General features: G+C 39.8%; 3 protein-coding genes across 9 annotated transcripts; all 3 read left to right on the top strand.

Annotated features, from left to right (window-relative positions):
- Positions 1–158761: 158761 nt before the first annotated feature.
- On the top strand, positions 158762–785974 carry PTPRF (protein tyrosine phosphatase receptor type F). 4 transcript variants are annotated; one of them, XM_032217661.1, is made up of 34 exons: positions 158762–158818; positions 269902–269985; positions 413895–414032; positions 486738–486883; positions 488238–488379; positions 658024–658212; positions 671494–671604; positions 695533–695802; positions 696680–697261; positions 697849–697982; positions 699522–699666; positions 708355–708660; positions 710717–710910; positions 716484–716510; positions 722085–722202; positions 725304–725882; positions 726578–726675; positions 730318–730571; positions 731249–731339; positions 734190–734402; positions 738749–738900; positions 741813–741928; positions 746853–746950; positions 760927–761050; positions 764917–765092; positions 770132–770251; positions 771642–771796; positions 773023–773308; positions 775295–775473; positions 777339–777465; positions 780645–780770; positions 781022–781176; positions 781825–781960; positions 784405–785974. In XM_032217661.1, the coding sequence occupies exons 3-34, from the start codon at positions 413951–413953 to the stop codon at positions 784471–784473; spliced, it is 5700 nt and encodes a 1899-aa protein (XP_032073552.1). In that variant the 5' UTR covers positions 158762–158818; positions 269902–269985; positions 413895–413950; the 3' UTR covers positions 784474–785974. The 4 variants fall into 4 exon arrangements, with proteins under 4 accessions (XP_032073552.1, XP_032073551.1, XP_032073554.1 ...); XM_032217660.1 differs by lacking the exon at positions 158762–158818 and adding an exon at positions 158827–159117; XM_032217663.1 differs by lacking the exons at positions 158762–158818; positions 716484–716510 and adding an exon at positions 158827–159117.
- Positions 785975–815241: 29267 nt separating this feature from the next.
- KDM4A (lysine demethylase 4A) lies at positions 815242–841802 on the top strand. 2 transcript variants are annotated; one of them, XM_032218091.1, is made up of 22 exons: positions 815242–815328; positions 816985–817174; positions 818194–818369; positions 819069–819183; positions 819477–819670; positions 819930–819979; positions 820846–820949; positions 821648–821785; positions 824779–825026; positions 825881–826071; positions 826906–827291; positions 827893–828013; positions 828956–829134; positions 830108–830306; positions 832339–832415; positions 833493–833548; positions 834116–834224; positions 835479–835667; positions 836153–836323; positions 836889–837008; positions 837950–838042; positions 838498–841802. In XM_032218091.1, exons 2-22 carry the CDS (start codon positions 817037–817039, stop codon positions 838636–838638), a joined length of 3195 nt encoding a protein of 1064 aa, XP_032073982.1. In that variant the 5' UTR covers positions 815242–815328; positions 816985–817036; the 3' UTR covers positions 838639–841802. The 2 variants fall into 2 exon arrangements, with proteins under 2 accessions (XP_032073982.1, XP_032073981.1); XM_032218090.1 differs by having other exon boundaries at positions 815248–815349.
- Positions 841803–868960: 27158 nt separating this feature from the next.
- ST3GAL3 (ST3 beta-galactoside alpha-2,3-sialyltransferase 3) lies at positions 868961–1118899 on the top strand. Of its 3 annotated transcripts, XM_032218672.1 has the most exons (12): positions 868961–869193; positions 879220–879363; positions 919112–919159; positions 952617–952659; positions 961735–961827; positions 1017473–1017567; positions 1035578–1035641; positions 1040222–1040317; positions 1048591–1048777; positions 1068995–1069141; positions 1086748–1086894; positions 1115088–1118899. In XM_032218672.1, the coding sequence occupies exons 2-12, from the start codon at positions 879243–879245 to the stop codon at positions 1115175–1115177; spliced, it is 1131 nt and encodes a 376-aa protein (XP_032074563.1). In that variant the 5' UTR covers positions 868961–869193; positions 879220–879242; the 3' UTR covers positions 1115178–1118899. The 3 variants fall into 3 exon arrangements, with proteins under 3 accessions (XP_032074563.1, XP_032074564.1, XP_032074565.1); XM_032218673.1 differs by lacking the exon at positions 919112–919159; XM_032218674.1 differs by lacking the exons at positions 1068995–1069141; positions 1086748–1086894; positions 1115088–1118899 and adding an exon at positions 1045338–1045420 and having other exon boundaries at positions 1048591–1048671.
- The last annotated feature ends 208 nt before the right edge of the window (positions 1118900–1119107 follow it).

Below are 1119107 nucleotides of genomic sequence, written 5' to 3'. Positions count from 1 at the left end.
TTTCTTGTCCTTTTAATTCCTCTTTGCTCCTCTGTCCCTTTATTTTCCATCTATTTTTTCTCTTTCAATTTCCAAATTCTTGGTAATTAAGAATAAAACAACGTGAAGGGAAGTGCGTTGGTCATAGGAAAAGATCCCAAGCCCTATTGGGCCAATGTTTTTATTAAGTCAACTCAAAAGCTGAAAAAATATGGAAACTTTTACAATTCCCTCATCGGAAAGGTGTTGCAGAAAGAATGGGGAAAAGGAGGGTGATTACACTGAAATCATAACGTCTGTAATGTGTGAGTTTTGTATACCCCAGACAAATAATTCAGCCCTCCCATCTCTATAACACCATTTGTGAGGTAAGAGGCTACAGTTTTCAGTGCCATTTCTGCTCCAACCCATCTAGCAGTTTTCAATCCTATCTTCGGGCAACAGGGATGAACATCTAAACATCTGTGTTGAAGAAGTCGCTGCAGTGGTCCTACTTTGTCAAGGTCTGTTTAGGATTGAGCCTCAGTTGTAGAAGCAGGCTAAAGTAAGGAGTTTATGTGTCATGTACAAGTTAGCCGATCATGTAACTGTGTGGAGTTAGTTTAAGATCAGTCTTGTTGGGGGGGGGCAAATTAATTCCACCCAGGGTTAAGGGAGTGGTCGATTGACTCCCTTCAGAATTCACAGTGAACAACCACTTCCAGAAGTTTGGGAGCTTTCTTTCTTCTGCAACATATCTCCGCAATTTTTATTTATTTTAGAACCCTAGTTCCATTCCTATGCACTTTCTATAACTGTAGTCCTTATCCAATGGAGATTTGAACTATGGAATTTGCTTCCTGCAGATGTGCTGACAGGCACCAAATTGATTGATTAATTACATGCCATCAAGTGATTCTCAATACCTAGGGACTGCAAAACTAGGTTTCCCCCTAACCTGGTTTTTTAGGTCTTCCAACAGTATACTCATTGCTACTTTAACTGAGTCCATTTCCCTTGTCCTCTTCTCCTTCCTTCCACCTTTCCCAGCATTAGAGTTTTCTCCAGAGAGCTAATTCTTTCTATAATGTGTCCAAAGGAGGGCATCAAATTACATGGTTTTCATTCATGGAGTGTCACACTATCAATTAGTTTTGGTGGCTGTGTAGTTCTGCTGATTTAGTATTGCTAGACATGTCTACTTTGCTAGACATGCCTACACTGTGCCAGCATTAAATGGATAAGAAAAATCAGTTTTGCTGAGGTTGTAGCATTAGGTGGCAAATGTTTAATTTTTAAGTGCATGATTTGAGCCAAAACTAATATCCTACAGGAACTGACTTATTGGCACTATGTTAGAGAATTAACAAAAGGAGGAACAGAAAAATGTCTCTTGGCAGGAGGTTAACTAGCAATATTTAACCTATCAAAGAATCATTTCCAAATTGCATAGGAAAAAAAATAAGGCAGACAGGTAATCCCAGAAACTCGGGAAGAAGATTGACCAGCAGAAAGGCAATTCTAGCCAAGGAGAAGAGTGGAAACTGAAATTGAATATATTGAACGAGAAAACAATAATTCTGCATCTGATCCAAGCCCAAACTAGGTTTATAGAAGATTCTCCTTTCTGCTTCCTTTAACACTGTGTATTGTGGTAGATTCCGGGCCTTCCCACCGGCTGTAATGTTTAATTAAATGAACACTCCAATTGCTCCCCGTCACTAAACCCAACAAGCATTTGACAGAAAGTAGGATTTCTGAGCCCTGAGCTCTTTGAAAGTATGGACTTATTATCAGAGCCAAAAAGAAATGATGGCCAAATATCAACATTTTCTTCTTCTTCTTCTTTACCAAAGCCTTTGATTTCCTTTGTTGCCTTTTCTGAGAATTAAATATGATAGCAGCTGGCTATGTAAAATTGTGTTCAGCTGAGGCCAAAGACTGTAGGGCAGAAATTGCAGCCAAAATATTGGAGCTTTTTTTTTCAGAAAAAAAAAGGAAATGAAACTATTCATCTTGGCAATACAGGGATCCAGTCTCAGAACTGGTCTTAATGCGAAGGACTATTCCCCCTCCCCCCCTTTCCTACCATCTGGCTATGGGAATGGATCCCACCTTGCCATGAATAATTCACAATGCCATCAATCTCTGTGTCCAAATATCAATGTTAAAGGGAGTCAAAGACCACTTACAACTAAAAGCTTTGCTAAAAGGCTTGGCCAGGCTGGGATGAAAATGAACTTGCCCCACAGTGCAAGAAAAAGTATATGAATGATAGTGATCTTACAATGAGCAGATCAACATTTCAGTAATATATCCCAGATGAACAATTCTGAAACCAAGATTTGGAACAGCTGTAAACCATGCATGGACACATGTTCATACACACACAATCCCACACACAAAAAGAAGAGGAGGAAGAAAGGGGGAAAATATTTCTGGGGTGACATATTAGAAATACTGTCAGAAACTTCACAAGGCCCAGGCAGCTTCCACGGAGAAGAAGCATTGGTTTCAAGTCTCAACCCAGATATAATTCCAGAAAGAACTACTTTCCTTGCAATTTTACCCCAGTCCTCTCCTATAAGAAAAATTGGAGGGAATGTGGGAAAATTTGATATCAATCACCCTTGGAAAGTAAGAAATCCATCTTGAGTCAGACATCAAAAGGAAGAGGAATCCAGCGGACAGAGTCTGCCAGCATTATGCAGCCTGTATCATATCTCTCCACCAGAGGCTCCATCCTAGCTAGTGCCACTGTGAACAACACTGACTGCTGAAAACCAGGACTGTATTATGCATGATATGTTCTCACATCAGTATTGCTCCTGATTGGCCTCTACAAAGAACTTGGTAATGGAGCTTCAGATAAAGGCTTTTCCTGACAGTAATCCCCATGCCGTAGGGAGCACATTAATTTACTTTATATATCAGTTACTTTGCTAACTAGATCTCAGCTATTTAAACCTCAGCCAGTCCACCTATCTCCCCAGGGCATAGTTCCTGCAATATTGTTACACTCTGGTATTAAGTGGGGTAAAAAAAATACTCACCCAGGGGTTTAGATATAGGCCAGGGATTGCTGACCCCATCTGGAACTACCAGATGCCATATCTCATCCACACGGATAAGGAAAAGCTCATACTTCCCACTCATGACTTATTTCCAGAAGATGGTGCAGTAAATATGGCAGAACTACAGACCACGATGCTATTACCTCTTACTCAAGCCAGGCTGCCTCACGAGAACAGTGTTTCTCTATCTTGACAACTTGAAGATGTGTGGACTTCAACTCCCATAATTCTGTAGGCAGTGTGGCAGGGGATTTCTGGGAGCTGAAGTCCACACACCTTCAAGTTGTCAAGATAGAGAAACACTGCACTAGAGGGTGCTATGGAGGTACACAAGCAGTGGAAACATGTCCAGTAATTTAGAAAATTGTTGAATGCAGGAAAACAGGACAATCTGGCCCATCTTTGGACTGGAGAGTAGAATAAAAAGCCCAGCGGGTCAGATTTCATGTGAACAGTGGTGGGTTGCAGACGGTATGCCCGGTATGGGCGTACTGGAGCCAGCCCAGAGCACCGGATACTATTCGGAGAGCCCATCCACCTGCCCGAACTCCTTACCTGTGTTTTAAGGCTTCTGTGCTTCCATGCACAGCACATACAGCACCTGCGCGATGCTCCGCAGAGCAGCTGAAGCGTCGTGGAGGTGCTAAGATGCATGTGTGCATTGCATGCATGTGTGTGCGTGCTATGCGCATCCATGAGGACGACGCCGGGCCCGTTTCAACCGTACTGGTTGGAATAGGATTTGAAACCAACCACTGCATGTGAATGGCTTGAGACAGACAGAGAACAGATCTTGAGACAAATGGAGGAATTCCTGTTCTGAAAATGTTGCCTAAGCTTAAACCTCTGCAATCTTCATTATGCCCATTGTACTATTCCGGTACCAATACTATACTAATAACTAAGACTAATGCACTCTTGACAAAGTCTGAGCATTGCTGTTCTTGATGGTTTAATGACTTGACTTATGTAAATTCTATTCAGCAAAAGTATTAAATAAAAGAATTTCAGGAAAAGAAGTCTTTGCCAGAAAAGGGGGCGGGGGAAAGTGGGTAGCACATATGAAAGAGAGAACTCAAAATAAAAACAGCAACTTATTTATGAAGCTTGTATGCAAAATTAAAAATAGCAATGCTCTTAAATTTTTTCCATTTATAACATTCCCATACAGAGAAGACATGGTCAGACACATGCTATTGGCCAAATAAAGATGGGAAAAGATCTATGGATAGAAGCTCTGGTCAAGAGTAGGACAGATGAGTACTATTCATGGACAGTTCAACATTCCACAGGATGGCATCTTCCAGATTTGGTGAATTACAATCCTGTCACTCCCCAGCTAACCATCTTGGTTATAATTGTGGAGTTTTAATCAGATACAGCTAGAGGGCACCAGGTTGCAAAGAGCTGAAATAGTTTTGGTTGTTCTACAAGAAAATATGCTGACATTAATACCTTATCTAAATAAACAGAGAAACTGGAAAATCAGGTTTATGACATCACTCAGTCAAGAAAAACAAGCTAGTGGGCTTGTCTGTATTTGCCCAGTTTAGCTTTCAGTTTTGAATACTACTTTGGTTGGAACATAACTTTTCATTATCATATATACTGTGATTGTATTGAGAGGCTCTGTCTGGACTGCAACTTACTCAAACACTGGATTGTGCTGAACTGTTGATTGCACATTAAATGGACACTATTACAACTTAGTGCAATACTTTATTCTTCAGGGCAGCCCAAGTAACAGTTTCTTTATTTTATTTTATTTTACTACCATCACACAATTCAGCGTATCTTCACCTAATGTCCTTCAGGCACATTTGGATATTAATATCTATAATTCACATCAGTCTTAACCAGCAAGCTTCAGAAAAAGGAAAGGCAGTTGGAAATTCACAAGCAGAGTGAGCAAATGGTACCCTCTGAAAATGCATAGGGATTTTGCAAGATAATTTAGCTGGGGAAGGAACACACCCAAACACTAGGAATCAGGGTAAATTTAGCTATTGGCAGGAATGTAGAAAATTACGTATGCATGGAATGGAAAAAGTGGACAAAAAGAAGGCTTCCCTTTCAAATAGTAGGAGTAGGAACCATCTAATAAACTTGATGGGACAATGTAAACATATAAAGCATTTATTTACAGAATGTATAATAAACTTGTAGAATTCATCAGAAGAAACTAGGGTCACTCATGTGGAAGGCTCTAAAAGAATAGGTAGAGGGCATTTATTTATTTATTTATAACCTGCCTATTAATTTTTAAATATTAATTTATTATTATCAATAACTCAAGGTGGCAACCACACATGATATTCTTTCCTCCTCTTATTTTTCCCTACAACAACAACCCTGTGAGGTGAGTTGGCCTGAGACAGACTCAGAGTCACCTGATTGGCTGAGGAGGGACTAGAACTCCCAATGTTCTGGCTTCTAGCCTTGTGCCTTAACCACTAGACGAAACTGGCATGCCTATCAAAGCTTACTGTTACCTTTGATTGGGTTGTCTTCCAATACTAATTGCAGGGGAACAATAAGGGAGAAAGACATGCTTCCCTCTTATTCTTGCAAGCATTCTAGAGACATTTTTGGATCACTGTAAGAAAAGAAATGATGGATTATGATGGACCTTGGCTTGATCCAACACAATTGTTCATTACATCCACAGTCAGCATAGGCAATGCTAATTGAGGATTATAGGAGCTAAAGTTCACCACATCTAGAAGACATATTGGGAAGACTGACAACATATCAGAGGCTATATCAGTTAGAACTGATCCCCAAAATGCAGATGCCCAGAATTTTCCTGTAATTGAAGCTCAGTTAAACTAACACTTTAAGAAACACTTTAATTTCTCTGTATCTATCAACACAGTTTTCTTCCAAGCTATCAGTGCTGACATTCCTATATAACTACTACTGAATGTTTTGCAGCTCTGAAATCAACCTTGCCTAAAATACTGACAGATGAGAGTGAAATAATGGCTTACTAGTAGCCATTAAAACTTTCTGTGTAGGTTGCAAGTATGAGAAGCTGTGATTAAGAAATCCAGTTTATATAAAGCTGCAATGTCAGTGTGCTTTTATTGATAAGCTGCACTCTGTATGTGTATCTTAATCCTTGATCCCACTTCTTGCTACATCAGAATTGATATTTCCAGCACTGTGTGCATATATTCTGGGAGAGAGCATTTAATGGAAGATGTAACACCCCATTGTACAGAACTGCTCTTCTTGCCTGCTATGAATTTCATGACTGTTAAATGTATGTGGCACATATGTCTGTACTAGATTTTAGACAGTAATGTATTGAGATGTGAATTTATGCAAGTAGAATGCAAATTATTCTCACTCTGCTGAGTATATACTTAGCTGTGTAATTTTTTTCAAATGCAAATATATATAAACATCATATTCCCAGCCTTTTATAGAGCAAAGTTGGGGGGGGGAGAACCCTCCAATTCCAGAGGATTCAGTTTTAAGTAACTGTAATACTGAAAATGAGTTCAGGAGTTAGGTTTGCCTACTATTGATGACACGTAAGAGCTGATAGATTGTGCAGAGAGGTATTTTCTGACCTATATCAGGAGACTAGACGCTTGGAAGGAAAAACTCCAGAAACAATAAGAATGTTATTCCATAGTGATTGCACTGGCATGGAAAAGAGTTCACAGCCCAACAAAGCTCTGCTTGAACTTTTGATGCCAGATCAATGCATGGATTGATGCTCCAACCTTGTTATGTTAGCAGTTAGTACATCAGATCTAATGGAGTTATAACACAGTTCTGATCCTGCCATTGCCAATAATCATGTAAAAGTCTCTCCCTTTCTAGGACAAAGGAAGTTACCTACAGGAGCAAAGCTGTAGTCCAAATAGTTACAATAAATTGAAAATGGAAAACAGAGGCACAAGAATAGAAATTGGCCTTCCCTTCACACCCAGATAAAATGTTCTTAGTGTGATCTTAGAGAATGGATGGGATAGAGGTTAATATGCTGGACTGCCACTAGGGAGTTGTAGATTGCTTCTAGCCTTAGATGTATCCTAGGCAGTGGTGAAATTCAATTTTTTTTACTGCTGGTTCTGTGGGTGTGGCTTAGTGGGCATATGTGGCTTGGTAGGTGTAGCTTGGTGGGTGTGGCAGGGAAAAGATACTGCAAAATCTCCATTCCCTCCCCACTCTGGGGGCAGCTAGAGGTGGCATTTGCCGGTTCTCCGAACTACTCAAAGTTTCTGCTCCCGGTTCTCCTGAACTTGTCAGAACCTGCTGGATTTCACCCCTGATCCTAGGTCTTCTTTCTCAATGACCTCACAGATATGTTTTAGGGAAAAATAGGAGAAAGATGGGAGCACTATAAATGCCATCTTGAGCACCTCTATAAAAGGCAAGATATAAATATAGCACATATTTTTATATTTGTTCCATCTATCCGATTCATTTATGCTCTGGACAATAGGCTTGAGATATCCCCTTTACACAGCCATGTGTGCCAATACTTCAACTATATTACAAATATTTCTCTCCCCCCCCCCCCCCCCCGTCTTACATTTCACAAATGATTTCACATTCTTCTATTATAGTAACTCAGGACCAATTTCTGGGTGGTTTTGGGCCACCAAGAATGTGAAACTCTGGTTTTGACCCTGAGGCCCATGAGATCAGTCTATGGATTCTACACAGACTAGAATTAATAAGGCTTCATGCAGAGCTGGAGCTCTGTGTTTTGCATATAAGAAGTTATAAAAAAAGAAGTTGAGTCTCTGGAAAGAGTGCAGAAAAGAGTAACAAAGATTATTAGAGGGCTGGAGGCTAAAACATATGAAGAACTGTTGCAGGAATTGGGTGTTTCTATTGAAAAGAAGGACTAGGGGAGACATGAAAGTAGTGTTCCAATATTTGAGGGGCTGTCACAAAGAAAAGAAGGTCAACCTATTTTCCAAAGCACCAGAAGGCAAGACAAGAAACAACAGACGGTGGGGGGTGGAGCCTGCATGCCGTGACGGGACGACGTGCGATCTCAAAGCTCTGAGATTGCACTCGATATCTTTATTGCTGGGGGGTTCTAACGAACCTAAATCATCTGGAAGAGATGGTGAATAGGAAGATTGCATCTTGCTGATCTCGGAGGTATCGCAAGTCTCTGAGAAAAGCAGGTTTAAAGTCTTCATCTGGTAGTAAAAATTCCAGTCTTTTAAGACTGCCAAAGTGAGGGCGACTTGAAAAGAAAGTGTTTCCAGCTGGTAAGAACATTTTATTGTTTAAAGAAAAACGGACTGCCTAAAAATTCTAAAACTAATTTTAATTAAAGAATAGAAGAACCTAGCAGCGATTTTGATCTTTTTAATGGTTTTGGACAGTGGTTATCTTACTCCTTAAATGTTATTCACATGGATTGATTCTAAGTAAAACCTTTTCAAATGGATAGATTACTCCAACATTTCTTCTGATTCTCTGCAAGCGGGCTGTAAACTAATTCACTACAATTTGACTGTTTACATCTTGACACTTTTATTGCTTGGTTGTCTTGGCTTAAGATCTGATAAGATTGTACAGCTTCCAGTCTGCCTTCACTTGCAAATACTGCAGAGCTCTTAAGAAAAAATACAACATGGCGTCTTTTCAAACCTCTCTTCAAGCGATACTCTCAGCTCTGAAGACGCTGTCTGATACAGAGGACAGAATTCAGAGAAAATTGGATTATTTGGTGTTTTTGGCAACAAATTATGAGGAAGAAATTGAGGATGTTTTCCAAATACAAAATAAGAATGAAAACGGAGATAAAGAATTTGAACTTGTTGACATTCATGACAATTGGTTTACTTCTGAGGGAGGAAAGAATGGAATATTTGAAGAGGAGTTAAATGGAGAGAAAATTTACTTCAAAAGACAGGGCACAGGAGGAGAAGAAAATATAAAAGAATTTATGGTTTATGAAATACTATTTGCAAAACATTTGATACCACTGCTGAGAACTAAAGACAAGCTGATAAAGGAAACAAAACGAGGGTGTCAACATCATATGAGAGACACCACAGACAAGAAGGTGCAAAGATTTCTTCGTATGGACTTGTTCATAAAGATGTTTGGAGAATTGGACCCACAAATGGCAGCAGATATAAGATTGTTCTGTTATTGGAGAGATACAGGTTGATAGATCGAAGAGTATAATTCAAAATTAGCTAAACTTAGTTAAATCCATTGGTAATAGGTATAGTTAAATAAAAATTGATAATGATAGTAATGTATACAATGTTGAGTTGATATGATAAGTAATAATTGGATATGAGAAGGGAAGGTTAGAAATATTTTGGACTATATTATTAAGATTATTAATAACAATAATAATTATCATAAAAAACAAAACAAAACTATATACAGTTAAATTTTAACTAATAGGGGGGAAATGCTATGATATAGGATATAATTAAATAAATAAAGAATAATGATAATAAATTATATACATGGAGGACTAGAAATCTTTGGTATTAAATATTATGAATGTTTAGCTAAAACAGGATATGAGGACTTAATGTTAATGGAGTATTTTATAAATAAGTAAATGAAATGCCAGCATATGGTTATGGATTGAATCTTGGTATATTTAAGGATGAAGGATGCTTAAATAACTGTAGTCAAATAAAAGTGGAGGTATGATGATGTTAATATAGTAAATATTTGAGTTAAGACATTTGAATTAATATGAATTATATTTGATGACGGTGGAAAAGATGCACAAAAGCTTTTTGTAACCAGCTGATATACTTTTTACAACATGTTTGTTTTGGAAATAAATAAATAAATTTAAAAAAATTATTTAAAAAAAGAAAATAAAATATTATATATATATACACACACACACAATACACACACACACACAATAGAGAGATATAAACGAGGGGGGGAAATATGGTTAGGATAGATTAGCGAAGGTAAGGGAACAAGAAATGATACTAATTATATTTGGGTTTGCTGAAATACAGTCCCATCAAACATAAACTGAGACTTGAAAGAGACACCTATAATAATAGAAAAGAAAGAGAGAGAGGAGGGAGAATGGAAGGAAGATGGGGGAAAGAAGAAAGAGGTAAGGAGAGGAGGATGGAAGGGAGAGGAAGAGAAAGAGAGAGGGTAGGTAGGGTAGGTAGGGGGAGAGGAAGGGTAGGAGTAGGAGAAAGGTAAGGGAAGAAGGGGAAGGAGACGAGGAAGGAGGGAAGGAGAGGAGGAAGGGAGGGAAAAAGGAAAGGGAAAGGAGAGGATGGTGGAAGGGAGAGAAAGAGAAGGAGAGAGGGTGGGAAGAGGAACAGTAGGAGTAGGGGAGAGGTAAGGGAAGAAGGAAGTGGAAGGAGAGGAGGAAGGAGGAAAGTAAAGGAGGGAGGGAGAGAGAAAAGAAAGGGAAAAGAAAGGGAAAATAAGGTGGTGTTACAACAGAGGAAGGGATGGTAAACAAAGCTGTATATGTATATTATAACCTATAAAATGGAATAACAAATGTATAAGAATGATAAATGTAAAGAAGAAAAATAATTATGTGAATGTATACTTAAAATGGTATGTAAGAGAATAAAAAATAAAAATTTAATTTTTTTTTTAAAAAAGAAACAACAGACGGAAGCTAATCAAGGAGAGAAGCAACCTAGAATTAAGGAGAAATTTCCTGACTGTGAGAACGATTAACTAATAAAACGGCTTGCCTTCGGAAGTTGTGGGAACTTCATCTCTGGAGGCTTTCAAGGAGAAATTGGACTGCCATTTGTCTGGAATGGTATAGGGTCTCCTGCTTGAGCAGGGGGTTGGACTACACGACCTCCAAGGTTCATCCCAACTTTGTTATTCTGTTAAAAAGAAAGGAGAGAGAATAGGGTACAAATTCCTATTTGAATAAAGTACAGTATGGTATCAGTTGGCATAAATAATCCAAAGGCCAATGGCTTCATCTTGCCAGGCTCCAGTCAGCCCAAAATTGTTAGTCATTTTGCCCTTCCATTCCTTTCAAGCAGCTATTCTCATCCAATGTGCATTTGCCTGCTTATCTGGAGGTACCAGTTATTTCCCAGAAGACAATATCATGATTTCCTCTCTGTCTTTAAGCCCAGCAGCAGTATCCAGAATCAGGAAAGACAATGAGCTGTTGGGACCTGGCAAAACAATAACCAAATGGCAGATTCTTAGCTTTGGATGAGTATTGTAGCAGAGAATACTTGTCTCCTCTCCAATTTTATGTCCTATTATGAGACAGAGGAAAAAAGAAGTAAATAACTAGCAGAGCAACTTCTCGGTCGACTGTCTTAAGAACAGAGGTGGTTTTTTTTTTTATGGAACAGCATCCATTCTGGCAGCTTTGCAAAGCGCTGGGTTGTCAGCCTTTGTATTTTGGCAGGATCCCTATGCCTTTGAAAGCTGCAGTTCAATTGTATCAGAACTAAGGAGAGCAGCAAGAATGAAATCAATTTGAAGATGACACTTGAAAACTAGAACATATTAAAGTTTCTGCCAAGTGTAGCAACAGAATACAGCTAGACTATAATCTGCTTTGTTTGTTTTAGTTTAGCATGATGTGCAAATGCACCCATTATAGTTTAGAATTATGTGTGGACCCTGGGTGTTTAGTTTATTTAGTTTTATTATTATTTATAGGCCCCCCTTTTCCCTGAGGGGACTCAGGGCGGCTTACAAAATATAGGGAGGGGGGTACAAAACAGTAAACATAAAACAATACGTAAGTAAAAATAGTACACAACATTCATTCATCATTCGGGTGGGGACAGATTACGATCTTTATCCCCAGGCCTGACGGGATAGCCAGGTCTTGAGGGCTGTGCGGAAGGTCTGGACGGTGGTGAGGGTACGAATCTCCATGGGGAGATCGTTCCAAAGGGTCGGAGCTACTACTGAAAAGGCTCTCCTCCGTGTGGTTGCCAGTCGACACTGACTGGCGGATTGAACTCGGAGGAGGCCTAATCTATGCGATCTAATAGGTCGCAAGGAGGTAATTGGCAGGAGGCGGTCTCTCAAGTGTGTCAGAATTGTTAGCAAATAGATCATCTAGCAGCTCCATTTTAAACTATGTTGGGTGACCTGCTATCCTCTGGCTGGGCAAGAAGGAAGGATATGAATGTTCCTTGGCTATTCTCTAGATTGTCTTGTCCCACCACATCAGTACAGAGTTTTGTGCTGGTACAATCATAGCTTCTGGGTTGGATGCTCAATCTCTTCCTCATTTCCCTAATTAAGAGGCTTCAGGGCTTATTTTCTGATGCTGATTTAATCAATACAAGCTGTAGACACAAGAATAATAATAAGGCATATCAACAACAAGCAATAGATTAAGCAATACCAAATAGTAAATCACTAGTTGGCCATGGTTTCTTTTATTCGCCAACCAAAACCTTTTCTATTCACTGAAACCAGTGCCATAGGAACTTCCTAGCAGTTTAGCTGAGTCCCATTTCATGTTATTATAAATCAGGCACACAATAAACTAGATAAGTGGACACTTCATATTTGATGTCACCATCTTTAATATAAAATGAAATAGTGTTCTGTGACAAGATTGATCAAATAAAGAGCTGCGGTGTAAGTAAAACAAAAAAAAATCTCTTTTCTTATTACTAATTGTTGCATATGGGTTGTGGTTACATATCTTATGAAATTGTAGTTAGTTTTAATCTGGGTTTATTGAAGAATCCAGAAGCAGTTACTAAAGAGCAAAGTACAGTAATCATGGCTTCTTGCTCAATTCTGGTTTATTTTCTCTTATTGTTAGATCAAACCCAACATACCATATTCTGGATTACCTCTATGTGTGAATCTGACCATAATGTTCTATAGCACCAACAGTACCAGAAATCCTTAGTAAAATAAATTTTGAATATTTACCCGAAACAATAATGCAGGTGTCACAATAGCCTCCAAATTTTACAAGAGACTTTAGATTTTCTGTTGTACAACAAGAACATTCTCTTAAATGTAATAGAAATACTCGACTATTTAGGGGGTACTACAGCACAATGGGGTATATGAAAACCACATAGTTAAAACCAAAAATTATTCTTCTTCAACAACAGGTGTAATTGGAAGGAATCCCTCAGCTGCTCATTCCAGCTTTATAAACATGTCATCATGTAGATAGTGAGTCTTTCTGGATAAAGGAAATAGAAACTCATCTGTCTGAGACCAATTGCAAATTGCATTATGGGACTTAAGTCCAGATCTTTATCAAGCAAATCATTCCCCAACTCAGTTAGACACTGTCACATAGATATGCCCCAATGGTCTCCAAAGTGAAGGCTTCAGCAGTTGGAGCATGCCACTGATTAATCTGCATGGAAAAGGAACAGAAGAGTAGAGTCCCCAGCTCTGCAAGCCAAAGGATTGGAGGGCTCTAGAATTGTCAGATCACACTTCTAATTACCCAGGTTGGTTTGGGACCTGGGAAACATACACAACACTTGTTGCAAACAGGTCAGGTTACAGAAATAATTACTGGTGCACAGCAAATACTGTCAGTATCAAGAGATGATTGGTATGATCTGATGTATGAAATTAATATAGAAAATTGAAATGGAATTTCCATAACTCAAAGACACATAGTCATGTCTCACATCATAGAATCCTCAGAAGGAGTCTCTGAAGCAAAAGAAAAAAAAGTGTGGAGTAGAATATTAATCTAAATATGTTTACGGTACAATTGTGTCTAAAACAGAGACTATCTAACATTCTTAACATTATGCTCACTGATCAGTTCAGAGCTTGATGACCAAATGTCCTACAAACCAAGGAGAACAGAAAGTATACTGGCATCTTGAATTATTTTCAATGAAACAATATAACTGTGCTGACAGTAAATTGAGCTGCTGAGCCTTTGAGACCTGAAAAACACTGAACACAAGGGGGAAATGAGCACTCTGATGTTGGGAAGGAATGAAATTTGGTAAGCTAGCTATGTTTTCATTGCCTTCTGAAATCATGTGGCCCCCTTCAATAGGCATATTGGAACATGGTGCCCATCATTACCAAACCAATATATTAGGAGCTGGTTAAAGAAGGCAGTGTGAAATTAACAAAAACATCTATCTTCTTATTACTCTGTCTATCCTGGAAAATCATAGGAAAATCCTAATGGCCATTCCATGTGGAACATGCTATGCTATAGGATAAAGTCCTTACTAATTTTAACTTTTTCTTACTAAGTTAATCAGAATACAACAGCAGGACAATAAACATTCTCACAAGAAAATAAGTCTTATCTCATAGAATATAAGGCAAGATATTATTTTATCTTTATATTATTTTATCTTTTATTTTTTATTTTAACATTTTCCAGCTATCCTCAATTATCACACTATTATAGAAGTCTTCTCAGTTTCTAGAAGATGGGAAAAAATGTAATAGTTTAACATTTGTTCAGTCAACCAGTAGTAGCTGTGTGTCCTCCCGCACTTCCAGGACTGAGAATATGAGGATACACTTCACATTAAGAAGCAGTCTGTGATCTCCCAACCCAAGTGATTTCCAAAGTAATCAGAGGCATCATAGTCTCTCTTCTCCTAATATTTAACCAGTATTCCTTCTTTTTCTTCATAATCTGCTAACCTCAAGAGAGAATATGCAATACACATTACAGATGCATTGACTAAACACAGAGAATCTTAAAAGGCTGGATTTCATTTGGATTAACTATTTAGCAGAGGTCAGTGGTGGGATTCAAAGATTTTTACTACTGGTTCTGTGGGCGTGGTGTGGCTTGGTGGGTGCGGCTTGGTGGGTGTAGCACGGGAAAGATACTTAAAATCTTCATTCTCTCCACACTCCAGGGGAAAGATACTGCAAAATCCCCATTTCCTCCCAATCAGCTGCGACTTGGAAGGTAGAGAATAGATTGGGACAGGGGCAGTCAGAAGTGGTATTTACCCATTCTCTGAACTACTCAAAATTTCCACTACCGGTTCTCCAGAGCTGGTCAGAACCTGCTGAATACCACCTCTGGTACAGGTGCTCCACAGTATCTAAATCTGGACCAGACATTTAACAAATGATGGATTCTCCCTTCCAATTTACAAATCTAGAACTAGGCAATAGGATCAGTTTTAAATCAAAGCACCATTGGCCATAGCATTTACACCACTTTTCTTCAAACTTGGCAACTATATGATGTGTGGAAGTCACATGTAGACATTAATTTAGTTCTTTCTCATCCCCTTCAAATTGAACCTTTACTAAAGTGGGTCTTGATAAAGGCTAAGAGATGGATTAGCTCTTCCATATCATTCTCTAAGCCTGCTTATTGAGCTTTTGCTTACAATAGTGTAAACAAAGGAATGCCAATTAGCCACCAGTTAGCTAGGATACCAGTCTAGGAAGAAAGTAAAATGCGAACTGTTGCCAGGTTGCTTGACGCATGCATTGGCTATGCAAATATACACAATAACAAAGGTCCGTGCCCTCACAGTCCTAATAAAATTCTTGCCATTACAAAGCCAGCAAGATCCAGCACTAGACATGCTGCTTTGATCACAGTCAGGAACTCTTACTGGTGAATTCGTTGTCACCTGTGTCTATCTGTCACCGTTTTTTACCTCAGTGCAGGGTGTCAATCATTTAAATAGTGTATTCATTTATTAAATGTACATCCTGGTTTTCCTCCACAAATTCAAAGTGGCATTATTCCCACAACAGCAATCCCATGAGCAGAGGTGGTATGCTGCCGGTTTACACCGGTTCAGGCCAACCGCTAGTGGTGGCAGCACGAGGCTCCGCCCACCCAACCTGACTTCATCAAGGACTTCTGGGCATGCCCAGACGTGCTGCATATGAGCGCAGCAAGAGGTACGGATATGCACGCTCCCGTTACCGAGCCAGTAGTGAAGAAAATAGAATACCATCTTGCCCGTGAGGTATGTTGGGCTCAGAGAGAATGACTGACCCAAAGTATCAATGTATGGAGACAAGGATTACATCATGGCCCAGATTTAGGACTCAGATTATGAACCTGAATCTGACCCTGAAAAAGATGCTTTAGCTGAGCCTGTGGAATGTCAGCCTCAGGAAGGACAGAAATAGGGATCACATGTGGTTGATTAAACACAGAGACCACCTGAGTTGCTGGAAAAGTCAGGTGAGGGTGACCTAAGGCCTCCCAGTGCTCATGCCAGACAAATAAAGAACAGAGCAGAACAGTGAAGATCTATTAAACTTCTCACTATTCAAAGGAGTAAATCTTGTGATTGTTGGCAATCAATCATTGCCTTATTTTAAGAAACAGCTCTGATCAGGCTCTTTTTTGTGGGGAAACAACAGCAATAGCACTTACACTCACGTACCACCCCATAATGCTTTACAGCACTCTCTGGGCAGTTTACAGCCTCAGCTTGTTTCCCTCAACAATCTGCTCCTCATTTTACTGACCTCAGAAGGACAGAGGGGGGAGTCAACCTTGATCAAATTCCAGACTGTGGACGGAGTTAGCCTGCAATACTGCATTCTAACCACAATGTTTGACCTGCTGATTTCTGGCTTGTGTGTGACACTTAGATATGGATTCTAGTCTTCAACTTCTGACCTTTGGACTAGCTGACAACCTTGATCTGGCTTGGTCTGACTTTAGACAATTCTTCTGTGATGTGCTCCTATTTCAAACAAACTTTGCAGGGAAGCCATTGCTTCATTTACATTCCTTTGCTTCACTGTTCACTCTCCAGCCTTGAAGTAAAACTGATAATCTCCCGAGAAACCATCTGTCCACGGGTGGCTGAAACCTGAAGCAGGACAGATTCACTGTTGTAGTTGCCTTTGAGGGGACGTTTTGGCACAGTATCCTAATACCTCCTATGTCTACCGTACAAAGTTAGGTGTGCAACTTGGCTTATATTATGAAGCAAAATTTGATGGTTATACTGATAGTGATTTTCTTCAAGCATCAAGAAGTTTGAAGTTTGGTTAATTTAAGATAAATTCTGAGCATTTGGTCATACTCTCAAAAATTGCAACAGGACTAGGACAACATTCATTGCATCCATTTTCTCCAAAGCCTGAAACCTGTCAAACATTTATTCTGCAAATTCTGTTCTGCAATCCCTTCTTTGTGTTTTGTAATAGTATTCATTTATTTATTCAATTCCTAAAGCTAAATGACTGGACAGCATACATTTTTTTAAAAAAAATACAGTTAAAATACTAAAAGCATTTTAAAATATAAAATGAGAAAACTTTATTATTTTACTACAGTCATTGATCATCTCTTTGTGTCCTGTAGACTCAGTAAGTGAATACGTGAGAGAGATAAGACTTAAAATATCCTCCAACTCAAATTAAAATGGATACAGAGAAAGATCATTAAGGCTCTGAGGTTTCTATCTCAGGTGTGTATTAGGAGCTGCTGAGATTTGCATTTCCTCACTTGGAAATGTGAAATTCAGCAACATCACTAATGTCTTCTTTAGGGGAGCTTTTAATATCATAGCAACTCTTGCCATCTGTGTGAAGTTGATGCTTTCCCAGAAGGCTCATGAAGGCTCATGTTTACTTTGTAGTCAGATTGTCACAATGCAACAAGAACCATTTTTGGTGTTTAACCCTAGTCTGAAGCTATCCTGGTTGGAAATTTTTACCTAGACAACTTTACCTAGACAACCCTAGGGACAACTATGCAGTGCAATAGACACATTCGGCACTCTAATGGAGACTATTAAGGACTTCAGAGAATTAAATTTAAAATAAAGGTTCCTGACCTCCTGTTGGAAATGGATGCTAAACAAACCTTAATGAAGTGCTTCATCCTTTGCCAGCAGTAGAGATATAACCAGACATGTTACATGAGATACGGGATAAAGATCTTTCAGCATGCAGTAAAATCAGATCAAAATGTACTGAGGAAATAGGGTGAGTGAATCATTTTTTCTTACACCAACTCCCCATGTAATCTTACAGGATTGGTATAAATTACGTTTTGAACTCTGGCAGTGACCTGACATTGAGGGAAAACAATGGGAAAAGGAAAAATAGGGATGAAGGCCATAGTTGTTCAGACAGATTGAAATTCCTAATACCTTGGCTGGGACTGACGAGAAATGGTATACAATAATATGTGGAGGTCTCTAGGTCCCAAAGGTGCTTTCTTTCACTCCAGTTACCTTTTGAAATAAGCACCTTTGGGACAACCATGACCTGGATGACTGAGAATCTCCATGGAGGTCTCTAGCAGGGGTCAGCTGCTGGGGGTTCGCAGGGGTTCAGGAGAACCTCTAGCTAAGATTCTGTGGCTGACCTGGCCCACCCCTTCCAGGAGTCCCCACGCGGCATGGAGAGGGTGAAAAACAGGACTACCGGAAGTTCAGGAAGGCCAGAAATGGGCCCATTTCCGGCCTCCAGAGGGCCTCTGGAGCCTGGGGAGGCCATTTTCGCCCTCCCGGAGGCTTAATGAACACCTCCAGAACCCGGGCAGGGCACACACCCCTGCTAGGAGGTTGTCTAGGCCATCACCACACCCATGCAGTAACCTGGCAGAGAATCCCTTGCTAAAATTTTTGAAGCCCATCCCTGGTCTCTGTTACAGGTTACGTTACAGGTCTCTAGGCTTACTATTTCCTGTTATAAAACTTCTTGATTATCTAATGATCAAGTGTATGCTAAGACCTGGTCATCAGCCTTGGCCTGCTTAGATTTGCTGTGGTTTGAATTCTAATTTTTAATTTGGGCTGCTAGAATTTAGATCAAAATTCAAGTGGCCACAGCACACACCCCAATTATAGATTTGACATTTTATTACAAATTGCAAAACCTCACATGATAAACTATATAAAACATGGTTTTCATTCTGAATATTTGGAGCTGTTTTGAGGCTGCTGTGTCCCACACCCAAAGAGATTTACTTTCAACAGTGGGTACAACAAACCAATCCCTATACTTAACGTCATTGTCATTGTTTGATGGCTTCTGAAGCTTGCCAAGCATGCCAAAGAAATGAATAGAGAGTGATAATAGAAATGTGACAGTTTCCTGATCCCTACAATAAAATATTCACTAATAATTGGAACAATCAAAACACAATACGTCTTGAGCCTGCAGCATATGCAAGGATGAGTCACTCACTTGCGTTCATCCACTTCAGTACAGGAGGAAGGCGTGATTTGATAGCCATAAATGACAGAGAGAAAGCTGTTAGTACAGATTTTCTTAATGGTCTTGAAAAATCATCTTGACCACAGCAATGGATAGTACATAAGCAACCCAAAGTCGGTATCTTCAACTGAAGAAATGAACTTCTAGTCTCAATATGGGCTAGAAAAAAAAGAAAAGGATTGTTCCCTTCAGTTTTTTCTGGGATTCTCAGGCACAATCCAGTGGCGAGGTAGGAAAACTTTTATTATCTTTCTTTCTGGGGGATTACAAAAATAGTAATAGCTTCTTTTCAGGTAAGAAATTATTGAAACTGTAAAACAGAAAAGCACGGAGAACTTTTTTTGCTCTCCTCTCTTCCACTTTTATTTCTTATTTTCTTTCTTGCAGGTCATATAATATACTCTTTGGAAGCAATGAATATATAGGTTCAAGTATATATATACTTGAAACCTGGGCCAACCTTCCTATTAGGTGAAATGCGACTATCAGATGATGGAGAGAAGATCAGTGTACCATGTGGTGGCTCAGCTACCCTCCCTGAAAACAGGGATTAAAACTCTATTAATTCAAAGCTGCATATATTGTTTTTTTTTCACAGCAAAGCCTGATGACTGGATTCTTGGTCTACATAAGATAATGAGCATATAGACCTGCAAGTATTGTGATACATGTTCTCTCCTCACTCCCAGCTTGGATACAGGTAATCCTCAACTTAACAACATTCTGAAGTTACGAGAGACCCTGAAAAAGCTACTTATGACCCAGATTCAATCTTCTAATGGTGCCCTTGCCCCTCCGTGGTCACATGACTACATTTGGCCACTTGGCAACCAGCCTGCATGTATGGCCATTTGTAACATCTCAGGATCACATAACTATGATTTACGATGTTTTTACCAGAAGCCAGATTTGCTTCCAGTTTCTGGCAAAAAACATCCCATAAGCAAACAATGGGTTCCCTTAATGATTGCCACAAAAAAGGTCCTAAAAGCAGGTAGGCCACATAGTAACCCAGTTTACAACCATCACAACTTACAGCTGAAAATGTGGGCTCAGTTACCCTAGTATAAGGAATCGGTCTGTCTGGAGAATGGTTTGTTTGTTGTTTGTTTATTGGATTTATATGCTGCTCTTCTCCCAAAGGACTCAGGGCAGCGTACAACATTAAAAAAAACACATATTACAAAAGTTAAAAAAGAAAATTAGATAGAGTATCCAAAAACAAACCCAAATGGTGAGTCATACCCTTATTTTTTCTCTTCCTATTGCTTGCCTTCCAACTGCCTCTTTTTAACTAGAGCTACCATATTTCTCATGGTCTTTTCCTCATGAAAATAATATTTTTAAATGTGTTTTTTATGAAGATTGGTATCCAGCACATCACAAGGTGCTTTATACTATTAGACTACTATATGCTAGGTATGGCAATGACAATTAGAATTGAAGTCGCCTGCCGCCCAAATGTTCCATTGAAGCATTTTCCATAACAAAACTTATGGAAATGGTGAGTACAGCCCTATAGTTTTGACAATTCCCTGATTATAATGGGACAAATATATCTTTAATAAACATAGATACGGCCATTATAACTTATGTGATCTGAGGTAAGGGAAAAATATATTAAAATATCTGTATCCAGGCATCCTGGGGTCAATGTGTTTTTGATGCATTTGTGAGGGACCCTGTTGTATTTGTACAGTTTATTGTTAGAATTGTTTTAATCCAGGCTGCCCATTCATGTGTGTTTATTTTTTATTGTTTTCTGGATTTTTGTAAGGCACTCAGAATCTAATGGAGTGAGCAGCTATAACGAATGTAATAAATTAATTTCTGAATTTTCTTTAGAAAAGGCTCTGTTCTTATACAAATCCACTAGCCTCCAGATGTTTGAATTCCATCATTAATAGACCATGTGAACCCTGTAATTAGCCAAGCATTGTGGAGACTATAGTCCAAATAGCCAGAAGATGCCCGGTAGCTGCCCATCCTTATGCTATTACTTATTAACTAGCATATTTCTTTTCCCAGCAACCAAGTTAGTAAATAAAAAAGGGACAAGGAAGTAGTATGATAAAGCATATTGATAAACCTTAATGTCAAATATTAGAAAACAAAAAAGTACTTCCTGAGTGGGTGGTGAAGAAGTAAAACGACTGAGAAACTGACAGTAATGAGAGAAAGGGGGAGAAAGAGGGGAGCATACAATTTCTATGGAAGAGAGGAATTGTGAGCTGGTTCAACTTTTACAATGAAAATCTTGAGCGAACATGTCTGAGCATCCAGTATGTTGGTAGGCTGGAAATGTTAGTTCTGAGGAATTTTCTTCCCCTCTTCCAGGCCTCTACACTGGTTCAGACAATCCTAAGGCCCTTGTGAGATTCTGACATTCTTATTATTTCATATACTTCAAAGCTGTGAAATGCCAATGAAAGACTCTGTGAATGGGACTGAGTCCTGATCTACATTCACCCTGGGGCAGGAAGATAGCACCATTTCTTTGATATTTTCTTAAAAGCATCTCTGTACACTGCCTTTCCAAAGTATGTGTCTGTATGTGTGTGTAAATTAAAGCACATCTATTGGAGAGTCTTCCTTTAAAAGACCAGTTGGCAAGACCAAAGGCCAAGGAAAAAAAAGACACATCTCATACACGCCCCTTGCGAGCCAGCAAGAAGAACTGTGATATTCTGGTTGGGAGATGATTTCAGAGCCTGAGGGCAACTGCTGCCAAGGCCTCCTTTCATCCAAAAGAGTGTCTTCCTCTGTCCCTCCCCCCCATTGCCACTCTCACTCCCAGATAGTTATGAATACAAAGATTGTCACTGTTGTCATGGGGGGCTGCTGTAGGGAAAGGCAAGTTCTGAGATAGACAGAGCACAGGCTGCTTGAACTGGACTTTTAAGCACCCTGGGAAACAACACAATTGATACAACTTGAGCAGCACAGATGTACTTAATGAAGCGCTTTCTTGCTGCAATAAAGAAATCATGTCGAAGACTTTTCCAACTTGATATATGGCTGACCTGGTAGGACACCTGCTCCCAATTCTCAGATCTGACCTCGATGACTGGGAAGGATAGGAGTTGACCTAGCAGCTATGTTTCATTTTTGAGACTCAGGAGGTGATCTTATTTTACAAAACAGTTACAAAGGGGTGCTTTGCTTTAAGCCTTGTGAAAGCAAAGATGGCTCTAAGCTTTATACAACCCCAAGGTTTGAGGTTATTTACAACACCTATCCTGTCCCATCAAAAAGGAAGCTTGACATGCAGAAAACTAAAGGGAGTAAAATAAGCCTTTGCTGCCCTATCCCCAGTTTTTCTAACACTTAGAGAGGACTTGTGGAAGGGAGAAGGGATGGGATGTTTTATTTACCTTCCCGTCAGGCTTTGAAGGAGAGAAGAAGTACTGTACAGCTCAGTTCAGCTTATTCCTTTTCCCCAGTGCCTTGGGACAGCTTTGTGCTTCCTGGATAACAAGTGTGAGAGAGACCCTCTCTTGAATTTGCAGTACATGGAGAATGGAGAAACACTTAAAACAGAGAAGCTGTTGCCCTTGGCAATCTGGTCAACTGCAAGGTGGAGCCCTTCTTCTTTGGCAGGGCTAATGTCTTCTCTCCAATGCCTTTCGTGCACGGATGAAATTCAGCAGGTTCTGAAAGATTCTAGAGAACTGGTAGCAGAAATTTTGAGTAGTTTGGAGAACCAGCAAATACCACCTCTGGCTGGCCCCAGGGTGGGGAAGGAATAGAGATTTTACAATATCCTTCCCCTGCCATGCCCACCAAGCTACGCCCACAGAACTAGTAGTAAAAAAAAAATGAATTTCACCACTGATCTTGTGCCACTTTTACAGGACATGTAATAGCAATGAGGAATATCCTCTTATCAGACCATACTTGGTTGCCATTACATCCGTTAACTGCAGATTTGGGGACCCAATCTTTTTACATGTATAGTAAAATTGCATACCTACATGTATTCATTGCTTTCCATTCCCAAATTTCTCCTGCTTTCTGCCCAGATGCTGATAAAGTCACTGCCTCTGAAGCAGCAGCAACAGCAGGAGAATCCAGGACCAAGCCATTGAACAGATTGGGATCCTCACTTGAACCCCCTGCAATGAGCCCCAGGTTTATCCCAATGTGCACACGGTCACTGCTCTGCTTTGAGGAGAATCACTGTCTCTCCAACACTCTCAGGCACCCCGAACAAATGATACAGTCATTGCTGTAGTGTACTCAATCAATCATGACAATGCCCAAATCACGCCAGATGCCCCTATGCCCTATTACAGGGAAAGGACATCGTTTCCTGGCAGCTGAAGCTGCAGGAAAATGTGCACGCTGAACAATGGTTTCATGTAAAAGACAGTACAAAGTTTTGGTGCCTCTGAGAACAGATGAATGAAAAGGAGAGAGCTGCATGGTTGAATAAGCAGTGGAGAAAGGGAAGGAAAAAAATGACAAGAACAAGAAGAGATGTGAGCAAATATAGAGGGGATCTGCATTTAGATTTCATTTATTTCAGGATGAGGATGGGAAGGGTTCATTCTTTGGAAATCACAGCACAAAGGAGCTTAAAAGAGAAATCTTTTAATTTAGGGTCAAAAGGACTAAATTAGGACAGGATGAGGATATGCACTTGACCATGGAATGGCCTGCTGAAGCTTCACTCCAAAAGGTGGGGCCATAACAAAATCTAAATTTAATTTTGTTTAAAATGAATTAGAATAAAATAAGGCTGATGTGATTATTTTTGGTCAGAAGTTTAATATAAATAGTCCTTGACTTACGACCACAATTGAGTCCAAAACATGAGCCTTCACCTCCTAGACATAAATTGTTTGAACTCCTACCTTCAAAACAATGCTATAGAGGGAGGCGGGGCTGACATCGCTAAAACAAGACATGCAATCTTGGGGCTCCAGGATTGCTGTCAATATCTCTGTTGCTGGATGGTCCTTTTTGGACCTAAACCATCCTGCAGAGATGGTAATAGAGAAGGGCACATCCTGCTGATCTCAGGGGCATTGCAAGGCCCCTGATCGATCCAGGAGAAGCTCTTTTTTCCGGCTGCAAGAGAAGCAGCCATTGAAGCTGCACAATATTGGGACAGACCCCTGAAATGGAAGCAGAGCAGGAGAGAGTATGTCAAAATTGGTGAGATAAATTTTACTATTAGAGAAGAGAACACCCAGAAAAACTTAGAGCAAAATTAAAATTGAAGACAGAAGAGAGTAAGCGGCAGATTAAGTCTGTATTGAAAATGTTATCTTTCTTTCCTTAACTTTGTTTTCTTTTTTTTGGATGGAATTCCTACAAATGCCTCTTACTTTTTAAATTGACTGGTCTTTTTTCCCCTTCTTCTTCTATTTTCCTCACTTTTTGTATTTGTGGAGCAAGAATCTCTTTCTTTTTGCAACGTTCAGGTGGATTTTACCTTTAAAAAATTTTTCTCTCAAATTCGGAACAAAGAAAGGGCTAAAAGTAGAAGAAAAAGAAGTAACACTGCCACCTAGAGGCTGGAGGCTTGGAAACACTAATTCCTATGAACATTTGATTTATATTTTATATCTCAAAGTCCTTGACTTTGTTTACTGAAAGGAACAGTGGGAAGAACATGATTTGTTTATACAGGTGCTCTTTTGGAGTATTATCAGTAGCTGGACTGGAGTAAAGAGAAAGCCTGGACTTGAAAGATTATAGTGAATTTGTTTGAAATTTAGCAATAAGTCTTGGATGGTTTAGTGGCAGTGCTTACAACCTGGAAAAAATTGTGCAACATGAAGAAGAAAAGGAATTAACATTGCAAATAATTATGTTAGAAATTCAAAAAGTTCTAATAAGCACAGAGAGAATTGATAAGAAATTTGAGATTATAGAACAAAACATAGAAAGAATGGAGGGAAGAGTTGAGAATATTTACAAAACAATGAAGTTTGAGGACAGAGTTCAAAAAACTGCAGAGAAATATGAACAAAGTGATAAGAAAATTGTTGACATTGACAGCAAACTGAGAGTGGAGGGGAATATGTATGAATTACTGAAAGGAGAGATCGACGAACTCGAACTCTATCCCAGACCTCGAAATATAGATGAAGAAAGGGGAGAAAATTTGGCAGAAACAATGAGAGTAACTTTGGCAGAAGCACTAATGATAACCAAAGGCAAGATGATGGAAGGAACAGATGGAGGGTTTCGACTCTTTATAAGATATGGAATGAACAACAAGTTGCTAAAGAGAAGTTCACATAAGTCTTATCAAGAAAACACTTAGAATACAGATTCTACAAATGGCAAGAGATATTGGACTGCACTACTACTGGAAGGATACAGGATGATGAAATGAAATGTTACAATAAAATCAAATTAAACTTAGTGAAACTTTGAGTATTATGTATAAGACAAAGTAATAATAGTTAGTCAAATAAATGATTAACAATGATAATAATGCATTTATATATACTAGATTGATAAGATGAAATTTTATATAAAATTGCAAGTGGGACTATGGGGATGAGGTTGAAAAGCTTTTTAATAAAAGATAAACAATTTTATTTAGAATAGAATATAAAGATGTAATATCATTGGATGATTTTAAGATGATGTAATGAAATGCCATAATGTAAATTTACTTTAAATTTAGTTATGCTGCACATAAAAAGAATGTAATAATAGCTATAGTCAATGAATGTTTAATAACCATAATATTGTATACATATATATTAAATTGATGATATTAATAATGGAAGAAACATGGAATTGGAAATTATTACAGAATGTTACCAATACTAAAATAATAGAATGACTTAGAATAGGATATAAAAAATAAATTATTTTTTATAAATATATTGAAGATGATACAATGAATTATTATAATATAAATGAATTTATATTTAGAATACATTGTTTAAAATGAAGAAATAATAGTGATAATCAAACATATGAAGTACTATAATAATAATGTATACAAATATATTTGATTGATAATATGTGACTTTAGATAAAAGTTTAAGTGATGACTATGGAAAGGAGGCACAAAAACCTTGTAACCAACCGACACACTGTACGTAATTGAAGATGTTTGTTACGTTATATGTCTTGTTTGTTTATGTTTGTTTAAAAATAAAAAAATTATTTAAAAAAAAACGATGCTATAGAGCACTGCACACCAGAACAGCTAGACACAAGAGCATTTTTCCCCGAACACCATCATTCTGCTAAACCATTAATCCCCTCAACACTGTCAAACTATTGACTAAGTCTGCATTACTATTACTATTAATCTTCTCATCGTTCCTATCACCCATTCCCTCCCACTTATGACTGTATGACTGTAATTTTGTTGTTTGTATCCTTACGATTTATATTGATTTTTTCCTAGTATGATTTGATTGCTTATTTGTACCCTATGACTATCATTAAGTATTGTACCTTATGATTCATAACGAATGTATCTTTTATTTTATGAACACAGAGCAATGTACTAAAGACAAATTCCTTGTGTGTCCAATCACACTCGGCCAATAAAGAATTCTATTCTATCCTATTCTATTATGTTGCTAAGTAAGACAGTTGTTAAGTAAGTTTTGATCACGTGACCAGGGGGATGTTGCAAGAGTCATAAGTGTGAATAATGGCCATAAGTTACTTTTTGGTCAGTGATGGTGTCATTTCGAACGGTCACTAAATGAACTGTGGTACGTTGAGAACTGCCTGTAATTTTCCTTGTAGTCACATTAAAGAGAATATGGCAACAGCTTTCTGGGGCTGTATCCTTGGAGACTGTGGAAAAATAGAAGTGTGAAACTGCCCTCCTTGTGTAGCAATATTCTCCCTTCCTTTCACTGTAACATACATGCCCATTCAAAGCTGATCCTCTGCTAATTGCTGTGCCAACCACCAGTTTTCAAATTCCGAAGTAAACGGAAGGAAAGGGGTGTTTCTCTGCTTTAAAAAAGGAAGATCCACTTAGCAAGGAGACCACCTCACACCACAAGAGCATTACTAATTTCATTATTAGAGAAAGGAGAGAAAGTGCTCCCAGGCGGAGGTACTATGCACTATACAAGATTTGGCAAGAATTTATTCCAAAACCAATAAGTTTTCCAGGGATAAAATTAATAACAGAAGCCCTAATTTAAATTTATACAAGGCCATCAATTACCACAGCAGCATCTGTGAACTTGGCTAGCAGTATCAAATTGCCAGTCATGAAAGTTTTAGTTGGATTTCATATATCTGGCTTATTTGCAGACAGGAAATTTCCTTACCTTAATTAAAACATTTTAACAAGCCAACACAATTAATCATGTTGCTCTCTTTTCAGCCCCCAGTGGTGTCCTGCTCCTGCTTACAAGACATCTCAGCAGCTCTGAACATTAGTAGCTTTCAACATTAGGAAACAGCATGCAATGAAGAGGGGGGGGCAGCAAAAACCCATTTACTATCTTTGCCTCTGACCTCATGCATTCATTATTCCTTTGCAAACAAAGCCTAGCCATTTTGCAGAATCCCTGAGTGCATGTACAGAGCTTGTGCACACACAACTTGTAAGCTCATAGACTCAGTTCACAAAGAAATAATGGATGAGAACAAGTTTTATCTGGAGATAGCATCCATGGTCCTAATCCCTCTTCACTCATTAATTGTATACTATTTGAAACACCAAAAGATACCATCATCTCTTGTGGCATTAACTTGAGTTTCAAGGCTACTCATAATTGACAGGGTTAAAATTCTGTTTCTAACCTATAGTGGGATAGTCCCAGGTTCTCCAGCACAGCTCATTGAAAGCTAAGCCTCATTGTGTTTTACTCACACACAGAAACATCTACCCTCTCATATGGTTTCCAAAACAGCTTGTTAAAGAAGCTGGATTATAAACCAAGGGACCTTAAATTGTCTTAAGCATGATGCCAGATGTGTGACTGGGCCAGCCACTCTCTCTGAGCCCTAGCAAGGGGGAAGCAGGAGCAAACTCCTTCTATAATAATAGCAAGAAATCTGCTTGGACCTGTCTATGTAATCGCGGGGAGTCAGGATTGACTCATAGGACCATAACAACAACAGCAATAACATGGCCTTCATGAATGTAAGCAATATAGAATGAAAAACTGAGATTGCAAGTTGAAAACAACACTTCCATGTTAATAGAAAACTAACTTGTCACACTGGTGACAGAATTAAATTTCTTTTCCCTGACATATTAATTTTCTACTAGTAAGAAAGGTTTTACCCAAGAAAGAAATATTTTAAAAAACAAATTAAAATGCACATTTTTTTGAGAAAATATATATCGATTCTTATAGGTTCAGTTTCTCTTAAGTCATTTTCTTCATGAGTTAGAGACAAAACCTTCCATAAATGTCCTAAATGTATTATATTTGCATTTGTGTTCTCACCGTGTGACTCTAAAATTTGATAAATGCAGTGTGTTGTTGGCTGTAGTAGGCTGTTTAATGGATATGATTCTCATGTCTCCAGCTTTTTTCTATGTTAAATGTTGTTGAAAGAAATGTCCTTCTGGGTTCACTCCACGTGGGGAAGAAGACACTGGAGACATGGAGGTTGCTTGGAAAGATGGTTTATTGTTGGACAGGGCCACATGGCTTGAGCCCTATACAGAAAAGGAGATCACATGTTTCAGTGTTGATGGAGAAGAAGAGAAGGGGTGAGGAAGGGGCTTGCTAGGCTTTTTATACCCTGTTTAGTCCCACCTCTCTGTTTCCTGTTCCTGTGTAAGAAATGTATTCTGATTGGTTGTCAGACTCCCATGGTGCCATGCAGGGGGCTATTCTCTAGGCTGTGATGAGTTCTCAGATGCCTTGTTGTCAGTTGAGTATATTATCATGCCTTTCTGTAGCTGCTGGTGAAGTCTTTATTATGTAAAGTGGGCTAGCCTGGCTAGTCTTAATAGCTCATTAACGGGGGATGGGCAGAAAGCTACAGGCAACTATTCTGTCTTTTAAAACATGTTTCTTTTCACATCCAGAGAAATATTCTGCCTTTTCAATATTTCCTAGGATATTTCATTTTTCTGGGAGAGGGCTGAATGATAACTTCCCACAATGTAACAGCCTGTCAATTCAGAATTGGAAAACTATAGTATTGGAAAGCATTTCAAAGGCTATTGGGAGCAATTTCCTATAATAAAGAGTCTCACTTTACATGCAAAAAGTCCCTGCTGGATCTTTGACCAACTTTACCTTGAAATTCTCTGAGGAGATTCTAAAGAGTCTGTTCTTTTATAATATTTTGCCCCCAATGTCTATATTAAATCTGCAATCTATGTTAAATTTTATGTCCTGCCTTTAAATGGATTTAACTTAGATTCTTCGCCCTTAGTGAGTATGGTGAATTACATATCCTCTTTCTGAGATATCTTTAAATAGCTGAAAATTGCTCCCCCTCTCTTTTTTTGTTTGGGTTGAATATATCCTGGTTACTTCAATCTTTTCTCACATGACAACCTCCTAGAGTGAACCTTGTATCACCCACAGCGTTTCTTCTGTATCTTTTCCAGTTTGTTGACAGCCTCTCTATGTAATTAATCTGCAGACTTGGTTATGGATGCTGCTATATAAAAAGGCCAATCATTCTCTCATATTTTATTGCTGTGAATCAAGCAAGATGCTGTAATATGTGGTGAGACCCTCATTACATCAAATTGCCAAGCTGTGGAACAATGATGGGCTCTTGCCAAGACACCCGGAAGTTATATGGCAGGAACTGAATGTGTCAGAGGTATGTATACCTAACTGGTTTAGCCATCAGAACACGGAGAAACAAGCAAGGGTTAAGAGCTTCTTCATTTTAATGTGACTGAAATGGATTCACCCAGATTTGAAATTATTAGGAGGAAATACATGGCATTAATAAGAGGGATAACCTTGGACAAAATCACTTGGTTGCTCTTATTCCAATGCCTGGGCCAGATGGGATCTTAGGGACAGCAGGAAGAATCTTCCCTGGAGCTCCTTCAGCCTACAGATTTATCTAACAGATACCAAATAAAGCAATTCTTCCCTGACATGACTAGCTAAGCCACTTCAGGAGAAGAAAAAACGAGGCAGCTGTTCTATATCAGCTTTGGATCCAGCTGCTTTTCCCAAAGGAGATCTCTGGATTTCCATATGCATCCTGCAAGAAGACTAAGGACAAAAACATGAGTAATGCCATCATCAGTTGATGAGGATGTTGGCATGCAGCAGCTAAGGGACAGTACATCTTGTTTTAGTTCTGTAGAGATACTATACAAAGCTAGTCTATGAAATCTATGAAATATTATTTTTTCAAAAGAAAAAATAACACGCAGAATGCAACTTGGGATCTAAATGCTCTATGGCAGTGGTTCTCAACCTGTGGGTCGAGACCCCTTTGGGGGTCAAACAACCCTTTCACAGGGTTCGCCTAAGACCATCGGAAAACACATATATTTGGGGAAAATATGGAAAACATAAAATAATTTTATGATTGGGGGTCACCACAACATGAGTAACTGTATTAAAGGCATTAGGAAGGTTGAGACCCACTGCTATGGCATGGGTGTCAAGCTCAAGGCCCATGGGCTGGATCAGGCCCACGGGGCACTTAGATCTGGCTTGTGGAGCTGACCTAGAAATAGCGAAGGACCGGCCCATGGTGCTTCTACCAGTGAAAACGGAACATGGGAGGGTCACATATAGCCCTCCCAAGCTCAGTTTTTGCTGGCAGAGTGTGACAGAAGGTCACTGCAGCCAAAAACAGAGCTCAGGGGCCCATTTTCGCCCCTGACATGAGTGACATTGAGCTAACCATGCCCACCCTGGCTATGCCCAACCCCCTTCTCCCGGTCAAACACAATCCTGATTCAGCTCTCAATGAAATCAAGTTTGACACTCCTGCTTTATAGCACGACTAAAATACCTACCGTATAAGATTTATAAGATGTACCTTTTTTCCTCAAAAAAGAGGGTGAAAATCTGGGTGCGTCTTATACACTGAATACAGCATTTTTTGCCTCCCAAAGCCCCTCCCCTTCACCAAAATGGCCATGCATACCCTTATGGAGGCTTTCAGAGAGCTCCTGGGGGCTGGGGAGGGCAGAAATGAGCAAAAAATGGGCCGTTGTTGCCCCCCCCAGCAGCGCTCTATAAGCCTCCATAATGCTATGCATGCAATTTTTTTGACAAAAAATGGGCCAGTTTTCGTGAAAAAATGGGCCATTTTTGCCCCCCTCAGGAGCATTCTGCAAGCCCCCCAAGACTATTCATGCCTATTTTTTAAAAAACGGGCCCATTTTCATGAAAAACGGACTGTTATGGGGATTTTTGCAGAGTGTAAAATCTTTTTTCCCCCCTTTCGGAAAGCTCTGTAACTGATTGATGAGAATTACATTGATCAAGTGCTCTGCCAGCAGAAACAAAGTCTTAGGTGCTGTAGATTGTCAGAGATTTCCTTCTCCAGCACATGGATAAATACACCTGGAAACATCTACCTACCTACCTACTCTCTCTCCCTACCTAACTACTGTATTTCTCTATCTCTATTTCTCTCTCTTTCTCCTTTTATCTACCTACCTACCTACCTACCTACCTACTTAACTACTCTCTCTCTCCCTACCTACCTACTGTATTTCTCTCTCTTTCTCACCATCTCTATCTCTCTACCTACCTACCTACTTTTTAAAAAAAATGGCTCTTCAAAACCTTGATGCATCTTATACTCTGATGCATCTTATACTCTGAAAAATACGGTATATCAATGCAACTCTTATTTGGGAGCATTTTTCAGGGCAGCTTGATGGTCACTTCCCTCCATAGCATCTGATTTCAGCTCCATGCTATAAAACAGTGACTAATAAAATACAGGTAGTCCTCGACTTATGACCACAATTGAGTGCAAAATTTCTATTTCTAAGTGAGACATTTGGTAAGCGAGCTTTGTCCCATTTTACAACCTTTCTTGCCATCTTTGTTAATTGAATCACTGCAGTTGTTAAGTTAGTCACACGATTGTTAAGTGAATCTGGCTTCCCCATTGGCTTTGCTTGTTGGAAGGTGGCAAAAGGTGATCACATGACCCTGGGACACAGCAACCATCATAAATATGAACCAGTGGCCAAGCATCTGAATTTTGATCATATGACCATGTGGCCATAAGTCACTTTTTTCAGTACCATTGTAACTTTGAATGATCACTATAAATGAACAAATAAGTTGAAGGCTACCTGTAGCTATGGAACCTGGTCTGAAAAGGGCCAAGTATTTTTCATTAGCTTTTAATGAAACATTAAACTGTGTCTATTGGAAATTAAGATAAAAAGTTTCTGATCTCTTCGAACATGCAAAGCAAAGGCAAGGAGATTAGGGTGATGGTGTATCCCTGAGACTTACCACAGCTTGAATTCATCCTCAAGGATCCAATGAGCTGAACAATAAGATAGATGCCTTAACATAACTATAGAGATTTGTCATAGCAATAGATGGGATATTGGCATTAAAAGGATTTGTAAGCACTAAGTAGCAGAAATAGCTAAAGGTTTAACAAGGTTCTCATGGGTGTTGATTGGCTAAGGAAGTGGCATCTTCTCTCCTTCAGTATGTTGTAATTAAAATAACAGAAAGGACACATTTTATGTTTTGTAGATTGGGTGAAGGAACGCAGGAGCCATGGATGTGAGCAACAAGATCTTTATTAAAGCATAGATGACAGCGATTCAAAATAGCCGAGATCGCGCCAAGGTATTTATAGCAATAGCAGTAGACTTATATACCGCTTCATAGGGCTTTCAGCCCTCTCTAAGCGGTTTACAGAGAGTCAGCATATTGCCCCCAACAATCTGGGTCCTCATTTTACCCACCTCGGAAGGATGGAAGGCTGAGTCAACCCTGAGCCAGTGAGATTTGAACCGCTGAACTGCTGATCTAGCAGTAGCCTGCAGTGCTGCATTTAACCACTGCGCCACCTTGGCTCTTATACTAGCAATATAACTTGATTAAACCAATCAGGGGCCGAGTACTGTACAGCAACTGCTGACGCAGTACCTCGGCCAATCAGGAAACAGTAGCTGGTTAGCAACAGTCTATGCTGCGTCCCAGCCAATCAGGGCGCAGCATAGACTGTTGCTGGCCCTTTAGGATAGTTTACAATATTCAGGATATTTAACATTATGCACCAATGTTGCTATGCCAGCCTACCTGCTGTGGAGGGACATCCCTACCTCAATTGCTTGATTCTGCTCTGGATCTGTAGTGGAGTTCCCAAGGCTTGCAATCCTTTAAGCATCCCTTGAGTGGTACTGAGGCTGGGACAGCTCAGGAGTTCATCTTCACCATGGCATGAATTGAGAACCTGGAGGTCTCATATACATCTGATTTTTACTTTGGGCCTGTTGAGACATGATATGGATGTGGAGAACATTACCATCAAAACCATTGCCCTGGATAGATCCCTGCGTGATTACTTTTCAGCTTATTAGTGCTGGTCCCAGGGGGAGGTCAACGTATTAGTCAGTCAGTCTGCTCAAGACTACCTGGACCATGTTGAGTCTTGGGGATTTTCCTGAGGCTCCAATAGATAGTTGGGTTGAGGTTCTCAAAAGCACTGAGCCACATTAGCAATACCACATAGAGTTATATACCGCTTCACAGTGCTTTAAAGCCCTTCTGTAAGTGGTTTACAGAGTCAGCATATTGCCCCCAATCATTTTGGTCCTCATTTTACCGACCTCAAAAGGATGTTAGGCTGAGTCAATCTTGAACCACTCAGAATCGAACTCCTGGAGTGAGCAATGAGTTAGCCTGCAGTACTGCATTCTAGCCACTGCGCCACCATGCCTCTGTATATTGCTCATATACAGCCTCTGGCAACTCACAGGAAGACAAAAATACTGTACAAACTAAAGTAAGAGCCCATTCTGTGGACTACATCATAGCATTAAAAAGCCAAAACATTTTTTTCTATTCTTATGGTTATCTACAAATATCACTTTTATAAAAGTGACTCCTAGGCTGCTGGGAAAGTTTCAATCACAGGATTATCTGCAGGACTCCTGTGAGGAATATTCTAGGCATCTGGTGGATAAGGTCACTTGAATGCACTCAGAGTTGGATTGTAGCTGGGTAAACCCTATCAAGAAGGCAGAAGTATGTTCCTGTGTGGTTAGCTGGGAAGAAATTGAGCTATACTTTTTGTGGTGGCGGATAGCATCTTTGATTTGCCTATTTATTATATCTGTGTCCCTCATGGTGGGTGAAGGATGTCCAGGACATTAGGTGTGATTAGATCTATGGAGGTTTTCAAAATAGACTGGACAACCATTTGACTGGCATGGTATAAGGCCCCTGCCTTGATCAGGGGGTTGGACTAGAAGACCTCTGAGGTTCCTCCTGGCCCTATGATTTTATGTAATATGCACTTCATTGACCTTCTCAAGAGACTTCACTAGTTTCCAACCTCCACTTTTAAGGAAAGATTTGCCTACATTGTTTATTTGGGGTTTTAAAATTATTATTTCTGTAAGGGAAGATTGTTAAGAAGGTGGTTGTGCTATGGCTTCAGAGGGCTATGAAGAAAACTGATTATCTAGATCCCTTTCAGCCATAACATAGCACTGAGACAGCATAGGTAGTGCTTGTTGATAACCTGTGGATGAGCTGGGATAGGAGTAGTGCAATCCTCCTGATTCTATTCTATTAGCAGCTTTCAGTACTATTGACTATGCTTTTCTTCTGGTTCATTTTGCAAGGGCTAAAATTGAGCTTGTGGGACTGCGACGATTCTCCTCCTTTTTCTGTGATTATGTTCTATTGATGCTTATAGGACCGTATGGACCAAATCCAAGATGCTATCAAGGCCTTGACTCCAATCTTTGGGGGCGTGGATGAGGTTCAAATTCAGTCCTGTCCAAACAAATGGATGTGAATCTTTTGACCCTTTGGGAATAGGGGTGCAATAGGGGGCTTTTCCTGGACTTTGGGCTCCTGCTTAAAGACCAGAAAGCCTTTGTACAAATCCACCTTGTGTTACCCAGTCTGGGGACAGGAACAAGGCTTCAGTCGCTCATAATTTGTTCACCTCACATGACAAAAATATTGCAATGCATTCCTTGAAAACTATTTGGAAACTGCATTTGATTCAGAATTCAGCTGTACATGTAATTATGAGTATCATGTCTTGCAAAATCTTTAATCTATGAGCTAGACCTACCGTTGGTTACCAATAGGCTTTATGGTGACTTACAAGGTGGATGTTATTACCTAGAAAGCCCTTTATTATCCAGAGCCTGGCTATATAAAGGACCATCTTCTATAATTCCTGTCCTGAACAATTGGCATGTTCCAGGTTTACTCCATTAATCAATGCACTGATGGGACCTAGAAAGTGTGCCTTTTCTGTCACAGCATTTGCCTCTTGGAACAAAATTCGTTCTGAGATCTATCTGGCGATTCCTTTCCATCTTTAAAGGAGTCTGGAAAATTTGGCTCTTGGCATAGACTAAGTAGAGGGTCCTGGTTGCTTTCTTATTTTTGGACATTAGAGGTTTTTACTTGCATTTTCTTTTAGCAAACACATTATTGTACACTGCAAGAGTTGTTGTGAAGTTGGGTGGCCTTATAAATTTAAATAAATAAATGCGCACTTGAAAATTCCTGATCCCTATCCTAACATCTTTTGGGAATGGGAAAATGTATTGTTAATCTGTCACAACCACAAAACAAAAGAATGAGTCAATGGGTCTGGAATGCATTAGCTGATTTAAGAGAAAGTGTCCCTATTGTTGTTTACAGAGCACTGTTAGTGCAGAAATAACTTCAATTCATCTTCTTTCACACAAAAAGGCCAAACCAGGAATTAACAGTGATCCTTTAACATGCTCCTGCAAACTTTACGCAAACACAGTCTGTGATGAATGAAGTGCCTCAGGGTCTGCCTACACCTCTTTGGAAAAGATAAGAAAAAAACAATGCTGCCTCTTCACTACAATTTCTCATTCTTCCCTAAAAAAAACAGAGTAAGTAAAAAACAGAGTAGAGATCAAGAGCTCCTCCTTTCACAGCAATGACATACAAAATTGAAATTAGTTACTATAGGATTACCCAGATATGATGAGTACGGTAAGTCTGTGTGTTGAAATGTAGTTGTTCTGCATACTGAAGCTTAAAAATAAAACAAGAGTTGCCATGTTGATCCATGAAAGGAAAAAAAGAATATTAAATCTTTAGCTGAGTAGGACCTTTCTCCATAAGTGCACATTTGAGTTCATTAGAAATCTTCATTGGATGAACTAATACCAAAAAAGGGAAGTAGGAAGAAATTCCAAGTCCAAAAATTGAAACAAGGTATTGTGAACATTAGGTTTGTGACCTAAACACGGCAAATGATGGAGAGTTACTGAAATAGTGAAAATTCTCCCTCAGAAAGTTCATTTAATATCCATGTTATTTTTGGCACAGGAGCAAAAATGTATGAGTGTTACATTTCAAGCTCAGAAATCCAGACAAAAGTAAACAAATAAAATTTGATCCATGATTTTCTAATTCTTTCAATTCTCTTCTAGAAAAATGTGAGGCTATAATCCATATTTGATTTTTGTCAGCACAAATACTACATCACTAACCAGTAAGATGGTCTTATACCCATAGTTCCATCATTGTCTTTTGTTGTTCAAATTCATCTAATACTTCCCTCAAAAGAAAATTTATTTCTGACACTGGTTCAATTAAAAACAAAACTAACTAGCAAAATTTCAGGGTTCATCTTGAAACAACACAAAAAGATATCAGACCAAATCACAAATCTATGAAACTGGTTAAAGCCTTCAAGTGGATACCAAACAAGATGTGTTATGGATACAATAATCATGTCAAATGGTTATACAGTACCAACCATCCCTTCTAGTTAAATACCAACTCCATAGGAGGAGAAATACAGATGGGCTGATTAAAAAAAGAACTGGGAAGAAAGAAAAAGAAAGAGGAAAAAGGCATTCTTGGAGAAAATTAGAATTGGAGACAATGTAAAGGATCAGATCTCTGTTGGATCAGGGGCAGAAAATATCACTGGAAAATCATATTTGTGCAAAGATAAGACTAAAGAGTCACCATGTTCAAATGAGTATGCTTCATGGTAGAGATGCAACTATCAACAGAGACTATCTATGCAACCCTTTTTTCCTTTGTTAGGAGCATGTTATTACTCACCACTGGATTTTTTGTGATGATGCTTTGGAACTTGCACTCATACAAAAGCTTTCAGTAAAAGCTAGTGAGAAAAAGTGAGTGGAATATTAGGAGAAGTGAATAGACTGAATGTAATGAATTTGGTTTTGAGAAACGATCAGTGAGACATATTATAGTAGCAGAGAAAGAAGGAACTGGTGCAAATAATGAAGAAGGATGGAGAAGAAATTGAAGCAGAGTGATAAAAGAAGGGGACAATCCAGCCTCCAAAATCAGAGCCTGGAGGGTGGAACAGCCTGAGATCACATGACTATTGTGACCTCTGATGCCTGAATAGCTGTCATCTAGCTGCCCTTTGATTATATTTGATTTCAAAAGCAAAGGTTTTTTATGAAGAGGATTTCATAATGCACAACAAAATAAGGATTGCTAACTGGGTCTTGGAAAGGGAAGGAAAAAGAGGAAAGAAAAGAGAAAGCAAGGAAGTGGATTTCAAGAATTAACTTTCTGGAAGCTAGTAGAGTAGGATAGAAAATAATGTCAGATTTATGTGAGAAGTGGAAAGGATTGGAGAAATGTAGCTGGATCATACACTAGATAAAAATTCTTGCACAAAATCAGGAGACAACCACATAGGTGGCTGGAAAGCATTGTGTTGGTTGGCTGGTTTATCATGAGCATGGTTTTTATAGTACAGGTTGTCCTTGACTTGGTGCTGGAGAAGACTCCTGTGAGTCCCTTGGATTGCAAGGCAATCAAACCAGTCAGTCCTAGAGCAGATCAACCCTGACTGCTCTTTAGAAGACCAAATCCTGAAGATGAAACTCAAATGCTTTAGCCACCTAATGAGAAGGAATGACTCACTGGAGAAGAGCCGAATGCTGGGAAAATTGAGGGCAAAAGAAGAAGGGAACAACAGAGAATGAGGTGGCTGGATGGAGTCACCAGTAGGCATGAGCTTAAATGGACTGCAGAGGATGGTAGAGGACAGGAAGGCCTGGAGGAACGTTGTCCATGGGATTGCAATGGGTCGGACAGAACTTCGCAGCTAACAACAAAGTCCTTATGACTACTATAGGGACAGGAGCTTCTGTAGCTAAGCAATATTGTCATTGAGTTGTGCTCAATTTTATGACCTTTTTGTTACAGTCTTTAAGCAGCAAATGTGGTCGTTAAGCAAATCCAGCATTTCCCATTAACTTTGCTTTTTGGAAGCCCTCTGGGAAGGTCGCAAATGATTGTGTATGCTGTAATCATCATAAATGCATTCATGTTGGCAACTGTTAAGTCCCTTTTTCCCCAGTACCGGTAGGACTTCATTTGGTTGCTAAATGAATGATAGTAAGTTGAGGACTATCTGTGGTTCTTGTTGGGGAATTATTTCTAAAGGGCAGCCCTTTAGAAATATACTGTAGTATATGGACCAGGGGGTGATGGACAGTAAATTAGAATGGATAATTTGTCTCTGGATGAGGATATCCATATATACTATATCAGATGGAAAATGGGAACCCCAGTAGACACTGTAATAAGTTGGAGAGGTGATGATATGTTGAGAAAATTATGATGGGAGGAAAGGGATAGTGACAGCCAGTTATGTGTCATGGTTGAGATACTGGCCTAGAAACCAGCAAACTGCAAGTCGTAGGCCTGCCTTAGGCATAAACTCTGGCTGGGTGACTTTAAGCCAATCATTCTATCAGCCCAACCCACCAATAACATCTCACTTGAGCATTTAAAGTGACAAATACATTATTTCAATCATGGCTTTTATATATATATATATATAACCCAAGACTAAGATTACATCCCTAACAATTACCATATATTCCTACTTCTGGTTTCCTCTCCTCAATGGAGGAGCCAGTTAACCAATTCTTCAGAACGCTTGGATATTATTGCTTTTTTTAATGTTTAAATTTTATTAAAAGTTTTACAAGGAATGTAAAAACTAGTAAAGGAAGGAAGGAAGGAAGGAAGGAAGGAAGGAAGGAAGGGTACAGAAAAAGACAACCAAAAGAGATAGAAAAAGAATAAGCTTTTGATTCTTCTGCAGCAAATACAAGTCATATCCACACACACCTCTAAGTACAATTGTACTTCATCATGATGGGGGTGGAGGTTTGAACAATATAAGTCTATTTTACTGACCAACACAGCTCTAGAGAAAAACCTGGCAACCTATTCCAGTTTACTTTGCCAAAAAACTTGATGGATCGACTAGAAAATGCAAATACAAGTAGAATTACAATATTGGCTCATACTCTAAGATTATAGACCAAAAGCTCACTTTTTTCTTTTATCCAATATTTTGCTAATGATCAAAAACATAAATCATGAATGCATTTTCTTCTGTTTCATGCAAAAAAAGTCTATAAAGGATTTTCAGTCAGCTGTAAATACAAATATTGTTTTTCTACATTCAGTGGTAAATTTAGCCAACTGTGCAAGTCTCATCATCTTCACCAGCCATCCCTTCAGTGCAAGTAATGTTGGACCTTTATATGAGTATATAATACTCTCGCTGCAGCATCATATATAAAAACAAAGTCCCATGATATTTTTTCTAGCTGTCTGTCCATTCATTTCAAGAGCAATGTTTCTGGTTTCAGTTGTACTTGAACCTTTAAAATCTTCTGATTTTAAGATATTTCATAATGTCTGCTCCCTGGATATTATTGCTGAAGATCTGAATACATGATTCAGTCTTGAATGAGAGCTATTCTGGTATGCTTTAATGAAAACTAGATAGATGAAGAGGAAGTTCCTGCATCATTGAGAAGTGCCTAATCTGGGTTTGAAGCTTGGCATCGACCACAAGCCAAGGCAAAGAAGAGGCATTGTAACTATCATACAGGAAATTCTGATAGCATTCATTGTTGACACAAATGAGGCTCTATCGTGTATGTGAAGATGGGCTCTGGGGACAAATTTGGATTGCTCCTGGTGACTCCTGGTTGTTCAATCTCATAGCTGGGTTGATTTATGGGCTCTCCCTGTTCACCAAATCAGAAAAATCTTTGGTTTATTGAATAGTTGAAGCAATTAAGGAGAATTCTAGGACACCACTAGAAAGAGATGAAAAGCTAATCCAAGTAAGATTACATTCAATCCTACATTATGTTGGTAAGAGTAGCAAAACATTATTTTCCCACTCTTATTCTATCCATAAAACAAAGCCAAGAGCCCTTTTTAAAGTGACCTAAAGCCAGTTGCTCACACCTGGCTTCCAGCTGGGGAGGTCTTGCTGAAATGACCAAAGCTATGCTTACAAGACCATCTGGCATGAATTTATTCCTGTGAGTACCAAGGAATTGGAAAGCGTTCTCTCTGACATCAGCTTTAACACCTGTAATTTAGATCTTTCCTCTTCCTGAAAACTTCCAGAGAAGTTTTGGCATTGGTGGCAGGGTCATGACAAGGTTAAATGCTTCCTTGAGAGAAGGATACATACCCTGCTCTGCAAGAAGTGGCGATATGATCACTGCTCAAGAAGCCCTTACTCAGCCCAGAATTGCTGGATAATCATTGACCTGTTTGTAATCTTCTCTTTTTAACAAAGATAGCTACATATATGATGTGACTACAACTAAAAGACTTATGGAGAAAATGGATGATCTGTATCCATTTCAGTCCAGTTTCATTCCTGGGTATAGCATTTATATGTTAACTCTGGGTTAAGAGTGATGACCAATGGTTTGCAATGATTGTTTTTCCTGAACGGACATTGGGTTAGAAGAGATCAAGTCCAGGGTTCCTTCTTTGCAGATTGCCACAAGACTCAATGCTCCATTTCTGTTTAATATCTAGGAGAAACCATTTAATGAATTTGTCAGTTTGGCACAATGTCATGTATCAAGGTCCTGATACTCAATTTTACAACTTGATTCTGAACTGGGCAAATGATATTGTCAAGGCACAGGCACAGTTCTAGTGTCTCAAAGCTATTAGGATCTAGACAGGGAGCAACAGACTTGGAGTTAATCCCATCAAGTATGCTCCCAGTTTGCTCCCAGAAAGGCCTAAAATTCCTGTGGGTTCTGAATAAGGTCGCATTCTTTCATTGGGACCCAGCTCATAATCTGAGAGGTCTTTTTGACTCACAGGTTCTATTTAAATACAAAAAGCTCTTAAATGAATGCTAATGGATGAAGCTACTAGTTCAAGTTATTGTTTTGTTGTGGAGAGCAGTGCCTCACATAGAAAAATATAGTATAATTTTGCAAAAATATAGTAGGCACAATTAATATGATCTTAAGATATAGAGCCTGCGTATCAAACTCGCTGTGTCACGTTGCTGTCACATGATGTATTGCAATGTTTTTTCTCTTCATGGAGCTGGATGGGCATGACCTGCATGTGACGCATCCTCCCTACAGGCCGCCAGTTTGACACCTGTGCTATAGAGTGTGTGCCTTTCCCATGGGCTAGCAGAGAACACAAGTACACCATGCAATGGGTCCAGGTGGAAGAGGAAGTACTTGCTCTCTCTTGCAGGTATCTTAGATAAGACTGCTTTGATTCCAGCAGGGTACTCTATTGCTGCTATGTTCATAGAAGAGATGCTTTCTGATCAGGTTTGACTGAAGACAACAGATGACTTGTATGAGAATAGGTGATCTGCCATACAACGATGTTTCCGGAGGAGTACCAAAAAAAATGCACCCGTTATTATGTGCGTATTCATCTGTTTTGATGCTCAGCTGCACAGAGGATGCTTGTGGAAGAAGTAAGAATATTATGGCATGGAACAGATTCTCAGTTAGTGCCAGATGAGGAATAAACCAGCTACTAATGAAACTGAATTATACTTCAGGCTTGAACAGTGTCTCTGAATTCCCATAATATTATCTGGCTCAGGCCAAATTAGATGTGATTGGGAAAGTTACATATATTTAAGGACGTATCTCCCGATTGCATATAAACAGAAGAGCATTTATGATCTGCATCAGACTTTCTCAACTGGAGCTCTCCAATCTAGTTCGCTGAGTTGATTCTTATACAATCAGAAGTAAACAACCTAATATCAGAATCATTAAACCAAAATGGCAGAGAGGGACATTCATTATGTTTCATAATTTCGATGGGAGAAAGAGAAACAAGAAATTGGACACTGATTTCATTTGCATTTGACACATCATTATCACTGGAATTCTTTTATAATGATTTCTTAGCTTTTTTTAAAAAAAATCAACTACTTTATTAGAAGTTAATCTTGATAAAATATGCTTCTATTCATTGTCTCCAAACTAGTCTGCTTGGAGAAATCCCACAATATTGGACTACAAGTTTCAGAATCTCCCTGCTGTGTAACAATTATGTTACACAGAGAATTGTGTAACTGAGAATTGTAAGAGTTAGCGGTTGGAGAAGATCCTTCATTATTTCTACCCCAGCCCAATTTATTCCAATATCAAGGCTGAATTGAGGAAGAAGAACTCAAAGAAATGGGTGTATTATAGATTCTCACTCATTCTACTGCATATATGAAAGGGGCAGAGATACATGTCTAATCTGCTGAAATATTTCTCTAGATACTCTTGTTCATTTTCACTTTTATTATTTAAACCCTTAGGGAAACATATTAGGGGTTGTACCACAATATTTTTTGTTCTGCCAACATACTGGTACAGGTGGATTTTATTCTGGTAATTATAAGGTGTTTCCAGATATAGAAAAGCCTTTGGCAAGCTTCCGTTCCTTGCAGGTGTCCAGATTTTTTTTTAATCCATTGTAAATACCAATATTGTATGATACTTAACAATAAATTGTAAAATAAAAATACAATATTTTCCCCATGAACAATGATGAATTACAGGCAGTGCGCAACTAAATCCGTTCATTTAACAACAGTTTGAAGTTATGATGGCCTGTGGGTGGGTTAAAACCTATCCTCAAAGTTACAAATGTTGCACGATTCCTGTGGTCACATGATTGCAATGTGGGCGTTTGGCAAATTGCTCGCAAATACAATGGTGGCGGCATCTGGCAATCACATGATTGCGATTTGCAACTTTCCCAGCTGACTTCCAACAAGCAAAGTCAGTTGGGAAATCTGGATTTGCTTAATACAAAGTGATTCATTTAATAACCATTTGATTTGCTCATCAACTGCAATAAAAACAGACATAAAATCAGGTCTGGTCATATGATGACAACTGGGAATTTTATAATGCTTTAAGATGCCCAGAGTCATTGGATACGAGATGGGTGGCAAATAAATTTTATAAATAAATAAATAAATAAATAAATAAATAAATAAATAAATAAATAAATAAATAAATGACTAGCTTAAGTACCACATTGCTTAGCAACCAAAATTCTGGTCCCAGTTGTGGTTGCAAATCAAACCTGTAAAATTCTGTCCTTTGTAGCATATGCCATATCAGTAGCAATGGAAACAAAATTCTGGTTTGGATTTTTACCCATGCTGCTACCCTCATGTTGTATCAACGTTTCAGGATAACATATCTTACTTTTTCCAGATTTTTGTAAAAAGCCTGTAATTTCTGAGGCTCCTAAATAAAGATGGCTGCTGTATTTATAGAGCTCTCACAACCTGGACATAAATTGTTTCAAATCCTACCCTCAAAATGACGTATAGAGCACTGCATACCAGAACAACTACACACAAGAACAGTTTTTCCCTGAATCCCATCACTCTGCTAAACAAATAATTCCCTTAAAACTGTCAACTATTGATAAGTCTGCATTACTATTACTATTAATGTTCTCATTGTTCCTATCACGCATCTCCTCCCACGTATGACTGTATGACTGTAATTTTGTTGCTTGTGTACTTATGATTTATATTGATTGTTTCCTAGTATGATTTGATTGCTTATTTGTACTCTATGATTGTCATTAAGTCTTGTACCTTATGATTCATGACTAATATATCTTTTCTTTTATGTACACTGAGAGTATATGCACCAAAGACAAATTCATTGTGTGTCCAATCACACTTGCCCAATAAAGAATTATATTCTATTCTATTCTAAATCAGCAAATTCCATTGCCTGTTTTTCTAAAAAAAAAAAAAAAAAAAAAGAATGCTATTCCAATGTACTATTCAACAGACATTTGTCCCCTATGGATTACATGAGAATTTTTCATGAGAAAATGTCAAACTGACATAAATAATCAAGAACCAACCATGACTCAGCTGACTTAAAAAACCATAAACCTTGCATGCCAATACATGAAAAAAAATAATTAGATGGTTAGCAGAAATCTTGCTTTTGGAAACTGTCATACAGCAGTATGTTTGAATGATTTATGGTTGAATTGCTCTTATTATGGAGTTCAGAGTCGAGATTGTTTTGGCAGCTTAAAATATGAACTCTTACTTATTATTGTATTTTTATTCCAAATTCCAACAGCAGATGAGATGCTAGCCTGGGGTTTTCAAAAGTAACAATACCCCTTTAAACACTGATCCAAGACATGAAACCTTCAATGGTGCTAAGGGAAAGAACATCAACATGAGGGGAAGGAATTCATTAATGGAAAAGATGCAAAAGTGAGGGGGAAATAATTTTATGAAAAATTACAAATCTAGTAGCATTTTACTCTCCCATAAATATTTAAAAATATTTTGGATCACTGCCATTTTAAAAAAATCAGATTTGTGACCATTTGTGCACAACATCTAAAGAAAATATGAAATGAAGACTAGTTTTCATAGAATTCAAGTCATAATAGATATATTCCTTTATAAAGTGCTGTAAGATACTGAACCTCTAATATGAGGATATGTACATATATTTATATAATCTTAGACCAAAAATATTGAGACATTTGAGACAGAGAATTACTGTGTGAAGGACAGTCGTTCGTAGACTTCCTCCTAAAGGGCTAATATTATAGCACATGCCATTTTCCATGTGGTACCTGGCTATTATTATTTTTTAATTATTAAGTATCAGCAAAGGGTAAACTACAAAAGACAAAAAGGGGGGGTTAGGGAAAAGAAAGGTTAAAGAAAAAGAAAAACTCAGCAAAGGGAAATAAAAAGTAGAAAAATAAAGGGAAAGGGGGAAAATTACTTCCCATTTTCTTTGGTGGAAATACCAAAAATACATTAACCTCTTACTCTAAAACTACCAATAATGCACAGTATTTCTACAATCATAAATACTTGTAAACTTCAAACCCCAAAATTAATCCCCCCCCCAACTTTCTAACAAGAAGTTCCACATTGAAACAGCTTTTCACATTGGTTGCATTTCCAACATATATATATATGAAAACGTCCAGAGAAGTCACGGGTGGCAGGGGCATGACAGCGTTAAATGCTTCCTTGAGAGAAGGATAGATAGCCTGCTATGCAAGAAGTGGTGATATGATCACTGCTCAAGAAGCTGTTACTTAATTTCTTTTTCACTTTCTAACAAGTCCCACATTGAAACAACTTTTCACATTGGTTGCATTTCCAACATATATTTGACACTCTCTTATGCACCTTTGACAATGTATCAGGTATTAAATATCTATGGTACATCATCTTACAAAAAATTCTCTTTCAAGTTACGGTGATGCCTTGATACTTGTCATTAATTGGTTCTAGGAGGCACAAGAAGTATTAAAAATAACAAGTACCAAACAAACCATGGGACTTACCATGTGAGCCTTTGTTTTGGCCAGGAAGGACTTCCTGTCTGTTTGCTCTTCCTATGTCAGCAACTTTCCCAGCACAGCAAATTCCCTGTCTTCCCTCTGCGAGTCCCCCACTTCCTTTGGTAGTGACCTTCCCAGCATGGCTGGTTTCCTGTCCGTTCTGTCCTGTTCCCTCTCTTTCTATCACAGCACATTGCATACCAAACAAATGACAAGTAGTGGGACAGCATTTTTGCATCAAAATGCATTGAGTACCAAATTCAACAAGTTTTGAAGCAGTGGAGTGCCAAAGTACCACTGTACAATTCAAAGTAATTTCCAATCCTTTGTTTTGCACATTTTTTATTGATTGAGCATTGTATTATATCTGATTTTTGCCCATTTAATCATATAATCTTTAACATGTTCATCTTCCATATTCATTTTCAATAAAACTTATACATCTTGGCAATAATTGCACCTCATTAGTACAGAAGTCTAATTCAAAGTCAGTTTTCTTATTTGCAAAAATATAATTGTTCTTATCCAGTTTAAACTCTTCTAACAAATGAACATGAGCAAGTACGAGCTCCCATTCCTAATCATCATTTTATTTCAATTTAGGTTTTCCTTTAAAAAAAAGTCAATAAATTAGCATACGTCAACCAAGTTTGTGTAATTATCATTTCTCTTCTTTAAAAAAAAGCTTCCTAGGATGACAACCATAAAAAAAACTTTGGGAGTCAATATTACTTTATACATTTTCCAAACCCTCAGTATGACACACCTAACAAAATTATTATTAAAATCTGTATTAACTTTATCATAGTATAAATAACTGTGCCACCCACATCTCAAATAGTGTCCTATCAACTCCAGCAACTGTTTCTCAAAGTCAGCTAATCTTTCATCCATACCAGAAAACAAGCAAAAAAATACAGTTTTTAAAGTCAGGTGGTCCTAGCCCATGGCTTTCTTTAATATTTTGCAAAATTTATATTTAATTTTTGGTTTTATTATCTTGCCTTAGAAACTTGGAAATATCTTTTTTGCAACTGGTTAAATGGCACAGTGATATTGTCTGAAATAACAACATTCTAAGCAAAACATTCATCTTAATTACTGAAATTCCAACCAACAGTGACAGTTGTAATTTGTCCCATTTCCATAAGTCTTTTTTTAATACAGATAGTCCTCAGCTTACAACCAATGGCACTGAAAAAAGTGACATGACTGTTTTTCATACTTATGACCATTACAACCTCCCCACAGTCACGTAATCAAAATTAGGACACTTGACAACTGACATGTATTTATGATGTCCCAGGGTCACGTAATCATCTTTTGCAGCCTTCTTATTAGTACTGTCAATGGGGAAGCCAGATTCACTTAACAACTGTGGCAAGAAAGGTCATAAAATGGGGCAAAATTCACTTAACTGTCTTGTTTAGCAATTGAAAGTTTGGGCTCAATTGTTGTAAGTCGAGAATTATCGTTCTACAGTATATCTTAGTACAATTATTCTAAAATAGAATACAATTCATATTAGACCTTAGATATTCAACCTTCTTCTCAATTTTAAAGCCAGACTTTTTTGTCAAGGTGTCTTGATCTTGCATAATCATATATTAGACGATAATGAACATCCCCCCCAATGTATTTGGGGGGATGTTTGTTTATTTTAAAGCCAGCTAATGCATCACCAAAGTCCTTCAAACATTTCATTAAGTGTTTGATCCCATACTGAGCCTCTTGTAAAATCAAAACTAAATCCTCAGCAAAAACCCTCAATTGTAAACCTTTGTACCTGGTTACTATTGAAGCGGGGGAGGGGTACAATTTCATGTCAAGGGAAAATAAGATTTATTTTTTACTTTATTGCAAATGCTTTTATGACTCAATTTTATTGCAAGTGCTTCAATAAAAAAAAAAAACAAATCTAAAACCCAACATTTTAAAAGCTAAAAGTTATTTACAGAGGAGAACATTTAATGGAAGTATGACAAATCCCTAGTTTTGGAATGACACAACAGTACTATCTAAAGCCTCTGATTAACAGTTCCAAGCTGAGAGGTCTGAATAGACAAAATTCATCTTTTGTGTTTCAAAAACAAAAATGCTAAAAGCCTCTACCATTATAAACCTTTTTATGCCGGAAAAACTAGTATCAGTTTTTATTATTCAACCACAGGATCATTAGGAAGAAAAATCTAACTGCTGGGTAATTTTCTGATTTGCTGGGTAGGCCTATGACATCACAGATGGGGCATCTTGCTTGATTGGGCAAAGCAACAATCAGTCCCTTCCAAAAGGGCCAGTCTCATGTACAGTATCTTCCACGTCTTTTAAAAGTATAAAAGTAGTGCTTAACAAAGGAAAATAAAACTAGTTCCTAGTGATATAGGCAAGGATACCTCAGATAGTTTGCTCTGAGTGATAGCAGCCTGTCCTAATTATATTTTCCTGAGAAACCTTTGGAAGAAAGGGCCTTAAAACCAGTGAGGTTTTAAGTTATCCCAATTTGTAACAGGAAAGAAGCCAGCTTCTCTCTTGCAAATACACCTGGCCCCTGTATAAAGTTATAAGGCAAATACAAAATATGGATGCCTCATATTTTCCTAGCAATGTGCAACTCTATTCAATAGCTGTTGCTGAACAATAACTGATGGTCCATGCAAGATAGGGAGTTCTCACTTAAAATCCCATCTTGGCCATTAATTTACCAAACAATCTTAAACAAACTACTATATTATTTCCTTGACTTCCAAGTTCTGTCATCTGTTTCAAATGGGGGACAATTGTAATGAGCTCACAAACATGGCATGATATGTATTCTCCAATACCTGGAGGTATCTTAGGATTCAGCATGTTAATTTGATTCAGACAACATACTAAAGTACTGGCTGGATCCCCCCAAAATATGCTGAATCACAAACTATCAAACCTCTTTAAGTCTAGTCTATAGGATGTTGCACTGCCTGCCTACAAACAGCATTTTATGAACTCATTAAATAAATATTCATATTAATTCCTTTTATTAAAGGCATTGAGTGAACTAGTTTGGTCTAGTACAGTGATGGCAAATCATGTTCTAAATGTGTGCCAAAATGAGTGTGCACATGTGTGCACATGTCCTTACCCATAATGCAATGTGTCCCACCCACCTGTGTGTGCATGCATGACTCCCCCCGCGCATGTGGGCATGACACCCTCCCCCATAGAGGGGGAGTTTTCATCCTCCCCAGGCTGCAGAAGCTTTCCTGAAGCCTGGGGAGAGCAAAAATGTCCTCTCCTGCCCATCTGGAAGGCCAAAAATCAGCTAGTCAGTGCACGCATGCACACTGGAGCTGACAGCTCATGTGCTGGCAGATATGGTTCCACGTGCCACCGGTAGCACACATGCCATAAGTTCGACATCATGGGTCTAGTGGTTAAGGTACTAGGTTAGAAAGAAGACAATGAGTTCTAGTTCTGCTTTAGCTATGAAAGCGAGCTGGCTAGCCTTGGGCCAGGCACTTTCTCTCAGCCCAACTCAGCTCACAGCGTTATTGTTGTAGAGAAAATAGGAGGAGGAAGGTCTATTGGATCGTGGTACGACAAAACCGCGCTACGCAAAATAGCGGAGATTAAATCGCGTCGCTAAAGTCGCGACGTCATCACCGCGCGTCATCACCACGGGGACAACAGCGCGGCGACAGAAGGGCGTTCTACATACTTCGTTCTTTCCCTCCAAAGGTAGCCCTCCTCCTCCAGCTGACAGCGGCAGCGGGCACGGGGCAAAGTGGGCTGCACAGCAGCAGCAGCCTGCGGGAAGGGTCCAGCACAGCCACGGGGGGCAGCAGGAAGCCCGCGGGGGGCCCGAGCAGGGCCGCCGACGCTGGCGGCGGAGGAGGACGCAGCAGCGGCGGCGGCTGAGGCTCTCCTGGGGCCGGCGAAGCGGGCTTGCTCAGCAGAGGCAGGCCGCCCTCTTCTTCCTCAACAACATCTCCTTGGATGGGCGGCCGCCGCCACCGGGCAAGCCCACTTCGCCGGCCCCGGGAGAGCCTCAGCCGCCGCCGCCGCCCGCCCTGCCTCTTCCTCCGGGGGAGGCGCCGGCGGCGGAGGCCGCCCATCCAAGGAGATGTTGTTGAAGAAGAAGAGGGCAGCCTGCCTCCGCCAGGCAAGCCCGCTTCGCCGGCCCGGGAGAGCCTCAGCCGCCGCCGCTGCCACATCCTCCTCCGCTTCCTGCTGCCCCCCGCGGCTGAGCTGGACCCTTCCCATGGGCTGCTGCTGCTGGGCAGCCCGCTTTGCCCCGTGCCCACTGCTGCTGTCAGCTGGAGGAGGAGGGCTACCTTTGGAGGCAAAGAATGAAGCATGTAGAACACCCTTCTGTCACCGTGCTGTTGTCGCGGCGGTAGGGTCGTTTTTTTCTTAGCGCTTCGGATGCTGCGGATTTGCCTCTGCACTTATGTCGGCGCGGATAAGGGCATCGTGGTTTTGTGGTGGAACCTATTGGATACGTTCACTGCCTTGAGTAATTTGAAAAAAAATAAGAAAGGCAGGATATAAATTGAAAAATAAACTCCAAATAGCTACCAGTGTTCTACATTTAGTTCTTTCTTTATTCCTTCCATTCTTCCAAACAGACTCAGGCCTCTTTCTAACTAGCACACAAGAGGGAGATGTGTAACTGAGACACCTTTCATTGGTGCAGATGTGCAGACTATAGCAATCTTTCTATCTTGGTGCTGGGTTGCTTCTCCCATCAGTCACTGTCTTTTCTAATGGGATTTGGAGCTGGAGAAACATCCCCAGGGTAGCCCCTGCTCAAGCCCTCATACCAGCAAGCACAGCTCACTTGGACTCTGCCTAGGAATGGCATGTGGAGGAGGAAGGAGGAGGAAGGGGGAGGAGGAGGAGGGAGGGGCAGAGATAAAGGCAGTGGAATGTAGTCTTGCTGACAAAAGGACCAGCATCTTCAGATCTGAGTAAATTCCTGCAGTGCCTTCTCTGGAGGAATGTTTGCTCTACCCATCAAGAGCACTCAATCAATGAGCAGCCCAAGAGGGAGCTATCTTCTTGATAGTATCATTACACCTCAGCACAAACAAAAGCAAAGAAAGATCGTAATTCTGCCAGAAAGGGGGAGGACAGATACCAAATATCTCAGGATATTTACATCTTGCCCCACTCAGAAACTGCATTCCTAGCTTGGCCATGTCAGCTTCCAATAGCCTGCTTATTACCACACACTATTGCACATATCTGCATTGTGCTGCGTAGCCTCTGCAGCCATCATTAAACTACAACCATCTTCTCTGCACAACATGTGCACAAACAAATACGCATAACTTTTGTATAGCAGCTGTACCCAGGGAGTATTTAATAAAGTACAGGGAGCTAGCTGAGCAAAAGAACCTGCTTTCTAGTATGCTGAACTGACCTGGTATGTATTATTAATTTATCAATATAATTTATTAAAAATTAGAACAGTCAAAGCATTTGACAAAGCAAATATGTACCAGTGTAAGTTTCATTAAGCTGAACAGGGTGTTAAAATGATCACAGTTTAAAAGACACAGAACATTTTCCCAATCCATTTCAATAAAGGCATTAAGAAAATAATGAGCAAAGTATAACTATATACCTAAAATACATCCATAGAATTTTTAATAGCTCTGAACTGGTGAAACCCAAACTAGCAGAATGAATTTACCCATGCTACACCTCAGCATTATGTTGATAGTGGAGAGTCCATCAACCAAAGCCTTGCAGGAGAATAATAATTAGAGGGGAAGGGGAGGAGCATAGAGGTATTTAATATTTTGCCCTTTGCTGTATCCTAATATAAACCTGAATCCTGGAATCTGCCAATTCTATTGTCTGGAATTTAAGACAAACATGATTTTAGGACTAAGAGAAATAGCCCAAAGCTTTTTTTTATTTTGTTTTTATCTGAGTCTCCCACCAGTGAGTTTTCCCATCCTCCCATTTTATCCTCCCATCAAGTTTGCAGGGCAGATTCAACGAATAGACAATTACTGGATGAAATTAATCTATAAACTCCACATCTCCACAGGGTCTGGATCTGATGTCTCCCTGGTCCTGGTTCAACATTTTCACCTTTAACATTTGCAAAGCCTTCCCAAGTCCAATGCTACAGAACTTCTATCATTTCCAGTGCTGCTACCTAACATGGCCAATGTGTAGTTGGAGGGAAGGGCTGCCAAAATGGCATATTTAGAGGAGAAGCTGGGGACAGGTTGAGCAGCAAAAGGAAGCAAATAGAGGAGGTGACGTTTGCTTTCCTCCCCCACATTCCAGTCACTGTCTCTGTGGAGTCCTACTTCTGCAACTGATACAAGATAATTGGTTTTTTTCTTACTATTAGAAGCACTTTATTTCTAAGCACCTGCCAAGCAACTTTCTTAGGTTTTGCCATTTGCAAAAACTATTACATAAAATACTGAATGATTTACAATCCAGATGCAGAAGCCAGGCCCACCATCAGCACTGCAGCAGAAAAAGCCATGCAGGCAATTTGTGTCCAATTGCATGAATGGATTTTGCTTCTGATGTACAGAGTGAGAGTTCATTAAAAGTCAAGTACCATGGTCAAAATAGCACTACTTATGTGTAAAAATAAGACAAAATCACCTGAGTTTAATCAGCTACTCCTACCAATTTCTTTTCAATAATCAGGTTTGGAAATCATCTCTTGGGAATATTACTAAATGCTGTGAGCGCACAATCTGTGTTAAAATCTCACAGAATTTAACTATGGTCAATTCTGCAACTCTCAAAATCCGAAGGAGCTATTTCAAGTAGCAGATTCTTCCACCGACATTTACAAAAATACAATTTTACAGTGTGATATAACAGTAGCTTGAATAAAGACATCAAAAGTTGCATGCCACTGAGTAATGGCCATATAAAAAAAGCAATAAGACATTACCCAGAAACTTCGAATAGGTCTGCTGACCTGGGCAGAGCTGAATTGTTCACTCAGTTGACCAGGCTGTGACCTTATCCAGAAACTAACAATCTACATCAATGCCGGAGAATTCTCGACTCTTCTGATTCTCCTTATACACTTCAAGGAAGGGTAAGGATTTATCTCAGTATGCAGAATGTAACTTTCAGCAACCTGAGGGCTCGGCTCAGTTTTATTGGAATGTCAAGGGCTCTACTCCAAATGTAGATGGGGCTGGGGCCTTGAAGGGTAAAAGGTCTTGACAAGACCATTGTTAAGTTTTTGGTAAAAGATCTTGAAACTTAAGTCTTTGTGTTTTGCCTCTTCAAATTATTATCATCAGCAACATTTTATTCCCATGCTTCCTGGAACTGCAAGAGGGATGCTAATGAACCATACACACACAGTCCTTGAACCAGTCAGTTCAGGAGTTATGTCTGTAACTCCTTTTATAAATGTTGCATCTTAATTCAGGATGTTAAATTAACCTAGACCAATCATCCCTCTTTCAAGAAACCATCTGAAAGGAAGACACACAATATTGAATCAAAGCTGGCCAGCACTGTTTTCTGTTGAGGACTATATTCCTATAGTGGGTAGCATCATACATCAATGGTGTGAAAAGCTGAAGATGTGTCAAAAGTTGATGAGGTTATCTAATCCTTCTTTCTTCAAAACGTTCCTTTCATCTTTTCTTTTTGGAGAGATATTATGGAAAAATTAGATGCTTTGTCTAGAGGTATGAAATGGTCACTTATGAAAATACTGAGTAGTTGGATAGAAAGTCTTATGAAATTAGGCTGAGGGCTGAATGCACCTTGAGATCCAACTGATAACAGAACGTAAGTCTCTATTCTTTGATAAACTAACACTTTTAGTTTATAAGCACAGCAAAGCAAAAAAAACCCTCTAATCTAAGCCTTCAATTTGCCCCTAAATTCTGGCATTCTTCTGTTCCTTTCGTGCCAGTGAGATTTGCAGGGACAAACTCTAGTCCCCAGGACAGAGTGACAGTCAGCACTTTAAACAATAGTTTAGGAATCTGCATGGAATTGCCTGCAGAGTTATTCTGAAATATTCAGGACTTATTTAAAAAGTAAGTAGCCTCTGGGAAACAGCAGAGTTTAGAGTTATTTATTTATTTATTTAGACTTTGTTTGCCACTCATCTCGCCTAGAGGCAACTCTGGGCGGCTTGCAAACATTAAAAGCCAATAAAACATTGAAGCAATAATAACAGTAATAATTTGCAATTAAAAAGATGTGAAGGAAGGGATTGCAAGGATGCATTGCTCAGGAGAAGAGGATTGCTCATTAATGGTCACAGATCACGATAACCAGCTGCATTTGGGCCTGGGCTTGTAGAAAGCCTGTCAAGCACACAGCTCCTGTCTGCAGCATACTCCCTTCCCCATGGGAGTTTTGCTGCGTGTATGGAACAAACATGCCCAACGTTTCACCTGACATCTTTGCAACTGCTATGGCCTCAAGGCATCAGGTGAAATATTTGCATGGCAACTAGGGGTTGAGGAAAACAGTCCCCCTCCTGCCCCCAGTGTTATGGCCCCTTGCAAAGGGAAGGCCCAAGAGTCTTCTATGCCAGCCGTTGCCAGAAAGCTGGACCCAGAGCAAAATACTGCTGCTATTTTGGAAGTACTTTACAACAGGGAAGGGTGAAGAGAGAAGAAGGTGGAAGCCTATTAGCAGGCTCTCAGCTCTCAATCAACTGCTTCTTAAAAGCTGCATTTGCACTCTATTTGGAATCTCTCGTGGCAGCAGGCTCCAGCCCTTTAAAATCAAATGGTGCTTAAAATTAATTCTGTTAACTGATGAAAGAATTTTGATTGATGAATAATATCTTTCAGCTTCTCTAAAATAACATTTGCTGATGGTCTTGCCTGCAATGTTTGCTGCAGTCTTGCTCTGCGACCCTGTCATTCATAGTCTTCAGGGGAACATGCAATGACATGGGGGAAACCAGATAAGGAAACTTCCAAAGGAAGGGGAGCCAAGTTGCAGATTGGAATCTCAAGTGAATAGGGAAATGGACTTCTATTAATAGCTAATGAAGGTAAGAATAAAGCATTCAGAAGTAAAATACTTCTCTTCAAATCACGATAAGCTGAAAACCTAAAATTATCTTAAGTGATTTGAGAATGATAGACAATGATTTCTGATCCCCAATTAATCATCAATACGCTAGCAGCAGTGGCTTTAATGGCAATAAGGCAGATAACAATAGGGACTGAACTCTTGATGCAACTTTTATTACAAGCCACAGCATGAAGTGGGGCAGATGGCAAAAAGGGCACTGAAGTAAAGGAAGCCTCTCCTATTCTTTGCAGCTGAGGCACTGGTCTGATTTTCCACACCCTGTGGCTCCCTTAGTTGCTATGCTCACACCTAAAAGCCCGTGTAATATTCTCCAGCGATGTGTGCCTTTCAGCAATCGGAGCGTTATTTTTTGATGGGGAAGATGTCAATAAATAAACAAGTTGCAAGAATATGCGGGCTCCTATTGTTTCTAACCACGAGCTTGACAGACTGGGATTGAGCTTTTTATAGGGTGGTCTTAAATATTCACTTATTCATTCTCTAAGCCATCCGATTCCATAACAACTCTGGTAGACATACAATCTTAAATAACAGAGTCAAAATAATATCATAAATTAAAAATAATAATCAGCACCTAGGAAGAGATATAAAACACACAACTTGACACACTGAGCAGAGGTGGGTTGCAGTAGAGTACCCCAAGGCTCTGTTTTAGGCCCAGTACTCTTCAACATCTTCATCAATTATTTGGATGAGGGGATAGTTGGGGAACTCATCAAATTTGCAGATGACACCAAGCTGACAGGAATAGCCAACACTCCAGAAGATAGGCTTAAGATACAGAAGGATCTTGACAAACTTGAACATTGGGCACTATCTAATAAAATGAAATTCAATGGTGAAAAGAGTAAGGTTCTACATTTAGGCAACAAAAACGAAATGCACAGGTACAGTATAGGTGCAACCTTGCTCAATAGTAGTAACTGTGAAAGGGATCTTGGAATCCTAGTGGACAACCATTTAAATGTGAGCCAGCAGTGTGCAGCAGCTGCCAAAAAAAGCCAACACAGTTCTAGGCTGCATAAACAGAGGGATAGAATTAAGATCACGTGAAGTGTTAGTACCACTTTATAATGCCTTGGTAAGGCCACACTTGGAATACTGCATTCAGTTTTGATCGCCACGATGTAAAAAAGATGTGGAGACTCTAGAAAGAATACAGAGAAGAGCAACAAAGATGATTAGGGGACTGGAGACTAAAACAGAAGAATGGTTGCAGGAACTGGGTATGTCTAGTTTAATTAAAAGAAGGACTAGGGGAGACATGATAGCAGTGTTCCAATATCTCAGGAGTTGCCACAAAGAAGAAGGAGTCAAACTATTCTCCAAAGCACCTGAGGGCAGAACAAGAAGCAATGGGTGAAAACTAATCAAGAAGAGAAACAACTTAGAACTGAGGAGAAATTTCCTGACAGGTAGAACAATTAATCAGTGGGACAACTTGCCTCCAGAAGTTGTGAATGCTCCAACACTGGAAGTCTTTAAGAAGATGCTGGATAGCCATTTGTCTGAGGTGGTGTAGGGTTTCCTGCCTGGGTGGTGGTGGTGGTGGTGGACTAGAAGACTTCCAAGGTCCCTTCCAACTCTGCTATTGTAATTGTAAAAAAATATATGGAGAAAACATGTTCTTAAAGACAACGCCAGTCTTCCTGCATAGTAAAACAGATATCTGAATCCTTTAGAGATGTACCCATTAAGAAATCCAGGAATCTAGATCAGCCTATTCACAACAAAACACTTTCACCTCCAGCGATTGAATTAAAATTTACATCCTCCACCCAAATTCTAAGAACAGGACATGACATTTAGGACATAATAGGATTAACCATCACCATTAGAATAGCAAAAGACACCAGGATCACTACATTGTACAACCCCTTGCACATCTCAGAACCCTATAAAAATCCATGTATGCATCAAACCAATTTTTCCGCTGTCCCAGAACTACATGCTGTTATTGGTTCTGCTCATCAATAAACAGAGTCCTTCTTTCCAATCAGCCTCCATTTTATTTCCAGCGTCTTTCTCCCAGCTTGGAACCGGAACGGTTTTTCTTCCTACACTACCTTCCCTGTGACAGAGAAGACCCAATTCCAGGATCTCATCAGATTATACTATTTAATCAATGGGACCCAAAACATGACAACTCTGTCCAATCTTCAGGATAGACAGAATCTATAGGAAACAAATAGTCCATTAGACAGCCAAGCTCCAAAGCCACAAAGGCTTCATTAATAATAACCAACACCTTAAATTGCACCTGGAAACTAATTAGTTACTGTTGTAAATCAGCAAAGGTTTCACTGAACCCTTACAGCATTGTGGCACTCTCATCTAGTGTCAGAAATTCAGGCACCTAGAAAAGGAAAATTATTAATTCAATATTTGAAAATTTTAAAAGCTTTAATAAAATATAGATTTATATAGTTCTAGCCCAGTACTGGCAGCGATATTTCTGACCACTAGTCATTCTGTGTGGAAGTCAATCCCAGGGGGCACTGTAAAAGATGGATAGTTGTTTGAATAGTGCCACATTCACAGTAAATATCCTTATCCTCAGGGAGAAACCCCCAATTTCCCATGTAATCTTTAGTTCTAGCCAGACCAGTGCACAGTCTGTTTAAACATCTTCAGACTGTCCATTTCTCCTTTGCACCTCCAGGCAGCTCCTCAAGTGGTTCTAATTAGGAAGATGTTTTACTTAAGATTTCCATCTTTTTAATCGCTGTGTTTGAGGTGTAGTAACAATCTCCTTCATGCAATCTAAAAAACTCCTTCTTGATTTCAATCTTTTTGCAAGGGGCATTTGGCCAAATAATGGTGTGCTAGATCATCTAACACTTTTCCATATTCCACATCTTGTGCCACATTCCTTCTGAAGCCTGGTAGGACTATTTCTGCCATATATATAGTTTATCATGTGGGATGAGGCATAAACATCCAATAATGTATCACTAAGCACCCTGTTCACCTGTATAGAGTATTTTTCCTGCTGAATAACATAATGCAAGGGCAGCCATTCGCAGGGTAGTAGGGTGGTGGGCACTCCAAGTTGTTGCAGGCTACTTTCTAAGGAGATTATTGAGAGTGCAGTTAAATTGCAGTTGTCTTTCCAGGTTAATGTTTGATCCAGTGTAACACCAAGATAATGTGACATCTCACAATGTACCACTCCATCCCAAGTAATATTAAGCCTACATCTGGCCTGCCAATTTTTAAGATGGATTGCACAGACGTTAGATTTTGGTGGATTAGGTTTTAGGCCATTCTCGTTATAATATTCCCACATATTCTTGAGAGCCAGAGTGAGCTTCTCTTCCAACACCTTCAATTGCAATAATCAACACCTTCAATTGTACCTGGAAACTAATTAATTATGGTTGCAATGCAGCAGATGTATTACTGAGTATCTACAGCATCATGATACACTACAAAGGAGTTTAGAGCTGACCTTGCAGAAGGTGTATGGAAGTCCTTGAAAGGAAAAGCAACTGAGCCATTAGGGAGGGATTTGGGGAAGATATTACAGTCCTGAGACAGAAGGGAGTGTGAAAAAGACATTCAAAATAAATCTCCCTTGATTTTGTTTAATATAAGATACTGTAGGAAGTTGATCACATGCTTCAATGTTGGTGGAGAAGAAAAGAGAAGAGAAGAGAAGAGAAGAGAAGAGAAGAGAAGAGAAGAGAAGGGAGGAAGAGAAGCTGAGTCCCTGGTTTTATGCCCTCTCTGGCCTTTGATCTTGAGCTTGTATTCTGAATGGTTGTCAGACTCCCATGGGCCCATGCAGGGGCAACTCTCTAGGCTGCGTTTTGAATCCAAGTTTGGTTGAGTTCTCAGATGCCATATGGTGAGTTGAATAAAGTGCCAATATTATCATGCCTTAATCCCATCCCCTGGAGCTGAAGTGGAGAACTTTTTATTATGTAAAGGGCCTTCTTAATGGCCCATTGACAAAGTGGGGATGGGCAGGAAGCTACAGGGAGCTATTCTGTCTTTTAAAAGTTCAGTGTTTGAGAAACACTGTTGCTGGATATCTAAGGCTTTCCAATTTTCTTCCGGTGGAAATTGGTTTTCCAGTAGAAATAACAAAATTCAGGTGAGTTGTTTTCTTTCTAAATAACTTTTCTGATGAGGAAACATATGATCTTGAGCAACTGGTTATAAATGGCAAACTCAAGGGTTTTAGTAAAAAAAAAAAAAACACCAAGTAGATACCTAGAAATATGAACCTGTTCACCATTGCCATAATTGTTCAGAGCTCCTTTCTTTAATCTTGGAGAACTGCTGTTATCCTTGCTCCCCTCTTCAAGGATTTTTACTACCAAAATTATGCAGGAGACAATACTAGTCATCCCACCTCCACTCCATCACTGCTATATGAGTTGCAGTGAAACCATTTGTGTAGATTTGGATTTTTTTCAAGAGTCCATAATCTACTACTTTTCCTTTGCATATATTGTACTTGTTTATATTGCTATAAAATGAGCAGCTTTTGCCATTTTTTTTTGTGACGTTGCCAAGGTGGGAAATGATCTTCCTAGTTTGACAATATTCAATAAAATTTTTTGCTATGAATCTGATGTAATGGGATTGTTTGAAATAATATATCACTGGGCAAAATTTCCTCATGGATCTCCAACACATACAGTAGGAAGCTAGAATAGTGAGATTGACTGCAAAAGAGGAATGAACACAATTTCTAATGCTTCAATGAGAACTCAGGGCACAAGGGTAAGGCATAATTACGAGAATGGAAATAAGGTTGATTAGCCAAGGTGAAAAGGAAGCAAAAGAGAAATCCAATGGAAAAGTAGACTAACACGGGCTAGCACTAGTATCTAGATCCTTCATGCAAGTACCTGAGTGCCCAATCTTATCATAAAGCCAACAAGTAAAGCTTCACAAAAATTATTCAGTCTTTCTATACTGCATTGCTAAAAGTCCCACACAACAACCAAAGCTGCTAGTAGAACATCCATGTTTGCCACCACGCAGGGTCTAAGCTAGATAAGGCTAGACTGGGGCCCTTTCCAATGAAAGTTAGAACAGAGTTATAGTGTTATAACTGCAGCCTTAACCATTGGCTACACTGGATGAAATTGCTTGGAGTTATAGTTCAAGAACATCTGGAGAATGGTGTTTCCCTAACTCCTGGTCTTGAAGGAAGACTTTGCATAGCTCCTCCACTGGATCCAGGAAAGCTAGCATTATTTTGGAATGGGATGAAGGAAAAACACCAGCCTCTCTGTGCCTAAACCAAAGCTTCAGTCTGCAAGAGAACCAGTCTAGTGCTATGGTACTAACCTGGAAATCAGGAGGGTGTGAGTTCTAGTACCTGCTAGATGATTCTGGGCCATTCACTCTCTCTCAGCCCAACCCAATCACACAAGGTGCTGTGGACAAAATGGGAAGCAAGAGGATTAGGTACACTCCCTGCCTTGAGTTAGAGTTAGAAAAAAGGTGCGATTAAAATTCGATAATAATATATGGCTACAAATGTGGGCTTGGAGAAGGTTGATGGAGACTAGCAGATGCCAGAATAGAACCCTGTGGAAGGCCTGCTAGATTACCCTCATCAGGCTTCCTAAGTAGACTCCCCCATCCTTCTAGGCTGCCTGGCTGAAGTGCAATCCATTGCCCAGGCAGAGAAGAGAGCTGGTTTCTCATATTGAGAAACCTTATTCAGGGGGAGGGAAGGGTCAGAGATTAGTAAGGAGCTGCCTATTTACTCACAGTCAAGGCTAGAGAGCTTGTTGAGATTGCTGGTGTAAGAGCAGGAAAACAAGCCTCAAATGTCTGTTTCCAGACTCATTTACTTCCTTGGTTTGATACTTTTTCTGAGAATTAATTTTGAGTTCTTCCAGTAGCAGATCTCCAAGATTTTTTAAAAGGGGGGGGGGGGGCTCTGAACAGTTATGGCAGTGGTGAACAGCTTCATATTTCTAAGTATCAACTTTTGAGTTTTTGGCTTGGATTGCTGAGACTCCAAAAAGTCTGTTTTTGTTGTCACTCTCTGTCTTTGAGTGCCAAAGAGTCTGGGGACAATAAACTTCAGCAGGTTTTTCACATTTTTGGAGAGACCAGTGTTTGCTCTTTGTTACTTATTAGTCCACTCTTCACCTGTCTACAAGGGTCTCTGCCACAGGGAAGAACAGCAATATGTCCATGTCTGTTTTGTTAAATGTTTTTCTCAAGCCACATAATGTATCTTCAACTGTTTACCATGAAGACCACCCTAAATAGTGTATATTTTCTGAGAGGAAGGGGCTAGGTAGTCCTACAGAATACCTCTCTCATTTTCTTAATAATTAAACTTCACAAAAGCACACATCTAATCTTTTCCTACTCAGAAAAATTTAAACCCTAACCAAGACTGCAGTTTCTGACGAGCTCTATTCAAATCTAGGCGTTAGCTGAAAACCCATCCCCTTGTATTCAGTTTCAGGCAAACATCCTGGTGCTCAGCAACTTTTCTATGCTACATTATCTCTGTCACTTAGGCGTATCGCTCTAGATGTCAGTGTTTTGAGACAAACGGCCCAAATATATCCCCAAGTGCCACATGATGCCTTGGCAATAATCAGAACGATGTTCAGCCATTCACCATTATATTCTGCAGTCTGGTTAATCTAAGTACACAGATGAATTTTACTGCTGTAATAACTTTTATGTAGATCAGGCCTGTCAAACTGGTGGCCCATGGGCTGAATGCGTCACACAGAGGCCACACCCACCCTGGCTCCACAAAGGGAAAAAATGTCACAATACGTCATGTAACGTGATTGAGTTTGACACCCATGATATAGACGTAAAGAAGTCATGATCTCCCAGCAATCATAGTCTAAGTCAAAAATAAAAGAATATGGACTCTCAGAGAAAGGCTAATTAAAAATACACTTGCTAGATTTTCCCACTCTCATAACTAAATGATAAAACAGAGTTAGTTATATCATTTATTAGAACTGGAAGCACAAGTTTCATCAAAAATTTATCCTTAAACTACATTGTCATGTAAAAGAATATGGTCCCTGATCAACTTATATCCCTATTCCTAGAATTGTTGGAAGAACCATCAATTGCTCCAAAGCAGGGGTATCAAACTTAGGGACCATAGGGTGCTTAGATCTGGCCCTCATGGCCGTCCCAGAAACAGCAAAGGACTGGCCTTCAGGGTCTCTGCCAGTGAAAACAGAGCTCAGGAGGCCTGTGTACTCTCAAGCTCCATTTTCTCTGGCAGAGGGTTGTAGGAAGCCGTTGCAGCCGAAAACAGAGCTCAGGAGCCCATATTCACTGGCAGAGTGCTCGGGCCATCACAGGTGCCCTTAACACGAGTGATGTCAAACTGGCCACACCCACCCTGGCCACACCCACCCCAGTCCCCTGCAGTCAAACACAACCCTGATGTGGCCCTCAATGAAATCCAGTTTGATACCCCTGCTCCAAAGCCTTTGTTATATTGTATTAGATAACCCAGTTTTCAAGTTAGAAAGTGCCTCAATGCAGCTTATAATTTTTTTAAAAAACAATGATAAACAATGGGGAAAGCTACAGAACAAAGCAAAGGCATCCAGCAGGAGAGCAAGGCAATGTTCTACTGATAAAATATGAGTGAAATTAAAAGATCTACAATTAAAAATCAAACTAGAGCTGTACAACTCTCTTGGGGAAGGCAATTCCAAAGTCCTGGTATTACTATAGAAAAGGCGCTCTTTGTAGTTACTACTTACTTCACTTCCAATAATAGTAGTTAATAGATCTAAAGAAGCATGATCTTCCTGATTAGCCAGGGTAATACAAGCAGTCCTTGACTTACATTTAGTGACCATTCAAAGTTACAACAATGCTGAAAAAGATGACTTTTGACCATTTTTCACGCTTTCCCCTTGTAGCATCTCCTTGGTCACATGATCAAAATTCGGACACTTGGCAACTGGTTCATATTTATGATGGTCGCAGTGTCCTGGGGGTCATGTGATCAATTTTTGTGAGCTTCTGATGAGGAAAGTCAATGGGATTCACTTAACAATTGTGTTACTAACTTCACAACTGCAATTGTTCACTTAACAACTGTAGCAAGAAAAGTCATAAAATGGGGAAAAACTCACTTAATAAACATTTCACTTAGCAATATAAATTTTGGGCTCAGTTGTGGTCGTAAGTCAAGGACTATCTGTATAGAAGAAATGTCCTTATCATGCTTCTGCTCCATTTAGGACACATAGCTTACTGTGATCAGCACTGTTCCCTCTAAGATGTGCGGCTGCGCGGCCGCGCATGTGGCAAGAAAACCCCGCACAGCAGTTTCTAACTGCTGCGCAGGGGCCTCACAAAATCTAGGGTTAGCTCGGGCGCGGGGATGGCGGCAGGAGCTTACCTGGCACAGCTGGTCTCCTAGGACCTCCTAGGAGCCGACTGCGCCGCTCATTACCATCAGTCGCCCCGTGTTCAGCAAAGCAAATGTGGGGAAGTCCTTTGCAGGCGGCTAGAACTGGCCGCCCACAAAGGACCTCCCCAGACTTGTTTTGATGAGCACGGAGCGACTGACGGTAGTTTGTGCCGGCCGCGGCCGCTCAAACTAGCATCAGTCACCCCCATGTTCAGCAAAGCAAGCCCGGGGAGGTCCTTTGTGGGCGGCCAATCCTAGCCGCTTGTGCCTGGTGCTGTGGCTGAAATAAACCCCCAAAGCCCCTGCCGCCACCGGAATATCTGCTCCCTCATCCTCCTCCTCCAACAGCACTGCCGGATTTGCCGCCTGATGCTGCGGCTGAGGTGAAGCCGCCAAAGCTCCCGCCAGCACCCCTGCCCAGCTGAGGTGTTCTGAGCGGAGGGAGCACCATGGGCAGGGGCGCCAGTGGGAGCTTTGGCGGCTTCACCTCAGCTGCAGCGCTGGGCAGCAAATGTGGTGGTGCTGTTGGAGGAGGAGGAGGAGGCGGCAGCAGTTATTCTAGTGGCAGCGGGGGTTCATTGGCATCTTCAGCGGCAGCCCTGCCCCCAGTGAAAAAACTGAAGATGGAGCAGATCCACAAAGCTGACATTGCCGCAACATGACTGGAGGAGGAATTCTGGGAGTTGAAGTCCACAAGTCTTAAAGCTGTCAGGTTTGAAGTCCCCTGAGGTTTTTTTTTTCCTAAAAGCTTATGGGTGCAAGGATCTTGTAACTTGACAGCTTTAACACTTGCATGCTTCAATGCCAGAGTTTCTGAGCCAACATGACTGGAGGAGGAATTCTGGGAGTTGAAGTCCACAAGTCTTAAAGCTGTCAGGTTTGAAGGCCCCTGGGTTTTTTTTCTAAAGGGTTAGGGGTGCAAGGACAGCTTAACAACAGCTTTAAGATTTGCATGCTTCAAATGCCAGACTTTCTGAGCCAACATTTTGGTTGCTAAGCAGGAGCGTTGTTAAGTGATATTGATATTATATAACACTTTTAATTAAACGGGTACCTTGAATAAGCATAACTTTGAGTTTCAAATAATACTGATTTCATTGTTGTCTTAGATGACATCTGTGAAAAAAATTCAGGTGCTCAGGGATGAAAATGTGCCGCTCAAACACTATACTTTTCTGCTCACACTGAAAAAAAAATTAGAGGGAACATTGGTGATCAGATACTGAACAGGAGTCAATGCAGCTGTATAAATTTGTTCCTCTCTAATTTTAATAAGTAGTTTAAGAGATGTAATTTTGAACAGTCCAAATGGGATGTTACCAGATGTGAATACTGTAGCCAGCTATCAAGGAGGAACTATAATGTTCTTTGCTTCAAATGATAGATGATGCTTTGTGTTTAGTTACTTCAATAAAATTACATCTATTGTCATTCTTAATCAGAAAAGTGAATTTTTCCAGGAAGTGCAATCCCAGTTCAGCCACCAACAATATTAGCTAATATCACGTCGAAATCTGTCCTCGCGTTTACTCAGAAGGATTTCTTTAGAATATCTTTTGGTGACTTTTTCAGATTAGTTTTTAAAAATTGCCTTGTGACAGAGTTTGCTGTTGTTATTCTTTCATTGCATTATTAATTTCTTCATTGCAGCTTCCCTGGCTGCCCACAAATCCTGAGTGAAAGCTCAGTGGAAGGAGTTTCCCTTTCTCTTCTCTTGCACTTTAATTAAAAAGTATGAAGACAGGGAGGTTGTAAACCATTAATTAAATGATTACATACTAAAAGATGAGAAACACACCCTACATTTGCTTAGTAATTAAGGTTTGTACCAGAATCATGCACACCTCACCCATGGGGAAAATGGAAAGCAATTTCTATCAAATTCTATCAAATTTGCTAAAAATTGTGAAGGGGGAAAAATCAAATATTTTAAAGAGTTTGTACCAAGTTATAGTTTATTCATTTTTTTATCCAATCTGTTATTGAGCCATGTGATTGATTCTATATCTTCATGAATTGAATCAAAACAAAGACTAGTTGGGTACACAGGTAGTCCTCAATTTACAACTATTCGCTTAGTGACTGCTCGAAGTTACCGTCACACTGAAAATAGTGACTTATGACCATTCTTCACACCATGGTTACGTGATTTGCATTTGGATATTTGACAAGTGACTCATATTTATGACGGTTGCAGTGTCCCGGGGTCATGTGGTCCCTTTTTGTGACTTTCTGACAAGCAAAGTCAATGGGGAAACCAGATTCACTTAACAACCGTGTTACTAACAACCACACTGAGTCACTTAGCACAAGTGGCAAGAAAAGTAATAAAATGGGGCAAAACTCACTTAACAATTGTCTCACTTAGCAATATAAATTTTGGGCTCAATTGTGATTCTAAGTTGAGGACTAACCTGTAATTATAATGACAACTGGTTGATATCATTCAGAAGATTTATGCAAGTGTTAACCAACATAGGAGATGAGCTAAAGCTTAAATATATCATATAACAAATTCCACTGGGAAGAGCAATAGTTACACAGAACCATCTTCTAGAAATCCATAACAGAACTACTGAAACAATGTCCCTATGATTCCCATCTAGATAACCCACCAAGTATCATGTTGTATTTGGCGGCTTGAAAGCCATCAAGCTGTCAAAGATAATTAATGGAGTAATCCTTTTCTTTACCCTGTCATCCCTTAAGAGGCACAAAAGTATTCCATGCCGAATCTAGCAGTCTAATTTAGACAATCTAAAATAAATCCAGAATATTATTTTACTCCAATCGAGAATTCCTTACCATTTTTCCATACATCAGTTTGGACAACTGGTCTGCAGTGAATCATGTACAAAAATAAACAATTCTGAGTCATTAGGTATTCTTTTTCTGTTGCTTCTTGCTCCAAGCATTCTTGCTCAACTAGCTTGCTTAAAATTGTCATCTCCACCAGACAAAATCAATTGGCATTTTTCCTTAAAAGGAATCTGAATCAAAACGTAAGAGGACTCCTACTGGGTTAGAGGAGAGGTCTCTCTAGCCCAGGATCCTGTTTCCTGCAACATTTAAGTAAATTTATTTAGGAAACCAAATGGTGAGCTTGAAGGAATAGTCCTCAGTAAGTAATATTTAGTATCATGCTGCTGGTGAGTATGGAAGTTCCATGTAACCTGAACAATAATATATCACATTTTATTTAAGTTATTCTTGAATTAGCTTTCAGTCAGCAATGATTCCAGCATTTCCCCTAGAGTAGCTAAAAAGATGCCTACCTTAGCAAGCTACCAACAACAACATCATTCATACAAAGGGTAATATTTCCCTCCTATCCATTGAAATTTAAAACCAATTTCTTTCCCATAATTTTGGTTACCTTTCCTTTTGTTTACTGAGTGCAACTTTAAGCCCAACACAGCAGTGGTGGGATTCAAAAATTTTTACTATCAATTCTGTGGGTGTGGCTTTGTGGGTGTGGCAGGGGAAGGATACTGCAAAATCCCCATTCCCTCCCCACTCCACTAACCTGCTTTCTAGCTCTGTTCTCCTGTTCAGGGAAACAAAAGAAGATCAGCTGGGAGGCAGCAGGGGCCAGCCTATTTGCCGGTTCTCCAAACTACTCAAACTACGGGCTGAATACCATCTCTGCAACACAGTAAATCAATTGTCCTAATGAGCTTCAAAGATTTTATGATTTCTCATTCCCTAACTACCAGCTTGCTCTTTCTTTGCCTCTTTCTCCGAACATCACCATTTTGTCATCCAACCTTCCCAAGTACAGTACTCTTCAGATGTGAGAACTCTGAAAATTTCTAGCCAGATGAATTCTGAGAGTTGCGGATAAACCACAGCTGGAGGATGACAAACTGGGTGTGGAGCAGTTTGTTGTTGCTGCCTAGTCAAGGGTCAAGAATATTTTGCTATGTCCTATCAACATCTCTAATGAAAGAAAGGTTTCCAGTGTTTTTGGTTTATGTCCAGTCTCAACAATGTAGATATATTTGGGGTTTTAGTAGTTGCAAGTGCCCTCTCAATCCACACAAATAGCAAAAGAGATATGAGGATCTTTACTCTGGGGCTGAACACAGCAGGTAACTCCTGTGGCAAATTCTGGGGGAGTGACAATAAGGATTCAGTTAGGGGTCAAATGCTACTGGTTCGGACCAGTTCACCCGATCCAGGAGTAAAAAAAATGCTACTGGTTCAGGTAAACCAGTATTTCTGATGATCAACTGTGACACATGATTTATATTAGCTAGAATCGTCAGATTTCCTACTTTCCCCCCGCTGTTCTGTTTACCTTTGCAGGGATGCTCGGTAGCAGGCTCGTCCTGTTTTGATGCTCTGTGCATGCACGGAAGGTCCTGCACATGCATGGAGGTGGCACTTGCATGCTCATATTCCTACCGAATCGATAGCAAAGGTAAGTTGATTTCATCCCTGGATTCAGGGAAGAGAGATGCATGTTATATAACCCATTCTGGGTTTCCCAGAGCTAATTTGCCACCTTCAAATGTGGAAGGTGATGCTCCTTTACCTGCGTGCAGAAAGATTCAGCACCAGTCCACTGGGCTTTTCAATATGGAATGGGAAAACATGTCATTGTGTTCTTTGCCTCCAGCAATAAAATGTCTTGGGCTGACTCTGAACTTTGCAGTCCAAATACCTGGCTTTATGTAATGATCATACAAGCATCTCAAAGGAGAGATACTATTTTTTATTCCAAGGACAGTGTCTGCACTTAATTGTGAGTCTTATATAAATTTCATTAAAAAATTTAAAAAGAAACATTAAAAACTAACCGAAACTAATACAGAATAAAGAGGGGAGAGGGAAAAGGAGAGGTAGGGAGAGAGAGAAGGGGGGGATGTACAGAAAAAAAGAACCAGCTTCAGATTTTCTTTGCAGTAAATGCAAGGGAAATTGCAATGTGTCACAGTGGTTAGAGTGCAGTACTGCAGGCTACTTCAGCTAACTGCTAGCTGCAGTTCAGCAGTTCAAATCTCACCGGCTCAAGGTTGACTCAGCCTTCCATTCTTCCGAGGTATGTAAAATGAGGACCCAGATTGTTGGGGGCAATATGCTGACTCTGTAAACCTCTTAGAGAGGGCTGTAAAAGTACTATGAAGCGGTATATAAATCTAAGTGCTATTGCTATATAATTACCAAGTTATGTATCTCTTACTCTATGACTACAAAAAATCTCACATTTTTCTATTATCAGATTTTTTTTTCTAATCATCAAAATCGCAAATCATAAATGCATTTTTCCGTTTTATGCAAAATGTCTGTAAGGAGTTTCCAGTCATCCATAAATGTAGATACTGTCATTTCTCTAATCAAAGCAGTTAATTTAGGCATTTCTGCAATTCCACTCATCTTTACCAACCACTCCTCCATTGTGGATCTCCACTTTTGAGCATATAGTCATCTTGCTGTGGTTGTCATATTTAAAAACAAACTTCCATGACTTTCCCAATTGCCTGTCCATTAGAAAGAAAGAAAGAAACCCTCTGGTTTCAATTGTATTTTAGTTTTTAAAATCTTCTGAATTAATGCATTCTAGTTGTATCCAAAGTGTTTTAGATTTTTTTTTTTACAACAAATCATTTTGTAAAAATTCTCTTTAAGATTAGAACAATGTCAATTCCAATCTTTTCAAAGACATATTTTCCCAATATATCCATTTGTATATTGTAGCCAAAATTGAGCCAAATTTTCTTTCACTTGTTCTCCTTCTGTATCATATATATTTCAACATATGTTTGTACATTTTAGCAATGACTTGTTCATCAGTGATACCTGGTTCTATTTCAAACTCAGTCTTGCATAGTGCAAAACGATAAAATATTTCATCCAGTTTAAGTTTTCCTGATAAATTATAGATAAGAAAAACCCTGGCAAGAATATCCTTCTACTTATAAATTTTCAATTTATTTATTATTTTAAATAATGAAAGGTGGCAAACATCCAAAACACCTTCCTCCACCAATTTTCCCTACAACAACCTTGTGAGGTAAGTTGGGCTGAGAGAGAGTGACTGGCCAGTTGGCTTTCATAGCTAAGATCAGACATGAATTCAGTCTCCTTCTCTCTGGCCTGGTGCAAAAACTGGCTCTCAATTATTCTTCTATTATCAAATGTTTTCCTGATTTTATTTTACAATCCCCTTGAGAACATTCTTGTACATCACATTAAGTTAACCATTTTTGGTTGCTTATTATTTCTCATCTACATAATGCTTCTTGGGCTGAAATCTATACAGGTGTTTTCGAGCACAACCTAGATTGATATTTATTCCATACTCTAAGATTGGCCTGAATGACAAGACGGTTTTTGAAATCTACATTAACCTTAGCTTTGTCACACCATAAATATCCATTGCCATCAAATCTCAAATCATCCTTCTATTTCTAATAGCCTTATATTTGCTGGTAACACCCACTCTTTCATCCAAGCTAAACAGCAGGCAGCAAAATAAAATTTCAAATCTGGAAGACCCAATTCTCTTTCTTTTGCATCTTGTAATACCTTATATTTAACTCAGTTTCCCCCCCCCCACGACATCAGATGTTAGTTTGGTAGGCCAACCATGTTATATTCTACCTGCATAATAGTAATTCTGTGCAGCATATTCCCTCTCAAAATGGTAATTGCCCATAAAAATCATTATAGGTTTATCAGCTTATATATTGGAAAATGCTTTTCAGTGTTGAACATCCCCCTAAAATGTGCAAATTGACCAGATGTGACTGTCAAAAATGCAGACAGATCAACAGATGTCTTTGCATTCTGAATTAGGTATAACCAACTGCAATTGTTCACCCAGTTGTAAATGCCGAATTGCCTCATTTCTTATTTTTTATGATTGATAGAAAGTTTGTGATTGACAGAAATGTTCATGCAGCTAACAAGTGGATTCTGCCTCAGACAGGCACTAGTTCATAATGTAAGTAAGAAGCAGAGAGCCACAGGTTATAATATAAAAACTACTGAGACAAAAAAATTCTCTATCTCTTCCCCACCCCCTCCATGTCTCACTGTAATTCCATCAGACAGTAACTGTTGGGAATTGATAACATCCTGATGCTGAGGAGGGGAACATTGCAGCTCATACATCTTACAACTGCCAATATTTCTAAGACAATTGAGGAATTGAAGTTAGCAAGTCAGTCGTAATGCATGAGTACAGAGGACACATACTGTAGGACAGAATAATACATTTTCGCTGGCAATGACTATCAACATGTGGCTGTTGCTTTAAGAGCAACCCAAAATGGGTTATGTACAGAAGTGTAGGGAGTTTAGTGTTTGTCATTTGTCATTAGATGTTGCCTGTACTGAGTGATAATAAAAGACTTTCTTGATATCTAGTGTGTGTGGGTGTTACCTAGAGAAAGACAGCAAGATGTTATAATGCTATCATTAGCTATCATTATTAGCAAGCTATCAAGGCAATCTCAGAAGAGAGTACTGTAGATTTAACCAGAGATATAACTTCCCCTTTTTGGACTTATTCAAAGAATTTTATGGTATGAAATCCAGTTTTGTTGCAGTGCTATCAGGCCATACCTTCTAAGCATGAAGTCAGATCATGCTACTTTTTTGCCATTTTACATAAGGCAAGGACACAATAATAAATAAATGAATATAAGAGGTGATGGTCCATATAAGGAAACAAACTTAAGGAACAATTTAGTGGAGGTAAATCTTAAAACACTTTTAAAATATGCCATTACTGGATCCGAATCTTATCAATTCCATAATCTTCCTGTAATAACAGAAGGGTAGCATCTCGGAGATACTGTACTTTGATACTTGATTCAAACAGCTTTGTTCCATATAAGTAGAAGGGCAGATTGAGATATAGTACTTCACCCTGCCTTGAATGTGTTCCACTTTCTTTGAACACAGATTCATAGTCTGAGTACATTCCAGACTCTTTTTTTAATGCTATCTGAGTGGAGGGAGAGAAGTGGCAGTTAAGAGTGCTATTTTAGAACTGATGTTGGCGTGCTATTTAACCTCAGTCCAAGAACACCTGGTCTCGTCTTCATGGCACACATATTTTTACTTCTCAATTGTATTATACTTGGATCTACCCTTGAAAACTCTTCAAAATTTCTCATTGGTCCTGGATATGCAGCCAGACTGTTGACTGAGGTAAAGTTTTCCCTCTTTTTTGAAGATGGGAACCACACCAGCTCTTTCCCAGTCATCTCATAGTTCTCTGGTGCGCCAGGATTTTTGAAAGATGTGGTTACAGTGGTTCTTAAATGACATCTGCCAGGTCCTTTAGAACTCTGGGATGTAATCTGTCAGGTCACAGTGATTTGTATTAGTCAAGATCAGACAGGTGTTCTCTTAGTATTTTTTTTGCTTGTTTTAACTTTTATTTTTAGTCTGTCTTTTACAGTTACGTTTTTGATAGGTTGGGCTATAGTTTCTTTTTTGCATGAATACTGATGCAAATAATGAGTTAAGCAGCTCTGCTCTCTCTGTGTTACCTGTTACTTCCGTGCCATCTTCTCTCTTTAATGGGCTGTTTCCTTGGTTGTTGTTGTTGTTGTTTTTGTTATTTCTATGTTGGAAGAAACTTTTTTTATTATCTTATTTTGCTATTGGCCTGAAAAATAATTTGTTTCAAAATTAAATCTAGCTTCCAACAGACTCAAATTCTCATAAATATGTGAGATATCAACCTAGTACTGTATCTTGTTTGACATCACATTAATGAATTGACCAAGTACATCACAGATTTTACTTGTTCAGGCCATCTTTTCTTATTTATTTATTTATTTATTTATTTATTTATTTATTTATTTATTTGTATCCTGCCTTTATTATTTTTTCAAATAACTAATAATGGTGAACGTTTCCTCACAACAGCAACCCAGTGAGGTGGTTTCAGTTGAGAGTGAATGACTGATCCAAAGTCATCCAGCTGGATTTCATGGAGAAGGCAGAACTTGAACTCATGGTCTCCTCCTTTCTAGCCTGGTGCCTTAATCACTAAAATAAAGCTATGTAAAATTAGATCAATGTTTTTTAAAATATAAAACATTGTGTCTCATTGTATTGTCTTCCTTTTTTACTGTTTCCCTACCGTGCTTCTTCTTTTTCGAGCTAATTTCAACCTATAGTGACAGCTTATTGTAATTCGTTTTATTAAATCTCTTTTTTGTTTGTTTTTAGTCTGTTAGTACAAAGCACTTTGCTCTGCAGTCACAAATGCCTTATCCCACATGGACTGCCTGAGTTTGGAAATAGAGATATTCTTCACTACTTCCCACTAACTTCTAAAGAATATTTGATGCAGTATCATGAAGAGACTTTCGGTTCCAGTCTCTCTTTTTCTCTCTCTTTCTTTCTTACTTCATAAGAAATGTGAATGCTTTATTATTCAGACAGACAGCTGTTTTTATTTAAATCAGGGGACTGTGTGTTTAGGCATCTCATTCTTGGTTTTTATTATTAAAATTATTACATTTGCTTATAAAACCATGCGTATACAGAACATGTATATATTTGTACTTCAGAAGATAACAAAAGACATATCTGCTTGTTTGGGGTTTTGGTTTTATTGGTGCATCTCCGTGATGGAGAACCTATGGTATGCCTGCCACAGGTGGCATGCAGAGTCCTCTCTGTGGGCACACCATCTGTCGCCCCAGCCCAGGCTACCATGCCTATGCCTGTGCCTCCCGCCGGCCAGCTGGTCTTCTGGTCTCTGCCGTGCATACTCGGGGGTGGGACCTTCCCCAATCTCTGCAGTTTCCCCCCCAGCATGCGCTATCTTTCTCCCCCCAGCACGCACTAGCTTTCTCCTGCATTTCTGCTGCCTGTGCCTTCCCCGCTCTCCGCAGGTTCCACCCTCTGCAGGTGCCTCCCTTGGCAGGATTGCAGGAGGAAGCTAGGACATACCGGGGACAGAAACTGCAAAGATTGGGGGAAGGCACGGAAAGCAGGACTGCAGGGGAAAGCTAGAATGAACTGGGGGGAGAAACTGTGAAGACCGCAAGGGCACCCCATGCCCTATTTTGAGCCTGAAAAGCCTCCTGCACTAACCTGAAAGCCAAAATGGGGGGTGGGGGTGGGGTGCATGCGAGGCGGTGTTTGCATTACATTTTGGGGATTTGGCCATGTGTGCATGTATTCATGTACGCGTTTGAGCACTTTGGATACTTGGCACCAAAAAGGTTAACCATCTCTTCCCAGGTTTCTGGCACAGTCTTAGAACTGTACTCATGCCTTCATAGACATTGCTGCTAAAGGAAGGAAATGGAAGAGCAGATCAAGTAAGAAGAGTCTCTGCAGCAGAACAACCAAGTTCAGCACTGCTCAAAAGACAGAAATAGCTCCCCCCTCCCCAATATCTATTTCTATGATACATTGTCCACCTGGGAGCATGAGAAACTGCTACCCGGATTAGCAGTAATGGCCAAGCAATTACCGTTGTTGGCCTGTCCATCTCATTGTTGAAAGGAACATGAGCAGGAATAACCAGCAAGGCCCATAAAATTTAGCAAGGCTGTGCTTTTTGTCCCCCTCACTAATAGGATTTCATTTTCTGCCACAACAAGTACACTCCATTACAGATAAATATTAGAGAAACCTATGAAACAATATAATCAAGCAGTAGGAAAGATGCCCAGGAAATAGTTACTAATGCTTTGGGTTTTCTTTGCTATTAGAACTGTCAGATAGTGGTAATAAACCATATTGATTGGAGTACTTTAAATATCGCCACTATTGCACATTGCAGCATCTTGGTGAGTGAGTGGGAATCAGAGTTGGAAGGTGCCATTTAGACCATTAGGGCGAACTGCAGGCTCAATGCAGCAATCAGAATGAAATTATTCCTGACAGGCAGCTGTCCAACCTTTATTTGAACTGCTCTTCCTCTTAGAAATGTTCCTACTCTTCAACTTGCCTGCTAATATATGAACTTAAAAATATATTTAGGCACCAGTTAAGCCAATATACTAGTTTTTATAAGGGAGACAGCTCATTTTTAAAGCATAAACAATAAATGCTTAGAACTGGAGCAGCTATTTTACGTTTTAAAAAGTTAGGAAGCAATTGATCAATTCAGAATCATGCATGGAGCAAAGGAATTTTTAGGTTTCATTCCTCTCACATTTACTATTTGCAATGGGATAATTGTTACTCTTGATTTGAATGGGATCTATTTCCTGAAGCAGGAACTTGATGCAAAGGTTTGATATAGCAATTACAAAAAAATGAACCTCCTTCTACTCATACTACAAACCAGTGGTGGATTTCAAATTTTTTTAGAACCTCTTATGTAGGTGTGGCCTGCTTTGTGGGAGTGGCTTGCCAGCCATGTGACTGGGCGGGCGTGGCCAACTTGTAAAATGTGGTGAAACTCATTTAACAACACTCTTGCTTAGCAATCAAAATGTTGGCTCAGAAACTCTGGCATTTGAAGCACGCAAGTCTTAAAGCTGTCCAGTTACAATACCCTTGCACCCCTAACCCTTTAGAAAAAAACCCCCCAGGGGTGTTCAAACTTGACAGCTTTAAGACTTTAAGATGCTCTTTATCTTGATGATGTGCAGATGGGTGGGGGGAGGGAGCTGGAACCGGTTCTAAGCGGCACTATAGATTTGTGGAATCTCTTCTATAGAAGAGATTAGAACTGGCAGGAACCCACCCCTGCTACAAACCTAATCTGAAGCATTTGCCATTGCTGCCAGGTTTGTTAAAAACAATATTAGGCTAAAATATGAATAATCTCATATCTACAGTTGGGCTGAGAATTTTAAAATTTCCTGCTCACTTCTAAAATGCAATAGGCCCATGATGGCAATCATGGCAGACGTGATCAGCTGGTCCTCACAGTCACCAGAGCACTGGAAAACAGCCTGCAAAATGGCCCAAAAAATGCCCCCAAACCAGGCTGTTTTTGGGCCACTTTCCAGGCTGTTTCCAGACCATTTTGGAGCCATTTTCAGGTGGTTTTTCAGGCGGGTTTTGGGCTGTTTTGGGGCCATTTTTCAAACCATTTTCCGGGCCATTTTTGACCCCCAAAACACCTGAAAACACCCCCAAAATGGCCTGAAAACAGCCCCCAAAATGGCCTGAAACGGTCTGAAAATTCCCCCCAAACCATGCCAAAAACAGGCATGTGTGCGTCAACCAGCTGATCTTTGGGTTTCTGGCACTCTAGTGCACGCCCATGCACACACATGCATGCACATTCCAGTTTGGGCACTTGATGCCAAAAAGGTTCACCATCACTGCAATAGGCAATCATGGAGAAGTCTTGCTAACTTAAAGAACTGTTATAAATAAGACATCTATATGGTATTATGTATAAAAATGGCTGTTATAATCACATAATTATGGTTGAAGACAGAAGAATCAACCATATCTGTCATATCTTCATCTTCTGTTCAAGTGTTCCCTTCTATCCTCTTGCATGATGGAAAGTGAGATCAACTCCTGTAGGACAATTCTAGCAACCACATCCTCTTCTTGCTCTGGATGCTGAAAAGGCCCCTAGCCTTTCAGCATTATGAAACTATGGGAAATAACAATAGTGCCTTTCTTTTATCAATAAATAACCATACCAAACTGGACACAAATCCAGCGCACTTAGTTTACACTGGGATTATGTCAAAAAAAATTTACATTTTATTGAACCATCATTGTTTATTGTTTTAATATCTTGTAAACTACATTTAGCCATGAGAGAAAAAGAGGGCACAATTTAAAAAAAACAACAACAACCCACAACTCCTAATATATCTGGGATTAAAGCCAGGGCCTGCCAAATCAAGAAGGATGACTTTAAGGTAAACGTACAAAATTTATGGGGATGAAGTAGGTGGCTTAGAGCAGCATAGCATACAACTACAGCTTTATTAATCAAACTGTGAAACAAGAAAACATGAGTGGCAGGGAGTCTAGGCGAAGAGAGAGACATAGTTTAGCAATGTCTTCCTAGACACGCCTCACACAAAACTACATTTGTCTCCAGTCTGCTGCTTCACTAATATTTGTTAATTTTCTTCACTTATTTTCCTCATTTTCAATGTCAGTAAACAGGATTTTTTTTGCTTTCCCCTCCCCCCATTGCCTATTTGGCACAGCCCCAGAGCTATTTATATGGTAATTGATTTGTCCTGCTAGCAACTGTACCATGGCCACAGGGTCAAGTCACTATTTGCATTATTCCAGTCCCGTTCTCATGACCTCCTGCCTGTATGGTTTTTAGTAATCTGAGCTAGCCTTAGCTGTGCTACCATGAACTATGCTGTTTATGTGAATGCAGACAAGACATGCCAGTCTGGCACAGATTGGCTTTTTATGTGCTATTCTCAACTTACTTTTGGGACCATCCAAGTTAACAAATAGAAAGTCACCTGTATATAATAGAAGCTTAATATAGCAAAAAGTCAGCACAGTTAGGCTGGATTCACACATTGTTAACTCATAAACCATGGTTTACAATTTCTGGGTTCATACAATATACAAAATTAGGACATGAAACTGACATTATGATATGTGAATCCAGCTGATGGCTAACAAGTCGAGCTACAGTTGTATGCCTTAAAATGAGTTAGGACAGGGTGTCAAACTCATGGCGTCACCTTGTCGTCATGTGACCTATTGCAACTTTTTCCTTTACTAAAATAGGGATGGGCATGGCCAGTGCGTGATGCAAGTTTGTGCTTGATCCAGCTAGAGTTCCATTAAAGTTTGCTAACTATGCTGCAGTACCAGGAGGTATTTTAAGCAAGATAAACACAAAATATGACTCAACAATTCAGTTCATTCCAGAAAAGAACTACCGCTTCAATATCTACATGGGTGGTTCATAGTTTACTATATCTGAAAAGGCACCCTTAATCCAATGTTTTTTTCAAATTTGGCAACTTTAAGATGTGTAGACTTCAACTCCCAGAATTCTACTCCACATAATTCAATTCTACATATCTTAAAAGTTGCCAAGATTGAAATAAAAAAACAACCCTGCTTTAGTCCAAATGTTTCTTGCACTTAGCTAGACAATAAGCCTTCCCCTCCAGTCTGCTATCTGCAGTTATGCAGGAAGAGTTTAAGGCAAGAGCAGAAAAGCGGGATGCAGTCATACTTGCAGTCTCTCTGGAAGACTTTAATACTTGCCTCTGGTAAATATTTGAATAAGTTCCCAACAACTTCTTTCTATTGTTCTACAGGCAGAATTAGACTAGGCGAAGGCATCAGTATTCAGTCAAAACCCTGCAGTCACTTTTATTGTGACCCTCAAGGGGGCTAACAGATGCTTTTCTTTGTCAAGGATCCCATTTGTCCTCCCCTCACATCCAAGCAACAATGTCATGTTACCTTGCTTGTGCCCCTTCCCTGTCACTGTAATCTTCTAGTCTTTCCTTCTCCGTTGTTTGAGTCCCACCAGACCAGAGTGAGAAATAATCTCTTAAATAGCATCCGAGAATGCAAAAGCTGCAATGTGTCTGCAGGTACTTAAGGGACAAGGGAGATTTGAAGTTGTGAAAGAATCTGCCAGCAGCTGTTGAAACTCACAACTGCAATAGGTGTAGCAATGGCATGGAGCCAAACCAAGGAATTAGGCATATTAGCACATGCATGCAAACCAGAGGTACAAAGCAATAAAACAAAATATCCATTCAGAAAGGTGAGCTTTAATTTTAATTTTGTTTTAAAGGTAGACAGGCAGAAAGCAATAAAGAGTGACTATGAGCCCAGTTATATTCTTTAGTAAGTCATACTTTTAGAAGCAGGGAATGTGATAATTGATGGGGAAGAAGCATGGGCATTGCTGCCACAGGACACAGATTTCTAATGGTAGGAGAGAAAAAGACTCAGAAATCAGGTTGCCAAAGAAAAGGCAGAGTCCAGAAAAAGGTAGCTAAATGCAGTTCTTCGCTTATACTTTTGCCATGCTTGTTTAAGGAGAAACCTGTGTAATGTGTTTTTAAAATGCTTAATTTATTTTCAGATATTTTATCATTTTTCTAATAAGCTCCTTAAGTATTTTAGCCTGACATGTTACACCTTAATATGATTTGGTTTTAGTTAAGAATATAATTTAAGCTCAGATACTATAGTTGCAAAACCATGGTTTTTAACTTGGCACTGCGATTGGAAAAAAAAATCTAAAAAGGGTTAGATCTCATTAGTTCTTGGAGGAAGGCCCACCAAGAAATCCCAAGGCTGCAAAAGACAATGAAACAAACAAAAACTTGAAAACCTAATGGCAAACTTTCCCCGTATTATTGCACCAGTATTACATGGAAGCTTCCGTATAGTCATCAGCAGTCAAGTTGTTACTGCATTTTTCCAAGTAATGTGAAAAGCAAAAGGCACTTAGAGTTTAGAGGTGAAACAATTGAAGAAAAGTATGCATAACAAAGTAAAATAAGCAACTGTGCTGGCCACGGAAAAGAAAAAAATTGAAGTCTGTTTGATGCTATCAATTTGTTCATGTGAAATAGTGTATCATATTTTAGCAAAGTATGTTGTACAAGTCAGCCCTTGTATAGTAGCTAAGATTCCAGTGAGATGCACTATTCAGAACTTCAGTTTAAGAAGAATATGGATAAGCATGTCCTAGAAACAGGCAGTTCTTTTTCATGATCAATTCAATTTTGAACTTCAATTTTGAAGTTTCTATAACTCATTGAACCTACTGGTGAAAAACAAAGCACACAAAAAATATACCAGGTAAATATGGCTGCTAACCAGTAGTGAAATTCATTTTTTTAACTACCAGTTATGGGGGCATGGCTTGGTGGGCATGGCAGGGGAAGGTTACTGCAAAATCCCCATTCCCTTCCCACTCCGGGAGAAGGTTACTGCAAAATCCCCATTCCCTTCCCACTCCTGGGGCCAGTCGGAGGTGGTATTTGCCGGTTTTCTTAACTACTCAAAATTTCCGCTACCGGTTCTCCAGAACAAGTCAGAAGCTGCTGAATTTCACCCTTGCTGCTAACCATATCGGTGTGATTGAGGTCAAACTTTTAGGAAGCTTTCTCCCATATTTTCTTTCCTTCTCTCTCTTTGATTAATAAGGGCAGGCAATCGCAATGATAAGTCACTACCTGTGTGAGGGCAATCAAATAACAAAGCTTAAGAAAAGCATCCTTTTTTTTCTATTATTACCTTCTCTCCTATTATTCACCTGCCCTGGGAAAAGTTCTTTATTCATTCCCTCTCTCTTCTTCAATTGCTTCAGAAAAGGGAAACAGTTGACTGTTGTTGTTGCTGTGTTGCCACCAAGCAATTTAACCATCACATCTGAATAAATGGCTCCCCACCTGCTGCCCATCAACTGCCTGTACAATTACTTTGTCACAGTGGTCTGCAGATCAGGAGCTCAGCAGGGTGAAAGGGCCAATGTGCTAACAAGCCCAACAAGGCACTAATGAGCTGGCATGGCTAAAGGACCCTGGTGGCCCTAAGACAGTACTAAATAGCCCGAGTTGTGCATTTGCAAGTAGTAAAACCATGGCTGGTTGGGCAGCCAGGCTGAGACCTTCCTACATCCATACAAAAGTGAAGAACTAACAAGCAAGCTATTTGTGCTATCTTAGGGACCTTGTTTCCAGACTCCATGGGGAGAGAGGTTCATATGGCACTTGCACTGCAATATTTTCCTTTGTTCTGCCAGTCGGTTAAGGGATAAAATATCCCCTTTGGGACAACTTATATTTGAGATTATTCAAATTCTTCAACATTTCACATTTAATTTTTTTCTATGGGTATTTTTCCAATATAAATTTGTATTAATGCAAATTTATGCAGTCAGGAAATGAACTGTTGCCTGGAATTAAAACTGTAAAAAGAAATGCTTCCTACTTCTTCCTTTAAGCATCATGAAAGATAAAAGTCAGACAGTACTATTAGTAAAGCAATAACTTTCATAGGGTTGTGTGCAAGTTTAAATGACTCTCAGGTAGGCAATTAAGACTGACATTAACTTGTACATCATCTTGAACTATGTTTGTTGAATAAGCCATAGCTGCCTTGACTTATACATTATGCTAACCCCATGGACCATTATTTACAAACCAGACCTCCCAGGTTCACACAACATACTAAATAATATAATCAAGTACTTAATGGTTTTGTCCAGTATGTGAGCCAGATCTATCCATTTAAAATCAGAAAAAAAAACCACATCAGAGTAATTGAATTCCCATAAGACCCTTAACTTGGTTCTTGAGTTAACGTATTTTGGGAGTAAATAAAAAAAATAGGTTTAGTTAGTACCATATGCTAAGTCACCATCTAACCAGGGTTAACAATTAAGCTTAGCATATTTTGAGATGATTTCTGCAAGCTCTTTATCTAACTAGCCCAGGCACTTTATCTATGTAGCTTGATTTAAGTTCATGCAAACAAGTTATGGTTCAAGGCTTTTCTCAGGGCTGCCATATTGCATCCCAGTGTTGAGTTGGCTTGCCTGCTCCAGGGAGCTCAAGAGGCATGCATATTTGCTTAGGCAATATGCCTCTTAGAAGTTTTGCAGGAAGGCAATGTCTCTGGTCATATTTGCACTTACTGTCCTGCCCTGTTCTCATGCTGGCTTGACTCTAAACCAGCTTTAAGAAAAAAATCTGTCCAGATTGAGATACTTCGACAATAGCTTGCAAGGTAATTCAGTCCAAACACCAGGCAACCATGTCCTTCAATCAGAAAAGCCTCCTGCTGCTTTGTCCTTCTTTCTCTTCAAGGAGAACAGCTGCCAATCATTTTCCTTCCTATGCATAGGACTTCCTAATGTACCCCTTTCTCTCTATTTTCCTTGCACAATTCCATCAGTGCATGATGCAGCAAGGAGTTTCTTCTTCAACCAGTTTGTTGCAAAACCTGACATTTTCTTCTGAGTACATGGTTGAACTGGTTTTAGAATTACATCTTCAAAGCCTTGAAATGTATATATAAACAGGCCTTCTCCTGAACTTCTTAGTTTTTCCCTTAAAGTGCTTTAAAAGAATAAAATGTCCAGCGATGCTCTATTCTGTGGATTTTCCAATTGCCAAAGATAAAAGGGTTTTCCAGTTCACCAATAATCCATTGGTTATTACAATTGTTTGGAAACCTTCTACCTCAGTTGACTATAAAAATAGCAATAGCAATAGCAATAGCAATAGCAGTAGACTTATATACCGCTTCATAGGCCTTTCAGGCCTCTCTAAGCGGTTTACAGAGAGTCAGCATATTGCCCCCAACAATCTGGGTCCTCATTTTACCCACCTCGGAAGGATGGAAGGCTGAGTCAACCCTGAGCCGGTGAGATTTGAACCGCTGACCTGCTGATCTAGCAGTAGCCTGCAGTGCTGCATTTAACCACTGTGCCACCTTGGCTCTTAAATAAAGGATATGGGTTATTTTTAAGTGCAAAGAAAAGGTAGGAAATGCAAAGAAAGAAAATAACAAAAAAGAATGCTTCTGCCAGTTTTCAGGCCAACAGACATATTTTCAGAGCAAGTATTACAACATAATTCATGCTAAAGGATAGCTTTGAAAGGTGTTGGAAAGCATAAGAAGCTGACTCAGTCAAAGGGGTGTTCCTACTTCTGCAATTAGCTTGCAACAAACTGATGAAATGGATAAAACTTCTGCAGCGTTAACTCTAGACTTCTCAGCTTCATCCTGCTCTTCATTACTAGTTAAAGCCTCCCATGAGATTGTAGGAAGTTGGATCTGAGCAGTAATCAATGCCTCCTTGAATGAGGGGGTGTTTCCCTTGCTCCCGAAGGAGGTTTTAAAATGCCCCCTTGTCAAGAAGTCTTTACTCAATCCAACAACTTTTGGACAATTTTAGACATGCCTCCAAACTCCCTTTACTTGGAAAGTTTGTAGAGAAATTGGTGGCCCTATAACTGCAAACAACCCTAGAGGAAGTGGATTGTTTAGACTCATGACAATCAAGGTTCAGCAGGCAACTGCATTGCTCACACTTGTGGGTAACATTTAGATTATACCAAGGAGAAATGCAATCATCCTGGTCCTCTTTAATTTCTTGCTGCTTTTTACCATCAGGTATGGTATCCTCCTGAATCATATTTGAGGGACTATACTGATTCTCTCCTTCTCAAAGAGGGAATCTTGTTGTTGATGATGAGAAAGGTCAACCTAGAGACCTCTGTGGAATGTCCCAAGGATCTCTCCTCTCTATTTCTTTTAAACATCTACATGAAACCACAGGAGGAAGCTATTCCATTAGCGTGGGGTTCAGTATCATTAATATGCTGACAATATTGGCTAAGACGCTGAGCTTATCAATCAGAAAGGTCGGCAGTTCGAATCCCTAGCACCATGTAACAGAGTGAGCTCCCGTTACTTGTCCCAGCTTTGGCCAAACTAGAAGTTTGAAAACACGTAAGAAATCCAATTAGAAAAATAGGAACCACTTTTTGTGGCAAGGTAACAACATTCTGTGCTCCTTCAACATTTAGTCATGTCGGCCACATGATCAGGGAGACGCCTTTGGACAGTGCTGGCTCTTTGGTTTTGAAATGGAGATGAGCACCACCACCCTAGAGTCAGGAATGACTAGCACATATGTGTGAGGAGAACCTTTACCTTAATAATTATATATCTAGACTCTGGGCCAAAGAGGTAATGCAGTAGTAATGCTGACCCAGTTTCTGGAGGTTGTTAGGATCTGAATAAGAATGAATGAACTCCAACTGAATTATTTCAAGACAAAGCAGTTTTGGTTTGGTGGTTCTAACAATTCCAGCCTTTAGAAATTTTCCAGTCAGATTAAATAGAGTTAACTCCTACCACATTCCATCCTTATGGGATTATCTCCTTATGAGTCATTGGAAGTAGATATTTTGAGTAGCCTCCCACTCCCCAACTCTGTTTTGATCTCTTTGGGTTCCAGGAAAGCACTAAATGCCTTCCTTCCATTTTCCATGAGAGGAAGATGTGTTGCAATCTGAAGATAGGGTTGCAAGCCCACAAGCCTTGGGACTTTTTTCTTTTCAAATTGTTTTATATTTATTTTGGATTTTTTTGAGCCATTGTTTTATATTTTGACATTGTAGGGCAGTGGAAGACATATAAGGAAAACAAAATAATATAGTCACTTGTTGCCTGTCTTTCTCTAATTTAGACAAGGGTCAGAACATAATATGTTTGTATCATGCCATTTTTAATTATCTATAGCTAGAGTTTAGTCATACGTTGAGGACTAAAAAGGTTGGAATGACTGTTCCTTCAGAGAAGATCAAAATTAAAAGGCTGTGAGGAAGATGTCCTGTTAACTTACTTGAGTATGGTAGTATTTCATCCATATGCTTAGATGCACCAGCCCTATGCAAGATTCATCAAATGTATGCTCAGAAATTGAAAGAAGTATTAATTCTCACAATGGAGGGATGGATTGAAAAGATGATAGAACTAGCAGAGATGGTGAAATTGACTGCACTAATTAGGAAGGAGAATGTAAATAATTTTGTGGTTACTTGAAAACCGTTTCTGGGCTTTCTGCATGAAAGAGGGGGGGGGGAAAAAACATTTTGACTTGGGTTTTTATGATTAAGTGGGTAATTGCTAAAGAAATGGTTAATGGTTATTAACCATTTTACTTATACTAAGATTTAGTCTAAGTAAAAAGTTTATACTATAACTTAATTAGGTATCTTACTGAACCAGAAAAAGTTGAAACCTACTATTTTGGGGTTTTTTTTAAATTTCTTTTTCCCCTTTCCTTCACTTTATCATCCCTATCCCCGTTCTTTCTCTTTTTTCTGTTCTCTTTATTTCTATTTGTATTTTATATTAAGAAAATCTATTAATAAAAATATATTTTAAAAACTAAAGTAACTTTTCAGAAAGAACAACAAAAATAAGAGGAACAAATTATAAAGGGGTGTATGTGAAGAAAGGACTATGGGAAATAAGACTTGAGTGAACCACTATTTATCACTGTTCACTGCTAAATAGAACAATAGGGAAACTAGTATTGGAAGTTGTATATGTACGACAGCATCTTAAAAAAAAGCAATGATTACAATTTTTTAAACAACCGCAATCCAAACTAATTCAACTTTAGGACTAAACTGCAAAAAACCAGATGATCACTATAGGGCAGAAAAGATATGCAGAAAAATCTAACTCTTTACTGCTACCTCCTGGTCATTTGGATTTTTGCGAACCAATACAATCTCTTATTAAGGAAGAGTCCCCAAGGCAGGAGAGGCTAACAAGTTTTAGAAAGAACTTTGAAAAACGATCTCTTTACTTTGTTAAAAAAGAATGGGAAAGCAGGACTGATAAACAGCAAAGTAGTTGGCCAAACTATTCAGTGTGGTTCTCACTTTTTCCAAAAATATCTCTTTCCTGAACTCTCCATAGATATGGCTGCTGGGCTTAAATCTGTCAGTTGTGCATTTTGAGCATTGCTCATATTTTTCCCACTAGCAGTATTTAAAGTTCTGTTGTTTTGCCTCAGAAAAAGGCAACCAAATTTAGTATTCGTTAAAGTTTTTAAACATGAAACATAAGAATAAAATTTAGCTCTGAGAATGCTATTCCATAACCATTACATCCTTAGAATAAAATGTGTTGTTGATTTCTGTCATTCTACATCTTTTTCAACTGTGATTGTTCTCTCCCTTATTTGATGTGAAATTGCAAACTTTCTTCCTTGGCAAATTCTATTTAAAACTCTGCATGCCAGACTTCCAAAACATGGTAATTTCTAAACATGTTGCATCACAATGGCTAGAATTCCTACTCAATATGCCCAATTCTGGAATAATGGTTGAACGTCTAAAAAGGTTGTCAGGTTGGGGAAAGCTGATACATATCATAGCTGCTAAACTTTGATGTCAGTTTTTTTTAGCTTAATGTGATGTGTGATCCCTACTATCAAGATTTATATACCACAGTATATTGATTAGTGTGTTAAATTAGCTCTGACCATTGTGCTTAGTCCACAATCATGATTAAACAAAACATGGTTTAGCACATGGAATGAGCCATGTATGAATCTACACATAGTTATCATTGTTAAGTATAGTATTGTAAGTAGTGTTTCTACAATATACATTTCAAGCTTTAAAAAATACATAGGATTTTTTCCCATGAATATAACAATATGTTTTTTTTTCCAAAGTTAACATTAATCAGCTCTGTGGTAAATACTTTTGCTTGGTGTTTATCTGGCAATGGTTCTGCATCCAAATTACACAGTAGAAGACAGAGGAATTCCTAGGAATTATAGCCAAGTGTTCTGTGTTTTGTGGACAGGGGAATCCCTAGAAATTGTAACCAAGTGCATTGTATCAGAGTGGTAAACCACCAGAACATGGATAATTATGTGTGCTCTGTATTGATTACTTATAAAGTAATTTTAATAGCAATGTGTGAATGTCCCAACTTTGTCAGATGATAATGGACATTCGTTTAATGAAATCAGCTGCCTTAATAATACTATAAAGATGTTTTCTCTTTTCTTGAGTGGTATTGTAACAAATAATTAAAATTGTACAACAAATCAGGAACCCCCTTTATTAAAACTGGCCTTCATAAACATAAGCCCTAAAACAAACCCCTTTATCTCCAGTCTTTGAATCTGCAGTTTTAGGAGGAAGGTTCCCAATGATAGGGAGGTATCATCAGATAAACAATTATAATGATGGTCCTCATTTATCTTACAAAAAGAGTAGAAACCTCTGACTGTCTAAACACTGTTGAATATCAATCCCATAATCCCTGACAAAAGGCCATAGGAGGTTGGGAGTTTCAAATCAGTACCTTTTAAAGGACTACTTACACAGTACTTCTCTGTACTGTGTTAAGAGTTGCAAAAAAGATAGTTGTTCATTTATTTGCTAATATTCATATACCAATCCATTCCTATAGCCTATCCTTAGAATCTGTTACCTTTATACATATATTATCAGAAGGGTAACATTGGTTATTATTTTGAGGGAAAAAACCCAACTTATTATGCTTCATGCAAATGATTAAATGGATTTTAATCAACATGTTTTGCCATAATGAAAGAAGTGTACTGTTATTATTATGTACTACTGCTACTACCCATGTTATTGGGACATGGACTAAATGGCAGTATGTTCAAGGGAACATCAGTCAGTTTTGTGTGGGAAGCTGAATGAAGGCAGGTTTTAATATCGCCATATTCTCAGATCTATTCTATTCAGAAGGGCCAGGGCACACTGCAGCACCACAGCACTAAGAAAAGCAGACGAGAAACAGCTGCTTGACATCTTTTTCTGTAATGGCTATCCAAAAAAACGTCAAATTCTAGCACCCAGCACCCAAACCACAACACACCACACAGCCAACCACCACTCAAAAACTAACCCTACCATACACAAAAGGGGTGTTGGAAATGACAGTCAGAATTCTCCAACTCCTAGGAATAGGAATAGCCCACAGACCAGTGGTGGGCTGCAGGCGGTACGCTCCGGTACTGGCATACCAGATCCTGCCCAGAGCACCAGGTACCATTCCGTTCTGGTGCTCTGAAGGGCCCGCCTGCTTACCCATGCTACTTACCATGTTTTAAAGCTGTTGGCGCTTCCGCGCACACGCATGGTACATACAGAACCTGCGCAATGCTCCACTGAGCAGCTGGAGCATCATGGAGGCTTGCGGAAGCATCATTTGATGCTACAACGCAAGCACGCGCTGCATGTGTGTGCATGCCATGCACATGCATGAGAGTACCGGGGCTGTTCCAACCGTACTGGTTGGAACAAAATCCGCAACCCACCACTGCCACAGACCCATAGCCACACTCCATCAGGAATTATCCAGAACTAGACAAAATACAGAAGGATGAAAGAAATATAATCTACAAAATCAACTGTAACCATTGCAACCAATTCTATGTGAGACAAACATCGCATCCATTAAAAACCAGGATTCACGAACAGCTGGTTGCCATTTGACTGGTTGGCAGTCAAATGCCACGATCCCAAATCCTTAATCTCTATCGACACCACCAACAAACAGCACCAGTTTGATAGGAGCAACACAAAAATCATTGGTCATGCTACACCCACCATGTTCATGTGTTCATCAAAGCCTGACATTTCACAAACAATTCCATCAACAGACACATTGACCTACCACCAGCTTACGAACCCCTCAGAATCCAAATCAACCACATAGCCAACCAGAAACAGTACCAACCTTCAACCAACCCACACAAGCCCCCATCAACACCACCAGCAGTTCACCTTCCAATGACCCTGACCTGATGTAACCTCCCCATCACAAGACTCACACTAGACACATCACAAGACCCTCACTTGACACACCCACACACGAAGCCCTTATAAACAGACGAACACTGACTAAACTCCACTGAAGATGTCACCTTGTCTGCTAGTGAAACGTTCATAAACCAACCCACAAGCTCAGAGAACGAACCTTCACCCTCATCTCAGATTGTCTTAGCTGGATTGACAATTCAGGAAGGTAAGTCAACCCATTAGCAATAAAGCTCCTGAAGGAGGGAAGCATTCCAATGAGCTCACTGGAAAGCAGATATTGAAAGCAATTTAAATTTTCATAAGATAATAGAAGATGCACTATCTAGCCATTTCTATATAGGCATGGAGGTGATATTAGAGTGAGACAGCAGCAAGGCAGCCAAGGTGGAAAAGTGTATCCTATGCTGATAACTGGGAGATCCATACACTAAATGAAAAGAAATAAATACCGTAGTTCTTCTATCTGAAAAGCAGAGTTGTCTTTGCACCATTCCTCTCTGCTTATGTTGATATAGTATAGGAAGCAAGAATTATACAGACAAGAAATGATGTAATGAACAGTGATTCCTCCCCAAGATTTCCTCTGCAGTCTTTCAAAACCAAGGAAACAGAACGTGCAAATAATTTATCCCAATTTGCAATGCACTTGCAGCTTTCTTCAAACTGGTGCCTTACACATGTCTTGCCCAGAATTTCCAGTACATCAAGAGGGCACCAGACTGTGGAAGACTGAAGGACATAATACAGTACTATTGATGGTGAGAAGTGCCAGTCCTCATGCTAGCTGTATGATTTACCAACACACCCTTCCTGTTTTGAGATGAATAGGAAGATGGACTAATCTGGGAGAAAAAGTAATGTGTTCAACATTTTCAAAGCTGCTTTAAAATTAAATATGTCACAATGCCAGTTCCATAATATATAGCACCATGGAATTGATATACAAATGCATCTTGATGATAGCTGTACCTTCACCAAAATTATACAGGAACTCTGAAAGGATGCACTTTGCATAGCATAACAACAATATCAGTTAGTGATAGCTGAAGCACACAGCGTTAGATTTCTTTTCACAAAGTTCTTAGAGGATATTAATGTTCTCAAAATTATTGAAACCCTTCCCCCACTCCTCAAAGTACTACCTTTGAAATTTACATATTAAGATTTTCTTCTAATGCTTCTTCAGTTTTTAAGGAAAGAAATGGGCTTGTTAGACAGTAAATACAAATTTAGATCTTCCCCTTCCATTCAATTTAGAAGGTGCTTCTGTAGTGGGCATATTGTCTACAGCCATAATTTGGCATTGATTCTATATATTTGTGACAGAGAATGTGATGGCAGAAAAAGACTAAAACATTTCACATACTTACCAGGACTAACTATCATTGAATAAACAAGTTTCTGAGAATATCCTGAAGAGATATAATCTAATGTACTTGTGACATTGCATATCCTTTTTACCAGTATATCACAGATATGGTGACTTGTTAAGCATGTATTTTAGGTTATCTTTTTCCTTTTCATAGTATTTAAACATTTGCCATAAGTCAAAAGCAGAATGTTTTATAAACTCAAAAAAAAATCAATTGCCAGTAAAATTATCCTTTTCTTCTTGATTTGGGAGATTTATGTGATTTCCTTGATAATTATATATTCTTCATCTTTATATTAGTAGTGCTGTTACACATTTTGGATTTAACATATTAGTTTTGTTAATATGTTTGGTTTTTTTTTTAATGTTTTTTTAATTTTAATTTGAAACAGGTACAGCATCTTTCTTTACATCTGTAGAAAATGTATCAATCGATTACAGATAAACTTTGGTACATCTCCACGATCAACAAACATAACTCATATTAACTCAAGCATTATTATATATCAATTTTCATTTGACTGTAATTATTATTTAAAGATATTAATAAAAGTAATAATCTTGAACAATACATGCCCACACCAGTGGGAAAAGAAAAAATCAAAAAGAAAAGGCAAAAAAAAAAGAACAAAAAAAAAGACAAAAACGACAAAGGACAAGGCAGGAAAAAAACAACAACACAGGTATCTATTATAAAAAAGAAGAAGTATATCAACTGGTTGCAACATGCTTTGGTGCTTCTCTTCCATTAACTCATATTAATTCAAATATCTTAACTCAAATGTTTACCATATTAACATCATTATACCTCCATTTTTAATTACCTATAGTTATTTAAACATCCTTCATCCTTAGCTATGCCAAAGAATTAATCCATAACACATGCTGACATTTCATTTACTTACTTGTAAAGTCCTCTATTGACATCAAATCCTCATGTCCTATTTTAGCTGAACATCCATAATATTTAATTATATCATATATCATAACATTTTCCCAGTATTGATTAACATTTGATTGTATGTATTTTATTTAGTTTTTTTAATAGTGATAATTATTGTAATTAATACTCTTTATGTATAATCCAAAAATGTTTTCTCATATCCAATTGTTATTTATCATATCAACTCCACATTGTATACATTACTATCAATATCAATTATTATTCAGCTATATCTGTTACAAAAAAGAGCAATTAGGTTTAGCTAGTTTTCAATTGTATTCTTCAATCTATCAGCCAATTCCACATTATATACATTACTATCCATATCAGTTATTATTCAGCTATATCTATTACAAATTAAAGTAATCAGATTTAGCTAATTTTAAATTGTATTCTTCCATCTGTCAGCCTGTGTCCCTCCAGTAGCAAAATCTTCTCAAACCAATTGCCATCCGTTGGATAAATTTACCAAATGTTTTTATAAGCAAGTCCAGACGAAAATATCTTCGCACCTTTTGGCTCTGAATGTCAGTGATGAAATAATAATGTTGTCCCGGGCTTGTAAAACTTTTCAAATTGACTTTAATTCTCAAGGGTGGAGTTTTCATTTCTCCTGCACTCTGTCTCTTTAAATGAATCTTCTTTATAGCTCCCCCCCTCCTTTCTTCCTCTGAGATAGACCAAACGCCATTTCTCACATTTTCCATTTGTATTTCAGGAACCTTCAAACATTCAACGATCTCAATTTTTCCTTCATATTTTAAAATCAAATGATCCAATTTTCTTTCCAGTCTCTGAAAGGAGTCAAAAAGCTCTCGACATGCGGAGAAAAGAATCTGGAGTGAGACCTTAGAAGTATTTTCAGACGCCATGATGTGTCGTAGTGAAATTGCAAGTAAAAACACGCTGGAAACTGTGCAATCTTATCTGATCGTAAACACAGCCAAGTAATAAAAATGTCAGATCGTGAAGGGCTAATTAGTAGAAAGTAAACTTTACGATCCACTTAAAAAGAGCCAGGGAGGGGGGGTGTCGAAGAGTTCCTTGAAGCGTTTAAGAAATAAAGTAGCCACCAGCCATAAATCCATTAAAAAAAAAACCAATTCGCCGCTAGATTCTTCTATTCTTTGGTTTCAATTAGCTTAAGCTTTTAGTGCGGACAGTCTCTCTTGAATAATAAAATCAGCTTACCAGATGACATCACTTCTGCCATTCTTAGGGGCAACCTGCAGCTTCAGTTAGCACGCAGCTAATCCAGAAAGGAATTGGCAAGAGGGGTTAATACCCCCCCCAGAGACTTTGCGAACGTCTCTGAGGTCACTGGGTCTCCCCTCACCTTTCACTGTCGTCTCCGGGACAGCTAGGGTTCAAAGAACCCGTCCAAAAATCCTTCGGAATAGAGGAATTTCAGGAATAGCCTGAAACTCCATCTTCTCACTGCTAAGCCCCGCCTTCTTCCAATATGTTTGGTTTTTGTTTAAGCCAGCTACTGGAATGAGTAAAAGAGGAAAAGCAGGTCAGTTTTGACCCTGAATGACAGCTGTGCTTTCCAAAGGCTTATGAGCATACCTAGCCGTTAGCCAAAGATGTTGTTGGGAGATGTTGAGACAGCAGTTCCATTGATTCATCTTAGCATAATAGGTGCTGGGGATTAGAACCCTGGAAGGGGACATCCTACCAGTCTAATAAAAAATTGGAGAGAAAGATGAGGAGAGGAGAGAAAAAGTCTGTGGGCTAAGTGAGCAGAGTAGATGGAGAGAAAAGTTGAAGTAAAGAGGGAAGAGCAGTTGTTGACTCCATGTTGGGAAGGGAGAAGAAAGATCCATTTCTTCTTAGTTAAAGAATTTTAACTAAATTATCTGTCAGAATATTTGGATGAATCTCTTAAGAGGAGACAGCCTCTAACAGAATTTAAAACAACCAAAGAAAAGGGACAATTTAGGAAGCAAAGCAGAGGGATAGGTGAGAAGATTGCTTCTATGGAAGAAAGGAAGTGAAGACACAGAGAGATGATATCTCCATTCAAGGCCCAAAAATAGGACAAATAACACACTGGTTGCAGGCAGAGGTTCATATAAGACACAAGAAAGGACAGAGAGGGTACCAGTTGCCAAGTGGTTTCCGGAGAAGGTCTAGATAAAAGACCCTGAGAGAGGTTCTCCCCCACCCCCCAAGTTGACAAGCAATAGAGGTTAGGCTGAGAAGGTCAAACTGTGCTGAGCACAGTAAATTTCTAGCCCATTCCTTTGTTTTCTGTTGCCAAGCTCAGAAATAGAGAAGAGAGACAGGCAAAAAAGGAAAGGAAGCAGGATAGATAGAGGGGGAGTAGTTTCTGAGAGGGGGGCCTTGGAGAAAACCTGACACTGGTACTGTTTGTATATACCTGTTGTAAATACTCATTGTAAATAACATGGCTATATATAGTAAAGAGCATTAAAGCCTCCACTGTCTTGATTTACTATAACAATTGCCAGTCTTGCATAGCAGAATATACCTCCAGTTCAAAATGAATCCCATCACACTGTGACAGTGTGGGCAAATAAGGAAAAAGAGTTCATGAAGAACAAAAATATGTATGTATGTATGTATGTATGTATGTATGTATGTATAATTAGGAGACTAGTTGGGTTCACACATGACATTCTATGGTTGCTAACTAAACTATAATTGGCTCAAGTAACAGAGCACATTAAGCTATTGGCCATGGTTTACAAATCATAATAGCAGGAACTACCTATTATGCTTAGTTGCAAAGATATTCTGGCTTAGTGCAGTGTACAAAGCAAGTCACTTATATGAAGGCCTCTATTTCTTCCAGGTAATCTGAAATTACTGCATTATTATTTTTATGAGATCAAGCATTAAGTAAAAATCAACTGCTATCAAATCTAAATGTAGCAATTTGTATTACAATTGAATCTTGAAATGAATCTCGATTTAGGATGCACATCACTTCAGTGAGTCAAACGACTCATGAGATTAGCCTATGTACCCAAAAGCTGGTGATTAATCATTAATCAGATTAATTTATAAAGGGATATTCATGAAATGCACTCACAGATAAGAAAATTTTGTTGGAAATATATACATAAACGGGAGAAGTGGCTACAGTACCCTCCAACTCTCCAAAAGAGAGTGAAACCGAAAGAAATAGCAGTTTAGATCTTCCCAATACACCTTGGCATTTTAGAGGCATAGAACGTAACTGTATATTTAACTAAAATTATCTATGTCAGAATATTTGGATGAACCTCTTAAGAAGAGAGAACCTCTATCTAACAGAATTTAAAACAATCAAAGAAAAGTGGTCAAGGGACCATTCAGGGAGCAAAGCAGAGGGGTAAGCAAGAAGATTGCTGAAGGATCTAGTTTTATAATTTATCTAAAGAAAAATCACAGGGGACAACTCTCTGTCTAAAAATACCTTCAAGGTAATTGTATAAATGAGTGAAGGGAATTAATTCTCAGGCTTAGGGGGGTATCTGGACAATGAATAATCACCTTGAGTTGAGCGGAGAGTCTCAGGCTAAAGTATTAGAAACTAAATCTGTTTCAAAAAGAGCACATGAGAAGCCCCCATGAATGCTCAGGAGACATGGACGAACGCTGCACAGATGTAAGGCTCTAATTACAGGTCAGAAAATCACCAAAAATTATAGAATGAAAATTACAAATTCGTTCCTCAAATTTTAATCTCCCTCAGAGATTTGGCCCATAGTCTCCACCCGCAAACAGAGAGGCCGCATAGTTACTCAGTACAGCGTGTGGTGGACATACAGAGGAACTTTCTTCTTTTATTATTTCACATGTTCCAGCTGTGCCTGATGAGCAAAGAAGGAGAGAGTGTCCTGATGCTTTTTATACTAGTGTAACAGGAATTTCATCAGAGGTAGCTTTTGAAGATGTGGGAGACCTGTCTTCTTAAGCGGGAGAGATCCTCCTCCAGGGTTAGTTTCAATTACATCCCCAAGGGTAAAACAAAGGCTTATCTAATGCAGCTGTTTGCTTTGAAAAAAAAGCATAGGTTTCTGGGAAATAAGGGCAGGCGAAGGAGGGCTCTGTTGTGAGCTAAGATTTCATAATGTAGGTACAGTCAGCTTTTACATCTCATCGCAGCTTTATTTGTTTTATTTATTGCTTGTGAAATATGCTCTCTTGGCAGACCCCAAGCCCTCTTTGGCAGAAGAGAAGCTGAATAGGCAGTGGCTGTGGTGGTGAGTGGGTGGATGCATGCAAACCTGATAGTGGATCTGCAATAAAAGGGAGGTATAATTTTTGCCTGTGGTCAAATCCTGCCTACTCAGTAAGAAAATAATAAATATATGAGAATGATTTCACTTGGAGAATCGCTGGAGTCTGATGAAAATGCTCTTTGTTTTTGAGAAATATTTCTGTGCTGTGGGTAATGCTAGGGCATTGGCGATTGCCAATGTTCATATGAGAGTCTGAAAAATCAGATCAATCTTTCTTAGCTCTAAGAGACAGAGTTATCTGATGGGAAATGGAGGCGGGGGAGGCTTGAAGAGATGAGTGTGCTGATTCCATTTGCTGCTTGGCCTGTTTTAAAGCCTATTTTCTGCAGCTGTTGGAGATGGATATTATTTAGGATAGGATAATTGTAGGCTTTTTTTCTTTCAAAAAGAAATCCCTACCTTTGTATTCTTGTGGAAACTTTCCTTCCTTCCTTCTTTCCTGTTATAAAATGAAACTCAGTACAAAAGTCCGGAGAGAGCAAGATAGCTTATTGGTCTGTATAACATCTTGTTTTATTGAAGATCTTATTTTTGGAATTGGCAGTTTGGGGAGTGCTATGTCGCCATGACTATGGCCGGGAATATCAGTCAAGTAATTGGCAAGCTCCGATTGGACCAGACGCAGTTGTTCCAGCAATCGGTCTCCATGCCTTCCTTCAGAGCTTAGATTATAGCACTGGTGACGAGGATGGGATTCTGAGGGAAATTATTAGTAATCTCTCAGAATTACCTCGTAATTAAGAAGCTATGGCAGCGGTATCTTTTAATCTAGACCCCAGTGTAACCCCCATCCGTTTGAAGACCAGGCGGGTCCCATTCGCTCTCCAGAGTAAGGTAGATGCTGAGTTAGACAAGCTACTGCAGCTGAGGGTGTTAGAGCCTGTAGATTATGCTAAAAGGGAGACCCCTATAGTTATACCTGTCAAATCAGATGGATTCATTAGGATCTGCACTGATTATAAATCGACTTTAAATAAAGCCCTTCAAGCGCATCCTTATCCTGTTCCCGTGGTGCAACACTTATTGCATTCACTGGGCAGGGGCAGCATATTTGCTAAGCTTGACTTAGCTCAAGCTTACCAGCAATTGACAGTGGATGACGCTACTGCAGACGCTCAAACGATTGTTACACATAGTGGAGCATTCCAGTGCCGCAGACTCCAGTTTGGCCCCGGGCATTTTTCAGAGCATCATGGAGCGGCTGCTCCATGGGCTACCAGGGGTGTTACCCTATTTTGACGATGTGCTGATAGCAGCACAAAGTTGGAAGGCTCTGCTGTCTAAACTCAGTGCCGTATTACAAAAATTACGCAAGGCGGACTCAAATTTTTAAAAAATCCAAGTGTCACATTGGGGTGGAATCCCTGGACTTCCTGGGATTTCACATAGATGCCTAAGGCATCCATCCGACCCCTGTAAAGGTGGAAGCCATTAAAAAGGCTCCAGCCCCCACCAATAACAGAGCTGCAAGCCTTTTGGGGGATTTTAAACTTCTACGCCATGTTTTTACCTCACAAGGCTTCCATTGCGGAACCCTTGCACAGGCTATTGGACTCTTCCACAGTTTGGAGATGGGGCAACCACGACGTGATCACGGGTGGCAGATCTCTCTTGACGTCATCCTCTGTGCTTATGGAGTACTGCGAGTCCCTACCACTCATTTTGGCCACCGACGTTTCCCCGTATGGTGTGGGAGCTGTGTTGAGCCATCGCTGCCCAGATGGCTGTGAGGCTCCAATCACTTATTTTTCCCGCTCTTTTTCCAAAGCTGAAAGAAATTACAGTCAATTGGACAAAGAGGCGTTGGCTGCCATAGCAGGAATCAAGAGATTCCATCACTACTTCTACGGCCGTCCCTTCATGCTGCAAACAGATCACAAGCCACTACTAGGCATCACAGCAGGGGACTGCCCAACTCCCCCTATACTATCCCTAGGATGACATGTTGGACAGAATTCTTAGTGGCATATTGCTACTGCTTAGAATTCTGCCCTGGAAAACACATGGGACACGTGGACGCCTTAAGTCGCTGTTCCTTGCCAATAGAAACTCAAGACCCAGCCCCCATTTCAACTGTCCTTATGATTGATGATCTAGGCTTGCCCTTATTGTCCACCAATGTGGCAGCTCATTCAAAACGAGACCCCATCATCTCCCAAGTTCTGGACTGGGTCCAAAGGGGCTGGCCTAGAGATGTTGCCGAGCAGTTCCTGCCATATTATCGTAGACGGTTGGAACTGTCGGAACTTAAGGGCTGTTTATTATGTGGGCAGAGGGTTGTGGTGCCCCCATCTCTTCTTACTCCCATATTGCACCACGTCCATGAAGGACACCCAGGCATAGCTAGAATGAAGGCTTTAGGTCGCAGCTACGTCTGGTGGCCCAAATTAGATGCAGAAATAGCTACCTGGGTGGCGGAATGTCAACCATGTCAGTTATTCCAACCTAATCCTCCAGCAGCCCCCACCAGGACATGGGAACTGCCCAAGGGGCCATGGGCCCGCTTACATTTAGATTTTGCTGGCCCAGTGAACGGACACAATTTTCTGATAGTGGTAGATGCCTTTTCAAAGTGGGTAGAAATATCTACCATGCATACTACCACATCAGAGGCCACCATAAAGGAATTGCGGCACCTTTTCACCACACACGGCTTACCGGACACCATAGTGTCTGATAATGGGCCGCAATTGACACCTGCAGTTTTCCAGGCTTTCCTGTCCAGTCTGGGTATTAGACATGCATTGATCGCTCCCTATCATCCATCTAGCAATGGGCAGACGGACGGCTGTCCGTCCGCTAAGGAGGCCTACAGTGCATGGGTATTTGCACGAAATTTCACAGCAAACCTGAAGTGGGTTGAGAGACATATCATTCAAGTAACTGGCCAGTGTTCTTATAGGGTCCAGTTACAGGATGGACGACAGTGGTGCCACCACATGGACCAGCTGCGGAACAGCAACATGCAATCCAATCTAGTGGCTCAGCCCGCTATGTAAGTCAAGTAATTGGCAAGCGCTGATTGGTCCAGACGCAACTGCAGTCTGGCGGGAAGATTCCAAGCTTCCCATTGGTTAACTGTTTTGACAGCTCGACTATATAAGAGCTGTCAGGCTAAAGTGTTGTTCGTTCGCTGTTAGTTATTAAATAAAGCAGTTGTTCCAGCAATTGGTCTCCGTGCCTTCCCTCAGAGTTCAGATTATAGCAGGGAGTATAGTTGTAGAAATCAGAACTGGTTATGGAATATGGTAGGACACTAAAATAATAGTATTGAGAGAAATATAGTTCTAAGCATGTCTGAAGGGCAACAAATTCAGGATGTCTGAATTATTATTTGGTTCTGCAGTGGTTGCATATAGACATATCTGCTAAGAGATGTACATTTTATTATTTTATGAGGAATATTGCCAGTGGTGGGATTCAAATTGTTTTACTAGCAGTTTGTGGGCATGGCTTGGTGGATTTGGCACGGGAAGAATACTGTAAAATCTCCATTCTCTCCCTGCTCCAGGGGAAGGTTACTGCAAAATCCCCATACCCTTCCGATCAGCTGGGACTCACGAGGCAGAGAATAGATGGGGATGGGGCCAGTCAGAGGTGGTATTTACTGGTTCTCCGAACTACTCAAAATTTCCACTATCGATTCTCCAGAACTGGTCAGAATCTGCTGAATACCACCTCTGAATATTGCCCACGTTCTTTATGAAGAGGCAATGTTTCGGGTTAATTTCTAATAATATAAGGTTCTTGAGCAATGTAATTGAGCAATCTAGAGAGCTAATTTGGTCTAGTGGTTAAAACAACAGATTAGAAACTAGGAGATTGTGAGTTCTAGTCCCATTTTAGCCATGAAAACTGGCTGGTTCACTTCAGGCCAGTTTCTCTCAATAAAACCCATTGCCCTCACAGGGTTCTTGTTGGGGAGGTGGAGGAATAGGAGGAAGAAGGAATATTTATGTTTGCTGCCTTGATTAACATATACAGTAATAAAGGCAAGGTAACATTTTTAAAAATCTGCAGAAAATTAGCAATGAAGGAAAAGGTGGTGATTATTATGCTATTTACTCTTGGAAAGATAGTGTAGTCTTTCTGAGGGATATATGCAGATTCAGAAGTGCCTTAAATTAGAAATCAAACCCATTTGCACATTGAATCAGGAGAAGATACAATCCTAATTCTGTGTGTGTACATTGTTGTCTCATAATAAGTTCTGTTTTTGAGCCTATCTTTGCATGTTTGTACAAAATCTTCCATCTGCCGGGCTCAACCAATTTAAAGCAGAAGCTACTAGGTGGCTGCTTTCTGAAGCTGAATCTCCCACTCTTTTAATGCTGAAGTCCTTTTATCTTTACCAGAAGCAGCGTTTGCATGCAGTAATGCTTGTCACATCACATCTTTTTGGCATCTGTCCAACTACAGTATGGCTTTTTTAAAATATTCAGGGTAAGGGTAAGTCTGTTCTGACAGTTTGTAAATCGGAGGTTACAAATTAGATCACCATTGGATTTATATTCCAATTTTCATTTAGGAGTTCCAAGTGCCATATATAAGACGTCTTCCTATTTTTACTCCCAACAACATGAAATTTAGGTTGGGCTAAAAGAGAGCAGCCAGCCCACAAAATCACCCAATGAGTTTTGGTTGTGAGAACCAATGAAATATGGCTGAAAGTAAATTAAAACCAGACTTTTCTAGTTGGTACCTAATCCAACAATTTACATTCCTTTCATGAAGGCAGTATTTTTACTTCTAAATTAGTTAGCTTAATTTCATAGCTGAGAAGAGAATGTTAAGAGAATACTAAGATTTTTTGTAAGTGCTACAACATGTAATTTAACTAACATACTTATTAAGTGCTGATAATTAGTAAACTGGGACTGATTTTGTATTGTTCATCAAATATCTGATATATATTTTAGAACAACCACTTGACTCTATGCCCCAAGCAATAGAAATACAATATTTTTAAAGTATTTTACATAACTTTGATACTACTGCACATGATCTGTCAGCCTAATTGTTGCATTAATGGCATTGATAATTGGTTATCAAATAATGTATTAATATCTGTACTACTCTAGATGTGCAATTAGAAGTCATTATAGAATGTATATAGGTTCTTTGAAGTTTTACACTTGTGTTTGCAGATTTAACTATGGAGTGATAAATAGAATGGGCAAGCTAGAAAACTGCATATAACCTAAGGAAAAAACCCTTCGTGTCCATAAGCCCCCTATCACTGTTTAACATGAGATACCTAGTTTAATGGACATCTTCCATTATAGTTATTAATGGCAAAATCCAGATAAAGGAGCAAAGCCATCATTTTAAATGTCAATGTAAGGAGATCCCTTTAAAAACAAAGGACACGGATTTCTGCTTTAGACAGGTCACCTTTTCTCCTGACAGAGGCTTTGTTCCTTTAACTACAGCATGACAGATTAACATTCAAGTAGTTTAGCCTTATGTAAGTATACCTGTTGAATTTCTCCAGGATCTATGTCCACCACTGTTGTGATGGATAACAATCAGAATCGGCTTCAGAACCATATGAAATACTTGAACTGATGGTTTTTTGTTTGGTGGCATGCTTTTCATCTCTGGAGTCCAACAGCACTATTGAATTTCTGTTCTTGCGCTTCTGATACGAGATACAGAATGGACATTTTAGCATAAGCCCACCAAAATGCCCCAAACCATCAAGAAAATCCCTCTGAAAATCAAAACCCTGCTTTTGTAGAAGACTGTAATCTGTTGCCTTACCAATAACTAAGTCTTCAATTTTAATCATCCAATGTTGCCCATTTTTGCATTTTAGCAACCTAATACCTACCACTCCTATTTTGGTCTGCAACTCTTATAATATTTTTGTATTGACTGATATAAATGTTAAAAAAAACCATCTGGAGGATATATCAACACATTGCCTACATTATAGGCAAAAGAAAAGCAATGACACATCCCTTCTGTTTTGAACAACATAGAGAACAAATTGTCAGTCAAATCAAGCTATCATCTTGAAATTTTGAGAGCATGTGTACAGCAGATGAAGAAAGTACCCTATGAGTTAAGGCTGGAGTCAGCTAATTCTCATTCACCTTATTTCTTCTAGCACATTACATAACTGATACGGTTAAAGAGATAATGTCAAGGTTGCAGACTTTGCAGCATTTCCCTAAACTGCTGGTTGATAGATTGAAAGCAATGTTTCTGTTATTTAATGCCATGTTTTGGTATCTTTCTTGGTTTTGTTCTGCTACCAATAACACAGAAGTTGGTACATCCTGGGTGGCTCTTCAACAGAAAATAAATCTAAACAAATGTTCTTGTCTGGAAACAGTACCTAGCCAATAAAAGAAGCTAGAAACTTAATCCCCAGGATATAGCTGCCCCTCCTCTTATCCCTCATGGAACTTCCCCTTTGCTACCAGATTTTTTATTAAGGGATTGGGAAGAATATTATATCTCTCTTCAATATAATGCTACATGAAATATAGCGGGACCTTAATTTAACAGGCCTCTACTGAGCTGGCTTTGGATACAGTGGACCTTATAAACCAGGGGTGTCAAGCTCACGGTCCGTGGGCCAGATGCATCATGCACTGGCGACGCCCATCCCCAGTTTAGCAAAGGGGGAAGCCATGATATGTCACATGATGATGCCGTGACGATGCGAGTTTGACACTCCTGTTATAAACTACAGTAAGTTGAGTTAACCAGCGAGCTAGCCACATTTGTGAATAACATTACTACATTGTTCTATCCAAGCATCTCTCCACTTTTGGTAAAAGCCAAGTGACAATGAAGAACTTCTGAAGGATCCCTTTAAATTAAGTGAATGGCCAAATATAACTCAGCTCAATTGTAAACTGATTGATTGTCAAGGAAAAGTAGCCCTCAAACCTTTACATGCGTACACAATGGAGTCTAAACTGATTGTAATAGGGATAAAGATACTGGAATCAGACACTGGAGATATTGATCCAGTGTGTGTGGCACTTGCAAAAAAGACAAATTCCATTGCTAGAAAATAAAATGCTAATATTCTAATTTTCTAAAAATCTATAGTACCTCTATAGCAGAATATTGTTTACAATTCTGATTATTATACTTGAAAAAGAAAATTAGAGCTGAAAAAGTACAGAACAAGACAACTAGAAGCACATTTATCTTGCCTTTCAATAAAGATTGTATATTTGTGACTCTTTAACTTGGAGGAAAAAAACAACTGTTTCTTTACTACTAATTAATTAGATAAACCAGAACTTGTTTTGCGTTCATTCACGTCCAACAAAGTTATATATCATGATTCATAAACCACAGTGGCATTAAATCACAGAACACAATAAGCTACAAACTAACCAAACAACCATACATAGTCTTACAGCAATATGCAAGTTCAACCAATGATTCTTCGCATTAAAAATATCCAGACTACAAGCTGCAAGTTAACCTGGATATCATTGCATTAGAAACTTTACTTTGAAAACAGATCAAGCTTTAAACCCATTTGATAGTTAAAAGCATTGGGATAGGTTCAATATTTAAAACTTATGAAAGATTTGAAAAGCACCGAAAAAATGTGGAATACTGTAATTTTGTTTCAGGTTTAAAAAAAATCACAACTGTTTTGATGCTTCTTACTCTGAGGGGGCATTTTAGATAAAAGGTGAAGGTAATGAGATAAAGGGAAAAGTAATAAGACCTGATCTGACCTGCATTTCCTAAATCTGGAAAAGTGGTAGATAGTTGAGTTTCCTTATAATGTTAAACCATGGTGCTAGAAAACAATGATAGAACCAATGGTAGCTTATTAAGTAAATTATGATTAAAACAAATACTTTAACAAGAAATGGATCTCAGTTGTGGGATCAATGCTGAAATACCTGAATGTGTGGGGACAGGGAGAGCTATCAGATATTTTATTTCAGGCATTCAGCTTAATCTATGATATAAGAATGGATAATCTGTGGACCTTAACTTCCCTATCTACTATAGCTAATTTCCTACCATTCTGAGGCAAAAAACATACAAACACAAGGATAAGTCTGAAATAGACTTAAGAAAGCATTTAAAAGGCACCTAGGGGAAAATGGCAGTTCTCCCAACTGTGTATAATTACCTGGCCTTTAAAAGGTTGCTGATCTGTGCAGTATAATGAATTTCTAGCTCTGCGTTCACAAAAGTGCAGCTATCACAATAACTCAAAAAATGTCAACATATTCAAATATAAGCCTGCAAAAGATTAGTCTTTGATTATGTATGGTAAGCAATCTAATTGCGCTAAATGGAACTTCTCACAGGCATACAATTAAACAAACTGGTAAGCCAATATGAAGGCTAAATTTATATATTCATTGTATAGTATAGCAGAAAAGCTGAGAGGTCCAGCTCCTGAGATAATATTTCTAGATGCTTTTGTTCTGTATCTTTTAGGATTTTTTAAAATTGGTTATGGAATTTGCTGTTGGTTTTGGTCCCTTGGGTAAACACAAGAGCAAGCAAATTTACAAACAGGTTTGCATGCCAATGTGACTCTATGCGTTTACCTGACAGAAAACATTTTTAATTAGCATGTTTGCAAATAAATTGTGAATGATTGAAGCTGCTGTATAAATATGTGTTTTAAAAAGATGCATAATACATTATTTAGCCATTAGGCCTTTTGTCTGTTAGATTTCTGCTTTTGCACTGACACTATCATATAGCAGTTAGACTTAGATACCACCTCATAGGGCTTTCAGCCCTCTCTAAGTGGTTTACAGAGTCAGCATATTGCCCCCAACAACAATCCGGGTCCTCATTTTACCCACCTCAGAAGGATGGAAGGCTGAGTCAACCCTGAGCTGGTGAGATTTGAACAGCCGAACTACAGAACTGCAGTCAGCTGAAATAGCCTGCAGTGCTGCATTTAACCACTGCGCCACCTCGGCTCTGTGTTCTATGCTATAGAACACAGGAGGCTTTCCTGGACTGGCTGCAATATATATACATGACAAATTCACATTCAACATTTATCTGCAAAAAACCGTTTCTTTTATTGTTGCAAACCAAGCCCATTTCATCTGCTCCTTTGGTGTGTTTGCTTCTTCCATGTAATGGTTTTTTAAACTCTCTGAATGCTAAAATAAATACAAATATATACTTTGTTTGTATTTATGTATTAAAATATTTCATTACATATTTCTCTTATTTTGTTTTACTGTAAAAATAGCGTATACTGTCTTGAGGATTGAGGATCAATTCAAATTTTATTATGAACTAAATACTGTTATGATGCAACCGTCATTTTTTGTTGTGGTAGGTTGGGTTGTTGTTGATGTGCATATGTGTGTGGGGGAGTTTGTCAATAGATTACCAAAAACTAAACTTACACAAAATGTTAAAAAAAATTAAAGACATATAGATCTTTAACCTGCTCTCCTTTGCAGTTGTAGATTCCCCCACACATGCATGCTAGTAATTTCTGGCTCTAACACTGTCTGAAGACTTCTCTGTGGTCATGTGGCTGGCATGACTAAACACCAAAGGCACACGGAGCACTGTTACCTTCTCACCAAAGATGGTCCCTATTTTTCTATTTGCATTTTTTATGTGCTTTCAAACCACTAGGTTGGCAGAAGCTGGGACAAGTAACGGGAGCTCACTTTGTGAGTCTCCAACCTCCCTTTTGTAGGGAAGGTTGTTGAGAAGGTGGTGGCCTTTCAACTCCGACGGACCTTGGATGAAGCAGATTATCTGGATCCCTTTCAGTCCGGTTTCAGGCCTGGTTACTCCACTGAAACAGCTTTGGTCGCGCTGACTGATGATCTCTGGTGGGCCAGGGATAGAGGACATTCCTCTATCCTGGTGCTTCTTGACCTCTCAGCGGCCTTCAATACCATCGACCATGGTATCCTTCCGCGACAACTGGGGGAGGTGGGAATGGGAGGCACCGTTTTATGGTGGTTCTCCTCTTACCTCTCAGACAGGTCGCAGTCGGTGTTGGTTGGAGGACAGAGGTCGACCCCTAGGCCCCTTAAATATGGGGTGCCGCAGGGCTCGGTCCTGTCCCACCTCCTATTTAACATCTACATGAAGCCGCTGGGTGAGATCATTCGCCGGCATGGGATCAAATACCACCAATATGCGGACGATACCCAGTTGTATCTGTCCGCCCTGTGCCAACTCAGCAAAGCGATAGAAGTGATGTGCCAGTGCCTGGAGGCTGTCAGGGTCTGGATGGGAGTAAACAAGCTGGCACTCAATCCAGACAAGACCGAGTGGCTGTTGATGTTGCCCCCCAAGGATAGTCCAGATATTCCATCCCTTAGCCTGGGGGCTGAAAATTTACACCCCTCAGAGAGGGTCTGCAACTTGGGTGTCCTCCTGGATTCATAGCTGACATTAGAACACCATCTGTCGGCTGTGACCGTGGGGCAGGGTTGCCCAGGTTCGCCTGGTGCACCAGTTGCGGCCCTACCTGGACCGGGAGGCACTTTGAACAGTCACTCATGCCCTCGTCACCTCAAGGCTCAATTACTGCAATGCGCTCTACATGGGGCTGCTCCTGAAGAGTGTTCGGAGACTACAGTTGGTCCAGAATGCAGCCGCGCGAGCGATATCAGGTGTACCTAGATACACCCATGTTACACCTATCCTCCGCAATCTGCATTGGCTTCCTATCAGTCTCCGGACGCACTTCAAGGTGCTGGTTATTACCTTTAAAGCCCTACATGGCCTAGGACCTGGCTATCTGTGAGACCGCCTCCTGCCACATATCTCCCAACGGATGATAAGATCTTATAGGCTGGGCCTCCTCCGGGTACCGTCGACCGGGAAATGCCGGCTGGCAACCCCCCCAGGGAAGGGCCTTCTCTGTAGTTGCTCCGGCCCTGTGGAACGATCTACCTGCAGAGATCCGGACCCTTCCCACTCTCTCGGCCTTCCGAAAAGCCACTAAAACCTAGCTGTTCCGGCAGGCCTGGGGCTGTTGACCCCATAAATGAGGTCCAGCCCCATCTAGGTTTGAGTGCATGGTGCGTTGTTTTTAAATCTGTTTTCTTTCTCCTTTCCCTATATTTTAGGTTTTTTTTAATTTTTATTCTTGTATTTGTAAGCCGCCCAGAATCCTACGGGATTGGGCGGCATATAAATTTATTAAATTACAATTACAATTACAATTGTTATGCGGCACTAGGGATTCAAACCACTGAACTGCTGACCTTCTAATCGACAAGCTCAGCATTTTAGCCACTGAGCCACTGCGTCCCTTTTTGCTAACTTAGTCTTCTGCAAATGAAAGGTACATCAGGTACTATAATTCCACTTAGTAAAAGGTTACAGTTTGCTATCTTACAAAGGCACCATATTGGGGAAGAACTGTGTGTAAATCAGAGATTCTGAACTGCATTGAACTGATAGCATGTGTATAACTAAATCAGTCACAGAAGTGGCAAAGAAACCAACATTAGCACTGACCCAACCCCCCCTCCCCAATGTCTTTTTCTAAATCTGAGTTCCTTTTATATCCTAGAAATTGTATAGGTAAAGCTTATGACAATCATGAGCTAATTCAATCTATAGAAGCAGCTTTGGTTGTTAAATATATGGTTAAACTAAAGATCATTTATTTCAGCAGGTTCAGAGTTATCACAGCTAAATCAAGCTGCAAGACTTATTCAACAAACAATGCTTGAATTTATCCAACACAAACCACATTTGCAGTAAGTTCATGAAGCAGGAAATAATATAAGTGTGGTAGGTCGTTCCTTTGTGATTAGGAGATATCTAAAGTCATAAATGATTATACATAATATGATCTGAGAAATCATGTGATGTAATATGTGCTGCATTACAAAGCATCCTTCATATAGACTATCTCAAAGTACAATAGATAGAATAAATCAGGGATCAGAAGGGAAGTACAATTAAAGTTTGAGGGACACATTTTGAAAGATGGAGCAGCTTGAAAAGATTAATATGCAGAACATGCTAAAGAGATCTGCAAAGCAGACAAAGAAAAGCCTTTCCTTGTTCTTTTTTAGAGTAAGAGGCTGAAGAAAAACCTAAATGCTTTGAGTTCTGGGATCAGAGAAGTGGCACCAGCTGCATAGCCTTGAATTTTCTAGCTTGATGCTGGCTTTGCTGTATTACAACTTCTATCATTCTCAGCCAATGTAGCTCTTAGTTGTGTTGTATGGGCATTAATAGTCATTAAGCAGACTAAGCACATGCTTAGGGCACCAGGACCAAGGGGGCACTACAAAATTGAGAAAGAAAAAAATGAAGATTTGTCAGTACTTAGGGCACTAGTGAGCCTTAATGCACCACTGTGTATGGGATAATGTCTTATAGTCCAAGTTCATTATATCTGCATGGTAGCAGGAAAAGAAAATTGTAATTGTCTTCTGCAATCACTGGTTTGCTGGAATCTATTTTTTTGTAAGTATCAAGTGCTATGCGGGATATATTAGTCAGAAATGAATTGGAATTGTTCCATTTCCAGAACAAGAGTTAGCAATGCAATAAGGGGAAGTTCTCAGAATCCATGAGTTAGGCAATTTTGGACATCAGTTCCCATCAGCACAGGCAAAATGACCAATAAAAAAATTGGAGCTTTCTTTGCAAAATTCCTGAAGGGCACAAACTTTTAGCTGGCACCCAACATTGGAATGGTTTCATTTGTGCAGTAATTTACATGGTTTAGAATTATCTCTGATATTTTTATTGCAGTTAGCTCTTAGACAGTCCTGCACTTTCAAAAGTTAATAAACAAGGTTTGATATGAAACCTAACATTACATAAGTCAACTTCTATTTTTTGAAATTGGTGGTATATCTTGGTATATATACATAGAGTTGACAGATTAGATGACTAACATTAAGGCAGAAGGATGATGGCTTCCTGGGTGGGACTTGCTGATGGAAGCAGCTTAATAGAGCTGCTCCCGAGTTCCTGTCGCGTTATCTGATTAGATGATTGTCTATCAGACATCTGACAGGTACCTTATCCTTCAGGCAAGAAGGGAAGGAGAGAGGTCCAGCTGGGCAAAGTGCCCTTTTGATCTTTGCAGCTTTTATGTCTGCGAAGAGAGGGGGGCCAGCCAAAGGCAGAACCGTCTCCGTGCCGGAATCTCCAGCTGTTTTTTACAGCACAAAGTAAGAATCCTCCCACTTAGCACAACATTTAAACTAATTGATTTTAATACAAGCAGAGGTCGTATGCGAGAACCTTATTTGTTTATTTAAATCCTAGCTTCATTTTTACAAGATCTTCCTTCGTTAATTTGGCTATTTAAAAAAGCTTTTAAAATGGCGACGATGAATTCTCCGTAACAATGCTTAACTTCTTAATCTTCTTGTAAAGAATGGCTATAAACCTCAAAGGAAGGGAGTGACTCACCCTGCCTCATAGCCGGCCAGCCGATTTTTACTAATTAGTTTCACTTTAACAAGACTCTCTTCTATCAATCTTGCTAGTATATATTTCTAATACAGAGACGCTTAAAATGGCGATGAATGTGCTGAGCTGTTTCGTTACAATGCTTTTTTTCTGAAACCTTTTGCAAAGTCCTACGGAGTTAATAAAGGGGTGATTTAATACCTCTTCCCATAGCTGCATAGCGGGCCAGTGGAGTTTGATTAATTGCTTGAAGATAAATTTGGAATGGCCTCAAAACTAAATCCTAATAAACCCCCTCCAGCCCCCAGAAACACATCGCCAATACCTGGTACAAAGTCGCAGCCTCCACCCTCTATGCCCCCTACTGGAGACTTTCTAACGAAAGAATTTTTCTTGGAAACTTTTAACAGCTTGACCATTAAAGTCGAAGATAACCTTAAAGACTTTAAAGAGGAGATAAAAGAGGAGATAAAAGAACTTAAGCAGGACTTGTATGATAAAATTGATGCCAGGGTTGCTAAAATTAAAGATGATATGCTGGGGCTTGTAACTGTGCTGACAGAACATGTTTCTGGAATTGAAGATAGTCTAGAGGATCTTAACGAAGCTAATACCAACTTGACATTGAAAACAGAGGTAGTGGAACAAAAAGTTGAAAATGCTGAAAAAGAAATTATTATGATACAGTACAGACAAATGGAGCTGGCATTAAGAGTAAGGGGGCTGCGTGAGGATAAACAGGAGAACCTGAAACAGACAGCAAACCATACAACTACCAGATAAGATGGACCATATCTCCCCCCTAGAAGTGCAAGGTGTCATGGAACAAAGACCTAGTCATATGACTACTAGACGAATGGAAAAACAAGCTAAAAGGCAACAACCTCAACAATTACCGCCCATCGATCAAGGAGTTATAGTAACAAGTCCAGAAGCCATGGGAGGAGCTAGGCCAAAGGTTAAACAGGCCATGCAGGAGGCTCTAAAAAAGCTTCAGGTAACCAAAGATGACAACTAAGATTTTAACATGGAATGTCAATGGACTGAATTCTCCACAGAAGAGAAAGAAAATATTTCACTATCTTAAACAGTTTAAGAACTGTTGTTTGCAAGAAACTCATATTAAATCAACTGATCAAAAATATCTGATCAACCCAAAACTTGGTCAACATTTTGTAACTTCTGCTATGGAAAAGAAAAATGGTATAGTTGTATATCTAAGAAAAGATATAAAAGCTGAATTAATTGAAGCAGATCCCAATGGAAGATATATCACGTTAGATCTAATCCTAGAAGGGAAAAAGACATTGCTTCTGGCAATTTATGCTCCTAATCAACAGCAAGATGGATTCTATAGAAATCTTCATGCTAAATTAGTACAGTGGGATTATAGGTCTTGTATACTACTGGGTGACTGGAATGGCGTTATAGATACCAAGAGAGACAAGAAGATTTCTCGTCCAAACATCAAGATGCGAGCAAAGCTACCCAAATCCTTTTTTGATATGATGGACGACTTTGAACTGAGAGATATCTGGCAAGAAAGAAATGCAGAGGAATATGATTTTACCTTTTTTTCTGATAGGCATCAATCCTTCTCTAGGATTGACTTCATATTAACTACTAATGATTTGCTTTCTAGGGTGAAGAAGACAAAGATTGCGGCTAGAGTCCTTTCGGATCATAACCCAGTCTGGATGGAATTGGGAGGGGTGGTACAGGCAAGAAGGTCTTGGAGATTGAATGAAAATTTATTTAGATATGAAAAGTATATCAATGATTGTAAAAAATTGCTAACTGAATACTTTGTTTTTAACATGAATAAGGATACACCTATGGAATTTGTATGGGATGCAAGCAAAGCGTATATGAGAGGAGTATTGATAAATATAAATAAATCACATAGACATAAACAAGGGGTAAAACGAACAGAACTGGAGGAGGAAATTAAGAGGAAAGAGCTGGAGTTAACAATGAATCCAGGCGATACAAAGGTCAAGGAAGCAATTACCATATTAACATCCCAATTTGATATGTTGATCTCTGACCAGGTAGCCACCACTTTGTTATACGCAAAACACAATACTTTCTGTAATGCAAATAAACCTGGCAGGTGGTTAGCTTATCAGATTAGGGAAAAAAAGAAAATTCGAAATATATCTAAATTGTCCTACAAAGGGAAGGAGGTATTTCAACAGGATGAGATTCAAAAGGCATTTCGGGAATTTTTTACAGAGTTGTACAAGGGGGATAAAATTAATGGTTTAGATATAAACAAATACTTAGATAAAGAAAAAATACCCTTAGTTAAAGAAGAGCACAGGCAAAAACTGAATCAACCAATAACTTCAGGGAAAATTTTACAGGTAATTAAGCAGTTGAAGTCAGGGAAGGCACCAGGCACAGATGGCTTGACAGCAGCTTACTATAAAAACTTACAGTTGGAAATGGTAGAACCTCTTAGAGAATTATTTAATAAGATTCAAATGGAAGATAAGGTACCTCCTTCATGGAAGACAGCTTTTATATCTTTGATACCCAAAGAAGATCAAGATACTACTCAACCAAAAAACTACAGACCTATTTCATTACTTAATGTAGACTACAAAATTTTTACTAAAATACTAGCAAATAGGTTAATGCTGGTTATCCAACAATTGATACATGCTGATCAAACAGGTTTTATACAAGGAAGACAGATGAAAAGTAATGTTAGATTAATTATTAATGCATTAGAATACTTGGGAAAGCACAATCAAATCCCTGCTGCGTTCATATTTCTGGATGCTGAGAAAGCCTTTGATCGAGTTAATTGGCAATTTTTGCTGAAGATATTGCAAAAAATGCAGATAGGAGATAGTTTTTTTACAAGCAATCAAAGCAATATATCAACAGCAAACAGCTCAAATTATAGTCAATGGAAGTTTAACAGAATCCTTTCAAATTGGAAAGGGTACAAGACAGGGCTGTCCTTTGTCCCCACTATTGTTTATTATAACTTTGGAAGTATTATTGAATAAAACGGGGCTTGGAGGGCCTAAAAGGAATTAAGGTTAGGCAGCAAGAATACAGAGTGCGGGCCTTTGCAGATGATTTGGTCATAATATTGGAACATCCGCAGGAATCCAGTATGGTTTTAATGAATACGATTAATCAATATGGTCAAGTGTCAGGTTTTAAAATAAACTTAGGGAAAACGAAAATATTAGCCATAAATATGAACACTAAACAAAAGGAGGAATTAGGAGGAATGTTAGGATGTGTGGTAGTCAAAAAGGTTAAATATCTTGGAGTTAATATTTCAATCTCAAATGGGAAACTATACAAGTATAATTATGAACCACTCTGGCATAATATACAGATAGAGATGAAAAAATGGGAGAAGTTACACTTATCTTTGCTGGGAAAAATCGCGGCAGTGAAAATGAATATCTTACAAAAAAATTTATTTCTTTTCCAAATGTTACCTATACTTAAAAAAGATGCGAATCTTTTAGAATGGCAGAAGGGTATCAATAAATTTGTATGGGCAGGAAAGAAGCTGAGAGTAAAGCTGAAAATAATGCAAGATACAAGCGAGAGGGGAGGCTTGAAACTACCCAATTTAAAACTATATTATGATGCAGTGGTGTTGTCCGTAATTAGTGATTGGATCAATTTAGCTAATGATAGGATACTGAACCTTGAGGGATATGATCGGGTATATGGTTGGCATGCTTACTTGTTATTTAACAAAAAACTGGACAAAAACTTTAAAAGTCATATTTTAAGAAATGCTTTACTGCGGGTTTGGAAAAAATATCAACATAAATTAAATGATAAGATACCTATGTGGGCAATTCCTAGACATGCAATTGAAAATATAAATATAGCACAAAAACAGGATAGAATTACTTATAGACAGCTTCTTATTTTGGAAGGAGGGGCAAATTGGTTTTGTCCAAATTGAGGACAACTTATTTAAACAAATAAGAGATCAAAGTTTAATGCATATAAAGAGAATATATAATGTATTAATACAGATAGATTCGGAAACAGAGTTAGTTAAAGATTGTATGGTAAAGTGGGCTCAAAATATTGAAGAACCAATAATGTTGGATACATGGGAAAAAACTTGGGTAAGAAATGTGAAATTTACACAAGCTCAAAACGTGAGAGAAAATTTTTATAAGATGTTCTATAGATGGCATTTAGATCCTAAAAAGCTGGCTTCTATGTATCCGAATTTACAACCCAAATGTTGGAGATGTGGTTCCCTCGATGCTACCTATTTCCATATATGGTGGACTTGCCAAAAGGTTAAGGCATTTTGGATAAAAATATGGTGGATTATGCAAAATATCTTTAGAAGAAGGATAAAGTTTACTCCTCAGTTATTTTTGCTAGGCATAAGTACTGACTTTACAGTGGTAGAGACTAACTTGATCCTGCACTTAATAACGGCAGCAAGACTGTTGGTGGTGCAATATTGGAAGAAGGAAGACCTGCCTACAACTCAAGAATGGACATTGAAAGTTACAAATTTAGCCAAGATGGCTAAAATATCGGCATATCTTAAAGATCACTCAAATGAGAGATATAAACGAGACTGGAAAAAATGGATTGACTATATACAAAATAAATATGGGACTAAGAAATTCCAGTTAGCCTATGCTTAAGGTCAGGAATGATTGAAATTGTTTAAAGTTAGCTTAGCAAGAAGAAGCTAAGATCAATGTAGAGATGTTATTAATTTTTTTATTTCTTTTTTCTCAATAGATTTTAGACTGTGTTTGTTAAAAATCTATACCGTGTACGGGTTCTGGGAAGTCGGGGGTGGGGAAGGAGGTGGGGGATCGGGGGGGAGGGAGGGAGGGACATATATTAGGTTAGACACGATGTGTTAGATCTCAATGCAATGTGACTTCACATGTATATTGTTTTTCTTTAATTTTTCTTTAGAAATAGATAAGCCAAGTACATCAATATATACTGGAAATACACCAAGGGGAGGAGGAGTAGGAAAGAAGAAGGATGGGTAGAGAGGAATGGGAGAGAGGGTGGGGGGGAAGGTGAAAAGGAAGGGGGGAGCGGATTTGGAGAGAGGAGTGGCAGAGGGGGAGCGGATTTGGAGAGAGGAGTGGCAGAGGGGGAGGGGAAGTAGGGTAGAGGGGGGTGATGGAGGGAAGATAGAAAGTTGGAGGGTGGGGGAAGGAAGAGGTTATGGAGAATGGAAGAGGTATATTGGGCTTTTATTCTCTGGGGCATTGTCGATAAGAGGAAGTGATGCAATTATTGTTTAATACTGTATGGTGTATACATGTGAGTGTATGAAAATGAAAAATTAAAATTAAAAAAAAAGACAGAAGGATCCTCCTTTTTTGGTATTTGACTAAAAAGATTAGGTGCTGCTCAGGCATCTTTCTAAAGAAGCATACCTCACTGTGGCTTTTCCAATAGCAAAGGCAAGCACACTAGCTTCAAGCATCACTTTAGAAAGGATACTAAAAATCAAGACGTAGAACAGTGTATTGCAGAGATCTTTCTTGGGAACTTCTGTCTTCTAGGTTGATGATAAGGGAATTTGGATCCCAAATGAATACTGTGAATAGACAGACTGTGGATGTTGTTATTTATTGTCTCTATTGAGGGGACAGTGGAAAATCACATGTTATAGGTTGGCATCTTCTACAACGTCTCATGCTGACCCCAGACCTTCAGACCTGCATAAGTATTGGTTTGCACATCCAAATTCTCCATGTATCGGGGGGGGGGGGGGGCACAGTGCTTACCCAAGCTTCATTTCTTTGGAATAAGTTACTCTAAGGCTTTAATGTACTTGAGAGACCGCCTTCTGCCAATTACCTCCCTGCGACCAATTAGATCTCATAGATTGGGCCTCCTCCGAATTCCATCGGCCAGCCAGTGCCGGCTGGCAACTACAAGGAGGAGGGCCTTTTCAGTGGTAGCTCCGACCCTTTGGAACGAGCTCCCCGTGGAGATTCGTACCCTCACCACCGTCCAGGCCTTCTGCACAGCCCTTAAGAACTGGCTAGCCCGTCAGGCCTGGGGACAAAGATAGCCGCCCCTCCCGAATGATGAATGAATGTTGCTTATTATTTTTACTTATATGTGTCTACGTCATTGTTTGTATTTCCCCTTCCTGATTTTATGTGAGCCGCCCTGAGTCCCCTCAGGGAAAAGGGCGGCCTATAAATGTTAATAAACATTCTAAACAAACAAACATTCTAATGCTTATTTTTATTTACAGATATAAACATGAACATCGATGGAGGTATACAACTAAACAACCCAACAAATTCTCCCAAATATTTCACAGCTCCAGTTAAACTAAACTCTCTGGCTTTCTGTCTCTGTATGTCTTGATTATAGGCTATTTGCTTTTACAGGCTACTTCCTGAAGAGGCTTTTATCATGAGATGTCCTGTCTCAGATGGGAAATTTTAGAACATAGAACATTCCAATTTCTTGATAGCTGCTTAATTATAGTTGAATAAATTAGGTTGCACTGTAACCCGTTTACATATTGATACAAGAGAGCACAGGCTGCCTAAAGGAGAATTTAAGAGTTTGCATATACTCTTACTAGCAGAAACTGAACTGATTACATAAAGGAAATGCCAGCTTCTCTTGCATTTGGCTTCCTTGCTCAGCCAGAACTGCAACAACATTCCAAACAAATAAAAAGCTTATGAGTTAACAAAAGCCAAAGACTTTTATTAGCAGTACCATTATAAACACAATAGTACTCTGAATACCACACTTGGCATCCTGTGAAGTGAAAAAGCTCCCCAATGCCTTATAATTGGGGAAACACAGATTGCACCCCATGTCTCAAAAACTCTTAAAGCTACAGTGAGATTTGCTGTTGCAGTCTAGTCAAAGCAATCCGCCTCTCTTGTCTTACAATCAGCTAACAAATTCAAGCCACCGCGATGGTATTTAAGAACAGCTGTTACGGAGTTGTCCATAATGCTGGAAACAAAAATGATTGAAAAATGCTATTTTATCTTCTTTCTCAGGCTAACCTATATGGTTTAAAATTACTCTGAGTGGGAAGCTTGCTTTTTGCAAAAGGGTTTTTTAAATTATTATTTTTGATAGCATAATACACAAAAAAGTTTGCTGAAATTCCATTCTCTACAGGCTGGCTGAACTTTGATTATTCTTGAGGTCATATATGCACTGCAGAAGTCATTAGTAATACCATCAAGTCACGACTTTTGGGGTCAGAAGTTTAGAAACCCACTTCGAGCCTAAATTTATCCAATTCATGAAAAAAAACCAAAACGTATCTTCCATCAACCCTTCGTCCCTTAAGTAAGTTGTATGCAATTTGCTGTGTCACTAGAAGCATTGCCATGAAAGACAGTGATGAAGGCATGTGGTATACAAGCTTTTATTTTACAAAGGTCATCTTATATGGATTTATATGAGACAAGAAAGAGATATCTGTTAGCACATACCTTTTCAGATATTTTATTGTACCTCACGAGTATATTTTGTACCCACAAATTCAAGCCAATATTTGTTTGCTCTTATGATGTGATTTTCAAATACCAAGGAACTTGCAACATTACTATAATATTATCATTTCAATATGCAGACTTTCTTCAACCTTTCTTCAGTGTTTGGGGAATGGTGTTGCTGTGGCACTTTTTAAGTGAGGTATGTTATCTTGTCCTGCTCCAGTTCTTTCAATTTCTTTTATATCAATACACATTCTGCACAATCTCATTTTCACCTCACACATCATATACCTCTTTCAAGGGACACCTGACAATATGCATAGAAGGATCTGCATTAGAGGGAGAGTTTCCTGGGGTAATTAGGAAACAGCTGTCAAGGAAAAATACCTCCCCCTTATTTACCATTCAAATGCCCATGCAATAGAATCAGCATATTTTCTTATTACTTGCTGCCCAGTCATTGGCAAAGAACCAATCATAGATAGGGATATGTGTTCTCTTCCCTGCTTGTGTTCAGTCCAGCTCCCTGTATAAGGAATAGGCATGCATTAGGACAACACTGATAGAAGTTATATACAAGACTGAGACATTCTGAGTATATAATTTACTGAAGGATAGGGAGGGAAACTGGTCCTTGCTATTTTTTCAAATATCTGCGGAATTATGGAAAGAGGATGGAGAAGTCAGTAGTCTACTACAGTCTCTTATGACCAAGCATGATATAAATCTTCTCTGGAACCTATCTAGAGAAGAAACAGAGAACATTGTGAGTCATCAGATCAGTTAAACTCTATAGGTAGTCTGCCCCCACCTCAAAGTTGCATTGGGGGATAATTAACCCTTAAAGAAGTTTATTTTTTAAAAAATGTTTCCTATACTTTTTGCCTTGGAACTAATTTTGCAGAGAGACTTCATGAACTTCTTTTTAAAAAGTAGATTTTTGTATTGCTTGCCCATTATAACTATGTACAAACCTTGATTTCCTATTTTTTCTGATTTTTTATTATATTATGTCTGTTACTGCAGCTGTTTTTAAAAACTATATTGGTTGGTTTTAATTAGCATTTATTTTATGTATTATTGTTTTTAGTGTTTTTGATTTCTGTCTTGGACTGTATGAAGAAAGGCAGAACAAACAATACCAGTACTAGGATATCTTTCTCCGACAAGAAACAACACACTGGCCAAAATGCCTTTCTATACTTGTTAATTCATTTAGCCTATCCAAATGTAAAACTGCCAATTTTACTGGATTTGGGCTAAATTGTGGTCGTAACTTGAGGACTACCTGTAGCTGCACACTTATCATATTTTCCTGTGTCATAGCAATATTTATTTAAAGAGTTCAAACTCTATATTAAAAGGCTCTTTCTTATGGAATACAAGTGTTTATTTATTTCAATGTTATTTATTCTACAATTATGAAAACCTGGGCAGCATATGAGCTTTCCCAGGCAAACATCTTCTCACCTCTACACAGGCCAGGTCTTATATGGTATTTAGTTTTTAGAGATGGTATTAATTCAGTATTGTGTCTTCTAACTCAGAGGTTCAATTTAGAGGCAAATCTGGGCACTTCTATAATTTCTAGACTGAAAACAATCCTTTCCCCAATCTTGAATTCTGAAGATTTCCCAGTAGCTTTGAAACTGAAAGCAGTAGAAAACTAGGCCTCCTAAATTTCATAAAACCCCAGCTGCCACTAGTTTCATTTCATGATAGGATATTCTAAGTAGTATCACTTATTGTATTCTGTGCAAGATCCTAACAGATTTGTCTATTTGAACACTGACCTGTTTATTAGATTCCATGTGATTATTAATAATATGTGAGCACTTGAAACAATTGGGGTTCTTTTAAGGTGACCAGACAGTCACCATTTATAACAATTTGTCCCATGTCCCGATTTTAAAAAGTCCCAATTTTCTGTCTTCATATTGAAAGCCCAGTGGATTTCCTTAAGAAATCCTAACCAGGGCAAGACAAAAGACACCCTGTCTAATCCCTCTCTATGTCTCAGTACTTTCATTGAAGATAAAACGTTAAAGCAAGAAAACGGACCCCCACCCCCACCCATTTTACTTACTTTTATAAGAAAAGATGACCCAGTACCATAGAGCTCCAGGAAATACTTGGCTAGAGAATTCGCGAGTGTTCCTTCCTGGATTTTCTGGAGGGGAGGGGCATGGAGGTTGGAGGTCGGCTCGTGTGGAAAAAATGGTAGCAAAGTTTCTTTGAAAAATATTTCCCTGACTAATTTCATCATTTTAATTTGCTCAGTTCTTTGTATTAACATGTACATCATTCTGGATTGACTTGGAGTGTCTGCCTGCTGGTAAGTGAGCTGGGTTTTTTCTTTTATTTTTTTAATGTATTTTAAAATAATATTTTATTTATTGTGCATAGAATTTTTTTAAATAGTTTTATTCTGTGTGGATTCTTTTTAAAAATTGTCTTAGACTATTTAAAAAAAGATTCTATCCAAAATAAATTGAAGTGAAACAATTTTTAAAAATTCTATGCACAATACTTAGTTTTACTTCAATTTATTCTGTGTGGAATAGTTTGAAATGTTTTACTTTAATTTATTTTGTGTGGATTCTTTTTTAAAATTGTCTTAGACTATTTAAAAAAAAAGATTCTATCCAAAATACAAAATACCAGCTGCAGTTATTCACTTAAGAACTGTGGCAAGAAAGGTGGTATAATGGGCTTAGTGACCAAAGTTACAATGGCATTGAAAAAAGTGACTGATGACCATTTTTCACACTTAGCGACCATTTTCACACTTAGCTACCGTTGCAGCATCCTCATGGTCACATGATCAAAATTTTGATGTTTGGCAACAGATTCGTATTTATGAAGGTTTCAGTGTCCTGGGGTCATGTAATCACCTTTTGACAAAGTCAAATGGGGAAACCAGATTCACTTATGTTACTAACTTATCAGCTGCAGTTATTCACTTAAGAACTGTGGCAAGAAAGGTGGTATAGTGACCAAAGTTACAATGGCATTGAAAAAAGTGACTGATGACATTTTTTCACACTTAGCGACAATTTTCACACTTAGCGACCGTTGCAGCATCCTCATGGTCACGTGATCAAAATTTTGATATTTGGCAACAGTTACAATTTATATTTGTAAATTGTAGTTATGTTGAAATAAAAAAATATTACAATACTATTTTTGCGTTGTATGAAAATTTTTGTTGCTCTGTATAAAATTTTTACTCAAGCCCCCCCCCCCCCCCGGTCAAAGGTGTCCCTCTTTACCAATCTGAAAATCTGGTCACCTTATTCTTACTCCATGTTTATCTATTAGTCTTGTGGAGACATTTTTTCTTTTCCATCCAAAGACTGATGGAAAAGGCAGTGTTTAGATATCTGTAAGAGCTAAAAGTGGCAAGGCAGAAAGCTATGATTTTCAGCCCAGGCAAGACTGTGTAAATATGGAATATTCACAAAATTCAAGGAAGACGAAAAAATGTCCAAAAATCCGATGCCTCAAAAAGACAGAAGGAAAAGGCCTAGGATTTAAGCCTTGTTTCTGCCCTAAATGTAAAACTTAAATCTTATGTTCTGTAATATACAATATAACTTATTTCTTGGCAAAAAGCCATTTATTTATCCATTGGAACCTTAACTTGTCTGCTCTTTGCTAGCACAAAATATGAAGTAGAATTTCTGGAAAGCTATGATTTATCGTCCTGATGCTGTTCTAAAATGGTTTTGCATCTGATAATTGCATTGTTTCTTTTCAATAATGATTTTATCATTCAACTATTGTGATTAGCACATACAGTAAAAAAAAAAAAAAAGGCCCTGATGCTGTCCTTGAGTAATTAAAAATGGAAGGACAAACAAAAAGTGTAGAAAGACCAATTTAATTCTGAATATTAATTTCTGCACAGGTATATTCATCTACAATGCATTCATCTGTGTTAAAGAGGTAGCAATAATAGGGTTATATAAGCCATGAAATGAAATTACATATAAATAGGTTCTTAGCCAAGGCTGTATGGAGGAGAGGATAATTATTTGGAAACTCCCAACTGTTGAGAGTTTTATTTTCTTGCTTTTTTGTATGGGCCTTCTCCTTTGAAATTTCCTAGACAAAATATTATGACAGTTGTCTATGAGAAAAGAGAAAGATATCTACTCTTAGTAGTAAATTCTCAAATGCAATTACATATCTGCCCACCTTAAAGAGGAAAATAATCATGTTTCCTAAGAGTAGCTTATTTTATATGAGGTGCAGATTTTTTCAAAATGCTTCTGTGTTTTCATAGCTATGTCCTGGTGAAGCAAAGGGCATGATTTATCTTAAGCATCCAAAGCCATGACTAAAAATACTAATGAAACTAAGGACATATACAATTTATTTAGTGATTGCTCAAAGTTACAGTGGCACTGAAAAATAGTGACTTACAACCATCTTCACATTACAGCATCCCCATCGTCAAGTGATCAAAATTCAGATGCTTGGCAATTGACTCATATTTATGACTGCTGCAGTGTGCTGGGGTCATGGGATCACCTTTTTTCAATCTTCCTCCAAGCAAAGTCAATAGGGAAGCCAGACTCACTTAACAACCATGTTACTAATTTAACCACAGTGATTCATTTAACAACTGGGGAAAATGGGGCAAAACTCACTTAACAAATTGCTTACTTAGCAACTGAAATTTTGTGTTCAATTGTGGTCATAAGTCAAAGACTACCTGTACTATTTTAGTGATTATATGTCCTACAATTTGTAAAAATTGAGAGTTTCAGCATAATAATACTTGGCATTTATACAGTGCGTTTTCTAAGAGCTCCAGCTGCATTATCACATACATTACCTCAGAAATCCTTGGAACAAGCCCATAAGGCAGGAATATCTCCATAACATAAACGGAATAGTTGAGTTAGATAGTAGCTTGTTTGAAACCCAGTTATAGCTTGTGTGGGATATCTGTGATTTTATTTCACTTTTTTTTAAACTTACCTAGCCTCAGCTGTGGACAATGCAAAATTGATCAGAGCTGTAGCACTTGGGGAAGATGTATTTGAAAGAAGTTAAGCAGATACATGTCTAGTTAGTATTTGGATAGGAAAGTACCAGAAACAATCAGGACTGTAGGTTAGACTAAGAAGTCAAATATATTCTTGAAAAAGCAATAGCAAAACATTTGCCAATTAAATTGTATGAATACTGTATGTCCAATGGACATTGTCCATGAAATTGCCAAGTTGAGCTCCGTTTAAACAGATCTTACTATTTTTTTACCTAATCAAATTATGTTTTCCTAGAGAAATTATAAGAGGTATAGCAGAAATATAAGTATCAACCATGAATATAGAGAAAAATATAGGTATCAGTCATCAATAGAAACAAAGGGAGAAACCATATTTATACACCACCCAAAAGAGCTAAGATAAAAAGCTAAGAAGAAAGCAAAAAGACCAGAACACATCCTCTGCAGCAACCAACATCCAGTTAAACAGGGATTACCAAAATACCAGAAAAGCAGAAAACAAATACCCTAATCAAGGTATTAATAAAGAGAAAAGCACACCAACAAATTGTCAAGGCAAACTACTATATTTAAATAGAGAGCAAAACCCCACACTCACTAGCACTGATGATATTACCTAGTCTGGTAATGAAACATCTGTAAGCAAACAACCATGTTTAATACCAAGGACTCTGCAGTTCAACCTTGAACTCCATGTATTCTGTCCTATTGAAATATAAATAGCTTTCATTCCCAAGATTTCAAGGAATAGAGATTTAGATAAGCAAAATTGTATAGCAGAAAAAAAACCCCAAACTCTTCCTACTAATAAACCAAATCTTGAACTACAGGTGATCTAACATGAACATGAAATATGAGATCCATCAATAACTTTTCCACACAGCCTGTACTTTGGTCCCAAGACCAGTGTGAAATATCAGCATTCAAAATCAAAAATGGGATTTCCAGCTCAAAATAAGTTATAACAGCCTTCAAAAATAAGAGCTGCTTTCTATTATAGAAACTGGCTCCCAAAAATGGGAAGTTGTAAAAAAAGAAAAAGAAACGCACAGAATTAATGTCTCTGTGCTTTCAGGAATACTGACCTTCCAAAACTTAGTCAAGAACTAATTAGAGATATAGGACTGAGAGTTCAAATTATGACCTCAGGGTTTAAGAATTCAGAAACTGGGAACTACATGGCCACAAAGATCTCAATTCAGAGAAATAGTCGAAGGAAGGGTGCTTAAGTAGAAGCTGTGTGAAGAAATTATGTGGTTTAATAAACAAATAGTCTTTGATTATCCTGTCATGGCCTTTAATGAGCATGCCATGCATTTTTATTTTGAAGAAAAGCCACCTTAGATACCTTGATATCAACAAGGAAAAAAAATGCCATACTTGGCCGTGTTTCCAGAAAAACCACTCCTATTGGTACAGTTTGCCAATCATGCTCTAACTTGTCCACAATGCATCTTGACAACTCCCTACTTCATATTTATCACTTTCCTTTCTAGTATTGTTGGCTTTATTTCCCATTGCATGACAGAGATGTGCTTTGTGTATCACTATATAAGGTATCACATTGCCCGTTATGCATTGCTGATAAGGCCCTTGACATACAGCATTAGAAGTGTGAGCTCATGCTATGGTGACTGTATTTTCAGTTCTCATTTATTCAGTTATCACCTTGAAATGATAATATGTAAAGTAGATCATTCCTTTAGAAAGGCAGACCTGTGGCAATGGCATTAAAGTGAACCAGTTGTGAATGAAACATTCATATAAGAGCCACTAAAAGATTAGCTGGAACTGATTTAATGAGTCCTTGTATCCATCTCACAAAATAGCAGAAATCAGTCTTTTCCACTTCATTGGGGTTGTTCCCAAAAGTTCCAAAGAAATACTATACTCAGCAAAACCACATGGAAGAAACAAAGAAATATATGGGAGAAAACTCAAGATTGTGGACTGTTGATCAGCCTGCAAATGAGGCTTGTGCAGCATATCAAATGGTTTGGGGCAGTAGTGAGCAAACAGTAACCAGTAACCTTTGACTTAAATCAAACCCCTATTATCTTGTTCATATTACAGGGGGGAAAAGAAGGCCCTAGAAACAAATCTTATGAGGAATTTAAACCTTTTAAGAGTTCTACTTTTAACCTCAGAAAAAGCAGAGTGTAATATTGGTGGGAATCAATGAAATTTTAAAGATTTATATTTGTGAGTTCTTAAATATCACCCCTAAATCCTTAATTGTTACAACATTGCATACATTCTAATATATGCAATAAAACACATCAATTGCTTCTGCAAAATCTGGAAGAGCTATAATAGAAAAACACTGTGATATTTGAATACTTGGGATTTTTTTCTCCCTCTGTTCAGTCGTGTGCAATTTTCAGAGACTGCTCGATGAGCCCCTTCAGCTTCGGGCAATTTTTTTTCAGGGCCAGATTGCCATTGCCTCCTTCTTAGGGCTGAGATAAAGTGACTGACCCAAGGTCACACAGCTGGCTTTGTGACCAAAGTGCAACTAGAACTCACAGTCTCTCAGTTCAGTTCAGTTCAGTTCAGTTTCAGTTTCACTCTACCCTAATGCCTCAACACTACACCAAACTTGCGGTCTCTCACATTAGGATTTTGTCAAAATTTGCCTCGCATAAAGTGCATACAATACAGGTAGAGAGAGAAAAATACCTGAATTGAATCCTATAGGATAAGAAACAGAGATGCCTAGATACAACCTTGGTAGGGAAAAAGATGCTGCCAATAGTTCCCTTGGTGATTGTAAGTAGAATAACCATATTCACATCCTGTCATTTCAAAGCCAGGCCAGTCCTCTTGATTAGCTGTGTCAGTCTTACAGCTTTCACGTTGTTAGGTAATGTATTGATATTTTGTTTTAATGATGGGTTTTTTAAAATTATAAATAATAGTGGAAGAATCTAACAGGTTGCAAAGCCCAGTGAAATTGTCGCCCACCCCTTCTACGTTGGTTGACAAAAGCCAAGAGGATTGAGGATGATCCACTGCTGCTCCTGCTTCCTGGCCTACTTAAGAGTGGTCTAATAACTGGAAAATAGAGAATTTGCTACTTATAGAGAGGAAGGAAATTTTTGGAATAGCTTCCACCAGCTCCATCCCAAAAACCAATTAATTTGGATGAATATGTCAGATGTTCTGCATAGTATCTTTTAAGCCAACATCTAAATTGGAATCAGGAAGTAATTTTTTTCCTTTGACCCCCTTATTCTGCCCCATATATTTACTGTTGTGTGTTTATGTCATTTGCTTATTGGTAATTGCCACCTTTTTATTTTCAATTATAGGAAACAAATTACAAACTTGGGGGTAACAGTCAAGCTTTATTGGCTTAGAGACAGTTTTCTGCTGGATCAGGCTGCTGCTGATATCTTTAGCCCTCTAGTGCAAGAAGACTTGTTTGTTTGTTTGTTTCAGCCATTCAGATTTCTTTCATAGATATTTTTGTTTTTGGAAAGAATGCGTGATCACCATGAAATTGTTAGGCTGATATGAAACCATTTCATTCTGGAGGACAGGTTGTCCTCTATTTCGTTCATCTGCAGCCCTGACCCATGGTTCTCTTGGGGAAAAAAGGGAAAATATTTATTTAAAGTAATAATGGATTCCCTGTTATTTATTTCTGAGATTTATATTCCAGTCAGTTCTCAAAAGGCGCTAAGTAAGTTAGCTAAGCATCTCTGGCTGTGTGTTGTACTACAATACTTTTGATATATTTTAAATTTTAATTAACAAATATATAATTTTAAATATTAAAATATCTTAAAATATATAAAATGCAAAACTAGTGGCTATGAATACTGGAAGAGCACAGTTAAATATCAAATGCCAAGGGAATTCTTTTTTCCAGAAAATATTGATATTGAAGTAAAGGAACAGGTATTATAAACCTCATCAAATATAGTATTCCATGATGTGAATATAACTACACAAAATATCCTTTCTCTTGGTTTGACTCTGAAGAACAGCATTCACCTCCCCCCCCCCCCGGAAATCTGCACAATTCAATAAGGATTCCACAAGTTTTTGAAAACTTGGCTTTGCTCCTAAGTCTGTGTGAGTTTTTTTTTGTCGAGATCTAGGGAATTTTTGTGCCCACACATACATAGCCTTTTCTCTCTCTTCCTCTCCCTCTCATTCCCCCCTTTTAATTATGCAAGCTACCCAGAATCCTTTGGAAGGCGGAAGCCATGGAGCCTTCTGAATCTGAATTAAATAAATGTGCTTCATTATGTGTGGGGCACAGAGAAATTCTCTCTAAGGGAACCTAGACAGCAGGCAGACTATTTAGGAGTGATTGCTCTGTATGTGTTTGGAACCTCTTCTAGGCTTACTTAAAACATTATGAATCATTCCAGTATCACTGAATATCAGATACTTCCTACATTCTAAATGGGGAAGAGGGTGGAATAGTAGGATTGGTTTTTGTTTTACAGTAGTTCTAACACATCAATATTAATTTTATCATGTGATAGAGAACATTCCTCAGGCCTTCATAGGTCAGAGGACTTTTCACAAAACACTACAACATAATGTATTTAGTTCCCTTGCATCTTCCTTAGAGCTACTTTGGATGATGGGTATGAGTTTAGACTCCTGTGACCTTTCTAACTCCAGAATTAAAAGCAGGAGCCATTGTGGGACTCAGGGAGTTATCTGCATATAAGAGATTGGGGAGACGGTTGCTGTGGGAACAGTAACTTAGGTTGTCTTACCTTTGTGTAGTATCAGCAGAAAAATTCAGGGCGCGTTTCTACCAGGAGCAGGGCTTTGTAAATATGTTACTTTGTGTATTCTAAATGTATTGAGTTTTTGAATTTCAGAGTCACATCTTTCCGTTCATCTTAATTACAAAAAGAAGCAGTATTAATTGACAGTTCTGTAAACTAGCTCTAGGATCTTAAAGAAAAGCTAGAGCAATAAATAAAGCGCCACAGCATTATTCTTTCTCAAAAAGATCTATTTGCTTCTACATTTGTCCAAAGGTTGCCCGTTGTTCAAAAAGACACAATAATGACACAAGCAGGCCTGAAATTTAAATCTCTTTACTGACGTGGAAAGGTGGGGGAAAGGGGTAGACTCCTATTAGTGAGTGAAAAACATACAAATTCCGGTTTTGCCAAAGAACACTGCAAAATGGGAGCAGCATAAGTCACAAAAAGATTGAATGAGTGACAAATGCCATTTTGTCAGATTAACTGCATTTCATAGTACCATAACTTTTCTTTAACTGCAGTAATGAATGTTCCATTGTTATATTATAGGTTTCTTGCACATAAAAGGAAACTTTGCCAATGTTTACTGTAAGAGGAAAGTGTAGTTTTAAGAATCCATCCAGGATAAACATGTCAATTCTAATCCTGCACCATTTTAACAGGAAGGTATTTGTCATATCAATGCTATTACATGGCAGATACTAGTATTTTCTATTCAATATGTAAGATTCTTTGAGCCTTTCAGGCTTTTGCATCTGCTGCGGTGCTTGCAATACATTCTCAGTTCCTTTCATTACAGCTGCTTGGTTTAATTCTGTAAAAGTTGCACAGAGACTAGAATATGACTCTTCATTAGCTTAACTGATAATTTGAACTAGTTATTCAAATTATTGGTCTAATCAATTTGTTTTAAAAATCCATAATTTGTTAGATTTAATCTTAGTTTTCCTGGATTATTTTTTAATGAGTTTGGGATTGATGAACATTGATAGTTTGATGGTGGTGGATTATTATTATTATTATTATACAATTGTATCACAGCGGCCAGTTGTTTCGCCGGATTTGGCATTGGTGACTAGTCGGGCCCCACCCAGGGGCCTAAGACGTCGTAACGTATTTTCGTAATATGCGTGCAGATCCAAGCAGTGCGGCTTTTTGCATTTGACTGATGGCGATTTTGTCAATTTTTAACTATTTTAAATGTAATTCCAGTGCTTTTGGTATAGCACCCAGTGTGCCAATTACCACTGGAATTATCACTGCTGGTTTATGCCATAGTCATTGAATTTCGATTTTTAAGTCTTGGTATTTTGCGATTTTTTCATGTTCCTTCTCGGCGACCCTGCTATCACCTGGTATTGCGATGTCTATGATTGTGACCTTATTTTTCTCAACCAGTGTGATGTCTGGTGTATTATGCGCCAGTATTTTGTCGGTTTGTATACGGAAATCCCACAAGATCTTGACCAACTGATTTTCAGTGACTTTTTCAGGCTGATGTTCCCACCAGTTTGTTGCTGTTTTAATATTATAATTTTTGCACAAATTCCAATGGATCATTTGTGCTACTGAATTGTGCCGCAATTTGTAATCAGTCTGCGTGATTTTTTTACAGCAGCTGAGTATGTGATCAACAGTTTCATCAGCTTCTTTGCAAAGTCTGCATTTGGCATCATCAGAGGATTTTTCGATTTTGGCCTTAATGGCATTTGTGCAGATAGCTTGTTCTTGCGCAGCCAGGATTAGTGACTCTGTTTCTTTCTTTAATGTACCTGTTGTTAACCATAACCAAGTTTGTTCATGTCCACTTTATCTTTTTTTCCCCCAGAAATTGGCCATGCAGTGCTTTGTTCTGCCAACTCTCCATTCTTGATTTTATCACATCTTTTCTGTATTCTTGTTTCGTCTGTTGGGCCTTCAGTAGATTTTTGTTCTTTACTTCGATTAATACATGTTCTTGACTTTCTTTTAAATAATCAGCCAGTGCATGTTTTTCTTCTTCAACTGTTTGCTTCACTTGTAATAATCCTCTGCCACCTGATTTTCGGGGCAGATATAGTCTATCAGTATCACCACGTGGATGTAAACTGTAGTGCATTGTCATTAGTTACTCGATTTTTTGGTCCAAAATGTCCAAATCAGCTTGTGTCCAGTTAACTATACTAGCTGTGTATCTTGTAACTGGTATTGCCCAGGTATTTATGGCCTTGATTGTATTTCCACCATTCAATTTAGATTTCAAAATTTTCCTAACTCTGTTGGTGTACTCTCGCCTGACAATAGTTTTTACTTCTCCATGCTTGATGTTATCCAACTGCAGAATGCCTAAGTATTTGTAGGCTTCATTTTCGTTGCATTTAATTAGTTGGCCATTGGGCATTTCAATTCCCACACATGCAGTGATTTTGCCCCTTTTTATGGATACAGTGGCGCATTTTTCCATGCCAAACTGCATTGAAATATCGGTGCTGAATACTCGGACTGTGTTTGTCAATGATTGGATTTCTATTTCTGACTTTCCATAGAGTTTCAAATCATCCATATATAGTAAATGTGAAATTTTTTCAGCTTCTTTGGCTGTTTGGTAGCCTAATTTCATTTTTTTTAAGATTACTGATAGTGGGATCATTGTGATGATGAAGAGAAGAGGTGAAAGTGAATCACCCTGGAAAATTCCTCGCTTGATATTAACCATTCCATAGATCTCATTCCCTACTGCCAACTCAGTTCTCCATTGTTTCATCGCCTTTTCAGTAAAGGATGTAATATTTTTGCTAATGCCAGTTGTTTCTAAGCATTTTATGATCCAACTATGTGGCAGTCAACTCTGCGCATGTGTGGGACTCGGATGGCTGCCTGGCTTCTCGTTCCACAGAAGCCAGTGCTAAATACTAAAGATTTCCAGAGCCTCCGGAGTCCATTTACAATAACAACAAAGCCCCCTGGTAGGGCTTGGTCCCAGGAATTCTGTAAGGGCCAGCATTTCATCAGTAGCTGCCTGTGGCTGTCCCTCTGAGCAGCGGAACTGCGGCGGCTTGGAACGGCGATATGCGGCGTGAGAGAGAAGATGGCGGCGCCGCGCTGTCGATCTCAGCGTTTTGCAACTCTTCGGTGCTCCCTCTCTCCCTGCCGTCTGTGACGGGTTTGAGTGGTGCGGTGAGCTTGGGGGCTCAGTTTTTGTCATCTTGAAAGTGGGGGTTATCAGAAACTCGCTGGAGATCATTGGGAGCGGTGGTTTGGGCGGCTGGCTGTATTTTGCCACCGCCGTAGCCCCCCCCACTGGACCCCCCCTCCCATTCTACTCTGCTCGCCCTGCTGCCAGCTGCCTTGTTTGTCCTGTGGTCCTCCAGGCCCCTTATCTGTTCGGCTGGGGATTGGACGGAGGACGGAGCCCTGAGCAGCTTTATTGTTATTCTGCGCTCTCGATCCGAGGAGAAAAGAGGCCAGGACGCCCCTCCCCCTCCCCATCTTCTGGCCCCCTTATCATCATAGCTGCCTCAGACATTACTCCTTTGTCGCTCCCCCCGGTCATTGGGGAGCTTTTTCTACCATCTCCTTGATTGCTTATTAGGAACAATAGATGATGGCAGCTGTAGGGACAAGGCCTTGGTACCAAGAAAACTGGTGTTCTCTCCCCCTCTGCCTTGAGCAGCTGGGGCCAGCTTCAGACTTTGGCCCACTGGAGTATGGACCTTATATAACTCCAGGAAAGAGACTTCCTTCCACATGGTCTGCTGATCTCCTCTGGGACCTTAAGGGGAACAAGACTGAACAGATTCTGCCTATAAACATCAGGCATTTTTGCCTTGCCCTTTTCCACATGTGACTGCCTTGTACACCATTGACTTCTGGCCTTCCAGCTGTGGACTTTCCTCTGGGACATAGAAGAGGGAGAAGAGCGGAGCAGCTCCCTCCTCATTTCTCACACCATTGTCTGATAGCGCACTATCGCAGTGCTCCGTAATTTTTAACTGGTATGGTGAGTGCATGGGACTGCTAGTGATTGAATGAATGATCCCACTTTTATTATTCCATTTTATTGTATTTTATGTGTTTTAATTACCACGTGGGGACTGTCTGAGTGAATAGATGAGTGTGTTTGATTCGGAGGGCTTGCCGGGGAATGCGGGAGCCATAGGGGTGGTTGTGGGAACCACGGACACAGGAGTGGGCCGGAGCATTACGGTCGTAACAGGGAGGGGCAGATATGGCAGGGACTTTAGGGCTGGCCATTACCAGGGAAGGAGGGTTCGCTACGTCACAGAGATCCCTCCTTCCGGCCCTATGAGTCCCACTCCAAGACCAGATGGTGCGAGTAATCAGGACCCTGGTCTCAGGCTGTTGTCGCTAAATGCCAGGTCTGTAGTTCACAAGGCTCCCCTCGTCCGGGACTTAATTTTAGATGAGAGGGCAGACCTGGCATGTATTACTGAAACCTGGCTGGGCCTGGAGGGAGGAGTCCCCCTCGTAGAGATGTGCCCAGAAGGTTTTCAGGTGCTTCATCAGCCGAGAGCCCAGGGAAGGGGTGGAGGTGTGGCTATTGTTATCCGAGAGTCTTTAGTACCTCGTAGGATCCCTGCTCCGGAGCTTGTCGGGTGTGAGTCCCTACTGGTGAAGTTGGACCTCAAGGGTCAAGGGGGTTTGCTGTTAACGTACCTGCCTCCCAACAGCATTGCAGCAGCCCTCCCCTCGCTCCTCGAGTCGGTAGCCGAGCTGGCAATTGAGTTCCCCAGGCTTATGGTTCTGGGGATTTCAATTTGCCTTCGCTCGGTGAACACTCTGATGGAGCGCAGGAGTTCATGGCTTCCATGACAGCCATGGGCTTGACCCAGGTAATTCGGGGCCCAACCCATTCAGCGGGTCACACGCTCGACCTCGTATTCCTCTCGGAGCAGTGGACTTGTGATCTTGGTCTGAGGGGTAATGAGATCATACCCCTGTCGTGGTCAGACCATTGCCTACTGAGGCTTGACTTTCGGAGGCCAAACCTCCGCTGTAGGGAGGAGGAACCGACCAGATGGTTCCGCCCCAGGCGACTTATGGATCCCTTGAGGTTCCAGATGGAGCTTGGGGCTATTCCTGATACTCTCGCCCACAGTCCGGTGGAGACCCTGGTTGCTGCCTGGAACTCGGCAGCGACGGGGTCCCTTGACCGGATTGCGCCACTACGGCTGCTCCGAGGCTGTGGATCCAGGAGGCCCCCTTGGTTTACCGAGGAACTCCGGGAGAGGAAGCGCCAGAAGAGACGCCTAGAGCACTTGTGGAGATCCAACAAATCCAAATCGAGCCAAGCACTTTTAACATCGTGCACCAAGGATTACATCAGGGCAATTAGGATGGCAAAAAGATCTTATATTGCCACCTTGATTGCCTCCGCCGAGTCACGCCCTGCTGCCCTGTTTAGGATAACCCGTTCCCTCCTAAATAGGAGGGATACAGGGGACCCCTTGCAGGGTAGGGCTGAAGAGTACGTCCAGTTCTTGGTGGATAAAGTTGCTCAGTTTCGGTCGGAGTTGGACTCCGATCCTGCAGATCCAGCCGAGGCACAAGGGGATAATCTGGTAGACCATCGCTGGGTTGAGTTTCAGGATGTTGCCCCTGGGGATGTGGACAAGGCCATGAGAGCTGTGAGTGCCTCCACATGTGTACTGGACCCGTGCCCCTCCTGGCTGGTTGTCAACAGCAGGGAGGTCACACGGGGCTGGATCCAGGTGGTTGTTACCGCCTCCCTTCGGGAGGGGGTCTTTCCCCCCGCACTTTAAGCGGCGGTGGTGAGACCCCTGCTGAAGAAACCATCTTTGGATCCAGCCGTTCTTAACAATTACCGTCCAGTCTCCAACCTCCCCTTTGTGGGGAAGGTTGTTGAGAAGGTGGTGGCCTTTCAGCTCCAGCGGGCCTTGGAGGAAACCAGCTATCTTGACCCATTCCAGTCCGGCTTCAGACCTGGCTACAGCACAGAAACCGCTTTGGTCGCATTGACCGATGACCTCTGGAGAGCCAGGGATCGAGGCCATCCCTCCATCCTGGTTCTCCTTGACCTCTCAGCAGCTTTCAATACCATCAACCATGGTATCCTTCTGCGACGACTGCGAGAAGTGGGGGTGGGAGGCACTGTTCTACAGTGGTTCTCCTTTTACCTCTCGGACAGGTCGCAGTCGGTGTTAGTTGGGGGGCAGAGATCGAACCCTAGGCCCCTAACATATGGGGTGCCGCAGGGTTCGGTCCTGTCTCCCCTACTTTTCAACATCTACATGAAACCGCTGGGCGAGATCATTCGGCGGCACGGGATAAAATACCACCAGTATGCGGACGATACCCAGCTGTATCTGTCCGCCCCGTGCCAACTCAATGAAGCGGTGGACGTGATGAACCAGGGACTTGAAGCCGTTAGGGACTGGATGAGGGCTAACAAACTCGTGCTCAACCCGGATAAGACCGAGTGGCTGTTGTGTTTCCCTCCCGCCAATTTGGCAAATATTCCATCTCTCAGGCTGGGGGGTCAAACATTATACCCCTCAGACAGAGTCCACAACTTGGGAGTCCTCCTGGACCCACAGCTGACTTTTGAACACCATTTGTCAGCTGTGACCAGGGGGGCATTTGCCCAGGTTCGCCTGGTGCACCAGTTGCGCCCCTACCTGAACCGGGAGGCTCTCACAACAGTCACTCGTGCCCTTGTGACCTCTAGGCTGGAGTACTGCAATGTGCTCTACATGGGGCTGCCCTTGAGGAGTATTCGGCGACTTCAGCTAGTCCAGAATGCAGCCGCGCGAGCGATTGTGGGTGTACCTCGCTTCACCCATGTAACACCTATCCTCTGCGAGCTGCGCTGGCTACCTGTCGATCTCCAGATACGCTTCAAGGTGCTACTTGCCACCTTTAAAGCCCTTCATGGTAGTGGATCTGGGTACTTGAGAGACCGCCTACTGCCGATCACCTCCACACGACCCATTAGATCTCATCGTTTAGGCCTCCTCCGAGTTCCATCCGCTGGCCAATGCCAACTGGCCACCACGCGGAGGAGAGCCTTCTCGGTGGTAGCCCCGACCCAATGGAACGATCTCCCCGTGGAGCTTCGTACCCTCACCACCCTCCAGACCTTCCGCACAGCCCTTAGAATCTGGCTATCCCGTCAGGCCTGGGGCTAAAGATTGTGACCCGCCCGAATGGTATGAATGTTGCGTTTTAATTATGTATTGTCTATATGTAAAAGTCTGTTTCCCCCCTTCCTTTTGATTGTGAGCCGCCCTGAGTCCCCCCAGGGAAAAGGGCGGCATACAAATAAACACAAATTCAAATTCAAATTCAAATTTGTAATCAATCCAGACCATATTCAAGTTCGTTTTTCTGTTCTTACAATTTTCTAATATCATTTTATCAATTAGGAGCTGATCTTTTGTGCCCCTGCTCCTTCTTTTGTTGCCTTTTTGCTCTACTGGCAAGATGTTGTTTGTTTCCAAATAATCCATCATGTTATCTGCAATCATGCCTGTGAGTAATTTGAAGGTTGTTGGCAAGCATGTTATTGGTCTGTAGTTTTCAGGTGTTGTTTCTTTAGTTGCATCTTTCTGAATCAAGTATGTTTTTCCAGTTGTCAACCATTCATCAATTTGGCCCTTTTGTAAAATTTCATTCAGTTGCCTGGCCAATATTGCATGTAAACTGGTCAGATATTTGAGCCAGAAACCATGTAATTGGTCCTTTCCAGGTGATGTCCAATTCTTTACATTTTTAACTTGATTTTTGACCATCTCAGTTGTTATTTCTAATACTTGCATTTGTTTGTTGCCAATGCTTTTCTCAAAGTCATGTATCCACTTTGCTTCCTTATTGTAGTCCTTTGCATTTTCCCACAATTCTTTCCAGAATTCAACTGTGGCCGGGTTTTCTGGTTTTTCACTTTTGGTGTCACCATTCACATTAAGACTTTGATAGAAACGCCGTTGGTCTGATCGAAATTGCTGACTTTGTTTATATTGGATGATTCGTGCCTCATATCTTTCAATTTTTCTAGCTGTTGCTATTATCTGCTGTTTTACAATCTCTACAGCTTCATTGATGTTTCTTGTATCCAATCTATATCTTCTGATTAGCCGATCTATGATTTTGTTGTTTTTAAGCTGTTGCTCATGCATGTTCTTTAAGTTACTAGCATCTGCCCTTAATTTTTTGACTTTTTGTTCTAATCGGATTTTCCACTTTGGCTTTGATGCTTTCTCTGTTGTGTGACTAGGTACTTTGATTTTAATGCCTAGTTCATCAGTGACTATTACAGCTGCGCTGTACATTAATTGGTTCGTTTCCAAGATGGATCCCAATTCAATTGTTGAAAACACTGCATTAACCATTTTCATGATAGGGGCCAAAATTTTCTTAGGCACAGTTTTTAGTGATGGTAAACGTTGCCTTTCCTCATTAAGCAGAAAATGCTCCATGATCTTATCCTTCAATTTTTTTTGTTTTTGAGTTAGTTCATCAGTTGGTTCAGTGATAACTGGTTCTAGTGGTGGTGGTGTTATTTCCTCCCCGAGATCTTCTTCTGGGAGTTCTACTATAATGTCTTTAGTTGTGTCTTGAATATCAGTTATTTCCGCTTGTGATATTGTTTTTTTGGTTTTGCAATTTCCCTGAATTTCCTCAAGATCAACTTCATTAAACACTTTATTCTGTATAATAAATCGCCTTTGATCTGCTAGTCGTTGTTCACTAACATTTGAATCTGGATATTGTTGTTTCCATAATTCATACATTCGCTTTAAATAACCTCTTTTTTCTGGCTCTGAGTTGTACTAACAGGCCATTATGGCACGGTTTTCATCTGCACTATATTTTTGTCATTTTGTTGGCTGGTCCACTTGTAGCCCACTTGTCGATGGATGTCCAGGGACCCCAACATCCGCCGTGGCCCCTGTTAACCCGCACGACGACCGATGCGGTATAAAATTTTTATTCGTTTCTTTCACCATATTGTATGGGTTGGTGGGGTTTTTTTATGGGGCCAGGTTGCCAACCTGACCCCAACCCTCCTCCTTTCTCATCCGGGCTTGGGACCGGTAACGGTGGAGTATTATTATTATACAATTGTATCACAGCGGCCAGTTGTTTCGCCGGATTTGGCATTGGTTACTAGTCGGGCCCCACCCAGGGGCCTAGGATGTTGTAACGTATTTTCGTAATATGCGTGCAGATCCAAGCAGTGCGGCTTTTTGCATTTGACTGATGGTGATTTTGTCCATTTTTAACTGTTTTAAATGAAATTCCAGTGCTTTTGGAATAGCACTCAGTGTGCCAATTACCACTGCTGGTTTGTGCCATAGTCGTTGAATTTCGATTTTTAAGTCTTGGTATTTTGCGATTTTTTCATGTTCCTTCTCAGCGACCCTGCTATCACCTGGTATTGCGATGTCTATGATTGTGACCTTATTTTTCTCAACCAGTGTGATGTCTGGTGTATTATGCGCCAGTATTTTGTCGGTTTGTATACGGAAATCCCACAAGATCTTGACCATCTGATTTTCGGTGACTTTTTCAGGCTGATGTTCTCACCAGTTTGTTGCTGTTTTAATATTATAATTTTTGCAATTTATAATCAGTCTGCGTGATTTTTTTACAGCAGCTGAGTATGTGATCAACAATTATTATTATTATTATTATTATTATTATTATTATTATTATTATTATTACTGTTGTTGTTGTACAATTGTATCACAGCGGCCAGTTGTTTCGCCGGATTTGGCATTGGTTACTAGTCGGGCCCCACCCAGGGGCCTAGGACGTCGTAACGTATTTTCGTAATATGCGTGCAGATCCAAGCAGTGCGGCTTTTTGCATTTGACTGATGGTGATTTTGTCAATTTTTAACTGTTTTAAATGTAATTCCAGTGCTTTTGGAATAGCACCCAGTGTGCCAATTACCACTGGAATTACCACTGCTGGTTTGTGCCATAGTCGTTGAATTTCGATTTTTAAGTCCTGGTATCTTGCGATTTTTTCATGTTCCTTCTCGGCGACCCTGCTATCACCTGGTATTGCGATGTCTATGATTGTGACCTTATTTTTCTCAACCAGTGTATTATTATTATTATTATTATTATTATTATTATTATTATTATTATTATTATTATTTTGCTTGCCTCTAGACAAGAGAGTTCATGGGCATCTAGAAATGAGGTAATTATTAATCACAGTCTTGCTTTCTCAAAATATAACTGGGATGGAAATTCTAGTGGCAGGAATGTTTCATGCAGTATGTGTTGATTAATAATTATACATCTTTAACTCTCTCTTAACAATTAACTAGTTCTTGGGGAACAACTATTTACAGAGCTATTCTGTTTTAGCCTGTTTCCCACACAGCGCACGTATGTTCTCAGCTGGCGTGTCCTCCAAATTTTCTCTCAACTGCAACACAGCCTTTCTGTTCTGGCCAGGTTGCTGCAACATTATGTTTGTATAGTTCTTAGACTACACAAACATAATGTCTAAGATTGTGCTGTCAGGAAGAATAAAGCAGTCACCTCAAGTAGCTCCACTTTGAATGTTGTGAAAACAAATTAATTATTTTATTCTATTTCTATTTATTATCTAGGATGGAAATGCATTTTATGGAATGATCTTTCTTGATGTCAAAATAATTTAGTTGCTATTAGGAAAAGAGCATGCATGCAGATGGTCTGGTGCAAGGACATTTACCTAAACACTTTTGTCTAATTGTTCCAGCAGTGAATATTGTTTTTAATATGGGATAATACTCTATGCAAAATTAATTTTGGTATTATCACACATTTATTTATATCTTTTTTCTTATCAAAATAATCTAGTTTACCACAGAAAATGGAGAATTTTAGCTCTCCAAATAATTTCATGGAACTTCACAGTATTATTACAAATAAAACAATTGACTTTTGTTTCCTGATGTAGTATCATAGAGTAACAATTCCATAATACTGTACTTCAATAATAAGTAGAAGAAGCCAGTAAGTGAAAAGTTTATTCAATAATAATTGGATTTGTCCCAAAGCAGGACATACCAGCATAGGGATGGTTACAGTAAACATGAATAATCCAATGTGTACATGTCTTATGGGTTTAATATTCATTTTTGCCTTATATGGCAGGGAGAGGGAGGGAGGGTGGGCAAAGCCGCTTTTCCCCTTATGGTCTTTTAAGCAGTGACTGGTCATTTCCCCATCTTAGAATATCCTAATGTGTAATTACTGTTTTTGGGGGTGGTTGTTGTTTCCTTTTTATATATATAAATGAACTATATTTAATGGAGAAGGGCATTTATTTGTTGCTACTACAGGGAGATGAGGTTGAGAAGTCAAGCTATGTTTTGAGAGCCAGAAAACAAATGAAAATGAAAATAATTCCATAGATACATTTTGGATTTTTATGTTTTATAGAGCTCTTTTGAAAGTTTTAACTCTCAAGTCTGCAAAATAGGCTTCTGAAGCCAATTGAATCTGTGAAACGCAGAGTTTTACATAACTAATAAATTTTGTGAAAAGAAGAATTTGGCAAGAGAAATCAGGAAGCACAACTCTACTATTACCACTGTGTTTCAGGCACAATTGTCACAATCTAATTACATTCACACTGAAAATAATGCAATTTAGCTTTTAAATGACAGCCTTTTATACCTGGATCCCATCCAGATATTCTGAACTAAAACTCACATAATTCCCAATTTGCCAAACTCTGTTGCCTTAAGCAATAGAGTTCATGGTAAGGTTGGTTGGAAGGCAAGTATCTGCCTGGTGTTGATGAATTCAAGAAACTTCTCAAGGGAAGTTGATTGCCTGAGGACATTATCTAAAGCAATTAGTTCAGGAAAGAACCTCTTAATCCTATATTTACTATCATTATGATCAACATAGTGCATAATTTATAGTGCTTTTAATTATATAGAGAATCTGTAAAATCTATGAATAACTGCACTACCTATGGCAAATTATGTACCTTGATTAAATAATTTTAATATCTTTATGATCTGAAAATATTCAGTTTGGTACTGAAATCACCCTGCAGTTTATCATTCTATTTCTCTGCGGTAAAGATGTGATTTACCAATCACTTGCGCTCTTATCTTCTGTTGTATAGTGAATTTGTCTTACTGAACTGTTGAACTAAGAACTGTTTTACAGATTTGTTGATCTACAGACTACTTCTTCAATGTAGCACATACCTAATGTCTGGTGTGTCCTTCAAATAGTACCCTCTGGCAAGTCACGTTCTATACTCCAAGTTCCCATGCTGATCAGTGCAAGTCAGACAGGTCCCCCTAACTCTTTCACAGAAATCATATTTCAAACCAAATCTAATTCTAGCTGCCACTGCCGGAGGAGAGTCATGGAGCAATATCTCTTCCAGAAGCAGTGAACCTCTTTTCTAGTAATAGTAGAATCACAAGACTGGAAGACACTTCATGGATTATTTTTTTCAGCACCTGGTATTCCCAATACCTAAAATATGCTTTAAAAAAAGTCATTTGTCTTTATTTCAGTATATATGCTAATTCATTACTAATTTATATCTTTAGTTTTTATTCCTGTAATGTGCTGCAAACATTAGCGTGATTCACTAGAATTTGGCCCTGTGTCCTTTTCATCTACTAGGTTTTATCTCCTCAGTTCAATGTTGTACATTTAAAGGTAAAGGTTCCCCTCGCACATATGTGCTCTAGGGAGCAGTGCTCATGTCCGTTTCAAAGCCAAAGAGCCAGCGCTGTCTGAAGACATCTCCGGGGTCATGTGGCCGGCATGATCAAGGCACATGGAATGCTGTTATCTTCCCACCAAAGATGGTTCCTATTTTTCTACTTGCATTTTATATGCTTTCGAAATGCTAGATTGGCAGAAGCTAAGATAACGGGAACTCATTATGTGACCACTAGGGATTTGAACCACTGAGCTGCCAACCTTTCTGATCGACAAGCTCAGCATCTTAGCCATTGAGCCACCGTGCCCCATTGTGTACATTTAGTCATGTGTAATAATGTCATTATTTTACTGAATTATATTTTGCTTCTCTTTTCAGCTGATATTTTAATATGATTTAATTATATAGTTTTCTTCAAATTATATGCACTTCAAATTGTTTTGTTTCATCAGCCAATTATATATCTGTTTAATTCTTTATCCAGCTCATTCATTAAAAAGAAACAGGATAACACGAATTGAAGTATAGATTTTCTTTTTAAGGCTAATCTAGGGGAAAGAATCAAAGATAAATCTCTGATGGTGGTCAATAGAGGTTGGATTTTCATATTTAGCGCTAATTTTGCAAACCTACAGCATCTCTGATTCAAGGACAAAGCATTAATTGTGTGAGGCTATTCCATTATACTCAGGAGAAGCAAAGATATTTCTTGAAGACTTAGATTCAGCAGGAGGTGGGATAGTTGCAGGAAAACATTGACAAGGTGCTGGGAAATGCCAAACACAAACATATGGTCTTCAACATGTATTGCAAAGCAAAGCTACAGATGGAAAGATTCCCTTGCATCAGCAGGAATGAATTCAAACATTGGATCAGAAATCTGTGATATGGTCCAGAAAACTGTGCTAATCATCCAAGCAGCATGTGAAAAATTCTAATTGGCGCTGTCTGTTTCTCCCTCTCCCCCCTCTCTTTGTGTGTGCGTGCAAACATACTTTATCTACCATTGGGAGAAAAAGCACATGCATAAATCATATGGTTAGGTTAGGTTAGGTTTAGGTTTATTAGATTTATATGCCGCCCTTCTCCCAAGGACTAAGGGCAGCGTACAACATTAAAAGAAACACATAATACAAAAGTTAAAAAAAATAGAATATCCCAAACCCAATTAAAATTGACAATGTCATTTTTTTTAAAAAAAATCAAATTAAAATTAACAGTAATCAATAATTTATTTTGTTTTGTTCAGGCCAGGCGTGTTCAAAATGTTTTAAATATAGTTGGATGAGTTTGAACCTTCTGTATAAATTTTAGCAATATCCATAATTCTATTTTTAAGTAGCCTTGAAATGCTTAGAATTGTGTCTATGGAAAGTTTGGTTTTTAAAAAAAAATACAGATTTAAATTTGCAGAGTATTAAGTGAATAAATAATAACACAATTTTTTCACTCTCAATCAACAAATGTGATGTCTTGATTATGGATAACTATCTAAACTTCATAATTCACTTCAGAGGCTACTTTGGAGATCCAATAAGAGAAATTATAGAGACCTGCCAAATTCATCAACTTAAACAGAGTAATAGAATAAGGTGGCACATACCCAGGGAATCAGGTGACCGTGGAAGGAAAGGGCTACCCCCTACACTAGGGACACTAGGGCTTCTTTGGAGGGGTAGGGCTTATATTAGGCCCACCCTAAAAAACATCAGACTAGGACTTCTTTTCAGGGTAGGTCCTATTTTTGGGTAAACACAGTATCAGTATTCAGATTGATTACTACTGACATATTAGAATGAGGCAGCCCAGATGGCTCACTTTAGGCAAAGTCTGAATGACCAGATCGCTGCTGAGCTCATCAGACAAGGGGTCCAGAGACTCTAAACTAAGCCTACCAGATCTGCATTATCACTGACTCACGTTTGGAAGAGATTCAAACCCAGTTTGGTCATCAGAGGCAGCCAACATTCAGCCTTGTTTCCTCTGATGTCAATAGGGACTGAGCAGAGAGGAGAGAAATCCCATACAAATAGGAAAGACAAGTTATTCACAGTAGAAAGACAGAGATGCAGAGATTTAGCCTCTGATTTACTGTGGAGAACCTGGACACATGGTGAGAAACTGCCCTCCCAAAATCCCCAGGAGAGGAGAAAAACATGGTGCCAGAGAGCACTACCCTGAATGCCAAAGCCAAAGCAAGGGAAATGGCAACAGCCCTTTTTGCAAGAACTCACATGAGGGGCTATTCAAGCATTTAGCAAGGCTCAACACTATCTACATCAAAGTTTTATGTTGCCTTGTCCTACGCCACAAATGGGAAGAAAATGTTAGTGGATTTGGGGGCAATGACCAACTTTAAAGACTTCACAATGGTTAAGGCATTACACATCCTTATAGTCAGTTTGAGCACTCTGATGCAAGTAAAACAAGTGTATCAGGTCTTTCACCATTCATTGCTAATTAAAGAAAAAAAAAACCTAGAGCCTGGCAGTCCCAGTACCTGCACCCTGCACTACCAGTAATTGTAGAAGGATAAAATGAATACAAAGTGGAAAAAATACTGGACTCTAGGCAAAGGTGCAAAGGTATAGAGCACCTTATCCTTTGGGAATAGCTATCCAGAATCTAAATGCTCTTAGGAGATCGCCAAATATATCCATGACCCTGAAATGATTTGGCAGTTTCACCACTGTTTTCTTGAAAAGCCATGACCAACCAAACTCCTAGTACCCCACCCCGTGCTGCCTGAGGAATCTGTAGCTGAAGTGCTTAACCAGTGGTGGGATCCTGCTGGTTTAACAACTGGTTCAGTGATCACGTGCTTTGCACATGCGTGCACACTCTGCACACATCAGCAGTTTTCACAAAACTTACCTTCCACTTCTGGGGAGTAACACAGCTGAGGTGCAGCAATCGCCTCTGCTCGTGAATCAGCTAAGAGGATATAGGTAAGTAAAGTGCAGGGGCAGTGGGTGGGCCAACCTTATCATTGGAGTGAGCCAGTTGGCTCCTCAACTGATCGTCAGAGCTACCGGTTTGCCCAAACCGGTCTGAACGGCTGAATCCCACCACTGCGCTTCACCCACCTCTGTGTACACATCCAGGGGGAAGGCTGAGTGATTTATGATGCTCAACCATCCATTTCTGGCCTTCATGGCAGAAGAAAGGGGGGAGGAAAATTGGGGTAAAGTGAAAAGGGGGATCAGGCTACAATTCCTATGTACTGTAGGTTCAAAAAAACTTAAGCCCAACCCCCTTTGAGTGTTGTTGACCCTTATCTAACTCTGAATAGGTGCCAAATGCTAGATGAGAAGATTCCTTGGCATAGGCTTTTAGCAATAAATCAGTTTAATTGAACCTTCACATATGGACATAGCCTTTCAGCCTGATAGTCACTGATTTTAAAAGTTTGGTGTTTCTAATCTCAGCGTTTTTTTCACACTTTCTCAACAATTATCTTGCATAAACAATTTATGACAAATTGCTTTGTCATAAAAAATTTGCAAGATAAAATTGATGAAACCAATACATATTTGTTTAACCATTCAGTGTAGGCTTTTGCATTGCAATGCATACATACAGTCAATGTAAAGAAATATTTACTTCATGTAGCAAAACTACCTGAGTCTTATGCCATCTCAGAAACCATAGAATAACATTGTTATTCATACAATAACAATCCATTAGAATAATATTGAAGGGTTACAAACATCATTGTTATTTAAGTAGCTGTTACTCATTCAAATTTATACATTACACTGTAGATCAATGGTGGGTTGCAGGCGGTATGCCCCGGTATGGGCGTACCGGAGCCTGCCAGGAGCACCGAATACCGTTCCGGTACGGTGCTCCAGAGGGCCCGCCCACCCGCCCAAGCTCTTTACCGGTCTTTTAAGTCTTTTCCGCTTCCGTGCACACGGACGGCGTGTACAGCACCTGCACGACGCTCCATTGAGCAGCTGGAGTGTCGCAGAGGCTCATGGAGGCACTAAGACGTATGCGCATGCTGCGTGCAGGTGCATATGCACTGCACACATCCATGTGGATGTCACCAGGCCTTTTCCAACCATATCAGTTGGAACAGGATCCGGAACCCACCACTGCTATAGATGCATACCAGTTCGGACATGTTCGGCCGAACCAGTAGTGGTTTGGCGGCCTGGCTCACTGGAACCGGCAGCAACTGAGGCCTGCCACACCCCTGAACTGGTTCTACAGACAGAGCCTTAGGCAGCGCCTTCTTGTTTTTTGTTTCTGTGCATGTGTAGAATATTTTTATTGCACTGCGCATGAGCGCATGGCACACACATGAGCGAACTGGCATGCATACCCTAGGATTCTGAAATAAAATACCTCCCCATCAAAGTTTAGCTCATGAAGGGCTTTTTCTTCTTTTTCATGAATCAGTGTGTGATGGAGCAAGACAAGTGCGTCTCTTCCTTTGTAAACTTTTGATTTGGTCATATTTTTCCCCAGATTGTATGTTAATAAATATTTCAGGAGAAGACACTTTAACAAAGTGAAAAATATATAGTGACTCATGTCTCACACTATAAACTTTTATCAGCTCCAGCTGAGCTGCCTATTGTGCTATTGTTATCTCCTTCTTGTCTCTTGCTAATCTACTTATACGTTCATAGCATTGGCTGCTCTAACTTTTTTCCCATCTATATACCTGGTAATTATTGCTAGGTATATATTTCTCTTTCTATAAACCACAACTTTCACTCTATCAATCAAATTCACTTGCATGTGGACCATGTGTCTTATGCAACCACCACACACAATCTCATATTCAAATAGCACTGACACTTCTGCTGTAGTGTTAACTTGCAAGACAAACACAACCTTGTGCTTTCTGTTTTTCCTGTCCACTGATGTTAATTACTTCTTTGTGAGCATTTCTTTCAATAATAATAGCAGAAAAGACATGAAACAAAAGTAGATAATCTCATTTCCACACACAAAAAACACCTTTGCTAGAGAGAAGTTCCCTGAAGATGAGCTCCAGCATGAGTCTGAAAGCTCAGAAGACAAAACCTCTGGTTTATATTCACCTTCATTCACAAAAAAACAATGCCGAAAATATAATTTGGATAGGGAGCATGACAGAGAACTAATTCAGTAGATGCTGCAGGAATTACACACCTTTAGCCTTTTTAAAATTGTGCTCCTGCCAGCACTGGAAGGAAAGGGAAATTATTCCAAAAAATGTTAACTAGAACACAAAGCACTGCTGCTGTTTTAGCACATGGAGTGGCTTGACAAAACAAGGGAAGAAGTTGGACTCTATCAGTTTTAAGGCATGAGGCATCTTCTTAATGGCAGGTGTTGGAGTAAGAGGTCATAATACTTGTCTATTCTTCCCAAGTCCCACTTGCTATTCATCCTAAGATTCTCAGTAAATCCTATATGTAAATCCTAATATTTACCTCTTTCTGGTCTGGATTGCCTAAATTAATCACCTACTTGCGTTCTTACAATGATTGGGACAAGTTAGGTTCACTCTGTAGTCTAAGCAAACCTAAGCACTGTGGCTCATTTAGATTGCACAAACTCAAGCAATTCTGATTTATTAAATACATATGGTTAACCAAACCATTACCTCCTAATAATCCTACTAGTTCATCTGGACTGGCAATGTCTATCGCTAATTAATAAAGTTAGTAATTACTTTATTACTATATTCACTGGAATTATCTTAATGAAATGAATATGAGGAAACATGCCAGTGTATCTCCTACTGTGTATATTGCTGAGCTGCCAAGCTTTCACAAGGTCTTATTAAGCATGAATGGTCCTTATGACTGTTGAGGGATCTTAATAAATGCATTGCAATTTTATTATTAAAGCTTGGCCTTTCCTAGGAAATAAACGCTCCTTCCATGTAAATGAGCAAATGGAACATATTATATTACCTAGACTACTTGAAATAAAGTTTGAAGGCTATGTCCTTCCTCTATTCATTGATAGCCAATTCAAATGGAATTGTATAATAGACAAAAGTAGATATGGGAGAGAGGCAGCAAGATCATAGGATCAATGCTTACGTTAAATAGGACATTAAATAGAACATTTGGTTCAAAGCAAGGACTACAGGGTTATAACTAATTGCATAATATCCTTTCAAAAATGAAGCATTCAAGCAAAATGTCTATGTCAGAATTTCCGCAATGTTGAGATGTATCTCCTGTGTATGTTTCCTAAGTGTGAACAACCTTTTAGTTACATCGTTACAATAAATCTATGTTTCCAAAATTTCACCATATTGTTTTCATTGTTTATTTGTGTTTATGTTGATGTTTAAAATTTTAGGGGACTGTGTACATTAAGATTAGACTAAAGGGGAGTAGGATGAGGAAAAAGTATAGGAACCCCTTTCCCATGTAGAATAATCACGCAAGAAACTGTTATGTGAATAAAGAATTCAAAGATTACCAAATTCATGAGAAAGTAGTAAGTTATTTCCATGTTACAAAGAGAGCAATTTTTTGTATTTCTAAGAAAGTCAAACAAATGATTAATGAATGAAATATGACCAGCACTACTGAACATGCACATAACAATTGAAAATTAAGAGGATGACAATAAAAGAATCTAGGAATCAAGAAGTAGTTCCATGATGAAATTCTTTTTTTTGCAGACACTTCATTTATGTCAAAATGCAAAAATGATAATTTCCTTTAATGTTGATATTTATGATGACAATAAATATTACAAAAATTACTGTTGGGTTCTATATGCAAAACCAGTGTTTGCACATTGGCAGTTATACTGTATATAGAAATTCTAGAATTGTATCATTTTAAAATGAAAAATACCATTTTATGGAACACCCACATGAGTGTAGGGAATGCTAAGCCTCTGACCATTGGGGATTGGCTGGGGATTAAAACGGCAACTGTATATGGGCAGGAGGGGGCGGGGGAAGGGTTAATGTATTCTTAATAGGCACCTCGGATTAGTTGTAACCCCTGAGGACCTATCCAATGGGACCAAAGGGGAAGGAAAGGGGTGGCGCGTTAGGGATCGGGTATAAAAACTGTTACTTTTGAATTCAGGAGTGTGTTCTTGGGCCTAGAACTTACAGTTGAAGTCTTGCTCAAGCTCACCGCACTTTGCAAACTGCTTTTTGTTTTCTTTTATTTTTGTTAATAAAATTCTTTTCTTACCGATCCAAGTTTTTGTAAGGATTTATTTCCAACATGAGGAATATTTATTGGATTAACCAGGTGCCTTTAAAGCAGTGTTGGCAGTATAACTCATTATTCTATTTGTAAATATAAGAAATGATTGAGAGGAAAAAAATGAATACTAAGATTTATTTATTAGATTTTTATCCTGTCTTTATTACTTGCTTCAGTAACTCAAGGCAGCAGACATAGCCAATATTCTTCCTCCTCTCATTTTAACCACAACCACCACCTTGTGAGGTGCTTGGGCTGAGAAAAAGGGACTGTCCCAATTTCACCCAGCCAGTGTTTATGCCTAAAGTGGGCTAGAACTCACTGTCTCCTAGTTTCTATACAAGCACTGTCATCATTATACCAAACTGGCTCTTGCTTTAAGAAAACAATTTACTTGTTTTATAAAGTGAAAATTTCTATCTTAAATATTTCATAGTAATCACTTTCCCAATTCTCCAGGAAGATATACTTCAAAAAAGGTTCTTGTTATTTTGAAGCACTACAGTTAGCCAAATGAGTATTTCCATTGACCTTGTATGCAAATTGTATGCCAAACATACCATTCACCTTCCCACTGCACAGCGATGTTGTGTTCTATCTGTTGGGTACTCTCATGGAGGTTCATTTCTTATTTTTCTTTTTTGAAAATTAAATTGTATAGACTATCTGGAGTTTGCTGCCACTATCAAATCCTTTTCTCAATTGGAAATCAATTTCTCTTTCTTTGAGGTAACTTGGCATGGTGGAAGATGGGAAAAAAACACAACAGCACAGAAACTTAAAAATTCTAAATAAGAAATCAAATTAACTTTTATAAACTAATTTAAAATGGGTTAACAGTCTTCCTTATTAATATCATGATTAAGATTAACTTTGTTAGAGTATTCTGTTAACTGGTATTGCAAGATGACTTAATAGTAATTTCTATCCTTTTTTAGCATTTGCAGATAGTTACAGTCCTCATTTAGCAACCAGAGTTAAGACTGGAAACTTGACCATTAAGCAAAGTGGTCACTAATTGAAACTGCAATTGTATTTATGATTTTATTTCAGTTTTCCTTTGTTTTACCAACCAGCAAAGGTCATACATGGGAGAATTGGTCCCAAAGTTACTTATTCATCACTGTTGTAACTGCAAATGATTGTTAAATGAGGCAGCAGTTAAACAAGGACTACCTCTAATGGTTCAAATTTCTGGATTAAAAACAGAGAGACTATGACTTCCAGTCCTGACTTGGGCACAAAATCCACTGGAGAACTTTGAACAATTACTTCTTCTCAGTCATAGGAAGAAGCATCTGGCAACAGCAAATTGCTTCCAAAAATGTTTCAAAAAAAATTCACAGGTGTATCTTTCAGAGCACAAACCCTTGCCTTCCTGGCACTAAATATACATGATATTGTTTTGAGTGATAGTTTTAGTATTATAGTTCCTTTTCCTGACCAACATAACACGTGAAATTTTAGATCTTCTGTATTGTGATATTATTATAAGCCTTATTTATGTAACCTACTTAAAATAAACCCATTTCTAGTTTCTCTGGAACTTGTACATTCAGAATAAAGAAACGTAACTAAGCTAAAATAATAATTCGCTGAAAAGTATGCAACAAATTCAGTACACAAAAGTGATTAGAACTGGTGAAGCAAAGATTGAGAAAGAACATTTCAGCAGTTCAAGAAAAAAACAACATATTGTACATCAAAATGATGGACTCTAATAAATGAAAGATCTGTAGAATTCTGCCTGCTCAGTACGTGTGATAGATATCTAAATAAATAATCTTGACATGGAATAATTTTTCCACTAATACTTAAGCAATAAATTTCAACTGCTTCTAAAAGACTTCTAAATATCTGGACATCAGTTTCCCTGTGCCATTAAATAAACAATAAGAATCAATGTGGTGGTATGGTTGTGGACAAGGGGAACCAAGTCATGGTTCTTGCTAAAGCATGCAAATCTAGTGGATTACTTTGGATAGTCATGCTCTCAGTCCAACCTTGCTCACAAGTTTGTTTTTGTGGAGAAAAACGGGTCCTACACTACTATTGAAAGAAATGTCGTTCTGGATTCAGTTCCAAGTGGGGAAAAAAAAACACTGGAAACATGGAGGCTGCTTGGAAAGATCATTTAATGGTGGACAGGATCACTTGGCTTGAGCTGCTGAACAGAAAAGAGGGATCAGATGTTGGGTGAAGACGAAAAGAGGCCGAGATGCTGAAAGTTCCTGGTTTATCCCCTCTCTGGCCTTTGATCTGATTGGTTGTCAGACTCCCATGGGGCCATGCAGGGGCCACTCTTTAGGCTGTTCTTTGCATCCAAGTTTGGTTGCCTTGCTGGCTGATGTAATTTTCCCAGGTGCCTGTGGTGAGTTTTTGTAGATGGCTAATCCTACTTTTGTTATGTAGACTAGACTAGCTCAAGCTTTTAATGGCCCATTGATAAAGGTGGGGGCTATTAAGAGTGAGTCTGTTTCCTGCCTAAAATGTGTTTCTCCATTTCTTATCCAGGGAAATATAATATTCTGCTTTTTCAATATTTCCCAGAATATTTCATTTTTCTAGGAGAGGGATGGATTTTAACTTCCTACACCACACTTAGATATCACTACATATGAAATAAAAACACTGAAATTCTAAAACTATCCAGCAGAGAAAGGACCTCCTTACAAAGGATGCAACTTCCATGAAGATACTTTTTCACCTTCTAAACTGATTGAAGCCTCGAACAGGTTAGAAGACTTATTCCCCAATTGTGAAAAGGTCAACTACACTGTAGCCCAGTGCTCACTTGAGATTTATTACATAAGCATGGATAAATGTGTTTATACTGATACATATGTACATTCACAATAGCCGTTACATATCATGGCTCAGCTGCAACTTTAGGACAATTGAAGCCAGTGTTGGTATTTGTCTTCTCTTCTAAATATAGTATGAACTTTTGTGAGACTTTCCATCTACTGAGAAGTGTAGAGAAAGAATTTAAGAATTCCACAGTATGTTCGATTTATTTATGTAGATCCCTGTAGCCATCCTCTTCATTTTCATTCTTATGCAATGCATGTAGTGATGTTGCTTATGTCATAACAATTTCATTTTAATTCAGCTTGACAGGATTCTTTTACTATTTGTCCTAAATGAAAGGGGTCCACTTCATTAGACTATTTATCTTTTACATTTTATTGTATCAGTGACATTAAGATATAATACTTCCATCACCATTAAAATGCCAGATTCTTAGATACACTATTTTTCTTCATTTTAATGAGTAGACAGAATCCAGATGGCATTTTCTTGTTTTCTATTTGCTGCTGTGCAAATGTAGGGACTAAACTAATTAGTGGAAATAGGAAGATAAACAGCTGTTAGTGAAGGGCCACTTCACACACACTATTTTTCTGTGTAAATATGATCACTATTTAGGGAGGAAATGTGAAATTTATTTACCATGCAAGAGAATTGTATGGCCATACTATGTTGGTTTATCAAAGCTAATGTCACTGTAACTCAACTAACAGCTAATAAAGACTAACATGTTAGCAAACTTTCACACTGCACTCTTGATAATTCTGATGCTTTTAAAAAATAACAAGTTAGATTGCTGCTACACTATCTTTGCAGCATAGGCACCAATTAATGAGCAATAATGGCACAATGCCTCTTTCATTATGATCAAACATATACCAGATCCTTCACATTGTTGATAAACAAAATAACTGTAAATAGAAAGATCATAATGCCTCTTCTGATAGAGACCAATAAGTGACCCCAAGACAGGGTTCTTTGGATATCACAGCAGCAAAAAGAGTGTGAGATATTGTGCTGAGTCTGAGAGAAAGAGAGAATCTTTAGACACAATCAATCAGCAGATGGGAGAGGTTGCTACTGACTTATCAAAGAAATGGATTTGTAGCCTGTCATGCAAATAGCCTGGGGAAAAAGAAAGTCAAATGCTCCAAGGAGACTCTGCCTAAATGTAGAATGTAGAAATTTATTTGTATGCTGCCCTTTTCCCTGGGGGGACTCAGGGCGGCTCACAACCCAAAAGGGAGGGGGAGACAAACTTTTAACATATAAGACAATACATAATTAAAACACAACATTCATACCATTCGGGCGGGTTACAGTCTTAGCCCCAGGCCTGACGGGATAGCCAGATTCTGAGGGCTGTGCGGAAGGTCTGGAGGGTGGTGAGGGTACGAATCTCCACGGGGAGATCGTTCCATAGGGTCGGAGCTACCACCGAGAAGGCTCTCCTCCGCGTAGTTGCCAGTCGGCATTGACCGGCAGATGGAACTCAGAGGAGGCCTAATCGATGAGATCTAATAGGTCGCGTGGAGGTAATTGGCAGTAGGCGGTCTCTCAAGTACCCAGATCCACTACCATGTAGGGCTTTATGGGTGACAAGTAGCACCTTGAAGCATACCCGGAGATCGACAGGTAGCCAGTGCAGCTCGCGGAGGATAGGTGTTATGTGGGTGAAGCGAGGTGCACCCACAATCGCTCGCGCGGCCGCATTCTGGACTAGCTGAAGTCGCCGAATACTCTTCAAGGGCAGCTCCATGTAGAGCACATTGCAGTACTCCAGCCTAGAGGTCACAAGGGCACGAGTGACTGTTGTGAGAGCCTCCCGGTTCAGGTAGGGGCGCAACTGGTGCACCAGGCGAACCTGGGCAAATGCCCCCCTGGTCACAGCTGACAAATGGTGTTCGAAAGTCAGCTGTGGATCCAGGAGGACTCCCAAGTTGCGGACCCTGTCTGAGGGGTATAATGTTTGACCCCCCAGCCTGAGAGGTGGAATGCTTGCCGAATTGGTGGGAGGGAAACACAACAGCCACTCGGTCTTATCTGGGTTGAGCACGAGTTTGTTAGCCCTCATCCAGTCCCTAACAGCTTCAAGTCCCTGGTTCATCACGTCCACCGCTTCATTGAGTTGGCACGGGGCGGACAGATACAACTGCGTATCATCCGCATACTGGTGGTATTTTATCCCGTGCCGCCGAATGATCTCGCCCAGCGGTTTCATGTAGATGTTAAAAAGTAGGGGGGACAAGACCGAACCCTGCGGCACCCCATATCTTAGGGGCCTAGGGGTAGATCTCTGCCCTCCAACTAACACCGACTGCGACCTGTCCGAGAGGTAAGAGGAGAACCACTGCAAAACAGTGCCTCCCACCCCCACCTCCCGCAGTCGTCGCAGAAGGATACCATGGTCGATGGTATCGAAAGCCGCTGAGAGGTCAAGGAGAACCAGGATGGAGGCAAAGCCTCCGTCCCTGGCTCTCCAGAGGTCATCGGTCAATGCGACCAAAGTAGTTTCTGTGCTGTGCTGTGCTGTAGCCAGGCCTGAAGCCGGATTGGAATGGGTCAAGGTAGCTAGCTTCCTCCAAGGACCGCTGGAGCTGAAAGGCCACCACCTTCTCAACAACCTTCCCCACAAAGGGGAGGTTGGAGACTGGACGGTAATTGTTAAGAACGGCTGGATCCAAGGATGGTTTCTTCAGGAGGGGTCTCACCACCGCCTCTTTAAGTGCGGGGGGAAAGACCCCCTCCTGAAGGGAGGCGGTAACAACCGCCTGGATCCAGCCCCTGCTGTTAGCAAACAGCCAGGAGGGGCACGGGTCCAGTACACATTTGGAGGCACTCACAGCTCTCATGGCCTTGTCCACGTCCCCAGGGGCAACATCCTGAAACTCAACCCAGGGGTGGTCTACCAGATTATCCCCCTGTGCCTCGGCTGGAGCTGCAGAATCAGAGTCCAACTCCGACTGAAACCGAGCAACTTTGTCCGCTAAGAACTGGACGTAGTCCTCAGCCCTACCCTGCAGGGGATCCCCCGTGTCCCTCCTGTTTAGGAGGGAATGGGTTATCCTAAACAGGGCGGCTGGGCACGACTCAGCAGAGGCAATCATGGTGGCAATATAAGCTCTTTTCGCCGTCCTAATTGCCCTGATGTATTCCTTGATGCACGATGTTAAAAGTGCTCGGCTCGATTCCGATTTGTTGGACCTCCATAGGTGCTCTAGGCGTCTCTTCCGGCGCTTCATCTCCCGGAGTTCCTCGGTAAACCAAGGAGGCCTCCTGGATCCACTGCCTCGGAGCGGCCGTAGTGGCGCAATCCGGTCAAGAGACTCCGACGCTGCTGAGTTCCAGGCAGTAACCAGAGTCTCCACCAGACTGTGGGCGAGAGTATCAGGAATAACCCCAAGCTCCGTCTGGAACCTCAAGGGGTCCATAAGTCGCCTGGGGTGGAACCACCTGGTCGGTTCCTCCTCCCTACAGTGGAGGTTTGGTCTCCGAAAGTCAAGCCTCAGTAGGCAGTGGTCTGACCACAACAGGGGTATGATCTCACTACCCCTCAGACCAAGATCACAAGTCCACTGCTCCGAGAGAAATACGAAGTCGAGCGTGTGACCCGCTGAGTGGGTTGGGCCCCGAATTACCTGGGTCAAGCCCATGGCTGTCATGGAAGCCATGAACTCCTGCGCTCCATCAGAGTGTTCACCGAGCGAAGGCAAATTGAAATCCCCAGAACCATAAGCCTGGGGAACTCAATTGCCAGCTTGGCTACCGACTCGAGGAGCGAGGGGAGGGCTGCTGCAACGCTGTTGGGAGGCAGGTACGTTAACAGCAAACCCACTTGACCCTTGAGGTCCAACTTCACCAGCAGGGACTCACACCCGACAAGCTCCGGAGCAGGGATCCTACGAGGTACTAGAGACTCTCGGATAACAATAGCCACACCTCCACCCCTTCCCTGGGCTCTCGGCTGATGGAGCACCTGAAAACCTTCTGGGCACATCTCTACGAGGGGGACTCCTCCCTCCGGGCCCAGCCAGGTTTCAGTAATACATGCCAGGTCTGCCCTCTCATCTAAAATTAAGTCCCGGACGAGGGGAGCCTTGTGAACTACAGACCTGGCATTTAGCGACAACAGCCTGAGACCAGGGTCCTGATTACTCGCGCCATCTGGCCTTGGAGTGGGACTCATAGGGCCGGAAGGAGGGATCTCTGTGACGTAGCGAGCCCTCCTTCCCTGGTAATGGCCAGCCCTAAAGTCCCCGCCATATCTGCCCCTCCCTGTTACGACCGTAATGCTCCGGCCCACTCCCGTGTCCGTGGTTCCCTCAACCACCCCTATGGCTCCCGCATTCCTCAACAGGCCCTCCGAATCAAACACACTCATTTGTTCACTCAGGCAGTCCCCACGTAATAATTAAAACACATAAAATACAACAATATTGGGATAATAAAAGTGGGCTCATTCATTCAATCACAAGCAAATCCCATACACTTACCATACCAGTTAAAAATTGCGCAGTTGTGCGAGTTCGTAAAGGCTTATGTAGAGGTCTTAAAGATCTTGGCCTTCTCCTCTACAAAGTCCAGTGAGGAGTCCAGTAAGAAATATAGGTCCAAAGGTGGTCTGGAGGAGGAGTTCGCCAGGATGAAAAGTCCAGGCAAAAGTCCAGGCAAAGAGTCCAGCCGAGCAAGATGTAACAAATGAATGAATGAAGCCACGCTGAGGGAAAGGCCAAACCAAACGGAGAGGGGGGGGAGGGGGCATCCGGAAGCGGCATGGCGACTGTAACACAGCCAGCCGCACAAATGAACTCAGTAAGGCTGGAGGATTCTCCACAGTTCTCCAGAATCTGTGGTGTAACATCTAATTCCTGGCATTAAGGAAATTCTGTGTGAATCTTTTTTTCCTTGATTGTGTTCTGTAGCTAAGAATCTTGACACACAACTTGCAAACATCCTGGGTTTTATCTGGAGACATACCTGTTAAGGAAGACAATTGGCCAGCAAGGCAACACTTAACATACCACATTGTATGTATAGCTATGTAAAAACTGATCTGTGGGGAATGTTCTACATAATGAAGTTTGTAGTGAAGATGGATTTTTATCTGCTTGGCTAGCACCACCAAAAATACAATGGGATCTTTTTCTAGAAAGGCAATTATTACAAAAATTAATTGTGTGTGTGCATCAATGACCTTTCTGCTGAAACACCTGAGATTTCATGGAGTATCCTTATTTAAGATTTATTTCTTAAATTTGAGATTAAACTGTATGAAATTTTAAATTAAATAGTGATTACATTAAATCTCTCTTCTGTTCTTTTTTTCAATTTTGCTACTTCCAGCAAGGTCAGCGGTTGCACTGTCAACATGCAAATAGTTGTTTCAAAATTTTCTATTATATTTTTAAAAGAGGAAAAAACAAAGTCATCAAAGAGAAAAAAAGAAATAAAAATAAAACCAAGTGAATAAAAAGGAATTTAGAAATATCATTGAATTAGGTTTTAAGTTTTTCAATATTTTATTGTTTGGTTATAAGATTACAGTAAATTATATCCAAGCTACTGAAGATTTACTCTGGTTTAACAGATTTTATAAAACTAGGACATTAAGTTTTTATGTTAAAAGAAACATATTTCATATGAGTAGTCTGATAGTACCTTTTTCAACACATAACTCTTATTAAAGACAAGAACTGCAGTGCACTTTATCATATAAAGTGGCAATATAGGATATGATACAAATCCATATGAACTGTTTTCCTTGTTACCTTCTAAGAGGAGACTTTGTAATATCCAAAGCAGAACATCTAGATTTAGTTACAGTTTTGTTCCATATGGCATCAACCTTGTGAATTCTCCCTCCCTCCCCCCTCTATATAGTATATGTATATGTGTTATGTGTGTTATGTATGCTTAGCTATATAATTTCTTTTGACAGCAGACAACAAAATTTCATTTTTAAAGTGTGTCAGTGCTCACAGTAAAAATAACAATAGATAACATCTATCTATCTATCTATCTATCTATCTATCTATCTATCTATCTATCTATCTATCTATCATCTATCTATCTAAATTGTCTAGTTGTCTAGAAATTACTTCCAAGTTGAATTAAGTTCTCAGATTTATTTTTGAAATATAAAATTATTTTGCATATTGAAACAATTTCCCACAACTTAACAATACTTCTGCAGAAATAAGAAATCCTTTCTAAAAGGAATTCAAGAGTATTCTTGTATACACAATGTCAGTTGAATATATATTTGTGAATACTGAATAGTATATCAAATTCAATAAATATATACATAGTTTTTAAAGTACCTTGGTGGACTAAGATTAGCCCCATTTCTGCCATCTTCTGGAAGTTCCTTAACATGATGGGTGACATAAAAATTTAATAAATAAAAATAAAAATAAAGGTGGCTTGGGGTTCTCAGAGAAATGGGGAACTGATAAGATACATAACTGTACATAATATCGAGATGGTCCCTCGTAGTCTTTGTAATTAATGTTTTTATTATTTTATTATATTTTTTATTGTAGCATAATTTTGTTTCTTATGGTCTGTTTTTATTGCACATTGCCCAGAGTTATATAGTGGTAGCTATATAAATATAATGAATAAATAAATTTCATTCCAATCCTCCATATAAATTGCAAAGATTTAAACTGGTTACTAATGATCCATCCTTGTCTTTTTCTCCAGATAATAAATTATATTATTGTGAGCTGCCCAGAGTTGTTGAGCGTCAGGAAGCATATAAGTATAATAAATTATGGTGATTACCTTCATGATGAATATAGAGCACTTGTAAAAGCAGATATTTTATGTTCATATTCACCAAAATTCTCTGATCTAAACTCAGTTAAACTTTTAGAAATGATGACTTCCAAAGTAGTGTTGTGCACTTCAAAATCTATTTCTAATTAGTTTCTCCAGCATATACATAATCTTGCTACTTTTTATCCAGAGCTACAAATATATTCAACTTTCTACAAAGTGACTGGCCATCACTTAGTACTTTATTTTTTTATGTCTTCCACAAACCTGGTTGTTCACTCAACCCTGAATTGGAAAGTCCCAGTCCCCAAATTTATGCTAGTTTCCTAGTTAAGAATTATCCATTATTTATTCTTCTCAATTTCTTGATTTTTAACAATTCCACGTATGGAAGAAGCCCACATATAATTTACAATATTTTTGTGACTGACTTCAGAGATTACAAAATCTGCATTTTCACAAGTTTAAAATAATTTACAGGTTATTTTTTCATGAAAACGTACAGATTAAACAATGATACTGAACAGATAATACACTGAAACTGATTATGGAAAAAGACATTTTTCGAGAGAATGGCTTTCTGAGGTAAAGTATTTCCAAATATTTGCTTCAGTAAAATAGTTGCAGAGAGAGGAAGACTTACAGCATCCTAAGACCTAATTATCTAAAGTTAACAGCATTGTTTTTCCAGCTAAGATGTGATAAGAAAGCTTCAAGAAAAACTTCATGAAGGCCACTTTAGGCCATTAGATGCAGAATGTGGAAGAATGTCTACTATTCACAACCCATTCAGTGTCTTAAAAACATTTATAGTTGGCTTTGTCAGAAGAATCAATCTTCTCAGTAAAGATGTTATATCAGTATTAAAACAGCATGGAAAAAGACTGGAAATCTTATTTGTGATCTTAAGAGATCATAAGGACTTAATTGTTATTGGGTGGAAACTAATCAAGGAGAGAAGCAACTTAGAACTGAGGAGAAATTTCCTGACGGTTAGAACAATTAATCAGTGGAACAGCTTGCCTCCAGAGGTTGTGAATGCCCCAACACTGGAAGTCTTTAAGATGTTGGATAGCCATTTGTCTGAAATGGTATAGGGTTTCCTGCCTAGTCAGGGGGTTGGACTAGAAGACCTCCAAGGTCCCTTCCAACTCTGCTATTGTATTTTATTGTTATATACTATTTTTCCAGATTTTCAGAGACTGCAAATATGAGCAATTTTACAGAAGTATACTGTCTTTAATTGCTTAAAGACTGTATTATTACAGTGGCCTCATAAATTACTAATTCGTGTTTTGCAATTCACTAAGCAAAACGTTGACCTGTTTGTAAAGAAGCATAATTTCACTCATATATATTATGCCCAGCTTCCTCTATCCACAACCAATGTGGAAGGAGAAAACAAACTACAAATTAAATTCTAATACTTTTTGCAATTAATGGTAATAAAAATATTAACTGTCATAATGTCACTGTAATACTCAAAGTTGTAACCAAAACTGTAATACTTTGTGGTAATTTAGCTTACCTATTAAAGCAAATAAACAAGAAATATATTGGGTTAATATTCATATATTAAATACAAGTATCAGTTATACAGAGAAAAGCCTGGAAAGATAATTTAATTCTGTTAGCTACTTCATACAAGGTTTTGTGTAGAAAGACAGAGTATAAATGCTATACACAATAAACCAAACAAAAATCATGAAAATGTAAAGTTAAAACAAAACAGCATTTTGCTGTTTTAAAACATGTTACAATGAATAAGTATTAAAAATAGCAAATAAAATGTATGTATGTATGTGTGTGTGTATGTATATGTGTGTGTGTGTGTGTATGTGTATATACATATGTATATGTGTACACACACACACACACACACCCCTTTGTACAAATATTCCAGACAATTGAATTTGACATTTAGTTTCATACATAAATAACAATTCTGACATGCTATGTATCTACTTTCTTGAAGTTGAAAGCAATATTTTTATTTTCCATTTATGCAATGATCAGATCTATGAAGCAAGATTATAGGTTACATTACATATCTTCAAACTATAGTCCAGATGATTTATTTTTTACACACAGACACACACACACTTTATCTTAGCTGAAGACACAAGTGGCAATGGTTTTTGCTTCCTTTTGCTCGTTTTCCAACAAATTATGTTCATTTATTGCCTTTAATACTGGACAGACATTAGAGGTTTTTTCCACTGATTTGTCTAATTCTGTTTTAAAGCTATTTAACTTACCAACTATCACTATACTGTTAAGAATTACTTCTTTACCTCGGATCACTCTAATTCTAGTATGAGAGAGGAAATAAGAGTTTCTCCTCCTCCATTTTTCTCTGTAGCATTCATAGCTTCCATTCTTACACATTTTTCTAGTTAAAGAGCCAGAAATGTAATTTTCTCTCATAACAAGTTATGCTTGACCATTTTCTTTAATTTCTCCTGCTCTACAATATTCACTTTGACATGTAGTAATTCAAATTGTATAGTGTATTTTAAATATCATACTCTAGTTCCATATACAGGTTTTTAGATATTAGCAGCTTTATTTCTTTTTCTTGCTAGCAATGCCGAATTTAAGTTCTTTCCCAGAAATTCCACAATACACTGATGTTTTCAACAACCCATCTAAAACAAGGACTGCAAGACTGCATATTTTTTTCTACCTATTATATACTGTGTTGGAACATCATTTCATCAGCACAAACATTATACTAATCACACTATGACAACAGTAGAATATGTCACAGTAGACAATGTCCAATATGGATTATATTTTTCTGTCCTGGTATAACGTATGCATACATTCCATAAGGATGTTATCATTTTTACTCTTGTCAGAGTTTCAATGGATGTGAATCTGTTACAACTCTTTAAGTCTTAGGTATTTTTACAATCTGTAGTGAATCAGTAAGGTTGCTATGGGTGCCGAGACAATAGTTGCCATTGTTGTTTTGTTCTGAGTGGATGTCTCAAAAGCATTCTGCTCTCCTAACTTCAGCAGTGGACAAATACAGAAGACCAGTTATCCTGACATTGTGAATGAATGAAGGGCTTGCCAGTATATTGGAATGAAATGGAATTGCTTCACTTAATTTAGAGATTGTTATTCCTTGTTTCTGTCTATCTCTCCTTTCTTGTTGCATTAGTTTCTTCATTTCAAAGAAGTTAAGTAGCAGCTAAGTGATTGCCTGCAACATCTTTTGGCCCCAAGGCTAGGCAACATGCTCCAACAAGCACATTAACTGAAATAAGTCAGAATTGTAAAGACTTGGTTAAAATGTACAATTTTAGACAATGATAAATAATTAAAAGTATTTATTTGCAGTGTGTTAAGAACTTCACATTCTTGGGCAAGGTAAAATGTACTAAGAGCAAGCTAATCAAAACGGACCATATGTTTGGGTTCCTCAACAAAGAGTGCCTACCTTACCCTACCTGGTTACCTGTCCCAGCTGGAAGAGACTCTGCAGGTGGGGCGTTTGGGCACCAATAAAAACGCAGCCCCACCTCCATCTGTAGTTTGAAAGAGGAGGAGGAGTTATGAGCTCCTCCTTAGAAAACCTGCAGGAGGTAGCTGGGCACTAACCTTTAGCCCTCCGGCCTCAAAGCAAGTTGGCACCTATTGTTGCTGAAAACGACATGCTTCAATGGAAAGGGGAGGGAACCATTTCGAGGGTGGAGAAACGAAGCCCCGCACGTTGCTAGTCACACAAAAGAGTGCAAACAATCTGGCTGTTGTGAGAACCCTGTCCCTTGGCGTGTAAATATCTTCCCTGCAACAGCCACGGGCGAACGAAAAGACCAAGGGTTTTTTTTTTCCAAGGGGCGCCGCGCGTAGTAAGCAGAAAGGTTGAAGCGGGTGGGGGGGGGGTACTGCGGGGATCGCCACAGAAAGCTGCATAGGTTAGGAAACGCGGAAAAGAGGATGAGAGGCACCCAGAACTTGGAAGGAATATGGATTTTAATGGTGGCGAATCCCATGAAAAGACCGTCGGGAAAGGGTGAAGCAGGTTTTGAGGGAGGAACCGAGAAACGGGGAGGAGCAGGAGAGAGGAAAGTGTATCCTGGGGTGTCTGTGCCTCAGTTCAATTCACGGAAGCCCGGATCCCGATGGCATTTTAAGACGCTTTGCCGGGAAATATTTCCCACTCCTTTAAACTGGTCTTACTCCCGAGTAGCGCGTGGTTAGCACTGCGGCGCCAGGGGAACTTCCTCGGGCGCCGTCCCCGAGAGGTGAGCGCTCGGCGGCTACCTGGGGAATTGTCTCGCCCCAGAGGGAGGGGGAGGGGCAGGTGAGAGCCGCACACGGGCGGGCACACAAGCACTCCTCGGCCAGGAAAGGGATCGAAGAAAGCCTGGATGCGGAACGGGAGAGGAAGGAGGAGTGGCACAAACGAACGAAGAGGGCTTTCTGGGGTGCGCGAGGCACGCAGAATGTGACGCCGGGGGTGGGGGTGGGAGCGCGAAGAGCAAGCGGGGCGGCAGCCCACAGGAGAAGAAAGCGGGAGGAGCGGCGCGCGAGAGTAGGAGGGGTCGGCAGGCTGGTGCTCAAGGTAACGCTCGGCGGGCAAGCAGGCTAGTTGGTGTCGGGCGCGCGCAGCGCGGGCCTAATTGAGGCGGCTTAGCTGCGCTGGCAACTCCCCGGGCGGTCGGTGGCGCGCGAGGTGCGTGTTGCCGCGCGCGCACGGGGAGAGAGAGAGAGAGAGTAGCATTGTGAGAACCGATCGTAGGGCTCCGCGGACGGGCCGGCGTCTTATCTTACGTGCGGAGAGACGGTGGCGGGAGGTCGAGACGCCTGCTCGCGACTCGGAGCAAAAGCAGCATGCGGGTGGCGGCGCTCTGGGCGCGCGTGGTGAGTAATGTCTTGCCTCGTTCTCCCTGCTCGCTCGCTGCCTGTTGAGCATAGTACGAAAGGTTGGCTTCTCCCGTGGCTTTAAAAAAAAGCCCCGCTTGCCACGTTCAACTTGTCCCATCGCGTCGTGTAGGGATTTCCCACTGGAGAGTTCTTCTGGTCATTCCGCCGCTTTCCGCAGGCTGCATTCTGCCCCCCACTCCCCGTCCACCGGGGAATCTTCTCAGCGGCGGGAACTCGCCCTGGCTCGGGTGTGTGTGCGTGTGGAGGGGGGGAGTCTTTTGCACCCGAATTACTCGGGGAATGTGGAGTTCTGGGTGGGTGGGGGGTGGAATGTTCCTCGCGACCCGCCCTCCTCTTCTCACCTGCTGCCGGCATTCCGGTCAATTCTTTCTTTTTTATTCCGGAATCAAATTGTGGGTCGTTTCCCGTCTTTCTCTTTTCCACCTGCACCATCTCTGGGCTGCTTTTTATGCGCTGCGCTGTGTATTGTGTTGGCGTGACTGTTTGGGAACTGTTGCGCGAGAGGGTATTTGCATTTTCTCCACTTCTCTCCTTTTCCGTGATTTGTGTGCTCGGGATATATGTTTTAGGATACCCGCCGCCTCCTGTTTTGTCAGACGGTTGCGGATATTTTTTTTTAAAAAAAATCCAGTTTAAAGGTTGAGGAGATTCTTTCCGATTGCGCGTCCATTGTGTGTGTGTGTGTGTTTTAAATAAAGAAGGAATTCCCTAAAACCTGAAGGAATCAAAGGAGATGCATCAAGTGTCTGAATGTTGCCTTGAAATACGGTTGCCTTATTAATGAAAATGGCTTGGTGACCTTTCCGTCCACACGAGATAATATACGAATTGTCAACGAAGTCTGTAAGAAAATCGTTCTCCGGGTATATATCCATCCCCCCCACCCCCAGCCCATGGTGGTTTGAAGAGATCTGCTGACTTCACCTGCGGTACTTAAGACTCTCACCGCCAGGAATGCAGCCTTGCCTGCTTCTCCACCCCGAGACAAACGTTCAAAAACAAAATCTTTGGATTTCTCCGAGGTTCACAATATAGCCTGGAAAAGAGAATAGTAATACCCCTGCAACAGTAGCCCGCAGACCAAATGCTTTCCTAATGCCTTCTTTTTTTCAATCCACAACCCAGGAGCTGAGTTAAATACTTACATATTTATTTATGCTTGTGTGCTTTATTTATTTATGCATGTATGCGCATTGGAAAGGATTGAGATGATGAGTTTTTGGGGCTTTCGGCAGACAGATTTGTGGTTTTGCACTTCCAGACAGCTTTAGAGTAGTGCCTTCTTGCTTCGGAGTTTGCACTTTGTGCTTTTAAGTAAAATGGGTGATTACCAAACTAACTCATAAATGTTCCTGTTCTGACATTTAGCTGTTAGGAGTCATCATTTATTTTTTTCAAAATAAAGGGTGTATAAAAATCGTGGAGAGTTGGGTGCTCTTAGCATTGCATGTTTTGTTTTTGGAATGCTGGCTTTTTAAAATATCTTTTTAGACAAAAATAGTTTTCTGTTCTTCAACAGCATTTAAATAGCTTTTTGTAGTGAATGTTAAATAGGAACTGAAGTTTGTCTGCATTCCAGGGTGTTGTGGACAAAACGGCTTTTGCATTTCACAGAATTTCAATATAGAATTAAACAGTGGAAGGTTTCTTCTTGGAATTAGGTGATAGAGCATTCTGCCACCTTAAATTCTATTTTGTCATTTGTCCTGGGAGAGGGTTATGTTTGTATGCAAGATTTAAACTTTTGCCCCCTGTTGGACTGGCAGAAGTACTTTAGACGAGAAGGAAAGAACCCTTTTAAAATGCAAATGGTGTAGGCACTTTGTCAACCAACTCCCACTCAACTTGTTGGTTTCTTTTTAACTGAAGAATGACTAGTAGATTGTATGAAATCCCAAGAGGACTTCTGAATATCAGGAATGAGAGAACTATAATATTTTCAGTGTTCACTTGTTAATTTTAAATTTTTTCCAATACTAGCTTTACATTTTTGATTTTTTTATTTGATTTTATTGGAAATTTATATGCCGCCCTTTTCCCTGAGGGGACTCAGGGCGGCTTACAACAGTGAAGGGAAGGGAGTGCAAGACAAGACTTAAAAAAAAGGAACCGTGATTAAAAGAAAATTGGTCATAAAAACACAACATTCACTCAACATTCGGGCGGGGTGAGAGTAATCCTATCCCCAGGCCTGACGGGATAGCCAGTTCTTAAGGGCTGTGCGGAAGGCCTGGACTGTGGTGAGGGTACGGATCTCCACGGGGAGGTTGTTCCATAATGTCGGAGCAGCAACTGAGAAGGCTCTCCTCCGCGTAGTCGCCAGTCGGCACTGACTGGCGGATGGGATTCGGAGGAGGCCTACTCTGTGCGATCTGATGGGACGCAGGGAGGTGATTGGCAGGAGGCGGTCTCTCAAATAGTCAGATCCACTACCATGGAGCGCTTTATAGGTGGTAAGTAAGACCTTGAAGTGCACCCGACGATCAACAGGTAGCCAGCGCAGCTCACGGAGGATTGGTGTTATATGGGCGAACCGTGGTGCGCCCATGATCACTCGCGCGGCCGCGTTCTGGACTAGCTGAAGTCGCCGGATGCTCTTCAAGGGCAGCCCCATGTAGAGCACATTGCAGTATTCCAGCCTAGAGATCACAGAATCATTATACACCCAACATAGGTGTATAAAACTTGGATTACAGAATCATTGTCATGATTTTTTACTTCACTATTATGCAGGGTAGTATAATTATAATATTGTTTGAATACATAGATGCATTCTTATTTTTACCATTTCCATAAAATAATTTATCACCATAAAAATGCAGTCTGAATATTGATTTTTGAATTCTTAAACATTTGTGCATGGAACTTTAATACTGGAATTTCCAATGATTTATATCATTTACTACTATACTGAAACATTGACAGAGCATCTTAAATTTGTATATTGTCTTTCAAACTATCCATTTGTCATTTGAATCCGTTGTAGGATCTATGTTATTTCTTTTGGAGTATAGATATCCACTACTCTAGCTAAGTGAAAATCAGGTCAGATGGATGGACACACAAGGAATTGAGGAATCTGTTGCCTCTAAATTCGCATTCAGTCTAGGACTATGTGACGATAATCAGATTTGTAGGACATTTCACTACTATTTTCTCCCTCAGTGTTATTATTGTTAGCTTCAAATTATGGGCCTTTCTTTCCTGCTAATAACCAGAAATTATTCCTAATTTGCACTTATTCAATATGAAATGATTAGGGTTGAGAAATTAGCTGCTTTAGTATTTGCAGGATTTTGAATATGGCTAAGTCATGCTTATAGATAAAAAGTTGAAGAGGTGATTGTTAATCGATGCTCATTCTTTTTGTATTTTTCCATTGCTCTGCTGCCCTCTTACCAAGTAGACTTTCAGAAGACAAAAGAAAATGATATTATAGTTTCCATATGTTGGGCTGTGTCTGTCTTCCTATATCTGGAAGAGAAATAAAGACTTTGCTTCTCTAATATAGCCCTCAGTTAGCATGTCTAAATGAATAATGGCTTTGCCCAGAAGGATGTCAATAACTTTTTAAAAGTTGCCAGATTTCTTGGATGGAATTTTTGCTTATTTCAGGTGAAATTATGAATGCCTACCTAATATACATCTGAGTTAAGGTCATCGTGGTAAAGAAATGAACAAATAATGTCTTATTCAACAGGAATGTTTCCCACTGAAGTCTTATTCAAATAAGAAACTTACTTTTTATGTGAAGCGTCTACAAAAATTGATAACCTTTTGTTTATGTCAATATCACTATATATGCCATCTCCGCAAAGGAGATGTTTACTGGATTGCCAGTGTTGTTGAGTAGTTCTCCTTACTTCCTCTTATCACTGGAATCTTGGAGTGTGACTTCATTATAAAAATCATATGAGGATCTACAAATAACTTACTATCTCCAATCTACAAATAACTTACTATCTCAATACTTACATCACTACAGCCATACTTGTACTTAAAGTAAGTTATAAAATAGTATAGTTACATTTAAATTCTTGCTTGTTTTTAATCCATACATTTTGAGGACACTAAGACTTTTTACTAATTTCCAATTCCACATTTGCATGAAAATTCAAGATAGCTTAATCAGTAAAATGAATTTAAACCTTATATATAACATTGGGCCTGAAATTAATTATAGAACTAATATCCTAAATCTTTGTAATCAGGACATTGTGCCGTTCAAGATAACCTCTAATTTGATACAATAATATCATTTGAAGAGCATGTAATGTAATGCCTGCTAACCCAATATAAAAACTGTGTTTTGGGCTTGTCATGCAGGCCTGCTAATCTGCATTCCTGTTACATTCAGGATTGTGCCAAATTCCCTATGGTATCATACACAGTTGTATACACAGTGTATACACTGTGTATGTAGAAATCTTTGGACTGGGCAAGCTGCAACCCCTTTCTATTAAGAACTATGTCAGTGTGAATGATTTGAGTTATACCAAATTAATTGCGCGGTACTCTACTTTTGGTCTTTCAATTTAATGTTTATATAGGGCTTGTCATGTACTTACTACAAATATAGTTGTTTTTATTATATCAATTTACTGTTTATCATGAAGGGTAGAGTTTTCCAATTAGGGAAGTATGAGTAATACTGTATAGCATTTTTCATTCAAAGGGGAAATGTTGCATGAGTGTCCCATGTAGCATTTACTAGTAACTTCTTAAAACAATCACTTTTCTAGAGATCAATGTCTGTCTCCAGCAGCTGCTGAAGAATAATATCAAGAAAATAAAAGGTTGTTTTTGTTTTAAAATATATAATGTGTATGATATGTTTTAGTTCTATAATTTCAGCTCTCGACATATTAGTGAGGATTGATATATTTTTTTCTGGTTATACTATCCTTTGAATTTTCACACAAGGTAGCCCATGTTATGCCAGAAGCAGCAGTGCTATACTTGGATAGAATAATTAGATTCCCAACAATATATTGGGCAATGATGGACACATATGATTTTTATGATACAAAGCTAATTGGGATAGAACTTTTCAGATCTATAATTTTAATTATAGAATAAACTTGCATTACCTTTTCTTGTGCAAAAGCAGTTATTATATGGAATACTGTTGATGTTTATCTCAAAGGGCAGAATTGCACAAATACAATGTGTCATTGCTTAATTTTAGGTGTAATATTGTATAAGATCTATATTTATATTTTATTGACTGAATTACCTTTTGAATTTTCATATGAATAAGGAAAATAAGTGCTTCGGCCTGACTTAGAGTATTTGGGAAGCCAATTCCTTTCCTGGAAAACTGTTTCAAAGCAAAACATTAAAACAACTTACAGTAATAGCCAAAAAATAACCATGCAATGTCAATCCCACCTCATCCAGACTTCTCTCGTGGAAATACCGTATTTTTTGAAGTATAAGATGCACCTTTTTCCCTCAAAAAAAGAGGCTGCAAATCTGGGTGTGTTTTATACACTGAATACAGAATTTTTTGCCTTCTGTAACCCGCCCCCTTCACCAAAATGGCTGTGCATAGCCTCTAGGAAGCTTTTAGAGAACTCTTGGGGGCTGGGGAGGGCAGAAATGAGCCAAAAACAGTCCCATTTTTGCTCAATGTTAATCCCCCCCACCCCCAGGAGCACTCTATAAGCTTCCTAAAGGCTATCCATGCCCTTTTTTTTCTTCAAAAAATGGGCTCGTTTTTGTGAAAAATGGGCCATTTTTTGCTTGTTTTTTTGGGGGGGGGCACCCCTGCAGAAGCACTCTGCAAGCCCCCTAAAGGCTATTCATGCCTTTTTGGGGAGGGGAAACTGAACCGTTTTTGCGAAAAACAGGCCATTTTTGGGAGGGTTGCAGAATGCAAAAACTTTTTTTATTTGCCTCTTCAAAATCTTGGTGCGTCTTATACTCCGGTGCTTCTTATACTCTGAAAAACATGGTACGTGTAAACGACTGGTATGATCCAAAGGGGATTTTGGGAGGTAAAAGTCCATTACATATTAATTTGGGCCTATTTTATTTAATGATTTTTATAGTAAAGCTTGGTTAAAAATAATACTTTCCACTTTTCTGCTGTTTATGTGTTGCTTATCTCTGATTTCACTGTGACTTTTGGCAGAAACAGTAAAAGAAATAAAAGCAAATTATTTTCCAAATGTTTTGATTAAAAAAAAGAACAGTTCTGGATTGATGCCCTGGATTCTTACTGAGAGGAGACTTGGGTTATTTTGATCCTTATGTGCTTGTTGTAGCTTTTTAGAATGAAAGTTGTTGAATTTTCACCTGCAAAGAAGAAAAGTTGTAACAGAAGAAATACTTGGTCTTTAAGCCATTAATATTGTTTGTTTTATTTCATTTAAAAATATTTAATTGTAACTATAGATTTTAGCAAAATTCATATAAAATTATAGCAATACATATCAGTTCAATACATCCCGTCTAATAATAATATGGTTTGTTTGGTTTTGACTTTTTGTAGCCTAGCTATTTATTGAATGAATCACTGTTAAACAAATCATGGTTTAGAGCAACTAAACCATTATGTTTTCTGTGTTTGCATAATACTGGTTCATTTTATATAAACATAATTGCTTATAGAAAAAGATTAAATTCTTGGCCTTTACAGATCCACATACAATATAGCTTTAAGTTATAAATGCCTTAAAGACCAAGCTTTCCATTGTCTTTGGAATATATATACCTAAATATAGCAAAGAGGGAGGTTACGAATGTAATAAAAAAAACCCTACTGTTCTTAAGATACTATTATTATGGTTATGTATGAGTTATCTACTGTTAGAATGGTGCTGCGGCGGCTCATGTGGTCAGATACTGACCCTGCACTTCGGTGAGGTCGGCAACTCAGCTCGATTCCCGTGAACGAATAAATTGCGTAGGGACAGGAAAGGAGCCTCCCCTGATTGCCTACTGGCATTTAGGCATCCAGCGAGTAAGATAACACCACCTGAAAAAAATTCCTTTCACAGAGGCAGTCAGCCATCTCAGTGATCCCTGGCTAAGACATGCCATACGCTTAAAAAAACCCTGTTAGAATCACAATCTAGCACTGATGGAAAATTAATAAATTAAGTCCTTATCAAAGACTTAAGAATTATAGGTAGTCTTCGAATTACAACAGTTCATTTAGTGTCTCTTTAAAGTTACAATGGCACTGAAAAAAATAACTTATGGCTGTTTTTTTCACATTTCTAACCATCCTCATGGTTATGTAATCAAAATGTGGACACTTGGCAACTGACTCATTTATGACAGTTGCAAAGTCCTGGGGTCATATGATCCCCTTTTGTGATCTTCTGATAAGCAAAGTCAATAGGGAAACCAGATTCACTTTAACAACTTACTAACTTAACTCAGTGATTCACTTAACAAGTGGGGTAAAGCAAGATTGGAAAATGGAGAAAAATCACTTAAATGTTTCACTTAGGAACAAATGTTAGACTCAATTGTGGTCATAAATTGAGAATTACCTATATTAAAGTAGCATCTAAGAATAGAGACAGTTCCAAGTAGGGTAGGGGGTTTTTTTGGTGGTAAAATTAGAGTGTTTCAGTTTGATAAATTTAGTATTTCCGTTTATTACATCAACTTTTCACAACAATATGAAATCATAGCTGCCAATTCTTTAGCTAATATTGGCTTTCATTTGTATCAGGTTCTTCACAAAAACCCTGGGTGTCAAAATATATAGACATAGTTTATGTGCAGATCAAAGCAGTCTGACTTTTTGCAAGTGACAGATGGAAATTTTGTCAATGCTCAGAATTTCGAAGTGTTGTGCATGCCATAATCTCAATTTCAACTTTCAAATCTTGACATTGTGTGATCTTCTTTAATTCTTTGTTTTCTATTCTTCTATCCCCTGGTATTGCCACATAAATTATTCACACTGTCTTCTGTCACAGTTGCATCTAGTACAGTGCACCAAGGCCCTACCAGTTTGTATTTGGAAATCCAACAATTATTAGTCAGTCTCTTTCTCTTTCTCCCTCCCTCCCTCTCTTTCTCTCTCTCTCTCTCCCCCCCACACACTAAGATATATCCTGGTATACATTTTAATTTTAGTGTTATGTTTGTAGGAAATATTTCTAAAAGATTTAATAGAGCTTCTATAAGGAATATATTATTGTTGATCAAAAACCTTATTTGAGTCTTAAATATATTTAAATGTTCTGTGTTCTGCATTAATGTATGGCATTAGCCTTTTAGTGAGGTTAACAAATGCGGTGGTTCCTTGTAGAAATTGACTCCTCTATTGCTCTTGAAAAATATAAAAATAGAAAACTGCCCCAATGTAGTGAAATTAATGTGACTAGTTTTATAGTTTGTGATTGAACTTTTTATTTAGTTTGCATGATTATGAAAAAACTATGTGTGTACTAACATTTCATATCGTTAATTGGATTGTAAACTTATAGACACATCAAGGTTGTTTTGGACTGCTAAATATCATTGTGCAGTGCTGTTTTGTGCTTGTCAAAACATTATAAGAGTAACTTCTTCCATTCCAGTTTTACAGTGGTTTCTAAAGTGCTTTTTAGAACAGGCTGAGTTAAAACTACTCGATTCCCATTATGCACCTAAAGTAGCAATAAAAAACTTAAATCTAAGATAGTTAGGGCAAAATGCTGCTGTATAATACTAATTCAACAGAAAAATAAAGTGTTTCTCGAACAATGCAGAATGAGACAATTACATTGAAAAACAAAATAGTTTGACAATTTAACTTGAAATTGCATGTATTTAAAATTGCATATTGAATAATTTATGCCCAAGTTCTTAGAAGCCTGTATATTTGTACAAGGATTCTCAAGCCTAAATTCTGAACCAAAAATTTAATGGCATGATGATTCTGCTATCAGCTTGAGATTCTTTTTCTTTTTTCTTTTACATGGATGGGAGATTTTTAAAAACATATTCAGAAGACAAAAAGTTAATGCAGACTGTAATATATTTTAAAATTGTTTCAAAGATATTATAAAATTTGCAAGTGTTAAGGAATAAGCTATTGTATTATTTAGCATGCTAATCTGGTTTGTAATCGAAATAAAGAAAAATGTTTTTTGTAGGGCTGGTGTGGGGTGAGTCTTCTTCCATAATAGTAATATATAGTACCTCCATTGTTTATAACTTTGCAATATGTACTCATAGGATTGGAAAATTATTTCATAGGTTGAAATTAATACATGCTGCTGATAATTATTTTAAACCATTTTTACAATATGCCCAATGTTAAGTACATCTCTTGATTCTTCCTACCTGTAAAATTTAGGTCCTGTATAAATGAAATTACACAATTCATATCCAGACTACACAATGTACTGCCTTTAATGTTGCTCTCTAAAAACAGTTGCAGCATGCCCTAAAAATGGTTATATGAGCGGGCATTTATGTTGAGGGTGAATAAGAAAGAGGACTAATGTCATTTAGTATGTTGGATTGAATACCTTTGCTGCAGAACATAGTTTATGTGCAAAATAAACTAGGACAGTGATGGTGAACCTTTTTGGCACTGAGTGCCAAAAAGGGAGCACTTTACGCATCTGGGGCACAGCCAAGAAGAGGAGCTGCCCAGGGGGCATGCGTGCATCGAAAAAGTCTTCTGATTACTGCTGCACATGCGCATGCAGCACACATGCTCACGCCATAAAATGAAAGACCAGCTCTTCCAGTTTCTGGCACTGCTACATACATGAAGGCCAGCTGATGGACGCTTGCTCATGCATGCCAGAAACCCATAAGAGAAATGGGTGCTGCTGCGTATGCCAAGCGACACGGCTCCGCATAACACTTTGGGCACGTGTGCCATAGGTTTGCTATCACAGGACTAAGATATGATTTCTCTTTTCCTTTTACCATTTTGAGGTGTTCTTAGAATCTATTCCAAAGGTATGAGGGATTTATGAATTAGATCAATGTTTCTTAAACTTTTTTCTGTCAGGACTACTTTCAATTTTAAAAAATTGGGAATCCCAAAATAGCTTTTGTTTTATGGATTATATTTACCAATATTTAGCATGTTAAAAATTAAAATTAACTAATTTACTGCCTTTACCATGATTGTTTAATTGGCTGTTTATCAACATAGATTGGCAAATAATTTTGATTTTGTGGACCTCAGAGGATATTGGAGGATGCCCCCCCCCCAATGTGTGGTAAGACCACATTTTAAGAAATCCTGGATTAGATGATTTGAAATGGTGGATAGAGAAGAAATGCAATAGAGAGAGAAATTGAATAGGAAATGCTTTAAGGTTAAATAAATATACGTTTGCATTGATAATACTGGTTACCTCTACTTGTCCTCAAAACAATGTACATTTTTACAACATTTTAAAATAAAATGCCTTCAATGGTTGTGGCTGGTTTGTTTTTTTGATTAGCATCAATAAAGCATTTATAAAATGGTTTACAAATTAGCTAAGATGTCATGTGTATTGCTACTTAGAATATTCTAAAGACTCTTTTGGACAAGAACCTGCTTTATATTACTTGAATCACTGACTGCATCTCAGAGGGAAAAGGGATATAATTGTATTTTAAAGAAAGCATGGGGCATAACTACATTTTAAATCAATGTTTTAAATATCTGAATTATATGATTATATCTTACACTTGGAACTAGCAACAAAATGTTGCAGTATTTAATACCGTATATACTCGAGTATAGGCCGACCCGAATATAAGCCGAGGCACCGAATTTTACCACAAAAAACTGGAAAAGTTATTGACTCGAGTATAAGCCTAGGGTGGGAAATGCAGCAGCTACCGGTAAATTTCAAAAATAAAAATAGATACCAATAATGTTTTTGAATATTTATTTCAAAGAAAAACAGTAAACTAGCGGTGTATTCAATGAAATACTTCACTCACCTCATGATGCTGATGTCCCGCTGTGATGATGATGTCCCGTGCAGCCGCGGGAGCGATGTCCCGCCTCCTATGACACACGGCACAGTGATTCCTATCATTGGATCACTGTACCAGAGGAGGTGGGACATCGCTATGTGGCTGCTTGCCATAACAAGGAGGAGGTGGGACATCGTTGCAGAGCGGCAGGAGGGGGAGGAAGGGGAATCGTAAGACAGCCCTGCATTACATTAGAACGTGAGGAGGGGGGATGGTGCGGTGCGCGCTGCGCGGCAAACTGACACAGAGGGAGGGGAAACTCACAGGGGCACTGGGCCATTCACGAGTGTCACCCAGCGGCATGGCCCCGCCCCTTTTTCTCCTCCATTTCGGGCAAATTTTTCACTGACTCGAGTATAAGCCGAGGCGGCTTTTTTCAGCCCAAAAAGTGGGCTGAAAAACTAGGCTTATACTCGAGTATATACAGTATGCATTTTCAGCTTTCCAACCGAAGTACACCTGGCAACTTCTAGGATAATACTATTTTATTATTTCTTATGAACGTTGCCAGTCTGATGTCCCCAGATATGTTGCAACTTCTGGTCACTTCTGGCTGAGAGTTCTGGAATCCTTGTTTCAACAAATCTGGAGAGAAACTGATTGGGGAATATTGAACATTGAATCCAATAGAATGGCGATAGTGAATTGTTTTATTGAAATTGCTTATGGGGTTTTGTACATTATAGGATTTTTTAAAAATTCTGTGTGACATAGGCATTTTTAGGTATTTGCATGATGAAATTACACTGGTGTAATTCAACCCCACAGAGGTTATTTTTCTTATAATTGCAATTGCTCAGTGGGAAATTGAGCCTGCATCAATGCAACTAAAGCCATTACTTTCATTTTCCTGCATGAACTAGATTATTTTCGATCACCACTATCCCACGTTCTGTAGTGAAGTGAAAAAAAGAGCCATGCCTCAAAGGGTTCCCCTGTTTGGCTGCACCAGAGTATGGCAATACTTCATGTACACCTTGTTTATTTAATAATTTATTTTTTGTTGATGTTGATGAACAACATTTGCATTTCTTTGGTCTTTTCATTGAAGCAATATTATTTAGGAGACTCTCCTTAAATTGCATTTCAGATAAGTTATGATATTTTTATGCCACTGCTGGTACTGATCATATATCCATCTTGTAGTGGCTATATTGCCACTACATTAAAACATTATCCTCTTTTGGTGTTCCTTTGGCCTTGAGAGAAGAAAGAAAAGTAGTTCAAGAAAAAGTGGGACATATATTCCCATAAACAAGCAGATCCAATACTGAGACAAATGTAAAGGTAGTACCGTTTAAAAAAAAGTAGCTAGGGTAGCCAGGAGGAAAGATTAACCTCATTCTAACTACAGATCATGGAGAAAATCTATATGGTCACTAGAGGATGAAAACATCTTGGTGCCACATAACAATGGGCAGCAAAGATTTTGCTTCCTGAACAGCTGTAAGATGTATCTTACAGATATTTGGCTGCTAATCATGAAAATATCCTGACAAATACTGTCAAAAGCAATAGATCATTTGTCAGTCCTTTCAACCACATATTTTCACATGGATCCATGTGTATATTGTAACCAGTGTTTTCCCCATTTTATCATACATTATTTCACATGTTATTTTTCATACTTCAACAAAATTTTATATATTTTAGCAATAACATGTTCCATCATTAGTATGTAGTTCTGTTTCAAACGCACTCTTACATTGTTCAAAACCATAACATCTTTTATCCAGTTTAAATCTTATAATTGTATATAAGAAAGCTATTGACAAGTATATCCTACTGTTTAATATTTTCTTGCTTTTAAGAGAATTACAACGATAGAGTTGGAAGGGACCTTGGAGGTCTTTTAGTCCAATCCCCTGCTCAAGCAGGAAACCCTATAACTTTTCAGAGAAAAAGTTATATAGGTTTTCTATAGGTTGCTTCTATCCATTGCTCTGCCTTCTGGTGCTTTGGAGAATAGGTTGACCCCCTCTTCTTTGTGGCAGCCCCTTAGATATCAGAGTATTGCTATCATGTTACCTGTAGTCCTTCTTTTCATTAAATTAGACATACCCAATTCCTGCAATTGTTTTCATAGGGTTTAGTCTCCAGTCCCCTAATCATCTTTGTTACAGTTTTTTGCACTTTTCCTAGCGGCTCAACATCCTTTTATATCATGAAGACCGAAACTAATATTCCAAGTGTGGTCTTATCAAGGCATTATAAAATGGTACTAACATTTCATGTGATCTTGATTAGTCACTCTGTTAGTGCAGGTTAGGACCACATTGGCCCTCTTGGCAACTGCAGCATACTGCTGGCTCATATTTAAGTGATGTCCACTCGGAAAAATCCTCTTGCAGTTACTAATATGGAGCCAGGTACAACCTGCTCTATACCTGTGCATTTGGTTTTTCTTGCCAATATGTAGAAACTTACTTTTCTCACCTCTGAATTTAATTTTCTTAGATAGGGCCCAGTGTTCCAGGCTGTTGAATCTTTCTGTATATTGAGCCTATCTTCTGGAGTATTGGCTATCAGCCAGTTTACTGTCATCTGCAAATTGATGATTTCCTCTTCTATCATCTAAATCATTGATGAAGATGTTGAAGAGTAGCGGACCTAAGACATAATCTTGGGGTATCCCACTGCATATTTCCCTCCATGTAGACACAGTTCCATTAAGGATTACATGTTGAGTGCAGTTTGTCAGCCAGTTACTAATTCATCTGGTGGTGATGCTGACTAACCCACCCATTTTACAATCCTGTTGTGAAATTCTAGTACATCATGGTATGTTAACGATGTATGCTTACTTATCATTTCTCATCTGTAAAGTGCTTCTTCTGAAGGCCACATAAATATTTTTGTGCACAACCTAAATTTATATTTATTCTGTATTCTTTAAGAATAGCTCATCTGACATAATGGTTTTTGAAATCTACATTAACTTTACCTTTGTCATTCCATAGATACCTATGCCACTCAACTCTCAAACAAGTCCTTCTAACTCCAAAAGCCTTCCATTTCTTAACAATATCCTTTCTTCCATCCACGCTAAACAACAAGCAGCAAAATATAATTTCTGTTTGGTAGACTCAATTGTCCCCTTTCCTAATATTTAACTCATAATATTTTTTATTATGCCATATAAATTTAGATGTATCCTTCTGCTATTGTTTAAATAGTTCCTCAGTTGTCAAAAGAGGTATTGCCTAAAACAAAAATAATGTTTTAGGTAAAACATTAATTTTAATCACAGAAATTCTGACCAACAGTGCTGATTGTACTTTATTCAACCTTGACATTTCTTTAAATTCATCAAATATTTAACATAATTATTTTGAAATAACATACAATTCATATTTAACATAGTTATACTCAAGTGTTTACCATCTTCTCAATCTTAAAATCCATTTTATTCATCAATTTTGTTTGATATTGTACCTTCCCATTTTTGTTAACATCTTTGTTTATTAATCTTGAAACTTGTTAATGCATAAATTCTTCTAATTACTCATTAAGTTCAATTCCTTTTAAAGGGTCTGCCAAAACCAGAACCAATCATCTGCAAAAGTTCTTATATGACTCGAGTAATCTTTGCATCCATGATCCTCCCATGTGATCTTATGTCTCTATTCTGTATTTCAAGAACTAAAATAAATAAAAGAGGGGACAGTGTGTTAGCAATAGCAGTAGCAGTTAGACTTATATACCGCTTCATAGGGCTTTCAGCCCTCTCTAAGCGGTTTACAGAGTCAGCATATTGCCCCCAACAACAATCCGGGTCCTCATTTTACCCACCTTGGAAGGCTGGAAGGCTGAGTCAACCCTGAGCCGGTGAGATTTGAACAACCGAACTGCAGAACTGCAGTCAGCTGAAGTAGCCTGCAGTGCTGCATTTAACCACTGCGCCACCTCGGCTCTTGTTGTTTTTGTATCTCAGGTGATTTGGTTAAATCTCTTATTAACAATTATTAGTAGTGATGTAGATAGCTATGCTGTCATCTATATATCTTATCTACAAATACCTGAATTATCCTATGCCCTGAAATTGAGTCCCTACTACTGTTATCCCAGGGGCTTCCCTGTTTTGGGTTGCTTGCGAATGTGATGATGATTAAGATTAAAAAGTACTCAAGCAGTTGTGTACACACACACACACACACACACACACACACAAAATACATGAGGTGTTGTGACCATTTTCCAGAGGAAGGGAGGGAGTGGTCACGTGTGGGTATTCTCAAAGCCTGATTGGTCCAAAGACTGAGAGCAAATACTGGTGCCTTCCAATCCTGGCCCAGTTTTCCTCTCAGTCTTAGTCCAAGTACTGTTGAGAATTTTCCATAGGTAGGCTTTGTTTTATTGTGATCTGGCTTTCTATTTGGCTTAATTGGGCACTTTTAAATTCTACAAATTCTAAATCCTCATTGCTGCAGCTCCAAGGGTCAGTCCTCTGCCTTGGGCGGTTGGGGAGGGCCCTGTGGGGCATCTAGCCTTCCCCCCGTGAGCCCGGAGCCTCAGTCCTATCCCCGGATTGCGGGGGTGCCAGCTCCAGGTGCAGCTTCAGGGAGGGCAGCTCCGTTTGTGTGATAAGCCCTGCAGTCGGCCCTTGGAGATTTTGGCACCATCGTAGCGCACACCAGCTGACCGCAGGGCCACCGATCGCTCTGGCTGGCTACCGCGTGGCTCCGAATTTACTTTCCGCTATGAGGGGAGTTTGGGAGCGAGGAGTGCATGCCTGTGTGCCGCGGGGCTCCCCCCGTCACTAACTGGAGTGGCGTCGACTGCTGGAAGCTGGGCTCCGCTGTGTTTTTACTATTGTTGCCATCTCGCCTCCGCACGGAGTTCCTGCGGCCATTTTGGCTGCCACCACGTGCGCGAGGCCTTTGCCTTGTTCTGCAAGCCTACAGCGGCCTGTTACTTCTCCTCCTGCATCGGACACGTGAGTGGGGCATGGAGGAGGGGTCAGAAATTGAAAGGCCCGATGGGGGTGTGGGGGATTTAGTGCAGGGGTCCGAGGAGGTGCGCATTCTGAGGCCTGGCGTGGCCCAGCGCACATCTAGGGCATCCACTAGGGAGGAGGCCAGGAGTCACAAGGCCATTGAGAAGACCTTTGCCAGAGCAGAGAGGCAGGCCAAGGCTTCAAGGCCTAGTTCCAGAGACAGGTCCAGGTCTCCAATCAGGTCTTTTTCTGGGCACTCTTCCCCTAGGGGTTTCAGCCCTTCTTTTCCCTCAGCCTCTCCAGATAGGTCCTTCTCCTCTTCTAGGCGGAGGGGGTCCCCCTCTCCATTGTCTCCAAGTTACACGGGGAAGGGCAGTGTAGACCCTTTGGAGGGTACTTCCAGAGTCCCTTGCTCTCTTGCAAGTTGGCTCCCCTGAGGCCTAGCTCTTCTTATGGGGATATGGAAGATTTGGAGCATTTACCAGAAGGTATCAAAAGGTTTATTTCTGCTGCCATTTCGTGGGGCATTGCCCAGCAGGACAAAGGCTCCTTTTCTTCCAGGCATGAGGGCCTGGGCAGGGCCCAGCTTCGTGCTTCCTCTCCTTCCATGGTTAGCAAAGCTTCGGTCATGGGGGAGGAGAACCTCCAGGACATGGGGTTCTTGGATGATGAGAATGCGGGTCACTCAGATGAGCCCTCTTCTGCAGGCCTCTTTGTCCCAGCCATGTTCCAGATTCTATTGAACAAGGCAAGGAAGATCACCAAGTTGGGGACTGGGGACCCTTCGTTGCCCCCACCTAGAGATCCTGACATAGCTATGTTTTCTGCCACGGCCACGAACAAGGAGGAGATTCCGGCTCCTCCCTTGTTTATGGAGACCCTGACCAACCAGTGGGGACGTCCCTCCAATTTCTTGACTCCTGGGAGTAATGACCACTGGCAGTATAACGTGGAGCAGGCTTTTGCTCAGGCCGTTCAGTTGCTGGCCATTGACACCCTGGTGGCCACCCTGGTCTCCTCCTCTCTGGTGGTATTGGGAGACGCAGCAGATAAATTAAAACTGGAGGATAAGCGAGCTGAACTTACCTTAAGAAAGAATTTTAATGCCACTGCATGGGCTATCAAGTCCACGGCCTCGGCTTCTTATTTCAACCGCGCCACGGTCATGTGGCTTAAATAGCTCCAGGAGCGCATTCCCATCCAGGACGAGCGGCTTCGGCGGACGCGTCCTTTGGTCGGAGGGTCTTGCAGAGGGTGGCGGCTGATGCTCTTGGGCCTTAGTGGTTTCTTGTTCTCCCTCCCTGGGACTAGAGCTTGGATATGTCCCACACGTGACCATTCCCTCCCTTCCTCTGGAAAAAGAACGTTGGTCTTACTTGAACATGTCTTTTAAGAGGAAGGGAGGGAGTTGTCACGACCCGCCCTGGGGTGTTCCTTCGGGGCCAAGGGGAGGGCCCGGGTGGTTCTGGAGGGTTGGTTGTTGTTGTTTTTTGTTGTTTGAGTTCTACCATTCGCCTTCGAGGAAACTGGGCCAGGATTGGAAGGCACCAGTATTTAAGAGTTTGCTCTCAGTCTTTGGACCAATCAGGCTTTGAGAATGCCCACACATGACCACTCCCTCCCTCCCTCTTAAAAGACATGTTCAGGAAAGACCAACGTTCTTTATATTGCACCACAAACCAAAATCTTTCCTGCTTCATGATGAGACATATTTCTTGAGTCTGTGTTCTTGGAAAAGAGTGAGGAGTAGAATTAATCTCATGAGTAGGCAATATTTTTTTGCCTACTCATGAAAAGCTTTTGTTAAAAAAAAACCTAACATAAAGAAATATTAATAAGGTACAATGTCTAAATAAAAAAGATTTTAAAGAAAACCCTGGTCAAAGCCTCACATCCTGTTGAGTCATCTGACTAGTGTAAGAATAGTTTTCCATATTGGAAACTAGGAAGACTTCTCACAGGATACGGACTAAAAAGCATATTTCTTTAAAAGGCAGAAGTATTTTCTGTGAGACAAGAAGTGTAGTGTAACAGGTCAGTAGAGTGAGAAAAAGCTGCTTTTTGATAGCTGTAGGCCATCTGTTCCCTTTCCATAGATTTTCATTCCACTGGGCCAAATTATCCCTGAGCCAATAAGAATGCTGTGTTTTTCCCCTTGGTAATTTACATCCTTTGTTGTCTTTTTTGTTGTTAATGTTAGTACAAGTTAAACAGTACTTGAAAAGCAGATAAGCCTTTTTGAGAGTCAAAAGAATTATTGTGGGACAAATAATAGGAATAATGACATTTTCTTAATTTTATAGCCTATCTATTTAAAGGCTTTTGGTGTGGGTTAACAGAGATACAGTTTTTAAATCATTACCCCATCAAAAGTAAAACAAAAAACAAACCCAATTATTGTTTAGTCCAGTTTCTCCACAAGGTACATAAAATTAAATTTGATAATATAGTAACCTGAACTAATCTTAGGAACTATTCAACTATTCCATATACCTTGCAGTCTTGATTTGATGCTTGGATAGTGAACTTAAATAAGGATTTCATATCAGAGCACTATGCACCTCCCATTTAAGTACATTTTTTGACATTTTTGACATTTTATTAAGATTTATAGGCCGCCCTTTTCCCTGAGGGGACTCAGGGCGGCTTACAATCACAGGGGAGGGGGTGCAATATCCGAAGACGAACAGTGTGCAAACAGAAGAAAATAATAAAACACAACTTTCATTCAACAGTCAACACTCGGGCGGGTAAATTGGGAACCTATCCCCAGGCCTGATGGGAGAGCCAGGTCTTGAGGGCTGCGCGGAAGGTCTGGATGGTGGTGAGGGTACGGATCTCGACGGGGAGGTCGTTCCACAGGGTCGGAGCTGCAACAGAAAAGGCCCTCCTCCGTGTAGTCGCCAGTCGACATTGACTGGCGGATGGGATTCAGAGGAGGCCCAGTCTGTGCGATCTAATCGGTCGGAGGGAGGTAATCGGCAGAAGGCGGTCTCTCAAGTACCCAGATCCACTACCATGGAGTGATTTAAAGGTGGTCATCAGTACCCTGAAGCACACCCGGAGATCGACAGGTAGCCAGTGCAGCGCACGGAGGATGGGTGTAACGTGGGCGAACCGCGGTGCGCCCACTATCACTCACGCGGCTGCATTCTGGACTAACTGCAGTCGCCGGATGCACTTCAAGGGCAACCCCATGTAGAGCCCATTGCAGTATTCCAGCCTAGAGATCACAAGGGCTCGAGTGACTGTTGCGAGAGCCTCCCGGTTTAGGTAGGGCCGCAACTGGCGGACCAGGCGAACCTGGGCAAATGCCCCCCTGGTCACAGCTGACAACTGGTGGTCAAAAGTCAGCTGTGGATCCAGGAGGACTCCTAGGTTGCGGACCCTATCTGAGGGGTATAAAATTTGACCCCCCAGCCTAAGTGTTGGAACATTGGCCAAATTGTTGGGAGGGAAACACAACAGCCACTCGGTCTTGTCCGGGTTGAGTACCAGTTTGTTAGCGCTCATCCAGTTCTTAACGGCCTCAAGACCCTGGTTCATCACGTCCACCGCTTCATTGAGTTGGCACGGGGCGGACAGATACAGTTGCGTATCGTCCGCATATTGATGGTATTTTATCCCGTGCCTCCGAATGATCTCGCCCAGCGGTTTCATGTATATGTTAAATAGTAGGGGGGATAAGACCGAACCCTGCGGCACCCCGCATGTTAGGGGCCTCAGGGACGATCTCTGCCCCCCAACCAACACCGACTGCGACCTGTCCGAGAGGTAGGAGGAGAACCACTGCAAAACAGTGCCTCCCACCCCCACCTCCCGCAGTCGTCGCAGAAGGATACCATGGTCAATGGTATCGAAAGCCGCTGAGAGGTCAAGGAGAACCAGGATGGACGCATAGCCTCCATCTCTGGCCCTCCAGAGATCATCGGTCAATGCGACCAAAGCGGTTTCTGTGCTGTAACCAGGTCTGAAGCCGGACTGGAAGGGGTCGAGATAACTAGCTTCCTCCAAGGCCCGTTGAAGCTGGAAGGCCACCACCTTCTCCACAACCTTCCCAATAAAGGGGAGGTTGGAGACAGGACGAAAGTTGTTTAAAATGGCTGGATCCAAGGATGGTTTCTTCAGGAGGGGTCTCACCACCGCCGTTTTAAGTGCGGCGGGGAAGTGCCCCTCCCAAAGGGAGGCGGTCACGACCACCTGGATCCAGCCATGTGTCACCTCACTGCTGTTGAGTCATGCTGTTGGCAACCAGCGAGGAGGGACACGGGTCCAGAATACAGGTGGAGGCACTTACAGCTCGAATGGCCTTGTCCACATCCCCAGAGGCAACATCCTGGAACTCAACCCAGAGATGATTTGCCAAGTAATCCTCCTGTGTCTCGGCTGGGTCTACTGCGGTGGAGTCCAAGTCCGACCGAAACCGAGCCACTTTGTCCGCCAAGAACTGAGCATAGTCCTCAGCCCTACCCTGCAAGGGATCTCCCGCATCCCTCCTATTAAGGAGGGAACGGGTTATCCTAAACAGGGTGGCTGGACATGACTCGGCGGACGCTACCAAGGCGGAGATGTGTGTTCTTTTGGCAGCTCTTAGTGCCCGGACGTAGTCCTTGGTGCAGGTAGTCAGAAGTGCTCAGTTCGCCTCGGACTTATCGGACCTCCACAGGTACTCTAGGCATCCCCTCCGGCGTTTCTTCTCCCGGAGCTCCTCGGTGAACCAAGGAGGTCTCCGGGATCCGCTGACCCGGAGGGGCCGTAGTGGCGCAATCCGATCAAGAGACTCCGACGCCGCCGAGTACCAGGCGGCAACCAGAGTCTCCGCCGAACTGTGGGCGAGAGTGTCAGGAATAACCCCAAGCTCCGTCTGGAACCTCAACGGGTCCATAAGTCGCCTGGGGCGGAACCACCTGGTCGGTTCCTCCTCCCTACGGTGGGGGTTTGGCCTCCGGAAGTCAAGCCTCAGTAGGCAGTGGTCTGACCACGACAGGGGTATGATCTCATTACCCCTCAGACCAAGATCACACATCCACTGCTCCGAGAGGAATACGAGGTCGAGCATGTGACCCGCTGCATGAGTTGGGCCCCGAATTACCTGGGTCAAGCCCATGGCTGTCATGGAAGCCATGAACTCCTGCGCCCCATCAGAGCGTTCACCGAGCGATGGCAAATTAAAGTCCCCCAGAACTATAAGCCTGGGGAACTCAACTGCCAGCTCGGCTACTGACTCGAGGAGCAAGGGGAGGGATGCTGCAACGCAGTTGGGAGGCAGGTACATTAGCAGCAAACCCACTTGACCCTTGAGGTCCAACTTTATCAGCAGGGACTCACACCCGACAAGCTCCGGAGCAGGGACCCTACGAGGTAACAGAGACTCCCGGATAACAATAGCCACACCGCCACCCCTTCCCTGGGCTCTCGGCTGATGAAGCATCTGAAATCCCTCTGGGCACATCTCAAAGTTAAATTAAAACCAACCACGAATTCTGTGAAACTTTGAAACATCAGTTTAGAGAACCGGTACTTGCTGGTTTCAAAGGATTGGAAAAAAAGAAAATAACCTGGCATTGAAGGAATGCCTCCCTCCCTTTCAGAGAAAGGGCATCAGTGCAGAGCGCTGCTGGTGATCCCTGAGAGTGACCTCGAAGGCATTGGCTGACTTGTATTGGAGGAAGAGGTCCTTGAGATATCAGGAACTAGGTCATCTAGATAGCAGGTCAATTCTAGCAGTTTGGGTTGAATCCCAGAGGCATACTGATATCTTAAACCTGCTTGTATATAAGTTATAGTCATAAACTTGTGCTGTTTTCTGACATAAATGCAACTTATGAGATATGCACACATGTAATATAATTCTTTTCCTTCAGTGATTATATTACTTTGCAAACCTGAGTTGATCTACCAAAATCAACCTAAATTACATAAAATATCTGAACGTGTTTTGTGACAAAGTGATTTAAAAAGTATCATCAATAAATAACGTATAGCCCTAGTACGCCAATCATATAGACATCAAAGTAAGTTCATATAAAGGTAGTTGGATTGTCAAGGGCCAAATTGTGGCAATTTTTAAAATACTTCAACTTATGAGTTTAACTTTTTATACTTTTTTGGGTTATTTTACATGAAAATACAACTTATACATTTGCTCATACTACTGTGTAAAACATTCTTTTCCTGATTTTTGTTTTTCCTCTATGTATTAGTTATTAAAATTTATAAAATAACTTACTAAAACCAATATTTTTAGAGCATCTGTTTTTATTTTTAAGTGGGTGGTTAACCTCAATCATATGAATCATCTGTAATCATTTTTTCCTTAGTATTATTTAGTTGCTGAATTAGTTTTTTTCAGATATTGTTCCAGGGAGTTTTGTAGTGCTAGGTATAAAGACGAATTAAGCCAATAGAAACAAGAATTTCAGCAACTGGAAAAGGTTTTCATTCAGTTTATCAATTTTGTTAAAATGAAAATTATAAATTTATGAAAGAGCCCGGTTACCTCGACAACTAAAATCAGATTTTATAATTTATGATAACTGTTTTTATTTATGGCTTTACAAGACTCTATAGCTACTTCCTTAAAGGCAGGGAAAACCATGTCAACAATCCATATTTCAATTTATCCATCTTTACCAACATTAACTGGTTTGTTTTTTAGTCAAGTTATGTGTCAACTCGCGAAACATTCCTGACCTGCTCTCGAGTTGCCATGGGAAAACTGAGTCTCGCAGTTGCATTGAGGAACTTGCATTTCAGTCAAGATAAAAGCACATTCTAGCGGCAATGTCAAAGTCATCTCCAGGGGGACCCACAGTGACTGGAGGGAGTGACTTCTACAACCCGCAAAATTTATTCATTGGGGAATGTGACTGATGATACACCTTGGGGGGAGGGAGAATCAGGGTCAGAGCCAAGGCACAAATTGTGAGGTCAGAGTTGGCTTTCACTTGGATCATGCTGACATTAAGTTCCTAATAAATAACTGAATTTCTTCTGAGGTTTGGCTTGAGTCTCATGATTTAATTAGGGCATCGGTCAGAACTGGGGGCTATTATGAATCAAATTGCTTCCCAGTGATCCGTTAGCTCTAGTTTCATTGATTCAGTCAGATGGGCAGTGTAGGGTTCCCCCAATAGAGACCCATTGACCTGTTCGAATCTGATTGGGTGAGCCAGTCTCTTCACTCTAATTCCCAGTTTCAGTACCATGGCTAGGTTAAACAGATATCTAGTGCAGCCTGAGTCTATTAGGGCTTGAAAAGTGCCCTGGGTCCCTGTTTTGGGGGCTGTGAGGAGGGAGGACAAGTGTCAACTCGTGAATCTGACATTAAATATATCTGACATTATGTTTCAAGGTAATGTGACTACTGTAATCTAAATTTTTTCAAAGTATAGCTATACAGCTTTCAAAATATCTTTGTCAAGTTTTACATTTCTTATTTACAGTAATTGGCTTCCCTCCCTAGATCATAAGATCATGTGTGCATGCCTGGTATATTAAAATTCAGGAAAGGAGGCTAATAACTGACTGTCTTTTTCTGACTTCTTTTCTTAATATTTAGAAGATTTGCTTTATAGTTTTTCTGGCACAATGTGTAAATTGCCAGAACCAATGAATTATTTTAGTATGTTTCTTCAGAGGAACTAGCAATTCTTTGGGGTAGAAGAAATGCAGTGAATATAGTTAAAACTATAGTTTACAGAATTAATAAATGATTACTCTTTTGCTTATATAAGCCCTCAGGGCAGTGTTTCACATATTTCTTAAATGTTAACCCTTCTAATCCATATTATATATGTCACATATCATTTAGTGTATAAGTATACAGAATCTTTGCACAGAGTTGCAAGTGTATATAATAATCCTGAAAAAATGGTTCATTCATATTTGTTTATTATATTTCCTCCTTAGACTCAAGAAAGGAATTGTTTTGTTAAATGATCTTCATGAAATTATTTAGTTCTTTTTCAGATAGGCTTCAGGCCTGGTTATGCTAATTTATCAAATTGCTTGATAAATAGCATAAACTGGAAGGCCATGGAAAATTTTCCAGATCCTCTTAAACATTTTCCAAAGTTATTTATTATGTATAGTCCACTTAATATCTTTCTGAGCTGGAATTTGGGGAAATCATTTGTAGTTCTGGTTTTTAAAATCCAATTCCAGTCTACTGTACAATTCTGTGATAATATACTTTGTACTTGTACCAATAGACAGCTGTGTAATTTACCATATCTTTGTAATAACTTACAGTGTCCTATCCAGGGGTGTCTGCAAGGTGATGATGTCAAATTAAAATGGTGGGTATGATTGGAGTGATAGAAGCCTCTGCTTTTTTTTATATGTGTGTAGCACACATGAACAAACTGGATAGTCTTTGATTGCCCAGTTAATTCTACATTTTGATGTTTTGAAGTCCTGCTATGGACACTCTTGCAAACCACACATCTTTGTTTAATTCAAAACTAAAGTAGTTACATTTTGTCATATTCCAGGGAAAGAGGAAGAAAAGGGTTTGAAGCAGGGGTGGGTTTCAATTTTTTACTACCTATTCTGTGGGTGTGGCCTATTTTGTGGGTGTGGCCTGGCAGTCATGTGACTGGGTAGGCATGGCCAACTTGTAAAATATGAAACTCACTTAACAGTGCTTTTGCTTAGCGACCAAAAGTTTGGGCTCAATTGTGGTCATAACTTCTCTTTCTTTTTCTTTCCTTTCCTTTCCTTTCCTTTCTTTCCTTCTTTCATCTCTCCCACTTTCTTTTTCTTTCTTTCTCTTTCATTCTTTCTCTTTCTTTCTCTCTTTATCTCTTTTTTTCTCCCTCTCTTTCTCTCTCTTTCTCCCCCATCACATATTCGTAGATATATTATATGAACTAAAACCGACGCCCAACAAATCCTATGATCACGGTCATCCGTGTCCTACAAACCAAGTCACAGAGCCCCCAATTTAGCCTCTTCCTGCTCTAGAAGTCAACCGAATATGGTTAGGCATCCTGTTATCTTCTGGCCGTGGTTCCCGCCTTTTTAGCAGAGTGGCAGAAAGGGATATTTTCAAACAGCTTTTTTTCCTTTTGCTGAAGCCTGATTTCTCTGCCACTCAGCGGGTGACCTGGTGGGTGTCTGAAGGTGTTGGGCACGCCACGGAAGGCACGCGCTAGCAGGTGCGGCTGTTCCTGGTGTTGCGGCCAGTGACTGAGGCTCTTCAGTCCGATGCCACTGAGGAGAGGCTCTAGCAATAGATGAGCAGCATGCGCGAGTTGCCCCACCTACGTTTAGACTCACAGACTTTGCCAGCTTGTGGGAGGCACGTGTGAGCAGGTCATGGACCGCCCTGTCTGTCAAAGTGCTGGCAATGGCAGCTTCCCAGCCACCAGCCAGTTTTATTGTGCCAGAGTTGCATGGAGAGATTAGGGAAGATCCTAATCTCCCCTCTGTCAGTGGCAGCAGAGGTGGCTCATTTCACCCACAAGGCTATTTGGAGTTGAGCCCAGGAAATTAGCCTCAATCCATGAGAGCGGCTCCCATCCTGCACTCTCCAGTAGTGCACAGGAGCATGCCGGGTGATGGAAAGGACTTCGTGGTAGGCCGCCTCTTCCCTGCGGGTGGCTGGAATTTCCATTGGGCGATTCCACGCTCACATGACTTCCTCCGTGTTTACGCACCTGGCAGCAACGGTGATGGCGGGAGAGCTTGCCTTGGCTCTCTGCCATCCCATAACTGTGCATCCCTGGGGAGTTCCCTGTGTGGATGCACCTGACAGTTGCAGCGGCGGCGACAGAGCACCTGACAGAGAGCCGAGGTGGCGCAGTGGTTAAATGCAGCACAGCAGGCTACTTTAGCTGACTGCAGTTCTGCAGTTCAAATCTCACCGGCTCAGGGTTGACTCAGCCTTCCATCCTTCCGAGGTGGGTAAAATGAGGACCCGGATTGTTGTTGGGGGCAATATGCTGACTCTGTAAACTGCTTAGAGAGGGCTGAAAGCCCTATGAAGCGGTATATAAGTCTAACTGCTACTGCTACCCTACCTTTGTGGGCTGTTCCCCCAGCCAAATCAACCGCAATGGCACCAACGGATGGCAGGATATTCTTTCTTTCGCCGGTACAGTGGCGTGGCCAGGCTGCCATCGCTACCGGTCCGGTATGCCAGATTTTCACTACCTCTTCTGGCGTACCGTACCCACCTCTGGTTTGAGGGTATGTGTTCCTTGCAAGCCAGTCTACTTTTGCTCACACCAGCCAGGAGGTCCATGCAATGTAATAACACACTTTCAGCATGCTTAGTATTCATAATTGTATGAATGATCATCTTCTGTTGTTAACATATATTGCAGTGTAATAGCTTTGCCTAGAAAGCTCTATATTAGACTAGTTTCATCATTGCCTTTGGAGTTATTTGAGCTACTGGGAGATAGGCTGAGGTTTTTTAACCATACTAGTGTGGTAGCCCAGTTTTCTGAGATGAAAAGTAGGGTGATGAGTTTAATTCATTGTCGACTATTGTGCTCTAAGCTTTCCATTTTACTCAGCTAAATACATAACTCTGTTGTGTATCCATTACATAATGTAATGTAAGAATTTTATGTTGTGGTTGTGAAATGCATATGAATCCTAACTGAATATTCTGTAAATTCTACTTTGAAGATTGCTATGTTCTAAGTTAGCAATAGCAATAGCAGTTAGACTTATATACCGCTTCATAGGGCTTTCAGCCCTCTCTAAATGGTTTACAGAGTCAGCATATTGTCCCCAACAACAATCCGGGTGCTCATTTTACCCACCTCAGAAGGATGGAAGGCTGGAAGGCTGAGTCAACCCTGAGCCGGTGAGATTTGAACAGCCGAACTGCAGAACTGCAGTCAGCTGAAATAGCCTGCAGTGCTGCATTTCACCACTGCCCACCTCGGCTCTTCAGGGCAGTGTTAAAATTACATTACTATGAACTTTCTTTCATTATTATCACGTGCTACTAAAAATTCATGCATTAAGACTAGATTAGAGTAAGAAACAATTTCTAGTTGGACAGTTTTTTTGGCTTAAAGTTGATTGACTTAATATAATGGTAGCAAACAATGTATGAGTTTTCTAAGGAAATCTCAGTATTTTGAAATTAATGGTTTTCTCAGTATCCTAAATGATTTGACAGCCTGTTAGATGTGGTGTTATTGAGTGTAATTAAAATAACAACATAATTCTAATAATTGTTATATTTTCCCTGTGTCTGAAGTTTTAAATTCAGCATTGTCATAGTACAGTTGAAAAGTTTTCATTATTATTTCTATTATTCTGTAGTTTTTGAGTCCAGTGATATTTTTGAAAGTGCACAAAGTATTATTGCACAGTGTCATTCTACTTCTTTTATTATTTAATTGTATATTCTAGTAATAATGTAATCATTGCTTTTAACAAAATCTGCTTGACTTGAGTGCTCAATAATATCAGATTCAGGCAACTACTGATAAGGGAAATAAATGGCAAGTTAGGTGTAGATATGAATACTCAAGTATTAAGTTTAGGAGAATGTGGGCAGCAGTGTTTCATTTCTGTTCAGTGTCTATAATTGAAAACCATAGCACCATTACCACATGTTTTTCTTAATGATGACTCTGCAGAGGTTTTGTTTTTCTGTTTTTTTTAAAAAAATTGTGCTTACAGAAAAATAAATTCAAGGGAAAACATTTTCTGTTTAAAAAAACATTTTATTATTTGTCTTTGTTAGCTATTCCTGAAGGAAGGAGGAAAGGAAGAGAAGGGAAGGAAGGGAGGGAGGGAGAGTGGGAGGGAGGAGAAAGGGAAGAGAGGGAAGGAAGGAAGGACATTAAGAGATAAAACTTTTCCTAGGATTATTTCTTTTTTCCTCTCTTTTGAATGGACTTTCCCTCTGCAACCTGTTTAAATTGCTTTTATGAACAATTGGAACAGCACTCAAAAATTGTCAAAGTTGTACTTCTTGAATTTGCCTCCAAAGTTTTGTTTTTGTTTTGCTATCTAAATGTGAATTCAAGATGACAGAACAGCTGCATATAGCAAAAAAAGTACTGATAACAATCCTACAAATGAAATCTAATGATGCAGAATCAGTTTAGTATAGTAGTCTAGTGGCCTACTACTTAGCCACTACAAATTTGAATTTGGAAAATGTGGAATATCCAAGCTACATGCCTAGCTTTGAATTTCAGTGACAAGCTTTGGGCAGGCTTGAATTTTACAGGCTAATCTGTTTAATTCCTTGGCCAACTCAGTTTCTTGTTGATGCCTGTGGAAGAAACCTGTGACACAAAATACAACAAATCTATTCCTATTTCTCTTCTGTTTTAAAGATCTATCCACAGGACTTAAATCCATGAAAAAAATGTCGTGTTGTCGTCCCCCCGATAAAAATAGATATCTTGATATCCTTATTGGTAGATCATTTTGAATTTCTGAAAAAGTCATGGATTTGTTCTAACACATACTCCACGTGAAGTTCTCCACAAACATTTCTTCCATTTTTTTTAAAACAGTAGAACTGTATCAGTTGATTTATTTTATTATTGTTTTAGTTCAATTTGGCATTTTTAAGTGGATTTGAGCAGAATCTGTGAAGACACAGTCTTTTAACTGTTGAAATTGTCTCTTGTAACCTCAGGTTTAAACATGTCTTTTGGTTTGCTTAGTGTGAACAAAATGTTTGGATAAATTAAAACAGTTATTTAAAAGGAAGTAATTACTAGATATAAATGGCATAGTAAAAAAAAGAGTGAAGAAAGTGTAAAGCAAGGCTTGATGTTTTTCAGGCTTCTAAGCCAAGTTGGTCTTACCTGAACTGCTATTTTCGGGGCAGGTTCAGGAGGCTCCAGTAGATGGTATTAACACGCTCAATTGGCCACGAGACTGAGATGAAGTTGAAGCCACGCCTATGCGCTCTACTCTTGACTTCCAGTTTCATTGAAGCGAGCTCCCCCGAGACCTGAAAACAAGGCACAAAGGAGAACTCCCTCCACCCCAGCTAGACTATCTACCTAGGGCAGGAACTGGAGCCTCATGTCCCAGCCCTAAAAATAGCAGTTCAGGTAAGACCAACTGCCATTTTCCGGAGCGAGGTTCAGGAGGCTTCAGTAGATGGGACCTACCAAAGCTAAGTCCCATGGGTGGGAAACTAACGATCTGCAATGACCTGCTGTAACACCCTGCGCCTGAATGCCGCATCAGCCGATGTGAACGCGTCCAACCTGTAATGTCGAATAAACGGCAATGGTGAAGCCCATGTAGCCGCTCTGCAAATGTCACCTATTGGAGCCTGGGAAGCCCAAGCTGCCGAGGTGGCAGTGCTTCTCGTCAAATGTGCCGTGATACCAGCCGGCACAGGCAACCTCTGGGACTCATATGCCAGGGCAATAGCTAAACGCATCCACCGGCTAATGATGGAAGACCTAATCCTCTTACCCAGCAACGAAGGTTGGAAAGATGAGAATAGCGCCTCCGACCTCCGGAAGGAGGCTGTCCGCTTCAAAAAAATACACAGGGCCCTTCGGACATCCAACTGGTGCAACTACTGTTCACGTTCCCTAACCGGATCCGGACAAAAATCTAGAAGCACAACCTCCTGGGAATGATGGAAAATGGAATTCACCCTTGGCATAAAGACCGGATCTAACCTCAACACAATCCTGTTGCTGTGGAACACGCACAAATTCTCCCTGGAGGAAAGTGCTCCCAACTCTGACACTTGTTTAGCCGACGTGATAAAAAAACATCACCTTAAGGGTTAGGAGTTTCAGGCTAACTGTCCTCAATGGCTCAAAGGGCTCAACCATGAGAGCCCATAACACAGTAGGGAGATTCCATGTGGGGAACCTATAGACCACTGGAGGGCGCAAGTTGGAGACCCCCCATAGAAACCTCTTAATGGGTAATTGGGTGAGGGAAACCGAGCCCTCGCCTGGCAGAACTGTAGCAAAGGCAGCCAGCTGCCTCTGCATGGTGCCCCGGGAGAGCCCCTTATCTAATCTGTCTTGGACAAAGTCCAGGACTTGTGGAACTAAGGCCCTGGTGGGCACCACCTGACACCACCTGACACCAGGCTACGGAGGAAACCCAGGTGGAGTCATAGATCCTTGTAGTAAATTGTCTGCGCGAGGCCTCTAATCACTCTGGTTCTAATCACTCGCAGCGACAAGTGAGCCTCCCTCAGGTGCTCCCACTCAATCTCCACACGGCTAGTTGCAGCCAGTGTGGCTCCGGGTGCAGACAGTCATGAGATCCGCAAACCAGGCCCTCCTCAGCCAGTGAGGTGCCACCAGGATCAGCTCTGCCTGCTTCCTGACTAGCTTCTGAACTACCCCTGGAATCGTGACCCGACAATTGCGCGATTGACAAAATAGCACCGACAAAATAGCGCCGATTACAACGCAATGTCATAATCGTGCCAACAACTTCGCGTTGATAAAATCGCGACAACAAAAGCGCGATGATGACAACCACACACCATTTAAAAGCAGTAGAAATGTATTGTCACTAAATAATTTAAAAACTCAGCAGTAAAAGTTTATTATGTCACTAAATAATTTAAAAACTCAGCAGTAAAAGTTTATTATGTCACTAAATAATTTAAAAACTCAGCAGTAAAAATTTATTATTAAAAATTATGTCAATAAATAATTTGAATTAATTTAGATGTCAATATTATGACATACGGCATGCAGATAGTCCGTACGATCACGCCCTGCATATGTAGGAAGAATTGCAGCAAGACGTCTTGATAGTTGCACATATTTAGACTTGCATGCTGCCTGACTGTTGGTAATTCTGCTCTGTATACGACTGATGGTTTGTTCTGTTACATCTTGTTTACAATGGAAATGACGAACCAATGTGTAAATGGTTGTATGGTGGCATGCTACAGACGACTGGAACGCGTTATGCCAACCCTCGACTGAGTTATTTGTTCGTGGCAAGCCATCAGCAACATGTCCTCGCATATTCCACATGGTGATAGGAAACAATGGCTTAGTTTGTCGCTTGCGTCTCAAACAACCAACGTAATTGTCTTCCCAGTAATCATAAATATTCTGAAGATTATCTGGTTTACTATTGTTCAGTTCGTCGAAGGCGGACCCAACATCTTCTGGAGGAACAAAACTCAGTGCAATTTTTGAGTACAGTTTAATGTTCTTGTCGTCGCGATACAAATTAGATAAGCCTTCGTTTTGTATATGACGCCATAAGGACTGACCAAGGTGAAACAGACAACCAAGTACGGTAGCATGTGGAAATACAGTTGGCAGTGCATTCATAGTTCCTTGTTCAAAATCAATCAGAATGCTGTCAGGCGTGACAGAAGGTCGCAGTTCGATCACTTTGCGGAAAACCCTCTCATAGTCAGCCTGTGTTTTTGTTCTCATGAGCACATATATTAATGAAATTGATTGTCAATTAAAGCATGTATCGTAAATACCTGTAGAAATATTTCAGGAGCTACCTTGAATGTTCCGTCCATAAACCAGTGCGGATATTGCTCCAACAATTGCAAATTTGCTGCAGAACCGAACATGAACATTCTGTTTGTGTCTTGATCACTCGAATCCCACAGAAGAAAATTTTCACAACGTGTTGTTACCTTCATAGTGTCTGGAAGAATAATGTCTTGAACAGAATGTGGCCTAGGATTGTTGACATCAGGCCTCTTCCGTTTCCACTCGACAGTCCGTTGGCTTGCTGAATACGACGGCAAAAGATGGGCTGCTTCCAGCGAGACTCCTGCTGTGCTGTTCACAATAATTTTACAAGGTTTTTGCCATTTTCAGCTCGTTTGCGTATAGTTGCTTTTATTTTTTCACTTTCATTTTTTGCGGTATCTGGAGCGTGCATGTGTTCAGTACTTGTTTGTAACGTCCCATCTGTTCTCTTAAGTCTGCCAGCACACGCTCTTTTAATGCACCTCCACAAAGACAATCCATCTTGGTTTAACTTGTCGTGTCGATATCGATATCCTTCATACAGCAGTTGTTGTTTTCCTTTCTGTGAATTAATAATATCCATGGCTTCAGTGTAACTAAAACGTATTATTCAGTTGGTGAGTGCTGACTGCATTATAACGTACGTTATAACATACTTATACGCGTTCCACCCTGTTAAAGGCCCAGCACGCGATTTTGTCAGTGTGCATCTCTCGGCACACTACTGTTGGAAATTGATTAGCGATTTTGACAGTGCGCATTTGTCTGTTGCGGTTTTGTCGGCGCGAAAAAGTATTGCGCATTTGTCGGTGAACCCCCTGGGATGAGGGGGAGGGGAGGAAAAGTGTACAGTAGCCTGCCTGGCCACCTTGTGCAAAGGGCTTTGACCCCCTCTGTTTCCGAGCTGGGAACCGAGAAAAGAACCGGAGAAGCTGGGCGTTGGCCGGAGTGGCGAAGAGGTCCACCACCGGTTGTTCTGAAACAGCTCCAGGGAAAGGCTCCACTCTCAGTTGTCCACCGTCTCACAACTCAACCAGACTGCCTGATGGTTATCGATCCCCATGATGTGCTGTGCCTGGATCAACCTCAAGTGTCTCTCCACCCAGCTGCCCAGCGACATTGCCTCGGCATGCAGTGCCTTGGAACATGTGCCGTCCTGCCGACTGATGTGGACCTTGGCTGCCACGTTGTCAGTGAGGACCAGGATGTGATGACCCTTGATGGAGGTTCAAAAGTGTTGAAATGCCAGATGGATCGGCCGGAGCTCCAACCAGTTGATATTGTGTTCACTGACCCTGCGCCAACTGAGATCCCAGGGTAGCCCCCCAGCCGAACAGACTGACGTCCGTGGTGAGTACAAGGCGCTCCTGGTCCCTGAACTCACACTCCTTGAGCAAGGCTGGGGACAGCCACCATTTGAGGGAGATCAGTACCTGAGAGGTGGACTTGACTTTGGCCGGTGAGCTGCTGGTCTTGGCCCTCTGGAACAGCAGGAGTCGCCACTGCAGAGTCCTGGTGTGCAACCTTGCCCATGGTACTACCTCAATGCAGGATATGAGCTTTTCCAACAAGCTGGAAGGAAGGGCTATGGGAACATAATGGGCCCTGTGGACCTGCTTAACCATTTTAATCAAACTGGACCTACGGTCCGGAGAGAGGAAAACCTTCCCTGAACAGATATCTATAACAGCCCCCAAATGGAGGATCCTAGTGGACAGGGTGAGATAACTTTTTTCAAAGTTAACAGAAAAACCTAACCATTGTAGGGTACCTATGACCTGCAGAAGGTCCCCCCACATCTGATTTGGGGATGCCCCCTGAACGAGAATGCCATCCAGGTAGCAATTCAATCTAATGGGGAGACCCTCAAGTACGCTGCCACTACCACCAGCACCTTGGTGAATGACCTGGATGCGGATGACAACCCAAAAGGCAGGGCCCTATATTGGTAATGGCACCCCAGATAGGGGAACCCGAGGAAGTGCTTATGCAGTGGGAGAATGGGAATATGGAGATAAGCCTCCGTGAGGTCTATAGATGCTATGTAGTCCCCTTCCCGTATGCCTGCCAATATGGATTTAAGAGAGGCCATCTTGAACTTGCAGTAAACTAGTTATTGGTTCAAAAGCTTCAAGTCGAGAATAGCCCTCCAACCCCCAAAGCTTTCGGCACAAGAAAAAAGTTTGAATAAAACCCCCAACCCACCTGGTCCAAAGGGACCGTTCTATTGCAGCTATGTCAAGCAGATGCTTAATAGCCTGACTCATCTGCCTGCACTTGTCTATGTTTTGAGCTGGGGGAAATGTGCAGAAGTAATTTGTGGGAATGAGAGGAATTCTAGCCGAAGCCCATATGTGGCCATACTGAGCACCCAAGCATCTGAGGAAATCTCCGCCCAGGCCTCGGAGAAGAGAGCCAAGCGACCAATGGGTGGGGTCGAAGATGACCTATTTTCCCCGGTGGTAAGGGTGACCACCTCCCCCTCGAAAGGGGCTCTTATTCTGTTGTTGGAAACGGGGCCTGTCCCTGTTGTAACTTCTCTCGGGCTGCCTCTCTGACATGGGGGAAGTGTACCTGCTTTGTTGAGCCTTCTCCTACGCCTTTTTCGCCAAAGTGGGCATCACCTTCTTATTCTTGTCCTTCACGAGGAGTGGGTCAAGGGCAGCTCCGAAGAGAGAGCTTCCTGTGTAGTTGGCTGACACCAGTTGCCAGTTTGACTTTTTGTCTGCTTGCCAACCTCGGAGCCAAAGAAGGTGACGAGAGGTACCACATGACGCCATTGCCCTGGAGGCGAACTTCATGGCATTCAACATGGCATCAGCCAAGAACTGTACCATCGCCACTAACTTGTTTAGGTCTTGGTGCAGCCACACCTTCCTGGATGCGTTCCTGGATATTCTCCATCCACAGGATAGCCGTATGGTTGAAGAACGAGGCAGACACCGCTGTCTTGATGGCCCAGGCCGCCGACTGGAACATCTTCCTCAGCGTCATCTCCACTTTCCAGTCATCTGCCTTAAGGTTGTCAGCCACATCCTTGGCCACCAGAGAGGTAGGTGATGCTAAGGCGAACACAGGTGAGTCCACGGTGGGTAGCTGCAATGCCTGGGAGAAATCTGGCTCAATATTATAAAAGTGCCTATCATTACTGCCAGGGTTGGGAAAGGCAGTAGGTTTCTCCCATTGTTTCTTTACTACCTCCAGAAAAAGGTGAGGGGCAGGGATCTCCTCCTTAACTGTCTTGGGTTCAGAGAAGACTGGGCCTCTAGGTTTCTTTGCTGCACCCCCCTTCTTTGTCCCCTCTGTAGTTCCGTCCTTAGCTCCTTTCTTAGACCCTTCACCCTCCTCAACCTGTGCAGTGGCACGCGCCTTGTGCAGGAGGGGTTGGAATAAGTTTGGTGGAAAGAGGCCAGTGAAAGGATCTGGCTTGGAATAATCCTCATCCTCAGACAAGTCAGGGTCCCGCTGGGCTTTATCGCCTGACACTGATCCTTCACTAACTAGGGAAGGAGACACACGACGGCTCACAGAAGCAGGGGGAGGCCGTGCCTGAGAGAAGCTGGGCCTGGGGGCCTTGCCCTGGTCTGCTGCTAAGGAATGGGGGGGATTGCTGCTGTAGGCCAGCAGCAATGGCAGAGGAAATCCCCAGCCGGGATTCACTGGATCCTGAGCTGCCTCAGCTTGGGGAGCCAGGGAAGGCCTAGGTAAGGCCTGATTCTCATGCAGGAATCCTCCAAATCCAGGTCCTGGTCCTCCAGGGAAAGAGTTGGTGAAGAGGAAGCCTCCCCCAAAAACCTCCCAAGGGAATCTGGAGAACCGGGGGGGGGGGGAAACTGGCTGTGGGAGACCTGGAAAGACGAGGAGAGGCACTTAGCCTGCCCTGCTGAGCCCTTAACTTTTCTGCCCTGGAAAAGGTTTTAGAAAGGGCCTTGTGCCTCCTAAGCTCATCCCTCTGTGTGGCACATGATGGACGAGAGGCAGCAGCCACCCTCTGAGCTCTAGCCGAGGCTGTGAGGTGCTGCCTGGAAGAGGGGCCCTCCCCAGGGAGGGTGGTAGAGAAGGGGACCTTCGCACCTCCTCTGCCATTAGCCACGTGGCAGTTCTCACGGCCCTCCAAGCGAAGTCTCCTCAGTGCTCCCCCCGCTTCACTCTTCAGCTGCAGCAAGGCAAGAAAAGGGAAAAGTAAAAAGAACACTGTCTTTTTACCTCCCAGGCAGCCCCAATGCCAGCACTGAGTTTGGCGGGTTTCAAGGACTGCTGCCGAGGCTTCCCTTGGCTTGCGACACCCAAGCGCCGTTTCGTCGCTCCAGGGCTCGCCTCGCAGCCTCCGATAGCCTTCGTGCTCTTCCTAGCACCGCAGCGGCTTGATTTCAGCCACCGAAGCCACCGCAAACGAGTTACGAGAGGCCATCACGATCGCTCAGGGACCGCAGCTTCTGCCACATGGCTGGCGCGGCTCCAAATGACTTCTGCAATGGTGCCCGAGCCTTCCCAGCTTTTTGCAAGGCAAATGGTGTCCCTGGACGCCAGAATTAGGATGCCCCAGCCAGGCAACTTACTGGCAGAACGAGAGAGCGCTTTTCAAGGAGGCTGCAAATGCAAGGAGGGTCCAGTAATGGTAAAAATACAGGAGAGAAAAATAATTTGGCCGGACTGAGATGAAACTGGAAGTCAAGGGGGGAGCACAGAGGCGTGGCTTCAGCCAGGTCTCGTGGCCAATTGGGCATGTTAATACCATCTACTGGAGCCTCTTCTCCCTCACCCCGGAAAACATTAGGAATCGGTTTAAACTTCTCATTTAATTAAAACTCAATGCAAGGCCTTCCTTGGATATTATTTATTTAGAAATATGTTTTTGGAAGCTTCAATTACATTGTACAGGTGGATATCAGAAATTATTACGGTTTTTTATTTTTATAAGGAAATTGTGCAGAATTAATATGGATCAAATAGAACAATTTGCTAGCAATGTTGCTTCAAAGACACTTTCAATGCTGTGTTGCAGCTTCTCTCCACCATCCCACTGACTATTCATCATTCTGAAAAGTTTTTTTCCCCAAGAATAAGGGAATATGGATGTTGCTCTCACTCTCTTATTTTTAATAATCCATTTTACTGCTTAACTTCGGTTGTTATGAATCTAGTTATCAAAATACTTATGAAGTCATAGATGTTGCTTATTGATTTGCTTATAATTCTCTGCTTCATACACATTTTATTAAATCAGTTTGTGCAGCTGGATAAACTAATCTCTATTTAAATTAAAGTTTTGGTATGTCTAAGCAGTGGCTGGATAGTTGTTTGTCTGAGATGCTGTAATTTTGATTCCTGCACTGAGCAGAGGGTTAGACTCAATGACCTAGATAGTGTCTTCCAAATCTACGGTTTTGTAACTCATGATAATTTCTGCTATCATACAGATCTGCATACCTTTCAAATCAGGTCAAGTCTCCAATCTTTTTCAATTGGAAAGCATATCTGGAATGTTAATGAGTCCTATCATTAAATGTCAGTGCAGTTAGTAATAATATATTTTCTTCATAGTAAAGTAAGGCACAATAAATAGTACTATAAAACAAGAGAATTGCTCAAAAACATGAATACCAAGCAAGAAGGCCCAAAGCATACATCTGCATCTTGGAATCTAGGTTTTTTGCATCTGTTTTTAACCTTTTTCTTTCTGCTAACCAGAATTCATAACGTAGAATTATTGTTTTTTATTTTGTCTTTTCATTGTCTGCTCTCCTTGATTTTTCCTGCAGCACTGGATCATTTTTAACATTCTCTAGATCATCTCCAGTCCACTTCCAACTCCAGATTTTTCCATTGCAAAGCAGTAGCAAAAAGCTATATTCCTTTGTTCCCATCCAGGGTATTAAGAGTACCAGGGAGCCCTTTAAAATACCTGTTCCACTTTCTTCCTAAAAACATGTTTAAGGTCTACATTTGAGTTCCATTTTTTAAAAATACGTTGGCATTTAATGTATATATTAATGGAAGATGGATTATTTGTACTAAAATAAAATATTTATTTTTTTGAAAAAAAGATTCACTGGATTAACTTGTACTGTGATAAGTCACAAATCATGGTATGACTGGGTATACAGTAGTCATTTAGGCCAAAGCAAACAGGCCACACTATAGTTAAGACAATCTATGAACTCACTTGAGATATCAGTGAATACATAGTAGTATCAATTAATAACTCTGTGATTTGATACTTTGTTCCCTAATTTGCTTGTACTGTATACCTAAAGTAGATGAATGTAGTACAGGTCCTAAATTTACATGAGTTTGTTTAATGACTGTTGGACAGCACTGAAAAAAGTGACTTGTGATTATTTTTCATACTTAACTATTGCAGCATCCTCATGGTCACGTGATCAAAATTCAGAGTATCCCAGGGTCATGCAATCACCTTTTGCAACCTTCTGACAAGCAAAGTCAGTGGAAAAGGCAGATTGACTTAACAACCCTGTTACTAACTTAACAACTGCAGTTATTCACTTAGCTATGACAAGAAAGTTCATAAATGGGGCAAAGCTCACTTAACAAGTGTCTTGCTTAGCAACATAAATTTTGGCCTCAATTGTGGTCATAAATTGAGGACTACTTGTATTTGAACAGGTAGAAGTGAATGATAACCATGCTGTGCTTGATAAAACAGCTGAATTCTGAATTTCCTCCAATTTCAGTTGTTCTTGGGAGGTCTTAATCATGACTGAAAATTTGAATCCTGTATCTTGTGTTGCCTATTTTAATAAAAATAAAAACAGACTCAACTTTAGAATGTTTTATAAATAAAACATAGAAGGAGTTACTAGACTATGAATCACACCATATAAATATGATAACTAACAAATAAAATAAATAAAATAAAGTGCTATTGAGATTTCCATCTGTTAGAACAACTTTGCTAAATTTTAATATTGTGTTTGGAAGGAAGATTTATTTTATCTGAGAATAAAGGAAATATAGTTTATATATTTATCAAAAATATTGTTGAAGGTACTAAGCAAGTAACTTTCTACTTTTCTCTTTAAAACAGAGCACAACAGTGACATGCGGTGAAGCTTCTGCCTGGTGAGGCGAGAAGAAAGAAAGCGGCTTCCCCCCCCCCCCCCCGCAGCAGGCCGCGGTCTCCCAGCCAGCAGCCCCAGGAGGAAAGGGCAAAGAGGGGTGGGGTGGGGTGTTCCAAGAAGCCCCCTCCCCTTTTTGACACTCCGCAAGGCCTGCCGGAGCTCTGGGAGAAAGCAGTGGGAGCGGAATGCTGTCATTCCGCTTCCCGCGAGGGAAGCGAGACTCATGGAGACTCGCTAGCAGCCGGCTTCTCTGGAGCGGAGGGGGGGCGATAGAAGCGGAGCAGATCCTCTTGCCGCTGCGATCCGCTCCGCTTCTATTGCCCCCCCCCTCCGCTCCAGAGAAGCCGGCTGCTAGCGAGTCTCCACGAGTCCCGCTTCCCTCGCCGGACTTTCCGGCAATAGATAACAGCATTCCGCTCCCGCCGCTTTCTGCCAGAGCTCCGGCAGGCCTTGCGGAGTGCCAAAAAGGGGAGGGGGCTTCTTGGAACACCCCCCACCCCTCTTCGCCCTTTCCTCCTGGGGCTGCTGGCTGGGAGACGGAACCAGGGCTGCAAACATCCTCCCCACCCCTCTTCGCCTTTCGCCTCTGTGGTTCCTCCTCGCCCCCCACCTCCTCCATCCCCAAGTCTGTGTCCGCCAGGCGTCTCGCGTTTATGCCCGCCATAAACACGAGACGCCTGGCGGACACAGCGGGGGGGATGGAGGAGGCGGAGGGGGGCGAGGTGGCAGCAGCCAGCGAAGAAAGGGGAGAGGAGGAGGAGGAAAGAAAGAGGGGAGCAGGATGGGGGGGAGAGGGCTGCCCCTCTCTTCTCAAACAAACAAGGCTCCCCTCCCTGCATCTGCTCCTTCCCTCTCTTCTCAAGCAAACTCTCTCTCAAATTGAGAGAGAGTTTGTTTGAGTGAAGTTAAGAAACACACACACACACACACACACACAGACAATAAAAACAAATGACAATTACTTAAATTACAAATAAATTGAATTCCTCCCCCCTCTGACCAACATACCTTCCAGCTACGCCAAAATTCCAGATTTGATCTAGCTAGGCTCCAGGGCCAGGCAGGCTAGGATAGTGGCTCCTAGAGCCACCACATGCCCTCTGCAGGAAGAGGCCCGAGAACTATGGGCCTCATTTGCATACTAATTCTTTTGCTTTTAACCCTTGGTTAACCCTTAAAAGGCAAAAAAATCCTTATTCAAAGGAGGCCCTGAGTTCTCTGGCCTCCTCCTATACTTAAACACTATGTACACTTCAAATCACTGTGAGTTGAAGTCTGGTAGCAACTAGCTTGGCCTTAATTATTTTAGAAAAAATCTTTAAAATTCCTTCCTTTTCCTGAGGAGACTGGTGAGGCCCCGCCTCCCCTGCCTCTAGTGAGTGCACGTCCCTGGAGCACAATGATACAATTTTTGAACCCAGGACCAGTATAGATTCTGCAACACAGTAATAAAATAATTTTTGAGAATTAGATTTTTTTCAGATTGAAAATAGCCCTGTACAAGTAAGTAATTTGAAGATACTTAATGTTATTGTCTTGTTTACTTTTTCACTAATATAATATTTGCTGCTTACAATCATGTAGAATATTTTAAAAGAAAAAAAGAAAATGCTCAATTTGATGAGTTCCCCTTCTATTCATCAGTCACTTGGAAAGATATTGAAGAGTACTGGGCCTAAGACTGAACCCTGTGGTGCTCCACTGCTTACTTCCCTCCATGTAGATGTAGTATCATTAAGGCCAACTCTTTCAGTATGGTTTGTCAGCCACTTTCAAATCTGCCTTGTGATGATGCTGTCTATCTCACATTTTTCTAGCTTACCAAGAAGTACATTGTGGTCTACTTTGTCAAATGCCTTGCTGACGTCTAAGTATATACTATGTCCACAGCATTTCTCTGATCTACTAATTTAGTCACTTTGTCAAAGAATGAAATAAGATTGGATTGGCATGATCTTTTGTTAACAAACCCATGCTGGCTTTTAGTTATAATTTTATTTGTTTCTAAATGTTCGCAGATCTGTTTTTTTATTATCTTTTCCAATATCTTCCCATGTATTGATGTTAGATTGATGGGTCTGTAGTTTCCTGGGTCTATTTCCCCCCTTTTTTTTGAAGATGGGAACCACATTATCTCTTTTCCAATCCTCAAGTAATTCCCCATTATTCCATGATTTTTGAAAGATATATTACATTGGTTCTGAGATCGTTACAATGCACAAGAACACCTATAGAATTGCCTGTAATAAATGTATACAGTAAAAGTATTTTTAAGTCCAGGCAGAAGTAGCAATGTATAGAAATTTACCCACATCCATTTATTGTGCACATACCTCTACAAATTGTTAATATATTAATATTTTATTAATATTTGCAGCATTGTGGCCCCAGCAGTGGGAAAAAGGCTGATTACTGGAAAAAAAAGTAAACAAAAGCAGTAAAAGTTTTCTGCCTGCAAATTATATTTTCCAAGGATTGCTTACAGCATAATTCTCCTAGAAAACAATATTTTGCTGGTCTAGATCATGCTGAGTGGATAAATTGTTTCACTTCGCTATTTCTTCCCTTTCCTTTACATCTCTGTCCTGCTTCTCTATGGCCTGCAAAGGAGATATGGCATAATCTGCTTCATACTGTCAATGCACAAAAGTTGTGATCAGCCAAATACAAGTTTTGGAAAGAAACCGAATTTTGAGAGAAAAATAGAATTAGGAGTATGTGTTGGAGCACTTATACTACGTGTCATGCTAGTAATGCTGGTGTCATTGTGATGGAAGGCCCATGTGGTTACTTAAAGACTACCATGGACAGGTTATTTTGCAAAGCAACTAGAATTAGAAATAGACTGTTTTTCAGTTTCCGGTCTGCATAATTTTTTTCTGGAAGTTACTTCTGAAATCTAAGTAGTCCTCGACTTATTTAGTCATTTAGTGACTGTTGAAAGTTACAACTGCACTGAAAAAAACCTGACTTATGATTGTTTTTCACACTTAAGACTGTTGTAGCATCCCCAGCATCGTGTGATGAAAATTCAGGCGCTTGGCAACTGACTCATATTTATGATGGTTGCTGTGTCCTAGGGGTCCTGTGATCACCTTATATCAGGGGTGTCAAACTGGCATCCTACAGGCTGGATGCATCACACACAGGCCATGGCCACTCGGCTCCACAAAGGCAAACATATGATACCTGTGCCTTACGCGATCTTCTGACAAAGTCAATGGGGAAGCAAGATTCACTTAACAACCTTGCTACTAAATTAACACCTGTGGTGATTCACTTGACAACTGTGGCAAGAAAACTTGTAAAATGGAGCAAAACCCACTTAACAAATGTCTCACTTAGCAACAGAAATTTTGTGCTCAATTGTGGTTGTAAGTTTAGGCTATCTGTATTCTTTCATAACTTCCCCAGTGCTATCCCTAAATTTCTATAAAAGAGACGATTCAAATATCTGCTGCTGCTTTAACCTATTATAACCAGAAGACCAACTAAAAATGGACATTTTACTGTTGCATCCATATTTCAGATAAACTGTTTTGAATTCCAGTCAAGAAAAAGGAAACACTTTGGATAATTCTGTATTAAATTCAGGTTCCCATGCTTTGTGGGTAAATTGGTAGAAGCCTTGTATCATGATCTTATTTGCTCCTTGTTTTAGATAACAGCTCAGGCCACTTACCTCAAAATATATATGTAAGCCTTTTACTGCCCATAATGTAGCTAAATATATAAATTAAATGCTGTTTAAACAATGTTATATCAACATTATTTGGTATAATCCTAATGAATTAATGGAGAGAGAACAATTTCAGTAGGATTGCCACATTAGAACTAACAGATAATTGTAGGAATTTTAACAGGCATATTATAGCTAATACTTCAGGACAGGGGATTAAATAAATTTATTCATATTGAGTCAACAGAATTTTGTATCCTATTGTAAATGAGAGACTGTTCCTGTCATATATATATTTCACTGTTTCCCCAGTTCATCATCTCCCAGATGTGTAGTGGGTTTCAAGACTGGGAAACATGTATATATTTGGGCTTGAATGGAAATGAAAAATATTAAATGCTACCAGAAACCATTTGTCTATTTGGGCATATTGATAGGCAATTTGATGCTAGCACTTCAAGATTAAATGGAGTGTGGTTTAAAAAACTAGTAAACTTTTTGGTTTTTAATAATAAGGTGTTGTTTTTTTTTGCAGAATTGGACTGAGTGTTTGTTTGTATGTGTAACTGAGATTTTATGTGCGATCTCTTGACTTCTATTCTCTCATTGTAAAATATGAGATTTATTGCATAGTATTGTGTTAGAACAAATTAAATAATTGTAAAATGTGCAATATTTTATTTCCAATATTTCTGTTCTGCATTGACAGGTCCATTTATTATATAAAAAGACCAATATAATTGAAAGAACATTTTTAGATAAAAATAACATGTCCTTTACAAAGTTCTACAATTTTATGACTGTCTTTAAAAATTCACAGACATATTATTTTGAGTTACGGAAAAAAAGTCAAATCATCTTCAAGTTGAGATTGACGTTTGGCAGCTACATAGATTTGCTATTGCCTTTTTCTAGGATGTTTAAGATACACAAAATAGCATTTTGACAGAATTTTGTTAGTGAGCATATCTTTAACAATTGTTAAAACATTCCTGATAAATGAATATTTTGTTCACATTTTTTGAAATTTCTATCAGCAAACATACATCAGGGAAATGGTGCAATTTAAACTTAAGCTTGTTTTATATAGCAACTTTATGAAAAAAACAGCTACAGTTATCCAAATACTATAATCTAAAAAGACAGTAATAATTTGGTAATAATGTTGACATTCTGATCACTGTCCAAGGCTTTGAGGATTCTTTGTATAGTTGGCTTTAAATACCTTGATCAGCCCTGGCCAAACAGGAGAGATAAGGGACATAGTATTAAGGAGTATTGAAAGATCACCTTTAAATCTTCATTTGCATAGTCTTGTGCATCATTTGAGTATTCTGACGTATTGTGCAGCATGAAAAGGACTTTAAGAAGAAGCATATTTTTCTCCAGGAAGAACTTCTTTATCATTCATAATGTCCCCATCTAGCAGTGGTGTGCAGCTAGATCTCAAAGCCCTGGTCTCTTTCCTTCCCGATGGGAGTGCGTGGCAGTCTTTGGACCTCTTTCTCTTTTGTGTGGGGTGGCAGTGGGGGTACTTCCTTGTGTGGGGCAGGAGACTGTTGAAATGAGGCAGCCCACCAGGAGCCTACTGACCAGCGAGGCAGCAGCGAGTGATACAGGCCCCATTCAGTAGGACTTGAAACTGGTCCATAGTGGTGATCCCAGCAGAGGGTAGGCAGGCAAAGAAGATAATGAACATCAACTGAGGATGGCAATGGCTTTAGGAGTTGCAGTAGGTAAGACAGTGGTGCAATATAGTGATATCTTCATCTCAGCTGTGAGAGGTGGCCTAAAGGTCAAAGATATGAGAGGTTGATAGACAAATGGGAAGTGTTAATGGAGTTAATGCATGGCAAGAGAAGCATGAAGTTCTGGACTAACAACTATGTCCTTGCCTAATTTGACAATTAGGACTCCATTACAAAGGGGTGTGGTCACATCTTTTGCTTAATGACCATTTTGCTTAGTGATGGAAATGCCAGGCCCAATTAACCTGAGTACCACCTATAATATAATAAGTAGCTAGTTGCTGTCATGTCAGGTTCAATCTTTGATGACCACTTAACATCTTGACGTGCTTCAAGTAACAACTGGTAATGTTTTCAAAATGTATTTTTTAAACTTTACATCCATGTTTGTTGTTATTCCTTTTTATTTCCTTCAACCTTTCCAAGTATAGTAGGGTTTTTTTAGTCCATCATCATCTGTTCTTATTGCATGACTAAAGTAGGTTAGTACCTGCTTGCTGATCATTGCCTCAGGAGAGCAGTTATTCTTTATTTAGTCCAGGATTGATTAATTGGTTGGTTTTCTTGGTAACTCTTTCAAATTCATAATTTGAAGGAAGGCATCTGTCTATTTTTTACTGAATCTTTTACAAAATCTAACTTTCATAGCTATACATTTTCCCTGGAGGGGATGGGGAAACATGGCTTTAGCTATTCTGATCTTTGATATCATAAAATACACTTATTATTCATTATCTTGTCAAGAGTCTATCATTGTTCGCCTTCCTAAAGTTAATCACCTTTTACTTATCCATCTGTATCTGCTCTTAGGTCCAAGAAAACAAAGTTATCTACAACATTTACTTGAGGATCATCAAGTGTTTGGTTCTACCACCTTTTGCTATGAAATGTTTTTTAAATGTTTAAAAATAGTTTATAATAAAATAAAAATTTTAACATATCTTTTAAAAAAATCCTTAATGAAGTTCTCTGTGAGTTAATTTTCACTTTACCTGTGTAAGGTGAAAAATTGTGCCAAACTTTATGCAAAAAATGAATAATGGGTTGAGTTCCCATTTCTTACTGTTGGAATACATGAAATAATGCAGGATGAAAAGTCCAATTTTTTGTTAAATCTAGGTCAATAATGTGAGGCCTGTATTTGTAAGATAAATAAATATGTCATACAAGACCTAAAGACCAATCTAAGTTTAGAATCTGTTATAGAGTTGGTGAGGAATCATATTGATCTTTTTATGATAATAATTTTTATTGAAATTTAAAAACAAGGGTCAAAAACTAATGCAGACTAACTGAAATATATAAAAAAAGAAAAAAATAAAAAGAAGGAAAAGGAAATATATAAAGTAAATATATATACAAAGAAATTGATTTCCCCATCATTTAGCTAAGTACAAATAACTTCAGTGATGTATCACCTCCTTTGACATGTATAGATTACTAAAAATCTTGTTGCCATGACCTTTAACTGCATCATAAGGGAACAGTTTTTGAACCAAGGTAGCTCAAACGGGCAAACTTACAGAATGTATCCAAAATCCAGGACTAGTGTCTCCCAAGAGAATGAAATTTGGGGACGTTACAGCTGCTTCAATTCTACAACTGTTGTGCTGTTGCTGCAGTCATGTGATTTTCATTTTCAGTATTTTGTGAGTTTACCAGCCTATCTGGGAATCCCTCCCACACCTAGTGCAAGTTTCCCATAAGCAAAGTAAGTGGGGAAGATGAAACTTGTGTGATGAAACCTGTCCTCCTGAAGGTTCTCAATATCCAAAAGTCTATTTATAAGCCATTGCCAGAAGTTATTAAGAGTGGAAGTGGAAAAACCCAGTGTCTCTCTGAAGACCGTGAACCTCAACTTGGCAAAAACTGACTTTTCTGGCTCTGAGTGCTCTAAAATTCCCACTACTTTTTATGGTCTTGTTATGGGGAGCATCTGTGTGAGTACCCATATTCTCAGATCCTCCCCTTTATCAAGAGAGGAATTTCAGAGCACTCATCCATTTGTCAACTCCTTGGCTGTTCTCTGCAATCACCTTGAATTTTGGATCGGAGGAAAAATAAGGAAGAATAGATAGCAATTTCCTAATCTTCTTTCTACTTATCTGGAATATAGCCTTCATAGACATCTTCTCTAAGCATAGCAATTATTTTAAAATCTGCCAACCCACCTCATATTACCTAATACCTTATCAATTAATGAAATGTCAAGTGTACAAGAAAACAGATTAAAACCTATCTTCCAACTAATAACATTCTAGGGGCTAGAGTTCATATAACTTTATCAGCTAAAATGTTATGGTTATTGTTATTTTAAAAAGTAAAGCTCGTAACATAGTTATTTTACCTTCATTTTACGCTGAAAATGTATTTATCTTTGCTTTCTATATTACCACACTTTAATAACTGTTATCTTACCCACTATTGAATACTATTGTAATGATTTTTAGATGGATAGCAGTGTTAATGTGTTTCAGCAAAAGCAAGTAGTTTATTATGGCTTAAGGTTTAGTGCGTTGCAGATGAATAAATCAGATGCACGGGTTGCTTTGCTGAATTAAAATTGAATGCATAATTGTGGGGCAGGTGTTTATAAACAGTAACATTAGTACAGACAGCAAGAAGCAACATGTAAGTCACGAATCATAAAACAGTTATTGATATCCAACTTAGTATAAGATAATCAAAAGACATAAGTATGTTAAGTAAACAAAAACACAATTATCTAAAGCGATAGAATGACTATTTGAATATTTGTTCTCATTAGTTTTGGTTTTATTTGTTCAGGAATAATCCCTTTAAAATCAGGGATGGTGTTCTAAAAAGCTAAGTGTTCTCCATAGTGAGGGGGGGAGGAGTATCCAGAATGGGTTTGACCTTATCCTCTCGTGATTGGTTTGAGTCAGATAAGCTCTTTGGGCTCCGCCCCCTGGAGGTGAGCCTGCCCAGTTTTCTGACTCAAAACGATCGTGAGAAGTTGCTCATTCGAGAGCTCCAGGAATTTACTAGGATCTAAAGGAAAATTCATTTGGACCCGTCGAGTTTTGCCTCCCTGCTTCACACACAGCCTCCTCCTGCAGGATTGGGACTGCCACTAGCCCCCCTGGGGCGGCAGGCTGCCCTGGACACTGAGGAGATCCGAAGACTCTCAGTGAGGAGCTTGGCCGGGCAGCAGGAGAAAGGGCAGAAGCCTCTAGCAGGCAGCCCTAACCAGGAGGACGGGCAAAAGCCTCTAGCAGGCAGCCCCAACCGCTGAGGCTTGTAAGTCGCTGGAGCGCTCCGTTGCTCCCCTCAAGGGTTGAGCGACGAACCAGGGCTTTCAAACGCCCTGGAGCGCCCGTGCTGCCTCCACGTGGCCAGAGGATCGTGAGGAAGCCGAAGAAGCTGTTCCTGGCCACAGCGGCATCGGAGGAGAGGCAGGAGGAAGAGAATCCGGCTGGGAGCGCACGTGGCAAGCTCTCAGGAGCTCAAGCCTCGCTTCAGGCACTTTTAAATTTCGCGCCCCTTTGCAAGCCGGTCGGCGCCATTTTGAAGCCGGGAGGACCCACGTGGTCCAAGATGGCGGCGCCCAGCAACTACCAGGAAGGAGAGTCCCAGGCAGTTGCAAGCAGGGACTGCAGCCCCACCGGAGGGGCAGAAGAACAAGCACCCAGGTCAGTGGCTTCCCCAGAGACTGCCCGAGGAGGGGGGGGGAGAGGAAAGGCTAAATGCAAAACCAAGCACCTTTCCCCCAGGGCAGATCCAGAGGAAGGGAGGGGTCACAAGCCTCCCAAGCCCTCTAAATACGAGCGGAGGAGGCATAAGGCTTTAGAGAGGCTTTGCAACCAAGCAGCCAGCCATCAGAACGCCCCAGGCAAAGGGGGGGAAAATCCAGGCACCCCCTTATCCAGCGGAGGCTCAGGGGAGAATCCAGCCCTGCCAACAAGGATCCCTATAGACACCTCGGGGCTTTGGGGCTCCACTCAGGGGTGGCAATCCCCTATCACCCCTACTGTGGGGGCAGCCTTGCCTACTGGCTTTCCCCTTTTGGGCAGCCCCCCCCCTGCTCAGGGGGGCTTCAGCCCCAACCCAGCGCCTCCCACAGGGGCCCCCAACTTCCAAGAATTAATGATGCAGGCTTTTCAGCAATGCATGGCTGCAGCATTCCAGCAGCCACAGCCTCAGGGGGCCCCCCTCCCCCCCACCCCCAGGGCTCCTGAATTCCCAGAGGCCCAGGAGGAAGAGATTCACAGCTCCTCAGATTCATCCCAGGAGGACAGTGACAATGAAAGTGAGGAAGGCGAGCTCAGAGAACTCAAGCTGTCAGAGGATGAAGGCATGCCTCCTCCTAAACCCACATTCACTGGGTTGTTCCAGCCCTCACTGTTTGAGTCCCTGCTCTTCAAGGCCAAGGCAACGGTCAAGCTAGGCAACAGAGCAGCGGAGGCCACACCCCAACGCCAGGGCCTCTCAGCAGAGAACATCTTTGATGAGCAGGCCATCGAGGCAGACACTGTTCCTACGCCCAAGACCTTCCTAGGCTTGATAAGACGCCAATGGGCATCTCCTACAAAGGGCCCCTCACCCTCCTCTTCAGACAGGATGTTCTTTAATGTGGACCAAGAGCTGGCTAAGCTACTTGCACAGCCCACCATAGATGATCCAATCGTGGCTCTTCATACATCCACCAACATGCCTGGGGAGCCAGAGGATGCCTTGAAGGCGGAAGACAAGAAGGCAGATCTCACCTTGCAGAGGGGCCATTTAGCAGCGGCCTGGGCTGTGAAAGCATCCACCACAGCCTCTTTCATCATCAGATCTTCCTTGCTGTGACTGCAGGAGCTACAGCAACGCACCCCCATAGCAGATGCCCGGTCACATCAGGACATCAACAGGCTGGCAGCGGCCATCCAGTTCTCATCGGATGCCACCCTGGCTGCAGCCAGATTTGCTTCCAGGGCGATCGCATCGTCGGTGGCATCACGCAGACTGCTGTGGCTTCGACAGTGGCAGGTGGAGGTTCATCACAAGTGGCGCCTGGCTTCAGCCCCCTTCACAGGGGACTCCCTCTTTGGCTCGGCTCTGGACCGGTTCCTGGTTGAGAACAAGGACAAGAGGAAGGTCCTCGCCACTGCCCAGAAGAAAGGCAGCTTCAGGTCAACTCCATACCCCAGACGCTCCTACTCCCGGGGTCAGGACTCTGGTTCCTTCTTTCGGGGTCAGGACTTCCTTAGGGGGTCAGAGGCAGGTTTCTCAGGAGGCAGGCAGTATCAAGGGGGATTCCCTGCTAGACAGAGGTACCCAGACAGACAGCAAAGAGGCAGGCAACAGAAGCGGCCCTTTCGAGGGGGCGGAGGAGGCGGAGGGGGGCGCTCCTTCCGCAAATATTAAAGCTAGGCCCAGCGTTCTCCCCATTGGGGGGTGCTTAGCGCATTTCGCTGACCGCTGGGACCTCACCTCCTCTGACAGATGGGTGCAGAAGACCATCAGGCATGGCCTTTCACTCGAATTTCTTTCCAGTCCCCCGAGCTTCTTCCGGATATGTCCGGTTTCTAAGAACCCGACCCGGAGGCTGCTGATGCAGGAAGCCATCCAACACCTGTTGGAGATCAGGGCGATCCAGCCAGTGCCTCCAGAGCAACAGGGTCAGGGGCACTATTCCATCCTGTTCGTCATCCCCAAGGCCTCTGGGGGCTGGAGAGCGATCCTTGACTTGAAACGCCTGAACCGTTCCATTCGCTATAGGAGGTTCAAGATGCACTCCCTACACTCTATCTTGGAGGGGGTTAGACAAGGAGACTTTCTCACTTCTATAGACCTCACTGAGGCCTATCTGCACATCCCCATTGCCCAGGATCACCGTAGGTATCTCAGGTTCTGCTACATGGGTCACCACTATCAGTACCGGGCCCTCCCCTTCGGGCTGTCTTCGGCCCCGAGGGTATTCACAAAGGTAATGGCAGCGCTGGCAGCACACCTGAGACAGGTCCCGGTGCGCATCCAATGTTACCTGGATGATCTGCTCCTGCAGTCATCCTCCTTTAGGGGCGCTCTGCGAGACCTAGACATCACCATGACAGTCCTGAGGGACCATGGGTTTACAGTGAACCTAGCCAAGAGTCACCTCCACCCCTCTACTAGTCTGATTCACCTAGGAGCCAGAATAGACACCCAGGCGGGCATGGTCTTCCTGTCACCCGACAGACAGATAGCGCTTAGACAGCTAGCCTCCTCGATAGCCAGGAAGCGCAAGGTGTCCCTAGCCACTCTGTCTAAACTACTAGGCACCATGGTCTCCGCCATTGGCATCGTCCCGTGGGCTCGCCTCCACACCAGAGATCTCCAATGGTTCCTCTTGCCATTCCAGCGAAGGCGCACGAGCTGTTCGCAGACCAAGGTACTTCTCCCGCTAGACGTCTCCCGCTCCCTGGCTTGGTGGACATCCCCAGCGATCACAAAGGGCGAAACCTTCTGGACACCAGACCGCTTGACGGTAACGACGGACGCCAGTCTGAGTGGGTGGGGTGCCCATCTGCTGGCTCAGATGGCGCAAGGAGAGTGGACTCAGGCGGAAGGGACTCACAACATAAACTGGTTGGAGCTCAGGGCGGTCCGCCTGGCTCTGTTACGGTTCCAGAACTCGGTCAGGGGCCAGCACATATTAGTCCTCACAGACAATATTACCACCAAGGCTCACATAAACAGACAGGGGGGGACAAGATCAAGGGCCCTCATGAAAGAGGCCAAACGTCTGGGTCAGTGGGCCGAAAGGAACCTCCGGTCTTTGAGGGCAGAACACATAGCGGGGGTGGACAACACCAGGGCCGACTGGCTCAGCCGGGCCGAGGTGGACAACTCAGAGTGGAGGCTACAGACTGCAATATTCGAGGAGGTGGCCGAGCGCTTCGGGCGCCCGGAAGTCGATCTGTTCGCCACTCCCCTCAACACTCAGCTCCCGAGGTTCTTCTCCAGGTACCGGACACGGGGGGCGGAGGGGACGGACGCTCTGCGGAGCTCATGGCCCAGGGGTCTTTTGTATGCCTTTCCTCCCTTGCCCCTGATTCCCAGGGTCATACGGAAGATCCTTCAGGAGGGGGCGGAAGTGGTTCTGTTGGCTCCTCATTGGCCCCGGAGGCCTTGGTTTGCAGATCTCCAGTCTCTGTCGGTGGAGAGGCCCTGGAGAATTCCCCAGGAGAGGATATCCCTCAGCCAGGGGGTGCTGGAGCACCCGGATCCTCAATGGCTCCAGTTGACCGCTTGGCGGTTGAGCGGAGCATCCTGAGGAAAGACCTCTTCTCCCCCAGGGTGATAAGGACTATCCAGGCCGCCCGCAGGCCCTCCACAGAGCGCATCTATGGCTCCACATGGCGGGCCTTTGACTCTTGGTGCAACTCCCGGGGGTTCACCCCCATCCAGGCTACGGTGCCTCAGGTTCTGGACTTCCTCCAGGCGGGCCTGGATAGAGGGTTAGCGCCTAACACAATTAGGAGACAGGTCTCAGCCATCTCATCAGTTCTCCTGTGTGGCAGAAACCAGAGCCTGACGCACCACCCCATGGTCAGGCAATTCCTTAAGGGGGCCTCCAACCTCAGACCACCTACGGTACACAGGTACCCTTCCTGGGATTTACACAGGGTATTGGACGCTCTAACGGGCGCCCCATTTGAGCCATTACAAACAGTTTCCCTTCTCCTGACCCTGAAGGTGGCTTTCCTGGTGGCCATCACTTCCGCCAGGCGGATATCCGAACTGCAGGCGCTGTCCACCAGGGAGGATCTCTGTGTCTTCCACCAAGATAGGGTGGTGTTACGGCTGGATCCATCCTTTATTCCCAAGGTGTGCTCCTGCTTCCATCGAGCCCAGGAACTGATTTTGCCCAACTTCTGTCCAGACCCTTCTCACCCATTGGAGAGGAAGTGGCACACTCTGGACGTTAGGAGGGCTCTGAGGATTTACCTCAGGAGAACCAGGCCAAACAGGAAATCCGAAGCCCTGTTTGTCTCCTTCCAACCAGGATCCCTGGGTAATAAGGTAACTTCCACCACTATCGGCAGGTGGTTGCGAACCTGCATTGCCACTGCTTACCAATCGCAGGGGTTACAGACACCAAATCATATCACAGCCCACTCCACACGGAGTGCAGCCACTTCCACGGCCTGGGCCACACAAGCATCCCTGGCCGAAATCTGCAGGGCAGCCACGTGGGCTTCCCCCTCTCCCTTTGTTAGGAACTATAAGTTGGACTCCTTTGCCTCGGCAGAGGCCTCGTTCGGCCGCAGGGTGTTGCAGGCGGTTCACAGGGCAGGACCCATGCCTCAACAGGCCTGAGTGGGGGACATATGGCCTCAGGGATCTCCCTCCCTAGGGACGTGCAGGCTTTGGTACGTCCCATTCTGGATACTCCTCCCCCCTCACTATGGAGAAAGGGCGTTGGTACTTACCTGATACGCCTCTTCTCATAGTGGGGGGAGGAGTATCCAGTCCCTCCCTGACTAGGTTTGTACAACTAAGTGTTATGTTCATTGTTTATATTGTTATTTAATTATTGATGTTGAAGACAATAAAAGCAAAAAACTGAATCAAGAGTCTGGAGTGAATGATGCAACGAGTCGGAGAGAGCTCTTCGTCATAAAACTGGGCAGGCTCACCTCCAGGGGGCGGAGCCCAAAGAGCTTATCTGACTCAAACCAATCACAAGAGGATAAGGTCAAACCCATTCTGGATACTCCTCCCCCCACTATGAGAAGAGGCGTATCAGGTAAGTACCAACGCCCTTTCTCTACTGGTCTTTGAATGTTGTAATTTTTGTCATCAGATTTTTGTCTGTTGTTTTGCATATGGATTAGACTATCTGCCAGATGGAAAATGCAGAAGACATTATTGTTAAATGTTGGCATAACATATTGGAATAAATCTTGTCAGAGCAATTAGAAGGAACAAGTTATAATCATAGCATATTAAAAGAGTCAATGAAAGTTCTTGATCTAAGAAAGAGAAAAAGTTTAGACGTAGAGGATTCATTGGCCAGACTTAATTTTGGGAGCCAAGATACAGCATTGGAACTATGATAGAGCTAAGTGCCACAAATACTGACCAAATTCTGACATAGAGGAACAGCCTTGTTGAACAGCCTTCGGTTGGAAATTTGAAACGCCCTGATCCTGCTCATCTTCCAAAAGGCTGTAAAAACCTATCTCCCCCCCCCCCCAAAAAAATAAGGGCTGGAATGTTAGTGGAGGCAGATATTGGTGAATTTGCAATTGAAAATTGTAATTGAGATTCCTCAGCTTTGAATTTTGATTTGGTAAAGTGTGTGTGTGTTTATTGTTTTGTATTCTGAACTGCCCGAAGTTTTTTGCTTAAAAGGGACAGCTTTTTGTGAATGAATGGGTGAATAAAATAGAAATATGAAAGCCCGAGAGGCAAGCTAGATTGGTTTGACGAGTTCTCTAGGAATAATGGTCTCTTGGGAGTAATATACCAAGATAGAAACGGATACGGTTCTGCATCAAATTCCAGCAACCCTGTGTCTATGTCGATTCTGACCAATTGGAATTGATTCCAGGCCTTGCTGTTTTACAGCAGAGTTTCCCAACCTTGGCAACTGTAAGATGTGTGACTTCAACTCCCAGCTAGCCATGCTGTCTGGGGAATTCTGAGAGTTGAAGTCCCCACATCCTACAATTGTCAAGGTTGAGAAACATTTCTTTAGAGAATGCAAAAAGGCTGTCATAAGTTGTATACTTGCTGCATTATCCAAAATCTGAAAAATCCCTTAAATGGAAAACAACAAGAACAATTATCCTTGTGTCCCTATCAATAGGGGAATTCTAGTTCCTGGAAACTTTTGGAGAATTTGTTCTCCCCTTCCCCTTATAATATTAAGTAAAATGACAATCTAGTTGCAAATGTAAAACACATTTTCAAAGAGCCGTTTACATGTACATTCAGCCCTGTTATGGAAAAATTGAAACTGAGCAACTATTGTAGATTGGAGGTGTTAGATAATTTAATTTAAGATGATAAACAGTATTTTACTGTGTAGAAATCACAACTTCGCTGAGTATTAATTAGAGCAGAAAAGGTATTTAATGATAGGGTTAGGCACAAGCTGTGCAGGAATGTGCTCTTCTTTCCCTCCCCCCCCCCCCCCAGTAAAACAAATTTTAAATGGTGAGAAGGAGCTTGAGGTGAAACACTGAAGTTCTTAGTCAAACCTGATTTTACAGCCCTTGGACAAAAAAGTAATATTAACTACGGAGTTCATAGAGTTCATTCTGACACTTCATCAAAGCAAGGTTTCGAGACAGACTTCTTGACTCCCATTGGGTAAACAAGCAAAAAACTTTTGCAAAACATTTCTTTGTGTTTTTTGAAGCTGTTTAACCATCACATATTATCCTTATAATGTTTAGAGGAGGAACAAAACTGAAGTTTTGCTATTACTACTACTTGCCTCCTCTGAGTAGAAAGGGAAATATGCATTCAAATAGTAACAAAATAGCATTCTTCTCTAATAAATAGCATTGCATATTCAGACTTGCAAGATTGATGTCAGTCCTAGAAGGCAGATGAGATGAAGAAACCAATGCTGTGAGGTCAGCATTACTTTTATTGTATTAGCTGTAGTAATATAATCTTGCAAGTCTGAATGTGGTTTCTTTTCCCTCCCTTTATCTTTGTGAATTAGGGAGGGGACTTGTCACAGATATTTTCTCATGTTACTTTCTGACCTTGCTCTGGCCCCTTTTATCTGACTGTTGCCTTGGCAGCGGTTCTTCCTCCTGTCCTTCAAAGCTATTTCCTTTTGGGGTCAGTCACTCTCTTCTAGTCTTAGGAAGAAGCAAGGGGCTTCCAAAAATGTTGGCAAGAAAATTGCATGGATTGTCCATACTTTATGAATCAAGACTAATTCAAAGATACTCCCCCCTCCCCTCCAAAGTGGGAAATGAGTGAATGAATGAAAATAATAGAGTGTGATTAATTTCTTAATCATTCCTGAGATAATGTTTGGAAGAAACCTGATTACCACTTCTCATACCCTTTTAGTGATCAACATTTGGGAAATTCAGTGTTTATTTTATGTTGGACAGAGGGTGTGGAGACAATTTACAAAAATCACTGAGAAACATGAATGTTGGCAAGAAAGGTTTGCCTGTTCTTTATTTATTTATTAAACATATTTCTGGGCCACTGCAATGAAAGCAGACTTTCTGTGGCTTAGGTGGTTTCATTTTATCCTTACAACAGTTTTGGCAGGGATATTAAGACTGTACTGAATCTGTTTTCCCCCCATAGTTTGGTATGGCTTTTTATTAGAAAATGTTCTATAATGGAACTTCTTTAACAATCACCCATTTTTAGCTGGGAAAGAAACTGCTTGAGAATTTGAAAGGAAGAATGAATAGCTTTCTTGACGGATAGATTTAGCACTTACCCATAAGAAATTAAAACATAAACTTCATTGCATGTTTAAAAGCTCTCTTTTTACAATCCTATAATACTTTAATTTGAAATAGAGTCAGGATGACTGGATGGAGATGAGCATTTATGTATGTTTAATAATTAATACATTATTGTTTGAGATTATTTTTATATGTAATTTTATTAAAAGTTTAAGCAAGAAGATAAAAACTAACACAATCTAATAGAAAATAAGAAAGAAAAAAGAAATCTCAGAAAAAGCAAAAGATGTAAGAAAAATAAAAAAGTTACTCAAAAATAGAAAGGAAATAAAAAATGCACAGCTACCCATATTTTTCACAGAAGTTATAAGTACAACTATATCTCTTCTTTTTATAATCCAGCCTGTCTAATCATTAAAATGGGTTTGGGGTTCTTAGAAACAGATGATACCATAGTACATTTTTCAAATGTGCAAAGGGCCACTGCTTTCTTTATGGAGCTACTTTAATTTCAGTTACTGGTGTGAAGTAATGCTAAAACACAGGAAAATGAGGCACTCAGTCTCAGCTTCTCCACTCGAAGTGTTGAAGTGGACAGTTTCACTCTGACAGAAATGTCTTCTATAAATGCACAGAAGACCCTTAAAAGCCAGTAAAGCAGTTTGGTTGGCCTCTCTGCAGTGCCTAGAAACAAGACTTGGCTCTTTAGGCATACATTAGGGAGACACTTTGTGAAAATAAAAACAAAATGCCTCTTTGAAGTTTTCACAGTCCGATTACATATAGCCTGACCTGAAATATTTTTTGTACTTCCTGTTACTGTAGTAGTATATTCTTGAAGCCATAGAAAGCAGGAAAAATGGCTGGTTGGAAAGATTTCATTTAGTCATCTTATCAACCTTTCGTTTCACCCTTGTCCTCCACATCTGCTATATGGCCGCAGGGCAGAAGCAGTGTCTTTAAGCTCTCCCTTGTTCACTGCTCTGTTAGTGTTAATTGGCAGTAATAATCCCAGCCACTATCTTTGTCTTGGCAGTTTAAAGAAGAAAGGAAAGAGTTTCTCTCACTTTTGGAAATTGAAAGTTATTTCATATTTGTCACAATACATGTAATTGTCATAAGTCAGCTTTTTGATATGTGAAATGTGTCACATTTCCAGCAAATTTTCTTCCTCTTTGTTCTGTAATAAGTAATGATTTGTGAGAACTGTGTATTTTCTGGGTGTAAGTGAACTAACTAAGTGAATATTGTACAGACAATATTACAGACACTTTCATGAAGCTGTGCAATTGCTCAGCTTCATGAAAGTGAAGCTGAGCAATTGCACAGCTTTCTAGCAGTAGATTTAGATTTCAAAGCATCTGCCCTCTGACCTTGATTGTGTGTAGATCAACTATGCACAGTGTTGAGAGTTTTTGAATGTCTGCTGCCTTGCTGTGGTTATTAGGGAATTTCATTATTTGTCTAGTAGTTTCTAGCATCTATATCCTCTCCACTGCTTAAATTCTGTATCTGAAAGTGTTTTAAACAAGAAACTAAGATGGAAAGAAATCTTTTGAAGTTGAAAGTGGAACTGCATGATGATGAACTGTTCATTTGTGAAAGAAGTCAAGTGTGAAAGAATAGTATAGTTTCATTAATTGAATCTGATAGTCTGAACAAGACGCTGTGGGGAGGTAGAGACAAAGAAATGTAAAGGTCAGAATTGATCATATGATCTGAAAACAAGCATTGGAAATGCCTGAAAAGAACTGAGTGGAATTGCTTTAGTTTATGTTTTCCTCTTGACAGCCCTTTCATGTTAAAAACCTCTAGAAAGATAATAAATGGATGTGGTAAATCTTATTCTTTCTCTCTCTTTCGTTTAACTCTTCTTTAGTTCCAACTCTTTTGAGATGAATGAGAGAGAGTTCTTTATTACATGCAATACATAATTAGAAACATCATTCTAAGTATTCCTCATTTGACAAATCTTGTGCCCAATTTTTTCCAAATTACTAGTTTAAACTTTTCTAAATATTCTTGTGTTTGTTTTTTAATACTTGAATAAACAACATGATTTGTAGGTGTCACTGCCCCTTCATTTAATAACCAAGAAAGAAACCACTCAAACCACTCAGGATTAAGTGTACTTTTACTGGCTACAAACGAAAAGAAGCAAAGCAAAGCTGAATCTGAATAAAAAGGTGTGAAAGCAATAGATATCAATACAAGTTTCAATCTCCTCCCCTTGGTACGCCAGCCCATAGTCCAATCATATTTCACCCAACTGTTAGGTGGGAGACATCTTCGAAAATCATCATCAGGATGGAATGCTGGACAGTTGGCCTTGGCGGGAAACTCCCTTCCTTCCGCATGCGCAAAGAGATGGTGAGAATAGAGGTCATTGACATTTGGGGTTTCACACCTGGTAGAAAATGGTGCAATTGGTGGGCCTGTGAGGGGGCAACTTATCAGAAGATTTCTCACTGAAAACATCTTTCAGGTCCCAGTATTCCTTTGGGATTCTCTCCTCCCGCTCAATTCTTTCTTGCCCTCTGGCCGCTAGTTTGGGGCCTGCCTTATCTGACTCCGGGTCCTCCACTTTTCCCTCAGGGGTGTAGCCGACCGAATGTGCAACTACCCATTTCTCCAGTTTATATGTGGGTTCCATTTACAGAGCCAGGGGAGTCCTAATGGCTGGTCCATTCCTGGGGCCACAATAAAAGTTATCATTTCTTGATGGGTCCCCATCCACATTTCGATGGGTTCAGTAGCAAAATGAGCAGGACTTCCCCCCGCAATAGAGCCATCTAATTGGCAAAATGCAATTGGGATTTTCAAAGTTTTCAGCTTCAACCCCATTTTCTCAACTATTTCTGGGCTTATAATGCAACGTGAGCAACCAGAGTCTAAAAGAGCAAGAAGTTTCTCTTGCGTGCCAGAAGAGGGCACTCTAAGTTCAACTGGGACAAGCATGGGCCCCGAACGGGAACTTACCCAGCGGTCCGTGTACTCAGAGTCACTGTCATCAGACAAACGGGGGCTTCTGCTCCCTCCTTCGTCCGGGTCGAAGCGTCAAGAAATCTCCTCCCCCGTCAAAACTGGTTTCCTCTTCTTGCTGGGAGGCTTCTCTGGCTTTTTCTCTCTCCGGGGTGGTGGTGGTGGAGTGGTGTGGCTCATCTTGACTCGGCAATTTACAGCACGGTGCCCCTCCTTCTCACAGCAGAAGCAGACGGGAGGCTTGGGTTTGCCTGTAAATCCTCCCCTTCCCCCTTTTTGCATCTAATGGGAGGGGGGATTTGGTGGGAGGTGGGGAATCCTCACTTTCTCCTTCTCCCTTGTAATGAAGTCTGGCTAAATCAATTTCAACATCTGCTGCTGCCTCATACCAAGGTTGCAAACGGCAGGGGGGCCTTCTGTTTACACATTGCTGGTAAATTTCTTTGTTCAAGCCATCCGCGAAATGCTCTAGCAAGGCCTCTTCAGACCATCCTCTCATATAAGCTGACAGTTCCTAGAATTCATGCATATATTCAGCCACAGTTCTTTTGCCCTGTCTAAGGGTTGTAAATTTAATTCTGGCCCTGCACTTGGTGAGAGGATCATCAAAGTCCTTTCTCAAAGCTGCCGTAAACCTGTTAAAAGTATCTTAGGAGAGGGGAATCATTATTATGTAATCCAACCATCCAGTCAGCTGCCGCCTTCTCCAGAGCCAATAACACGATTCTTACTTTAGCTTCATCTGAGTTCAGGTCTGGTCCATACATTTGCATATAATTCCAGACCTGAATTAAAAACAACCCGACTTCCTTGGGGTCCCCGGCGTATTTCACACTTAGAGGAGGGATCTTAGCGATTTGGCGTCGACGAGGCCCCCCCTCCCCTTCTTGGAATGTCTCTAGCTGCCAGAGGTGGGGTCGGCTCTGGGTCATCTTGTGCACATCCCCCTTTGGCTCCCCCAGCCTCCTTAAAACTAGGTGATGTGTACCTTTTTTCCGGTTCTTCCTCCGGTTCTTTGTCACCCCCACTTTCTCGAGTCCGGCATTTTCCCCATACTCCGAGAAGTTTCATGGCTTGGACCATCATGAAATCCTCCTCTTCAGGACCCCGCCATTCAGCTGCTGTTTTTTTGGGTCTCCTCACCATAAATCCAGTTAACGGTTCTTCAGTTTCCTCTTTCTGTCCCACTCCCCAAGTCCACCTGGGTCGAACAGTCGGTTCTTCCACTTGCAGGTCAGCCAATAATTCAGTTAATGTAGGAGCTGCAGCTGCTCCCATATCCTCCTCTTGATCACTGTCGTGGAGGGACATTTTTTCTTTCTTTCTTTGGTTGCACCCCCCTCGGAAGGTTTTCTCTCTGGGATGGATGTGAGATGAGATTCAGCTTAATGTCACTGCCCCTTCATTTAATAACCAAGAAAGAAACCACTCAACTCCATATTTCAGAATTAAGTGTACTTTTACTGGCTACAAACGAAAAGAAGCAAAGCAAAGCTGAATCTGAATAGAAAGGCACAAAAGCAATAGACATCAATACAAGATTCAATCCCCTCCCCTTGGTACCCCAGTCCATAGTCCAATCATATTTCACCCAACTGTCAGGTGGGAGACATCTTCGAAAATCATCATCAGGATGGAATGCTGGACAGTTGGCCTTGGCGGGAAACTCCCTTCCTTCCGCATGCGCAAAGAGATGGTGAGAATAACTCCCTAATTAAACAGTCCACCAGTACAGAATGATTCCCTTCCCAAAGACCATGCCCCCCCTCCCCGTTTCAATGGCAGCCGAAAAGCAGCAGCGAAGCAAAGGCTGACAGTAGGTTTTTAAACTATAGATATGAATTACTCAAAACAGAAGTAAATTGAATTATAAAATGTCTTTTGAGTATTAAGTTTTACCTTGATCGTCAGTTTCTTTACTTAGGGACTTGCATAATCCACTTTTGGTCCATCATTATTATTAGTATGATTGAGAGCAGCTAATGTGAACCCTTCTATCTTGATTGATAATATTTCAATCATGTCACATCTAAAACTTCATACAAGACAATTGGAATTGATGACATGTGTTTGTTATTCCTGTAAGGGGCAAGTAGCAAATATCAAATAACAAAACATTTGGATTTAGATAGAGCTATGTAAACAAGAGGGTGACTGGGTGCACTTTTACATGAACTGCGATTTAAAAACAAAAGTCGTCTTCTAGGCCAATCTATGTTTTTATATTTATAAAATAAAATGTACATTTAATAATTGAGAGATAATCTTACACATGCAGTCTTGTTTAAATAACCCCAGATTAAATAAATTCCATTTTATTTTAGTATTAGCAACTAGCAAGTAATTACATCACAATCTCCTTTTTTCTGTCTATTGGTATGAAAATCTGAGGGAAAAAAATATCAAGGAAGTTACAACTACAGTTTAGCCACTTTTTTGTTGTTATAAGAAAGTAATGCTGCTTTTAGAGAAATATTCCATTCAGATCAACCATGTTGAATATATCTGTGAAAGGATTGTGAAGACGACTATGCAAAAATAATAAAAGATTATCTTATGCAGGTTGTCTTCGGTGAACAAACTTAATTGGGACTGGGAACTCTCTCACTAAGTGATATGGTTGTAAAACATAGCTTCTTGTACACATGGTAACTTACAAGAGCGGTTTCAGCAGTTCAGTTGTGGTCATTAGGTGAATTCTGCACAGTTGTTAAGTGTGATGTCACATGATCACATTTTGCACCTCAATAGCTTTCTGATTCCTGCAGTGAAGGTCACAAAAGGCAATCACATGACTCAGAGACCCTGCAACAGTGAACCATGATCCCATAACTTAAGATTTTTCACTTTTCCTCCAATTATTGTATGTTCTAATACAGATGGAATGAGAACCAGTTTGGTCTAATGGTTAAGGCACCAGATTAGAAACTGGGAGACCGAGTTGTAGTCAGACCTTAGCCATGAAAACTAGTTAGGTGACGAACCAGTCACTCTCTCTCGACCTAACACACCTCACAGAGTTACTGTTGTGGGAAAAATAGGAGAAAGAAGGTATGTTGGATATGTTAGCACCTTGAGTTATTTGTAAAAATAATAAAGGTGGGATATAAACTAATTGAAATGAAATGAAATGAAATAAATCCTAATCTTGAATGGTTGCTGAACGAATGGTTAACCAAAGACTACCTGTATATAAAAGTAGCCTCCTTTAATTTTCCCCCCAAAATTAAACTATATTGCCTTTCCCCAAGTGTATGTAATGTTAGTTATTGTATGTATGTGTGTGTGTGTGTGTGTGTATATGTATGTGTGTGTGTATATATATATATATATATATATATATATATGTATATGTATATGTATATGTATATGTATATGTATGTATGTATGTATATATTAAAGTCACAACCCCTGGTATGCCCAAATATGGGAGGAAGTTCACTGCTTCCATTCTCTGTCCATCGGCTCGTCAAAAGAGACCATCCAGACAGAACCCAATATTTTTACTGTTGGCTTTGTTACATTTGTGTTGTATTTGTGCTGATTTATTTATTTATCAGCACAAATACAACACACACACACACACACACACAGAGACAGACAGACAGACAGACAGACAGACAGACAGACAGACAGACAGATAGATAGATAGATAGATAGATAGATAGATAGATGGATGATAGATAGATTTTACAACCCCCGGTATGCCCAAATATGGGAGGAAGATCACTACTTCCATTCTCTGTCCTTCAGCTCGTCACAAGAGACCATCCAGACAGAACCCAATATTTTTTTTACTGTTGCCTTTTTGTTACATTTGTTATATTTGTGCTGATAAATACATACATACATACATACATACATACATACATACATACACACACACATACACCCACACCCACCCACCCACACCCACACACCCACACACATACACACATATATAGGGTTTTAAGGAACTTTTCAAATACTAAAACATTTTAGAGGACAATTAGACCTGCTTATGAATCGTCTTCATTCATTGCTCTTTGCTTGATCTTTACTTCCTATTCCACAACTTTCTTAAGAAAAAAGAGCAATAATACTTGGAAAGTAGTGCAGTTAAAATCAGCCTACTTTTTTGGGCAGCAAGAAAATGAAAAGTTATGTCCCCTTTTGTGAAATCATTGTTCAGTATTGCACAATACTGCTCATTGTAATTTATAAGCAGCTTGCAGCTGCTGCACTATATACCAGTCTAAGATCTAATCAACCTTATTTTTTCTCCATTGTCCAACTGTTTGGAAATTGTATGTGCTATGTGAGTTTCACAGTACTTTTGGCATCCCCTTTTGTTTCATTTTTCTGAAGAAGTGCAGAAATTGGTATTTTAAAATATAATATATGATTACATGCACAATTATTTTTTTCTGTAATTATTGAGTTCAGATGTAATATATGATTTTGTTCTATATACAAAGTCAGAACCTAACCTTGCAGTTAAATACAGGGCAAGGACCTACCAGACTTGATTTCAAATCCTCATTGAGTAATGAGGTTCATTGAGTGACTCTGAGCTAGTCTCTCTTTTGCATTCTAATGAGCAGGCTTTTTGTGAAGGATAAACAATTACTCTGTCTTCAGCTGCATGGAAGAAAGAAATGGATAAAAATGTAATAAATAGAAGGTCTGGAAATGAAACACATTATTTCATTTTCCATTTGTGATAGGATTTCTGTAGTACACTGGTAATCATTGGTTCCTTTGCTGCTCTATCCAAATTTAGGAACCCATTACTTTAAATTGAAAGATGCTACTATTTGTAACAATATTTTTTCAGCTCACAAGTACTATTTCACTTCTACTTGTCTTCAACTGTTCCTGAACAGCATGGTGCAAATATTGCCCAGGTTTTTCATATTTCTGAAAGCTCCATGTTGCAACTAAGTATAGAAATATTTTTTCTTTCAATTATTGATTGATACTTTAGGTTTTGAGCTATTAGAAGTCTGCATTTATTCTTTTAATACTATACCAGTGAATTGTAAATAACTAACTTCATACTTGATATAATAGTAATGCTTCTGTTATCATACTCTAAAATACTCCCATTATGGTCTGTAAATTTCAGACTTTAAGATTTTTGAAAATCTTCCAACTTCATCTGCCTCATTTAATAAATCAAGAATTTTTTTAAAAAAATGTTTGGGATTCAATTACCATAGTCAGAAGGACAAAAGAATGGGCAAGTCTCTACAGATTTTAATTGCTATGACATGAAATCTCTTTTCCCTGCTATCAAGTTGGAAGATGTCTTATGTTGAGCCAAGGCTACTGTTCCTGAAAACCGGCTTTTGCTATATTGTTGAAGAAAAGAGATTTCTTTAGTCTTATTACATGAAAGCATAGAGGAATTTGTCTGTGAGAGATTAATGACAGTTGCTAATTAGGCACAAGAAAACTTGTGGATCTCTTGAGCATAATCTTCCTTTTTTGCACGCAAGCAGAGTTAGAATGTAGTAGATGCATACTTAACTATGTGGACAGTAGTTGATCTTAAATCCTTTTTTTTTTGTCCTAAAGACAATTTGGACAATGTTGGTAGTTCTTCTGTATTCTGTGACACCTCCCTAGCACTACTTCCATTTTTCATTCTCCATTGATTTGTCCAAATTATTACTACCCTCTAGTCTCCTGGAGACTACCCCTACCTTAGTGAAATAACACTGAGATAAGTAGTTGATTTCACCCTTGATATAAAATCCATTAGAGTAAAAAAGGTATACTTTCTAATAGATGTAAGTTCTCTTGGTTCATGTACCTGTGCTGAGAAAATTTAATGTGACACAGTTGTTTTACACAGATAGCTATAAGTTTTTCGCTGTGACCTGGAACTTTATGATATATCCATAAAGTTTCCTTATGCATTTTGTGCTAGATATGGGATTGTAGAAGGAATTCAAAGGTTATGTTGATGGTTAATAGGCTGTAGAAGAAACCTCTGAAAGTGGTCTTATCTCTGTTTGGCAAATAAATACTGTTAAAAAAATTTCTAAACAAGAAATCTTTATCCTTTTTAATCTTGGAGAAATTACCCATCTATATGTTCCCCAAAGTCTTCTAATACATTGTTTTGCTAATAGTACAGGTTAGTCCTTGATTTATGACAGTTGAGCTCAAAATTTCTGATGCTGAGTGAGACAATTGTTAAGTGAGCCTAGCCTCATTTTATGACCTTTCCTGCCAAGTGAATCACTGCAATTGTTAAGTTAGTAACTCGGTTGTGAAATTTAGCTTCCTTTTTGACTTTGCTTGTCAGAAGGTTGCAAAAGGTGATTGCATGATCATGGGATACTGCAACCCATCATAAATATGATTCAGTTGCCAAGTGTCTAAATTTTGATCACATGACCATAGAGATGCTGCAATGGGCCTAAGTGTGAAAAACAGTCAAGTCACTTTTTCAGTGCTGTTGTAATTTTGAATAGTCACTAAACAAACTGTTGTAAGTTGAACTACCGTGTTTCCCCGAAAATACAACCTGTCCTGGAACTAAAGCCTTGCCACATTTTTCGCATGGCCAAAAATATAAGCCTATCCCCAAAAATAAACCCCCTGGACAACACCCCCCCCCCCCCGCTCACCGACATAGCAGTATCCTGAAGGCACCAAGCCGCAGGAGCTCGGGGGAGAGAAAGGTGCTCACATTGCTTGCTGCTTTCGGGATACCGCTAGGTTGGGGAGTTGCGTTCTGCCTGGCAGGAGGGGGGAGTTGCCAAGCTCTTCCTGCAGCTGCAGCTGCCGCGGCATTCCGAGCATAACATCTCCTGTTCCAAACTCCCAAACTCGGCTGCCGAGTCTTCCAGCAGCGGCCGCTCTAGGAGTGCACTCTATGGTTGTGGGTTGGCTGCTGGAAGACTCTCTGTCTGGAAGACTCTCTTGCAGAGTCTTCCAGCAGCCAGCCCACAACCATAGAGCGCACTCCTAGAGCGGTCGCTGCTGGAAGACTCGGCAGCTGAGTTTGGGAGTTTGGAACCGGAGAAGACGTTATGCTCGAAGCGCGGCGGCGGCTGCAGGGAGAGCTGGGCCCTGACATGTTGAGGCTAGGAGGCATGCCTGCTGGGGGCGGAACAGGCGCTTGCGCAACCCCCTCCTCCAGCTTGGCAGAGCTCCATGCACTGACCTAGGGGTATCCGTAATGTGCCAAGCCACGGGAGCTGAGGAGAAGGCAGAGTACCACGTGGCTTGGTGCCTTAGGAATACCCCCTAGGTCAGTGAATGGTGCTCTGCCCGGCTGGAGAGGAGGTTTGCTGGGTGGTTGCTCATGAGCTTGGTCACCTCATGGCTGCTTCACCCCTGAGGCTGTGCTCGGCTCTTCGGGAGCCATTTCACAAGGGAGCAGCTGCCCGGCAATCCCAAAACAATAAGCACTCCCATATAATAAGCCCAAGGCCATATTTTGTAAGTAAAAAGAAAATAAGACCCTGTCGTATTTTCGGGGAAACACAGTAACACTATTTTTTGGCAAATTTGACTTACTGGGAATTGCATTCAAATATTATTCTTTAACCTTTTAGCAAAATCTTGCTGAATAATTACAATAATTTCCCTCCCCCCCCCTCATTAACAACTTCAAGGTTTTTTCTCAAGAGGAAGCATTGGCCTTGCCCATTTTGGCACATAGATCATTAATTTCTTATGCATCCCATAGAACAAACAGTATTTTATATGGCAAGAGCCATTGGAGAAAAGTTGTGGAAGTCCACGTCTTGAATTCATTGTAGCCTGAATGACAAGCTGAGGTGGGAAAACAAGCTATTAATAACATGCCCTAACTAGTATACTAGAGAGACAAAGACCTTTGCTATTTAGAGTCTAGACTAGAAACGGTTTCATCTTGTTCCTACAACACCAGTAACTGGAAACTGGCCCTGCTGCTTTTTGCAGCTCTTTATTAGAGTTTATTGTAGTGCTTTGACCATTTCTTAGGCTAGACAATATCTTGCTCTTTCTTTCTTATTAATCATTTGAATGACTTATTTTGATTTATTAATATTTATGTATAAATTAATAGCTGTCCTGATCTTTTTTTATTCATAGCTCTAAACCAAAATTAAACCGTATTACTAATGTAACTTAGTTTTTTATTTTCATGCCTTTTTAAAATAAATCTTGTGACTTTAACTGCTACAGAAAAGCAAATATAGGGAACATGATGTATTGATGTAGTAGTAATTTATAGTAATTTGAGAAGATACAGAAATGCATTTTGTAACAAACTGGAATACAAGTAATCCTCGATTTACAATCATTCATTTAGTGATTGTTTGAAGTTATAAGGTGCTGAAAATATTGATTTATGATCATTTTTCACACTTAGACTGTTGCAGTATACCCATGGTCATGTGATCCAAATTTAGATGCTTGGCAACTGGCATATATTTATGACAGTTGCAGTGTCCCAGGGTCATGTACTCACCTTTTACAACCTTCTGACAAGCAAAGTCAATGAGGAAGCCAGATTCACTGAACAACCATGTTATTAACACCACAGGTGCCAGCACAGAGGAGGTGCCATGGGTGGGTTCTAGGGAGCACAGAGGGGCGCTTCTGTGGATGGGGGTACTTTGCTGCTGCTTTGCTGGGGCCATGAGTTCCATGTACTGCGAGCCACTGCCAGCCAGGGAGATCCTCTCATTTCCATGGTGTCTTCTCATAGGTAGCTAGGATGCCTATAAGTAATTCTTGACAATTACTTAGTCGAGATGGCCTGAGAGGAAGCTGGTGGTGAGGGCAGGGGTGCCCTGCCAGGATAGCCAAAAGAGCATCCAGCTGTAGAGTTTGAGATTAGCCAGTCTTCGCAAGTTTGGCATGATTAAAAACAGGAAATCTGAGCAGAGGATTATGAATCCTGAATTGTACATTGACAATGTGGTAGTCACCGAACGTATGTATCAATATGGTTCTATTGTTTCAAATTTTATTTATTTTTGCTTGCAAAAATATTAAATCATTTTATGTTGAGAATCATGCATCCATATATTATATTAAGCAGGTTTGCATCATGTAATCTATTTGTATTTGTAAAGTAGTGTCTGGAATGCCGCCAGGCCTCCACTAAATTAAAATAAAAATTAAAAATATTAGAGGAAGCGAAGTTGTAGTTTTTGTCTGCTTTTTAAAAAAAGTAGCTACTGTCATGTAGAAATCCTTCCCTGCTTCCCTTGTACAGTTCACACATTCATGCACAACTTTACTCAGCATCTAAGCCACCATTGCAGCTGCCTCTGATAATTGAGCCATACCCTGTGTGCTGACATCCAGAAGCAGCCTCATCCCACCCAGGCTCTTAGCTTAGAAAAGCAAATATTTAGACAGAGTGGAAAATGGGTGTATAGGAGGAAAGATGATAAACAAATGGCATTCAGATGGGTGACATGTGGGATTGCAGCTATTCCAAACAGGCAAGAAGACTGTCATTCAATTGCCAGGACCACAAGCTATGGTGAGCAGTGTGGGAGTAGTGTCTGGAGTACTTAGGGCTTTGCCGGGAGCTTGATAGCAACCAAAAAAGGAAACGCAGCTGAATAGCACTTCATCCCAATCAGTGTAAGAACTTTTGGAAAAAGGCAAAGATTGTACTCTGTGCTACCTTACAGACTTTGATACTTTTGTTTGAATTGAGTATAAACCTTTGAGTTATTAAAGACACTTGTACATGGATGCATCACCGTGCAAAGTCTAGAAAGGTGGCCTTGTCCCAGAACACTAAACTTTAAACTTTAATAGAATTTGTATGCCGCCCACTCCCTAGGGACTCTGGGCGGCTGACAGCAAGTAAAAGCATTTAAAACATTTAAAAATACAGAATTAAAACCAACACAACATCCATTCCATCAAATGGGGCTGGAAATTAATCAACAGCCCCAGGCCTGCCGGAACAGCCAGGTCTTGGTCGCTTTATGGAATGCTGGGAGAGTGATAAGGGTCCAGATCTCTGCAGGTAACTCGTTCCACAAGGCCGGTGCAGCTACAGAGAAGGCCCTCCCTCGGGGAGCCGCCAACCGGCATTGTCCGGTCGACGGCACCTGGAGGAGGCCCAACCTGTGTGATCTTATTGGTCGTTGGGAGGTAAATGGCAGGAGGCGGTCTCTCAGGTAGCCAGGTCCAATACTATGTAGGGCTTTAAAAGTAACGACTAGCACCTTGAAGCGGGTCCGGAGACCAATAGGAAGCCAGTGCAGCTCGCGGAGGATAGGTGTAACATGGGTGTACCTCGGTACACCCATTATCGCTCGCACGGCTGCATTCTGGACCAGCTGTAGTCTTTGGACACTCTTCAAGGGCAGCCCCATGTAGAGTGCGTTACAGTAATCCAGTCGAGGTGACGAGGGCGTGGGTGACCATTCAAAGTGCCTCCTGCTCCAGATAGGGCCGCAACTGGTGCACCAGGCGAACCTGGGAAAAGGCCCCCCTGGTCACAGCCGACAAATGGTGTTCTAACATCAGCTATGGGTCGAGGAGGACACGCAGATTGCGAGCCCTCTCCGAGGGGTGAATAATTTCACACACCCCCCCAGGCTAAGAGGTGGAATGTTAGGACCATCCTTGGGAGGCAGCATCAATTAGCCACTCGGTCTTGTCTGGATTGAGTGCAAGCTTGTTCGCTCCCATCCAAACCCTGACAGCCTCCAGGCACTGGCACATCACTTCAACTGCTTCACTGAGTTGGCACAGGATACACAATTGTGTATCGTCCACATATTGATGATATTTAATCTCGTGCCGGCGTATGATCTCACCCAGCGGCTTTATGTAGATATTGAACAGGAGGGGGGACAGGACCGAACCATGCGGCACCCCATATTTGAGGGGCCTAGGGGTCGATCTCTGTCCCCCAGCCAACACCGACTGCGACCTGTCCGAGAGGTAGAAGGAGAACCACCATAGGACGTTGCCTCCCACTCCCACCTCCCGTAACCGTCGCAGAAGGATACCATGGTCGATGGTATCGAAGGCCGCTGAGAGGTCAAGAAGCACTAGGATAGAGGAATGACCTCTATCCCTGGTCCGCCAGAAATCATCGGTCAGCGCGACCAAAGCAGTTTCGGTGCCGTAACCAGGCCTGAACCCCGACTGAAAGGGATCCAGATAATTGGTTTCATCCAAGGTCCGTCGGAGTTGAAAGGCCACCACCTTCTCAACAACCTTCCCCACGAATGGGAGGCTGGAGACTGGGCGATAGTTGTTCAAAATGGCTGGATCCAGGGAAGGTTTCTTGAGGAGGGGTCTCACCACCGCATCCTTTAGGGAGTGCGGGAAGGATCCCTCTCGAAGAGAGGTGTTAATAATCCACTGGAGCCAACCACGCGTCACCTCCCTGCTGAAACCAGCCAGGAGGGACACGGATCCAGTAAACAGGTGGAGGCACTCACCGCTCCCATGGCCTTGACCACTTCCTCAGGAGCGACAAGTTGAAACTCGCTCCATAAAATCCAATCAGGACCTTCCTCCAGCACCTCGGCTGGTACCATCTAAGTGGAGTCAGGTCGTCCGGATCCGAGCGATTTTATCCGACAGAAACTGGGCAAATTCCTCAGCTCTACCCTGTAGAGGTTCGTCTGCATCCCTCCCTTTCAAGAGGGAGCGGGCTATCCTAAACAGGGCGGCTGGGTGCGATTCTGCGGATGCGATAAGAGTGGAAAAATGCGCACATTTTGCCGCCCGTATCGCCACTAGATAAGTCCTAACAAAGGCTCTTAATTGTGTTCAGTCGGATTCAGAGTTACTAGCCCTCCATCATCGCTCTAGGCATCTCTTTTGGCGCTCATCTCCCGGAGTTCCTCGGTGAACCAAGGAGCCCTCCTGGATCCACTGCCGCGGAGAGGCCATAAAGGTGCAATCCGGTTTAGAGCCTCCACCGCCGCTATATTCCAAGCAGTGACCAAGGACTCCGCCGGACTGCGGGCCAGAGAGTCAGATATCTCCCCAAGTGCCATCTGAAATCCTGTAGGGTCCATCAGGCGCCGGGGATGGAACCACCTAATCGGTTCCACCTCCCTACAGTGGGGGATTGGTTTCCGGAAGTCAAGCCTCACCAGGAAGTGATCTGACCATGACAGGGGCAAGATCTTAATGCCCCTCAAACCAAGATCACATCTCCACTGCCCCGAAAGAAACACGAGGTTGAGCGTGTGACCCGCTGTAGGAGTCGGACCCTGAATTACTTGGGTCAAGTCCATGGCTGTCATGGAAGCCATGAACTCCCTTGCTCCGTCAGAGCGTTCGCCGAGCGATGGCAGGCTGAAATCCCTCAGCACTATAAGCCTGGGGAACTCAACCGCCAGTTCGGCTACTGACTCGAGAAACACAGGTAGGGCTGTTGTAATGCAGTTGGGAGGTAAGTACGTTAGTAACAACCCCACTTGACCCCAAGGTCCAACTTCACCAAAAGGGACTCACACCCGACAATCTCCGGAGCAGGGATTGTGCGAGGAGCTAGAGACTCCCGGATGATGACAGCCACTCCCCCACCCCTTCTCTGGTGGAGCACCTGAAAACCTTCTGGGCACATTTCAGTGAGGGGGACTCCTCCCTCATGGCCCAGCCAGGTTTCAGTAATACATGCCAGGTCTGCCCCCTCGTCTAATATTAGGTCCCGGATGAGGGGAGCTTTATGAATCACAGACCTGGCATTTAGCAACAGCAGCCTGAGACCAGGGCCCTGAGAACTCTCGCCATCTGGTCCTGGAGTGGAGCTGGTAGGGCCGGAAGGGGGGATCGCTGTAACGTAGCGAACCCTCCTTCCCCGGTAATGGCTAGCCCTATAGCTCCTGTCAGACCTGCCTCTACCAACAATGACTGGGATGCACCGGCCCATCCCCGCACCCATCGGCCCCACTTCCCCCCCGTAGCTTCCGTTCCCCCCGGCAGGCCATTTAAACCACACATTCTGGGACGAGAGGCAAGTCCAGGCCCCCCTCCACTTCTGCTTCTGCACTCAGTGGAGGGGGCACCAGGTTGCACTCTCAATCCCCTCATACACACCGGCCCACCATTCTCCACATGCATACCCCACTGATAGTAAAATGTTAAAATATACAATAAAAGCAGATAAAAATTTAAAATTTAAGTCTAAAACACGTGGGAACATTCTCTCAGCCATCCATACCAACATTCACTCCTACACTCAACAAACAAAGATGGGCGCCGTTCTTGAGCCATCAGGCAGTTGGCGCAGCTTGGAGATAAATAAGTTAGTAATAGAACAAGAGAGGAAAGTCTTTACGCTCAGAAGCTTCTCCTCCGCTGGGTCAAGTCGAAGGGACAAAGTTCTACAGGTTAAAGTAGATGGGGGGTTAATCCCGGTCGAAGGGGGAGAGGGCAAATTCCCTACCCACATCCTCTTTGTCCTCCGCTTTCCCTTTCTGCAAGGATTGTAAATACAGAATGTCATGCAAGGCTCTCGGCGAGGACGGAGATCGAAGAACTCCATGGCCGAGCAGCAGCAGCCAGAGTGACAAGGGTGAGAGCAGTCGAAAGGTGGAAACAGTTCAGGAAGGCAGTGTCGTCTGAAGAAGGCAAGCCAGGAACAATCACGGATGGTGGCGGCAATGGTAGTGGGAGTCAGAGGCAGAAGTCGGCCACGGTGATCACAAGCCAGAATTACAGCAGCCGATCCGTGGCAGTGATAGTTAGATGATGGTTAAAGTCAAAAGGCCGCGATGGAAGGGGGGGAGGGGAAACATGCTAGGATCAGCAATGGCGACGGCAAGAATGCCAGTCACACGGATCCATAGTGCAGCAATGTTAAACTCACCAACCCCCCAGGGCGGCAGCACGGCCCAGCGGCGAAAGCAGGGCCACAGCGCTCCGAACTCAAGCCAACAAACTGCCACCAGATGGAAAAACCGTCGCCTGCAGGGACGAAAGTGAGGGGGGCCACCCAAAGGTCATTCGTCGGCACCCCCAGAGACCGTCCACAGCCGCCAAAGTAATGCCTCCAGGCAAGGTGTCACTCCCTGGCCAAACGCAGCCAAACGCCATCCCGAATTCAAGTTGGGCTCGTTGCCAGCTGGAGAACCGCCGTTTGTGAGGGGGGCGCCGCCAGAAGGCTACTCGACGCCGTCCGACAATGCCGAAAGATTGCTCAAAGCCGCGGGGCAGCGCTCCCCAAAGTAATCAAACAAAGCGCCATCCCGAATTCAGCCGGGCTCGTTGCCAGCTGGAAAACCGCCGTCCGTGAGGGGGGACGCCGCCCATGGCCACTTGACACTGTCTGATAACGCCAAAGACTGGCCAAAGCTGCCAGGGCAGCGTTTCCCAAAGTAGTCACCCCTCTAAGATCGTCTCGATTTCTCCTCACACAATTCCACTTTGCAAGGGGTCTGGCATTCAGCAGAGGCTCAATTCTGAGCAAATCAACTCTCTTCTAGCCAGAGAGAAAAAGCTCAGGCAGCCATCTTCCCCTGCGCAGGCGCTGAGAGCATCACATGGCTTCTGTTTTGTAGCCTATTGTTGGAGAAGGTGTGTTTTCAATAAAACACTACAGATTTTGTATACTATGATGTGTTCAGTCCTTGAAAAGCAAAGAACCTTCACACACAGGTTATATAACACTGCCAAAATTTATGAGATTTCAGTATTGTTACATTCTCTTTAGTATATTAACATTTATGAAAGTGAGCCTTATTTACAGGAAGGATACAACTGTCATTCAATATCTAATGAGTCTCACAATATCTAATGCGTCTCACAATATGATCCAATGTCTAAAGATTCTCACAATAGATTTGTATCCTGTATGTAAAAGTAAGCAGAAATGCTGATCCATGTTATTATATAACACTTATATTATGACATAACACAGGTCTGCAAAAAAATTTTTTTCGAGAGCTGTTTTGGTTATTCCATGTAATCTTTATGTTTTTTGGTGCGCTGAGTCCGAAAATGACCTCCATTTTGTCATAGGACATCACATTTCCTGACAATTTAGGTAAGTATGTTAAATAAGGCAATACCTCAGAATAAATGAAAATACTAAAATTAGAGTTTTATTACAGTATTTTCATGAAAATCCTTTTTTGAACTGAAATGAGCTCACCTACACACACTAAACTTGATTCTTCTTCCTTGTGAGGCTCCTCTTGGTGCATTTATGCTTGTGAGTAGCATCTGGAATGTCTCTCTGAAGCATCCAACAGTAGTCTGCCATCATTGTAATGCTCCATTTTCCCTGGTATCTCCTTTTCATCTCTTTAATGTCTTGGTGGAATTGTTCACCTTATTCCTCACAGCTCCCAAATTTTCAGGAAAGTAGTCAAGGTGGGACTGGAGGAAATGCACTTTCAAACTCATCAGGCAACCTAAAGCTTGAAATACTTTCAGCATTCTTCCGACGATCTTTTTGTAGTGAGGATCTTTGTTATTGCCTAAAAATTTCTATACGACTTCTTTAAATGCAATCCGCCCTTCTTTTTGAGGATCCGTCATGGTATTTACAAACTCTTGATCAACTATAAGCCTTCTAATGTCTGGTCTGATGAATACACCTTCCTTCAATTTTGCCTCCAACATGGAAACTTGGTGACCAAGTATTTGAAACATTCTCCATCTCTTGGAAGTGATGTTATGAATTGCTTCATCAATCCCAATTTTATGTGGAGAGGTGATAGAAGAACTTTATGGGTCGGAGGACGTTTTTTTCACCAATTGTTAGCACCCTCAGCTGCCAACTCTTCTTGGTCCAATGATTTTGTCAGTCTCAACTGTCCCATAGACACAGAAAACAAGGGTATTTGGTATACCCAGCTTGTTGCCTGACCAGCATGCACAAGACCTTCAAGTCCCCACATACTTTCCACCCATGGTCTTCATATTTAAGTTTACGAAGAACCAATTCCAAGTTCTCGTAGGTTTCTTTCAAGTGTACGGAATGACCTAGAGGTATGGAAGCATAAAAACCGTTGTGGAGTAAAATTGCTTTGAGACTTCTTTTTGAAGAATCTATAAAAAGACGCCATTGCTGTGAAACATATTGGATTTTAAATTGACCCATCAGACCTTCGACATCGATGCAATAAACCAACTTGTCTTCCTGGGCGAAGTAAGGAGCAAACTCCTTTTCACGATGTCCGAACCATGAGATGACACTCCTGGCAACAATAAATTTCTGCTTTTTAGCCTTGATCCGAGTAACTCAGCGGCATCTTTGGGAAGATTCAAGTCTCTTACCAAATCATTCATCTTCTCCTGAGAAAACAATCTTGGTCTTGTATCATCTTCAAAGTCAGAACTTAATTTGTCATCTGGTTCAGGTATGACTTCACCTTCATCGGAGCTAGGTATCTCTTCCAAGGTAGCAGGGGGCTTGGATACTAGTATATCTGTGCCATGGGGGATGGGATGAATTGCTGAGTGAAGATTGGGGTATGAAATGGAATGCTTCCATTTGAAATTAAACCCTTTCACATCGCATGAACAAAAGTAACAGTCATCACTATGGTTCTTTTGCTCTCGCTATACCATAGAAATCCCATAACGGAAAGATTTTTTCTTACCCTTGAACCAGTTTTGGAGGTCCTCAACACACCATTTGCACACTTTATGAGGCATCCAAACTTTATCTTGATCTCCAATTTTTTGTCCAAAGTATGCAAAGTATACTTTTTTCACAAAGTCTGTAATATTCTGCTGTTGCTTCAACATTGTATATTCACCACAGATGAAACAGAAACTGTCTGGCGAATTAATAAACTTTCGCGGAGCCATAACATAACGGTTGAAGAATGCTGAGTTAACATGAATTGCGATGAAAAAGTGTCAACAGCCTAGAACCAAGAACCTGATGATGATTCGTGCACAAGTGTGGCATGCAGGAGAGAGCAGCTCTGTGTCTGTACACGAGACGTCACAGTGCTAGCCACGCCCCCTGCACTGACCGGAGATGCTGCTATCTGCCCTGTGTCTCCCTCCCACTGGATTCTTCAGGAAAGATTAACCCCTTCTACCATTAGAAGCACAGACTTAAAACTTGCTTAGCTTACGTATATATTGCTGACCATCAGATTTACTGTGCTATATTTTTTTTTACATAACTCGGACAAACCCTTTAAGGTTTTTTTGGCATTTTATATCTTAAATGCACTTATGTGAATTAATTAATAGTAATTTGGATTTTAAATTTGGTTAAAAACCCATAATATAAAAAAATACCAAAAATAAAAAATGATGAATTTGAAGACAATTTTGCATGTTGTGGCAAATCATGACGTCTAGGAGTTTTTTTCAATATTTTATTTGTTTTCAACACATCAAAATACATGGAAATTAGATGAAAATAATCAAACAGCTTTTTAGTCACAGATCTGTGATCAACTAATGTGCACAATTTAATAACTTTGTGTCGTAAGTTGTACTAAGCTACTTTTTATTTTGATTTATTATTTTGGCACATATATCAGCCTCTCTCTTTTAACTTGACCCTTAAGAAAATAAATTGCCAAACCGATCCATCCTCCTATTAAAGCACCAGGGTGACTGTAACCTTATGAGCTTGTCATGCTTACAGCCTGTTGTGTATTGGCAAGACTGCCCTGAGCAACTTAGCTACTTTAGCTTTTCCTGCTCCATTCTGTGTTAGGGAAGGAAAATATTGCATACTTTTCTCTCTCCCAGGCACCAGACCTAATTAGCTGGTTGCTACTGGTGACCAGGGTACTGCAGTGTTCCATCCCTGAAGATGGGCTAGGATTAATGGGCTCTTGGCAGGCAAATGGTATTTCTATCAGAATTGGGGAATGTGGGAGTTGAAGGCAGAAAAATGACCAGGGGTGCAAAGGGCAGAACTTTTGCTTACATATCACTAACACCTTTGAGATTCTGAATCTTTATTTGCTTTTACAAAGCTTCCGTGCTGCCATATATGCCATAAATTATCTGTTACCTGAAATCCATCCTCAGATTATAAAGGTTCAATGGAACACTATAGTTTCTGTACTTGAAGCCATTTGAAAAAGTTTTCAGCTAATCACATTATATACATTTATCTCCAACCTCAATCTAATATGAGTTTGTCTTACTCAGCTCCTGTTTATTGCTGAGCTGTTTGCAAAAATATTATTTAGAAACATATACAGACACAGACATCAAAATGTACCCTGTGACTTTAAGAAATCTTCCTATAAATAGTGGTCATAGATACAAAAATGTGGCAATATATTTGTAGTTTTTAAGTACTGCTTTACAATACACTACTTTTGTTTTTCAACATATTCAATTATAGTTGAAACAATTTAGCATTAATTGTTCCAGCAACGTGGAGCAAGATACATTAATGAGATCATGTATGCTAATCCTGATCCATTATTTTTATACAATATTGTAATCACAACTCCAAGGAGCAGATACTTTTGTTAGGGAAATTACAAAAATTTTGCATAATTTTCAATTGTAATTACTGTTCAAAGGCCAATAAATTATTGCTATCTTTATAAATAATTTGTGGCTGTAAGAATTCTACATTTCTTTGGTCTTCTGATTTAAGAGGTGGAAGTCTCTGTGCAGGTCTTAAAGAAACTTGCTTCTGATGCTATCATAGTTTTACTGGTGTTATTCTAAAGTTGTGATGTGTTTTGATCTGTAACTTTTAGTTGTATACTTACATAAAGAACAGTACATAAATAGGCCCTAAAGCAGAAGGATTATTTTAGTAGATGTTACTTTCTGCAGCAAATGGAAAAGTAACATAATAAATATAATTATTCAATTTTCGCTCCACTGTTTTAAAATATAAACGTAAGGTGGCAAATGTACCTAATACGCCTGCTTCGTATTTCCTCTGCAGCAACAACCCTGTGGGTTGGGGTGGGGTAGGTTGAGAGAGAGGGAGAGACTGGTTCAAAGTTATCCAACTGACTTTCATGCCTAAGGGAAGCCTTGAATTTTCAGTTTCCTAGTTTCTAGGCTAGAGTGCCATTATTCTAAACTCTGTATCTAATTGAAATTTCGGAGTAAATCAAACAAGAGAGTGATCTCACAACAACCACAAGGGCAACAACAACATAATTTCCAAATGCAGTGGATAAGGTGATGCTTCTCAAATATAAAAGTTCCAAGAGATATGACAACAGTACCTATTTTGGTCTAGCCAAGCTTTGTTAGAGGGGATATGATATTTTAGGACCATTACATAGAATGAGGTACAATGCATGGTAGATACATTCTCAAATAGCCTTGAGCTGACTAACTATGCATGGAGTGTGATTTGACATTTTTTTGTTCAGGTAGCGAATTAATGTTGTAAACAAGCCTTGGTTCCTACATGCCTTGAGTCTTTGGATAAATAAAAATACCAAATAATACTGGAAGGCTTATAAAGATTCACTTTATGATTTGCCAGGTGACACTGGAGAACTCTGGAACCCAGCGTGATGTTTGTTATTGATCTACCTTTTTTCTGATTCAGTTTTGTGTACTAGTAGTCACTGTCTTTCTGTCCAATAAAAAAGAGTAATATAATTTTACTCTTTAGAGCAAAAAAAAAAAAAAAAAAAAAAAAAAGCTAAACTAACTCCAAACTCTATAACCTTTGACCTTCCCATCCTAAATATAAAAAGGGCATTTTTATATTGCACCAAAGGCTGATTCTAGCCATAACTGCTTTATTTTAAAATAGTTTCCATTATCTGTTAATAGGTGCTTTAAACAATATTCTCAGAATAAATTTTGGATGTAATTCTAATGAGGCCATCTATTGGGTTGTTGCTGAAATGGAAGATAGCAATAGCAATAGCAGTTAGACTTATATACCGCTTCATAGGGCTTTCAGCCCTCTCTAAGCGGTTTACAGAGTCAGCATATTGCCCCCACAATCTGGGTCCTCATTTTACCCACCTCGGAAGTATGGAAGGCTGAGTCAACCTTGAGCCGGTGAGATTTGAACCGCCAAACTGCAGATAGCAGTCAGCTGAAGTGGCCTGCAGTACTGCACTCTAACCACTGCGCCACCTCAGCTCAGATGAGTTTATGAGGCTATTGCTACTTCATCTGTTTTATTTTGAGGCCAGTTCCATTTGGATCTGCCTCTCTCTGAATTGTATTTATACTTCAGCTGTTCATTAGGGGGGAAATGTACCATTGTTGGAGTTTCACTGTTCTTTTCTGCTATCACAAAATGGCTGCATGATCGGTAATAAAATACTCATTCTCTAGAGCAGGGGAGAGTGAGGTCTTGTCTATCATCCTCTCTAGTACATTTTTCAAACTAGTACATTGAGCCAACTTGACAATTTGTGCTTGTTTTCTGAAAATACTTAATGTGGATGCAAAAATTTTTTGGGAAAAAGATTATGTTTAAGGTTACAAGTTTACTTTATAGTGTATATTGACTTTCCATTTTAAAAATTAAACTGAAGCAGCATGCAGCCTGCCTGGGAGCAATTACAGCCACAGTGGTTGGGACTAAGGCAATATAATGTTGTTTGCCTTTCTTAATCTTTACATTTCCATAAATTGTGTCCTAGCAAGCATCCATAAATTATGCCCAGACTGAACAGCAACCTATTTTACCAACCCATGGGACCATGGCAAAAGTGCTTCTGATTACATGCAGGGTTTTACCTTTCTAACATGAGTTAGAGGAATTACCAAAATCACATTGCTCCCTCTAAGCTGGCTATACTGCAGATTTATCTCAGAAAATTAAATATTGCCCTGTTTCTCTGTCACACTCCAATATAGTTCAGAAAGCATCTCTCTATAAAACCAGCCTTAAAATGTGTAAGAGATAGCATAGTTATTTCTCTTTAAAATAAGCTTCTCTTGACATTTTTTCCTCTCTTGTAATTTTCTCCATGCATAATCTTTTAATCAGCTTTCAGAGGACAAAACAAAGGAAATTGGCTTCCAATTTGTCACTTCTTGCTGATGTGGAAATGATAATGGTGTTGCAACAAGCAATAATGCTGAAAGAATAACGTTATGATGTCATCACAGAAATGGTTGCATCTGAACGTCATTATGTGATGAACATCATGTTTTGGCATAATTTGACCACCCATAGACACCCATGAATGCAAGCTAGTTAGAACTGCAGATTGAAGAAAAGTTGCAGAAGTGAAAGAAAGAATAATTCTCCTAGGCACTGCTTGAGGTGTCCAAGCATGGGTTAACTTCAGCTTGCTGCCCAAGGAACTGAGTTTTATAATTGTTGTAGTTCCGCCTCTTGGTTGCTTCAGAGGCCCAGTTTCAAAAAACTCAGTCGCCCTACAGGACGTATTTCTGGGGCTCCAGTCCTTGAGCAGCAAGCTGGACCCCAAATCCTTAGCATAGTGTAGCTCCTTATTGTTTTTTTCTTCTTAGATCTTTAGCCTTTTAAGTTTCCAATAGAGTTTTGCAAGATCTAGCCTTCCCGTTTGCCTCCGCATCGCGCGGACAGGCTCCCTGGAGCGCTGACAGCCCGGACGCTGTTTTGGGCAGGTCTCCAAGTCGGGGCTCTCTGGGCGGCAGCCTGTAAGTACGAGGGGTGCGTTAGATAGCCAGGAATCCCCTCGCGAGGAGCGGTAGGCTCCCCGAAGCCCCAACGACGCTCCAGGCACACGCGCACGAACGGCCGCCATTTTGGTTAGCAAATTTGGTGCGCTTTCGTTCCTTGGCTCCAGCCTTGCCGCTCAGGCCTGTCCACCTCAGCAGATCGCCGCGGGGGGCCGCCATAAGCTCAGGTCCTCGCACTGGGTGGCAGGCAGGCTCTTGCCCTCCTTCTCCTTTCCAGGGGCTGCAGGGAACCTCAGCCTAACCAGCCTTCCTACCTGCCTCAGCGCGGATCTGCGGGCGCTTGGCTGCATCCATAGCCAGTTCCATTCAGTCTTCAGCTAACGCTCCAGGGCCCAGCGCCATTCAGAGGCCCAAGGCGTGGCTCAGGCCCATCCTTCCTCAGGCCTATTCCTTCTGTCTGCTGTCATCATGGAGAAACATCTCAGCCCTCATCATCAGCGAAGAGAAGCAAGGAGGCAACCTGACCGGGCCCACTCCCAGCAAATACAGTAGGCCCAATCCAGCGGCCAAGGGTGCTGGGGTGGGTCCTCCCCCCAAGGGGAATCAGCCAAAATTGGGGATGGCCTCTAAGGCTGAGGAGAAAATGGCTGATGCCAGAAGGCCCTGGAGAAACAATTTCAGAGGGCTCAGGCCACACAACGCAAAAACTCCGTGGGCCCCACTCCAAATGAAAACGGGGGTGGGTCTCCCATGAGTAGTCTCCAGCAAGGAAAGGCCCCCTTAGGCCCAATTAGTGAGGATTTTGGGTTTTTCCCCAATCCCTCCAGGGCATCTCTGGGGTTCCTAGCCCATTCCATGGCTGAAGAATCCCTGGAAGAGTTGGATTCAGGGTCTGAGGAGGAATCCTTGGCTCCTTCTGAGTTAGAGCCTCCCCCCCTCAGGGTCAGGAGGCCCTATTATCCAAGGCCCTGGAGGAGGTTGTGGTTCATGCCATATCACAAGGCATATCTGATGGCATGCAACAGCTGGCAGCTAAGCTGCCTGTTGTGGCGTCCAAACCCATTGCGAGCCATGCAGCATGGCCCAAAGGGCCTGAAGGTAGGGAGGCCTCTCCTACGCCCACGGGTATTAGTGAGGTCTTGGATTTGGAGGAAGCCGAGATAGAGGCCCCGGTTCTCTCGGATGATGAGAACCCCGCCCCTGAGCAGGCCACCAGTTCAGGTCTCTTCAACCCCGTGGTGTTCAGAGCCATTCTCACCAAGGCTCGGGCAGCAGGGCCCCAGACGGGCCTTCCGGCTTCTGTGGCCAAAACCCCATCTGAGCAGGCCACTGGCGTGACCATAGGCCCCTTAGGATCCTGGCGCAGGCTTGTTTAAGGAGGTGCCTCCGCCTCTGGACTTAGTTCTGGCCCCCCAGTTATTCCTGGATATTATACAATGGCAATGGGCCCAGCCAGGGTCCATGGCAAATCCTAGTGGGACAGACAGGAAGCTTTATACTATGGAGGCTCCACTGGAGGAACTGCTGAAGCTCCCCCAAGTGGACGACCCTATCGTGTCCCTCACTTCTCCTTCTTCCCTTCCGGCTGACTTACTGGAAGGGCTTAAGGCGGAGGACAAGAGGGCGGAATCAGCAGCTCACAAGACCCACTTGGCTACCGCCTGGGCAATGCGGGCTTCCTCGTCCTCTTCCTATTTTGGTAGGGCAGCCATGTTCTGGCTTTGTAAGTTGCTGGCAGGGCTTCCGGCAGGAGACTCTAGGACCAGGCAGGACGTCAATAAGATAAGTACTCCCCTGACGCCTCTCTCGCGGCCACTAAGTTTTCATCCAGGGCCCTGGCCTCTAACATCACCTCGAGGCGCCTGTTGTGGCTTCACTACTGGCAGGCTGATGTGAAGGCAAAGTGAAAGGTGGCTTCTGCTCCCTTCAAAGGGGGAAAGGTCATTGGGGAGGCCTTGGACCCGTTCCTGATAAAGTCCAAAGATAAGCGCAAGGTACTTCCCCCAGTCATCAAGAAGCAGGAGCATAAGGGTCAGCCCTTTCATAAGAATGCCTTTCGAAATAACGAGTCCTCTACCTCCGGCGGACCCAGTCGCACCTACATTCCACCTCAGGACCGCTCCCAGGATAGGTCCTCGTTTAGGGACAGGGGTAGGCAGCAAGGGTACCGCAAGCAATTCCGAGGGGGTTACTCTAACAAACCCTTTCCGAAATCTAAGTGACCGTCACAGGGATCCCCCCATAGTTTTGGATGGTGGTTCTGCTTAACCAGTCCGCTGTCATGTTGTCGACGCCGGAGATGTGATCCGCCCATATCGAGTCCAGATGTCTCTCCGCCCAGCAACCCAGAGACTCCGCTTCTGACATCAGAGCCAGGGACCGCATGCTGCCTTGATGGTTGATGTAAGCTTTGGTGGCTATGTTGGTCAAAATCAGTACATCGCGGCCCCTGACCTGATCGAGAAGATGGCGCAAGGCTAGCGTGGCCGCGCGAAGCTCCAGCCAATTGATGTTGTGGGCGAGCTCCGCTTGAGACTATCTGCCCTGGATCACCAAGGTCTGCAGGTGCCCACCCCAGCCGAAGAGGCTGGCATCCGTGGTTATTATCTGGCGCTCCGGCTCCTTGAAGCAACTGCCCCTGAGGAGGGCTTCTTATTCCCACCACCGGAGAGAACGGAGGACTTTCGGGGGGACCCGTATCACCCGTCTGGAGTTGCTGGCCTTGCGTCTCTGGAGAGGGAGCAGGAACCACTGGAGCTCTCGCATATGCAACCGTGCCCAAGGGACCACCGAAATGCACGACACCAGCTTCCCCATCAGTTGAGAGAAGGAAACGACCGATGCTGACCCGGTCGAGCAGATGCTCCTCACCTGATGCTGTCCACTCTCTCCTGTGTGAGGAAGACTTTGCAGGTCTCGGAGTCGATGACCGTTCCGAGATGCTGGATTCTGCAGGTCGGGGTCAGGTGACAAAGGCCTCGCGCCCAACACTCTGTTGGCAGGTGGCCGTCTTGGGCACCATCCTGTCCACAGACTCTCAGTTACCACTTTCTAGACACCCCCAGGTTCTGGGCTTCCTAAAAGGGGCTTCCAACAACTGTCCGCCCACAATCCACAGGTACCCGACCTGGGACTTGACTGTTGTGCTACCGGTGCTTTCCGTGCCCCCTTTTGAGCCATTGTGGACGGTGGGCCTGCGCCACCTGACTAGAGACTGCCTTTCTAGTCGCCATCACCTCGGCATGCAGGATATTGGAGTTGGCCACCTTGTCTGTTAGAGGCGACCTTTGTATCCATTCCGATAGGGTCATCCTGCGGCTGGATCCTGCCTTCATCCCAAAGATCAACACCATCTTTCACAGAGCGCAGGAGGTGATTATTCCAGACTTTTGTCTGCGTCCCAGGCACCCAAGAGAGGTAACGTGGCACAAGTTGGACGTTCGCCGGGCAGTGTGTATTATATGAAGCGGACTGCCCCATTTCGTAAGTAGGAAGCGTTCTTTCTGTCATTCCAACCTGCTTCCATGGGAAAGAAGGTCACGTCCTTCACCATAGGATGTTGGCTGAGAGCGAGTATCAAAATGACTCAGGCCAGGCTGGTTCCTCCTCGCATTACTGCACATTCTACGAGGAGCGCAGCGACTTTGGCTGCTTGGGCTACTCAAGCGCCAATTGAAGAGATCTGCCGTGTCGCCACGTGGTCCAGTCCGTCCCCATTCATATGGAACTATAGACTTGGCATGTTCGCCTCAGCTGAGGCGTCCTTTGGGAGGAGAGTTTTGCAGAGGGTCGTAGCGAGCACCGCGGCCCTGGACACTTCTTCTTCCCTCCCGAGTTTGGCATAGCTTTGGCATGTCCCGTGCTTGGACACTCCAAGCAGCGCCTAGGAGAAAGACCATTGGCTTACCTGAATGGTCGTTCTCTAGGCGCTGTGGGAGTGTCCAACCCCACCCTTAAGTGGGGCCGCGAGGTGTCTTTCACCTTATGTCTTGGATTTGACCTTGGACTGGTTTGAGTTATGGACGATTGGATCTTCTTCGTTTTTCGAAACTGAGCCTCTGAGGCAACCAAGAGGCGGAGCTACAAGAATTTTATAACTCAATTTCTTGGGCAGCAAGCTGAAGTTAACCCGTGCTTGGACATCTCCCCAGTGGTGAAATTTAATTTTTTAACTACCAGTTCTGTGGGCGTGGCTTGGTAGGCCAGGGGAATGATACTGCAAAATCTCCATTCCCATCCTACTCTGGAGCCAGCCAGAGGTGGCATTTGCCAGTTCTCCGAACTACTTGAAGTTTCTTCTACCAGTTCTCTGAAACACTCAAAATTTCTGCTACCAGTTCTCCAGAACATGTCAGAACCTGATGGATTTCACCTGCATGTCCCCCTAACAAAGTTTTCTGTAAGAACTGTTTAGTTTTTGGAAAAAATATGGGAGATATGTAAAAAAAAACACATTTCTGTTCCCATTATTTTTAGGATAGATCACATTTGCTATTCTTAAAAACTCTTTATAATTTAATGTTACAAATGATACTACAATACAGAATGAAAAACTTTGGAAATGAGAAACATAAGAGACATCTTCTTGAATGACAGAAAATCAAAACGGCATCAAAATGGGGAGATGTGTCCAAATGCAAATACTTTTCAAATACTGTGAAAGCTTACTTTTGAAGAGTTGGACATAGTTAGCCCAGATGAAGTGATTGGTTGCAAGTGAAGCAACATGAAGCTTCTATTAAGTCCACTTCATGCCTTGAGAAAGTGATTCTTCATTTCTATTTATAAATCCAGTTTGATAAATCTGCTTATCAGAGAATCACTTAACCAGAACTCCATGGTCATTTTCAGAGAAATCTTGGAGACAATGCATTAAAAACTCTACAGTTTATTATGAAGCTAATAATCATTTTTTGTTTGTGAAAGCCTTGTTACAATAATTAATGTGCAGGGTTATAATCAGGAAGAAATTTGCCTCACCTATAGAAGTTCACCACCTAAGTTTGACCCAGGTGATACCCCTCAGCACAGCCTACTTTACATGGTGATTCTTGTGAAAATAAAATTGGAGGAACATGTGCTGTATTGTCACTATACATGTATGTGTATGTATATATTATTAAATGTATTTTTCACCCATGACTCTGGATATACCATATTTTTTGCTCCATAAGGTACACCGGACCATAAGACGCACCTATGTTTAGAAGAGGAAAACTAGACCAAAAAAATATCAGGCGGAGACTTGAGAGGACCACATGTGCCAGTTCTCCTTATTGATTCCTGCATTGCAGAAAAGAGACAGAAGAGGTGGGCAATGACAAAGACAGAAGAGCACTGCAGCCCAGCTGATATTCACCAAGGGACTGGAACTGTCCACCTTTTTTTGGGGGGGGGAGTGTGTCTTATGGAGCGAAAAATATGGTAAATCTAATATATCAAATGAACATCTTATTCCAACATAGTTTGGAAATTCCTAGCATATCTGCAGGTACAAATGTATTATATTAGATTATACTGAAGAAAGTCCCATTTTTTACAATATCTGAGTAAACATTATTAGAAACATTTTAACAGATTATATCACATTTAAATTCTTCCATCTATAATGTAATATAAAAAATTAGGATAGAACTCACACCTCATATTATGAAGCCCTGGTAGTTTAATTCTAAAAATTTCATTATTTTCTCCTTATTCTGTTAATGAAGTTCTTAAATAACTTTTAGAAGATTATTATGGCACTTTGCTAGTAACATAGGCTGCAGTTTCATTTATTGATTGCACAGTATGACCCCAGCATAGTTTATTTTGAATGAATTTTTGAGTCATTATTTTTATACTTTTGTTAGCACTGTATATTTATTGAATTATTTGTATTTGAAAAATAATTCTTTTTTTACTTACTGTAAACATATTTTATTAAATATGTCATTTGTCATAAGTGAGCACAAATTCCAATTTCTGTTAACAGTTTATTAAGCGGTAGTTTGGAAGTTATTTACTCATTGCAATTAATTAGGAGGCAGATCAGATTTCTATGGGTTTGAAAATTCTAGTGTGTTTTCAGAAATTTAAAATAGAACTGATAGCATATTTACAGTTTGATTAACATAGAGCTATGATAGTTATTTTTTGAAGACCAGGAGAAGGAGGAGTAAATCTGCTCAAGGGATTTTATTTGGTTTTAAGTGATACAGTAAGGATATACACAGTGTAAACTTCAGTATTTATCCTTGGATAGGTTTGCATTGTTATGTAACAGTGTTTCTCAACCTCAGCAATTTTAAGATGTATGGACTGGGTGACATTAAAATTATGAAGGTTGAGAAATGCTATTATATACAGGTAGTCCTTTTTCATTTAGTGAACGTTCAATGTTACACTGGCACTGGAAAAAATGACGTCCATTTTTCACGCTTATGACCATTGTAGCATCCCCATGGTCAAATGATCAAAATTCAGCTGCTTGACAACTGATTTATATTTATGACAATTACAGTGTCTGGCTGATGTGATTAGCTTTTGCGACCTTCGGAAAAGCTAAGTCAATGGGAAAGCCAGATTCATTTAACAACCGCGTCACTAACTTAACAACTGTGATGATTTAATTAACAACTGTGGCAAGGAGGTTCATAAAATAGGACAAAACTCATTTTACAAATGTCTCACTTAGCAACATAAATTTTGGGCTCGTAATATATGTATTCACTGCAGTTGAAAGTTTTGAAGTAAAGTGTCAAACTTCCAATATTATCTTTCTGGATTTGCCTTTGTAGATGAGTTTATAAAATAACTACTGATAATAGTAATAGCAATATCACTTAGACTTGCGGTATTTTTCAGAGTATAAGACACACCTTTTTCCTCTCAAAAAAGAGGCTGAAAATCTGGGTGCTGAATACTGAATACAGCATTTTTGGTATCCTGAAACCCCACCCCTTTACCAAAATGGCCAGAGTGTTCCTGGGAGGGGGGGAGAGGGCAGAAATGAGTTGAAAAACAGGCCATTTTTTGCTCAATTTGGGGGAGGGGCGCCCCCAGGAGCATTCTATAAGCCTCCTAAAAGCTATTCATGCCTTTTTTTAAAAAAACGTTTGGGATGTCTGCAGAGTGCAAAAACTTTTTTAAAATTTTCCTCTTCAAAACCTTGGTGCGTCTTATACTCCGGTGCGTCTTATACTCCGAAAAATACGGCATATACCATTTCATAGCCCTCTCCAAGCAGTTTACAGTATCAGCATATTACCCCCAACAATCTGGGTCCTTGTTTTACCCATCTCAGAAGGATGGAAGGCTGAGTCAATCAATCTTGAACCAGTGAGGATCAAACTCCTATCAGTGAACTGAATTAGCGTAAAATACTGCATTTTAACTACTGCGCCACCCAGGTCATAATGGTTTTATGATAATTTGCATGGGGCTGAGATCCAAAGCATGTTTGAGGAAAGTGAAATAATGGTGTAGTCTTTGCTTAATAAAAAAACATTACAGATTAAGACAGATAAAATGTGAAACTAATAATTCCATTGTGCATAGATGTGGAAGGACATATGGGTATTATATAATGTTTTTCAGTAAAGTTTTTAGTTGTATATTATACAATGAGACATACTGTGTATTTATTTAAACAGTATAATATTGAAAAAGCGTTGACTGTTTAAAATATTTTCTTAGCACAATAGTTTCTTTTTATACACCTCCTGACATCTTTGTGGATATTGCTATCTGTCCCCTTATGAATGAAAACAAAGAAAATCCTGACTATCTGCATAAGCTGCTGAACATCATTTTCTTTATTCCCACTGCTGTTGCCATAGCCACCCTCTAGTTAAGCTTTATACTCTCAACTTTGCAGGAAGAGATGTCATCAAAACTTTGATGCATTTTAAATATAACTGCAAATACCATAAATGTAAAGTCTCCTTTGTAATATTTTACAATGGCAGCAAATGAACCTATTACTAAAAATCTCTTTCCTGTGCAAAGCTCTGTATATTATTTAATTTATTCCGTATAGAGCAATAAATAAATCTATGCTAATTTAATATTTAAACAACTTATTGTATTACAGACATAGAGATGCATGATTAAGTACAATCCTCTGTTAAAAATGATTTGTGATAGAATGGTTTACTGATGAGAATCGTAAGGTATATATGAATATTTTGTAATTATTAATTGTTTTATAAGTAAGAGGATTTCTTATGAGGGAAAACTAGATTATTTGCTTTTCACCAAATTTTACAACAAAATTCTTTACTTATTTTATCACTCTGGTATAAAACAATTTTAATATAAAAGATTCAGTTTATTTTCTTTTTTGATTTATCATGTAGCTCTGTCTAGGTTTTTTATGTACATACAGGTGAAACTCGAAAAATTAGAATATCATGCAAAAGTTCATTTATTTCAGTAATGCAACTTAAAAGGTGAAACTAATATATGAGATAGACTCATTACATGCAAAGCAAGATAGTTCAAGCTGTGATTTGTCATAATTGTGATGGTTATGGCTTGCAGCTCATGAAAACCCCAAATCCACAATTTCAGAAAATTAGAATATTGTGAAAAGGTGCAATATTCTAGGCTCAAAGTGTCCCAATCTAATCAGCTAATTAAGCCATAACACCTGCAAAGGGTTCCTGAGCCTTTAAATGGTTTCTCTGTCTGGTTCAGTAGGAATCACAATCATGGGAAAGACTGCTGACCTGATAGTTGTGCAGAAAACCATCATTGACACCCTCCATAAGGAGGGAAAGCCTCAAAAGGTAATTGCAAAAGAAGTTGGATGTTCCCAAAATGCTGTATCAAAGCACATTAATAGAAAGTTATGTGGAAGGGAAAAGTGTGGAAGAAAAAGATGCACAAGCAGCAGGAATGACCGCATCCTGGAGAGGATTGTCAGGAAAAGGCCATTCAAAAGTGTTGGGGACTTTCACAAGGAGTGGACTGAGGCTGGAGTCAGTGTATCAAGAGCCACCACACACAGACGGATCCTGGACATGGGCTTCAAATGTCGTATTCTTCTTGTTAAGCTGCTCCTGAACAACAAACAATGTCAGAAGCTTCTTACCTGGGGTAAAGAAAAACAGACCTGGTCTGTTGCTCAGTGGTCCAAAGTCCTCTTCTGATGAGAGCAACTTTTGCAGCTCATTTGGAAACCAAGGACCCAGAGTATGAAGGAAGAATGGAGAGGCACACACTGCAAGATGCTTGAAGTCCAGTGTGACGTTTCCACAGTCTGTGTTGATTTGGGGAGCCATGTCATCTGCTGGTGTTGGTCCACTGTGCTTCATTAAGACCAGGGTCAACGCAGCCGTCTACCAGGAGATTTTGGAGCACTTCATGCTTCCTTCCGCACACTAGCTCTATGGGGATTCTGACTTCATTTTCCAGTACCTGCCCACACTGCCAAAAGCACCAAAACCTGGTTCAATAACCGTGGGATTACTGTGTTTGATTGACCAGCAAACTCGCCTGACCTGAACCCCATAGAGAATCTATGGGACATTGCCAAGAGAAAGATGAGAGACATGAGACCGAACAATGCAGAAGAGCTAGACTGCCATTGAAGCATTCTGGTCTTCCATAACACCTCAGCAGTGCCAAAGGCTGATAGCTTCCATGCCACACTGCATTGAGACAGTAATTGCTGCAAAAGCAATTACCAATTACCAAACCAAGTACTGAGTACATATGCATTCTTATACTTTTCAGAGGTCTGATATTGTTCTATGTACAATCCTTGTTTTATTGATTGGATGTAATATTCTAATTTTCTGAGATTGTGGATTTAGGGTTTTCATGAGCTGTAAGCCATAACCATCACAATTATGACAAATTACAGCTTGAACTATCTTGCTTTGCATGTAATGAGTCTATCTCATATATTAGTTTCACCTCTTAAGTTGCAATACTGAAATAAATGAACTTTTGCACGATATTCTAATTTTTCGAGTTTCACCAGTATATTTTTACTCAGCTACACTGACATGTTTGTTTGTACTGTATATTAAACAAGAAGAGTTATTCTGTAGTCAGAATTATTTAGACCATTAAAAAGTGTTGAGCAAAATATATTTAAAAAACTATATAGAAACCGACGATCAAGGTGGCCATATGGGAACATTACAAAAATAAAACAGGACACTAGAATGGCCTTTTCAAATTTGGGAAGTGCAGTAAAAATGCACACACAATAATGTACAAATCCACAACTGAGATGAGCCAACATATGACAACATATAGAAAATTGCCTGTCTCTCTTTGTAATAATTCTTTACTGTAGGATATAGAACTTTCTTATGTTAACTTTTGAAATACTATATCAAAAGTAGCATCATTATCTACTATGGCTTCAAATCCTTTGAAAGGTATGCTTCGGAATGTATGAAAGCATCTGGAAGTACTTTTTGTAATCTTTAAAGCATCTGTGTCATTTTCTTTCTTAATTTTTATTAAAAATTTATAAAGTAAAAATACAAACTTAAAGAAAAAATAAAAGTGATAAATAAATAGAAAGAAAAAAGAAAAATATATAAAGAAGTGACTCAGTATTCTTTACAGCAGTTATAAATGCATTGTATTTTATCTCCCTTTTCTAAAGTTATATTGTAGCATATTGTAGCACCTTTATATTCTACCCTTTCTGATAGTCAAATCTATAAATCACAAGTTCATTTTTTGGTTTTCAGCAAAAACTCCATAAATTGTTTCAGTATCTGGGTCATTTTCCATGAACTTGTGACTGCTTCAGAAGCTACACCTATGCACTCATGCTGAGACAGCTGGGAGCAGTGTACAAAGCACCCTCAGGAGTCTGGAAGAAATTGCAGCTTCTTTACTTATTTGAAAAGAGGTGGATTATACATGCTCTCTCATGTTCCAAAGTCCTTTGAGGACTTTAATGCATTTATGGTTTTTTTATTCTGGTAGCAGTTAAGATTGAATTGAAAGATTTGAACTATGTTTGGATTCCAAGGGTTGCTTTAGCAATAATTCCTCCTGGGAAAACTTGTAGGTTCCAGTTGAGTAGGAGGAGGAAGAGGAAGAGGAGGAGAAGGAAACAACTAGAGAGCATAATTAGTGGGATTCAGATTTGAAGGCAAAATATGCTTTTGGAAAGGTTCTTAACGTCAACTTCTTAAAGGAACTAAACCGAACAAACCGTTTCTAAAGATGAAATTAGTGGTAGCAAAGTATACTAAAGGTAAAAGTTTCCATATGATGTCCGACTCTAGGGTGTGGTCATCTCCATTTCTTGGCCGAGGAATCCAGAATTGTCCAAAGACATTGCCATAACTATGTACCCATCATTACTATATGTCAGAGGCACACAGAATGCTGTTACTTTCCTAATCAAGTGGTACCTATTTATCTACTCACATTTGCTTGCTTTCAAACTACTACTACTTAAAATGGAATTATAGAGTATAGTTAGTGGCATTCAAATTGAAGGCAAAAAGATGTAACTCCAATTGCTTAAATTAACTGAATTGTTCTTTTGAATCACATGTCTGCCTTCTCTAGTTGCTGCTGCATCCCAGGAACAAGTTGAAATTTTAATTTAAGAATTTACCAAATTTACACCCCAGGTTCTCTGAAGTACGGCTTGCCTTCATATCAGGCATTTTCTAGGAGGGTGTATTTGCTTATCAACTATAGGTAAAGGTTCCCCTCGCACATATGTCTAGTCATTCCTGACTCGAGGGGGCGGTGGTCATCTCTTCAAAGTCGAAGAGCCAGCGCTGTCTGAAAATGTCTCCGTGGTCATTTGGCCAGCATGCCTAAATGCCAAAGGCTCATGGAAAGCTGTTACCTTCCCACCAAAAGTGGTTTCTATTTTTTCTACTTGCATTTTTACATGCTTTCTAACTGCTAGGTTGGCAGAAGCTGGGACAAGTAATGGGAGCTCTCACTGTTTGGGGCTAGGGATTCGAACCACCAAACTGCTGACCTTTCTGTTCAACAAGCTCAGCATCTTAGCCACTGAGCTACCACGTCCCTTGTCAACTATATTCTCCAGGGTTACTGCAGGAGGGCCTGGTTCACGATCTGGTTCATCTCTCAGTTTCTCCTCTGTAGAGAATCCCTTGGGAGAAGATCTCACTGTGCTGGGGGGGGGGGGCTCGTTCATCCGGAGCCCCAGTGGCTCCAGCTGATTGCCTGGCACTTGAGAGGAGTCTCTTGAGGGCTGCCCACTTCTCCAATAGAGTGTTTTGATCATTGAAGCCTCTAAGAGGCCTTCGACCACATGAATATATAAAGCAATGTGGTCTATATTTATCTGGTGGTGCGGTGAGGTTACCATTGATCCAACAGGAGTGTCCCTGCCTCAAGTCCTTGAATTTTTACAGGATAGTCTGGATAAGGGCTTATCCTATAATATAATCCGTTGACAGGTGGAGCTCTAGTCATGGTTGTGGGGGGCGATGGATTTATGTCTCTAGCCCACCATCCGATTATTAAACAGTTTTTGAAGGGGGAGTCCAACTTCCGTTCTCCAGTAGTCCACAGGTTCCTTAGCTGGAACCTCCCCACAGTTCTCTGGGTGCTGGGCGGAATACCTTTTGAACCGCTCAGAATGTTTACATTATTACAGTTCCTAAAGCTCAAGGTGGCTTCTTGGTGGCTGCCACCTCAGCCAGACGTATTTTGGAACTAGGGGCCCTGTCTTCTAGGATAGACCTATGCACATTTCACAACAATAGGGTAGTTCTTCGGCTGGATCCAAAATTCCTGCCGAAGGTAAATTCTCTGTTCCATAGGTCACAGGAGGTAGTTCTTCTGGATTTCTGTCTGGGGCCGTCCCATGACAGGGAACACACTGGCACAGGGTGGATCTCTGTAGGACCCTTAAGATGTACCTGAAATGTACGGCCTTCATCAGAAGGACGGAGGTGCTTTTTGTCTCCTTCCAGCCTGCTACTCTGGGGCTAGGGTGTCCCCTGCCATGATTGGGAGATGATTAGGGCAGTGATTACGCAGGCTTATGAAGCCCGCGGACTTCTGGTGCCATCAGGTATCATGGCCCACTCCACTAGGAGCGCCGTCACTTCGGCGCCTGGAGGGCTCCCATAGGCAATATCTGCAGGGCGGCCACTTGGGTGTCACCCTCTCCATTCATAAGGCATTACTGCCTGGATGTGTCTGTGGAGGCATCCTTCGGCCTATCCATCAGGAACTCTGGACCAGGCAGTGCCCCACCCTTAAGACGATAGCTTTGGTACATCCCATTCCTGAACCCTTATGCAGTATCCCTGGAGAAGACATGTTAGTCCTACCTGAACATAGTTTCTTAGGATACTGCAGGAGGGTTCAGGTCCCTCCCGATTAATGTGTCCGTAGTTCCCAGACCTAGGTAGAAGATGGCCTGGTTGTCTTCTTCCTTTCCAAAACTCTCATGAAGTTGCAACCTCATTGAAACTGGGCCAAGGAGGAAGAGAGTCAGAGGAATGGCTTAATAATTATGACTCAGTCTCTGGACCAATCAAGGCATGATAATAACCATTCCTGAACCTTCCTGCAGTATCCTGAGAAAAACGTTCTGGTGGGACCAACGTGTTTTGTCAATTATTTGAGAGGGTGCTATGATAATTAAACTGGAATAAAACCAATATAAATTAGATACCACCATCACACTGATATGATTAGTTTTACCAAATTTTGCTTAAAAATAATGAATCCACTCATACTATAAATGCCCTTATATCTTCTCTACTAAGTCAAGAAAATTAAGGAGGTGGACATTAGTGAATAGTAAATAGTTTTCAATATATTACATATAGAAGCAATTGTCAGGATAAAATTGTGATTCTGCATTGTGATATTTCCAGAAGATCTCTGGTTTTATGTAAAAGAAAGTTGGAACTTCGTGAACTTTGCTCTTTTTTCCACTTTGTGAAAACAGACAGCTGGACTATCACTAAGGTTTATTGGTGTTGTTGCATATATTATGCACAAAAAATATATAATTGAAATATATAAAAGCAAAGACATTTGGGATGTGTGCTCAGCAAACTTCTCCAATGTGCTGAGCAGAAAATCCAAAGCAAAGAATCCAAATCCAAAACTCAGCCTTCTGCTCTAGAGACGGAGTCCTTTTAAATTTCATAACCACGCCTCTCTTGGCTGTATCCCAGTTTCGACTCAGTCTAATTGTGATCTATGATGCAACTTTGATTAATTGAATAACATCTATTCAGAACTGTAGGGATGATATGCCACTTGTTTAATTACTTTTAAAATGTGAATTATAAGGTATGTATATCAATGATGATTTGCTGTTGCTGGTTCTATTTCAATTTATTCTAAATTGATCATTAACAGACTAAGGAAAATTGTAATAAGGTTTCCATCAATAATAATGATAGCTACTGATATTCTTTCATCTATAATTAACTATTGACAATAATTTTGGTTAGAGCAATAGTTAAATTGTGTAGAGTGAACTCCACAAAAATTGTAGGCTTTTAAAGTTGGAAACGTCCTTATTAACCAACCTCTAATTAATATATAATATAATAAAGCAGGAGAATATTGATGATGATACTATGCTTAAAGATCATCAGAAAACCAGCAAGATTTTTAAAGTACATATTTTTAAAATCTTCTGTAAAAGCAGTAAAACAATATTGTCTTTTCAGTTCATGCTTTTGCAAATACCAGCTATTGAAGGGATATTAATAGCAATGGTGACATAGAAATGGTAATCCCATCCCATATACTTTTGGTGATTAATAAGTAGGAATGTTAGTATTTTGTCAATTGTTTTAGATTGTTATTAAATGTACATTCATTAACATAATTAACTATGATAATAGTAATGAAATGATAATCTTAATTAGTAAAAATAACTTGGATATAAATTGTAAACTAGGACTTAGGGAAAAGATCTCTAAATTAAATGAACTTATTAATGGAGCAAATATGGGTGAAAGTGGAAAGAAGGGAAGATGGAAAAGTGAATTTGACAATTTGGAGCTTTATCCCAGATTTCAAGATACAGGAGAAAAAAAAGGGTGATAATGATGGAGTTAAGAAGAGAAACCTTTTCAGAAATAAATGTGACAACCAAAGACAAGCTAATGTTAATAACAATTCAAGGGCAACGAGGCTATTTGAGAGATCTTTTAAGTTATAAAGTGCGGAGAGAAGTTTATAAAATTTTTATAAATGAGCTGAAAAAAAAATTGACACAACAACTGGCAAGAGAGATAAGATTGTTTTGTCACTGGAAAGATACAGGTTGATAATGAAAGTTGATGATAAAAGTTAATTTTTGGTGATTAATAAGTAGGAATTTCAGTATTTTGTAGATTGTTTTAGATTATCATTGAATGTTTATTCGCTAACATATAATTAACTACGACAACAATAATGAAATGATAACCTCAATTAGTATAAGTAACTTGGTTATAAATTGTAAATTGGGACTTGGTGAAAAGACCTATAAATTTTATTAATAAATTTTTGTTTAGATCTTGTTATAAAAGTATAATTCCTTTAGGTCTAAAGAGAGGAGATATGATATAAATAGTAAATAATTTTTGGTTAACCACAATAATAACAAGGAAATGTTAATGGATACTTTTGGTGATTAATAAGTAGGAATGTTAGTATTTTGTCAATTGTTTTAGATTGTTATTAAATGTACATTTGTTAACATATAATTAACTATGATAATAATGAAATTATAATCTTAATTAGTAAAAATAATTTGGATATAAATTGTAAACTAGGACTTAGGGAAAAGACCTATAAATTTTATTAATAAATTCTTGTTTAGATCTTGCTGTAAAGGTATAATCTCTTTTGGGCCTGATGAGAGGAGAGGTGATATAAATAGTAAATAATTTTTAGTTAACTACAATAACAAGGAAATGTTAATGTATAATGTTTAATGATGTGTGTGTGTGTGTGTGTGTTGTATTAGTAAAAGCAAATTGGATATAAGCTTTAAATTGTGGTTGAGGAGGAAAAGGGGGGGATGCTTAGATATCTTATTAACTGATTTTGTTTCAAAATATGTTATAAAGGTGTAATGTCATTGGAGGTTTATTGAAATTGTGAATGAATGCCAGTAGGTGGTTGTGTCTTTAAATAACAAATGATTTCAGATAAAAGCACGTTTAAATAATTGTAATTAAATGAGAATTGTGGTACAGTGATAGTAAAATACATACATTTTTTTGATTTGAAATGTACAATTCAATTTGAATGAAGTATATGTAATGTTTGTGGAAGAAACACACGAAATGTATTTGTAACCAATCGACACGCTTTCTACAAGATGTAACGAAGGATGATTCTTTTGTGTTTTTGTTTAATTAAAATAATAAAACTTTTCAACAACAACAACAAAAAAAGAAATCATAATTGTAAACCCTTATTGATAAATCAAACAAGTCAGGCTTTTGTGACTTACCCCACTGCCTTGGCTATATGAAGAGTGCCCCCCCAGAGTTTTGAAAAGGTGGCATTTTGACATGCATAATTCATCTTAAAGAAATGTGCTATCAAGTTCTCATTTCCTTCTGCATTTGTATTTTACATCTTTATTACTCTGCATCTTTGATAGCTATTTTAAAGGTACAGTCATAGATATAGTTTTAATCTGTGATTGCTATTTCAGATGAATCAGAGCTGTGTTTTTGTTCAGGTCCTTCAGTTTGGTTACAAAATAGAGATAGAATTGTCAGCATATCCACTTCTCTCTACGTGTTAACACGATTTTGCATTACACTTTTAAGTACAGTTTGGAGGAAGGGCATCAAATATATTTAACAAGCAAAACAAAATATTATTATTTTAAACCTTCAAAGTCCAGACCTTTATAATGAGTCAATTTGATTTTGGAATGCTGGATTAATGTGACCTCAGTTTCGAAGTGATTCAAATTATTCTAAAATAGGCTGTCTCGGTTTAGGCTATGGTTGCCTTAACATTTGAACTGCATCTGAATCTATGCTTTATGCCAATGTAAAGAATTGTATGTGTCTATATAGGAGGAATAGGGAGAAATAACTTAGCAGCATACATAACAATCAGTGGAACAGCTTGCCTCCAGAAGTTGTGAATGCCCCAACACTAGAAGTCTTTAAGATGTTGGATAGCCATTTGTCTGAAATGGTATAGGGTTTCCTGCCTAGGCAGGAGGTTGGACTAGAAGACCTCCAAGGTCCCTTCCAACTCTGCTATTGTATTGTATTGTATAACTGTAAAATCAGGCTGATTCACTGAGATGGGAAAAACCGGAACTTTATTTATTATGTATATGCCTCCTTTATTATTTTTACAATTAAATCAAGACTAACATATCCAATGTACCTTGCTCCTTTTCTTTCAATAGCAATCCTACAAGATGAGTAGGTCTTGAGAGAGAGAGTGATCGGCCCAAGGTCACCCAGTTTCCCACTTTTTAGCCAGGTGCTTAACCACTAGGCCATGGGTGTCAAACTTGTGTTGTCACATTGCCATCACGTGATTTATCACAATGTTTTTCCCCTTTGCAGAGCTGGGGTGGGTGTGGCCTGTGTGTGATGCATCCGGCTCTCAGGACTGCCAGTTTGACACCTTTGCACTAAACCAGTGAAAGTGAACTTTTTTCACCTCGGGTGTCAAAAGTGTGTGCCCACCCCATAATTTAATACCCCTGCTCATGCGCCCATAACCCCACTGCTGCTCCATGCATGCACACATGGCTTTCCTGGAGCCTGGGGAGGGTGAAAACATCCTCCCCACTGCCCGGAGGCTCTCCAGAGGCCGAAAACAGCCCATTTTCTGGCTTCCGGTCGGCTCTGATAGGTCCATTTTTCACCCTCGCCAGGCTCCAGAGGCTTTCTAGGAGCCTGGGGAGGGCAAAAAACAGCCCAACACGCAAACCAGAAGTTTGGGAACTGACTTCTGGATTGTCTGTTGGGACGTTTTTCTCCCTCTGGAGGCTTCAGGAGGCTTTGCCTCCAGAAGCCTCCAGAGGACGAAAAACAGCCCAATGTGCAAATTGGAAGTCCGTTCCCGAACTTCCGGTTTGCATGTTGTATGGTTTTTTACCCTCCGGATGCTTCTGGAGGCTTCAGGGAAACCTCCAGAGGGTGAAAAACTGCAGAAAATCAAGGCCGAAAATCAGCTGGCCACCACAAATATATGTGTTGGAGCTGATTGGGCAATGCCTCGCATGCCCTCAGAAATGGCTCCGCGTGCACACATGTGCCATAAGTTCGCCATCATGGCACTAAACCAAACTGGCTATCTTGATGGTTCAGTTAACCCACAGTGCATGAAGCATTGTCTTCTGTTTCTCCATCCAAATCTATTTGTTTTTTGGCTCTTCCTGCACTAACAGAGAATTCAAATGTGAAAAATGACAAAATAAAGTGCCAGTATTGTCAGTTGCAGTTTAGAGCGATACCAAGAATCTATGCTGACTTTTGACCATTTCTTCTAGCGTTTAGTCTTATTTGCAGAGATTAATTTACAAAGAGCAGAAGCAACGGTTAGCAAGATGATGAAAAACTACCTGCTATCTATAGTCTCAGTCTTGGTGTGCCATTGATAACCGATTACAGCTACTGACTTAGTTTCAGAATTATCAATTCTAGAAATGTAGTTTCAGAAATATAAGTTCTAGAAATAGACGCCAGGAAATTTGATGGAAGAACAGTGGCTTCTTCCTGATTCATGTTAGTTATTTATGGCCAATGAGTTTTATTTTGTGCCTCGACATTGGTGATACCACCTGTATTATAATAATAGACTTTGTTTCCTAGAAATTTGTACCATTACAGCCATAGGGATTGTTGATATGCCTTTTCACATTATAGAACTTCAGCAGTGTACCCTCAAGGAAATGTCAAAATTCACTGTCAGTTGCATTGTGCTGCTAGAAAAGTCAGTGCTGCTGAATTGGAGTATATTAATTGAGGTTATAGATATTCTGTAGTAGCTAAATCTAGGGTTGGTATTATCATCAACACATGTGAAAACATATCTGAAAAATATTTCTGTTTAAATTTGTATTAATAATAGTTTTCTGCACCGTTTTTATTATCTAGAAATAAATTTGATGCAGGAATTATATAGTGTGCTTTGCTGTGTCATTCTTTATCTGATTTCAGAGTCTTGTGGGACACAGCTTTTTTTAAAGAATTGTGAAGTATTGATCAGGGCATAGTATCTTCATTCTGGTGCTTGCTGAGAATTTCACTTCACTGTAAAGGGCTTCACTGTGCTAATCCTCCTTACACTGCAGTACTTGTCACCTGCCTGATAGGTGTTAAATACTGCATTGGAAGGGGATTATCACCAGCTCTTTTTGCTCTGGCAGTGTAAGGAAAAAGAAAGCTTTCTCGCTGTTCTCTCAGGGTTGAGTAAGAGATTCCCAATAGCATGATTATGTATGATGTAGTAATAGTTTCCAAAATGCTATATTAAACATGTGTTACCCCTTGTTGGCAAGAAGGATACATCCAAAAAAGTAATGTATTTTTCAAAATGTGAATGTTCCAAATACGCTTTCTATTTGCAGTATGTAAAATGCAAAAGTTCAAAAGAGAGAAGGGAAACTTGCCAGGCATAAGCTTGATTCTCACATTATGAAATTACAGTTTGCAAACAATTACTTCTATAGGCTGTATTAGTGCTCCTTTAAGATCCCCCCCCTAAAGTAGAAATAGAGCACTCTTGGAAGTAGGATCAAAATGTTGAAGAATTTGAGCTCTCTTCATTAAATATTCTTAATGATTCTGTTTTTTGTTGCTAACCAGTTTTTAAACATTTCCATACCTGTTAAATAAATTCAGAGATTAGTCAATTGAAAATAAATATTTATTATTTCTCATTCTTTCTTTTTATTAAGAATGTGCTTGGGATCAAGGAACAAGTATTAGTGGCGTGCAATGTTAACAAAGAATTATTGTAATTTTTGCTGAAACTGGCACTCAAAATTTAACAGCTGTGTGTGTACAAGACGAGTGGGGTGATTTATAAGCCAGTAGGTAGATTTGTTATATGGAAAGAGATCTGTTAAGGTGTGAAGTAGAATGTGCAAGGTACCATAAATGAATAGCTGATATATTAGGCTTCTAGTATTTTAATATTATTTTTCTTCGGTTTTCTAAACAATTCCAGATGGTTTATATTGTTTATTCTCCAAAAGCAGCCCAAGGTATTATATAATTCAGAATATGCAGAATCAAGTACCATTAATACATAATAGGCATGGCATGCCTCAAAAGTGATTCAAAAAAGGTGCTTCAGAAGACATAGGAATACAAGTTCAGAACTACTTAAGAAACCTGAAAAAAGGCTGTTTTAATGAATTGACTCATTTCTCAATCCTCGTATTTAGATGCATTGCTCCATTTTTCTACTTCCGATTGTACCTCTGGAAATTGCTTTTGGAGAGGTATCGCAAATTGAAGACTGCACTGAGAACTGTGGCAGAGAACCAAAGAACTGGTGAATACACTGATTCCTTGGAACCTCTATGGATAAGGAGCGGAGAGGACAGAACATCACATACATATGCTCTGAATGTGCTCTCTGTGAGGAAACTGCACAGAAACAGTTTTCTATGGGTGTGAGTGACAGGAGATGACAAAATTAGCCATCTTACCACCACTAGGGAGGCTTTTAAAGGACACTAAGTTTTCAAAGCTTACCTTCTAATCCCTTTTGGAAATTGCTCATTAGTTACTTCTGAGATATTAGAGACCTTTGGAATGACAAGTTTGAAAATGTTGGGTGAGTCTGCCTTTAATCCTGAACAAAAGAAAACTCTAATTATTAGCTTAAGAATTTAAAGAATTTGAAGTAAACAGCAAAAAAGTTAAATAAGATTTCGATCTTAGAAAGTTATAAATGGAAACTTTCACAATAAAATTTTGAAATTAATTATAAAGTACAAAGAGCTTTAAAGTACAAAGAGCTTTGTATGGGAAATAGATCCTGTTTTAGTTTTTTACAAGAAACAACACAAAGAAATAATTTCATGATTTCAAAAACTGGACACTAGAAAGGACTAAAGATTATAGGTAGAGAGATGATATATAGGCCTGCAAGATGTTTATGACAAAAATACTGAAGGAGATTTCATTTGAAGAATGAAATCAGAAAATAGTAGCCACAATATCAACAAAGTAATGATGTTTGTTTCTATGGATAGTCTATCTCCAAAGAGGTTATTGAAGAATTGTCAGATGTGTAACAAATTTTATCTGACAAGATAAAGATGGCATCGAAATTGGGTTTACAACTGACAGGTCAAAAGAATGATTTAGAAAAGGATATTTCACTGCATGACAAAAGAAATTGGCTAAGGTTTTGAAATGTAAGAAAGAAATACAAATGCATACCAAGGGACAAAGATGAAGTGAAGAGAAATAAAATCCTACAATAATATTTGAGCAAACTAAAGATTAAGATTGTTAGAAGTAACAAATAAAATGAAATATAAGGTTGGTTTATTTGGTCAAGGGTAAAATAAGTGATCCCCCCTTTCTGGACTTTCAGCTGACACCAGGACTGAAAACATGATGTTTTATGGATTTGTTTAGAGATGAGATATGGGATGAAAAGATACATGTTTATAACATTAAGAAGGGGTGAAGAGTTACTAAATTTGTTTATATTTCTGATGAAGGTTGGAAGTATCTTTTTTCTTTATTATATTCTTACTTTCTTCTCATTTTCTTTTTATTTCTTTTTCCCTGCACTGTTTACTCCTTTCTAATTTCTTTTCTTCCTTTAAATTTAGTTTGAATGAGAGAGAGAGAGAGTGAGGGAGGGAGACAGATACTGTACTTGCAGAGAGCTAAGCAGTGCTACTGAATCTTAGAATTGGACAACATCATTTAAGCCCTCATGTTTAACCCCCCCCCCCCCGCTCAATGCAGGAAGCCAATTATAGAATATGAGACTGAGAACTATCTAGTCTCCACTTGAACATATCCCATCTAGGGGAGCCAGGCCAGCATCTCTTGGATAATTGATTCCTCCCCTCTAATATTCATTTGCAATATCCTTTTCTGTAATTTAAATCTATTATGCTGTGTTCAGCATTCTGGAAAGAAAGAAGTGGCTTTGACAGTCTTCTGTGCTATCTAGTTCTGATAAAGAAATATCTGCAGGAAAATCTGTCAAGCTGTATCTTTCAATAAATCTGTAGCTTTACAAAACAAGCAGATACAAATTATGTGTGATATAAAGCTAAACACTATCTGCAAATTATATTGTTTTCATATTTTGAATCTGTAAACAATTATACATAAATAATGACCATGCATTTACATTTATTTGGTACTATGTGGAAGTTGTATTAGCTTTTGTTTAAGCATATGGAGATTCTTAGAAATTTGTTAAGTTTTGGACATTTTTGCATAAATATTACCTAAAATGTGATCTTATCTGCATACAAGGTCTTAATTTAGATAAAGAGAGCCCAATTAAACAAATAAGTCAAAACATTACAACTGTTCATTTATTTATTGGGAAAAATGATTGAAAGCTAAAGAAGCATATGAACCTTTAGGAGTATGAATTCATATAAGCGGGAAATTAGGGCCAGATGTTTCAATAAATGGAATGATAAGTGTGAATGTGGGAGGATTGCCTAAAAAACCAAATTTCTGGGTATAGATGATCAAAGCTTGATCTTCACAACACAGTGCCCACTTGATTGCTAGAATATGATTCTCTTCATTATAAGATTGGGATTCATCCATCATTGATTGGCCTTTCTTAGGTCAGTTATTGTTCATAACAAAGAGACTTATACTCATTAATTTAGAACTTGGTTATAACAATCGGCATATCTGTCTTTTGGCTATAGTTGCTGGTGAACTGTCAATTTTACATGTTAACATCTGTGCTACTGATTTAGTTAGCAAGAACAACAGTAATGCTGGGGCATCCAATGGCTATTATAAATGAACTATCCTTTTTTCCTTAAAATCACTGTTTCTTTTTTTGCAAAAATTTTTATTGAGAATTATAAATGAAAATAATATTAAAACCATTGTTTTCTAGCCAAAAACACAATAGAAAATTTAATTGAAGAAAGTAGAAGAAATTGAAAGGAAATCATAATAAAATGTTGTGGAACTTATTGTGGACATGTCAAGCTCTTAAGCTTTTCTTGACTTGATAGTAATTTATTAGATTATTAAGACTACTACAAGATGAAAACCAATAAACCTATTAGAAGTGATAATAACCAGGTATGGTTAGATTGAGTGATAGACATTCATTGGTGTGGGGTTTCAAGGCTGGTATGTATTGCTGGAATAACTTCTGAACAGCACTGTATGAAACAAGGAGTATAGGCTGATGTTTCATTAGTAGTAGTGACAGTGACAGACATGATGAAACAGTATCTTAAATTTTGAGCCACTGTTGAATGACACAGTTGGTAAGCGAGGACCATCTGTAAAGTAGATACTCAGAATTATTGTGTAGTGTTTGTTAAACATGTTTTATGAAAATATATTTAATGTTAATCTATGATTTGGTATAGTTTTATGGTGTAGTAATAAACCTACATTTCCCTTCATGGTTTGTGAGGGGAGAAAAAAGGAAGCAGATTTCCTGGTTACTGTTCTTAAAAAGAAGTTCTTCCATATGTTCTGTCATTTCTGCAAAATTGCAGTAACTTCATTTGGGAAATATAACTATTGTAGTACTTAGCTCCTGCCTTACTAGGGCAGATGAATTGTCCAGTTCACTTCCTCCAGTGAATTTTCCCATTAGTGATGTAACACAAAGATGGGTTGCCAATTTCTTTACTACTGGTTTGGCGAGCTCCTGTGCTCGCACGCAACACTTCTGTGCATGCGCAGAAGCGTCTGGGCAGATGGGTGGAACCTCCTGCCGCCGCTACTACCGGTTCGGCCGATCCAGGCCAAACCAGCAGCAACCTACCTCTGATGTAACAATATTTTATGAATATGTGGGACTATGATGAATACAATCCACATTGTCAGAATGTTTTTATTAGACCAATTCAAGATCACAGAAAAGCGTAGTAGCTAGCATTCCCCCTCCCTCCAAATGATCAGCCTGAATTGTTTGTCATGGGTAATTACTGGTAGCAGTCAAGACTTTAAAGATTGCTATTATGTCAAAACCACTGTTTTCTAAAATATACTGCTCTGAGAACAAAAAAAGGGTATCCAAAATAATATCTTGTTTCTGTAGCAGAAATATGTGTATTAAAAAAGGGAAATGACCTTCCTCTATCCTTCATTGTTTTGATTATCTTTGGTAACTCTTTCATCTCCTTCAGCAAGATGAAGGGTGTAGATCTTTCAAAATGTTTCCCCATATATAAGCCTCTTTAGGCTTCTAATTGCCCTTGGAACCTTTTGTATTTTTACTGTATCAAAGACAGGGTTTCTCAAAAGCAACTTTTAAAAAGCTCTCATGCTATTTGTATACCTCTGCATCACATCCTATGAGAGCAGATGTCTAGACCTCCATTCTGCTCTTGTTTCTGGCTGGGTTGGTATGAATAACTAAAAGAAAATTAGTTTAATGCAGCAATTGCCAAATGTCAGATAGCTCTGATTGAAAGATTATAGGACAGAGTTAAGAAATACTATGAGTAAGAGGCAGGGGTGAGATAAAATTGCGGTTTGTTAATTGATGCTAAATCAGTAGTTTTAATGAAATGTTGATGGGCTTTTAAATTAAACAAAAAGCTATTACCATCTAGTTAGTATTTTGCAAATGGCTATGAAAGGAATATAGTATCTGTCCTTGAGAGAGCAGGTCAACTTTTGTGCTTTCCTCTCAGAGTTGTCCAGCTTGATAAATTAATATGATTAGCTAGAAGACTCAGAATTAGAAAAACTTAACAGAATTCCACATTCACAACAATTTGGATCACTTGACAGATTTGAGTAGAATGCATTTCCATCCCTTCCTCCCTGCATATTAATTTTAATTTTTAAAATGCCTAGAATACAATAATTTATTTGACACCTGATGAGCAGATGGATGAAAGAATGTTGCTGCTTGACCTTCACTATAAAATTTCCATGATAATTTTTGTCTGAGTTTTTGCTCCCCCCCCCTTTCGACTTAGATTATTCTTATATCAATATATCTGAATAAGGCTTTGGCTAATTTTACCAAATTAGAAATGTATTTAGAATAAATACGGTTCTAGGGCTTGTGGAAAAATGTTAGTGAAAGGAAAATATTTTACACTTTGGGGAAAAAAATGAATTCTTTTTGTATCCTTCTAACATCCCAAAAACTGAGTAGACGTTTATTTGTTTATTATTTAAAGGTTTCAATAACTTCTGCACTTGTATGCACAAACAACAGGACCTTCCGCTGACACCATGGCTGGGCACACGATATATAAAGGGTAGACAATTGGATAACCTTTTTAGTAGCCATGCAAGCCATCCAAAGAACATGGATTCTTTAATACTTAGGAAAAGATGCTTTGCTCATGCTGATATACTATGTTAAGGAATGCTTCTGCAAGGTCTTATATAAGTTCTGATATTTAAAGGAAATACTATCAACAAAAGAAAGGAAAACATGGTCAGTGAAAGACATTAACAAAGATCACAAATAAAGAGGCAGTTTTATTGCTAAATATGCTTCATTGAACGTCTCGACTTTGACTTCAAAACTGGAAAAGTAAAGAGAATGGTGGTTTAGGTTTATTGGTCAAATTTATACCACTGTAATAACTACTTCAGTCCAGCTGAATAATAAAGGAATATTTTTGCCATCATAAATTTCATCTGTAATTTCCAAAAACCCTTGTTTATTTGAATAGCATCTCTGATTTATTATGGTAAATAACTCATAGCCAAAGTGAAATATTTTTAGTTATAATTAAATAAGATATTAAGTGATTATTCCTTGTAAAAAAACAACATGTGATCTGGTATGTCTCTGAAACAATGCCACTAACATGCAGGTATTACTTGGTGTTCCAGTATAGCATATAACCTGCTGTAACCTTATTCTTATATATTTACAGCAATTTTGCTACTTGTTATGCTTGATTAATAGGGGACAGATTTTTGTGTTGTTCTTCATTGAAATTAAATAGTAAGTTTGGCATCCTTAAACTTATAGTATGAAATCTTTATCACCTTTTGGTAAAGATACATAAAGGATCTCTCAACAGTTTGGGGTTGGAGTGGGCTCAGTCAGAAACTAAGAGTCTGAATTTTAGCTGTGATAATGAATTCACTAAGAGAACAAAAGCCAATTCAGAAAACTATTTCCTTTATGTCCTCCCACTGAGATGAACTCTGCTGAATAATCATGCATACGACTGATCAGAAATATATGGTTCTGCTTTTCCCCCCATCTTGCACTCCAAAGGGTTTTGGCATAGAGTGGGATGAAACCACTTACTGCAGTTCTAATAAATATTGAATGGATTATGAAAGTCATTTTTGGAAGGGAAGGATTTCAAGATCTAAAGCAGCAGAGTTACAGCAATGCAGTATTTAATGTATCCTGATGACCCTCCAATATAACAAAGGGGATATTATTTTATAACACTCCAGTGAAAAGTAGATTGTCAGTTCTGCATCCAGTTGATTTCCTTCCTAAAGGAGCATGGGCATGGGATTGAAAGTGATGATGGTTTGATATAGTGCTTAATGGAAGTTGTGACTTTGGACGGATGGATTTTATAATTGCATCTTAGTGCCATCATCGTCATCGTCGTCATCATCATCATGATCATCATCATCAAAGTTGTGGAGATGTCTTAAATTTAATCCATTTATTTAGACTTATTTTTATATATTCTTGGATGTGAGAGACTTCTGTCAGACAGTATTTATTTTTGCATACTTAGGGATGGTTTAGAAACCCTTCAAATGTGTGAAAATGGTTATCACAAATTTTTGAACATTTACTGAAATGATCCATTCATGATAAATGCCATTTCTGTTCTTCTGAAAATCATTTTGCTTTAGTAAATTTTAAAAATGAAGACACATAAAAACTATATAGAGAAATTAATTTAATTATGATGAGTCACCAGCACTACAGTCTGCAAGATCTACAATGTAGAATTGTGAATGCAGAGATAAATGGTCTATGTTGATCTTTAACATTTTGAATGTTTATTTGTTACTGCATTTTATATAGTCACTTTCATAATATTCTATCATTATCATAAATTACTTAGGTAGTATCTATAGATTACATAATTTATGGCTCTGATGCTCTTTTCCATTACATTGCCATTGATTCTGTATTCTTGTTTTTCAGTGTGAATTTTTATGACATACTACTTTAAAAGGGTATAGCAGGGATAATTTATGGAAGCAAGTAAAATATTCTACTAAACTCTGTTTTCATATGACAACACGGTTACATTTATTGCACAGTTTAATTACCTGAAATTGCTATTCAATTTTTGAGTTGGGTTTGTACCAACAATTTTGTAACTATTTTTTTAAAAATCTCAGTCCTCAGTGTGCCAGTATTTTTTATAGTTTTTATAATTTGTTTGGGTAGAGATATTAGAGGCAGGAATGGAAAATACTGTTTCCTTTTTTGTGTTTGGCTTTAAAAAAATCTAAAAGACTAAAAATAAAAGGAGACAGTGGATGCTAACTATGAAATATTTAAGCTTGTAGTTTGATGTATAATCTTAGCATTTTCATTTATGTCCAATTAAGAACTGATTTTAGTCATCTATTAAAATATATTATTATAATGAGAATTGAAGGCTATATTTAGTGTGTCAATATTTTAATGTAAAGCATTTGGCATCTATCAGCATAATATTCTGCCTTTATCACCTCATTGAATTTGCTAGAGGAATGTTGATAGAATTTGCACAGCATCATTTAATCTCCTTTGTCAAATTATGAAGTTGTTATTGATTTCAAACTGTTGGTTAGCTTCACAGAGTTCTTTGCATCTTCACATTTTTCATAGGGATTCTCTTGTTATTTTACTTGTGCTAGAATTGCCAATTAGGAATAGATGTCTTGAAGGGGGGGGGGGGAGTACAACAAATACATTATCTCTGCAGGTCATGATCTACACTTCATTTTAAACAGATATTTTTCTAACCCACAGTTATAATTAAATAGTGCCTAAAATGGGTAACTTAAAGCATAATAACATCTCACAGGTTGTTTGTAGATTTGGGGAAAAGAGTAGGATAGCCTAAAATAATTGATTTCAAGGATGAAATCATGTTTTCTGAGATTCATTCACTTGCATTTAATTTTAATTATCATGTGTAGCTTCCTTGTAATCACAGATACATGCATATGGTTGTTTGTGTTATTGTTTTTAATCTTGCGCACATAGCCACATTACATTTGATAAACCACTTAAGTAGAATAACTGAATGAACCAATATGAAGGCATATTTAAAATGGTCTGCCTTTTAGTTACAATATTTCTTACATGATTGCTTTCATCTTTTGTTGTTGCAGCCCAGAGAACACATATTTACTTATATGCCATAAATAATATTTTGAACTAAAGTTTATCAAGACTATTTTTTCAGATAAAAAAATTAATTACCCATAAAATTGAAGGATACATTATTTTTGTGATCATTCAACCTATAAGAATTGAGAATTGGCCATACATTCCAGGCATCTTTCACCCTTTTCCTTTCTTTCTTTGGTCCCACTTTTCAGGATGAATTGTGATAACATGTCTCTTTGGCAGTGCTCTTAACTTGCATTATTTTGGTCTGCATTATTTTTATTAATAACAGTGAAGTGCAGCTATGATTTCATAAAGCAACAGAATCTTGTTCTTTCATATAGAAACCTTAGTTTCAAAAAGTCATTGGTCATTTATTTGGCTGAAGAATGTGCTGAAATGTTCTCCCTTAAAAAAACACTAGACTTCCTTCAAATTAATCAATAGATAGTAACTGTTTTAACTATATTATTGATGATAGCCATATTAATAGTGAATATCTCTCTTACGCTAAAAAAGTTGCAGTAAAATCAGGAGAGGATTGAGTTTCTTGTACTGATCCAAAAATATTATATCAGCCATAATAAGAGATTTGAGATGTTAATTTTAAACATGGTTTTAGCAGAGCATGGATGAACGTCCTCTTCCCATGCTTTCTTCTTAATTAATTACAAGGAGGATATTAAACGTATTTGTTTCAATTATGCTTTATAGTTGACTTGGGAACCATCGTTATATGTAGCTCATAAATCATTTCTGAGAATTTTATTTTGGTTTAAATTAATAAAATATTAGAATATTTTTGGAGACGGTGGTAATGCATTGAGTTAGACACAGAAAAAGAACATTTTAATGTGATGTTTAAATATAATTTTAATGAATATTTATTATGCAGTATGTAAAGTTAATGCTCATGCATTTTAACAACTTTTAGAGTGAACCTGAAAAATATGGAAGCATGAAACATGTATTGGTTTTATACTAGTTCCTTCTAAAGGAAGTGTTGCTATCAATTCCTAAACCACCATTTTACCAAATAACAAAATAAATGGTTCTCAAGTAACATATAAAGTATATTGTTACTGAAATTTCAGTCTTGTTTTAGACAATTTGTAGAAAAATAGTTTTGACTTTTCTTAAATACTTTAATCATATATATATATACTTTAACCCTGAAAATATAACATCTTTGAACATGAATCATATGGAGAAGAATTGAATAAATCTAGGTAAGATCATAAGTGATTCTTGCTATTAATTCTGGATCTCATTTTCTTCAGAGACAATAAATATAGGAAGTAATTGATTAGAGTCCCTGTCGATGCATACTCAGTACTACAAATCTAGGTAACAGTTCCTTTTGCTGAAATTAATGTACTACGTTATGAAGTTCTACCATAATTCTTGCAAAGATTTCCAAAGGAAATTGTGCTTTGAATTCTCAACAAATGAGAAAAGTACATATTATAAATAAAATATGAATAAAATAATGTTATAAACACTAAAATACTGTGGTGAAAAGAATCTTATTCATTCTGAACCCCAAATTGTAACAAATTATATTTTGAAACTTTAGTTCTAGTCCCCTCCTTGGCTGCTTATGGCAATTAAAGGCTGTGAGTCCCTGTACAACTGTTATAAGACTGCTGTATTAAGTATCTTAATTTGTTGGAAGATATGGAAATTATTGCTATGTGGCAATTGTATTATTGTTGTTTACTATTTTAATGTAGGTTTTGTAGGTATTATTCAAGCTATTTTTTAAAAAAAATATGCTTTAATTGTAAATATAATGAATCTGAATAAAATCTGTGACATACAGCTTGTTAAATAATCAAGTGTTGAATAAAACAGTTATATGCTAATTCTAGTCTAAATTTGATGTTATGTATTAATGTTCCTTGGATTTTTTCTTTGAATACAGTGTGATGAGTAGCATATGAGATACAAGTTGATTAAGTTTCAGTGTTTCTTTTCTGGAGTCTTTTAATTATTGGTTCTAAATAATTATGAGCTGATGCTCATATTATGAGCTGATACTGTATTTTTCAAAGTGTAAGACACATCGGAGTATAAGATGCAACAAGGTTTTGAAGAGGCAATTTTTTTTAAAAAAAGTAGATAGGTAGATAGAGGGATAGAGAGGGAGAGAAAGAGAGAGAAATACAGTAGGTAAGTAGGGAGAGAGAGTAGTTAGTTAGTTAGTTAGTTAGTTAGTTAGTTAGGTAGGTAGATGAGGGAGGGAGGGAGATAAATGCAGTAGGTAGGTGTGTCTTATATTCTGAAAAATACGGTATTTTCTGTTGTTGCACAGATCATCATTTTTCAGTGGGCCCCAAAAGTAAGGTTTATTGCTATTTTTGTTTCTAGTAGTGTTTGTTCAAGTGAGATCCCCATTGGTAAACTACAATTAGACTAGTTTCTAATTTGTGCTTCACTTATTTCTCTTCCCACCTACATCCTATCATTCTGAAAACCTCCAAGAAAGCTTGTAGCGTCTTTTAGCCATAAAAGCAAATTTATGTTTAGTATTCCTTTGGCAAATATGTGCTAATTCTGCATGTGGAGCTGTAACCGACTTAAGTAATGCTCTCCTGCGGATGGGTTGAATATGTAATTTTATGATGGTTTTACATACATATCTTTTTCTCTTTTTTATTTTATAGGGTACCACTTGAATGGGCTGATCAGTGTGAAAGGGACCTAGAACATTTGCTTGCAAAAGGTGCAAGGAGTTTTGCTGCATACAGGTGAGTATTAACTTATGATAGGCAGACAATCATGTTTTGGGGGTTACTAATTAAAGATGTCTTTGTATATAATCTATTTTCAAGTACTCTTAATTTTTTTAAGTAAATGATGTGCAGTTTTCCAGGGCGCTGCTCAGGAGAGTCCAAGCAAGGGTTAAATACAGCCAAACTGCCCAGAGCTGAATTGAAACTTAAGCCACACCTCTGGTGCTGATTATCCCTAGATTTTCAATTCAGCTAGCCCAGTAGCACGCACTTTAAGTTTCTCTGCATTTAGTTTATTTGCTTGGACTTTCTTGAGCATTTACTGTGAGTATTTTCAGTTTAGGGGGTGATCAGGCTGAGTGAGTGTAATTAGATTTCCTTCATTCGTTTCTAACTCGCTCTTCAGTTCTCCGGCGTCCTGCTTAACTCCCAGGCGCCGCGGGGAACGCAGGCAGCTGCTGGACCCTTGCTGGGGAGGGGGAAAGCCCCGCTGAGGCTCCTGCGGTTGGCGTCCGTGCCTTTGGTGGCCGGCGTGCAGGAGCAGTGCCTCAGAACTCTGGATGGTTTGGCGGCAACTTTTAAAGTAATTAGATCTTCCAGTCACCATTTTGGGAGCTATTTGCAGTTTCAGTTTCTGATTTCAACCTCGTGGCAGCTGCCTGCAGCCTGATTCACAGCAGGTGCCTCAAGGAGTCCGGCCTGGCTGGCAATTAGGTATATCCTTTTCACCTGAGCGGCAAGGATTGGGGCCGCTGGTCACAAGCCTCATTCCTGCAGTGCTGGGAGGTGTTAACACTCGCACTTTATTCCACCTGCTGGATATTGCTGCTGCGATCCTTTCACGTCTCTTCAGAGCATCTGTTAGTTTGCAGGACTTTTGCAAGGTGGTGAGTGGAGATAGCCCCTGATTATCTTGGCCCACAGTTACTAATGTCTGAGCAGGCTCCCGAGGATTCTACCCAGGCAGGGGATTCCTCCAGGGTTTTCTCCAGGCAGGCTGGTGTGGCTGCCAGGGAGGCCATCGTGGGCTCCAAACCATACTCCAGGCCAGCCCCTAAGCAGGGATCAGGGCCAGACAAGGATGCATTACACCCTCAAAAGGCCCTTGAAAATCAATTCTCCAAGGCCCAGCACCAAACGCAGTCCTCCCAATCGGTGTCTCCTGAGGAACCCGCCATGGAGGTTCCTCCGGCCTAGCCAAGGCCTGTTTCAGACAGTGAGGATGAGGGCCGGGAGTTTTCCCCCACAGCTTCCATGTCTAGGGCAGTATCTCCAGGGGCCTCGATGGTGGATCAAGCTGATCTTTTCGCTTGCCCTTCGGACCTAGAAGAAGGCCCTGCCCCGGGTCCCTTGGCTCCCCAACTTCCTTCTTCACGGCCCAAACCTGGAGCTCGGCCCATGGAGGATCTTGGGCCTGATCTTTCAGTGGAAATGCAGGAAGTTATCAACAGGGCCATTTCCCAGGGCATCGAAGCGGGCATGTTGCACAAGGGCAAATGCACCCGCAAGACTAAACACCTAGAGCCCCACCCAGTTCCCGTGGTTGCTTCTCCCCCACGTCCCCTGCATTTTCCCCACTCCTCTTCTGGTTCCGAGGCTTCGAACTGGGAGGAAGGGGATGACATTCTGCCTGTTCAGGAGGCTGAATTCTCGGGGGAGGAAGGTGCAGCGGCTCAAAAGCCCTCTTCATTGGGACTATTTAACATTGCAAATTTCAAAACCATTTTGGACAAGGCCAAGCTGGCCACCCATATGGGGTCCACTCCACCTGTTCAAGCTCCTGCTGAACTGGATGACTTATCTGGGGATTTGTTTGAGGAACCGGTCTCAGTCCAGGAGATCATTCCTATTCCCAAGATGTTTCTTAATTTGGTTCAGAAGCAATGAGCCCAGCCTGCTACTATGGCTACCCCCTCTAACAATGATAAGAAGCTGTACACTGTGGATGCCAGCCTGGAGGATTTACTTAAGCTGCCTCCTATCGATCCTCCGGTAGCGGCCCTCACCTCAACATCGGTGCTATCGCCTGATTTGTTAGTGGGTCTTAAGGCTGAGGATAAGAAATCTGAGAATGCCTGTCATAAGATGCACCAGGCGGCTGCATGGGCAATTAAGACGTCTGCCTCAGCTTCCTTTCTTTCTAGGGCCACTCTCCTCTGGTTGAAGCGGTTAATGGAGAGGGTTCCAGTTAAGGATACCAAGTTAAGGCAGGAGATTAATAAAATCATGGCTGCCACCGAGTATACTGCTGATGCCACCCTCAGTGCGGCTAAGTTCGCTTCTCGGGCCCTGGCTTCGAATGTCACCACCAGGCGTCTCTTATGGCTGAGGCATTGGAACGTGGACATGCATTCCAAGTGGAAGTTAGTTTCTGTCCCCTTCAAAGGGGTCAAGCTATTTGGGGAGGTATTGGATCCAGTCCTAGTGGAAAATAAAGAAAAAAAAGAAGGTGATGCCGTCGGTTTTTAAGAAATCCGATAAGAAGGGCTTTTACTCCTACAGGAAGCAGTCCTTTCGGAACTTGGAACCTTCTTCCAATTCTGCTCAGTCGCATCACCCATTCAACCAGCAGGCGGACAGGTCTCAGGACCGTCAGTCCTTCAGGATAGGGGTCGCCAACCGTATTACTCCAGACGCCCCTTTCGGGAGGGATCTGGCTCCAGCCCTTTCAGAAAGTATAAGTGACTCGGGAATCAGCTCCCATAGGGGGGCGGCTCCAATTGTTTCACTCTTATTGGGAGCAGGTCACGTCGGACCAGTGGGTATTACAAACGATCCGACTGGGTCTCACCCTAGAATTCCTCTCTCTTCCTCCCCGTCATTTCATCAGGTGTCCCGTTCCCTCGTGCCCTGACAAAAAATCCCTCATGGAACAGGAAATAAGACATCTCAGGGAGATCAGGGCCATAGAGCCGGTATCTCCAGGTCAGGAGGGGACAGGGTTCTATTCCATCCTGTTTCTGGTCCCCAAAAACTCCGGAGGGTGGAGGGGGATCCTAGGTTTAAAATGGCTAAATTATCATGTCACCTATCGGAGGTTCAAGATGCAGTCCCTCCAGTCGATCCTGGGCTGCATCAGGCCGGGAGACATCTTAACCTCCATAGACCTAAAAGAGGCCTACTCCACGTACCCATCCGCAAAGCTCACCGCAGATACCTGAGGTTCACTTACGCCGGTCAGCACTACCAGTACCAGGCCATGCCGTTCGGCCTGTCATCGCCCCCCAGGACGTTCATCAAGGTCCTCGCAGCAGTGGCGGCATTCCTCAGGTTGTGACCACTAAGGCTGCACTGCTATTTAGACGATGTGCTCATGCAGTCATCACCCCCCAGCAGGCGGTCGAGGATCTGCAGTACACTATGCAGGTTCTCCGGAGTCATGGCTTTTCCATCAACTTGGAAAAGAGCCATCTTTGCCCCACCACCAGGCTTCAGCATCTAGGGGACATCATCGACACCGTTGCCTGCCAGATCTTCCTATCACCGGAGAGGGTGGAGAGCCTCAGGGAGATGGCCATACAGGTATGGCGGTCTCCTCGTGCCAAGATCGTGCTGCTGTCACAGCTCCTGGGCAAGATGATATTGTGCCTATCCATCGTTCCGTGGGCACATCTTCACTCTCGTCCCTCCAGTGGCTCCTGCTGCCCTATCAAAGGATCAACGAGAGCAGCTCATCGAGGCTCATTCCGGTCTCCGTGAAGGTGCGTTGCTCTCTCGGATGGTGGTTGTCTCCTGCCCTGAAGAAGGGGTCTCCGTTCAAGGAGCCGACCCAGCTCACCATTATGACAGATGCCAGTCTGTACGGTTGGGGGCCCCACTTCCACAACCAGATAGCTCAGGGCAGGTGGTCCTCGACCGAGGCATCGCACAGCATCAACTGGTTGGAGCTGAGGGCGGTCCGGTTGGCCCTGCTTTGATTTCAGACGGGCATTCAGGATCATCCTGTGCGGGTGCTGACGGATAACATCACGACGAAGGTGCACATCAACCGCCAGGGGGGCACGCAGTCCAGGTCCTTGATGTCAGAAACCGACAACCTAGGTCAGTGGGCGGAGCTTCATCTGCTGTCCATACAGCGGCCAACTCTCATTTTCCCAGGTTTTTCACCAGGTTCCACGATCCGAGGGGATAAAAGCTCTTCACTGCCCTTGGCTGAAGGAACTGCTCTTCTTGCCTCTTCTTCCCAGAGTCATCAGGAAGATCCTGGCGGAGGCAGTGGAGATCTTTCTGGTAGCCCCCTTTTGACCCAGGATGACCTGGTTTGCCGGTCTGGTGAGTCTGTCTGTCGGAGGATTCATGGCGGATTCCTCCACATGAGACCTCTCTCTGCCAGGGGGCCCTTCTTCATCCAAAGCCCCAGTGGCTACAACTAGCCATTTGGCACTTGAGAGGGATCTCTTAAGCATGGACAACCTTTCTACCAAGGTGATCAGCACCAGTCCTTTCACGACTCAGATTTACGACGCCACCTTTGTTTCTTGGTGTTCCTCCAGGGGTGCTTCAGCTTCTTCAGCTTCGATTCCTGTCATTCTGGACTTTCTGCAAGACGGCCTTTATAAGGGTTTGGCGCCTAACACTCTTCGTCATCAGGTTGCCGCACTCTTCACCATCCTGGCCCCTGAGGGTCACCTTTCTCTCAGCCGTCACTCCACCATTCACAGTTTTCTCAGGGGGGCGACTAACCTGAGTCCCCCGATGGTTCACAGATACCCGAATTGGGACCTTAATGTGGTCTTGCGGGCTCTGGTCAAACCGCCGTTCGAGCCCCTCCATTCGGCCAGCTTGAAACATCTGACCTTTAAGACCGTTTTTCTCATTGCCATCACCTCGGCTAGACATATCTCTGAGCTGGTTGTCTTGTCTGTCCATGAGGATTTGTGCTTGTTTCACCAAGACAGGGTGATCCTTCAGCTGGACTCTTCTTTCGTGCCTAAGATTAATTCCTGGTTCCACTGCGCCCAGGAAATCATCCCCCGTGACTTCTGTCCACGTCCGAGGCATCCTCCCGAGGAGTGCTGGCACAAGCTGGATGTTTTCAGGACGCTACACAGATACATCAAGCGTACGGCCAGTTTTCAACACTCTGAGTCGTTGTTTGTATCCTTCCAGCCATCATCTCAGGGCAAGAAGGTCTCCTCATCTACGATTGGTGGTTGGCTTAGAGCCTGCATAGCTCTCACCCATGTTCTGCAGTCTCGACCGGTACCCAGTCGCATCATGGCACATTCGACCAGAAGTGCTGCCACCACCGCGGCCTGGGCGACGCGGGCTCCTATTGAGGAGATTTGCAGAGCGGCCACATGGACTTCCTTATCTCCGTTTGTGCAGAATTACAAGTTAGACAAGTTTGCTTCAGTAGACGGGGCCTTTGGGAGCCGTGTGCTGCAGGGTATTCATTCCAGCAGAGAGACCCTGACTGCTTCTGCTTCCCGCCCTAGTGACATTTAGCTTGGGTATGTCCCTTGCTTGGGCTCTCCTGAGCAGCGCCCTGGAAAAGGACCATTGACTTACCTGAAGGGTCGTTTTCAGGGCGCTGCGAAGGAGAGTCCACCCCACCCTGAGGTCTGGCTCCGCTGTTATCGCATTTGTTTCCTTGGATGTTCCAGTTGGACTTGTTCCGGTTGTGTTTCCAGTTGATCCAATGTTGGACTTCTCAGTGCGCAACAGTTCCACGTCTTCATTGAAAAATCTGAGGATATTCAGCACCAGAGGCGTGGCTTAAAGTTTCAATTCAGCTCTGGGCAGTTTGGCTGTATTTAACCCTTGTTTGGACTCTCCTTTGCAGCGTCCTGAAAACAACCCTTCAGGTAAGTCAATGGTCCTTCTCAAGAAGGAAAAATCATGGCAGAAAAATAGAGCAAGTATGGAAAAATGGCAACAAAAAACAAATTAACTTCTTCTATTTTGGTTTAATCTTCAATTTAACCATTGAAAATTATAAACTGTGGTTTATAATTTATAATAGCTAGAAGAGGGCACACTTGACTTAGTATAAAATATATATTAAGGAAACACAGAATTAAAAGTTTTGAATTGTACTAAGAATGTTTTCTAGTTAATACAACAAATAAAAACACAGTGAAAGAACATTTATGTCCTGATTTATATTAATGATTGTCCTATTGTTTTATAAGAAGGTTTCTATTGGAAAAGAAATCTCTATACTGGTAGAAGGGAATACTTGGGAGGTTTATTCTATATAGTTGTATTCTAGTCTTAAGAGTGGATAATTTTGTTTGCCAGGTATCTCTTGCTAATTTCTCAATGAATGTAATTTGTGAGCAGGCCAGTTGGGGAATGTATGTATTTGTTTTTAACTGGATTACTTAGGATATCTTAAAAGTATCCTAAGAAAGAAGAAAGGATTATAAATAAGTACATAAGATGTTAAAATGCAGAAGCACACAGAATATTAACAACAAGGAGAAAAAAAGAAATTAGAAAACTTCCAGAAACTCTTTACAGAAAAGATGGTAAAAATAATCCAAGAAAAATGAAGAGTGATAAGAATAAGTAGCTGATATGTAGCTGATACCAGAGGACTGGAAAAGAGCTGATGTGGTTCCCATCTTCAAAAAAGGGAAAAAAACAGATCCAGGAAACTACAGACCTATCAGCCTGACCTCAATACCAGGAAAGATTCTGGAAAAGATAATCAAGCAACGAATTAGCGAACACCTAGGAGCAAACAAAGTAATCACCAAAAGCCAACATGGGTTTGTCAAAAACAGATCATGCCAGACTAATCTTATTGCATTCTTTGATAATGTGACAAAATTAGTGGACCAGAGGAATATCATCGATATAGTTTACTTGAACTTCAGTAAGGCATTTGATAAGGTAGACCATAACCTACTACTAGATAAAGTAGAAGAATGTGGGTTAGACAGCATCACCACCAAATGGATTTGTAACTGGCTGACTGGCACTCAACGTGTAATCCTCAATGGAACTGCATCTTCATGGAGGGAGGTATGCAGTGGAGTACCCCAAGGCTCTGTTTTGGGCCCAGTACTTTTCAACATCTTCATCAATGATTTGGATGAGGGAATAAATGGGGAACTCATCAAATTTGCAGATGACACCAAGCTGACAGGAATAGCCAACTCTCCAGAAGATAGGCTAAAGATACAGAAGGATCTTGACAAACTTGAACATTGGGCACTATCTAATAAAATGAAATTCAATGGTGAAAAGAGTAAGGTTCTACATTTAGGCAACAAAATGTTGCAAATTTAGGCACAGGTACAGTATAGGTGGTACCTTGCTCAACAGTAGTAACTGTGAAAGGGATCTTGGAGTCCTAGTGGACAACCATTTAAATATGAGCCAACAGTGTGCAGCAGCTGCCAAAAAGCCAACACAGTTCTCAATCAGAATCAAGATCACGTGAAGTGTTAATACCACTTTATAATGCCTTGGTAAGGCCACACTTGGAATACTGCATTCAGTTTTGGTCACCACGATATAGAAAAGATGTGGAGACTCTAGAAAGAGTACAGAGAAGAGCAACAAAGATGATTAGTGGACTGGAGACTCAGACATATGAAGAACGGTTGCAGAAACTGGGTATGTCTAGTTTAATAGAAAGAAGGACTAGGCGAGACATGATAGCAGTGTTCCAATATCTCAGGAGTTGCCACAAAGAAGAGGGAGTCAAACTATTTTCCAAGGCACCTGAGGGTAGAACAAGAAGCAATGGGTGGAAACTAATCAAGGAGAGAAGTAACTTAGAACTGAGGAGAAATTTCCTGATAGTTAGAACAATTAATCAGTGGAACAGCTTGCCTCCAGAAGTTGTGAATGCTCCAACACTGGAAGTCTTTAAGAAGATATTGGATAGCCATTTGTCTGAAACGGTATAGGGTTTCCTGCCTAGGCAGGGGGTTGGACCAAGTCAGGGAAGGGGATACAGATAAGGGATAAAAAAGACGAACAAAACAATACACAATTTAAAAGCACACACCAACCATACCATTCGAGGAGGGGGGCAAAAGCTCTTTAGCCCCAGGCCTGTCGGAACAGCCAGGTTTTAAGGGCTTTGCGGAAGGCCTGGAGGGTGGTGAGGGTTCGAATCTCCACGGGGAGCTCGTTCCAGAGGGTCAGAGCAGCCACAGAGAAGGCTCTCCTCCGGGTAGTCGCCAGCCGGCATTGGCTGGCGGATGGAATTCGGAGGAGGCCTAATCTGTGGGATCTAATCGGTCTATTGTAGGTAATTGGCAGCAGGCGGTCTCTCAAGTACCCAGGTCCAATACCATGAAGGGCTTTATAAGCGACGACTAGTGCCTTGAAGCGTATCCGGAGACCAATAGGCAGCCAGTGCAGCTTGCGGAGGATAGGTGTTACGTGGGTGAACCGAGGTGCACCCACAATCGCTCGCGCGGCTGCATTCTGGACAAGCTGAAGTCTCCGAATGCTCTTCAAGGGCTGCCCCATGTAGAGCACGTTGCAGTAGTCCAGTCTAGAGGTCACAAGGGCATGAGTGACTGTTGTGAGGGCCTCCCGGTTCAGGTAGGGACGCAACTGGTGCACCAGGCGAACCTGGGCAAATGCCCCCCTGGTCACAGCCGACAAGTGGTGTTCGAAAGTCAGCTGTGGGTCCAGGAGGACTCCCAAATTGCGGACCCTGTCTGAGGGGCGTACTGTTTGACCCCCCAGCCTGAGAGATGGAAAACTTGGCCAATTAGTAGGAGGGAAACACATCAGCCACTCGGTCTTATCCGGATTGAGTACAAGCTTGTTAACCCCCATCCAGTCCGTAACAGCCTTGAGGCCCTGGCACATCACGTCAACCACTTCACTGAATGACTTCTGGGAGTAGTCATGTGATTGATTACTGAAGATTTGAAATCTTGAATTGCTTTTGTATTGGAGATCTGAGTATGAGGTTTTAGTATTATATCAGCAGCTGACCCCATTGGCTTTGGAGTACTATGGGTATGAATGAGTTGGGTGGGAGGTGTTACGCAGGCAGCCTGCAATAGAACTTAATTTCCTTGCATCTACTGAACTTGTCACTGGCAACCTTCAGTGACCCACCTGCCGCAGCCATCTTGCCACAGAACAGACAATTCCACATGGGATAACTCAACATGATAAATGTTATCCACCACAGTTTCTTCAACGTAATTTCCTTTGACAAAAATGTCCTATGGTTAATTGGCCGCAGTGAGTTGTCCCATTCCAGAGCTGGAATTGAAAATTGAGGGGTTGGAATGCAAAATCAGAATCTAATATTGACCACACCTTCCCCATGCATGGCCAATTCCCATAGCACTAGAAATAACCAGATGTGAGATCTATAGGCACTAAAGAGAAGTTCTGTTTGTTTTTACTGTTATTGATTTCACTGCTGGGCTCAGCAAACTGCGACTCTGGAGCTGCATGTGGCTCTTTCCTCACTCTGCTGTGGCTCTGTCACCGGTCGGCACCACAATTTTGAGAGGAGCTTCCGGTTGGGGGGGGAGAAGCACAGTGTGCCAGGAGAAGACTCTATAGCAAGGGGGGGGGGTTCCCAGTTGTCTCCACAATTGATAGGGCTTTCGGTTATGACAGGTAGAGGAAAAAGTACGCCGCGCTAGGAGGAAACTCTGTGGTGGGGGAACTGAACTTCCGGTCAGCTCCAGAATTGAACAGGGGGCTTCCGGTTAGGAGGGTCCAAATTGCTCTTCGAATGTTTAAGTTTACTCACTCCTGGCATAGGCTATCTCCCTGACTGAGCTGCTTGATTCATTCTCTAAGTTGGAAGCGGAGCATCTGAGTCTCATAGCTTTTGGAGAGTTTAACCTGTCCCCATGCGTGTAGAATGTAGTGTGGCTCAGGATGGTAAACTTGATCCACGTTATTTAGGATCCAGTATGTTTCATGTGGCTTTTGTCTTGGTTCAGATTACCATTAGTCTTTTGTCATAGTCAGATCTCAGAGCAATGATTCACATTTTTATCAGATTTGGAAAGTTATGTTAACAGTAATAGCTTCTTTCAATAAATGTAATAGATTGAATGTTGAAATATTGTTGTGGTCTGTATTCTTGTTTCTTTCTTGCCTTACAAAATATTAAAAGCGTAAAATAAAATTATATCAGTTTTAACTGTACCCCCACACAGAATCAATGCAGAATGGAACAACTTTTCTAAATCTAATAAATACATAAAAAATAAGTAGCATTTATTTTAAAAAAGCTGGAGGCAATTTACAATGTATAAGATTTAGAGTCAGAAGAAACCAAAACAGATAGGATTACCTAGTGTTGAGGAATCATGCACTCTAGAGAAGGCTATTTCAGTGTCCAGGATGGGGTCATGCTGGGGAAAAGCTACATTTGTGGTGTTCCAGATCACAAAAAAATTTCTGTGAGGAAAGAAATATTGATTCAGAGTGTCTGCTTCGTTTTATAAAGTGTGAACTTGAAGAAAAATTAGCCGAGGAAAATAGATAATTCAATCTATTGAATTGTTAGAGAGAATTAAAATTACCGCATGTTTATTAACAGGCTGTCTTTAAAAAAAAACCTGACCTGGTTTATCCTAGCTGTATGAATTATACTGTGTCACCTTTAATATCTGATACTTATCTTCAAGCCTGATTTCCTTAGATAGTGCTTAATTGCAAGTTAGAAAAGTTATTTGTCTTAATCTTAAATCCATTTACTTCTTTAGTTAGCTTTATTCTATTTTATATTCTCCCAATTTGGGAGCTTGCAATTATGTCAGTGGAAGCATTGAAATAAATTTTGTTAATCTGTTTTTATTGTACTGCTGGATTTAAATGACATCATCACAATGATAGTTATACATTCCATTTTTAAACAATTAAAAAAAAACACTCCACTCTGTGAATGAGAGGATCAAGGAGAACTTATGAACATAATGGATAGTCACATCATGTAATCTGTGTATCTGCCCACCTAGAAATCTTGACTCTGGAAGGAAAAGAACATTTGAAAAAGAATGCCTAGGAATTTGTTTTGTTGTAAGTGATAGTGAGGCTAAAGCATAAGCTGTACTGAACATCTCAGGGCTAGGAAGGGAAGGTGTGGTTTTTAAAATATTACAGGGCTTGGAACATCTGTACATTCTTTCTGTATCAAGGAACTATCTACAGCAACTTTCCCATTGCGTCAAAAGGAAATCAGCAAGCGGATCATAGAATTTCAATTTTAATGAACTTACTGATAAATTTAAGGTATTACAAAACCAGCGGTGGGATTCCAAATCTTTTCCTACCGATTCTATCCGAGTGTCCTTCGCATGTGCACTTTGCACATACACGCAGCACTCAAAGACAGCTCTCTATGTCAGTGCTGGTGAGCTGAGCTGTTGTTTAGCTCAGCTGTGGCATGACAATCTATTCTGCCGCGCAAATCAGCTGAGCTAAAAAAACAAGGGAATGTAGGACTGGGAGGGTGGGGCCAACCAGAGGTGGTATTTCTCCGAACTACTCAAAATTCCCACTATTGGTTCTCTAGAACCGGCCAGAACCGGCTGAATACATCTCTGTACAAAAATAGGTTATGAATCTATTATCCAATCACAACAGGGACATTTAAATAAGGACTTTCTAATAAGTGGCAAAAAGGACTCTGATAGAATACTTGGTTTTGTGTAATGAAGGAAAAGGTTTGGGAAGCATTGCTACAAGAAGTTTCCAGGCATTGATAAATGTCGTTTTTGATTTTTCTCTAATCAAACAAATTAATGTTGCCATTTCTACTGGTTCTTTCAACTTTCCCAATCATTCTGCTGTTGTAGGGTCTTTAGTCTTTCCATTTTTGTGCATATAATCTTGCAGCAGTAATTGTATATAGAAATTGTCTTTCATGGCTTTTTTTCCAGAGGAATTTTGCAGGATTAGCCAGGATTGGGTATTGTGATGGCCTCGAGACAGAGTTAATTTGAAGCCACGCCTCTGTGCTCCTTGCTTCTGGTTCCCAGTTTCAACTCTGTCTGGCCGAAGAAAGAAAGGTTGCTTTTGGTTCCTGATTCTTCCAAAAGCAATCCAGTGCCATCCTGCAAATTCCTTCTCCCTGTCTTCTTCACCTTGCCTTCATCTGATACCTGGAAGCATCCCTTTGGTGTGGCTTGCTTCCTGGATGGCCATCCTTTCTACAGTGGCGGCAGTGGCAAGGTCCTGCAGGCCCAGATCGACACCAAGAGGCCTGGAGCCACATGGCTTGCAAGAGGGGCAGAAAAGCTCTACCAGAGGCTGATTTCATTGCGTGGAGGCCGTGAGTGATTGGAGGAAGCTGTTTTTGGTTGCTGCTGTTTCTGGTGGGCTGAGCCTGGTGGCCCTGACCTGGTGCCATGGCAGAGGCAGAGGAGAGGCTGGATTCCTCCCCCCATTGTCCCCTGGGGAGGGGACCTCCAGTGGGGCCTGAGTGAGGCCCACAGCCTCTGTGAGACTGCAAAAAACTGCAGCAGCTGGAAAATCCTCCAAGGCTTTGCAGATGGATGAGGAAAGGAGGTCACAGGGCTCTGGAAAAGCAGGTGCCCAGGGCTGAACAGAGGGGTAGGCCTAGTTCTCCCTTGAGGTCTAGATCGCCCATTAGATCCAGGTCTAGGTCTCCTCACAGGGGGGATTCCCCAGTGTATCTCAGGGACATTTCACCTTCCCCCTCACTCTCCATGGTGGAACAGGACCCTATCTAAGGGATCCTTTTCAGTGCAGGGGGGCAAGGGGGGAATAGTACCATCAGGCCATCATTGGCTCCACAGTCTGAAGGCTGTGCACAAGAGGAGGAGGAAGATTCCTTCGTTAGAGACATGGAGCAGCTTCCAGCAAGCATTCACATGGAATTTCACATGGAATTTCTGCTGGGTTACAGACCCGCAATGGTGGCAAAGGTCCCAGGGGGATGCCACTGCTCAGGCCAGGCCGAGGCCTTCCTCCTTAGAGGTGCGCCGGCCTGTTTCTTCTTCTCTGGCTAGCAAGGGATCCATGGCGGGGGATCAGGTTCAGAGAGAGGTAGATATGTCTGATGATGAGGATCTCTCAAAACCTGAGGCACCACCATTCTCTGGTCTGTTTCCTCCGGATTTGTTCAAGTCACTGTTGCGCAAGGCAAGGGCCACAGCGCAACTGGGTGAGACGGAGGGCGCCAAGTCAGGTTTCAAGGAGGGTGGTCCGGAGAAAAAGCCGGAGGATTGAGTTTACTCAGAGCCTCCTCCAGCGAAGGAAAACATCCCTCCCCCTAAGTTGTTCCTAGAGGTAGTTAAGAAGCAGTGGGAAAAGCCAGGAACATTTCCCAACCCCAGCAGCAGTGATAGGAAGTTTTTTAACATGGAATCTAGTTTCTCTGAGGCGTTGCAGGTGCCCACAGTGGACCCTCCAGTGGTGGCATTGGCGTCCACATCAACGGTGGTGTCCGGTGATGTGGCTGATTACTTGAAGGTTGAGGACAAGAAGGCGGAGCAGACCCTTCGTAAAACATTCCAGTCTTCCGCGTGGGCCATCAAGGCAGCTGCCTCTGCATCGTTCTTCAGCCACACGGCTATCCTTTGGCTACAACAGATGCAGGAAAGGATTCCACCTGAGGAGGTGCGTACTCATCAAGATCTCAACAAGCTGGTTGCTGTTGCTCAATTCTCTGCGGATGCCACTCTGCATGCGATGAAGTATGCTCATGGGCAATGGCAGCCTCGGTGACCTCCCGTCATCTCCTGTGGCTGAGGGGGTGGCAAACAGAGAACAAGGCAAAGTGGCACCTGGCATCATTGCCTTATTCTGGGGGATCCCTTTTCGGTACCCCGTTGGACTCAATCCTTGTTGAGGACAAGAATAAAAGGAAAGTCATGCCTACGCCCGCAAAGAAGTTGGAGCAAAAATCTGTGCCTTACTTTCGGAGGCAGTCCTATCGTCAGTCAGATCAGGAGGCGCAGCACAGCAGGTATTTTCCAAGATCGGATAGGCAGTCGGATAGGCACTACACCAGGGATAGGCCTAGGTTCCAACCCCAGGGGAAGAGGCCCTTTCGGGGGGGAGGTGGCTGTCCCTACCGCTAGGGCAGATAGGTCAATAGCGACCCCACCCATAGATGGCAGACTGCTTCTGAGTGGGCTGAGATTGCCACTGATGCCTGGGTTCTGAATACAATCAGATTTGGCCTGCACCTAGAGTTTCTCTTCATTCCGCCGAACCACTTTCGGATGTTTTGGGTCGCCAAGAGTTAAGATAAATGCTCTCTCATGAGGCAGGCGATCTGACACTACCTAGAGATTAGGGCGGTGGAACCGGTTCCACCGGACCAAGTGGGTTGTCGTTCCGAAGAGTTCAGGGGGATAGAAGGCAATTCTGGATCTTAAACTGCTAAATTTTCACTTCGTCTATAGAAGATTCAAGATGGCATCGCTTAACTCAATCTTGGCAGGGGTCAGGCGCGATGACTTCATGGCCTCCATTGACCTGACAGAGGCTTACCTCCATATCCCCATCTTCCCTGGCCATCGTAAGTATCTCAGGTTCTCCTATTTAGGTAGCCCTACCATTTGGTTTGGCGTCGGTGCCTCGGACCTTCACTAAAGTCCTAGCCGCAGTGGCGACTTACCTCCATGAGCGCTCTGTCAGGGTCCAATGCTATCTCAATGACATCTTAGTCCAAGCAGCATCGTTTGAGTGGGTGAGGGAGGATCTTTCGTTGGTGGTATTCACACAACAGCAGTTAGATTTTTTGGTTAACCTAGATAAGAGTTCCCTCGTTCCCGCCACCAGGATTCCTCTCCTGGGGACCATCATAGACTCTAAGCTGGGGAAGGTGTTCCTGTCCCATGACCATAAAGTTAGTTTGTTAGTCTTAGTTAGACAAGTTAGACATCAACGTTTTGTTCCTGTAGTAGTGCTCTCCAGCTTGCTGGGGAAATTCATTTCTTGCATAGACATGATGCCTTGGGCTCGTCTACACACGAGGCCGCTCCAGTGGCATCTCTTGCTGCATCAGAGGTCAAACTCCAGCAATTCCAAGGAAAAGGTTCCAGTGAAAAGGTTCCACCACAGGTGCAGCTGTCATTGAGGTTGTGGCTCTCCCCAGCGCTACATGAGGGCTACGAGTTCAGGGAGCCGGAGCACCTCATCCGGCGCCAGCTTGTACAGGTGAGGAGCTCTCTCGGAGTCCCGGATGGCGAAGGGGCATTGGACCTGGTTGGACCTCCAACACAATATAAATTGGCTGAAACTGCAAGCAATTCACTTGGCATTGTAGCATTCAAGGACCATGTTCGGGATCAAGACGTCTTGGTGCTGACCGACAACGTGGCGGCGAAGGCCCACGTCAACCGACAGGGTGGCACACACTCCAGGGCTCTTTGAACCGAGGTGATGGCACTCGGTACCTGGGCAGAGAGGAATCTTTGATCACTCAGGGCACAGCACACCACAGGAGTGAACAACCATCAAGCTGACTGGCTCAGTTGGGCCACGGTCGACCACGGGGAGTGGAGCCTTTCTCCAAAACTGTTCCAGGCCATCTGCTCCAGGTTCGGCCATCCGGAGGTGGACCTGTTTGCCACACTGCAGAACGCACAAGTGGATCGGTTCTTCTTTCGGTTCCCGGCTTAGGGGATGGAGGGAATCGACATGCTTCGGATTCCGTGGCCAGAGGGTCTGCTCTACACCTTCCCTCCCCTTCCCCTTCTCCCTGGGGTAGTTCAGAAAGTGATATCAGAGAAGGTGGAGCTCATCTTAGTGGCGCCCCACTGGCCACGCCAGTGGTTGGCAGATCTAATGTGCCCGTCAGTGTCACACCTGTGGAGGATCCCGGGGAGGGATGTGGACCTCAGACAGGGGAACCTGGTACATCCCGAGCCACAGTGGCTGCAGCTAGCCATGTGGAGATTGAGCAGGAGTGCCTAAGGGCCGCCCAGTTTCTCAGAGGGTGATCTCCACAATTGAGGCTTCACCCAAGGTTCCACCATTAGGATTTATGATTCCACCTGGCGGGTCTTTCCAGAGTGGTGCCGGGTCTTGGGAGTGAATCCTCATGAGGCTTTGGTACCGTACGTCTTGGGGTTCCTCCAAGATGGATTGGATAGAAGGCTCTCACATGGCACCCTCAGGAGACAGGTGGTGCCCCTCTCCACAATTATTCGAGGACAGGGACTCCTTCCACTTTACCAGGTCCCATTAAGAGGTTTTTGAAGGGTGCGGGGAATCTCCATCCCCCGGTTGTCCATAGGTTTCTGACATGGAGCCTCACTACGGTTCTCCAAGCAATGACAGGAGCACCATTCGAACCTCTGAGGATGGTTGACCTGAAGTTCATAACACTTAAGGTAGTGTTACTTGTGGCGGTCACCTCAGCCCGTTGTATCTCCGAACTGGGGGTGTTGTCCTCCAGGTCGGATCTTTGTACATTCCACAATAATCGGGTCATCCTGCGACTGGATCCGGCCTTTATTCCCAAAGTTAATTCCCTTTTCCACAGATCACAGGAGGTGGTATTACCAGATTTTTGTCCGGACCCATCTCATGATACGGAGCGCCTTTGGCACTGGCTGGATGTCAGGTGTGCATTGCGCATTTACCTGAGGCACATGGAGGGCCTCAGGAAGTCTGAGGCGCTCTTTGTTTCCTTTTATCCGTCTTCCCTGGGGAAGAGGGTGTCCTCCTCGGCTATAGGGAGGTGGATCAAACTGGCCATTGCATTGACCTATGAGGTTCAGCACCTTCTGAACACTCCACCAGGAGTGCGGCTACCTCGGCGGCCTGGGCCACACAGACGCCTATCGTGGAGATTTGCAGGGCAGCTACGTGGGGGTCCCCATCTCCCTTTATCAGGCACTACAGGTTAGACGCGTTTGCATCGGCTGATGCGGTGTTTGGTCGTAGGGTGTTACAATAGGTGGTAGTGCATGAGGAGCTGTTCTGACCTCCCTCATCCCACACCAACACACACCGAGCCAAAGAATTTTACGGAATTTATTAACAGACTGACAGGTCCTTGGCAGCAAACCGGCACAGATAAGCCTTGGCAGCAATCCAGCCTGCCAAGCTCACAATACTGTTCTCCCACATTAGTTCATGCGTTGACTTCTGCAAAAGTGGTGTGTGCACAAGCATTCCTTTTATAGTCTGGAGAGGAGCCTAATTACCAGCAGCTGAGTGCAATTACCTCCTGTAACTGCGCAACCGTTCCTTACGCCTATCAGCTCTTCGGTGCTGGGCATCCAGGAACAACTCACTGCTGACGTCCGGATCATACTCCCTTGTCTCCTCCCCACTGGTCCAAGGCTCAGGTGCCTCCTGGTGGCCAACCAGCCTCTCTGCGCCCTGCTCGAAGTCGGAACCCTGTCCAGGGTCATCTATATCCTCCAGAGCCAACTCATAGGACCCCTCACTGTCGGAGTCTGGTGGCAGCTCCAATGGCTCATGCTGGGCCACAACAAGGAGCCCAGGATCAATAGTGCCCCCCTGAGGGACGTTAACTTGGGTATGTCCCAATCCTAACTAATCCTGCAAAATTCCTCCGGAAAATGACAGTTGGTCTTACCTGAACTGTTGTTTTAGGAGGCTTTGCAGGATTAGCCAGGTTCCCACCCTAGCGTTGGTCCAGGGGTTGGGGGAGTTGAGGGGGTAGGGTGTGTTCCCTTATGACTTGTTTTCAGGTGTTTTGCAGTGGTCTTAACTCGTTGAAACTGGGAACCAGAAGCAAGGATCACAGAGGCGTGGCTTCAAATTAACTCTGTCTCAGGGCCAATTGGACATCACAATACCCAATCCTGGCTAATCCTGCAAAACCTCCTAAAACAACAGTTCAGGTAAGGCCAACTGTCATTCTAATTGATTGCCACTAATCCCAAAAAGAAAATTTCTGGTTTCATTTGAATGCTGATTTTTAAAATTCTTTGTATTATATTTGAATCCAGAAATTTCTTGTTTGTTACAAATTCATCTGGTATGATCAAATGATTCTTCATGTTGCCCACATTACTGACATAAACTTGAAGTAACTATATATAGACACCTTTTCTGGAATCATATACTAATGGTGCCTCATTTTATAAAAATTCTAATTTAAGATACAACATCAGGTAAATTTAATGAGGTATTTTCCTACTGTTCCATCAGTATATTAGGTCCAAAGTTGTCCTTTTTATTATACAATCCTTTACTATTTATTTTTCGTTTCAAATTTCAGTAAAAGTCTTTCCTTTCTAGCAATTACATGTTTATCATTTATACATAGTTCAATTTCCAATTCTGTCTTCTTTTGCTCAATTCCAAATGTTCTATTATCTGTCTTAAATCTTTCCTACTTTTACTGTGACAGCTAACAGTTCTATTTGTATTACTGAAGTTTTTTTTCATTAGTAATGATAAAGACTTAGATATATTGGGTACTGTAACCTTTGAATCTGTCCTGAGCTGTAAGAAGAAGATGACCTTGTCCTTTTTCAGACAATTTTTGTTAATGGCTTTTCAGATTGCTAGCCAATGATACTAAAATAATTATATGAACAGGAATGCTTAAAGAAACTAGAAGTACTGTGTTAGTTACTCCTCGACTGGTACTGGAACTAACAGTTTCCAAAACAAGGAACAAATGGAAATAGTCCATCCAAAAGAGAGTGGCTTTGTGTCCTTTACATAATATGGCGAAGAAATAAATGCAAGAATTTGAACAATGTTTATAGAATAAATAGAATTCACACTTCATACACAATAGTTGCTGGAATTCTTTTCTAATGGCTTCTTAATTCTACAATCAGAATTTTGAATGCCTGTTACCTGTTCTTATCCAGCTAGTCTCAAGTAGAAGCTTGACAAATTCTGCATATTATCAAGAAAATATAAATAGCTTTATCGTTGGGGCGGGGAGAGATCTTTTCAATTTTATCTAGACATTAATGTATTATTTATTTGTCTGGATTTGAACATCAAGTAGTTGATGTTTTACCTATTGTTACAAATGAAAAAGTAATTTTGAATACTCTCTAAACACGGTATCTTTTGTAGGTTCATTATTTTAAATTCATAGTAAGCATGGTAGATGCAATAAGATCCTCTTAAATACAAAATCCATGTAGCAGATGACAGAACATAATGAAAACATAAAGTGTTACAGAAATAAACCTGTCAAATGCATAACACTATATTGTTATTGAATTTGCATGCTCTTGAGTTTGTTTGCACGTTAGATTAAGATGCTATTTTTGGAGGGGCGGGAGATGTAGTGAATTGCCTGGTGAAATCTGTAGAAATAACAACTTTCAGAAAATGGTTTCTAGGTCAAGAACAGGTGTTTTAATGAGTAATTGTAAAAAATGGCTGAAGCAGATTTATACCATGTTTTATTTGTTTATACTGACTTCATATTTTATTTGGCAAGTTGCAGCTACAGTCTAGGACTCGTGCACCCCACGAGTATTTTTAAAAAGGCAATAAATTCACCGCCACTTTGTAGAAAGATGTGCTGCCAAGCACCTTCCAGTTTTGCTGCCACCACTCTGCTAGCTCTGGAACAGCTAATCAGTGTAGGAGGTATTATTTTGCAGGCTGTACTGATTTTTAATTTATCAATATATCCCTTTTCCCTCTACAGCCTTTGCAGGCCTCCTCTAGAACATTTTATTGAATTGTTTTTATTTTTGCTTTATTGAACAGAGAAGAGTAATATAAGATAAAGATAATAAAAAGGTTGGCCTGGGGAACAAGATGGGGGAGTTCCACACTAGAGATGGCTGCTAGATTGATGGTAGACTCCCCTCCCCCTCCATCTTTTTTGTTTATCATATTGATGTATTTATTCTTCTTGTGTTCCTTTGTTATTGTCTATTTTATTGTTCTATTATTTTGCTTCTGTTTTGCTTACACACCTTTAGTTTTTCTTCCTTTTTATTGTTGTTAGCTGCCTATAGTAGCCTTGCAGAGAAATAGGCAGCAAATAAATTTAATCAATAATAATATAAGTAAATAAAAATAACATTATGTCTATACGTCTTTTACATTTCTAGATAAGTTGACAATAAGAGTACTGATGTTTTGCCCTACAGAATTTACCCTAACCAAACCAAAGGTGCATCATCTGTGACAAACATCTGTGTTATATATTAAATGAAAGCACTTTATTCATTTTGTAGAATATCTAAAATGCATTGCAATATCCTCAGTTACCTGCATAATTCAAACAAGGTAATTTCACTTCAGTGAGGTCACACGGTGTAAAACTTCAAGTAATTTAGATGACTTCTTAATACATGTACGTATTTTGCATAATGCTGAGTTTTCAGGTCACTTACTTTGTGACCTATCATTCTCTTTCCCTAGCAGTTTTGTAATAGTAGGGCATGTTGTACTCTATTTCTAGTATTTTTGTGCAAAGGATTTTCAGCCCGTTTTATTACATCTTTACTGACAAGGCTGTTTCCTTTGTATTTGTACTGTCTTAACAGTTCAATGGTGAGACCATCTAAAATGTTTAAGAGAAATCAAGTTGAAGAGAGCAAATTCAGTGGGTCTGTTGCAAAAGAAAAAAGAAAAAGATTTCCTTGGAAGAATTGCAACATTGATTTTCTTTCCCTCAGGAAAATAAATGTGTGTATAAAATTGCTCATTCTTCCTTTTGAAAAATAATCTTGGTAGAATATGCCTCTGCCTCATTTGAACAACACATACAGTATCTAGTTCTGAATAATTTGAGCCTAGTGCTATTTGAGCAAAGGGAAGAATAAGTGGGAAAACTCCATGAAATAAACAATTTTTATGGGACTATGCAGTGGTTAGTGCTTTCTTGTTTTCAAGATGTGATGGTAGCCTTGATTTCTTAAGATACCATGTTATTTTGAACAGGATGTCCTGTCACAGGCTTTATTTGGGAAATTTATGAAACAAATAAGTGGTAAAGGAAATGTGAGTAAAATGCACATGCACATACAGAAAATAAATCAAGTCCCCCAAAGTCCAGCAAAATTGCCTTGAGAAATTCCAGATCCAAAATAGCAAGCACAAGAGTGGTCAAGTAAAGTCCAAGCCCGAACATCATAAAAGGACCACCAACCAGTTCAAGTCCAGTGTCACAATTAGAAGAATTCTTTTCTTGCAAGGAGCGTCTTTGCTTTGCTTTCCTCTCCACATGGAATGCTCAAGCACTGGGAGACAATGGCAGCTCAGAGTCCTCATTCTCAAGAGACCTGTGTCTCTTGTTTACCAGGCAGCACAGCCTCTTCTGCCTGCATCTTCTCAAGAAGCGATTCACCTGGTAATGCTGAAAAATACCTGTTTACTGTTAAGTTTCCTCATCAAAGTGTGAACCGACCATGACATTGGAAGTAGTTAAGGAAAATGGAGGTTTGAAGAATCATGATTCAAGGACAATGCTCCTCAAACTGATAGCATCATATTCCTGTGATTGGACTGCACAGCTTTTCGCACACTTTTGCATAAGTATGCAAAGACAAATATGCTAGAGACAGTCTCGTGGAACTATGCATTAAAATAGAAATGAAAGCCAAGAGATCTTGCTGTTCTCCATCTGCAGGAATGAGATATAGCATCAAAGGTTGAAGGGAGTGCTATTGGGCATTGACAAAATGGAAAGGATTTGTGCACAGGATAATTTCTTTAGTGTTTTGTTCACTGTGCCATTATTTATTTAGTTATTATTTAATTTTTAGAACTATCCTAAACCTCAAACCATTGACAAGGTCATCAAAAATTTAACCTTAAGATTGGGGATAAAGAAATGCATGGAAAAAAACTATTATACTAAACAATCTTGGTAGGCTTGTTGGAAGCTAGTCTGCAAATTCCTAATAGACCAGAATATCAGAGGTTCCTCAGAGTCATGTATGAAAAGGAGCAATTCCAATTCACATCACTCCTCTTTGGATTGGTCTCAACACCCAAAAGTGTTCGCCAAGTGATATTGGCTGTGGTAGAATTATTTGGCAACATGTTCTTAAGTCTCCCGTTACATGAGTAAGTAGTGAACCTCATTAGCCTTATTCTCAGATGAAATCAATGCATGCAAAAAGGAAGAGAGGTTTCTTCTTCTAAATGGTATGTGCGTAAGCCTGCCTTTTTACTAGAAGAGATGGGATTAACATACCAGATTCAGTCTAGTAATTCTTGCAGGTAGATGGGAGACTAAAGATAAACATTCATTAGTTGTTTTACACTGTATAGAGGACTCTTCTTAAACTTGAGCTCGCTAGATTACTTTGGGTCATTTTTCTCCCACCTCAGCCTACCCCACAGTGACCAATTGTTATTTTGTAGAAAAATAACAATTATTTATGCTACCTTGAGCTCCTGAAAGAAAGTTGAAATATAACTTTTAACTAAGGTGACCAGATTTTCAGATTGGTAAAGAGGGACACCTTTGGGGGGGGGGGGGGGGGCTTGATTAAAAATTTTATACGGAGCAACAAAAATTTTCATACAACGCAAAAATAGTATTGTAATATTTTTTTATTTCAACATAACTACAATTTACAAATATAAACTGTAACTTTTGCCAAACATCAAAATTTTGACCACGTGACCATGAGGATGCTGCAACGGTCGCTAAGTGTGAAAATGGTCATCAGTCACTTTTTTCAATGCCATTGTAACTTTGGTTACTATACCACCTTTCTTGCCACAGTTCTTAACTGAATAACTGCAGCTGATAAGTTAGTAACATATGTGAATCTGGTTTCCCCATTTGACTTTGTCAAAAGGTCACAAAAAGCAATTACATGACCCCAGGACACTGAAACCATCATAAATATGAATCTGTTGCCAAACATCAAAATTTTGATCGCGTGACCATGAGGATGCTGCAACAGTCACTAAGTGTGAAAATGGTCGCTAAGTGTGAAAAATGGTGAACAGTCACTTTTTTCAATGCCATTGTAACTTTGGTCACTAAGCCCATTATACCACCTTTCTTGCCACAGTTCTTAAGTGAATAACTGCAACTGGTATTTTGGATAGAATCTTTTTTTAAATAGTCTAAGACAATTTTAAAAAAGAATCCACACAGAATAAATTGAAGTAAAACATTTCAAACTATTCCACACAGAATAAATTGAAGTAAAACTATTTTTAAAAATTCTATTCACAATATATTTCAAAGTATTGTGCATAGAATTTTTAAAAATTGTTTCACTTCAATTTATTTTGGATAAAATCTTTTTTTAAATAGTCTAAGACAATTTAAAAAAAGAATCCACACAGAATAAAAATATTTTAAAAAATCCTATGCACAATAAATAAAATATTATTTTAAAATACATTAAAAAATAAAAGAAAAAAAACCCGGCTCACTTACCAGCAGGCAGGAACTCCAAATCAATCAAAAATGATATAGATGTTAATCCAAGAAGGAACACTCACGACTTCTCTAGCCAAGTATTTCCTGGAGCTCTATGGTACTGGGTCATCTTTTCTTATAAAAGTAAGTAAAATGCGTGGGTGGGAGGGTCCGTTTTCTTGCTTTAACGTTTTATCTTCAATGAAAGTACTGAGACATAGAGAGGGTTTAGACAGAGTGTCTTTTGTCTTGCCCCAGTTAGGATTTCTTAAGCAAATCCACTGGGCTTTCAACATGAAGCCAGAAAATCGGGACTTTTTAAAAACGCCCCGGGACACGGGACAAATTGTTATAAATTGTGACTGTCCCGCCAAAATCGGGATGTCTGGTCACCTTACTGGTCACCAAGAAACCCACCTTTCTTAGATATATACAATGTTTGGACATTTAAATTTGGAGCTTACCGTATACATCATTCTTAAACTTTTTATAAAAGACTGTATTTGTATGTGTGCATTATAAAGATTGGAAGATAAAACAAGAAGTAGTAAAATATTTTCATTTATCTTGTCTAGATCACAGCCGCTTTATGTACCTTTTTAAAGAAGTGTATATTTTAGAACTTACATCCACCAAGAGAGCAAATTCTAAACAGCCTTTTATTGGGCATTGATAGCCAATTTATATAACAAAAGTCTGCCAAGAAAGAAAGATTTGATTTTTTGAATATTACTAACAATATTCAGTTTTCAAACAATGTTCTGACAATCACATGAGAAATGTTGAAGTTCACTTAACAAATACGCAAAGCAATTTTTAAGTTAATTCTTAGTACTATTAAAAAATCTACATAGCACAAGAGTACACTAAGAATTTTTATTTTGATAAGAAAAATTCACCAACTTGGCAGACTATGTCTAAAGTGGTATGCAGTCTGAATGAAGTTAAATATGTCAAAATCACTATGTTTGGAGGTTATGCTCCAAACAAGATGCTATAGATCCTTGCCCTTGTTTATTTATTATGGTTCCTTGAAATGAAGGTTTCATTTATTGGGCAAGGAATGTTTTACTGTCTTTAATCCTTTTCTTCTCTATTATATATGTTTATTTTAGCCATAGGAAAACCAATGATATTCATGTATTAATACTGGGAGAAAATAATAATATAATACCCTAATTCAAATTTTCAGGCATGAGAACTACTGCTTATAAACCTCCACAGCTTGAAGTTTGTTGAAATATAAAACAACACTTTTCAGAACCAAGAAAAATCAAGTCCAATGAGAATCTTGTAAAATTTTAAGAGTCAGAACTGATGAGTTATTGAATTAATTGTGCAGGTAGGGGAATGTAATGGAATATCTTGGGGTAGGCAACGGTATTTGGTTATGCTAGAAAATTTTGTTGCAGTTTAAAATATTTGTATTTCAAATATATATGAAAAAAGCATCAGTAAGAAACTGCTTCTGAATAGCTGTGGGAGAAGTAAATTACACAGTTTGCTTATGTTTATATGATCATAGCCTCAGAAGAGAGAAATAAGACCTCAAAATAAAAATTGTCCTGTGTTCTTGAAAGCATGAAACAGCTGCAGTGCATTGGAAATTCTTCAGGGGAAAAATCCTTTTACAATTCCTTTTCTTCTCCTTTTGTTTAGTAATTTGTGGATTTTCTTCTTTATTCAAAAAGGAGGGAATAGTTTCTGAAGCATCTCGTAGTAAGAAGATATTTATGAATTATTAAAATCAGTGTCAGTAATCATTTGCAAAGATAATACAAGTATTTTTACCAGTTACAGGAAAATATATGGTGCATATTAATTTTAACAGTGATTTTGTCTTGAAAGTATTCGAAAAGATAATTTAGAGCAAATAAAACACATGAAAGTACATTTACATATATTGATAAAGATGATAGTTTAGGGAGTTAGAAGAAATAGAAATCCGACCATTAAAAGTGTAGCAACTGGGGCTTCGAGGGGAGGAGCTGCCGCCGTCGGGAGCTCAAAAAAGCTCCTGCCAGGACTCTGGTTCGTATATCTTATAAGATCTATAGATATCTCCCCTTTCTGGCAGAAAGGGGCAGAGAGGAGGTCAGTCGTTAGGATCTCTTTGTAATTCATAGCTTTTTTTTTGCTGTGAATGGAGAAGAGATTCAACATTAGCTGAGCCTTTACTCCGGCCAGTTTTCCGCGCTGCCTTTTTTGCAGCCTAGGCAGATTGCCTCCCCCCCCAGGACAAAGCTAAGCTATTTAAAAGCCAATCCGGGCGGGGACCATTCCCGAGGAATTTCTTCTATTACTATTTAAAATACCAGCTTCAATTTCGCAAAAGGCTCCCTTTCTTTTTTAGCTGCGTCACAAGATGGCGATCTCGTAGCTTTTGTGTTTGATCTGACGGAGCTAGTTGACCCTATCCTCCTGAAGGCTTCTCCGTACTAATTGCTAAAAGATTAACTGAGGGGAGCACAGACTCTGATTTTTGGCTCGCTTGATTGCTTGTCTTTTATTTTTATTCTGGAATGGCTCCCAAATCTAAACAGAAGCGCTTCCTTAATAACATATCTCCAAAAACTGCTATGAAGGCGCTACCCTTGTCTCCTACACCCTCCACGGGAGATTTGCTAACACAAGAATTCCTTCTCAAAACGCTTAATGATTTCAGACAGGAGATTAATCAACTGATATCGGATTTATGTGATCAATTTGATGCTAAAATTGCTCAGGCAAAGCAGGATATGATCGGAGTAATGACAGTCATGACAGATTATATTGCTGAAACGGAAGACAAATTGGAACTTTTGGAAGAAACTAATCTTAATCTGATATCAAAAATCCAAACGTTAGAACAGGAAATTGAATCTGCCCAAAAAGAACTTGTCATGATAAATTATAACAAGGCTGCCTTTGCTATACGAGTTAGAGGACTGCGTGAAAACCAACAGGAGAATTTGAAACAGACATTCTTTGAGGCTTTCAGTCGCTTGGTGGGAAGTCCGGGACTTAACTTTGATTGGCAGATTCAAAGAATTTACCGCCAGAATTCCTGGGTAGCAAAACAGCGACAGCTTCCGAGGGACATAATAATATACTTTACTACAAGGGAATCTAGAAATGAGATAATACAGAGGCTTTACGGAAAGAGGTTGATAATTGATGGGGAGGACTTGATTGTTTTCAAAGAGATACCATTTCAAATATTAAGAACAAGAAGACAGTACGCTTTCTTAACCGAAGAACTCAGAAATTCTCAGATTCCATACAAATGGGAAGTCCCAGCTGGTATTACAGTTACATTTGGCAACCAAAAACACCGCATTAACTCCGTCGGTGAAGCCCGAAAATTTTACTACGAGACCCTGAAGGCGGGACTTCCTGATTCATCCGGATCTGGGGAGAGGCAAGGAGAAGGAGAAGACAAACAGCGAGACACGTGGCTACAAGGCGGAGGGTGTTGTTTTTCTCTTCCGGAAGGGCAGAAGACTAAAGAATAAAGACTAAGCGATGTTTTTAAAGTTTTATGATTTCTGTCTGGGATAAAATGGAAAAGCGGCATATCGATGATGAGACATGGAGACTGAAAGAAGCGTTGCTGATTGTGGACATATATTGTACAGAAGTTTTGTCTGAACTCTAACTCAAATTGTGCATGAACTATTTTCTTAGGCGAGGAGAGCGGAAATTGTGATCTTTTTGAGTTGCGGTTTGGGACGAACGGAGTTGGGAGGTGCGTGGGAGAGGGAAGGGCAGCGAAAGTTTAATTAGATTACCTGGGGCTAGAACGCAAGCTGATGTTTGTTTGAGTTGCTATATCAATATAAAGTTAAGAAAGATTGGTCGGAGAATCTTCAGGAAAGTGGAGTAAACATGGGAGGAGCAATGAATGTGGATAAAATATATATGTGGATATGGATAAAGGCAGGGTGGAAGGTAAAAAATTTATATGTGGAGGTGGGTAAGGATAGAAAGGGAGGTGTTGGAAATGAAAAATGAAAGAAGTATTTGAGTTTAATGGTGTTATAGAAAGGTTGGATATTTGGATAAAAAAGAGATAAATTAAAGGTTTGAATAGATAGGCAAAGCAAGGAGACTTTTAGTTGGGGAATTCTAATTGATCAACTTACCTGGCTCTAATACAGTTTGAAACCCTGCAAGTAGCAAAATAATCGAAATTTGGAATGAGTCACATTGTTTAAGATTTACAGATAATGGGAAGCTGTGTTAACGTAGTGGGTTTATTGACCCTTTTTGTTTCTTTCTTCTTTTTGTGTGTGAGTGTGGGTGTTTTTTATTTCTTATTTTCTACTATTTTTCCTTTTTCTTTTTGGCTTTATTTTTATTTTATTTTTTTAGTTTTAAAGTTAGCTGGCCTTATTATACTCAAATGCTTGTTAAAGAATTATGCCGGGCATGGGACCTGCGAAGCCGTAAGGGGGTTAGGGAGGGGGGATTATAGGGGGGAGGGGGGAGGGTGGAATTACAGTTTCAATCCTTAGAACAATAAGAATTCACTTGTGTACTGCGGCTCGTTTTTCTTTTTTTTTTCTCTTATTTTCTTTTTCTACTTTTATTGTAAAAAACAAATTGAATTGTATGGATACACCAAAGTGAGGAGAAGAGGGAAAGAGAAGGGAGAAGTAAAGAGGGAGTGAGAGGGAATGTATGGAGGGTGAAATGGAGGGAGGGGGAGATGTCTGAGGGGGTAGGGAAGTAGAAGAGGGGAATGCTGGAGGGGTGAAAGGAAAGTTGGAGGGGGAGAAGAGAGGGTGTATGGGGGAATGAAGTGTTATGTGGGTTTTTTTTTTTTTTCCTTTTTTCTTTTTTTTTTATGCACAGTATATAAGTGATTGTATAAAATGAAAATGAAAATGAAATAAAAGATATATATGGATGTTAAAAAGTGTAGCAACTAATGCCTTTAAAATGTATAGCTTGAATATAATTATTTTGCTTTTTAGATAGTGAATTGAAATGAAAATGGATTTTTTTCCTTAATTTTTCCATTTTCAGTTGTAGGTGTTTTACATTTTGTGCATTTGCTTCTGAATTTGTAATTAAGAAGTAGCTCCAGTCATCTCTGAAAGTGTCCATATTATACAACAATTAACTGAATTGTTTCGGCCCTAGAAGCATTGTAAGGAAAAAAATTGGAAGAATGATTCAAAGCTGGAAAAGGATAGTTAATAGTAATATAGATTTGATTTAGATTTCAGAATTTGCCAAATAAATTGATGACTTAGTGAAAAAGCAGAACTGGAAAAAGCAGGAGACTAGTACAGCTTATATTGTGCTTCAAACATGTGTTTATATGTTCTGTTTAAACATAGTACTTGCTCAGTTTGAGAATTTGATGAGAAACTTTAACTGACTAACAGAAAAACTATTAATAAACAATAGTGTTTCTAAGAAAACCTAAGTTTAGATATTGCATTTTCTAATTAATTAATACTAGCCATGACACACCTTGAGAAATCTTCCTCTCTTGTAACTAAAGCTGCCCTTTTAATCTTTGTTATTTTAGATCCTGTTTTCTCTAGGTTTTTTTATATAATTATAAGGTATCAATAGAAGAGAAATGGGTAGTTCAATATTGAACTGTGGAGTCATTGGTGCTCTCTGAGCTTGGTTGTTGCTTACTAGGTAGCATCATAAAGCACCAAGAATTCTATATAGGTAAACCCTGAGCTACTATATTCTCTTTTATTAATATGCTATCACTATATACAAAAAGCTAGAGAAACAAGGTTGGATAGCAAAAGAATTAAGATACATGGATACCTTGAACCAATAGTTTCTCATCAAAGTGAAGAGAAGTAAGTAGTAACTTGGGTGCCACAAGGTATGGTTCTGATGCTTCTTTTCAATTTGTTGTAATAACTTCAATGAAGAGGATATGCTAATCATATCTGAAAATCATTAAAAAAATGAATGGGAAAATCCTGAATTCTTGAGTCTTGCTGAACAATAAAACCTTTCACCATAAATGTATTAAACTTAGATTTCACTTACATATTTATGAGCTGGATTCTAAGTAGGAAATATTGAATTTCTTCCTATTCTCCAAATAATGTATATAGCAGCAAATGAGGTAAAGTAAAAATGTTTTGGAAATGTATGTCAATATTATAGGAAACAAAATAGCTATGGTATTATATAAGTCCTTTACTGAATTTCTGATTAATGGGAAAGTATAATTATTCATCCCAAGCTCTATTTATTGGCAGACCAAACCCTTGGATCAGAAATTTCTTTAAGGCTAAATGCAAGAAACCATGGGTGAATCATTGACTTCAAATAAGCAAACACTAACATTTAGCAGAACTTTTATCATTATTACCTCAATGAAGAAAAATGTATCTCTTTCTATTAGCAACAGTAATGTTTAGAGTTGTAATCACATCAGGTATTTCCAGTTTAAATATTAACTTGCTTAATAAAATGGAAAGAAAACACTTTTAGAACTATTTGAAGAAAACCATGGTTTTAAAAAAAGAAATATTGAAACTTCTAGTATGTTCTGACTTAATTAAGTGAAATTAGGTATTTGTGGATTTTAAACTAATTCAGATGCTTAGTTGCTAGCATTTTTCAGTTTAGGTCAGCAGAAAGTTCATTAATCAATTTATCATTAATTAATTAATCAATCAATGAAACTGTTGGGCAAGGAAGAATAAAAACACCCTTGCATGCTTGCAAAGTACCTTGAACAACTATGCTAACCTATACAGATCCCTGTGAGTTTGGACAATTGGTGATATGTACTTGCTGATGTTTACATTCTGTGATATAATTCCTCAGCTATCTGTATTTTTGTGTGGTACAACCAAGCAAAATTATAGCACATATTTAAATCAGTCTGCATCTGGAGTAGTTACTGGCAAAGGATAAAAGCCTATTCAAATAGCCACAGCTACAGAGTTTAATGCTAATGTTTTCACAGGGCACGTAAAGTCATTATATATATTTCATCAGAAGACATAAATCATTAGAGGTTGAGAGCACAGCTGGAGATGGATTGTCAGAAATCCCAATTAAATGTCTGCTCTGAAAGTGGATAATGATGTAATGCATAGCCCACAAGTTATGAGAATATTTGTGGCCTAGAAATAAAACATAGCTAATTTTCAGCAATTAGGAAATGACTTTCATCTTAAGAACAAGATGCAAGATCATAAATAACTGGTAAAGTTTTCCCTGGCTATGCAGGATTAATTCTTCACTGAACAAAGTTGATTGCAAATATTAGGGACAAGTTAATGAGAATTCTCTGCTGATTTTTCTTCTTCATTTTGTTATTTGGTTTAGAGTTTTTAATTAGTTCAGATTAGAGTTCAATTTGTAGACAGGGTTAAGAGTTAATTTGTGTTGATCTGAACAATATGCCATTGTTTCGAATTTTAAAGGGACAGTGATAGGCTTATATTTCTGTTTCTTGCTTTATCAGTTCATAATGCAGCGTGGAAGCTTTTGTGGTTAAATGGTCTCCCTTATTTTATTAAATAGATTTCTTTCTCTTTCTTCTGCCCAATATGCTGGAAATGACAATCTTAATTCTCTCCAGTGAAATTCTTACGGTTGTGCAGTATATGTGAGTGCTTTATTAAAATTGTGCTACTGGCGACTGTCTGTTTCCAGGCACAATTCATTATGATACAATGCATAAACCAGAAGCTACATTGAACCATGTATTATTTTTATTTAATTATATTTCATATTTCTTATCTGCCCATCTCTCTCTGAGTGGGACTCTGGGCGGTAATGTTAATCCAGGTAAGGATGTTATTCCAAAATCTGCTTAGATTTCAGTAACTGTGGGTAAGGTTCTTTTTTTTTTTTTTTTTGGGCAGTTCCACCATCCATGCTTAGACAGAAATGAGAAAGGATATTTTTGTGGGTGCTTTTGAGCTTTAGAACTCCCTGCAAAGACTAACTAATTCTTCCAGTAACAGATACATGTTTTGTATGTTCAGGCAGATTTTCATTATGTGAATGGGTTTGGCTTTTGAGTTGAGTAGCTACTATCTGTTGGGCATGATTTTAAGATATGCAAAATTAAATTTTACTCTCATTACCTGCCAAAATAGAAATGATAATTGCTCTGATAATTTTCAGAAGGTAATAAATGCATTGAAAAATAAAAGGCATATTACATATTACTGGTGATGATGCAAAAAGATGATGTATATATTTGTGAGTTACTACTGTACCCTGTAGAAAATATTCATTTGTTAAATTATAATCGTAAATCTCAAATACCAAATATATTTGGCTGTCATAAGGGCTATAAAACTTCCTTTTTCACATGCGTAAGTAAAGGCAAATTCACTTCTTCAATAAACTGAATATAAGGCAGAGACTGACTCTGACCCTGAGATGATGAAACAAAAAAATTGACAAAAAATCAGAGATATGACCCAGATTTTTTTTACATTTTAGCTGAGCCTACTCCTTTTAGGTTATACTTTTGAAAAACTATGACTCTTTTCATTTATCTTAAATAACCAAAATATTTGTATGAATTTTTGAGATTGAAATAATAATTAGAATCATCTGCGTTAAAAATTCATATAAAATGCACACAGTAACAATTTTACAGAAAAAAATAGCGATCCCTTTTTCAGATATGCAATTCTCAACACCTTTGTTATTTTTACCCCTAATGTTTATTTCCCAATTTTAGTTGAATTTCAGATTATATTTTGCAACTTTAGTTAAAGTAGATTTGCAGTCATCCTTAAAATAAGCTGGTACAAACATGACTCTAAGAAAAGAAGCTTGTGGGAAAAGAAAATGTTGGCGTATAGATATTTAAACCTGTTGGGGCACATCCTTTGGCTTTTGAGGAGATTTGTACAAGATTTTAAATATAAGTACAAGGGTAACAATTTTGAAACATTATATTGTACTTAACTTTGTCTTTCGGCCCAATCCATCTTCCTTAATCCCTAAAAGTTTTGGAAATTGCATGCAAGGCTTCAAAATTGCTATCTGCGCAAACATCAAAATGAATAATTCAAAGAACTGAAATTCTTTATCAAGAATATGTGATAGCCAGGATCAGTAATGGACACAGGAGAATAACAGGTTTTCCTCATCTTCATATTGTATATGCTAATTTTTGTCAGTATGAATGTGCAGAAGGGCTCTGATCCAAAAGATTAATTGCCTTTCTTCTCCATTGATTTCTGTGCTTGATACATGTGTTTTCTTTAATTCATTGCTATAAGATGTCCTGTGTGTATGTGTCTTTTAAAACACAAAATCCAAATTCTCCATTGACTTTGCTTTCAGAAGATTGCTAGAGCTGATCACATGACCCCAGGACACTGTAGCTGTCATAAATATAAACCAGTTGCCAAGCATCTGAATTTTGAACATGTGACCATAGGGATGCTGCAACTGTTGTAAGTGTGAAAAACAGTCATAAGTCACTTTTTTCAGAGCCGTTGTAACTTTGAACGGTCCCTAAATGAACTGTTGTAAGTCAATGACTGCCTGTATATAGGTCTTCTAGAAATGTATGGTTGGCTACAGAATATTCAGGTAGATTTGGCTGGTTCCCAAAACATAATCTTATGTATGAGATGCAGTAAAATAATTCGGAATTATTCAAAATCCAAAGTGGGATTTCTCTGTCAGGAGAATTTCCCCCACAGCACTGTGTTACAGATGGTGTTTATATATAATTTTTATCTTTCTCTTTTCCTGCTTCTGCCACTATAAATTTGTCACTGTTTTCCTAGGTTGCTCATTATTTATTATTTGAAACAAAATGTGTTAATACAAGTGTGCAAATAAATGCCTTTCTCTGTTTTGGGCATATGTTACAGTTTCCAGTAAAAGATAAATAATTAATTTGGAATCATTGATTATTATGATCAGATTCTGTATTATGTTTATTAATTCATTTTTGGTCTCTATAGAATGACAAACAAAAATATTTTAACTTCTTTCTAAAGCAGACCAGAATCCAGTACGTTTATTGAATTTGCTATTCTGGTTTTCATCAAGCCATGGAAGGAGAGGGGAAGTGTTATGATTAGGATTTAACATAACTTTGTCCTTTGTATTTCCCTAATCTACAGTAAGGTCTGATTGTATGGAACAAGCAAAAAAACACGAACACAAAATTGTGCGTCAAATGAACTTAAGATACTAATTTCTACAACCTTCGCTATATGAAATAGTTTTACTATTTTAACTTTTCATACTGCCTATTTCAGATAGCTTATTTTAGGCAAATCAAATGAAAATTTCACTCTTTAGTATTCCACAGCAAATTTGCAAATATTATTAGATAGGTGCTGAACCACATCCCTCCCAAAATGGATTAAGAAATTTAAATATCACATCATATAATAAGATTGACACAGAAAGATTAATGATTTTGAATTACATAGTGTTAAATAAGTAAATAAATATCATTCCTATTTTTAAAATCTCTTTTGCTACTTGAATGCTTTTTATTTTTTTTATAAACATTTGATTTTAATGATACTTTATGAGATTAATCAGTCTTTTAAAGTGGGAGTTGATTTCCTCAGTTACATGCCTAAGAACGACCAGAAGATAATGTTGTAGAACTTCTTCTCTTTTATTAATTTATTTCATCCTTTTATTTGTCAGTCAGGAAAATAGGGTGTGGAGCCTATCTATCTCACATGCCAGCATTCGGAGAGGACCAGAGTTGGTATTCTACTGGTTCAGACTGGTTCATCTGAACCGGTAGTGGAAATAGCGGGTGACCCTGCCCACTTGCCCTGGCTCTATGGCATACCATTTAGGCCCTTTTTTAAGTCAAAAGTGCATGTGCGGAAGGCTTAGCGCATGCGTGCATGCTCACATTTGTGAACCAGTAGGGAAGGTAAGTGAATGCCACCCTTGGAGAGGAATCAGAAAAAGTTACCTTCTGTCCATAGATGGTATTAGCGCTAATTGCCAAGTTGCTACCCTAAGCCAAGTGGCAGAGATAGGGTGTGTAAGCAAGAATCTCTTTTACATTGTGGGCTTATTCTGCCACTGCAACCTCACATTGCAAATTTATCATGTGTATAGAGTTCAAAATTAAGGTTTCATCCCAGTGTAATATTTTTTAACTAGATTGCTAGTGTTTCATAAAGATGTAGAAGGCAAACTGTATACTCAGCAGTAAAATAAAAGACTGAAGATTCATTATTGTTCTTGGACATGTACTACAATATTGTTTTTTTAAAGTAGTGCCTCTTGTTTATACAATATCCTTGCTGCTTCATTTCTTTCTTGTATCTGAAATGACAAAGTATGCTGATGCTGTGGAGATATTTTAAACTTATCATAATAGATCTCATTTAATTAAATTTAGGAAGGGGACAGTTGATTGTGGTCTGGCCTACATTATGTATTTAATAATAATTTGCTAATTTATGCATTCAGTCTAATAGCAATCATATTTATAATGCTCAGCTTAAAATTGGAGACTGTATTATTGAGTTCTCTGTTCAAACATTTAGGCTGGAGTTAGTAAATATATATTTTGTATGAGAAGCAACTAAATGACACAACTAACAAAAGCAAATGACTTGTAAATGTTCTTGTGTTCATTGTTCTACTATAAACATTGTATATACAGGCCAATTATTTGTAGAGGAAACAAAAAAACTGATATCAGTTAACTCCTAAAGACATATTAAATGACTTTAATATGGTCTTAGACCAGTGTATGACATAGAATAGTATTACAATTGAATCACTTGTAACATTTGTTATATAATTCATACTTAATAATTGCAAAGTACTCGCATCCGTCTTTTACAAATTTGATTAAAATTAGACATCTGCTAAGACTAAAATACTACAGCAAATCATGAAAAAGGAGTTAAATGTTAGTCAATATAGGTACTACAGGTAGTCCTCTAATCTACCTGGGCACAGTTGAGCCCAATATTTCTCTTGCTAAGCGACACAGTTGTTAAGTGAGTTTTGTCCTATTTTACAGCCTTTCTTGCCACTGTTGTTAAATGAATCACTGCAATTTGTCAGTTAGTAAAACGGTTGTTCAGTGAATCTGGCTTTCCCATTGACTTTACTTGTCAGAAGGTTGCAAAAGGTGATCACATGCCCCAGGACACTGCAACTGTCATAAATGTGAACCACGTGTTTGAATTTGTTCTGGCCTAGGCTTCACAAGAGCATGAAGCAAACTCCTGGTCCCCGCAAAAAACTTGTTTATTAATTTACTGTGAATTCTGCTCATTCACATCCAGCAAAGTCTTTCAAGGGAGGATTTATAGTCACACACCTTATCTGACTTAGAAAGCTGCCAGGCCGATATCTGCAAAACTTGGCAAGCAGTCTCGGAGAGTCACAAACCAATTAAGGAAACTAATTGTCTCCTGCAAACTCCACTCCCCTTTCACTCTTCTTTTATTTCCTCTGGGAGCAGCCATTCATCATCCACTTGTGGTCTTACTCGCAAATCAACCCCTGTTGTTTAGCTGTTCCCTTCGTCTGGCAACTCTGCCCATGCGCACAGTGGGAACAGGCACCACTCTTCATCTGGCTCACTGATGTCTGACTCTGAAGTCAGCTTATAACTGGCATACGACTCTGGCCCCATCTCTGCCTCCGACACAGAACCCTCATCAGAGCCTTTCCCAGACTCCAGGACTGGCCCATGTTGCTCCCCAAACTCCTCACTGTCCAAATCGACTGCCAGCTCTGCTGGCCACTGGTGGGCCACAACAGAATTTTAATCATATCATCATGTGGATACTGTAATGGTTGTAGATGATTAAAATGGTTATAAGTCACTTTTTTCATTGCTGTTGTAACTTCAAATGGTCACTAAACAGATGGTTCTAAGTCGAGGATTACCTGCGTATATACCTCCAAGTGGTGGGAAGTAGACGACATTAGATATGCTGGTTACTATAGAATAGAGTTATGGTTGTTAAATATGTTCTGAAGACAGACTCACAGGGGCATCACAGCAAATCTCTGAGGGTATATGTATGTATAAGGGTATTGGAGAATATTAAATTTTGCAAACTAAAATTTTAAAATATTTTTTTATCCAGCCTTTATTAGTTTTATAAATTACTCAAGATGGCAAATTCCTTCTTGCTCCTTTTCCCCCACAATGACAACCATTTCTTTCATACTTGAGATGGGACTAAAAGACTATGAATCGAGAAAATTTGGGAATCTCTGGAATAGAGTGAGTATGATTGGAATAAAATTTGGCTTTGACTATGATTGTAATGTACTGGACCAAACTTGCCAAAACTGATTAATATTGTCCTTAACTGTAGCAAAAAATATAAAAAGTGTTATGAGACTTGATAGACCAAATGAAGGTGAATAGTTGTAGGTCTGTCTGGTAACTATCCATGGCATATAGAGAAGTGTGACTTGGAATTTAAGAAGAATAATTAACCTACAGAACAAGTATCTGAAATACTATCCACTTCTACCCCCTCCACTGAAATGGTAGGGAGACCAATATGGTGGACAAGTGGGCAGGAGCTTTTCTAGTCTGTCCTGCTAGATATGTTTTCACAAAAGAAAGAGGGGGATGAAGCGGAGGCAGGAATATCTAGTCACAATAGTCCTTAAGCAGGTGATTTCATTGCTTGATTATCAGATTCCTGGTCCTGATGCACGCCAAGCTTATTGATACAGTCCTATGATACTGATAATAAAGAGGGTATTTTTTTGCTTCCAAAATATTCTTCTACTTGAATTCCTATGTTGCTGGACTGTGGCTGGCATCCAGCCTGCTAGCTTGTTGGCTGGCAGTCAGTAGTACCCGCACAGAAAAGGAGGGCTGGACTAAGACCAAGAGGCAATGTGGAAAAACTGCTCACATTTTTAGTGTGACTGGGAGTTACAGATGAAAAACAGTGTGATTGACCTATGCAGGTCAATGGAAAAGAGGCCGATAAACTTGGCATCCAGCTTCTTTGAGAGTCATATTGAGGAGGGAAGCCTGGCTGAAAGCCAGATGTGAATTCAAACAGCAGTGGGGAAGCCTTCCTAGCAATAATTGTCAGTACTACACTTGTAGGAGATCTTGGCATAATCCAATTGCTCCTTGAGGAGAGGTTGGGTGTGATTGTGATTCTTGGAGAAAATGGAGCCCTCAGGAGTGAAAAATGTTTGGGAAGTGTCAGGGAATGTTTGTAGCCTTAATGTAGCCTGGAAGAGTGACATTTGAGTAGAAAAAATGAATTATTATAAATAAACCTGATCATACATAGGGATAAGCTCAGGCTTGATCATAGAGTGGTACTGCTTCAAGGTATGGTTTATCCTCTCTCCTTTCATTACTGGATTAATTTGCAAAGGAGAAGTGAACTTTTAACATTCAGCAATTGAAAAGGGCTATTCAAAAAAAAAAAAATCCCATGAGCCATGGGCCTCATTCTGAAAAGAGATGATCGTCTCAAATTTGGAAAACTTGTGCAGTAGATAAATGAGCTTTCTTGAATGATTTGATAAAATGAGTTATTTTAGAAAAAAGGTCAAATGCAACCAAAACCAGGTTGTAATACTTAAAAGAATTTGCCTCCAATAATTTTTATAGGGGCGTGTATGCAACAGTCCAGTTGAATTAGCAATGAATAATTTGACCTTGCAAAAGGTGTGAAAAAGTAGGCTGTAACACAAAATTGTTAAGTTTTACATATTCCAAAATCTCCTGCCCAGAGGCTGTCATGGCACAACTACAAGATGTTGTGGTGTAATTATCCCCATTCCCACAAAAAGCAGATGATGGAGATGAAGGTTCTACTTGAAGTTTATCTGTTTAAGACATATTTATGGAAATTCAGTTGAAATTGAGAGAAAATAAATAGAAAGGCATGTTTAGGCACTTTTTCACTTCTCTGGGAGTGAGTAAAGAGTAATTAGAGAAATATGTGATCAGTTTTATTATAATTGCCAATCGGTCTGAGAAAAAATACGGAAATGTAGGCAGGTGTGGTTCATTCTATACTAGAATTAACTGCCACCTGAAACTTTGCTTGGAAGAAGGCAGTGGCAAAACATCAATCAATCAATATAGAGCTGGAGGGGACCTTGGAGGTCTCCTAGTCCAACCTCCTGCTCAATCAGGAGACCATATACCAGGGATGCCAACTGGTGGCTCGTGGGCTGGATGTGTTATGCGCAGGCTGTGCCCACCCCAGCTCCATGAAGGGGGAAAATGTTGTGATATGTCATGTGATAGCAACGTGACAGCACGAGTTTGACACCTGTGCCATATACCATTTCAGACAAATGACTTTCCATTATCTTCTTTAAAATCTCCAATGATGAAGCAACCACAACTTCTGAAGGCAAGCTCTTCCACTGTTAATTGTTTTCAGTGTCAGAAGTTACTCCTTAATTCCAGGTTGCTTTTCTCCTTGATTAGTTTCATATGACTGAGAAATTTCACATTTCATATGGCTGTGAAACACAATATGGATATGGTTTATAAAGTTACTTCATTGTGACTCAAGAGAGACTCCATCGTATTTGTACTTTGCAAATTTGCATATTTGTATTTGAGAAAACCAAATTGTAACAGGAATAGTGCTGAGATACAGGGAAAAATTTATATATTTTCTCTTGGTCCAGAATATATTTTCTTAAAATGCAGAACATCAATTTAAATATATGTATATACATTATTTGGTACAAAGTTGTAAAATATAACCTGATTTTTCAACACTATTGATCATAGTGAGGTATGTTGTTAAAGAGCAATACGATTAAAATATGTTCTATGTCTCTAATATTCAGGATGAGAGATTTATTTCCTAACTGTTTAGTTGCCTAGCTAATCTTATTAAAAAGAATTGTAGTTGCTTTAAACAACGAGTATCTGAAATGTATAATTTCCATGCATTCACAAATTATGTAGTATTCAGAGTCTAAAACAAGGCCATCCACTATCTCCTTGTAATTAGGTGCCTTTGGCAACAGCTGTTTGAAAAAATGGCTCACAAAAAAGCATGACTATGGGAAATGAACAGAAAGCATGCTATTGTAGTTGTATAAAGCTGTAATTTCTTTAAATATTATGTATCTAAAGTCTATAAGGCACTTTAGTGCTTAAAATGAGAACTTCAAATCATTTTATGCATAAAATTAACTACGGTATACATATTGTATATTCATCTGCAGAAATTATGTTGTTCTCTTTTTAAAAATATATCATAGCTCACATTTCAGTATGACATTTTTCCAGTGGAGAAAAAACAAAATAAAACCAGATATAAAGGAAAATATCAATAAATCTCCTGAAATGATAGTAAAATGAGAAAAATAATGAATAAAAGCCCTCTAAAATCTACATTAAAGGTTATTTAATTAAAGCTTTCTTGCATAATTGGCTCTTCTGCTCTACTGCATTTGATTCCCTATGGATAAAATGAAACAATAATTTTCTATAAATAACATTATATACATAAGACATAAATCATAATGCAAAACTTTGAAACAAAGTTTAAATGTGCATAGAAAAGTTTTGTATAACAGTTATATACTGAGTTGTATTTTGTTTTCTTGAGGATTAGATCAAACAGTATTTTTGATGAAATATTTTTTGGGAAATTTAAAAAAAAAGAAATGCAGAATATCTTATACATGTAAATATTTCAGCATCCAAACCATGTTGTATCTGTACACGTCTTAATTGTAATTGTAAGACATGTATAGATACAATTGTAAATTTTTGCCATATATTTTGCAGATGATATAGGGAGCAAAAGGCACTTATACAGGTCAGACTGAGATGAAAAAAGTATGATCTCTTTTTTCCAGAGGAGGGGAGGGAGTGGTCACACGTGGGTTTTCTCTTAGCCTGATTGGTCCAAAGACTGAGAGCAAAGTTTTAAATACTGGTGCCTTCCAATCCTGGCCCAGATTCTCTCAGTCTTTGGTCCCTCTCCGGTCTGTTCATTTAAGGTTCTTGTTGCTGAAAGTGGCCTTCCTGGTGGCGGTTACATCCGTCCGACGTATTTCAGAGCTAGGTGCCCTGTCTTCCAGGGACGACCTTTGTCACTTTCACCAGGACAGGGTGGTGCTTTGCCTTGACCCGGCCTTCGTCCCAAAGGTGAATACCCCCTTTCATAGGGCTCAGAAGATCGTCCTGCCCGACTTTTGCCCAGGTCCGTCCAATGATAGGGAGCGACTCTGGCATCGGTTGGACGTCCACCATGCTCTACGAATCTACCTCCGGCGGACCGAGGGGGTCCGTAGGTCGGAGGCCTTGTTTGTTTCGTTCCAGCCGGGGACGCTGGGTTCAAGGGTGTCTTCGGCTACCATTGGCCGTTGGCTGCGTCAGGCCATTGTGGAGGCTTACGGGGCTTCGGGTCAGCTGGCTCCGTTGGGGATCATGGCCCATTTTACTAGGAGTGCCGCGACCACGGCGGTGTGGGCCACGAGGGCCCCATTTGAGGACATCTGTCGTGTGGCCACTTGGGCTTCTCTGACGTCTTTCATCCGGCATTATCGTCTGGATGCCTTTGTGTCTGCGGACGCGTCCTTTGGTCGGAGAGTCTTGCAGGGCATGGCGGCTGAGGCTCCTCTTGGGTCCTAGTAGTTCTTGTTCTCCCTCCCTGGGACTTTACCTTGGGTATGTCCCACGTGTGACCACTCCCTCCCCTCCTCTGGAAAAAGAACGTTGGTCTTACCTGAACGTGTCTTTTCAGAGAAGGGGAGGGAGTGGTCATGACCCGCTCTGAGTTGTGTTCCATTGGGGCCAAGGGGAGGGCCCGGGTGTTTCCCGGGGTTTGGTTGTGGTTGTTTTTTTGTTGTTTCAGTTGCACCATTCGGCTTCAAGAATCTGGGCCAGGATTGGAAGGCACCAGTATTTAAAGCTTTGCTCTCAGTCTTTGGACCAATCAGGCTAAGAGAAAACCCACGTGTGACCGGTTCACCGACAAAAGGGCGAACGACAAAACTGTGCCCGCCTAAACCGCGGTGACAAAACCACATGTTCTAAAGCGCTCCAACGAATGAGCGCTGAATCGCGCCGACAACAGCGCGGCGAGAGAAGCGCTGTAAAACGAAACCTAAACCTAACCCTAAACGTAACGCTAATCCTAACCCTAAACCTAACCCTAAACGTAATGCTAATCCTAACCGTAAACGTAACGCTAAACCTAACCCTACACCTAACCCTAAACGTAACGCTAACCCTAAACCTAACCCTAAACGTAATGCTAACGCTAACCCTAACCCTAAACGTAACGCTAACCCTAAACCTAAACCTAAACCTAAACCTAACCCTTACCTTAACTTAAATCGCCCCTCTGTCGACTGAAATCGCCCTTCTGTCTCCGCGCTGTTGTCACCGCGTTGTTGTCGGCGCGTTGATGATGGCGTGGTTTTAGCGACGCAATTTAGTCGGCACGGTTTTGTCGTTCGCCCTTTTGTCGGGTCACGCGTGTGAACACTCCCTCCCCTACTCTGAAAAGACATGTTCAGGTAAGACCAACGTTCTTTCTAACTGATTCCTACGAGGGTTAGAGAGAAAAGAAAATGTAAAAGCAATACACCATGAATTGTTAAAATTTTTGCATTTTGACTTTGTTATAAAACATCGTGTACTTAATTTTACAAACAAATATAGATGCTGTACATTGTGAAGTCTACTGTATAATAAACAAAAGTTAATGCTCCAGTTGATTGATATGATTCTAAAGCTAACACAGGATAAAAATAGAATTACTTCTATATAATCACTTGAGATGTGTTAACATAATTTTAACTGTACTATTCTTATTCAGTCAGTATTATATAATTTTAACTACAAACAAATAGTTATTTAGTAATATCAAAACAGTGCTCCTGCTAATATAATATATTCTTTAAATAGAAATGTAGGATTTCAGCCTGAATAATGAATAATTAATGCTTAATCATTATGTTTAGATTTTATGCATCATAGATTAAAATCTCTTTGCAATATTGTCTGGCCAAATTAAACTTATTTCCAAAAGTCCTACTGTAAATCAGTAGTATACATCTGTGAGAGTATAGAGCATCTCAGAGATTGAGGTTCTTTTGTTGCCTAACTTGCTTATAACTAAATGTGGAAAGAGGCCCTTCCTCTGAGCTTGGTTGTTTATTTGCAGATGTTATCCGACTAGGTAACATCATCAGTGCTAGTGAATGTAAGGTTTGCTCTCTGTTTATATATAGTAGCTTGCCCACCACTTTTGGTGAGAACATGGTTTTCTCCTTGGTAATTCTTTGTTGGGCATTGTATCTTCTAGTGTTAATCCCTGCTTGTCTAGGCTGTGGGAAGGGATGTGCTTTGGTTTTCTTCCTAGGTTTTTTATTGTCTGTTTTGAACATCATTAATAGACTACATTTACACACAGAAATAAACAACATTTAAACACAGTTTCTATGTTATTACATTTTATGCTTATTTGAAAATTCAAGTTAAAAATACGATACTCAGAATTCTTTTCTTGTCTGGAGTGGTAGCTCTGTTATATGATTGTATAAATAAATTTGTGTTTATATTTTAAATTAAAAGTGCTGTGAGTGCTCATTCTAAAAATTAATCATGTCTAAATCTGCTTTTGCCTTTCATAGTTTGGGTATTGTTATAACAAATTTGAAATATTGTTTCAAGATACTATTTTGGGAGCTAAGCTAAAGTATAAAGTTAGCATAACCTATCTATAATAGTTTTACTATTCCATGAATAAATAACAAAATCAGATGTCATATGCATGTACTATTGTTCAGTTTTGTGATTAAAATACTAGCTCATACATGATATTCTTGAAATTACTCAATTCTTATCTTCTGTTGTTATTCATTCTTTTGATAGAATATAAAAAAATTATTGACAATTAAAAAACTTTTAAAAATATGTGTATATTTGAAGTCACTTGGATATCTCATCCTCTATATATATTTTCCACTTGTAAGCCTAATTGTCCTTGCCTTCACAAAGTGTTAGTGTATTTTTTACATGTATTTGTTGTTACAAAACATCAACATCTTTCACTGAGTTGCTGAAAAAAAATTACATCCAAGATATTAATATAAGATTTGCCAGCTGGTCTGAAGCATAAAGGTTTTATGATAGAGTAATATAGAATTCTTTCCTCTGATTTGACCTTTACATTTTGAAAAAGGCCTTCTCTGTTTTAAAAATCAATCAGCAGTCTACAAATTGTGGACTACTTTAAAGAAATGTACTGAATGAAAAAGGACATCATTTTCTGTTGGCTTATTTGATAGTTTGGTTCTTAAAGCCAAGAAAACAAATATAGAGACATTCAATGCATGGGTTAAACTTGTTAGGTTAACAAATAACCTAAAACATGAATCCAATTCCCCCCTCCAAGTTTAACAAAAGTTACATTTCCATTCCATTTATTAGACTTGTATGCCGCCCTATTCCCCGGAGGGACTCAGGGCGGCGAACAGACATATGGGAAAGGGGACAATACAAAAAATGAATGAAACAAGACAGGATACAAAGACAAATTAAAACTACACAACAGTCAACAATTCGAGTGGGGCTGGGAACTCATCAGCCCCAGGCCTGCCGGAACAGCCAGGTCTTAACGGCTTTGCAGAAAGCCTGAAGGGTAGTGAGGGTCCGAATCTCCATGGGGAGATCGTTCCAAAGGGCCGGAGCAGCCACAGAAAAGGCCAGTCGACATTGGCTGGCTGATGGTATCCGGAGGAGGCCTAATCTGTGGGATCTGATTGGTCAAAGGGAGGTAATTGGCAGGAGGCGGTCTCTCAAGTACCCAGGTCCTATACCATGTAGGGCTTTAAAAGTAACGACTAGCACCTTGAAATGCGTCCGGAGTCCAATAGGCAGCCAGTGCAGCTCGCGGAGGATAGGTATAACGTGGGTGTACCGAGTTGCACCCACAATCGCTTGCGCAGCTGCATTCTGCACAAGCTAAGTCTCCGAATGCTCTTCAAGGGCTGCCCCATGTAGAGCGCATTACAGTAGTCCAGTCTTGAGGTCACAAGGGCGTGAGTGACGGTTCTGAGGGCCTCCCGGTTCAGGTAGGGACGCAATTGGTGCACCAGGCGAACCTGGGCAAATGTCCCCCTGGTCACAGCCGACAAATGGTGTTCTAAAGTCAGCTGTGGGTCCAGGAGGACTCCCAAATTGCGAACCCTGTCTGAGGGGCGTATAATTTCACCCGCCAGCCTGAGAGATGGAATACAAGGCCAATTTTTGGGAGGGAAAAACACAAGCCACTCGGTCTTGTCGGAATTGAGTGGAAGCTTGTTCACACCCATCCAGACCCTAACAGCCTCCAGGCACTGACACATCACGTCAACTGCTTCATTGAGTTGGCACGGGGCGGACAGATACAACTGTGTATCGTCCGCATATTGGTGGTATTTTATCCCGTGCCACCGAATGATCTCACCCAGTGGCTTCAGGTAGATATTAAACAGGAGGGGGGACAGACCGAACCCTGCGGCACCCCATACTTAAGGGGCCTAGGGGTCGACCTCTGCCCTCCAACCAACGCCGACTGCGACCTGTCCGAGAGGTATGAGGAGAACCACCGAAAAACGGTGCCTCCCACTCCCACCTCCCGCAACCGCCCAGAAGGATACCATGGTCGATGGTATCGAAGGCTGCTGAGAGGTCAAGGAGCACTAGGATGGAGGCATGACCCCCATCCCTGGCTCTCTAGAGATCATCGATCAATGCAACCAAAGCAGTTTCCATGCTGTAGCCAGACCTGAATCCAGACTGGAAGGAATCCAGATAATTGGTTTCATCCAAGGACCGCCGGAGCTGAGAAGCGACCACTTTCTCAACAACCTTCCCAACAAAGGGGAGGTTGGAAACTGGATGGTAGTTGCTTAAAATGGCTGGATCCAAAGATGGCTTCTTCAGGAGGGGTCTCACCACCACCGCCTTTAGGAGGTGCGGGAAGGATCCCTCTCGAAGAGAGGTGGCGATTATCGTCTGGATCCAGCCGCGTGTCACCTCCCTGCTGTTGGCAACCAGCCATGAGGGGCACGGGTCCAGCATGCAAGTGGAGGCACTCACAGCTCCCATGGCCTTGTCCACTTCCTCAGGCGTGACAAGTTGAAAATCAATCCATAAATTCCGCTCAAGACCCTCTCCCTGTACCTCGGCTGGCTCTGAGCAATTGGAGTCCAGGTCTGTCCGAAGCCGAGCAACTTTGTCTGCTAAGAACTGGGCAAATTCCTCAGCTCTACCTTGTAAAGTGTCACCCGTATCCCTCCCTTTCAGGAGGGAGCGGGCTATTCTGAACAAGGCGGCTGGGCGTGATTCAGCGGATGCAATCAGAGCGGCAAGATATGCGCATTTTGATGCCCGTAGTGCCAGAAGGTAAGCTCTGATGCAGGTTTTCAACAGTGCTCAGTCTGACTCGGACTTACTGGCCCTCCAGCGGCGCTCTAGGCGTCTCTTTTGGCGTTTCACCTCCTGGAGTTCCTCAGTAAACCAAGGAGCCCTCCTGGATCCGCTACCTCGGAGAGGCCGTAAAGGCCAATCCAGTTAAGAGCCGCCGCCACCGCTGAGTTCCAAGCAGCGATCAAGGTCTCCACTGGACTGTGGACAAGAGTATCAGGTATAACACCAAGTGCCGTCTGAAAACCCGAAGGGTCCATTAGACGCCTGGGGTGGAACCACCTGGTTCCTCCTCCCTACAGTGGGGGATTGGCCTCCGAAAGTCAAGCCTCAGTAGGAAGTGGTCCGACCATGACAGGGGCAGGATCTCAGTACCCCTCAAACCAAGATCATGACTCCACTGCTCCGAGAGAAATACGAGGTCGAGCGTGTGACCCGCTGAGTGAGTTGGGCCCCGAATTACTTGGGTCAAGTCCATGGCTGTCATGGAAGCCATGAACTCCTGCGCCCCATCAGAGTGCTCGCCGAGCGAAGGCAAATTGAAATCCCCCAGCACCATAAGCCTGGGGAACTCAACCGCCAGCTCGGCTACTGACTCAAGGAGCGAGGGGAGGGCTGTTGTAACGCTGTTGGGAGGCAGGTACGTTAACAACAAGCCCACTTGACCCCCAAGGTCCAACTTTACCAGCAAGGACTCACACCCGATAAGCTCCAGAGCAGGGATCCTACGAGGAACTAGAGACCTTCGGATAATGATAGCCACTCCCCCACCCCTTCCCTGGGGTCGCGGCTGATGAAGCACCTGAAAACCCTCTGGGCACATCTCAGTGAGGGGGACTCCTCCCTCCGGGCCCAGCCAGGTTTCAGTAATACATGCCAGGTCTGCCCCCTCGTCTAAAATTAGGTCCCGGATGAGGGGAGCCTTGTGAACCACAGATCTGGCATTTAGCAACAGCAGCCTGAGACCAGGGCCCTGACTACTCACGCCATCTGGCCTTGGAGTGGAACTAACAGGGCCGGAAGGAGGGATCTCTGAGACGTAGCGAACCCTCCTTCCCTGGTAATGGCTAGCCCTAAAGTCCCCACCATATCTGCCCCTCCCTGTTATGACCGTAATGTTCCGGCCCACTCCCGGGTCCGTGGTCCCCCCATTCTTCCCTCTGGCTACCGCATTCTCCAGCAGGCCCTTTGAATCAAACATCCTAGGCTGGGATTAGGCCTAGGTCCCCCTGACACTTCTGCAAAGCACTCAGTCCAGAGAGAACCCGGTTGTGGTCCCAGCCTACTCAGACATACACAATCACACAATCAACCACTCCCCACAAAACTATTTAAAAACACAAAAACAAGTTACAATGATAATAGGAATTAAAAAAGTGGGCACACACATCAGCAATCACACCATACACACCTCATTCATAAAATGCAGAGAGATTAGATTTGCGCAGTTCTTAGATGGACCAAGAGTGAGGAGAAGGAGGGCGAGGTACTCCGCTCATCTCCCTTCCTATGACAATTAAGTTGGCTAAGATGGTTGAAAACCCAACCGCAGTCCACAGAGAGTTCGCAGGGGAGAGAGTCGTGTTTCCCCCCCTCCGGTAAGGCTGAAAAGGTCCCAAGAGTCTAAGGTGGTTGAGGGGAGCCGAAGGCCTTCCTACGCGCTTTGGGCATCCCCGTTTGTCCAAAAACCAAGGCACTGTGATAGATGGAATTAAATAAGTGCTGTTCAAGATGGTATTGGTATTCCCAGGGCAGTTATAGCTAATAATAGTCAAAGCAGCTAAGATAGCACGTCCAGAAGCCCTGGGGTTATGGTTAGGCAGAACTTGATGTATAGAAGTCCAGCTGGAAAAGGGCCAGATGACCAACGAGGGAGATAGACAAAGGCTCCACAATATCGATGACAGGCAGTAGGATAAGCTCTCCAAGTCTACCAAGGGAAGAAGTCCAAACAGACAGAGCTCAGGAGAGGATGAGGGCAGTGTTAATACAAAGGCTGAGCCACAGGGGGAGGGGAGAGGAGGGCATCTGGAAGGGCTATGGCGGCGGCAGTTGTAGTCAGCCGCCCACTTCGTCCAGTCGCTACAGGCGCCCAGATCGTTTTCTCCCCCTCCGAAGCGATGGTAGTCTAGGAAAGTCTCCAGGGATTCAGCAAGCCGGGCGGGTACAGTCGAAAGATGTTGCAGGCGCCCAGAGATGGAAGGAAACGCCGCCATCATCTGCCCACCGCCTGCAGCAGCAACAGCAAGCAGAGAGGAGCCGCACCAGAGAGAAGGGGGAGGGGAGGAGGCGGCCTGGGGGCGTTAGAATACAGCCGCCTCTTCTTCAGGGCGAGGTGCAAGCTGCCTCACAAGCCCCGAATCCAGGCTCTCACTTGTTGAGAAACAAGACTCCCAAATTAATAGTAGTACACAGTTATGAAAATGCAGACGATGTGCTGGAGAAAGCATTAATTCTAGCATTAGGAAAGTAAACCTGACATGCTGAACACTAAATATAACATTGTTTCGTACAGTTTGAAAAACTGAAAAAAAAATTAACTGTATTTTTTCTACTATTTGATTCTAGGTCTTAACATGATTTTGTGTTGTTTATTTTGTCTTATGAAAAGAGGTGTGCAGTAATGATTTCTGCTAACAGGATAAAGAAGAAGGTAGCACTTGCTTTACTAGGTGATACTGAAAGTAGTATTATTTACATGCCTTTAAAAGATTATATCCAGTGTTTTTCAGTGTAGTACACTAGAGATGAAGTACAGATAAGTTGCCAGATAAGATGCACTTCTGTAACTTAGAGCTGTTGTTTGCAGAATTCCAGTAGAGAGTGAATTGAGAAGCACATGTTCTCTCCTGTGGCTTTCTGATTTTCAATAAAATCACTTTTTCAAGTGTTGATAATCTTCTTGTAATTATTCCTATAACTCATGCATCAGTGTGAAGTTCCATGATTTATAGGGTTTGTGTGTGTCAGAGGTGGATTGCTCCCGGTTCGGCCAAACTGGTAGTGGCGGCAGCTGGAGGCTCCACCCACCCGCCTGAACGCTTCTGTGCATGTGAATGCGCACGCGAGCATGAGCAAACCGGTAGTAAACCAGTTAACACCCCACTACAGGTGTGTGTGTGTGTGTGTGTGTGTGTGTGTGTGTGTGTATGTGTGTGCGCGCGCACGTTGCTGGAAAATAAAGCTTTAACCAACATACAAACATATGAGAGTCAGTTTGGTCTAGTGATTAAGGTACCAGGCTAGAAACCAGGAGACTCTGAGTTTTAGTCCCACCTTAAACATCAAAGCCAGAGGGTGACTTTGAGCCATAGGATTGTTGTTGTGGGGAAAATAGAAGGAAGGAGTATTATTTCTGTTCACTACTTGAGTTATTTATAAAAATAATAAAGGGGGGATATTAAACAAATAAATGAGGTAGTTCTCCAGCATATTTTCCCCTCTGATTTCTTTAGAAGATGTAATATATTGAAATCACTTCAATAAAAATTGTTCCTAATAATGGAAGAATGCCACTATTTTGCACACAAGTAAAATGGCTTGGTGGTTCCAGAGAGTGATTTTGCAATTAAACTAATCTTGTAATGAGTGTATTTTGCTCAGTATTTTGCCAGCAAATAGTATATATTGACTAGTGGAACACTGTAATGAGATGGAAAAACTCCATGCTGGAATACTCAAGTTACTAGCACATCATGGTTAAAACTGGGTATTCAATATGACTGCCAAGTTTTATAGAGGTGCTAGATTAAATTCGATGCATCAGACTTAAAATAATGGTTTTGTACATTTATTTTCAGTGTGTTTGGTGGAAAATTATCAGAGGAATAATTTACTAAAACAGGCACTCTACTCTTAACAATCCTTTAAATTCTAGAATAGGAAAATGATGGTGAATTGTAATATATTTCTACTATAAAACCAATTCCTACTATCTATTCAGAATATATATTGTGCAAAATTTAGATATTGTTTTACTGGTATTCCTTAGTGATGCTGAATTAAAAAGCAGTCTATGTGATATCATGACTATTCTGATAATACCTGGCTAACTAGATTTCATACTTGTAAACATATAATAAGATAGATATCCTGCCTGCCAGCCAATCATTTACAGTATTGGTGTAACTGGCCCTGTATGCTATCAAGAGTAGATAGAAACAGGTACTCCTTGATGTATAACTCTTGGTTTAAGTAGAGCCCTGAATTACAATGGATTTTAATAATATGCTTTATGGCCTGTTGCAAAACATTGCATCCCCACTCCCATTATCACATGGTCATGCTCTAGGTTTGGCAGCCTGTTCACACTTACAACTGCAGTACTCTCTCTCCCCCTCTGAAGAAGCCAAGGGACTCTACTTCCCTGCAGCTTTTTTTCAATTTGCCTCTTCCTTTCTTCACTCTGGGCTACTGGGGCCTATAATTCTACTCCCTAGCACTTTGATTCTATCGTCCTTTTTGGAGATTACATTTCTCAGAAATCCACTGCCTGTTTAGAGTTCAAGGGGCAAAGTGCCAGCCAGCCAGACAAGACAGTTAGTTAAGGAACACTGGCTGACTGGTCTATTGGAGATCAGCTGCTTGCAACTAGTCCCAGAAGTTTTTCCCTATATAGAAATACTGGAAAGCTCAATCAGAAACCAACAGCAGGAGCTGTAAAATCTATTTTGTGAATCTGTGAGATGGGGGAAAAAAATTGCTGATAGAGCAGGGCTACACTATTATTGCCTTCCAGCTAAAGAGAGGATATGTAAATCTAATAGCTTCCAATATAAATTACAGATTTTTCAAATAAACATGAAGTAATAGTGATGTGAGATTTGAATTGTCCCAAAGTGTGTTGGGAGACAAACACTATCAAATATGATCTTGTCAAGAAATTCCTGACATTTATTGCTGATATTTTTCTCCTTCAGTTGATGGAAAAAGAGATCAGCAATTATCAATAATATCTAACAAAGAGGACATTAGTGAAGAAAGTGAAGTAACAGAGCATTGAGGGGAAATGACCATGAAATGCTAGGTTTGATTATAAGGAAAATTAAAACCAAGCGTCAATCCCCAGGACCAGAAGTTTTATCTTCCAAACTTTTGGACTCATGCTGGAGCCCATCTTCAGGGAAGCCAGAAGCTAGAGAAAAGTTCCCTGAAGATAAGCTTCAGCACCAGTCCAAAAGCTCAGGTTTTTTTTTTAAGTCCCAATCCAGGCTTAAAAATTTGGGATTCTTTAGTGATTTCCCATTGAAAGACTAATTATGACCAACTCTGCTTATCTTTTTTGCAAGATCCGCTAAGGTCTTGTTAAATTTCTTGTTAAGAGAAGCTTCCTAACAGCAAGCTTTTGACAGTGTAACTAATTAGTTATGGTTCTCATACTGATGTGTTCAAGCAGAGATGCATAGAGTTACATAGCTAAGGATGCTTCACTTTTCATTACTGCACTGAGCAGAAGGTTGAATTCAGTAGTTAAATGGCTCTTCAATCTCCTATGACTCAAGGTACTTAAAGTGAATAGATAAAGTAGGTGTGTTCACCAACAGAAAGAAAGGCAGTATGAACTGATGTTTAGTATACAGATAGTACTTGTTCAATAATGATTTGTTTGGCAACTGAAGTTACAAGACACTGAATGTGTGCTACTTATGACCAGTCCAGGAAGTTCCAGCTGCCCCAGCATCCCTATTTGATCACCATCCTGGGCACTTGACAACTGGCTTGCACTCACAATGCGATTTCCATTTGCATCCTTAAACAAAGTCAATGGCCAAGGTTGCAAATTGCTCTGATAAGTTGCCTGCACTCACCCCCACCTAGCAGCATTTACCCTTGCCATGGTCGCTTTGCACCTTGCAGGCCACCTGTCCAGCCTTCAATCCACTCATCACCCCACCTCCTCTCGGTGGCAGCCACTTCCGAGCTTTTGTTCTTATGACTCTCCACCACCCACACCGCCTGCTCGGCCTGGTAGCAGCCACTTGCCTGCCTGCCCGACAGCTTACTATCCATCTGAGAGTCACTTAATGACCTGCAATCCTCACTTAATAAGATAACAAGGGCTGCTGGGAATTCCATAACTAAGCAATGCAATCCCAATTACTATTTTAAGCGAAAACTACTTGTAAGGACCAATACTCAAACACCTTCTTTTGCTCATTTTAGGCCATAAGACAGATGAAGAACCAGGTGATTCCCTAGCATCATTCCTGATTGCTCTTGACTCTTAAATCTGGGTTTATAGCCCTTTAATATTTCTGGAGCTGAAGATTTTTGTGTTTAAAAAAAATATAGAAATAATTAGTATTTTAGGTCTTGTATCCTAAAGTCTGCATCCTAAATCCAGGAAATCATAGCAGGCGGTGCTAAAGTCTTCCTTTGAATTAAGATATCTAATTCAGGGGAAACACTTGCTCCTAGTCAAGATCCTAGTGATCTCTTTACACCAACTTTATCTGTTCTCTGATCAGAAAGCTTTCTGATTAGAAGGAAGGTATGTTGGTCACTCATGTCTTCTCTTCTCTCTTTCTATCCTGTTGCCTTTGATATATAGAAAACAGCTAGCAAAATAACATTCTGCCCAAAGAATGCCTTTCAGGTCTAGTTGCTTCATAAAGAATTCTCTTTTCCTTAAGATAGCCATAGGTTCTTTCTCAAACTATTCAAACTAACATGGTATCAGTACAATATGTACATCATATCTCCCATATAAAATATCTTTATTGTAGAAGCATTCTAGTTAAAATAATTGATATGTTTCAATCCTGCTATTAACCAAGCACATAAACTGACACACAGAAACACAAAATTATATCACCTGCCCATTTCTGTTTTCTTTTTTCATTCTACATTCAGTACTGTATTCTATTCAACAAAAGAAATCTTTGAAAAAAACAAACATTTTTAAATCTCCTCACCAATAATCAGAAACCCTGATATGTTAATCTATGAGGTAGTAACTACATGGCTGTAATAAAATAAAGGAGGAAAAAGAACCATGCCTAATCCGTTACCTGAATTTCGAACAAATTCAGGGCAGTGCTTAGAATAATTTAGAGAAGTACCTAACAGAATAGTTGAGCCTTTTGTCCTGAAGCTTCCCCTTGTGAAAGAAAGAAGCAAAGTAATGTCAATATTTTTAAAAGTTTAAAGCCAGTTTTGCTGGAGAAACACATATTAAAAATATGCACGTGCATGAATCACAATATTAAAAAATCGAGAAAGATATAGCAGTGTTCTGCTTTTCTTCTCTTTTTTTTTAAAGGTAGTGTTATTGTCTCCATTTTACATTGCTTGAGCCACGTGAAGAGGAGAGAGAATGGCTGTCCGTGGCCAATTCATGCCTACAACATGTCTGTCTTACAGCAGTGTTGGTAGTAGTTTTCAGGATTACTTTCCAAGCACAGTGCAAAATACTAAAAATCCCTCCTTTGTACAGAAATGGTGACAACTCTAAAAGAATGAATGTGCTGGTGACAATGATTTTTTTTTTACAGAAGTCATGCTAAAAACTACATCCAGTATAGTTAAATATCTGAGCTTTTTTCCTGCCTTTTTCTGGGGGTGGGGTGAGGCAATCCTTTTCTTAATTCGGAAGACTATGACTTAATTTCGGAAGTGCTCAGTCACTACTTCTGGGATCTCTCGCTTAATGGTTCTACTGGCCTGTGTTTGATTTTTTTTTACAATAAATAAATCCTTGAAAAAGCAGTAAACGTTCGCAAAATGAAATGCTTTTATCCTGTTACCTGCAGTTTGTGGAAGCTTTGGGGAAATTAATTCATGCAAGTATGAGGCAGAGTCTCCGTGAACAGCCTGATCCAAGTGTTCTCATTCCCATTTCCTACCTCCTGTGTGTTTCCTCGCTGTTTTTTGAAAATAGAACACTTTTAGTTCCCAAATGACCGCTGGAATAATAAAAAACAAGCCACACAAATTGTCCCTCTGTTTAAATGGTGGTGTCATTTTTATTTTAACTAGAAGCTATAGTACAAAAATGACACAACTAATTAATGCATGGGTTTTTTTCCCGGTAAAATATATAATATGCAAAGCTTTGGTAACATGCACTCGGTGTATTTCATTTACAAGGACAGGATAATTGGAAAGTGAATTTTCTTGTTGTCATGGACAGTAATTGATTCTTTTTTTTAAAAAAGAACAAAATTCTTTAACATTCATTTCATTAGCTTCCTTAACAGTGGAATTAATAGAATTTTGAGAATCAGATGCCTATCCTGGAAATAAATGTTAAAAGAATCTATAGTTAATGAGCATCCAGATGCTATCCCTTTATATTCAGCAAGATTTTTTTTTATTTAACAGATTTATAGATGTTATGGGGATATATATGATGTCATGTTGAAATGTCATATACATAGTATCTTCATCATGCTTGCCATGCTTTGAATAGAAAATCCAAAGAGGAAAAAAACAAAGGAATATATACTTTAGCAGTGCTTATTACTTCACGTGAAGAAAAAAATAATACAATCCATTTCTGCATTTAGTTTTGTAACAGCACATTACAGGTCGTCATGACTTAAAGTAAGCAATATATTGATGTTTAAAATCATTCCAGTATAAAGACGGTATGGTAGTTTTCTAGCAGGTGAGGTCAAGATTGAAATCTTGTTACCGTAAGTCTTGAAATGGCAGTTTGAAGAATTTTAGTGAGAGGTGGTTTTTATGCCCCCTTGTTCAAAGGAGGCACTGCAATTGATCAAAGAAACTTCTTCCTAAGTTATCCCAGTAAAATTGCTCAACTCAGGCTTATTGTTTGATTTTAATAGCTTTGAGACTTCTACCTTTTTCTTATCTCCCCCTCCCCAGATGCTTATCTACTCTTCCCTGATCTTCTTCCACCCTTTCCCAAAATCAATCTATATTTAGATTAATTTTGAAGGGAGAATATACAGTATATATCTAACCTGAGCTATTTTTCTTGGGTATGCAATTGGGAGTGGCTATAGGTGTTCAACAGACAATATAGATCTTCTGTGTTTCATGAGAAATGTGTCAAAACTACAAGCATTGTTCATTTAGCAGACACAAACTTTGCAGCTGCTATAGGTGCTCATTCTGCAAATTTAATATAGCAACTAGCAATCGTTATTAATTGTAGTAAGATAGACTATATTTAGATTAATACATGGCATATACATTAAATTATTATTCTCTGTGCAACCATGGCTACATTTTGGCTAACGCTTGGAAAATTGCCCTTTTATAGATTGTTTTTAAACCTTTGTGAAACAGTAAAATAGTCATCTCTGTTGTTACAATTGGCTAATAAGTTCACAAGTCACACTAAAATAAAAAGCACTCAAATGATCAGGCGTATCAACCTGAAAGATGCATTGACTCATCTGCCAAGAACAATTCCCTTTTGATTTTTATGCAATAAGCAAAATATACAACTTCGTTTTTAATTAGGAATCATTAGCAATCTGAACAAGCAGATGTAATTTTAGCTCGCGCTGACCTGAGTCTAGCGCTAAGGAGTCTCCTGCACAGCGTGGCTCTTCTCCGCAGCGCAGCGGAAGGAGTTGCTGTCCCCACCACCGTGATCCTGGGGTATTTTGCTTGCACGTGCAAGAAAGAGATGAAAGAGGAAAGGAGAGAGAGAGAAAGAGAAATGAAAGAGAGCTGGAAGGAGAGAATGGGAGAGAGGGGAAAAGAGAGGGAAACAAATTAGAGAGAGAAGGGGGAGAGGGAGAGAGAAATGAAAGAGAGCTTAAGGGAGAGAAAGAGAGAGAGAAAAGAGAAATCAGGGGGAAAGAAAGGAAGAGAAAAGAAAGAAAGAAAGAAAGAAAGAAAGAAAGAAAGAAACTTTCTCAGACCTACGACGAAAGCAATGGCAAGCTAGATCTCTTGCCAAGAAAACTGTAGTTTTCCAGAAGGCACAAATTGGAAGCAAGTCTGATTTTTTAAAAAGAAAATAAAGATGGCAAAAATGCATCTGAAAATAAGATTATTTATAATTTTGGATAACGTATTATATTGTCAAACTCAAAAGGTTTTTAATACTTAATTATCATCATCATCATCATCATTTCTCTCTCTCTCTCTCTCTCTCCCTCCCTCTCTCTCTCCTAACCCCCCTTGGAGGGACTGTCATCCCTTGTGGAAAACACAACAAGGAACTCCTCGGCTCCTTGCTCCCCCCAAATCTCTTTTGTTGTTGTTGTTGGCCACTGATGGTCACCCACTACCCCTTCGAAACCCCGCAAGGACGGGACAAAACGGCACGGATCCTTTTATTAAAACCCCCTGTATTACAAAGGCATTTTAATAAAAAGATTGTGATGACGTCAGTGCCTCACCAGTCATAAACCTCACTGCATGTTACTGCAAAAGAGGTACTGCAAAAGATTGGGAGGGGGGGCATTCAGCTTATGTATATAACATACATAAGAGCGAGATGGTCAGCCAGTGTTTCCTTGATAGATCATTTCCCCTTTCCAAGTCTCAGATTTTGATGAGCTAAGTGTGGTTTAGTTTTGCTTGTAAATTCTTCACAATGTTACAGGACAATTGGAATAGAGAAAAGTTGCTGGTATATTGCATCTTCTCGGATCCCTGAGGATTTGGGATCTTCAAGAATGGGTTATTGGTTCCTTTTCACTTCTGCTTCTTGAGTAAATATAATAGTTCTCAATTTAAGACCGACATTGGGGCTGGAATCTTGGTCATTGAACAAAGTGATTGTTAAGCAAGACACCCACATTACTGCTTTGTTCAATCTCAGCACTCTCAATTGGGGTCATTAAGCAATCTCCTAGGTTGCTAGTGGATGGAATGAAAGAGCTGCCTGTCAAGTTCAGCTCTCCTCCGTGTGCAGAAGGGAACTGTTTTGGTGGGATGCACGAATGGAGCTTGGATCTTTGGATCTGAACTCTGTTTCTACTCCCCACCAGAAAACTTCAGCTCTGCTCCAGTGGCCTGCAGAGATCTTCAGGATCTGAGCTCTGTTTCTGCATCCTGATGGAGGAATTCATCTTCCCCTCTGCAGAAGAGAACTGCAGGGTGCAAGAACAGAGCTCCTTCAGCCAGCCCCATAGTCAAGTGGGGGTCCTGTCTCTGCAAATGGAAATCACTTGATCATGGGGCTCTGGCAACTGGTCGTACATGCAAACAGATTGCTAAGCACCCAGAACTTATTTTCAAGATCACGTTGAATATTCCAGTGTGTATATTATCAGCCTTTTTAACTTGGGTAAACAATTACAATAATATGTACTAGATTGTTTGTAATTCTATTTAAAATGTCTTTTTCAACAACAGGCAGATTTATGCTTCTGGAAATGAATCAGTTGTATACTCACATCTCAAACATAGTTAAATATTACTTGTGAATATTTTGATTTATGATCCTGTAAAGGATGTAATTTTTTCAGTTGGGTTAAATGCAATTGTTATTATTTGATCTCTAATATTAAGCAGTTTGACTAAGAAGAAGAAAAAATCATTTCCTACTTCCATTCTTGGTTCCAAGGCTGCCTGTCGCTGTCACCATTAGTCACTTTTGTTTGGTGATCATTTTAAGTATACTGTTCAGAAGTGTTTTAAATTCCAAAAGTGAGCCTTGACCAAGCTGTTTGAAAGTATTTATGGGAGACTTATATGATAAATGATACCATAAGACTTTAGATAAAATATCTCCTTTGTAAGAAAGGTAAATAAGTCAAACCAAAACATAGCTTTCCTAAAAATTGAGTTATAAACAGCAATTTTAACATGCATTTTATTGACATGCTTTAGTACTATCCATTGCCCACATTTGTATCACATATCTTCAGATATTATATGCATCTCTTCATTGAGGCAGTATATAGGTAGTCCTCAATTTACAACAATTTGCTTAATAACTGTTTGAAGTTACGATGGCACTGAAAAAAGTGACTTATGATTTTTCACACTTATGATGATTGCAGCACCCTGTGGTCATGTGATTTGCATTTGGATGCTGGACAATCGTCTTACAATACAATACAATACAATAGCAGAGTTGGAAGGGACCTTGGAGGTCTTCTAGTCCAACCCCCTGCCCAGGTAAGAAACCCTATACCATTCCAGACAAATGGCTATCCAACATCTTCTTAAAGACTTCCAGTCTTACATTTATTATGCTTGCAGTGTCCTGGTATCATGTGATCACTTTTTGCAACCTTCTGACAAGCAAAGTCAAGGGGGAAACCAGATACACTTAACAATCATGTCACTAATTTAACAACTGCAATGATTCACAATAAATGGGTAAGAAAAGTCGTAAATTTTGGGCTCAATTGTAGTTGTAAGTTGAGGACTACCTGTATTGTTATGATTTGCCCAATTTGAAATCTTCGGCCGAAAAATTATTATAATTAAATACCTTTATAATTTAATTTGGGTTTTCTGTTCACCAGTGGATTTATTATTTAAATGCAAATAGTAGCTTTCCTTCTTTATTATTAGTCTTGGCTTGTGTACATCGTTCACTTTTTAATATTCAGGTCAGGCAGTAGAACATGAGCAGTCAAGTTTGAATTAAGAGAATGTATCTTTTAGAGAAAAGTGCTTTTCTAAAAGCTAAAGAAGTTGTTTTCTGACATAAACAATAAACCAGTTGACTTGGCAAAAAATAAGAGAAAAAAGGAGTGGAAAAAAAATAAAAAAAATGAGGGTAGAATGATTACCAATATTATTTTCTGGATGTAGAATTACTTGTCTCTGTTCAGCTTCCAGCCTTTTAGGTGCTATTTTTCAATTCTGTGACAATTCCCTGCAGCCACATTGCCACAGCCAATTCACCACATACAACTTGCCATGAGACCACTTGCCATGGCTAACTCACTGTGGGAGAACTCCCCGTGGGACAAGAGTTAAACGAATATCATAGATGTGAAGGAATAGAATCATTAAGGACAGGATACAAAAAGAGGGACAGAATGAAATGTGAATGACAAAAATTAGAATAATTTTCATTTATTTTAACAATTAAAATGAATTGTTAAATTGTCCTGTGGTGAGTTGTTGCATGGTGAATTGGCCATGATGAGTTGTCCTGAGGTGAGTGCCTCTCCTCTGAACTCCGCTTTGGCTGGCAGAGGGCTGCAGCAGGAGCCCATTTTTACTGACAGAGCACTCGGGTCACCACAGGCGCTCTCGACACGAGTGATGTCAAGCTGGCCATGCCCACCCTGGCCATTCCCATCCCAGTCCCCCCCACTCCCGAAGTCAAACCCTGATGCATCTCTCAATGAAATTGAGTTTGACACTCCTGCTTTAGTGACTGCAGTAAATTGTTTCTTCAACATAGTATCCCTTAGGATTATATTGTAAATTGCAAGTTGATTGGACTTGGGAAGCATACTTTGTTAAAGCTGCTTTATTGTGTCTTCAACAACCTGTCATCTGTGATAAAACCCGGAAAAACAGATAAAGGTCTATTTTGAAGAATTTATATAACTTTTTTCTTCAATGAAGTAACTATGGAGGCCTACCATCTTCATTTAGTTTGCAGGTGTCCTAATTATTTTAATTAATTTTAGTAACTGTTAATTAGCTGTACAGTTTTGAAATATTCTAAAACCTTTTTGTTACACCCAATAAATGGCTTTTATTTTGTTCTTTATCTGATAACCTCTTCCCCTTGCCTTATCTGCATTCAAATTTCTCGATCCATTTCCCATCTTTTCCTTTGCAGTTAACCCTTCCTCTTATACTCATCTCTATTGACTTCAGAACTCATTTTTTAAATTACAGTTTAAATTCATTTCAATTGAATTCCTTCAATTAAGAGCTAATTATGATGGTTTAATATTGATTTAATACTTAGCATCTGACTTAGGTACTGTATCATATTACATTGATATCCCTATTATACTAATAATCCACTCATCATAATGCACTGTTAAGTGCCAAAAATAAACAAACTAAAATGTATTACAGAAGGCAATTGAGTTAATTTGGATCCATGTTTATCCACAAATTCATTTTTTCAGTAATACTAGTGTAAAGTTATGCTAGTAAAATAATGGATATATTAATTTATGATTGGAAATGCTTCAGATAGGTTTCTACATATTGTATAGAATCTTTGTAATCTGAAAAAGTAAATTCATTTAGGATGGCATGCCAAAAACTCAAAAAAGAAATAAGAAATATGAGCAGAGCCAATGACTGAAAGATACAATGTCATCAACAACAGATCAGATAATGTACATTATCATGCATTGCAATCTTTTCAAGAGATTAGTCTCTCATTTTATTGAACATTACATGAAAACATGGCAAGAAATCAACTGAATAGTTGAGTTAAGATACATAACACCCTCACATAAATTTGGCCTAGAAAAAGAAGGCACTTTTGGAATACATGATGTGAAATTTGGTCTTTAAATTTGGTGTCTTTGATTAGATGGAAAGTTTGCTTTGAGTCACCTTGACTCCTGTTAGTTTCATGAACACATCCATATAATTTTCTTGAAACATTGTGCAAGTTTATGGCCTAGAAATATTCTGAAAATAAGCTGCTTTTATACTCTTTCTAGTGTCATCAGTCATTGGTTGACTAAAAGCATAAAGCTAGATTTATACATTGATTTGCTATATCTCTTCTTAGTATCTCTGCATCAATGACATTGTATCATGTGAGAGCCTCAGAAAACAACTCTGAAGTAACGAGATGCTTCTCCTGCTAGGAAATGATTGTTTAAAAAATCCTGTAGTACCAGGTCTCTGGATCACTAATTTTGTAATTATAATTACCAAAAGAAAAGCTAGAACTTCCCTCCAGGTAATTTTGTTCACAATAATCCAGGCCACCTCTCAGGATGAAATAAAAATCTTTATTTATTTGGAAAGATGTGTATCTTTTCTGTATAAAAAAATTACCTATCATTTTCTTCCTGGCCTTTGGCAGATGTGTAGATGTTTTAACTTCTTATTGTAAGCTTGACAATATATTTAATATTTCCAATTATTAATCAGTATTGTAATATGAAGTGAAGGTAGTCCTCGACTTACAAAAGTTCATTTAGTGACCGTTCAAAATTACAACAGCAATGAAAAAATTGACTTACGACCATTTTTCACAGTTATGACTTTTGCAGCATCTCCATGGTGATGTGATCAAAATTCAGATGCCTAGCAGCTGATTCATATTTATGATAGTTGCAGTATCTCTAGTATCATGCAGTATCATGATTCCGTTTTGTGACCTTCTGACAAGCAGTCAATGAGGAAGCAAATTCACTTAACAATCAGGTTACCAACTTATCAACCGCAGTGATTCACTTAACAACTGTGGTACAAAAAGTTGTAAAATGGGGCAAAACTTACTTAACAAAAGTTTCAGTTAACAACAGAAATTTTGGGTCAGTATACTTAAAATGATCACCAATTTTGGTAGTCGAGAACTACCAATGCTACATATTGTTTTGTATTGATAGTTCTTGTTCCTTTCATACAATCTTACTTTGTATGCAAGGATGATTCGAGCCGAAGCTATGATGTACTCCAAGAAGCATACTAACACATTGTTTTTGTTTAAGATAATAAATTGCTGTAAATACAACATTTTATAGGCATATATAGCTAGTGTAAATTTGTAGCTAACTTAGCTTTGCGATAACTGCATCATTCCCTGAACTGTTGTTAAGAGAAATTGCTGCCTGCATGTGTTAAATTAGTTCTGTAATGGATTGCTTCATCCTTGAGAATCTGCAGTGAAGGAAGCCAGGGTTTGATTGCTGAAGCATTTACACTATGTAGTTTTATAGTAAGAAATAAAAGTTATTGGAACTGATTGGCTTTGGACCGTATTACGACATACTGTTTCACATCACTGGACAATACATTTTATCTGTGCTTTGGAGAATGGAGAATGATTAGACCAGTAAAGTATTGAAACTGTTGGTGAGTTCTTTGTTTTTAAAATTTTCATGTCATATATCAATTTACAGTTTCCTGCATTAAAACTCTGTGGATTCTTGTTTAAATATAGACATTTCTCTTACTTGTTAATGAAAATGTATTAAACAATGTTGGTGAGACCATTTCTATGGAAGTGCCTTTGTTTTGAATTAATTGGAATAATTTCCTGACCTTGAGATGGTTCATAGAAATTATCTAAATTCAGATTGCAATGGCAACCAGGAATTCTTTCCATGGAATCTCATACAAGGATGCATTTTTGTGCACAAATTACCACTATTACATCTTAAATATTGCAATGCCATCTACATGGTTTAGTTTTTAAAACATGTGTAAAATCCAACTGGTACAGATAGTGATGTCTTACAAGCTGAATGATCCATTGAGAACACATTATGTAGTTACTTCAGGATTTCATGGAATTCACTTATTCTTTTAAGTACAGTTCAGACTTTTAATTTTGACCTATGAAAACTTGAATATTTTTGCAATGAAGAAGATAATTTTCTGTTCATTAAAAATTAATTCTATGGTTTGTTAGTACCCTTTGTATAAAACAGATGCTGCTACACTAATGTAATTTATTTCTTTAAAACTAGTCTACCTTTTGAACAAAAACAGTTGGTTTGAGATAAATTCATTGATTTTTAATATGTGGATAATACAAAACATGATACATAAATACCTTTTTCCAAGAGCAGTATACAATACTAATTACTTGGTGGTCACATGTTCTTTGTGTGGTGATTCAATATGTAAGTCCTGAAATCTTACTTCTCACTGACTTTTAGTGTATATGTATTTTGATGTTCCATATGTGGTGTTCTCACATTTGTTTTCAATTCTATGTAAAATCAATTTTTTTTAAAGCAGCAGCAGTGTTTTTATGTCCCTCTCAATCTGGGTCAGTCACATTTCAAGAAGAAAAAGCTACACTTGTGATTAATTATATAATAAAGCAATAAATGTACACGCATCATTTCTGGTTTATACAAAAGTCTCAGCTGAAAGTATGTATAATACAATTAAAAACTAGTTAGAGTACTTTTTTAATGGTAGTAATTAACATTTGTAAACAAAGCAAAGTAAATGAAAATATAAACTAAAAACAGAAATAGAGATCTAGCAACTCTTTCCCCCCTTTTAAATAAAACGTATGTGTTAATAATTAGGAAAAAGTAATATACAAAAAATACATTACTACACTTAGACACTGGACAAAATTACTGTGGAAGTTGAACAAAATAAAATGTTACCATGTTCCCCCGAAAATAAGAGAGGGTCTTATTTTCTTTTGACCCCCAAAATAAGTACTTGGCCTTATTTTTGGGGAGGCTTTATTATTTTTGAGGTGCAGGAGGCAGCGAGCATGGTCACCTCATGGCTGCTGCTGTATTGCAATATTTTTGGGGAGGGATTATTTTCAGGGGAGGGATTATTTTAGCTCATGGCTCAAAAGCCCAATTGGTCTTATTATCTGGGGAGGTCTTATTTTCGGGAAAACAGGGTACTTATGAGCACTCAGATTTCCCAATGAGAAAGCAGAGCAAGATGGCAAAAAATTAATTTTGGATTTCAAAAACAGACAGGGAGGATAAGGAAAAGACTGCAGCTGGTAAAGAGAACAAGAGGAATGCAAGGGTAGAAGCAATGTGTGGAAAATTTCTGATAATTTGAAATGTATATTTCAAAATGTATATTTGAATAAAACCCATACTTAGTGTTCAAAAAGAGAAAATCCCTGATTGATTTCAACAAATTAGAAAGTCTATAAGAAGAATTAAGGTAACTTGTCATTCAAACACAGATATATTTGCATGATTACATGCCGGAAGGTAAATGACATCAGCCCCTTCTTGTATAAAGTGAGTCTTTTATAAAATAATTGCATCATATAGATGGATGGACAAAGAGTTGGGGAAGAAATAAAACTCGGGGTGTTATTCCATATTCCATAAATTTTTGTGTCACTTGTGATGAGTAGATGTTTTGAAGCCCTAATAAAACTTGCTTTTTTATTTCTCTTGCTTATTTTTAAACAAGCAATTTTATAACATACTTTAAATTTTATCCGTAACTTGGAATAATTCATAATTGTGAATATATAATGATTTAATTTATTTTGTTTGCAAGTTCACAACTAGTTAGCTGATTAAATTTCATGCAGAGTTCATTTCAAAATGTCATGTCAATACTGTACTAATTTAATTTAATTTCTGAGATGATATTTTAAAGCACAGAGTAATGAGAGTAATAAGACAGAATAACCAAAGATTGCATAGACAGTAGTATCTCATTAATGAAATAGAGAATTCATCATCTTTCTAATCTTTTTGTGCCTATTTTCCATTGGGCAAGATCTGCTGTCAACCAAGATTCACTAATATGTAGTTCTTGATCTGGCATTCAAATAAGAATGGGAAGGTTGCAATTGGGAAAATGTGGGAGGAATAATGTTCTGCTTGAATTCCTAATTTGGTTCTATTGGCATTTCATATTTTATTTATTTATTTATAAGTTAAATTTATGAGACTGCCCTCTCATCAACTCTGGATGACATACAGGGATTAAAACAAATGTTGGTTTGAGCTCCAAGCTGGTTGCAAATGTTTCATCCCCATTCGAGGAGACATATTCAGTGCGCTTTCTGAGTCCTGGTCTGATTTTGGGTTATGTGGTTGGCTGGCTGTAGTTGTTGAGTCATAATCTTTGGTTTTAAGTACTGTCTGTGTGATGTAAATTGGTGTTGTTGTTGTTGCTTCGATGTCTTCTAATGATGTCAAGGTTTAGTTTTGGGTTTATTTGATCGGCTGTGTGTGATGTGGCTTGGAGCTCAAACCAACAACATAACTACTAAACCGAGCTACTTCCAAGACATTTCAATTAAAACAAATAACCAATATATTAAAAACAAGATAAAATACAGGATCCAATCTGGGTCGGTCACTGGTTTTGTCTTCCTAGCAGAGAAAAGTTTCCTGAAGATGGGCTCCAGTACAGTTCCCAAAACTAGGAAGACAAAACCGCTGGTCCTACTAACCCAATGACTGACCCAAATTGGATCCTGCAACATTATCTTGGGACATTCTCCTTCATTCGTATGATAAAGTACAGTTGTACCAGGGGAAACACTCCAACCATTGAACCATAATGATGTCGGCATAGCAGGTGCAGCCCAATCATTGCCTAGAGCCTGGGGGGGGAGGGGAGACATGCTTTCTTGAAGGACTGCAGACACCTTCCCAGAAGGCATGCCTCTCAGAGTCCACAAGATGGCACTGCTTAACAAAAAGGGCCTCGAGTATACCAACCCTGTCAGATTTTAGGGGATAGATAAACAATTGGAGAAAGAGAGGTCCCTCAAATATATGAATTCTATGCTATAAGTGACTTAATAGTGACCAGCAGCAGCTTGATTTGCATCTGAAAGCCTACTAACTGCCCAACAGATCCCCAGAAAAAAATCTCAAATTCACCATGTGAGCCCCCTGCAACATGTGCTGAGGTGGCAATTATAATTGAGGATCATCAACATATTATAATCAGTCATCAGTGTATTGATCCCAAACTGACTAATAATCTCAGTGGTTTCATAAATATATTCAGGTACAATGAGACCCCCCCACACACAAGAACAATACCCTGTAACCCAGCCCTCTCAGATACTCCATACAATGAAGCCACATAAAGCCACATAAAGCCACATAAAGCAGCTCAGGACCCAGCTACTTTGGGAACAATCTTCTCTAGCTCTTGATGAAGAAGTCTTAGCTAGCTTTAGCTCTAGAATTCCAAACATCAATTGGATGCACTGTGGGATTGCTTACTAATCACTGAGAAAATGCTTAAGAAACTCTTTATGAAGTACCGTATTTTTCAGAGTATAAGACACACCTTTTTTCCTCAAAAAAGGAGGCTGAAAATCTGGGTGCGTCTTATACATCGAATACAGCATTTTATGCCTCTGGAAGCCCTGTCCCCTTCACCAAAATGGCCGTAAATAGCCTTATGAACGCTTCCAGAGAGCTCCTGGGGGCTAGGGAGGGCAGAAATGAGCAAAAAATGGGCCGTTTCCCCCTCCCAGCCCCCAGCAGCACTTTATAAGCCTTCATAAGGCTATGCATTACTTTTTTTTGGGACAAAAAACAGGCCCGTTTTCCCAAAAAACCCGCCGTTTTTTGCTCTTTTGCCCCTCCCCCCAGGAGCATTCTGCAAGCCCCCCAAGGTATTCATGCCTTTTATTTGAAAAAAAATGGGCCCATTTTGGCGAAAAACAGGCTGTTTTTCAGAGGTTTGCAGAGTGCAAAAACTTTTTTTTCCTTTTTGAAAGCTCTTTAACTGATGAGAATTACATTGATCAAGTGCTGTGCCAGCAGAAACAAAGTCTTAAGGTTTGCCAGCAATTTCCTTCTCCAGCACATGGATAAACACACCTGGAAAAATCTACCTACCTACTCTCTCCCCCACTACCTACCTACTGTATTTCTCGCTCTCTATCCCTCTATCTACCTACCTACTCTCTCTCTCCCTACCTATCAATTGTATTTCTCTCTATTTCTCTCTCTCTATCTCTTTACCTACCTACCTACACACACTCTCTCTCCCTACCTACTATATTTCTCTCTCTATCCCTCTACCTACCTGCCTACCTACCTAGAGCCGAGGTGGCGCAGTGGGTAGAGTGCAGTACTGCAGGCCACTTCAGCTGACTGCTAGATCAGCAGTTCAGCGGTTCAAATCTCACCGGCTCAGGGTTGACTCAGCCTTCCATCCTTCCGAGGTGGGTAAAATGAGGACCCGGATTGTTGTTGGGGGCAATATGCTGACTCTGTAAACCGCTTAGAGAGGGATGAAAGCCCTATGAAGCGGTATATAAAAATCTGCTATTGCTATTGCTATTGCTACTCTCCCTCCCTCCCTCCCTCCCTATCTACTGTATTTCTCTCTCTGCCCCTCTACCTACCTACTCCCTCCCTCCCTATCTACTATATTTCTCTCTCTTTCTATTTCTATCTATCCCTCTACCTACCTACACACTCTCTCTCCCTACCTATCTACTGTATTTCTCTCTCTCCCTCCCCCCTCTTTCTTTCTATCCCTTTATCTACCTACCTACCTATTCTCTCTACCTACCTACCTACTATATTTCTCTTTCTTTCTCTCCCTCTCTATCTAACTACCTACTTTTTTTTAAAAAAAATGCCTCTTTAAAATCTTGGTGTGTCTTATACTCCGGTGCGTCTTATATTCCAAAAAATATGGTAGTTGTTTTTTTACAAAACTGGGAGCAAGAAAGGCAGAGAGGAATAGAATGGCTGGAACTTGGTAGATCATTTGTAGCTTTCACATATCCTAAACATTTAATGTTATATTGCATTTGGTTGTGATCTTTGTTAGTGGTAGGTATATATTTTTTAATTGCATCATTTCATTGAACATTTCATATGGTTCTGTTTATTGAATTGAAGGTATTTCCATTATCAGATGATTGTTTTGTAGATTTTGTAATTCAAAAATAAGCTTAAAACACTGTGAAATGCGGGAAAAACCTGCTATACAGTATATGAGAAATTGTTTCAACTCCCCCGCCCCCAACACACAGAGAAAGGGAAATTGAATGGATTGTTATTGATATTTGGGTGGGGGACTATTAAGTGATGGTCAGCAGGGATCAGTATTGGATATAGTACTGCTATCTCCCCCCCCCAATTATTTGGGGAAAGAACTAAACAAAATATTGAAAATAAAATTTATATTTATTTTAAATTTAAAATAAAAACTCATGAAAATATTCTTCATGAATGGGGGAACTAGTGAGAAAGGAACAAAATGAAAGTCAATAAAAAATTAAAAGTAAAAACTGTGCCCAGCCCCAAGCTCAAATAATATTCTTCTAGGCACTGCTTGGAGTGTCCAAGCACGGGTTAACTTCAGCTTGCTGCCCAAGGAACTGAGTTTTAAAATTGTTGTAGCTCCTCCTCTTGGTTGACTCAGAGGCTCAGTTTTGAAAAACGAAGAAGATCCAATAGTCCATAACTCGAACAAGTCCAAGTCCAAGACATAAGGTGAAATACACCTCGCTTCAGCAACTCCTCCAGTGGGGCCTCCATAGTATAGAGCTTCCTGTCTGTCCCACTAGGATTTCCTGCAGCGCCTAGAGAACGACCATTCAGGTAAGCCAACGGTCTTTTTCAGCCACGCTCAAGTAATACTTCCAGCTGAACAATTTCTTCAGCAAGTTATGTAAGTAATTGTTCATCAGACAAAATCTATACATTGCATCTATATTATGTGTTTACTTTATCCAGCCTCCGCACAGTGTAAAAATTGAATTATAATACATACGGATAAAAAGAAATATGTGAGGTGTGAGGTAGTCTTTGTTATGGTATTATAGGGAAGAGATCTTCTAGGGAATATAAAGAAGAAAACGTATGTATTTATTTCTGGTCCATCAACTCTCTCCCAAAACTGAAATATATTACAATCCATAGAATACTAAACAATAAAACAGAAAAAATGTACAAAGGATTAAAACAATAATTATCATAACACAAACAGTAGAGACAAGAAAAAAGGGGCAAGAAAAGGCCAGACTTTGTAGTTAAGCTAAATCTGGCCTTCATTTGGTATCAAACTGCTTTCCAGAACTGAATGTTGGGAGGTACAACATCAAGGATGTGCTTTCTCATGTTTTGGGGGTCCCCAAATACTTTTAGTATCTTAAACAGTATTAAATCATTAAAGTCCAGCTGGTACAGTGGTGGGTTCCTACCAGTTAGGACTGGTTCGGTAGTGGTATGGCTGCCTGGGTTGCTGGAACCGGCAGTGACCCCACCATCTTGTTTTTCACTTCTGCTCATGCACAGAACAATTTCTATTGTACTGTGCATGCACACACAGCATGCATCCAGTGTGCGAAGTGCATGCATGAACGAACTGGCAGTAGTGCCGGCCGGAACCCACCTCTGAGCTGGTACTATATATGCCACCATTGTATTTTCTTTAGGACCAGAATTATGTTGCCTCTTAAAGGTATTCCAGAGAGTAGTTTTCTTCTACCAGTAATTTGTGGGTCAACTTCTAGGCCATCATATTCAAGGATCATATCACATTTCTGGTGATCTTAAAATAAAGTGCAACCCAGAATCAGAGATTTTCTACTTCCTGGTCCTGTAAGCCACTAAACCAAAGCATCTTTGTCTTAACAGGAATCAGTTTCTGATCACGTTTTAATACAGCATGTTCAGAATATTTAATTAGTGTTTATGGATTTATTTTGAGTAGTAGGAAATATTCTAAAATTTTACATTGCACATGCCCTATGGTTTTTCTTGTAATCTAAATGTTTAGAAAATTTAGAAGGATTTAAAGTCCAAGCCAGAATTTGAAAGATAAATATGGTGCTGAAGAAAAAACAAATGGCAATATTCCTGTTCCTTACCGTCTGTAGGTAAATTTTTTATTGATACTAGTTAAAGATGTAAAGTGGAACATTTCAAATATTTCTTGAATTTGATATATACTTCATCTATATAGTACAATTTGTATTATGCTCTAAGCTTAAGTGCAATCCTTTTTCTCAAGTAATTACTGAGCTTTATTCCATGAAGTCTTATATGGACACTCTTAAGTTATTTAAAGTTGCAGTCTTCCAAATGCTAGGCTTTTTGATTTAGGCTGTGTAGCATGTTTCAGCTGATATTCAGCCACAAAGATTATCAATATGAAACCTACAATGATAGTATCTGATCACAGGGCCTAGGTGACCAATCTACATAATTCAACAATGTTCTCATTGTTCTCATCTGGTATTACTTTCAGATTACCATTTCTATTTGTACTGATGAATCGCTTTTTACATCTTCTTTTGACATACCTGAAGGCTCCTTGGTGGAAAATAGATTTATATCACTACCTGATAAAGGCAGAGGTCTTCCAGAAATATTTTCAGAATCAGCATTTCTTTTAAGTGGGTAATTGTTTAGTAGAAGGTTTCTGTCTATATGAAACATTTTTCTGTTCTGCTTTCCAGTAGTGACACCAGTTGAGAGCTAAGGAGAGATAGTGGCTTTTGAAATGAAATTACTCTTATTTATTGGGAAGTGATTGAAATATCAACTTGGAAGTCTCAAGAACCATTCACAAATATATAACATTTTTGTGGATGCAAAAGTTGGTGTCTTTTAGCAGAGATGGCTAAATTGACTGCTTTCATTGAAGAAAATACAATTAATTTTGTTTCTGCTTGGAAACCGCTTTTGGACTTTGTGCTTGAGGTGGAAGAAAAATGAAATGTTGATTTTGGGTTTTGCTGATTAAGTAGGTTTAGTATTATAGAAATGACTAATATATACTATTACATAAAAGTAAAAACTTGCAGTTTCATGTTATTATCTTTTACTACACCAAAAAGAGTAGGAAGTCAATACTTTTTTTCTTTCTTTTTCCATCTACCCCACACTTCTCTCTTCCCCTTTTCCGCCATTATTTTACCTTTGCCTTTCTTTATAGTTGTGTATTTTATGCTTTGTTAAAACCAATAAATTTTTGAACAGTGAAAATGTGTAACACTTAATTTTTTACAACTTAATGTGTAAAATTATTCCATTAAAAAGTACTGTTTTACAGATCATATTTGATCTGTAATCAATATCAATAACTCTTGATTCAATATTTTTTTTAAACTAGTTAAGAAAAGATAGTTCTTTCATTTATTTTCAATAATTGCAGTACCTTGGCTCTGGAATAAAATTTGCATTAAGAAAGATTGGTTTGCTGAAGGTATTAGAATTTTTGTTTGAACTACTCTATTGAATCTGCTGATAGGTGTTACTAAATGAGGCATCTTAAGGAGCAGTTATATTACCATAAACTTAACCCTGCAAGATGCATTTGACCAAAGCCCATCACTCCTAGCTATCTGAATAGCACACAGTTGAGACAGGCTTCCCTAATAGTCGGATGTTCAGAATTTACCAGCAGTTCTAGATTATGGCTTTGGAGTGAGCTTCTGGATGTGTGTCTAGGAATAAATACATTTTTAAGGTATAAAATCATACTGTGTTTCAGGTATAAGTGGATGAATATACCTATTAAAAGTGGTTTCCTAACCAGGCACAGTTTTTTTTTAATGCATGCAGTGCTCTTTGCTGAAGGGAATACTTTCACTTATCCATGTTTTTACCGCTACTCTGCGGTTTTACCATTGTATATACAAATGATCACATTTGACATTGTGTTTATTTTCTGTAAAGGAATAATCAGTTGTATGAATGCATACTATTCAAACTATATGATAATTTCCAGAGCCTGCCACCTTGCACTTCATTATTGTGGATAGAGCAGGCAAATGATAAATTGCTTGGAAATCAGAAATTGTCCATCTTCTTGAACGGCTTAGTAGAAGGAAATGATGGGAGGGCAAAGGCTGAATGTGCTTTTTAAAAACATCTGTAGTCTGCAGCATGGTAAAAAGCAATGTTGTGTTCACATTGTTAAAATGATCATGTTAAAAAATACCACCATGAAAATAATGATTAGAACTTCCTTGTCTTCTGTGTAGTATTCTGAAACAAAAGCAACCTAACTAAATTACCATGCTGCTAAATTTCAGTTATTGATATGTTTGAAAGAATATTGTATAACATTTATGGCAATTTTGTGGTTGTATTATATTAGCACTTCTGGAAAATATTTTTAAATCTACTTGAAGCTTATCCATTAAGAAGACAGATTGTGGTAACTTGAATATCTGAATAATATATTTCTCATTCCATTAATAAGGAAATGCAAGGAATATTATCAGAATTTTCTGTCTGGTGTGCAAAAAACACTACATTTTATTGCATTCAACAAAAATAAACTCAATTACTGCTACAGAAAAAGGATTATACTCTGTGTTTGCCTATTATAAATTTGATTTATTTTTTATTGTAATTATAGTAGTTGATTTGGAGTAAGTTGAAAACATTTCTTTCTTCAAACATAATGAGGCTCTTGTGTTTTCTTTGTTACTGCATTGCAACATTTCAAACTGGCTCAGCACACACGACAAAGGGTTTAATTAAAATACTAGGAAGATGAAAAATATGTTTATCTGCATTAACTTCATAAATTTCCATTCTTTAATTCTAATAATAGAAGAAAAATAGTGTTGCTGAGAGAAGAGATTTGTCTTTATTTTAGACGGTGTCCTTGCCTAAGTGCTTATGTAAACAATGGGGTAATTCTGTTGGATGGCTTGGGAATTCTGCTTCTGCTACATAGCAGAAGTAGCTTTTTATCCTTAGATGTAGGCAAATAAATAAGAAAGTAAATAAGTAGGCTTCAGTGGCCAGCATCACAGTAAAACATACTTATGTGAAAGGAATTATCTTTTGATGCAAATATAAATGTGAACAATAACATCTACAGGTACAGTGCTCTCTCTGTTTCCACCTCTAGTGTTCATTTAAGCAGAAAGGCAAGACATAAACCTAAATGCTGCTTCAATCTACTATATTCTAGTTCCAAAATACTAGTATTTTGTTTAAAAAAATAGTTCAGAGAAGTGTACCAAATTATATTAATCTGATTATGTTAGAAATAATTTCAGAACACATTAAATTTTACATAAAAAGCAACAGGAAACCTAAATACTTTGATTATTTTTTTGGGGGGGGCATTTTATTTATTTATTACTTACTGGGTTTATATTCTGCATTTTTTGAGAAGTTGAAAGCATTTGAAATGCTACTTATTTCATTTAATTATTAGATTAATATTCTACCTTTCATCCAAGAGCTCCTGATAGCAAACATAGCATAATCCTCTTCCAATATTTTACCACAGCTTGGAATCCTAGTAAAGGCACCTGTTGAAGCTCAACAAACCTGTCTATAGTTTTCACCTGCTCTTTCAGCAGAAGCTGAAACTTCAGGAAGCCCCCCCCCCCCCCCCCCCCCCGGTTAATGAACAAATCTGGCTGTTGGGATCGATGCTATTGGATTGCCCGCTATTTACTAGCACATCCATCTATGAAAGATCTAATCTGAATGAGTTTTCCCAGTGTAGTACCTTATAATTTATAACTTCCAGACACTGGAATGAGTGTGTGCTATCAACATTTTGATAATGTCTCATTCCAAATCAACCTATCAGTTCCATGTAAATGTTAAATAATAGAGGAGAATGGACAAAGCACTGGAAAGCTCTACCTTGAAGTTCCCAGAGGTTCAAACTTTCTACCACCCACCCACCAATGAATACTGACTGCTCAGGCTGGAATCTGGTCAGAAGTTATCAAACATAGCTGGATCTAGGAAGGATATTTGTAGGAGAAGGCACACTTTTCTCTTTTGGAAAGCAAATGGCACTAACATTGACAGAGTCATAGATTCCATGGCTCTTGTCCTATTGGCTTCCAGACCTCAGTGAATATGATTTGTCTTTACCTACTAAGAAGCTTGCAGTTTCCTCGGCAGAAATTTTATCTCACCCATTCTTTTCTTTAAAAAATTGGTTTATTCTCAGTAGAGTCACAAAACAATCTTTAGATGCAGGAAGCATAGAGGTAATATTAATGCTTCACCATTCCTGTCGCCACTGTTCCACCTGAACTTCTTCAAATTTTCAATTGCATCCAGTTTTAGTTTTATGCCACTATCTTTCCAGTCATTTCATTTCCCTCAGTCCTCAGTAAACTGCGAAGCCTCTCAGGATCAGTGGCTGCAGAACCACGCTGGAACAGTCTCATTCAGTGGTCTGGTCATCTCTGATTTCTACAGATTGATAAGATATAAGGCAGAAGTGCTTGCCAAATTATCAGCATTCTCCCAGGATTCTTCCAGGATTCTTCCAGTTCTCTGGAAATCGTCTAGATCCATGATGGCAAACCTATGGCATGCGGGGTGTTGCCCTGTCAGCTGGGCAATGCACATGCGCATGCTGGCCAGCTGATTTCGGCCCTTTGAGGCCATTTTTTGCCCTCCCTATGGGCAAACCGGAAGTTCAGGAACATACTTCTAGTTTGCTCATAGATTGGTTTTAGCCCTCCGGAGCTTCAGGAGGCTTCCCTAAAGGCTCTGAAGGGCAAAAAACGACCCTACAAGCAAACTGGAAGTCCATTCCTGAACTTCCAGTTTTGCTTGTAGGACCGATGTTTTGTGCTCCGGAGGCTTCAGGGAAGCTCCTGAAGGATCCTGAATGCTCCGGAGGGCTAAAACCGGCCCTACGAGCAACCCGAAGTCACTTCCAGTTTGCTCGTAGGGTCATTTTTTCCCTGTCCGGAACCTTAAGGGAGGCCTCTTGAAGACCCCTGAAGGCTCCGGGGGGCTAAAACCGGCCCTACGAGCAAACCGGAAGTCCATTCCTGAACTTCCCGTTTGCCTGTATAGCTGGTTTTTCACACACTGGAGGCTTCAGGGAAGCTCCTGAAGTCTCTGGAGGGCCTCTGGGGGCAGGGGAGGCTGTTTACACCCTCCCCAGACTCCTATAAACCTCTGGAGCCTGGGGAGGTTGAAAAAAGCACACTAAAAATGGGGAGAGTATTGGTTGTGTGTGCATGCACACTGGGGTTGTGCACAAAGCATTATGGATGTGGCATACCCGCACACGACCCCCATGCGCTCCCCCTGCTTTTGGCACGCAAACCAAAAAAGGTTCGCCATCACTGGTCTAGATCTATTAAGCACCTTGGGCAAATCAACCAATATTGACCCAAGCTTCTGTGCCCCATGGTTTAACAAGGAAGGAGGTGATCTGGCAATGGTAGTGAAATATGTTAATGTGCTCCATTTTCAGATCACACTTCATCTGGACCAGATGTAGCATGTATCTCTCAAAGTGTATTTGGAACAAATTTGTGGGTTGCCGTGGACTCACTAGCCTTCTTTCCCAGAGCTTGAGAATTCAAGCATGCTAAGATTAAAAGCTTATGATCTCCAACACCAGCATTGAGAAAAGATCTAGAAGTTTATGGAGGGCTGCTCAATAGATGAGTAGCAGTCATTCCTTGTCAATGTGACTCTGTTTCTATATCACTTCAGGCAATGCCTATCACTTCAAGTATCACCCAGATAATCCTGACAAGCCTCTCTTCCTCAGCTTTGATGTTTTAACTGCTGCAGGGCCTTGAAATCACATCCTCTAAGCTCTGCATATATGTGGCTGCACAATGAGACATAATTTCTTTACACAGCTGACCCAGAAAATGTGCAAATATAAACAAATGAGGGAAGGTAGTGAGTCAATGAGAAAATGGATACTAATGGAATTTGGTGATCCCTGAAGTGTCAAAGGGTGGTGATGGTTAGATGCATCAGGATGCATCTCCACTTTCTGTGAGAAATGGAATCTAAAAGCACACTGCCTCATATGCAACCAGGCCTTTTGAAGTTTGTCTCTTTGATTTTCCTGGGATTAATTCCCAGTTCATCAGTCCCAGGTCTAGAGGAAGAAACCAATAATCTTCCTTTCCTGTGGCTTTAAAGTTTGGGGACTGAAAAGAAATACTAGAGTTATGTTCTTTATGAATTGCCCCCTCGACCCATGTTTGTCCACATCAGTACGAACGCTGCTCAGAGGACCTCGTGATTTGTCCTTTTGCCTGGCTTAAAGAGAAGCATGCAAAGTGTATGAATGTTGTCTGAAATAAAATGAATGTTGCCTAAAAAGTGTGTAGATTTCTGATTGCACTACATCCCTTGCAGTTCAGCCAGCTGTCATTGGCAACTTCATCCTGATTTTCTGGAAATTTCTAGTGAACAATTGGTGGGGCGAAACTTGGAAATAACTTCTGAGAAACAACTATCAGTCATCAAATACTAGCATCTCAGATTCCTTGACTTGATCACTAAGTCAGATATTCTGAACACCCAAAATAAAATCTAGAAATCTATTAAAACCAAGAGAGAGGCTAAAACAAATTCAGATATAAATGACAATGTGTTCACTCATGTAATTTGAGAAATAAGCTATAATAGGTAATTATTATAAGTTGTGTTACTATGCATCTAGTTTGAATTATAACTTCTTCAAGAAGGAAATACAATCCATAAATAAATGGCAGCATTGTTAACAAACATAGTGCTAAACAGTTTTGCCAATGTGAATATACAGTAGTTTCAGTATACTGGGTCAGACAGTTGCTTTAGCAGTATTATGGTGAGCCTCTCGACTCCTGCCATAAACATATGATTGGAAGCAAAAAGAATGTGCTTGCTTTTAACTTATGTTCAAATTTACGTCTCTTATAAATCTATTCTTACACAATATTTGCATTTTCCATATTTTACTTGGAAGAGACATATTTAATCTATATACTACTAACATGCCCATGTCTGAAGCGTTCAACTGGATGAAATGCTAGAACAATTTTTGAGCCAAGACACCTCATATGAGCTAAATTTCAGGATGCTAGGATTCATTTACTCATGAGAGAATGCAGTTTGGTAAACGTTTGGCTGCTTCAGATCTGCTGAGTCATATGATCCTTATTTTTCAGTGTTCCCTGGTAGCTTCCCAGCCATTTCACAGCAATTCCTTTTACTACTTGCCTGTTTTTTGGGAGAAAGGAAGGAAAGAAGAGAGGGGGAACAGGGAAGCAGAGAGGAAAAGGAAGGGAGGGAGGGAGATTTCTGACATTTACTGCCATCTTCCCACAAGAAAATCCAATGAGAGAGCTGACAGCAAGTTGAAAGTCATTCTGACTCCTATTGATTTTTTGCCTGTCTGTGGTCATTTTTTCTCTCTCATTAGGTAAGGAAATATCTCTTGAGCAGTATTACTCTTGAGGTTCCCCCAGAACTGATACAGAGTTTTAAACAGCAACTTTACCCTGCCAGGGTTCAAATTTAATAAGTTTTCCCCCATCTAGATGGTTCACAGCCTTTAGACACTAGGACAATATTTCCATTACATCTTCATCTAGGTCTAGCTTGTAAACGTATCATTTAGTATTATTAATATAGTAATGATCAACTCAGTCCCAACTTCGGGCTTACTTCTTCCAGCAGCTTCATGTAAATATTAAACAGTATGCTGTATGTGAGAAGGTCAGATCCTATGGTACTGCACCCAGGAGTGGCCACTGGGTTGACCTTTCTTCTCTGTCAGCTGCTGATAGAACTGCTCACAGTAGGAAGAAGTAAAATCTCAGTATGTAAAGTGCTTTGATCATTGGGGTGTGTTGTTTTTGCATTTAGATTTACACAGATCACTCTGCTCATATCCCCTCCACTGTGTTTTCTCAAAATTCCTTTAGAATGTCTGGCTTGTAGCATAAAAACATTGCAAGCTTCTTAATACCAATCAGTAATGACTTGGTCCTCAACAGGTTTTGTAGCTTTTCTACAATTTGTATAATTTGTTGGATTGAAATATCATGTATAAAGTTTTCTGCTTTGTTTTGATTTCTTTCTTCTGTTAGTATATGCTTTGTCACTTTTTATTTTTTCATTGTCAAATCCTAAATTAATTCAGGTATCTGAAGCTTATGTAATAAAATTGAATTTATTATATCTGTTAAATTAACTTTGATACCATCTAAAATTTTGTCAGCTGTTTAATGGTCATGCATTTACATTTTTCATCCATGGTATATTTATGTCAGTTGTGGGATTCGGTGAATATTAAACATAAGATGTTTAAACATCTGTATGGAAAGATGATAGTATAGAAAATCTTGCACTTCTAGGTCGATTCTAAGAATCGTTGGGACTCTTTATGGCAGTTTTCAGGGTAAAAACAAGATTCAAGAATTCACATGCATTCAGTATAATTTGTTCTGCTGCACTTGAACAATTCTGTAGTTCCCGATGAATAATATGAAGAACAAAAGTACAAAATATTTGTAACAAAAATATTTAAATATGTGAAATGTAAAAAATAGGGTTATCTGTAGCATCTCTAAGAATTTGTCAGTGGTTAATTTTGTGTGGCTGTATTTTAATTATTCCAATTGGAACAGTAAAATAGAAAGTGAGATGCTATCATGATTTCCCATGTGCTAGGATCCCATTTCAAACCTGATAATTTGGAGTTGTAAAATAACAGATGTCAGTAAAGATTCCGTCTGAAATTGAAAATAACACCAAGAGCGAAGAAACTGTTGGTCAGAGTAGACGGTTGTAAAAATGATGTTCAAAAGATAAATAAATGGTTTGTATTAAGGTGTTTAAATGTTAAAAATAGGTTTTATTATGTATGAGGACATACTAAAGAATTGTATTGAATTGAACTGCACAAAAAAGATTATTCCTTTTTTATTAATATTTTTTGCAAATTCAAGTGCCAATATTCAAAGAGAGAACAAACTTACTATAGTAATTCTAAGATGTTGTTAGGTGTTTCAGATTTGCTACATCTTCCAAGGTACATGTTTCTTTAAAAAAAATGTTGTGGTATAGTGTTAAAGTATTGGCCTGGACACCTGAAGATTGAGTTCTGTGCCTTAGATATGAAGGGTATTAGGTGACTTTGGACCAACCCATATCACAGGGTTATTAGGAGAAAAATAGGAGGCAGGAGCATTAGTTATGTTTGCCACTTAGAATTCAATATAAAAAGGCAAAATAAAAATGTAAAGGAAACTGTCCAAATGGTAGAGGGACAAAAGATCAGAACCTAAAAGACAAGATTTTGGAAAACTGGAAGAGAAGGAAGACCAACAGCCAAGATATTGCAATGGAGTTTGGACTTAGAGAAATGGCAATCAACTGGGGAATAGCAGTGAAAACTGAAGAAATCAAGATGCTTATAAAAATAACATTAAGACTCTGCATGAGGATGAACACCACAAATACGTTGGGATCCTAAGTTCACAACAACAAGCCGTAAGAACAAAAGCATACAAAGCTAGTATTGAAAATAGAGCAACAGACAGCAAATGCTGTCTCTGCACCTTGGGTGCAATCCCAAAAGAAATGGAGTATCATTTGAACCATCAGCCTTGACAAAATCACTATCAGTCAATTGCAAAATACAACTTTACTTGGAACACCCTACAATCTCCCTTTTTATGATCCTGTAATCCCTTAATTCAGGATAGAATCTGAGCAACTGGATGGAACTGATGCCCTTCCTGACATCACACAGAGTTCACAGCAAACAATTTTCTTCGTTCCCCGAGGAGAAAAACTTCTGCCACTACTTAAGATTGAACTTTTAATGTTAGGTCACTATGCCTCTCCTTTGGAACATCCTACAACAATACCTTTAATATTATTAAACAATTACCTGTTCTAGGTCATGGGAAGGACTCAGTAGGTGGACAAAAATACCAAATCCAGTCTAAACATCTGTCTGTGTGGCTAGCCATAATGATGATGTGATGATGATTGATATGGATAAACGTAATTATGATTACAGAATAGTTTAATAGATTACTGGGCACACAAATCTAATTCATGTGTTATTAGAAAGAAATAGCATTTAAAGATGTGATGCTTTGTTGAAAAATTATAATTTTAGCACAAAAGAACGTAATGTGATAATAGATAATAGCATGATTAAATAAAAATTGAATTAATTTTCTCTGATATTTTTTAAAGTCAGAGACCAATGTGTTCAATTTTTATTATTTTCATTTTATTTTTCCAATATTGAAATATGAATAAGCAGAAATATACAAATGAACTCAATATATGAATTCAATATAATAAAAACATATACTGCTAAAAGTATATAGTACTAAAGACTACCAAAACAAGAGACAATAAACGTTAAATTAGACAGATCAGCTGTCTTTTAGCTGAGCATGTTTTGAAAATGATCTTAATTTTGAACCTCTGAGCAGTATAGTATCTGTTTATTAGAGCAGACTGGCTGCTCCAGATTTCCATGGGTATTATATTTGGAAATAAATACTGCTGCTTTATTTGTAATCTTTGTCTTAAAATTAATCATAATTATTAGATTTTTATCCCATCTTTATTTTACACGTAGATGTATGTTTGAGACTTTTGTTCATGAATCTTTCAAGACATCATTGGCTGTCTGATTGGTGGATAAAAATATTTATACCTTCATTTTCAGCCCCCCCCCCCAAAAAAAAGCAGAGGTGGGGTGGGTCTTAAGCAGATTCTGGTAAAATTAAGTATTTGTCATATTTATATCTGTGAGGGTTTTTTTTTAATGTATAGACTTTCAACAAAGGAACTCTTGTTAATTTCCTTGTGTTTCCAAGGAGGCTTTTGTAATATGCTAGACAACTTGTCCCCTGTTGGGTCATCGTTTCAAAAAGATTTCTTACCAGATTCCTCAATGTCTTCAACAATGACAGAGCTTCTAATGCATTGCTTTCACTGGAAAAAAATGGGATACATTCAGAGATGTATCTGCCTTGAAAATAGTCCATGTTCAACTATACAGCAAAAACATCACTATAGGAAATGTTTTATGACTCTTTGTATTATATCATAACCTGCTTTATGATAATGTATGTTATAAAACATTTTATAAAATTGCCAAATTTCAGTTCTGTGGGAGTCATGGGATTTTTGATGCATTCTTAAATTAGCCCATTTGAGGTACCATAGTTCGAAAACGTTGCTCTTTAGTACATCATCTTGCCAGTTAATGTTTATAGAAACTCAAGAGTTCAGTGAGTGAGTGAGTGAGTGAGTGAGTGATAAATAGATAGATAGATAGATAGATAGATAGATAGATAGATAGATAGATAATAGATAAATAGAGCTGTGTGAAAAAGTCCTGCACGCTTTATGGTTTACGGTTTTGTATTTTGTATTTATTGTACATTTATAGGCCGCCCTTTTCCCTGAGGGGACTCAGGGCGGCTTACAATAAAAGGGGAAGGGGAGTGTAGGACAAATACAAAAAGAAATGTGAACAAGAATAAATTAAACAGTAAAACACAACATTCACTCAACATTCGGGAGGGGCGAAAGTAAAACTTATCCCCAGGCCTGACGGGCTAGCCAGATCTTGAGGGCTGTGCGGAAGGCCTGGACGGTGGTGAGGGTACGGATCTCCACGGGGAGATTATTCCATAGCGTCGGAGCCGCAACAGAGAAGGCTCTCCTCCGAGTAGTCGCCAGTCGGCACTGACTGGCGGATGGAATACGGAGGAGGCCAACTCTATGCGATCTGATGGGACGCAGGGAGGTAATTGGCAGAAGGCGGTCTCTCTTCTGTGTTTATGACATTTTTCGGATAGGCCATTGATTTTATGATATTTTATGCTAATTGCTATGCAAATATTATTATATTTAAATAATTACTGGTGGCTTTTAAGTGAAAAGCATAAGCTTTTTGCAATTTGGTGCTGTTTGTGAATTTTCTTGCATTGTGAATTTTTTTGCATGCTTACAATGCATGCTTACAATGACTATGAAACCAGATTAACTGATGCATATCCAGTGGCATATGTGTTGCAATTACTAAAGCCGATGCTAGTGTTTTGTTAACATTTTTATTGTTTGTGGCCCTGAAAAGGACCGTTTAGGTAACCAAACATGGTTACTAATATGAAATTGGGCAGCCCTTATTGCTTATCACCAGGTGGCATTGCTTCAGCATAGACTGTATAAGCCTTTGTATGTGATCTTTGGTGACAATGTAGTGCCAGGTTGCAATAATTAATTCAATCAGCTCCTGCTTGGTCTTCGGATGCTTCTTGCTTATTTCATAACCAATCTTGGCCCACAAGTTCTCAATTGGGTTCAAATCTGGGCTCTGAGCTGGCCAATCCAGGAGTCAAACACCATGCTTCTTCATCTACTGCTGGACGGACTTGGCTCGATGACAAGGAGCGTTGTCATCCTGGAAGTAAAAGTCCTTCCCTACAAGTTGCTGAGCTGAAGGAAGCATGGTCTCTTCCAGGATGCTGAAAACGTACTGCTTGGAATTCCCTGGATTCCCTGCACGATTTATATCTGACCAATATCAGAAGCAGCAATACAGCCCCAGATCATCACGTGCAATGGATGCTTCACAGATAGATTCAGGCACTACGGCATAAATTCTTCAGCTGGAAATCTTTTGACATACTTATTGCACTGATTCCCAGTCAAGTAGAAATTGCTCTCGTCATTGAAGATGATCTTGGCCCACTGTTAGTTGGTCCACTTGGCATACTTCTTGGCCCATGCATGTTGATGAGAGCAGTGAGCATCTGTGAGCAAAGGTTTACTTTGAGACTTGCAGCTGTTGAGCCCTCTGGCAAGCAGTCTGCGACGCACTGCGCTTGTGCACACTTTTGTATCACATGTTTCACTCCAAATTCTTGTAATTTGAGGTGAGGTGAGCTTCCTGTCAGCCATCAAAATGCGTTGCAGAGCCCGATATTTCCATTTTGTCGACTTTCTTGGTCTTCCAGAATGGAGCCTGACATCAACTGAACCAGTTATTTGGTATTTTTCAACCACTCTACTCACTGTGGTGCGATTGAATTTCAGTCTCTTGGCTATTTCTGTAAAGGAGTAATATCCCTCTTCAGGAAGCACAATGATGCTATGCTGCTGCTCAGTACTGATGAAAGCAAAGGCCTCCATCCTTGCCCGCAGCCAGAGCTAAACTAAATTTCTTGATGCTTTTCATGCCTATTTATAGTCAGAAAGTATGACAACGTTGATTGGCTCATAGATTTGGCCTCTGTGCATTTTGATTGGTCAGCCAAAGCTTGCTGCTGATTGGCTACTTTCGATCTTAACATTCTCGTAAATTCAAGTTGTGTTTGTTTTACACATAAACTCACTCAAAACCTTAAAAAGACTTTGGTTATATTAATAAAAATTATGCATCTCCATCCGATTACAGAAATTTTCATCAAAGTACTAATTTTGCGTGGTTTCTATGAGTGAAAAGTTGATTAAACATGTAAATGCAGCTTAAAACTGAAGGCGTGCAGGAATGTTTCACACAGCTGTAGATATTTAACAAGCTTATTTTACTAACCTCTATTTTAACACTTAACACTAGGTCTATACTGTATTATTTTATACTTACACTAAATTCTGTGTTTGTGTATTTAATTCCTAAACAGTCCTATGAACAATTTTGATCTCCTTTGCTACCTGAGTCTATAATAAAGTCTTTAGCCAGATAAAGGCCAAACAGTACTCCTAGAAATGTAAAATAATCATCTGTCTTCTTCCTCTCCATTCATTAGTCTACGTTGTCAAATGCCCGTCGTCATGGTGGCATCATGTGACATAACACAACGTTCCCCCCCTTTGCTAAACTGGGTATGGGCGTGGCCAGTGTGCTATGCATCTGACCCATTGGCTGCAAGTTTGTCATCCCTAGTCTAAGGTAACACCACATTTTAGGGAGCAGGAGGATGCATCCACGAGCATTACTTCACTTTAATCAAGGAGTTATTCCTAAACCATTTCCTTCGGGTCCTATTCCAGTGAAACTTTCTCCTCTCCTCATCCAAGAATTCATCCAAGGCAGGCCTGATATCCTTTTGTAAAATTAGTTGATTAAATTGCCTAAATAAATAAAATATAGGTAGTCTTCGACTTGCAACAATTCATTTAGAAAACATTAATTGAAATATAATTGGTAAGATGGAGGGCAATGAGGACACACTTTAACACAGGCAACAATTTTTTTTAAGAATTAAAACTGATAAGTAATTTCTCACACGACTGGCTAACAAATATTTTAAGTATTCTTCCTTAAAAATTAAGCAGTTTTTTAAAAAAAACACCGTATGGGGCATCCGTTTTCCAGTGCTTTTTCAAGAATTTGTTTTGTCCTCTTTCTAGGATGAAACAAAATGCTGATTACTAATGGAGATCATTTGTAATTTGGAATAAATATTGATCAGAATAATTTGCTATAAGTATGGAATTCCTTTTTTGAACTATTTTAGTTTGCAATCAATGGCAATAACTGAAAAAAGCAATAATCACAACCGCAAAGTCCTTTAGTACATTACCCAATATACCACCCCATAGTTTTAAAAGTTATTTAGAGTTATGGAAATATTGACTATATCTCCTTTTAGTAATTCAGGATCTTTGGACAATACTGTATTGTGTCTTCTTTTTTTTTGTTCTTATGTGATCTGCGTATGCTATAAGTACTGAAGTGCTAGAATCTTCTGCAATTTGTTTTTGTGCATAGTCTACAATGGGCCATGCAGTAAACATAAGGTTCTATATAAATGGAGCTCAATAAATCTTTCAGTTGAACATATCAGTTGCAAGAGAGTGTATCTAGCCAAAGTAATGGCTTGTAATGGATGCAGTGAAACACAATACATTATGTGTGGTGGTTAAATATTAATATGCATAGGGAATGTTTAAAGCTCAAGAATGAATCTTACAGATGATGAAATTTCAAAGCTCTTTTGAAAGTTTCATAATGAGGATTCTTGATGCAGTAAGTTCTTATTTTCAAAGGCAGTCACTCTTTCATGAACTGTATAAACAATTAAATGAAAATGTGTTTCTTGAAAGGTTTTTTTTTTACTCACAATATTGAAGAATTTAGTGTAAAGGGTCTTCTTGCAATTTTTTTAATTTCCTAAAAATATTAACTCTGCTACTTACCAGGGGACCAATTTGGCCACTGTGAAAGAGCAATTGTGTGCTTCACTCATTTGTCTGGTGCATGAATTAAATCACATAGCTGCCCTTTTTCAGTCAGTTCCATTAAACTAATGAGGGTGTCTGACTGAGAAGAGTGCTTATTTTTAAGATAGCCTATCTTTATAGTTACAAACATTGTAGGAACCAATTTCTAAAGCTAATAATTGAAAAGTGACTTAAAAGACTTACAACTATCTATATAGTCTTGCTTAACGGTAGTTTGTAAATTCCCTTGCCCCAAATACCGTGTATTCCCGAAAATACGACATGTCCTCATAATACAGCCATGCCATATTTTTCTGGTGGGCAAAAATATAAGCCCCCCCTGCATATAAGCACCCTGGACAACTCCCACACCTCCGGCCAGGCAGAGCGCCGCTCACCAACCTAGCAGGATCCCGAAGGTGCCAACCGTGGGAACCTGGAGGGAGGTAAAGATGATTGTTTGGCACCTTCGGGATACCGCTAGGTTGGTGAGCAGCGCTGTGCCCAGCTGAAGAGGGGGGTTGCTGTGCGGCTGCTCTCTTGTGAGCGGGCTCCCAAAGAGCCGGGCACAACCTCATGGGTGAATGGCTGTCACAGCAGTGCAACACAACAGCCAGGAAGTGACCATGCTCACGAGCAGCCACCCGGCAAACCCTCTTTTAGCTGGGCATAGCGCCATTCACTGACCTAGGGGTATTGCCAAGCTGTGTGAGCACCTGTTCACTGCTGCCTGGCTCCTGCGGCTTGGCACCTTCTAAATGCCAGTGAATGGCATTCTGCATGTCTGGAGAGGGGGGTTGCACGAGTGGCTGTTCCGCTCTAGCTCACCCACCTCCCAATGCATGCCCCAGCTCTCATTACAGAGTCAGGGCACCTCCGCCGCTGCCGCCGCCATCCCAGACTGGCTTTTTCCGCAGCTTCCAACCTGAGTATTTTGGCAGTGGCCGCTCTGGGTGGCCGCTCTATGGTTGTACACTCTGCAGGGAGCTGGCCCACAACTATAGAGCGTGTGCCCAGAGCGGCCACTGGCGAAAGACTTGGGTTGGAAGCCATGGAAAAAGCCAGCCTGGGATGGTGGCGGAGATGCCCTGGCTCCGTAATGAGAGCTGGGCCATGCATTGGGAGGTGGGTGAGCGAGAGCGGAACAACCGCTCATGCAACCCCCCTCTCTAGCCGTGCAGAGCGCCATTCACTGGCATTTGGAAGGCGCCAAGCTGTGGGAGCCAGGAGGTGGCTCTCACGTGGCTTGGCGATACCCCATGGTCAGTGAATGGTGCTGTGCCCGGCTGCAAAGGGGGTTTGTCGGGTGGCTGCTCGTGAGCGAGGTCACTTCCTCGCTGTTGTGTTGCGCAACACAGCCATTCGCCCATTAGGCTATGCCCATGAGGCTATGCCCGGCTCTTTGGGAGCCCGCTCGCAAGAGAGCTGGTGCCTGGCAACCCCAAAACAACAAACCCTCCCATAATAAAGCCCAAGCCATATTTTGTAAGTAAAAAGAAAATAAGACCCTGTCATATTTTGGGGAAAACATGGTATATGTCAAATTTATAGATTAGTTCTTGACTTTTTAGTATCAAGCTGGTGCTGAATCTTAACAAAGACCTAGATTGATCTTTTCCAGGATGATCTACCCCCCCCCCCCACTATTCTTTCAGGTCTTCCAGTTGTTGTAATGAAGTCTAAGCAATTGCTGACGATCATTTTTCTCTTTTCTTTAACCTTTTCCAGATTATAAACTTTTCAAGGGAGGTGGGTTTTCACATAACTTCCAAAATGTAATAATTTGAGCCTGGTTGTTTAAGCCTTGAATAAAAACTGTGAATTGATTTATTCTGTGATCGATTTGTTAGTTTTCTTAGGAGTCCATAGTATTTTCCGGAGTCATCTCCAAGACCAGAGCTCAATAGTGTCACCGAAGGTGCACAGAACACTGTTACCTTCCCACCAAAGATGGTCCCTATTTTTCTACTTGCATTTTTTACGTGCTTTTGAACTGCTAGGTTGGCAGAATCTGGGGCAAGTAACGGGAGCTCACTCCGTTACACGACGCTAGGGATTAGAATCACTGAACTGTCAACCTTTCTGATTGACAAGCTCAGCGTCTTAGCCACTGAGCCACCATGTCCAATTTACTGTTACTGTTACTGTCGTAAAAGGCAGAATCTGAATCAATATCTCATTATCCATTCCAAGGTTGATTGCTATATGTGCTATCATTAGTATGTTCTTTTTTACACTTCGTCCCATTTTTTTACTGTGTTCCATGATTTTTATTACTAGATTTCCAGTTTGTTTGCATTTGCAGCTATCAGAATAGTGTTATTAATGGGATATCAATGTTTCCTTTTCCAGTTTTTAAAACTATATTCATCTTCCAATCCGACTCCTTTCAGTTTATATATTAAGTATATTGGTTAAATAAAACTGGAGAAAGTACTGTATCGTTGAGAACCACTGAAATAACCCATTTCATGGCATCCATTCCATTCTGAACCATTGGCAAAACCAGGATATCAAGGCCTTTGTGGAGATAATGTCCCACAGGAAGGGAGAAGCCCTGCTATATGACCTTAGGAGAGGTAACTCATAGCATTAGCTACCGTATTTTTGGGAGTATAAGACACGAGTATAAGATGCAACAAGGTTTTGAAGAGGCAATTTTTTAAAAAAAGTAGGTAGAATGATAGAGAGATAGAGAGGGAGAGAAAGAAGAGAAATACAGTAGGTAGTTAGAGAGTAGTTACATAGGTAGGTAGGTAGGTAAAGGGATAGAGAGAGAGAAATAGAGAGATAGAGAGAGAAATACAGTAGGTAGGTGGGGGAGAGTGTGTGTAGGTAGGTAGGTAGAGGGATAGAAAGAGAGAGAGAAATACAGTAGATAAGTAGGGAGAGAGAGTGTAGGTAGGTAAATAGGTAGTGGGATAGAGAGAGAGAAATAGAGAGAGAGAGAGTAATACAGTAGCTAGGGGAGAGAGAGAGTAGGTAGGTAGGTAGATGTTTCCAGGTGTATTTATCTATGTGCTGGAGAAGGAAATCCCCGACAAACCTTAAAACTTTGTTTCTGCTGGCACAGCACTTGATCAATGTAATTCTCATCAGTTAAAGAGCTTTCCAAAAGGGGGGGAAAAAGTTTTTGCACTCTGCCAACCTCCGAAAAATGGCCCGTTTTTCGCAAAAATGGGCCTTTTTTTCAAATAAAGGCACAAATAGCCTTGGGGGGGGGGGCTTGCAGAGTACTTCTGGGGAAGAGCAAAAAACTGCCTGTTTTTCACAAAAAATGGGCCTGTTTTTGTCAAAAAAATTGCATGCTGGGGGCTGGGGGGGGCAAAAAACAGCCCATTTTTTTGGTCATTTCTGCCCTCCCCGACCCCCAGGAGCTCTCTGGAATCCTTCATAAGGCTATGCCCCACCATTTTAGTGAAGGGGTGGCACTTTGGGAGGCAAAAAATGCTGTATTCGATGTATAAGACACACCCAGATTTTCAGCCTCTTTTTTGAGGAAAAAATGTGCGTCTTATACTCCGAAAAATACGATATATAGTCTTGTCTAAATTATTAACTAACCTGGAGCTATGTTCCATTAGGATTGTGTCCTCCTATGCTGTGTAATATTTTGCATGAGATCAATGAAATGTTCTGGAGTTTTTATTTTCCTATGCTCATTGCACAATCTGACATGGTGAACACAATCAAAGGTTTCCCAGATGCTCAGTTGTCCACTATCTATCAATATCCTTTGTTTATTGGGCTTTTCAAAAGCCAACTTGAACATCTGGCCTCTTCCTTTCCATGTGGTGCTCTCCTGTGGTGGATGATCCTAAGAATTATTTTGATAATAATCCATGATAGTTTGTACACTGGGAACTTCTCTGAAAATAACTAAATATAATGCTATGTATATTAAAGGCAATGCAGCCTATCCAGAAAGAGTGGTAGCATTAATATAAAGCTTCCATTTTCTGGGTCCCTCCAAAATGGCTCAGCCTTCTCTGTAAGTATGACAATTTACCTTTTGGGAAAAAAAGCCATTTCTTACAAAGCCTCTATAAAATATCAGCATATTGTATGTATGTATGTATGTATGTATGTATGTATGTATGTATGTATGTATGTATGTTCGTTCGTTCTAACATACTAATGACAAGGTCATCACAATGAAGTCAAGGACCAATCATATCCCTACACAAAGTGAGGAAGTTTGCTTCGGTAAATGTCTATTTCCTTACAATTTTTTCAGACCATTTTAAGCAAACCTGTAGTTCTCAGGTATATAATCCCCCCCCTCCCCTGGTTCTTGTGTTGAATTAAGGATTAACTGCCTAACTTTAGGATTCTCCTTGTAACATAAGTGGTGAAAGTCATTGTTTCCTTTGCTTCAAGCAGCAAAATGTCTTGTGTTACCCTTAGGGACAACTGATATTAATATAACCATAAAACCTAATCAACATTTTTGTTGACCTAATTTGGAACAGTTTTAAGAAAAAAAGAGATTATTATTATTATTATGGTAAATCACACAGTCGGCTAGATATTTAGATTGAATTTAGCATTTTTATCCACCTATCAAGTCCTTTCCAAGAACTGGGATACACAGATATGGATTTTTGATGGTGCTAAAGGTATCAGAATGTAAGCTGTTGCAAGTAAAGCTGTTATTATTATTATGGTTCATCTCAAAGCAGGCCAGATGTTTAACTAGATTTGTCATTTTCATCCACCTATCAAGTGGGTAAACCTAATGGTTTGGATCTGGCCTGTCACCTAAAATCATCTGTTCCTCAATCCCAAAATGAAATATATCCACATGAGAGAGTGGCTGTCTGCTATTTATCAACTTTTATGCCTCTTGGTGACTAACTCAGCATACAGACTCATTAATAAAAATATGTTTTTTAATTGTAGTGAGAATTTGAGGGAAATTGTAGTCTTGATTTTTGTCTGCTTGTTTTAAGTTTCCCCCCGCCTCTTGTACATAAGACAAGATACAAATAGTATAAACCATGAAAATTTGCTGAGTACATAAAACAATTTTTGTCTTTAAGGAAATGTGGACATATTTACACATTTAATGTACTGTTTAAAATGCTGGGATTGATTGCACAATGTGGCAACAATAGTAATTAAATAATCTGGTAATGGCAGCTGCACTGATTTCCGCCATGGATGGGTGACACTGATTTCCTGAAATAGAAAGCCCCATTATATTAGCACTTATTTTAAATTCAGACCCAAGGGTAAAATATACTATTCATCAATGATGCAGGAGTGGGGTTCTTGCTACTCTGTGAAATGCATTACTAGCTTCCCCCCAGCAGGTATAAATTGGTCAATTAATGAAAAGCTGCTGGGCACAATAAGATATGCTGTCCACCAACCAGGGAACCCAACACCTCTGATACTTTTTTGTCCATTTTTCTCTGTCTAGGGCAGTAAATCTTTACTTATGAATTTAGAGTCGCGAACATTTGGTGCAAATATCAGGGAAGAGCTGCCCTAAACTCTTATATTCGCCTCAAAAATTCAAAGCGCAATGCTTTAGTCACATGAGGCTGAACAGAATTCTGGACCGATTGAAAAGCAATATATGGATTGTCAGAAATAAGCTGAATACAGGTACTCCTCAACTTACAACCATAATTGAGCCCAACATTTCTGTTGTTAAGTGAGACATTTGTTAAGTGAATTTTACACCATTTCATGATCTTTCTTGCACAGTTTATTAAGTGAATCACTGCAGTTGTTAAGTTAGGTACAGGGTTGTTAAATGAATCTAACTTCCCCATTGTCTTTGCTTGTCAGTAGGTCACAAAAGGTGGTCACATGAGCTTGGGACATGGCAACCATCATAAATATGAGTCAGTTGCCAAGTGTCCAAATTTTGATCAAGTGAACATGGTGAGCTGCAGTGGTCTTCAGTTGTGAAACATGTTTATAAGTCACTTTGTGCCATTGTAACTTCAAACAATCACTAAATGAACTGTTGTAAGTCAATGACTACCTGCAGTAGCTATTAATAACATATTTCTTAGGGGCATCTTAACAACATGTGTATAGAATAAATGGGGCCACAGTGGCAACTGTTTCTATTGAATATATAGGCTCTGTCCTGCTTTACTTCACAGATTTGTCACCTCCAGATTGTGGAGTTGATATTGGCTGAGCCTTCTGAAAAGAGTTAAGTTTTTCTATTTATGAAAAGCCTTTTAGTCCAGCAGGTATGGCAAACCAGGCAGAGGTGGTATTCAGCAGGTTCTGACCAATTCTGGAGAACCGTTGGCGGAATTTTTAAGTATTTCAGAAAACCGGTAAATATCACCTCTGACTGGCTCCGCCTCATTTATTCTCTGCCTCCCGAGTCCCAGCTGATCGGGAGGGCATGGGGATTTTACAGTATCCTTCCCCTGCCACGCCCACCAAGCCATGCCCACCAAGCCACACCACGCCCACAGAACGTAAAAAAAAATTAGTAAAAAAATTTGAATCCCACCACTGAAACCAGAGCACATTAGTGAAACAAGAAAGAGTTGATTAAAATTACCTATCCCTTAATGAGCATGCATAGAAAGTTGCAGATCTTGAAATACATTTCATCTAGTTGTCCAGGGAAGAATTATAGAGGTTTGGAAATGCATGCAGAGTTTGCACTTGTGGAACGGTCAGATGGCTTATAAGAATGGAAGTCAACAATTAGTTTGTGAAGCTTGGCAATGTAACTAAATGAGGAAGAATATGTATTGGGGTTCCAATATGTTGAAACCTTCTGAAGGTTTTTATCTCAATTGTAGCAATTGTTTATCAGCAGTATTTTCACTTTTGCTTGCAACAAATGAGCAGGTGCCTTAGGAAAATTACTGTTCTGCTACATAACAGTTTGAGGGCCTAAAAGCAAGCAAGTATGCTAAAGGGGGGAGGGGGAAGCAAAAATGAGTTTGAAAGAAATAACCTAGTATGATGATGCACTATTCAAATGCTGTATTAAGAAAATGGTACATGGTAAAACCAGGCCCTTTTAATGCCAGCAGTTACATTTTATTTTACCAATCAGGTACTATATTCTCCCTTTATTTCAGTTTTCTAATATTGTCTGAGCTAGATTCTGTATTTCAAGGCTGATTCTGGGTAGGAGGTAAGGGTCAAATAGATCCTATTACTGCTATTTTGTAAGCAATGATTGGTTAGCTGTGGAATTCTGGGAGTTGAAGTCCACCCATCTTAAAGGTAACAAGTTTGAAAAACACTGATTTAAATTAAATGATGGTTTTAGAAATCAAAACTAGGTTCCTTTATTAAAGAATGATTCTGAGATACTCAGAAGCAATATATTGCCACTTGAGGGTCTGTAAGAGAGATAACAAGATAGCATTCCTAATTCCTATTCCCATAGCCTGTACGTATATATTTAATAGGATCAGACAAAGGCGATTGGACAGCTGTGGAAAAAAAATACCGTAGGAAACAAACAGTAGCATCATAATTCTCAGTGTGTTTGCTACAGCAATCATTCTCCTTAGAAAATTTGTTTCATGAGCCTCAGGATAGACATCTAAATATTTGTAACCTTACAAAGAACAAATAAATCATTTGTATGTTTAAAAAAATATTGTTTTTTTAAGTATGTGGAAGTGTTGACACATGTATATATTTAATGGAAAAATTTGAATAGTAATTGTTATGTTTTGAGATGTTTGAAGCAGTATTTCCCTGCAAAGACAATATTGAAATATATAGCAGTGATACCTCTTTGTCTATATTTCTGATATATTCTGATATATCATGCACACTTGATACTTTCTTACATTTGTGAGAACCCCTGATTATGTTGCCTAATTTAAGAAGAGATTACAGGAAACAATAGAAGCATATATTGAATATGTTGAAAAAATATTGCTCTCCAGAATAGATAAGTGATGTGTAATCTGAGGGTTACTTTTCTTTAAAAGGGGGGGGAGGGGAGAACCATGCTCTTATATTATTTGTGAAATTTGTAGAGAGACAAGAATGTGTGTAGACAAACAAAAATAAAAGGAGGGAGTTAATTTCTGCAGAAGGAAAGGTGGCAGTATCAGCAGGAAGGGGGGAGGTTAGCAAACTATGAAAGTAGTATAAAATCATGTTTATATGATGGTGTAAAAAATAGGGTCAGAAAGTTTTTCTCCATCCTTTAAAACTAAATGTGGAAAGATTTAGGATTAACAAAAGGAAGCACTTCTTAATACAATATGTAATCAGATTTGAAGAAGTTGGAAATAGACTTTTAAACAGCAACAATCTGTTGTTCCTACCATACGTCTCTGACTTTTTCAAGGAATGGAACCATAGAGAACATAATATGAGCATTTTTAAATTCACACCCTGTACTTCATATATTTTAATGAGTTACAGATATTTCATCCAAGAGGAGAAGGGGCTGAAAATGATAGGTTTAGAATTATGCCCAGAAAAGGGAAATGCAGTTTGTTTCCAAACTTTGTTTTCAGGTTAACACTGTTCTGTGCCTGAACTCATCTCAGCAGGCATGGCTTATTTTGGACTTCTATCCCATCTTGCCTCCAAACTTTAATTATTCTACCCACATTGTCTTCTCCCTTTTTAAGAAGCCATGATGAAATAATGTTTCAAAATAATGTTAAGCCCTTCTATGGAAGCATTCTGTTACCCTTATCACAGAAGCGCCACTCTGATTTTTCTCGTCTTACCCCATCCATTCCATTACAATTGGGTGTACATAAAATTGTAAGAAAATATTTGTATGGGTTATTTTTAGTCTTTTGTCTTTTGCTCATGCAGTTCATTTGATAACTGGTAAACAGCATGTGAGATGAAGTTCACTATTTGCATGTGTTGGCATTAAAGTTTAAATGTTTATAATATAATTACATTCAGTGTTCATTTCTTCTTCTTTGCTATTAAATATTTTATTATGACCTTGCTTCCATTTACGGTATGGCTTTGGACTTTTTATTCAAAGACTAGATAGTCTTCACTCCAACAAAGATTCTGTCCTCTGATTTAGTTTTATATAAAATAGAAGAGGAGGAATACTGCATTTGATTGTTGTAGTATGTTTAATCCTCCTGGTCTATAAAGTGGAAATGGAAAGATGTTGAAATCTGTTTCTGTAAAAAGCAAGTAGTTCACACATTGTTATATAAATGTACAGGAAGTTGAGAGATGCTAGCATTCTTAATGTTGCACTGCTATATTAGTATTAATAATGGACAAGCCAGGTAATAAATGCAATCTTAAATTGAATTGATCAAAACCTAGCACTTGAATTCCTTCTTAGTTTGACTTGCTGCCTTCTCTTATCTCCCCAGGTCTTAGGTGTTCGGATTGTTGCCAAAACATTTCAGCTAATCCTTCTGATACATTTTTCATTTTTCCTACTTACTTTATTCCTTACTTACAATTAAATCTGTTCCATTTCCAAGAAATTCTGTTGTATTTGAACTGACCCTTCATGATGTGTTTTGTAGTCACTTGCAATTTACCACTGCAGTTCTACATTGTTACTATAGTAGAAGACTTGTTAAGTTTGACATGTTTGATCTAATTCAGAGGCCCCATGCCAGACTTGTTAAGTCATATTTGAACAGCCAGGAATAAGAACAACAGAACTGAATATTCTCTTTTTTATCTGTACATGTAAGTCCACAGTCTAGTTATTAAGGTTATTAAGATAAATGTATTTTAGAGTATGCTTAGGCACAGGCATATCACTTCTTGGCCACTCTTTAAACCAAACAAGAATCATAAGGCAGCAGCTGCAGATGGTATCCACATGTTGCTGGGGAAAGATGCAGTAACTTAATGGGGTTTAAATCTCTGTTTTCCTGTGCACTGCTTGGAGAGTCCAAGCAATGGGTTAAAATACTCTGGTTGCCCTAGGACTGAGGAATCTTTTTCCTTGGTCACACCTCCTGGTGCTTCTCAACGCCAGATTTTTTTCCTCAGTCTGGCCAGTTTAGGAACTAATTTGTGAGCTCCAGCTAAAATTGTTTAATCCAGGCTTGGACTCTCCTTTGTTTCAATTTTTATCTTTTTCCTTGTTATTTTAATTTTCTGTTCCTTGCTCAAAGGCATATTTTTCATTAAATTAGCTGTATTTTCCTCCTTCTCCATTCTATCGGCTCTTCTCTTCAACTGAGACTCGGAAGTAGGAGCGAAAGTGGGGGGTGTTCCGCTGTCCGCGCCACTTAAGGATGGCAGTGGTGGACCATTGGAGGCTCGGGGGGCTTACAGCTGGGCGGCGGGGTTGTCGGCAGCTGCTGAAGCCAGGTGACAGATTTTTAAAGACTTTCCGATGTGCAGCCAGCCACAGGAACTGCACGGTCGCTTTTAAACTACGCCCACCATTTTATGAGCTCCTCTACACCCACACACGGTCCAAAGGCAGTGGCCATTTTGGACAGCATTTTCACGCCCTTTTCACAATGGATGAATTACTGGCAGCTGCGCGTCAGCAGATAGCCGCCGAGTGGCCAGCTGATCCTCTCAGGGTTCTGACAGGGTCACTGCCACTTTGAACAGTCGGATTGAGGTGGCGCTGGTGTCTTGGGAGCCTGACTGTCGTACACCACAGAGAGAACTGTTTTTTACATCAGAGCGTCCTCTCTGCCCTATCTACCAGGACTTGCAGCCAGCCCAGTTGCTTTTCCCTTCTCCAGACCTCCTCAGCAGCTCTGTGGCTTCTTCTGTGATTGACTCCTTGCAGCAAGCCCATAGCCTTGCCTTTTCCTTGGTGGTTATTGATTGACTCTTTTTTCCTGAGCCTCATTATCTTACCTGCACATTACCACCAACAGCACTGATCCAGCCACCTGAGTCTCCATTGTTCCCTGCCGTGCAGCAGTTCCTGCTTCCAGTCAGTGGAGGTTCCTAGTCCTGCAGTTATGGAGCAGCCTGGACCTTCCTCACATACTGACGGTAGACCAGGACCCCCTCCCCCCCAGACCCCTAGCCAGGATTCTTCCTTTGGCAAGGGCAAGAGGGTAAGAAAGGGCAGGGTAGCTAGTCAGGGCAGCCATCCCTACCAACCATCATCCACGGCAACGGATAGGGATGCGGCACAGAGGCAGAAGGCTCTCGAAAAGCAGTTCGAGAAAGCCCAGCACCTAGCAGTACGGGTGGCACAGCAGTCTTCCTCTGGGGCCGAGCATGTCCTTCTTCCAGGGAGGATCCTATGAAGATTATTGAGGAGGAAGTGGAGCCGCAGGATTTGTCTCCAGACAGATCCTTGCTGGACCCAGGTTCCCCCGCACCATCTTCGGGCTCCAAGCCAGAATCAGGATTTCCTTCGGGGGAGGCCCCAGTACCATTCTCTGTTTCCCAGGGCCCTTCCTCTTCCAGGGGGAATAGACCTAGTGAAGCTCAGGAGCCCGAACTGGCCCGCTCACATGCAGGTGGTCTTCACCCGAGCTATTTCACAGGGTATAGCCGAGGGTCTGCAGCGGAGAGATCAAATACCGGCCAGGCCAGCCCCTCCAGCACCAGAAAGGAGGTGCCCAGCACCAGCAGCTGGACCCGCCATCCTTCATTGGAGTCCTCAGTTATTAGAGAGGTCTCTGTACTGTAAGACCCAGAATAGAAGGAGCAGGAACTCTCAGAGGATGAGGACCTTCCTCCGGATGCCCCTGCTTTTTCCGGTCTCTTCAAACCTAGATTATTCAAGTCCTCTTACATAAGGCCAAGAACACTACCCAATTGGGCGTCAAGCCCCAAACAGGTCAGGGATCTGCGGACTCACCTGCTCCCAACCTTAACGACAGCATGTTTAAGGTGCAGGCTCCCCAACAGGACCTTATTCTGGTTCCCAGTCTCTTCATGGATGTCGTTCAGTGACAAGGGTCCAACCTGGCTCCCTCGCCACACCCAGTGGTGGGGACAAAAAGCTGTAGTCGGTAGAATCTGCCCTGGAGGATGTTTTGGTCCTTCCTTCGGTAGATCCCCTGATAGGGGCTCTCACCTCAAATTCTGTCCTTCCTGCAGACTTAATGAAAGGCCTCAAGGTAGAGGACAAGAAGGCAGAAAAGGCCAGCCATAAGACCCACCTGGTCACAGCCTGAGCCATTAAGGCATCTCCCTCTGCATCTTTTTTCAATAGAGCCTCTTATCGTATGGTTATAGGAACTACAATCTAAATTTCCAGCGGAAGACACCCGTCTTCGCCAGGACCTAACCAAAATTATAGCAGCGGCACAGTATTCAGCCAATGCTTCCCTTATGCAGCAAAGTTTGCCTCGAAGGTCCTAGCCTACAATGTGACCTCTCGCCGCCTAGTTTGGCTTCGACACTGGCAGGCTGACCAGAAGGCCAAGTGGAAACTTTCTTCCGCTCCTTTTAAGAGGACTAAATTATTTGGAGAGGTCTTAGACCCCTTTTAATCGAATCCAAAGACAAGCGAAAGATCTTCCCCACTCTGACCAAAAAACAGGATCGTAAGTCCACTCCCAATTTCAGGAGAGAGCTAATGACCCAGGAAATTCACCATCTCCTTGAGGTCAATGCAATAGAGTACGTACCACCCCACCAAAAGCGGAGGGGATTCTATTCCATCCTCTTCCTGGTACCCAAGAGCTCAGGGGGGTGGAGGGCAATCTTGGACCTCAAAAACCTCAATCATCACATCGCTTACAGGAGGTTCAAGATGCAATCCCTGCAAACCATCCTCACAGGGATTCGTCAAGAGGACCTCCTAACGTCCATCGACCTCAAGGAGGCATATCTACACATCCCAATTCGGCCACAACACCGAAGGTTCCTGCGGTTCTTCTACACCGGCCGACACTATCAATACAGAGCTGTACCATTCGGCCTTGTGTCGACGCCCAGGACCTTCACAAAAATTTTGCCAGTAGTCGCAGCGCACCTCAGGCACAGGCCCGTAAGACTTCAATGTTACCTGGATGATATTCTCATCCAGTCATCGTTCAGGAAACAGGCCTTGCGGGACCTCTGGATCACCATGAAGTCCCTCCAGTCCCATGGGTTCTCTGTGAACCTGGAAAAAAGTCATCTTTCCCCTTCAACCAAACTTCTCCATCTAGGGGCGATGATAAACACCACCATCTGCAGGGTGTTCCTCTCCCAGGACAGAATAGACAGCTTAGTCTCCCTGGTCCGCAAGGTTCAAGGGTTGAGACAGGTCCCAGTCCTGCTCCTCTCGCAACTGCTAGGGGAGATGATCTCATGCATCTCAGTGGTTCCTTGGGCACGGCTCCATTCCTGGGAGCTGCAGTGGCTTCTCCTACCCCATCAGAGAGCCAACAGAAGCAACTCTCCCATGAAGTTTTGTCTTCCTCTGACCGTGAAGAGATCCCTCAGGTGGTGGGAATCAGCAGCGTTGCGGAAGGGACATCTATTCAAGGAACCTGCGAGAGTAGTTTTCACAACGGACGCCAACCTAGTGGGCTGGGGCGCCCATATAGGACATTACGTGACTCAGGGCAAGTGCTGTCCAGCGGCTTGCAACATCAATTTCCTGGAGCTGCAGGTAGCGAGACTCACCCTATGTCATTTTCAACAGGACATTCTACATCAGCACATGCTCCTGATGATGGACAATTTGGCCACCAAGGCGCACATAAATCACCAGGGCGACACGAGATCCCAGAAACTCATGGCAAAGGCAGATGCCCTAGGCAGGTGGGAGGAGCGTCACGTCAAAACCATCCGCTCAGACCACATCTCGGAGTGGACAACACTCAGGCGGACTGGTTGAGAAGGACCACCATAGACAATGCAGAGTGGCGGTTGAGCCCACTCCTGTTCCGCCAGTTGTCCCGCAGATTTGGCACTCCCGTGATTGACCTGTCTGCCACCCGCATGAACATGCAACTCCGACGGTTCTTCTCTCGCTTCCACTCACTGGGGCAGAGGGGTGGAGGTACTGCTGGTCACACCTCACTGGCCTCGGCAGTCCTTTACGCCGACCTCATCAACTGGTTGTGAATTGGGATGGCTTGTCATTTCAGTATGTGGGAAGGCTGTTATGTGTTGATTAATATTTACTAAATGATAGTGTACATGGCACATGATTCCAGAAAAATAATACTTAAACATCAGAGTTAATCTCTGCATCTTCAGGTTTGTGCTTTTATACATCTATGATTTAGTATCAACACCGTTTTCTTGTTTTTATTTAATAGCACCCAAAGGTGACTAAGTAAACCACATAGGATATTAAGAAACACTCTTGTATGTTGCCTTATTTGAAGTTCTTCTTTATATGATAGGTTTTCAGAACTCAGTTCTCACTTTGATGGTCTCCCAGTCCAAGAACTGTTTAATCCTGTTTAATCCTGAATGCCATATCTATCCTGAATCAGTACTGAATATAAATATGTTGATTGGTGACTTCTTTTGTCTTCTTTTTTGTATGTGTATATGTAATCTTAGTGCAGTATTTGATGGTGATCAGTCAAATTCCCACCTACTTCCTATTTAAATGTCAAGGATAATACTATATTTCTTAGTTCGAGTTTGTATATTACTACAATGGATTGACATTATAGAAAGAATAGAACATTGTAAGCAGAGAAAATAAATCAGATTTCATAGAAATAGGATAGGTTTTTCAATTAGAGTACAATTAATGTCTGCTTTTATACAATTTTCAGATAATTTTACATAAAATATAAATTTTATATAAACCATAAATTTATTATTTGCTTTTGTAATCTTCCTAGCCCATAACCTGTTGCTGTTCATCAGAACTAGATTAAATTTACAATAATACCGGATTCTTATTGAGAAAAAAGCACGGTGGTGCAGTGGTTAGAATGCAGGATTGCAGGGCTAACTGCCCGGTGCCAGGAGTTCGATCCAGCTCAAGGTTGAGTCAGACTTCCATCCTTCCGAGGCTGGTAAAATGAAGACTCAGATTGTTGGGGACAATAAACCCACACTGTAAACTGCTTAGAGAGGGCTGTAAAGTGCTATTGCCATTTCAGGAAAACCTGTGTGGAGGATATCACCTACACTGCTTTAAATTCAGATGTCATAAAACAGTTATATTTTTCTAAGAATGTAGTAAGATTTCCACTGTATATGGATCACACACTGAGTAATATCTGTTGCAAATTTTGGGCAAGGTGCACTGAAACTCATTCTTGACTGTGGAAAGCAGACCATGTGGAGGGTGGGCCAGAGAAGTATAAGGCAATAATTTCCTTAAAAGAAATATAGTCCATAAGCCGGTCTCATGATAGATAAGACTGCTACAGGACTCTTTGTTCTTATTCAGATAGGAGATGGAAAAGAGTGATTGATTGAATGATAGATAGATTGATTAAGATCCATCAAGCTGGTGTCAACTTTTAGGACTCGCAGAATAGCATTCATTGTGCTGTAATCAGATCCATTAATCTTGCTGCTGGCAGTCTTTTTCCTCTTTTTCCTTCCACTATTTAGTTAATATCTTAAATTCTAGTTCACTCTAGTGAAGCCAATACCATTCAGTATTAACAGAGCTTTGTGGTAGAACCCTTCCAATTAGTGGTGGGTTTCAAATTTTTTTAGAACCACTTCTGTAGGTGTGGCCTGCTTGTGGGAGTGGCTTGCCAGCCATGTGACCAGGTGGGAGTGGCTTGCTGGCCATGTGATCGGGTGGGAGTGACTTGCCAGCCATGTGACTGAATGGGAATGGTTTGCCAGCCATGTGACTTGGTGGGCGTGGCCAACTTGTAAAATGTGGTGAAACTCACTTAACAACTCTCTTGCTTAGCAACCAAAATGTTGGCTCAGAAACTCTGGAATTTGAAGCACGCAAGTCTTAAAGCTGTCAAGTTACAAGACCCTTGCACCCCTAACCCTTTAGGGGGAAAAAAAGCAGGGGTGTTCCAACTTGACAGCTTTAAGACTTGTTGACTTCAGCTCCCAGAATTCCTCCTCCAGTCTTGTTGGCTCAGGAACTCTGGCATTGAAGCACGCAAGTCTTAAAAGCTATCAAGTTACAAGACCCTTGCACCCCTAACCCTTTAGGGGGAAAAAACCCAGGGGTGTTCAAACTTGACAGCTTTAAGACTTGTGGACTTCAACTCCCAGAATTCCCCCTCTTGCTCTTCATTTTGATGATGTCCGGACGGGCGGGGGGAGGGACCTGGAACCGGTTCTAAATGGCACTGTAGAATTGTGGAACCTCTTCTACAGAAAAGGTTAGAACTGGCCGGAATCCACCCCTGCTTCCAATGTAACTGCCTGTCATAACCTTTCCAGGGTAAGAGTTTATTTTTGTCTTCTTCCTTGTGTCATCCTCTGGTTTGTGCAGAAATAGATCCCCTATTTGTTGGTCTATCACATCTATTTTGTTGTCATTTTAAAGGCAATTAAGGGCTAATATATAATATATGCTAATATTTTAGTTGGACTGTATGAAGCTGCATTTTATTGAGATAGTAGGGACTTCTTCCTATTAGGCTCAAGTCATAGCAGTCATAGGACAAATTCACATCATTTCCTTTGATGATAATGCAAAAATAGTTTGCCATTGCTGTCTTCTGATGAGTTTTTTCTATATAAATCTACAGTCTTGGGCTTTCCTGTTGATCTTCTGTCCCAGGAATAGCCAGTTCCAATTCTGCATATGTATTTTTTACAGATCAGTCAAGGTTTCCTAGATTCCTGTCTACTGTCGATATCGTATTCTAGGCAGTTGGTTGCCTTTAAAGAGAGTGAAATGAATGGGCAAACCTCGCACGTTTATAGAAGCCAGATAGTATCTGAGTTGAATGCACTTCTTGCAAGGATGCTTGTACTGATGTATTAGGAGTCAGGTAGCACTTTTTCCAGCTAACACATTTCATAAAGAGGCATGACCTTTTGTGAACTACATTATTGTAAAAAGAAGTATTTCATTTTCCTCTATTTTAAAATAATAGATTAGGCTTTTTTGATCCAATTCTCACCAGAGGGGCACTCTTTTCCCTATCCACACACCTCAAAACTTCAAGGGCCAAGAGGAGATGTCACATTCCTTCTCCCTCCCTTCTTTGTAAGGCCATAAGTGTATAGGTTACTATTTTTCTCATGGGCTACTATTAAGGGGAAAGATGCACGGCAAAGTAATCACTCCAAGAAAATAGGCAATGACAGCCAAAACAACTAAGCATAACACCAAAGCAGGAAGGTGAGTCAAGGTGTAGGGGGGAAATAATAGACTTCTGTTGGAGGTTGTTGTGACCACTGCAAAAGGAGAGCATGCCTACAGGGCAGATCCATGTCTCAGAGCAATGTATGATCTTGTCTTTTGCTCTGTTCCTTTCTCTTGCCAAGGGCGAACACTTAATCTAGGTGAGCGTTCAATGTAATATGCTTTTTGAGTACATTGGCAGGAGATACCAGGAATCAATCCTGGGATTTTCTATAGGCAAGTCATTTGTTCTGCAGTGCAGATTTTAAATGTTCTGTTAAGAGTCATTTTGAAAATTGCAATCAAGCATTGTATAACTTACCATTATATAATGATAAAAAGATTACTGTTCTATAGATTTATCACATAGTGTGATTCTGTCTATATCCTTCAAACATTTGAGGCTGTGGAAAAGGTTCCTTCCTGTTCCTCCATCAGTCACTTTGTCTCAAACTATTCCTATAAATGTAGTGTGATAAATATAGCTATAGCCACTGACTGAAAAGTCTGCTAAAAGAATGGAACAGACAGGTCAACATAGTTTTCTAATAACCAGTTAATCTAATACGTACAAGTAGAATGTCTAGCCTTCAATCTTGCAATTCCGATTTGCATGAAAAATAATATGCAGTGCATTTTGAGAGCTCATACACAGCACTGGAATGGTCAGCACTGGCATGAAAATTGATATTTTAGCCTAGTGTTTATATTAGCTTCTGTACTGAGGGAATGAGGCAATTCAGAATATCTGAAAAGCCTAATTTTACTAATCCTATAATCCTAGGGAGACGGTGGCTCAGTGGCTAAGCACTGAGCTTGTCGATCAGAAAGGTCGGCGGTTTGGCGGTTCGAATCCCTAACTCCATGTAACGGAGCGAGCTCCCGTTACTTGTCCCAGCTTCTGCCAACCTAGCAGTTCAAAAGCATGTAAAAATGCAAGTAGAAAAATAGGGACCACTTTTGGTGGGAAAGTAACAGCGTTATGTTCACCTTTGGCATTTAGTCGTGCTGGCCACATGACCACAGAGATGTCTTCAAGACAGCGCTGGCTCTTTGAGATAAGCACTGCCCCTAGAGTCGGGAACAACTAACACATATGTGCGAGGGAACCTTTATCTTATAATCCTGCTGGTTTGTCAGGTGTAGAGACAAAAGTCATTGGAACCATACCTTGCTAAGTAAGCTTTTCTTTTCTGGGAAACATTTACCAGTCCCCACTTTTTTCTCTGAAATTAATTTTTTTTATCGTTCAAAGATTGAAGTGCAAAGTGTTTGATAATTCTCTACAGTTTAATTTGTGGGCAAGGCCAGTGCCAGGATAAAGTCCTTTTCAGGAGGAAGGGAGAGGCCTCTGGCACTGCTGTTTTATGTTACTTTTGGAGTTGTTTGAGGGAAATGAAGGGAAGGAGTCTGGAATTGTCTGCTTTCAGCAGAATCAGTTGTGTTTATGATAGTAATTAGGATTAGGATAGAAGGATATTAATATTATGTGTGGTCCTAGGAATACATAGAACGGGTTCTTACTTCAGTCCATATTTTTTCTGATTTTATTCATTCATTTTATGATGTCCATTTAAATTAGCATTGTAATCATCCAATTGCTTTTTTAAAAAATTAATTTTGAAGACTTGGATTAGCAATGTGATCTTTTGCAATTGAAGTTTAGGGTGGGCAAAGTCCAATTCATTGTTTGTTTTGAAGAAGAAATTGTATCATACTTGCTTTCCTCAGCCATTAGGTAAGCAATTTATCTAAATAGCAGTTTTAATCAAGTTTAATGCTATCTTTATGCATGCAACTGTCAACAAGATATGTAAGTCTAAACTCTAAAGGTCTGTTATAATCAGCTAGGTTATTAAATTTGTTTACGGATCATACCATAGCTTTTCTTGATAACAGTATATGTCTGACATTTATTCCTAGTTAAATATTAATTAGTAAATATATAGTAAAATTGTCTCCATTGCTAACAAGAATGTATTGCACTGTTTGTATAGTGGAATGCATGTATTAAATGCTGACTAGTCATTTGTTATATATTACTCAATTACAAAAATATACATCTCTTATTTGATGAGTGGAGAGAGTGCTTTTAACTGGAGCATGTGACACTAAACATAATATTTGGAAGGATTTCATTTTTAAAAAATATATGCACATAAGGTGGAGAGATATTTTATCTTAGCTTGAAGTCTGATTTTGAAGAGTGGCATACTGGTTGGAAAATAAAATAAAGCACAGACAGATATGTTTAAACTTTCTCTCCCAAGCTGTGCTCTGAACAGCTGTTTCTAACTTTGCAACTCCTTAGAATTTCTTTTCCGAAAGATATTGGTAGCATAGGTACAATTTTAATTGGGATCAATGATAGGAAGGGAAGATTAACCAGCTGTCATGTTATAATTCCAAAGAAATTGTGATGTGATGGGTTTGGGATTAAAAAATTATTTACATGTTTACAAGAGTCATTTTTGGCTTGGCTTTCACAAGGCTGCTTGTGAGTTACTTATAACAATGTAGATATTTCAACTAGGGACTTGTTGATACATAGCTTACTCTTTAATTTTACAGTAACGTCAGTGTGAAAAATTTGAATCTTGCCTAATGACCACAGTTGGGACCAGAATCTTAATTGTTGAGTGAAACCGTTATTAAGCGAAAGTCACGTGATTGCTTTCCTCAATAACAGCAATCGTAGCACTGCAGGGGTTAAGCAATCTTATGGGTTGTTAAGCAGATACTGTCTCGTGTAAGGAGTGCAGAGTGCCCCAGGGGGATGGGAAAGACTTAGGAGGCTTGGCACAGGCCACGTGGGACTCTTCACTCAATCCAAGATTTCTTAGCCCTGATTAGGGAGACACTCCTGTATATGTTGGGCTTCCACGGGCCTCCTCCACTCCTCCTGAGGCACCTTCACTCCTTAAGTTTACAGTACCTCACTGTCTCTCCACTTTTATTGGGTGGAGGCAGCTTCTGACCTTCCCTGCTGGCTTCCCCATTGACTTTCTGAGGAAGGCAACAGGGAATACTTGGAAATGAATGAGGGGCACTTGGCAGCCAGCCATTAGTGCAGACAAGTTGATTGTGGGGCCACTGCACTCTCTGGAGTGACGAATAACGCTTCTCCATCTGGCAATCTGATGGATGAGTCTGGGGTTTGGCGATTGCCAGGAGAACGGTACTTGTCTTTAACTTTAACTTTTTAACTTTTAATAGATTTATATGCCGCCCAATCCCGTAGGACTCCGGGCGGCTTAGAGAAAAGTTAATATAAGGAGATTAAAATAAGAAAACAATTTAAAAAGAAACAATTTAAAAACACGCACCATACACTCAGTCTGGGTGGGACTGGACCTCATTCCTGGAGTCAACAGCCCCAGGCCTGCCAGAACAGCCAGGTTTTAGTGGCTTTTCGGAAGGCCGAGAGAGGTGGGGAGTGTCTGATTGCATTGTGCCAAGTGTAAGTTTGGTGGAGGGGGGATTATGGTGTGGGGTGTTTTTCAGGAGCTGGGCTTGGCCCCTTAGTTCCAGTGAAAGGAACTCTGAATGCTTCAGCATACCAGACATTTTGGACAATTCCATGCTCCCACTTTGTGGGAACAATTGGAGCTGGCCCCTTCTTCTTCCAACATGACTGTCCACCAGTGCCACAAAGCAAGGTCCATAAAGCCATGGATGACAGAGTCTGGTGTGGATGAACTTGACTGGCCTGCACAGAGTCCTGACCTCAACCCGATAGAACACCTTTGGGATGAATTAGAGCGAAGACTGAGAGCCAGGCCTTCTCGTCCAACATCAGTGTGTGACCTCACAAATATGCTTCTAGAAGAATGGTCCAAATTCCCATAAAACACACTCATAAACCTTGTGGACAGCCTTCCCAGAAGAGTTGAAGCTGTTATAGCTGCAAAGGATTGAACAACGTCATATGAATCCTATGGATTGGAATGGGATGTCAATATATATATTGACTGTCTCACCCATGAATCCTAATGAGTTTTTTTGTGGGAAGATTGTACTAAATTAGTCTCAGATCCTTTATTTGGATCTTTCTCAACCTAGCCTTCATAATGCACAGATATGTAGAATATCTAGACGTATTTCTAGGGAATTCATGACAATCTTGACATTAATTAAACATTAATTATTGTATGCAGTCATCACACTACCAGGTACGTTCACAGATGGGATTTAATTAAGGTTTAATAGCATACTGTACTGTGCTGGAAACAATGTAATGACCTCTTTCTGCAGTGCGAAGTAATAATCATTTGAATAATTGCATATTTTCAGATCTGAAACTGTTTTTAAAATAGAAAATCTGCATTTGCTTGTCATTTTTACTGCCTTTCAATCTAAGATTGAAGAATTAAACATAGTTGTTTAGGTATTATATTAAGAAAATAAGAAATTAAATAAGAAAAGTCAAAATAAAGCATTAACAGAAAGATTCTCAGTTCCAAGCACTATAAATGCACTATAAGTTTGGATCCCCAAATACTAAAATAAAATTTGGAACTATATCAAATTAAATTAAATTAAATATATAATTTATTAAGTTTATATGGTGGCTCTGATTTCCAGTTGATTCTGGGAGGCTCTAAATAAAAGATTACAATCAAATCCATAAAACAAAAGAGATAAAGATAAAGATGGAAGTGTGATGAGGGGAGGGGTTTCAGTCTCCTTATCAAAGGCCTGATGAAGACTCAGATCTTCTCGGTTCTTGCAAACAACAGCAGAGTGAGGCCTTCTGGATCTTGGTGGGAAACTCATTCTTGATCCCTTGAGAGAGGGCTGTTCAATTTTAACGTATATGGTCTCTTGACCCATCTTTCAAACCAGTGGTCTTCTCTGTATAGAATGTCATTTTGGTTTTTTTTTAAATCTATTTGTATTATAGTTTTGGTTAAATGATTTGAAAAGGATGTTTGTAACGTTAGCATAAGCAAAACATCTCTAGTATCTAGTATTAAAACAGCCATGTCCTCTCAAAACATTCGTGGTTCCTCTCTCCCTCTCTTTCTCTCCTTCCTTCCTTCCTTCCTTCCTTCCTTCCTTCCTTCCTTCCTTCCTTCCTTCCTTCCTCACACAAATCAGCTACATCTTTAAACTGGGTTTGGCATTTTTAGCCACTTATCAAATCCTTCCCAAGGATTTGGGATAGGAAGAGATGTTGTTTTGATGCGTTAAAGATGTTGTCACAAAATGCTATTCCAAGTAAAGCTGCCTTTTGCATTAACTGGTGGTGATTTGATCAATACCGATGATGTTCATGTGGTGCTCCAGGGTATTTAGAAATTGCACCCAAAGCATCTATTAACATTGGTACCATCTTTGCTTTCTTTTGCCACAGTTGTTTACAACCACAATTAAGACCAGAATTTCTGTTGTAAAGCAAGGTGGTTATTAAGTGAGTTGCATGCAATTGTACAACCTTTGTGCCATGTTGTTAAGCGAATCACTGCAGTTGTTAAGTGAATCATGAGATTGTTAAGCAAATTTGGCTTTCCCCATTGACTTAGCTTTGTGGAAAGGTCACAAATGGCTGTCCCTTGCTGCAGCCACTGTAAATACGTGCTGGTTGCCAAGTACTAAAATTATGACTATGTGTAGATGTTGCTCAATTATGAGTGCAAAGACTGGTAATAAGTCACCTTTTTCAAGCTGTTGTAACTTTTAACGGTCATCCAATGAATGGTTGTAAGTTGAGGACTACTTGCATTTGCAGGTGTTTATATTTGGTTATTTCCTCCAGTTCTTTCTCATCTATTCTTCTGTCTCCGGTACAGAAAAACCTGTCTGGATAGCGGACACTACATGTCCACTATCGAGAAAGGTTTTTCTTTCATATCAAAAATTGTTAAGTCTGGAATGTTGAGTGGCAGGTGCTTGTATATTTCTATTCTAAAGTCCCAGACAATGGGAATAACAGTTGGTCCTTACCTGAACTGTTATTTTAGGAGTTGTTGCAGGATGGCCCAGTGCTGGTATTCTCATGTCCAATTGGCCTCGAGACTGGATATGAAAGCTGAAGCCATGCCTCTGTGCTCCCTCTTCTGCCTCCAGTTTCAATGAAGTAAGCCTCCCGAGACCCTGAAAACAAGTCACAAAGGAGACCCCGCCACCCACAGCTACTAACTAGCTAACCTAGGTGGGAACTGGCCCATCCTGCAACAACTCCTAAAATAAACAGTTCAGGTAAGGACCAACTGTCATTTTCCGGAGTGAGTTGCAGGATGGTCCAGTGCTGGGACATACCCAAGCTATGTCCCATAGGGTGGACCCCTACCTATCCGACAGGACCTGTTGTAAGACCCTGTGTCCAAACGCTGCATCAGCAGATGCAAAAGCATCCAATTTATAATGCCAAACAAACGGCGATGGGGACGCCCAGTCGCTGCCCTAAAATATCACCTATTGGCGCTTGAGTCACCCAGGCCCCGCTCCTCGTGGAATGAGCCATGATGTCCTCCAGCACCGACAATTTCTGAGACTCATAGGCGAGAGCTATGGCTGACCTAATCCAGCGGCTAATGGTGGAAGAATAAAGCTCTTCTCCAGAGATGAAGGTTGGAAAGAGACAAACAAGACCTCAGATCTCCTGAAATCTGCTGTTCGCCTTCAGGTAAAATTTCAAAGCGCAACGTACGTCTAAACGGTGCCACTTGTCCTCCTTCTCCCTAACTGGATCCAGGCAGAAATCCGGAAATACAAGTTCCTGCAACCGGTGAAAAATGGAATTCACCTTGGGCAAGAAACCGGATCCAGGCGGAGCACCACCCTGTTGTTGTGAAAGATGCATAGATCCTCCCTGGATGAGCCCCAGTTTGGACATGTGCCTAGCAGATGTGACCGCCACCAGGAACACCACCTTAAATGTGAGCAACTTATGGCTGATGGTTCTGAAGGGCTTGAAGGGCTCTGCCGTTACTCTACAGGACCATGGAGAGACTCCATGTGGGAAATCGATGGATGATGGGGGGACATAAATTTGTGGCCCCCTTGAGGAATCTCCTAACCACCAGTACCTGGGTTAATGGTACTGAACCCTCACCATGGATTACCATGGCGAGTACCGCTAACTGTTGCTTTATCGTACCCAGGGACAGTCCCTTGTCCAACCCATCCTGGATGAAATCCAGAACCGCTGTACTAAAGCCCTTAGTCGGATCCACCTGGGCAGATTCACATCAGAATGAAAGTGGCCCAGGTTAAGTTGTAAATTCTGGTGGTTGTCTGGGCAAAGCCTCAATCATGTCAATCACCATGCGGGACAAATGGGCCTCTCTTAGGAGCTCCCGCTCAATCTCCACTCGGCTAGCTGAAGCCAGTGTGGCTCCGGGTGTCCGTAGCCTCCCCTGATGTAACTCTAGATACCCCCTCGGATCCTCCACAGCCTCCCCACTGAGAGGTCCATGAGATCCGTGAACCAAGCCCTCCTTGTCCAGTGCGAGTCCACCACGATGACCTCTGTCTGTTCCCTGACTACTTTCTGCACGACCCTGGGAATGAGAGGGAGGGGGAAGCATACAGCAGCCCAACCAGCCATCTTGTGCGAGGGCATCGATCCTCTCTGTTTCCCGAGCTGGGAACTGGGTAAAGAACTGAGAAACCTGTGCGTTGGATGGAGTGGTGAATAGGTTCACCACCAGTCCTCCAGAACCTCTGGCAGATCTCCAGGAACAGCTCTCTGGAGAGGCTCCCCTCTCTGTTGTCAATTGTGTTCTGACTCAGCCAGTTGGCTTGGTGGTTGTCGACGCCGGTGATGTGCTCCGCACGGATGGACCATAAATGCAACTCCGCCCAGCGACCCAGCAACATTGCCTCATTGTGTAGAGCTCTGGAGCGTGTGCCACCCTGACAATTTATGGGGCCTTTGCTGCAACATTGTCAGTTAGGACCAGGACGTGGTGCCCCTTGACCAAGTCCCGGAAATGCCACACGGCTCCAGCCAATTTATATTGTGCCGAAGGTTGCTGCAAGACCACTGACCCAGCTGAGATTCTAGGGTTGCCCCCTAACCGAATAACTGGCGTCTGTCATCAGGATGAGGCGTTCCTGCTACCGGAATTTGCAGCCCCTTAACAAGGCTGTCGACATCCACCTCCATAGTGACATCAGTACCTGGGAGGTGGCCGGAACCTTAGCCATTGAGTTCCTGGTGTTGGACCTCTGGTACGGTAGAGGGGGCCATTGGAGACTCCTGGTGTGCAATCTTGCCCACAGTACCACCTCAATGCAGGAGATTTTTTTTTTTTTAAACCGGTATATAAGTCTACTGCTATTGCTATTTTTCTCTCCACCTTGCTATTTTCCCAGCAAGGTGGAGAGAAAGGCTATGGGAACACAATGATCCCTACGAATCTGCTTAACTAACTTTAACAAACTGGGTCTGTGATCCAGGGAAGGAAAACTCTGCCCAAGCGGGAATCTATAACTGCCCCCAAGTGGAGAATCCCAGTAGATGGTGTCAGAGTACTCTTTTTGAAATTAACGGAAAAACTAAGTTTTGGAGAGTGGTTACTGGAGGTCCACCCCAGTTTGCTGGGGTGACGCCCCCTAGACAAGGTAGCATTGGAGTCTAATGGGTATCTCCGCAAATATGCAGCTACTGCTTCCAGGACCTTGGTGAAAGATCTGGGTGCTGAGGCTAACCCGAAAGGTGTGCCCCTGTATTGATAATGTGCCCCTAGATAGGAGAATCTAAGGAACTGTCTATGTTGCATTAGAATGGGGATGTATAGGTATGCCTCCGTGAGGTCAATAGATGCCATATAGTCACCCTCACGAATACCAGCAAGATGGACTTGAGAGAGGCCATCTTTAACCGGCGATAAACCAGGAACCTGTATAAGAGCTTTAAGTCCAGAATGGCTCTCCATCCCCCCCCAAAGATTCGGCATGAGAAACAAATTTGAATAGAACCCCCAGCCCACCTGGTCTGGGGGAACCGGTTCTATAGCAGTGATGGCAAACAGTGTCTGTTAGCTTGACGCATCGCATGCATTTGTCAACACTCTTTGCTGGGAGGAAAAGTGTGAAACTGGTTTGGGGGAAGGGAGAGAAACTCCAAACAGAGACCAGATGTGACTGTACTCAGGACCCAGGCGTCGGAAGAAATCTCCACCAAGCCTCTGAAAACAGAGCCAGGCGACCGCCGATCAGTGGGGTGGAGGCTGACCAACTTGCACGGCAGTAAGGATGATCACCCCCTCCCCGAAAGGGACGTTTTCCCTGGGGCTGGTAGCGGTGTCTATCCCTGGAATAACCCCTTCAGGCTGCCTATCCGACCGGGTGGGAGGATACCTGCTCTGATTCGACTCCTGCTGCTGCGGGTGATACGATGGCTTGCGGTAATAGGGCATGGCCTTCTGGTCCGCCTTCTTGGCCAAAGTGGGGAGGACCTTCTTTTTGTTCTTGTCCTCGACCAAGATCGGGTCCAGCGAAGCCCCAAACAAGGAACCACCTGCATATGGGGCTGATACCAACTGCCCACTCCGACTTGTTGTCCACTTGCCAGCCCCAGAACCAGAGAAGACGGTGAGAAGGATGGACGAAGCCAGGGCCCTGGAAGCGAACTTCATAGCATGCAAGTTGCTGAAAATTGAACTAACTTGTTCAGATCCTGGTGCAGTCGAACATCTTTTGAAGGGATATGTTCCTGGATCTTCTCCATCCAGAAAATAGCTGTACAGTTGAAGAAGGACACCAAGGCTGCTGCCTTTATGGCCCAAGCTGGCGACTGTAAGGTCCTTCTGAGGGTTTTCGCTGCCTTCTTGTCATCGGCCTTTAGATTGTCTGCACATCTCTGGGAACTAAAGAAGCAGGGGACGCCAGGGCCGCCTCAGGGGGATCCACAGTGGGCATCTGTAGAGCTTGGGAAAAACCTGGCTCAATGTTATAGAACCTTCTGTCGTGGCTGCCAGGATTAGGAAAAACACCCGGATTTTCCCACTGCTTCTTCACTACCTCCAAGAACAATTGGGGAACAGGGATCTCCTCCTTGGCAGCCTGCAGCTCTGAAAGAACCGTGCCCTCGGGCTTCTTAGTTTGGGTCCCCTTCCTTTGTCCTCCCCAAATTGTGCAGTAGCAAGCGCCTTGCGCAGAAGTGATTGGAATAAATTTGGAGGGAATAAAACCATAAAAGCAGGGGGGTCTGGGACAGGGGTGTCTTCATCATCAGACAGATCTGGGTCTCTCTGGGCCTTGTCCTCCAGAACTGATCCCTCACTGGCCAGGAAGGGCTAGATGGATGCCCCTCAGAGGAACTGGGCATGGGATTCTTAGCCCCCTCCTGCAAGGAAGGTCTAGGGGGATGCCATTCGAGATGGCCCTCAATGAGATTTTGGAGATCCACAGGTAGGTCATCCACATCCAAATCATCCCAGCTAGGCCTACCCTGGTCCAAGCCGGCTTGTGTGGCCAAAACGGGCTTGACAAGGTATCCCCACCCCCAGACTGGGCCCTGTGCAGGCTGGGATCTTCATGATCAGAGCACTGATCCTCCACTGAGAGGGGTGGAGAAGGGGAAGCCTCCCCAAACATCTCACCCAACGATCAGGGGAGTCCGGTGGTGGAGGGCCTTTAGATGCACCCCCCAACAGAGATCTGGACCTCGATGGGGAAGAGCTCAATCTGCCCTGGCGGGCCCTCAGCATCTCAGCTCTGGAGAAGGTCTTAGCTCCATCCCTCTCAGTAGCACACGAAAGGCGATTGGCAACTGATGCCTTCTGCCTCCTAGAGGAGGCTATAGGCCACTGCCCATGAAGAAGTACCCTCCCCAGGGACATCGGAGAAGAAGGAGACCTCCCAGCACCATCCGCCATCTTTCCCACATGGTGCATCTTATACTCAGGACCTCCTTGTGCCTGCTCCCTTGACAATCCCCCCTCACCTCCAAGACTTCACTGCAGCAGACCCTCCTGCAAGCCAGTCCGACCCAACTGCCGCAACCGGAGTGCACAGGAACCGCTGCGGAGGCTTGCCGATGCCTCAGAAGGCTTCCTGCCGTTCTGCACCACCCCGCGGCATACCAGAGCACTCCGGGATGCTGCACTCTTCTCCACGCTCATCAACACTCCCCTGACAAAACACTGCAAAGGCGATGCTGCAGGAAGTGGTGTGAGGCTGTCGGGTTGGAAATCCCAAGCCTAGAAGCCCCAAAACCGCGCGATAGAACTCGAAAGGCGACCACGTGGTTGCCCGGGTCAAAATGGCCACCGGAATGGCATCCGAGCCTCCGGAGTCCCCAGGCTCCCAAAAGCAACCCCAGGTGATTGGGACCACAGCCACCGCTAGGGATACTCACAAGCAATGGAGGTAGGGTAGCAGGAAGGGAAAGGCAGGGTGAGGTGAGGAGGGTCCAGGAAAGGAATAAAATATTTAGGAGCTTAAAGAAATGTGTCTCGTCTCAGGCCAGACTGGATTGAAACTGGAGGCAGAAGGAGGAGCACAGAGGCTTCAGTTTCAATTCAGTCTCAAGGCCAATTGGATGTGAGAATACCAGCACCTGGACCATCCTGCAACTCACTCCGGAAAATGCAGAAGCTTCTTCAGTTTGTATTAATTTGTCTCTTTTGTTATCCCACTAGTTCTTGCTCGCAGACAAATCATATTTCTCGCAGACAATGCACCATTTTTGCTACTTGTCCATGCCATTGTTTGTAGTTTTGTGTCAGTGTAATCTTCTTGCAGCAGCTAACTAGCAGTCCACAATTTCTTCAGCTTCTTTGCAGAATTTTTCTATTGGTATCTTTTAAATTCTGACTTTGGATATAAAGGACTGGTCTTGTGCAGCCAGAGTGCAGCTTCTCTGTCTCTTTCTTCAACTTTCCTACTTTTAGCCATTTCCAGGTCTCCTTGTTATCTGATTGCCTCAGTAAGCTTTCATGGTATAATAACTTTAGTACATCATCTTCACTGTGCTTCATATATTCATCCAATGAATGTATCTTCTCTCTTCTTCAGCTGTCTAGTGTACCTTCCTCACCTACCTATTTTTCTTGGTAAAAATGGTCTGTCAGCATCCTTGCATGGTTGAAGGGCATAATTCATTGGTCATTATATTCTGACATTACTATCCAGGGCTTTTAGTTGCTGCTTGAGTCCAGTCCACTATTCCAACTATGTACTAATGACTGGAATGGGCCAGGTATTAATTGCTTTGATGGCTTTTCCTCCACTGAGTTTGGACTTTTAATATCATTTTAGCTTCATGGTATGTTCATTTCAAACTTTTTTTGTGACTTTAGCCTGCTTGATGTTATCATCCTGAAACGTGCCCAGACAATTGTAGCAATAACCTTCATCTAGTTTCTTGATGTTATTTCCATTGGATATCTTGATTAATTTAATTTAAAAAAACAGAGCTTGGAATGTGACATCTTGGCATACATTGGTTATTTGATCAACATAGTTAGAAACAATTTGTTTATTGGTCAGTTTTTTTTTCACAAGAAACAGTATATTGTTTCATGTAACATTAGTCTACTTGACATACTGCAGATACCTTTCTGTATTTTTAAGTTGAGCTTGATTTTGCATATTCATTCATATAGGTCACAATATGCAGTTGAAGTTTCAATTAGCAAATATATGCAATAGTCATGCTCAAGGTGACCTTTGAGAAGTAGATTTTCCAGTGAGTCTGGACTTGAATAAATTATTATTATTTTTTAACATAAAAATATTCAGAGGTCTGCAGATGCATATACTATTAAATTTTAATTTTAGTCATCTTGTATATGTTGCTGTTGTAGTGTTTCTTAAGAATGCAAAAAATAGGACCTTCTCAATTGTGATTCAGTCATGAGCTCTTTCTTCTATAAAATGTGGGTCTAGCTCCCTTACGTTGCTTTTCAAACAGATGGTAATGACTTTAGTATTCAGATCAGCTTCAAATTGCTGGTTGGAGTCAGGAGTTTTAAAATTGTAATGGTTAGTATTGTAATTTTGATAGTTTACATTGAGATTTCTTATGCTGATACGTTTTATATTAGAATGTATAATGTTGATTTAAAATGTATTATTGTCCTGACCATACGGTAGAATGTTTTGTACTTGCTTAGAAAAACAGGAATTAAATGACTGACTGAATGTTATATAGCGCTGTAATACTTTCTACTGATATAATGTATTTCAATTACTTGCCTTATATTCTTAGATTCCACTATATTTCTACAAAATGTACATTGTAAATATTTATTTTCTATTTACTTTATGGCATCTCATACTAGCAATATACAGTATATTAACATTTTCACTAGATTAGTAGAACTGAATAAAATTTAACTGTTAAGATCTATGTTCTTCTATATCAGTGTCTAGAACATGTAACCATTGAAGCGCATTATTGTTTATTAAAAAAAATCAGATACAGGACCAGTATATGCCTTCTTATACAGTAACAGTTGGCAGTCAGACTACCTGTAGACTTTCCTAGCTTTAAAATACATTGCAAATACATTCAATATAAACAATGCCATGTTTGAACCAAAAATAGTTTTCATTTTTTAAATATGGAATTTAAATTCCACTTGGACTATATTTTAGACTACATGTAGTTCTCAAGTTACGACCATAATTGGGACAGGGACTTCCTTCATTAAGCAATGAATTCGTTAGTGAGCCTCACTTGATTTACTTTTTTTTGCCACAGTTGTTAAGTGAACCACATAGCCATAAGTGGATCTAGCTTCCCCCATTGACTTTACTTATCAGAAGCCTTCTCCCCAAAAGATTGCAAATGGAGCCACACATGATTCCAGCAACTATCGTAAATACATGCCAGTTATCAATTGCTTGAATTTTGATCACATGACCCCAGTGATGCTGTAATGGTCATAAGCATGAGGACAAGTCATAAGTCATTTTTTTCAGTAGGGTTGTAACTTTGAATGGCCTTTAAACAAATGTTAGTAAATAAAGGACAACTTTTACTGGATGGTTCTTTCTTGACATGACTTTGCAAATTTTTATACGTAGAATTTTTATGAACTCTCAAGACTCTAAAACATTGTAATAGTTTTTTTATTTAAAACCAAAGACACTAGAACTGTTGTGTTTGCCAAATACAAAGAATAAACTTTTTTGAGGAAAAAAGGCTTTATCTATACCAGTGTAAATTAAGTAAATTAGATGGGTAAATGCTTCTATGTCTCTTTCCTATATTTTTGTGAGACCAGCTAATCAGATTCTTTGTTTTAGAAGGTTAGTTATTTTATTGGCAGGCTGAATTACAGATGCTGAATTGGAGAGATGATTCATATATAGCCTGAATATACCAGTATCATGGGAGTAATAAAAAAACCTGTCTAGTTTAGGGTTTAGCAGAGTTTGATTAATTAGTTGTTGCATATAAGATTCTTCTGTTATAGGATTGAATTGTGATTGTATCTTTTCTGCAGATAATTGTGAGAGTTTTCAGATAAGTAATGAGCTAATTTCTGTAGTTTGGATTCCGGTTTTCTGCTTAGTAGGAGCTGAATAATACAGTTTTGTGATATCTTGTTTTTATTTTTCTCCAAGATGGTATTGGAAATATAAATTATTATCTTTTTTCTGGTGGCTGTTGCAAAAAAGACCGCTACATTGGGTAGCAAAAATGGGAAAGTAATTGTCACAACTAAGATGGCTCTATTGGTGAATCACTGGGCATGGGATTCTGTTCAGTACTGATATGGAAAAGAAGAATTTTCATCACAGATATCCCTAGATGTAAATGGAGAGAGGTCTTGGACTGAAAGTTAGAAATTGATTAAGTCTGACAAGTGGCTGGACATTTGGTAAGGGATGTAGGCAGAAAGAATATTGCATTACAATACTGTCAGTTGAGTCAACATTCTTTCAAAATAAAGTTGAAAGAAAAATTGGTCAAAAAATAAACCCAGAATAAAAGATTCAGATCCAAAGTTATTATATCAATAAAATGGAAAACCTTAGCATTGGAAGAAGAATAGATTCTTGACACATAGAGTTCCTTGCAGTATCCTTGTAGCATCCCTGACCCGTCAAAACCGCATTCCACAAAAGGGCGGTCGACGAAATCGCGTATGTGACGTCATCACAACGCGACGAAAAAGATCGAAAAATTGAAATAAAATTAAATTACAGCAAGCCGATTCACATAAAGGTAAGCGTTAGGTTAAGGGTTAGGGTTAGGGTTAGGTTAAGGGTTAGGTTAGGTTTAGAGCGTTAGCGTTACGTTAGCGTTAGTTAAGGGTTAGCGTTAGGTTTTTCGTTAGGTTAAGGGTTAGGTTTAGGGTTACGTTTAGGGTTAGGTTAAGGGTTAGGTTAGGGTTAGGTTTAGGGTTAGGTTTGGGGGGGTTTAGGGAAGGTTTTAGCTTTATTTTTACATTTTTCGATCTTTTCGTCGCGCTGGTGATGACGTCACATACGGCTTTCGTCGACCGCGATTTTGTCGTCCGCGGTTTTGTGTGGAACCGTAGCATCTGTCTTAGAACAAATAAAGTTCTGGTCTACGAATACTTACACTGGCCTTGTTTGGTAGATCAGTTCTGTAGCATAGCTTCTGTACATAATCCTTATTTGTATTTGTATTTGTATTTATTAGGATTTATAGACCGCCCTTTTCCCTGAGGGACTCAGGGCGGCTTACATCATTAGGGAGGGGGTGCAATTCAAAAATAAACAATATGTGAACAAAGTAAAATAATAAAAACACAACTTGCATTCAACACTCAACACTCGGGTGGGGCAATTAGAAGCTTATCCCCAGGCCTGTTGGGATAGCCAGGTCTTGAGGGCTGTGCGGAAGGCCTGGACAGTGGTGAGGGTGCGTATCTCGACTGGGTAGGTCGTTCCACAGGGTCGGAGCTGCAACAGAAAAGGCTCTCCTCCGTGTAGTCGCCAGTCGACATTGACTGGCGGATGGGATTCGGAGGAGGCCCAGTCTGTGCGATCTTATTGGTCGGAGGGAGGTAATCGGCAGAAGGCGGTCTCTCAAGTACTCAGATCCACTACCATGAAGGGCTTTAAAGGTGGTCAACAACACCATGAAGCGCACCCAGAGATCAACAGGTAGCCAGTGCAGCTCGTGGAGGATGGGTGTATGTGGGCGAACCGTGGTGCGTCCACTATCACTCGCGCGGCCGCATTCTGAACTAACTGCAGTCGCCGGATGCACCTCAAGGGCAGCCCCATGTAGAGCACATTGCAGTATTCCAGCATTCCAAGGGCTCGAGTGACTGTTGCGAGAGCCCCTCCTGTTCAGGTAGGGTCGTAACTGGCGGACCAGGCGAACCTGGGCAAATGCCCCCTGGTCACAGCCGACAAATGATGGTCGAGAGTCAGCTGTGGGTCCAGGAGGACTCCTAAGTTATGAACCCTATCTGAGGGGTATAAAATTTGACCCCCCAGCCTGATAGATGGAACATTGGCCAAATTGTTGGGAGGGAAACACAACAGCCACTCGGTCTTGTCCGGGTTGAGTACCAGTTTGTTAGCACTCATCCAGTTCTTAACGGCCTCAAGACCCCGGTTCATCACGTCCACCGCTTCATTGAGTTGGCACGGGGCGGACAGATACAATTGCGTATCGTCCGCATATTGATGGTATTTATCCCGTGCCTCCGAATGATCTCGCCCAGTGGTTTCATGTATATGTTAAATAGTAGGGGGGATAAGCCCGAACCCTGCGGCACCCCATATTTTAGGGGCCTCAGGGACGATCTCTGCCCCCCCGACCAACACCGACTGCGACCTGTCCGAGAGGTAGGAGGAGAACCACTGCAAAACAGTGCCTCCCACCCCCACCTCCCGCAGTCGTCGCAGAGGATACCATGGTCGATGTATCGAAAGCCGCTGAGAGGTCAAGGAGAACCAGGATGGACGCATGGCCTCCATCTCTGGCCCTCCAGAGATCATCGGTCAATGCGACCAAAGCGGTTTCTGTGCTGTAACCGGGTCTGAAGCCGGACTGGAAGGGGTCAAGGTAACTAGCTTCCTCCAAGGCCCGTTGAAGCTGGAAGGCCACCACCTTCTCAACAACCTTCCCAACAAAGGGAAGGTTGGAGACAGGACGGTAGTTATTTAAAGGCTGGATCCAAGGATGGTTTCTTCAGGAGGGGTCTCACCACCGCCGTTTTAAGTGCGGTGGGGAAGTGCCCCTCCCGAAGGGAGGCGGTTATGACCGCCTGGATCCAGCCACGTGTCACCTCACTGCTCTTGGCAACCAGCCAGGAGGGACACGGGTCCAGAATACAGGTGGAGGCACTCACAGCTCGAATGGCCTTGTCCACATCCCCAGAGGCAACATCCTGAAACTCAACCCAGAGATGGTTTGCCAAGTAATCCTCTTGTGTCCCGGCTGGATCTGCAGCGGTGGAGTCCAAGTCCGACCGAAACCGAGCAACTTTGTCCGCTAAGAACCTGGGCATAGTCCTCAGCCTTACCCTGTAGGGGGTCTGCCACATCCCTCCTATTTAGGTGCAGAATTGTAAAAATGTAAAAATTCTTATGCAGAATTGTAAAATCTATCTATGTAACAGACACTGTTTTTTCTGAAAAAGTCCAGAACTGTTAAGTTGATACTGAATTATACTTCAGTAGGATTTCAGTATCTGAAGTTTCTCAGGTCTTTCTTTTCTATCACTTTAATTCTTCCCTAGTAAGGAAACAGATTGAGAAAAATAGACCAAATATTATTTGATCAATCCTTTCCAGCTCTCTCTACGCCAGCGTTCTAGACCCATCATTTTATTTAGTTGTTAAGAGAGTTCATCAAACATGTTTTAAATCTGACATTTATGTGTATTTAAAATCCCTATTGTGTTGTGTTGGAGTACAGGTAGTCCTCTACTTATGATTACAATTGGAGCTAGAATTTGCAATGTAAGTCATTGCGGCCCCAAATAAGACCCAATTTTATGAATATTTTCCTAAAGTTCATTCATCAAATCACCACAGTTGTTTAGGAAATGCAGTTTATCCAGCTTTTTATTGTTAGTTAATACAAGTTCCCTGGTAAAGCAGAGTGAATATTCTACTACAGATGATTGATTGGGACCATACTTTCTTGACATACCCTTCTCTGAAGATGAGTATAGAACTTTAGCATAGTTGTTTAATTCAATTTCTTATTGTAAGAAATCTTGGGTTTGGCGGGGCGTCTCCCTTTGGTTTAGGTTGGTAATTGTTTTCTTTGGAATCCGTTGGAGATTAATACATTTGTGAGAGTGTGTAATTCAGTTTTCAGGTGGTCTTTCTCGGCTAGGTGTTTGGTTCTGGAGATGGGGGTCTTGGCTACAGAGTTGATCTGTGCAGGGTGGTGATGGGAATGTGAACTGTTTATTTCTTTTGGTTTCCTAGCTTACTGAAGTAATTTATTCAACAAATCAGTAAAGCCCAGTGTTCGGCTGGGGGTCCTGAATACAAACCCAGCTCGCTCAGCCATTAAACTGCCCCTATGTAAATTGTTCTATTTGAAATTAGTAAAGATTGCAAGAGTTTATTTCATCTAAAACTGTGTTTTTTAGATATGGATCTATTTGCATGCAGTGAATTATTTGAAGTGCTGCAATCTTTAGAAGAGGACCATAATCTTGAAAATGAAACCTTTTCTGACCTGCAGTTTACTCTGTGATTTATTCCCTCCAGGGCATCCTTCTTTCTGTTTAGCATTCTGGTACCATACTGAGAACTGGGCCTTGTTTAATCATTTTGGTTCTTGATTGCTTCCTAGTATCCATGGGTTGCATCTTGAATCTAGTATTTTGCATTACAATCTGGTCTCAGGAGATGGGCAGAATATATGGCTCCATCTGCCATGTCTCATTTTAGTTTTTTTTCCAATGTGTTCCCATTAACAGGTGAAATACTCGGCCCGCAGAGAATTTAGCTCATGTGTCTGTACACAACTGAGTAGGAATGCTGTGCAGACAACAGTTGTGCAGCCTGATGATGAGGTGACTGCAATACAAATATTGAAAACTATTAATCTATTACTCATATTGCTGATAATTCAGTGGCATTTCCGTTATAATATTGTGATTTAAATCCTGTATACTGCTTCCCTGTTTTGAAATATAAATTCTAGGGTGCATGTAAGAAAGCTAATTCAACTATCTGATTTTTGAGTCTTTGGAGTTAGCTGGAAATATTATAAAATGAATTTATAGCTAACTATAGTAACACTATGGTAATAATTAACTCTAACGTGTTACTGAGAGTGAGACATGGGTGGGCATTAGGAAAATCTATTCTATTAAAACTAGGGGTAGGATTAGGATTCCTTGAAGCCAGGGCTGAAAGTTAGATTTGGAGAAGCTCTCTAATGAAATAGGTTATAGGTTTCTCTTTGAATTTAGTTTGGACCACAGTAAATGCATTGCAAAATCCTAATCACAGGGAAAATTAAGCTAAGGTTTGGGCTAGTTCCTTGAAGACAGGGCTCTTTAAGGAAAATGAAGGACGGACAACTTTTTGTTTGGGGAGGGGGGAGGATTTCCTAGTTCAGAAATGCGTCTAGCTGTGTTTTAGGGAGAAAGAATCAGTTTCAATTGCCCTCCCATTTCTGATGACTCTTATTAGATTTCAGCAGGATTTTGGATTATATGCTGGTGATGCTCGGTTGTACATTTCCACAGCTCTATGGAAACCTGATATGATTTGAGCCAATTGAACTTTAATTTCAAAGTTTGTTATAAAGGGAAGGTAGGGCAAGAGAAAGGGCACTTCTCCCTTTAGCTGATGCTGCTTAAGGCAGGGATTGGAGCATGCCCTCCCACAGCAACTAGAGATGGACAGCACCACAGATAGCTTGGCATGTAATATGTAGCATTGTATAGGTGATAGCCAGCATCTTCAATTATGCATAAACGCCTACTGGGAACCACTGCAGCTTGCAAATAGTGATGTCATATGGGTATACCAAGGTGTGCCCATTACTATAGTACCTGCACTGATGCAGAGAAGAGCAATAAGATGCTAAGGAGCCTGGAAATTAAATCCTATGAAGGAACTAAGTATATTTAGTTATTAGCTGAAGGAACTAAGAATGTTAGCTTAACAAAGAGAAGACTGATGGGAGACATGATAGCAGTCTTCCAATAGTTAAAGGGCTGCCCCAAGGAAGAGGGCTTTGATTTATTGTCCATAACACCTGAGGGTACAATAAGATGAAACAATGTGAAAGCTCATTGGGAGGAGACCTAATCTAGAAATAAGAAGTAATTTTCTGACAGTAAGAACTATTGAGTAATGGAACAGCTAGCCACCTGGAATTTTAGGTGCTCCATTGCTGGAGGTTTTCAAGAAAAGATTGGACAAACCATTTTTCTAAGACGGTACGAGGACTCCTGCTTTATGCAGGAGGTTGGACTAGAAGATCCTCAAGGTTCCTTTCAGTCCAGTGGTTCTATGATACACGAGAGTAAGCTATTGACACATATTACTAGAAGTATCCTAAATTGATGGTAATCAGTATCATGGAATTGCTCTGATAGGCAAAGGTAGAAACAGAAGAAGTATCTTTTATATTTTAATGTTGCATGCCACTTTATTTTTGTTCCGTGTTGTCATGCCTGATATTTGCAAAATGTTCCTGCTCATTGCTTCAACCAGTCAATAGAAAGTAAATATATTAAATATATAAATATATTCACTATATATATAATAAATATAAAGTAAGTTCAGTAAATATAAATATTGCAAATATAAAGTAAGTACTTATAATTCATTATCTTCTTGTTTGTTCACTTAAAATTATACTTTTATGATAGTCTTTTAAGTTTAATATTTCTCAAAACAGGTAGTCTTACCCAGGCAATTTTTCAAACTTATGGCAAATCCCCCAAAAGCTACTTGTGATCCAAGGGCATGAAGTGAAGCATGGGGTATCTCAGAAGGTGTGGGAAGCCTTGGGAGGTCCAGGGCATATTGACTCTGTATTAAGCTTCCTGAGGTCTACCCCACCATAAGGCGCCCCATCATTTAATCACTGCATCTAGGGGAGCAGGAGGAGTCATTAAGTGAGGCCATCCTATTTAATGGCTGTGACACCACTTGTGATCATAATGGGCAGGCTCCATTATGATTGTAAGGCAAGAATTATCTGTATTATAATATTAAACCCTTATATTGAGTTTATATTGCTAAGGACATTGTCACATAAGGAAAATAGTCTGTATTTTTATTTTTAAAATCTTAAGCAATTAGAGTAAAGCTTAGGACCCACTGAGGCATAATTTCATTTCTTGTGAAAGATTTAATCTAACTCTGGGTGTCGACCAGAGTCTACCTTACAGTGACTCCAGGTTAGATTTTCATGATATCCTATCATTTATTAAAACATTAAAAGATATGTTTCTCAGTTTACTGAGTTATGTCTAAGATTTTGCTCCTCTCGCTCTAGCTGTTCAGTTGTCACATTGCCTTTGAGTGTTAATTATTGGAATTTATTCCTGTGGATATGTTTGGTGATCTGTTTGTAGCTAGAACTAGCTTCACTACAGAAATGCAGCTGTGTGTACCAAAAAGGATGGTTTGGATTGATGAATATTAGTGCATTAGCTGAATGAATGGTATGTCATCCAACTTCTAATTTTGTAAATGATGGGTGTAAAGCTTTAGCTAATGTCTTTTAAATAATTAATTGATGTGTACAGGCACATTTTAAAACCATTTTCATTTTATATGTTACGATGGGGCTTTGATTAATTACTCTTTCTTGCAAAGTTGTAATAGAAGACTCTGTGAAGAAACACTATATTTTTCATTGACCAGATAGTAATGGATCAGTTTAGAAGCCGTTGGCTGTAGTTCAGACGTATTTATTATTGAGTGCAATGGTATGTACATTAATGTTCAGGTAATAGAAGCAGCTGTCTATTTTGATGAACTGCTGCCTCCTGCTCTTCTTACATTATGTACATTCTTAAATTGGACAAGTCCTTTCTTATATATGAATTTGGCACTTACTATTTCACTGGAAATTAAGTACCAGTGTTCCTTATCTACTTGCTCAAGTCTTCAAAAACTGACACTTAACCCCAAGAATCTATCCTGATGCTGTTATCAGATTGAACTGCCCAAACTGCAACCTGTGTCATAGCAAATATGAACACTATGTTTTCAGTTTAATCAGTGTGCCATAGAAGTTTGCAGAGGTTGAACATGGTTCTATGCCAAGCTAAATCCAAAAGCTACTCAACTAGTCAGAAAAGTGTTATTGGGTGACATTGAAAGTATTCAGTAATGGAGAACAACATTTAGTTCTTTGCCTCCATAAGTTACCAATGAGCCTGCTCAGTATTCAGAAGCAATTGTGACAGTTGCTTGAGTCATTTAAACCAAGTATTTAAACCATGATAAGAATAATAGCTTTTAGATCTCTTTCCTCCTCCCCAGTAGGAAAAAGGTACAGATCTGGAGAGTGTCAACGCTGCATGTGTTGGACAAGTAAAAAGCTGGGCTAGACCCATGATTGCCATATTGCAGTATGTTGTGGGGTGAAAATTGTTTAGAATTGCAACTTATGCTGGAATAGATGGTTGTGAATATAGCTCCTCTTGCCAGATATTTTTCTATGCAGACCTCTTTAAAAAGTCTTCAACCGATGCATGAGATTAAAGAGATAGGGTTATAAAAATTTCAGCAATTGAATTATTTCTAATTTAGAACCAATTTATTCCCCAAAACTCTAGGCAGAAACTTTCTTAGGTTCCTTCTTACAACTTGCTTGTGAACTGATGAGAAGGGAGCTCTTTTTTCACTGATAAGAAGGGAAGTTACAGGTGGCTGTTTACGAAACTGTGTCCTTGAATCTTCATTGGTTTGTATACTAACTGTACAAGAGTCAAAGCAACCTCTTTCAGATAGACACCCCAGTCCTTCAAACATTGAAGCAGGAACAACAGAAGAAACCGGAGCAGTGGCTATATTGAAGCTAGAAGAATCACTTTAGCATATCCCCAGCAGCCTTAGAATTAACTCTTTGGAGTCCCCAGAAATGATAAGTAACCCAGCAAAGAACATCTAACAGGAAATTACATTAGATGTTTTCTTTCTTTATTCTACATGGAGTTAAAAATTCTTATTTCTCTACAATTTAAGAGGATTGAGTATGTTCCCCAGCTTTGTATGCCATTCTACTGGCTAGGCTGGAAAGTATTAATTTTGTTTATAAATGTTTGACACTCTGCAAACTAAATTGCATGATCTCCCATGTTATAGGAGAAGGTGGTTATTTGTAGCAGACAAATTCTATTGTGTAGTTTGCTTGAAACATTATATTTGATTTAATAGTTTTAAAGGTAAAGGTAAACGTTCCCCTCTCACATATGTGCTAGTCATTTCTGACTCTAGGGGGCAGTGCTAATCTCCATTTCAAAGCCAAAGAGCAGGCGCTGTCCGAAGATGTCTCTGTAGTCATGTGGCTGACATGACTAAACGCCGAAGGTAACGTGGTTACCTTCCCACCAAAGGTGGTCCCTATTTTTCTACTTGCATTTTTATGTGCTTTCAAACTGCTAGGTTGGCTGAAGCTGGGACAAGTTATGGGAGCTCACTCTGTTACATGGCACTAGGGATTCAAACCACCGACCTGCTGACCTTTCTGATTGACAAGCTCAGCATCTTAGCCACTGAGCCACCAAGTCCTTTTAAGGAGTGCTATATTAAATTTTCTTGATTGTAATTAAAGTTGGATTTTGTATGTATGTTGGAATTGATTTATCTTCCAAGAAGGAAAATAAGCATTGAAACCTTAAGTGACACCCTTATGTCCCACATGGTCAAGAAGTAGCCTTGTGTAAATCATATTCCACCTTTTAAAATTTATTAAACTGGCAGATAAATAGTAGCAGAAGGGACTATTAAGCCACTAATCCAAAGAAGCAAATAACACGAAGATGTGAAAATTAAGAGAGCTTTTGTGGGAGGCAATTTGAAAACTCCGTTCTTCTATTCAGTGGGTTCAGCCATTCAGTTGCAAATACTGTTTCCTTAAGAAGACTTTCTGCCAAAAAATAGAATACTTTCTTCATAAAAGATTCTTCTGTCTTGCTTAAAATCTCCCTTTCTGTATTCCATACTTGTAACATTTTATATTCTTATGTGGGATGGAAGAATAGAAAAATATGATATCTAAAGCATGATAAACCCATAATACAAATATTTATTGTAGCTTTAAAAACATTTTCATAAAACTGCTTTGAAACTGATGCCTGGCCATTCACCCAATGCATTTTATAAGCAAGATACTTGTGCTTTTGGCATGTAATATTTTATTGATCTTAAAGCTCTATAAAATATCAAGTTGTTATATAGCACCAATGAGTTGGCCAGAGAATGGATTTAATTAAACATGATCTCAATTACAGGAAGACTTTGCTTATCACTTTTCTCCTATCATGTGAGCAGAAAAAGCTTTTATGATGACATTCAAGTTGAAGTAAATCCTGCAGAACAATTGTCTAATCCTGGACCTAATTCTGATCTATATATTATTACCACATTATATTCATTTGACTAAAATGCATTTATTCCATATCATGACACCAGTGAACCTTACATCAGCACTTGCAAATGAATAACCTGCTCAATCCTACAGGTAATTTAAGGAATATTGCAGTGTATATTCTAGGTTAATTATCAGTATAGCAGATATTAGAATCAGATCTGTATCTTGTGTCTATCTGCAGAGGCGCATTCAGATATGAAGTACTATAATGGTATTCAGTACCTATTTCATCTATAAGAGTTCCTGGGGGGAAAAGCAATAAAATAATGCAGTAAAAAATGTCCCAGTTGTCCCTACTATAAAATGCTTTTGGGCCTTCTGGCAGAATGTCATGAGCAGCGAATGGGGCTGCCCAGCTGTCAGCAGTCATTTAGTAATGAAATACCACGGATTCATTCAGTATTTCTCTGCCACTCCTTCCTCTGGGTTGGGCTGCTATATTCAGTGAAGATTCCATGAAATCAATTACCTGAGCTACTTGTTTCATGCTGAGTGGAATTACTTGCAATGAAGACTCTGTTTCCTTTGGCATTAAGTGAATTGTGAGACCAATTAGTTGCCTTAAATTCCTAAGTTTTTTTTTTAATGGCCTGCATAATTTGCTACATAGATATCACTTCCTTAGCATTGTATTAGCTGACTGATTTAAAGTTAGCCACTCAAAATTTTATCTGCCCCCAGCTTTCCATAGACTGCTGTTTATCACTATATCTTGCAAACATAATAACTGTTATTTCAAATTTATATGGCCACCTATCTTACCAGAAGTGACTGGGCAGTGTACAAGAAGGATATAAAAATAAATGGGTTTGAAACCATTATCGAGAAATGAAAAAAGCATAACGGCATACCAACTAGATTAGCAAGGGAGCCCCCTCAAAATCTCACCTGTCCCCTGGGACCCCCAAGCCTGATGATAAAGCTAGATCTTGAGGGAATTCTGGAAAACAAGGAGAGATGGTGCTGTCCTCATTTGGATTGGATGGGAGAATGTTCCATAAAATGAGCACCATTGCAGCAAAACGTATATTTAATACTTATTGTTGCTTTTTTATATTGAAGATAGATTGACCAAATAATCTTGTCTAAGACTTAAATTATGATAAATGCAAATTATCATAAATGAATTGTAATTTGTGTGTGTGTGTGTATGTGCACATTTTACATATAAAGATTTAAGACACTTTTTTTCATTCTTGCTGACCAAGTGGTTAACAAAAACAATTCCCATAGTTCAAGATTCTTATAGCTACATGGATAAATCTAGTTTTCTAATAAACAAAAACATAACTGTTTTGCTATATTTTCTGTAGTTTTCTAAAGCTTTCATCTTTCCATAAAAATGAAAGACTCCATCAAAGTAAATTATAGATGGCAGAGGACTTTTTAAAAAATTTCCTATAAAAAACAATCACATATTCAGATCTGCTCTCTTGGCAATTAGTAGCTTAAAGTTTCCCAAAAAGCAGCTTCTACATTGCAGATTCATGCCATAAATGGGGTCATCCCTAGAGGTATCTTGTTGCATTAGTGTTAATTAGAAGTGTTTGAAAATAATAATTGAATAAATATTTCAATATTTTATGACTTAGTTGAAGTTTAACTATTTTCCCCATGAAGCCTATATTTTATTAGGAAAAACAACATAGAATTAGAATGTTTGAAAATTCAGAATCTACATGCTAGCTGCTGAATTAATGTTACAAAACTTTTCAACTTTTTGTTGTCAGAAATTTGGGTGAAATACAACATATCTGTCCCACCTATCCAGCAAACTTTAAAAATGGGCTATAGTTCATCCAAGGCACAAAAATAATGTTTTGATTTCAGAATCTCTTGTACAAAATACAAAAGCATTGTGAGGTGATTGTTGCTATTTGTGAGCAACACTGTAGAAAGAACAAAAGTTGTTAATGAAAAAAATACTTGGATAAACGAGGGAAAGGAATCTCTGGATTATGACACTTACTGTATATACTCGAGTATAAGCCTAGTTTTTCAGCCCACTTTTTGGGCTGAAAAAGCCGCCTCGGCTTATACTCGAGTCAGTGAAAAATTTGCCCGAAATGGAGGAGAAAAAGGGGCGGGGCCATGCCGCTGGGTGACGCTCGTGAATGGCCCAGTGCCCCTGTGAGTTTCCCCTCCCTCTGTGTCAGTTTGCCGCGCAGCGCGCACCGCACCATCCCCCCTCCTCACGTTCTAATGTAATGCAGGGCTGTCTTACGATTCCCCTTCCTCCCCCTCCTGCCGCTCTGCAACGATGTCCCACCTCCTCCTTGTTATGGCAAGCAGCCACATAGCGATGTCCCACCTCCTCTGGTACAGTGATCCAATGATAGGAATCACTGTGCCGTGTGTCATAGGAGGCGGGACATCGCTCCCGCGGCTGCACGGGACATCATCATCACAGCGGGACATCAGCATCATGAGGTGAGTGAAGTATTTCATTGAATACACCGCTAGTTTACTGTTTTTCTTTGAAATAAATATTCAAAAACATTATTGGTATCTATTTTTATTTTTGAAATTTACCGGTAGCTGCTGCATTTCCCACCCTAGGCTTATACTTGAGTCAATAACTTTTCCAGTTTTTTGTGGTAAAATTAGGTGCCTCGGCTTATATTCGGGTCGGCCTATACTCGAGTATATACGGTAGATATTGACCTAACTATTGTTATACTGCCTATAAAATTAAAAAGGTAAAGGTTCCCCTCACACAAATGTGCTAGTCGTTCCCAACTCTAGAGGTTGGTGCTCATCTCCATTTCAAAGCCGAAGAGCCAGCGCTGTCCGAAGATGTCTCCATGGTCATGTTGCCGGCATGACTAAATGCCGAAGGCTCACAAAATGCTGTTACTTTCCCACCAAATGTGGTTCCTATTTTTCTACTTGGATTTTTACATGCTTTCGAACTGCTAGCTGTGCAGAAACTGGACAAGTAACAGGAGCTTACTCCGTTACGCTGCTCTAGGGATTCGAATCTCTGAATTGCTGACCTTTCTGATCGACAAGCTCAGCATCTTAGCCACTGAGCCACCGTGTCCCTCTGCCTATAAAATTAGGCATCACCAATTGTTATATTTTCTCTTTTTAAAAAAAATTTTTTAATGCATTTGTTTCAAGTCTGGCCAGTGACACGTTGTAACAAAAACATTCCTTTCATTAATAAAGTTATAAAAAACAAAATCCATTTATAAGCATGTATACATACACAAGCATTTATCAATTTTCTAGGTTTGGATTTTTTTCATGTTGGAAATTGAACACTTCAATACTATTTTAGAAACTTTTGAGTTAGTCTAGTAAAAGCTTGTATGGATTTCGGATTTATTACTTTGTAATTCCTTCTCATTTTTTAAAATGAATGAAGTAGTAGTTAATCCACTCTAAGACAAAGGACTATTGCAGGGGTTTATGCTGAATTATTACAAGGGAGTAGTAATAAGTTGATTGGTTGTAGCTAATAAGCAATAATTAAATGTAAAATAAAGCTTTGCGGTTGAAATGTTAATTCGCCACATTGTTAAAATATGCCTATAGTAGCTTCTGATTAACGTGCACTATTAAAACCACAGTGACTGAAATGAAAGAGATCTAATGAATAGCTTGACAATAGAAGAAGCTTCGTGATAATTATTACCTTTTCCCTTCTGGAATCTTAATATACTTGTCTGTTCCAGATTATGCATATTACTCTAAACAAACACCAATATTGAGCCTCTGTTTCTTTTTTATTTCTCTTCACATATGCATAGTTGCCTTTGGTGAGTTTAATTGTGAATGGGGGAGTTTAAAGGAAACAGTAAGATTGGAATTTTTAGTTCTTTTAGCTTCTTAAAAAAAATTTTTTCCACATCTTCATCTCCCTCCCTCCCCCCTCCCTCGTACACATATCCCTCTATAAAAGGCAATTTGGAAAAAATAAATTTTCTGTAACACTGTATAGCACATTGAACCTAGACATAGCATCGCCTTTAGCACCCATTGTATGAACAAAAGTGTCATTGAAGGTTGAGTTTGAAAGAACTGTCCAGTGATACTGTTGCGAAATCCAAATTTATAGATGGCACTCTGGTTCCAAACTATGAGGAAATGGTTGAAATGGCAGAAAATTGCTTTATGTTTAATTAATCTTAAACGTTGACAACTGCAAAGTACCATATATGTAAATGTAGTACTATATGCACAAATTGGAGGTGCCCTGGCTCCCTAATGAGAGCTGGGCCATGCATTGGGAGGTGGGTGAGCGAGAGCAGAACAGCCACTCGCTCACCCCCCTCTCCAGCTGTGCAGAGCGCATTCACTGGCATTTGGAAGGCGCCTAGCCATGGGAGCCTGGCGGCGCGTTGAACAAGCGCTCAACGCGGTTTGGCAATACGCCGTGTAATTTTGTGTGTGCTGTGTGTGTGTGTTGAATTTGATCATAATAACTTGGTATGTACATTTCACACATTAACACCTGAATGGAGTCAGGTAGCAGATTAGTAAATATGTTATTTACTGAAGCCTTCTCAAGGGACTGAACATTCTACATTCCCTTGGATAGCTTGCAAGGTCAGTTAAAGACAGCAGTCTGGAAAAAAAGTGAATAACATAAATACTGACATTCCTGGAGAGCAGATGGAAAGCACCCTTTATGAGAGGTCTTTCCATTTACCATCAGCAAAAAATCTTCATTATAAAAGGCTACTTTCTTTGTATGGTACATAACTCGTTGAGGTTGATCTTCTCTTATAATCTGGGTTTATCTCTAATCATTCCTTTAATAGCGAACAATTCCCTTGCTGAAGTAGATATAAAAATAGTGAGCTATAATTGAGATATAAGGGAAACCACTTGTAATTTGTGGCAGCAGGACCTTCAATAACATGCTTTTTAAAAGCTATACTCAGGTTTTGTGTTTTGTACATAGCTTCTCTTTCATCTCAGCACAGATGACTTGGGCGGAAAAAGGAACAGATTATTTTTTAAGTACATCTTATTTCACTTGTAGTACATATGCTGCTATAAGAATGTACTGAATTGGGGCAGGATACACATTATAGGACAAATAATACATAACTGCTTTCAAAATTTGCTTTTTGTATATTTTCTGTATTCTTGTTGCTGATTTTTTTAACTTTTATAATTTAGTTCTCATGGGTTAATTAAAATTCTATAAAACTTCCTTGTGGGAGAAAATCCTTATTTTTGTTGCTGCCTTTTGTTGCTTCTACAAAAGGCGCATCAGAAAGAGGATATTACACACACACACACACACACACACACACACTCCATGATTGGTGACAAGTGGTAGAAGTACCTCCATGAATAATATAGGAAGGGTGAGGAGAAGTTATTTTTCTACTTTATTTCTGGCAGAATCCAAAAGTACACGAGTGAAAAATGCCCAATTTTTCTCATACAAGCATGCATTTAGCAGAAAATGTTAGTATTTGTTTTGTGCTGCTTTTGATTCCCAGAAGAACCAGAGAGAACAGGAAGAAACTAATTTTCCTGAAATGGTATGATTCTTCTGCCTTGCTATGGATCTGCTGCAAACGTCCAGTACAAGGACAAATAGCCCTCTCTTCCCTCCACTCTCTCCTCAGGCCACCAAACTGGGAAAGGAGAGGTAATGGCCACAAGTAATAGCTGACTATTGACTTGAATCAAAATATGCTGGTCCTGGATCTCCATATGTCACAGATGAAATCAGATCATTTGTTACAGGAGATCTTCTATAATAACACACTCTCAAATTATTTAAACACAAAAACTTTAAGGAAAATATGAAATTATGAACCTGTTTCATCCTTTAGGAGTCTTGTGTATTCATTCTAAAATTTCATTATCTGACATTTCTTAAAATCTATGGAGATTTTTTTGTTGATTTCATTTCCCAACTTTTAAATGAAGTACCATCTCTCAGAAGTTCTCTGGTATTGTTGAAAATAATTATGGTTCCTTCTTGACTTTTCTCTCTTAAAAGATTCAGTTTTCAGTTGGAGCATATGCTGATCTTTATTTGTTTCTATGAAAATACAGAAGAAAGATGCAGAAGAAAAAATAATAAGAGACAACAGCTGATAAGGTTCAAGAGAAACTGATATATAACTATCAGGCCAGTTTTCTCCCTCCCAAGGTTTTTGTTCTTTGTTCAACCCAGATTTATAATCATAACCAAGAATATAATAGACTGAAGAATTGCAGGTCAATAAAACGAAATGAACTGCAATTTATGCTTGTCACTGTTATTATATTACCTGTTTGTATAAATCTTTTGTATTGTTATAATGAACTGAGGAATCTGCAGCATAGTTTATGAAGAGGATCTTTGAAGCTGCCCATTCTCTCTTCTGAGTTGGAAATTTTAAAAATTCTACTCAAATAGATTTTGATCATGCATATATGCCAGAAAACTGTAGAAACTTTAAATACAAGTCATTACATGAAAAGTTTGCTTCTTTCTGCTATCCTATAATATTCAGAAAACCATCAAGATGAATGATTCAAGACCTTAATTCTCAGTTAAAATTATTTCCTGAACCATTCTTAAATGATTTTGCATCCCTCCAGGAAGATGGGATAAGTATAGCAGTTGTAATAAAAATTTGCATTGCATAGCTAAACCACTTACTTACTAAATTATTTTTTTCATCATATGTGTATCTTGCAAGAGACAAAGGAGGGAGAACCAACTATAGAGCCATAATGGGCTTATTTACTTTTTATTCTTTGTGAGGTGCAAATTTGCCCACTGTGATTAATAACCATAATTTTTTTCTTATAATATCGTCCAGCATGCAAAGGCAAACACAGCAATCTTGAATTTTCAGCAGTTTGTTTTTCTTGGTGTGAATAGAATCTTGTGAACATAAAAAGATATTAGATAATAAATTCTGGTTTAATTATTTCTAAAGCCTGATTTATTGCTCCCTGAAATTGGTCTGTATTGTTATAATTGATGTTAATTGACTATATGCTGTGACTGATGTAGGAGAATTTTGTACTTCTCCTGTGTGCTGCTCAGGGAATCCAATCATGGGTTAACTTTGTCCATTAGCCTAGAGGCTGAGTATGTAAATTTTTGACCACGCCTCCTCCGACTGGACCGAGTCAGTTTTTTACTCAGTCCAGCCTAACGAGACATCTCTCAATTCTCTCTTGATTAATTGACAAATTTCTCATCATTTTCATTGGATTCAGCAGTCACTCTCAACTTTCAATGGATTTCTAACTCTCGGGGGTGGAGGTGGCTGTTTATTGCCAGCCCAAATCCCTCGCTGTCGGAGCTTTTCCCTGCATCAGGGGTTGGGAGCTCTGCAGGCTCGTCGCGCTGGGTGATTAAGCCGGCGATTCTGAAGCGACTTTGGAAGCCTTTGTTCCTCGCTTGCTTGGGCGCGTTCTGGGCTGGTGCGCCGCCCTGCGCCGTTTCGCGCTGGGTAAGACCCCGCCTGTGCGGTGCGGTCAGTTCCCAGGCATGCTGCCGCGCCATGTGGCTCTTTCTTCTTCTGAGTGGAGCGGCAGCCGAGCAGGGCTGCGAGCTTGCTGGCCATTTGGTTCATTCCTTGCCGTTAGCGGTTGAATTTCGCGCCCTCAGTGCCGGTCACCATTTGAATAGCGACGTTGCTCACGCGCTGGAATCGGCCGGAAGGAGTGGCATGTTATTTCACGGCGTTGGAGCCTGCGCTGTTCCAGCAATCCTCCTTTTCCCTCACTTGTGGTTGCTGACTCAGGGAGGAGGTCGCTTTCGCCTTAGCCTCTGCTTTCACATGGCGACTTGGCGGGTGGTGCGCAATTCATGACTCTCTTTATTGAGCGTGATCGAGCTTTTTCAAATATTTACCCTACCATGGCAGACCAATCGGTAGCTAAAGGTACTGTAGAGCCCATCTGTGAACCTGGCGAGGGGGGGACTAGCCCAAGGCCCAGTAGGGCCGCTACCAGGGCCTCCAGCCATAGGCCTCGGGCCTCATCCACTGCCCGGGACAAGTCTCACAAGCGCAAAGATAAGGCCAAGGTGTCATCTAAGGCTTCTGGGGCTCCCAGTTGCCCACCCCGGCCCTGATTCCACAAAGTGTTTCACCGGTCCGCGTTAATGAGCAGGCTTGGTCTCCTGACATCCAGCTGCCCTGGGCACCACTCCCTGAGGAAGGGTATTGGGACCTCAATCTCCCCCAATTATTTCAGAGTCTAGTGGGGCTTCAATTCCTTCGCCCCCACGTGCTGGGCCTTCTGCCACTTTCACCTCCTACAGCTGCAGGCCTCAGGCCTATGGAGGGCCAGGATTTAGGCCTTCCTTCCGATTTGTACCACATGATATCTGAGGCCATCTCTAGGGGAGTGGATGCAGAGCTGCTTCGTAGAGCACAGGCTCCTAGGCCCAGTGCGGCCCACTCTGGCCCAGTATCCCAGGTAGTGCAAGGAGATTCTTCTATTCTTCAAACAGACCCTCCTTTGCCTCTACCCTCAGTATGTAGTGAGGCTTTAGTGGAGGACGGTGAAGTTATAGATAGGAATTTCTGATGATGAAGGCCTGCCTCTGGACCAGCCTACTGCCCCTGGTCTCTTCTGGCATGCTCTCTTCAAGTCCTTACTGTATAAGGCTAAGACCACCACCCACATGGGGGAGGCAACATCTAAAGAGAGCACAGCTGTAGGCTTAGATGCCACTGAACGCCTCTTTGCTGAACAGGTGGCCTTGCAGGATGTTATTCTCTCTCCCAAGCTTTTTCTTGATTTGATTCAAAAGCAGTGGGATCAACCGACTGCGGTTACCCCACCCAGCAATGGGATACGAAATTGTACACATTTACTCCAGAATTGGAAGGTCTCCAGTTCCCCACCGTAGATGCCCCTATTGCTGCCCTAGCCTTGCCAGCATTAATTCCATCAGAAATTTTGGAGGGTTTGAAGGCAGAGGATCGTAAGGCCGAGACAGTCATTCGTAAGACCCATCAGGCTGCAGCTTGGGCTTTATGCTCGGCTACCCGCGGCCATCCTTCTTCAATAGGACTTCCTTGGTCTGGCATAAGCAGTTACAGAGTAGGCTCGCCCCTGAGGAAAGGCGCCTGCACCAAGATATCACCAAATTGATGGCTGCCTTGGAGTTTTCGGCGGATGCCACTCTTAGTGCAGCAAAATTTGCCTCCCGAGCTGTGGTCTCTAACGTGGCATCTCGGTGTTTGCTATGGCTCCGCCATTGGCAAGCTGATGTCAAGTCCAAGTGGTGCCTTGCTTCCATGCCCTTCAAGGGCGGGGCCTTGTTTGGATCTGTTCTGGATCCCATCCTCATTGAGACCAGGGAATAAACGTAAGGTTCTCCCTTCCACTAGTGGTCGCGCCAATAAGAGACAACAGCCTTACAATAGGCAACAGCCCTTTCGAGCTGGGGACTCTGGATTCGCCCCTGCTCCCTATGTTCCCAACTACAACAGGGGTTTTTCCCAGTCCCAAGATCGCAGCCAGGATCGCGTGGGGGCCAGGGATAGGGGCCGCCAGCAGAACCAGGCGCAGTCTCAGGCTAGGAGGCCATTTCGTGGAGCAGGCAACCGGTCCTTTCAGAGGTACTGGTGACTCGCAGGGGGAAGAACCCATAGGAGGGCGTCTCCTGGCCTTCACTCATCAGTGGCGGAGATCACGTCCGACGCCTGGGCCCTTCAGGTCATGAGGCTGGGCCCCACTCTAGAATTTCTCTCCATCCCCCTGAGACGGTTCATCAAGTGCCCCATACCCAGGTGCCCGACAAAACGGCGCCTCATGGACGCCGAGATACACCATCTTCTCACCATCAGGGCCATATAACAGGTACCAAGGGGACAGGAAGGGCTAGGATTTTACTCCATCTTGTTCCTAGTACCCAAGAAACTCCGGGGGATGGAGGGCCATCCTAGATTTGAAAAGGCTCAATTGGTACATCAAGTACCAAAAATTCAAAATGCAATCTCTCAAAAGCATATTGGCCTCCATCCGCCAAGGCAACATGATGACATCAGTCGACATCAAAGAGGCGTACCTCCATGTGCCCATCCATCCGGTGCATTGGAAATTTCTATGTTTCCAGTTCAATGGCCGCCACTTTCAGTACCGGGCCTTGCCCTTTGGCCTTCTTCGGCTCCGCGCACGTTCACCAAACTTCTGGCAGTGGTAGCGGCTTCCTTCACTCGATCCAGATACATGTCAATTGTTATTTGGACAATATATTGGTTCTATCTCCATCTCGAGGCCAGGCCCTATGGGATCTGCAAGTCACGATGGACTCGCTGCGTAGTCATGGCTTCGTCCTCACCTTCCCAAGAGTTACTTGCAACCAACCACGTCACTACTCCCATCATCAATTCAGTGACGTGCGAAGTTTCCCTGTTCTCCCGAAAGGCGGCAGAGCATCCAACACCTGACAAATCTGGTACTGTCTCAAAGATTTTTGCCGCTGGCAACGCTGTCCAAATTGCTGGGAAAGATGATCTCCTGTATCAACGTGGTTCCCAGGGCCAGGTTCCATGCGCGCCCACTCCAATGGTTCCTGCTTCCCTTCCAGAGGGCGCACACCAGTCACTCCCAGATCAAGGTTCGGCTTCCACACAAGCCTCTCAGATCCCTTCGATGGTGGATGTCCCTCCAGGCTCCTCCAAGGGTGTCCCTTCAAGGATTACTGGAACGCATCCAGGACATAACGGATGCCAGCCTATTTGGATGGGGCGCCCACGCCCTGGACCGAGTGGCTCATGGACGATGGTCGGAACAGGAACTGTCAAACAGCATAAATTGGCTGGAGCTCTGCGCCATCCGCCTAGCTCTCCTGGAGTTTCCGGACATTGTGACACACAACCACGTACTGGTTTTGACCGACAACGTTGCCTCCAAGGCTCACGTCAACCGCCAAGGGGGCACCCCACTCCAGAGCCCTGATGCTGGAGGCGGAGAAGTTACACCATTGGCGGAGGCCAGACTCTTGTCGATTCGGGCGGAGCACATCTCGGGCGTGGCCACACGCAGGCGGATTGGCTGAGCAGAGCCACCGTGGATCAAGGGGAGTGGCAGCTCCACCCCGATCTCTTCCAAGAACTCTCTCGCCGATTCTGCCGTCCCGAAGTAGATCTGTTTGCACAACTGTACAACACACAACTACCATGATTGTACACCAGGTATCAGACTCCCGTAGCGGAGAGGGTGGATGCTCTACGCATAGTCCATGGCTTGCCGGCCTCCTTTACGCCTTCCCTCCTCTTCCGATCCCTCCCGTCAGTCATCCAGAAGATCTTGACGGAACAGGCGGAGGTGCTGCTAGTCGCTTCGATGTGGTCCAGACGACCCTGGTACGCGGACCTTGTCCACCTGTCGGTTTCATGTCCGTGGCGGATTCCGGATGATCAGATCCAGCTCAACCAGGGGGCTCTCATCCACCCGAACCCCCAGCTCCTACACTTAGCCGTGTGGCACATGAGCGGGCTATTCTAACCGCACTTCACTATTCAAGTGAAGTTATTGACACTATACAAGCGGCTCGATGTCCATCCACTACTTGTATATACGAGGCCACCTGCCAGGCATTCTGTAGGTGGTGCCGTCGCACTGGGGCCGACCCCGTCAAGGCTTCGGTGCCTCAGGTCTTAGACTTTTTGCAATCCGGTCTCAATAAAGGTCTGGCGCCCACACGCTTCGTCGACAGGTCACCACCTTGTCCACGGTGATTGGAGGCAGTCAGGGCCATTCCTTGTCCCAACACTCATGGGTCAAGACCTTTCTGAAAGGCACTACTAACTTGCGACCACCGACAGTGCACCGTTATCTCACCTGGGATTTTACTTTGGTCCTCAGAGCTCTCACATCTGCTCCCTTTGAGCCCATTCATTCCATCAGCCTTCGGTTACTGACGCTCAAGACTGTGTTTCTGGTGGCCATTACATCGGCCAGGAGGGTGTCAGAGTGGCTGCGCTTTCTGTTCGTGCGGATCTTTGCAATATTCCATCCGAACAGAGTGGTGCTTCGTTTGGACCCGACCTTCCTCCCTAAGATCGACACATTGTTTCACAGGGCTCAGGAGTTCGTCCTCCCGGACTTCTATCCGCATCCTTCCCGTCCCCAAGAGCGCCAGTGGCATCATTTGGATGTTCCAAGGACCCTCCGGCGTTATGTGAAGCGCACGGCGTTGTTCACGAGGTCGGAGGCATTGTTCGTTTCATTCCAGCCGTCGTCATGGGACAGAAGGTGTCCTCCCACACCATCGGCCGATGGTTGAAGGTGTGTATTGCATTGGCGTACGACTGTCACTCCCGACCGGTTCCCAGGCGTATTACTCATTCCACCAGGAGTGCGGCCACCACAGCGGCCTGGGCTACGCAAGCCTCAGTGGAAGAGATCTGCAGGGCGGCCACTTGGTTGTCGCCTCGCCATTCATTCAACATTACAAGATTGACGTGTATACCTGGCTGAGGCCTCCTATGGGCGGAGAATGTTGCAAAGGGTCCTTTCTTTGGTGGAGGATCCTGACCAGCCTAGCTCCCGCCCTGGGAATTAATTGCTTTGGCATGTCCCATGATTGGATTCCCCGAGCAGCACACAGGAGACTGACCATTGACTTACCTGAACAGTCCTTCTATGGGTGCTGCGAGGGGAATCCAAATCCGCCCGCAGCTGCGGCTGGTCAGGACTCCACCTTGATTTTGACTCTATGACTAACCTTTCCTTTTTTCCCCTGACTGGACTTTCTGGACTGGACTTTCTGGACGTGTTGCCTACGGCATGAGTGACATTGACATACATCTTTCATCGGCTGACTTCGTGCAAAACTGACTCGGTCCAGTCAGAGGAGGCGTGGTCAAAAATTTACATACTCAGTCTCTAGGCTAATGGATAAAGTTAACCCATGATTGGATTCCCCTCGCAGCACCCATAGAAGGACTGTTCAGGTAAGTCAACGGTCAATTTTATAATACCTGTTAAACTTTTTTCAAGCACTTGTTTGTACATTAAGAAATCAGTAAACATATTGTAAAGCATATCCTATACATATATTAAAAAATAATTAAGTGGTCACGGTGTTTATTTCATATAGTTCAGACTTCTTATATCAAATTTTATATCCCCTTGGCCTTCCGTGTCTTATTATACAGAATGTTTGAATAGTTCAATTTTTTTATAGAGAGTCAATTTACAAGGTTCTAAACTCTATCAGTGAGGTACCACCTCATTCTAGGGGACTTCCATTAAATGCTCCTAACTGCATTAGCCTTCAGAGATAAGGTAATAACCATAATGATTCTTTCTTCCTTCCTTCCTTCCTTCCTTCCTTCCTTCCTTCCTTCCTTCCTTCCTTCCTTCCTTCCTTCCTTTCTTTCTTTCTTTCACCATAGTCTGACATGAAACACAGTTCATGGTTCTCCATTGTTTCTAAACTTTAGCATTTTCAAAGATACGAAAGATTCTTTACCCATCAAAAACATAAGAAAGAGTGACAAAGATTTATTGTTGCCTAAATGTTCCTGAATATAAACATCCTATAAAGATTGCACTTTCTACCTCATAGTGTATTGCTACTATTCTTATCAGTGTAACAATTCTAAGTGTATCAATATCAGGAAAAGTATTCTGCTATGGAATGAGAGGAAAAATAGGAATAGCCTAATAAAGTTATAATAGGAAGCATCATTCATTGCTTACATGTGAATTTTTTATTCATCATGTAAGATGATGAGAGGGCGCTCTATGACATTTAAAGAATTGTTCCATAACAAAGCTTCTTCTCTCTGTAAAAATCAATCAACAAGCCCTTATGGGATTTCAGATTACTCCTATAAACACTTTGTGCATTTCAATTAAGGGGGCGTGATATGCAGAACAGTGGATGACAAAGAGAAACCTGTGGGTTTTGTATGTGCGTATGTCCATTGTGCATTGTTGATGATGAGAAGTTTTGGATATACAAAAAAAAAAGAGGCATACTTTTTAGCCCAAGGTTTCAGTTAGACTCTTTCTAATGAACAAACATACCTGCTGAACAAAAGTATTTTTAATAAGACTCTTTCTACAGAGTTTTCATAAATAGTCTTGAAGAAAGCCTTAGTATCACAGATACACATCTTCCTTATAATAATATCTCTACATTATTTGTGATGTATTTTACAGATATATAAATTATGCCTTCTATCCTAAGTGTTGAGTAAAATATCTAGAGATATAGCTTGGAGACTTACTTGAATTACTTTTTGAGAAGCTCTTGATGAATGTTCTGATATATTTAATGTTCATGTCAATGTTTCTGTCTCTAGTAACATCATGCCAGGATTGCTGTATTCCCACTTAAGATGTTGCTGTTATATTGGTTTTCCAGCAACTATGGCCACTGAATATGTGATAAGTTCATTGAAAATGTCTTGTGTAAAGTTTTGGACTAGTTCCTGAGATTTGCAATTTTGATTCTATCATTTTTTGGGGGAAATTACTTATTCTATTATTTATTATGTTATATGTTTCCAAATAAAACAAGAAAAAGGGAGAAAAGATTAATAATGTGTATTTGATATTTGGTGAAGAGAAATTGTCTGATAATAATGGAATGGACATAAAGATACCCAGGCTGGATTTGGGTATCAAATTCAGTTTAATATAGGTAATAAACTCTGCAATGGTTTAAGTAGTTGATACTACTGTGTCATTACTGCCACAATAATTCACTATCTTCCTTTGATTTTACCATCTAAAACAATTCTTATGCTTTCTTTCCTCCCATATTGCTATACTGAACTATCCCATTCATCGACGTGTACAAGATAAGAGCTATGTATTTTAACCTTTCGGCAAATACTTCGTTCCTTCCATTTTTTTCTGATATTTCATTTAGCTTTTCTACCTGTTACTCAGTTGGGTAACCTATTTGCTGGACCATTTAAGGAGATACTTCAAGTCTTCATATTAGAGATAATTTTCAATCTGCTGTTTCTCATAGTTTTGAAATATAACTTCTATCATCCTCAAATTGGATGGATTATCATTTTATAGAAAAATTGAATGACACTAGGTCAGTGATGGCGAACCTTTTTCTTACAGCGTGCCAAAATTGCGTATGCGCACACGACCTCTCCCCAGGCTCCAGAGGCTTTTTTGAAGCCTGAACTTCCAGTTGGCCGTTGGGACTGTTTTTCACCCTCCCCAGCCTCCAGAGCTTTCCTGGGGAAAGTGAAAAATGGCTCCCCAGGATATCCTGAAGCCTGGGGAGGATGAAAAACAGCCCCAACGGCCCAACTGGAAGTTTGGGAACTAATGTCTGGTTGGCACGTTGGGGCTGTTTTTAGCCCTCCCCAACTTTTGGAGGCTTTCCTGAAGCCCGGGGAGGGCGAAAAACGGCCTCCCCTGGCCCTCCAAAAGGGCGAAAAAAATCAGCTGACCAGCATGTAGCACGCGCATCAGAGCTGATGGCTGGCGTGCCACCAATTATGGCTCCGCGTGCTATCTGTAACACATGTGCCAAAGGTTCGCTATCACGATACTAGGTTATAGAAGACTGTTTTAAGAGATTCTCATAAGGTTGATTACAATAATTCATTCAACATTGTGTATGCTGTCACATCTATGTAAATTCAAGGTGTAAATAGTAAATTCTCCTAGGCGCTGCTTGGCGTGTCCAAGCACAGGTTAACTTCAGCTTGCTGCCCAAGGAACTGAGTTTTAAAATTGATTGTAGCTCCGCCTCTTGGTTGCCTCAGAGGCTCAGTTTTAAAAAACTCAGTTGCCCTATAGGAGGTATTTCTGGAGCTCCAATCCTTGAGCAGCAAGCTAGACCCCTAATCCTTAGAGTAGTGTGGTTCCTTAATTTTATTTCTTAGTCTTTTAGGCCTCTTTAGTTTTCCAATAGTGTTTTTTTCTTAATCTAGCCTTCCAATCGCTCCGTTTGCCTCCGCATCGCGTGGACAGGCTCCCTGGAGCGCTGACAGCCCGGACGCTGTTTTGGGCAAGTCCTGGAGTCGGGACTCTCTGGGCGGCAGCCCGTGAGTCCAAGGGGCGCGTTAGGCAGTCAGGAATCCCTTCACGAGGAGCGCTAGGCTCCCCAAAGCCCCGACGACACTCCAGATGCACACGTGCGAACGGCCGCCATTTTGAATAACTTATTTGGTGTGTTTTCCGTTCCTGGGCTCCTGCCTTGCCCCGCAGCCTGTTCCACCCCAGCAGATCGCAGTGGAGGGTCACCATAAGCCTAAGGCCTTGCACTGGGTGGCCAGGCAGGCTCTTGCCCTCCCTTAAAGTTCAGCAGCTTCAGGGAACTTCGGCTTAACCAGCCTCCTACCTGCCTCAAGCGGATCTGCGGGAGCTTGGCTGACTCCACAGCCAGCTCCATTAAGGCCTCATCTAACGCTCCTGGGCCCAGTACCTCTCAAGGCCCCAATGCGAGGCTCAGGCCCATCCTTCATCAGGCCTGTTTAGACGCTACATTGGCTTTTGGGTCCTTCTGAATATTTTTGCCTTAGATCCTGATGAGACTGGCTGCAGAAAGCAATTTACTCCCAGAGTTAGCCTTAGATTTTAGAAAGTATTTATCAAATCTAAATAGCCATTCAGCTCACCAAAGGTGACTCTGGGTGGCACACAACAATGAGATTAAAACTATATAAAAACTATAAATGCAAAGCATAAAAATTCATATTAATAAAGTAGCCACCCGCCATTTCCTGCTGCAGTCTGTTGGGCAGCGAGACTCAGCTAGAGATGAGGCGCTGGAGAATCAGACTGAGATAGATGGGGGAGGGGAGAGAGAGACAACATTTTTACAGAACTATAGATATGTTGAGGCCTTTGAGATGGGAAGCAAGCAGAGGCCAGGTATGACAAGAGAGGGCTAGGAGGGGTGAGGTGGGGCTAGGCAGGGCTGAGGGTCATATGACTGGGTGAGTGAGTGACGTCGAGTTGTTCATGGCCATCCAGATTTTGTGGCTCCTGGTGTTTTCTTTTCTGTGGGAAACAAATCCAAATGGCTCTTTGGGTGTTTAAGGTTGCCAACCCCTGATTTAGCCCAATATTGTTGATGCTGAATGCCAAGGGATCCTTTCTACCTTTGTGAATGCAGTTTTAATTTTTAAAATCTATTAACAAAATGGAAGCTTTTAGCCAACAGTGGAGGAAAAATATATAGTTGGTCTAATGTTCAGAACTTATCATGTGTTAAAAAAACCTTTGCTTGGTTAAGGTAGGATCCTTTAGAAATTATATTAAATTAAATTTACCACAAGGAAGAAAGTGCCAGAATATTTGTGAGGCGTATATGATAGTCTTCAATCTTAGCTCCACTGACTAATTTGTGGAGAGTAAATTTTAATCTGCTATTAAAGCTGTAGTTGATAGATCTAAATTAAATTGAATAAAACACATACTTCTAGAGCTTACATATAAAGCAATAAATGGTGTTTGAGAGAGCAGAACTAGGAAATGACATTTAGGTAACATGCAGTTCATTAGTTGTTTTTAGTAGATGTTATAGCCATCTTGATGCTGAAAGAAAATCACAAATCTGTTTGACTGAAGATCAAAATTGAATTTATTTTGGAGAGTATCATAAATGTGGAAGTATATTTCAGATGTACTGAATAGTTACTGCTGAAGATTCAATTGTCATCTGTGCAAAATTTTGTTATTATTATCTGAAGATAAATATTGCTAGTAGATAGTTAATTGGCCATACCTGCAAAAACCATATTTTACAAAGATATCTATGATCTAGTGATCTGTGATTAAACCCTATTTCATCTTTAAAATAATTAATGGGAGAAATAAAATGACTTTCCAGAGCGCAGTCTCATGGGTAAGACATTGTACTCTTCTATTTCATTGATTTTCAATCCTTTCAAAACTATTGTCGTGTATTAGAAAACTGGATATCCATATACCTTTCACTATGGACAAATGATAGTGAGGAGCAATATATTTAAACAGCATATCATTTGCTTGGTTCAGTATAATTCTTGTCATTTCTTACATATCATTGTTCCTATTGATTTAAAAATTGCAGTTGTTCATCCTCCAGAACTATCTGTAAATACTATATCTCCATTCACTTTGTAGCATGGATACCATTCCTGCTACCTACATGAGAAAACATATCATCTGAAAATATCTGTAACGATTACAAAACCAGTGGTTGTGAGCTGTAGTTCTTACCAAGAAATAAAGAACTATAAAAGATCTATATAAAGCCTAGTAAATAGACAATATTTACAGTTAACATAAGTTCTGTGGAATAAGGCATCTTTCTCATTGAAATGGGAAATGCTTTTTCAAAAATTGAAACTTTGGGGGGTATGATTAATTTGTTTTTTCTTTGATTACAGGAATACATTTGCATGTGTGACACTGGATGTATTGACCACTTTCTCTACTTTGGAATATGAAGCCTAACTTCAGCATCTCAACATTTGTTGTGGTAGCAGCAATTTTGTGCTGCTTGATGTCATCAACAGAGGCAGATAGTAAGTAATTTCCTGATGGAAATATGTTATGGTTAGGATGGTTGTAAGATTGTTTCATAAAAAGTTAGCTTTCAAATGACAATGTAAAGGTAAATCATCAATTTTTAGTTTGTATGATGCTAGCAAACAAATCATAAATTTACCATAAGTATATTGAATTCATTAATTGTCTTTCATTACTAAATTTCACTCAGTATGCATAAATACCAGGACAATTCTTGATTATAAATTTTGTCCAATATCATGTTTTCATTCTTTAATATTAATGTTGTTTCTTTCTTGTAATGTTATAAATTTTCACATGCAAAGGATTCTATATTTTTTATATAGTTTTTGTGCTCCCACTTAGAATTCATTGACTTTGAGAAAGAAAGAAAGGAAAATATATATTTTCATAGTTAACTACAATATAGAAATCTTTACACATTTAGTAACCCTTTTCCTTTTGAATGATAATTATATATTGTATTATCTGTTTAGGAAATTGGTTATAAGCACATTTGGATCACCAATCATGAAAGTAATTGGGTTTATATTATTAAGTACATGTGTTCTTAAAGCCTTTTACTTTCAGCACTGAGTGGCGTATGAATACATACATACTAACTGTATATTTACATATATGTATCTACACATACAATTTTTATATATGGTTAAATTACCATTTAATGTTTGACTAACTATGGAGAATCTGCATGTGCCTCCTAAGATAGGGAAGACTTTGAGATTATTGACAGGATCTGAGAGAGGAGATTGCACTAATTTATAGATGTTTATAATGGCAGAATTTCTTGTGATAACTCAGTCTCAGAAGGTGTTATGGAATTTTAGCCTAGATGTCAGGGTTCCAAGTAAGACCCTCCCCCCAACCAAAGAAGACTCCGAGGCTTGAAGTTCCTCAAAGTTCCATTTTATTAGATTGGCCATGTCAATCACTAAGAATTTATTCATTGTAGTGGTTTAATTGCTCCACTAATATGAATCAGATAATAATATTTTATGATGTTCATCTGCAACAAATATAATGACATGCATCTGATTAGGAAAAATAAAAAGATACAGGATTGGAGAGTTCTGCTTAGTGATAATGCACGTGACATGGATTGAGGAGGACTGACTGATGACTAGATGAACATGGACAGGCAATGCCTTGGAGCAGCTGGAAAGACTAATGCAGTCTTTACTTGTATAACAAAATAACTGCATTTTGATCATGAAAAATAATACTCTGTGCTAGATAGTTTGTACTTGGAATACAATCTATCAGTTCTGGGCATTGCAGTTTAAACAGACATAAGGAACTGTAGAAGACTCAGATAAACATTACCAAGCTAAAAAGGATTGGAAACCAAATCTTATGAAGAACAGTTAATGGAACTGCATACATTCGGCTTGCCAAGCTATCGGGTACAAGAGGAAGCAGAGTTCTTCTTTGCTGAAACTAAGATCAGGATAAGGACCAATGGGATGTAATGAAAGAATTGATATGCAGGCTTAATATAAGAGGTATATTCTCATGATGAGAATTGTTTAGTAGTGGAATGAATCTCTTATCTATTGATCAATCGAACCATTGATCTACCTCAAGATGGAGAACATGTCCAACACCTCTTCCTCCTCCTATTTTCCCAACAACAACCTTGTGAGATCAGTTGGGATAATAGAGAGTGACTTACCCAAAGTCACTTTTATAGCTAAGGCAGGTCTACAATTTATAGTCTCCTGCTTTCGAGTCTGCATTTACTGCATTTGGTGAAAAAAATATGTCAAAAGTTGGATTCAAGGATTGATGCAAATTTTAAAATTCCATTGTAGATAGATGCTTGCTCCTACTGCTGAGTAAATTTATAAAAAATCGAGATTAAATGTTCATTGCCGTATCCAGGGAGATTACAACAGAGAAATCACTATTCACAGAGGGGTTAAGCAGGATTGCATCCTTCACCCTTATGATATAATTTGTACATTAACTCTGTAGTGATTAAGTTAAAGAACCTTGCAAACCATCCTCTAAAGCTAACCAATAACACATTGTGATATTTTGTGTGTGAATGATGCAGCATTGCTACTTGCCAATTGGTTTAAAATGAGCTCCGTGCACTTTATCTGACTATTGTCAAGATGAAACATTAGATAAATTATTCTGAAATTAAGATCCTGGGGTTTGCTAAATGTCCTAAACTGCCTACTTAGCTGAATGGATATAAGATTGAGCAAATTAAAATCTTTAAATATTTGGAAATAGTAATTTTGGAGTCTTTTAGGATTATACTGTTCAAAATGCCCCCAAATTGGCTACTGCCCTTTGATCATTCTGTGGGGCCACTATTTAGAGCACCTGCTATTTTCAGCAGACTTCATAAGTGTTTTATTTGGGCCCATCTGGGACGCTATAACTCTGCTGCCTATTGAGGGAGTACAAGCTAAATTTTTAAGGACTGTTTTTAGTGCAAAATGTCCCTAGTGTAGTCCTTCATTGTGAGGCAAGCATGATTAGCATGGATTTTATATTTACATTTACCTGTGTATATTTTTAGAATGGTTAATCTAAAAATGTGGGTCTGGTACCTTAATTCTTGTGGATAATTTTGAATCAGCTTGGAGACCATCAGTTCCACAATTTATACAATTATGGTCTATTGTAAGATGAATTATAGGTATTGCATTACAAAATTTGGTAGATTTATATTTTTAAAATAGGTGTTGGCTATAGAAACAATTCAACTTTTTCTCTTCCCAGAGATATTTTCTTCAGCGTCTATATCTTTATTTTAGACCAGTAAATTATCTAAATCAGATAACTAATCCCAAATCTAATGGTTATAGTTAGCACATTTTAATTCACTCCCAAAAGCATTACTTGATGAAACGGTTAAGAATGTCCCCTAGTCTTTCAGATTTTGTCCTTGTGATGAAGGGGTTTTAGAAAATATGACACACACAATTCATTGTGAATTGTATAAAGATACACAGTTATATTTTATAATCCCTTTGTTAATTCCAGGTCGTACATACTTATTTTATATATACTTATTGTTAGCTGACAGCATGATTCATTTTATTTGAATGTGGCCGGATTTTGTTTTATTGCCTGCATAATTTGTTTCTATTAATTCCCTTAATATATAGTCATGGTTATTTATATAACTCTTATTATTTATGTTTATCAAATTTTATTTATAATATTTTGTGTTTTAAAATTTGTGTTTTTATCCTTTATGCTTTTCTAAATAGAAGATTGATAATGAACACTGAATGACTGACTGTTTCTTTTTCCAGAAATGTTTCCATGTAGGAAAACACTAGTATCTATTAAGTGGTTTTGACATGTACAGAGGTCATAGAAATGCACAAATCTTTTTGAGTGCTAGAACCCAGAATATCTTGCATACTTGCTTCTAATTGCTACAAATTAATGAATGGCTTTGTCGCACGTGATGGATGGATTTATACTTGAGCAGTGACTCTAAATTTACAGTTTTTTCTTATACCTTCTTCCTGGGACTCATGATAACAAGTGATACTGTTCAGAGCAAATTGGCCAAATAGATCAGCTACAACTGATAGCAGTCCTGAATATCGGCAATTTCATTTTTCCCTGAAGTCAGTGCAACAGGTAGAAATCAAAGTGGTCGAATGTAAAATGCTGATCCTGTATGGGCATGTAAACACCATGTATGTAGTTGTCCCTATTGATTTTGTGGAGAGACTTGAATGCTGATGAATAGCATTAAAATGGTTACTGAAAAAAGTGGAGTCAGGAGAAAGACTTATTGATGACTTCTTTCATTTATATTTTTAAACTGCGTTCAGGTAATTTCCTTGTAGCCGAGAAGTTATCATTATGAACATAACCTGTCTCCTCAGTTTATACACAGCCGCTTCCCCTACTGCTCTGAAGTCACAGAAAAGTACCATAGGAATGTCAGGCCCAATTAAGATCTGCTAAATGTTTTGTATGCCTCTGTTCTAAGGTGATGGTACAGATTAGAGGTATAATTGACCTGGGCTTTGTAAGATAATTATATGTAGAAATGGAGCATAATTAATAATGCAGAGGGATATGTATGGAGCATTTATGCTGCATGTATTCGAAAGCCCAGAGCCTTTGGTTTCTCACTTCAAAATCTGTTTATTGTGGCAATTTTTCTGCAGCTGCTGATGCTCCAGCTTCTGGATAAGTTGTCAGCTGAGCTAGAGTGGAGCTTTTTAGATGAATGAAATGCCATTTAGGTGTTTATACTAAAAATGAGAAAAATAAAGGTTTTCCTCCAGTTAGATTATACAGTATTTGAATGCAGGGAGTGTCCAAATTCCCCTGGTGTAAAAACATTTAAGTCCAACATTTCTGTGAAGATAGCATAGACTTGCTGGTGCTAACAAAATAGGAGTGGTATCTGGCCCTTTTTAAGGCACATGTGTTAATTTAACTAATTTTCCATTTATTATTTGCTGAATTTCTTCTCATTGGTTTTGTAAAGATAACCGTAATGGTATATTATAGCTTCTATTTTTAGAAGTGAATCAGAATGATTGCTGTACATTTTCTCTGTCTGCTTCTTCTTGTTTCTCTTTTATGTGACCTCTGTTTCCTCTTCTATCAGCTTTTGACTGTGCAATGGAAAACAGCTTTCAGATTTCATTTAATGTTAATTTCAGTTGTCAAAGAAAAAAAAATGCTTTTACCAGGTTCCTGGAATCTATTTCTTACTAAAATCCCAAACACTGCAAAAAAAAAAAATTCTGAAAATGGGGGTACTGAAATTAGTTCTTCCCAGGGAGGCTGTTGCATAATATAGTTCCTTTAATAGGCTTTGTGTTTGAGCAAGATTTTCATTAGCCAAGGCTAGGTCTGAATGACCTGCCACAGCTCTGTTTCCATGGCAGGTGAGTTTCAGTTTATCTCAAACACAATTCCCAAGCCTTTGGAAAGAGTTTTGAGAGAGGGGGGAGCTGGCAGGGATCAGAAATCACCTTGTCTGATGGAAGAACAAAAGCAGTAAATGAAGGTGTTAACCAGTAGGAGATATGGTCAATTACCTACACTTGACATATTGACATTGAGAGGAACTATGATTCTTCAGTGAAAGACCAGTGATATGTTTTTCAGTAAGGGGACCTGTCCTGTCGTCTGACACTGATGAATCTGGGGTTTATATGGTTATCCCTGCATGGGTCTTTCAATCAGATAACTAATAGCTTTTCCAACATACGGATATGTGCCTTTAATTAATTCCAGCAAATGAAAACCTGTAATAAATAGCATCATTTCAAAAGATTAGAGCAGCAGCTTTTCTAATCAGGAGGCATTACCATTTCTCTTACAGCTATTGCAGTGTACATGACCTCTTCTTATTGAAAATATTAACTATCAGTATACATACAATGCCAGATGGGCATTTCTTCCTTGAAAAGTGTAAGGTCTTCAATTCACATTGCTGTGATTTTGTACTCCCAGCTGCCGATAAATAAGCTGGTTTGTTTTTTCTTAATACTTTGTCATTTCTGGATTCCCTTTCCTCTGAGCTTCACATCTGGGGTCTTCTTGATAGCCATGTGAAATGTTTTGAGAGTCTCAAGGTTTCTGCCATCCAATTTTGCTGGAGGCCAGCCAGAGTTTTAACTGGCAGAATAAAGTGACCCTTGTAACTTGTCACTTCTAGGATGTTGCAAGCAGCTGTGTTCAGAATCTGCATCTGGAAGAAAAACATAACACATTTTAACTGCAGCTCTAGCTTTCTGTACTGAAACAAATTACTCATTGTATTTCTTTCACTCATTGGTTTTTCCAGTACTTCACTAACAGTGATAGTTTATTTGAAAAGGCTCAGAAATGACCAACACAGGGTAGCTTTTTTTTAAAGAACTCCTTTATCCCATTCTACTTCCTTATACTTTATCTTCCTAAACTGTGTTCAGGCATGCTAACAGTTTTATTAAGATGGATGAGGTTTGCTTATTAACATTTGTGAATTGCAAGTGGTCAAGTGTAGCTAGCAACAATATATTTAAGTAGTTAAAGCTTTTTAAGATAAAAACTGAGGCAACCATGCAGAAGAATACAAACTTGCAAAAAGAGGATGGCTGAAGTCTTTGTGGCTTGATTAGGTAATAAAGATGTATGTCTGCAGACTACTTTATTTAGTATCCACCCTTATATTTCTGTATAAGATTTGCATATTATAACTACTTATTAAAATCACTTTTCAGCCTTTTCTCTCTTGGACTAGTTGCTGTAGCATGGAAACATGTTGATGAATGTGTGTGATCAGACTCCTACATTCTCTTCCACTTTTGGAAACTTGGAAGTTCCAACAGAACAGAATAAATATATGTAACTCAGAGCTGAATTGTGGAATCCTCGTTGCTTCTTGAGTTTGATTATTTGCTTGCAGATGTTTCATTACCTGACCAGATAACATCAGTGTACACCTGGATGTATACAAAGCAAGTTCATTGCATCTTTTCTCTTGGTATGGAAGGCTGAATCCTGCCATCAGAAATAGTCAGCCATTCAGTTATTGCTGTCTGTTCCTCTTGATCACATTTTTGTGAAGAAAGCATGCTAAAATCATTGACATTTATGGACCATGATAGGGTCCATACCACTGCTGAGTCATCCCATAGTGTATCAGACCTGAATTGTTATAGAAAGTCCCTAAACTGTAAATATTTTTCTCCCCTGAGAGTGTTCACTTTCTGCCATTATCCCTTTTCCTGTTTTCCTCTTTCCCCTGAACTTTTTCATCTACTATGATCTCTAACCATTATATACTGTTCAAAATCTTCATCTCTCAAAGTGCTGGGGCTCATTCATAAGCTGGATGTATTTTCTTATTTGTCTTTAAGTTTTGAGATGCTTGCTGAATTAATAGGAAATCCTCTCTTCTTGTCCTCTTTACCTAATTTTCTTTCATCTTTACATTATTCATCTAAACATCTCCCAGTTCTAATTAAAATGATCAAGCATGGCCAAGGATAAATTTGAACACTAACAAGTGGACTTTATTTTTTTGCTTCCCCCTTTTTATTTTAGGTTAAACTCGTAAATTCATTGGACTATTATACTGTGTATGTTCTATTTCCTTATTTATTGTTTTGATTATACTAGGATATCTAATGTATATATGGTTTCTTTTAAACCCATTCTAATTTTAATGGTTTTAAAATAAGATGTTCATTTCCTCCCTTTCAATTCTTAATAAATAACCTGTTAATGCTTTTATCTGACTTCCTGATTCATTGGATATCACGAAGCCCATTTTCCAAGAGCACACAGTGATTTAAAGTTAAAAGTACCTTGTGTTGTTAAAGTTGAATACATAGAATTCATATATACAAATCAAGCAGTACACGGTTCAACACTCTATTGAGTACAATTCCATTAAATGCTACTAAAGTTGATATATCCTTGTGTCAGGTGCTGCTTCATTTAATAATTTATGTATTTTATACACGTGAAACTCAAAAAAATTAGAATATCGTGCAAAAGTTCATTTATTTCAGAAATGCAAGTTAAAAGGTGAAACTAATATATGAGATAAGGACTCATTACTTTTGCCAAAAGCACTAAAGGACCCAGATTGTTGGGGGCAATATGCTGACTCTCTGTAAACCGCTTAGAGAGGCCTGAAAGGCCTATGAAGCGGTATATAAGTCTACTGCTATTGCTATTGCTATTGCTATTGCTAAAACCTGGTTCAATCACCCTGGAATTACTGTGCTTGATTGGCCTCTCCATTCTTCCTCCATACTCTGGGTCCTTGGTTTCCAAATCAGATGCAAAAGTTGCTCTCATCAGAAAAGAGGACTTTGGACCACTGAGCAACAGGACTTTGGATCACTGTGCTTCATTAAGACCAGGGTCAACGCAGCTGTCTACCCGGTGATTTTGGAGCACTTCATGCTTCCTTCTGCAGACGAGCTTTATGGGGATGCTGACTTCATTTTCCAGCTGCCCACACTGCCAAAAGCACCAAAACCTGGTTCAATGACTGTGAGATTACTGTGCTTGATTGGCAAGCAAACTCGCCTGACCTGAACTCCATAGAGAATCTATGGGGCATTGCCAAGAGAAAGATGAGAGACATGAGACCGAACAATGCAGAAGAGTTGAAGGCCACTATTGAAGCATCCTGGTCTTCCACAACACCTCAACAGTGCCACAGGCTGAGAGCTTCCATGCCACGCCACATTGAGGCAGTAATTGCTGCAAAAGAGGCCCAAACCAAGTACTGAGTACATATGCATGCTTATACTTTTCAGAAGTCCGATATTGTTCTATGTGCAATCCTTGTTTTATTGATTGCATGTAATATTCTAATTTTCTGAGATGGTGGATTTGGGGTTTTCATGAGCTGTACGCCATAATCATCACAATTATGATGATTATGCCGAGGTGGCGCAGTGGTTAGGGTGCAGTATTGCCACTTCAGCTGACTGTTATCTGCAGTTCAGCGGTTCTAACCTCACCGGCTCAAGGTTGACTCAGCCTTCCATCCTTCCGAGGTGGGTGAAATGAGGACCCGGATTGTTGTTGGGGGCGATATGCTGACTCTGTAAACTGCTTAGAGAGGGCTGAAAGCCCTATGAAGCGGTATATAAGTCTAACTGCTATTGCTATTGCTATTGCTATGACAAATCACGGCTTGAACTATCTTTCTTTGCATGTAATGAGTCTTATCTCATATATTAGTTTCACTTTTTAAGTTGCATTACTGAAATAAATGAACTTTTGCATGATATTCTAATTTTTTGAGTTTCACCTATATAAGAGATGTAATTTCTTCCACACAAAGGTTGTTTTTAGACTAACATTTCTGCTCTGTGGTTATTGCTGAAGTTTAAGTAAAGGTTTTCCCTTTTCATTTATATTCAAACACAATTACATTTCTGTCCTTTCAAAAGAAAGTCTCTGCAGTTTATTGATGAGTTAATCCCAGATTAAATCAAGATTTGTTTCAACAATAGCTTGCTGAAGAAGCCAGAAAATACATCAGAGCACATTTGTACAATATATAAGGCATATTGTTTAAATTAATATTGTAGTTAGCTTTAAGGTGTCACTTGGGTTTGGTCAGATAGCTACAGAGTGGTACTGTTAAATACAAAAAGAAAACCTTGTTACTGCATTTAGGAAACCCATAGCAAATCATAATTTACTATCCTAAAACATTAGGGTCAACCAACTCACCATGGCCAACTCACCACAACCAACTCGCCACGGGCAACTTACCACAGCCAACACACCATGGTCAACTTGTGCAGCCACTTTGCTGTGGGACAACTTACCATGGCATACTTACCACAAGACAACTTGCTGCAGGACAAGAGTTACACTAATGTTGAAAAGTAATGGAATAGAATTCTAGACCAACCGTATCAGTCTTGAAAATTGCTGAGTAGCTAGGAATGAATGAGAACTTCTGGCCACAAGAATATCTCCTTTGCTGCCTCCTCCTTGGCCGCTGGGTCTTGAAGAGGAGTGTGTACTCTCATTTTGATTTGGCATTCCAGTTACAGATACTTAGCACGTCCACTAGTGGGTAGTATGCATGCCATCAAGCATTTGCTGCTGAATTTCAGGTTTGCATTTAAAAGAAAAATCAAGAAAAGGGTTTTTTTAAAGCTTTATGTAAGTATGATTATGCCATAAGATATTGGTTCTTGTTCATCAAATATAGCCACAGAGGGATAAAAAGTAATAATTAGTACAGGTAGTCCTTGAGTTACGAATATAATGGAGTCTGCCAATTACATTTGTAATACAAGGATTTGTAGGAGTGAATCATGTAACTTGAACGTGATCACTCCCTGCTTTTGTCCATTCATTCACTAATTGAATGTGCAAGTCGTTAAATGCACGAGATATCTCAGGGTGGGGAAGGCCATGGAGGGGGGGAGTAATGTTTTCCCTGACCTACTGAGATATCTCATGCTTACTACCACCATCCTACTGACCAGATCACTTACCTTACGTAGATCAACGGTGCTGTCACCTTTCCAGCCTCCTTTCCAGCCTCTCTGCCGCATTTGTGCCTTAAGCAAAGGCTTACTAAAGCCTATAGGGAAGACATACCGCGTCCCTATAGGCTCCAGTCATTTTTCAAAAAGCCCTTGCTTTGATGAGAACGGAGCCCGGGAGGGGTGTGCTGAAGCAGCACAGTAGACCAGGAAACCAAAGGCTCGCTAGATCTTTGCATGGAGAGTAGCCACAGACCTAGTGCTTGAGGGAGGGGGAATAGGCAGGGCAAATGTTGCAAAGCCTCTGCAGTCGTTCGTGTGAACAACTGCAGTGGTGCTGCAACTTTCATAATTTCTGACTGTGTCGTATAAATACTTGGGGTTATGTCCTAACTTCTAACAGTCACTAAATGAACTGTCGTAACTCAGGAATTTCCTGTATCCATACATTCTTTTTATCCATTCATGTTAATATCTTACTGAGATCCAATTAAAACACTGCAAACTTTACAAGAATGTCTACTAGAGATGCTCTTTAATGCTGCCAAAGCATTAACAGACCTTGCACATGACAATTCATCAATCTTGACTGATAGTTTATTTTTTCTGTTACTACTTTCCTATAGTATTTTGTGATATATGTCATTCGGTGAGCAAAACTTGAGGCCTTAAAATTTAAATATAAAGAACATTCAACATGTAAGTTAATTGAATATAAAAATGAATAAATAAAATTTAACATGTAGCTGTGCATTCTTTTAATCTTATTGTTATCCCCTGTAAACAGGGGGCTTTTAGTCACAACTATTAGCCTGTCTTCAGAGTATGCATAGCTCAAAGGGGGGATTAATATAATGGAATCTAGTAGCAATGCCATTACAATGCATGCAAATGAAATATTGCAATGTAAGAATTCTTGCTCTGCTGCTTTATTATCCAGAGGGAAGGATCATCATGTCATTTTATTTAGCATCACCTAGGATTTATATTTTGGGTGATTCATTCATTATGTTAGCTGGAGCCACATGACTGATTGAGTTATTGATTGCATTTCTGACAAATAATTATTCTTGCATTGCTTAGGGTAGTTTTTGTTCTTGTTTACATTGTGAAATTTCTGTTTTCATGGATAAGCTTGTATTAGGAATTTGCATGTGTTAATCACTGATGTGCTTGAGCATCGCATGTAATTACATAATTAAGCTTCCTATCCTAAAATCCTTCATATTGTAATTAACATTTGTATATTTATTCGTGGTTAATCATTTTAAACAGGAATCTCAAGGAAAAAGAAAAGCAAACTTGTGTAAACTTCAAGCTTCAAAAAGGGTTGGTGTTGAGGTGGGAATTGAAAATGTCTTCTGTAGTTCTTGGTTGTACTTTTAGACACTTGTTTTCTATTGAGGTTCTTATTTATTTATCAATACCATGATAGTCTCAGACCAAAATGTAAGTATTTAGAAGATTTGAGAAAGTCACTGGGGGAAATTCACATGTTACTGAAGTAAGTCTTGCCTACCTATACACCCTCTCCGAGCCCCTCTGCACCTGCACTGATCACACACACACCCTCCCCAATCCTCACACCTCTTGCACACCTCCAACATCTTCATCAACCCATGCACTGCCTCTCATGCACTCCCTTGCACATTCTCACCAACCTATATGATGCATCTTGCCAATCCACACAATGCCTCTTGTGCATCCTTTGTATCCTCACAGACCTTCCTGGACCCATGTGGTGCCTCTCAAACACCCAACCCATGCTGTACCTCTCATATATCCTTGTGCATGCTCCCCACCCTGTGTAGTATCTCTTGAAAACATCCTTTCCTCCCTGTCCACTTACCAGAAGCCACTTCCTGCCTGCACGCCTAGGACTTCCAACTTTGTACTAACTTCCTTGATGACTTTGGTTGTAGGAAGCTGGCAGAAATTGGCCCAACAACAATATTTAGTTAAGGACAACAACAGGGATTGCAGGGATTGCTTTCAATAAGCACTGCTATCATGCTTTATGTGATAACGTTGCTTAATGATGAAAATTCCATTCCCAATTGCTGTCATAAATTAAGGACTATCTGTTGTTGCTGGTTCTTTGGAAATGTATGTGATAAATTATTGCTAATATGCTGGCTAATACCACTGAATATGTAATATAATTTCACAAACTGATCCTTCAAAGTCTTTAATATCATACTTGCTTTTTAAAAATCAATTGTCTATAGTTAATATTCTATCTTTATTTTTCCTAAAATTGAAAACAAATAATGTTGTTTTTGTTTTGTCTTCAGATTTTGTATCACAGTATGGGTTTTCCATACAACATTATGCATACATTCATAGGTATATGAATGCATCAGTGGTGGATTCCTACTGGCGTTCCTACCAGTTCGCTTCACGTGCACTTCGATAGTAGTCTTTAGACTTTAGACTTCAGCTGTTATTTCCATCTCTTTCCGCTGAATGTTTTGCATAAAACTATGGGGTTTGCTGAGAAGGAAGAATGTAGAAATACATGGTCTTAAAAAATAGTTTCCTTCGTTGTCTAAGCTCAGAATTTGAAAATACTTTCAACTGTCAAGGAATATTTATTAGGTGTTTCAAAGAAAGAAGGGTACCTTAAGAAGTGTCATTTAGTCTGAGGATCAAACATATACTGCACATATTTGAAATCATTCAACTTAGAAAATGGAGTGCTGTCTGGTTGTTGTTTTTTTAAACCAGAATATTGATATTTTTTTATCAGGAAGCATAGTTCAGAAAAGATGCAAAGCAGGTAGTGACAGACCTTTATAAAGCTGACAATTTTCAGTTGTTATATCTGGATAGCTCTCTCTCCCATACTTATAAAAATCATACCTAAAATTTGGAAGTCAATCGATTCCTTGGAAGCAGAAACCAGAATTCACCTGAATATTTCCAGGAATGTTCTCCATTGCCAAAAGACAGGATACACTGGTCCATCTTTGTTGTTCGGCATCACATAATTTCTATTTATCATAGTTTGGCAAACTGGCACCTTCTAGAGAGGTACATAGCCTACTTTCTATCACTGAGATGTATAAGAATGAGATCTCATAATGTACTTCATAGCCTGCTGCATAGAAAAAACTCTTGGTACCAAACCTAACTACCATGGTATAAATTAGATAATTTGTTGTAATAGTAGAAATAACAACAATAACTTACTAAACATACAGGAACTAGTTCATCAAATGTACAGAAAGCAACATATTGTAATAATAACAAAGAAACATGAATGTCAAAATAATATAATAAGAATACAAACAATGTGCTGGCAAGGAAAAGCATTGCATGGTCAATTTTCATAGAAGATCAAGGAAAATTGAATAAAGATAACACTCATCAATGGCTTACACCTGGGACATTTAAATATAAACCTTGAAGACTTGATTTTTGCTGTTCAAGCACAAATTATTCAAACCAATGCAATCAAGGCCAGAATTGAAAAAAAAAACAAATAATTCAAAATACATATTGTACTATATCCATCCATCCATCCATCCATCCATCCATCCATCCATCCATATCTTTAAGAAACACTAGATCATATAAATCTCTAGATCATCAGAGTGCCCCTTCAGTCCCTTCATCTAAGTCATTTATGAAGATGTTAAAAGAGCACTTGGCCAGTAATATTGAAAAGCAGTTGGTTAACTCTTAGCAACCATATAGATTGATTGTCTTCATGGTTATCTGCAGCCAGCCTGGTTCTTTAGGTCTTCCTGTGGTGTACCCATCACCACTAATGGAATCAATTTACCCTACTGCTTGGTTGGTCTTCCTTTTCCTTCACCTTTGCCAGCATTATAGAGTTCTCCATAGAGCTGATCATTTGTGTCTTGACTGAATTGTTTGATGATGCATCTATTTATTTAATTGACTTTTCTAGATACGATTTCTAGATATTCTCAGGTACTTCAACATTACCAAAATTCCAAAGAGTCAATATTGTTTTATCTTTCTTCTTCAAAGTCCATTTGCCTCTGATATCGTATTAAAGTCAGCCTTGCTCTAAGAGGGTTAATATGCCATTAGTTTAAAGGATGTGAGTTAAATACCCTTGTTGTAAAGTGTAAGGAGGGACATAATCCAGCAGTTCAAATATATTATTAACTAAGTGTGGACTTCCTTTATTTCAAATAAATTACATTGTTTGAAGGACTACAGTGAACAGATCAAGTAATAATTATTGGGATTGCAAGTGAAGGGCTGGATTAAAGGCAGTTTTTTCTGCAATCATGGTTATCTTGAAAGTGTGAGGTTAATGTCTTTCTTCCAAATAATATTATGCTCCTAATATTGAGAAAAGGCTTTAATTTTGTCTTTCCCCTCGTGATTGTATGATAATCAAGATAATTGTTTCCATGTTGCTAATAGCTGTGGTGAAAAAGCAATCTTTTTAAACATTAAAGAGATTAAATTGGGTCTTCTTCCCAGCCATTCTGAGTGGGAGGGGCAAAAAGTTTTAAATTTCATCTTGACACAGTCCAATTCAGAAAATAGTTGTTATCCACCTCATCTAAAAAAAATCCCCCCAGCAATAGTTTTCCTCTTGGTGATATAACCCCCTTCATTCCTGAAATTGTGTTGACTGCTTTTTTTCCTCATTATCAATCTTTTTAAACACAATTTTATTAAATTTACTGAAATTAGTATTATTAATTTAAAAATTAAGTCATTTAAGAAATAATAAATAATTAAATAAATAAATATGATTTCAACCATTCTACTTGTGTGTTGATATTTTGGTTAATTTACTTGTTTTGGATTTCTAATCAAATTTATTTATATAGGTTTCTTTTTTCTTTACAGCATTAAAGAGATACTGACCTAGAATAGAAGCAAAGATAGTTAGGCATAGTTATAGTTTTATTGATTTGTATGCCGCCCACTCCCGAAGGACTCCGGGCGGCTTACAATAAAACAAGGGAGGGGGGATAATACACAAACAACATATTAAAATATACAACAGTCACAATTTCCGGGGGGCTGGATATTTCGAGAGCCCCCCAGCCTGCTGGAGCAGCCAGGACTTAACAGCTTTGCGGAAGGCCGGGAGGGTAGTAAGGGTCCGGATCTCCACGGGGAGATCATTCCAGAGGGCTGGCGCTGCAACAGAGAAGGCTCTCCCCCGGGGAGTCGCCAGCCGACATTGGCTGGCAGATGGAATCCGGAGGAGACCTCACCTGTGTGATCGAATTGGTCTAGATTCACAAACATTTGTTTTCTAATTGTTATCTGAGTTGGTACAGGTTTGAGAAAGGTGAAAGTATACTGTATATACTCGAGTATAAGCCTAGTTTTTCAGCCCACTTTTTGGGCTGAAAAAAGCCGCCTCGGCTTATACTCGAGTCAGTGAAAAATTTGCCCGAAATGGAGGAGAAAAAGGGGCGGGGCCATGCCGCTGGGTGACGCTCGTGAATGGCCCAGTGCCCCTGTGAGTTTCCCCTCCCTCTGTGTCAGTTTGCCGCGCAGCGCGCACCGCACCATCCCCCCTCCTCACGTTCTAATGTAATGCAGGGCTGTCTTACGATTCCCCTTCCTCCCCCTCCTGCCGCTCTGCAACGATGTCCCACCTCCTCCTTGTTATGGCAAGCAGCCACATAGCGATGTCCCACCTCCTCTGGTACAGTGATCCAATGATAGGAATCACTGTGCCGTGTGTCATAGGAGGCGGGACATCGCTCCCGCGGCTGCACGGGACATCATCATCACAGCGGGACATCAGCATCATGAGGTGAGTGAAGTATTTCATTGAATACACCGCTAGTTTACTGTTTTTCTTTGAAATAAATATTAAAAAACATTATTGGTATCTATTTTTATTTTTGAAATTTACCGGTAGCTGCTGCATTTCCCACCCTAGGCTTATACTTGAGTCAATAACTTTTCCAGTTTTTTGTGGTAAAATTAGGTGCCTCGGCTTATATTCGGGTCGGCCTATACTCGAGTATATATGGTAATTATTGTCAACAACTATACCACATAAGGTACAATTGGACTCATATATTTGTGACTTTGTAAGACAATCTATAAGTAGATGCATCCTATCTCAGAAAGTTAAAGAAATATATCTTCTAAGAAGGAAATGAATTCCAAGAAAAGTTAATGTTACACAGTCATTCTGGGCACTACTAACTATAGTAGTATGAAGAACATATGCAAACTATATTTATACATATCTCGTGACTATTCATTTTTTCTTTAGAGAAAAAATAAGTGTGCCCAACTCACCTCACAAGAATGCTGCAAGGAAAATAGGAGAAGAAGGTGTGTTGGATATGTTTGCTGCCTTGAGTTATTTGATAAAATAATAAAGGCAGATTTTTTTAAAAAAAGTAAATAAAATTATCAGAATTTTCCTGTGCTGCCCTAGTTTGAAATAATTTCTACAGATTTAAAACAAGATGCATTTAATTATGGTCTTAAATATAGAACATCTTTCTGCTGTAATATGTTCAACAATATTTTTGTCTGGGAAGATAACGGTTTTGTTGAGTTTGTAAAAATTATCTATTGATTTTTTTTTTAATTTCAGAGTTCTTTTCTGCAACAATTCTGTTATGTGTTCAGTGAATGTCTTGCAGAATTGGCTTGCTAAACTACCTCTAGAACAGTGGTTCTCAACCTATGGATCAGGACCCCTTTGGGGGTCAAACGTCCCTTTCACAGGGGTCGCCTAAGACCATCGGAAAACACATATTTTCAAAAAAATACGGAAAACATAAAATAATTTTATGGTTGGGGTCACCACATCATGAGGAGCTGTATTAAAGGGTCGCGGCATTAGGAAGGTTGAGACCCACTGCTCTAGAGAGACTGGAGAAGTGTGTGTGTGTGTGTGTGAGAGAGAGAGAGAGAGAGGGAGAGAGAGAGAGAGAGAGAGAATGAGAATGAGAATGGAATCTATGATCTATCAATCTATGACCATTTGTTTAACTACTGCTTGGAGTGACTTACGATTGTTGCAGCTTCCCCGTGGTCACATAATCAAAATTTGAGTGCTTGTCACCTTGTGTGTATTTACAGTGGTTGCAGTATCCCAGAGTAACATTATTGCAACCTTTCCAGGGGACTCCCAACAAGCAAAGTCAACAGGAGAAAAATCCAGATTTGCTGAACCATGTGATTTGCTTAATGACAGCAGTGATTGGCTTATGGGTCTGAGCAAAAAAGATTGTAAAATCAGGTGTGGTTCATTTAATGACCCATCACTTAGCAACAGAGGCTGTGGTCTCATTTGTGATTGCAAGTCAAAGACCGCCTTTATGGTTCTGAGGAATGGGAGTTCCCCATGTTAAGTTTTATTATGGATTGCTATAGGGAGTACAATCAAGTATGGATGTGTTCAGTTTTTCTTTTTCCAATTTCAGCATTCTAATTTAAAAATAACTAAGTACATTTTGTTTCTTTATTTCAGGTATGAATGTATTTAAGGCTGGCCCTTATTTTATCCTTTCATTTTACAAGGTGGAACTTGCTTCTATTCTATTGCTGACTGCTCAATTTTGTGGTTTTTTTTTTTTTTGAATAACACACCAAAAAAATCAGTTTTGTCAAATATTGCAACAGGAAAGCATAATAATGTAATTGTTGCTGCCAGAATAGTGTTGATCTGTATCACTTTGAAATACTTTACTTTCCAGAAGTACTTATTTCTTACAACCAGATTGAGCAGAAATAAGTGATGCCAGTTGAAGATACTGTACATTAAATATATAATAGGTGTAGTTAGCAATCAAGTTTTACTTGATATTTTTCTGTGGAATGTGGAAGAATATATCTTTACAAAAGTAGGAATGAAATATCACAGTCCTGCTATGAATGACAGAATATGATAATACTGCAGCATAAAACAGCTCAGCAGACTTAACAGCACAGCAGTTAAAGAGTTAGGATTTTAAAATATGCCATCAGAGTTAAGAATTTTTTTTCATGGATTATTTCTGTATGAGAAAATTTTCTAGAGAAATGTAATGAAAAACTGTTCTGCATTTTGACCTTTTGTAAATATTCCAAGTTTTGCATCTTCTAGTGATTTGGTGAGATTCTCAAATTAAGACATGCAGAATCTTAATGGTCAAACTGACATTTTGCTAAACTTTGCTGGTTGAGTACCTGAACTTGATTAGTTTTCTAATGGGAGCTTTGCTGAGCCCGAGACACCAGTGATCATTGTAGTTTAGTTTTCTGTGAAGTAAAGTGATTGTTCTGCAAACCTCTTTCCAATTAAAAGGTGATGGTATTCAGGTAATGGAAAGTTGTTTTATTGCTCCCATCCCTTGACATCCATGGAAATAGTAAGTCTTTAAGAAAGTGATATAATTTGCATTTTTACAGCTTTTTATTTTCTATAGCAAATATTAATCTTAAAAATGAAAGTAATCTCTTATGTGTTGCGGTGACTTGGGTGACAGAAAACACTGATCAGCAAAGCATCCAATGCATTATGACAGCCAGAAATGTTTTGCTTCCAAAATAGGACAGAACTATTAAAGATAGCATTGTCCCACAGGTAAAACAATTATTGTTTTTATGCATATCAACTTGTTTTCTAAGTAGAACACCTTAATTGTAGCAAAGATATCATAGCAAATGAAGAAAACTTGCAGATAAAAATAATTGTAAAATACAAAGGGTTCATATCAGATACCTCGATGGGCTATACTTTTTAAAATGTCTAGAATACAATTCTAGATTGTTGAAAGAGCTAAGTAGAAATGTCACAATTGGAGTTTGGGTACTATTTTATATTGACAAGAGGCCGAGGACCTTCCTTGATGATTCTTGATTTCCTGTCGGCATAAATAATCTGAACAGAAGCTGTTCCCCTGATTGTGTCTCCATACTTGGCCAGGGATCCCACATCTGAATTATAGCATTTATTTGGCTTTCAAGCAAACAGAAAATGCATTGCTTAATTATTCATTGCAGATGTATTGTTGCAGGAAATTAAGACATAAAGAAACAAGTAAATTGTTACTGAAGGAAGTCATAAACAAAAATAAAAGTGGAAGGAGCAGAGTGGTGTTTCCAAAATATCAGGGACTCTTCCTCGAGAATATATTTAACACATTCTGAAAATAATTGGTTAATTCGTTCAACCCTTTAAGCTTCTCACTCAACACACATTATGAATACTGTTGTATTAGCTTGTAAGTTAGATTTAATTTGTTACTTAAATTATCACATTGGAAAAATGTGAGAAGTCTCCCTCCATTGTTTATCTTCAGTGAGTTTCTAAATTGAAGGTGGCAAACTCACACTTCATTATTAACATCCCTGATTATTTTGGAGATGTTGAATTTGGTTGGTAAATTCCCACCAGGAGAGTCTTACATCTTTTTAAAGGAGGTAAGGTGGATTTACCTTTCCATCTGCCACTATTGAGCTTTAATCAAGGGGAGAAAAATAATCAGTTATAGGAATTTCCGGCTGTTCCTAATAGCAAAGCCTATTTCAAATAATTGGATTGCACAGTACTTTAAGAAAGATTTGTATTTTAGTCTTATTTTCTGATACTGCAGTTTACAGTCTTGGAATATTTGTTGCCTCTCTCATAATACCACCCTGCATGTGGTTTTGTATTGAAATAGACATGCCTCCCTCTGGAAAAAAAATCTACATGTTTGAAGCAAGCAATATCTTTTGTTTTCTCTGATATGCCATCCATATCAAATATCTGTAATCCCAGAAGGCAAAAGAAACAAAATACAAAGAATACAGAACATATGAGGACAATTCATTGAGGATCACACCAAACTGCTGTAATTCACCCCCTCTAAAGAAGAGCAAAGCAGTATTTTACACAAGAGAAAATATAATTGCAATAAGAAGGCTGATAAAGTGCATAGTCAGTGATATTAAGAACCATTTAATTAAGTTTAGTGGAAATAGTTATGTTTGTAACTGAAATACATTGGTAATATTTTCATATGTAAAATAATAATTGTTTTTATATTGCTGTTTAATCGCTTTTATTGTATACTATCCAGAGTCATGTTTTTGTGAGATGGGGAGCCTTATAAAAGTAAGTAAGTAAATTGGTTGGTTGGTTGGTTGGTTGGTTGGTTGGTTGGTTGGTTGGTTGGTTGGTTGGATGGATGGATGGATGGATGGATGGATGGATGGATGGACGGACGGACGGACGGACGGACGGACGGACAGACAGACAACCCCAAATTTAATTTAGCATATAGTGCTTTATAGCTTTCTGCATACGTCATTTTCTTTTAAATGTAGCATTTGTATAAGGTGGCCTGTGCATGTAGCAAACATTAGTATTTTTGTCCACATTTAGACAGAATAGGAAATCAAGTTACTAAGATTTATGACTAGATGCTCATATACTGAAAAATTGGATTCAACTTTCTATCATCTTCAAGATTTCTTAATTTTCTGGATCTATAAACAAGCCTGATAAACAGTGATGATTTCCAATCAATCAAATATATCACAAGTATGCAAACTGTTTTATTATGTATTTCTAGACTGTTTTCTTGTGCTGAAACATCTCAAAGCCGTTTGCAATAAAAACAGCAGTAAAATGCATAATAATTCATTAAAGTATTATAAAATAATCTACTATTAAAAAACCAAAATATAGTTATTAAAAACAGGTGGGGAAAACGAACATATTCCAACATTCATGTTGGGAAGGCCTGGTTGACAAAGTCAGGTTTCAGTAGGGACGTAAAAAATGTAATTATGGGAATCTCCTAAATTTCAGATGTTGCCTTCTAGAGCAGGGGTCCTCAACATTTCTGGGTTTGTGGCCCAGGGGGAGGCGCCTTTATGTACATGTGTGTGAACAGGACTACGAGGATGTGCATGAACTGGGCCTCAATTGCGTGCATAAGCAAAAGAGCCACCAACACCCGTGGAGTGCTGCGACATTAGCGCGAGTAGGAGTATGTGCACTCACAACATTGGTAGTATGAGTGGGGTATGTGTACACGCATTTGCCAACCAGGTAGCCAGGTAGCGGGCCATGGCCCACAGGCTGAAGACCCCTATTCTAGAGAGTAAGCATAACCTTAGAGAATGTATTGCTATCAAAATGTGCAGCAGGTCCTGCCCTGAAGATCCTGGTGACCAGCCCAGTCCTTGACCTACAACCACGATTAGGACCAGAAATTCTGTTAAATATAAATTATTTTTTTAACGAAGTTTTTTAAATTTTTTGTTACATATTTAAAATTCTTTTGTAAACAGAGTGCTGTCCAGTTTCCCCCCTTTAACATTTTCACATATACATATTAAATTGTATTTCCATTTCTCATTTTAGCCATATTATTTTCTTCCTATATTTTCCAATTTTAAATCTGTCTGTCTGTCTGTCTATCCTTCCATACATACATACACATACACATACATATATAAATACATACTGTGTTTCCCCAAAAATACGACATGTCCTGATAATAAGACCATGCCACATTTTTCTAGTGGGCAAAAATATAAACTCTCCCCACAAATAAGCCCCCTGGAGAACCCCCCACTTCCGGCCAGTCAGAGCATCGCTCACCAGCCTGGCGGTATCCCGAAGGTGCCAAGCTGCGGGAACCCGGGAGGAGGCAAAGATGATCGCATTGCTTGGCGCCTTTGGGATACCGCTGGGTTGGTGAGCAGCGCTGTGCCCAGTTGAAGAGGGGGGTTGCCGGGCGACTGCTCTCTTCTGAGCAGGCTCCCAAAGAGCCAGGCACAGTCTCATGGGCGAATGGCTGTGTTGCGTTGTCACAGCAGCGCTACACAGCAGCAGCCATGAAGCGACCACGCTCACAAGCAACCACCCAGCAAATCCCCTTTCCACAGCGCCATTCACTGACAGGTTACCAAACCTAGTCTTCAGTGGCTTCCAAACCAAGTCTTCCAGCAGTGGCCGCTCTGGGTGTACGCTCAATGGTTGTGGGGCAGCTGCTGGCAGAGCGTGCAGCCATGGAGCGTACGCCCAGAGTGGCTATTGCCGGAAGACTTTGTTTGGAAACCACCAAAAAAGCCATGTGACGGTGGCGGCAGTGGAGGTGCTCTTCCTCTGCAGAGAGAGCTGGGCCAGGGCATCGTGAGGCTGGGAGACCCGTGAGCGAGAGCAGAACAGCCGCTTACGCAACCCCCCTCTCCAGCCGTGCAGAGCGCCATTCACTGGTGTTTTGAATGTGCCAAGCCGCAGGAGCTGGGCGGTGGTGAACAGGCGCTCACGCGGCTTGGCGATACCCCTAGGTCAGTGAATGGTGCTGTGCCAGGCTGGAAAGGTGGTTTGCTGGGTAGCTGCTCATGAGCGTGGTCGTTTCATATCCATGAGGCTGTACCCGACTCTTTGGGAGCCCGCTCGGAAGAGAGCAGCTGCCTGGCAACCCCAAAACAATATACCCTCCCCTCATAATAAGGCCCAAGCCATATTTTGAGTGTAAAAAGGAAATAAGACCCTGTCTTATTTTCGAGGAAACACGGTACATACAGCATGTCATTTTTCTCCTTTTAGAAATTGTCAGACTCTGCTTTGCTACTGCTTCGGCTGCCATTGAAACGGAGGGGGGGCATGGTATTTGGGAGGGGAATCTAGATGCTGAACTGACCTGTGGAGGAGGGGTGTTTTCCTGCCAAGGCCAACGGTCCAGCATTCCATCCTGGTGATGCCTTTTGAAGTTATCTCACACCTGACATTTGGGGAAAATATGATTGGACTGTGCACGGGGATGCCAAGGGGAGGGGAGTGAATTATACATTATATTATTAGCTTTCGCACCTAATTAACCAGATTCAGCTTAGCTTTGCAACTGTTCATTTATAATTAGTAAAAGTACACTTGATTTCAATACAAATGGAGTCCAGTGGTTTTCTTTCCTGATTACTGAATGAAGTGATGCTGACAATAAGCTGAGTCTCATTTTCACCCATCCCGGAGCTAAAACCTACCGAGGGGGGTGCCCTCCCAAGAAGAAAAGAAATGTCTTTGCATGTAAGTGACCAGGAGGAAGAGGAGGGGGCAATGGCGGGACCATCTTTAACCGAAAGACTGGCTGGACTAAGAGTGGAAGAGCCTGCCGTTCATCTCAGATGGACTTTGGGTGTGGGGCAAAAAGAGGAGCCTGAGGAATTGAACGCTGGAGTCACGAGAAGGAGACCAAAGAAAAAATCAGCCGATTGGGGTGACTCTGGGGAAGAGGACTACAAGCTTTCCCACGCCATGAGACTCCTCGAAGAAGCTTGAAGCCATGAGAGAGCAGTGGAAAGGGAGCCGGCTGAAGAACTTGAGCAAAGGTACTCGATGCATAGTTTAAGGGAGGGTGAAGAAGACGAGAGGGGTTGGGCGCAAGAAAACCCAGAATCAGCCTCTCCCCCTCCAGTTAGAGTCACTCAAAGAGCAGGGGGGGGGGGGCAGGCGACGCCGAATGGCAAAAGTCCCTCCCTTAACCGTAAAATATGATGGAGACCCTAAAAGTCTTGGGCTTTTTATAATTCAAGTCTGGAATTATATGGAAATCTGTGGACCTGATTTAGAGACAGATGAAATGAAAGTGAGGATGGTGTTGATGTCCTTAGAGAAGAAGGCAGCTGAATGGATGGTCGGCCTACACAAATGCAATTCCCCTCTCCTGAGGAATTTTAATGACTTTATGGCAGCCATGAGAAGGAGGTTTGATGACCCATTGACCGAGAGATGCGGGCGCCTAAAATTTATGGCTCTGAAGCAGGGAAACAAATCTGTGCCAGATTATGTCCAGGAATTTAAAGAGTTGTCAGCTTATATGAGGGGGTGGTCGGAAGGGGCTTTGCTGGATCAGTTTGCTGAGTGATTGAATGAAAAAATATACCAGTGCATAAACAGACGCCTTCCCCGCCGTGTAACTGCTTGGTATGAACACGCGGCAGACGTTGAGTTGGATTTAGCCAGGCTTCAATGCATGAAGGAAGGAGATGTGGAGAAATCCCCCCCCCCAGCAGCCCCAAATCCCCCCTCCGCCCCAGGAGTGAGGAAAAAGGAGGTTTCACAGGCAAAGCCAAGCCTTTCACTTGTTTCTGCTGTGGGAAGGAAGGCCATCGTGCCGTAAATTGCCGTGTAAAATTGGCTCAGACTGCCCCACCCCCTCCCTGGAGAGAGGGAAGAGCAATGAAGGCCCCGGGCAAGAAGAGGGAAGCTGCGTTCGCCGCTGAAAATGTTCCCCACCATTTCCGGCCGGAGGAGGAGGGAGGCGTCAGCCCCAGCTTGTCTGACGAATCGGATGAGGAGGAGTCTCATCGCTGGGTAAGTTCCAGAAAGGGCCCCATGCTTATCCCAATTGAAATGAGAGTGCCATCTTCTGGCATGACTGAGAAACTTTTAGCTCTCCTTGATTCTGGCTGTTCTCACTGCATAATAAGTCCTGAAATGGTGGAGAAACTTGGCTTAAAATTGAGGACTTTGAAAACTCCTATTGTTTTTTGCCAAATTGATGGTTCTATTGTAGGAGATGGTCCTGCTCATTTTTCTACTGAGCCCATAGAGATGAAAATGGGGACCCATCAGGAGTTAATAACTTTTATTGTGGCACCTGGCATGAACCGGCCCTTTGTTTTGGGACTCCCCTGGCTTCGTAAATGGAACCCTCACATTAACTGGAGAAAGGGTTGGTTACGTATTCGCACAAGCATACCCCCTGAACGGGAGGTTGAGACTCCAGATTCTGCGGCTACTACCCCTACATTGGCAGCCAGGGGGCAGGAGAGAATCGAAGGGGAGGAGAGAATACCAAAGGAGTACTGGGATCTTAGAGGAGTTTTTATTGAAAAATCTTTTGATAAACTACCCTCCCACAGGCCCACTGATTGCACCATTGATATTTTACCTGGGGTGAAGCTTCCAAAGCCCTAAATATATTCAATGTCCCCTAGGGAAATGGAGGAAGTGAGAAAATTCATTGATAAGAATTTGGAGAGGTGAAGAACCGGCAAGACCCAAGGTAGCGGCTCCTGTGTTGTTCAGAGAGAAGAAAGATGACTCCCTTAGAAAAGTTTTTAAGCACCAAAATGAAGTTTTTGCTTCGGCCACTCAGCACCCTGTCCATAACACTGCTTCTGCCCAAACTTATTCTGGATGCCCCAGCTTCAGAGTAGTCATTTGAATATAACCACCACCACCGATCTTTGAAGAGCTTGCTTCCGACCTGTTGAGGAGCTTCCCTCACTCCTCGCAGTCTTCCAAAGTGCCTCTTCTTGTACCCCGTCCCTTCTGGTCCAAAGGAGCTCTTGACAGCGGTTTGCCAGCTGGTTTTCATGTAGCTCTACAGAGCTTGCTATTTCCCTAGCTGTTCTTGCCGTGACACTTCCGGGTTCAAAGTATAAATTCTTAACACCTTAAAGTCATAATATTTTTTTGCCATGGTGGTTAAGTGAATCACACTGTCATTATGTGAATCTAGCTTTTCGCATAGATTTTGCTCATTGGAAGTCAATTGGGAAAGTTGAAAATGGTGATCACATGACCCTGGTATGCTGCAATTGTCATAAATACATGCCAATTGCAAATACCCAAATTTTGATCGTGTGACCATGGGGATTCGTCGACTGTAGTAGGGATGAGGATTGGCCATGTTACTTTTTTCAGTGCCGTTGTAACTTTGAATGGTCATGAAATGAAGAGTTGTAAGTTGAGGATTACCAGCTGATGGAGCTGAATATATGGATCACTATCTAGTGTAACCCTATATGGGGAAGCATTGATGCCCATGTTATTTTTAATCCAGATGCAGTTTCATTATGTAGATAGTTTTCATGGGTATTGATAATGACAGGAAATCATTTCCCTCTGTCCTATTAAGAAGTGATGTCAGGTTTCTGGCTGCTACTTATTTAAACCACAGTGACTACTGGTCACTACCCTTGCTAGAAACAAGGCAGATTTTTGCATCTCTAAATTGTTAGCCAGTAGCTCAACATTCTAAACAATTATTGATCTACAGACACTCTAGAGAAAGAACATTCTAAAAAGTCCTTGCTAGTAGAATTGATTGTAGCCCCATTAAAAAGAATTCATAAATTTATAGTTGTTAAATAGTAATTTCATGAAAAGTTACAGTTGAGAAGGTAAAAAAAAACATTGAAAAGAAAAAGAAAAAAGTGCAGAAATGAAAGAAAAATAGAAAAGAAAGAAAAAATATAGTAAACAAAAAGAAAAGAAATATATACATAGATAACTTCTCCCTTAATCCCAACAAGCATAAACAATTTTAGTAACATAGCCTCTTAAAATACAACAGATGACCTCTTATTTCCACATTTTATCTTTTATCTATAAACAGATCATAAAAGCCTCCATGTTTAGTTTTGATAAGCAGAAGTCCATTAAATATTAGATAACAACTTCTATTTTAACCTTTATCAAATAAACTTACTTTATATTTCTTCGTTTCACTTTTAACAATCTTGATCTTTAGTCCCTTCAAATAATGTCTTAGAATTTGATTTCTTTTCATTTTTACTTTGTGCCGTCTCATAAAATTCTTCAAAGCTTTAACAAGTCTCTTCTATGTAAACCCAATAGAGGAACATTATCCAGGTCATTCTCTTGGTTTGTTATTTGTATATCCCTTTTATTCTTTGAGAGAGAGAGAGAGAGAGACAGATAGACAGACAGTTGCCAAGCACCCAAATTGCAATCATGTGATGACTGGAACTTTGAAGGACCATCATATGTATCACTTATTCAGCAAAATCATAATTTTGAATGATCGCTGCACAAGTGATTGTTAACTGAGGATTCAGAAACCGGTAATTGAGAAACCCTAAGGAGACTATCAACATTTAATTAAGGTATCAACATTTAATCAAGGTGTTCTTAATGAAGATTTCCATTTCCATTGAACACATATTCCAGGTGATATGGAGTGTGTTACAGTGTTGTGTACTCCTTATAGAGGGAAATTCATCCCTGCTTTGGAATTAATATACTGATATTAAAACGAAAGTAACAATTTTTATAAATAAAGTAGTAGAGCCGAGTTTCCTGAACATTTTAAAGATTCTATGAGACAGTTGCTTTAAGATCAACCCTCTGAGCAATACCCAAAGAGAACATTCTTTCTGGTCATAATGCTTCATAATACAGGCAGTGAAACTTCTGTTGTTCCATGATTCCACTGTTAATATTATGATAGCAGAAACAAAAAGAAGAGATAGATCAGAAAAGACTTGAGATCAAAATTCTTCTAATTATACTGATGTGCTCCTAAAGATGTATGTGTACCCCTGGATATATACTCCTACTGGGGAGGGAAAGTATGGAGAATAAACACAGCTGGAAAAGAAAATAATGAGGGAAAAGACCCAGCTTTTTTCTCTGCTAATACAAACCTAGCAGTCTTTAGATTTGGCCATTTCTCGTTGCCTCTATAGCTATTGCTTTGTTTTCAGTTTCTATTTTTTAATTCACTATGATTAATTCAACTGCTAATGAAAGCTTTATATATCCCTGTAAAGGGATTCAACTTGTCATAGGTACTGGTTTTTGAAACGCTATAAAATACAACTATTCTCATCTATAGCAATTGCATAAAGGTATAACTGTAAGCTTCTCACAAACCCAAAGGCTATACTGTTAAGGTGGATTACACTGGTAAAATATTTTGTGAAGCTCTTGCATAAATGCCCTGTATACGTGTGATGCTTTAGAAAGGCTTAGAGTCTATATTTGACATGAAGAGCTCCAGAAAATGCCTAAATACCTCAGCTCCTTAATCTCAGGAATCATGACACAATAGAAATGATTCTTTTAAACAGAACGTAAAGACTATCTTCTAGAATATTTGTATGTGTGTCCTAATAATGTTAGAAAACATATACTGTAATTGTAAGTCCATATTGAAAGTCATATTTTTGGCAATAGATGACTCAATAAGGTTGGGTGGAACAATGATCTCATTATAGTGATCCAATATTTCTCTGTTCTCCTTCTCTCTTTGGAAATAAACACTTACACACATCTGTTTAACTTTGAATCTGTTCTGGCCAGAAGAGAACCATATCACTATTACCATCTCTTTACCCTTGAGTTCTAGGAACAAACAGAAGGCACAGCAGCTACAGAAGATATTTTATCATGGGTTTTTTTTTTCTTGTCACCATTTACATTTCCAAATTTCCCTTAAATTGGAATCCTTGGCATTTTTTCCCCTTCTGTCTCCTTCCCTTAGTGGACTGAGTTTAATATTTCAACAAAATTTCATTTACTTTGAAGAATGAGTTCTGTGATGAATGACTAAAGATACAAATATAAAAATAAATTTTGAAGTAGGAGTTACCTATAAAAGACATTTTTAGAGACTGAAGAGCAAGAAAAAAATGTTGCTCAGCATTGCTGAAGATGCTATGCTGGCAGATTTCCTGAGGCAAATATAATTCATATTTGTATGTGAGTGGCTGTTTTCAGCAGAAGGAACATATACATTTTTTCTTTAATTTGCCTACTTCAGGTTTTGTTTTTATTCTTAGATAATAGTGTTTTTTTACTCAGACAATTTCTTTTACTCAAAATAAACATCCATTGGTTCTAGAATTTTTCATTTTACAGCAATATATACGAGGAGTTAGTTTATTTCTCATGATTATATGCAAAAAATATGTGATTTATACAGAACTATTTAAGAGCCTGGTAGTTTACCCAATACATATTTTTAAAAGTACATTAATCAGTTTGGAAGAATTCAGATTTTTATCTGGAGATAAAAATATACAAATCTTAGTGCTATTAAAAATACTTGGTTTAGTGTCTAAGCTTACAATGACATTGAGTTCTCAAAGCAAAAACAAAAGCCAATTTAAAGTGATACAAGCAAAACAAACTTTGTAAGGCAGCCTCTGTGTTGAAACTGACAGTGTTCTGACACTCCCCCTGTACTTTTCTACACAAGTTCAGCAACTGACAGATGGTTTTAAGAGAAGTAATATCAACAAGCCTTTTTTCAAAAACAAATGTAGCTGTTGAAACTTCAGGTTGAATTTATTAAAAGTCTGTGTAATATTGGCAAAACTTGTTTTTGCAATCAAATTCTTAGGCAACCCAATCAGATAGGTGTTCTCTAGTTTAAAAAAAAGTGGATTTGCCAGCAAATCCCTTGTCCAAGATAAAATTTTGGGAGTTTTATGAATGACAATCTGAAAGCCTAAAATTGACCGTCCGCCATCCTACATGCCATCCAGGAAAATTCACATCTTTATCAGGGCGAGGTACTGTTTGGTCAGGTACTTAGAGAGTTATGCAGGTCTTAGATACTATAGTCTTACCTTCCATTGTAGGGATTAAAAACAGTTTTCTCTTTCCCTCCTTTTGAAATCAAGGAAGAACTTTTGGATTGAGGCTGACTGATTATTGTAGTTGTGGCATTGTTCATAGGAGACTAGCACCATCTTGTGATCTGCCTGGAGCAGTGCATTTATTCATGAAATTCCTCTTTTAAAACTGATATTTTTTGGTAATTTAAGAGCTCTACATTTATCTCCTTTAACAGAAAATGTTAGCATTTTAATATTTGGAGTTATGAAGTTATTATAGTTTTCTCTTTTTTAAAAATAAAAGTTTATCCATGTACAGGTAGCACTTGTTTGTTACTCAAACTTATTTGTAACTCAGACAATATGATTATTTTGACACATCAAGACAAATGCCATTCTTGGTGGGAATCATTTTGTGCCACCTTAAATTTGTCCTCTAATGCAGTGGTCTTCAACCTTGGCAACTTTAAGACTTGTGGACTTCAACTCCCAGAGTTCCTCAGCCAGCAAAGCTGGCTGAGGAACTCTGGGAGTTGAAGTCCACAAGTCTTAAAGTTGCCAAGGTTGAAGACCACTGCTCTAATGCACTAATCCCAATGGACTATGAACAGTTTAGAAAATTGTTCAAGCAAAGTGCCAGAAATATTGATTTGTAAAGAGGCCTCAGTCACGCTCCATCCGACATAATCCCAGGAAGACAACAAATAGAATTGGGCCTGCTCCATACGTGTTCATGACAGTGTTCTAAAACATCAAAAGAGCTTTTACATTGGCTTATTACAGCTGGGCTAGCCCTTATGGTATGGGGGAAATTGAGACATTAGGAAAAGTGATGCTTTGCTGCCTCTTTTAAAGAGATCTCCGGGCTTTATACATCTTTCCATTCATAAAATGATTCCCTGGTAGGATGGAAACTGATTATCTTAATCTCTTTTTAGATGATCAGAAAGTGGAGGTTTCGGGTATTGTGATTAGATTTTGCAGACTAGCTAAGATTCAATATAAACAACTGCTAGAAGTAAGGTGACCTCAAAATTGTCTTAGTTTAGTATAAATCTTCCTTTCATTTTAGCATACTAAATTTTTAGCATAAATTTATTTAGTTCTGATCTACTTTACTATCTTAATGCTTCTCTTTTTTTATTGGTTTGATGTTTTAAACAATTTTTAGGAAGTAGGAAAACTATGAGATCTTTTCCTTAGACTAAGAATCTAATTTAGCCTAATAAATATTATATTGTGTTTTACAGATTTTAGTACTGTGAGTGCACTAAGAATAGCTTCTTAGTGATACCAATTTTTTCACTTGTACTCCAATTACAGATTAATGCATCTTTTTAATTTTTTCTTACTCTTATCTTCACATACTTTATAAATTTAATTCTAAAGATATATTAGGGTAAATATAACTTGTAATTCTGTCTTAGTACTACTCTAAGTTTATTACTGTTTTTAGTATCTTACATTTAGTTTTTTATTGTAATTATAATTTTATTAAGTTAATCCGATCAAAACAAATAAAATACCAAATTTTGAAACCAATCTTTGAGGGAAAAAATAACAATTATATAATTTAATATAAATTTGAGGGCTATATAACTTCAATAATTTAAGAAGTGCCATTTCTGCTCAAATGAGATTTTGTGAAACCTCTCTGTGTCAGTGTGAGCTCCACATAGAACTTCAAAATATTGTGTGTACACAAATTCACACATGCATACAAAAACTTTAGGTTAAATATTGATGTTTTAAATCTTATACCAAATATTCTGTTTCTAAATCCTTACACATTACAGGTAGTCCTCGACTTACAACTATAATTGAGCCCAAAATTTCTATTGCTAAGTGAGACAGTTAAGTGAGTTTTGTCTCATTTTACAATCTTTCTGCAATTGTAGTTAAATGAAGCACTGCTGTTGTTAATTTAGTAACACGATGTAAAGTGAAGCTGGCTTCCCCATTGACTTTGCTATGCAATGATGCTTCTCACACAAATAAACAAACATTGACTTTGCTTGTCAGGAGGTTGCAAAAGATGATCACATGACCCCAGGACACTGCAACTGTCATAAATATGAGTCAAGTGTCTGAATTTTGATTATGTGCCCATGGGGATGCTGTAACAGTCATAAGTGTGAAAAATAGTTATAAATCATTTTTCCAGTGCCGTTGTAACTTTGAACAGTCACTAAATGAATATCTCTCTCTCTCTCACTCTCTGTAAGAGTTGTGTTTTATTCTGCTTTTGTTACTACATTTAGTATAATGTCTTTGGAAGCCCATGAATAATTCCTAACAAAGTATACTGTACATCTAAATGTTTGAGCCAGATCAATATTTCAGATTCATATATCCCAGACATATCACCTCATTATTCCGTGCCCACATTCACCCAGACATTTTTTGTATGTCTCTTCTCTTGTAATATCTCTTGTTCCCAGTCCTTCTTTGTGGTCTGTTCAGCTCTGAATTCCATGCTTGCAAATAATGTAATTCAGGAAGCTTCTAAAGCTGAAAAAGAGTTTTGGCATTCTAAGCACCTTTCCCAATCACACAAAGCTACATGTTTTCAGCATATCCACTCAGTTTTTGATGGCAACAGGGGAAGCATCAGAAACTGTTCTCAAATAATGGAAGAAAGAACAATGGATTTTTCCATGTGCTTTTTCTTTATTAGTTTGTTCTGTTTGGCATGTTCCTCTAATTTATAATTTATTGCTTGATGAATTAGTTTCTTTTTCCTTTATATCTTCGGTGTATTTGGCATTTTTAATCATTCTCAAAGTTCTATATTCCAAAATATACTAGTTGTATGCAAAGGCATTTCTTCTTACGAGAAACAGAAAAATTAATATGCAACAAATTGAATCTTCTGCTTTCCTGGCTTGATCTAATTGACCCCATTAAAACTTGAAGAAGTAAGCCAGAAAGTTGTATCATAAAATGCTGACATTTTAGAACATTCTTCACTTTCTCTCTTATCCTTTCTCTTCTATGTATTATCAGCATGTGCAGGTAATTAATGCTGCTTGAATTCCAGATTATAGTTGATTTTAGCTAACCACAAAAGTTAAGTGGAAAGTTGTTGGAGAAACACTGCCACATAGCCTGTTGAACAACCTCATAATTTGGCTTGGATTGCAACAAAGAGGAAATCAGAAAAATAGGACATTAAACAGTCTTGGCCAAATATGGTGAATTGGGTTGAAAGAGCCAATGAGAGGGAGAAACTGACAAGTGAAGATAATGTTGTACTCTTAAGAAATTTTGAATGTTAAAAGAATGACAGTGCTATAAGGAGGAGGGCATCAGAATTTCCCCCTATCCATGTTTCCTGTTCTTTCCATTTCTTCCTTTTCTTCTCTCTTCCCCCCACCTTTAGATTTGGAAGCTTAACTTTGTAACTTTGTAAATGCTTTTAATCATGTAAAAAGACAAAACAGCCTAAACTGAGTTGGTTCTTGGTTCTCATATTACTCATATCACCTGAAGAATGGGATATAGTTTGAATGTAATGTTCTGACCATTCAGTGGGGAATTAGACTTGAGAAGAGTGGTTGGATAAGTTGTGTTTGATATGTAAGGGCTTGTAGTTGTCCTATGAGTATTCTGGGTTTAATAAAAATAAAGTGTTTTGTATCTTGGAGTTAAACGAAATGTGACTGGGCACTCCAAAAGCCTGATATAGTTGCAACAAAGAGAACACAATCAAATGGCTATAAGAGCCATTATCTTATGTATTTGAGCAAGAACTCTGTGAGAGTCAAGTCCTTATAAGACAATGTTGGAAAGGTCTTGAGGCTGTGATTCTCCTGAAATAAAAAACTCAATGCATTGTTTTAAACTTTCTTCAGTTTATACTTTATATTTTTATACTTTACCATTTCTATTACATTATTGATGGAACAGCTATGAAGAACATAGTGTGAAGCCTTGACATCAATGCTCCCTGTAGAGAAAAGACTTCAAATAAAAACTTGAATTTTTTTGGAGCTGTGGTCTTGTTATATATGTTACAACAGGTTGATGATAGAATCATCTAGAAGATTGTAACAAAACATTTATAGGCTACAATATATTGAATAGAAAGGGCCTATTCTTCTTGAACAACTAATAATATAGATAGTGGTACACAGGGTGACTCCAGTTGAGATTTACATTACAAGGGTAGCTTTCTGTTGACTGACCTTCTGAACAGAAAAAAATATTACTTCCATCTGTTCTGTCATTGGAGAATCCCCTGGAGCTGCCTTTACCACATGCTCCAACAAACAGTGCAACAACTTATATCAAAGCAGATGGGAGTAAGACAAAACTGCTCAGGCCTTATCAGTGGTCAGACTCTTACATACTCTTTTTAAAAGTCATATTCCCTCGGTATCTCAGGGTCTAAAGGTGGAGGAAAATACCCACTAAAAACCTTCATTTGCTAGATTATCTCTGTACAGATGTATGACTGCCTAGACACCAATCAAAGATCAGTAAGAAACTTGTACCGCCCCCAATCCTTTCTCCCTCACCCCCAATTTTGCAGAAACGTCAATTATTGTTTCAAGTCTCCGGTTTTGATCAGTTATTTTCTCTACGGCTTCCCTGATCTCAGGAAATTTTTACCAACATAAATTAATAGATTTGCTAGGTCATATAATTAGTTTTCAGGCACTTTAAACATATATCCGATGTAAAGTAGAGACCTCAGCATGCATTTTTACAAATGTAGTAAAGATTCTGTTAACTAAATGAATACATAATGAAAGTTTTCTTCGTTCTAACCCTCTTAAGTATCATGAATGCTATTTTTACTTTACAGCTGTGGAGTACTGAAATAATCTTAAGTATACAGAGCAAAATCCCTCTAAATGTAGGGTTTGAAGCTAACCATCTAGGCATAAAGGAATATTTTTGGGTTTGCTGGCCTCAAATCTTACACTGTATCAGCTGACAACTTTTAGAATTCATGTAGACCCAACACATTTAATGGGCCACCTAGTTGGGAAAAGATAATCTAAAGAAAGCTCTCACATGTTAGGAACTTCTCTTCTATTTATCCCAACGAGCTCAGTTTCCAAGCTGATTCAGGCTTTAGAAAATGAAAGATAATACAGTATCACTGGAACATAATTTTAAACTCTTGTAATGAAAAATTGTGAGATTAGTTTCCAAGCCCCACCTGCCTCTAAGTGGGGTGGGGATGGAAGTGTATGTTGCCTAATGCATTAAATGTTCTATGAATGCTGTCCAATCCCATATTTGAATTTTGTATTATCCTGAATTGTGTTGCGCCCAATTTTGTGCTTGAGTATTTTGAGTATTTTATTTGGATTTATAGGCCGCCCTTTTCCCTGAGGGGACTCAGGGCGGCTTACAATCATTAGGGAGGGGGTGCAATTCACAACAAACAATATGTGAACAAAGATTGTTGCAATTATAATATTAGAATAATGAACATAGTAGCTACCTTAGCAGGAATTCTGCAGTATTGTTCCTGTTCAGGGAAGAATGCTTTCATGCTTTTCCGCTTGTAAACATTCCAGATGGGAGCATGCAAAACCACAGATTAGTAAAAACACAGCAATAGTTATAAGAATCAGCCTTTATACCTTTTATTACAATTTACTGTTGAATTAAATTGTATTATAATTTAGGTGTCGTGTGTGATTCTTTGGGGCAATAAATCCAAGATCCTTAACATAACTCTTCTTCCCCTGTTCAGCCATTGCTTTGGCATTGTTTCCAACATCAATCCCTTCTAACTCGAGCTGAGGTAAATCTATTTAAAGTAAACAGATTAACACATTTTTCCATGTCTAACATGAGAACTGAGCGGTTGTCATTTCCCTAAAAGCATTGTATGTGACAGGCCCCAGATGCTGAGCTTCTTAGGACAGCTGCCTGATTTACTTGACTGAATTGGATTTACAGTTGGTGTCCGACTGTTCTTTGTTATGTTTATCTCCTGTCTCTGGGGCTAATTAGATTAGGTGATAGCATTATCTTACTATCCAATTTCTCCTGAGCTTAGGGTATGGGGTCTTTACAGCATTTTATGGTTTCTGAAGTGGGACTTTTGCGTGATCTGCAAAGGATAGTAGCTGTCTCTCCTTGCCCTCTGTGCTGCACTCAAAGAGAAAGATTAGTTATCACTTCAGGCTTCTTTAAATATAATGAGCTACTGTTAGTAAGTTGATTCTAATATAAGGCCACACAGCATCTCTTACGGTATAAAGTTTACATGAATAAAGTTTAAGTAGGTAATTGAAGAGTAATTGTCAGTATTAAAGTTCAACTGATTCTTCCTCTGAACACTGTTATAATATGCTTGTTCATATTGATATCTTCCAGTCTTCCAGATGTTGATCTTTCATCAGTCTTTTTAGACATCCCCCCAATACCATTCTTTTAATCGTACATTAATTTTATAATCTTACCTCACCTTCCCCAATTTTGTCATGTATCTTGACAAAGAATGTGTGAAGTAAATATGAGCTGATATTAACATGTTTACAGTTGTGTCTGTAAGTTTTGTGGCTTACAGAAAATAAACTCTAAACTTCACCCCAAATGTCTCACCAATCCTGAGTAGGGAATTGAATTGCAGAAAATGGTTGGCTGGGAACCATACCCATATGTAATAGGAAATCCTTCAATTTCATAACAAGAAACTGAAGTGCAGAGTTCTTAGCTTAGGCAGTAATTCATGAGTATCTACTGTAGTGCTATGAGATAGCAACCTGAGAGATTTCTGTTTGTCTTACCAAATACAGATAATCCTCAACTTACAACCATTCCTGTGATGACCCAGGGTGTGGCACAAAAGCAACACAACCAGAGAACACGTCTAACTCCCTCTATTGCTCCAACTCTGCCCCCAAACATTCCCACATTCACTACAAGTCCTGGAGCAAAGCTCTTACATGCAAGTAGTCCAGTAAGCCAGGTTAACCAAACAACAACCAGGGCCAGCAGTCCGGTAAGCCATGTTAATCAAACAGCAAACAGGGCCAACAGTCCAATAAGCCAGGTTAGCTAAACAGTAACCAGAGCTAGAATTTCAGTGGAGCAGGCAAACTGGCAAGCCCCACAAGACAAGAGTACAGCATTTTCCAGGGCGTTGCTCAGGAGAGTCCAAGCAAATACAGATAATACAGATTCGTTGCCGTCGTCCGTGCCTCCTGCTGGCCGGCGTGTGGTGCGGTTCCTCAGGGCTCCTATTTAAACTTGGCGGCAAGCTTTAAAGCGCCGGGAAGTTCCAGACGCCATTTTTTAGCCACTTGCGGTTTCGATTTCGGATTTAAATACCGCGTGCCGCAGCTACCTACAGCCTGACTCAGCAGGAGCCGCACGGTGCCTTCTTTGTCCGGCCTGGCTGGCAATTTGGCCTGATTCTCTCAGAGTGGCAAGGATTGGGGCCTACCGGTCACAGACCTTCTGTTCCTGCAAGCGCTGGGAGCATTTAACGCTCACACATATTACCAAGTTCTAATCTTTGGTGCCTCGACCTCCTGCGTCTCTCTTGAGCGTGTTAGTGGTCTGCAGAGGGCTTTGCAAGATGGTGAGTGGAGGCAATTCCCTTTCATCACCCACAGAATTCCCTATGGCTGATCAGGTGCTAGAGGACCCTAGCCAAGTAGGGGGTTTATCCAGGGCCTTCCCCGGGCAGGCCGGCTTAGCTGCCCAGGAGGCCATCAGGGGATCAAAGCCATATTCTAGGCCTGGGCCTAAGCAGGGAGCGGGGCCTGACAAGGACGCATTGCGTCACCAGAAGGCCCTTGATAAACAATTCTCCAAGGCCCAGCACCACGCACAGGCCTCCCATTCAGTGTCTCCTGAGGAGCCCTCTATGGAGGTTCCACCAGCTCAGTCAAGGCCTATTTTGAATAGTGAGGAGGAAGGCCGGGAGTTTTCACCCACGGCCTCGATGGCAATGGCAGTTTCTCTTGGGCCTTCAATGGTAGACCAGGCTGACCTTTTTGCTTGTCCTTCGGATCTGGAGGAGGCTCCACCCCCGGAGCCCTTGGCTCCTCAACACCCACCTCCAAGGCCCGACCCCAAGGTTCACCCCAGGGAAGATCTAGGGCCTGACCTATCAGTTGAGATTCAGGAGGTTATTAATAGAGCCATTTCCCGGGGCATTGAGGCGGACATGATGCATACGGGCAAACATACCCGCAAAACTAAACACCTCCAGCCCCAGCCTGTTGCCAGGGCCGCATCTCCTCCACCTATATCTCATTCCCCCCATTCCGCCTTGGGTTCCAAGGATTCAGACTGGGAGGAGGGGGAGGGCATTCTTCTGAGACAGGAGGCTGAGTTCTCTGGGGAGGAAGGTGCCATTACCGAAAAGCCCACTTCATTGGGTCTTTTTAAATTGGCCAATTTCAAAACTATTTTGGATAAGGCTAAATTAGCCACCCGCATGGGATCCAAGCCCCCGGTTCAAGCTGCTGCTGATCCGGAGGATTTATCTGTGGATCTATTTGAGGAGCCTGTTTCGGCTCAAGAAATCGTGCCTGTTCCCAAACTCTTTCTAAATTTGGTTCAGAAGCAGTGGGCTCAACCAGCCACTATGGCTACCCCCAGTAACAATGATAAGAGGCTGTACTCAGTGGATGCTAGTCTGGAGGATTTACTTAAGCTGCCCCCTATCGATCCTCCTGTGGCGGCACTTACTTCGACCTCTGTGCTCCCACCTGACCTTCTGGAGAGTCTCAAGGCTGAGGATAAAAAGTCTGAAAATGCCTGCCACAAGACACATCAGGCAGCTGCATGGGCGATTAAGACATCTGCCTCTGCCTCTTTTCTCTCCAGGGCTGCCCTTGTCTGGCTGAGACAGTTGTTGGCCAGAATTCCAGTTAGAGACACCAAGTTACGACAGGACATTAATAAGATCATGGTGGCCACAGAGTACACCGCGGATGCCACCCTAAGTGCAGCTAAGTTTGCTCTCGGGCCCTGGCTTCTAATGTTACCACCAGGCGTCTCTTGTGGCTGAGGCACTGGAACGTTGACATGCGTTCCAAGTGGAAGTTGGTGTCTGCTCCCTTTAAGGATAACAAGCTTTTGGGGGAGGTCCTGGATCCGGTCCTAGTTGAAAACAAGGACAAAAAGAAAGTGATGCCGTCGGTTACCAAGAAATCCAACAAGAAGGGTTTTTACTCCTATAGGAGGCAGCCCTTTCGGAACACGGAGTCCGCCTCCGGCTCCGCTCTGTCGCAGAGGCCCTTTAACCAGCAGTCAGATAGGTCCCAAGATAGCCAGTCTTTCTGGGACAGGGGTCACCAGCAGCACTATTCCCATCGCCCCTTTCGAGAGGGCTCTGGTTCTCGCCCCTTCAGGAGGTATAAGTGACTGTCAGTCGGCTCCCATTGGGGGATGGATCCAGTTGTTTCATGCCCAGTGGAAGCAGATCACGTTGGATCAGTGGGTCTTACAAATGATCCGGCTGGGTCTCACCTTGGAGTTCCTCTCCCCTCCCCCTTGTCACTTCATCAGGTGCCCCGTTCCCTCATGTCCAGTCAAACGGTCTCTCATGGAACAGGAAGTCAGGCACCTCAGGGATATCAGGGCCATAGAACCAGTTCCTGCAGGACAGGAGGTATCAGGGTTTTACTCCATCCTGTTCCTGGTTCCCAAAAGCTCCGGGGGGTGGAGGGGGATCCTAGAGCTAAATAGCTTGAACCATCACGTCACCTATCGGAGGTTCAAGATGCAGTCCCTCCAATCTATTCTGGGCTGCATCAGGCCGGGAGACATCTTAACCTCCATAGATCTCAAGGAGACCTATCTCCACGTTCCCATCTGCAAAGCCCACCGCAGGTACCTGAGGTTCACCTACGCAGGTCAGCACTACCAATACTGAGCCCTGCATTTCGGCCTGTCATCAGCCCCCAGGACATTCACAAAGATCCTCGCGGCAGTGGCAGCTTTCCTCAGATCCCATCCGGTGCGGCTGCACTGCTACCTGGACGATGTCCTCCTTCAGTCGTCCTCCCACCAGCAGGCGGTGCAAGACCTCCAATACACGATGCAGGTACTTCAAGACCACGGTTTCTCCATCAACTTGGAAAAGAGCCACCTTCATCCGACGACCAGGCTGTAACACCTAGGGGCCATCATCGACACCGTCGCCTGCCAGGTCTTCCTGTCACTGGAGAGGGTGGTGAGCCTCAGGGAGAAGGTCGCACAGGTGCAGCGATCCTCCCAAGCCAAGGTCGTTCAGCTGTCACAGCTCCTAGGCAAGATGATCTCATGCCTGTCCATCATCCCGTGGGCACGACTTCATTCTTGTCTTCTCCAGTAGCTCCTGCTCCCTTACCAAAGGGCCAACGAGAGCAGTTCACCAAGGTTCATCCCAGTTTCCGTGAAGGTATGTCATTTGTTCAGGTGGTGGATGTCTCCAGCCCTAACGAAGGGGTCCCCATTCAAGGAGCCAATCTGGCTCACCATCATGACGGATGCCGGCCTGTACGGTTGTGAGGATGTTGACGGACAACGTCGCGACGAAGGCGCACATCCACCGCCAGGGGGGTATGCCTCCGGGCGGCCAGCATGAAGCATTTGATGTTTAAGACTGTTTTCCTCATCGCCTCACTTCGGCTAGGCGTATTTCTGAACTCGCTGCCTTGTCGGTCCATGAGGACTTGTGCCTAATTCAACAAGAGAGTTATCCTCAGACTGGATCCGTCTTTCATTCCTAAGATTAATTCTTGGTTCCATCGGGCTCAGGAGGTCATTCTTCCTGACTTCTGTCTGCATCCCAGCCATCCCCGTGAGAAGCGCTGGCACAAGTTGGATATCTGCAAGACGCTTCGCAGATACATCAAGCGCATGGCCAGTTTCCGGCGTTCTGAGTCACTGTTCATCTCCTTCCAGCCTTCTTCTCAAGGTCGGAAGGTGTCCTCGTCTACCATTGGTGGATGGCTTAGGGCCTGCATCGCCCTCGCTCATGTTCTGCAGTCTAAACCGGTGCCCAATCACATCACGGCACATTTGACTAGAAGCGCTGCCACCACGGCAGCCTGGGCGACTTGGGCTCCGATTGAGGAAATTTGCAGAGCGGCCACCTGGACTTCCTTGTCTTCGTTTGTGCGGAATTATAAGTTGGACAAATTTGCTTCAGCGGAAGGGGCCTTTGGGAGGCATGTGCTGCAGGGTATTCATTCCAGTGGAGAGACCCTGACTGCTTCTGCTTCCCGCCCGGGTGACATTTAGCTTGGGTATATCCCTTGCTTGGACTCTCCTGAGCAGCGCCCTGGAAAAGGACCATTGGACTTACATGAAGGGTCATTTTCAGGGCACTGCGAAGGAGAGTCCACCCCGCCTGGGGGTCTGGCTCCGCTCTTTTCCTGTTCGGTTTGAAGTTCCAGTTGGACTTGTTTGTTGTGTGATCGTTGGATTATTTGTTGGACTTCTCAGCGCACAACGGTTCTACATCTTCATTTCAAAAATCTGAGGATAATCAGCACCAGAGGCATGGCTTAAAGTTTCAATTCAGTTCTGGGCAGTTTGGCTGTATTTAACCCTTGCTTGGACTCTCCTTCGCAGTGCCCTGAAAATGACTCTTCAGGTAAGTCCAATGGTCCATCTCCAGGCTTTGGCAAGAACACCCAAGGCTCCACAGATTCAATGCTTGTTTCTGACAAATGCCAGATTCAATGGGAAAGCCAGATTCACTTAACAATCATGTTATTCAATTAACAATGCAGTTATTCACTTAACAACTGTGGCAAGAAAGGTCATAAAATGGGGCAAAATTCGCTTAACCATAGAAATGCAGTTGTGACTGTAAGTCAAGGGCTGCCTGTATATTTAATATATTGTATTCATTTTAACAAAAAAGGATGTAATACTGAAATGAAGGACGTTGGAAGAGCATTTTATAAATTATTGAAAAGTATAGGGAAGAGTGAATGCCTTTAATTTTGTCTATAAGGCAGGACTTGTATACCTTCCTGTGCTAAGGAGCAAAGTCTTTCAGTTTTTCCTCTGCCTCATAAAGAGAAGCAATAGCCTTTCTCTTGGCTCTGTCTTGAGAGTAGTGAACCAGAGCAAGGAGGAACAGCAGGGAACCCGTCACTTTAGTTTCCCAGCTCATGAAATGGATTCTGTATTTCTTATCCTCTGCCTATTTGCAATTTTCTTCATGCTCATGCAAAAAAGAAGAAGAAAAAGAGAATGACATACCTAAAGAAACACAAATAGCAGACAGGCAAAGAGGAGATGGTTACCTATTGCAGTACCATTGAAGACAGGGAGAAAAGTAGGACATTTCAAAATTCAAGTTGTAAAGCTAGCCTGCCTTCACAATATTCCAGATGGCAAGCCACAAGGTCAAACATTTGAATTAATACTTTTTTTTCAGGCTCTAGCAGAAGCTCATGAGTTTGGGCACATATGTAACAAGCAGATCTATCCAACCAGCCTTTGCAATAGAGGAAAATGTTTTCTCATTATAAATAAGGTAAAGAAACTGGAAAGAGCAAAATTTAGCATCTCCCCTCTGTCTCATATTAGAACTGGGATTTGTAGGATGCCATTTGTCCAGGTAACAACTTGGTATAGAACTGCTTAGATGCCATGATTATAATGTTGCTAAAGACTATATCTATAGATCTATATCTATAGACTGTATCTATACTGTCTTTGGTGACTGATCATTGAAAGATGTCACCATTAAACAATCTCTGATGTCAGAGCGCAGACTATAAGAAGTCTTTATCTGAAAACTATTCTTTCTGTCAATAGGCCTTGGACACATCATATGACTCCTTCCTTTGCTTCTTCATTAGACATGGCAATTTTCCTTCATAATTTAGCATTATCATGGTAGATCTGGCCCAAACAGTGAAAAATTAGAGATCTCAAACCCTCTGTGTCCCAGAAGCTAGATAATATGGCTCTCCTGGCTCTGTTGATATAACTGTTTGGAAGTTACCACTTTACCATCTATCTTACAGAGCAATGCTTTTATCTATCATATTCATCAATCATCATGTGTGAGAGAGGAGACACACACACCCCACAGCCCATGCTTTTATTGAGTAATAAAGGAATGATAAAAATTATTGAGTGCCATCTCCTGACTCCAGAATGTTGAAGCAAAGGAGATAAAAATATAGACTACACAGAGCTCTGGACAAAACAAGATGGCACTGGCCTATCCTAAGTTAGAAGAGCTATGTGTCCAGGGAAAATCCAAATTAAATGGAAATATGCAGTATGCTGAGTGTGTACAGAGAACCTAAGAATCAGAGGCCACGACAGATTTATTAGCAGACACAGAAAATAATCATAGAACAATTCTTAACTTTTTCCTATTGCTCTAGAGACTAGTCTAAAGGATATGGTAATTCTAAGGTTATAATTGGTTGCTATGTTCAGGTTCCAAGACAGAATATTGTTAGAATACTGTTTTCAGAATTGCACAAAGCTGACAAAACTCTGGAAATTCTCCACACTGGCAGCTTTTTTTTTTTTTTTTGCCTAGCATTGACAAGCCAATATTAGCCAAGGTGGCGCAGTGGTTAAATGCAGCACTGCAGGCTACTGCTAGATCAGCAGGTCAGCGGTTCAAATCTCACCGGCTCAGGGTTGACTCAGCCTTCCATCCTTCCGAGGTGGGTAAAATGAGGACCCAGATTGTTGGGGGCAATATGCTGACTCTCTGTAAACCGCTTAGAGAGGCCTGAAAGGCCTATGAAGCGGTATATAAGTCCACTGCTATTGCTATTGCTATTAGTCCTGATTTGTAAATTGTTTCTCCCAATTTAAGAGAAGTGTTTGCAGATCAAACAGAATGTAGAACAGGTAAACTGTTGGGGCACTTTTACACAGGATGAACAGTGAGCACTATTGCAATCAGCACCATAACGGTACAGCTGAAGTCTATGAAAACAGAGTGGAACTAGGTTGAGACTTCAGATAGAAATCAAATGAGTAAGTAATATTTTAAGAGAGGCATCTATTCTCCATCTTAACACAATACATAAATGTGGGATATCATTGAACACTACTGCTAAGTCAACTGGATTGTGTCAATAAGAATGGATCCTACATTTGGAGATTTCCATCTATTTTTAATGATGATAATAAAATATTAAATTGAAATTTAAAATTTAATAGAAATTTTAACATTACTCAACGATCTTTCTTCTTTAGTAAGCTGGATTTCTGTGAACATTATGCAATTTATAGATTCATTTCTTTTCCAATTGTACTTTTTAAAAATATTCTTTAGTCAAAACATATTTTAGCCAACTGCATCTACTTGCTTTATAAATAGGATGCCTACCCTGTATTACTTTATGGATTGTAGCCATTATATTAATACATTGATTGAAATGGATTAAGGTGTTCTGTTAGATAGCAATTAGCTTATGACTGGTTTGCTTATCAACCATTCAAAGTTATAACAGACTTCCCTAGGATTACCTGCAACTTGGTTCCAATGGTCATATGATTGGATGTCAGATGCTTGGCAACCAGCCCACATTTATGGCTCTTTGCAGCAACCTGCAGTTATGTGACCATGTTTTATGATGTTTTTGTCAAGAACTGCCATTTTATTTTCATCAAAAGCACCCCACAGCAAGCAATGGGTTTGTTGCATGACTATAGCATTTGCTTAATGACTGCTGCAAAATTGGGTCACTCATGACAGTGACCTGCTTGAATAGCCATCATGACATATGTTTCTATTCTGTTTTATATTGTGTCATGCTTGACTGCATGTATTCAGTGTTAGATTCTTTATTTGCAAATAAGACCAGTAAATAATAATCCCATATTAATAGATTCCTTCATTAGACCAGTGAGCACTGAGTGCCAAAACTGGAACACATACACGTGCTGGAGTGCCGGAACCCAGAAGAGATTCTGGGTTGGAGTGCCGGAACCCTTCTGGGTTCTGTCGCATGCATGCATGCTGGCCAGCTGCTCTCTTCTAGTTTCTGGCATGCACTTAGGTCTTCATGTAACCAGCATGCGCACTGGAACACCACACACATGCACACAAAACCAGCTGGCCAACATCCATGTGTGTGACAACCTGGAAGAGCAGCTTGTGACAGCACGCATGTCCACAGAAAGGGCTTTGCGTATCACCTCTGTGTGCCATAGGTTCGCCATCACAGTATTAGACCATTGAGTGGAATTGATAGGCATCAAATAAATAACTATATTTATTTCACTTTCTGCCTAGTCTCTTCTGAAGATTTGTAGCACATTTTGGAAAAAGTGAATGTTCCACTTCCATTTTATTTATTTATTTATTTATTTATTTATATGTTGTTCCAATAATATTTCCATGTACAGCATTTTTAAAAAGATTTTTTTATCCTGCCGTTATAATTTTCAGAAATAACTCAAGGCAGTAAGCATACCTGTTATATATCTTCTTCCTGTGAGGTGAGCCTGGGCTGAAAGAGAGTGACTGACCCAAAGTCATCATGCTGCCTTTCATGCCTGCGGCGGGATTAAATTCAATTTCCTGGTTTCTAGCCCGGTGCCTTAACCATAGCACCAAACTGGCTCTTAGTTTAAACTTCTAGATTATGTAACAACTGTTCTGTTTTCTGTGTTTATCTCTTTTTCCCAATATTTTGCATGCTGCTTTTTCTGATAATAATAAGCTAGCATTGAAATATGGCACAGTATACATTGTAAGAAATGGGGCATGAATGATACTATTAAAGTTATTGGATATCTGTGCATTAAAATTGCTTTAAACATCGATGTCAACAGGTTGAATTATGCCCTGAAAGTGGGGGAGGGGAGACAAATTAATCTGGAACACTGCTAATGTATGCAGGTTATACAAAACTAAAGTCAAGGACAGAAAATAATTAGTCCTACTTTTTTTCTTTGAAATAAAATCTATTCTTCTAGAAGAAAAGCTTCTGTCTAGGATGTTGATTCTTTGGAACCGCTACTTGATAATGCCACTTGCAAATAGCTCCTCTGTAGTTCTATTCATTAGAGTATGAACAGGGTCAAGGATCTTAATTAATTTTTCCTCACCAACTTTGACTTCTTATCTTGACTGAAATATATTTAATATTAGCAATATTTCCTTTGGCAATTGTGTTGAAATGATTCTGTACCTGGAAACAAAGAGAGGTTAACTCTTTGAAATTAATGCTTTTTAAACAGAAATATCTCTGGGTTCATATAGTATCATCCCTGAGATTCAAAAGAAATGAGCTCTTAACTCTTTTGGAAACTTTCCAAGCCGGTGTGTGCAGATGCAGTTAGCTCTACCTTAATGCCAGACATACTTGGAACCAAAAGTAATAAGAAAGCCATCCCCTAGTTCAATGCTAAGAAATTAATTCCTGAAGTACCAGAATAGGTAAGAGGAAATCATGCAGGAGTGAAAGACTGCTTACAAGCTACGTATTCACATGTGTCATTATATGCAGTGAAAATATATGAAACAATTTAGAAAAGTCAAACTAAGGAACAAGAATTTTCATTCATATCCAACTTATCAAGATTTATTTTCCAACTACCTTCCAGATGTTCTGCTGATTTCTGAAAAAAATTAGGTACTGTTCTCCAGAGTGTGAGTTGCATTGGTATAAGTCTACTCATCGATGCATGAGGGAATATTTCTTTCTTACCATTGTTAAATATAATGGCAAATGCAGACTTACACAATTAAATAGGGTGAATTGTAAATAATATTATTTCAAATATTCTAGCATTTGTGAACCATTTTAATTCAATTTTATATATGTATGACATAACTGTATGACAGAACTGATTTATAAACTTGTGAAGGAAAGAAATCATAGCTCTTCAAAAAGGAGCTAATTCTAATAGAATAATTGCATAAGATTTTAACATGAAAAAGTAATAATATGCCAAGAAAAAAATGTTGTTTTTCTGCTTTGGATTGGGAATACTTTCAGTTTATTTTCCTAAATGTGTTTCCTTTAATGTGTTTATTTTTAATTCTTTCAAATGCTCCATGGGGTGCATTAGAGAAATGCAAGTTAAAGCAAGTGTGGGGAAATGAATTGGGCTCAAGGGCTACATTAATTCCCCACTCCTCCCCAGGATAACCCAACAGCTAGGTTAATTAATTGATTAATACGTTAGAAATAAAGCTTTGTGAAGAGGAAATTTCACCTTTTCTCTGTACTCCTGTAATGGTATGTGGAAATGAACTGAGGGGAGGAGAAATTTTAGGGAATGATCAGACAAGAGAGGGGAGCCCACAGCTGTACAAGGGGAGAGAAAGAAACTCAGAAAGGATCCTAACTTGCCAGGATGTAAAAAAGAGATGGTGGGAGATTTGTACTTTCAGATCTGTAAGATTCTTTTACTGTAGCCTTACAATAAAACAGAATTACCTCATACCTGGGAAGGCTGACCAATTCATCCCTGTCTTAGTGTAGCCATCTTTTAGCAATAGCAATAGCAGTTAGACTTATATACCGCTTCATAGGGCTTTCAGCCCTCTCTAAGCGGTTTACAGAGTCAGCATATTGCCCCCAACAACAATCCGGGTCCTCATTTTACCCACCTCGGAAGGATGAAAGACTGAGTCAACCCTGAGCCGGTGAGATTTGAACAGCCGAACTGCAGAACTGCAGTCAGCTGAAGTAGCCTGCAGTGCTGCATTTAACCACTGCGCCACCTCGGCTCTCTTTTCTCCAATCAGGTAGAAGCTCCCAATTTGATTGATAAAACTACCAGAGAATTTAGGAAGATGGCCATGGCAGCAGCCATATGTCCTGTGCTGTTCCTATTCAGTGGAGTTCAGAAGCGCCATCTTCTACCAATGAGATGGGAAGAGAATGATTATTTTTAGAGGCTGCATAGTGTGGGTTGATAATCCTTGTTTAACTTTTTCGCAGCATTCTGTGTCACTTTGTATGCAGTTCCTACGCTTGAACAATTTACAAGGCATAAAGAAGAATATATTAAAAGTGTCTCTCTTCCCCTGTTTTAAGCATGCTTTCTCTCATGTTCCAAATATGCTGAGTGGTTTGTGCTTTGCATAAAGCAGACATTACTGATTTCCTAGAATCAGCTATTTGCACTACCCTGCACTGTCCTTGAAACGGAAGAGAAAGGTCTTAGATATCTTCGATTCTCATTCAGCATGAGGATTTGCTTTTACAATGGAGAAGAAGGTGGAAATTGTCATTCATGCATGCAGACCTTGGCACATTCAAAGGGATTTTTTCAGTTTTAACTTTTGGTTAAAGTATCCTTTGGTTGAGTTGCTTTTCTGAAAATATCTTCTGTTGTAACTGTGTGTGTATGTAGCTATTGGACTCCTAAATCTATATGATAGTACCAGATGCAGGTTAAAATTTTAAGTATCCAGCTATTTTCCTGTTGACATTTATCTGTCAGTGGCTCCATTGCTAGTACCCAACATTAAGCACTGAGAAGTGGTAGCTCAATGCTGCATGACATATGGAAATGTTACTATGGTGGTTCTTTATTACTATCTCTCAGATGTGCTAGATTTCCCTGGAGATCATTACATGCTGCGTAGTCTCCTGCTCCTTTTAAGACCCTAAAGGTACATGCCAGTACTTCCTATAAATCATCAGATAAAAAAGACGTTGCTTGTTTTTCATCAGTATGATGTTCTTTAAAGTGAGAGGAATAAAATATTGTGTTATTGTTGAATTAAATTTTATGGAAAATTGTGGTTTAGATATTTGTCTGTTTGGGGATCAGATTTGGTCTTCATATAAAGTACTTATTAGCAGAAAAGTACATAAATGCATGCAGTGTTTCTTGTTTTCTTTCTAAAGCGAATTCTTGCTTATAGACGTTATTGCTGCAGAGGGACTTACTGGAGTTAGTAAGCTTATGCTTAAGCATGACTGCAAATAAAGAGATAGTTCGTTTCTTTCTTGAATATAAATCAAGACTATGAGCGTAAGTGATTTTACATGAAGTGGGATTCTAAATCTTTATTATTGCTATAACAAAATGAGTGTGTGCATGTGTGTTTATATAAACCAAATTGACTTTGGGATACATGTAAGTATGTTATTATAGGATGAGAAATGATTTTTGCTGTGAATAATTATACTGAAACATTGAAAAATTACCATCACTGCAAATACACATGCTTACAGAATTCATAAAAATATTTACTTCTGTACAGAAAGTGAGACTATGCATAAGCTATATATCTTTTATATTCCTCTAAGGGTTGTTTTTTCCAATAATTTTATTAAAGATTATATTATACAAATAAAACTCTTATAGCTACAGAATATAACAAATACAGTTTATATTTTTACTTTTTTTTTAAAGCAGAGTGCAGAAAATAAAAAAGAGAAATTTCCCCTTCATTCCCAGTTTTTTTTATTTGTTTTGTTTTTTTAAGAAAATTTATATAGCTACCCAACTCACTCTCTGTGGCTTACACAGCTAAAAACCCAATATAAAAACAATGAAAAACAATAGTCTCCCACTCCCATGGTGACAACAGCAGTCATTCATATAAGCCAGTGGTTCTCTTTTCTTCACCCTGGTCCCCTTTAAATACCTTTTGTCGCCACAGACTCTGGCCATGGACCCCCAAGATTTAACTCAAGGTTTAAATCATAACATTTCTTCAAGCTTTTGCAGACCCCCTGTGATGACATTACCATTCCCGCAGGAGTCCACAGACCACTCATTGAGAACCACTGAAATAACCCATTTCATGGGATCCATTCCATTCTGAGTTCCCCTGCACCATTGGCAAAACCAGGACATCAAGGCCTTGCAAAGAAGTGTTGGAGGTGGGGGGGAATCTTATCTTTGTGGAGATAATGTCTCACAGGAAGGGAGAAACCCCGCTATGTGACCTTAGGAGAGGTGACTCATAGCATTAGCTACATCCCCGCTTTGGTGGATCAGGAAAAGACGGTCCTTCAAATAATTTGGTCCCAAGCCATGTAGAGCTATAAAGATGACAACCAACAGCTTGAATTGTATCTGGAAGCAAATTGGCAGCCAATGCAGATCCCACAGGAGAGATGACACAGATGCACATATAGGTCTGCACAAAACCATATGGGCCACTGCATTTGAACCAGTTGAAGTTAGTTTCTGGATACTTTTCAAGGGCAGCCTCATATAGAACTTGTTGCAATAGTCAAGACGGAAGTGACTAGGATATGAGTCATTGGAAGCAGGGATTGTTGGTTCAGGAAATGGTGTAAATGCTGCACAACCCACCTGGCCAAAATTGCCACTTCCATCTCAAGCAGCAGTTGTGAATCCAGCAGTACCCCCAGATTATGCCCTGGGTATGTTTGAGGCAACCAAGACCAGAGGTGGCAATTCTCTATGGACCAAAGAACCAGAACTATTTTAATCTTGTTGCTTCCCATCTAGACTTTAACAACCTCCAAGTATTGGGAGAGGAAGGTCACGTAATCATTTAATTCACCATGGGCCAAAACATATAACTGAATGTCACCAGCATAATGTTAATATCTCAATTCATGGTGGCAGATGATTTCATCCAGTGGCTTCACGTAGATGTGAAAAAGAAGTGGAGAAAATACTAAGCTCTGCGGAACCCTTGAAAGCTAAGGATGAGGGGCAGATCTCTAGCTTTCTATCAACAGCAAGTCAAAGCAACCATAGAGGAAGGAAGTGAACCAGGACAACACAGAGTCATCCCCCCCACTCCCATCCCCCAAAGCTGCTCCAGAAGGATATCATGTTCAATGGTTTCAAAGACCACCAATAGGTCAAGTAGAGCAAAGATGGATGAATTATCTCCATCCTACTTCTTTTCTTCATCCATTCATTCCCAGTTACTAGCTTATCACTGATGCGGCTAAAAATGCATTAACCATGAGCAAAGCGCACATCTTCCAATATTTAAATGCATTTGTATAGATTTCATCAGATTCCATGAAGTAGGTATACAGAGGCATTATTTAGATGCTTGATCATTGCATGTTAGGAAGTAATTTGTCCTATCTCCAGCCCAATAAATTGGAAAAAGTGGTATAGAAACTTTCCCTTAGGATGTGAATTATCTAATTTCTTTTGTTTAAAAAACACACCCTGATATTCTTATGCTTAGTAGAATTTTGAAAACAAGATTTTAACACTAATGTAATAGAAAAACTAACTTTGAAGACAAGTCATTAGCATTTTAAAACTCTGTCATAACTTTGACCAGTCATTAAATGACCAGTCATAACAAGTCTACCTGTAGTTAAGTGAATTAGAGAGGTGCTATCTAAGCTGCTTCAGAATGCTATCTGGATAACCTGGACTTTAAACATGCTTTAGCCCCCGTTGCCTTTACTTAAGATAGTGTATATAATGCTGTTTCCCATTTTCCTCTGTGAGATGGGTTGGGCTAAGAAGAATTGCTTGATTCAAAATCAGGGATCACTAGAACTCATGTTCTCTTATCCAGTGCCTTAACTGGTAGGCCAAACTGGCTAAGGGTTTTTTAAGAATCAATTGAAAGCTGAAGAACCTGAAGATCAATGAAATGGAGCAATATGATAGAGGACAACAACTTGCTCTCCCTGTGATAAAATCAATAGGTAAGGGTTCTCAGGTTCTTATGAACTTGGGAAATTAGATTTACAACTGGGTTAATGGTATAAGCCAGAGGTGTCAAACTGGTAGCCCGTGGGCTGGATGTGTCACATGCAGGCCAGACCTACCTTTGATCCACGAAGGGGGAAATTTCACGAAACATCATGTGACAGAATCGTGTTTGACACCCACAGTACTTTTAATTTAACATGTTATATGAAATTTGACAATAGTTGTTTGTATAGTAAATTATTAAACAAATCCTAATTTAACATGATCATCAAATTCAAGTTTGATACAGTAATGATCTATGAAGGAAAAGCCATATATCACATTATGTAATAGTCCACTTATAAAGGGGTGGTTAATTTTGTTTTGAAAATTAATGTAAATGCATCATAAGTTAGGTTCTGGATAAATTGTTAAATGAAAGTTTGGCATTTTATTGTTAACTCCCAAGCAGCTAATATTTGACTTTCTCCAATAAAGATTCATTTTGTTTTCTTTTGAGTAAATAGCTTTATGTAGAATTTTTAAAATGTCCATGGTTATAGATGTATTCAATAGGCACCTGCATTATATAAATCTGAATTTCCTTGCCACACTAGTAGTACATACAGTTTTTTCACTTTTGTTTATTTTGCATTCTTTCAGCTACTTTTATTTTATTTATTTAAAAATGTATAACTTTCCTGTTCTACAATGTTTAGAATGGCTTTCATATTCTAAAATCTCCTACAATAAAATCTCAAACCTGTCACTATAATTATTAAAAGCAGATTAATGTAAAGTTGAATGTTAGAAAAACTCTATCTCCTATGGTGAAGGAAAGTTCTACCTTTCTTATAAATGTTAGTAACAAACTGTATTTCTGAACTTTATCTGAAAGAATGTTTAACATCCTCTCTAAGGATCTTTTTATCCTACAGCCATTCTTACAACTTTTATTGTCCAAAGAACATAACTTAGGAAATGGGGAAAACATATTCTCTTGAATTTGTGCATGGCAAGACCTCTTCATGTGAAGCAGCTGATTCAAAAGTAATTGGCAGCACACTGTGCTTTCCTACTGACCATGTTTTCCCCTCTGCATGCAGAATTGGTTCTCTGTGTACAGTTGGCCCTTGGCTAAATTATGATGCATTTCATCATCCTTCAGAAGAAATAATATTTGAAAAACATGACTTTCTAATATGAAGCCTTTTTATTTAGCATTACTCAGTTTAGACTCACATGGTGAGGTATGCCGATATACTACAGTATGAATATATAAATAGTACTGCCATGTATTTGCTGTTTGTCTGTTTCAAATACACATTTTCTTCTGCAGTCTCTTCATTATTTTTCTGTGTCTCATTAAAAGATTTTGTGATGTCTAAAATCATGCTTTCTGTTCCTGAGGGGAAATAGCATAGCTATTGAGCAGTGAAATCTTATTTGTGTACTTCCGCACAGATAGGGATATTTCCTAAGTGTAGATATTTCTTAAGCATTGAGCACCTACTTAGACACAACGCAGTCTCTTGATCTATAACTTTTAAAATCAAACCAGCTTGATATTTCCTAGCTTGCTTGAAAGTTTTTAATTGAGTATAATCTATTTGGGATTATAGACTATAAAGTTTCATGGTATACAGAGTAGTAACATTTTTGAGATTGAGAGCATAAATGTGTATAAATAAATATATGTAAATTGTGTAAAAAGTGTATAAATAAATACATGAAAACAATATTGGAAACCAAACCTTATGTTCATTATTATAAGTAAATAATACTGCAGATACATCCTACAAACTAAATTGGATTGAAAATGAGTTGTATAAATAGCAAGCATTCCCAATTAAAGCTCCAAGTGCATCAGAAATAGATTATATAGAGAGGGAAAGATAATGTTGACTCTGAACATGTAATAAAGCAATAATTATGTGTGAAAGCCAAATAATTTGTGGAATATTTTTTTGATGCACAGTTTATTGCAGGGCATAAATAGAAAGTCAATTCTTTTATCATATTAACATGTTACCTTTCTACTTGGAGGTCAGGAAGCAATTATGAACTTCTACCTTTATACAGCTGAATTACAAATTATAGTTATTTTATTAACATGTTTCCTTGTCAGATATAGTGCAAAAATGAGGAGAGTGGATAGAATATTCAAATCTACCTTCAATCATAGAAGTTCACCAAATTACTTTTGACCACCCATTCCTTCTTTGCTGAATTTAACACACAAGGATAAGAGGAAGAAGGGAGAGCTCGATACATTAATTTGACTACCTGAAAAAATGTCAGAATATAAACCTGACAAGCAAATATATAAAAAATATGCATTCCAGCTCACAACTTTATCAGGAAATACATAAAAAGGTTAGAACAGAAGGAATAGAATTGACCATTTTACTGGGCGTTCAGTTCTAACAACCCAAGTAGATATATTACCATTCTAATTCATAATTTTAATAGGCTCTTCATATAATAAGGTCTTTAGGGAGCAGGTATCTTGCATAGCCTTCCTCAGCCATTAATGTGAGTGTTTGATATCTAAAGGAGTTGTCGTGAATTGGTAACAAATCATTTTCTTTTTCATTTTCTTCAGGAGATTTGAGGGTTAAAGGTTATGTAGAGCTAATTCACTATCTACTTTATTACTGTTCTTCCAGAAAAGCAGACAAAATCTTTACCTCTGTAGTATTGGTAACTGACAAAAGACACTATTTCTTAGGGATTCTATTTCAGGTTAATAAGATGGAAAACCAGAATACGAAAAGGGGGGGGGGGGATAAGTCAATTTTTACCTTACTAACATTTCCTATAGACAATAACCTTTTGAATACACCCAATACTTGGTTTCCACTGTTTGCCCCCCAAAAAAGACACTCTGGTACAAGAGAGTAAGAGCAAGGTTGCTGATACTGTCAAATGCTGTCCTGTTGGCCCAAGGGATAGCAAGTCTATATTTCAGTTATTAAATGAGCAACAAAATAGATTGAGATTTTTTAAAATAGTATCATCTTGAACTGAATGTTTGCACTCCCAGTTAAAATCTACTCTATCCTCAACTGCTAAAGGTATTTTTCTGGCTCATAAGTTTATAGACTGCTTATATTCTGCTTAGAGAAGTGTTGCTGTAGCAACAACACTCATTTTGTACAAATATTAAACAATTTTGTTCCCATCCTTTTAGTTTTCAGCTGATATCAGATCTCCAGTATTGTTCATATTGTACCTAAGTTAGAAATCCCTCTCCTATTCTTTTTTTTAACCTTTTATATAAATAAGAAAGAATATGAGTGGGCTTAAATTCATTCTTCATCTTACAGTTTAAATATTTACTTTGTCAAATACTTCCTGTCCAATAAATAATTGCAATCTTTTTTTACAGTGCAATATCTTTTTTTTAAAAGCAAATTTTGAACGGATTTTTTTGTAATCAAATGTTAATTAAAATGATTGTGTTTTATCCAGAATTTTCATGGTTGAAGTCAATCTACGTGTGCATCGGCCTGCTGCTTGGGTGACCTGGTTGAAAATAGGCCATAGCCAGTAGTGGGCCACGGTCATGGGAACCTCTAGATCAGTGTTTTTCAACCACTGTGCCGCGGCACACTAGTGTGCCGTGACATAGTGTAAGGTGTGCCGTGGGAAAATTACTTTATATATAGTCAATATAGGCACAGAGTTAAATTTTTTTAACATTTTCTAATGGTGGTGTGCCTCGTGATTTTTTTCATGAAAAAAGTGTGCCTTTGCACAAAAAGGTTGAAAAACACTGCTCTAGATTAGACAACATAAATTATTTCCAAAATTGTATTCTTACATTCAATGTAAACTTGTACAATTTATTAATTAAATGCTGATATATTTTTTTCTTTGTAGAGTTTGTCTGTCTGTCTGTCTCTCTCTCTCTCTCTCTCTTTTACACCCACACACACACACACACCTCTATCTTGATGAATTCAGTTCATCTGACTTCTCAAAGAAGTCTGTTAAATGTGCTTGCCTGAATGCCAATCCATTGTGTAATGTACTTAAGTATAATGTGGATATACTCGGAAATCATAGTGGATGGATTATATACATAAGAATAGTTCTTATCTTGTGTATGTAATTTATTTCATGAAGTTCACTTATTCGTAGGTAAAGTACCAAATTAGCAAAACAAAAGTGGCTGGTGACATTGTTAATAATCATTACAGAAATCTGCAAGATAGATTCCAGGCTCTGGCTGCTGTGATGCTGTTGAATTCAGAGTGTATTGCAATGGAAGAGTTTACACAGCAGGATTCTAGTGTCTTCCAAATGTTATTCACAATGTGCAAATATAAATAGCTCTTAACTCAGTTTCCTGCTTGTAGTAAAGGGCAGCCTACCATCTTTGTTGCTACCCAGCAGTTCAGTTTCCAAATCAAATACATAACTGTGTTAAAGGTGAAAATAATATAGAATTAACAGTGTCTTGTTGTATTTGTTTTCTATCTCTCTTTTTCTTTGTAACCTGCAAGACAAGAATAAATAATGTAAAAATGTTCTATTGGTGACGACAGATCAAGATCCAGAACAATGCATTGTTCAATGGACAAATTCTGGAAAAGAATTTTTTAAAGAGACAATCACTTTAGCAATAGCAATAGCACTTAGACTAATATACCGCAGTGCTTTACAGCCATCTCTAAGCTGTTAACAGAGTCAGCATATTGCCCCCAACAATCTGGGTCCTCATTTTACCCACCTCAGAAGGATGGAAAGCTGAATCAACCATGAGCCTGATGAGATTCAATCTGCCAAATTGCAGGCAGCCGGCGATCAGCAGAAGTAGCCTGCAGTACTGCAGTCTAACCACTGTGCCACCATGGCTTTAATTTGTGTGTAAGGAAGTCAGGAAGCTAGAGGTGATACTGATTTTAATTTCATCTTTATATTGGTGGGATTTTCTTTCTGGTCATTTAGAGACAGAAGACATGCTCTAGGACTACCTATAATACTTCTCTTTTCATTGACCATATTTTTAACGATGAAAAAATTGTATTTTTCATCAGAAGGAAATAAAAGAGGAGTTTCATTGAATTTCATCCTATAAAAGCATCTCAAAGATTTATTTAGAAATCTGCTTTTTAAGGGTGGCATAATGGTTTTAACAGAACTATTTTTCTCAGAATTGTAGAACTAGCAGCTAGCTGTGGTTTAGTATTATCAGGAGTTCAAGGCTCCCTTATCCTCACATTAAAACAATTTCACTTATTTCAATATATTTTCCTCTATTCTAAATAGATGCCACTTTCTTTCCTATAGTTTTATTACAGTCACTATGTGCAGTAAAACACATGTAAAAGATATAGTATAGGAGCCTGTTCTATTAGTACTTCAAAAAATTACAAATGATAACATACATATCAAGCAAAAATGTTCATTTATAAAGCACTTTTGTACTCTAAAATAGGCTTAACATTAGTTATCTTTGTTAAAGTCAATTTACATGCTAAATAGTGCTATCATAGATATACATAAAGTCTGTTTAGACGCTGTTTTATAGATAACATTTTAAACATTTTTAAAAAAATCAGATTTGACAATCCTTAGCTGTCTCTAGTGCTCTTTGTATGTAATTTACAGGACTAGTAACAAACATTTTATTTAAATTGCCCAATTTTATAGTGCTATGTATATTTTTAGTTATACAGAGTTTCCTAAGAAAAGATATTAAGTTGTGAATCCATATTCCGGCTACTTGAAGTTGATTTCCCAATATAATTGGGATTCCCTCATGGTCTCTTTATATAGGATAAAGTATAATTGTGCATTTTTTTAAAAAATCTCAACAATGCTGACTTGGGGAAATATTGTCACATAAATCTGCCAAAGAAGTATAAACTGTATTCACTATAAGTTCAATTTAATAGTTTTAAATTCTTCTCTATATCTCAAGGAGATTTAAAATTCACGTTGAATAAAATATGCCTTAAACATCTCTGGAGTTTCTTGTATTTATCTGTCACTAACTCTGAAGCTGAAGGGACTTGGCATTAGCAATCAGGGCAGTGCTTGTGGTTTGGACAGTCTTTTCTGTCATTAGGTTCATTACTTGGTTCAGCTGTGTACAGTGTTTACTAGTCTCCTTGGGTCATGTATTGGAGCAATATGTTAGTGACCTCTTCAGAGATCAGTAGCCTGACAAAATAAGCTTGCCTCCTCTGTAGGAGGAATTTACCTGTCAGATTTTTCCCTAGCGAGCTAGACTGCAATAATCTAGCACACAAATAGGACACAAAAATACATGAACTTTTGGTTTATTGTAGAAAACTAAAAAAGCATACACTTTATTTATTTATTTATTTATTTTTATTTATGTATTTAGTTTTGTTAAACATGCACAAGGTAACAGGTATAAGTATAAACATGGACATGAACAAAGGAAATGAATACAAATAAATGGGGACAGTAGGACAGGGACAGAAAGCACGCTGGTGCGCTTATGCAGGCCCCCTTTACGGACCTCTTAGGAATGGGGTGAAGTCCACGGTAGACAGTTTAAGGTTGAAGCTGTGCGGGTTGGAGGATGTAACAACGGAGTCAGGTAGAGCATTCCAGGCGTTGACCATTCTGTTGCTAAAGTTGTATTTTCTGCAATCGAGTTTGGAGCGGTAAACCTTGAGTTTGTATCTATTGTTTGCCCGTGCATTATTGAGGTTGAAGCTGAAGTAGTCATTGACAGATAGGACGTTGTAGTAGACAATTTTGTGTACTTTGAGGAACTGCAGTATATTAAATGTGAGTGCCTTGATCATTATTGTTCAAATTATTGTTCTTCTTTCTCCTACTCACTCCATGTTAACATCTAGAAGTAACTCTCATGGGGGAGGGGGCAGTTTCCATCAGTTCCTTTTTTTGGTAATAGCCACATATGATGGCAACCTATTTATTTTTGAGAATCAGCTCCCAGAGAGAAAAGCATTATTTCTGTGCAAAACACAAAGTGTTGACTATGACCTTTAAAGCTCTATATAGTTTAGATCCAGGCAATTTTGATAACCCCTTTCCCCTTTCTTCACTGAGATCATCTAAAGAGGTTACCTGAGACACTAGCAGCTTGACTTGGGTCGAATAGGGGTAATTGCCCTAGGTCTGTGGAATATGCTGTCTCGTGACCTGGAAAGGTGTTGAGGAGTATGGATATTCTTTGTTGACTTTTAAAAGATATTAGAAAAACATTTTTAAAAATAGGACTGTAAAGTTGATTATTTTAACTTTGATTTCAATATCCCTGGTTTTAAGTCTCCCTTTATTTATTTTTATTGTAAGCAATTGAGAACTTCAGTAGGTAGTACAGCTTAAATAAATAAATTCAATCAAACGTTTAAAATATATGGTTTTATTTTGTTTTATGTGACTTAAATTTTCTCTTTATTTCTGTCTGTATTAAATTAGGTTCTTGATTTGAAAATCTGTTATGACTGGTGAATTTGCAACTCAATAATGTTTCCCACAGGCCAAGTTCTTACTAATACAAGAAATGAGGAATGACTAGGAGAAGATAACTGAAAAAGCATGCAATTTCATCTTCTCCTGTTTTATTCACAGCAGATAGTGACACCCTTCTACCAAAGAAAGGAAAAAAATCAGGCTTTGGATCTGAACTTAAATGAGAATTAATTGAAATTTGAAATACAAAACTATTCTCAGAAAAGTAGACTCCTTCAAATTGAGCTTGACTTCTGGTGATTGCATGCAACATCCATACAAAGTGGGTGAAAGAATATGACAAATTAGAACAATAATAGTAAAGAAAATTAGCTTTTCCAATAGCTTGTAGAAAATAACATTATTAAGTTTGATCTATGAGCCTTCCAAAAGAGATGATTCTAATTAAACCACTGAGGTGCTCTTGAAACTAGGTGATGTTCTGTTTGATCCACATAAAAAGAAGAATATCTTTGAATCTATTAAAATCAGGGGTTGGGAATGGGGCTAACATTGTGCACATGAACAGGTTATAAACTAACTTGCTATTTTCATTCTTCTTGAAAGCTGAGCAATAATTATTCTATGAATGTGTGTTGCAATAATTTTATTTCCTTCCCAAGGAATGAAATTCAATATTTTAGGTACTTATGCGTAATCCTATTTTTCTTTTGCTGATGCTGTGTTCTGGATTCTCTGTATATAAAAATCGAAAGGAATTTTTTTTAAAAAAAATGGTTGATATAATATGAATCGCAGAGTGTGCTCATTACCAATGTGGATGCTGTCCTCACCAGGTCCAGATCCAGTTCAATGAATAATACATATAATCATTAAATGAGCTCTGCTTTTATCTGTATTGCCAATTCAGAAACCAATTGAAATTGTTTGCTGAGCTTGGAAGACAAACCCAAGTATGTGCCTTACATTTATCTATAAAAGAAAGATGAGCTCATCTTAATTCCTTGAAATAGAGGAATGGGATTAGACTGATGAGGCAGATAAAGTTGCTGTACTAGTATGCTGTACCAACTGCTTGCAAAGGGAGCTGAAAAATATAGTCTTTTTTTGGGGGGGGGGATAATCCTATGTATCAAACATGTTTGTTTATGTTTGTATTTTGGAAGCATAAGTATTCATCTCCATTTTCCTTCCAGGCAGTAGATTTTGCACTACTTTTTCTCTTGACCTGTTATGTTTTCAGCTTTTCATATATTTTCTCTGCAATTTGATTATTTTGATTGTTTAAAGACAATTGTAAATTAGAACTCTAGGTTGAAATGTAAGTGCCCTGCAAGAATCCATTAAAATCCAGTTAATGCAATAATAGCCTCACTTTGCAAATAAACTCAAAGTTAGTAGCCTGCAAAACATTTTAATAGCATAGTGCACGCTATAAATTGAGAACACATTTTGAGAAAAACTTGACTAATTGTGCATATTATAGAAAACAATTGCTCTTCCACTCATTTGTTCTGGAATTATAAAGAAGAATCTACAGGGGGAAAGTTTAAATGTTTTCTTTGGCCACTTGAAATTTTAAAGTGTATAAATTTTAACAAAAAACGATGTAACACATTGCTGTCCTTTAATAAGGGTGCCACATTCCCTAGATCTAAAAATCCAAAATTATATATTATATGAACCAGTGACGTGCGGTGAGGGTTACCGTTGGTGAGGCAAGAGCGCAGCAGCGGCGAGAAGCAACATCCCCGCCGCTGTGCCTGACAGGCGTCTCACATTTATGGCAGACACAAACGTGAGATGCCTGCCGGACACAGCGGCGGGGGTGTTGCTTCTCGCTGCTGCCGCGCTCTGCCACCTCGCCCCCCTACCCGCCTCCTCTGACGAACAATCCTGCTGCCCTGGCCTGCAGCCAGCCCAGCACCGAGCGGGGAGGACGAGGAGGAGGACGAGGAGGAGAAGAGTGGTGAGTCTTTGTGCTGGCCGGCCGGCCAGGCGGGGAGCAGGGGGGGGTGGGCTGGCTCCGTCCAAGCTGCTTCTCGCCGCCATCGCGCTCCACCGCCTTGCTCCCCCCGCCTCCTCCGACGAACAATCCTCCGCTTTCTTCAGCTCGGATGGTGCCAGGACACCCAAGTGGGGGCCATCTGAGTGGTCATGATCCCCCCTCCCCAGCCAGCCAGCCCACCCACCCCCCGCCCGACCTGCTCCCCGGCCGGCCGGCCGGCACAAGGACTCACTGCTCTTCTCCTCCTCCTTGTCGTCGTCCTCCCCGCTCAGTGCTGGGCTGGCTGCAGGCCGGGGCAGTGGGAATGTCGGCGCTTGGCGGCTCCTGCGATGCAAAGTGCCCGGTGGGGCACTTTGCATCGCGGGAGCCACCAAGACCCGGGTCTGCAGCAAAGGCGCCAAGCCGCCCAGTAGAAAATGCCGGGCAGACAAGAAATTGCTGCTGAAGAAACAGCGGCTGGCGGCCCAGAGCAACCTCTCCAGAATCACCCTCGATGGAAAGTGCTAGATTGCACAGTCGCTCAAGTGCCCTTGCATAGGCATGATTCGCTGCTCCCAGATCAGGAGGCGGGAGAATCAGTGCCTCCTTTGCATACAATTTTTTTTGCTTTTTAACCCTTTCTTAACTTTTAAAAGGCGAAAAATTTCTTATGCAAAGGAGGCCCAGAGTTCTCTGGCCTCAGTTAACACTGAGCAGACACCAAGCCACTGTGACTTGGAATCTGGTAGCAACTACCCTGGCTTTAATTATTTTTTAAAAATTCTTTAAAATTCTTTCCTTTCCCTCAGGAGACTGGTGAGGCCACGCCTCCCCTGCCTCTAGTGATTGCACATCCCTGATATGAACTATTTTCCAATTAAACAAATATTCTTTTTGCTTAATTCAAAAGGCGGTTGTAGCATTTGTGCTAAAAGTGAAAGAGAATGCAGTCACACAGAGACACATAATAGACAGGAGCATTCATTAATTAGTTATTGGATTCTTTGGCTGAAATGAAAACTACCTGAGTAAAAGAAATGGAAAAGTTTCAGAGAGATCATTATTTTCCTCATCATCATTATTAATTCACTAATACAGGGTTCCTATTATAATTCTTAAAATTCTGTACTCTACATTCTAGTCCTTGACATTTAAATTTACTTAAAGAAAATGTGTGTCAAATTCATTTGGTGGATCATTTTCTGCAGCAAAGAGATTTGATACCAAATTTTGGCTTTTTTTGAACATTGATTGATCTAGAACACTACAGCAGAAATTCTGGAATACAATTACTTGCCTTCAAAACAACATTTTTAAAAGAGTTTTGCTGTTCTAAAAGGACATAATTAGTAACCTAAAGGTTATTCTTTGAAAGAAATGGGCAGTACAGAAATGTGAAAAATAAGTAATAAAATAATAAAATAAAGTAAAATCATGTTGGACTACAGAAGAAGCCTGGGAGGCCAGGCACTTACTTAACACTTTCAGTGAATTTTTGCAAACAATATTTATTTAAATTTATTAGCTGTCTAACTCCAGTGGATTCTGGAGGATTCTTGCTTCCATAAAGGGGAAATAATGTTTTTTCAGTCACATTAAGTTCAGGCAGCCATGGTGGAGAGAAAGTTTATGAATATAGGTCCTGCTCATGTTTTTCAGATCTATCCACGGAATATTAAATCATTGTTTAGAATAATATACAATCTGATTAGAGGTAGTCCTCACTTAACAATGATAATTGGGACCGGAGTTTTGGTCCCGAAATGATGTTGTAACAGGTGACGTCATGTGACCACATTGCTTAGCAACAACAATGCTGGAAGCCCCTGTTACCATTGCTAAGTGTAGATAACATATTGTTAGTCTAACAGCATGTGATCATGACTTGTGACTTCCTGTCACCTCCCAACAAAGAAAGTCAGTGGGAGAAGCCAGTAGGAAGTTGCAGGGCCTAGGTGGCTTGCAAGTTTAGATACAGTAGTTCAATAGTACAATTGCACACTCTTTTTTTCCCTGCTCTCTTTTTTCCTGTATACCTAAACAAGCTTTTAAATTCACTTTAAGAAAATGAATTTTGAGTAGGTTAGTGTGTCTGCATCCTATGCTTTCATCTTATCAGTATTAATTATGGTCAGATATACAAGATAGTCCTTCACCTGCAACCTTTCATTTACTGATTGTTCAAAGTTACAGTGACACTGAAAAAAAGTAACTTAAAACTAGTCTTCACACTTATCACTGCATCTCCACATCATAAATCAGAATTTAGGTGCTTGGCAACCAGCATGCATTTAACAATGGGTGGACTGTCCCAGGGTCATGTGATCACCATTTGCAACCTTCCCAGCCAGCTTCCAACAAAAAGTCAATGGGGCAAGCTGGATTTGTTTAATGACCACATGTTTAACTTAACCACTGCAGTGATTCATTTAATAATTGTGGCAGAAAAGGTCATAAAATTGGGCATGATTCACTTAATAGCCTTCTTGTTTAGCAATGGAAATCCTGGTGTCAATTGTGGTTGTAAGTCAATGATTACTATACTGACAAAGTTGGATACAACATAGGAACAATTTCAGCGTAAATAGTTGATCTAATAAATCACTCTGTAAGATAACTTAATTTTAAGTGGTTTTAAGTGGTTCTAAATGATTTCATTTTGCAACAGAATCTTAAACAATGAATAAGCAGTTTCTGCTATTAAAGGTTATGGATGAGGCAAATGTTTTTGCTTTCTAGATCTTTAACCATTCAATGAAGTGAAAAGGACACCCGTGTTCAGTCATCTCTATATTTATTGTTTAATGTGCAAATATCATTTTTATCACAAAGAATGCCAAGTATGTGAAAAAACAATTTTTCGCAGGACATTTAAAAGGGGGGGGGGAATTGTGTTCATGAGCCAAAGCTCTTTGGCTTTGTATTTTTGTTGATTGTTTATATTTAAATTATCCCTCTACCTCTATGCTCTCCAGACAGCCAGGTACTGTATTTAAGGCATAAAGTGAAACTTATTTTGGTATGAAGGGTTCAGTGATCTTGGGCCAAGAGATCTTTTGACTCAGTAGTTCTCAATCTGAGGTCCACGGACTCCTGGAGATCTGCAATGTCGTCACAGGGGATCTGCAAAGGTTTGAAGAAATGTTACAATTTAAATCTTGACTTGGTGGCCCCTGGCCATGGTCTGTGGCCACGAAAAGTATTTAAAAGGGGGTTTATGGGGGTCAACCAAGAAAAGGTTGCGAACCAATGTTTTAACTCAACAGTCAAGGGGATATTCTGCCATTCAGAAATTGTTGTACACTTTCAGAAGTTAAGCCAGCATAAGTACAAACATAGGCGTAGTCTGGTAGTATCTTTTCTGGCTAACAGATTTTTTTTTAAGTAAGTTTTTGTGAACACCAGCTCACTTTCTCAGAGGCATAGATTGACATAAAGTGAAGTGATCTGCAGCTCATGAAAGCATATGCCTTTCCCTTACTTGGATTGTTTCTGCTTTCTTGATTATTATTATTATTATTATTATTATTATTATTATTATTATTATTATTATTATTATTATACAATTGTATCACAGCGGCCAGTTGTTTCGCCGGATTTGGCATTGGTTACTAGTCGGGCCCCACCCAGGGGCCTAGGACGTCGTAACGTATTTTCGTAATATGCGTGCAGATCCAAGCAGTGCGGCTTTTTGCATTTGACTGATGGTGATTTTGTCAATTTTTAACTGTTTTAAATGTAATTCCAGTGCTTTTGGAATAGCACCCAGTGTGCCAATTACCACTGGAATTATCACTGCTGGTTTGTGCCATAGTCGTTGAATTTCGATTTTTAAGTCCTGGTATCTTGCTATTTTTTCATGTTCCTTCTCGGCGACCCTGCTATCACCTGGTATTGCGATGTCTATGATTGTGACCTTATTTTTCTCAACCAGTGTGATGTCTGGTGTATTATGCGCCAGTATTTTGTCGGTTTGTATACGGAAATCCCACAAGATCTTGACCATCTGATTTTCGGTGACTTTTTCAGGCTGATGTTCCCACCAGTTTGTTGCTGTTTTAATATTATAATTTTTGCACAAATTCCAATGGATCATTTGTGCTACTGAATTGTGCCGCAATTTATAATCAGTCTGCGCGATTTTTTTACAGCAGCTGAGTATGTGATCAACAGTTTCATCAGCTTCTTTGCAAAGTCTGCATTTGGCATCATCAGAGGATTTTTCAATTTTGGCCTTAATGGCATTTGTGCGGATAGCTTGTTCTTGCGCAGCCAGGATTATTATTATTATTATTATTATTATTATTATTATTATTATTATTATTATTATTATTATTTGTCAACATTCACTAACACACTAACAGTCCTCCTTCAGTAGTTAAAAACTGAAATCTTTATCTTAAAATAAGGTCTGGGAGGTTTCTATATTTTAAAGGATTGATATGGAGTTAGGGTTCTGATTCTGTGCTGCTGTCAATTAACTTAATTGACAGAATCATTCTAGAGGAAGAGAGGGCAATATTTAGCAACTGCATCAGTTTGAATAAGAGTCAGATGGCAAAAGGGGAGGTAGTTGCCTGAGGCATTAACCACATCTTGTCATATTTTATGTTATGTGTAATCAGCATTTATTCCAAAACCCATGACAAAACAGAGCTCATTACAATCTCTTAGCTTAGCACAACTATTCTGAACCGGACATTTTCCAGATACCATGATGATGAACTTCAGGAATCCCAGCCAGTGTGACAACACACAATAATCCCAACACATTTTTAAAGGGACACTGAAGAAGATTGATTTAACATTAACTTTTCTAGAGGTGTTCAGTATATTCCTTCTACATTTAAGGATTTCAAAGCAAAAGTAGTGATTGAATTGCTGTACAGTTATCAAGTTTGTGCCCTAAAGGAATTAGGCCTTTGGGTTATTTATTAATGATTCTTCAGAAACTTATTTGCGGATTTTCTCTGTACATCTATCATAGAATTGTGTTTGGAGTCTGGGTTTCAGGCTTGTACTTAAATTAATTTATTTAATGTTTTGGCTTAGGTGATGTGAGTGCATCAACCATACTGCTAAATAGTTTATCTTTGAATTAGCAAACTTTCATATGGGCTGGCTTTAATTTTTGCCCCCAACTGTGCTTGTGGAGTGGGTATTGAAATAAGTTCAATGAACATTTATGCCCTTGTGGATTGTACAAAGAAGCAGAGAGACATTTTCTTTTGTTGAATTTATATTACAGAGATATCCACTGGGTTCTAATCTTTTTTTAATCTAGTAAATATATCAGGCAGGTCTCACAAATTCTATGAATCTTTTTCTATCAGATGAGTTTCTAGCAATTCCTGGAAAAGCGACTGTTTTGTTTCATTGCTTCTGATGGATCAAATCAATCCATGAGAAGCAATGATAATTACTTTTTTTTTAATAATTTTATTTTTTATTACATAGACAACATCACATAACAATAGAAAAAAAACAGAGGGAAAAGGAGAGAGAAAAAAAAGGGAAAAAAAACCCCATCATCACATACAATATGTCATTTGATCACAGGTGCATCCCTACTACGTTTCCCCCCATATACACATCTCTCTGTTGTATATTTAATAGACACCACAATAACCTAGGGTTTAAAAGGGGGGGGGGAGACAAAAAAGACCAAAAAAAAACAACCATCATCACATACAGCATGTCGTTTGGTTCAAGTGTTTTAACATCTGCATCTTCAAATAATATTTACCGTCTCAATTATTTCATCTAATATAACTAAAGACCTGATTTTCATTCTACAATATATATTCAGTTAATGTTAACATTATTTCCCCCCAGAAAGTATACTTCTAGTTATTGTTAACCTTGCATTTCATACCTTCAAACAGAGATCTTATTCCTTCATTTTTCAACAAAGCATCGCTGCCTATATATACTAGTTTTCATTTGTTCCCCTATTAGAATTGCTTATCAGCAGCGAAATATCATTACAATAAGTTCTTAACCTTATACATTATATCCCCAGACCTTATATTAATACTTCATTGTGTCATTATTAGATTATTTCACAGCATAATTATATCATCATTTACTTTCTTCAATTAAGGCATAAATATATCATTTTTCATTTCCAAAGTTTTTTTTTCCCCCTAGCCACCGATAAAACAAATCCCATATCTTATAAAATTGTTCATCCTCTTGCTCTCTAATTTCAAATGTCAATTTACTCATTTCAGCACAGTCCATTATTTTTCGGATAACTTCTTCCTGTTTTGGTATTGTTTCGTTTTTCCAGTTTTTTGCAAATACAATTCTGGCTGCTGTTAACACATTTACAATCAGATATTTTAAGTCTTTGTTGTAGGTTTCTGGTATGATCCCCAATAAAAAGACCTCTGGTTTAAAGTCTATTTGTTTGTGTGTCATTTTCTCCAACCACATGTGGATTTTAGTCCAGTATCTTTTAGCTTCAGTGCAAGTCCACCACATGTGGTAGTATGAGCCAGGTATCTTTTTTTTTTTTTTTAAATATATTTTATTCATTTTCACATCCATTTTGCAATCACTTATATACAGGGTATTTGCTATAAGAAAAGAAAAAAAATGAAATAAAACAAAATACAAAGAAAACACTACTCATCATTCACAACCCCACCTAACACTTCCATCCCCCATACACCCCATCTACCCCCTCCAACTTTCCTTTCTCCCTCTAACACTCCCCTCCTACTTCCCTTTCCCCTCAAACCTTCCTTCTCCCCTTACTCCTTCCTTACTCCTCCCTCTTCTTTCCCTCTACCTCCCTCCTTGGTGTATGCCTTTATTCGAGTGTTGTTTAATCTGATAAAAAGTAAAATAAACCAAGGAGAAAGAAAAAAAAAATAAAGAAAGAAAAGAGAGAGAAAAGAAAAAAAGAAAACAACAACAACAACAACAACAAAAACAACCGTATATAAGTACATTCTTGTTCTTATTGAGACTATATTAACACCCACCCACCCACCCCCCACAAATCCCCATCCCTAATCCTCCCGACTTCCCAGAGCCCACACCTGGCACTACCTTCTGTCTAAAGTATCTTGTGTACGTATGGATTAAAAATAAAAATAATATATTAAAGGAAAGAAAAACAAGAAAAAAGAAAGAAAAGAAAAGAGAAAAGGAAAAAAAAAACCACTCTTTGTGTTGAGCTCAGCCCCCCATCTTTATCTATGCTTAAATAGTATAAGTCATTCTATCTATATTTTATTCTCGTCTCTTACTTCTTTGTTATTTACCCCAACCTTCTGTAGACTCTCCCGTTCCTCTTCCTAAACCTTATATTCAGATAAACATTTATACAGATTTGTGTAGGCATCAATATACAATCTAACCAAAAATAATCCCTTCCGATAAAATTTAAGCAACGTGGTTCATGCCACATATTCAAATATTACTTTACAGAAGAATAATCAAACTTTCCCTTCTAATAAAATTTAAACAGCGTAAATAATCTTTCTTAACCTCATTTTCAAACAATAATTCAAAATAATCTAACCAAGCTTTCCCTTCTTAGTAAAGTTTAAGCAGCGTGGATCAAGTATTACTTTACACAAAAATCAGTTTACATTCTATCTTAAGATAATCCCAACCGACTTTCTCTTCTAATAGGATTTAAACAACGTAAATCATTCCGCATGCATTTTACCCTCATCCCTTGCTTGTCTGATATTTACCACTATCAGATTTATGCAGACATTAGTTTAAGATCTAGCTCAAAGTAATTTCACCCAACTTTCCCTTCTAATAAGAATTAAATAGCATGGATCATTCCACATATTCAAATAATACTTTCAACAAAAGTCAGTTAACCTTCTGTTTTAAGGTAGTCCCTTCTAACAAAATTTAAACAACATAATTCATTCCGCATTCATTTTACATCTATCTTAAGATAATCCCAACCGGCTTTCTCTTCTAATAGGATTTAAACAACGTAAATCATTCCGCATATATTTTACCCTCATCCCTTGCTTGTCTGATATTTACCATGCAGACATCAGTTTAAGATCTAGCTCAAAGTAATTTCACCCAACTTTCCCTTCTAATAAGAATTAATCCGCTTTTTCTACCGGAGAGAGGTCGCAAACCCCCATTCGGTCCACAACTTTGGCAAATATTTTAAAATGTCTAAATCCTCGATCTCCGCTTTTCTGCTTCTCCGAGGGAGGAAAGGCTACCCCCTCCATCTTGCAGCCACGCGGCCTGCCGCTTGCCTTCTCCTTCCGCTTGTCTCTCCTCTTTTCCAAGTGAGTCAGGAAGTCCCGCCTTCAAAGTCCTACAATAGAAATCTCGGGCCTCCGAAACAGAGTTAAGACGAAATCTTTGATTCTCAAATGTGACCGTAATGCCGGCTGGGGCCTCCCATCTGTACCGAATCTGTTGATTTCTAAGTTCTTTAGTTAAAAAGGCATAGTCTCTTCTTGCTCTCAACATCTGGAAAGGGATTTCTTTGAAGACAATCAGGTCCTGGTCATCAACTCGGAGACTGTTATTATGAAGCTTTTGCACGATCGCGTTTCTGGATTCTTTTGTGGAGAAATATATAATTATGTCCCTCGGGAGCTGTCGCTGTTCCGCTACCAACGAGTTCTGGCGATAAATTTTCCGAATCTGCCAATCAAAGTTAAGTCCCGGGCTTCCCACCGCATGGCTAAAGGCTTCAGCAAAGGTCTGTTTCAGATTCTCTTGCTCCTTTTCGCGGAGTCCTCTAACTCTTATTGCAAATGCCTTCCTATTAAAATTTATCATCACGAGCTGTTCTTCGGTGTCTCTAATTTTTTGTTGTAATATTTGAATATTAGTAGTCAAATTAAAATTAGCCTTCTCCAAGCTTTCCAATTTATTCTCTATTTCAGCAGAATAATCTGACAGGGCAGACACGGCTGCGAACGTATTCGCCTTCATTTGGTCAATTTTAGACTTTAAATCATCATATAATTCCAATACAAATTCCTTGATTTCTTGTTTAAAATCATTAAATATTTGAAAGAAAAATTCCTGTGTTAAAAATTCTCCAGTAGAGGGCATAGGAGACAAAGGCTGTGATTCCAGTATAAATTCTTTAGATTCTTTAGGCACATTTGTAGCAAGACGCTTCTTTGACCTGGGTGCCATAATAAATAAGCAAATAAGCAGCGCTTTCGCTCCCCTCTGTTTCCAAAGAAAAAGAATTTATTTTGTTAAGGAGCGATCTGCAGGAAGGTAAAACCGGCTAAGTACATCCCCTATCAATCACCAACGGAGAGAAATCGCCATTTTGAAGTCCGTTTAGACAAAGAAGTCTCTAAGGCAAATGGTGCTGGTATTTAAGATAGTAATAAAAGCATAAATCTCACAGGAGTGGGACCCGCCCGTATTAATCCTGGCTTGAAAAAACTTTGCTTTGTCCTGGGGGGGGGGGGGCTCGCCTGTCTGGGGCTGCCAAAAAAGGCAGCTGAGAAGAACTGGCTGGAGATAAAAGCTCCGCTCCCGCTGGATCTAATCTCTGTCCACAGCCAAAAAAAAAGAGAAAGGCTGTGGATTACGAATAGACCCTAGCATACAGAGCTACTCCCTGCCCCTTTCTTAGCCAAAAAGGGGTGATATCTATGATCTTATTTAGATATACAGACCAGATCTCTGAGAGGAGCTCGGTTGAGCCCTCCTCGGCAACAGGCCACGCCCCCCGGAAGTCGTATGAGCCAGGTATCTGGTGACATTTCCAACATTTTTCTGATTTATTCTTGAACATTGATAATTACTTTGTGCTGTATATCAATTGATATTTGGTGAATAGCTTCCTGATTTTAAGTTGTGCTCTCTTTATTCATTTTTATTGTTGTTTCGTTTTATCACTTACGCTGGCTGAAGCCTATTATAAAATAAAATCATGTCATTGCCCTAGCATAATTTGTGAGACTCTATAAATTTGTCCCTCGCTCAATATTTACTATATTTACTTTGCATCAGATGAATTTATATAAGTTAACAGTTTAGCATTTTAAAATAGTAAAGGTTTGCCTGTATATACTTTAAATTTGACATGTAATGGATTCATACATTCACTCAATTTAAGCTGCTTGTCATGTAATTTTAAAAAATTATATATCCTAGAAAATTAAAAGAAGTCCCACAATATAATTGCTTTTAAGTGTGGTTTGCAGGGCAACAAAGGCTTATGTATTTTTTGTGATAATAGATATTGGTTGCTGCTGTATATGCATAGCTTTTCAGATAGCGTAAACTACATCAAATGTGTTTCCAGATCTGCAGTTGTAGACTTCCTACAAAAATCATTTAATATAATTTATTTTACAGTATACGAATCCTTAAATGTTTCACAACAGGAAAATTGGTTGTTTTAATCTACGGTAATTGATGCTTCAGAAAAGCCATGCTAAAAACTATGAGGTAAAAGCTTTAGTGACTTTTTAATTAAAATTATACTGTTGATAGAAATAATTTCAACAAAACAATATAGCTGCAACAATGTGAAGTACATAAACCTGGTATATGAATTATAATACACCCCACTGTTTTTGAAACAGACCTCTGAGGAAATCTATAGGAAAACTGTTACGGTACAAACGCTATGATTTCTTTGCATCATCTTCTGGAATTGGCACAGAAATAATGCATGTTCTAACTCAGACTATCCAAATAATGTAATAGTCAATGGTACTGAAACTGAAAGATTCAAGAGAACCATTTTCAAAAAACAAATTGCATGCATAAATTCCTGGTAAATTGGAGGTATGGAATGAATGGTAACGTTGGAATGAAATAGTCGGGCTGCATTAGCTCTTCATTCTGAGGTATTGAGCACAGAGAAAGATAGAAAAGGAATTAATTTTTTCTAATCTACTGATTCCTAAATATTTCTCCAAAGACCTTGCAGTGTGATGGTCTCAGTTCTTAATATTAATATTCAATATCCCTTTTTAATTTTAGCATTCAAATTACCTGCTGTTAAATAAAAGTGACTGTATTATTCCATGAACTTTTTAGTTGTATTTTTCTGATCCTTTTTTTCAATGCTCAGCTAAATTTGGGATTATGATCCTGTCACTTTAATACATTGCATCATGTGAAAACATTTTTTAAACAAATGTATTTATATTGAATAAAAAAACTGGCTAGATTGACATTTCCTCCCTTCTCAGTCTGAGAATAGTTTGCAGAGTCAGCAAGTAATCTCTGCTCAACTCTTTACAGAAAAGAGCAATCTCTCTCTTTCTCTCACTCTCCTCTCCCTCTCTCACATACACACACTCCCTGTCTCTTTTTTAATAGTATACAATTATTGGGGATTGGCATCACCAGAAGTTTGATTTTTTTTAAAAAAAGTAGCAAGTCTGTATTAAAGAGTTTTTGTGTTTTACGACAATTACAATACTTAGTTCACTGGAAAGGGTGGTGCCCTTTGTCAGAAGCCACATGGGTAAAAAGCTGGAATATGAAGACAGATAGACTAATTAAGTAATTCCATGACAAATAACCTAATAAGCCAAATGGGGGAGAGGTGGTAAGGTATCTGATTAATCCCCCTGTTTATTTTCATTACAGGACACGGTCTTCTGTTGAGGGAGGGAGGCAGCCTGTCAGGCTTGGAAGCCATCTTTGTATAGGACCTCAAGCCTGCCACATATTCAAACATATTCTACTGTGGGAAACTGGGAGGGTGGATTGTATGGAGCATGGGACATATGTAGCCACAATAACATTCCTTCTCTGAAAGTAAAGGTCACCTTGTCCCTGCACCTGGACGGATGTGGATGGGAGGAATCTTCCTTCATAGCAATGGCTGATTGAGCCATGTGATAGACTTGTGGGTGTTGGGGCAGGGTCTTGAACTTTCAACTGAGTGGGGAAAACCTGGAAGCTTTCAGATTCGGGTTTTCCCAGATGTGGCTTCTCTAAGAAAATTGAGCATTAAGGAATTTCAAGCCTCGAACTCTTAGTTGATGGAGGATGGTATTTGAAACCCTGACACAAAGCAAAATAAGCCGTGGATGGATTGATATAGACAGACATGAGAGCAAGTTTGATATAATTGTTAAGGCATCTGGGTAGAAACTAGGAGAATGTGAGTTCTAGTGTCTCTCGGCATGAAGCTGCTGTGTGACCATGAACCAGTCACTCTCTCTCAGCCCTAACAAATAGGCAGTGGCAAACCACTTCTGAAAACTTTGCCAAGATAACTGTAGGGACCCAGGAGTCAACACTGATTCAAAGTGTGTGTGTGTGTGTAATATGTATGCAAGTTTGTGTGTAATGTTAATAGATTATTTGAGTTAGAAATATTCCAAAAACATTCTCAAATTCCTTCCCAAGTTCTTACTTCCGATACGTTTCTTAGGAAAAATAACATGTTTTTAGAAGTGCACAAGCTTGTCATGAGAAAGTTGTGTAAGGCAGCTTTGTGCTGTTGGAGTTAACTTGGTTGTATTTAAAACTCCTAATTTGAAGTGCTATATATTTTAGGTGCTAAATCTCAACAGTTACTTTTTTTTTTCTTATAGGCAAACCAAACTTTATGAAAACCCCTGAAGATCAGATTGGGATTTCTGGTGGTGTTGCCTCCTTTGTATGTCAAGCAACAGGCGAACCAAAACCACGCATCACTTGGATGAAGAAAGGAAAAAAGGTCAGCTCCCAGCGATTTGAGGTATGTAGAAAATAAAGCCATTTACTACTGTTGGTTAAGTTGGGTGTATAACTGCTTTCAGCTCAGAAGCACTATGCTTCTGGGTATTAATTGTTGGAGAAGGATAAGAGAATGCTATTACAGTTATGTCCTGCTTGTCAAGTTCTCAGTTAACAAGACAATTATTCTTATTTAAGGGAAGCAAATTTCATTTTGGAATAACTTCCATGTATAATCATTGTATCATTCCAGTGATGTGATCATTTCTTTCTGCTTATGATTTGAAATTAGATTACTGTAAAGTTATTTAATCCCTATCTCTACTAATATGGAGCCTTTGGGTAGAATTCAGTAGCAAAGGAGTGGAAAAAAGCATGATTTTCTGCATTGCTTTCCATGGTTTCTTCTTGCTCTCCCAGATGGTTCTAAAGAAATCCCAGCACTACACAGCAGAATGTATGGAGTACCCAGTGACTGCAAGAGATTGATGCTATTGATCCCACCCAGTTTCATTTACAGAAACACTTTCTTCAGCAAATTAAAATAAAATAAAATATTCTACTTTTTTCTATTAAAGATCAATTTATAGGTGGTTTTAGAGTAAAGCAAATGCTTATGTTTTAGGATTGGTAAACACTATTTTAATTACTATGGAGCAGACATATAAAAACCCTATTTAACTATTTCTGCCTCTCAGTAAAATCACAAATGGGTCTCTATACTATACTTTGAATGTTTATGCTACCTTTTCCTTTACTCACCCCTCCTCCAAGTACCCATTCCTATTTTAATTTGAGCAAATGGTGGTTTGTTATACTAGCCAAATTTTAGTGTCATAATTCATTCACTGAATATAAGATTAAAATGTTGGTTTAATTAAATTTGAAGTTAAGTAGTATGGCAAACTTTATTCCAGTTATCTTTGGAGTACCTTAAATACTTCTGGAAATCTATGAACATATTTTATCTTAAATCTTTAATATGAATAAATATTGAGTTGAACATCAGTTGCAACCACCCTTGCTTGCTTGCCTGTCATATTTGGAATTTTATCTATATCTAACATAGTAATTTTGTTTTTTGTTTATCTTGGATAATATCAAATCTATTCATACATCTGCAAACATGATTAATTGTAAGAGTAGGATTTTATATTACCTGAAGCCATAGTCATCTGGTTATGTCTGTGGATTTAAGTTTTAACCACAATGACAGTCAAGGAGATGTGCATAGAGGAATGGATGATTTCCCTAGCACTTCATAATTTCACAATTATAGCTGAAAATTTAATATATTAAGATATGCAGAGGTAGTGGTCTTCTATGGATCAGTTGTACTAATAAATTGATAAAAACTTTTCCCTCTCTTGGAAAAGGTTATTGAATTTGATGATGGATCTGGATCAGTTCTGCGGATTCAACCACTACGTGTCCTTCGGGATGAAGCAATTTATGAGTGCATGGCTACCAGCAGTGTTGGCGAGATAAACACTAGTGCCAAGCTTACAGTATTAGAAGGTAGGTAGAACTTGCTTAATTCCTGTGTTGCATTTAAATACTACATGTGATAGCAAAAGCGGGCAATTACTGCTTGGCAACAATAACTTTGTTTAATATTTTGGTGAGAACAGAGTTTAATACTGTAAAATGGGCTATGTCATATATGTGTGTGAGACCAGTAATTTCTGTTTATTTTTCCTGTGGTTTTAATGGAGATTCATCAATGTATAAATATTGTTCAGCTTGTTTTACATTTATAAATGTACAATATAGTACAGAATCAGGTAGATATCTGTACACATTTCTGTTTTTATTTCTTCCGGTAGAGAGTCAGTGATATTGATCAGATACAGTCTGACCAGGAATATTACACCATCCTATCTGGAATTCTCTGGTGTCTTTTTCCTCTGAAGTATATATTACAAACAAAAAATTGACATTTGGAAAGCAAAAGAAGAAAGAGAGGAGTGGAGTGACAGGATTTTGGCTGTAATTGACTGGTTATGTATCAATTGTTTTTGTGATTGTATTACTCTTGTCACCGTTTTATACAAATAAGTATATTTTCAGGAACTTGAAAGGGTAACTCTATCCTGGTTTGAGCCCTGACTAGGACTGCAGGGCCAGTAATCAATGCTATTTGAGTCCTTGCAAGAGCAAATTCATGAACATTTACTCTTTGATGAAGGACTTTGGTTGGTCCTATATGATTATTTCCCAAATAACTAAGTTCATGTCTGAGGAATTTCTTTGTATGAATAAAATGATAGCAGAGGATATTTTGATTCCTCAGATTTTCTTGTCATTAGAACCTTTATAAATTTAAGCAATTGCGTTGGGATTATAAAATGAGACTGAAGTTCAAGAAAATGATATTTCAAGTCCATTTTATTAATGAAGAACAATTGGCTTGGGACAGCTTCTTAAAAGATTGCTGTGAAAATTTTGACCATCATAGCCAATACTATTAGGTTTGCTGATGTTTTAAAATTCTTTCTGATTGTGGATGCTGGTGGCAACCCTACAAAAATGGCCTCAAGAGTCCTCGGGTTGTTCTTGCTTTCTAAGTAATAATGGAATGTAGAAATGCTCTGTATTTTTTTAAATAATTGTCAAGAAAGTCTTGTGTGTTTTATCATAAATATATGCTACGAAAGTATTAACAGAGGTCCTCTAAGACTATACATTAAAGCAGAACTTCACATTCAGTCAGGATTTATTTAGCTTCATTGGTGTCATTTCAGATAGCTAATACAGGATTTGATTTATATTTTTGCCCTGGATTTTGACATTTGTTTTATTTGGTAACATCCTCAATTTGATACATCATAAAGAGGCAAACTGGAGCCAAGAATCCACACATAAGTGAATTTGTTGCAGTTGCTTCCCTGGCCTATCTTTTTGTCTGCATTTCTGTCTCTCTGGCTCCAGATTCTCTTCATGAACAGAATTGCATACATATAATGTAATTGAAAATTATTATTTTCTGTTGATAGGAGAAGAGGTAGATATGCAAACTTTTTCTTTTCTTTTTCCCTTTAGCAGATGATAAGTTGAATAATGTATGAGTCATATTGAGCATTTCTGTCTTTTTCAATTACAACTTGCAACAGTGAAATACTCTTGCATGCCCAGCAGAAGAAAGGTTTGAGCAAATCAAGCAGGAAAGGAGTAGAATCAATAATATATCTCTCCCTCCCCCTCATATACACACACAATAGAAGCTTTAGGGACAGTTGCTGGGCATTACGTCAAAAATTAATAAATATGTGATTGAGTTGTAAGGCTGGGGATTACAGCTTGCATTACAGAGCATTTTAAACAGCGCCATCACACAGAACATAGAGCGGGAAGAATGTTGCAGTATTTCCTGTACTGCATTGAAATGAGTGACATGTCTTATCTTCCTTTTTAGCAGCTCTTCTGGGCCCGATAGAGGCAAGATCAGATTGGCAGCCACTTCTGTATACGTAATCTGTATTCTTTCTGTGCTCCTCTCCTGAAAAAATGGGATCCAGAAGGAACACTAGAAAGAAGGGGAATCAATCTGCTTTTTTCTTAGGCTTTTGGATTTATGTCTTTATACATTTAATTTCTTGTAACATATTAGTGGTGACAAACAATGGATTTCATGATTGGAGCTTCAATTCAATGTGGATAGATTTTATTCCCACAGTAGCCTTAAGCAATTTATATCACATCAAGGCAGTCTGGAGGCAATAAATATATATGACTTAATTCTTTTGTGTTAAGCTGTTTTAATTAGAGTTAAATTTGTGTCCTCTTTTCCCCCCAATCTAAGTTATTTTTGTAAGGCTTCCTTGAAATGTGGCTCCACAATTATGTATTAGCTGAACAATGGCTCCTCTGTGATTTGTTCATGATTTCTGATTCTGCTCTTTAATGATATCAAAGGTGGCTCTTCAGATGCATTAGATTTTAAGTCAATCCAACTTTGCTAGTTGTCTTTGCTTAGGAAGACAGAGGGAAAATGGAGCAGAGTGTAGAATGTATTTATCATGTTTAACTTGGAATTTAGAGAGGAGATTGTATAAGGATGAAAGAGCATATCTGTGTTTCAAAGTCTTATTGATTACTGAACTGTATCATAAGTTTAATTTCTATCACCATCTGCTGGCTTCATCCCAGTTCCTGGAGTTACCCAATATGAAATGCAGTAAATGATAAATATTTGACAGTTACAAATTATTTGTGCAGAAAGCTACATCTCCCAAGACCTGAGACAATATGTTCTTGTAAAATGCATCTAACACCAACTTCTCTGTTTCTACAGCAAACAGTTGATAACACATCTCATTAGTTACACAAGAATCAGTTTGAAAACAAGGAAGTTTGTTCATATTTGTCTCACTCTCTATTATATGTTCCTGCCAAGAAATGGCTCGTCATTAGAAAATCAGAAAAATTGAAGGAAAGGAGATTACATTTGAATATTGCCTCTTAGCCCAAGCATATAAATGAACATTACAGATCATTTTAAAACAAAGGTTTAGGTTAAAACTTTTGAATCATTCATATTATCAGGTCAGCCAAAAAAACTAGCTATTGTAAGCAATGCTCCCATTTTACTTTTCTTTTGGTTCTGAAACTTTTATTTGACCTTTTCAGCATAAAAACAATCTGACTCACAGGAAATACAATGCATGAAATAATTGTTAATAATGTCGTATTCTGCTTTCCAGTCCTTAAAAGCTTCTAAAGAAGGCTAACATTTTGCTTTCAAATTTTCATCTTTAAGTATTTATACAGAATCTATGATCCTGGCATCTCTATTCTTTAATTCTCTTACTTATGCCAAGGTCCCATATCTATATAACTTAATTTTGATCTGTCTTTTTATGTATTATCAGTACTGGTTTCTATAGGAAACAGATAATTTAAGCAACTTTCTCAACATAGATGGGTCTTTCCTGAAAAGGATAGTGTCAGTGAATGTGTACAATTTCAGTTTCTATGTATTATCACAGTTTAAATAAGTGACCAGTGACATATGAAAATGTAACATTTCCACAATGACTAGTTCCACCAAGAAGATTTTTATACAGTGTTATCAATTGAAGTTCATTTTGCAAGATATTTGAAGCAGGAAATGTCACTTCTGGAAAGTTGTAAAATTAATCTTTAAAAAATTAAAGAGAAGCCCTTATGTGAAAATCCTGAACTAGAGATAGAAGAGGTCGTAATAATTGCTCTCTAAATGTTGATATTACTTTTCACCCAATAATAGCTCCTTCATTTTGTTTCAGATATAGTCTTTGAACTTAAAGTAGTCTTAGGAAAAAACTTACTATATATGTAAGGTGACCAGATTTTCAGATTGGTAAAGAGAGACACCATTGACTGGGGGGGGTGGGGGCTTGATTAAAAATTTTATATTTTGTCAAACATGACCTGAACACTGAAACCATCATAAATACGAATCTGTTGCCAAACATCAAAATTTTGATCACGTGACCATGCGGATGCTGCAACGGTCGCTAAGTGTGAAAATGGTCGCTAAGTGTGAAAATGGTCATCAGACACTTTTTTCAATGCCATTGTAACTTTGGTCACTAAATGAACTGTTTGAAAGTTAAGGCTAGCTTGCATTATAATGCCTTATGCTGGCTTACATTTTCAAGAGAGAGAAGCTAAACTCCTTGTTAGAATTGAAATAGAAATGAATAGAGTAGAGTAGAGTAAAATAGAATAGAATAGTTTATTAGCCAAGTATGATTGGACACACAAGGAATTTGTCTTTGGTGAATATGCTCTCAGTGTACATAAAGAAAAATAAAATAGTAAGATAGTGGGATCCTTGCTGCACCAAGCTCAGAAAGCAACGATCCCACAATCTCCTCCACACCTCCTCTTTCCGAAAGAGGAGGTGGGGTGGGGGATCCTTGCTCACCAAGCTCAGAAACCAGCGATTCCACGATCTCCCACATCTCCTCTTTCTCCCCCTCATTCTCTTTTTGGGGGGAAGGAGGAGAAAGGACAAAAAGGAGAAAGAGGGAGAAATGGCTGCAGGGAGAGCAGCGCCCGAGAGAAGCGGGCAAAAAAAGAAAAGAAAGAAAAACCTTCCAACGGCTGAGCCTCTTGGCCCGGGACCGAGCCTCCTCCTCTCTGCGCTGCCTGTAGAAAAACGGTGTGCGTCAGCGCGCGCGCAGGAGGGGAGGGAGCTGAGCGGAGAGAGGGAAACCACTGCCCTCTAAAGGCCACATCGGGAACAACACTTCAGAGAAATAAAAACTTTTTTTTAATGGCGTCCTTTTTACAATTGTTTTCTTTCTTTTGGAAAATCGGGAGTTTTTGAACACGCTGCGGGACACGGGGCAAATTATTAAAAATAGTGACTGTCCCGTCAAAAGCGGGATGTCTGGTCACCTTATATATATGAATTCAGGATATGGGTGAATCTTCAAATTTAGCATAAGCTTATAAATAAAGCAATGCATTTATTTCAGGAAAGTAGAAATGTTCATTTATGAAAATTTTGAATCAATATTTTGGGTAGGAAGTATCCTCTATCACTACAGATAATAACTACTGGTACCTATTGAGATATTATTCAAGAGCAAGAGAGAGGTCAAGGTTGCTTATTTATTTATTATGAATTTAAAAATTAAGAAAATCAAAATCTTCCTTTTATTTGGTGCTGAACAAATAGATTTCAAATAATAAAAAATACAACAATAAGTACAGTAAGGATGTTTTAATAAGAATGTTTTAATCTTATTCTGTAAGATGCTTAGAGTCATTTCCTGATACAGTTAGCATATAAATTGAAAAATAAATAAATAAGTGAATAACATAAAATCAACATCTCTATACTTCTGCAATAAGGCTAATGGCTGCAGTTGGTAGCTTCCTTCTTGAGCTATTAATCTCACTTTATACCTAGATAGGATCCATTTATCCTTTCCATTTATTCAATTAATTAATTGCATTTATGTTTGCTTGTTATTGCAGCCATGTTTTCAACCTGTGTCGAATGTAAAGGATATACAGAAACAGTGACTCTTTATAACTAGGAAGAATGAGTAATAACAAGACATAGGTCCATGCTGTACATTTTCTGCACAACCCTGCATAAATAATACCTTTGAAAAGAAACGTGAAAGCAGAACAGAACAGAATATTGGCCAAGTGTGATTTTCACACAAGAAAGTTATCTCCAATGCATACGCTCTCAGTGTACATAGAAACAAGGTAATATAATCAGTGTACCAGTGGTGGGTTGCAGGTGGTACGTCCCAGTACGCGCGTACTGGAGTCAGCCCGGAGCACCGGATACCATTCCGGTACAGTGCTCCGGAGGGCCCACCGACCCGCCCAAGCTCCTTACTGGAGTTTAAAGGCTTTTGCACTTCTGCACAGGCGCATGGCATATACAGCGCCTATGTGATGCTCCACGGAGCAGCTGGAGCGTTGCGGAGGCGCTTGAACACATGTGCACGCGCTGCACGCGTTCATGAGGATGCTGCTGGCCCCGCTCCAACCGTACCAGTTGGAACGGGATTTGCAACCCACCACTGCAGTGTACATACAAACAAAATGTACATGCAAACACCAAGTGTACATACAAATAACAATATAATCATAAGATACCAAAAGATGGTAGTAGAAAAGATGAGAAGGATAATAATAATAATTTAGCCATACTACATGGGTAAATATCTTTAGGCATAAGACAGTACTGTGCTAATTAGGGATTCAGCAGAGTGATGGCACAAGGGAAAAAACTGTGTCTAGTTGTTTTGGCCTGGTGCAATGCTCTACAGTGGGATCCTGGCGCAGTGGTTAGAATGTAGTACTGCAGGCTATCTCTGCTGACTGCCGATTGCCAGCAGTTCAATTCTCACCTGCTCAAGGTGGATTCAGGCTTCTATCCTTCCAAGGTGGATAAAATAAGGACCCAGATTGTTAGGGGCAATATGCTGACTAAACCGCTTAAAAGAGGCTGTAAAGCACTGTGGAGTGGTATATAAGTCTAAGTACTATTGATATCCTGAGGGGAGGAGTTGAAACAGTTTATGTCCAGGGTGTGAAAGGTCTGTAGAAATATTATTATTGTGCAGTTCCTCCATGTTATCACAAAATATGAGATATTATGTATATTTTTCCAGGAATCAGTAATGTCTCTTAAATCAGTGTTTAAGGTGTCAGGACAAGATACCAATTTATCTTCATTTTATTAAAGTTTCAAAAAATCAGTACAATTTCAATATTTCATATATTTTCTAGCTACTGTATATACTCAAGTATAAGCCTAGTTTTTCAGCCCACTTTTTGGGCTGAAAAAAGCCGCCTCGGCTTATACTCGAGTCAGTGAAAAATTTGCCCGAAATGGAGGAGAAAAAGGGGCGGGGCCATGCCGCTGGGTGACACTCGTGAATGGCCCGGTGCCCCTGTGAGTTTCCTCTCCCTCTGTGTCAGTTTGCCGCGCAGCGCACACCGCACCATCCCCCCTCCTCACGTTCTAATGTAATGCAGGGCTGTCTTACGATTCCCCTTCCTCCCCCTCCTGCCGCTCTGCAACGATGTCCCACCTCCTCCTTGTTATGGCAAGCAGCCACATAGCGATGTCCCACCTCCTCTGGTACAGTGATCCAATGATAGGAATCACTGTGCTGTGTGTCATAGGAGGCGGGACATCGCTCCCGCGGCTGCATGGGACATCATCATCACAGCGGGACATCAGCATCATGAGGTGAGTGAAGTATTTCATTGAATACACCGCTAGTTTACTGTTTTTCTTTGAAATAAATATTCAAAAACATTATTGGTATCTATTTTTATTTTTGAAATTTACCGGTAGCTGCTGCATTTCCCAACCTAGGCTTATACTCGAGTCAATAACTTTTCCAGTTTTTTTGTGGTAAAATTAGGTGCCTCGGCTTATATTCGGGTCGGCCTATACTCGAGTATATACGGTATATTCTTCATTAATCAAGATAATATTCACAGATTTGATAACCCTCCAAATGTAGGGGCCTTTATCTTATCTTTAAAATCTGTTGATAGAAAAGCCTGATTGTATTTCATTCTATTCCATAAAATCTGCTACGGAAGAGTTTGCCTGTAGTTCAGTCCTAAAAGTATCAGTCTAAAATTTTGAATTTTTCTGTATTCTTTTTTGTTTATGTTTTGGTTATTTTCAAGATAGACAGTCTGGACATATTGCCAAGTCTACTGTTTATTTTTAATAAACATTACTAATAATAATGTTTGAAACTGTTTGTAATTTTCAGTATAAAAAGAGAGCTGAAATCACCATCTTTGTAAAGTTATCAACTTTCCCTTGTTTTTCCTTCCTATATCTTTTTTATGATTCTTTCTCTTTAATAACATCACTTGCTTTTTCTTTGATTTTTATGCACCTAATCACCTTTCACTTTTTTCTTTTAAATATAGGTTCTATATATATACATAATAGAATGGTATTTGCATGCTAAAAAAAGTCTTTACAGAGGTTCTATCTCTATGAACGATACTCATCAAATGTATTAAATATTAAAAATAGAATTTCCAGAATTGTAGAAGTAAAACAAATAATTGTCCCTCTTGTCTTCTTGTGTTTAATCAATTCTGGTTTAGTAACAAATGTAGGAACTCATTAATAATTCTATGCAACAGTTGATTTGTGCCAAAAGTGTAACAAAGTAAAATTTCACCCCAAAGATAGATAGATAGATAGATAGATAGATAGATAGATAGATAGATAGATAGATAGATAGATAAATATAGAAATAAGCAAGTAAATTAGAAACTAGCTTCAAGTAATATAAGAAAATACATGAAAGAGCCTATAACTATTAATCACTTCTCTCTTTACCAGTCCACAATGTTGTATAGTATATTAGTACTCTGATAAAGTATTGATAAAATATCCTTATACAAATAGAAGTAGTTCAGTATGAGAAGACCAATTTTTAATATCTTAGCATTTAATGCAATAAACTCTGGAATTTCTCCCAGAAATTAAAGTATTAATAATAGAGCCTAGACTCCCTTATGCATGTGACAAATCAGAGGTAACAGAGATACAAAGAATAATTATATTACTTCATTTATTTGATTAGACTGCTGGTTTCATAGGGATACTATTTATATGCATTGCCAGGGGGTGAATGTGCACGTAATTTGGATAATTAGGAAGAGTGTATAATCAAAGTTCAAATCTGGTTTTACATTAAGTGTGCTTTTTCAACATTAAGCATATACTCTGTGTAAAAAGCTGAAAACCCAGCACTCTGTTTTTTGAATGTATTAAGTGCATCAGTGAATACAAACTACAGGTAGTTTTCTAGCAAAACACTAAAACTAATGCTAAACATTTATATATATGACTGCCTGGTAATGATTCTGGATATTTCTTATCAATCCAGTTTCTTTTATTAGAGAGCTAGAATTTAATAGTCCTTTGTCTCAGTAAATAAGGTCTATATTAAGAAACATCGGGAGCAGCGTATGATCTTCCTTCCATTCTTCAAGATCTCTATGCCCTTTTTATTGAGTTACCATATATACTCGAGTATAGGCCGACCCGAATATAAGCCGAGGCACCTAATTTTACCACAAAAAACTGGAAAAGTTATTGACTCGAGTATAAGCCTAGGGTGGGAAATGCAGCAGCTACCGGTAAATTTCAAAAATAAAAATAGATACCAATAATGTTTTTGAATATTTATTTCAAAGAAAAACAGTAAACTAGCGGTGTATTCAATGAAATACTTCACTCACCTCATGATGCTGATGTCCCGCTATGATGATGATGTCCCATGCAGCCGCGGGAGCGATGTCCCGCCTCCTATGACACACGGCACAGTGATTCCTATCATTGGATCACTGTACCAGAGGAGGTGGGACATTGCTATGTGGCTGCTTGCCATAACAAGGAGGAGGTGGGACATCGTTGCAGAGCGGCAGGAGGGGGAGGAAGGGGAATCGTAAGACAGCCCTGCATTACATTAGAACGTGAGGAGGGGGGATGGTGCGGTGCGCGCTGCGCGGCAAACTGACACAGAGGGAGGGGAAACTCACAGGGGCACTGGGCCATTCACGAGTGTCACCCAGCGGCATGGCCCCGCCCCTTTTTCTCCTCCATTTCGGGCAAATTTTTCACTGACTCGAGTATAAGCCGAGACGGCTTTTTTCAGCCCAAAAAGTGGGCTGAAAAACTAGGCTTATACTCGAGTATATACAGTATGTTAATTTTCAACATGGAAAACTGCACTGTTTTATTTATCATGCTAATCCTTTCCTCTGTAGCTTCAGTCCATTTATCATTTTAGCCCAGCTGGACTAAAATCTCTCCAAGTTCTCTTACTTATCAAGTTTAAATAAAGAAAAACACCATTTATACGTCAAGTAATAACTGTATTTTCTCTAACTATAGCATGTTTTAGCTGTGGTGTAACCCTATGCATCAGCCTATCAGTGCAGTTTGCAAAAATAAATAAATAATTAAGTAAGTAGTTGCAGGTATAATGGTTGAAATGGTTTCTGTTCTGTGAAAAGTTCCTGAACCATAAGGATAAGTCACTGCATTTCATTGTAAAAGGTCAAAATGTCTGTAATCTATATCCAGTTTCACATGGCCAGGAGAATTTTAGCATCTTTTTATTTGCAGTAAGAAAACCAACGTCATAAATTCTAAAAATAAGCAATGCTTGACAGCTTCAATTGTTTGGTCTGGTTGAATGTTAGAGAATGTCCACTGGGCAAACTTACAAGCCTCAAGCAAACAATTTTTTTCTCCCATCAGCTGAGGCTATTAGAGTTTGAGAATCAACTTTAAACTGCTTCAGTGATGGTGGAAGTCTCACAACAGATGAGCAAATTCCCTTGAATCTCAAGACATACATTATTACACATTTATTTTAAATGAACAAGGTAATTAAATAATTGCATACAAAGTAAATAGTGCAGAAAAATAAACTTTCTATCCAGATGATAGTCTGGTGATGTCTAAATTAACTTCCTTGATCAGAGAAAAAACAATATCTACATTTATGGCTGACTGGAAACCCCTTACAGACTTTTTGCATGAGATAGAAGAAATGCACTTACAACTGATTTTGATGATTAGAAAAAAAATAGATAATAGGAAAAAAGGAGGTTTTTGTAATTATATTTTCTGCAAAAGAAAAAGTAATAGCTTACAGACTTAGCTACACTTCTTTTTACTTACATAATGTGGAAATGTCATTAGGGGAAAGTGGTATTGTAAGATCTCTGAATTAAGAACATTCCCACCCCACTCCAGGAGAAGGATAATGTAAAATCTCAATTTCCTCCTCATCAGGTGGGGGCAGTCAGAGGTGGTATTTACCGGTTCTCCGAACTACTCAAAATTTCTGCTACCAGTTTTCCAGAACTGATCAGAACCTGTTGAATACCATCTCTGGTGCAGAGACTTGGGATTTTCTGATATTCCATCCAAGTATTCATTACCCAAGCCAGCTTTTCAAATTTAGCTACAATTACAAAGAAACACTATATGTTAATTGGAAAAAATTATCAGGGAAGGTTCGAGGATACTGCATGAGGGACTCCAAAATACATGCAGGACAATCATGTTTTTACTGCAGTAATAAAAAGTACACATCCAAGTTCTTTCTGCACAAGAAATGCGTTCACAACCTGTTATAGTGGCTTTTTATACAACCTCAAAAACTTTATACTTAATTTTATAATTCCTTTCTACCCAGCCATCAATTGGGAAAAAATTTCAGGGAGTGTTATAAGAGCAGCAAAGGACTCTTTGGGAAATTTTCTTACATATTTTCAGTTACCCAGTTCTTACATCCACATGAAGCTTGTGTCAAAAGCTTGTGGATTCATAGAGTGACTAAACATATAATTAGTTTCCAAAATTTTAGTACCGTATATACTCGAGTATAAGTCGAGTTTTTCAGCCCACTTTTTGGGCTGAAAAAAGCTGCCTCGGCTTATACTCGAGTCTACAACTGGATCCGGCAGTGCTGTTGCCTGTTGGAGGAGGAGGAGGCGAACCAGCCTGCCATCGCCGGCCACCGCTAGCCCCGCCGCTCTTCCCGACCCCTTCCAAGCCCCACAGTCCAGCGGATGGAGCAGCGAAGCCCCGGGGCTTCGCTGCTGCTCCCCACATTTGCTGCACGGGGATCCCTTGGAGAGGGGATTCCAGCCTGCCATCGCCAGCCACCGCTAGCCCCGCCGCTCTTCCCACCCCCTTCCAAGCCCCACAGTCCAGCGGATGGAGCAGAAGCAGCTCGGGGGCTTCGCTGCTGCTCCCCGCATTTGCTGCACGGGGATCCCTTGGAGAGGGGATTCCAGCCTGCCATCGCCAGCCACCGCTAGCCCCGCCGCTCTTCCCACCCCCTTCCAAGCCCCACAGTCCAGCGGATGGAGCAGAAGCAGCTCGGGGGCTTCGCTGCTGCTCCCCGCATTTGCTGCACGGGGATCCCTTGGAGAGGGGATTCCAGCCTGCCATCGCCAGCCACCGCTAGCCCCGCCGCTCTTCCCACCCCCTTCCAAGCCCCACAGTCCAGCGGATGGAGCAGCTAGCGGTGGCTGGCGATGGCAGGCTGGAATCCCCTCTCCAAGGGATCCCCGTGCAGCAAATGCGGGGAGCAGCAGCGAAGCCCCCGAGCTGCTTCTGCTCCATCCGCTGGACTGTGGGGCTTGGAAGGGGGTGGGAAGAGCGGCGGGGCTAGCGGTGGCTGGCGATGGCAGGCTGGAATCCCCTCTCCAAGGGATCCCCGTGCAGCAAATGCGGGGAGCAGCAGCGAAGCCCCCGAGCTGCTTCTGCTCCATCCGCTGGACTGTGGGGCTTGGAAGGGGGTGGGAAGAGCGGCGGGGCTAGCGGTGGCCGGCGATGGCAGGCTGGTTCGCCTCCTCCTCCAACAGCACTGCCGGATATCCGCCCAACGCTGCGGGGGCGCCAGCGGGAGCTTTGGCGGCTTCACCTCAGCCGCAGCGCTGGGCAGCAAATGTGCTGGTGCTGTTGGAGGAGGAGGAGGCGGCGGCAGCAATAGCACCTGAGGAGTGAGGACAGGACAAGAAGCAATGGAAACTTGTCAGAAGGAGACTCAAGCTGGAAATAACGAGAAATCTGACAGTAAGAACAATTAAAATCCTAGGAAAATGTCCTTTCATGAAAAATTACTTTTTCAGTTAACTCTGCCTGACATTAGTTGGGCGAACAGAAATATTAGTTGGCCAATTCTAAAAGGGAGCACCAGAAAGAACTTAAAATATTTTTTAAGAGAGCTGGGTTTTTCATTTATATTATATGTATGAACAGAATTAACACAAATTGCAGATACCAATCAAACATAAAGAAAAAAAGGATGAAATAATGCTCATTTTTAAAAACTCAGTGAAAATAAAAACAATATACCAAGAAGGTGGCATACTGGTTGTGATTTGATCTCTTCGGGGGATCCCGGGGATCCCCTATACAAGTATTTTAATATTGCAGACTTGCAGTATTATAAGTCATACTGATATTATAGAACACTTTAATTAAGCGGGTCCCTTGAATAAACATAACTTTGAGTTTCAAATAACACTGATTTTTTATTTTTGAAATTTACCGTAGCTGCTGCATTTCCCACCCTAGGCTTATACTCGAGTCAATAACTTTTCCAGCTTTTTGGGGTAAAATTAGGTGCCTCGGCTTATATTCGGGTCAGCTTATACTCGAGTATATACGGTAGTTTATCAAAGTATAATATAAAATACAAAAATACAAAAGAAAATAATAAGAAAATAAGGAACGGGAAAGGGAGGGGGGAATCTGGGAAAGAAGGGGAAAAAAGAAAAAGTGTTGACTTCCAACTCCTTTGGCACAGTAGAATAAGGTAATAGCATAAAACTTCAATATATAATTTATAAATGTCAAAGGAAGGGGAAGAGGAAGAGAGGAGGAGGGGAGAGGTAAGGGAAGAAGGAAAGGAAAAGGGGAAGGAAGGAAGTAGAGAAGGGAGGGAGGGAGAAAAGAAAGGGAGAAGAAGATGGTGTCAAAACAGGCAAGGGATGGTAGCAATCCAAATAAAATGTTATAATTCTGTAAATGGAATGACAAATGTATAAGAACCATGAATGTAAAAAAAGAATAACTATGTGAATGTATACCTGTAAGTGTATATCGATATATTTATATATAATTATATTATATGTGTATATCAATACATATCTAATTCATAAATGTCCACCTCCCCAATATTACAAATGCAGTGGAGGATTCAAAATAAATATGTCTGAAATTCAAACTATAAGCTTAACTTTTCTTTTTAGGGTTTAAAAGTTTTATTTCTTTTAAGACAAACATTTCATCATTCCTCAATCAGTAAGACATCGAAATACAATTTTTTGTGTGTCAAAATAGTTCTAGTTTAGCCTAATGTATACCCCTCCCTCCCTCCCCCCTCCCCCCCAACCCCCCTCCTCCTCCCCCCCGACTTCCCAGAACCCGTACACGGTATAGATTTTTAACAAACACAGTCTAAAATCTATTGAGAAAAAAGAAATAAAGAAATTAATGACATTATACATTGACCTTAGCTTCTTCTTGCTGAGCTAACTTTAAACAATTTAAATCATTTCTGATCTTAAGCATAAGCTAACTGGAATTTCTTGGTCCCGTGTTTATTTTGTATATAGTCAATCTATTTTTTCCAGTCTCGTTTATATCTCTCATTTGAGTGATCTTTAAGATATGCCGATATTTTAGCCATCTCGGCTAAGTTTGTAACTTTCAATGTCCATTCTTGAGTTGTAGGCAAGTCTTCCTTCTTCCAGTATTGTGCCACCAACAGTCTTGCTGCTGTTATTAGGTGCAGAATCAAGTTAGTCTCTATCACTGTAAAGTCAGTACATATACCTAGTAAGAATAGCTGAGGAGTAAACTTTATCCTTCTTTTAAAGATATTTTGCATAATCCACCATATTTTTATCCAGAATGCCTTAACCTTTTGGCAGGTCCACCATATATGATAATATGTAGCATCGAGAGAACCACACCTCCAACATTTAGGCTGTACATTCGGATACATAGAAGCCAGCTTTTTAGGATCTAAATGCCATCTATAGAACATCTTATAAAAATTTTCTCTCAGGTTTTGAGCTTGTGTAAATTTCACATTTGTTACCCATATTCTTTCCCATGTATCCAACATTATTGGTTCTTCAATATTTTGAGCCCACTTTATCATACAATCTTTAACTAATTCTGTTTCCAAATCCATCTGTATTAATACATTATATATCCTCTTTATATGCATTGAGCTTTGATCTCTTATTTGTTTAAACAAATTATCTTCAGCTTGGATAAAACCAATTTTTTGATCTATTTTCCACCTGGCCTGTAATTGGCCATACTGGAACCATGTTTGAACTACCTTCTCCTCTTTTAATACCTCTAAAGATTTTAGTTGTAGTACCCCCCTTTCCAAAATGAGAAGCTGTCTATAGGTAGTTCTATCCTGTTTTTGTGCTATGTTCATATTTTCAATTGTATGTCTAGGAATTGCCCATATGGGTATTTTGTCATTTAATTTATATTGGTATTTTTTCCAGACCCGCAGTAAAGCATTTCTTAAAATATGACTTTTAAACTTCTTATCCAGTTTTTTGTTGAATAACAGGTAAGCATGCCAACCATATACCAGATCGTGTCCCTCGATATTCAGTATTCTATCATTAGTTAAATGAGTCCAATCACTAATTACAGATAGCGCCACTGCATCGTAATATAATTTTAGGTTAGGTAATTTCAAGCCTCCTCTCTCCCGTACATCTTGCATTATTTTCATCTTTACCCTTGGCTTCTTTCCTGCCCATACAAATTTGTTGATACCCTTCTGTCATTCTAAAAGATTCGCATCTTTTTTAAGTATAGGTAACATTTGGAAGAGAAATAAAAATTTTGGTAAAATGTTCATTTTCACTGCGGCTATTCTACCCAGCAAAGATAAGTGCAATTTCTCCCATTTTTTCATCTCTATCTGTATACTATGCCAAAGTGGTTCATAATTATTCTTATATAATTTCCCGTTTGAGGTTAAAATATTGACTCCAAGATATTTGACTTTTTTGATCACCTCACATCCTAACGTCCCTCCTAGTTCTTCCTTTTGTTTAATATTCATATTTATAGCTAATATTTTCTTTTTAAAAAACTATAACATATATTAAAAAGATTAGAAAATAAAACATCACTAATACTAAGAATATTTGTAAGTAACTAAGCTGTATAAATTTGGTAAAATGTACAGGAAATCTTTTACAACCCCAAAACGCCAAACTATCAAATTTTAAAGGGAGACATTCCTTTATATAGAAATCATACCAAATTCAGGAATAGTCATTTGTGTTTTCAGCCTTAAAACTACTAGAAAATGTGATAACATTTTGCCAGGGTCTACGGAAAGGAAGTTCGTTTTTTGAGGTAAAGTTTGTGTATTTATTATTAAGCATACTTTATTTATTTATTTAATTAAATTTATATGAGGTCCATCTTTAAAGGTCTCTGACAATAGAACATAAAATGGTACAGTAATTAAAAGAAAAACTAAACAAGAAATAGCAATGTAGCATATACACAACACAAATATAGTTAGGCAAGGAAAAGTTAAGGAGAACCTTCACAGCAGATTTCACAAGGTTTTTCCAGGACAGTGATGGCAAACCTTTTGTGTTCAGCATGTCAAAAATTAGGAAAATACCTAACTTTACCCTGCTAACATGTCACATACACATCCCCCAAACAAAAGAGAAGCAATTATCTTATCTCCCCTGCCTCCCCATATCTAGGCCATCTTGAATAGAGGCCTGGGTCTCAACTTCCACCCTAATGCCGCTGCTGCCACTCAAAAAGGCTACTTGTGCTATTCTCCAAGGCACAATTGCCCCTATAGCAGCGCTTCCCAGAAACTGTGCAGCCAGAGGCAGTGCTCTTTTTTTCTTTTGACAGGCTTCTGCAGCTTTCCCGAGGTTGCTCCAGATTGTATGAGGCCTTTGTTCTTGAAGTGGCTTTGAAGAATGCTGTTTGCAGCCTCTGGAAGCTCTTCAGAAGCTCCAGAAGTCATGCAAGAGCACAGTCCTCTTGTGTGATTTCAAAGGTCATACAAGAGCACACCCTATTTTGTGCAGCTCTGTAGCCTCTAAAAATCACACAAGAAAAGTGCATGGTTTCAAGATGTCAGTTGAACAATGGTGTGCCACCTAGAACATTGTGGTGAGTTACCTTTGACATGTGTCTCATAGGTTTGCCATCACTGATCTAGGAGGATACAAAGTTTCTTCAGAGGCACATTTTTTTTGCACTTTAATTTAGTCTTCCTTTGCTCTCTAGTTTTAGATTTTGGTATTTCTGTGATATGGTCAGGTCTTAACTTTGGTTTCATTTAGCTAGCAGGAATTTGGTTGCTTCACAGTGTTAATATTGCATAAACTGAAATTATCAGTACATGCTGGGCATTCTTACATTGTAGGCTTGCTCCTCCTCCGTGTTTTCCCAGAAAAATATTTACAGTGCTATACTTACTGTACTATAATTTTGATGGGTGAGAAAGTCTGGGCAGGCTACTTCAGCTGACTGCAGTTCTGCAGTTCGGCTGTTCAAATCTCACCGGCTCAGGGTTGACTCAGTCTTTCATCCTTCCGAGGTGGGTAAAATGAGGACCCGGATTGTTGTTGGGGGCAATATGCTGACTCTGTAAACTGCTTAGAGAGGGCTGAAAGCCCTATGAAGCGGTATATAAGTCTAACTTATAGCCCTACAAATAATGATACCTGTAATTACTATATAGCCCAGCCTATATAATCTACTCCATTAAGCATTTAGCTGATTTAACTCCAATTAATTCTATGTTTCATGAGAGGCCCAATTTTATGAGATGCAAAAATGAAATGTAAAGCCTTGTTAAAAAGGGACTGTATTGTTTTTATTACTATCAAATCCAGAGAGGATTCTTCCATCCTCCATTGAATTCTCATTTATAAAATAGATGATCACTCTGTGTGCAAATTCTTTGAATATTCCAACTGAATAACAATGTGTATCCTTCAGTCTAAAAATATTTTATTATCCAACTATTCTTTGATCTTCTACTATACTATCTGGAATAATACAGCTATATTTGAAAAGATAGCTTTCTTCCCTTCCACAAGAGTCCACTGAACTATTATTGTGTCTACTACATGACTTGAATTCATTTGGTGAGTAGAGAATCTGTTTCTCATGTTGCAAACTCCTACTAGTCTTACTGCTGTAGACGTTGTTATTGATCAAAGAAGCCATGTCAAGATTTGCATGCAGTAAAACTGAACAGCTCCCCCTCTCCACCTTCACCCTCCTCTCTCAAGATGAAGCAAGAGGAGAAAGCAGCAGGAGAAGTCCTGTCTTTGCTAATTAGACTCTAAATATGATGGAAGCTTTTTTAAACCAGCCTCCTGCCTGAGGCATGAATTTACTAACTTTAGTTTGTTGTTAGGTTTGGTTCATTGATCTTGTCACAATTGATGATTCATTAAGTTGTGATCTGTGTAGAAATTACAATGTGCAGATGAATCAGAAGGACATATCTGAGCACTCCCCAAGTGTTATTTAGGAAAGGCTCTTAGTAGCAGGCATGTGCTGCACACCAAGTGCCAATTGTCATTTTAAATTCTCAGTTTATGGACCGTGGGTGGTAATAATGAAGCATTTAAGGACTGGTTGCTTCTAAAATATATCTTCAATTATTGTTAGAGGAGTTTTTTTCTTCCAAAAAAACCTAAGTATTTGGCTGCTCTTATACCTTCTTTCATTGTAGTATTTCTTTTTCAATTAGGAAGGCTTTATAGGTCTATATATCTTTTTATGATTTCATTTTTTTTTCATTTAGATTTTGAACTAAACCACTTTTCAGGACAAATGCTAGGAATTCTTATATGGGGAAGTAAAATATTCCTCACACATATTTGAAAAAAGTGACAAATATGTGCCAATAGTAGATATACCCAAGATGTTTTTTCTTGATTAAATACATAAATACATCCTTACCTCATGCCCTGATGGCTACCCAGACAATTATTTTGTTAAGTAAAATAGAAGGCTTTAGAGCAGGGGTGTCAAACTCAAGACCCGGGGGCTAGATCTGGCCCACAGGGTGCTTAAATCCGGCCCACAATGTCTCTGCCAGGAAAAATGAAGTTTGGGTGGGCCACATGCGACCCTCCCAGGCTTTGTTTTCTCTGGCAGAAGGTTGCAGGAGGCCATCGCAGCTGGAAATGGAGCTCGGGAGGCCACTTTCACTGGCAGTGTGCTCAGTTCACCAAAGGCAACCGTAACACGAGTGACATTGAGCTGGCCACACCCACCCCAGCCATGCCCATTTCTGCCCTCTGAGGGCAAACACACCCCTGATGCGGCCCTCAATGAAATCAAGTTTGACATCCCTGCTTTATAGTTTATGAAAGAGGAAGTTAATCTTAATAACACAGGAGGTGGTTGAAGAAGTTGTTAATTTCTACCACCTATTTCTAATTAAAACATTTTCATTTGGCCATTTTGTATGCATAAAATAATTAATGTAGTTATTTTCTAGGGAGAAAAAAACATATCAGATACGAAGATTGGAATTGAGATGAATATTTCAAATGATTAACATACCTGCTTATAGTATAATTTGTTACATAACTTTATACCTAACCTCCTTTGTCATTGTAACATGGAAGTTAAATTTTTCTCAAATCTTTTCCTTTTTAAAATTGATTTATAACAAAAATCCTTATCAACAAGTTGCCTTAAATTTGAACAACTCTTCCAACTAGCAACTTCTAGATGCTCAAAATCTGAAATTAATTGTTCAGATCAAGCAATAAAAATGGACAGACCTAGATTTTATATATTTGACCAACTTCAATAAGTTATTTAGATTATAAATATTTTAGATATTTATTATGAAACTTATCTAAAAATTTCAAAGTATCAGACTATAGGCACTCAGACACAAAAGACAATGGATATGTACAGGGGGTTGGCATAAAAGGTGCCTGGAAGGAATCTATTGCTTTACACTGCAAAATGTTACTAGACATGTGAACAATTTACCACATTTTATTTGAAAAGCTGTACAAATACTTCACTTAGATTACATCATATTCTGCATAGCAGTTTCTGCTCCACTGATGTTTCTTTTCTTCCTCACAATCTTCCTTGGAACTAATTAATCTCAAGTATACAATTTGTCTGAAGTTTACAGTCACACTTTATGGTCACAGACTTTAGTGATGGAGCATCAGATTCCAGATTGTTTAGAATTCCTCTTGTCTTGTTTCATTTACTCGTAAAAATGATGGCAAAGTTAAATGCGTGCAAACAGTAATATCATTGCACTTGAGATCAATCCATTGATCATTTTTCTGTCTTATCAAGACATGACATTTAGCCAATTCCCTGGAATCAGATATGTACCACAGACATTTAAATAATACATTCAATATACCCACATTTATCTAATGAATGGCTGAAGGGTTTTATAATGTTGGGTTTATTAAATGAAATGATACAAAATTTTGTTTACTATTGAAAATGAAAACATGATAATTTAAGCTAAATTTTCTTTACATATGTTTTCTAAAAAGAATTTAAATTATCCTATATATTTTATATTGGATATACTGTACACCCTAATGGCTAAACCGCTTGATCCATATGGGAGGCCACCCTGCCTTAATGTGTATCGTATGTGCTAGTAGCAGGGACGTGGAGGCAGGGGAGGCGTGGCCTCACCAGTGTCATGAGGAAAAGAAAAGAATTTTTAAAATAATTAAAAAGGCTAAGGTAGTTGCTGCCAGACTCCAGAGTCACAGTGACTCTGAATCTGCTTAGTGCTAACTGTAGGGGGAGGCAAGAGAACTATGGGCCTCCTTTGCATAAGGAATTTTTTGCCTTTTAACGCTTGCTCAGAGTTAAGCAAGAGTTAAAAGGTGAAAAATTCCTTATGCAAAGGAGGCACGTGATTCTCCCGTCTCCTGATCTGGGAGCAGCAAATCATGCCTTGGCAGCCTTGCCTAAGTAAGTTGCTTTTTTATTTAATTTTTTACATTTTCATCATGGCGGGCGGACAAGAGGAGAGTTGAAATCCACAGTTGGAAAAGGTATGTGGATTGGACAGAGGGGGGGATTCAAAATGATAATTTAATTTGTAATTTTTTGTGAGGAATTTGTGTGTGTGTGTGCGTGTGTTTCTTTCGGGGGGGGCGAGGCGGCGGAGTGCGGCAGCAGCAGGGACGTTCTCACCACTGTGTCCAACAGTCCGTCATAAACGTGAGATGCGGCCTATTGGACACAGCGGTGGCGGGGGGAGGAATGGGCTGGGTGGGCTGGCTGGCTGGCTGGGGAGGGGGGAATCATGGCCGCTCAGGCCCCGGCAGCAGGGCTTTAAAGTAGCAGCAGGCACCGGTGACAGGATTTTAAAGTCCCGGCGTGCGTCCGCCATAGAGTGGGACCCAGTCTCGCCGTCCGCCATAGAGCGAGACCGGGTCCCGTTCTATGGCGGACGTGGTGCTGGGACTTTAAAGCCCTGCCGCTGGGGTCCTGCCACGGCAGCAGGGTTTTAAAGTGGTGGCAGGCACTGGCGGCAGGACTTTAAAGTCCCAGCACCACGTCCGCCATAGAGCAGGACCTGGTCTCGCTCTATGGCGGACAGCACCGGGACTTAAAAGCCCTGCCACGGCAGCAGGGCTTTAAAATGGTGGCAGGCACCAGCGGCAGGACTTTAAAGTCCTGGCGCCGCGTCCGCCATAGAGCAAGTCCCGGTCCCGCTCTATGGTGGACGCGGCGCCAAGGCTTTCGCGCTTGCCTCACTGGCCATGAAGCTCACCGCACGTCACTGGTTAGTAGTATGTACTGTTATATAGTATGTACTATCTCTTTTGCAGTATCAGCTAACATAAGTCAGATTTACATAATATTTATATTTGTGTATAGAAATTACACTCACTGAAAAATGTGTCGCTTGTGGTAATTTCAATCATCACATTTTGTAATAAGAACCAACTTGGAGTACAATTTTATATAGCACAGATATATATTTGTGAAGGAAGTGTGGTTATTGTGTATTGAACATAAAGCTTATTGGCAAATAAAATTTACTCCAAGCACTTATTTTTACTCCATTCTAATCTAAATAAAATATTTAAAATTCTCATGATTACTTAATTTCAATTCTTCTTAAAAAGTAATAACGTGAAACGATTTTACTTTTGTCATTTTGAGTTTAATATTTAATATTTAAGTCTTATTGTCATAATGCATGAAGGAACAAGTAGAGCATCTATCTGCCTCCCTACATTGTGTCTGTCTATAATTTTTATTTATCATATACTTTTCAAAAAATTTCTTCTGCAAATAGTTTAATATCTCTTCTCTGGAAGCTGGCAGAAAAAGTTTCTCACTTTTTAAAGACTAAAATAACCTTAATAAGCTTAAAGGGTTATTAAGATAAATTAAAAGGTAAATCAAGTACAAAGAATAGCAAAAACGTACATTATATAACATTTTAAAAAGTCAGTTTGTTCAACATATTTCCCTTTTTTAAAAAGGCAGTAATAGCATCACCACTCTGGAAACTTGATATTTCAAAATTAAAACATTTTCAGGACCAACTCAGTTGTGTGTATAAATAGACTCATTTTTTATTTGCCTAATATTGTAACATTCCCATTTGATTGCCAAAAATCATGATAAAGATAATATGGAATACTTCTATTATGGTATCCAAATCTCTTGACAGGTTCAATCTTATAAAGGTGATTATTTTTGGCAGCCAGTCATTTCATATGAATGATAATGGAATGATAGATGAGTGCAAAAGTTTCTGACTTCTAGCGAGAGGCTGTATGGGTAATTCATGTCATGATTGTATTGTGGCTACATTGAAGATAATGATCTCAAGGCTTGGACCTCTGCATTTGTTTTAACCTGCATGTGGATGAGGAATGATATAGCAATACTTGTTTACAGGTGAAAAGCATTACTGTTTTCTGCTTACTACAATTCAAACCAAGCAATCTACATATAATTTAAAACAAGTATATGACAAACTCACAGAGAGAGACAGGAGGGGGGAATGTAGGTTGAGATGTAACATAATTGTATTTGTGTGCATTTTTGTCATAACTGTGGTCTGAGGCAAATGGCAGTCACTTCTTACATACATTGGAGCTTCTTTTTGCTAGCTATCCCAACAATACCACAATACACTGAGTTTAATATATGCTAGATGAGATCCTTAGGCAAAATGCTTTCTTAAGCTACCATAGTGAACATGTTTGTTTTGTAAGGAATTAGAAAATGCTCATTCTGATTCATAGAGAAAAAAAATCATGCATTGTGTATTTATTTGTCTGTGTTTCATAGAGACAATGTTGTTACGTTATACGTGAGATTTATGTCTCTGTCCTTGCAATTCTGTTATATCAATATCTATAGAAAATTAATTAGAATAATTTTTATTTGTTTACTGTTTGTATATTGTAGGGGGTAACCTAAGGCAATTTCAGCAAAGTAATAGACAACTAAATAATTAAGTGAAAGGGATATTTGACAAAAAGCTTGAAAGAAAAGTTATCTCTCTTTGGACAAACTGGTTGCATAAATCTCTTTGGCATGTGGTGGTTCCCCCAACCTTTTTGGCTCTGCAGACTGGTGAAGGGGAAGGGATGTTTTCACACATGCAACCTACCGTAATCCCGTCCATGTGCAAATACAAAGACTCGGCAGCTGCTTGTATGGCCCAGTTTCCAATCAGCCACAGTCAGGTACCAGTCCCCTATGTTAAAGAATTCTTTAAAAAAAAAAGTCTTAAATGATAAATCCAGGTTCCACATTTGGGAAGCAATATATGTATAAATCATGAATTAATTGTATGAAACCTTTTTTCCTCAGCTGTCATAGGCCTCATTATCAATTGTATAGATTCTTGACAAAATAAAGATATTTTCCTGGAGGTTTATGCACTTCCTTGGAAGATTTAAACAAACAAATGTCTTTATAGGATGCAAAAATCAGCAGTTATTTTGAATTCAGTGGCATGATTACCCTATTATACCCAGACTAATTCAGTTTTTAGGGACATCTGGAAAAACAGTGAAATTAAATGAAGGAATAAATAAAGTTAGTGTACAATTATATCATATACCTTCCTTGTTCAGTTTAAATAGGGTCTGTACTGTAGTATAATTTTTGCATTGTTATTTATTGCTGTAAGCCACCCAAAGTTGTCAAGGATTTCAGGCAGTCTTATAAATGTCACAGATTAAATAAATATATAGCCTACTGGGACTGTAACATTGACAATATAAAAAAGAAGTGCATTTCTCTCAAAGGAAAAAAATACTTAAGATTGAAAACTAGTTTGCTAAGACTAGATGGCTTCTTTTAATTAAGTTACTAACTTTGCTGGTTTTGAGTTTCTATCATTCACTGAAACTTAAAATATGTGCTTTGTCCCTTCCTGCCTTGGGTAAAATAATAGACCCTGTAGAATGAACTGTGTGATTTTAGTGTCTCAGAAGACCTTCTTTCATAGCAGTTCAAGCCACTGGTTTGGGTGCTTTAACTAATTAATTGCCTCCAACTTGTAAAATTTGAATGAATCAGTTACAATTGATTTGGAGTTGGTGTAATATTTGCTGTTCTAAATCGTGGAAATGGTTGTGAAATGTGATACATCATAAATATTTCAATTCTGTCATTAAATGCATTACATGTTTCTGAGATAGCTAGCAAATGAAATAGCATTTCTTTACAGCTATTTTAAGAATCTCCCTCAAGATCTGCTAATAAAAGGTAGAAATGAAAATCAGCTTTTTTGTTATCAGTAGATTTAAGATAGTCAAGCATCAACATAATTATAAAGTCCACCAGTTTTGCTTGAGTGCCCATTGCTTGCAATAGATTGTGCATCTGTTAGCTGTGAGCAGCTGGTTTCCATGGAAACTGCATGTACCATTTACCTGTGAATAATTGAGAATGACAGCTGTAATGAGGGAATTTTGGGCAAATTGTGTAAATATTCGTAACCAGATTACTCTGATAAAATATTTTCACAGCAGATAAAGATACAACTTCCAGGCTTAAGAAGATCAAGCTGAAGGGGAGAAGGAGAGGTCCATCAATGTGAAATTCAGGGGACAAGTGTTTTAACGCCTGTAACAAATTCCTTATATTGGATAGTACAGTAGTGTTTATGAGACTCTGATTCTGTGCACCGGAGTCTCAAGGGCCTGAAATCATTTTAGCTTCATTCCTAGGAGCATGGAATTAGATTGCGTCTGATCTGAATATGTAAGTGTTGTTGGACTGAGAAGGGAAAAGCTGAATAAATTGTAGGTAGAAATTGATAAATTGTCCTTTCTATTTCAGAATGTACATGATGAATAAAGAAGGCATAGAGATATCACAATAAACTAACTTCCTTTTTATCTTCCCTCTGCTTTAAATTAATGAATGGATGCATGTGTTATAAATTTATGTAAATATTTAATTAGCCAGTTTCCTCAGTTTACAGCAATAATGTATTCACTATTCTCATGTATATTGTACACTAGTAAAAACTGACTAAATCTAGCTAGCTCGCTGCATACATCTGAATGAAAGTGCATGTCTATGGGAGGGATATAAGGAGGAGGCAAAAAAGAAGTAGCCAAAATCAGTTGCTTATGATTGGATTCTACCAGATTGTTATTCTAATCTGTTTGCTTTAGTTTATCTCAAATTGAAATGGCATGTCCAATTTTTCATGCTCGTCGGTGAGTTTGTTTACTTATTTATATATATCCCACCTTTATTATGTTTACAAATAACTCAAGGTGGCAATACACCTTTCTCCTCCTATTTTCTCCACAACAACACTGTGAGGTGAGGTGATTTTTTTTCTCTAAAGAAAAAATGAATAGTCATGAGGTATGTATAAATATGGTTTGCATATGTTCTTCATACCACAAAAATTAGTAGTGCCCAAAATGACTCTGTAACATTAACTTTTCTTGGAATTCATTTCCTTCTCAGAAGTTGTATTTTTTAACTTTCTGAGATAGGATGCATCTACTTATAGATTGTCTTACAAAGACACAGATATAGGAAAGTAAAGTAATTTAGCTTGCTGCAACGTACCCCCATTGTACTACTTCCTATATTTATTTATTTATTTTTGTTTAATGACAAATGTCTCCAACCAAAGCAGTGGCAATACCCATCTTCATTCTTTAAAAAATCAGGCTGATATTGGGAGTGATTAGGTGGACACATTTGGTAATATTACTTGTAATCTATTCTAAAGAGAACAATCGCTTTGGTTACTGTACTTAAAAGTTTGTTAGTAGAGATACTGTGTGGTATGATAAATGGAACTTGTCACAAACCTCATCTATACTGATCCTCTTAGTTAATCTGGAGAATAATCCTGCTAAAAAGCATTAATGCCCTTAAGACACTGTGAGTATGTCTGTCCTTGGAAAATGCAATAACATGATTCTGTATGAAAACATTCAATATCCCTAATGGTTGAAAGGAAACATTTCTTAATAGTTCTTTAAAATTTGAAGTTGGGTGTGCATTTATAATTAGTTGGGCTGTGATGTTGGTAGCATGTTGTCAGATTTAAGAGTTATGGGGATTTATGTAGAAATACATATGTCTATTCTGGTCCTGTTGTATTTGGGATGCCAGTGTTGTCAAGATAAAATATAAAATTGAGAATGAATTGCTGACTGATTTCCATCTGCTTTAGAATCTTTCTAAGACAATAAAGAACATTGAACATTGTTTCTTTTTTTTACTTCCAACTGTCCTACCCTGTTTCCCCGAAAATAAGACCACCCCATATAATAAGCTCAATCAGGCTTTTGAGCGCTAAAATAAGCCCTCCCCAAAAAATAAGCTCTCCCCGAAAATATTGGAACACAGCAACAGCCATGAGGTGGCCACACTCGCCATCTCCTGCACCTCAAAAGTAATAAGGCCAAGCGCTTATTTCAGAGGTAAAAAGAAAATAAGGCCATGTCTTATTTTCAGAGAAACACAGTACTAGCCTGGTGTCTATAAAACAAGTAGTAGACTTGTCCTAACTCCTAAGACATCTATAGAGTATAGCTTTTAATTGGGATTTCAGCTATGAGGAATTGGTATACTGTCCTTGAAACTGTTCATTATTCATAAAGCTACGACTTTGGCTATAAGGTTCTCCTACAGATATTTACAGACTCACATATCAAATCATTGGGGGGGGGGGTTGTTATATGGAGTATGAAGTAACTCATCCAATAAATTTTAATTGGTCAAGAAAATCTTTCCAAAGGCTTAGTAGGTTGACCAGTGTGATAGTGAAGGAAAAGGCTTTGAATCAAATCTCCTTTTCTTATGAACTCACTAAGTGTTCTGTAGCCAACGTTCCTGCAGCAACAGTGTGATCCCATTTAATACATTTCCTTCCTTCCTTCCTTCCTTCCTTCCTTCCTTCCTTCCTTCCTAAATCTGTATTATATTTAAAATTGTATAACAGATTATTTTTCTTCCCAAAGTTTATTTAAAAGAGAGATCCTATATCCTAAGGAATGTTGTTACATTTTAAGTTTGGAATATAAAAGAATAACGTAATAACAAAAAGAAGGCAAAGTAAAAATACAGGCTAGAAGGTGTGATTTCTACAGCTAGTGCAGCTTCAGATATAGAAGAATTACGTATTAAACAGCGGGAGATGGGGGAAATGGAAGCTTCTGGCCTACTTCAACTTGATAGCTTTGGGGCCAAACTGAAATCTCCCAGAGTCATCTTCCATTATTGATTTTGGTAAGATGTTTACTTGTATCTCCAATTTCCTTTTGATTGAACCAGTTACAAGGTCCAAACAATTCATACTCCTTCAATCTGTGGATCAAATCATTGGTCAGGCAGAGCAGAAGCTCTTTCAATGCTGAATTTTGGCCTGAACCTAAATTGAACCAAACACAAGCTCTGATAAAGAGATTTATTGTAGAAATAATCATAGCTGTTGTCCCTTACTTCAATGTGTGGATAGGATAGTCTATAACAGGGGTGTCAAACTGGCAGCCTGAGGGCCAGATACATCACACACAGGTCACGCCCACCCCATCTCCGCAAAGGGGAAAACATTGTGAAACGTTACATAATGGCAATGTGACGTGGTGATTTTCACAAACGTGGTCTATATTGTGTGTCATCCATCTTTTTAAAATTAGCAAAAAAACCTCCCATCTTAGCATAACTATTGTATTTAGCAATAACAAATGAAGCTTGTGTATTTAAACAAACAAGTTAGCTCTGTTCTACATGGATAAAATTGTAGGATGCAACTTGCTTTAATTAGAGCTAGGAAAGCTCATCCACACTCCTTCTGTTTGCTATCATAAACACATTACATATGCTTTGCAACACAATGTGAAAGTATTAGAGCGGCAGGTGTTGCTTTCAAAGCAACAAACCAACCTGAAGATGATTGAACAAAGCCAGTTATTTTCAAAACAGATTTTTGATGCAGAAATGAACAGCCTTCTGGCACATATTTCTAAAAATTCCAGAATAATAGAGGGATATGACTATGGTTGCCAGTGCCTAGTGATTAGCAATGCTCCTATAAATTCTTTTATCATTCTTTTTATTTACTCTGATTGTGTTTATCCTAAATAATTCCTTGAAAAAAAATGTAATCTCATTTTGAATAGGCTAGTTGCTTTAACTTTGTAATGCTAGAATGTTTACTTTGCAGGACATTTATCTTTTGTTGAGAGCATTGCAGATTTCCCATTCACTTTGCAAATACCTCCTCTGGGCTGCATTCTCATGTGGAATTTGCTTCCAGTCAATAGATTTAGTTATTTGGCATTATTGCATCACGTGCCTTCCTCCTAATTCATCCTGCCTCATGTTCCTTCTGTGCATATGTAGTTTTATACCTTTGACCTTGATGTGTGTTGGTTTTTAAACAGCCATTTTTGCATTTCCTTAGTTTGTAATGGTGACTCTGGAAATAGCAATAGCAATAGCAGTTCGACTTATATACCGCTTCATAGGGCTTTCAGCCCTCTCTAAGCGGTTTACAAAGTTAGCATATTGCCCCCACAGGCTGGGTCCTCATTTTACCCACCTCGGAAGGATGGAAGGCTGAGTCAACCTTGAGCCGGTGAGATTTGAACCGCCGAACTGCAGCTAACAGTCAGCTGAAGTGGCTGCAGTACTGCACTCTAACCACTGCGCCACCTCGGAAATAATCAATTTTGATTTGGCTTATCTGAAGTCCCTTTTTAAGTTGGTAAGCTTTTTTTCTTCCTCTTGATAAAATGGCAAGGATTTAAGCTGGCAGCTGACAGATCATGTATGCAGTGATCTCTTTGCAGTGCAGTCCTTCCTACTTCCTATCCTACCTTTCTTCTGAGCATTCAGTTAACCAACATATTACTATTTTTCCACACCTATTCAGTTATATATTTTCATTCTTTCTTACTAATCGTTCTTCTTGCATTCTTCTTCTTCTAATATTTTTAAATACACCTGCACAACTTTTTTCAAATTTTCATTAATATCCTTTCTCTTTTATTAAGAGGAATATTTTTTCCCAAGCTACTGTTTCCTTTAACTAGACTTCTCTTGGTTCTCATACACACCAGTAGAGCCCCTCAATAATTATTACCTGCAAAAATTCAAGCAAACTTTCTTAAAGACTTCAAATACAAGAATTAAAGCAGATTGTATATCATAATTACATTTAAGTCATATTTCTCTGATTAAGTTTAGTAAGATCACACATAGCAGGACACTGGGGATATAGTGAGAGCTATAGCAGAAATGTTTGGGCTGGGGTGGGAGAATCTCAGAAAGGAGGAAACCCAGTGCCCTTAACTCTGAGGATGAAGCAAGGCACATGGGAACAGCATACTGATGGAGGTTAAAATGTTCCCTAACCCATATCCCAAAGCTTGTGTATAGATTTTGATTTATTGATTGGTTTTGGAAGCATCTAACATTGTTCATATTCTTTTGCCATTTCTCAGAACTTTCCTCTGAGAAGTGTCTAAATTTTTGAGTTTGACTACCATGATCATTGAGCAGGAACTGCCAGTTTTCAACATAATCCTTTAATGGAGATAGTGGTGTAGAGAGTTGTATTCTGAAATCCACAGGTCAGCCTTCAAATGAATGAACAGAGAAATAGGTTTGCATAAACTTGCTGTTCAAAATTTTGGATATATAGATTTCTCTTTAAAATTGGTAGAATCTGGAAATTATTTATTAAAAATAAATTTAATTAATGTATCAATAAATTTATACACTGCCATCACACTAAGAACTCTGAACAGTTTGCAAGTAAAAAAAATGATACAATCCACATAAAATTCCACACAAAAATAGTAAAGGTAAATGTTCCCCTTGCACATATGTGCTAGTCGTTCCCGACTTTAGGGGGCAGTGCTTTTTTAGGGATGCGGTCATTTCAAAGCCGAAGAGCCAGCGCTATCTGAAGAGGTCTCCATGGACTTGTGGCCAGCCTGACCAGATGCTGAAGACATGCTTTCAAACTACTAGGTTGGCAGAAGCAGGAACAAGTAACGTGAGTTCACTCCATTTCGTGGCGCTAGGGATTCGAACCACCGAACTGCTGACCTTTCTGATCGACAAGCTCAGTATCTTAGCCACTGATCCCCCACATCCCTCAAAAATACAAAATACACAAAAATAAACAAGTTTAAAAGAGTGTAGGACAGTATAATATCATCCGAGATAGTAAACCTCCAGATACAGGAGAGTCCCCCCCCCACACACACACACAGCTGCATACAATTTGTATGTGGGGATAGGACTGAAGTTGTAGAGATGGGTCTGGCAAATCTGATGTAAGATTCATAACCTGGTGTACAATTTCTTATATACAAAACAAAATATAAGTCTGCAGCATTCTTACTTCAAAAGAAAATTAAACATGCTGCTTCTGTTACTGCTGGCTGTCAGGAAACCAAAAATGCATAAATCCTATGCAGTGTTAGAGTACACACATGAGTATTAAAAAGATGATGAGGATAAATGCATTCTCATAACATCCCTGGATTTCAGGCATTCTGCCTTTCATGTTTTTTAATCAGTAGGAGGTTTTAAGTTCATTAAATTGAAAGTGTTTACAATGAATTCCTCTACAGATAATTATACTCAGTGTGGAATAATCCATTATGGTGTGGATATATGAGATTCTTGAGGAAACATTTTATGCACGCATTGTTGCTTCACCATATTCTTGCATGTTGAAATGTTTCCAAATTGGAATCAGTGATTTACTAATTGATAAAATTTAATGGTAGATTCATTTACTATTCTAAGGGGAAATATTTGAAAATATTTTTATAATCATTAAATTTTAAGTCTGTACGCAGACATTTTTTTTAAATAAAACCTTATAACATTATGTTCTGCTAAAATGTTGATAAGTATGTTATAAATACAAGCTAAGTGATAGTTTTGAATTTCAATCTTTATATAATGTTATGTGCGCACACACACACACACACAGACACAGACAAACACGTGTTTCCCAAAAAATAAGACAGGGTCTTATGGCCTTATTTTTGGGGAAGTCTTATTATTTTTGAGGTACAGGAGGTGGCGAGCGTGGTCACTCATGGCTGCTGCTGTACTGCAATATTTTCGGGGAGGGTTTATTTTATCACATGTGCTCAAAAGCCTGATTGGGTTTATTATCCAGGGAGGACTTATTTTCAGGGAAACAGGATGTCTGTGTGTGTAATCTGCCATTAAATTATATCAATTAGTAAATCGCTAATTCCAATTTGAGAACAATATGGTGATTTAACTATATACATACAATAATATAATAAATATTATATTACATTACATTACTATATTATGTTTATTATATTATGTTTTATTATGTTTTATTATGTTTTATTATATTTTGTTATGTTTTACTATGTTATGTTATATTATATTACATTATATTACATTATATTATATTATAATATGTTATATTGCACTGCACTGCACTACCTTGCATTGCATAGCATCACATTACATTACATTACATTACATTACATTACATTACATTACATTACATTACATTATAATATTTGCCATTTATACTACTGCAAATTTTTGGTTTGGTTGCTAATTGAGATTTATAATGAATGTGATGAGATAATTAGAATGTTTATAAAATGAGCCAGAAGAAGATAAGGATCTGTGAATTTATTTTTTCCTGTTTCATTCACTGATAACATAGTATGCTACATGTTCAATGTGTTTTCCATCTTAAAAGTATATCTTTAAAGTCTTTTTTAAGCCCCACTTCTTAGATCCCTTCTCTGATGTCGGCTCATTTCAGCTGACCATTTCTACTTTTTATTATACATTTACCTTGTTGCCTTGACAACCAGTATGGCATAAATTGTTAGGTGCCTTCCTTGTCTTTATTTATATTACCATTAAATGATGGACTAAAACATCAAAATTGTACATTGGGTTTTTCTCTTTTTGTGTTGGGATTTTTTTAAGTCTTTAAGGTATTTTCTATCTCATCTGTATTTAATAATTCTATCTTTAATCTTGCTTTCTACCAAATTATCTGAAAAATGCAATACCAGCTAGTGATCTTTTTCTCTAACTCGGATGTATGCATCTTCCAGATTAAAAAAAATACCATTGGCTCATTACATATTTCATTAAAAATCATCATTTTCACACTTGAGATTGTCCTTAAATTGTTACTTTTCAAATGTAACTATTTCAAGTTTTCATTTACTGGAAAAAAAATATGCCTTAATTTCTATTCCCCTTATTTGTTTCAGTTTTCAGGAGCTATCATAGTGTGTGTGGGAGATTTTTTTGGGGGGATGTATATTCTGCATCTTCCTAAGTGAAGAAACGATCCAAAAAACTGTCACATTCTGTCTCATTTGTTATTTCAGATTCCAGCCATGTTCTCTCATGATCTCTGGTTTCTGATTTGTTTATATAATTTGTAAATTTGATGATTTATTTAAAAGTTTATTGAATTTTAAATTTAAATTGTTTTTATCAAATTTTAGTAATAATTTGTCTCTAGAACTCTGCACTTTGATATGGCCCAAGGCCTAATCAATTACATTGAATCTTTAAAAAAAAAAAAAGACTGGTAAGAGTTTTTATTTAATTCTTCAAGAATCACACTACCTATACAAATCTAAATGAAAATTTCTAGTAGAGCAAAAACTGAATTAGTCTTATTCAAATATCATAATATATATCAGACACACACACACACACACACACACATACACACACACACACACACACACACACACACAGAGTTGGACTTCTTTATTGTCGTCTCTCAGTTGTAATGCTGAGCTTTAACTTCTAGCATGTCGTTGTTTTTGCTGGCTGAGACTGATGAGAGATTCAGCCTCTTTAGAGATTCCCACATTCCAAACTGGAACAATACAAATGATGTTTTGATATATGTTATATTATATATTTGTTCATTCAAAGTAATTTTTGTAGATAATAGGACTTAATAATACTGTTTGAATCAGAAAAATGGAAATATAACCAGAATTGTTGGACCTTGTAAATGGTCCTTGACCTACAACCACAGTTGAGCCCAGAATTTGGGTTGTAAATCATTTCAGTCATAAATTGAGTAACCAAATGACTTGTCTCAATAATCACATGATTATTGTCCAAATCCAGCTTGTTCAACAGTTAGTTTTGGGTCAGAAAATAGCAAAAGAGTAGTAAAACATGATTAAGTGATGCTGCCATTGCCAAGAGCCTAAAATGCCATCACATGACTGCGAGGATGGTGTGGTAGTTGTAACTTTGAGGACAGGTCATAAGTAACTTTTTTCAAGTTCATCATTACTTAAGTCATTAAGCAACCAGTCATAAACCAAGGATTACCAGTATTGTCCATAGTAGACAATATGTACAATACTTCAGAGTTCACTTTAACCAGTAGTGATTACTTGTTAAGTAATTGCTTCCATGAATGACTTGCTGCTGAAATAAATAATAAGAGAATATTATTTTATTCATATGACTTTCTTGCCTAGGTGAGACAGAGTATATAGCATATTTTCCAAACTTCCCTCTACATGCTAAAAGTTAATGAATCATCCTTTCATATATATATTTGTATAATAATAATTGCATGTATATGTTTGAGATAGGGAAGATAATTCAGATTGCATATTTAAAAATTAATCATGTGGCTCACTATTACATTTTTACTTTCTTTATAGTAGAAGCATATGCGGTTGCTTTTCAGACCAAATCCAAGTTCTATAAGAAATCTATCCAATGTTCCTCATATCGCTGATATGAATACAAAATCAGGAATGATAAAGTGAATTAAAATCCTCCTAATATGTAGGAAACAGAATCTTTTTGATTCATTTTAAAGTGGTAGTGGGTTTTATTTTGTAATGCCAAATGTAATAGATATCAAGGCATGGAATAAAATTATGCATTCTTTTCTTTCGGGTTGCACACTTTCCTGTGTTGCTGAAAAATGGCCAAAATAATAGCCTGCCTGAGTTAGTTGTTTTCCACAGTGTAGAGCTCAGGAAATCTAGCTTTTTTTATCCGGTAAAATTCAGAAGTTATTGAAGCAATTTAAGCCAGAAACATGACATATAAAATGGTCTGAGTCAGTTATTTGTCATATGGAAATAATTTGAAGTGTTGCAAAAAGCACAAAGAGGTCTTAAGCTTTTTTTTTTTTACTGTGCATGGTATTTTGATTTAAAATTCACTTCCTGAGAAATGGTAACAGGCTGATATGTGGTTATCAAAATGCATACACTTCGAGTAGTCTACTGTATGGAAACAATTATTAAGACATCAGTAAGCTTTATACCAGAGAATTCTCACACTAAGTTGGTTTATGTTAATTTGATTTGGGAGTATCCAGGAAGAGAAAAAATGATGCACAAAAACTGCTATTACTTCAACATATATTTGTTTGGTCATTTGTTTTAATGTATGTCATGTTTTCATACAAAATTCATGCTGACAAAATTAGGTCAGTTTTTCTGCTGATCTGCATTTCAAAAAAGTCACATTTGAGCAAACAAACACATTGTGTTTGCTTAATATGTGTTTAGTTCTTGTTTTACTGACTCCCCAGAGGGATTTGTGTGAATTACATGGAATTTGGAATACCAACAAAGAAATATGAAATACCATTTTATGTTACACTGCAAATTTACTACAGATGTGGGTATCTTACTTTTGTGTGTATGAAGACACCCTTGCTATTAGAAGCAACTATAATTTAGCTCCCTCCCTTGATGAATAATCTGAAATATAGAAGAATAATTTTCATATTAGGTTAAATAGCCCCACAAGGATTCACTTGGCACTTGATTCTTTATAATATGCCATTTGGCAGAAGAATACTTTAGGGATAATAGTATTCCTAAGATACTAATTTAGATATTATACACAGAAGAGGCTCACCTACTGATCTGTCTTGATTTAGAGCATCAGTTGACATGCCAGTTTCATCCAAGACTGTGAAGAGTAGATGTTCCATTTTTTAAATTTCTACATTGTATCTAAGAAGATTATTAATATATATCATATGTTAATGCTCCCATAAGAATTTGATAACGTTTGATGAGGTATACAGCTCCTTCTGAACAACTAAATCTATGTGATATAAAGAGATTCCCTTTAGTTATTTCTTATTCTACAACTTCTGTCTTTTTCATACACGATACCCATGCACATCCAATTCTCTTACATACAGTGTACCACAAAGAATATGTATAAATGCTAAATGCATAGACAATAATAGTGATATTGGTTGTAGCTGTTTCACCACTGAATGTGTGAATGGGTGGCAGACAAAAAAAATGTTTTGAAGGACACATTGGATTTCCAAAAAGTTTAAAGGCATGAATTAAGGTAAAGATATGCAATATGATAACTTTTTCAAACAAACTGCAGATATCTTCTGTTTTAAAAATGTTAAAGTCTACTCATTACAGAACCTTAAACATTAGCATTTTCCTGTAGAGTCAAGGGAGGGGTTACACATGGGTATAGTCACAGCCTGATTGGTCCATAGACTGAGGGAATTTTCTTAAATATTCCACCATTCCCTATTGGCTCCCAGTTTCCTCTCAGTCTTTTGGTCCAAGCACTGCTTTGGCTCCTAGGTAGAAAATATTATATTGATCAAAATTCTTTAAAATTCATTTAATATTGGATTTGACTGACTGACTACTCTAAATTCTAAATTAATTGGCTGCTGCCCCCAGGGACTGTAGTTTCTGTTCCATGCAAAGTAGGGAGAGCCTACCAGGCATTTCCCTCCTACCTTGCAAGGCGAGGAGCCTGTCCAGTCCCCGGGCCAGCGGGGGTGTCAGGCTCCACTCAGCAAGTGTACAGGAGCGAAGAGGAGTTTTTCAAGCTGATTGAGAGCATGCTGAGAGAAGAAAAGCGAGCCGCACCTTTAAAAAGGCAGATTGCGACTTCGCTGAGCTGGTAGAGCGTTGGAGCTTCCCTTTGAGCTGCAAGCTTTGAAGAACTCAGCCGTGGCTCGCTGCAGCGCTCCTGGTCAGGTTAGAGCCTGGGAATTCACCGGAGAGCTGCAGACGATCGGCGTGAGTTGCAGCTTGAAAAGGCAAGCTGCGAACTTGAAGGACTGTTCGGCAACGCATTCGGAAGTCTCGGCCACCATTTTAACTGGCCACGTGGAGGCAGCCATTTTAGAACACCTCATGAACTAGACCTGGGACCTGCATCCCGGCCGTTAATCGAGGCCGTGATGCAGGTCACTAATTGAAATCTCCTCACCTCCGCTCCCAGGGGAGCCACTAATGGCAATCTCCACTCCAGGGCACATGAGTAGCTGCGATGTCAGCAACTGGATTTAACTCCAACCTTTTTGTGGTCCTGAAGAACTCAGGGGGGCTGGAGGATGATTCTGGATCTCAAGCGCCTGAACTGATTCATAGTTTACAGGCAATTCAAAATATCATCTATCCGTCAGGGGGATTACCTGACCTCCGTGGACCTCACAGAGTCCTACCTTCACATCTCAATTCTGCCTTTCCATCGTGGATACCTACGGTTCTCCCACAGGGATCACCACTACCAATATCGAGCTCTGCCCTTTGGGCTGGCCTCAGCCTCTCGCACATTCACCATGATCCTGGCAGCATTGGTGGCTCACCTGAGGTCTACTCCAGTGAGGCTCCAATGTTATCTTGACGACGTGATTGTACAGGCTCAGTCCCTCCCTCAGGCAGTCCTCAACCTCCAACTCACCATCCATACCCTCCAATCCCTCGGATTCCCTGTAAATTTCCCCAAAAGTCACCTCTCCCCATCCACGCAGATTCTCCATCTGGGGGCAGGGATAGATTCAGTAGTGGGGGTGGTCCACCTTTCCCCAGAGTCTGCTCAGCCTTCAAAAGCTGGGAACCCAGGTACGCAAAAGTCGGTCAGTTTCCATCCTGACCTTGTACCAAATACTTGGTAAGATGGTGTCGTGCATAGGGTTGTGCCCTGGGCCTGTCTCCATGTCCGACGTCTCCAGTGAGTCCTCATCCCATACCAGCGAAAGCGGACAAGCAACTCACTATGATCCATCCTTCTGCCAGCGGAAGTACGGCTGTCCCTCTGTTGGTGGCTCTCTCTGGCCCTGAAGCGAGGCTGCATGTTCTGGGAGTAGGAAAGGGTGACGATAACTACAGATGTGAGTTTGTTTAGTTGGGGGACCTTAATGGGCTCCAAGCTGGCGCAGGGTCGTTAGACAGTCTCAGACCTGAGCCACAACCTAAACTGGATAGAATTGAAGGTGGCCCACCTCACCCTCCAACACTTCAGAGACTCAATCGTAGGGCATCATGTACTTCTCCTGACAGACAATGTTGCCACAAAAGCCCACATAAATCATCAGGGGGGTACCCACTCTCAGAGCCTCTGGCTAGAAGCGTTGAAACTCAGACATTGAGCGGAGAGACACTTAACATCTGTGATATCAGAACACATCTCGGGCAAAGCCAATCATCAGGCCAACTGGTTGAGTCGCAGAACAGTCGACAACGGTGAGTGGCAGTTCCAACCCAAGTTGTTCCAGAAGATTTGCCACTAGTTCCGCAGCCCACTGGTAGACTTGTTCACCATGTCGGCAAACGGCCAATTATTGAGATTCTTCTCCCGATTCTAGCCCAGAGCCGCGGAGGGCATGGACGGTCTCAGGAGCAGATGGCCTCCGGGTCTTTTGTATGCCTTTCCCTCTCTTTCTCATCCCGGGGACCCTGAGGAAGGTAGTAGCAGAGAGGGCACACATCATCATGCTGGCCCCGTATTGGCCCAGGTGGCCTTGGTTTGCGGACCTTGTCCAACTGTCCATCTCTCCCCTGTGAAGAATTCCCCAGGAGGAAGTCTTTTTGGGTCAGGGGATCCTGATCCACTCGGAGCCCCAGTGGCTCCATTTGACTGCCTGGCACTTGAGTGACGCCTCCTGAGGGAGGCCAACCTCTCCTCTTGGGTCATAGCAACCATAGAGGCTTCTAAATTAAAAAAATTTAATTTTTAATTTGAAACAGGTACAACATTTTTCTTTACATGCTATAAAAAGCGTATCAGTCGATCACAAATAAACTTTGGTACATCTCCTCCACAGTCAACAAACATAACTCAGGCATTTTAACTCAGATATTCATATATATCACCCTCATCATATATCCATTTTCATTTGACTGTAATTACTATTTAAAGATATTAATAATAATAATATTCTTAAACAATACATACCCACACCAGTGGGAAAAGACAAAATCAAAAAGGAAAAAAAACACACACAAAAAAGAGAGCAAAAAAAACCCCAAAAAGAACAAAAGACAAGGCAGGGAATAAAAAACAAAAAACAAAAAAACAAAAAAAAAGAGGAAAAAAACCGAACACAGGTATATATCATCAAAAAAAAAAGTATATCAGCTGGTTACAACATGTTTTGGTGCATCTCTTCCATTATTTCATATTAATTCAAATATCTTAACTCAAATGTTTACCATATTAACATCATTATACCTCCACTTTTAGTTGACTATAGTTGTTTAAAAATCCTTCATCCTTAACTATGCCAAAGAATTAATCCATAGAGACATAGAGGCTTCTAGATGACCATCTAGATGACCAAGAATTTACAATTCCACGTGGTCATCGTTCGTCAGATAGTGTGAACCCCTTAGCATCCGGCCAACCGAGGCTTTGGTGGCCCAGATACTCGACTTCCTGCAGAAGGGGCTACACAGGGGACTATCGCATAACACCTTACATCGCCAGGTGGTGGCTTTGTCCTCGGTTCTCAGAAGGGATGGCCATACTCCCCTTTCTCAACTCCGTCTGGTAAAGCAATTTCTGAAGGGGGCAGCAAATCTCAGACCTCCTCCGGTGCGTAGATTCCCCACATGGGATCTCCCTCTCATCCTCAGAGCTTTAACGGGCACCCCATTTGAACCGTTGCGGACAGTGCACCTTAGGTTGCTATCCTTGAAGGTGGCGTTCCTGATCGCCATTACCTTGGCCAGGCGCATCTCCAAATTGGGACCTTGATCCTTCAAAGACGATCTCTGTCAATTCCATCAGGATAAAGTGGTCCTTTGGCTAGACCCTACCTTTCTTCCCAAAGTTAATTCCCCATTTCACAGGGCACAAGAGATCACTTTGCCAAACTTTTGCCCCTCCCTTTCTCAAGACAGGGAACACCTTTGGCACCAGCTTGATGTTCGCCACGCCCTGCGCATCTATCTTAGGCATATGTCAGAGGTGTGCAGATCTAAGGCCCTCTTCATTTCATTTAAGCTCGGCTCCTTGGGAGCCAAGGTGTCTTTGGCCACGATTGGCAGGTGGTTGAGATAGGCAATTATTACCACCTATGGGGCAGCTGGTCAGACTCCTCCTTTGGGGATCACGGAGTGCCGCCACCAGGGCAGCATGAGTCACCAAGGCCCCATTCGAAGACATTTGTAGGGCAGCCACTTGGTCGTCTCCGACCCACTTTAGCCGGCACTATCGGCTGGATGTGTTCGCATCTGCAGAGGCGTCTTTTGGATGCAGGGTCCTACAGCAGGTGGAGACCACTCCTCCCCCGAGGTCTTAGGTTCCCTCCCTGGGACTGAGCTTGGGTACGTCCCACATGTAACCACTCCCTCAACTCTACAGGAAAAAGAAAGTTGGTCCTTACCTGAATGTGTCTTTTCTGTAGAGGAGAGAGAGGGGTTACAATCCGCCCTAGTTAGCTATAGAGTTAGCCAGGGGGAGGCCCAGGAGGTCCTGTCGTCTGCTTGTGTTTTGCAGGTGTCGTCCTTTGACCTCGAGGAAACTGGGAGACAATAGGAAATGGTGGAATATTTAAGAAAATTCCCTCAATCTATGGACCAGTCAGGCCGTGACTATACCCACATGTAACCCCTCCCTCTACAGAAAAGACACATTCTTTTAGCAAAGAAAACTAGTATCTGAACCTTTTGAAGATTCATTAGCATCTTAACAGCTTCTATTATGTGGTTATTCAGATCTTACAATTTCTGTTGCTGGCTTTTAGAGGCATAAGTAGGTGGAAAGAAGTTTAGACAAGATTTTGTTCCATATTGTTTATAATTAGAGAAATTAAGCAAAGATGTTTTTTACATAAATTGTGAATCTGACTAGAAATTGAGTAATTAATAATATCAAGTCTTTTTATTTTTTGGCAATAGTGACATAAATAAATTATATCTGGGAATATATCAAGGTGATGAGGATAGTGAATCATTCTTATTTCACCCTTAATACATGTATCAGCATCCATTAGGTTGATCCATTAAGGACCAGCCATAGGAGCATCTACAAGGCAGCTGTGTGGAATATCCATTCTACTTGGCAGATAAAATCACTCAAATCTTTGGAGTTGAACTTTGATTGGGCAGTTGTAAGTGAGATGCCTGAGACATAGTCTTGTGAGGTTAGCTGGACTGAACAGGGATCTCCAAATTGAGTTCAGCTTTGTTTATTCGATCCAGATCCTTCCTGGATTGGTAAAGCAGCCCATGCCATTGGGTCCATGTGATATTGTTGGCTTCTTTGAAGGAAGTCTCTCTGGCCTTGAAAAAAGCTGTGGTAATTGCCACAAGAGTGGTCAGTCCCACCAGGTGGAGTAGACTAAGAAACAACTGTACAGGAAAATTAAGATTACTTTTTATTAAGAGTACTGTAGCTATTATGACAAAACCTTGCAGGTCTTGATTTCATCATGCCTCTTTCCTTTGTTATAACCATATGAACTAGGGAGATTTTCTGTCTGAACCCCTTATGCTTAGACTTCCTGTTTATTTTGGACTTAATTAATTCTTTATTCTTTTCATTACTTTGGTAGTCAATGTGATGTTTTCTGTCAAGGTCATCTACACTCTTTGTGGCCATCACTGAACCCAACCCAATGATTAGGATGGCAATCATCTTGTCTCAACTTTTTTTCTTGGGAAGTTTGCTGAAAGTATAGTCAGACAAAAATTGCACAGGGTTCTGGAATTAAGACATTATTTGAACCAGATCCAATCAGCCCTCCAGCCAGTAGGAAAACTGCATTGGTCATACTGGTAGTTCAGTGTGCAAAGGATAGTCAATTGTACATCCCTGGGCTGTCCAGGGATGCTGTTAATATCCTGACAAAGGGTTAATTCTGCCAAGACCAAGTGGCTCTGGCCACTAAGCAGGTTCTGACCAGTTCTGGAGAACTGGTAGCGGAAATTATGAGTAGTTTGGAGAACCGCTAAATACCACCTCTGACTGGCCCTGCTCCCATCTATTCTCTGCCTCCCAGGTCCCAGCTGATCGGGAGGAAAGGGGATTTTGCAGTAACCTTCCTCTGAAGTGGGGTGGGAATGGAGATTTAACAGTATACTTCCCCTGCCATGCCCACCAAACCACACCACATCCACCAAGCTACACCCACAGAACAGGCAGTAAACAATTTTGAATCCCACCACTGGCTCTGGCTGTTGAGCGCTTCCTGGATCAGATAACTTTTTTTATCTGATCTCAGATGTGGTGGCACTTACCATTTGAGACAAGTATGCACCTTGTGGATCCTGCTGGATTCACAGATACAACTCAAAAGAGCAGGTGGCAGCTATGGTCAGGAAGGTCTTTGCATAGGTCTCTCTTGTGTATCAGTTGTATCAGTTCCTAAAAAGAAGACCTTTTAGATGGTTGCTTATGCCTAGTCACCTTCTGATTGGATTACTGCAATGTGCTGTACCTGTAGACCTCTGGAAACTACAGGTACAGTAACAATGGTTAGTAATGGGAGTACTCTATCTAATGCAGTTGTGTGACATCACTGATCTGTGAGCTGCACTGGTTGCTGGTTGGCTAGTAGTTCCAATTCAAAATAATGATTGTCACCTATGAAGCCCTTTATGACATTGGGCCTTCTTATTTGAGAGGCTGCTAGTCTTTAGTGGTCTTTGCCTGCCAGTAAGATTAGATAGTATGGGGCACTCCACGTTCCTTAAATTAATCAGTGTAATGTATGGTCTGGAACCTCAACTTCTGTGTTGCCGCACCTGCTGTCTAGAACAGCACCTCCCTGAATGTTGGCATAGCTCTGACCCTACAAGGGTTCTGCAAGTCTTTAAAAACTTCTCTTTGCTCCCAGACCTCATTAGGTTGGCAGATTTTCTTTTGTTATCTGTTCATTGAGTTGTGTACACATCCCTTTCCCTTTATATTATTTTTAATTTTTGATTATTTAAAGCTATTCAAAGTCACTTTAGAGTCAGGCAGCCTTCCAAATTTAAAAAACAAAATTAGGTTTGGATTCAGCTACCCTTTTATTCTTGTTAATTGCCCAGAGTTCTTATGGTAGATGAGCAAGCATAGACATTTGTCAGAGAGAGAGAGAGAATATCATATTTCTGTAATATCCTGTGTAGCAATTTATCTGCAGCTTCATTTAGAGATTATTAGACAAACATTTGGCCTAGTTGCCTCTTGATTGCTAGCCAGTCATACTTCTAGTGTTTGATGAACTCCACAAAAAAATTAGCAACCAAATCATTGGGCCCACTAGATATTCCATCTGTCTAAAACTTTAGACCCAGTCCAAATTCTAATGAGTCAGATCCCAGTCAACAGTGAGGCATAAGGGATGCTCCCTGCTCCTGCAGATTTTTTGTATATAGCAAATGGAAAAAAGAGCCAAATTGAAGAAAGATAATGGAAATAAAGAATGAAACTGAAAAGTGCTGACAACACTTTCCTGAACTGTGAAAATGATGCAACATATTATGCTATTATAGATTAACTTCTCTACTAATTCAGTGGGGAATTAAACTGTTATAGAGAAGACAGTCCAGCTTCCTTCAGAATTTCCGCATCCACGTAGTGTATATATTCAATTTTTGTCCATATTATACCTTCTAGGTTGTCTTAAGACAGTTTGTCAGAATAGTTTATACTAGAAAATCAGAATTTGTAAGTGGCCTTAGACGTTCAAGGCATACCCTAAATGCTGTACTGCCTCTTTTCTCTCCTAGTGATTAGGTAGCAAAGAGAAATAGACAAGCGCCCTGTAGTCATTGAGTGTGTGATATAAACCCAACAGGATAGTTCCATGTGTTTTCTGAATAAAAGGGGTGGAGGTAAAACATGAAAAGAAAATATCCCAGTGACATAAAGCTTAAAAACATGTCAGCATTCTTCTATATAGCATTTTAGGTTGCCAGCTGACTTTGATTCCTTGAAATAACAAGAAACAAAATAAAATGTTACTGTGTGACATTAAAAAATAATGTTGTGTGTGCAAATAAGTGCAATTTTATTATGCTGAATCACAAGTTCCAGAATGTGAATGAATATGGGAAGCAGAATCCTGTGGTCTAAATGAGAGAAATACTGCTATCTTGGAAGAACCTGAAGATAATAATAAATCAAGAGTAGCATAATTCCTGGCTGTTCCTGAGGATTATTTCATTCAGGGCTCCAAGAAAGAAAGCTAAACATGCAGAGTGGCAGACCGGTGGCTTTTCAGAATGTCTTTTTAATTCCTAGGAATCTGCTGACATGGTTACTAATTATGTATAAGAGTAAAATATAAGGGGGTTAAAGTCTTGAAATTTCTATATTTGGGAGAAGGCAACAGGCAGGATTTATGAAAATGGGACAAGGGAGCAATGCTGATTCCTGTTGGATTTTATTTTAAAAATTAGTTTCAACCCCTCCTGCTTAGTTGCACTAATAATGCCTCCAAAGCTTTTAGCTCTAGCAAATAAATCAGCAGATCCCTGCTGTCTATTGCATAAATAAAATATGCACGTTGTTAACTCTGCATTATTACAGGGTATCTGCACTTCAGTTTTTATGAAAGTGTCATCTGTTGTTTTGTGTTAGCCTTGTCACAGTTTCTGTAACAGAGAGAGGGGAAATATTGTCTTTGTGCATGCGTGCAATGTACAGTAGTTCTTCCCAGTGTCTCAGAAGGTATTCCTTGGCCTTTTTTTCCCTCTTCTTTTTCTGTCTGTGTCTATGTGAAAGAGAAGTGATATATTCAGAATCATTTTGCCAGAGAGATAAATGGAATTGCCAGAGGGTTAGTAATATCCTTTTAAAAAGAGAAATAGCCTTTCTCCCTAAAGGAGGTGGGAAAAATTAGAGCAATTACATATGTATTGTGAACTTATAACCCAAAGAAAGGGAGGATTTCCCACTCAGTGCATAATTGGCTGCAATTTACTTAGAAGAAGAACAAGAAGGAGAAAAGGCAGCTACTGTGCTTAGGAGTTTCTGTAAAATATGATTTTCTTTGCATATCAATCAGTGGGTAGGTAGCAAAAAAGTAAGCACACCAGGTATTATGGCCTCAATCGCAGTCGAAGATGAAAATGTGTACACAGATGGATTTTAAATGATCAACATGGATTCCCTATGTTGGTGGACTATCACAATCCCTTAAAAGTCCATCTTAAGTTGAATCAAATAAACTAAACTTTATATTATAACACCTGGCTTTCTTTGACCAACGGCAATCAATTCCTCTCTGTTCAATTTATTCTCCATCTGTAAGACCCCAGAATTAAACACAATTTTTCATTACAACTGCAGAGGATATGAGCACTAAAACATTTGACATAATGAGTTCAACACATTTGCAGACATTGCTGAAGAAAGGCAGGCCAGTGTTGGATAGTGTCAATGTAAGAAATTAATGTTTTAAGTAATTGCATATAGCAAGTTCTACTAAATCAAAGACTGGGCTCCATTTAATTCTAAAAGCTCACCAGCACTTGTCAGATGACCTTTAAATAATCACAAGACATATTGATAGTCTGCATAAATGTTCTTGAAATAAAATATCCTCCCTGGATTTCTACTTCTGGCTCTTGGACCCTCTCTTGGCAGCCACAAAAGATAATAGGCTTATCTGGTAATGTTTTAAAATCTGCTCAGATAAGCATTTGCCTGGGGGCCTCACCTGCCAATCTATTCCCTAGAAAGGCTTTTCGTTTCACTTCTCTTGGGTAGGAGAATCTTCTTACAGATATATTTTTCCACCAGGTTAATAGCATATAAGTGTTTGTTTCTGTTTGATGTTTTGCATTCTTTATGACAATTTGTTTGTTATTGGTTGTACTTTCCGATGCAGCAACAAATATTCTTTGATATAGATAATAACACATACCCTAAGTAAAAACAATAAAATAACTGTATCAATTCATATTGCAGGAAATATAATCACACTCGCTTATATACCCATAAAGATTAAACTTCTATCCAAGTATAATTTAGGCACAATTAAAATAATATTAAACTATCAGAAATACCTAGAAGAAAATAGCCTAGTAAGCTTATGCCAAAAGGGCAACAATGCAAGCAACAGACTGATCATTTTAGTCCGTATTTCATAAATGGAAACCTACAATTGTGAACAATTTTTGCAGCCACCTGTCTAGAATGAGGACATGATGTTTTGGGGGGAAAGCCTCCAAAGATTACAAACGTGCTCAGACAGGTAGTATAAGAGGTGATGTTTTTATATACTTTGGCCTCAAGCCATTCAGAGCTTTACAATTTGACATCAATACTTTAAACTGCCCTTAAAAACTGACTGGAGGCCAGTGTTGCTTGTATTGATCAGTTTAAGTTAATATCATAAAGCTGTTTTTGAGAATAACTAAGGTTTCTAAATTGTCTTTAGAGGTATTGAACATGCAATGTACTGCACCAATGCACCAATGTAATCCAGAAGTTATTATCTCATATATAAGAGATGCTAGACTATCTCTCTAAAGAAGCTTGCATGTGGTGTAAATCTACTGAAACCACTTTTGCTTCCAGTGACACCGATGGATCCATAAGCAAATCATATGGTTCCCCAAAGCTATACATATGACCTTTTAGGGGGAGACATCTCTGATATGGGCAAGAGGTTCAGTCAAAAAAGGTATTGTCCTGTATTGATTGATCTTCAGTTTTTCAGATACGACCTAGTCTTTTATAATGTTCAAATTCTCATTCAGAATATCCACTACCTCTTTGGCTTAGATTAAAAGATGAATACCACCCTCATTTTTGTTTAGATGTTAAATAATGGGGTAGGATAAAATTGAATTCTCCTAGAATTTCCTATATATTAGCTACTAACCGTCTGTGAGCAAAATGGGTGGTTTAAAATATTTGATAAATAATTTAAATAACTAAGAGAACAGACTGCCATATGAAATGGAGAATTCTCCACCACTATAGGTCTTGAAACTGAGCGTGGGTAGCCATCTGTCAGAGGTGAATTTCATTGGATCCTGCATTATGCAGATACCAGATAATGTCTAGTATCATTTCTGAATCTACAGTTCTGTGGTTCTATGAATTCCATTTCAGGATCAGAGTATACAAGCCCTTATCTCCCTAAAATTGTTTATGATGCACAGGAGATAGGAAATAACTTTCTTTATTACTCTCACTGCCATGTAGAATTCACAGTGAATTCTCACTTGTATTCATTGAAATTCGTGGTGGATCTTCATCCATGGTGCTCTAGCTATTGTCTAATTTAATTGCCTTTGAGTTTGAAAAAAAAATAGTTAAGGAGAAGAGGGTACTTGGATGCAACTGTGTCACTCTTCCAGGTGAATTTTATATTCTACAATATGATGAGAGCTTCAGTGGAATGAGGTTTAATATCTGGGGCAGCAATTCTCATAACTTGGCCACATTCTTCTCTGGTAGGGCCTGCATATATCCTCTAGCAGAAGAGAACGAAGGCATCTCTTGATTCTTCCTTGTCTTCTGTGGATGTTCTCTCTGAGAGGCATGGAAAAAAATTCTTTAGAAGGGGTTTTTTAATCAATGAAAAATGTTTATAAAAACCAAAGATATCTTACAATAATTTAAACTCAATGCAGGAAAAATAGCAGGAAAAATTCATTAGAACTTAAAAGCCTAGGAAGATAATTGCCCCAGTAATATTGGAATAAGGCAAATCTCCCTAGAGAGAGACACTATTCTCAAGTACTGTGCTATAATTGAAAAGTCTATCTTATGTCATTCTTAGTAGAAAAAAAGGTATATTATTTTTTGGTGAACCAATATAAAGGTATACAATGCTTCGGATATTTTATATTTTATATTAAAAATAAAGCATTTTGGTTAGTGCTTTAAGGGAAGAATGTTTTTTTCTCCAGCAAATTTTCTCATTAATTGTCTTTTCTTTGTTCAATTTTGCCGTTACCAAAATAATAAAAGCCCATACTTTAACTATACAATTGTCTGTAACAGCTATTATTTGTAGAAGTACATTTTTGCATGTCCTAATTGAACCAGGAAAGTTTTGTAGAACATGTCGCAGGTACAAGAAACAACTAAAACATATGTAATTTCAGGGCATCTGAGAAAAGTAGATTAACCTATGGCTTAATGTATCTCTTGCCCTACTGCCCTGTTCTTTCCAAAGCTAATAGAAGAGAGTAGGATGAATTTACGCCATATATGTTTCCAAATCAACAAAGAAAAACTTTCAGAAATTAAGTAAATTCCTGTTTTCATAACTAGTAGAACGAAAGGGGGAGAAAAATACTTAGGACACAAATAATGCAGATAGTCCTAGCTCATTCAGTGATTCTTGAAAGTCATAGCAATGCTGAAAAGAAATGGACATGCAACCAGTCCTCAAAGTTCCAGCCATCGCAGCATCCCTGCGTCATGTAATCTCCGGAAGCCGACAAGGAAGGTTTCAAGTTGCTTTGATAAGTCGCTTTTGCTGCTTTTTCTCCTGTCCATGGCATACCTATCCTGGCCCGTGCGTGGCTTCTGCCACCTTCCCCAAACACCTGGGACTTCCACCTATTGCCGTGCAATGACCCACACATCCTGAGGTTACAATGGCAACCAGGACTGCTGGAGTATTTTTTGCTAAGCAATGAGGTCACATAACTTCACATTTTATGAAGTTCTTGCTTGGGGATAGCAATCCCAGTCCAATTGCTGTTGTAATGTGAGGATTATCCGTAATTTTTTTGAGTCATGAATGGCATGGTGTTTTGATTATGTCCACACTTTAAAATTTGTGAGATGTTAAAGTACAAAGAAAACTAATCGGAGGGTTTTTAGGGAAAAAGCATTTTTTTAAAATTAAAATATTTCCAATATTCATTTTATACCACCTTTTAATGATTCAGTTTCACTCTGCTATTTTAAGAAGATACAGCAAAATATGTATAACTTGGTTTACAAGTGGCCTTTGGCTTAACAGCTGGTTGCTTAACAACCATTTGTCAATCACACTAGCCTCAGAATGGGTATTTCACAGCCCAAGAATCACTTTCAGCCATCATAAAATGTTGTGCCAGCCCGCTTCCACCTCAAACTCCTCCTCACCTTGAACAATCACTGAGGAGGCAACAATTGTGATCACAAGGCGCTTAATGGGGGGCTGCTGCTGAAAACCCTGGGTGTTTGCAATAGAAGGCTTGGAATGAAGTGATAGCAATGGTTTATGGACTTCATTATTGTACAAAAACACTGCGAGAGGTAATTCTGAGGCCAGTTATTTTGGCTCTAAGTAGAGTAACATCTTAAATATGGTTGCCGTCTGGGATATATCTATTATACTTCCTCTTGCCATCTTTGTGTACAGATAATCATTTTGTGTCTTCATAATATGACTATTTGTATCTTATGGATTGCTTTCCTGTTTTTTGTTCTGTTTTCCTCATAAAGCCTACAGCTGATCAGCTGGTTTACAATGTTTATAGACAAGTGGCAACATTTGCCATACTGCACAATTTATTGTATATATGGGAATCAGTCTTGCTTAAATTTGGTTAAAGTTCTGTTGTAAATATATACTGTTTTGCCTTGTTTCATATTATCCAGGTTATATGACATTGTTTCTATACAATTGTTGTAAACTTGACATTTGTATTAAGATTAAGGTGACCAGACATCCTGCTTTTGGCGGGACAGTCACAATTTTTAATAATTTGTCCCATGTCCCGCAGTGTGTTCAAAAAGTCCCGATTTTCCAAAAGAAAGAAAAGGATGCCGTTAAAAAAAAGTTTTTATTTCTCTGAAGTGTCGTTCCCGATGTGGCCTTTAGAGGGCAGTGGTTTCCCTCTCTCCGCTCGGCTTGCTCACAGCGCCCAACGAGGGGCGAAGCTGCCTCCCCTCCTGTGCGTGCGCGCGCTGACGTGTGCCGTTTTTCTGCAGGGAGAGCAATGGCTTTCTGGCGGCAGCAGCGCGGTGAGGAGGAGGCTTGGTTCCGGGCCAAGCAGCTCAGCCATTGGAAGGGTTTGGTTTTTTTGCCCACTTCTCTCAGGCGCCGCTCTCCCTACAGCCATTTCTCCCTTTTTGTCCTTTCTCCTCCTTCCCCCCCCAAAAGAGAACGAGAGGGAGAAAGAGGAGGTGGGGAAGATAGTGGGATCGCTGCTTTCTAAGCTTGGTGCAGCAAGGATCCCCCACCCCACCTCCTCTTTCAGAAAGAGGAGGTGGGGGAGATAATGGGATCGCTGCTTTCTGAGCTTGGTGCAGCAAGGTTCCCTCACCCCACCTCCTCTTTCAAAAAGAGGAGCTGTGGGGGAGAGTGGCTGCTTTCTGAGCTTGGTGCAGCAAGGATCCCGCTATCCCCCACCCCACCTCCATTTTCAGAAAGAGGAGGTGTGGGGGAGAGTGGGATCGCTGCTTTCTGAGCTTGGTGCAGCAAGGATCCCACTATCCTACTATTTTATTTTTCTTTATGTACACTGAGAGCATATTCACCAAAGACAAATTCCTTGTGTGTCCAATCACACTTAGCTAATAAACTATTCTATTCTACTTTACTGTACTCTACTCTACTCTATTCATTTCTATTTCAATTCTAACAAGGAGTTTAGCTTCTCTCTTTTGAAAATGTAAGCTAGCATAAGGCATTATAATGCAAGCTAGCCTTAACTTTCAAACAGTTCATTTAGTGACCAAAGTTACAATGGCATTGAAAAAAGTGACTGATGACTATTATTCACACTTAGTGACCATTTTCACACTTAGCGACCGTTGCAGCATCCTCATGGTCACGTGATCAAAATTTTGATGTTTGGCAACAGATTCGTATTTATGATGGTTTCAGTGTCCTGGGGTCATGTAATCGCCTTTTGTGACCTTTTGACAAAATATAAAATTTTTAATCACGCCCCCCCCCCCCCCCCGGTCAATGGTGTCCCTCTTTACCAATCTGAAAATCTGGTCACCTTACTTAAGATACTAACAAAATGAAAAACATATCTTCTTATAGATATTTTCATATTGCTAAGTTTTCATAATTAAAACCTATATTGCATTTGATTCCACATCAACACCCAGCTCATCTGGAAGCACCTAAGTACATTAAAGATGATCTCAGAAAATTTTAAATAAGTTTAAACCTGCATCCTGTTGTATAGGAGCAACAAGGAAACCACAGCTGTAGACTAAACTGAAAAGTTGGGGGGCAGGAAACATATAGGAAACATCCTATGGCAAATCTCTTCCATGTAGTTGCCAAAAACACATACAATCAACTTAACGGAGACATTACTATTTTTTTATTATTGCAGCTGATGTTATTTTAGGCACCATGTATTTTTCGTTTTGGTTTTAAACTTCCATGAAAAAAAGCTAGAAAAGCAACATATATTATATTGATATCATTGCTGTGCAGTCTTCTAGATACTTTAGACTGGGAAATAGAAAAACCATCCCAAACTAAGGAAGAGGCAAATTATTTGCATGTTGTTGCCACAAAAATTACACAAACATATTCGTCAAGTCACCAGAAAGTGAACTCAGCTTTAATATGGATTTTAAATGAAAAGACTAACTTAATATGAGAGATTCAGAGATTGAAGGTTTGAAGGTTTTATTCGACTTGTATGCCGCCCTATTCCCGAGGGACTCAGGGCGGCTAACAAAACCAAGGGAGGAGGGGGAGGACAATACAAAAAGGAAAACCACAAAAAAAACAAAACAGTACAAAATAGTCTAAAAGGTCTCAACACGCATACCCATTCGAGTAGGGGATGGGACTCAGCAGCCCCAGGCCTGCTGGAACAGCCAGGTCTTGACGGCTTTACAGAAAGCCTGAAGGGTGGTGAGGGTCCGAATCTCCACGGGGAGATCATTCCAAAGGGCCGGAGCAGCCACAAAGAAGGCCCTCCTCCGGGTGGTTGCCAGCCGACATTGGCCGGCCAATGGAATTCGGAGGAGGCCTAATCTGTGGGATCTAATGGGTCTTTGGGAGGTAATCGGCAGGAGGCGGTCTCTCAAGTATCCAGGTCCAATACCATGTAGGGCTTTATAAGTGACAACTAGCACCTTGAAGCATATCCGGAGACCAATAGGTAACCAGTGAAGCTCACGGAGGATAGGTGTAACGTGGGTGTACCGAGGCACACCCACAATCGCTCTCGCGGCTGCGTTCTGGACCAGCTGAAGTCTCCGAACACTCTTCAAGGGCTGCCCCATGTGGAGCGCATTGCAGTAGTCCAGTCTTGAGGTCACAAGGGCGTGAGTGACTGTTGTGAGAGCCTCCCGGTTCAGGTAGGGACGCAATTGGTGTATCAGGCGAACCTGGGCAAATGCCCCCCTGGTCACAGCCGACAAATGATGATCTAAAGTCAGCTGTGGATCCAGGAGGACTCCCAAATTGCGAAACCTATCTGAGGGGCGTATAATTTCACCCTCCCAGCCTGAGAGTTAGAGAACATAGCTAATTTTTGGGATTAGCAGCTTCATGTAGATGTTAAATAGGAGGGGGGGAACAGGACCGAACCCTGAGGCACCCCATATTTAAGGGGCCTAGGGGTCGACCTCTGCCCTCCAACCAACGCCGACTGTGACCTGTCCGAGAGGTAGGAGGAGAACCACCGAAGAATGGTGCCTCCCACCCCCACCTCTCGTAACCGTTGCACAAGGATACCATGGTCGATGGTATCGAAGGCCGCTGAGAGGTCAAGAAGCAGTAGGACGGAGTCGTGGCCCCCGTCTCTGGCTCTCCAGACATCATCGGTCAGTGCGACCAAAGCAGTTTCTGTGCTGTAGCCAGGGCTGAATCCAGACTGAAAGGAGTCTAGATAATCGGTTTCCTCCAAGGACCGCCGGAGCTGAGAGGCCACCACTTTCTCAACAACCTTCCCAACAAAGGGGAGGTTGGAGACTGGACGATAGTTATTTAAGATGGCTGGATCCAAAGACAGCTTCTTCAAGAGGGGTCTCACCACCGCCGCCTTTAGGGGGGTGGGAAAAACCCATCCCAAAGAGAGGCGGTAACTATCACCTGGATCCAGCTCTGTGACACCTCCCTGCTGTTCGCGACCAGCCAGGAGGGGCACGGGTCCAGTATACACGTGGAGGCACTCACTGCTCCGATGGCCTTGTCCACTTGCTCAGGAGTAACAGACTGAAAGTCAATCCAAAGATGTCGTTCAAGACCTTCCCCCGGTATCTTGGCTGGCTCTGTGCAATTGGAGTCCAGGTTTGTCCGAAGCCGAGCAACCTTATCCGCGAGGAATTGGACGAACTCCTCAGCTCTGCCTTGTAAAGGATTGCCCGTATCCCTCCCTTTCAAGAGGGAGCGGGTTATTCTGAACAAGGCGGCTGGGCGTGACTCAGCGGAAGCAATCAGAGCGGCAATGTAGGTGTTTTTTGCAGTCCGAATTGCCAGAAGGTAGGCTCTGATGCAAGCTTTTAACAGTGCTCGGTCTGACTCGGACTTACTGGACCTCCAGCGGCGCTCCAGGCGTCTCTTCTGGCGCTTCATCTCCCGGAGTTCCTCAGTAAACCAAGGAGCCCTCCTGGATCCGCTGCCTCGGATAGGCCGTAAAGGCGCAATCCGGTTGAGAGCCTCTGCCGCCGCTGAGTTCCAAGCAGCGACCAAGGTCTCAGCTGGACTGTGGACGAGAGTATCAGGTAGAACACCAAGCGCCGTCTGAAAGCCCAAAGGGTCCATAAGGCACCTGGGGTGGAACCACCTAATTGGTTCCTCCTCCCTACAGTGGGGGATTGGCCTCCGAAAGTCAAGCCTCAGTAGGTAGTGGTCTGACCATGACAGGGGCAAGATCTCAATACCCCTCATACCAAGATCACAACTCCATTGCTCCGAGAGAAATACGAGTTCGAGCGTGTGCCCCGCTGAGTGAGTCGAACCCCGAATTACTTGGGTCAAGCCCATGGTTGTCATGGAAGCCATAAACTCCTGCGCTCCGTCAGAGTGTTCGCCGAGCGAAGGTAGGTTGAAATCCCCCAGCACCATAAGCCTGGGGAACTCAACCGCCAGCTCGGCTACTGACTCGAGGAGCGAGGCGAGGGCTGTTGCAACGCTGTTGGGAGGGAGGTACGTTAGCAACAAGCCCACTTGACCTCCAAGGTCCAACTTCACCAATAAGGACTCACACCCGACAAACTCCGGAGCAGGGGTCCTACGAGGAACCAGATACTCTCGGATAACAATCGCCAGTCCCCCACCCCTTCTCTGGGGTCGCGGCTGATGAAGCACCTGAAAACCTCTGGGCACATCTCAGTGAGGGGGACTCCTCCTTCCGGGCCCAGCCAGGTTTCAGTAATACATGCCAGGTCCGGCCCCTCCTCTAAAATTAAGTCCCGGACGAGGGGAGCCTTGTGAACCACAGACCTGGCATTTAGCAACAGCAGCCTTTGACCAGGCCCCTGACTACTCACGCCATCTGGCCTTAGAGTGGGACTGATAGGGTGGGAAGGGGGGATCTCTGTGACATAGCAAACCCTCCTTCCCCGGTATTGGCTCGCCCTAAAGTCCTCGCCATATCTGCCCCTCCCAGTTAGGACTGTAATGCTCTGGCCCACTCCCATGTCTATGGGTCCTCCACCCTCCCCCATAGCCGCCGTATTCCCCAGCAGGCCCTTCGAATCATACATTCTAAGGATGGGAAGTTAAAACCTAGGTCCCCCTAACACTTCTGCTAAGCACTCAGTGTAGGAGGTACCCGGTTATAGTCCCTGCCTTCTCAAACATACACAATCAAACAATCAGCCAGTCCCCACCGAACAATTTAAAAAACAGAAATAGAGCAAGATAAAATAAAAGTGGGTACATCCATTCAACTACAATAATAACCACAAGCACTCACCATACGTTAAAATTTGCGGAGCACTGCGCTAGTGCAATATAAACGATGTTATGGAGATGAAGGGAGAGCTGCTCCGCTCTTCTCCCTTCCTCAATGCCCCGGAACAACATCCACAGCCACAGGTCCAAAAAAGTTGATGATATGCAAGACAATTGTGCGTAGCGGAGGGCAAGGAATAAACAACAGATGTTAACAACAACAGCTCTCCAGTCTTACACCCTCTAAGGTCCAAAAGGAGAGTGACGGACCACGTGCAGGAAAGTGGCTCTTCTCCCTCTCCTGAGGTCATACAAGGTCCAAAGCCTGGAGGGCCACAGTCTGGAACTGGCTTAAGTTGCTCAAGAAGGTGGAGGGGAGAGCACCGATTTTCACAATGCCAAGTCCTCACCCCTATGGCTGCCATCCTCTATTGCTCCTAGCCCCAACCTAATCCCCAACCCTGCTCCTAACCCTAAGCCTTAAACCTAACCTAAAAACTAACCCCCACCCTAACCCTCACCCAATCTTAACCCTACACCAATCCTAATCTTAACTCTAAACCCTAAGGCTAGCCCAACCCTAGTCCCAGCACTAGCTCTACCCCCAGCCCTGACCCCCAACCCCAGCCCTAGCCTCTATCCACCCCCCACAGTCCGAGTGCACCAATAGATGGAACAGTTACAGCCTATCAATATCTATCTACAACCTATAACTACCTATACCTATATCTAACATATATCTATCTCTATCTATCTCTAAACTATCTATTTAGGGGCAGTAAAAGATAGCAGAGGGACGGGGGGAGGGGGGACAGCGGGCAGAGCAGATGGTCACAGGCCAAGGCGGAGGAGAGACAGCGATGGGCAGGGGATGGTAAAGGCTCCCCAGCAGCAAGGGGGGGCAGCGGGGCAGCACCAGAGGAAGGCTGCGATGATAAAGAGACCGACAGATGGAAAAGGAGGGGCGTCCAGGCCTCTCTTCTCTTCAGACTAAGGAATGCAGAAATGATGTTAACGGCACGCCAACTTCCTCTCCACTCCGAGCACAAGGCAGATGAACGGCCAGATCTGATGAATGGGGCTTTATTCCGCACAGAGCCCACAAAGGGCAAAGAGGAGGGGCGGCGGCAAGGCGAGCAAGGCAGCAGCAAGGTAAACAATAGAATTGAGGGGGGGGGCATCCAGGGACGGCGACAGCAAACACAGCCAGCCGCCTGATCCACCGATCCCGAAGATCTCCAACAGCCCCCACCCTTCTCCACCTCTCTAGAAGATAGTAAAAGTCAAGCCCCCAAGCTCACCGCTCAGTCAGAATCAGTCCCCAAGCTCCCCGCTCTGTCGGAGTCTATCAGAGCAGTCAAAAGAGGAGGGGAGCACTGAGACTAGCAAATCGCTGCATTCAGCAGCGCGGCGCCGCCATCTTCTCCTCCGAGCCTCAGTTCTGCAGTTCCAGGCTGCCACGAATCCGCAACTGGAGGGAAGGACCAGAGGCAGCTATACTTCCGATATCGATCCTCGCACAATCCCTGGATCTGGGCCCTTTCAGGGGCTGTGTTTAAAAGATTGGTTGTCATATACACAAATATAACATTGTGAGATACAAAAGATGAAATTTACTTGCTTTTGAAAAGCAATATGACTTGGGGCAAGCAAAATGAGAAGGACCCTTTTTAGAATGTAGATGACAAATATTTCTCATGACAATTAAGTAAACCACACTATTAAAATGTTTCTTGTATTTTTATAGTTTAGGAGTTGAAAAGTCACTTCTTGTCAGAGAAAGAGCTTGAGATTCTTGCATGACAAGTGCAATGGTCACATCCTGAAGAGAAAGGATGTTATGATAGGAAGCTGCTAATGATAAGGACATTGTCAGAAGTAGATTAGTAGAGCAGAAGAATTGCACTGAAGAATTGCTTTCTTTGATAAAGTCTTCAAATCAACTAGTGTACAGTATATGTATTGGTCACTATTTACCATTGGCTTCCTCGGGATTTATAAAATACATGTTAACTTTATACTATAATGTGATAGACGGCAATAATGTTTTGCCTGTGGCATTCATAACACAAGTGGAGATTGGAATTCATGACTTAGTGAACTCTCCAATACTATTGGATATTCTTGAACTGTAACTTAAAGAATCCGCAGCCAATGTAATGAAGTGACACATAGTTCCAACATATTGTAGGGATTGAGATCGGCAGGCAAAAACCCATGGCAAGACAGAAGCAATAAATAAACTCTGAGCAGGTGTCTTTAGGTTTCAAGGCCCTGAAGATTTCAGTTGATTCAAAAAGACAAAAGGGAGTCCTATAATTTAAATTCAGCAGCAGACATATATCAGCCTTCAGTTTTGCATATTGTGGTAGGCATCTCTTCTGTATGCACATGGCTTCTTATTTGCAATAAAGGAAGCTAATCCAAATGGATCTTTGAGCTTCTTGTATAAGAAAGTTAAGATTTATTACCATACCTGACATATGTCTGAGTGGCATCTATTAGGAAAAGCTGTCCTAGAGAATAACCCAGGAGTGTCAAACTCACCCCCACCCCCCACAAAGCTCTGTTTTTGCTGGCAGAGGGTGAGCAAAACAAACTAAAATCAAACCAAACCAAATGGAGAAATGTTTCTCCTTTTGCATTTGAACATCCAAGAGTGGACAGGAAAGGAGAAAGGGAAAGAAGGAAAGAAAAAGAAGGAAAGATGAGAAGAGAGTAAGGAAAGAAAAATAAGGAAAGAGGGGAAGGAGGAAGGAAATTATAATGAGAGGGAGGGGAGGTCTGAGGGAAGTCCTGCCTTAGCATTTGGCCATCACAGGTGCCCCTGACATGAGTAACATTGAGCTGTCCACGGCCACCATGGCCATGCTCCCAGTCATGCCCCTGAGAAGAAACACAACCCTGAGTTTGACACCCCTGGAATAAGCATTAAGGATTATTATATGTTATTTAATAGAACAAAAATACAATTTATCTGACCAATTCAAGATCTTAAAATATATGGCTACAACTCTTACTCAACTGAGGTATCAAACACTAGAATTTCTGTACTTAATTGTATTAATTAGACACACTAATTCCTAATGAAAAGATAGCAATCCACAAAAGTAAGGTTTGGTATTTTTTGAAAGGGATGTTATTCTTTGTGGACTCTGTCCACAGGATGTCAGCATCCTGTTGTTGTTGCCCCAACCTCTGTAATAATGAAGCAATGACATAATAAGCTTTTTGAGAATTTAGTAAGCTCTTGGGATGAAACCACCTGTCAGAAGAAAGAGATGGGAGGTGACAATAACTTAAGTGCAACCATTAAGCTTTATTATGGAGACCTTGGATTTGTTCTCAATAGAAGAAAATTAGCAATGCAAATATTTCTACTTACCAATTATCTTATATATAAATAGAAGGTTGCAGATCTGCACAGTTAATACCAGTCATGTTGAAACCTTTTCTCAGCAGTTCACCAGAAAATGGTACTGTATTTTCTAGTCTATATTTATGGAGTTCAGAGTTCCTAATGAGGGGGATGGAAAGGTGGAAATAGATTTAATGGGCTATGCAGAGTAAATATATCCTTTACTCCTGTAAATAGAATGATTGAAATACATATATTTAAAGTAAATACTACATTTAGTTCAACATCTCCATAAATTAATACAGAATTTATTAATATTATGATACTCTTCTGAGGCGATACCTACATTTTAAACAAAATTAATTAGAACCTTTACCATACTAATGGGAAGGATTTGTACTTAAGAGTGTGGGTCCCTGGACATTCAGAATACATAGAAACACATCTGTATTTATCGATGATGAGTTGAATTTGATTCTGTACACTACTACAGAAGCACAATGCAGTCTTAATCATAATTTACAATAAATAATGTAAAAATGTTTTTTCTTGAAACTATAAATGTTCTTACAACATTAGCAGTGGTAACAGCAAAAATGCTAACCAGCTGTGCTTTTCTTATTCGTACTTAGAAGCTAACGTATGTTGGATCCTCACAGCTTTTTTTTTACATGGCTAGGTCTGAACCTATTGAGGTATTCTTGATTTCAGGAGCATTTTACTCCTCAGGCTGATATAAGCAGTACTGATATTCAAGGAACTTCACACATACCATGTTTCCCTGAAAATAAGACAGGGTCTTTCCAAAATAAGTGCTTGGTCTTATTTTTGGGAGGTCTTATTATTTTTGAGGTGCAGGAGGCAGCATGTGTGGTCACCTCATGCCTGATGCTGTGTTGCAATATTTTCAGGGAGGGCTTATTTTAGCACATGTGCTCAAAAGCCCGATTGGGCTTATTATCTGTGGAGGTCTTATTTTAGGGAAACAGGGTAGTTCAAAAGACCAATAAGCAATAGTGCATGGTTTGTGGTTAATTAACTTATGGTTGTTTCTAGAAATCAGTCAAGGAAAAATATATAGGTTGGTGTGTTTGTTTTTAATTCTTCTAGATGAGGCCAGAGTAGAGAGTTATTGTTGAAGAAGAATCTAGAAAGGCCTTTTTCCTTTGGATATGATGTATATAATTGAATGCCCCAGAAAAATCTTGTTTAGTGTAAAACATGGTTATATAATAGTATACTTTACCTTTGAATTAGTTGCAATCCATGCCAGGATGACAGTGGTACTTGAGTAGAAACATAAATATTGTTTTATTGTACTTTACTTGGTATCTGTATGGAAGGAGTTTGCCAGTGATTTTTTTAAGGGGTTTCCAGTCTTGGATTTCTGGTGATATTCAGATAAGGCTGAATTTCTTCATAGGTTCTCTGGCATTTAAATCGCTGCCATAAAATATGCCAGGTAGTAGTAGGAGAGATTTTGCCACCTAAATGCCAATGCCCAGGAGAATATTGTTTGTTACTTTGAGAAACAACGTGGGGTTCATTATTCTATGGAAAAATGTGTTATTTCGAGGTCCATGATACTTTCTTCCAGAAAAATGGTCTTTCACCATGTTAACAATGAATTCTGCTTCAGGAAAATGCCTTGTTTAAAAATATGAAGTAGGTAAACATTTCTATCCCTTCCTCATACCCTTGAAAGATGACTGAAATGAGTGGTAGTATATACTGGTTTGTTACACGTGTTGATCTGATAATATTTCTCAAGGGGTTAGTTCTTTTTTTTCTAATGTTGTGAATTCTTGTTTCTTTTTCTTTTCCGCTTTAAATGTTTTATTCATTTTCATTTTCAATTTTGTACATTCACTTATATACTGGATATTGAATAATATAATAGTAAGAAAAGAAAAACCCCAACCTAAACACAACTCATAAACCCAACCTATCGCTTTCATACACCCCTTCTTCTCCCCCTCCAACTTTCCTTTCTCCCTCCAACAATCACCCCTCCTACTTCCCTTTCCCCTCCTATCTTCCTTTCTCGCCTCCTTCCCCTCTCATCCTCCTTACATTCCTCTCTTCCTCCCTCCTTACTTCTCCCTCTTCCTTTCCTCTACTTCTCACTATGGTGTATTCTATTCCTTAATCTATTCAGTTACACTAAAAAGAAAAAAGAAAGGAAAAAAGCAAAAAGAAAAAAAAAGAGAAAAATAAAAAGAAAATATAAAAATCAACAGTATACAAGTGTATTCTTCTTGTTCTATATATTGAAACTATATCTTCACCCACCCACCCACCCCCAATGAACCCCCCTCCCTAACCCCCTCCGACTTCCCAGGTCCCACACCCGGCACAGTTCAGTACCCTTCACCTTCAAAATATCTTATTAACAATAATAATGAAAATAAAATAAAAAGAACACTCCGAAAAAGAAAAAAAAAACGAAAAAGTAAGTAAATAAAAAAAACTTAAAAATCTTTTACATTATGCTCAGCCTCCCATCATTCTTAAAGTTTAAACAGTGTGAATCATTCCATTTATATTTTATCATCGTCCCTTACTTCTTAAAAATCTTTTGCATTATGCTCAGCCTCCCATCATTCTTAAAATTTAATCAGTGTGAATCATTCCATTTTTATTTTGTCTTCGTCCCTTACTTCTTTGATATTTACCCCCATCTTCCTGTAAATTCTCCAAAAAAAACCTTTCTTAACCTTATATTCAAATATTAGTTTATACAAAAATCAATTTATCTTCAAATACAGAGCAATCTAGTCATACTTTCGCTACTCATCTTCCTACCCTTCATTTCACATCTCCATTCCACCCAAGCCAAAATTACATATGATTAGGATCTCGCTCTTCACTTTAAAATCCTAAGCTTTTTATGTTATACTTCAAGCATGTAAATCCGTAAAATGTGTACCCAAAATCCATACCAGTTCATTCAATCCCAAGATCCCTTCATCAATATCCCATTCCACCTTCCTTTCTGCCACACTCTTCCCCCCTCCATTCCTCCCAAGCCACAATTCATGCGCAGTTTGGATTAAGATTCAAGTAAATCTTATAAAAGTCCCGTATAATGTCTGTCTGGAATAAGCAATAAGCGATTCCTCATCAGTGCACAGCTTTACCATTTACCAAACAGAAATAATCAGTCCAAAAGCTTAGAAGGTATTTTAAAAACATCGCTCGGTCTATATTCCTTACTCTTCTGCCCTTCGGAAAGAGAAGGCTACCCTCTCCCTTGTAACCACATGTCCCACTGCTTTGAAAATATGACTGAATCCTCAGTTTCCACTCTTCTGTCTCTCCAATAGGGGGAGAACACCTCCCTCCTTCTTGTAACCAAGTAACTTGCTGCTTGTCTTTCCTTCACCTTGTCCTTCCGCGTTTCCGAATGAGTCAGGAAGCCCCGCCTTCAGAGTTTTATAATAAAAATCCCAGGCTTCCGAAACAGAATTAATGCGAAATCTTTGATTTTCAAATGTAACTGTGATTCCAACTGGGGCCTCCCACCTATACTTTATTTGACGATTTCTGAGTTCTTGGGTTAAAAAAGTGTAGCCTTTCCTTGCTTGCAGCATCCGGAGCGGAATTTCTTTAAAGACGAACAAATCATGGCCATCGATTCGAAGCCTGCTATTGTGAAACTTTTGTGAGATCGCATCTCTGGATTCTTTTGTGAAAAAGTATATAATTATGTCTCTTGGAAGCTGTCGTTGCTCTGCTATATGCGAATTTTGGCGATAGATTTTTCGAATATTCCAATCAAAATTGAGTCCCGGACCTCCCACCGCTTGGCTGAAAGCTTCTACAAAAGTCTGTTTCAGGTTTTCTCCTTTCTTTTCAGGCAGTCCTCTGACTCTTATTGCAGACGCCTTTCTGTTATAATTTATCATTGTAAGTTGTGTTTGAGTGTCCATAATCTCTTGTTGTAAGGCTTGAATATTAGAAGTCAATTTAAAATTAGCCCCCTCCAAAGTTTCCAATTTAGTCTCCATTTCTTCAATATAATCTGTCAAAAATAGACGTGGTTTCAAACATATCCGCATTTATTTGGGCAATTTTGGTCTGTATTTTATCGCATAAATCCAGCACAAATTCTTTGATTTCTTTCTTAAAGTCATTAATTATTTGAAAGAAAAGCTCCTGTGTCAAAGAGTCTCCAGTAGGTGGCGTAGGAGACAAAGGCAGCGATTTCCAAGAGCCAAGGTGGCGCAGTGGTTAAATGCAGCACTGCAGGCTACTGCTAGATCAGCAGGTCAGCGGTTCAAATCTCACCGGCTCAGGGTTGACTCAGCCTTCCATCCTTCCGAGGTGGGTAAAATGAGGACCCAGATTGTTGGGGGCAATATGCTGACTCTCTGTAAACCGCTTAGAGAGGCCTGAAAGGCCTATGAAGCGGTATATAAGTCTACTGCTATATATTGCTATATTACTAACAAGTTCTTTAAGCACAATCGGGGAGGATTTTTTTGCCTGTTTAGACCTGGGAGACATTATAGATAAAATCTGAAAATAGACAGATAAACAGTGTCTTCAGCTGGTCAGTTCTCACTAAATTATTTGTAGATTTTGCTTGTTAATGAGTAGCAGTCTCCGGGGAAATAAAGCCAGTTAATTACATCATCAATCACCAACACAGTAAAAACGCCATTTTGTATCCCAATTGCGCAGAGACGTTCAAAGAAAAAACAAGGCTGGTGTTTAGATAGTTATAAAAAAAAAACATCACAGGAGTAAGACCCGCTCGTATTATCTTAAAAACAATTTATCATTGTCCTGAGTGGGGGAGTCGGCTGTCTAGGGCTGCAAAAAGGCAGCTGCGAAGAACTGGCTGGAGATAAGAGCTCAGTTACGCTAGAACTCTTCTTCATTCACAGCCCAAAAAAAAGGAAAAAGGGCTGTGAACTACGAATAAATCCTAACACCTGAGCTTCTGCCTGTCCCTTTCTGCCAGAAAGGGATGATATCTATTGATCTTAATTAGATATACAGACCAGAACTCTAAGAGGGGCTCCGTTGAGCTCCTCGGCGACAGGCTCCTCCCACAGGAAGCTCTTTTTCTTCATAACATATCTAGGATAGAAAAGTATTATATTAGCTTGGACGAGAAACTGAATCTTTCAAATAACTCTGCAAGCACTATTCAGCTACACAAACAGAGCTTCAGGTCCCTCTTCCTTTTTTGGTTCTATCTTCAGAGGATATAGTTGTTTTTATGGCCTTATTGGCATACTACTTCAAGATTAACCATTTTTCTGCCAGCAATAATGTTGCTTCTCCTAATACAGATAGTCGTTGACTTACAACAGTTTGTTTAGTGACCGTTCAAGTAACAATGGCACTGAAAAAAGTGAGTTATGACCATTTTTCACCCTTAACAACCATTACAGCATTCCCATGTGATCAAAATTCTTGGTAACTGGTGCATATTTATGATGGTTATAATGTGCTGGGGTCATTCAATCACTTTTGAGACTTTCTGCCTAGCCATGTTAATGGGGAAGCCAGATTCACTTAACAATTGTGTCACTAATTTAACAATGGCAGTGATTCATTTAACTAACTGTTGCAGCAAAGTCATAAAATGGGGCAAAATTCACTTAACAAATGTCATATTTAATAACAAAAACTTGGGGGTTTATTATGGTTGTAAGTCAAGGACTAATTGTATAATAAGTGTGTGTATCTACCTTGAAAGTAGTTTGCTACTAAATTTCCTGAAGAATTAATCAAGGGCTTTAATTGAAACATAGTTGGCAATGGCTAATACAACCATTATTTCTTCTCTCTTTCTGGATATTTGCACCAAAGAAATAAATTCCATATCATGCCATTCTCCTCTTTCCTCTTCTACTTGTTTGCTAGCCATATTCTTTTCCTTCTCTCCCTGAATCCAATTCTAACATTAATAATTTGTACCGACTTCTTTAAGCTTTCATCCTTGTTCTGAAGATTGTGTGAAAAATCTTACCTGATTCTAATCTTAGTTTGTTTCTAGACTCAAGTAATTAACACAGATGCTGTTTCTATGTACGGCTAATCACATAACAGGATGATGGGCAGAGAGTATCTCAGAAACCACACAACTCTCATCGTATCTCCCTATCCCATTAGATTGGGCAAGAGGGACATGCTTTGGGTCCCAGTGATTAGGGATGAAATGTAGCAAAAACTAGGAAGTGTGTCTTTTCTGTGACTACAACTGCACCTACATAATACTTGGCCTTAGATTGGTCCTCATCTCACTCACCTCTGCAAAATTTTGAAGACTATTTTCCCAGGCATGAAAGTTAGGACAGCAATTGCTTGCATAAGATTTCTTCAGGAACCACTTTATGCCATTGATACCAATTTTTGTACTGAATTTATAAACTTCTGTTAGCCATCCAGAGTCACATTATTGAAATGGACAGCCATATAATACATTTAAAGAAATAAAGAACAAATAATAGCATCTACTTTCTATATTTATGTCATAATAAGTCTTAAGCAGCACTTGAAGTTAATTTAGAAAAGGAGAAACAGTTGTATGCAATTTCATACCATGTTGCTGATTTATTAAGGTTGTTACTGAATAGATTATATTAAGATTTTATTTCTTCGCCTTTTGTTCCCAGGTGAACCGTGTTCAAAGGAACACTCAGTAGATAGAAAAATGGAAGCTGGTTGCACAGCGAATTGGCCTTTTATTCTACAACATGAATATAAATGCAGATGTTTGTAAAATAAATGAGAATGTGGAAGTTACAGAGTTCACCATAGTGAAATGTTTGCCGCATAATTATTCCCAAAATGCAATATATACAGTACTTACAGACTAGTTTTAAGTTGGTTGACTTGCGAAGACAGGGACAGTTGGTTCGTGGTGCAAATCAGAGGTGGGTTCCTACCAGTTCGGCCTGGTTTGGCCGAACCGGTAGTGGTATGCTGGCCTGGGTCACAGAACCGGCAGCAACCCAAGCTGGCCACACCCTCAAACCAGTTCCCTGGTTGCCGCCGTCGCCATCTTTTTTTGGAGTTCTGTGCATGCGCAGAACAATTTCCATTGAACTGTGCATGCACATGCACATGCGAAGCGCGCACACGAGTGAACCGGCAGTAACACCGGCCAGTACCCGCCCCTGGTGCAAATGGATTCTAAGGTAGCATTGATGAGGTTAGAAGTTATATATATTCAAAGTTTTATGTTTATAGTGAGCAGAAATACAAAATGTGGCAAAACTGCCTAAGACATTTCAGTGCAGTAGTAATGTTAGACAAAACTTCACTGAATTTCTAGTGTGCAAGTTTCTCTGTAGGATTCTCACTGTAAAGGGGGGGTTAAAAATGCCTCATGAAAAACTGAAAATTACTGTAAATGCATGTGTTAAGACTTAACGAAAATATTGGTTTAGGAGCTGGCAGGTAACAAAAGACTACCTGAAGCATGATTACAACCTGCCTTCCCAAATTCAGTATTCATAATGTTCCTACATAAACCACACAATTACTAGAGGAGCAGATCAGTGATGCCTTCTCCCTTTTCTTCCCCAGAGAGTCTATAATTTTAGCTGTTATGATTTTGTAATAGAAATTTTGTATCTAGTAAAAGTGAATGCCTCATTCTTAGTAGTCATGTTCATCATACAAACAACCCTGATTCTTACAACACTGTACATGCAACTTTCATTGAAGGTATATGTCTGCATTTACCATGTGCTTTGCTTCTGGTCTAAAGTTGAAATGAAACTTTAGAGTGGGTATGGATGCACATCCCACATTTTTTGTGTTTTTTTTTAAAAAGGTGGATATTTTCCACATAGTAGCTATGCAGTCCCAGCAAAATAACATGTATGAATGAACAAAGCACCCTATTAGCACATGCTTAGCTCATTTAATATTTATTTTCTGGTTTTTTGTGGCTACTGGACAAATCCAGGGTTTAGATTAGATTTAGATTTTTAGATTTTATTGCACTTATATGCCGCCCTATTCCCGGAGGGACTCAGGGCGGCTAACAAATCAAGGGGAGGGAATACAGACAAGAGGGGAAAAAAACAAATAAGCAATTACAAAAAAAAATTAAAAACCATCAACAGCCACACAATTCGAGTGGGGACGGGAACTCGTCAGCCCCAGGCCTGTCGGAACAGCCAGATTTTAAGCGCTTTGCGGAAAGCCTGAAGGGTGGTGAGGGTCCGAATCTCCATGGGGAGCTCATTCCAGAGGGCCGAAGCAGCCACAGAGAAGGCCCTCCTCTGGGTGGTAGACAATCGGCATTGGCTGGCGGATGGAATTCGGAGGAGGCCTTGTCTGTGGGATCTAATCGGTCTGTTGGAGGTAATTGGCAGCAGGCGGTCTCTCAAGTACCCAGGTCCAATACCATGAAGGGCTTTATAAGTGACGACTAGCACCTTGAAGCATATCCGGAGACCAATAGGCAGCCAGTGCAGCTCGCGGAGGATAGGTGTAACGTGGGTATACCGGGGTGCACCCATAATCGCTCGCGCGGCTGCATTCTGGACAAGCTGAAGTCTCCGAATGCTCGTCAGGGGCTGCTCCATGTAGAGCGCATTGCAGTAGTCCAGTCTTGAGGTCACAAGGGCATGAGTGACTGTTGCGAGAGCCTCCCGGTTCAGGTAAGGACGCAATTGGTGCACCAGGCGAACCTGGGCAAATGCCCCCCTGGTCACAGCCGACAAATGGTGTTCTAAAGTCAGCTGTGGGTCCAGGAGGACTCCCAAATTGCAAACCCTGTCTGAGGGGCGTACAATTTCACCCCCCAGCCTGAGAGATGGAATACATGGCCAATTGTTGGGAGGGAAACATACAAGCCACTCGGTCTTGTCAGGATTGAGTGCAAGCTTGTTTACCCCCATCCAGACCCTAACAGCCTCCAGGCACTGACACATCACATCAACCGCTTCACTGAGTTGGCACGGGGCGGACAGATACAGCTGTGTATCGTCCGCATACTGGTGATATTTTATCCCGTACCGCCGAATGATCTCACCCAGCGGCTTCATGTAGATTTTAAACAGGAGGGGGGACAGGACCGAACCCTGCAGCACCCCATACTTAAGGGGCCTATGGGTCGATCTCTGCCCTCCAACCAACACCGACTGCGACCTGTCCGAGAGGTAGGAGGAGAACCACCGAAGAATGGTGCCTCCCACCCCCACCTCACGCAACCATCGCAGAAGGATACCATGGTCGATGGTATCGAAGGCCGCTGAGAGGTCAAGGAGCACTAGGACGGAGGCATGGCCCCCGTCCCTGGCTCTCCAGAGATCATCGGTCAGTGCGACCAAAGCACTTTCCATGCTGTAGCCAGGCCTGAATCCAGACTGAAAGGAGTCTAGATAATCGGTTTCATCCAAGGACCGTCGGAGCTGAGAGGCCACCATTTTCTCAACAACCTTCCCCACGAAGGGGAGGTTGGAGACTGGACGATAGTTATTTAGAGTGGCTGGATCCAAAGATGGCTTCTTCAGGAGGGGTCTCACCACCGCCGCCTTTAATGCGGGGGGAAAGAACCCCTCCCGAAGGGAGGCGGTAACTATCGCCTGGATCCAGCCCCGTGTCACCTCCCTGCTGTTCGCAACCAGCCAGGAGGGGCACGGGTCCAGCACACATGTGGAGGCACTCACAGCTCCCATGGCCTTGTCCACTTCCTCAGGAATAACAAGTTGAAAATCAATCCAAAGATGTCACTCAAGACCCTCCCCCGGTACCTCGGCTGGCTCTGCGCAATTGGAGTCCAGGTCCATCCGAAGCCAAGCAACTTTATCCGCGAGAAATTGGATGGATTCCTCAGCACTACCTCGTAAAGGATTACCCGTATCCCTCCCATTCAGGAGGGAGCGGGTTATCCTGAACAAGGCGGCTGGGCGCAACTCAGCGGATACAATCAGAGCGGCAATATATGTGTTTTTAGCAGTCCGAATTGCCAGGAGGTAAGCTCTGATGCAGGCTTTTAATAGTGCTCGGTCTGACTCGGATTTACTGGACCTCCAGCGTTGCTCTAGGCGGGGTAAAAAATATATGGTTTCTCTAAGGAGGTATTGATAGATGTTGAGCACCTATTCAGCTTCAGATCCAAAGTGCATCCAATTTTGTGGGTACAATAAGCAGTCTGAAATGCAAAGATCTTCTCCTGTGTAGTTGAATCAAGTTGGTTTCCATACAAATTTAGATTATTCAGCATTCAAAATTGCATGAAGGCTTATATATGTACAATTATATGTTCAAAAACGTCCATGGAACATGCATTCGCAGTATGCAAGAAAACATTCACCTTTGAGTGACAACTATATTGAGACTTCTGGGGTTAGAATTGACTGATCACCATTGCTCATATAATGAATTGTATTACTTGTTATTATCTCCAAAGAAAACTTGTCTCTACATCACTACTGTTACACTTAATTTCAACAAATTGTGGAGACGCCTACAACCTTATCTTCCCTCACCTAACCTATTTCATGTCAAGTGGAGAGATGGTGCTCTTTTCTTTTCTTTGGCCCTAACACTTAATGTCATATAGTAAAAGACTAACAACTGCTCATTATTTTCTCAAATGGCCCTCATTCTTTGGAAATTATAATTTCATTTAAAATGGGTAGAGCCTAGCAAAGTTTATTTTGCACACCATTTATGTTTTTATATGTAACATGTTCATAAGTATGTAACTTTTTTATAAAAATAATTTAAAAGCAAGATTCTGGCAAATATTTGACAGAAGGAAGATATTGGAAAATTATGGTAACTCAAGGTTCTGGTACATTTTTAGTTTGAGGTTTCATTTCAAGGAACATCTGAGCACTATTATGAATAATACAGCTGTACCTAGTAAATTATAAAACAAAGAATGTGTTGTCCAGGGGGGACCTCCACCAGCAAGATGGGCGCGCCATAACTCTCTTGAATCCTCAGTGGTCAGTGAAACCTCAGCTATTGAGGATCCTGTCCAGGAGATACATCAATTGACAGAGGATGATGACCTTCCACCTGATGGCCCGTCCTTTTTAAGTTGATCTTGCATAACGTTACGGCAGCCACTGGCATTGGAGTTAAACAAACCCGCTCAGCCCCCATCTGCGGCTGTTCCGCTGAATCCCAATGGTGCCATGCCTAAGGTTCCACCTTCCCAGCAATAACTGGTGCCGACCCTGAGCTGTTCTTAGATTTGGTTCAGCATCAGTGGAACTAACCAGCCACTTCGTCCTCCCCCAGTGGGCGGACAAGAAGTTATATACCAGGGAACCTGCCCTGGAGGACATCCTGTTGCTCCCAGAGGTGGATCCCCCCATTACGGCCCTAACATTCAACAAACCCCTCCCCGCGGACCTCTTGGAGGGTCTCAAAGTGGAGAACAAGAGGGCAGAGAAGGCCTGCCACAAGACGCATGTTGCAGCGGCTTGGGCCATTAAAGCGTCTTCTTCTGCCTCCTTTTTTATTAGGGCTGTAGTGATCTGGCTGCGGGAGCTCCAGAACACGCTCCCAGCGACAGATGAAAGACTTCACCAGGACGTGGCTAAGATAGTGGCAGCTGCCCAGTATGCCGCGGACGCCTCCCTAAATGCCACCAAATTTGTTTCCAGGGCTTTGGCGTCGAATGTTGCATCCCGACACCTCATTTGGCTCCGCCTCTGGCGGGCCGACCAAAAGCGCAAATGGAAGCTGGCATCTGCTCCCTCAAGGGTGCCAAGCTATTCGGGGAGGTCCTGGACTCTTTCCTTATAGAGTCAAAAGACAGAAGGAGGGTCTTGCCTTCTATTTCCAAGAAGCAAGACCGTAAGTCTACTCCTTATCCTAGGAGGCAGTATTTTTGTGCCTCTGAGCCCTCCACGTCCGCTTCCTTCAACCCTTCCGATAGACCCACAGGTCAATTGGGAGACAGGACTCAGACAGGTCCTCCTTTCGAGACAGGAGGAGACACAATATGGGTTTCGCAAGTTCAACCGAGGGGGGGGCTCCAGTAGGCCCTTCCATAAGTCTAAGTGACTGCCTAAAGTCGTCTTCCATCGGGGGTCGACTGCTGTTGTTCGCCTCCCTTTGGGCCCAGAAGGCTGTGGACTCCTGGGTGCTACAGACCATCATAGAGGGCCTCTCCCTGGAGTTTCTGTCTCCTTCCCCCAGGAACTTCATCAGGTGCCCCTCTCCCTCCTGCCCCTTGAGGAGGGGGCGGATGGTCCAGAAGGCCATTCACCTTCTGGAGATAAAGGCATAGAGCAGGTGCCCCCCCGGCCAGGAGAGGAGGTGTTTTCTACTCCATCCTTTTCCTGGTGCCCAAGAACTCGGGGGGGGGAGGGCCATCTTGGACCTCTAAAACCTCAACCAGCACCTTCCCTATCGGAGGTTCAAGATGCAGTCCCTCTAGTCCATCTTGGTGGGGATCCACCAGGGAGACCTTCTGACTTCTATCAAATTAGAGGAGGCATATCTTCATATTCCCATCCGTCCCCAGCACAGGGGGTTCCTGCGCTTTTTCTAGGCTGGCCGACATTTTCAATACAGAGCTCTTCCATTCGGCCTGTCGTCGGCATCCAGGTCCTTCATGAAGGTCCTGGCGGTGGTAGCGGCGCACCTCAGGCGCAGGCCCATGCGATTGCAATGCTGCCTGGACGGCATCATCATCCAGTCGTTTTCCAGGCAGCAAGCTGTGCGGGACCTCCGCATCACCATGCGGACCCTCAGAAATCGTGGTTTTCTCTCAACTTGGCGGAGAGTCACCTTGCTCCCTCCCCAGAATCAGTCACCTGGGGGCAGTGATAGATACCATGTCATGTAGGTTTTCCTGCCCCAGGACAGAGTAAAGGCTTCACGGTCTATGGCTCACATAGTGCTACATGCAAGGCAGGTCTCTGTGATTCTCTTCGCAGTTGCTGGGGAAATGGATTCGTGCTGTCGATCGTCCCCTGGGCCCTACACTCCATGACGCTGCAGTGGCTCCTCCTGCCACACCAGAGGGCCAACAGGAGCGACTCGACCCAGCTGATTCCCATGACCTGATCGTGCAAAGATCCCTCCAATGGTGGACCTCGTCAGCGGTCCTCGAGGGGCACCTCTTCAGGGAGCACGATGGGGTCGTCGTCACCACAGACGCCTGTCTCTCCGGCTGGGGAGCTCACCTGGGTCACCTCGTGATCCAGGGCAAATGGTCCACGTCAGAATCTCGTCACAACATCAATCTTCTGGAACTGAGGGTGGCGAGGTTAGCTCTTCGTCTCTTTTATCTGTCTGTTCGCCACCGTCACGTCCTCCTGATGACGGACAATGTGGCTACCGAGGCGCTCATCGACCACTAGGGTGGTGCCAGATCCAAACTACTGATGGCGGAGGCCCTGGGCCACTGGGCAGAACGTCACCTGAAGTCCATACGCTCCGACCACATCTTGGGAGTAGCCAACACCCAAGCAGATTGGCTCAGCAGGACCACCATAGACCCTGCTGAGCAGCAACTCGGTCCTGCACTCTTCCCTCGCCTTTCCCACGGGTTCGGTCCGCTGCTGATGGGCCTCTTCGCCACCAGGGAGAACACTCAGCTCAGGAGATTCTTCTCCCACTGCCCGTCTCCAAGGGCAGAAGGAACGGACGCTCTGCAGTGCCGCTGGCCCCGGGGACTCCTTTATGCCTTCCCTCCTCTCCCTCTCCTACCGCAAGTCCTTTCCAGGAGCATAGCGGGGGCGGAGGTGCTCCTCGTGGCTCCCTGCTGGCCCGGAGATCGTGGTTTGCCGACCTGGTCAACCTGTCGGTGTCCCCCCCCTGGTGGCGGATCCCCCCACATCAGGTCTCCCTCAGCCGGGGGGGGGGGCTGTTGTCCATCCAGACCCCAGTGGCTCTGGTTGGCCGCCTGGCTCTTGAGGGGGACTTGCTAAGGAACGAAGGCTTGTCGGAGGAGGTGGTGTGAGAACCACTCATTGGTCTGGGCATCCTTTTTCAGGTGCTGTGAGAACCTTCTCATTGATCTGGTCACGGCACTGGTGGACCGCGTGTTTGACTTCTTGCAGGGGGCCTTGAGAAAGGCCTGTTCCCGAACACGCTGCGGCGCCAGGTAGTGGCCTTGTCCACTGTCTGGCCCGGGGATCCATCCTTGTCACTCAGCAGGATTCCCAGGGTATGTTGTTTCCTGAAGGGCGTCTCCAACCTTTGCCCTCCCACAGTGAATCGATATCCTGCCTGGCGGTGCCGCAGGCTCTCACCTCCCCACCTTTCGAGCTGGTGCGCTTGGTCTTCCCCTGACATCTTACACTGAAGACGGCGTTCCTGATGGCCTTCACATCTGCCTGCCGTATTTCCGGGTTGGCGGGCCTGTTGGACCGCCAGGACCTGTGCATCATTCCTCCTGACGGTCATTTTGCACCTTGCCCTTTCTTCATTCCGAAGGTCACCACCTGGTCCCACAGGGCGCAAGAAGTCATCTCGCTACATTTTTGACCACGTCCTTCTCGCGTACAGGAGCATTCCTGGCATAAGATGGATGTGTGATGCACTCTGAAAATCTACCTGCATCAGTCCTCAGACTTCCGTAAGTCTGAGGCCTTGTTTGTATCCTTCCAGACCGCTCCTTAGGCAAGAAGGTCACCTCCTGCACCGTTGGCAGATGGTTGAGGGCGTGCATCGCCTCTGCCTACGAGAGTCAGTCTAGGGCAGTTCCGCGTCACATCACCGCACACTCTACGAGAACCGCAGCCACCACTGGAGCCTGGGCCACCCAAGCTTCCATTGTGGGGATTTGTAGGGCAGCCACGTGGTCGTCGCCATCGCCCTTTGTCAGACACTATGTACTGGACAGTTTTGCCTCGGCTGAGGCGTCCTTCGGCAGGAGGGTACTCCAAGTGGTTGTTCCTGCGACCGAATCCCGGGACGCTTCTTCTACCCGCCCAGATGGACAGCAACTTGGGTATGTCCCATTGCTTGGACTCTACAAGCGGTGCACAGGAGAAAGACCATTGGCTTACCTGAAGGGTCATTCTCTGTGCACCGCGGGAGAGTCCAACCCACCCAGATCCGTCCCAGGATGCGTGCTCTCCGTGTCAACTACATTGGTCATTGGACTCTTCTTGAACCATCCTCTCGGCCAGACTTTTCTATTTTTTCTGGAGAATGGAGCCACGCCAGGAGGCGTGGCCAGGGAAAAGACCCAGTCCAGGGCAAGCAGACTGAAATAACCCATTGCTTGGACTCTCCTGCGGTGCACAGAGAAGAACCCTTCAGGTAAGCTAATGGTCTGTCTCAAAGGACCATGTCATTTACATGTCATCTGTTTTCTGGGAGCTCTTCTCACCCCAAGATCAATCAGAAATGAAGAGAAAGTGCATCTGGCCAGGTTCCCCTGGCTGAAGCTTACGTTACAAGAATAAACTGATACCAGAGAAAGCTTGCCATGGTACATGTTGCTTTTGAAGTCCAGCCAAGATTCATTTGAAAGACTGACCAACTAAATATACTTAATCTAACTAATGACTCCAAACCATCAGCAACGTGACTAATGCTAGGGAAGGAGGCAGCAAGTGCCTTGTTTCCTGTCGGGCAGAACATTAGGAACTAATATTCATAAAATCCTTACCTCTTCTGCAAATAATTTTTGTAAGTTCAAAACTGTGTAAATTCAGATTTACTAATAGTCATAGGGTGATGGTGTTTGGAAGAGTGCAAGAAAATAACATAGAAACAAGAAATAAATCCGATAAATATAATATTTTGTAAATTATTATTATTATTTACAAATTTGTACCTTGAAATTTATTTCTGGATGCTGGTCCTGAATGTTGAAGCTAACAGTGTTATTCATTAAATCCTATGCATAAGATCTGTGAGTTCTGTGTTTCACCCTCCAGTGGAGCTGCTCTTGCCTACTTCCAATAAGGCTTCTCCTTAGAAAACAGCTTGCTTATCTCTGTAGCTCTGCTCAGGATTTGTGTAAAAATAAGACTAACTTATACCTGATCTGAATGTTTCTTTACACTACAGAGGCATCATCTGGATCTGATGATTAAGGCAAAACCTCAGAACTGTTCAAAGCTTTCTAATTTTACACTAAAAACACAGAGCAAAGTAATATTCCCTATTTAAAACTCTCAGGAGCCCAGAATTAAGACAAGGTGATTTAGAGCAATTTCAACTCTCAAAAGAATTCATCATCGAAGCGACAGATGATAATTCATCTGTAGATATGTGCTTAATTCATTGGCTTGGCATCTTCCTATCACTCAATGGAAAGAAGAAAATAAATGAAGGATGTGAAAAGCTGGAGCACAGCAGGGAGAAGTCCTGAATAAACAGAAGAGAAACAGTGCTTGTAAAATAATGCACAAAATATAAATAGTTGTGTTCTCCCACTATATGGAAAAAAGCGGAGTGAGCTCTTATCACTTGCCTCTGCTTTTATCCTCCTAGCAGTTCGAAACCATGTAACAGGCAAATAGATAAATAGGTACCACTTTGGTGGGAAAAGACAGTGCTTCGACAAAGCACTACATAATAGTGCTTTCAGCAGTACAAATTCAGTCGGTGCCAGACTTACCTGAATGCAACACTTGAAATGGAGATGACATTGGTGGTGGGAAAAAACCCAGATAATGCTGCAGAATACCATCAAGCCTTATGAGTGTGGAGCTAATCTTCCTTCTGTGGTGTACTCTGCATAATGCAAGTATGAACACTTTGAACTAGCAATCATTGGCAGGCAAACAACTACTTTGCAATAGCTCTGTAGTCTCCTGGCTAATATAACATCACCATACAATAAATAAATAATAGGAAATAGTCTCACAAAATCTTTCTACTACAAAATTCAGTTCTTGTCAGGTGTAGAATCTGGATTTAAACACTATTGGTGTCTATGATTCTCCCAGCATCTAGTTGTTTGACTTATCTTGCTTTCCTATTTCTGTTTTTAATCTTATCTGATACCTTTTAAATCAGAATTGCTAAAGAGGGATACATATGTGCATATTTATTTTCATCTAATACAAACCATCAGATCCAGAAAAAGAAGCAGAGATATATATTCAATGCCATCAGCATCTGCTCCGATTATGCATCTAGAAAGAAGAATTCAGTGACCCCCTTCACATATTGCAATATAGGTTATATTTAAAATTGAAAAGTATAAGCATCATATAAATAGATTTGTCACAAAACTAAGATTGCTTACTGTTGAGCATAGGTTTGATAGTAAGTCTTTGAATCTTAGATTGTATATGAAATAGCTATGCCCTTTGTAACCATTCATGCTAAAGATATTTATATATTGACACACAGTTTCTGTTTATAAATGTTCTATTTTAAAATAATATGGTACTTTGAGGAAAGAACACATTTTCAAAATGAATGGATGTCGCTAAAGCTTTGGAGATTGATTTTACAATTGGGAGAAAATGAGAGATTTGCCAGGCCTTCAGACTTCACTGACTGCCATTTAAAGATTCCCCCCGTCCCGGGCTGTCTAATTCCAATGCCAGATGCTGTATTGTAACTGGATATCAGATTCAGGTATAATATAGTATATCCATAGTGATGACATTTGGGGCAGTTCATTGTCAGACAGGTGTTACAGAACCTCAGAATAAAAATATGGTGAAGGACATTTGAATCAATTTTGCTACTAAGTTTAGCGCCACTTAATTGTGGCACTAAAGCTAACTGAAATTTATTGGATGAAGGTATACTCTTGTTTGAGGTTTGCCTCCCGGATCTCAGGTCTTCCATAAGCTACCGTGATGGGGGATGGGTGGGAGTGATTATTAGACCGACTTCAGCAACAACCAAATATGCTGATTTTAGAGTTTTATGATATGAGTGTATCTCTACTGGCTGTTGGGGCATACTAGGGTTATTGGTGGTATTATGTCCATTTGTTAATATATTGGCGGGCAACAGCCTTTCCTGGAGTCCTAGATTTTAAGGGTTATGGGTAGAGTTTCCCAGGATTTTAATTATCAACCTTTGTGCTTTGGGTTCTTTTTTAAACCATGCCTAACTGGGTAGACCCACACTCACCACAAATACAAGGACAGACACTGAATGGGTGATTTCCTTATCTTTTCATAAAGAGTTGGGAAGATCTTTTACTTTGTAAAAACAGACATATAAAAATGATATGTGAATGCTTTCTATAATCTACTCTATTGCCATCTCTATATACCATTACTATTACTAAGATTACTATATTCAATACTATTACCTGTTTGCTATTACTGCTGTACTGACACTGGAAAGAAGACTCAAATGGAAGGGAAAGCGAGAAACAGAGGAGCTTGAAATTTTTTCCAAGCAGGCTGATCTTCCATAATGAGGTCCAAACGTAGCCAGGACTTCATGATTTAATAACTATATGCCTAATCCAAATTTCAGTCATGTAAGCCATATGTTGAACCTGGAGTTTACATTGGAGCAAGTGAATGATCTGGATATAAAGGATGTTACTATTGGTCCTTTAGCAGGGTTGGTTCATTTCCTGGTTAAACTGTAGAGTATCACCATTCATCAGTTCTATAAGGGTAGAGAACTGACTAAAGTATCTGGTAGATTAAACATTCCAGATGGTATTTGGGAAATGTCCTAGTGATCTGGCAAGCAATTCCACTTTGGAGTACTGATCTTTCCAATACAAGCATGGGGAGGTGATTGGATTAGATTATTTCTGAGCATTATCACACTCACCTGCCAAGCCAAAGGAACTTCCTTGGTTAACAAGACATTCCATGGAAAGAAGCATCTGAAAAGATGCTTAGAGTGACCATGGTGGAATTCTAAGAGTAAATATCACCAAGCAGAGAGATATGTCCATATCTGATCTTACTGTAATGTAGCAGCCTTACTTCTACACAATTGTTATTTACTAGCAAGAGCTAAAATGATATACTTATTGGGGAATTGAGATCAAATTATTATGCCTTTATACTGCTATGACATGTTTGAAGATTCTCCATGAATAAAGTCATTCATATTTACCTAGTAGGGCACCATTTGCACAATCTCTATTGAGATAACTATTGCAATTTCTTGTAAGGTTACCTCCAATACATTTGAACTGTTTGAGGCCCGGGAAATGAATAGGATTCTCTGTGATAATAACTCAATCATCTATGGGCTGGACCTATATCTACCAGACTACTTAAAGCAGCCAGTGGAAGCATAAGTGACTGGTTATGGGAGACTTCTTTGAGCAGGGGTGTCAAACTGGATTTCTTTGAGGTTTAGATCAACATTGTAGTTCTCCTCTGCGGGCCAGTGGGGGAGAGAGATGGGAAAGATGCCTCCTGCAGCATCCTGCCAGGTAAAGCAGGATACATCTGGTCCCTCTGTGCCCCAGTCTGCATGCATCTCCCCCCTCCCCCCATGCACCATTTTGGCTGCCAGAGGCACTGTGGGACAGTCCTTTGCTATTTCTGCGCTGGCCCCAAGGGCCAGATTTAAGCACCCTGCAGGCCAGATCTGGCCCACAGGCCTTGAGTTTGACACCCCTGTCTTTAAGGAAAGTGGTAAAGAAGTCATCAATATCTGTCCACCCATCTCAATGGTGAAAGGTATTGGAGAAGGGTTTTAGGTACAAATGAAATTATAGATGAACTAAATTATCTAACTATCTTTCATCCAGAATTCAGATCTCTACATAAAACCAAACCTGCATTGGTTGCCTTGATTGATTACCTTCATTAGGGCTTGGTTTTGGAACATATACCCCTTTTTCTTCTATTAAACCTATTTTTATAGCAATCTTCATGCCTTTTAATATTTATATAAAATTGCTGAAGCAAATTATCCATCCCTCTGTGGGCTGAAGTATTATCATCAGTATGCTGATGATGCAGTACTCCTGATTTAACAACAGTATTTGGGATTGGCAACTCCAACATTAAGCAAAATGCTTGTGCCAATTTACAGTTGCAGCAGTTCCAGTTGCCATTGTTAAATGAATCCCATGCAGTCATTAAGTGTAATGTCATGATTGCCATTTGCATCTACCTGCTGCTTTCCCTGTTGCCCTTGCTTGTTGGAAGTTGGAAGTGAAAACTGCAAATGATAATGAGATGAGATACAATTAAAGCCAGTTGCCAATTGTCTGAGTTACGATTGTCTGACTGTTGACATGCTGCAATGAACACAACTTCAAGGGACAGTCATAAGTCTTGTTCAGTACTGTTATAGCTTCAAATGGTTGCTGACCAAGTGGTCATTAAGCAAGGACTACTTATACCAAGTTTTGTATCACTTTCCCAGACTAGACCATATATAGTCTTCATCCAGCACCTGGAGGCTTTCAGGAGAGAGAGAAAAATAAGCTTGAACTGAATTCAAATAAGATGGAATTTGTTGATTATCCTGAAATATCAGGGCCTAAGTTTTAATCATAATTGCACTGATGGGGCAGAGGCATTCCTTATCGTCCATTGGGGTTGTCATGAATTAATGGCTGCTGCAAAAGCAGTAACTAGAGGCCGTGGCTGAACCTTTGCTCTGTTAAGCTGGTACAGAAGTTGTAGTTTTTCTGGATTGACCTTCATATACTTGAAGTTATAGTATAGTAATGCATTCTAGATGGGGCTGACTTTGAAGACTTGAAAACAGAGTCATTACAAAATTGCTCTAAATGATTTTATACCCCTGCTCTTACTATATTAAAGGTCACCCAGAGTCACTTGGACAGTGAGATGGGTAGCATATAAATTTAATAAATGAAAAAATAAAGTACAGAGGCTATTATAATATAATACCTTTTCTGTAGTCATTTGATGGTTATTAATATGAATTTGAATGCAATTCAGACTGCTGATTTTGACCTATAAAGCCTTTTTTGGCCATGCCCTAATGCACCTTTGGAGACTATCTCCTCCAAAGTGATTTTCCCCTGCCTGGCCTGTTTCCAGGAAAGTGAGAAAAATTAAAGGGAAATGGGCTCAGGGACAGTCCTTTTTTATGACCACAAACTTAAATTGCCTTGAGCTTTTCTGGCACCTTCTCTAATGGCTTTTCCCAAGCCTTTCAAGGTTATTTTGTTTGAACTGGCTTTTTCAGTGATTACTTGATTGAACTGTTTTATTTTGAAATTCTATATTTGGCCTTTTGGTTTTACATCAAAACTAGACTGTAATTTTTCTATTTTTCTATTCTGATGCTATCTGTGGTAGTTGGGGACCATGTTGTTGCTATGTGGCTATTTCTGCTGCATTTAGTTGAGTCATGTTGGAATTTCTTGGAAATAATTTATGAAATTTATAAACTGAATTGAGCATTGGTATGTGGCACCATAAAAATATGTATAAAAAAGCACAATGTGATTAAAATTTAACAATTCAGTAAATGTTGAAGGATGTTTGGGAAATACTTTCCAGAACTTTTCCCACACATATCTGTGGTATTCTAAACCATAAACAAGCATACCTGGTTCAACATTTATTTAATGGCCCAGCCTTTGGTAGTGATGGAGATTCATTCCACTTACTGAAAATAATGTTCTTCCTTAGGACACTTTTGATAAATGATATAACCTGACCTGTTCAAGGGCCAACTCTGTTATCTATCCAGCCTTCCCATCTACTTGAAAGTATAAAATACACAGATACTTTCTCTCTTCTTTGGTCAGAGTACAATACAAAAAGACTCTTTCATGACAATAATTTTAGTCTTCAAAGATTTGCTCACAAACAGCATAATTTGCTGTACTGTCGTTAGTAAACAACAATAATTCTTCCAATATGCAACTTAGAACTGAGGAGAAATTTCCTGACAGTTAGAACAATTAATCAGTGGAACAGCTTGCCTCCAGAAGTTGTGAATGCCCCAACACTGGAAGTCTTTAAGAAGATGTTGGATAGCCATTTATCTGAAATGGTATAGGGTTTCCTGCCTAGGCAGGGGGTTGGACTAGAAGACCTCCAAGGTCCCTTCCAACTCTGCTATTGTATTGTATTGTAATAGTTTGTAGTCCCATAAGATTCACAAAACTATAGACTATTACATCTGTGAGTAAATTAAATGCATACTGCTAGCTAAGTGATTTTACAGTAAACCTCTTCATAGAAACTACAGTTTCCACAAGTGACTTAATATACTTATATTCTACATTAGTTTGCCCTGTTATGACATTTTTAGCTGAGATTCTAAAATTCTAGAGTTTCAGACATAATGGCACAATTTTTGTCTATTGTAGTAATTACATATGTGATGCCTACTAGTGATAGAACGCTAAGCAGTCGTATCTGCCATTAACTATTACAGCACACAATCAGTATAGATGGGATATTAATTCTTACTTATATTATTAATTATTATTATAGATATGTTCTAAGGTCACTAATGGATGCAAAACAGCAATGAGAAACAATAGGAAGACAGCTTAAGGAGAAAAATGGACACTTTAGAATTAATTTAAAAAAATTCTGAAGAAATTAGTAGAATGGGAGTTGTTCAAGTATGCAAGCTGCTTGTGATTGCAATTGTATGAAGCTTTGAATAAGTATCAGATTTGTATGTTTTTTGTGGATGGAGACTCATCTATGCACTGGAATAAACCTTTTGCCTATTGCATAAAAAATAAGATTATAGTTGAGGTAACAAGTCTCTACTAAATAGCTTGCTGGTCTCTTTCTTGATCTCATCGACAATTATTAAGTCTATAACTAGAAAGAAGTTTACCTGAAGCATTTTTTAATGTAAATGTAAATTCCATTCTTGTCAAAAAGAGATTTTCAATACTATAAAATTACTTTATGAACTTATTGTAGTCTTACTCTCTCACCAATAATTTATCAATACATAGTCATCCATTGTACATAGTAGTCCTTAATATCCATTCTAGGTAGTCCTATTTGGTGACCTTCAAGTGATAATATAAATAACTTTATTAAGTAGACACAAGATATCTGCTGCTCTTCTCCTTTCTAGCATATTTCCCAAAATTATATCTATCTCCAGAGAGCTAGATCTACATATTTCTACACTAGGATAATTTGAGCCTGGTCATTTGTTCTTGAGTTGGAATTCCACAGTAATTTGCTTGATGATCCATGGTGGTATTTTCAATCCAACACCAGAGTTCAAAGGCATCAATACACTTTCTGTCCTGCTTCTTTAAAATTCAACTTTCACTTCCCTAGAGTGTCAGAAGTGTACCGTTGCATTACCTATTTTGATCTTTTAGTATACTTGTGGTTCTCAACGTATGACACAATTGAGCCCCAAATTTCCATTACTAAGCAAGACTGTCAGGTTTTGGCACCATGACTAGTATTATGAGATAAACCCCAGGAGCATAACACAGTACACAGAGCCTTAATTAATAGTGGTTTATATATACAGAAATATATACAGACAAACACATGGAGATAAATCTCTTACCATTCAGCTATCAACACAAGGAGAGAAAATGAAATACACGAGAGAGAAAAACCGCCCTCTAATAGCCACCTATATATATAGACTTACGTGGACCTCCCATCAGAGTCTTAAAAGGGTTATACCATAACTGCAACGAATCAGCCTCATTGCATCAGCCTTGCCTTACATTGCATCAGCTTACTGATTACAGCTTACAGCCCTTCATCAGCTGGCAGCTATTAAATCCTCAGTACCTTGACTAATGAGTTATCCAACCTTTTTGCCATGGTTGTTAAGCAAATCACTGAAAGTGTGAAGAGAATCATGCCATTGAGTGAATCTGGCTCCTCCCGTTGACTTTGCTTGTCAGAAGGTCTCTAAGAAGATTGCAAATATCAATCCAAGGGTTCCGGAACTTCAAACATTGTAAATCCATGCCAGTTGACAAGCACCCAAAGTTTGATCTTGTGACTGTGGGGATGCTGAAATGGTCATAAATATAAAAGTTGGTCATAAGTCACTTTTTTCAGTGCCATTATAATTTTGATCTGACATTAAATGAATGATTGTAAGTCAAGTCTACCTGTAGACACATCGTTATCAAGGCCTTCAAAGTTGCTCTACAAAGTTCTAATCTGCAGCATGTTTCTTAGCTGCTTGTTCTTTGGCTATTAATGGTTGACTAAAAGGCAGAAACTTTCTGGTACTTCAATTATTCATTTGACAAGTATATTGTCATCATAGTTAATAACATTTAGTTAATTCTGAAGGTACCTGCTGAGTTCTGTTGGAGAAAACACAAATCCTACTTTGGCTGCGTGGTCAGTGATCAGTGACATAATATTACATATACAGAAGGTCCTAGCTTCAATCCCTGAAATCTACATTTAAGCTCAAAAAACTCCTACCTGAAATTGTTGAGAGCTACTACTCAGATTTGACAGTTCAGAACTAGGCAGGACAATAAGATTATTCTCTGTATGAAGGCTTTTTATGTTTAAAATGAAAGATTCCATCAGAGTATGGAGTACATAGAAAAATCCTCTCTTTGTTTAACGGTATTTCATAGTGTAATTTTGTAGCATAATTTACTTTGATCAGGAGGTGTTAAAACTGTTCATTAAATACTGTTTATTGAAAATGATTAGTGCTGCTTAAAGTGAGCAATGACATTATAAATCAACAAAAACTGGTCAGAATTGAAGTTGAAATAACTGTGTAAGTACAGGACATATAATCCATTATTGGAAATAGTTTAAACAGCCATCTTTAGCTAGTTTCCTCTAAAACAAGGCACATTATTATATGAGGATAATGATGATAAACAGCCACAGGGATAGCATGGATCAAATCTGGCATTAGCTTTCAGAATGTATTTATTACAGAGCTTTGCAGTGGGTGGCACATTCCCTGTGTGCTATTGTATTTGACTTTTGATTTATATCAAAGTTATGCTTTGAGTCTTAATAAAGAGTTGCCTTGCTACATGTTTCCCAATACAGAATTTGAAAGAGAATGTGAAAGCTGCTCCCAAGAGATTTCCAGGCAATCTTTCAGTTTACTAACAAGTGTAAACTCAACAGAGTACAGTAATTTACAAGCATCAGTTGCAAACAAAATTCCACACAATTTAAATAATAGGATTAGGCAAAAAATCCATGAATGGAGGCCTTCTGATTATTTGGCAGATATCTGAACTATTTATAGCATAACAATCCTGATATACCACCATCAGCTTAATTGTGTATCAGCCATTGTTGAACCAGAACCTGTTGAGTTATAGTTTGTAGTATTTTCTGCTGTCACGAATGATGTAGGTTAACTTTTAATTGTTGCTTTATCATCCCCATCAATATTAGATTTTCCATTTTCTTGGCAACATTCCCCATTTTTAGGACAGTATTAAAAGTGGAGGAGCCAATTAATTTAGTTTTTGCAGCACCATATTCTTACCTGGATTTTGACCTGAAAGATGGATATTATTAAATTAAATGACTACAATAAGGTAAAGTTGTGGAGGAAAGAAATATGTATCATCGTGATAAGATGGCCTAATAAATGCTTCCCTACTTTACACCTCAAGTACATTTGACTTTCATAGTAAATAGGATTTATTTAAACTCATCCCACTCAGGTGTATGTGATTTAAGCAAGATTTATGCGGGAAGCTTATAATACATACTATAATGTCATCAGTCGTCCTATCTATTACCATTAAATCAGGAAAGCTGCTGAAAGAAGGATTGCACTGAGTGTGAGCAAGAAGCAAATCCCTGAAGGAATGATGTAAGTGAAGGAACAGGGCTGCTGCTTCTGAAAGACAATGGCAGAAAACTATGCATGTTACATAGCCATATTATCGGACACTACAAGGGAGACAAATTCACTTTGCAGACATTGTCTTTGGCTGTACAAAAAGAGTTCTCTGTTGTATTTAATGGAAAGTGTTCTTCTGGTCACAGGATGATAGAACCCCATCAGTGTCTGTTAAATTATCTTAACTTTAATGAACAGATTCCTTAAAACAGGGTCCCCCCCCACTTGCTCATGAAGAAGTGAATCTTGTAATGAACATTTCCTTAAATTCCTTCTTTCATACTAATCACAGAAGGATGATTGACATCCTGAAGCCTGCAGAGTACTGCTGGGGGCTAGGGGAAGGCAAAAACACCTCCATTTTTTTGCAAAAAACAGTCCATGTGGAGGCAGGGCTTCGGGAGGCCAAAAATGGTTGTATTCGGTGTATAAGATGCACCAACATTTCCACACTCTTTTTGGTGGTGGGGGGGGAGATGCATCTTATACTCGGAAAAATATGGTCGTTTTTGTATAATCTCTTTAACTACTGTTGCATAATAAAAATGTTTACTGTTTATCATAATGCTTTTAATAGTAGGCTCCTCAGTTGTTGTTTTTTTGTTTTGTTTTTTTGAGTATCTTTTGTTATCTACTTGCATTCATTTTGTTGCAAATCTCTGATCCTTTTTCACATTTTAGGCAAGGCTTCCATCTTCTGAAGAAAGCCTAAAAACAAACTTTGCAGTGATATTTATAGTTAACTACTTTGATTACCTCTTAAATCTGGAAATACATTTTCTGATTTTTAAGATACATTTCATCTTTATAAATTATGGTAAACTTGAAATTTACTGGAAAAATTTGATCATGACTTAGTTTCATTGTTATTTATTTATTTGTTTGTTTATTTATTTATTTATAAATCACAATAGATAGTATTTGTTACCATTTGCAACCAATTTAAAATCACTCTGTGCATTACAGCAGGTCTGGATATGTTTTAAGAAGAAAGTAAAAAATTAACAACAAATTATATTTTAGAGTATGTAAAATTGTTAACAGTTGAGATATGCAGTGGTCTGGTCTAAGGTGAACCATTCATTGCAATACAATACAATAGTAGAGTTGGAAGGGACCTTGGAGGTCTTCTAGTCCAACCCACTGCCTAGGCAGGAAACCCTATACCATTTCAGACAAATGGCTATCCAACATCTTCTTAAAGACTTCCAGTGTTGGGGCATTCACAACTTCTGAAGGCAAGTTGTTCCACTGATTAATTGTCAGGAAATTTCTCCTCAGTTCTAAGTTGCTTCTCTCCTTGATTAGTTTCAACCCATTGCTTCTTGTTCTGCCCTCAAGTGCTTTGGAGAATAGTTTGACTCCCTCTTCTTTGTGGCAACCCCACAACTTTTTTTCTTTTATTGCACCCCTATTGTTATATTCAGTCTCAAGATTATCCTGAGCATTTTGGCTAGAATGGCAATAAGAAGCTCTCAATTACTTTGGGGCCTGGAACTTTTAGTCATGATAATTCCATTTCTAATTTGACAATTATGGCATCATTGACACTGTCAGCAACACTGTCTCTCTGTATCCTTTCTTGTCATACATATTATCTGTAATTACTTAAATTACTATTAAAATAAAATACAAAATAAGAACTTCCTGAGTATTATTGATATGCTGTTCATGCTGAAAATACCATTTTTTCAGTGATGCTATATCATAAAGAATATGTTATGGTTTTTATTCTGTGCTGTGATTCATTTAAAAATGCATCTCATTTTGTTCTGAAAAGTTGTCAGCAAATAAAATTGTGATTAAGAGCTTAGAGGCAACAAATAATTTCCAGTAATTATTTTTTTTGTGTATAGAATATGCTGTTGGGAAAAAATTATAATTTTGAAATTCAACATTGGATAGATAGAAGGCAGAGAAACAGACTTAGAGTAGCCATTCCCTAGAAGCTCCAACGGTATGTGTGTTACGGTAAAAGTAGTAAAGGTATATATTGTCTAGCAAGATTCTATCTATTTGGTATGAGCAAATAAAGAGTTGAACTTTAGCTGGATTGTCCTATGTTGTTATTGGATTGGGCCTGACAACATTCAACCAGTAGCAAATTAGTCAAGGCTGTGTGGATAATGGCAGACAAGGAAAAGAATGTAAATCCAGAATCTCTAAGAAAGAAAACATGTCTTCAGTTTTCTTTTCACTGACAAATCTGACTTGGCTGTCTGAACCTTGGACTGGATTTACCTTCTCTTCTTCATGTTCTTACTGAAAAGAAAACTACTGAAGGGACGTTTTCTTTCTAGAAAGAACATGCAGAAGAAAAGGTAAATCCAGTCCAAGGTTCAGACAGCCAAGTCAGATTTGTCAGTCAGGCCAAGTTTGATGTTTCAAAAATCACAGACAGAATAACAACAACAACATGGCAAAGCAGATCAGATGGTTGTTTCCAATGGAGAAACATAGATTGGGGCTATTTCTTAAATCAGGCTGCAGCCAGCTATATTTAATTAAGAGGTATTCCCATGGTTGGGATAGAGCTTCATTGAGCATCTTTGTTGTGCTGTCTGCTCTACAGGTTCCAGCTATTCTAATGGTGTCATGTGTTTGATGGTTCACAGGTGAGATTCCTAGCTTAATCAGATGATTCCTGGGGCTAATATTCCACTTCCAGCTGGAGTAGCATCATCAGAATCTGAGTTCTGGGTGATAACAAATTGGACCTGAAAGGAAACTGGCAACCATTGAAGCAGAAATGTTACATTTAGTTCTAGGAACACACATAACTGACCATATTGCTACCTTTTTCATCTGCTGAAGCTTCCAGATACTCTTTAGGGGCAGCCCTGTGTAGAACATATTATAATGATCTAATTGGGAGGTGACGGGCATGACTGGCTGAGAGTAGAGCCTCCTGGTGGGGAAATGGGTACACAACATGAAATTGTACAAAAGCTCTCTTGGTCATGATTGCTACTTGCTCCTTGAGTAGAAGTGGTGAGTCCAGCAGGACCAGGTCTATCTGAGGCAGTTCCATCCATCTAGGACAAAGATGGTAGATCCAAGACCCCAAAACATAAAGCTATTTAGTCTTTTCAGGATTGAGCAAGAATCCATTGTTGCCCATCCAAATCTCTACAGCCTCCAGACACCAAGACAGGATATCAGTAGTATCACCAAGTTTGGCTGGGGCAGAGATGTACAACTGGGTATTATCAGCACTGCTAATACCTCACCCCATGATGATTGATGACTTCAGCAGTGGCTTAATGTAGATGTTAAATAGAAGCGTACTGAACCCTGTGGTGGGATCTCTCACCCTCAGTCAACACCAACTGGAACTGACCTTGGAGGAAGGAAGAAATCCAGTACAATATTGGATGAACTCCCCCCCCCCCTCCAAAAGCATGACCAATGCTGTGAATAACATAAGCATTTCTTGAATAAAATAAGCATTTTATCCAACAGGCCAGATTTGAAAAGGTCAACTGTTCAAGTAAATAGCTAGGATGTGTTATCAAGGTGATAAGGGCCTAATCCAGTGCTATTATATTAGATAACCATATCTGCAAAATATCTCATTATAAATTATGGCTTGAAGCATTGTTGCCCACATTAATTACAGTATTTAGTAACTAAAATATTTTGACATAGCTGTGATTTGAACTGCTAAAAACTGTTTATGTGTATGTGTATGCAATATAATTATTATCCATCCTACATGCAATTAATGTGATTGACTGTAACATATAAAATTAACTTTCTGAAATATTCAAAACAATTTAAATTAGAAATCATGCAGATTTTTGAAAGCCGCATTTTCAAAGAGGCTACGTTCAGAAAATCTATTGAGCCAATCAACTTACTAGGAAATGCCAGAGTAATCAGATTGACACAGCAAAATCCCACCGCTGTTTGTTAAATATATTCACAACAGTATTATAGCACTGGTTCTCTTGGTGCCCTCCTAATTGGATTTGGCTATTACTGCAGAATTCCAGAAATTCCATTCAACCTAGACTTTGGAAAAGAGAATGTAGTTTTATTTTCTTCAGAGCTCCTTACCAAAATTCTTCCCCAAATCTCTTTTATCATAATTCATCTGAAATTGACATGGATTTAATTTTGAGTATCAGTTATGTAAAGTAGGTATTGCCTATAGAAGGAAGATAGAGATAACCGGCCACATACACAGTCTACAATGCTTAGACTCTGCAAGAGGGATTCTTTATAAAGGAATAGATAGCATGAATGATACTGATAGGAATATTAACAATGAAATAAATCTGTGATTAGTCATATGGAGTACCAGTTCCTTATTTGGACATTTTTAACATAGGAGGGCAAGTTGAATTAGAATAATTGCAGAGCCGAGGATAATTCTGTCAAATTCAAATCAGTTTACGCTTAATCATAAATAGCTGCCACCCATATTCTTTACAATTAAGCAAATAATAATGCCCATGTTTCTTGCACTGACATAAAGTCTATTTCCCATATACACATAAGCCACGCTTTAAATCTTCCTCATCCAATAAAAATATCTTTATAATACGCAAAATATAATAAAGAAGCAGATACAATGGCAGGATGGAATAAATCTCAAGGCATAGTCTGAATATTTACCAAGAGATTTATAGTGCATATTCAGATACTTACCATAGTTTATAAAGGAAAATAAAACCATAGTAACTAAGCACTGGCCAAACAGACAGTAGAATGTAAGATCAAGTTAAACTTTATTAAATGCAATTGATAAATTCCATGGATTTTCTACAATCTCAATTCAGGGGAAAAATCAACTTCTGAAGATCTCAAGTGTGATCATAAAGCTCTCTGTTTGGAAATAACATATATTCTTATTCCACATTAACTTTAGGAAACTTGCTCAGATCTTCAGAAGGGCAATTTACAAATCCAAGCAGAGAGGAATTCATCCTGTTTAATTTATCAGCTATATTAATCCACCAGGTTTGATAGAACATCTATATTCCAGATCTCTTCCATAAGTGTTGTCATGGCACAGGACGTAGGCAGTGACCCTCCTCTATGGTAGCCCCTAACCTATTGTACATTCTTCCCCATGACATCCAGCCGGATCCAACCCTCCTAGCTTCTATAATACTCTGAAAAGCTGTTTCTTCTCATAAGTGTAGGGATAACGTAAGGCTGGAACCAAGTAGATTCGAATGTGGAAGTGTGGAGGTGAATTGGTTTTGGGGCAGTAGGAATTTTTGTTGGGCTTTTTATAGTTTTTATACTTTCACTATTTTTCTGTGAAAGGTCGCGGTAGCTCAGTTGCTAAGACACTGAGCTTATCGGTTAGAAAGGTCGGCAGTTCGGTGGTTCAAATCCCTAGTACTGCGTAACAGAGTGAGATCCCGTTATTTGTCCCAGATTCTGCCAACCTAGCAGTTCAAAAGCAAGTTAAAAATGAAAGTAGAAAAATAGGAACCACTTTGGTGGGAAGGTAACAGCAGTCCGTGCGCCTTCGGCATTTAGTCATGACCACGGAGACGTCTTCAGTCAATGTTGACTCTTCAGCTTTGAAACGGAGATGAACACCGCCCCCTAGAGATGAAATGACTAACATATATGTGCAAGGGGAACCTTTACCTTATTGGTCTGTGAAGAGCCCAGGGTTATGGTATGTAAAGATGGGTGGTAACATAAATTAAATAAATTTAAAAAAATAAGCAAGCAAGCCTCACAGCAAAAAAAATTGCTCAGGCATTTAAATATATAAAAGTATTTTAGAACAGCCTTTAATATTAAACAAAGGAATAGATTGGCAAGCCATTGGAAATAGGTGAAATACTACAATTGAAGGTTGTTGATAGTATACCATCACCCTGTTGTGCCTGGAGATGGGTTCTAATTGAAGTGAAGATTAAGCCTTGTATATTAAAATTAATTAAAATTAATATTTATTTCTAAAACATACCATTATTTGTACATTTAATCTAAAAGTCATAAATCTGTTAATGGTTTAATTGAAGAGAAATGTGGAATATGCAAGTGACATCTTCTTAGTCATTACTGTCTTCACAAAGAATACAAGTGAAAATCACATTGTTTGCTTGTTTGTCTAATGCTGTGCATCATTTACTCCACCTCACCTATGTACGTCATTTACCTTTCATCTCACCTATCCATTAATTGTGGTTACAGTGATGTTTGTTTATAAAGTGCAGTTTTTAGTCCACTTCAGCTGCGTGGCAACAGATCTTCTAATTTCTCTCATATAATACAAAAAGTTTCTGATTCAGGGATCAGGGTATTTTTGCAATTCCTTGGAAAAAAGACAGGAAGGCCCTTTCTTGTAATGGAGTGAATCAAGCCAAAAATGAAGGCAGGTGTGAATTTCCACTGAGCTTTGGCAAGGGAGTTGAGGTCCTGGATTTTTACTAATTTCCTCATTTTGCTCCTTCCTCATCGTAATTGGATAGACAAGCTGTAGGAACCCACATCCATTAGCTGTTGTCATCTGAAGCAGAGGAAGTTATTTTTTCCCAAACTAAGCTCTAGTAATAGCTCTTCAAAATGGATTTGTTAGGAAAGGTTGAGGATTTGGATCTCTTAAAATTACAACTGTTTGTTAAAGCCTCAAATCTAAGTTAGTCAGTGAAAGCTTTCATTTTAGAAGTGCTCTGAATGATTCTTTGAGTTATTTTTCTCCATTGGGAAGTGAATAGACTACCTGAGGTTTTGCCCTTGTGGTGAAACCATAGCCCTTTTCCCCAAGAAAAAGCATGATCAGCTTGTAACTTTGCCCAGCCCACCGTGGGTCTCTTTTGCTGTGAACAGAAATTATGTGAAAATTCAAAAAAGAAAAATGTTTTGTGGTTGAGGGAGGAGGTCCGTAACAGACATTGCCAGGAAGCAAAGGGAATTATTCACAGCACTTGAACAAAAAAGATCTACGAAGCTGAGAATTTTTAGACTTACAGCTATTCCAGAGAATTTTGTTTTGAGAATGAAGCAGGTCTTTTGTATGGGATGTAGACATGCAGTATTGCAGATAGCAAGGCCAGGGAGAGCTAGTCAATTATATACTGTAGGAAAGACAGAGAAATAATGTATTTGTCAGCTGGGACATTAGGTTGCTGTTCTATTCTCTCTAAAGCAGGCATAGTATTATGTTTCCCTGAAAATAAGACCTCCTTGGATAATAAGCACAATCAGGCTTTTGAGTGCATGCGCTAAAATAATCCCTCCCCAAAAAATAATCCCTCCCAAAAAATATTGCAACACAGCAGCAGCCATGAGGTGACAATGCTCGCAGCCTCCTGCACCCCAAAAATAATAAGATAATAATAAGGCCAAGCGCTTATTTAAGGGGTCAAAAGAAAATAAGACCCTTATCTTTGGGGAAACATGGTATGAATTTGAGGTTGTTTTGCCACTGCATAATTTATTTTCTACTGTCCATAAATAGGTGTTACTGATTACTATTTGGAGAAATTCCTGCCCTAATATGTACAAAATGTACATTTTGGAAAATCACACCATACACCTTATTTCATTTGAAACAATTGTTCATTGTTTTCTCAAAGCCTTGGATTTTTAAATCTTCCTGGCTAGCAAAATATTTTATAACAATTTAAGGGAGATGATCTTAATAGCTAACAGTAGATTATCCATTTTGGTAAAGTGGAAAATAATCATGGTAATTTAGCTCTAATTCTGGCTTATTTCTTACAGGTTTTTACTGATACAGAAGAAATTTGGATAACATTGCTACCTATTTAAAAAAATAATCCATATGTATTCAAGAAATCTGTTGCTATATTGTGACCTTTTAGGCTAATAAAGATGTATCCTATTATGGTTTTTCAAATAATGCTAGGCAAAGTTTCTCCAGTTTAATTTGGAAGCAGCATAGAATGCTCACTCATTCTTGCAAATCTTTATTTAAAAATATATATTTCTTTTAAAAAACTACTTCATATTCCAACACACAGCACCCACACCACACCACATAGCCAACCACCACGCAAAAACTAATCCTACCATACACAAAAGGTGTGTCAGAAATGACCACCAGAATTGTCCAACTCCTAGGAATAGCAGTAGCCCACAAACCCACAACCACGTTCTTCCAGGAATTATCCAGAATCAAAGACAGAAAGATAGAAGGATGAAAGAAAAAATGTAATCTCCAAAATCAACTGTAATAATTGCGACCAATTCTATGAGGGACAAACATCATGTCAATTAATAACCAGGATCCATGAATACCCGCTTGCAGTCAAACACTACAATCCCAAATTCTTAATCTCTACCCAGACCAACACCAAACAACACCAGTTTGATTGGAGCAACACAAAAATCATCAGCCACATTACCACCCACCACGCTCATGAATTCATCAAAGCCTGGCACTCCACAAACAATTCCATCAACAGACAGAGATTGAGCTACAACCAATCTACAGAATCCCTCAGAATCCAAATCAACCACACAGCCAACCTGAGATAGTACTGATCCTCAACCAACCCACCCTTCACTTCCCAATGACCCTCACCTGATGTAACCAACCCTTCACAAGATTTTCATTGATGACTCACACCTGACCCATCACAGGACCCTCTCTTGACACACTCACACCTGACCATCACAAGACCAACTGACCACACAAAGCCCTTATAAACAGAAAAATGCTGACATCGCCTAAACTGTGCTGAAGATGTTACCTAGTCTGGTAATGAAATGTTCAAAAACCAATCCACAAGTTTGGAGAACAAACCATCACCCCTATATCTTTTTACCTAAAAAGTTCTATTTTCACTCAAAATAACATAGAAGTGTCATGACATACATACCAGACCTTAGGTAGATATTTGTAAATATATCAACATTTTTGTTATTGGACACCCGGGATCTTATTGTTTGTAACCTCTACTTCATGTGTACTCATGATGTAATCTACTCCATTTACCCATTTGTAAAGTAATATTTTTTAACAACTAGGTAAGAGATTGCCAAATTTTCTCAGTTCACAGCATCCCTTTATATCTCAGTAATTTTTTCATGTCACCTTCAGGCCAAAAGACTGCTGAAATTACAGCTTTACAAATGGATGTCACAAACATTAACATATCCCATGGTGCTTTTGTGAGTTTGTTGTGGTGCCCATGGCATTGCAGCACACAGTTTGGGATATACTGGTTTATGTAACAAAGATTTTGATTGACATAGTTTGGGAAACATGAGGTTAAGTTGTCTGTTCAATGTTCTATATTTATTTCTCCTTCCTCAGTCATGATGGTTTCCTTGATCAGCTCTGTCTTTGGAGCCACTCTTTAGATTAAAAGAAAAGAGGCACTGTGCTTGTGTGATTTCTTAGCTATTGAATAAAAAGATCTCTAAATAAATATACATCTACACATGAACACAAAATTATTTTATACTGTGTCCTAAGAAGAACTGGATGTGAACCTCAACTTATGAGTAGACAAATTTGTGTTCTGGAATAAAGAAAAATGACTTTGAAACATAGAAAAAAGAGAGAGAAACCCCCAGCTTTGTTACGATTTCATGAAAATTCCAAGATTATATCTACACAGAGAGGCTATTCTTTCTAACAGGAATGGCTAAAAAGAAAAAAAAAACAGGATTGAGATGGCATAATGGAGATGGAAACCTACCTGCTTTGGAGTGGAAAAGAAATGGAGGTTAGGAAAGAACTGTTTAGGCATTACAAAAAGGATTTAAATTCACTAAGCAAACAGCTAATATTCAGCCTTATCGTCAAACATATGTAATATTGAGATCAGGATGTCTGATTGATTTGCATTTCCACTCATTTGATTGTTTCCAGATGCTTTCTGTTCTTCTCAGAGAATATTCCCTGGAAATTGATGGATTGGGTGTGGAAATTGGTCATCCTGGCAGACTCTATGTTTTACTGTAGAATTACAGAGTTTTCATAGTCTATGAAGTTAAGTCAAATTAAGAATTACCTTGGATTTTATGAGATGGCAATGGAATCTACTGGAGAATGTATATAAAAGTACTTCTTAAAAATCTGTTAAATCTGCACACTTCAACTAGAGTTTTAAAAATCTAAGATCATTAACATTTTCCCATATTTATCTCAACCTGCATCAGTTTATGAAATGATCTTGTCAGACCCATTTTCATTAACACTCTGTTGTGTGTGTGTGTGTGTGTGCGTGTGCAATAATTTAATGGATCTTGATTTAGGGTACATGAGGTGCATCCATACACTGTACATTGTGGCACGTATATAAAATCCTGTTCACCATTCTATGTGTACATAATGCATTAAGCTTGTAAAATACACAAAATTTTATTTAGATTTAATGGGTATTCTGCTTTAACAAACGCCCCTTCCCTCATTAGTCAGTTAATTGGGAGTTTAAATGTATTTAAGCTTTAATGCACTTATTAGTCTGTATTTTTTGTATTTAATTTCTTCCTAACCTCATTTACTTTCTTCTGTAGTCTATGTATATGCAAATACTCTTCTCAAAATATTTTAGGCATGCAGTGAATTAAACTCCTATTTCATGAAATTTTATGTAGTTATCTATTTATCTTTAAAGACCTGCAAGACCATTACTTTGGTGCAACAGATTAATGAGGTTATACTTCTGTAAAAAGATTCTGCTGTTGTACTGTAGCAACACCTCACCCTAAATATTTTATTCTTGCTTTTCAGTTCTGTACATTCATTGTAGCTTTTGTTTTGTAGATCTTGGAGCACTTTTTAAAACATAAAATGAAAGCTTTTTCTCATCCCATCTGAAACTATAAAATATCAGGTTGTTGAGATATCCATGATTATTCAGACTGAAATATTTCTCATACTATATCGCCTATGATTTTAAAGAGTAACTTCTTGCTTCTTAGTATTCTTTGCAAAGAGTTGATCTGTTTACTACCTTGCTGCCTTTTCAAGTAGCCATTTTTAATTTGTTGATTATGTCAGATTAGTTTACTGTGTTCCAAAAGTTTGATGAAATAAATTATTGGCTTTCATCTCAATGTATATTTATCTGGTTCTCCCTGCTGGTGGTCTAGTTCTCATTTTGAAATCATGATTAATAAGAGCCTGACCAATAGATCAAGATCAGACTATGATTAGCAAACAGAAACAGTAATTTGGAAAGTAGTGAGGAGACTTTCCTGTACATTGGGGGAAAATGCTAAAATGAGTGCAAGTGATTGTTTAGGAAAGGAGAAAGTAAAAGATTTGTGTCCAAATCCTTTCAGTATAGCGGGGATTGAGAACTATATAAGTGCATAGAGTTTGTGGATGAAGCCCCAATATGCCCATGTTATTTGCACATGTACAGCTACACATCTGCTTTAACTTTCATACATATTGTCTCTGATAAATGTATGAACATACATCCCCACTTTAACCCACGTGTCCTATTATAGAATCTCACATATAGTCAAATCCAATTTCATTGACCTATACATATTCATGTTGTTCAGTATTCATACATATTTTACACTATTCATTTTCACATTCACTGTTCACTCTTGTTTCATACGTATACAAACACATATTCTATCTTTGACTTTTCAGCTACCATGTTTCCTTTAAGGATCACTAGGAGAAAAGGTGAGGCTTTATTCATCCTGATTTAGAGTAGAGAATATATAAATCATTCCTACATGTCCTCTTTCCCCCAATACAATTCCATGGGATTGGTGGGTTTCCAAGGTTAAAAAAAAAGGAACATTGCTGTGAGGTCAAGATGTAATTCATACATTGCAGGTTGCGTAGATATGAAATAAAACAAAATAAAAAACAACACATTTTAATCCCCAGGGTTGTCCTTTTAGAATGTTATAGACAGAAATAGGGAAAAGGGCAACAGGTAATAGTTAATTCTCGGAGCAATAAAAAGGGTTTTGTGAATTGTAGTGTTGAAATCTATTCCACAATTTGGATTAGCCTTGTATCCATTTATTGTATAATTTGTAATAAGTGGCTTGGGGCTTACTGGAGATTTAATTGCAGAGCTCAATCCGTTTTCTGGGCCTCATATGTCAAACATCTGTTTTTCTGTTTGGTTGGTAACTGTTTCTCAGAGATGGGAATGTGCTAATTACAGATGTGTAATAAGTATTTTGTTAGATATTTTTCTTGTTTAAACAAGACAAAAAAGTGTGAAAAAAATATTGAATGTGGATGGGGGAATTGTAGAGAAGCTATTTTAATAATTTGCATCAACCTTCATAGTGAAAAATCCTGGACCCTATACTCTACACTCAGTCTGAACTAGCAATTTGAAGGAGGGTCAACATAAAGGTGACGCATCAAGTCTAATTAAAGCTCAGTGTCATTAAATATGGGTGAGATTACATACAAGAGTTCCTAAATCAAATTGGAATTTGCTGATTCTCCAGCAAAGCATGTCACTAAAATTGTATTCTGTTCCAGAGGACAGAATAATAGCCAAGTCATTGGCAATTTTAATTAATATTTTATAGGAATAGAGGCAGTTAAAATGTTACCTTATGTAAATTTCTAGAATGTGCTTTAAGTCAAAATGATTATACACATATAGAAATATAATTCTTGCTGAGGGAATAATCAGCATGGCTCCTCCACAAAGAAGTCTTTTTTATTGGTTTTTCATTACACTTTGGTTAGATTTATATAGAGTACAGTTGGTTGATTGATTATGTGCCATCAAGATGTTTCAACTCCTAGACCACACAGTTGCATCTCCATGATGATTTATCCCTAGCTGTTCTTTAAGTCTCCAATGGCCACCGAAACATAGTCCATCTGCCTTTCTGTTGGTTGTCCTTTGCTTCTCTTCTCTTTCATCTTCCCTACCCTAGAACATTTTCCAAAGAACTATATTGCCATGCTTTATTTGGTTCAAATTGTTCTTTATTTCTCAATTCAGACAAGTTCAATGTGATGATAATAGCTATTACTGTCCTGCCTTCCTTACACCATCCAGAGCTGTGCAGAACAAATATAAACAGATATAAACATTTTTTTCTTAAAATTTATTTTAGGCTTCTTGAAAACACCAGTACTCTTCATTTTGCTTAGTAACTGACTTTTCATTTATAATAGAGCGATAGATTCCATGTTGAAGCTCTTATTTGATATATTAATTCACCTCTTCTTTATAGTTACCTTTATCTTTTTCCTGTAGCTATTCTCTTTGTATGTCCATTCTTGTTCTTGATTCTCTTTATGTTCCTACCTTCTTCAGTTGAAAAACAGCTATTTTTGTTTTTCTCTTAAAACTTTAAGGAGCTACTCTGGCATGCCCTTAAGCTCTATGTCCATGTACCACAAGAGAGAGTTATTTGTATCTTCACAGTGACGATAAGAAATTTTTGTACAGCATAGTTCACTTCTGTCCTTATTACCAAACATTTTACATATTTTAACCCTTTAGTGTTCATTATGCATCTCTGATAATGTTATTCCTTCATCACAGATGTTGTCTGTAATCAGTCTGCTTCTGGTGAATGTTTGTAAACTTGTCCTTTCTGAGTTTGAACATTTGTCACATTATAAGCCTTTCTCTTTTTTTCACTAAAGATTTATTGTACTTTAGAAGTTCAACACACAATTGTCCATAGTCTGTGATAAAATGTACCCTTAACAGTTGAGAATATCAGAATTAAAATGTACTTAGCGTCTGAGGTAATAAGTAGACTCTGCGTTCATGCAATGGGTTTATTTTCTACTCAGCAACCAGAACAAGACAAAGTTTGCACTCTGACAGCTCTTTTATACTCCCAGTTATACCAATAACGCGTCAAATCTCCCGCCTGAATGCAACCACAATTAGTCCAATCAGCTAGCACCATGCTTGATTGACAGTAGGGAGCGGGACATGCAGGGACATAACACTCATTCTACCCAGTTAGTGCATACATAGTCCTTCAGGTAGGCGGGTCTACAGTGGTTCCTTCCAGGACGCCTTGGCTCTGCTGCACCCGGAGACAGATGTCGCTCAGACCTCTCTCCGGTGGAAAGTATGGTCTCATCGTGTCCTTCAGAAGGTCCAGCCCTCTCTGAGTGACTGGAACTTGCAGGTGAGCTGACCGGCGATAACGAGGCGGTTGTAAGACGGAAGAATAGTTAGGTCTGGGGTGCATTCAGGACTGTAAGTCTCAGGCATAGCAGGACAGCTAATAGATGGATTCACCGAACTCCTTGGCCCGACAGGAGGATTCAGGTCCATTTCGCGTCACCACAGCTGGTCTCCATGGCACTGCCACTGATGCCCGTCCTCCAACCGGATCCTATAAGAACATGGTCCAGTTACCTGTACAATCTGGCCTGGAACCCATTTAGGACAATACAGTTCCTGGCAAATACCCCTTCCCCCAGTTTAAGGGTTCATGTGCCACTAAGTTGTAGTGGGGTGTCGGATTGGTAGGTAGGATGCAACCGGTCAAGTATTGTGCGTAGACGCCAGCCCATGAGAAGTTCTGCTGGACTTTTTCCTGAAATAGGGCAAGGTGTGGTATGTTGTGAGAACAAGTATGTGTTAACTTTCTGTTCCCATGGTCCTGTTTCCATGCGGCTTAATGCCTCCTTGGCAGAGCGTACAGCTCATTCAGCCCAGCCGTTGCTAGCCGGTTGGTATGGGGCCACTAGTGCATGTCTAATACCCAAACTAGCCAGAAAGGATTAGAAGTTAGCAGAGGTCAGTTGTGGGCCATTATTGGACACTAAAGTGTCTGGTATGCCATGAGTCATGAATAAACGTTGTAACGCTCGGATTGTGGATTCAGATGTAGTGGATTGCATAGAACAGAGTTCAACCCAATGAGAAAAGGCATCAACTACTATTAGAAAAGAGTGGCCTTGGACTGGGCCCGCAAAATCTAAATGGATTCGGGACCACGGACCTCTGGGCATGTCCCAGTCCTTTGGAGGAGCTGCTGGTGGAACAGGCCTAGAGGTTTGGCAAGGAAGGCAAGTCATAACTCATGTTGTTATGTCAGCTTCCAATTTCGGCCACCATACATACCCCCTAGCTAAAGCCTTCATCCTGGCTATGCCTGGGTGACTTAAGTGTAAATGTTGTAATATGTCAGTGCGTAATGCATTTGGGACCACAACTCTTGTCCTCCATAATAAGCAATCTTTAAGTTCCGAAAGTTCCGTCCGCCTTCTAAAGTAAGGCTGACACTCTTCTGGTAATTGGCCATTGGGCCACCCTCGCCGAACCTATTCCAATACCTTTGAAAGAATGGGGTCTGTTTTTAAATGTGCTGTGATATCTGTTGCGGATAAAAGCAACTGTAATTTGTCAGTTAGTAATACGCTGCTCGCAGGAGCGGGGTCTTGGGTCAGAATAGAAAGCGGACAGCGGCTTAACGCGTCCGCATGACCTAATTGTTTTCCAGGCCTGTATTCCACATGGTATGAGTATGCCGCGAGGAATTCAACCCACCACAACATGCGGGGCGAAAGTATATTCGGTGTAGGTTTGTCACCGGCCAAAATCTCCAAAAGGGGTTTGTGGTCTATTTGCAGGAAGAAGTGATGGCCATAATAGTGGTGAAATCATTTGATTCCTGCCACGGCTACCAAAGTCTCCTTGTCCAATTGGCTGTAGTTTCTTTCTGCTTTGGACAAGGAGTGGGAAAAATAAGCAATGGGAGCCTTGCTGCCATTAGGGCATCTATGGCTCAACACTGCCCCTATTCCATAAGGAGAGGCATCGGAGGCTAAGATGAGTAGCAGGGATTCATTGTATTGCATTAGAGCGGCAGAAGATGTCAAAAGAGATTTGACAGCTGCAAACGCATGCGCCTCGCGGCTGTTCCACCTCCATGACGCAGAGCTGTCAAGCAGTCTATGCAAAGGTTCTGCGACAGAAGCCTTATGGGGTAGAAATATAGCATAGAAATTGAGCAAGCCCAGAAAGGCTTGTAATTCAGCTCTGTTAGTGGGAGCCAGGACATTTTTTTATTTGGCCTGAGAAGGATGGATGCCATGAGCATCGATGTGGAACCCTAGGAACTCTATGGAGGCTACTCCGAAATGACACTTGGATTTTTTTTACCTTAACCCCTTCTCCTTAAAACACTGAAGAACGGCTCTTAACTTTTGAAGCAGTTTTTTCTTGGTATTAGCAGCTATAAGTACGTCATCAAACAAGGGTAAACCCCGGGAATCCCATGCAGGGTCCTTTTCATAATACTCTGAAAAATGCCAGGTGTTACACAGACTCCAAATTGGAGCCTGCGGCAACGGAACACTCCACAATGAGTGATGATCGTTTGAGCGTGCCAAATCTCCCGCCTGAATGCAACCACAATTAGTCCAATCAGCTAGCACCATGCTTGATTGACAGTAGGGGGCAGGACACATAGGGACGTAACAAGAATGTTCATTAATATATACCTAAAAACTCTTTAATGTTTATTGATTTAGAACTCTAATCAGGCTCAGAAAAATATCTAAATGATTAATTTGAGATTATACAATTGTCAGTTCTTGTCTTATCCTTATACAGCATACTGTAAATCTCTTTCTATATATGCTAATCTGTGAATTACAAATTAAACTCTCCTGATCTCATTTATTATTTGTCTTCAGAATTTAAGGAAAAGGGAAATTATGAGGGAAACAGCCTGGTAAAGTACTACTATTATAAAGACAATGTTATAAAGACTATTCAGACTTAATGATGAAAAAGGTATAACTTGGCTCAATGATAGAGCAATTTCTTACATATAAAGATTCCAGATGTGATTCTTAATACCTTCTGAAACTATGGAAAATTGATGCACCCCATCTGTGCCATGGTGACAGATGTTAGAATACAGTATTTCAGGCTAATTCTGCCAACTGTCAGCAATTTGATTCTCACCGGTTCAAGATTGACTCAGCCTTCCATTCTTCTGAGATCAGTAAAATTGAGGACCCAGATTGTTGGGGGCTATATGCTGACTCTGTAAACTGTTTAGAGCAGCTTTCCTCAACCTTTCTGGATTGGTAGTCCGGGGGGGAGGGGAGAGTAGGGGGAATGTTTTTGTGTGAGAGGCAGGTGTGCGTGCACGTGTACAGCCTCATTTGTGTAAGCGGCAGGCATGCATCACTTACTGCTCATATGAGTGGGGCTGCGACCACCGCCACTTGCCCACCACTCATGCGGCCCAGTTACAAATAGACTGCGGCCCATTAGTGGGCCACAATCCACAGGTTGGAGACCCCTGGTTTAGAGATGGCTGTGAAGCACTATGAAGCGGTATATAAGTGCTATTGCTATCTTCAATTAAGTGAAGCAATGGTCAGAATTGATTTAGAGCAGCTTTTGATGTCCATACTCTTCCCTCTCTTTGCTCCACAACATGGCTGCCAAACATAGCAGAGACCCGTTTAGTCTAAAATGGGAGAAAGATAAATGGTACTAAACAAGAAAGATGCAAAAAACAATTCCATAAAGCCCTGATAGGTACCTGTGTTAGAATCTGGCCCTCTCTAATTTTTCCTTTCAGCACAGTAATGCCAGTAGCATTTGCTCTTTTATTTAGGCATCCTAATGGGTATTAATAGATCTCTTTTAAAATAATTTCCCATCATCAGTTCACATTATAGCACCAAATCCAAGCTTTGAAATTCCTTTTTATATACCTGTTTCTTATTCAGTGACACTAATGTAATAGGTTCATGCAAGAGGAGCATTAAAGTAGCCTGAATTTGTTAGGATTTGCATTTACATTTCAGAAAGAAATGTATTTAAAAACTTTAGCATATTCCCAAAGAAACCCACACAAGCATTTGGACTAATCTCAAAAAGCATTAGAAGGCATTGTGGATACATATTTTCAAAAGTATTAAGAAATATTTTCATAAAAACCACTAGTCTTTTGCAAAAAAGAAAGGGCCTGTTATCCATTGTTGATCTTTCATAGGAAAAGTTTAACCAGATTCATCATGCTGTAAATATTCCGAATGATAGCTCAGCTAGAAGGATGATTGTTATACGGTGAATAGTTGGATTTGGTTTTCATTTCTCAATAAATTAGTATACCTGTTCCAGTTCCTATCACATCAGCTGCAGTGGCCAATGGGAAAGTCTGGAAACTAATTAATGTTTAAGATGCTAAAGATTTTTTTCATCTCTTCTACCGTACTTCTATTTCAAGTATCTCACCTACTGAATATAAAATGGTTGCATATAAATCCTCCTCTGAATGCATCCTCTATATGCATTCAAGAAACAATGCATGCTTATCTCAACTGTCTGTCATAGGAAGCTAAGCAATATCAGATCTAGTTATTGTTTGCATGGGAGAAGTCCAGGAATACCAGAATTGAGAGGTGGAAAGGAATATCCTAAAAGAAGGCAATTGCAATCATAAATTTAGGACTGCAAATAAAGCTTAATGGACTTATCCATAAAATTATCAGGAAGCAAGTTTAATTTGAAGGTGAGTTTAAATCATTTCTCTTGGAGAAGGCTCTAATGCTGGGAAAAAGACAAGAATGTCCAATAGCAAAGTAGATGGCTACAATGATACCACTCAGTTACAATGGTAATGAGTATACCATTGGAAGACTTGAATGATCAGGTTAAGGATAGATAAACATGGAGAAAATCTGTCTGTGGTGACCAGGAGTTGACAATAATTTGATAGCAATTAATAATTACACCATATATATTCAATGCCTGCTTGTTAATATTCTAAATAGGCAAAGCATAATTAGTTGATAACAGAATAAAATAAGCTTTATTGCCAATTTACCAATAGTGATCAAAAATGTTTTCTGACAATGACATGTGTGACAACAGAGTAATCAGAGTGTAGAAGTTGGTGGACAGCTAGTGGCATTCCTGCCTGTACAATATGGAATTTAAAAAGTTAGAGTTCTCAAAAAGGTTAAGTTGAAAAAATGCAGTGATAAGATGCAGTTTATAATACCTTAGTAAGTGCTACAGGTAGAGAAAATGCAGCAGAGACACCATAATGTATATTTTGAAACCCATGATCGGAATGGAAAAAAACATTCGTCTAAAAGCCAATTTGAAATAGCACTGAGATTAAAAAAACAAAATAAGCTTTTAAAATGCCAAGTTTGATGTAACCATGGTGGAGAATAAGTGGTGCTAGTTTTCAGCTGAAGAAATCAAAGATAATCATTTTATTTTTTTAAAAAAGCAGGTTAATTCTTTCAAATCTACAGGCAATGCATTCAAAACTAGCACCTTTCTTAGGATAGACACTGTTCTTTAAACTCCTTTTAAAAATCTATCCAACAATAGGAGTCTATTTGTCTATATTATAAGGGCTTTTTAGCTTTTTAGAGTATGTTAAGCTGCAATTTCCTTCTTCAGGTATTCCTCTGAGGTCACTACCAGTAAATCACATCAACTTTGTTCAGGCATTTTACATGGAGCAGTAACTTTCTTTTAACTTCTTATTCAAACACAAGACATGAGTGAGTGAATGAACAAATGAATGAATACAGCTTTAGATGAAGTCTCATATATGAGAAGGTCCAATTTTAGTGGACATTCTAAATTTCTAGTATAGTGCAAATATTTCATTCTAATATAAAAGAGATTCAACATACTTCAGCAGAAGATTGAATTCCTCAACAGCTGGGAAAGCAGCCTGGAACATATACTATCATTTTAGGCTTCATACTATTTGAAGGATAATTATTGGGCTATAAGTAATAATTAAGGCATCATAATGGTCTGTTTGGGGTCTTAAGGTCTGTTCTCTGGTCTCTGTCATCATCCAGGTCAACAAGTTTTCTTTATTTTGGTTATTTTGTGGTCATGTCCTGTATTAACCATGTGATAACTAGTTTTGATCATCATGTTGTTTAGCTGATACTATCCAAATCTTCTTCCCCCAAAAGGATAAAGGCTTTCTAGTTGGCTTTCAAAGTGTATTTGCTTATGATTATCTAACCACTGTTAGTCATTTTGACTGGAAGTCAGAATTACAATCCAATATATCTGGCAAAGGCCTAGTTGGGGAAAGGCCTATATAGACTTAGGAAGACTTTTTGCATTATTTTAATAGGTATCTTTGATGGAAGAATGAAAACCAACATTCTTGTTCACAGGTTCTCCTTTGAGAAATTTTCAAAGTATTCAGCTAATATACGTAAAATCAGAATGGATTTCTTTTTCTGCTCTCACAGTCAGTTCAATATCCTCTATGCAGAGCTAATGAGTAATTGGAAATGTAAGCTGTAATTGTTTCAATAAAGTTCATAGATGTGGCTATATGCACACAGAGAATAAAATTGCTAAATAAACCACGGTTATCGTGTAGTAACTTTTCTTCCCTTTGCTGTTCTGTAAAAGGATTATTTACAGCTCTTTATGAAAAATTAAATGTGTTTACTGAATATTCTGTTAGGTAGAGGTGAGAAAACAAAAGATGCCACTGTAATAGTTCTTTTGTAGCTTCTGTTTCACATCAGAATATCAGACATAAACACTTAAAAGAGTGCTTGCAGATTTGGAGAAAAAGAGAACCAAGCCCTTATACAATAGGGAGCAAAGATGAGTTAGCAGAGACAGGAGAAAGGAAAGTGAATCAAGAATTCTCTTTGCATTGAAGACCAAAAAAAAAAAGGAAAACTGCCTTGAAAGTTAATGAAGAGAATGTCAATTTTAAGCAATAAAAGTGAGAGAATTTGTAAATATTTTGTGATATAAAACAGCAAAAGGAGGAAAATAAAGTACAATAGAATCAGACAGGGAAGAGAGAGAGACCCTAGATCACCCTGATAAGAGGAAAGGAAGTTCTGTTTAGAATACAAGGTTTAAATATTGTTCCCTAATATTTATTACAACAAGTTTTTGGGGGGGGAGGAATAACACAAAATAAGCACTCAAAGTGACCCATTATTAGAGTTCCAGATTTATGGCAGATCTTTACTGTTTCTGACAAATGCACAACTGAATATATTTATTTTTTCTGACCAACTTTAAAATGTGTAATCATGTAAAACATACCCGTTGACAGCAGAATTTTAATTCTTGCCAGCCTTTGGCAGAAAAGCAGTACAGCAGGAATAAATTGCAGATTGTACTGACTGTAGCTTAACAAATTCACTGTTAATGCCATTACTTTAATTACTTGATTTCTAAAGTAATTAAACTCTTAAACAGTATTAAACTCTTATCATCTGCTTCATTGCCAATTCCTGCTGTTGTCATTGGAATAAGTTGCATCATTCAGTTACTGTGTTTAGACAATGACTGACTGGATTTACCCATTGTACCAGTGATGTGCGGTGAGGTTTATGGCTGGCGAGGCAACCGGGCAAAAGCCGCCCTTTCGCCCTGGCGCTTTGTCCAACATAGATGCGGGACACCATGTCCGACATAGAGGCATCCCGCATCTATGTCAGACATAGCGCCGGGGCAGCAGGGCGGCTTTTGCCCGCTTTCAAGAGGCAAAAGCCGCCCTGCCACTAACTTTACTCCAGTCATGTAATGCGTTGATTGTGGTAAAACATTCAATTGCTGTTATTTTTACAATGGGTTAATGTTAACAGAAGTATCATCAGCTAAATAAGAAATGTGAGCTATATGTAGAAGAATCTATTCCAAAACACTTGAAGGAACTTCAACTGTTTGCGTAAACAAATTAACAAAAAATCATGTCTTCTTCGTGGGATATTGGAAAGATTCCTGACAGCAAGTTAATGTGTCTTAAAATTTCATGGCGACTTCCTCTTTTCCATATATCAAGTAGTGAAATAATCTTTCATTTGCCTAAAGCTGAATAAGATGTAAGAACATGTACTAAGGCAAAGGGGCTTCATTTTGTTATAAAGTATAAATCAAGGGACATATTGGTTTGGCTCAATCAACTAATCTATGATTTGTTTTTGGCTTAACCTATTGTATGAACACAGCAATTGTGATCTATAAATCCATAGTTTAGAACTGATCATGATTTGTAAACAAGATGCGTTACATTAGTATATTAGGCTAAGTAACTTCACATATTTTTTCCATTTTTTTTATTCAAGGGATAAAATACAAACCCACAGAAAATAACCAAGAACAGAACAAAACTAAACAGGACAAAATTGTTTGCGGGAGGAGGCATGATTTTGTTCCTTGGTTTGGCAGATATGCCATTTTAGCAAAACGTTTCAGAATCCAATCCTTAAACCTAAATCATAGTTTGCCGGTTGCCTGAAGAAATATAATCTGTTACTGAGATGGATTAGAACTAGTTAAATGCCAAGCCTGCCTTGAAAGGTAGGGAAACCAAGTTTCTTAAGCGTTTTGAAGCAAATATCATTTAAAGGTCTTACTTAACTCCAAGTGATCTTTTGCATATTGGGGAGGTAAGTAGGCTAAAAACAATTCAGCCTTATATTTCCTATCAATTCTGGCACATGGCGATGGTTTAAACCCCCCCACCAATGTTCCCTTTAATTTTTTTTCAGTGTGTGCGGAAAAGTATAGTGTTAGAGCGGCACATTTTCATGTCTGAGCACCTGAATTTTTTTCACAGATTTTTCACAGAGCAATTGATTTATAGGATCTGAATTGGAATGGAGAAAAATGGTTTGAGTGTGAGTGTGTGTGTGTGTGAGTGAGTGAGCGAGGGATCCGGTAAGGGAACTGTGCCTATTTAGAAAAGAAGGCAAATTATTGCAAACATGATCAGTCAAAGATAAGTATGGGGACAGGTTGGGCGGTAGAGAGAAAGTGATAAAAGAGTAGGAGAGAGGAAGAGAGGAAGAAAAAAGAGGGAAGAGAGACAGAAAGAGACAGAGAAGGAGAGAGAAAGTGACAGAAGAGTGGGAAAGAAAGAGAGAGAAAGAGAGACAAAGAGAAAGAATGAGACAGAAAGAGACAAAGAGGAGAGAGAAGGGAGAAGGAGAGAGAAAGTGACAGAAGAATGGAAAAGAAAGAGAGAAAGAGAAGAGAGACAAAGAGAAAGAGGATGGGAGAGACAGAGAGAGAAAAGAGGAAGAGGAAGAGAGAACATCTCATTTCAACCCTGAGGTGCAAATATTCTCTTTGATTGGTAATTTTATTTGTCCATTTACTATCCAATACTCTCATTCCTCCTTAAGTTCATCAAGAATTTCTTTCTTTTTATTGAATTTATCACAATACCTTGAGAACAACTTTTTCAGCATAGCTTTACAGCTATTTAAAATATATAGAAATTTAGGTCACGTTTTCAGAACATTAGTCTACTATTTATAAGTCACTAAGTCAAAGAAACAGAATTCAGAAAGTTGGCTTCCCTTTTTGTAATTGCCTATTGCCTGCTTAACTTTTTACCTACATTTTTGATAACTGATATTCACTGTTGACCCAAGAAGCCCATCGTAGAAAGAAACCCTCCATATGAACTTTGTTTGGTTTCCATGGAATGTAGTTTGGTCTTTTTCTCAACCATACAGTAGCATATTCTTTCTAAGGAGGATATAATCAAGATAGTCCATAATTGCCTACAATCTAACAGTATGGCAATAGACAATCTCTTTATATTTCAACTCTTAACTCTTTCAGTCTTAAAGGTTTGGTGAGGAGAAATCTAAAAAATTTTTTAAAGAGGAAAAAAAATGCTTGCACAATTGCACCCATGGAGATATGTATATATGCACAACACACAGAGAAACAAACTTAACAAAGTGCTAAGTCTGCCCACCAACTAACGAGAGAGAGAGAGAGAGAGAGAGAGAGAGGGAGGGAGGGAGAGAGAGGGAGAGAGTATCCCTCCTCCCTTCAGCCCAACACACTCTCTGGCATCCAGGCCAGACGAGAGGGACTGCAGAAGGTCTCCTAGAGTCTAGGGTGAGTCAATCGATGGGAAACTTGCCTCTTGGAAGGAATGACCCGGATTGGCTTCCACTTTCGATCTACCGCCCAAAGACTGAATGGAGAAGCAAAGAGGCAGGAGAGATGAAGCAGGAGAGATGAAGCGGGAGCCAATCCGGGTCATTCCTTCCAAGAGGCAACTTTCCCATCGAATGACTCGTTGCCCTAGACTCGAGAAGACCCTCTGCAGTCCCTCTCATCTGGCTGGGATGCCAGCGAGAGTGTTGGGCTGATTCATTCTCTCTCTCTCTCTCTCTCTCTCTCTCTCTCTCTCTCCCTCCCTCCCTCCCTCCCTCCCTCCCTCCCTCCCTCCCTCTCCCTCTCTCTCTCTCTCTCTCTCTCTCCCCCTCCCTCCCTCCCTCCCTCTCCCTCTCTCCCTCTCTCTCTCTCTCTCTCTCTCTCCCCCTCCCTCGCTCTCTGGCAAATCTGAGCAGCCACTGCTGGGAGCCCGTCCCATGCCTTCTCCCAACCCCCACAACCCTTCTCTGAGCTACTTACTTTCTGCCTTGTGGACCTAGAACTGATTGCTGTCTTCAGGCTGGCTCTCCTCTCCTATTATGGTGGAAGGCGTCTCACAAAAACCACTGCGCGGTTTTGTTGCCACGTGCGCAGCCGCGCAGCTTAGAGGGAACATTGCCCCCCCCCCACATACACACACAGACCAATAGCGCGGAGGCTGAGGAAAATGAGAGCGGAGAATTGAGTTGCTCATTTTTCTGTAACCTGATGGGGCAGAGGAAACGAGGCGAGGCAGCCTCAGGTGAAAGCGCTTTGAAGGTGTTACTTCTCGGGCCGAGCCCAGGTGCCTATGTAACAAAGCCCGTGGTAACATGGTTGCCACTGCAGCGCCGGCTGCCTGGTAACCGGGTCCTGCCCTTTTAAGCCACCAGAGGGCAGGATGGAGGCGAAGAAATCCTTTCCACCCCAACCTCTGGCCAGTTCCTCCGGCACTCCGGCAGGTCGCTGGGTCCCAGAGCCGTCGCCCTTTCCTTTTCCTCCTTTCGCGTGCTCACTCCCCATCCCATGCGGGCGGCGGAGGGGAAGGAGTCTCTGGTGGCTGCAGCAGCAGAAGCAGCAGGTGGCGGCAGCTGGAGTGCAAACCCGTGCAGCCGGCTCTGGCTCTCCCTTCCCCGAGCATGTCCTGTTGCTGCTGGTGCTGCTTTTTGTGAATCCGGCTGGGCGGCAGGGCTCTTGCCATCGCTGCTGCTGCTGTTGCTGCCACCGGCACCACAACCACCGGAAAGCTCGCCATTCTGAGTCGCGCTCATGAGTACCCACACTATGTCCGACATAAGCCGTGCGCCGGAGCAGCCAAAAGTCTCTTTCTTGACAGCGGGCAAAGAAAGAGGCTTTTGACCCCTCTGGCGCTGTATCCGCCATAGACGCAAAATGCGGGGAGTAGGTCAGGCAGGGGGTGGGTGGGCTGGCTGGCTGGGGCAGCCGGGGAAGAAAGGGGAGAGGAGGAGGAGGAAAGGGGGAGGGGAGCAGGACGGGGCTCCCAGTGGGGAGAGAGGAGAAAGCGAAGGGGGGCACAGCGGGCAAAAGAAAGAAAGCGCCAGCCTGCCAGCAGAAGTGGGTAAAAGACCCACCTCTGCTGGCGGGCTGCCCCTCTCTTCTCAAACAAGCTGCCCTCCCTGCCTCTCCCCCTTTCCACTCTTCTCAAACAACTCTCTCTCAAATTGAGAGTTTGTTTGAGTGAAGTAAAGGAACAAACACACACACACACACACAAATTACTTACAATAAAAAATTACTTACAAATTACAATAATTTTGAATTCCTTCCCCCTCCCTCCGACCCACATAACTTTTCCAGCTGTGTCACAGAGGATTTCAACTCTGCTCTTGTTTGCCATGATGAAAATGTGAAAATGTAAAAAGAAAAAAGCAAGAGCTGCTGAAGCCAGGCTGCGCTAGTTGCTGCTAGAGTCACCATGTGGATGACTCTGCTTAACTGTTTAAAAAAAGCCTCTAAAAAAGTGCCCTCTGCAGGAGGAGGTGAGAAAACCACGTGCCTCCTTTGCATAAGGAATTTTTCGCCTTTTAACCCTTGCTTAACTCTGCTCAAGTGATCATAAAGATAGACTAAAGGAGGCACGTGGTTCTCTCGCCTCCTCCTGCAGTTAAGCACTAAGCAGAGTCATCCACTGTGACTCTGGCAGCAACTACCTCAGCCTTTTTCCTTTTAATTTTTTTTCTTTTCGTGATGACAGTGGTGAGGCCCTTCTCCCCTGCCTCTCCTGACTGCATGTCCCTGCATTGTACAGAACCAAAATTTGGGTTTGTTCAATTTTGGTTTAGCAAATTGTATGAATTCAGCCATTGTAGTTTGTAAGCAGTTTTTTTTATATTTTCCTGCACTATGTAAACCCAGTCAGTTTGCTTGTTTATCAAATTTATATGGCTACCCATCTCACAAAAACTAGTGAGACTGAGTAACATGCAAGAAAACTTAAAAAGAGTCAATAGATACCCAAAAGAACAACTATTGTTGTTGTTCTTATTATAAACTTATTTATTATTAACATTATTATTATACAATTGTATCACAGCGGCCAGTTGTTTCGCCGGATTTGGCATTGGTTACTAGTTGGGTCCCACCCAGGGGCCTAGGACGTTGTAACGTATTTTCGTAATATGCATGCAGATCCAAGGAGTGCGGCTTTTTGCATTTGACTGATGGTGATTTTGTCAATTTTTAACTGTTTTAAATGTAATTCCAGTGCTTTTGGAATAGCACCCAGTGTGCCAATGACCACTGGAATTACCACTGCTGGTTTCTGCCACAGTCGTTGAATTTCAAATTATTATTATTATTATTATACAATTGTATCACAGCGGCCAGTTGTTTCGCTGGATTTGGCATTGGTTACTAGTCGGGCCCCACCCAGGGGCCTAGGACGTCGTAACGTATTTTCGTAATATGCATGCAGATCCAAGCAGTGCGGCTTTTTGCATTTGACTGATGGTGATTTTGTCAATTTTTAACTGTTTTAAATGTAATTCCAGTGCTTTTAGAATAGCACCCAGTGTGCCGATTACCACTGGAATTACCACTGCTGGTTTGTGCCATAGTCGTTGAATTTCAATTTTTAAGTCCTGGTATTTTGCGATTTTTTCATGTTCCTTCTCGGCGACCCTGCTATCCCCTGGTATTGCGATGTCTATGATTGTGACCTTATTTTTCTCAACCAGTGTGATGTCTGGTGTATTATGCGCCAGTATTTTGTCTGTTTGTATACGGAAATCCCACAAGATCTTGACCATCTGATTTTCGGTGACTTTTTCAGGCTGATGTTATCCAACTGCAGAATGCCTAAGTATTTGTAGGCTTCATTTTCGTTGCATTTAATTAGTTGGCCATTGGGCATTTCAATTCCCTCATATGCAGTGATTTTGCCCCTTTTTATGGATACAGTGGCACATTTTTCCATGCCAAACTGCATTAAAATATCTGTGCTGAATACCCGGACTGTGTTTGTCAATGATTGGATTTCTTATTTGTTTCTTTCACCATATTGTATGGGTTGGCGGGTTTTTTTTATAGGACCAGATGCCAACCTGACCCCAACCCTCCTCCTTTCTCATCCGGGCTTGGGACTGGCAACGGCGGAGTTGTTGTTGTTGTTATTATTATTATTATTATTGTACAATTGTATCACAGCGGCCAGTTGTTTCGCCGGATTTGGCATTGGTTACTAGTCGGGCCCCACCCAGGGGCCTAGGACGTCGTAACGTATTTTCGTAATATGCGTGCAGATCCAAGCAGTGCGGCTTTTTGCATTTGACTGATGGTGATTTTGTCAATTTTTAACTGTTTTAAATGTAATTCCAGTGCTTTTGGAATAGCACCCAGTGTGCCAATTACCACTGGAATTACCACTGCTGGTTTGTGCCATAGTCGTTGAATTTCGATTTTTAAGTCCTGGTATCTTGCGATTTTTTCATGTTCCTTCTCGGCGACCCTGCTATCCCCTGGTATTGCGATGTCTATGATTGTGACCTTATTTTTCTCAACCAGTGTGATGTCTGGTGTATTATGCGCCAGTATTTTGTCGGTTTGTATACGGAAATCCCACAAGATCTTGACCATCTGATTTTCGGTGACTTTTTCAGGCTGATGTTCCCACCAGTTTGTTGCTGTTTTAATATTATAATTTTTGCACAAATTCCAATGGATCATTTGTGCTACTGAATTGTGCCGCAATTTATAATCAGTCTGCGTGATTTTTTTACAGCAGCTGAGTATGTGATCAACAGTTTCATCAGCTTCTTTGCAAAGTCTGCATTTGGCATCATCAGAGGATTTTTCGATTTTGGCCTTAATGGCATTTGTGCGGATAGCTTGTTCTTGCGCAGCCAGGATTAGTGACTCTGTTTCTTTCTTTAATGTACCTGTTTTTAACCATAACCAAGTTTGTTCACTGTCCACTTTATCTTTTATTTTTTCCAGAAATTGACCATGCAGTGCTTTGTTCTGCCAACTCTCCATTCTTGATTTTATCACATCTTTTCTGTATTCTTGTTTTGTCTGTTGGGCCTTCAGTAGATTTTTGTTCTTTACTTCGATTAATAGATGTTCTTGAGTGTCTTTTAAATAATCAGCCAGTGCATGTTTTTCTTCTTCAACTGTTTGCTTCACTTGTAATAATCCTCTGCCACCTGATTTTCGGGGCAGATATAGTCTATCAGTATCACCACGTGGATGTAAACTGTAGTGTATTGTCATTAGTTTCCTGGTTTTTCGGTCCAAAAGGTCCAAATCAGCTTGTGTCCAGTTAACTATGCCAGCTGTGTATCTTATAACTGGTATTGCCCAGGTATTTATGGCCTTGATTGTATTTCCACCATTCAATTTAGATTTTAAAATTTTCCTAACTCTGTTGGTGTACTCTCGCCTGACAATAGTTTTTACTTCTCCATGCTTGATGTTATCCAACTGCAGAATGCCTAAGTATTTGTAGGCTTCATTTTCGCTGCATTTAATTAGTTGGCCATTGGGCATTTCAATTCCCTCAGATGCAGTGATTTTGCCCCTTTTTATGGATACAGTGGCGCATTTTTCCATGCCAAACTGCATTGAAATATCGGTGCTGAATACTCGGACTGTGTTTGTCAATGATTGGATTTCTATTTCTGACTTTCCATAGAGTTTCAAATCATCCATATATAGTAAATGCGAAATTTTTTCAGCTTTTTTGGCTGTTTGGTAGCCTAATTTCATTTTTTTTAAGATTACTGATAGTGGGATCATTGCGATGATGAAGAGAAGTGGTGAAAGTGAATCACCCTGGAAAATTCCTCGCTTGATATTAACCATTCCGTAGCTCTCATTCCCTACTGCCAACTCAGTTCTCCATTGTTTCATTGCCTTTTCAGTAAAGGATGTAATATTTTTGCTAATGCCAGTTGTTTCTAAGCATTTTATGATCCAACTATGTGGCAGTGAGTCAAATGCCTTTTTGTAATCAATCCAGACCATATTCAAGTTCGTTTTTCTGTTCTTACAATTTTCTAATATCATTTTATCAATTAGAAGCTGATCTTTTGTGCCCCTGCTCCTTCTTTTGTTGCCTTTTTGCTCTACTGGCAAGATGTTGTTTGTTTCCAAATAATCCATCATGTTATCTGCAATAATGCCTGTGAGTAATTTGAAGGTTGTTGGCAAGCATGTTATTGGTCTATAGTTTTCAGGTGTTGTTCCTTTAGTTGGATCTTTCTGAATCAAGTATGTTTTTCCAGTTGTCAACCATTCATCAATTTGGCCCTTTTGTAAAATTTCATTCAGTTGCCTGGCCAATATTGCATGTAAACTGGTCAGATATTTGAGCCAGAAACCATGTAATTGGTCCTTTCCAGGTGATGTCCAATTCTTTACCTTTTTAACTCGATTTTGATCATCTCAGTTGTTATTTCTAATACTTGCATTTGTTTGTTGCCAATGCTTTTCTCAAAGTCATGTATCCACTTTGCTTCCTTGTTGTAGTCCTTTGCATTTTCCCACAATTCTTTCCAGAATTCAACTGTGGCCTGCTTTTCTGGTTTTTCACTTTTGGTGTCACCATTCACATTAAGACTTTGATAAAAACGCCGTTGGTCTGATCGAAATTGCTGATTTTGTTTATATTGGATGATTCGTGCCTCATATCTTTCAATTTTTCTAGCTGTTGCTGTTATCTGCTGTTTTACAATCTCTACAGCTTCATTGATGTTTCTTGTATCCAATCTATATCTTCTGATTAGCCGATCTATGATTTTGTTGTTTTTAAGCCGTTGCTCATGCATGTTCTTTAAGTTACTAGCATCTGCCCTTAATTTTTTGATTTTTGTTCTAGACGGATTTTCCACTTTGGCTTTGATGCTTTTTCTGTTGTGTGACTAGGTACTTTAATTTTAATGCCTAGTTCGTTAGTGACTATTACAGCTGCGCTGTACATTAACTGGTTTGTTTCCAAGATGGATCCCGGTTCAATTGTTGAAAACACTGCATTAACCATTTTCATGATAGGGGCCAAAATTTTCTTAGGCACAGTTTTTAGTGATGGTAAACGTTGCCTTTCCTCATTAAGCAGAAAATGCTCCATGATCTTATCCTTCAATTCTTTTTGTTTTTGAGTTAGTTCATCAGTTGGTTCAGTGATAACTGGTTCTAGTGGTGGTGATGTTATTTCCTCCCTGAGAGCTTCTTCTGGGAGTTCTACTATAGTGTCTTTAGTTGTGTCTTGAATATCAGTTATTTCCGCTTGTGATATTGTTTTTTGGGTTTTGCAATTTGCCTGAATTTCCTCATGTTCAACTTCACTAAACACTTTATTCCGTATAATAAATCGCCTTTGATCTGCTAGTCGTTGTTCACTAACATTTGAATCTGGATATTGTTGTTTCCATAATTCATACATTCGCTTTAAATATCCTCTTTTTTCTGGCTCTGAGTTGTAGTAACAGGCCATTACGGCACGGTTTTCATCTGCACTATATTTTTGTCGTTTTGTTGGCTGGTCCACTTGTAGCCCACTTGTCGACGGATGTCCAGGGACCCCAACATCCGCCGCGGCCCTTGTTAACCCGCGCGACGACCGATGCGGTATGGAATTCTTATTCGTTTTTTTCACCATATTGTATGGGTTGGCGGGGTTTTTTTTACGGGACCAGATGCCAACCTGATCCCAACCTTCCTCCTTTCTCATCCGGGCTTGGGACCGGCAACGGCGGAGTTGTTGTTGTTGTTGTTGTTGTTGTTATTATTATTATTATTATTATTATTATTATTATTATACAATTGTATCACAGCGGCCAGTTGTTTCACCGGATTTGGCATTGGTTACTAGTCGGGCCCCACCCAGGGGCCTAGGACGTTGTAACGTATTTTCGTAATATGCGTGCAGATCCAAGCAGTGCAGCATTTTGCATTTGACTGGTGGTGATTTTGTCAATTTTTAATTGTTTTAAATGTAATTCCAGTGCTTTTGGTATAGCACCCAGTGTGCCAATTACCACTGGAATTATCACTGCTGGTTTGTGCCATAGTCGTTGAATTTTGATTTTTAAGTCCTGGAATCTTGCGATTTTTTCATGTTCCTTCTCGGCGACCCTGCTATCACCTGGTATTGCGATGTCTATGATTGTGACCTTATTTTTCTCAACCAGTGTAATGTCTGGTGTATTATGTGCCAGTATTTTGTCTGTTTGTATACGGAAATCCCACAAGATCTTGACCATCTGATTTTCGGTGACTTTTTCAGGCTGATGTTCCCACCAGTTTGTTGCTGTTTTAATATTATAATTTTTGCACAAATTCCAATGGATCATTTGTGCTACTGAATTGTGCCGCAATTTATAATCAGTTTATTATTATTATTATTATTATTATTATTATTATTATTATTATTATTATTATGGTTTGTCACACAGTCAACTAGGTGTTTAGACTGAATTTGGCATTTTTATCCACCTATTGAGTCCTTCCCAAGGATCTGGGATAGGTAGATCTGATATTGTCACAAGATGTAAGCAAGTGGTCCCTACTCTTTGTAGCTTAGCGGCCCAGCTAGGTGGGGAGAGGGGAACTGAGATGCATGAATGACAGGACAGTGTGCATGCACATACAGCCTTTGCACAAGTGGCAGGCCAGCATACGTGCACAGCTCACATTCCAGGCACCTGCTAACATGGCCCAATTCCGAATAGGCTACAGCCCAGTAGTGGGACACAGCCTGGGGATTGAGGACCCCTGATGTAAGATATTCCAAGTAAATCTGCCTTTTGCTACTGACTGGTAGTGATATTTGTCAATCCTGATGATATTCATGTGGTGTTCCATATGTTTTGGGATAGCACCCAAGATCCCTATTATTGTTGGTATTATCTTTCCTTTCTCTTACTGTAGTCATTCTACTTCTATTTTAGACGTCTGATTTTGTGATTTTCTCCAGTGCTTTCTCTTATATTCTGCTTTGCCTGGTACTGCAATATCCATTGTTAAGACTCTCTTGTCTTTCTTATTGACAATAGTTAAGTCTGGGGTGTTGTATGGCAGGTCTGTTTGAATTCTGAAATCCCAGATCACTTTAGCTGCTTCATTTTATATTACCTTATCTATTTTATGATCCCACCAGTTCTTGTTTGCAGGCAAACGGTATTTCTTGCAGCTATTCCACAGCATCTTTTTTGCAACTTGGTCATGCCGCTGCTTGCAGTCAGTGTGTACAATCTTCTCGTAGCAACTAACTAGTGGCCCACTAAATGGGCATTTTCATTCCTTCAGGGTTCACTGATATCCCCCTGTTGATGGTGATGAGGGCACATTTCTCCCATCCCAGCTCAATTGCAATGTCTTGGCCAAATGTAGTTCGCTAGATGACAGAACCCGTAGTATGTCTTCTCTGCTGGATCTGGTAAGATCAGAAAATATAATCAGGGAGCGATCATCCCTCAGAGAATTTAGTCTCATGCCATATATGAGTTTAAAAGTCAAAACTTTCATTTTAAATTGGTCCCAGAAACAAATTGGTAACCAGTGGAGTTTGCAGAGTAGAGATGTAACATACACTATATTGCCAAAAGTATTCGCTCACCCATCCCCATAATCAGACTCAGTTGTGAGCGAATACTTTTGGCAATATAGTGTATGTTCTTCCAGAACATGCCCGTGCCTCTGCATTTTGCACCAGCTAAAGTTTCCAGATATTCTTCAAGGGCAGCCCCATTGTAGAGCTAGTCTGGAGGTGACTAGAGCATCACCAATCATGATTAGGTCTCTCAGTCAAGGAACAGACTTTGCTGGTGCACAATATAAAGTTGTACAGAGACCCTTCTAGCTATGGTTGTCACCCGCTCATCAATCAAAAGTTGTGAATCTAGGAGGACTCCCAGATTGCACACACAGATTTTTGGGGGCAGTGTAATCCATCCAGCACCAAAGGTGGTGTATTCCTAGTACCAGAGGGTCCCAAAATGCCACTAAGTATTGTCTTGGTTTAGTTGAACTTGCTGTTCCTCATCCAGACACCTCATCCAGACAGCCTCCAGACACGGCATTGTCCACGGCATTGCTTAATTTGCCAAGAATTAATGTGAGGAATGATATCTTACCCCATGGTGATAGATGAGCTCATCCAACAGTTTCTTGTAGATGATAAACAGGAGAGGAGACAGCACTGATCCTTGCAGCATCCCACATAGTACCCTGTGGCACCTTACACTGCTCCCCAGTCACTACTGACTAGAATCGATCCTGGAGAAAGAAGGTGAATCAGAACAACACCATTTGCCCCCCCCCCCATTTTCTCAGACCAGAAGGGTCCCATAGTTAATGGTATTGAAATCTGCCAAGAGGTCAAAGATAGACACAGAGCCCACATCCCACCCACACCAGTAAGTGTCCAATGCCATTTCCATCTCATACTCTGGTCTGAATCCTGATTGAAAAGAATGAAAGAACACGCATATCTCTCTCTGAAAATTCCCAGGTCCATCAGTCGCTGGGGCAGACAAATCTCTGCTATCCATGTACAAAAAGACTGAGACCAACTTATAATTTCTTCTACAAGCCACAGTTAGCAAACCTTTACTTATGACAATTAAGACATTATCTATGCCATGCAGTCTCCCTCGGTTATTTAAAGAATGTCAAGCTTAATGCCCTGCAAACAGATTTTTTAAAAAGCTGATTAGCAATAAAAATTGCCCATCCCAACAGTATATAATTAGATTGGTATAGCTCATAACTGATACAATTGAAGTCAATCTAATTAGTTGTTTACTAATTTTTTTTTAAAAAAAAGAGTCCATAGTGGCTAAGTAGGGTCAGAATGCCCCTGGTTTTTTGACAGCTTTCTAATTGCCTTATAAAAGGGCTTTTTTGACAGTTTTCTAATTACCTTATAAAAGGGCTTCTGTGTGTGCCTTCAAATCAGTGTTTACTTTTGGCTACTGCCTAGATAAGTCCCTTCAGTTTTCTTAGCAAGGTTTCAGAATTTGCCATTGTCTGCTTTCTAGGGCAGAGAGTGAGTGACTGGTCCAAGGTCATCCAAGTGCCTAAGGTGAAGCTAGAACTCAGCCTATCAGTTTCTAGCCTTTTGCTTAACCACTACACCAAATTGACTCTCTTCAAAGGGGCAATTTTGGGAGGAAAATATAATCCATGAGAAATGTGTGCTGCTTCTTGTTGCTTTCTATTTTAAGGTTATTATTCAATGCCACTTTTAGTCAAAAATATTTGTGAATTGTACATAAAATACTGAATGTTTTATATGATAAATGTTATTTACATACCGGTAGTTATTTGTATATCTTAATGAACTTCAACAGATAGCATCTCCTAACTCAGTTATGCTGATCTAGAAATCTAAACAGGGATGATCCCTGGCTAATATAGTACTTGGGTGAAGACTGCTGGAGAATTCCATGGCCAGAAACTAGAGTAGGAATTAAAAATAAACAAACAAATCTGATTTGCCTCATATGTGTTGGTATCCTTGAGCTCCACTTAAAAACAATTTTACTTTTGTCTCCTGTGATGGTCAATCAAAAATGCATTTAGCTGGCTGTACTCTACATTGATCTTATACTTGTTTTCACTGATGTTCAAATTAAATAATTCAGAAGAGCTATGAGGGATTGAGATTCAGATACGTCTAATGCAGCATTTATTTTCAGTACTATTTAGCTCATCATACTGTATCTAGCAAGCTCACTAATAGGATATTGAAGCTGCTTCAGTTGTTTATGTCTTTTGGCAAACAATAGGAGAACCTGTATATGCTTTCTGGGGAACAGGCAGAGTTCAGTAATATACTGAAATATCCAATTACATAAAAATAGCTAATTATAACAATGTGGAAATTGTATAAATTTCTACATTGTTATAATTAGATATTTCTTTGAATTATATGCTTAAATCTTCTTTGTTTAAGAACCAAACAGGCTTTTTTTCTCTACAGAAATAAAAACTACTCAAGAAAAAAAATCCAGAAGATTATAGCATTCCAGTTATTGATATATCACCCTGTCAAGAGAACCATGATAAGCAGGAAATGTGCTAATTCTCAACCATTAACTATATTTTAAGTTTTTATTTCATTTTTGAACGTAATGTTGGAGTTTCTTCTTAAAGAAGTGCTAAGTATGAAATGTAAATCATTTGAGCAGATAGCTTAAATTTCCATAAATTACCACTAAAATATGTTGATTATCATTATTTTAAAGGACTCTCTTTAAAAGTTCAGACATATTACAGTACACAGCTAATAAAAGGCCCTATATGAAATGCAATATTATTCAAGTGATACTGTGCCAGCCTAATTGTTAATGTCCATTTAAAAAAATATATATTCAGTCATCTATCAGGTAAAATGATTCTATCAGCAAAGAGTGTAAATGCACTTTGAAGGGTGTGAATACCAACTCTTCTGGCTGAACCCTTTGTGCTCAATATTTTGTCAATATTGTCGTCAGCATTTTAAAGTTATTATTTAAGTTATTTGTTTGTTTGTTTGCATATCTGGATTAATAAAAAAAGTTAACTAAAACAGCTTCCCTAAGATTCAGGTCTGTTCACTGTTATTGTAGCAGTATTCTTGAAGCAGACATGCTGCATTCTACCTTTTCAATGCTTCTTGCTTGCAAAATACTGATTTATAGTGTTGCCATTAGGATTATCCCATTGTTCTGATCATATTATTTATCAGCAGTCCTATATCCTTGTCCCTAGACATGTAGTTGTTCTTTATACACAGCTGTCTTTATGAAGCCCACAAATGCTAGCATGTGTCAGTAAAAGCCAGAGTAAGTCAGTGATATCCTCTTGGGCTACCAGAGGATTGTATTGCCTGCCTGTTTAATTGGCAAGCTACTAAGAGCTGAGCCTTCTCTTTTATTTGTGCCATGTATGGCAATGTGAGCATTTCAGCATTTAATAATCACATCCTCTTTGGAGAATACAAGCCATTTGTAATCCTCGTGAATGGATGAAAAAAGAGGGAGGCTTTCAACAGTAAATACATATTCTGCAACCAAGAGAACTCTGTGCTTCTCTGTGCTTATTCCTTCTCACATTGCAGAAGAGTTTGCACATACCTGAGCACAACTGCTTGTCAGTCTTCATGCTGTCCTGAGAGAATGGCATTTGGAGAAGTACACCTCTCAGGATTCCACTGAAGACTTGTTGCTTCTTTCTCCACTGTATTATTACCTATGGATTCAACCAGACGGTCTTTCCCAGATTACTGATCTGTGCCTGGGAGAACTTCTTCCTACATGAAGAATGTTTGATGGCCACTAATGATAACTAATGATAAACATGATTACTTCTTTCCCTGCTTCTACAAATTGCAATTTAAGATTTAATCATAAAAAAATTAAAAAAGCAATTTTTACAACAAATTTTAAGAACTGAAGAGGGGACTTTCCCACTTTCTGTAACAGAAAGCATAGCAAACATGGCTTTCATAAATAAATGCTTTAATTTACTTTTTCTCTTTTAAAATTTTGACATAGAAATAAGCAGTTCTCTTTAAATTAGTTGAGCCTTCATTGTGAGGAAATTGTCAGGTTGCTAGCTGACTTTCACGTTGACTTACATGTTAAGTATGCTTCTCCAAGCCCCATGTCAAGAACCATAGAATTTAAGACTCAGTGCATCTGACGTATATGTGATCTATCACAATAGGCCAGAAAACGCAAATAAAATGACCAATATTTTTTGTTATAAACTGGGAACAAAGCATCAGGCTCCAAAACTTATGGTAGACTGTTTCAGGTCACAGAAACAAAATGTAGGACAAAACCTGAAAGGATCTATAAAAAGTAAGACAAAAGCTGTACATATTTTCCCTCTGTCTGTTCTTCTAAAGGACCTAGAAGAAAAAAACTTATCAGAATAATATGTTTTGCTTTGGGAAGAGAAGGCTGCTGGAAGACATGATATCTGTCTTCAAATATGTGAAGGGCTGCAATGTAGAAGTCGGGGCAGAAAAACAGAATAAGAACAGATTGAAGCTTCAAGAAAATAGATTTCAATTGAACATCAATAAATTTTCCTAATATTAATTGTGCTGTCCTGGCATAACACCTGCCCTCTGGAACATCATACACAAACACACCCTGAGGTCCTTATGGTTCCACTCTGATGATGTTCTGGAAGTCATCAAAAACATGGTTACATGTTCCCATGCCTTGGGTTAGGGTAGTGGTGAGCACCTGTAGATTATTGTCTTTGGTTTCTCACCCCACCCCCTTTGGACATAATCATCTGTTTCTTCATTTTGTTGTTTCTTGCTCTCAAAGTATAAACCACTCAGAGTCATCTGTGGCTGGATGGTCTTTAAACATATGTGAGTGAATGATATTCATCAATTAAACAAACTGTCTTGAGAAGTGGCAAACTCTCTTTTTTTAAAAACAAAGGCTGGATTGAAGTGTTAATGATGCTATACTAAATGATATGTGCATTCAACAAGGAGTCTGACTGGATAATCTCCAGGTGTCCTCCAACATTTACATGAAGGCTCTACATTTATGGCCTGTACATTAATAGATCCACCTTCTTTTCCCTCTAACACCTTCCCCAACCCCCATGCCTCAGCTCAGCCACTGATATCCCAGTGCAGCATTTACTACTAGCCATCCTGCCCTCTGATCTTTTCAACACTTTCCCTGTGCTCCAGTCTCCCCTCAAGTTACCTGCTAACATACCTGTCCAGGAACTGGTTCCTTACCAGGGAGGGTCTTGGTAGACTTTGCAGAGACCCTATTAAGAGAATGGTCAGATAAGAGGTAGTCCATAACTGGATAGAGGGTGGGGCAAAGAGGCTCAGAAGAGACTCTCCCTAATTTCTTGAACCTCTTAAAGGAGACAGGGTAGTGAAGGATTTTACTTTTGAGATTGGAAGATTAAGCTGGCTTTTTGGTGTAAACCAAATAGAATTCATGCCTAACTTGACTTCACTGTAAAGCTACATTGACAGAATACTGCATGTGGGAACCACGTACCATTGGATTTACTAAATAATTTCAACATGTAGGTATCATGTGTCAGGATGAGATGTGCACAGGTCAATGAAAATTTCCTTGTTTAAACAATAATTTTATGGGGTGGAGAATTATCTCTCAGACAAGCATAGAGAAACAATTTTGGCTGAAGCTTTCTATAACATTTACATTCCTTCTGTTCCTCCTGTCATAAAAATCCAGAAGACATGGGACCATGTGTTCCACCTGTAAGCCAAGCTCTGCTAATTCCCCATATCTGGATAAGGTGACAGCTTTCCTGTGACCAATATGTGTGCAATATTGCTGGCAGGTGAGCAGCCTTAAACATTAAAGTTATTTTAAAAAAATAGAAAGAAATTGACAGTCCTAAAAACAGAAATGAAAGTGATTGATGTAACTGGTGACAAAAAATAGTTGTCACTTTTCAATGGTGGAAAGTTTTCAGTAGTAATGGAGAAGAAACTATAGCACTAAACTCTCAGCACATCTGGAAGAAACTAAAGATAAACATCTGTCCTCCAACTGTCTAGCTACATCTTAGGCAAGAACAGATTTTTAGAAATAGACACATGCCAGATGCTATGAAAGAGTCCATAACTTAGTTACACTGATGTCATTGTCAGTCAAATATCCTTTGGTGAATGACTATATCCTCAATTATAAGAAGCTGGCTGAGGTTTATTTTGTGTAATATGTTTATGTCTCCAAGTACTTCCTGTAGTGACAGTGCAGTTGGTTCAGTATTCACACCAGATTGACCAAAATTAGATTTGCCTGTGGATAAGGCAGAACTGATCTGTGATTCATCTAATCTAAAATCAGTTCACTGTCTATCACACATTCAGCAGAAACTCAATAACTGCAGGGTAAACATATCAAAATAATATAAGAACAGGTGTCCATTGACAGTTGTAGTTTTTGCATATGTTATGCTACCCTTCTCTTCTGCATTATTTTAGACATATTTATTGACTATGTTTAGAAGAAAAATATGAATGCACACTTGTTTGCATAGCTCTACAGATGGTCCTACTTTAAGAAGTTGGCAGTGAATAATAAATTTGTGTTTATAAGAAGTATAGGTCCATGCAAATTGTCCACTACAAATTCGTAAGAACAATTTTTGGGGTGCAATATTAAAAATCAGAAGAAATCTGGTAGTATATTTTCTGACTACCAAATTTTATTAAAAGACATACGTTTTGGTGAGTAAAAGATGTATAGAGGAGCTAAACAGATGTAATTTTAGCTTGGGCTGATGGAGGGAAGTGAGGAGAAAACAAGTGAGTTATAAAGGTGCAGGTTACATGAAAACAGATTACAAGTATCTTATCAATTAACAGCTGTAATACATTAAAAACTTTTCATGTATGTGTGTTCAGCACTCTCACATTCAGTTATGCTGTTGAAGTCTTGTTTTTTTCTAAAATAGATATTTTGAGATCTGCGGTACTATACACTGGCAGGCTGAAATGCTTCAATACTACTTGGTTCTTGTTTTGAGTCTTAGTGTCAAATCTGTGTCCATGAATTCTCTTTCATAAAGTTTGTATGATTTATCCTACTGTATGTAAAAACAAAAGGAGCATTGTTGGCTGATGATGGCACATATCATGTTGGAGGAAAAGCATGTCTCTAATCTTGAATATATATTCAAGTATAGACTGTAACTTATTATTTGAGTGGTTTGAGATGAAGGGGACAACCAGTAGTGGTCTGTTTTGTAGTCTGCCTTTGTCCCTGGGAATAGATCAGGAACTATCAATATGTTCACTAATCTTACTAAGTGACCTGAATCCCTGGTTTAATTCAGAATTTCTGTCAATGGGGTTAGAATAAACACATTTGTAACATAAAGCCTAGTGATAAAGGTTTAATAGTGTGTTCTGGATGGAAGCTGGAAGCATGTCTGTACTAAACTTATGATACACAACTATCCAATAAAGACCTTAAGAAATAAATAGGTTTATGTGTCAATCTGTATGTTTTTCTGCACAACATTGTATAGTTTTACCATCACATTAAGTTAGGAGATTTGTAAATAAAGTTAAACATACATGTCTCAGGATAATGTTGCAAGATCCAATCTGAGTCAGTCACTGGGATCAAAGAATTATTCTTTCAAGCTTTCGGCTTTGGTTGGAGCCCATCATCAGGGAACTTCTCTTTCTCCATAATATATGCACTGGTCTGTTCTATGCCTTGTATTTATATGGTTCCTGGTTGTATGTAGTTTTTAATTGTTAACTAAGGTTAGGAGACTTGTGCAATAAATAGGTCAAGGCTGAGGTTGATAGGGTGGTAAAAAATTGTTAAGTCATGATGTAATTTCATGAGATGCTCATTTTTGTGGGTTCCATTACAATTTAATTATTAATATAACTAATATGTCTCCCCTGCGTTCCCCCCACCTCATCCTATTTTAAATCCTATGTCAGTTTAAAATGCTGTACATCTAATGAAGTCTGTTGCAATTTACAAAAAGCATATGGTTTTTAATAAATTTTATTAGTCAGATTCCTTCAGATTTTTGGCTCATACTCTATGCTCTCCTCCTACAATGTGTAGGGTGTTATGTTTCAGATGCCTCCCATAATACATGTTATTTTATCTACTAAGGCCAGAACAAACATTAATCTTTTCCCATGGATCTCTGGCATTTCTAACTTTTGAAGATGGTTTTAATTAATCCTGCAAGAAATAATGGAAGTAAATGTCCACAACTCCAAATTGTCTTCTCAGTACTTTATTTCACTGTAACTATGTTGATCCGAGAGGTTTATTACCAGCCAGCTATTTATCTGTTTAATCTCACTCATGCTAACCAAAGAAGAGACTTGTCTTTAGCGCAGCTTAATGCTTGGCCCTCACCCCTACTGGAGGAGCAATTTAGTAGTATTTCTGTTGATAAGATTTGGAATATTGTTTAATTAATGAGCATACATTCAAGGATAAACACAATCAGTTGGCCAGATACTGCAGAAAACTGCAAGGATTTGTCCAGGAAATCTGAGTATTAGACACAATTGTACAGGCCTACAAAAAACATACATACAATTGAGGATAAAAGTTTACCGTTGTCAAATTTTATGTTTTGGTGAGCCCCTAATTGAACAGAACTAAACACAGCCTCTAACTGATATGAAGTTAAAGATAGCATATTTCTGCATATTTGAATGCCTACGTTTTATGTGCAGTTGTTTACAGATTAAAAGTGAGAAACCCATGTAGAAGTTTAGATATTTTTAGGTCTTCTGTTAGTCAGGCGTAGCGAATTTCACAGTTATGAAATTGTTGTTCTGTCTTAATTTCAAAAAACATAGGTTTCTTTAAGCAGCTGCCCCAGCATTTGAAAATGAGGACCATTCACTCTTACAAAGCTAAAAGGATTTCTAAAAATAGCTGAAAGGCTTTGAACTAGCAGTGAGAAACATTGGGCAGTGTTGAGCTTTTGAGTTTAATGACAGTGGTCTAGACCAGCGGTCTCCAACCTTGGCAACTTTAAGACTTGTGGACTTCAACTCCCAGAGTTCCTCAGCTAGCTTTCCTCAGCTTGCTGGCTGAGGAATATTGGGAGTTGAAGTCCATACGTCTTAAAGTTGCCAAGATTGGAGACCCCTGGTTTAGACAACAGATCTCCTGATTTTTTTGCTAGCAGCTGCGGCTGGCATCCTGTGAGGCAAGGTAACTGAGCAGGGACTGACTGGGCTCCTGTCTTTAAAACTAGGTGTCTTGAATCCTGATTGGCCCTTAACCTTTATTGAGCAGGTTTCCATTTCAGGCAAGTTGGTTCAGGCTGGTCTCTGATTGGTTCTTTGTGCCCAATCCTGATTGGGTTTTTTTTAATGTTGGTTCCTGATTGATCCTTTGTTCAGGCTGGTTTCAGATCCAGAAATCTAAAAAGAATCTGCTAGAATTATCTGAACACTGGTCAGATTTGCAAAACAGAATCCCCAGATCACTGCAAAATTGTCTTGTTAGAAAATGTTGTTGACACTAGAATAGTTGTTCACAAATGCAAATCCAATATAGCTTATACCACAGTCTTCCAAATGGGAGAGTTGGAGGAGATTCTTTTTTCTTTCCTCATTATAAAACTCATCATCTAAAGTATGCAGAAAAAAAATCTTGATAATCCTTAAATGTTTTGGAATGAAGTGCTTTGGAGTGATCAAATAAAGATTAAACTGTTCAACCAGAACCATACTAGATACAGTTTGAGAAAGAATATGTGAATCATTTGAAGGAAAACACCTTGCCCTTGCCGTCAGTAGAGGAATTGTAAACATGAAATGCATGCAAATAAGAATGTTTCTGAGCTTAGAAAATTCTGAGCTCAGAAAATATTCTGAAACCAAAAGCAAGAGATTCATAGCTGGATGCAGTAAGCTTTTGGAAGCTGTGTATTTTGCCAAGAGATATGTTACAAATGTACTAACTTAAAAAGTGTCCACACTTCTTGCACCTGCCATTTTCTTTTTTAACGTTGAATCTATAAACAGTTGTGCATAAATAGCAATCAGGCAATCAAATTTTCAGAAAGCTATCACATTAACTTTGTACCATGTAGAGATTGTGTGATCTTCTGTTCGCTTGAAAATTCATTAAAACATATAACCAAAGATGCTTAGAATTTTTCATCCCCGTGTAAATATGGTTCTAATCAATCATATGCATGTCAATGGCAAAGCAGCCTTTCAAATTAGAAAAGATTTATTATCAAAAGAGATACTGGAGTAATCTATTTTAAATGTTTCAACATAACTCTGAAGGCAAAATTGCCAAAATGTAGTGCAATATGTACAACGGAGCAACTGTGAACAATAGATTTTAAAGACTCTTCTGATGATTAAAAAGGAAATTGTGCAGGAACTAGCAAGAGAAATGTCCTCCAAGGTGAAATAAATGGAATTGTAAAGCCTGAAGATTATGGTTTCATATAAAGACTTGGTATGCCTCCCTCTACATTATGTATTTTCCAATCCCAAATGATTTCTCTTGCTAGATTTTAGGTATAGGAAAGCCGGGTAATTGCCCTAGTAGAGATCATTGCTTGCAATCAGATGTCATTCCAAAGAACAGTCATAATTAGATGAGAGAGCAATGCATTTAGACTCCAGCTTTCTATAGTGAATGTCCATGATTCAAAGGTTACTTTAAGATAAAAACCACTTGGGTGATGAAACAAGAGCATCTGTTATAGTTGACTGTCACTTCTTTTTCTCCCACTATTTTCACTAGAGTCCAGTTTATATATCACAATGGTGTGAGTGCTTGTAATGAAAAGCAAATGCCAACTATAGCCTAGGGAAGCGCCTGATATATATATGTTCTGAATTGCTAGTGCCACAAATATTCTATTACACGGATACATTTCTGCAATGTCTGCAGTTTCCACCAGGTGCCATGTAAAACAGCTACATTGGCATAATCATAGTAATTGCTATCATTTAATGCTTGCTTAAATATAGCAGAAGAAACTGCACTTTATACAACAGATGGGGACAATAGGCTTTCCATATGCTCTCTGCTGTGGTGAGGGAGACATGAAAATGGAGAAGGAAGCAGGAGATAAGATAGGTTCTGTAAAGAAATATCACACACAAAAATCATGCTTTTTCCTCTGCGACATACCCTTTTTGGATGGGTGGCAAGGAGGGAAGGAAGAAAATTGGTGTCTGTAATTAAATTCGTTTGGAAACTTTCCTATGTTATAGGTACGAGTGCTGGATTTCTTTTGCAATGATATCTCTTCAATTCTGATTTCACACGAAGTTTGGTTTGTATCTGTCTTGGTTACACCTTGGTGGATAGTTTATGTCAGGACTGTCAAACTCACGGGCCAGATGCATCACAAGTTGGCCACGGCCAGTTTAGCAAAGGTGGGAAAAGTCACAATACGTCACGTGATGACACCGGACAACCCTGGCTTATATCATTTTCTGAAAATACCATTAGCATTTTCTTTGTCAGCTTTGTCAGATGGGGGTGAGGACATGGTGCTTTTAATTCCCTCCTGCAACATTGCTTTCAGAAAATCACACTATCTGTTTTCCCATTGCTATTTAAAATATTGAGTGGATTAAACTTCTGTGGCTTGAATCTCAAGTAACAAAAGCTGAAAAAAAGTTACTCTTTCATGTGACATGATTGTATTGGGTAAATTTTCAGGTGGAATTGATAAAGAAATTTTTGTATTTCTATGCACAGGTACCGCCATAATTGCATCACTTTTGTGATAATCTAATTGCAAATCTGATTGCACATTTTCATTGTTTCTTGAATACATGCCAACTAAATGTATCATTTTGGAGCTGCCAAAATTCCATTTGGGTTTTTTACACGGAGTTGAATTGGCTCATTTGCCAGCTTATGTTTTATATTTTTATTAACTGGGTTTATACTTTTGGAAAGTTGAAAAATTTCTGACAGCTGTAGCATCAACATAAAGATTTTCTTATCTGTACAGAATTACTTTTAAAATTGATAACAAAACAGTTTTTTAATATTCGTAATGTATCCTACATAAGACTTACATTTGCCTTTAATTGCTCAGCTGATGCAAATTCTAGGAAAAGAAGACTGTAAAGGAAGCAGCCAGGTTTCATTCAGATATTCACAATTCATACCTAGTGCATTGTAGAGCTTTGTGAATTCTTGTTAACTTAATCCTCCTATTCAAGTTTGTTAGATGCAACCCTACATTTAAAAATATATATTTTCAATAATGTCTTCATGCTCCTTAGAAAACTATATAAAAGACATTAATGCAGCATGTCAGGCTGAGATACATTTATTATGTAAAGTATATAGAGACATTGCCTTTTGTTCAGACATGATCCAGCTTGCAAAATCTTTCTTGTGAACTGTTTAGATTGTTTTTGCTTTAGTCTTAGAATAAAAAGAATAGAAAGACATTAGTTTCTCTACAAGATTGAATTTCACTTGGTTAATTATGCAACTGACATTCAAATAATGCATAGAGAGCTTCAGTTCCCCCTCCTTTATGCTTTCAAAGGAAACTACTAAATTACTTTATGGTCTAATTGATCTACCATACTGAGATTAATTATCTCTTTGCTAGCAATAGTATGGCTTCTGCTAAAATGACAATATAGTTGTTCTTAAATTCCCCAAAAAGTTAATCACAGGCTTTTTGTGAAGCTTAGCTGGCAACCTTTTACAACTAGCAAAACTTAGAATTCTTTCTGCTATCTTTAGTTCCTCTCCCTCTGAATGTATGTGCTGGGTCAACAGATAATTCTCTGTGTCACCCTCTTATTTGGTGATCTTAAATCATCCTGGATCCTGCCTTTCTTAACAACCAGAACCTTTTTGCTAACCAGTTTTATTTTTTTCTTCAGTCCTGAGTCAAACTCTAACACTACTGACTACCTGCCAGCTTCTTACCTCATTGTAAATTCTCTTTACTGTGAGAAACTCTGGGTGTATGAAAAACGTATGTTTCTTTCCTCCGTTCAATCTCAACTTCAGATTATCATTGTTTCTTATGGTACTTGTTATTGTCAGCTGCAACTTCATTTAATAATCAGGAAAGAAACCACTCAACTCCATTTGTTTGAAATCAAGTGTACTTTTACTAATTATAAACGAACAGTAGCAAAGCTAAGCTGATTCTGGTTAATTAGGCGCGAAAAGCAAAAAGCGAATAACAGCGAATTTGATGCGGCAATTCACAGCACGATGCAGGGGGGGCAGGCGACGCCGGATGGCAAAGGTCCCACCCTTAAGCGTAAAATATGATGGAGACCCCAAAAGTCTTGTGCTGTTTATTATTCAGGTCTGGAATTATATGGAAATATATGGACCTGAATTAGAGACAGATGAAACTAAAGTAAGAATGGTGTTATTGGCTTTGGAGAAGAAAGCAGCCGAATGGATGGTTGGGCTAGATAAATTCAACTCCCCTCTCCTGAGGAATTTTGATGAATTTATGGCAGCCATGAGAAGAAGGTTCGATGACCCTTTGACCCAGCGTCGCGCTCGGCTGAAATTTACGGCTTATAAGCAGGGAAAGAAAACTGTGCCGGATTATGTGCAAGAATTTCAGGAATTATCAGCCTATATGAGGGGGTGGTCAGAAGAGGCCTTGCTGGATCAGTTCGCTGATGGCTTAGATAAGGATGTTTACCAGCAATGCATAAACAGACGCCTTTCCCGTCGTTTAGCAATTTGATATGAAAACGCGACAGATGTGGAATTGGATTTGGCCAGGATGCGTTGCATGAGAGAGGGAGATGTTGAGAAATCCCCCCCAAGCAATTCCTAAACCCCCCTCCCACCCCAGAAGTGAGGGTAGGGGAGGTTTTGCAGGCAAAGCCAAGCCTTTCACTTGTTTCCGCTGTGGAAAGGAGGGGCATCGTGCTGTGAATTGCCGCATCAAATTGGCTCAACCCGCTCCACCCCCCCCCGGAGGGAGGGGAAGCCGGAGAAAACTCCAAGCAAGAGAAGGGAAGCTGCGTTCGCTGCTGAGAATGTTTCCCGACGCACCCCAGTGCATAGTCCAATTATAATGCACCCAACTGTCAGGTGGGAGATAACTTCAAAAGTCATCACCAAGATGGAATGCTGGACAGTTAACCTTGGCGGGAAACTCCCTTCCTCCACATGCACAGTAAGATGGTCAGGTCAGCATCTAGAATCTTCCTCCAGCACATCATGATCCCCCTCCCAAATACCATGCCCCCCTCCCCGTTTCAATGGCAGCCGAAGCAGCAGCAAAGCAGAAGCTGGCAGTTAGGAAGATCATGTTATTGGATGAAATGTATTACTTACCATACCTTCTCTTTAAGATCTGCTTTTTTGATCACCTAAATTATATGGCTGTCCAACTCATACATGGTGACTGGGCACATTACAATATTAGAATATTTAAAGCATTAAACCCATATAATCCCACTCCATTGCCCTTGTGGCAGCAACAAATACAATTATTATTTATTAAACAAAAAAGATGGCTACAGAAATCACTCTTGAGATGTTTGGGTATCTTTGTGTACATGCAACATGAAACACACAGTGCAGCTTGTCCAATATGGCTATATTAACTGAGGATGCATTTGAGAAAATTAGTAAAAAATCATGTCTCTTATAGTTATCAGCACAACTTATTCCATCTGGCAGGGTGCTTTCTGAAATCCTTTGATTAAATAATGCCATTTATTGGGAACCTGGAAGTACACCTTCTCTGTAGCAATGCCTGTCTTCTGCAATGAGGTTACCCCTGAGATGTGAATGGCCCCCAACTTCCAAATTGTTCTTTATCCAGATTTTGATAAGGATGATTGGAGTTCCCTTTGTTGCATTGGTTCATTTCTTTTTCATTCTTGTCTGGATTTTTGTCATTCTTACCATCTTCCATTCTTCATTTTTGTTATAATGTATATTTTTCTTGTTTTTAATTTTTTTACTTGTAAACTACCCAGGCAGGGCTATTGGGAGTTGGGTGGTACTTAAATGTGATGATGATGATGAAGAAGAAAAAGGTTAGCATCAAAGATTATAGCCCCTTATTCAGATTGGATCTAGTTTAATGTCCAAATATATTCATTTTTGAATGTTTTAGGTGCATATTCTTTTCCATACCACCTAGAGTCACTGAGATGTGTGGCCATTCAAATTGAATGCATGACTGCATTAATTAATTAACTAATATACATATTCAGACAGTACGCCGTTCATTGGAGTATTTATGGCTTCATTTGATTTGAGCAAAGATCTCGTGATAGTCTAGCTAGAAGAGGGAACCCTGTCTTCATTGAATGGTCACTGCCTGAAACAATTGTTAAATGAGGACTTAGCTCTAAAGTAATTGGTTTTCTCCACTGATTTTTTTAGATTTTTAGAGCAGTTCCCAGACCTGTTCTCCCAAAAATTTTAAAATTTGTTTTTCAAATAAAACCAGGAAATCACCTATCCAAATAATCATTTTATTTTATTGTATCTTCTGTGTACTTTTTCATTTTTTGCCAAGATGGTTTAAAGGTAGTCCTCAATTTAGGACCATAATTGGGACCAGAATCTATGTCATTCAGCAAGGCAATCATTAAATGAGATGTCGTCACATGACTGCTTTGCTCAACTACTGCAACCTCAGCAATCCTCATTGTAGTTTTTAAGCGATCTTGTGGGTTGTTAAGCAATTGAGCCCTAGATAAGACATGTGGGGTGCCTCAAATAGTTGGGAAAGAGACACAGGATTTTTAGCTCCTGAGTGGAGAGACACATCCCCCCCCCCCCGCAAGCAATCTGTCTTTCTTATCTTAACTGTATTGCCTACATGCTCAAAAGCTGAAAATCCTTCCTGCCAAAATTGAAACAAAAATTTCAGTGCCTTTGTAGGAAAACACTTGTGTGTTACCTTCCCTGAACCTCACAGGGCCTCAAACCCCACGAGGTGCTCCATACTCCTTATCTTACTACACTGCCTCTCCTCTTAGAGGTGAAAATCCTCCTTGGATTTTGGTGCCCTTTCATCTCTGGGAACTGGCTGAAAGAGCTCACTGCTGAAGGATTTCAGCTCCTGCCGGCTTGCATGGAGCTGAAATCCTTTGGCAGGAGCTCTTTCAGCCAACACCTAGAGACAAGGAAGAGTTTTTCAGAAGGTGGCAACCGCTTGCAACCTTCCCTCCCAGCTTCCCCACTGACTTTCAAGGGAAGCCAACAGACAAGATTCAAAATGGCAATCACATGATTGCAAGACAGGAAGTCATAAGTGCAAACAGATTGCCAAGAACCCAGATCTTAATCCCATGACCACAGAGGTGGTGTGTGTACATGTGTGACAATTTGCAGTGGTTGGAAGCACTTTATAGTGTGTAAAGCACCAGTCAAAACTGGTACAAACATGAATATTCAACAACTGAAAGAAGCTGTCCTTGACGGGGTAGCACCTTTTCAAGATTGTCATTAATTCAAACTGTCATTAAGCAAACAATCATAAGTCAAAGACTACCTGTACTGTACATTTTTTCTTCCATCAGTCCACTAATAGATAGGTAAATAGACTGTATACACATATACGCACATGCACAGATTCACTTTGGAGTTTTCCCTAGTTTTCTTTTCTTTCCTTAACTTTCTGCCTCTCTTGGATTGGTGCGCTCAATTTGGTATAACAACAGAAGTGAATGTATGATAATAAATGACTGAATACACTGACTGCCCATTCCAGACAGTGTTGGCTGATGGCCAAACTAGAAATGAAATTTAAATAATAAATAACTGTTTCATATTGAGGTTAGCATAGGAAAAGAGGGGTTCCTTTCATATACTCACTCCCTTTCTGGCTGCTGAATAAATATAGTATAAAGGTATGTAATATTTTGAAGCGTTTGTATGAATTGATTTTTTAAACTTGAAATACGACAGTGTTGCTTTCCCAATAGAAGAAAATGTATGTAACTTAGAGTTGATCTGGGGAGTTTTGGTATTCTCTGAGCTTGGTTGTTTGATTACAGATGTTTCATTACAGTGTTCTGATTATGTTACCTGGTTGGATAATGAAACATCCGCAAACAACCAAGCTCAAAGAACACCAAGAACTCCACAGTGTTTTTTTGGTTTTCCCTGTATTACTCTTGCTGGGATTTATAAACATTATGATTTCCCTTTCCTTTTGTCTTTGGATAGAGGTTGCTGCTCAAATCTGCAATACCATACGAATGATTGTAAAACTTCCAAACCATTTTGACCTGGTCTTTAAATGTTTGCTCCTTCATCTGGTTAAAAGTGCTAATGTTTTGGCTAAGTGTTAGCTAAACTGATGTTTTATACTAAATTTAGTAGTATTGCACTGAGGAAGTGCAAGTGTTCAAGTGGTATGGGATCTATCTGGCAGTTTTCAAGCAATAAAGCAGTAACACAAATACACTTTAAGGATAGCCTAATGGTAAAGACTTGATGCAGTTTGAACACTGAATAATTGGATGCTTCTTCAGAAGGATCTTGAATGTTGGTATTGTGTGTGTTTATATGTACATGCACACACTGTGAACTTGAGTTAATGGAACACCTGCTTAGTTTGTTCACTTCCCATGCTGAGCCATGTGCATTTCACACCTTGGAAAAGCAGGAAAAAATTGCTTTTGTTTTCTTTTCTTACTCAGTCATTTTTGTCTGGGTGCTTTAAACTGTGCTTGCTTCACTGTCATGGCCTCATAACAATCAAGGATGTATATATCTCATAAACAAGGAGAGAGCTGGGGAAATGCAGATTGCAGTCCAGGCCACTGATTCTTTCTGATATTAGAGCACTAAAGTATGTTTTGTCATTGTCCTATGAATATTTCAGGAAACATTCTCTTCCATCATTGCTAGACCTTTTGGTTGCCAAGGTTATCTGATATTGACTTTTCACAGTACAGGTAGCTACATGTTGTCTTTCCATACTTACTTGCCCCTGATAGATGAGTCTGAGTTTCTAAGGTATACCGCTCAGGGAACAAATTCACCTGCCCATCTTCTCCCTCGAGTGCTGCATTGTGCCTCTCTTTCCTGGCTTATGAGTATCTTAAGGTAAAGCTAAAGGTCCCCCTCACATATATGTGCTAGTCGTTCCCGATTCTAGGGGACGGTGCTCATCTCCGTTTCAAAGCCGAAGAGCCAAAGCTGTCCGAAGACGTCTCCGTAGTCATGTGGCCAGCATGACTAAACGCCGAAGGCGCATGGAATGCTGTTACCTTCCCACCAAAGGTGGTTCCTATTTTTCTACTTGCATTTTTACGTGCTTTCAAACTGCTAGGTTGGCAGAAGCTGGGAGAAGTAACAGGAGCTCACTCTTTTACGCGGTACTAGGGATTTGAACCACCAAACTGCTGACCTTTCTGATTGACAAGCTCAGCGGCTTAGCCACTGAGCCCCTTTGGAGTATCTTATTTATGTTTATTCTTGGTTTTGCTTGCATCATATTAATGTTGTGTTGCTTGCATAATTTATTATTGTGTAAGTAATTATTCTCACATTTTCCTTTTAACACCAAGTGGGAGAGAGAAAATCTTCAGCAAGTATGTGATGCTGCTTATCAAATTTTAGTATTTTTTTGAATAATTGTTTAATATTAAAAGAAGTTATTTATTTGGGTAGGGCAATGTCTCGTTTATCAAACATGTTCTTCATAAAATAACAACCGCAGAAATAATGGCAAGAAGCAAAGAGCACCGGAAGCCAGTGGCCACATTAGAACGAACAGCAAGCTGAGAACTCTTTTATGGGACTTTTTAAAGTTGGTTTCTCTTGGTCAGATTCTTCTGTTCTTCCATAAATCACCCTTAGGAGGCAGAACTGAAGACCTTAATTCTCAAATTTTATAATACTATGAACTCTTAAAATTATAAATCAATGTGTGTGATTCCCACCCCTCATGAACAAAATTTAATTACTTCATTGGTATTAGGATAGATAAGAAATTAAAATACAACTGATAATCAACTTTTAATTGTACCGTGCAGCCTCCAGATGTCACTGAATTACAACTCTCAGCAATTCTTAAAAAGTCTGGTGAAGGGTTATGGGGTTGCTGGGCTGTGTAGTGCTGACTATCTTAAATTCCCAAGGAAGACACATATAATTCCACTAGGACAAGTACCTCTGGTCAGTTTCTAAGCTATTTGCAACTGGAAGCAAAGGAGGACTACCGTATATACTCGAGTATAGGCCGACCCGAATATAAGCCGAGGCACCTAATTTTACCACAAAAAACTGGAAAAGTTATTGACTCGAGTATAAGCCTAGGGTGGGAAATGCAGCAGCTACCGGTAAATTTCAAAAATAAAAATAGATACCAATAATGTTTTTGAATATTTATTTCAAAGAAAAACAGTAAACTAGCGGTGTATTCAATGAAATACTTCACTCACCTCATGATGCTGATGTCCCGCTGTGATGATGATGTCCCGTGCAGCCGCGGGAGCGATGTCCCGCCTCCTATGACACACGGCACAGTGATTCCTATCATTGGATCACTGTACCAGAGGAGGTGGGACATCGCTATGTGGCTGCTTGCCATAACAAGGAGGAGGTGGGACATCGTTGCAGAGCGGCAGGAGGGGGAGGAAGGGGAATCGTAAGACAGCCCTGCATTACATTAGAACGTGAGGAGGGGGGATGGTGCGGTGCGCGCTGCGCGGCAAACTGACACAGAGGGAGGGGAAACTCACAGGGGCACTGGGCCATTCACGAGTGTCACCCAGCGGCATGGCCCCGCCCCTTTTTCTCCTCCATTTCGGGCAAATTTTTCACTGACTCGAGTATAAGCCGAGGCGGCTTTTTTCAGCCCAAAAAGTGGGCTGAAAAACTAGGCTTATACTCGAGTATATACAGTAAATGTAGGATTCAGCCTCTCACCCAGTTTTTGACAGAAACAACAGTCCGATTGTTGCAGTTTATTCCTTTTGCTCCTTAGTCCCACTGATGGTTCCAGCACTTCTCTTGCAAGAATAGCTTTCTGATCTGACCTTTCCCTCTCTTAGAAACCTTCCAAGCTATGTCAGGGTCCCTTTCATTCAGACTGCCTCCCCTTCTTGCACTGATCCCTGCCTTACCTGTAGACACCCCCCTCCCCACTGAAAACTGTTCATGGAGGTGAAGGTTGCAAATGAAGCACTGGGGGTATGTAATCAAGCATGTGTCAGCTGTTGAAGGCCCAAGTTGATCAAGTGTAGCAAGTGAATTGAGTATAGTTACAGTCCTGTCAGATCACTTGCCCACTGTGCCTGAATAAGCATTTGAGTGTGCATATCGAGAAGGGGGAGGGGAGATATCAGTCCCTCTCAAGTTTGCTTGCAAGCCTCAGGGAGAGTCAGCCTACAATTTCAGAAACTCTTTATACTTTATACTTGTATTTTGCCCAGATTCTACAAAACTTATAAAAGCACTTCAACATAACTGTCCTTCATTCATCAATAGGATCTGGAGAAGGGATCAGCATGTTTTGTAGCAGAAGAAAATATTCTGCTTATTAGAGCATGTTGCAGAGGGTTCCTGGGAAGGCTTCAGAATGCACAAAGTTAATGCAATCCAGCTATTGAGTTACGGATAAAAAGCTACAAAGAATGAATGCACTTGAAAGATCAGAAATGGTTTTCCAGGATTCAGATAATCCTCAACCACAAATGGGACTTGAATCTCAGTTGTTGAGTGGATCAGTTGTTAAGCAACTTGACCATGTGATTGTTTTGTTTAATGATTGCAATCCTGGCATTCCTGGTTGCAGTTATTAAGCAATATTCCAGATTGTTAAGCAGACAGTGAAAGAGCTGCCTGCTGAGTTCCATTCCCCTCAATGCATGGCAGAGAACTTTTCTGGAAAGCTACAGGAGCAGAGCTCAGATCTTCAAGCTCTCAGCTGAGTTTCTGCAGCATACCAGAGGATTCCTCTTCCCTTCAGCTAGTAGCCCTTTTGAGCTCATAGAGCTGTCTTCCAGGAGGGAATCTCAGCTCTATGGTAGATGGCTGCAGCGGCTTGCCACCTTACCTACCGGCTTCCCCATTGACTTTCTGGGGAAGTAACAAAAGAAAATAGCAAAGGGCAGTCGCATGGTCATGGGGCAATTGCTAATCAATCGTAAGTGCAAATAGGTTGTTGCCAAGCACTCAGATCATGATCGTGTAACTGTGGGGGTTGTATGCAATGTTTTGTGGTTATCAGAAGTATTTTGCAACTGGTAAAGCACCATTTCTGTGGCAGTCAAAATTCCACACCATCATTAAATGAATGGTCATAAATTGAGGGTTACCTAACCTTCCCCCCCCCCCGTCTTTTTTTTTTTTTTTTCCTTCAAAAAAGCCATTCCCCTGATTTCCTCTTTCACACCACCTTCTGAAGTGTAGTTTATGTGAAGCAGTTACCGTATTTATCGGCGTATAACACGCAGTTTTAAAACTAAAATTGTAAGCTGAAACCCTGCCTGCGTGTTATACGCCGATACTGCGCGTTATACGCCGGGTCCACTGTTCCCTCTAAGGTGCGCGGCCGCAAGAAACCCCCGCGCAGAGGTTTCTAACTCCCGCGCAGAGGTTTCTTTCAAAGCAAACGTGGGGAAGTCCTTTGCAGGCAGCTAGAACTGGCTGCCTGCAAAGGACCTTCCCAAACTTGTTTCAGCGGCAGCTCTCAGCCTGGCGGCAGCGTCACACAGACTGTGGAAGGAGGGGGAGGAGGAGGGAACTAAAGAGAGCTTTTACCGAGTCTGCGCCCCACAGCCAGGACTGTCCTTGCGCCCCTCAAGCCGCGTTTCTTCCCCGCAAAGCCCTTCGGGCAACCCGAGAGTTCCGCTTGACGCCAGAAGGGCTTTGCAGGAAGAAACGCGGCGTTTCTTCCTGCAAAGCCCTTCTGGCGCCAAAAGGAACTCTCGGGTTGCCCGAAGGGCTTTGCGGGGAAGAAACGCGGCTTGAGGGGCGCCAGGACAGTCCTGGCTGTGGGGCGCAGACTCGGTAAAAGCTCTCTTTAGTTCCCTCCTCCTCCTCCTCCTCCTCCTCCTCCTTCTTTCTGGAGCCCCTTCCTCAAAGATTTGGTACCAAAGCAATGGCGGTGAGGAAGTTGTGTCTTTTGGATTTTGCACTGTTGTCTTTTCAATGGTTCTCAGACTGGTTGAACCTTTAGCAGCTGGGGTGATATTCTTTACTGTTAAGGTTACAATTGGATGTGTTGGACAAATCTTAAAAGATGAAACTTTTATTAAAACGTTTGACTTAACTAAAAACGTCTTCCTTTTTCTTCTTCTTCTTAAATATGATTTATTTATTTATTTTTACTTCAGAAGTTTGATGACCATTGTACAAACTAATCCAACCTAAATGTAGAGGAGGAGAAGAAGGGGGGGGGATTTAAAAAGAGCAGAGGAAAAAGAAAAGAAAGCATGAAGAAAACATAAAGAAAGGGATGGGAGGGAGGGAAGGAAGGAAGGCACTTTATGTTGAAACAGAAAATATTATATAAGGAAGAAAATGGAAATAACTTAGGAAGGAAGGAAGGAAGGAAGGAATTGCACTTAATATTGAAGGAAAAGAGAATGAAGGAAAAAGTATTGGAAGGATTGAAAGAAGGAAGGAGGAACAAAGAATTACACTTAATATTGAAATGGAAAAGAAAATATAATGAATGAAAGAAGAAGTATAGGAAGGGAAGGAAGGAAGAAAGAAAGAAACAAAGACTGTTGAAACAGAAAAGATAATATAAGGAAGAAAATGGAAAGACGTATAGGAAGGAAGGAAGGAAAAAAGGAAGACAATGTTGAAATGGAAAAGAATATAAGGAAGAAAATGGAAAAAAGTATAGGAAGAAAGGAAGAAATGTACTTAATATTGAAACAGACAAGGGAATGAAGGAAAAAATATTGGAAGGATTGAAAGAAGGAAGAAAGAATGGAAGGAACAAAGACAATGTTGAAATGGAAAAGAATATAAGGGAAAAAATGGAAAAATGTTAGGAAGGAAGAATTACACTTAATATTGAAACAATTGAATATAATGAAGGAAAAGGAAACAGGAATAAGGGAGAGACGGAGGACTTCAGCTCCCAGAATTTCCCTGGCTGAAGAATTCTGGGAACTGAAGTCCACCCCTTGTAAAGTGACCAAGGCTGGGAAAAGAATCCACACTAGTAGGGACAATGCAAGCTATGCTTCACCCCGTCAGTCCATCTTAGCGTGCAAGAAAGACATCAGACAACGCCATAGTTGCTATGGTAGCATTTGGCTATGCGCAGCGATGCTCTCCTGGTCTTTATGGGTGGGAGGGGGGCAGTTGAGCTATGATGCTAATCCCCTCGTGGGAACACAGAGGGTGGGAGAAGAGAACCAAAGAACTTCAAACTCCAAGGTTCTGGAGTGGAGAATAAGGGGATCAACTTTGTCTAAATGATATTGACATATAAAGAACGGTTGTAGGAACTGGGTATGTCCAGTTTGATGAAAAGAAGGACTAGGGGAGACATGATAGCAGTCTTCCAATATCTCAGGGCCCAGGGTTGCTCCAAAGAAGAGGGAGTCAAACTATTCTCCAAGGCACCTGAAGGCTGGACAAGAAGCAATGGATGGAAACTAATCAAGGAGAGAAGCAACCTAGAACTAAGGATAAATTTCCTGACAGTGAGAACAATTAACCAATGGACCAACTTGCCTCCAGAAGTTGGGAATGCTCCAACACTGGAAGTTTTAAAGAAGATTTTGGATAACCGTTTGTCTTAAGTAGTGTAGGGTTTCCTGCCTAGGCAGGGGGTTGGACTAGAAGACCTCCAAGGTCCCTTCCAATTCTATTTCTATTGTATTCTCTATATTCTATTCTTTCTCTGTTCTATTCTAATCTCTTCTGAACTAAATGTTTATCTAGAACTCAAATAAATAGCTGCTTTTTGGTTTTATTTTTTTTAATATTTATCAGTCTCTCTTTTATTCCATACTTCTGGTTGAAAGACTATTCTATGTCATGCTAAACAAATGCATATTCTAGTGGCGGCGGGAGCTCGTTGGCATCTTCAGCAGCAGCCCTGCCTCCTGTGAAAAAACCGAAGATGGAGCAGATCCACGCAGATGACGTTGCTGCAACATGACTGGAGGAGGAATTCTGGGAGTTGAAGTCCACAAGGCTTAAAGCTGTCAGGTTTGAAGACCCCTGGGGTTTTTTTCCTAAAGGGTTAGGGGTGCGAGGGTCTTGTAACTTGACAGCTTTAAGACTTGCACGCTTCAATGCCAGAGTTTCTGAGCCAACATTTTGGTTGCTAAGCAGGACCGTTGTTAAGTGATACTGATATTATATAACACTTTTAATTAAGCGGGTACCTTGAATAAACATAACTTTGAGTTTCAAATAATACTGATTTCGTTGTTGTCTTAGGTGACATCTGTGAAAAAAATTCAGGTGCTCAGGCATGAAAATGTGCCGCTCAAACACTATACTTTTCCGCTCACACTGAAAAAAAATTAGAGGGAACATTGGTGGGGAAGTGAAGTGGCAGAGGGGGAAATGAACCGCATGTCTGACGGTAACTTTTATTGTTTAAACAGCCATAGGTAAAATACTGTATATCCCTGATGGAATCAAGACAGAAGCGTTCAGCATATACAGCTGCTTTCAAGTTAAAAGTTGTAGAATATGCCAAGCAACATGGGAATAGGGCTGCAGCAAGGCATTTTGGAGAGCCACCAACAGAATGCACAATACGAGAGTGGCGAAAAAATGTCGAAAAAATCAAGATGTTACCAAAATCAAAATGTGCTTTGCGCAGTGGCATAACGAAATGGCCACAACTAGAAAGTAAAGTGAAGGAATTCGTCCTGAACCAAAGAAAAGCAGGCATTGCTTTATCAACAAAAATGCTGACTTTTGAAGCTGTGAAAATCAGCAAAGAGCTGCAAATCCAGGATTTTAAAGGGACAACGTCATGGTGCCAAAGATTTATGAAGAGGCATGACCTTCGGATGCGAACAAGAACAAGGATTGCCCAGCGTATGCCAGATGATTATGAGGAAAAGATAATACATTTTCATAGATTTATTATCAATGCAAGAAAAAGACAAAATTTTGAAATGGGTCAAATCGGCAACATGGACGAAGTTCCCCTCACTTTCGATGTTCCTTCAAATAAAACTGTGGATTCAAAAGGTACTAAAACAGTAACAATTAAAACTTCAGGGCATGAAAAAAATCGTTACACTCTTGTTCTTGCCTGCACTGCAGATGGAAATAAGCTGCCTCCATTGGTAATTTTTAAAAGAAAAACGTTACCAAAGGAGAGAATTCCTAGTGGCGTACAAGTGCATGTTCATCCAAACGGATGGATAGATGAAGAAGGCATGAAGCTTTGGATTAAACATGTGTGGGGGAAGCGCCCAGGTGCTTTGTTAAAGAAGCCATGCTTATTGGTATTGGACGCATTTAGATCTCATCTTACAGAAAGAACAAAGGCGGAGTTTCAAAAGTTCAAAACTCATATAGCAGTTATTCCAGGCGGACTGACCTCACAATTACAGCCATTAGATGTTTGCATTAACAAGCCCTTCAAAGCTTTTATGCGTGAAGAGTGGAATAAATACATGTGTGATGAAACTCAACATGAATTTACAAATTCTGGGTGAATGAAAAGACCTAGCATTTCAAAAGTGTGTCAGTGGGTGAAAACATCATGGGACGCAGTCAAAGAAGATATTGTTATCAACTCTTTTAAGAAATGTGGCATAAGCAATGCTTTGGATGGGGAAGAAGACGAACTGATCTATGAAGACAGTGAAAGCAGTGAAAGCAGTGCTCAGTTTGATTTTGAGGATACAAGTGAAGATGAGGAAGAGTTTTTTGGTTTTCCAAAAAGCAGTGATTCTGATTAAGTTTTTTTGCTCAAAGAGGTGTTTTTTCATTTCATATTTGCCTTTTAAGAGGAGTTAATGTTATAATTCATGTTCTAATGTTATAAATTTTAATCCAACATTAAGTTCCGAGCTTCCAAGTCATTTATTTTTAATGAAAAAAAATTTTACTCAAATTTTTGTGTTAAAATGGGGGATGCGTGTTATACGCCGGTGCGTGTTATACGCCGATAAATACGGTAGCTAGGACTTGCAAAGGGCAAAATTACTGCTGCAGATTTTTTTTTCATTGCAGAAAGCTAGTGTGTGTAAAGTTGTAACCATGAGTTATTTTTCTGCCAAGCTACAGGGAGCTTTCCCTGTTCCTACTGAACAGGGAAATACGGTTCAGTATTTCAAAGTGATAACTGCCATAAAAGTACATTGATCAGTCAGCTTCTGGAATCAACAGTTTTCTCCATATTGGATTTAAAGCTGCAGGTTCTTTTGGGGGGGAGGGTATGATATGGGCAGTGTCATTTGTTCATATGTTGTACAAAGGCCTAAACTGGGGGAAAAATTTGTTCTACATATCCTACTTCTATTTCAAGAGTTGTAACATTAATCTGGAATTCAGTGGGGGCCTATTTGATATCCTGGTTGATCCAACAGTAGAAAAGCACAAGCAAGCTAGTGGATATGTGTAGGAAGCACTGAATCTGGCATTTGCAATGTGACTAAGAGAAACAGTGAAAGCTGAGTCTCTCAACTGTAATATTAAGAAGAATTGCTTGTGAAATAAGTGCATTTATTTACAAGAGAGATGGGGGCTGTATATAAAGAAGCGAAACAGTCTTTTTTTATGACTTGGAAAAACGTTTACTTTCGTTAGCTGTTGGTGGCTAGCAAATATTTCTTTATGTGGGATGGGAATAGGAGAATTGCTTATGCCCTACAGCATATGATTTCATTATCCTTATTGTTCTTAACTTTTACAGCTACAAATCTTATTAAATATCATAAAATTGTCCAGTCTTTTTTAATCCAGCCACAGTATTTTTCTCAATTTGCCAATTTACAAAGAAAAAATAAGGCTTACCTCAGGAAACGAAAGTACATATCCATCAACATAAATGTTGAAACCTATCTTGAAAATAAATAAAAGTATGCACGTGTGGCTAATTTTAAGGAGAAATAGAACTGGCCAGGTCTTTTTTCTTTAAATCTTATTGATCAAAACCCATTCCTTCATTTAATTTACAGCTCTATTTCTCCAACCATCATTTTGCATTCTTTTCCCTTGGCAAAGTGATTTTATTCTGAATGTATGTTCAATTTGCGTGTGTAATATTGCAAACATTTATAAATTTCCCAAGAGTTACTTTCTTGGTCATTTTCCTTCAAATCTGGGGATATTCCATGTTTGACTTTGGATGGAGTTGCACTTCCCCATTCTAGCGTGGTACAGAATCCGAGGGTCTTCCTGGACTTACAATTTCTGCTCAAACAATTGGCGACAGCAGTGGCTAGGAAGCTTTTTGCAGAATTTCATTGCGGCTACCAGTTTTCACTCATTTCTAGATTGGCGCCCTTCAGATAGTTGCTCATCTAACAACTTGACTACTGCAATACACTCTATATGTGCTCCCCTTGAAAACCAGCTGGAACATCAGTTGATCCAAAAACCAGCAGCTTGAACAGTTATGGGCAAGCCTAAGTATGTTCATGTAAGACATTTGCTTCTCAACCTGTACTGGTTACCAGTTTGTTTCTGAATGCAATTCAAGTTCGGATCGTTACCTATTACCGTAAGTCCTGCAAGGCATAGGGCCGTGATGGCGAACCTATGTCACATGTGCCAGAGGTGGCACGCAGAGCCCTCTCTGTGGGCACGCACACAGTCACCAGCTGCTCTTCTGGTTTCCAGCACACACATCTGTTTTGGGGACATTTTTGGGCCATTTTCTGGGCCATTTTAGGCTGTTGTGTTTTTTTTGGCATGGTTTCAGGCCATTTTTGAATCCAAAATGGACTGAAAAACAGCCTGAAAAAACCCAAACAGGCTGTCTTTCAGGCCATTTTCCAGCTATTTTGGGGCTAAAAATGACCTGAAAACGACTTGAAAAACAGTCAAAAACAGGCATGCACACCAGCCAGCCAGCTGGTTTTCAGATTTCCAGCGATCTGGCCACACAGCCATGCACACACATTCCAGTTTGAGCACTCAGTGCCAAAAAAGTTTGCCATCACTGGCTTAGGGCTTGGTACCTGAGGGAATGCTACCTCACTTCCATAGTATTTTCCTAACCAATCTTAGAGCATTGGTTTGTTCTAGTTCCCTTGATTATACAGTGCCATTTATCAAGACTCTGGAAGCATATCTTTTAACTACCAGTGCCTGCCCTCTAGGTAGAGGTGTCATCCCATTCCCCCAAAGCTCTGAATGGCCTTTGCCCTGGTGTTATTTACAACCTTAAAAACCTGGTTGTTTAGCCAGGTCTTTTGCAAGGATTATAGCACCTTTGCTTAATATACTTGTCTCAATATTGATGACTTTGTGTTTTCTTTGGCTTTTGCTTTTGTAGCTCTGCTGATATGAATTTAAAAAGCAACAAATGTTCTAAGGCAATCAGCTGAGCTCTGTGATACTATTTTTTAAGTTTGAGTTTGAGTTTGAGTTTATTGGGATTTATATGCCGCCCTTTTCCCTGAGGGGACTCAGGGCGGCTTACAACCACAGGGGAGGGGGGTGCAAGGTCAAAAACAAACAATATGTGCACAAAAAAAATAATAATAAAACACAACTTTCATTCAGCAATCAGACACTCGGGCGGGTAATTGGAACCTATCCCCAGGCCTGCTGGGAGAGCCAGATCTTGAGGGCTGCGCGGAAGGTCTGGATAGTGGTGAGGGTACGGATCTCCATGGGGAGCTCGTTCCACAGGGTCGGGGCAGCAACAGAAAAGGCCCTCCTCCGTGTGGTCGCCAGTCGACATTGACTGGCAGATGGGATTCGGAGGAGGCCCAATCTGTGCGATCTAATTGGACGATTTAGGGAGGTAATCGGCAGAAGGCGGTCTCTCAAATACCCAGATCCACTACCATGGAGTGCTTTAAAGATGGTCATCAGTATCCTGAAGCGCACCCGGAGACCAACAGGTAGCCAGTGCAGCTCGCGGAGGACAGGTGTAACGTGGGCGAACCGCGGTGCGCCCACTATCACTCGCGCGGCTGCATTTTGGACTAGCTGTAGTCGCCGGATGCACCTCAGGGGCAACCCCATGTAGAGCCCATTGCAGTATTCCAGTCTAGAGATCACAAGGGCTCGAGTGACTGTTGTGAGAGCCCCCCGGCTGGAATGTATGTTTATCTCTTCCAAAGTAGGAAGTCAGTTTAGGGAGTGAAGTTAATAGAGATGTGTTCATTCCTCACCAGGTCACTGATCCATGCGCCTTTGAGCTATGCTTCTATTTTCTGGATGGATACATTTCTGATTAACATCTAACACTTTTCTATAGTGCTTTTTTTTTTAAAGGGGTTATGGTCAATCTCAGTTTTGTTATTCAGGCTATCTCTGGAGTTTATCAAATACTGTTTCAATGAATGAAAGAAATTCCAAAGCCAGATCAAGGCCATAACTGATTGTAGATTCCAATGAGTGCTTGGGAACTGGATCCTTCCTCTATATCTCTTTATCTCTTCCTCGGTCCTGTCCATTCCATTTTCCTTAGTCTCCTACTTTTTCCTCTATTCAGTCTTTTCCTTTTTAAAAAATTCTTCTCCCTTTCTTAAATAGAAACCAAGTTTTTTTAAATTATAGCTAGCTGTCAAGAACTGAAGTTATGTGGGGTCCTTGGTGCTCTCAGAGCTTGGTTGCCTTCAGTGCATAGTGCAGTTTGACAACAAAAATTCTGCAAGAAAACAACCAAGCTCAGAGAGCACCAAGGATCCCAGAGTTCAGTCTTGAGTTACAAATATTGTCTTCTATCATTGCTGAAGTTATGATTCTCATACAGCAATGTTTCTACTACTGCAACCAATCAGATCAGGTAGAAAAGTACTGTCATAGACCTAAGAGTAACAAATACTACCTAGTCTTCCGGAGCTATTCCAGACATAGTTTTAAAAGATGTGATAGCTGGAGATTTTTATCTTGGTCTCAAGCAGTACATATAGGTGTAACATCAGGATTTGTTTTAATCTAGGTATTTGTGTTTTTTTTTTTTAAATAACGGCTGTGATGGCCTTCTACAACCCTCTGCCAGTGAAAATAGAACTTGAGAGGGCTGCAGGGTTTTCGACTGCAACGGCCTCCTGCTGGCCGAAGCACCGCAGGCTGTTACTTTGCTGGAGTAGGGCAACCACCTGACCTACTTTATAATATAATATAAATGAGACTTGCACAGCATATGGCCCACCAGTTGCATGTGATCCACCAAGCAGCCCATCAGTGTTTGTTTGTTTGTTTGTTTTAAACTTAAATCCTGTCACCAAACATTGCTATATCCAGGAATAATTCAACACCACTTAATTTTTTCATAGCCACTCTCCCTGAAAGACACACTGTCAGGTATTTCCAATACCTTCAAGCCTCACCAATACTGTTAGCTCCAGCACTGCTGCTGCATTGCTAGCCACCAAATGGCAGTTCAACACACCAGCTACTCATTTACAACACACAATTATTTTCAAAGTATCCGTATGGCCCTTTCCCCTCTGTGAGTTGTGCTCGCTTGGCATCGACTATGTTCAATGTGTTACACCATCCCAGAGATTGTAGTTTGTAATGTTTTTCCAGGTATTCTACATTATCTGTTGTTGCTATTTATAAATTTTATTTTATTAGTGCTTAATTTAGTCTTTTTTTTTCCAGGAATAGCTGTTGGCAAATCATCTCCACAAAGCTGTTTCTTTTAAATAGAAGTACAGACGTTCTAAAGTAATTTTCTCATACATTATGATATACCTTTTGTGACAGAGAACATTATTCCCTCTTGCTGTGTTATCACTGGGAAAATCTTTTGAATGTGTGGCTCTTACACATGTCACTGCACTAGTTCAGTAGCAGTTCAAATAGTCTTTTGTATATCAGTACTAACAAACTTCACTCAATGTGCTAATGAAAGCCACCATGATTATCTGTATTCTGCCGCACTCTACATCAAATAAGTATCTGAAATGGAAGATTGGTAGTGATTCATGCCTTTAAATACTAGAGGAAAAAAGGATGTGAGAGAGTCTCCCCTCTAATCTGAGATCTGGAACCAGCTGAGGATCTGATTACTTACTCTACAGGCAGTTTGGTTTTGATTTGGAACTTTCTTATTCACTGTTCTTCATGCACATCAAAGTTTACATTTCACCTAAAATTGTTATGTACATCACAGATTAAGCTGAATAAAGGAAAGAAGTGTTAAGGTATGTAATAATTAGGTTTGGAATATACCATAAATGGCTAAACGCATGAAGGATGAACTTAAGTCACAGACAGAGCAATTAAACTATGAAATAATTGAAAGAGAAAATTAATTATCTTTAGTTTGACATAAATCCCTACTGCTTGGGTAATTAGGAATTATGCACCTACTTATAATTAGCCGGGCCTTAGAATACACTGGTTTCCAGAGAATTTCTGTGTTTCTTGTTTGAATGATGTTGCCAAATATAAAACCACATTTTACCAACCAAAAATCTTAACTGGGTTGTGTGCTTTGGGACCAATATATTGATTACAGTGAATTGATAAGTATCACTTCTGCACAGTATGTAATTGGTGTTACTTGTTTTAAGAGATTGAAGTCCAAAATGGTCAATCACTGTGGACATGATGATAACTGTGACTTGTCTATAGATTCAGTATTGCCAGTATTTGATGGTAGAATTAGTTTTCCAGTTTGCTATTTTAGCTGTGCTGAATGTAAACAGAGTAACTGAGCGAATTGCTTAACCAAAATCTAGTTACTCTAGATATGGCAACACAAGATAATACTAATCCATGTTAAGAGTTCGGATTTCAACTATCAGAAAAGGAAACATCTGTGGTAGGCAGAAGATTCCGCCTCAGCATTGTAAATGTATGTATTAGAAAACGTATTAGCATATTTATTCGTCATAAAATGATGGACAGTTAATTCTGCATAGCAACACCTTGGGCTATTTTCTAGGAAATATTAAGATGAAACAGGAGAAACTGCTACAATGAATCCAAATTTAATAATTTCAATTTAGCAGACTTTGAATGCAAAAATTACCTTTATACTATATATTTCTACACATGTATAAAATTCCATCCTGTTTTATACATACATAAAAGGCATAAAATTGCAAAAATTCATATATGTAATCCTATTTCCATTTTACCTATGCAGAACAGATGCCTATTCTTGATGGTTTATTAAATCGAGTATTTATTGTTACTAGAACATTTTTAAAAAAGAAAGAGGGATGATATTAATATTACAATGTTAATAAGCTGGCCATGAGTCTATGATGCTGAGGCAGAAAACAAGAAAATATCTATAGATAGCCTAATATGTTTTACTTTAATTTATTGAGACCATATGGAAACTATTGGGCAAAATTAACAGACCTAGTATATTTATTTTCACATGTAAACATTATTAAATGTTGCTTACTTTGAACAATTTCATCTGTTGCTGTAGCATTTGGCCACATCAGAAAAATCTTTAGCACGTATGCAGTAGCATTTTTCTGAGCAGTGAAATAGTTGTCTGAGAAATAGATTTATATAGTTAGTATGATATAGTATGTTAAAAGAAATAATATCAGAAATAATATTTCTATTCTTCCCAACCTTCATCTATTTCGCAAGCAAATTATGGAAACAATATGCATGCCTGTGAAACCTTGTTACAGGTAGTCCTTGTCAACTTAAAATCATTCATTTAGTGACCGTCAAAGTTACAACACTGGAAAAAAGTGACTTAAGACTTATCCTTAAACCGTTGCAGTGACCCCCTGGTCACATGATCAAAATTTGGGCACTTGATAAGAGACATGTATTTAGGACAGTTACAGCATTCTGGGATCATGTGATCGCCATCTGCTGGCGTCTGACCAGCAAAGTCCATGGTGGAAGCTTGATTCAATTAATGACCTAATGATTCACTTAACAACTGCAATTATTCATTTAACAACTATGGCAAAATGGTAAAATTGGGTGTAACTCACTTAACAACTGCCTCACTTAACAATGGAAGTTCTAGTCTCAGTTGTGGTCTCAAGGACTACCTATATTCCAAACGCCCTAATAAGTTACATTCATGTTGATTTACTACTAGATTTATTTCTGGAAATTACATATTAAACTGTTGTATTGTAGGGTTAAGGGATCATATTTCTTTCCCCTTTGTGGAGCCAAAGATACATTTGATTATGTACCATCAAATTGCTGTTGTCTCTTAGCAACCACATAGGTAGATTTTTTTTTCTATGATAAATCTGTCCCTAACTGATCCTTCAGATCTGCCAATGGTACTAGAGGTAATCCTTGGCTAATGAGCAATCTCTGTAGCTAAATGACTCCATTGTAAAGCAAGATCTCATAACTTAGCAACAACATTTCCAGCAGCCCTAGTTACCATCATTAAGCAAAGATCACACAGGTCATTAAGCAAGGACCTCTTTTAAACGTGACTTCTGACTTCCTCCCAGCTTCGTTATTGACTTTGCTTATGGGAAGCCAGCAGGGAACATCAGAAATCTCAATCACATGACTGCAGAGAAACTGCAATGGCCAGAAATATGAGGACCCATTATAAATAGTATTTGTTCAGTGCTGTCAGAACTTTGAATGGTTGTTGACAAATAGTCATAACCCAAAGACTATTTGTCTTCATTTTCATTGTCAGTTCTACAGCTGATTCTTTTATCTGTTGTGATTAATTTGATGGTTCTTATGTTTAATTTTAGTCCCAGTTTTTCAGCGCATTCTTTAACTTTTATTACTGGAGCTTGCATATATTTTCCAAGTATACATTCTAAATTGTAAAACTTAGGGGCCATTTTATTAATGAATAATGCCTCAGAAGTCTCTCCAACAACGAAGAAAGCTATATGGGCATTATTATGAAAAGTGTCCAGTGCTTTGCTGATACAAATAATATTGTCATTTGCTGAATATATATGTGTAAGAATTATATCAATATTTTTCTTTTCTTCCATGAATAGTAAGCACGTGCAACATTTGCAAATTTTGCAAATTTTGCATATATACAAAAATGAAATATCTGCAGGTTTACATAGGGATTTATTTATTTTGTTTGTTTGTTTGTTTGTTTTCAATTCTATGGCTGCCCATGTAAGTCAATTACTCTGGGCACCGTACAATTCAAAAAAAATATTACAATTAAAACATTAAAAACCTTTTCACACAATAAAAATATTCAAATTTAATATCCATAGCAGCCAAGAAACTCAGCCAGTTAGCAATGCAGCAAGGAAACAGCTGAATCTTAACACATTCATCACCTCAGTCTCAGCAACAGGTACTTGGCTAATCTACTGTATTTAGTTTATATTGATGCAAACACAGAAAAAGGAATATAAATATTCTGATCCCAAGGCTGTAGTGCAATTTCCTGCTAGTGTGCTTTTATCTGATTTTTTTTTAATTAAGGGTTTTTTTATAAAACTCTGTCAGGCTTGTAATAGTAGTTTTTCCAGAAACTCGATTGCAATTTATTCAAAATTTTACAGCTCATTATGATGATTGAACAGCTCATTCATGGTAAGTAAACTGAATCCTGATTTATTTAAGAAAGCCTAAGTCCAAACAAGGATTTGAAACTTAGTGGATTCAGAAAAGGAGTTGTTAACCCATAGAGAGTCAGATGTGTTTTAGGATAGTATGTGTATCCTGTTAGCTTCTCCTCTTTCTAATCCTTCACTGTTCATTACTTGTAGCTGAATATTTTCTTGTTTCACAAATAGAACTTTTCTCATGGATAAATCTCTAGCGAATATATCTGACAGATACTTCAGCAGACGTTTATAAGTTTAATAACATTTATATGCCACCCAATCCCGTGGGACTCCGGGCGGCTTACAGTACAAAAATAAGCTATTCCTGTTCTCTGAATTTGTTCCGTTGGCTTTTAACAGCCAAGAAAGAAAAGTAGAAAATCAAGGATCACGGCAAGACTTAGGACAGGATTACAGGCTACACTTGGTTTGCCACCAGTTTCTTCAGATTTCCAGTTGTGGAGTTGAGCAGTGGTTCTGTAGAATGCAAAATGTTTCTTTATGAAAATATTTCCAAGGACTGAAACAAGATTTGGATCTATCTTTTTTGCTCAAATAGCCAGCTGAAATATTGGATATGTCAATAAATGTTCTTGCCAGCTCTCAGTTTCTTATGAAGACTATTATATGATTGGTTGGTTGGTTGGTTGGTTTTTTGAGTACTTTAAAGATTTCTATATGAGCCAATGATGGTAATATGTCATTTTTATGCAGCATGGCATATTCAACTATTTCTCATCAAACTACAAAATAAATTTTAAAAAATAAATTAAAATATTCAAAATCATACCAAATACACACCAAATACCACATGTTCAGGTCTTTCCACTTGAAATCTTGAAAGAAAAAGAATTCCTTTCAGAAACTGCCAGTAATTTGTTTGATTGATCGTGTAGTGTGACATTAACTTGCCTTATCATTATTCTATTAATAATATTAATAATAATAATAATAATAATAATAATAATAATAATAATAATAATAATAATAAATTCATCTATTTACTCTATTTTTGCTCTTTATGTAGAACTTATATTTATTCATTTTGTCTTCTCTGTCAAACCACTTCGTTTGGATATGTATATACTATAATATGTAAATGAGTTCTGCATCAGAGCCACCAACATTCTAACTTTTCAATTAAATTGTTCTTATAATATGGATAGGACAGCACACAGCAGAAAGAAAGCACAGAAGTATTATAATGGGAATCATCTTGGAATAAATCATCTAACAAATTGGTTCTTGGGTGCTCCAAAGAATAAGGTGCTAGTCTTGGTACCTTTTCCCTCTTTTTTTAAAGAAAAAAATCCGATAGGCACAGATATTTGAGCCAAGGATCATGTATGTCTCTGAACACTTTGCTTATATTCTGCTATTGTCTGTTGTTTGTATTTTGCTATTTGTTTATTTTCTCCTATTGTCTGTTTCATGTCTCTAGAGAATAGCCTCTTAAAAGCATTCCACTTGGAATGGAGCATTTTGAAAGTGCACTTTCAGTATGTCTCTTCAAAGTGCCACACCACAGTCTGCTGGCAGGGCTGTTATAAACTACTACCTATTTGTGTTGTTTTCTGTTGCTAACACTAATCTGAATCTTTTGCTTTCTTTATCATATATGCCAAATGGCTTTTAAAACCCTTTCTTTGTGTACCGGCACATAGTTTCTGTTGGGATATGCAGGTCATCACTTGTTCTATAGTTATTAGATCACTCTCCACAAATTGTTCAATTTATTTCCTTTTTTGGAAATATATTTTTAAGAATGTGCTTTGTAAATGCACATATACACAGAGACAGTTGCCTATGTATAACTTATATTGGAGTTGTAGTTACACCTAAATGATTTAACATAAACAACAGACTTTTTTTCTGGCTCTTGAATTGCTGTTCCACTTTTGATCATATGGCCTTAATTGAACTCCAGCATCATGTTACTAGATAAAAGATTTATTTGTTTGTTGGTTTATTCAGTTTCTATAGCTGCCCATCTCAATCCAATTTACTCTGGGCGACAAACAATATCACAGTAATTAAAACCATAAAAACACAAAAACAAGTTACAAACATATATTCAGAAAGCACCATCACTGACTTTTGTTATGTGTTGCAATCTCCAGAAATGTAAATATTTCATTAAAAATGCTTCTTCTTACCCAAAATCTGACAGTTTACTTTTAAAATGCAATGTGTTTTCATTTGAAATGTTGAAGGTAGCATGAAATGAATGAAAAAGATGACAAAATATATTGTGAGCTATTTTTTCCTATGAAGATATGTTGAATTCAGAAGCTAAATTGCAATCAGAGTAACAGAGTTGGAAGGGATCTTGGGAGGTCTTCTAGTCCAACCCTCTGATCAAGCAGGAAACCCTATACCGTTTCAAACAAATGGTTGTCCAATCTCTTAAAAATCTCCAGCGTTGCAGTACCCATAACTTCTGGAGGCAATTCGTTCCACTGATTAGTTGTGGAATGGGACAACTTGCTACAGCTAACTCACCATGAGACAACTTGCTGCAGGACAATTTAACAATTCTATTTAATTATTTAATTTTTTTAAAAAAACTAATTTTTGTGATTCACATTTTATTCTGACACTCCTTTTGCATCCTTTCTTTAATGATTCTATTGGACTATTATTTCTTTGATATTAGTGTAACTCTTGTCCCTCAATGAGTTGGCTGTGGCGAGTTGTCCCGCAATGAATTGGCCGCAGCAAGTTGACCATGGTGAGTTGACTGTGGCGAGTGGACCATGGTAAATTGTCATAAACCCAATTAATTGTCCTAACTATCAGGAAATTTCTCCGTAGTTCTAGGTTGCTTCTCTCCTTGATTAGTTTCCACCCATCACTTCTTGTCCTGTTTTCAGGGGCTTTGGAAAATAGGTTGACTTTGTCTTCTTTGTGGAAGCCACTCAGATATTGGAACAATGCTGTCATATCACATCACCTAGTCCTTTTTTCCATTAAACTAGACATACCCAATTCCTGCAGCTGTTCATCGTATGTTTTAGCTTCCAACCCCCTATGCATCTTTGTTGTTCTTACCTGTACTCTTTCTAGAGTGCAGTATTCTTGAAAGGGGCAAAAGACAACGAAAAGAATATTTCAATCAGTTGGTGGTGACAATAATGTTAAAAACAAAATTGAACCACATTTCTTGAACAGCTAAAAATACAGTAATACAGGACATTAATAGGGGAATGAAACCGAAAGGACATGATAGATTTAATGCCTAACATCTGACAAATATGCAGTGTTAATATAAAAAGTTCTCAAGCCTTGGTGTCAACTGTAACTGAAGAGGTAATTTGATGATAAAGTATGCAGCAATAACAAAAGCTGCTGAGACATCCAGAAAAATCAGTAGAACCATACTTTTCTGTGTCTGTTTCCAGTGATAGATCATGCACCGGAACAACTGAAGTCATTTCTGTTCTGAACTGAAACATAAATCCTGACTGGGATTGATCTGGAAAATCCTTGGAACTGAGCTATCAATATTTATTTAGTGAAAAAGAACAAATTTGTTATTTAATTTTAGTGATTAATCGTGCCTCAGGAGTGTTCTAATTATAGCTTCTAAACCTGGAGGGATGGTTCTCTCTCTCTCTTGAAGAAAATACTATCCAGCCCTCATTTAGCAGTGCAAATTCTCAACATGCTTTCCTCAATCCTACAGGTGGCAAGATTTTCTCTCTCCAAATATATGCTCTATGTCAGGCAGCTTGAGCTAATGTTATTGCAGTGATAAAGTACTGAGTGTGTCTGTGTGTTTATATTGTATGGTTTAGGTTGCCATACAATAAATAAATATGTATTTATAGGATTTAAAGTTGAAACTTGTAAAGCAGGGGTTGCCAACCCCCTGGCCACAGACTGGTCCCAATCCATGGCCTATTAGGAACCAGACCATGGGCATTACAGGTAGTCCTCCGCTTACCACAGTTCATTTAGTGACTATTCAAAGTTAAAACAGTACTTTAAAAAGTGACCTATGACCATTTTTCACAGTTATGATCTTTGAAGCACCCTGATGGTCATGTGATCAAAATTCAGATACTTGTCACATAATTCATACTTATGACCATTGCTGTGTCCCAAGGTCATGTGATTCACTTTTGAGATCTTCTCACAAGCAATGGGAAAGCCAGATTCACTTGATAACTGGGTGACCAACTTATCAACTACAGTGATTCACTTAACAATGGAGGCAAGAAAGGTCGTAAAATGGGGCAAAACTTGCTTAACAAATATCTCACTTAGCAACAGAAATGTTGGGCTCAATTGTGGTCGTAAGGCAAGGACTACCTGTATTTTCCAGAAATTATTTCCCCAGAAAAGTTTTCTGTTTTGTATAGTCCATAATTCTGACACTGTGTGACTACAAGTCTGTGACGGTGGCTGTGGCTATTTTCTGGTTTTGATCTATCATCAAATGGGGTTTTTAAAGTCACTAAACTTACAATATGATAACGTTGCAGAAAATAACAGGTTTTAGACTTCTCAGGATGCAGGAAAAGTTTATTTGACAGCCAGGTTCAGAAAGTTAGCGAAATGGTTAACATTGCAAATTCTGAACAACTTTCATCATCAAAGCATGTGTTCTTATATATTTCTCAAAGGCAGCGTGACACAGAAATACTTAACTCATTTCTTATTGGTTACTTTGGGGAAAAGGCCTTATAAGTAGATGAGGGTCTTACTTCTCCTTTTGTTACAGGTATGGACTATGTGTCATTAATGAACTTTATCTAAACCTTGTGGTTTGGACTTTTGACATAGGGACGTTGGCTAGAACATCTTGTGGTTAGAGGCTGATGAGATTTTCTTTAAGCAGGCTTCTAACTGCCCCTTTTATGCCAAGTCTTATATTTTTAATCTATATTTTATTCTACTTGAATAAAAAAAAATCAAGATTAAGCACATTAATATAATAATATATAGTTCATATTGCACACATTTTGTTAGAATAATATCCATGATAGTGTATATTATATGAATGCTAATTCAGAAAATCTTGAGACAGCATGTCTGTGCCATTGCCAGACAAGATGGTTCTTTACTATGATTCAGCATGGTTCTTCTTATGTTTTCGTATTCTTATGGGATCAATAAGATATATAATACAGTATTGAATTAGTCAAGAACTTGGAAGTACCTGAGGGAATATCTTGACAGCTGTGCGCCAGGCAAAAAGAAACAGGGCAGTTCTCCCCACCTCCTCAGCATGGAATGAAAAGGGAAGAAGTGCAACTGTCAAATGCCTGTTGTTCTGTTGTTAAAAGGCTGGAGTGTGTGACAGGAAAAAAAAAGATAGCAATCCTATCTGTGGCCTTCACCATTCTGTTTCTCAAGATCCATATTCTTTTTTTCTACATCTGCCATTTCACAATGGCACTTTCATTTGCTAGCTATCATCTCTTTCCATATTTATCTTTATAGGGTCCTTAAGACCTTCCTTGCCCTTTAGGAATCACTGATAATGAAACTACTAGAATTTACAGTTGCAATCTTTATGGTCCATGTTTGCGATTGGTTGTGAGAGCTACAGTATGGATGTAACATAATGAATAACTGGTCCCTAACCCTCTAGAGCAGTGGTTCCCAATATGGACCCCAGGCCCCAAAGGGAAGCAATTTGATTTTTAATGGGGGCAATGTGAACCTTGTTTAAACCAAGTTAATGGCCTTTTAGGCTTCCTCCACATGAGTAAAGTTCACTTTTTGACTAAAGTAAGAATTATATATCACGGGGGGGGGGGGTGTCAGGATTTTAAAGATGCTTAGGTGAGGCATGGCAAAAAAAAGGTTGGGAACCACTGCTCTAGAGTCAGATATGACTGGACAAAGGAAACAATGACCTTTATCTTTGGATTTTTTTTTATTACCTTGAATATTCTTAATTGTTTATATTTATTCTTGTAAGCAACAATCCTACTTTTGGATCTGTTGGTTACTATATTCATTTCCTTTGTATTTCCCTTATAATATACTTTAAATTTTCTCTCAGATTTTTTTAATATAATAATTTTATGTTCAATTAAACAGTGTATCATCTGATTACAAATATCTTTGTAAAATAATATTTACAACAATGTTTACTACATTACCATTAATTCTATAATATTAAAATGATAATATCAAACATAATCATGATATTTGCTTCTCTCTCTTAACATATCTTCTTTATTTCACAAATCTTTTTCTTTTATTTCCCTGTTTTTAACTTCCCTGTTTATTATCTAACCATTGATAAAAATAAGCCCCATATCAAATAATATTCAGTTGGTTCTTTCTCCTTAATTGCAAGCGTTAATCTATTCATTTCTGCTCATTCTAATATTTTACTGATCACATTCTCATCTGGGAAAATCTCTTCACTTTTCTAATCTCAGATTCCGTAATACCAGAGTAATGGTATAGAATTGCCATCCATTAAATATTTAATGCTTTTTCATTTTGTAATATCTATGTATAGGTTTAAAAATACGGTAAAACATTTTATTTGGGAAAGTAAAAATAACAGTAAAGCCTTTATTGTCATTGTACATCATGTATATAACAAAATTGGTTAATAAAAATAAAATAAAAAGTTAATATTTAGGTAAGAATAAGTTTGTTTTTAGTGTTATTAGTTATGAATGATAAAAATGAATCAGATCCCTTTAGGTTTAGGATTCCCCAGCTGATGGGTATACTTGAAATTATGAGAAATGTAGACAGGTTTCCAAAAGTCCTGCTTGGGGTGCTTAATGTATCTAGAACATCTTCTATGGGAACAAACCCAATTATAAAAAATTGATTTAGCATACGTTACCTTACGCCACCGTCTCCTCCTGAACAATGCTGAGCATTAACAAAGCATTAACCTTTGTGCTTTTGTTTTGTTTTACAACAAATAGGTATCTTTCCAAGTAAGCAACTGGGCTTTAGCCACCATAATGTTTATTATCTTTAACAACATCTGAGGCCCATGTGTATTCAGAAATGTTCTTGGAATGAAATATGATGCTGGAGACTGACACCTTACTTTGAGCAGGCCAGGTTCTTGCTTTTTAAAAATTGCAATATTTCTTTAAAAGTCACAGGACAAAGCCTATACTATACCAAGGGAGATGTCTTTTGGCAAATACATGCCTCTGGAGCCATGTCAGAGACCCAATTCTTACCTTTCATTTCTTATTTCAGGAAAACCTAAAAAAGTATTTTAGAAGTTATTTATTTCAAGAACCTGGTCTAAGTAAGAGCACTACTTATGAAAAGTTGTAAAGAATCTTAGAAGACAGAGTGAAATACTGTCTCCCCTTTTATAGCGGAGTAGTGCTAAATTGTTTACAGTTTCAGCAAATAGAAATGCTTCCATTACATCTGTGCTATTATCATAATAAGATAATTACAAAGATCATTATTATTACATTTTGATACAACAGCTGATAAGGAAGAGCTCAGTGTGATGGGTCTCACTGCATCTCTACTTTCTTACTAACATACTAATGTGAAATATTTTCATGAACAGAAATATTCTAAAATTAATCAATAAACATTTAAAAGATTTATTTTGCATTGTACTTGAATTAAATTGAATACTTCATTTGACCGAATGTGGTTAGACTGCATGAGGAATTTGTCTCCAGTATGGAAGCGCTCAGTATACATTCAAAGTCACATAATAATGATGATGATGATGATATGGTCAGAAATCGAGTAAAAAAAGTAAAGAATTGGACATCACCTGGAAATGACCAATTGCATGGTTTCTGGCTCAAATATCTGACCAGTTTACATGCAATATTGGCCAGACAACTGAATGAAAATTTAAAAAATGGTCAAATTGATGAATGGTTGACAACTGGAAAAACATACTTGATTCAGAAAGATGCAACTAAAGGAACAACACCTGAATACTACAGACCAATTACATGCTTGCCAACAACCTTTAAATTACTCACAGGCATTATTGCAGATAACATTATGGATTATTTGGAAACAAATAACATCTTGCCAGTAGAGCAAAAAGGCAACAAAAGAAGGAGCAGGGGCACAAAAGATCAGCTCCTAATTGATAAAATGATATTAGAAAATTGTAAGAACAGAAAAACAAACTTAAATATGGTCTGGATTGATTACAAAAAGGCATTTGACTCATTGCCACATAGTTGGATCATAAAATGCTTAGAAACAACTGGCATTAGCAAAAATATTACATCCTTTACTGAAAAGGCGATGAAACAATGGAGAACTGAGTTGGCAGTAGGGACTGAGAACTATGGAATGGTTAATATCAAGTGAGGAATTTTCCAGGGTGATTCACTTTCACCTCTTCTCTTCATCATCACGATGATCCCACTATCAGTAATCTTTTAAAAAATGAAATTAGGCTACCAAACAGCCAAAGAAGCTGAAAAAATTTCTCATTTATTATATATGGATGATTTGAAACTCTATGGAAAGTCAAAAATAGAAATCCAATCACTGACAAACACAGTCCGAGTATTCAGCACCGATATTTCAATGCAGTTTTGCATGGAAAAATGTGCCACTGTATCCATAAAAAGGGGCAAAATCACTACATGTGAGGGAATTGAAATGCCCAATGGCCAACTAATTAAATGCAGCGAAAATGAAGCCTACAAATACTTAGCCATTCTGCAGTTGGATAACATCAAGCATGGAGAAGTAAAGACTATTGTCAGGGGAGAGTACACCAACAGAGTTAGGAAAATTTTGAAATCTAAATTGAATGGTGGAAATACAATCAAGGCCATAAATACCTGGGCAATACACAGCTGGTATAGTTAACTGGACACAAGCTGATTTGGACATTCTGGACCGAAAAACCAGGAAACTAATGACAATGCACTACAGTTTACATCCACGTGGTGATACTGATAGATTATACCTGCCCTGAAAATCAGGTGGCAGAGGATTATTACAAGTGAAGCAAACAGTTGAAGAAAAACATGCACTGGCTGATTATTTAAAAGAAAGTCAAGAACATCTATTAATCGAAGTAAAGAACAAAAATCTAGTGAAGGTCCAACAGACGAAACAAGAATACAGAAAAGATGCGATAAAATCAAGAAAGGAGAGTTGGCAGAACAAAGCATTGCATGGCCAATTTCTGGAAAAAATAAAAGATAAAGTGGACAGTGAACAAACTTGGTTATGGTTAACAGCAGGTACATTAAAGAAAGAAACAGAGTCACTAATCCTGGCTGTGCAAGAACAAGCTATCCGCACAAATGCCATTAAGGCCAAAATCGAAAAATCCTCTGATGATGCCAAATGCAGACTTTGCAAAGAAGCTGATGAAACTGTTGATCACATACTCAGCTGCTGTAAAAAAATCGCGCAGACTGATTACAAATTGCGGCACAATTCAGTAGCACAAATGATCCATTGGAATTTGTGCAAAAATTATAATATTAAAACAGCAACAAACTGGTGGGAACATAAGCCTGATAAAGTCATCGAAAATCAGATGGTCAAGATCTTGTGGGATTTTCGCATACAAACGGACAAAATACTGGCGCATAATACACCAGACATCACACTGGTTGAGAAAAATAAGGTTACAATCATAGACCTTGCAATACCAGGTGATAGCAGGGTTGACGAGAAGGAATGTGAAAGAATCGCAAAATACCAGGACTTAAAAATCGAAATTCAACGACTATGGCACAAACCAGCAGTGGTAATTCCAGTGATAATCAGCACACTGGGTGCTATTCCAAAAGCACTGGAATTACATTTTAAACAGTTAAAAATTGACAAAAATCACCATCAGTCAAATGCAAAAAGCCACACTGCTTGGATCTGCACGCATATTACAAAAATACGTTATGACGTCCTAAGCCCCTGGGTGGCGCCCGACTAGTAATCAATGCCAAATCTGGTGAAACAACTGGCCGCTGTGATACAATTCTGTTGTTGCGAATAATAATAATAATAATACCAATAGAAGAGGGAAGTAAAGAAGATAATAAGGAGAAATAATACTACGGCCATACTACATGGGTAAATACATATAGACATTAGGCAGCACTGTGAAAATTAGATGTTCAGCAGAGTGATGGCACAAGGGGAAAAACTGTCCTGTATCTAATTGTTTTGGCATATAATGCCCTACAGCACTGTACTGAGGAAAGGAGTTGAAACAGTTTATGTCTAGGATGCTCCTTCAGACCTGCGCAACATACAGATCTTCTCCTAGGCGCTGCTTGGAGTGTCTAAGCACGGGTTAACTTCAGCTTGCTGCCCAAGGAACTGAGTTTTAAAATTGATTGTAGCTCCACCTCTTGGTTGCCTCAGAGGCTCAGTTTTCAAAAAAACTCAGTCACCCTATAGGACGTTTTTTGCTGAGGCTCCAGTTCTCGAGCATCAAGCTGGACCCAGACCCTTAATTGTGATAGATTGTAGCTCCCTTTGTTTTTTATTTCTAAAGTTCCTTGAGTTATTCCTTTGGTTTTGTTAGCTTTTAGACAGTGTAGGCAGCTTAGTTCCTTCCTATTACCCCCGTTTGCATTTGGGTGCTTGCAAACAGCGAGGACAGGTTGCCTGGAGCGTTCCAGCCAAACCTCGCTCTTGAGTCGTGCTGCAAGTCGGGGATTGCGGGGGCGATCACCCGCGCTGCGAGGGGTGAGTTTCCCCCTCGCAAGGAGCGTTAGGCTCCTTGAAGCCCCGACGTTGTTCCTGGTGCATGCGCACGCGAACGGCCACCATTTTGGACAGTTGGTTTTGGCGCGATTTCTTCCTGAGCCTCCAAATCCACCGCGCAGCCTGTTTCCACTTAGCAGATCGCCATGGAGGGTAGCCCTAAGCGCAGGACCTCACTCTGGGTGACCAGACAGGGACTATCCCTCCTCTCCTTCGCAGCGGCCGCAGGGAACTTTGGCCAGCCAAGCCAACCTACCTGCCCAGCGCAGATTGGCTACCTACACCAACCAGCGCCATCCAGTCTCTCCTCACTAGAGCACAGGGCCCAGTGCCTCGGAGGCCTAGTGCCTGGCCTACATCCATCTTCCACAGGCCTGTATATTAATCCAGATACCATGGAGCAGCAGACAGGCCCTCATGGCAGCAGTGGGGAGAGACAAGAGGAGAATCAGACAGGGCGCACTCCTAGCAAACGCAGTAGGCCTAATCCTGCAGCCAAGGGTAATGGGGTGGGTGCCCCCTCTAAAGGGAAGCAGCCCAAACCTGGGATACCTTCCAAGGCTGAGGAGAAAATGGCTGTGAGATACCAGAAGGCCCTGGAAAAGCAATTCCAGAAGGCCCAGACCGCACAGCACAGAACTTCCGGGGGCTCCAGTTCTAATGAGGCAGGAGGTGAGGTTAGAGCCTCCCCCTCCTCAGGACCAGGAGTCCTTGCTATCCAAGGCCATGGAGGAGGTGGTAGCTCAGGCCATTTCACGTGGCATATCTGATGGCATGCAACAGCTGGCAGCTAAGCTGCCCATTGTGGCGGCCAAGCCTTCTACGAGCCGTGCAGCACGGCCCCAAGTGTCTGAGGCTAGGGCGGTTTCACCAACACCTACGGCTATCAGCGAAGTCTTGGAATTGGAGGAAGCCGAGATAGAGGTTCCAGTTCTCTCTGAGGATGAGAACTCCGCCCCTGAGCAAGCCACCAGTTCAGGCCTCTTCAATCCCACAATGTTCAGGGCCATTCTCACCAAGGCCCGGGCAGCGGGGCCCCAGATGGGTCTTCCGGCTCCTGCGGCCAAGGTCCCTGTGGATCAGCCCGCCAGGGTGACCATAGGTCCCCAAGATCCTGGCGCAGGTTTATTTAAAGAAGTACCTCCGCCCCTGGAATTGGTTCTGGCTCCCCAATTGTTCCTTGACATTATACAGCGGCAATGGGCACAGCCGGGGACCATGGCAAATCCTAGCGGGACAGACCGAAAGCTCTATACCATGGAGGCCCCAATGGAAGAGCTGCTGAAGCTTCCCCAGGTGGATGACCCTATTGTGTCCCTCACCTCCCCCTCTTCCCTTCCAGCTGACTTACTGGAAGGGCTTAAGGCCGAGGACAAGAGGGCAGAATCAGCGGCCCACAAGACCCATTTGGCTACCGCCTGGGCCATGCAGACTTCCTCTTCCTCTTCCTACTTTGGCAGGGCAGCCTTGTTTTGGCTTCATAAATTGCTAGCAGGGCTCCCGGCTGGAGACTCTAGGGCCAGGCAGGACGTCAATAAAATAATTGCCGCCGTGGAGTACTCCGCTGACGCCTCCCTCGCAGCCACCAGGTTTTCATCCAGGGCTCTGGCCACGAACGTCACCTCGAGGCGCCTGCTGTGGCTTCGCCACTGGCAGGCCGATGTGAAGGCGAAATGGAACGTGGCTTCCGCTCCCTTCAAGGGAGGAAAGCTTTTTGGGGATGCCTTGGATCCATTCCTGATAGAGTCCAAGGATAAACGTAAAGTGCTCCCTCCAGTCACTAAGAAGCAGGAGCGTAAGGGCAGTCCTTTCGTAAGGGTTCCTTTCAGAATAACGAGCCCTCTACCTCCTCCAGCAGGCCCAGTCACACCTACGCTCCCCCTCAGGATCGCTCCCAGGATAGGTCCTCGTTTAGGGACAGAGGCAGGCAGCAAGGGGAAGCTGGTGTCGTGCATTTCGGTGGTCCCATGGGCGTGGTTGCATACGCGGGAACTGCAGTGGTTCCTGCTCCCTCTCCAGAGACGAAAGGCCAGCAACTCCAGATGGGTGATACGAATCCCCCCGAAGAATCTCCGCTCCCTCAAGTGGTGGCTGTCAGAGGCCCTCCTCAAGGGACAGTCACTTCAGGGAGCCAGAGCACCTGATAATAACTACAGATGCCAGTCTCTTCGGCTGGGGGGCTCACCTAGGGACTTCAGTGGTCCAGGGAAGCTGGTCGCAGGCGGAGCTTGCCCACACCATCAATTGGCTAGAGCCAGACTAGCCCTGCGCTATTTCCTCGATCGGGTCAGGAGTCGCGATGTACTGATCTTGACCGACAACATAGCCGCCAAAGCTTACATCAACCATCAGGGCGGCGCGCAGTCCCTGGCGCTGATGTCGGAAGTGGAAGCTCTGGGTCGCTGGGCGGAGAGGCATCTGGCCTCGATTCGGGCAGACCACATTTCCGGCATAGACAACCTGACGGCGGACTGGCTAAGCAGAACCACCATCCAGAACTCGGAATGGCGGCTGCACCCGAGACTGTTCTGCCAGCTGTCCTGGAGGTTTGGCTACCCAGTGGTCGACCTGTTCGCCTCACCGACCAACACGCACCTGCCCCAGTTTTTCATCGGGTTCCACTGTCCCCGGGGCAGAGGGCACAGACTCTCTGCGATCTCACTGGCCTCCAAGTCGACTGTATGCCTTCCCTCCTCTTCCTCTGATCCCGCAGGTCATTTGCAAGGTCCTGGAAGAGGGGGCGGAGGTGTTGCTGGTAGCTCCACACTGGCCGAGGAGGACTTGGTTTGCCGACCTGGTCAGCTTGTCAGTATCCTAGCCGTGGCAAATCTCCCTCAGCCAGGGGGCCGTCCAACACCCAGAACTCCAATGGCTGCAGTTGGCCGTCTGGCACTTGAGGGGGACCTCCTGAGGCTTCCCTGTTTTTCTGACAGAGTCATCCAGACTATTCAAGTTTCTAGACGACCTTCCACTGTCAGAATTTACGAAGCGACCTGGTCAGCCTTCTCACGTTGATGCCTCAACCGTCAGATAAGTGCTTCATCCGCGACCATCCCACAAGTCCTGGATTTTCTGCAGGACGGTTTGGACAAGGGCCTCACGCCCAACACTCTCCGCCGACAGGTGGCTGCCTTGGGCACCATCCTGTCCACTGACTCTCAGTTACCACTTTCTAGACACCCACAGGTTCGGGCCTTCCTGAAAGGGGCTTCCAACATCTGTCCGCTTCCCATCCATAGGTACCCCACCTGGGACTTGACTGTTGTACTGCAGGCGCTTGCCGCGCCTCTTTTTGAACCATTGCGGACGGTGGGCCTATGTTACCTGACCCTAAAAACTGCCTTTCTGGTTGCCATCACCTTGGCCTGCAGGATATCGGAGTTGGTCGCCTTGTCAGTTAGAGACAACCTATGCATCTTCCACTCCGATAGAGTCATCTTAGGGCTGGATCCTGATTTCGTCCCAAAGAGTAACACCATTTTCCACAGGGCGCAGGAGGTGATACTTCCGGACTTCTGTCAACGTCCCAGGCACCAGAGAGAGGTAACGTGGCACAAGTTGGACGTTAGGCGGGCGCACCACATTTACATGAAGCGGACCACTCCCTTTCGTAAGTCAGAAGCGTTATTTGTATCATTCCAACCCGCTTCCATGGGAAAGAAGGTCACAACCTCCACCATAGGACGCTGGCTCAGAGCAACCATCAAAATGGCTTATGATACTCAGGCCAGGCCGGTTCCCCCTCGTATTACCGCACATTCTACGAGGAGTGTGGCAACTTCGGCTGCTTGGGCTACTCAAGCACCAATTGAGGAAATTTGTTGTGCTGCTACGTGGTCTGGCCCGTCTCCATTCATTCGAAACTACAAGCTTGACACGTTTGCCTCTACTGAGGCACCATTTGGGAGGAGAGTTTTGCAGAGAGTCGTGGCGACCGCCGCGGCCCCGGACAGTTCTTCTTCTTTCCTCCCGACTTTGACATAGCTTTGGCATGTCCCGTGCTTGGACACTCCAAGCAGCGCCTAGGAGAAAGAGAGTTGGCTTACCTGAATGGTCGTTCTCTAGGCGCTGCGGAGTGTCCAAATCCACCCTTGAGATGGGGCCGCGAGGTGTGTTTCACCTGTGTCTTGGACTTGGACTTAGACTGGTTCGAGTTATGGACTATTGCATCTTCTTCGTTTTTCGAAACTGAGCCTCTGAGGCAACCAAGAGGCGGAGCTACAATCAATTTTAAAACTCAGTTCCTTGGGCAGCAAGCTGAAGTTAACCCGTGCTTGGACACTCCGCAGCGCTTAGAGAACGACCATTCAGGTAAGCCAACGGTCTTTTTGTGGAAGGCAGGTGGGTTGCAAGTGTTCTTTCTGCAGTCAAAACTATTCATTGGAGTTTGTACCTGTCCAGTTTGCTTCCTATTCCAAACAGAGTTATAGAAATACAAATAATAGACTCTATAATTCTTCTGTAAAAGTGTATCAACAGCTCCTACAGCAGTCTGAACTTCCTGATTTGATGCAGGAAAAAACATTTTTGTTGTGTGTTTTTAATGATAGGTCTAATGTTAAGCGTCCATTTCATGTCTTGGGAGATTATAGAACCAAAAACTTTGAAGGACGCTACTGCTGATACTGTGCTGTCAAATATACAGTAGTAAGGATAGAGTCAATCTTGAGCCAGTGAGAATCGAACTGCTTGCAGTTGGCAGCTACAATACTGCATTCTAACTAGTGCACCACCATAGCTCCAGTAGTAATGGTGCAATGTATTGAACTCCATATGAGTTTTCTCTTAGGCTGATGTTATGCTTTGCCAGATTGCTAAAGCACCAATTGGTTGAATGCAGACAGCTAGAGTACTGACTGTGATACTACACCACATAGATAAAATTTGTGCTGAAAAGTGTGCAGTGGTTGACTGGCTGCCATTGAACAAGATTAAATGTTGATTTTAATGTGAAAGTCCTAAATCAGAGTTCCCCAACTTTTCCAACTTTGCAGACTGGCAGGGGGGGGAGAGGGAGGAAGTGGGGATGGTTCCATGCGAGTGGCAGGCAAGTGCACCATCAGTTCCATTTACATGAGTGGCGTCTGCACAAGCATGCCACTCACACAAATGGAGCACACATGCGCTAAATTGCCTGCCACTTCCGCAGCCTAGTTCCAAAAGGCTCACAGCCCAGTAGTGGACTGTGACCCATAGAGTTGGAGACCTATGCCCTAAATAACGCAGAATGACTCCACTTATATCATCCTCCCAGGGATCTGTGATTTTCAGAAGGTATCTGCTCTGCCTTAGAGACTTCAGTTTGACAGGCACTAGCATCTGTCCTCTGGAAAGGCTTTACTTCTGTTTATTCCAGGCCCTATATTTAATTTAGCTTTTCCTACCATTAATTCCACCAGTTCATATACTGGATTGTTTTTATAATGTTTTTATTGAATTTGTAAGCTACTTTGTGGGTTTTTCACTGAGGCACAATATGCAAATATTTCAAATAAATAATTATATATAAATAATAAATACTTATATTGCTTTTTTAAAATTAACAATTGTGTAGATACATTGAGAAACATGAATTGATTGGTTCTTTGCTTAGAATATTATCTCACAAAAACTGAGAAATAATATAGAAGGTTTAGGGATTACATTTGATCACTTGGAGTGTTTGTCTTCCCTGCCTTAACCACCTACTTTATATTGCTAGTGGCAAGGTAAATCAGGCACAGTTGGCTAGTTTGAAGAGAGTTTTTGTTTGTTCCTCTTTGTGTCTTGCCTTGCAAGATAAGCTGTGTCTTGTGATACTTTTGTGTATCCCTGCTTTTGTTAAAATTTGAGGCGTGTGTGTTGTGGTTAAATCAGTGCTGCTGCTGCTTCTTGTCAATGAATGCTAGCTCTGGTGTCTTTCCAGTTAAGCTGTATGTACCTTTTGTCTTTGAAAATAAAGAGAAAGCAATTTAAAGAAGAAGAAAAAACCTTTCATTTTCAGTGGTACCTTTTATACAAAGAGACTTTTTTGTTTGGTGGTAAAGAATAGATTTCTAGGGAGGGTGGAGTGGGAGATTCAAAATGTCTCAAGCTCTTACTAAATTTCAATCTCTTTTTTTTGTATTTTTTTTAAAACCCAAACCCCTTACCTTCTGAACACCAAAGCCAGATTGCAGCCCATTTATGTTGTTTTATGCTATACAATCTAACACTGAAATGGGAAGGCTGTGTCTGGATTTTTGATAGATGTGATGGGAAGGTATTTAGTGTTAAATTTGAATAGCTCAATTTGACACTGCAAGTTCATTTAGAGATTTATAAAATACAAGCCAGGACCAAAACTTTAATTAACTGAAAATATGAAGATTATGTATATACACATTACACGTGGAAGTTAGATGCAAATGAAGTATACTCAGTCAGTCTTGATCTCTGTAATGTAGAATCTTTAAATTTAGGATGCTAAGATCCTTATGGTGTTGGGACTCATAGAGAAGTAAATAATCCATCACTTTCAATTGCAGATGGTACTAGAGAAGTCAGAGTTACCTAAAAGTAGTGGCTGAGCATTTGGCATATCTGTTTGTAAGCACAATTTTTCCCTTATTCAATTAATCAATTACATAAATGAATATTTTGTAATTTTAGAAAACCTAGAAAGGAGCACTGTATTCAAAAGTTGTAATAATCCAAGGCTTTTGCCATAGAAGCAAATATTTGTCTTTATTCAAATTAGCATATCTGCTAAAGGTAAAAAGGAAAACTGTCTTATTTTGCTTAAGCATTTTCTAAGAAAGATTTTGAGGTTTTAGTGTTTTAAAAAGCCCATAAGTTCTGGCTCTTTTCCCATATATTTTGCCTGTCTTGATTGTAATTCATGGTTAGAGGAGAATAGTTTTTTAAAAAAATCTTGGAAGTATGAGCTGATTTTGGCAGTTGTTATCAAAAGCTGCTCTAGAGCGCTTAGGGACTTTTTCTAAGAGAATCCTCATAATACTAGCTATGTTTGTCTGTGAGAATATAATGCAGCCATTATCAACATAATTATTTCTTTCTATTCTTGATTTTTTTTAATGTTCACCAATGTGATACAAGGCAAGGAGATATATTACGCATTTTCAACATATCTCAGGTGTCCTCAACTGTCAGGAAGAGTTTTTGGCAATTTCCTAGTGTGCATCCTAGAAACATAGGTTTAGAAGAGAACTAAGAGAAATCTAACTCCATGCACACTTCTGAATTCACTACACCATCCAAGAGAGATCGCTATCCAAGTTATTTTCGTTTGTTAATGCAGTATTCATTTGGCTATCCAGCCTTGCAGTTACTTTGGTTTGTTAATATTCATTTGTTCTTTGGGTTTTTAAAGAATCAACCTTTACTGGAACATAGCTGGCTGCTGTGCTTCCCTCCCAATAATTGGCCAAGTGTTCCATCTCTCAGGCTGGGGGGTCAAATACTACGCCCCTCAGATAGGGTCCGCAACTTGGGAGTCCTCCTGGACCCACAGCTGACTTTCGAACACCATTTGTCAGCTGTGACCAGGGGGGCATTTGCCCAGGTTCGCCTGGTGCACCAGTTGCGTCCCTACCTGAACCAGGAGGCTCTCACAACAGTCACTCGTGCCCTTGTGACCTCTAGGCTGGAGTACTGCAATGTGCTCTACATGGGGCTGCCCTTGAAGAGTATTCGGCGACTTCAGCTGGTCCAGAATGCAGCCGCGCGAGCGATCGTGGGTGCACCTCGTTTCACCCACGTAACACCTATCCTCCGCGAGCTGCACTGGCTGCCTGTTGATCTCCGGGTGCGCTTCAAGGTGCTTGTTGTCACCTACAAAGCCCTTCATGGTATTGGATCTGGATACTTGAGAGACCGCCTACTGCCAATTACCTCCACTAGGCCAATAAGATCCCATCGATTAGGCCTCCTCCGAATTCCATCAGCCGGTCAATGTACAATGCAACTACCCGGAGGAGAGCCTTCTCGGTGGCTGCTCCGACCCTATGGAACAAACTCCCCGTGGAGATTCGTACCCTCACCACCCTCCAGACCTTCCGCATAGCCCTTAAAACCTGGCTGTCCCGACAAGCCTGGGGCTAAGATTTCAACCCCACCCGAATAGTATGACTGTTGCGTTTCTTTTAACGATGTACTGTTTTATGTGTGTATTTTTGTCTTGTACTCCCCTCCCCCTTGGATTGTGAGCCGCCCTGAGTCCCCCCAGGGAAAAGGGCGGCATATAAATAAAGTAATCCTAATCCTAATCCTAATAGAAGATAAATCAGAAGAATTCAGTACAAGATACTTGCTTGTTTTATCCATGCATGTTGCATAAGGATTAAGCCAGAAACATGCATAGAACATTTGAATTGTTTTATTCTGTATTAACAACTAATTTACTGTTCAGAATCCAAAGTAGAAGAAATGTCTTCTGCCTATTAATCAAACATGGTTGTGTCGAAGTCTTGATTGTCCAATGCTTGGAATATGGAAACTCGCCTCCAGTTTTCCCATCGCTGACTTTTAATTGGATTTCTTTGTTTGTTTTTCTTTCAGAGAATCAACTTCCTCCTGGCTTTCCAACTATAGATATGGGCCCCCAACTCAAGGTAGTAGAGAAGGCCCGCACTGCTACAATGCTATGTGCTGCCAGCGGCAATCCTGACCCCGAAATCTCCTGGTACAAAGATTTCCTTCCGGTGGACATAGCTGCTAGCAATGGCAGAATCAAACAGCTTCGTTCAGGTAAAAAGTTTTTCCTATCCTGAAACCTCTGTTATGTTATGTCTCCCTCCGATTCCATTAATGGATTCTGCTTTCAGGAAAGAAGAACACACATTACTAGCAGCACTGTTTAAAAATTACAGGTTGGGAAAAAAAGGTTGCTCAGTTAGTCCATGGACGGAGGCAATTAAGAGCATCTAGTCAGTTTTCAAATATTTATTGTAATTTTGAAACATGTTTTGGATTCAGAGACTAAGCTTTGTCATTGAAATTTGCAGTTTTAAATTCTGAACAACTATGTCCACTGGCTATAAAATCTTATCCTCAGCACTGAAAATCTTTTTTCAGCTGAAAGACGTTATAAGATTCTGCAAAAATGAGTTGTAAATCACACAGCACCTTAAAATCATACTATGTATATTATTAATAATTTAAATATTTTAGTCTGATTGTAGTAAAAGGAATTAAACATTTCAAGGATGCTATTATCTCCTCCTAAAGCTCTGTCCCTGGTAATGAAAAGCTATATCAGTGATGCCGGGGAGAGAGGGAAGCAAAGGGAAGGTTGCTGCAGCTATAAGTGGAGTTTCTGCTTCAGTCAAGAAATCATGCATACCCATAACAGTGTGATCAATACCTATATCCTAAAGTATATTGCGCAGTTACAAGTTTATATTTAGCTCCTTGCTGACAACTGTTAAGACTATGAGATCTTTTCATATAAAACAGTGAGCAATAATTATGCTGATATATTTACATTTTATGTGATTTCACAGTGACCTTTACCTTCTTCTCAAGATGTGTGTGGTGAAAGGAAATAACACCCTCATTAATTTAATTTGAAAGGTGCTACACAGGCAGCATTTGGAAAGCATGCCATTGGATACTTATTTTCCATGCTTTTAAATATATTTCTGTATCTGGAATTGCAAATGAGTAGGGCAGCACTTGAGCACATGGTAAGCTCTCAGTAACATTCATTTCACGTAATTTCATTGCTGGTAAGCAAGCTTAAGAGGAAAACCTGAGTTTAAAAGCAAAGCACGTTTAACATTGCCATCATGTCCTAAATTTGGACTGGTCTTTTTTCCTTCTATATTGCAAGCATATTTCCAGAGAATTTCATTTGGTATTCACACACTATTCTAATTTTCTCTAGTTATTTAATTTCTGAAAGAGACATTAGCATATTTAAGATAATTTATTCAACTATAAGCTCTAAATCAATATTTACATATAGCCTAATAAATACTACAAAAGAGAGTTTGTGGTCATTGTTTGTAAGGACAGAGAGGAATTCAGATAAGTCCAAATAGTATATTCATAGAGACCATAAGTAGATGCTAAATGAAATTTAAGCTTTTTAGATTTTTATTTTCAGACAAATGTGTGTAAAGTCCATCAAGAAGAAAAAGAGTTCTAAGTCTGAAACTTGTAACATAGGCAGCAATATTGTACCTGCTTAGCTACTGAAAACTTTGGTTTCTTCAGACACAATGGAAAAATATGTGTCTTCTGGCAAAAGTAAGCAAAGATTATACCAAGAGTGATAGGTGCCTTGGATACAATCCCAAAACAACTAGAGCATCACATCAGCATTGACAAATTCACCACCAGTCAGTTGCAAAAGGCAGCTTTTCACCCAACAGTTGAATTCCCGTGATGATACTTCCAACACCGTCAAATATAAACATCTGCCTATACCAGGTCCTTGAGATAGACCTGATAGGTGGATAAAAATGTCAAATCCAGTCGGAAATTCTGGCTGACTGTGCAATGAATCATATAATAATTCCAATCAATGCTGCTGTACAGTTCTCTTAATAATAATTTTCTTACCATTAAATGAATGGTTAAATGACTCATCTACGGGGTAAAGTGGGCACAACTCTCTGGGATTCTGCATTTTATAGACCCGGGATGGCGAACCTACGGTACGTGTGCCACAGGAGACATGAGGAGCCATTTGTCAGGGCACGCATGCACGCGCTGGCCAGTTGAGTTCAACCTTTTAAAGCCATTTTTTGCCCTTCCCAGGCTCCAGAGGCTTTATAGCCTCCCCCGCCTCAGTGGCCCTCTTGTTGTGCAAGAAAAACCAGCCCTATGGGCAAAGTGGACATTCAGGAACGGACTTCTGTTTTGCTTGCAGTTTTTTACACTCCATAGGCTTCAGGGAAGCTCCTGAAGCCTCTGGAGGGCCTCCAGGGTGGCCTCCAGGGTGGGGTGGGAAGTGCCTGTCATGCATGCATATGCGCTGGGGGCGCGCACATTGCATTATGGGTGCAGCACGCCCACACATGCCCCCCCCTGCGCTCCCCCCACTTATGGCAAATCAGCCAGAAAAGGTTCGCCATCGCTGTTATAGAACTATCATTCTGCTGTCCATTGAATTATTTAGTCTAAAATGAGGTAATAAATACAATTTTAGTTAATAGCAATAATGTTCCACTTTAACAGAACTGTTCGGCTTCCCATAATCATATACAAAGATAACATACAGGTAGTTCTCAACTTACATACATAATTGAGCCTAGAATTACAGATGTAAGTCATTGCTATTGTAAGTTGAGGCATCACATGATCATATCTGAGCTTTTGACTTTTTTGTGTCATTCACATTAAGTAAATGTGGTAGTTGTTTAACAAACACCATGTGCGCTAAACCAATGTTCCCCTGATGGCTGTTTTTTGCCAGAAAGAGAAGTAAATGCCAGAAACCAGCAAAAAAAAAGTCACAATATGGTCATGTGACCACAGGATGCTGCAAACAGCCATAAATGTGAAAGAATTGCAAGCATCAAAAATGTGGCTACATAACCAGGAGAGGATGCAGCTGTTCTAACTTTAAGAATAGGTAATAAATAGCCTTAGGAGATTAATTGTAACTTCGAATGTTTGCTAAATGACTGGTCGTAAATCAAGGGCTATCGATATTTCACAAATGTGATTTAAGTGGGAGCATGGTATCACAGTACTTAAAAGTACATTTATATTTTAAATATCATATCAATAAGCTTTTCGTTTTCTTTCATGCATTTACTGCATTTATTCAAACTACTACTGGTTTGGACGAAAACTCCCCTGCAATTTTGTATGGATTACAGAGATTCAAACAGGACAATACTTAAAAACAATGCTACTTTCCAAAATACAATAACTATATATTTTCAGAAATGGTAGGAATGGCAGAACTTGGACATTCAGTTTACATTTGATTATAGATATGTGATTAAATAGCTATTTGGGATGTAAGAGCCAAGGTGGTGCAGTGGTTAAATGCAGCACTGCAGGCTACTGCTAGATCAGCAGGTCAGCGGTTCAAATCTCACCGGCTCAGGGTTGACTCAGCCTTCCATCCTTCCGAGGTGGGTAAAATGAGGACCCAGATTGTTGGGGGCAATATGCTGACTCTCTGTAAACCGCTTAGAGAGGCCTGAAAGGCCTATGAAGCGGTATATAAGTCTACTGCTATTGCTATTGCTATTGGTTTCAAAACGTAGGCCAATTGTGGAAGAATTGCTGTATATGCATAGTTTCCCATTTTATTTCTTGATCTGCAAGCAAAGGAAAATAAAATAGGAAGAGGGATTTTAAAAGACTAGCAATAGTATCCCTCTGCTCCAAATTGATTGGTGGTATAAAGTATAGTACAGCCTTTATTGTCATTGTACATCATGTATACAATGAAATTGGTTAACAAATTGGTTATAAAACTTCAATGATTATAGTTGTATTTTTATCACACGTTTCTATCATTTAGTGTTGACACTATTGTTCGTAATATAATGTTTTGAAGCACCATAAAATCATATAAAACATTTTAATACCAAAGAGAAAATTGTGGCAATAACCATGTCACAGTAATAATATTAATGAACCACCATGATAGTGAACATAGTGAACTTAGCTAAAAAATGAATGTGTCAGGCACAATCAGCCCCATACATGTAGACTTCAAACTAACTACTTTATTGTTCTCTGCCTATATTACAGAAATCTTCCCAGCCTGGCAACTTTCACTTGGAAAAGACTAGGCGAGGTTCAAAGGCATTCACTGGGGCTTAGAACTTGTGCTTACATAGTGAGCCCATGCTAATTCCCTGCCATGTCAAAATAAGAATAGGTGCTGATCCAGAGACAATATATGGGGTAATGCTGCAGATCAAAACCATATACATCATAACCTTATAGCTAAATTAGAATTTAATAAACTGAGATATGAACAACATCTGTACATCAACAATAAATAAGAATAAACAGTATATTTGTATTAATATATTAAGCCATAAACATGTTTTATAAATCATAGTGTTTTAGCTGTGCCTTGTACTAAACTAAAACTAAATAAATAGGACAATATATTGTGTGGATCAGCCAGTAGCCACTAGTAGAGAAAGACAATTGATTAATAAATTAAAAATGGCATATCTTGCTTATTTATATTTATAAATTTAGTTTTAGATTTTTATCCCATCATATATAATACTCCCTTTTCCTCCTATTTTCCCCACAACAACAATCCCATGAGGTGGGTTCCGCTGAGGAAGAGTGACTAGCCCAAGATCACCCAACTAGCTTTCATTAAGAGTCACACATCATCAGTCTGAAAGTAACTAGAACTGTAACAGCAAATGCTAATAATCAAAAATTATAAATAACAGCATATAACAGTGAGTACATAATGTGTATCTGTGAGTTGCATTCAGTTTACTAGGCAGCAAATTGGGCAAGATTTGAATATGAATGCTTTCTTGTCTGCCCCATAATAATAAGTCAAAACTGGTATGATTATTATTGTGGGCAGCACCATTGTACTCTATGCTGTACAAGATGTTTAGCTTTAGTTCCACTATAAATGTGAATTATAATGCCTGGAGTTGCTTTGGAGGTGAGTTGCTTTGGAGGTGACTAATATATTGGTTAAACAAATAAATATTGCTAATGTATTAGGGAAGTACAATAAATACTAAGCACTTATGAAAACCAGGGCAGAAGTGGAATATTATTTTAATAGGATCCAGGAAAGTATGTTTATTGTGTGAGATAATTGATCCATTTAGTTCAGTGTTCCCTACCATAACCCACATCACAGTTCAAACTGGACAGTGACAAATTGGGGCAAGTTCCGAGAAAGGCTTTAAGACAATGAAGTGTAATAGCCTACCCCCAAAAAATGATTGAAGGAAAATATGATAGTAATTTTCAGTTATCTGAAAATTTTTCTCAAAGAAGGAATGGAGATATTCTTTATTACTCCAGCAGGAAGGATCAAATCCAATGGATAAATTATAAGTACGTCCAGGCTAAAAGTCAGGAGGAATTCTCTGATTGGATACAAGCTACCAACCAGGGTGCTACCAAAGTTGTGAGTTCTCCTTCACTTGAAACAGAGACTATTTGTCAGAGAGTTTTTAGTAGATCCTGAATTGGAACCAGGCAACACAAGTGGTTGGTGAGCATGCATGCAGCTCCATTAATGCAAGTGGCAGGCACTCACATGCAAAGCTCCATTTGTGCGAGTAGTATGCAGACACATTCGCACACACATCTGCCACTCACATAGAACCATCCCCTCAAACATACACACCAGGCCGCAAAGGTTGGGGACTGCTGGATTAGACGAGACAACTTCTAAATTATCTTTCAACTCCATGGCTCTATGGTTTCTAAGAAAATGCCCGCGTTTTTGCTTTGGTGGCTTGTGGTTGAGATAGCTCTGTGGCAATCCTGACCATTAAAAAAAACCTGGAGACTTCTGTGGAAATAAGAACACATTTTTAAATTGCTTAACTGTTGTGATCTAGGAACTGGCAAGAAAAATCTAAAAATTCTTCAGACCTGAAGAAAGATGAACCAACTGCACTTTAGGGAATCCCTTTTGAGTGTGTATGGGATTCTTCAGTTTGTGTAGGCAGTTAATTCCAGGTTTTTCGGTGGCTATGTGAGTGTATCCCAAGATCAGCATCACATCCAAGTGAGAGCAACTTAACAGGTGCTGTTTCACTGACTGAAAGACTGATTGCTGCAATCTGTAGTGGAAAGTCTCAATGCCAGTTAACTGCAGGTAGGAAGAAGATAGGGTTTCAAGTGTTTTAATTACAGTAATAATTGGCAGACTGGGGAGAAAAGTGAGCATTCAGCAGTTTTTCTGTTGTGCAAGAATGAAGCAATAAACATCATTTTTCCTGTTGATATGACTTGGAAACCATGCAGGCTTTTGTGATGTGATCTGCTCCTTTGAGGTGAATAGGATAGTAGTTAGAGAAATAGATAAATAGGCAGATTTATTATGTAACAAAATATTCACTTTTACAGCGGGCAATATGGGCTTTCTTTTTTCCACACCTATCCGTGAACCAAAGCACTGGCAAAAACAATCTCACTGTAAAGTGGAGTCAGAATAACATCATCTTGGCTGAGGAGAATGCCAGACAAAACAGCTGGAACTGTTTCCACTGATTAAAAGCAGCAGCTATACTGCCCAGAGGAAAAGGCTCTAGAAAAGAGCAAGGGACGAAAATAATAAGTGTAAATAATTTAACCATTCTTTAAGAAGCAAGTTAAAAGTGCTTAAAATCTGCCTTCTTTGTATTTACAGAAACTCTTTGAGTATCTTTCTTTGTCACCCATTGGGTGATCTGTGCTGTGGATAATGGAATGTGGGGAGCAGTTAATCTCAGATACACAGCATTTCTATGGTTACTGGTATTTATTGATCAATACACGGAACATGATTTGAGGCTTTGTGTCCTGTTTAACCCTCTCTGTCTGTTTAAACTCTCCGGTTTTTTTGCTTTGTTTTGAGCTTTTTGGTAAGTGCTTGGTATTCAGATGTGCAAAATCTGCATTAAACCAACACATACCATAAACTACCTAGAAATTAGATCTGCATGAATTTTCCTGCCCTTACTAACAGACTTCATTTGCACAAAATAAAACCAAGGGGACAAAATCGGGGATCAAAGGGGGTTGCTGTCAGTTTACATATGCAGTTCTCTTTCTGTACCACTAGACAATGCTATTGATAAGGGTCAAGACTGAGCAAACGTTTCTATAAAAACCCCTCTTTGTAAGATATGTTCATAGCATGTGAAACTATTTTGAACTCCCTTTTAAAGAGGGTACCAATTCTCTCCTTGGCCTGCTGCACAACTATGCAAAAACATGCCTCAGCCATTAGTCCAAGTGAAAGCTAAAAGAATGTCCTCTGCATTTATATTTTAAAACTGAATGGTGCAAGGCAACAGTTTATGCTCAGGAGGAACCTACTACAGGAGTTAACCTACATTCATTGATTAGCTTTCCAGTTTCGGTTATGTAATCAGATTTTTGTCCCCAGTGGTCCAGGTAATCTTAAACCAAGAAATGGTCTGCCAACTACTACCATATTTTTTTTCTCTTTACTCACAAACACATGTGTGCATACACATATTCTTATTGTACTTTACTGACACTTATGCTCCCACAGCCCCATCTTCTGGCAGAATAAAAGGGCATGGCTCCCAGTTGCTGCTCCATTTCAGTTGTGTCAATGAATGATAGTGGTTTGCCAACATCCTTTTTTTTGGGGGGGGGGAGAACCAGGGATATGTAAATTGATATCAGACTTTGTGTTCTTGGGGGAGCTTTACTAACCAATCTAGGGCAATGTTACTGCACATTTTTATATATTATTATACCTGTTTCTCTAATACGGATTCTAGCTTTGAAAAACTTTTTCGTTTCGATTTTCTCCCTTTTCTCGTTGTACTAACGCTTCTCTTTAATCTTATTTGCATTCAAATTACCTCACCAGGTGGTACACCAATTAGAGGTAAGAATGCTAAACTGTGCCTCAAATGTTCGTATCACTACATTTCTTTTTGCCATGACACGTTTCAGCAGTATGCCATCTCCAGTTATTCTTTCATTCCAAACTCTGTCGGTACACAAGCTCATCTGCCATTCCTTCCCACACGTGTTTGCTTTTGTTTATTTTTAGTGTCTGGCACCTTGTAGAATCATCCATTGTAGGCCTACATAGGTCAAAGGGGGTTATTCAATGGAACATTTGTGAATTGGAAGGTGCAATTCTGGCTCATGCCGCAGACGGTTCTCTGAGCTTTCCAATTCAGTTACTGTCTGGAGTACTGAGTCTAGGGAGCTTTGAAATGTCCGCTGTGGTTTCTGTCTGAAGGGTGCAGTATTTTCACAAGAGAACAGTAATGTTCTTTCTTCCTTACTACTGCTGACAAAAGCTGAACAACTAAAAATAAAATAATTCTTGAAAGGTCACTTAGGAAGCATGGACTTTCTTTGAGGGTTATAAGTGCATCTGTCCAGCTTGCCAGACCTTTCAATATGAAGGTAGAGGGAAGAGATACAATCCACCCAGCCCCATTCTCTCTGAAACTTAATACAGCCTTATGGCTATGGCTCAAAGATTTGTTGAGAGTAAAGGAATCTGACATATATCTGGTCATCTTAAATATTATGTTGTTCATACCTCCATAGTAGCAGCTATATAATCCCAAGCCTACTAGAGTAAGTTTTGTAATTTGAACACGCAAAGTGGTTTCTGGAAGTAATCCTAAGATTGTAATCAGTACTATGTACAGTGATCCTGACATCTTGTGATTTCAGTAACTGCTGCTATTGACTGATCCCTGAATTCTCTGAAATCTATACCTCTGCTAAATTATATTCACTCAATTGTCCAATGCTACTCTTTTTTTTTCTTCCCTGTCTTTCTTCATTAAATCATTGCTTCAAATTAATAAAGCAGTCTTTGGTTCTGGTTCAGTTTCTGGGTGTTAATGTTTTCAGTTGTGTTAATATTTGTGGAACAAATGTGGATTGTTATTTCAAAAATATTGGAATTTAATTTAGTGGAAAATCTGAGTCATGTGGCCAAATAGCATAGGCCTAATGGTAATCCAATCTTTCAACTGTAATGTCATAAGTTCTTAAGCTATTTATCTAAAACTACAAAAAAAAAATCTTAAAGCAAAACAATAAACGGCATGTTAAGTAGCCAAGCTATGCCTGTTTGTAGCCCCATTTTTACTTATACCAGACTGAGGCTTTTCCTGCATTTAACTGTCATGTGTTTCTTACCAACAAGTGAGAACATTAACAACTTGGCAAAAGAACCGCCATATGTTCGGTATATCCTTTTTGAGAGAATTGACTTACTACTATAATGAGAATCATCCATCTCATAAAACATAAATCTCTCTATCTGAGTTCTAATGAGGTATTTTAAGAGTTTGCCTGACATTATTTAAAACGCATGTGTCCTGTTTGAATGTCAAAGCTGACATTTTTCTAAGTGCCAAGAGCCACCTCTTGGCATCTCATACGGGATTTCTGTCAGACTGACACCTTTTGTTAAACATACAGACTACTGAATCTCTAGCAGGGATAGAGGAAAGCATTTTTATGAAGGGAGGTTATGCTCACATAATGATAATGTTCTGAGGTCTTTCTAAAGGTAAGTTGCTGCATTTCCATGATGTATTAATTTGATCAAAATGAGACTAGACTAATGGATTATCGTGCCTGCAATTGGTTGGATGTTTATTTTCAGATATGCATAGTTGCTCGGTACATTGGATAGGAAAGCCAGGCAATCTCTCTTGTGCGAAGGTGTGAAGGAAATCAGATAAAGTAGCCGGAGAAGCAGGGTGTTCTGTTTTGAAAACTAACCTTTCCGTTGGCCTTGCAGCCATGAGCCCTACTTTTCCTCTGCAGAGATGCTGTCATTTTTCTAAGAGCTCTGTATTTGTGAGGCATGTTGTCACTTTTAACATTCCCCCTTTGCCTTTCAGGTGAGACCCAGGCTGAAAGGTCAGGGTGAGTTTTGATAGATTGTTCAGAGATATATGGCTCTAGTTGCTGATTGGCAGATTAGAGAAGAGGATAGAGGAATGGACATGGGTTTCAGGGATGATCACCAGATTGCAACAAATGAACCTTTAGAAGAGGTGATTTGTTTCTCTTTTATCAAATGCCGCTTCCTCTATTGCCATAAAGTGACAACAAAATAAGCACAATGGAAAATTAGAAAATTCTTCAATTCTCTTGGAGCAGTTAGTGCTGTCATGACAGACTTGGTGCAGGCTACCCATCCTCCTCACCAAAAGCTTCTTTGAAGTCACCAGGCTACTCATTCATTCAATATTTGATAGCACAGTTAGCTTCCAAAATTGTTGATACAGCCAAATGCCACTGTAGTTGTATAGTGACTCAATGATAACATTTCTATGATGCTGTGGAAAACAGATACATGGGAAACAGTTAAAGTAGGTACTTAAGACTTTTCTCTGCCCTAATATGAATCTTATATGTTCAAAGCAAAAGGAGCCAGAATTTAAAATACAAATACCTAAAAACTGACAGAGAAAAGCTGATTAATCTTTCTTCTAATTCTTCTGATATTATACAAATTTAATACTGCTTAACCCTGCTAAGAGACTGCCACCCTTTGGCAGTTTTGCAATTTTGCTTCCTGAAAAGCTTGCAAATCTCCCTTCCTCCCTCCTTTCTAAAGTGAAATAAAGAAGAAAGGGTGTTTGAAGTCTAGATGTATGATATAACTAAAAAAGTAAATTGATGGTAAATTGTATTCCTATATTTGCCTTGTGAACTTCTCAGTTCAAAGATCCTGCAGTGACTGCAGTCCTTGCATAAATCACAGAAACTCAGTTTCAGTCCAGATCTGACATGCCAATCATCAACCTCAGGGAGGAAACAATTAAGCAGGATCATAATGAGCTTCAATAGGAAAATTGCTGAGTTGATTCCCTTTCTTGCCTAATTGCCAATAAATTGGGCTTGGAGATGTTTGGCTGTCATTCTGTGAGGTCCATGTGATTATTAGAAATGCATATTTACAGAGCAACACAGACATGGCTCTCATTTGTGTGTAGCTAAATCCTTCTATAACTCTCTACAGAATTGCTACTTTGAACCACTTTGAAATAAAAATAGCATTTGTCCAGAATTAATACATGCTTTTTGTAATTCTGCACTCTTATGTGAAATGAAGTTGTGCAAAAGATTTTCCAGTTCCTGCTATTCAGACATCTTACTTTCCGAACATTGTGTTAAAATGGAAGCAGATTGAGTAAAAGCCAGGATATTTCTAATTTATAGCCTAGCCCTAAAGGAAAATCCACAATTTTTTCCTCTAACCCTTTTTTATAAAGCCTTCCTCATTGCCACTCAAATGATTTTCATCTGCCATTTACACTCTAAGGTAGAGCACATGTACCTACACTAGACAGAGGACTCAGTATTGTAATTCATGCACTCAGCTACCCACAGCTTGGATATATGGATCTATCCCCAGTCAAGGAACAAATGATCAGGAGTCCCTTTTTCTGGTGCTTCCCTGCAATTGTTATTGGCACACTGTTCAAATAATATATTTGTTTTATGCTCAGAATTTCTAACAATAATTAAAATACAAAAAGTATAAAATATAATTAATATTAAAATTAACTATTATATAAGTTTTGTGGAGGGGGCATAAATTTACAGATTTTCTAAATTTAGAGAAAGTGGAAGCTAAACATGAATCTCATTAAGTCTTCATTGTTCCAACATGCAAAAACAGTTCTTTGGGCCAGATCTTTTGAGTTACAAAATTGTTTCTGCCACACTTCATCCAAATACCTAAACAGCAAGGTATAAACTTTCAAACCGTTTAAAAGTACAAAGCATGAATGCCCCCTAGAAGGTAGCAGGAGCCAGTTTTCTCTGATCAGTTTATTTCTATTTTCCAGATCTGGTACAACAATAGAGAGGGCTCTCTATATCATTTTTATGAAATAGCAGAACAAAATGAACTTCATTAGTTCTCCTCAGATACAGACTTTATACTGCTTCAATTTATTGTTGTAAATGATTTAGGTGACAGTAGTTTATTCACATTATTTTTCCTTCTATTCCAATAATATGAAAACTGAATTTAACCTCCATTGCCTTGGTGTGGGAGGCCAGAAACAGCAATTTCTGTTCATGGTGCTGTTTTCTTTGGCAAACAGAAATGGATTCAGACTCTGACAAGCAGACAGGTTAATGCCTTTTTTCTTGGTTCAAGAGTACATAATTTTTGTGAGTGAAAGCTGCCTTCTACAATCTATGGAATCTCAACTTCTGGAATCACAAATGAAGTATTTATTCCCCAAGAAGTACCAGGTCCCATTCTTGGAATAGCTGCTTAAAATAGTCGTTTATTTATTTATTTATTTATTTATTTATTTATTTATTTATTTATTTTGCCTTTATCATTCTAAACCTACATCTCCCATAATCTGGAAGGCAACAATATAGGATTTAGTTCATTCACAGTGGCAGGATAAGAAGGAAGAGTGATACTGTTTCAGTATATTTATATGTAATGTGAATTTGGCAGAGTTTAGTATTCAGCCTGGTTGCTTGGATTGATATGATTACTATTTGGAAAAGGGAAGAAAGGGAATGGTAGCATGGAAGGGGTCTCACCCAAGATGTATTTTAAAATTTGAAGTAGTTTAAAATTCAAAGCAGCAAAGCCAATGAAATATCAAGAGTTATGTTAGTATTAAGTACATTGAACAAAAAACCAACGGCACAGGATAGAGTGAATAGAAAATGTATGGCCTGCAAAATCTTCAGATAAACTTTCTGTATCTAGGCCTTTCAAAGGTCCTGGCTGTCCTACCTACTGATGTTGTTACTTGTTGATGTTGTTAGTAGAAAGAACAGTATAATTATATGTAAAATACAATAGAAACAAGGAATTTTTCAAGTTGAAAAGTTGTGGTTCTTTCTATTGCTAGGCTTAAGAGTAAATTAATTATACTTTGTTGTGGAATGAAGTGTATTTAATAGATTAAGATAGTTAAAGAAAGGTAATGAACTAAGATTAGATTCCTTTGGATTTATTTATTTACTGTGCGTTTATTGGGGTTGTATTTTGTTTTTGGGTTCATATAACACATAGAACTATTTACAACAATTTAAAATATTGTATAATATCTTGCTATGGAAAAAATATTCAGCATAGTTATCTTAAGTCTGGATTCTTGATAGTTTCTCCATATGGGAGAAATTTATTTGGAACATAAAAAGCAATTGAAAAGGTATCAATAATTTGTTTGACTATGAAGCTATGAAGACTGGGCACAACAGATGCTCTATAGTAACAAGCATGGATATCCTACAAGCAGCAACAGGCATCATCTGTCCTCTTGTGTTCATGTTTGCAATAAGAATACAGAACAATAACATACATCTTGTTATAACCGGTGTTGTTTATGTTTTGTTTCTACATAGGGGCTCTCCAAATTGAAAACAGCGAGGAGTCGGATCAAGGCAAATATGAATGTGTCGCTACAAACAGTGCAGGGACCCGTTACTCTGCTCCAGCAAACCTTTATGTGCGAGGTAAAGTTTGAGAAGGCAAGCTTTCATCCCTTTCCCCCTTCTCTTCCATGGTCATTGCCTCTCAAATCACCCATTCAACATTGCAGCAAGAGAATACTTCAGTGATGCTTTGTGAGTGATGAAACTAAAATCCCTAACCTATGAATTCAAGCCCTGGAAGACCCTTCCTTTCCTTTGGGGGTAATATGAGTGATGATCAGATGAAAACAGTCGATGTGAGAATCTGTCTTTTCGTGGGGGAAGGGGGGGAAGAAAAAGAAAGACATTTGTGGGGCTCTGTAAAATTAGTGGGTTTCTCTTCCTAGGTTTGATCTGTTCTCTGGCAGGTGAACACTATAGTACATTGGCCCAGGAATAGATGTAGCTTTCATGTGTTCTATTGATCAACACCTCCTCTACAACAGGGATAATTGCTGAACCTATTAGAATAGTTGTGATTCCTGCTGTGATCCAGCTGCAGTTTGTTTCATAAAGCCATTTTGCCAGACTATTTTCAAATCTCTGTTTCATTCCTGTGCTCAAAATAGGAAGAGCCTTGATTTCTGTTTGTAGGTCAAAGAATCCAATACTTCATTAAGAACATGCTTTTTTCTGGAGTGTTTTACAAGAAGATAAAATTTTGCATCAGCCAAGAAAAAGTGATGTGAGAGACTCTTCATGGTTAAAGGTCTGACACTTGTCTAAAAGAGGGGGGGGGGGCTGAGTGTAGTAGCCTTTGATGGGCAGATAAAGTGGTATTTTATTTTTACCCAGAGTCTAGATTCTAACAACTGCTTGTTTAAATAGAACTTTTCCTCCCTCCCTCCCTTCCTTTCCATTCTCACTCCCAGCCACCTCTGAACATATATAGGTAAAGGTAAAGGTTCCCCTCACACATATGTGCTAGTCATTCCTGACTCTAGGGGGGCGGTGCTCATCTCCGCTTCAAAGCCGAAGAGCCAGCGCTGTCTGAAGACGTCTCCGTGGTCATGTGGCCAGCATGACTAAACGTCAAAGGCACACAGAGCATTGTTACCTTCCTGCCAAGATGGTCCCTATTTTTCTACTTGCATTTTTACATGCTTTCGAACTGCTAGTGGTTGGCAGAAGCTGGGACAAGTAACAGGAACTCACTCCATTACATGTTGCTAGGGATTCGACCCGCCAAACTGCTGAACTTTCTGATCGACAAACTCAGTGTCTTAACCACTAAGCCACTACGTCCCTTGAACATATATACATAGACCATTTATAACAGAAAGTTGCCTTAACCAAGGCCAGGAATGGTTACTCTAAGAAAAGACCAAAATGACACACTGGAAGTTTGTCACTTTCTCAATTGCTGTCATAGTGTTTAGACCTCATTTTCTACAGCTGCCTTTCCTTTTTACAAAACAATTTTGACAAACTTACAAAAAGCTGAAGTTTAAAATATGCTTAGAGCTCAGTATAAACACCCATTTCACAACTGTAATGTGATCATGCTTGACCTCATACTTTTTGTATTATTATAAAAAAAAATTCAGACCAAATCTAGTAAAACGAATACTCTGTCTCTAGAGAGCAGGAGGGGCAGAAATGTTTATTTGAATGTATGTCACTCTTAACACTGTTGGATAAGCAATTGCACGTTTTCAGCCACATTCTCTTTTAAGTGCTTTTCCCTTTGTCTAGGCTTGCAAACAGACTTGGGAAAGCTAATGTTTCACCTGAATGCCCAGCTTGCCAAGCCAAAGGAACTTCTCAAAACTGGCCCGATTCCCTGTTTGCTGAGTCTTTATTTAGATAGAGAAACTCCCTTTGGATTTTAAGTAGTGCAGTAAAGTGTGGCCTCAAGTCTTGATGTGAAAAGCATGTTGTTCATCTAGCTGACTGGTTGGCTGCGTCTGCAGATAAGGTGACATGAGCCCAGCTTCTGCTACGAAGATTTTTCAGCCCTGCGTGTATGGCTCATTTTCCATTTAACCGTTGTGCTTCTGAAGCACAAATTTTGGAATAAAACTCCATTTTACTGCAAATAATCTCTACAAGGTTGGATTCCAATCTGCAGAATTGTGATAAAGCCCATAGTATATAAAAGCCAGGTTACTACATAAATTGTCTCCTGTGGAAGTTTGCCACCGGTATGGTTAGCCAGGCAATATTTATGCAAGTGCTTTTTTTTTTTTTTTTTGCAAAACAAAATAGATATCCTAACCAGTTGACCAATATTTTTTTTTGCAATTCTCTACCATTTTTATACCTGTTTTATATACAATTAGGAAGTTGTTTTCCTCGGCTTCTTATATCTGAGTAAGCAAAATAAGGGATGTGTAAGATCATTGTGCATATTATTGTAGCCATATAATTATCTTATAATTTAATTGTTTGGGAGCTCATGATATTTCTGTCATGATGGTGGTTTTCTCCTTGGCATCAGTAGGGGTTAAGGGAGGGAGAGGGAAGAATTGCTTTTTTCCCCCTGTGATTGCTACACATATGTATTGTACATACGTTTGTTTTTATGCCTCCTTGGTCCCCAAAAAATAGATCTTTCCCAAAAAGTAAAGATGTCTAAACAATAATCACTTCTTTCTCTTACATGAAATTGTTTGTACAGTGCAATCCTATTCTATGGTCCTGCTATATTCCTTATCAATGAAAAAGGCTGGTCAGAATGAAAGATTAAACTTTTTCTGCAGAATAAATTGATTTAAAAGAATTCTTCTTCAAGGGTGTCTAGATGAGATTTTGGTGGGGAGCAAAACCACTGTTATTCTGACTGAAAGGTCTAGTATTGCACCTTAATTCTGATATTATTTGTTTTTTTGTGGCACATAATTCTTTAATGTTGCCGTAGGAATTTTTTTAGCATTGGAATGTAATATAGAAAATATCTGTCTCCTTTAAAAATTAATTTTGCTAAATTGCCCAACATTTTTAGCCCTTCTTTTAGACTGCAATCCAAAGAGGGATTTTTATATTTTTGTAAAATAAATTTACAATATGGGTAAATTTAATTTCTGGTAATTAGATTGCCTGGTCTTTAATAATGTGCAATGGGAATAGTGCTGTAGCATATCAGTGATAAAGAGCCCAGTTTGATATAATAGTTTAAGGCACCAGACTAGAACCAAGAGATCATTAGGCACAAAGCCAACTGGGTGATCTTGAGCCAACCACTTTCTCAGTCCTAGGAAAGAGGCGATAAATAAGCCATATCTTGACAAGGAAACTTGTCAAGATATGGCTTACTGAATATCTTGACAAGGAAACAGCAGAGACTTGTCTAGGGACTTGCCAGTAGTCAAAACTGACTCAAAGCCCCTCCAAGAAAACAAAAAGACAGTAATCAGTGATAGTCCCAAAGATACTTTTTTTCAAAATACAATTGGAAACTTTTTCCTTGAAGATGTTTTGCTTGTTATCCAAGAAGCTTCTTCAGTTCTGATTAAATGATGAAGGATGGAAGGACTTATATTCCTTGCAGTCATCTGGTCATTAGTACTCTTTCTGAGAGTTGTGGAGGCAAATTGGGGGTTTATCTGTGCCCTCAGGGTCACCTGAAATGAACAACAAATGAAGCAATGTTGTCATTCCATACATTGTAGAAATATCTGAAAAGCTCAGGAGGATTTTTAACCAACACAATATACATACACACTTTAAACCTAAAAATACACTAAGGCAGAAGTTTGTCCACCCCAAGGATAAAACACTCAGACACAAACTGAGCAATATGATATATGCAGTACAATGCAATGAGACCTGTACAGATCTGTACATTGAAGAAACAAAACAACTACTTCACCAACACATGGCACAACTTAGGAGAACAAATCCATCAGGACCAGATTCAGCAGTCCATCTGCATTTGAAAGACAAAGGCCACACTTCTGAAGACAGCGAAATCCACATTCTGGACAGAGAGGACTGCAGGTTTGAAAGAAAGATCAAAGAGGCCATCTACATTATGATTGAATAGCCCTCTCTCAACAGGGGAGGGATAGGACACCACCTATCTCCTGTTTACAACACACAGTCCTTTCAGCAGTTCCAAGAATGTTGCACACCTATTTGCACTATTCAGGTGACCCTGAGGGTATAGATACACCTCCAAGAGGCCTCCACAACTCTCAGAGTGCTAACGACCAGATGACTGCAAGGAATACAGGTAATCCTCAACTTACGATCACAATTGAGCCCCAACATTATGTTGTTAAGTGATAAATTTGTTAAGTGAGTTTTGCCCCATTTTATGACTTTTCCACATTTTTTAAGCAAATCACTGCAGTTGTTAAGTTACAAACACAGTTGTTGAGTGAATATAGCTTCCACACTGTCTCTGCTTGTCGGAAGATTTTAAAAGGGGTTCACATGACCCCAGTTTACAGCAAATCATACACATGAACTAGTTGTCAAGCATCCAAATGTAAATCACATGACCTTGGGGATGCTGCAGTGGTCATAAGTGTGAAAATGGTTATAAGTCGCTTTTTCAGTGCCGTTGTAACTTCAAACGGTCACTAAATGAATGGTTGTAAATCGAGAACTATCTGTATAAATCCTTCCACCATTCAGTCAAAACTGAAGAAGTCCAGTTGCCTTTTGGAAAAAATCACCTCCATGATCTGGATAACTTGAGAATCTCCAGAGACAACCAGTGATAGTGAAGCATTGGACTATCCAAACTGCCCACTACCAGACTGGCCTCATAATGTAACAGGTTCTTTGAGTATAGACTTTATTGGAAGATACACATTTAAGTTAAGACCTGCAAATATTACGTTCAGTAAAATCAAATAGAGGTTGCACAACAATTCAAAAGGTCAATAACTGTTAGTTCTTACTTCAGCCTGTTAACTCTTAACTATGGGCAAACAGTAATTCTAAAAATGCATATCGTCTTTCTAAAATCCAGTTATGCTTGAGTTCCATGGATTTAAGGGGAACTTTAAGCAATGTGTAATTTTTAACTCTGGTGAAAACTGTGTAGGTATTCCTTGACTTACAACCACCATTGGGACCATAATTCCCACCTTTAACTAAGACAATTGTTAAGTGAGTCATGCCTAATTTTACAACCTTTTTTCTATGATTGAATCACTGCAGTTGTTAGGTGAATGGCTTCCCCCATTATCTTTCCTTGTCAAAAGCCTGCTGGGAAGATCACAAATGGTGATCACATGACCACAGGATACTGCAACTGTTGTAATACATGCCAGTTGCCAAGCATCCAAATTTTGATTGCATGACTTTGGGAATGCTGCAACACTCTTTTAAGTGTGAGGACCAATCTTAAGTCATTTTTTTCAGTGCTTGTAGAACTTGGAACAGTTGCTAAACTAAGAGTTGTTAGTTGAGAATACCTATATTTGGAAAGGATTAATTCAAGCCAGTCAGCTTGTTTCTGACACCATAAACAATACAAGGGGAAATCCTTGTATTACTGTGGATGTGATTGTCATAGCACGAAGGACGAATAAAAGTCTGCAGAAAGAAAGAAATGTCGTCCTTCCTTTTTGAAAAGATATAAGAAGCTGCTTGATATGAACCTGTTTCCTAGCACTAAGGTGTCTGCTCTGCCAGGCAGCATCTTGGCCTCTTGGCATTTTTCATGGCACTTGCTACTTGATTGTTCACATGAAGAACTGGCACTCTGTCAGAGTTTTGCTGCAGAGATTCTCGGTGTAAAACTAGTTAAGCTAATTTTACTAGACAGGTCAAGCTTGAGTATGATCCACTCATGCTAATAGTTGAAACTGTTTGGAAAAAAACTGGCCCGAGATGAAAATCATTTGTTGCAAACATACCTCTTCTCAGAATTGCTTGATATGCAGAAATATCGCTAAATTCTTTTAAGTACTTGCCAGAACATTCCTGCAAGGATACATAATTAAGATTGTCTAATAAGGTGTCAAAGAAGACTAAAATAAGTGCATGAGGCATAGCTCTGTTCCGATGATCCAGTCACATATGGATCTCAACACACAAGGACTGGTGAACAGTCCCTCCTCTTACTGTGCCATGCTATGATCTCAGAATAACGGTTTACCCATGGCATAGTGCAGTCAGTTGCTGAAGAAACCCTGGGCTCATGAAAAGGCCCTGTATGAGCTGCCACAGATAAAGGCAGGAAAGGCACTCCCTGCAAGGAGCCATAATCTTGTACCCATGGGGTGGGCGGAGGACTGGTTCCTTGGGTATTGAAATACACATGTAAGCCTATGGTCTGAATGATCAGTATCAAATTTCTTTCTCTAACAGAACTTTGATAAGAAAAATGTATTTAAAGACAGCAATGGCACTTAGACTTATATATTGCTATATTGCTAGGGCTATAAGCGGGTTACAGAATCAGCTTATTGCCGTGATGGTGAACCTTTATCTTTATTTCCTGCCTTTATCTGTGTAAAAGCATGCCAAAATTGTGTGGTCACACCAACAATGCAATGTGCCCCACCCACCTGCTCATGTGCGTGTGACCACCACCACCCCGCCATGCTGGGGGAAGAGTTTTCGCCCTCCCCAGGCTACAGAGGCTTTCCTGAAGCCTGGGAAGGGCAAAAACAGTCTCCCTCGAAGGCCCTCCAAAAACTAGAAATCCAGATTCATTTAAAAATCATATTACTAACTGAACAAATGTAATGATTCAGTTAACTGTGGCAAGAAAAGTCATAAAATGGGACAAAGTCACTTAATAAATGTATCACTTAGCAGCATAAACTTTGGGATCAATTATGGTTGTAACTCAAGGGCTAACTGTAGTACCTAGTGATATGACTTAAGTTTACAAAGAACAGTACAGGTAGTCCTTGAGTTATGACCGTAGTTGAGCCTAGAATTACAGTTGTAATTTGTTGTAAATCGAAGCAATCATATCATTGGATTTGAATTTTTGTGATCTTTTTTGATGGGAGGGGAGATGGTTGTTAACACCACAGTCATCAATTTTCCCCAATGGACATTTTTTGCTGGAAAGTGGAAGTAAGTGCCAGAAACTAGTAAAAAAAGTCAGAACTGTGGTCATACCATCTCAGAAAGCTGCAAATGGTCATAAAGGAGAGCTGATGACCAAGAACCCAAAATGCAATATTGTAACTGTATGGTGTGTGTGCAGCCATCATAGCTCCAAAAATGGGTCAAAAATAACTCTGGGGAGATGTCATAACTTTGAATAGTCTGTACAAACATTTTAAAGCACATAGGCAACATATATTTAGAATTAGAAACTGGCCTTACCTTAAAGTTACATTAGATTTCCATTATTGATAATATGAGATGATATGAAATTAAATCACTTCCTTTCCATTTCATATTATTGGCCAACTCCCTAAAATAGCACATGTGATTAAAAAGTAACTTGTTACTCTATAGAATGCAAGTTCAGGATAAATTGATTTATAATGAAGGCAATCAGAAAGCTAAGATAACCTTGAGGAAGAAACTGTAAGATAAATGAGAGTTGACAATTGCACAAAATAAAGAGGGGAAAGAAAAGGGGAAAAAGAAACTATAATAATTTATGACAAGTCAGAGAGTAATTAAACATGGAGGAATAGATTTATTGGTCAGTCTTCCAAAAGGAAACAATTTATATCATACTCTATCTGCTGAGCTATTGTTGTTAAGTAGCAAAGTTTTAATGATGACCTGGTCCTCTGAGTAAATAGAACACTAACATCCTACCGCAACACACAATGTCTTAGAGCAGTGATGGCGAACCTATGACACGCGTGTCAGTGCTGACACGCGTAGCCATTTGGGGTGACACGCACAGGATTTCATGCGATTCATCCTCGGCTCCTGCACGGCCGCCGAGGATGAAAGAATCTGTGCTGGAGGAACGGGGGGGGGCGGGACGTGTGATCTCCCCCGCCCACACTCACTTACTGTATCGCTGCCGCCCCTTTCTGAGCGCAGGGGCTGCTGGTAAGGCGTGCGTGCCGTGCGCACACACGTCATCAGCACGGCGAGGGAGGACCCGCAGGAGAGGAGCGCGGGAACAGTGCGCGCCTCTCTCCAGTCAGGCCGGCACAGAGAGTCTACTCCTGGGACTGTCGGTTACGACCGCACCACACTTATCTCAGTTCACGGCAGGGCTGTGGAGTCTGCTGCTTCCAGCTCCACGTCCTCATCAACATGCTGCTCCGGCCCGCCCCCGCTATGAATATTCATATTCTTCGCCCTCGCGTCACTAGGAATATTCATAGCAGGGGCGGGCTGGAGCGGCATGTTGATGAGGACGTGGAGCTGGAAGCAGCCGACTCCACAGCCCTGGTTCACGGCACCCCAAACAAGTTCAATAATATCAAGGGCAACATACGAAATCGACTGATGAACAAAGAAGTTACTAAGCAGGTATGTTAAATAATTTGTTTTTGGTTTATTAAATACAATTATATATTGCAATTATACATTTTTGTAGTTTAAACTATAAATTGCGCAAAATTATGTTTTTGTCGAAGTGACACACAACGCGAGTTATGCTAGATTTTTTGCCGATTTTTGACACACCACGCCAAAAAGGTTGCCCATCACTGTCTTAGAGACTATGCAAGTTCAAATCTCAGTGAAATTTAATATTTGGGGGCAGTAGCAGTGAGATCTTAGAAGAATAGTTATTTATCTTCAAAAACAAATTTGGGGAAATAATTGTACTTTATTCAAATAAATTCTGTTTTCCCATAATAATTATGGCTTCTGTTTTTCCTTTAATGCCAAATTTATTATTGGATAGTTAATGAATGAAAGATAAAAATGATAGAAATAAAAAATAAAATAATGTTGAATGGAACATTTTTATATAACTTATAAACAAACATTACTAAATGTACAGTTCAATAGCATAAAATACATTTTGTATAGTGTTATAGATTTATAATGAATAACGAGAACTTTATACACAGTAGGGACATAATCAGTGGAATACTTTAGCACAGACTAGAAACCTAGCCTTATTTATTTGGGGCATAAATGCTATTGGCTTATCTTTCAATACTAACAATAGTTAATAATTCCCCATATTAGAGGGGTGCAGGGGGCTTTGGTGGTGACAATTACCAATGGAGTACAAGTTGGCTCCCAATCTCACTGATTTCTAGATCTTTTATTGCTGCATTTTTTAAACTGCATATTGATTGATTGTCTATTTTGTCTTTGTAAACTCTGAAATCTTCCGGAAGTACAGCAATCTATAAATGTAATTTTTAAAAGCTTCAGTTCTCTTTGTAGTCAAACAACTATTTATTGAAAAGAAAAAATGTAGAACATGAATGTTCTAAATAGAGATGGTTTGGCTTCGGAATCCACCAATGCAGATTCCCTTTAGGGCAGGAGTTATTATTTCCATCACTTCCTAGTTTTGGTAATAGCCAGTCTACTACTGAGTTGTTTACTTTTAATATGGGAAAGGGTACCGCTCCACAAATTGAACCCAGCACCAGATGCACCCCTCAGGGCAAAATGATTGCCTACCTTTCTTCTAAATAAATCAGAGAAATGTAGCTGAGAAGATGATTATGTGAAAGAAAGAAACATCCTTTCAAATAATTGTAATAAACATCCAAGGCCATGTTTTAGGAAGAGAATTTTAAAAATGGAAAGGTTGGCATTTGCTTGCATAGTTCCTAAATTATGAGTTTAATATTCTTGTTGGATTTTACAATAACCATCTATTGTTCTGATTCATCTTCTATTTTGTTGTTTATTTCTACATTGAGAAGAGTGTCATGTTATTGCTTCTCCTTTATAATACTGATGCCATTGGCTCTCATCAACTGAGGCAGACTTAATGACTATTTTTAGTAAATAGTGTCCATAAAAGCCAATTTTGCATCTTGTAGCTGTTAGTAGGACAAAAGCTTATGGTTGCTTTTATTTATTTATATAGTTATTGCATCTTAATGTTGCTCTTCCTACATCCAATGTAATGTACTGCAATTCTTAGTATACCAGGATTCTAAAAAGAGGGGAAAGTGACAGAGATAAGGGGTGAAATGGTAGGCTCAGAAGAGAGAATGTAGTAGGCCGTGGAATATTTACTGATAAAACAGAGACAATTTGAATATTAGACATGAAAAGCTATAGTTTCTCCCATTCTTCAGTCCTTCCAGAGTGGAATCAGCTCTAATGTTTATTCCCTATAGTTCATTAGTATCAACAGAGATTAAGAGATAATCCATCAGTAGTAAATTACAGGCCCGGAGCTTATTCTTGACTGACAGCCCAGCAAGGTAACTATTTATATTAGTGTGTTTCATAAGTACCTCTTCCTTATTGTAATCCAAAGCACTTTGGCCTCCAGGGTGAAGCCAAACAGTTCACTATTGAACGGTATTATCCCACTATAATGTTTTGAGCATCACAGTTTTCTTTTTATATTGCTCACCTCAGGTCCTAGAGGTCCTTTTCATAGAAAGTGAATAATTCTGAACAAAGCAGACCCTTAAGCCCAGTTCTGATAGTAAATTTGTCTGTGGGTGGCACAAAATAAAATGGCTTATTTTATTTCTTGAATAACAATAATGGCATCAGAGAGCACAAAAGCATGCACAAAACCATCACAAAAGCATGCATCTCTAATGTGTTAAACAAGACTAGTTTTAAATATATTTCCATGTCATGTTATATAGCTAACATTATTAATATAGAAGTCAGTTTACTTAATAAAAAAATAGAGTTAAGCATGTAAACTTGTATATGCAGCCCTAATTCCTCAATAGTCCTCCAGCCATAACTTCCAGTGGTAAAATACTACAGAAAGAAAGGTGAGCTGGTATTTTGTAATTCCATTTTTTGTTTAAAATACCCAATAGCATCAATTTATATTATTCTCTTGTTATTAAATGTATCTTAATATAAAATATCTCCCAAATTATATGAAAACTTTTTGAGTTTTCAAAAACAAAACCTCATTTCAACAATGGTTTATTTGGCTGTATATTCAGAGGCTCAACATTTACTCCTTTCACACAGTGCCTTGGAAACAACTGAGATTTTAAAGTGATGTAATCCTATCAAAATGAAAAATATAATCTTAACATATGCACCCCTCCTTCTTACATGCTCAGACATACATTCACATCAGAAAACAAATCAGGCAACTCCGTTCATTCCTAAAGAAAACAGTGGTATTATTTCTACTGTACTTTACTGATATCCCACATTTCAGATCTGAAGCCCAAAAAGTACTTAAGAATAGACATGGGCACACATGTCCCACTGGCCAATGCCTTATTAAACAAACTGTGTCTTTTCCTAGGCTTGCACAGTAACACATCAATCCCAGGAAAGTAAACATTTGAATTAAGAAGCTACCTCTGTCTATCCAAGTCCAATCCAAAGTATCCAATCACACCCTGTTGCCATTTAAACATATATTTTCCTCGAATCACTTGACTTATTTAAGGTGGCAGAAGCAAGTGAGTTATACATGCCCAGGACACATTCTGGAAAACCTTTTTGAGCTCAAATCCAAAGCATAGCACATTCCTAATATCTATTATTAATGATTATTATATTTTTGTTGAATTTCATTGGGTAATTAAGTCTCTGTTCTCTATAAAGAAAAGGCACCTTTCTTTATAATGCCTGTATCTCAGCTCGCACTGTCAACACTGAAGATAAATTCCATGGATTGTTGTACCAAAAGATACAGCCTAACGATGGACCAAATAGTAGAAGCCTAATTCTATTTTATCCTTGGAAATTGTTTATTTATAGTTCCCTCTGCAATATCTCTTGTCCCATGAAGTTTTTTTAAATGGATGGCCTGCTAATAAGCATGTTTTTCCCTCTTCTCTCCAGTTTTAAAATGTGACTCACAAGCAGTTTTTAATCGCCAGGGCAGCCTCTACATTCTTTCAGTAAAGGTTCAGTTTCAGAGCACAACAAATATCTAGTTTCTGTAAGGTCATTCCTGCAGATGAAATGAGATATTTCATGCACTTCCGGAAAACAAAACTAACCTCTTACTGTCTCTCCTGCAGGAACAAAAGCAGGAAATGTACTGGATTGTCCTGCCAATTTGGGGTGGCTGTTATTTTCACTTCTTGCCCTCCTTTTTTATTGTTCTTTTATATATAAAGCTTTTGGTTCGTATTGCACTAATGTTTCTCTGCTGTTTCTAGCTGAGATTGGAAAGAGAGAGCAAGAGGTTCTTCGTGCTCGAAGAATTGCCACTGTTCACCAAGACTCTTACTGCGATGATTGGAGGTGGGAGGGAGTGGGGTGTTCATATTAAAACTATGAATGGGATAGGTGGGATTAAAGTAGCTCTGCTAATATTAGAGCAGTGGTTGACTTTGAGATCCTGAGTTGAATGAAATTTGGTGTGTATGTACCTTTGAATTTGTGCACATCTGCATGTTGAGGGTTATGTGGATCTGGAAAACGAAGAAATGAATCTACTATTTTGAAACAAAAATGGCCAATTTGTGTACCTGTGAGTGGATGTGGGTGGGAGGATGTTTGTATATGAATTTGCAGCATTGGTAGTCCTGGCCGGTCTCAATCATCATGTTTTGTTTCAGTGCTGTGCAGACACATGCAGCTTTGGCCTGTTTTTACTCTCTGTGTTTTTCCTTGTCTTTTTTTATTCCCTTCTCATCTTCATCGCACAATGTCATCAAACAAAACAAACTTTCATCTCTCAGATCAGCGAGAAGGTTGGTCCTTTTCACTTATTATCCACCCTACAGTATGCCACCTCAGATGGGATTTTTCCAGTAGGGGATTGAGAGTCATCCCTGCAGAAGGGGGATCTGATGGCCGCTGGCTCCAAGCCAGGCCCTGCCCTGCAGCCCTGATGGAATCTGCTTCCAACTTGCTATGACCTTGCTGATAGCATTGATCCATGGTTGCATGACTTTTGTTGCTTGATGTTTTATATGCACTGACTCTTGTCTGCATGCAATCCCGTTGCAATTTTCCCCTTGTTTTGGGATGGGGGAGGAAGGAATGAATTGCATGCAATTATACCATTAGGCAGCAGAGAGGGTATTGGCTTCATTAGACTGTCTTGTGGTGTGAGGGGCCAAATAATGCAGTATAAGCATTGGCTAGAATAATTAAAGTAACTTAATTTTGGCAGCATAGCTAAAACACATTTGTCCCACCCCAAAGAATACCATGGCTTCCAGCTTCATTTAATATTCCCCTATCTCTTTCAAATGCTGAATTTATGTACAGTATTACTATAAAACTGTAGGTAATTATGAACGCTCTCATGTTTTCATTTTCTACAATATCTCTGAAAACCAGGGCTGTTAGTCTTTCCCACTCTGCTGTGTGCTAGAGAAAGAAAAATGTGCCCATTTTATTTTTTATCTGTTGCTGGTGGTGCTTTGGGCCATCCATGTATTTTAGAGAGGACAGGAGTAATGTGGATGACAGAAATAAGCAAGTCCCGTATTTTTGCTGTAGTACAATGTCAAGCCAGATAGTTCCAAAATGCTGCTATGCATTGGGATGAGAGAGAAATTGTTTTTGAGTTGCTACTGCCTCAGCAAGCTGTATTGGTAATATAACAGGAATTTTTTTCTTACTCAGAGTATTTCTTTTTGTGAATAAGCAAATTCTTGTTACTTTTTGTGCCTCGGTTATAATGGAAGAAATCATACTAGGAATCTCAGCATGTTTGCACATCAGTTTTGTGGGCAAAGTCATGTACATCTATAGTTCGTCCATCCCAGCGTTTTTCCTATATTGTCCCTTGACTTGTTCCATATAGTTAAAAATGATCTCATGTTTGCAGTTTGCACTAAAATGTTCCTGCTTTCTTCAGTTTCTTGCGCTCCATGTATAGCATAATAGCCCTAAATTGTGTAAAGCTGCTGTTTGTACTTGCTTTAAACTGAGGCCCCTCAAGCCATACTTCATTAAGATTATAATTAGAGTATGTTTAATGAGCTGCTGTTGCAGTTGTCCTGAGGCAGTAGCTTTTGTTCTCAATATTCTTTTTTTAACACACTCCCTTAACCAACAATGGAATAAAAAAGTTTTCTTATTTCTAATCTTAAACTTAAATTTATTGAAGGCAGTATTCCATGACATCTTGGCAGAGATGAAAATTGAGAAATAGGAGGAAGATCATAAAGCTGCATAGATTTGTCATGCCTAGTGCTCTGTTGTGCAAGATCAAATAGCAGTATTTCTTCCATGAGTTCTTCGAAATATATATCAATGCCAACAGCCTTGGCTGCAAGATGGACATTTAAGAACTATTTCATGTTTGAAAGTAGTTCCATGTTCCAGTTTCAGTGGCAGGAACAATGTTTACCTAACAGTAATCAATTTTTCAAGTGCATACCTTTGAAACCATTTGACAGAATAAATCCCATGATTTCAAATGTAAAGTTATTCACAAATGCATATATTTTACTACCCTTGAAGAAAAAATGTTGAATTTGTAACAGCTCTTCAACAAACAAATGGATCTTATTAAGGTCCATCACCCATAAATGTTTTACAGCTCAATTATATAATAGGGTGAAATAGAGAAGGTGTTAAATAATCCTATGGAATGTTTCCTGGCTTTATAATTTGTTTGGCATTGAATGTTTAAATTTGTAAAGTAATTTAGGATTAAAGCAGCTTTCTAAATTTATTTATTTAAATAAATACGTCTTAGACTTGTTTTTGTCCTCTATTTTCAATTATGAAGGATTCATCCATGCATTTAATTATTGTTCTGCAATTGCTACCAGGTTATATATTAAAAAGTTAAATGTTGATAAAGCACTTCATTTTTTCCCTCTCTCTCCATCTTTAATGCTGTGTTATTTTCAAAGTAAATGAATGCAAATTTCAAAACAGCAGTCTGATTTTCTCTTTCTTTGCTATTACCATGTCACCAAACTGTACTGTGATGGGTCCTTGGCATTGTACTGCTGTAATGATAGATGCTCTGTTATATGGGGTTGTCAGTGCAAATAATTAACCTTAAAAGTTATAGCTGAAATATAATCCAACAATGTTTCAGCCCTGGTTTGGAAATTGGAATATAAAATGTCAGCACTCAGGGATGCATTAAAAATATAAATAGTATAGCATTGTTTGAGCAGAAGATATACCTCTAAATGCATTTTTTCTGCTTCCATTTTTCTCTCCTGCTGATAATTCTGTCAATAGTTGGAAAGGCCCCAGGTACCACCATACTGCAACATTTTGTTTTAAAATCATTGTGGTAAGGAGGAGAAAAGGAGTAAAAGAATTACCCAAATAATATTTTGTACTTTCTCCAACTTCCAAAAGCAAAGTAATTGAACAAAATAAGTAAATTCAATGGACATTAGACAATAAAAGAAAATAGCAAATATCGCAGTTCTCTTGATCTAGCCCAGCCTTCTTATAAAGCAAATTCCCTATGTATAAGCTGAAACAAGTAAAAGAGGGAGGGAGGGTTTGTACAAAAATCAAGAATGTTATACCCGTATAACATTTTCAGTGGATGATTTACATAACCATTCCTCCTAAGTGAGGCTCGGTCAGTGAGCTAACCAGTCTTAATTGACCTTAGACACTAAATATGGCCAAATTTTATTACTGTAATAGGAGATAAAGCCTCCTGAGAAATCCATGACTCTTGGGTAGACCTGGAATCTATTTATAAAAAAACCACCAAAGCTAATAGCAAATGTATCAGACAACCAAAATACCGTAGTCACCTGAAAATCAAGCTTGACGTGAAAGCTGCTGTACCATTTTTAACCCTAGATAATGAATGGAGGATTACTTTGCATATTTACCTGTTCTGACCCCCACCTTGCTCGTTCAAAAACGACAGCCAGACAGAACTTCAAAGGAAATATTTTAATAATATATAAAATAAACACAGATAAATTCTCTGGCAAAACGTTAAGCAGCAATTGCAAAAACAAACTCTTACAGCAAACCACTTCTCCAAGTTGGTTTCTCTGAATCATGAACATGAACGGGGAACCTTGATTAGAACAGGAACAGAACGGAACGAATGAACAAACAAACGAACATTGACTTCTGCAACTAGGGCATGGCACCATCAGTCTTTTATCTGCAGGAGGAGATCCTTAACGAGCCACAGCTGCTTGTTATCCTCTCCTGTGAGCATCCTGAAACCACTCACAGGAGATTTCTGTGTCAGAGTCTGATAGCAGCTCCAAAGGCTCCTACCGAGCCACAACACTATCCCTCACCGCAGGGCCCTTCCCTCGGGTCTGATGGTCCGGATGCGGTCGGGCTGGGTTGTCCGTATGATAGGTTCGCAATCATCTCCTGTGTTTCCTCCTTTGTTCCTTACGCTGAGTAACCCTCAGCATGTGTGCCTCCTTATATAACTCCCAAATACCTTCAGGAACATTCCCCTTGATCCAATGCTCCCCCGGTATCCAGTGGCCACCACGTCTCTTCCCACCCTGTGCAGCGTTGACACCCCGTCCAGGGTCCTCCACCTTCTCCAAGGCCGACCCACCAGCCCCCCTACTGTCAGATTCCGGTGGCAGCTCCAACGGCTCCTGCCGGGCCCTAACACCCTGTCCAGGGTTCTCCACCTCCTACAAGGCCAACCCACCAGCCCCTGTACTGTCGGATTCTGGTGGCAGCTCTAACAGCTCCTGCCGGCCCACAACACTATCCCCCACTGCAGGACCCGTCCCCCGGTTCTGACGCACAAAATGCAGCCCGGAAGGGTGGGTGACGGCCTCCATGGAACACAGTCCAAGACACTGGTGCCCTGCCGGGATCCTAGAAACAAAGTCCTGTGCTGCGGGGTCGGCAAGGGCTGTAATCGTGGCGAAGCCCTCCTCGCAGACCTGGCCAATTGGCACTGGACACATGACTCCACGCACTTCTGCACGTCATTTCTTAAGCGGGGCCACCAAAACGTACGTGATACCAAGCGCAATGTCCGGAAAAAAAACCAATGTCTCGCTGCAGAAGCACCCTGAACCTGAGAGAGCACCCATCTACGGAAGTGCCCTGCGGGAACATAGAGCCAACCCCGATACTTGAAAAGATCCCCCTCCAAAGTCCACGGGGAAGCCGGCCCTCCTTCTGCCTTTCGTCGCTCCACCCATTCGTCACCCCACTGCGCATCCTGTATCAGAGACTGTATGCCCATGGGATGATAAACTGCAGCGCAGGATGCGATGGGTAAAATAGTCCAGGGTGGAAGCGAGTCCGCAGGGTCAGAGTTCTCCAATTTCCTAAGCAGGGCATCCGCCCTTGGATTCCACACACCACAAATGCCCGCTACATTGTGCGAGCAGGGTATCAAAGCCGCACAAACGTGCCGGTTGTCTGACATAATAGTTTGTTGCTGAGGGATGGCCGCTGTCCGCACAACCCTTCTATTCTTCTTGGGACAACTCCCCGCCAGGTGTCCAGGATCCCCACAGTAGAAACACAACCCCTCAGTACGTCATCTGTCCATCTCTGTATGTGACACTCGAGGTCTGACAGCACCCAACTCCATGAGCTCCTCCCATTCCACTGCAGTCTCTTGATGAACCGGCACACTAGTGGTCTCCTGGAATGCATGGCGAGGCCTCCGCCTTGCAGCCGGGCGTCTATCCGGAGGCACAAGTGGACCAATGCGTCGAACAACGGCCTGTCCAGCCTTGCCAGTTCATCTTGCAAGGCATCAGACAACCCATCTTGGAAAGTGTCCATCAGAGCTGGTTCATTCCACGCTGAATCCTGGCTACGCAGCCTGAATTCACTTACATAGTCTTGCAATGAACCACTTCCCTGCTGCAGTGACTTCAGATGTCTGGTTGATGTTTCCCCTTTAATGGGATCCTCAAACATACGATTAAAGTATTGGCAAAAACCCTGGAAGTCATCCAACGAAGGGCTCGGCTGAGTTAACAAGGGGGTAGCCCAACGGGCAGTTGTGCCTGAGAGCAAATTAATAATAAATCCCACCTTCATCCAGTCAGTGGGAAAGTCCTCCGCTCTCAAACTCAGGAACAGCTGGCATTGTCCCAGAAACGTGGCAAACATGGCCTGATTCCCATCAAATTTATCTGGCATGGCTACTAGGCACTTCCTCCTTGGCTGGGGGTTTTTTGCAGCTATCTGCAGCTGAGAAATTTGGTCAGGCAATACTGCTATTTGCTTGGCCAGCCTGGCATTCTCAGCGTAAAGCTGCTCCATAATTATATGAATGGAGGTTTGTCTGGGCAGAAGTCAAACTGTTCTGACCCCCACCTTGCTCGTTCAAAAACGACAGCCAGACAGAACTTCAAAGGAAATATTTTTATCAGTCCCAGCTCGGGCTGGCTGCAAGCCCAAAATAAACACAGATAAATTCTCTGGCAAAACGTTAAGCAGCAATTGCAAAAACAAACTCTTACAGCAAACCACTTCTCCAAGTTGGTTTCTCTGAATCATGAACACGAACGGGGAACCTTGACTAGAACAGGAACAGAACAAACGAACGAATGAACGTTGACTTCTGCAACTAGGGTGTGGCACCATCATTCTTTTATCCGCAGGAGGAGATCCTTAACGAGTCACAGCTGCTTGTTATCCTCTCCTGTGAGCATGCTGAAACCACTCACAGGAGGTTTCTGTGTCAGAGTCTGATAGCAGCTCCAAAGGCTCCTACCGAGCCACATTTACCCCTCAAAATTTGGTTATAGTTATAATTCACTAAAAGATAGCTTTGTGAAAGTCAAAGATTTGTTTAAAATTTGCATTTGAAGTCCTGGTGATAACAATTTTGCCATTCTTTCTGGACTATCTAGACTAATCCTGACTTTTTATTTACCACAACTAAGCCTAAGATAATGACTTGAGTTTTAATTTGCAACCCTTATTTCTGACCCAGTAAGTTATGGACTAGGAGACATAGTACCAGTAAATATATTTCCTGCAGAACCAATCTGTATTAATCAAAATTTAAAGCCCATGATATAAGGAAATCTGTGTCTCTGCTGCACTGATATCAACTGCTTTTAAATGATCTTGCAAATAACACAGCAGAGACTGTGCTTTTCTCGTAGCATTAGTAAATACACATTGCAGGAAAATTGTCGGAATTTAACCTTAGCATATATAGGTAGCCTAGCTAATGGCCTTTGCATTCTGTCTAAACCGGCCATCCTGATTGTTCTTTTCTAGAGAGTCCATTTATTTTAGTTTTGTTGTAGCCATTTAATTATTGTTACAACATCCCAGTATTAAGCAGTTGCTTTGTACCTGGAAATTCTCAAAAGGAAGCTGGAAACTGCTGGGAAGAGGACTTTTAATAGAATGACCTCAGTGTTTGATTAAATTTGAGAAGCCACTACTGTGATGCGATCATGCTCATTGGCTCTGGATGCAGGAAAAGTGCACATTATTGCATGCTGAATTATTAATACTCTGTAGTATTGTTTGCTTCATCCCAACCTCTCAAAATGGAAATCTGGTCTCTGCTGAGGTATTTTTCCTACCTACATTGCTTTGTGGTAGGTTGGGATAGACCTTGTCACTTACTCTTAATAATTTGATAAATTATTGCCCACACTACATGTTCAACTCAGTAGGGAATGTCCACCTTTTGCAAGTTATATGTTGTTCCATACCCTGAGAGAGTTGGCAGTGCATTTATTCTCTGAAAATATGCTAAAGAAATCCTGAATATTATTATCCTACAGTAGCATTTCACAAATGGGCTTCTTGCAAAATGTGAAATTGTTATTTGCTTTTTTTTCTTTTCTTTTCTTTTTTTTAAATCCCTAACCTGTCGCAAATCCCAATAGGTCAGGGAAAGGTGTTCTTAAAATATGTTTAAGACCAATTTGATACTGATTTATAAATTGGATGAAGATTTCTGTAATTGGCAAATTGGAATTTCCTTAAGTAACTGACCTTATTGGCATGAAGGGCCAAGAACTAGATCCCGTCAGGAATTATACACATATATGGACATTGTGTAAGTGACTTTCATGAGCTGCACTGTTCTCTGACAAAATGTTGTAAAACTGATTGACGGCTCTGCTTCACTTCCCACACTAGTAGCAGGGAAGAACAAGAGATTAGAGCCTGGAAGAACATCAGCACATGTGGATGGATGTTGCGTAAGTGACATTCCACAACTCTGCTATACACTGCAAGAGAATTACAGAACTAATCAACAGTCATACTTCATGTCCTATTGAACTCAAGGAAGTAAAGTTGCCAGTTGTGCTAGAGTTATATTCCGAGTTTGAGAATTTCAACTAGAATTGACTATAGCATCTCTGATACAATCCATAGCATCACTGGGCCCATTTTTTTTCTCTTTTATAGACTTGAAGACCTCAGTGTGAGGTTTAAGATAAATTTTAAAAATGGAAAAAAGGGTAGCTTTCCCCTGACCCTTATTTAATAAGGAAGAATCTGAGCTTCTATTGATTGTCTTGCCCCTGTTCTTCCCTTGTGCGTGATGAGAACTAAAGTTTGATTTGCTGCACTTTTAATGGTTATTTATAATCAGACTGGGAGGAACAAAACTACTGAGGAGATGCTAAGGAAGGCAACAAAGCTTGACATCTGACATCTTGAATTTTTTACTTAGCAGTTCCTCTCTCTCATTTTCTCCTTTTGGGCAACAGAAGAACCATTCGCCTCTCTGTTAGGATAGATGGAGGCCGGCATATGGATTATTAATGTCATAATGGCAAAAGTTCCTAAAAATTCCTTTAGCCAAAGGCTCAGAACAGAATAGACTACAGAAAAAAAAAACCTAGGACAACCTTATTCCCTTTAATCCCTGTCCCAAATATGAGGTGGCTACCACAAAATCGGGTTACCATAAGAAGAAAGAGATCATCTGCTTAGTGTCAGTATTGGCCTTAGGGAGATGAGTATCTGTTTTCAGTCACGAGGCATTTGGCTGAGTTGTTTGGGGAAATGTGTTTTTTCTGTCCCTAGATCCTATCTTTCGGAAATGAAACTATGAAGTAAAGGCTTGCCTATAGGCTTTTTTTTAAAATCTTTTTTTCTTCTTCATCTTATTATTTTGTTTTGTTTTGTTTGCAGAAATTGAAGGGGGAGTGATTTTCATTGCCATTCATCCTGGGACTAGGCTAGAAGAACCCCATGTCTGATATATTGTCAAATAACCTTTTCTCATTCTTCCACTAGAATAGTAAACAGCAGCTTTCAAAAAGGGCAAAAGGTTTTCTCGATAGCACTTTGCTGAATGAACTTAAGCTCTTATCTGCAGATTCACACGCTGTGTTCTTTCTTCCTAGTGTAGTCCTGACAGGTTCTTTTATGGCAACAAAGGAGATAACCAAGGACTGATATTTGAGGGATAAGTCACGAAATTCTGTTCTGTCAAAACTAACTTAATTTTAACTACTGAGCATGCATGCATATGTTTGAATATGGTTTAAATAACCTGAATGGGAGGTAGGAGTTATCTTGCTTGGTTTTCACAGAAGTAGAGATGTCAAAGGCATGCTACTGATTGTGTTTGATCCTTCTGCATGACTTTCTCCCAGTTTCATTTCTGACTTCAATAATTGCATTTTTGTGCATTTCCACCACTCCCTCTGGGAGGTTTTTTTGTTCAGATTTTATATATTAGTTCCTTTCCCTTTTAGGTCTTTTGTCTGTCTGGTGCATGTCAAGTTAGTGAATAATTGCCATGCACGAGTTTGTAGCATTATTCCTAAAGCTTGTTTTTGTTTGAGACCAGTTTAGTTGGTGAGGGGGTGGGAAGTTGGTTGGTCCACTGTACTGAAATCCTAATATATAAGCCAACTTATCCTCTATTGGCTCAGCCTCATGTTCATTGGGTGGGGGATGGGGAAGAGAAGAGTCCTGCTTCTTGCCGATCAGATCCAGGCTATGTTGGACAACCACCCCATCATGTTGACCCATTGCCATGTCCATCAAATATCTGGATAATTATGTTAGAGCTAATGTGACCCCTTTTCATTTGCTTTAATTTGTGTTTATAAAGTGCTTCCTTTCAGTTGGGTAACAAGTCTCTCACTGGCAACCATGCATGTAACTGTTGATTTGAGATTGATAAAAAAAACCAATCTGTTTTTACACATTTGAAAACATGTACATTATTATTTCTCCAGCTGTTATGAAACTAATGTGTCCCCTTTTTGTCCCAAGATGGTGTGTAGTATTCATATTGCTGAGAGTATTGTTTCATTATCCTCAAATCTTCATTCTGTTGTTCATAGTAATGTGAGGCCTTCAGTGCCAGTTTTCTTTCTGTGAATCCACTGGACCGATGAATCATCAAAAAGAACTCAAGCAAAACTTTATTAGGGATACTGTTAGTCTGTCAACCTGAACCCAAGCCTTGTCAGTACTTCCATTCTACCCCTATGGTAGTAGTTGCAGCTTTCTAACATGATTTTGTGATGCTAGAACCAGCACAGGAAGAAGTCCAGCATAAAACACACCGAGTAGACCAGGGGTGTCAAACTCAAGGCCTGCCGTCCGGATTCTGCCTGCAGGGTGCTTAAATTGGCCTGGAAATATCAAAGGACCAGCCCGCAGTGCCTCTGCCAGCCAAAATGGGCCACAGGGGGTACATGGGGGTACATGCATCCCCCCGCATCCCTTTTTTGGCCTCCATGGCCTCCAGCAATACTCTGCCAGCCAAAAACGGGCCATGCAGAGGCCCTTCACATCCTGTTTTTGGCTGGCAGAGTGCTGCAGAATAATAAAAATACAATAATATAAATAGCTTTCCTGCCTGGAAAAGTAATTTACTATTAAACAATGGGGTATAAATTTAGAAATAGAAAGTTTAATGGAGTATGACAAATAAGTAATAAATGTTTCCCACTAATATCTGGTAGAAGAGGTAGGAAAATGACTATAGTAAAGAACTGTGGAAAGAAAGAAGAGAAGTGGGGGGAATGCATCTTAAGCCTATGTCGAATGCCCACCACGCCCACCCATGCCACACACACACCTGGCCCTCCGCAGTCAAACACAACCCTAATGAAATCAAGTTTGACACCCCTGCAGTTGTCCATAGCCCTTTGAGTAAGCTTTGCTCAGCAATCTCCCAGTGGGTCTTTTCTATAGATTCTCTGCCCTTTAGCTATTTGCTTGACAATCCAGGAGGTATGAATTGGAGTGGCTGTATTATTAAGGAAGAGAGGATTCCACGTATATAAGCACTGACTTCATTTTGGAGATATAGGTTTCCCAGAGGAGATACAACACAAGCCTTTTTAAGTGAAACCTGGAATTAATTTGCCCAGAGGAAACAAAGATTTACTCTGTTCAGTTATGTTTTTTATCCTTATTTAAATTGGCCTGTAACACTGGCGTTAGAGAAGAGCATCATTTATGTACCATTTCCCTAGATGAAGCGGTTCAGCTAATAGCCAGCAAGCTTTAGTACATCTGAAGGCTTGCCACCAAACCAAGTGATGAATACTGCATGAGTGAATACAGGGTATGATTCATCCTTGGAATGCTTTCCAAAGGTGGGGAGGATCCATTTTCCAAGTGCTCTTGTGTCTAGGTGGATCTAAACTCCTTTCCAAAAAAAGAAATGCTAACTAGGCTTGCATATGGCCTAGGCCTCTTTACATTTTTTCTGGGAATGCTGTTTTAGCTAGTTATAATGCACAGAATAATTTTGAAAGAAAATTTGTACCTGCCATTATAACATAGATTTGGCCTGCAGACCACTTTGCAATAATACTACTTAAAATGAACCCATATGGCAGAATTTTACTGTACCTTATGGATTGGAAAATGAACTTATTTTCTAATTAACGGGATGCAGTAGAAATGAAGATTGGTGACATGATGTAACATGCCAGACCTCTTGATGAAAATAATGCCAATGTGACTTAAAAAGGAGGCATGTAGACATGAAATTCAGTAAACATATCTTGCACAGAATTTTCTTTTCCCACTACGGTTTAAAAGGATGAGTGTTGATGTCGCCACTACCCATGAACTTTGAAAGCAAAAATGAACACACAAGTTGAGGCTGTGACCCTACTAGTTCTCTGTTCCTTATTTCAGTGCGGCGAGTATCTCCTCGATTTTCAATCCCTCCAAGCAACCATGAGGTGATGCCTGGAGGGAGTGTGAACCTCACATGTGTAGCAGTGGGGTCTCCAATGCCGTATGTGAAGTGGATTGTTGGAGATGTGGAATTAACAAAAGAAGATGACATGCCAATGGGCAGGAATGTTCTAGAACTGATCAATATTACACAATCAGCCAACTATACATGTGAAGCCATGTCCTCACTGGGAGTAATCCATGCAACAGCACAGATTACTGTCAAAGGTAAGAAATTCCAGATTATTTCCAAAGAAATTAGGACTGATATATACAGTTGCAGCTATCTTTTTCTAGATTTTATTCAGATTTTACATTCTTATTTTTTCCTTAGGGAGACTGGCCAAATAATTATATAAAAATGTGAAATTAGAGCAGATTCTGTCCCAGACATGTAACATGTCTCTTCTTATTTGGTTATCTAATTATTTTTTACTTCATGAAATGGATATCCAAACATCAGAATTGAGTACAAATCTCAAACAAACCTACAGATGTTTTCGATATTAATTGCTCTGATGTAACTCTTCCCTTATTTGTACTTACATATTGATTGATTTATATATAGTCCTGCCATAAAATCAATATGTTAAAAAATCCCAGATCACAATACTGGCCTTAGATTGTCTTATCTAATAGTGCAGAAAGATCTTTTCTGCAAATGCTTGGGGTTATCATGGCCAGGATGCTATACTATCCTATCACGCAAATGAACCTCCTACCGATTTTTGCATCCCATAAGAATGTTCTTCTTGTAATAGTAGTACAATGCAAGTATTATTGTCTTGGTGAATTGGTCCTGAAGGGTATCCAGCTGAAGAATCTTTTTTCCATTTGAAAGCTGACTTGGATTCTTGTCTAAATTATGGTTATTTAACCAACCACCAACAAGTTCTGTGAACACATCTAATAACATGATTGCTATGTTTACCCTTTCATTAAAAGCACTCCAAGTAATATGTGGTAGTGTGTAATGTAAAATGTATGTTTCGGTAAAATTATTTCTGCCTTTAAAGAAGGTGGTTAAGGAAATTTTGAACCTCATTTATATTTTTATGCATTCTATCAATTGTATTAATAGTATAATTTTTTTTCATATTTTTAGCTCTGCCAAAGCCCCCAACAGAACCATTAGTGACTGAGACAACAGCCACCAGTGTTACTCTCACCTGGGACTCTGGGAATGCAGACCCCATCTCCTATTATGTCATCCAATATAAGCCTAAATCTTTGGAGGGAACGTTCCAAGAAGTGGATGGTGTGGCCACCACCCGCTATAGTATTGGTGGCCTAAGCCCCTTCTCAGAATATGAGTTTCGCATTATTGCTGTAAACAACATTGGAAGGAGCCTTCCTAGTGAACTGGTTGAGGCACGGACAGGAGAACAAGCTCCATCAAGCCCACCTCTCAAAGTGCAGGCGCGGATGCTCAGTGCTAGCACTATGCTGGTCCAGTGGGAACAACCTGAAGAGCCTAATGGACTGATTCGAGGCTACCGGGTATACTACACCACTGATCCCCATCTACCACTCAGCATGTGGCAGAAGCACAACACTGATGACAGTCATCTCACCACTGTGGGCAGTTTGATAACTGAGACTACATATAGTATCCGTGTCTTGGCTTTCACCTCAGTAGGCGATGGCCCCCCTTCTGATGTTATTCAAGTCAAGACCCAGCAGGGTGGTAAGTACCAATCTGATAACCCTTCAGGTGTGTTGAGATTGCATGATACATAATTCTGGGAGTTGCAGTTTCAACACTTTCAGGGAGGGAGGGAGGGAGGGAGGGAGGGAGGGAAGGAAGGAAGGAAGGAAGGAAGGAGAGAAAGAAAGAAAGAAAGAAAGAAAGAAAGAAAGAAAGAAAGAAAGAAAGAAGAGAAAGAATGAATGGAAAAAGCAAGAATTAAAATTGTCCCCTCCATGTCTTAGTCTGCTCTCTTTCAGACATCTGAGGCAAAGATCATGATCATGGTATGGTTCACACATGGGGTTTGTTCATTGAGCAGCAAGCTTGTGCTTCTTAATTAAGATTGAGGAAAATATGAAATATGTTATTTTATCACCATTTTATGTTTGTTAAAAATGGACATCTGCTTAGCTAACAAGGTTAAAAAGAAAACTGTTGCACTTGGAACCTAAAAGAAAGGGAAGGTAGTGAACAAAGTTATGAAAATGCTGTAAAGTTTTACATTAGTGATAAGGCAGTGTCTTGGACACTTCCTAAAGCTCCTCAGATCTACCTTCACTGACTCATACTTCATTGGTCCCTAGTTCCAGCCCAACCAGCAGACTTCCAAGCTGAGGCTGAGTCAGACACACGGATCATGTTGTCTTGGCTGCCAGCCTCTCAAGAGCGCATCACCAAGTATGAGCTGATATACTGGGAGGGAACAAATGGGATCCAGGTAAGAAATAATAATAATTGATTGCTATACAGTAGTTTCCTATGGAAGTGAGGCAGGTTTTTCTCTACTGCCAGTTAGATTCTTGTCGAAATATAGGTAGATACAGAAGAGTGTTGTTGAAAACAGCATCTTCAAAACAAGATGTCATGTAGTTATAAGCCTTGGTATGTATTTCTGTGTGAGTGGGAGAATCAAGAATTCCTGCAATCACTTGGATTCCTGTCATAGTTACTGAAAGCATTCCCTTTGTCATGAATGCATAGATGAAGCTTCAAAGGTTGCCCAACTAGTCCTTATGATGTTTAGCCATGATTTTGATATTAGTATGATATTAGACTAAGGCTCTGTGTTCTCTGTGCCTGAAAATTACTGGAATTCTGTAATACTGGATTTTGTGGTATGAATTATACAAATGAAAACAAATCTGTATGTGCCTGTTAGTTTCTGCTGCTGATGGGATAAAGTTCTGAAGCCCAGCTGATATATTCACTAGAAATTCTATTAGGTACCTTTCTGACTGAATTTTCGGTAGGCATAACTCTTTATCTTTCATATCTTTTCTTCGCAATTTTGTACACTAACACTTAGAGGCAATGAAATACTCTGGTTGCTGATTTGTTGGTGACCAACAAATTGTGTTTGTAACTTCTGTGACTTTTCAATAATTATATAGGTAGTCCTCGACTTACGATCACAATTGAATCCCAAATTTCTGCTGCTAAATGAAGCATTTGTTAAGTGAGTTTTGCCCCATTTTATGACCTTCCTTGCCACAGTTGTTAAATGAATCACTGTAGTGTTAACAACACAGTTGTTATGTGTATCTGGCTTCCTCGTTGACTTTGCTTGTCAGAAGGTCATAAAAGCGGATCATATTTATGACATTTGCAGGGCACTGCAAATGTCATAAATATAAATCAGATGCCAAGCATTTAAATTTTCATCAGGTGACCATGGGGATGCTACAATGGTCATAAGTGTGAAAATGGTCATAAGTCACTTTCTTCAATGCCATTGTAATTTTGAATCCTCACTAAATGTACTGTTGTAAGTTTGAGAGCTACCTGTACAAAATTGTGGAATGCACAGTACTATCCAAGACCCCTTCTGGACACTACAGCCAAGAGAGTAGTGTCTCTGTGTATGTGTTTGTATATAAAGTTTCTATATTATTTGCTCAAACTGTGATTTAAAAGCTACTTAACATAACAAAATGCTGGGAGGGAAAATTCATTCTTTTTGCTTTCCTGACATTTTTATACTGACATGTTGCAGAATGCTGTGGTTGCATTTCTGATAGATATTTTGTTTCCGAAGAGCACAAGACTGTGCTTTGTTAGTGTCCTCAATTTGAAGATAATGATTTTCCTACTATTATGCAAATTCAGTAACTTGGATTCGGTCACTTGGGTTGTATTGTTGACTTGATTAATCTGCAAGTATTGATGGGCAAATGGTTTAAGAACAAAAGAAGCATTAAAGGTTGGCTTTCCTTATTTCCCCTCCAAATAAAAAGAAAATGACTCTTATCTTTTCCAGCATAAGGTGGAATTTGACCAGACTTCATCTTATGCAGTTGAAGGGCTCAAGCCAGACACACTCTACAAATTTCAACTAGGAGCCTGGTCTGAGCAGGGACTAGGAGTCCTTACTCCAATTTTGGAAGCTCGGACAGCACAGTCCAGTAAGTGTCTCTATATGGCTATGGGAATGTAAGCAGAGGAGAGGGGGGAAATTCTGTTGCCACTGTGTGAGTTAATAGGGGGTTAGAACCGTTGCCTAGAGAAATAAGGAATGACAAGCCACCTATGGTTCTGAAGCAAGAGCCCATTTGGCCAGGGTAAGTGTTGTTTCTCTTTCAGATCATGCCCTTTTAACAGGTAGACTCACAGACTTACAGGGGAAAGCAAATAGACAGGATGCATTCCCTGTCTCTGTGAGTTTTACTGCATCCTCTCCCACCCTCCATTCAATTGCAAACAAGATACTCAATCTCTGAACCTTGTGCATGAATATCCCTGCTCTGCATGTGCTAATATCCCTTTGAGAAACACCCTTGCTCATATCCTTACATCCCAGGACATCCACCTGTCTATGTGCTATACACATTATGTTATTGCCGTTGCACATTTCTATGAATTCACTTGGAAAAGAGCAGTTCCAATCTCTATAAGAAGAGAAAATCATTAACACATTCTGCAGAGAATGAATGCTGAATTAAGTAGTGCGGTATGCCATGTTGCATACTATATATAATACCAGGCAACAGTAAAATTAATCAGATGAAAAGATGACTGACACTGGATTGCTTTTTATTCTCTTCTCAGCCCATGTGCTGGTGAAGTATAAGCTCAGTTCACTTATTGGCAGCTCAGAATGTAGCACGTAAGCAGATTAAGGCTATCAAAAAGCTCTGAGATAAGGTTGTTTTCACTGGTGATTTGAGGGCTTGCTTTTATGAAAACATTCAGGGTGGAAGTGAGACATTTCTGTTTGTACCATCTGTCAAGACTTTAGTGACTCCATGGGGCAACAAATGAAGGCAATAACAGCAGAGCTTTCTGGTCAGCCAATGCTTTCCCAACTAGAATCAGCTCAGGGTGGAACTGCTCCACTTGTGATTGAAATTACCTTTCATTTTCTTATTAGCAGCATATCACTTATAAGGACTCCAGCAGCCCTGTTTGTGGAATTGTAGTGTCAAACCAAGGAAGTGCCAAACCAATAAATTAGATCAAAGGATACCCACATGTAGATATTATAAATATTAAATATTGGAGAATATATTGGATGGGGATATTTATAGAACTGGTAGCAGCTACTGAAGAAATACATGAATCAGTAGAGAGAAAATGGGTACTTTCCCAATCATTGTACTTAAACAAAAAGGACAGATCTCAGAAACAGAGTAATACAGATGTGAAATATGATAGATGTGAATTGTGATGCAAGGCTGTGTGTAACTGAGCAGTTAGACTGCAATATTTTGGCTTGTTAGGCACATTTGCATTTTGAGAGAGTAGAGTATGATAAGTTCTATCACAAAAATATGTAATGGGGGTAATCCATTCTTTAAATAGCTGCTGTGATTGCTCCAGCTTTATCACATAATTTAAATCAAAATATGCAGCCACTCCTTTGAACCTACAGCTTCCCCAATTTAGGATCTACTTCCCCCCACTCTTTCTGTTAACCCACGATTCTATCACACATACCACTCTTGAACCATTCGTGTGATTCCCTCTCTCATAGAATATCTCCAGATAATTTATACTCTCTGTTACATAACATATGTATTTAAAAACTCACATGGATATTTATAAACAGACCTTCCATACTCTATCTGCACTGTGTTGCCTCCCATTGTCTGTAGACTCCTGACTTTTTCAAACCTATCAAAACACCATTCTTATCCTAGTCCTGGTGATTTCATGAACTCTTCCCTAGTAACTTCAAAGTTCTCTTTTGACTGCCTTACTAGATGGGGCAGAGAGGTTCATTTCTTTCTTCAGGTCCACTAGAGTCGATAGCAGAATGAAGCACTGCCTGTTATTTTGTGTTATATTACCTCCCTAATACTGTTTCTGAGTTGATGTTGGACATAGAAACATTCTAGGGAATAAAAAGTGATTAGGCGTCTCAAGACTCTTTCATTTAAAAACACTTCCATCCACTTGCAAATTAAAATACATCCAGAATTAGCAGCAGAAAGAAATGTGTGTGACTCCCAGAGGAGCTATTTTGCCCACCCTGTAATAAGGGAGGATAATCCTGATAGTGTGTTATAAGCAGTTGCAGATCCCAGTCTGCAGCGAAAGATTGTATGTTAAGTTGGCACTGAAGATAGAAATAGGGAAGAGCTCCCTGAACTTAGTTGATAGGTCTCTGATATTAATTTTTCTGGATGATGCTTATATCTCTGTGCCAAAACAGGATGTAGGCTGGACAAACCGCTGAAAACCTGAAATAAGATATTTCATCATTTTGAGGCAAGAAAAATTTCAGGACTTTTCAGTCATTAAATAGACTTAAAACAGCTTAAAAAGTAAAACAATAAAAATATATATTTACCCCATCCACACCCATTATATGACGTTCTGCATCATTAACTCATCCACAGCACTTCTTGCTCTCCCTTATTTCTAGCCATTAAGGATTTTCCAGTCCTGCTCTATATTGCAAGGCCAAGTGTGTAAGATTTCTGTAATGATTAAATTATAAGGAAATTATTTCAGATATTCTAATCAGTCTACAGGTTCACTTTAATCATGTTTAACATTACTTCAGTGTCTATAGTCATCTACAGCAAACTGGGATTATATTAAAATGACACGTGCAGTAATGTCCTGATGAGGGCTGTTATTTGCACTTGTATCCCAACATCTGGTACAAGAACTTAAGTTGTGTTTTTTGCATAATGGTGCACATTATTTTGCACACATGTTTAAGCCACTGGCCCATCAACCACTGTAAAGCACTCACTATAGAGGGTCCTTTGGAATAGAGAACTGGTAGAGGAAGTAGATGTTTTATTCTTCTTTCAATCCATTGGATTCAAGGTTATAAGTAAAGATTTGAATAATTAAACTATCAAAGATTATACACTTAAAACTAGGTGGCACTTTGAGCAACTGGCATTACAAGCCTGTATACCAACTTCAGATCTAGCCTGGATAAAAAGGAAAGCTAAAAGAAAATATCTAGAACTTAGATGAATGTAAATATTACAAAGAAAACTACTTGCCAAATGTTCTCTTAATTCTGGATGTAGTTATGTTGCCATTGTACAGAGTGATGTTGCTTCCAGCATTATGAGAATGATCTATTCGTTCAATCCTTCAAAAATACATTGGAATTACATTATTAAGGGCCTGGTATTCATCATATCAGCATGAACTGCTGGCCTTTGTACAGAGAAAATTTAATCAAGGCATTGCAAATGTGGTATGTTGTCTGTATGAACATGGTGAATGTTGTGACATTGACTGCATAATTTCTAGATACATGTTGGTATATATATTTTTATATCTCATTCAGGTTTCTTTAGGCTTCCATTGTTTAATTTTATTTTAACCTCTTTATTGTTAATTTGCTGTTTGTGTATTGGCACTCTCACAGATGAGATTCTTACCCAGCCATTAGCTATCAGCAGTCAAAAGTAATTTTGTGCCTCACATGGTTCACTTACTGTACTTCGTTAAACTTGTTTCATTTCTCCTTTGTTTAATTGCCATGAGTTTTGTCAAGTAGCATAAAAAAAAAATTATCTCAATTTCCAAAACGTTTATGCGTCAGGTGTGGAAGGAACTGCTTAGCTGTTTGTACCCAGGGAACCTGCATGTTTACTACCTGTTTCTTGGTACCTCATGTTTCTTTCTCTTTAGCTTTGACTTTTGCGGTCTTGACTTTCTTCCTTTACTAGTCAAATTTCTAGGCAAATTGAGCTTGCAAGCCTGCTTTATCATTTAAAAAAATGTTATTTAACACACATAACAAAAGAAACATCAAAAGGGAAATATCATAACTTGTAATACCAGGACATCAAACATCATACAAATCAGTCTACTGTGGACACAAATAATGAAACAAATGTTTCTCCATCTTACAGTGGAAAATATATATAGCAGAGGGTATCATTTGATCACATTCATGATTATGGAGGATTCTTCTTTTCTTCTTTTTGTATAAACAATAAGTAGTGGAATGTTTCAAAATGATTAGGAGAAAGGGCTTCCAAATTTCACAGGCAAAGCAGCTTTTGGGTATTCCTTATTTGTGTGTATGTATATATGTATGTATATTTTCAATAAATAATAGGTGCACAACTTTATTTAGGATTCCATGTGAGTCTGAATAAAAGATGATATTCCTTTCAGGAGCCCACTCTTTAAAGTTAATATAATTCTTAAAGAAGTGGTACCCTTTTTTAGTTTAAACAGCATCCTTAAAAATCCAGTCCATTTTAATAGAGAGCAGAAAAATGCTATGTATAACCTCCCCAATTGTTTTTGAAGCATTTTTGTACAACTCTGATAGCAATAAATGCATTCCAGAAAGCATATTAGAAGAGAATAGAATAACAGAGTTGGAAAAGACCTTGAAGGTCTTCTAGTCCAACTCCCTGCTTAGGCAGGACACCCTACACCACTTCAGACAAATGGCTATCCAACGTCATCTTAAAAACATCCAGTGTTGGAGCATTCACAACTTCTGGAGGCATGTTGTTCCATTGATTAATATCCTCAATTATTTTCCATCTAATGAAGGAGGATTATCATAGTAGCATAAGTCTGGTGACAGGATCCCATATTTTTTGCAAGGTTTGTTAAAAAAAATTTCTGGCATCCACAGCAAGTAAATAATTAGGAACAATGCACTTCTATTGGAATCAGTGCACAGGCTGAGCTATAAATTCAGCTTGTATTGATGTTCAACAATTGTCTTAAAAGAAAAAAATACTCAATGTTCTTGTTTCCAGAAAGCTTCTACTGCTGGATATTCCTAGCATATCCACATATATGTGCTAGTATCATACCTCACTGGTAGACTGGTGAAGATATATTGTAGATAGCAGCCATTTTGAGAGGACTGGGGTATCAGAAATAAATCAATTTTGATGGAGTTGCACTTTGATGTTTCAAACATTGATTTAAGACATGTCATATTGCTTCCTACAGTTCTATAGTTTTCTATAAATCTCTTTTATACTTCTTAACTCTCAAATATAGTAGTATGTTTTCAAAAAAGCTATGTTACTAGCAATAGCAATAGCAGTTAGACTTATATACCGCTTCATAGGGCTTTCAGCCCTCCTTAAGCGGTTTACAGAGTCAGCATATCGCCCCCACGATCTGGGTCCTCATTTCACCCACCTCGGAAGGATGGAAGGCTGAGTCAACCTTGAGCCGGTGAGATTAGAACTGCTGAACTGCAGATAACAGTCAGCTGAAGTGGCCTACAGTACTGCACCCTAACCACTGCACCACCTCGGCTCTTAATCAGCTTTTGCTTATAATTAATACTAGAAATTCAAAGGAGGTGAGTTTCATTATCTTTTGAGCATCAAAATTAGCATAACCTTCCATGATTTGGGCAATATCCACACTATAAAATGGCATCTAAATCATATGCTATTTGTCTGCTGTGTCATGTCTTTGATACCCACACACTCCTTAACCTTTTAATATGAATACTTTGGACCTTTTTGTGAGATTCCTAAGAGAATTTTGTGATCATTTACTATGTTATTTTAATTACTTTTTTACAGTTACAATAACAATAGTGGACCTAACATAATCAGTTAATAAACAGAAACAATCAATCATAAAAGGTTTCCCATAATCTGATCTGGTTGAGAAGAGAATGATTGGATAGCAACTGTTTTACATCTAACTCCTATTTCACACTTATACATTTACAATTTGGCAACTGAGAAATTATTTCAGATAGTTGACATTTAAATAGGCAACAGTACTTGTAGTAAAAAAATTTAAATGTCTTCATTGTTTTCTTAGTTTGGCTATCTGATGTAGCTTAACCATTTTTTTGTGAGATCCAGTATTTTCTTTTTTTCCAATCGTCTGAGCTTTTCCCCCCATAGAATAGAATTGAAAGGGACTTTAGAGGTCTTCTAGTCCAACCCTCTGCTTAGGCAGGAAACCCTACACCACTTCAGACAAATTGTTATTTAATCTCTTCTTTAAAACTTCCAGTGTTGGAGCATTTACAACTTCTGGAAACAAGTTGTTCCACTGATTAATTGTTCTGTCAGGAAATTTCTCCTCAGTTCTAAGTTGCTTCTCTCCTTGATTAGTTTCAATCCATTACTTCCTCAGGTGCTTTGGAGAATAGTTTGACTCCCTCTTCTTTGTGGCAACCTCTGAAATATCGGAACACTGCTATCATGTCACCCTTAGTTCTTCTTTTCATAAGACTAGACATATCCAGTTCTAGCAACGGTTCTTTATATGTTTTATACTCGAGTCCCCTAATCATCTTTGTTGCTGTTCTCTGCTCTCGTTCTAGAGTCTCATATCTTTTTTACATCATGGCAACCAAAATTGGATGAAGTATTCCAAGTGTGGCCTTACCAAAGCATTATAAAATGGTATTAACACATGATCTTGATTCTATCCCTCTGTTTATGCAGCCTAGAACTGTGTTGGCTTTTTTGGCAGCTTCAGCACACTGCTGGCTCATATTTAAGTGATTGTCCACTAGGACTCCAAGATCCCTCTCAAAATCACCACTATTGAGCAAGGTACCACCTACACTGTACCTGTGCATTTTTTTTTCTTGCCTAAATGTAGAACCTTACTTTTGTCACTATTAAATTTCATTTTGTTGGATAGCACCCAATATTCAAGTCTGTCAAGATCCTTCTGTATCTTAAGCCTATCTTCGGGAGTGTTATTCCTGCTAGCATGGTGTCGTCTGCAAATTTAATGAGTTCCCCATCTATCCCCTCATCTAAATCATTGATCAATATGTTGAAGAGTACTGGGCCTAAAACAGAGCCCTGGGGTACCCCATTGTTTACCTCCCTCCACGTAGATGCAGTTCCATTGAGGACTACACATTGCGTGCAGTTGGTCAGCCAGTTACAAATCCATCTGGTGGTGATACTGTCTAACTGACATTTTTCTATTATATCAAGTAGTGGGTTATGGTCTACTTTGTCAAATGCCTTACTGAAGTCCAAGTAAATTATATCGACAACATTCCTTTAGTCACTTTGTCAAAGAAAGCAATAAGATTAGTGTGGCATGATCTGTTTTTGACAAACCCACGTTGGCTTTTGGTTATTATTTTGTTTGCTTCTAGGTGTTTGCTGATTCGTTGCTTCATTATCTTTTTCAGAATTTTCCTGGTATTGAGGTCAGGCTGATAGGTCTGTAGTTTCCTGGATCTATTTTTTTTTACTTTTAGAAGATGGGAACTATATCAGCTCTTTTCCAGTTCTCTGGCAGTTCTCCGGTGCTCCCAGATCTTTGAAAGATATAGTTCAGTGGTTCTGAGATCTCGTCTGCCAGTTCCTTCAGAATCCTGGGGTGTAATCCATCCAGTCCTGGTGATTTGAACTCATCTAGAGTAGACAGGTGCTCACTTTCTATTTTCTTCCCTATTTCATTTTGTATTCCTAATCTGATTTTTGTGGTGCTGTTTTTGATAGGTTGGACTGTTTTATCCCTTTGTAAAGACAGATGCAAAAAATGAGTTAAGTAGTTTTGCTTTCTCCCTGTTGCTTGTTACCTTCTTGCCACTTTTTCCCAGCAATAGACAAATTGTTTCCTTGACTTCTTTCTTATTTTTAACATGTTGGAAGAAGCTTTTTTCTTTGTTATTTTTTACTTTTGTTGCAAGCCTTTGTTTGTTATGAACCTTAGCTTTCCTCACTTCATCATTGCAGGCTCAGGATATGTTAAGAGTTCGTGTATTGTTCAGTATTGTTTGTTAATGTTGTGACTAGATGAGAAATTTTACACTCAAGTGACTTTATTGTTTGAAAGTATTCTGTTATCAGTTCTTTGAAGAATTGTTTAGATTCTTCTGGCATTTGTTTCACTATTACCTTGCTGGTTTCTATCTCTACCTTTGCTTAGATGCCATTCATATACCTTTAGCATCCTCAGGTAATTAAAGTGTAGGTTTAAGTTTAATTTTCACATAATTCTTATGCTTTTCCTAATAACTGTCTTGATCTTTCCTCCAGTTTAGTAGATGAAACATTCCTGTTCTGATGTTTGCTAACTTATTTTTGTTCTGCTTACCAAATAAAAAAATGATATTTTAAGATTCCTTCACTACTTAGTGATATTTCTATCCTGCAAATCATGTTTTTATCTCTTTAAAAACTTTCTTCGGGGCCTTAATAATTCTTGTTTCAATTCCTACTCAGGAATTTAAAAGCTATGGCGCTATATATCAGATGCAGTAGACCTTGTATTCTAGGATTATGTTCTAAGCAGTTTAAGCAAAAAGTATCCATGAAATTATTGCTCAAATACTACTACTCAGAAAGAATAACACTGAATTATTTAAAGGTGACACATTATTCTTACTTGGTTTTTTATCTTTTTTAGATCTCACATTCTTTCTTGGGACTTCTGCTTTTCTTTTCTAAGTATTTTCTATGATTTCCAATTTTCTTTCCTATATATGACACACTTATCCTATGGTAACCACAACTGGTGATCCTGTGAATGGCACAAATAGACCTAATTCATGTGCATATATATTTTTAAATAAAAAGAAATGCAAACTTTGTTCTGTATTAGGAGAATCTCTTTTGGTTGGGTAAGATCTCACTGTACTTGGTATGTTTTGCCCAACCATTTCCCTACATCTTCCCACTTCATTTATTTATACCTAGCCCCTTCTGCCCCACCCCAAGAGGTCACATGTGTAAGCATCAGCTCTACCACCATCCGGGTAAGTTGGGTACCACCACCGGCTCAGAGCCGCAATGGAGTCATCACGCAATATTCCATCGCGTACCAGGCAGTGGAAGGAGAGGACAACACCAAGCATGTGGTTGAGGGCATTGGACATGAGCACTCCAGCTGGGAGATCAACAACTTGGAGAAGTGGACAGAGTACAAAGTGTGGGTGAGGGCTCACACAGATGTTGGTCCTGGACCAGAGAGCATCCCTGTCTCTGTTCGCACTGATGAAGACGGTAGGTTTTGACACATGGTCAAAGGTAACAGGGACTCTATTGATTATTACAAGTTTGTTTCTTAGGAATGCACCTTGGATCTTACTCTACAATATATAAACAACAATGTCCTCAATTATTTTAGAAATACAGCAGCTTCTTTATAATCATAGTCAGTTAGAATGTGAGTCAGAGTCAATCAATAAGTAATAAGAGTCTTGTTCATGTGAGATTCAGAGATAAGTTCTGTTGTGTAGAATGCTGCTGCCTATATAGATCTGCTTCTTAACTCTCTATCAGGGACACATTGAAGCAAAACGTTGTATAGCATTAGGTAGACAAGTCTGTAGGGTCTCAACTTAAGTTTCCTGTTGGCAGATTGACAGTACTCAGAGTGACTGGCACTTGTTATGTTACATTCTGGCCTGAAAACACTGGAGAGGCCATAAGTAAACATAGGAGAAAGAGAGCCACTCTTAAAATGAGAGCAGGCATTCTTTGGTTTTACTGCCTCTGCTGTATTACTCCTTGCATTGCTGAAATTCTAGGAAGTGATGCATAGCTATGTTCAGGGACTGTTTCCCAGGAAAAGAAACATATCTGCAGGTTCTGCTGCTTGATTTGTTTGCTATAGTTTTCACTTAGGAAAGCCTTAGCTAGAGGGGAGCTACTACCCTAGAAATGTCTTAGCAAACTTGAAACATTAATCTGAGGGCTGCATAGTTGGCTCTCCCAGGTAGGCTTTTTCAGGCGTGATTTTGAAAGCTTCCAATAACACTGAAGTTTCATAAATAGCAGGTAAGGTGAATGAAATCTCTTTTTTCGTATCTTAAAATATATTTGTTAGTTAATACACTCTTCATAATTGGAGTGACATGTACTAACCCAACATAAGTCAATCCCTGAGTAGTTGCCATTAGCATAAGGCTCTGTAGGTAAGATTCATGGAAGCTGGGCCCTGCAGAGCTGTCACAAGTAATATTCAAGGCATAACCAACTCTAATAAGAAAAGGGGTCAATATGTTAAGACACGGCTACATTTACTTTCCACTTGCTTTTTGGAAAGCCTGAAGAACATACATCATTCCCCATTCTGTCCTCCTTTCCTTTGCTAAATCATTATTTCCCTTGATGCTCCTCTTCAAGTAACTATTTACAATTAGGAGTGAGATCTATGGAAAATAATGTGTTGCCTAAAGCTGAGCAACTGTCAGCCAGCCATATCTTTTTTCTGGAATCATTTTTGCAGATTTCACCCACTTCCCAGTCTCCAATTAACCTCCTCTTGTACTGACAATTGAGGCACTGTGTGCTTTTGGATGCCCTGGATTGCTTTTGCAAAAGTTGAATGCTCTTATGGTTTTCCACGCTAAGACTGAATAGCAGTATGGCAAGGAGGGGACTCTAAAATGAATGCATTGCCCCATTCATATGCAGAAGGAGAAGCTTCTTTGAGAGAGCATTCCTCCATCCTTTCCCTCTGTGCTCTTTTTTAATTTGCATTGATATTTTTGTCTCTAGGTGTAAGAACCCAGAATAATAAGAATGCGATTTTGCCAAATAGTAAATAGGTTGTACACTACCTTATGAGAAAGTACGTCCTTGTAAGAAAATTGAAATTTTTCAGGCAACTGCCATTTTTCACTTTTTATTAAAAAGCACTCTATAACCTAGAAGCATAAGCAGGCATCTCAATCTTCAGAACAGCCTTTTGTGGTAGCAGTGGAGCAACTCACCGTAAGCCATTGTTCTAAATGCTTCTTTCCTCTTTAATAAATCTGCTTCCGTTCTCTGCTCTCTCTTTAATGCAAAGAGAGGTGGGGGGGAAATCCTTAGTTTCCTGAGGAAAGCTTTGCATCTTCTTATAATAACAGGATATCTTAAACCAACGAAGATGCTGTACATGTATGCCATACACTGTTAATCTTTGAAATCTGACATGTCTATATATACACACACGTGTGTACAGAAATACTTGTTACTGAGAAAACTATTTGAAGAGTGAAGATTAGAGGAAGCAATCACAATTAAGGTACCATGATTTCTCTCTAATTAAGTTTTCCTATGTACATTGCAGTGCCCAGTGCTCCCCCACGGAAAGTGGAGGTAGAGTCAGTGAACTCAACAGCAATTCGTGTTTCCTGGAAATCACCCATCTCCAACAAACAGCATGGCCAAATTCGAGGTTACCAAGTCACCTATGTAAAAATGGAAAACAATGAACCAGTTGGACCACATGTCATCAAAGATGTCATGGTAGCAGAATCCCAGGTAAATTCTGTGGCTGATAAATATGCATACTTATTTGCAGAATTACCTGCATGTCAGTGATTATTATTATTTTGGTTCAAAATAATGGACTTCTATGAACACAGATGGGAAATCTATTATCCCAAATGGTGTTGAACTGATACCCTTTGAATTAATCCACAGAGTCATTGGTCATGGATAATGGAAGCTACAGTCCAAATGCATCTAGAGGGCCACAGATTCATTATGTTTATTCTAAATAAATAAATAAATTTAGAATTTAAGGCCAACTGCACAGTATGTGGTATACAACACCATGTAACTAGAGATTGCAAGTATAAACTCATATAATGAAATTCAAATAATGAATGAAAAGATAGGATTAATCTAAAGAAATCAATTTGTGGAATAGGTTTAAGGAAAATACAACTAAATGGGCTTTTTGAATAACACATTCAAAAGGTTAAGTGTTATTAAATGTTGCTAATTTCACTAAAAATGGATTAAATGAGTTTCAGAATTGCCTTCTAACGTTAATTAAGACATCCTAAATGGAAAGTCTGGGATTCTTCAGTAGTATGCTGGAAATACATTTATGCTTTATTGATGGCTCTGTATTTTACTACAAGAGTTAATAAGGTTTATTATATTGGATTAATATGATTTGTCAAATCAAAGAACTTTCTGAAATGAAAGCAGTAATGAAAGGGTTGACTAGAATAAAATAGTTTTTGAGAAATCTAAGGTCCTTCTTAATATAATCCAGGGAGCAAGATAATATAAGCATTGCCTATCATCTCTTTGAAGTTGAGTATTTTATGAGGAGTTGCTTTGTGTAACCAAGTAATATACTCATAATGTCACTGAAATAAAGAAGAAACTAAGTCTTATGTTTGAACTATTTTTTGTAGTTTTTCTGCTTACTATTACTTTTTGCATTCAGGAGGGATTGGGGGTGGGATTCATGCTGGAAAAAAATCTGTAGTTCCTGAGGTTTCTACAGTTACAAGCTGGGGGTGATCAGTTGTGAGCTAGATTTTTTAATGGCACCCAGTAGAATTACAAGACAAGTGCACAGACTAATTGATTTTCTTCCTAAGTATAGTTGAATTATTTATCTCTCTCTCAACAGGCAGCAAAGCACAGCAAACAATAAGAAAATAAAATAAATCTCACACACCTTTCATACACTAGAAAATAAAGCCCAGCCTAAGAATGAAGGAGAAATGAAATAAGAACCTATTAGCACGGGATTATATTTCTTGGATTAGATCATCAGAATTTCTATGAATCTTTTCAAAATGTTTGTATCTGGGAAGATACGAAAAAGTGATTTTACATAGTGATTTTGAGAAAGTTGTCCCTTTAGCTGGTAAAATTCATCAGTTTGCTATCTTTCTCAAGGGCTAAAGATTTGCTCTTCAATAAACTATATGGTTAATCTATAAATATAATTTAATTATACTTTAATTAAATAATTTAATTAAATCCATTGAACCACCACATTTTGTATAGGAAAGTAAGAGAGTCTATACAGAAACAGCCACAGAATAACAGATATCTTTTATCTGTTTATACATATATCTGATTATCCTTCATGGATATGGCTTGCCTTTTATTTCTTGAAAGAAAATGGAATCTGTATATACCTATCCTTCAAAAATGGAGGTGCAGTATAATAGTCTAAGACCATGCCTTGCAAAGCTTTCTATTTGTCTTATTTGCCAGATGAGATTTGTATTAATTCTCTGCTAGAAAGAGGCTTCATTCTGACTGTTCACACATATTTGTTGGGATATTTTTCAGTTGGTCTCCAGTCATTGTTTCTTGTAGAAACATAGGCACTAAACTGAGGATACATTTAAACAGCAAGAGATTCCTAGCAAATTAATAAGTCAACTACGTGTGCAGGCTAATTCTAGATCTCATCCAAGGAATCAGTCAGTGTGAATGGGAATTACAATAATCTGTCCTTCCTGAAGGCACTTGCCGTTTTTTTTTTAATATGGGTGGGTGTTTCTGGATGATAACCAGACAGATGGAAAAGCTGCAAGCACAGTCAGGTGAAAGGCTTAAAGGCTAAAGGTGCAGCAATGTATCATATACTTGATCCAGCTGCCTGAGAACTGTCATAAAGCCAGAAAACCATTCAGATAATACCACCCTCTAAAATGTTGGGAACCTTATCATCAGAAATGCAGTCAGCTTTCATATTGACCATTCAGATAATATTGCCTTATAAAATGTTAAAAGATTATCAGAAATTCACTGACCTTTTCACATTGCGTTGATAAATAATACTGTTCTGTCATTTACATCCTCTTTTCCATTCATCTGGTCAAGAATATTTAAAGGGACATTTTGTCATATATAAAATACTGTTCTTCATTCTGTATTTAAAACTAATAGAAGGAAAAATTTAAAAGTATTACATATTCCTTCTTTCATTCAAATTTAGTAACTGATTGCTCCATAAGAGACGCTTAACTAAATTTCTGTGCTATGTCTCTGCCTCCAGCTGAAAAGTAGCTAGCAGGACAGCATCAATCATTGTGTCCTACATGGGCAGAGAAACATTACTTTATCTCAAGAATTTGCCTATACGTATTACTTTAGCAGAGTTCAGGAGACAGTACTCTCCACTGTATAGTTTACCACATAAACATTCTGCTTTTCTAATACAATAATTAAAGGTACTAATATGACAGTAACTTTGGATTCCAAGTATCAGAGAAAATCACACTGCTGTGCACATTTAAATTCTACTCTGGGCTTTGTGTGCCAATATATTTTGTGGTTTTCAGTCATATTCGGATATTTTGATTTGTATTCAAGATTCCAAGACACATAATATTTTGATACTTGACTGTACTGTATTCATTTTAGTTGTCAAGTGAGAAAATCATTTTACTTAGGATAAAATAAGAATATACAGTAGGCGACATTATGCATCTTCCTGATTCTGAATATAACTTCCAGAACTCTTGTGATTAGTCAGATTGACTGAAATTTATGAGAACTGTCAAAAAAATCTGGAGGATATTTAATTGTCTACCTTGTGTCTACACACTGATTGACAACTTATAAGATAAACTCAGAAATTAGATTTTAAAATAGCTGTTGCTCTCTTGAGAAGTGGGTCCTGGGTAGCAACTATTCCTCTAGAAAGAGAGTTATTTAACTATTCAGTTTGGCTTCATTAACAAGATCCACGTGAGATTCACTGCTCTTAAAAAAAGAATTTTATTTTATTTATTAAGTAGATTTGTATGGCTGCCCAACTCACACACAGTAATTCTTTAATCAGACAGCTAAAGTAAAGAATGTGCATTCAGCAATTGTATATGTAGTGCTAGGGCAGGCCTTCTTTGCAACAGTTTGTAAACAAGGCAGAAAATAAATCTCAGACTAGTCCTGGTCAAACTAATCTATTGGGTGCTCTTACTAGAACTGTAGATTTGGTGATATCAACTGCCAACATTAGCTCTACCTGCATTGGTTACCTCTCTCTAAGCAGTAACAGCAGCTGATATGTTTTATCAAGGCCTTTGGTTCCCTTAAAGCCATTTATCTTACTCAGTGACACTAAATACTTAAGAAGCAATTGGGCTGTTTTAGCAGAGAACTGTTTTATCTGGTAGGTAGCAGTTTTATAAATTCAAACATTTAGCTGTAGCTGATTTCATCACAGAGATGCTCCTAAAGCAGAGGATCCTCTGATGAAAGTGAAAGATTATAGTATGTTGAAATTGACAGTGTAACCATTTTAAAAAAAGCAAACTTAAAATTGAATATGCACCACCATTTTTCTGGCCCATATTACATATTTCTACCCTGTTCTTTTAAGAAATAGAGCAATTGTATAATTGTGAGGTGAATATTTTACATATATATATATATATATATATATATATATATATATATATATATATATATATATATATATATATATATATCTTTAACAGTGGTGACGTATATGTCATATTTTAATACATTTATACCATAATGTTCTTTGGGGGAAGATTGTTATTGTTAGCAATGTCATTATCCACTTTTTGGAAATAATCCAAAGCATGTAATAAACTAAAGAATATCTGTTTCTAACTGAAAATAATCGTCATTATATAATACAGCAGCTGAAAACCAGCAGTCCTTACTTCTTTGATTTAGGAATGGAAACGAATAAAGTTGAATATATGTTGCTAGCAAGAAAGAAATAGGAGAAAATAAGAAGTTTGCATATAGACAAGGATTTAATATACATGTGGGCAGGTTCAATCATGAGGGCTTGTCCACTTCCTCAGCCCCAACAGGATCAGACCCCTCCCAGAAAACAAAGCAACACTGTACCCTGGCCCAAGGCTGGTATCTAACTGGAGCAGATCTGAGGGATTTTGTCAGCTAAATGCCTAACAACCTCTGAGCCTGCTCTATTCAAAAGGACTTGGGTCATCCTAAACAAGGCCTCTGAACACATGGGCATGGAAGAGCCATATAGTGATATTTCACCACCCTTACTGTCATGATTTTTTCATGAGTGCCCTCCAGCAGTACTTATGTCAGACTGGTTTTGTATCTCTTCACCAAGAGATTTCGTCCCCACCAATTCCTCGGTAAATAGTGAAAGATTCTGAGATTTGTTTGAAGCATCAAAGGTAGTGTTCTGACTGAGGCTTCCCAAGAGCATGAAGCATACTCCTGGTCCTGACAAAAAACCCTTTTATTAATTTACTGTGAATTCTGCTCATTTACATACAGCAAAGTCTTTCAAGGGAGGATTTACAGTCACAGACCTTATCTGGCTTGGAGAGCTGCCAGGCCAATATCTGGAAAACTTGGCAAGGAGTCTTGGAGAGTCACGAGCCAATTAAGTGAACTAATTGTCTCCTGCAAACTCCACTCCCCTTTTGCTCCTCTTTTATTTCCTCTGGGAAGGGCCGTTCATCATCCACCTGTAGCCTTACTCCCAAGTCGACCCCTGTTCTTTAGCTGTTCCCTTCATCTGGCAACTCTGCATGCACACCCTGTGAGCAGGCTCCAACTATTCGTCTGTCTCACTGATGTCTGACTCTGAAGCCAGCTGGCATATGGCTTTGTCCCCCACTCTGCCTCCGACACAGAGCCCTCATCAGAGCCTTCCCCAGACTCCAGGACTGATCTATGTTCCTCCCCAACCTTCTCACTATCCAAATCTGGTGCCGGTTCCGCTAGCCGCTGGTGGGCCATAACACATAGCTACCCCTGAACTAGATGTAATAATTGCCTTAAGCCACCAGATACATGGCTAGTTTTGTCCTAAGTTCCAGTTTGTTTCGATGGAGCATGCCTAGGTATACTTAGGTTTGCAGTTGTCATTTTGCACAAGTTGAAAAAATAAGCTCTCTTGCTTAGCTTTATGGTGAGAATTAAGACAATTGAAAGCAAGTTAAATATCAGGTTCTAATGCATTTTACGTTTTTAAAGATACGTTTGTGAAGAATGGTATATATTATTGGGATCTTGCTAGTGCCAATTCTCACGTATGAATGTGTTAATCCGCATCACCATTCCCTTATTCTATCTCCATTTTCTTTCCTCCTTCTCGTCTCCGTCAGTTGAGGCTTAAGGACTCTGCTGACCACGTAAGTACCATTTATTAGTGTGTTTGCTTGGATCAAAAGGTTCTGAGGATCATCTTATGAAATCTTTGTCCATAGTGCTGTCAAAACATCCCCATCAATCCTCAGATATTTTGAGGAGCTGCTCTGGAGCTTCAACCAGCTACAAATCCTGAACAAATTGGTATTTAGATTGCAAATAATGCAGAAAAGCAATTGACATTTCTGTCATCTTTATTTCCTGCTTGTTGCAATGCAATTTAAGACAGTTGAAGGGAGAGCAGTCCCTCTTTACTGTCCCTGCCCAACTGGCAAAATCAGTTTTATATAATCTTTAAACTTCATTGTTCCCAAACGTGAAATATACTTTGCTCTCTCAGCGATGAAACACAGGCTACAATACGAAAACAATCACATTCAGTCAAATTCAATTTTTGGAAGTAATTTTGAAATATAAATTTGAAGGAAGAAGTTTGAACATTGCCCTTTTGGACAGTGGAACCAAGAGAGAAAGGGAATGCTTAAACTAGCTGGTATGACTTCCATTCCTTCTTAAAGAGAAGGGCTATGTTTGAAGGGGTTTGCCATGACAGCACTATGCCTACAATCATTGGAATGGTACCTTTCTTTGCTCACAGTCCATGTTTTCTTTCTTTCTTTCCTCCCTCTTCCTGCTTCACTTTCTCCATTAGCATGTAAGAATATCTCTTTTGTGTGCACTGTGGTATTCACTATTTCTTTGGGCGATGTTTATACCCTGTAGTGCTGTATATTTTAGTTTCTCTTTCCATGTTATTTTAATTGACATGATTAATGTATTTTGATTGATTCAGGTCATTCATGCAAACTTCCAGGGAAAGGGGAATCTTTTCCTATTCTAATTCCTGTGTCATTTTGATTGGTGTTTTTTAATTTGGGTTTCCAAATGAAAACAATGAAGAAATGCTAATGATTTTGAGAAATCAAGAAAGTGTCCTACTCTATCCATTATAGTAAAGATTTGGTAAAATGTTGTGCCTGGATACTCAATTGTACAGAGTTCTCATGTACAGAGTTAATATTTTTATATTCTGCTTGAAAACCTTTTGATCCCTTTTATAAACAGTTGCTCCCAATAGAATTATGTGACAGAACTCAGTTTGGTCACAGAATAAATAAATATGTCAGAATGGTTTTGCATAGCATACTAAATCATACAACCTGTTGATTTGCAAATGAATTCTATTTCACACCAGGGACGTGCAGGCAGGGGAGGCAGAGCCCCACCACTGTCATTATTAAAAGGAAAAAAAATGTGAAAGGAAAAAAGCAAGAGCTGAGGTCAGGCTGAGCTAGTTGCTGCCAGAGTCACCATGGATGACTCTGCTTAGTGCTTAACTGTTTTAAAAAGCCTCTTTAAAAAGTGCCCTCTATAGGAGGAGGCAGGAGAACAACGTGCCTCATCTAGTCTGGTGTTTTATGATCACCCGAGCAGAGTTAAGCAAGAGTTAAAAGCCAAAAAATTCCTGACATAGATGAGGCATGTCGTTCTCCTGCCTCCTCCTATAGAGGGCATTTTTTAGAGGCTTTTTTAAACAGTTAAGCAGAGTCATCCACGGTGACTCTGGCAGCAACTAGCTCAGCCTGACCTCAGCTCTTGCCTTTTTCCTTTTACTTTTTTTTTCCTTTTCATGATGGTAGGCAAAGCAGAGTTGAAATCCTCTCTGAAACAGCTGGAAAAGGTACGTGTGGGTCGGAGGGAGGGGGAGGAATTCAAACTTCATCCTCAAGTGTAGATCCCTCCCCAAGTGTAGTTTGATTGCAGGCAGAGCCATGTTGAGTTTTCAAACACACACACACATACACACACACACAGCTGGCTAAAACTATATAAGCCCAGCTTCACTGATTACAAGTTTGAAAAGGCAACGTGGCTTCGCCTGCAATCAAAGGCTCGGATAAGCTCCAGTCCAACTTCTGTGTTTGTGTTTGTTTGAGAGAGAATGAGTGAGAGAGGGAAGGAGATAGTCCAATCCAACTTCTCTGTGTGTGTGTGTCTGTTTGAGAGATGGGGGAGGGCGGGAGGGAGAAGAAAAAGAATGAAGGAAACTTCGCAAAAGAAAAAAACAAATGCTGTTGCTTTAAATCGGAACTGAGCGTGCCTGGCTGTGGAATTCTGGGAGTTGAAGTCCACAAGTCTAAAAAAATTTGAAACCCCTGTGTCAGTGCCTCACCAGCCATAAACCTCACCGCACGTCACTGACCTGCACACAGGTTCAACGAATAGGGTATCTGATGCCTGCTATATGAACACAAAACTTTGGCTTTCTCCATCCAGGGAAAAAATAGGAAAATTTGCTCTGGTTTTTGAATGTCTTCATTTTTGGGATGAATTAAATAAGGGTCTTGCATTCACACGTCAACTGACTTTGATTAATCAAGCTGCAGAGTGCTCATTAACTCATTTATTCAAGGCCAAAACAAGGCTTCTGTTTTAAAAAAGCATATGAACTACCTCAAAAGTAGTTTTCCCTAGCCATAGTCTACAAAACCAATTCCACCCATTCAAATATGATTAGACACTTCTTTAAAACTGTGAGTACATCAATGAAAAAGGAAAACTAGCATCCCATGCCTTTCTTTTCTATGGAGTTTACATCTTCCTTTGGTTGTTGTTTCAACCTATTTTCTTAATTTATGGGATGGGTACTTTATTGAACACCTGGGCATATAACGGCAAATGATTTAACTTGTCAGCCTCACCCACTTATCTTATTGCCCATCCCAATGCTTTCTTTTTTTGGTAAGCTTGTTGTGTATTGCAGAGTTCTGTAGGAAAACTTTCTTGCCAATTAGAACTACTGCTCTGTTTGTAATCACAGTCGTATTAGTTTCCTGCCCTGCCCTGGGGTTTGATGGTGGAGTTGTTTTTTGTTTTTGCCATGTATCTAAGTGATACATTGCAACACAGATTTTTTTTCCTAACACCACATGCATATAACATAGCATGACCTGTTGATTCGAGGAACCTTTCTGTTAAATTTTGACTCAGTTTCTAAAAATAAAATTTGTCTTCCATAAGTGGTTTAAAATTCAATAAACAGTGATGCTGGAAAGCATTTTATATATAAATTTGAGATTTGAGATTTGAGAAGTTTATTTATATGCCGCCCTTTTCCCTGGGGGGACTCAGGGCGGCTTACAACTCGAAAAGGGGGGGGGGAAACAAACATTTAACACGTAGGACAGTACGTCATTAAAAAAAAACAAAAAAAACAACATTCATACCATTCGGGTGGGTTACAGTCTTTAGCCCCAGGCCTGACGGGATGAAAGTAAATGAAAGTAAGAGATAGTAAAAATCAATCTAAACTACAGTTAAGTTGGTCTTCATTCTCTTACAGCTTTCCAGTACCATCTAGTCAATTAGGAACTGATCTTTTGTTCCTTAGCTGTTTGGGCAGTTTCCTTTCTACTAAGGTGGAAAGGGCTTTATTTTCAACTAGATGCTGTTGGGCTGCATCAGCTATCAGACAGTGGTTAGCAATTGGAAAGTTGTTGTTAAGCAGGTGATTGGCGTTTAGTTGATTGATGCAATCCTTTTTGTTGGATCTTTCACTATCAGGGATGTTAACCAATCTTCCATTCCATATTCTTGCAGTATGTTGTTAACTGCTTGGCAATGAGTCATTGTAGACCAATCAGATGTTTCAATCAAAAACCATGCAATTTATCTGGTGCTGACCATTTCTTGTTCTTTTTTGCTGTTTTCTCTTATACTATTTCTGCTATTAGTACAAGTTGTTTCACTTCAGCTTCTTTTTATTCTTATCCACCTCCTTTGTCTAAGGTGCATACAAATTATATTTCTTTGGATTATTCCATAGCTGCTCCTGGAATTGAGCTGGTTTTTTTCTTTGTCAGATGTTGATTGGTTTACTGCAGTCTCCATTGATGGATTGGTAAAAACCTTTCAGATTCAATTGAAATTGAAGATTCTGCAGTGTGCAGTTTGAGCGTATCTGCTGATCATCTTGGCTATAGCTGTTATTTTCTGCTTTATTATTTCCAGTGCTTCCTTAGTTTCCCTTGTTTCTAGCAGTTGTTTCTTGATTAGGTCTTTTTGTTCTTCAGCTTCTTTTCTTTCTTCTATTCTATCTTGCTGATCTTGTTTTCCAGTCTAACCACCAAGACTTACACCATTTGACTTTTTTTCTTCTTTGTTGATTTTTGCATCTCAGGTGTTCAGTTATAATTGCAACCATGCTATACATCAGCTGGTTTATTTCTTGCAGTGAGCTGGTTCTTATGTTTGATATTACAGTATTGGCATCTTTTAATGCCTGTGCAAGCTCCTTTTTTAACAAGCTTCAATCAGGCAAACTTATTCTGATGCTTTTGTGCTATTCTAGATGCTCAGTTCTTCATTTCAGTTCCTCCTGGTTTTTTTTTTTTCCAGTTAGAGGTTTCTTTATTTCTGAGAAGTTAGAGGAGAGAGTGCCTGGTTTGGAAATGAGAATGGTTTAATAGCTAGGCTGGCTTCCTCTACCATCAACTCTCCCTCTATTGTCTCTATTGTCTTAGCTACCTCTGGCAAGGCTTAGGTTTCTTTGGCCTGGACAGACCTTTGCAGGACCTCTTCTAATTCTACTTTTCTGAGCATTTTATTTCATATTATAAATTGATGCTGATCTGCTAGCTGCTATTCTGTTATTTCTGATTCTGATGTTGTTCTTTCCAGAACTGGTGGATCCTTTTTCAGATATCCTCTTTTTATTGGATTTGTAATAGCAAATTTTGTTTTCAGTCTTTTTACATTTGCAATGGGTAGGAAACCTTTCTTCCAGTAGTTCTGCAGCTGCTGGCCCTGGTTGCTCAGTCAACAATCCTGAATCCTGTAGTCCACTTGTCACCAGATGTCCAGGAACTCCAACACCTAGCATGGTCTTATTGACCCAAGTAATAACTAGTCCAATATAGGTTTGTGTAGGTTATTTCTCACCATATTGTTTATGGGAGAGACACTCTTCATCTGCTTCTTCTGATGACATCTGTCCAGGATGGTTGAAGGTGTAGCATAGCTCTCACATTTCTCAGAACATGCTAGCAGCACAACTACGACAAGGCAGTGCCTCACTAAGGGATGATTGATTATTTTTATTAGCTGCTCAACAGCATTTGATTCTTCAGTGGAGACATTCAATTTAGAGATATTATTTTGTTGTTTATTGACTAAATTATTCACTTATCAGACCACAAGTAACTTCTATCATATTGCATTATGATTGTAAAGTTCCACAAACGTCTCCAGATGTTTTCTGCTTTCTGCTCAAATTAGAGGGGAAAAGTTGAATATCTGTGTACCTGATCTGAGAAAAGAGAAGTTTCTTAACCTGTATTTATAATCTTTAAAAAACTTACCTTTCCAATTTGTCATTTTAACTCTGCAGTTTCAGTGAAGATATATATTAGCTGTGAGAACTGAAAGAGCTTGAAAACAAACACACTTTTAAATTGGTTAGAGGAAAACTCCAGAGTATATCTGAGAGTCAGACATGCTCTGCTATTCATTTCCTTTTCAATTTGCTTGATAAATATGATATTTTTTTCTCCCTACAGGAAACCATCATAGGGGGCCTTTTAGCAGAAACGACCTATTCTGTCAGCATAGCAGCCTATACCACTAAAGGGGATGGTGCCCGCAGCAAAGCCAAAGTGATTGCTACAACTGGAGCAGGTCAGGCATTTGTTCTACAATATGTCTTGATGGACAGGCCTACTTTACTATCTTTTTTGAGCTGCTGAATCATTGATGTAATTGGAATCATGGCAGAAATGTACATCTTCAAATAAATTGGGAATATTTGAGCGTTCTACCCCTAGTCTGTAGACTGTTTGCAGGTGGTAGCGAATGGAACTAAACTAAATACAGGTCTCTGTTCCCCAAGGGCCACTTCATCCTTTGTAATCTACAGGTATTAGCAACCCGCAGATATCTCAATCAGAACCGGAATACAATGATACTGTTGTGTTAATTATTGGTATTTGTTACTTTATCCTTCACCTCTTATTAGCTCTCATGGTTAACAGTTTTTTGTAGATTTATTTGCCATGAATTACCTTTTTTCAAAAATCATCTATACTGATGGCCATTACCACATTTCATGGCAAGGATAGGCTCTAAGTTGTCTATCTCAGGCATATAGTCATAAGTTAATGTTGATGGTCCTATGCACTGTTTTGTCTGTTCTGATCCTATCTATAATTCATTGAATTATCTTGACTTTAGTATATGAAACAAAGAGAAGAAATTATATGTCCTTACAAGGTACATGGTGGGAAACATATATTTTCATTTAGATGCCTTTATTTGTGTCTGTCCTTCTTAATCTTTCCTTTATCTGGATAAGGACAACAGCTTTTAATCCACATAATATGACCAAGAATTGACAACATTGTGTTTATTATATACACCATGCAGCACAGATAATTTTTTGCCTGATGCCAAACTTCAAATACCCAAAATTTAAAAAAAATTATCAACTTTTTAAAAATATTGAAATTCCCACATCAAGCATGAATAATAAAATTTTATCAGATTTAGTGACTTCCTGAGACTTTCAATTTTTTAAAAAAATCTTTTGGTACCTGTATCAGTAACTACCCATATTAGACTCTCAATCCACCAGTGATGCCTTAGATTGGAAACTACCGAAGTATACAATTGTAATGAGTTAAATGTTGTGTAGGACTCAATCTTATCTTCTGAGTTGTGTTTCTGAATAAGTACTTAACTCTGTCGACTGTTTGGAAATGATATTTGAAACGAAGATAAAACTACAAAAACAGAAGAGCATTGAAATTTGTTGCAGTACAGAAATTATTATCCTTGATTAAGGAAATGCTGCATTTCTTATGCCTGTTTCTTCTTCCTGCCTATATAAGGACAAACAAACAGATGATGGAAATGGACTTGGGGACACATAGAGGTCCTCAATAGAAAGCACACTAAGATTCAATTGGAACTGCCTGCAGGATTTGTAGTTACAGTCTTATCCAAGTATATCAAATGAGACAATGCAGAGCTTTTTAAAGGACTTTCTGTAATAGTCTCTTGTTTTGGAATGATGCCTGGTTGTTTACAGTATGCTAATTTCTGTTGGCTTCAGATTTTGCTCATTTTTTAAAACTTTAAACTATTTTTTTAAAAGCAATGAATGAAAAGATTATCTACTCCTGTCTTGGTATTTGCCAAATTTCAACAGACATTCTTAAAACACTTTTTCATTGAAGAATATACTCATTCCAGAAATGTTAATGCACTGGTAGAAAGAGAAGCCAGGGATCTGGAGAACAAATGAGATCGGGAATACCTTTGGAGCATTGTTGTCATATAAAAAGTGTGCATCTTCTGATCTAATCTATGCCAGGTAGTCTTGAAAAAATTTTAGATTAGTTCCAAGTTCTACAAAATCATTCCGTAAAAACTTATTTAAATTCCTCCTTGCACCATTCTTAGTGCTGCCATCTCTTAGTTTCTCTGTCATATCAATTCTGTTCACACTACCACCAAAGTATCCAATGAAACAAAAAAAGTTGGCTAAAACATTTTCCATAATCTAAATTCTAAATTTCACAGAGGAGCATCATCATCATAACTTAGCTAAACCTACTCAAACCATATGTGGAATATTACTGTGTTGTTGTAATTTGTCTCTGGGTGCCACAATCCAATACAGGCTAATGCTTATTTTGGCAGTAAACAGGCTCTGAATGGTTCTGCAGCGGTTGGATTTACACATCAATTTCACCTGATGTGGGGGAAAGAGATGTATCTGTTGTGGGTGTAACTGAAATATGAAACCATTCATTTTATACAGCAGGTGTTAAGCTTTGATGGGAGCAGCCCTTAATTTGTACTGCTCATACAAAATTTGGAATCAGGTTGTTGCACAGCCATCACATCAGCATTCCTAGCAGGAACCAGTTCATCAGCTTAAACGCAGTGTATTTTGATTGCAAGCAGCATGCTACACTCTCTCAGGAGCTCACACAGGTGGTGAAATTATAACTGCTACTATGAAATTTCTCTGCATCAAACTAGCAGAGACTCCAAAGCTGAGTCTGGGCATGTCCTCAATAACTTATTCAAGTAACCAAATATCTATGTTATAATTATACTTTTTACCTTGTTCAAACTATCCAAGATTGCATTATCTGACATTTTGAAAAATGTTGGAGTTCAAGGAATGCTTAGATAGATGCACTGAGATTTAAGACAGAGCTGGATAAGGAATCCATAGATACTGTTTTTGGTTGTAATGTTGATAATTGTTAAATTTGGATATATTTATAAAGCTAAAAACCAAACTTGTATTTTCTGCATTTTAAATTATTTGTCTTACAATTTGGTTTCTTCTGCATGTTGCTACATCACTTAATAACATGCTAGATTAATCATTATTCTTTTTTTCTGGAGTTAAAGAGTCCACCATCCCATAAAATAAAGCCTTGGACAAATTATTTATTTTTATTTAAGTATGGGATACAGAGAGTAGTAAAAACTGAGCTACCCATTCAGAATTACAATGAAGAACAGCTCTTCCTAGGCCGAACCACTTCCGGGCACTTTGGAAGTTCACATGTGCCGTCCTGGGTGTGCAAAATGCTTTAAACATTCTAATTCATTTAGATATGGGATCATTTATCTGCAATCTGATGCAGCGTAATCTCAGAAAAATCTGTGTAGATGCAGGATTCCGTTTGTAGCTATTTGAATGCTTCAAGATCTAAATTTTGCTTCCATTCATAGCCTAATACCCTGTTTTTGTTCCACAGTCCCAGGCAAACCTACTATGATGATCAGTACAACATCTATGAACACTGCTCTAATCAATTGGCTCCCGCCCAAAGAGATGGTTGGAGAGCTCTTGGGCTACATGCTGCGATACAAATGTGCCGATGAAGAGAAGATGATAGTAATTCAGTTTGGAAAAGATGACGATCACTACACCGTGACCAAACTTTACAAGGGTGCCACTTACATCTTCAAATTGTCTGCAAAGAATAGGGCAGGTCCTGGGGAGGAGTTTGAGAAGGAAATAAGTACTCCAGAGGAGCCACCAAGTGGCTTCCCTCAGAACCTGGAGGTGGTTGGGCTTACCACCTCCACCACTAAAGTGACCTGGAATCCACCACTGCTGGCTGAGAGGAATGGAAGAATTACCAACTATACAGTTGTATACAGAGACATAAACAGCCAGCAAAACCTGACCAATGTTACTAAGGAACAAAGTATCACTCTGACCAATCTCAAATCTGATACAACTTACGACATCAAAGTTAGAGCCCACACTAGCAAGGGAGCGGGACCTCTGAGCCCCAGCATTCAGTCAAGGACGATGCCAATGGAACAAGGTAGGCGCCTCTTGTTGTGGTCAGAATCCCTATGATAGAAAATGGGTAAAAAATGTCCCATTTGGTCTTATCTTATCTTATTCAATCTTACTATACCTTATAATAGGGGAGGGAAAGAATAGGCATGAACATTGTATCACAATGTAACCAATTTCATTGTATTTAAGTACAATGACAATAAAGATTATACTCACAACCAGTAGTGGGATTCAAAAGTTCTGTGGGCGTGGGGTGGCTTGGCTGGGCATAGCAGGGGATACTGTAAAATCTCCATTCCCTCCCTATCCCACTAACCTGCTTTCCAGCTCCATTCTCCTGTGCAGGGCAACACAAGAAGACCCAACACAATCACCTGGGATTCAGGAGGCAAGAAATACATGGGGGCTGAGCCAGCCAGAGGTGGTATTTGCCGGTTCTCTAAACTACTCAAAATTTCTGCCAACGGTTCTCTAGAAGTGGTCAGAACTGGCTGAATACCACCTCTGGTCACAACCGATGTCATGTAAACTTTAAAAAAGAATTTCTTTAAGGAACCAGTACCCAGTAACTCTTTTGACTTTTGGTGATGAAGAGCCAAAAGAGGAAGTGAAAAATCTGTGTTAGTTTGAATGTAAGATGTGAAAGGGCAAGATTGGATAACAGTTGCCTTTAGTTGTTCCCCTGACAATGCTCAAGAGAAGTCTTTTTAATTGCAGTGTTCGCAAAGAATTTCCGTGTCAGTGCAGTGATGAAAACCTCAGTGCTACTTAGTTGGGAAGTGCCTGATTCTTATAAATCGGCAGTACCATTCAAGGTAAGGATCTATCAGCATCCAAGTTAGAACCCTTATCTAAGTGTAGTAATTACTGTAGAGTCTTCCATGCAGTCCTAAATCTGACTTTGATTTGATAAAAGTGATAAGGGAACAGACTCTTTATCTGAAAACAGTTGTTGTGCTGCCACCAGGTCATTGTTTGTTGAAACCACCTAAGCATGTAAATCTAGACAGACACATCAGGATTTTGGCAGCAGAATGCTTTGTCTTAGCTGCTGCAGAGTTACCTGCACTTTCTCATTCCTATCTCCTTTAAGACTCAGTCACTAAAGTGTAGCAATCAGCCGCTAGGCAGACCCTCCAAATTCCTTGCATATCCTAAATTCTGCTGAATTATTAGACTGTATTAGTAAAGGGCACAGAAACATAAAGTTTGTACCATGGGAGTTTATTCAGAGTAACTCATTTAGCTAAGGTAATATTTAAACATAATATGCCTATTAAAATACTTTTTAAAAAGGAAGATAGTAACCCTAAAGAATTATAAGCAAAAGATCATAATGAGAGAACAAACTGTACCTCAACCTAATAAAAATGTACTTACAAGGCTGATACAGGTAACCCTATCTTCTCACATGCACATGTGTATTTCCATGCTTTCTATCTCTTACTGATACACACAATGAGACCTGGGATGGGAGTTGCCTTTATAACTAGCAGACCCTAGCAGCATCAGCTGCCCGTAGCAAACTATTTAATTTTGTATTGAAAGCCTCCACAGAAAAGATAGAGAGTCAGAATCTTGCATCAGATGTTGTATTTATGTCTCCCACTTCCTTTCCACCCAGATCATTTTGCCATCATCATGCAGACTCCTTGGAGGACAGCCAAGTCAATCTCATGTCTGGATATACTTTCACTGCCTCTAAATTTCCTGCAAGAAATCAGAGCAGAAATATCATATCTGGGCTACAAAAATCTGGACTTTCATTGGATGGCAACAAAGAGATGCCATCTTTATGGATGCCTGGAGTTTTACAACCTAAATATGCTAAACTTACAGGAAGGCAGACATGAACCAATGAAAATGGCAGGCAAAGAGGGAGCCACCAGAGAGAAGACATGGAAAATATTTACAAAATCCCAACTGTCTGGCATAATTCTGAACATCTGACCACTCTAAACAAGTGCCTTAGAGCAAACTAAAGGCATCTTGGTACGAAGTTGTGCCTGCTCACCTTGCTAGCAGTGGGCGGATATACTGTGACAGTTAAGCCAAAAGGTTCTCAAAACAGAGGTACAAATTATGTCAGCAATATTGAGGTTCAGGGCCATGAAATACAGAGCAAAGAATCCATGGAAGCATGGAAAAGACACAAAGAAGCATCAACGGGGTGTAAAGTCCCAGGAGTATAAGAAAGGAACTGTCTCTTCACCGTGACAGACGAGAATCAGCTGGTTAATAAGCCTTCTAGGTTGCAATAAAGATTTGTATTTAGTCACACTACGTTGAATGTACAGAGAACTGCTGCTGTAGATTAAGCTGCAGGAACTAAGGAAGATGACCTTGACAGAGACTTCTGTTGCCTAGCCAAGCCTGTTAAAATCAGGATTTAAAGATTTACTGCTGAGTCCTTGACAGGGAAGCCTGACACATTTATTAATGGTGGATTCTGGGCTGGGATTTCCTTATTTCCAGTTCAACAAATCCAATGTGTTCTCAGTAGAACTAATGAATTTATCAAGATATTACTGTATGTAAAGTTCAGAAGGTCCGTCTGGCTAGGCTAATATAGCTTAGGTTGCTGATGAGGGTTAAGTTAGAGTTGACAGCAATTTCCCCTGCAAGCTGGCCACATGGAGACTTGGGAGCAGATGATGCTATTGGATTGCTAACTGTGGAGTAGCTATGCAATTATAAGAAGTGTAAATGAGCTTCCTTATACCTATTGCTGATTCTAGATGTGCAGGTTATGTGCAGGGTTAGGTACCGAAGGAATAACTGCCCTGGATATGATCTGTGAAACAGGAATGTTCCAAACAAGCCTCCCCATGTGCCTAACTGTTTAATTCGCACATGTAGAATGCCATGCCAAAGCCTAATAATTAATAAGCACTGCTGATAAATCTCCACGGGAACAATTAGCATTATCTTCACTTGATAAACAGTTGCACACTAAATCTACAGCCCAAAGAGTGTCCTCTTTCTCTTTAACAGATTTAATTAAAGCCTATATTGTCCAGATTATAACATGGAGGTGTTCGATAAATCTCACATTTTTTTTCTTTCTTTTAATTGGGGGAGAACTGGGACCTCTGGAAATTCTTTACTGAAAATCAATAGTGAGGTTTTCAGTTTCTTCTAGCAACAATCGTTATTTCATCTGGATCAGGAGATAAATTCCCTTCCCCCCTCCCCCCCAAAAAACCTGGTCTGGTGGAGTGAGTAGTGGCATTATGATAAGATGTCTGTTGCAGTCAGAACCTGATGATATAAGAGTGCTTATTCCCTATTTCTTAAAGGATTGTTAGATGTATGTTTTCTTGTGAAATGTGACTCACTACCCATTTTCATGAGATTGTAAGTACGGTAGAATATTACTGGATATATAGAGTAGGGCCCCCCAATCCTTTGGACATCAGGGACCTGTTTTGTGGAGAAAGGTTTTTTTGCGGACAGAAGGGGGCACAGTTTTGCATCCCGTGGATGGGGCTTTGCTTGCTTTCATGGCCCAGTTATTGGCATGCCGCAGATCGACACTGGTCCACAGATCAGGGGGTTAGGGACCGCTCATATAAACTATTGGCTTACCATCCACAATCTTCATTTTTAGCAAGTATTAGGTGCTTATTTAAGAAACAGAGGAGAAGTTTTTGATTGTTTTTGTTGCTTTGCCACAGCTAGACTGTAGTTAAAGATGGAATCAAAGTTTGGCTGTTAAAGCAGAGACAGCTCACTATATTCCAGATGTCTGGAATTATCTGAGCAAGTCTGCATCAGCCATGAGAGGAAATGAATTTTTATTGTCTCTCTATATCTGTCTTTCTCTTAACAACATAAAAAATCAGTAACAAAACCTTTATATTTAATTTTCTTCTTCTTTTCTTTCTTTTTCTATTTCTTTTCTTATTTAGTCCTTATTTTTTGTTTCTTTTCTAATATTTCTATTGTTTTTAATCTTAAGATTTTCTGCTATAAAAATTATACTTAAAAATCAGTTAAAAAAACCTAGTGAGGCACCATGAATTGCTGTTTCTTCCAAAGACTAGCACAATGAAGATTCTGAGTGCCACCTTCTGAAATCATCCTTTCAAATAGGAATCGTCAGAGTATATTGCACTCTATGGAAACAAAATGTACTTTAAGTTCCAAAGTAATACACAAGGGATCATTTTGGACAACAACATTCCCACAGAATCAAGATAATTTCAATTTAAGAACTAGATCTAGAGTCCAGTTGAAGTGGAATTAGAAAACGAGTGCTATCTGAATATTGAGAAACTCCCAAGATAAATACCTCATTTTAGTATTGATTATGGTTAAAATCAGTTTTCACATATTATCGGAAGATCACAGCAAAGACCCAACTTGGAGATAGAAATTTGGTGACAAAATTCATTTCTTTTCCAGGACAAAATTTCTAAGAGTGAAATCCATTGCTTTATTTATTTTGCTTTCAGATTTTATACAATGGGCAGACAGTGGAGGTAGATGGACATTCTATGAAGAAGCTGATTAATGATTTGCAGCCAGACACAAATTATTCCTTTGCACTTACAAACCGGGGAAGTAGTGCAGGCGCATTGCAACATCGGGTCTTCATCCGGACATCACCTGATGTTTTCCAGACAAAGCCTGGTTCCACATACAAATATATCCATAATGGACAGTTCACCCTCACCCTCCCCAAAGTAAAGACTTCTGTGCCAGTCAGGTATACTCTCTCCACATCTCTGATTCCATTCTGATACTGATCTGCCACTATGTTCTCCAAAAACACAATACAGTAGAATAAGTACTGTATTTTCCTATTCAGATTAGGAAATCCTTGAAGAGTGAATATATTTTTGTATGGGTAGTAAGATGGTATCACTGGGAATCACGTCAGATTTCATAGACTCTGATTAATTATTTAACTACAAAATGCTCTAAAATATATCACAATACTAAGGACAATATACAAGAGATTAGTTTATAGGAATTGAAGTAGCAACCTATTCGGATTCTGATTTTGGACAATTATTTTTCTGTATTGCATATTGCTTCTTTGAGTTATATATTCTTTATGTTAATTAAGGCCATAAAGCTATAATCTCCCTTTCTTTCCTCTTAAAGGACGCAGGATGACCTTATCTGCCCAATTACTTGAGTAATGAATGTAAATCCCTTGCAAAGCTTGTTGAAGTCTCATTTGTGTTTATAGTTCCATAACATACCACTGAAATTGATACTTCGCTATTAAAAAAACTAGGCTTTACAACATTATTTCTTTAATTCATGACAGTCTGAAGAATGCAAAGAAAGTGAAGCAGTGAGGGACCGTTACAGGGATTTTATGGAGAGCATTCCATTATCTCTAGAACCCACTGTTTCTCTCTTCTTCCTTCACAGGTCGTACTACATTGTGGTGGTACCAATAGAGCACACAAGCAGCATGCTTGCCTCCAAACGGAAGAGTCCAGATGAGATGGAACTGGACCAGGTATGAGAAGAAAGAAATATGCTACTGCAGGGGTTCTCAGACTTCTTAGTTGAGAGGTGAATCAGTGATCCCCTAAGTCAGGTGTGTCCAACCCATGGCCCGCTGACCACCCGCAGCCCTGGATAGCTAGTAATGCGGTCCCGTAAGATAATAAGAATGTTTTTTAAAGGAAGTTTGTTATTTAGATACATTAACTGTATTATATATTTATATGTGGCCCAAAACTACTCCTTTTCATTCAGTATGGCTCAGGCAAACCAAAGGATTGGAGAACCGTGCACCTAAACCAAGAATGTCAAACTTGGATGCATCATGCACTGGCCACGCCCATGCCCAGTTTAGTGAAGGGGAGGCAAAATCATGATACATCAAGTGATGCCGCCATGACTCCACACGTTTGACACCCCTGGCCTAAATGATAAATATGTGTGAGTCCCCTCATGAATAAAACAACACAATGATTGAATAACTGCATTAGCTAGGAGTAGGTTTCTGAGTACAATTCAAAATGCTGTTAATACCTTTAAAACCTTAGTGGCATGAGGGTGCCTAAAAAAGCCACTTTTGCCTGGTAGAATCTGCCAATACAACACAGATAATATCTGCTCAGGACATCAAGGATGGGGGCCTACCCTCCATGGTGAGAGTACTCCCTATTCCAGTGGTCTTCTACAAACTTGTAAAGACCCATCTTTTCCAAAGGGCCTTTGGGCACTATATACTAAACTGAGAAAATTATAGCAGTCACCAGTAGTTATATTCACCCTGTGTGCTGGGGATAGTAGTATTGATAGAGAATTTGGCATTTTCTGAAGCTGGATATCCTTGTGTTTGCATGTGTGAGATTATTCCCCTAGGACAGCAGGGTTTATCACCATCTCTTAATGTTCTTAGAAGCACTAACTTCCTCAAATGCCCATTAACTCCAACTAAATCTAAAAATTGCCTGCAATTTTAACTTGAAAGAAGTCATTATGCTAGAATTCCCAGAGGTGTTACTGCATTTATGGATCACACTTCATTTCCTTCTGCATTCTATTTCACAATCTCTCTTCCAAGCAAAAAGGTTGGTGTGTGTGTGTGTGTGTGTGTGTATTTGACCTCAACAGATAGGACTTGAAGACCCAGTGTATGGATGCAAAGGAACAATATCATTCTAGAGACCAAAAGTCATCAACCTCTGTCCATAATACTGTATCAGAGCATGATTTTATATAACGTCTGACTTTTAGGGCATCATATTTGCTCTGCTGCTGTATGTTTGTTTTTACCATTTTGTATGAAATATACATTATGCCTTCCTTCACTTTAAATTAGAATTTCCGTTTCAAACCCTGGCAGCCGTTTGTATTCATTAAAAAAGCACACTTAAATATCTGAGAGCCTCTCCAAGCAATGTAATTAAATTCTTGATATGTTTATATCATTCTTACAAATTTATGGGTGACTATGATCCTCATTTTTTTAATCTGGATCCCCTATGAAATCTGTTAGTACCATATGGGATTTTATAAAAAAACAAAACACCTTTGCTATAAGGCAGACATACAATATGGAAAATATAATTGTCTGACAGTACTCCAGACTGCAAAGTATGCTTGCTGGGTAAGATAAATCCATCTCAAAGCCTGCCAAACTATTATTTTTCTCTGAAAGTTCAAATTCATCGGCTTCCACAATAGATATTTTAGAAGCTATTATCTAGTTTCCAACCTCCTCTTTCTGGTTAAAGTGGTTGGACAAGACTTATAAAGGGTTCTGGACCAATTTCAGTGGGGTTTTAGACCAGGATATAGTACTGTGGTAGCACTGGCTGTGCTTGTCATTGGCCTTTGGCAGATTTGGGGTGGAGGTGCTGCATCCATCCTCATACACCTTAATTTCTTGGCAACTTTCAATATTGTTTACCAGTATCCTTGTGGACTAGTTAGGCAGATGAGAAGTGGGGGTACTGTGCTACAGTAGTTCACCTCCTTCCTCAGTGGTCAGTATCATTTGGTGTTGAAAGGAGGTTCCCTCAAAGCTCAATTCTCTCCTCCCTCCTGTTAAATATTTATATCAAATTGCTGAGTGAGGCACCCTATCAAGACTGAAAAAACAAAGTGGATAGCACCCCAACACTTCCCCATCTCAGATATTTTCATCTTTGGCCTTGGGAGGGGTCATATTTCCCCATTTGAGACTAGTGTGCAGTCTGGAAATCCTCTAGGATTCATAAGTAATGCTCAAACAGTAAATAGTAGTTGTGTCCATCAGAGCCTTTGTACACCTTGTGTTGCACTTGCACCTTTTATTCAATCAGGAAGAAATTCCGATGGTCACTCATATCCTACTCACCTCGCATTTGGACTAGTACAATGTGTTCTGAGTGAGGCTGCCCTTGACATACATAACAGCTCCCATTCTTTAAGTCTCCAAGTCTTCTACAAGTCTTTTTAAAACCTGGTTCTGTTTCCAGGCCATTTTTTTCTGGAAAATATTTATGTAGTTATGCGGTGCAGTGTGTTTCTCTAAATAGTTCTTTTAAATATTGTAAGCCGTCCAGAATCTTCTTTGGAGATGTACGGTCTTGAAATCCAATAAATAAACATTTGCATTGGGTATTGTCAATTGCTTACTCAATTGCTTGTCCTAAGCTCTTTTCACCTATTCTTTTTCCTTTGTCTTAATACAATAAAAGGTTACCTTGTCTTCTATAGGAGGGGAGCCATGTTGGTCTATGGTGATACAAAGTCAGGAGCACCTTTTTCGATTAACAAATATTATTAAAAGCATATGTTTTTGTGAAGTACAGTTCATAAAGGTATTTGGCAGAACTTTTTCTTACATAAGCTTTCTTTGACTCCCCAGTTACTTGAGGCCATAAACCAAGGGGCCACAGAAAGGCGCCAGCGTCGACAAGCAGAATACCTCAAGCCTTATATCGCAGCCCAAGTGGAAGAACTGCCAGAAACATTTGTTTTGGGAGATGAAAAGAATTATAAAGGCTTTTTTAATAAGCCACTTTCAGAAGATTTGAGCTACCGTTGTTTTGTGCTGGCTTCATTGGAGGATGGTGATACGGTAAGAACACTTGAAAGAAAAAAGGACAGTTACAAAGTTAGCATTGTTGAATTATTGGCGAAGTGGAGATTGTGGAAGTTTCTCCTTCCACTTGCCTGTCCATATAAGCATTTGCATTATCTTTTGTTGCACACTGGTGTGGATGAACGAGAGGAAAGGAAGAGTAATAGAGTGCTGCTACTGCGTGAAATGTGTAAGTAATGTCCAACATAATGAAGATATTTGGGTCTTTCTGTTCTGTCCCATGCTGTGGCTCTTACTTTCAGCCTCATTTACTTGTAATGGCTCATTAGAGCTGGTCAAATGCTCCATTAGTCACCCAGTCTGAACACTTCAGTGACGGACATAGCCAATGTGCAACCAAGTTGGAAGGGTGAGGACTCTGAGCAGCCAGCTGAGGACAAGTTGTGTATTACCGTATACAAGAATGAATGTACTAAGGCATTCATGGCTAGCCGAGCGCACTTTCCAGGTATTTGGTATATTTTGAGATACAGCTACATCTATTTCTTATTAATAATCTTATTAATTTTTTTAATTACATAGTAAATAAGATGCATACTAAAAAAGAAAGTAAAAAATAAGAGAATAAAAGATGCAAGAAAACATAAAAGAAATTTAAAAAACAACCTAAGATTGCGGTTTCTCACCTCATCATAATAAGTATAAACAATTTCACTGTTGTTACTCCCTTAATTAACAGGTAATAAAACTCTTAATCCCGTAACTCAACTCTTAAACTGTAAGCAAATCATAATAAGTGATGTCTTCTCCAATCCAGAAATCACCAAAAAGGTCAAACAGATCCCTAAAATAAATATATTGATTAACAAATATAAAATTCATTATTCTATATCTCAACTGTAAGCAAGTCCACATTTAGAAGGCATAAAGTGGTCCTAGTATCCGAATATAAACAAAAGGCTAAAATTTTACATAACAAAAAATGACATTATGTCCTTGAAAGAGAACAAGCTCACAAATATTTTAAATAAAATATTTTATTTTACCAATTAGACACAAACCCAATTGAAATGCTATTCAATTAGGATACAATATACATGTACAGAGATAAAAAGTCTTGAACATAATGTGAGGTAAGCTAAAGGTTTCCCTCGCACATATGTGCTAGTCGTTCCCGACTCTAGGGGGCAGTGCTCATCTCCGTTTCAAAGCTGAAGAGCCAGCGCTGTCCAAAAACGTCTCCGTGATCATGTGCCCAGCATGACTAAATGCCTAAGGCACACGAAACACTGTTACCTTCCCACCACAGGTGGTTCCTATTTTTCTACTTGCATTTTTACATGGTTTCGAACTGCTAGGTTGGCAGAAGCTGGGACAAGTAACGGGAGAGCACTCCATTACGCGGCGCTAGGGGTTTGAACCACCGAACCGCCGATCTTTCTGATTGGCAAATTCAGCGTCTTAGCCACTGAACCACTAAATCCAATGGACAACATTTTTCCAGTCTGGGTGTCAGCAAGTCCAAAAAGACGTGACCCGTCAAAACCACGCTCGACTAAGCCGCGCCCAATTAAAGCACGTCGCTGACATCATCAACAGGGCGACAACAGCGAGCACGGAGAAAGAAGGGCGCTTTAAATAGCGCTTTGAAAGCAAGCCGATTCAACTTAAGGTAAGGGTTAGGTTTAGGGTTAGGTTTAGGGTTAGGTTAAGGGTTAGGGTTAGCTTTAGGGTTAGGTTAAGGGTTAGGTTTAGGGTTAGGTTAAGGGTTAGGTTTAGATTAAGGGTTAGGTTTAGGGTTAGGTTTAGGATTAGGTTTAGGGGGGTTAGGTTTAGGGGTTAATTTTAGGTTTAGCGTTTACAGCGTGCTTCTGTCTCCGCGCTGTTGTCGCCCTGTTGATGACGTCAGCTACGCGGTTTCGTCGAGCGCAGTTTAGTCGAACGCGGTTTTGTGGTGGAACCCAAAAAGAACCACTCAAAGTAACAACCCTGATTCAATAAAGCAACTTTGTTCCTTCAAGGGTAAAACAATCTTGCTCTTTAATCCATTTATACTATTGCTGATCCTCATCTCTAATTTTTTAAAAACTTCAAAAAGCCTCTTTTGAAAGTCCAGCAAGACAAAATTATTCCAATTTCTGAAATTGGCATTCTTATCTTCATCTTAATTTTTAAAACCTTAGGTGATTTTATTTTTTGCATGTCTAATGACAAATTCTTGTTCACATTCTCAGATTTTGTTGCAGTTTTTTTTTTCTCTAACAGTTTCATCTGGGAACATACTGCTCCTAAGAATAGACAACGCTGCTGATACAGTGATTCAGTATCCCAATGCAATTCCTTAAAAATGTCTTGAAAGCCTTTATAAATTGCTTAGCTTGTCATATCTAATTTTGTCTCCAATATCTAGAATATTTTCCCACAAAAATATGTTCTCTAGAATTAATTTCAAAGTCTTAATATTCGAGATCAAATATTCTAATTTTTTCAGACCCTTTAATTCATTTAAAATTTTCTATGCTCAAAACCCTGTGTTGCTTTTTGCTGTTTCGTTTGAATTCCTAAAGCTTTTTAAAGAAAGTTTCAGTTTCTTATATTAAGGATTGAAGGCACTGCCTTTTCATTTTGAAGGTGTCTAATCTCTTTAAAGTAGTTAATAGGCAATTTCTAAAACAGCGATTAGCCCCCAAAAAGTGTGAAATTAGTGTCTTTTACAAGATTCTAACTATAGCTGGAGCAAGTATAACAAGTTTTCTTGGCTCCCAGTTTCCCCCTCTCCTTGTGAGGGGAAATCATATGTGGTGCAACTTAGCCAATCTTGCATCTTCTCCTTGCCCAGAAAAGGTCAAAGGAACCAATCTGTTTGTCAACTCCCTATTCTTAGTACATTATCAGCTCCATATTTTCTGTCCTCCATTCTTCCCTGGAACTGATCCAGCAACAGCTATTCTATAGCTAAGCTCCAGTGCTCTTACAGTTTCTTCATGGCTACTATAAGCTCTGGTACCTTGCTTGCTCCTTCTAATATTGAGCTTGGTTAATCCTACTTGCTATAAACTAAAGCTTCCCTTTTGATTCTCATTATATTAAATAACATGGCCTGAAGAACCGTGCAAACATTATAGGTGATATTATCATTTAGCATATGTTCTTTCTAAAATGAGAATGTGTTCAGGTGTTCAAAATCTCTGGAGCTTCTTTCTTCAATCCCAGAACATTTGGAATTTATTCTCAATAGTATTAAAATGGACTCTTAAGTATTGATTACTATTTCTCAAGTTTTTGCATTAAGGTCAGGAGCCAGAGTTGAAATATGGCTCAGATTAAGCCCTATATATATACAACCTGCTGAGAACCCCAAGAAAGAGACAGATATGTTTTCTGCATCTCTTGCAAAAAAAAATTAAAAATCAAAAAGATTGTTTAAAGTTTCATTCTCCAGCTGCCCAACTTTAGATCAGCAGGAGTCTTCCCTGGCTAAAAAGAGGTCAACGTATGCTGCTTCCTTGGTCATAGCAATTAGTACTATCTATAAAAAGGGGAATCGTGTTTGTTCTTGTGTCTCTCCCTGACTTGTAAGGTCAATCTGAAAAGGCAATGTACAGATGGTTTCTATTTTGACTTGAGAATAGCATACCTAAGTGCTGACCTGTGAACGCACCAGGCAAGGATATTTCTAGCTTTATAGATTATCATTTGAATGCAGACGTATATGTGGGAAACCTTAGGTGAACATGTTCTTTTCAAGGCTTAGATTGTTGCCAATGATTTTTAACATGCAGTAGTTTGCCCAGTGGGTATTCCCTAACATATCAAGCTTGGTGGTCTGTTTATAAAGATAAAAGTTACAGTTGTCCATTCATGTCCAACTCTAGGAGGCGGTGCTCATCTCCATTTCTTAGCCGAGGGATCCAGCATTGTCCGAAGACATGTGCATGGTCATGTAGTCAGCATGACTATACGACAAGGCACACATAATGTCTTGCCACTGAAGTGGTACCTGTTTATCTACTCACATATTCATGCTTTCAAATGGCTAATAAACTAAACTGCTTAGTCGTTACCTATCAGCAACAGTATTCACTTGGTTGCAATACCAAAGACTGTAATTTGACTCTGTGCATTTGAAACTGGCAGCTTGGTCTAAGCTGGACCATTTCATTCGGCAACTGAAATACTTCCTGGCTGTTGTATATCAGAATTTTTGCTTACCAAAAGGGAGACAATTGATTTTGGTCTTAGTATCTGATGATTCCAGGGTTGTTGCTCAAGAAAATTGCAGGTGGACCTCATGGGGTTATTGGGCAGAAGATCACAAAAGAATAATGGAAGAAGTTCTTTACTTTCATTGTCTATGTCTACTCTTCTCTCCCATTCTGTAGAAGAAGTATGCAGCCAGTCCCTACTCAGATGAGATTGTGATGGAGGTATCACCAAAGCAGCAAGATGAACCAGAGATGCTGTGGGTGATGGGGCCTGTCCTTGCGGTCATCTTAATTATCATTATTGTTATTGCTATCCTACTCTTCAAAAGGTAAGCAGCAGCCTATGCATACAGAAGATATGGTGACTATTGTCCCATATTATGGCAGCTTAAAGGGGCTTAAGTTCTTCATAGAGACTAATATAATGTTAATTCTAAGATAAAAGTCAGCCATCTCTAAGATAGTTTGATTTTATCCAAAGCTTTGCTAACTTGTAGGGCAATGGTGGATGGGAGATAACAGTCCATGCATTTCATTTTGGAATGGAATGAATGAACGAACCTGCCAACATTTGATAAACTTTTTGTGTATACAAGTAGTCCTTTAGTAATGACCACAATTAGGACCAGATTTTTGTTGTTAGGCAAGGTGGTTGTTAAATGAGTCATGCCCAATTTTACAAAGTTGTTAAGTGAATCACTGCAGTTGAGTGAATCGGGCAATTCTTAAGTAAATTCAGCTTCCCTCATTGATTATGCTTTGTCAGAAACTTGCGATGACATGATCCTGTTGCGCTACAACCCCTGTAAATATGTACTGGATGCCAAGCACTCAGACTTTGATTTCATGATCATGAGGATGCTGCAGAATTTATAAGTGCAAGACCCAGTCCTAAGTCACTTTTTCAATGCTTTTTTCAATGTTGTAACTTTAAACAGTAGCTAAACAAATGGTTATACATGGTTCCTATCTCTAATAAGACTGAGCAACTTCATATAAGTGCTTGGTTAAATTTTATAGATTACTATTGCTTAAATTATATATCTATCTATGCCCAAGAAGTCTCTCCTCCCCCACACACCCCATAACTTTATTGAAAGGCTTGGTGCTTTAATCCATGAAAATATAGAATTCTGTGTTTGGGCAGAAGGAGGTCCTGTCATGTTAGCTGTGACCACGTTCTTGGCAAGAATGTCCAGTGTCATCTGCCTGTGATGTTAAAGTAGCAACAGTTTATTTATTTGTCTTCCATCTCTTACCCAAACAATCTACCATAACTTTGCTATATACAAATGCATGGTTCCAAGGTGGAGGGAAAGAAAGTGACTTTAGGTTATAGCCTATATGGTTAGTATCTTTGAATAATCCTGGTTTCCTCTTTTATTTCTGCTTCCGTGGATCTAGCAAACAGGAAAGGTAGTTAGCATCTTTCTCTTTTTGTTGTATATGTTGAGATCCAAAATTTCATCTTGCTAAAACCAAAATATGTACTGCTCAAACCAGCCTGGTTTTTGATATTTCTCTGGCTTTCTTGCTACTGTGCCATACTTCTTCATTCTTTACCTACTTCATGTCATTCTTAGAGTAAATAAACAACTTCACAAATAAGATGACCATGTTTTAGAGTTTGTCTGTTTAAGTCTAAGGGACTTGGTGGCTCAGTGGCTAAGATGCTCAGCTTGTCGATCAGAAAGATCAGCGGTTCAAATTCCTAGCTACCCATAATGGAGTGAGTTCCCGTTACTTGTCCCAGCTTCTGCCAACCTAGCAATTCGAAAGTACATAAAAAGTGCAAATAGAAAAATAGGGACATTAGGCATTTAGTCATGCTGGCCACATGACCATGGAGATGTCTTAGTACAGCGCTGGCTCTTCAGCTTTGAAGTGGAGATGAGTACTGCTCCCTAGAGTCGGGAACGACTAGTACATATGTGCAAGGAGAATCTTTACCGGTTTACATATATACATGTCTACAATGAGAAAGTTTGACTAAGAATGTGGCATATTCTATTAATCAGTTCCATAAGCCTTGTTCTGAATGATTCCTTTTTCCTATTATCAACCAGATTTCTTCTAACTTCGTTACATAACTGATCATTGGTAAAACAAAGAAATTCTATTATAGTAGTAACTTTTAACAGAAATTAGAGACCAAAACAAAGTAGTTTGGCATTTTTCTATGTACTTTTGTTCGAGTAATGAATTCAGGTTGATGACATACTTTTTTCTGACATGTAGCTCCTTTATAAATGATCTCCTCCCAATTTATGTTACAAATATATAAAGATATATAATAAATATGTTGAACAGTTTTTACCCCTGTAAGTTCATAGAAAACGATATGAAAAAAATATTAACAGCAGTGCATCTGCTGGAGCAACCTGACTCTCACTAATTCCTATAAGTTGCAAGTAGTTTCCTGTTCTGCAGTTTTGTGGTACTTTTTTCCTTTTAAAAAATGAGCTTTTGTCACAGGAAGCCATTCACTCACCAAAATGTCCTTTGTCTTGTCTAGGAGTGCATCAGAATGCCTTTACCTATATTCAAGAGATTTGAACAGCCAGTTGTATGCACTTGCTTGCATGCATGCACGCTTATGCATGCAAACATACACACATACTGTATGTAACCGTTGGGTTAGGTGAAAAGAAACGTTTTGTAACATGCATTAGGCGAATGCTAAGAAGCAACAGAACCATATGGAGTCATGTGGGTTAATGGTAATCAGTGACCCCACCAATAATATTTCTTTCCATCCCAAAATTTGTTGCAAATCTGTCCCATTTAATTTCTGGACAGGTTCTTCTCTGCTTAGTTAGTGAAATCTACCAGGATAGGGTTGCAGAACTATGGACATAAATATAACACAAAGAGATAACAATGTATTTTATTATGCTATTAACAATGCTGGGGGCAGGGGGGCTTCAGCCATTCAAGACAAGTATTAATGGACCAATAACGTTTACCCAAAAGACCCTCTATCCTTGTACATTACAACTCTTCACATTTTAAAATAATTTTTAATAGAGAGAATCTTCTGTATTCTTCCATAGGAAATAGTCCCTTACAAATAAATATGAAGCGAAAGAGGAATGGCAAGTTTTTGTCATTGCGTTCCTGTCAGATAGAGGGCTTTAATAGTCCTTTTGCTTGCTGCTATATATGTTTCTGAGACTGTTGCCGGGATCTTGTGATTGTTTCCCAAATTTATCTTGTATAACTTTCTCTTTCTTTTCCTTAGGAAAAGGGCCAATTCACCCTCATCCAAGGATGAACATTCCATTGGCCTGAAGGACTCCTTGCTGGCCCACTCCTCTGACCCTGTTGAAATGAGGCGACTTAACTACCAAACCCCAGGTGGGCTATAGTTATATTGTCCAGGGATAGTTACCTCTCATATTACGTGTATCTCTTCACTGGGTGTACCTATCATACCAGGTTCAAATTAATCAGCCAAATGAAAGTCCAATCTGCTGATAGATCAGATATCAGATTGGCAGGTTTAGTAGGCTGGCTCCTGATTTGGTTCCTGAAGAGCTCCCTACCTTCTGGTCCTTATGACATGTTAAATTATTACTTGCTGCTGACCCTCAGCAGTCTCTCTTCATAAGGCAGCATTTTTTAGATTTATTGCTTTTTGGAGGTTATTTTACTCTCATCTGGGAAAGATTTGATTTGTTTTCTCACTCGTTCATGCGAAATAACTTGCCATCCTGCCTTCCTTAGGTGATGGACTTTATAAAGCATGTAAGCCATTTTAGTAATTAAAAAAGGACATATTTGGCTTCTGAGCTCTACACATCAAGTTGGGGCATTTTTCCCCCTAAATGATATGGGGGCGGAGAAGCATTTCAAGGTGAGATCTGCAAGTTTGTTTATGGCCGCATGAAGCCTTTTCTTACTCTACAACTGGACATGATTACTTTGCACAGGTCATCTTAGAAACAGACTAAAGGTTAGGGCTATTCAGATTGCATGTATATATATATAGTGGGAGATGGGCAATTAATTTTCCTAAGAGGCCACATGAAAACTGGGACTGTAGTGGAGGATTGGCCCAAAGCGTAGGCCTACACTCACATACATACATAAATTGAAAATCATAGCCATCGCCTTCAAAATAGAAGTAATGCAGTTGTATTGCATCCATGAAGTATACTTACCTACATTTGATTTCTGATCTCTGATCAACCTCAGGATAGGGACAGCCAAAGGGCCAAATGTGTCTCGGACACCATAAAATGTCCATGTCTGTGTTAAAAGATAATAGCTTGAGGAAGGCAGTTTAGTTTTTACTTTCAGTCTGGAACTTGCTTCTATTCTTTGCACCATTTTATTTTTATTAGTTGATTTTCAAGATGAATACTTTTGTTACCGTCTGAACTATCAGTTTCCTCCTTCTAATCTCACTTTAGGCTGAATTGAATAGATAATCTCTGGAACCAGACAACCACTAAATCACCAGCAGACTGGTAGTTTGTTACCTTTGGTAACAACTCAAATATGAAAGGCCCTGCTTAGTATATAATTAATTAAACTGCTCTAATTCAGAATAAAACTTTCTGCCTTAATAATTTCTACTTCACAAACAGTTCTTACATGAGTTGTCACTTTCTTTATATTCATATTCATTTTCAGCTGAGGCAAGTTTGGTAACGTATTGCTGTTATGTGATTGAATAAATTCTGACTTCACTTTGGTCATAAGATTCCTGTAACAAAGAATGCATGTCTTGAGAAAAGGCCAGATAATTTAAGATTTGAGACAATCCTAACTATTGTTACTAAGATAACATTGGTGATAAAATTACCTGTAAAATAATCCTTGTTGTAACTGATATCGTTTTAATACTGTACCTACTATACTTCAGAGGTGGGTTCCTACTGGTTCGGACCGTTATGCTGAACCAATAGTTGTTTGGCAGCCTGGGTCGCTGGAACCGGCAGCGACCCAGGCCTGCCATTCCCCCAAACTGGTTCTCCCATGGGGCCGCCATCTTGATTTTCAGTTCTGCGCATGCACAGAACAATTGTAATTTCACAAATTTATTTATTTATTCTTTTTTTAACATTTTGTGCATGCGCAGACCTATTTTTGTGCAAATGCACACGCATACCGAACCGGCAGTAATGCCGGGAGCAACCCACCCCTGCTATGCTTCCATATGTGTAACTAATGTCAAGCTAAAATTGTTATCCTCGAACTTGGTTTTGAAGGTGGTGATGAGGACTTTTGTCTTACCTTTTGACCTTCTCTTACTCCTTAACTTTGCCTTCAGCAACAGTAATGGGATTTCTGTTCTTACAGGTGCCAGTGGCCCCAGTTGCCCGAACATATCAAGTTAGTTTTCTTTCCACCTGCTTTGCTTTTTTTCTCACTCCACGCAACTCCTTCTTTCCCATCTCCTTTGTTCAGCATCATGAAGGTCGACCTCACTCACCACAGATTTAGATCACTTTCTAATCATGATCACTTTCTAATAAGCCAGGATGTTTCATCAGAACAAGCTTTTGGTGCTTCTCGTGTAGGATGCTCTGGCTTGCACAGGAAGAAAGAAAAAGAGTCTAAAGGTTCACACTCTTCTAAGCAGTTCCAATCAGAAATCTTGAAGTTCCCAGCTGGGCTGAAACATGAAACTGTAGTCCTTGGATAAGACTATGACGAGCTAATTTGTAATATTTTGTGGAAATGCTCACCACCCAAAATTGGTCCAGTAGGCTTAGACTTAATCATCCTCTGAATTGCACTTCAACTTTTATTCTCTTGGCAATACAGGTAGTCTTCAATTTACAACCACAATTGAGCCCAATATTTATGTTGATAAGTGAGTTTTGCCCCATTTTATGACTCTTGCCACATTTGTTAAATGAATCACTGCAGTTGTTAAATTAGTAACATGATTGTTAAATGAATCTGGTTTCTCCATTAACTTTGCTTGTCAGAAGTTCGCAAAAGGGATCTCATGACTTTTGAAGATTGCAACTGTCATAAATATGAGTAAGTTGTCAAGTATCCAAGTGTAAATCATGTAACCATGGGAACGCTGCAAGGATCATAAGTGTGAAAAATGGTTATGTCACTATTTTCAGTGCCGTTGTAACTTCGAGTGGTCACTAAATGAACTGTTGTAAGTCGAGGACTACCTGTACCTTCCTGAAACATTTTCAGTCTAGGTTTCCTAGCTCTCTTTTTCTTTCTTTCCTTCCTTCCTTCCACCTTACAGAACTTCAAGTAAGACAAGCATTATTTTAGGGATATTATGATGTTTTGCAAGCAAAGAAACATGTGTGAATTGATTGGCCCCACGGGTTATAGAAGTTGGTGTTCATGTTCTAAGAAGGAAGAGGAAATGAATGTTGATGCTTAAAGAATTACCAAAGAACAAAGGCAAAATTAGATGTCGGAGGTGGAAACAAAGCCTAGTGTGCTAGTGAGACCATAGCTTAACAGACTCCTAGTTTGTACATTTCAGATACAGTGGACCAAATTTCTACCCAGGAATTCTCTTCCTTCCCCACCCCTACTCCTGGGTAAAAAAATGCCAAGTGCATTGCACCAAAGTAGTCCAATGAAGCAGCTAAATTTATGTTGATTCTGTGAAGTTCCCAGAAGACGACCTAATTAATTTACAAGCCCCGAGACAAAGTTCAAAAGAAATCCAATCATTTATTAGGATCGGTGTGGACTCCTGTGGAGCCAAAACTGTTTTCGCTTAATTGCATTTGAACTTTACCCCCTGTATCCCCTCCCTTCTGTTCTGCGTCATAATTCATATTATCCAACTAGGTTGTAGACATGAGCTCTGACTCTGGTTGAAGGCATGCTTGGAATTTCCCCTTCCATGCAAGCCTGATAATAATCATGGCAATACTTTAGAAGTTGACAGATTCTACCTTGATCTTACATCTTTTATTATCTAGACCAGCGATGGCGAACCTTTTTTGGCTCTCGTGCCATAAGTGGGGGGAGTGCAGGGGGGGGGGGTCGTGTGCGGGCATGCCACACTGATAATGCAATGTACGACACACCCCCAGTGCGCATGCGTGCACTATAGGTGCGACCCCCCTCATTTTGCATGCTTTTTTGGCCCTGCCCAGGCTCCAGAGGCTTTATAGGAGCCTGGGGAGGACAAAAACAGCCTCCCCTGCCCCCTCGGAAGCCCTCCGTAGGCTTCAGGGACCTTCAGGAGGCTTCCCTGAAACCTCGGGAGCAGTCAAAACGACCCTCCGAGCAAACAGGAAGTCCGTTCCCGAACATCCGGTTTGCCTTTAGGGCCGTTTTTTGTGCTTCCGAGGCTCCAGGAAAGCTCACGAAGCCTCCGGAGGGGGGGGGGAGGCTCTTTTCGCCGTCCCCAGGCTCCTATAAAGCCTCTGGAGCCTGGGGAGGGCAAAACATGGCTTTAGAAAAGGGTGAACTCAGGGTGAAGGGTGAATTTGCCCTGACAAATGGCTCCACGTGCCACCTGTGGCACGTGTGCCATAGGTTCGTCATCACTGATATAGACTGTATGAAAATGACACAAAGGATAGCCTTTATATTAATTTTTATCATTTATGTCCATTTCAATTATTTGCAGGGTGACATCATTACCTAAACGACGTCATTCAGCAAATGACAAAACATGGTGCAAACTGTCCTAGTGAGATATTTTCATATTATAAATAGATAGGATACCATCTCTCTTCAAATGATTTTACTGAATTCTGTAAATTTGTTTTGTTGCGCTGTATACTCTCATCCAGAATGCATACTCAGGAAAGTTAATACACAGTCTTTCTAAATGATAAGGTTTATTGATGCATCTACAGTGGCCGTACAGCATATGACTTGTCTGCCCCAGTCACTTTATGATAAATAAGCTGTTGAGAGAAATTGTTCCTCAAGCAACTGTTCACAATTTCTGTTTCTGCACTGTACTGCATATTGCTGATACGAAATAGATACACAGTCCCATTCTTCAGGAGCTTTATTGCTGTCCCTGAAACCTTAGTTTAGCCTAAGGACATGCAGGAGCATCTCTTCAAGGCTTTTCACCTTTTCTAGGATGTTGTTATATTTGGAAACCACCTGGCTGATTGTTGTCTCATCTAAGCATGAACAGATACTTTCTGCCTTTTTACAGGCACCGCATGCCACATTGACTTCTTCATGTCCCGTTTTCTGTGCTACTGCTATTCATTGCCATCAGCTCCACTATGCACATATGAAAGAAGACCTCTCCCTAGCTAAAGAATTATTCTTCCTGATACCATGTCCCCCTCTGTTTTGTTTCATCTGATAGGCATGCGTGACCATCCTCCCATTCCAGTAACCGACCTTGCTGACAATATTGACAGACTGAAAGCCAATGATGGACTGAAATTCTCCCAGGAATATGAGGTAAGAAGACTGGGGGCGGGGTTGCCGAGAGGGAATAGTTCAATATTTTTTAATTATTATTTATATCACTATTTTTACAAATAACTCAAGGCAGCGACCATGTCCAACACTCCTTCACCCTCCTATTTTCCTCACAACAACTCTGTGAGTTGGGTTGGGCTGAGAGAGAGTGACTGGCCCAAGATCACCCATCTGACTTTCATGGTTAGGGCAAGACAAACTCACGGTCTCTTGCTTTTAGGTTTGGTGCTTTAACCACTAGAACAGACCGGTTCTCCAGAAAAAACCTGGCTATCCTTTATCCTTAAAAAGAGTAACAGTCTGTGTTGTAGTTGACTGTGTAATAACATAATCATATCCATATTCACAGTTTATGAAATTCCACTGTTTGACTACTAAGTATTCCGCTCTCAAGTCTTCTAACATCTACTTATTTACTCTTAGCTCAGTCATGACTCCTGGTGGTTTACATAAAATGGAAGAGTAAAAATGGCACAATGATACAAAACAAAAGCTGAATTGAAAATTAATTTTTTTTATTCTCCCATCGTAACTATTTTACTAAACTCTAAATGCCCACAAAAGAGTTTTTAACATCTTCCCAAAGTGGGGTTCCAGGTAAAACTCTGGGGTCATTGTGTTCCAATGCATGAGAGCCTCCACAGAGAAGAGCTGTCTTCAAGTTTTTGTCCTTCTGAATTGTTGTAGGAATACATTCCCACAAGCAAGCAGTGACTAGGCAGATTTCACTTCAAAGAGGCCATCAGTAATCTATCCTGGAGCAAAGATATGTAGTCTTAAAGGTGAAGAACAGCTAATTGAATTGGAGCTGGGAATCTATTAGCAATCAGTGCTGTAATTAAAGAACAGGTACATATAGTACTAAAAAACAGGAATTGCTTTGAAGTCCTGAACCTCTTTGTTGGAAATCAGAAGCTGTAAAATAAAGTGAAAAAATTTATTAAGGATGAATCTGAAAAGAAACTGCCAAAGATCAAGAAAGAGAAGAAAGCAAAATGGAAGTTACAAGAAACAGCGGAAATTGTCATGAAGAAAAGAGAAGCCAAAGCCAAGAAAGACAAGAAGGAAAGATAGGAAGGAATTTCAGAGACCCTTTAGAAGAGACAAGATGCAGTATTACAACACCTGTAAAGACATAAAAGATAGAAAAACAAGGAAACCTTGAATTGGTATGCTAAAGGACACTAACAGACAGATAATACTTGAATTAAAGGTGACTGAACAAAGATGGAAGGAACATGCAAAAATTCTGTTCAATATAGATGTTAACATCCAAGTTATACTAGAAGATGTTCTGTACTTGCAAAAAGGTCGGGTTCTGAAAAATTAAGCTAGATCAGCATTTCAGTCGTTACCACATTGGAAATCTACAGGAATTGATGGAATATCTACAGGGTTATGGCAAGTAACAAAAGATTCAGGAAAAGTCCTAATTATGTTTTACCAGCAAACCCTAAGAACCAAACTGTAGCCCACAGAAATCAATCTGCCAACTATTTGTGCAATATCCTTAATTCCACAAGTTAGCAAAATAATGCTTAGGCCCATCCAGTGCAAATTAGAGCCCAATATGAAAAAGTAGATGCCAGATATCCAAGCTGGCTTTTTAAAAGGTCAGAAGAATACTTAAAAATGGTGATTCTAGAACATCTCAATTTTCTATAAACCGGTTAGGAAACCACAGTATGGACAGAAATCCTGTACATAGAAAACTTTGGTATGGAAGGAACAGGGCAAAATATTCTAGCTTTAGGTTGGCAATGGAGCGAGCAAAGCAATATGCTCATTCAGCTTCTTTGCAAAATGTATATTGAAGGTAGCTTAGAAGAAGTTGCGTGTAGTTTTAAAACTAGAGAAAGAAAAACCAATAGCCTGTATTGTGCTGATGACACTACCCTGATGGCTGAAAACTGAAATAATCTGCAAGCTCTAGTAATGAAATTCAAGGAGCACAATGAAAACATGTAACTTAAGTATACAGACCAGATTAATGACCACAGGTATAGTAACCAGCCTTAGAATTGACAATGATATCGACCTAGCAGATGGCTTTTTCCTTTTAGGATTGACTACTGAATTAACAGCAAAGGAATCATCAGTCAAGAAATATACTACATATTAGCAAGGGGTTGAATAGCAACGAAGACCTTGGAAAAGCTATTCCAGTGCTGAAATGTGTCTATACCTACAAGGATCAGAATGATACAGACATTGTTTTTCCTGGTACATTCAGTAGAAGCAGAAGATTTATTCTGAAAAAGCAGAACAGAAAGAGTCTGAACTTTGGTGTTAAGAGAAGATTCCTGTGGAATCTTAGATTGCAAACTATCTTCTTTAGGGAATGGGTAATCTCATTCAGAATATAGCTGGGACAAGAAAAATTATGGAGAAGCAGCAATGTTATCTTGCTACGATCTAGTTTGAGCTTTTGCCCAGCCAGAACATCACAGCGTTTACAAATGAGAAGATTTCCATAATGTCTCTGATTCAGCCTAGAGTGGCAGTGTAAAGCTGATAATCATCAGAGTGTTGCTATACAGAATACAAAGGGTGACCTTGACAGAGATAAGTAAGATTCTTTACCTAAGCAATGAGGCAAAAACATGGATTAAATTCAAGACTCTGTTATTATAAACAATCTTAATAAAGATGGTTTAGGCTTCCAGTGGATTTGCTTTCTGGTCTGGAACTAATATCAATCTTGCAAATCTAACTGTTTTGCCTTCTCCCCATCTTTTATTCCTGTAAATTAAGGCATCTGAAACATTTTTTTGGTATCTTCTGTATATCTTAAGCCATATTTTTTCACCTTGTTACTTTGGTATTGGATCTTGCCTGTATCTGTTAGTCCTCCTTTTAATTCTGTAATTGCTGATAATGCATACCAGTCTGACAGATGACCTTTTTCAGCAGCATTACATAAATGTTAAAGAGATGAAGGGAGAGAATCAAAGCTTGTGGTACCCAACAATTTGAATGATGTCACCACTTCTGATTTAAACCAACCACTGAGATAGGGGAGGAACAACTGGAAATCAGTGCTTCCAACTTCAGTTCCCATAGTCCAGAAAGATACCCTGGTTTATGGCATTAAAAATTCTAACAGGATCAATATAGGTACATATTGTCCTCCAGAACTTGGCATAGATCATCCAACCGAGTGACCAATGTTCTTTCTATCCCGTACCAACCCTAAACTTCTAGGGTTGACTGCAATTGATTTGTTGTTGTTAGTTGCGAAGTTGTGTCCAACCTATCACAGTCCCATGGACAACACTGTCCATGGGGTTTTCATGGCAAAGATACTGGAGTGGGTTGCCATTTCCTTCTCCAGTGGATCTCTCTACTATGACCTGTCTGTCTTGGATGGTCCTGCATGGCATAGCTCATATCTTTATTGAGTTCTACTACGCCATGACAAGGCAATAATCCATGCAGTTGAGTTACTTCATATTTAATAAGCTTTCTCCAAGAGGAGAAGTTAAACACAAGATAAGAGTTTCCAAATAAGGATGGTTCAACAGATGGCTTTTTTGAAACAGGGCACATCACTGCCTCTTTCAAGGCGAGCAGCATTATTGCTTCTCTCAAAGTAGCCCTTAACCATCCAGTCACTCATGTCTTCCTTGCTGCCTGAAGGAGTCAAATGGGACAAGGGTCCAAATTACACATTACAGTACAAAGAACCTGATTCACTCTCTTATTTTCTGAAAACATAAATGAATCCCAGGTGACATTGCGAAGTATTACTCTAATCGGAGAAATCCTGGAAAGACATGCTTCAGTTCCTCCTGTGAGAGAAAAAGCAATGAGAAAGACAAAATTGAGCTGCCTCCTTTCCTCTTTTCATTAGTTCACCTGACAGAGAAATCTTCCTGCTCTGATTGGCTGCTTGGTTTTCATTTCCCTAGGCTTTGTCTCTGCCCACAACTTAGATTGACACATCAGATTTAGATCTCTCTTTAACTCTTTCATATTTGAACCCTTTTGAATACAACTTTTCTCCCTTTGCTACAATTTATACCAGAGATTCCACATGGTTTACAACAAATCACAACAATCATAAAGATCAAAACATCTGTCATGCTAAGAAATTCTATAAAATCCCATAACATAAAAACTATATACAGCAGCTTTCTGATGGTGTTCTCTGAAACCAATACATATACTAATCTGATCATTCTCACATTACATTTTCTGTATCTCCTGCAGTTCTGAATAACTATATTTTGAAGGTGAAAATTGGCAGTAGTCACAGTAGTGCTCTTATTGCTGTGATGGAGTCCAAAATAATGATATTAGGAGCCCAGGAATTGTCATGAGTCTTGTTTGCTATCTGGTTTGTCTGTGATTAAGCATTTACTGGGGAAATGATTAATTTGAAAACTAGCTGTGTTGGAGGAAATTCCATTGCAAGATAAATGTTTTCCTGTGCTTGCATCAAACTGTAGGATCTTCTTCAGCTTCAAAAGGTTTAAATCACAAGCAAACATTCATATGTGGAGAGGCAGAAAATAAATGTATATCATATAAATAAATAAATATATATAATAGTTTCTGCTATCTCCTGCTTCTCATCTCCCCCTGCTATAGTATATCTCCATTGATTCAGAAGACACTTTACATGCTGAATTCAAAAGGCAAAAGTTTAGGGACCAAAAGCTCTAGAGAAGCACTAGCTATTTAAAGGTTAGTGATCAAAAGCAGGAGCAAAATCTAGGAATTCTGGGAGAACTGTGATGCCTACATTGCTGATCCACCTTTATTAAGAAAAGGGGTGTCACTTCAAAGGGCTGAATGAAAAACAATCTGGGATTATCTTTTTATATGTCTGCATACAAACCCATTATAATTGGACGCTAAGCCTATTTTACATGGGCACAGTAATACTGCGACAGGGATATGTACGGGGAATGGGGAGGAGTATGACTTGAAAAGATTATAAGTCAGGTTAGCAGCAAGCAGCATTTGGAGTTTTAGTTTCCTGAACTTTTACAAGAGACATTAATGATAGTGTAAAATAATACAGTATCTCTCAAAATTAGCATTTCATATATTTCTGATCTGCAGCTTTCTAGCTCCAGTCTTTCTAATTTGAGCTCAAGCAAATATTGGCTATATTTATTAGAACTGGAAATAAATGATCTTTAAAAATGTCCAACAAATTTATGCCTAAAGAAAATGAATAGACTATTTCTTTGACATCTCCAACAATTTCTAAGGACAGATCTCTTTATTAGCAGTAATAGTAGGATTCACCTTCCCAAAAAGTCCATGGAGAATTATCTCATGGTATCTTGCCACAAGAATTAAGCAAAATATGGAAAGCCAGGGAAACTGTAGACAGTAGAGAGATGATTATTCAGTGAAATACATGACATTTGTCTGCATCCAGTGGCCATCTTCTAATTAACCACATGAATGCACAGAGAATTAAATGGGAACAGGTAGGAAAACAAATGCCGTTTCTCTGCCTTATACTTATATTGTGGTTATTTGTTTGTTTGTTTGTTTGTTTATTTATTGTAATGTACTTTTATTATTTGCTTCAGGATTCTGTTTCCTATAGCAAAATGCAATATAATCAGCCAGAATAATGCAGATTGTGGGGTAAAAACATGAAATTATATTAGTTGCGAATTTATGTTTGACCCATCACGACCCCATGGACAACATTCCTCCAGGCCTTCCTGTCCTCTACCAGGGACAGGAAGGAGTCTATTTAAACTGACGTCTACTCCAGCCACCTCATTCTCTGTCGTTCCTTTCTTCTTTTGCCCTCTATTGTTCCCAGCATTAGGCTCTTCTCCGGTGAGACTTTCCTTCTCATTAGGTGGCCAAAGTATTTGAATTTCATCTTCAGGATCTGGCCTTCTAAAGAGCAATCAGGGTTGATCTCCTCTAAGACTGACCGGTTTGATCATCTTGCGGTCCAAGGGACTTGCAGGAGTCTTCTCCAGCACCATAGTTCAAAGGCCTCAATTCTTTGGCGCTCAGCCTTTCTTATGGTCCAGCTCTCAGAGCCATACATTGCAACTGGAAAACATAGCCTTGACAATTCACACTTTTGTTGGCTATGTTTTGCTTTTTAGTATGCTGTCTAGATTTGCTATATGAAATACTGATATAAAAATATTTGCATTAAGGGGACATGATAGCTCATCAGTTAAAAATGCTGAGATTGTCAGCTCGAAAGGTGACAGCCCAGGTTCGAGACCCGGGCTCCATGTGATGAGATGAGTTCCCGTTACTCCTGCCAACCTAGCAGTTTGAAAGCATGCAAATGCAAGTAGATAAATAGGTTCTGCTTTGACGGGAAAGGTTACCACATTCTGTATTTTCATGCTGGCCACAGAAAAGATGACAGAAACATATCTCAGACAATGCAGGCTCCTTCTGTTAAGAATCAAAAGAGAAGCATTGTCTGGACAGGCAAAAACCTCAAACTTTTTAAATCTTACATGTATCCTAATTAATTTATACAAACTCTGGGTAATTCATATAAGTAAAAATATTTTAAACAATAAATAAAATTCCATCATGAAAAATTAATACACAAGTTAAATTTCTACAATTGTTAGTCCACAAACGTTCACCTGGAAAACATATATGTTATCCATATAAGGAAAGATTCTGTACATTTAAAGGAGATCCTTGAATGCCATGGGAAGAAAGTGTGGAGAACTGAAGCAGAGGATTATAATTTAAGATAAATCTTAGTGGCTTTCGGCACAAACTGTCATGATAGCCCAACAGAAATTTTAAAAAGAGCTTGAAGCAGCAAAAAAAGATGTTTCAACTACTGAAAGCAGACTTTCAGGGTCAAACAAGAAAGAATAAGAAGAAGCACATCAATCAAGAATGTCAGCAAAAAGAATTTTTTAACGAAAGGATAATATTTTTAAGATCAGAAAAATAACAAGAAAATGTATAAGTATAGATTTTAAGAATAAATAACAGAAGAGATCCAATAGAGGCAAGTAAATTAAAGGCAGATGGAAATTTGTATTGAAACCCTTTAGAAATGTGATTGAAAGACTGAACAGAGTATATAGTAAAAAGTCACTTGCTAGAAAGTAAGCAATAGCTTACAGCTATGCAATAGAAAGTACAGAATGCAGACATTGAACAGTGAATTGCAGAAAAGGAAAAAAGTACTATATTGGCAACTATAGGTCAGTAAATGTGGAACAATGTGACAAGACTGAAAGAAAAAAATAGAAAAGATCAGCGCTTTTGCTTACCATATACAATGAAAACGTTGATGTTTACCTTTAAAACCCTAAACAACTTAAAATCTGACTGTCTAGGAACCACTAAGCTTGTCCTGGTAAGAGCAGCAGAAGAATCCTTTCCTGATTATCATAAACACTTTTTTCTTGAATGAGAGAAAAGACTATCTGTGTTGATCCACAGCTACCAAATGCAGCACTGGAATTACATTGCCCCTCCCTTATTTATGTATGAAATCTGTAAAGATGATCTTTGTGGCTAGGCTTTCAACTGTTTGATGATTTTTTTGCAATTATTCAATTTATTCTAATTGAAATTGTTTTAAACCATTTCTATTGTCTTTTAGTTTTAATTTTTGTTAGCCACCTTGAGCACTTGTCAGACACGTAGGGTATAAATTAACTAAATACATTGAAAAGCACACCTCTGTGTTCCACATGCTGTAGAAAAACTTAGGAAATGAGAATGGTGGGCAGCTACAACTGGTTTAGAGAAGGAAATGGATTCTGGGTGTAGGAAGAATAAATAGAGGCTGTAGCAGAAAGCATCTTTCCCAGTTTAATGCCTAGCAATTGGGTGTTTTTATAGTGCCCACAACAGTAGCCCTTTCATAAGAATACTGATATGATCTCAAAATTCCAAATAGCTGCGCTTCCTCCCTATGGAAATAAAGAAAGCTTAGATTTGAATTTTTTCTTTATATGCCCTTACTCTGAGACACTAAATGATATTCATTAAATGCAGGTACATTCTGCTTATAAATATACACAAACACGAGTAATCTCTGTAGTATTATATATTCCTATGTAATGGAATGTGCATACATTGTCATAAGAATTTTTGAACCAAATCCCAGCAGTCTTTTGTCTATCAAAGAGCACTGCTTTCACGGGATGAATTCCTGAAAAATCGCTGCTTCTGTTGCTAGTTCTAATTCCCTGCCACCATGGAGCAGGAGGGAAAATAACTCTTCCCTTTTCTATACCATTAGAGTGGGAGCTCTAATTGTAACTCTCAGTATGCCCTGAGATGCTTCATTCTTTCTGAGATAACACTGTGAAGGCAATAGGAAACCCTACATGTTCCACTTCCCAACCACCTGCTGAGACAATATGTTTATAATTACCCCTTGAATGTTCATATAACACCATCAAATGCTCCTGTGAATCTGCCCTATATTATTTTCTAACCCTTCCCTTGCAACCATCTGCCACAGCATTAGGAGCCCTTCAGAGCTCAGGCAAGGTGAAAATACATGGTTTTGTGGTGACAGCTGTAGACAAGAAAGAGAAATGTGGTCTGTGCCTCACTACAGCTCTCTACCTTCTGCCCAAGCAGCCTCCGACCTCCCCTTCCAGACTTTCCTTAGACCCCATTTGACAGCAGAACAAGATCTCTGGCATTTTTTAGAGCTCCCTCAGATGCTGCTTGTCACTTTAAGAATTCAGCACATCGGAGAGCAGTTCTGTATTACCAGAGTAGAAGTCTGTTATTCCACCCCTTTTCTTTCTGCTTTACGTACAGGACATGCTCTTCAGCCCACAGCAGACAGGCAGGTCTCATTTGGGAAAGTTGATGGGAAAATACACCAGTAGCAACAAGTTTTATGACAAGGAGCATTTGGGGTTGTGAAATCCTCAGGTGTCTGGATTCATCCCTCCAGTGTGTGTACATTTATTCAATTATATACAAATTGCTTTAGTAGAAGCTGTTTCCTTGTGGTTGTAGTAATGATGTCCTGTGATTGACTCCTCATTTGAGTGGCTTCATGGTTGGATATTGTTCGGTGGTTGAGCTGACAAAGAGCTGCTATCATTCAGAGACATGTTGGACTTGTTAAAATCATGGTGATGAGACCTTAAGGAATTGTGTGTTCAAATTTCAAAAAAAAATTGAATATTCCACCAAACAAAAGGTAGTTTGGTGGGTGGGGAGTTACTTGGTGTGGCCCATCTGTAAAAGAAGCATATAATGGTCTACAGGTGCATTCTAAGCACCCCTGCTCTGGCTTATTTACTCATTTGTTTGTGTTAAGGGGAAAACAGGTGCACATTAATTCATCAGAGTTTAAATCATTTCACTACTAAATGAGTCACTCATTTGCAGGCGTATTTAATTAGCACCTCTTCGCAGCCAGGTGGATTCCTTCTCCTGCCTTTCTCACCTGTTTGCCTTCTTATGGGCTTGTTAATGACAGCATAGTCAAGGATTTTACACTTTCTCTACAGCAAAACAATTGTTGTAATGGCATTGCTGGGAATTGGGAATGGATGGTTGATTTGTGCCACCTTTCCCTTTCTTTTTCAACACATTGCAGCAATTTTAGTGTGACTTAATACAGAGGTGAGTTTTGTACTTCTATCTTTTCTGGTTTTGAAAAAGACCTGTGAAATGGCTCTGAAGGATGTTTTCACTTCTTATATACTTGAAAATAATGAAAATTTAGTTATACCAGGTATTTTGAATATAAGAATGTCTATGAGATAGTTACTTTTCTTAAGTGTCTGCAGATGTTGTTTGACATCTAGGAAATGAGATGAAATGACAAAAGTTCTGAATTTGAGCATATTATAGTGTATCACAACTACTGAAATGTAGCTTGAGATATAAGTGTGTTTATTAGTTTATTTTAAACTGTCCATCATTCTTTATAATGTCAGATTTCAGATGGCCTCCATGTTTTGTGATCATTTATAGGTGTGAAATACCTGTCCAAGAGCAAAAGATTTCTATCATAGATTTATTACAAACTGGGAACTTCCTTTTATGAGGAACCCAGATGGATTCCATTTTCCTGGGACAAAGCAAACCTACCTAAGCATAAGATGAACATCCCCAAGTAACTTTGGACTAAGAAGTTTGCTGCTTTCTGTAGTGCTGTCAAACACTGCCATTTTGTTATAATCTAAAAGTTGCATGGGCAAAAAATATGTGCATTCAAGAGGTCTGTACTTTACATAATGTTGATTACCATAAAAAGGAATAGCATGATAGTTGTGCAACTAATATAAATAACTGATTTTTCGTGGTCAGATTCACAATCTCACTATATTAGGGCTAGAGAGATTTCTCCAAAAAATCCATTTTTGCCACAGTTCATCTAACCATATCCTGGCTGTTTATTTTCTCATCATGTTGGCTGAAAAAAATGCATTGTTACTCTACTCCCCACCCCTTGAGGATTAGAAGAGTTAGAAAGAGACAACAGGGAAATATTGGCTGAGTGTAGAAGGATGACCTGGTTGATCCTTCATACACTTCTATGGATGAAATACAGCTTTTTCTATAAAAGTTTTATCTAGAACCATCCTTGGACCTGCCTCTATCAGTTAGGAGGTGTGCTTAATATGACTACAGTCAGCTATAACAATTGGTCTGTCACTTTGCACTGCCTGATTATTATGCTGATAATAGTTTATTTTCCTCTTGCATTTTCCAAACCGTTTATTAGCCACATTATGATGTCCTATCCTTCCTGTTGAAGTTGTGAAAATCCTTTTTATATGTTCAATTGTTGTTCCTTGAAATGGAAATCCTTTACAATTGATGTGGAGATTTTCAGTTTTTCCAGAAAAGCATCTTTAATATCTTGAACTTGGCAATCATTCCTTCTGTTTAGTTTAGTTTAGTTTAATAAATTTATAGGCCGCCCAATCCCGAAGGACTCCGGGCGGCTTACAACAATACATTTAAAGTTAAAAACACAAAAAACATTGATTAAAAATGACCACAACATACACCCAGTCTGATTGGGGCTGGAACTCAGTCATGAGTTCAACAGCCTGTGGCCTGCCAGAATAGCCAGGTCTTAAGAGCCTTACGGAAGGCCATGAGCGTAGGTAGGGTCCGGATCTCTGGGGGCAGTTTATTCCAGAGGGTCGGAGCGGCTACAGAGAAGGCCCTCCCCCGGGTAGTTGCCAGCCGACATTGTCTGGCTGACGACACCGGGAGAAGGCCCTCCCTGTGCGATCTTATCAGTCGTTGGGAAGTATGCGGCAGAAGACGGTCTCGCAGATATCTGGGTCCTAAGCCATATAGGGCTTTAAAGGTGATAACCAGCACCTTGAATTGCGCCCGGAGACCAATGGGAAGCCAGTGCAGCTTGCGGAGGATAGGTGTGATGTGGGTGTACCTTGGTACACCCAATATCGCTTGCGCGGCTGCATTCTGGACTAGTTGTAGTCTCCGAACACTTTTCAGGGGCAGCCCCATGTAGAGCGCGTTACGGTAGTCAAGCCTCGAGGTAACAAGGGCATGAGTGACCGTGTGAAGTGCCTCCCGATCCAGATAGGGCCGCAACTGGTGCACCAGGCGAACCTGGGCAAAGGTCCCCCTGGTCACAGCCAACAGGTGATATTCTAATGTCAGCTGTGGGTCCAGGAGGACTCCCAAGTTGCGGGCCCTCTCTGAGGGGAGTAGGTTTTCACCCCCCAGACGTAAGGATGAACTAATCGAACTGTCCTTGGGAGGCAACATCCATAGCCACTCGGTCTTGTCAGGATTGAGTGCGAGTTTGTTCACCCCCATCCAGACCCTGACAGCTTCCAGGCACTGGGACATGACTTCCACCGCTACACTGAGTTGGCACAGGGCGGACAGGTACAACTGGGTATCGTCCGCATATTGGTGGTATTTGATCCCGTGCTGGCGAATGATCTCACTCAGTGGCTTCATGTAGATGTTAAATAGGAGGGGGGACCCCATATTTAAGGGGCCTAGGGGTCGACCTTTGTCCCCCAACCAACACCGACTGCGACCTCTCTGCGAGGTAAAAGGAGAACCACCGCAAGACGGTGCCTCCCACTCCCACCTCCTCCAGCCATCGCAGAAGGATACCATGGTCGATGGTATCGAAGGCCGCTAAGAGGTCAAGGAGCACAAGGATAAAGGAGTGTCCTCCATCCATGGCCCGCCAGAGATCATTGGTCAGCGCGACCAAAGCAGTTTTGGTGGAGTATCCAGGCCTGAATCCAGACTGAAAGGGATCTAGATAATCTGCTTCATCCAAGCTCCGTCGGAGTTGCAGGGCCACCACCTTCTCAACAACCTTTCCTAAAAAAGGGAGGTTGGAGACCGGCCGGTAGTTGTTAAGAATGGCTGGGTCCAGAGACGGCTTCTTAAGGAGGGGTCTTACCACTGCTTCCTTCAAGGAATGTGGGAAAGATCCCTCCTGCAGAGACGAGTTGGTAATCCTCTGGAGCCAGCCTCATGTTGCCTCCCTGCTGGTCGAAACCAGCCAGGAGGGGCACAGATCCAGCAAACAGGTGGAGGCACTCATCGCTCCCATGGCCTTGTTGATACCGATACGTGCGCTGTTTGTAAATGAAGGTTGGCTTTGGAGGGACTTATAAGCCTTCATGTGTGTATGTTAAGGGAACATCAGGCCTTTAAAGAAGAAGAGATTTACCCCTATTTCTATCTTTAAAGTCTTCAAAATTGGTCAGAGGCTTAGGCTTTGTAAAATGGAAATGGGAGCAGAAATATCACAGAAACCTCCCTTTCTTTCTTTAAGCAAGGGAACCCTAACAATTGCACTGCCACAAAGTAGACACTCTGCCATCAAATTTGGCCGTGCAGTGTTGGAGGACTACAGATGGTGCTGGGGAATTGTACACAACCCACAGACATCCCTCAATATACTGGAAATAACTTAAATGTAGGCTATGGTAGTTGATTTTGTTACTTGGGGTTCTACCTTAGCATTTCTGCTGTCATTTCTTTGCTGTTTAGTTTCCTGTCATATAATCTTCTGGCTTATTGGAAAAATGACTGATACTTCTTTTTTATAGTAGTTGAGGTAAGCAAATGAGGGATTTGGTTCTGGTATAAATGTCGAACAGCAAATATTGATCTAAGGACCTGAATTGCTGTTTCTTTGCTGGCAAGTATTGTGAGAAATGATTTGTGGGGAAAGAATAGCAGTTGGGAGAGATGATTTACCGACTCAATAGTACATTCCAAGATGCTTATTCCAGGATGAATATTGAATATTTGCCATGCCAAGTTAGGTATAGCTATGGGAGAGCTTGAAGGGAGCAGTCCATTTTCCATGTATGCATAAATACATAAACACAAACAATCCATTTTTGTGTCCACTGATCTGTATTCCTAAATTCAATCATCACATCCTCATTTCATTCCTCAGAGATTCTTGGTGTGTTTATCTGTGTGTATGTTTGGCTTGTGTACATACGTGCTTCTACTCTTAACTCTCTCTCTCTTTTTAATTAAAAAAAGATATTTGGAAAATTAGCCTTTAGGCATCAAAAAGTGCTAATTGTACTATATTTTCAGGTATATTGCATATGAAAATTTACTGATATGAGTCAGTATTCAGCAATTCATACCACATCTGTGTTTCAGGGTTAGATGATAGAGAATTCATGTGACAGAAACATTAAATGTTGTATTTAACTGGCAAAGGGCCTGTTTTTAAAATTACTGTTGGGTATTGTCTGTAGCATAAATGGAAGTGGTAACAAGATTGAATGTCCCACCCAGCAAGTAAATTCTCTAATCATCAATCAGATAACTCATATGAAACTGTTTACTCAGTATATTATTCTATATTGTTTCAACATTGAGAAAATGTATAAGAGTTGGAAAAGTAATAAATATGCTGCATGTATATGAGTGTGTGTGAGAGAGACAGAGGGGGAGGAAGGAAGGAGAGAGAGAGGAGAAAGGACACTTATTCTTCTTTTTTATCATTTATCTTGTAGTCCATTGATCCTGGGCAGCAGTTCACCTGGGAGAACTCCAACTTGGAAGTGAATAAACCAAAGAATCGCTATGCAAATGTGATTGCCTATGATCACTCTCGGGTCATCTTGACCTCTATTGATGGTAAGATTATTAACGGCTACTTTCACTAATAAACTGCAGCATCAGACATGAAGTTTTGAAGTTTCTGCAGTGTAGTGTGGAATTAATTATAATCTGCCCAACTTTGACTACAAAATATAAGGCTGCAACACTGCCAAGAATCTAGGTTGATCAACTGAGGCAGCTGAATGAATGGACATAACCCATTCTTTTTGAAGATTACTAATCACATTTCTCAACTTCATACCTGAAAAACTTACATGAGGCTGAAACAAAGTGCATATATACTGTAGAAAGAGTGCTTTTCTCATACATTCTCTAACTCTTGTGTTGTGTTATAGCACAGTGTGTTAATGTATATGTCTTTGTTCCAAAGATTGTTCACTACTGAATTGATCAGTGTATATATGTGGTTTCAATGAACATTACCTTGTCAATCTAAAAAGTTCATTTTTCAGAGTGTGCATTGCTTTCTTAACCACATCTAGTATATGAGAAAAAAAGTTGACAGCCATTCCTATTGCCTTAACTAGAGCCATTCCTTTTTTTTTTTTAATCTATTTTATTCATTTTCACATTCCATTTTACAATCACTTATATACAGGGTATTTGCTATAAAAGAAAAAAAAATAAAAAAATATAAAAAAAAATAAAAAAGAAAACACAACTCATCATTCACAACCCCACCTGACACTTCCATCCTCCATACACCCCATCTACCCCCTCCAACTTTCCTTTCCTCCCTCTAACGCTCCCCTCCTACTTTCCTTTCCCCTCAAACCTTCCTTCTCCCCTTACTCCCAACACGCCCTCCTTGCATTCCCCTTACTCCTTCCTTACTCCTCCCTCTTCTTTCCCTCTACCTCCCTCCTTGGTGTATTCCTTTATTCAAGTGTTGTTTATTATAATCTGATAAAAAGTAAAATAAACCAAGGGGAAAAAAAATATAAAGAAAGAAAAGAGAAAAAAAGGGGAAAAAAAAGAACAACCGTATATAAGTGCATTCTTGTTCTTATTGCGACTATGTTAACACCCACCCACCCACCCACCATAAATCCCCGTCCCTACTCCTCCCGACTTCCCAGGGCCCACACCTGGCACTGCCTTCTATCTAAAGTATCTTATGTTCGTATGGATTAAAAATAAAAGTAATATATTAAAGGGGAAAAAAACCAAAAAAAAAAAAGAAAAAAAAGAAAAGAACAAAGAAAAAAAAAGAAACTCTTTGTGTTAAGCTCAGCCCCCCATCTTTATCTATGCTTAAATAGTATAAGTCATTCTATCTATATTTTATTCTCATCTCTTGCTTCTTTGTTATTTACCCCGACCTCCTGTAGACTCTCCCATTCCTCTTCCTTAACCTTGTATTCAGATAAACATTTATCCAAATTTGTATAGACATCAATATACAATCTAACTCAAACATAATCCCTTCTAGTAAAATTTAAGCAGCGTGGATCATTCCACATATTCAAATATTACTTTACAGAAGAATAATCAAACTTTCCCTTTCTTAACCTTAATTTCAAACAATAATTCAAAATAATCTGACCAAACTTTCCCTTCTTAGTAAAATTTAAGCAGCGTGGATCAAGTATTACTTTACACAAAAATCAGTTTACATTCTATCTTGAAATGATCCGGACCAGCTTTCCCTTCTAATAGGATTTAAACAACGTAAATCATTCAGTATATACATTCAGTATCACCCCACCAATATACGTAAATCATTCCGCATGCATTTTACCCTCATCCCTTGCTTCTCAAATATTTGCCACTATCAAATTTATGCAAACATTAGTTTAAAATCTAGCTCAAAATAATTTCACCAAGCTTTCCCCTCTAATAAAAATTAAATAGCATAGATCATTCCACATATTCAAATAATAGTTTCAGCAAGGATCAGTTTACCTTCTATTTTAAAATAATCTCTTCAAACTTTCCCTTCTAACAAGATTTAAACAGCGTAAATCATTCTGCATGCATTTTACATATATACATTCAATATCACCCCACCAATAAATTCCGCTTTTTCTGCCGGAGAGAGGTCGCAAACCCCCATTCAATCCACAACTTTAGTGAATATTTTAGAATGTCTAAATCCTCAAACTCCGCTTTTCTGCTTCTCCGAGGGAGGGGGAGCTACCCCCTCCATCTTGCAGCCATGTGGTCTGTTGCTTGCCTTCTCCTTCGGCTTGTCTCTCCTCTTTTCCAAGTGAATCAGGAAGTCCCGCCTTCAAAGTCTTGTAATAGAAATCTCGAGCCTCCGAAACAGAATTGAGACGAAGTCTTTGATTCTCAAATGTGACCGTAATGCCGGCTGGGGCCTCCCATTTATATTGAATCTGATGATTTCTAAGCTCTTTAGTTAAAAAGGTATAGTCCCTTCTTGCCTTTAACATCTGGAAAGGTATTTCTTTGAAGACAATCAAGTTCTGGCCATCAACTCTCAAACTATTATTGTAAAATTTTTGCATGATCGCGTTTCTGGATTCTTTTGTGGAGAAATATATAATTATGTCCCTCGGGAGCTGTCGCTGTTCCGCTACCAACGAATTCTGGCGATAACAAAGCCTCTAAGACAAATGGTGCTGGTATTTACGATAGTAATAAAAGCATAAATCTTACAGGGGTGGGACCCGTATTAATCTTAGCTTCAAACAACTTTGCTTTGTCCTGGGGGGGGGGGGGTCGCCTGTCTAGGGCTGCAAAAAAAAGGCAGCTGAGAAGAACTGGCTGGAGATAAAAGCTCCGCTCACGCTGGATCTAATCTCTGTCCACAGCCAAAAAAAAAGAGAAAGGCTGTGAATTACGAATAGACCCTAGCACACAGAGCTACTCCCTGCCCCTTTATGCCAAAAAGGGGTGATATCTATGATCTTATTTAGATATACAGACCAGATCTCTGAGAGGAGCTCGGTTGAGCCCTCCTCGGCGACAGGCTCCTCCCCCCGGATCCCGTCAACTAGAGCCATTCCTATTGCCTTAACTAGAGGTTTTAGATCCAGATGTCTGACTAACATTATAGGTTTTATTTATACTTTTATTTTTTATTGTCCCAAATACTGTAACTCCCTGTTGTCATATTTACACTATCATGAATTTATGTAAGGACAGGTATTAAAATCTTCCAATGTACATTCTTCTATCAAATATATTTCTTAAATTTATACCACTCAAGTCCCAAATCATTCGATTCATTCAATCTGTTGTAATATTGTATTTGGACAAAACAATAACTGGGTTAGGGAAAGGAAAGAGATGTGACTCATTAGAAGTAGAAAGTAACCTAGTAAGTGTCCTTATTATTTTATATTTAAAGCCATTAATTCCAAAATGAATGTCAAATTGCAAAATTATAATCTTCATGGAACATGTATTCTAAAGTCAATTCTGCCTTTATTTGAAAGAGATATTTATTCATTTTTTTGGATGGATTTCTAAAAATATTATTGTTTAAGAGCCTTAGGTTGTACAGTTGTCCTAACATTTAATAACTAATATTTGATTTTATGTTGTTGCATTAACAAGTCACAAAAATAATGGCATAAATCTTTCTTTGGCCATGATTGCCCCCAGAATGATTGAGGATATGTGTCCATACTATTTCCTTCTTATATAATGTTTAAGTGTCCATTAAAATGTATTCCTCATCAATTTGCATTCTATCAACAGATTCTTACTTACTTATTTACTGCATTTATAAATAGCTGCACTCCTATAGGAGTCCTGTAAGATAATATGTTAAAATCAATCAAACATCACACAAAAAAATCAAAATCAAATGTTAGCACCAGCATCCTTACAATCTCTATCCTCTCTCTGAATGGCTCAGGATTCTAGCTGTCCCTTTCCTTACACATTCCTGCCCTTTTCCTTTCATGCAGGGGTCCCTGGAAGTGACTACATCAATGCCAATTACATTGATGGCTACCGCAAACAGAACGCTTACATTGCTACACAGGGGCCCTTGCCTGAGACACTCAGTGACTTCTGGAGAATGGTATGGGAGCAACGTACAGCAACAATCGTCATGATGACACGACTGGAGGAAAAGTCTCGGGTATGGACAAACTTAATCTCTCCCACTGACCATAAGAGCTTCAGGGAGTCCGAGTTGATACTGGGAATGCAGTGCTTCCAAGAATATTAGCAGCTTTATATATTAGGACTCTAATGGCAAATCTTTGGGGAAAATCACAATTTTACAACATTGCAGGAAAAAGGGGGCAATAATTTATGGTACCAACATGTCCATCATAGAATTTCCTTTTCCATCTAATTCCTTTAGTGGATTATTTATAAATTGTTTTATGAGATTAAATTGTCACCTATGCTCTGTCTAATTCATAATCTGAAGGGCCCAGGTAAGATTCTTATTTATGGAATACCATATAAGTGATAAAATCACAATTGGACTAATTGGGGGAATTGGTGGCTTGAGTTCATCTCACTCCTTGTGCAATTCAAAAGCTTTCAAAGGAGAGTACAGTAGCAAATCACACACTTTTGGCATAATTGACCCCATACACTGAGAAGCATATTATCAAAATAGGGTTGTGTATATCAGTTACTGTATATATAATCTATAGATTGAAATTAGAGAAGCAATCTCCATGTATAAACCATTCTGCAGATGTCTTCTGCTGTGTCTGGCACCCCAAAATTATAGCCATATTAAATTCTGACTCCCGTGCAGTTTGAATGTGTAAAAAGGATTTATTTGCCTTAAGGCCTCTGAATGGAAGGCGCCTGTGTTTCAGAATATTCTTGCAAAACATGAAGCTCAATTGGAGATCCTGGGCAGAGGGTTCTTCAGAAGATAGCATCTCTTGTAATGAGCACAGAATACATTACGTTTCCATGCCAACCACAGGATTGTGGTGCACTCATTTCTTTAGTCAAATACATTTGAGTAAGGCAATAGAGATAAGGAATATTCAGGGAACAGCTAAATAAAGATGGGGGATATATGTGGAGGGAGAGCAATGCATGCAACCATATACCCTAAGCTTTACTGAATTAATACTGAAAGGAGAATACCACTTTGTGTCACAAAAATACTACAGAACTGCAAAGAGTACATTGGAAAGAGCCTTTATTTCAATCTCGGATTGAAAAAGTGTTTGCCCTGATGAATAATAAACACTACTCAAAAGTATATACTTTGGGGTGTCATGACTACTGCCCACTTATTGTTCAGTTCTTTCATGTGTTATATACCCTAATTTTAAAAAGAATGTGTACATGTTGCACCACAACATTCTAATGTGGGTATTCTAATAAATTAGCTATGGATTTTTGAAAAAAATGTTTTAAATTGACTTAAGTATATAAATCCATAATTTTCATCTTTAATAGGTAACTTCAAGTTTTTAATGAGTTTTTTTCTAATTGTTCCTGCTTTATTACTCACAGTCTTATAAATCTCTCCCACATAAGTAATCTTTTGTTCCAAGATAAATACCCCCTATTTTTTTAAGCTTTATTCAACTAAAGATAGTCCATATATGCTGTTGTTTTTCTTCTCATCTTTTATCCATGTTCTGCAGTGGTACCCTTCGCTTTTTTAAGGTGGGGCAAGCAGAATGATATGCGGTCATCCAGAACACTACCATGTGTATGGTGAAGATGAAAGGGGTGGGAAGAGAGAAAGCATTGTAATAAGCTTATTCTAGCAAAACAGTGGCAAGAAATAGATTGTCACATCAAGAATCTATTTCTTTATAGATTACAAACATAAGAAATAAGACTCCATTTCTTGATGTGACATCTATGTAGTTCTGCTTTAATCATATCAAAATGCTGATAGCTTTGTGCCTTAAACAGTTTGAAGTATGAAGTAAATGCCCCAAAAGCTTCAGTAATTTAAGCACTTCAGTTGTTGCTGCTGGTAATTGCATTTAAGCAGTAGCCATATTTTCTTGCACTTTATTAATTAGGCTTTATTAGTCTAGAAGAGGGCTTAGAATAATGTTTGCAGATGAGTTAAAAGAGAAATAGTCCCCTCCCCACTTTTGGTGTGTGTCAGAATACGTAAATATCCAAAGTCCAGCTAGTTTTGTTTGGGGGCTGCCCAGCTATTAGAAGATGCCCCACAGAGGGTGTTTCTCCAAGATAACACATTTTGAAAGGTCCTTTGGGCACCTGTCTCTGCTTGCTGCTTGTTGAAATGCACATTATCTTCTGGTAGCACATTTCCCATCCTTCACTCTCCTAATTACTTCCTAGGAGATGGAGGATGCCGTAGCACCCTTGAGGTGATGTACTCCACCAAGTTAGCCTGCCCACCCACTCAGCCAAGTATAGTGGGGGGAGAGTGCTTACCCATTTGTTCCTCTGCACTTAACAAGTTCACACTAGTACTCATTAGAGGCCTGCTTTCCTTTGCTAGCAATTACAGATATAATACTGTTCCTATAGAATAGAAACTCCCACCTAGGGGACCCTGTCTCTGAGGAGTCATAATAGCCTTAGAATGGAATTGGTCAAAGAAGCATTGAAGAGCTAGAAGTAAAGCATGAACTAAAAGCCTCATCCCTGCCCCTGGGAGCTTTCTAATCAGAGGAGGTGCATTTAAACACCCTTTGAGCATCTTTTCAGTGCTCATTCAAGCTTGACCCTTTTCTTATCTCCAAACATGAGGGCTTCTTCCCAGTCCAGGAATTTTGAAAGCTGTTTCAGACAAATGCTAACAGGTGCAGCCATTTTCTCAGTCCTAGTAATGCTTTGTCCTTGAATTGTTGCCTTAAACATTTGACATCTGGGATTTCTGGAGTTCAGTGCTTCAAATACTTTCCAAATCTTGTGAAATAGCAACAGTCTTGGAAAAGGATCTGTGAGCTGCTTGGTATTCATGACTTAGAAATCCTAGCATGATGGTAGGTGCATCATTTTTAGTTATCATGTATACTACATAAGAGCTGCAAAGAGCAGACCACTTTCTACATCCAATGCCTTTGCAGTTGGCAACCAAATCAGCAGTACATGCCATCTCTAAGGCTCTCTTAAATGCAAAATTAATCCAGGCTATCTTTCATCCCTGCCTCTCTTCCAGTTTCTATACCATTTAATAAATATACAAGTCCAAATAAATTAGAGATTTCCCCCTGATTTGCAGACTGCAAGCTTTAGATTGAGTCTAGGTAGAGTTGTGTATCAAATTAGCTCTTCTCCCATTGTTAAAACTCTGTATGGAAGCCTCCTTATTCTCCCAGCAACTGGGAGACCATTGGGCTGCCAGCAATAAATGAATTTCCAGGTTGTGAGCGTTCCTGACATTAATGAGAAGTGAGCAGTGCCAGAAGAAAGGCTCTCTTATCTGGTTTAGTGCCATCCTGCATCAGCTTCAGCATAAAATTTACAGAGCTTGAAAATGGGGCATAAACATTATGGGTAAATTTGGCAGAAAATGTGAGTGACTCTTATCTGGTCATGAATAAATAATTTTCAATTACCAGCTAGGGCTCTCTATTAAACCCTGGGATAGATTACTTCAAAGTTTGTTTTATGCTTGTATATACACAGTAATACAATTTCCCTGGAGAAAGAGTGGAAAAGAAGGCCCTTGCTCAAATTATTGCTAGCCCAACTTTTGCCTTCCTGTGTTAAATCGTTAACACATGTAAAAAAGCTCTTCACCATCCAGGTTGAACACAGAATTCCAGATAACCACAGAAAATAAAGTGCACTTCAGTAGTGTTCTCAGTTCTAGGACACCCTTTCATTTTTCATCCAGGAATGATTACAAGGCTCACCCATTAAAAATGTTGACTATTAAAAAGCAGAACATCATTGATTTCCAATTAGTCTGTTGTTAACTTTCTCCACACGTTCTATATAATTACATTTATTGTTTCTTGGGTAGAGTATTTTATCCTGTTTTAATCAAATATTGATCCATTATGTAAATGGACAAGACAGAGAGAGATGTAGAAGAATAAAGAACCCAGAGGGCAAGATATGTTTGGGAAAATTTTAGCATGCATGAATGTTTTGAAATATGGCGGCTGGATACGGAAAAATATAGTCCATGTTTTGCAACTTCTACCTGACCTGGAATGGGTTGTGCATACAAAAGCCTACTACTGCTAGTTCTTCTCATTAGAAAAGACGGGGATTTAGAAGGGCAAATCCATAGTTGTGTTACGAGCAAAAAATATGCTGCTAGTTCCAGCTTAGTCTTTGGCTTTGACTATCAGTAATTGTAGCCGTGGAGGTAAGAATGAAAAACAGAATAAAATGGGCACTATAGCCTGATTAATTTCATATTTTTGGCCCTTCCCAACTAAGGAGCCTAATGACCTCAGGCAAGAGTAGCCTTTTCAGCTATTCCTTGAAGGAACTTCTCCCTGTGTGCACACAGACCAGACATGCACTGGGCTTGTAGCAAAGGGATGAAACCCATTCTACTCCTGAGCTTGTTGCTCTTACTCAGCTTCTTAAGTTTTCCTCAGCCAAGCTCTCTTGCTGTGAGTCTCTGTTTCGCAACTGCAGTATCCTGCACATGTAAAGCACTGCCCTTCCTCTCACAACTGATACCTAGGAAAAATAAGGCTAGCGACCTTATGCCAAGAACCTGAGCAGAATCCCAAGCAGAGGATTACAGGTTGGAGGCAGGCTTCCCGCATTCACCCTGAGAAGAGAATAAATGAGTATGCTTGTCTACAGATACCAATCTTTCCAAAGAGCAGGGAAAGGACAGAAAATTATATGGAAAGAAATTGCTTTTGAATTGACCATTTCTCTCAGTTTCTTTCTTTTATAGCTATTAGCATCCTTGCTTCTTAGCCCTGCCTCTGAACATCAAGTATCTTTCTTTGCTCCCTGCCTGGTCATTTAGCCATATTGGTCTCATAAAATGAGGGGTAATATACAACAAAAAGTATTCAATTTCTCTGTATGTCTTGGCCAAATGCAATTGGGTGTTTTGTGTTTCTGTATTTTATTCCCAAATAGGTCCTCTTCTGACAACCATTAAATTGTGGTAGATATAGGTAAAATTTGAGAATTACAACAGGAGAAAAGTATCAATCTATGTTGTGGAACCCAATGAAAACTACATTCCAGGGATTATCCATTAATTTGGAGGTTTTATTTCAGGTGAAATGTGATCAGTACTGGCCTGGACGTGGTACAGAGACCTATGGGTTGATCCAAGTTACTTTGCTGGATACGGTTGAACTTGCAACTTATACAGTCCGAACATTTGCCCTGTACAAGGTACTGGAAAAAGGGAGGAAATGAGTTATAATGGATGGATTTTTAAGAAAGAGGAGAAGGAATTAAACATGTTTATAACTAAGTACAGTATAGATTTAAAACAACATGCTACAATCAATTATAGCATCATAAAATAAAATAAATAAAATGGCCCATGACATATAATAAGAACTCATTAATAAAAAGGCTGATAAATGACCAAGCCTCACAGACAGTGTAATCTTCCTTACTTCCCAAAAACATATTCAGTATTTTTGTGTCTAATCAGTTTGAAAAGAATGGAATTGGAAGGCCAATGTCTTGTACATACTGTGTGTCTTATAAATATGTGCATCACATGCTTTAGTGGCGCTTCATGCATTTCAAGTCTGCAGTGCAGGCCAAGTATGTTAACATATATTGTACAGATCTCTTACCCACTTAAATTGAGACCAGCAACTACATCACTAAATGACACAGCCATAAAGTGAAACATCACATGACCATGCTTAACTTATGTCAGTTCCAGCTGCTCATTGTGGTTAAGCATACCATGTGACTGCAACTTCCTGCCAGATACCCCATTGATTTTGCTTGTTGGAAACTGGTTTGAAAGTCTCAAATGGTGATCATGTGACCACAGATTGCTATGACAATGATAAATATGCCAGTTGCTAAACATCCGACTCACAATCAAGAGATTGTGGATATGCTTCAACAGCCAAAAGTGTAAAAACTGGTCATATGTTTCTTTTTTGCAGCATAGAATTAACTGCAAATGGTCACTAAAACATCAATTCGTAAATGAGGACTATCTGTAATTAAATATGTAAATAGCCTGAGGAATATTGTATTTAAATATTTAAAAGCAGTTCTTCAGATATTGTCAGTCCTACTAAGTAGACCAGGAAATCAATTCCACTGGAAGACTGAAACAATTTTAATTAGATCAACTATAATAACAGAATCTTATAACTCTGATACTACTATACTTTGTCCTGTTTATGCTTCAGTGAATTAGGGAGTCATGTACTTGAGTTGCTTCTGAATGTTATGTCTTTGGTCTTGACTTCAAAAATGTTTCAGCCCCTTTTGCCTTAATAACAATTCCTGCACATCTTCGTTAAGATCACCTTCCTTACTGTCTGTACATATTGTATTAGAATTGCATAAGGATTCATATTGTAGACACAAGAAAATTCATTGAACAACAAATCACAGCAAGGATCTATAAGAATATTGCTTAAAAATAGAACTAAATGATACAGTAAATGAGCATGTAGTAAGAGAAGATGTACAATAATCTTGCATGTTGAAAAGACCTTAGTACTCTATGGTACATGAGTTCCAAATCAAGGAATTTATCTGCTGCCCCTTAATTCCAGCTAAAGTATTTCGGCTTTATCTGCAGAATGGCTCCAGTGAAAAACGGGAACTGCGACAGTTTCAGTTTATGGCTTGGCCTGACCATGGTGTGCCAGAATATCCTACTCCTATTTTAGCATTCTTAAGACGAGTGAAAGCATGCAATCCTCCAGATGCTGGACCGGTGGTTGTACATTGCAGGTAAGGCTGATTCCTACACATGTAAATCTGTGATGATGAACTATCAGGATAATATGATAGAGAAAAACTACAAATCTCTGTCTTTTGGGATTGTTGTATATTTGGGGATTTATAGGCAACCTCCTGCTGCAGCAACAATAGCATTGGCATTCTAATTCCTCTGCTAATATATACAGCTTTTTATAGTCAAAAGTTCTTAACCCACTGTTTTCTTTAAGAAACAACCACATTAGAAACATTAATATTGGAACTTTAGAATGAAATTCTACATATGCATCCAATAGCACAACTACACCATCTCACTGAACGTGTGCACATGTGAATCTTCACAAAACATGCCATTATTAGCATCATTGAGTTTCTTCTATTTCTCATTTAAAATTGAAACATGACAACAAATAAAAATCTTACTAAAACAATAATGTGAAATGTCCCAAAAGCGGACAGGTACATGGTGGTAAAATGTTTGTGACAACAGAAAAACATATTGGCATCACTTTGCACATACATAAAAGCACAAAACTGCAGGTATTATCTAAGTATACAGATACACACTATTTGCATGCATAGTGATAAATTCTTATGCTGCACTCTGGAGCTAAAAAAGTGCTTCAGCCATAAACTTTAGTTCACTAGGAATTGGCATCTTATCCAGCCAGTGATTTATCTCTTGCAGCTGAGTGGGAACTATTACTGAATAAACCTCTTCATCATTGCAGCTTCCACAAACTCCTTAGAAACGGTATTTAATGTTCTCTGTTCATGCTCTGGTTCAGATGGGAGTCATGTATAATTAACAGATACTCTCTCCCTATTAAAATCCTGTAAAGAATTGCATATAGGCAGCTGCAAGGAAATGTCCTGCTGCAGAATTCTTTCCTGTCAGATACCATATCTGTTCCTTGTTGATGGGTTGTCAGTTGTTTGTCCCATAAGGACTGCCATCACTAAGTAAGATTGGGTTACATTGGCCGTCCCAAGATAAGAGATGCTTACATAAGATAGGACATAGAGTTGCTCAGCAGTTCAGCATCCTAGCAGGTTATACTTTATTTCCAAGGTCAATCACTTTCCTATAGGAACTTCTAGTAATACTGGTACCTTAAATATAAAGGTAACCTTGAAAATAAGCTATTCTTGCATCATACTAGGAAAATAATCAGAATATCTAGAGCTTTGCCACAGTGCAGAAGCCCAATTTCGTGCTTTATGCCTTGTTTTTACAGTGCTGGTGTAGGCAGAACAGGCTGCTTCATTGTAATTGATGCCATGCTTGAGAGGATGAAGCATGAAAAGACAGTGGACATCTATGGGCATGTGACATGCATGCGCTCACAAAGAAACTATATGGTGCAGACTGAGGATCAATATATCTTCATCCACGAAGCCTTGCTAGAAGCAGCCACTTGTGGAAACACCGAAGTGCCTGCCCGCAATCTCTTTGCCCACATCCAGAAACTAAGTCAGGTACCTCCAGGTGAGAGTGTCACAGCAATGGAACTGGAGTTTAAGGTGAGTAAAAGATTATTTTCAATTTGTACCTGTGCATGCAAAATCTAGAGAGCAATTATAGGATTAGATAAGATGCTTGGTTGTCATTTCTCACTGACAATGTATTCCTGGATTGAAGGAAGATTGTTTTCTAAGTATAATGGTCCTTTGGTATATTTCTACACTGTAGAGAGTATTAAAATACATTTGGATGCAGACTTGTGTGTCTTCAACATATTTGTTCTGTACTGATAAGCTTCTAGAAAAGTATATATCAGGGCTGTTAAACTTGTGGCCCGTGGGCCAGATGTGTCACGCACTGGCCATGCCCATGCCCGGTTTGGCGAAGGGGAAAAAGTTGTGATACATCACATTTGACACCCCTTGTATATAGGAAGGCAGATTAAAATGAAGTTCTCAGCATCACTACCAGCTGGAGCTACAGTATATCCAGAACCCAGTGGAAATTGGGGTGTTCATGATGTCACTAAAAAAAGCTTACCTGAACATACTTTTTACTTTAAGCCCTTGAGAAATCGAGAACTTCCAATGCCTCTTGCCTTCATGGTCACAAGTGCCAGCGCTTGTTAGCATTTATTGCATCTGTAGTAGTTTCATGCCAGTATTTCCTACTGCTTTGATACTGGTTAATAGCTCTGTTAATTCTCTTAATATGTTTATTTGCCCAGAAAAGACGAGGTGGTGGCGGATAAAGTTTTAGATTTAGACATAGTTTTAAAGTCAACCGAATTATCTATTGTGCAAGCAGCAGAAGGCGAAACCAGTGCCAAAGTATGAACATTGTTAACTTGATTCTCCGCACTGTACCTCCATTTACTCACCCCTCTGTTTCTGGGCTTAATCCTCTCTATAGCCAGAGGAAGGAAGGAATGAGTAGCTGTTTTTCCCCCCTATAAATACTATTCCTATGAAAGAGTAGCAGGAGCAAGCGCCATCAGCACTGTTGGGTATCTAATTCTGCTTTAATGAGAGTTAGGAGATGGGTGCAAGATTCAGCAAAGTTTCTTCTTCCTTCCATAACTACCATTACCAGAGAGCAGAAAAGGAGAGAGAGAGAGAGAGAGAATACAAACACTGCTGCTAAGGCAAGAGAGCCACCAATACTCATTTTTATACCATTTTCTGTTATGATAAGAATTGATCTTAATGTTAGTCTACCATTTCTAAGTAACTCCTGCTATTAACAGTTAGCAGTGATAAGAGCAGGAACATAAAGCCAGGGCCAGTAGATTTCAACAACTGCCAGGGATACAATACAAATACCACTCCTACCTCTAAAAGTGACTTGGTCTTAGGCTCAAAAATCACAGAAGGATGGAGGAAAATGCTTCTAAAATCTAATCCAAAAATCTCAGTTTGACTTTGCCCTAGATGAAAAGCAATAGAATTTCTCATGCCTGCTTTCCAGGCATTTCCTTTGTGATGGAGCACATGAGTAGTTTTCTGGCAAATAAAACTTCCACAGAACTCAGAGCAGGAGCAGCCAGGCATGTGGATATTCATAGATCTTCCTGTACCTGTTTAATGTAAGAATTGAGAAACCTGTAAAAATAAGGAGGCGGCTTTGGGCTGTTTGGAGGGCATTGCACAATCAGTATCAGACCATATTGCCGAATAACAATATTGTGCAGTGCTGATAAGTATGTAGATCAAATTGGGGCCTGTTTTCATGAATTTTTAGATGAGCAAGATGTGTTGAGATGCTCATCTAAAAAATATAAAGTGAGAATGCAATGGTTGTGCTTTCCAGTCTTAATGACATAGCGGCTCAGCAACAAATTCTTAGATTCTTTCCAATATGAGCAAGAATATTCTCCCTGCTGGAATGCATGATAGTGACTTCTTACCTAAACAAGTTCTATCATCTCTTCAGGTAATCTTTTTTTCTGTATTAAGTGTGAAAAATTGTACCTGATGTTGAGGGACCTGCTGCTCCTGGAGTGTTGCGTCCGATCTCTCCTGCCAATTTGTCACTTCTCTTTACAGCTCCTTGCCAATTCCAAAGCACATACCTCACGATTCATCAGTGCCAATCTTCCATGCAACAAATTCAAAAACCGCCTAGTGAATATCATGCCCTATGAATTGACACGGGTTTGCCTGCAGCCAATCCGGGGTGTTGAAGGCTCAGATTATATCAATGCTAGCTTTGTAGATGGTTACAGGTAAAGTATGCCATCTTATTCAAAGTCCGACTCTCTTTTATGATGTTCATTCCTGCTTCTTTAATTTGGACACTTTAGTTAAGCAATGCTGAGACGGGAAGAGCATGCGTAATCAGTCAGGTTCACGGCACCTATATTAAGGTATTTTTTCTTAGTGGTTTTCCTCTTCCTACCTTTTCATTTCAAGCTTTATTATCTAGTTAACTGAGAGATACTGGTTTTAGCGTTTTTAGTTTCCCTGCAATCAACCCACTGTAGGCACCTTGCTGTATAATTCATTCGCCAACACATGCACATCTTATTTGTCAGATCTCCTTCCAGCACTGCAGTACAAGCAGACAAGCCCCTTCCTATCACTTGAAAGGTTTGATGCAGAACATGTGGCCCAAGGGGGAAAAAACCAGGCTGCAGAACCGAGGTGGTGCAGTGGTTAAATGTAGCACTGCAGGCTACTTCAGCTGACTGCAGTTCTGCAGTTCGGCTGTTCAAATCTCACCGGCTCAGGGTTGACTCAGCCTTCCATCCTTCTGAGGTGGGTAAAATGAGGACCCGGATTGTTATTGGGGGCAATATGCTGACTCTGTAAACCGCTTAGAGAGGGCTGAAAGCCCTATGAAGCAGTATATAAGTCTAGCTGCTATTGCTATTGCTACCTACAGTAGTGGATTCAGAGATATTTCATGAGATAATCATTTCTGCATGAGGGGAAGCGCTGACCTTTATTTTATTATCTCTCCCCCCCCACTCACCACCACCACCACCGATATGGGCTGCAAAAGCAGAAACGAATTGGCAATATGAAAGATGACTTTAAAAAGGACATAATGGGCAGAGAGCTAGGAACATGAAAGAAGTTTTCATCCCACAAAAGTGAAGAACTTCAGCAAATCTCCGAGCTGTGCTAAAGCTAGAAAAGCAGAAGAGTTACTGATGATGACTCAGCTTCATATCCTGCCATTAACCCTATGAGATGCCATTTTATTTTTTATTTATTTATTAAGTTTATATGCCCCCCTCTCACCAATAAATCAGCTGTAGGTAGTGTGATACACTTTCACGTATATAGTGCTAAAACAGAAATGCTACTATTGAGAGAGGACTATTGAGTGCCTGCCAAACTGGAGGAGATAGCATTTCATGTCTTACCTAAACTGTCCCTGAGGGCTCCCATTTATCTCTTCTCATCCTTCTATTTGAAGTGAGCAATAATTCTCCACCTTATCAAAAGGGATCAACTGGCCCAAGGTGCTACTGAAGCTGCATTTTTATTTGTTCCTCCTCCCCTCACCCACACTGTGCTCTCACCTTTTATGATGTCTTATAAATCCACCATGGAGCAGCTTGCATCTCTGTCCTGCATCATTACAGCTATCCTATACCAGATTCATTAATTTTAGCACCACTGGAGAGATTAAATGAGTGAGGTGCCTAAGGTTATATATACAAGGAACTGTAGTGCCCCATAGTGGTAAAATAAAGGTATCACAGTCTCAGTTATAGATTTGGCTGGATTTGCATTCTTTCTTAATGTCACTATGGAATTTAGATCTCTATCCCTGACTTCACAAGACTTAGATTCCCTATGTATGCAGATGTTCAGTGATTTCTAGTTTTTCTGAACCTAGATTTTGGGGTGTTAGATCTCCAACTATGTGACTAAAATTTTGGCAGCAAGATTTCACCTAATTAGTAGTACAGGTTTCCTGCCGTTTTTAAGCAATGAAAATAATTACAACATATGCCCTAAAATATTTAAGAAACTGTCAAAGACTGTCCAAATCTGACCCATATGTATGTTACGGTCTCCTTCCCATGCCGGAAGTGCCAGAGTTAGTCACTAATCTGAACCCTTTGATATCTTGCAGACAACAGAAGGCTTACATCGCCACACAGGGACCTTTGGCTGAGACTACAGAGGATTTCTGGAGAATGCTGTGGGAACACAACTCCACCATTGTAGTGATGTTGACAAAACTGCGAGAAATGGGGCGGGTTAGTAAGCATCCTATGTTCTAGGCCCGTGATGGCGAACCTGTGGTATGCGTGCCCAAAGTGGCACATGGAGCCATGTTGCCTGGCACGCATGGCACCGCCCGTTCCTCTTCTGGGTTTCTGTCATGCATGTGCGCACAACAATAAGCTGGCCTTTGTGTGTGTGGTAGTGCAGGAAACTAGAAGAGCTGGTCTTCTATTTTCCAGTGTGAGAATGTGTACTGGCCAGCTGATTGTCACGCACGCATGTGCGGCAGTAACCGGAAGACTAGCTGGCCAGTGTGCATGCGCACACTGGAAACCAGAAGTTCATTTTCCGGTGTATGCATGCCCCCTGAGCAGCTCCTCTTCCGGGTTGCGGCCCAGACAAGCATGCACAGACGCGCACTCCCTTTTCGGCACTCGGTGCCAAAAAGGTTCATCATCACTGTTCTAGGGGGAGATTTCTACTGCAAAATCTGATCTTCCATAAAGACATTTATTTACTTATTATTTATTTAACAAATTTTTATGGCTTCCCAACTTACACACAGGGGACTCTGGGTCGCTTGTAACATTAAAAATCCGCAATATAAAACCCAACTCATCCTCCATGGCAGCAGGAACACAAACAAACCACTTGATCGGCTCCATCTCTATTCAGGAGTCTAGTGATAAAACCACATCTTCAGAGGCCTTTTGAAAAAGCAACAAGATGAGGGCCAATCGTACCTCCATTGGAATTATGTTCCATAGGAAAGGGGCCACCACTGAGAAGGCCCTTTTTCATAGTCCCACCAGATATACATCTCTAATAAATGGGACCCACAACATACCCCTGCCTTCCAGTCCTGGTGGACTCATGGACAGATAATTCAGCCGAACATGCTTTCCCTCATTAGAACAGGTGAATCAATAGAAGGTAGAGAATGTAACACAAAGCCTTTGTAGCTGATAGTGTCTTCTGGATTCCCACCCATGTCTTGAGTGGCCAAAAGATCTGTCCCCTGAAATCATCTGAGCAAGCTCTCAGCCTGCATTTGTCAAGTACTAGATCTTGGAGAAGGGAAACCTTACTATTGTGTAAAGTAAATAAAACCAACCAAGTAAATAAAATTGTGCCTATTGTTGAGACATAGTTACTGAAGGAGCATAAACTGGTAGATAAGCGGAGGAGGTGGTGAGAGGAAATAGTAGTAAGCATTAGGAGCTGCTGGGGAAAGAGGAGGTAGGGGAAAGCCTCTAGCACTTATCTAACATTTTCTCCAAGTGCCTGGATTGATTTAACACCACTCTGTGAGGGATCCTCTTGTAGAACTTCTACTTCTCCAAATCCACTTGAAGAAAACAGACAGTCAACTTGATCACAAACAAAAGACAAAATAATACTAGGAACCACTTAGGCCCTTAGGATGATGGTATCTTCTCTTGTCAGCCTCTGCTACCATTCTGTGTATTTGTCTCATTAAATTGAGCATTGCGAGCCTCCAAAGCTGGCAGAGAAAAGTGGCTATATCCTATATCATAAGTGAAAGGCAATAACCCTTTGGGGCAGCATTCAGAAAATGCAAACAAGTAGAGGAGACTTTTATATTTAAGCAGTAAGGAGTTCTTCTCAGACATACAAAGAAGTGAGGCAATGCCTGATCTTCTAGTTAATCAGGATACTCTTGATTTAGCAGCTACTACTCTGTCAGTGCCTCCATCTCAAATAGATATAGCCATGCACATTACTGAAAAAAGTATTAATCAGAGAAAAATGTTAAGTTGCAAACACTGCTTTTTAAGTTGCTCTTCAGTACTCTTACTCCAGGACTGTTGATTCAGTGGTTTGGAGAACTTCCTTGTACTATATGGATCACAATAAGCTCCCAACCACAATGAATTCAGAAGTTTTTCACCTAACACATTATTGGCATGAAATCCCGCATGGATTACAAAGTGGAAAAACCATGGCTTGCATGTTGCTTTTATGGTAAACTCTTCTAAAATTCAAGCTACACTGAGTCGTAGAGAAATAAAGCACTGCAAAAATCTGCCACTTAGGAAGGCACAAAATCATTAATGTCTCATAAGTGGGAAGAGATTGACCAAGATTAAAGGCCACCACAGATGAACAGCACCAAGAGAAGATTGAATCAGTCTCATTCCTGCCAAAACGTTCTGAAAAGGCTTACCATTATTGTAAGAATGTTGGCCAACCCTAGCTTTTGGGTGGTTCTTCAGTATAGCTTGATGTGCCAAAACCTGAAAACTTCCTTAAAACTGTAGATATGACGGTTGAATTTGATGTTGTGGATTAGGAGTATCTAAGAAAAGTCACAACCAAAGAAATATATACATAGCACTATCTTGGAAAACAATTCTAAATAAGGTCATACAGTTACTGGCAGGAAAAGTCAAACCAAAGATTGTGGCAGATTAAAGTCAAGAAAATATTGCTGGTATGCTAGTCAGCACATTGACATCAGCCATATGGAAGAAATGACTTCAGTGGTACATTTTGTAACAACAACAAAAAAAAAACCCATGAACATTTCCCTGCAATTAATGACTATCAGTGTGACATTTATTTAGAATTTATTTGAGCAAGTGGGTATGACAGTCATGTTTCTTGAAAATATAGAATAATAAAAGTATTGCAATAGAGAACGTGAGAATTTAAGGCAAAATACTGGTGTCAACGTGAATAGAAATAACAGGAGGGAGATACAGATTTGAGAGTTAAACTTCAAGCTATTTTGTTCATTGTAGGTCTTATTCATAGAATTTTGTGGTCAGGGATGATCCATTAATACCTGAGGCATATGAGACATCTGAATTTTTAAATGTAAAACTTTTATGTGATTTTTCTCTGTATCAATTATGGCAAGTTTTAAAGCCTAAAAATACCCTTTCTGACACTATTGATGACCACACAATGTGAAGGTTCCGTTGAAGCAATAAAGCCTATCAAATGTTGAACTGGGAAGATAAATGAGAGTACAACCTGATTGCTTATTGGAAAGTGTTGTGGGGATGGAGAAGGAAAGAGCTATTCAAGGTGAAGCTCATCAGTCATTTCCAGCCAGAAGAGAGGCGTCATTTATTAAGAAAAGTCTCATACTATCACTTTTGAATATGATAGCTTTTGTGCAAGTACTACTATATTGTTTGCCAACAGTGAATTTTTTTCTTTTTTTTTCTTTTTTTCTTTTCAGGAAAAATGCCACCAGTACTGGCCAGCAGAACGCTCTGCTCGGTACCAGTATTTTGTAGTGGATCCCATGGCTGAATATAACATGCCTCAATATATCCTTCGTGAGTTTAAAGTCACTGATGCTAGAGTGAGTGTTACACAGCATATTCTGAATTATTCAATGTTGTTTCTATCAGTAACTGCAATTCCCTGGTACAGAAGGGCATTTATCATCAGGCATTGCTTTATTGTCCTAACAGCCAGTGACATTTTGGGATAAAATACTGTAGCTAATATGCTCAGATTTAACTTACTCCCCTTAATCTTCCCAGGAACTAACAAGCAACACTTTAAGATGAAAGCAAGGTACAATGACTTTACTCTCTTTTCCACAACTAGGATGGGCAATCAAGAACTATCCGGCAATTCCAGTTCACTGATTGGCCGGAGCAGGGAGTACCAAAAACAGGTGAAGGCTTTATTGACTTCATTGGCCAAGTACATAAAACTAAGGAGCAGTTTGGCCAGGATGGGCCCATCACAGTACACTGCAGGTGAGTTTGGGCATTGAGCTATTTCTGAAAGCTCATTTAGGGATAGGCTAATGGTGAGGTGAATTAGGTTGCCAGGAAAGCTAGAGAGCTTCTGATGTCACTGTTCTGAAAGGTAAAGGTTCCCCTCACACATATCTGGTAGTCGTTCCTGACTCCAAGGGGCGGTGCTCATCTCCGTTTCAAAGCCGAAGAGCCAGTGCTATCCGAAGACGTCTCCATGGTCATGTGGCTGGCATAACTAAATGCTGAAGGCACACGAAATGCTTTTACTTTCCCACCAGAGGTGGTTCTTATTTTTCTGCTTGCATTTTTATGTGCTTTCGAACTGCGAGGTTGGCAGAAGCTGGGACAAGTAACGGGAGCTCACTCCGTTACACAGCACTGGGGATTCAAATCACCAAACTGCCGACTTTTCTGATCGACCAGCTCAGCATCTTAGCACTGAGCCACCGTGTCCCTTCACTGTTCTGTACACAGAAGCATTTTAAGAATGAAGCCAAGAAAATTATTGTTTTAAGCATAAAAGTGTAGCATGGCAGTTAGAATACAGCAGGTTTTTGTGTGAGGTTGTGAGCTTCTGGAGTGTCAATTGCTTGGATGCAATCCAAGCTGGGATTGTTACTCATTTACTCTTTTCCTTGTACATAGTGCGGGGGTCGGACGTACAGGGGTGTTCATCACATTGAGTATTGTACTGGAGCGTATGCGCTATGAAGGTGTAGTTGATATGTTCCAGACAGTGAAGACCCTGAGAACACAGCGACCAGCCATGGTGCAGACAGAGGTAAAGCTACTTGCCATGCTATTTCCTGCCTTATAATGGAGGAGGGTGAAACTTGAACATTCATTAGATGAAAGTGGAGTGAAGCTCTGCCTTCCAGTATGAGAAAGCTAATTCTGAAAATAGGATAATCTAACTCAGGGGTGTCAAACTCATGTCACAGCAGTGTCACATGACATATCGGGACTTTTTTCCCCTTCATTAAAATGGGCGAGGGCGTGGCCAACACGTGACGCATCCATCCCATGGGCCAGGAGTTTGACAGCTGTAGTTTAACTTATCTTCTAATTGACAACTATTGGTCTTGTTTTTGTTTCCATGATGATATATATAGCGTTATATGAACCATGAGATTTAGAAGGTTAGTAAGGTTAGTTTAAAAAATGTTTCAATAAAACTTTTGTAGTCTATTTTTTAAGCATATAAGAGTTGCAATGAGAGAAAGCAGCTGTTTTGGCCAGTTATTCAGGTGCTGGATAGAAGAAAGTTACTGGAACCCTGTGTGAACTATTACAAAAAACAGAAATAGTCCCCACCATTTTCTGGCTGAAGACCTGCCAACTGATGTTTGAATAATATACTGGAAAATAGGAGAAATATATAATTTGATTTTAGTAATTTCAAATTTAATTGCAATTAATAATGCAGTTATTTTTCAGTCAGGTAAGGAATAGTTCCTATCATTCTAAATCTACAATTATGTAATAGTTAGAGGGCAATATGCTACCCAAAATCCACTAGGGTTGGATTTAAGTTTAAATAAATAAATAAAATGCTCCAGGTTTTCAGGGATCACATGATGCAGGAGCATTATCAGTAACAGTAAGTTTCTTCATATTCTGCACAAGACTGGGAAAAGATGTTGCTGTTGTAAGAGGTTAATCAACAATGAATTCATTCTTTAAAGAATCACCATTCTTTCCAAGTCCTTTTTGAAGCATTCACAAATCCCAAACTGACTTCATAATCTGCAAAAGCTGGAACAAGAGATACAAACAAAAATTTTTAAAAAAAACACTCCAGCAGATATTTACAAGGGATCAACCAGCCCTCTGTAAATTCATCTAGAAAGGCAATGTGAATACCATTGCATTGTGAATAATTTAATGATATCCAATCAGCCTGCCAGACCTAAAGGACAGCTGAAGCCCCAGAAACCACTCAAGTGTTTTGCCTCTTTACATGACAACAGCAATCCAGTATTTAGTCCAGAAAGACTAAACTGTTTTTGTAAGACAGTTTGCTTCTGATCTATATACCTTATTCCCAACTGCTACTCTTGATATTGTCTGTCAAGACAATATTTTCTTTTCAGTGGGTTGGATGGGAGAGAATATATCTTTCAGTCTGTATTTTATACCTATAACAAATGCATACCAAAACAAGTACTATAATTTAGTAGTAAACAAATTTTAATGTGAGGTGGTTAAGTGTAAACGCAGCCCCAAATTCTGCATAATTGAGTTTTCTGTATAATCAAAGCAACCAGTTGTTTGCCATTAACCCTACAGATTCTACTGGGAATTAGCTCCCACCATAGTCTTATTGCTTGGCACTTTGAGGTGTGATATATAAAAAGATGAATCTGATATTTCATTTCATTTGGTATAAGATCTAGCATCAGCTTGGTATTAGTTATCTCCTCTGTTAGTTAGTTAGTTAGTTAGTTAGTTAGTTAGTTAGTTAGTTAGTTAGTTAGTTACAGGCTTATAAGGCCAAATGTCTCATCCAATGACTAGGTGACTTATAGAAATCCATAGAACTTAGTTAAAACATAATTTCCCTCAGGCACAAGACCAAACATTTTTAAGCTCAACCTTCTCATCCTGGCCCAATGTTTGGGTGAAGAGGCAGATCTTTACCATCTTCTGAAGGCTAAAAGATTAGGGGGTCTTTCTCAATCTCCAGTGGGAGGTTGTTCCAAAGGATTAGGGTGGCCCCCAAAGAGGTATGCCTCCAAGCTCCATCAAATAGCAACATTTAAGGAATGAGACATGGAGCACCACCCATCCTAATGTAGTATGGTGGGCAGGTACACTTAGGTAGAAACAATTCTACCTGTGCCATGTAGGGCTTGAAAGATGATAAACAGCATCTTGACTTCTACCCAGAAAGCAACTGGAAACCTGTGCAGCTCACACAACAATGATGTTACTTGAATGAACTACAGAATATCCCAAATTGCACTTCATTCTGGACTAGTTGCAGCTTCTGGGTGGTCTTCAAGACCAGCCCCATGTAAGCACATTGCAGTAATCCAAATGAAAGGTGATCAAGGCATAGGTGACTGTGAGCAAGATCCCCCAGTCCAGAAATGGACACAATTGTATCAGGTTGAAGTGCAGAGCAAGACCTTCTATTCTCAATTTCTGAACTATGATGTAATAGAACAGTTGACAGCTACCTTTACAACTTGGCACTGATTTTTATTTTTCTCCCTTTTCCAGGACCAGTATCAGCTGTGTTATCGGGCTGCTCTGGAGTATCTTGGCAGCTTTGATCACTATGCAACGTAACTAGTGCTTTCGACAAGTTGCAGCAGGAATGTCTAAGTGCAGAGACGGGTTCTTCCCAGCCAGCCGCCCATTTGTTAATCCTTCTGTGCAGATGCTGCTGTTGCAGCAACAGCCTCCCCATGACCAACCAGTTTTGACCACAGTATTTAGGTACATTGCCACCATGCTAAAAATGGGACCATCTTCTCACATTTCCAAGCACCAGATGGATTTACGTTAATACCTACACTCCTTATCCTCCTCCTTATCCTCCCTCCACCACCCCGATAACATTTCATGGTGAGGGTCACTAGGTGGAAGGGACAGAATTTTTTATATATGTAAAATAGTTAACTAGCCTTTTATATCTTTTCTTTTTTAAAAAATTATTTTGCAAATCTTAATGTTTTGCTCAGGCAAAACAGGAGAATAGAGGTGGTGGGGTTTGAATTTTCCTTTGCTTTCCCCCTCTCCCCCCCTTTATGTTGTCTCAACCATAGTGGTGCTGCCCATTTTCGGGCACTCCCAGGTTAATATTAGCACCTGGCTCATAGCTCTGGGATCCTCCAACTCCCTCTTCAGTCCTTTGTAGAATATTCATTTCCACAGAGTTGGAGCCAACCTAATTCCAAAGTCTTTTTTTCCCATAGGCTTGTCTGTCAGATGGGGCTCTAGTAGTCAGATCAGATGCTTGATCCTATTGACATGTGTCCAGTGACCTCATATATTTCAACAGATTCCATGTAAACTTTCTAATGGAAAGAGAGACCCACTGCCCCCAGAGCTTGTCTTGTTGAAATGGGAGGAAATGTGGCATTGTTGCCACACAGTCAAGTTCTAAAAAGGGACCTCACCATAACATCCCTTTATTTAGTCCTTTTTGTGCCAATAGCATCCTAACGTGTGGTTACGTAGAAAATGTGGCCAACAAAGTGTATCAGAGTATTTTCCAAGGTAAAAGAGCACAACTCTGGAAGGCCAGCCTTCCTGCACAAACAGCTCCCGAATGGGGGTGCCTTGGCTATAGGAGGGGGAGAAGGATTGGGGGTTTTCAAGTAAGGAAATCACTTCTTAAGAGGCTGGGTTTGGGTCTAAATCTTGCTATCCTGTAAACATTTAAAAGTCATTAGAATGCTGTTATTTTCAATTATATAAAGATGGTTTAATTAACCAATGTGGCAAGACTACTGGAATTAATTTAATGGTATTATATATTATTCCTCTTTATTAACTTACACTTGCACTAAAGGCAGGAAGATTACAGCCTTCTCCCAGGTGCATAGCTCTAAAAATAAAGGTGGTGGAAAGGTCTCTAACTGTATTATCCAATGTATCCAAACTGCATTGAAATCAACAATCCTGGGTGGTGATGTTGGAGAGAACATTCATTTTTACCTTGTGATAGCATAGTGCTGTAGGGGTCACTGTTGTATACAGTCTGTTTTCTATTTGTTAATAAAGTTCTACAGCATCATTGCATAATTCTTGATGTTAATAAATTTGAATAATCAGGTTTCCTACATATTTGTTACGCTGTCTTTTATTTGGAAATAAGTAAAAAAGATAAAACACTCAGGAAGAAACTCTCAAAAACTCTAGTTGTGGAAGAATTAATTGGACCTGTTCTTACAGTATAAAGAGGACTAGGAACAAAAAAGAAGGGAAGCACTCATTGATTGGGCTGTTCCCAGAAAAAAAAAACCTTTGTCTCCCCTAGGCAAAATCCTTTACATATCTATTAACCTACCACTAGGTTGTTAATCAGTACATATCACTTAAATGCACAGAATCTATGCACAATTGAGGGACATTTTCAATAAAACCCAATCTAAGAGAGCTGAATAAAGAAGAGTTGGGACATTCAAATACTACAAGAATCCACCGATATTGCAAAAATACTGATTTGAAACAGATTTGTTATGCTTGCAAGATTTCTAAAAAAGCTACTTAATGGTTTTGAGACTTGAGTAGTTAAGTACTTAATTTCCTTATTGTTATATTTATGTAGTTGCCCTAGATTTGCTTTAGCAGGCAGATATACTTTAAATACATTTTCTTCTCCATTAGCATTCATAATTACTAGTGCCAACTTCAATCAGAACTCATAATCCTGAAATTTATGAAATAAATTTATATTGTTTAGATACTAAGCATTTACAGAATTTATTTTTCTGATCCTGGTATATCCATGATTAACCCTCTCCCCCTACTCCCCAAATCTAGAATAAAGTTATAAAGATTAGAGGCTCCTGAATCCCAGGGTTAGGTTTAACTTTCAAAATTACAAAACACCTAGGAATCAAATTACCACCGGAAATACCATCTGCTCTGTAAAGGGTGAGCTGCATTCCTCCTTTAGAATTTGCTTCCCAGGGAAGCACTACTGACACTGCTTTTGATCTCTCTTCAAGGCCTCTATCTTTAATATACTAGAATCTACCATTTATCTTGGTTCAAAGACCACACAAGACTTTACACAGCTTGTCAAGTGTCACCTACCAAAAGTGGGTGGGGCTGAAATTGTTGCCTCCACCCACTCAGAAGGACAAAAAGGATGCCTGGTCTAAATGATTTTGATCTGAGTTTGAAGTTTTGTTTTGATTTGCTGTTTTGTAAATAATTCTGAGAAGCTGTATCCTTTAAAACAGCATATATATGAATGGTTTCTTTAAACCAAAGGGAGGAAACTTAATTCTTTTCAGAATTTGATTTTTCAAGCAGCTTTGTGTCCTAAACGTATATCAGCAATATTTCCTAACTTCCTTTCTAGTAAACTACCTTAACAGATCCAGTTCACTGTGATCAGCCTTTTTCAAAAAATAGCCATATTTCTTTCACCATTGTTTTTCTTGTTCAGTTTATATTTTTATTTAGTTGTATCCCGCTTTTATATTTTCCCAGGGTTCTGAGTAAAGTGATTAAAACTAAAAATATTATTTCAACTGGCTTTAATCAGTTATAATGGCAACCAGTCTTCTAGCATCTTGAAGGCTAGCAACATTTTCACAAAACTATTTGTGAATCATAATCCCCTTCATCAGACAAAGTCAGGCACTGCATAAACATAGAGCTAAGGTGGCAGAGCAGAGTGAAAGAGAAATGGAGAATGATGAGGGAAAGATGAGAAAGTTTTCTATTCACAAAATAAGCATCAGATAAACTCCTCTTTAATACATAGTTAATATATATCTTCGTTTGATCTGTGGAGAAATTGCATCAAAACTATTAATTCCGGCTCACTTGTATTAATGGCAAAATTAATCCCCATAATTTTTCAAGAATTGCTATCGAAATTTGAGATAAAGTGGGCTAGGAACTTTTGAAATGTTCTCCCAATAGCTTTGGGCTATTTCCTGATTTGTGTCCCTTCCTTTTGCATAAATATTAAGTAGTGTACAGGGCAAGAGGAGGCAATGTTGGAGAATGAACAAGTATTTATGTCTCTGAAAGTAGCATTATTTAGTCCTACATATTGACAGTATAGAACCAAATGAAGGACTGGCATTTGGTTTAGCCACAAGGTTTGGGTGTCATGCCTGTATACATATAGCATGAGATATTTTCATTTGCTAATAGCTGTTTAGAAGCAAAGACTACTTTGCTTTCTTATACATAAGAAAGGAATATCTAGCAACAACTGTGCAAGTTGTAATCTCTCACAGGACTATACTGCTTGCATCTGATTAAATAGACCATGCCACAAAGTTTATGCAAAAATAAATTGGTTAATTTTGAAGTGTCACAACACATTTGGTTATGCAGGAATACATAAATAAGCTATTTTTCTGAAAACTAATTACAACCATTTTTTTTCTTTACTCTTTTACTATAATTTGCATTGGAGCTTCTTCACTTGAAACACAATGTTTGCATAGGAGGTTTTATTGCATTTTTCAATGGAAAACACCACTTTTCTGTTGGATCAAAGGCTGCCACCAAGATGGAGGCTATGTTTTGAGGGCCTATCCTCAATTATTAGTAAGCAGAATATTTCAGAGCCAGAGCAAGCAGAGTGCGTGTTTAAGCCTTAAGTAATTTTTTTAAAAGATGAATGACTTATTATCTAGTATAATTTTTACAGAGGTCAATATACAAGTACATTGCATACATAATAATAGAAGTATGCTGAAGAAACAAAACACTTTGCAAATCAGTTTTCCATTGTGTACAATGTAAAATAAAATCCCATAGCTATGCAGCACTTTAGGCTTGATTTTTAAAAAATGTTTCAATATCTCAGCCTGTAGTTTAGACTTCTTTGAAGCAGCCACATCTTTTTTCAGAACTGATGATCTCCCTTTTGCACCAATGCAAAAGAAGAGGTGGCTCTGTTAAAGAGTCTGAAGCTACATTGATTTATGCATAAATCAAGGCACACTTTGGCGTAGACCAGGAAATGTTGCATGGCGTTATCAAATGCCAAGCAATATAAGCAGTGAACAATGACTTCACTAGTAGCCAGCAGCATTGTATTTGTTATGCCTGCTGTTTTATTTATAGAACTGGCAGTGACAGAACTGTCAACAATAATGGCATCAGGGTCCTAACATGATTCTTATAGCTTGTAGGTCTGTTGATAAAATATTTGTCTTCATCTAGATACAGAAGTTATTTCGGGGGGGGGAGGGTGTCCTCAAAAGGTAAAAAGCAAATAGCAAAGTGTCACTCATTGTCTATCAGGTCATAGTTCAAGATTTCATAAGGTCAATTGAATTTTACATATTCAGTATTTGTGTTTTTTTATAATTTTAAAGTTTTTAATATTAATATCAGTTTTATATATTGTTTTGAATTTTGTTGTATGATGCTCAAAGTTATCTGATTGTGAGATAGGCAGCTCTATAAATACAACAAATGAATGAATGAATGAATGAATGAATGAATAAATAAATAAATAAATTAAATAAATAAATAAATAAATAAATAAATAAATAAATAGCTGGCTTGTAGAAATGGCACTTTACCACTTCATAGTGCTTTATAGCACACTCCAAGGAGAGCAGTTTCCCATTGTTACAGTGTTCTGCATAGCAGTTAGAACCTGGTTTTTCCAGAAGGCCTTTGCCATCAATCTGATACTTAGATTTATGTATAGATATTGTTTTCTTTTATTATTGTTATTATTTATTTTATAGACTATAAACTATCTAGAACCCAAATGAATTGAGATGATACATACAGTTCACATGTAAAAAATAACACTCAAAAATCATTTGACAGCCAAACTAAAGCAATAGTCACATAGCCAAGGAATAATACATGTGAATGCATAAAATTTCATTTACTTTTATCATAGATGATATCTAAACAGGAAGTGGAGATAAGCAGTTGTGGATCACTAAGCTGCTCAGGGAAGGAAAGGATTTTATTCTTTTGTTCCTGCCCATCTTTTGTGCTAATCTGCACCAAAATTTCCACAGCCTTTGTAACTGGAAGAAAATTTCCCATTTCCATGTGATTATTTCAGTAACAGCCAAAGCCATCACTGTTTCCTTTGTAAAGGCAGCCCTTTAATTTAGAACTACTGCAGCCTCGTCTATTGCTGTTAAATTTTCTACTAGTTCTACCACAATGGTAGGTCTTTTGACCTCTCCTTTTCCCTTTCACTGTAGACTTTTAGTTCACTGGGCCACTTTATTTTCTGCACAACATATAAGAAACATGCCCTTTGTTCTGTGAAATATTTGCAGTAATTTCAGTAGTATGGGGTTTGGGGGAAATGACCTCAAACAGAATGTGGTAATTTTTGTACATCATTAGGATAGAGCGTTATTGTTGTTTAGGCTGTAGAAATGCTGCAGCCCATTAAAGGCACATATTGGCGTCCAAAACAATCAACTAGCTTGTGAATCCAATCAACTCTCCCCCCCCCTTTTTTTTTTTAGAAAAACATAAAAGAGAGATCATTCTAACATGCTAATTAAACACTCAGTGGACTTTGATTTGATTTTTTGATTTTGATTTTTTGATTTTGATTTTATTGGAAATAAAATGCCGCCCTTTTCCCTGAGGGGACTCAGGGCGGCTTACAACAGTGAAGGGAAGGGAGTGCAAGACAAGACTTAAAAAAAGGAACCGTGATTAAAAGACAAATAAAAATGAGGCCAAACAGTGATAGCTAATATGCCAGTCACACATGATTTCCTGGTTGAATACTGAAGCAACCAAGAGCCAAATAAACATCGGAATGCCTACTGTGCTAATATACATACACCCATTAAATGTAGGGTGCCTGTTGGGGGGCAGCAGTGGAACAAGCACTACTCTCATAAAGGACCAAAGAGAAGGAGATGATACATGTTATGCAACTCAATATATTTCATTATATTTAAACATTACTTGTTCTCTCCGCAAGTTTGGCACAACCTTGTATTTTTCAGCAAAGAAGGGTGCCATTCTGAAGACTTGCCAAAGCAAAAGCTGACCTGTGTATACAAAAAAGAAAATGAATGCAATATTCTTCATTTTGCTGTTCTCTGCGTTTTTGCAGTAAGTTCCTACTGATTTCAAGAAGAAAACCTAAATGATAGCATTCACATATAGTAAAAGACCATTCAGCATATTTTTTACATCGTGGTGACCAAAACTGAATGCAGTATTCCAAGTGTGGCCTTACCAAGGCATCATAAAGTCATATCAAAATCATGTGAAGTGTTAATACCACTTTATAATACCTTAGTAAGGCCACTCTTGGAATACTGCATTCAGTTTTGGTCGCCACAATGTAAAAAAAGATGTGGAGACTCTAGAAAGAGTGCAGAGAAGAGCAACAAAAATGATTAGGGGACTGGAGGTTAAAACATGAAGAACGGTTGCAGAAACTGGGTATATCTAGTTTAATGAAGGACATGATAGTGTTCCAATATCTCAGGAGTTGTCATAAAGAAGAGAAAGTCAAACTATTATCCAAAGCACTTGAGGATAGAACAAGAAGCAATGGGTGGAAACTAATCAAGGAGAGAAGCAACTTAGAACTAAGGAGCAATTTTCTGACAGAACAATTAATCAGTGGAACAACGTGTCTCCAGAAGTTGCAAATGCTCCAACACTGGATGTTTTTAAGATGATGTTGGATAACCATTTTTCTGAAGTGGTATAGGGCTTCCTCCCTAGGCAGGGGGTTGGACTAGAAGACCTCCAAGGTCCCTTCCAACTCCATTATTCTATTCTATATTACAAATATAATTAATAAATAGGTAAATATAGTCAAGAATGCTGACTGGTGGTTTTGAGCATACAATTGCAGCCTGAAGGATCTCATTAACAGATGAAGTTTTTGGATTATTTGCAATAACTTAATTATATTCTCATACGAGTAAAATCACTTAACCAGTGCTATGATGATTCCTGGGAAGTAATTCCTGTCCTTTTGAGAAAGAATGGCTTTTGGGTCTGAACTAGATAGTCCTCCTGTTGAAGGAAGGCACCAAATCCAGCTAAAGCTCCCTTTTTGGAGAAATGGGAAGAAAACCCAACCATTGCTAACTCCTTCTCCTGTACCCCTATCTCATTGCTACTCCAGAAAATCTCCCAGGCAGGTTCGTCATAAAGCCAGAAGGCTGCACAGGAAGGATCCCAAACCAACCTCCAGTTCAAGCAAAGCAGTGCTAAATCCTACCCTTCTTCTATTTTAATATCTTGCTAAATGAGAGATACTTGGGGAAAACATCCTAAATTCTTTTACTCGAGTAATTGAACTTGATTGCATGTAGCTGTAATCCCCAATTTTGGTAATCTCTGGAAAGCCAGTTTGGTCTAGTGCCTTGGTCCCCAACCCCCGGTCCGCGGACCGGTGCCGGTCCGCGGAGTACCTGGCACCGGGCCGCGCAGCGGCCGGGGGCCATGATCACTGCAGCTGGGCGCCGTGGCTCTCCTGCTGCGCCAGCCGCTCCTCTTCCAGCCGCTCGCCCAGCGCGCAAAGCTCCCGGCAGCGGCGCCACAGCTCCTCGAGGCGCCGGTGGCTCTCCTGCTGCGCCAGCCGCTCCTCTTCCAGCCGCTCGCCCAGCGCGCAAAGCTCCCGGCAGCGGCGCCACAGCTCCTCGAGGCGCCGGTGGCTCTCCTGCTGCGCCAGCCGCTCCTCTTCCAGCCGCTCGCCCAGCGCGCAAAGCTCCCAGCAGCGGCGCCACAGCTCCTCGAGGCGCCGGCGGCTCTCCTGGTTCTGCGCGAGCAGCTTGCGCAGGTCCTGTTGGCCCAGGCAGCCCCCTTCCAGCTCCTGCAGCGCCCACAACTCGGCCTCGTATCGCTCCAGGCTCTGCGCGCAGCTCCAGCTCAGCACCAGCGCGTAGTCGGAGGCCAGCTGCCGCTTCTCGGAGCGCCCGGCTTGTGCGCTTCCTGCAGCCCTTCGTGCTCGGCCAGGAGCTGCTCCAGCAGCGCCTCCAGAGCGGCGCAATCGGCCCACAGCCCCTCCAGCTGCTGCTGCCGCCGGGCCAGCTCGGGCTCCAGGCGGCGGAGATGTAGCTCTCCAAGTTGCGCGCTCAGCCTCTCCAAGCTCTCCAACTCGTGGCGCAGCGCGTCCCGCTCCAGCTCGCCTTGAGGTGATCTCAAAAAATAAGCTAGGTTGGATATGACTGGGATAAGATTTCCAGATGTTGACTTGGCTCAAGTCCTTTTTCTTGCTGAATGAAAACTCCTGCATCATGGTTGTATGTAGGATGTATTTAGAAAAATTCTAAATAGTAGTAGGCTGGCTTGAATGCACTTACTAAGAAAGGATTCACAGTGAATTCAATGAATAACATTTTTGGGTGATCATCAATCTGATGGGAGCTATATATCTATTGCAGCATTTACCTGCAAATTTAAAGGAAGTCCAGAAAGCGATTGCAATCTATTTGGCATATATTTACAAATACATATTGAAAATAATGCAACATCTAACATTTTCTGATCATGGTGCTGTCATTGGTGTACTATCCTGGTAATTAAAAATGGTGTTAAAATTAAAAACATTTTTTGGGGGAGGAGGGCAAGCTGATGTTTTGCAACAATCAATGTGTCGTCGCGAACAACGCCCCCCCACCCCTGCGCGCACTCAGCGGGCCACGGTAAAATTATCACAGGCTGACTGGTCCGCGGCGATAAAAAGGTTGGGGACCACTGGTCTAGTGACACCGGGCTAGAAAGCAGGCTACTGTGAATTCCAGTCCTACTTTAGACGTGAAAACTGGCAGGGTGACTTTGGGCCAGCCGCTCTCCCTCAACCCAATCCACCTGGCAAGTTTGTTGTGGGGAAAATAGGAGGAAGAAGGAGTATTAGGTATGTTTGCTGCCTTAAGTTATTTATACAAACAATAAAGGAGGAATAAAAATAAGTAAAAATAATAAATCTCATCATAACATAAGGAACTGGGACTGCTCATGTGTGGCAGGTGGGGCACGCAGAGGGCACGTGCATTGCATTATGGGCGTGCATGTGCTTTCGGAACACAATGACAAAAAGGTTAGCCATCACTGGCTTAAAGCAATAGCTATAAAATTAAAGGAATAAATAGAAGAATGTTTTATTTCCCTATCACCCACAGAAAAATTGCTACAATGCTTTTAATTAAATACTCTTAAAATATATGGCTGCATTATTTTTTTTTTTGCAGTAACAAAGACATAATTTATATCTTGGCTTCTCTTAAAAAAAATCCATGAGACTAGCATTAGAATCTCATTTTCTCCTCAAAGCATTATCATAAAATACATGGGACAAGTTACTATCTGTTTAATCCAATTTATTTTATGGTAATTCTGAATGTTACGACTGAGTAGAACTTAGTGTTGGGTTCCTCATCAAAATCTGACAATTACACCATTTTGACATAATGAATATAAAACCATCAAATTTTAGAAAGTTGACAATTTTTAGCGAAAAGAATAATCTGATCACAATCTGAAAGCGTTAATCAATTAATGTCAATTTATTTGACTTTGTATATAATATGGTGTTAAGTGAAACCGACACTGTCATTCTTACATGAACAATAGCAACTTTAATAGTTAATATTTTATTTAAAATTTCATTCATATTTTAAACAATCTGATATTCCTGGTCATCAAAATTTATTGCACTTTAACAGTTACATATACATTTACAGGTAATCCTCAATTCACAACTGGTTGCCTAATAACAATTCTGCTGAAAATCAGATACTTCAGTTTTGGCAAAAATGCATCATAGCGAACAATGGGTTTGCTTAATGGCTGTGGCATTTTCTCAGCATCTACAACAGTTGCACTTCTGACCACCATATTTGCTTGATAACCCCTGCAAAAAACATTGTAAAATTGGCTCTGTCATGGGACCAATCTGTTTTATGACCATTACAACTTACAACTGTAATGGGCAGGGTCCATTATGTTTCTAATTCAGGAATTATCTGCATGGTGCAACTTTACATATTATAAAGGAGAAGAAGTACCTGAAGAAATTTAACAGCTGAATCTAGACTTGGATCTAGCTGTCCACTCTCTTAGTCCACAATTCAAAACTAAATGTACTATGTGTTAAAATTCTAGGTTCTGATTCCAACTGTACTTTCTAAGAAAATCTGCTGATTAATAGAAGTGGGAAATTGCTACAACCCCAGATATGAGTCACTGTTTAACAATTCTATCTGTGTCAGAGTGTTATCAAGACAGTGTACAGAGTATTCCCTTCTTCAGTTCTTTCCAATCAACCAGCCTGTGAGGCTAAAAAGAAACAACGATGTGAGCCTCTATAGTTAAGAATGGTCTCCCTAGAACTGGCCCAACATCTTTACTAGTATAGCACAATGGCATCAACAGTAGAAACTTCTTAATTGCTAATTCAGGAAAGCTGACAACTTATTTCAAGAACTTACATATATTCATTAAAATCTTAAAGCAATGTGGTCAGAATATGAATCATACATTACCGTAAGCTATGATAATGTAAACTATGATTTGCTTATTTAATCTAAAAAGAACTCTTAAGCTTTAAATCATACTTATTTTAACATAGTGGCTGGGTTCACATATCACATTAAGCGACAAATAATTCAATTACATTATGATTTAATACAACATGTAAACATACTTATTGTAAACCATAGCAATTGGTTTAGCATATTATGTAAGTCCAGCCAGCTATGACATAGCAAACCATTTGCTGTATAATGAAACAATAGTGTAACAAACAAACCTTGTTTGCATTAATTAAGTTAGATTTATAAAAGCAACAGGAAACATTAAATTTCTTGAAGCAATCTTAAATCACCCTGGTGTACAGTTATATAGTTTTATAAATACAGGCTTATCAGCATATCTGGGTAACTCATTATTTTCCTTATTAATTGTCATTACTATGAATTCACTTTAAGTGATCTTGAAGAAAACAAATCTTGGCTTTAAACAGCAAAAAAAAAAAAAGCTAATGAAATCTCACACTTTATATGGATAATCTAAAGCTTTATGGAAAATCAAAAATCAAATTCCAATCATTAATAATTATTATAAAAATTTTACCACAAATTTAGCAATAGAATTAGCCTAGAGGAATGTGCTATAGTAGCAATAAATTGGGGTCAAATCCCAGTAATGAAATTGAAATATCAAACAATGAAACCATTAGAAGCTATCACAATCAAGCCTAAAGGTATCTGGCCATTTGATAGTTGGGTAACATCAAGCATTGACAAGTTAAAAATGTGGATTAGTGAATACATCCAAAGAACCAGAAACACCATCAAAATCATTAATATATTGGCCAAACCTCTAGTACATTTTTGGAATTATTACTGGACACATACGGAAGTGGACAGTTTGGACTAAAAACAGTTAAGATAAAATGTGTGTGTGTGTGTGTGTGTGTGTATACGCATGCATGCATGCATGCATGCATGCATGCATGCATACATGTATGTATGTATGTATGTATGTATCTTGTGTTTCCCATAGAAGAGACAATAGAAAGATAAGAGGGGGAAATCAGAACACATACACTACAGCAACCAACACCCAGATAAGGAGATTTTAACATCAGACAATATCCTAATTAAGGAACTATCAAGGAGAAAACCACCTCTCCACCAATACTGGCAGGGCAAGCTACTGTACATAAGTAATACTGTACATAAGTAGCAAACCCCTCACTCACTAGCACTGATGATACTCACTATTTGGGTAATGTAATACATGCAACCAAACAACCACACTCAGAGAGCACCAAAAACACCACATATTGTGGTGTGTGTGTGTGTGTGTGTGTAGATGATAGACATATGATAGATAGATAGATAGATAGATAGATAGATAGATAGATAGATAGATAGATAGATAGATGGATGATAAACAGATAGATAAAGGATGGAATTGATGGAGATGAAGACAGAGACATATGTGTATATAGTATTACATAAACTGTATATCAGAGGTCTCTAACCTCTGATCCACCACCTATTTGGAACCAGGTCGCAGAAACAGCAGTCAAAAGTGTGAAGCTGCATTTGTGCAAGTGCATGCACGTGAAACTGTCTCCTCCCCCGACGGCCGTCGCCACAGTTTCTCAGAGCTAGAAAGGTTGGGGACTGCTGCTGTATATAATGCAGTATGTGTATGTATATGTGTATACATAAATATTACTAAATTACACAGTTAACTTGTAGAAACCAAATAAAGATGCTGAAGGAGTTTGAACCATTCTAAGTGTTCCAAATTAAGAAATTAACATATTCAGTATCAACATATTTGGTATCACCCCTAACGTACTTCCCCTAATATAATTAGAAGAGTTTTAGTAACCCAGACTAAATGAGAAAACGCACACAATTCTAGACTCTGGAAACTCAAGTTATAGTATACTTTATGTTTAAGAAGCCAATAGGCTGGAAATCCTGAAAAGATGCTTTTTATCATATATATACATTAATTCTAAACCTTATCATCCAGAAACCACAAACTGTTGAGGGAATATTTGTGGATATAACCACGGTAAGCAAAACCGTCCATATGCCCAAAACCTGGCATGAAATGCTCTTAGTTTTACTACCGGTTCGGAACTGGGAGCGCACTTGCGGCGCTTCTGCACATGCGCAGAGTGTCCATGATGACGTCTATGAAGGTGGGTGAAGCCTCTCACCGTCGCCACTACCAGTTCACCCGAACTGGGGCAAATCGGCAGAATACCATCTCTGTCCAAAACGGAGCTCAAAACTTCATGTGTCTCATAATTGTATTTAGTGACCATTTTATATTAGAAAGATTTCTGTATATTAAATGGACCAATGATGATGTAATGAACAATTGATACATATATGAATTGAAATAATCACTATATGGATTAATAATTAATAATGGAAAATTATTCTTGGAGCTGTGGATGATTGGTGACATTATGGTGAATTGAAAATATAAATGTATATCATTAATTTAAAAAAAACTTCATCTGTCTAAAAAGTGACAAACTATCTACTACCAGAGATTATTTTTAATGCCATTTTCCTGCAAGTGAGCTATAATTCTCTGCCACATTCATGTGTTCAGATTCGAATTACCTCAATCCCTCCCTCTGCTGGATATAAGAAAAAATGGTCTTTGTTCAAAAAAGAGGGACTGAAAAAAAAATGGAGTGATAAGAGGCTGGATATACTACAGGGTTTCAATGATTCCCAGCAGCCTTTGATCATCATTGAGAATCTCCAAGGAGGTGGAAAAGTCCAGGAAGTTGAAGCAGATGACAATATTCTTCAGGAAGCCTTCTATTTCTCTAGGAATGGGTAAATTCCTACAGAAATACAGAATACCTAGAGCAAGGAACCCGTTTGCTAGGTTTTTAATTTATTTTGACATTGTAATAAGTCTTATTTTCTTCATACGTCTGCACAACTTATAATAATGAGTGTTTAATTTTAGGCTGTGTAATTACATGAAGATGTATTTTTTTCTTAAATCTGACAGGGATCTATAATATTTTTAACTCTCTCCAGTCTCCTTAGAGATTTGGATGTTTTTTTAAATTTGTGTTATTCCAAAATATTGCTTCTTTCTCTTTTAATTTCCAAGCTGTTGTATTTCTGTGTTCTGCGCAGCTTTTTAATCTTTTCCTTTCATGCTAAATAAAACTTTAGAGTGAAAAGACCGTTGGCTTACCTGAACGGTCATTCTCAGGGCACTGCGAAGAGAGTCCAAATGCTGGGTTTACACAGCCTATCTGCCCTTGGACTGAGTGATGTTTTTGTTGACCACGCCTCCCTTTGCCTGCACATGCTCAGTTCGAAAACGAAGGCACCGTCCTGTAATCATTACAGTCAATACAGCCACATCGTTCAAAATACAAACACCCGGGTGGGTTTGGGCTCTCTTCGCAGTGCCCCGAGAACGACCGTTCAGGTAAGCCAACGGTCTTTTCACTCTAAAGTTTTATTTAGCATGAAAGGAAAAGATTAAAAAGCTGCGCAGAACACAGAAATACAACAGCTATTTTATTTTGGGGCTGCTATTTCCCAGTTGAGTTGGCACTGCTCCCAAACCAAAGTTCCTATAAACAGCCCAACATCAGTTGTTATATCTATGAGAAACAACAATCAGGATGGAATGATTTTAATGAAAATGGAACATAAGGACAACTTTTGTTTTAAAAGCCTAGTCGGTGATTTTTTTTCTTTTTGACTGCAAAAATTCATGAAGATTAAGATAAATCCTGAATCTTGCTAGTGTGCATGCATATCAGATTTAAAGAAGAAAATAATCTGTATAAGCTGTGAACTATTCAAGACAGCAGCTTTTACTAAGAGGTGCTATGAAACAGGCTTATTCATATATCCAGCTGATGTTAATTTATAACTTTGCAACAGAACATGCTTCCGTACTCAAAAAGACCGTTGGCTTACCTGAACGGTCGTTCTCGGGGCACTGCGAAGAGAGCCCAAATGCTGGGTTAACACAGCCTATCTGCCCTTGGACTGAGTGATGTTTTTCTTGACCACGCCTCCCTTTGCCTGCACATGCTCAATTCGAAAATGAAGGAACCGTCCTGTAATCAATTACAGTCAATACAGCCACATCGTTCAAAATACAAACACCCGGGTGGGTTTGGGCTCTCTTCGCAGTGCCCTGAGAACGACCGTTCAGGTAAGCCAACGGTCTTTCTCCAGTGCACTGCTCAGAGAGTCCAAATGCTGGGACATGCCCAAGCTATTGAGTCCCAGGGTGGGGAAGCGCCGAAGCCTCTGGCATTTCAGCCACTCTTTGTAATACTCTTCTGCCAAGGAGGCTTCGGCTGAGGCAAAGGTGTCAATCTTATAGTTTCTAATAAAAGCCGTGGGGGAAGCCCAGGTGGCCGCTCTACAAATGTCTAGGATAGAGGCCTGGGTTGCCCAGGCTGCAGACGTTGCAGCGCTCCTGGTGGAGTGAGCGGTGACCCGTCCCGGAGCCGTCTTGCCCTGGTGTTCATATGCCAGTTTGATGCAAGCACGCAGCCAACGTCCCACAGTGTGAGAGGAGACCTTGCGGCCCAGGGACGCAGGGAGGAAGGAGACAAAGAAAGCCTCTGACCGGCGGTAGTCTTTTGTTCTCTTTACATACGTGCGCACGGCCCATCTCACGTCCAGCTTGTGCCACTCACGCTCCTTAGGGTGAGAAGGATGGGGACAGAAGTTGGGCAAAATAAGCTCTTGAGTCCTGTGAAACAGAGAGTTAATTTTCGGAGCAAATGACGGATCAAGTCTCAATATTACTCTGTCCGGGTGAACTACGCACAAATCCTCCCTGACAGAGAGCGCAGCAAGCTCGGAAACCCTGCGAGCGGATGTAATGGCCACCAGGAAAGCGGTCTTGATGGTGAGGTGGCGGAGACTGGTCTTTTTCAAAGGTTCAAATGGGGCTTTGGTCAGGGCCTTAAGCACAAATGGAAGATCCCATGACGGATACGGGTGAACAGCTGGAGGGCTGATGTTCGCTGCTCCCTTGAGAAAACTCTTGATCTGAGGGAGCTGACTCAGCGAGCGAGAGGCGCCCTTTGCCAGGATGGTAGACAACGCTGCAACCTGGCGTCTGAGGGTGCTGACTGCAAGGCCCTTATCCAGACCCTCTTGCAAAAAGTCTAGGGTCTGAGGGATCGAGGCTGAGGAGGCCACTATATTCTTAGTCTTGCACCATTGTGAGAAGGCGGCCCAGGTGGCATCGTAGATTCTAGTTGTAGAGGGCTTCCTGGACGCTTGGATTGTTCGAATGACCTGGTCAGAGAATTTTTGCTTTCTCAGGAGCTCCCCCTCAAGTGCCAATAGCAATATAGCAGTAGACTTATATACCGCTTCATAGGCCTTTCAGGCCTCTCTAAGCGGTTTACAGAGAGTCAGCATATTGCCCCCAACAATCTGGGTCCTCATTTTACCCACCTCGGAAGGATGGAAGGCTGAGTCAACCCTGAGCCGGTGAGATTTGAACCGCTGACCTGCTGATCTAGCAGTAGCCTGCAGTGCTGCATTTAACCACTGCGCCACCTTGGCTAGCTGCAAAACGGCTAGCTGCAGCCACTGGGGCTCCGGATGGGTGATGGCCCCCTGGCTGAGGGCAATCTTGTCCCGGGGGATCCTCCAAGGTCTTTGAACTGAGAGGCTGACCAGGTCTGCGTACCAGGGCCTTCTGGGCCAGAAGGGAGCCACCAGAATGAGGTCTGCCTTTTCGGTCAGGAGTTTGTTCACCACTTGAGGGATGAGCGGAAGTGGAGGGAAGGCATACAGAAGTCCCTGAGGCCACGCTGACCTCAGAGCATTTGTTCCTCCGCCTGGGGCGAGCAGTAGCGACTGAAGAAGCGTGGGAGCTGTGTGTTGTTGTGTGTGGCAAACAGGTCTACCTGTGGCTTGCCGAATCTCCTCACAATCTGCTGGAACAGGTCCGGGTGCAGGCGCCACTCCGAGTGGTCGATGCGTTGGCGGCTCAGCCAGTCTGCTTCCTGGTTGCTTACGCCGGAGATGTGATCTGCACTGAGAGAAGCCAGATGACGTTCCGCCCACCTGCCCAGCGCTTCCGCCTCGAGCATGAGGGCCTTTGACCGAGTGCCCCCTTGCCGGTTTATGTGCGCTTTTGTCACCACATTGTCTGTCATCAACAGTACATGAGCCCCTCTTACTAGAGATGCGAACTTTCTCAGCGCTAGGCGAGCTGCCCTCAGTTCCAGCCAATTGATGCTGTGGGCGGCCTCCCTCTGAGTCCATCGGCCTTGGGCTAGGTGGCCCTGACAGTGGGCGCCCCACCCCAGGAGGCTGGCATCCGTGGTGACAACTAGTCTCTCCGGCTCCTTGAACAAGCAGCCCTTCCTGACTGCCTTGGACCTCCACCATGCCAGAGACCGGATCACCTTTCATGGGAGCCGAACCCGCTTGAGTGAGTTGCTGTTCTTGGCCCTCTGCATTGGCAGCAGAAACCACTGCAGCTCCCTGGCGTGAAGACGAGCCCAGGGAACCACCCCCAGGCACGAGATCATTATCCCCAGGAGCTGGGACAGCTGAATGATGGGTACCGACCTGGCAAGGCTGCAGTGCTTCACTCTGCGTCTCAGGTTGGACAGCCGGTCTGGCGAAAGAAATACCTGGCAGGAGGTCGAGTTGATGACCGCACCCAGGTGCTGTATACAGGTGGATGGTCGGAACTGACTCTTCTCCATGTTGACAGAGAAGCCATGGTACTGCAGGGTCTGCACAGTTAGAGAAACATCGCGGTGTGCCTGCTTGGTGGTGAGAGAGTGAATGATTATGTCGTCTAAATAACATTCCAGACGAACCGGATGGTTGCGGAGATGAGCCGCTAGCACTGCCAGAATTTTGGTGAATGTTCTGGGCGCAGATGATAGCCCGAAGGGAAGAGCCCTGTACTGGAAATGCTCCCCTTCCGCACAGAACCTCAGGAACCGCCTGTGTGCCACATGGATGGGGACATGCAGGTAGGCCTCTTTGAGATCTATTGATGTCAATAGGTCCCCCTCCCTCACACAGTCCAGGATGGAGTGGAGTGACTGCATCTTGAACCTCTTGTAAGCCAGATGCTGATTTAGGCTCTTGAGGTCCAAGATGGCGCTCCACCCCCCTGAACTCTTGGGCACTAGGAAGAGGATCGAATAGAAGCCCCTCCCCTGCTGATCCCTGGGGACTGGCTCTATCGTCTCTATCTCTAGGAGATGGCGGATTTCTGCCCTCATGCGCTCCCTCTTTTCTGAGTTCCTGGGAGTAGGACAGCGGATAAAGTTTCTTTGGGGAAAGGATAGGAAGTCCAGGACAAGGCCCTTGCGAATGGTGTTGAGGACCCACTTGTCCGATGTTATCTCCTCCCACCTGTCGGCATACAGCTGTAGCCGACCCCCGATGGGGGGATCCCTGCGACCGTCACTTTCCTTTACGAAAGGGCCGGGATCCACCACTGTTGTTTCCTCCTCCTCGGAATGGTCTCCGAAAGGAAGACTGGGAATGGTTGGCACGAGCCCCGAAGGATCTGTCTTGGTGCCTATCCCCCACTGCCTGAAAGGGCCTCTGATAGGAGGAAGGGTGAGAAGATTGCCCTGTTTCCTGGCTCCTGTAGGGTCTCTTACGAAAGGATCCCGCCCCTTTCCGGTCACCCCTTTTAAAGGTTGCCGGAAGGATCTTGCGTTTGTCCTTGGTTTCGGTGACAAACTTGTCCAGGGCCTCTCCAAACAGAAAGCCCCCTTTAAATGGGGCCGATGCCAGCTTCCATTTAGCCTTCATTTCGGCCTGCCAATGCCTGAGCCATAGAAGGCGGCGGGAGGTGATATTGGAAGCTAGAGCTCTGGAAGAGAATTTTGCTGCTGTCAAGGTGGCATCCGCCGAATACTCGACAGCGGTAATAATCTTGGTTAGCTCATGGCGCCACCTAGATTTCCTGGGCGGGGGTCTGGACCTGAGTTGGCGCAGCCAGAATAGGGTGGCCCTAATAAAAAAGGAGGCAGAGGTGGATGCCTTGATGGCCCAGGCAGACGCCATGTGTGTCTTCTGACATGCCTTTTCTGACCTCTTATCTTCTGCCTTAAGTCCCTCTAGGAGCTCAGCCGGCAGGTTGGAATTGGAAGTCAGAGACACGACTAGGGCATCTACTTCCGGGAATTTGAGGATTTCCTCCATTTTATCTTCTACTGCATATAGAGTTCTATCCCCCCCCACTGGGGTTGGTCAGGGTGCCCGGCTGTAGCCACTGGCACTGCACCGCGTCCATAAATAGGTCTGGCACAGGAATAACCTCGGGAGTCTCTACCGTCTCTTTGAACAACCCATGCTTAAGATCCTTGGAAGTGGAAGCCTGAGAGGCCTCAGGTCTGGAAGTGGGGCCTAACTCTGTGGCCGTCATGGCTTTGTGTAAGATAGACTTGAATAATGACGGCTGAAACAGGCCAGTGAATTTTGGCTTGTCAGGGGCAGGGTTCTCATCCTCGGAAAGGACGAAGATCTCCCCTTCTTCCTGCTCAGAACTTGAAAGCCCAGAGTGGGAAGGGCTTGAAGATGGGGAGGAGGATGCAGGCTCCTTAGAAGTGGAGGCCCTAGGTTTGCGTTTTTCCTTTGGGGCCTTGCCCTTGCGAGAGCCTTTGCGCTTAATGCCCTCAGCTATCCCTTGGGAGATGGCTAAGGAAATTATCTCCCTCATTTCATCGGAAAGAGCAGGGCTTTTTCCCCTTTTTCTCTTTTGTTTACTGGGCCTGCGCTGGCTAGGCCTGCCTGAGCTGGGTCCACCCCTCCCAAGGGGGGAGTTCTGGACAGAATCTCGTTCCTCTCCAATGGAGGAGCTAGGGGAGTCGGGGTACCCCCAAGATGCTTCAGGAGATGGATCCCTAGATGCATAGTTATTCCCAAACAAGAATTCACTTTCCCCGGGGGATTGGGCCTCACGATCAGGGGAAGCTGACTCCCTGCTGCGACGGTCCGGGCTAGGTTCTGGCTGAAGGGGCCTTGAACCCTCCCTGGGATCCACTGTGGCTCTTGGAGAAGACCTTTCAAGTGAGCCTTTGTGCCCTATGCCTTTATTTGCAGAGGGATCCAGCTTGCTGCGTTTGCTGGAGGGCCCCACCTGTTCCCCTAAGGCCTCCCTGCATTCCTCAGCCATTTCAGGTCCCCACGAGGCCTGGAATATAGCTGGGTTTGGGATGGGCACGCGCTGGCCTTTGCGGTCCAAAAGCGCTGGCAGAATCTCCAGGAGGGAAGGGCCGCCTTGGGGTCGGATTCCTTCCTCCCACCGCCCTCGGTTCCCTGAGACTTAGCTTATTTTCCGGAGGGAGAGACTAGCTGACTCCCCAGTCTAGTCTCCAGCCTCCCCGCGGCGTTCTGCAGTCGTTGAGGGCTCGCTGAGGCTCCGTTGGCTGGCTGGGCTCTTCTTGCTGTCCTCGCTCCTTGCACGCTCCGAGCTTTGCCGCTCTGCACAGTGAGTCAGATCGATCCAAAATGGCGGGGGGTGCGCACGCAGCCGCTTCCCGCTCTTTCCAGCCTCAAAAAGCGCGCGAAGACTCCAGCCATCGCTGCTGATGCCGGGCAAAATGGAGCAGGCGAGGGAATCCTAGCAATCCGGCTCGCCGGCTTTAGAGCCTTCCCAGAGCCTTCGCTGGACCTTTCCTCTCCGTGGGACGCCCCTGCTCCGACAGGGAACTTGGTTTACCCCACCCTTTGCTCCAGTTGCTAGCCAGCCCCCCGCTGTGCAAGCCTTTTCAACCCCCTGCAGTGCTTGCAATTAGCAACAGCAGGGAAACCCGGCAGCCCTTCTCTTAAAGCGACAGAAACCTCAATGGAGGCAAAAGGACAGACCTGATGTAGAAGCGTGATTTCCTTTATCTGAGAAGTTAAACGTGGTCCAAATTGGGAAACTTTTTCCAGCCTTTCTGCTCTTAGACTGGAGCTCTCCCAAAACAGTCCTAGCTCGGGCGGACTGAGTTTTCGAACTGAGCATGTGCAGGCAAAGGGAGGCGTGGTCAACAAAAACATCACTCAGTCCAAGGGCAGATAGGCTGTGTAAACCCAGCATTTGGACTCTCTGAGTGCACTGGAGAAAAGAATGTTTTGTCAAATCGTGCGCGCACCGAACCGGCAGTAATGCCAGCAGAAACCCACCCCTGTAGTAGTTTTGATATAATTACGCATATGCACATCATTTAATTCTTTCTCCCAGTCCCTTAAGTGATCAAGAATCACCTTGTGGTGAGATGGGTGCAATCAATTTAATAAATAAATAAGGCAGCATAGCTTTCTTACATTTCCAGTTCTCCTTGTAAATAGGCTATCCACCTTTTAAGTTTCACTTTCCAAAGAGGATTTTTGGGACCTCCTGTGAACTTTAGAACTTATTGAAAAAAGCTTCCTAATAGAAAATCATTGTTTTACAACCAAGAATTAAGCATAAGGTAACTGAAGTTTAATCTCTTCAAATTTTATTTATTCTGATACTAACTTTCTGTTTCAAAGGAAATAAATTGTTCGTATTAAAGTCATCCACATTTACTCCCCATTCAGGTAAGGCAGCATTTTGCCATCTACAGATTGGTTTTGTGACACCTTCTGATTCCATCAAGATATAGGAGAAACATTAACTCCGTTACTTTCCAGTTCTTTTGTTTTTACATTTAGCATATTCTCACAAATAACACTAATAAATAATTTAATAATGATAGGGGAAATCATGAAGTTCATTGCCTTGTGGCTTAAGATATTTATAAATAACAAACTAAAACTAAAATAAAGTTTTATTTTGGATCCTGAAAGTAGAGTGTTTTCTGTGTCTAATATGCAACTCCAACAATTTCTTCTTTTTAAAGTTGAGTAAATTGTATGATTGCATTTCTTTCAGTGGTTTCTTGATTGATCTAGCCCAGTAGTCTACCTCTTTCTGAAGTACAGTTAATCAACTTGTGGTTTTCCAGATGCCACTTCTAGCTTTCAGCTGCTATATGCTGCAATTCAGCAAAATTCAGAGTCTACATACTTCTCATCCCTGTTCAGGCAGATCAAAAAACTACTTGTGGCCAAAGAAAAACCATTACAACATCACAAAACTACAATCCAAGCTATTCCATTTGGGCTATCCTTATATATGAATAGGAAGAATTGTTTTTTAGTCAGACAGTAATTTTGCTCCAAAACATAAAGCTATTTGGTAGAAGAAAATAACAGGATGCTGAAGAAACTAGCTGGAAGTGGAGTTTCAGTATTATTAAACACAATTCATTAAGGAAGAAGCTTGCTTGAGAAGCATGTTTCATATCATTTTTTCTTCTTATCATTACACAGCTCATAACTATGCTCATAGCTCAGTCTAAAGGGAGAAAATGTGGGGTATATATATTGCTTTCACATTGGTAGCATGAACTATAAACACATATAATGATGTTAATTTTCAAGCTCATTACTGTCATTTAAAATCAAGAAAAATCTAACAGAATTAGGAGGACCATATTCAGAATTCATCTTAGAGTTTTACTTAGAGCAACCACCATCAATAAAAAAAGATTATCCACTTGCAGTCCTTTTCTAACACTAAATATATATTCCTCTACATTCTCTTCATCTACACTGGACAAGACCAAAGCAAAGCCTTTGTGAATTTGTTCTTTGGTAAAGAAATGAGAGAGAAAATGTGATTTTTAAGGAGAGAGGTCAAGAGGGAGAGAAACACTTCCTGAGGCACCAAAAGAGGAGAGGCTGCTAATCTATCCCAAGTACATCTCCAACTCCTATGGTGGCACCATTCAAGTTCTGTTTCGGCCCAAAGGAAGACAGATAAAGGGACTTGGGGAAGAGTAACTGTAGGGAAAGGAAGATTGGGTTGTGGCTCTTAATTGTGGATCATTATGTGGCCAGACAGTGACAAACCAAACAATGAAAATCTGTCATGTAGCATAGAGACTTCATTGCACGAGCTATAGGGGATAAGAGGGGGAAATATCAAACCTGGACATGCCCAAGTCTCAGACATTCTTTTTGTACTGAATAGTTTTTAACATTTCATTCTTATTTAAGCAAGAAAAAATGCCATTACAAAGTTAATCCTATTAATTTAACATTATTGCATATTTATTAAGCTGCACATTCCTCATTATTCACCTTCCACTAAAATATCACCTTCTCTTCTTTTGTAGGGTGTCACCTCTTCCAACAAGTTTTAATGAAACCTTTTCGCAAGTCCATTTAATTTTTGTTTCCCCCAGACAATCGTTAGCGCTAATGTATGTAGGCTTTATTCCTTCTTGTATGAGTTTTATCTCACTTCTTGATTCTCTTAATGTATTTTGTATTTGTCTGTAATTTTTCTTCTGCATTCCCATCTAATGTAATTGCACTTTCAGAATTTCCTGCAACAGGCATCTGTAAAACACAACGAAGGTAAATTACAGATATAAAGCAAGGACCCCAGGGACTTTAAAAGCCTTTGCTATTATACTGAATAGAAATACTCATGAACAAGTAAAATCAGTCCTTTCCTTTCCAAACTAATTTAGCATTCTACTTTGTGGAAAGGGAAGAGCAAAAGTAACTCTGAAATAGATGTTTCTAGAAATTTGAATTTTTCATGGTAATGTAAGAAAACAAAATAATAACTACAGCAATAATAATGTGAACAAAGCACAAAAAATGCTGCAGGCTGTGAAATGGAGAACAGCATAAAAACAACAGAAACAAAGGAAAAATATAAGGAAAAATAGCTGGATGACAGATGGAAAACCAAAATTTTGCATGGACAACACTTGAAAAACATTGAAAGAAAATGTGAGGACAACTTGACATGGAAAGTTTAATACTGACTGCGGTATACTGGCTGTGTGAAATAGTTTATTGGAATAGAAAAAATGTAAATTCAAAGGAGTGCAATTTATTTCCTGAAATCACTTTGAATGTTGAAATCACTTTGAATGTTGTGGCTCCTGGGTCTGTCTTTCAATGGTAGTAGATGGAAGTGCTTCTGTCTGAATCTCAATATTTTGGAGTCTATCAAAGTGAAGATGTTAGTGGGGTCATTTTAAAATGGTTTTTGAAATCTGGAAGTTAAAATGATGGTACTATGAAAAGCTCCCTGAGAGGCTGGGAAAAAATAATACTACAGATTTTGCTTCATTCTAAGGAGAAGTACCACACCCTAGATTAGCACTGTTGGCTAAGCTTCACAGAATTTCAAATAAAACTCATCAGGAGGTGTCTGACTGGAGAAGTCTATTGTATGTTCTATCCTGGAAGTGTCCCAACCTTTTGGGTGCAACTTATATGAATTATGCAAAAAGATCAATACATTTGGTCCTAGTTTTGGAAAGGCTACTCTCATGTTGGATCACTTCTTTCAGACCATATAATACCATATCAAGTTCTTGTTTTTAATATTTCTTCTGATTTTTTATTGCAAAGTAACTAATATCTTTGTAGTATTGCATTACTTTGCAGCGATTCTAAGGAGTGGAATGGACAGAAATAGATGGATACACATCCTCCCCAACCCTTTAAGAGTAAAGATGAATCCTACTTTATAGCTAAATCAGAAAACATGTTTGGCTGTTACCTTTCTCAAGCCTTCTTTCTCATGCATTTTCTGACGGCCCCACTCACCACTTGGAGCCGTTGACTCTTTTCTCATGTAAAACACTTGCATGATTATTATCTTTTTGTAATGCCATTCCTTTCCTTAATCTTGCCTCCCCTCCCTTCTTGAAAGAGAGGCAAGGAACTGATAATAAATGTTCTCATTTGTCACTATCTCCTCTTTCATCAGCTTCTATATCACTTTTCTTCAGCTTCCCTGTATTTCAGAATTTGCCTTTCAGCTTTTCTACCTCCTGGGTCCTCTTTCCATCAAGCTTTTCACTCATCATTTTTTTCTTGTGAAAAACATTTACCTCATCTGGTGAAACCAAAGGCATGGCTGATCATTTCCTTCAGCAGATGGCATATTCACAGCCATGATAAGGCCTATCAGCACAACCAATAGGAACCAAAGATGTTCCTCTAACTATCAAAATTAACACTGAACCTCCCAGCAATTACAAACTAGTTTGTTCAGAGTTAAAATTCAAATGAGGCAAAACTGACATAAAGAGAGAAATAAGAGAGCTACGGCCCATATAATATTGCCTTAAGAAAAAAAAATACTCCAAATATAAACATTTTAAATTTATTTGGTATTGCTGAAGTGTGTGATTATTTCAATCAAGAAAGCATTATTATAAATTTAAACTGCAATCTATTAAGTCTGATCCACATGGGAAGGTTTATAGAGGAAACCAAATCAAAGGAGGGGTGTGTCATATTTTTTTCTTTCACTTATTTTCATTTATGAGTTCCCTAAAGGCAGAGTTTATTTTACTCAGCCCAGTTGTAATACGTTTTGAGTACAGGAATGATTCTGATTCCTTCCAACAACTGTCTACTGCTGTTCTCTCACTGTTTTTTTTTTAATAAGCAGACTCTATATAGCCATGGTAACAATATAAGTGTCACCAACATCACATACTTCCTTTGCGGATTCTAGACTATTTATCACGCTAAAAAATGGTTCATGTCATCTTGCACAATATTAAAATTTGCTCCAGGACTTTGGAAATGAAACAATATGCCTGGTAACCTATGAAGATGGAAACAGCATTTCTCTCCCAGTTAATCCTCAGTCATCAGCTTGCTTTCAATATCACAAAGCGTTTTAGACCATATCTCTAGAAATCCTTGGAGACCAACTCATAATTCTGAGCATGTGCAGAAGTGTTGCGTGCACAAGCAAGCACACCCAAACCAGTAGTAAAAAAATCGGCAACCCACCACTGGTACCACTTTCCTGAGCATTAGGGAATCTTGAAAATAACTTACATTTCTCATCAGTTGCTGAAGAAAAAAAATGAATTTTCTTCTAGATTTGTTCTTTTGCATATGACTGGAAAAAGGAATTTTGCTCAGAATATCCTGCACCTTTGGCCTGGGATACTAGGTATATATCTGCTTATTGGAATATATAGTTACAAACATGCATTTGATTTCTGTACGAAATGACACCAGTAGCTCAGGATAAAAATATTTATGTGTGTACATGAATCCCCATTTTAAAGAGCTTGAAACATACAAGTAGTCTCTATTTAGTAAATTACTTGTTTAGCAACTGTTTGCAGTCAGAATGGTGATAAAAAAATAAATTTGTGATCAGTCCTTATATTTATGAACTTTACAGGTCTGTTAAGCTCTGAAGATCATAAGAACAATGAGTTTTGTTTAGCAATTGTTTTGCTTAATGATCAAGTTGCTGGTCTCAACTGTGGTTGCTAAATAAGGACTACCTATATGTGAATATTCCTGCTGGCAGCCTCTTCAGGATAGTTTAATTTCAGCAATTCACATATTGGGGTAATGAACTATGAACTAACACCTTCTGTAAATAAATACGAATCAATAGATGGCAGCACTTAATTTTCACATCTGAGCTTAGACACTAAGTAGATTTGGGATTAATCGTTGGATGGGAAACCTCTGGGGAATGCCAAGTTTGTATGCTGTAAACCAGGGGTATGACGCTCACAGCCCACGAGCCAGATGCTTCCTGCACTGGCCACACTCACACCAATTTAGTGAAAGGGGGAAAGTCGTGATATGTCATGTGACAACATGCTGCCACGATTTTGACACCACTGCTGTAAACCATTTTCATATTATTGGAATGAAAACATGGTTGGCTCCATGATTTTACAAGGAATGGAACTCAATTAAAGAAAGACACAGCTACTGTTATTACTGTTGTAAATACTGCTTCAAGTCCTTTCTTGATTTGATGACCTACAAATACAATAAATAAATGTGACAATGTAGGAAGCATTGCTTGGTTTTTTTCTTACAACTGGAGGAGCTCAAGTTCAGTGTGAGCCACGTGCTCATCTCCTTCCAAGCATCATTCTAATGTCAAATTATTGTAGGAGTTGAAATACATCTACCCTTATTGAACCAAATATCCAGTTATTTGGAGTACCATGAGAATGTAAGACTTCCACCAGAAAAAAAAATTAATTACATGAATCGGTTTTACAATTATCACAGTTGAAGTGTCTGATAATGGTTACTTGGATACTGCCTTGTTGTTGTTAGTTGTGAAGTCGTGTCTGACCCATCACAACCCCATGGACAACATTCCTCCAGGCCTTCCTGTCCTCTACCATCCTCCAGAGTCCATTTAAGCTCATGCCTACTGCTTCGGTAACTCCATCCAGCTACCTCATTCTCTGCCATTCTCTTCTTCTTTTGCCCTCAATCTTTCTCAGCCTTAGGCTCTTCTCCAGTGAGTCCTTCCTTCTCAGTGGATGGCCAAATTATTTAAGTTTCATCTTTGGGATCTGGCCTTCTAAAGAGCAATCAGGGTCAATGTTCCCTCTAAGCTGTGCACCTGCGCGGCCGTGCACATAACAACAAAACACCATGCAGCAGTTTCCAACTGCCCCGCAGTGGTTTTTGTGAGACGCCTTCCATAATAGGAGAGGAGAGCCAGCCTGGAGACAGCAATCACAAGGCACAAAGTAGCTGAGAGAAGGGATGGGGAGGTTGGGAGAAGGCATGGAACCGAGAACCGAGGGGTGGGTAGATTTCCTTGAAACCAGGGAAGGGATGGAGATGGAGATGGAGGGAGAGTGAGTTAGTTAGTTAGTTGGTGGGCAGACTTAGCACTTTGTTAAGTTTGTTTCTCTGTGTGTTGTGTATATACACATGTCTCCATGGGTGCAATTGTGCAAGCATTTTTTTTCCTCCTTAAAAGGATTTTTGGATTTCTCCTCACCAAACCTTTAAGACTGAAAGAGTTAGAGTTGAAATATAAACAGATTGTCAATCGCCATACTGTTAGATTGATAGGCAATTATGGACTATCTTGATTATATCCTCCTTAGAAAGAATATTCTACTGTATGGTTGAGAAAAAGATCAAACTTCATTCCATGGAAACCTAACAAAGTTCATAGGGAGGGGTTTTTTTCTATGATGGGCTTCTTGGGTCAACAGTGAATATCAGTTATCAAAAATGTAGGTAGAAAATTAAGCAGGCAATAGGCAATTACAAAAAGGGAAGCCAACTTTCTGAATTCTGTTTCTTTGCACTAATGTTCTGAAAACCTGACCTAAATTACTATATATTTTAAATAGCTGTAAAGCTATGCTGAAAAAGTTGCTCTCAAGGTATTGTGATAAATTCAATAAAAAGAAGGGAATTCTTGATGAATTTAAGGAGAAATGAGAGCATTGGATAGTAAATGGACAAATAAAATTACCAATCAAAGAGAATATTTGTACCTCAGGGTTGAAATGAGATGTTCTCTTACTCTTTCCTCTTCTTCTCTTCTCTCTCTGTCTCTCTCATCCTTCCTCTTTGTCTCTCTTCTTTCTCTCTCCTTCTTTTCCATTCTTCCATCACTTTCTCTCCTTCTCCCTTCTCTCTCCTGTCTCTTTCTGTCTCTCTCATCCTCTTTCTCTTTGTCTCTCTTCTTTCTCCTTCTTTTCCATTCTTCTGTCATTTTCTCTCTCCTTTTCCCTTCTCTCTCTTTTGTCTTTCTGTTTCTCTCACCTTCTCTTTGTCTCTCTTTGTCTCTTTCTCTCTCCTTCTTTCCCACTCTTCTGTCACTTTCTCTCTCCTTCTCTGTCTCATTCTGTCTCTCTTCCCTCTTTTTTCTTCCTCTATTCCTCTCTCCCACTCTTTTATCACTTTCTCTCTACCGCCCAACCTGTCCCCATACTTATCTTCAACTGATCATGTTTGCAATAATTTACCTTCTTTTCTAAATAGGCGCAGTTCCCTTACCGGATCCCTCACTCACTCAAACACACACACACACACACACACACACACACACTCATGCATGCATGCACAAAACCATTTTTCTCCATTCCAATTCAGATCCTATAAATCAATTGCTCTGGGAAACATCTGTGAAAAAAATTCAGGTGCTCAGGCATGAAAATGTGCCGCTCAAACACTTTTCCGCACACGCTGAAAAAAAACCTAGAGGGAACATTGATTAGGGTTGATCAGGACTGACCCGTTTGATCGCCTTGCAGTCTAAGTAACTCACGGGAGTCTTCTCAGCAGCCTTTCTTATGGTCCAACTTTCACAGCTATACATTGCAACTGGGAAAACCATAGCCTTGACTATACGCACTTACCATCTACCAGCTTCTAAATTATAAACTTAAATATTGAAGTAATTAAATATAACAATTGAAAACTATCAATTTTGGATTTTTTTCCATATCACATACTAAGACACAGGCAAAAAGCATATTAGTCTTTTGTAGTAATAAATGTAGTGTCCTAGTCAGATTCACAACTGGCATTCAGTTGTTTCTAGTTCTACACCAAACTGTATTTTCCAGGCTGACCAAACTGAACACTACAATCAGGTCAGAAATCCAGAACAAATTTGTGCTGCCAAAGTTATCAGATGCCATGTTAATTTATGATTGAGAATATATATTTGAGACTTCCTTCTAAGTCAACATATACTAAATGTTGCCATGACTGAATCATAAGCACTCTCAAGAGTAGGAGAAATATACAGTATCTGACAAATCCTGTCTCATTACTTGTAAACCAGGATTTATACTGCAGTGTGCTATATTTCAAAGCAATATCTTACATCATATCCCACAGAGGCAGCTGCTTATAGATAAGGCAAAAATAATCTATGAAAAAGTTTGGAGGTATGAGCAATTATGGTATATTATTTTAGGACTGCTAGATGCACCCTTGTTGAGTTTACAGAAGCATGTTGTTTCAACAACTTAATGCCATTCAAATTTTAAAAGTACAGAGGGTCCTCTCAGGATTTCCTATTAATCAGTTTTATGATTTAGTTTATTTTTCAGATGTATATGATCCATATTTTCAACATACTCCATAATAAATTTATCAGAATGGCAATAAAAAATTTAAAAGACAGGGGGGAAGCTTGTAAAAGAATGACAAGGCCAATAAAAGTTATTCTGCACTTTAGAGAATGGCAAAAAAACGCACTGGGTATTTTGCCTCAAGGACCATATATCCAGAGTTGGCGAACCTCGGACAAACCTCCTCTTGATTCAGCTCAGCGTTACTAATCTCAATCTTCTTCTTTGATCGAAGATTTCCAACCATCTTATTTTCACCTGTATGTGATCCGACTTGAGCTTCAAGCTTAGTCCTGAAAAATTAGAAAGTGCTTCAACTGAATATTTATAGGGGGCTTAGTTATCAGCCATTTTCCTCTGCAGGAGAGAGGGAATCTAGTGTCACATTTGTTTAGCATTCAAAATAAAAGCTGGGGTGGGGGGACAACAAGAACAAATGTAACCGTTCTCCTCCCATCCTACGTGAATACTGGCAATGCATTCACAATGGTTAGATAACAGCCTCAACAGCATCAGCAGCTTCTCCTCTCTCGCTTTTTCTACCCGTCCCTTCTAAGTCTAATCAAAACAATATCTGCCTAGTAACACCGATCCTTTCACACTGATTGGTTGGCCAGTTCAGGCACTTCTTACTGACTGGACCTGAGCAATAATTATGCGAAACTTGGAAAACGGAGGGAAAGGGGGAAGCGACGAATTAAAATAAAAGGGCAAAACGCCGAGACACAGAGACCCCTAAGGGACTCCAGCGGAGGGATCCGTCTAACATCGTTTAAAACGCATAGTGGCGTACCGCGTCGCGCTCAATCCGTGCATCGCTACGGAACTACTTTCGCAGCTACGGGAGTCCTCATTCGATCCGCCGTCGCGACGCTTACGAAACGAACGGAAGGGGCGTGATTGGCACTTCCCTTAACCCATGAGACGGTAAAACGGATGCGGAAACTCTTGGGGATTGGATCGTGGCCTAGAAACGTGAAGAACGTGACCGTGGGGGGGCGGGACCCAAGACGGGGTTGGCCCCAAGCTAATATAGAACTCTACTTCGGGCCCTGTCAGAAGTGCAGGTGGGTCCTGTGAGGCCTTCGGTGAGTGAAAATGTGGCAAAGGGGGACCGCGGGGAAGAGTTAAGTCCAGGGGTGTTACGAACAGGGAGGAAGGAAAGCCTCATCCGGGCGGGGCTCCTCGGTCGACCTGGATCGCGCTGTGGAGAACCGAGAACCGAGGGGTGGGTGGATTTCCTTGAAACCGGGGAAGGGATGGACGTGAGGGGTGGATGCTTTTCGTATTTCAGCGCCCTTCCATCCAGTGAAACATTGGGGGCTCGAAAGTTGCTATGTCAACGCCGGGCCTTCTGGGCTCTTCCGGAAGGAGGTCGATCTGGGTCGCTTCCTCCCAGCCAACAAGGGAGCAAAGAGATGCCAGGATCAGCTGTTGCCCGCCGGAGGTGGCTCCCGGCGACCCGTATATAAAAGAGGGCTAGGATCACAATGGGCGGAAGAACTTCGAGGAACGGTTTCGAAATTTTGAGACGAAACAGACTCCCCTCTCCATTTAGCACAAAGACCGTTCTTAGATAACACCTTTTTCTGGTCCAGCACTAGCGCGCGGCAAAGAAAAACGACAAACGGAAGAAAGGAATTAAATGAGGGCCGGTACAGAAGAGAGAAGGTTCGGGAAATAAAATGATTTTTTGGGGGGGGGGAACCTTTAAATGTTGGGGCTCTTAGAGCACTAGGTAAACAAATGCAGCTGCTTTTAACATCATGCAGATGACTTGAGGTATTTAGAATCAGATAAATTGAAAGTTTTAAAAAATGGAAAGAAAAGGATTACAAAGAATTTTGGGGAAACCCTGATAATTTTCCCCCTTATTTCCAGTTTTTTTTTTAAGCGTTGAAAAGAGTTTCCATATTTAAAAAGTAACTCTAAATTCCATTCCCCCTTAGCTCCTCTATTTCAATAAACAAACCCACCACATACATTAATTTTCGTTTTATCTGTCACCTTTCCTTTCTCCATTTTTCCTGAGGGCCTACTAAGCAAGGCAAGAATATTATAGACATTTTGGAGAAGCATTCTTTTGAGAAATAAATACCTGTGGCTTCAGTTGGCTGTGGGAGAAGATTCAGGACCTGGATAAGTCTAAGACAGTGATAGTCATTTAACAGGACAGTTAAATAGATTTCAGAGTAGCAACTTGCTTTTCTCTATGAAAAACAAAGCTGTTCTCTTTAATATGAAGCTAGCCTCCAAGAAGAGGAAAAGTAGTATAGCCTTTATTGTCATTGTACAAAATAAATACAACGAAATTGGTTAGTAATAGTAAGAAACAGAAAGTGATAGTAATACAGAACTTTTTATCAAGAGAAGTTCACATTGGTGGGTTTTGATTTATCAATGGCTATTGAGACTTATTCTGTAACTAGTGTCAAATTATTTCTGTTATTTAAAATTGAAGCTTTTTTTTTAAAAAAAAAAGCAAACAATAGAATTGTTACATGTACTTTACCGGGATTCTTCTGCAAATCTGAGTGTGAAATTAGTATTTAAGAGTATAAAGGTGTAAAATAGTCACAATAAAAATTGAGAAGGGTTGGGTTTGATATAGTTTTAATTAAGAAAGTGGACATATTTTGATGCTATTCCTCATTCTTTATTGTGTGCTCAGTAACTCTGCATTATACTTATTAATTTGCAATCCTTATAATTATTTGTATTAGTGCACTAGTTCTCCTGGTTCACATATGAGAAGAAAGATTGTGAAGAAAAAACATGGGGTCCGAATTGGAGAACCTAAATCCAAGTGCCAGAATAATGACATTCCATCCAACTGTGGAAGAATTTAAAAATTTCAGCCGTTATATTGCCTATATAGAGTCTCAAGGAGCCCATAGAGCTGGATTGGCAAAGGTAAGAAGGGCTGGGAACAGTGATGATAATGTTGCAATTTATTCATTCATATTTAGTATAATTAAATTTGATTCAGAAAAATGTAACATATGATTGATAACAAATGAGCAAGTTGTATTGTGAGATTTTATTAGATCTCATTAATGAGGAAATAGTACTCATTTTTGCTGGGAAAAACCAAACATTTAATGAAAATTCTGAAGTTCTAGATTTTTCTTTTGTCGCACATTATTTTAACTGATTGATTGACATAGGATTTGAAATGAAGCCTACATGTTTCTGGAAGACCCATTAAAAGTTTTATTTTTATGGTAGGCAGTATTATGAGGATTAATTTCTAAACAAACTGATTTATTACTTTGGATATGCAGAATTCTAAAAAGGAAACTGCAGCAATAATAATTGTTCATTAGGTCTGTGCTAATCTGTTGAAAGTTGTGCTTCACAACACAAGGTAGCATATGCCAGGCATCTCTGTTGAATCCATAAAGCAGCTGCATCTTTTTCAGTAAGCATATATATGTGTAGCCAGTAACCAAAGCCTGTCTTGGGTGCTTTATTGTTTCAAAGATATAAGAAAATACATTAACACATTGTAGGACATTGCTTTCAAAGGATTTGCACATACTTATTGTTTGCAATAAAAAGATTATGTACCATTTAAGTAGGCATTTTCCTTTGGATAATTTTGGATTTTCAGTAAACCCGGAGTCATTTTGGCATATATACTTCTAAACTAATCACTGAGCCAAATACATGATAATGATTTGAAACAGATTTCTTGATTATGAATATTAATTTACCCTGTGCTTAATTTTATAAAATGCCAACTTCTAGTCAAGAGCATTAACAGTGTTGTTTGTGGATTATTACGATATGATGCTGAGGCATAATTCTGTTTCTGTGTATAGCTGAAGAGTCTGTCTATTTGAAGTATTATATCATTATATAGTCTTTAAATGTTCTATTCTTGTGTTGAGTTTTCCAATTAATTATTCATATAAAATTACAATTTCTAGATTGTTCCTCCTAAGGAATGGAAACCACGCAAATGGTATGATGATATTGATGAAGTGGTCATCCCTGCTCCCATTCAGCAAGTAGTTACTGGCCAGTCAGGCCTCTTCACTCAGTATAACATCCAGAAGAAAGCTATGACAGTCCGAGAATTCAGGAGGATAGCAAATAGCGACAAGTAAGAAAAGATGATCTAAACATGAAATATTATATATGTATGTATATGTATTTGTATAGGGAATATAAGTTTATAATGGTTTGAATCTAAAAGCATCTTAATTTAACGAAGTCCATGTCAGTATCTGGCATACAGTATCTGTATTCCAAATTGGAATATAATTTCTTGAGAATACTTGTTTTTGTATCTTACGCTTACAGCTCCAAAGAAATTTCTTATGAATGGACTGCACTATTTCAATAGCAAATATTTGAATGGGTCATCTCCGAAAAGCTCCATATGTGTGTGATAGCTTCTAGATCAAAACCTAGTTTTTTAAATGGATTTCTGTAAGATATTGATAACCTGACACTTATTTTTGCTGTCTGCCTTTACTAAAACCAAGAGAATGGAATTATTTTAAAATGATATTGATAAAAGTTACAGCATCTTTATATGCGAACAATTTCAGCCTTTGAGCATGATTTAGTTGAAATCTTAGTTAATTCTATTGCAAATTTTAAATGATAGAGAAGTTGACTCTGGCTCTAACATCTAGGATGTTTGTACATGACTATTGTCTTAAATTCTGATTGCCAGGATGCTTTTCTACAATAATATGTTATTTAAAATTGGCGATAATTCAAAACATTTGTTAGTGAATAAAGAAAGTGATGAATGGACAACTTATATTAAGACAGTGAACCTGTGCTCCCTTAGGTACTGTACTCCTCGGTATACAGATTTTGAAGATCTTGAACGCAAGTACTGGAAGAATCTCACTTTCAATGCTCCCATCTATGGGGCAGATGTTAATGGCACACTCTATGACAAGGTAAACGAGGAGTAATGAGACATAATTAATAGCGTCCCTTTCTGTTAATTGGTGTTAACTTGTTTTTTGCATTGATTCAAGATTCATCTAAGTTTTCAGCATCAGTGTTATTGAATTTCCTAGGTTGACCTCTGAAAATTAAAATATGTATATGTAATGTGTATATGGATGGAGTATCTGAGGCAAAATTCATAAAATAAAATTATTTGAATACCCTCAGTTTTATACAGATATTGGAATATACATTACTAGTGTTTTGCTTTTTTAAAAAAATGTGTTTAATCTATTTTTAGCATATAGAAGAGTGGAATATTGGTCATCTGAATACAATTCTGGATATAGTAGAAAATGAAAGTGGTATTACCATTGAGGGAGTGAATACACCTTATCTCTACTTTGGCATGTGGAAAACATCCTTTGCCTGGCACACGGAAGACATGGACCTGTACAGTATAAATTATCTGCATTTTGGGGAACCCAAGTCCTGGTGAGATATCGTGTGTGTGTGTTTGTGTGTGTGTGTGTGTGTGTGTGTGTGTGTGTGTGTGTGTGTATCTGTATCAAGATGTGCATCCATTTTTAATTGATCATATTTAACAAGAATCTGATTTCCTCAGTATAGGAATGATGTGAAGATGGAAAATGATTAAACTTGCTTATTGTATATCAGCATTGTTATATAACATAAGCTTAAAACAACTTATTTTTTATGATTATATTTGTAATTTGTTTATTTGCAATCCCAGGTACTCTATTCCTCCAGAGCATGGGAAGCGGTTGGAACGTCTTGCTAAAGGTAAACATCCCCCTCCCTCTAAATCAGTCTGTATAGTTTCTAAAGAGCAGTGACAGCTGTTTTTTTAACTTAATTGTAACCCTAATCTGACTTTACTACAAGTAGTCCTGCATTTATAACCATTCATTTAGTAACTGAAGTTACAACGGTACTGAAAAAAAGAGACTTAAGACCAGTTCTTGCTCTTAACGATTGTTAAGGCATACCTGGGGTCGTATAATCAAAATTTGGCCACTTGGCACCAGAATATATTTACAAAGTTGCAGCTTTACATGATTGCCCTTAGAAATTTTTCCAAGAGTCTTCGGATAAGCAAACTCAATGGGGAAAGCCAGATTCTCTTAATAATTGTGTGATTCACTTAACCACCATGCCAAAACAGTCATAAAATTGGGCATAGCTCATTTAACAGCTGTCTTGCATAGCAACTGAAATTCTGGTCTCAATTGTGGTCATAAGTCGAGGACTACTTGTAAAATAACACCAATAATTTTGAAAAATTATGGAATTATGGAACAATTTTGGAAAATTGTTGAACTTTTATATCCAACAATTATATTCAGGACGTAAGAACTTTCTTAAAGCTCTCTGTACATGTGAAAAAATAATAATGAAGACTTTCTTTTTTAAAAATGTCTCTGATGCTTCATTATGTGTTAAGAGGGAATAAGAAAAGTGTACTTCTCTTTTCTCCATTTAGAACTTTTGTCTGAAAGTTCCCTCTAGGTTTTGTGGTTACTTTATCTATCTTTCATGCGTTGTCAACTGTGGAAAAGGCATAGCAAAATATTCAATTCTGCATCCAATGAATGTTGTACAAGCAGTCATTTTCAACAATACTTGCTGAATATCTGTTCCTTAAATAGGGTTCTTTCCTGGAAGTGCTCAGAGTTGTGAAGCTTTTCTCCGTCACAAAATGACCTTGATCTCACCATCAATATTGAAGAAATATGGCATCCCATTTGACAAAGTAAGGAAAAATTGATGGCATTTTACAGAAAACTAGGAAGGCAGATATTCTTATAAGATTACAGGAACTGAAAATAAAAAGGCCAGATTGGAAAACATTCTATATTTTGTTTTCATCTCTTTAACTTTTCAATAAGGTCCCAAACTGTGGCCTACAGGTGGAGCTCTCACTTCACAATCAGGAGGTTGTGAGTTTGATCCTAGGTAGATGTAAGGTTTCCTGCTTGGGCAGGGGGTTGGACTAGATGACCTTCCAATTCTGTTAAATCTGTTAAATAGGTGCACACAGTAGGGTGGTATCAGTTAGAACAACCCCACCTATTTTTACAGATGCTCAAAACACCTTTAGAGAAAGAATCTTGAGTATGGGGAGCACTCTGAAACAGCAATGAGAAGTGAGAATGTGGGATAGAGAAATAGATTTATTTTTTTTTTAAAAAGGGAATTTTGTCATTCTTCTTCATACTGAGAATAGTCCCTGTGTATTCTTTTTTCACATAATTTATAAATAATCTGTAAATTCCAAGGATACAATTTTTTTACTCTGCTGGGATATATTTTCATCAAGTAATTCTTAGAAAAAGCTAGAAATATGGGCTCTTTCCAGTTTGGTAGTACTGAAAATTATAAAATAACTATCAAATAAATTTTAGAGTTTATATAAACTATAGAAATCCATACTGATTGCTTCTCTTTCAGGTGACTCAGGAAGCAGGTGAATTCATGATAACTTTTCCTTATGGATATCATGCTGGTTTTAATCATGGCTTCAACTGCGCTGAATCTACTAATTTTGCCACACTTCGTTGGATTGAGTATGGAAAGCAGTCTATTTTAGTAAGAATTGTTGCTTATTCCTAAATGTTTATCAAATAGAATTATAGATTAACATTTATCAATTTCATATTTTTTGGGTTGATGGAATGCATCCTATTTCTTAAAAACTTTTTGCTGCTAAACATGCGCTATGAAGTAGATCTTGCCATTTTAACTTTGGACATCCATAAAAATGTATTAATTCGTACAAATAAAGCCTCTAAGACAGTTTAAGGAAAAAGGAGTTCAGATGGAGAAATGTAGAACTCTCTGATTAGTTATGTAGAACTACTGTTTTTGATATAGATGTCACGGTGGACATCCATAAATATTTAGTGAAAGATAAAGTATGCCCATTTGCACAATTCTCAAGATACTTTTTTTCCCATTAGATATTTAAACAGTAAGGCTTATGAAATGGAAATAGGATAATACTTGTTTAGTTGTCAAATTTTTCAGATATGTTAGCTTTCCTATACCCTATTTTTAATGACGCCCTAATGTTTTTTCTGTTAACTCATCAGGTTCATGTCTGTTTCAGATATATACCGTATTTTCACGACCAAAAGCCGCACCGGATTGTAAGCCGCAGTATCAATTAACGTTAATTTTTCAAACTTTTTCCATATATAAAGCGCACCGGGTTATAAGCCGCACGTTTCCCGACGCTTCTGGACATCTGTTGCAGTCGCGAGGAGCGGAGAAGAGCGCGAAAGTTCTTGGCGCTCCAGGAAGCCGCGAAAGCAGCTGGGAGATGCGCACGGCTTGGTTTATCCTCCCTGGACGTCGCAGCAGCAGCCCCAAGCGCACCGATCTCTGTGTTTTTTGCATCGGGGCATGCTGCAAGAGAGAGTGAGTGAAGACCTTTCCGGATTGCTGGTGGTGGAGGTGCGGGCCCGTCGCCCTGTGCTCAGCAAAAAAAAGTCCGGGGGAGTCCTTTGCGCTGGCTGGAAAAGGTCTTCACTCTTCACTCATTCCCTCTTGCAGCACACCCCGATGCGAAAAACACTGAGATCGGTGAGTTTGGGGCTGCTACTGCGACATCCAGGGAGGATAAACCAAACCGCACGCCTCTCCCGCTTCCCGGAGCGCCAAGAACCTTCGCGCTCTTCTCCACACTCTCCTCGGCTCCTCACAACTGCAATAGATGTCCAGAAGCGGCAGGGGCTATCGAGCTGGAAATCCAATCCCCATTAGCCCCAAAAACCGCTTCTGGACATCTATTGCAATCCCGAGGACAACGCGGAGAAGAGCGCGAAGGTTAGGGTTACTGGGCAACGTGGGGGTGGGGGAGGCTGGAGCAGTTTCGTTCTGAATGGAGGGAGAGGAAAAAAGTTGGGATTCTCCCTGCTGCAGCCTTTAAATGGCAGAGAGAAGCCGAACTCTTTCCCCTCCATTCACAGAGAAGCTGCGGCTCCCTTTATGCCCCTCTGGCTGGCCCCCTCCCTCCCAGGGGGGGGTCAAAGTACCTGAAAGGGGCATGCAGGCTGCTATAGCTCCACTGAGAAGACATTTCTGAGAAGAGAAAGGGCTCCGGTCAGGCTGCACCCAAGCTGATGGAGTGCTCGCAACCGCCCGCCTATCGCCAGGGAGACAGCCAGTGCAGGTGAGCCGCGCGATTGCTCCGATCGCAAGGGCGCTTCACCAGCTCGGGTGCAGCCAGACCAGAGAACTTTCGGTGGTGCACCGATTCCAGCAGCTGCGTTTTTCCTTGAAATTTGCTGTCCCGGCAACCCGAAGTGGACATTCTCCCAGCGGCGTCTCAGACACTCCCACCCTTAACCAGGACGAAGTGAGGATGGCTGGGCGCAGTTTGGTGCCTCCCGGCTAAGGAGGGAGGGAGAGACCCAAGGGACGTGTGCGTGCCTGCTCGCGGTCATTCGCTTGCGAGTTTCAAGTTTGAGCGTAAAATCAGGAGGGAGAGATTTTCGATCTTTTTCCATATATAAAGTGCACCGGGTTATAAGCCGCACTGCCGGTTTTGGATCAAATTTTAGGATTTTCAGTGCGGCTTATAGTCGTGAAAATACGGTAGTTGCAATCTCAGTTTTCTAGAGACCACTCTATGCACTGTTGTTTTATTTATTAATAATATTTCAAAGTATTCAGTTCAACAACAAATGCTTTGTCAGAAAGAAAGCTCACAATGTGGGTGTGTGTAGATAGATAGATAGATAGATAGATAGATAGATAGATAGATAGATAGATAGATAGATAGATAGATAGATAGATGGTAGATAGATAGATAGATATCAAACATATTAAATACCTGTTTTGTTCTCCTCTCCCTTTTTCTAGGTACCGTATATACTCAAGTATAAGCCGAGTTTTTCAGCCCACTTTTTGGGCTGAAAAAAGCCGCCTCGGCTTATACTCGAGTCAGTGAAAAATTTGCCCGAAATGGAGGAGAAAAAGGGGTGGGGCCATGCCGCTGGGTGACGCTCGTGAATGGCCCGGCGCCCCTGTGAGTTTCCCCTCCCTCTGTGTCAGTTTGCCACGCAGCGCGCACCGCACCATCCCCCCTCCTCACGTTCTAATGTAATGCAGGGCTGTCTTACGATTCCCCTTCCTCCCCCTCCTGCCACTCTGCAACGATGTCCCACCTCCTCCTTGTTATGGCAAGCAGCCACATAGCGATGTCCCACCTCCTCTGGTACAGTGATCCAATGATAGGAATCACTGTGCCGTGTGTCATAGGAGGCAGGACATCGCTCCCGCGGCTGCACGGGACATCATTACCGGTAGCTGCTGCATTTCCCACCCTAGGCTTATACTCGAGTCAATAACTTTTCCAGTTTTTTGTGGTAAAATTAGGTGCCTCGGCTTATATTCGGGTCGGCCTATACTCGAGTATATACGGTACTTACTTTTAGCCTCCAATGTTTGAGGTCACCATTCATTCTTACTAGGAAATGGTATGGTGCTCTCATAAGGAGGAATAGTTGCAGAGTGAAGTTAATACTGAATTGAAATGAAAGCATAAGTGGCCTAAGCTGTTTTGTTATTCCATGCAGTGCTCCTGCCGCAAGGACATGGTCAAAATCTCCATGGATGTCTTTGTGAGGAAATACCAGCCTGATCGTTACAAGCTCTGGAAAGCTGGGAAAGATGTGACAGCCATTGATCATACTCTTCCTACACCAGAAGCATCTGAGTTCTTTAAGGGTGAACTTCTTCAAAAAGTTAAGAATGAGAAGCAGTGCCCTGAAGAAACTGAAACAGAGGAAGAATGTAAAGCAGATGAAGATATGGAGAAAAAAAAGTATGTTTGCTTTTTTCATAAATCATGACTTAGCCAGTGTCACTCACTTATTAATAACTCACTTATTAATCAGCTACATCTATGGAGCTTATTTGATTGTCAATGTTAAGTGGCTGCAAATTATATTGGGACTTGTTTCTTCTTCCTTTCTCCTTGTTTTGTTTAATAACCACATTCAGTAAGTTTTAGAAAATGGATATGTGGTTTTTAGTTGTCTGTAGGCTGTGGAATATGAACAGAAATTAAATTAATGGTTGGAACCAGTCTGTTACTAAAGAATTGGAGAAAGGACTTCAAATAGTTTTTCTGACTTGCCTTAAATTAAATATTATATCTTCTTAGATTCTCTTATAACTGTCTTCTGACCTGTTGTAATTTTATATTACATATATTGTGTTCAAAATATTTATTATCTAATAACAAGTATGTTTTATTTGGATCCTTGGGTTAAATGGGATTTCTTACAACTGATAAGAAACCATTTTCACATATTAATGTGAATAGAAAGCTTGTGTATTCTGACATGTTTTGACAAATTGATGTAAAATATTTTTTCCAACATTTTTTTTATTTTCCTTCCTTGTGGTAAATGTATCTCTTTTTAGTGCTTTCTCAGGTACTTCAGAAAAGTCATAAAACCAATTGATATTTCAGAGAGAGCAATCTGATATTAAAGTTGTGTTGTGTTGTGTTCTGTTTAAAACATGAGTGTCCAACCTTTTGGCTTGACTGGGCTGCACCGAATTTACAATCTTGTAGGGCTGCTTTGCTAGCTGTCTAGGGTTGTATGCGGCCCATAGGCTGCAGGTTGGAAGCTTCTGATTTAAAAGATGACATGTGATTTCTTTTTGCAGTGTCCCAAAGCATCGCATTGGAAGCAAGCGTCACCGAGTCTGCTTAGAAGTTCCTCATGAGGTGAGCCAAAGCGAGTCCTTTCCCAAGGAGGAGGTGGTCCCAATACAGTTTGAGATGGAGGAAGCAGCCCCTCCAGTTGGACCTGCTAGAGAGCCTGTACAGCAAAGGGATGAAGCCCTTGCACCGCCAGGTAACTTCATGGATGCTACTGTTCATGGTGGCCTGTCTCATTGGAACTTTATTATGGCCTAGCCATTATGAAATTTGTTTCGTTTTGGCCTAGTTTGTTGTCTGAATGTTGCTAATCTATGTGAGCTTTAGTGTCATGCATGAAACCAACTTCTGCTTTCAACAGACATAAAATCATTGGAAGCATAGCATCAGGTTGAAAACTTATATAATGCCTTGTTAGGAATATGAATGATATGCTCAAAAAAATGGGGCATCTGCGAAGATCTCAGATGAATTTCTTAGTTATATTCTTTTGACTTTAGCAACATAAAATAAGAAATTAACAGAATTGTGTCAGTGAAACAGAAGAAATTCAAAAATTGAGAAGTAGCTTCCATTATTGGAGACATTTATCCAAAAATTGCTCAAGGACTGTTATGGAAGCCACAAGGCTTTCAGTTATGAAATAAAATATGAAATCATTAGAATATTTTAATTTGTATTTTTTTTAAACTTGAAAAGATTTGGAAATGTGTCTCAGAAAAGGAATACAACACCAAAGAGCAGGATTGGAGCAAATAAGTTAACAAAAATTCTAGAAATGGAGTAAATGCCTGGTTAGTGAGAAATTAAAGGTATGACATTGTGTTATGTGTTAATGAAGTTGTAGAGGAAATTCAAATTACAGGAGTATTTTTTTAAAAAATACATTAAACTTCTAGCTAGACTGGGTCATTTAATATTTCACATCTTGAAGCCCTAATTTCAAATCAATTGTTAGGCTTTAATAAAATAGAGCATTTTATTTGGTGACAGTTACGAAATAGTTTTTCAAATATTGTTTTTGATGCAGAGTATGCAGATTCCTCTGAAGTAAAATTTGAAGAACTGAAAAATGTTAAGCTAGATGAAGAGGAAGAGGAGGAGGAAGAGGAGGAGGAAGAAGAGGAACCAGAAGCAGCTGTTCTAGATCTTTCCATTTCACATTCTGTGTCTTCAGTTTTGACCCAGTCTACCATGAAACCAAGCCCAGTCTCCAGCTTTCAGTCTAGCTCATCTTTTTGTTCTGGCTCTTCAGATTCTGAACCCCCTGATCTTTCCAGGCAGTTGGTTGAGCAAACTGAGGTGCTCACAGTCCATAGTTATGCTAAGGAAGAGGTGAATGTCATGGACATTGAACACCCTTCCAGGAAGAAAACCAGTTCCACAGCTTGTGTCGATGGACAGGAGCTTGCAAAAGTAAGATTACATCAGAGGGTATACTTACAATATATCTTGTATATTATCATAGAATATTGTAATTTCTAATCTTCTATCTGATTTTCACTTTCTGACAACCTTATCAGCTGATGTGCAATTTGCAAAGAATATTTCTAGGACTGTATTTGCTGCATTAGATGCCAAGTATAATCTATTGTCGATGTAGTTCTGCATTCTGAAATACATTATTTTATCCATTATACACGTCTTGCATACCCTGAGTTTAAGCAGTGCAGAAAGTACAAGTAATTTTTCAGTTTTTGAATTCATCCAGTAGTACTATACAGTACTACTATAAAGTTGTGGGTACTGTTTTTATTTATATATTTATTTGTATCCTGTTTTTATTATTTTTACAAATAAAAAAATAACTCAAGGCAGCAAACATACCTAGCATACCATCCTCCTCCTATTTATCACACAACAGCAACCCAGTGCGGTGAGTTGGGCTGAGAAAGATTGACTAGCACAACAACATCTCGCTGGCTTTCATGGCTAAGGTGGGACTTGAACTCATGGTCTCCTGTTGCCTTAACCACTAGACCAAACTGTCTTTTTGATCCTGTCTTGATTTCTGCAGATGGCAAAGGATTACATCAGATCTGTAAAGGATCGTAAGCAATCAAAAGGCCGTCGTCAGCCGTTGACCAAACTCCCACGTCATCACCCACTCTTGGTTAAAGACGGCCTTAGTGATGATGGTAAGTTTAAATTTCTTCCTCTTTTTTTGTAATAGAGGTGTTTGCCCAATAGTGATACTGAATTACAGCTAGTCCTTGACTTACCGCTGAAAACTTCTGTTGCTAAGAAACACAATTGTAAGTTTTGCCCCATTTTATGACCTCTCTTGCCATAGCTGTTAAGTAAATCACTGCAGGTATTAAGTTAGTAACACAGTTGTTAAGTGAATCAGACTTTAATTGTCAGAAGGTGCAAATGATGATCACATAACTCTGTGACACAGCAACCATCATAAATACATGCCCTTGCTAAGCAATTGAATTTTGATCATGTGACTATGGGGAATGCTGCAATGGTTGTAAGTATGAAAACTGGTCACGTCCCTTTTTTCAGTGCTGTTGTAGCTTTCAATGGTCACTAAATGAATGGTTGTAAGTCAAGGACTGCCTGTAGCAATAAGCATCTTTGGATGGTCGAAACTCATCCTTTACATCTTTAAAGCAATCTCTTGTACAACATATACATCAATACATTAATCACAGTCTGATTCACAATTTTTGAAGGCTTTATCCTTGGCAGTTTGAACTTGATATACTTTGATGCTGAATTTTCAGCTACCAAGTTAGAATCCTATAGAGCACTTTGATCTCTAAGGCAAAAGAAAGAGATTACATATTTCAAACATAATTTTATAATTGTGAGGTTGTATATTATTTCCAAATTAATAGTCTCACAAATTGTATGGGCTTAGCAGCCATGTGTGAAGCTGAATATTTGTGTACTGTAAAAGGCAGCATTTTTAAAAGTTGCTAATAGACACATAGAGAGCATTGGCAGGCATAGCTGAAAAGTGTAACATTATTACCTTTCCAATAGTTTAAATCTGTTATTCTTTTGACAGCATTCAGAAAAGGGGAAATGATTTATCTAAATTTTGCTTGATGGTGTGATTCTTATTGCAGAAATGTCAGAGCAATTGACACCTGAAGAAGAAACTGAAGAGATGGAAGCATGGGCCAAGCCTCTCAGCCAACTGTGGCAGAATCGTCCTCCAAACTTTGAAGCGGAAAAGGAGTATAATATTGCCATGGCTCAGCAGGCTCCCTATTGTGCAGTGTGCATGCTCTTCCAAACCTACCAGGTAAGCAGATTATTCTTTTTCCTGGCCTGTATAGTACTGAAGTATCAATAGAATGGGATTTGTGTTTGTATAAGTATTGAAAGCACTTATACAACAATAATGTGATTTCAGTTTTAAGACTGATTATTGTTAGAATGATCCTGCTTCCAATGTTTCCATGGTAAGTAGGACTGATTTTCTACAGCATCTTTCATATTACCCTAACAAATGCATGCTTTCTTAAAAAATAAGTCATACATATTCTAGTGCCTGATTACGGAAGCTAAGCAAGATTAAGCCTGGTTAATATATATATGGGAAGCTGCCTGGTAATAATGGATCCTGTATGCCATAGTGGTTTTCACATTCATCTCATGATGGGAAAGGTCTTTTGAGAGTTTGTATGGCATGGTGGTTAAGGTGTGAATAATTTTTCAAAAAGATTTACTGTTCCATTTTTTCTCACTAAATAACGCAACACAGAAACTGTTTAGTGTGGTATTTTAACCCCTTGTTTAAAACATTTAAGCTATTTATATTTTTTTTTGGTTCTTTAGTAGAACAAAGAAGTATTAAAACAAACCCAAAATATTTTTGATGAATTGTTATTTTAGGAATAACATATTTAAAAATTTAAAAATAAAATCTTAGAGCTGGAGTCATATTTACAGAAATGTGCCTGAGATAAACATAGTATGTAATTTATCTTCGAAGATTTGGACTATTTTACATCAATTTTGTCAATATATTTTCCTTTATTCTGACATGGAACAAGGATCTGTTGATTATTTGTTTGGCGGAAATATTTATCTCTTTGGAAAGAAAAATATAAAACTTACTTTGGAATCATTGTACCTAAAGCATAACATAGTGAAATTATATTTATTTCAATTGTTTCAGTATGCAAACAAAATGGAATGCTTTTCTGATCATATATTTATTTTTATTTAATCAGTGTTGTTCTTTTCTAAAATGTGTAATTTCTCATTGGCAGGCAGATTGTGGAAGTCAGAGCTTACAGGCAATTCCAAATGCTGCTAATGGAAAGATCAGAACTAAGCCCCTCATCCCTGAGATGTGTTTTACTACCACTGGTTGTAGTACAGATGTCAGCCTCTCTACCCCATATCTGGAGGAAGATGGCACCAGTATTCTGATCACATGCAAGCACTGTCAGGTCCGGGTCCATGCCAGTGAGTACTGTGTAACTTAGGTCTGATTGTCCATTGATACCCAAAATAAAATATTATTATTTACCCCTCCATTTTCCCATAGTTTATAAAGAAGCAATGTAAATATGAGCAGCTTATTCCTGCTTATTTTTACCTGTAAGAGCACAGAAAAAAGACAAGGAATTGCACTTTAATGCCCACCAGATTCATATGAACAAAATGATCTGAAAATACCATGGGTGAAGACTACAATTAAGTGTAATAAACACAAAATATATCCTTCCAGATACAGTGGTGCCTCGGTACTCAACATTAATTGATTTCGGGAGGCATGTTGTTGTTAGTTGCAAAGTCGTGTCTGACCCATCGTGACCCCAAGGACAATGTTCCTCCAGGCCTTCCTGTCCTCTACCATCCTCCAGAGTCCATTTAAGCTCACACCTACCGCTTCGGTGATTCCATCCAGCCACCTCATTCTTTGTCGTCCCCTTCTTCTTTTGCCCTCAATCTTTCCCAGCATTAGGCTCTTCTCCAGTGTGTTCTTCCTTCTCATTAGGTGGCCAAAGTATTTGAGTTCATCTTCAGGATCTGGCCTTCTAAAGAGCACTCAGCGTTGATCTCTAGAACTGACCGGTTTGATCGCCTTACAGTCCAAGGGACTTGCAGGAGTCTTCTCCATCACCATAGAGTACCAAATTTTTCCCATAAGGAATAATGTAGTGAGTTACAAGGCGACACAAACAAGTTCTATCTTGTGTGTTGAATACAAATGATGAGTATTGGGAGAACATTTTGTTGAGTACCAAATTCGATGAATTTAAAGAAATTGAATATCAAGGTACCACTGTACTTTTCATGCTATGTGAAGATTAAGATACTGTCTCTGGAAAACTAGCCCACAATATAAGAATTCAGACGGAAAAATCCCAGTTACTAAGCAGGTTGGATGTGTTCCTTTCCTAATGCTTTGGATATCACTAATACTTTAAAGGAATTTAAAAAAATAAAACCTCATAAGGCGCTGTGATAGTTAATGTCTGGAGTTCATTCAAAATTCATTGAATTGACAAGGCCCAGAAATAGATTTGACCCATCATGACCATTTTATGGCTTCAGTAAATAGTAAAGAAACATAGGTTTGAAATTTATATTTCTCCTGTGTGCTGCTTGGGGAATCCAAGCATGGGTTAACTTTGTCCATTAGCCTACAGACTGAGTTATGTAAATGTTGACCACGCCTCCTCTGACTGGATGGGTCAGTTTTTTAACTCAGTCCAGCCAGAAGAGACGTATACCAATTTTCTCCAGACTAATTGACAAAATTCTACTTCATTCTTGGATTCAACAAGTTACTGGAAGCCTTTTTGAAGCATTGTTACAGGTTAAAGGGAGAGGTGGCAGTTCGCTGCCAGGCCAGTAGATCCCTCTACTGGGGATCCTGGCCAGCCTAGCTCTCGCCCTGACTCTTAATTGCTTTGGCATGTCCCATGCTTGGATTCCCCAAGCAGCACACAGGAGAACGACCGTTGACTTACCTGAACGGTCCTTCTATGTGTGCTGCGAGGGGAATCCAAACCCACCCGCAGCTTCAGCTGGCCAGGGCTATCTTAAGTCTCTGACTCGATGACTTTCCTTACCTGATTACTGACTTGACTATACTCTGGATGTGACCTTAAGCTTGTTTGGCTATGGCCATCATTGACATTGCTACACACCTTAACCGGCTGACTTAGTACAAAACTGACCCATCCAGTCAGAGGAGGCGTGGTCAACATTTACATAACTCAGTCTCTAGGCTAATGGACAAAGTTAACCCATGCTTGGATTCCCCTCGCAGCACACATAGAAGGACCATTCAGGTAAGTCAACGGTCGTTTTAAATGAGAGATCAGATTATGGATTTTTTGTTAATGTGTTTCAAGTAGGTCTTCCAAGATTGGTCAAACTTATTTTGTGGATATAAATTCATTATTAATATTTGTTAAAATAAGGAATATGAAACATTGCTGATTTTTATTGCTTAGCCTACAAACCTTCTTCTTTTTTAATGTAGGTTGTTATGGAGTAGCCCCTGAGAAGGCAACTGAAGACTGGAAATGCTCTCGATGCAAAGCCAATGCTTTAGAAGAGGTCTGCCAAAATTATTTTCTGTTCATGAATGAGCCTTAGTTTGGTGGCATTAGAAAGTTTGTAGTTGTGAGATAGTTATTGAAATAGATTTATTTGTATAAAAAAAGATTCATTAAAATGTAAATAAGATTAGTTTCTGATAAGACTTTACTTCATGGAATATTTTAAATGAATAGCTTGGTTGATTCAGTACCATCCATTATTAAATGTATTCATCAGTATTCCAGAATCTAGTCCTGAGTACCAAAACATCCTCTTCAAGCTGGCTTAATTAGCAATCCCTACTAGAGGCAGGTTCCCTGAATCTCTTCTGAATCAAACACAGATATTGAGATTACTTTTAAATTTTTTTAAATGTTTATCATTGTTTTAGAAACTTCGTTTAGGGAATGGAATACTGCTAGGAGATTATGTTTTCCAGGTTTATTTGGCTCTTACGTTGCAGATCTATTGTTGTGCAAAAATGTCATGCTTGTCGGTGAAGTATCACCTTGCCAGATAGGATAGAACAGGCTTTTCAACAATTACCTAAGCATCACACCTAAGCATAGGTGTGGATAATTTTCTGCCATGTGTGTCCCTAACAGGACTTAATAAAATGCATTCTACCTAGCACTAGCCTTTCGTTTCCTATAGAACTAGCTTAGTTTCTTCTGTGAGATCTTCTATAAGACCAAAACAATTAATGCCCAAAATAATTATTTAATTTGTGTGGTTCTCATTGCAGAATATGTATTTCAGAAAAATTGTATAAAATGAAGTGCTATAATAGTACAGTGCTAATTGGTGTGATTTCAACAACATGAAAGCCAGCTTGGTCTAGTGATTAAGGCACCAAGCTAGAAAGAGGAGACCAAGAATTCTAATCCCATTTTAGCCATGAAAGCCATTTGGATCACTTTGGGCCAGTCACTTTCCCTCAGCCCAACTCACCTCACAGGGTAGTTCTTGTTGGGAAAATAAGAGAAGGAAGTGTGTTGAATATGTCTGCTGCCTTGAGTAAAAATACGTAAAAATAATAAAAGCAGGATATAAATAAATAAACAAAAATTAATGTGAGTTTCTTTTGTCCGTTAGGATTGCTGCTTATGCTCACTTCGGGGAGGTGCACTTCAAAAAGCCAATGATAACAAGTGAGTTTTTGTGATAATTAAGTATGGAAGACCCTTGGACTAATAGACATTAACTGTGTTAAGCAATAAATTAGTGATGTTTCCCTGGTCTGATGTAATGCTAGTTGAAGGTATGGTTGTGCAAAGTACTGTATTCATCATTCATTCGTGTTTTGCAAAACCTATTGTTGCAAGTAAAAATCCCCTTCTCAGATACTTAAAGCAACCACATTCTATGAAGTTTTCATAAACTGCTGCAAAGGTTGTCAGTGCATACATAAAGACAGCCACATTGCCAATAGTCTGTTATCTCTTCATGCATACAGTAGAGAGAACCTTGGAAGCAGCGGTGAGCCTTCCAGAGTATGTGGCTGTTATTGTACTGAATGTTTTTGCAAAGCACTTTTGTCAAATACATTATGCAGCTCTCTTGACAGTGGAGAAGATCATATTGTTCCTAAGATTACTATTTTTACACTATGGGCATACATATATGGTGTTTTTTTTAACTTTTGATTATTCATATCCTGCAGCCAATTTTAAACAAACATTTACTAAATACTTAAGTAAACCTCTGATTTTTCTCAGGTGGGTTCATGTTATGTGTGCTGTAGCAGTTCTGGAGGCAAAATTTATAAATATTGCTCAGCGTAGTCCAGTTGATGTCAGCAAAATCCCACTGCAACGCTTCCGACTGGTAAGAAAATAAACAGTAGTTTGAATTGGTTAATACATGCTTATTCTATGCTTTTATGAGAATCTTAAATCAGAACCCTGAAAACGTAGGAAAAAAATCTTGTCAGAACACTTAATTTGTGATAATGCAAGCGGTGGAACTTTGGATGATTGTACATAGTGTTTATCAACTTGTTCCCATTCAAAAATATTGAACAAAACTACTATTATTTTAAGACTGGCCCGGGAGCAGGAGCAAAGATCACGGTAGCCAAAAATTATGGAAGTTGGAGCCCAGCATTTTTGGAAGGTGACAGATTCCGGAAAGTTGTCGTATGCAGTATAATAAAGAGTGTAACGTAGCAATTATTTGTAGAATTGAGTTGTAAATTAATAATGAAGGGCACATAGTTTACATGTGTGCTGTCTGCACAAAAGGCCAGTGTTATCACAATGCATGATTCTATTATGCATGGGAAAAATAGTCATAGAGTGAGACTTCACCCTAAGTAACTTCTTTCATATAGATGTTAAATAACACAAGGGATAGGACAAAGTGTATCCAAAGTGTATATAAAGGAAGATGAAAATGCAAAAACATTCAGGGCCTTGATTTTACCCAATGTTTGCTGTAATATACTATTGTTCTGACCCAGCTCCCCAAACATGACAACCCTCTGACGTGAACTCCAAAGATTCCTTTATTAAGAATGGCGGCAGCCCCAGCACCTATTCATCTCCGCCCCCTGCCTTTTATCCCCAGAGGGTGGGGTCTTGTCAGCAGTGGTGGCTCTTCCTTCCCCAGGATTGGCCCACGATTCTCCCCTTCTCTGCCTTCTGTGTAACCGCATGTATGTACAAAAAGAAGCATACAGAGACTTTTCATCAATAGTCATATATTTTAGCATATAAACAGAGACAAGACAATCCCTACAAAAATCTACAGGGAAATATATATATATATAGATATAGATATACATATATAGTATATTTGTATGATAATTAAATCATGTATTTCTTCTTCATAAGATTGTACAGTAGTATTAATTTTAAAGAAAATGCCTGGCCATTAAAGCAGATTGCAAATGCCATTGAAATACACATGGAATGCAGGTTTGTCTGAAAATAAAAACTCACACTGTAGTTCGTGATTTCAATACCTGATAACAAATCTACATCTGAATTTGATAGGCTCATGTGTGTGTTTTTGGTGTCTAAGCATCTGGTATCTTTGGAACTTCACCTTGATTGAAGTGCTGAATTTGTCTCTTCACAGAAATGTGTCTTCTGCAAGAAGAGGCGAAAGAGAATAGCTGGTTGTTGCGTGCAGTGCTCTCATGGCCGCTGTCCTACATCTTTCCACGTCAGCTGCGCTCAAGCAGCTGGAGTCATGATGCAGCCAGATGACTGGCCGTTTGTGGTCTTCATTACCTGCTTTCGACATAAAATTCCATCTCAAGCAGAGGTAAGTTATAGAGACTTAACATTTGGTTCAGCCTAACTTAACATTAGGCTGACACATTACTTTTGAACATCTTAATCAGTTTGGAAAGACAGTAATAAAAGTGTTCAAGGAGGCCCACACATACACATCATATTATGGAAATGCTTGCTTTGTCCTTCATTTTAAAATGTTTATCTACTCAAAGCAACTGCTAGTTTTGTTGCTATTGTTAATATTACTGAACCTTCTATTTATACCTTCATTAAAAGTTGATGGTATAAATAGTTTGCATCAGCAATAAAAATATAAAGACATAATAAAAATCTTAAATTAAAAAGCTTTTCCAAAGAGATGTAAAAATAAGCTTTCTGTGCTTTCCAGATAATGCATAGGAAACCCTTGTATTTTGTGCAAATTTCCACAACCTTCAAAGTATTTCATGTAGTTAAACCATTGAGTTTTATCTTTTGAATATAACATTGATTATAACTACTTTATTCCTTCAGCGAGCTAAAGCCGGTCTACAGGATCTTGCTGTGGGACAGCCTGTGATAAGCAAGCACAAGAATGGACGTTTCTATCAATGTGAAGTGGTCAATCTGACAAAGGAAACATTTTATGAGGTCAACTTTGATGATGGCTCCTTCAGTGATAATCTATATCCAGAAGATATTGTGGTATGCTTTGCAGTAAAAAAAATATTGCATCAGAAAATATACAGCCCTAAGAAACATAAAGTCTCAAATTACTGAAGTGGGTCAATTCTCTAAAGCATCCGGACAATACTTTTGAGTTACTTAATGTAAAGCTAAATATAGCCTAGATTATTTGACTCCTAAATTAGAAATCTCTTCCTTTCTCCTTCCCTCTCTTAGTACCTTTTAAAATCTTTTGCTAGAGAAAAAAATAATTCCAGACGAAGATTCTATTCTATTATCAGATTTTTACTTGTTTTATGTTCATATAGATATCTGTATAACAAATGAGTAGTTGTAGAACAAGGTTAGTTTTGTACATCTTGTAATCTGTTCATGGCTGGAATATTCTGATTATAAGATTAAGCATATTGCAACTACCTCCTGATGTTAACAGTGTTGTACTTAGACACTTTCCTACTCTCCTAATTGGCATGTATCAGCTCAATTGTCAAGCTTCTCCAGGGTCCATTATTTTAGGCAATGTTACTTCTGTTTGCTATTTAGTAGATGATTATATTTCTCAAACTTTCTCCAACGTGGACAGAGTCGAGATTGCCTCCAGCTTGGTCCTCCACCTCCAGGAGAAGTTGTTCAAGTCAGATGGACTGATGGACAGATTTATGGAGCTACTTTTGTGGCTTCTCATGTCATCCAGATGTACCAGGTGAGTGAGAGGAATGGGACCGATCTTCTCATTTTTTCTCTTTTTTAATTCTCTGCTATTGCTAATTTGGAAGTTCTGAAATCTCTGAAGGTTGTATTCTGGCCTGCCATGAGCAAGATAACATGTAATGGACTTTCCAAAATATACATTGATTGATATATGAACCTTTGTGTGAAGAGGTGTTAATTCTCATGCATTGTAATTGTGGCTATATACTGTAAACTAGTTTCTAGATATTCTCTTTTGTTATTAGCAGCTGGTCTGCCAACTCCTTCATGATGAGTACATGAAATTGTATGCCAGTTGGCTGGGATCCTGCTCCATAAAAACATTCTGTATTGAATTGCATGATACAGAAATAGTAATTGATGCTTACGGTATTTTTTGGAGTATAAGATGCACCAAGGTTTTGAAGAGGCAAATTTAAAAAAAAAAAAAATTTTGCACTCTGCAAACGTCCCCAAAATGGCCTATTTTTTGCAAAAACGGGTCTGTCCCCCCCCCCAAAAGGCATGAATAGCCTTTAGGAGGCTTGCAGAGTGCTCCTGGGGGGTTGGGACTTCCAAAAATGAGCAAAAAATGACCTGTTTTTTTTTGCAAAAACAGGCCCTTTTTTGTCAAAAAATTGCATGCATAGCCTTTAGGAGGCTTATACAGTACTCCTGGGTTGCTGGGGGGGGGGCAAGAATTGAGCAAAAAACAGCCCATTTTTCACTAATTTCTGCCTTCCTAAGCCCCCAGGAGCTCTCTGAATGCCTTCTACAGGCTCTGCACAGCCATTTTGGTGAAAGGGGTGGTTCTTCAGGAGGCCAAAAATGCTGTATTCAGTGTATAAGAAGCACCCAGATTTTCAGCCTCTTTTTTGAGTGGAAAATGTGCGTCTTATACTCCGAAAAATACAGTATGTTCATCTGACAGCTACCTGATTGTTCTGATTCTAGGTGGAGTTTGAAGACGGATCCCAACTGATGGCAAAAAGGGATGATGTCTATACACTTGATGAAGAACTTCCTAAAAGAGTCAAGTCAAGGCTGGTAAGTCAAACAGCGATAGATTTTGATAACGTGAAATTCTTCTCACACAAGAAAGCATCAGTTCCCACATCGGGAACATTTCTTCTGTCACTGGGACACTTCCAGATGCTTCAAGGATATAATAAAATTATTAAGCTAAAGGTTCCAAAGGCCATTTCAAAGGAAAGAAAAAATAGATTTTCAGAATATTGTTTGTTGAGCCCATTATTGAATTCTGCAAATTTGTAGATTAAAGGTAAACAACCACTTGGAGTCTCAAGAGTTGAGGTGAATCTACAGTAAATAGTTTACTCTAAACTGGATTGTTAGATTCCCAAAATCTATTCTCTGTTGTTTTCCGGTAAAATAATATGATTTTTATTATGCAAAAGGAAAATTGTGAAGAATCATTATCACTTATAGTCCAGTTTTCTCCATTGTCCTTTTAACATTTCTTGTCTTTACTTGATTTGCAGTCTGTTGCCTCTGACATGCGCTTTACAGAGATCTTCACAGAGAAAGAAGTCAAACAAGAGAGAAAAAGACAGAGGGTGATCAACTCACGTTATCGTGAGGATTACATCGAGCCTGCACTGTACCGGGCCATTATGGAGTAATAGCTTGCAGCAGGATTGCAGTGACACCCCACAATGGATTCTAGCACTCCAGCACAGCAGAAGCCAAACAGACAGTCTTCATATCCCACTTTTTTTAAAAAAAGAAATGAAATAAGCTTATCTGACTCTCTGTAGCACCTTGAAGGTATGGATTTGGCTTTACTGGTAAACTCCAAGGCTATCATTCAGGAGCACATCTTTGAGTTTGTGAGGCATTTGGTTCATACCAGCTTCGATGTCTTCGCCGTTAGCTGTGAGTTTCTTCATTCAATACAAACTCTTCTTTGGCAGAAGGATAACTTTCCATTACCATCCAAGGAGTAGCCCAGACAGTCACAGTGCTAAAAATGACTTTCTCCTTTTTTCCTGGATTAAATGTCTATTTCTGGGGGAAATTCTGAGCTCATCCTGCCTGCACAAAGCTGGTGATGTTACTGGTGCTTGACAATGAATTCCCTTTTATATTTATAACCCTGTTTTTTGTCATGAGCACGCTTCTTTTTTTTTAAGCATCACCTCTCTGAGAACAGAGCTAAATGAGCTGAAGAATGGAGAGTGAAATTGATTAACTCTCTTTATTCCCAACTTCTTGAACCTTTGAAGCTTTTGTCCCTATTTTATATTCAGAGACTTATTTACTCATATGTTTTAATTGTTATAGTTTGTGCCTATGTAATAGGAAAAGGTTTTGAGCCATTCAGCGCTGTGCATTCCTCAGGCAAGAGAATCCTAGGAAATCCTCGATTTATCCCAGATTAAGGCAATAAGGACTACAAGGATTCCCATTCCTGTTTGGCTTGGAAAGACCACCAATTGGGCCCAGGTTGCAACAAGATTGCCTGGGGAAATTAGCATTCTTTCATCTCACTGGCAGGGACCCCAAATTGTGGGGTATTTGAATCCAGTTTGAATATTCATTAAATTATGTCAGAGGTCAGCATTACTGGTATTTCTGTTTGGAAGCTTTGCACTGTTTTTGCCCAAACCTATACAGGTAAGACTAATGGAAGGGCTCATGTACATTTAGATTTATCTTTTTTGTGGGACAGAGAAAAGGAAGCTGAAGGTACATTTTCAAGAGGTGTCTCATTTCTTTGCTGTGCAGTTATTGGGGACAGTTTTCATCCAGATATATTGCAAGAAAAGAAAAGCTACTTGTCCGGTTATAAATATGCCCTTGTAATCTGTGTCTATAGTACCTGGAACATGCCCATATCATCTAATCTTGGAAGATAAATGTGCTCATGTTTACTACGGTAGAGGTTCCAGGGAAGACTGTAGTAATAACATAATACTGTACTGTATTAATACAGTGTAGTATTCCTTCCCTTTATTTATCTGTTTATCTTGCTGCATAAAGTTCACACAACATATAGGTAGTCCTATATTTACATCCATTCATTTAAAAGTGGTTCAGAGTTATGACAGTCTCAGAAAAAGTGACTTGCAAACTCTCCTCAAAGTTACAACTGTTGCATACCCCCCTCAGGCAGGTGATCACAATTCAGGCGCTTGACAGTTGACTTACATGTGGGATGCAGTTGCAGCATCTTGCAGTCACATGAAGGTTGCGATTTTCCAACAAGCCAAGTCAAATTGAACCAGGTCCACTTAACTGTGATTCATTTAATGACCACATATTTCACTTAATGACCATGGTAAAAATGATTGTAAAATAGGTCCAGTCACACGATTCATTTTATGACTGCACCAACTTACAACAGAAATTCCAGTCCTAATTGTGATTGTAAGTTGAGGACTACCTATAGAAGCAAACTTCTTTTGTTCAGGTGAACAAAATCTCAAAACCTTTTCTGACTCCTCTCCTTCCTTTATTAATTAGGATCCTAAATGCATTTTGGAGGAAATCTAGAAGAAGTGGAGAGATGTTGATCTCCTTTCTGTATTACTTTAGAATTTAAATCTGTATTATTATAAAGATTGGCTCTCTTCATAAGCACAATATATAAATATAAATATGTACAAAGGAACAACTTTTGAAATATTTGCAATTGGACACTGCCTCTCAATTTGGAAGTAAGATTGGCAATTATATAGTACATGAGAATATCTTACTGCTTTCAGTTGCTCCCTTTTAAAAAGTGTCATGTCTCCAGTCTTCTTTTTGGTCATGAATTCGCAAGTATTTATTTAAATGGTTTGTGCTATCTAGCAAGATGGGCAGGCTTTTCTTTTTGCCCCTTGTGTATTAAGCAAAAATCATTCTGGGCAATATATTCTCTATGTCAGTATTCTTTTGATTCCCCAGGAATGTTTTTAGTACAAAGCAGAAAACCCCCCCCCCTCTTTTCTTGCCTGTTAACCTGGAGGTTACTACTGTCCCAGATATAATAGGCTTTTCTGTGTCAATATTAAAACTGAATCATGATGCCAAAGGTTCGTTCAACAGGCATAGGGACTTTACCTTAGGTTTTCTTCTGCTTTTAGATTGAAAATAAACTACAGGTGATATGTATCAATGGATTTTAAAAATATTTTTGAACTGGAGCTTGAACTGTTCAAAATCTTCCGGAATTTTTAAAAATGAATTCACATCATCATCAAATATTTCTGAGTATATCTACAAATTGGTTTAACTCATTTTAAAATCTAGAAGATGATTTTGCAAGATTTTTACAGGATTTTAATATGCCTGCTTATAATTGAGCAGGCAGTAAGAATTCTAAGAGCCCTTTTAATCATTATATCCTATTTTATTCTTATAAATGTGTCTGTTGCTGTCATCCAGTCAAACTGCAATTGTTTTATCTGAAATCATTGTAATGAAATTGTTGATTAATTTTATAAGTTTGACACATAATTGGGATAAACTTCTTCCTATTGATGGTTTAACAAGCTTTTGAAAATATAATCTCCATTTTCTTAGTTTGCCCCTGGCATTAAATATATGCACACACCTCTGCATAAGGTTGCAGCAGACTTTATATGTACAGAAAAGAACAAGATGAAATATGTGATCTAGACATGCTCTATTATGATTCCTTGAAGACAGACTCCCATAATTTCTGACCTATTGGAAGTTGTGCTGGTTTTAGGATGCCAGTGTGAGATGTAAACAAGACAGGCAGCTTTATGTATTGTTTTTCTGATCTAGTAATATAATTTTGGACTAGACTCAACTGATTAAATCTGAAACACTTTAACATGAAAGCCTGTGCGTCTTCAGTTGTACCTCCTGGGTTTCATTCAACAACTCTCCTGAGTTCTTTCTTTTTTTAATATCTATTCAGTCTCAGTAACTGGTACATGACCAGCTACCTACCCCGAGTCAGGAATTATTCTAGATTTTCTTCAGTTATTGATATTTCTAGCTTTTATTTAGTTAGAATAAGTGTTCATATTTGGGTGTGTATTTGGAAGTTCATTAGATTTAGGTTCACAGCTCCTGATCAGGGGAATAAAAATGGAAAGTGGAACTCCTAAGGAGAGAGTATATGGAATAAAGATAAGCAAAATGAGAGAAACAAACCCCTCCCTTTCTTCTTCTGGAATGTAATATGGCAACATAAATTAGTAGAAAAATACAAAATGCAAGAATTCATAGGTCTATTTTTTAAAATATCTAATTTGTACATTATTATTATTTTATTATTACAGTTGTATAGTCCCCTTATTTAAAATTATATCTAAGTTTATATGTAAAAAGATATATCTTGTTTTATAATTCAAATTTGCATAATTCTTCTGCCTCCTATTTTCCCACAACAAAACTGCTGTTATGTGAACTGGACTGAGAGTGACTAGCCCAAAGTCCTCCAACCAGGTTTAGAACTCATAGTCTTCTGGTCTCTAGGCCAGCACCTTAACCACTACACCAAACTGACTTTTAGATATAGCATGATGTATCTATACAGAGTAGTTATCATAGTTTACTTTCATTTAAACAAATACAAAATACATAGCAATTGTTTATGAACAAAATTATAGTCATTTGGATTGTATAGTCAGTCTGATTGTAATATATTTATGATTTTATGTATTTAAATCCCAAAAAATTCTGACAACACAACATATGACATACCTACCATAGTAAGGTGAGCTGCTTTTTACAAATCACCTTTCCCTCTTCAAAATTACTGGTCAGTCCTACAAAACAGTGTAATTTTTTTTAAATCAGGAAATGAAGCGTTTTTGGGAAAAGGAAGATGTGACTTTTTATCTAATATCTACAACAATATCCTTTGCTGAGGTCCAGACTCCTATTAAAACTGCATATTAGTCATTAGAATAACATTGTTTCTCAATAGTTATTTATGCAGTGGCCTAGTCTGCATGTTTGCCAAACTTTATTTAAAAGAAATCAAAAGCTTGACAAATATGCATTGGAGACGGAACCATTTATTTTGCTACAAGGATTGTGTGGACAGTGACTAGACCTTACTAAAAACAGGAGGATTGCAGCCAAGGCTAGAAACTTTAAATATCTTGCCTAGGAACTAGCTAAGATCAGCCATCCCGTGAGAGGCCCAGGCTGGGCTGAAGAAAGATTAGCACAGTAATGCTTTTGTACTTGACTTGTGCTAGAGAAAAGGGAGGAAAGCCAGCAGAAACTGTTATAGAGATGAAGAGGATTTTTGGGCTGGAGAGGACATCATGTTCACTGCAGCTGAGCCGACCTTCCTTTTTTTTTGTTAACTTTTATAACAGGATCTTGTTTCCAGACATTTGGACACACAGCAGGAAGTGGAAAGTGATTTAGTTTCTTAAAGACCCAATTCTTCTAACTATTTTACCAGACATCATCAAGAGTCAGGAACATGCAAAACAATACAGTGCTGGAGTCCCCAACCTTGCCAACTTTAAGGCTGGAGGATTTCAACTCCCAGAATTCCCCAGCCAGCTTTGCTCCACGCTTAAAAGTTGCCCAGGTGGAGACCCCTGATACAGTGCATACCAGTCATCCATACAAGCCCTATTACATTTGCAGAGTACTGCATGTTAATTATTTATAAAGCGAGCCAAACTATCTTTTTCAGTTTTGATGTGGTATGTGGTTTAACCTGTTTTAGTCAAGACTGACAGCAGAGAAAGAGAAAATTCTCAGAAAATAAGAGTGCAACTGGAGCAGAACTGAGATTGGAATGTTAGGCATTTATCATTTTTATAATAGAAAGCCAGCAAATTGGGTGGCTCCAACAGCATTGGAACTGCAATTCCCAACATTTCTGGAATGTAGCAGACTGAAGATAATTTCTCCTATGTTAGAAATTTGAACTGCTGCAGAGTTTCAGCATTAGCTTGTATGATTTTATTTTGTTTTCCATCAGGGAGAATACTCGTTATATGAAGCTCATGCATCTTTTTGTTTTTCAGTTAAGTCCTATATGTTTCTGTTTTTGTTCTCATTTATATAACTTATCATGATTTTCTCCTTGCTTGGATATAAGCATAAAGAATGTTTCCACTTCTAATATTTAGATTCTTCCCTTTCAAAATGTCCACACCTCTCTCCTTTATCTCAGAGGTAATATTGTGAATACAGGACTAACAGATACCTAAGGAGCTTCATGGAGAGGGATTTAGACACAGGTCTTCCATTTTTTATTACTTTTTTAGTACTGACAAAAAATATAAAAATATTTAACATTGTCAAAGAAAAAAAAACCACATAAAAAGTGCTTTTTAAAAAACATCTGGAAAATAGTTTAGAAAAATTTTATGGTCTTCTTAAATTCTTGTGCAGAATTTCTTAAATTTATATACTTGTACAGAAAATGCAGTTTACTAAATAATGAGGGAGGATTTGGTTTTCTGAACTGAGCTATATTTTCATGCTTACCTATTCTGGAAAGCAACAATTTATATTACTTTTTTATTTGGTTGAATGGATAGTATTAGGATCTAAATGTACTAAAACTCTAGTACCTCTGGAAACATTTACATCAATTAGAAAACTATAGAATAGAATGTTAACACTTTTTTCTATGCTAAATTGACTTTAAATATAGGGTGGGGAGATGATGATGTGGAAATAATTGGATAGAAGTGAGGATATTGACTTTGAACCATCTGATAAAGCATGAAGATAAATTTTTAACATACTTTGCGTTGGGACAAATATCTTCTACCGGATATAACTCAATGGCAATATTTATAGTTACAACATTTAACAACTTTCTCCAGTTTTGAAGAAAATACTGGATTATATGAACAGAACAAAACAGAATATTTGGAAGGGACTTTGGAGGTCTTCTAGTCAAACCCCTGCTCAAGCAGATGATCTTATACCATTTAAGACAAGCTTTTCATAAAAACCTCCAGTGATAGAACACCCACAACTTTTGGAGGCAAACCATTCCACTGGTTTATTGTTCTCAGTATTGGAAAATTTCTCTTTATTTCTGGGTTGGATCTCATCTCTCCTGTATAAGTTTCTATCTGTTGCTTCTTGTCCTACCTTCAGGTGCTTTGGAGAACAAGCCCCCCCCCTTTCTTTATAGCACCCCCTTAGATATTAGATCTGTATCATGTCATTCCTGGTCCTTCTCTTCATTAGATTAGACATGTCCAGTCACTGAAACCATTCTTCCTATGTTTTATCCTTCAGTCCCCTAATTTTTGTTGTACTTTCTTGTAATCTTTTTAGAGTCTCAACATATTTTTGTATTGTGGTGACCAAAACTGGATACAATATTAACAAGGCATTATAAAGCAACACTAACACTTCATGTTAAGGCAGCCCAGGATTGTGTTGGCTTTTTTGGCAGCTGCAGCATGCTGCTGGCTCACACCTAAGTGGTTATCCACTAGAATTCCTAGATCTCTCTCCCAGGTACTGCTATTGAGCCAGGTGTCACTTCTTCTATATCTATGTATTTGTTTTTTCTGGCCTGAGTGTGGCATAAAGTGTACTTTCTTTTTAATTTGTCAGTCTTGAAGGCATTGGCAGGATATGTGGAGAGATGAAAGTCAACCATTGACTTTGCTGGCTAGACTGGTAGCTAATATTGCCATGATCAAGGGAGGTGATAACCAACTATTGGGCAACAATGTACTCCTGCTTATTTAAAGGAGACATTTTAATGATTCTATTTAAAAAGCCTACTTTTAACCCAAGTATTTTCTCTAAATATAGGCTAGTCTCAAATATTTCATTGGGTATGATGATAGAGACAGTGATGGGTGAAACATCTGGATCTATTTCAGTAAGGGCTTTGTTTATTTTAATTATCCATCTATCATTTTAATTGCATTAAACCATGTTTTGTGTTACCCGAGAGACAGCAACAATGTTGGTAGCTTATAGAGGCAAGTCATATTTACACTCACAGCATATCTTCTTAAGAGTAGAGACACTAGTGATAAATAATTCTAGATTGCCCAGAGCCTGCAGTACCAAGAGCAGGACATTGTTGATCATTACAATGTAGTCAGCCAGCCACTCAGAGAGACCCTAGTATGATCTGGCTCTGTTAAAATGCCTGCTTATAGTGAAGCAGAAGCAGGCAAAATAGAGGGTAACTATTCTCTGTGTTCTCTTACAACACACTTTCTCAATCTAAGTGGCCATACTGGTTTGAGACAATGAAAATTGTACTTCAGATGTTCAGATTTATGCCTTGTTGGTAAGTCTGGTTTAAGCCTGTCTAGTTATTCTTGGAGAAACACTTGGCAGCTTGAATATTTTCCATTGCCATTGTGGGGTGTGTGTGAGTGCGTGATTGATTCATCTTCTTGCCTTCATCTATTCAGTTGAAATTACTGTACTTTAATTATCCATTTTATTGTCATTTGGGAATTTGCTGAGCAGAATGTGGAGTCTTCTCTAGAAAGTACTCCCTAAGTCATGTCTGTAATAAAATATTATAATCAGTATTCATTGAATAAAAACAAAAAAAAATCCTCTCCCAAACTTATGAAGCATATAGAATATGAAAGAACATTACCTAAGCCACTGTTACGTTTCAAAAGCTATCTGGATAAAGTTTTCTTAGTTTTGCAAAATGTCAATACTGAAAAGGCCAGGTACATTTTTGAGGTGTGGAAGCCAAGGTGTTCCTTGCATTAGAAGTAGCATAAGACCTTCCTTATTATTAATATCTCCCTTATTTCTTGAGGACCAAGATCTTGAGCAGATCCTCTTTACATCACCTGCTAAGATGGCAAAATTATTTTGGAGGACACATATCCTCATAAAGATCAGAGCTGCACCATAAATGGCTTTGCAGCTAATAAACAGTAACTAAAATGGGCAGATATTTTTTTCCTCCTTATCACTGTGAACTTGCTAATATTGGTTGAAAATGAAATGTTTACTTCCTGGGTGTTTCTGCCCCGGACTTTGGCGATTTGTTAACTAGTCAAGCAAAGTCTTGGCTTATTACTTGTGGAAGCGCCTGTACTCATTTTATACTCATTTTCTTTTATGGCCTTAGCTTTGGATTTTTTTTAGAAATACACTTGATATATTTCTATAGATGAATTCCATTAGCAGCAAGATAGGTAGGAAAATGTAACTAATCTCTTTGCTCTTTGATTCATCTTCTTGCTTTCTTCTATTCAGTTAAATTTACTTTAATTACCCCTTTATTGTCATTTGGAGATTTGCTAAGCAGAATGTGTAATCTTATTTAGAAAGTACTCCTAAAAATACCAATGTAAAGATAGAAAGAGCCACTGGATGAAACAAAGTCATATGTAAGTGTGAATATCAGCTATAAGAGCACAATTAAATTTTAAAGTAATGTCCCGGCAGATGTTGGGAAGATACTTAGGAAAAATGTATCCTACTGAATCATAATGTGTGCATTATAGTACTAGAAAGTAGTAGGGTAAGTCCATAATATTCTGTTGCCTGAATAAAAAGTAAAAATGCCCCACCCACCATTCAATATATTATAGCGCTGCCTGGAGATTAATGTGAAACTGGGAAACAACATTTCTATTGATTGCACAACTTATGATCTATCAAATGGAGTGCACCAGTCCATTTGCTATGTATACAATCTGTCAAATATCTGGCAGTTCTTATTTATGGATATGTATGTAATATATAAAGTGGTTTACTGAACCTTACTAGTTGCTACACATTGCTGATCACTTGCATTTGGTCAAAGGGGTTACCAACAGTACAAATATAACCTATGGTCTAAAACTATAAAAATATACCAGATTAACTACAGAATTGTTTGAATGATATAAAGATAAGCAAATAGCTCAAGAAAAAAACTTTGAAGTTTGTTTAATTCTAGCTCTAACAATTGGTAGAAATTGGTGCTCAATTTTTATTTCAGTCCCCCCCCCCCCCCCGTTCCCACACGCTGCCCTAACTAGCCAAGTGGAAAATGATTATGCCACTAGGGGCTTCTCTGCAATTTTCTAGACACCCCCATCCACCCACAAAAGCAGGAACTTTGAGGTAAGCATGAGTTCTAAAGCTCTAAGTTCTGATAAAAAATGGTTATAAATGTTAAAGATTGATAACTAAGGAAGACTTAATTCCCTAATTTTTCTTTTACATTTTAAATTGTCTTAAGGAGTCCAGATAAGCTACTCCCACTTCTTTTTCTGAAAAGAAAAGCTAAGTAACAGATACCAATATATTTCATAGCCTCTGATACTTTTGTAGTTGCTTAATGCCGTACTGTACCTCTCCTTAACAGGACAAGATGTGTTCAGTGGAGTTCTGCTATGTGCATATATACATTTTTGCATTTTGGAATAATCAACTATTGCTGCATTCATCTTCAGTACATTACTTGATGCATTAAGTTAACTTAATTAAGTTAAAACTTAGATATTCTTCAAAGTCTTTAGGTCATCTTTGCCACCAAAGTTTGAACAATATAACACATACTAATGTTTTGGCTCTTCTGCCTTAAAATAAACTTGAGCAATTTCATTTTCCTTCTATCAATGTCTTCTTCAGACTCTTGCTTTTGCTCATCACAGTAATGGCGAATCTTTTCGGCATCAAGTGCCCAAACTGGAATGTGCGTACATGCGCTTGCATGTGTGCATGCTGCAGCACTGGAAACCCAAAGACCAGCTGGCCATTTTTTATGTGCACATTGGCCAGTTGATCTTTGGATTTCTGTCACACACATGCCCACCGGCCATCTGGATCACCAGAAACCCAAAGGCCAGGTGGCTGGTGCACGCATGCCTGTGTTTTGGCCGCTTTTTGGGCTGTTTTCAGGCCGTTTATCCTAAAAAAACAGCTGAAATGGCCTAAAATAGTCCAGAAAATGGTCTGAAAATGACCCAAAAAACCAGCCTGAAAATGGCCCCCCAAGCAGCCTATTTGGGGGGGCATTTTGGGGCTGTTTTCAGGCCATTTTCCAGTGATCTGGTGCCAGTGAAGACCAGCTGGCCAGCGCGCAGGAAACCAGAAGAGCAGCTGGCAACAGCACACGTGCCCACAGAGGGCTCTGCATGCCACCTCTGGCACACATGTCATAGGTTCGCCATCACAAGCTTATCATCATTTAGATTATCAAAACCACAACTGCCAGAGGTTTAGACAGCTTGTTTGAAAGAATAGGGTTGTCATATTCAATCTTTTCCTCTGTGGTATGCTTTAGAACAACTAATAGCTGAGATGATAGAACATACATACTGGAGTACTCTGGAATAAGAAGAGAAAATTATTCACCCTTAGTAATATGCTTGGTATACATTAATTCTTTTTTTTTCTTCTATTATTTATTTTTCTATTTTTTTTATTTTTGTAATTCAAAAGTTTTATTTCTTTTAAAACAAACATTTCATCATTCCTCAATCAGTAAGACATCAAAGTACAATTTTTTGTGTGTCAAAATAATTCTAGTTTACCACCAAATTCTTGTCTAGCCTAATGTATACCCCACCCTCCCGCCCCCCTCCCCCCCAACCCCCCTCCTCCTTCCCCCCCCCCCGACTTCCCAGAACCCGTACACGGTATGGATTTTTAACAAACACAGTCTAAAATCTATTGAGAAAAAAGAAATAAAGAAATTAATGACATTCTACATTGACCTTAGCTTCTTCTTGCTGAACTATCTTTAAACAATTTAAATCATTTCTGATCTTAAGCATAGGCTAACTGGAATTTCTTGGTCCCGTATTTATTTTGTATATAGTCAATCCATTTTTTCCAGTCTCGTTTATATCTCTCATTTGAGTGATCTTTAAGATATGCCGATATTTTAGCCATCTCAGCTAAGTTTGTAACTTTCAATGTCCATTCTTGAGTTGTAGGCAAGTCTTCCTTCTTCCAGTATTGCGCCACCAACAGTCTTGCTGCCGTTATTAGGTGCAGAATCAAGTTAGTCTCTACCACTGTAAAGTCAGTACATATACCTAGTAAGAATAACTGAGGAGTAAACTTTATCCTTCTTTTAAAGATATTTTGCATAATCCACCATATTTTTATCCAGAATGCCTTAACCTTTTGGCAGGTCCACCATATATGATAATATGTAGCATCGAGAGAACCACACCTCCAACATTTAGGCTGTACATTCGGATACATAGAAGCCAGCTTTTTAGGATCTAAATGCCATCTATAGAACATCTTATAAAAATTTTCTCTCAGATTTTGAGCTTGTGTGAATTTCACATTTGTTACCCATATTCTTTCCCATGTATCCAACATTATTGGTTCTTCAATATTTTGAGCCCACTTTATCATACAATCTTTAACTAATTCTGTTTCCGAATCCATCTGTATTAATACATTATATATCCTATTTATATGCATTAAGCTTTGATCTCTTATTTGTTTAAACAAATTATCTTCAGCTTGGATAAAACCAATTTTTTTATCTATTTTCCACCTGGCCTGTAATTGCCCATACTGGAACCATGTTTGAACTACCTTCTCCTCTTTTAATACCTCTAAAGATTTTAGTTGTAGTACCCCCCTTTCCAAAATGAGAAGCTGTCTATAGGTAGTTCTATCCTGTTTTTGTGCTATGTTCATATTTTCAATTGTATGTCTAGGAATTGCCCACATGGGTATTTTGTCATTTAATTTATATTGGTATTTTTTCCAGACCCGCAGTAAAGCATTTCTTAAAATATGACTTTTAAACTTCTTATCCAGTTTTTTATTGAATAACAGGTAAGCATGCCAACCATATACCAGATCGTGTCCCTCGATATTCAGTATTCTATCATTAGTTAAATGAGTCCAATCACTAATTACAGATAGCGCCACTGCATCGTAATATAATTTTAGGTTAGGTAATTTCAATCCTCCTCTCTCCCGTACATCTTGCATTATTTTCATCTTTACCCTCGGCTTCTTTCCTGCCCATACAAATTTGTTGATCCCTTCTGCCATTCTAAAAGATTCGCATCTTTTTTAAGTATAGGTAACATTTGGAAGAGAAATAAAATTTTTGGTAACATATTCATTTTCACTGCCGCTATCCTACCCAGCAAAGATAAGTGCAATTTCTCCCATTTTTTCATCTCTATCTGTATACTATGCCAAAGTGGTTCATAATTATGCTTATATAATTTCCCGTTTGAGGTTAAAATATTGACTCCAAGATATTTGACTTTTTTGACCACCTCACATCCTAGCGTCCCTCCTAGTTCTTCCTTTTGTTTAGTATTCATATTTATAGCTAATATTTTGGTTTTTCCTAAATTTATTTTAAAACCAGATACTTGACCATATTGATTAATTGTATTCATTAAAACCCTACTGGATTCCTGCGGTTGTTCCAATATTATCACCAAATCATCCGCAAAAGCGCACACTCTGTATTCTTGCTGCCTAATCTTGATTCCTTTTAGACCATCCAAGCCCCGTATTTTATTCAACAATACTTCCAAAGTTATAATAAACAATAGCGGGGACAAAGGACAGCCCTGTCTTGTACCTTTTCCAATTTGAAAAGAGTCTGTTAAACTTCCATTGACTATAATTTGTGCTGCTTGCTGTTGGTATATTGCTTTAATTGACTGTAAAAAATTATCTCCTATCTGCATTTTTTGCAATATCTTCAACAGAAATTGCCAATTAACTCGATCAAAGGCCTTCTCAGCATCCAAGAATATAAACGCAGCAGGGATCTGGTTGTTCTTTCCCAAATATTTCCCAAATATTCTAATGCATTAATAATTAATCTGACATTACTTTTCACCTGTCTCCCCTGTATAAAACCTGTTTGGTCAGTGTGTATCAATTGTTGAATAACCAGCATTAACCTATTTGCTAGTATTTTAGTAAAGATTTTATAATCTACATTAAGTAATGAGATACTTAATCTTTGGGTATCAAAGATATAAACGCTGTCTTCCAAGATGGAGGCACTTTACCTTCCGTTTGAATCTTATTAAATAATTCTCTAAGAGGTTCTAAGAGGTTCTACCATTTCTAACTGTAAATTTTTATAGTAAACCGCTGTCAAATCGTCTGTACCTGGTGCTTTCCCTAACTTTAATTGCTTAATTACCTGCAAAATTTCCCCCGAGGTTATTGGTTGATTCAATTTTTGCCTGTGCTCTTCTCTAACTGAAGGTATTTTCTCTTTATCTAAATATTTGTCTATATCTAGACCATTAATTTTATCCCCTTTATACAATTCTGTAAAAAATTCCCGAAATACCTTTTGAATCTTTTCCTGTTGAAACACCTCCTTCCCTCTGTAAATCAGTTTTGATATATTTCGAGTTTTCCTTTTTTTCCTAATCTGATAAGCTAACCATCTGCCAGGTTTGTTTGCGTTACAAAAGGTATTGTGTTTTGCATATAATAAATTAGTGGCTACCTGGTCAGAGATCAACATGTCAAATTGAGATTTTAATATGGTGATAGCTTCCTTAACCTTTGTATCGCCTGGATTCATTGTTAACTCCAACTCTTTTCTCTTAATTTCCTCTTCCAATTCTGTTCGTTTTAACCCTTGTTTATATCTATGTGTTTTATTTATATTCATCAGCACTCCTCTCATATACGCTTTGCTTGCATCCCATACGAATTCCATAGATGTACCCTTATTCATATTCAAAATGAAATATTCAGATAACAATTTTTTACAATCATTAATATACTTTTCATATCTAAATAAGTTTTCATTCAATCTCCAAGACCTTCTTGCCTGCACTACCCTTCCCAACTCCATCCAAACTGGGTTATGGTCTGAAAGGACCCTAACCGCAATCTTTGTCTTCTTGACCCTAGAAAGCAAATCATTAGTGATTAGTATAAAATCAATCCTTGAAAGGGATTGCTGTCTATCAGAGAAGAAAGTGAAATCATATTCCTCTGCATTTCTTTCTCGCCAAATATCTCTCAATTCAAAGTCGTCCATCATGTCAAAAAAAGGTTTGGGTAGCTTTGCTCGCATCTTAGTATTTGGGTGAGAAGTCTTCTTATCTCTCTTAGTGTCTATCACCCCATTCCAGTCACCCAATAGTATACAGGACCTATAGTCCCACTGTACTAATTTGGCATGAAGATTTCTATAGAATCCATCTTGCTGTTGATTAGGAGCATAAATTCCCAAAAGTAATGTCTTTTTCCCTTCTAGGATTAGGTCTAACGCGATATATCTTCCGAAGGGATCTGCTTCAATTAATTCAGCTTTCATGTCTTTTCTTAAGTATACAACTATACCATTCTTCTTTTCCATAGCAGAAGCTACAAAATGTTGACCAAGTTTTGAGTTAATCAGATATTTTTGATCAGTTGATTCGATATGAGTTTCTTGCAAGCAAATTATGTCTTAATTTCTTAAACTGTTTGAGATAGTGAAGTATTTTCTTTCTCTTCTGTGGGGAATTCAATCCATTGACATTCCATGTTAAGATCTTAGTTGTCATCTTTGGTTGGCTGAAGCATTTTTAGAGCTTCCTGCATGGCCTGTTTAACCTGAGGCCTAGCTCCTCCCACTGCTTCCAGACTTGTTATTGTAGCTCCTTGATCGATGGCCGGTGATTGTTGATGTTGTTGCTTTTTAGCTTGTTTCTCCATTCGTCTAGTAATCATACGGCTAGGTCTTTGTTCCATAACACCTTGCGCTTCTAGAAGAGAGAGATGCTCCATCTTATCTGATATTTGTGTAGTTTGCTGTCTGTCCTGTCCTTCTTGTGGTCTTTCTCCAGGTCCAGATGATGCAGAATATCCAGCCTTCAAAATATTATGATAAAAATCTTGGGCTTTCCATACAGAGTTGAGGCGATATCTTTGCCTATCAAATGTAAATATAATATACGGTTTCTGAGTTCTTTGACTAAAAAAGCGTAGTCTCTCCTGGCTCTTAACATTTGAGGTGGTATCTCTTTCAAAACAATCAGGTCTTGACCGCCAACTTGGAGCTTAGTGTTATAAGACTCTTGTAGTACCATATTTCTAAGCTCTCTTGTAGTGAAGTATATAACGATATCTCGAGGAAGCTGTTTCTGCTTTGCCACCCAGGAGTTAACGCGATAAACTTTGTCGATCTGCCAGTCAAGGTTAGTCCCTGGTCTTCCCACCAGGCGGTCAAAGGCTTCTGATAGGATCTGTTTCAGGTTCTCCTGTTTCTCCTCACGCAGCCCCCTTACTCTTAATGCGAGCTCCATTTGTCTATACTGTATCATAATAATTTCTTTTTCAGCATTTTCCACTTTTTGTTCCACCGCCTCTGTTTTCAATGTCAAGTTGGTATTAGCCTCATTAAGATCCTCTAGACTATCTTCAATTCCGGAAACATGTTCTGTCAATACAGTTACAAGTCCCAGCATTTCATCTTTAATTTTAACAACCCTGGCATCGATTTTCTCATACAACTCCTGTTTAAGTCCTTTTATTTCCCCTTTTATTTCCCCTTTTATTTCTTTTATTTCCTCTTTTCCCTCCTGTTTTATCTCTCGTTTTATCTCCGCTTTAAGATCTCTAAGTTTATCTTCCATTTTAATTGTCTGTGCGTTAAGAGCCACACTTAATTCACTCAAGAAGAATTCTTTCGTTAACAAATCTCCAGCAGGGGGCGTAGGGAGCGGAGGCTGCAACCTTGTGCCAGGCACTGGGGATGTGCCCCTGGGAATAGAGGGTGACGGTTTCGGATTAGGATTTGGTTTTGAGGCCATTCCAAATTTTATCTTCCAGCAATTAATAAAACTCTGCTGCCTGACTGTGCAGCTATAAGTAAAGATGCTGAATTTCTCCCTTTACTTTGAAATTTGAGGCTTGGCAAAACTTTCAGAAAATAAGCATTGTAACAAGACAGTTCAGCAGATTCATCACCATTTAAATTCCAGATAAGCAAGATTAATGAGAGAAAGGAAGTCTTGTAAAAATGAAACTAATTAAAAAGTTTCTGCTGGCCGATTGTGAAACAAGTGATAAGACAGTCCTTTGAAGTTTTAGAGTTCTGTAGCATTTAACAAGGAAATTAAAAAGATAATCATAGTTACCGGAGAATCCAGCCGGCTCGGCGCCATTTTAAAAGCCTCTAAGTAAATAGATTTTCAGAGGAAGATCTTGTAAAAAAAAGAAGCTAGGATCTTGGTAAACAATTAATGTCCACGTAAACGGATTCAGCTCGTATTAAAATTTTTGTGGTTTGGCAGGAACGCAGAAGCCAGGATTACAAACAGCAGCAAGTTTATTATTTAACATTAAAAGAAAGGTGCTAGCTAGCTTGGCTAGGAAAAGCACGCCCAGTATTTAAAGTAATTATACGATCACATAACCAATCATTAATTAGGTGTGGCCGGCAACAGCCTCAACTGCGTCCCAGCCAACCAGGACGCAAGAGGCTGTTGCTGGCTAGAATGTAATGCATTTAAAGTGGTAGACCATTCTGAATACATAACACCCCTTCCCCCCAGTTTGGCGCATGCTCCCAGATGGAGCATGCGTAGTCGCGAAGGTAGGCGGGACGGTGCCGGACCCGCCCAGATCTCCTTAGTTCAACAACAGTCGTCGTCGGAGATGGACCTGCTCGTTGTAGCTCCTCCCCGAAGGGAGTGCAGCTCCGAGGGACGCCATCTTGGCACGGCCCCGGAGGCGGGCTCAACAACGCCGGTAGGCCGGGCCAGGGTGGCGCATCCACAGATGTAGGGGAGAGCATTGGAGGGGTGTCTCGGGGGGTAGGAGCATCGACCGGTAACTCTTCGATGGCGGTTTGAGCTGACGATTTCGCTTCCCGGCAGGGGGCGCTCGGACAGGCCGGGCCTGGCTTGGAAAAGGCCCGTTGTCGCAATTCGTCAGATTTAGCAGTGTCTGGTTGTGGATAGGCGAGGCCTAGGTGTATAAAGGCCTCACACGGCAACCCCGAGTGTGCAGCGTTGTCTCATCCAGCGAAGTCCGGATTGCCCGCCTCCGCTGGGAGGCGCCTCCTTAACTGATCCAAGTGACGCCTCCACTCGGATCCATCAGCCAATCCGACCCTGAAAGAACAGGGACCTGTCAGGGCAGTTACTCTAGCTGGGACCCACCTGGGCTCCCCGGCAAAAGAGCGGGCCCACACCAGATCCCCCTGTCTAAAGGAACGGGAAGGGAGAACCCCCAGATTGCATGGCTGATCCCCTGAATAGAGCGGATGGAGTCTATCCAGGGACGTCCGCAGGCGCCGGCCCATCAAGAGCTCCGCGGGGCTTTTGTTGGTTATCGGGCAGGGGGTGGAATGCTGGCTTAACAAGTAAGCCGCCACTCTCATCTGCCAGTCACCCCGGTCCATACGGCCCAGTGCCTCCTTAGCTGAGCGGACCGCCCACTCCGCCCGGCCATTACTAGCTAGGTGGTACGGAGCTATGGGCGCATGCCGGATCCCTTGCTCGGCCAGGAACTCCTGAAACGTGGTGGCTGTGAATTGCGGGCCGTTATCTGGCACAAGTATGTCCGGCAACCCATGGGTTGCGAACAGTCTGCGTAAGGCCCGAACCGTACTCTCGGCCGTGGTGGAGGCCATCAGGACCAATTCCACCCACCGAGAGTAGGCGTCCACCACAATCAGGAAATTCTGGCCGTGGAAGGGACCGGCAAAATCTACATGGAGGCGTGACCACGGGCCTCTCGGAACCTCCCACTCCCGAGCAGGCCCGGCCGGAGGATTGGGCCTGGAGAGTTGACATGTAGCGCAGCGGCCCACATAAGCCGCTATCTCTGAATCCAACAAGGGCCACCAGACATAGCTACGGGCTAAGGCCTTCATTCGCGCTATGCCCGGGTGGTCCCTGTGGAGCAGAGGCAGGACTTGTGGCCGTAGTGCAGCAGGAATCACTACCTGATCCCCCCAAATGAGACACCCCCCATGAATGGACAGCTCCGCTTGTCGAGCTTTAAAAGGCCGGAAGCCCTCTGCCACTTTATCTGTAGGCCATCCCCTCAAGACCCAGGAGGAGACCTGGGAAAGGATAGGATCGGCCTTCGTGTAGGCCGCGACCTCCGCAGCTGAAATGGGTAGGCCGGAGGCCGCGATGGATAGAACAGAGAGGGCTGGCACGGGGGCGGTGTCAGTCTCCGGCAGTGGGCAATGGCTAAGAGCATCCGCATGCCCAATCTGCTTGCCCGGACGGTATTGCAGCGTATAAGAATACGCCGCAAGGAATTCCGTCCAGCGTGTCATGCGTGGGGAGAGAATGGGGGGGATCGGCCTGTCACCTGCCAGAAGCCCAAGGAGCGGCTTATGGTCAGTGACAAGGATGAAGTGCCGACCGTAGAGGTAGTCGTGGAACCTCTTAATCCCGGACACCGCAGCCAGAGCCTCCTTGTCGATCTGACTATAATTACGCTCCGCCGAGGAAAGTGTCCAGGAATAAAAGGCCACCGGGGCCTCCGAGCCATTTGGAAGAACATGGCTCAGGACCGCCCCCAAACCGTAGGGAGAGGCGTCACATGCTAGTGTCAGAGGCATCTTGTCACTATATTGAACCAGGACTGCCGATGACGTCAGCACCTCTCTGACAGCGCCAGGCCGCAGATCGGTCGAGCAACCGATGCAGCGGCTCGACTAATGACGCCTTATGCGGAATGAATGGCGCGTAAAAGTTAAGTAGCCCCAGGAACGCCTGTAACTCCGCTTTAGAGGTGGGTGCAGGGGCGTTCCTGATAGCTGCAACCTTAGAAGGCGTGGGGTGGATGCCTTGGGCGTCAATTAAGAAACCCAAGAATTCCACCCTCGGGACAGCAAACGAACATTTGCTGTGCTTTAACTTGAGACCCGCCCCCCTAAAACGCAGGAGGACCTCCCTTAGTACTTCGACGAGTCCCGAGTGGCTGGAAGCAGCAATCAGGACATCGTCGAAATACGGTACTACGCCAGGAAGCCCGTGGAGCAACCGCTCCATAAGGCTCTGGAAGATCCCCGGGGCCACAGAAACACCGAATTGAAGGCGGTGGCAACGAAAAGCCCCACGGTGGGTGACGATGGTCTGCGCAGCCGCCGCATCGTCATCCACCGGGAGCTGTTGGTAAGCCTGCGCCATATCCAGTTTGGCGAATGTGCAACCCTGCCCCAGTGAATGGAGCAGGTGTTGCACCACAGGGACTGGATAGGGATTCGCCTGAAGGGCCAGGTTGATCGTCGACTTATAGTCGGCACAGATCCTCACCGAGCCGTCCGGCTTAACTGGGAGAACGATCGGGGTCTCCCAGGGGGAGTGGTCAACGGGCTCGATGACTCCCTGCGCCAGGAGCTTATCCAGCTCGGCGTCAACCTTGGCCCTTAAGGCAAAAGGCACCCTGCGGGCCTTCAGCCTAATTGGAGCAACCTGGGGGTCGAGACTAAGGGATATGGGGGTGCCTTTATAACAGCCTAGCTGGCCGTCAAAAACGTCCACAAAGTCGGACAGGACGCTTTCTAGGGAAGACGAAACAACCCGGTGCACCCCCCCCAATTGAAAGACCCAGGGCAGGAAACCAATCCAGGCCTAAAAGAGCAGGGAGGGAATCCCTAACTACCAGGACGGGCAATTTTCCCTCGAAGGGGCCATAAGAGACCGAAAGGGGAAAGAACCCAAGGTGGGAATAAAATTCCCCTGATAGTCCCTTAAAGTGGTCTTAGCAGGCAGGAGCTGGCTTTGGGAGACCCTGGGGCAGAGGCGGGAGAAAAGAGCCCAGGACAACAGAGAACGAGAGGAGCCGGAGTCCACCTCCATCCGGCAGAGCTGACCTTCCAGCTGGACTGAGGTAGCGATCTTCTGGGCTCCGGCGGGGGCTGGGTTAAGAGAGCAGTCAAAGGCTTGCGATTGATCAATGGTGTAGCAGTCTTCAGCCCGCCGAGCGGGCCGTGGTGGTTGGCGGTGCGGCTGCGCTTGGGGTTGAACAGCGGTTTGCAGGAAGGATGGAGCAGGCAGCAAGGCCCGGCAAAACCTAGCGATGTGCCCTTGCCATTTGCAACGGCGACAGATTACATTGCGAAAAGGGCAGGCTGTACGGGCATGGCGACCGCCACAGCCACGGCAAGGAGCGCCAGCTGTTGGAGGCGCAACCGACTGCGGTTGAGGTTTGCACTTCGGCTGCGTCCTAAGCTGCCCCACGATTTCATCAGTTGGCTCCTCCGAGGGTGGCAGGTCATCAACTAGGCTCATTTGCGAGAAAGGGCCAGCAGAGGTGTGGGTAGACGAAGCCAGTTGTAGCCGCTCGATATCGGCCGTGGACTGCTCCGAGAGCTCCGCTGCTCTAGCAGTCTCCACGGCCTGGAGTAAGGTAATGTCCTGATGGCGGAACAGACGGCTTCGCAGGTTTACATCCCGCACACCACATACAAACTGCTCCACCAGGTTTTCTTCTAAGTTGGTAAAGTCACATTGGGCAGCCGTAGTCCGCAGGGACTCTAAAAATTGGCTAATTGACTCATTAGGTCTCTGCACCCGACGACGAAAGGCGAAACGGCGGACAATCTTTGAGGGTGTCGGTGCATAATGTCCTTTGAGCCTGGCCATTAGAGTGTCCCAGCCTAACTTATACGCCGGCCTTGGAGGTAACACTCGAAACGTTCCATAAATCCCTCCCAGGATTCTCCCCCCGAACCGTAGGGAGCAAACGGAGGCAAGGCAGAAGTCATCGTGGCTTAGATGCGAAAAGGACTTACGGAGAAAAGGCCAGAAATTTTCCCTTCCGCCGGTCAGCATTCGTTGCGAAGGATCCCACCTTCGTCGCCAGTTTTGTGGTTTGGCAGGAACGCAGAAGCCAGGATTACAAACAGCAGCAAGTTTATTATTTAACATTAAAAGAAAGGTGCTAGCTAGCTTGGCTAGGAAAAGCACGCCCAGTATTTAAAGTAATTATACGATCACATAACCAATCATTAATTAGGTGTGGCCGGCAACAGCCTCAACTGCGTCCCAGCCAACCAGGACGCAAGAGGCTGTTGCTGGCTAGAATGTAATGCATTTAAAGTGGTAGACCATTCTGAATACATAACAAAAATCAAATAAATCAAAGCTGTGAACTGAGTGGGAGAGATCTTACTTTGTACTGCACAAGGCAGTTTGAAGTTCCCAGCACGGACGCCGTTCTGCTTTGGGCTGCCCCCTCTCTCTCTGCAGGCACAGAAGCTGCAAAAATCGAAGGGCATTTGCCAGCAAAACTATATCTTCTTCCCTTCTTGCCTGAAGGATAAGAAACCTGTTAAGACGTCAGATGGATGATCATCTAAACAGATACGTGACCAGGATTCGGGGACAGCTAATTTTAAGCTGCCACCATCAGCAAGCTCCTCCCAGGAAGTCTGGTATACATTAATTCTTGAAGGTTAATAATAGTTCTGCAAGGCTGACTGAATAGCCATTCAATTCTCAGCTTTCCTGACCCAGACCTGGCAGTAGATTAGACCTCCTAATACTAATTTCTTTCCTAGGTTGTCTTTTGTCTAATACAAAGAGAATAGGGTTCCTTCTTTCTTACATACCTTCTGTTCGAATATGTAAGGCTTGACCTGGCTTCTGCTCTCTTTGCCAAGAAGTCAAATTATTCATATATTATTCATATATTCCGAATTAAATTTTCAGAGGAACATTGAAATTAGACAGCATTATTTCTAAGTACCATTAATTGCTGAGGGGGAGAAAACCCCAGTAACTGCTTCACCAGTTATCATATGGATGCTAGTTACAGATTCTAGCACCCAGGCATATCTTTCACTATAAGTATTTTTCTTCACCTGGGAAAACAACGTAGTCGGCTATGATGAAACCAGATGGAGATGGCTAATTTTCATGTCAAATTCTCCTAGTCTGGCTCCGATTGCAAATACGACTCTATGTAAGTAAAGGTAAAGGTTCCCTTGCACATATGTGCTAGCCATTCCCAACTCTAGGGGGTAGTGCTTATCTCCATTTCAAAGCCAAAGAGCCAGCGCTGTCCGCAGATGTCTCTGTGGTCATGTGGCTGGCATGACTAAATGCTGAAGGTGCATGGAACACTGTTACTTTCCCACCAAAGGTGGTCCCTATTTTTCTACTTGCATTTTTACATGCTTTCGAACAGCTAGATTGGCAGAAGCTGGGACAAGTAACGGGAGATCACTCCATTATGTGGCGCTAGGGATTCAAACCGCCAAACTGCTGACTTTTCTGATTGACAAGCTCAGTGTCTTAGCCACTGAGCCACTGCGTCCCTTCCGACTCTATATACAGTCCTATAAATTTATGAGGTAATAGACAATTATCTATTTCTAGTATTGTCTGACCACAAAATAGACCACAAATGTCATACACACATATAATCATATATATCTAAGGCAATTCAGAGCTTTAGTATTATATTCTCTTAACATCTGACTTGATGGCTATTCAAGTCTTTACTTTTAAGTGGAACAGAAACATCATCACATGGTCTAGGAATCATGTCATTAATCTTTTTTGCTTCTTCGTGTTTATTACATTTCACACCATTTCACAATAATTCTGGATAGTTCACAGAATAAAAACAAAAACACTCCAAACAATAAAATAATACAATGATTTTTTTTTTAAAGGAACAAATGAATGGCACAAACTGAATAATAGCAAAAGCCAACCCATATTACCCAGAAGGGGGCTTCTTCGGTCCCCCTCGCCAATGGTCTAAGAGCCAGATCTTCAAATCTCTTTGAAACACCAACAGGTTGCAGGCCACCTGGATCTCAGGGGGAACCTCACTCCCTGTGGCAGCATTATGACAGAGAAGATGTACTTCCAGGATCCTGATAGAATGAATTATTTAATCAAAGGAACCTGGAATGCAGTAACCCTACTGGATTGAATGGTCCAGACAGATAATATTAGAGACAGGTAAAGAGGCCCCAGGCCATTTGGACTTCATAGCTAATGACTAGCACCTTGGATTGCCCCCAGAAGCATACTGACAACCAGTGCAGCTAGAGAACAGAGGTGATCCATGGGCAATTATTGAGCATACCTAGTTATGCCATCACTGCCTATGTTACTGCATTCTGGATCAGTTGAAACTTCCAGGGTATCTTTATGTAGAGGCATTGCAGTAGTCAAGCCATGCAACTGAACAGATCATTACTGATTCATCGTTCCTATCACCCATCTCAGATCATCGTTGCTATCACCCATCTCCTCCCTCTTATAACTCTATGACTGCAACTTTGTTGCTTGTATCGTTATGATTTATATTGATTGTTTCCTAGTATGATTTAATTGCTTATTTGTATCCTATGACTATCAATAAGTGTTGGTAGCTTATGATTCGTAACGAATGTATCTTGTCTTTTTATGTACACTGAGAGCATATGCACCAAAGACAAATTCCTTGTGTGTCCAATCACACTTGGTCAATAAAGAATTATATTCTATTCTAAAATAAAGAATTATATTCTGATGGAAGAGCCTCTCAATTTAGGAGAGGATGCAACTAAAATATGAAATGAAGCTGTGCAAAGGCCTCTCTAACTGCCATCTTTTCACTGAGCAGGAACTCTCTGTCCCAGTGGGTTAGGTTTGCAGGGATCCTATTTCAGGATTTACTGCATTACACAAGCTGGTTTTATATGAAGCCTTTCCAGCACAAAGACACCTGAGAACATGTTACAGTGTTTCTAGAGGCAACAAACACAAGCTAACAAATTACAATCTTGCTGCTCTCTGACTTAACTATCCAGATAACAGTTTCCCTCACCTTTTGATGGAAGCAGGTCATGCCTGCATCAATGGTCTTTTTATTTCCAATCTCTGTGAACACACACACTTATCCAACAGGAAAAGGTATGAGTAGCAGGATTACTTGAGCAACTGAGCAGCTCCATGGGTTTTCAGATCTATTGGGCAGAGAGGAAGTAACATCAGGGGATCTCTGAGGACAGAACTGTGTTAGCCAGTGATGGCTAACCTTTTTCTAAAGGTGTGCCAAAATTATGTGTGCATGCACTATACACGTGCACATGTGCCCCCACCTTCGCATGTGTGCACAACCCCCCACATGTGCATGGTCACCCATGCGGGGGGAGTTTTCATCCTCCCCAGGCTCCGGAGACTTTTCTGAAGCCTGGGGAGGGTGAAAACAGCCTCCCCGGCTCTCCGGAAGGCCAAAAATCAGCTAGCCAGTGCATGTGTATGCACTGGAGCTAAGACCTGCCGTGCCAGCAAATATGGCTCCGTGTGCCACCTGTGGCATGTGTGCCATAGGTTAGCCATCACGGGCATACCGGTGCCTCCTAATCTAACTTGTTACCTTCACGTAGGATAGTTAATTATTTCTCATCACTAGTACTAGTTTTGCATTCCATGGCTATTTTTTTTAATTTCATTTCTTCTTTTGGAAATGGGATGAGACTTGGTGCCATTTTTTTCCTTTGGCTCACATAGATGTCTTAGCTTAGGCTTGACAGAACTTGTCAAGAGAAAAAGAAAAAGGTTATTATTACCTATACAAGGTGATATTATTCAACTAACCAATAAAGGAGAATATTTGTAGCTCAGGCTTGAAATAAGGAGTCCTTGGTGCTCTTTGAACTTGGCTATTTTCTTTTAGATGCTTCATTACCCAAACTAGGTAACATTATCAGTGCACTGAAGATGTTACCTGGTTTGGATAATGAAATGTCTGCAAGAAAACAACCAAGCTCAGAGAACACCAAGGATCCCTCATTCAATCCCCTCATTGAACTTTATACACCTTCAACAAAGACAAAAAAATTCTATGCAAATCAATAGCTTCCCCCATCCTCTTAAGGCAGTGTATTTCTGGCAGAAATATTCATTTTGATTGGATTGTGCTTTGTTAAATTATGTATAAATTATACCTACTCAAAACGACAACAGCTGTTAAAATGACAGAAAATAAGAAAATAAAAACAATGTTAAAACAGCAGTAGAAGAGTTACATTACCACGTTCACCAAAAACCAGCACTTTTTTTTCTTTTTGCAAATAAAAATATTGTTACCTTGCTGAAGTGATAGTTATTTAATGAGGCACTTTCAAGGGGGCTGCAGATCTAAAGTCCAATTATTAGCAAGACATCCTAGTTGAAATCATTTGATTAACCACAAGAAATTTGTTGAACTCAACAGTTGGGGCAAAAACTTATCACCAGATCTGATCAACTCCATCTTTAGGTCAGCTGCTTGCAGCAAGGCAGTACTTGATGATGGGCTGACTTTCTTTCTGAACTTAAAATAGAAAAAGATGGTGTTGATACTGAAGGGAGACAAAAACTCCACAGTATAAAACTAAAAAGAGTGCCTAAAGCAATGTATTGATGTTCTAGAAGTACTGAATATAATTGTCTTCTCTCCTAATTGAATTCAGTTTGCATGTATCTTTTTATTTTCTAAATGCCCAAATTAATGTTAAGCAAAAATACCTTTTATTAGCTTGGCTATACCCCAGCTTTTGGCTTTTTAAAACATCTGATTCATTTATCTATGTTTTTTCTATCATTTATTGCTTTCAAATCTATTTTTGAAACAGATATTATCACTATGATTTAATATTGCCATTTAATATTTTAATTATCTTGGATTCTATATTTCTGTTTATCATTTCTTTTAACATAAAAATATTATGTTGACATTTATTCTGTGATCTTATCTGTATCTATTATGAAGCAAGTCCTGTTATATGCCTATGGATGGCTTCTCAATCATTCAGGACCAGGTCATGGTTTTCCCAAAGGTGCTTTTTTAAGAGGCAACTGGATTTTCTTGGATGAGAAGCGAAATGTTTTCATAGAAAAACAAGAAAGTCCCATTGCCTCTTGAAAAAGCACCTTTGGGAGAGGTCCTGTTAAGATTTGTTTTCTGCTGCAGTCTTTCTGGGTTTATTCAATCCCAGGAAATTTTCAGAGAATATGTAAGGATGAGGGTGGAGGTTTGCCACTATTACAAATATATGAGGATATCAGGCAAAATCAGAACAAAAGAAAAGTTCTGGCTGATAGCTATTTTCAGACATTAGCCTTGCAGAACTGTATACTTTTTGTAAATTGAGGAAGATGTTAGCATATTCTGTAGCATATTCAAGATGAAAGGGGATGTGTACTTTTTCAACTTTTTAACTGATATAATGCTTATTCTTTGTAATTATATTATTCCCCTTCTTTATCTTTTGACAAGAATCTTTTGCAACTTCTCCTTCTGATCCATATTCTTCATCTAAAGCCTGGTCTGTTAAATGTATTATAGCTCATTTTGAACTTTTTGAAATTTATAACTCATGTTTTCAGGGGTTTCCACAGGACATAGTTAAAGAAAAGTAAAGATGGTGGCCACAATGGTGTTATTTTAGTTTAGCTGGTAGGTTATTTTTGACACATAGAAAAGCCAGGCTGTCATCTTGATTTTTTTGACCATAACCTATGGACATCCTTGCTTATTTTCTTCATATACCCACTTTAAACTTTGTTCACCAGTCTCCATTCTATTGCTTCTACTGAATAGTTTTCTCTATTGTCTTTGTGCTTTTATCTTCTTGGGGAGAACACAATTTTCAGTACATTAAATGTTTTGCTCAAATTGAACCTACCTTTGTGGTACTTATCTTCTGATACCTGTTTATACACAGCTGGTAATTTTGATAGGGACTCTAAAAATATTACTTTGTTTTGCAATAAACAGCATTTGACGGGTCACAGGGTGATGCTACAGAACCCGGTACCTTTCTTGCCTCTACTTCTATTTGGTGTTACTAAAAGTAGAAATTCAAAACAGCCACTGCACAATTAGTAGTAGTCCATTTCACTAGGAAACATTGTAACGTGGTTGGGCCAAGCAGTGCACGTTTGCAGGCAACTGAATAGAGCAAAAGAGGATATGCTGGAAATTCTTCCAGAAACAAGATAATCAGTGTTGTAGCCAGAAGGCTGAATTAACCACATCTAGCTTTTCTATCCCCCCAGTGTCTTCCAGATACAGGCAGTCCTTCACTTAAGAACCAAAATTTCTGTTAAGTGAGACATTTGTTAAGTGAGTTTTGTCCAAATTTATGACCTTTCTTGCCACAGTTGTTAAGTGAATCAACACAGTTGATAAATTAATAATCCAGTTGATAAATGAATCTGGCTTCCCCATTGACTTTGCTTGTCAAAAGGTTGCAAAAAGGGATCACATGATCTTGGGACATAGTAAGTCATAAGTATGAACCAGTTGGCAAGCATCCAAATTTTGACCACGTGATCATTGGGATGCTACAAAAGTTGTAACTGTGAAAAACTGGTCATCATTTACTTTTTTCAATATATATTCCACTGATTACTTCCAAATGTGTGAATCACACTGTTGCTTTTGGAATGTCCTAGTTCTTCTGACACAGCTTCATGGACAAGAAGAGACCTTTTGAGCTGTGGGGCAAAAGAGACATGAATCCATAAAGGTGCCTTTACACTGTGAGGTTCACTCCAATCTCATAAATGATTTGGTCAGGGTTAATCTTGGTTTGCTGAATCAACACAGTGGTTGGGCTCAGAAACTATAATCAGAGGTGTCTTTTCTAAGATGAAGCTTCCCCCACTCCCCCACCCCCAAGAAGCTGCCAACACGAGATACCCACACCCATCTCTGGTTTCAATCCAGATAGATTCATAACCATAATCCAAATTTTTGAGGCGATCCCAATTGTCGCATTCCTACACAATTGCGTTTGCTGGCAATCTTTTGCTTTGAAAAGGAGAAACGTTGCTAGGCGCCCAAAGGAAATGAAAAAGATTTGCCTCTGCAAATTTCCCCTTGCATTTTCCCTTTATTTACTCTTTTTTTAAAAAAAATTGTTGGTACGTTCCGTCTACGATAGGGGAGCCGGTTTTACTCCGAGAGGACTAACGGCTTGTTTGCTCCCCTTAATCGAAGTTCCGCGATCATGTCTCGGCGCCGCCGTAACGTATCGCTTTCTTCCAGGAGCCAATTTTTGCTTTTCCAGATCCGGTGAATTAATAAAGATTTCGTGTAGCAAGGTTAGAAAGCCAGGGAAGCGCTGCGAGAAGGCCGATTTGGGAAGAATCGGAGAGAATGCAGCTATTTTATACGAGACGGGAAACGACGCGCCTGACTCACCGGCATCTCTATGACTCGTTTGCAGCGGGACCTGCAAAACTTAAGCAGGATGGAAAAAATGAGAAGGTGTCAAAAAATCGCGGCACATAGAAAGCTGGGTGATAGGACCCGGATCGAGGACATCCGTGCAAACCAGAGATAAAGTGGATGAAATGGATGGTAAAAGATAGGGACGTGAATCACGTTATTTTTCTATTACGTTATTTTAAACTATTGCTCTATCATTACTTTGTGTATTCTGTCATAGATATACAGTAGGTACATTTTCTTTGAAGTAGTATGAACTACGTCAGAGGGGGGAAAAGATTCAGAATATCGAAATGGAAAGCATACTAAAGAATGGAAGACTATATATATGCTTACTATTAAGTAGTAAATCTGTCAGACCCCGACAAAGATGTGACAATCGTATAGATTAATATGCTAAGCCACGAAGGTGGAGGATGTTAAAAACTACAATGCTGATATTTCTTTAAATTGATTTATGCGTGTGGTATATGACATGAGGGATCCGGAGAGCTGCTGTTTCCAGCCCCATGTTTTATTTATTTTTCATTTATTTAGTTTGTCAAACATGTACAAGATAATAGGTATAAGTATAAACATGGACATGGACATGGACAAAGGAAATGAATACAAATAAGTGAGACAGTAGGACAGGAACCAAAGGATAGTGAAAATTTAATTCAGAATATATAAACGCCTGTGCGCTTATGCACGCCCCCTTTAGGAACCTCTTAGGAATGGGGTGAGGTCCACAGTAGACAGTTTAAGGTTGAAGCTGTGGGGGTTTGAAGATGTAACAATGGAGTCAGATAAAGCATTCCTGGTGTTGACATGTTAATCACCTATGGTTGCCCTTTCAGTTCCTAATCCTGGAATACTTCCTTATCTGCAAGCAGCCATGCACTCCTGGCTCTCTTTGTCAGAGATACCATTCTCTCATCCATCCAGTCATTCCACTGGGAGGGCTGTTATTATCCCTGGGACCATCCACCTATTGTAGGAGTGTATTAGCTCAGTCTCACTGAGTTTACAGTCAATCCTTGGTTTGGTTTTCTACACTGGAAGGTTATTCTGGCTCTTCCTGCTAGGATGACTTGCTTAAAAGTGCTTCTGGACTGTTTTGCAGGTCTGCAATGAAGTTTTCTACAGGGGCTCCTATCCCTGGGGAAACCCTGTTGGATGACAATATTGGCAGTATTTGCACAACGAGTAACTAAGCCTTCTGGGTCCTCATAATGTACTGGCTGAGTTTGCAGGAAACACTTAAGTTATAAAGTAAAAACAACGATTTCAGAAGTCAAATCCAGATGGAGTGTTTAACTGATTAAACCATGGTTGTTAAACATGGATAAGCTCATTGTTTTAATAAAGTTACCTATCGATATTACTTGAAGATGTAACACCATATACTGTTACCTAATTGGGTAATCAAACGTCTGGAAGAAAACAACCAAGCTCAAAGAATACCATGGCCACCCAAGTTATTCTGGCTGGCACCAGAGCACTCTTTTTGCAAAGCATAATTTGACCTTGAAGATGGAGGCATGCCAACGGCGCCTCGCTATATACCACACATCTACATTAGCTATCGCATTTAAGTGATACGTTTTGCCTTTGGAGGGTAGCAGCGGTAGCAATTTCCATTAGAACAGATGGGCAGAGACCTGAGATTCCAATCTTTACTTATTGCCCTCCCGGCCCTTCCAAACTCTGCCGGGAAGAGGCCGTTCTCTTACACTATGCCGCAATTGGCTAAAAAAGCCTTTTAATGCCCCATCTAGGACTGGTGATCGGCGGGGAGGGGAGACAATGTGGCCCAACTGATTGGACGTCCGGTAGCCCCCTCCGCTCCTTGTCTCCATTGATTGGACAGCCGCGCGCCTTCTTGGTATGCTTGAGTTTGGGGGGGGGGGGAGAACCCTTCTTGCGTCTGATTGGGCAGCGTGAATCCCACTGCTCTCCCGCAATCGTGGGGTTTGCAGCGAAGAGTGCCCCTCGCCTTCCCCCCATTGGCCGTTAGAAGATCCGCCTGGCTGCGTGATTGGCAATCGACCCCTGCCTAGAGGCCGGTGAGGGCCGCTGCCGCCGCTGCTCGGCCCGGCATGGCGGGTTGCAAGGCGTACAGAACTCGAGCCCGCAGGAAAGGTGGCCGGAATCGGCCCGCTACTCTGGTAAGCAAGAGAGCGCGGAGGAGGGATGCGATCCTCAAAATCGGTGAAGAAGGAAGAAGTGAGAGAACGCTCCGCTTCTGCGTCCTGCCTCCCCCCCCCCTTTATGCCCTGGTCAGATGCCCGTCTTGCTTCCTGGCCTATTTCTCCTTCCTAAAACTTGCTGTCCTGCCAGGGCCCTGAAGATCCATGCCTTCCTTCCGAATATAATAACCCTTTCCGCCTCCCCCGCCCCGGCTATTTAGATGGTCTGTAGTTCAAGTCGTTCCCATTTGGCGAGATGGGTGCCCTTGTCAGTCTAGTTGCGTGGCGCTTCCTTTCGTCTTTCCATCCAGGATGTGGTGTCGGTTTCACCAGGCCTGCTTCATCAGCCATTCTTATTTATTTGTGGTAGGATTTGAGTGTGTGTTTAACCCCCAGAGGTCCTGGAATTAATTGCTGGGTGGGATTGATTGAAATTGACAGCTTGGAAGGAATAAAAACGGGAGTGAAAGAAATGGGTAAGGTAGTCCATATTAAGTAGGAAGGATGGTGGTTTGCCTGAGACCAATTCTTATGTTTTAAAAAGGTGGTCGTTTCTTCCTAAATAGCCAGAGGTGGCTCCACTTTGATAGGGGTCACCAACTCATGACCCTCCAACTATTTGGCTCTAATTGCCTGCATCAGTCAATATTATACAATGTTTGCTGAAACTGTTGGATTACAATATCTGGGGCAGTGCACATTATTTGCCTGTATTCTAAGCTAGTATGGGGTATGTTGAAGTGAAGGAGCAGGAAGCAGGAAGGAAAATGAGTGTCAGAACACTGATTTATTTTGTTGATGCCTAATGTTTTCTCCATTTCTGTTTCCACTGCTTGGGTAAATGATTTGCCTCTATAACTGAGTAGCCAAAGAAATACTCCAGCTGCATTATTGAATGGTCCCAAAGTGAACGAATGCCAATTCAAATTGTAAAGCAAGCTGCTTTGTTTAAAGAGTGAGGAGTAGGACCCAAAGTAAAAGTAACAAGAATATGCATCACAACACATACAATTGATTATCTATGTGATATTAAAAAGTAGAAACAGTTCAAACATTTATAGTCATTATTTCTACTCAAAGTGACATTTGATAGATGAAGATAATCTGACAGGAAACCCATTGCTAACAGCGCATACACTAGACTAGAGTGTGATGTCAAGAAAAAGCTTTGGCATAATGCTTTCCACATATCCATTTTTGCAAGTGAGATGAGGCTTTTTTTACAAGGCAATTCTGTTACAAGCTATTATATGTCTTGGGGCCTATTTACAATCACTTGCACTTACTCATGATAAAGTCTCATAAATGGTGTCAGTTAGGGGTTGAATCTACAAAGTGACTGTAGCCATTGTGTACACAAAAGAAATACAGAGAGGCTTGGATAATAATTACTTAGCATTTTATAAAGAGGAACAAGTTTCCATTGCAAACTGATTTTGTTATTGATTTTGGAAGTTTGATTTTGCTTTGGATGCTGTCATGTGTATGGACTCCTTATCTAAGCTATGAGAAGTTTCAAAGATGCCATGACACACAGAGAACTGTCTTATTTAGTTATTTATTACAAGTAGTCCTATATTTACAACCACAATTGAGCCCAACATTTATGTTGCTAGGTGAGTCATTTATTAAGTGAGTTTTGCTTCATTTTACAAACTTTCTTGCCACAGCTGTTAAGTGAATCACTGCAGCTGTTAACTTAGTAACACAGTTCTGAAGTGAATCTGGCTTCCACATTGACTTTGTTTGTCAGGAGATTGCAAAAGGTGATTCATGATCCCAGGACACTGTAACCATCATAAATATGAGTCAGTTGCCAAGTGTCTGAATCTTGATCACATGACAATGGAGATAATGCGATGGTTGTAGGTGTGAAAATCAGTCATAAGTCACTTACTTGACTGTCATTGTAACTTTGAATGGTCAATAAATAAACTGTTGTAAATTTAGGGTTATCTGCACTTCGATTTATAAAATAGTCTATCTTGCAGTTGTGATTCTGGGTGGTGAATTTAGAATTAAAATCAATGGAATAAAAACAATGTAACAGTACCCAAGAGTAACACAAGAATAGTACAATTGCACTCAAGGACAATCAAACTCAAACACAATCATAATCATGTCAAGAAAAACTTCAGTGATGAGCTCATCCAACCTATGTGGTTGGGAGAACTTATTGGTTGTCAAACAGTTATGAAATGCCAGTAGGATTGGGGCTGAACAAATCTGAGCATGGTGGTGGTTGAGTAGGATTTTGAAAGGAAAGATACTATGCCAAAGAATGCTTGCTTGACTAATCTGGAAGACCACTGAATGTAAGTATTTCTGTGGTATTATATATTTACCAATAAATGTATAGCTGGGCACATGATTATGTGTTTATATCACTACAGATAGATCCATATGCCCTATCCTTGATAAATTCTAAGGGACCTTATACTTTTTATGGATCTCTTGAAGAGCAAAATCGAACATATTGAGTACAGTGTCCTCTTTGATCCTTGAGTGAAGCTACAGAAATACTCTCCAACCATAATTGGCTATTTTCTCTTATTGTAATGATCAAGGATTACTGGCCACTGACTTTTTGGGCCAAAATACAGTTGCAACTTTGTCAGGCTCAAGCCACATACAAACAGCATAATGGCTCAAGCAAGACAAAGTGGAAGACAAATTAAGATGAGTCTCTTTAATTAAGTCATGGACAAGATGAGGTTTCTAATACAAGTAGCCCTTGACTTAAAACCATTCTTTTATAGAATGGTTTTACCATTCGTTCATAGTTACAACGGCACTGAAAAAATAACTTACAACAAATCCTCAGAGTTACAACTGTCACAGTTACGACTATCATAATCATATGATCAAACTCTGGCACTCGGCAACCAGCATGTATTTATGATAGTTTCAGCATCCACAACATATCATTTGCAACCTTCTTCCAACAAGCAAAATCGATGGGAGAAACCAGATTCACTTAACAACCATAACAAAAAGGTGGTAAAGTTGGGCATGACTCACTTAACCACTTGCTTAGCAGCAGAAATTCCGGTTCTAATTGTGGCTGTATGTCAAGGACTATATACTCTGTATTCAGAAAGAGAAAGGGGGGGGGGGAATTCCGCAAGATTTTGGCTGGAAAAGTGGGCGAAAACAAAAGAATAAAATTTAACAGGGAGAAATGTAAAGTCATACATCTAGCTAAGGAAAACAAAAGAAACACGTACAGGATGTGGAAGATCGGATTCAAGAGCAGCACACATGAGAAGAACTTGGGTGTAGTAGTTCCAACATGTCAGCCCTTGTAAATTTGCAATAGTAACTAAGAACAATTGGTTCTGCCAGTTCTGCTTTTTCAAAAACTTAACAGAAGGCCTTTGTCGGCTACTCCTATTCATTTAAACTAGCATTTCTTCAATTGTGTGAACTTTGTAGATTCTTGAAAGTGCCAAAATCACATAATTAAATAAACAATAATCCCTTCTTGTTTTTGACTTCAAGAGCTTGTGAATTCATCTTTGTATGTTTCAGTAAATCAGTGTTTTCAGAACTAATCCATTATTAACTGGTGGGGTTAGGGTCAGGGTGGTGGGGAATATTGAGTGATGGGTACTGAGGGGATGAATAATTGATTGGTGGTAAATGCAGGAATGTGGGGCTGAGTTGGTGAATTGGCTCTTGTTTGGCCAACTGACTGGCAGTGAATGCAGGGAGATGGCAGGTTGAGGCAGTAAATGGCCCTGGTCTGGCCAGTTGACTTTTGGCGAACAAGGGGAGGCAGGGGGCTCAGGTAGCATACCAGTTTTGATTGGTGAAAATGGAAAGGCTATGGGGGAATCACCTCGTGATTGTCAGATCAGAGTTTTGGAATCATTGATATAAATGGCCAAGGAGAGATATATGATTCCTAGACTTTTATGAAAAGGGTTACAACACTAATAGTGAGTCTTGGAGGTGCTCTTTTTTAGCATCTCTGCATCTTACCAAACTTATGATTAGAAGGTTTTTGTTTTATTTCAGCAGTGGTACACTATTGCAGTAATGGCATTGGCTATACAGGTAGTCCTTGACTTATGACTACAACTGAGCTGAAAATTTCCATTGTTAAGCAAGACAGTTGTTTTGCCTCACATTACGCCCTTTTTGCCACAGTTGTTAAGCAAATCATTGAAGTAGTTGAGTGAATCATGCAGTTGTTAAATGCACCCGGCTTCCTGTATTGACTTTGCTTGTCAGAAGCCAACTGGGAGGTTACAAATGGTGACCATATGACTCTGGGACAGTGCAGCTGTCATAAATACATGGCTATGGCCATCACATAGCTATGGAGATGCTGCAGTGGTCACAGGTGTGTCACTTTTTCAATGCCATTGTAACTTTGAATGGTCACTAAAATAAGGGTTGTAAGTTGAGGACTACCTGTATCCTTCTGAATACTGATCCATGGAAAATTTAGCTGTCTAATTTGTCTAATTGCAACTTTGGGGCTTCATATGGCTATCAGGTGAAATATCTGCAATATCTTCACAGCAAATTGGTGAGAAAGAAGCAACAAACAGTGCAATAGCAGGATATGCACAATGCATAGAGACATTCAAGGCATGGCTTTTCCTAGTTATTTGGTCAAATGGAATATTGAAGTTCAGGGGAAATACATAGCAGGGAGCAGATCTCAGGGGGGTGGATTATAATTGCTCATTCATAGCATCTTGGTGAGGGGTACCATCAGTCCTGTTGTTTGATGTTGGAGAAAACTCTCAGCATTGCTTATTTATTTATGGAACATGTTATTTTTTGCTACCAGAGTGCTCTCAGCAAAGCCAGCCCATGGCATTTTCACTTGCCACAAGTTTGGAGAAGGTACTTGAAATAAACTATGGAAAGTTGAAGCCATGATTTGGCAACCTGTTGACATAAAGTTGTCTTTTTCAGGGTTCTTGTGTGCAGTCATGGATGAAATGGTAGTGGCACTTTTATTTTGTTGCTCAAAGATCCAAAGGAACCTATCTTTTAATTCCTAAAGTGATCTCATTCCTACTTGTATTCTCCTACGACACGTAGTCCATAAACAAAGATTAAGTGAAATGGGGCAAAGAGTAACAATTGCCTTAGTCTCATGACTTTAGCCATACATTTTGTTCTCATGGTTTGCTCGACCATTGTCCTTGGGCTTGAGAACATACTAAATCGTAAATCAAAATTGATGAAAGAACATGTTAAACTGAATCCAAACAACCTCATCCTGGTTTAGCATTACTGTATGTCTATATCTATCCAATGTACACCTCAAATTACCCTCAAATCAATTCATATTGTTTATCTAAATTTCACATCTGGTTGAAAAAAATATGAATATCACCATAATTGCTTCAGCTTGCCTGGGATTATTGTGGAATTCAAACTCTAGAACAATTTTGCCAGTTCTCTGTTGAAGTGTTTTAATAAAATAGCAAAACTAAATTAGACACAAGGAAGAATGGATCATACAGTACCCACCCAGGTGTTTCAATATGTAATTTAACAAGATATAATCTCTGATGGAGTTTCGCTGCAGGGGATAGTGAAAACAGGATTGAGTGCTTCCTCTTCTCACTTTCATTTATGTGTGTGCATTTAACCCTGAGTTCTTTGAGGATTTATGTGGTTTCCTGACTAAGCTAGTTTTCTAGAATGATGTTGGCTCAAAACTAAGGTGACCAGATTTTCACATTGGTAAAGAGGGACATCTTTGACTGGGGGTGGGGGGTGGGGCGGCTTGATTAAAATTTTTATACGGAGCAACACAAATTTTCATACAACACAAAAATAGTATTGTAATATTTTTTTATTTCAACATAACTACAATTTACAAATATGAATTGTAACTGTTGCCAAACATCAAAATTTTGATCACGTGACCATGAGGATGCTGCAACGGTTGCTAAGTGTGAAAATGGTCACTAAGTGTGAAAAATGGTCATCAGTCACTTTTTTCAATGCCATTGTAACTTTGGTCACTATACCACCTTTCTGGCCACAGTTCTTAAGTGAATAACTGCAGGTGGTATTTTGTATTTTGGATAGAATCTTTTTTTAAATAGTCTAAGACAATTTAAAAAAAGAGAATACAAATATTTTAAAAAATCCTATGCACAATAAATAAAATATTTTAAAATACATTAAAAAAATAAAAGAAAAAAACCCAGCTCACTTACCAGAAGGCACACGTGAGCACTCCAAGTCAATCCAGAATGATATAGATGTTAATACAAAGAACTGAGCAAATTAAAATGGTGAAATTAGTCAGGGAAATATTTTTCAAAGAAACTTTGTCACCATTTTTCCCACACGAGCCGACCTCCAGCCTCCGTGCCCCTCCCCTCCGGAAAATCCAGGAAGGAAGACTCGCGGCTTCTCTAGCCAAGTATTTCCTGGAGCTCTATGGTACTTGGTCATTTTTTCTTATAAAATGAGGTAAAAGGGCGGGGTGGTGGTGTCCGTTTTCTTGCTTTAAAGTTTTAATATCTTCAATGAAAGTACTGAGACAGAGAGAGGTTAGACAGAGTGTCTTTTGTCTTGCCCCAGTTAGGATTTCTTAAGCAAATCCACTGGGCTTTCAACATGAAGCCAGAAAATCGGGACTTTTTAAAAACGCCCCAGGACAGGGGACAAATTGTTAGAAATCGTGACTGTCCCGCTGAAATCGGGACGTCTGGTCACCTTACTCAAAACAGGAAATAGTTAGCTAAGTACCATTTTATAAATCCTTAGCAAAACCACATGTGAAATATTGTATCCAGTTTTTGTCACCATATTACAAAAAAAATGTTGAGACTTTGGAAAAAGTGCAATGAAGAGCAACTAATTTGATTAAAGGGCATGGAGACAAAAACATTTTAAGAACAGTTGCAGGAATTGGGTATAACCAGTCTAAAGAAAAGAAGGATTAGCGGGTGACATGGTAGTAGTATTCCAGTATTTGAGGGGCTGCCTCAAAAGATTCACAAAATGATTCAATATTGATAGAGGGAGGTTAGCTTATTTTCCAAGGCACCAGAAGGCAAGACAAGAAACAATGGATGAAAATTAATCAAGGAGAAAAACAACCTGGAATTAAGGAGAAACTTCCAACAGTGAGGACAATTAATCAGTGGAACAGCTTGCCTTCAGAAGTTGTGGGTGCTCCATCACTGGGTTTTTAAAAGAAAAGACTGAACAACCACCTATCTGAAATGGTACCAGGTATAGGGTTTCCTGCCTGAGCAGGGGGTTGGACTAGAAGACCTCCAAGGTCCCTTCCAGCTCTATTCTGATTGATTACTGAAACTGCTCTTGCTAAAGGGACGACAGAGGAAGGACAGGCATGTGACTAAGCTTGTGATTCAGTCCAGTGTCTCTTGATCTAGGTTTGTATGTTGCTGGTCCAAAATAATGCAAATGAACAATTCCTCCAAAAAAATCGTTCTTGCGATTCTTATACAACTTACCAATTTAACCACAGTGACTCATGCATTAAGTTAGTAGTCCATTCTAGAATAGCAGATTTGTATCTCCCATATCTCAGCAAGCAATTATTCTTGCTACATCATGACATGAGCAATATGATACTAACTTTTCATATACTAGTTAATGAGAAACAGTTTGCAACCATCATACAAGTCAGTGTAGCTTAATATTAGTTTATAGTACCTATCCTATTGTTACTATTCCAAAAAATGGGGATCACTTTATACATACTGTGGTACAATATATTTACAGTAGAGGAAAAATGGATTGTTACAACTTTATATTAAAGTAATTATGTTTAAGTAGTTACTTATATAATTAAGAGGTATTGGTTATACTGTATTTTCCAGTGTCATTTCTTAGTTCTGTGAAATATTTTTTTGGCATGACAATTTACTTTGGGTATTGTTTTAAATAACCAAAATAGTATGTTCCTGAGAAGGAATTCAATAGCAAACAGGTTCTTCAGATCAAGCTTTCTAATAACACCTAGCAGCAGCATTTCTGAATCACGCTTGGAAAAGCAGCGAATTGCTACGAAATGCATCCTGTTCATTTCACAAAACTTACTTCCACTTGGGTGTTATGAATAAGCATGTCTGGATATTATACAAGTGAAACTCGAAAAATTAGAATATCGTGCAAAAGTTCATTTATTTCAGTAATGCAACTTAAAAGGTGAAACTAATATATGAGATAGACTCATTACATGCAAAGCAAGATAGTTCAAGCCGTGATTTGTCATAGTTGTGGTGATTATGGTTTACAGCTCATGAAAACCCCAAATCCACAATCTCAGAAAATTAGAATATTGTGAAAAGGTAAAATATTCTAGGCTCAAAGTGTCCCACTCTAATCAGCTAATTAAGCCATAACACCTGCAAAGGGTTCCCGAGACTTTAAATGGTGTCTCATTCTGGTTCAGTAGGAATCACAATCATGGGAAAGACTGCTGACCTGACAGTTGTGCAGAAAACCATCACTGACACCCTCTATAAGGACGGAAAGCCTCAAAAGGTAATTGCAAAAGAAGTTGGATGTTCCCAAAGTGCTGTATCAAAGCACATTAATAGAAAGTTATGTGGAAGGGAAAAGTGTGGAAGAAAAAGGTGCACAAGCAGCAGGGATGACCGCAGCCTGGAGAGGATTGTCAGGAAAAGGCCATTCAAAAGTGTTGGGGACTTTCACGAGTGGACTGAGGCTGGAGTCAGTGCATCAAGAGCCACCACACACAGACGGATCCTGGATATGGGCTTCAAATGTCGTATTCCTCTTGTCAAGCCGCTCCTGAACAACAAACAACGTCAGAAGTATCTTACCTGGGCTAAAGAAAAACAGACCTGGTCTGTTGCTCAGTGGTCCAAAGTCCTCTTTTCTGATGAGAGCAACTTTTGCATCTCATTTGGAAACCAAGGACCCAGAGTATGGAGGAAGAATGGAGAGGCACATACTGCAAGATGCTTGAAGTCCAGTGTGAAGTTTCCACAGTCTGTGTTGATTTGGGGAGCCATGTCATCTGCTAGTGTTGGTCCACTGTGCTTCATTAAGTCCAGGGTCAATGCAGCCGTCTACCAGGAGATTTTGGAGCACTTCATGCTTCCTTCCACAGACGAGCTTTATGGGGATGCTGACTTCATTTTCCAGCAGGAGGTGGTACCTGCCCAAGCTGCCAAAAGCACCAAAACCTGGTTCAATGACTGTGGGATTACTGTGCTTGATTGGCCAGCAAACTTGCCTGACCTGAACCCCATAGAGAATCTATGGGGCATTGCCAAGAGAAAGATGAGAGACATGAGACTGAACAATGCAGAAGAGCTGAAGGCCACTATTGAAGCATCCTGGTCTTCCACAACACTTCAGCAGTGCCACAGGCTGAAAGCTTCCATGCTACGCTGCATTGAGGCAGTAATTGCTGCAAAAGGGGCCCAAACCAAGTACTGAGTACATATGCATGCTTATACTTTTCAGAGGTCTGATATTGTTCTATGTACAATCCTTGTTTTATTGATTGCATGTAATATTCTAATTTTCTGAGATTATCGATTTGGGGTTTTCATGAGCTGTAAGCCATAATCACCACAATTATGACAAATCACGGCTTGAACTATGTTGCTTTGCATGTAATGAGTCTATCTCATATATTAGTTTCACCTTTTAAGTTGCATTACTGAAATAAATGAACTTTTGCACGATATTCTAATTTTTCGAATTTCACCTGTATATGTTGGGAAGAAGCATGCTTAGGTAACTTAAACATAGTTGCTTTTTTTAAAAAATTTTTTTTGTTAGAATTACTGTATATCCTAACTTTTCTCTAGGAACTCAAGTTGATCTACATAAGGTTCTTTCCTTCAATTGGTCCCCATAACAACATCCATGCAAAGTTGGCTGGATTGAATGAAAGTAATTTGCTCAAAGTCACCAGGTGAGACCAGAACCTTGGTCTCTCCAATCCTAGTCAAACATCTAAATCTTATGCTATACAAACCAATTGAGAATACCCCCTTTTTTTCCACCCAGATTTTATAGAAGAGCTATTCCATATGAAGATGGGACTTCTGGTGTTTATGCGTAACGTGCTACTTGCTCTCTGCCTCTTTCTCGTCTTGGGGTTTCTGTATTACTCAGCTTGGAAACTGCATCTGCTCCGATGGGAGGATTCAAGTAAGTAGAGTGATTGCATAAGCCACCCAAGAATCTGTTGATTTATAGCTAACTAATTTTCATATTTTTTTAAGTTTTATCTCTTTAGAATAACCTAAGGAAAACTCAAACAAGTGTTGTGGTGTTTCATGAGCTGTAATATTAAATTACAGCTCTTTTTTCAGTAATTTTGTTATAAGACTAATTATTTGAACTTTTACATAAATTGTACATTTTCTACTTTTGATACATAAAGGCACTTTAATGGTTATGGCTATAATTCATGCTATTAAAAATTGTGCATAGGTATTTGAGAGTTCAATGTGTCCTCCGCCTTTGTTTCAGGTGGACTTTTATTCTATGTGGTACGTGGTTGTCGTTTCCTTTTTTCTTTAGCTTATGTATTTTGTAGTCAAAGGCTATGCAGGCACACACATGCAACACTTGTCTGCAAATTCTTAAGTGTTTTTTTTTTCCTAGGATGGCGCTGCAGAGGGCCTTCTGATTGCCTTGTAATCAGAAATATGGTGGCTGCTTTAAAGAGGAGTTGCTACATACATGCTCCAAAATAGCCTTTTTGCTTTAAAAACTGAAGCATTTCACAGACTTATTACACATCTATGTAACTTGTCAGATTGTTTTGAATTGATTGTATAGATCAGTGGTTCTCAACCTGTGGGTCAAGACCCCTTTGGGGGTCGAACAACCCTTTCACAGGGGTCTCCTAAGACCATCGGAAAACACATATTTTCAATGGTCTTAGGAACCGAGACAACAATTTTATGGGGAACTGTATTAAAGGGTCATGGCATTGGGAAGGTTGAGAACCATTGGTAAAGATGAATTATTTGATATTTATGAGTAACTTACATACATTATAATGTATAATTCATAACTACTTAGATACAATGAATGCATCAATGTTTGCATGGACTTAGACACAATTCAGAGAAGAGTATCCCAGCACATGAAGAAGCTACCACATCAAGGTGTTGTGATCCACCTGCAGACTGTGGAGCTGGCAGCAGAGTCAGTCAGCGAAGAGGTTGGGGTGGATCATTGGCCAATGCTGAAGTCTGGGGAAGGGTCGGATGAGGGCTTTGCGTTGGAGGCAGAGAGGGGACCAGGGCCATCTGGAGTTATGTGCTGGCTCTGGAGCCTCCAGTATCTGACATCAGTGAGGTAGAGGAACAGGCTCCTCCTGTTCCCAGTGTGTGCTTGCGCAGAGCTGCCAGAAGGCAAGAACAGTTAAGACAGAAGGGATGACTTGGGAGTAATGCTTGGAGGTGATTGGCCCCTCTCATAGGACATAAAGGAGGAGCAAAGGGGAGAGGCGGGGCCTGACGTTGCTACAACACAACATGCAATTCACTATAGTCTTTCAAGTTGAATTTGTTTAACATTTAGCAACAAGCATTGGATGTTTTAGTGGCAGTATTTACACCTTGGAAAAATGATGCAACAGGAAGAAGAAAAAGAATTAATTTTGCAAAAAATTATGCTAGGAATCCAAAAAATGTTAATAAGTAGAGAGAACATTGAAAAGAATCTTGGGATTAAAGAGCAAAGAGTAGAAAGAATGGGAGGAAGAACCAAGAATATCCATAAAATGATGATGAAATTTGAGCATAGAATTAAAAAAATTGCAGAAAAACATGAACAAAGTGATAAGAAAACTGTTGATATTGGAGAGGGTGATGAACTGGAACTCTATCTTAGACCTCAAAACATGGAAGAAGAAAGGTGAGAAAATTTGGCAGAAATAAGGAGAATACCTTTGGCAGAAGCATCAGTGATAACCAGACAAGCTGATGGAAAGAACAGATGAAGGGTTTTGAGTCTTTAAAAGATATGCAATGAACAACAAGTTGCTAAGAGAAGTCCACATAAGATTTACTAAGAAAACAACTGGAATACAGATTTTACAAATGGCAAGAGATATTGGATGGCATTATTTCTGGAAGGATACAGGATGATGAAATGAAATGTATATTATATATATATTATATATAATAAATTCCATATTATCCTTCTAATATATATATTATATATATTAGAAGGATAATATGGAATTTTATATAAACTGTGAGAATATAAAGATATAATACCATTGGATGATTCCAGGATGATGTAATGAAATGCCATAATATATAATTTACTTTAAATTTAGCATGCTTCACATAAAAAGGAGGTAGTTATACTCAATGAATGTTTTATAATCATAATAATTGTATATATATTTGATTGATGATATGAACAATGGAATGTGCTGAAATGAGTAAGTTGACATGAAATTAGAGAACAAGAGGATAAATAATTTTATAGGATATGGGATTTATCTTATCTGTGGTTAGATTAAAAAAATACACATGGAATTGAAAATTATCAGAGAATGTTACCAAAAATGAATCAGAATAAGGTATAAAAATATTTTATTATTGGATATATTGAAGATGATGTAATGAACTACGACAATATAAATGAACTCATATTTAGAATATTTTGTTTAAAATGAGGAAATAATAGTGAAAGTCAAATAAATGACGTACTATAATAACAGTGTATATAAGCATATTTGATTGACAATATGTGACTTTATATAAAGTTTAAGTGATGACTGTGGAAAGGATGCACAAAAACCTTGCAACCAACTGACACACTGTACGTAATGGAAGATGTTTTTATGTTATGTTTTTGTCTGTCTATGTTTGTTTAAAAATAAAAAAAACTTTTATATATAAAAAAAGGAGGAGCAAAGAGATGTGAGCTTTTGCAGGAACCAACTTTGTTCATGCTGGTCGCTTTACCTTCTGAAGCTCCATTTTGACTCTTTGTTCCATGTGGCCTTGCCAAGCTAATTGCCAATTAGGTCTTTGGCAGCATTTCAAAGAAGATAAAGGTGGGTACTTATCAGCCTTATCCGGAAAGATTTTGGCAGCCTATTGTCGAACTCTTTTCAAACTATTTGGGACTCATTGCGGGCTGTGAATAAACATAATTCACAGCCTTTGAAATAAAAAGCGGATTTTTGGGACTAAGTGTCTGCTTTTTACTGCATCAGGAAGCCTAGAACACCGGAAAGATTTGACTAGTCTTGTCACAAATGGAGAATTTGTTTTTGCTTTTCCAGTATTTCATTAAGTTTGGAGATAATGTTTGATTATTAAATAATTCGTTAAATCCTGAATATGACTGATGACAGGGAATACAGTTCATTCAGAATTAATTTGAGGACAATCTCTTTCAGCATTAACTTTACTCCTTTTTTGCTTTATTTGAATGTATCACCTTTCTATATTTTCTGGGTTTAATACAATTTTATTGCATGATGATGAGCTAATAAATTCCATGTCTGTATTAGTCACATAAACATTCCTGATATGTTTATGTTGGATATTGTTGAAGTGATGTTAATTTTTTTAAAGCTGAACTTAAAGGTAATGATTTGATCAGAGGGAATAATAAATTGAGATGGCTTTCATCTACTATCACTTTTGTGGCAGCATCAGAATCTATTATCAGCAGTTAATGTTGAAATAGTCTGTTTTTTTAAGGGTGCAGATTCTGAGCATCTTGCTCACTTATTATAATCACAAAGATGATTAGGGGACTGGAGACTAAAACATATGAAGAACGGTTGCAGGAACTGGGGATGTCTAGTTTAATAGAAAGAAGGACAAGGGGAGACATGATAGCAGTGTTCCAATTTCTCAGGGGTTGCCACAAAGAAGAGGGAGTCAAACTATTTCCCAAGGCACCTGAGGGTAGAACAAGAAGCAATGGGTGGAAACTAATCAAGGAGAGAAGCAACTTAGAACTGAGGAGAAATTTCCTGACAGTTAGAACAATTAATCAGTGGAACAGCTTGCTTCCAGAAGTTGTGAATGCCCCAACACTGGAAGTCTTTAAGAAGATGTTGTATAGCCATTTGTCTGAAATAGTATAGGGTTTCCTGCCTAGGCAGGGGGTTGGACTAGAAGACCTCCAAGGTCCCTTCCAACTTTGCTATTGTATTGTATTAAACTGTCTATAGCATCCCAATTTAATTATTACTATAATCTCATTATTGTGATATGAGGTATCTAAATAATAGCATACCAAATTATTTCAAGGGAATTAAAAATAACAAGGGTGAATGTATGAAAATAGAACTATAGTGGACTATAACAACCCTGATCTAATGTGTACTTTTTAAGAAGTTAGTCTCATGTGACTTGGTGGGATGTATTCCCAGGTACTTGGGCACAGCCTAAGCTGACATCTTCCAACATAGCCTGTCAGGACATAAAAAGATGTACTACAATCAGTATAACTAATAGTATTTGAATAGTATATTTTGTATGTTATCTTAATGATTGGAAGGTCATATGATGTTATGTTCAATTTGTTAACATCTGAATTTATGACAAATTTAAATTATATAGTATCCTTTTAAATTTTTTCTATTTCTGCTAATGTTACTGAAAGAGACTAGAATGTATGCTTAACTTTTCTGTCATTTTGATAAACATATACTATGCATTTTCTTTGTGTTTGATCACTTTCTTGTTATCCAACATCTATGACTGGATAATATCATTATCTGAAGTAACCAGAACTTCTGCTAAGGTGAGATGTTACAAAAAACAGAGAATAGACATATCTAGTATCTTTCTCAACTTGTGAAATTCTTTGTGTGTCTGATGGGCATTATTACACAGAATTTCCATCATAAACCTGATGAAAAAGAGATGATTCTTTGTTGAATTCCATTTGACTCATATTTTTCCAATTTGATACAGCATTAAATCCATTCTTATTCTGATATCACTTTGGGAAACATGATTTCAGTGAAAGATTCTTTTATATATATATAGATATTTGCCACAGTTGTATAATAAACTGTCCCTTAAACTGACCTTAAGAAGGATAAAAGCTAATTTACTATATCATGTATTCTAGAGTCATGGACTTTCACATACAGAACTCCATCTAGGACAAGGGTGTCAAACTCAAGGCCTGTGGACTGGAACTGGCCCGCAGAGTGTTTAAATCTGGCTCGTGGGGCCGCCCTGGAAACAGCGAAGGACCAGCCCGCAGTACCCCTGCCAGCAAAAACGGAGCTTGGGAGCCTATTTTCGTTGGCAAAGCACTCAGGCCACCACAGGCACCCCCGATACAAGTGACGTCGAGCTGGCCACGGCTACCCTGGCCCCCCAAGGTCAAACACAACTCTGATGTGGCCCTTAATGAAATTGAGTTTGACACCCCTGATTTAGGAATTGCTTCTACATACAAAGTAATTCAGAAGGGAATGTAGGCAGCTACTATAAAGACCAGAAGCAACTCTTCACATCTTTCTCCATCATTCTCTGTTAATCTTCTCTTTTGTCAGTCAACTTTCAGGAAAGTTAGACAGCAGAAATTAAAATGTTTTATGTTTTTTTCTTTCCACCTACCATTTCTTTTTCCAAGCAACAAATATATCTGAACCTGTATAATACAGATGCTTCTTATCATTGGGGAACAGGTCAAATTGAAGGGAAGAAATGTGCCCTATTTTTTTCAGATTATTGTTTGGTTAACTTCCTCTTTGCAACTTTTCAATAAGCAGCTAATGAAGAATAAACAGCAAGGGCAGCCTGGATATTAAATGGAAAAGATTTAATTGGTTATGGTGAAAATCTAACACATCAAACAATAGGTTTACTTGTGTATCTAAATTTTAAATATGTCTCCTAAAGATTGAACATAAAGCATAATTGAAAAGACTACATTTTGTTCTAAAGGAATTGGAAAGAAATATTTGAATACTTATTATTAACCTATAAGAATGGCATATTCGGAACCATATCATTAGTATGTTTCTGAATTGATTTGATAACAGGTCTCCATGGCCTAAGACAGTAGACTTTCTCAGTCCCTCATCTGAGAGCCTATAAATAAAAAACTGGGGACTGGATTGGGGCCTCTTCACACCTGATCAGTGAGTTTTATCAGTAGCAATAGATTATTTGTATAATCAAATTGTAATATCTGCTCTCTGTTAGCATCTGTTATAGAAGTTCTTGCAAAATTCTTCACACTTTCTGCTTGTTGGCAAATACAGATCAGGCTTCCTAAACCTGCAGCTCTGAAATCCTCAAATTACTAGGTCAAAGATCCTCAAACCTTGTGGTGCCACAATTTCCTAAAATAAATGAATTTGTGTGACCCTCCTCTCCCATAATAAAAACTCTTAGAACATGTTCTCTGACAAAACCTCTGTTTTGCCTGGACAAGACAGCTGTTGGTTGGTCCTGGTGAATTTGTGGCAGTGATTTAGCGTGTCTGGGCAAGCCAAGCTTTCCAACTAGAACTGGATTTCTGTCAGAATTTGCTCCCAGTGCTGGGCCTCTCTTCAGTGACCTTTATACTCATGATAACAGCCCCTTTTCTGTCATAGAAAGCTGTCGGATAAGAAGCCCAATATGTGCAAAATTCACTTGGCCCAGCCCAGTACCAGCAGATTGGGAGTGAGTCAGCCAGTTCTGACAGATTCTGGAGAATCAGTAGCGGAAATTTTGAGTAGTTTGGAGAACTGCAAATAAGCTGCCCTTGCCCCTGCAGCCTCCCAGCTGATCTTTTGTTGCTCTGAACAGGAGAACGAAGCTGGAAGGAAGGTTAGTGGGGTGGGGAGGGAATGGGGATTTTTTAGTAACCTTCCCCCAGGAGTTCGGAGGGCATGGGGAGTTTGTAGTAGCCTTCCCCTACCACACCCGCAAAGCTACGCCACGCCAACAAAGCCATGCCCACAGAACCAGTAGTAAAAAAATTTGAATCCCACCACTGGAGTGAGTGTAACCTGCCACACATTTGTTGAAGGGTTGCAATCCGCAGTTTGAGAATCCCTTCTTGAGTGGTGGTGGAAATTGTTCAGTAGCTATTTTTTGTAGCCCAGGTCAGTTTTCTGCTGAAATATGACAACATATTCTCAGTCATTCCTTCTTGTTCCTTTCAGTGGCTGTTTCCCCCTGCCCCTCCAGTGATTGTATAGCAAGGCAGTTTGAGGAAGGAAAAAAACAGGATATTGTTCTTGTCATTTTTCCTTGCGTCTTTCCATTTCCATGGAAACAGAAAGTAGATGTATAAGAAAATGGTTTGCTGCTGCTGGTTGTTCCTAATTTTGTTTCCATATCTGTGGCAGCAAGTCTTATGGAGAAATAACCTGAATTTAAATTCTTGAAAAAATGATGGAACACTTTAGTCATGATAAGATAAACTTCTTAATTTATCTAGTTTTATTCTAACTTGTTAATTGAGAAATAAATCAGGGATGCTGGTTTGGAAAGAATGCTAAACAAACAAAGGATAGAAGGTTTATAATTTGTTTACTTTTTCTGCCAAGTGGAAGTGATTTACCAATGTGCCATAGCAATGTTTGCTTATTCCAGGCAATTCAGCATTTTGAAACATTCAGGCATATTGTAAAACTGACTATGTTCTTTCCCTTTAAAGTCTTTGAGGATTTTAAAAAAAGATTTCTCTTTCTTGCTTTAGCTGTTGACAAGAAAATATTTTATTACTGGAATTTGGCTATTTAACCACAAATAAGTGATTTTTGTAACCTGTATCATAAATGTTGGAAAACTAAAAAAAGAAAAAGAAAGTAATCTTAAAGAAGTTTAAAATATTAATCTGTAAATATTAGAAATACACAGTCGGTTGAAATTATTGTAAAAAGTATAGTTCTTTGATTATTTTGATTGGTTCCTGTCAAAACATATGATGGGCTCTGGAGATCTAACAGTTTGCAACAAACCCAAGACCTTGTCAGAATGTTTTATATACTCCAATTCAGTATATACTCCAATTCAGTACTCAATTCACTGGTGTTGCAGATAGGATTCTGGGACTAAAACATCAAAAATATATTTAAAAAATCTAATGATTCAAGATTTGGAGTTCCAGAAATTTCTTTTAATAAATTTAAAATGCCCAACATTTAGAAGATCTTCATATTCTCGTGTTATTTATGCTAGTATTGTTTTGAACTTCAGTTTGTATCACCATTATCATATGAAATCATACAGTGGTGACTGCCAACCGAGAATGGTGATTGCTAAAGGCCCTGCCTCCCGCACATGTGTGCATGATCTCCTGTGCATGTGCACATGACCCCCCACCCTCCCTTGCCCCCCGCAATGCACCTCACCCACCCCTTGCCCATTTCTGGCTTCCAGGTTGGTGCAGGATGTTTCCAGGGCCCCAAACAGGGTGCAGAGGGGGCCTCCCATCTCGTTTTGGCCCTGGAAGGCCTCCTGCACCAACCTGGAAGCCAAAATGGAGTGTGGAGGGGCTGCATGAGCTCCCCAAATGCAATGTAAGTGCCCCCCACGCATGCACCTTCCCCCCGCGAATGGATATACCATATACGTAAAGGACTAAATTCTAAGGAAAGTGAATTGGAAGAAATTCAATGCCCTCTGACTCTTTTATACCATCATAATTCCCTTTTGCCTATGCAGGAAATTATTTGGATCCTAGCCATCGTTACATTTTTAAAATACTGTATGGACAAAATACAGTATTTTAAAGAAAACTTGTAAATACTGAATTCCCAGAGCAGCCTGTTTAGATAATTTTTTGTGTGTCTTGGTAGAAACATCATGCCTCTTTCATGTTCATTTATTTTTTTTAAATATATTAACTTCCTATTAATAACACACCATTTTGGAAATTACAGTATTCTCAATATTCTCATAAAAGCTGTTTATACTAGCTTTGTTAGAGTTGCATTGCAGCTCCTGTGAGGATGAATATTGCTGAAGTAATTTTTCCTAGATGAAACAATTATTCCAAAGAATCCCTAATTGCAACTCCATGTCCTTTCAAAAACAGCACGATCATATCCAAACTTCTATAGGAGTTAGCAAGCCTGAAACAGTCTTGCTAATTTTTGCTTTATCAAAGGTTGATAGAAACTATCCCACCCTTTCAGAAGAGAGTAGCCACTTACACTGTGCCAACAGGACTCAAACCTTGATTCCATTGTAAATAGAGCTTGCATTTGAGATAGTATTCTTTTGTAATAACTTTTGTCAATAAATCTACTTACTGAATTGAGTTTGACCCATCTGCCACTGCTTGGGGTGAGTATTTGATTGGAGGATTGTGGTACTGGATCCTCCCCTCTTCTCTCCAGAGAAAATGCAGATTTCTCTCATGTTTAATTCCCATTGTAGCGTCCAAAGGGAGGCTGTTCCAGAACAAAAGTACTATGATTAAAAAAAAAAAAACAGTACATCCTGTCCAGAGCTCCCTCAATTCATAAAATTGGGCTAGCACAAACAGCGTGTTGTGAGAGCACCACTTTGGAGGGGTCAAAATTGTTTGGAGAAGGTAGCCCTGAAGGAGCCTTTCTAGTAGTGAGAACATTGTTTAGCTGTATCTGGGACGTCTGAAATTGAACAATTTTGTATATACTTTAAAGCATGTTAAGTTAATCAGAAAGGTTAGTAGTTTTATATGTGGGTATTTCTTTCTTACTTGATATGTGAGATTTATTTTTTTTTGCAATTTCTGTAGTTACATATAGATTGAAAGCTTTTTCTGTTTGCTTTCAGAATATTGTGGCAATATTGTGGCATAACTATGCAGAGGCAGTTCTTTGTAGATTGCCTAGTAACAAGCAATCTTTGAAATCAATGTTGTAATGCAAAGTACATACAGTAATTTGTTAACCACTTGAGGGCAGTAGACTTCTTTCTTTGGGAACCTAGAGAAAATTTTTTTTTCTCTCAGCAATTTGAGGGGGTGAGGAGGAAAGTGTCAGCCTTTCTATTTTTGGAAATGTTATTTCAAAGAGTAGTAATTAAAATGTTTTTATTATGGAAAACTTTCAGAGAAGAATGTAGAAAACACCATATTAAATGGTCAGTTCAAGGTTGGGAATTAAGCAATGTTCTTATTTGCTGGAAACGTGTTTGAGAATGTCATGTTTAATGATGTCAACTTTTTTCTGTATATTTGAATTTACAAAACCAAAGGTCGTTCATTTTGCTCTTAATTTAGGATGATTCTTGCCCATGTTGTTAGCTGGTACAGTACAGTTTTGGTTTGAAATTGCCTTAGGCCCTTCATAAAATTCTTGGATGATATATTTACATGTATTGTTCTTAATATTGTTGATAGCAAGATACTTGGACCCAATACTGTTCTGTGCATGTGGAGGAAATATTTGAGCAAATTGCATTTTGCAATCATTTGCAATGTTTTTGGAACTGTAGAAGGAAATAGGAGCTGAAATTCAAATATTATATCTTCTGCAGATTTTTTCAAGCTGGGCCTCACTTCTGAAATCTGGAGAATATTTATCTAAAAGAGACAAAGTTAAAATAGGAGTATAAGTTCCTGTAGGCTTCCCCACTCCATTGGAGCTGTTTTATTTTCGTTCAATCAGTGTCGTTTAACTACTTTATAGACTAAGCATTTGATTCCAGTTTTCTCCTCATGAGTCATCCTTAAATACACTTAAGTTTTGCTTCATACAAGCTTAATTAAATAAATATTTGTCATATGGACCCAGTCAATATTAAATAATCATTGGCATGATTTTGAAGTGTTCCTCAAGTTAATAATCAATTCTTATGCTCAGTAAAGAGTTTATTTAATATTATTTAGGCACAAATATCTGATCAGTAATGAGATTGAAAGACTAGTACCAGTATATTCCAGAGGCTTATTTATTTTAAGCCTAAACCTTGATTTCAGGGCCTATCAACAAAGCCAAGAAGGTAACCATCCACATACTAACTTCCTAAATAAATAATTCTGCAGACTACATTATATATGTAGTGTCTCTAATCAAGGTTCTAAAAGACAATTTCTGGTATCTATAACTAATACATTTTGAGGATTGTTTGGCCCTTTTTCCTATAATAACATGTTGAGCACCCTTTTATTTTAAAAATTAACCTAAATATTATTTATTGAATATGCAACAAGGTTAACATATTGATCAGTAGAGTAATTGCGTATTGCCAGTAATGAAGCCACATTACTCTTGGTGTTTGAAGAATTAATTTGTTGCCTATTTGGCACAATATTTATGAATAATCCCCTTCAAGATTGTTTAAAAGTTAAAGACTGTTTAATTGAATGATAACTGTGATATCATAACCTGGAAGAATTCATATTTATTTTTGAATAAATATGGTAATTTAGAAACATTTCACCTCTGACAATTCAATTAATCATTTTTGGATTGATCAATAAATGTAGCACCTAGATTTTTGTTTGGATAATTCCAGACAAAGTGCAGACCTCTTCTTATTTGCATATACTTTAGTCCATTTATACTTATGTAGAAGTCATGAGAATATCTAAAATGTTGTGTTAGCCTACTTAGCTCACAAAGCAGTTTGGGATGAGCAAAAGTATCCCACAGTAGAAAAGACGTTTGACAGAAACAAATACTTAAGAAGTAAGGATTCTTTAAAATAATGTTAGGAAGCAGTTATGATTTCCCTCCAAGGCAGGGTTGGGCAATTAATTTTCCCAGGGGGGTGGTCACCAGAGAAACTGGGACTGTTGGGGAGCACCCCTAAAATTCCTAAATTTGCTCCAGGGGCTTGCAGGAGACATGGGCAGTGATGTCACTGCAAAGGGTGGGACTAAACTTTTCCAGTATATTATGAAACAAACGGAAGGTTTTAAATTAACTCCTACAATGCTTGAGTCTTAGGTTGTCCCAAAGGAGAGCAGTTGTTATATGTTTGTAGGCACAACAATTGACCAAAGGGAAAGTGGTAAGTAAAGAAATGGCTAGAGGAGCAACCTAAAATGAGGTATTGAATGAAATATTATATGAGATTTGAGCAAAAAAAAAAAAAAAGAATAGCAAAGACCTTAGAGCAGTGGTCTCCAACCTTGGCAACTTTAAGACCTGTGGACTTCAACTCCCAGAGTTCCTCAGCCAGCTTTGCTTTGCTGGCTGAGGAACTCTGGGAGTTGAAGTCCACAAGTCTTAAAGTTGCCAAGGTTGGAGACCACTGCCTTAGAGGACAGGAGAGAGACCTGACATGCTGGATCATTGGGCAAAACTCATCGAGAGGGGAAAAATTCAAGTCCTGTATTTGGTTAGGGAGAATCTAAGGCATGAGCATAAAATGAGTGGCAATTCTGGGGAACAATTTACCCAGGCAGGATATGGAGGGCTGAGTGGATCACAAGCCGAACTTGAGGTATAAATGTAGGCATCCATGGAAGGGTGGGGAGTAATTATTACAGATAAGTTCAAAGTATCATTAGATAGTTTGCATAGTTTTTCTTGGCAGTGGAGGAAATTGCTATTTCCTTTTCCAGTAGATTGTATTTAATATCCAAATACTAATACTTAAAACAATAAATGCATTTGCTAAAGCTTTGTGTGACTATATTCTGAAATTCCTCGCTTAATTGTGGAAACAACATTTCTAGGTTGCTTCCAAGGAAATCCCACTGGAAGTGTCTTGTGCATGCAGATACATACTCAGGCAATGTAGGAAACATCTTGAAGTGTTCATGTCAAACTTTGGAGAAAGTTCAGAAGTTTGGTCATATTCTAAAAATCCTTTTGAATCAGTTTGAGTTTTGGTTAAATTTATAATACTGGAGTCAAGATTAATTTGCTCGCTTACATTTTTAATGAAAAAGTCATTGTATGTATGTATGTATGTATGTATGTATGTATGTAATTTAGGAATAATTTTTTTGTTTAACACAAGCTCAGTTTAGTTAATTTTATCAGGTTTTTTTTCTCTGATTGATTTCTTTAGTTGATTTATGATTCACTAAATATATCAGTAGCACTTACATTTATATCCCACTCCGTAGTGCTTTATAGCACCCTCCGAGTGGTTTACAAAGTCAGCACATTACCCCCAACAACCTGGGTCCTCATTTTACTGACCTTGGCAGGGTGGAAGGCTGAGTCTGTCCTGAGCACATCAGTATCAAACTCCAGACTGTGGCAGACTTAGCCTGCAGTACTGCACTTTAACCATTGCACCACCAGGCTCCTATTATACAACCATCTATAGTAAAATGAATTAATTCAGTAACCAGACTAAAACTGTTGTTTAAGCAACTCAGCCATTCTGTACAATGTCATAATATGCAAGTAGTCCTCAACTTACAACCATTCAATTAGTGACTATTCAAAGTTACAATGGCACTGAAAAAATGACTTATGACCATTTTTCATACATGTAACTGTTGCAGTAGCCTCATGCTCACGTGATCTAAATTGGGATGCAACTGTGGCAAGAATGTTTGTAAAATGGGGCAAAATTCATTTAACCACTGTTTTGCTTAGGAGCATAAATTTTGGACTCCATTGTGGTTGTAAATTAAGGTCTACCCGTAATATGTATTTACTGATTTTACAGTGAATCCAGATATTGTAATAATGTGATCATTTGGGTAGGAAAATAGATTACTTAGCATTTTAATTAAATGGTGTTGCTTTTTAAAAATTAAGTCAACATTTATTTTACATTAAAACTAAATTTTAAGCCAGATGGGTTTTTTTATTCTTGTTCTTTATGGTGATGGTCCTAGGACCTAGGAGAAATGGATATTTCATTGTCAGCAAAAATTCATCTGTTTATTCTATTTGCCAGTAGGTGTCACTGTTACTATAAGTTATTATGAATATGAAATCTGTAAAGAAAAGTTGAAAGATTTTCCATAGTTGCTAGAGCCTCCCCATTCCTAACTAAGAGGAAGTGGATCTCTACAGATCCATAAAGCAACCTTACAAGGCCATACAAGACCATATATGAGACTACTGAGACCAAAATATGTGTTTCGTATTTTACCCATGTCTACTTTTACACTTTCTAACTGTATTGAGGTCCTTTTTTTGTACTGTTTGTATATGACTGGATTCTGTTATGGAGTTAGCTTCCATCGCCTCAGATATTTCCCAGAGTCTTTTTTAATTTTGGGATAGTCAAGTAAGTGTATTTACATCTCACTGATGCTGATTACAAAGCAGTGAAACCAGAGCCATTTTTAATTAGTTTTATTATGAATGTTCTGTCCCACTCTGAAATTTGGAGGAGTTAACTCAATTTAGTTGTAAAACTTAAGATAAACTTTATGATGTGTCATTCTTGCATCTTCACGGAGCCCAACAGTACCAATGTTTTATCATATCTCCAATCGTACATGCAGTGTTTTTGTCAGGATTTATGTTTTTTGGATCTGTTCAGTCAAGTACTAGTTTAAAAGCATTTTTGCAGTCTATGATGAGTTCAAGGGATACGATAAACATGGAGTTCTTTTCATTCCTGTCTACTGGTCAGTTATCAGAGCCAAAAAAAGTTGAAGTTTATATTTCTGTTTTGGATTGCAGTTATTGAGACAAAAAAAGTACTTGCTCTTGTTGTTGTTCAGGATAAAATTTAGGTTTCCTTTAGAGAAGAGAATTAAGCTTAAGAGTAGTGAACTTCACATGTATCAAAGTTGCATAGCCAAGATATGCAATTAGATATCTGCCAGAAAATTTAACATCTGGAGAAATCATTATTTACATACTTTTTCTCCTCTGGATTGTCATGTTTACTGCTTACATTGGTTGCTTTGAGCCACTGTGTGAGATTGGTAGCATATAATTTTAAAAATAAAATAAAGTAATAATTTATTGTGTAATATCGAATGATGCAGCCCGGTGTGCTGTCTAAGTTAGGGAACAATTGGTTGCTGAGTAGATAAAGGACATGGCAAGCTGAACACTGGGAAACACGACTAGCTAAACCAACGTATTCAAAAGATCTTCCCCTTCCTCTCAGTTCTTTGGGTTTAGTTTCTATGTTTATGGGAACATTACCAGGATCTTTAACATAATTCTTCCATTGTCCCTTCATTCTTTAAAATGCCACATCCACTGTGTGGATATCTGATTCCTACTTGTAGATCATTGTTCTCCTGTTGTTAGAGAAAAAACAAACAACCAGTTCACAGGAACTGGACCAGACTTACTGGATAATACTCCTAGAAACTCCAAACATGTTTCAGCCTATTTTCTATTTTAAAATGTCTGCTATTTGACCATCAATGTATTGTAAACTAAGCTGCCATTTTCATAAGGCTGCTGATTTACATTAATACTGAGTAGAGATTTGCTTCTTGATGATAGGTTGAAAGATGACCATTCCAGTAATATTTCATTTGAGATTAAACAAATAATTTTGGCCAGCCCCTAGACCATACAACTGCTGAAAAAAAAAGCTTCTTAAAATGTATTCTGAGGTCAGAATAATCAATCCAGTCTGACAAAAGCCTTCTAGATCCATTCCTCCATCTTTTATTTTATTATTCTTCTGTCCTTAATATTTATGAAAATATTGTTTATTCACATTTTTGCAAAATGGTCAGAAATAATACATTTGAAAACATTTATTCAATATTGTATTTCATCTTCATGACAAATCATAAATCTCTCAAAATGTGCTTTCTCATGTGAGATGCACAGCAATGATTTCCAAAATTCCCTAGATGATAATTGTTGTATAGTAAAAGTTAGTCCTCGCTGTTACGAATGACAGCTCGGCAGCAGCCAGGCGCGTCTTAGCCAATCAGACGCGCCTGTCAGTTGCCGGGCAAGTCTGAGGAACTATAAAAGGCAGACTCGTTCAAACTGTCAGTTGTTCAGCACCAGAGCAAACGAACACTCCAGTCCAGCTGGAGCTGCTTCTCTGCCTCTCTCTCTACACAGATCATCCTTCTGTTGCTACATTGTTAAACCAGCACCCTGCCTGGTTGTACCTGTTACTGTTACAAGTTGTGTTAAAATAAATTGGTTACAGAGTTACCGGACACAAGCCTCTGTCTCATTCCTGAAGATATAATACTGGCGACGAGGACTGGGGACCTGTAACCAGAAGAAAAAGGAACCAACTGCCACTTCTCCAACCAACTGCTATGGCCGGAATGCCAATGTTTGCCCCTTTTGGGGTTGGAGGTGAAACCTGGGAGGCATTTCTTGAACGGTTTGAATGCTTTTTAATCGCTAACAACCGTCAAGGTCAGTCTCAAGCGAGGAAATGTGGGTTCTTCCTTACGGCTTGTGGCCCAGAAATGTTTGCCACCGCAAGGTCCTTTGCCGCCCCTAGAGCGGTGTACGACCTCACCTGGCAAGAACTAACAGACGGATTGCAGGCATACTACGCACCTACTCCATCTCAAATAGCCAGACGCTTCGCTTACCGCAGGCGAGTCCAAAAGCCTGCAGAAACGGTAAATCAATTTTTGCAAGCCTTGAGAGTTGCTGCAGCGCAGTGTGAGTTCCCAGATCTTGAGGCAAATCTCGCAGAGCAATTCGTCTGTGGCCTAAAGGATATTTTTCTCAGGCGTAGACTTTTGGGCAAGCCTAAGGTCACATTACCTTATGCCATAGACGAGGCTCGCGCTGCGGAGTTGGCAGATTCATCCTCCAACGAAATAGAACGCTACCTCGCGCAGATGACGGTTGCTGGAGGGTTACCTGCCACTCAAGCCTCAACCGTTCCAACTCCCCCTCCGCTCCAGCAGCCAACGTACATTACAAATCTAATTGATGAGCTAGCCCCCCTGCCTGACTATCTACAACAACTTCAGGTAGATAGACTTGGAGCACAACCCCGCCGTCAGCAGCCTCGACAGAGTCAAGCCATCAGCCGTTTCCCTTCAAACTCCTCTGCTTGCATTGGCTGTGGCGGAGCGCACGCCCGGGCTAATTGCCCCTTCAAGGCAGCGGTTTGCCGCCGCTGCGGGAAGAAAGGTCATTTAGCCCATGTCTGCAAGGCTTCACTTCCTACTCCTTCTGCAGCAATCGAGCCACCTCCTCCATATGGTCCTCCTCCACCCCCGCCGAAGAGCTCGCAGCAGCGGAAACCTGCTCAGCGTCAAGACGAATGCTTTAACATCAATCAAGCTTCTTCGTCCCTGCATGACACCTCCATCAACTCATCCTCACAGGGTACGGACAAAATCAATATTAAAATACTGATTGAAGGGAAGCCGTGTCAGATGGAAGTGGACTCCGGCTCATCAAAATCCCTTCTTTCTTGGGACACTTTTTCTATGTTGTGCCCCCACGTGAAACGTTGTCACTTGTCACCCCTTAACGCAATTTTAACAGACTATCAAGGCTCCCATATCTCTATTCTAGGTTCATATGCCTTGAGGGTTTCTTATGGCAAGTTTTGCGCTGTTTTACCTGCTTTAATTGTTCAGAAACCTTTACCAGCAATTCTGGGGTTAGAATGGTTTTCTCCCTTGGGTATCTCCCTTCAGGGGATTCATTCTACTGCGGACACGCCCCCAGACATAGCAGCAGTCTTGTCAGACTATGCTGATATCTTTGATGGCCAGCTAGGCCATTACAAAGGCAGCCCCATATCCCTTAGCTTGGACCCCCAGGTTGCACCAATCAGACTGAAGGCCCGCAGGGTGCCCTTTGCATTAAGGCCAAAGGTTGAAGCTGAGCTCGATAAGCTCGTGGCGCAGGGCATACTGGAGCCCGTCGACCACTCACCTTGGGAGACCCCCATTGTGATTGCGGTGAAGGCCGACGGCTCCATTAGGATCTGCGCCGACTATAAGTCGACCATCAACCTTGGCCTTCAGGCAAACCCCTATCCAGTCCCTGTTGTACAGCACCTGCTCCATTCCTTGGGGCAGGGCCGTATTTTCGCTAAACTGGATATGGCGCAGGCCTACCAGCAACTCCCTGTGGATGACGATGCGGCAGCTGCCCAAACCATCGTCACCCACCGGGGGGCTTTCCGTTGTCGCCGCCTTCAATTCGGCGTTTCCGTTGCCCCGGGGATTTTCCAGAGCCTCATGGAACGTCTGCTCCATGGGCTCCCTGGAGTGGTACCTTACTTTGATGACGTCCTGATCGCTGCTGACAGCCGCTCAGACCTCATCAAAGTACTGAGGAAAGTCCTCGACCGTTTCAGGGGCGCGGGTCTTAAATTTAAACGCAGCAAATGTTTCTTTGCTGTGCCCCAAGTGGATTTCCTGGGCTTCACAATTGATGCCCAGGGAATTCATCCTACCCCTTCTAAATTGGCAGCTATCAGGAACACTCCTACTACAAAGGCGCAGCTCCAATCGTTCCTGGGGCTTCTAAATTTCTATGCGCCTTTCATCCCTCACAAGGCATCACTAGCCGAGCCGCTACATCGGTTGCTCGACCGATCCGCGCCTTGGCAATGGGGCAGCCGCGAAGCGCATGCGTTCGCGGCTGTCAAATCCCTGCTGACGTCAGAGGCAGTCTTAGTGCAATATAGCGACAAGATGCCCCTGACTCTAGCATGTGATGCCTCCCCCGTCGGTTTGGGGGCTGTTCTGAGTCACGTCCTGCCCAACGGCTCAGAAGCCCCCATAGCTTTTTATTCCAGAACACTGTCCTCGGCTGAGAGGAACTACAGCCAGATTGACAAGGAGGCTCTGGCTGCAGTGTCTGGAATCAAAAAGTTTCACGACTACCTATACGGGCGGCACTTCACCCTATTCACAGACCATAAGCCACTCCTTGGGCTACTGGCTGGTGATAGACCGACCCCTCCTATCCTGTCCCCAAGGATGACCCGCTGGACGGAGTTCTTAGCGGCGTATTCTTACGCCCTGTGCTACCGTCCGGGCAAGCAAATAGGGCATGCAGATGCCCTTAGTCGCTGCCCTCTTCCGGACACGGAAGATCAAGCGGTTCCTTGCCGTTCTGTTCTGGCAATTGCTCAGTTAGAATTGCCATTGACTTCTACCGATGTGGCCGCCTACTCTCGGTCTGACCCCACACTGTCACAGCTATTGAACTGGGTCCTGAGAGGCTGGCCTGCGGGTGAGTTACCACCTCAGTTCAAGCACTTCAAGAACAGACAGTGGGAGCTTTCTATACATTCAGGCTGCCTACTGTGGGGCGACCGTGTGGTCATCCCAACAGTCCTCCGACAACAGATTCTGCAACGTCTCCATGAAAGTCACCCCGGAGTAAGCAGAATGAAGGCCCTTGCTCGCAGTTTCGTTTGGTGGCCAGGGTTAGATGCAGAGATCGAAGCCTGGGTCGCCAAATGCGAAACCTGCCAGCAGTCCCGACCATCTCCTCCTTCCTCTCCCTCCCGGGAATGGGAGATGCCTCGGGGTCCCTGGTCTAGAATACATATAGATTTCGCTGGCCCCTTTCACGGCCAGACTTTCCTTATAGTTGTGGACGCATACTCTCGTTGGGTGGAAGTATTGCTCATGCACTCCACCACATCTGACAGTACTGTGCGAGCCTTGCGACGATTGTTCGCAACCCACGGGTTGCCGGACACAGTAGTGTCCGACAACGGCCCGCAATTCACGTCTACAACATTCCAAACATACCTGGCCGAGCAAGGGGTCCGCCACGCGCTGGTTGCCCCTTACCACCCGGCCAGCAATGGCCGAGCGGAAAGGGCGGTTAGATCTGCCAAGGAGGCTTTGGGCCGTCTAAACCGTGGAGACTGGCAGGCAAGGGTGGATGCTTACTTATTGGCACAGCACTCCACACCTTGCCCCCTGACACAGAAAAGCCCCGCGGAAATGTTGATGGGCAGGCGCCTGCGGACCACCCTGGATAGATTGCATCCCGTCTATTCAGGAATTCAGTCTGGCAACCTGGGGCCTCCAACCCCCTCCCGCACTTTTAAGCCTGGGGACCTGGTTTGGGCTAGAAACTATGGAGGAGAGACGAGATGGGTGCCCGCAATTATAACCGAAATAACAGGGCCCGTTTCCTACAGGATTCGAGTTTCAGATGGATCAACCTGGAGAAGACACCTGGATCAATTGAGACAACGACGGTCATCAGAAAATGATTCTCAAGCCGACACGCAAGGTCCTGGCTTAACCGTTTCTCAGCCAGACCTGAACCCGCAACCGCAGTTAAATAACCACAACTCTCCAGCCTTCTCCAATCCAGGCCAGCCTAGCTCAGTATCACAGCCCAGCAGTGCTTCTCAATCCGGAGTTGAAAACCCCAACCCATTACGTTTAGGCCAACATAGACCTAGCCTTCCCCTTCCAGAGGCCGCCTACCGGCCTAGTCATAAGCCGTCAACATCCTCGGCCGCGCCCCCTTCGCCCAGCTTACCATTCAGTGGGAGTCATCCATTCAGGGTTCCTCTGCCATCAGACGTCACCTGGAGCTTCACTCCCCGAGGGGAGGAGCTCAGACAGGGACATCAATGCGATGATCCGCCTGCAATGCAATTGCGGCGTTCGGGGCGTGTCCGCCGTTCTCCTGTATACTTACAAGACTACGCGTGCGCAAACATCACGCATGCGCACAGCTGGGGGGGAAGAAGTGTTGTATAGTAAAAGTTAGTCCTCGCTGTTACGAATGACAGCTCGGCAGCAGCCAGGCGCGTCTTAGCCAATCAGACGCGCCTGTCAGTTGCCGGGCAAGTCTGAGGAACTATAAAAGGCAGACTCGTTCAAACTGTCAGTTGTTCAGCACCAGAGCAAACGAACACTCCAGTCCAGCTGGAGCTGCTTCTCTGCCTCTCTCTCTACACAGATCATCCTTCTGTTGCTACATTGTTAAACCAGCACCCTGCCTGGTTGTACCTGTTACTGTTACAAGTTGTGTTAAAATAAATTGGTTACAGAGTTACCGGACACAAGCCTCTGTCTCATTCCTGAAGATATAATAATAATCTAATTAAACTTCAATAGTTTGTAATTTATGTATTTTCTTTGTCACCTCAAAAATTTGTTAATCACTATTTAAATTTTGCCCGTCCTACAAATGCCCGGTGTTTGGTCTGTTTAACTAACTTAATAGGTGTTTTGGAGCAGGGTGGATTTTTTTTTTAAATGAGAATATTTTCAGAAATGGAGATATATTTACACAAGTCCACAACTTAACTACATTGCATATGTTAAGTGGCAGATATGTCCAGAACAGTAAAAATTGATGTTAAATAACAATAGATGCTATCTATAGGAATTGTCAAACAATAGAATTATAATTTGTTTTAAATTTATAGTTAGGCTACTGTAATTTGCTTTATGTGGACTGACCTTAGATGATTCCGAAGCATTGATTACTAGAGGACAAATGTGGTGACTTGTGTGCTTAATATTCAGTTTTGTAACTTTCATATCGCATAGCTACATGGGCTACTACTGTGTTTCAAATTCAATATAGGGTACTATCACCTGTCAAACCCCATATGGCTTGAGGCCTGGGTGTATATGAGACAGCCTTTCTCAGTTGAATTCTGCCTGCCTAGTTGAAGTGGCCAAGAACTCCCGATGAAAGTCCTGGGAGGAGGTTTGTCAACATCTGCTTTATCTATGGAATAACTAATTCTCATGACATGGAGAGGCTTATAAAACTATAGCTGTGTTTTTCATTCTTGGCAACCTGGCTGGGTTGAATGCTACACATCTTAAAGTTGCCAAGGTTGAAAAATACTGCTCTAGTTTTTCCAGAAGGTGTTTGGACATTGATATATTCAGTGTTGGAAATGATTTTGTTAATAACAAGTTACTATACCTTATAGTACAAGGTATTATTATTATCCATTTGATGAAGGATTTGTATTTTTAACCTCATCTACAGTTTACCTTTTCCACCGAGATGTGAATAAACATAAATTATATTCTAGTTTTTTGATAATTATGCTAGCTTTTCAACAATTATTCTAGCTTTTCAATAATTATCAATACATTTGTGATACCTCCAAACGAATGGCTTGCTATTGCAAAAGTTTCCGAACTGTTAAGAATAAGTGGTGGAAACAACAACTTCAAAAAATGTTGGTTTTTTTGTTGCAATTTGCTGTTCACCTTGTATAGAATGTCATATTATTATAACTCTTCATTGTAGTATAATACCTCATTAGTAGTACCATTCCATGTGGGACTAGTCGTCTTCTCTAACCATATAAAATATTTCTATGCGTTTATACTGCTAGGGGTCATGCCATCTTTCTGTCGTTAGGTTTTCTCTTTCCCAAGTGTTAATTAGAAAGGCCTCATTGTGGTTTGGTTTTAATTTGGCTCATGGTGCATGGGATGCTTTTCTTTTTGAAAATGTGCCAGCTCTAGTTGTCCAGGGCTGGAGAAGTCTGCTTCCTTGTCAACTGCTCTCTTTTTAATAGCTTTCACAATTAGACAGCTTTCTTCTTATTTCTGATGGGGTAGCTTACAGAAAAACTTTTCCACAAAACATAGTGCTTGAAATCATGCTCGCATCTGTGGAAACTTTCTTTCACATTCCTTGGTTTCTTTGTTTTTTAGAATCCCCCCCCCCAAGAATTTTGTGGAACTCCTGAACAGAAAAGAGTGGTTGCATTTGACCTGGTTTTTTCTTCTTCTATATTTATCTCTAAAAGGCAAGTGATACTGATTAACCTAGTGAAATTATAGAGATTGCTGGAGTTACCTGAAGGAGAAACATGATCTGACTTCTTTACAATGTTGTTTTTCTTTTAAAGTATTTTATATTATATTTTCTACCAGCTGGGGCCGATGATCATATAAGGCAGCTGAAGGCCAAAACCATTTCTGGACTTTCTGTCTAAAATTACATTTTTCGAGAGTCTGCCAGCCAAGACCTGCAGCCATGAAGACAGGAGTGGAAAACCAGAAGCATTGGCTGTATCTGTTCAGTGTCAGTTTCCATTGAATAACTGTTTCCTTCAGACCTTTGCAATGAAGAGAGAAGTGGGGCACTGCCACTTCATCCAGAAGGGGTGTCTGGAAGAGCTCTTAATCACAAGATAGTTTAGCTTATCTCTCCAGCCTCTCTATCATTCCTGGTGCTTTACCCTTCATGGTTTATGCTGCAAAAACTGAGACAACCAAGCCATTAATCTGTCTGAAGCTTATAACACTAAAATGGCAATTTTGAGTATATATGCAAGGGTTTTGATTATAAAATTTCTCTCTTAGTCACCAATAGTCATTTTCCTTGTGACAAACATTTTATTTCAAAAATAATGATCATTGCTTGGTTTAAAGGAAATCCAGTTTGATTACAAAAAAATTATAATTGAGATAAATGTTATGGTTTGAAGGAGGCTTGGATGGAGGTTTTTAATGATTTTCCCATCTTTATTTTTATATGCATTAAATATTTTTAACACATTTGTGTAGAATGCTAATTGGTATATTAATTTGCCTCAATTATTTATGTTTAGTTTGACAAAAACTCTTTTGAAAATATTTTCTAGGAGTATTTTATCTCTTTTTTACATTGTAATGTTTTAATTAATTAATTCAGAAATTATGTCTTTTTAAAGTGACACTGCATTAACATGATTTGGAGTCACTGCCAGGAGTAGCCAAAGAGATGGAAAATATTGTTTTAACTTTAAAATCTGGCCTTTTGCTTCTGTCTAACATTGGCCATAATAAACACTGGGCCCCTTAATTTACTGAGATGTACAAATGCACCAATTAAGGGTAACAAAATAAATTTGGGATTTTTGGGGGCAGACAGTTGGGGATGTAATTGTTCTGTGAATTCACTCTATTCATATGGGTATTTTTTTAAGTGATTATGCAGGAAATGATTTGGCTGTGAAATCTGAGAAAGTATAAATTCACAAATCAAGTTAAATCATTATGTGGTTGTTATTTTGGTTTAATGTGTTGTGTGGATCAAGCTATATTATAAAACATGGTTTACAGCTCACTATATTATGTGACCCATGCTATTGTGGCTTGCTCAGCAAATCTTTGATTAATAATTACTTACTGTAAACCCAATCAATGGATATAATTCCTCTTTCTCTTCAAGAACCGGCTCTGATACCAAAAAAAATCAAGAGGAGCTGATAACACCTTTTTCATTTAACCAATTAAATATAGTCCTTAATGACCATAATTGGGACCAGCCACTCCATTGCTAAGCAAGATATCACATGACCACTATAGACTTATGACCTAACTTTCATTATGGTCATTAAGCAAAGTACACATGGTCATTAACAAAGACATCATGTGACTGGGTTTGAAATGTATCATAGAAAATCTCAGTATCTGAATATCTGTACCAGTTAAAAATATTGTAGGTTTATGTGGTGATGATTTTGCTACTTAAAATAAAATAATATTTTTTTAAAAAAATAATAACATGAATTCTAGAAAAAAGTGCCACCAAGTAGTTTTGGAATTTGGCCATTAGCCTCTTATAGAAATGTTGAAACAGGCCTTGGACCATCTGTATTTGCATACCCTTGCCTTAAAGTCTGTTTAACAGGTGAACTAGTTCTAAATTTAATTTTGTATATCAGTTTTCTTGATCACTTCACTTAAGGTATGTTTTCTTGTGTTCTCCTGCCCAGTATCCCCGTGAAATTGTAGTATTTGGGGACCTAGATATATGCATTTGTGGGGTTTAATTGTTTAGGTCAGGCATGTCCAACCTGTGGCCCAAAGATTGCATTCAGTGGCCATGAACAATTTGACCCAACAAGATTGTAAACTTTTGGAGCAGGAGCCAATGTCGCGACGATATGGTTGTGTGGTCTCAATGCTCTGAGACCGCAGCCAATACTTTTGCCGCTGGGTGGTCCAAATGGACCTAAACCATCCCGAAGAGACGGTGAACAGGAAGAATACGTGTTGCTGATCTTGGGGATATCGCAAAATCCCTGAAAGAAACAAGAGAAGTTCTTCAGGCCGGTGGCAAAAAATCCAGCCAAGGCTGACTAAGTCGGGGTGGCTCCAAAACAGAAGGATACGGAAAGTAAAAGTGTTTCTAGCTGGTAAGGAATTTTTACTGTTTTAAAAAGGAGACTGCCTATAAAAACTTAAAAATTAATTTAAATTGAAGAATAGAAGAGCCAAGCGGCGGAATTAAATTTGGAATGGTTTTGAACAGTTATCTTACTCTTTAAATGCTATCTTCATGGATGGAATTTATGGAAGCCTTTTGAAACGATGGATTAAGTTTTCTTCTTCTAGCTTTTCTTTATGGTTCTCTGTAATCTATAAGCTAAAGTTTTCCTCTTTCATTGCTGTGGGTATTTTTCTAATTCATTTAAAGATTGGACTCCTTTTTCTAACTTGAAATACAAAAAAAGATACAAAAGGAAACTTTTTAACAGCGTTACTGCTGCTCGGAGGCTGGGAGGTCTATGTTCTTTCACAGATTGTTTTCGACTTGGCATCACAAGGTTTTACTGCTTGGCTACAGAGAGTGATAAGAAGGGAAGCCCACAGATGGCCCTTTGAAGTGGAAACAACATCCTTTGTGAATCTATGCTTTAATCCTATTAAGCTTCCAAGCTAGAGCAGCTGTGTTTGTTAGAATGGCACAACTTCAAAAGAAAATAGAAGTCTCAAATTTGCAAAAGGTACTTTCAGAAATACAGAAATTATCAAATATATATATGAAAGAATAGAGGAAAAACTGGAATACTTAGAACACATAACAATAAAATATCATGAAAAAATTGAGGATGTTTAAATGCAAGACGGGGTGATTGAAACTCAAAAAACCGAAGTGGAAAATGAATATAAAGAAATTAAACCTGCTGATATTGATGGTAATTGATTTGTTCCTGAAAATGGAAAGAATGGAATACTGAAAGAGGAAGTAAATGGAGAGGAAGAAGAAAAAAAATTAAAGAATCTATGGACAAAGAAATTCTATTAGCAAAAGTATTGATAACATTGCTAACAATCAAATACAAACTGAATAAGGAAACAGAAAGAGGGCATCAAGATTATATGAGAAATCTTACAAGCAAGGAGTTGCTAAGAGAAGTCCATACAAAGCTGATCAAGAAGATGATTAGAGGATTGGCACCACAAATGGCAGAAGATATGAGATTGTTTTGTTATTGGAAAGATACAGGTTGATAGATGGAAGAATATAATTTAAAACTAGTTAAACTTAGTTAAATTTATTGATAATAGATATAGCTTAAATAAATAACTGATAATGTTACTATTGTATACAATGTGTAGTGTTATGATGAGAATAATTGGATATGAATATTGAATGGTACCCATGTAAGGAAGATTAGCAATCCCTTTGGATTATACATAAAGGATAACAACAACAACAACAACAACAACAACCATAATAATAAATAATACGACTCTACAAAAAACCACCCTATTTGGAACAGCTTATATCCTCCAACGTTACCTTAACAGTTCCTAGGTCCTTGGTTAGGACTCGAGCTGTTGAGCTACCAACCAGCCCCAAAGGCTGTGAATATCACCAAAGATTAACATAATAATAATAATAATAATAATAATAATAATAATAATAATAATAATATTTTCTAGGGTGATTCACTTTCATCTCTTCTCTTCATCATCGCAATGATCCCACTATCAGTAATCTTTAAAAAAATGAAATTAGGCTACCAAACAGCCAAAGAATCTGAAAAAAATTCGCATTTATATGATGATTTGAAACTCTATGGAAAGTCAGAAATAGAAATCCGATCATTGACAAACACAGTCCGAGTATTCAGCACCGATAGTTCAATGCAGTTTGGCATGGAAAAATGCGCCACTGTATTCCTAAAAAGGGGCAAAATCACTGCATGTGAGGGAATTGAAATGCCCAATGGCCAACTAATTAAATGCAACAAAAATGAAGCCTACAAATACTTAGGCATTCTGCAGTTGGATAACATCAAGCATGGAGAAGTAAAAATTATTGTCAGGCGAGAGTACACCAACAGAGTTAGGAAAATTTTGAAATCTAAATTGAATGGTGGAAATACAATCAAGGCCATAAATACCTGGGCAATACCAGTTATAAGATACACAGCTGATATAGTTAACTGGACACAAGCTGATTTGGACCTTTTGGACTGAAAAACCAGAAAACTAATGACAATGAACTACAGTTTACATCCACGTGGTGATACTAATAGACTGTACCTGCCCCGAAAATCAGGTGGCAGAGGATTATTACAAGTGAAGCAAACAGTTGAAGAAGAAAAACATGCACTGGCTGATTATTTAAAAGAAAGTCAAGAACATCTATTAATTGAAGTAAAGAACAAAAATCTACTGAAGGCCCAACAGACGAAACAAGAATACAGAAAAGATGTGATAAAATCAAGAACGGAGAATTGGCAGAACAAAGCACTGCATGGCCAATTTCTGGAAAAAATAAAAGATAAAGTGGACAGTGAATAAACTTGGTTATGGTTAACAACAGGTACATTAAAGAAAGAAACAGAGTCACTAATCCTGGCTGCGCAAGAACAATCTATCCGCACAAATGCCATTAAGGCCAAAATCGAAAAATTCTCTGATGATGCCAAATGCAGACTTTGCAAAGAAGCTGATGAAACTGTTGATCACATACTCAGCTGCTGTAAAAAAAATCACGCAGACTGATTATAAATTGTAGCACAATTCAGTAGCACAAATGATCCATTGGAATTTGTGCAAAAATTATAATATTAAAACAGCAACAAACTGGTGGGAACATCAGCCTGAAAAAGTCACCGAAAATCAGATGGTCAAGATCTTGTGGGATTTCCGTATACAAACGGACAAAATACTGGCGCATAATACACCAGACATCACACTGGTTGAGAAAAATAAGGTCACAATCATAGACATCGCAATGCCAGGTGATAGCAGGGCCGCCGAGAAGGAACGTGAAAAAATCGCAAAATACCAGGACTTAAAAATCGAAATTCAATGACTATGGCACAAACTAGCAATGGTAATTCCAGTGGTAATTGGCACACTGGGTGCTATTTCAAAAGCACTGGAATTGCATTTAAAACAGTTAAAAATTGACAAAATCACCATCAGTCAAATGCAAAAAGTCGCACTGCTTGGATCTGCACGCATATTACGAAAATACGTTACGACGTCCTAGGCCCCTGGGTGGGGCCCGACTAGTAACCAATGCCAAATCCGGCGAAACAACTGGCCGCTGTGATACAATTGTATAATAACAACAACAACAACAACAATAACCAAACAGACAAAATACTGGCGCATAATACACCAGACATCACACTGGTTGAGAAAAATAAGTTTACAATCATAGACATTGCAATACCAGGTAATAGCAGGGTTGACGAGAAGGAACACGAAAAAAATCACAAAATATCAGGACTTAAAAATCGAAATTCAACGACGTCCTAGGCCTCTGGGTGTGGCCCGACTAGTAATAAATGCCAAATCCGGCGAAACAACTGGCCGCTGTGATACAATTCTGTTGTTGCGAATAATAATAATAATAATAATAATAATAATAATAATAATAGAACTAAGTTAGATACAATTAAAGTTTTGATTATTAGGGGGAAAATGTTATGATACAGGATATAATCAAATAAAGGAGGGATAAGAATAACAATGCATATATAGATATGGGTATAACATAAGGAAACTGAATGTAAACTTTAAACAGTGATTTGGAAAGGAGGATTAGAAAACTTTGTTATTAAATATTATGGATGTTTAGCTAGAACAGGACATAAGGATTTAGTGTTAGTGGAGGATTTTAGAAATAGTAATTGAAAGGCCAGCATGTGGTTATGTATTTAACTTTGGTATATTTTATGATGAAGGATGTTTAAACAATTATAATCAAATGAAAATGGAGATATAATGATAGTGACATGTATAAATATTTGAGTTAAAATGAGTTAATATGAACTATGTTTGTTAACTGTGGAAGAGATGCATGAAAGGTTTTTTTTGTAACTAACTGATACACTTTCTATAGCATGTAAAGAAGGATGATGTATTTGTTTTAAATTAAAAATTAATTTTTTTAATTAAAAAAAGATTGTAAACTTTTAACATTATGTGATTTTATGTTATAAAACTATATTATATATTTTATAAGTGGTCAAAGACAATACCTCTTCATTCAACACGGCCCAGGCAAGGCAAAAATTTGGACGTACATGGCTTAGGTGCTATTCACTGACTTTGTACTTGCAACTAAATAGGATAGAAAGGGAATAGATAGAAAGCTATCATCTTTCTATTTTATCTTGAAAATAGAATAATTCTTCAACAGAGGCATAAAAGTGCATATCTTTCTTGGTCAGGCCACACAAGTGAACACTTTATTTCTCTATCAAGATTAGTATCTAACAAAAAAAGAACACATAGACGAAAACTTCATAAAGCAGTCTCATTTAATGAGGAAATTTATTAAAATAGAAATCCCAGAACAAGACCATCCTCACAACACTTTAATAAAAATGTTAAAGACTGTTTAAAGTTGCATTTTTGTTAACCTTAGTTACTGTGAATGACATGAGGTGCATAGTTTACTCATAGATTTTAGAATATCTTTGAATATACCTTTGTTTGTTGAATCTTCATCCCTAGCTAGGTTTTATTGGAATCCATCCTGAGGCAGAGTTTACTTGCTATTTTGATTTATTATGAATTATTATTCTACTACAAGAAATGGTGCTGGCTGTCAGATCTGCTGACTTCAAAACGGGGTTAAACTGTTTTGTCTATGTGATGGGTGTGACTGCCTCTGAAGGCCATTTTCTTCCTTGAGCAGTTGGTTGGCTACTGTGAGAACAGACTGCTGACCCTCATGGTTCAGGAGTCTAATTTAGCAAGGGACTGTTTATGTTCTTATGTATTAGTATTGTTTTTATCATGTTGATCTATTTATTGCATTTATAATTTAAACTTATTATAACATGGCTGATTGTTTTGGGTTGGTCAGACATAACACTAGCAATACAATATAATACAATAGCAGAGTTGGAAGCGGCCCTGGAGGTCTTCTAGTCCAACCCCCTGCCTAGGCAGGAAACCCTATACCATTTCAGACAAATGGCTATCCAACCTCTTCTTAAAGACTTCCAGTGTTGGGGCATTCACAACTTCTGGAGGCAAGCTGTTTCACTGATTAATTGTTCTAACTGTCAGGAAATTTTTCCTCAGTTCTAAGTTGCTACTCTAGCAATATAACTAAAACAATTGAATTAATTTTAGGTTACTCTTCCCAGAATGGTGTCCTCCAGATGTGGTGGATTAAAATCACCAACTCCTGAGGTAATTGGTATGGCAGAAAAGCCTTGCCTTTGGCATCCTGGCAAATTCTGGAATGTTTAGGTTGCATTTTTAAAATTATTTTTAAAATGGAGCATTATGCACAGCAATATCAATAAAGAGTAACTCACTTGATAGAGTCCTTTAGGTCTTTTGATATCATGTGCTTTTAAGCTTATTTTTCACACTACCATGAGTCTTTTTGCAATTGAATCTCCTTGGGGATTGGATGACTAAATGCACTTCATTGTAATTGGCAATGTTCATTTCTTAATGAAGAACATTTAATCAAAGTTTAGAAATGTGCTAATAACTCTAGATCTGATCTAAGGAATCAGACTATATTTGTACATATGATTGAACCTAAATTTCTAGGGGAAAGAGGTAAACCTTGTGCAGCCAACACAGCATGCCAATGATGGGGAGAGCTGGGAGATTTCATTCAGCAACATCTGGAGAACAACAGGTGTCCAACTTGTGAGGTATGATGAGATGGGCAGAAATTTTATAAGGCTGAAGTGATTACTAGAATGCTGTTTCTTGATATATTTCTTATACTTCATTATATGCTAATATGCAGAGTGGCCTGCAACTTTATTAAAGGGCTGTTAGTGAATGAATAAAAATCACATTTGGACCAATGAAGAATTGTATTTCAGACCTGGAAAGCAACTTATTAATGACTGTGGCAGCAATTTCAGTATCTCTGCTTTTTAAGATGTTTGGTAACTGTTACTTGGAAGCCTGCTTTTCATTATTTCCATATCATCTGCTAGCAAAAAAAAAATCATTTGGAAAGAAGCATCATCAAGCAGACTTTTATTTAAAGCAGACCTTGAATCCGTGACACACGCAGAGCTGGTTTGGTGTGAATCAATTTCTCTTATCCACACTATTGTACAAAGATTTCTAGAATAGTAAGCTAATGGAAGCCTTATTTTTAAATTATTTAAAGGATTTTTTAATCCTGCTGTTCAGAGAAGCATATTACATAGATCAGAGAATAGTCTGTTCTTGCCCACAGCATTACAGTCTAAAATGACAAGGCATAAAAGAAAGAGGGTATTGGTGGGAGGGAAAATAAACATATGTTCTAGATTATTGTTTCAAGAATTCAGCAGCAGTCTGTGATTTAATAGATGATATAGCTAGATCCAAACTAGGACTATTAGGTCTTGACTGACAAATTCCAGATGACTGCTTAGGGAAATGAAGGAGTTACAGCTCTTTGTTGCTGTCTCATGATCATCGGAAGTTTTGCAACCTAGATCTGATAGCCCAAATCTAAACACAATACACTGATTGCTATTTGTTTCTTCTGCTGGACTCAATAATGCAGTCTCTGGAGATAAGGATTTTTCAGCCAAAGCTGTTTGTAAGATGTTTGATATTTTCTGATTGTAACTTATTCTCTTGTTGATGCTTTAGTACAGTATTTCTCAACCTTGGCAACTTGAAGATGTCCGGACTTAATTCCCAGAATTCCCCAGCCAGCATTGGGAGTTGAAGTCCGGACATCTTCAAGTTGCCAAGGTTGAGAAACACTGCTTTAATACGTAATAGCAATTCATTCTTGGCAGTAATGGTGTTATCCTAAACTATAATCATATTCAAGTAGTTCTTGATTTACAATTATTTTAGTTGACCATTTGAAGTTACAACAGTATAGTACTGAAAAATTGACTTATGACCATTTTTCACACTTATGACCATTGCAACATGCCCATGGTCATGTGATCAAAATTCAGACACTTGGCAACTGGTTCATATTTATGATGGCTGCAGTGTCCAGGGATCACGTGATCACCTTTTGTGACCTTCTGACAAGCAAAGTCAATGGGGAAGTCAGATTCACTTAGCAACCATGCTCCTAATTTAACAACTGCAGTGATTCACTTAACAACTGTGGCAAGTAAAATGGGACAAAACTCATTTAACAACTGTTTTGCTTAGCCATAGAAATTTTGAACTCAATTGTGTTCATAAGTCAAGGATTACCTGTATCATGGAAAGTAAGGTTTAAAGTCTTATTGTATACATCTGCTAATGATGTTTGGTTTGGTACAGCACCATTTCAAATATGTGAATGCACGTATGTTTCCTGCATATTTTAGCCTTAGTGTTTCTCTGAACAGACTCCAACTTGGAGTGGAGAATAAGATCTGTCAGTTGATTCAGCCTTGACTGCATTAAATAGTAGGGCACAGTTCCAAAAAAACACTGCATCATGTGTTAACCATGTCTTTTAAAGACTTTATATACGTTGTAGTGTATTGGTGTAGGAACGATCACAGACATCTGTTGCTGAACCAAGTAGGTTCTGTATCTACAAAAATATTGATGATGCAAAAAAGTTAAATATATTTCTGTTATGCCTTGTTAGAAGCTCCTGAGGTACATGTAAACTGATGGAAACTACCTTTTGATGGTAGACTCTGAATTTTGTTTTTAGTTTTTCATGGAAATTACAATTTACACAATGTGTTATATACTCCACAACATTTCAAAATGTTTAAGTTTTTCAGAGTGGGTTTTCAGGATGGTCCAGAGATGGTATTATCACAGCCAATTGGCCTCGAGACTGGGTTGAAGCTGAAGCCACACCTCTGAACTCCTCCCTTCTGTCTCCATTTTCAAGCCAGTCTTTGGCCAGAAGAGATTAAAATTTATTGACTCCTGACTAGATTTTCCATTTCTGGACCATCTTCATCCCAACCTGCTTCCTCGATCACAAGGAGACCCTTCCTTTTAAGTCCCTGCTGGTAGCTGCGGTTTTCCAGCCACCTGGGGGTTAAATTTCAAGGCTTGGAGGCTCCGGTGTCTGAGTCATCATCCCGGCGGCCATTTTTTAAGCCAGCAGCCACATGGAGCCTTGATCGGGCAGATAGGCACGGGGGGGGGGGGCTAATGGGCTCTGGTTTCCAGCCCGACAGCCCCCGGAGCCCTGAAACAGAGCGTGCCTCGCTGCTATGGGCATGGAGCGTGGAAAAGAGCATGAAGGTTGTGGGCACCCGAGGAGCCGCAGCAGCAGCTGGGAAGGCGAGCGGTGAGCATCGGCAGCAGACTCCCTGAGAAGCCCCAGAATGCGCCAGTTGCGGTGTTTAAGAGATCAGGGTTTGCTGCGAAGGGAGTGAAGACCCAGTATCGGATTGTTGAGGTGGAAGTGAGGGGTGGATTGCCAGGAAGCATGAGGAGTGGTTGTAAGTAGCTGTGTGATGGCGCACAGATCTCCTTCCCTCCCCATGTCCCCTGGGGAAGGGACTTCTTCCAAGCAGCGGCCCACTGCCTCCTCCAGGAGGCTTAAAGCCTCTGATACCTCTTGCCCTTCCCCTGCCTTTGAAAATACCTTTTCCAGGACTGAGAGGTTGCGGGCCCTGCAGGGCAGGATCAGTCCCTCCCCCTCCAGATCCAAGTCCAGGTCATCCCTGGTGGGTGCCCTGAGACAGTCTTCTCCCCTGAGTCTCCGGATTCCTTGGGGGAGTTTTTTGGGGAGGCTCCCCACTCTCCTCACCACTCTATGGAGGACTTGGACCAGGCAGAGCCTCAGGAGGCTCAGCGGGAAGGTAGGGGCTCTTCCAGGTCTAGCCTGGCACCCCTGTCCAGTCATAGTCAGGCTCCTGAGGGCCCCAGCTGGGAATCTCTGGATATGGAGGATCTGCCTGTTGGCCTTCAGAACCTCATTGAAAAGGCCATTGCCTCTGGCGTTGCTGCATCCTGCCTCTCAGGGTGAGAGCACGGCTCCCAGGACCACTTCATCTCTGGCATGGGCTACTGCCCAGCCAGCCAGCCAGCCTGTTTCTCCTTCCCTAGCGAGTGAGGGATCGGTCATGGGGATTAGGGCTCAACGAGATCTGGATCTTTCTGAAGATGAGGACAGCCCGGAGCCAGACCCACCCACGTTCAAGGGGTTGTTCCCTCCTAACCTATTCCGATCCCTCCTGCACAAGGTGCGTGCTCAGCTGGGGGTGTGTGAGGTGGCAATGGAAGGGGAGCCAGCGAAGAAGCCCTAGCCACGATGATTCCTGGGAAAGGCTCCACTCGGCCGCCTTGTTTGCCCTTAGTTAAGAGGTTTCTCAAGGGGGCGGCCCACCTACACTCTCCGCCAGTCCATAGGTTTCCTACGTGGCACCTCCCCACAGTATTACAGACCCTCATGGCCGAGCCCTTTGAACCATTACGGAGCGACACTCCATGACGGCTACACGACACTCCAGCTGCTCGGCGGAGCGTTGTGCAGGCGCTGTACGCTCCATGCATGTGCGCAAAAGCCCCGATCGGCTCAAATACAGGTAAGGAGTGTGGGCAGGCAGGTGGGCCTTCCGGAGCACCTTACCGAATGATACCTGGTGCTCCCAGCAGGCACCGGTACGCCTGTACCGGGGCATACCAGTTGTATCCCACCACTACTCACCCCTTTCTAATAAATTTTTATTAAAAGTTTGAAAAAGGAAATAAAAACTTACCAGAACAAATATAGAATAAAGAAAATGAAAAAGAAAGAGAAGAAAAAAGAAAAAGATATAGAAAGATATATAAATATGGTTAAAAAGTATATCTTACTCTTGTTTACAAAATAAAAGCTCACTCTATTGTTAAGAAAAGAAAAAGAAAAGCTAACTGTAGAAGTGACTCCCACATTACAAGTAGATCTTTGCCTTCATTATATTTTCTTTCCAACATGGTTTTTGCAAAACTGGTGCCATAACATTCAGCCTTCTTGAGTGTATGCAAGGGAAAGCGAAATACAAGATGTACTCAAATTAAAGAAATCAGATGAGTCAGACTGTCTGTATTTACATGTTCAATAGACAAAAAAATTATTGAAGCCAAGGTTCTCAAATTTTGTGGCACTATGACTCTTAATTGATTTGTGTGACCTCTTATATGTATAACATTGTAAAGCTGTGCTCAGAGAGGGCTTCTACTGTCAGGCAGAGCTCCTGCTTTATTAGCTTGTGGAGGCAGAGTGGCAACATAGGCAATGCTTGTGCAAATTATACTTGCATATCTAAAAGTTTTTCACCAACCAAGCTGAATCTCTGTTTGTATGCAATGTGAATGCCGGAACATGACAATGGGATTACTATTAGACCATGTTCCTGTGGCTGGGGGCTCTCGGTTTATGGCCTTTATGCTTTCAGCAATGAGTGTTTCATCAATTCCAATTTCCACCTGAGGGCTACCCAGGATCAAGGCATTCTGGCCTAGTTTCACCAAGAGTGGCTTTTTCTGAACTTTTTGGGGGAGACATCATGCTGCATATTGTCACTGAGCCTGCACATTTATTCTGGGAAGTTTGAGATTCTAGTTTATGCTCAGTATAGTGTGTCCAGCCAAATATTTCAGGGTGGGGTTTATGAAACCCAAGTTCCTGCTAGGAATGTTTGCTGGGGAGGGGAGGAGGAGGAGGAGAAAAAAACCAGGTGGGGATAACTAGCACAATAGGGATTGAACAGGCAGGTCTTGCTTTGTGGTCCTGGTTGCCTCCTCTTTTGTTTCCTGCTGGCTCAGCGGTATTACAAAACAACTCAACCCTGTGAGAACTCCCCTGGACGCTTCCCCAGGTATCTCTCCAGATGTCAGTTCGGGGAGGATGAACCAATGAAGCTGAGTAAGAGATCCTTGATGCTCTCTGAGCTCGTTTTCTTGTAGACGTTTCATTACCCTAACTAGGTAACATCATCAGTGCTAGTGAAGAGTGCTGTTTGCTGTCAGTTTATATTCTGGCGATTTGCCTGGGGGCGGTCTTAGAGATTCTTTGCTTGGCTGTTACTGATGGATCTTTGGCAGTTCCTTGATTGGGGTGTAGCTTACTTGATTGTTGGTCTGCAAGAAAACAAGCAAGCTCAGAGAGCCCCAAAGACCCCTCCTTTCAACCCTGAGCTACAAATATTCTGCTTTATCAGAAGCTGAGTTGATTGGTGGCTCTGAGCAGCTGTCTGTGAGGGATTTGGCTGAGGCCATAAGTGAGGAAAGCATGCAGCTGCAGCCTATCAGTGATGAGGAAGAGGAACTGCCTTCTGTATTTGATATAAGAACACACAGGGCAGAGAAAAGGCAGGAACAGAGAAGCTCAGCCAAATTATTCATGAGGAGAAAGTCTCATCCTCCTTGATGGACTGCACAAGAAGCTGGCTATTTAACACAGTAGACAGATGGAGGCGATGCTGGGAACAACATGATTGTTTCTTAGCTGTGTGTTTTCTTGTCATTGTGATTCCTGCCTTGCTTTGGATTGACACTGTGCCTTGACTTGGATCATGCCTTGGAAACTCTCTTGTGTTGTGGATTTAAGTTTGCCTGGTGGCTTTATTTTGATTGAGAAACTTTCAAGTGCCTTGTGGACTCTTTGGCCAATTACACTCACACTCTCTCTCTCTCTCTCTCTCTCTCTCTCTCTCTCCCTCCCTCCCTCCCTCCCTCCCTCCCTCCCTCCCTCCTTCCCTGCCTCCGTGTGTGTGTGTGTGTGACAGAGAACCCCAAGGAATGTGTTGCACAGCAAGAATGAGCCACTTGCGCCACTCCAGGCAACTCACCGTAGGAAAACTGGCTACTGGAGGAGAGGCCTCATCTATGTGGCGGCTTTGTTTAGCCTTTGCTCAGTAGGCAAAGGCTGAATGCACTAGGAAGCTGTTTAGCCCTGCTTTGACCTGTGAATATATGGAAGCATTTAAAGTTGGCAGTGGAGGAAGTATCTCACACAGTTCCAATCTCTCCTACATGCTTGGAGATTAGAAGAGGCAATATATTTGAATGCAAATATTCCCCTCCATGCAATAAAGCTGGTTCCAAGATTGTGCAGAGACTTGAGTTCATACAAATGTGAGCACAGTGCAGCTGTCCTTCAGAACTCTGGCAGAAAGTTTAGAGAGGGGGAGGAGTCAGGAGTAGCATATGTTTCCCTTTTTTCTGCCCAGTTTGAATTTAGCTGAATATCCAAAGAAAGGTAATGTGAAAACTACTAAGCTGAATACCTATTGAGGCCCCAAATATCTTCCTTATGCTCCTCTTTTTAGTGTAAGCCTCAGTATTGAAGGCCACTGAATTCCTGACCCCTTTCAAAATAAAAGAGAGGAAAAACTAGTGATGCCAGTTAAATAAACTTTGATAAAAACATTATATGGATGGGGAGAGAGAAAGCTTGAGAGTCTATTTTGGGATGAGATTTGCTATGATATAATATGATGAAAACATATCGTTTTTTAAAGCCATCTAGTTTGAATCTAGAGGCCTTTGCAGAAGCCTCAACTGGTACATTCTGCCCACAACACTAACTCTCCCTCACACAAACTTTTTATTATTATTCAATTGTGTCTGATTTTTGGAGATTGCTTGGACAGGTGTCTCTGCTATTTTCTTGACAAGGTTTTTTAGATGTAATTTACCATCTTCCTAAGACTGAGAGAAAGTGATTGACCCAAAGTCACCCAGCTAACTTTTTGCCTAAGGCAGGATTCAAACTCATGGACTTCTCGTTCCTAGCCTGATGCCTTAACCACTACACTACATTAGAATAAATAGCTGTGGGGCTGTGATCACAGACAACTGAAAGAATGATAAAAAAAATAAGATATATACAGTAGGTGTTAAACCTTAAAATTCCACTGAGAATTGGAATGTCCTCAAACAGCACACTTTATTTATTTATACATGCCCCGCAGGAGCACCGAAAATATCTGCTGTTGAACTTTTCCCTCCGGTATTCAGAAGCTGGCAATATTTTTTACTTACTGTTATTATTTCTTCATTATTAATTAGTTCAGTTTATATGATATTTTGATTGCAAACCAGCATCCAATTGGGAATAGCCTATTTTAGATATACACTAAAAATTGGAGCTGTTTTGATGTTGGTTTTTTTCAGTTTTGAAAGAATAGTTCTTTGAAATGACTTTCAAGGTCTGCACTATTTTAAAGGAGAGAAGCTGCCAGATAAATGTCAGGGCCTCTCTATGTTTGGTTTGGATTCCGAAGAATACTATTCCTGTGGTATGTAAAGCAAGAACTGCATCAAACTCTTATTAAATGTATATTATTCCCGTGGGATCTGTGGTTTCTTTTGTGAATTCTCAGAACTCTGTTCAAAATATAGCATACAGTCTGTACGTACAATTCTAAACACTATATTTCTCTGGACACAGACAATTATTTTTCTGCTTTTGAATGTAATGATGAAAAAGAAAGTGGGAAATGACTTCTTACAAGGGAATAATTTTGAGTCCAAGATAAGTTAACTGAAGGAAGGTAATAAAAAGAAAATGATCCCCCTTCCTCTTCTCCCAGCCTTCTGAAAACCCTGGCTAGGACCTACTTATTCTATCTGTCTGTCTATCATATTTGTAGGCTGCCCAATGGGGACAATTCTGAGTGATATACCGATTAAAACATAAACAATCTAACACCATTAAAAAAAGAGAATAGATGTGTGAACAGGGAGACAACAAACACAATAAGAGCAAGTGAGCCTATATAGCCTTAGCCCGTCACCTGGGGAAGTTGAGGCTCTTTATATCTCTAAGGGGATGCTGTTACAAAGGATAGGTGTCATGATGGAAAAAGTACACCTCCCAGGCCCTATCAGATAGCATTATTTGATAGATACAATATATTGCCAAAAGTGTAGATCCCAAAGCATTTTTCATCTCTTGTAGATTTTTAAGTATCTACTTTTTAAAGATTAAACAAACAACTTTAAATGGGGGAATTGGGAGCGTCAAGGTACAGAGGAAAAGCACAATACAAATATAACCTTTCTGAAGGAAACCACAAAAAATTATATTTTCCTTTTGTTATTATATAATTTGAAAAATTAAAATTATGATTGCGCTAAGATTTTAAAATAACAGCAACAATAATAATTTCGTTTGCATGTGTTTAAGTTTGTTTATTGTTGGATATTGGTACTTGGAATCTGTCATAATAGGTGATTTTAAAAAGAGATTTACCAATGTAGAAATATGACCTTATACCTGCATTTTGAAGTCCGCTTTCTGGCATTAGAACATGAAGGGAAAAATGGAAAAGTCCCAGTTATGTTGGACAGCTGTTGGTAGAATTGGATGAGCAAACCACTTATGTACTAGAAAATAAGAATGGAGAGATGTGCAATGAAAAGACATCTTACCTTTTATATTTTCATGTTTAGGTATTATACATATTTATACATTCTATGACAGTAATTTAATACAATCAATGTTCTCTGTTACAAGATAAACATATACTCAACTAAAATAACTGCAGTACTTCTGGAATCCACATTTCTATGGAGATTCTCAGTCATCCAGGTCATGATTGTCCCAAAGGTGCTTTTTTCAAGAAGCAACTGGATTTTCTGAGTTTTTTTGGAAGACATCTGGAGAGCTGAAGAAACTTCTTGAATGAGAAGTGAAACACCTTCAAAGAAAAAACAGAAAGTCCAGTTGCCTCTTAAAAAAACACATTTGGGACTTCTGGAACTCACATTAAATATTTATAGCACTTCATAGGCAATGGCAAACATGTTCCCACTATTTGTTGTGAGCCAATGAGTTATTGTAGGGGTTTATCTTTTATTGTACTGCTTATCTCTTTTCAGGAAAGGATATAAGTCTAGGCCTCTTCATTTTGTCTGACTAGGTTAGTCAGTCAAAGCTAGATTAATATTGGGATAAAATTTCTCTGCTTCATGTTTAACCAATAGATTGATTTTTTTTGAGGAATAGGAAATAGGAATTTCTTATTAACAAGTAAGAGTTTATATGACAAGGGAAAAATGAACTTGTACTCTTGTGTTACAGATTCAGTGGTTCTTTCCTCTGACTCCGTTGGACGTTCAATAGGCTCAGGTACAACTTCCCGTCCCCTCTTCTCTCTCATAAATAAGATTGCCAATTTATGTGTGACAGCCATGTTGGGAGGCAGATAAGCAGTTATTAATCCCAATTCAAGATAAACCTTCATGATAGTCTTTGAAGGAAATTTGGTGAGTCCTTTGCAAATAAGTAATTAAGGAGAATATAGTCTTTATACTCTTTTCCTGGTGCTACATTTTTATCACTTAAGTTGTGCTTTTGATTCTATTGGTTGGGAATCTGGAAGTTATAGTCTCAACTCATTTGGAAGGTATATATTGAAGAAGGCTATTCTAGATAGAAGGTCACATTTGCAAATTTTAAAAAACACTTATAAAATGTAAGCTGTAATATCAGCAAGCTGTATTATATAAACAAAACAAGTAGAGAAGTTTAACATGATAACTGATAATGGTTTGTAGCAACAAAGCAGAACAGGATTTGTAATTTAAGTTAGTAAATCTCTGGCCACTTTCCTTGTCTGTTTTGTGAGTTTGCTAATAATTAGCAGCAAAACAATTCAGGTAGGCTTGAGTGCTTTGGTTCATGTTATACCTCTTTATTATTTTTTTTATTTTTTTTTTAAATATGTTTTATTCATTTTCACATTCCATTTTACAATCACTTATATACAGGGTATTTGCTATAAGAAAAAAAATAAAAAAAAAACAAAATAAAAAAGAAAACACAACTTATCATTCACAACCCCACCTGACACTTCCATCCTCCATACACCCCATCTACCCCCTCCAACTTTCCTTTCCTCCCTCTAACACTCCCCTCCTACTTCCCTTTCCCCTCAAACCTTCCTTCTCCCCTTACTCCCAACACGCCCTCCTTACATTCCCCTTACTCCTTCCTTACTCCTCCCTCTTCTTTCCCTCTACCTCCCTCCTTGGTGTATGCCTTTATTCAACTGTTGTTTAATCTGATAAAAAGTAAAATAAACCAAGGAAAAAAAATATAAAGAAAGAAAAGAAAAAAAAGGAAAAAAAAAACAAAAAAACAACAACCGTATATAAGTGCATTCTTGTTCTTATTGAGACTATGTTAACACCCACCCACCCACCCCCCATAAATCCCCATCCCTAATCCTCCCGACTTCCCAGGGCCCACACCTGGCACTGCCTTCTATCTAAAGTATCTTGTGTTCGTATGGATTAAAAATAAAAGTAATATATTAAAGGAAAGAAAAACAAGAAAAAAGAAAGAAAAGAAAAAAGAAAAAAGAAAAAAGAAAAAGGAAAGAAAAAGAAAAAGAACTCTTTGTGTTAAGCTCAGCCCCCCATCTTTATCTATGCTTAAATAGTGTAAGTCATTCTATCTATATTTTATTCTCGTCTCTTACTTCTTTGTTATTTACCCCAACCTCCTGTAGACTCTCCCGTTCCTCTTCCTTAACCTTGTATTCAAAAAATAATCCCTTCTAGTAAAATTTAAGCAGCATGGATCATTCCACATATTCAAATATTACTTTACAGAAGAATAATCAAACTTTCCCTTCTAATAGGGTTTAAACAGCGTAAATAATCTTTCTTAACCTTATTTTCAAACAGTAATTCAAAATAATCTAACCAAACTTTCCCTTCTTAGTAAAATTTAAGCAGCGTGGATCAAGTATTACTTTACACAAAAATCAGTTTACATTCTATCTTAAGATGATCCCGACCGGCTTTCCCTTCTAATAGGATTTAAACAACGTAAATCATTCCGCATGCATTTTACCCTCATCCCTTGCTTGTCTGATATTTACCACTATCAAATTTATGCAGACATTAGTTTAAGATCTAGCTCAAAATAATTTCACCAAACTTTCCCTTCTAATAAGAATTAAATAGCATGGATCATTCCACATATTCAAATAATACTTTCAACAAGAATCAGTTAACCTTCTGTTTTAAAAAATAATCTCGTCCAGCTTTCCCTTCTAACAGAATTTAAACAACATAAATCATTTTGCATCCTTTTACATATATACATTCAATATCACCCCACCAATATACGTAAATCATTCCGCATGCATTTTACCCTCATCCCTTGCTTCTCTGATATTTACCACTATCAAATTTATGCAGACATTAATTTAAAATCTAACTCAAAATAATTTCACCAAACTTTCCCTTCTAATAAGAATTAAATAGCATGGATCATTCCACATATTCAAATAATACTTTCAACAAGAATCAGTTTACCTTCTGTTTTAAAGTAATCCCTTCTAACAGAATTTAAACAACATAAATCATTCCGCATTCATTTTACATATATACAATCAGTATCACCCCACCAATAAGTTCCGCTTTTTCTACCGGAGAGAGGTCGCAAACCCCCATTCAGTCCACAACTTTGGCAAATATTTTAAAATGTCTAAATCCTCGATCTCCGCTTTTCTGCTTCTCCGAGGGAGGAAAGGCTACCCCCTCCATCTTGCAGCCATGTGGTCTGTTGCTTGCCTTCTCCTTCAGCTTGTCTCTCCTCTTTTCCAAGTGAATCAGGAAGTCCCGCCTTCAAAGTCTTGTAATAGAAATCTCGAGCCTCCGAAACAGAGTTAAGACGAAGTCTTTGATTCTCAAATGTGACCGTAATGCCGGCTGGGGCCTCCCATCTATATTGAAACAGTTGATTTCTAAGCTCTTTAGTTAAAAAAGCATAGTCTCTTCTTGCTCTCAACATCTGGAAAGGTATTTCTTTGAAGACAATCAAGTCCTGGTCATCAACTCGCAGACTATTATTATGAAACTTTTGCATAATCGCGTTTCTGGATTCTTTTGTGGAAAAATATATAATTATGTCCCTCGGGAGCTGTCGCTGTTCCGCTACCAACGAGTTCTGGCGATAGATTTTCCGAATCTGCCAATCAAAGTTAAGTCCCGGGCTTCCCACCGCATGGCTGAAGGCTTCAACAAAGGTCTGTTTCAGATTCTCTCGCTCCTTTTCGCGGAATCCTCTGACTCTTATTGCGAATGCCTTCTTATTAAAGTTTATCATCACGAGCTGTTCTTGAGTGTCTCTAATTTTTTGTTGTAATATTTGAATATTAGTAGTCAAATTAAAATTAGCCTCCTCCAAGCTTTCCAATTTATTCTCTATTTCAGCAGAATAATCTGACAGGGCAGACACGGCTGCAAATGTATTCGCCTTCATTTGGTCAATTTTAGACTTTAAATCATCATATAGCTCCAATACAAATTCCTTAATTTCTTGTTTAAAATCATTAAGCATTTGAAAGAAAAATTCCTGTGTTAAAAATTCTCCAGTAGAGGGCGTAGGAGACAAGGGCTGCGATTCCAGTATAGATTCTTTAGATTCTTTAGGCACATTTGTAGAGAGACGCTTCGATTTTGACCTGGGTGCCATTATAAATAAACAAATAAACAGCGCTTTCGCTCCCCTCTGTTTCAAAAAAAAAAAAATTTATTTTGTTAAGGAGCGGTCTGCAGGAAGGTAAAACCGGCTAAGTACATCCCCTATCAGTCACCAACGGGGAGAAATCGCCATTTTGAAGTCCGTTTAAACAAAGAAGCCTCTAAGACAAATGGTGCTGGTGTTTAAGATAGTAATAAAAGCATAAATCTCACAGGGGTGGGACCCGCCCATATTAATCCTAGCTTCAAACAACTTTGCTTTGTCCTGGGGGGGGGCTCGCCTGTCTGGGGCTGCAAAAAAGGCAGCTGAGAAGAACTGGCTGGAGATAAAAGCTCCGCTCACGCTGGATCTAATCTCTGTCCACAGCCAAAAAAAAAGAGAAAGGCTGTGAATTACGAATAGACCCTAGCACACAGAGCTACTCCCTGCCCCTTTCTTAGCCAAAAAGGGGTGATATCTATGATCTTATTTAGATATACAGACCAGATCTCTGAGAGGAGCTCGGTTGAGCCCTCCTCGGCAACAGGCTCCGCCCCCCCGGCTCGTTATACCTCTTTATTGAAGTGCCCATAGAAATGCCTGTACTTTGAGAAAAATGATATTCCAAAAGAGGTTATATCAACCAATTTCTCTTTCCAAATGCAGAAGAAAATGAAGATGATGCTTCTTGAGAGAAGATGGAACTACGTTCTTCCTTACATATAACTCCAATGTTTTTTCTGCAATTGGAAATAATGAGTTCAGGGAGACACTTTTTTCTTCTTCTTAATTTTTGGACTTGAATTTAAAAGTAGTGTGCTCATTTTGTGTTAGAATACCTATTGTGGCACATAAGGTATAGCTGTAAGTTGTGATCAATGAATGATTTAGCTAAAAATCACAAGGAAGAGTTCTTCAAAGGTTATGCTAAGATCCCAAATAAAGAATTTTCAGCAAGGGAGTATAGCTTGGAAGAATGGGAGAAGATTTATCCTTGGTCAGCTTTAATCTATGTAAGCATGTAAAAGAAGTTCTGAACCACCTTTTCTTTAAAGTCAGTTAGATCTTGTCTTACTAAAATCTCTTTTCAGTATACTGATTATATTGCCATAAGAATATTTACTGCCTTCCAACATGGCCCCTGGCTTTTTTGCCTGCTGTGCACTCACTGAAAATTATTTGAAAAAAGAGCTTTGGACTTCACATGAGTTCACCTCCTCTTTTTGCTGTTCAGTAAAGTAGATCAACTATGAAGGCTGCATTGTTAGCCTGAAAGAAATGATGCTGCAGCTCAAAGCATAGAAGCCTGAAAGAAGTCCAAATATTTAATGAATATTGCAGAGGTATTTCATTTGTATGAGGTCCAAAGCACTTCCTCCAAATAACTTTTGAAATAGACACAGCCCTGCTAGAAAGTAATCAAATATAGCTTGCTGCCTAACCCCTAACAGGGAAGCCTAATTGAAAAGATGTTGTTCGGTTACTAACCTTGAACTTTAGTCTTTTAGAAGTAGAGGCTGCTTCTGCTCTTCTGTCCCCAAACCTAAAGGTAATTGAACTGGATGCATGATCTTCTCCCTGATTGCCTAGCCTTGCCTGGTGAAGGGAAATATGCTGGAATTTTAAAGAGAAAGCAAGTGGGTTTGTCTCTCCATTGTATAAAACCTCTCCAGTAGGTTTCCTTTGTTTTAACAGATTTGAACTGTTCTCTTTGTATCAGTGGCCAAATAGCCAGAAGAAGATAGAAAATGGGTGCAGTTTATGATATTTCTGCATGTTGAAAGCAATTTAGGGTTAAGACTGCTGTTGGCTTTAATGTGCTTCAAGCTCTGCTAGTGAAAAAAAGTCTCTCTAACAAGGGGGTCCATTGCTAAATTAAGGGATAGTTTTTCTTGTTGAAAGAGGGGACTGAGAAGAAATCCAGATCTCTTGTGCTTCTTGCAGTACTTCCCTTCACAATTTGCTATGAATCTGGGAACAAACTAGAAAGGAACCTGTCACCTTCCACACTCAGCCATTGTTAGTACAGGTAGTCCTTGAGTCATGATGATAATTGGGACCGGAATCTCCTTTGCTAAGCAATACAATCATAAAGCATGATGTTACTTTATGTTAGTGATGACAATCTTGGCAATTCCCTTTGCCTTTGTTAGGCAACCCTATCGGTTGTTAAGCAAGGATCCATCATCCCAATCTAAGCCATCCCTCCCTCATCTCTCCTGCCTCCAACTCGTTCCATCCCCCTTTCTCGCACCCCCATCTCTTCCCTTTTGGCCATTCTGCATAATGGTATTGATGGCATTGGGGCTGCAGTAGAAACCTGTGGCATTCAGCAGTCTCAGCTAGCTGCCCCCCCCCAATCCCTTGGCCTCTATTTCGGACCCAGTGGTGCCACCACTGCTACCCCAGACTTTTGAAGCTTCTGAGGTGAGAAGTCCATGCCTGCCATTCTCCAAAACACACACACACACACACCTCACAATGCTTCCTAAGAGTTGCAAGAATGGCACATACTATGTGACAATTAAGGGCATGTTAATTAATTAGTGGCAATTAAGAAATCTTTTTCCATAGTGATGCCTATTTTTATTTGAGATTACAAGAAATGAGAATAAAACAATAGACTAGAGGGAGAGATAATTTCATTTAATGATTGAAGACATCAGGATAGTCCTGCGGTAGGTATAAAGCCAACTGGATGACTTTCTTCCCTAGGAAAAAGGGAAAATGTTGCCAAGAAAACTGCATGGACTTGTCCATGTAGTCATCAGGAGTCAAGACTTATTGAAATGCACCAAAATTGACAAAAAAGTGGAGAGAGAAAATGCAAATAATTTGAAAACATGGATTGTTTAAGCTAAATAATATTATCTCTCTCTTTATGTGGAGAAATAGAAATAGAAAATTGCAACTCCCCCTAAATACAATTAGATCTAATGTCACGTATACCAAATAACTTTTATAATATTTTTAAAATAGGTGGTAACATAGTTGCTACTTTTTAAAGGGGAGATTTGTGTGTGTTGTGTATGTGTGTAGTATAAGAAAACACAGCCATATAAGATGTTTAGAAAAAGGTGACAATAGAGCAAATTCATGAAAGGGGTGTTGTGTAAGTGCTAACACCTGAGATATCAATATGTTATCTACTATGTATTCATAATTGCCATGGTAATAAATATGACGACCTCATCTTGTTGAGTAAGCACAGGAGAAAATACCATATAATCAAACCTGAATACACTTTATTAACAGATTTTTGAATCATATGCAATTAAGAAACATAGGCACCAATTTTATTTGTTAAATTGATCATCTAGAGAGGACAAGTGTGGATATCAAGAATGGAATAATCTTTAAAGAAGAAGAATCTGCCATGAAGAAGAGGACAATTTTAAATAGATTTTCTTTTGGACTGGCACTCTCCACAAAATTACCATAGACTTTTACAAGCATTTAAATTTTGTTCTTGCAATAGAATATAAAATAAAGCTAAGAGCACTTAGTGTCAAGAATAATTGTATCCCAATCTGCAACACCCCTTATAGTGTGCCTTGGTGTAAAATTACATTTATGATCTGCATGCTAACGTCTTTCAACAGCAGTATTGAGAATTTTACAATCAGCTGATTTATCATTCTCTGCCTTCACCATTAAAGTTTCCATTGTTTGATTATGCAGCAGTCAAATACATCAATCTGCCATTTACTTTTCTTGTGTGATTAAAAATTATACATAGTATAGTCAGTAAAAAATAATTCTGCCACAGACTGGCTTCCTGAGTATTGTAATTGGTCTTCAAAATATTAATATCACTTAAGAGATATATTTGGACAATGAAGATAACTGAAGTAGTGGATAGTTTCTGCCTTTCAGGATCAACTATGAATTAGTAAAGGAACCAGCTCTTAGATTATGCAGACTAGCATTTGATAGGGGAACAATGAAGCCTTAGAAAATATATTCAGATGCCAAGATGTCTTTATATTCATAAAGATAAGAAACATGCAAATACTGAATTTTCCCTGTAAAATGCTATTTCAGCAAAAAATCAGACAAAATTTGGACTCTTGATAGAAAGTGTGGGGGTGCTTTTGAATGTTGGTGTTAAGAAAGACTTTTGGGAACATCATGGATAGCCCAGAGAACAAAAGGATCATGGAACAAAACAACCAAGAGTTTTCACACTGAGATTATTATATGATGGACACAATTTGCAAAGATTTAGTTTAGAAAAATTATAATGTGAGAAAGGATGGAGGAAAAAAGAATAAGAGGATAACACCAGCAAAGTGGAATACAAAGCTGTTGGGTGCTATGTTGGAAGACTTGAAGGTTGTTGACCAATCATCTGGAGGTCTCTGGGATTAAGTACCACCAATATGCGGACGATACACAGCTGTATCTGTCCGCCCCGTGCCAACTCAATGAAGCGGTGGACGTGATGAACCGGGGCCTTGAGGCTGTTAAAGACTGGATGAGAGCTAACAAACTGGTGCTCAACCCGGAAAAGACCGAGTGGCTGTTGTGTTTTCCTCCCAAAAATTCGGCTAACGTTCCATCAATCAGGCTGGGGGGGCAAAATTTATACCCCTCAGACAGGGTCCGCAACTTGGGAGTCCTCCTGGATCCACAGCTGAGTTTTGACCACCATTTGTCGGCTGTGACCAGGGGGGCATTTGCCCAGGTTCGCGTGGTGCGCCAGTTGCGGCCCTACCTGAACCGGGAGGCTCTCACAACAGTCACTCGAGCCCTTGTGATCTCTAGGCTGGAATACTGCAATGTGCTCTACATGGGGCTGCCCTTGAAGAGCATCCGGCGACTTCAGCTAGTTCAGAACGCGGCCGCGCGAGTGATCATGGGCGCACCACGGTTCGCCCATATAACACCGATCCTCCGTGAGCTGCGCTGGCTACCTGTTGATCGTCGGGTGCACTTCAAGGTCTTACTTACCACCTATAAAGCGCTCCATGGTAGTGGATCTGGCTATCTGAGAGACCGCCTCCTGCCAATTACCTCCCTGCGTCCCATCAGATCGTACAGGGTAGGCCTCCTCCGAATTCCATCCGCCAGTCAGTGCCGACTGGCGACTACGCGGAGGAGAGCCTTCTCAGTTGCAGCTCCGACGCTATGGAACAACCTCCCCGTGGAGATCCGTACCCTCACCACAGTCCAGGCCTTCCGCACAGCCCTCAAGATCTGGCTATCCCGTCAGGCCTGGGGATAGGATTTATTCTCACCCCGCCCGAATGTTGAGTGAATGTTGTGTTTTTATGGTTAATTTTTTTTATTCACATTTTTTTTTTCTTTTAAGTCTTGTCTTGCACTCCCTTCCCCCCATTGTTGTAAGCCGCCCTGAGTCCCCTCAGGGAAAAGGGCGGCATATAAATGCTCATTAAAATCTAAAAAAAAAAAAAAATCTAAAATCTGTCTGTGTAGTTTCTAACTTGATGGAACATAATCTGTCACAGTCAGTCAGTTAACCATCCAGCCAATCAAAGAAATGTATTGGGGACATTACCTATAAAAGCATCACCTAGCATTGATTCCTTGTCTAGCAAGGAACAATTCTAAATGAACAACATAATATATTTTGTAGAAGCTTAAGAGTCAGAAGAAATATTAGAAAAAATCTAATCCAAAACCCTGCTTCATGCAGAATATGCTAAAGCATTTGAAATCGATGGGCAGTTTTGACACTAAATATCTGTTAATACCTCTTGAAATAACATTTGCCTTTTATTGGATAGATTGCATTGCACTGTTGATTTATCAGTGTATTAATTGAGAACATTGAGATCTTTTTCATACGTATTAATGCCAAGTTAAATCACCCTCATCCCATAATTATGCCTTCCTTTTTTCCCCTCTATATACATAACTTAATTTTTCTTCCTGTTACATTTCAACCTTTGGTTGCAGCCCTGTTCATCCTTACATGCTGTCTGAATTTTTTTCTCTTGGGGAAAAGAATGCTAAAGTTAGTTTTCTTTCATTTGCATATTTCATCTGGTATTTAATAATCATCCCCTTAGTGCCTTTAAAAAACTCATTAATAAAAATGATTCTCCAAGCCAATACAAAATACTTTCTGTGTACAATGTCTCAACTAGTTATAAGTACATCTAAAAGCTGTATCATCTAGCATGTTATTAATAAATATATTAGAAATTGTCATGATTTGTTGAGTCAAATTACACAATGTCCATGGAATTCTGACTATCAGAAAAGATTAGGTTAGTCTAATATGATTGCTAATTGAGAAACCCTTGCTGATTTTTAATTGTTGCATTCACTAACATGGTGTTTACTAAGAGACTTGTGTAGTAGTATACATAGTATAGATGTCAAGCTGAGAAATTTGCAATTTTTGAAATCCTTCTCTTTTTGAAGACAGAGACTCTCTTTAAGACCTCCTCCCAGTCTTCTGGGACCTCACCAATTTCCCATGAATTCTGAAACATAACAGTGGTTCTGTTAGTTCCTTTATTTGCCTGCCCTAATGTCTCAGTAAGGAAAGTCTTCCAAGTTCTTAAGATTGTTGTCCCCCCCCAGTCTCCTTTAAATAAGTCCTCTGTCCATCTTGCTTATTTACAAATCTCTGCTTTTGACATCTCTTAAAGACTTCCTTAAAGAAAATCTTCCGAAATTAATTTCTCAACAAAACTTGGGGTATTTTGAGTTCTTTCTGATATTACTGAGATTTCCTTGAATCAGTGAATGGAGCTATGCCTGGCATTTTGGGCCATGTTCTGTAGTATCCAGTACAACCAATGTGAGCAGTAAAATGTAGGAGAACTATTCAAAAGGGTTTGTCCTGGAAAATTTCAGTTTATGCAGCATGTGGAAGAGTATAAGAACGACCTTAAAGCAGAAGTATCAATCTTGCATCGTCATGTCATGTGAAGTATCACGACTTTCTCCTCTTCACTAAAATGGGGGTGTGGTCAGCATATGATGCAATCGGCCTGCGGGCCATGAGTTTGACACTCTTGCCTTAAAGCATAACAAAAAATGTCTCAGTCATCCAGATCATGGTTGTCCCAAAGGTGCTTTTTCAAAAGTCTAGTTGCACCTTTGAGATAACAATAAATGGTTCTCAAAACAAAGGAAGGTTCTTGTGTGAACTGGGCAAAGCAATAACACTAAAGTGGGAAAGGATGTGTAAGAAGAGTACCAAGTGTGGATTGTAAATCCCTATTGAAATTTGATGAGCTCTCTAATACTTTGAAGCTATCACATTGAAAAAGTTACACGGTGGATTTCCCTCCTCAATTCTTTTTGGTCTCAAAAGTAGGTATCCACTGGATTTTGAATTTTGTGTATGTGTGCATGAAGGAAGGCGGGAAGGATATTGAAGCTTTATTTTAAAAAAATCTAAACTTGTATTTGTGCCTATATATGGCTAAATGGCACTGGGGATGCTATAAAGGTCTTCTATCTGACTCTGCATGTGACAAACAACAGTTTGATGTTTTTTTGTCTTTGAGATGTAGCTAACACAGAAATATTCATTTGAGTCTTGACACAATGAATAATTAGTTTAAAATGAAAAATAAAGCCTTTGAATTCTCTGTAGTTATTCTGGAAAGTGGGGTGGGGAGTCCGTTTTAGCACTTGGCAAAAATAAGCTGATGATGACAGAAAATTCTACAAATATTTTTTAATGTTTTTTTTCATATAAGTTATCTTTGAAATCAGAAATAAATGCCTAGAGTAGGATGAGGGTTGCTATATTAGCGGTGATAAGGATGTGCCATCAAGTTAGTGTTAATACCTAATATGGCTTATCTGCAACCTGATATTTGAGTTTTCACAAGGGTGCATTCATTGCTGTTATAATTAAGTCAGTCCTACTTGCTGCTGGTGATCCTCTTCTTTTTTCCTTTTTCCTGGCATTATGGACTTCTTAAGGGAGGTTTAACAACACTACTTGTGAAAAAGATCTTGAGATAATTGATGAATGCAAACTGAATTGAGGAAGCCTTGATTATCAAATACAGCAGCAATTTTTCATATTAGCCCTTTTTTCTACGGCGCATCTGTAGCTATGGGATGAGAATCTCTCTGGGTGAGAATCTTTCTAGAAGAGGCCTTTAATCTGTTTGTATTTGCAGAAGAATAATCCCTAGTCTTTATCTTAATTCTTTGACATCTTTTGCAGATCAAGTTGACTTACACTAGAGGTCACCAAGAACTTGTGTATATTACTTTATTATCTTTGCCTTTTATTAGAAAATATAATACAACTTCTGAAATGGAGTGAAAGGACCTTTTGTGCTTTCGCTTAGGAATGTTTAATTGTGTGCATATATGATATATGTATCCCTGAATGGAATAGTAGTGACATTTAAATCAGACCCAGAAAAAGTGAGCAAATAGTTGGGGCCATAAAGCCTCCCAAGGGCCATGAACCCGGCTTGGCTTTATTTATTTTGGATTTTTTCAAGGCCACCCAACTCTACAAAGACTCTGGGTGGTGTACAGTACAGGTGGTCTTCAGATTTTGACCAGTCATTCAGTGCTTGTTTAAAGGTATAACAGTGCTGAACAAGTGTAGTTATGTTTGGTTCTGAGAATTCTGCCCATCACAGAATCATGGTCACGTGATCATGACTTGGACAGTCAGTACCCATCTTCTGAGTACAACATCACAGTGCTCGTGATTTCCAATATTCCCTGCCACGAAGTTAAAAGTCATGATCACACGAGGCCCTCGCTTAGTGAACTGTGTGTTCCTCACTTATCAGTGACAGCCTGGACTTCTGGAATTCCCATTGGTAAGCAGTGCGGTCAAATCACATTGCACTTTATGACCAATTGTAAAGGCAATTCTAGTCCGAATTGCCAATGTAAACTAAGGATTACTTGTAAATCTGAACTAAAAAAATTGACAACATGTAATCAATATGACCTGGAGAGCATCCACTTGCCTGAATGCATTGGATGGGCAGAAAAAAACAGTAGACACTCAGTCATCAGTTTCTGGGCCCTATGCCATGAAGAGCTTTGTAGATAATGATTGTACCTTAAATTATACCCAGAAGCCAATTGGTAACCAGTGCAATTTGCAGAGCGACCGTGACACATGGGCATAATGACAAGCACTTGTTATTGATTGCACTGCTGCATTTTGAAGCAGCTACAGGTGGTTTTCAACTAATGGCCATTTGGTCAGCGACTGTTATAGCAGTACTGAATGAAGGGATATACAGCTGCAGCACCCCTGTGATTTCATGATGAAAATAGGATGTATGGCAATTGCCTTCTCTTAACATTGACTTCAGGGATGCTGCAACTGCCCCCCCCCTTTCCCTCATCCCACCCTGCTGGATCTCTGAGTCTCCTTCCCATCTGGCTGTGCCCCACAGGACCTGGATATGTTTCCCACCCATTTATGTCCCCTTCCTGCACTGCTGAGTCTGGATGGAAAGGGAACCCACTGAGGATTTGTGGGAACTGAGCTGAGGGAGAAGCAGACCCAAGGCCTGTGGGAACCGAGCTGAGCAGAAGATGTGCAATGAGTGCCTCAGGCAGTGAAGGAGATTGAGAATGACCTAAATTTTGGTTGAGAATGACCTAAATGAACTTAGAAAGTACGGCAGGCCTAGACGTGAAAAAAAGTGCAAGCCTGGGCCTGCGCCAAGTCTCCCAAGTCCTCCCCAACCCCTTGAGGCACTGGAAGTGATTAGGACATGAGTAATTTTTGAGTAGAGCTTCCTGATCTACGAATGGGTGCAATTGGCTGCAATTGGTACTTCACAAAGCTGTGTGAAGTACCTGCCACCTGCTCTTCCAGCAGGAGTTGTGTGTCTAGGAAGTCCTCCATATTGTAGACCTGTATGGAGCAGTGCCACCCATCCAGCACCAAAGATAGTATGAGCCTAGAACCAGTGGACCCAAACCTAAAGCCACTTAGTCTTGCCAGGATTCAGCTATAACTTGTTATTCTGCACAAGGATCCTCATAACCTCTAAACACTGAGAGACATGTTCTAGAATATTGCTTAATTTGCCAGGAACAGAGAAGTATAGTTGAGTACACTGGTGATATCTTACTCTGTGGTGACAGATGAGCTCAACCGGTGGCTTCATGTAGTTGTTGCATTAAAGTGTAAACACTGACTGCTACAGCACCAGTAGGGGCAAAGAACGGATCCTCTTTTTCCCTTCACTACCAACTAGAATTGATCCTGGAGAAAGGAGGTAAACCAGCAAAACACTACTCCACATGCCCAATTATCTGAGTCAATCCAGAAGAATACCATGGTTGATGCTAAGGAAAGCTGCTAAGATGTCCAATAGGGCATGGATGGGTTGATGCTAATGAAAGCTACTAAGATGTCAAATAGGGCATGGATGGATGGATAACCTTCATCCCATTAGGTAAGATATCACCCAGGGGTGCCACAAGAACATAGATTGGAAGGGGGGAATAGGCAGGTGGGGTAAATTAAAGAATTCCCGCAGTCCTAAGTGTGGATAGAATTTTGTTTATGTGATCATGGAACACTACCTAGAATATTTCATTTCTAAAATTCTTAATGGCTCCAAATATTTATGATATATGTGATCCTGTGAAATAAGCAACAGACATTTCAGAAAATAATAACAGACACCTTGAAACTTTATCATATTATGTTTAAAATGTAGCATGTAATTGACTATACTTATTTTATTATAAGGAAGCACAAGAGATTGGATTGATCTGGATTGGAACCAGTGTCAAGGAAGAAAGTACAGTGACAAAGTATTAAATACCAGGCTGACTTCTATTAGAGAGTCAGATTTACATGGGTGTTAATATGAAACATCAGCTCCCTGCTGGTGTTGAGAAAACATGTGGTGTTTAGGAAGCCCAAAACTGTATTTGAATTAGGTTCTGTAGGTGAAGTTTCAGCATGGTCAAACAGAGTGCTCCACTGGTCCAGAGACTTGGCAATGTAGTCAGCATCTCCTATTTTATGTTGGACAGATCACTGCATATCTCAGGACGTTCCAGAGGCTAATTCATAATCACTGAAATGTGCACCATGTTAGAAATGAATATGATTTGTTAATGCAAATGAAAGAATGGAGGAAAATTTCTACCCTTGGTTGTTTGTATTTCCAAATTTTTCCTCTTTGCTCTTGGAGGGAGATACGGCAGGGGGGAAATCCTTAGGTAAAGTCAAGGCTTTTTTCTTTTTCTAACCCTGTTCAAGAAAGAGGAGTGGGATGGGGTGGGGAGGTAAAATTGTAAATTCCAGGAAGTGATTTAATCTTTCTTTAGTTTTTACAGTGGGCCCATTACAGACTAACATCCCATGCTTATTTTAGAATTTTTTAAAAAATGAGGGTCAGTTGTGGGCTATGTATCTAATATAAAGTGCAATTTGACCCTGAATTGCTGAATGTAAAAGGTCTTCCTGGGGTAAACACAGTGTAGTTGATCCTGAATTGAGTATAGATGCTGTTGCACACTATCTCTGACTCTTCCTCATCCTCCAATTTATCTTTGAGATAAATTGCTATTTTACTGGCTTTCTTAAATTCCTTCTAGAAAATTTGTGGTCTTTATTGTTCCTTCTTGGGAAAACACCCTGTGCTTTTGTATGCGTCAGTGAATGTACCTTTTGGATCAGTTCTACTCAACAGGGATCACCAGCCTTTAGTGTAGTAAAGCAGTGTAGGGATGTAATGGGGAGTAGCTCCATAAAATATTTCAACGTGTTAGGCCCTCATGCTCTGCAAGATCTTATTGCTTCAATATGGAGATTTTATTTATACAGTTGACATGCATGGAGACATGTTTTTGGGGAGTACAGAAAGAGCTCATTTTAGTAGAACACTTAATCTGATTATAGGTAGTCCTCAATTTATAAACGTAATTGAGCCTGGTAATTATGGTCATAGGTTATGACAGTCGTAAAGTAGATCATCATGTGACCGACCCTATTTTATGACTTTTTCACTGTTGTCATTAAGTAGACAGCATGGTCATAAAGTGAACACTGTGATCATAAAATGAACCCATTGTATCCCATGGGACATTTTTGCCAAAACCTGGAGATTAATGAGGGTTTTTGGCAAAATCATAGATCGTAGTCCTGTGACTATGGGATCCAGTTGACATGTGCCCAAAATGCAATTATGTGGCCTGTGGGAGGAATGGCCATTAGAACTTTGGAACTGCATGGCAAATACTTTTTCAGGGGCTCCATCATAACTTCAAATGATCATTAAGCAATCAGTTGTTAAACTGATTATAACATGGATTTTCTAAGGATTCTTTTATGAACAAGATTTTTATTTAATTGCTTGGGTTGTCTCTTCTTCAATAAAACTTCTGTTAGAAGAGTGATTAAAGTAATTAAATTATATTTTTCTGTATCTTCCCCGATCCTTTTTATAAACTAGAATTATACTGAATTATGCTTCAATCCCTGGGGACTGTTCTTTTTTTAGAAGTAAAATCTCACATTAGAATTCTTTAAACTCTGCTAAATGGGTAACATCTAGACCTAATCACTTTTTTATTTTCAACTTGTCAGAAAACTTATATTGTCCTCTTGCCATAGGAGCCAGGCTAATAAAATTTTGTTAAGTCAAATAACATAAATACAGACTCTTTTATGTTGACACTACATATAACAACCATGGAATGCCGGATTCGGATGACTTCCAAGTGCGGAGTATGGATCATTCTGTGAATATTGGTAGCCAAATTTATGGAGTAACATAGAAAATTAAAAAGAATGGGACTGTCAACAAGGTCTGACTTAGAGGATGTATAGTCAGATTATAACATAAATGTAGAAAACAGATTAAGTATACCTAACATGCATGAAAAAGATTCTGGTGCTGGGGAAAGAGGCAGAAGAAATTGTGAAATCTGTAACATAAAGACATGCATTATAAAATTAGAAGAGGGAAAATTCAAGTGGCGTTTAGAACAAACTATCATGGTAGCAAAAAAAAAAAAGAGAGATGGAAGTTGAAACACCTGGGTGAGTGATAACTGAATGTAGACTTCTCCATAGTGAGGGGGGAGGAGTATCCAGAATGGGTTGTCTTTGTCCTCTCATGATTGGATGAGTCAGATAAGCTCTTTGAGCAACGCCCCCTGGCCAGCAGGACTACCCATTCTTCTGACTCATCCTTCAAGGAAAGGTTGCACTACTCGGTAACTCCAGTAATTTACAAAGGAGTAAGGAAAATAAACTTGGACCCGGCGAATCCTGCCTTCCTTCATCGCACACAGCCTCCTCCTGCAAGGACTGGACTGCCACAAGCCCCCTGGGGCGGCACGCTGCCCTGGCCACTGAGTGAGACGGAGTCACTCAGGGAGAACAATTGCCGGGCAGGCAGGAGGAGAGGGCAATATGCTTCCTAGAGGCAGCCCTTGATGCAGAGGCTAATCAGGAGCAGAAGCGCTCCTCTGCTCCCCTCGGGTTGAGCCACGAGGGTTGCTAAAATACCCTGGAACACCTGTGCTGGCAGCCGACAAGGTGAGAGCCGGAAAGGCTTAGAAAGAGCTGCAGGAGGCAGGGGGAGATGAGCTGCAGCCATGGCAAGCCTGCAAAGGCAAAAGCCATTTCCATGTGCTCCAGCAAGGAGGAGCCGTTTGAATTTGGAGCCGGGGCCATCTTGAAACCACGTGGTCCAAGATGGCTGCCCCCAGCAGCTCAGAGGAGGCAGGCAGAGCCTCAACTCTCAGCCCTCCAGCCACAACCGGAGGCTTGTGGAGCCCTTGAAAGGTGAGAAACCATCGCAGAGGCATTAGCCAAGGGCGGGGGACGCAGCAAAGGGCCAAAAGGAGGCTTGTTAAGGGAGTTAGAGGCAGGCGGTGGATCCCCCCCCCCCACGCCTACTTCCTAGATGAATCACAGAGGCAGCTGCCACAAGACTGCACGAAGAACCCTCCCCCCCCCCAACCTGAGAACTCCTTCCCTCCCAGGGGAGGATTCCCTTCGGCTTCGGTGCTTCAGAAATCCTGCCTAAAAGCCCGTTCTCTCCCTTTTTAACTGCATAGTAACAGGAAAAGCCCCCCCCCACCCTTAAGGACACTCTCCTTTAAGTAGGAGAAAGAGACTTGGCGAGAATGCCATCAGAAAAAGGCTTCCAGCAAGAGCTGCGTTTTTTTGGGGGGGGGGCTAAGTCTCCTTCACCCTTAAGAAAATTCTCCTTTGAGTAGGAGGAGGAGGGGGGAGGGGCGGGAAGTCCCTGAGTAGGAGGCAAAACAAAAGCTGTTTTTTGTGGCTAAGTTCTGAGGGCGGGGCGATGGCAATTGCCTTGCAAAACCATTTGCAAAACCATTTGGAAAGAAGGGGGGAGGGGCCCCACATGGCCCAAGCCGGCATCCTGGAAAACAAGGGGGGGCAGAAGGAAGAGTATTCAGCCGGCCACAGCCCCCAGGGAGAGACAGAAGAACCTCCAATCAGGTTAGAGATTACCCCCCTCCCCCAAGGCTTTCCAAGGGTGGGGGTGAATAGGCAAAGAGCAAATGCTATACAATACAATACTATGCAATACAATAGCAGAGGGGGAAGGAACCTTGTAGGTCTTCTAGCCCAACCCCTTACCTAAGCAGAAATTCCTACACCATTTCAGACAAGTGGCTATCATTACTATAGTTGATTATGCTGACTCTGTAAACCACTTAGAGAGGGCTGAAAGCCCTATGAAGCAGCATATAAATCTAACTGCTATTGCTATTACCATCCAACAGCTGTTTAAAAACTTCCACTGTTGGGGCATTCACAAAGTCTGGAGGCAGGTTGTTCCACTGATTAATTGTTCTAACTGTCAGGAAATTTCTCCTCAGTTCTAAGTTGCTTCTCTCCTTATTAGATTCCACCCATTACTCCTAGTTCTGCACTCAGATGCCTTGGAGGATAATCAGGTTGCCTCTTCCCTGTGGCAACCCCTGAGATATTGGAACACTGCTATCACGTCTCCACTAGTCTTTTCTTTCAGTAAACTAGACCTACCCAATTCCTGCAACCGTTCTTCATAGGCTTAGCCTCCAGTCCCCTGATCCCCTCTGTTGCTCTTCTCTGCACCCTCCCTAGAGCCCCCACATCCTTTCTACATCATGGTGACCAAATTGAATGCAGAATTCCAATCTGGCCTTTCCAAGGCCTTATAAGGTGGTATGAACACTTCACGGGAGCTTGATTCTATTCCTCTGTTTATGCAGCCAAAAACTGTGTTGGGTTTTCTGGCAGCTATTGCACACCGCTGGCTCATATTAAAGGGTGGTCCACTAGGACTCCAAGATCCCCTTCACAGTTACTACTGTGGAGCAAGGTATTCTGTACCTGTGCACTTCACCTTCGTTGCCTAAAGGTAGAACCTTACCTCTTTGAATCCCATTTCCCTAGGTAGTGCCCAATATTCAAGGGTATCAAGATCCTTCTGTATCTTTAGCCTGTATTCTGAAGTGTTGGCTATTCCTGCCAGCTTGGGGTCACCTGCTAACCTGATGACCCCCCCCCCCCCATCAGCATTTAACAAACAGAGAGCTAACAGTCATTCTGGCTCCTTCTTATGACCGCTTGAGATAACAGCAGTTCTTAAAGAAACAGTACTACTATCATGGCATATATTTTGCTATCCCAAATGTTAGCTTACACACCTAACACCCTCATTCAAATCACTGATGAAGATGTTGAAGAGTACTGGGCTCAACACTGAGCCTTGGGGGACTCACTGCACTCTTCCCTCCATGAAGAGGCAGTCCCATTGAGGAGTACAGGTGTGTGCACCAGTTACCAAGGCACCTGGTGTGACTAGGTCTAATCCTCAGTCTTCTACTTTATCTAGTAGTAGGTTATGGTCTACCTTATCAGGACTTGCTGAAGTCCAAGTTAACTATATCAATGGCATTCCTATGGTCCACTAGGGTTGTCACCGTAATCTAAGAAGGCAATATGGCTAGTCTAGTATGATCTGTTTTTGACAAACCCATGTTGGCTTTGGGCTCTCGAGCCGGGTTTTCTCACTTTCTGAAGGGGGGGAATCACATCAGCAATTCTATAGTGGTTCTCCGGTACTCCAGGAGCTCTGATAGATATAGTTTCAGTTGTTTGGAGATCTCATCCGCCAGCTCCTTCAGATCCCTGGGGTGTAACCCGGTCCTGGGAATTGGACCTTGCCTAAGATAGACAGGTTACCATTTCTTCCCTATCTCATCTTGGGTTCCTAATCTGAATTTGGGGTGCTGTTTTTGATAGGTTGGATAGTTTATCCCTTCTGGTAAAGACAGATGCCAAGCACGAGTTAAATAGTTCGGCTCTACCCCTGCTGCTTGTCACCTTTGGGCCACTTTCTCCCAGCAAGGGACCAATTGTTTCCTTAATCTTTCTTGGTTTTATCAGGCGGGAAGATGCCCCCCTTTTGTATTTTATTTCATTTTATTATCATTCTTGTTGTTGTGGTTCTTGTTGTTATTATTATTAATTTACCTTTGTGGCAGGCCCTTATTGTGAGCCTTAGCTTCCCTCACTTCATTGTTACACACACTCTAGTGGCCGCCCATTAAACTCCATCGGTGTTTACATTCAGAATATCTCTGCGCTAATCCTAGCCAAAGAATCATAGCACCCTTATGGCCGGGGGGAAAAAGGGTCAGATAGGCTGGTCCCCATGCCAGAACCCACCACAAACTCAGAATGGGATGCCCGACTATGAGAGATCGCAGAAGCACCTCAGATAGCCTATGAATTTAGACAACTTTCGCTGAGGGCAGAACATATAGCAGGGGTGGGGTACATCAGAGCCGACTGGCTCAGCCGGACCAAGGGGACAGTTTGGAGCGGAAGCTGCATTCAGCAATCTTCAAGGAAATGGCAGAGTGCTTCGGACACCCGGAGATCGACTTATCCGCCACGCCCCTCAACGCTCAGCTCCTGAGGGTCATCTCCAGGTACCAGACATGGGGGGGGGCAGAAGGGGCGGACGATCTGCGAAGCCCCTGGACCAGGGGTTGTTGGTATGCCTTCCGCCCTTACCCCTGATCCCCAGGGTCATATGGGAAACCCTTCGGGAGGGGGCGGAAGGGGTTCTGTTGGCACCTCACTGGCCCCGGAGACTGTGGTTGCAGAGCTCCAGTCGCTTTCAACGGAGAGGCCATGGAGAATCCCCCAGGAGGGAATATCCCTTAACCAGGGGTCGCTGGAGCACCCAGACCGTCAATGGCTCCAGCTGACCGCTTAGCTCTTGGAACGGAGCATCCTGGGGAAAGACCCTTCCCCCCCCCAGGGTGATGCAGACTATCCAGACTGCCCGCACACCTTCCACAGAGCGTATATATGGCTCCATGTGGCAGGCCTCTGCCTCATGGTGTAATTCCCTGGGGCACAATCCTAGCCAGGCCTCAGTGCCTCAGATTCTGGACCTTTTCCAGGCAGGCCGGGACAGAGGGTTAGCTTCTAACACAATTAGGAGACAGGTCCCAGACTTCTCGCCAGTTCTCCTGCGTGGCAGGAACCAGAGCTTGACTCACCATCCTGTGGTCAGGCAATTCCTCAAGGGGGCTTCCAACCCCAAACCGCACGCAGCGTTCAAGTACCATTCCTGGGACTTACACAGGGTAGGGGATGCTCCAATAGGCGCTCCATCTGAGCCTTTACGAACAGCTTCCCTTAAGTTCCTGATTCTCACAGTGGCCTTTCTGGTGGCCATCCCCCCCCCCCGCCAGGCAGATATACGAACTGCAAGCTCTCCACCGGGGAGGGTCTCTGCTTCCCCCACCAAGACAGAGTGGGGTTACGCCCTTCATCCCAAGGTGGGCTTCTGCTTCCATCAAACCTGGGACTGATTTGCCCAACTTCTGTCCAGACGTGGGGAACGAAGTGGCTCACTCTGGGCATAAGGAGGGCTCTGAGGATTATCTCAGGAGAACCAGGCCAGACAGGAAATCCGAAGCTCTGTTTGTTTCCTTCCAAATAGGGGCCTGGGTAACAGGGTGACTTCCACCACAATAGGTAGGTGGTTGCAAACCTGCGTTGCCACTGCATACCAATCACGGGGCTTACAGACACCAATCATATCACAGCTCACTCCACGCGGAGCGCAGCCACGTCCAGGGCCTGGGCCACGCAGACAGCCCTGGCTGGAATCTGCAGGGCAGCCACGTGGGCTTCCCCCTCTCACTTTGCTAGGAACCATAAACTGGACTCTTTTGCCCCGCAGGGCAAAAGCCTCTTGGACGCAGGGCCTCTTGGACGCAGGGCGTTGCAGGTGGTTCACAGGGCAGAGCCCACGCCTCAACTGGCATGAGCGGGGGACATGGGGCCTCTGGGGTCTCCCTCCCTAGGGACGTGCAGGCTTTGGTACGTCCCATTCTGGATACTCCTCCCCCCTCACTATGGAGAAAGGGCGTTGGTACTTACCTGATACGCCTCTTCTCATAGTGGGGGGAGAAGTATCCAGTCCCTCCCTGACTATGTTTGTACGACTAAGTTTTATGTTCACAGTTTTATGAAGTTATATAAATATTGATGTTGAAGACGATAAAAGCTAAGAACTGAATTAAGAGTCTGGAGTGAATGGTGCAACGAGTCGGATGGCGCTCTTCGTCAAAAGAATGGGTAGTCCTGCTGGCCAGGGGCCGTTGCTCAAAGAGCTTATCTGACTCATCCAATCATGAGAGGACAAAGTCAACCCATTCTGGATACTCCTCCCCCCACTATGAGAAGAGGCGTATCAGGTAAGTACCAACGCCCTTTCTAGTGTGAAATATGAAAAGAATGTGAAAATAGATCTCAGTCAAAAATGTCAACAAATAGTTTTCAGGATCACTGAAATCACACAAACATTTATATCTAAGGTGGGACTACTAATGGAAGAGATTTAATATTAAGCAAATGAGGTTAAAGGAGGATAGAAAAACCAAAGTGAAACTCTTTACAAATGAGATAATAGTATGACAGAAACATTTGCAGAAAAAATATATTTAGGAACTGATTCTATTAGGATTTGGAGTGTTGTAGGCTGTGGTAGACCAGCTGTCAAATAAGAAAGTACCAGGCATAGATGAAGTACTGATTGAACTGTTTAAAACTTGGGGAAAAGGCAGTTAAACAGGTCTATGTCAACAAACATGGAACAAGATTGTGTAGCCTAGAGATTAGAAAGATAGTGTATGTATGTATCTGTATCAAATAAAGGAGATGTGCGAGTAAAACTTAAGTCATTGAGCTAATTCTTTAAAGAAAGCTTTAATTATAGAACTTAAACAGAGAAAAATGAAATGGAACAAAGCCACAAGATTGGATAACTAAGACAGATAATGGAAAGGGCAAGAAAGTACAAAAGTACTTTCATATACTGATTGCAACAATAGTTTCTACAACAAACCAATTAGTGAAAATATATCAAGGTAATGTATGAACCAGAAACCTGAAGATCATTTCAAATGGACAAGAAGCTACTCTAAAAAGTGATTTTGGAGAAACAGATTGGTTCATATAGGAAAGGTAGAGGGGAAAGCTTATGGAGACCCAGTTTAATGTAATAGTTAAGGTGCTAACCCAGATATCAGAATTCTAATCTCGCCTTAGACATGGAAGCAGGCTGAGTGACTTGGGCCAGTTGTTCTATCTCTGCCCAACCCATCTTACATGGTGGTGGTTGTAGGGAAAAAAGGAGGATGAAGTATGTATGTTCACAACCTTGAGTTACTTATAAAATAATACAAGTGGGACAAAATTCAAATAAAGATGCATTTTGCCTGTAGTTTTTTAACCCCCCAAATAAATATTATTCTAAGAATGACAGCCTTGGAAGATGTGTAAACAAAGTAAGAGGTTAAAGCATTAAAAATCTGGGATATGTAAGACAGCATCACTTTTTTAGCTAAAATTAATGAAAATGTATGAATGCGAAAAATGGAGTTAATTAGGAAGACAATGCTTGTGATTTGAGCAAAGAAGCGAAAATGGGCTCAAGGATAACAATAGGTGATGTGTATAGAAATAAAGAAATGAATCCATCCTAATCCATGGAGAAGGTAATGGCAAATAAGTTAATGAAGGATATAGGTGTGGGACAACACCAGAGGTGGGTTGCTGCTGGCTCAGCCCAGATCGGCCGAATCAGTAGTAGTGGCGGCGGGAGGCTCCGCCCACCCTCCTGGACACTTCTGTGCATGCGCAGTAGTGTCGCATGTGCCTGAACCAGTAATACAAAAATTGCAGAGCAATCCACCTCTGAACAACACTGATTAATGGAATGATCTTTCCAGGGTGTGTGCAGTTTGACTTTAAGAAGAAGCAAGAGAAAGGTGATTCATTTGAATTATGTATTTGGAGATGGTTCTCAAGCATGAATCATAAGAACCAATAAGCTTGAATCAAAGACTAACTGCTCCCCTGAAACAATGATGAATGTGTACCAACTTTGCATTTTTGATGTAAGCAGTCAATGAAGTGGGGGGAAGATTGACAAGATTAAAGGAAGAAGGAAAAGAACAAATAAGATGGATGGACAGCATCAAAATAATTATAGGGCTGCCTATGGAAGTGCTATAAATTAATACTAGAGGCACACTGAAATAGTGAGCATTTGTCCACTCATTAGGATTTAAGGCGGACTCAAGTGTATTTAACTAATCTGTCATCTAATGCAGTGGTCCCCAACCTTTTTATCGCCGCGGACCAGTCAGACGAGCCTCCCTCGGCCTTCCGGACCGGCGGGTGGGAAGGCGGCCATCCTGGGCGCGCGTTCCGCAGGGGGGGGGGGCTTCCTTCACGCCAAGGCCGACAGCCCGCGAGGCCGCCCCGCCTCCTCCTCCTCGGCTGCCGGGGGAAGGGAGGGGGAACCGACCCCGCGATCCGCTCGCTCGGGCAGCCCTTTTTCCTCGCTGCAGTTCGGCGGGGGAAAAAGATGGCCCTGTGTCCTACTTCGGGCGGGCGGGCGGCTGGCGCGGCGGAGGCCGGCTGCTTCCGAGGGGGTGGGCCTCCGCGCCGCGCTCCATGAAGGGAAGAGGGGGAGAAGGCGGGCTGCGGCCGAAGGGTCCCCGAGAGCCCCGCCGGCCTGACACAAAAAGCGCTTCGGCGGAGCGGCGGGGGGGAGGGGTGGGAGGCAGGTGACACTCCAGGAGGGGGGGCAGAGCTGCGCCGCGAGTCTTACGTAAAGCCCCCCCTCCCCGCCTCGGTGGAGGAAAACATCTCCCACCTGGGTGGGGCTGCGCGCGAAGCGCCTCTCGGAACAGCGAAGCTCCCCAAGTTCCCCCGAAACGGCCGCGCTGCGCCCCTCCCCCCCGCAACCTTAGTTTCTCCTTGGGAGGAAAATGCAGCGCCGCCGCCCCCTCCTGCCACCCCCCTCGTCATTCCACGGGGCAGGCGGGCCGGGTGAGTCCGCGGACAAAGTTTCGTCTCCCAGGCAGCCTCCGCCAGCAGCATCCCAAGTTGGGGCCGAGGCCGCCGCCGCCGCCCCCTCCCTCCCGGGGCGAGCAGAGCAAGAGGGCGGGGGGGAGATCGGGCCTCCCCTCGCCCCCCCAGCCCCGCACATCTGGGGCGGCGGGGGGGGGCAGAGAAAGGGCGCGTTCATGAGGACTACAAAGTTGCAAATATGGCCCCCGGCGCTGCAGCGATCATGGCCCCCGGCCGCTGCGCGGCCCGGTGCCAGGTACTCCACGGCCCGGCACCGGTCCGCGGACCGGGGGTTGGGGACCACTGATCTAATGATCCAAAGTTTATTTCCTTCCAGAAAGAGCTCATAGTGTCCTTTTGCATTCTTTATTGCCTGTTTACTCCCAGTCCCAGAATTTATTTATAAGTATTCCAAGGCTGCCAGTTTGTTTGTGGGTCAAATACAAAGTTATGGTTGTTACTTTTAAAGTACAGTTTGGGTTGGTATATAGTTCTTAACTGAGAAAGGAACTTTTATGTGGTTTTCCTACAATGAACCATTGACCCAGCTTTTTGAGGAAGGCTCGCCTCTATTGTCATTGGGTCATTAATGACTTGGAGATAAACCTTTTCTGTTGCCATCCCAGGTCTTTGGAATGCAGTTCCTGCTTAGTTGTACAGATTTGTTTTCTTTGTTGGCTTAAACCATATTGAAATACATCTTTGTGAATTGGCTTTTACATTTTGATTATATTTATTTTGATCCGCATAATGTTTGATACCGTGCTCATATTTTATTATAAACCACTAGGAGACGTCAGTAATTAATGATACAACAAACAGGGATGTGCAATGCTTCAGATTCAATTGCAAAGGGCTGTTTCAAATAGATAAAAAACAGCACCTCTCTGTGATTCATTAAAGCAGCCATATCTGTTCCCAGAGCCTGCCGCTATATAGTTCTGAAAAAAATGGATTGAGGCTTGAACAATTTGCATAGAGGATTTGTGCTTGCATTTCTATATATTCCAAAGCCTCTCTTCAAAATCCAATCCAAAGCACTGCACAACCTAATTAAAAGTTTATTTCAGTAATAAATAATATCTATCTGAACATCAATGTTATTTAGAGTATCAAAAAGGGATGGAAGTGAAGCAATTTTGAACCCCTGACTTTACTGCCAGATTCACGCTGTTGCTTTATTTGCAGATCTACTCATCTTCCATTTACCTTGATGTTTTTCAGTTATGGCTATCTTGTGCTTGAATAACTCCTATAATCTTTATCTAAAATCCATAATTTTTGTAGTTTCCCTGCCAAAATGTCTATCAATAAACCAAATAGTCAAAATGTACACAACTGCTTTTGCAAACATATTTGACCTGTTGTATAACATTGATCAAACAAATAGATCAATGTTATACAACAGGTCAAATATGTTCCATAATACAGTTAGTCCTCAACATGCAACCATATTTTGGTATGGATGGTCCATTGCTAAGCAAGGCAGTTGTTAAATGTGTTTCACCCATTTTTTGCCAAGGTTGTTAAGTGAATCACTTCAGTTGTTAAGTGAATTGGGTCAATCCAGCTTCTCTCATTGTCTTTGCTTGTCAGACACTGGCTGAAAAGGTTCAATGGTGTCCACAAGACCCTGGGATGCTGCAACTATTATCAATACATGCTAGTTGCACCCACATTTTGATCATGTGAGCATGGGAATGCTGCAATACTTGTAAATGAGAGGACATTTTGCAAGTTGTTTTTTTTTTTAGAATTCTTATAACTTTGAACAGTTGCTAAACAAATGGTTGTATGTCCAGGACTACCTGTAACTATTTCTAGATTTATGTATACAATATATTTACCTTATTTTTTGGAGTATAAGATGCCATTTTTCCCTCAAAAAAGAGGGTGGAAATCTGGGTGTGTCTTATACACTGAATACAGCATTTTTGACCTCCTGAAACCCCTTTGCAAAAATGGCCGTGCATAGCCTTTAGGAAGCTTCCAGAGTGCTCCTGAGGGCTGGGGAGGGCAAAAATGAGCAAAAACATGGCTGTTTTTTGCTTGTTTTTGCCCTCCCCCCAGCCCCCAGGAGCACTTTATAAGCCTCCTGAAGGCTATGCATGCCCTTTTTTTGACAAAAAACGGACCCGTTTTCATGAAAAATTGGCTGTTTTTTGCTCATTTTTGTGAACCCTGAGGGGCACTCTACAAGCCTCCTAAAGGCTATGCATGCACTTTTTTTTAACAAAAAATGGGCCCATTTTTGAGAAAAATAGACCGTTTTGGGGAGGTCTGCAGAGTGCAAAAACTTTTTTTAAAATTTGTCTCTTCAAAATCTTGGTGCATCTGATACTCCGAAAAATACGGTATATGCTACAGCTTATGACCACAGTTTTATTATTATTATTATTTATTTGTCTTGTATGCTGCCCACTCCCGGAGGACTCCGGGCGGCTCACAAAAGACAAGGGAAAGGGGGGAACGAGACAAAGACAACATATTAAAGACAAAACCAACGTTCATAATTTCCATGGAGGTAGATGCTTCTTTAGCTCCCCCCAGCCTGCTGGAACAGCCAGGACTTGGTGGCTTTGCGGAAGGCCGGGAGGATAGTAAGGGTCCGGATCTCAACAGGGAGCTCGTTCCAGAGGGCCGGAGCTGCAACAGAGAAGGCCCTCCCCCGGGGAGTCGCCAGCCGACATTGGCTGGCAGATGGAATCCGGAGGAGACCCAACCTGTGCGATCTAATTGGTCTGAGAGAGGTAATCGGCAGGAGGCGGTCTCTCAGGTACCCAGGTCCGATGCCATGTAGGGCTTTATAGGTAGCGACCAGCACCTTGAAGCGGATTCAGAGACTAATAGGTAGCCAGTGCAGCTCGCAGAGGATAGGTGTAACGTGGGTGTACCTTGGTGCACCCACAATCGCTCGTGCGGCTGCATTCTGGACTAATTGGAGTCTTCGATCACTCTTCAAGGGCAGCCCCATGTAGAGCGCATTACAATAATCCAGTCTTGAGGTAACAAGGGCGTGAGTGACTGTCTGAAGGGCCTCCCGATCCAGGTAGGGTCGCAATTGGTGCACCAGGCGGACCTGGGCAAAGGTCCCCATGGTTACAGCCAACAGATGGTGTTCTAGAGTCAGCTGTGGGTCCAGGAGGACTCCCAAATTGCGAACCCTCTCTGAGGGGTGTATAATTACGCCCCCCAGCCTGAGAGATGGAACAGTTGGACAATCTTTGGGAGGGAACATCAGAAGCCGCTCAGTCTTGTCTGGATTGAGTGCCAACTTGTTTGCTCCCATCCAGACTCTAACAGCCTCCAGGCACTGGCACATCACTTCTACTGCTTCGCTGAGTTGGCACGGGGCAGACAGATACAGCTGCGTATCGTCTGCATATTGGTGATACTTAATCCCGTGCCGGCGTATGATCTCACCCAGCGGCTTCATGTAGATGTTAAATAGGAGTGGGGACAGGACCGAACCTTGTGGCACCCCATACTTGAGGGGCCTTGGGGTCGATCTCTGTCCTCCGACCAACACCGACTGCGACCTGTCCGAGAGGTAGGAGGAGAACAAAACGGTGCCTCCCACCCCCACCTCTCGCAACCGTCGCAGAAGGATACCATGGTCGATGGTATCGAAGGCCACTGAGAGGTCAAGAAGCACAAGGATAGAGGGGTGACCCCTATCCCAGGCCCACCAGAGATCATCGATCAGCGCGACCAAAGCAGTTTCCGTGCTGTAACCAGGCCTGAAACCCGACTGAAAAGAGTCTAGATAATCGGCTTCATCCAAGGACCGTCAGAGTTGCGAGGCCACCACTTTCTCAACAACCTTCCCTACAAAGGGAAGGTTGGAGACTGGACGATAGTTGCTCAAAATGGCTGGGTCCAGAGACGATTTCTTCAGGAGGGGTCTCACCACCGCATCCTTTAGGAGGGGTGGGAAGATTCCCTCCTGGAGAGAGGTGTTCACAATCGTCTGGATCCAGCTGCGTGTCACCTCCCTGCTGGTCGAGACCAGCCAGGAGGGACATGGGTCCAGTATACAAGTGGAGGCACTCACCGCTCCCATGGCCTTGTCCACTTCATCAGGAGAAGCCCGTTGAAACTCAATCCATAAAGCATGCTCAAGACCCTCCCCCGGTACCTCGGCTGGTATCATGCAATTGGAGTCCAGCTCTGTCCAAATCCGAGCGACTTTATCCGTCAAATACTGAACAAATTCCTCAGCTCTACCCTGTAGAGGGTCACCCGCATCCCTCCCTTTCAAGAGGGAGCGGGTTATTCTAAACAAGGCGGCTGGGTGCGATTCGGCGGATGCAATAAGGGCGGCAAAATGTGAACATTTCGCCGCCCGTATTGCCACGAGATAGGCTCTGATAAAGGCTCTCATCAGTGCTCGGTCTGACTCAGATTTACTGGCCCTCCAGCGGCGCTCTAGGCGTCTCTTTTGGCACTTCATCTCCCGGAGTTCCTCGGTGAACCAAGGAGCCCTCCTGGATCCGCCGCCTCAGAGAGGTCGCAAAGGCGCAATCCGGTTTAGAGCCCCCGCCGCCGCTATATTCCAAGCAGCGACTAAGGACTCCACTGGATTGTGGACGATAGTGTCAGGTATTTCTCCAAGCGCTGTCTGAAACCTCATTGGGTCCATCAGGCGCCTGGGGCGGAACCACCTAATCGGTTCCTCCTCTCTACAGTGGGGGATTGGCTTCCGAAAGTCAAGCCTCAGCAGGAAGTGATCAGACCATGACAAGGGCAAGGTTTTAATGCCCTTCAACTCTAGATCACATCTCCACTGCTCCGACAGAAATACATGGTCAAGTGTGTGACCCGCTGAATGAGTCGAACCTCGAATTACTTGGGTCAAGTCCATGGCTGTCATGGAAGCCATGAACTCCTGCGCCCCATCAGAGCGTTCACCAAGGGTAGGCAGGTTGAAATCCCCCAGAACCATAAGCCTGGGGAACTCCACCGCCAACTCAGCTACTGACTCGAGGAGCGAGGGGAGGGCTGTTGCAACGCTGTTGGGAGGTAGGTACGTTAGCAACAGACCCACTTGACCACCAAGGTCCAGCTTCATCAACAGGGACTCACACCCGACAAACTCCGGAGCAGGGATCCTACGAGGAACTAAAGACGCTCGGACGATGACAGCCACTCCTCCACCCCTTCGCTGGGGTCGCGGCTGATGAAGCACCTGAAAACCTTCTGGGCACATTTCAGTGAGGGGGACTCCTCCCTCTGGGCCCAGCCAGTTCTCAGTAATACATGCCAGGTCTGCCCCCTCGTCTAAAATTAGGTCCCGGACAAGGGGAGCTTTGTGAACCACAGACCTGGCATTTAGCAACAACAGCCTGAGACCAGGGCCCTGACAATTCTCGCCACCTGGCCCTGGAGTGGAACTAACAGGGCCGGAAGGAGGGATCTCTGTGATGTAGCGAACCCTCCTTCCCCGGTAATGGCCAGCCCTGAAGTTCCCGTCATACCTGCCGCTCCCCATAGTGACCGTAATGCTCCGGCCCTCCCCCGCTACTGTAGACTCCACAACCCCTCCCACAGCTCCCGCACCATCCAGCAGGCAATCCTTAACACTCATTCTGGGACGGGAAGTAAGTCTGGGCCCCTACCACTTCTGCAGTGGCACTCAGTGGAGGAGACATCAGGCAATACTCTCAACCCTCTCATACACACACAGCCACTCACCCATGCGGTCCCCACGAAATAAGTTAAACACAGAAAATACAACAGTATGAATTTAAAAAAAGTGGGTGCAAACATCAACCAAGCATACCATTCACACTACATTCCTAAAGTTGAGCTCAAAATTTCCCTTGCTAAGTGAAACAGTTGTTAAGTGAGTTTTGACCCATTTTACAACCTTCCTTGCCATCTAGGGAATCACTGCACTCGTTAAATTAGTAACATGGTTATTAATTGAATCTGGTTTCCCTGTTTTCCCTTTGCTTGTCACAAGTTCACAAAAGGTGATCGCATGACCCCCCAGACATTGCAACCATCCTAAATATGCATTAGTTGCCGAGCATTTACATTTTTATCACATCACAGTGGAAATGCTGCAATGGTTGTATATGTAAAAAATGGTCATGTCATTCTTTTCAGTGCTCTTGTAACTTCAAACGTTCGCTAAATGAAACTGTTGTAAGTTGAGGACTACCTGTATACAGATAGTTCCTGAGTATCAAAAAGCAAGGATCTTTTCTTCCTTTACAGCAGTGGGTAGTGGCTTCTCAAGAAAGAATGTTGTCAGGCTGGCACTGAAGCTGTTACACTGATTGGTTGGCTTAACTTATGTACACAGTGCTTCATAATTATTCTTGAAAAGTGTCATTGTTTTTGTGGCTTATCCTTTGAGGAATGCGCCGAGAGAAGATTTAGTTTTCTTCTCTCAGTGTAAATATATGGATGCAGCTGGAATATGTGAAGGTGGACAGATTACCCATATATCTACTCCTTCTGCTCTGTTGACTCTTTGGGTGGTCTGTCTAAGCATTTTTTCACTTAGATGTCCAGCAGTTAGGTTAATTCGAGATGCTCAGAGGAAAACACCATAATTATGCCAGTGTTTAATTTGGCACAAAGAATGTATAGTTTATTGACCTCATGATGCTTAGCTGTTAGTCTCTCTCTTTTTATTGTACATTTATTATTAAATTGTTATCACTGATTGTGTGCTTCTTTGAGTTACTTTCCTACAAAGCTGAATAATGTTGAATACATTACCTCTTTTGACTTAAGGGCTGATGTAATTTCCAAACTGAAAGAGGTTTTTTTCTTGCAAAAGATGAAGTTTTGCTTCATTCACTACTAAATCAGTGAAACATGCCATCTTGCCACACTGTTTCCCCTTAATTCAGTTATCTATAATGGTTTAGGCTAGCTGCGATGATGGAATTGTAGTCTACAACTGGAAAAGCCTGTGCTGTTTAAATTATTAGCTCTATTAGTTTACTTTCATTTGGGTTACCATAGTTCTATCTCGTGTCTCTTTCACACATTATTTGGCTAAAATTCTTCCTTGGTCAGATACTGTTCTGGAATAACAAATTTAGACTATTTAAGCTTTGGGTTCCCTTAAGTTTAGCATCAAGTATAGCAACAATTCTTCAACTGATGACAATCACTACATACCTTTTCCCATTGTTTAAATTATTTTTTTAATTGAAGTTTTAAAAGTGAAGATAAAAATTATTATGCATTAATATAAAGTAAGGAAGAAGGGCATAGTGGCCTAATGGTAAAAATGCTCATCTCCCACTTGGAAAGTTAAGAGTTCAATCCTAGATAATAGCAGATGCTTCTCTCTTAGGGTACAAAGAAAAAAAATCTGCTGCTAACTTCATGTAGGTGACAAAAAAGGCATCCAGGCAGTAAATACTCAGCTCCACCCAATATATACGTGTGTGTGTGTGTGTGTATGTGTGTGTATGTGTGTGTGTGTGTGTATGTATGTATGTATGTATGTATGTATGTATGTTCTGCCTCCAGAAATTGTGAATGCTCTAACACTGAAAGTTTTTAAGAAAAGATTGGACAACCATTTGTCTGAAATGGTATAGAGTTTCCTGCCTGAGCAGGGGATTGGACTTGAAGATCTCCAAGTTCCCTGCCTCCTCTCCTCTCCTGTCCGTCTGTCCATCCATCCATCCATCCATCCATCCATCCATCCATCCATCTATCGTGAGTATCTGAAACAGAGAAAAAGAAATAAATAAAAGAAAGCTAAAAGCATGAGAAATTTAAAAAAATGAAAAAAAGATACAAACAATAAGTACAACTCTTTTCTTTCTATAATCAATGCTGTGTAATCATCAAAACCATAAATCATAAGTTCATTTGTTTTGGATGAGGGCTGGAATTCATTTGAAAGCTGAGTTTGGAGAGTTGATGAGGAAATATAAATATAGTCTGTCAAATATGCATCAGCACTTAAAGAAACTGGAAATAAACAGCTGGACCTCTTCTATTTATATGTATCCAGAATTCAATTTAATATATTTGTTAAATTAAACTCTGTCATTTGGATCAAGGTGAAAAATTGTCAGTAAACTTGTATCTTTTCTGAGTTGAAAAACTATGGCTTCATACTTCTGCTTTATTATTGAATAATATTCATTCCCTAAAAACCCTTTTTAGGAAGTCTTTCAACATATTCTTGAGGAAACGTATTTTGTAGTTTTTATTATTTTAAAATTATCTCTTGGCCTATAATTATAGTAGAAATTGCAAAATATGTTACCAAGCAGTGAAGAGAACTATTATGATACACAGCACAGGTGTCACATTGCCGTCACATGATGTATCACAATGTTTTTCCCCCTATAGGGTGGGCGTGGCCTATGTGTGATGCATCCGGCCTGTGGGCCTCCAGTTTGACGCACCTGATATACAGCATAGAATGTTACCCTCAGGAACTTTAAGATGTGTGTACTTCGAGAATTCTGGAATTTCCAGTCCATATATCTCAAAGTTGCGGCAAAGCAACTGAACAGAGAAGCACTGTTCTAGATTAAGTTGAGAATAGTATATTTCAAAAACAGAATGTTTTTATTTTAGGAATTCAAAAATGGAATTTACAGAACTCTATTTAACAAACTCATTGATTAATTATTTTTTCCACTTTATTAACAATGCTGTCATTTCCAGTTTAGAAATGTTTATATCATTCATGAAAGGCTCTCTTTCTCTGGTGGAAAATTGATGGGTCTACTAAATTCCATGAAATCTGCTTTTGTCTTTCAGAATATGACAAACTGGGATTTCTTCTGAAGTTGGATTCCAAACTGTGAGTAGAATGATGAAAGGACTTTAGTTTGATCTGGCATTATTAATTTCTTTTGGAGACAAAATAAATTTTGGTCCTGGATTTCAAATCCTATTACTATAATATTATACCCATAAGCAGTGTTATTCAATAGCCATGACTAAAATTTATTATAAAAATAGTGGCTTCTTAATATGATTTTAATGTTTATCAACAAAATAGATTCAAAATAAACCATCCAGAACATGTGAGAATTTTCATCATAGTCCATTTCAGACTATGAAATTAAGAAATAAAGTCAATTTAATTAAATAGAGCATTACTGGGTGAGCTTATATGAATTTCAAACCTGTGCATACGTAGGGGTTTTGTTAACATCAGTGTACAGGAAAAATAAGATAATCTGGCCACATATTGCATTAGCCTAATTTGTGAACTACTATGTTCATGCACCACCCTAAGACATTGTAATTTACTGGTGATACATTTATTTACATTTATAAATAAATTATTTTGCAGACAAAATATTCTTGCTGTCATATTGCTAAATCCATTACTACATGATATTTGCCTGACCCTCACGGTTACAGGTTTTTACTGTTAGATACAATCAGGGTGTTTTCTGTGCATTGATTTACAGGTAGCCCTGGCTTACAACAGTTTTGTTCAGTGACCATTTGAAATAATTGCTGTGCTGAACGAAGGGTCTTGTAACCCATGCCCGAAGTCACAGTTATCACAGTAGCTTTGGAAGTTTTGTAAGTGTGGGCTGCCTGCCAATGAATTTTGATAATGTGACAGCAGGGATGCTGCAATGGCTGTAACTTTAATAGCCATTTTGAGTGATCTTAATAAAATAGAAAATGCAGGATAGAATTATTTGAAGAATCATTTCAGAGATGATGAAATAAAGGTGATTGTACTTCAGAAGTGGGTTGCTCCCGGTTTGGCTGAATCGGTAGTGGTGATTCGGTTTGGGTCACATACCGCTCCTGAGTGAAGGAGTGCAATGTCTGCCAGTTTGAACTAAGGTAACAGAATGTGAGGCAACTGGCAGTTGGAACAAAGTTCTTTTTAGGTGGGGAGAGGGAGTAGAATGTTAACTCCTTAGCATCAGAGAGTGTTAATTACTGTATAAGAAATACTAATGATCTGATGGTCATTTCGAAAAATCCTTTCTTAGAGAGCACCTAGAAGCCAAGAGAAACGTACGTGCCAATTTTCAAATTTGTAGGCTTTACGGTTCTGGAGATTTCATGATGAGTGAGTGGTATTTGGCTTTTATATATATAGATTCAATTTGAGCTTGGCTCTGGATGACTCTTGTTTGTTGGCAACAACTTGGAAATGGATTTGGAGGGATTTCTTCTCGGCTTCCACTTTGACTGCAGACTTGAGATTTTTCATCCAAATTCTGTTTAGTTTTTTTCAAGATGACTCAGAGCCAGTTATGTGTTGCTACCTTCTGTAGTCATACACAGTATTGTGATATAATCTTTTTGCTTGATTTGGGCTTGTGAAATGTTTTGAGAAGACATATGCAGAAAGGAATGGGACATAGAAGGCAAAATGCATAGGCTGCGTGCAACCAAACTCCCAGTTTCTCTCTCCCTATTAGCTTATTGAAGCTTACTGTGCTTCAATCTGGAAAATGCATCTCAAGGCTCTGAAGGGGGGGGGAGTAAATCCCACAAGTCAAACATTTTTGTCTTCTGATTTGGAAGTGGAGAGACTTGAGTAACCTTTTTAAGCAATGGCATACTTAGGTAGTGAGGACAATCTACTCTGAGGCAAACAATAAGGTGGATTGTTGCCAAAGATGACAAGGTGGCTGTCAGAACCTCTCCATTAGATAATTAGGAAAGAAGACCACGAGACTCCATGCGTAGAAATCAAGTGTACTTTTACTAATTATAAATGATTAAAGGCATAGCGAAGCGAAGTCTGATTATTTAGGCGCGAAAGCAATTGATATATAGAATAGCCCATTCCCCACCCCTTGGCATCACAGCTATAGTCCAATCATAATTCTCCCAAGTGTCAGGTGTGAGATAACTTCAAAAGGCATCATGAAGATGGAATGTCGGTGCCGTTAGTCCTGGCGGGAATCTCCTACGCATGCTTAGTCAGACAGGCAGCTGAACTCCAGAACCTTCCTCTAGTACAATGAGTAACCCCTCCCAAATACCAAGCCCTCCCTCCCCGTTTCATGGCAGTCGAAGCAACAGCAAAGCAGAGGCTGACAGTGGCTGCAAGAATCAATTGCTTAAATCAACACAGAACAGTAGCAATTGAGGTAAGTGCCCTCTTAAGATTTGTTGGCAAGATTTTTTTCAGAAGTGGTTGGCCCATGCATCCTTTCTGGTCCAAAATCATCTGGCTGATTTTATGCCTGTGAAGGACTAAAACTCACAGCCCCCCCCCATTTCTAGTCTGGTGCCTTAATCACTACCCTAAACCTGTGCTCGGTAACAGAGAAGAGGGTGTTAAATAAGTATTCCCTGCAGGTTCCAAATATGTTAGGTATGCAACTGCTTGTAAGAAGGCTGCTGGCATGTTTGGTGCTCCTGTAATTTGCAGTGCAAACTTTAAAAAACTGCCTCCAAAAAAACTTTGCTGGAGGTCACAGCAGTGTCTTCCCTTTTAAAGTCATTAATCCTTCTAACTATGGTTGAAAGTGTTATCTCCACATATGTTTTATACTGAAATAAAACTGGTTACCGCCAGTAACTTGCCTGATCGTGTAACAACTGAACATCAATTGTTATGAAAGATTTAACTGAAATTATAGTACAGATGTCAGAAATTTAAATTTAAATTTTTGACTTCAGGAGATTGTGTTGATTGTAGATCATTTATTTATTTACTTATTTTATAAATGACTATCCTATCAAACAGATTGGGTAGTTTACAGAAACAGTTTCGGTTGGTGTTGATGTAGTTTATGTTGATCTACTTATATTACTCATGTTTATTCTGCAAAGTTGGCAAACAAACACATTGTAATAAGTGTAGATAAAAGGACATGTTCTGAACCCCTTCCTAAACATTAGTATGGAGGAGGTAAACCCCAACCCGAGTTAATTTTGTGTAGCATGGTCTGTATAAAGTTTCATCATCTCATTTAAAAAATTATATTATTTTAAACATAATTAAAAAACAAAAAAGAAATATTTATAAAATAAATAGTTTGGAAAGTTACATATAAGTGTCTTAATAAAACAAGCTGGAATATTAATTTTATTGATACTGTTTTGATCTAAGCTTGTCTTGAGAACTGGTTTCATATTAACTTATAGTAGTTTTGTAATTTGAAGCTTGTTATTGATAATATTCCAGCTTTCCACATTTCTAAATGCTTGGACATTTAGCCATCAAAAAACCATTGCTTATACAGGTGAATTTTAATTAAATTATTAATTTACTTAGAGTTCTCTAGTTAAATTATTCAGATTCATTCAATGAATTGAATAATTAGAAGTCAAGGAATTATAATATATAGATAATAGGATTTTATATTTGCTTGAAACGAGATGCAGATTTTATTTCGTTTTCTATTTATTGGTGATAGAACAACATGCATCCTAAGTGAATTTATATATAATAGTATGTTTGGCCTATAACCATATATTTTACTAAACTGATAGGAAATTATTATTTTATCAATAAAAGAGAAAATAAAGTCATAAACTATCTTGTTTAAACCAGACTTTGACTACCTCATATTCCTTGGCTCATGGCTGAGAGGCGAATATGTTTGAAAAAGTACTCTACTGGTTTTAAGAATTTGACATTTGGCTGCTTATGATCTTCTTGTGATTTCTGGCTACATTGTTGATGCCCAGGTTTTGTGGAAATAACAGTCACATACTGGCTATGTAGTCAAACTAGTAATGAATGCTTGGACTTATTTTCAAGGATTCATAAAATTGAAAGGAGATGAGAAAAGAGAAGAGGAGGTCAAGAAAAAAGAAAAGAAATGTATAAAAGAAAAAAATTAAAAGTGAGCACTCTGAAATTACTGAAGTGCTGTCAAATAAGTTGCATTCCTACATGAAATAAATAGTTAGAATGCAAAAGAGGGTCAGTTGGAGGGTTTCAAAATGTAGGTGGCATCTTGAATATAAATAAAGCTTTAATGAGAGGCTACTTTGCATGTTGACAGGCAGATTGTAAACTCAACTTCCCTGAACTTTTCTGGATGTTTTAGGTACTGTGTGTAAATTATGGCAAGCTGTAGTCTGTAGCTCTATGTCTTGACCCATATAAAAATACTTGGCAATAATTCCTTTACTTCAAGCTGTTGCTGGAAGAGTAGTGTCCTATCAATAGTCTGGGATTAATCAAACCTATAAATAATTGCAGATGGCAGAATTACTGTAGCATGCACTCTAAAGCACAAAAATGTTTAAGAAGGAGCTAGTAAAACACTTCTTTGAGGGGAGGGGAAAGAAAATAGAGCCGAGGTGGTGCAGTGGTTAGGGTGCAGTATTGCAGGCCACTTCAGCTGACTGTTATCTGCAGTTCAGTGGTTCTAATCTTACCGCTCAAGGTTGACTCAGCCTTCCATCCTTCCGAGGTGGGTGAAATGAGGACCCAGACTGTGGGGGCGATATGCTGACTCTGTAAACCGCTTAGAGAGGGCTGAAAGCCCTATGAAGCTGTATATAAGTCTAACTGCTATTGCTATTGCTAAAATAAACTATTGCATTATTAACCTGCAATCTGCATTCAGGTGCTACCTGTACAGTACATATAGTCTCTTATGAAGAAATATCTATTGGGGTTAGAATATGTTATCAAGCATTTGGCTTCTTTATATGTATGTGTGTGTATGTGTGTAGACACACACAGAGTCCTTGACTTATAACAGTTCATTTAGTGACTGCTCAAAGTTGCAGCAGCACTGAAAAAAGTGACTTACGACCATTTTTCACACTGACAATGGCTGCAGTGTCTCCACAATCACATGATCGAAATTTGGATGCTTGGCAATTGGCTCATATTTATGAACGTTGCAGTGTCCCAGAGTCATGTGAACATCTTTTGCAACGTTCTTACAAGCAAAATCAATGTGAAAGCCAGATTCACTTAACAACTGTGTTATTAATTTAACAATTGCAATGATTCACTTAATAACTGTGGCACACAAGTTCGTAAAATGGGGTAAAAGTCACTCAACAAATGTTTCACTTAGCAACAAAAATGTTGGGCTCAGTTGTGGTTGTAAGTCATACGTTTATATGTAAGTAGAGTTATGTATATGCATATGTGCATGTATGTGTGTGTGTGTGTGTGTGTGTGTATACACACACACATATACATATACACACAGACAGAGTGTGTACTTAAAGAGTTCATTTCAGCTCAATGTTTTGATAGTTTGGGTGCCAAAATAAGGTGCCTCAGGTTAAAATACTGAAGAACTTCAGAATAGGATAGAAAGCTTTCTTGGGAGGAGTAGAATGATCTGGAATAATAGATATATTTACATCTGAATTCTTTTGTGACAGAAATAGGAAATTACGTGGAACATTATGAACAACTTGACATGTAGCCAATGCCAACTTTGAATATGACTGCTTTTATGTTGCTAACAGATTATTCTGTTATTCTCTTTATTTGTTTATTGATTAGTTGATTGACATTCTATCTTCCCATCTAAAATATCTATTTGAGTCGTGGCTTCCAAATCTGTCTGGGAATGGAAATCAGAGCTACACATTGAGAGAGCTGTGATTTACTGCCAAGCTCTGGTGTGAAGCCTGACATCTTCCCGCAACACTTTGCCATTAAAGAACATTTGGACTGGAAATACCAGGTTGCATAAGTGCATTTCAGATAGACCACTCATAAGGCTGGTATTTTGCAATTCCTGATGTTATCATGGTAAGAAAAAAGAAGTAGTAGAAAAATATAGAAGGTTACCAGTGAAAGATGATACTTTGACATCCCCATGAAACTCTAGAGCACCCAGAGCCAAATACTCTTTTTAGATCAAAGTATATGTAAAATAATTCACTTCAGATATCTTTATATTTGCAGTTCTAACAAATTTGCACAGAATGTTACTTATGGGACAATCTCAAATTAAAGATGAAGAATCTGCTTTGGAAGAATTAAATCTTTTGATTTTTTTTTAAATATTTTTTTAATAGTTAGAATATGCAAATATGCAATTGTTTTAATTGTTCACCAATGCACAGTTAAACAATTTTGTCACATCCCATGACTTTATTCCTCTTCATTTGAAAAGAGATTTTGGGTTTAAACAGGTCAAGCTGCTATTAAAATATGCTTCATTATTCTATTCTAGATGCATTTACTTATTTATTAATGCTGAAAATTTTAATTTCTGTTTTGTCTGCCATATGTCTTTGGGTTTCATGAATATAAATTTAGGGTAAACTCATGGTATGCATAAACAACCAAAATACTTCTTTACATCCTTTTATTTATTGCAAAGTAGCTTAAATCAGGGTCTGACTTATCTCTAGATTATGGGTTTGTATATAAATATGGCTATATTATTTTCACAGTGGTTTAAATTGGAGGCATGGCATGACAGACATAGAGGATAAAGATGTAATAAAAATGTAGGTTGTGATAACAATGGAAATCTTAACTACTTTAAATAGGCTGAATATACATCATTTTAATCGTGAGATGAAGTTTATGGATTGTAGACTTATGTTTGACAGAAAGTGGAAAAGATTAATAAAACATACTGCTGGCTGACTTTTCTACCAGCATAGCAATATGATTATTGCTGATGGGGCATTTTAAAAGTCCATTGAATTGAGAACAACAATTAATGTGAATTAGTATCAGTGATGGCTTGTGTCTTTGTTAAGTCTTGTTTCATTGTTGAAGTACAGTTGTGATAGGGCAGATTTCTTTCAATATGGTATCACCTAAATGAGCTAGAATTCAAAAATGTGCTGGAATAATGAAATATCTTTGAAGCTACTGCCCAAAATTCTATTCCCCAAAATGTTTGGATGTGATAATTCTAATCTAGATATAGAATAGGTTTGTTTTCTGGAAGCCAGGGAAGAATGGAGATTAGATATATAAAACCTTGGGTAACTGAAGATGACCTATTAGGCAAAAATTTTTGGAATTCCTAAATTACACAAAGGTAATATCATCCCAGTGAAGAAATACCTTGTCTGAAATGCAGTAATATTCAAAATGACATATGACATATCATGTGTTTTATCTGCTTTAGGGAGCTAGTAGATAACTAGTGTTCAATTTTTAAAAAGGAAGAAAATATATAGAGACCATAAATTGACAGTAGAACCAAAGTTATATGAATGAAAAGTTAATGAACAATAGAAATATTTGGATACATTTATACATAATTGCACATTCTTCTACTATGATATTCCCATTGTTGCAAGTAAATATTGGCTGAGTTCATATTACATTCTAAATCATAAATCTGAATTAATAGAATGCAATTGCTATGTTCAGTTAACATGTTTATATCCAGTCAGCCAAATTATTTGGGTTTAAAAGATGATTTGTTTACACAACATGTTAATACAACTGCTATGGTAGATTTCCACAATGGCAGATTAACTTTCAGAGGGCAGGGCAGAAAGTCAGGAACAAGATACTGCTCTTATTTTTGTTGGGTGGTAAAAATATCCTACTATAACAATTGTAAATAATAAGGAAACATGAACTTTCCTACAATTATATAACAAGGTACAGTTAGAATTTATTCAAAATTTTATGAATAAATAGCTAGATCAATGAGAATTAGTTACAGGTTAGCATAGCTCTTAAAGCAGTTATGTCTTTTTTCAGGCAAAAACTTGAAAAAAGATATATTTGTTTCAATAAGTAGTAGAATGGAATTGCTGCACTCATGAAAGTTCTGAAGCACATCAAAGCATTTATAGTTCGTGATGGAGTCCCCTGAATGAGTTCACATGTTACTGTTACTGGCATTTTTCCTGTCAAAACTCTTTAATAAATAATTAAATTAAAATCCCATGATATAATAACATAGAAATCTATCTCATTAAACGATTTTTTAATTTTTATTTTTATTTATTTGGAAACAATATACTCATATTTTGCACTGAAATTTGAGGACAGTTATGCATTCATTGTTCATACTCTTTGACTAAATGAAGATTACAGGTAGAAAAAGAAGCCGGCAGATATAGCTGTGTTTTCACCATAGTAACTGTTCTCATTTGGAATTTAAATTCAGTCTTTTATACAAGTAGCCTTGACTCACAACAGTTCATTTAGTGACTATTCAAAGTCACAACCCTGAAAAAAATGACTTATGACCATTTTCATACTTATGACCATTGCAGCATCCCCATGGTCACGTGATCAAAATTTGGACAGTTAACAATTGACTCATATTTATAATGGTTGTTGTGTCCTGGTGTCATGTCATCACCTTTTGCAACCTTCTGACAATGGGGAAGTCAGATTCATTTAACAATTACATTACAAACTTAAAATCACAGTAGTTCACTTAACAACTGGAAAGAAAGGTCATAAAATGGTGCAAAATTCACTTAACAAATGTCCCATTTAACAATAAACATTTTGACTCTATTGTGGTCGTAAGTTGAGGACTATCTGTATATCCACTGATTGTGCAAGAGACTGAACTCTTAGAAAATAATAAAAGGAAATGTTGAAGTTATAGTATACAACATCTCGATTTTCACAGTAGGTAGAAGAAACATAGTAATTTGGTTAAATTTACTATACGGTACTAATATTACATTATAGCATTTATATAGTAGTAAATGTAACAGAGTAATAGTTTACTGGTTTACCTAGTAATAAAATTACATATAATATAGTATTATAATACCAGAAAAAAAAGTTAGGTAGTATTTTTCTTTATATTTTTAGAGTCAAAACTCATATAATAGCAAGGAAATATGCTACATACCCGCAGCCACATGGTACAATTTGATGACATCCTATTTTAATTTCATAAGACTTTTTTTGTTCCTGTTGCTGCTGTTCAGAAATACTAATGATAAAAAGATTTAATCGATCCCCTTTTTACTTTTTTCTTAGGATGATCATAACACTTATTATTTTTCACAGGCCTCCAGAGCTGGTATCAAAATATGGAAATATCTCAGAGGGTGTTTGTAAGCCTGGGTATGCTTCTGCTTTGATGACTGCCATCTTTCCAAAGTAAGTGACTGTTCCTTTGTAATACCTAATTCTGTTCTCTTATTATAATGTCCTAAATATGTGATGAAATATTTACCTTAATTAAAATGAATTTCAGAGCTATGCAATGCTGTTTTAATGATGCAAAAATAATAGTATATGTACTTAATGACCACAACTAAATGAGATATTTTTTTCATTGTATACTTAAATTCCCATATTTTGTTATCATATTAGTTGGGGTTTTTAGATTTTATTGTATGATACCATGATTAATCACAGCAGGTTACAGCATCCTCTGCTGATTTTGAAAATGTTAGCTAGAGTTGGATCATGTTTGTGGACTTGACTGGGAATATTTTAAACAAAAAATTATGATAGAAGGCAATGGCAAAACATTTCATATTTTTGCAAGAAAATTGTATGGCTGGATCTGAGGGATCACTAGGAGTAAAAATTGACATTTTCACGGACCATTTTAAATGCTTCTAAAGTGTCCATTTAATTCAACAATGCTATATAGGCTCATACAAAAGGATGAAATCAAAAGGATGGTCTTCTAGCTCAGGGGTGTCAAACTCGCATTGTCACGTTGTCGTCACATGATGTATTACGACTTTCCCTCTTTGCTAAAATGGAGTGGGCGTGGCCAGCACGTGATGCATCCACCCCACGGGCCACGAGTTTGACATCCCTGTTCTAGCTAGTCTAATATTGTATTTCATGGTTGCCATCAAGATACCTTTGAAAAAGTTAAGATTGGTCAGGAAGTAGTGACACCCTTCAGCTCGTGTACACCATATTGCATCATATTTCATATCTACTGATCATTGATTCAGCCTTCCATTCTTCCAAAGTAGGTAAAATGAGGACCCAAATCGTTGGGAGAGATATACTGACTTTTTAAACGCTTAGGGAGGGCTATAAAGCATTGTAAAGCGGTATATAAATCTAAGCGCTATTGTTATTGCTACATCCATATCTACATCTGAATGATATGGATGGGTCTGTTTCTGATATGGAGGTAACCATTACAGGTTTAGTATTAATTAATTTGACTATTCCAGTGTTAAGGTAAGCCAATTTAACTACCATTTCTGCACTTCGTGGCAGCACATTCTATTCAATTTCTGCACAAGGTCTGTCTATCTACCATTGTCTGTTTAACAAAAAGAATTGGTAAAGATTGGTGAAGAGTGCTAAAATTTAATATCATAGAGAAATGTATCTTTCAGGTTCACAAACACATGTATGGGGCACATGAACAAATTGCATTTGGGGAGGATTGGGTGCGCGTGCGCAGATTCACACATACGTGCTTTGGGCACTTGGTCCGGAAAAGGTTAGCCATCACTGCTGTAGAATCACATTCAATGTTTTTTTCAATGATTTTTTTTTTGTATGATACCAGGTATTATGTGAAAGAAATTGGAACTGATAAGGCAGAAAAGGGTTTTTCATTCATTGAATGGGTTGTGTCAGAAATTAGTGACATTTTGATGGAGTTGCTATGTTTCCATTTGTTGAATTGCACTTTTTTAAAAATTGGTAGTTTTGGTGATTAAGTACAGCTGTGAAAAGAACAGCGTTTGACCTTTGTCTGAAAATAAGTCTGGCTTTCTGTGCTTTATGAGAACCTCCAGGCCTATGTGGTTAATCTGCAGTGTAAGGGACCAAGCATGATAAGGGTCTTTTTCCCTTCTCCAAACTTGAAGAAAGAGCCTGAAAGCATTACATACCAGTATACAATTCTCAGCTGGTGATATTTTCCAACATACAATTTCCTTAGAGTAATACTTGCACTACAACCATTTTTTGATGTGGCATTTCTGATCTATGATAGGAGCACATTATATTTTATAGTTTTATTTGTTTTGGTCCCCCCATTTTCTTGGTTTTCCTAGTGAACATAGAAACATTTGGATCTGTTGTCAACAAAAGCCTTTTTGGTTCTCTGGAATCTAAATAAATCTATTTAGCGATATCTAGAGATTTTTACTGTGCCTTCCTTGTTGCTTGGTTTTGTCTGTACATTCATATAACACAATTGAGAGCCAGTGTGGTGTAGTGATTAAGGTGCTGGTTAGGATAAGGGTTGTAGTTCTCCTTATACAGTACACAAAAGCAGTTGGGGTGATTTAGGATTAATCACTGTCTTTTGTCTCTAAACCGAGAAGTTGAAAACATCTAGCTATCAGCCCAAAGTCAAACAGTATGGGAGACTATCATTGTTATACTTTAATAAAGAGGCCTAAAGTGGAGAGATTAAAGTTGATAACAACAATATTACTGAGGACCACAATAACAGTTATTACTGAAAACCTTGAGTACCACTTTGTAGACTACAATTTCTCAATCATAAAAGATTCTATTATATGCCCTACAAGCCTTCTCTGATCTGACTCTAATAGCTGTTCCTTTTATAGAGGGATATATAGTGGACAAGGCAAATGATGCACAAGATCATAATAGAACATTATACTAGATTTGCAATTATATTAGAGTTGCAATTTGATGTACCATATTAAGATATGCAGAATCTATCCTAAATTATATTTATTTATTCTTATATTCCTTGTCATGAGCTTTTTACAACTTCATGAATCTGATTTTTTTTCTTTAGTTCAACTTCAGCAAATATTCTTCATAAGCATGAGATGACAGCTATGTTGCTATAACCCTCTTTAAATTCAAAGACTCTTGTTATCCACACAGATTAACTCAACACCTCCTCACTGAACTAGCAGAATTTGTTACAGCTATTCATTATTTTGGTTAAGATGAAAGTGCCAGCTTGTTATTTTGTTACCCTTGTCAAACTCTTAAATATCTTTAAAAAGACGTGCAACCATTCATAAGCTTTTCTTGCTTTCTGTTCTCCTATTTCCTACATAGTAATTTGGAGGAAGATTGAATTAATAGTGATGACCCCTTAACCATAAGTGCATTATGTTCTTATTTTATGACTACGGCAGAAGGAAAAGTAGGCAGTATAAAATATTGTCTTTTACTGCCAGATAAATTATTAGAAAGTTGAAGATTTACCAGATTCACAAAATGAATAAATAGTGTTGACTTGAAGAATCTTAACTGATTTTTAAAATGCTAGTAAAATATCTCTTCAGAAATCAATTAATATTTTGATGGTGATGTTTTACAACTCTGTTTATTTAAATTTGCTACATCAGTCTTATCTAGCAATTATATAAAAGCAGAGTATAGAAATAAGCTTTCTATCTCCCACATTAAATGGTTTTCTCAAAATCCTCAAAAGCAAAGATTGCAAGATCTAGACAATAGTATATCATTGGAAAGTTACATATTAATATTAAAATAACATTACTTAATTAACTGAATCTGGGTGTGGTATATCCATTTTATAATGCATGTGGGAACTCTTCCTCATTCCCAGTTTAATTGGAATATAGTGTAGATTTATACTATGAAAGATTAGGGGAAATGCATAATTCTCACACTGAAAAGATATGCAAGGTAAAGTATCCCAAGAACCATTTAATATGATTATAAATAAAGTTATTAATGAGCATATGATGCCAAATACAGGCAGTCCTTGACTTACAACAGTTCATTTAATGACCACTTGAAGCAACGTCATCAAAAAGTGACTTATGACCATTATTCACACCTATAACCATTGCAGCATCCCCATGATTGCATGATTAAAATTCAGATCCTAGCAACTGTCATCTTTATCACAGTTGCAGTGTCCCATGATCATGTGATCCCCTTTTGTGAACTTCTGACAAACAAAATCAGTGGGGCAGCCAGTTTCCCTTAACATAGTACTAACTTAACAACTACAGTGATTCATTTAATAACAATGGCAAGAAAAGTTATAAAATGGATCAAAACTCACTTAACAACTGTCTTGCTTAGCAACAGAAATTCTGGGCTCAATGTTGGTCATAAGACGAGGACTACCTATATAATAAGGGTAGTAAAATTTAAAAGAAATAGCCAAATGCATCAAAAGGATCCAACTTCACTGAGAACCTGGGGTTCCAAATAGTAAATGCAATTCAGTGTTAGCAAAAGCAAGTTGATGAACATTGGTACAAATATACAATAAAGAATCTAAACTGGTAGCAATTGGAATCGTGGTGTATGGCTTTATGAAAAAATGAAAATGAAGTTTAGTGTTCAACTGCTATAATGTAGGCAAATTCCTGCTTAGAGCCATTAGGAAGGGAATTGAAAATAAATATGTCAAAACAGTAATAGGCTTATAATTATATGGAAAGACTTTATATAAATTTATGACCACTTTACTTTTGAAAAGGATATTATAGATTTAGAAAAAAAGAGCAACAAAATAATTTATCCTCATAATATTCAGAGCATTTAGAACCTGCAAAGTGATTTTAAGTACATAGGGATAAATGCTTGTTTATAAATTGATTGGTGTGTCTATGCCATATTTCAAGATTGGAATATGCATATTACATAGTATTCAAGAAAATGTAGGCATTTGAGGCTTACATTTATGTGTTTATGTGTTATGTGTTAGTTGCAATGTAAAGGTTTCCTACTGGTCTGTTGTAAGAGGCTTATAAAATATTTCTTTACAACAAATATTAGACTAAGTGGATGTTCTATGAAATGCAGGGTTTGTTTAGTCTGGAAGGCATAAAAAGAAACTCTGTGATATTATTGTATTTTTCATTGATGGTTGTGATTGTAAATGAGAAATGCACACCTAACAAGTAGAAAAATGTGCCTCATTTGAACTAAAATTTTAACTTGGAAGAGATTCTCGATCATTATCTCCTAAAAGTGAAATTTAATCCAGACATATTTTCTTCATTTTATGGCTTTTATGGCCAGAAGCTTCCTGTATTGTTCTATATATCCAGTCAAGCTGATTAAATCACATTCTCAGACAAAAGATACCAATCATGGTTTGATGTATTTAAAATACACTCTGCTTTGTTATGACAAATGGAAGTTCATATTCTCAAAACTTCACGTTGCTGTGAGATGTTATAAACTGTGTATAAGCATTTCATCTCACCTACCACCTACTCCTAAAGTCTAACTTTATCTTGATTTATGTGACATTGAGTAGTTTCATGAAAAAATAGGCCTCTCATCAATTTTGACAGTTTGATAATAATTTACAATTTGGTCTATAGCATCTTGTCCTCAGAACACATATGTTCTTTCTTGTATACTCTGGGGGATCTAGATATTTCTCTTAGATTTCAGTTTTCCCTTCTCCATATAAAAACAGAGAAGTTCAGATGTCCTGACTATGAATATAAAAGATTTTGAAATATACTTGAAATTTCTAAATGGAAAATTGAGGTGCCCCCTAGAATAATATCTAAAGTAACTAAATAATACTTTGCCTGCTTCACAAGAGAGACTCTCATTGGATTATAATCATAATAATAAAATGTTCATGATACATAACAACATAAACACATAAATAGTACCTTGCTGGATCAGATCCCTGGCCCACCTAGTCCAGCAGTCTTTTCTCACAGTGGTAGCCAACTACACAAGCTCAGTCTCCCAACCAATGGCTTTCAGAAGCAATCACAGTACAGAGACGCCTAGAGCACCAATGGAGATCCAGTAAATCCGAATCGAACCGAGCACTTTTAACATCCTGCATCAGAGAGTACATCCGGGCAATTAGGACGTCAAAAAGAACTTATATTGCCACTCTGATTGCTTCCGCTGAGTCGCGCCCAGCCGCCCTGTTCAGGATAACCCGTTCCCTCCTAAATAGGAGGGATACGGGTGATCCTTTGCAGGGCAGGGCTGAGGACTACGTCCAATTCCTCGCGGATAAAGTTGCTCGGTTTCGGGCGGACCTGGACTCCAATCCTGCAGAACCAGCCAAGGCACTAAGGGATAATCTGGTAGGTCATCGCTGGATTGATTTTCAAGCTGTTACCCCTGAGGATGTGGACAAGGCTATGAGAGCTGTAGGTGCCTCCACATGCGTGCTGGACCCGTGCCCCTCCTGGCTGGTTGTTAACAGCAGGGAGGTGACACGGGGCTGGATCCAGGCGGTTGTTGCCGCCTCCCTTCGGGAGGGGGTCTTTCCCCCCACTTTAAAGGCGGCGGTGGTGAGACCCCTCCTGAAGAAACCATCTCTGGTTCCAGCCGTTCTAAACAACTATCGTCCAGTCTCCAACCTCCCCTTTGTGGGGAAGGTTGTTGAGAAGGTGGTGGCCTTTCAGCTCCAGCGGTCCTTGGAGGAAGCCAGTTATCTTGATCCATTCCAGTCTGGCTTCAGGCCTGGCTACAGCACAGAAACCGCTTTGGTCGCATTGACCGATGATCTCTGGAGAGCCAGGGATGGAGGCCATGCCTCCATCCTGGTACTCCTTGACCTCTCTGCGGCTTTCGATACCATCGACCATGGTATCCTTCTGCGACGACTGCGGGAGGTGGGGGTGGGAGGCACTGTCTTACGGTGGTTCTCCTCTTACCTCTCGGACAGGTCGCAGTCGGTGTTAGTCGGAGGGCAGAGATCGACCCCTAGGCCCCTAACATATGGGGTGCCGCAGGGTTTGGTCCTGTCCCCCCTACTTTTCAATTTCTACATGAAACCGCTGGGCGAGATCATTCGACGGCACGGGATAAAATACCACCAGTATGCGGATGATACACAGTTGTATCTGTCCGCCCCGTGCCAACTCAATGAAGCGATGGACGTGATGAGCCAGGGCCTTGAGGCTGTTAGAGACTGGATGGGGGTTAACAAGCTTGTACTCAATCCAGATAAGACCGAGTGGCTGCTGTGCTTCCCTCCCACTAATTGGCCAAGTGTTCCATCTCTCAGGCTGGGGGGTCAAATACTATGCCCCTCAGATAGGGTCCGCAACTTGGGAGTCCTCCTGGACCCACAGCTGACTTTTGAACATCACTTGTCAGCTGTGACCAGGGGGGCATTTGCCCAGGTTCGCCTGGTGCACCAGTTGCGTCCCTACCTGAACCGGGAGGCTCTCACAACAGTCACTCGTGCCCTTGTGACCTCTAGGCTGGAATACTGCAATGTGCTCTACATGGGGCTGCCCTTGAAGAGTATTTGGCGACTTCAGCTGGTCCAGAATGCAGCCGCGCGAGCGATCGTGGGTGCACCTCGTTTCACCCACGTAACACCTATCCTCCGCGAGCTGCACTGGCTGCCTGTTGATCTCCGGGTGCGCTTCAAGGTGCTAGTTGTCACCTACAAAGCCCTTCATGGTATTGGATCTGGGTACTTGAGAGACCGCCTACTGCCAATTACCTCCACTAGGCCAATAAGATCCCATAGATTAGGCCTCCTCCGAATTCCATCAGCCGGTCAATGTCAACTGGCAACTACCCGGAGGAGAGCCTTCTCGGTGGCTGCTCCGACCCTCTGGAACGAACTCCCCGTGGAGATTCGTACCCTCACCACCCGCCAGACCTTCAGCGTAGCCCTTAAAACCTGGCTGTCCTGACAGGCCTGGGGCTAAAGACTTCAACCCCACCCGAATAGTATGACTGTTGCACTTTTTAACGATGTATTGTCTTCATGTATGTAACTTGTTTTGTCTTTCCCTCCCCCTGAATTGTGAGCCTCCCTGAGTCCCCTCAGGGAAAAGGGCGGCATACAAATAAAGTAAATCCAATTAAATCCAATACATGACTTTTATGAGTTAATAGAAGACTGTTTTGAAGCCAGCAAAACTATTAGCCAGCATCACATTTAAAATTAATAAATAAATAAATTCAAAATAAAGCATTTTTAATTGCAGGTGGAAATAAATGAAAGCCAGTGGAACACCAAAGTAATGTGCAATGTGTTTGCATTCAGATGCATTCCTCCTCTTTTAAGAAACTATCAAGACTGGGTATGCAATTTAGTATATCAGGAATTGTTTTCTAAAACACTATGAAGTCAAAGTACAATACATTCATCAATTATGTTCATCCAACATTAATTGTGCATATATAAAAGATGAAATAAAGCTGAGGTGATAAACACATGGCTTTTAGTATTGACTAGACAACCCCTGATCCATTGGGTCATTGATTCAGAGATATTTCTTTACCTAAATGTTAAATGAGACTGTTTGGTGTAGTGGTTAAGTCATCAGGCTAGAAATCAGGAAATTGTGCATTTTGAGCATAAAGCCAGCTGGGTGAACTTGGGCCAATCGCTTTCTCCTAGCCCTAAGAAGGAGGCAGTGGCAAACCACTTCTGAAAAAACTTGCCAAGAAAACTGCAGGGATGTTAACATGTGACTATAGCTCAAAATGTGGTGAATTGCATCTTCTGTTTTTTCATATTTGAATATTTCTTACTATGATTTTTATGCAATTATCATTTTGACTTATTTATTCATGGAAAAACTTACAAGGAATTGATTTGTCTCAAGTTTTTCTTTATAAGGTGTTTTATTGGGCAAAGAGTCCAATAGATTAAAATGAACTAAAAAGATATAACCAGATGAATGTGTTTTTTTTAAGGAACAGTAATATAAAATTTTATTACTCACTGCGTGCATAACACTGTAGAGGCTCACGTCATCCTGTATGTCCTGTATATTCTGGATGGAAGCTGTGGATGCATAATCAGAAATACAAACAGTGGGCAGTAGAGGAGATTTTGGTCTCCATTTATATGTATTTCTGAGTGTTAGAACAAAAGCTTTATATTTTTCTTTTGGGTGAACTTTACTTAACTAGGATCTGTTTCAAAGCTTCTGGCATTGTGAAATTCATATTCAAAATAAGTATGAATAGAAGCCCCCAAATCCCATCCAGTATGGAATAATTTAATAGAACAGTACTCAAACTAAATATTCAATTAGCTACAGCCTAGCGAGGTGGGAATGAAGTTTAAAGGATATCTGTGCCCATACATCTACTTTCTAGATGATTTTTCAAGTTTAATTTTCTCTGATGTTTCAACAGGAGAAAAAATTAGATCAGTGAAATGCCTGGTGTAAGTCCCTAACTGGGCACTTACAAGATTCTCTAGAAGGAAGATAATCTCCTTTAGGCCCTGAGTTTGTTTCACCCAGTTCCAGTTATACACAATATTAAAAATTGATATTTCAAGACCTTGGAAAATGCTACATGTGGCACAGGGAATCTATGTTTATTTTCCTCTCCCTTTTTCACAGCCATGCCTGCATGTATATGGTTGTAGAAGGGAAAGGGGAAGTTCATAACACTTCAGAGTTCAAGATTGTACCCTTTATTTCATTAGCTAACATTTTCCACCTAATTTCTAGCTGTTATGTTCTAGTTCTAATAGTATAATCAGTTACTGTGATATATGCTCTTATGTCAGAGATATAGGGAAGATAATCATTTGGGGATGAATATAACAGATATGTCAAACTATATAATCAATAATGATTATATCCTCCCTGAAAATTATTTAAGAGTCTGGAGGATTTATATAGTGAGGAAAAGGGATCTTATATGAATGAAAAATGGAAGCAGGAATATTTTATAGTTAAAGGAACTTTATTTCTACTATGCTGCATTGGTCCAAAAACCCTATTATTATTATTTTGTCCTGGAGAATTAGGGAAAGCTGTTGCTCTGTGATTACTTTACATTATACATGAATGTATGTGTGTAGGCTTGGTTCTTAAGAGAGCCAGTGTAGTGATTTAAGGTACTTGCTTAGAAGCCAGCAGACTATTAGTTCCAGTCTCACTTTAGCCTGAAAGCCAGCTGGAACTTTGGGCCAGTTACTCTTTGTCTCTGCCCAACAAATCTCGCAGACTCTGTTATGAGCAAAATAGGAGGAGGAAAGAATATTATGCATGTTTGTACCTTGGGTTACTTCTAAAGTTATAAAATGGGATAGAAATCTAATAAACAAACAAATTGAGCACCTGGTTTGTCAATAAAAATACAATCAGTTCATAATGTATCATATATACATTTGCTTTAATCAAATATTTATTAAATCATGAAATATATATATTTGGGTGAGAAGAAAATGTTTCTCATTATATAAATATTGAAGCTGTTTCCCAGAGAGAGTTGCAATGACATGATCTGGTAGAAGTCTACAAGAAATTGAGTTGCCTTCTTCATGTATTCGTTGAGGGCTTTGTCAGTTGAATCCTCCAGATTCCATGCAGACCTCGTCTGTCTGTTTTTTTCATTGCAGCTCAAGTACTTTGGACAGCAACTTAAAGTTTCACAAAATTGTCGGGTGGGGAAAGCAAGATAGAAAATTACTTTTGGATTGTGTTTTTGTAATTGGGTGTCCTTTCTCACAGAGTGAAAACAGGATTGAAGGCATTTGTGGGTGTTTCCTTTTCAAGCAGAATCTGATTTTGCCTCTTGGTTATCATGGACGTTTTGTTTACTCTGTTTCTTCTAGCTGTCAGGCAAGTTATCAGAAACTCCTAGAAAATGCACACATTGGCAGATACTGGACTAAGGGAGAAAAGGTAGACACCTCTCCTCTTCCTTTCTTTGCCTTTTTTGGAAATAACTTGCATCTTTCTTAACAAAAATAAATATTGCTTGGAAAAACCAGAGCCTTGTTTACTTTATACCATTGTAAGAAACTACAAGAAAATTGAAGCTATAAATAAGACTTAAGAAGCACACTTATGGTAATTGCCATAAATAGTCAGATGATTCAAGTGGGTACATTGCTATATTTCTGGGAAATAAAATTGTGTTTGTATGAAAACATGGTCTAAGGAAAGATTCTATTAAAGATTTCTATTAAACTACCTACTTGTGTCTCTGCAATTCTTAATAATATCTTTGGAATAATAGGATAGATTCTATCTTCCTTGAAACTTGTAAGCATATGAATTTAGATATGTACTATTTATGTTTCAGTTCTGCCATAATTGTAACACATGTGTTTTGGATTGTGGATTTATCTATCTTTATGAAAAATGCTAGCACCTGGTTATTAGCAAAAGTATGAGCATATAATCTCTGTTCTGGTAACTTATTTCATTCCTAGATCATACATGCTCTTAAGTCATTGCCACCATGTACCAAATTATCTCCTTTCTTGTTAACTCTCTGGACCCTCTGAATTGAATTAGCCAGTTTTAACCAGCAAAAATAATTATTCTTTTGACCTAGAGTTTCCCCCCCTTTTTCTGAGTACAATTTGTTCCTGACATGGTGTTTTAGGATATGTTAATATGTGTTGGCAGTTTTTTCGAATTTTATTTTGCAAGGCCACCATGGTTCAGAAATGTTTAAAGAGCCCCTGCATTAAATATAGTTCCAAATGATTCCCCAAAAGTCAATTAGGTGGTTGGGCTGAATATTTTGCCTTTTTTCAGAGGTCACTGACTGAACTTTTGACTTGATAGGCAACTCAGTCAATCCCTTTGAAGTCATTTTTGACATCTTTACTCAAGTTGTTTCTCTGTTATATTCTCATGTTTATCATTGTGAACATCTTAATTGCTAAATCTTCACAAACATTAATAAGTCTAACAGGATTTCCACTCTGTACATTTTGTTAGTTGTTTAGTCATTTTGATGATCTCCTTTGTTGTTTAGCTGTTCAGTCACTTCCAATCTTTATGACCCATAAACACTATTTTGCCAGAATTGTCTGTCAATAACTGTGTCTTTGAGTTCTTATAAATGCATAATAATGTCATTAGTTCCATGTTGTCTTCATTGGCCTTTTTTGATTGCCTTTAGTCATTTAGTCAAGTGTCTTCTACAATGTTCCTTGCCTTTAAAATATTTATGCTTAAGCTTTTTAATGAAAAAAAATCATTATTAGTACTTGCAATCAACAATCTGGGTTTTATATGATCTGGTATTGAATAATTTATTCTTATTGCAGTCCAGGTTATTCTCAAACAATTTCCTGCAGCACCACAATTCAAAGATTTTTTTTTGTTCATGGTCCACATTTTACAGCCATATGTTACAGTTCAATGAAATAAATCTTTCCTGTCAATATGATGCCATGGCAGTGTAATCCCAGACCCAAATCAAAGTTAGGCTTGACAGTAATATTTTTTCTAGATCAATCACAATCTCTTACCTTAGTAGCATCTCTCTATTTCATGGCCACAATCACCTTCCCTCTCAATTTCTGAGCCGAGGAGTAAAACATCTATTACTATTTCAATTTCTCTGCCTGTTTGTATAGTTTAGATAATTTCTATATGTTTGCTTGATCAACTGACACATAAATAAATAAAAATCATAGGTTTTGATAAATTTCACAATTTCAGACAATCATTTTTATATACTTGCTGTATCCCATAAAGAATCAGTGATAACAAGGAATGACTGTGATCCATAATTACAGCATCTTGCTTTTATTTCTAAATTATTTTCCCATTTTTTTTCTTTTTAGCCTCCCACTCTGCTATTCTATTTTTTTTGTCCTCTGTGGTGGGCTGTATGTAAGCCATGTACAAGGCTTATGTTTTTCTAAATCATTTTTTACCCATTCCAAGCTATCAGAACATAAGAGAGGTTGAAAATTGAGTATACGTGGAAGGAAGAAAAGGTCAAGAGAGAGAGAAGGTAATCTGCTATTTTTAAATAATAGCATAAGACATATTGTCCCAATTCCTATAGTTCTATATTTTTCATTCCACAGTAACTCAGACTTTTAGTATGTACATAAGTAATTTCTGGCACATTTCCGTAATGTGAGTATGTTCTTTAATTGGAATGATATTTTATTAATCCAGATTGTGGTACATTTCTTTATGGATTTTTTTTCAAAATCATGCTAAAACTGCATAATAAACCCATATTGAAGGTAAAGTCTTTACAGCAAAGGAAATTACATAAATTGTAAGATTTTTTAAAGTTATAAGCAAGAGGTGGATAGCACTTCTAAATATTAAGTTTGATGCAAGTATATCAGCTTGCATCTTGTGAGCTCTAGGGGATAAAGAGGTGTGGAAATCTTGTTGCTCTCATCTTCACCTTAGAAAATTCCTATAAATATTTACCTGGCTCTCTTTGGAAACAGAATTGGATTGCTTAAATCTTCCTCATGTTTCTTTGTTCATAGCATTAAAAAATTCATTCAGAAAATAATATTCTACATATAACTTCCTGCATTGCTTTCTTATCACTGAATTCACTGTTGCCAAGTGTGGTTTTGGCAACTAAAGTACATAATTTTAAAAAGAAGTAGCCGAAACCACTTCCAGCAATTCTATCATCAGTTATTACTTAAGATCATTCATGTGCACCTGTACATGTATATAGGTATGTATGCATATAATTATGCATTTATTGAGGTTCTTTTTTCAAATTGGCAGCTATTCACATGATATACACATTTCATAAACAATTGTCACTACCTATAAATAAGGCAAAACAATAAAATTACTTGAAATGAGTTATAGCTAATGAATTAAATATTTTGTGGTGTAATTATGGAATTGTTATTCTTTACTGTTAACTGAATAAAATAGGAAACAGAAACTGAGGCCATTTTTGACTGCTAGAGTAATCATTCTCCAGAAAGTTAAGAGAATTTCACTTCTTGTCTTTGGTGATGTTCCTTTGTGCTTTTCAGGGCTTTTTACTTTTCCTATTTAGCATCTAAAAAGGCTGTTTATAAGTGAAAGGCCCCTTCAAATAGGCATTTTTATGTTTGAATTAGGTCAGGGAAATACACAATGTTTGCGCCAAATGTGGGGCAGGGGCACATTCCCCATAGGTGAAGTGAAGGGAAACTGTCACCTGCCTCTAGTTCCACATATAGTCCTAAATCTTGATTAAGATTTCAGAAAATATTTCCCAAGTTTGTGAGGAGACCACATTAAAGATACAATTTATCAGCTACAACTAAATGTGCTAGGAAGGAATGGTGCCTCTAGATTTGCATTTTCTCACCATAGAGATACCCTTTCTTACCACATTTTTTCAAGAAGACAATACCCTCTCATGCCTCTGCAACCATTTTAGAAAGATACCTAGCCGAAGATGTTTGTTCCTCTTTTATCTTTGCATGCGGAAGTAACAAATGACAGATGTCCAAAAGCTTCCACTAAGACTGCACATGCACACTATAGGGACACATAGAAAGGTGTGACTATTTCTCCAGTGCACTGCTCAGAGAGCCCAAATGCTGGGTTAACACAGCCTATCTGCCCTTGGACTGAGTGATGTTTTTCTTGACCACGCCTCCCTTTGCCTGCACATGCTCAATTCGAAAACTCAGTCCGCCCGAGTTAGGGCTGTTTTGGGAGAGCTCCAGTCTAAGAGCAGAAAGGCTGGAAAAAGTTTCCCAATTTGGACCACGTTTAAATTCTCAGATAGAGGAAATCACGCTTCTACATCAGGTCTGTCTATTTGCCTCCAGTGAGGCTTCCGTCGCTTTAAGAGAAGGGCTGCCGGGTTTTCCCTGCTGTTGCTAATTGCAAGCACTGCAGGGGGTTGGAAAGGCTTGCACAGCGGGGGCTGGCTAGCAAGGGAGCAATTAGTGGGATAAACCAAGTTCCCTGTTGGAACAGGGGCGTCCCAGGGGGAGGAAAAGTCCAGCAAGGCTCTGAGAAGGCTCTAAAGCAGGTGAGCCGGATTGCTAGGATTCCCTCGCCTGCTCCATTTTGCCCGGCAACAGCAGCGACGGCTGGAGCCTTCGCACACCTTCAGGGCTGGAAAGAGCGGGAAGCGGCTGCGTGCGCACCCCCCGCCATTTTGGATCGCTCCGACTCACTGGGCAGAGCGGCAGAGCTCAGAGCGTGCGAGAGGAACAAGGCAGCAAGAAGAGCCCAGCCAGTCAACGGAGCCCTCAACGACTGCAGAACGCCACGGGGAGGCTGGGGGCTAGTCTGGGAAGCCAGCTAGTCTCTCCCTCCGGAAAATAAGCTAAGTCTCGGGGAACCGAGGGCGGTGGGAGGAAGGAAATCCGACCCCAAGGCGGCCCTTCCCTCCTGGAGATTCTGCCAGCGCTTTTGGACTGCAAAGGCCAGCGCGTGCCCATCCCAACTCCAGTCATCTTCCAGGCCTCGTGGGGACCTGAAATGGCTGAGGAATGCAGGGAGGCCTTAGGGGATCAGGTGGGGCCCTCCAGCAAGCGCTGCAAGCTGGATCCCTCTGTAAATAAAGGCAAAGGGCACAAAGGCTCACTTGAAAGGTCTTCTCCAAGAGCCACAGTGGATCCCAGGGAGGTTTCAAGGCCCCTTCAGCCAGAACCTAGCCCAGACCGTCGCAGCAGGGAGTCAGCTTCCCCTGATCGTGAGGCCCAATCCCCCGGGGACAGTGAATTCTTGTCTGGGGATAACTATGCATCCAGGGATCCATCTCCTGAAGCATCTTGGGGGTACCCCGACTCCCCTAGCTCCTCCATCAGAGAGGAACGAGATTCTGTCCAGAATTCCCCCCTTGGGAAGGGTGGATCCAGCTCAGGCAGGCCTAGCCAGCGCAGGACCAGTAAGCAAAAGAAAAAAAGGGGGAAAAGTCCTGCTCTCTCGGATGAAATGAGGGAGGTAATTGCCTTAGCCATCTCCCAAGGGATAGCTGAGGGCATTAAGCGCAAGGGCTCTCGCAAGGGCAAGGCCCCAAAGGAGAAACGCAAACCTAGGGCCTCCACCTCTAAGGAGCCTGTATCCTCCTCCCCATCTTCAAGCCCCTCTCACTCTGGGTTATCAAGTTCTGAGCAGGAAGAAGGGGAGATTTTCGCCCTTTCCGAAGACGAAAACCCCACCCCTGACAAGCCAAAATTCTCTGGCCTATTTCAACCGTCATTATTCAAGTCTATCTTGCACAAAGCCATGACGGCCACAGAGTTAGGCCCCACTTCCAGGCCTGAGGCCTCTCAGGCTTCCACTTCCAAGGATCTTAAGCATGGGTTGTTCAAAGAGACAAACCCCAGTGGGGGGGATAGAACTCTATATGCAGTAGAAGATAAAATGGAGGAAATCCTCAAATTCCCAGAAGTAGATGCCCCAGTCGTGTCTCTGACTTCCAATTCCAACCTGCCAGCTGAGCTCCTAGAGGGACTTAAGGCAGAAGATAAGAGGTCAGAAAAGGCATGTCAGAAAACACACAAGGCGTCTGCCTGGGCCATCAAGGCATCCACCTCTGCCTCCTTTTTTATTAGGGCCACCCTATTCTGGCTGCGACAACTCAGGTCCAGACCCCCGCCCAGGAAATCTAGGTGACGCCATGAGCTAACCAAGATTATTACCGCTGTCGAGTATTCGGCGGATGCCACCTTGACAGCAGCAAAATTCTCTTCCAGAGCTCTAGCTTCCAATATCACCTCCCGCCGCCTCCTATGGCTCAGGCACTGGCAGGCCGAAATGAAGGCTAAATGGAAGCTGGCATCGGCCCCATTTAAAGGGGGCTTTCTGTTTGGAGAGGCCCTGGACAAGTTTGTCACCGAAACCAAGGACAAACGCAAGATCCTTCCGGCAACCTTTAAAAGGGGTGACCGGAAACGGGCGGGGTCCTTTCGTAAGAGACCCTACAGGAGCCAGGAAACAGGGCAATCTTCTCACCCTTCCCCCTATCAGAGGCCCTTTCAGGCAGGGGGGGATAGGCACCAAGACAGATCCTTCGGGGCTCGTGCCAACCAATCCCAGTCTTCCTTTCGGAGACCATTCCGAGGAGGAGGAAACAACAGTGGTGGATCCTGGCCCTTTCGTAAGGGAAAGTGACGGTCACAGGGATCCCCCCATCGGGGGTCGGCTACGGCTGTATGCCGACAGGTGGGAGGAGATAACATCGGACAAGTGGGTCCTCAACACCATTCGCAAGGGCCTTCTCCTGGACTTCCTATCCTTTCCCCAAAGAAAGGTTATCCGCTGTCCTACCCCCAGGAACCCAGAAAAGAGGGAACGCATGAGGGCAGAAATCTGCCATCTCCTAGAGATAGAGGCGATAGAGCCAGTCCCCAGGGATCAGCAGGGGAGGGGCTTCTATTCGATCCTCTTCCTAGTGCCCAAAAGTTCAGGGGGGTGGAGGGCCATCTTGGACCTCAAGAGCCTAGATCAGCATCTGGCTTACAAGAGGTTCAAGATGCAGTCACTCCACTCCATCCTGGGCTGTGTGAGGGAGGGGGACCTATTGACATCAATAGATCTCAAAGAGGCCTACCTGCATGTCCCCATCCATGTGGTCCACAGGCGGTTCCTGAGGTTCTACGCGGAAGGGAAGCTTTTCCAGTACAGGGCTCTTCCCTTCGGGCTATCATCTGCGCCCAGAACATTCACCAAAATTCTGGCAGTGCTAGCGGCTCATCTCCGCAACCATCCGGTTCGTCTGGAATGTTATTTAGACGACATAATCATTAACTCTCTCACCACCAAGCAGGCACACCGCGATGTTTCTCTAACTGTGCAGACCCTGCAGTACCATGGCTTCTCTGTCAACATGGAGAAGAGCCAGTTCCGACCATCCACCTGTATACAGCACCTGGGTGCGGTCATCAACTCCACCTCCTGCCAGGTATTTCTTTCGCCAGACCGGCTGTCGAACCTGAGACGCAGAGTGAAGCACTGCAGCCTTGCCAGGTCGGTACCCATCATTCAGCTGTCCCAGCTCCTAGGGATAATGATCTCGTGCCTGGGGGTGGTTCCCTGGGCTCGCCTTCACGCCAGGGAGCTGCAGTGGTTTCTGCTGCCAGTGCAGAGGGCCAGGAACAGCAACTCACTCAGGCGGGCTCGGCTCCCACGAAAGGTGATCCGGTCTCTGGCATGGTGGAGGTCCAAGGCAGTCAGGAAGGGCTGCCTGTTCAAGGAGCCGGAGAGACTAGTTGTCACCACGGATGCCAGCCTCCTGGGGTGGGGCGCTCACTGTCAGGGCCACCTAGCCCAAGGCCGATGGACTCAGAGGGAGGCCGCCCACAGCATCAATTGGCTGGAACTGAGGGCAGCTCGCCTAGCGCTGAGAAAGTTCGCATCTCTAGTAAGAGGGGCTCATGTACTGTTGATGACAGACAATGTGGCGACAAAAGCGCACATAAATCGGCAAGGGGGCACTCGATCAAAGGCCCTCATGCTCGAGGCAGAAGCGCTGGGCAGGTGGGCGGAACGTCATCTGGCTTCTCTCAGTGCAGATCACATCTCCGGCGTAAGCAACCGGGAAGCAGACTGGCTGAGCCGCCAACGCATCGACCACTCGGAGTGGCGCCTGCACCCGGACCTGTTCCAGCAGATCGTGAGGAGGTTCGGCAAGCCACAGGTAGACCTGTTTGCCACACACAACAACACACAGCTCCCACACTTCTTCAGTCGCTACTGCTCGCCCCAGGCGGAGGGAACCAATGCTCTGAGGTCAGCGTGGCCTCAGGGACTTCTGTATGCCTTCCCTCCACTTCCGCTCATCCCTCAAGTGGTGAACAAGCTCCTGACCGAAAGGCAGACCTCATTCTGGTGGCTCCCTTCTGGCCCAGAAGGCCCTGGTACGCAGACCTGGTCAGCCTCTCAGTTCAAAGACCTTGGAGAATCCCCCGGGACAAGATTGCCCTCAGCCAGGGGGCCATCACCCATCCGGAGCCCCAGTGGCTGCAGCTAGCCGTTTGGCACTTGAAGGGGAGCTCCTGAGAAAGCAAAAATTCTCTGACCAGGTCATTCAATCAATCCAAGCGTCCAGGAAGCCCTCTACGACTAGAATCTACGATGCCACCTGGGCCGCCTTTCTCACGGTGGTGCAAGACTAGGAACATAGAGGCCTCCTCAGCCTCGATCCCCCAGACCCTAGACTTTTTGCAAGAGGGTCTGGATAAGGGCCTTGCAGTCAGCACCCTCAGACGCCAGGTTGCAGCGTTGTCTACCATCCTGGCAAAGGGCTCCTCTCGCTCGCTGAGTCAGCTCCCCCAGATCAAGAGCTTTCTCAAGGGAGCAGCGAACATCAGCCCTCCAACTGTTCACCGGTATCCGTCATGGGATCTTCCATTTGTGCTTAAGGCCCTGACCAAAGCCCCATTTGAGCCTTTGAAAAAGACCAGTCTGCACTACCTCACCATCAAAACCGCTTTCCTGGTGGCCATTACATCCGCTCGCAGGGTAGCCGAGCTTGCTGCGCTCTCTGTCAGGGAGGATTTGTGCGTAGTTCACCCGGACAGAGTAATATTGAGACTTGATCCGTTATTTGCTCCGAAAATTAACTCCCTGTTTCACAGGACTCAAGAACTTATTTTGCCCAACTTCTGTCCCCATCCTTCTCACCCTAAGGAGCGTGAGTGGCACAAGCTGGACGTGAGACGGGCCGTGCGCACGTATGTAAAGAGAACAAAGGACTACCGCCGGTCAGAGGTTTTCTTTGTCTCCTTCCTCCCTGCGTCCCTGGGCCGCAAGGTCTCCTCTCACACTGTGGGACGTTGGCTGCGTGCTTGCATCAAACTGGCATATGAGCACCAGGGCAAGACGGCTCCGAGACGAATCACCGCTCACTCCACCAGGAGCGCTGCAACGTCTGCAGCCTGGGCAACCCAGGCCTCTATCCTAGACATTTGTAGAGCGGCCACCTGGGCTTCCCCCACGGCCTTTATTAGAAACTATAAGATTGACACCTTTGCCTCAGCCGAAGCCTCCTTGGCAGAAGAGTATTACAAAGAGTGGCTGAAATTCCAGAGGCTTCGGCGCTTCCCCACCCTGGGACTCAATAGCTTGGGCATGTCCCAGCATTTGGGCTCTCTGAGCAGTGCACTGGAGAAAGACCGTTGGCTTACCTGAACAGTCGTTCTCGGGGCACTGCGAAGAGAGCCCAAACCCACCCGGGTGTTTGTATTTTGAACGATGTGGCTGTATTGACTGTAATTGATTACAGGACGGTTCCTTCGTTTTCGAATTGAGCATGTGCAGGCAAAGGGAGGCGTGGTCAAGAAAAACATCACTCAGTCCAAGGGCAGATAGGCTGTGTTAACCCAGCATTTGGGCTCTCTTCGCAGTGCCCCGAGAACGACCGTTCAGGTAAGCCAACGGTCTTTCAATGCAACTGTGCTAATTTGGGTAAGACTAAATGCAAATTGATGTAGGATTAAATTGAAACTTAAAAGCATAGAATTTACATGTTGGCATGTGAATTCAAAGCCTGCTATTCTGTATATTATTTCAATATTCAATTGTATTTCCTTCTTTTTGTTTAGTTCTGACTAAAAGAAAAATAGATGTTCTTTCTGCTCTCAAATAAACTTGATCTCATGACTTTACTTCAGTATGGACATTTACATTCAGTATGTAGATGCCTTTATAAATTTTCTAAATAAATACATAAACTCTTAAACCCATATACTAAAAAGAATAACCACAAAACTCATCACACAAAATAATAAACTTCTTATTAAATAAATTCTTTGCTGTGCGGCTAATCATGGAGTGCCTTGCTTCTAAAAGAACATTTTAAACTGGTCTTTGAGGAAGGAGTACATTATTGACCTACTAGAATCTAACAGAGACACAAAAGCATAGAAGTGAGAATACACAAAAATGTGAAACTTTAGGTAAAGGGTCTTTGTGAGTAAAGATACATTTGGGAGCTATCTTGGTTTCTATAGGCTGAACTCAGCTAGTTAGGGTGGGTGCTTGAAGCCTGACATATAAAACTGATTATTTGGAAATAGTGCTTGAAACAGTGATTTTGCCACATACTGTATGCTCCTACGATCTGCAGTCAGTTGTCTTGTTCCCTTGCATTCACTATCTGAATCTAGGTATGGTTTCTAACCTTGCTTTTTGAACCCTTTCATGTGTGAAACTCTTTTGCTATGTCAGTTGATTCTTGGACTTTTGGTAAGACCCTTTTGCCTTATTCTCTGGCTGGTTCTCCTTTGGTTATAAGGAAATATTGGTGAGTCTTATTTGTCTTACCTCACAGTTGTGGATAGTACATGGAATTTATTCGTTTGTCAACTTTCAAATCCTCCAGTAGTGGAAACATCATCACCCAGGTCCATCATATAGTACCAATTGATAGAGAAGGGAGATAGCATGGATAGAAATGACCTTGCCAAATATCAGGAATTCATAAAGGAAACATTAGCCCCAATTGTCACTGTTCTTGCTGAGCATAAAAAGAAAGTTGTTCTTATGTTGCTTGGCAAAGCCACCAGATGGCCAAGCAACAGATCAGCACTGCTAGATGATGAATGTGGGGGGAAAACTATAGTGGTTGCTATGTCCCTTCTGAAACTCGAGTCTGCTCTTCCAGCTTAAACCAAGAAGCAAAAGAGGATTAAAGACCTAGCTTTTCAGGGCAAAGTCCACTTTAATATATACAAAAACAGATAATGTAGTGGGCAGGGTTCAAAACTTTAAAATTATAGCTGAAGAAATTGGGCTGTACCCCTATTAGCAGACTTACTGCTTCTTCTTGGAAGATATTACGGGTGAATTCTGTTTATCACTCTACTTAATTATTGGAACTACAAGAACTAGCAAGCTTCATGTCAGACAATGCTTCCCAGCTATTCATCACCCAGTGCTTAGCAACATAATTGTTCACCTAATGATCAGCGTTTTATTACATATGTAGACAAAGAAGATGGGAAAACTTTTTATTTCTTTTCTTTTATTAGTTTTATAAAGCCACCCAATTTTGTAATGACATCTAACTTATTCGTCAACCTTGATTTGGGACTGGTACTTCCTGCACAGCATACTCTTCACAGTCATTTACCTCCTGACAATGACTCTACACTGGTAGACGCCCTCACTTACTTGCTCTTGGTCATAAATGATAATTCAACCAACTAGCTTTCTTACACATTGACAATCAGTACAAATGTCCTACAGTGCCTTGTACTCCTGTCATCAATGCAAAAGTTACTATGTCCTTGACATAGCAGAAATTCTCTGACAGATGTCTTTCTTTTTGACTTTTATTCTTCCTCTTTTCTCCCATACTCCTCCCGCTTTGGATGGTAACCAAGATCATGTGGAATGATACTGGTTCACTGTGTAACAAGGTCCCTGCTAATGATGATTTGTTTTTTTTCCTACTACTGTCTTTAGCTTAATCAGAAAGCCCTGTGAATCATTAATACTATCCCCCATTATGGTTGAAATTCATTTACATAGTGGAAATCACTTGCATGCTTTGAAAAGCATGCAAACTTGCTACTTTTCACTTTGGACTTATTCTAGTTAACAAACATTTCATTATATTTCTTTACCCTTCCTTCCATTGCCTAGGCATGTCCCTTGGAAATGCCAGAAGTAGCCCTTAGCTTCACTATGCCTGCATCATGTAATCAAACAGTCAATAAATAACAAGTGTTATCAAGAAAATTGAACGCGTGTTCAAAATTTTCAAAAGAATTTAGTAAGGAAAAGAGTCTGATTCTTCAGATTTGCTTTGCAGGGGATATGTTGACACAGCTTTAAAATGAGAGAGGTATTTTAGATTTGATTCCGATATTTTCTCATTCATGGAGAAATACATATGAAGGGAATTATGCTGGAATGCAAAGGATTCATGCGTTTAGCATTCTGGCTTAATGCTTTTCATATGTGTTCTTCTATGAAAGAAAATCTTGTGTATTTGCACATTCTGTAATTTACCTGGTAGATCTGAAGTTGAAATTATGTATAATATTAAGCAAATGCTCACTCAAACATCTGAATTTAGAAAAAAAGTAACTAATATGTATAAGTAAAAACAGGCCTATACAGCTCAATGGATTGAAAATGAAAAAGGTGCTTTTGGGCATGCATAGAACAGCTTTTGGCAATTCCTGAAACCAAATTCATCTTTCCCCAGAATTGCTCTGCAGCTGTAGAGGGCACCTATGCAATTGAAGGAAAAGTTGTAGTTACTTTACTGAGAATTCCTGTGGGAACACGACATACTCTACAAAGTATGTTTTTTTTGCAATGGGCTGCATGGGCCCAATTAAGAGGAGGAAAATTATCCACTTCCATTAGCTAAAATCTTTGGAATAGTTAAGGCAATTTATGAATAGTTCTTTGTTAATTCCAATTAATTCAATTTTTTTTTACAAGGAGAGTTTCTACACACGCCATTAGCCTTGCTGCAAACAAGAGCATCACAATATATCATCCATGGCATGGAATGTGGACCAACATCAAACTAATAACAGAAAGATAGGCCACAGTGCAGGGGAACTAGCCAAGGGAGTTAAAACAGCTGACACTAAATAAAAGGCTAAAGATAAAACATGCAGTGGCTCTTAATGAAAGTAGGCTCTTCCTTAGCAGAATCTTGATATAAAACAAAGTAGAGTGAAAGTTGACCATAGGCTCAGATCATTGTTTCAGAAAAGTCCTCAACTTAACAACATTTTATTTACATTCGAAGTTACAACAACACTGAAGAAAGTGACTTATGACCATTTTTCATACTTAGGACTGTTGCAGCATCTCCCTGGTTATGTGATCAAAATTCAGATGACATCGGCAACTGATTCATATTTATGACAGTTGCAGAGTCCTGGAGTTCATGTGACCTTCTGACAAGCAAAATCAATGGGGAAGCCAGGTTCACTTAACAACTATGTTATTCTGAACAACTGCAGTGATTCACTTAATAATTGTGTCAAGAAGGTCATAAAATCAAGCAAAACTCACTTAGCAACTGTCTCACAGCAACATAAATTTGGCTCAATTGTGTTCATAAGCCAAGGATTACCTGGAAGGTGAGTAGGAAGGGAAAATAATGAGAGGTAATGACTTATCTAGTATTGGAATGCCTTAGCCTTAAAGTTATATGATGTACCTTCTCATTTCTGAAATCCACTGTTCAACCATACCCTTATTGAAGCTTACTTCCCACTGCTGTCCAAAGAACTTGTGAAATAACAAAATACAGTAATATTATAAAAATGGTACAGTATTCATTCTTACAAATGTCCATTGGGACAGTGATAACCCCAGTTGTGAAATAGGAGATGTAATAGAAGAGTTTGGAAGAGGTTTATTTCCAATGTTGACTAAAAGTTTTAATGTTCGTCCATGAGTTTTTGAATACTATGATGTAAATTTTCTCACTTTTAGAACATTCAGTACTTTTTTTTTTCTTGACAGTGGAAAGATGGCCATGGAGATAAGGACTTTATTTCTGGATTTCATTTATTAATTTTTTATATTTATATTGAACAATGCTTTGAAGTTTGAATGAAACTCATTAAAGAGATATTTTGGAGAGTTTCTTCAGGAAATAAAAATAATTGTGGAAAACTGAAAATGTTCTTATGTTTGATCATAGCCTAAAGTCCTATCTTGGTTACCATCTCAATTTGTTGAAGGAAGGTTTATCTTGCCCTGAAAGAACACAGCTCATGCTATGTCTTTGTGTGCAGAAAAAGTATAATAGAGGATAACAGTGATCTTATAAAGATCAGAGCTTTGTTTTCTGAATATTCTTGGGCTTCACATCAAAAGAAAAGAGATACTTTTATGTTTCTTTCTAAATTAAAAATGAATACCGCATTAAATTTGTCATGTTAAGGGACAGTTGCTACATCATCTAATACAGTTAGCAGTAATAATATTGAGCATTACTATGTGAATATCTTCTTGCTGAACATGTATCTTATACTCCCATTAGATGTTGGAAGTTGTGTGGTTTTTTGCATTCTGATGAGATCTACTTGCAAGGATCTAATTTTTTTTAACCTGTTGCACATAAGTAAGCGTTCTCATATGCAGGTTGGGAGGGAGATATTGTTTTTTTTCTTCATCAGTAGAAATGAGAATGGGCTAAATGACAGTTGGCCTAATGATAATTAATAACATTATAAATTAAAATTTTTACTTCCTAAGAGTTTTTCAGTTATCCACACTTGGATTTTTGGAGTAACATACTTTTATACAAATAGGCTATATTTTGTCAGTAATGGAATGTTAGGAGACAGCAACATCAATGTTTTTGAAACTGCAGAAGATTTACAGTTCAAGAAATTATAGATTCTTTATACACCCTTTATAGAGTTAAGTCTAATAATTTGATTGGGAACTGTCCCGAGTTTGTTATAAGTTGGGTGGTCATATAAATGTTTTAAATAAATACATTTTAAAACTCAGCTATTTTGAGGTTTTGCCCTTTCTTTACCAGAAGTTGGATTCTATTCTCATCCAGTAATTTTACAAGCACTTTAAATTTGCTCCATTCTCCATATTTTTTGCTTTATTCTTTCAGATATTTTGACAAGCCTTTGTCTTATATGCTCTCGCCTTTTATTTTTCTTCTTCTAATTTCAGATTCCAAACTCTACAACTCCTCAAGAAATCTCATATATTTATAGTGAAACAGATTGACAGCTATATCTATCTTCCAACATATGGACAAACATTATAATTATTATAGCAGAGAATATTGAAAGAGATTGGGGAAATGATCATTTTGATTATGACTCAAAAATGCATAAAAAACCTCAGGCTGATCAGGAGCATAAGAAGATTGTTGTTTGAAACAATTACATGATGCTCTATCCAAAAAAGGTTCCAGCACAGCAGGTTCTTGCAAAAATTAAATTGTGGGTCAATTATTATTAAATTACTACAGAACCACATGCAGTTCAGTGGATAAAATATGGTAAATGATAATAAAACTGTCACAGCTATCAGTCACAAAACCCAGCTTCATAAGCATATTTAGGTGTGAGAGAAAGAAACCTATACTGTAACATATATAGAAGCCAGATTTTTATTCAACAAATACTTGGCAAGATATTATCACTTTTTTGAATGAGCAAGATAACCAGATCATTTTACTCATAAGGCAATATGATCATTTAAGAAAAGAAAATGGGTAAGAAAAGAGAAAAGAATCATTTAAGGAAATGAAGGCTAGGGAAGTAATATTAGTTGAATGTCAGATTATTGTTGTAGACACTTTCTGGGAAACCCTGGCCGGTGTGTGTGTGTGTGTGTTATATCCAAGGGTGGGGCTTCTGTGCTGCCAGCTGCTGCACTGAAACAGCCTATGACAGGCATCCAACTGCCTTTTTATAAAATTAAGATAGAGTCCAGTGTAAGTACTGATCTTCAATCTTTGCATTTTGTGGGATTGAATTTGCATCTCCTAGTAGTGGATTCGAATCTTTAGTGATGATATAAGATGGTTGTCTAGTTGCCTAGTTCCCGGGGGCGTTGGAGATGAACTCATATTAATACTGCTTTTGCAGCTTCTGTACAGGGCGCAGAAACCAAGTCAATTAGTGAGGCAGCCTTCGTAGGCATTGTGGTTAAAGTTTGCATAAAATAATCTGGCTTCTTCAATAAATCTTCCTGCTCACAGCTTGGCGAGGCTCCAAAGGTGTCAGTTAATTCTGCCTCCAGCCGCTCAACTGCAATCTGTCTGTGTCTCTCTGCCTCAAATTGCTTATCTGAATATGCTTCTCTCAAGCACAGGGCTGCTTTGTTATCTTTGCAACTGGCAGAAGCAGCAGCATCCACTCCTTGGTTACAGTACTGGCAGCATCTTGACTCAAAAAGCAGGAAGCTCTGGGTCTCACAAAATACATGCCTTGGAAATGTCAGGGAATTGGGCGAGCATAGGCTTCATTTTAAGAAGCATTTTTGGGATTATAGACTGCTTGAATGTCAGTAGGATTCACTTACTGCCCATCGTACTAGGAATCCACTCCACTGAATGTAAGTCAATTGCATAGTAATTGCATAGTAATGACACTGAAATAACTGACTTAGTCAGTTTTCACTGAACTCCATTGTTGACTCTTGAGTTTATTAAGGGTGATTTTAGGTAGTCTTTAGGTGATTTGTAAATTATTACTTTGCAAAATACTGTTGTTTTCATTTTCAACTCTTCTGTGTCACAAAAGTTGAAGGGGAGGGATTTGGGTGGGTTTATTTCCTTTTCTCAATAGATTCCGCTATAGATTCTTTGGGTTACAACAGCTTAGTCATTTTTGGATTTAGCTTTCTGCTTCAGCAATCTGAGTTAATTTAATATAAAAGAACAGAGTGAGTATATCAATAGACTCTTTCAATGAATTCATTTTCACTTTTATTTTTTATTAAAGAATAAATTTTAAAAACCAGTCCACACAGTCAATACATTTTGCCTAGGCACAAAATCAGTAATTTCATTTTTAGACGTTTCTTCCTGACAGCTTTCATAGTAAATGCTATAAACCAGCGTGCTGCAGCTGCTTCAAAAAAGGAAACCTTTATACTTACAGTAATGTCCCCAGAGATTTTGGCTCCCAGTTGTTGTAAGTGGAGTGGTCTGCTACACTTTCATCTTTTGAGTCCCAATTCAAACCATCATGTCTATTTGGACTGTACCTGGAGCTTGGTTTGTTAATAATGCTGATGCTGTCATTACTTACATTATCTGTTTCAGCCAGCTTCTTTTTAAATTCTATGAGATCATCTATTTTTTTGTTGCTTGAATTGTTCAAACAATGTCTGCCTGCCAGAATACATTCTTTATTCCTTTGTTCTCTTTTCTGCTTGTTGCTTGGAAAATAGTTGTATACAAGGGCACCCAGAGACCAGTAATTAATAAAAGATCAATCTGAGAGTATAGAAGTGAAAATAAAAAAATTACCAGAGCACTCTAGTAGCTAGATGTTTTCATTTCAACATCTTAAATATGAGCTCCTCTTGCCATCTCTCTTTTTTTCACATGTTCAATTTCAATAGGATTAATTTAGATTGACTTCTCCTTAGCAAAAACAGCTCCTCACTGTGGAATGAAATTATGGTGTAACTTTGTTTGTACTCCTCAAATGTAGCTTTTGTTAAAATTGAAAAGCATTGAGATATTTAAAGGTGAATCTTGGATGCTGTCTGGGAGTTATAAAACATATATATGAAATCACAAAAGCACATTTAATATTGTTTTGCATCTGATTTGAATGGAAATCACAAAAGCACATTTAGTATTGTTTCATCTGATTTGAATGGAAATCACAAAAGCACATTTAGTATTGTTTTATCTGATTTGAATGGACTAAAAGTTTCAACATCTGTGGCAATAAGTATCTGGCAGTTAGGAGGCCAGTTAAGCAGAAACAGTTTTAGATTTTCTGTATAGAAAGGCCATTTTTGTACAGATTAAAACAAGAAAGTTTTTATTCAAATGGATCTCAGATTTGCCTGTTGGGTGCATGCATGTGTTCATTTATTATCAGTGAAAGATAAACAGTATCAAGGCCACAGGCTAAATTTTGTACTAAGACTTTTAACTCCCCTACCAGCCTGTGTAGACCTGTACTGCTGAATAGTGACTCAACCAAGAGTAGGTCATTTCAGGAGAGGAGAAGATGGTGAAACTCTTTTGGAAGAAAACCCTGGATAAGGGCTGATAGGGCTTAGGATCCTTAACATTGTACATCCAGTTTTAATGTATTTATTCACATGGAAGTTATTCTAATATCAAATTAGCATCAGAGTTTAGGATATGTTTTGTAAGCTTTTCTCCTGCTTCCCAGTTAATTTATAGTATTTTCTGTACTAGAATATATCAACAGGACCCAAGTGAAACAATTAAACAAAGTTTACAATGTAAACAATGTTGTGTTTTTTAATTATGTATTGTCTTATATGTTAAAAAGTTTGTCTCCCCCTCCCCCTTGGGTTGTGAGCCGCCCTGAGTCCCCCCAGGGAAAAGGGCGACATATAAATAAACTTCTAAAAAAAAAAACACTTCTAAACTTTACATTATACTCCATTAAGTCATCTCTTTGTTACTAGATGTAACAAAGTCCCAGTTCTATCATTTTTTATTCTCTTTCCAATGTTCAAGATTTGCATGTGTGCCAGCTTGTTGACAGTTTCTGGACATTATCATTTGCAGTTTCCTTACCAGCCTTGGTTCCCACACTGACTGAGGAAAAAGAGGATGCAGCCACATAATCAACTGTCCTTTTCACATGGAAATGAATTCCATATTTCTATGTGAAATGTTCGATCTTTAAAAATATGACCACTTAATAATGAAATCTAGTTTGCTTTTGAAAAATTCTTGGATCTTCCTTAGAAACTTCTGAAATCGGGGGAGAAGTCTTCCCAGAATGATTGAAAGAGACAGTTTAATGTTTGTCAGATTTAACATTCTGGGGACTGAGGTTTTGGTGCATAGTATGCAAGATAATAAAATACTTGGCAGAATTTCTACCTGAGAGAACATAAATACTCCAGTAGATTTCTTAGGGTGTTTGTAGACGTTCTGATTTTGTTGGATAAAATAACCTGATGTATCTGGAGGGAAAGAAGCTTGAGATTATTATTAAGATATTATTCTTAAAATTAAAATACTCATTAAGAATAAAAATAAAATTATGTCACTTATTCAGATGGATGGTTTATAGAAATCAAATCAAAGCCAGGCCTAACACATTCAAAAATGGATTCACATTAGTAACTGTGATATGACCCATAGAAACCTGTTTGTTTAGTCAATCCGGGCAATCAGGCCTTGAAGATCAGTACTTGTCTTTCTTAAAATGAGAAAGTTTTTTTTAGTAGTTTCATAGGGATGGCAAAATATACTCAGAATGATGAAAGTGAAATTAATTACCTTAGACCAGAATTACTGAAGAGGCTACTTTACATAAAAATCTTTTAAAGAAACACTGACTCTTTCTCCATTCAGTTTGATTTGGTGACTATAAATCCCAGAATTATGATAAAAAGTGATTCTTTTCTTAATGGGTACACTTGCCTTTCAAGCTTTTCATCAAAACTAATATTTCCCAGATATAATTATCTTCCCGTATAGAATACTGGCACCAGCGGTTAATTATTTTAGTTCTTCTTTTGTATACTTTGTCTTTAATATCACTTTTCAGGCAGTCAAACCAGAATTCTAGACAATAATTCAAATATAATGATATGATACATTTTATTGTATTTGTATTTTATTATCAAACTTTCAAAATAATCATTGTTATAAATTATAATAATCATTATTACCACATCAGTATTTTCACTGAACTATCCATGTGAGGCTAAGATTTTTCCCCCTAATCAATCAGTACTATCTTGGATTGATTCATATATGTGTTTTGCTCCAGTATGTTTCATTTTCTAATTACATTTACCTCTTTGTTGCACAGACTCCTCATTTGGAGAATTTTTTTTTAATTAACCCAATGAAATATTGTTTTATCACTCTATTAATTTGCTAAGATCTGCAAACATCACATCTTTGCTTTTCATTTTAAAATCTAGTCTCAGCAACTAAGAAGCATTGTATTTTGTTATGGCAGTTGTAGTATAATTTTCATTTATTCCTGCAAATCTCAGAGTGTATTAAAGCACCAATTTCTTCTTCCCAACAACAAGAACAAAGGCTGTTTTTTTCCTCTGGTTTTTCCATGTTTTCTTGAAAATCTCTTGCCCTTTGGAGCTGTGAGAGGCTGTGTTCTATCAGATCAAGAAGTAAGATTTTTTCCCCCTTTTATATTATTTATCTTTTCTGCAGCCCTTGGCCTAGTCCATTTTGAACAGATTTATTTGAAGCCATATATCAACAAGTAGTAGTTCAATTGCCTTGTTGCATAAAAACCTATAGTACAAGATTAAATCAAATTATACATTATTCTATTATTTGCCCACATTGAACATCAGTTGTAGCATCTCATTTCAACCCAATTAAAATAGTGCCTATGTTGCTCTGTGCTCTAGATATATTTTTGTTCATTATCCAAGGAAACTTTGTCCAACTTTGTACAAGGACCTGGAAAATAGCTCTTTCTATTCAGTGCACTGAAACTACATTTTTCTGCAAGAAAGCAATGGATGTATTCAGACCAGATTTACTTATATCATAGTACGGAGAAACTAGTAATTCTTTTATAAGAAAGAAAAGTTTAGATCTATAGGTGTATCATTGAATATTTATATTGGCGGCAGCCATGAGGTAGGCTTGGAAAGTAAAAAGATCTTATGATGGCATAACCATTTTAGTATTCCTTCTGGTTGACAAACTGCCTTAAACTGGCTCCAAAAGCCAGAAATAGAATGTTAAAGTTATCACAGTGGGAAATGTGATTTAAGCAATTCCCACTATTAGGCTTATTTTTAACTCCTGGAATGCAACACGGTTAGCAGATGGAACTGCTGGCATGCCACTCCTGTCTGTTACAATTTGGGGAAAATGTTGGTATTAATGACAATATTGAAAGCTGTTGTGGTGCTGAAGTATTGAGAGAAGTCTGGAACATGGCTGGAAATTGAAGAGTTTATATTAGAGGAAATAAATTGCGAGGGGAAATTATGTGTTCTGACCTAGGCTTCCCAAGAGCATGAAGCAATCTCCTTGTCCCAACAAAAAACCCTTTTATTAATTTACTGTGAATTCTGCTCATTCACATCCAACAAAGTCTTTCAAGGGAGGCTTTACAGTCACAGACCTTATCTGGCTTGGAGAGCTGACAGGTCGATATCTGCAAAACTTGGCAAGGAGTCTTGGAGAGTTACGAACCAGTTAACCAAACTAATTGTCTCCTGCAAACCCACCCCCCTTTTGCTCTTCTTTTATTTCCTCTGGGAGGGGCCATTCATCGTCCACCGGTGGCTTTACTCCTAAGTCAACCCCTGTTCTTTAGCTGTTTCCTTCGTCTGGCAACTCTGTGCATGCACACACTGGGAACAGGCTCCAACTGTTCCTCTGCCTCACTGATGTCTGACTCTGAAGGCAGCTGATAACTGGCATATGGCTCTGTCCCCCTCTCTGCCTTCGACACAGAGCCTTCATCAGAGCCTTCCCCAGTCTCCAGGACTGGCCCTTGTTCCTCCCCAACCTCCTCACAGTCCAAATCTGCTGTCAGCTCTGCTGGCCGCTGGCAGGCCACAACATTATGTTCCTATGCATGTCTTAAGGAAAAAGCTTGATAGACCAAGTATATGTATAAACAAGTTCAATTTTAATGAAATGTAGAAAATGAACAGTTCTGAAAGTCACTTGGAAAGAGGTAAGATATAGAAATGTGAACCACAAAGAAATAGTGGGAACTGAAAACAAATACTTAGAGGTGATAATAAATGATTAGGTAGATATGAAATTTTAGGAAGAAAGATAGGAGTCATAATGCATCATAATTTAGAATATGTGTATCAGTTAATTTAACTGGAAATGGTCTTAGATCATGGGTGTCAAACTTGCGGTGTCACATTGCCGTCACGTGACATTTTGTGACTTTATTCCTTTGCGGAGCTGGGGTGGGCGTGACCTATGCATGACTCATCCGCCCCACAGGCCGTTAATTTGACACCCCTGTCTTAGATGGATCATTTGTCAACAAACTTTGTTTAATTAAGATTCTTTTCCAGATTCTGAAAGTCAAGATAACATTTCTGAAAATTTATGAAAATTTGAGAATATGCATGACAGACAACATGCGTTTTGTTCTGGATCCTAGAATATTTTGCTTTTACTTGCTGAAACAAAATCCAAAAAAGGTGAAAAGGCAGGGAACCATGAGTAATCTGCTTTGGCCCTCTCTTTCCTTCTTTCCACAGGTTGTAGGCTAATACGTTCACCTATTATCCCAGCACTTTTTTTCTCCCTACTTCTTAGCTGTTGTTGGGGTCTTAAGCTTCAAGTGTGGTTCTGTCCAATTAATGTGTGCTCACTCTTGTGTCTTCCTTTCCTACCTCTCCTTATCCATCACCACTGTAGTGCTCTTGTCTTTTTCCTACACCCGAAGTATCTGCTTGGAATATGCTTGCTCTTGTCCTCGTATGGATTATCTGAAATTGGCAGTTCCTTGAATGGAACCATTGATCACAGAACATTTTGCTCATGTATACAGACAGCAGGGGTGGGTTTCTGTTGACGTTACTGCCAGTTTGGTGCGCGCACAATTTGCCTTTAAATAGGTCTGTGCATGCACAGAACATTAAAAATGTCAAAAATAACATGTCGCAGCGACCTGGGAACCAGTTCGGGGGCATGGTGAGCCTGCCGTCCCTACCAGTTCGGTGACCCAGTTGCAATTTCCACTACTGGTTCACCCGAACCAGTGTGAACCGGTAGCAACCCACCTCTGACAGACAGTCCTCGACCTACGATCATAATTGAGACCAGAATTTCTGTTGTTAAGCAAGGCGGTTGTTAAGTGAGTCCCACCTGCTTTTATGACCTTTATGTTATCATTGTTAAGAGAATAACTTCAGTTGTTAAGTGAATCATGCACAAATCCCACTGCTCCCATTGACTTTGCTTTCCAGAAGCTGGCTTGGAAGGTTGCAAATGGCGATCACCCTGCAACCTTCATAAATATATGCCAGTTGCCAAGCACCTGAATTTTGATGTTGTGTTGGTTGTAAGAGTGAGAACCAGTTGTAAGTAACTTTTTCAATGCCATTGTAATTTTGAACGGTCACTAAATGAATGGTCATATGTCAAGGACTACCTGTAGTATAAATGTGTCCCCAAGAATATATATTTATATCCTTGAAAAGTACCTGCTCGAATTGGGTCTGTCCTCAAGAAATATATAATTATATTATATATTATATAATTTTCTCAAATTAACAACAAAACTAAAATATTCCTTTTCTTTATTGTTACCGATTTCTTAATTTTTATGTTTCTATTTTATGTAGTTTCTTAAAAGTTAGGTTAGTTAATTCTTTTGCACATCAAGCTGAGAAATTATGACAAAGAATACGATAGTAAATGGAATTTCCAGTGACAAGTAGAATGTTAGATATTTTATTATTTTTTTGTTAAGTGTGTATTCACATGGGAGCAAATCTTAATGCTTTATTTTATGTGCGCACTCCTGTTATTGATTCTGTCTCAAGTCAAATGTTGACCTCAATTCTACACTTTGGTGTATATAATACAAGACTATCATCAGTAGTGCAAATATTTTATCAATAGTTTTAGGACTTATAATAGTTTTTATACCAAATCCTATTGTACCAAGCTAGTTTAGTCTTTATGTTTTATACTGCAGTCTCTCTTACCACTTTCTGATAGATAGTCTTTTCTTACCAATTATTCTTACCAATTAACTTGTTTAGCCACTGTTTGAAGTTACGACAATACTGAAAAAATAACTTTGCAACTTTATGCCCTTTGCAAAGTCATGTGATTGTTATTACAGTCAGTACGCATTTTGCACTGGTTTTTCTTCTATGGAGGGGAGTGGATTGGTGAGAAGAGAAGCTTCCACTTGTGCATTTTACAACTGCATCACTTAGGCATGGAAATTCTGACTCTGGTTACAATCATTAAATGACGACTACCTGTATCCAAAGAATTATTGACCACAAGAACATTTTATGATGTTCAGAAGCTTAAGAATAAGTGGCATTAAATTCAGGTGGCCAGTTAAGATTTGTATGCACATTAGATTTTAAAATAATTTTGATTTTATCTGGTTTTCAATTTTTACAAATTTTAACACATAAAATCTAGAATATTGTTCTTTTTACTTATTTTTTCATATTACTTAATTCATTTCATTGCAGTTATTAATGAAATATATATGTCAATGGAAATAACCAAATATGTTAACTATTTAACATAGTTTAACATAGTTTAAGAGATGCCACCTTTAGAATGGTATAAAAAGGCTTAATAGTACTTTGCTATGATGATAGTCAAAATTATAAACAGACCAAGGCATTTCTTGATTTATCGGACAAGTATTTGTTTACTAGTGATCACTAATAAAGTCTTAGAATGTACTTTACATTTCTGATAATTCATTGAAAGGCCCATAGAAATACTACCTTTTATTTGCAATAAGAGAAATGGTCGATGCTATTAGCTATTCAAGGTTTGTGAATTATTTGTTTTGAAAATGTAAGAATGTTTGCTTATTGAAGAGGATTTACAATTATTCCTTTAAAGTACGACTATTTGCCATTTCTTTTTTTCCTTTTTAATCAAGAATTAAATTAAGAATTAAGAATTCTGGAATGTTTCAAAAAGTTATTGACTGCAAGTGAATTATTACAACTTTTGATCCAGGTCTTTTAAATATTTGCTTTAGGTGCAGTCAAATCTATAAACCTCTTTTTCCTCCATTCCAATGCAAAATAAAGGATCATTTAAAAACATTATGGCACTGCTATCAACAACTAAAACGATCAGTCATGTTCTTTATTATGGTCACAGACCAACCCAGATAATAGCAAAGCAAACAAAAGATCAGTATGAAAAACATGTTAGCAAGATCTAGATAAGCTCACAACCTAATTAATCCCTCACCTGATCATTTTTCAGTACAATAAGTCTCTCTGCAGAATTTGTCCATATTCAGAATCTTTCAGTAAAATAGAAATATAAAATACAGCAGGTCTACTTTGTTTCAAAAGCACAAATGCATTATCAAAATAGGACATGACTCAGTTTTTCAACCTCCCCCTGAGTCAGAAGGACACATCTAGTCTCTTACAGATAGTGCTCAAATTACAACCATTTGTTTAGCAATCATTCAAAGTGAGAACACCACTGAAAACGGTGACTTACGATTGGTCGTTGCATGTATAGCTGTTGCAGCATTCTTGCTATCACATGATCAAAATTTGGGTCCTTGACAACTGGCTTGGATTTATGATTGTTGCATTATCCCAGGGTCATGTGATCACCATCTGCAACCTTCTCAACCAGCTCACAAGTAGAGTCAATGGAGGAAGCCAGATTCACTTAGCGACTATGACTGTAGTGATTCATTTAATGACCATGTTAAACATAATAAAATCAGGCACAACTCACTTAACAACTGCATTGTTTAGCAACCAATGTTCCAGTCTGAATTGTGATAATAAATTGAGGACTATCTGTATAAAGTTATTTGGCCTTGGTGGTACAGTAGTTAGAATGCAGAATTGCAGAATAATTCTGCTGACTGCCAGAAGTTCGATCCTGACCGGCTCAAGGTTGACTCAGCCTTCTATCCTTCTGAGGTTGATAAAATGAGGACCCTGATTGTTGTGGGCAATATGCTGACACTGTAAATGGCTTAGAAAGGGCTGTACAGCACTATGAAATGATGTATAAGTCTAAGTGCTATTGTTATTTTAAAAATTACCCTCTGCCATCAACTTTGATTTATGTTTGGCATTTCTTAGGAACAAACTTCTTGAAATCTCACTTGTTTTTCCAAAACGCTGTAGAGCAATTCCCCCATCCCCGGAAGAATTATTTAAATGAAAAGTTTCGAACAGATCATTGTGCCATATTTCACTGAAAAGATAAATCGATATGTTTTCATGGCTAATAATAGAAGAAAATGAGTTGCTTGTTGCAATGCTTTTTGAACTAATCAGTTAAACCTACAGATCACTTGTAAATTCTAGGGTTCAAAAACTCACTATAGTGAGTTTCATTTGACATGCCCTAGAGGGTGGACTTTTTCTGCCATGGCACCTGCATTATAGAATCTTTTCCCCCAGTCGGCCTCATCACTCCTGAACTGCCTCAAGTTTAATGACTGTTTTCTATTTTTACTGTTTAATTGGATTGTTGTATGCTGCCCAGAGTTAGTTTCCATGAGATGTGCGTCTATATAAATTTGATACCTACCTATCTACCTATCTACCTACCTACATACATACCAGGGGTAGTTTCAGGCAGCTGCCACTGCCGGTTCATTCGTGGTTGCGTAGCACGAGCACACACTTGCGTAGTACTAAAAATGCTTGTGTGCATGCACAGAATCAAAAAACAAGAGAATCGGTTCGGGGGTGTGGCAAGCCCGGGTCGCTGCTGGTTCCAGCGACCCAGGCCGCCAAGTTACTACCGGTTCAGTCGAACTGGTCTTAACTGGTAGTAACCCACCTCTGATACATTTAGGTTGGAAGTATTTCTTACCTCCTGGTTTAATATTTTTTCTATTGGAATCTCATTAATTTCAATGCATTCAAGTTCATTGGAATTTTTGATGCAGCCCTAGTTTTAATGCAATAGTGATTACTATTAGGCTATATTCAACAGAGAAAGTTATAAGAACGATCAAAGTAAGGAAATATATTTTGAATTTTGAAATGTAGAAGATAGATTTGGTTTTTTCAAGCTTCTCCATAGGCAGCATGGGGTATTTTACTACATGTATAAATGAGATATGAACCTGATTTAGAATATTTTAGTAATTGTGATCTGTGTAGGAGAAGAGCTGGGGTGCAGAGTTAAGCACTTGATTAGCTTAGAGTCATTACAGGCAGTCCAAATCCAACCCCTCCTGAATTCCATTGGCCCTTATGTAGCACCAATTTAATACTGAACTTAGTTGAATAGATTCTTGTGTATAGGCTTGAATAAATCTGTGCTGCAATCTAATGAATGTCCCTGATTCTTTGTGCCTAACATCTGCCACCAATACACAGATGTTAATCAGATGTATTACTTTTATTATATTTTATCAAGTAAGTAGCAATGTTTCTGAAAGCTGCCTGAATTAAAGAAGAAATCAGATAAAACTAACAAGTTGCAATATAAATTAAGCAAGATGGTGTTAATAAATCAAACAAACAAACATAGCTTGTTCTGGAATCAGATTTTTTCCTGAAAAATATATTTACACTTGGAGTATTCTTTAAATTTTCCTCAATTTTCAAATAGTGCTGATGATAAGCAAATTTACGTTTGACTGCAGCCTTCCCCCTCTGAATCCTGTGGCACCCTGTACTGTAGAAGCCAATGGTGAGAACTCCCTTCCCCAATCTCCACCAACTGGAATCTACCCTGAAAGAAGGAGATGAAACAGCATAACTCTGTGCTTCTCACCCCAAACCTCTGCACCGATCCAGAAGGATACCATGGTTGATGGTATCAAAAGCCACAGGAAGGTTAGGTGCAGCAAAGATGAATGCAGTACTCCAATTCTGCCATTGCCAGAGATCTCCATTCCATACTTGGCTCTGAATCTGGCAAAAATTATGTGCTTCTGACATACTCACTTTTCTTGCAAGGGGCTGATGTTATATTAAAAACATTTGTAACTGAAGTTATTTTTCTGCAAGGAATATCTTTTAGTTTATAATGAAGCACATATCTCCAAAAGCATGCATATGAATGTTTTTGTGTATGTTTGTTTGTCTATTTGTCTGTCTGTCTATGTGTGTGTACTTGCATGTGCTTGCATATTTTTGTTTAAGCTTCTGACTTTTTTCGCACTTGATTCCTATTCACTAACAGAAAATACAGTAATTCACATAGTTATGATATGATCGAAATCCATAAGCTAGCATGTATTCTAGCAACTGCCACAATATTGCAAGGAATTGTGGATTATTTTCTCAGCTAGCATACACAATCACTTTCCTGGCTGTCCCTAAAATAGAGTCAGTTCAGAAAAAAACATATAAAAGATATAGAATCTACTGCAGCACTACAGAAGCAAGGGTGGGCTACTACGGGTTTGCCCAGGTTGGGAGAACTCATAGCTAACATTATGGCCGGTTTGGAGTACGTCCAAATCTCACCCCTGGCTGGCGCCACCCATCCTGCCCCTCCCACCTCGCCCCGCTCCTCCCAAGAGTCTCCATGCTGTCAGTTTTGGATGTGAGGTAAGTGCATGACCCATGCAGAAGCTTAGGGAATGGAAAAAACAGGCCTCCTGGAAGTTTCTGGCCTTTGGAGAGGGCCTCCGGAGCCCGGGGGAGGGAGTTTTCACCCTTCTTGAGGGTTGAGGAAAGCCTCTGGAGCCTGGGGAAGGCAAAAAGTCCCCCCGCCATGGTGCAGGAGGCTAACTAGGCACGCCCACCATGGCCATGCCCACCCAGCAACTGGACAGAGAACCCAATGCTGAAATTTTTGAAGCCCACCCTGTACAGAAGATATTCAGCTTGGTGCTTGGTTTATTTATGGAGGGGTTTTTTTTGTACTGGGAAGGGTGAGCTCTACAGCAGGTTCTTGTGAATGAGGTCCTGTTGTGTCAGCAGTCAACAGAATTTATTAATGTAAATCAGCATGGTTATAAAACATGTTGATTTGTTGATAATTTTTGAGTTTTGAAATTAGTTGGACTGCTATATATGGGTAGCCTGGTGTGGTTCCTTGTTCATAAGTTATCACCAAAATGCAGAAAACTATTGGCATGGATTCAGATGCATATTTAGAAAAGAATCAGTATTTCTTTTTTGCTTGATGTCCATTTTTATAGGTTGAGTTTAAAGTGGAAAAGGCATGTCATGAAATAACATCAGTAGACTTTGGTTCACACAATGCAAATGGAATTCCTGTTAAGTGTAACAGAAGAGTGTTATTTGCAATAATTTCCTGCCCTAACGGCAACAGGGGTCATTAGTATAGCTATTTTCCAATAATGACTTTGTTTCTGTTGTTTTGGGGAAGAATTCAAGTACATAGTGTACAAGCTATAAACAAGGGCTACATGGCTATATTTGAAATAATAAAGCTGGGCAGAATGAGCCCCTTCTTTAATTACACTTTATCTAGTTCACAAAGGAACAAACATAGCCTGTTGACCAGAAGTAAAATTCTATTATGACTCTCAATATTGTTTCATGCCATCTGGAATTAGAGTTATATGAACAAGAAAGGTTTCCTCTGATTGTTGTTGTGCTTTACCCCTCAAGACTTTTTCAAGTTTCAACTTCACATAAAATGAGAAGAGGATCTGTTCCCTGAGATGGCTCCATAGTTTTTGGAGTTAAGGCTATCTTGTCTAAGAATGTTTCCCCCCCCACACACACACACCAGCTCCAGTTGATTTACCAGATTTTTTTGTTTAAATTAATTTTTATGCCATCTTAGAATAGAATAGAATAACATAGTTGGAAGGGACCTGGGAGGTCTTCTGGTCCAATCCGTAGGTATTTCAGACAAATGGTTATCCAACATCTTCTTAAAAACTTTCAGTGTTGGAGCATTCACAACTTCTAGAGGCAAGTTGTTTCACTAATTAATTGTTCTAATTGTCAGTTTTAAGTTGTTTCTCTTCTTGATTAGTTTCCACTCATTGCTTCTTGTTCTAGCCTCAGGTGCTTTGGAGAATAGTTTGACTCCCTCTTCTCTTTGGTAACCCCTGAGATATTGGAACACTGTTATCATGACTCTCCGAGTCCTTCTTTTCATTAAACTAAACATACCCAGTTCCTGCAACCGTTCGTCATATGTTTTAGCCTCCAATCCCCTAATCATCTTTGTTGCTCTTCTCTGTGCTCTTTCTAGAATCTCCACATCTTTTTTAAATCTTACTGATAGAGCAACTCCAGTACGAGAATGAACTGCTTATAATGATCCACACTGTAATAACTTGATATTATATTGTTGTAACATGTTCTATATAGGGTTCCCCTTGAAGGTACTTTGAATTTTCTAAGAGTGTAAGAGTACAAGCACAACTCCAAGAGAGTGTAAACAGTACCAGTGAAAGGCTTCTCCTGCCTGCTAGAAGGATAGGCTTTTGATACCAGGATATTTTCAGAAAAAAACTTTCCTTTGATAGTTAACAACTGGAGAGATTGCCTGAATTTCTGTGCATTCTTTTGCTCCAAGTGGCTTATGGTACAACCTTACAGCAGTTTCCAGTTCAGCCCCTTTTCGAAAAATATATTGCACATCAAAGATAACACTGAAAGAAATACTGATGTAAAGTTTTGATTTGAAATGAACATAGATCCAGTTATTAAAAAAAATATGTACAGATTAGATTTTTACTTTTCAGTAGGTTGTTAAGAAAAAAAGCAATGTGAGAAAGAAGCAACATACATGTATTGATGTTAAAAAGTTGTATGATAAATTGAATAGCTTGAAGTATGGAATGTTGGGTGCAAATATGTAATTGTTGAATGCAGTAAGAATGGTATGTAACAGAATGATTCAAATCAGAGGTGGGTTTCTGCCAGTTTGGCCTGGATCAGGCAAAACGATAGTGGTGGTGGTGGGAGGCTCCGCCTACCTGCCCAGATGCTTCTGTGCATGCACAAGCGAACCAGTAGTAAAAAAAATGGAAACCCACCACTGATTCAAATGTAGCAGGGAAGAATACAAGATTATGTAATATTCCCTTGATTGTTTGAAGTGTTTATTGATCAATGTATCAATAAACACTCAATAAAGTGTTTATTGAGAAATGTTTAAAGGTATGTTGTTTGGGGATGTAAATATATATATACAGTTGACACCATGTTAGATGAAGATTTAGATGATTTGCAGGGTATGTTAGATCCATTATATGGATGCAACAAGAACAATGGAAAGAGGTAGAGTATAGCACTTGGTCTATTGTGAAAAATGAATATTTGTTGTAACAAACAAAAATGGTTGTGTATAAGAGCATGCTTCTGCTTGCTTTATGATAGTGGGGGTTGGATATCCAGGAGAAACAAATTAAATTGGATGCAGTGGAAATGGGGTGTTTAATTGTGTCTGGTAAAACAAGAAGAAATGTATGGGTGTTGAAATCAATGTAAATTGAATACAACAGTGGATGATGTGTGAAAATGAAGTATTCATGATTCATTCATATAAAGAGAATTACAAAACAAATATAGGAAGGAAATGTGAATTGGTTGAAGGGAAGGGGAGGATCAAAAAAGTCATGGCTGGGTGAAGATGATTATATTCTCAAAAGAGAGTGAGAAGCTTAAAAAGCAAATCACAATGAATGGATATGGTAAAAATAAGTGATATAGTGAATGAAGTTGAAGTATTGCAGATTTAGCTTTTTTTCTATTTTATTTTTTCAGGCCCTAATTTCCTTGGTTTACTATTTCTTATCCCTTTTTGTGTTTTGCCTAACTTTGCTTACTTGAAGGAAGTAGCATGCTGAATATGCATGCTTGTATGTAAGGATATTTAGCTACTTTGTGGCTGCAAATTAAACAGTGAAATGGTGTGCTTCTCCCTTGTTGTGGATAAATCCAGGGCAAGGATGTGGTTAAACACTCAATTACTCTGGCACTTGGCAGACAGAACTGACTCCCACTTTAAAGTCTAAACAGAAATAGCTTTTGGGTCAAACTGAGGTCCAAAGGATATTTCTCCTTTGTAACCATAAATCTCTGAAAAACAAGCTTTGTAATTAACCCAGCTGACATTATCCAGTGCTACTCACACTCACACGATAAAATGCACATATGTTATTTGGATCTGATCAGACCAAACAACTGCTTTTTCTTCTCATAAATAACTTTAAAGTGTTGCTTCTTAGCAGCTTTCCGGAGCCATTTACAAAGAAAAAGCCCCTGCAAATAGAGGTTCATTTCTGTAGTATGAGAAAAAGCATTGTGCTGTGTTTCTTTTATTATTATTATTATTATTATACAATTGTATCACAGCGGCCAGTTGTTTCGCCGGATTTGGCATTGGTTACTAGTCGGGCCCCACCCAGGGGCCTAGGACGTCGTAACGTATTTTCGCAATATGCGTGCAGATCCAAGCAGTGCGGCTTTTTGCATTTGACTGATGGTGATTTTGTCAATTTTTAACTGTTTTAAATGTAATTCCAGTGCTTTTGGAATAGCACCCAGTGTGCCAATTACCACTGGAATTACCACTGCTGGTTTGTGCCATAGTCGTTGAATTTCGATTTTTAAGTCCTGGTATCTTGTGATTCTTTCATGTTCCTTCTCGGCGACCCTGCTATCACCTGGTATTGCGATGTCTATGATTGTGACCCTATTTTTCTCAACCAGTGTGATGTCTGGTGTATTAATTATTATTATTATTATTTATTATTTATTATTTATTATTTATTATTTATTATTTATTATTTATTATTTATTATTTATTATTTATTATTTATTATTTATTATTTATTATTTATTATTTATTATTTATTATTTATTATTATTTATTATTATTTATTTATTATTATTATTTATTATTTATTATTTATTTATTATTTATTATTTATTATTTATTATTTATTATTTATTATTTATTATTTATTTATTATTATTTATTTATTATTATTTATTATTATTTATTATTATACAATTGTATCACAGCGGCCGGATTTGGCATTGGTTACTAGTCGGGCCCCACCCAGGGGCCTAGGACGTTGTTACGCATTTTTGTAATATGCGTGCAGATCCAAGCAGTGCGGCTTTTTGCATTTGACTGATGGTGATTTTGTCAATTTTTAACTGTTTTAAATGTAATTCCAATGCTTTTGGAATAGCACCCAGTGTGCCAATTACCACTGGAATTACCACTGCTGGTTTGTGCCATAGTCGTTGAATTTCGATTTTTAAGTCCTGGTATCTTGCAATTTTTTCATGTTCCTTCTCGGCGACCCTGCTATCACCTGGTATTGCGATGTCTATGATTGTGACCTTATTTTTCTCAACCAGTGTGATGTCTGGTGTATTATGTGCCAGTATTTTGTCTGTTTGTATACGGAAATCCCACAAGATCTTGACCATCTGATTTTCGGTGACTTTTCAGGCTGATGTTCCCACCAGTTTGTTGCTGTTTTAATATTATAATTTTTGCACAAATTCCAATGGATCATTTGTGCTACTGAATTGTGCCGCAATTTATAATCAGTCTGCGCGATTTTTTTACAGCAGCTGAGTATGTGATCAACAGTTTCATCAGCTTCTTTGCAAAGTCTGCATTTGGCATCATCAGAGGATTTTTCAATTTTGGCCTTAATGGCATTTGTGCGGATAGCTTGTTCTTGCGCAGCCAGGATTAATGACTCTGTTTCTTTCTTTAATGTACCTGTTGTTAACCATAACCAAGTTTGTTCACTGTCCACTTTATCTTTTATTTTTTCCAGAAATTGGCCATGCAGTGCTTTGTTCTGCCAACTCTCCGTTCTTGATTTTATCACTTCTTTTCTGTATTCTTGTTTCGTCTGTTGGGCCTTCAGTAGATTTTTGTTCTTTACTTCAATTAATAGATCTTCTTGACTTTCTTTTAAATAATCAGCCAGTGCATGTTTTTCTTCTTCAACTGTTTGCTTCACTTGTAATAATCCTCTGCCACCTGATTTTCGTGGCAGGTATAGTCTATCAGTATCACCACGTGGATGTAAACTGTAGTGCATTGTCATTAGTTTCCTGGTTTTTCAGTCCAAAAGGTCCAAATCAGCTTGTGTCCAGTTAACTATACCAGCTGTGTATCTTATAACTGGTATTGCCCAGGTATTTATGGCCTTGATTGTATTTCCACCATTCAATTTAGATTTCAAAATTTTCCTAACTCTGTTGGTGTACTCTCGCCTGACAATAGTTTTTACTTCTCCATGCTTGATGTTATCCAACTGCAGAATGCCTAAGTATTTGTAGGCTTCATTTTCTTTGCATTTAATTAGTTGGCCATTGGGCATTTCAATTCCCTTACATGCAGTGATTTTGCCCCTTTTTATGGATACAGTGGCGCATTTTTCATGCCAAACTGCATTGAAATATCGGTGCTGAATACTCGGACTGTGTTTGTCAATGATTGGATTTCTATTTCTGACTTTCCATAGAGTTTCAAATCATCCATATATAGTAAATGCGAAATTTTTTCAGCTTCTTTGGCTGTTTGGTAGCCTAATTTCATTTTTTTTAAGATTACTGATAGTGGGATCATTGCGGTGATGAAGAGAAGAGGTGAAAGTGAATCACCCTGGAAAATTCCTCGCTTGATATTAACCATTCTGTAGATCTCATTCCCTACTGCCAACTCAGTTCTCCATTGTTTCATCGCCTTTTCAGTAAAGGATGTAATATTTTTGCTAATGCCAGTTGTTTCTAAGCATTTTATGATCCAACTATTTGGCAGTGAGTCAAATGCCTTTTTGTAATCAATCCAGACCATATTCAAGTTCGTTTTTCTGTTCTTACAATTTTCTAATATCATTTTATCAATTAGAAGCTGATCTTTTGTGCCCCTGCTCCTTCTTTTGTTGCCTTTTTGCTCTACTGGCAAGATGTTGTTTGTTTCCAAATAATCCATCATGTTATCTGCAATAATGCCTGTGAGTAATTTGAAGGTTGTTGGCAAGCATGTTATTGGTCTGTAGTTTTCAGGTGTTGTTCCTTTAGTTACATCTTTCTGAATCAAGTATGTTTTTCCAGTTGTCAACCATTCATCAATTTGGCCCTTTTGTAAAATTTCATTCAGTTGCCTGGCCAATATTGCGTGTAAACTGGTCAGATATTTGAGCCAGAAACCATGTAATTGGTCCTTTCCAGGTGATGTCCAATTCTTTACCTTTTTAACTCGATTTTTTACCATCTCAGTTGTTATTTCTAATACTTGCATTTGTTTGTTGCCAATGCTTTTCTCAAAGTCCTGTATCCACTTTGCTTCCTTGTTGTAGTCCTTTGCATTTTCCCACAATTCTTTCCAGAATTCAACTGTGGCCTGTTTTTCTGGTTTTTCACTTTTGGTGTCACCATTCACATTAAGACTTTGATAAAAACGCCGGTGGTCTGATCGAAATTGCTGATTTTGTTTATATTGGATGATTCGTGCCTCATATCTTTCAATTTTTCTAGCTATTGCTGTTATCTGCTGTTTTACAATCTCTACAGCTTCATTGATGTTTCTTGTATCCAATCTATATCTTCTGATTAGCCGATCTATGATTTTGTTGTTTTTAAGCCGTTGCTCATGCATGTTCTTTAAGTTACTAGCATCTGCCCTTAATTTTTTGATTTTTTGTTCTAAACGGATTTTCCACTTTGGCTTTGATGCTTTTTTCTGTTGTGTGACTAGGTACTTTAATTTTAATGCCTAGTTCATTAGTGACTATTACAGCTGCGCTGTACATTAACTGCTTTGTTTCCAAGATGGATTCCGGTTCAATTGTTGAAAACACTGCATTAACCATTTTCATGATAGGGGCCAAAATTTTCTTAGGCACAGTTTTTAGTGATGGTAAACGTTGCCTTTCCTCATTAAGCAGAAAATGCTCCATGATCTTATCCTTCAATTCTTTTTGTTTTTGAGTTAGTTCATCAGTTGGTTCAGTGATAACTGGTTCTAGTGGTGGTGATGTTATTTCCTCCCCGAGAGCTTCTTCTGGGTGTTCTACTATAATGTCTTTAGTTGTGTCTTGAATCTCAGTTATTTCCGCTTGTGATATTGTTTTTTGGGTTTTGCAATTTGCCTGAATTTCCTCATGTTCAACTTCACATTTTTTCCTTCTTAATGGTCAGAGAAATAAAGAACATGAATGATTCTCATTATTTGGCTAAACGTTGGTGGCTTGCTCAGATATTATCACTGATGTCAGGTCACAAACCTACATTGCAAAAGAAAAAAATCCAGTGTTCTGTTCAAAACACTAAATAGCTTTTCACTTTGAGAGGACTAGTAGGCAATTAGGGCTATTAAAGATTTGTTTATAATAATCCATCTTCTGTTGGTTGTGGGCCTAATGTTAAAGTTGCTAGAGAAGCTGCTTCTAGATATTTCCAATTTTAGAATTAAGGCAGCCTACATCATTATCCCTGAGGAATAGACCAGCATAGAAAAAGAAATGGATTAGAGGAGAACATGGAAAGAAAGAAAAACAACTCACCTGACTCACAGACAAAATTCATTAGTAACAATAATAATGAGATTTGTTTAATAAAAACTAATTAAAAAGCTTTTTAGTGAAATGAAAGATATTTCTATTGAATAAATATATTTAATAAAACATTAAGGATCTGTTTTTCTCTTTGAAAAGTATAACATAATATTAGCCCCTTTCATAATTAATCTTTTTCTTTCACATTCCACATAATATCTCCTGAGGTACAAATCAGTGTGATATCAATAACTGCTCACTATGTTCCTCTATTCCTCAACAGCCATTTTACTGATAAATCTCTTGCTGTTGTGATTGTTTTGGTAAAAATCAATCTAATCCTGAATATGGTTTGAGATGGATTCATTTTGTTGCTTGATTTTGGAGATTATATTAAAGATTCAGATTTGTTCTGAACATATGTCTCACGCATTGTATTTTTATCTTCTCCCTTCTGTTTTTCCTTTTTTATAACTCAGTTTAACATTTTAGATAAAACAGCTTAGGCGACCATTCAGATACAATAAATGTTATTGATTTTTAAATCTCTTTTTATGTTATCTTTTTAAATTCCCTAATTTCCCACTGTTTTATCTGTTGCTGATTAACTTAAACAATGGGAGCACGTTTACTGTGTCCATATATTATTTTAGGAATTCAAAAAGAATTTTTTTCCCCACTGATCTTTCTGTCTTTTCGATCAATGCTTCTCAAGGTGTGGCCTGAAGCCCCCTAGGGGGTGATCCAAGACCCTCACATGGATCTGCAAAATCTAAATTATTTGTCAGCCTATGATGAAACATAATAAAATATTAAAATCCTATCAAACTATTGTGAGAAGCTGTAGTTGCAAACATTGTATCAGTCTTAAATTTTAATATGACAAATATTGTTAAATTCCTCAAACAGAAGCTGTTTTGAGTCCTCCATCATTTTTTAAAAGTGGAAAGGGGTCCTGTGAGAAAAATGTTTTAGAAACATTGCTTCAAGATTTGTGTCTTCAACAGTAGGCGCACATACTATTCATGGTGTATTTCTTGATTTGAACATAAGGAAAATTTGTTCCCATAATAATAAACATTGCTTTAGTTCCAGTGAAAACTTACTTATTATTGTAAATAAAAAATAAAAAATAAAAAATAAAAAAATATGAAAGAATATTATAAATTTCTAAGGGTTATTGTTTGTGTTTTACAGTTATTGATGTTTTATCATTTATGTTCACTCTTGTTGGATAAATGGGCAGTCATATATAAGGTGACCAGATTTTCAGATTGGTAAAGAGGGACACCTTTGACCGGGGGGGGGGGGGGGGCTTGATTAAAAATTTTATACAGAGCAACAGAAATTTTCATATAATGCAAAAATAGTATTGTAATATTTTTTTTATTTCAACATAACTACAATTTACAAATATAAATTGTAACTGTTGCCAAACATTAAAATTTTGATCACGTGACCATGAAGATGTTGCAACGGTCGCTAATTGTGAAAATGGTCGCTAAGTGTGAAAAATGGTCATCAGTCACTTTTTTCAATGCCATTGTAACTTTGGTCACTAAGCCCATTATACCACCTTTCTTGCCACAGTTCTTAAGTAAACAACTGCAGCTGGTATTTTGCATTTTGGATAGAATCATTTTTAAATAGCCTAAGACAATTTAAATAAAGAATCCACACAGAATAAATTGAAGTAAAACATTTCAAACTATTCTTTCTATGCACAATATATTTCAAAGTATTGTGCATAGAATTTTTAAAAATGGTTTCACTTCAATTTATTTTGGATAAAATCTTTTTTTAAATAGTCTAAGACAATTTAATAAAAGAATCCACACAGAATTTTTAAAAAATCCTATGTACAATAAATAAAATATTATTTTAAATACATTAAAAAAATAAAGAAAAAAAACCCAGCTCACTTACAGCAGGCTTGCACTCCAAGTCAACCCAGAATGATGTAGATGTTAATACAAAGAAATGAGCAAATAAAAAGATCAGGGAAATATTTTTCAAAGAAACTTTTGCTCATTTTTTCCACACGAGCAGACTTCCAACCTCCGTGCCCCTCCTCTCCGGAAAATCCAGGAAGTAACACTCGCTACCTCTCTAGCCAAGTATTTCCTGGAGCTCTATGGTACTAGATCATTTTTTCTTATAAAATGAGGTAAAAGGGGCAGGGGGGGTCCGTTTTGTTGCTTTAACGTTTTAATTATATCTTCAATGAAAGTACTGAGACAGAGAGAGAGAGAGAGAGAGAGAGAGGGATTAGACAGGGTGTCTTTTGTCTTGCCCCGGTTAGGATTTCTTAAGCAAATCCACTGGGCTTTCAACATGAAGCCAGAAAATTGGGACTTTTTAAAAACGGCCCAGGACATGGGACAAATTGTTATAAAGTGTGATTGTCCTGCTGAAATCGGGACGTCTGGTCACCTTAGTCATATAGATTTGATTAATATAGATAAATAATGTAATAGGAAAATGTGACTCTTGGAGAGGATGCTGTAAATATATGCCTAGTGTAAAAAAAGAGTGGGGAGAGGTGCATAGTGGCAGAATATAACTTTCTATTCAGGTTCTTTAATATTATTGATGTAAGATTTAACATGAGAAAGCTTGAGAGGGAGGAAAATAGTGAGTCGGGAGGAATAGCTGTCGGGAGGAAAATAGTGAGGGGAATCCTTTTTCCCATGCAGGCATACTGATCTTTAATTATTTTTTTCTGTCAATCAGAAAATGCTATTTTAAATATTAACATATATGAGCAAGAATAGATATATCATCCTCACCAGTGCTGTTGTCATCTGCATCTGAACTAACTTTTCCAGAAGAATGCTTGGGATTTCCAACAATTTGAACTTTGCACAGTTATCCTGCCGTTCTATTAATGATTTAGCATTACATATTGCTTTGAAATGGGTATTTAACATTGTGGAAAATTAGACACTTCTGACCAGGTTTCTTTCTTAGGACATCACTAGACCTGGAACTTACTAGCAATCATTCAATGCCATTGATATATCCTTGCCATTGGGCTTTGCCACATCCTCTATGTTCTGTTGTTTCAAAGTTTTTTTTTCCTGAACTACCTTTAACAGTAAGCAGTATAGTTTCGAGTTTCGAGTTTCATTTTATTTATATGCCGCCCTATTCTCAGTGGGACTCAGGGCGGCGCACAAACCCAAGGAGGGGAAGGGAAACACAAAAACTGGACGAGCTGAAGTCTCCGAATGCTCTTCAAGGGCTGCCTCATGTAGAGTGCATTGCAGTAGTCCAGTCTTGAGATCACAAGGGCATGAGTGACTGTTGCGAGTGCCTCTCGGTTCAGGTAGGGACGCAATTGGTGCACCAGGCGAACCTGGGCGAATGCCCCCCTGGTCACAGCCGACAAATGATGTTTTAAGGTCAGCTGTGGGTCCAAGAGGACTCCCAAATTGCGAACCCTGTCTGAGAGGCGTCAAATTTCACCCCCCAGCCTGAGTGATGGAGTACTAACCAAATTTTGGGGAGGGAAACACAACAGCCAGTCGGTCTTGTCTGGATTGAGCGCCAACTTGTTAACCCTCATCCAGACCCTGACAGCCTCCAGACACTGGCACATCACGTCAACTGCTTCACTGAGTTGGCACGGGGCGGACAGATACAACTGGGTATTGTCCGCGTAATGATGGTATTTTATCCCGTGCCACCGAATGATCTCACCCAACAGCTTCATGTAGATGTTAAAAAGGAGGGGGGACAGGACCGAACCCTGTGGGACCCCATATTTCAGGGGCCTAGGGGTCGACCTCTGCCCCCGACCAATACCGACTGCGACCTGTCCGAGAGGTAGGAGGAGAACCACCGAAGAACGGTGCATCCCACCCCCACCTCTCATAACCGTCGCAGGATACCATGGTCGATGGTATCGAAGACCGCTGAGAGGTCAAGAAGCACTAGGATGGAGGCATGATCTCCATCCCTGGCTCTCCAGAGATCATCGGTCAGTGCGACCAAAGCGGTTTCTGTGCTGAAGCCAGGCCTGAAACCGGACTGAAAGGGATCCAGATAATCGGCTTCATCCAAGGACCATCGGAGCTGAAAGGCCACCACTTTCTCAACAACCTTCCCAACAAAGGGGAGGTTGGAGACTGGAAGGTAGTTATTCAAAATGGCTGGATCCAGAGATGGCTTCTTCAGGAGGGGTCTCGCCACCGCTGTCTTCAATGGCGGAGGAAAGAAGCCCTCCCGAAGGGAGGCATTCACCATTGCCTGGATCCTGCCCCGCATCACCTCCTTGCTGTTCGCGACCAGCCAGGAGGGGCACGGGTCCAGTGCAAATGTGGTGGCACTCACCGCTCCCATGGCCTTGTCCACTTCATCAGGAGTAACAAGTTGAAAGTCAGTCCAGAGATGTCGCTCAAGACCCTCCCCCGGTACCCCGGCTGGCTCTGCGCAATTGGAGTCCAGGTCCATCCGAAGCCGAGCAACTTTGTCCGCGAGGAACTGGACATATTCCTCCGCTCTACCTCGTAAGGGATTATCCACAACCCTCCCATTCAGGAGGGAGCGGGTTACCCTAAACAAGGCGGCAGGGCGTGACTCAGCGGACGCAATCAGAGCAGCAATATAGGTGTTCTTAGCTGTCCGTATTGCCGAAAGGTATACTCCGATGCAAGCTTTTAATAGTGCTCCGTCTGACTCGGATTTACTGGACCTCCAGCGGCGCTCTAGGCATCTCTTTTGGCGCTTCATCTCCCGGAGGTCCTCGGTAAACCAAGGAGCCCTCCTGGATTCACTGCTGCGAATCGGCCGTAAAGGCGCAATCCGGTGGAGAGCCTCAGACGCCGCTGAGTTCCAAGCAGCAACTAAGGTCTCCACCGGACTGCGGGCGAGAGTATCAGGCACAACACCAAGCGCCGTCTGGAAACCCTGAGGATCCATAAAACTCCTGGGTGGAACCACCTAATCGGCTCTTCCTCCCTACAGCGGGGGATTGGTCTCCGAAAGTCGAGCCTCAGTAGGAAGTGGTCCGAACATGACAGGGGCAAGATCTCGCTACCCCTCAAACCAAGACACAACTCCACTGCTCCGAGAGAAATACAAGGTCGAGTGTGTGACCCGCTGAGTGAGTCGGGCCCTGGATTACTTGAGTCAAGCCCATGGCTGTCATGGAAGCCATGAACTCCTGAGTTCCATCAGAGTGTTCGCCGAGAGAAGGCAGATTGAAGTCCCCCAGTATCATAAGTCTGGGGAACTCAACTGCCAGCTCAGCTACTGACTCGAGGAGCTAGGGGAGGGCTGTTGTCACGCTATTGGGAGGCAGGTACGTTAACAACAAGCCCACTTGACCCGCAAGGTCCATCTTCACAGCAAGGACTCACACCCGACAAGCTCCGGAGCAGGGATCCTATGAGGAACTAAAGACTTTCGGATAACAATGGCCACTCCCCCACCCTTCACTGGGGTCACGGTTGATGAAGCACCTGAAAACCCTCTGGGCACATTTCAGTGAGCGGGACTCCTCCCTCCGGGCCCAGCCAGGTTTCAGTAATACATGCCAGGTCTGCCCCCTCGTCTAAAATTAGGTCCTGGATGAGGGGAGCCTTATGAACCACAGACCTGGCATTTAGCAACAACAGCCTGAGACCAGGGTCCTGACTACTCACACCATCTGGCCTTGGAGTGGAACTAACAGGGCCAGAAGGAGGGATCCCTCTGACGTAGGGAACCCTCCCCGGTAATGGCTCGCCCTGAAGTTCCCGCCATATCTGCCCCTCCCCAATATGACCCCAATGTTCCGGCCCACTCCCGCATCTATCGTCCCTCCACCTTCTCCCCTGGCCACCGGATTCACCAGCAAGCCCTTTGACACACACATCCAAGGGCCGGATTAAGCCTCGGCCCCCTTGACACTTCTGCCAGAGCACTCAGTGCAGGAGGTACCCAGCTATGCTCCCGGCCCACCACACATACACACACATACAATCAATCAATCCCCACAAAACAAGTTAAAACAAGGGAAACAACAATATTATAGTAAAAGTGGGAACATTCATTCAACCACAGTCATACCACGCACTCTCTATACAATTAAAAATTACAAAAAATTACAAATTTATAAAAATTATAAAAATTGCACAAGATAGCAAATTGATCGAATATAGTCCGAAAAAAAGCCGAGGAGGGAGTAATGTCCAAGACCTCCCACACGAGAGTCCGAGATCCAAGGAATGATAAAAGAGACATATGATGATAGCAATAAAGAGAGAGTCACACTTCCAGTCCTCTCTCTCGTTACTGTAAAAAGTCAGTGGGGGGATGAACAGGAAGCCCAGGATGGCAATAAAATCATAGGCCTCAATTTGCTCCCCAACGATGGTCCAGAGAGCAAGGCCAGGAACTGTCTGGGAGGCAAGTAAGCCACAGGTGGTGGATATAGCGGTGAAAGTTGCGGAGCCAGCCATAGGCGATGACAGGCCAGCAACACCCCTTCCCTCGGGGACAAAGGACACAAGGGAGCCAGGGAACCCCACGGTAAAAGGGGGGAGGAAAAGCCCCACTCCCAGCTGTACCGTAACACTTCCAGTGGAGGCAGCCAGCTGGTAGGTCGTCAGGCTAGCAACCCCACCCTCACCCTAACCTTAATCCTAATCTTAAACTAAACTAACCCACCCAGTAATTCTAATCTAACCCTACCCTGTCCCTAGCCTGACCCTGCAGCAGCACAGACAGCAGATGGAGGTGTCAGACAACCAAGGGGGTCGGGTCCCCCCAAAACAGTCTCCGATAGCCATCTCCATGGTAGCCAAGACAGTCTCAGCCAGCTCTTCCAGGCTCCAACAGGCCCCCTCGGCCCCGGTGGTCAGGTAGTCCCAGCCCACCTCTCGCCACAGATGGCACAACAAAATTCGCAGGATGGTTCAGCGCTGCCCGGTTACTTGAGCGATGTTCCACAAAACGTTCAGTGATCTCTCTCTGATCTCAGTCTCTCAGTATTCTCAGCATTCACAATATTTTCAATATTTTCAGCGTTCTCAGCGTTCTCAGGATTCTCAGCGTTCTCAGCAGGTCCCATAACACTCAGTAGCCTCTCTTTACAGTCAGTCAACTCCCGGGAAACCTGGTTAATCCCTCGGCCCCGCAGCTAATCAGTGGCTCAGTGGCTTTGATGTCAGCCCCGGTGTCTCCTGGCGCCTCCCGGCAAGCAGGCAAACCGTCCAGCCCCTGGGGGCCACCCCCCCAGGCAGCCAGGGCGCCCTCAGCCCCCGGGGCGTGATGGACTCCAGCAGCCGGTAAAAACAGCTCCAGCACGAATCTCCTGGACGCCTGGCCACAGCGTCTCTCAAGCTGCGCTGGCATTGGCAGCTCCCCCCCAGGACACGCCGGGAACGCCGGCAGCCACCGCCTCAGCCCAGCGAGTCAAGTTTAAAAATGCACCGCATTCAAAACGCCACCGTCATTTTCCGTAGCCGGCATGGGGGATGGGCAGGTCTCCGGAGCGTTCAAATATCCAGGGGTCACTAAAGCAGTCCCCCTTGCAGTGCTCCCCCCACTCCCCCACTCTTCTCTCCAAGTCTAACAGCCAGGAGTTAAAGTCTTATTGTTAGGCTTATCGACCTAATGCTGCCACTGCCGCTGCTACCAAGTTCAAAAAAGCCTATCTACAGCTGATCTAAAAGCCGCTCCACAGCTGATCTTCAGAGCCGTCTTGCCGCAGACCAGCATAAGGTGGGAAGAATTGGCGCGTTCCAAGTGCCTGGGGAGCGCTTATGCAGCCCCCCCTCCAGCTAAAAACGCACCCCTGGACTGCCTGCTCGATCACCTCCACGGGGGAACTTCTCCCTCGAACTTCAAGGGGCTCCGTCCCTCTCAATTCCGCTCCTCTCTTTTCGCAAAACTCGAGCATTTCGCTCGAGCAGCCATCTTCCGCCTTGCACAGTATAATTGCATGGGCGGTATTTTCCTCTAGAAATTTGCATGTTGCAGTCCTGGTCTAATCACAGAGCAGCAGGTCTAGGTAAAGGGGCCAAAATACAGGTTCGCTCTACCAACTTGGTGGCAAGTAAAATATTTTTAAGTTACTACATTTAGTTTTCACGGGTTGGAAGGGAAACTGGGGTAAGTGAGTCGGCAGAATAATATACTGGTTCCATGATCAATCATTGAGCATTAATTGAGTGGTTACCTATTAACTGTTGGGTTTCAGCAAACATTGCAGTCACACAGCACAGAAATCCTTGTAGTATCTAAAATGATGAGAACATCTCAATTCTGAAAAGGTCTGGGCAATTGAATTGTTGTCATGTATTCCATAATATGATTGGAGCACATGCTCTGAAGTTTGTTTTAAAAAGCTTCAATTAATCTGACACATTTTTTATTTATATAAAAAGAAGAAATGAAAGGATGTGAACAGCAGCAACAGGATGCTGTGGAGATCATGTGTGTGGGAGTGAGAGAGAATGAAGAAGAGCACACCACTGCTAACAAGTTTAGCCTGTACAATTATATCCTGAGGAAAATATTTCTCAGGCATATTATATAAAGTATGGTTTTCTTTTAGTCATTTTGTGGTGATGTGCTAGTGCGGTTGATGCGCAGTTTCTAGTAGAAACTGTTGATGTTTTTCCTTCTAAATTCAGTAAACACAAAAAATGGCTACTGTTGTCAGAAATTTTAAAATACTAATACTTTCCATGTGTATAGTATTTTGCTATGTTGAAAGTATGTGATTTATTATCTTGTTATAAACCTAATCAGAATCTTGAAATAGGATTCCTACTGATGGGAGGTTGAGTGTGATAGTTATTTGTTTATGATTGCACAGTGGATTTCATAGTACAGATAAAAGTTGAAGCAGGGACTTCTCATAGACGTAGATTTGGAAGCATGATGAGGGATGGTGTTGACCTTGCAATGTGTCCTGATACAGCTGGGTACCTGTTATATGCTCCATTCTTTTGTTTGTATTCAAACTTGTAAATACACTTGATACATAAGAATGCTTTGTATTCTAAGCAGTAGACTTTCTTAGGCACTTTTAATTTCGGCTAACGAAATATGATAAGTGATAATAGAATTTTATCTTAGCTTATAACAATTGTGAGCATTATCTGTGAACCAGATCACTATAACTTGCTCAACAAATTGCAGTTAAAATAACTTATGGTATAATATAATGATGTGAATACATTCTCTGTATTGCTCCTGATTAGATGAGTACCACCATTGTAGACTTTGAATTGCCTATTTGCTCTAAATAATATTAAAATGCTTACTCGCACTCATTTCCAGGATAATGTTGAATAGAGCATGAATTTTTTACTTGATACCACACTTAGATTGTAAAACTCTTTCTTTTCCTTGAAGCTTTGGTTTTCACTTTCTTTTCTTTTATAAAAGCATTCTTTTTCATTATATTTATAGATTCTCCAAGCCAGCACCAATGTTTTTGGATGATTCCTTCAGGAAATGGGCAAGGATTCGAGATTTTCTTCCACCTTTTGGGATTAAAGGACAAGGTAGGATAACATGTTAATCCACTATGGTTATGTTCTACATATTACCTTTAGAATGTATGGACTTGTATATTAAACAAATTTGAATTTTCCTTTTTGGGCATATTTTAAATTTGTTTCTTTTGAGTAAAGTAGTACAAAATTGTCCTAAACAGAGCACTATTTTATATTTATAACGTTCTGTAGCCACTTAAGAAAGATGAGTAAAAAAGGAAATTGACAATAATATAATTGGAAATAAATTTGCCTGCCATAAAAGTTGTAATTTATGGAAGGAACTTGAAGATAGGAAATTATTCAACACAAAGTATACCAATTCAGGTGATAGTATCCTTTGTTTTAGTATTCCACAAAAAATGCTGGAATGGTTCTCCATGAAGTCTGCCTTATTAGATATTTAAAACAGTGTTTAGTAGATAAATGCAGTCTCACAGTTCTATCTGCCTTCATACCACAATAAGGAACAGAGTAGAATGTAATTAAATATAAAAGTTCAATAAAAAGTTAAATATTTTATTATTGATATACTACAATATTTACCGTATATACTCGAGTATAGGCCGAGTTTTTCAGCCCACTTTTTGGGCTGAAAAAAGCTGCCTCGGCTTATACTCGAGTCAGTGAAAAATTTGCCCAAATGGAGGAGAAAAAGGGGCGCCCCTTTTTCTCCTCCATTTCCGGACCCAGTGGAAGTTCTCTGCGCGAGGTGAAATGGCCGGCAGCAGCCTCACTCTCCTGCCGTGCTTCCGTTTCAGTCGCGCAGAGAACTTCCACTCGCTTCCCGGGCTTGTGTTCTGATGAGGGGGAAAGAGAGGACTTTCCTTACGCCCGCATCAGAGCTGGACGTAAGGACTTTACCCCATTGATGAGGCGGGCGGCGCGGATTGTAGCAAGGACGGCCGCCGATCGCAGCCTGGCTGCGCTGGCGGGGACGGGCGGGGCGGGGTGGGATGAGACTCCCCACTCGCCAAGATGGTAGGACTCCAAGTCCCATCCCCTCCACCCGTCCCCACCAGCGCAGCCCCTGCCGCATCAGCCGGAATCTAATTTCCCCCTCATCAGAGCTCGGCGCGGATTGTAGCAAGGACGGCCGCCAATCGCAGCCCGATTGCGCCAGGGGGTTCCGCTGGTTGAAAGAAAGTCCTTCTTTGCACCAAGCGCTTTTCCCTCCCAACTAATTATAACTAATTATATTAATTAGATAGATCAGTGTTTCTCCACCTTGAAGACTTGAAAATATGTGGACTTCAACTCCCAGAATTCTGGGAGTTGAAGTCCACACACTTTCAAGTCTCCAAGGTGGAGAAACACTGAGATAGATGATCCACGGTGTTTATTTTTGGAAAAAAGCGCCTCCTGCTCTGGACTGCCGGGAACGCGATCGCGTCTCTCTCTCTCTCTCTTCCCCCCACCCCCGGCTGTTCCCACCCGGGAATGTTCTGGCGGGCTAGGCGGAGGGTGCGTGTGCGTGCATGTGTGTCAAGGGTGGGGAGGCTAAGAGGGCGAGGTGAGATCCTGGCGGGGACCGCATTTCACCCGCCGAGCTTCCTTTTCCCCCGTCTTTTCCTCCGCTCGCCGACTTCCTTTCTCCCGTGGCTGACAGGTGGGTGGGTTTCCCTCCTCCTCCTCCCTGCTGGACGTGGATCTGCGGCGTGGGTGGCCGTCCTTGTTGCCCGCCGGCAGCAGGTCGCGGCAAAGAGAGGGAGAGAGAGAGAAATGCCGCCGCTCCCCGGCTCGCCTCTTTTTCCCGGGATCGCCGTGATGCTTTGAGTTTTCCTTCTGCGGAGGTGGGGTGGAAAGAAGAAGAAGTGGGGCCCTTCCCCGCTTCTTCTCGGACTACCTAAGCGTTGGGTGCGCTGTCCCCATCTGGGAAAGTAGTGCTGACTCATCAGGTGTCTGGGAACGGGTGGGGCTGAGGAGCGGCTGGGGGTGGGGGGTGTTTCACAGAGCGGCTGGGGGTGGGGGGTGTTTTACAAAGGGATGAGGTGGACTGAATTACCCCCTTGTATCTGCTGCCTTGTTTAGTGATTGTTTTGTTTGCAGCTATAATGATGGTGAAAAAGACCTGTAAAGCAAAGGAAAACTGAATAGGATCCTCAGCCCAGTCACAGTTTCATTTAACAACCATTTAATGACCAAGATACTAGTCCCAGTTATGTTCACTAAATAAGGATTATCTGTAAACTGTTCTTTTGGTATCCACGTATGCAAAAGACTGATAGCTGTAGGAGATGACCAAGCTGAGCCCAAGGGAAGGGTCAAACACATCAATGGCCAACGTAATTGTTTCAGGGTTCATTTTATTTACACCAAATATAATTCATTTAAGAAATTGGACAGCACATCCTTTATTAGTTTCAAATTCTTTCTTTAAAGATATCCATGGTGGAATGTAACATGCTGAAAGCAACAGTGGCAATGGGATGCTTTTGTGGCCCTTTGGGATAACCAAGAAATAAGTGTGTGTGTGTGTGTGTGTGTGTGTGTGTCAGAGAAGAATTTTTAACACAGGTATGTTGTACATGCATACATTTGGACAAACTTTGCAGAAATCTCCTCTTTTTTAAGTTTTATTTGGCATCATTCAATAGAGCAAAGTCTGAAAATGAAGCTGCATGCTACTGTAGGAGTCCAACAGTTTAGCAAATAAAAAGAGAACTTAGTGTTCCAGGGAGATGAATTTAAACTGCATGGAGATGAGGTGAGTGAAGTATTTCATTGAATACACCGGTATTGTGTGATAATAATTTGTTATCCAGAGCAAATTTTTACAATGGCTACTGTATATTTAATGGGCACAGGCAGGCTGTATATGTTATTCAATGGGCAATGGCAGGCTGTAATTAATGGACACAGGACAGGCTGTATATTCAATGGGCACAGGCAGGACACTGGTAGAATGTATATTATGAGCCTATGAGTTTTGAAGGATTTTAACTCGTGTTTTAGCTTGGTTGCTGAATGAGCTAAGGTTTTTGTACTTTTAAAGTTATTGTTGATACCATATTGTTTTTATTGACCCTCTTTTCCACTTACAGAGCTAGTTTACTGTTTTTCTTTGAAATAAATATTCAAAAACATTATTGGTATCTATTTTTATTTTTGAAATTTACCGGTAGCTGCTGCATTTCCCACCCTAGGCTTATACTCGAGTCAATAACTTTTCCAGTTTTTTGTGGTAAAATTAGGTGCCTCGGCTTATATTCGGATCGACCTATACTCGAGTATATACGGTAGTTGTTGTATTGAAAGAAGACTCACTAAGGCATGATCTTGCTATTCCCAAATCCTTGCATATAATGAGTCTACATTCTGTAACCGTGTTCAAGATATGTAGGTACCTCAACTTTTATGCACATTTGCCTTTCTATTGGAGAGGCATCCTTCCTAGAAAGTTAACAAATAGCCGCTATACTTTTTTTTAGAAATATTGACTGTGGAATTGATTGGAAGTACAGATGGACGCAGGATTACTCACTAATAAGTAGGTTTACAAGATCACTTTTCTGCAGAGTCTAGATTATGGATCTTTATGTGGGTTATTGTATTTTCACAGGCTGAGTATTTTAGCCAAGAAATACCAGCACGGAGAATTGTAGTACCGGATGACTGGATGTCTTTGGGCAGTCTTTGTTTTGTATTTCTAAGTTGCTGTCAGTTTGTGTCACCACTATAGAGCTATGTTAATCTAGGTTTTTATGTTGGATTTTCTTCAGTGAAAACCAGAAACTGCTACTCTTGAAATGGCTGGGAGCTGAAGCAGTGGGAGCAGATCAAATGAATGGCTTATATAGTGCCCTCTTGGGACCAAATTTTGTGCCAGGATTCGGTCTAAAGCAGTTTGTACTTGTGGGAGGAAAGAATTATTGTTCTCAGCAAACTAGTAGGTCTAATGACAGTGCTGACAGACCAGAGTGTGAGTGAAGCAAATGGCACCCTTCTCGCATCACACTCTCGAGCACACATCACTTGAAATTCTTGTGTCAGCTTTTTTCCTTATCCCAGGGGAGGCACTGGGGATGAATTATTGTGACTTGTTGATGGGATCAAAACCTCATTAAGGTTTTCAGTCAAGACTAGTCTGATACTGGTTGAAACAGGATGGCAGGAAAAAGGTGGTGATGATGGCTGCCAGAATCAGAGCACCTGGGAGATTGAGCAACTTTCTAGAGAATGATATTCAGTTAAGATATTCAGATCAGAAATCTGACGTCTGATCTGAGTGTAAAATCTGGTTGTTATCAAGGGAGATTCATAATATACAATATACCTTGGGAAATGTTTTGTGCAGATGTTTGGGACTTTAGGCATTTGTGTCATCAAGTGTTTGCTTGAAATTCAGATGAAAATTGATTGGCATAATTCTGTCAACTTGAAGGTCAGCTACCTTTACATTTCAAAATTTCAAACTAATATATCAGAATAATTTTAGATAATTTTTTCTGCAAATAGATTTTAGAAGTCTTTATAGAAAATGACATGCCGTATCAGACTTTTAATGGAGAGGTTGGTGCCAAGAAAAAAGAGGCCACATAAGTTCATCATCCATTTTGGGACATCAAAAGCAAATAAATAAACCCTAGTATATTTCTAAAATGTAATATTATATACAGCAGCCTAAGTCTTAAATACATATACATATGTAGTAATTTTTCATGTGTAAGCTTCCCCCCTCCCCCCGATCTTGTGCTCCAGAATGGCATGGGAAGAGCATTCAACTGTAGTATTTATGGTCTGGATGCAAACCCTCATAGGACAGAGATTTCCCATGCTTGATTTGTTGTTTCTCAACCTCTGACTATTTAGTGATAATTGTTTGTTTATTGTGTGCTTCTCTAGAGATGACGCCCTCTGTGATATATCAGTGTACTTTGCTATGTACATCATTGAAGTGTATTTAATTGCTTTCCAGGCTCCAGATTGTTCGAGATAATGGGGATGTTTGCTAATTAGACATTGCCATTGTGTTTATTAATCTTACATATGAAAAATATCATACTGGAAATCTTTATTGTGTAGATTTTCTTGGATAAAGATGGTTTGGTCAAAGATATGGAGAGCAGTTATAGTTCAACAACCAATAAGAAATTACTGAACTTGATGTTAATAATATCAAATCTGAATCTTAATTAGTACCTAGGAAAGAGTCTTCAAATGTTAGCCGTGAGGCTTCCTTTAAATAATTTTGATACTGTAGGAATTTTCTCCTCAAGATAAGTACAGGTAGTCGTCTACTTATAACAACAGTTGGGACCAGAATTTCTGTTGCTAAGCAAGGCGGTTATTAAGTGACTCAAACCTAATGTAATGATATTTTTTGCCATGGTTAAGAGAATCACTGCATTGATACCAGTTTTCCCAAACTGTATAATATTCTGAGTTGCAATGGATAAATAATAGGAACATGAAATGTACAGCTTAGAAACATAGATGTATAAATATAGGAATAATTAGCAATGTATAAAAATGTATTTGAATAACAAATGGTTATGTTAGTACTGTCAAAAAGGATTGTAACTTATAGAAAAATATTTTTAAAGGTATTTGTATTTTAATGTTTTAAATTTTCAATAAAGGTTTTTTTCTCTCTCTAAAAAAAGAGAATCATTGCGGTTGTTAAGTGAATCAGGCAGTCATTAAGTGACTTCAGCTTCTCCCATTGACTTTGCTTGTTGAAAGCCAGCTGGGAAGATTGCAATGGCAAATTACACAACCCTGGACACAACAGCAGAAATACATTCCAGTTGCCAAACACTCGTGATCAAGGGGATGCTGTCAGTAGTTGGATTCAATTTTTTTTACTACTGGTTCTATGGGTGTGGCTTGGTGGGCATGGCAGGGGAAGGATACTGTAAAATCTCCATTCCTTCCCCACTCCAGGGGAAGATTATGGCAAAATCCCCATTTCCTCCTCGGGTGGCAGAGAATAGATGGGGCGGGACTAGTCAGAGGTGGTATTAACCGGTTCTCTGAACTACTCAAAATTTCCACGACCGGTTCTCCAGAACTGGTCAGAACCTGCTGAATCCCACCTCTGGATGCTGTGTAAGTTGTAAATATAAGGACCAGTTGTAAATCACTTTTTTGAGTGCCATTGTAACTTCAAATGGTCACTAAATAAATGATTGTGAGTTGAGGACTACATGTGTAAAGAAAAGGGATCACTAAGGAAATGGTGCAATTTTGCTACTGTAGTAATATTAATAAGCAGACTTGTCCAATTGAATATCCTCCAGAAATGTTACAATAACAATTTCAGGAGTGGGAGTTCTCAAGTCTCCAGATGTAGGAAGATTGGCCTACATGCCAACAAAAAGTGTGGTCTGTGCTTGTGTTATATTACATTCTAAGTATCTTGCTATGGGGATATATTTAGCTTTGCATGTTCCAGAACTGGGAAAATCAAGAGGCATTTTTCATTGCTTCTTTTCTATGAATTTTTATATTTAGATCTTGACTTTGTGATGTTCTGGGAAAGGGGTAAACATTAGAGAAAAAGTAAGCAATGACCACACAGAAAGCAAAGTCTTTCTCTGTTTCTGAAGTGTAAGTGTAAAGAGTTTTTTCCATGATATGTAAACATTTGTTTCTATTCGTTATGTTCCAACGTTCTATTCTATGTTTGAGGGAAATATCCTTATTTACCCTTCAGCCCTCACAAGTCACTGTGATGTTTCTGACAAATTTGTATTCTTCTTGGCTTTTCACATTATTTCTTCCCATCCTTTTCTGGTTCTGTTTTCAGAATCCCAAAGAGCATATGGCTGTTGACACAGGCATGGGGATTTGAGTAATTGAGCCTACACTATTGGTGAATTGTGTGCTTGGGAACCCCTTTGTATTAAAGTGTTGGAAGGATGTTTTTTTATTTTCAATATACATGCATTTTAATTATTTTTTGCCATCTGGAATCACATTGATAATATAAGTTGATATATGCAAAAAGAAATACAACTGCTATGGGGATGAAAATGATACTGGCATTGTCATTTGTTTTCAGTGTTCACAAAGCAATTAGTTTCGCTGCATTCACACCCTGAACACAGAGCTAACAAATATGATTTTTGTTCATTTCTCATTTCCTTTATTATATGATATTCCCCCTCCTGTTTTCAAGGAAGAATTGTGCAGCTAAATTCATTCTGTGAGGTATTTGTATCCACATCATATAATAAGAGTAAGCTCACATACAGTTAATGTACAAGGTTAAGGAGCTCTTGGCCTAAGTCAAGTAGCCTAATAATCTAGGATGTACTAAAGATTAGTTTTATTGTGATTTGAAATCTCATGAATACTGATTGGAACTTCCCTAGAGAAAAGAGAGTGTTACAACAATGTCAATCAAGGAGTTGAAGGAAAATAAATACATCTTATTTATGCAAGAATATATCTTCTTTTAATGTAATAATTTTTTTTAGATGAAGTCATCATTGCCCATAAATATTCACAGATGGATTTCATATTTCTTTGGAAATTCTTTTGATAGTTTCTTAATGCTGACATTTTCATAAACAGCTTGCATGCTTCAAAATTGTAAAAGGTTGCACATTAATTGCATTTAGAGCTTTAACTTGGGCAAGATAATGGACTGAACCAAGGCAAAAGAATAAGGCTCTCTTAAAGAAATATAGGGATTGTGCTTGATTATCTGTTTGGAAAAATGATTTTATTCTGTTCTAGATAGCACTGAAATCCCTCTAAAGATTTAGTTTACAAACTCATTTAATGATTGAAAAGGTATTTTAGATCCATTGTTATCATTAGAGCAAAGTAGTTCATCTCGGCTATCTCTTCAGTTTCTTAATTCTCAAGTCCAGAAATCTATGTAATCTTGCCAGAAATTATCCACAAGTATGACCAATGCTGTTTCTGTTCCATAACTGAGCTAAAACCTGACTGGAAGGGGGCCTACATAATATGTTTAATCCAGGACCCTCTGAAGCTGCCAAGCAACCACTTACTCTATTCTCATACTTACAATAGAATGGAATGGAATGGAATAGAATTCTTTATTGGCCAAATGTGATTGGACACACAAGGAATTTGTCTTTGGTGCATATGCTCTCAGTGTACCTAAAAAGACAAGATGCATTCGTCAAGAATCATAAGGTACAACACTTAATGATAGTCATAGGGTACAATTAAGCAATCAGATCATACTAGGAAATAATCGATATAAATCGTAAGGATACAAGCAACAAAGTTACAGTCATACAGGGAAGGGAAGTCAAAGGGAATGTAGGAGACTGGATGGAGATTCTCCTGACAGGTGGGATCAAGAGATAGTTATTTTAAGGAGGGGGCAAACAAGGGCCTTCTAAAGGGTCCCTGCAGTGAGGTATTATTTACCACTGTCAAACCCACCTGGCTATCACCATCCTTTTATCAATAGCTTTTATCAACCAGGAGGGGCAGGGATCTAATTGACAGGTGGTTGCACTGACAGCATTGAAGACCCTGTCCATTTCATCAACTCTAACAGGATCGAACTGTTCCCAGATAACCAGTTAAGACCTTTCCCCCAACATCTCACATGTCCTGCACTCTGTGTGGACTCCAATTGAGAATGAATCTGTGCAACTTTGTTAGGTGTATAGAAAGCACTGCTTTTTGGTACTTGATCTCCTAGAATGGCCTCCCAAAAGTCAGACTCACATATTCTTTAATTGCATTGTAGAAAGTAGTGAAAACAGAAGTCTTCCATAAGGTTATTAGTAGTTAATTTGTTTGACATACTTTCATTATTTGTTACTGTTGTTTATTATTACTTTGGTTGAATGATAATTCTGTTCAGCTCTGTGGAATCATTTATTATGTTTTGGTATTATAGCATAATTTATTATCATGGATGTGGATGTTCTCCTGTGCACCACTTGAAGAGTCCAAGCAGTGGGTTATTTGAGTCTGCTTGCCCTGGACTGAGAAGTCTTTTCCCTGGCCACGCCTCCTTGCATGTCTACGTTCTCCAGAAAAAATTCTCAGTCCAGCCCGATCAGATTGAAATCTGTGAGCTCCAGCTGTTTGTTTTTTTTCCCTTTGGCTTGGACTCTCCAATCTGTTCTTTTCCCTACTTAAACTGTTTTCCCTTTCTTTCTCTTTCCTTCTTTGTGTTTTGGCAGCCTGGATTGCTGCGTTTGAGCCCCTCGAAGGCTGGGAAGCAGACAATTAATGGGGGAAGGCTTTCCAGGGCCATGTCTCCTCAGCCGGCTTCGGAGGCCTGCCGCTTGCCTTTAAAGGTGCAGTGATCGGCAGCAAGGGTCCCAGGACACGCAGCAAAGCTGCGTTTGCCATTATTTATTGTTTTTCTCGTAGTTTTTCGCTCTTCTGGCCCTAGTAATGCGCTGGCCTTCCGCGGAGGCATGCAAGGCCGACAGTTCAGCTGCATTCGCACCACGCTCGTCCTCCTTTTCCTCCTCGCTGTTGCGGCAGCCATTTTGGACAGGGGCCTTTCGTGCCCTTTTTATGTCCAGGCCTACCGCTTCAGCGCCATCTCTTCGGGAGCCGCTGGGTGCACAGGGGGTGCAGCGGGGGCCCCTCAACTGCCCCTCTGCCATCCTCAACTATCTCCATGCAGTGCTAGTGCCAGTGCCGACCACGGCCTGCGCTCTGGCACAGGGAAGCACGCGGGGCCTGCAAATTGGTCACTTTAAATTCCCCCTTTTTCTCGCAGGCGCCTGGGCATTCTCTGGTTTCCCGATGGGTATTGCAGTTTGCATTTCAGACCCTTTGGCTTCCATTCCCTCTGCTCTTTCTGGCTCTGGCTGTCTGTATCCATATATATTGTATATTTGCTTATGTCATTTGTGTTCACAACTTACACTCTCCTTTTGTTCCTTTGTTCCAGAGTAGCCAGTCAGAACATCCAGTTCCCTTGCCTGCCTCCCTGCACTTGTCTGATCTGTCTGTGTGATCATTCAACATGGAACCCTCTACATCAGGTTCTTTCGCTGGTAGACAGGGTCCTCCGCAGGTTCCAAGTGAGGTTTCTCCCCCCACTAAGGATAGTGGCTCTGGCAGGGTTAGGGTGGTCAGCCAGGGTAAACACCCCAAGATCCCCTCTGTAGCTGAGGCTAGAGATGCTGAGAGGTGCCAGAGAGCCCTTGACAAGCAATTTGAGAGGGTGAAGCGCCTGGTGGAGAAGGATCTCCCCCCTTCTTCTACTTCTGGAGGATCCTCAGCCCTGCTCCCTGCCAGGGAGGACCCCGCGGCCTTGTTAGCCGAGGAGGTTGAGTCGCAGGACTTGTCTCCTAACAGATCCTTAGCACCATCTTCTCCAGCTCCTTCCTGGTCTTATGACCAGGAGCCTGTTCCTGTGGAACCTCCCAGGCCCACTCCTCCTGAAGGGCTTTTCCCCCTTCAAGGGGAGCCTGATAATCAGGAGCTTGATTCGGATTCCGACTCCGAGTTGTCCCCTCACATGCAGGAGGTGGTGACCCGGGCTATTGTAAAGGGCATTGAGGCTGCCATGCGGAAGCGCGAACTTCCATCCTCAGGTACTTCTCAGCCCGCTCAGGCTGGCCCTCCTCCACCAAAGCGGGTGCGCCATCCTTCTCTTGAGTCTTCCGTGGTCAGTGAGGCCTCTGCACTTGAGGACCCTGACCAGGAGCTCCATCAGATGTCGGATGATGAGGACCTTCCTCCCGACGCCCCGGCCTTTTCGGGTTTGTTTAAGCCCAGCCTATTCAAGTCAATCCTGCACAAGGTGAAGGCGGCTACCGGAGAGGGGGTTAAACCCAAGCCAGCCCAAGCCCCATTAGAGGCTGCTCCGGTGAACCCCAATGCAGCCATGTTTAAGATACCACCCTCCCATCAGGAATTAGTGCCAGTCCCCGAACTTTTTCTTGACGTTATACAACATCAATGGAACCAGCCAGCCACTTCATCCTCTCCCAGTGGGGTAGACAAAAAGTTATATACAATGGAGCCCGCCCGGAGGATCTCCTGGTCCTACCAGAGGTGGATCCACCTATCACGGCCCTCACTTCTAACATGCCCCTCCCCGTGGACCTCTTAGAAGGGCTCAAAGTGGAGGACAAAAAGGCGGAGAAAGCCTGCCACAAGACTCATCTTGTAGCGGCTTGGGCCATTAGGGCGTCTTTCTCCACCTCATTTTTTAATAGGGCTGTTGTGAACTCCCGGCAGCTGATGCTCGCCTTCACCAGGACATGGCTATGATGGTTGTGGCGGCCCAGTATGCCGCGGATGCTTCCTTCAATGCCACCAAATTCGCGTCCAGGGCTCTGGCGTCGAACGTTACCTCCTGATGCCTCATTTGGCTCCACCACTGGCAAGCGGACCAAAAACACAAATGGAAGCTGGCAGCGGCTCCTTTCAAAGGAGCCAAGCTGTTTGGCGAGGTATTGGATCCCTTCCTCATAGAGTCAAAGGACAAGAGGAAGGTCTTGCCCTCTACTTCCAAGAAGCAAGACCGCAAATACACCCCTTACCATAGGAGGCAGTCCTTTCGTGCCTCTGAGCTCTCCACATCATTCTCCTTTAATCCGCCCAACAGACCCTCAGGCCAGTTGGGGGATAGACACAGGAGAGGTCTTCCTTTCAGGACAGGGGGAGGCAGCAATATGGGTTCCATAAGTTCAACCACAGTGGGGCCTCCAATAGGCCTTTCTGCAAGTCCAAGTGACTCCCCGATGTCGTCTCCCATACGGGGTCGACTCCAGTTGTTCGCCTCTCGTTGGGCCCAGACGGCGGAGGGCACCTGGGTTGTTCAGACCATCAGGGAGAGGCTCTCTCTGGAGTTCCTGTCGCTTCCTCCCAGGAACTTTATCAGGTGCCCCACTCCCTCCTGCCCCGTGAAGAGGGAACGGATGAACCAGGAGGTCCTTCACCTCCTGGAGATAAACACAATAGAGCAGGTGCGGGGGGCAGGAGGGGAGGGGCTATTATTCCTAGTGCCCAAGAACTCGGGTGTGTGTGTGTGTGGAGGGCCATCTTGGACCTCAAGAACCTCAACCGACACATTGCCTACTGGAGATTCAAGATGCAGTCCATCCTGGCGGGGATTCGGCAGGGAGACCTCCTGACTTCTATCAATTTAAAGGAGGCATATCTCCATATTCCCATCCACCCTCAGCACAGGAGGTTCCTGCACTTCTTCTATGCGGGCCGACATTTTCAATACAGAGCCCTTCCATTCGGCCTGTCGTCGGCTCCCAGGACCTTCACGAAGGTCCTGGCGGTGGTGGCTGCCCACCTCAGGTGCAGGCCCATACGGTTCCAATGCTATTTGGAGGACACCATTCAGTCGTCGTCCAGTCTGCAGGCCGTGCGGGATCTCCGAGTCACCACCAAATCACCATGAGGACCCTCAGGAACCACGGTTTTTCTCTCAATTTGGAAAAGAGCCATCTTACACCTTCTACCAGAATCAATCACCTGGTGGCGGTGATAGATACCATTTCATGCAGGGTATTCCTATCCCAAGACAGGGTAGAGACTCTGAGGTCCATCACACACAAGGTGATCCCTGCGAGGCAGGTCCAGGTGGTTCACCGGTTGGAGTTGCTGGGAAAAATGATTTCGTGCCTGTCAATTGTTCCCTGGGCCCATCTACACTCAAGGGCACTTCAGTGGCTGCTCCTGCCCCATCAGAGAGCCAACAGGAACAACTCGACCATGCTGATTCCCGTGCCTCCCGCTGTGAGAAGGTCCCTCCTATGGTGGATGTCGCCTGCAATCCTCAAGGGGCACTTCTTCAAGGAGCCCGAAAGGGTGGTTGTCACCACAGACGCCAGTCTCTCCGGCTGGGGAGCGCATCTGGGCCATCTTGTGGTTCAGGGCAAATGGTCCGCGTCGGAGTCTCGCTGCAGCATCAACCTTCTAGAACTGAGAGCAGCGAGGTTGGCCCTTCGTCATTTCCATCTGTTGGTTCACCATCGCCACATCCTCCTGATGACGGACAATGTGGCCACGAAGGCCCACATCAACCGCAGGGGCGGCACCAGATCCAAACAGCTGATGGCGGAGGCGGAGACTTTGGGACACTGGGTGGAGTGCCATCTGGAGTCCATTCGCTCCGACCACATCTCGGGCGTGGACAACACCCACGCGGTCTGGCTCAGCAGGACCACCATAGACCCTGCCAAGTGGCAACTAGATCCGGCCCTCTTCCATCGCCTGACCAGCAGGTTCGATCTCCCGCTACTCGACCTCTTTGCCACCAGGGAGAGCGCCCAATTGGAGAGGTTCTTCTCCCGATTCCCAACCCCAGGGGCGGAAGGAATGGACGCTTTGCGGTGCCGTTGGCCTCGGGGTCTGCTCTACGCTTTCCTGCCTCTTCCTCTCTTGCCACAAGTCCTATCCAAGATCATTGCGGAGGACGCGGAAGTGATTCTCGTGGCCCCACACTGGCCCCGGAGATCGTGGTTCGCCAACCTGGTCAACCTGTCGGTGTCTCTTCCGTGGTGGATCCCTACGAGTCAGGTCTCTCTCCGCCAGGGGGTCGTTGTTCATCTAGAACCCCAGTGGCTCCAGTTGGCCGTCTGGCACTTGAGGGGGACCTGTTGAGGAATGAGGGGTTATCCGAGGAGGTGGTACGCACCATCCAGACTGCTCGGCGACCCTTCACGACGAGAATCTACGATGCCACTTGGGCATCCTTCGCCAGATGGTGTGAGGACCTTCTCAATGATCCGGTTACTGTGCCTGTATGCCGCGTATTAGACTTCTTACAAGGAGGTCTTGAGAAAGGTCTGTCTCCAAATACGCTGCAGCGCCAGGTGGCGGCCTTGTCCACTGTCTGGTCCAGAGATCCCTCTTTGCCTCTCAGCAAGATTCTCAGGGTACACTGCTTCCTGAAGGGCGCCTCTAACTTTCATCCTCCCACCGTCCATCAATATCCTACCTGGCAGCTATCCGTGGTGCTTCAAGCTGTCACTTCTCCACCTTTTGAGCCATTGCGTTCCGTCTCACTATGACACCTCACACTAAAGATGGCCTTCCTGATAGCCATCACTTCTGCCCTCCGTATCTCCGAGCTGGCAACCTTGTCAGTTCGCCAGGACTTATGTATTGTACATCCCGACAGGGTATTGTTACGGCTTGACCCTTCCTTCATCCCGAAGATCAACACCCGATTTCACAGAGCACAAAAGGTCATCTTGCCTAGTTTTTGCCCGCGTCCTTCTCACGCATGAGAACACTCTTGGCACACACTGCACGTGTGGAGGTCCCTAAAGGTCTATCTTCACCGGACCTCGGACTTCCGTCAATTTGAGGTCTTGTTTGTGTCAATGCAGCCCGGTTCCTTGGGCAAGAAGGTCACCTCTGCCACCGTGGGCATATGGTTGAGGGCATGCATCGCCTCTGCCTACGAAAGTCAATCTCGAGTGGTCCCGCATAACATCACTGCCCATTCTACGAGGAGCGCAGCCACCTCGGCGGCCTGGACCAATCAGGCCTCAATCGAAGAGATCTGTAGGGCGGCCACGTGGTCTTCGCCTTCTCCATTTGTCAGACATTACAAACTGGACGTGTTTGCCTCAGCTGAGGCGGCTTTCGGCAGGAGGGTGCTCCAAGCGGTTGTTCCTACAGCCGACTCCCGGGACATTATTTCTGCCCGCCCAGATGGACAGTAACTTGGGTATGTCCCACTGCTTGGATTCTCCAAGCAGTGCACAGGAGAAAGACCATTGGCTTACCTGAAGGGTCCTTCTCTGTGCACCGTGGGAGAGTCCAACCCACCTAGTTTTTGTCCCGGGATACGTGTGGACATCATCTCCTGAATTGGAATTGGACTCTTTTTGTTCCATCCTCACGGTCTAGACTATTCTATTTTTTCTGGAGAACGTAGCCATGCAAGGAGGCGTGGCCAGGGAAAAGACTTCTCAGTCCGGGGCAAGCAGACTTGAATAACCCACTGCTTGGACTCTCCCGCGGTGCACAGAGAAGGACCCTTCAGGTAAGCCAATGGTCTTTTTATTGTTTGTTGTGGTCTTGTAAATTAATGGGAAAGATACATCAGTATATAAATGTAATAAATAAGCATTTCAAATCTGGTAGAAGCACATAAAATTCTAAAAAATAATATTGTGGTGATGTCTAGGACGAATAGTTTTCCTTGATTTTTCCTGCTCCAAATGTGATTAATTTTCCTACCATCTCATAAGGCTTATTCCTGAAGCCCTCCACGTAAGGAATATATTTGCTCTCTTTGAATCAATTCATAGCAGATGTTTATTTACCATACTAAGTTAAGCTAATTCTTCAAATGGAGCCTATTGGATGTTACAAGGCTGAAATTTGCTATTTTTATTGTATATTTTTGTAGAATGTTTTATATAAAAGACACTCTCTGTAAACTTAAGGGCAGCTGACTCATTCTGCTTGCAGACCAGGCTTGGAACATCATATTGTTGATCCCTAGAAGTGAGAGCTGAATCATTAAGCCTAGTAGGTGTTTATCCAATCTTCATACAAAAGCAGAGCAACAGCATTATATTACAGAAAGTAAATTGGGTCTCTGAAAGAATCTTTATACTGTCTCAGGAATGATTGGCTTAAATTACTGCAGCAAGATGATCAAACAGCTTTACCAGGATCTTCCTAGTGTCTGTAGCTTCATATGCTTCAGAATTTCATATGGGTCTTTATAGGTTGAAGGCTGAACTAAGATCCCATGAGTTATCATTCATCACATACTTAGGAATGATTCAAACCAAATAGCATCTGTGTGAGTTGGGTCATCTGAGACATAAATATGCTCCATTATTGTCTTTGCATTATTTACTTACTTCCTGAATACCACTGTGAGTATTCTTAAATATACCACAACTATTTATAACATTTTTGTTGCCAAGATGTCCCCATCAACCCTAATTCATACATTATAAAAGCTGGAGTTACTAAATTTGATAAAGTTTGAGTAGATGATATAGCTATTGAAAATCTGGGTCACAAATTAGGAGCAATGTTTATAATGATGACAATTTGCTTTGAGAGAATCATTTGGGATGCGAGGATTGGATATATTTGTCATCATTGTTAAAGTGAAGCAAAACTAAATATGGAGAAGAGTAGAACTTGTACTTGTTTCTTGTCTTTTCTCTGTTTCTCTTTTTTTCCTTGACTGTCTGTTTCACACATATGCACACATTTGCACATACAGTAGCTAGGTCCCATTGTATTTGTATAGAGCTTTCTAAATATATTCCTACTCTTGAATTTTTGAAGCTTTAGCATTTAAGAGAAAATGATATTTCCCTTTACCTATCATCCTCCTGCTAGGCAATTACTTAGAAAAAACAGTGCATTCTTTTACTTGCTAAGAAACTTGATGCCTTCAATTTTGTTCCTTAATTACAGCTATTAATAAGTGAAAATGAGCATGGTATTTGTAATGAGAGCAAAGGAAGTAAGTATGAATATTTACCTACAAAATGTGCTTTTGATTTATAATAGACCAGCAATAATTCCCTAGTCTCAGACATAGGTACTTTTCAAGCTCTGGTTCTTAAGGGCCTAAGGATTGAGACATTAGACATACAAAATATGTTCTTTGCAAATGAGCATCATGCACAACCTCATGTAGGCATTTAAATATGTCTCTATTCTTGAATTTTACATTGAATTATTCAATATGCCTCTACAGTAAATACTAAATATTTAAGATGATATTGTATGAACAATGAGTCTAACTTACTGTTGTAGACCATGTTCTCCAAATATGACATTAAAATATTATTCTGTTAAGGAGACTTAATTTTATATTGAAAATATTTTGAGACATAAAATAAAAAATAATATCACAAGAAGTTAATATATTATTGTTCTTAACTGAACTGGCTTTACCACTGAATTTGGGTTAAAAAAGGAAGAATTTCTTGCTACTCAATGTGTTATTTCTGTATTTTTTACTGACAAGATAGAGGGGGAATATTTGTGGTAATTTCTGCTCAGATACTAGTAATAACCTGGTTTACCTTCTGTGTTGGTATTGTGATAGCATCTGCTCTTCCTTGTCATGCAGCTTGGATAGCTCATGCTTATCATTTATAGAGATGATATGGATTATCTAAAATTGTGTAGTTCTTTTAAAAACACTTTTTTTGAAAAAAGCTTTTGTCCAGAAATACCTGTGGTATCAACACATCTCCAGATATATTTTGTTGCTTGCTCTTTTGCTTGGTAGAGATAAGCCACACCAACACACTAGAGGTTAAATATACCTGTGGGATTAGTAGAAATGCATACTATGGTGACATTGAATATGGTGTGTTTGCAGTTTTTTTTTCTCTTATTATAATAATGGCTGCCCATGATTATAATCCAAATAATTTCATTTGTATTGCTCTCCTAGCTAAATAGACATGTAGATTAAATATCTCCTTTTGTATTGTGTTTCAGCTCTCAGTACACAGAGAAGTATAGTTTATTATTCAATTAATTCCAGCCGGTGCATGTCTCAGAAAAAATGTGAAGTAACACTTCACAAAATAGAGGTAGTTACAAGAGTTTGTTTAGTGACCATGTAAAGTTACAACAACACTGGAAAAAGTGACATGATCATTTTCCACACTTACAACCATAGTAGCATCCCCATGGTCATGTGATCAAAATTCGGATGCTTGGCAATTGGCTCATTTTATGACAGTTGCAGGGTCCTGGGGTCATTTGATCACCTTTTGTTTCCTTCTAACAAGCAAAGTCAGTAGGGCATCCAAATTCAGTTAACAACTATATTACTAATTTAACAATTATAGTGCTTCATTTAACAACTGTAGCAAGAAAAGTCTTGAATTAGGGCGAACCTCATTTAACAAATGACTCATTTAGCAACAGAAATTTTGGGCTCAATTGTAGTTGTACATTGAGGACTACCTGTATTTTATATTGGCTGTTCCCGTTCTGATTTCTTGTTGATGGGTTATAAATTAAACCTAAGGTGCAGACTTATTCAACGTTCACTTTGATCTTAAAGTTTTTGTCCACCCCACTTATGAATTTTGCAAAATCCTTGAAATAGGTTCATTTTAAAGCATTCTTTGTTTTTCTACAGATAATCTAATCAAAGCTATCTTGTCAGTAACGAAGAATTACCACATTACTCCAACTCTTGACAGGTGAGTAGATTTGCTAGTTCTGGCCTGTGAGATATACAGTATTTGTTGATTCTGAATTAATGATTAAGGAAGAGTTCCTATTACAGCTCTTGGTTTTGATAAAATAGATATTTTTCTACAGCTGATGTAAGGCCTTTGGGAATTACATTGGGAGAATGTGCCCAGAGAAACTGTCTAGGGAATGGTCAAACAAGAGACAACATAGTCCACAGCTGGATAGTAGGTGGGCAAGAAGCTCAGAAGAGGCCCTTCATAATTTCTTGGGGTGTAAAGGAGATGGCATTGCACTTTCAGAATTACCTGGTTTTTTAAATGTTGCCTTACAATAAAGTAAAATTAACTGTTCTGGATGGATTTCCTGATTGGTTTACCTACTATGGCTGACAGCTTTAAAGTTTGTTTTTTCTAATGGGAATTCAATCTGCTTGATTGCATTCCTTTCAAAATAGAATATAATAGAATTCTTCATTGGCCAAGTGTGATTGGACACATAAGGAATTTGTCTTTGGTGCATTTGTTCTCAGTGTACATAAAATAAAAGATACATTCGTCACAAACCATAAGGTACAACACTTAATAATAGTCATAGGGTACAAATGAGCAATCAAATCATACTAGGAAACAATCAATATAAATCATAACGATACAAGCAACAAAGTTACAGTCATAAGTGGGAGGAGATGTGTGGTAGAAACAATGAGAAAATTAATAAAAGCCTATGTTCTTTAAAGCACTTTCTTTCAATGTATTCTTTTAAATATATTAACTTGCCACAATTCCCCAACTATGAATTTGTAATATTTTACAATATTTTATTTGATAGAAAGTTTATCCCGTTCTCATTAACCAAACCTCTAACAAACTAACAATCTGGTTTTTATAATTTGTGGATCTCAACAAGGGCTAATTATTGGATTTCTTACTACAGACCCCTAGGGCTGAGTGGGTGATATGTATTTAGATTATGTGCATTACATATTTTTCCGAATGCTATATGCCCAGATTTTTTTGCAGCCTTCAGTTACATTGGGATCTCAACTCCATTATAGTCCTGCTGTTAGATGTTATGGAAGTTACAATGTGATACATCTGACAAGTTGAAGAATGCTGTTTTATATTTAATATCAAACATGTTGCAATATCATTGTTGTAATAAGTCCTACTTCCATATGGTTAAACAGAACACTACCTTCTAATGTTCTCTGAAATTAACAAGTTTTTACACTTTTCTGTATTTTCCATTAATCATTGCTCTGTCAGATTTTCCCTTCTTCATCAGATGTTCCTCATTTTCTAAAGCAAAAGTCCATGACTTATCTTGCATTACAAAAGACACTGAAAAATCAACATTCTGATTTGTGAAAAAATGTGAACAATCCACTGCATAACAAAACACTGGGATTAATTTACTGCAGCTGGGGCATATTTGCAATGAGATTGAGAGAGAAAGGAATAGAAGAGATTCAGGAAGTGTGTATACAGGTGAGAAATGAAGTTTGTACTAATAGCAATAAGTGACTTATCAACAACGATAGTGAAATTTATGAAACTAGCTTTCTCACAAGCTCAATAAACAATCATTTTATTGATTGGACAAAACCCCTTCCCCGATTCTTTGGATATGCTAAATCCCATCACCACTTAGTGATGGGATTTAGGTTATTTCACACATGCAAAACAAATCTGATTCACATCTAATAGATATATGAATATTCTTCCCATGAATTCATTACATTGAGAGGGTATAGGACAGGAATTGGCAATATTCTCTTGGTTAGGATCAGAGGCCATGCCATCTTTGCCATTTCCTCTTCCTTCTCCGCTTCACAATTCACTCTCACTGGTACCAGGTAGAGGAGCTGTGGCTCCATCTGAACTAAGGGTGACTAGTGAAATCATCACCAAAATGACTTCATACCCAAGGAGGTGGAGAGTGCTCACGTGAGCAACTGAACAGGTAGTTGCTCTCTCCTCCTCCTTCATGGTTCATATTTTTTATTGGGATTGTGTGTTGGATAACTTTGAGTAATGGGTCACATTCAGCCCATGGACTGTAGGTTGCTAAGCCCTGTTCTATGGTCAGATAATTTTAGTGAAATGCTGTTTTCAACTTTTTCCAGTTATGGGATTGAAGTAAAGCCACTTTCTCATCCTAAAATTGACCAAAATGTTTGACTGAGAATAGGGATGACATAAATCATATCAAGGGGCTAGGAGACTAGAAACAGATTGTGCCCTCATGGTCACACACTGCCTTTCTCTCTGTTGTATTCAAGAAATCTATTAATGTGGTGCTTTTCAGAAGAGGGTTCCATTTCAATAAAAGAGAGGGTAGTTATGGTTTTTTTAAAGCTGATTTTAATTCTATGACTTATTATTTTCATGAGTTTAAGTTGGCTAGGATCATTCATGAGGCAGCATACACTTAAATAAATTAATGATGTAATCAATAAAAAGAAATTACAATACATATTGAGATTTAGTAAAGTACAAGAGGAAAATCCAGGCACTATGTTAGTTGTTCCCAAATATTTCTAATGGTTTTATGTAACTATATCTTGATAACTGGCAGTCTACTTTTATTTTGTACTTTTTGCTTTATGGTCATGCTCTTTTAAGGCTAATTACAAAGTTTTTCCACACATCTTTGTATTTATGGCAGGTACAGTCAATATTTGAGAGATCAGGGACTGCAATCCAGCCATCTGATCTTCAGTAAAGTTACAGAAGGCAAGTTATTTTGTAGGCAGAGTAGCAGATTTTAAGAATGAGAACGGGAGTAGAAGATCTTCAAGAAAGAAAGCCACTTAATTTCCAGCTCTTTTCAAACCCAAGAAACAGTCTGCAATCTCAATTTTGGGAAATGTACGACCTTTTGTCAGGGATTGTGACAGAATTGGCATTACAGAACAAAAAATCATCACTATATTTCAAACATTTTGCTGCCAAATTTTGATGTGGAATAATCTTCTTGTGCTAAAGCAGTGGTGGGTTGCAGACGGTACACCCTGGTACGGGCGTACTGGAGCCTGCCCGGAGCACCGGGTACCATTCCGGTACGGTGCTCCAGAAGGCCCACCCACCCGCACTCCTTACCTGTCCTTTAAAGCCTTCGGCACTTCCACACATGTGCATGGTGCATACAGCACCTGCACGATGCTCCGCCAAGCAGCTGGAGCATCGCTGGAAGGCAAGACACATGCACGCACTGCCCGTGTGTGTGCATACACTGCACGTGTTCATGTGGAGGATGCCAGGCCTCGTTGCAACCCGTATGGTTGCAATGGGATCCGGAACCCACCACTGTGCTAAAAATATATATATGGTATATGAACTGTCTAATTTAGATCCTCCTACAGTATTTCAGTTCCTCCTTTCTTACTTTATTTATGTTTTGATAAAATAGGTGTCTCTGTGTTGAGAGAGTCTATTATTGATATACAAATTGAGGGAGGGGAAATCAGAACATTTGTCCAAACCTGTAAAAAAAGAAAAATTCAAATGTACAGCAATCCATTGCTAAAAATCAAATGTAGATTATTATTTACAGTGATTTACAGCATCTTTTACATTTGATCTTTGATATATGTATCTTTGAAATGAGGGATCCTTGGTGCTCACTGGAGACGTTTCATTATCCAAACTACTGTAGGTAATATAATCATTAGCACTGATGGTGTTCCCTTCCGGTAATTTGAGTGATAAAATGTCCATAAGAAATCAATCAAGCTCAGAAAACACTAAGGACTCCTCATTTCAACCCTGACCTACAAATATTCTCCTTTATTGGTATCCTTGACAAGCTACAATCATTTGAAAGTAACTTCGACAGTCCTGTAAATTTTGCAAAATGTTGCAAAAAGACATCCATGGAGTACACAGAAACCAAACTGATCCTATTACAGGTAGTCCTCAATTTACAGTCACAATTGAGCCCAAAATTTATGTTGCTAAGAGAGACATTTGTTAAGTGGGTTTGCCCCATTTTACGATCCTGCTTGCCAGAGTTGTTAAGTGAATCACTGCAGTTGTTAAGTTAGTAACACGGTTGTTAAGCAAATCTGGCTTCCTTATTGACTTTGCTTGCCACCAAGGTCGCAAAAGGTAATCATTTGACCCTGGGATACTGCAACTGTCATAAATACAAATCAGTTTCCAAGTGTCCGAAGTTTGATCATTTTTTCAGCCCCATTGTAACATTGAACGGTCACTAAATGAACAGTTGTAAGTCAAGGACTACTTGTATTGCCACAAGGAGATGGAAAGGCTCAGTTATAAATCAAGACCTGGCCATTGGCCAAGGGCTAATTGTGGAAAAAGTCATAAACTGTTCATCTGCAAGTTCTGAGTTACACTAAAACAGAAAAATAGGGCCAACCAATTTCTACATGATAGGCATAACCTTATGCCTAACATCTTCCAATACTAGTTCCTTCATTGTATTACTATCAAAGGTCATTCTCTTAATTGTGAATTAACTACTTTCTGATTCTTTTAGACTGGCTCAGATCTGGACCAGAAATATATCTGTTCCTATACATTTTGATGTTTAACCAGCTACTCTTTTGTTTCCTTTCCAGTCTTAGCTGCAGACGATGTATTATTGTGGGAAATGGTGGCATTCTAGCAAACAAATCTCTGGGCTTGAAAATTGATGACTATGACATTGTTATCAGGTGAGTTGTTTCAGCAGAAAGAAGAGAAAATATTATATGAGCCATTTTCAGATAGATAGATAGATAGATAGATAGATAGATAGATAGATAGATAGATAGATAGATAGATAGATAGATTTGAGTATTTATTAATACTTATAGGCCGCCCTTTTCCCTGAGGGGACTCAGGGCGGCTTACATAAAATGAGGGGAGGGGGTATACAAACAATAGACACACACAATACATAGAGTAAAATAATAAGCAACATTCATTCATCATTCGGGAGGGGGCAATTATCTTTGTCCCCAGGCCTGACGGGCTAGCCAGGTCTTGAGGGCTGTGCGGAAGGCCTGGACAGTGGTGAGGGTACGAATCTCCATGGGGAGATCGTTCCAAAGGGTCGGAGCTACTACTGAAAAGGCTCTCCTCCGTGTAGTTGCCAGTCGGCACTGACTGGCAGATGGAACTCGGAGGAGGCCTAATCTATGTGATCTAATTGGTCGCAGGGAGGTAATTGGCATAGATAGATAGATAGATAGATGGATATCACTCTTTTTGCTATTTATAGTAATATGAACGACAGCTGCACATTGGTCATCTAGATGTTTATATATAAAAAATCTAGATTTTATACATATAAAATCAACACCTAGATGACCAAAGTGTAGCTTTCATTCATATTGCTATAAATAGCAGAAAGAGTGAAATAAACAAAAATAGCACCCATCCATTATTCATTGTTTGAATACTTGGTTATTTTTTCAGCATTTGAAATGATCCTTTGATTAGAATCCATTGTTTTATCTTCATTGAAACAATCCTAATGACATGATTCTCATATTAGTAAATCTTCCTACTCTGGTGCCCTGCCAGATGTGATCAATTTGAAGCTTCCCAAATTCCCAACCAGGATGTATCAATTTTATCAATTAGGCATAATTGATAGCCAACATGCTCTTGAAGATATTGTATTATACATGCAGTTGTTAATTTTAAGGAGCAGTTGCTGCAAGGCAGAAGGAATAATTAAAGGGTTAAAAGGCCCAGCCCTCCTACACCAAATTTGTTTACTGCACCACAACTGCTGAGGATTAGGAACAGTTTAGAAGGTAATAAAAGGAAAGGCTTCAAGGCTTTTCCAATGCACTCAAATGAAAGAAACTCTTTTCCAAAATTATTTCAAAATGGTATTCTTGGCAAGGAAGACAGAAATAGCTATCTTCTGGCGCTTATGTCACAACACTTTGCATTTGATGTGATCTTGCATTTAATGTTTTTATACATGACCTGCAGTTTGTTTGTTTTAATACAGGCAGTAATGATACAAGTGAATCTTATTATTTGCAGAGGTTATATTCCAGAGTTCCATTTATAGAAATACTCAATGTAACTTTTAAATAAATTAAATCTTGGGCTTCCAAACTTGTATTGTTTTTTCCCTTATGACAATAGAACACCAGTACATAAACAAAAAGTGAACATGTATCAGTCATCCAAAATTGTTAAGCTCTGGAGTGCCTTGTCAGGATTCAGTAATTATGGCCTTTTACTACCTCTTATGCACGATAACTCTGTAATTCATATGGTGATAAATTCCAGTTTTTAAAATATATTCTTCAAAAGCACATTCACACCTTTACAACAGCTGTTTAATAATAGATTAACAATTATATGAATATTAAGGGGAAAAAGGGTATATAGGTTTCCCTGTCTAGTTGTGTCCAATTCTAGGGTATGGTGCTCATCTTTGTTTCTTGGCTGAGGGAGCCAGTGTTTTCTGAAAACATTTCCATAGTCATATGACCAGCATGGCCAGCATGGCTATGCACCAAAGGTGCATGGAATGCTGTTACCTTCCTACCAAAGTGGTATCTATTTATCTATTTGCATTTGCATGCTTTCAAACTGCTAGGTGGGCAGGAGCTGGGTCAAGGAACAGGAGTTCCTTGCAAGTGGCAAGTTCAATAGACATTTTAATTGAATTATTTACATCAATAAATATGTCCTTTGTCATAAAAAATATTTTAATTAATATTTAACCAACCTGTTTAGAGTAATGTAGAGATATTTATAGAAATGCCTTTAAGTAAATATATTCATACTGAGGCAGTAATAATTTTCCATATAATTTTTAATAATTGGTTTACGTGTACCATATATACTCGAGTATAAGCCGAGTTTTTCAGCCCACTTTTTGGGCTGAAAAAAGCCGCCTCGGCTTATACTCGAGTCTACAACTGGATCCGGCAGTGCTGTTGCCTGTTGGAGGAGGAGGAGGCGAACCAGCCTGCCACCGCCGGCCACCGCCAGCCCCGCCGCTCTTCCCGCCCCCTTCTAAGCCCCACAGTCCAGCGGACGCAGCAGAAGCAGCCCCGGGGCTCCGCTGCATTTTCTGGATGGGGTCTCGCAGGAAGGAATCCCCCCTCCAAGGGATCCCCGTCCAGAAAATGCGGGGAGCGGCAGCGGAGCCCTGGGGCTGCTTCTGCTCCGTCCGCTCCTCTCTGCTCTCCTGTCGCCAGCTGGTGGGGCTGACCCTGATCCATAAACACTGCCGAATTCAGCCTCGGATCTTTGTCGGGACCTCTTTCTGGTCCGCCTCTGAAGTCCATATTCTCCATAGTCTCTCGAACTGCTCCCCCCCACCTCCAGTTTATTCCTAGTTTGATCCCACGCGCCGCTGACCTAGGAACCGCATACCTCCCAGCAGTTTTTTCAGGCTGCTCCCAGATGGGAAGGGAGGGGGATTGTAAACCCCTTCCACACCCTGGCTCCTCCTCTTCCAGAGTTCGGGCTCTCTTTCTTTCTTTCTTTGAAAGAGAAGCCCAAATTAGCCAAAGGGGGGAAAGCGAGCGAGCGAGCGAAGCAGTGGGAGGTGGAAAGGTCCCTGTGAAGCCCTGCGGCCAAGGAGCGCTGCCTGCTTTTTAAGAAAACCTGGAAGGGGAAGAGGGTGGGTTTTTTCCCCCTCCCTTTTTCTTTTCGTTCCCGTGGCTCAGCCTCTCCTTTCCTTGGGGCCGTCACGTTTACTGTTTGCAGTTCCTTTCTTCGTATAAAAACCCCTCTGGCTCCAACGGGACCTCTTCCAAGAATACCGGGCACAAAACTGCGCTCAGTTTCTGAAAGGTGGCCACGATCCCCAGTGGAAAGGCGTTATTCCCCTCAGTTGTGAGGGCAATGCTGCTCGCGATTTTCCCCTAAATGTTGGAGAAAACTTTTCGCCGCTGTCCTCCTCGGCTCATTTGGGAAGGACGATTGTAACAGGTTGAGATTTCCTTTCAAAACAAAACAAAACCAACCCCTCCCCCGGTCCCAATGTTTCAAACAACCCCCTTTCCTGCTGGGAAGAGCCCAGCCAACCCCCCGTCCCTTCCCATTCGAAAGGGAAGCTCGTATCACCTTCTAGAGAAAGTGGCAAATGCCCTCCGTGACTTCCTTGGTTTCTCTCCGGGCTCTGCTCTTCGGCATTGCCCTTGGGGAAAACTGCCGCGGTTTGTTTCCGTGAATATATTAACAGGCGCGCGGAAAGCAACTAAGCCAAGGAGCGTACGTAGTCCAGCCAAGCGAGTCTAGTTTCCTGGGGTCCCTTGCTCGCTCGCTTTCCCCCCTTTGGCTAATTTGGGCTTCTCTTTCAAAGAAAGAAAAAAAGAAAGAAAGAAAGAGAGCCTGAACTCTGGAAGAGGAGGAGCCAGGGTGTAGAAGGGGTTTACAATCCCCCTCCCTTCCCATCTGGGAGCAGCCTGAAAAACTGCTGCCGCGCCACGCCTGCGCCCCAAACAGAGCTGGGTCCAATCAGCCTTTTTTCCCCTTTTTATGCCCTGTCTCAGACATGCGGGCGCGCATGCTGTGAACTTGCCCACTTAGACGTCGAGGTTGCCGCGTGCACTCTTGTATTTTCCTCTTACGTGCCCCCCTTGGTGCAGCGGGCTAACGCTGGTGAAAGGAGTGGGGTGGACACAACTGGTAAATTATAAACCACAGATTTTAATCCTATTTAATTTTTAATGGTATCAAATTTAGCTATAAAGAAGAGAGAAAGAAAGAGGGAGTGTGTGCACAGGAGTGTGGATTTTCTAAAAATCCCATTGAATCCAGAGGAGGGGGGAGAGAGAGAAAGAGGGAGTGTGTGCACAGGAGTGTGGATTTTCTAAAACCCCATTGAATCCAGAGGAGGGAAGAAAGAAAGAAAGAAGAAGTGTGTGCACAGGAGTGGGGATTTTCTAAAAATCCCATTGAATCCAGAGGAGGGGAGAGAGAGAGAAAGTGGGAGTGTGTGCACAGGAGTGTGGATTTTCTAAAAATCCCATTGAATCCAGAGGAGGGAAGAGAGAAAGAAAGAGGGAGTGTGTGCACAGGAGTGTGGATTTTCTAAAAACCCCATTGAATCCAGAGGAGGGAAGAAAGAAAGAAAGAAGAAGTGTGTGCACAGGAGTGGGGATTTTCTAAAAATCCCATTGAATCCAGAGGAGGGAAGAGAGAAAGAAAGAAGGAGTGTATGAGGGTGGGAGATTTCCTAAACCCCATTGAATCCAGAGGAGGGAAGAAAGAAAGAAAGAAAGAGGAAGTGTGTGCACAGGAGTGGGGATTTTCTAAAAAATCTTCTCTTATGTTTTAGCTTGGTTGCTGAATGAGCTAAGGTTTTTGTACATTTAAAGTTATTGTTAATACCATATTGTTTTTATTGACCCTCTTTTCCACTTACAGAGCTAGTTATTTATTTATAAATAAATAATATTTATTTATTCAAAAACATTATTGGTATCTATTTTTATTTTTGAAATTTACCGGTAGCTGCTGCATTTCCCACCCTAGGCTTATACTCGAGTCAATAACTTTCCAGCTTTTTGGGGTAAAATTAGGTGCCTCGGCTTATATTCGGGTCGGCTTATACTCGAGTATATACGGTAATTTATGGGTTTTTTTAAAAAACAAATTGTCAAATTTAAAACCACAAGGGAAGGTAATAATATTTGGAATAACTGTTCTCAAATACTTAAAATTATTCAGACAGGTGAAACTCAGCTACAGTACACATTTTCATTGCAGCATTAGAACCTGTGTGGAACAGATGAATGTACAGCAATTAATCCAATAACCTCTTCAATTTCTTGAACTGTTGGACAGCCTCAGTAAGTTTTTGTATATAAAATGCATAATTAACAATAAAACATAATATATATATATCATAGGTTAACAGCAGTTTATGTTCAGTTCCAGCCATAGCTAAATTTAAAATGCCATCAGTTTATACAATGAGACAGGCCAGTAATTCTAGTGTCAAGTTAAAGAGGAGATATTCCCAACAAGCACCACAAAATAGATTAAGAAAAATGTCAATTTGTAGTAACCTAGTAGGAGGTGTAGAATACCTCACATTAATGTAGTTAATAAAAACTTTCACAAATCTGTATATAGACAAACCTCTTTCAGAACTTTCCAATGTAGTACATCAGTGTATCTCTGCTACTGGTTGTAGAATTTCTTACTATTTAATTAAACTTTTAATTATTTTATTTAACAATCTAATATTACCAGATCCTTGATAACTTTTTAGAAATCTACATTGTATGGGTTGAATAATTTGTGGTAATATTTTTTAGTTTATGAACAACTAATGCAATAATTAATTCAAGGTTAACAAGTTTATAGTTTATGAACAACTAATGCAATAAATAAGGTTAACAAAGAAATTGGATGCTAACTTGAAGAAAGGACCCAATAACATAGGCTTCTAAGAAGGAGATAATTTAGAGAAGCTTAATTATAAATTTCCAGTAGCACTGGAACAATATCCACTCACTCATACAAATCAATATGTTTCTTGTACCAGTCTATGGAATAGCCATCTGGACCAAGAATGCTTCTTGTTTCATGGATTTAATAATATGCCTTTATTTCTTAGAAAGAGAAAGATGCAGTTGAGTGATTAGACAGACCGATAATTCATTATTTTAGGAAAAAACCAATCCATGATTACATTTGAGTCTGGAATCTAGAATAAAATGGGAAGCATTTTATTTATTTGTTTGTGTGTTTCTCCTATTTATTAACTGCCCTTTTCCCTATTTATGGAATATGGATTATTACAAGTTGAATCTTTGTTGTCTCTGTCAGTAGAAATAATACCACTTGATTGCAGTTGTTTCATTGTAAGAAATTTATAATCTGTCAAATAATACAGTCATTCCTGCCATTTTATTCTTGTATAATTTAATAAATATTCTACATCAAATGCATAAAGAGAACTGAGTTCCTTTTTAAAGTCAATAAGAGTTGTTTGTTTAAGTGTTATATTTAAATATTTGTTCTTAAAACAGAGCCAACAGTCAGCCAGTATAGTATACTACCATTTGGCAGTCTATTGCTCTCCTGTAAGATGGTGTCAGTAGTGGCTTAGAAACTCCAGGAACTTTGTTTTCATAATTTCAAAATTCACACAAAAGATATTTTAAATCACTGTGCTGAGAATATAATATTTGACATGACAATTATAGAACTGCGCAAATAGATTAATTCAACTGTATTTATTTATTTATTGATATCCCACCTTTATTATTTTCAATAACTCAAGGAGGTGAACATACTTAATATCCCTTCCTCCTCCTATTTCCCCCACAACAATAATCCTGTGAGATGAGTTGGGTTGAGAGAGAGAGACACTAGTCTAATGAAAGCCAGCTTTCATGCCTAAAGTAAAATCACATAAATTGTCTCTTATTATAGGAGACTTAAGTCTTCATGAATTACATAGATTTTTGAATTCTCTGAGGAATGTTTCAGTTGATATAACCATGATTTTGATCTCATTACGGAATAATGATAAGAACAGGTGTGGGCTTCAAAAATTTTAGCAAGGGGTTCTCTGCCCGGTTGCTGCGTGGGCATGGCCGTAGTCAGCCTCTTGCACCATGGCAGGGGTGGTGGTGGGCATTTCTGCCCTCTCCAGGCTCCGGAGGCTTTCCCTGAGCCTCCGGGAGAGCAAAAATGGTCTCCCCATGTTCTGGAGGCCCTCTGGAGGCTGGAAATGGATCCATTTCTGGCCTTCCCGAACTTCCGGTAGGCCTGTTTTTTGCCTTCCCTGAGCCTCTGTGTGCACCCTGCACATACCTGCATCCAAAATGGGCCGCATGAGGATTCCTGGGTGGAGAGGGGCAAAGTGGGCGGGGCCAGCCAGAGGTGGGATTGGGGGGGTTCTCCGAACTGCATAGAATCTTAGCTGGTGGTTCTCCCGAACCCCTGCAAACCCCCAGCAAACCCCCTGGATCATAAGAAATGTATTTTTGAAAGAATAACTCTGAAGTACTTTATCTCTCATTTTAAATCATCATTTGTTACAATATTTACTTGAACACTGTACTACTTCTAATTAACACATTTGCAATTCTGTGAAAAACTTTGATTAAATTGTAACACTACAAACTTAGTACAGACAGCAACTTAGCAGCAACTTCTATGTTATAAAAAAGTTTGAAGGAATGAGAATGACTCTAGGAATTCCTTTGTATAACATAATTAAAAATAGTGTGCCTGATATCTTTAAATAAGTTTTTTTCTCAAGTTTTATTAGTAGTAATAGCTGGGAAGTATGGGAAGTATTGAGTTGCTAAAGGAATTTTTGCTTCTTCCCTGGTTTAATTGAAAACTCATGAAATAACATGATTTTAACAGGGTTTAATTATACTTTCCTCCTTAAAAATTTTATACTGCTTTAAATTTTTAATTCTAACATTTTAATTCTTTTGAGGTTTTATTATACACTGCCCAGATTCCCTCTTTGAGTGGGATGGCAGTTCAAAAATGTAAAATATAAATAAATAAAAAATAAACTTATTTTGCCAATATTACCGGTAATTCTTTCTCCATACAACATATAATCACATATCTTGCCTCCAAAGAATAGACCATTTATAGTGTAAACTAATGGCAGTATCAGGCAGTTCTGTTTTTTGCTTTACTTACTGCTTTATTGGCAGTAACAATCCTCAATAATTTGAGTGTGATGCCTTTGCAATTTTTACTGTAGTGGAGTTCCTGACATTGATTTTTGCTACACAAAAATTAGAACTCTAGTCAAAGGTGGGTTCCTCCCATTTCGGCCTAGTTCGGCCGAACCAGTGGTGGTGGCTGCGGGAGACTCTGCCCACCCACCCACCCAGACGCTTCTGCGCATGTGCAAAAGTGTTGTGTGAGAGAGAGAGCGCACAAGCATGCAAGAGCGAACCGGTAGTAAAACCGGTACAAACCCACCACTGACTCTAATATAAATACAGTTCATAATTTTTCTCTTATCTCCCGGAAGGCTGAATTCTGCTCCAGTGAAAGGCTTTGAAAAAGATGTTGGTGGCAAGACAACAATGCGGATAACATATCCGGAAGGGGCTATCCAGAAATCGGAGCAGTATGAGAAGGATTCCCTGTTTGTACTGGCAGGATTCAAGTGGCAGGATTTCAAGTGGCTGAAGTACATTGTTTATAAGGAAAAAGTGGTAAGATAAGGTGTTTTTTTCTCCCTCAGATTTTTCAGGGTTATTCACTTGTAATTACAACATTGAGTTCCAAAGAAATGAAATGATAAAATATATGTGATTACAGTAACCACAAAAGCTGCAACTTGCATCAGAAGTTGCTTACATGTAAGGACAGAATTTTTATTATGATATCACCTTACATGTGCTGTTATTTTGATATAATCTCAGTTTTCTGCAGAAGCTTCTGAAATAGAACTTAGTTATCGGCTTGGTATTTATGCTTCTTGTATTTCTTTGGAATTGCATCTGTTTTAACAATAGGTCTTGAGTTCTTCCTCAAAGAACCTGGCCATCAGAGTTTATTAAATTCAATTGAAGTTGTTTTAAAGACAACTTTATAACTTTATAAAACTTTATAAAAATAAGAAAGCTGGGGTGGCAACATATAACAAATAATTGATAATTGAAAAGAGCATATTTCTGCAAACTACCTGCTGAAAAAAGTCAATAATACGATTGATAAATGAATAAATAACCATGAGTAATAAATTCAGACTAAAGACTGACAATATATTTGGGGACTGACTAGATCAAGTTGTGTCTTCCATCCTAAGAAATATAGTTTTTAGAAACCATATGTAAATAGATTTTTATAGTGGTTTTTCATTTGTACTTGAATGTAAAATGCTGAAACTATTTTTATTTATGTTCTCAACCTTTGTAGGTTATTTTTGTTCTTGCAAGTTACATTCTGTTCTTTGTCAATTATTTGAAACCTACTATGCTGTGTTAGTAGAGCATATTGTGTTAGCTTAACAGCAAATGAAGGGAACAACTGTGCTTTTAGTTGGGGATTATTGTCCTTTTTACATCTGTTTTACTATATTTCTTAGGATGGAAGACACAACTTGATCTAGTCAGTCCCCAAATATATTGTCAGTCTTTAGTCTGAATTTATTACTCATGGCTATTTATTCATTTATCAATCTTATTATTGATTTTTTTCAGAAATATAGATCCTGCCAAGATTAGCTCGGTTTATGCAAACAAGCTATGTAGTTAGTTGATTCAAATATAATTCCTTGCTTCAGAAAAAAAGATTTCATCTGCAGATTCTCCTTCAACATCTGCTTTATGTTGGCCAAGAAGTCAAGCCGGGGCAAATGTTTATTTGCATATTGGTCATTTCCAGGTTTTTTTCTCTTACTTGAATATATTACTTGAACCTAATTTCACCAGTAATCTGCCCAAACAGACTATTGAGGAATATATAGAGGAAGTGCCAGTGGCATCAAGGTATAGTCTTCATTAGTGGAAGTCTAATGGTGTGTGAACACTTGCCTGCTTGTTGCACAGGCATCTGTGAGTCACAGGGTGCAGGGAAGGCATTGAGGATCAAGTAGGGTTCAGTTGTATTTCATCAAGGGAATGAGAATATGTGTGCTTCCTTGCCATCTCAATCTAAATGTGCATCAGTTTGGTGACCAATGTATTTGGGGGATATGAATAATTATTGTCCAAAGTTGCATAGCTTAGGAAAGGCCTAATGTTAGTCAAAATACTCTTTCTAGACCAAGAGTCAGCAACATTTTGTACCTCAGGGACCACTAAATTCATAATTTTAAATACCGTGGACCACTAATATGACCTGCCTAATGACTGGCTGGGTGGGCATAGCTAGGTAGTCATGTGACTGGGTGGGCATGGCCAACTCAATATCACTCATGTCGAGGGGTGCCTCACCAGCCTCTATTCACCCCACCCCTGACAGCCACTCCTCGCCTCCCCACCCAGGCTCCTTGGGGTCCCAACAAAAAGCAGTTGTTGGAGTTAAGCAACCACCATGAGAAAGAGTTGGCAAAACAGCTGGCTCAATTCAAATTGGATCTGACCAAGAAGGAAGCTCAGCAGAAGCACCTTATGGAGGACTAAGAGCATAGGCGTTCCAAGCAGAGTGAAGACCTGTGGGAGTGCAAGGCTAGGTACTGGCTCCTGGAGGCTCAGCAGGCTGAGATAGTCAGCCAGTTCCAGGCCATGATGCAGTCCCACTGGTACAAGACACTCCAATTCTTCACCACCAGTGGCGCTTCTCTCCAGCCTTTGCCCAAAGTCCCACATCAGGAGGCAAAAGCAGGCCCCAGATTGGAATTTCTGCCCCCCTCTGCCCCTGCACAAAAAGACCCCGAAGGGGGAGACTCTCTGCAGCAACACAAATGTTCATTGCACATATCCGGCCCAGGCTGCCATAGTTTCAGGACCCCTGATTTAGTGCAATATAAAAAATTCAAATAATTTTTCTGCAGACCACCAAAATTTTCTCAGGAACCACCAGTTGTCCATGGACCACCAGTTGGTGACCGCTGTTCTAGATATCCTTTAGTGGAAGAGGATATGAGAGAAATTCCCCATTTTATATAGTATAGGATTATGTAGTCATGATTTGTATTTGAAATGTGAAATACGAAGTGGTTGTGTGAACACAAATCACAAATATATTGGAGGAAAATATTGCTGTCTCCATATTTCTTATTTCCGCTTATATAATTTTCAGAGGGATTATTGACTGAGTTCACTTTAGAGACATTGAGACTTTCAGTATCATGACAGTAAGTTTTGTAAAGAGGTGGACTAGAGTATAATGCAGTGTAAAGTAGTAACTAATCTTTCCTTGTTGAATAGCTTACTATGACCTCTGGTACTTCCTCATTAACTATTGTTTGTCATCATACATCTGAATTCCCTACTACCATTAGACAAAAGCTACACAAAAACATGCACTTTCACCTTGAAAGCTGATGCACAGTCCAAATAGGTTAAAACTAATCCATCTTGCACCAAAGAGGAAATGGGCTCTCTAGATGCTTAAGAATGAGTCACAGTCACGAGGGAAAAGCAGAGGGAGAGGCAGAAAGCAGATCTGTCAAGCCGACTATTTCCAGAAGGTATTAATACACACAGGGACTAGAACATAAATTTCCCTTTACTTCACCTCCCTTTTCTTGTTTTTGTGAGCTAATTTTGCCAGATACATCTAGAGGCATTATATGTCAAGAAACATTCTTGGAGGATCAAAAAAAAGAGCCTTATTTCGTCCTGCTGCAATCTGCCTCTTTATATACTACTAAAACAGTGTATCTGTTTAGTGTAATCTACCATTAGGCATAATGGTGTGTTATAAGGTAACAGTTTTTGAATCAGCAAACTTCAAATGGTTAACTTAAATAATCCATCCAAAATCTGGCAATTATGACTCCTACAGGAGAGAAATTGGGCAAAGTTGTGGCCTCTTCAGCTCCATTGCTCCATTCAACAACACTTCCCCAAAACCCCTAGGTCCTGTGATGCAAGGGAAAAGAGGAGGGGTGTATCCCTACCCTCTTACCCACCTCCTTCTGGGCCCTGCACCCCCTCAGCTGGTAGCAAGATCTAACAGGTGAGGCAGGGGTTGTCTGCTTCAGAATCGAGGCTGAAATTTGAAATACAGGTAGTGCTCGACTTAAACCACAATTGATCCCAAAATTTAGGTTGTTAAGTGAGATGTTTGTTAAGTGAGTTTTCCCCCATTTTATGACCTTACTTGCAACAGTTGTTAAGTGAATCTTTGCAGTTGTAAATTAGTAACACAGCTGTTAAGTGAATCTGGCTTCCCCATTGACTTTGCTTGTCAGAAGGTCGCAAAAGTTGATCACTTGACCTCAGGACATGGAAACTGTCATAAATATGAAGTAGTTGCCAAGCACCCACATTTTTATCATATGACCATGGGGATGCTACAACAGTTATATGTGTGAAAAGAGGTCATAAGTTACTTTTTCCAGTGCCAATTTTTTGAATTGTCACTAAACAAATATTTGTAAATCAAGGACTAACTATATCTCAATGGCAGTGGGCAATAAGGGATGGAAAGAAGGGAACAATTTGAATGCCTGCTGGTGAAATGGGACTGAACGGAAGGCTCCAACGGTCGACAGGTAAGTCCTCTTTTTCCCTGAAGGAAGGGGCCCTTGGACACACACTGGGATGGTGAGTAAATGTGCAGTTTTCTTCACAATCACCACCTCCTTTTGTTCCTCCTCTCCGCAGCAAAGCGACAAGTAGTTCCCCAGGATTTCTGATGCCCCCTGCCAGCTTACCACAAGCAACGTCAATGGGGAACCTATCAGGAAGTCAGAAGTTGTTCCCATCTCACTGCTTTTTTTTGCCTACCCATGATCATTGTCTTACTCTATTTACTCTTATTCATTACTCTATTTCTGAAAGGATTAACCAACAACTTTTGGGTTGTTAAGGATACTACTAAAATGTTCATGTATCTTTGATATTTTGTAATTGTCAATTGGGTGAGGTAATACATCACAGAGCAACAATTTTGAAGTCAATTTACCTCATATGGGTAACTTACTGAATGCATCCAAAATTCAGGACCCATGACTTACATAGGATTGAAATTTGGAAAATTTGTGGTTGTTTCAGCATCCAACTACACTTGGATGTAGTTGATATGATGTAAGAGTAGGCAGATAGGGTATAACCCTGACCTCTTTTCCACCTCCTCTTCTCCTGCACCTACTCAGTTTACGTTTTACGTTTTATTGAGTTTGTATGCCGCCCACTCCCGAAGGACTCCGGGCGGCTTACAATGAAACAAGGGAAGGGGATAATACACAAGACAACATATTAAAATATACAACAGTCACAATTTCCGAGGGGCTGGATATTTCGAAAGCCCCCCGGCCTGCTGGAGCAGCCAGGACTTAACGGCTTTGCGGAAGGCCGGGAGGGTAGTGAGGGTCCGGAACTCCACGGGGAGATCGTTCCAGTTGGCAACAAAGCTTTGACTAAGTGAGTAGCCATTGGCTGTTCTGGAACCAAAGCTGAAATTTGCAATCTTTTAATGATGGTGACTAGTGAGGGAAGAATGAAGGAATCACTTCTATGCCTGCTGGCAAAGTGGGACTGGCTGGGGGCACAGGCAATCAGATGAGCCATCTTCCTCCCTGGAAGGAGGAGTCCCTTGGGGACATGGCAGAGTGGTGGAGGATGCAATTTTCCTTGTGGTCTGTATCTCCCTTGATTCCCCTTCCCTACAGCAAAATGGTGGGCAGTTCCACAGGTCAGCTGAGGAAAAGGAGGAGGATTTATCAGGGCTCTCTTAAGAGGAGGTGAAACAGCATAAGCCTTTATTGCATGTGGAAAGAGGAAGGATGAGGGATGAACTGGGATGTTGGAGAGGCAGGGCTGACTGGTTCTGCTGGCAACAGATGAATGGTCTTCCCTGGAGGGAGAAAGCCCTTGGAGAACACTGGAATAGCAAATGGGGATGTTGTGAAAAATTCAAATTACACCTAGCACTTTTCACTATATATGTAATTGAAAATTATATCTTCTATAATGAAACTGCAGGCAATCCACATATGTTTCTGGGGGATTACCCATGCAGGTAAATGCTTGAATCAGATTATAGGGATCATAATCTCAATCTTTGAAAGCAACAAGGGTCATTAGCAATACATCACAAGACATCACAATACAACAACCACAATCCTGGCACTCCCAGTTCTGGTCATTAAACAATCTTCTGAGTCATTAAGAGAGTAGAACCGGGCCGAACTGGAAACAACCCATCTCTGGTTTTCTTATCTTAAGCTATGTATGCAGCTTTAGTTTCTAGTCTGTGTTGCACTTAATCTCCAAACAAGGTTGTTTGCAGTATGCGCTCAAAAAAAGTCAAGATTGCAGCCATGACAATGCAGAAGTAATCCAAAGCTTTTTATGTTACTGTGCTGGAATTATGGAGACTTCTCTGAAAATCAAAGAGTTAGTTATTGCACATTAAAAATACTATGCTTAAAAGCTAAACTCATGGTTTGTTTTGATTGATACCTAAATATTATCTAAAAATGTCAAGGGCATAAATTGTGCAATAGCTTCATATAGAAATGGCACTTTATTTATTGTTTACCACAATAAAAATACGCTGCATATCCGTGCTGATCATTGACAATTTTAAACATATTTTATTTCATAAATCTATATCATATTTATGTAAATATAAAATATTTCATATATCAGTCATAGGAATTATCAGTAGTTGTGGATGATATATGTTGACACAATACCCTACAAATACTCCAACTCATGCTTATTGAAATTATAATTTTTTTGCTTGTAACTTGTTGTTTTTTTATTTTCCCTTTTTCTGAAACCAGTATTGTGGTTAGAATAATTTTTGAGGGATTTGCTTGATATTGTAGGAAAAGATGTATAAAATCTACTGGGTGCTAGCACACATGGGAGTGAATCTTGGTTTTGGAGAAGGTATATGCAAAGTTCCCTTTCAGATAAAAATCTAGGTCATGGCAAACATACAAGAAATATATGTACTGTAAAATAGCAAAGTAGATAAGATTTCACAAACAGAAATTCTGTATAATATACTTGGTTAATGGAGTACTTTCAGTTACAGGTAGTCTCCAGATTATATCCATTTGTTCAGCAACCATTCAAAGTTACTAGTTAATAGTGCTGAAAAAATTGATTTATGACTAACTCTCAAAGTTCCAGCTGTGCCCAGTTTGTGATTACAATATCACGGCAAGCTGATGTTGTGTGAGCATCATTTGAGTCCTTCCCTGCTAGCAAAGTCAATGGGGAAGCTGGCAGGGAAGATTGCAAGTCACTCCAGTAAGTGCTCTTATCACTTTTTCTCCCAAGGAGCCTACAAGATCATAGGATTCTCTTACTTCATAGCACCCCATCCAGGCCTCCCTCAACCAGCATGAAGTCTTTGCTAGTCAGCTTGAAGAGCCGAGGTGGCGCAGTGGTTAGGGTGCAGTATTGCAGGCCACTTCAGCTGACTGTTATCTGCAGTTCAGCGGTTCTAATCTCACCGGCTCAAGGTTGACTCAGCCTTCCATCCTTCCGAGGTGGGTGAAATGAGGACCCAGACTGTGGGGGCGATATGCTGACTCTGTAAACCGCTTAGAGAGGGCTGAAAGCCCTATGAAGCGGTATATAAATCTAACTGCTATTGCTATTGCTATTGCTAGCTTGCATTTCACTTTCTGCAGCAAATCCCATTCCCCACAACACCCCTATGTTTCTTGCTTGGGACTCCTGTCGCTTCCTGCTTAATGATGCACATGCTCCTGGGGTTAGGACAGCTACCATAATTGTTGTTACTAAGTGATGTGTCATGTGATGTCACGCTTTAGGCAGCATCACTTAGAAAAGCTAATCCTAGTCACAACTGACATTGTAACCTCAAGATTACCTGTAAGTTCCTAACCTTTAAAACTTCTATTTTCTTTCTGGCCCAAAAATAAATTCTGCATGCTAATTCTCAGACCTTACATTTGTTTGAGGGACTTTAAGATAGATGAAATTGAAAGTTTGGGAGCCACTTATTACATGCACTTGAAAATTATGCAGAACACATACTCTCAACATTTTGCCAGTATACTGAGAATCTCTTTATTTTATTTTTATTTTATTTTTTGTCATTCTTCCTTGTCTGTATTCCTTGGGAACATATTATTTGTACCGTTTCTAATTATTTTAATTGCCTGCCAATTTAGGAACGGCATTTTAGGTGGTATGTTGGGTGTATGAGTGTATGAATGTGAGAGAAAATGTGCCCACTTTTAATTTATTGTATTGTATTTTAGTAATTAGTGTGGGGTGTGTCTGAAGAGAGTGTTTGATCGGTAAGTATGGTAGGACCAGGGATGCGACCTGGAGTCCCCTCCGCTGAGTGCAGAAGCAGAAGTGGATGGGGGCCCAGACTCACCTCCCGGCCTGGTGTGAATGGAATATATGACCTGCTGGGAAGAAGGGGGCCGTGGGAGAGGGGGAGGAGTCTACAGGGATAGGGGGAAGTCAGAGCATCCCGGTCATGACTGGGAGAGGCAGATATGGCGGGAGCTGTAGGGCTAGCCATTACCGGGGAAGAAGGACTCGCTACATTACAGCGATTGCTTATTCCAGTCCCTCAGGCTCAACTCAAGGATCTGGTGTCAGAGGAGTACAGGGCCCTGGTCTTAGGTTGTTGTTGCTAAATGCCAGGTTGGTTGTGAACAAAGCTCCCCTCATCCGAGATTTAATATTGGACGAGGAGGCAAACCTGGCATGTATAACCGAAACCTGGCTGGGCCAAGAGGGGGGTGTCCCCCTCTCAGAAATGTGCCCAGATGGGTTTCAGGTGCTCCACCAACCACGACACCAGAAAAGGGGTGGGGGAGTAGCAGTTATCGTCCGAATGCCGTTAGTTCCTCGCAGGATCCCTGCCCCAGAGATTGTGGGGTGTGAGTCTCTCCTCTTGAAGTTGGACCTAAGGGTTCAATTGGGCTTGCTGTTGACATACCTGCCTCCCAGCTGCGTCACGACAGCCCTGCCTGTGCTACTAGAGGCAGTAGCCAGGTTGGCGGTGGAGTTCCCCAAACTTATGGTATTGGTGGACTTTAATCTGCCGTCTCTCGGTGAACGCTCAGATGGGGCACAGGAGTTCATGGCTTCCATGACAACCATGGACCTGACCCAGGTAGTTCAGGGTCTGACTCATAGGGGGGGGGGACACGCTTGACCTTGTATTTCTCCCGGGGCAGTGGAAACATGATCTTGATTTAAGGGGAATAGAGACCTTGCCCTTGTCATGGTCAGATCACTCCTTGCTGAGGCTTGACTTCAGGACACTACCCCCCCCCATTGCAGGGAGGCGGAGCCAATTAAGTGGTTCCGCCCCAGGCGCCTGATGGACCCTGAGGGAGAGATACCTGACTCCCTTGTCTGCAATCCGGCCAAGTCTTTGGTCGCTGCCGGAATAGTGAGGCGGCTGGAGCATTGGATCGGATTGTGCCTTTGAGGCCTCTCCGTGGCAGCGGATCCAGGAGGGCACCTTGGTTTACCGAGGAACTCCGGGAGATGAAGCGCCAAAAGAGACACCTAGAGCGACGTTGGAGGGCTAGTAACTCTGAGTCTGATTGATCACTATTAAGAGCCTTTATTAGGACTTATCTAGTGGCGATACGGGCGGCAAAATGTGCGCATTTTGCCGCTCTTATTGCGCCCGTGGAATCTCGCCCAGCCGCCCTGTTTAGGATGACCCACTCTCTCCTGAAAGGTGAGGAAGTGGGGGAACCCTTGCAGGGAAGAGCTGAGGAGTTTGTTCAGTTTCTGTCAGATAAAATCACTCAGATTCGGACAGACCTGGACTCCATTTGGGCAATGCCAGCCGAGATGCCGAGGGCTAGTCTTAATCAGATTTTGGGGGATGAGTTTGAATTTGTCACCCCTGAGGAAGTGGACAAGGCCATGGGAGTGATGAGTGCCTCCACCTGTTTATTGGACCCGTGCCCCTCCTGGCTGGTTTCGACCAGCAGAGAGGTGACACGAGGCTGGGTCCAGACGATTATCAATGCATCTTTGCAAGAGGGGTTTTTCCCGCAACCATTAAAGGAAGCAGTGGTGAGACCCCTCCTCAAGAAGCCTTCCCTGGACCCAGCTGTTTTGAAAAACTATCATCCGGTCTCCAACCTTCCATTTTTAGGGAAGGTTGTTGAGAAGGTGGTGGCGCTTCAACTCCGACGGACCTTGAATGAAACGGATTATCTAGACTCCTTTCAGTCTGGTTTCAGGCCTGGGTACAGCACGGAAACCGCTTTGGTTGCCCTGACCGATGATCTCTGGCAGGCCAGGGATAGAGGGTATTCCTCTATCCTGGTGCTTCTTGACCTCTCAGCAGCTTTCGATACCATCGACCATGGTATCCTTCTGTGACGCCTGGGGGAGGTGGGAGTGAGAGGCACCGTATTATGGTGGTTCTCCTCTTACCTCTCTGACAGGTTGCAGTCGGTGTTGGTCGGGGGGCAGAGGTCGACCCCTAGGCCCCTCAAGTGTGGTGTGCTGCAGGGTTCGGTCCTGTCCCCCCTCCTATTTAACATCTACATGAAGCCACTGGGTGAGATCATGTGACAGCATGGGGTAAAGTATCATCAATATGCTGATGATACTCAATTATATCTTTCTGCCCCTTGCCAGCTCAGTGAAGCGGTGGACGTGATGTGCCGATGTCTGGAGACTGTTAGGGTCTGGATGGGGGCGAACAAACTTGTACTCAATCCCGCTAAGACTGAGTGGCTTTGGATGTTGCCCCCGAAGGACTGTTTGGACAGTCCATCCTTAACCCTGGGGGGAGAAAATTTACACCCCTCAGAGAGGGCTCGCAATTTGGGAGTCCTCCTGGATACGCAACTGAAATTGGAACATCATCTGTCAGCTATGACCAGGGGGGCTTTTGCCCAAGTTCGTCTGGCGCACCAATTGCGGCCCTATTTGGATCGGGGTGCACTTCTAATGGCCACTCATGCCCTTGTCACCTCGAGGCTGGATTATTGTAACACGCTCTACATGGGGCTACCCTTGAAAAGCGTTCGGAGACTGCAGTTAGTTCAGAATGCGGCCGCGCAGGTGATAGTGGGTGTGCCGAGGTACACCTACGTTAGACCTATCCTCCGTGAGCTGTACTGGCTACCTATTGGTCTCTGGACTCAATTCAAGGTGTTGGTTATCACCTTTAAAGCCCTACGTGGCTTAGGGCCAGGATACCTTCGAGACCGCCTGCTGACACATACCTCCCAGCGACCAGTAAGATCCCATAGATTGGGCCTCCTTCGGGTGCCATCGGCCAAACAATGTCGGCTGGTGGGTCCTCGGAGGAGAGCCTTCTCGGTGGCTGCTCCAACTCTTTGGAACCAGCTCCCCCCGGAAATCCGGACCATACCCACTCTGATGGCCTTCAGGAAAGCCGTAAAAACTTGGCTGTTCCAGCAGGCCTGGGGCTGTTGACTTCACTGTTGAGGTCCGGCCCTGACTAGAATGAATTAATGAGGAATGACTGTTGTTTTAAATTGTATTGTTGTTATGTTTTTTATATTTTCTTTGTAAGCCGCCCGGAGTCCTTTGGGATTGGATGGCATATAAAAGCTTTAAATAAATAAACAAACAAACAAATAAATGTAACCTTATGGGTCTCAAGTTGCCCAGTGGAAGTGCTTACCTCAGATTTTACCAATGTTTTGGTAAAACATTTGGTATGTTTTGGCAGAAAACTTCCCAGTTGTCATTATGTTAATTCTACCTATCCTTGTGTAGTGCTGAGACGGATTGAATAACTGCATTCCTTGTTGGGTGGGGCAAAACAAGTACATGTACTTCTGGAGGGTTGGGGGTCTTACAAAGAAGAAAACCCCAAATTACTTGTACCAATACACTCCAAGCTTCTGGGAAGGTCTCCATTCAAATTCTTGTTGTTCTTTGTAATTTTCACATACTTCCTGGAGCATAGAGTGCAGAAATCTCCTCTTACAGCAGCTTTTATATTCAAAGTTTGTTCTCTTCTTGTTGATCTAATCATTCTGGTTTTTGACTGTGCATCCAGGGTATATAATACTGTATGCGAGTATTGATCTATGGTATAAAAAATAATAAAACATAACAAATTAGCTTGTAAGCACAGTTTATCATAATGCAGAACACAGCTCTGAGTTAAAACTTCTAAAACTTAGTTGAAGAAATTTCCATGCTTTACCACCCAGAATATTAACTGCATCTTACACATAGCAGTTGTAATAGAAACCCTACATTGTTATTTCTAGAACTTGACAATTGCTTATTTTTTTCATTTGAGTAAGGTGATTGCAAGAATGCTTAACACTTTATCTGTCTTCTACTTCTTTGCTTAGGGTCTCCATAGCCTGGGGGGAATCTCTGTGTGCATGTTTGTCCTTGCAGAGGCATAATTGGAACATATGGGGGCTGAGAGAAGTGATTTAGAGCACAGAAGTGGTAACCTGAGAATGCTCTCTCCATATAAGATTAGTGTTGTAGATAAGAGATTGAGCTGCAAATAAGTCTGGATGAAGCTTCTGTCCAGGAACTCGCTAGGAGGCCTTAACCAAGCTACTGTCTCATCCATAATCCTCCCTCCTGAAAAGCTGACTTATTCTATAGTGCTGGTTATGAAGTGCTTTGAAACTTGAAAATTTGAGTTAGTTTTAGAAGCAATAACTATCTGAAAAGTTGTTTTAAACTACAACAAATAATAAAATGCAACCTTAAAAAACACACCAATGGGATTTTAATATATACATTTGTGTGTAATGTACTATTATTGTTTAATATACAAAGGAACAAAATATACATAGACATCTCCTTAATTTCTGTAATTATGGATAAGCCAAGAAGACCCTTCTTTGTGCATTTCCTTGTTGGTTAATGACATTTTTGCATAGCTTCAGGGATTCCTTTTTTTTTTTGAGATTTTCCCACTAAATACATTTTTATCCAGGGAAGTAACTGATAACTTCATCAATGCACCTCAAGGGGAAAAATGCAATTCAAATTAATAAAGCATATCTGAAGGAGCATCATAAACATGTTTTCTTCAACTTAGTGTCTTTCTGATATGTTGACCTTTAATTTCCAGATCTATTCCCACATCTTACACATCTGGTGAGCACTAGATTGTGGACAATATAACTTTTGAAGAATAAATATAGCCAAGATGTTATAGATGAGTTTGACAACTCCCCCCCCCCAAAAAAAATATTCTTGTATAAATGTATTGAGGACTTCTTTCCCCTATTTTTGTAGTTTTCTTCTTGTTGACGGGATATGTATGAATAATCAGCCAGTTTATCCAGTTCCATTATCATAGGGAACAGACCTGCTCCCTGGAAGCTAGGTGCTCATTGAAACAATTGTACACTCATATCTTCTGCCCAGCAGAGAGACAGTCATATATAAGAAACTCAACACAATGCACAGGATAGGCTCTGCACTCTTTAGTGGCTTTGTGACTACTGGTTAGAATTGATTGATTGATTGATTTCATTTGTATGCTTCTCTACCCAAAAGTTCTAGGTCAGGATCGTTCAAACTAGGTTTCATGGAACTCTAGGATTCTGTGAAGGCTTGATAGATTCCATGAAGAACTAAGGAGAAAAAAAACTCTTTTCCCTGAAGAACAGGGTGGGGAACAGAACCCCACTGATGTTGGTCTCAGGCACACAGTCATCTGCTCCTGCCCCTGCCTCAGTGCTGTTCTTGTCTGATGTGCACAAACAATATTGCTTGTCATTAGTATTTGCAGGTGTTCCACACAGGAGGTGACTGTTGGTCTTCCCTTCACCTCATGTACAAAGTCAAATTGCTACCCTCAAATTCTGATGGACATTTCTAACTTGCTTAACACATGAGTGCTTGTCGTGAGTCCTTCACTCCTTCTTGACCTTTCAAATCATGGAGTATATTTGTGTGTATGCAGGTGCATGTTCCAAGCGGTCTGCTTATTCATCAGGGTGGCATCCCGTGCATACCTAGGATGTAGTCATCCCATTGAACATGGTGGGCATTAATATAGAAACAAGATTGCACTGCTTAGCTGATCAATTTGCAACCCCAGTTCTCTACTGTTTCCCTCTTTCATACTGCCAATCACCTGCTTCTTGTTTTTAATATGACAATGACACCTACAAACGCTAATCCTATAAAGATTGTTTACTCTGTTAATCTCACCTAGAAGTTTTGTATTTTTTCCTCCTTAGCAAGATTCTTTTGCTTTGTGACTGCTATAGATACAACAGGTGACGATTTTCATTTGGCACTTATCTGTGACAGAAAGAAACACATTGTTGATCTTCTGCCCATTTTTTTTTTACTTTGTTATATAACGTTTTCTGTCTCCTTGGCACTAGGTTTAGAACTTTTTTCTGTGTTTCCATATAGAGTATTTTCTGCTTAAAACTTATTAATAAAGTAAAATCATAGTGAATTTGTATTCACTTTAACAAACTGATTAGTGCTAGATATTATTGCACACTAGGCTAAAAGTTACCCAAGAGCAATGCCATATTCTTTCACTCTTTTGTCCAACTTTCATTTATTTATTAACAAAAATATTTCTAAAATATCTTTACTCACCTCCTCAGTTGTCATAATCATTGGCAATATTCTTATAGTACCCTGTTTCCCCGAAAATAGACCCAACCAGAAAGTAAGCCCTATCATGATTTTTCATGATAGGGCTTGTAATATAAGCCCTATCCCAAAAATAAGCCCCGGTTCATATCGTCAGCAGACGGAGGCATTTAGTACTGGGTTTCCCCCAAAGTAAGACCTAAACAGAAAATAAGCCATAATGTGTCTTTTGGAGCAAAAATTAATATAAGACCTGGTCTTATTTGGGGAAAACACGGTAAAAAGACATGACATGAAATAGTGATGAAGAGGGAAGAATAACAATTTAGATATTAGTGCCAAGTGTTACAAAGTTATTTCTAATGACTTACTGGTATGGATAGAATATAGGAAAATAAAAGGCAGCGAGTCTTTTAGCTCTGTTTTCCATTTTTCAACCTGTTGCAAGCTGGGAGAGATGATTTTAAAGGTTCCATCCTTCTTGGGCTTTAAGAAAACTGTCCAGATTTCTCTGTTCTGTCCACCAGAGGAAGAAGGAATGCATCTGATTGCAACTTGGTTTTTTTTAAACCTAGCTTTACTATTTCCATATTCATTCCTTATAATAAAAAAGGTATGATTTCTTATAACTAGAATTTGGACCTTTCCAGATATTTTGGACTACATCTCCCATATTCCCCTGCTATTAGTACAGGGGGAAGGTGGAAATTAGAGCAGTTTTTCACACTGCTTATTAAGTTTTGTGTGTAAGAGAGGAAAAGGGTTGAGATGTGCCTTTTTTTTAAGCTCTAGGTTTCTTGCTCTAGGCAGCTAGCAATCTCATCATGAGGTTCCATCCTTTCCGGGCTTTAGGAAGACTGTCAAGAGCCAGCCCTCTCTTCTATCCAGCAGAGGAAGAGGAAGTGCTCTGATTGCAAATGCGCTTTGTGAGCAGTGGCTTTTGTAATTTTGTTTCACTTTTTGACTTTCATTTGTCTTTTTATGTATTGGGGGATTATTTTATCTCTCCTTTCTTTTGGATATTTTTCTCTTATGATGACGTAAGCTGCTGCTGATACCTTTTAATACAACCAATGAGTTGGAATGGTGCTATCCAATGTGTTCTGATCTTTTTGCAATCAACAGTGGGTAGTGTCCAAGGAAATTTCCATTGTTTTTGTTTTGCTCAGGTTCTATTTTCATGATGTAACTCTCTTTGATTGCAAATATTCTTTGTTGTGAGAGTGCACTGTTCACTGAAGGAAATAGTTCCTTCCTGCAAATAATTATATAAAACTTAGTCAGTTTTCTGGGAAGTGACTTAACGGGATATCAGTAAACAAAGTGCTTGGAAAGAGTTTAGCAACAGTACTACTTTAGGCTTGTTTCTTTGGCTTTCTGTGATGAAAAATAGATGAGCATTTTCTTTCTGAGCATATCCAATACATTAATGCAAAGGATTAGAAAAACTAGCAGTGCTAATATCATCCTCCACAAATTCTTGAGATACCTTTCTTTCTTTAAACACCCTCAGTAGAGCTTTTCCTTAATTCTGTCAGGTTCAGGCATTTGGCTAACATCAAGAAGGGTTCCCTAAAACTTCCCAACTTAATCCTATCCTGTTCAACTACTGTTAGCATATGCATTTGCCAGAAAATCAAATAGCTCTAAGAATGCAACTCCCCATCTGATAATGAAAACAATTTTAGTATCCTGTAGAAAGAGAAGGCTGAATGTTGACAAGTTCAAAGGAGAGGAAAATACATCCATTCACTTGCAAGCTAAGATACTAACCAGGTATTCCATCTTCTAATTGTTTATATTGTACATACTCTTCCATGCATCATGTCTTTGCTGAAGTGACAGAATACATTCCACTCTGGGTTGGACATAGGGAGATTCTGGAGAAGGCATAAGTAAACTCAGTTTGTATGTGCTTTGATGCCTACTTCCTTAGATAAAATGATTCCATTTCCCCAAATCTGTTTTACAAGCTTTAGCTCATAACTAACACATCTCTGGCTCTTTCTTGATTCAAGTACTCTTTAGAAGTTTGTCTTGTATTTTTCTGTAAACAAAACTCTGATACAGATATGACTTCACTTGTGGGAGGAGGCAATAGTGTTTTCCCAATTCCAGTCTTTTGCCCAATTTAGCTAAGTTCTAGGCAGAGCGGAAGCTTTCCTCTTCAGTTCATTGAAACTATTACTTTCCAAACATTGTTTATTTGACAGATTTCCCAACTTTTTTATTTTTACAAATAACTCAAGGCAGAGAACATGACCAACTTTCTCCTTTCTCCTCCTATTTTCCCCACCACAACTCTGTGAGATGAGTTGAGCTGAGAAAGAACGACTGGCCCAAGGTCATGTTAGCCTTTCTTGGGGAAAAAAAGCAGTGAAGCTAAGTTGAAGAATAAAGAGCATTTTGGAGAGAGAGAGGGAGGGGGCAGCAGGGAGCACCCTTATCAGTTTACTTTAGGAGCCGAGGTGGCGCAGTGGTTAAATGCAGCACTGCAGGCTACTGCTAGATCAGCAGTTCAGCGGTTCAAATCTCACCGGCTCAGGGTTGACTCAGCCTTCCATCCTTCCGAGGTGGGTAAAATGAGGACCCAGATTGTTGGGGGCAATATGCTGACTCTCTGTAAACCGCTTAGAGAGGGCTGAAAGCCCTATGAAGCGGTATATAAGTCTACTGCTATTACTTTTAAGGAAATGGATATTTTGAGACTGGTCACATTTTCCATGCAACTGAAAAGATGAGCCTCTGTCCTGACGACTATTTTGCATGAGTGCTATAATTTATTATTAGAATTCAAAATATGCCTCCTGGCTAAAAAAATATTTATTGTATCTTCAAAATGCACTGAGAATAAAAATACTGTATCATTTTGACTTTGGGATAAAATGGAAGATAAATCTATGAGTCCTGCAGATCTACTCTTTAGTCTTCTTATGTTCTGCTTCTTGGGAGTCAGATTAACTGCACAACAGTTGGAATGTTTACAGTTCCCTATCCTGAAGAGAGTCCTCATCCCAATAAGAAATAAATTTATACTTCTAAATATTTCATGCTTTCTTTTGTATTTTTTGGAATTTTTGCAAATCTTTGCTACTGAATGTTATCAGAATTGGTGTGTGTGTGTGTGTGTGTGTGCGTGTGTGTGTGTGTGTGTGTGTGTGTGAGAGAGAGAGAGAGAGAGAGAGGGAGGGAGAGAGAATAAAAAAACAATTATTTATTTTCATACACAAAAGCACCCAACATGCCAGTGTGAAAAACTAATTATTTTCTTAGGTTTAGTAATTGGCTGGATCATCTCTAGTTGCCAAATGCAATTTGGTTCCTATAACTAGTAATCAGTCTTTTATGTCACTGTATAGGACTTTTGATCCATCCCTCCATGGTGAACTGCTTCTGCTCAGTAATATTTGAGGACTGTGGCATTTAGATATGGACTTTGACTTTGGCATTCCAAAACATTGTATTTGCTCTTCTTAATTCATTCTCTTTTAAATTTGCTTATGTATTTTGGATCAGTGTTCAGCTGATGGGCACATAGCCTGATATTCTGCTAAAGAATTCTCTGATGTAAAGCAGAATTCATGCTTCCTTCAATGCTGGGAAGTTGTCCGGATCTGAGAGAGAGCAAAGAATCACCAAATCTTGATATTATCACCTCCATGTTTGATCATTGAGACCACAGAGTAATCATGCTCAAGGCTTTGGAAGACTCCATGTGGCTCACGGCCATACATTTTGCAAACTCATTATTAAGCAGTCTTTAATAGTTTTAAATCAAAGTTATTATATTTTTTTGACCTGACAAAACCCAAATTAAGACAAAACCCACCCAAGATATTCTTCAACTGAAATCTACGCTTCTAAGAACACAGCCTATTGCTTCCTACTTTCTCAACTAGGCACATAAATTATGTTATCAAATCAGAGAATGCATACTAGTTAGGGAAATAGAGCTAATGTGATTACATTTATTAAATAAAATGCATTAATTGAATTTTAATTCCCCCCCCTGGAGACTGCAACATTTCCCCCATCCAGTTTTCATTTACATTTATTTCCATATCAATATACTCAAATTCTTGCTGATTTGTATGATATATCTCTTTGAACTCTGATTCCCTAAGATGTGCATATTTTTAATATTTCTTTTGTGCTGGAGAGGCAAGTGTTTCATCTTTAAAGTAATAAGTCATGTACATCAGTTAAGAACATTTTTTCATGAACACACACACACCCAGACACATTTGCCATATGAATAGTGCTGACCTAGGTCATATACAATATTCAAGTGTTATTACAATGTAGCTTATGCAAATATTACTATTTATATTAATCATTTGCTTTATATCCCATGATCTTCTCCTATGTCACCAAATAGAGATTGGCCTTATGCAGAAGTTGTTAATGTAAGTATTTGAATATATATGGGAAGTTATAGCAGGTTTCCCCAACAGCGCAAACAACACTCTTGCTTAGCAACAGAAATTCAATTGTGGTTGTAAATCAAGGACTACATATTGTATTCTCCTGGTTTAATGCATCTATCAGGAAGATTTTTCCCATATATTGTACGTTTTAACCGTTGCTAGATAACCATAAAGATTTAAAGTGGAGAAGAGTCTCAATGGATAATGAGGGGAAAGAAGACAAAAGGAAAGGAAGAATAGGAATCAGTACAGTGCCCACTGGATCATTTTGTTAGTTGATCATTAAATCCCAATAGATTTTGCAACCCTTTTTGGAAACAGGTGATAATAAATGTCTCATGGGAATTATTAAAAACAGTTTGTTAATTGTACAGTTGCATGTTTTAATTTGAAACAGATACAGCCTTGAGCAATTTCTCATTTTACTGTGTTGTGAAATTGGTATGTTTCTAGATCCACTGAGAATTGTGTTGGTGGAGTTTATTGGAAATGTGATCCCAATCTTACATGCCTCATTAAATTCTGGGACTAGTGTATTTTTAACAAGTTTTTTTTAATGGATTGTTTTGGAAGAGATCAATGCTGCAGCAGATACTCTGTAACTACTTGATATGTCTCAACTAATCTTTCCTCAGTTGTAGATTTTCAAATAATTCTTTTTCCCATGGGCACCATAAGAAGCAGAGACCAAACTATAGTAAATAAAGATGTGATCCATTTTAGACATGATCTGAGAGTTTCCTAATATGTCAGAGTTCTCCCTGGCCTGGATTTATTAGGTGTTTTTTTCTCTAGACATTCTTTTTTCCCTACAGTCCACAAGTGCAAAGAGAACACTGTCTATATAGCCCACTGTGAAAACAAAAGGATATACCACCAATCTTGTTGGTCAGTCTAGGGAACAGCCCAGCGGGATCATATTTTTTTCTTCTAAGCACAACTTGAGTGAAGTTTCATCTCTCTCATTATTCCAGAAAAGCAAAAAGGTTTGCATGGATAGGGATATACAGTATGTTCATATCCATGCAATTCTTGAATGCATCTCTTCTTTCCACTGTTCTTCTCCATAAGGAGTTGTGTTCCATTAGAGGAGCATGCCTTGTGTAAAACTTTTGAAATATGAATTTGAAATAAAACCCTTGAAGTATGAAAGCTCCCTGTGTAAATTATTTATTGTAGCTATTGTGTACAGTATTTCAATCAAAATTTAAATGCCCTTAATCTGAATTTGATTTCTTGTTATTGCAGTTTATTTGTTAGTGTTCTGAAAGTGAATCTTTCTTAATTCATGTCTAGTCCTTGAATTCCCAGAGAATCCTCTAACCCAGTGTTTCTCAACCTTGGCGACTTTAAGTCCTGTGGACTTCAACTCCCAGAATCCCCCAGCCAGTTGGCTGGGGAATTCTGGGAGTTGAAGTCCATAGGACTTAAAGTCGCCAAGGTTGAGAAACATTGCTCTAACCAAATGTGCTTAATATGTGAGATCAGGCAAGGTACACTACTAGTGATTTTTTCCTCTTAATATGCATTGCCCCCTCTTTTTTTTCTAAACAGTTGTGTTCATTAACAAGGCCTGGGTTATAAATCAGATGTAATTTCCAAAGATAATTGAATCTGTGGATAGAACCTATCTTAAAGATCCAAATAAGAATAAGTTGAAACAGGCCCATTATTTTAATTTCTTACATTGTTTCCCAATTTTTCTCACAATTAACCGTTAGATTCTGGATTCAGTTCCTAATTTGTATTTCCTTTCTACAATGCTGGTGAGTTCAAAAGGAAACCAGGACTAGGGTTCTCTAACTATTTGCAATGGCCCTTTGCCTTTTTACAGAGTGCTTCTGATGGCTTCTGGAAGTCTGTGGCAACCCATGTTCCAAGAGAGCCCCATGAGATCCGAATCCTGAATCCATATTTTATACAGGAGGCAGCCTTCAGCTTTATTGGCCTTCCTTTCAACAATGGCCTGATGGGCAGAGGGGTAAGTGTACACTGGAGCCTATCCCCAATATGACCCTTGTGCTCTTTTGTATGGCAGATGGAAAATTAAGTCTAATAATCTAATCATACATTCCTCCCTTCTCTATATCTTCATCCATATATATTAGGGAGTGGATGACAACTGAATCACCTTTTGATCTTGTGTAAATGTCCAATATGCTGATAGTAAATGTTAGGTTGATAATGGTTAAAAAAGAAGAAGCTAGGAACCATTAAGAAATAATTAAAAAAATAATCACAAAATGAAATATGTATGCAAATTTTAATGTTAGAGTATGAAAATCCATAGAATGATCGATATATATGGAATGCACTATATGGTGTCCATTATGTTTGAGTATAATCAATTATGACTGTACTTGCAGCTTTCCTAGCAGGTGGGAATAGCCAAGTATCTTGTTTGTTATCAGGCTAGGAATATTACATTACATTTAATATTACATTAATTTGTTTAATCACGTCAACATTCGTTTTCAAGTAGCTCAGAGGACAACAATATAAAATCTAGTGATATCAGACCTTATGGAACTTTTGAATGACGCTGACAATATCTGCTGTTTATTTTGACCATGAAACCTCCCACCCAAAACAAACCTTCAGAGAAATTATAAATGGCCCTGCTTGTCATTTCCCAGAAAGAAATTAAACAAGATTGTGCATTGACTAAATTCTTTTTTAATTTTTATATTCTGGAAAATAATAAATTCCATCTTGCTAAATTTGACTAAGAAATCCATTTTAGTTCTCCTTGATGCTAAAGAGATTGGTTTTTTTTCTTTCATGATTCCCAGAATTGCTTTTATAAAGAGTCAAGACCAAGACCAATGCAGTCCAAACAACATTTTCAATTTCTGTGCTGTGAGTCTCTTATAATATATACAATTTCTAGTTACACCAGGAATCAGCACTTGCTTCCATAAAGGTTCTCATGTGATTTTATTGCGTTAAATTTAGGATAAAGTTGATCTTCAGTCTCCTTGACTTTTTTGGGATAACTTCTGGGTAACCTGAAAAAAACGAATGAAACTTGATCTTATATATTATGGTCTTTTAAATTAATATTTAGGGCTTAGGCAAACCTACTTTTAATTAAAGTAATGTGTCTTCAACATTGATCCCCATAAAGATTGAAGAGAAATCTCCTGCTATTATGAGTATGGTCTGATAGGAAGAATATTTAATTGAGCTAATTTTTTAATTAGCATCTCTGAGTGCTGTACCAAAAAACCTATTCTCTGAAAAGATTTAATACCTTACCAATACCATTTATATCAGAGATGGGTTACTACTGGTTCGCACCAGTTCAGGCGAACCGGTAGTGATATTTTGGCCTGGGTCGCAGAACCGGGAGCAACCCAGGCTGGCCACTCCCCCGAACTAGTTCTCCTGTGTTTCTTAGTAATTTTTTTATGTTCTGCGCCTGCTCAGAACAATTTATAGTCAACTGCGTATGCATGCGCGAAGCGAACTGGCAGCAACTCACCCCTGATTTATATAAGTTACATAAGAAAGAAAATGCAACAGCATTCTAAACCAAGAGAGGTTGTGTCCTTACTAGTGTGGGAACGTGGAAAGTCTGTCTTGTCTATCTTATTTCAATACCCCCTGTTCAGTGCTTAGTGTTCAAAGTTAATACAGTAACCTAAACTGTCCAGGCTATCTGATGTGTAGAAAATCCATCTATCGAGCCAAGGTGGCGCAGTGGTTAAATGCAGCACTGCAGGCTACTGCTAGATCAGCAGTTCAGCGGTTCAAATCTCACCGGCTCAGGGTTGACTCAGCCTTCCATCCTTCCGAGGTGGGTAAAATGAGGACCCAGATTGTTGGGGGCAATATGCTGACTCTCTGTAAACCGCTTAGAGAGGCCTGAAAGGCCTATGAAGCGGTATATAAGTCTACTGCTATTGCTATTGCTATCACCTTTCAACAAAACAGTTATTTCAGCTACCAAAATCAAAAAAAACTCCTGGAAGTTTATAGTAATAGAAATAATATAGAAACAAAACAAGAATAAGATAAAGCTACACTAGATAATAAAATACTTGTAATCACCATTAAACAATCAACAATACCATCCAGGATGAAGGAACATCAGATTTCAAAGGAAAAATATCTTTTTTTGACCATTTTTCATAAAGTTGCCAATAGTTGTCACCAGTCCAACTTCAGAGGGGTGAAGCTGTTTTATAAAGTGAGGCTATCACTGGAAAATATCGCCTCTAATAAAAGCAACAGTTAATGCTATATTTTGTTATGCCATATGAAATAAATAATCACATGGACTAAGTAGGTATAGGTAGTCCTCACTTAGCGGCCATTCGAAGTTACATACAAACCCATTTTTAAATTATGGCCTCTGCTTTTAAGACTGATTGCAGGGATGCTACAACCTTCACCCCATCCTTGCAGGGGGCTCTTTTAGGAAGCTGCCACATGGCTAAGGGAAGGACCGCTCTCTTCTGCTTCTCTGAAATGGTCTGTGCAGTGCTGAGAAAAGCTTCAGTTGGGGGCTAGGGGAGACTTTAAGGGCCATTAAGTGAGGCTGTCTTGTTTAATAGCCATCACTCCTTGTGACCATAACGGGCAGGTTTTATAATTAAAGACATAATTAAAGGACTCCCTGTATAATAGTACTGAGGCAAATAGACTAGAAAAGTAATGTCTATCTGCAGAAGACAATCTAGAAAAATATCTCTAGAAGGCTTTCCATAGAGGTAGAAAATAGTTAATCAATTGCTATTGGGAAGTATAAAGGGAACAATTTAGGCCTTGCAATTTTTAAATATTAATAATCTACACAGTACAATTACTTTCACATTATCTTTGTGATTAATAAGCTTTCTTGATCCTTTATAAATTTTACATGTTAATATTATATAGTATTTTTTTAAAAAAATAGTTTTTTGTCTCTATTCTCTATATTGTGTTTCCTCTGGCAGCTGATCCATGACTCTAAATAAAACTAAACTAGTATCGTAATAATAAGGATACATTCATTTTCACTGTGCTCTTTTTTTCATTCTTTGCCCATCATACTTGCAAATACATTTAAATGCCCTAGACTTGAGAGAATGTAATACTGAATTTCTCTAGCATGTTAAATAGACTGTGTGAAAGTTTACATTTCAAGAATCAACAGGTTGCAGTAGGATATAACTGTAATAAAAACAGAATAAAGTTGCTGAGTGAGGGAGCCAATATAGATTGTCTTGTAAATATCTCATATACTGCTTTTTACCCGTTATAGTGAAACTGACAGAATAGGAACATGACTTCATGCATCTCTGACACCTATATATTCGTCTTTTTCTTTTTCCGTTCCATTTTTAAAAAAACAGTAATTTTCAAAGACCGTTCTCTTGTGCCTATTCAGTTCCTGAATTTAGCATTTTATAGGGAAGAGTTGTCATATCAGATGGACTCCATGGTCTTGTTCCCAGCATTAGCATTTTTTTTATTCGAAGGAATGGCAAGGATAAATTGTATAGATGTATTTCATTATAGATGTATTTTAACTACTTATTCAAAATATATTGCTTGTTTGTTTCATAGAGATGAATTTGTTAATATATAACTGACTGTTTCATTCTGACATTCTTAATAGATAAAATGAGCAGATGACTCTTCCCACTAAAAATAGAAAGAAAAAGAGAGGGGGGAAGAGTTACAACTAGATATCAAAAAGCTACACTGTTTTTGTTTTTTGGCTGTCTCAACAGGCCTAGTCTCATACAGTAGTAAGTCAATTTTCAATACTTGCTAAGTAGGAGTAATCTCAGAACACATCATTTTATTTTTTTATTTTACTTTTTTCCTTATTTAGTGGCTTCATAAGCCTAAGCATGTACATACTAATGGTTAGTAAAAGGATGCAGTAAAGGAGCTAAAGTTATATGTTATCTTCCTGTTAGCATATTTATAAGAATGTAATCTCCTATATCAGGAATAAATAAAAGTTGTACTATTCCCCTCTCCCATCCTTCCCTCTCATGGTAAGAGGTCTCTTACTATGAAACAGTGGTGGGTTCCGGGAAGTACGTCCCAATACGGGCGTACCAGTGCCTGCTGTGAGCAGCAGGCACCGTTCTGGTACGGTGTGCCGGAGGGCCCGCCCACCCACCCATGTTCCTTAGCTATATTTGACCCAACTGGGCCATTTGTGCATGCGCATGCAGCGTTACACAGCATCACTTTTAAGGGGAATGTTTTTAGTCTTTTGGAGTCGAAATGAGATACTGTGGAAGAGTATGTTGTGAATCTAACTTTGTGAGGATTGGATAAATTGTTAGATATAGATGTAGATGTTGATGTAGATATAGATATAGATATATTTGGAAAAATCAACCAGGGAGGTTGGTTTTTAATTAAAACCTGATGTTTCATTTCACAAAAGCCTGTTTGGACATTTTTTAAACAGTTTGTGGGACTTTTAAGAAAACAGATTTTGCCAATGGTCTCTGTCACACAAAACAAACAAAAAACTAAATGTTCTGGGAACTTATATAAAAACAATATGAAATAATGATGTAGGTGTAGAGATTTGGAAAATCAGGGCAATGTTCCTTGTATAATGACAATAATGATCCAAGCCAAGATCTTATGTTTCCATTCAAGAGGACTTCATGCATTCGTGGGCTGTGCTTTCTTATATAAGAATAATATGCAATGTAACCATAAGGGAAAGCATGAAGGGACTTGGCAGAGGTTTTATAATAGATCTGGCAGAGGCACTGCATCCTCCTTTCTGTGTAGATGACCATTTCTCAGTTTGACAACTTTAAGATGTGTGGACTTCAACTCCCAGAATCCTCTAGCCCGCCATGTTATTTTCTTCAGGACATGAAGCTATGTGGGTTTTCAAAATTTTATGCAGAGGGCTGAAGAGACATTCTGCTGGGCTCTGTTCTTTCTATCTCGGAGTTACGTTCATAAGGATCATGAACAAAGGTCTAGTTTGATATGTATTGTGATCCTATTCATAACAGCACCAATCACAGCTCTGGCTAGCTAATATTACCTTTAGGATAATCCATTCCATTCTCCCCCGTTTGTTTGTTTGTTTGTTTTCCTTTTCAGATTGCTAGCCCTTTCAAAGACTATTGAGCCTACTCAGTCTTCATTGAATGCTTCTGTTCGTTTGTACTTATTTTTTATACTTATGCAAACCTTGTAATCCCAAATAGCTCACTGATACTTCCTATCTTGATGTTTAGAAGGCTTATACAATCATAGTTTCAATCTGGCTGGCAGCTGTTAATTAAGTTCACTACCAGAGAGGGTGACACACAGAGCACAGTCCTATTAAATTTGTACTAAGAGTGAAATTAAGGCTCCTTGTGTGAGCCAAAAAAAAAAACGGGCAGTGCCTTTACTGTGAAGATTCACTCCTAGCACCAACTTGGTAGGACCTTGTTAACTTGTATTTATGAAATTTTCTCTTGCGTACAGAACTAGATCAAAAAGTCTTAAATAATTATTAAAAGCTTGTGTAATCAGACTTCTCTCACAGTGCCTATCATGAATACATTCAGAGATATACCAAAAGGTGTCATAGGAACACACAGCTTGAAGTAGATGATGTCCTTAATAACTGGGGCCAAATTGAATTCCTTATAGAAGATTGAAATATTCCATTCCTCTTTCCAAGCTTAAATAAACTTCAGGGTGCTATAACCAGGCCACATATGGTAAGAATGTGCTGCCAATTAGCATTGTAATTTTAGGGTTTTTCAACAGGGCTGAGAAGGCAGAGTGTAATGGTTCAAGGCTGATCCCATAGCATTTCATTCAGGATTTATTAACAAGTATGTGTAGGAACATTTATAACTACTTTGTACCTATACTTTTTTCCAGATGAATCTGAGTAATACAGCAAAGTACAATAGTGCTTATGCAATGACAATGGATGAAAGATCCATTCCAGATTGGGACACTTGATTTTTGAAGCAAAACTGTCTTTGGATTTGGAAATGAGGACATTAATTGAAGATTTGGCTTCACTGAAGATTTAGTGGAGTTGCCTTCTTGACTGGAAATTGTATTCCTCTTTCCTAATGCTATCAGAATTGGGACATAAATAAGAGTTGGGCTATATGATTTAGGTAATATCCATGAGAAGTTTGGGGCCATGCTTCTGCTCCATTCAAATAAATTCCAGTTTCCTATCTGTTTAGGGGAATAAAAGGAACATGCTAGCTATAAACTTCAAAGCTGTATATGCTTTAGAACTAACATATCCGTATGATTACCATAAGACTATTTTTGTGACAGTATGATCTCACTTGAGCTGATTAACTTCCACAATTTATTCTAATTAATTCTTCTTATTTCTGTCTTATATGTGCAGAGTTTATCTTTTTTTTTTGTTCTTTGCACTATAGTGTCAGATGTACAGTCTGGAATCTATTTTTTAGGAGTGATAATAGACTCATTGTGTGGTCTTGGTAATTCACGAGCTAAGCTTGTGCTATCATTTTAGTCAGTTTGTTGTCCTGGTGAGAAATGCTATCCATAGAATTAGGGTAAAATCAATCACTTACAGCATGAGAAACTGGAGCTGTCCAAAACTGTTAAATCTACTTGGCAATAGTTTTGGAAATTTTGTTGACAATATGAATATGTTTACCCAAACCAATAAAAATGTAATCTGTTACAACAAGTATATATATTAACTACTACCAACTATATTTGGTAGAACTGACTTTAATACTGGTGATTTATTTATTTGTTAAATTTATAGGCCACTTATCTCATGGTGCAAGGCAACACATTTTTTTTAAACAGTTCAGGAGCAGATGTCAATTTAAGGACTTTTTGAGGGAAGAATGGCATTCTGTGAAATGGAACAAACATTCTCAGCTATGTTCAAAACCATCTTGTAAGTTCTCTCTGTTGGAAATCTTACTGGATTTTGAACAAGATTTTTCTTTTCTTGGTTTAAAAACTTGACCAACTGCTTAGCCTTTGCTAGTGGCATGAGAAAGAGGAGGACAGCTGAGGATATTTTTACTTCCTTGACTAGAAAATGTGGTGTGGTTTCCTACCAATAATATTCTGGGTAATTAAGCAAGAACAGTTTGATACTGGGGTTCCACCACAAAACCGCAATGCCCTTATCCGCGCCGACATAAGTGCGGAGGCAAATCCGCGGCGTCTGAAGCGCTAAGAAAAAAACGACCCTACCGCCGCGACAACAGCGCGGTGACAGAAGGGCGTTCTACATGCTTCGTTCTTTGCCTCCAAAGGTAGCCCTCCTCCTCCAGCTGACAGCAGCAGCAGCCCGCGGGAAGGGTCCAGCTCAGCTGCGGGGGGCAGCAGGAAGTGGAGGAGGACGCGGCAGTGGCGGCGGCTGAGGCTCTCCCGGGCCAGCGAAGCGGGCTTGCCCGGCGGAGGCAGCCACCCATCCAAGGAGATGTTGTTGAGGAAGAGGGCGGCCTGCCTCTGCCGGGCAAGCCCGCTTCGCCGGCCCCGGGAGAGCCTCAGCTGCCGCCGCTGCTGCGTCCTCCTCCGCCGCCAGCGTCGGCGGCCCTGCTTGGGGCCCCCGCGGGCTTCCTGCTGCCCCCCGTGGCTGTGCTGGACCCTTCCCGCAGGCTGCTGCTGCTGCTGGGCAGCCCACTTTGCCCCGTGCCCGCTGCCGCTGTCAGCTGGAGGAGGAGGGCTACCTTTGGAGGCAAAGAACGCCCTTCTGTCGCCGCGGTGATGACGTGCGGTGATGACGTCGCGACTTTAGCGACGCGATTTAATCTCCGCTATTTTGCGTAGCACGGTTTTGTCGTGCCACGGATACTGGGACTAGTTATACAGAAAAGACATCACCCTTTATGATTATATTGCACATTGGTCCCAATTGTCATTGTAACTCCAGGACTGCCTGTACAAACCTTGTAATTATTGTATGCAACATTTACACAAATATTACATATTTAGGAAGCAGAACAAAGTAGCTTTTAACATTTTAGATTTGTATCAAAAGATACTTGAAGGAATGCTTTCTCTACTGTAGAGGGAAACAACATGATTTTTCCTTACATAATTTGGTTTAAGATCCAGTTTTAGTGAGTTATTGGCATTTTTTGCCTTTTGTTTGCATGAGATAACAATATCCTGTTGCCTAAGTTATTTGTTTAAATCAATTATTCATGGATATTATTGCCCTTTCTTTCTTATTCCTAGTGTTCAATCATCCCATCATCAAATACTAATATACATAAGCATTTAATTTCACATGGACATGAACAGCTTTCACAGGCTGCTTAAATCAAATTTAAAATAGGCGATTATTAAAATATCCAATAATATATCTCACTAGACTGATCAAAAATTCATGAGACTCTATTGAAATTATCTGGGTTCTCATTGTTTTAGTTGTTTTTATTTACATTTCCTGATGTATTTCTGACTGAAACCAATCAGACTGGGCAGCATAGAAAATTTACACAATAAAAACAAAATGAATAGAATAAAAAATAAGTCTCATAGAATAAAATAAACAATAAATAGAATAAAAAATAAGTCTCACAGAATAAAATTGACTAAAACAGTAACCTAAAAGTGAAAAAGTAAACGTAAACATTTATTTTAATAAAATTAGAAAACTTGATGTGAGTGATCCTTTCAGCTTTTAAAATTACTTTCAAATTGTTTGGTTCATTATATTTTTTGTTCATAATTGGGAATTGTAGGTTGGACTTTTAAAAGCATTAATGACTTTCTGTCCCACAAGCTACTTCAAGCTTGTTAATAAATTTATTGCATTAGCATTACATTTCAAGTCATGGATTTATACTTCTATCATGTTCTGGCAGCTTCCATTCCCTTAGGGATTAACCTGAGATCAGGAAGTCTCAGTGATTCATAGGATTGTCACCTTCCTGGTTGTTTTGTAGTTTAGTCCTAAGGGTATTTTGCCCACATGTTAAGGACTTGACATTCAGTCTGTCAGAGTGCTTTTAGTGGGCAGTGGCTGATCTGTTTTCTGAGAACTGTAGATCTTTTAACTTCTGGTTTAAATAATTAAACATGTTTCTGCTGTGAGTTAGGAAAACTTGTTTCTTACAGACTAGTCCAGTGGTAGTCAACCTGGTCCCTATCGCCCACTAGTGGGCATTTCAGCTCTCATGGTGGGCGGTAGGGGTTTGCTGTAACTTTGCTTTATAAATTTTATAAAGTAAAGTTACTTCCCTACTTTATAAATCACCATTAATGTGGAATTGGTGGGCGGTTAGAAAATTTTACTACTAAAAGAGATATAAAAGTGGGTGATAGGTATAAAAAGGTTGACTACCCCTGGACTAGTCTTTCACAGAGTACTTGTTCTCAGTTATGAAGGATCGATTTGTTTGTTTGTTTGTTTGCCAGAGTGGATTAACAGACTATAAATAGTGGGAAAAGAGTTAGGAAAAGCTATCTCTGCCAAAGGTTTCTTCTTCTTTCTGCTTGCATTTTGATTGGAAAAACCAGTCTTCCCTAACTCCTCCATCTAAGATTCTTTTTATAATCTTATGTTCTTATGCTGAGCGTCTCAACTTAACTTTATCCTGAACTATTAATTCTGTGAACAGTACAACTCACCATTCTGTTATAGCATCCTTCAAAGGCACCCCCCCCCAATCCCTAGCCAGTAAAATTCTCCATTGTTTAATTATGCAGAATGATTAACAGGCATTGAATTCCAACTGCAGGAATCTTTGCAATCACACAGGCAAGAATACTATGGAAATACTGGAATCATTTAGGAAATAGGAAAATACTGTGTCTCATTAGATAGATAGATAGATAGATAGATAGATAGATAGATAGATAGATAGATAGATAGATAGATAGATAGATAGATAGATAGATAGATGATAGATAGATAAATGTTTTCGTAGATTTTCATGGGTGTAGATATGCTGGTCTTGTTGTATTCGGGTCTTTTCCCGTGTAAGATTGAGATTGTTTCAATCTTACACGGGAAAAGACCCAAATACAACAAGACCAGCAAATATATATATATATATATATGTATATGTGTGTATGAATGTGTGTGTGTGTGTGTGTGTGTGTGTGTGTGTAAGTATGTATGTATGTATCAGTGGTGGGTTTCAAAAAATTTTGGAACCTACTCTGTGGATGTGGCCTCCTTTGTGGGAGTGGCTTGTTGGCCATGTGACCTGGTGGGAGTGGATTACCGGCCATGTGTTTTCTCTCTCTCTCTCTCTCTTTCCTTCCTTTTGTCTCTCTGTTCCTTTTTTCTTTTTTTCTTTCATCTCTCTCTCACTCTTTTTCTTTCTTTTTTATTTATTTATTTCTTCCTTCCTTTCTCTTTCTCTCTCTCTCTGTGTCAGTCAGTCTGTCTGTCTGTGTGTGTGTGTGCGTGCGCGTGTGTGTGTGGCAGTGGTGGGTTTCAAAATTTTTTGGAACCTCTTCTGTAGGTGTGGCCTGCTTTCCGGGTCCATTGGTAGATCCTCTTCTAACTGGATCGGTAGATTTGACGAATAGGTGCGAACTGGTAGAACTCACCTCTGGTATGTATGTATGTATGTATGTATGTATGTATGTATGTATGTATGTATTGTGTCACAACCCCTGGTATGCCTCAATCTGGGAGCCATCCAGGCAGAAAACCATTTTTTAAATATATATATTTGTTTTCATAGATTTCGGATATATGAATGGAAGTTCTCCATTTACATTTATGCCCATACAAGATCATAAATAACATTGCTAATGAAACATTTATCATTTAAAAATTGCCTCTTTATCTCAATGCATTTATACTACATTATGAGAATGTATTATTTTAAGTAAGCGTCTGCCTTTGAAATTCTTTGGGGGAGTAAAAGATGGAATAATATTTTTCTAAAATAAAAATATGATATCTTCCTTTATGCACAGTTTAATGCAGTAATTTAGATCGAGGTGGAAATGTTTTGGCATTAAGAAACTACCTTTTTTCATTTAGATGGACAGAGATTGCCATCTAAATGTCAAACCAAACTTTCTGGAATTATCCACTTTTTGGAGGGATATATTATTATTTTCTTTGGGTTTGGTTTAATGAGTGAATTAAACCAATGAGTTAATGGGTTTTTAGTATTGTATGGAAAAATAGCAAGAATTACAATGCTGCCTCTTGGCAGTTGCTGTCAAACATTGCTAAAACAACATCTGAAGCACTTGAAGTCTAAAAAAAGGGGAGGGAAGAAGATTACAAGCTGCAGGTGCCCCGAGGATATATACAACTCTGATTTTAAAAGTGTTTAGCAAGTGATGTCCACACCCAGTTGTATTCAAGGTGGGATTTTCAAGCCATATATTTGTTAATAAATATTATTACAGTTTTTACACAATGTGCCAACTATTTGAAAAGATTATTATAAAGCTATTTTAATTTGTGTAGTAACCTTCAGAATAACCAAAGAAGGACCAAGGTACTTTGGAACATCAACAGGAATTGTGCTTGTCACAGAATTAATGGACTATTTTGCTTCAATCATGATCTCTCCATGGCACAGTAGTTATAACTTTACAACTGCTGTTTGATGATCTGGTTTCAATATTTAATCTAATCCAATTTTATCTATAAATCAATTAACTGTTGAATCCAACTAGCATTAAGTACAATAGCAAAAAGTACAATTTGCTTCTGTTTGTACAAAGTTGTGATCATTATATGGTCTGGTTTTCTTGAGCATTTGAGTTTATAACCCTACTTTGTGGACAGACTATGTGTTTTCCCCAAAATACGACATGTCCTGAAATTAAGGCCATGCCACATTTTTCAGATGGACAAAAATATAAGCCCCCCTGAAAATAAACCCCCTGCACAACCACCCCCCTCCGGCCAGGCAGAGCACCGCTCACCAACCTAGCAGTATCCCGAAGGTGCCAAGCCGCGGGAACCAGGGAGCAAAGGCACTCGCATTGCTTGGCGCCTTCAGGATACCGCTAGGTCGATGAGCAGCATTGTGCCCAGCTGGAGAGGGGATTTGCCAGGCGGCTGTTCCGCTCCCCGATTGCGCGCCTCCCAGCCTCACGATGCCCTGGCCCAGCTCTCTCTGCAGAGCCAGGGCACCTCCGCTGCTGCCGCCCATCGCCACCGCCACCATCCCAGCATGGCTTTTTCTGCGGAAGTAGGCTGCTGAGTCTTTCAGCAGTGGCCGCTCTGGGCATACACTCTATGGTTGTACGCTCTGCCGGCAGTCGGCCCACAATTTCTCTCTCTTTTCTCTGCCCTTGTTTCCCTCCCCCCATTCTCTCATTTGTTTGGAATCTCACAAAGATTCATTTCTAATAACTTTTACCGATGTAGAGGAGGGTGGCAGATTGGGGGGGGGGAGGAATGCGAGGCATGCATCCTACCACTACTGGAGACTGTCAGCTCCGCTGCGTTCCTTGCCCTTTCATCCAGGGAAGCCCCTTGTAAAAAAAAACATCGCAAGTTGAACTCATGAGTTCAATAGCGAGGAACAATAGCGAGGAACATGACGGAGCTGAAAAGGTAAGAGGTGCGCCTCGCGGCCCAACACCTCCCACCCCACCCTAATGGTAAAGGCAGCCTGCCTGGTTCCCTTCCCCACTGTCCCTTTACTGAGGGATGACAGATTGGGGGGGAAGAAGCGAGACACGTGTCCTAGTGCTACCAGAGACTGACAGCTCTGCTGCTCCCTTTTGTCCAGGGAAGCCCCTTGTAAAAAAACCTCGCAAGTTGAACTCATGAGGTTTTTTTTACAAGGGGCTTCCCTGGATGAAAGGGCAAGGAATGCAGTACAGCTGTCAGTCTCTGGTATCGCTAGGACATGCGTCTCACTTTTCCCCCCTCTGCTACCGCTCACTAAAGGGATGTCGGGGAAGGGAACCAGGCAGGTAGCCGTTACCATTGGGGTGGGTGGGAGGTGGCAGGCCAGCAATGTGCCTCGCACCCCATTCCCTTCCATGCAAAAAGAACACCTCTCACTCCCACCCCCCCAATGGTAACGGCTGCCTGCCTGGTTCCCTTCCATGACATCCCTTTCGCGAGGGGTAGCAGAGAGGGGAGAAGCAAGTCACGTGTCCTAGCGCTACCAAAGACTGACAGCTCCATCGCATTCCTCGCTATTGTGTCCAGGGAAGCCCCTGGTAAAAAATACCTAATGAGTTCAACTTGCGAGGTTTTTTTTACAAGGCCGAAAGGGCAAGGAACGCAGCAGAGCTCCGGTAGCGTTAGGACATGCATCTCGCTTTCCCCCCCCCAACCTGCCACCCCTCGCTAAAGGGATGGCAGGGAAGGAAACCAGACAGGCTGCCTTTACCATTGGGGCAGAATGGGAGGTGTTGAGCCGTGAGGCACGCAACTTACCTTTCCAGCTCTGTCACCTTCCTCACTGTTACGTCCAGGGAAGCTCCTGGTAAAAAAAAAACCTTTCTCACAAGTTCAAGAAGTTTGAACTCACGAGAAGGGTTTTTTTTCACCAGCAGCTTCCCTGGACACAATGGCGAGGAACGCGACGGAGCTGGAAAGGTAAGAGGCGCACCTTGCTTCTCACATGCCTCAGAAAATAATAACCCGCCCCAATAATGAGGCCAGGGTCATATTTCAAGGGTCAAAAGAAAATAAGACCCTGTCTTATTTTCGGGAAAACACAGTATTATTAAACAGGAGGATTTTTCTAAGAGACATTGCTCTTCTCTTCTCTTCTCATTAAAATACTCTTTCTTTAACAATGAGCACTGCTCTAATATCAGCTTGAACTATTTTGCCTGGCCTTATGACCTTAACTCCTGTTCAGCAGTTGTCCAGGGCCACCTACAACCTATTTATTCTAACCACTATAGTTTCTATCCTATGCATTGAATACCATGCTTGAAATTTAACAACATGAACCCAGAGAAATACCTTCATTAGGAACCTTTGGACTTCATTAGATCTTGATCCAACAGATTACCTTAGATAATGTAATAATAATTTCTAATAACTTGTCAGAGATCATTACAATTTTTCTCATACAGCAGCTGGAAAGATTTCTGCATCACATGAAGTTGACATTTTGCAAATAATGTACCCATCATATCAGCCTGAAATGTTAAAGCTCTTAAAATGCTCTTTGACACCTGAGATCACTGATGAGAATCCATTTTGCACTTGGAGTGCTATATATTGTTATTGCAATAAACATTGTTGGAAAATTACTATGGATAATTCTATTTTAATTTGCATCCAATATACTCCCAGTCATTTCCTACATCGAGATCAAAGCAAGCATAGACATAGGTTCAGATATCAAAAAATACATTTAAAAAACAATAAGTAAAATTTTTAAACATTATGAAATACTAAAAACGGTTAACTGGCAAAATGGGGTAAACGCAGGTATGAACAAGAGGCAACAATTTATACACTCTGTTTCATTAGTTATATGTCCAAAGAGACAGAATTTCCTGAGTCACTGGAAACAATACTATGAATAATTAGCATAGCCAGCCTGAAGAGAAATGGACTTTGGCTATTTCAGTTTTAACCCTCTTATTTACATAATAGGGTAAAATAGAAAATAGGGTACCAGGCAATCGTTCCTCTATTCTGTACCCTTAAAGAAACAATTTGGTTGAAAGGGATACTGTATATAACATATATTGTGACACTCAACCTAGCTATTCAGACTAAAAACCAAATAATTGCTCCTTAACTTAGTATGATAGTTGAAAAACTCTGCTACCCTATTAGAGTTACTGATTGCTAAACATCTGAGGAATAAGAAGAAACATATTTGGTTTTCTTTCAAATATATTAAAAGAACTGTGCTAATGGTATATTGATGGGCTGAGACTAATTTTAATACACTAGTCCTTGCAGGAAAGATCTACCCAGCGGGAACATTCAAATACGGTACTGCCTCTCCATAGCAGTGCCAAAAATAGTATAAATATGGTATAATACCTTAATTTATTTTAATGGGACATTAATAGTGTTTCAAATTTTACAAACAGAAAGTCGGCATTGAAAATATTTGGAAATAATTGCTATACTGTCTTTAAAGTATTTTAGTGACAAATTTTACAGATCAGATCCCTGAATTAATACCTGCAAAGTTGTTTGAAAAAGAAAAATGATTGCTGGATAGTGTGTTATAAATTCACTATTTATTTTTAAATGGGTGATTACTGAGAAAGGTATCGCTGGAAGGAGACTGAACATCATAAGTGACAAGGACCACTTATAAAACCTGTTTTATTATATAAGTAGTGTATCTACCAGTATATGTCTGTGGGGGTGGTGAGGCTGATAGTTTACATTCTGTTCCATGATTATATTTATAGTAACCATAAAGTGTTTGAGATAGGGACTGAAATTAATTTTCAGGAAAGTGTTTATGATAACCTTTTGCTGTTAGCCAGATTTAGTTGGTTAATTTTAACAAGGCAAATTACAATGAGTTTACTTGAAAACTCAAAAAGAAGTACTCCATTGAAGAAATTGCTTGCCATTAATATTTTCTTGAACAACTACTATTATCCTATCTCCCATGTGAAATAAAAACAACTAAAATTTATAAACAAAGTAGATATGAGAAATGTCTCTTCAAAAATGTATTTTAATTATAATGATATCTCCTGAGATAATGACATAGAAATGACTTCAGTAGCTTATAAAACTGGCAAGGCAATGAAGGAGTGGCAATCCTGTGCCTTTTGAAGACACAAGAAGATAAATTTGTTTAACTGAGGTCTAGAATTGTCCACCCAGTGTTAGGATCCAGTGCCTGGAATTTTCACTGTTCTGAAACAACTGATCTTTTCCTTAATGAACCCTATCTGCTTAATCTTAGACAAGATTAACTCCTAATAGGTAACATGAGGAACGGGGGTTAAAAGTAAGTATGGGTGCATGCATGCATAAAATCTTCTTGGAGTTAAGCTTGACTCCATGTGATTTCTTGGAATGAAAACATCTGTGTATTTTTCTGAACGGCAAAAAAGTTGTATGTCATAATCTCCTTCTGCTATGTTGTTTGTACTTCCCAGATTAACCTACAGCCCTAATGTTTCCTGTTAGTTCCTCATCCTAATAGTAACCAGGTTATGCACTCCTTAGGTTTTGTGATTAGCTAAAATCAACTAGATGCTTCCATGTAGCTTGCCTAGCTTATGTATACTCTCTGCTAAAGTTTTTTTTGTGATTTGTGAACAGCAGCATTATAAGGTGATCCTGCAAGGAATAACTCCCTAATGCAGCTGGTAGCACTACAGTCTCAGCCAGCTAGGCAGTAGGAAAGGAGTCAAGCAAAAGATAGAACTTTTCTATCTCTGCTGAGAAGAAAAATTATCCTAAATCTGATAATGCTCTTAATACCTATAGTGCCTTTCACACATACAAATTCCAGTCTCAGAACGTTCCAGCCACCATGGCCATTGTCAAGAAATTTTAGAATTGACCTCCATTGATTTGGCAGATTCCCAGGTTGGTTAAGGTTGTGTTACTAGTCAGAAAGAAGTGCAGGTAGTCCTCAATTTATAACATTTCATTTAGTGACCACTGACAGTTACAACGGAACTGATAAAAATGACATGACCATTTTCACACTTACAACCATTGCAGCATCCCCATGATCATGTGATCAAAATTCAGCTACTTAGCAACTTCTTCATATTTATGACGGTTGCTGTGTCCGAGGGTCACATGAATAGCTTTTGCAGCCTTCTGACAAGCAAAGTCAATGGGAAAGTCAGTTTCACTTAAGAACTGTGCTACTATCTTAACAAGTGCAATGATTCATTTAATAACTGTGTCTAGAAAGGTTGTAAAAGGGGACAAAACTCACTCACTTAACAACATAAATTTTGGGCTCAATTGTGGTCATAAGTCAAGGACTACCTATACCAGTAAATTATCATTTCACATTATCATTTCATATTATAGTACCACAGTTAGTTAAGCTTTGAATATATGTTCACATCCTTGAATATGTATAATTCATTCTTCTTTAAAATACATAAAATGATCATTTACTACAGAATGCCTAATTTAGAAATCCTGCTTTTCTCGTCTGACTGTTCTCAGTTGCTCCAAAATTGTTGTAAACCAGTCAGCACTCATCAGAAATGTGATTTTTGAACTTTGACTTGGATAATTATGGAACTATTCACTGATACCTCACTTTTTTTTCTTCATTTTCTAATTTTATTTTATTCAAAAGGTTAAAAAACAAACTCCAAAAGAAAGAAAAAGAAAAAAAGAAAAAGTAATACAAAAGTAGAACAGAACTAGACAAGACACAAAAATGTGTATAAAAGGGAAAAACAAAACAAACATATACATACATTATGTATTATCACTTTTTTTCTATAGCCATTACATTTGATGTCTTTCCTTTTCCTCTTTCTTTCTCTGCATTCTGCATTGCATTCCTATTCTATTGTCGATCACCATGAAATCTTAACTTCATATTCTGGTACGTAATTCACTTTAGCACTGTGTTGGAATAGAGCTTTAGACTGGTTCCTCAAAATATTATCTCTAGATGTAGTAGTCTCACCACATTTCCCACTTGGGATCTGTTCACAGATTGGCACTTAAGAAAACAAAATCTTAATTATTTGTGTTTTGCTTCATTCTCCTTTCCTCCACAGAATATTCCTACTCTGGGAAGTGTAGCAATTACCATGGTGCTCCACAATTGTGATGAAGTAGCTGTGGCTGGATTTGGTTATGACATGAACTCTCCCAATGCACCACTACATTACTATGAGAACATCAAGATGTCTGCCATCAAAGAGGTAAGGAATTTGAGGTTTAGAATATATTGCCTTCATAATCACATTAAGCTTCATAGCTTAATCTATATTCAGAAGTTTAAAAAATCCTTTGAATTCTAGGAAACAAAAGGATATCTTATCTTCCTATTCTTCATTTGGGCCTACCAGGCATCAACTGCTTATTTTTGGAAATAGGTTGGTGGATTGTCCTTGGCTTGATCCTGCAGGCTTCTTATAGTGAAACAAAATATATTATAAAATTATTGTTTTCTTTACAAAGTACACAAGCAGGTTCAGCAGTTCCTGATTCATTGTACTTCATTGTACTTCTAAGGATTCATGCAAATAACATAGTTTATTTCACATAACTGCCTGCAGGTTACATTTCCTGAATAGCTGTGACAAAAAAAGTAAGAAAAGCAGCTTAAAGAATTAAATAAGACATTTAATGAAGTTGGCTATGTTGCTTGACTATTACTAATTCAGTTATACAGTATGTTGAATAGACTCAAATTGCTTTTAAATAATTTTTAACAGACTTTCCAAGAACAAAACTGAAGACTATAGTTTTGCAGGGATGTGAATATTTTTTATTGGAGATCCTAAACAAAGCTACATTTTTTCAAGTCCTTTGGGAAAAAGATATGACTACACAGATGTATTCATCAATATGCATATACGTACATGCTTTAACAATCTGAAAATCAATGTTTTGCATAAAATAATAACCATACAAAGTCTTGCATCTGATTAAAAAAAAACTTACAACAGCTCTCCTTCTGTGCCAATGTTGGGGCCTCCTTGTTATTTAAGGAGCTGTCCAAGAGGAGTTGCCTAGACCAATACTGGCAAAAGATGAGAAGAAAATCCATCTAGACATGGTGGCCACCTCAAGCTTGGACCAACACTTTCATGATAATAGCAGCAAAATAGAATTACGTTTTTAGCCTTATTGCAGCTGAAAAGAAATACAATACAATAGCAAAGTTGGAAGGACTTTGGAAATCTTCTAGTCCAACCCCCTGCCTAGGCAGGAAACCCTATACCATTTCAGACAAATAGCTATCCAACATCTTCTTAAAGACTTCCAGTGTTGGGGCATTCACAACTCCTGGAGGCAAGTGTCTTCCAGCTATCCTTTTTACAATGACTTTTATTCTTTTAGGGAAAGATGAGTCAGGAGAATTGTGTGAGCTATTAGCAGGGCACTTTATAGATAACATTAGTGAGAGATGCTGAGGGTAAAATCATGAGGTGATATCTGGGAATAGTTTAACCAGGATTCTGAGGAAGTAGACAGAGTTCTTGGAGAAATAAAACTCTTAAGGATAAAGACATCAAGAGGCTTCAATTCTAAAACTTACTGAACCTGTGTCTAATGGAGGAGCTGTTCACCATAGTATGAAAAGCATTATGAAAAGAAATTAAGGTCAGTCTTTTCCATGTATCTTTTATCTTTTTCCCCTAAGGTTATTTTTTATTAAGCTAGCATTTTAGCATGAAGCATGAATTCCTTACTACCCATTCCACATAGATTGCCTTTTCACGTACCTGTTCTTTGGGATAAGATTCATCTTTACTTCTGAGACACAAGTTCCCTTAGGTTTCACTTCTAATGTTAGGAGAACCATCTGCTTGCAAATGTCCATCATTTATTTTTCAACCTTTTCCATGATGAACTAACTAAATGAGAGAATTGCATTTCTGTTGCTTCTTTTTAATATTAATGATTCTTAATAATTGGTAGTCATCTGAGATTTAAGTTGAAAGGTAAAAAGGATAGTAACCTGCCTTTAACATTTTCTGCTTCTCCCAGGAAAGTAAAATGAGATGCTCCAAAACCAATTGCTTACACAAATGATAAGAAAAGAGGTAAAACAAATTTCATCATTCATGACCCACAAAAAAGGGGCACACATTTTTCCAATTGCCCTGCACTTTGGAAAGCTATTTGAATCCTTTGATATGAACAAACTGATAACCATAATTCTACTTTTCTTTACATGAAGAAAATACATGTGTCATGTTACATCATACCTATTGACAAGATGTCTCATTCCACTATTTGTTATAAACAACTATTTTTGTTTGTGCTAAATTTTTGGATAGTAATATTTGATCAGATATGTGCAAAATTTAGAAGTATGATGGCATCAAGACGGAGAGCAAAAAATTAACCATTGTAGCTTTGGGACACCTAAATATGAGGGAATTCTCAGGAGGGTGTATTATTTCTATTCATGGTTAATAGTTACATGTGTATTAAAACCTTAAGCAATTTAATTGGAGTTAAAAATTCTACTTTTAGCACTCAGTCTTTGGGATTCACTAGGAAGACAGTGAAACCTAAAAGAACCGTTGGATGGACTGACTTTTCTGAATTATTTTGTCAGAAGGTTGGAGTCTAGCAAAGCCCAACACACATAAAGCTACCTGGGTGTCCAGTCTTCAGTGAATTCCTTGATGACAGCCAAGCATTAAGGGGGTTAAAAAACTTTTTGCTGTCATCTGGAGTTTTGCAGCCCAAGTATCACAGACCTAATTGCACTGTAAGCAAAAAAAAAAAGTCTATTCATGTCTTCCTAGTTAAGTAGAAGAAAATAACTGTTAGGTTACGATCAGCATAATCCTTTAGTTTTAGCTGTGAAACTAGCCAGCTTTAAACTAGTGGTAAAGACATTGGTTTAGAGCAGTGGTAGTCAACCTGGTCCCTACCGCCCACTAGTGGGCGTTCCAGTTTTCATGGTGGGCGGTAGGGGTTTGCTATAACTCTGCTTTATAAATTTTATAAAGTAAAGTTACTTCACTACTTTATAAATCACCATTACTGTGGAACCGGTGGGCAGTTAGAAAACTTTACTACTAACAGAGATACAAAAGTGGGCAGTAAGTATAAAAAGGTTGACTACCCCTGGTTTAGAGTGTGTTTTAAGTTGAGATTCCTGATAATACCAAGTCTAAATTGTTTTAAAAATAAAACTAAACTCTGCTAAAGTCTCCCCTGCCTCTAAACAGGACTGAACTTGTTTATGAAGGAAAGGCATCCGAGATGTGTTTTGCACATAGTTATTACCTGGATTTTTTTTTGTACAAAAAAAAAGCAGAAAATAGGTCAAATGCCTTTGTAATTTAATAAATCAATGGAATAATCAAATCAAAGAAAGGGGATAGTTTGCCTGCATAGAACAGGTAGAACAGTGTCTTCCCACCCCCTGTTAAGCCCAAGTCCTTGTTTCAAGAAGCTGAAACAGCCCCTCCCCAAATTCTATTTGTTTTACACAGAAAAAATAAATAGAAACTCTCTTCCTGATGTTCCAAGAGTATGTGTATTTATTCATAGGAAACTCTTTGGGAATGTCCATCAACCAGCCATTCTATTGTGCTGTGTCTTAGAGGGAACAGACCTGCAGGCTACAGCGTGTGTTCCCTAACACAAGGTGTGTCATTGATTTACACGCAATGTCTACTTGACATATCTCTGGACACCCTTTAAAAACCTAATGACTCATTTCTGGGGAATTTCTTCTGAATACACATAAAGCTAATTAATTGCATTTGTTTGCAGCTGGGTGGAGATTGCCCCTCCATATGAAGATCTGGGTGATACTGTATAATCTTAGTACAGAATAGAAATAAATGCCTTTTCCTGCTACTAGGTTCTATTATTTGAAGTTTGTATTATGTGAAGGCCAAAAAATGCTTGCAACACAGTATCTTACAGACTGCAGGTGGAGAAGGAAAATTTATTGAGATTACTCATGAATAAATTTACATAATGTCCTTCAAGTTTTACATTCTATAATCTTCCATGATTTGAAATGGACACCCAACGTTAGAACCATCATTAAAAAAACACCAAAGAATGTGTTTCCTACATAAACTCAGGATGTTCAGACTGCCCCAGGAGCTGGTGATACCGTTTTACAGAGGAATTACAGAGTTCTGTTATTTGTACTTCTATAACTCCCTGGTTTGGTACCCAACAGCCACCAAACAATAGCAATAGCAATAGCAGTTAGACTTATATACCACTTCATAGGGCTTTCAGCCCTCTCTAAGCGGTTTACAGAGTCAGCATATTGCCCCCAACAACAATCCGGGTTCTCATTTTACCCACCTCGAAAGGATGGAAGGCTGAGTCAACCCTGAGCCGGTGAGATTTGAACAGCCGAACTGCAGAACTGCAGTCAGCTGAAGTAGCCTGCAGTGCTGCATTTAACCACTGCGCCACCTCGGCCTCTGTACAGAACAGGTACAGACTCCAACAGACAGTTAGGACTGCGGAAAGAACAATTGCAACCAACCAGTCTTCCATGGAAGTCCTGTATATTGCGCAGGTCAGAAGAAGGGCTAAGAAAATATCTACAAACCCCTCACATTCTGGATATAAACTGTTCCAACTCCTCTCCTCAGGACACTGCTATAGGGCATTGCATGCCAAAACAACTAGTCACAGGGACAGGTTTTTTTTTCCCTTCGTTGAGCATCTAACTCTCATAGTACTATCTGATGTCTATATATTTACCCATGATGTATGGCTATAATATTCTTATTTTCTTTACTACCCCCTTTTATTGGTATTATTATGATAATTAGAACTCTGTTGCTTTGCATGTATATTGAGAGCATCTGCATCAGAGACAAATTCCTTGTGTGTCTAATCACCCTTGGCCAAATAAAAGTATCCTATCCTATCTTATCCATCAACATCCTAGTCCTTTTTCATGAATGTAATATAGTGGCATTGTGAATATTCTATTCAGAGGCAATCACCATTTGTTTTTATTTATACATAGAGATATACTTAGCAATCATACTATTCCCTTTCATAATAAGTAACACTTCATAAAGCCAGAAAAAGAGTAAGAACAGTATGTAAAGAATAAAAGGCAAAATGTAAACACTGAGTCTAATTTACACCAACACCATTCACTATACACCTTCATAATTTTCTGTATTGCCACCCATCTCTATTTCTACTATATGCATATACTGATTCATATACTGTCTTTTATTCTAGATGAATTTTGTATACTATCATTTAATCCAAATCTAGTCTTATAAAAATCAGGTGAGAAACAAAAATGTGTTTTAGGTTTGATTCAGTTAATGTAGATTTTCCTCACTTACTCCAACATACATTCTTGCTTTTATTCTTGACCTTTGGATAAAATTGTTGAAATGTGTTACTGTGTTTTATCACATAGTCAGCCAGATGTTCAAACTGGATTGGCGTTTTTATTCATCTATCAAGTCCTTTCCAAGGACCTGGAGTAGGCAAATGTTGATGCTTGATGGTGTTAGAGATACTGTCGTAGGATGTAAGCTGTTCTGAGTGAACTGCCTTTTGCAATTGGCTGATGGTAAATTATCAATGCCAATGGTGTTCAAGTGGTGCTCCAGTTGTTTTGGGGTTGCACCCAAAGCACCTAATTACTATTGATACTTTGTTATTATTGTTGTTGTTATTATGTTAATATTGCTGAAGGACAGCATGAAATATTTTATTTGTAATAAGTTAGTAATAGACAAAAGACTATATTATACTTCATTATTTGCTATTGTAGATTGTTTACATAAAAGAAGACTAACTTGCATTTCTGACATCATTCATTCAAATATTTACAATAAAATACAATAGCAGAGTTGGAAGGGACCTTGGAGGTCTTCTAGTCCAACCCCCTGCCTAGGCAGGAAACCATATACCGTTTCAGACAAATGGCTATCCAACATCTTCTTAAAGACTTCCAGTGTTGGGGCATTCACAACTTCTGGAGACAAGCTGTTCCACTGATTAATTGTTCTAACTGTCAGGAAATTTCTCCTCAGTTCTAAGTTGCTTCTCTCCTTGATTAGTTTCCACCCATTGCTTCTTGTTCTACTCTCAGGTGCCTTGGAGAATAGTTTGACTCCCTCTTCTTTGTGGCAACCCCTGAGATATTGGAACACTGCTATCATGTCTCCCCTAGTCCTTCTTTCTATTAAATTAGACATACCCAGTTCTGCAACCGTTCTTCACATGTTTTTAGTCTCCAGTCCCCTAATCATCTTTGTTGCTCTTCTTTGCACTCTTTCTAGAGTCTCCACATCTTTTCTACATCGTGGCGACCCAAAACTGAATACAGTATTCCAAGTGTGGCTTTACCAAGGCATTATAAAGTGGTATAAACACTTCACGTGATCTCGATTCTGTCCCTCTGTTATACAGCCTAGAACTGTGTTGGCTTTTTTTGGCAGCTGCTGCACACTGCTGGCTCATATTTAAATGGTTGTCCACTAGGACTCCAAGATCCCTCTCACACTTACTACTATTGAGCAAGGTACCACCTCTACTGTACCTGTGCATTTGTTTTTGTTGCCTACATGTAGAACCTTACTCTTTTCACCATTTAATTTCATTTTATTAGATAGTGCCCAATGTTCAAGTTTGTCTAGTGCCCAATGTTCAAGTTTTCTTGTTTATTACATAGAGTAGTATACTATACATAGTATAGAAGTATACTGTAGTCTTGTAATATCTTCTAAAGACCAAAATAATTGTACATTATATCAGTTCTTATGAATATCTAGAAGGGTCACTGAATAATTTTCTTCTATGAAAAAAGAGAGAAAATATTTGTTGTAAGTCCTTTCATTTTCAAGCATAATGATCAAAGACAGATGTACAGATACATAAATATATTTATATTGGCTATCATTATATAAATACAAAAAAGTTGAAATGATAATGACAGTAGTTCAGTATCGGGTTTTTCAACAAGATGCCCAATAAATGAAACTCCTTCTTGCATTACTCACTGATAACATCATGAAAGAACTAGATATTGTAGTACAAAGCAAGAAGATTCTGCAACTATCCAGAACAAACACTAAGAAAAAGAGCAATAATGTCAGTAGTAATAATGTATACTATACTGAAGAATATCCAAAGGACTTTCTCCTAACTAGAGGACACAGAAATCTTCTGTAAAATAATAATGGCTGTAACATGGGAATAGTATCTCCAGTGCTTTATTTGATAGCATTTCACAGTATTTCATTATCGCAGAATCAACTGAGAGTTAATAATTTCAGCTTTCTGAGTTTGAAGGGGAAGAGGGAGAGAGAAGGGACCATGTGATCCAGATGTTGAGCTTCAGCTCATCAGTTCCAGCAACAAAATTAAGAGGATCGATAGCAATTCTAGTCCAAGAACATCTGGAAGGTGACTGATTTCCTTTCCTAGCTTCCAGAAAGTTAGCAGTGCACATAGTATATGAACAATGAGCATTAAACATGTTACACTGTTTGCTAAAATATCCTTTCAAGTTTCATTTTCAATAGCTTAAATGGAGAGACTTAATCCATCCACAATGAAATTTATGTCCGCATTTGCTTGTTCTGCCACTATTATGTCAAAAGGGAGTTGAGTATCTAGTGGGGTGACTAAGAATTGTAGAATTCTCTCAGCTCAATGACTTCCTGCTTTGAAAACTTTCTCTTAGGGCCTTTTCCTCTCAACTGAGCTCTGAAAACAGACTCTGGATTACATAAATAATTTCTAGAGAAAGAGATTTTAAGATATATGGTGATGAAAGTGTTATATTTTATTCACTGATGCATTTTTTTAATTATTTTGAATGTATAAATTGTAACATATTTTCTGCCTGCACAAGTTACTTTTGCTTTTTAAAAGTGTATCCCTGTGTCCCCTTCTATGTAATTGACACTTGATTTATTAAGTTGCCACTATCACGTTTAGATTGGCCCAGAAGTGGGCTGCTGCTGGTTCGCACTGGTTCAAGTGAACCAGTAGTATTATTCTGCGCAGTTCGGCGAACTGGCAAATCCCACCAATAGCTGGCCCTGCCCGTTTGTTTTTTGGGTTTTTTCTGGGTTGTTTTTTTTGGCCCATTTTAGGCCAAAATGAAAATGGCCCCAAAAAGAGGATGGAAAACAGCCCAGAAAATGGCCTGAAAATGCCCCATTATCCTCAGATAATGGCCTAAAAATGGGTAGGGATGAGGACAGCAGTGGTGGGATTCGCCCCAACTGCCTGAATCCTACTTCTGCCTTTGAGGCGAGTGGATGGGAGGCAGGGCTGGGTGTGATGAGTGACATCACCCACCCAGTCATATGACCAACCAGCCACACCTATTCAGCAAGCAAACCAGTTGTTAAGTTATTCAAGTCCCACCACTGGATTGGCCCTTCAAGAAAGTCACAAACGGCAATCATATGACCTTGGGATGCTCTAACTCTCATAGTACAAGCTAAGTGTCTAGATCTTGGTGTATTGTGGTTCTAGCACTGCAAGAAACACCTGAGCTACAGTGCAAAGCCGAGCCACCTTAGCCCCAGCACCATGGCACAAACTCGGGGCACCCCAGAAAACTACAGCCACTGTAGCCCAGCACTGTAGTATGAAGACGCAGCCACCCAAACCAGAGATGGGTGCTCCCAGTTCAGTCCAGGTCAGACGAACCAGTAGTAGCGGCAGTGGGAGGCTCCACCCACCCACCCGGTTCTGCACATGTGTAGAAGCATTGCTTGTGCATGCATGAACAAGCAAACTGGTAGTAAAAGAATTAGAAGCCCATCACTGATCCAAACATAGTACCACAATGCAGAGCAGCAGTCCCAACCACCCTTGCTGACCTGCACTTTGAAGCCTCTGCTGCTCTGTAGTCCACCAACCCAGTTGATCTATGCTGTCTTCTTGAGGCAGCTGTTGCCGTACAAGACCTTCTTCCTAATCTTGTGAGGAAAGTGCCACTTGCTACTTGAGATGAAGGCCTCTGAAGGACCAGGCCAGGCTATTTGGAGCAAGAAGTCAGTGAAGCTCAAGCTGAGGGTACTAGAGCACAGACAGTAGGGCCTTGGAGCGCAGTGTGCCAAAACACAGAATTGGGGCAGAAAGCTGGACTAGGGGGAATTGAAGTTCCCTGCAGTTGTAAACGCACCAAGCATCCCAAATTTGGAACAGATGACTCTGGGGCACTATACAGCTAAAACTTTGAATTAGGTGAACGTACCATTCATTCAAGCACTGCAGTAATTCTGAACAGTCACTGAATGAATTGTCAGAATTTCAGAAATATGTCATAAACAAACACTTAGTAGAGTAGCCATGAAGGACTTGAAGAAATGTTTCAGATTTCTTTAGAATTGTTTTCCTGTTATATTTGAGTTTGAAGAAGGATAGAAAAAACATTGCTGCTTTTGACTTCTATGTGAAGACTCCTGAAAAGGCCATGGATAGACAAGAAAACAAACAAATGGATCATAGAAATAAATCAATTCTTGAGAAGTCTAGAAGGCTAGAAAGGTGAAGGAAAGAGAAAAAGAGGACAACCAGCAGCTAGGTGGATGGACTGAATTACAGCATCATCAGGCATACATTAGAAGGCCTAAAGGATCAGTTATAGACAAATCATTTTAGAGAAAATCTATGTAATTATTAAGAGCACTAACTTGATGTATATTGCCATCACAACCCCACAGTAGCTCAACTGTTGAGCTTGAACTGTTTTTTGAAGAAATAATAACTTGCTTTTGTTTCCTTCAGAGAAAACAGTAGACTAAAAAGCATGAGCAAGATCTGATAATCTTTAAAAAAAAACAGGACTTTCTCCATAGGCATTTTAATAATTAAAGTCAAGTCTTTTCAGTACTGGTTCTACCTACTATCTTCATGATGTCTTTCTAATTCCTAAAATTGCTTCTCAGTATCTGATGATAATTCTGTTGTCTCTGAAAAAAAGATAAATAATGCCTTGCACAGTATTAGAGAATTCAAATAAATTACATCTCAACTATGCAACTATTAACTGTAAAAACTACATAATTTTTATTTCCTTCTCCGGAGTCTCAATACTAACATATTATTTTCTAATATATTTCCTTATGCATTAATAGTTCAGCCTCATTTTCTATGCAGTTTAATAATACAAAGTTTATGGGCATGGTCAGCACTCCCTAAAACAGCAACTGAAATTGATAAGAGTTTTCAAAATTAATGTTGACAATATTTTCCTACATAGGTTTGAGTTTCTGAAAGGATACTGATTTTACTGGCTGTAAGAATTAGGATAAATTTAATTGTATTTACTTTTATAGCCAAAATATAACTGAAATAGCAGAAGTGAACAGCAAAGGATTCATTATAACTGGAGTGGAAGATGCAAAGAATTGTGATCCATTTATACTGCAGCATTTAGAATAGATAATGAAAGAATTTGAGCAATTAGATAAACATTCCCTGGAAGGAAGAGGCAGAACAGCAGCTAAGAGATTAAAAGATTTCTAAGCTGCTTAGGCATAGATGAAGTGGACCCTACTCAATGAAAGCTTATTCCATAATAACTTGTTGTCTTATTTGTAAGATACCACAAGACTCTTGATTATTTGAATTGCTTAAATTTTCATGCCAAAATGAAAAGAAAAAGAACCTAAGAACAATGTCAAACAGAATTTTAGACCCCTGTTGGCTTCCTCCTTTTTAATCAATGCCAACAGAAGGAAGACACAAGGAACAAAAGTGGTGGAGGATTGAGATGGCAGATGTTGCAGCTAAAGATTTGTTCAAAGCCTCAGACCATCCTAACATTATTATTTCTGTTGAGTGACGTGCCACCCTAGTAACAACAGGGCATGGCTGCTAGAATAGTTGTCCTTTCAGTCCTCGGCAGCATGAAAGAGCAGGATGATAATTAAGCAATGTGAGCAAACCTGCCATCCTTGTTTATGCATATTAAAACAGCAAAGTATACCTTTCAGATCATTATACGATGAATGAATAGGCTAAAGCTGCCACATCTATGTTTCACTTAAGGAGTGGAAAAAATGCTTTGTGAAAACCAACAACTTTCATTCCCTGCCAATCAAGTCACTCATGCATTGAATTCAGGAATTTTACCTGGAGTGAATTTGAGCGTACAAAACAATAGTTGTATACAGTGTAATAACATGCAACAGCCACCAAAAACTTAAATATTTTTATTTGACCAACTGAATCATTAAAAAGATCACTTTTTTGTTGTTTCCAAAAACTTTTTTTCCACACATATTAGTTAGCATTCAGAAAAAGAGAGAAAAATATGACATTCAAACAATGTATGCATCATATTCATAGGCAAAGTTAGAAAAAAAACCATTCTTGCATAAAACCTGGGTCTTGATGAGTACAGAACTGATGTTGAATTTGGACTGGGGATCTCCCAAAGCCATACTGGGAGGAAGAGCAAGAAAATGATTATTTTGGAAATGAAAATATCACTATTTACTTAATTTGCGAAAGCACAGATAGCTTTCTAGGTAGAAAAATGACAGAACTATATTAACTAATTTTGGTTTTGACTTTATTGCTTTTAACATTATGTTAGCTATTTGTTTTATTGCTGAAAGCTACCTTTAGTACTTCTATAATAGAAAGTCAAAGCATGAATCTATTAATATGTTTTAAATAAAATAAATACACAATCTATATATTATCAAGGGTAATAATTTAAACTGTTGTGTTTCACAAAGATGCCTGAGTAGTTAACTGACCTCAGAAGCTCAATAGCAGTAGACTTAGCAGTAGACTTATATACCGCTTCATAGGCCTTTCAGGCCTCTCTAAGCGGTTTACAGAGAGTCAGCATATTGCCCCCAACAATCTGGGTCCTCATTTTACCCACCTCGGAAGGATGGAAGGCTGAGTCAACCCTGAGCCGGTGAGATTTGAACCGCTGACCTGCTGATCTAGCAGTAGCCTGCAGTGCTGCATTTAACCACTGCGCCACCTTGGCTCTCAACAAGGTCAGCCCTGGCTAATCCTTGGATACAGAAACAATGGGGAATTCCAGGGTTGGGATTAAATTGAGATGTCAAAATAGCCTGCTGGGAAAATTCAATAGCAAATCATTTATTTAATACTCCCAAGAAACTTTGCATGAATAAAGACACTAGGAGTCAAGTTCAATTCAACTCTACTGTATAGCAGAAGTCATTCAAGGTCAAATTAGGTAAGATTACCTGGTTGTGGGAGAGAATTGTCTTTCAAATAATATAAGCCAATGTACTTTGTGCAGGATCATGCTTCTTCTGAATAGGAGCTTGTTACTTAATAAGTTTCAGTATCTTCCAAACACTCCGTTAAAAAATAACAGTATTGTCTTTTTCATAAAAGAAAAATTTCTTAGAGGCAATACCTTTATTAGGCTACCCAGAAGTTTTAGAAATCATTTAAACATTTCAAGTATTCATCCTGCAGGGTGATTAGAGTCCAAAAATGTGGGTAAGGGAATGTGACTGATGTGAAAAATAAGCAGGTGCAACAGCCAGTGGGAATGGGCAATCTGAAAAAAACATTAGCAACTGGAATAACTTTTCTATAAAGAGAGATTATTGGGGATTTTATCTTTTAAAAGAGAAAATAATGGGACAGAAAGAAGTGCATGAAGTGAGATATAATGTGGAAAAATTATTTAGAAAACATCTTTTTCCAACAACATTAAAATACCTGAAATTGTTCTCATGAGGCATTCCCATAACCTTTCATTTCTATTGCTTAAAAATGGGATTCGATAGATTTTATGATGAATAAAGCTATCAGAAGTATTTATTGATTTAACATTGTCTAAGAAATGATTAATTTTTCTGTAATGTTGTTTTCCACTAGTTGAGGAATCTGCATAGTGTGTCTAAGTGTGAAAGGATGTTAAAATAATGTCTGAATTTTACATTTTCAAAATGTGGGTATCAATCATGGTTTTTTTCCCCTTCCCCTCAGCAGCCTTAGGGAAGTTCTGGATAAAACTATTTCAGCACCTGTTCTGACCCCCCTCTTCGCTCATTCACAAATGATAGTCAGACAGAACTTCAAAGGAAATATCTTTATCAGTCCTGGCTCAAGCTGGCTCAAATGGGGCCACCAAAATTGACGGGAGGCCAGGCGCAATGTCCGGAAAACCCCCCAATGTCTCGATGCAGAAGCGCCATGAACCTGCGAGAGCACCCGTCTACAGATGTGCCCTGCAGGAACATAGAGCTGGCCCCGATACTTCAAAAGATTCCCTTCCAAAGTCCATGGGGAAGCCGGTCCTACTTCGGCCTTTTGTCGCTCCACCCAGTCATCATCCCGCTGCGCATCCCGTATCAGAGACTGTATGCTCACAGGATGACAAACAGCAGCGCAGGATGTAACGGGTAGAACAGTCCAAGGTGGAAGCGAGTTCGCAGGGTCAGAGTTCTTTACTAGGCAGGGCATCTGCCCTGGGATTCCACATCCCCCGAAGGCACACTACCTTGTGCGAACGGGGTATCACAGCCGCATAAACGTGCTGGTTGTCAGAGACGATAGTTTGTTGCTGAGGGACTGCCGCAGTCCGCGCAACCCTTCTATTCTTCTTGGGGCCATTCCCTGGCAGGTGTCCAAGATCCCCATAGTAAAAGCACAATCCCTCAGCATGTCGTCTGTCCATCTCTGTACGTGACACTCGAGGTCAGACAGCACCCAACTCCATGGGCTCCTCCCAGTCCACTGCAGTCTCTTGATGAACCGGCATGCTGGTGGTCTCCTGGAATGCGCGGTGAGGCTTTCGCCTCTGCAGCCAGGCATCTATCCAGAGGCACAAGTGGACCAACGCATCGAACGTCGGTGGCCTGTCCACCCTTGCCAGTTCGTCCTGCAGGGCATCTGACAATCCATCCTGGAAAGTGTCCATCAGAGCTGGTTCATTCCACATTGAATCCTGGCTACGCAGCCTGAATTCACTGACATAGTCTTGTAATGAACCACTCCCCTGCTGCAGTGACTTCAGACGTCTCGTTGATGTCCCCTTAATGGGATCCTCAAACATCCGTTTAAAGTCTTGACAAAAACCCTGGAAGTCATCTAACAAAGGGCTCGGCTGAGTTAACAAGGGGGTAGCCCAACGGGCAGCTGTGCAAACTGATAATAAATCCCACTTTCGTCCAGTCAGTGGGAAAGTCCTCTGCTCTCAAACTCAGGAACAGCTGGCATTGTCCCAGAAACGCGGCAAACATGGCCTGACTCCCATCAAATTTATCAGGCATGGCTACTGGGCACTTCCTCCTTGGCTGGGGGGGGGGTTTGCAGCTCTCTGCAGCTGAGCAATTTGGTCCGCCAATACCGCTATCTGTTGGGCCAGTTGCCTATTTTCAGCAATTAATTGCTCCATAGTTCATTAAATGGAGGTTTGTTGGGCAGAAGTCAAACTTTTCTGACCCCCCTCTTCGCTCGTTCACAAATGACAGTCAGACAGAACTTCAAAAGAAATATCTTTATCAGTCCTGGCTCAAGCTGGCTGCGAACCCAAAAAAACGTAGATAAAGTCTCTGGCAAAAAGTTACACAGCAAAAGCAAAAACAAAAAGCTCTTACAGCAAACCAGGTTTACAAAAAGCAAATCACTTATCCAAGTGCCTCTTTGAATCTCGAAACGATGACCACACACGATGAACGACGAACCACGAACGTTGACTTCTGCAACTAAGGCATGGCACCATCCATCTTTTATCTGCAGAACGACCCTAACGAGCAACAGCTGTTCATTATTCCTGCATCCCGACGCAACTCACAGCAAGCTGCTGCTGAGTCACAACAAGCACCTATATAGCATTATTTGAATTTTTGAGTCTTTCACCATATCTTATCATTAGAGTTATACAATTTTCATGACTTCAGGATCAATTTAGGTTGTTTTATTCCCCCTCCCGTATCTCTTAAAAGGTTTAAAGATATAAAAGCTTGCACATTTTTGTGACATCTGAATTAACTAGATAAGATAAGGCAGGGATTTCCTTGTATTTCTTTTCTGTTGGCTAGTGGAGATATCTTTGAATATTGTATGTGTTTTCTTTTTAATCAAAGAATACATCAAGGTTATCTATCTATCTATCTATCTATCTATCTATCTATCTATCTATCTATCTATCTTATATAAGGGTTATCAAGAAAATCTTATTGATTCCCATATTTTCCTAAGTTGAATACACAAATAAAAAATTAGAACAAGTGATTAACATCACATGTATGCTACTTTTGTCTTTCTTCTAGATTTACCAAGTATTCAGCAGAATACGCTTCACTTTGGTTTTGTGGAGTTTCTTTCCACCTTTTCTGTTGCTCCTGTTACTCCTGATGGAGCATAATATCAGATTGCCCAACCAACACTGTAATTCTGCAGAAATTTTATCTTGATCCCTGGAGACAAAAAGAAAACTTTTGCACCACATGGAACATTTTTGCTGGAAGAAACATACCTTTCTTCTTTTCTCCCTCTCTTCAGATTTCTCAGAAAGTTTGTTGCGCAACTGAAAGCTGTTCAGAGTTCCTCAGAAAATGAGAGACTGGAAGAGAGGGAAAAACAAAGGAGAGGCTAAAGGTGTGTTGCTTCAAGGTAATAGGACAATAGTAGTAGTAGTAGTAGTAGTAGTAGTAGTAGTAGTAGTAGTAGTATAATAATAATAATAACAACAACAACAACTCCGCTGTTGCCGGTCCCAAGCCCGGATGAGAAAGGAGGAGGGTTGGGGTCAGGTTGGCATCTGGTCCCGTAAAAAAAAAAACCGCCAACCCATACAATATGGTGAAAAAAACAAATAAGAATTCCATACCACATCGGTCGTCGCGCGGGTTAACAAGGGCCGCGGCGGATGTTGGGGTCCCTGGACATCCATTGACAAGTGGGCTACAAGCGGACCAGCCAACAAAATGACAAAAATATAGTGCAGATGAAAACCGTGCCATAATGGCCTGTTACTACAACTCAGAGCCAGAAAAAAGAGGCTATTTAAAGCGAATGTATGAATTACGGAAACAACAATATCTAGATTCAAATGTTAGTGAACAACGACTAGCAGATCAAAGGCGATTTATTATACGGAATAAAGTGTTTAGTGAAGTTGAACATGAGGAAATTCAGGCAAATTGCAAAACCCAAAAAACAATATCACAAGCGGAAATAACTGATATTCAAGACACAACTAAAGACATTATAGTAGAACTCCCAGAAGAAGCTCTCGGGGAGGAAATAACAACACCACCACTAGAACCAGTTATCACTGAACCAACTGATGAACTAACTCAAAAACAAAAAGAATTGAAGGATAAGATCATGGAGCATTTTCTGCTTAATGAGGAAAGGCAACGTTTACCATCACTAAAAACTGTGCCTAAGAAAATTTTGGCCCCTATCATGAAAATGGTTAATGCAGTGTTTTCAACAATTGAACCGGGATCCATCTTGGAAACAAACCAGTTAATGTACAGCGCAGCTGTAACAGTCACTAATGAACTAGGCATTAAAATTAAAGTACCTAGTCACACAACAGAAAAAGCATCAAAGCCAAAGTGGAAAATCCGTTTAGAACAAAAAATCAAAAAATTAAGGGCAGATGCTAGTAACTTAAAGAACATGCATGAGCAACGGCTTAAAAATAACAAAATCATAGATCGGCTAATCAGAAGATATAGATTGGATACAAGAAACATCAATGAAGCTGTAGAGATTGTAAAACAGCAGATAACAGCAACAGCTAGAAAAATTGAAAGATATGAGGCGCGAATCATCCAATATAAACAAAACCAGCAATTTCAATCAGACCAACGGCGTTTTTATCAAAGTCTTAATGTAATGGTGACACCAAAAGTGAAAAACCAGAAAAACAGGCCACAGTTGAATTCTGGAAAGAATTGTGGGAAAATACAAAGGACTACAACAAGGAAGCAAAGTGGATACATGACTTTGAGAAAAGCATTGGCAACAAACAAATGCAAGTATTAGAAATAACAACTGAGATGGTAAAAAATCGAGTTAAAAAGGTAAAGAATTGGACATCACCTGGAAAGGACCAATTACATGGTTTCTGGCTCAAATATCTGACCAGTTTACATGCAATATTGGCCAGGCAACTGAATGAAATTTTACAAAAGGGCCAAATTGATGAATGGTTGACAACTGGAAAAACATACTTGATTCAGAAAGATGCAACTAAAGGAACAACACCTGAAAACTACAGACCAATAACATGCTTGCCAACAACCTTCAAATTACTCACAGGCATTATTGCAGATAACATGATGGATTATTTGGAAACAAACAAAATCTTGCCAGTAGAGCAAAAAGGCAACAAAAAGGAGCAGGGGCACAAAAGATCAGCTTCTAATTGATAAAACGATATTAGAAAATTGTAAGAACAGAAAACGAACTTGAATATGGTCTGGATTGATTACAAAAAGGTATTTGACTCACTGCCACATAGTTGGATCATAAAATGCTTAGAAACAACTGGCATTAGCAAAAATATTACATCCTTTACTGAAAAGGCGATGAAACAATGGAGAACTGAGTTGGCAGTAGGGAATGAGAGCTACGGAATGGTTAATATCAAGCGAGGAATTTTCCAGGGTGATTCACTTTCACCTCTTCATCATCGCAATGATCCCACTATCAGTAATCTTAAAAAAAATGAAATTAGGCTACCAAACAGCCAAAGAAGCTGAAAAAATTTCGCATTTACTATATATGGATGATTTGAAACTCTATGGAAAGTCAGAAATAGAAATCCAATCATTGACAAACACAGTCCGAGTATTCAGCACCGATATTTCAATGCAGTTTGGCATGAAAAATGCGCTACTGTATCCATAAAAAGGGGCAAAATCACTGCATGTGAGGGAATTGAAATGCCCAATGGCCAATTAATTAAATGCAAAGAAATGAAGCCTACAAATACTTAGGCATTCTGCAGTTGGATAACATCAAGCATGGAGAAGTAAAAACTATTGTCAGGCGAGAGTACACCAACAGATTTAGGAAAATTTTGAAATCTAAATTGAATGGTGGAAATACAATCAAGGCCATAAATACCTGGGCAATACCAGTTATAAGATACACAGCTGGTATAGTTAACTGGACACAAGCTGATTTGGACCTTTTGGACCGAAAAACCAGGCAACTAATGACAATGCACTACAGTTTACATCCACGTGGTGATACTGATAGACTGTACCTGCCCCGAAAATCAGGTGGCAGAGAATTATTACAAGTGAAGCAAACAGTTGAAGAAGAAAAACATGCACTGGCTGATTATTTAAAAGAAAGTCAAGAACATCTATTAATCGAAGTAAAGAACAAAAATCTACTGAAGGCCCAACAGACGAAACAAGAATACAGAAAAGATGTGATGAAATCAAGAATGGAGAGTTGGCAGAACAAAGCACTGCATGGCCAATTTCTGGAAAGAATAAAAAAAGTGGACAGTGAACAAACTTGGTTATGGTTAACAGGTACATTAAAGAAAGAAACGGAGTCACTAATCCTGGCTGCGCAAGAACAAGCTATCCGCACAAATGCCATTAAGGCCAAAATCGAAAAATCCTCTGATGATGCCAAATGCAGACTTTGCAAAGAAGCTGATGAAACTGTTGATCACATACTCAGCTGCTGTAAAAAAATCACGCAGACTGATTATAAATTGTGGCACAATTCAGTAGCACAAATGATCCATTGGAATTTGTGCAAAAATTATAATATCAAAACAGCAACAAACTGGTGGGAACATCAGCTTGAAAAAGTCACCGAAAATCAGATGGTCAAGATCTTGTGGGATTTCCGTATAAAAACGGACAAAACTGGCGCATAATACACCAGACATCACACTGGTTGAGAAAAATAAGGTCACAATCATAGACATCGCAATACCAGGTGATAGCAGGGTCGCCGAGAAGGAACATGAAAAAATCGCAAGATACCAGGACTTAAAAATCGAAATTCAATGACTATGGCACAAACCAGCAGTGATAATTCCAGTGGTAATTGGCACACTGGGTGCTATACCAAAAGCACTGGAATTACATTTAAAACAGTTAAAAATTGACAAAATCACCATCAGTCAAATGCAAAAGCCGCACTGCTTGGATCTGCACGCATATTACGAAAATACGTTACAACGTCCTAGGCCCCTGGGTGGGGCAGGACTAGTAACCAATGCCAAATCCGGTGAAATAACTGGCCGCTGTGATACAATTGTATAATAATAATAATAATAAATAATAATAATAATAATAATAATAATAATAAAACCCAGACATCACACTGGTTGAGAAAAATAAGGTCACAATCATAGACATCGCAATACCAGGTGATAGCAGGGTCGCCGAGAAGGAACATGAAAAAATTGCAAAATACCAGGACTTAAAAATCGAAATTCAACGACTATGGCACAAACCAGCAGTGGTAATTCCAGTGGTAATTGGCACACTGGGTGCTATTCCAAAAGCACTGGAATTACATTTAAAACAGTTAAAAATTGACAAAATCACCATCAGTCAAATGCAAAAAGCTGCACTGCTTGGATCTGCACGCATATTACGAAAATACGTTACGACGTCCTAGGCCCCTGGGTGGGGCCCGACTAGTAACCAATGCCAAATCCAGCGAAACAACTGGCCGCTGTGATACAATTGTATATAATAATAATAATAACAACTCCACCGTTGCCGGTCCCAAGCCCGGATGAGAAAGGAGGAGGGTTGGGGTCAGGTTGGCATCTGGTCCCGTAAAAAACCCCCTGCCAACCCATACAATATGGTGAAAAAAACAAATAAGAATTCCATACCACATCGGTCGTCGCGCGGGTTAACAAGGGCCGCGGCGGATGTTGGGGTCCTGGACATCCATTGACAAGTGGGCTACAAGCGGACCAGCCAACAAAATGACAAAAATATAGTGCAGATGAAAACCGTGCCATAATGGCCTGTTACTACAACTCAGAGCCAGAAAAAAGAGGCTATTTAAGCGAATGTATGAATTACGGAAACAACAATATCTAGATTCAAATGTTAGTGAACAACGACTAGCAGATCAAAGGCGATTTATTATACGGAATAAAGTGTTTAGTGAAGTTGAACATGAGGAAATTCAGGCAAATGCAAAACCCAAAAACAATATCACAAGCGGAAATAACTGATATTCAAGACACAACTAAAGACATTATAGTAGAACTCCCAGAAGAAGCTCTCGGGGAGGAAATAACAACACCACCACTAGAACCAGTTATCACTGAACCAACTGATGAACTAACTCAAAACAAAAAGAATTGAAGGATAAGATCATGGAGCATTTTCTGCTTAATGAGGAAAGGCAACGTTTACCATCACTAAAACTGTGCCTAAGAAAATTTTGGCCCCTATCATGAAAATGGTTAATGCAGTGTTTTCAACAATTGAACCGGGATCCATCTTGGAAACAAACCAGTTAATGTACAGCGCAGCTGTAATAGTCACTAATGAACTAGGCATTAAAATTAAAGTACCTAGTCACACAACAGAAAAAGCATCAAAGCCAAAGTGGAAAATCCGTTTAGAACAAAAAATCAAAAAATTAAGGGCAGATGCTAGTAACTTAAAGAACATGCATGAGCAACGGCTTAAAAACAACAAATCATAGATCGGCTAATCAGACGATATAGATTGGATACAAGAAACATCAATGAAGCTGTAGAGATTGTAAAACAGCAGATAACAGCAACAGCTAGAAAAATTGAAAGATATGAGGCACGAATCATCCAATATAAACAAAATCAGCAATTTCGATCAGACCAACGGCGTTTTTATCAAAGTCTAATGTAAATGGTGACACCAAAAGTGAAAAACCAGAAAAACAGGCCACAGTTGAATTCTGGAAAGAATTGTGGGAAATGCAAAGGACTACAACAAGGAAGCAAAGTGGATACATGACTTTGAGAAAAGCATTGGCAACAAGCAAATGCAAGTATTAGAAATAACAACTGAGATGGTCAAAAATCGAGTTAAAAAGGTAAAGAATTGGACATCACCTGGAAAGGACCAATTACATGGTTTCTGGCTCAAATATCTGACCAGTTTACATGCAATATTGGCCAGCAACTGAATGAAATTTTACAAAAGGGCCAAATTGATGAATGGTTGACAACTGGAAAAACATACTTGATTCAGAAAGATGTAACTAAAGGAACAACCACCTGAAAACTACAGACCAATACATGCTTGCCAACAACCTTCAAATTACTCACAGGCATTATTGCAGATAACATGATGGATTATTTGGAAACAACAACATCTTGCCAGTAGAGCAAAAAGGCAACAAAAGAAGGAGCAGGGGCACAAAGATCAGCTTCTAATTGATAAAATGATATTAGAAAATTGTAAGAACAGAAAAACGAACTTGAATATGGTCTGGATTGATTACAAAAAGGTATTTGACTCACTGCCACATAGTTGGATCATAAAATGCTTAGAAACAACTGGCATTAGCAAAATATACATCCTTTACTGAAAAGGCGATGAACAATGGAGAACTGAGTTGGCAGTAGGGAATGAGAGCTACGGAATGGTTAATATCAAGCGAGGAATTTTCCAGGGTGATTCACTTTCACCTCTTCTCTTCATCATCGCAATGATCCCACTATCAGTAATCTTAAAAAAAATGAAATTAGGAATGGAGAGTTGGCAGAACAAAGCACTGCATGGCCAATTTCTGGAAAGAATAAAAGATAAAGTGGACAGTGAACAAACTTGGTTATGGTTAACAACAGGTACATTAAAGAAAGAAACAGAGTCACTAATCCTGGCTGCGCAAGAACAAGCTAACCGCACAAATGCCATTAAGGCAAAATCGAAAAAATCCTCTGATGATGCCAAATGCAGACTTTGCAAAGAAGCTGATGAAACTGTTGATCACATACTCAGCTGCTGTAAAAAAAATCGCGCAGACTGATTATAAATTGCGGCACAATTCAGTAGCACAAATGATCCATTGGAATTTGTGCAAAAATTATAATATTAAAACAGCAACAAACTGGTGGGAACATCAGCCTGAAAAAGTCACCGAAAATCAGATGGTCAAGATCTTGTGGGATTTCCGTATACAAACTGACAAAATACTGGCGCATAATACACCAGACATCACACTGGTTGAGAAAAATAAGGTCACAATCATAGACATCGCAATACCAGGTGATAGCAGGGTCGCCGAGAAGGAACATGAAAGAATCACAGATACCAGGACTTAAAAATCGAAATTCAACGACTATGGCACAAACCAGCAGTGGTAATTCCAGTGGTAATTGGCACACTGGGTGCTATTCCAAAAGCACTGGAATTACATTTAAAACAGTTAAAAATTGACAAAATCACCATCAGTCAAATGCAAAAGCCGCACTGCTTGGATCTGCACGCATATTACGAAAATACGTTACGACGTCCTAGGCCCCTGGGTGGGGCCCGACTAGTAACCAATGCCAAATCCGGCGAAACAACTGGCCGCTGTGATACAATTGTATAATAATAATAATCTGCACGCATATTACGAAAATACGTTACGACGTCCTAGGCCCCTGGGTGGGGCCCGACTAGTAACCAATGCCAAATCTGGCGAAACAACTGGCCGCTGTGATACAATTGTATAATAATAATAATAATAATAATAATAATAATAATAATAATCTGCATGTGAGGGAATTGAAATGCCCAATGGCCAACTAATTAAATGCAATGAAAATGAAGCCTACAAATACTTAGGCATTCTGCAGTTGGATAACATCAAGCATGGAGAAGTAAAAACTATTGTCAGGCGAGAGTACACCAACAGAGTTAGGAAAATTTTGAAATCTAAATTGAATGGTGGAAATACAATCAAGGCCATAAATACCTGGGCGATACCAGTTATAAGATACACAGCTGGTATAGTTAACTGGACACAAGCTGATTTGGACATTTTGGACCGAAAAACCAGGCAACTAATGACAATGCACTACAGTTTACATCCACGTGGTGATACTGATAGACTATACCTGCACAGAAAATCAGGTGGCAGAGGATTATTTCAAGTAAGCAAATAGTTGAAGAAGAAAAACATGCACTGGCTGATTATTTTTTTAAAAAGTCAAGAACATCTATTAATTGAAGTGAAGAACAAAAATCTAGTTAAGGGCCAACAGACGAAACAAGAATACAGAAAAGATGTGATAAAATCAAGAATGGAGAGTTGGCAGAACAAAGCACTGCATGGCCAATTTCTGGAAAGAATAAAAGATAAAGTGGACAGTGAACAAACTTGGTTATGGTTAACAACAGGTACATTAAAGAAAGAAACAGAGTCACTAATCCTGGCTGCGCAAGAACAAGCTATCCGCACAAACGCCATTAAGGCCAAAATCGAAAAATCCTCTGATGATGCCAAATGCAGACTTTGCAAAGAAGCTGATGAAACTGTTGATCACATACTCAGCTGCTGTAAAAAAATCACGCAGACTGATTATAAATTGCGGCACAATTCAGTAGCACAAATGATCCATTGGAATTTGTGCAAAAATTATAATATCAAAACAGCAACAAACTGGTGGGAACATCAGCCTGAAAAAGTCACCGAAAATCAGATGGTCAAGATCTTGTGGGATTTCCGTATACAAACAGACAAAATACTGGCGCATAATTCACCAGACATCACACTGGTTGAGAAAAATAAGGTCACAATCATAGACATCGCAATACCAGGTGATAGCAGGGTCGCCGAGAAGGAACATGAAAAAATCGCAAAATACCAGAACTTAAAAATCGAAATTCAATGACTATGGCACAAACCAGCAGTGGTAATTCCAGTGGTAATTGGCACACTGGGTGCTATTCCAAAAGCACTGGAATTACACTTAAAACAGTTAAAAATTGACAAAATCACCATCAGTCAAATGCAAAAGGCCACACTGCTTGGATCTGCACGCATATTACAAAAATACGTTACAATGTCCTAGGCCCCTGGGTGGGGCCCGACTAGTAACCAATGCCAAATCCGGCGAAACAACTGGCGCTGTGATACAATTGTATAATAATAATAATAATCAGAGGTTTTCTGGGGATTTTATTTTTGCAATAGGGTAGCTCTGGTTGTTCCATAGGAGTTTTGAATGTGTGGATAGTTGGGACATTGTCATCACAATAACTTTTATCCTGTCTAGAGTCCATCAGGTGCAATAAGAACATAATGGAGAACAGTGATATTGAGCATGACGACATTGAGTTAAGGGAACACGGGGCAATTATTCATGGGTATGAGCCAGTTTGGTGTAATGTTAAAGGTGATGGCCTGGAAACAAAGAGACTGAGTTCTGGTCTTGCCTTAGGCATGAAAGCTGGCTGGGTGACTGCGTCAATCACTCTCTCTTAACTTAACTCACCTCAAAGGATGGTGCTTGGGAAAATAGGAGCGGGCGGAGTATTATGTAAATTCAGTTTCTTGAGTTCAATAACAGATTACCAAATGCACATATAATAACAAAAAAACAAGAAATGTTTGAAAAGCTTTTGATTGTTGGTTTCCTTTGTTAAAAAAAAAAACTTCCGTAGTCCCTTTTGTACATTTTCCTACATCATATTGGTTTCTCCAAAGGGCAATTTCATTTGGTTCATTAGTCCTGTATAGAATAGAATAGGACAGGACAGGACAGAATAGAGTAGAATAGAATTGTTTATTGGCCAAGTGTGATTGGACACACAAGGAACTTGTCTTTGGTGCATCGTTTTTGTTTTCAATAAACTATTGATTTTACTAGGAATGGAAATCTTCAGTTTGTGTTGCAGACTGTGTTGCTCTTTTCCATCTGGATTGCTACGGCTTTACAAAAGCTGGGAACATTTTCAGGAACTAAAATATCAGTTGCATTTATTTGCAATGGTGAGAATTTACTCCAAAGTCATGATCATTAATGAATGACATGTACTTGGTTTGTTTTGTTTTTAATAGCTTGGCAAACCACATAGCCCTTCAAGGTAATACAGGTGTGACAGCGGTCTAGTCTTCTATCTTTAACATGGACCTAAAAGCCAGTTAGGCAATGTGCCACTGATACATAATGCAGAGAAGAGATGACTGCTTATAGTTTACAATGGCAGAAAGAAAACATTTCTGCAGCCATCATAAATGGATGTGATGTGGAAGCTGAAGGACTCATGGATAACAATAATAGTTGTATGCAACTTTTCTAAACTTGGTCCCAGTGTCTATTAGAAATAGCTCAGCATTCACTTTCCGGCTGTCAGTCTCTTATCAATTGAACAAGATGCCTGTCTACTTTAATTGCCCTTTGGGAATTTTTTCACCTTTCGCGCTAGTACCATTTAATTATATATAGAGCAGCAGACATTTAGCCTCAAAATTAATAGCTTTGCTATAATTGCACAGTGGCATACAATATATAGTTTTTAACTATATATTCATACAAATATAATGATACCAAGCTGTTGGGGCACAGGGGATATAATGAGATGCTATAATCCTGCATGTTGCATTTGAAAGAACAGTATTTTTTTTAAAAAAAGCAAATCTAAGACAAAATATCTGTTTCTAAAACATTTGAGTCTATATAATGACTGAAAAAAATTGAAGCCTACGTCTAAAAAGCTTATCTCAGAAATTCACCTAGATTTTAACACCTTCCAAGTGTTATGATTAGTATAAGTATCTCAGGCAGGTTTATTCCCACCCCCACCCCAAAAAATGAATTTAGGTGATTTTTTTAATCTTCCAGAGAATTCTGCATTTAACCTGGTGATCAAACTCTGCCTCTATTGCTACTCTCTGCCAGCCCTGGCACGAGATAGTGATTAACTTGTCTTTATGGCCCCATATTAACCATGTCTGAAATATTCTGCATGATTAAACCTATTAGATGCAATTCTCATGGTCAGTTTCTGTTTGATTTCTAGTACCCTAAAAGAAGCTAATGATATTACTTACAGAGATAGAGTCATTAGCTAATGCAAGATTTAGGGGTGCAAATGCAGAAATTAGAAGTGGGCAGAGGGGCTTTAAAATGGTAAAAATTCAAGCCACTTGGGGAAAAGGAAATTATTTGCTTAGCTTGGGGATAATTCCCTTCCGGTCTTTCTTATAAGGAAAAATATGTATTAGTTGTTTCTATAAATGAAAGTTTATAGTAGTTGGAAACATATGTGGAATAAAGAAGACTATTAAGGGCATGAGAAGAAGCTCAAGATCAGAAAAGAAGGTCTGGGGATTAAGGACTATTAGCCACGTTTACATATTTTGTATACTTTATAAATAAAATGGATGCGGATTTCTGTTTCATCTATTTAAAGACATAGCTATGGAGTAGTCTAAGATGTTGCACTAATCAATCCAAAAAATCTTTGGATCAAGCTTCTAGGAAATGACAAGCGTCTAGGCTACCCTGCATAAATAAACAACTAAAGCAAGTTTAAAGCATTAAATTCTAGGAAAGATCTTTATATTTATTCCAACAGGTACCATACTCTCTGAAATTGAATTCTTTTGAATCCCATTTTTATATTAGTAGCTTTTGGAGGTCAAGATCCTAATTCATAGAGAAAATTAGATTTGTCGAGAAATCTAACAAAATAATGAAAAATTAGAACAACTGCATCAAATGGCAACTGCTGTTTAGTAGTCAGCTGAACTTTTGCAGTCCAAATCTAATAGCATGAGAAAAACTTCACTACAATAGCTTAAAAAATTGTAGAGGCTGCAAATGTAATTTAAAAACTTCTCTCCCCAACCCTGAATGTACAGCACTCACCATTTCTCCGATTTCTTTTTTAATGTGCACCCAGCAGACATGCTTTCTTTCTCTTTTCTCTTTTCTCTTTCCCCTGCTATTTATTCCCTCTCCTCCTCCTCCTCCTCCTATCCGGAGCTGTTTCTGTGCTCTGCATCTTCCTTAGCTTGTCAATCAGTGACAAAACCTGACATATCAGTGGGCAGGCACTGTATCCTGTCTTGACTAAGCAGTTGTTTGGGGAAGTTCCATAGCTGAAGACTTTGATGTGATTTCTTTTCCTACAACATGAATCTGTACCAGAAATGGATGAAGAAAGGAGTGCAGCACTCCTTGTACTAAAATGAGATGGGAAACAGAGTGTACACTGGAAAGTTCTTTATGAAATGCCTCAATGTTTATATACAGGAAAAATCAAGAAAATGTGGATGGATATTTTCTTTATATGGATATTTTCTTACAAAAGCCAAGTTCTGCAATTAATTTCTATAAACAAAAGTAGCTGTTGATAGCTCTGAAAATGAATCACAATTTCATATTCTCACATTAAATATCTACACTTAAATTATTTGAGTTCTTTCAGATCAGGTCATTCTTTTCTACACTATATAAAGTACAAAACAAAATATGACACTTCTTCCCACTCACTTATTGAAGGGAAATTTTTCATTGTTTTTCATTTTAATGCTATCCTATAGAAACAAGGTAACTAGTATTTCAGATATTATATAATATATTCTATATGACCCCATTAGCTAAAATATTTTATCAAGCTGTTCCTAGACTAGCCTTCCCCGATCTTTTACTTTTCAAATATAGTAGACTAACTTCTCATCACTCCCAGCCAACAAGCAACGGATATTTTGAATAAAAATGATGAGAACTATAGCACAGTGATGGCTAACCTTTTTGTTGTCGCCTGCTGAAAGTGTCCGTGTGCGCAAGACAACCTGCGTGGGGAGGCCCACACCAATAATGCAATGCGCACACGACACCCCACCCTCACATGACCATGTGACCGCACCTCATTTTGGGCCTAGCAGGCCTCCCTGCAGGCTCCTGGGACCAAATGCAGGCCACGGGAAGGTGCGCCACACACCCATTGCAACCTTTTTTGGGCCTAGCAGGCCTCCCTGAAGCCTCCTGGGACCAAAAATGGGCTTCAGGGGAGCATGCTGCACTGCCCGCACTCCCCCTGCATATGCACGCATGTCTCCCACATTTGCCCCGCCCCAGTGTATGCACGGCAGAGGCCCAAAAATCAGTTGGCTGGCACGAGGCGGCGCGCATGTGTGCGGTGGAGCTGAGCTGGGGCGATGGCTCATGTGCCTGCAGAGAGGGCTCCGTGCACCACCTGTGGTATGCGTGCCATAGGTTTGCCATCACGGGTCTAGCACATCAGGTTGGTAAAGGCTGCCTTAGATGTATTAAGATAATTAATTTCTCTTGCAACTATACGTACCATGAATGTATATAGAGAGGGAGAAATTTGTATTGTGGTCAGAAATATAATCATATTTTTGTCTATTTGATGGAAGACTTGTCTAGGACAACCTCTTGACTTGGACTGTATACTCAGTGTTATGTATACTACTTGAAGAGTGAGTCTTTTTTTCTCTCTTCCTTTACCCCTCTCCCTTCTCCCCCTTTATGTAGTCCTGGACACACAACATCCAGCGAGAGAAGGAATTCCTACGGAAACTGGTAAAAGCTCGAGTAATCACAGACCTCACCAGTGGAATCTGAAGAAAAAGCTCAGCAACTGTGCCGGAGAGCATAGCCAGGTGTATCCAGCTAAGGACAAGGGCAGCAAGAGGTGTTTAGCAAGAGTCCCAGCTTCTAAAAGATGTCCTTGGATCCTCTCCCTGGCTTGCTTTGTCTGCCTAAGCCAGGGCCAGCAGGGGAACAGCAGCTCTTGGTTTAAGAGGGCCGGGCCCTCATTTGGAACTGCCGGAAGATGTTTTGCTGGAGATAAAACATCAGAGGAGAGAAGAAAAATCGGCTTGTGAAACAAAACAAATTTGTGCCAAGTGAGAACAGGAGCCAGGCCAGAGGCCACAGTGTTTGAATGTATAAGGCATTATTTTTTTAATATCAAAAAACAAAAAATACAATAAATATATCAATGCGCACAGTGGAGCCTAGCCTTTCAACAAGCCTAGTGGGATGCTTTCATTAGTACTGCATTTAGTCTGACCTTGGGCCAGCTATGGCCCCTCTGCAGGGTCTCAGTTCATCCAAGGTTTGTCTATTGTTGGTGCTGCTATAACGTCAAAGTATTGTGATCTCTCTTTGCTCTAGGTGGAGCAAATTAAAGTTCTGTTAGATCTTCAGACTCCCTGCTCCTCGGGGGGCCTCTACTGCTGCCACTGTTCATCTGGCTGTATTTTTAGACTATTCATGAAGCTCATCTCATTATGTTGGAAGAACTTCACCTGCTTTGCAGGTTCATCACAGATTCTGCTGGCAGATAACTCAGTATTTGTTTTCACTAGCATCCATATCATGCTTCTGAATAGCATGACACTTTTTCTGTTCTTGTTTCTTTGGAGAAGGAATAACTTATTTTTGGATAAGGGCCAAACCATCCTAAAATATGAAGATTTATCAGTGTTTATGCTGCCAGAGATTTTTCATTCATTCTACTATACTTAGTTTATGAAAATAATGCCTTGCTTGTGTGTAGATTTTTCTGTATGCTGTGATAAGAGATGACATCTCCCTTGTTTTTCAGCTTCCATATATCTGGTTTTGTTTTGTTTTTCCCCCAGATGGTTTCTACTTCCCTCTGTATTCTTTTAAAATTATAGCAGGGGCTCTTTGTTACATCTCTGCTCTATCTTTTCAGATGCAGTATTTGCACAAGTATGTATTATCTGTATTGGTAAGATTCAAAATATGAGTATGAGATCCAGCGGTGAATTTAAATTAATTAACATACCTTTCCTTATATGGAGAGGATGTAAGAATCTGGCAAATCTTCTCATGAAGAATTCTCATCCTGTGTAGGTCAAGGGCACAGCTTGCATTCAGTAGTGTGAATATGCATTTTGCTTGCTCAGTGCCCTAAAATAAAAGGTTCTTAACAGGACACTGGGTATTTTGCCAAATAAGCAAAGTTGAGGCAGTAGCTCAACTATTCCCATAATTATTTTTAGAAATGGTCAGAAACTGAAAAAGTGCAACTCTATAATAATGCAAAGAGTGATGTAAAAGATCCTGCACAATCACTTTAGTAATAAGTCTTTTCCAAAGACTACAATATTAGCCTGTCTGAGTAGCCTGGCAAATATTTCACCAAAATGTGTAGTTTTCATTGTGTACATACCAAACTATGCCCACTTGAATGGTGGAGGATGGATGACTGCTTTATTTATTGGCCTTCATAATCTTGACAGGCCCTTCCTAACCAAGAGTATTTTAGTTGTCTGGGTATCGCCTTAGAATCAGCCTTTCTAAACAATGTATGCAATTTACTGTCCCAAGGAGTTATGATGGTAACTGATGGCTTTAAAATTAAATAAAATAAATTCCAGAAGGATAAGGCAAATTATTTTGATTATATGGAACTTCCTGATTCAGAGGAGAGATACTTAAAAATATCAAAAGCTGAAAAGCAATGGCATTATTTATTACTATCATTATGCCATGCATGTAGGTCTCTTAGAACAACTGGCTGATTATTGAGGGACACATCGTACTGGTCTAGTTGTGCTTTTGATCTAATTTGATAGAGCTTTTCTTATCTCCTCAATCTTATGAATGCAGGTGAATATCTTTAAACTTCTCTGTTCTCTATTTATGTGCCGTGCACATGTTCTTCTGAAGGAGGATAAGCATAGAAATATCAACTGTTTGACCATACCAGCAAAAGTTGGAATGGTTCCACAGCCTGCAGAATATAGCATACATCTAAAAGATTAGTTTTTCCCTAAATAATTACTTTTATAATTGGATAATCACTTAAATGGCAATGGAGATACATTTATTTTGTTTTTCAATCTCCCTTTTGGAGGGAAGGGATCAGCTTAAATTGAGGACTGTTTTTCTTTTGTATAAATATAGTACTTGACTTGAGTCATGGAGTGTTTGGATGGAGCCAGTTGCAGAACTTATATCAGTGTATATGTTTCTTGGGTTACATGTTTTTTATGTCTTTTTCTCATTGGATGTTGTGAGTCCAGGATTCCACACTTGTTGGCAGCTAAATATACAAGTTCCAAAAGGTTAGGGTGGTTTTTGTACTATAGAAAAACCATGGTCCTATAGCAAGCACCATTTTGATTAGAAGGTTAACTGTTAGGGAGGATATGTTGAAGAAACGTAGAAGAAAGGAAATACATATACACAAGGAAAACCTAAAAAGATGATTAGATAGATGATAGATAGATAGATAGATAGATAGATAGATAGATAGATAGATAGATAGACAGACAGACAGACAGACAGACAGACAGACAGACAGACAGACAGACAGACAGACAGATAGATAGATGATACTAATAAAGAAGATTATTTGTAGCTTGAGGTTGACATGAGGGGTCCTTGGTGCTCTCTGAGCTTTTTTGCTTTCTTGCAGACATTTCGGTATACAAACCAGGTAACCTCATCAGATGCTTAGATAATGAAACATCTGCAAGAAAATAAGCAAGCTCAGATAGCACAAAGGACCCCTCAGATATATGATCATCTAACCTCTAGATGGAAGCAAAGTAACATAAACCAATTGCTGAAAGAAGGCTCAAGGGCCATCTCCACCAATGGGTTTATGGTACAAAAAGCATACGCCTCAGTCTCAAACTTAATGTGCTATCCCAGATCAACCTCACTAAATGCAAAAACAAGACACAGGTCTTGAGTACCTTCCAATTGGGTAACCTGTCATCCAGTCTTCACCTGCTGGAACTCAGTCTTTACATAAGGATTTAGAAACCTATTCTCTTTTGCATTTGGCCATTGCATCAAGTACCCATGTGTAGTATGGCTCACTTTTGGTGGATGGAAGGTGGGGAGCTGCTTGTATACATTATTACTTTTAAAGCAGTCAGATTTTTTTGGTTGTTAATAAAAGTATATTTCTACAGTAACAAATGTATATAGAACTGCCATCCCCATTACTTATTTGATTTGAATTTTTTAAAAAATTTGGGCTTTAATCTTTAACTTAAAGTACCAGAACCAGTCGAGATTCTTCCCAAGACAATCAACAACGCATATGAATTTCATTATATATAATTTAAGGCTAGACCTTAGTTTGTTTTTTGTTTCTCTGTGGCATTCATTTATCAACTAGGTCAGTATAATACATTTTATGCATATCTGTTTTGGATGATTCTTCCAAGCCTTTTTACTGTTTTGAATTTATCTCACTTAATGCACTTCCATTGTAAGATTTCCAACTCTAGTTATTGCCAAGGTCTGTCCAAAACATGAAAAACATCTGTGCAAAAATATATATTTTTAACCTATATGGCTATTTCTATTTATTGAAGTTGGTTTACTAGAGTGAAAATAGTAAGACCAAATACAAGAAGTATTTCACAATCCAATACTCTGACCTCATCTGACATTTTACTTGAATCACTTCCTGAAACTGGCTTTGTAGTATGTCCTCCAGAAAAATTGAAAGTAGGCAGAATTGACAAAGCATTTCATTCACATTTCATTCAAATTTCC

The sequence above is a fragment of the Thamnophis elegans genome, chromosome 5, assembly GCF_009769535.1.
Source record: "Thamnophis elegans isolate rThaEle1 chromosome 5, rThaEle1.pri, whole genome shotgun sequence".
Lineage (NCBI taxonomy): Eukaryota > Metazoa > Chordata > Lepidosauria > Squamata > Colubridae > Thamnophis > Thamnophis elegans.
The sequence above is the reverse complement of the archived record's forward strand: the minus strand, read 5'-3'. Positions and strand labels throughout refer to the sequence as shown.

What these genes read in the sequence shown, in the direction of transcription:
- PTPRF (XM_032217661.1), top strand. Translation starts at nt 413,951, where the DNA reads ATGAAGCCTAACTTCAGCATCTCAACATTTGTTGTGGTAGCAGCAATT. An exon ending in AATCGGCAGTACCATTCAAG is followed by an intron (nt 726,676 to 730,317) that starts GTAAGGATCTAT and finishes TTTTGCTTTCAG; the next exon opens with ATTTTATACAATGGGCAGAC. An exon ending in GCTATCCTACTCTTCAAAAG is followed by an intron (nt 738,901 to 741,812) that starts GTAAGCAGCAGC and finishes TCTTTTCCTTAG; the next exon opens with GAAAAGGGCCAATTCACCCT.
- KDM4A (XM_032218091.1), top strand. Translation starts at nt 817,037, where the DNA reads ATGGGGTCCGAATTGGAGAACCTAAATCCAAGTGCCAGAATAATGACA. An exon ending in ATGGCACACTCTATGACAAG is followed by an intron (nt 819,184 to 819,476) that starts GTAAACGAGGAG and finishes ATCTATTTTTAG; the next exon opens with CATATAGAAGAGTGGAATAT. An exon ending in AAGCCAATGCTTTAGAAGAG is followed by an intron (nt 832,416 to 833,492) that starts GTCTGCCAAAAT and finishes TTTGTCCGTTAG; the next exon opens with GATTGCTGCTTATGCTCACT.
- ST3GAL3 (XM_032218672.1), top strand. Translation starts at nt 879,243, where the DNA reads ATGAAGATGGGACTTCTGGTGTTTATGCGTAACGTGCTACTTGCTCTC. An exon ending in TTTTGGGATTAAAGGACAAG is followed by an intron (nt 1,017,568 to 1,035,577) that starts GTAGGATAACAT and finishes GTTTTTCTACAG; the next exon opens with ATAATCTAATCAAAGCTATC. An exon ending in GACTATGACATTGTTATCAG is followed by an intron (nt 1,040,318 to 1,048,590) that starts GTGAGTTGTTTC and finishes ATCTCCCGGAAG; the next exon opens with GCTGAATTCTGCTCCAGTGA.